The sequence below is a fragment of the Schistocerca cancellata genome, chromosome 3 (assembly GCF_023864275.1).
Source record: "Schistocerca cancellata isolate TAMUIC-IGC-003103 chromosome 3, iqSchCanc2.1, whole genome shotgun sequence".
Classification (NCBI taxonomy): Eukaryota; Metazoa; Arthropoda; class Insecta; order Orthoptera; family Acrididae; genus Schistocerca; species Schistocerca cancellata.
This window is the reverse complement of record NC_064628.1, coordinates 621587549-622740981: the sequence shown is the minus strand read 5'-3', so window position 1 is coordinate 622740981 and position 1153433 is coordinate 621587549. Positions and strand designations below refer to the sequence as shown.

The 1153433-nt window shown below is 40.2% G+C and overlaps 8 protein-coding genes and 1 long non-coding RNA gene across 13 annotated transcripts; 4 read left to right on the top strand and 5 right to left on the bottom strand.

The window, feature by feature from the left end:
* Positions 1 to 166289: 166289 nt before the first annotated feature.
* LOC126175536 (probable prefoldin subunit 4) lies at positions 166290 to 173187 on the bottom strand. The gene is made up of 4 exons (XM_049922369.1): positions 173031 to 173187; positions 172791 to 172895; positions 167039 to 167155; positions 166290 to 166957 (listed from the first exon to the last, which is right to left on the bottom strand). Exons 1-4 carry the CDS (start codon positions 173061 to 173063, stop codon positions 166805 to 166807), a joined length of 408 nt encoding a protein of 135 aa, XP_049778326.1. The 5' UTR covers positions 173064 to 173187; the 3' UTR covers positions 166290 to 166804.
* A 135-nt stretch (positions 173188 to 173322) lies between these two features.
* On the top strand, positions 173323 to 265708 carry LOC126175535 (N-alpha-acetyltransferase 60). Of its 2 annotated transcripts, none has more exons than XM_049922368.1 (6): positions 173323 to 173754; positions 173830 to 173938; positions 194296 to 194460; positions 219651 to 219877; positions 252635 to 252739; positions 264297 to 265708. In XM_049922368.1, exons 2-6 carry the CDS (start codon positions 173864 to 173866, stop codon positions 264457 to 264459), a joined length of 735 nt encoding a protein of 244 aa, XP_049778325.1. In that variant the 5' UTR covers positions 173323 to 173754; positions 173830 to 173863; the 3' UTR covers positions 264460 to 265708. The 2 variants fall into 2 exon arrangements, with proteins under 2 accessions (XP_049778325.1, XP_049778324.1); XM_049922367.1 differs by having other exon boundaries at positions 173323 to 173739; positions 264297 to 265702.
* Positions 265709 to 390264: 124556 nt separating this feature from the next.
* On the bottom strand, positions 390265 to 496390 carry LOC126175531 (uncharacterized). Of its 2 annotated transcripts, none has more exons than XM_049922363.1 (7): positions 496254 to 496390; positions 492809 to 495810; positions 492161 to 492366; positions 464946 to 465121; positions 442962 to 443172; positions 440422 to 440565; positions 390265 to 391522 (listed from the first exon to the last, which is right to left on the bottom strand). In XM_049922363.1, exons 2-7 carry the CDS (start codon positions 495603 to 495605, stop codon positions 391334 to 391336), a joined length of 3723 nt encoding a protein of 1240 aa, XP_049778320.1. In that variant the 5' UTR covers positions 495606 to 495810; positions 496254 to 496390; the 3' UTR covers positions 390265 to 391333. The 2 variants fall into 2 exon arrangements, with proteins under 2 accessions (XP_049778320.1, XP_049778319.1); XM_049922362.1 differs by lacking the exon at positions 496254 to 496390 and adding an exon at positions 495905 to 496193.
* Positions 403582 to 432442, top strand: LOC126175532 (U-scoloptoxin(11)-Sm2a-like). Its single transcript, XM_049922364.1, has 4 exons — positions 403582 to 404107; positions 404240 to 404428; positions 408636 to 408854; positions 432148 to 432442. The coding sequence occupies exons 1-4, from the start codon at positions 403895 to 403897 to the stop codon at positions 432337 to 432339; spliced, it is 813 nt and encodes a 270-aa protein (XP_049778321.1). The 5' UTR covers positions 403582 to 403894; the 3' UTR covers positions 432340 to 432442.
* On the top strand, positions 496334 to 646043 carry LOC126175533 (enoyl-CoA delta isomerase 2-like). 2 transcript variants are annotated; one of them, XM_049922366.1, is made up of 7 exons: positions 496334 to 496466; positions 497393 to 497587; positions 497693 to 497865; positions 548139 to 548259; positions 582248 to 582337; positions 621649 to 621789; positions 645654 to 646043. In XM_049922366.1, exons 2-7 carry the CDS (start codon positions 497483 to 497485, stop codon positions 645807 to 645809), a joined length of 786 nt encoding a protein of 261 aa, XP_049778323.1. In that variant the 5' UTR covers positions 496334 to 496466; positions 497393 to 497482; the 3' UTR covers positions 645810 to 646043. The 2 variants fall into 2 exon arrangements, with proteins under 2 accessions (XP_049778323.1, XP_049778322.1); XM_049922365.1 differs by lacking the exon at positions 496334 to 496466 and adding an exon at positions 496517 to 497104.
* On the bottom strand, positions 579390 to 609256 carry LOC126175534 (uncharacterized). Its single transcript, XR_007535589.1, has 2 exons — positions 609031 to 609256; positions 579390 to 582002 (listed from the first exon to the last, which is right to left on the bottom strand). It is a non-coding gene; the product is annotated as an uncharacterized LOC126175534 (long non-coding RNA).
* Positions 646044 to 646227: 184 nt separating the features above from the next.
* LOC126176466 (DNA repair and recombination protein RAD54B-like) lies at positions 646228 to 1005973 on the bottom strand. Its single transcript, XM_049923623.1, has 17 exons — positions 1005850 to 1005973; positions 972828 to 972858; positions 972606 to 972705; positions 942075 to 942170; positions 941771 to 941959; positions 861684 to 861886; positions 840056 to 840203; positions 813024 to 813188; positions 806283 to 806406; positions 797726 to 797931; positions 777180 to 777326; positions 776897 to 777049; positions 757132 to 757258; positions 719237 to 719396; positions 685520 to 685646; positions 677833 to 678066; positions 646228 to 647093 (listed from the first exon to the last, which is right to left on the bottom strand). Exons 1-17 carry the CDS (start codon positions 1005971 to 1005973, stop codon positions 647025 to 647027), a joined length of 2403 nt encoding a protein of 800 aa, XP_049779580.1. The 3' UTR covers positions 646228 to 647024.
* Positions 1005974 to 1039875: 33902 nt separating this feature from the next.
* Positions 1039876 to 1083054, top strand: LOC126175529 (ERI1 exoribonuclease 2-like). Its single transcript, XM_049922359.1, has 5 exons — positions 1039876 to 1040063; positions 1040323 to 1040747; positions 1080898 to 1080998; positions 1081073 to 1081255; positions 1081334 to 1083054. Exons 1-5 carry the CDS (start codon positions 1040032 to 1040034, stop codon positions 1081826 to 1081828), a joined length of 1236 nt encoding a protein of 411 aa, XP_049778316.1. The 5' UTR covers positions 1039876 to 1040031; the 3' UTR covers positions 1081829 to 1083054.
* Positions 1082853 to 1151825, bottom strand: LOC126175530 (uncharacterized protein C16orf52 homolog B). 2 transcript variants are annotated; one of them, XM_049922360.1, is made up of 3 exons: positions 1151548 to 1151825; positions 1140660 to 1140872; positions 1082853 to 1083619 (listed from the first exon to the last, which is right to left on the bottom strand). In XM_049922360.1, the coding sequence occupies exons 1-3, from the start codon at positions 1151654 to 1151656 to the stop codon at positions 1083432 to 1083434; spliced, it is 510 nt and encodes a 169-aa protein (XP_049778317.1). In that variant the 5' UTR covers positions 1151657 to 1151825; the 3' UTR covers positions 1082853 to 1083431. The 2 variants fall into 2 exon arrangements, with proteins under 2 accessions (XP_049778317.1, XP_049778318.1); XM_049922361.1 differs by having other exon boundaries at positions 1151554 to 1151825.
* Positions 1151826 to 1153433: the final 1608 nt, after the last annotated feature.

Here is a 1153433-nt window from a genome sequence, read left to right as displayed (position 1 = left end):
GTTCACTCGCAACAGCTTTTAGCGGGTAGGTTGTATACCTTTTATATTCTGTATCTAGTTTACTTCTTTTAACATGTAGCCTACTGGCATGCTCAAAAGTATCCGAACGACCTGAATTGCATTTCACCTGATTTGCGTGCAGCCCACATAACGCAACAGTCTTGCAGGTCCTGTAATCTCATTTCGGTACACTCCCTTGACTATACAAAATGGGTACCACAAATGACCACTAGAAAGTACTGCTCTGTATTGTAATAACTCCAAGTGTAAATTAATACCGCGGTACTAAAAATATGCGAGAAGCTGTGCAGTACACTGCTGCATCCATTTTCAATAAGCTACCACAAGAATTCAGTCTTAGCAGTAATACACGCTCTTTCAAATCGAAACTGAAGAGTTTCCTCATGGGGCACTCCTTTTATTCTGTGGAGGAGTTCCCGAAAAAATTAATCTGATTCCTATGTTATATGTTGATTGCGTTTACATAAAATTATGGCTTATCTCTTTTTGGGGTTGATAGACATTTTATTTTCTCTGTTATTACTTTTCTGTTTTAATTTCATGTACTGACACGTTGCATGACCTTTGAAGATTTGCTCCTCAATTTGGTTCTACAGAACTAGACGTATAAAATAAAACAAAAATCAGTGAACACCCGAGACAGTCTTTAACGCTTGTGAACTCAAATTTATTACAAGAAGTGACATTTTTAAACTTTTTACCACTCTTATTCGTGTTGGACACAAATAATGCCACCATCTCTTAATACATCAATGATTACGTAAATCTTACTCAAAACCACTTTGTTTTGTAAGAAATTTTCAAAAATAACTGGACTTCCAGACCTCTATAATTACCGAAAGTATTCTTGCTCTCTAAAAGATTTACCAACCACCTGTTAAACGTCGTTCACTAGGCGAATGCTTCTGCATAAACTGAGTAGTGGACTAACCAGTAACAAAAACCGTGATTAAAAGCATCAAGTGCTCTATCAAAACATCACCATCAACAACGTATCACCAGTAATTTCACTATCTTCATTATGGCACGTTGATCTACGTACAATTCGAAACCACCTATTGCACTTGCTATCTAACACAAAGTGGTATTAAAAATGAAATTATTAATGATCAGGTAGCTACGCATACGTGTGAATTTTAAATGACATAACGAGCTGTTTAGTTCTGGATATGGATTGAGACTCAATATTAACTAAGCAAAATATTCGTGTCTGACCGAGGTTCGACCACATCACTTATCGTCATTGCTAATTAGCTTTAAAGATACGTGATATAATACGCTTTATCCAGTGTCAGTTAGCAAATTTGAACATTAAATTACATGACGAAAATTTTTGTACTGGATCGAGCAACCTATCCAGAAACTGTTTCCCCTGTTAACTAATGACGAAAGATGTCAAATTGGTTTCATTCTCAGGTAACAAATTTGAAATTATGTAATATTTGTGTTGGATGGTGATTCGAACCAGCAGCTAATCCGCTTGTTATATAAGCACAGTCAGATTCCAGATATCGAATTTTCTCGGCACTAGCGAGATGTTTGAAATTGCAATAATAAGAAAAATCAATAATTTCTGCCTTCTCGGGATTCGAACCGGCACCTATCGCCGTTATTTTCCAGCCACGGATGGACATTAAATATAGGTTTCTTTCACCTTTGAAATAGCAGTGATGCCACGAAGAGCACAGTGATGGCTGGGAATCGAACCCCTCACATATCGTTTTTTACTAAACACAAAGACACGTTAAATCGAATTCTTTTCCAGCAGTAGTCAGAAGCGATACGTTTGAAATAGAAATGATGTGGCGAAAAGATTTGTGTCTCTCTAGTAGTCAAAACCGTCACATATCGTTATTGACAATAAATGAAGGGAAGCAAAAAATCAAATTTTCACAAACAGTTAGGTATGCTCATGCTAAAGCCTGAAAGGACATGGAAGTTTTTGTGCCGCACCAGGATTCGAACCCTGACACGCACCTTACGTGGAGAACTTGAGGAGTTTGGAAAGATTTGATGACCCTATGTCTTCACGAAGGAATCTCGTGAAACTAGAACCAATATATTCACTATCTCAAGCTGAAATAAAAGGTAGAATAAGTGCCCTGTGATCTTAAATGGTGTTTGGTTCTTTAAATGAAATAAAAATACTAGTGTGAGAAAGGTTACTGGTGACAGGGTTTCCATATGCTGCTACTTACGCCTCTGTCATGGCCTAACCTAACCTGTAGTCGGTTGCGAAGGAACATCACGTTTAATGTGAATTTCGAATGACGGTCGAATCGTTTGTTCTTCACTTGGTACAATCAGGGGTCAATAGGATCTACTAGTGCCCATTAAAAATTCTCACCTGAAGTGGAAATAGAACCCTAGCCCTACGTGTACTAATCCAATTTCGAGCCCCAAGACCAGCGAATTCCACATATACCTGGGTCACGATTTTATCATAGCACTGGTGCGCCCGACTGCATGAGAATTCTGACTTCCTGACTTCCTCGAGCGAATTACAGTCGGTTGAATATATTCATTTCTTGCTCGATCAGTAGCCATTAATCAGCTGTCTCAGCTACCCAGCGCGTACATTCGACTTATGTTTGTAGTCACTGAAATAAAGTTACATGACGGCCATTTACACAAACTGACAACACTGTAGGACGCAAGAGTTTCCACAGGAAGCGTTGCTTCCACTTAAGCAACTCTCCATGGTAACGTCGCGCAGTGCAAAAGAAAAGCTGAGTTACTGAACCCGATTCTTCCGTAGTTTAGTAAACTACAACTCGTTAGTCTGCTAAAAGTATTAATCTGTTGGAAACTCAGAAATAATTTACTTCATCTTATAGCCTGTCAGGAACAGCGGAACCGTGAGAAAACATTTGCTTGAAGAGCTCGTGGCTGCCTGTCCTGATCAGAACAATTTCTTTCCCACCGACCCACGGCAGCTTGATGCCAGCCGTCGTCAGCGCAGGCGATCGCGACGGATCGCGCCTTGAGCCTTTGATATACAGAGGAGGTTTGTACTCTCACACTGGCAAGCGTAAGGTTACGTAATATTGTAGTTTGGACTTAGCGTGAAATATTTTCTATAAACAGCGTGTAAACCATTGACTAACAACAACGTTTTAACCAGTATTCACGCAGCTTATGACGTGAGGAGCATTAAGTATGTAACCTACCATTGCGGGCAAAATTTAGCGGGAAAAAGGAGGTTCGTGCATAGGTTTCGGATTTAATAGAAGAAGAGGACAAGAAGCCCTTAACATCTGTGCTCTGTACGGGGTGAGTGTTATCGAAGAAATGAAGTCGTATAACAGCTTTCTCGTGTAGCGTACGATGATTTTAACATGAATTACTTGCGACATTCAGCAATCCGAAGCACTGTAGCTCTGCCATATAAAGAGTTACAAATGTTAGTGTGGTAACCGATTAGAATTTATAACCAACGCAATTTCGTCTTCGCAGTGCGACGCCGTTACCACTGACCTAGAGACCTACTGCAGCATTGAGTGCTCCCTCATAGTGGTAATTGTGGCCAAGAGATAATTCGCAATGAAGACGAAATGAGATGCAGTTTCTGCATGAAATGACCTTCTTGAACTAAATACTTCCTTTTTATAGATGACACACCATAAGCAAAAATATTTCACAATATTTAACTGAAATACGAAAACTATATCAAGTGGATTTAGCAGAATAATTCTATGTCACTCCAGGAAGTACCTGGACTATCACAGGATTGCCAGACAATCTACAATGTTGCCAAGTCCCAATCAACCTCATAACAGAAAGTAATGTGCTTTCACAGTCGATGAATTTATTGAGCAGGTTAGCAATCCAGGAACAAAGCTTGTGCTTCAAAGACACAGTGAAAGCATCCTGCAAATTGGGCAGATCCCAATACGAAAGGTGTAAGGAAATGTGCGTAAACAAACAGAAACAACATATACTATGTGATCAAAAGTATCCGGAAAACTGGCTGAAAATGACTTACAAGTTCGTGGCGCCCTCCATCGGTGATGCTGGAATTCAATATGGTGTTGGCCCACGCTTAGCCTTGATGACAGCTTCCACTCTTGCAGGCAAAAAAGTTTGCAGATATTATTGATCAGTTCATTTTTAACCGAAAAATTGGGGTCGCGCAAATACAGCAAAACCAGAACGATAAACAGACATGTCAACTTATGTCCTCACAGCCACTTGGTCTCTTTTGCAGACTTAATTTGGAAGCTTGAAGTCAAGGTCGCGAGCGTTGACGAACGCGTGGTGTCTATGTGGTCCCACTGCTGCGATGTCAGGAGACAGTTCAACCAAGCTTCTAACAATTTTTAACAGTTCAAAACTGTTCAAATGTGTGTGAAATCTTATGGGGCTTAGCTGCTAAGGTCATCAGTCCCTAAGCTTACACACTATTTAACCCAAATTATCCTAAGGACAAACACACACACACTCATGCCCGAGGGAGGACTGGAACATCCGCCGGGACCAGCCGCACAGTCCATGAGAGCAGCGCCCTAGACTGCTCGGCTTTTAACAGTAGTGCATACTGATAGATCTTAGCTGCTGTTGAGTTTGAATTAAGTAAGTACTGTACTGTAAACTATACTATTCAACGCAGCGTTCGTAGAAACAACCTTTATCCGACGAGTATGACATAAACAACCTTTATCCGACGAGTATGACATTTTTATATCAATAATTAATTATTTACGCACTTTAAGTGACAAATAATAATTTTCCATAATGAACGACCCGATTAAATATTGCTCACGCTGGAAGTAAGTCTTTTACCTCTGTTTACAAAATACTACGACAGGTAACTTTCAAAGGACGTATCTTGAAGATAGCATCAAACTGAATAATCTGACTCAGTGGAAGTAAATCTCAACTGTTGTGCTGTAAATGTAATTAAAGTTAGAACATAATTCATTTTTATGGTAAATGTGTTAAATCTAGTGTTGTTGTCTTCTTGACGATAACTTTTTATTTGCCAATATCTCAAGAAAGAATATATCGATTTCCAGTTCCAATCAGCGAAAGGGCCATAATTGGATCACATAACAGAAAGCAGTGTCGACGAAACATGACGCTTTATCACAATCATATTTACAATCCCAAACTCGAAAATTCAAAGCCACTATTTTTTACTCTGAAATTGTAAGCACGACTGAGAGAAAGCGTCTTGCTTCAGTAGACGACATAGACACCGCTTTCTATTATGTGACCTGAAGATGCCCTTTAACAGGTCGAAATTAGTAATCGATATATCCTTCCTTGCGATCTTGCCAAACAAAAAGGTCTCATAAAAAGGACTGCAAAACTATGTTTAAAGATCGCCTCCTACAACACTTACAATGTCAGGAAATTTTAGTGTGTTAGATCTGTAGATATTCCCGAATCGTATCGTCTGCTATCAACCGATACTGCCTCGATACTGCTGAGGAAATTTGATATCTGGAATCTGAGTGTGTTTTCATAACAATCGGATTAGGTACTGGGTTGGAAATGCCTCCCAATACATATTTTACGTCATTTCAAGTTACCTGATAATTAACGCATATTTAACATCTTTCGTGGTTATTTCAATACAAAAATTTTCGTCACGCTATTTAAAGTGCAGACTTACTAATTGACACAGGCTAAAAATGTGTTATATCACGTCTCATTATGGTTAGTCGGCAGTGACGATTAGCGTCGTGGTGGAGTCTCGCAAGTTATGAATAACTTTCAGTCACTTTGTGTTAGAAAACAAGTACGATAGGCAGTTTTCGAACTGCACATTGATCAACCTGCCACCATGAATGTAGTGAAATTACTAGTGGCACATTGCTGAGCGTGCCGTTTCGACAGAGCGCTTGACGCTCTTAATAATGGTTTCTGTAAGTTGTTAGTTCATTAATCAGTTTATGCAAAAGCGCTCACCAAGTGAAAGACGGTTGATAGATGATTAGCAGATCTTTTAGAGAACAAGAATACAAGAATGTCTGATGTGTTAGTGTTACGTTCATTATTTCTGTCAGGTACTAATGAGAGTTGTAACACTTCACCAATATCCAAATATCACTTCTTGTAATATTTGAGTTTACAAGCGTTAAGGGTAGTCTCAGATGTTCCCTGGTATTTGCAGTATCGTGATATTAATTTATGTTTGGAGCTGTCGCCATACAGAGCAGTTCTTTCTAATAAAAAATGTAATGATCGTGTGGCATTGTCGGCCGGGAGGCCGCATCCGGGGAAGTTCGGCCGCCGGGTTGCAAATCTTAATTCAGGTGGCTACAGTGGGCAACTTGAGCGTCGGTGGTGATGAGAGAACAACAGAACACCAGTCTACGAGCGGAGAAAATCTCCAAACCCATCGGGAATCGAACCAGGGCTCGCTGCATGGTAGGCAAATACGTCACCATTCAACTAAGCCAGCGGACAGTTCTTTCTAGTGCTCACTTTTGTATAATCAAATAACTGTACCGCAACGAGATTAGAGAATCTGAAATTAATTATGTGGGGTGCATGCAAATCAGGCGAAACGTAATTCAGGTCGTTCGGATACTTTTCAGCATGATATTACGTATACCACATATTACCAGCAGAATAAATACTTTTATTTCAATTTTAAATTGTGAAAACTCCAGACGCACCTCTTATTTCATAACAACTCAATGTAGACGTTTATTATCTTTTTGATTGTAACTACTTGAAACTGAATTTCACAATATCGCTTGTCCAGTGATTACATATCTTCAAGAATACACGTACTTTCAACATGCAAACACATATGGAAAAACATTCCCAGTGCAATTAACCATTTAATGCAAGCGGGTTAGCCGGCCGATGTGGCCGAGCGGTTCTAGGCACTTCAGTCTGGAACCGCGCGACCGCTACGGTCGCAGGTTCGAATCCTGCCTCGGGCATGGATTTGTGTGACGTCCTTAAGTTAGTTAGGTTTAAGTAGTTCTAAGCTCTAGTGGACTGATGACCTCAGCTGTTAAGTCCCATGGTGCTCCGAGCCATTTGAACCATTTTTGCAAGCGGTTACTTTACCCTTCCAGAATAAAAATTTGAATGTTCACCGATCGGGACTACGTTGCCGCCAAAAGTAAAAGTAAAAAGACCGAATTGTGTCGCTGACGCTGTCTGACCAAATAAATCTCAAAACATACCATAAACTCATCGCTGATGTATTAGAGTCTTCCTATATCAGACCCACTTCAAAAATTGCAACACGTCCCCGTTCTACATCAATAACTCACATCGATTAGCACCACCACAATCCAGAGCGAGTGTAAGAAGATGAAAACGTCAACTTCATTAAACAACAAAATAAGTACGCGCTTTTCCCCTTTGCTAACAATAGCTTGGGTTTTGCGGATGGCTACCGCAGCTCTCCCTGTGGCCAGTTTGTTGGCTCTCTCTCTGTCTGCATTGGCTCCCGTTTCCTTTTCTCTTACTCATCTACAACACAAAGCACATACATACTTACAAGCTGATCGCCAAGAAAATATAAATTAATTCTTTCCTGTTGGTCGGTACTGGACATCGCGCGTTAACATTATACTTGTAACTGTCGTCATCCCTAGCAACACGAACATTCCACTTTGGCCAGCCACATTCGTCCGTTGCACCACATTCCAAAAGCTTCTATTCTCTTCTTGTCTAAACTGTTTATCGTTCATCGTTACACTTCCGCACAAGGCTATACTCCAGACGAATAGCTTTGGAAAAGACTTCTTAACACCTAAATTTATATTACATTTTACTAAATATCTCTTCTACAGAAATAACTTTTTTATTATTTCCAGTGTGCATTTTATATCATATCTACTTCGGTCATCATCTGTTGTTGTGCCGCTCATGCAGTAAAGCTCATCTACTACTTTCTGTGTCTCACCTCTAATCTAATTTCCTCACAATCCCCTGATTTAATTTGACTACATTCCGTTACCCTTGTTTTACTTTTGTTGTTGTGCATCTTAAATCTCTTTTCAGGACAGTCTCCATTTCGTTCAATTACTCTTCTAAGCCCTTAGCCGTTTCTGACAAATTACAATGCTGTCACTAAATCTCGAAGTTTTTATTTCTTCTTCCTGAACTTCAGTTTTCTTCCCAAACTTCTTCTCGGCTTGCTACAATGCTTGCTCAGCGCACAGATTTCATATAATCGGGAATAGATTATAACCCTGTCTCACTCCCCTCTCAACTATTGCTTCTTTAAAGGTTTTTCAACTCTTATGACTGCAGTCTGGTTTCTGTATAAGCTGTAAATAATCTTTAGCTCCCTGCATTTTATCCTTGATACCTCAAAATTTCAGTGTGTACAGCAGTCGACGTTGTCAAGAGTTTCCCTAAATCTACGAAAACTGTAAACTTGGGTTTGCCTTTTCTCGACGGTAAGTCGTGAGGTCATGTGTTCTCACATTTCTTCGGAACTCAAACTCATCTTGCCCCCAGGTCGACTTATAGCAATTTTTCCATTCTTTTGAAAACACTTAGTGCCTGTAATTTGCGAGCATGAGTTATTGAACATAAAATCAAAATTTCCTTCAAGTGAGTGGTCGGGTGGATATTGCTTACAGTTACTTGGAGACATTGTTCAAGAAAACCCTGTACGGTCATTCTCTGTACACAAGAGGACGTTCCCCCAGCCTTAAAACGTTGCAGACGCACAGGGAATGGACAAATATAGTGAGGTGACAAAAGTCACGGAATATCTCCCAACGTCGTGTCGGGCTTCCTTTTGGCCGGCGTAGAGCAGCACCTCGACGTAGCACCTCAACAGCTCATTGGAAGTCTCCTGCAGAAAAAGTGAGCCGTGTTGCCTAAACAGCCATCCATAACTGCGAAAGTGTTGCCAGTGCAGGATTTTGTGCACGAACTGACCTCTCCGTTATGCCCCATTAATGTTAGATTGGATTCATGTCGGGAGGTCTGGGTGGCCAAACCATTCGCTTGAACTGTACAGAATGTTCTTCAAATCAATCGCGAACAATTGCGGCCCACTGACCTGACATCGTTGTTTGAGAACATGAAGTTGATGAATGGGTGCAAATGGTCTCCAAGTAGCCGAGCATAACCATTTACAGTCAATAATCGGTTCAGTTGGACCAGAGGACCAAGCACATTCCATGCAAACTCAGCTGACATCTTTATGGAGCCACCACCAGCTTGCACAGTACCTTGTTGACAAACCTCTTCGTGATGTCTGCGTCACACTCTAACCCTACCACCAGCTCCTTTTAACTGACATCAAGACTCATGTGACCAGGCCACGGTTTTCCACTTATCTAGGGTCCAACCAATATGGTCAGGAGCCCAGGAGAGGTGCTGCACGCAGGTTCGAATCCTGCCTCGGGCATGGATGTGTGTGATGTCCTTAGCTTAGTTAGGTTTAAGTAGTTCTAAGTGTAGGGGACTGATGACCTCAGATGTTAAGTCCCATAATGCTTAGAGCCATTTGAACCATTTTTTAGAAGTGCTGCAGACGATGTCGTGCTATTAGCAAAGGCACTCGCATCGGTCGTCTGCGGCCATTACCTATTAACGCCAGATTTTGCCACACTGCCCTAACGGATTTGTTCGTCACACGTTGTAATGGTTCTTTATTTACGTGACAATTACGGCACTCCAACCCCAGTTTTCGATATGAGTAATATCGTACTACTTTTCTGCGAGGTAACAGACCTATTTTTGTGACAATATTCACATTTGGTTTTATTAATGTATAGGTACTCCGATGTATCGATATATTACAGTGATATGGTTCTTGTGTGTATTCATTTCTGTGGGACTGTCATAATCTTTGACTTACTCGTAACCGTTTTGGCGCGAATGCGCACAGAGCGGTCTTTGTTTCACTTTGCAGAAGTTAAGTTGTTATTTCGCTTTGTAAAAGAACAGTCAAGTCTTGTGTTTGGTTAAAGTGGAAATTAAATATATGAAGATTGATACAAAACTGTTTTCTTGATGATGTGACAATTAAGAAGAAGTATATGTGATTTTACAAGAAGTTTAATAAAAATATGGATCGTGAACACCAAGTCAAAAATTATTTCTGCCATACCATTGTTCTGATCTGAGATTGTTTGACCATTAAGAATTTCCTGAAAAACGCATTTGTTAGGTCTTCAAATATTGCTAAAATACAGATTTGGACCTTCTAGCAATCAAAGTGGAATTACCCTAGAATCAACAAGATGAGCCATAACAACTTCGACTAAATCTACGTGGGAATCCATTCAAGATAAGTGCCAAAATTAATGACTTTTTACAATGACTTCATTATTTCCGTTCTGACGATATCATCCACAGTCAATAACTTTGTTGTTGGCCGATAAAGCGAACATATGCTGCGTGAGCAACATTATTAATCTGATTTCTAACCTACTTTGCAAGTGGTGGTATTGTTAAAACGTCCCACATTGATTTCGGCGGTTATTTCACGCAGTGTTGCTTGTCTGGTACCACTGACAACTCTTCGCAAATCCCGCTGCTCACGCTCGTTATTGAAGGCCGTCAGCCACTTTGTTATTCGTACGGAGAGGTAATGCTTAAAATATAGTACTCTCAGCGCACATTTGACACTATAAATCCCGGAATACAGAATTCCCTAATGATTTCCGCAATTGAATGTCCCTTGCGTCTAGCTCCAACTACCGTTCCGCGTTCAAAGTTTGTTAATTCCCATTATGCGTCCTTAATCACGTCCAAAACCTCTTCACGTGAATCACTTGAGTAAAAATGACAACTCCGCCAAATACTGCTCTTTTATACCTTGTGTGCGCGATACTACAGTCATTTGTACATGTTCATATGGCTATCCCCTGCTTTTTTCAACTCACTGTATGTAAAAACATCAAAAACAGAACACATTGCAATCCCTAACACAGTGCAGGAAACAGTTGGCATTCAAAACAGCTTCCAGTCGTCTCAAGATGGATAAATACAGGTCCTGTATAGCTATCAGGGGAATCTTATACTATTCTTTCCTTAAAGTAGTGCCAAGTTCAGGTAACGATAAAAGATCACGCACCTTTCTCTCCAAAGTAGATCACAAAAATTCAATAATAATGAGATCTGGTGATTATGGTGGCCATGGGAGATGCGACAGTTCATACTAGTGCTCACAAAACGAGTCATGGATGACACGAACTCTGTGGATAGGGGTCAAGTCACCTAAAGTGCGCGTCGTTTATGACGGCGGCCGAGTTTAGGTTCGTTCTGCGCATCTGACGTCACAAAACACAGTTAGCCAATGAACAGAGAACGACGTTGCCTGAGCTCGACTGCAGTGCAGAGCACGGACGAGTGTCTTCAGTTTTAGGAATGTTCAGTCATAAATAAAGTAATTGAACAAAAGCAATGTCTTGATAGCAGACTTTCTTTTATAGAAAGTTTGGAAAAAGCAATCTTTATACCGATTCCTTCATATTCTATGAATTAATTAAACCAAACAAGCAATAAGCCTCCTAATTCAGGCGATAGCAATGAAAGGTGTTTGTATCGTTCTCACTAACCGCTTTTTTGCAATAAAGAACAGCGGTAATTGTTTTATTTCCTATTGTACTTCGGCGAAAAGTGAGTAATTCGTAATCATACCAACAGTGTCTGTCGGTATTTTGCGTGAAATTTTATGGTCCTCCGGGAGTTGTTTAGGGTGACGAGATGCGTTAGCGTAATGGTTACAGTGCCGGCACGGTAGCTCAGCGTGTTCGGTCAGAGGGTTAGCAGCCCACTGTAATAAAAAAACTGAGCTAATCGATCAACAACGAACTTAAACGGATGTCTTACGATGTCCGCCCCGAGCATATTCAACGAATGAAAACGAACAAAATGAGATTAAAAAATAAAAGTGAATGGCTGCTGAGCGAAAGGTTCTGAGTTCAAACCTTCTTCTGTGCTCAATACTTCATTTTTTTTAAACAATATCGGAGTGCAGAATGAGAATTTCACTCTGCAGCGGAGTGTGCGCTGATATGAAACTTCCTGGCAGATTAAAACTGTGTGCCCGACCGAGACTCGAACTCGGGACCTTTGCCTTTCGCGGGCAAGTGCTCTACCAACTGAGCTACCGAAGCACGACTCACGCTCGGTACTCACAGCTTTACTTCTGCCAGTACCTCGTCTCCTACCTTCCAAACTTTACAGAAGCTCTCCTGCGAACCTAGCAGAACTAGCACTCCTGAAAGAAAGGATATTGCGGAGACATGGCTTAGCCACAGCCTGGGGGATGTTTCCAGAGGTTCGCAGGAGAGCTTCTGTAAAGTTTGGAAGGTAGGAGACGAGGTACTGGCAGAAGTAAAGCTGTGAGTACCGAGCGTGAGTCGTGCTTCGGTAGCTCAGTTGGTAGAGCACTTGCCCGCGAAAGGCAAAGGTCCCGAGTTCGAGTCTCGGTCGGGCACACAGTTTTAATCTGCCAGGAAGTTTCAATATCGGAGTGTCTTACTTCATGACTTCAATTTAATTTTTTGAAATTTCTAGTGGCAACTAAAATCGACCATAAGGGAAGTATACGGTATGGACTTTTACATCTGCAAACTCTTCAAAATTTCGCGCAATGGTTTACTACATCTGACACTGCACAATAACTGCGTTGCACATAGAAACAAAATTAAGTCATTTATGGGGGGAAGGTATCAGTCAAGAAGACGTGTAAAAATCAAATTTTTGGGCCAAATAGTTTTTGTGGAATCGAATGATAAAATATGTCAAAGCAGTCGAAACACCTTGTGTCTGCACAGGCGAGCAGAGCAATGATGACAAAATCGCGCACAGCGCGGAATGCGGGGAGCACGTCTCTGTAGCAGCGAAAGGGTTAATCCGGCCGTGGTGGCTTTACTTCATAAACTGCGCGCTCCCCCCTAAACGTAAGTTTGCGAACTATACTATACTATGGCGCTGCTTCTGTTGGCGCGTGCAACTGGCAACGCAGCAATCTCCCGCGTCTGGGCGGGCATGCGCGAACCGCCAAGATAAAAGAATTCAACTATAGGAACACAGCATCATCACTGGGGAACAAATATGGGGTGGACTTGATCAGCCAAAATGGTTTCATAAACCTTGGTAGTAATGCGGCGCTGCGGAGTTACCATAGAGTTCCTGGAATACTATGGCTTGCCTGTCCAAACCACCACCGAACCGCCGCCCTCTTTCGCTCTTAGCAGGAAACCGGTCTGCATCCTAGCCTTGTGTCAGAGTACGTCAGACGTAAACGCGGCCAGAAACTGGAAACTGTGTGAAACAAGAGTCTTCCGACCAAATTAATTTCTTCCATTGATCCATAGTGCAGGTTTTATGGCTTCAGAACAACGTTTTCCTGTTACGAGCATTTGGGTCACTGATGAGTGGTTTTGGAATTCCAGTTCGCCCTGCAATTCGCAGCTTATGGAGCTCCCTTTGTGTTGTTTTCGTGCTGACTGCGTTCGCGAGTGCGACATTCTGTTCTCAGTGACTTCTGCAGCTGTCGTCCTTTTATTTTTCATCACAATCCTCTTCAATGACCGTCTATCACGATCACTCAACATACACTTTCGTCGACGCTGTGAGGGGATTATGTTTTCCTGCTTCTGCTGTATGCGGCGTTAATCTTCGATATGGTGCCTCTTGAAACACCAAACACTTCCGCTACCTTTGTTATGACAGCACCAACCCACCATACGAGCATTAATAATTTGCAAACTTCGAATTCACCTAGTTCCGAAATACTGCATAATGGAAGAAGTCATTTTGTTAGACTTCTGGCTGAATTTACGTCCCAAAACTGAAACATGGCGGAGGATCGGTGATGTTATGGAGAGCTAGGTCTTGGTATTCCAAGGACTCGTGGTTATTCGGGAAGGTCACATTACTGCCAAGGAATATATGACCATTTTGACCGATCAAGTCCATCTCATGATACAACGTTTGTTTCCCAATAGTGATGGTGTGTTCCAAGACGCCAGCGTCCCTGTTCATCCAGCTCGTATCGTCCAAGACTGGTTTTGTGAGCACGAGAATGAACTGTAACATGACATATTGTAACGTTCTGTGTTGAGATAGGGGTCATTCTGGTTGACGATCAGTTTTTTAATCGCGGCCGCAGTTAGTATGGATGCAAAAAAAAATAATTATGCGAATATTATTTGAAGACCTCGGCTGTAAACAACGGTAACGGACAACTTAACTGCTTTGAGAAATTTGGCAGTAAAGTTTCAATAAAATCTCGTAAGTGAGATATTTCAAATCTTTCCAACATGTGATAACACACAAAGTTTTTTTAACTCCCAGATGACGCAATTCTGACTCAAAGTTGAATTTGAAAACCTGATAAAATGTCGACGCCACAAGGGAAGGCTCAATGTGCGGTCTGGCTGATACAGATGACACACTATTCAACGAAACTCTCGAACACGGTATGGAAGGCAACTACAGACCCGATCAACTATTTGGGCTTGGCATATGCCCTTTATGGAAACAGGTAGCTTTCTCTAGAAAAAGGGGGCGGATCGTCCATCTGTTTCAGATGACTAAGTGGACAAGGTACGACAGGCATTTGCCCGCGAAAGGCAAAGGTCCCGAGTTCGAGTCTCGGTCGGGCACACAGTTTTAATCTGCCAGGAAGTTTCAGGCATTTGCAAGGTGTCCGACAAAGCCGGTGCGTACGGCGGCCAGAGAGTTGGAAATGAGACGATCAACAGTTCACAGTGTTTTGCATAGGAGATTTAGGCTATATATCTGCAAAGTACGGTGGTGTCAGGCATTAAAGCCTACGGTCAAGCCTCAGCACCAACAGTTTGCGGTAGATATGCTAGATAAGACTGACGCAAACAACGGCTTTATGGACAAGATTTGTTTCTCTGATAAGGCTAAGTTTCATGTATTCGGTAAACTGAATCGTCATAAAGTTCTTATATGGATTTCACGGCATATTCGTGTTACACGTAAAATGGAATGAGACAGTTCCAAGGTCAGCATCATTGGTGCATTCTTTTTCAAGAGTTTGCCGTCAACGAGGGTCCTTACTTGAACATGTTATAAGAGTTTGCTGTGCCACAATTGAAAAACTTGCAACTGATGTCATATTTCAGCATGATGGGGCACCACTTCACTGGTCCTTAAATGTACGTCGATTTCTAGATGATCAGTTTCCAGATAGGTGGATTGGAAGAGACGGTCCAATTCAACGGTCGCCAAGATTATCTGACCTCACACCACTAGACTCTAACGAAGGACAGGCATATCACAGTCAGTCGAAATCCCATTAGCTTTTACTATTCTTGTAAATCTAGATTTCGGTTATAAATAGCCATCTTCAGTGCACTTTCGTTACAATTCAACAGACTCGCGGTAGGTCATGTCACCATATGTTCTTACAGGTGTATAGACAGAAGGTCGCTGTGCACGATGCTTCCTGATGGAATCAAAGTTGATTGCTAGAATTCTCTCTGTGGGTTTTTGTAAAGGATCTGGTATACCGAAACAAGGTTAGAGACCTACAGTACTTAAGGGCACGCATTCACAATGCATCTGAACATGTCACCATAGAGATCTTGAATCGTGCGTTAAGAGAAATAGAATTCCGACTAGACATTATCCATGCCACTAAGTGCGCACACACTGATGTATGAGGAAACAAAACTTCATGAGTTATCACATGTTGAAAATCATTTGTTAATATCCAGTATAGTTTTAAGAGTATTAAAGTTTTGAACTGTAAAGATAATTTCTGGACACCCTGTATTCCTAGAGTAACGACATATATTTAAAATCGTAAATTCCGTTTAAAATTTTGTTCTTAAAAATACGTCAATGGGTACTTAACGTTATTTACTTGCAAACTGGGTGCACTATACATGGATTAATATTGACTTACCACTGTTTTCTTGCTAGGCGAGTTAACGGAACATTACTGTGAAACACTCAAAACCAAATTTAAAAATCCCGAATCGTTTCAATTTATGAAACTAAGATTTGCGTTACCAATTTTTTCAATAATGAAGCATACCTCAAAAATTAATCTATTAGCCTCCTCAGTCCTGTGCTTGGACCTTAAGAGAGAACAGTTTATATTCGTGGTCACTGCATTGCTCTTCGGCAAAATAAGAATGAAACACGAAATTTTTTAAAAAAAACTAGCTTGATTCATAAAAATTTTAGAACATGTTCAAAGTAAATACTATTAATGTTACAAAATAGCTCAAATATGTGCAATACTCGGAAAACTCAATATCAGACACCTAAAGATAAACATCAGTGGAATGAGAAAATACAAGGCATTGCCCAATGTAGTCCCACTGTTACATCGAAAACAGTATATCACTGTACTGTTGCGGCGAAATAAACAATCACTTGTACCGTAGTTTAGGATATATTAGCACATTACAGCATGGTCAAAACACATTGTAGTCCAAAATTATTGCAAACAAACAGAAACTACCTTTACTATTCCAAGATGCACTGACAGTGAGATAAAAAGTTTTCAAGCAGATGCTGCTACTACTAGGAATATGCAGAGGCGAAAATAAATGATGCGGTGAAAGCACACGAAGTAAAGTAAATGCTACAATTAGCCCAAGCGAGTTTGGTTGATTCCCTGAGCTAGTAAAAAATAAAATTTGTATGTAGCATATATGCTACTCAGGGACTGAAGAGGTTAGCCAGAACAATATAAAATTATTTTACTGTCGCTTTACTACAGCAGGTAAACAATGTTATGGATGCCCCTTGACATTTATGCTTTCACACTGTCACATAAGTTCACGTAAACAGTCATAAGGGACACAACATTGTTTACTTGCTTAAATAATTAATCACATGTACCTGACTAGCAACTAATTTTGAAGCGCATTTGCGTTCAGGACAATGTCCAGGATCTTTACATGAGTCGTAGTTATACACATCATCGTTGGACTTGTACAAATCGTCCCTTTAAAGCATTTTCTGTCACGAACACCACCCATGTTATTACTGATGGCAGCCACGTTTTTGCACTTACCACTGTTTACATGCACACATTCAAACAAAGATGCTGTTAGTGAAAATCCTAAATTAGAGATAGAGCTGCCATTTCTCGGTTTACTGTGGAATTATCAACTAATATGAATAGAGGACATCACGTCGCACGTTTCGCATACTAGTAACTCTCTTTCTCATCAACTGTCTCTTACCATATTTTAAAGCCGGTATCTTCCTACAATACCGTATATAACAATTAGATTAATGTATTAGCCTGTCTCTTCTATACTCTTCTAAAGCAGAAATATGTGATACTAATATCGTTGACAGCACATGGCGGGCCGAATTTGTTGTGGATCTTCTTATCAAAAATAGGTTGTAAATACATTAGTAGGCCTAATTAAACACATCAACACTAATTAAATGCATCCACCCTGCAAACACGTAAAACAGAGTCGTGTTCTTATAAACTGACAACGTGTTTGGAAATTATATGTTGTAGACCACTGCACAGTGCCTTTTTCAGTTTATACGCAACTGTGCACTTCGCTGCTAAGAAAGACGTCTGGTCACACTTTTCTTTGTAATACTTCGTCTCTAAAATTTTTAAATGCTTGAAACTGAACATTTGATTTCTCTTCAGGGTGGACTCCCAACTCCGTAGACAAATATCGGAACTTGTGCAGGTGTATTTTCTGTGTATTTTGGTACAATGGACCATGGCCTCCAATGGCTCGTCACAGAGTAACAATGTAATTTCGATCTGTTCTAATTGTTGGAATTGTTAACTCAATAACCTTTGTATCTGCGCAAATACCATCATAAAAGTGAAAATGTCTGTAATGTTCAAGCGCCAAAACGTACTGCACAAAACTTGCAATACTACAACAACCCTCAGAAGCAACACGTACGCTGAGATCTGATTGCTGTTGTTGCGGGAACAGCTCAGCATAGCGTCGTAGTGCCACTCTTCCAATGCATTCAGTGAACCCCTACACGAGATGCATAGCGGCCAACCCTTCATTAGGAAACCTATCCGCACTGCTGTGTAGCACTGTTAACGTACAACTGACACCGCAGTAAAAACAAAACGTGACAAAACCTAGCAGTACTGGAGGCAAGATTGAGGGCGAAGGGTAAAATGGGCATTGCTGTCGTCAACTGCAAGGTAACGTGCGAGAATCGAACGAGTTTGTTCCCAAAGAAGACGCACAGAGCATACCATCGATATTTTCACTACTGTGCAGATACACTCTAAGACAAAGAAAAGACTGCTACGGTCGCAGGTTCGAATCCTGCCTCGGGCATGGATGTGTGTGATGTCCTTAGGTTAGTTAGGTTTAAGTAGTTCTAAGTTCTAGGGGACTGATGACCTCAGATGTTAAGTTCCATAGTCCTCAGAGCCTTTTTTTTTTTTTTTTTTTTTGACAAAGAAAAACGATGCACTACGAAGAAACTGTCCGAATGGGACGGAAGTTGGTAGATGTGATTTACATGTACAGACAAACAAATAATTACAATTTCAGAAAAGTTGGTTGATTTATTCAAGAGAACTTCATAAACTGAGCAGGTCGGTAACGCGTTGGTCTACCCTTGGCACTTTCGCAAGCAGTTATTCGGTTTGACACTGATTAATAAAGTTGCGGATGTCCTCCTAAAGGATATCGTGCCAAATTCTGTCCAATTGGCTGGATAGATCGTCAAAATCCGGAGTTGGTTAGATGGCCCTGCCCATAATGCCCCAAACGTTCTCAGTTGGGGAGAGATCCGTCGATCTTACGGTGGGGTTTGGTAAGCATGAAGACAAGCAGTTGTGAATCTCACAGTATGTGGGCGGGCATTATTTCGCTGGAATGTAAGCCCAGCATGGTGTGCCCCGAAGGGCAACAAAGCGGGACGTTCGATACCGTCGACGTACCGCTGTGCTGTAAGGGTGCAGCGGATGACAACCGAAGTGATCCTGCTATGAAAAGAAGTGACCCCCCAGACTGTCACTCCTAGTTGTCGGACCGTATGGTGGGCAACAGTGAGCTTGGTGTCCCACTGCTATCCGGGACGTCTCCAGATCTGGGTTCAGTTCGAAGTGGGACTCATCACTGAAGACACTTCTACTCCAGTGACTGAGATTCCAGTCACATGTCTGGAGACGCTCAGGACAGCAGTGGGATATCAACCCGACTGTTGCTCGCCACATAGCCGACAACTAGGAGTGATGGACTGGGGGGCCATTTCTTTTCCTTGCAGGAGCCCTTTTGTTGTCACCCGCGGCACCCTTACAGTGCAGCGGTACGTTGAGGGTATTCTACTCCCCGTTGTGTTGGCCTTCATGGCCAGCCATCCTGGGCTTGCACTCCAGCAAGATATTGCCCGCTCGCAAACGGCGATATGTTCTACTGTTTGTCTTCGTGCTTGCCAAACTCTACTTTGGCTAGCAAGGTCGCCAGATCTCTCCCCAGTTGCGAACGTCTGCAGCATTATAGGCAGGGCTCTCCAACTATCACCGGATTTTGACGAGCTAATGCGCGAACTGGACAGAACTTGGCATGATACAGCTCAGGAAGACATCTAACAACTCTGTCAATCAAAGTCAAGCCTAATAATTACTTGCATAGGGGCCAGAGGTGGAGCGACGCATTGTTGACTTCCTCAATTTGTGAAGCTATTTCTCTTGAATAAATCATCCAGTTATTCTTAAATTGCAATCATTTGTTTGTCTGTACACGTACATCACATTTACCGATTCGGTGCCATTTAGGTACCTCCTTCGGTGTGGGTCTTTTTTTTGTCTATTTTTTTTTTGTCTTGGAGTTTAGTTGCTTGCAATGCACTTTATCACCGCCGTCATTACGTGTGTCTGCCGCAAGTAATGACCAGCAAAACTGCAACAAGGCTCTAGGCGGCAAGTACCTGCGATAACCATTGACGTCTTCTGAACGTGCCATCTGACTGCAGCCGCTGATGTTCATACAAGCAGAATGGGGCGAAACGGCCACGTGCTGAGTTTTACGGCCTCAGAGAGACACGTTCTTAAAAGCCACAGACGTCAAAAAATGGGTCTTCTACCAACTGCTGAGAAACGCAGCTACCAAGTTCTAACTGCTGGGACACAAAGCATACAATGCCTTCGTTCCTCAGAGGTTTTCCATCCTGCCTAGACGCCAAGTAATGCAAAGGAGGACGTCTTCTGTATCAAAGCGCCTCGTAGTAGAAGAAGCCGACGTTCAAATTTACAGTGGGTTCTTACGGTCTTCGCAGCTTTGGCGAAACTGTTGAGGTCTTTCACGATGATCGTATCATAGATCAGATTGTGGATACTGTTCTGTAATATCTAAGTAATCTGGCTACGATTGTCTCCTCAGTCTCTTTTCTTTGAAGAAGAAATGTTCGTTCAAAGTTATGCAGACATACATATAAAAGTAATGCTAAAAATGAAATAGGCCAGAGGGTTATTTGCAACAACAGAATAATTATTCTGAAGGAATATGAATCTGGTGTTAGTTAACTGGAACTTCTTTCTTAACATATCATCTCGCATGAGCCCACATGCATACGTCTCGGCGTATGGTGGGTCAGGCCTCAGTTGTAGTCACATGCTTAATCCTTGAACTGCTGGCGACGTATACATCCCTGTACAGTCGTGGAGACTTATGCTGAATCATATTTTTTTTCGTTCTTTTCTTTTCATACATGTAAGATCCGACGGTGAGTCAAATGGAAACCTTGAATATTTTGTTAAAATATTATTTATTGTGCAGAAGTGGTACAAAGCTGTATCACTTTTCAACATAATCTCCCCCACGCTCAATGCAAGTCCTCCAGCGCTTACAAAATGAATAAATACCTTTAGAAAAAAATTCTTTTGGTAGTCCGCGCAGCCACTCATTCACCACGTGGCGCACCTCTTCATCAGAACGGAAATTCTTTCCTGCCATTGCGTCTTTGAGTGGTCCAAACATATGGAAATCACTTCGGGCAATGTCTGGTGAGTATGGTGGATGAGGAAGGCACTCGTTTCCGGTTGGTGGAAGTGAACCCACGTTTCGTCCCCAGTAACGATTCTTGCAAGGAAGCCATCACCTTCTCGTTCAAAGCGCCTAAGAAGTTCTTCACAAGCGTCAACACGTCGTTATCTCATTTCAGGAGTCAGCTGCCGTGGCACCCAACTTGCAGACACTTTGTGAAACTGGAGCACATCATGCACAATGTGGTGTGCTGACCCATGACTAATCTCTGAACATGCTGCAATGTCATTCAGTGTCACTCAGTGGTTTTCCTTCACTATGGTTTCAGCTGCTACAATGTTCTGTGGAGTCGCAACTCGTTGTGCCTGACCTGGACGAGGAGTATCTTCCACTGAAGTCACACCATTTGCGAACTTTCTACTCCATTCGTAGACTTGCTGCTGTGACAAACATGCATCACCGTACTGAACCTTCATTCGTCGATGAATTTCAATAGGTTTCACACCTTCACTACTCAAAACCCGAATAACAGAACGCTTTTCTTCCCTGGTGCAAGTCGCAAGTGGGCCGGCCATCTTTATACTGATACTGCGACGGTATGTGTGCATCTGCACTATGCTGCCACCTACAGGCCATTCTGCACGCTGTTTGTAGCACGCTTACCAACTTACAGGATAACGGCGAGAAATTTCGATTTGTTATTACCAATTTAAGGTTTTCATTTGACTCAGCCTCGTATATGTAAACTCAATTACTTATAGACGGCGACAAAGATAAATTAACGAGTTGTTTTGTGGCAAGGATAATGTTTTGATACATCTGCATGAAAAAAATGAAGAATAAATACGCTCTTCAATTTATTAATTGCTATTTGTTTATATAAGTGGTAGCAGGCGGACGTATGATTAGATCCGTCGTACCAGTATTGTTTAAAAATGTGTATTTCAACCGTACATTAGAAAGTGTTATAAAAAGTCATTAGCAAAGCAAAGTTTATTCGTACATTCATTACGACCACACCTGTCTGTTCATCATTTCGCTCTCCGCCGAGATCCTGCATCAGGAGGTTCGGAGCAGATAAGAGAAATTGCCGCGAGTAGCGGGGGAGCGATTCTGCATAGGCATTGTTATAATCAGGACTACGCACAATGGTATTAATGTGTAGCAGTACGTAATCCAAATTACGAATATCGATCTTAAATGTATTGATATTGAAGGTCTGTTGATATTGGTACCAGTTAAAGTTCACTCAGGATATGTGTACAGATTTATAAATTACCTTCCAGTTTCTCTTAACTATTTTTTCCAATCATTTTTTTCAGTTATTCAAACAGCAATTATTAATCAGTTTCCATTATTTGCCCGCCCACATATGCCGCTATTCAGCCTCCAGTGCTAAGGACGTAAACATATCACAGGTGCTCAGCGTGCCAGGTGTGCTAGCTTCGGTTATATACTACGTTTCTAAGTATTCTTTGTAAATGCACCTCATAAAAGATACGTTATATGTGGAGAGTTGACACGTAAGTCCATCTGCGTTCCATTACTTGCATGAAAGAGGAATAAATGTAGATGGTATAATTCGCATGAACAAGAAAGGTAGGCCAAAACTTGAAACTAACCTGCTGAGATATGAGATGAAATTTAGGCCAGGAGGTGGCATGACAAAAAAGAAGTATGTATGTTGACGACATGCTATACAGCTGCAATGGAATCAGCTGTGAAAACAGACCGACAAACTAATACCGAAAGATTTAAACGAAATTATGAGTTGGATTACAACGAGTCTTACGGGTGCAGTAAACAAATTCAGCGAGCTACTTACAACTCAACGGAATGTTTTCGCAAAAAGTGAAATGTTAGAAAAAACTTTTTTCGTTCCTTAGGTGAGTGCATGCTAAACTCCCACGTTATTTTACAAAGTTCGTAACGGAAAAAATACTAGTCACCGAACTTCATCTCACACACACCTTCATTTGTCAGTCAGATCGGTACCAAATGTCGTATATCGAAAGAATGTCAACAAAAACACCGACATAGTTTTTTCTATGCGCTGTCGTCCAGGAGATCATGTGTAAACTATAAATAATAAGTACCACATGACCTACGGTCCATAAAAAGCACGCCATACGCATCTGTCGTGTGGAGCTAACGCCTGGTAGACGGTGGTGCGTTAGTATGTCGTACCAAGAGTCCCGGAAATTTCGGAAATTTGTGGTGAGTTCCTATGGGACCAAGCTGCTGAGGTCATCGCTCCCTAGTCTTCCACACTACTTAATGTAACTTAAACTAACTTAAGCTAAGGACAACACACACACACACACACCAATGCCCGAGGAAGGACTCGAACCTCCGACGGGGGGAGCCGCACGAACTGTGACAAGGCCAAGGCGGCTACCCAGCGCGGCAAGGGCCCCGGGTTCAAGTCCTGGTCGTACTAATACTTTTACTGTAGTACGTGTGAAACTATTGTATGGGACAAGATATTCCTTACGTGTGAAAGGATTGTTCGGAGTTGATAGATGTACGACGTTGCTGCCATCTAGCAGTTAATTCTTCCTCTCCCTCTTCTTCTTCTTCGTCTTATTATTATTATTATTATTATTTCTTTCCTTTCTCAGACGTAATGTCTGGATAAAACTGGAAAGTGACGCGGACCTTGATCAAGCGTGACTTCCTTTTAACTGTACGGTATATGTTACATTGCATTTAGGAACTTTCGGGTAATTGAACATGTATCAGTAATTACAGATTTCTGTAGTTGTATATATACGTTTGGATGTAGCTGTATTGCGTTGATGTACTGGTGGATACTGTGTGGTATGACTCCTGTAGTTGATAGTATAATTGGTATACTGTCAACTTTATCCTGATGCCACATGTCCTTGACTTCCTCAGCCAGTTGGATGTATTTTTCAATTTTTTCTCGTGTTTTCTTTTGTATATTTGTTGTATTGGGTACGGATATTTCGATTAGTTGTGTTAATTTCTTCTTTTTATTGGTGAGTATGATGTCAGGTTTGTTATGTGGTGTTGTTTTATCTGTTATAATGGTTCTGTTCCAGTATAATGTTTATTCATCATTCTCCAGTACATTTTGTGGTGCATACTTGTATGTGGGAACGTGTTGTTTTATTAGTTTATGTTGTATGGCAAGTTGTTGATGTATTATTTTTGCTACATTGTCATGTCTTCTGGGGTATTCTGTATTTGCTAGTATTGTACATCCGCTTGTGATGTGGTCTACTGTTTCTATTTGTTGTTTGCAAAGTCTGCATTTATCTATTTTGGTATTGGGATCTTTAATAATATGCTTGCTGTAATATCTGGTGTTTATTGTTTGATCCTGTATTGCAATCATGAATCCTTCCGTCTCGCTGTCTACATATTGCCTTTTCTTAGCCATGTGTTGGATGCCTCTTGATCGATGTGTGGCTGTGTTAGATCATACGGGTGCTTGCCATGTAGCGTTTTCTTTTTCCAATTTACTTTCTTCGTATCTGTTGATGTTATGTGATCTAAAGGGTCGTAGAAGTTGTTATGAAATTGCAATGGTGTAGCCGATGTATTTATATGAGTGATTGCTTTGTGTATTTTGCTGGTTTCTGCTCGTTCTAGAAAGAATTTTCTAAAATTGTCTACCTGTCCATAATGTAGGTTTTTCATATCGGTAAATCCCCTTCCTCCTTCCTTTCTGCTTAATGTGAATCTTTCTGTTGCTGAATGTATGTGATGTATTCTATATTTGTGGCATTGTGATCGTGTAAGTGTATTGAGTGCTTCTAGGTCTGTGTTACTCCATTTCACTACTCCAAATGAGTAGGTCAATATTGGTATAGCATAAGTATTTATAGCTTTTGTCTTGTTTCTTGCTGTCAATTCTGTTTTCAGTATTTTTGTTAGTCTTTGTCTATATTTTTCTTTTAGTTCTTCTTTAATATTTGTATTATCTATTCCTATTTTCTGTCTGTATCCTAGATATTTATAGGCATCCGTTTTTTCCATCGCTTCTATGCAGTCGCTGTGGTTATCCAATATGTAATCTTCTTGTTTAGTGTGTTTTCCCTTGACTATGCTATTTTGCTTACATTTGTCTGTTCCAAAAGCCATATTTATATCATTGCTGAATACTTCTGTTATCTTTAGTAATTGGTTGAGTTGTTGATTTGTTGCTGCCAGTAGTTTTAGATCATCCATGTATAGCAAATGTGTGATTTTGTGTTGGTATGTTCCAGTAATATTGTATCCATAATTTGTATTATTTAGCATGTTGGATAGTGGGTTCAGAGCAAGGCAGAACCAGAAAGGACTTAATGAGTCTCCTTGGTATATTGCACGCTTAATCTGTATTGACTGTGATGTGATATTATTTGAATTTGTTTGTATATTAAGTGTGGTTTTCCAATTTTTCGTTACTATGTTTAGGAACTTTATTAATTTAGGATCTACTTTGTACATTTCCAATATTTGTAGTAAAAGTGGGGTACACTATCAAAAGCTTTTTGGTAATCAATGTATGCGTAGTGTAGCGACCTCTGTTTACTTTTAGCTTGATATGTCACCTCTGCATCTATCATCAGTTGCTCTTTACATCCTCGTGCTCCTTTGCAGCAGCATTTTTGTTCTTCATTTATAATTTTGTTCTGTGTTGTATGTGTCATTAATTTCTGTGTAATGACTGAAGTTAATATTTTGTATATTGTTGGTAGGCATGTTATAGGGCGATATTTTGCTGGGTTTGCTGTGTCTGCTTGATCTCTACGTTTCAAATAGGTTATTCCTTGTGTAAGTGTATCAGGGACTGTGTATGAGTCTGCAATGTAATTGTTAAATAATTTAGTTAGATGTGAATGTGTTGAGGTGAACTTCTTTAGCCAGAAATTTGCTATTTTATCATTTCCAGGGGCTTTCCAATTGTTCGTAGAGTCTGTTAAGTTGTAGCGGGTTTCACCATATGTTGCTCCAGAAGTGTTCCATGTCTGTTATGTTTGGTGGATGGTCTATTTTAATTTGTGTGTTATCTATTGTCTGGTAAAATTTCTTTTGGTTTGTGTTGAATGTTTGGTTTTGTTTCCTTCTATTTTCACTTTTTTTGTGTCTTCTAAGTCGTTTGGCCAATGCTTGTAATTTCTGCTTCTTTTCATCTAATTGCTCTATCGCTTCTTGTTGTGAGATTTTACCTAACCTCTTTGTTTTTTGTCTGATATTTCATTTCTTATAAATTGTGTTAGCTGTCCGATGTCTTTTCTCAGTTTTTCTATTCTGATCTGTAGCCTGTGTTGCCATGCTGGTTTTGTGGGTTTCTTCTGTGTGTTGGTTGGTTCTGATCTCTGCCTAGTGTGTATATTTAGTGTAGTGAGGGCTCCTACATAAACCAGTAGTTGTAACTCTTCCTTAGTTGTATTTTCATTTATTTTGTTGTTTTGATTGTGTTGATAGTTGTTATTGTTGTTTCGACTCGTGGGTTATTTGGTGGTCTATGCAAGAATGGTCTAATGTCTGTATTTGTGTCTTTGTATTCTATATATGTCAACTGAAATTTTTCTTCTATATCTAACATGTGTGTCACTTCATGTTCTATTTGTACTTGTTCTGGTGGTTGTCTTAAGATTTCGTTTTCCTCTGATTGTTTAATTGATGCGTGTTGTTCTTTGTTTGTTTTCTCTGGGATATTTGAGTCCATTACTGTATTTTCTTCTTCTTCTGATTGCACATTATTTTGTTCCAGTATTTGTTGTACTTGTTGATTGATGTTTTCTATTTCTGACTGGGGTATCCTGTTATTTTTTATTATTACACGGATCTGATCAGCTAGCCGTTGTTCTGTTAAGAATTTTAGTTCTGGGTATCTGGTATTAAATGTTGTGTATACTGGTGATCCGTATCCAGTTGTGTTGGTTCCTAAGTTTGTTGCTTCGTAATAACAGAACATGAGGTGTCGGTTAACTTCATCTGACCATCTCATCCTCTGTCTTTGTTTTCCTTCTAGAGTGGTTGCAGGAAGCATATCCTGCAAAACACCTCTATTTAGATTTAAATCATTTGCCGTTTGGCTAGCAGTGTCGTTACCATTGTGGACGGGCAAAGGTTTCAAGCGTCGTCCCCGACCATGACAGCGCTTGTCCGAGGCTTCATTAGTTCTGTCCTGAACCAACTAATTACACTAAAAGGGGGGTTAGCCCTATTAGTGGTTTGTTCTTTTCGTCGCCTTTTACGACTGGCAGAACATACCGGAGGCCTATTCTTTTCCCGGGCCTCCACGGGAATTGTTATTATTATTATTACTATTATTATTATTGATATTATAATGACTATTAATACTTCCGTAAGCGCGATGCTACTGTTCCTTTATTCTTCTGTTACGATTGTTTGTGTTTATTCTGTGAAACTACAAACGTACTCTATAGGTTGGCTACTTTCAAGTAAACGAAGGGAAAGCGGACTGCTAGTACACTACAAAAAATGGAAAGAAAAGGGCTCGAAACCGTTATCCTTGGTACGACAAGCTAACGCCGTACAAACTCCCTCAAAGTCAGTCTGCACGACAGGCACTCACAGTTGTGCTTTCCTGTGCTCCGTAGGTCATGTGTTGCATATTATTTACCGTTTACACACGTTCTCCCAGTCGACAGCACACAGCACAAACTACATAGGAATTTTGGTTGACACTCTGTCGATAAACAACATTTGGTACCGATCTGACTGTCTGACACCTGGAGGTTTGGGTATCAGCTTCATTCGTCACATTTGAGAGGCATACATACTATCGAGAAAGGAAAGGAAAAATTGGAAATTTGTGGTGAGTTCCTATGGGACCAAACTGCTAAGGTCATCGGTCCCTAGGCTTACACACTACTTAATCTAACTTAAACTAACTTACGCTAAGGACAACACACAAACCCATGCCTGAGGGAGGACTCGAACGTTCGACGGGGGTAGCCGTGCAAGCCGTGGCAAGGCGCCTTAAACCGCAGGCTGTGAAAGGGAAGGATGATGTAGTCGTCAGAAAGGAAAAATCCGTTGCGGCTTCGAGAAAGGCACTTTCCACCGCTGAATGTTCAGTAAAACAACAAGAACTGTAAGGAGATGCATCATATGCAGCAAGAACAAAAAACGCTGCAAACAATTTGACAAGGGACTGTGTGTTGTGGCTTGTTTCTAAATGTACCTTACAAAAGATCTTTGTTGAATGTGCTTCTTTGTAATGTTATCTAGTTTCATAACTTCGACAATAAAGAATAATCACAGTACACTTCAGTTTAATAACTTATTGGTGAGAATAACTACGGAAGAGCCACCGTGGCGTCAACGAAATATTTTCAGAGAAGAAAATTGGTGATTGAAATTTCAAGAGAAGGCTCTGCCGCAGCGAAAAAAGGCTTTGTTTTAATGACTGTCGCGAGAATTCGTGTATCATATTCGCGGCACTCTCTCCCTTATTTCGGGATAGTACAAAACGAACTGCCCTTCTTTGAACTTTTTCGATATCCTCCTTCAATCCTATGGGATGCAGATCCCACACCGCACAGAAATACTCCAAAATAGAACGGACAAGCATAGTGTAAGCAGTTTCTGTAATAGACCTGTTGCGTTTCCTAAGTGTTCTGCCAGCCGCGGTGGCCGAGCGGTTCAGTCGGCTCTCAGCCGTGGCAGCGTGCGGACGGCCCTGCGCGCCGGCCAGTGCTCCGCTGCAGGCGTTGTTTACTTCCGCGTCGTAGCTTCAAGGCTTGTGTCCGTCCACCATGAACAACATGTCGAGCGCTTACCGCCGTGCGACCCTTAAAGTTTCCTTCCCAGCTGAACATGCGCGACCTCGTGCACATGAAGTTGAAACGTTCATACGTGAAGAAGTTCGTTTAGATCCTAACCACGTTATCGGAATCCATTTTTCGATCATGAGTAGTGTCGTTTATATTAAAATGACAAACACCGAGGTATGTGAAGATGTTATTCGCCGCCATGCCAATGGACTTAAGTTCAAATACTCTGATGGTCACGTCGGAGCTGTAACACTTGAACTCGCAGAGTACGGTCAACGTACGATTAGGGTGTTCGAACTACCTTTTGAAGTGCCGAAGGACGAAGTTGTCTCTGCGTTACAACAATACGGTAACGTCATCGGTTACGTAGAGGAAAAATGGCAAACCTTCACGACCTACCACGTCCTTAATGGTGTGCGTCAGGTCAAAATTGAACTGAAGAAACATATACCATTATATCTGACAATTGGCGGGGTGCGAGCCATTGTCAAGTACGACGGCCAACCCCGAACATGTGCGGGCTGTGGACAAGAAGGCCACGTCAGATCCGCCTGCATGCGACGCCGCCTGATCCAGACGCCGGTCGGAGAGGAAGCGTCCCCAGCGGTGATCACTCAGATCCCTGTCACATATGCCAAGGTTGCCAAGGAAGGTAGCATCTCTCCACAGGGTCTTCCTGCTTCGTTGCCGTCGTCTGATCAGGTAGATGCAATCGCTACTGAGAATCCTTCTAAGGTGCCACAGACGCCAGATCCTGACCTGCCGAATCTTCGCAGCAATGTGACTGAAAATGCTACTGAGATGGACGTTGATCCGGGAGTGGTACCTACTTCTGCTTTCCTTCAGACTGGTCCGGAATCAGACGAAAGCCACCCGCAATCAGACTCTGAACGACATGTTCGAAAACAAGGGACGACACGAAAGAGAAAGAAACGTAGCCGTACACCCCCTGATGAATCCATTCTACGGATGGATACCAGGGATGCAGACCCGAAGATGGACGGCAAACCGCTCTTTGATGACCAAAGAGTCTGATGCGAACGACCCGCCACAGGCGACCACTGGCAACGACCACCCCTCCTTAGTGGCGCCGTCGCCCCCACAGGTCGACGTTGAAGAGAGCCTATCTGCTGAGCCGAAAACTACGTCTCCTCTCCACGTGGATGATGTGCACAGCCGATGCCCTACCGCAGAATCAGTCTCCTGGGCAGACGACGTGGAGATCGACGGGACTGGGGTGGACGGTGATGATGACGGGGCGCCCCCATCGGTTGCGCCCGCGCCCGCAAACTCTCCACAATAGCAGCCTCTTCTGTGGACCGGCAAGATCGGCGACCTCTCGCTCCTGAAGAAGAAGCCCCACCTGTCCCTGTGGGACTCCAACACCTGCATTATCGTGTCGCAACGATTAACCTCGCGACCATTCGTGCGCCCCACAAACTAGCGCTGCTCCGCGATATGATTTATGATGCGGACATAGATATTGCGCTTTTTCAGGAAGTGCATGTCGCCGATTTTTCACCACCACATGGCTTCACGGCGCATCTTTCTCCCGCTTCGGACACCGGTAGTGGTGTTACAACCATCTTACGCGAATGTCTTCCTGCCGAAGATGTCCTATACCTCCCCAACGGCAGAGGTATGGCCCTTACTCTCTTTGGTGTACGCATCGTCAACATTTATGCGCCGTCGGGCTCCAGCTACCGTCGTGAACGCAATGCCTTCTTCGCGAATGAAGTTACACCCCTTTTTATGGGACCCCACGGTGACTGGGTCATGGGTGGAGACTTCAATTGCACCCAGCGACCTCAGGATCAATTGCCGCGTCACTCACCATGCGCAGCTCTGGAAACAGTCGTCACGCGGCTACAATTTGTTGACACGTGGAGACATGTTCACGGTGATCTTTTGGGCTTTACGTACTACACTGCACATTCCTCTAGCCGACTGGATCGCATCTACATCTCGCGATCCCTTATTCAACACACTCGACAGGCTGAAACCTGGCCAGTTGCTTTCTCAGATCATGAGGCTTACTTCTGTGATGTTGTTCTCACAAGACAGGCAGTATGGCACGGACGTGGTTTATGGAAACTGAACACGGCACTTCTTAATTCACCTGACTGTCGACTTCTAATAGAAGACACTTGGATCACATGTAATAGACGCCGACCCACGTATCCGTCTACCATATCCTGGTGGATACAGTGTGCAAAACCTGCTCTTCGAAAAACTTTGATTCGGTATGGCAAAGATGTTGTCGCCTGGAGGAAGAGCACTATGGACTTTTATTACAGGATCCTACGAGAATGCTCCACGATGCTAGCCTCCCCTGAGCGCCATACAAGGGTGAACTATGCTAAGGCCCAAATCTCCAATCTCATGCGAAGGCATTTGGAAGGAGCGATAGTACGATCTCGTACTGCTGATCGCATGCCTCATGAACATCCGTCGATGTACCATATCATCCAAGAACGCCAAAATCGACGCCGAAAATTGATTCACGTCCTAACAGATCAAGAAGGGCGTCGCTACGTAACCCAATCTGCAATAGGGAATGTGCTTCACGCCCACTACAAGCAGCTATACGCCGCAATTCCACATTCCCCAGAGTTGATCGAGGAAGTCACACAGCTCAACTTCGGTGGTATCCCAGGCGATGCGGCGATTGACTTGATGTCAGAGGTGACTGATGAGGAAGTCCGCGATGCGATCCGGGCAGGAACCATCAATCGCTCCCCAGGACCCGACGGTCTTCCCCTCGAATTTTATCGCACCTTCCGTGATTTGTTAGAGTCCACCTTCACCTCGATCTGTCGGGAACTGGTGTCTCCGGAAGTACCTGTGCCGGACGCTTTCATTGAAGGAATTATTATTCCTGTACATAAACCGCATGGTGGCAACAATATAAGTGATTATCGGCCCCTCACCCTCCTTAACAGTGATATGAAAATCTTCACTCGCCTTTTGGCAGCACGACTTAAAAACGTTGCCCGATATGTTGTGTCGCCAGACCAAGCATCTTTGGGAGGGGATAATATTATCCGCACGGCTTTATGCCGCTACAGGGATATGATCGCCGTTACCCAGGCGCAACGCCTCTCTGGGGCACTTGCGTCTTTGGACTTTAGTCAAGCTTCTGATAGGGTTGACCATTCGTTCCTTACGGCCGTTCTCCACCATATGGGTTTCCCAGTCGCCGTTATCACGGTAGTGATGCGCCTTCTACGGGGTGCCTCGTCCAGGATTATGTACAAGGGGAGACTCACTCCACCGATAAAAATAGGTCGATCCGTACGTCAAGGTTGCCCTCTATCAGCGATTTTGTACGCCTTTTCCTTGGAATCCTTGCTATGTGGACTAAGACAACGTTTGGTAGGGTTGTCCATAGATCGCTACCGATTCTGTTGCACGGCCTATGCTGACGATGTAGTCATCTGTTTACGTAATGCCGGCGAGGTTCGAGCTGTTTTGACGTGGGTAGCGACTTATGGTGAGGCGTCTGGTGGCTCTTTAAACGTACGTAAGTCACAAGTTATGTTCATTGGCACGGGACTTCCCGTGGAGTGCGTTACACCTCTCACCACCGTTGATACCATTCGCTGTTTGGGAATAGATTTTTCATCTGATCTCCGGCGTTCAGCCACCATCAACTGCCGACGCCTCCTTTTAATGATCAGAGCAGGTCTTATGGACCATCGCCTTCGATCCCTAGATATTCTCCAACGAGCTCGATATGTCAATATATATATCGCATCCCGAGTTCCCCATGTAGCACAAGTTCTACCTTTCCCGCTTACTGTGGCACGTCGCATGTTGGCAGCGATGGCATCTTTCGTCAGCTCTGGGCTGTTGTTCAAAGTTAACTATGCAACCCTTACTCTTCCCCGTGAACGAGGTGGGATCGGTCTGCTTCACGTGCCGGATAGAGCTCGCGCCCTATTTGTCAGCTCCCAGATGACGGTATGGAGACGTTGCCCAACGAGCCTCACTGGTCTCCTCCTGTCGAAATATTCGCCGGTCTCACTGTCAGCCCCAGTGATGATCTCGGATGTTCCGGCCCAGTTCCATTATATACGGTACTTCTTTCTCGAACTCAGTTATCTACGCCTCACCTTACCAAGACCGCTTTTACTCAAGACAAAGGAAGTATACAATGTCCTCCAATTAGGTCGTCCACCTAACCCGATTGAACAAAAGTTCCCCCAGGTTGACTGGCGTCATGTATGGCGCGCGGTGTTCGCCTGTTACCTTGACACGAATGTTCAGTCTGTCTGGTACCTAACTGTCAATGGTAAGCAAATCAACCAATTTCGCCTTCATCGTATCCACCTCGCCCAATCACCTCTATGTTCCACGTGTGGAGTGCCAGACAATGATGAACATCGGTTTGTTTGCGGACCGGCGGCGGAGGTTTGGCACTTGGTTCGACGTATTGTGGCTTTTCTAACGCGGGACATTACGGATCGGATTACTCCCCTTTCATTATTATTTCCGGAACGTGACTATTTTCCTCGGACAAAGACCAATGCTGTGAATTGGATTCGAGGACATGCCATTCACTACCTATTTGGACAAACTGTAGACTCTGTACTCGATTTTTGGACATACCTCAATGACCGTCATTATGTCGTTGTCCGTCACCCAAAATACATACAATTTTTCTCGAACTTCCTTGGGAGTGCTTTCCACGACCCGCCTCGCAGCTGGAATGTGTTAAGCCAAGAGAGAAGAAGGTTTCCTGTTTGAACCAATGAACATTTCTGAACAATTCAACGGAACACATCAATTTCGAGAAGACGTGACTCAACATATTACCAGCGGGGCGCAGAAGGCCTCTGATCAAATACGCAACAAAACTACACAAAAATAAAAAAAATTTAAAAAAAATAAAATTAAAAAAAGGAAGATTTTGTTGTTTGTAAGGATAGCCCTAACCTTGATTTCCCATATTTCCCCTGGTATATAGGCAGCTCTCTGGAGTAGGTTTAGCCAGGAGCCAACGCCTGAAGTGGACCAGATTTTTCGTTATTGGATGAAAAGTGGCGGTGGCACTTAGTTTTTTTTTCATTTCATTAAGGGGCTTTCCAAAATAAAGCTGGTAAAAAAAAATAAAAAAAAAGCGGTCTGAGGCGCTGTAACTTTCATAAAAAAAAAAGCGGTTCTAGGCGCTTCAGTCCTGAACCGTGCTGCTGCTACGGTCGCACGTTCGAATCCTGCCTCGGGCATGGATGTGTGTGATGTCTTTTGGTTAGTTAGGTTTAAGTAGTTCTAAGTCTAGGGAACTGATGACCTCAGATGTTAAGTCCCATAGTGCTCAGAGCCATTTTTTTGGAAGAGCCAGCGATAACGACAGCGCAGCAGGCGCTGCAACGCTCTGCACATATCGTGCCCAGCACGGCAGGCACACCACTGCCGTGTGGAACGTCCCGATCGCACACGGACGTTTGCAGTGTGCACAGTAAAAGCCGGCATTACGCGATACTCCTATCGTATACAGGTCTGCACCAGCGCCCCAAGCGTACAATTCCGGAAATCGGAACTGACGACTTTTTCTTTAGCCCTATTACACGATACGTCTAAACGTGGAAGTCTGCACCAGCGCCCCGAGGGTACATATTCGGAACTGCAAGCTTCTCTACATCCTTCAGTGTGAAAGTCGGTATTTTTGTAAAGCTGCTACTTTGCTCATACTGAAACTTATAAGAGGCCTATGTTCATATTTATTAAGCAGTTACTGTTATCTTGTGCAGCTGCAATAAAATTATCTTATGATAATACAGAATTATGGACTAGAGTATTCGTTTTATGACACGCTGGTACAAGCAAATGATTTTTCTGTTTACGTTTCACAGTGTTTTAGACATGGAGGATGCAATTATCTATGTAGCATTTTCCCTAACAGTGTCCGTCTTGATCTCAAGAGAAGGGCAGAATGATTACGTAATGTCAGGAGTGGGAATCTGCGTTCGACCCACTCTGGGAGAAGGCGTGATGGCAGGGACATAATACTCTCTCCCAATGAAGGAGCTAAGGCCAGAAGCTCCACGGGAATTTAGAAACTTCGTGAGTATGGATGTGCATTGTTCTGACAAGCTGCTGTCGAACGTACACGACGGGATTAGCGCAAATGACAGAGTAATGAGGGAAGCTCATTCCAACAGAGCGACCGCAAAGACGCAAAACGGCTTTTATAGTCCTCACTGGTAGCGGACGGCACAATACTGTGACTCTTGTGGATACTCTCTCAACACTATCCTTATACGCATGTTGAAATAATACAAAGGCGCTATACGTTACTAAACACTTCTAGACTTACCTTATTATAGTAAATCTTACCTAGGGGATCATATAGATACCTTCCCTTGCTGTATGCTTCGATAAGCACGCTTATACTTTCTTTGTTTCATTCCATTTCTACAATAAGGAGCTATCATTAGATACACGGCTTTTCTGTCATTGCAATACGAAAAAGAGACTTCTTATTTGTTTTATTATTGGATTTACAAAATAAGTACTCACTAAAAATGTGTAGAATATCTCGCGCAGTAGCCAAAAGAGTCCTCAAGAGCTCACATATTTATCGCCTGCTGACCACAAGTGAAAACAATAACAAGCAGAAAGCCCGCTCGAAATGCTGCGTACTGTGCAAGCGCGCATATACCTCTTGTACTGCGCATGGGCGGATCCACAGCAGAATAGAACGGGTTCTACGTCTTCTAGGCGCATAAACCGTCTACTACAACTGTAGCTTCACCCGTTCTGCCGCTAGGTGGCAGGCTGTCTACACCTGACTTACACACGTTGGTGCGACGTGTAATATCGGCCTAATGAGGCACTCGGCAAGAGAGGGTTAACGATGCAATACGTCCAGCAGTTTAGTATTGTAATGTGCTAATACTGGGCGATATCTCTTTTCATGGACATTTTTGATCTTCTAATTACCCATATTTTAAAAAGTCATTGTTCAATGCAGCAAATGCTATCTTCAGTTTTACAGATCTCACACTCTGTGATTTCCAGGAAAGCTGTAAATTTCGCAATGTTGGATATCGATTTCAAAAAGCTCCAGCACCTTACGGACCCATTTTACTTTCACCTTCCTTCCCCACATTGTACAGGATAGACGTGGAACAACAAACAGTGAGAAACCATCAACTCAGTTGCGAGATACGCGATAATTGCCCTTTGCGTTACCCAAACGTGTGATAAGTGTGAATATCCTTCGGGAACCGTCCAGTTTGAAAGAAATTAGTAGAACGCGTCTATTCGAAAAGCACACAGAAATTCCCCACTCATTAATAGAATCCGCTTTAAATACTTTTCTAATGCTTTCACTTCTCTCTCTATCTCGTAGTGTCTTCACTGTAATCCTTTGCGGAATTTTCATTTACATGATTTCCAAAAGTCTTTTTGTTTTTGATGTTTCCGGTCTTATCTCAGCTCTGTAGTCTCTTTGTTGTTTTTCATGTTTCTTATCTCCATTTTTGTACATGAGAGGTGTAATACTAGTTCTCCATTCATTTGCCTTTGCATCTTTTCCTATATGCTTGTGTTTCCAAATACTGTCATTTAAACACTTTATTTGCGTTTGTTACTTGTTCTCTAACTTTCTTTTCGACATTTCCACTGTTGAACAGCTCAATACCAAGACATATAAATGTCATTACCTATTGAATAGTTTTTCCATACACTTTCAATTTGAATCTAAATGGTTCTGCAGATATGGTCATACATTTGGTTTCTATATGGATATGACCATATTTAGGTTTTTGGCTATCACGTTAAATATATGCAAAGTTTCTGCAGGTTATCTTCGCTGTTTGCCAGCTGAACTGCATCGTCAGCATAACAAATAATTTCCATTTCTGCTTTGCAGCTAGTTAAACTGGAACCAATTTTCGCCTGGATGTAATTGTGGGAATAAATTTCTTCAATTGCTTTTATTTATTTGGAAGGAAACAATCGTTCGTAGAGCAGATTTTCCACATCTGTTAACTGAAGCCTGTCGAAAGACTTCTGCAAATCAATAAAACAAAGATAAGCTGGTCTGTTGTATGCAATGGACGTCACTACAACCTGTCAAGAATGAATATTGTATCTGTTCATGACCTACCGGATCTAAAACCAATCTGTTCCCCTGAAAGGGTTGTAATGCTTTTTATTTTATTTACCATTACTTTTACATGACTTTAAGAAATGAACGCAGTAGATTTATCCCACTGTAGTTGGATGGGTCTTTCGTATCTGTACGAACAATTCTCCATTCATTTGGAATTTTACTACCAATTATAACAAAGAAGGTCTTCCGAGACATTCCTTTCCTCAATGATGCTGGAAAAACCTAATTTTCCACGTATAGAAATGGTTTCAGCGTTGAAGTATCCGCCATAGATGGTCTGCGTTGTGTCGATCGCAACAGCAGCGTGCGAGCAGCGCGAAGGAGCAGCCGTGGGCAGTGGCAGTGCCCTCCAGAAGACTAGAGAGCGCTCGCCCCGGCCTCGAGAGCAAAGAACTGTGGGACGCCCACGGCAGGGAAAAAGTCGGCGCTAGAAAGTCGACACACTGTGCGTTCCCGTTTCGCGAACCGTGAGTCTGCGGGGGTGGTGAAAGGGGCGGTTGGTAGGGGCGAGGGAGGGGCGGGGGACGAGATAGGCGAGGAAAGTGACGGCACCCGGCTGCCGTGTCATGCGGGCGGCCGATGCCGCAGGCGCGCCGGGCATACGAGTCCCCATTGTCTGCCGACTCGACGCTCTGTTCCTCTTATGTTTAACACGGAAGTCAACACTGAGCTGCTTATTACTCCGCTTTTGATGCTATATTCTCCCTCCCGCGGAGCGTAAGCCACGCTCTACTCAGTACAACTGCGTACTTTTAGCTCGCACATCACCTAATCGTTGTTGCAGTCCAAAGACAAGTTTGACACAGTTCCTCGCGCCTAACGCTAGTTTATCCTGTGTAAGTCTCTTTATTTCTCCATAGACCTGCTTAGCTTACTCAATTCTTAGGCCCCCTATACAACTCCATTCCCCCCTCCCATTCCCGACCCGCCCCGCTCCCCCTACACACACGTACCTTCATTACCTTAGTAACTATTACCTGCCTCACAAATTTTTTATATCAACCGATGCCTTCTATTAGTTAAGTTGTGCCATAAAGCTCTCTCTCCCTCAGTTCGAAACACTAATCCTTCATTAGTTACCTGATTTACCCCTTTAATTTTCTACATCTACATGGTTACTCCACAGTTCACAATTAAGTGACTCACAAAGGATTCTTCGAACCACCTTTAAGCTACTTCTCTAGCGTTCCACACTCGAACAGCTTGAACTCTTGAATCTTTCCGTGCGAGCTCAGAATTTTATTATTTTATTATGATGATCATTTCTTCCTACGCAGGTGGGCGCCAACGAAATATTTTCACTCTTTGAGAAGAAAGTTGGTGATTGAAATTCCAAGAGAAGGCCGTGCCGCAGCGAAAAAGCCTTCGTTTTAATGACTGTCACGCGAATTCGTGTATCATATCCGCGGCACTCTCTCCCTTATTTCGGGATAGTAAAAAACGAGCTGCCCTTCTTTGAACTTTTTCGATATCCTCCGTCAGTCCTATCTAATGCAGATCCCACACCGCATAGAAATACTCCAAAAGAGGGCGGACAAACATAGTGTAAGCAGTTTCTTTATTAGACTTGTTACGTTTTCTAAGTGTTCTCCCAATAAATCACAGTCTTTGGTTTGCTTTCTCAACGTCGTTATCTATGTGATCGGTCCAATTTAAATTATTCGTAGTTGTAATCCCTAAGTGTCAGTCGAACTCACAGTCTTTAGATTTGTGTGATTTATCATGTAACTGAAATTTAGCAGTTTCCTTTCAGTACTCAGGTGGACGACTTCACACTTTTCATTATTTACAATGAATTGTCACATTTTACACTTTACAGATATTTTGTCTAAATTATTTTGCAATTCGTTTTGAGCATCTGATGACTTCACAAGACGGTAAATGACAGTATCATCTGCAAAGAGGTCTAAGAGGGCTGTTCAGATTGTCGCCTAAATCGTTTATGTAGATCAGGAACAACAGAGGGCCTGTAACATTTCCTTCGCGAACCCCCAGATATTACTTCTATTTTACTCTATGACTTCCCGTCAGTTATTACTAACTGTGACCTTTCTGACAGGAAATCACGAAACCAGTCACACAACTGAGACGATACGCGATAGGCACGCAGTTTAATTAGAAGTCGCTTGTGAGGAGGGTAGGTGACAAAAGCCTTCTGGGAATCTAAAAATATGGAATCAATTTGACGTCCCCTATCGATAGCACTCATTACTCTGTGAGAATGAAAAGCCAGTTGTGTTTCACAAGAAAGATATTTTTTAATCCGTGTTGGCTATTTGTCAATAAACAGTTTTTTTAGAAGTGATTCATAACGTTCGAGCACAATGCACGTTCTAAAATCCTACTGCAAATCGACGTTAGTGATATATATATATATACAAATCAAACCCCACAGCCATGTTTCTCTGCGGTATTTGAAATCTCATCTCAGGCACTACTGTAGGATTTTTAATATTGATTTCACCAATAGATACACTGATATATATATATATATATATATATATATATATATATATATATATATATATATATATGCGGAACCTGCCTCCGTAACCGAGGTCGTTACCGGCACGGTAAGTCAGCGTGTTCGGTCAGAGGGTTAGCTGCCCTCTGTTATAAAGAAACTGAGTGAATGGCGAACTTCAACGAGTGCCATGGGACGTCCGCCCCGAACAAATGCAATGAACAATAACGAACAAAACGAGATAAAAAAAGGTCGCTAACGCACGCCTGTGCGGTGGCGCTGGACTCAGAGGTAAGCCGGTTCGAATCCTGGTGGTGGATAAAATTTCCGCTGTCCGTATTTGGCCGGCAAGGGGAGGAGAGGCGGTGGCGTAAAGTTTCTGATCACCAGTCTTTGCCCCAGGTCCAGGGTTAAATGCCACACCTCTCCCCAGTGTCTCGTAAAGTGAGGGAAAGTGACACTGTTGCTGTGGATCCGACCGTCGGCGATGCCCCCGGGAAAGACAGGTCGTGGTGAGTACGTCACAGTACACGACACTGCAAGTCTTACGAGTGCCAACAGCTTTCTTTGGCGAGGAGCGAATAACTATTTGAGATGAGTTTAATCAACCTGACTGCGTGTTTAAATGCATGCAAGCTCTCAATAGCGCACGACAAGGTGAAGACCCTTAGTGGGTCCCTTTTCAATTACATATCGGTTTCCCGTGGGCTTTACACGGGGCCGAGCTTTTGGGAAGTGTAGCGCACAAGCCGACTAGTGTGACATCACAAGTCCTTTCCGAGGCCCGTATTTCTCGTGTGCGCCGACTGTCGGATGCAAACGTTATGCTCGGCGGACCCCTTAGTGCTTTTCGAGAGGAGTAGGCTATTTGCTGGCACTGGGTTTCCCCCTCTCCCTTCCGTTCATCCACAACAACACGAACCCAACATACACTGTATAAGTACTCATCACAGAACCACACTACACACATACGCACTTGACACTTCCAGGAGGGCCTTGCCTTGAGTAGCGTTGGAGGATTGCTGCATCTGCTCTCCCTACACTCATTCCCTGAATATTGGACTATCTATCTGTTTATATACCTGTAATGCTAAATATAAAAAGATTCTGGTCAAGCTTGGCTGCTCTTTGGCGTTTCGGCGGCTTTTTACTGCTTTTTACGGCAGATACCACCTCGTGTATAGCGAGCAGCTCGGGGCTCTTATCATTGCCAAGGGAAGGTTGTAGGCACCTTTGAGAGAAATTTTAAACTTATGCGTCGTAATGAGAGACAATTATGGGGTTTAGAAACAGCGATCCTTTAATTTTGTTTCGCAGTGTAGAATTTGTGGTTACCACCACCACTACCAGCGATGACAACTTACGACAAATGATATAAAAATTGGCTAAATAACTCGCTAAGATCACGTTTAACGCTCGTAGTGGCTACGGCATTCAGATCAGAGCGCCCAGAATACTACTGAACGCTCATTGGCTGTCGGAAAATGCATGACGTAGGTGCGCAGAACAAGCTAACACTCAACCGCTGTCGCTCGTGACTGCGACTATAGCCAGAGGGGGCTGCTGAGATCCTGCTTGGCGTTGAGTATTGCTCTCCTGAACTTATCGATTCCACACTCGCGAGACAGTCATGGGGTCGGATCAGTACGAAGAGCAAAATCACGGAATGATGTCACAGTCTTTACAACAACGATCCCACCGCTGTCGAATTCCGTCGTGTGCTGGTAACAGTATCTTCTTCTTACAAGGGACATAACGTGATTATCTTACAAACAACCAAAATTCAAATGCGATTTATGAATGACAAATCCATACCGTCGGCTTCTTCCCTCTAGGCCACTGAGTGGTGAAAGATACACTATGTGATCAAAAGTATGTGTACACCCCCAAAAACATACGTTTTTCATATTAGGTGCATTGTGCTGCCACCTACTGCCAGGACTCCATATCAGCGACCTCAGTAGTTATTAGACATCGTGAGAGAACAGAATGGCGCTCCGCGAAACTGATGGACTTCGAACGCGGTCAGGGGATTGGGTGTCACTTGTATACGTCTGCACGCGAGATTTCCACACTTCTAAACATCCCTAGATCCACTGTTTCCGACGTGATAGTGAAGTGGAAACGTGAAGGGACACGTACAGCATAAAAGTGTACAGGCCAACCTCGTCTGTTGACTAACAGAGACCGCCGACAGTTGAAGAGGGTCATGATGTGTAATAGGCAGACATCTATGCAGACCATCACGCAGGAATTCCAAACTGCATCAGGATCCACTGCACGTACTGTGACAGTTAGGTGGGAGGTGGGAAGACTTGGTTTTCGTGGTCGAGCGGCTGCTCATAAGCCACACATCACTCCGGTAAATGCCAAACGACGCCACGCTTGGTGTAAGGAGCGTAAACATTGGACGATTGAAGAGTGAAAAAACCTTGTGTGGAGTGACGAATCACGGCACATAATGTGGCGATCCGATGGCAGGGTGTGGGTATGGCGAATGTCCGGTGAACGTTATCTGCCAGCGTGTGTAGTGCCAACAGTAAAATTCGGAGGCGGTGGTGTTATGGTGTGGTCGTGTTTTTTTCATGGAGGGGGCTTGCAGCCCTTCTTGTTTTGTGTGGCACTATCACAGCACAGGCTTACGTTGATGTTTTAAGTACCTTCTTGCTTCTCACTATTAAAGATTCGGGGATTGCGATTGTATATTTCAACACGATCATGCACCTGTTCATAATGCACGGCCTGTGGCGGAGAGGTTACACAACAATAACATTCGGTAATGGATTGGCTTGCACAGAGTCCTGACCTGAATCCTATAGAACACCTTTGGGATGTTTAGGAACGCCTACTTCGTGCCAGGCCTCACCGATCGACATCGATACCTCTCCTTAGTGCAGCACTCCTTAAAGAATGGGCTGCCATTACCCAAAAAACCCTTCAGCACCTGTCTGAACGTATGCCTGCGAGAGTGGAAGCTGTTATCAAGGCTAACGGTGGGCCAACGCCATACTGAATTCCAGAATTACCTACGGATGGCGCCACGAACTTGTAAGTTGTTTTCAGCCAGGTGTCCGGATACTTTTGATCACGTAGTGTACCTTGCGACAGTGCTTTAATCATAGTGTTAGATTTCATATTTATTTAGCTTAGTGTGTTTATGCATGCTCTAGTCCCGCCGTGGCGTTTGACTCTGTTATCATCTTGTGGTTCCGACGGCGTCTGTAACAGAGGTGCGTTCCAAGTGGAGAGCTGTCATTGAGTTCCTTTTGGTCAAAAACAAAACCATCGCAGGTCTTCATAGGCGCTTGCAGAATGTCTACAGGGACCTGGTCGTGAACAAAAGGACGGTAAGTTGTTGGACCAGGCGTCGGTCATCGCAACAATGTCGCGCAGACATGTCTGAACTCCCGCACGCCAGGCGTCGGCGGCAGACAGCTGTGACTCCTGCAATGTTGAAACGTGCGGACACTCTCATTCTAGGTGACTGACGAATCAAAGTCAATTACCTCGCTACTCAACTGGCCTTCTCTGTTGTTAGTGTTCGTCGACCAGTTGGCGTAGTCAAATGTGTGTGCCCGCTGGGGTCCTTGCCACATAATAGAAGACTATAACAGACTACGAAGAGCCATCTGTGCAAGCCACTGCATATTACGAGACTGATAGTGACAATTTTTTGTCGAACATTGTCACAGGCGATGAAACATCGATTGGAAACAAACCAGCAATCCATGGAGTGGGGCCGCACCACCTCTTCTCCGACGAGAAAGTTCAAAGCCGCACCCTCAGATGGTAATATTATGGCGGCGGCCTTCTGCGACAGTGAAGGGGTTATTCTGTTTGAGGTCCTCCCTTACGGTGCAACATCAACTCTGAACTGTATTGTGTTACCCTCAGACAATTGAAAAAAAAAAGACTGCAGCGTGTTTGTCGCCATAAAAATGCGAACGAACTTCTCCTTCTCCATGACATCTACAATCATAAAAAAAGGCAAGCTATATGTTTAAAAAAGCTGATAAAAATCCTCTTAACGCCTTTTTAAAAGAGAGTTTCCACTCCTTCCGATCTGATCATGCAAGCGTAGAAAAGATGTGGAATAATTTCAAAGAGATAGTATCAACGGCAATTGAGAGATTTGTACCACCTAAATTAATAAGTGGTGGTACTGATCCTCCGTGGTACACAAAAGGGGTCAGATCGCTGTCGCAGAAGCAACGATATAAGCATGCCAAATTTAAAAGAACGCAAAATCCCCAAGATTGGCAAAAGTTTTGCAGAAGTTCGAAATATAGCGTGTACTTCAATGCGAGATGCTTTTAATAATTTCGACAGCATCCAAGCGCCACCAAAATTGAAACCACTGATATGAGTACTCAGACTGACTTTCTCACAATGCATAGGGCAACTCAAACTGAGCTCCCTTTCACAGCTGCAACTCCCTCTTCCCCAAGCCGGGAGACGAGGCCGACTAAAGATCAACGGCAATGACATCCTGTGGTAGAGGCTGTGCCGGTGGCAATCCCAAAGACAGAGAAGAACAAAGCTCAGCGGAAACCAGTCCAAGAAAACATAGTTACTAGCTCTAGCGGAAAACTCACCACACCAGATACTCCTGTTGTCAGACTGCCACCAGTTGACCCAATTAGAGTATATCCCAATATTAAATTCACGATGCAATTAGAGAGATTAGAGCAGCCGACTACCCTGACCACTGCCTTAAGACACGTGGTCCGAGTGGGACACGAAAACGGTAGGAAATTCACCTTCTCGGTAATGGAGGCTGTGGACAGGATACAGCTTAAGTCAGTGAATCTCCTCACCGACTTCGGAACCCTGCGAGACCTACTTAAGAAAGTCTTTGAAAGACGAGGAGAAAAATTCGACCTTGACGACATCTATGAACAAGCAGTTTTGGCAAATGGACGTATTACTTTCGACTGGAGCAGACCTGGCCAAATGACAGAATTTGTACGTACTTTCCATAAATGACAAAAATTATCATCGGCCAACACTCACTACGGTAGACTGGTGATGCAGGACGTACGTAAGGAGGTGGAGGAGAGGAGACTGGATGTCCTCTGCCTGCAGGAGCCGTACTCCCAAGCTGGGAAAATAGCTTTCGCAGCTGCGACTTGGCAAGTTGTAAGTAGAAGAGAGGACCCAAGAGCGGCAATTGTGATAACCAACAAACTCCTGAGGGCTACAATACTGTCACAATTTACAACTAGCCACTGCAACGTCGTGGAGTTGCAATCTCCAACGGAAGTGATCATAATTATCAACATGTACTTCCAGTATGGGGACGACATCTGGGACATCTGACCACAGTGATCACGGCGTTGCAGGGGCGGAAAGTAATAATAACTGCCGATATTAATGCTAAATCCCCCCTATGGTACAGCGGCACCAGGGACCCAAATGGAGAGAAGGCAGAAGAGGTCATTATGGCTTTGCAACTAGTGGTGGCCAACAAGCCAGACAGCCCTCCGACCTATGTGGCGGGAGGTGGTCGAGGAACAAACATTGATGTGGTCCTGGTCACGCCCAATGCAGTCAACCTCATTCAACAATGGAAGATAAAAGAGAACGCCACCACTAGTGACCATAGGAGACAGAGAGAGCCGCTGGGCCATATGGTGGGAGGTGCAACACAATTACAAAAGAGCCGACTGGAAACGACTAGCAAGGGAGTGCGACATTCCTGCATTGCCAGAGGGTGACAGACACCAGGACATCGACGTGAACAAAAGAGCTGAGGAACTGGTGAGTGTGATAACTCGAGCGGTGGAAGCTGCTGTACCTACTAGGAGGAAGGCCATGGCAGCCTCTTCGTCACCATGGTCAGCCGAACTGGAGGAGATGCGCCGGTCTGTCAGAAGGCTCAGGAGGCACTACCAGCGCAGTGTCGTCTGGCTGGAAAGACAAAGGTGGTTGCAGCTGTACCGGGAAGCCAAAGACAGGTTTCAAAAAGAACTGCGCGAAGTGAGATCCAGGAGTTGGTAACACTTTGTCTTAAATCAATTGGCCTTGGACCCATGGGGTATCCCCTATAAGTTAGTCCGAGAAAAAATACGCTCTCCCATGGAGCTGTCGACCACCGGGCATGGGGGCGGGATGACGGAGTCTTGGCAGGAGACTGCTGAGGTCCGTCTCCAGTCCCTGCTGCCCGATGACACTGCGGATGGGGAAACCGTTCAACAACAACTGCTGCGTAATGACGACAACAATGAATATGACAATGCAACAGCAGTCTATCCCTTCTCTGAAGAGGAGGTGGCTGTCCATATAAGATCTCTAAAGAGAGGGAAAGCTCCTGAGCCAGACGGCATTGTGGCAGAGGTGGTGCAATTCCTGCGCCCCCCCCCCCTCCCCAGATAGTTGCGCCACTAACTCACCTCTTTAATGAATGCCTTAGGCAGAGAAAGTTCCCATGGATTTGGAAAACTGCTAATGTGGTGATTATCAAGAAGGGACCCGATAAAGACCCAGCAGAAACGAAGTCTTACAGACCAATCTGCTTGCTCAGCCTGCTTGGGAAGATCTTAGAAAGACTACTGGCTACACACCGAGTGCTGTGCAGGATGAGCAGCAGGCAGTTCGGCTTCAGGCCTGGGCGGTCGGCATCTGATGCAATCGCCCTGGCGGCCGAGGTCTGTGGCTCTACCCCGTACAAGTACGTTGTCGACATCATGGTGGATATAAGTGGCGCCTTTGACAACCTGTGGTGGCCTTCGCTCTTCTCCTGTTTACGGGAGAAAGAGTGTCCAGGGCCGCTATATGGGTGTCTGAGGAGCTATTGCAAGGATCGGGAGGTCTGGCTATCTTTCCCTAGCGGAAGAGTGGGAAAATCTATTATTAAATGATGTCCCCAGGGCTCCGTCCTGGGTCACCTGTTTTGGGACATACATATGGAGCCATGACTGGACAAATTACAGCAAAGTGATGTAGTGCTAGAGGTGATAGCCTACGCAGATGACCTCCTCCTACCGGTTGGCGGCAGTAGCCGAGAAGATATAGAGCCCAAGATAGAAAGAGCTATAGAGATACTGCAACTTTGGTGCCGAAGTACAAAGATGAAAATTTCACCAGGAGAGTCTACCTACCTTCTTCTGAAAGGACAGTTAATTCATAACCCGATAGTGAGGATTGAGAGCTCACCAGTTCTCCGGCGACGAGAGACTTGCTACCTTGGAATCATCATTGGTGAAAGGTGGTCCTTCGGGAAGCACATTGACACCGTAACCCAGAGAGCCCTTCAAGTACTCAATAACCTCATTTCCAATGGACATAAAAGATTTCATCTCCCACCACATCTCATTAAATTATACCACAATAGCATACTTACATCAATAGTGGGTTACGGCTCGGGAGTCTGGGCACACAGACTCACGAGGGTGGTGCCTGCCATAACAGTGAGAAGAGTCCAGAGGAACACGATAGTGAGATCAGTGGGGGCATAAAGGACAACGCCGGGAGGAGCCCTGTTAGTCATAATGAGGCTCTGCCCCCTGACATCTAAATTCGTGAACAGGCCGCATGGTACTGGACAAAGAAAGGGAACATAGAGAAAACAGAAGAGATTTTAGGCATCAGGGCTGGGAACAGGGTTGAGATCAGACTAAGAGGAGACCAGTTATGGCAAGAATCCTGGGAAGCTGAAGAAACCGGGCGTTGAACTTTTGATCTTCTTCCGGATGTTAGGGAACGGATGGGAATGAAATACTTCGAAACAACCCGGAGACTATTCCACTTTCTCACTGGTCATGGACCCTACCCGACAAACTTATGTCGATTCGGGAAGAAGGCTACACCTGCGTGTCACTGTGGTGTTCCGGAGGGTACTCCTGACCATGTTGTTTACGAGTGCCCCCTTTTCAATGATGTAGCTTCAATGTTACGTGACCAATTGCCACACCTAACTTACTCAGACAACACGACGCTTTTCAGACCATCAACAAATTGGCAAACGTGGTATCACAAAAAGTTTTAAGGGAATATCTGAGAGACCTAAACTAGCAAGAACTTGAGAAATACTTAACGCCTACTGAGTCCGGTACCCTATTCCCATACCGCCTGAGCGTGGATAGGCCGACTTCTACAGTCTGGAATTCGCCACGTTCGGGACTAGGGGGAGTGGGGTGCAACACCACCGATGAAGGACAAGCACCGAACTTGACTTTAGGATAGAATTAGTTGTAGGACTTAGATTTTAGGTACTTCATTTCTAGAAACCTGCAGCGACTAACGTCTTGGCCTGCCCAGTGTCAGGGGCACGCTCATTGGGTTTAGCTCAATGAGCAAGGCTCTACAAGTAGGTTTATACACTCCTGGAAATTGAAATAAGAACACCGTGAATTCATTGTCCCAGGAAGGGGAAACTTTATTGACACATTCCTGGGGTCAGATACATCACGATTACACTGACAGAACCACAGGCACATAGACACAGGCAACAGAGCATGCACAATGTCGGCACTAGTACATTGTATATCCTCCTTTCGCAGCAATGCAGGCTCCTATTCTCCCATGGAGACGATCGTAGAGATGCTGGATGTAGTCCTGTGGAACGGCTTGCCATGCCATTTCCACCTGGCGCCTCAGTTGGACCAGCGTTCGTGCTGGACGTGCAGACCGCGTGAGACGACGCTTCATCCAGTCCCAAACATGCTCCATAGGGGACAGATCCGGAGATCTTGCTGGCCAGGGTAGTTGACTTACACCTTCTAGAGCACGTTGGGTGGCACGGGATACATGCGGACGTGCATTGTCCTGTTGGAACAGCAAGTTCCTTTGCCGGTCTAGGAATGGTAGAACGATGGGTTCGATGACGGTTTGGATGTACCGTGCACTATTCAGTGTCCCCTCGACGATCACCAGTGGTGTACGGCCAGTGTAGGAGATCGCTCCCCACACCATGATGCCGGGTGTTGGCCCTGTGTGCCTCGGTCGTATGCAGTCCTGATTGTGGCGCTCACCTGCACGGCGCCAAACACGCATACGACCATCATTGGCACCAAGGCAGAAGCGACTCTCATCGCTGAAGACGACACGTCTCCATTCGTCCCTCCATTCACGCCTGTCGCGACACCACTGGAGGCGGGCTGCACGATGTTGGGGCGTGAGCGGAAGACGGCCTAACGGTGTGCGGGACCGTAGCCCAGCTTCATGGAGACGGTTGCGAATGGTCCTCGCCGATACCCCAGGAGCAACAGTGTCCCTAATTTGCTGGGAAGTGGCGGTGCGGTCCCCTACGGCACTGCGTAGGATCCTACGGTCTTGGCGTGCATCCGTGCGTCGCTGCGGTCCGGTCCCAGGTCGACGGGCACGTGCACCTTCCGCCGACCACTGGCGACAACATCGATGTACTGTGGAGACCTCACGCCCCACGTGTTGAGCAATTCGGCGGTACGTCCACCCGGCCTCCCGCATGCCCACTATACGCCCTCGCTCAAAGTCCGTCAACTGCACATACGGTTCACGTCCACGCTGTCGCGGCATGCTACCAGTGTTAAAGACTGCGATGGAGCTCCGTATGCCACGGCAAACTGGCTGACACTGACGGCGGCGGTGCACAAATGCTGCGCAGCTAGCGCCATTCGACGGCCAACACCGCGGTTCCTGGTGTGTCCGCTGTGCCGTGCGTGTGATCATTGCTTGTACAGCCCTCTCGCAGTGTCCGGAGCAAGTATGGTGGGTCTGATACACCGGTGTCAATGTGTTCTTTTTTCCACTTCCAGGAGTGTATTTTGACTAACACATATGTAACGCTGTAGGCAGTAGTAACTAGTTAATAGTTAGGTTTATTAAGTAATTCTTATAAAATTAAAATCAACTTGTTTTGCCCATTGCAATTATCCTGCAGCTTACTTTACTAATTAGTTACTTAAATACAACTTAGGAATTAGCTGTAATTGTAATCATTGTATCATTATCTGGACCCACTAATCATATAAGATAGTGGGTTAAAATTGTATAATTATTAAGATTTTGGAAATAAAGATTTTAAAAAAAAAAAATCTGTCTCGGAATCTGGAAGAAAATCTAGAGATATTCAGGTCATACATAAAGCAGCACCAGTGGCAAGACGCAATTAATGTCTTCACTGCGCGATAACAACGGTGAAGTCATTGATGACAGTGCCACTAAAGCAGTGTTATTAAACACGGTTTTCCGAAACTCCTTCACCAAAGAAGACGAAATAAATATTCCTGAATTACAATCAAGAACAACTGCCAAGATGGGAAATATAGAAGTAGATATCCTCGTTGTAGCAAAGCAGCTTAAATCACTTAATAAAGGCAAGGCCTCCGGTACAGATTTTATAGCAGTCAAGTTCCTTTCAGATTATGCTGATACAATAGCTCCATATATAGCTGTTATATAAAACCGCTCGCTCACAGGAAGATACGTACGTAAAGGCTGGAAAATTGCTCACGTCACACAAATACCCGAAATGGGAAATACGAGTAATCCGCTGAATTACAGGTCCTTATCACTAAGACCGAAATGCAGTAGGGTTTTGGAACATATACTGTGTTCGAACATTATGAAGTACCTCGAAGAAAACGATTTATTGACACACAGTCAGCACGGATTCGGAAAATATCGTTCTTGTGAAACACAACTAGCTCTTTATACTCATGAGGTAATGAGTGCTATCGACAGGGGATGTCAAGTTGATTCGATACTTTTAGACATCCAGAAGGCTTTCGACACCGTTCCTCACAAGTGTCATCTAACCAAACTGCATACCTATGGAACATCGCCTCAGTTGTGCGACTGGATTCGTGGTTTCCTGTCAGAACGGTCATAGTTCTTAGTAACAGACGGAAAGTCATCGAGTATAACAGAAGTAATATCCGGCGTTCCCCAAGGAAGCGTTATTTGCCTCTGTTGTTCCTGATCAATGTTAATGACATAGGAGACAATCTGAGTAGCTGTGGCCGGCCGGAGTGGCCGTGCAGTTCTAGGCGCCACAGTCTGGAGCCGAGCCACCACTACGGTCGCAGGTTCGAATCCTGCCTCGGGCATGGATGTGTGTGACGTTCTTAGGTTAGTTAGGTTTAATTAGTTCTAAGTTATAGGCGACTGATGACCTCAGAAGTTAAGTCGCATAGTGCTCAGAGCCATTGGAACCATTTGAACCTGAGTAGCTGTCTTCGATTGTTTCCAGATGATGCTGTCATTTACTGTCTTGTCAAGTCATCAGATGACCAAAACGATTTAAATAAGATATCTGTACGATGCGAAAAGTGGAAATTGACCCTGAATAAAGAAAAGTTTGAAGTTATTGACATGAGTACTAAAAGAAAACCTCTAAATTTAGATTACGCGATAAGTCACACAAATCTGAAGGCTTGTAACCTCCCCCTCACTTATCGACCTTAATGACAGTGAAAAATTAAACCACGTGTACCTAATGGAAATTTGGGAAAAGCAATCGTCGCCGGGGTTGATTTGTCGGTAAAGAGGGAGGAAAGGGTTACATCTAAATCAAAGGAAAAATGCTAATGAAACTGGTGGAAATTAATTTTGAAATAGGGGTACAGTTAAGAAAGTAAATGTGCGGCCGTTACGTTAACAATCAACTAGCGGTAATTAGATATTTGAGATTTGGGGGAAATTACGGTCGCCAGTCCTAAGGACAATTACTATAGTAACTGAAAAAGAAAGATTATTACACATATAATTAGCACTAGAAGCGTGGCAACTGAAGGTTGACAAGTGTAGTGTGAAAACTGAAAGTTTGTCAGAAGTAATAAATTTCGCTACACTCTGACTTAATTTAGCAAAAGAATTAATAAAACCGGAAAATCGAAAGTTAATTTAGTGACTGAAGTTAATAGTGAGCTTTCTTTCTGAAGCACATCGAAATTCAGTAAAATACGGTTAGTCTTGGACTACCTCAACAATCATTTCAAAAGCTACTTGAATCTACGCAATTTAGAAATAAGAGATTTAACTTTGAACTTGAATTAAATGATTCTGAACTATTAACAATAGTAAAATTTAGTACGTACCAAGCTGAGCTGCAGTCACAGGTAAGCTAAAATACGGTAACAAAACTCGCACTCTTAATTTGTGCTAGTGTAATCTAACTATTGTAGCCAGCTATGAATACTTTAACTGAACTTTGAAATTAAAGCAGCGAAATTGAATTATATTACTTTAATGCTGGCGTTTGAATTTCAACGACACTCGGGTTCATTTCGGAAAAGGAAGGGACCCTGCTTGGCAATGCAATTGGGACAATGAGCAACAAAGGTTCATGCTAAGTTGCTGTAATTTTGTGATGCAACAATTTTAAAAGTTTGAAAAGCTGAGGTCTGCCATACAGTTCTAAAACTTTACGTGCTTCCAGTCTTTCTCGTTGGTTGATTGAAGGTTTGAAGCCGTCGACCGAGGATGTGGCGACAGTCACTCATTGTCAGCCGTCGCTGTTGCAGAAGCTGGATGTTGGCGCGACTTCTTCTCGACAGGGTCACCAGACGAAACGGGCTCTTGATGTGCGCCAGATAATGCTTCCCGTCCGCGACACCATGTCAGAAACTATCATCGCAAGTCGAGCGCAATTACATTCTGCCAAACCCCGAAAGCGCGGCAACTCGCGGGAGCTTCACACAACACACCTGCTCCACTCGCTACTCCAGCCAGACTCTCTCTCTGCCCGCGCTCCACGCGACAGAGTTAACACTACCAAAGATCCTCAACACTTTGGTTCTCCACACGACCTATCGATGTATCCGTTCGATAGCATAATTTTCCCTAGGCCAGACCCAGTGTATACATACAAATAATATTCACAAAACAAACAAACATAAATGCATAAATATATATATATATATACAAACAGTAAAACAATTACAATATATAAAGAGACAGAAATGTCATATCTTGAGGTAACAAAGCAAGGAGAAAAAAATTATAGTACAATGGATGGAAATAGGAGGATATACATTTCCGGCTTTACAGGCTGTAAATTCAACTAAATACTTAGGGACTATAATTACAAATAACCTAAATTGGAACGATCATATAGATAATATTGTGGTTTGAGCAAACCAAAGACTGCGATTCAATGGCCGAACACTTAGAAGGTGCAACATATCTACTAAAGAGACTGCTTATACCACGCTTGTCCGCCCTATTCTGAAGTATTGCTGTGCGGTGTGGGATCTAAATCAGGTGGGACTGAACGGATGACATCGAAAAAGTTCAAAGAAAGGCGGCTCGTTTTTTATTATCCCGACATAGGGGAGATAGTGCTATAGATATGATACGTGAATTGGAGTGGCAATCATTAAAACAAAGGCGTTTTTTGTTGCGATGGGATCTTATCATGAAATTTCAATCATCAGTTTTCTCCTCCGATTGGGAAAACATTCTGTTGGCACCCACCTACATAGGGAGAAATGATCATCACGATAAAATAAGAGAAATCAGGGCTCGCACTGAAAAATTTAAGTGCTCGTTTTTCCCGTGCGCCATTCGAGAGTGGAACGGTGGAGAGACAGCTTGAAGGTGGTTCATTGAAACCTCTGCCAGGCACTTTATTGTGAATAGCAGAGTAATCAAGTAGACGTAGACGTAGACAACAGAAGGCCTCACACAAGCCTGTGAAACCGAGAGGAGCTCACAGACCTCATTAGACTGCTCTTCCTCACCCATCCTGCAGTCCAGATGCCGCACATTCCGACTTCCATCTGGTTCAGCCAATGATGGATGCGCTCCACGGGAAGCGGTACGTGGATGATGGAGAAGTTATTGATGCAACAATATGTTGGCTCCGACATTGACCAGTGGAGCGGTACTATAGGGGCATACACGTTGTCCCAGTAAGGTAGCGTAAGGCTTTTGCATTTAGCGGAGTTTATGTTGAAAAATAGGGTTTTGTAGCGAAAAGAGTGGGGAATAATACGGTGCATTGGAGCCCTGAAAAAAAGGCAGTCTACTGTCAGAAGAAAATGTGTTGCATTACTTACTGAACGACCCTCGTATATGGCGTTACTCCTACCTTCTTCTACTGCTACGCTGAAATGCTATTTATTTACGTATGCAAGTTTGTAGTACCAGTTCGTTGTACGTCCTCTTCAAGGAGTTTCAATTTTAATGCTCAGAACTATAGTTCTCGTTTCAAGTTTCATTGAATAGTCACTTTTTCTGTCCCGACAGTCGTCACCATGTGATACCATTGTTCGTATGCGCTGTCGAAAACTGTGAAGTTATTTCGCTGTGGGACGTGTGCGGAAAATCGTTAAAAAACGGCGAAAAATAGAATGTGCATAACGTTTCCGAGGAATTCTTAGAAAAAAATTCTTTCTCTGCCATTACGGTCGACGGCAGTAATAAATTCCGAGTTTACCGTTGTTTATCTGTCGAATGTATTCGATGCGCGGTAAGCAAAATGCAACACAGGCAAACTTTCCACTGGTGATTAAATCTTGCCCTGTCGCAGATAAAATATCTTGTTTGCGACGGTTTTTTCCGCTCTGTTATCATTGCTTGATTTCATGTGAAGCGTAATACCGGAGTTTTACGGTATATTAATTCATCTTTTTTTTTTATGGAGTTAGACGTTTTACTGTGCTGCTGTTAAGACACGGTCTGACTACAGTTGCAACCCAATCCTCGCATGGTGCTGATTGCAGTGATCTGCGAAGAGGGCAGCACAGTTTCACGTTGAATGTATGAGTAATGCGATGACGAAGAGATTAAAAAAAGTGTGACTGCAGATGTTGCGGCTTCCGCCAGTTCTGTTTTAAAAGGACGAACGTGGCGATAAGCATGGTAGAAATTAAAATGGCTGACTGACTTCCGATTCCCAATTAACAGGTACATTTGACCAAATTTGCTAATCTTCTGGTGTCTTTATACCTCGTCTTTTCTAGCAGCGGCTTCTAATTATTGGGAGATTTCGTTTATCGTACCGTCGACATCGAGGTCGTTAAGAGACGGAGCACAAGCTCGGATTGTGTCAAGGATGGGGAAGGAAATCGGTCGTTCCCTTTCAAAGGATCCCTCTCGGCACTTACCTGGAGCCATTTAGGGAAACTGCAGAAAATCTAAGTATGGATGGCCGGATGTGGGTCTGAATTGTCGTCCTCCCAAATGCGAGTTCATTGTGCTAACCACTGCAGTGCCTCGCGTTTCTCATTATTAATTAAAGGCTTGTAGGGGACAACAGGGGTGATGTATAGAAGTTAAACAGATCTGGTAAAATCTTGCATGTATTTCCATAAACGCCCACTTGGAAATGCGAGGGAGCTTGATAGAATTAAAATATCGGATACAACAAGCACAGGAATTGCGAAAATCTGACACAGTGAACGTCTTGCTGCATAATGATTGTTATTGATCACGAGAAAGAATAAACTGAAGCCCAGGCAGTGGCAGTACCTAGTACTATTGAGCAAGCGTGGTTATCTTTGTCTCCCCTACCGATCGACATGCAAACCGCTGCATTTATGATAGTTAACGACTGAAATAATAGCAGTTGAATTACCTTTACTGCAAAACAAATGGAACCGGAGTTGTAAGATTCATGGCTGCTACAGAGAAAAGTAGGCAAACTCAGAAACGTACAAATGGTGGCAACTTTTGTGCTACTGAACTCTATAGACCTGCTCCAACCAACAACTGCAAGCAACTGAGCACGAGAAGGACACTGCCGTTAGTTTTGTTACCGAGAGCATCGCTCCCCAGTAACTGTCCGCCGGCAGAAAGATCAGTCCGTAACAAAGGTAACCAGAGTGACGGTTAACTTTTGTTCTGGCCTGCAGGGTTTGGTCTCACGGTTCCGAAGCTGGGTTCCCTGGAGTGGCCGCAACTCGTCGACAGGAGAGGGACACGCTGGAGTCCCTCCGCCGCGAATAAGCAGTGGCCTGGGATTCAAAATAACGACTCGAACAGCCTTTGTGGCTGTTCGCCATTTTACAGATTATTAGGAATGTTTACATCAAGGCTCGGAGAATTACTTCGCCCCCATGAGATAACAGTGTTCTGGTTGATACAGAGGTGTAAAACTGCAAAATATTTTAAGGAGTAGATGTACTCACTGACCATAATTTGCTAGTTATGAGATACGGACGAAATCTGATGTACTGGAGAAAGATAGAAGATTAAGGAGAATGACGCTGAATAAGTTTAAATAATCAGAGTTTGTTTAGAATTTTAAGGACAGCCAGTAAAAACAACGCACCTGGAATAGATGACGTTCTCTCAACCAGCCATGACAAAACTTCAGAAAGAAATTTTCGCTCTGCTGCAAAGTGTGGGCTGGCAGATTAAAAACTATGTGCCGGCCCGAGACTCGAATTCGGGACCTTCGCTTTTCACGGGCAAGTGTTCTACCATCTGAGCTACCCAACCACGCCTCACGATCTCTCCTCAAAGCTTTACTTCCACCAGTGCTTGATCTCCTACCTTCGAAATTTCACAGAAGCTCTCCTGCGGAACTTTGAGGACTAGAACTCCTGGAATAAAGGGTATATCAGAGACATGGCTTACCCACAGACTGGGGAATGTTTCCAGAAAGTAGGAGAGGAGATACTGGCGGAAGTAAAGTTGTGAGGACGGGCCTTCAGTCGTACTTGAGTTGCTCAGTCGGTAGACGACTTGCCTTCGAAAGACAAAGGTCTGGAGTTCGAATCTCAGTCACGCACACGGTTTTAATCTGCCGTGAAGTTTCGTGACAGAACTATCCTAGCTGGCAAGTTGGATATAGACAAGTAAATTACCCCCAAACCTGAGAAGGCAGACGCTGACAGGAGTGTCATGGAACCGTCAGTTTATCAAGTGATAGCTACAAAATACTAACACGAAGTATCCACAAATGAATGGAACAATTGATAGACGCCGACCTGGGTGAAGATCAGTTTGAGCTCCAGAGAAATGTAGTAAGACTAGAGACAATAATGACCCTATGAAATGACTTAGAAGATAGTTGCAAGAAAGTAAAACAGCTTTTGACAGTTTTGACTGGAAAACACTCTTTGAAGTCCTGAAGTCATCAGCAATAACACAGGGGAAGAAATATTGTCCATAATTTCTACAAAAACCATACTGCAGTTTCAAGAGTTGCAAAATTTGTAAGAGAGCAGGTAGTCAAGAAGAGATGCGGAGAGCATTACAATTTTATGCAATCTGCACACTTATATTGAGCAAGCTGTGAAAGAAAAACGAGAAGAAAATTGGAAAAAAGAAAAGTAATAAAAAGTTTGAGCCTATGATACAGCTGTCAGAGAGAGGAAAGGAACTGGATGATCAGTTGAACGGAATCGATAGTGCCTTGAAAAGAGATTATAGGATATCGACAAAACTAGAACAAAGAATATAGAGGATAATGGAGTTAAATCAGGCAATACTGGAGGAATTACATTGAGAAATGAGACGACTGTAGTATATGGGGAACAAAATAACCGACAAGGGTCGAAGTAAAGAGGATGTGTAGCGCATACTAGCAATAACGAAAAAGGTTCTGTGAAAAGTTAAATATGTTAGCATTTATACGTATCATAAATGAAAGTACCCCAACGCCTGGAATAAAAAAATGGGGAAATGATAGTGAAATATATAGTGCCCTGTATCATACACCTTAATATGACTTGTGAAATACAGATGTAGATGAAATAATGTGTTATTCGCAGTTTATGAAATGTTTTGTTGATGTTCGCGTTTTGTAATCAGTGTCATGTTGTGGTTTCATCTGTTTTATTATGTATCAGCAGTAGCGCTAAAGAAATCCTATGTAATAAAAATCATTTTCACGTATTTAAAAGCAAAACGAATATTATTTACTCATTCTGTTAACGGCGCCAGGTGATACTACAGAACCTAATCGCTTCTGGAGAATATTTTTTTTTAGTTTGCAGTTCTTATAAGAATAATGACAAAAATTGCTACGACAGCTACTTAAAAGGAGGGTCCCGTAAATTATTCCCCCGATATTTATATCTGATGCTCAAGTTGCAATCGGTAGCTAATTGGCCTTTACGTTTGTTAATGCAGGCCTCCGTCAAAGTGGTAGCAACCGGCGCTAGCGCCAACCCAGGCCCTGCCACGTCTGTGTTGCGCGAGCTTGTCCTATGGTTACAAGCTGAAGAGACTTCTCGCGTTAACAGGCGTCTTCTGCCTGTCACCAGTCTAATGGAGAATTGGCAACATTGCAGCAAACATTTGGCAGCAATGTGGCCTTCGAATTACTTCCTGGACGGGTGCAAAAGTTTTCTTCTAAATTCACTCACTAATATCTTATCATTATCATTAAATATCCTGAATGATTCTCCCTTAGAGGATGATATAGAAGGTATCAAATGAATAATTTTGATTCCAGGAAGCTCATTTCAGCAGAAACTGCAGCTGGTTTCCCTGTTTACGTCGCTGTTTAACTGACGAATCTACGATTGAGGTGACAAGGAGGGAAATTTTGTTGCAGATGGCTGCTAGCGTAGGGTACAGTGTTTGAAAATGAAATTGCAAACTGCGCTTGCTGTCAGTTCAAATACTGGTGGCGACAATACTCTTTCCTCCTCTGTAAACTAGAATCTCTAAGGCAAATCAACAATCAGTAAAGACATCGAATGAAAACCTCTCCGCCATTATATCGCTACCTCTATTCTCTAGTCCGTGGATGTATAGACACAACATTTACAGAACTGCACACATATTAATCCCTTTTTTTCTGCTTTTGTCAATATTATTGACTTAAGTGTGGCACTGAATGATTTTTTAACTTTCTCTGGCTAATTCGTAATGATTTGTGGATTTTGCCTTAAGCAGGCAGACTTTTTTGTACCGTTATCATGATAAGTTGTAATCAATTTTTATTACTATATTGCATACTGCATATGGTCTTTTCGGCAATTTATTAAACACGACACGCAAAAATGAGGGAGTTATTAATCAGCGGCAATGTAACTCACATATAATTCACAACAGTCTGACCAAATCATCATTTAACGGCAGACATTAACATCGCTGCATTTTGAATACTGTTTTACCTCCAGATTTCGCATTTTACAACCATAGTTGCTAAGCTCAAATAAATAAAGAAAATTAACACGATTTCTGCTCTCAAATAAAGGTTTCAGCATTTAATTTAATTTTAATGTTATTAATGAAGAATTGGAGATTTCCGACATTAAATCGAAAAGTAATCTAATGGCTCTGAGCAATATGGGACTTAACATCTGAGGTCATCAGTCCCCTAGAACTTAGAACTACTTAAACCTAACTAACCTAAGGACATCACACACATCCATGCGCGAGGCAGGATTCGAACCTGCGACCGTAGCGGTCGCGCGGTTCCAGACTGAAGCGCCTTTAACCGCGTGGCCACACTGGCCGGCGAAAAGTAATCCCTATACATGCAAGGAACTACATAATGACTATATTTGGGCAGGTGGTTCTAAAAATTATGAAAGAGCATATAACTTTCCTTCAATCACATGTGTAGTAGCAGCATAATGGAGATAATAATAGCAATCATGACAGGAACCATCGAATTATCTGGTAACCTCACATGCTGCAGTTGTATTTCTCGAACTAAAACATTAGTTGCCATAGAAAAAATTTCACATTGGCATCAAATCGGAGCTATGAAGATTGGAATAGTCCTTATATCACGCAGTCATGAGATTAGAATAATACCCGCATTAGGAACTAGCAGGTAATTAACCAGTTAATCGAGAGAGCTGGATTTTTTCACAGCTTCTATACGCATCGTCGGACACAACATAATCACGACAGTGTGAACTGTTAGTTGCAGTGCTCTGCTGCGTTGAGCGTAGTTTGATAATTGCGGAGTGTAGGTTCAATTCTCACTCATGGTGTCCATTTTTAACATTCACGAAAAGATCTAATTCACCTATGGTAACGCCAAGTTCAGAATGTTAGGTCGCACAGTGGTTCAGAATCCGCATTAAACACAATATCCCTTCACTACCAACAGCGTCAGAGCCTGTTTAAATGGCGCCATAACAAAGGCGGCAGCCGCCGAAGGCAAAAACTCTGTCGCGAGGAAACTAACACTAAAAAAGTTTACTTCATTTAATTTAGGAATGGTTATTTCGTTCGCAGTGATCATATTTAATTTGAACTTGAGACGTTGAAATTTTTGGTCCTCGACTGGAATTCGAATTCGGATCTCTAGGAATGGACCGTATCTGGGTTGCAATCCTGGTCCAGCACAAACATATTCATAATTTCATTTTACGCCCTAGCATGTGCACACTGACCTACCACCGAGAAATAATTTGCATATTTAATGTCTGTTCATTAATAGACAACAATAACGATAGGTGCCGTTATTTCTAGTGAAACATGCGAGCATCTCACTACTGGTGAGCAAGCAGTTGATACTTAATGTCTATTTATGTATGGGAAACTGCGGCAGTACGTGCCGTGTTCGATTCCCAGGTAAGCAAAACAAATTGTACCCTCATCACATATTGATAGAGCTCGCTGCTGCTAAATAAATTCGATTTCTAACATCTGATTTTACTTAGTTAACAATCCAATTAAGTGCTGGGTAGAAAATCTCGTCACATTTTAAATCATAGCATTCCAGTTTTCAGCACGTGCATACTTGGTTACTTGTGAAGGAGAGTGTATTAAACGTCTTTCGTGGTTAGTTAACAGAGCGATAATGATTTTCATGTAGTAGAAATAATTTTGTCATTTCGTTTCAAGTTCAGATGTGTTAATTAATACTGGTGAAAACCTTTATATTTCACGTCTCTTTACGGCTAGTCAGCATTGATGATCGTTGCCTTGATCAAGTCCCAGTCAGATGCGAAAGTGTATTTTAGTTAGTAGTGGCTACGTCTGCTGGGTTTCTGTCCAAATCCAGAACAAAAAATTTCGTCATGTCATTTATAGTTCAAACATGTGGGCAAATAATTCTTCATGAATAATTAGTACAGTGACGTTACTGATTATACTCCATTAATATTGCGGTTTCTACAGAGCGTTTACCGTTGTTTATCGCGTTTTCTTTAACTAGTTCCTTTAACGACCAGTTTTTGCAAAAACCAATCGTCACTGGGACATTTATCAGGTGCGGGAAAACCTTATACAGAGGGAAAATACTTCGAACTGTCGTAGACCTTTATTAGTCCAGACATTGTCTCAGAATATCTTGTTCATGCAAACATTTACCTTGTTTAAGGATTGCTACGTACTTTATGTGCCATAGTTAGTTGTTTCAGATTGTAATGAGATAGTAACGCTTTTGAAAATCATTGTAACCTGTACAAGTGTTAGGGACTAAGTCATCTCTGATTACGTGTTTTTCTAGTTTTTGCAGTACCATGGTGTGATGTTACATCGCACTGATTGCCTTAAAGAACAGTGTTGTCTAGTGGTCCCTCGTGTTATCCATTTTGTATAGTCGAACGACTGTACCGCAAAGCGATTAGAGGACCCTCTAGACAACTACGTTATGTTGGTTGCATGCAAATTTCGCAGATCACAATTCAGGTCGTTCGGATACTCTTGTGCATGATAGTACCTGTTAAAAACTTCGACACTAGTCAAACGCAGCGGCTGCTCTAGACCCTGAGGGTTAGACAATCCCCTCGACACTCTTCGGTGAAGTTTGCCTCCCTTCAGGCACTAGAGCAGCGGCAAGACTGTATTGGCCCCTGACATGTACAATTTTAACATACTCAACAGAGATAGAATGGTGGCACTGAGTGAGTTGCCAAACTGGTTGATCTTAGAGGGACACTTTGCCATTTTATTCACGTATGTGACAAAGCCGTACCCTCCTGTGATCACGTCACAAAACGGCGTAAAAACGGAAGGATGAAAAAGAAAAAACACAGTTTTGTGCTTCGGATTTCGTCGAATGGTTTTGAACTGTCCCTAGTGGTTCCATCCTGTGTGGCAAAGCAAAAATTGCTGTCTCGCTACACTCCAAAGGGAAGAGATCACGTCCAGTGCAGTTGCAGCCATAGATCACCGCATTGCGACTGTCGTTTTCGACCGCGAAATGTGTGGGAATCAACAGCCCGAGGGAAGGGGAGGTTTCATCGACACCAGTTATGCCACTCCCTGAAGCCCTTTAGTTTCGATTCTGAGCGGCAGTGGCCGGCCGGGGTGCCCGAGCGGTTCTAGGCGCCACAGTCTGGAACGGCGCGACCGCTACGGTCGCTGGTTCGAATCCTGCCTCGGGCATGGATGTTTGTGATGTCCTTAGGTTAGTTAGGTTTAAATAGTTCTAAGTTCTAGGGGACTGATGACCTCAGAAGTTAAGTCCCATAGTGCTCAGAGCGATTTTTTTTTTTTTTTTTTTTTTTTGAGCGGCAGTGGTCTGAAATGTTTTCCTGTGCCACCTCTAAGAAAACCGAGTGGTTTCAAGGCTGAGTATCGCACTTCTCACGTCCGTCGCAGAGGCGTCAAAAGGAGGGGTGAAAAGAGTGTAAGAGGGGGGGGGGGTGAGGGTGTGATGACCTTCTCATTGTGTGACACGTCTACTGTGGCGCTGAGCAGAATTGTGCTGAATTTTGGTGCAGATGTGACAGTACTTACCCACCTTACAGCTGACATGAACTTCTGGGCTGTGGCGTTTTTTCGTATGTGTCGACACATTGCTGTTTAAGCGTCGCCGAGCCGGAGGGTGACGTCACAGGGTGCCACGCTTTTACGCCGTTGCAGAGGAAGGTTGTAGGCACCTTTGAGCGAGGGACATAATTTGCAGGATACACGCTTTCTTGAAGCGAAGAGCTCGTCTATGCATGTACCGTAACACTCGCTTTTACCCTGCAATACTGCAGTCCCCACCTGTGCCTCAACCTGCGCGAAACACCATCTTTCGTGAGTCGTACTATAGTGCCAGAGAGGGCACGCCACTACCATCATTTTCCTCTTCATCTCAGAGTAGCAGTTGCAACCTTCGTCCTCAGTTACTTGCTGGATGTATTCCAGTCTCTGCTTTCCTCTACAGTTTTTGCCCTCTACAGCTACCTCTAGTACCGTGGAAGTCATTCCCTGATGTCTTAACAGATGTCATATCATCCTGTCCCTTCTCCTTGTCGGTGTTTTCCACATATTCCTCTCTCACTGATTCTGCGCAAACCTCCCTCATTACTTACCTATCAATCCACCTAATTTTTAACATTCGTCTGTAGCACCACAAATCAAATACTTCGAGTCTTTTCTGTTCCAGTTTTTCCATATTCAATGCTTCACTACCATACAATGCTATGCTCTGAAAAGTTATCAATAATTTGTTCCTCAAATTATGGTCTATGTTTGATACTAGTAGACTTCTCTTGGCCAGGAGTGCCTTTTTTTTGTCAGTGCCAGTCTGCTTAAGATATCTTCCTTGTTCCGTCCGTCATTGGTTATTTTGCTGCCCAGGTAGCTGAATTTCTTAACTTCGAGTACTTCGTGACCATCAACCCTAATGTTAAGTTTCTCACTGTTCTCATTTCTGCTACTTCTCATTACTTTCGTCTTTCTTCGATTTACCCGCAGCCCATATTCTGTACTCGTTAGATTGTTCACTCCGTGCAGCAGATCATGTAACTATTCTTCACTTACACTCAGGATAGCAACATCATCAGCGAATCGTATCATTGATATCCTTTCACCTTGAGTTTTAATTCTATTCCTGAACCTTTCTTTTATTTCCATCACTACTTCTTCGAGGAAAAGATCGAACAGTAGAGGCGAAAGACTACATCCCTGCTTAACACCCTTTTTAATCCGAACACTTCGATCTTGCACATATTGTATATTACTCATGTCTCCTTATAGCTTACCTCTGTTTTTCACAGAATTTCGAGCATCTTAACACCGTTTTACACTGTCGAACTCTTTTTCAAGGTCGACAAATCTTATGAATGTGTCTTAATTTTTCTTTAGTCTTGCTTCCATTATCAACCGCAACGCCAGAATTCCCTTTTTGGTGCCTTTACCCTTCCTAAAGCCAAACTTATCCTCATCTAACACATCCTCAATTTTCTTTCCCATTTTTCTGTGTATTATTCTTGTCAGCATTTTGGATGTGTGAACTGTTAAGCTGATTATGCGATGATTCTCTCACCTGTCAGCTCTTGCAGTTTTCGGAATTGTGTGGATGATATTTTTCTGAAAGGCAGATGGAATGTCGCCAGACTTATACTATTCCGGCGTATCGACGAGCGCCGGCACGAAGACGAAGATCGCAAGAGCAGAGGAAGCGGTGAGACGACGTCAGCCAACAGCCCTCTGACGAGGACTGCACCGTGACAGGAGCGCCCTCTAGCCAAAGAGAATATAAGCGCCGCTCCTGCCAGCCTCGGCCGGACAGTATTGGGACAGTACTAGGAGAGCCCTACAACAGCAGCGACGTGTGATCCATATCAATTGCTTGCATGGACCTTGTACGCAGCAAAGGACTCTGATCGTTTGCATGTAGCTCATCGCTTGCGACACCGTGGTAAATGGAAGTAGTGACAATCTGCTTTATTGAAATAAAACTATTAATTTCATTTGCTTGAATTTTTGGATAGCATTCCGAGAACACAGCATCCTTTAGGTACCCTGTGGGAACGAGTGGGCAGCATCCCACATATACATTCCACACACCAATGTTAATAGTCGTTTTGTTGCCACTTCTCCCAGTGACTTTAGAAATTATGATGGAAGGTTTTCTATCCGTTCTGTCTTATTTGTTCTTAAGTCCTCCAAAGCTCTCTTAAATTCTGATTCTGATTCCAGTACTGGATCCCCTAGCTCCTCTAAATCGAATCCTGTTTCTCCTACGATTGCGAAAACATTCTGTTGGCACCCACCTACATAGGGAGAAATGATCATCACGACAAAATAAGAGATTTCAAGGCTAGCACGGAAAAATTTAAGTGCTCGTTTTTCCCGCGTGCCGTTCGAGAATGGAACGATAGAGAGACAGCTTGAAGGTGGTTCATTGAATCTTCTGCCAGGCACTTTATTGTGAATAGCAAATAGCACAGTAATCACGTAGATGTAGATGTTCTATGACATCCGACAAATCTTTCCCTTCATAGAGGCATTCAGTGTATTCTTTCCACCTACCCGCTCTCTGCTCTGCATTTAACAGTGGAAGTCCCGTTGCACTCTTACTAAATAACTAGCAATGTAAAAAGTGGCTGGTTGCTGTTATCTTCTCTGTAAGAGTCAACCTGTAAAAAAATGTAATTTTTCTGGTATATATATATATATATATATAGCAGGCCGAAATTTGCTAGACAGGCAGATAAATTATGTGCACAAATGCGTGTGAAATATGTTAAATATATGTAAAATATATTTGACATATGTGTTTGCGGACAAACCCACGGGTAAACAGATCATCCTAAAACCCTGGAACGATTTCAGTCAGATTTGGTACAGGTATTAGTTGCTATCTGGAAAGAAATATTGTAGAGATAAGAATCACCAGCCTCTTATTGGGGAGAGCGTGATAATGGGGAGAGAGAAGGGGCAAGGAAGAGATGGTCGAACAGCGAGGGGAAAGGAGGAGAAAGGCACAGGTAGGGGCAGGAGGAGATGGACAGAGATGGGGGTGGGTGAAATGGACGAAGAGAGGGGAGAGAAGGAGAGGGACAAGAAAAAGGAAAGAGGAGATGGATGGACAGGGGGAAGGAGAGGTAGGCAGAGAGAGTGGAGAAGAGGTGATGGACACAGAAAAGAAAGGGGAGGAGGAGATGGACAGAGAAGGAAAAGAAAAAAATTGAGAAGAGAGGAGGAGGAGGAAGTGGTGGAATTAGAGGGGGGCAGAGGAGATGGACGGAGGGGGAAGGAGCAAATGGACAGTGGTGAGAGGAGCAAATTGACAGAGATAGGGGGTGGAGGAGATGGTCATAGAGTAGGTGAAGGAGGAGATGGAGAGAGAGGAAGTATATATATATATATATATATATATATATATATATATATATATATATATATATATATGCCATGAACAACATACTAGAAATCCTGCATGGTGAGGAATGAACGTGGGGCTGGAGGTGCGTTTGAACGTCACTTTTCTTGTATAACTCTAAAACTGTGGTCTCCAGCGAAAACGTATCCCAATACAAAATTTAAGTACGTTATATATATATATATATATATATATATATATATATATATATATATATATATATATATATATATATAGGGTGTTACAAAAAGGTACGGCCAAACTTTCAGGAAACATTCCTCACACACAAATAAAGAAAAGATGTTATGTGGACATGTGTCCGGAAACGCTTAATTTCCATGTTGGAGCTCATTTTAGTTTCCTCCACCTACGCTCAATGGAGCACGTTATCATGATTTCATACGCGATACTCTACCTGTGCTGCTAGAGCATGTGCCTGTACAAGTACGACATAACATGTGGTTCATGCACGATGGAGCTCCTGCACTTTTCAGTCGAAGTGTTCGTACGCTCTCAACAACAGATTCGGTGACCGTACGCAACCCCGGTACCAAATGTAGAGACTCTTCGTGCTCGTCTTGTGGACGGCTGTGATACAATACGCCATTCACCAGGGCTGCATCAGCGCATCAGGGATTCCATGCGACGGAGGGTGGATGCATGTATCTTCGCTAACGGAGGACATTTTGAACATTTCCTGTAACAAAGTGTTCGAAGTCACGCTGGTACGTTTTGTTGCTGTGTGTTTCCATTCCATGATTAAAGTGATTTGAAGAGAAGTAATAAAATGAGCTCTAACAAGGAAAGTAAGCGTTTCTGGACACATGTACACATAACATCTTTTCTTTCTTTGTGTGTGAGGAATGTTTCCTGAAAGTTTGGCCATACCTTTTTGTAACACCCTGTATATATATATATATATATATATATATATATATATATATATATATATATATATAACGTACTTAAATTTTGTATTGGGATACGTTTTCGCTGGAGACCACAGTTTTAGAGTTATGCAAGAAAAGTGACGTTCAAACGCACCTCCAGCCCCACGTTCATTCCTCACCATGCAGGATTTCTAGTATGTTGTTCATGGCACTCCCTCCTACAACTGTAAAAAATTTTCCGGATACAAGAACTATCTCCGATATTCAACCTTTTTTGGTTGCTATTGATTGGGCCATTATTTCACCAGTATAGACGATTATATCGTTAATATTATTAATTTTAATGTGTCCGTGAGGGTAATGAAAGAAAATTGACTTCTGTGAAACTGACTGCGTCGTCGATTTAATCTAAACTTATCCCTTATAAGCACGGTAGTTTCGTAATCAGAAAGCCTGACGAATGCAACGATGTAACGTGTTTATTTTCTGCTGTGATAATTCGCAAAGTCGTTAGGTAAAATTTACACAAACGTCAGTCTTACAATTTGTAGGTGCTCGACTAAGTCGGTGGCGTAATAAGGCCAGTGAACGATGACCAAACAAGATCGAATGTGGGAAATAATTCAAGCAGTCAATTTTTTTATATTTTTTTTTTTACAGTGGTAGGAGGGAGTGCCATGAAAAATATATTAGAAATCCCGACAGGTGGGGCGGAGCGAGGGAGTGGGGACGCATTTGAAGGACACTTTTGTACTTTTTCTTGAATAACTCGAAAACCATGGCTTTCTTACAAAAAGGTCCCGCTATTTTTTTTCTGTAAAATTAACAGTTTACGCGTAGCGAGTTCTAGAAAAACAATCCCACGCACTTTTAACAATAAACTGCACAGTGATGCGCAGCCCCTCTCTTGTGGCGTTTGCTCTGGATTTGGAGGAACATCCACGCGACGCTTCTTCGCTTACTAAACAAAAGTGTGATGAAAGACTATGCTCTTCTTTGGATCTGTCTTATTTGCTCTGTGAGGAGAATCTACGTGACGCTTCCTCGCTTACTAAACAAAAGCGTGACGAAATGCTATGCTCTTCTTTGGATCTGTCTTATTTGCCCTGTGAGTGGAAAGGGACTCGATCTGAGAAACAATTCTCTGGTATCGGTATACATATTCATCATAAGGTATAGGCTCGCATTTCTACTAGCTTGGTAAACAAGGCGATATGCCCCGTGATAACGGCCCTTACTACGCCATATCTCAGCAGAATAGGAAAAATAAAAGTGACGTGAAAGCAGTGCAAAAAGAACAGAAATCTAGCGTGACATCACATGAGCGTGGCGCACACGAAGTACGCTTCTGTAATTAGCGAGCCTCCGTAGATACAGAAGTTTTCCGTTCGAACAGCCACAGTGGCGAGTTGGAGTCCACGACCCGGTGAGGTCCCTCGGACCGAAACTTCCCAGCTGCGCTACCGCGTCCCGCTGTCCCACGGCACCAGCAGCCCGACCGCTCCTGCGTGGCGGCCGCAGTCCCGCACTCTGCCTCAGCGACGCCGCGGCTGGTCGCAGTCGATTTGCAGCCGCGATCCGTCGCCAAGCGACTGAATCCGCCCGCCGCGGTCCTCCGGAAACTGGAGCGACACGCGGCGACCAGCCGTGTCGACCCGGGCTACTGCAGCCGGCGCGTCCATGGCCTGCTTTCCCGCCCACTGTCTGGGTGGGCGGGGCGTGCCTACACTCCTACTGTCCACTGTGGACGGACTTGTGAATGAAAAATTATACTCTGCTTTTTATTTCACTTTGAATTATACGAACTAGTGTACCAAATAAGAATAACTAATAATAATAATAATAATAATAATAATAATAGCCGGCCGCAGTGGCCGTGCGGTCCTAGGCGCTACAGTCTGGAACCGCCTGACCGCTACGGTCGCAGGTTCGAATCCTGCCTCGGGCATGGATGTGTGTGATGTCCTTAGGTTAGTTAGGTTTAAGTAGTTCTAAGTTCTAGGGGACTGATGACCACAGCAGCTAAGTCCCATAGTGCTCAGAGCTATTTGAACCAACCAATAATAATAATAAGTAGGAAACACCTCCTGATCTTTTGCAAAATTGTATAATTTGGTCACGGACCTGCTTTCTACACCTACGTCATACTCCGCAAGCCACCTGATGGTGTGTGGCCGAGAGTACTTTCGGTACCACTATCTGATCCCTCCCCAAGGTAGTGTTATAAACCCTTTGCTGTTCCTTACCTATATGAACGATTTGGGAGACAATCTGAGCAGCCGTCTACGGTTGTTTGCAGATGACGCTGTCGTTTATCGACTAATTAAGTCATCAGAAGACCAAAACAAACTGCAAAACGATTTAGAAAAGATATCTGATTGGTGCAAAAAGTGGCAGTTGACCCTAAATAACGAAAAGTATGAGGTTATACACATGAGAGCTAAAAGGAACTCGTTAAACTTCGGTTACTCGATAAATCAATCTAATCTAAAAGCCGTAAATTCAACTAAATACCTAGGTATTACAATTACGAGCAACTTACATTGGAAGGCTCTTGGTTCAAATGGCTCTGAGCACTATGGGACTGAACTTCTGAGGTCATCAGTCCCCTAGAACTTAGAACTACTTAAACCTAACTAACCTAAGGACATCACACACACCCATGCCCGAGGCAGGATTCGAACCTGCGACCGTAGAGGTCGCGCAGTTCCATACTGAAACGCCTAGAACCGCTCGGCCACTCCGGCCGGCACATTGGAAGGAACACATAGAAAATGTTGTGGGAAAACCTAACCAAAGGCTGCGTTTTATTGGCAGGACACTTAGAAAATGTAACAGACCTACTAAGGAGACTGACTGCCCTACACTTGTCCGTCCTCTTTTAGAATACTGCTGCGCGGTGTGGGTCCTTACCAGGTACGACTGACGAAGTACATCGACAAAGTTCAAAGAAAGGCAGCACGTTTTGTATTATCGCGAAATATGGGAGAGAGTGTCACAGAAATGATACACGATTTGGGCTGGAAATCATTAAAAGAAAGGCGGTTTTCGTTGCGACGGAATCTTTTCACGAAATTCCAATCACCAACTTTCTCCTCCGAATGCGAAAATATATTCTTGACACCGACCTACGTAGGGTGGAACGATCACCACGATAAAATAAGGGAAATCAGAGCTCATACGGAAAGATATAGGTGTTCATTCTTTCCGCGCGCTATACGAGATTGGAATAATAGAGCATTGTGGAGGTGGTTCGATGAACCCTCTGCCAGGCACTTAAAGGTGATTTGCAGAGTATCCATGTAGATGTAGATGTAGATCCTGTTCCACTCGCCGATAGTGCGTGGGAAGGATGATTGTCGGTAAGCCTCTGTATTGCCTCTAATTGCTTGAATTTCCTCCTCGTGGTCAATACGCGAGATGTATGTGAGGGAAATAATATGTTGTCTGACTCTTCCTGAAAAGTGCTGTCCCGAAATTTCAATTGTAAATCTCTCCGTGATGCAAAACGCCTGTCTTGTAATGTCTGCCAGTGGGGTTTCTTTAGCATCTCTGTGACTTTCTCTCGCCAACTAAACGATACCGTGACGAAATGCGCCGCTCTTCGTTGGATCTTCTCTATCAGTCCTACCTGATAGGGATCCCAGATAGATGACCAATAATTACTCAAGCATCGGGCGAACAAGCGCCTTATAAGCCACTTCTTTCGTGGATGAGTTACATTTCCTTAAGATTCTTCCGATGAATCTGAGTCTGGTGTCTGCTTTTCCCACTATCTGTTTTATATGGTCGTTCCACTTAAAGTCGCGTTGGATAGTTACACCTAGATATTTTACGGCGGACGCTGTCTCCAGCTGTTTGTCATCAACAGTGTGGCTGTACAATAATGGATTTTTTTCCTATGTATGCGCAATATGTTACATTTATTTACGTTCAGGCTTAACTGCCCAAGTCTGCACCATTCATCAATTCTCTGCAGGTCGTTCTGCAAATTCTTACTGTCTTCTGACCGGCCGGTGTGGCCGAGCGGTTCTAGGCGCTTCAGTCTGGAACCGCGTGACCGCTACGGTCGCAGGTTCGAATCCTTCCTCGGGCATGGATGTGTGTGATGTCCTTAGGTTAGTTAGGTTTAAGTAGTTCTAAGTTCTAGGGGACTGATGACCTCAGATGTTAAGTCCCATAGTGCTCAGAGCCATTTGAACCATTTGAACTGTCTTCTGGATGTTGCTACTTTGGTATAGACAACTACATCATCTGCGAATAGCCTTAAAGAGCATCCGTCGATTTCTACTAGATCATATACACATATTGTAAACAACTCCGAATGTTACCTTTACATCTGCCGGTTTCGTTCCGTTAAGAGCGACGTGTTGAGTTCTATCTGCAAGAATGTCTTGAACCCAATCGCAAGTCTGCTCCGATACTGCGTAAGCTCGTATTTTTTTCGTTAAACGGCAATGCGGGACGGTGTCAAATGCCTTACTGAAATCAAGGAACACGGCATCGACCTGAGCGCCGTTATCCACTGCGCTGTGGATCTCATGGAGGAACAGAGCGAGCTGAGTTTCGCAGGATCTCTGTTTGCGGAATCCATGTTGATTTCTAAACAGGACATGTTCATTTTCCTAAAACGTCATAATTCTTGAGCTTTCGGCTTCTTACGAGGAGAACACAGCAAGTGCGGTAACTTGATTTCCCAGGAACTTCACACTGTGGAATAGGAGTCAAAATAAGCAAACACGTGTCTCGGCTTATCTGTAGATACTCGACCGTTTCTGAGAAACCGACGTTCGAAGTTTTTGACGTAATTTAGATGTCTTTTAGTGCACGACACTATCACCCGAACTGGCAGCGTGGCGGTCTGTGTTTTGCATCCCGTGTTCGAAACACGATTATTCTTTAGTTTTATTTTATTTTTTTCATTTATCTACCCAAGTTCGTACAAGGTTACTATACGAACGTTTCTTATCAAGTTAGGGGATACAAAGGCGTTGTATTAATTGTAAAATTACAAAGGGGTTTCACAATAAGTGTCATACATTTATTATGTATAACACATCTGTGTGTGGTATTTTCAGGGGTTACAATCTTTTTCAATTCTGAAATTCGTATATTTCATTTTTATATCAATCCTTGTATTTCATTCTTACGTTTATTCCTCAGGAAGATTTGGTGTATATTCTTGGACAATACCGATCGTAAAAACATTCGGAACACATAAATTACGAACATCACGAGCATAGCGCGAAGACAGGTTTCCCATAATGACATTTCTTCATATGAATCTCATTCGGAAAGGAAACGCCGTTAAAATTGCTGAAGATTTCACCCGTTGCTAATAATTTTACGGCAAACCATGCATAACGGATCACTTTACCGAAATTGATTTTGAATGAAATTCACTGCAGGAATTTCGATGAAAACAATTTCACAAAATTTTCTGATTCATTTATTATTCATTATTCTTTTTTAAATAAATCATTCAACAGACTTACAGCTGGTAGACTGTTGAGGTACAGTTATTTCAATATACATTGGAAAATATTCCTGCATTAATCTTCTACGGACATGGGTAAATAAGTGAAAAATAAAAATAATAATCTGGTTAAGAACACATGGCGTAAAACTGAGAGACCACGATACTAATCACGTTGCTACCATTCCAGCTGAGGTTACTGCGCGCTAAAAGGTATCTAAATTATGTCGAAAACTTTGACCGTCGTTTTCTCAGAAACGGTTGAATAACAGATAAGCCGAACCATATGTTCTCCGTGTTCTCCTCTTTAGGCCATCTTCAGGTGACACAGACACAATGACGTGCTACTTACCTATATGTTATATACGCAGAATACACAACAATGATAACATGTAGGGAGTTTACATATCAAAGATTCCAATTTTGGTCAAGCAGTACTTATTACATTAAGCAAAGAAAGAAATAAAGTTACTTTTTGATATCAGTCGGAGTGGTTGTGTGTATGTGTGTGTGTGTGTGTGTGTGTGTGTGTGTGTGTGTGTGTTTCTTTGTGATGGTACATTTAACAACTGATGAAAAATACTTTTGAATTTCAATCCATCATTTTATAAATAAAATTTAATTTAAAAGAGGAGAAAAAGGAAACTGACTTCGATCATTTAATACTTAACTAGTATTCTGTGTCACATATTTGTTGATTTCTCGTATTTCTAGCAACTACCATAGATCTGCCTAGATCTATGGCAGTTAGGTTATCTGCACCTGAGAGAAGCTGTAGATTAAGAAAAAAAGATTGAACTTTAGCTCATAATCTTTTAACAGAAAACCACTCACATGATGTACAATTTGAAGTTTTACTTTCTGTAAAGAAAAATAGAAAAATGATCGTGCTAGAAATTCCAACAACGAACATATGACACAGAATGCCAGCTCACTGTTACATGATCAAACCCAATTTTCTTTTCATCCTCAGAATTATTTTCATCAGTTGGTAAACATACCTCCACAAAAAGCGAGAAACAGCTTTGTTTCCCTTTTTAGTTAATTTAATTACCTCTGTCTGACAAAAATGGGATACAACACATGTCAACATTTTTGTATCTTTTGTATTTTCTGTGTAAATAAAACCTGTGATGTCGCCCGTCATTGCATATCTGTTTGCGACATTCAGTTGTCACCTGAAGATGGGCTAAGAAGCCGAAAGCAGATTCGTGACCAACAAATATAATCTTACGGAACCTCAGGGAGTGTTTCGTATTTCATCTTACAATCGTGTTATGTTAAGCACCAACGGAAAATGCAATTATTGTTATTAATAATAATTAATCTGAAACTTCCTGCCAGATTAAAATGACATTACATTACGAAATACAGCAACTAGCCACTTTTTATGTAATTTTATTTATGCCAATACGCTTTTCTGGATTTTACCCATCATGTTAATTCTTCAGTTGCACATCGTTAAAACGTCGGCAGAGGTTCGGACGCCGCAGCTGGCCTGTGCAAATTAACACTTTTGTTTAGTTACTGCTCTCCGCGTATTGTATATTTAGGTCTATATTATTCGTTAGAAGTACTTTTTTTCTACTCTGCTTCTTCTGATCCAATTTTTGCCTTTATAATCGTGGCAGACTCACTTTTTCACTTGTATTTTGCACAAAAAAAATGTTGTCGACTGGTATATTTGTTCCCGCCGGAAAATTCTATCTGTGGTCAAACTTATAGTTTACTTACAGGTTTTGAAAGCATTTAAATTATTCAAACTATATGCCGGATTCGACCGGCAAACAGTTTTTACTCTTTCAGGAAGTTTCAATAATAATAATAACTGCACATTGTTCAATAACCGTGTCCAGTTCTTTATACTGGATGCCACTTCGACGACTTGCGTGTCCCCAGTCTACGTTAGTTATCCTGCCGTTGAAAGGGGACCTACAGTTTAACGTGGATATTGTTTCTGACGACTTCACATATTGTTGAGAGTTGAAGACAAGGTTGAAGGCAGACTGAAAATTCCCGATCCAACCAGGATTCGATCCCATGACCTCTCGGTTTTCAGGCAAGCGCTTTACCATTGGACTAGCAGGCCCGAAATAAATGTGGAGCCAGTCAAGTTATATACACGAACACCGTATTTTGCGACTGCAGTAAAAGTCTTATTAAGATCAAACGCGTTTCACTTTAATTCAAAACATCTTCATTAGTCACTGTAATAATATAGTTTGATTTGCTAAGCTCATGAACAGTTCTCATGATTTAATTTACTGCTACGAACAGAATTAAATTATTACCACGAATCACTGTATTTTTTTTTTTTTTGTTTCTTACTTTATTCTTACAGTTCTTCTTCATGTACCTGTCAGGCTATTGCACACAGGACTGTCATTGACACGAAACATATTTACATATTTAGGAATTGTAGGTCCATGTCCGCCTACTTAGCTGAGTGGTAACGTGCTTGCCTACCACGAAGTGGGCCCAGGTTCGATTACCGGCCAGGTTGGGGATTTTCACCGTCCGTGGACTGGGTGTTGTGTTGTCCTTATCATTACCTCATCCTCAACAACGCGCAAGTCGCCCAATGTGGCGTCACATGAAATAAGACTTGTAACACGGTGGCCGAGCATCCCCGGACGGGGCCTCCTGGCCCACAATGCCACACGATCATTTCAGTTCACTGCCATCTCGCCACTTCATTTACTTCGTTTCGGTATTGCGGGATATGCTCGTCTTCGGTTTTGTTTTGGTGGTGGTTGGAGCGTCTGCCATTTCTCTCTCTCTCTCTATCTGTGTGTGTGTGTTCTGTTGTTTGTTGTCTTCAGTTCGGTGACTGGTCTGATGCAGCTCTCCATGCCACTCTACCCTGTGTAGCCTCTTCTTCTCTGAATAACAACCTGCAACTTACGTCCTCCTGCATCTGCTTATTGTAAGCATCTCTATTCCCTCTACAACTTCTACCCATCTCCCCCCCCCCCCTCTCCTCTCCACGTATCTCTCCAATACTAAAATGGTAGTCCCTTGAATGTGTCATATGAGTCAATCCCTTCTTATAATCAACTTTTGCAACTAATTTATCGTCTCGTCAGTTGTACTTCAGTATCTCCTCATTGTAAAGAGGAGGTATCTAGTTACGCGATCTACCTAACTAATCTACAGTATTCTTCTGTAGCACTACATTTCAAAAGCCTCTATTCTCTTCTTTTCTAAGCTGATATAGCGTATATGGCCTCGCTTGTGTGTCCTAACTTAAGTATGTGTAGATTGGTTCAAATGGCTCTGAGCACTATGCGACTTAACTTCTGAGGTCATCAGTCGCCTAGAACTTAGAACTAATTAAACCTAACTAACCTAAGGACATCACACACATCCATGACCGAGACAGGATTCGAACCTGCGACCGTAGCGGTCACGTGGTTCCAGACTGAAGCGCCTAGAACCGCACGGCCACACCGGCCGGCTATGTGTAGATTATTACTGCTCTACGGTATAGTGCTGGGTAACCTAGACTGGTCATATTGCCTAGTTTATGTGATATTATTTTTGTGATGTCTAGGGAGGTTTGGTCATGTGTTTCTTTGCTGATATTGCCTTTTGGATTTGAATCTTCTCCTGCAGCGTCAAGAGATGTTTCTTGTTAATGAATCTGATTATTTTTACGTCTATTCTATTGTGATAGGGTGATGCTTTTCTCGCCTGAAATGTTCTGCAAATGTTGAATTGCTGATGCTATATTTTTATGCTCTTTTATGTTCTTTATATCTTATTGCAAATCTTCTGCTGTTCTGTCCTAAGTACAGACTATCACAACTGTTACAAAAGATTTGGTAAATGTCAGATTTTTTTATATATATCATTGTCATCCTCCTCCTTTAGACACTTTTTTTGAGATGTCTATCTCACCGTAGCTGTATTTGTCAAGTGGTACTGTGTTTAGTCTGTGCAGCATGCACCTGAGAGCTACTGAAGGAGTGTTGATAATTTTTCTTTGTGATGCGCGCGCGTACACACACACACACACACAGAGAGAGAGAGAGAGAGAGAGAGAGAGAGAGAGAGAGAAAATTTGCAGACGCTCCCACTACCACCAAAACAAAATAAAAAAAGTGCGCGTCCCCCAGTATCAAATCGAAGTGCACGAAATGGTGAGCTGGCAGTGGAACTACAAAATATAAAAACGTTAATGTATTTAGTGTCAGTGAATGTGCTGTGTGCAAGAGTCTAACATATAGCTATGTGAAGAAGAACTTGAAGAACGAAGCAAGAAACAAAAATACGATGAGTAACGATAATAACTGAGTGCTATCTGTAATAGTAAGTTAAAGCATGAGAACTGTTCATGAGCCTAGGAAAGAAAACTGCAAAAAAGAACTATATTGCTACAGTGACCACTGAAGATATTTTAAAATTAAGCGAAACGTGGTTGGTCTTAGCAGTTGCAAAAACATTATTTAACCTGTATAACTTGTATAATTGCGACTGCGGAAACAGAGGCTGTACAACAAAGAAGACTACATTTAACGGTTTTCAGCTTTGTATGGCAACAACCACAGAAACAGTCGCTCTGTGCCTCGAAAAGGTTCATTAGCACGAAATTCTCGATTTATAAGGTGTTCCAATTATCTTGACAACTTCAAACAACTTTTGTCCAGAAGTAAAATAAAAAGCATACATAGCAATTGTTGTTTTGCTACCAGGAGAATTGGGGGGGGGGGGGGCGTGTGGCGGGGGAGCATTAACCAGCATGCAAGATTGTCTTCTGGTAACTTTGTTCCTTACGGAGATATGAACAGCAGTTTGCCACTTCGTCGTCATTCTGACCACACTGGAAGCATCTGCGCCACCAAACCATTCTGCCCTAGGTTGAAACGTTGTTGACGTGCACTTCCACCTACTCAGCTCGGACTATTGCCTTTTAAAGGCACAAAACGAAGTTCCGCGCGTTACTCCATTTTATCAATGAGCTACACCACATCGTTGTGACGCTCTAGTGGCGTGCTGTGATGTTGTGGGGTAGGTATTTCAGTTTGTACAAGGACTGTAGACATGTATAAGCAATCGCAAAGTATTGCATAACTTTCGAGGTGCGAATTAAAACTTTATGACTACCCCTCGTATGATGGATACCAATCAGCGTTACTCGCATTATGAAGTAATCTACATCAAAATATTGTTTGCCGCGATGGAGTATACAGCTCAACAACACAGTATTTGAAAACGAAACTGCTTACTGCAATAAAACACTTGCGTATCTTCTGACTTGTCAGCAGTTTCTTATCAGATTAGTGAGTCATTTACAAATGGTATCTCTCTCGGATGAGAAAACGACTCTTTTCACAGACCTCGGAGCAGACCGTTATTATTACACTGCTTGACAAATGCTAGGGAAGAATTGATACTTGCTAAGTGACAACTTCCAGTTAATACCGTATCATGAAGATTGTTTACCCAGACAGAAACTAAATCGTAAATTGCATTTAATAAAATAAATACCTAAGCATAGGTGGATGAAGGTACTTGGCATATAGGATAAATCTCGATTCATCACTCATGGAATGCGACAGCATTTTGATGTTCAGTAATCAAAAAGGTGATGCCGACACTTCGTGGACGTTATAATAGAGATTTTGGACTATGTCTTGTCTCCTGAGTTCTGGAAACCCAGTTCCCGCCCCACCGCCTTAACGACTGGATTGGAGACGTGCTAGTGGCCGTGCGGTTCTAGGCGCTACAGTCTGAAGCCGAGCGACCGTTACGGTCGCAGGTTCGAATCCTGCCTCGGGCATGGATGTGTGTGATGTCCTTAGGTTAGTTAGGTTTAATTAGTTCTAAGTTCTAAGAAGTTAAGTCGCATAGTGCTCAGAGCCATTTGGAGACGTGCTATTGGTTGCTGCAGATAGGGTGCAGTGCTGGTTCATTAAGGAGACCCATACGATTGGTCAAAAGATTTAACATTCACCAAAAGTTAAGATATAGCTTTTCATGATGCATAAACTGGCACTCTGATTTATATTTCCTGACCACTAGGAAAGTGTAAATGATCTTCGATAACTTTACTTTAACTTGAAACGAACTGTGCACCGAGTACGTTATATTAATGATAACTAACTCAAAGATCCCTAATTAAACATATAATAACTTTCAATTTTTCTATCTGTAATAGTAAAAATAATTAGAGAATCAGACGTCCTACCAAAAGAAAGATTTGGTTTGAACGTCCCGGCGACGGAAATGTCTTAAGAGGAGGTGCACGACCTCTGAAAGAACAAAGGGAACCATCATAACAGTCGCCTTAATCAGTCTAGGGAAATCGCGGAAACCTCTAAATCTGGATGACTGAATGGAACCTTCTGTCTTATCGAAGCGTGCCATAGACTCATGTAAATCACTCCAGTGGAACACTAATCAAACTGCCCTCAATACGAAGGTCAGTTTGAGCACACCAGTGCTTCATTGAGCATTGTGCTGTTGGAAGTGGTTTGCCCTCTCCTTCTCTAACCTTTGAACTGACCTACAGAGATCTGCAGTTTAACGTTATCTCCGATTCACGGTGGCACTTGGATTTTTTACATTAACAAATCACTGCATGAGCGAGAAGCTGAGAAAAGTGCAAGACCTTGACTTTTGCAGTCTGGCACTTACCCACTCCACCAGCAAGTCACACACAGCTGCACACTATATCACTTATAGTAGTATGGAAGTGATCATTAACATCTATTACCAGCAAATGCTAAGAAGGGAGTTGGGGAGAGGCTGTTTGTTGATTTATGGTGCTCAACAGCGAGGTTATCAACCGCGCGGGGTAGCCGCGCAGTCTTAGGTATCTTGTCACGGTCCTCGCGGCTGTCCCCGTCGGAGGTTGGAGTCCTCCCTCGGACATGAGTTTGTGTGTGTCGTCCTTAACGTAAGTTACTTTAAGTTAGATTAAATAGTGTGTAAGCTTAGGGACCGATGAGCTTAGCAGTTTGGTCCCGTAAGACCTTACCACAAATTTCCAGATTTCCGAGGTTATTAGTGTCAATGCTTAAGAATTCCCCAACTTGAGAAATATATCATTTATGATTCACAAGTCTATTTGACGTGTTTTGGTGACCAGTAAAGAATTCCACCCCCATCCCCTCGCCCCCTTTCCCTAGTAGCAGTCAACGGTTGTGCTGCAAACTATCTCACCTGGTACACCAGAATATCTTCACTGAGTCCTGAACGCTTTTATTATAGCAACTATTTTTTTCAATACATATAGCTCGGGAAATCTCTTTTACTCAGTCCAGTCGCATTAATGTGACCACTGCCTATGTTCGATGTCATCGTTCAACAAACGCTCAGAGACGGCGGGTGGCAGCACTGGCAATGACGCGTATATAAAGCGTGCCGAGGGGACGTGAAAAACAGTGCAGTCGTTGTCGCAATGCGGAAACGGAACAATTTGTCTGACGATGAAAAGGTCGCGATCATTGGCTCTCAGGGCAAGGATGGAAGCTTTTGCGAAATGCCTAAGTTTGTAAACTGTTCGCGCGGCGCCGTGGTTAAAGTATACCGTGCATGGCAAAATGGCACTGTCCAGAACTGGTGCCGAGGCAACTATGGTGCAGCACGGACCATAGATAGATAACAAAAGTGGACGACGTCTGCGGAGATGTGTTCGTGCGAATAGACATGCAACTGTTGAGCAACCAGCCGCGCTGATGAACCAAGGGGCAACCAACAGTGTCTCCTCAACGACCACTCAGCCAATGTTGCTGACGGGTCTCTGCAGCAGGCTCCTGGTTCATGCACCCATGCCGACTGCTGTTCATCGGCGACGAAGGCTGGAATTTGTTCACGACAGTGGGGATGCTCGCTGAGTGGCGACAGGTGGCCACTTCAGATGAATCACGTTCTATTCTTCTTCGAACAGAAGAAAGGCGTCTAAAGGCCTGAAACAATTGTCGGAAGGGTCCAACCCAGAGGACGGAGAATTATGGTCTGGGGAATCTTTCGTGGCATTCCTCTACATCTAAATCTACAGCTACATAGATATTCCGAAGTCACCGTATGATGCGCGGCAGAAGGAACCCTTACCACTACTAGTCATTACCTTTCCTGTTCTACTCGGAAATAGAGCGAAGGAAAAACGACTATCCACACTCATGGTCATAAATTAAGGATAATACTGATACATGGTGAAACAACGCTCTGGTGGGCGTTTTGAGGATTTAAATCACCTCGGGGTGTGTTCGTGCATGTCAGAGTACGGTGCAGCGAGTAAGTGTGCAGACGTTTTCAGAAGTGCTAATGGTGACTGTGTGTTGAAAATGGCTCAGAGAACACATATTGATGACATTATGAGGGATAGAGTACTAGGGCGACTGGACGCTGGTCAAACACATCAGGTCGTAGCGCCACAAAGTGTGATCTCAAGATTATGGCAACGATTCCAGCAGACAGGAAACGGGTCCAGGCGCTACAGTACGGGACGTCCACAGTGTACAACACCACAAGAAGACCGATGTCTCATCATCAGTGCCCTCAGACGGCCACGGAGTACTGCAGGTATCCTTGCTCGGGACCTTCGCAGCCACTGGAACAGTTGTCTCATGATACACAGTCGACAGATGACTGAACAGACATGGTTTATTCGCCCGGAGACCTGGAAGGTGCATTCCACTGATTCCTGGTCACAGGAGAGCCTGTAAAGCCTGGTGTCAAGAACACAGTACATGGTCATTGGAACAGTGATCCCATGTTATGTTCACAGACGAGTCCAGGTATAGTCTGAACAGCGATTCTCGCTGGGTATTCATCTGACGTGAACCAGGAACCAGATACCAAACCCTTAATGTCCATGAAAAGGACCTGTATGGAGGTCGTGGTTTGATAGTGTGGGGTAGGATTATGATTGGTGCACGTACACCGCTGCACGTCTTTGACAGAGGAACTGTAACAGGTCAGGTGTATCGGGATGTCATTTTGCACAAGTATGTCCGCCTTTTCAGGGGTACAGTGGGTCCCACCTTCCTCCTGATGGATGATAACGCATGGCCCTACCGAGCTACCATCGTGGAGGAGTACCTTGAAACAGATCAGGCGAATGGAGTGGCCTGTCTGTTTTCCAGACCTAAACCCCATCGAGAACGTCTGGGATGCTCTCGGTCGACGTATCGCTGCACGTCTTCAAACCCCTACGACACTTCAGGAGCTCCGACAGGCACTGGTGCAAGAATGGGAGGCTATACCCCAGCAGCTGCTCGAACACCTGACCCAGAGTATGCCAACCCGTTGTGCGTCCTGTGTACGTATGCACGGTGATCATATCCCACATTGATGTCGGGGTACATGCGCAGGAAACAGTGACGTTTTGTAGCACATGTGTTTCGGGATGGTTTACTCAACTTATCACCAATACTGTGGACTTACAGATCTGTGTCTTGTGTGTTCCCTATGTGCCTATGCTAATAGCGCCAGTTTTGTGTAGTGTCGCGTTGTGTGACACCACATTCTGCAATTATTCTTAATTTATTAGCATGATTGTATATGCCTCTGTATGAGCCCTAATATCTTGCATCTTATCTCCATGTTACTTACGCGCTATTTATGCCGGCGGCAGTATAGTCGTGTGGTAGTCAACTTCAAATGCCGGTTCTCTAACGTTTGTTAGAGTTATCTCGTCATTCTTGAAGGCACAACGGATCATCACAAGTATGCATCTATCCGTGGGACCATGTCCACCTCTACATGAAGTTTGTTCAACTTCGGCACAGTGGCACCAACCAGCAGGACAGTGCAACGTCTCACACAGCCCGCAGTGCACTTGCATGGTTTGAAGAGCACCAGAGTGAGTTTATCGTCCTGTTGTGGCCACCAAACACCCAGAATTAAAGCCCAATCGAGAATCTATGGGACCACGTCGATCGGGGTGTTTGCGCCGTGCATCCTCACCCGTGAAACCTAGCGCAGCTGGTCACAGCACTTGAGTTGGCATGGCTCCATATCCCTGTCCGTACCTTCCAGAACATCACTGACTCTCTTCCTGCAAAAGTTGGTCATTCAGGTTTTAATGTTATTGGACCTTGTTTTTATGGATTACATACAATTAATTTACACAGTAGAGCACTTGAGTTAGAGACATGTCCTAAATTGGAGACATCGTGCTTTGTCACCATGGTGGAAGGAACAGTGTGGCGTTGCACTTGACTGGGATGCCACGTGACCTCACACTGGCCGTCAGTGTGAATATCGAGAGTGTGATGGGCAAGACGCGCGGTACCGGTGCATTCAATCGTGGACAGGTCATGGGTGTCCAGCACATGGGGCACTCCATCACCGAGGTTGCACAGAACCTACCTGTACCACCGAATCAAAGGCGTACCGTGGCTACCTCAACTTGGGAAAATCAGTTACCCATAGAGTTTAATATTTCTTTCATAACAGCGCCTGAGGCTGTGTATAAACAAGATGCCCTACAGGAGAGTCTCTGCAAATGGAAGAAGACTGTGGCAAGTTAAAACTTTACACTGATCAGTGAGAAGTCCTTGGATGACATGACTGGCCTAGTGAACTTCTCGTGAGACGCAGGGATTCAGATTCTATGGAAGGAAGGTAATGTTTACCGTCCCATCGACAACGAGGTCATTCTAAGTTCACTGGACAAAAAATTAGTCACCCCAGTGCACACACACGCATATAAATCATTGAGCCTTTACAGATGGAGCAACTATCGGATCAAGTGAGCATGCGCACTGCCTTTACGTGAGCATGAGGAAGGAGCGGTTCGTGAGACATTTATGTATCAAGCGGACATTGTACGTAAACACTGGTAAGTCTAACGACGTGGCAAAATGGCAAAAAGGGACATTCGAGTTTGGCCATGCTCTTTGTCATAGGGTGTTTGAATTTGCTGGACTCCTTGGTGTTTCGCAGTGGACTTTTCAACGTGGCTACAAGCAGGGGTGTAACACAAATAGCCACGAATCACGACAGTCAGAACTGTGGTCGTAAAAACATCGTGACAAAGGGATTCGAAGGGCGCTTCACGGCTTTTGAATAAAAATCGCCTCCAAAACCGAAAGGAATTACTCCAGTCAGTGAACGAAGGTCCATCCCAACATGTTAACGAGAGGATATTGCGACGTGAACTGCTTGCAGTGAATATGTGGAGTCGGTCAGCCCGGAAGAGGCCATTGCTTACATAAAGACGACAACAGCAAAGTGCATCGGGCTGAAAGAATATGTGACTGTGAAAGGGTACAGTACCGCCCGACATTGAAAATAGGTACAACATACTTCATTATTTTTGTCAGAACAACACATTTTGTTTGTAAAATAACTCAATTTCAATTAATACAGCGAAGCCGGATACCAGTGTAGAAATGAATGACAATTTATTTATTTAATTTATCGTATGTGCACTCCCACAAAATAAATCCCTACATCCAGTTTGGTGAGATCTTTTGAAATGAATGAATGTATGGTCGTCTGCTAACCACAGATAGTGAATGTGAATATATGATCATCTTTGAGTAGATCCTTTGGCCACCTTTGGTGGGACCAAAGACATGAAATTTACCAGAGCTTTGAGCGCCTGAAATGTGGCTGACCATTAAGGTAGCAAGGTGCTTCTCCCACTTCGACAGAGGTGCGAGAGAACCTGAATACGGCCATGTTTCAGCACTCTGCCGCTGGATCCTGTGCTGTTAACACCTGTTTTAGTTGTGCTACGTAATGACGAAAGAATGGAGGCATGGTATGCATGTGGAATATTTAAGAGTAGTTTGAAATAATAATTTCTCTATTTCAGGAACTTTTGTGGGGAGAATTAAATGTCAGGCAGGTAATATTAATGGGATTGTAGTAATCTTCGGAAGTGACCAACGGTCACAAAGAAACCACGTGTAGCAATAAGTTGAAATACTTCCGTGTGCTTAAGCTAAGCTGAATTACTAGCGTGTGTACAATAAGTTGAAATATTTAAGAAATAGCGTGTGTACCATAAGTTGAAATATTTAAGAAATGGCGTGTGCAGGACTTGAAATTAGAGACGAGTACTTCCACGTGGTGAGTACTGTGTGAGTCTCAATCTGTGTATGAGACAAAGGATAAAGAGAAGTACTCGTCCATGGTATCAGTTGAGGACTCGCGTGTGTGATGAATACATTAATATTACTTTGCGTGTGACGCTAGATTCAAACTCTGAGAGAGAAGCAAGGTGAGTCGGCCGTCTATCCAGCAACGCCACATGGCTTGCATTGCACAGGAAGACGTGCATATATCTCCAGAGTTCATAGTAGGAAAGTAGAATTACAAAGTGGGGCAGTGTCGTGTGAAACTGGGATAAATATTAATTGAAGTGGGAAAGCTGAAAGTGATAATGTTGTGACTATTCACTGTCTTGTATTTCATATTGTAATGTGGTGTATGTCATGTAATTTGGGTATGTGTGGTTTGCATGGGAGTGTAGCGAGGTAGTTTCAAAAGATTAGTGGGTTATGCTTGTTCCTTCTGTACTGCTCGGTCTGGAGGAAAGTTTCGTGATGATGATTGTGAGAGTCGAAGTGTGAGAGATAATAAAAGATCCACCATCCTATCCGGAAAGTGCACTGTAGCGTTAAATAAATTACGAGAACATAATATAGAGATTCACTAATGTAAAGCCATGCCCACTGGGCGGAATTTCTCATATGTTATTGTTGTAGGTTATAGAATTTGTGTGTTTAGGTTAGGGAATTTATCGGAATAAATCAGATAGTGAAAAGAAAGAGATTGGTAGACTATTCCTTCAAATTGTATGTTGTCATAATGTCCCGAATTTATAATGTGTGCGCCATTCATATTCAGTGGGATGGCCACGTGTTAATAAAAGCCGTCAAATAAAAGACAAAAAGAAAATGTGGTACTGCCAGTGCGTAGTGTACAGTCAGAGTTCTGTAAATCACTGATAGTCAGATATGCGTTTCCGTTGCGTAGTAATCATATAGGAGGATAACTTGTAACTTAAGTGAGAGTACTAGAGCTAATATTACTCGATAACTAAGAATGAATCCACTCGCTTGGCAGACCACTCATCTTGCAGGCCTGACTGCTTGATGCCACAGTATGAGCAAGGCATGTGGGTGCCTCTCAACTGGTTTTCTGATCACTCCCCCGCACTATTAAATCTCGACTGGCCTGCAAAATCACCTGAGTCGCATGTCACACTAAATCTGTGGGACATGTTGGAACAGCGGGTATAACACCGACGGCAGCATCCCCTCAGTTCGGTGGAGCTGCAAGATCAAATCGTCAGCGAATGGCTTTACATGGATGCTACGTAGTTGCACAACATTGTGGACTCACTTCCTAACCGAATCCACGATGTTATCGAATCCGGAATTACACGGTATTAAATGATGCTGGTAGTGATTTCTTTAAGAGAGACTAATTTTTTGTCCTTTTAGCTTAAGGCGAAGCACAATCTCTGGCTGTGTTAGGTTGTGGAAAGGATACGACTATACCCTTTCAAAAGAGCTATCCTGATAGTCTCCTTAAACGATTTAGGAAAATGATGGAAAACCTAAATATTGATGGCAGGGCAAAAAGTTGAACTGTCCCGGTTCCGAATCTTGGAACTGTCACATAAAATCTGCGCATCATGTACACTGCATTAAGTAGAAGATTTTCTTTTAAGTTTTGTTCTCACACTCTCCTTTCATTAGTTGCCAATGTAAAGGAAGCAACGTTACCTCTTATTCAAGTAATGATGAATACAGCCGGTGTTCCCAGTGCAGGGCAAAGCTATAGACAAATAAATAAATACACTGGTGACCACTAAAGTTGTAACATCAGGAGCTGTAGCACATGACGTAATTTTACTTATTCTGGGTATAGGAAGAAGACGTTATTAAAGTTGTAGGTGTGATTCCTAAGTATCCCAGCACGTTAGTTGACCGAACAGTATACAGGTGTACTGCCGCTTCGTAGTGTCCAACGGGCACAATATTTCGCTAATCAGGCGTATCGCCATCCTCAGGTGCGTTCCCAACCACAGACGCCGATGCAATTGCCTCTTCACCCACCAACTGCGCACTTGGGTGTGGACAGCTCACAGAGTGGCCCGCAGGGGTATGTCAGCCGTACTCCTTCAGGAGTCAGTTTGTCAGCGCATAAGACAATGGCGACATGTCACTCCGCTGCTGGACCAGATGGCGTCACTCATAACCAACTAAAGCACATCCGCCAGAACCTCACACGCATCTACAATAAAGCAATTCCCGTAACCTTGGAAGACTGCACAGGTGGTGCGTATACCGAAATCTGAAAAAAAATCTGAGTTAGCCCTTCAATTATCAAATACTGAATCTCTTGTTAACAATGTCCAAAACTCTTGAACGGCTGCTACTCTAGAAGATACGACCATTAGTCCTCGACCAGGATGTGATCATACCGGATCAGTTCACCTTTCACCCTCGGCTTTCGGCGAAATTACAACTTCTACGGATCTCAGGGTACATCGCCTATAATATGAACTTATCTATCTACACCACTGCCTTTTTTTATGGAGAGGGATCACGACCGGGTCTGGCAAGACAAACTGATCACCAAAGGGTATGACCTTGACGTCCTTCCTTATTACCGTATCAAGTCGATCATCATCCTTCTCCAGGACAGGGAGGTAACAGGTAAGATAGGACAACGTTCCAGCCTCAAACACCTGCCGGCCGGAGTGGCCGAGCGGTTCTAGGCGCTATAACCTGGAACAGCGCGACCGCTACGGTCGCAGGTTCGAATCCTGCCTCAGGCATGGATGTATGTGATGTCCTTAGGTTAGGTACGTTTAAGTAGTTCTAAGTTCTAGGGGACTGTTGACCTCAGAAGTAAAGTCCCAAAGTGCTCAGAGCCATTTGAACCTCAAACACCTCTCGGAAGGCGTTTCAGAGGGACCGGTCTTGTCACCAACTCTTTTTGTCATCTACGTTAACGACCTTCCAGTTCTGCCGCGAGTTATGCTTGCACAATTTGCTGATGATACGGCTCTGTTGACCTAGTGCCTGACGAGTCAGTGCCACCATCAACCGCCTCCGCCAACAATGCCGGAGCAATACTGTGTCAAACTCAATGCAGAAAAGAGTAAGGCCGTTATGTTTACAGGACGACACCCTGATCTCCGTGATCGCCTGATTCTGCACAAATGACCGCTCAATTGGGCGGACCGAGTGAAATGTCTTGATATTGTCCTGGACTAGTATCTCCTTTCTAACAATGATGTACGAGAGAAACGAATGAGATGCTACACTTTTTTCACCAGATCTACCCTATACTAGCTAGCATGGAACCAGGGACCAAACACTGCCTTTATTCTGCGACAGTCTTCCAAGTGATACTTTACGGTGTCTTGAAACGGGATATTGTTTGTCCCTCACCCTTTCCCCTTCTCCAGGTAGTCCAGGATCTGTGCTTTTGGGCCATATTCCATGAACCTCAATGTGCCTTGATCCAGGACCTCGCCATGAATTTGGCATGCCACGATTCGGGGAATAGATTCGGATATCCACTACGAATCTCCTCAACAAGGTTTAGGCATTACACCTGACATCCAGGCGCCTTGAGTATGTCATCTCTGTGGCAACTGCCCAGTGGCACAGGGTCAAGGTACCCTGAGCCATCGTGAAAGATCTTCCATAATACGTCGACTTGAAGCCAAATGAGGACAAGGAAAAAAATTTGAAACTTAAAATAAATCAGTCAGGAACCACCGGCTCAGTAGACCATACAACCCAGAGCCCAAGAGTCTGTTTAAGACCCATTTACCTTCATCCCAGGAGTCCACCCACACAGACAGTACTACTTTGGAAATACCCACCCGCCACACATACAAAAAGGTGACATACCTGATCACCGAAATACTGTACTCGTTGGACACTATGACACGGCAGTACACCCATGGACTGTTCAGTAAAATATGCAGGTTATTTGGGGGTATACACAGTTAGAAATTTAGTACACAGCGCTACCATCTCTGTATCGAGGTAGGTCAGGTCAGCATAGGCAACATTTGTGGCCGAGTGTACCAACTTTGGCCAAAAAGCAAGACACCCAAGGTCCTGTGTTCATGGTTAAAAGAAAACCGCGTTTAAAATGTCTGTGCGGTCCATCAGCAGTAGTCGGCAGTCAGCAGACCGTCGTCAGCCAACCGTACATTTTACCTTGGTTAATTCCACGTACTGCAATGAAATATGCCCTGGAGATGAAATGATGGCAATAGAGATACGAATTTGCCCACAGCCGCCTATATACATACGTTTTCTGTACAATTGCTGGTGAGTGACGTCATTGTCACACATACTTTCGGCAACAAGCAGCAGTCACACCATTTATGTTTGGCAAAAAAAAAAAAAAAAAAAAAATACCAAATTTTTCGAAGGTTGAGATGGATATACCTCTCCTCGAATTGGTCAGTGGGAATGCATCAGTTCTCGAAAAAAATAAAAAAATGACAGCTGCAGTATAAAAGAAGAGATGTACAGTGTCTCGTTTCAGTCATTATTCTTCCGTTCAGTCCGAATACCTACGTCATTTAAATATGAAAGTCGTAAAATATATGCTAATTGAGACATCTAATAATCATTTTATGAAAAATTCACGTCTTATTATTTCTAACTGTATACTGCAGGCAAAAATCCAGTTTTCATTGTAAGAAAAAATTCTTAGTTACTGACTTTAGGAAAAGATTGGTAATTAAGATTATACAATTAAAAAACTACAAAACCATTTTTCTGTCGTCTTTTATTTTACATTTTACGTAAATGCTCATTGAATATGCACAGTTGTTTAAAAATTTGAATTTGAATCCACCTAGAATCTAATCCAGGCCCTCCTTGCAGTAAGCAAGCACACTACCACAGAACCACATTGCTTGTGAAAAAAAAAGCCTTAGAAGTCGATTTTCTGGAGGATTTTTGAGAGTTGCACAGAACTGCTTTTTGAGAGATATATTTGAGTTTTGAACTTGACTTACAATAAATTAATTACAAAAAGCCGATTGTCATGTGGTCCCCTTGTTAGAGAAAAACAGGCAATGTGGTGTCATGTGGAGGCACAATTTAATTCTACACCTATTAAGTTTGATTCATAAATTAATAAATTTCTGGGTTCATCTTATGTTTAGTGTAAGGTATATGGTGCCTTGAGTCTGTCTCAATAGATCGAGATGTTCCACCATCTGACTACTGTACAGTTATAAAACCAAGCCATCTCGCGAAAATCGGGCGTGAACCACAGTCAAATTTAGTCATGGTCAACTCGCTTGTTTAACTTTGATTGAGGTCGGTGCACAGAATTTTACGACGAACAGGATTAAACGCCAACAGTACGACAGTAAACTTTTAATGGAGGTTGGTGCACTCAGCCAGTGGTATTGCACTATGAAAGATAACATTACAGAGACCTTGATGATATGCCACAGCTCCCTGGCTTAACACGTCAGAAATGTAACAGTGGCTGTCATAACTACCAGCTACATAGACCAGAGATCGTGTACAGCGTTGAATATGGCCTTCCCGAAGCAACTGATCCCAGATCCGCATGAAGCCTTAACTAACGCTAGCAGAAAAACCTCGACCGATAAAATACGGTCTCTATAGGCAACAATGCTGTTGCTCTCGAATTCCAACAAGTGCTGGTAGATGTTTCTGCTTCTTACAAACAATCAACATTCAAATCCGCTGCTTTGTGCAGTTGCCATGAAATGCTTATCGCTTGCATCTCTAAGCATGTAGCGTTCATGTCAAGTTGACGTTCGTTGAACGCCGCTTCCGTGCTGTTGCAGTTTAATGGCCAGCGGCGTAAATAACGCTCTTGAGCTCATAGTGTTTTAGTTGATGTGAAGCACGTTGATTTCACAGTATTTCGTATCAGGACCCTTTACAGTGCCAATACCTGCTTGCCTTCAATTTTGGCTTGCCTCCGCTTTAGACAAATACGCCGGTGAGCTAAATCTGGAGTCGTCCGTTGAAAAAACATTACTTACAACGTTTGTGCAGTGCGCATCATGTAAGGGATAGTCTCCCTGTGCCTCTAGGTAGATATAGTAGCCTGTAAGCAGTAAGACGAAGTGAAAGTCAGCTGGTTCATTAAATACAGAGCGGATTTTCGTGTCGGCCTTCGAGCGATCTAGCGAGAAGTGAAGGCAGATCTGCGTCGGTGACAGGAGAAGTGAAGCTGCTCGCGTGCGACCGCAGTAGAAGAAACATGGCCGACGGCACAAAAACAGTCCACACCACGACGGAATGGCTGGTGAAAGTCTGGAGATGCCGCAGTAAGCGTATTACTTATCTCTAACGCATGCCGACAACAGCAAAGTACTGGAAGCACTCCAAATCTAAATTTGTATTTTAAATGTTGTTTTGAAATGGGTTTTCTTTCTCTTTTTGGGCTCCCGTGTCCAACCATGGGGAAACGAAGGATTAGTACATAATTAAACCATTTCGACTATATATGTACACTACAAACTACCAAGCGAGGTGGCGCAGTAGTTGGCACACTGAACTCGCATTCGGTAGGACAACGGTTCAAACCCGCGTACCGCCAACCTGATTTTGGTTTCCCGAGATTTCCCTAAATCGCTTGAGGTAAATTCCGAGATGGTTCCTGTAAAAGGGCACGGCCGATTTCCTTCCCCATCTTTCCCTAATCTGATGGGACCGATGACCTCGCTGTTTGGTCCCCTCCTCCGAGTCAACCAACCAACCACTCCAAACAAAAATATTCTGGGATATCGCAGTCAAGCCCTTGCTGAACACCCTGGACAGTGACGAAAGGGTAAGAGGTGTGGTGGCTTACGCAGATGACCTGCCCATAGTAGTGTCAGCCAACTCGAGAGCAGCACTAGAGACAAAAGGCACGCAACTGCTTCAGAAAATTAACAGTTGGTGCAAAGAAAATAAATTAAAAATAGCTCCCAACAAAATTGTATGTTTATTGCTCAGAGGAACACTACAGAGGAATCCAGTTCTAAAATTAGACAATACAAGCATACAGAGGAAGCAAGCCACACGTTATCTCGGACTGCATCTAGACGAAAAACAGACTTTCAACCACCATATAATATTGACAATTGACAAAGCCTCCAAAATTATGCACAAGCTAACAAGACTAAACACAACTCAGTACAAATTACCTATTAAGACGATAAAGACCTGTCACATTGCGATATTTGAATCCGTCACATGCTTCGCCGCAAGTGCTTGGGCTCACAGACTGAACATACAGACTAACAAGGCAATTGCAAGACGAGAATGAGCGGAGCCTTCAACACCACGCCACTAGAGGCTCTTTGCTTTGTGATGGGGACCTGCCCTATAGACATAACAATACGTTACAGAGCTGCACTTTACTGGCTGGAGAGGGACAGGCTCGATAAAGTCACCGAAATAAAGGGGAACAAACATTATGAACAAAACACAAATGAAACAATGGCGGATTCAAACATGGCAGAGAGGGTGGGATGCATCCGATAAGGGTCGCCGAGTACACTCTTTCTTTCCTGATGTATACGAAAGACTACAACTGAAACATGTCGACCTAAGCCGGGGGATGGTCCATTTCCTGACAGGCCTCAGGCCGTATCCCGCACATTTAAACCGTATGGGACTAACTAACGAAGAAGTATGCGTATGCGGAGAAACTGGGACACCAGAACATGTCACACTGTTGTGCAGCACGCTAGCACAAGTGTGACCTATACAGAATGACAATGACATCGACAGAATAATACGTAATCCCGATGACTGGAACACAATAAGTAGTGTACCCGATATTGTATCGAACACTCTGCACGAAGAATACAAGCGCCAAAACCCGTATGAAAGAAGGCGTAGACAAGGACAACCAACACAATAACCCCATGGGAGGACACAAACACGACCACAGATTCCGAAACCGAGGAAGGGACACTAAGTGAACATGACTCAGAAGGGATCAACATGTAAGGGACCAAAACCAACAATGTATGACACTGCATGTCACAACACAGTCACAAACAACACAACAATCATAAAATGAATAAACACCCGCACCACATACTAAGACTGTAGTAATAAGGTAATGTCGCTTGGGAGGAGAATGCTCGAAGACCTTTTATTCCGAGGCTCCTCCTCCCCAATGGCATCCTGCATAGTGTTTAAAGTATACTGCATACAAGCAGTAATGTATTGCTCGTCTTATTGTGTGGAGATAGAAGTATATTCTCTTCTCTATTCAAAGCTATAATCAATGAATTACATATATCAGAAATGTATTAAGTTATTTAAGGAATAATGCATTCAAGTAGCAATGAACCATATTCTATTTCAACTAACAAGTTACAAACATAAGTGTATTTCTCATGTGAAGCTAAAATTCATGTATTCCATGTATGAGGTGCTCGAACAACATTTAATCTGTATAATCTGTGTAAACATACATTAACGCAAACCATTTCAGATGAGAATAGCTCGAGGTTTTACCGAGACCTTCTCATCTGAAATAGATAGAAATAGGCCATTATTGACCAATATGCTCTCTCTATATTACAAATTATTCTTAACCACGCTCACTGTGTTACATTTTCTTCTTTTTTAATTTTTCTTTGACATTTGCATTGTATAAATTATATTCTCATCAACTAGGTAGTAACAAATTATATGCCCGTATCTCGTGGTCGTGCGGTAGCGTTCTCGCTTCCCATGCCCGGGTTCCCGGGTTCGATTCCCGGCGGGGTCAGGGATTTTCTCTGCCTCGTGATGGCTGGGTGTTGTGTGCTGTCCTTAGGTTAGTTAGGTTTAAGTAGTTATAAGTTCTAGGGGACTGATGACCATAGATGTTAAGTCCCATAGTGCTCTGACCATAGATGTTAAGTCCCATAGTGCTCAGAGCCATTTTAACCATTTTGAACCAAATTATATGGAACCATTTTAACAATTATTAAGCATTCAATTCGCTGTACCCTCAGAGAAATCTTTATATATTATGTTCTTTATATTATTAAAAAAGCATTAACAACTGTATACCAATAACACTGTAACTATGAGAAGTCTTTGCTATTAGATTCAGAAGCATCCAACCCACCTTTCATTTCAAGGCGGGGTTTACTCTGCACTGTTAATGAAATAAAATAAAAAATAATAAATAAACTCCAAACTAATATAGTACTCCAGAGTGAATCTTCCACTCTGCAGCGGCGTCTGTGCTGTATTTAAAGTAGACTAAAACTGTGTGCTAGACCTCGACTTGAACCAGGAAGTTTGCCTTTCGCCACCTTCTGTGAAGTTTAGATAGCAGGAGAGGTTCTGGCGGAAGTAAAGCTTTGAGGGCGAGTCGTGAGTCATGGCTGGATAGCTCATCCTTTAAGAGCACTGGCCGCAAAAGGCAAAGGTTCATGCTTCCAGTCCCGGCCTGGCACATAGTTCTTATCTAATATGATGCTGACGATGCAGAATACTTTTACAGTCATACGTTTATTTCATGCACGTGGAAGTTTATTAGATTGTACTTAAATTTAGGAAAGGCTTTTGACAATGACTGAAATGCACTCTTTGAAACTTTGAAGTTGTTGCGTATAAAACACAGGGAGCGAAAGGTTATATACAACTTATACCAGAGTGAAGTTCTTCCAATGAAAGGATATGGAAGGGAGACAGTTACTGAGAAAGGAAGGGGTCTGGTTTGTGACCAATGGCTGACGTTATTCACTCTGTGCCCAGAACAATCATTAAACAAAAGAAAGGAGAAATTTAGAAAAGTAATTATAGTTCTAGGAAAAGAATAAAAGGTGTGCTGATGACATTATAATTGTCGCAGAGAAGGAAAAACATTTGGAATATAGGTTGATTCGGATGGATAGTGTCTTGAAACGAAGTTATAAGATGAACGTCAACAAAAGTAATAAACCGGTAACAGGCAGCTGAGGAATGTAGATGAGGAAACGAGAACCTAAAAGTAGTAGATGAGTTTTGTTACTTGGATAGGAAATAAGTGAGGATGATCGAGGTAGAGAGGATATTAAATCCAGGTTGATCACAGCAGTAAAAGCGTTTGTGGAAAAGAGAAATTTGCTAACGTATAATACACAAGGTGCGGCTGTAAAGTTCGGTGAATGGTTCGGAAAATAAAGGAAACGAGAGCTATAAACAAAATACCATTGCTGGCCTTGAAATTAATCACCATTAGCTACAACACTCTTCTGACACCGGTTGCAAAGCTATCGAAATCCCTCGAAGCAGCGCGATCACCCGTTCTTGGGGATCCGTAATGTCTGTGGTACATCCTGAGGCATCAGACAATAGTTTGGTAAGAGAAGGAAGTGGATGTGTGAGGGGTGGGGGCATCGTAGAGGGACACCAAAGCACAAGAAAAGCAAGCTTTTGTTCCATGGTGAAGCAGCTGACTCTAACCCATACATAACCAATAAGTCATAGGCACTATGTTACACAGTTTACAGTATGGAGAGAGACTATAGTACAGGGCTATTACAAATGATTGAAGCGATTTCATAAATTCACTGTAGCTCCATTCATTGACATATGGTCACGACACACTACACATACGTAGAAAAACTCATAAAGTTTTGTTCGGCTGAAGCCGCACTTCAGGTTTCTGCCGCCAGAGCGCTCGAGAGAGCAGTGAGACAAAATGGCGACAGGAGCCAAGAAAGCGTATGTCGTGCTTGAAATGCACTCACATCTGTCAGTCATAACAGTCATACACACAGTAAGCAGTAAGAACGTTCGGCTGGTTCAGTAGTTATGCAGAGGTGAACAGGCTTTCACAGGCTAGACTAGTGTAGGGATCTGCACCAAACGAGTCTTTGGGCAGATGACAAAACCAAAAATTAGCATTCTAGAACTGGCCGTATTTACTGCATATGAATAACTTTTCCTCGGTGCCATTGCAATAGTAATTGTGCTATGGTAGCTACTACTACAGGGCTATTACAAATGACTGAAGCGATTTCATAAATTCACTGCAGCTCCATTCATTGACATATGGTCACGACACACTAAAGATACGTAGAAAAACTCATAAAGTTTTGTTTTCAGGTTTCTGCCGCCAGAGCGCTCGAGAGCACAGTGAGACAAAATGGCGACAGGAGCCGAGAAAGCGTATGTCGTGCTTGAAATGCACTCACATCAGTCGGTCATAACAGTGCAACGACACTTCAGGACGAAGTTCAACAAAGATCCACCAACTGCTAACTCCATTCGGCGATGGTATGCGCAGTTTAAAGCTTCTGGATGCCTCTGTAAGGGGAAAGCAATGGGTCGGCCTGCAGTAAGCGAAGACACGGTTGAACGCGTGCGGGCAAGTTTCACGCGCAGCCCGCGGAAGTCGACGAATAAAGCAAGCAGGGAGCTAAACGTACCACAGCCGACGGTTTGGAAAATCTTACGGAAAAGGCTAAAGCAGAAGCCTTACCGTTTACAATTGCTACAAGCCCTGACACCCGATGACAAAGTCAAACGCTTTGAATTTTCGGCGCGGTTGTAACAGCTCATGGAAGAGGATGCGTTCAGTGCGAAACTTGTTTTCAGTGATGAAGCAACATTTTTTCTTAATGGTGAAGTGAACAGACACAATGTGCGAATCTGGGCGGTAGAGAATCCTCACGCACTCGTGCAGCAAATTCGCAATTCACCAAAAGTTAACGTGTTTTGTGCAATCTCACGGCTTAAAGTCTATGGCCCCTTTTTCTTCTGCGAAAAAAACGTTACAGGACACGTGTATCTGCACATGCTGGAAAATTGGCTCATGCCACAACTGGAGACCGACAGCGCCGACTTCATCTTTCAACAGGATGGTGCTCCACCGCACTTCCATCATGATGTTCGGCATTTCTTAAACAGGAGATTGGAAAACCGATGGATCGGTCGTGGTGGAGATTACGATCAGCAATTCATGTCATGGCCTCCACGCTCTCCCGACTTAACCCCATGCGATTTCTTTCTGTGGGGTTATGTGTTTAAACCTCCTCTACCAAGAAACGTGCCAGAACTGCGAGCTCGCATCAACGATGCTTTTGAACTCATTGATGGGGACATGCTGCGCCGAGTGTGGGAGGAACTTGATTATCGGCTTGATGTCTGCTGAATCACTAAAGGGGCACATATCGAACATTTGTGAATGCCTAAAAAAACTTTTTGAGTTCTTGTATGTGTGTGCAAAGCATTGTGAAAATATCTCAAATAATAAAGTTATTGTAGAGCTGTGAAATCGCTTCAATCATTTGTAATAACCCTGTATTTCCGTCAATGAAAATGCTACGACTACATTAACTACAGTACTATTATACGATGCACAGGGTATGGACACAAATATGATAACACCAAACACACAACACATTATCATGAGACCACAAGAGCTCGATAATATTGAGATCTGGTGACTGTAGTGTCCATGGGAAATGTGACTATTCATCCCCCTGTTCACAAATGGTTCAAATGGCTCTGAGCACTATGGGACTTAACATCTGAGGTCATCAGTCCCCTAGACTTAGAACTACTTAAACCTGACTAACCTAAGGACATCACACACATCCATGCCCGAGGCAGGATTCGAACCTGCGACCGTAACAGCAGCGTGGTTCTGGACTGAAGTGCCTAGAACTGCTTGGCCAAAACAGCCGGCCCTGTTCACAAAACCAATCCTAGAAGATGTGAGGTGTGTGAACAGGAGCACCGTCGTCTTGGAACGCACCGTCTACTGTACCATGGAATGGACCTGACCAGCCAAAACGGTCTCATAACCCTTGACAGAAATGCGACCTTACAAAGCAACCAAGTAATACCAAGATATGGTTCCCAAATCATCACCGAAATCCCACCATATACGACGTGCGATAATAAAGTAATGGGACTGATTTTCTTTGCAAGATGTGGCAACCCTGCAGGCTTGCGTAGGCACAATATCTTTGACCTTGGTCTATAAGCTGCTTCTAGTCCAAGCAGCACATCCATGCAACTGCTCAGTCATGAGTTGTGCTGTAATAAGTTAACACATGTTTGCGTCTCTCGTCACGGAAATGGAACCGCATAATATTGCGCAACGGTATGTCATTTCTTTTTGCGTTAAATTGGGTGAAAACGCGACGACAACTTATGGTAAGCTTCAGAAGGCTTTTGGAGAGGAGGTTATGTCAAGAGATCAAGTTTTTCGTTGGTATAAAATGTTTAATTAAAGCAGAACGAATATTGAAGATGAAGACTTCAGTGGACGACCATCAACCTCTCGGACGAATGTCAACTTGGCCAGGGTGCGTGAACTAGTACGATCTGATCGACGATTATCCGTGAAAATGATTGCAGAAGATTTGAACATCAATCATCAATCGAGAAACGGTCTAATAATAACTGAAGATCTTGGTAGGAGAAAAATTTGTGCAAAAATGGTCCCCAAAAATCTCACACCACAACAGCGAGAAACACGGTAAAATGTGGCAGCTGATCTGTTAGAGCAAAAGGAAATCATTCCAGAATTGTTGAGCCGTGTTATCACTGGTAATGAAAGTTGGTTTTTTCAGTACAATCCAGAGACAAAACGCCGATGTTCGCAATGGTGCTCAAAGGGATCACCTAGACCAAAGAAAGCTCACATGTGAAAGTCAAAAGTGAAATACATTCTTTGTGTGCTGCTTTGATTCCAAGGGAATTGTTCATAAAGAGTGGGTGCCTCCTGGACAAACAGTTAACCAATATTACTATAAAGAAATTTTAGAAAGACTCTGTAAAAGAGTTCTTCGTGTCCGTGCCATCATTGCTGATAATTGGATTCTGCATCACGATAATGTGCCATCCCATACTGCTCTGTCAGTTCAGCAAATTTTAACCTCAAAACAAATTTCAGTGCTACCACAGACACCTTATTCACCAGATATCGTTCCGTGCGACTTTTTTCTATTTCCAAGAGTCAAAACGGTGGTCAAGGGACACCATTTTCAAACAATGCAGGATGTCCAAAAATCTGTGAGCAGGGTCTTGGAGGATGTTACAGAAGATGAGTTCCAGAAATGTTACCATCAATGGCAGAAGCGCTGCAAAAAGTGAGTGCAATCAGAAGGGAACTATTTTGAAGGAGACAACACTAAACTTGACATCTTGGGTTGTCGGGTGTTCTGCTGGATATCAGCGTCGTACTTGCACGATATTTCGGTCACGTAGCTCGTGACCTTCATCAGGTGCGACCTGAGACTGCTCCTCGAGTGGACCTGGTCCAGTATTTATGCCTATGGCCTTTCCCCTCCACCAACGGCTGCAGGCGCTTCCTCTGTGGTCCGCGCCCATTCCCTGCGACCTGCTGGAGCGTTGCTGCTCCTTTTTCCGTCCGCTGTGGTTCTAGGTGTTCCCTCTGCGTTCCGCGCCCACCAAACCCGCTCCTGGGGGTTTCATCTACGGTCTGGGTACCATGCGTTCCCCCTGCGGTCCGCGCCCGCTCCCCGCGACCTGTTGGAGCGTTGGCGCTCCAGAGCCGCATCGGACGAAAAACGGAGAGTGTCACATTATCCTGCTGGAATTGCCCAGGTCCGCCGGAATGCACAATAGACATGAATGGGTGCAGGTGATCAGACAGGATGCTTACGTACGGCTCACTTGTCAGAGTCGTATCTAGACGTATCACGGGTCCCATATCACTCCAACTGCACACGCTGCACACCATTACAGAGCTTCCACCACCTTGAACAGTCCCCTTCTGGCATGCAGGGTCCATGATTCACGGGGTTGTCTCCATACCCGTAACCGTCCATCCACTCGGTACAATTTGAAACGTGACTCGTCCGACCAGGCAACATGTTTCCAGTCATCAACAGCCCAATGTCGGTGTTGACGGGCCCAGATGAGGCGTAAAGCTTTGTGTGTGCAGTCATCAAGGGTGCACGAGTGGGCCTTCGGCTCCAAAAGCCCATACCGATGATGTTTTGTTGAATGGTTTGCATGCTGACACTTCTTGATGGCCCAGCATTGAAATCTGCAGCAATTTGCGGAAGGGTTGGTCTTCTTTTACGTTTAACGATTCTCGTCAGTCGTTGTTGGTCTCATTCTTGCAGGATCTTTTACTGGCCGCAGCGATGTCGGAGATTTGGTGTTTTTGCCGGATTCCTGATATTCACGGTTCACTCGTGAAGTGGTCGAGTGGGAAAATCCCCACTTCATCGGAACCTCGGAGATGCTGTGTCGCATCGTTCGTGCGCCGACTGTAACACCACGTTCAGACTCTCTTAAATCTTGATAACCTGTCATTATAGCAGGAGTAACAGATATAACAACTGCGCCAGGCACTTGTTGTCTTATATAGGCGTTACCGGTCGCATGGCCGTGTTCTGCCTGTTTACATCTCTCTGTATTTGAATACGCATGCCTGTACAGTTTCTTTGGCGCTTCAGTCGTGTGACTAGGGCCTCCCGTCGGGTAGATCGTTCGCCAGGTGCAAGTCTTTCGATTTGACGCCACTTCGGCGACTTGCGCGTCGATAGGGATGAAATGATGATGATTAGGACAACACAACGCCCAGTCCCTGAGCGGAAAAAATCTCCGACCCAGCCGGGAATCGAACCCGGGCCCTTAGGATTGACATTCTGTCGCGCTGATCAATCAGCTACTGGGGACGGACGGCGCTTCAGTGTAATAAGCGTAATGTCAGTCTTTCGTCAACTACGTATTTTGCAAACCTACTGTAACGATTGATTTCCTCCCAAAATTCTTGCGGTCTTTCTTGGCGATTTCACTACAGCATACAGTTTATTTTCGCTTTTCTTTCTGATTCGCCCTATTGTGGTAAGGCTCACTGTTTCATTGTGTCTGGTAATTTTAACCAAAAGTTATTTTTATCTGGTCCTTTTAACACAAGCTGTAATGACGTTAGAGACGATCGAGTGCTTATTACTCCATAAATACCGCTTCTTTGTATTATCGACATTTACTTGCGATGCAGTATACTTACCCATCAATTCTGAATAACTAAGCATATTACTAAATACACAAAACAAATCGACGGACACTGGTAACAAATACCACACGAACAGAATCGACGTAAATCACCGCATGCTGCACTACAATGGTAGGCAGGAAACGCGCATCTAATTTTGGATGTGCCTTTAGGGCAAGGCAGTTGCAGGGTTCTTCCGGGAAAGGACACTTCGTCCACCAAGAGCGCTGCTCGCTCATGAGTTTGCCGACAGACTATACCCTTTCGGGCGATCTGTGCATGTGCGATCCACTTGGCCAGTCCCGCACGTTGGGTCAGCGAGAGGCTATGCCAGTAGGGTCACATAGCCACACCTCGGCTGGTCTCACTGCCCACAGCTGCCCGCGAGCGCACGGTTGCCAGCGGGCGGGCACGAGCTGGGACAGCGTACAACGCATTACTGCGAGCAGCAGTGCAGCTTAACTTTTCAGGTCCTAAAATTCTGGAAACAAAGAAATAATACAAGATAACAGAACACATCGGTAGCATCTACGTTTTCCGAATGCCATTGTACTGTTTATTTCTAGTAGGGGAGAGCCGGGCGAAATGGCCATGTGCGACAAGATGGCCACTGGGGTCCTGGGACCTATGAGACGCTCGCACGGCGCGCGAACTGCTTTAACTTTTTCTCCCTATAGGGCTCGTTCACCCCATAAAGTCTAACCTGTCTGTGTGCCGCTCTTCACAGTTATAATACCTTTTGCGGGTTTTAGTTATCCTGATGTAAGGTCAGGTTGTCTTTATTATAGAGAAGGAGTGTACCTTATGTCTTTTTAATGAAATTGTGTTGGACGCGTCATATATTGACTCCATAATCCTTCTTCGGTTAACGAAATTTCTGTAATGCTGTTGGAGCGTATACAGCTTTTGTATAATGGCGTCAATGCGGACACAATAACCACCTCGCTGGTGGGTTCTGACCACACTGTATAAGCTGATAGAAGAAGCGCTCCATGGCGATATTTACAGCAAGTCCTTATAACAGTGACCTTGAACCGGCAAATAAAGAAAGAGAAGAAAACGAAAGTAAAAAGGAGAGCAGTGGATTAAGTGACAACTGTGCTCTCTCTTTCCCCATGAACTCTGTACAGGTGTGGACGAGCATAGTTTGACTTTTATTTGTGAAAAGTGTAACTTTTTCGAATCAAGTTTTACAGTAAAATATATTTAATTCTTTCTTAAAACAGCTTTTATCCCACAAACTGAGTGGCCACTTTGCGTGAAAGTGGCCATTTTGCCACTTTCTAAAAATTGAATTGTTTAAATTATTTAATATCACCCTAAGTTAAATAAGGTATTCAATATTATGCACTTCAATAGCTGCAAATTATAATCACACGTTTCTAAGTATTTTCATCTATTGCTACTCGGTTTAAAAAATAGGAATACTTCACTCTGGCTGCTTTGCTCGGCTATCACCCGCACACAAACTTCGACAAAAAGTAGACTCACTTAATACAGCAAGTTTGAAAAGCAGCTGTGATAAGATTAAAATTATACCTGACCAACACACTTATAAGATAACAGTAAAAATTTACAATGAGGTCACACTACTAATTATGAGGTTGTTTTAATATTTTGTGCAGCCGAAGATACAGAAAGAAATTATAGAAAAATAAATAACCAGAAGAATAAAGAAGACATATTGAGCTTTTGGTAAACTATACTATAAATTAGACGATCAATATCTTCTACTAGTTTTGACCTATGGCAGCGACACATGGGACGTGCGAAAAACATTTAAAATTTGAGAGTTGCTCAGCAAGCAACGCAGGGTCATAGTTGGGGCTACAAATGCCTACAGTGAACATGTGGTGCAGGCCACACCAGAGGAAATTTTGCGATAACTATTCCATAATAACAGCATTTTACAGCAAAGTTTAAATTAAAAGCTTGCAAAGCGGAATTTAAAGTTTATTATTTAATTGTATGAATTAACAATACAATTTATGGTTTAATGAATGGTGAGATAAAAAATGAGAAGAACTGGATTCATTAAGGTTCTCAATACGATTTATGAACATAGCTATGAACAACTATATTTATTATAAAAAAGAAACAAAAATTTGAGATTCTTGCCCACTCAGAAACCAGTATTTCAAATTAAAAATAACATATTATAACAATAAGCGAATTCTTGGTGAGCTAATCCTAGGAACAAATCAAATGTAACAAAAAAAGGTATTGTATTTGAATTAAATATATTTAAAATTTGCTTTCTTACAGCATCTCATTAAACGAGCAAAGTTACCTGATAATGGAGTTCCTCAGGTTCTAAAGTTCATGACGCGTCTGGCGACAGGAAGTCAAAAATTTTGTGTGTCCTGGTTTGTATGAAATGTGGAACTGTGTCTAGCATCAGCAAATTTTTCTTGTCTTAAAATCAAAACAATTGGTTGCGGAAAATTTGACCGTTAAACAAATTTTTTACTTGGTAAATCAGCAGCGACTGAAACACAGCTTCATGTCCTGCCCATAACAAAGGCCAAGAACAAAAGCGAATGAGTAATATAATCTTTACGATTTTATTGAATCTTTTACCTAAAACTAGCTTCTCACCTGCAGCTTCACCTGCGTATGCACACACGGTCCGTCCGACAAAATAGGTGACTTATATGAAATAAAACACAATCCGTTGTTTATATGGGTTTTTATGCAAAATAGGCTCCTTGCGAATCAATGCACGATTGCAATATTTGGAAAAATTGTTCGAAACTATTCCGATACTCAATCTTTGAAATTGGTTGCACTACCATGGAGATCTGAAATCGTCTCGAAACGCTTTCCTTTCATTGCCAACCGCAGTTAGTACTGAAAAAAAAAACAACAACAACGGAAGTCGCATGGAGACAGTAGACAGTTAGGCGAATAAGGTGTTTGTTCAAGCACGACGGTACATTTTTGAGTCAACAAATCGCGTACGATCTTGCTTTTGTGCGGTGGTTCATTGTCGTGCAGCAAAAAAATGGTTCAAATGGCTCTGAGCACTATGGGACTCAACATCTGAGGTCATAAGTCCCCTAGAACTTAGAACTACTTAAACCTAACTAACCTAAGGACAGCACACACACCCATGCCCGAGGCAGGATTCGAACCTGCGACCGTAGCAGTCCAGCGGTTCCGGACTGCACCGCCAGAACCGCTAGACCACCGCAGCCGGCGGTCGTGCAGCAAACATTGTGATCCTTGATTCCGGTATTCAGGTCGAACTCAAACTGTCCTCGCCCTTAACGATTTGAAATATCCAACTAGCGATCTTCGTTGGCCATTTGGCGTTCTGGGTCGAATTTTTTATGGATAATTCCTTTTGAATCAAAGCAAACGGTGAGCAGTGCCTTGACATGGTTTTGCTGCATGAGCACTTTTTTTCCCATTCCAAGGTTAGGCGCTCCGTAAGTGACTCGTACTGATAACACCATATCTCGCCACCTGCAACGACGCAAGACCTGAAGCCTAGATCCCTAGTGGCCAATCTTTCCATGTCTCTGCAGTGTCAGTGAGTGAGTGAGTGAGTGAGTGGGGCACAAAGCCACACCAGATCTCGCCCAAATTTTGCGTTAGAATGCGGTGCCAAGTTGTTTTAGCAATTCCACTGAGCACCTCAACTAACCTCATAATTCGACAACGATCATTTCGAATAATTTCAGCCGCTTTTTGAACGTTCCCTTCGACTCAAACTGTCGATGATGCTCACGGAGGTGATCATCTTCATTGAAATCTCTACGATCACGAAAATTTGCGTACCACGTAAAAACCAGGAGATGAAATACTGGCCAAAGTACAGCTGTGAGGAGGGGTCTTCAGTCGTACTAGGGTAGTTCAGTCGGTAGAGCATTTGCATGCGAAAAGCAAATGTCCTGAGTTCGAGTCTCGGTCTGGCACACATTTTTAATCTGCTCAGATGTTCATATCAGCGCACACTCCGCTGCAGAGCGAAAATCTCATTCTAACATCTTTACGACTCATTACTTCATTACCATAAACTCAATCATTTCAAAATGTGGCATTTTTACCCCAATTTAAAACTAAAATTAATGTTCACACTTTACTCTATTCCCCTTTTCACAACCGGTTCAGAGCATCCTGTTAAATGTTCCGTCTATTATGAGCAGTCTATACCATGGGCCTATTAAATTTAAAACGAAAGGAAATCGAAATATCGTACTAGTTAATTAACGTATCCGTTCATATATTCAGATCCGTTCACAGATTCATTTTGAGTTTTTGTATGTCCATTCTTTTGATTGGAAGTCTTGGGGACCACGGCCGTTCACTATTGTAAGAAAATAAAACGCCTACAGTCGTTCGCATGATCTTATTTATTGTATAGCTACAAGTTTCGGCGCTTCAAAGTGCCATCTTCAGGCCTTAGTTGATTTATAGGCTGCATCAGTGGCCAACATAACTGGTTTACGCAGACCAAGTAATGTCAGCACTCCAACCAATAACTGCGGTTGACGGTTGGAGTGCTGAGATCACAGTTACAGATAGTCTGCGTAAACCAGTTTGTCACCACTGATGCAGCGTATATATGGACAGTCTGTTCTTCACCATCAACTAAGGCCTGAAGATGGAGCATTGAAGCGCCGGAATTGGTAGCTACGTAATAGATAAAATCATAAGGACGGCTCTAGGCGTTTCATTTTCCTACAGTTCATTTTGAGGGTCACCTGCCAGTCCCACAACAAATTATTAATTCTTTACAGTTCTTCTGTTCACTACAATTTTCTGGCGTTCCAATGACAGCATCACCTGGGGAGCATCGCCCCATTATCAGCTGTTATCCATTAGATTATTTATAGAGGGTGAACACGAACTCTAATGACAAAATTTCGGAGATGTTCGGGACATTTTATAAGTATTCTGGTAGAAGGAGCCCATCTTTTCCGGTAGCTCATTACAGAGTAATAATGTAATTATGATTTATTCGGTTTGTTATCCCAGTTACCTTTATTTACGTGAAAAACTATACACAACCGTGAAAAGCTCTGTAACAATAACTCACCAAAAAGGTACAACTCAAAACACATAGTAATAAACCGTGCCAGAAGTCAAGGGATAGCAATACGCATATTTATAAATGGCGTTAGTACCGTGTACACAAGGTATAAAAAGGCAGAGCATTGGCGGAATTATCATTTGTACTCAGGTGACTCACATGAAAAGGTTTCCGACGTGATTGTGGACGCACGACGGGAATTAATAGACTCTGAATGCAGAATAGACGTTGGAGTTAGACGCATGGAACATTCCATTTAGGAAATGTTTAGGGGATTCAGTATTCCGAGATGCACAGTGTCGAGACTGTGCCGAGAACACCACATTTCAGGCATTACCTCTCCCCATAGACAACGCAGTGGTCGACTGCCTTCACTTAACAATCGAGAGCAGCGGCGTTTGTGTAGAGTTGTCAGTGCTAACAAACAAGCAACTCTTCTTGAAATAACCACAAAAATCGAAGTGGGACGTACAAAGGACGTACCCATTAGGACAGTGCGCGAAATGTGGCGTTAATGGGCTGTGGCAGCAGACGACCGAAACGATTGCATTTGCTTTCAGTTAGTAAGAGCTGATGGCAGTGTCGCAGACCCCACGAAGCCATGGACTGAAGTTGTCAACAAGGCACTGTGCAAGCTGGTGGTGGCTCCGTAATGGTGTGGGTTGTGTTCACACGGTATGGAGTGGATCCTCTGCTGCAAATGAACCGATCATTGACTGTAAATTTTCATGTTCGGCCACTTGGAAACCATTTGCAGCCATTCATGTGGACTTCATGTTCCCAAATAACGATGAAATTTTTATGGATGATATTGTGCCATGTCACCACGCCACAATTGTTCACGAGTGCTTTGAAGAACATTCCGGACAATTCGAGCCAATACTTTGACCACCCAAATCGCCCAGGGAGAGGTCAGTTCGCGCACAAAATCCTGCACCGACAACACTTTCGCAATTACAGACAGCTATAGAGGTGGCGTGGCTCAATATTTGTGCAGTGGACCTCCAACGACTTTTTGATATCATGCCTCGTCGAGTTGCTTCGCTACACCGGCCAAAATGAAGTCCGTCACGATATTAGGAGGTATTCCATTACCTTCGTCACCTCAGTGTATATGAGTACACCGTGATCATTAGTGGCCTTACAACATGCATCGAGTGCGCCGGAAGTTACTTGTACATCTGACGGTGTAAAAGGAGACGCATCCCTGTCTATGGTGTAAGCTCGCTAGCAGCACACACATTACTACCAACGCGGAGTAAGGCAGCCTGGACTGGGGAATGTGACTCGGCCACTGGAACGTCTTCGGCGCTCACTGCAGGATATTCGACTCCGGGTGCCGCGAGGTGGAGCTCTCGGGGTAAGCCGAGAAGGCCGCTTACTCGTGGTAAGGCTACAGCCCGTCCCTCACGGCACTTGCACACGCTACCGGAAGACATGCAGCTGCTTCCACCATAAGGCTGCAACCTGTCTGCGATTTCCTTCTCTCTGTTCCTCGCGAGCTACCATGGCTACCAACTTAGCTACCCTGCTCCCACTCTTATTGGTACGAAGGTTCTCTGATAAACAATGGTTTCTTCTGGTAAACCTTCCGGGATGTAAGGTCGTGGTCCATGAAACGATGAAACAATTGAAATATATAAACATAGGGATAATTTCAATCGGAAAGAAGAGACCATGAAACTTAGTGATATTTGGACAGTAGCACTACAGAATTGCTAGACAGTTTTATCCGTGACGAGATTACGATCGATAGTTAAGTTTTATCTCTTACAAAGATTATCTCTGCATATCACGTGTAATTCTGGCCACGCCCACTTTCTACGATATATAAGTCCCTCTCAGACGCCTGACCCGTCAGTCGGCAAGACTCACCGGAGGAGAAACACCCCTCTGAAGATGTCCAGCGCAGCTCTGGACGAAACGTTAGGAGCTGAAGAGTTTCATGGACCACGACCTTACATCCTGGAAGGTTTACCAGAAGATATGTCATCCGGTCGTGAAAGCCTTCATACTATGATCAATGGTTTCGCTTGTAATACACGTCGACAGGTGACAGCACGTACATGAAACACGTGTAATATAATCTTCAGTATAAAATTTTATGAAATGAGAATCGCTAATCATAATAAAGCTTCGAACTGTTCCACTCTCCGTTTCGAAATAACACAACATATTCAGTTCGCTACATCTACGTAGAAACACTTCACTAATCGTAGATACAACACATGGTAAGGGGATAATAAATACACTACTGGCCATTAAAATTGCTTCACCATGAAGATGATGTACGATAGACGCGAAATTTAACCGACAGGAAGAAGATGCTGTGATATGCAAGTGATTAGCTTTTCAGAGCATTCACACAAGGTTGGCGCCGGTGGCGACACCTACAACGTGCTAACATGAGGAAAGTTTCCAACCGATTTCTCATACACAAACAGCAGTTGAATGGCGTTGCGTGGTGAAACGTTGTTATGATGCCTCGTGTAAGGAGGAGAAATGCGTACCATCACGTTTCACCCTTTGATAAATGTCGGATTGTACCCTATCGCGATTGCGGTTTATCGATCGCGACACTGCTGCTCGCGTTGGTCGAGATCTAATGACTGTTAGCAGAATATGGAATCGGTGGGTTCAGGAGGGTAATACGGAACGCAATTCTGGATCCCAACGCCCTCGTATCACTAGAAATCGAGATGACAGGCTTCTTATCCGCATGGCTGTAACGGATCGTGCAGCCACGTCTCGATCCCTGAGTCAACAGATGGGGACGTTTGCAAGACAACAGCCATCTGCACGAACAGTTCGACGACGTTTGAGCAGCATGGACTACCAGCGAGGAGACCATGGCTGCGGTTACCATTGACGCTGTATCACAGACAGGAGCGCCTGCGATGGTGTACTCAACGACGAAACTGGGTGCACGAATGGCAAATCGTCATTTTTTCGGATGAATCCAGGTTCTGTTTACAGCATTACGAAGGTCGCATCCGTGTTTGGCGACATCGCGGTGAACGCACATTGGAAGCGTGTATTCGTCATCGCCATACGGGCGTATCACCCAGCGTTATGGTATGGGGTGGCATTGGTTACACGTCTCGGTCACCTCTTGTTCGCATTGACGGCACTTTGAACATTGGACATTTCATTTCAGATGTGTTACGACCCGTGACTCTACCCTTCATTCGATCCCTGCGAAACCCTACATTTCAGCAGGATAATGCACGACCGCATGTTGCAGGTCCTGTACGAGTCTTTCCGGATACAGAAAATGTGCGACTGCTGCCCTGGCCAGCACATTCTCCAGATCTCTCACCAATTGAAAACGTCTGGTCAATGGTGGCCGTGCAACTGGCTCGTCACAATACGCCAGTCACTACTCTTGATAAATTGTGGTATCGTGTTGAAGCTGCATGGGCAGCTGTACCTGTACACGCCATTCAAGCTCTGTTTGACTCAATGCCCAGGTGTACCAAGGCCGTTATTACGGCCAGAGGTGGTTGTTCTGGGTACTGATTTCTCAGGATCTATGCACTCAAATTGCGTGAAAATGTAATCACATGTCAGTTCTAGTATAATATATTTGTCCAATGAATACCCGTCTTTCATCTGCATTTCTTCTTGGTGTAGCAATTTTAATGCCTAGTAGTGTAGGTTGGATACTTCGAAATTGTTAGGTGTCCGTATTGACGATAACTTAAACTGGAAAAAGCACGTTTTGAAACTCCTAAAATAACTTAGCTCAGCCACATTTGCACTTGGTCATTACAAATCTTGCGGACGGAAATTAGTAACTTGACATATTTTGCACATTTTTATTCAGTAATGTCAAATGGAATACTATTCTGGGGTAACTCATCTTTAAGAAAGAAAGTCTTCATTACGTAAAAATGTGCTGTAAGGATGATATGTAGTGCTCACCCACCATCGCTTGCAGACATCTTTTTAAGGAGTTAGGCACATCTGACCTCTGATTAACATTATATTTGTCGGCCGTAGTGGCCGAGCGGTTCTAGGCGCTGCAGTCTGGACCGCGCGACCGCTACGATCGCAGGTTCGAATCCTGCCTCGGGCATGGATGTTTGTGATGTCCTTACGTTAGTTAGGTTTAAGTAGTTCTAAGTTCTAGGGAACTGATGACCACAGCAGTTAAGTCACATAGCGCTCAGAGCCATTTGAACCATTTTAACATTATATTTATTTCCTCATGAAGTTTGTTCTATATAATCCACTTTAGTTCAAAAGGAACAATGATGTACATAATTAGAATATCAGAAGAAAAATTGCATTCATTACCCACATTAATGTTGTCTTCAGCACGGCCAAGGGTATAAAGTCTGCACCCAATATTTTTGATCACTCTTCAGTGATAAAAAATGTCTGACAGACAGAAAATTAAAAATTTAAAAACAAACTGAAAAAGTTTCTATTTGACAACTCCTGTTCCATAGAAGAATTTCTATTGTTATAATATCTAAAGGAGGTGGGTAGAACTTACTAACTAATATCTATATTTTTTTTTAAAATGTAAGCATGTAGCCATATTTACAAATTTATTTTTTGGACATAACATAACTCGCTCCACATCATTGCCATTTATCGTGCAAATGATCCAGGGAATCTTAAACTAACTGGTTTCGGAACGCCCGCCCTTCCTATCAGCAGGTGTTGTATGAATTCTCACAAATACATCATTGAAAGCTTTGAAAACAGTTCTGTGAAAATGAGCATCGATGATAATGAACATAATGTTATAAAAATACACTGGCGTCCAAAATTATAGCAACAAACCCGCAATTTCCCCGCTCTGCGTCAAACTCTCAATAGATGCCCGTACGATCGTGTTCTTCACAGAAGGTGGCATTCTGGTCAATCGACAATCACGCCCAAGATGACATCAGGGCACCTATCAAACGAGGTGTGTTTGCCGGGTAGTCCCTCATCCACAGTTGCTGCATACACAGTCACAGACGGCGCAGTATGGCACAGAGAAGACGCCTATCAGACTCTGCGGTCGAGGGCCATAGGAAGAATGGAAGCAGGACAGTCGCAAGTGTGGTCTGATGACTTAACGTGAATCGTTCTGTTGTTTCTCGAATGCGGCAATAGTTTATACAGACGGAAACTATATCCCAAAGACCAGAGCAGGGCCGACCATTTGTGACATCAGGAAGAGAGGACCGTTATTTGGCTGTGAGGGCATGACGGTATTGCCGTAGTACTGTACGGTAAATGGCATCTGACCCCGCAGCATCCACTGGACGTGTTGAATCGAGACAAATGGTGTACAGAAGGCTTCAGCAGAGTGGCCTTTACTGTCAGAGACCTGTTTTATGTGTACATCTGATGCGTCTTCATAGAAGGGATCGTCTAGAGTGGAGCCATCAACATGCCACCTGCACGGTCAAACAGTGGGCGAATGCTCTTTCATAGACGAGTTCCGTTTTGATCTGGAGAGTGATTCTCGACGGATTCGCATCTGGAGAGAATGTAGAACTCGATTTTGGGACCCAGACATTGTGAAAAGGGACCGAGATCAAGGAAGATCCCTAATGGTGTGGGTAGGGTTTATGTTCATCACATGAACACCACTTCAAGAAATTGCACAGATGGACTGGCAATGATTAACTACTGTCAGATATCGTGATGAGATCTTGGGACCTCATGTGTGGTTGTTGCGAGGTACTGTAGGCCCAGACTTTGTATTGATGGTCAATAGTACACAATGTCATAGAGCACCGGTGGTTGATGTTTTCTTGTAAATGGAAGATAATGCACCCCTGGCGTGGCCTGCTTGCTCTCTCGATTTGAATCCCATAGAGCATGTCTGGGATGCGTGGGGAGATGGGTTTCATTGCATCAGCTTCCATCAACCACTCTCAAAGACTTGCGAGCAGCTCTGCAGGACGATCACACATTGTTGCATCAACATGAGATTGATGACATCATTGCCGACCGCAGTGGCCCAGTGGTTCTAGGCGCTTCAGTCTGGAACTGTGCGACTGCTACGGTCGCAGGTTCCAATCCTGCCTCGGGCATGGATGTGTGAGATGTCCTTAGGTTAGTTAGGTTTAAGTAGTTCTAAGTTCTAGCGGACTGATGACCTCAGAAGTTAAGTCCCATAGTGCTCAGAGCCATTTGAACCATTTTTTGATGACATCATTCACAGCACACCCTGTCCTTGTCATGCATGTATTGCTACCAGAGGTGGTCACAGTTGTCAGAATGTGTCTGCAAAACTGTTAAGTTGGAAAACACGAAGAACATTTTCCTGTATTGTTATGTATGTAGCAGTTGTTAACATTTCTGTATTCTTTGCATTGTTTCTCCTTTACTATCATCTGTGTATTTTTTGTGGCAAAATAAACGCAACCTTAGAAAATTTTCGTTTGTTGTTTTAATTTTGGACACCAGTGCACAAAAATATTTCTATATATATTAGTCAACAATGATAACATAATTCTATCAAAATATGAGCTGATATGTTAAAGTTCCCTAAATTTTTCGAGTGCATGTGGTTACGAGTACAGTAAAATATCACAGGGTGTCTCCCACACAGCTTTCTTTTATCAATGTAGCAAATGTCTGTGAGCCAAGTTGTTTGGTTGCTGATTGGTGCTCATATTTTTATCGCCCTGTTTCCGTAAGTTAGTGGTTTTGTGATGGCTGACTTGAGAGAACAATGTTTTTGTATAAAGTTCTGTTTCGGGAAAACAGCTGCATAAATGCACAAAATGTGGAAGGCAGCTTTTGGAAAGAATGTTCTAGGTCAGACACAGACTTATGACAGGTATAAGCAATTAAAAATACACCAGGGCTGATGTTATTTACTGTACCAGTCGACAGCAGTTGGACAACCTTCGTGCTGCTCCACTCTGCATTGTTGCCAAATTTATTCAAGATGATGGCCACAGATGTGGTAACATTGCAGTGACATCATGGCAGGAAAGTTCAAATTTTGGTGGGCAAACAGGTCAATTGGGCTACCCCCACTAACCTAACGCCCTCCACTCCCCTCCCAGCCACCCCACTCCTCCCCCCTCTCCTTATCTCCCCTCCCCAAATTGGCGGGAAAAGGTCTCTGGCCGTGCTGGGCAGCCAGATAGGATGGATATAAGTCATTATTTTGTATGCATTGCTTATTTAAACAATTGAGTTGCCATAGAGGGTAGCTCCATCCAGTGTCTTCACCATAAGTTCTGGAGTGCAACTGACCTAGTTCACAGAACTGCCACCAGAGGGAACTGACATCCCTCCCCCTCTTCCCTCCTTGACGTAATCCAAGATGGCGGTCTGGGGAAATGGCGAGAAAAGCACTCAGCCTCTGTCTAACTGGTGGACTGGGAGGATGGACACAACTGTTTACTGTGTTCACTAGAGGAGATGTTTATGCTGGGCAAGGAGGAGTATGTTAGCATCTGAGGTCTGTGTCGATAGCAATGATATCTTATAAAGGCAAATATGCTTCACAAAATAATGAATATGGGGCTAAGTTATGCATCCCAATTCATACTGATAAACACGTGTGCTGCAACCATAGATAACTCGATAAAAGTCCACTCAGTCAGCCTTCTGAAGCAAAAGAAGCAAGATGTTAGTAGTGGGACAAGCTATGTACAAGGACACACTGCATTGTTGCCAAATTTATTCAAGATAGCGGCCTGTAGTCTTGGCAACAGTACATGACGTAATCCAAGCTGGGAAGTTTGAATTTTGGCGGGAAGATAGGTCAACTGGGCTATCTCCACTAACCTAACCCTCCAGAAAAAAATTGGCACGAAATTCAAATTCCAGCAGGATAATACGTCACACCACGAAAATGGCGAGAAAATAGACCAATTAGGCTATGTCCACTAACCTAACCCCCCAACCCCTAGAAAAAGGTGGGAAGTTCAAACTCCAACAGGGTAATGTCTCCAAAACTGTACTTCCCTCTATTATTATCATGTATTATAATTTTCTATCATTTATTATTATTTATTATTATTATTATTTATACCATGCCCATGTGTTCGCTATGAGGTCCGGAGTCCAACTGTGTTAATTCATACCCCTGCCACCAGAGAGCGCCGCCGTGACGTTATTCAAGATGTCGGATTTTGCCGGGGGAAAATAGGCCAATTGCGCTACCTCCACTAACCTAACCCCAAGAAAATTGGCGCGAAATTTGTATTTTGGCAGGAAAATAGGTGAATTGGGGTATGTCCACTAACCTAACCCTTCAGAAAAAATTTGCGCCAAATTCAAATTCGAACAGGATAATGGCTGCAAATCCGTATTTGTCTTTATTACTATTCATTATCATTTATTATCATTCATTGTGATTTATTATCATTTATTATTATTTATTATTATTATTTGCCTACCTCAACTAGAAAATTGCGCCAAATTCAAATTCCAAGACGATAATGTCTCGAAAACTGTACTTCTATTTCTTCTTATTATTATTATCATTTATTATTTATTCAAGATGTCCGATTTCGGCGGGAAGAAAGCCATTTGCATTACATCCATAACAAAAATCTGTCACAAGATCAAATTCCAAGTTCAAGTTTCAAGCAGTACCGTCATCACTTGTTCTCCAGTAGAATTAATACACATCTTCGAGATGGCGACACCCGTTGCGCTCGCCACTAGGACCAGACGCCAACTGACTTAGTTCAAGTGGTCCCCAGCAGAGGAGACTACCCCTGGTGCCACCGGTCAGCAGTAGCCCACACGCACGCCACTGGCCCAGCGCCCGCTCGGGCCGTACGCTCTCGCTAAGTTAACTGGCACAACGTCTACTCCCACTCAGACGTGCTCGAGCTATAACCGGACATGCGCCGCGCCGACGCCCCACGGGCGTCCGATCGCTTACGCCACACATCCTTGCACGCCACCTCCAAACACGTGCTGGACATAGTCTTCTGTAAATATGCCAACTCCCACATCGCGCATCTAACCTATCAATTACCTAAGTACTTAACTCCATTTCAATTTTAATCATATTAAATAATTCAATTTACAATTTCATATAGGTCTTCAACAACTCACTTTCAACTACTTTTCAAGGCCCAGACCATCACCTCTTCCTAAGAACCCTCGCTGAGTTTGAATTCTGGCAGTAAAGAAAGGTCACTTGCGCTTTCCCTACCAACCTAACAAAATTGCGCGTAATGAAAGAACACTTGTACTAACCTCAGCCACCCAACTGCCACTTCCTCCTAGGATCAGGCGCCAAGTGTGAAATTGCCAGTAAAATAAATCTCGCTTGCGTTTTCGCTACCAACGTAAGAAAAGTGTTGCAAACGAAGCTCACCACCACCACTACTTCCTAGGGGCAGGTGCTAAAAGGACTCAGCCTGCACTAGGCTGATGGAGGAAGGAAGGAGTGTACTTTATATATTTGTGAGCAATTTATTTAGGGATGGAGTGTATGTATCACAGAACACACACTCTGACATACCCCACAGCATACAAACCTTCAAACCACTCCTACATAACTCATGTAAAAAGCTCTACACACACTCTTCCTAATTGTAAACCGTCAAAAATAACACATTGCACAGCCTACAGGCATGCGAACCACTCATCAACAATGCACAGCATTTACATCCATATAGCCAAACAACTCCTAAATTGTCAAAATAATAATCCATGTAAAAGACTGTGCTTGCTAATCGTCAGCTGTTGAAATCATACACCAGCCTTTATTTGAAGAATTAGAGGCAACACCACCACCAAGTGTATTCGCCACTGAGTCCATAGCCCAGCTGATTTAGTTCATATTGATGCCACTAGAGGACGCTGTAGTGACGCAACTACCGTAATCTATGATGGTGCCACCTAGTGTGTTCACCACGAGCTCTAGACCCCAACTGTCTTATTACATTTCCTCGCCATCAGAGGACGCCACAGTGACACCAGCTGATTACAGAAGTACAGTTATCCATGATGGTGGTAAAGAGTGTGTTCTCTACGAGGTCTACGACACTATCATCTGTTCAAAAATGGTTCAAATGGCTCTGAGCGGTATGCGACTTAACTTCTGAGGTCATCAGTCCCCTAGTACTTAGAACTACTTAACCCTAACTAACCTAATGACAGCACAAACATCCATGCCCAAGGCAGGATTCGAACCTGCGACAGTAGCGGTCGCGCGGTTCCAGACTCAAGCGCCTAGAACCGCTCGGCCACACAGGTTGGCGCTGTGATCTGTTTTGTGACGTAAATCAAGATCATGAGGCAGCCTGCTCTGGGCTGCGGGGGGAGTAAAGAACGAGTTCACTATATTTAGTTTCAAACATTTTCTTTAGCGATCGAATATATCCATCACACTGATACAAAACATCCACCCTAATGTGCTTGGCGTCACAATACACGGTCTGCAGACATGGAAACAACTCCTAATTTCAGTACACAATAGCAAACTGCTCCTAAATAATGTAGTACACATATCTACAAACACGCAAGGACCTGTGCGTGGTTTGAGGGCTGTCAGGCGTGTGACTTCGCGGGAGAGAAGACGTGGTGGTGGGTGCTTGTGCGCGTCTTTGCCATGTGTTATTTGGACGGTTTACAAGTACTGAGCATGTTTGCAGATATGTGTACTGCATTATTTAGGAGCAGTTTGCTATTGTGTACTGAAATTAGGAGTTGTTTGTGTGGTGTCACTGCTAGGTGGTAGCCTTTAAATCGGCCGCGGTCCTTTAGTATACGTCGGACCCGCGTGTCGCCACTATCAGTGATTGCAGACCGGGCGCCGCCACACGGCAGGTCTAGAGAGACTTCCTAGCACTCGCCCCAGTGGCACAACCGACTTTGCTAGAGATGGTTCACTGACAAAGTACGCTCTCATTTGCCGAGACGATAGTTAGCATAGCCTTCAGCTACGTCATTTGCTTCGACCTAGCAAGGCGCCATTACCAGTTACTATTGCTGCTGTAAAACATGTACTGTCAAGAGCGACGATCACCATTTACGGATTAAAGTTAGGTATTCAACCAGCTACGTCCTTTTTTTTGCTAAAGTCTAATTTCCTTGTCCTGTTCCAGACCTCACGCCAGCCTGCATGAGCTAAAACGTGTGCCTTTTGGCTTCCTCTAATATTACGGTGTTGGTCTCCTGCCAACCCACAACATTTGGCGACGAGGCCAATCCGCGTTCGTATCGATATTGCCCTGATTTACTTGTGTAATGGCTTCGCCACAATCTCCAGATGTACTGTCCAAATTTTATCGCTTACAGAATCAGCAGACACAGGCCTTACTGGATGCCCTTGGACAGCTCGTCCAAGGTCAATGTGCAATGCAAAACGATGCAGCAGCCGCCGCTCCACCGCTAACGCAGCCACAAAATGCAGTTGCACCACCTTTTCGTCCTTTTGATGCTGCACTGGAAAGCTGGACGGAGTGGTCACGCCAATTTGGATTCCATCTCGCCGCCTACAGAGTTCAAGGTAACGAGCGGCAGCCTTTTTTATTATCTTCCATAGTGGTGACCACATACCGTGTGATAGTCAAATTATTTCCCCGACGCGACGTAGGAACTCTGTCCTATGACGAAATTTTGTCTGCATTAGATGCATATTTCAAAGAATCAGTCAATGTAGTTGCCAAAAGGTATACCTTCTTTCGTACAAAACGTACGGCAAGTCAGACTAATCGGCAGTGGGTTGCAACCTTGCAAGGCCTTACTAGGGATTGTGCTTTTGAGTGTCAATGTGGACTCCCTTATTCAGATACTATGGTATGTGATGCAATTGCACAGAACGTTTCTGATGTCCGTATATGGGAACAGATTTTGAAACTAGTCAATCCCTCCCTTCAACAAGTGCTAGACATATTGGATTGGCAGGACATGCTTGACTTTGCTCAGGAATCATTTGAAACTTCGCCACCCATGTGTCAGGTTCAACAGCCCGCCGTGCGAGCTGCACAGAACAGTAAACAGTCCTCACGCCCGACCGCGCCGCTGCCGACAGGCTCTCAGCCACGTGTACCGCGCCGGCAAGCATATGCAGTGCTAAAATTATGCCTGCGGTGTGCTACTAGACATTCACGTGAGAATTGCCCGTCACGCCAAGCTATTTGCTTTTTCTGTAATAAAAAAGGACATGTTCAGAGTGTTTGCCAGAAAAAGCTCAAATCGGAAGCTCAAAACCATTCCAGGCCCTTTGCTTCGCGCCGGAATCAGAATCGAACCATGGATACTCAGGCTCGCGAACCTTCGCCCATGGAAATTCATATAGTTCATGCCACTCCGCCCAGTGCCACTCTCTCTAACAGTGACTGTGTTCGTCCCACAAATAGTGTGCGTTGACATCACAGGAACTCCCGTCAAGTCGCAAGTAATTTCGTACCAGCATCAGTTCACGTTTCACGAGACAGTCGCTCTTTTCGTCAGCAGGACAATAAACTTTTTGTGGACTTGGACATTAACGGCAAAGTGATACCATTCCAGCTCGATACCGGAGCTGCAGTTTCACTGATCAATAAAGACACTTGCAAACTGCTGGGCGCACCTCCGTTGCGTGCCGCAACTGTTCAGTTAACTACCTATTCAGGTCACGAGCTCCCTGTGTTAGGACAGTGCAGCCTTCTTGCAACATACAAGGGACAAACAAAACTTGTGTCATTTTACGTCCTTCGTTCTTCTTCTGCAGTGAACTTGTTTGGTTTCGATTTATTTCAGTTGTTTAACTTGTCTATAGTAAATCAGGTCCTATCAGTGAACCAGACTGTGCCTTCAGACAGTGTTTCTCGTCTCTGTGAAGAATTTGCAGACATTTTTGCACCGGTTCTCGGTTGCACTAAGAACTATAAAGCACATTTGGAACTGAAAGTAAACTCGCAACCGAAATTTTTCAGAGCGCGCAATGTTCCCCTCGCATTGCGTGATGAGGTCGCAAAAACATTACACGATTTGGAATCACAAGGTGTAATTGAATGTGTGCAGGCTTCTCTCTGGGCATCACCCTTAGTAATTTTGCCAAAACCTTCCGGAAAATTGAGACTTTGTGTGGACTTCAAGGCAACCGTGAATCCACAACTAGTGATTGCAACTTTTCCTTTACCCCGCCTGGAAGATCTTTTTGACAAACTGTGCCCGGGTAAATATTTTTCGAAGTTGGACCTACCAGATGCGTACTTGCAAATACCGGTGGACGAAGAATCCCAGCGCGTTTTGGTGGTTAACACGCATCTTGGTTTGTATCGATTCAAACGACTGCCATTTGGGTGTGCATCTGCCCCTGCATTGTTTCAGCAGTATCTACAACCTGTTTGTGTGTCGGTCCCTACTGCAGCAAACTATCTGGACGATATTGTGATCTCCGGACAGACAGAAGAAGAACATTTAGCCAATCTCAGAACATTATTTCAGGTCTTGCGACAAAATGGTCTTCGCTTGCGGAAGGACAAATGTGTGTTTTTTGCTCGTGACTTACCCTATCTGGGACATGTACTCAATGCCCAAGGCATACATCCCAGTCCAGAGCACCTCCGTGCCATACAAGACTTGCCTTCGCCGCAGAATTTGAGCAGCTACAGAGTGTGCTGGGAAAAATCAACTATTATCATAAATATATCCCCCATGCCTCTTCCATTTCAGCTCCGCTTCATCGCTTACGCTGTAAAGGCGTTCCGTTCGTCTGGACGACGGAATGCGAACGCGCCTTTCGCCAGTTGAAATCGGCGTTGCTTTCCAATACTTGCCTTACGCCATTCGATCGCCAGAAGCCCCTTTTGTTGATGGTGGATGCATCGGATTTCGGGATCGGTGCTGTGCTTGCACACAAAGATGGTTCGCACGATCGCCCTATTGCCTTTGCGTCCAAATTGCTATCGTCTGTGCAACGAAATTATTCACAGATCGAGACAGAAGCATTGGCTCTCGTATTTGGTGTTACAAAGTTTCATGATTTCTTGTATGGTCGTCACTTTACCATCATCACAGACCACAAACCTTTGACATCGCTTTTTCATCCGACCAAGCCTGTACCTCCACGTACAGCGCAGAAATTCATTCGCTGGTCTATTTTCCTCTCGCAGTACCACTACGATATCTTGTATCGGTCCACTGCTAAGCACAGAAACGCCGATGCGTTGTCTCGTTTGCCTGTTGCTGAGGATAGAGCATTCGATTCCTCCGACCTTGCTTGCATGTTCATTGATACGGAAACCGATGACGTGGTCGAATCGTTTCCGATTGATTTTCGTCGTGTAGCTACAGCCACAGCTCCCGACCCTGTCCTTGCTACCGTTCTGCGTTTTGTTGCTACGCAATGGCTCTTGTCAAAGTCACGGATCGGGGATCCGTTGGTTCGCCGATTTTTTGCTCACCAGGAGAGACTTTTTGTACGACGTGGTGTTTTGCTGTTGCGTTCTGATAATGATCAGTCCAGGGTCGTGGTCCCACGTTCGTTACAGTCCTCTGTCTTACAGCTTCTCCACCAAGGACATTGGGGTATAGTGAGAACGAAACAACTTGCTCGTCAGCACTGTACTTGGTTCGGAATCGATGCCGCGATTTCGAATATGTGCTCTTCTTGCATGGTGTGTGCCGAACAACACTCCGCACCACCGTGGAAATTCTTTGCATGGCCAAAAGCCACTTCCCCTTGGCAACACTTACACATCGATTTTGCTGGCCCATTCTGGAATACTCGATGGTTGGTTGTGGTCGATTAATTCAGTAATTTTCCTTTTGTTGTCCGAATGTCTTCCACGACGTCATCTCCCACCATCCAAGCGTTATCCGCTATTTTTTTGTATCGAAGGTCTTCCACAGACTATTGTTTCCGACAATGGCCCACAATTCGTGTCTGCAGAATTTCAGTCATTCTGCAAGGCCAATGGTATTCAACATCTGACGTCCGCGCCGTTTTCGCCACAGTCAAACGGTGCCGCTGAACGATTGGTCAGGACTTTCAAGTCACAGATGTTGAAGTTGAAAGAGTCGCATTCTCAGGAGGACGCGTTATTGCTCTTTTTGTCCTCGTATCGCTCTCAGCCCCGAGATGGGCGCTCGCCGGCTGAGTTGCTGCACGGTCGCCCTCATCGAACCTTGATGTCTTTGCTACATCCGCCGCATCAGGTTCCTGTGCAGCGGCAGACACCTGCTTTTGCCCCAGGCGACGTTGTCTACTACCGCAACTACATTCACGGCGTTGGCTCGAAGGGCGCATTCTTCGCTGCCTCGGCCGCGCTATGTATCTCGTTTTGGGGGCCTCTGGTGAGGTGCGTCGGCATCTCAATCAGCTGCGCCTCTGTCGTCGCACGGGATCTGCCGCTCCCCGTCTGCTTTTAGCGACGGTGCCGTCCAGTCAGCACCCTGGGGACCCATCTACTGGCTCGTCTCAGCCCCAGGTGTTACCGACGTTGCCTTCCATTTTGCCCCATGGCGACGCGCCGCCGCCGCCTGTTCTCCCGCCGGCGACGCCCGCAGCGCCCGCAGTGGACGCGTTGCTGCAACCGCCGGGCGCCTCCCTGGGTCACGCGCCGCCGATCGCTTCCCGTGACCAGTTGTCCTCCGACATGGAACTTTTGCCCGCTCCGGACCATATGTCGTTTTCGCCCGTCGGGTGCCCCGGCCCGATGGAGGTAGACCCTTCGGCCCCTCCTGTCTCCCTACGGGCGCATACACCGCATGTTGGCGTGCACCCTGGAGCAGGTTTTCAGGCGTTTCCTAGCTCCCCGCGGCCCGAATGGCAGGGTGCGGGTGGCACAGCCTCGCCTGTTGTTAGGCTCCCCACCTCGTCGTATACGTCAACATGGGGTCCTCCCCACGGCGGGCGGAAGCCTTATGCCACAACCATGCAACGATTTGTGGGGGAGGAATGTGGTGTCACTGCCAGACACCACACTTGCTAGGTGGTAGCCGTTAGTATACGTCGAACCCGCGTGTCGCCACTATCAGTGATTGCAGACCGAGCGCCCCCACACGGCAGGTCTAGAGAGACTTCCTAGCACTCGCCCCAGTGGCACAACCGACTTTGCTAGTGATGGTTCACTGACAAAATACGCTCTCATTTGCCGAGACTATAGTTAGCATAGCCTTCAGCTACGTCATTTGCTTCGACCTAGCAAGGCGCCATTACCAGTTACTATTGATGCTGTAAAACATGTACCGTCAAGAGCGACGATCACCATTTACGGATTAAAGTTAAGTATTCAACCAGCTACGTCCTTTTTTTTGCTAAAGTCTAATTTCCTTGTCCTGTTCCAGACCTCACGCCAGCCTGCGTGAGCTAAAACGCGTGCCTTTTGGCTTCCTCTAATATTACGGTGTTGGTCTCCTGCCAACCCACAACAGTTTGCATGTCTGCAGACCGTGTATTGTGACGCCAAGCACATTAGGGTGGATGTTTTGTATCAGTGTGATGGATATATTTGATCGCCAAAGAAAATGTTTGAAACTAAATATAGTGAACTCGTTCTTTACTCCCCCCGCAGCCCAGAGCAGGCTGAGTCGTTTTGCCTCACAATCTTGATTTACGTCACGAAACAGATGACAGCGCCGGCCGGTATGGCCGAGCGGTTCTAGGCGCTTGAGTCTGGAACCGCGCGACCGCTACTGTCGCAGGTTCGAATCCTGCCTTGGGCATGGATGTTTGTGTTGTCATTAGGTTAGTTAGGTTTAAGTAGTTCTAAGTTCTAGGGGACTGATGACCTCAGAAGTTAAGTCGCATACTGTTCAGAGCCATTTGAACCATTTTTGAACAGATGACAGCGTCGTAGACCTCGTAGAGAACACACTCTTCACCGCCATCATGGATAACTGTACTTCTGTAATCAGCTGGTGTCACTGTGGCGTCCTCTGATGGCGAGGAAATGTAATAAGACAGTTGGGGTCTGGAGCTCGTGGTGAACACACTAGGTGGCGCCATCATAGATTACGATAGTTGCGTCACTACAGCGTCCTCTAGTGGCATCAATATGAACTAAATCAGCTGGGCTATGGACTCAGTGGCGAATACACTTGGTGGTGGTGTTGCCTCTAATTCTTCAAATAAAGGCTGGTGTATGATTTCAACAGCTGACGATTAGCAAGCACAGTCTTTTACATGGATTATTATTTTGACAATTTAGGAGTTGTTTGGCTATATGGATGTAAATGCTGTGCATTGTTTATGAGTGGTTCGCATGCCTGTAGGCTGTGCAATGTGTTATTTTTGACGGTTTACAATTAGGAAGAGTGTGTGTAGAGCTTTTTACATGAGTTATGTAGGAGTGGTTTGAAGGTCTGTATGCTGAGTGGCATGCCAGAGTGTGTGTTCTGTGATACATACACTCCATCCCTAAATAAATTGCTCACAAATAAATAAAGTACACTCCTTCCTCCCTCCATGAGCCTAGTAGGGGCTGAGGCCTTTTGCACCTGCCCCTAGGAAGTGGTGGTGGTGGTGGTGGTGAGCTTCGTTTGCAACAATTTCCTTACGTTGGTAGCGATAACGCAAGTGTACTTTGTTTTACTAGCAGATTTCATACTTGGCGCTTGATCCTAGGAGGAAGTGGCAGTCGGGTGGCTGAGATTAGTACAAGTGTTCTTTCTTTAGGTGATATTTTCTTAGGTTGGTAGTGAAAGTGCAAGTGACCTTTCTTTACTGTCAGAATTCAAATACGGCGAGGGTTCCTAGGAGGAAGTGGCAGTCAGGTGGCTGAGGTTAGTACAAGTGTTCTTTCTTTATATGCAATATTGTTAGGTTGGTAGTGCAAGTGCAATTGACCTTTCTTTACAGCCAGAATTCAAACTCGGCTAGTGTTCTTAGGAAGAGGTGGCAGTCTGGTCCTTGAAAAGTAGTTGAAAGTATGTAGTTGAGGACCTTTTTATACCTATATGAAATTGTAAATTGAATTATTTAATGTTAAATTATCATGACATTCTTATTTGGGTTTTCTGGTGTCTTGGGGTGCTACAATATGTACCAATATTCCACAACACCAGATGTATAAACTCCTGAAACAGTTCGCGTTCAACAACAAAGGGTATCTATGCATTGGGGATGGGAAGGAGAAAGGCCGCAGGTATTTCCAATGCGTCACGAAGTGCCTAACAGTTACCGTGTGACCATGCCGTAAGTCAGCACGCTCCCTGACCGTACTGTAAGCTAGCATGGTGTGTCTCTTCCATTGGCACACAGAGACTCTGGGGTGCATGTCTTGTCTCTTTCACTTCAGAAGACTGACTGACTAGCATGAATTGAGATGTGTAAATTAGTCCCATATTCACTATTTCATGAAGTGTATTAGTCTTCTTAAAATAACACCAATATCGACACAGTCCTCAGATGCTAATATACTACTCCTTGTCCAGCACAGATGTCTCGTCTAGTGAACACAGTAAACAATTATGTCCATCTTCCCAGTCCATCAGTTAGTCATAGATTAGTCACAGACTGAGTCCTTTACTCGCCATTTTTTCCCAGACCGCCATCTTGGATTATGTCACAGGAGGGGAGAGGGCGAGTCCTCTGGTGGCAGTGCTGTGAACTAGGTCAGTTGGTCTCTGGACCTTATAGTCAACACGCTGGATGGAGCTGCCATCTACGACAACTCAAATTGTTTAAATAAACAATGTATACAAAATAAAGACTTACGTGCACCCTATCCAGCACAGACTGGGTCCTTTTCCTGCCAATTTCCAGATGGGGAGTGGAACGCCAATTTCCAGATGGGGAGTGGAAGGGATGTTGGAGCTAGGGTGGAGGGGAGAGGAGAGGGTTAGGTTTGTGGAGGTAGCCCGATCGACCCATTTTCCCGCCAAAATTTGAACTATCCGCCATGATGTCATTGCGATGTTGCCACATCTATGGCTGCCATTTTGGATCCGCCATTTTGAACAAATTTGACAATAACGCAGAGTGGGGCAGCAATAATGTTGTCCCAATATTGTCAAATTTCAGCTGGTAAGGAAGCAGAAAAGTGCAGGAACTGCGGGATCTGATTTAACAAGATCTTACAAACACGATCTAAGAACTCCACAACACCTTGGAAATAAGTTGTGGTACACAAGGATGTATTTTGCAGGATGAACTGTACATGAGAATGCTTGTGACGAAATTTGGGCAACGACTGCATCAAGACCATCAGAATCAACATTGAGTGGATGTCTACGGGGAACTTGAATAGCTTTTCCAAGACCTCCCAAATTTTCTTTCAAAGGATGTGACTGGAGATAGGAATTCGGTTTATGGGTATGACCCTTCAACTATGCAGCAATAGCTGCAAAGAAAGTGGCTGAAAACGCTGAAGTCAAGAGTAACATCGTGTCCTTGTTGATCTGTCATTTTATTTATGTCTTGATGGGATCGTTCACGAAGATTTCATCCCCTTTCGTCAGACGACCAATGAAGTATTCTGTTGCATTGTCCTCAGACGTTTGAGAGAGCATATGGGATAAAAGTCAACAGATCCCCATCAGACTGTCAACAAAATTTTCCAGAGTGATATTCTACACTGAAGTGATAAAATTCAAGGGATACCTTCTAATATAATATTGGACCTTCTTTTGTTCTGCTTAGTGCACCACCTTGACGTGACATGGACTCAATAAGTCGTTGAAAGCGTGCTGCAGAAATGTTGAGCTGTGCTGCCTTTATAGCCGCCCATGATTGCAAAAGTGCTGCCAGTGGAAGATTTTGTGCACAAACTGACCTCTCACTTATGTCCCATAAATGTTAGATGGGATTCAAGTCAGGAAATGTGGGTGGCCAAATCATTCACTCAAAGTGTCGAGAATGTTCTCCAGACCAACAAACAATTGTATCCCACTGACATGACATTGTTGTTTTTTTATGAATGGCTGCAAATGGTCTCCAAGTAGCTGAACATAACCATTTACAGTCAATGATCGGTTCAGTTGGACCAAAGGACGCAGTCCATTCCATGTAAACACACCCCACACCATTGTGGAGCCACCACCAGCTTGCACAGTGTCTTGTTGACAACTTCGGCCCAAGGCTACGTGTGATCTGCTGCACACTCAAACCCCACCATCAGTTCTTACCAACTGAGATCGTGACACATCTGGCCAGGCCACGCTTTTCCAGTCATCTAGGTTCAACCGATATTGTCATGAACAGAGAGGTGCTGCAGTTAATGTCGTGCTGTTAGCAAAGCCAATCGCATCGGTCGTCTGCTGCCATAGCCCATTAACATCAAATTTCTCTGCACTGTCGTAATGGATACATTCATCGTATGTCCCACATTCATTTCTGTAGTTATTTCACGCATTGTTGCTTTTCTGGTAGCACTGGCTACTCTATGCAAACGCCACTGCTCCCTCTCATTAAGCGAAGGCCGTCAGCCACTGCGTTGTATGTGGTGAGAAGTGATGCCCGAAATTTGGTATTCTCAGTGTACACTTGACACTGTGGATCTCGGAATACTGAAATCCCTAACAATTTCCGAAACCAGCTACCATTCTGCATTCGAAATCTGTTAATTTCCATGGTGCGGCCATAATTAAGTTGGAAACCTTTTCACATGAATCACCTGAGTACAAATGACAGCTCCGCCAATGCACTGCCCTTTTGTACCATGTGTACCCGATACTACCGCCATCTGTATATGTGTGTGTCGATATCTCATGACTTTTGTCACCTGAGCGTAAAGCTGCATATCTGCTGAGCACAGCAATGGTCAGTGGCAGTGTGCACATTGTGCAGCTATACCTCAGATATTCGATACCAAAATTGCAGTCCGCAGTTGAGCTGCCTAGTCGAAATTGCTGTGCTGGAACCAAAGCAGAATGGCCTACCTTCCCATAGCAAAGAGATTTCACAGTGCTCTGCGACGGTAGTCCCACTGAGTATTCGTGGCAAAAGTGAACAGCGAGATGCATCTTGCTCTTATAGAATGCTACAAAACAGAAGAGGTGATCTGAAACGCAAAGCACAGAGACTACCACAACAAAAATATGCATAAGGATGCATGGAAGGAATAAGAACCGAAATGAAGTTGCATGTTTACTAGCTTCCTACAGTAACCACTTCCTGAAACTGGGGGTCTATTTTTCTTATTTTTGGATCGATCATCGCATTTAATTATTCGAAATCATGCAGTGTCAATCGAGTAAAAATTTTAGTTGTATCTTATACCACCTCAGAACCCATATCTTGCCCAAGTCTGATTCCAGAATCCATTCTTTGACAACAACAAAATTGTTCAAATGACTCTGAGCACTACGGGACTTAACAGCTGTGGTCATCAGTCCCCTAGAACTTAGGACTACTTAAACCTAACTAACCTAAGGACATCACACACATCCATGCCCGAGGCAGGATTCGAACCTGCGACCTTAGCAGTTGCGCGGTTCCGGACTGCGCGCCTAGAACCGCGAGACCACCGCGGCCGGCCTTTGACAACACACTGTTCGTTTTGGTTTCCTATTGTTTGCCATGTTAAACGTCAATGAAGCCGCGTATCTATGTGTGTGGCTGCCACATGCGAAGATGGTCAGACGCGCTGTGCACAAACCATCACATTGGGCAGCTGTGCTCAGTCTTTTTTTCTTAGGGTGTTTATAATTAATAGGGCATGCCCTCTACTAAGAATCTCTTCCAGTTTCAACAAAAGCCCACCGGTTGTCCTAATAAACAGCGTGGGAAGTGATCTGCATTTACATGCCCAAACATCATTCTGCCAATCAAAAGGTGAAAGCCAGTACACTACCATCTTTTAGTTTGTAGGCAAAGAATACATCAAGTGCTGGAGGAGAAAATTCTGCAAGCCTTCCCTGTGTGCAAGAAGAGAGAGAGAGATTTCCTGTTGTCATTATGGCAAACCTTTCAATGGCCTCCCCTCCTACAGTAATTTTGAGAAGTGTGTGAGTAGAAGTCAGTCGTCAATTTTGACGTGAACACGCAGCAGCACTTCTTTAGCTGTTTTGCAGTAAGTGACGTGTTTAGCATTTGATAGTTTATGCAGCGCATAGCTCACAATTTGCAGGTCTGTTTCACAACTTTTGATTGCCTGTTATCGTTAATTCTCTATCATACTGGGATCAAAAGTCGATGCTATCCAGTATACATCCCTTCCGTGAATTGCCTAGACTTTGGAAAGTGATATGCATCTCAGTTTATAGTCTTCCAGAGAACATTCAGGTGCTTTCCTCATGGATACAGTGTTCATAAATCTAGATATTGTTGTGTTAGTAATTCACAAAAATCTTAACGTTCTAGGCATACTGCTACTTACATTTTGATGAAAGTAATACTATATCAATCCCACTTCAACTTGAACAATATTTATTGAGAGCAGATAAATTAGTATTTTTAAGATAACTTTTTCTCCCACAATGTTCTGATGAGGCGAACTGTTCCCATTAAAAATAAATATCATCAGAGGATCCTAGCTCACAGAATGCAGTCTCAATGTGACAGTGCTTCCAATTTAATACAGGTGCTATTATGAGAAACATTCTTTTTTTCTTTTAATCTGGAAAGAAAGCTGGGTGCATTTAATTATACACTGAAGTGCCAAAGAAACTGGTATAGGCATACATATTCAAATACAGAGATATGTAAACAGGCAGAATACGGTGCTGTGGTCGGCAATGCCTATGTAAGAGAAAAGTCTTGCCCAGTTGTTTTATCTGTTACTGCTACTACAATGGCAGGTTATCAAGATTTAAATCAGTCTGAACGTGGTGTCACTTTTGGCGCATGAGTGATGGAACACAGCATCTCAGAAGTAGCGATGAAGAGGGGATTTTCACATATGACCATTTCACGAGTCTACCATATCAGGAATCTGCTAAAGCATCAAATCTCCAACATCACTGAGGCCAGAAAAAGATCCTGCAAGAACGTGACCGACGACGACTGAAGAGAATCGTTCGATGTAGAAGATGAGCAACCCTTCTACAGATTGCTGCAGATATCAATGCTGGGCCATCAACAAGTGTCAGCATGTGAACCAATCAACAAATCATCATTGATATGGGCTTTTGGAGCTGAAGGACCACTTTTGTACCCTTGATGACTGCACGACACAAAGTTTTACCCCTCGCCTGGGCCCGTCAAAATCGACATTGGGCTGTTGATATTGGAAACATGTTGCCTGGTCAGACGAGTCTCATTTCAAATTGTATTGAGTGGATGGATGTGTATGGTTATGGAGACAACCTCATGAATCCATGGACCTTGCGTGTCAGCAGGGGACTGTTGAAGCTGGTGGAGGCTCTGTAATGGTGTGAGGTGTGTGCAGTCGGAGTGGTATGGGACCCAGGATACATGTAGGTACTACTCTGACAAGTGACATGTACGTAAGAATCCTGTCTGAACACCTGCATACATTCATGTCCATTGTGCATTCCGACGGACTTGGGCAATTCTAGCAGAACAATCTGACACCCCCCACGTCCAGAATTGCTACAGAGCGGCTCCAGGAACACTCTTCTGAGTCTAAACACTTCTGCTGGCCACCACATTCCCCAGACATGAATGTTATTGAGCATATCTGGGATGCCTTGCAACTTACTGTTCAGAAGAGATCTCCACCCCCTCGTACTCGTATGGATTTATGGACAACCCTGCAGGGTTCATGGTGTCATTTCCCTCCTGCACTACTTCAGACATTAGTCGAGTCCATGCCACATTGTGTTGTGGCACTTCTGCATACTCGCAGGTGCCCTACAGGTAGGTGTACCAGTTTCTTTGGCTCTTCAGTGTTTGAATTGAAGTAAATCTTATTTCTTGGATAATGAAGCTTCAGCTGCATTGGCACTTAGCAGCGCAAATAATTATCAATTTCACATTTGTGCGATTGTGTTGGGTTCTATATGAGTACAGAATCGATTGGTTGGTCATTTGTGTTCAGTTTGAAAATGTCGCAGGCATTTTACACAAACAACAGCTAAAAGCGGTCGACCCACACATAGTACAACAACCACAACAAGAGACGTAAACATTCAAGCTGAAGAGGTGTTATGCAACATCCGCACAGACCAAAGGACGAAGAAACAGATAAACAGAACACAAAAAAAAGAAAAGTGAAAGGTGGTAAAGTGCATGCCTGGTAATCAAAAGGTCGCAGATCGAAGCTTTGTGGGGCAACGGATTTTTATTATGCTTTTAGCTTAGCAATCATCCTCAACGAAGCGGAGATTCAGAAGAAACGAAATGTGTTTCAGATTCTACGCTAAACTCCAGGTCACCTTTCCCTAGTTGGATAACTGGCTAGGGAGATGAAAGTACATTTGCACCAGGACACTGACCCAAACAAAATTATTATTACAACAACCTCTACCAAAAATAAATAATTCAAAATAAAAACCACGATCCCAAGCTGCAACTGAATAAAGAGGATGTGCCTCTCTCAGACAAATCCATAACCAATTTTTGACTTTCTCTACCGATATATTCCAATATAAATACATCAACCAATACAGAGTTTTTGGAAGAAACGAACTAAATCATTACCAACTTTTGAAGACTGTTAAAATATGTTTACAATTTAATATTGTTATCAATCAACAACAAAAAAGGGAAAATATTTTTTTAAATAGTCCTAGAGGCACTGGCAACACATTATTAATTAATCTAATACTTGCAAAAGTCTGACATGGTGGAAAAACTGGCCTCACTGTGCCATTGTCTAGCATTGCTAGTAGAGTACCAGTGTACGTTCTAGCCAACCTTCAAATGACCTTTGGTGCCATATTACACCTAATTCAGTTGTGTATATCATATTCAAGGTCACTAATGACATGTGTCAGTGTCATCCAGGGGAGGGAGAGGAGAAGGTCAGTCAATGGGAAACAAGCTCTATCCCCTCCCACACTCCCCACCCCCATTTTGCTCTCATCCAATAGGAATCATTCGAGGTCTACACTCTGCAGTGTTAAGATCAGCCTCCAACCCTTTGATCAATTTTTTTAATAATTTGATTGCTGTCTGCACTTCGTGGACCCCACTGCTTATAGCAAACTGCTCCAAAGACAGGATTCTGTAGTGAGTATAAAATAATGGGACATAGCATAATCTGCAAAATGTTAGTTCAGTGACACCAAATGCAGTGGCCAAAAGTATACGAACGAACAGATGGCATCGCATCAATGTTATGCTGACATCGTACTGACATTACACCAGTGTCACACTGATGTAACATTATGCCAATGTCATTACTTCTCTCTATTCGAGACCTCTGTTCTGTAGTAAGATGTCAGTCGAGGGACCCCCTGCAATCGTGCTGTTTTCCTCAGAATTTTTTAAAAAATTTAGATTGTTATTGGACTATCACACCTCATAGATAACATATCTGTAGAATGCTACATGAGCGGTGCATTAGTTTTTTGTGATGATGTGTAATACGGCACAAATACTCTGACAAATAGCATATATTCAAACACATACACAGTAAATATTTCGATGCTTAATGTATATCACCTCTGTGCAGGAGATTGTTGTTTGCAACATATCCCAAGCACCACTCTGACCTTGGCATACACGTTATTCTTTGGTACACATTGCATGACACTCATTTGATCTTGAAAAATGCGCCATCGGTGCCCTCCAGCACACACCAGCCTTGAAAAGCATGCCACAATCAATGCACTAGATGAGGCTGGAACTGGATAAAGAGAAAGCCGCTGCAGTGTGCGTCTCCTAGCAAGTGTGTTGCAGTGACTCAGTGAGGAAAAAAAATCTGCATTAATAATGAAAAGGTAATCAAAACCATTGACATTGTAATTCTGTCAGAGACAGCAAAGGACTTGGAAGAGCAGTCGAAGGGAATGGACAGTGTCTTGAAAGGAGGATATAAGAAGAACATCAACAAAAGCAAAACGAGGATAATGGAATGTAGTCGAATTAAGTCGGGTGATGCTGAGGGAATTAGATTAGGAAATGAGACACTTAAAGTAGTAAAGGAGTTTTGCTATTTGGGGAGCAAAATAACTGATGATGGTCGAAGTAGAGAGCATATCAAATGTAGACTGGCAATGGCAAGGAAAGCGTTTCTGAAGAAGAGAAATTTGTTAACATCGAGTATAGATTTAAGTGTCAGGAAATCATTTCTGAAAGTATTTGTATGGAGTGTAGCTATGTATGGAAGTGAAACATGGATGATAAATAGTTTGGACAAGAAGAGAATAGAAGCTTTTGAAATGTGGTGCTACAGAAGAATGCTGAAGATTAGATGGGTAGATCACATAACTAATGAGGAAGTATTGAATAGGATTGGGGAGAAGAGAATTTCGTGGCACAACTTGACTAGAAGAAGGGATCGGTTGGTAGGACATGTGTTGAGGCATCAAGGGATCACCAATTTAGTATTGGAGGGCAGCGTGGAGGGTAAAAATCGTAGAGGGAGACCAAGAGATGAATACACTAAGCAGATACAGAAGGATGTAGGTTGCAGTAGGTACTGGGAGATAAAGAAGCTTGAACAGGATAGAGTAGCATGGAGAGCTGCATCAAACCAGTCTCAGGACTGAAGACCACAACAACAACAATCAAAACCATAATTTCCCACCAAAGTTTTTAAAATGTTGCTAAAAAATATATTAACAGCTATTGATAAATCACAAATAATGCCATTTATGGTCAGTTACAGATTAAACAAGAACACCTGCAGACATGTTAGCATGAAGATAGTGTCAGATTATAAATTTTATTTGGTGACGTGTTCGAAAATCTGTGATATAGGGCATTGAAGTAATGTTACCCATACATGAATGGAATCGTTTATGTAGTGTCTCAGTGTAGATTGCTGCTTCATTCCACAGAAATATCCTAATCCCCTTAGTGATACTAGGTGACAATACTATCACAGTGGGAAACTTCTCACAAACAGTTTGATTATTTAATGAGAGAGAGAGTAAACTCATCTACAGGAGCACACTTTTAATAATTAAACTTATTCCAGTTGGCCAAGCTGGTAAATATACAGGGTTATTACAAATGATTGAAGCGATTTCACAGCTCTACAATAACTTTATTATTTGAGATATTTTCATAAAGCTTTGCACACACATACAAAAACTCAAAAAGTTTTTTTAGGCATTCACAAATGTTCGATATGTGCCCCTTTAGTGATTTGGCAGACATCAAGCCGATAATCAAGTTCCTCCCACACTCGGCGCAGCATGTCCCCATCAATGAGTTCGAAAGCATTGTTGATGCGAGCTCACAGTTCTGGCACGTATCTTGGTAGAGGAGGTTTAAACACTGAATCTTTCACATAACTCCACAGAAAGAAATCGCATGGGGTTAAGTCAGGAGAGCATGGAGGCCATGACGTGAATTGCTGATCATGATCTCCACCACAACCGATCCATCGGTATTCCAATCTCCTGTTTAAGAAATGCCGAACATCATGATGGAAGTGCGATGGAGCACCATCCTGTTGAAAGATGAAGTCGGTGTTGTCGGTCTCCAGTTGTGGCATGAGCCAATTTTCCAGCATGTGCAGATACACGTGTCCTGTAACGTTTTTTTCGCAGAAGAAAAAGGGGCCGTAAACTTTAAGCCGTGAGATTGCACAAAACACGTTAACTTTTGGTGAATTGCGAATTTGCTGCACGAATGTGTGAGGATTCTCTACCGCCCAGATTCGCACATTGTGTCTGTTCACTTCACCATTAAGAAAAAATGTTGCTTCATCACTGAAAACAAGTTTCGCACTGAACGCATCCTCTTCCATGAGCTGTTGCAACCGCGCCGAAAATTCAAAGCGTTTGACTTTGTCATCGGGTGTCAGGGCTTGTAGCAATTGTAAATGGTAAGGCTTCTGCTTTAGCCTTTTCCGTAAGATTTTCCAAACCACGGGCTGTGGTACGTTTAGCTCCCTGCTTGGTTTATTCGTCGACTTCCGCGGGCTACGCGTGAAACTTGCCCGCACGCGTTCAACCGTTTCTTTGGTCACTGCAGGCCGACCCGTTGATTTCCCCTTACAGAGGCATCCAGAAGCTTTAAACTGCGCAGTCTTATGCACCGAATGGAGTTAGCAGTTGGTGGATCTTTGTTGAACTTCGTCCTGAAGTGTTGTTGCACTGTTATGACTGACTGATGTGAGTACATTTCAAGCACGACATACGCTTTCTCGGCTCCTGTCGCCATTTTGTCTCACTGCGCTCTCGAGCGCTCTGGTGGCATAAACTTGAAGTGCGGCTTCAGCCGAACAAAACTTTATGAGTTTTTCTACGTATCTGTAGTGTGTCTTTACCATATGTCAATGAATGGAGCTACAGTGAATTTATGAAATCGCTTCAATCATTACACACAGAGGGTGGTCCACTGATCTCTCATAGAAAATTATATATACAGGATGGTCCACTGATCGTGACCGGGCCAAATATCTCACAAAATAAGCGTCAAACGAAAAAACTACGAAGAACGAAACTTGTCTAGCTCGAAGGGGGAAACCAGATGGTGTTATGGTTGGCCCGCTGGATGGCGCTGCCATAGGTCAAACGGATATCAACTGTGTTTTTTAAATAGGAACCCCCATTTTTATTGCATACTTGTGTAGTATGTAAAGAAATTTGAATGTTTTAGTTGGACCACTTTTTTCGTTTTGTGATAGATGGCGCTGTAATAGTCACAAATGTATAAGTATGTGGTATCACATAACATTCCGCCAGTGCAGACGGTATTTGCTTCGTGATACATTACCCGTGTTAAAATGGACTGTTAACAATTGCAGAAAAGGTCAATATCATGTTGATGTATGGCTATTGTGATCAACATGCCCAACGGGTGTATGCTATGTATGCTGCTCGGTGTCCTGGATGACATCATTGAAGTGTCCGGACTGTTCGCCGGATAGTTATATTATTTAAGGAAACAGGAAGTATTCAGCCACATGTGAAATGTCAACTCAACCACGACCTGCAACAAATGATGATGCCCAAGTAGGTGTTTTAGCTGTAGCAGACAAATTGCACGAGAATCTGGAATCTCAAAAACGTCAGTGTTGAGAATGCTACATCAACATCGATTGCACCAGTACCATAATTCTATGCACCAGGAATTGAATGGTGATGACTTTGAATGTCGTGTACAGTTCTCCCACTGGGCACAAGAGAAATTACGGGACGATGACAGATTTTTGCACGCATTCTATTTAGCGACAAAGCATCATTCACCAACAGTGGTAATGTAAACCGGCATAATATGCACTACTGGGCAACGGAAAATCCACAATGGCTGCGACAAGTTGAACATCAGCGATCTTGGCAGGTTACTGTATGGTGCGGCATTATGGGAGGAATGATAATTGGCCCCCATTTTATCAATGGCAATCTAAATGGTGCAATTTATGCTGATTTCCTACGTAATGTTCTACCAATGTTACTAGAAGATGTTTCACTGCATTACAGAATGGCAATGTGCTTCCAACATGATGGATGTCATGCACATAGCTCACGAGCAGTTGAAGCGGTATTGAATAGCATATTTCATTACAGGTGGATTGGTCGTCGAAGCACCATACCATGGCCCATACATTCACCAGATCTGACGTCCCCAGATTTCTTAATGTGGGGAAAGTTGAAGGATATTTGCTATCGTGATCCACCGAAAATGCCTGACAACATGAGTCAGCGCATTGTCAATGTATATGCAAACATTATGGAAGGCGAACTACTCGCTGTTGAGAGGAATGTCGTTACATGTATTGCAAATGCATTGAGGTTGACGGACATCATTTTGAGCATTTATTGCATTAATGTGGTATTTACAGGTAATCATGCTGTAACAGCATGCATTCTCAGAAATGATAAGTTCACAAAGGTACATGTATCACATTGGAACAACCGAAATAAAATGTTCAAACGTACCTACGTTCTGTATTTTAATTTAAAAAACCTACCTGTTACCAACTGTTCATCTAAAATTGTGAGCCATATGTTTGTGACTATTACAGCGCCATCTATCACAAAGCGAAAACAGTGGTCCAAATAAAACATTCATATTTCTTTACATACTACACAATTTGTAATAAAAAATGGGGGTTCCTATTTTTTTAAAAACGCAGTTGATATTCATTTGACCTATGGCAGCGCCATCTAGCGGGCCAACCATAGCCCCATCTGGTTTCCCCCTTCAAGCTAGACAAGTTTTGTTCTTTGTAGTTTTTTCATTTGATGCTTATTTCGTGAGATATTTGGCCCGGTCACGATCCGTGGACCACCCTGTATATATAATTTTCTATGAGAGAACATGGAGAAGACTGTTGGCATGCAAAACTCCTCACTCATCAGAAGAAACCATCGCTCAACTCTATGATCCGTTTTCCACATTGATGCAAGAAGAAGACAAAATGTGCAAACTAAATGTAGGTGTAGAACTATCATCTTGCGTAAGTGCCTTCACCTTCATATACTGTGATATATGTAAGAGGTTATAAACAAAGAAGTGTAACTCTAAAAGCCTCCTGAATGCTCAGTAATTGTGTAGTTGTCACCATGACTGAGTTGATGAAGCACCCCTGTCACAGTAGCCTTGTGGTAACCGACTGGTCCTGCAATGATACTGGAAACCAGGAGAAGACGAGGAATATAATATATGTGCTTTGATTGTTGGGCCTTCTGATTATGGGAACACTAATTTTGTTCTGTCATTGTTAATAAGAGATGGACGATCCTCTTCTGAATTGATTCAAAGAGCCAGCCCCTTCTAAGGAGTGAGTGATAGGTGATTCAGTAAAAAGAAGTGTTAAAAAATGTCTCTCTGATGTCAGTAATTGGTCAGATGAAGACAGTACCCTAGGCCACAAACTTAAGGAAACATTTCCCAAGCTACAAAAAAATTTCTACAGACCATGTGCACGTGTGTATTTGTGTACCTTACTAATATATGCAGGTTCTCTCAACCATCATTCGATCAGCATGTAATTTCTATAAAGATGTTTTGGGAACTCAAATGGGAAACACATGGAGTGTTCTTTTCAAGGGACACTGTTGAGGAAATTTAGAGAATGGGCACTGCAGAATGATTCTACTGCTGCAAACATACATTTCATGTAAGGATAACAAAGATAACAGAAATTGGGGTTCTTATGGAGGCATATAGACAGCCGTTTTCCCTGGCTCTGTTTGCGAGTGCAGCAGGAAAGAAAATGACTGGTAGTGGTACACAGTACTCTCCGACTCACACTGTATGGTGGACTGTGTATGAACATGAAGATGTAGAACACAGAAAATGATGGATGACCAGTTCTTCAAAATGCTGCATTAATGCAGAAAATACTTTGCAATATCTTATTTTCACTCTTAATTTGAAAAGAAAATCTCAAATTAGAAATGCCCAATACACTTTATGTACTTTTGATGAGTTGCAGCTTCTTATCCTTTGATATAGCATTGCACTTTGAACGTATTGTCAGTGATCATGTGACTAGGACGAGCTGCGGTCTTCAGCCAACATGTGCACTGATCGAATAGCAAGTGACCTGGAAATAACCCCCTCCCCATGGTTCACAAGGATTGGATCATAAAGCACCTCAACGGTTCACCATTCCCCACCAATCTCGGGGGTCGGATTGCAAGCTGACTCACCACTCCCCATCATTCTCGCAGATTGGATCACAAAACGACACAGGAATCACTCCCCACTCCACGGTTCACATGGAGCAGACTGCAAAGAGACTTGAGTCACTCCACTGTCTGCGCTCTTGTCGTACGTGCATCTCATGAGATCGTCATTATTCTCTCGTTCTCTTTACGCAAACTGTTAGTGTTAGAGGAAAAAATTGCAAAAACTAGAAAACTGTAGCAGCTATCAAAAATGTGTTGCAGTGTGATGTGCAGCACCTCTGAGATTCATGGGCTGTTGTAGCTCTTCTGTTAACCAAGGTGCAGGTTTTTCCTTTAGGTTTCCAGTCTTTGGGGAAACATTCATTGTGTAATAGAGTTAATTCGTCAGTAAATGCATGGAGTTCTGCTGTTATGTCCAGGAATGGATTGGAATTCTTCTTTCAAATTATCTGTCGTGCCTCCACTGCCAGTTCAGGTACACTGATGCACTTAAATCCTCTGTATCTTTCAACATGATCGAGCACCAGTTCATAATACACGGCCTGTGGCAGAGTGGCTACATGATAACAACATCCCTGTAATGGATTGGCCTGCACAGAGCCCTGACCAGAACACCCTTGGGACGTTCTGGAATGCCAATTTCGTGCCAGGCCTCACCGACCAACTTCGATACCTGTCCTCAGTGCAGCACTCCATGAGAATGGACTGCCACTCCCAAAGAAACCTTCCAGCACCTGACTGAATATATGCCTGCGAGAGTGGAAGCTGTCATCAAGGCTTAGGGTGGACCAACACCAAATTGAATTCTAGCGTTGCCGATGGAGGACGCCACAAACTTTTAACTCATTTTCAGCCAGGTGTACAAATACTTTTGATCACATAGTGTACATTCAACTTGTTTGTTTTCGTTTCCGTTGGATATGTGTAGCAAGCTCGGTAATAAGTCAAAGAATTTGTATGCTTGTACTCCACTTCCTTATCAGTTATTTCTGTGGTGTTTTGGGGCAGTAGAGTCTATATTTATGGAACTAGAGTGTATGCTTGGCTTCAGCCAGCCTTCCATATCGGATACAAGAATTATGTGGATGTCACATTTTGAAATATATGTTCGTTGAATTGACTTGAGAGTGACTGAACATTTACATGAGCCACATGGAGTACTGTACGTTTTGTTGCAGAAGACAGAAGAATATCGCTGGCAGATACATCTGACTTAGCTCTGGCTGGTCTGCATGCCCGGTAGTATAAAAGTGCGAGGAATGCGCTGGGAGTGTCTGGGTTAAGGAAACAGTAGGTAGGAATGCAAGGGGGGCTGTGCGACCAAGGCTGGCTGATTTTGCAGCAGTTTTGGGACAAGGAAAGTGGAGGCAGGGCAACGAGCCTCAGTAACAAGGGAGGGGACCATATGAACTTTCTCTCACCAATTTGATTCATATTGACAGGCTCTGTAAGGCATGACTTGGACTTCAACAGATTTAAATAGGAAGGCGTAAAATTGTTTTCGAGAAAATAGAGTTTGAAGATTTTACACGTACTTACATGCATCATATGGTCGAAAGTAATCATGGACTCCGCAGTCGGATGACTAAGCATTTATTTTCTTAAGCCGAGGTCTGTGGATCTAATTGCGCTGTCAGTAATTTTTCTTTTCTTTCTTTTCCTATTTTTTATTCCCACATAATTCTACCAATAGTTATTCGTGGTACACTATGAAGTTGTACGGTGAGCAGGAACCGTTTACGAATGTAAACCAAGTTTATTTTGCAACAGACATATTGAAGAAACTGTCCACAAGCAAATATTCGACTTATGTCACAATAACGCAATAACGCCAACGAAAATTTTTTTTTAACTTTTTTACTTTGAGAACTGATCTTTATAGATTTTTATGAGCTGAATCCAAATCTACCCTTAGTTTTTTGTATTGCCCATAGTTTTCGATCAATATGCTTTTTATTATATAGTATAAAAATCCTATGCTATATGCTAAATGGGGAAATTAATGAAACGCTTTGTTGCAACATAAGCATGGTTTATATTTACAGTAAGCTACTTAAAACAATTATGTGTGTCAATAGAGGTTTCACTTGTCAGCTGGAATTGGTTTTTATTTTCTCTCTCTTTTTTATTTGAAGCTTCTTGTGTAGCTTTTTCTACTTCTCGGTGAAGTGACCAACAGTAGTCCCCCATCATGTTAGTGTTCCAGCAGCCTTAGTAGCGTTTTTCCATCACTTTAATGTCCTTGTGAAAACTCTCCCCTTGCTCCTCACTAACATCTCCCATATTGTACGGGAAGTAATCAAGGAGACTGTTCAAAAAGTGAACATTCAGGCTCATTAAACGTCCTAAAGCTTTAAACTTCTTTAACGTTGTAGCTATAATAGAAACATATTCTGGGTCTTTTTCATATCCTAGGAAATTTGTAACAACTTGCTTGAATGATACCCATGCTTCTTTCTCGTTGAAGGTCATTGTGGATTCAAAGTTAACATCAAATGTCAATTTTCTAATGTCAGGTGTGACAAAGAAGGCTTCTTTTAGTTTAACTTCTGAAAGCTGTGGAAACGTTTGGCAGAGGTACTTCAAACATGGTCCATCTTTAGACAAAGCCTTTAAAAACTGTTTCATTAGGCCTAACTTTATGTGTAAAGGTTGTGGGAGCACGTTTTTTGGATCTACAAGGTTTTTGCTCCGAATGTTCTTCTTACCAGATTTTGAAGACTCCCTCACAGGCCAGTTCTTTCTGCCTACTGTCCCATTCACACAAGAGATATGGAAATTTGGTAAAGCCACCTTGTTGACTAAGGAGCAGGCATGTTACTTTTAGATCACCACATATCATCCAACCATGAGAGGAATAGCCTATTTCATTTAGCACTATTTCTAGGTTTTCATAGCTTTCTTTCATATGTACTGAATGTCCAACAGGCATAGATGGATACATGTTACCATTGTGTAATAAAACAGCCTTTTAACTAGTTTTGGATGAATCAATAAACAGCCTCCAGTCTTCCTTTTTGTATTCAAAACCAAACTCATTCTCAGACCGGGAAAGTCTGAGCAGTACACTAAAGCACCTTCTTGTTGAAAAACTTGGAAAATTGCTGCTTTCTCTTTCTATACATGTATATGCTGGTTCCAACTGGGGGAGAGGGGGGGGGGGGGAGGGGGTCTGTCTATGCTGTCTATAAGTTCTGATAGATCTATTGGATTCTCTGAATACTATTCAGTTGGATTCCCTTCCAGGTGGTAGCATGATACTAAATTTTGCTTAATGTTTTGGTCTTTCAAAAAGGATTTCTTCTTATGGCTGGTGAAATTACTGGCATTGTCAGAAAGTATTGCTGAAGGCTTTCCTATCCTAGGGATGCAGTCATTAGCAATGCATTTGATTATAGGAGCAGAAGTAGTGGTTTTCGTAGGATGCAGTTTCACAGGGGGGGGGGGGGGGGGAGGAGGGAGAGGGGGAGGGGAAGTGGGGGGGAGAGAGAGAGAGAGAGAGAGAGAGAGAGAGAGAGAGAGAGAGAGAGAGAGAGAGAGAGAGAGAGAGAGAGAGGTCTCATTACAATGTGAAGACTCTCCAGAGTGCTACGCACTGCTGATGCATGTCTGCCCATATCAATGTGGTTCTGCTGGTGGTACAACCTTAAGAAAAAATAAACAGTTTGACTTCTCCTGTCATGAGTAATCCAGCCATAAAGTAGGTTACGGAACATGCTACAGACAAAATTTTAGAAGTATATTCACCAGTATTTGAGGTTCCTTACAGTTGTTCATTTAACTAGTGCCAAAAAACAAGGACTGTCTTTTCATCATCATCAGTCAAGTAGTAGACAGAATGGCTGTATATCCAGGTCACAGAATTCGTTTTTACTCTCAGAAAATGCACCTCATCCAGGAAGATGAGCAATTGTGCAATTATCTGGTCATGAGTCACCAGTGTGAGGAAAGCCAACATCTGGCACACCAAATGACGGCCATCTTTTGCCGATATGCAGACAATTTGACATTCATCTGTATCCATCACTCCCAGGTGACATACGGCGGAGAGCCCTTGAGATGAATTTGATGTAGGCAAGACCGGAACACCTGCTTCCCATTAACCATTACGTATCAAGTGGACAGAATGTCAATATCATTAGTGGCTGTGCTGACCACCTACCAGACAATGTGACACTCTATGTGTGGGTTCTTTCTTTCAGTCACTTTCAGCGCCCTACTCAGTGGCAGATTGGTGTGCATCACCCTCGTTGATGTCAAGCATGTGGGCAATAGTGCAATGCCATGTGGGCAATAGTGCAATGCAGATGTAACTCAGTTCAAGGAAGAATTGACCAATGTAGAAGAAAGGCACTGGGATGTCCAATAACAGCACTGGTGGAGAGAGAGAGAGAGAGAGAGAGAGAGAGAGAGAGAGAGAGAGAGAGAGATCGGTGGTGAGGTCTCCAGCAGCAGGCTTGTAAGACAAGTTGGACAACATTGCCACATCTTCATATCAGAGATTACAAATAGGTCCTTTACTCTGTCCTCAACATCAAAAAGCCCTAAGCCCCTCTGTCTCTCAGGAGGGTGAGGGAATCATAGTGGATCTTAAAAAATACGCCCATACTAACAAAGGACCCTAAAGGCGCCAGCATGTGGTGGGACAGATGGTGGAATCAGAAGCATCAGAGCAACGGGGGGAATGCAAGATGGCAAATAGATGTTGGCATATCGTGTCCATTGCAGAATATCTAGAGTCCTAAGATGGCGATCAGTAAGCCCTGCTCTGATCTGGTTTAATATACACCTGCAGTTGATGACTATTGAGCACAAAAGGTGTGTATAGTGTCACTCATAAGGGGACACTGCACCCACTGGGCAGACCCTTACCTATAGACAGAGCATGCAATTTTTGGACACTGAGACTACTGCCTGATGCATATCATAGGTCGCCAACCACACCAATACTGCACTGACAGCATTACTGGCATGAAGGAGTAGTACTAGATCTTCGACATAGGCATTGCAGCAAAAAGCGTGTCTGCCAAGTCTTATCCCTGCCAGGCGTTGTTGGAGGTCGCAGAGCAGTGGTTCCACAGCGAAGGCGTACAATATCACTAAAAGAAGACAGTCTTATCTCATGGAGTGCTGGCCATTGTAAACATCCTAGATATCAACCTAATAAGATGATGCATCACTACCTCTACAATGGTATCTGAGTGCCTCAGTCAAAAACCCATGGTCAACCATATCAAAGGCCTGGCTGATGTTGAGGAAGGCCTAGACCACAGGCGTTTGGTGAGCCTTAGCAAGTGTAATCAGGTCGCGATACTGACAGACTGCAGTGCAATGCCTAGTCCTATGAAACAACATACTGGATCATCCCTGTAACGCATGCTGCCAGCAGTCAAGGGAAAATCTTAATGTCACTGTTGAGTAAGGTCAAGGAGCGATAGTCACAGATCCTGAATCCATCTTCTGGTTTATATATATGTGTGATAAGTCCTTCGAGGAAGGCTCCAGAGAGCTGCTCTATGGGACAGAATAGGTCATTGCAGATGTCCATCCAAGATAGCCCCAGCAATTGCTCGACAACTAGTAGAACTCCAGAGGAAAGCCATCGGGTCCCAGTGACTTATGAATGGTTCCCATAAGTATAGCTTCAAGGACCTCTGCCTCCATTACATCTTCAATCAAATCCTTTATTGCAGCCAGGGGAATTGTGCCAAAAGTGAGCTAGACTTCCATGACCACCTCTAGGGGATGGTGATACTCCGAGTACAGCACAGTGTAGTGTCCCTGGAGGGCATTCCATGTATCACACTGAGTATCTAGGTGTCATCCATCGTCCTTCATGACAGTATGGATCTATGCCCATTGCCAGCATCGTCTTTCTGCGATGATACGATACATAGATGTTCCCTACTGTGCCACTCTGTCTGGAGTGCATGCCCTGATGATCACCCCATCATGTGGTGGTATGTGAGGTTGGTGACCTCTGCCTTGATGTGATTCTCCATTGTCTGCCATGTGGGCCAATGCAGCAGTGTGGAACACTCCCATAGAATGCAGAAATAAAAGCCTGCAGAATGTTGCCTCCATGGCGGCATGTATCTACCATAGCCAAACAAGATCTTCTAGAGTGCAGGCTTGGTGCAGAGTATCCAACACAAGAGGTCATGCCACCAAGGGCGTGAGTTCCACATGTCCTCTGTGGGTCACTGACATATCAGAAAAGCAAAGTGAACCAAATGCAACTACCATGGATCACAGCTCTGCCATACCCTCTGAAGGCCAAGGGTGATGGCTCAGGTATAGGCTGCATAGTCGGAATATGCTATGGACCACATGTGGTGTCACCGCCAGACACCACACTTGCTAGGTGGTAGCCTTTAAATCGGCCGTGGTCCGTTAGTATACGTCAGACCTGCGTGTCGCCACTATCAGCGAATTGCAGACCGAGCACCGCCACACGGCAGGTATAGTCTAGAGACTCCCTAGCACCTGACCCAGTTGTACAGCCGACTTTGCTAGTGATGGTTCACTGCCTACATACGCTCTCATTTGCAGAGACGACAGTTTAGCATAGCCTTCAGCTACGTCACTGGCTACGACCTAGCAAGGCGCCATATTCACTTACTATGTGTCCTGAACAGATAATACTGTGAATCATGTACCATCAAGAGCGACGTTCATTAAAGTTAAGTATCAAACTAATTATGTCCGCTTTCTGAATTCTAATTCCTTGTCATGTTCCAGACCTCACGTCAGTATAGTCCTTCCCTCCTCACGCCAGCCTGCGTGAGCTAAAACGCGTGCGTTTTGGTCTCCACTAGTAACACGGTGTTGGCTCTTCTGCCAACCCAACACCACACTTTGGCAGCTCTTGCCCCCCTGACAATGAAGCCCGAGATGCGCATGAAGCCATAATGATCACCATGAATGTTTTCCCATGAGTCCATGAGCTGGAGGTTAGGACAACTGTGGTAAGTTTTGCACGTGGAGAGTGACGTGGTAACTCATCCTCGGGTGCTTGGGTGCAGTTCAAGTCCCATAAATAGAAGTGTGAATGCATCCTTGAAGAAGGTAGATCATTCATGACACCGACCTGATCCAGATGGTGCTTCGTTGTTTATGAGTCTGACCTCTAGGATAGTAAGAGCCATACCTCTGGTGTCAGGGAAACATTCATCTTAGGAAGTATACCTTCAGGAAGAAGGACCACTACTCCACTACCAGTGGCAGACACAAGCCCTGTATCCCAATGATCCTGTGAAATCTTCGACACATACCTCCTGAAGGAGGCTAATGTCAATGTTCTTTGCACTGAGCATGTCTTGGTGTATGGCCAGTTTATAGCATGCAAAAATGTTGTTGATATTACTAGTAAGTTGTTTGGTACAGCATTTGCGGCCACCAGGGTCAGTTCAACCAAAGCTGCAGAAGCAGCCACTCTCACTGTGAAGGGATTTTGCTGGACACAGCTGACGGGACACTCCACCCTCATCACCCATGTGGTACTCTGATTCATCCTTGGTCTCCCAAGAGTCAAATTTGACACTTGGTAGCTGCTGGAGAGTACTGTCAGTGGAGCACTCACATGCATACTCAGCAGCAGAAGTTGGTCCATTGGCGGCAGGTGCAGGTACTGTAGGTACTGCCATGAGCTGTAAGAACACAATGGGGCAGACGAGCCGTGGCGTGGCGTTAGGGAGGGTGGTAATTCTACCCAACACCTCAGTGTTAGAGTCCTTTGCATCATCTGAGGGCAGGTCATTGTCCTTTTCATACATTCGAAGAAGGCAGTCATCTGATGGTCTGCTCCACCGCTTCTTGTATTTTTGCAGGGGCTGTTGTTAGCAAATATTTGGTTCTGTGTCAGAGTGTGGGCAACACTCATCTGACACTGCCCACATGGGAGGGAGGGAAGCAGAATTGGGTACAACTCCTGACTCAACATCCATCTTCTCAGGAAGGTCAGCCTGTGGGTGTGAGTGGTCATTTTCCTTGGGCAGTCCAGCCGAAGACAGTGTGAAAGGAGGCATGTGGTCTGCCATGCTATTATTGACTATTGACAGTGGCACAGTGTGTTGGTATTTGGCAAAAACATGTCACTTCCATAGCTGCTGCATATGTGAGGGGGAGAGCAGTGGGTGTCATAGGAGCTGCAACATCGCCAATTGCTCTGAAGCTGTCTGTACTGGATACATATCAAACAAAATTACCTTCCTGGCTAAAACTGGCACTAATAGGAAGCTGTCCATCATATATGACGATGCCCCTGCAGTACCCCATAACTAAGTAGGATGGCATGAGCTTTCTCAATTTGATCTTGATTTGCCACACATGGTTTAAGACATAATATGTCTCAACCATTTGTCTCTTTGCAGCCAAATGGCTTATCATGTTATCATAGGGTTTGAACACTGTCATCACACCACCTGGTGGAACTTTGAAACAAAGCTCGAAGACCCTCAGAGTGCAGAGGCCAAATCCAGCATGGTCTATGATGACAACATCTACATGACCTTAAGAGTAATTAAATTTGAGATCACGAGCATGTCTGTACACAACATCTGTTCACATCTCATTTATCAGTTTCATTTAGAGGATGCTGCTAGTAACTGATACGTAGACCCCAGTGATATTTTGAAGTGCAATATGAAGATCATCCTGGATGATCAAGTGCTCAAGGTCTTGCATGCCTGCTTGAAACAATATCTGAACTGTGGCCTGGTGGTACAAGTGTGCTATAGTGTTCTCAAAAGATAGATGCAATAAACTTGCTGTGGTGAAAAGGTAAACAGGAAACACTCGTGCACATGCTCTGTGTGACAGGTGGGACACAAACAAGATGTCCTTACCTCACCGCTGCCTTAAGGCACAATGAGTAAATTAATCATTCAGTATTGAAAATTGTCAAAATAAATCAGTTGTTAGAAGTATGTGGGATGGTAACAAAAAATTAATAAAATAAAATAAAGTTGCTGGTGGGGAGATTCAATCAGCAGACCTCACTCTTCTGAAACTAAGTGCTTACATTTTCAGCAGTGGACTCCAACTGCTAGTGGCCATACAAAACACTGCATAAAAGCACATGCAAAATTTTCAAGCTCAGTTTTTTTTCAAAAATGGTTGAGAGTTGCTTCTTGTTTGCATATGTTAAAGCCCTACTTGTGCCTTACACATCCTGTAAATATGAATCAAATCAGTGGGGAAGTTTGTACCGTTCTCTTGTAAGAACGAAACGAATTTGTAAAAGGAAATTCAAAAGAATGGTTACAGAGAGTACTATTAATGTTAGTGGTGCTAATGACATCAATGATATCATCATAAATGAGAAGAGAGAACTAAAGGCATACATTTTACAGTGCTTAAAATATGAAGAAAGGCACACTGCAGAAAACATCTTAAACTGGCTGAAGTCCATTACCACCTACTACTGTATAATATCAGTGTCAGAATCACAGCCATAATAACAGACAATGTGTCAAATACAAAATTAGCTGCCACACTTCAGAAACTTCCGCACATCCCATGCATTGTAGATACTTTAAACCCAACTGTGCAACATGGAATTCAGAATACCATACAGAAAAACATTGATGAGTCAACAGAGCTGTCATGTTTTTCCAAGAACAGTTCCTTTGCTTTAAGCAAACTAGCTGAAATGCTAGAAGATTAAATGAAAAGATTGAATAAAACCGAAACAAGATGCCCCAACCAGGTGAAACTCTTACTTATGACATGCTGCAAAGATGTATTTTAAATGAAGATCCCATAATTGCTTGCCTCTCTGTTTTAGGCATGACTTGAAAGACAGAGACAGGTAGATAATACAACATGTTATACAGATTCTCAGAGTTTCCTGGGAGGTAACTAAAGAGATGTCCTCACAGAAAAGAGTCTCAAAAATTAATCTTGGCAAGATTAAGGGAACAGCAACTGAAATATAGAATTTCCTCAAGAAATAGATTCATTGGTTAATAATTTGCTTGAGGGTTCTCAGAGTGGTTTAGGGTTATCTCCAGCAACCGTACTGAACCACCTCTTCCAAAGGCAAGGATTTGCAGATGACAGAGCATTCCAGGAATTCTGCAAGATTATTGGAGAAATGAAAGAGTTGCTTGTTCAGCAAGAACAAACACCGCTAAGTTCTCAACCAGTTACTACCGTGATACACGAGACTTCTGCCACCAGAGACAAGGTTAACGAAACTTCTAACTTTTTCGGACAACGTGGGACAGTGTGGTACTGAGGTGCAAGACTCACACGTTTCTCGCAGCTGACTTGCATATTGTGTGCAGCCGATTCTCTTCTCTGGTTGGTCAGTTACGTCGATCTCCCAAAAGCTTCTACTCCAAAGACTACAGCGGATTACAGGAATTTATTAAGCTACTTCTCTATTCTTGAAATAATTTGTGTACTCGTGGAACACTTTCAGTTCATTAATGGTATATTTTCAATTCTCAACACAAAGCAACAATTACTCCTTTTCAAATAAGTAAGTAAACTCTGGCAAGCCAATTGGTGTCCTTAAATGTGAGACTCGATAAAACACAAGTACAATATCATAGTAACAATCCAATAATTTATGGACATTACATGCATCCTGCCTCATGCAGAGCTAAGACGTGAGTGGGATAAAAGTCTCTAGTACCAAGCGAGTCCAATACATGAATGTGCATAGAAATCTATATTCAATTGTTCATTAGTCTTTTTTACAACCAACACAGACACTAACACACCAAAGAATATTACATAATTATTCCTTGGATTTTCATCACATCTTCAGTGGTGTTGGCAGCAAACACTTGTCGTCGCCAGTGACTCGCCCCTCTTACAGTCTTCTAATAACAAACTTCCGACCTGCATATAGAAACAGGTGGATCAATAGAAATGTTCTTACTCTCCCGCACTTGAACCTAAAATATCAGGTGTTCAAGATGGTTGAAGGCCGAGTGTTTCTAGAATTTACACCAAAATTCTTGAGGCAATACAAAGTATCAGTCAGCTCCAAGGAAGTTACAACTGGGGACATTTGGCAATTATCAAATTTAGAAAATATTTATCAAGGCATATTCTTCCAGAAACCCCAGTGATCCCTTAAACTGGTAGCAAATAAGAAAATTGTGTACCCTATGCTATACAAAATGGCTCTGATAGTATTATCATCATGTGAAAGCTGATGTCATGTATTTGAGCCAGGCATATTCCAGATTCCAAAGAAGTGAGTGAGAATGTGAATCTTTTTATTGAATCTGAACAGGACAAAAGAATTTAAAACCTATTGACCAAATGCAAGTAGGAACCGATATGATGTTCAATGAAATTGTTAGCACATGTGGGGATTGCTGGAATCCCACACAGTACGGCTTTCTGGTGATTGTTAAAACAAGTAAATTGAGTGAAGATCAATACAGATGAAACTTCCATGAGAGTCTGTTTACTGATGTGTAACTATGCCAGCATACTGTGGACTACACATGAATTCACACGTGTGCTATATACTTGTTCCATGGTCATGGAGCACATGCATCTATACATTGTCAGGAAAACTGAGGCAATCACCACAAAGTCTTACTGAGGCAGTAGCTAGAAAAGGTGAGATGTTCAATGATGGAATGGAAGACTAATGGAGATGATCAGATTTACCCACACAATAGATACAGAAGTTGCACCCCATCACCACCCGTAGTTTCACAGTATATCGACATCATATGCTAGCTTGAAAACAGTTTAGTATACAACATCTCCACAGTTTGACTTGTTATTATGGAGGTTTGTGAAATGGACTGCAGAATTCAAAACTATATGACTGCATGTTGGATTATTTTGCACCCCATAGGATTTGGGAATGTCCAAACTTCTGTAGGTGTCATAGTTGATTTTGGAGTTTCTGAGTTTTCTTCCTCTCTTTTACTGCAAAAACAGGGATTTCTTATTTTAAACTGATTCATTGGATCCATATACAAGGGTAATCCCAAAAGTAAGGTCTCCTATTTTTTTATAAGTGCATAGATCTGTTTATTTCTACAATGGTTTACATCAGTTTACAGCTTGAACATTCAGCTATTTTCTGACATAATCACCATTTCTGTTGATGCATTTCTGTTGACACTGTGCCAGTTTTTGTTCAAAATGGTTCAAATGGCTCTGAGCACTATGGGACTCAACTGCTGAGGTCATTAGTCCCCTAGAACTTAGAACTAGTTAAACCTAACTAACCTAAGGACATCACAAACATCCATGCCCAAGGCAGGATTCGAACCTGCGACCGTAGCGGTCTTGCGGTTCCAGACTGCAGCGCCTTTAACCGCACGGCCACTTCGGCCGGCGGCAGTTTTTGTATGCCCATGTCATACCAGCTTGCCGCCATGCTGTTCAGAAAGTTATGAACCTCTGGTTTCACCTCATCATCGGACCTGTGGAAATGTAGGAAACCTCTGTCGATCCTTCCATTTTCCAATCATAACTCCCTTAGAGTACCGTGCAATTGTCTCTCCTCTCCCAAGTTTTGCCGATACAATGTCTTCAGGGGTATATTTCCTATTTAATTTCAGAGTACCTGTGGAAAGTGTTTTTAGGTTTAACAGAGTTGTAGCTAAGTGAAAACTGTTATAATAATTGTCCAAGTAAATGTGATAAGCAACATGCAACTTTTCTGCCATCAAATGCAAAACGACCTTTTCAGTGTGATCTTTTCCCCCCCATATCTCCACTACTTCCCGTGTACACAGCGCACTTGTTTATGAAACCATCTGGATTGTTGAGCATGTATATCTTAATGCCATATTTATAATGTTTGCTTGTTATGTATTGTCTAAATGACAATCTTCCCCTCCAAAGAATCATTGATTCATCTACTGATAAATCTCTTCCCGGGTAATACACTTGAGACATTCTCGTGTTAAAATAATCCAATATAGGTCGTATCTTATATAAACGATTGTCTGGTTTCGGGTTTCCTGGAAATGGATTTTTTTTGTAAAATGCAGAGAGCATAATATGATCAAGTACCAGTCTCTACTTATACTCATCGCTATTCCTCTATTCTTAAACAGTGGTTCTTTCTTCCAGTAGTCTTGTAATCGCGGATATTTAATGTTACCCATATGTAACAAAACACCCAGGAAAACTAGTAATTCGCCTATACTTAGAGGTTTCCATTTACAGAGCCTAGATCCCTCTTTTTTAATTTTGCTCAACAATATGTTTCCTACGTTATTGTTCGTTTCGTCAACTACAACTTGCAATTTGTCTGTTACCAATAATCTGAAGAAATCAATAGGAGAATTGCCAGCAGGATGAATTTGCAGAGCTTCTTCCTTCGTAAATGGGTGATACTGCATATTATGTGGTTCTTTATGCCAGGACTCACATGGAATATCTCCATGTGACAGGTCGGGCTCTTTCACACACACACACACACACACACACACACACACACACACACACACACACACATGCGCGCCACAGTAAAAGAGCCAAAACTACTCCCATGATAAGAAAATGGCATAGTTTCTTCAACAGTTTAAACAAATAAACTAAGTTAAGTAGCACTTGCTAATGTCACAGAGTTTCCCAATGCACTCGGTGATGCTGAAAGTTGTAGCCAAATCACAGACACTCATTCCTAGAAATGCATGAAAAAAATCTGTACTCCAGACACCAGGGAGGGGAAAGTGCCATCCCTTGCCGCCCCCCCCCCCCCCCCCCGCCACTCTCCACCCCTCTGCAGATCCCTCTAAGGTTGTGCTGTGAGAATCATAATGTGTGTCATTCACCTCAACACAGAGATGTGCACTGATGGAGCAAATGGTCTGTTAAAATAATAATAATAATAATAATAATAATAATAATAAATGAGATGGTCAGATGAAGTTAATCGACACATGTTCTGTTATTACCAAGCAACAAACCTAGGAAACAACACAACTGGATACAGATCACAAGTATACACAACATTTATTACAGATACCCAGAATTAAAATTTTTAACAGAACAACGACTAGCTGATCAGATCCGTGTAATAATAAAAAATAACAGGATACCCCAGTCAGAATTAGAAAACATCAAACAACAAGTACAACAAATACTGGGACAAAATAATGTGCAATCAGAAGAAGAAGAAGAAAATACAGTAATGGACTCAAACATCCCAGAGCAAACAAACAAAGACCGACATGCATCAATTAAACAGTCAGAGGAAAACGAAATCTTAAGATAGCCACCAGAACAAGCAACACATGTTACATATAGAAGAGAAATTTCAGCTGACATTTATAGAATACAAAGACACAAATACAGATATTAGACCATTCTTACATAGACCGCCAAATAACCCACAAGTCGAAACAACAATAAAAACTATCAACACAATCATACACAACAAATGAAACCACAACTATGGAAGAGTTACAACTACTGGTTTATATAGGAGCACTCACTACACTAAATATACACACTAGGCAGAGATCAGAACCAACCTACACACAGAAGAAACCCACAAAACCAGCATGGCAACACAGGCTACAGATCAGATTAGAAAAACTGAGAAAAGACATCGGACAGCTAACAAAATTTATAAGAAATGAAATGTCAGAAAAAAACGAAATAGGTTAGGTAAAAATCTCACAACAAGAAGCGATAGAGCAATTAGATGAAAAGAAGCAGAAATTACAAGCATTGGCCAAACGCTTTGGAGGTACAAAAAAAGTGAAAATAGAAGGAAACAAAACCAAACATTCAACACAAACCACAAGAAATTTTACCAGACAATAGATAACACACACATTAAAATAGACAGTCCACCAAGCATAACAGACATGGAACACTTCTGGAGCAACATATGGTCAAACCCGGTGCAACATAACAGGCATGCACGGTGGATACAAGCAGAAACAGACACATACAAGATGATACTGCGGATGCCTGAAGTGATAATTTTGCAACATGAAGTCACCCAAGCAATTAATTCTACTCACAATTGGAAAGCCCCCAGAAAAGACAAAATACTAAATTTCTGGCTAAAGAAGTTCACCTCAAGACATTCACGTCTAACTAAATTATTTAACATATTTAAAAAGAAAGATGATGAGACTTACCAAACAAAAGCGCTGGCAGGTCGATAGACACACAAACAAACACATACACACACACAAAATTCTAGCTTTCGCAACCAACGAGGCAACCGTTGGTTGTGAAAGCTAGGATTTTGTGTGTATGTTTGTGTTTGTTTGTGTGTCTATCGACCTGCCAGCGCTTTTGTTTGGTAAGTCTCATCATCTTTCTTTTTAAATATATTTTTCCCACGTGGAATGTTTCCCTCTATTATATTCATATCATAAATTATTTAACAGTTACATTGCAGACCCATACACAGTCCCTGATACACTTGCACATGGAATAACTTATCTGAAACCTAAAGATCAAGCAGACACAGCAAACCCAGCTAAATATCGCTCCATAACATGCCTACCAACAATATACAAAATATTAACTTCAGTCATTACACAGAAATTAATAACACATACAACACAGAACAAAATTGTAAATGAAGAACAAAAAGGCTGCTGCAAAGGAGCACGAGGATGTAAAGAGCAAATGATAATAGATGCAGAGGTGATATATCAAGCTGAAACTAAACAAAGGTCGCTACACTACGCATACATTGATTACCAAAAAGCTTTTGATAGTGTACCCCACTCATGGTTACTACAAATATTGGAAATATACAAAGTAGATCCTAAATTGATACAGTTCCTAAACATAGTAACGAAAAATTGGAAAACCACACTTAATATACAAACAAATTCAAATAATATCACATCACAGCCAATACAGATTAAGCGTGGAATATACCAAGAAGACTCATTAAGTCCTTTCTGGTTCTGCCTTGCTCTGAACCCACTATCCAACATGCTAAATAATACAAATTATGGATACAATATTACTGGAACATACCAACACAAAATCACACATTTGCTATACATGGATGATCTAAAACTACTGGCAGCAACAAATCAACAACTCAACCAATTACTAAAGATAACAGAAGTATTCAGCAATGATATAAATATGGCTTTTGGAACAGACAAATGTAAGCAAAATAGCGTAGTCAAGGGAAAACACACTAAACAAGAAGATTACATATTGGATAACCACAGCGACTGCATAGAAGTGATGGAAAAAACAGATGCCTATAAATATCTAGGATACAGACAGAAAATAGGAATATTAAAGAAGAACTAAAAGAAAAATATAGACAAAGACTAACAAAAATACTGAAAACAGAATTGACAGCAAGAAACAAGACAAAAGCTATAAATACTTATGCTATACCAATATTGACCTACTTATTTGGAGTAGTGAAATGGAGTAACACAGACCTAGAAGCACTCAATACACTTACACGATCACAATGCCACAAATGTAGAATACATCACATACATTCAGCAACAGAAAGATTCACATTAAGCAGAAAGGAAGGAGGAAGGGGATTTATCGACATAAAAAACCTACATTATGGACAGGTAGACAATTTAAGAAAATTCTTTCTAGAACGAGCAGAAACTAGCAAAATACACAAAGCAATCACTCATATAAATACATCGGCTACACCACTGCAATTTCATAACCACTTCTACAACCCTCTAGATCACATAACATCAACAGATACGAAGAAAGTAAATTGGAAAAAGAAAACACTACATGGCAAGCACCCGTATCATCTAACACAGCCACACATCGATCAAGACGCATCCAACACATGGCTAAGAAAAGGCAATATATACAGTGAGACGGAAGGATTCATGATTGCAATACAGGATCAAACAATAAGCACCAGATATTACAGCAAGCATATTATTAAAGATCCCAATACCACAACAGATAAATGCAGACTTTGCAAACAACAAATAGAAACAGTAGATCACATCACAAGCGGATATACAATACTAGCAAATACAGAATACCCCAGAAGACATGACAATGTAGCAAAAATAATACATCAACAGCTTGCCTTACAACATAAACTTATAAAACAACATGTTCCCACATACAAGTATGCACCACAAAATGTACTGGAGAATGATGAATACAAATTATACTGGAACAGAACCATTATAACAGATAAAACAACACCACATAACAAACCTGACATCATACTGACCAATAAAAAGAAGAAATTAACACAACTAATCGAAATATCCATACCCAATACAACAAATATACAAAAGAAAACAGGAGAAAAAATTGAAAAATACATCCAACTGGCTGAGGAAGTCAAGGGCATGTGGCATCAGGATAAAGTTGACATCATACCAATTATACTATCAATTACAGGAGTCATACCACACAATATCCACCAGTACATCAATGCAATACCGCTACATCCAAACTTATATATACAACTACAGAAATCCGTAATTATTGATACATGTTCAATCACCCGAAAGTTCCTAAATGCAATATAACATATACCGTACAGTTAAAAGGAAGTCACGCTTGATCAAGGTCCGCGTCACTTTCCATTTTTGACCAGACATAATGTCTGAGAAAAGAAAGAAAGAAAGAAAGAAAGAAAGAAAGAATAATAATAATAATAATAATAATCAGTAACACGTTTACATGGATCTCACCTTGTGTACTGATCTGTTAGGCAATTTTGTAATACATAATAAAAACATATTTGATGTCTGCTTAATCTGCAATACATTTACATGCATTGTAAGCTATTTTACTCTGCACTACCATAATATCTCATAATTATTTTCAAATTTTGAGAATATTCATTCACATCATACTGTGATATGAACATAAAATTTAATTGACTCCGTGAATGTTATGTATACATTGATTATACTCAGGTAAATTTTCTTTTTTGTTCCTTTAACTTCATGGCTCTTTGTCTCTCACCAAACACCTCATTTTTCCTGTGGATGTGTACGGTTTGTTATAGGCTGACATAATAATATGCAACGTGGTAGCAGCTGTGAGTTGTATTGTTTAAGCCTCACAGTAGCGGCTGGCGAACTCTCTCAGTGCATCTGTTACATGTAAGGTGGGGACGTTACAACAAACTGTAACTTTTTTCCTGTAAGTTTCTTTAAACTTCAGAAAAATTCGTTTACATGAACTTATTTTTCTGCATAGTCTGCTGAATGGGAAACACATTTTTCCCACTGGCTAGGCAGTTTCTTGCTCCCATTGTCATACAATTAATGTGGCTGTGACAACAGCCAGTTGCACACAAACACTTCAACAGCACCAATGTTGTCAAAAGTATGTCCTCCGACTGCTTCCTTTGGTGGCCTAAAGAAATGAAAATTGCAGAGCAACAGCTCCCGACTGCAAGGAGGATGTTCTAGTTTGATCCAGAACAATTCCTGAATGTTTTGTTGAGTTTGGGATCTAGTGTTGTCATGAAGCAAGATCACATGCTGCATTGGAAATGTGCGCCTTTTCTGATGATACATGTGTTTCGTGTTTTAAAAGCAAAAAAGACTGTTGCAAGAACTTCCCCCACAGAGAGACAGTTTTTAACTTTGATGGGTGCAGATTTGTTCTTTTTGAACCCTTCCAACCTGCTTTTTTTTCAATTCCAGAGAGTAATGGTGCACCTACATTTCATCACAGCTCACAATCTGGTGCAAAAGATATCCCCATTCAGTTTCGTAGAGTGTCAGTAGCCATTTACTTACCTCAAGATGATGAAATATGTGCTCTGTGGTGAGAAGATGAGGCATGTACCTTGTGTACAATTTACAAAATCCAAGGTCATCAGTAACTGTTTCTCATCCTCTTAAAAACTGTTCGCGTCGTGTATACATTTGAGTCTTTCTCAGGGTGTTGTCCCCGAACTTTGCCACAAGTCTTGTCAAAATTTGGGACTGTATTACACCCACTGTTGTACGGAACTTGACGAATGCATTGCACAACAGACAGCGGTACCTCATACTCTGAAATTGCAACTCTTGAATGACAGAATGGCATAGCAATGTTCTAGCTGTGGAGAACAATCACTGGAAATGAAAGCAACAATAGGCAGAGATCACACCACTCTCTGTTTATAAAAAGTTTCACAATACAAAAATTCTGGTTTATGTTTGATTCACCCCGGAATTACTTTGCATTTATGTCTGTCAGGCAGTCTGCTTTCATCTCTTTGCACGTCTGGATTATTTCTAACAGTTGAATTAGTTTAGTCTAATCCCTTCCATATTTTCACTTTTCATCAGCATATCTTTTTTCGTATCTTCGCTATTGGGACCCCTTTAAACTATGGTACCGGTATATGCGATACTTTATGGCATATCAATTCCAGCTTGATTTTACTGAGTCACTACCCACTGCAAAACACAACACACTAAATACATTTATTAAATACTTTGTCACTACAACATTGGCCTCAACTCCAAACTGTAATTTTTTTTAGATTGACAGTATAACAAAAACTTGTCAGGGATTCCTATTTTCTCCAAGTTATATGTTATAATATGAGTGATGAAGTCGCACATCTGGTAAGATTCAGTTCAAGAAATCAGCTAATTTAGGATTCCCAGTAACAGTAACTCATTTCAAAATAATTACAGATATTCTCAGTATTATCAGTTTTGACAAAGACTATTTTAATCACATTAAAACAAAAAGATGAGACTGATCCATATCACAAATTTTTAAGTACAGGGTCATTATAATTAAGGTTAAACTTTCAAAACGCTATAGAAATAATACCACTGGTCAGAATGGCATCAAATTGCAACGGAATATTATCGGAGAAGGGGGAAAATGTATGGCTGACAAAAAAGAATAGTGTGAAAATTGATCAATGTGTGTCAGAATACATGGATGGAAATGAAACACCTGTCATGCACACGACCCACTGAAGATGGTATAAACATGCCAGGTAAATGGCTTTTCCTCCTTTCTCGTCTGCGACGTTCCCCATGACTGTCTCTGCTTGTAAAGCTGTATTACAAGAATATGACTATGCACACATCACTCTGCAGAAGTTTTAGACACTAAAGGGTCTGAAAAAAGGTGTTGGTCCAATGGCTGCCGAGGGTCAGGAGAAAACGATTTGCAAATTTGAAGACACAGGTTCTTTTGGTGTGCAACCTGGTAGAGCGAGGAAACGAATTGATTCAACGTCAGTGGAAGCAGTGGCCACAGCAATGCAGGAGGAGATGAGTGGTGGCGTGCAAATGTGTAGTGCATAGAGAATTGCCCGAAAATTGGACATACCCATGAACACGGTGTGTAAAATCCTACGAAACATCCTTCTTTGCTATCCATTCAAAATTACCCACGTGCACGAGTTGCTTCCTGTTGACCTGCCAGCAAGAGAGACCTTTGATTAGAATTTCTTGCTCCCATGGAAGTGGATAATGATTGGCCATGGAAGATTTTGTAGACAGATGAAGCCCACTTCCATCTGACAGGATATGTCAATATACAGAATTGTAGAAGATGGGCAACGGAAAATCCACACTTAAATCAAACAGTACTCACCCTGAAAATGTCCCTGTGTGGTGCAGGTTTAAGGCATCATTTATCATAGGGCCATATTTTTTTAAAATGATGCGTGCTTCTGGTCCTGTTACCTATACCGTCACTGGTAAGCGCTATGAGTGCCTTCTGGGCAACCAAGTCATTCCAGCTCTCCAACAGTGCAGGTGGGATCATTTTTATGTAAGCTGGCGCACCTCTGCACATTGCAAATCTAGTTAAGCAGCTGCTGAAGCACCATTTCAGAAATGCTAGAATTATCAGCCACAATTTCCCTACAGCCTGGCCGTCCCAATCACCTGATGTTAATCTGTGTGACTTCTGGCTGTGAGGCTATCTGAAAGATGTGTTCAGTGTTCTGATTGCAAACTTAGCTGCACTGAAGGCACGCATTGCGCAACACATTCTGAATGTGACCCCTGAAACACTTCGATCAGTTGTGGAACTTGCTGTTTCTTGATTTCAATCTGTTGCACAAAAAGGAGGACAGCATATTGAACATGTTTTGCACCAGTCACATGGAAATTAATAATTGGATTTCATTTTGATTGACACTTTATATGCGATTTTTGGCCTCAGGACAATTAGAAACCAATTTTTCCCATCCGATGTGATATGACCTCGCCATGGTGGATGGGCGTAGGTAACTAACAGTATAACACCTGTACATCCATGCACATTGAGAAGTACAGTTTGTTTAACATCAAACTTGCACCTTAGGCATTGTTGTATGATTCATTTGTCATTCGTAGTCGACTCTTAAATTATGATGCTTACAGCGCCATCTATTGCTGCAGTTGATAACTATTTAATTTTCTTCTGCTACACTTTTCCCCTTCTTCGATAATGTTCTGCTGAAATTTGATATCATTCTGACCAGTGGTGGTGTTTCTACAGCGGACTGAAAGCTTAACTTTAATTATAATCATGCTGTACTACGTACGAAGTGATATACTTTCTGTACCACCAATAATAATTTTAAATCTTTTAAACATTGTTTTGCCACTTTTCCATTGTGCTCTGGGGCGTCCTAAGACTTGAGAATTTAAGTACTCAGTTTTTTGACTGATTTGATGCCAGCCTCCCTCTTCTCCTATCTTGAGCTTATCTTTTAAACTCCACATAATTACTACATTCCGCCTTCCAGTATAGCCTTAATCCATCCATTATAGTCTAGTCTCTGCTGTCCCTGTTATTTTCCTTTCTACTATTCCTCCCAGGACTAAGGTAATCATTCCTTTTTGAGAGTCTTCCCCACTATATTCTTTTTAGCACATTACTTCATGTTACCCTTTATCTGTCTACTTACTATTTTAAATATTATTCAATAGCATCACTTTCAAATGCTTCCAGTTTCTACTTCTTTGGATTTCTGATAGTCAACACTGAACTTCCATACATCACTGTGCTGCAGGTGCCAACTTTAGGGAACTACTTCCAGTTTCATATTAATGTCTGACAGCAGTGAGCCTTCTTTTTTTATTATTGAAGAAAGATTTCTTTGCCTGTGCCAATCTACTTCAGATACCATTATTGCTTCAACCATTCTGTGTACCCCTACTTCCTAGGTAAAAGAATTCTTCCACTACTGTGTTTCCAGTTTTGAAGTTACAGCAGCAATTATTCTCCTTTTTATGATTCTTTGCACTGTTCATTAGTAAGCCATTTTCTGAACTGAAAATGCTATCCATTCCTTTCAACAAGTCTAACACCTTACATCCCACCAGAAGAGCTATGACATCTGCAAACCTTAGCACTGATCTCTGTCCCTCTTACAGCATTATTATTCTCACAAACTCTTCATTCATCTCTTTAATTGCTTCAATATTTAACAATGCCACTTGGTTATGTTAATGTTTTGAATAGAGGGAGTTAGAAGGGAGTAGTCCTCAGTGATTTTCTTTCTAGCTTTGCCAAGCAATAAAATGTCTTCTTAGCAAAGATGCAACAACAGTTTGACAATTAGTCTTCGTCTTGGTTATGGAATTGTGCCATATTCAATAACATAATGCTTTCACGATCTTACCAAAATGTTACTGAGCAGAAAAGCATAATCAATTGCACTTTTGAGCTTTGTTACTGCCAGAGTTTAGAAAGCTGTACCCCAATTAAAAATTCTCTGCCACGGAGCACAGGCAGGCTGCAGGCCTCTTCACTCTCATGCTTCCTGCTACAAGTGAGGCCACTAGGGTGCCACATTTTCAACAACATTGAAAGACAAGTTCTTAACTACTCTGAAGAAATTGAACCCAAACTGCCACCAATGCAAGACACAAATACTTACTTACTACTACAGAAGTGGATCCAAATAATCACCTGTGTTCTAGCACTATTTTATACACTGAAATGACATTATTACTTAAGCAACAAGAAAATAAGGCAGCCAATAAAGAATTACAGTATCACTATAGTTCCTTCACTGTTGTTGCTAGCTAGAATCCAGTAAAAGTTTATTGTCTGCTTATTGTCTTCTTAGTGCTATATTTGATAAGTTGATTCAAACAGACTCCCTACCTGCTAAACTTGTTGGAAGAAGCTGCATGAAGGAGCTAAAACAACAATGGTGGTAATGGTACTAAGGAATATTTTTGTAATTTTAAGTTCCACGTATTTTGTACAAAGTTATTTGTATTTAGCAAACATGAACCAGGATTACTAAAATATTGAGCAAATAATGTCCTCCAGAAATTTCTTTGCTTTTACTTGGGTAATTTTTTAAGGATGATGGTGGTGGTGATATTCTTACTCTGCACACTGCTCCAAATGACACCCACCTTTATCACTGAGACTAATATCTGTGTAATTATTGTAAATCCAAGAGATACAAATTGGAATAACTTAGTTTTAGTAGGAGTCTCAGAGAAGTCAGCCTGGTGAGTTGATGTCTGTATTTTCTCGCATCTACTGTTGCATGTGTCCTCCATAAACTACAGTGGCAGTGATGGTGACCCACTGGCTACTTCCACTCAACTTGGCAACCTTCTCTCAAAGATGCCTTTTGCGGGCACAGTTCCATCACTATGCCACCACTGAGAAACATGCTGATTGATGGTTTCGGTTCAGCTTTTTTCTTTAATAAATTAACCCATGTGTAGTATGCTACATTTTTATATAAGGTAAATCATTATAAACTCTTCCATTTATAATTATCAGAAGTGCAAATGTTTAATACAATTAAAATAGGCTTGCTTTCCATCCTCTCACTTCCACCAATGGTATGTTTCATGGGTTGAATGAAACTCTTCTCACTATTTTTGAGTATTTACTTACTAGACGCCATTACAGTTCTTGTAGAACCTTGTCTTTTTTCACCTGTTTCTACTCATCTCTGTCCATTACTTTCCTTCTCCAGTCCCTGACTTCCAATGCTTTGAGTGCCTCTTATACATCTTCAAGTGGCATTTTCCTGAGTTTTTGTCTCCTTCTGCCCTCGGGCTTTCCTATAAACAATTTGTTTACACTCCATGTTTCTGGCATTCTCTGTACATTACCAACTCTTCTTATTCTTCCTTGCTCAATTTTCACTACAATATTAATATGTTCAAGAAGTGTCTATAGCTCTGTGCTGGTGCTTATTCTATAGCTCTCTTTCCCTTTCACTGCCCCACGTATCTTTCTCAAAATTTTCCTTTCTCATCTCAGCAGCCAGCCTTATTCCTTTGTAGTCATCATCTAGCCTTCCAATCAATACATTACTGTGTCTTAATATGGTCATGTATGTATCGATTTTTATATTCCCACTAGCGCATTTCTGGAGTTCAATATATTCTGCAGGCGACAATAGCATTTATAACACCTTGCTAACCTTTCTTGAACTTCTACTACAGTCCTATTATCTTCAGTTATTATTGAATATAGATATTTAAACCCCTCCACACACTTTTTATTGAAGTCTCTCTTCTACTCCTACCAGAATCCCCCATCGCATACTTTCGTTTGCCTAAATGCACTGGCAGTCCTTCTGCACTGCTCATTTTAATACAGCGTAATTATTCTTCAAAGCTCTGACAGTCTTTGAAATCAGTGCTATATCACCAGCATTTGTCACAAACTGGACATATCGATAAAATAGTGTTCCCCCTGAGTTTTTTGGCATTTGAAAAATTACGTTCCCTAGGGCTACATTAAAGCTGCAGCACAGAGAGAGAGATCTCTCTGTAGCAACACCCTCCCTACCCAGAGCTCTCCTAAAAGCTCTTGTTCTACTTTAAACATGCAAACTGTAGCTTGCATTGTCATTTGCATCATCCTCAATAATTTTAATGGTATTCTAAAATCTTTCATACTCTGGAGAAGCTTATTCGTGTCTATACTGATGTATGTTTGTTTAAAATCAGTGTACAACTGATGCAGTTGCTTTCCATAATCTCAGAATTTTCCTAGTAACTGTCTCAATCAAAATGTCTGGTCCACTGAATATCTATTTATCCCAAATCCAGCCCAAATATGTTCCAGTATTGTTTCTACCCAGCATTCTAATCAAGAGGCTAAAATCTTACTAAACACCTTATATGTTGATATTCTACCTCCCTAGCACTTCCTCTGTGGCTACACAGATGATTGTTTTCTGAAGCTCCATTTGATTTCCACATGCCCTTTCTTTCCTGTGCTTTTTCTTGTCTCGAGAATCTAATTCCTTCTTGTAGTCTTCCTGCTTTTCTACAATTTCAAAACTTCCTATACTGTATTTCACTTTTCCTTTATTGTTTTTGTTCCTTGCCACACCTATCTTCTACATGTATGCGATCCACATTATGTAATGACCTGTCTCTCCGTCCACCCCTCTATGACTACTGACTTCCATAATGTCCAATGTGTGTCATTTATCTATAATTACACGATCTATCTGATTTCTTGTAACTCCATCAGGTGATACCCACGTGCACTTCTTAATATCTCTCCTTGGATGCCATGTGCTTATCACCACCTCCATCCCAACAGCAGTCTAGCAGCCTTAGCCACTAATTTGATGGAGGCTATCTTTTCCTACTGTGTTTATATATACTACTACTTTCCCTATTTTGCATTCAGATACTCAAGGATCATTTATACATCATGCCTTTGTACTTTGCTGATTTCCAGGCTGGAGTGAAATCCACCCTCTTCCACTTCATCTGCATCATCCACTGGGGCATAGGCACACATCGTAAATTATTATTATTATTTTAAGAAGCTCTAAATCTCTAAGAGCACAACCTATCACTCTTGTTGTTGTTGTTGTTGTTGTTGTTGTTGTTGTAGTTGTGGTCTTCAGTCCTGAGACTGGTTTGATGCAGCTCTCCATGCTACTGTATCCTGTGCAAGCTTCATCTCCCAGTACTTACTGCAATCTGCATCCTTCTGAATCTGCTTAGTGTATTCATCTCTTGGTCTCCCTCTACAATTTTTACCAACCACCCTGCCCTCCAATGCTAAATTTGTGACCCCCTGATGCCTCAGAACATGTCCTACCAACCGGTCCCTTCTTCTAGTCAAGTTGTACCATAAACTCTGCTTCTCCCCAATTCTATTCAATACCTCCTCATTAGTTATGTGATCTACCCATCTAATTTTCAGCATTCTTCTGTAGCACCACATTTCGAAAGCTTCTATTCTCTTCTTGTCCAAACTATTTATCGTCCATGTTTCACTTTCATACATGGCTACACTCCATACAAATACTTTCAGAAACGACTTCCTGACACTTAAATCTATACTCGATGTTAACAAATTTCTCTTCATTAGAAACACTTTCCTTGCCATTGCCAGTCTACATTTTATATCCTCTCTACTTCGACCATCATCAGTTATTTTGCTCCCCAAATATCAAAACTCCTTTACTACTTTAAGTGTATCATTTCCCAATCTAATTCCCTCAGCATCACCCGACTTAATTCGACTACATTCCATTATCCTTGTTTCGCTTTCATTGATGTTCATCTTATACTCTCCTTTCAAGACATTGTCCATTCTGTTCAACTGCTCTTGCAAGTCCTTTGCTGTCTCTGACAAAATTACAATGTCATCGGCGAACCTCAAAGTTTTTATTTCTTCTCCATGGATTTTAATACCTACTCCGAATTTTTCTTTTGTTTCCTTTACTGCCTGCTCAATATACAGATTGAATAATATCAGGGAGAGGCTACAACCCTGTCTCACTCCCTTCCCAACCACTGCTTCCCTTTCATTCCCCTTGACTCTTATAACTGCCATCCGCTTTCTGTACAAATTGTAAAAAGCCTTTCGCTCCCTGTATTTTACCCCTGCCACCTTTAGAATTTGAGAGAGAGTATTCCAGTCAACATTATCAAAAGCTTTCTCTAAGTCTACAAATGCTAGAAACGTAGGTTTGCCTTTCATTATCTTTCTTCTAAGATAAGATGTAGGGTCAGTATTGCCTCATGTGTACCAATATTTCTACGGAATCCAAACTGATCTTCCCCGAGGTCGGCTTCTACAAGTTTTTTCATTTGTCTGTAAATAATTCACGTTAGTATTTTGCAGCTGTGACTTATTAAACTGATAGTTCGGTAATTTTCACATCTGTCAACACCTGCTTTCTTTGGGATTGGAATTATTATATTCTTCTTTAAGTCTGAGGGTATTTCGCATATCTCATACATCTTGCTCATCAGATGGTAGAGTTTTGTCAGGACTGGCTCTCCCAAGGCCGTCAGTAGTTCTAATGGAATGTTGTCTACTTCCGGGGCCTTGTTTCGACTCAGGTCTTTCAGTGCTCTGTCAAACTCTTCACATAGTATTGTATCTCTAATTTCATCTTCATCTACATCCTCTTCCATTTCCATAATATTGTCCTCAAGTACATCACCCTTACAGACCCTCTATATACTCATTCCACCTTTCTGCTTTCCCTTCTTTGCTTAGAACTGGGCTTCCATGTGAGCTCTTGATATTCATACAAGTGGCTCTCTTTTCTCCAAAGGTCTCTAATTTTCCTATAGGCAGTATCTATCTTGCCCCTAGTGAGATAAGCCTCTACATCCTTACACTTGTCCTCTAGCCATCCCTGCTTAGCCATTTTGCACTTCCTGTCGATCTCATTTTTGAGACGTTTGTATTCCTTTTTGCCTGCTTTACTTACTGCATTTTTATATTTTCTCCTTTCATCAATTAAATTCAATATTTCTTCTGCTACCCAAGGATTTCTACTAGCCCTCATCTTTTTACCTACTTTATCCTCTGCTGCCTTCAATACTTCAACCCTCAGAGCTACCCATTTTTCTTCTACTGTATTTCTTTCCCCCATTCCTGTCAATTGTTCCCTTATGCTCTCCCTGAAACACTGTACAACTTCTGGTTTAGTCAGTTTATCCAGGTCCCATCTCCTTAAATTCCCACCTTTTTGCAGTTTCTTCAGTTTTAATCTACAGTTCATAACCGATAGATTGTGGTCAGAATCCACATCTGCCCCTGGAAATGTCTTACATTTTAAAACCTGGTTCCTAAATCTCTGTCTCACCATTATATAATCTATCTGATACCTTCTTGTATCTCCAGGATTCTTCCATGTATACAACCTTCTTTTATGATTCTTGAACCAAGTGTTAGCTATGATTAAGTTATGCTCTGTGCAAAATTCTATCAGACGGCTTCTTCTTTTATTTCTTACCCCCAATCTATATTCACCTACTATGTTTCCTTCTCTCCCTTTTCCTACTACTGAATTCCAGTCACCCATGACTATTAAATTTTTGTCTCCCTTCACTATCTGAATAATTTCTTTTATTTCATCATACATTTCTTCAATTTGTTCGTCATCTGCAGAGCTAGTTGGCATATAAACTTGTACTACTGTAGTAGGCGTGGGCTTTGTGTCTATCTTGGCCTCAATAAGGCGTTCACTATACTGTTTGTAGTAGCTTACCCGCACTCCTATTTTTTTTTATTCATTATTAAACCAACTCCTGCATTACCCCTATATAATTTTGTATTTATAACCCTGTATTCACCTGGCCAAAAGTCTTGTTCTGTCTGCCACCGAACTTCACTAATTCCCACTATATCTAACTTTAACCTATCCATTTCCCTTTTTAAATTTTCTAACCTACCTGCCCGATTAAGGGATCTGACATTCCACACTCCGATCCGTAGAATGCCAGTTTTCTTTCTCCTGATAATGATGTCCTCTTGAGTAGTCCCCGCCAGGAGATCCGAATGGGGGACAATTTTACCTCCGGAATATTTTACCCAAGAGGACGCCATCATCATTTAACCATACAGTAAAGCTGCATGCCCTCAGGAAAAATTACAGCTGTAGTTTCCCCTTGCTTTCAGCCGTTCGCAGCACCAGCACAGCAAGGCCTTTTTGGTTAGTGTTACAAGGCCAGATCAGTCAACCATCCAGACTGTTGCCCCTGCAACTACTGAAAAGGCTGCTGCCCCTCTTCAGGAACCACACGTTTGTCTGGTCTCCCAACAGATACACCCCCCCCCCCCATATTATAAAAGGTCTGGATTGTTCCTCCAGCACCTTTTTCCATCCTGACACTAAGCTCTTCTTCATCCATATGTCTAATTTTTATTTATATTCTGGTCAACAGTTTACAAGCTTGACTTGTTAGATTAATTGAACGGGTTGATGGAAGAAAGTGATAACCCTTCATTTAGTAAGTATTAGTTTGATCACTTTATCTCTTGTGTTATTAAATGCACATCATGCTGGTAACACAGTTCCACATGCACCATTAGAAAATGCTGTTTATTGGATGAATTGCTTTGTTTTATTGTCTTTATGTTCTTATCTTTGAATTTAACAAAATATATAACATGCAGTAAAGCTCTTGTGGGTCAGCATTTTCTTCCGTTGACACCTTCCATTGTCCCAACATTATTTACATTTATGGTACTATTATGTGCCTTCTGTGGCAAATTGCTAGCTTTTCTGGAAATCTGATAGTAACACATCTGTTTCATAGATTTTTATGCCAGTTCAAATAACCCAGTTTATACACCTTTAAATGTATACATCAACACCTTATTTGTTTCTATTCAAACAATTTAATGCACTGACTGCATTACTGGAACATGTATTTCTTCCACTTCTTCCACATTTTTCACCAACATCTAGTAGTATTTTTCTGAAGTTCCATTACACTGTCAATTTTTTCTAAAACCACATTTTCCTCAGTACCTTAACATATGTTCCTCATTCATCCTAATTTAGCCTCTATTCTTCTTGTTAGTGCTCTGTCTGGCCTCAATTGTTTCTTTGTTTACTATATTTGACTCATCTACTGAAACACTACTAATACTTTTACTTAGGCCATTAGTCACTACCTCTGAGAACTTCCAATTCCCTATAATTTTGTCTTAAATTTTCTGCATTAGACTCCATTGTATATTCTTTCTTTATCCTCTTAATCGACAACAAACTGTTCATCAAAACTAAGTGCACCACAGAGAAGAGAAAATCTGAAATAATTGCGAAACTGAAAGAATATTACGAAACTTTATTTGAAGCTCAGAATTAAGTTGTACAGGACTGGAAATCACATCATTCAAATGCTGTCCATTTTGAAGTATGTATTCAGTGGTTGTCTTTTTTAGAATTTTGTTTCTGTATCTTTATCTAACCATGACATAGTCCAGCTGACACTTATCTGTGTCTCCTTGTCTTGCAATTTTGGAAGAGAGTGGTAATTTCAACCAGTTGAAAACTATTTTCAACCTCCTAATACACTTCATTAGTCCCTCATGGGGGGGAGGGGAGGGTAGGGGGAGGGTAGGGGGAGGGTAGGGGGAGGGTAGGGGGAGGGTAGGGGGAGGGTAGGGGGAGGGTAGGGGGAGGGTAGGGGGAGGGTAGGGGGAGGGTAGGGGGAGGGTAGGGGGAGGGTAGGGGGAGGGTAGGGGGAGGGTAGGGGGAGGGGAGAACAATGTCTAGTAAAACACTGTGGCATTCAAACTAACTTTCAAATTTATTTTTTAAGGTTAGAGAAAATGATGCAGAAATGTAATTAATATTGCCGAGTGTTCCGAGTATAAGTCAGCTATTTACACAGGTGGTTACACCAACAGTATCAAACAAATGAATTTCCTAACATAGAATAACAATTCTTTGCAAATCAAAATTATTTAGCGTAACAGGCACAGGTATGACAAATGTAACACTATTAAGCACTTATTATTCTCGCACATATTTTTCTAAAAATAAGAGTATATATATGAAGCCCATTTGGAAGGTATCATGGACATCACTCCTCTCAGATGATAAATTCAAATATAGCACATATTAAAATAAAGTGAAACAGTGTTCATAGTTTGAGAGGTAATACTTTTGTTTAATCATACATCACCGTTCACTCAGGGACTACAAAAAATGAAGCACAGTGTTCTTTTGAAACAAATATCACCACGTATGACAGTGTAAAACAAGAAAATGTAAGTACAAACAATCTCTCACAGGGAAAGGCTCAGTCATCATCTGCTTCAAGGTTTATGTGATTTCCAAATTTAGCATAAAGGTAAGTTTTCAGTTCACTCATTTGGTTTTTTATATTACTGCATTTATCCTCCAAATCCTTTGTTTCTGATAAAATCTTGTTTTTGGCTTCCTCCAACATTTTCTGGAAATCATTGTAATATAAATTAATTCAAATAATAATAATTCAAAAAGTATAAAATATATATTATATTATTCTAAGTACCTCTGTTTGTTCAATATCTTGATTGATGAAAACTTCACCCATAAAATATGGAACAAATTCTGTTGGGTCCATTAGCGTCAATTCATCACATGCCTCCTCCAAATTCTTCAGCTGGTTCTGTAACAAAAATGTAAATTCGCATCCTATTAACTTGACAGTACACAGAAATTTAATGAACAAATGAAACTTCACAGAATGTTACAGAAAAATATCTTTACCAAAAAATTCCCAATTTACAGCAGTATTCCAGAATGACATTTTCACTCTGCAGCAGAGTGTGCGCTGACATGAAAGTTTCTGGCAGATTAAAACTGCGGGCCAGACCAAGACTTGAACTCGGGACCTTTGCCTTTCACAGGCACGTGCTCTACCGTTTTACAGCAGTATTGTTTATGTTTGCATTACTCAGTAATCTCTACATCATCTAGATGGAGAACTAACTCCACTGAGTGACTCCAAATGTCCATTTCTTCACACACACACACACACACACACACACACACACACACACACACACACACACAACTACAAATTTTACAATATCCTTGTGGTTTCATCCCAGCAAATGGTATTACATTGATGAGGTATTTTTAATATGTATATCCTGCTGGAAACTGAATCAGTTGCAACACAATACCTAACACCCATCATCTGTTACACTGAAAGCATCTCTGTTGTTAAAACACATACATTTAGTGCCGAAAAGTCTATCTCCTGAAAACTTAATATTTCTTGTACTGTTGTTAGTTATACATTGTCACATTTGTAATATGTGTGTCTGGTACAATGAGTGATAACATGCCGGAACTGGTACGTAACTTATCACTTCAAACACAAAGTATCTAAAAACGTATTTTGCTTTAAGTGAGAAGCAGATGCCCTTTCATGTGTTACCATCAGCAACTTGTACATTCACTATTTTTATCATCAGCAGTGGCAGATCTAAGCAAAATATGCCAACTTCGTTCAAATGAGTCTGCACTGGTTGAGGCACTTCCCTTTGGAAACTGCAAGTACTTAAAGATTTTGGTTGGTAAAACATTTAATTTATCAATTTTTACTACGTCTCACAGCACTGGTTTACATGACAATGGATTAAATGAGTACAGTGTGTGAAAAAGCAAAATATATTTAATGAGCCCCCCTCCCAACATACAGATCACATTAGAGTTCAGAAATGATACAGCAGAAATTTTCACTGGTGTTTTTTTTCTTACACTAGTTTTGAGAAGGTTGTTTTTGTTGTTCTCCGGGAACGTTCAGCATCCAATGTAATAGAGCCATATGGTGCAGAATCAAAAACTATTTTCTTTTGCATTCTAGTAACATTTGAAAAAAAAAATCTTTGGCTGGCATTGTAATCGTCTACTCTGAACATGTAAACTGTTAAAAAAATTCATGAAATTATACAAGTACAAATAATACTGCATATGCTCTTGATTCATGAATAACTTCAACAATGCATTGTTTTAACTAGGCCTAAGCTAAATTTCACCATTAAAATTCAAAATGTTGCTTTTTTAACTTCTTTACAGACACTATGCACTATAAAAAGATTTGCACCATAATCTGGTTGGCTTCAAGAGATTTGCATGCACTGGAAGCTCTTTTAACTAGCATTTTCACAACAAAGTACGTATGCTGTGACCTGGCGCAACATCAGGTGGTCAAAAACCTCTAGGCCTCCAATGACTGAACTATGTGGAACATCAGGTTACTTATGTAATGGCATGCTTCACCCACCATCATATGATTTCATTGTATATGAGTTTTGTATCACAAGACCAAGGAGAGATACAGAAGTTCAAATATGTGTGTGTGTGGGGGGGGGGGGAGGGGGGGGGGGAGGGGGGGGGCAAGATTGCAGTGGCCCACAAGCCAGCGATTTTACAACAATTACATATGACCAGGTCAATTTACAGAAATGTTAGTATTTCGTGGAAATGCAATGAAAGTACTTAAGATGATCACAATTCTGGTAAATCTATGAAATTTTCTGACAAGGATCTCTGGATGATAAAGTATTCTCCTGCCAGGAGTCTTGGTCAACAATGATTGGACAGAGGCTTGGCAAACCACTTGTATTATCTTACTGTGACATGAAGAACTTCCTTTTGGAGGAAACATGATTTTATGACAGATACATTCCACAGGAATTAAAAATTCCCAATGGAATGGATGTATCACTGGCAGCTACCAACACCTAATGAAACACGAGCACTTCTGGTAAACCACAAAATCTATTCAGTTTCAAAATCATGTTGAAGTGAAATTTCATGGGAATTCTAACATTCTCAATGGGATGGGTGAATCAGTAGCAGGTATCAACACCAAATCGGACAGAGCACTTCTGATAAACCATAGCATCTATCTAGTTTCAAACAGGATGCCTTCATGTTCATAGAAAAAGACCTTCAATAATTACATCAGACATGGATGAAAAGATTGTGTAGTAGTACTCTGCTAGTAAATACCAGCACCTCTCATTGAGTCCAGTCAAAAGTGGAACTAACCCAGCAAAGCCGAGCTACAAAATGTCCTTTCCAGTAATACAGAATGACTTGTAAAAAAAGAATGTATATTGACTGTAAAGAGGCGCTAAATCAGTTGAGAAATCAGTTATGGAAATGAACAATTTGTGACATAAGATCCAGCCTTACATAACCAACTGAGAGTATAGTACACGAGCATACCACCTTGACATGTAAAGGCTAATCCACATGTGGCAAATGTATATGTCCAGCTCAGGGAAACAGTGCACCATATTCACAGACAGGAATGCGAGTTAAATTCTCAGGAAGGCACCCTGCATAAAGAGACACCTTTACCTATAAGTGTGTTCTGCAACTACCAGAAAAATCATATGTAAGTGTTCCAAAGCTCTCTACACCAGTTCCAGAAATTTGTCACTGTTCCCCCATCCACTATTATGCAGAAAATGGTGTAGGAGAAACTAAATAAAATAACAAGAAACTATCAGTCCCACAAATCCACTGTGAACCACCGAATCTGATACTGAAGTTCGGACTTCAGTGAGTGGAGATGTGTAAAATGTAAAGATGAAAATACATCAAAAGTGGAACTTCTGTACTTCACAAATGTACAAGCTTTAATGACTTTCAAAGGAGAGAATGATGAAACTATACACTCCTCTACAACAAACACAATGTAGGTTGAAATATCCTCCAATTAACTTCAAATGGAACAACCTCTGTGCTAACGTCTTTTTAAAGATTTAAAGTGGAACCAACATCAAACCAGTTGCTTCAAATTTAACAATAAAATACTTAAATGGATGCATCTCCATTAGTAACAATGTAATTGGATAATAACTGGTATTCCATGGAAACTGAAAGGCAACCCTGCCTCAAACATTTTGATGTAACATCTATAAAAACTATTCCACACAATGGCATCCCCTTTTTAGGTACAACACACAAATAAATGATAAAATTTTCACACAGGTCTTTAAGAGAGCATCCCGAAGCAATCCAAATCCATACTGATGGCTCCAACAACGACACTTGTGTTGATAAGCAAATTCTATATGGTATCCAGGTACCCCTCCTGACTTTGTACAATTGCGAATCATTTGTAAAAGAGTAGCTGAACTTCAAGTATTGTGATCGTCAATGCATGACCACACAAACAGATTTGAAAAAGAAAGGAATTACATTGATGTTTGTGAATGAATCATCTGAATGCGGCATGGACTAGCAAGTTCCAGCCTGTTGTGCTTTGTTGCACAATTTCCAAATGCCCTGTCTTGTTCACGAGGGTTTTTTCTAATCAATGTGCAATATATCGCAGCACACACAGGTGGAATGTGGTTTTCTGGTCTGAGGAAAATCCCTAAATGCCAATTTATCCCTGCTTCCCAGATCAAACTGCTTTTGTGTTTCTTTAGTCAGGTGTTAATGCTTCTTTTTGTACTCCCTATATACACTTGACAGCATGTCCAATGGATTTTATATACTTCTTTGGGGCAAGCAGCAGGTATAATTCCCTTGCAGTATTCAAACACTTGCACGTCTTTCTTGTTAGTTTAAACCAGGTTGGAAAACCTCTGATGATCCACAGGCCTGATTCACATATTTACTTCGTCATGTGATAAGGACAACAGCATTTGAAGTGTATCAAGTCAAAACTATAGTGCAGTTTTGCGTATTTTGCATATTTGTACACGTTTGTGCATCTTTTTCTGTTAACCAGATAACAATTACCTAACACCTTCATTTGCTCATTTCCCATATTTGTCCCAACAGCATCCCTGTCACAATATACCCCTGCCCTATCTTTCTGCACCCTATCCTCATTCCTTCACAACCTTATCTTCTCTTCCATCCAATTCACCACCTGGTCCTCGTCAACTCAGTGTGCTACCTTCCTGGATGTTTACCACCTCCTCTCTGCTCCATCTACATCGCTGTCCACATTAAACCCACCAACCACACACAATACCTGCATTCCAACAGCTGCCATCCCTTCTGCATCAAAAAATCCCTCCCATACAGCTGGTAACCCACAGATGGCATATCTGCAGAGAGAGCTCCCTTGCCCAGTATGCTGAAAGTCTCACAAAGGCCTTCACAAACAGGACACAGAATGGAAATAATGAGTCGGACATACGGGGATAATGTGGAGAGAGGGCTGGGCAGCTAGGTGGAGTCAACTGATTCAATATATTTCTTATTTAGGAGCTTTGTGTGTTAACTGTGTGTACCGAATTAGTGGCTTATATGTGTACTGAACACTACATTCACTGCCTCAATATTTATGGTATTTCCAAATTGCTTGTATATCAGTTGTATACAGTGCCACAAATTTTTTATTATATGCATCTTAAACGAAGATTATGTCATCTCATATAATCAATGGACAATAACAATCTTGATAGCATGCAGTGCTGCATCAAACCAGTCTTCATACTGAAGATGACGACAAGAACAATATATATCTAACTCCTTTCTATGCTAATGTTAACAAACTGAGGTCTTTGTAGACATTTTTGATCCTAGTGTTGCTTTTAACTATTTTTCAGGAATAGAGAATATTGGCAATGACTAACGACATTACTAGATATTTGTATTGTGGAGTAGTAGTCAAAATGTGCACGTTTTGAAAAGGTATTTGCAGGATGTTCTTGAATTAACACCAGTTATAATTCTTATAACACACTTCTGTATTCTGAAAATAGGACTACTATCCTTGTAACTTAAATTTTAGGTTCCCAATATATTATTGAAATTACAGAAACTGTTAAATAACTAAGAACAGTATAGCCCATCCGGGTGTAAAAAACCGCGGCGCGCCCGGCTCCAATTTTGGAAGCAAGAGCAAGCAAGTCATTGCTCCTCTATAACTACTAAAAGCAAAGTTTCATGAATGGGTAAAACTACTACAAACCTCATAAACAAAAGCACATATTGTTTTGTCTGGATTCGGCACCCACTGCCGAATCCAGAGGGTTATAAGTGAAATGATAAACTTGTTAAGTTGGAGAGAACTGCATCCACATAACTTCAAATATCAATTTTTGACGAAAAGCGTAAAAATTTGTAACTGTCTCAGTGTAATATAATCAACCATAGGAACTGTGTAGGATCGGTTCTTGGGTGACTGTAACATTAAGTATACATTTTCTAAAACCCAAAGATTGGTACAGGAAAGTGTGTGCCATTTACAAGGAGCTTGAGGGAAAATTATCTAAATTATTCTTAGCATAATACTGTATGAATGTTATATGACCCACCTGCTTTGATTTCAGTTCATCCTTATAATCTTCGAGCCTTGCATTATGTCTTGCAAATTCATTTATCTTTTGCTGGTCGTCATACGAGATGTGAACGTCTGAATCCTAGAACGAAGGTAATATATGGAACTGTTATTAAACTGTTTCATGTCACACTACTAAATACGACATTAAACTTACTTAAGAAAGGACAAATAGTAAAAAGAAAGAAGTATTTTGTCATCTACCCAATGCACGTACCGGCTGAAAAGTAGCCGAATTCGAGCTTGCCATTTCCCACGATTAATACGGACTTCAATTAAATCGTAAACACTACCACTACCGCCTCAACCACAGATTATGTGCCACAGAACAAAGATGTTCATAAAGAGAAGATGTCATATTTCCCCTTCGTACCAGAAAGAACCAAAGCCTTATTAGGCAACGGAAATATCGTTTTACCTGGGTTCTTCAATGGGCGATACTGAGATGGGCGATATTTATTAGTTTATGACAGACTTCTTTAGTTAAAGACAAACTTCTTTAAATTCGAATCAATTTATTAATGGTATCTCGTAATCATTTACTTCTGTCGCACTTGCAGGTTTTCGATGTTTATCTTATCTTTGATACCGTAGAATAGTGTCTTGAATGTTTGTATACAGTTTGTATTTATGTCACATCATCGGTATTAAACTGTTGATAAAAATTTTACCATTGGTTTGGAGTTGGCCTTGACAGTTTGTGAAAACGTTGATAATCATTTTAGACATTTAGGAAGTGATAGAAATGTTTCTCGGAAGTCGAAGATGATGACATTTAAGGTTAATATATGTTGCTGCGATACTTAGTGCGTTCTAAATGTGATAAAATTGGAATCGGCAGTCGCAGAGCAATTTAAAAAGAAAACTATGTGCAAAATAAAATATGCATAGCTGATAAATGGGCCGTTCATGGCCGGAATTAAGTGGTAAGACAGTTTAAGGTACGCAGATATCTCAAAAACATCTTCATTATGTTTCGAGAAAATATTTTCTGATGTAATTAAAATTTGTTCAAGGTATGCTGGATATCCGTTAAATCAAAAATCCTGCATGACTAAACCGGTACCCCTTTGCAGTTTAACAAATCTTCAACTACGGTTTCTGTGTCCCACAGATCTTGATGAGGTTTGTATTATGCATATGTACATACATTTGTTTACTGACAGTCTGGTGTTGAGTGTGTACCCAGGCACAAGTGTTGCACGTCGAATGACTTATTTTTAATGTCACACAATGGAAAGTCCTGGATGAAATACCATATTTTTGTTACCTGGCGATGAATATAAACCAAAAAACTAACACTGAAAAACTTATACTGTAATTTTATTTTTTTTTGTGTTGCTTTGAATAATACCACATGGATAAGCATCAAATCGTATTTCTTGCAGCTTTTGTTGAACTCTAGACCTAAGAAAACAATTTGACACAGTTAATAACTAATAATAAAATAATTATGATCTATGTTCCAGTAATATAATCACATAGGAAGGTAATAGTGTATTAAGAGATGATCGTTGTATAGTTTCAGCCTCTATAACAGTGCATATTATGGTTAACAATGCCACTCCATTTGAGTTTTCTCTTGTTTCATATCCATTATTCTGAAAAAAGAATGTCCTGAGAGAGACACAACATGCTTTACTAAAAAGTTTCCATCAGTGGCAGTATGAAACATATGTTTCATGTTCCTATAATTTGCTGATGATGCTTAGTAATAACATTCACACAAACAAAGTTGACACTCAGCTCGGTGACTGATGGGAGCGACTGTAAACGGGAAATGCCTTTACAGTCGCTCCCATCAGCCACAGCGCTGAGTGTCGACTTTGTTTGCATGTGTAGTACACATTATTTATACTTTAGGTTAATTCATAGTAAACACTTTTTTTTCCAAGTGAGATGAACAGCATATTGCCAACCATTCATAAAATACTCTAATATTTTTCTGTGAGCAGTGACTGTATTAGGTCTCTCTCTAAGGTAAAATATTTGGAAGTCATTATATGAAAGTTTCACATATAAGATTATTTACACAATCTTGTTCGTTCCAGTTAAAAGTCAGAAATAGTCTCCATCTTTTTTTTATATAAAAAAAGAATGCTTTGCATAAACTATACATGTGATGATAAATCCAGATTTTTTCCTGCAACTTAATTTATATTTTTATGCTTTTGTCCTTTTTTTATTGAGCAGAGTAATGTTTGAGTTCCAGACAAACTATCTGCTTTTTGTGCATTTTATATGTTTAATCCAGTAGAGTAGTATCTGAATATTACTTTGCACTAACTGACGCAAATGGCTCCTCATGTCATTCATAGTATATTACAGTTTTCGAAATTTGTATTTATTTTTGTGTATATTTATAGGCCTAAAGAAAAGGCTCGCCAGAAGGAAAGTGTCACTTTTATTGGTATCTGGCACCACATTCCTTTAGTAGATATGCTGCCATCAGCAACCATATTTTTAAACATATTTTTTCCTGTATTGCACCAAAACTTCTACATATCAGTTTGCACTAATATTGTATCAAGAAAATGAATATGTTTATTAAGTGTATAAGGAAAATTCACTTGAGAAAACTATAAAATTACAAAGAGACGTAGTAGCTGGCTAGTACTTTCCTTCAGTATATCAAAGTCCAGTACTGCCAGTAGACACACATCAAAGTGGAAAAAATATTCTTATGTATCAGAACTATTGGTTCCTTCCTTAGGCAGCAAAGAGGAATAGGCTGGGAACATAAAAGGGCAGGTAACTTAGATCCCAGAATGAGAGCGACTCTGTTGTGAGAACAAGCAGACAAGCGAAAACAAAGTCTCTATATGTCCATTGCTTCACAGATGGTTTTAAGGCCCCGGCTGTCAGTACGGAATGTCAAATCAAACAGCTTTCAGCCATCTCAATTTCCAAATTGTCATTTTATTGGACTACCAGTTTCAGCACTATATTACATCATATTCAGGCCCCCAGACCGACGTGTAGGAAGATTCCCACCTCTGTTCCAGTCAAAATAGGGGCCAGCATTAAATGACTGTTATCCATAGTTTCTACTTGAGGCAGTGATCACTTCAAACATCACCTGCCAAGTCAGTGGTTTGCTAATTTGACATTCAGCAAAAACAAAGTTTCAGTTCACCGATGGTATAACAACAGAGCAAGGAATAAAGGTGGATAAAGGAACAGAACTAAGAAGTGAAATGAGTAGTGTATTTAAAAACTGAAAAGATGATTTGGGAAGCCATGGGAGAGGGAAATGAAGATATAAAAGAAGTAAAAAAAGTAACTGAATAAATAAATAAAATATGTAATAATAATAGGAGTTAGGAGACTGTATGTTAACAGAGGTTATGTCAGGAGGAGTTAGGAGATTGTATGTTAACAGAGGTTATGTCAAGGAGGGTGGCAAGTATCAAGGATATGTTAGAGACCAAGCTATTATCTCTGAGGTTCAGTGAGCCTAGTATTGGCTGCAGGAACCAAATAGCCCATGTAACGTTGTAAGCACTCAAGTCCCTGAAGTTGTGTTGCAGAGCGTGCCCAGTGACGGCATACTGAATGTCCCTAAAATGGACAATTCTTTGTTCATTCTCCACTCAATCAGTTTAGTAGTGATCTTTTCTATTTAAAATACTGTGCAGTGAACACATGTAAATTAGTAAACAACATGCATAGGTTCACATGTTATGCCTTTCATATTGCACAATTTACCAGTGGTAATGCTGGAGAAAGTGGTAATGGATGGTGGGTGCAAGGGACAGGTTTTACAATGTGAGAGACTGTAGGATAGAACCCTTTGGGTTGGGTAGTGGTCTGGAATGTCATATGGTTGGAAACATATGTTACAGAGGTTAGGAGTGTGGCTGAAGGCTATAGTGGGTGGCTTGGAGAGGATATTTCAGTGAGAGGATCTTATTTTGAAGCCTGATTAGAGAAAATCATAGCCTTGGTTGAGTAATATGTCGACACATTTGAGTCGTGGATAGTTCTGGAGACACTTAAAAGTTATTTGGAATTGAGACTTTATTAATCAGAGAATTTTAGAGAAAGATACTGCCAGGAGATTTGTACGTTGATAAGATCTGAGAGGGCATTTTGGGAGATGAAAATCTGTATAAAGTATTTAGTGTAGGTGATGAGGAGGGACTCGTTGGTGAAGCAGATGTGTTTGTTACGGACTTCTGGACTGTGGGGAAGGGAGCATTTCTTGTGAAGGGATGGTAGCTGTCAAAGAGCAGTTGCTGTTGTTTATTTGTAGGCTATACATTAGATGAGATATTAACACCAAGTACAGGCTAAAGTGCACATATGGTATCAGCCGTTCTTCCACTGCATGTTGCTGTTGGCAGCTTGTTTGTGTTGGCTACAGCTAATGGGGTGATAGCATATAGAAGCCATTGAGAATTGCTGAATCTAATGACTTGTTTTGGCAGAAGATATGAGTTGACTATATTTGTTTTTGACATGGATACTACGAGATTAATGATTGTTAATCTGGCTATTGTGGATTATCTACCTCTACATCTGTACTCCGCAAACCACTGTAAGGTGTATGGCAGAGAGTATATCCCATTGTATCAACTATTAGGGTTTCATCCTGTTCCATTCACATATGGAGCATGGATGAATGATTGTTTGAATGCCTCTGAGTCATGCAGTAATTATCCTTATCTTATCCTCACGATTCCTCTGTGAGTGATACATAGAGGGTTGTAGTACATTCATTGAGTAATCATTTAAAACCCATTCTTGATACTTCATTAATAGACTTTCTCGGGATAGTTTACATCTGTCTTCAGGAATCTGCCATTTCAGTTCCTTCAGTATCTCTGTAACACTCTCCCATAGGTTAAACAAACCTGTGACCATTCATGCTGCCTTTCTCTGTATACATTCAGTATCCCCTGTTAGTCCTATCTTCACAATGTCCTGATCTCTGAGATTGTGGTTAGGCAGTGTCCTAACAGTACAGTTTAAATTTATGAAATAATCTGTTATATATGACACCATTTCACACAATACATTTCATTATGCGTTCACGTAATGTCATACACTTGACATCATGATGACATTTGTGAAACATTTTTTTCTGATTTGTTTTGCCATCTTGTGTGATTATGATTTGTCATATTCACTTCCCATCGTTCATCACACTCATAGTTACCATCTGTAGCATGCAACAAAAAAACCGTTGACACCGCAAGCGCACTTTTACCTTGAGCAGTCCACCCTGTAGTGGAGCGGTCAGTGCTTCTGACAACAGGCCCGGATTCAGTTCCCAGCCAGGTCAGAGATTTTCTCCACTGAGGGACTTGGTGTGTGTTGTGTTGTCCTCATCATCATCGACACACAAGTCACCCAATGTGGCGTCAACTGAAAAGACTTGCAGCTCAGTGGCCAGACTTCCCCACATAGGGTCAGTGCCATACAGTCATTTCATTTTAGCCGAAGTACAGTGTTAATATTAAGTGCAGTTTTGGAGCTGCCTTATTATAAGATGCTGAAAAATGCTAATGCAAATTCTTTACAAACAAATGGAAAAACTGGTAGACCCCGACCTTGTGGAAGATCAGTTTGGATACCGTTGAAATGTTGGAACACGTGAGGCAATACACTACGACTTATCTTAAAAGTAAGATTAAGCAAAGACAAACCTATGTTTCTAGCATTTGTAGACTTAGAGAAAGCTTTTGACAATGTTGACTGGAATACTCTCTCTCAAATTCTGAGGTGGCAGGTGTAAAATACAGGGAGCGAAAGGCTATTTACAATTTGTACAGAAACCAGATGGCAGTTGTAAGAGTCGAGGGGCATGAAAGGCGAGCAGTAGTTGAAAAGGGAGTGAGAAAGGGTTGTAGCCCATCTCCGATGTTATTGAATCTCTATACTGAGCAAGCAATAAAGGAAACAAAAGAAAAGTTCAGAGTAGGAATTTAAATCCATGGAGAAGAAATAAAAACTTTGAAGTTCGCCAGTGATATTCTAATTCTGTCAGAGACAGCACTGGACCTGGAAGAGCAGTTGAACGGGATGGACAGTGTCTTGAAAGGAGGATATAAGATGAACATCAACAAAAGCAAAATGAGGATAATAGAATGTAGTCGAATTAAATCAGGTGATGTTGAGGGAATTAGTTTAGGAAATGAGACACTTAAAGTAGTACATGGTTTTGCTATTTGGGGAGCAAAATAACTGATGATGGTCGAAGTAGAGAGGATATAAAATGAAGACTGGCAATGGCAAGGAAAGCGTTTCTGAAGAAGAGAAATTTGTTAACATCGAATATAGATTTAAGTGTCAGGCCGTCTTTCCTGAAAGTATTTGTGTGGAGTGTAGCCATGTATGGAAGTGAAACATGGACAATAAATAGTTTAGACTAGAAGAGAATAGAGGATTTCCAAATGTGGTGATACAGAAGAATGCTGAAGATTGGCTGGATAAATCGCGTAACTTAAGAGGAGGTACTGAATAGAATTGGGGAGAAGAGGAATTTGTGTCGGAACTTGACTAGAAGAAGGGATCAGTTGGTAGGACATGTTCAGAGGCATCAAGGGATCACCAATTTAGTATTGGAGGGCAGCATGGAGGGTAAAAATCGTACAGGGAGACCAAGAGATGAATCCACTAAGCAGATTCAGAAGGATGTAGGTCACAGTAGGTACTTCGAGATGAAGAAGCTTGCACAGGATACAGTAGCATGGAGAGTTGCATCAAACTAGTCTCTGGGCTGAAGAACACAACAACAACAAGATGCTTCATTAGTATTTGATTATTTTCATTCTGCGAAGGAATTTGTATATGTTGTTGTATTGGCTCAGTGTCATTGTGTGAGCTCATTCTGCATGAAATCACCTTCTTTACCCTTTTCTGAAATATGCTTAATTTATTAAATGTAATACTTAGGTCTTTTCAACATTTCTCATAGCTATTTTAATACTCAATTTGATCTCTTCTAATGGTATTGTGCAAATTTAATTCACATAAGCTCTTGTGCCATTAGTAAAGAAACAGATGTAACAATATTGTTTTTGGAACTATTATTAACGAAGACGAGGAGCTTAGGACTATTATAGAAATACTTTGTTATGCACCAGGAGGGTTTACAAAGCTGCTCTCTCTCTCTCTCTCTCTCTCTCTCTCTCTCTCTTTCTCACTCTTTCGCAAATTCTCACCATGTTAGCTTTTTACAGACTGCTATTCACTATTCATTGTCAAATAGTCTCCTTGCTATTTGTTTCCAGTAGATCACTATCTATAATTTCTTTAAAAAAGTGTTCTGTAAGAACTCAGCCTTCAAGATTGCAGAGACATGACATGCCTATAGGCTCAGCATCACTAGCCTTTGTATCAACAGGAAGATCAGTAGTGTATTACATGTGTCCAATAAGAAGGTATTAACCAAATTGGGAACATGAAATCAAGTGCCATCCGTATAATTTGTTGCAGTATGTAAGTCACATGTATTGCATATGTGTCCTAGAACAGAGTTCATCTGCTTCAAAATTAGGAATTATATACCAGAGGCTATGAAGAGCTTTAAATGCCAAAATCTGGTCATATAACTACCACTTGTGTGGTGAAGATATGATGGAAAATGTGGATCAACATCCAAGAAGCACATTTCTACACATCTCCATGAAAATATGTAAACATCTCAGATATTCATACAGTGTGGAACAGAGTTTGCTCTTTTTATGCTGAGGAAAGGTAAATACTAGTGCTGATGAGTAATATCCTATATGGGAGCACCTCATGTACCAAACCTCTCTAGAAACTTTCAACAAGACCAATGTCACAATAGACATTGTGAATACCTGTGTCAGCACCTGCACATGTGTTTGTGTGGGGGTGGGGGGTGGGGGGGGGGAGTGGGGGGCTGGCCATTGACATTCTGTCTTTTTCCCGTGTCCTTTTAAACATTCTTGAGTGTGAAGCCAGTGCTGACCCTCATTCCAGTGACCATGTGCTTATATAGATAAACATTCCAGATACTGAAATCCCTAAAAGAAAGCTATTAAAATGGGTTTTCAGCAGAACAAATCTGATGATGTCTAACCACCTGGAAGGACTTAAACACTAAGGTAGTGTTCAGCACTGGGTAAATGACATCACAAATGTAATCCATTACACTGCTAAGTGCTGATGCACCTCTACTAAACAACTCAGTTAATCTTTTTTTTTTTTTTTTGGGGGGGGGGGGGGGGGAGACATTCTGCCTGCTAAATGATGAATGTCTTCATACAATGAGAAATTCTGCAAGAATTTATTATTAGTAGATGATTTTATTTCAATCAATACTTCAGGGCCTTGAGTTGTAGGTTGAAGTGACAGGTTTTTCAGTTTTTCAATTGTGGAAACATTTTGTGTCAATTGTAACCACACTTATCACATTTTAATGTTCTACAGTTGCAATTACTATTATCTATTTCACCCATTTGGTGAGATCTCTGGGCCTCATATGTGGTGACACTTGTCCTGACTTCGACGTGTAAAGGAGATGTAGTGTCAGGCTGTGATAGGACATACATGTTCCAGTTTTATAATGCATTTGCATGATCCATGTTGGATATATCATGCATGGCCTGTGTACTTTTCAACACAGACAGGAATTAGGCTCATCACATAAATTTATAAAATTAGCCTTACTTCAAACTTTCTTGTGGAAGTGGGAGGACACCACTTGCAGTCTGTCTGCAAGAAATCTTATTCCTTGGATCATTGCATCAAATAATATTTAATGCTCAAGTACATTAAGACTGTTTGCTTTGCATAAAGTCTCTCCAGCATTTTGTAGATCATATAATGTTAATGGAAAACAGATATTTCAAATACATAGGTGCCTATCCTTTATGCATCCATTCAGTTTCAGGTAAAATCAAATCAGTAAACTTTACTATTGTCATTTGCTGCTGGAATTCCATTCTTGGCCACAGCTTATTGATATACACATGGGGCCTTCCATTTCATGAACAGACCACAAGACAAAATTGAGAAAATTCATCACTCACAAGCTCTTCATGGAGGGGCATCTGTATCATTTCTTGCCTTATTTCTCAAGAACCTGGAAACAGGGACTGACAAGACCATTCCCCAGGAAGGAATCTGCCAAAAAACCCTCCAGCTACAGACCCAGCAATGTCTAAGACTTAAGAACATGTAGATCATGGCCAATTTACTAATCACTTAATCTGGGATAACTTTCTAGACAAATACCAATTAGGTATATGCAAAAAACTGCAGCATGACAACTGCTCTTATAAAAGTTCCGGGTGAATTGAAGCTAGCTACGGACACTCAAGAGAACAGCATTATTTGCTTTTTGGACTTTAGCAAAGCTTCCAACATTGTCCACTTGCAACACACAAGCCAGAATTTTTCTATAAGTAATGTACATTGATTCCACTCACACATTACATTCTGCCAATAGTGTCTACTGAACAGAGAAAAACAGTTACAGTGGAGAGAAGTAGCGTAAAGGACCCCATAAAGATCAGTACTAGGTCCATTACTTTTCTCATTACATCTTAATACTATGTCACTGATCTCTCCCTCTCTCTCATGACAAGTATCACTGATGACCTCAGTTATACATGTGTGCAAGACCAACATATTTGTGCACAACCATCAAGCATGTCAAACTGATATACCTGCCTTATCACAATGGGCACGGAATACAGGTTTGAAACTTAATCCATCAAAAATGCAAGCAGTTTTAGTAGCTTACAAAAGACCTAATACACCTCTGTTCAGAGAATCATTTCATCCTTAATAATAAACAGATCAGAAACAATTTTTTGCTCTGTGATAGGAACTGAAGAACGGGATAATTTTGGACCATCACTTATACTAGACAGAACGACCAACTGCTGTTTGTAAAAGGTGTCCAAATCTCTTTATGCACTCCATAAATGTAAAAAGGTATTTCCTCCTGAGCTGAAAAAGAAACCTGTAGAATCACTTGCGCTCCCAGTTCTTGAGTATAGTAATGCTATTCTTCAAGAACTTTCCTGTGAGAGCTCACACCAGACAAGACATTTGTGTATGATACATTTCTAATATTCATATTTTTTACTCCTGCCTTTGAACTGTTATCATGACTGTGTGTCTACATCTCCATCTCCATCGATATTCTGCAAATCGCATCTAAGTGCCTGGCAAAGGGTTCATTGAACCACCTTCACAAATCTCTATTATTCCAATCTTGTATAGCGCGCGGAAAGAATGAACACCTATATCTTTCCATACGAGCTCTGATTTCCCTTATTTTATTGTGGTGATCGTTCCTTCATATGTAGGTCAGTGTCAACAAAATATTTTTGCATTCGGAGGAGAAAGTTGGTGATTGGAATTTCGTGAGAAGATTCCGTCACAATGAAAAATGCCTTTCTTTTAATGATTTCCATCCCAAATCTTGTCTCATTTCTGTGACACTCTCTTGCATATTTCGCGATAATACAAAACATGCTGCCTTTCTTAGAACTTTTTCGATGTACTTCATCAGTCCTATCCGGTAAGGATCCCGCACCATGCAGCAGTATTCTAAAAGCGGATGGACAAGCGTAGTGTAGTCAGTCTCCTTAGTAGGTCTATTACATTTTCTAAGTGTCCTGCCAATAAAACGCAGTCTTTGGTTAGCCTTCCCCACAACATTTTCTGTGTGTTCCTTCCAATTTAAGTTGTTCATAATTGTAATACCTAGGTATTTAGTTAAATTCACGGCTTTTAGATTAGATTGATTTATCATGTAACCAAAGTTTAACGAGTTCCTTTTAGCACTCATGTGGATGACCTCACACTTTTCGTTATTTAGGGTCAACTGCCATTTTTCGCACCATTCCGATTTTTCTTCTAAATCATTTTGCAGTTTGTTTTGATCTTCTGATGACTTTATTAGTTGATGAACAACAGTGTCATCTGCTAACAACCAAAGACGGCTGCTCAGATTGTCTCCCAGATCATTTTTATACAGGGTGTTACAAAAAGGTACGGCCAAACTTTCAGGAAACATTCCTCACACACAAATAAAGGAAAGATGTTATGTGGACATGTGTCCAGAAATGCTTAATTTCCATGATAGAGCTCATTTTAGTTTCGTCAGTATGTTCTTCCACCTACGCTCAATGGAGCACGTTATCATTATTTCATACGAGATACTCTGCCTGTGCTGCTAGAACATGTGCCTTTACAAGTACGACACAACATGTGGTTAATGCACGATGGAGCTCCTGCACATTTCAGTCGAAGTGTTCGTATACTTCTCAACAACAGATTCGGTGACCGCTGGATTGGTAGAGGTGGACCAATTCCATGGCCTCCACACTCTCCTACCTCAACCCTCTTGACTTTCATTTATGGGGGCATTTGAAAGCTCTTGTCTACGCAAACCCGGTACCAAATGTAGAGACTCTTCGTGCTCGTATTGTGGATGGCTGTGATACAATACGCCATTCTCCAGGGCTGCATCAGCGCATCAGGGATTCCATGCGACAGAGGGTGGATGCATGTATCCTCGCTAATGGAGGACATTTTGAACATTTCCTGTAACAAAGTGTTTGAAGTCACGCTGGTACGTTCTGTTGCTGTGTGTTTCCATTCCATGATTAATGTGATTTGAAGAGAAGTAATAAAATGAGCTCTAATATGGAAAGTAAGCGTTTCCGGACGCATGTCCACATAACATATTTTCTTTCTTTTTGTGTGAGGAATGTTTCCTGAAAGTTTGGCCGTACCTTTCTGTAACACCCTGTAGATAAGGAACAGCAAAGGGACTGTAACACTTCCTTGCCAGAGTTCACTTCTGTTTTACTCAATGACTTTCCATCAATTACTACAAACTGCGACCTCTCTGATGGGAAATCACAAATCCAGTCACATGACTGAGACGATATTCTATATGCACACAATTTCACTATGAGCCACTTGTGTGGTACAGTGTCAAAAGCCATCTGGAAATCCAGAAATACGGAATCGATCTGAGATCCTTTGTCAATAGCGCTCAACACTTCATGTGAATAAATAGCTAGTTGTGTTTCACAGGAACGATGTTTTCTAAACCCATGTTGACTGTGTGTCAATAAACCGTTTTCTTCGAGGTAATTCATAATGTTCGAACAGAATATATGTTCTAAAATCCTGCTGCATATCAACATTAACGATATGGGCCTGTAATTTAGTGGATTGCTCCTACTACCTTTCTTGAATATTGGTGTGACCTGTGCAACTTTCCAGTCTTTGGGTACGGGTCTTTCGTCGAGTGAACGATTGTATATGATTGTTAAGTATGGAGCTAATGCATCAACATACTCCGAAAGGAACCTAATTGGTACACAGTCCGGATCAGAGGACTTGCTTTTATTAAGTGATTTAAGTTGCTTCAATACTCCGAGGATATTTACTTCTACGTTACTCATGTTGGCAACTGTTCTTGATTCAAGTTCTGGAATATTTACTTCATCTTCTTTTGTGAAGGCATTTTAGAAGGCTGTGTTTAGTAACTCTGCTTTGGCAGCACTGTCTTTGACAGTATCTCCATTGATATCGCGCAGAGAAGGCATTGATTGTTTCTTGCAGCTAACATACTTCGCATACAATCAGACTCTCTTTGGATTTCCTGCCAGGTTTCGAGACAAAGTTTAGTTGTGTGCAGTTAAGTGTAGATAGCTTCTGTTTGCTCAGCTCTCTATTCACTCATGGCTCTCCCTTTTTTGTACCTTCAGCCCTTAACATTACTATCTAAACATCATAGCAAAATTACTGATTTTCCACAAACAAAAGTTTTCTCTATACCACTACATAACACAACTGTCTTCCAAAATCGTTTTTTGCTTAGGGAACCCAAGTTTCAATCTATATTCCTCAAAGAAATTACACTCCTTTCCAACTTTGACATGTAATGTTCCACCTTCTATCACAACAGTTATCTCTTACACACACAAAATGTAAGTTAATGCTGATGAGTAGGAAGAAAACTCCCATACTGTTCAAATATAGTATTAGTGGCATGCCGTTTGAAATGTGTTAATTAAATATCTGGACGTAACATTACAAAGTGATTTGAAATGGAATGAGGCATGTAAGGTCAATAGCAGGGAAGGCAAATGGTCAGCTTCGATTTATTGGGAGGATTTTATGGAAAGTGTTGCTTATCTGTAAAGGAGACTGCGTATAGAACATTAGTGTAACACATTCTTGAATATTGCTCAAGTAGTTGGGTTCCTCACTGCATAGGATTAAAGGAAGACATCGAACCAGTTCAGAGGTGTGCCACTAGATTTATTACTGGTGGGTGTGATCAACATGCGAAGTTTACAGAGATACTTTGTGAACTCAAATTGGAATCCCTGAAGGGAAAAAGACATCCTTTTAGCAGTCACTATTCAGAAAGTTTAAAGAACTGGCATTTGCAGCTGATTGCAGAATGATTCCACTACTGCCAACTTATATTTTTCATAAAGATTGCAAGTAAAAGATAAGAGAAAATAGTGCTCATACATAATTATATAGAAAGTTGTTTCTCCCTCACTCCATTTGCAAGTGGAACAAGACAGGGAATGACTAGCAGTGGTACAGAGTAACCTCCGCCATGCACTGTTTGATGGCTTATGTGGTATGTATGTAAATACTTATCCTCCTCCCTCACCAGTCTATCCCCTTGTCTTAGAGTGTTCTTTATTGAAACAGTCTGCTCTTTCTTAAGAGCTGCTGTTACTGTCAGTATCACTGTCTTTTCAGGTTTCTTCTCTATCCCTATCCCTTTGTCCAGATATATTAAACACAGCTTCAAAAGTGCTAAAGTAATTAATATTATTGTTGTTATTAATGTCTGCTTATGTTATTATTATTATTATTATTATTATTATTATTATTATTATTATTATTATTATTGATATTACGTGTGGTGGTCATTATAATAAGCCTCGTAAGAATAGAGGTACGTAACTGAGCCACAAGTGTACATAAAAGTTGAATATGTTTTGTAATAGTTTTTGGAATGTATAGTTCTTGGCCTGTTGAAAGAGAGAGCCTAAAGACTCTGATCTGATCAGGCTAAATAAAACTATAAATAAGTAAAAATAATCATGACATTCCTGCTTGTTGCCTGTGAGTAGAACTTACCTTTAGTAATGCTCATAAATGGAGGGACTATTTGGGACCTGTGCTAAGTGCGACATAGTGGCTCTTGATTTGGACTAGTGTGTCTACTTGCAAGATAAGAAATCATTTTGGGTTTGTTATCCATCATTTTGTCATGCCTATTTGTGTAGTGTCACTTTGCTTAGTCTTGTGACACAGGGCTGTCTTTCAGTTGACAACATGCTGTGATCTGGTAGGTTAATACTTAACCATTAATTAGACATTTACTAAGGTACATCAAGAAATGACGTGCAAGTCTCAAAATCGGACATGAGGTAAAGCTTTTAAAATGATGGCTGTGGCTATTGTTATTATCAATCTAACTGTTCAGTTTAAATTAGCATCACAACTTGAAGGTTGGTTGATAAGTTATCCCTTTGCCCATCACTGGTAGGGGTTGTATTAAACAGTTTTTAGCTGCTATTATCTTTATTGCAGATAGTTAAGTAACAACATCTCTGAAAGAATGTACGAAGCCACAATATTCTGACTTGGCTGCTGCACTTTATATCTTTTGGATTCAGTTTACTTAGTTTTGTAAAGTATAATCCATGTTCTGTGAATCACACTTGTAGCTACTCGCTGTGATGTGGAATATGTCATTATGTGTAGAAATAAGGTACATTTCATTTTTGAAAATGTGGCTACATGCTAGCAATTTAAATAACTGGCTTTGTAAAACTTTTAATCTACACCATAGTTTCATAATATAATTCAACCATACAGTGGAACTTCAATTTTACAGTGTCCGGTTTTACGTTTTTCGTTATTCTATACCGTAAATTGGTAGCCCCTGTGAAAAACCCATAAGATCAATGCTCAAAATTCCCCAATTTCACATTTCTTCCTGGTAAGGTTTAACTCAGTTGTAAATTCTTACTCGATGTCCCGCTTGATTTTGTCCCATTTTCTTTCTGTTGATTTTTGATGTGGCACAAAAGACAGATGGTTCGCACCACAGGTGGTGGCAGAGTTATGGGAATATTTTAGGCTGTTGCGGAGAAGGGAAATGTGAGAGAGGAAATGCTAACATAATCCACAATTGGTGTTGCCAACACAACTTGCAACATTTAGCTTCACCACACAGTTATGATACAACTACTGCTACATTGCAGCAGTAATGTAAAAACAAGACAGTCGATGCAAAGTGTTCTGGAACAAGCCAATATGGGATGAAAGGGGCCAGCTATCACCTTTTCTTATGCCCATTATATGTCAGTCTCATCTTTTTTGCATGTATTTTTGATGTACTGTATTCAGCATCAGTATCAATCGTCAACATTTTAAATTTAAGCACCGAGTTTCAAAGAACATGCATGGTCATTATTGAGGAAATGTCACCCATTTCTTGCTAGTGCACTCTTATAGGCTGGCAACTTGTTAAGTCACCCAGTTGTCTGTGCAGCCACCACACCACTCTGACACATGTAAAATGAGATTGCCTGCTGGGTGTATGGAGAGTGGGAGTGGCCCCCTCACTGACGGGAGAGCTGGTAGGGGTGAAAGCATTTTGTGAAGTCCTGAAAATATACTTTTTGGGCAGATGATATGCTATGACAGAGATTTCACACAGAAACAGAACAAGGGTTTTGCGATAGCACATTTTAAAGACTTTCATGTTCAAATCTGACCTGATACGTACACTATTCATGTATATACTTTGCACCAGACACACCATAGATCGTAAAGAATGGCAGCAGTGATACAGGGCATGAAGCAAAACTGTAGCACCTAAGCTTTCTTTCAAATTTAGATTTTACACAGTGTACAGAAATTCACTGAGCTGACTTCTGATAAGCTTGTGACATCAATTGGGGAAGTAAACTCATTTTTTTATGTTTCTGTTTCTCTCATAAAGCCTCAAATACCACATTAACAGTGGTGAGCGTATGAAGTGCGGCGCGTAAGAAAAGCATTACACAATAACAGCGATGGTGACGAAGTATGTCATTAGGCAGATGTCCACATTTCTGCTTATGGTTTGAACACTTAGCTGCTGAATGTTTTTGATTTAATTCAATATGTTCATCAAGTTTTGCTTTTTCCTGGGTGAGCTTAATGGATGATCTTTCAAAAATACGTGTTTTGAATGTACAATTTGTGGTCATAGCATGTTGAAAAACAGCTTAATTACCTTGTATGCAGATACCAGTTTCAACTTTTTGATGAGTTTTTACTTGCTGTTTTACATTTGTGATTTTTTTAAGAACTGATGAAATTCATGACCACAAATTATTGTATAAACATTGTGTATTACATTTAATTTCCTTCACTTAGACAAATTTTATAAAAAGTATTGGATAGGATTGTGATTTTTAATCATATATTCAAATTTCATGTGGTTTTGATCATATTTTGGGGTTTTAACATTTTCCTTGATTCTGCAGTTCCCTCAATTTTGTGTTTTTTAAGTCTGCAACGAAGCCAAATACCGAATATGGACAAAACTAATCTGATATTTGATATGCCAAGTAACAGAACTGTTGACATTAAAGGTGCTGAAACCGTAAATATAAAAACAAGTGGATATGAAAAAATGCACTACGCTGTTGTCCTTTGCATATTTTGCTGATGGTACTAAACTTAATACAGTGATTATTTTCAAGCACAAAACAATGCCAAAATCTTCTGAAATACTGCATGGTATTGGTGTTCACGTACATGACAAGGTTTGGGTGGATGAGGCTGGTGTGAAACTAGGATTAACAGAATGTGGGAGAGAAGGAAAAGTGCTTTATTGAAGAAGAGTTTTCTCCTTCTACTAGATGGTTTAACAGACATCTGAAAAATTCTGTAAAGGAGAAGTTGAGACAGGGAAATACAGAGCTTGCTGTTGTTCTGGGAGGACTGACTGCTCAATTGCAACCTCTTGATACCTCAATAAATAAACCATTTAATGTGTATTTTAAAAAGGAATAAAACAAATGGCTGATGGATTAAACCTGAGATGAATTCAAGCCGAAGGGAGATTTAAAATGATCTGCAATCAAATATGTGTGTCAGTGGATAAAATAGTCGTGTCTACAGTGAGAGATTGTTAAATCTATCAAGAAGTGTGGATTAAATAATGCTCACAGTGGCCATGAAGACCATCTTATATATGAAGAGGACAACGATGATGATGATGATGATGAAGAGAAGAAGAAGAAAGTTCAGATGGTGGTTTTCAGGGAATTTAAAGTTCAGATTTGTTTTACAAACTAAGATTTATTTTTATTTTATTTTTTACTGTGGCTTTGCAATCCAATAATAAGTAGGTAAAAATGTTATTTTTTTAAAAATTTCTTAAAAATTAAGGTGAAATTATTTAATTGGATAGATAAAAAATCTACTCACCAAGTGGCGGTAGAACACCCACATAAAAACTGTTGTGATTGAAAAGCTGATTCTTCAGGCAGAAGGGTTGGAGGGGAAGGGAGAAGGGTGAAGGGAGAAGGAAAAGGACTGGAGAGACCTAGGAAAAGGGGTAGATTTTGAGAAAGTCACCCGGAACCACTGGTAAGGGGACACTTACCATACAGGATGAGAAGGAAAGACTTATTGTTGGGGACTGCATCGAACAAGATTTGAAAACCTGAGAGCTTAAAGGTAGAAGACAGAGTAATTTGCAAGACAGACATTACTACTAAAACATAGTGCCTGAGTTAATAAGAGTGAGTAAGCTAAGTGCATTGTATGTAACAGAAGTGGGAGGGGGTGGTGAAAAATAGACAGGAAAGTCAATGAAAAATGCGGAATACTAAAATGGAGTGAAGCAAAGAGTAGTTACAGTGAAGAAAAGCTGAGATGGAAGAAATTAATGTAAATTAAGGCCAGATGGGCAGCAAGAACCAAGGACATGTTGTAGTGCTAGTTCCTACCTGTGGAGTTCTGAGAAACTAGTGTTTGGGGGAGGAATCCAGATGGCGTGTGTGGGGAAACAGGCACCAAGGTCATGAATATCATGTTGTAGAGCATCCTCTGAAACAGGATATTGCGAGCTGCCAGCATATACCCTCTGCCTGTCTGCCCCATTAGCTGAACGGTCTGCTCTTTGGAATGCCACGCACAGGGGCTCGGGTTCGATTCCTGGCTGGGGTGGAAATTGTCTCCCCTCAGGGATGGGGTGTTGTGCCATCCTCATTATCATTTCATCCCCATTGTCGGCATGCCAAGTCGCCCACCGTGGTGTCACATTCAATAAGACTTGCACTTCACGGCCGAACTTCCAGTCTGGGAACTCCCGGCCATTGATGTCATACGGTCCTTTCCATTTACCCTCTGCCTATGCCCATTCGTCCTAATTGATAATTTGGTGATAGTCTTGCCGATGTATAAGGCTAAACAGTGTTTACATACTAACTGGTATATGATGTGTTGTTTCGTAGGTGGCTCTCCCTTTGATAGTATATGTTTTGCCAGTTGCAGGGCTATTATAGGTGGTGGTAGGAAGGTGCACAGGGCAAGTCTTGCAGTAGGGGTGGCCACAGGGTTAGAAGCCGTAGGGTAGGGAGATGGGTGCAGAAGGAACATAGGGTCTGACAAGAATATTGTGAAGACTGGGAGTGTCTTCCCTACATACGCGCGCGCGTGTGTAGGGATGGATGAGTGGGTGTGTGGATGTGGATGTGCATGTGGTTGGGTGGGGGTGGGGGAGGTGGAGGAAGGAAGAACTAGCCATCACAGTAATGCTCAACAAACTGCAGTCGAAAATATTACAATAAAATCATTGTGCTTTCCCAGGGAGGCTTAGCAACAAAATGCCGAGAGTGAACATTCCAAAACAAGTTAAGAAACTTACTCCAACTTTCAAATAATGTAATAATTATGATGATAAAATTAGAGAAATCCGTGGTTGGGCAGAGGGGTGTCAATAGTTGGGGATCTACAAGCTTAATTGTAAATTTTCTTTTTAATACACAGCTGACTATTAAAATTGCAACACTGTACTATCTGCTTCGATATGCAAATGATTATCGTTTCAGCATAAGTGTATGAAGTGGATAGGGCTATTGCATATAAGGCAAAATTACAAGTATTTCATTTAGAAATTGTATTTGAATGTCAGTTGTTTGTGAGAACATCATGTTATGCCTTCTGTGAGAAGGAGATATGTCGATGAGCACATGTCAGAATCCAATAACGGCTGTATCATTGCCCATGGAGACTGCAGTTTGCCGTTCCACCAAATTTCTGCTTGGATAGTTGGATTGCATGACAGTCACACAAATGTGGAATCAATGGGCACAGGATGCCCATGCTGATTGCTGTGGGAGATCTCAATGGCCCCACAAGTATAGCTCTTGAGAAGACATACATATTGTCCACTTGGCCATGCAGGATCATACAGCCACATAACTTGTTTAGAGACTCACTTGTAGCAAACAGAAAGTGCCATAACATCTGGAGCACCATGGACTGTCAGCATGACAACTGTTGTTGCAGCTTCCCGTGATGTGGCAGCAGAGAAGGATGTACTGACAGTGGTGTGCACAACGATAATAGTGGACACAAGAATGGCATCACATTATCTTTTTTAATAAGCTGTGCTTCTGCATACCCATCAAGATGGATGTATGTGTCCATGTGAGGAGCTCCAAGGAGTATGAACGGTGACAAATTGCATTCATTGCCATCATACAGTCCCAGCACCTGGCATGATAATTTGAGTTGCTATTGTGTACACAACATGATCACCTCTGTTTCACATAGCCAGCAATTTGGACAGCAGCCATTACATTTCTGGTGTCCTAAGGGTGGTGGCTGTACTCTATCTTCAGGTGATATCATCTTTCAACAGGATAATGCAAGTGCATATGTTGCCTGTGCTGTCCTGACCTATTTCAGTACAGAGGATGTTCACTTATTGCACTAGTCAGGACATTCTCCAGATCTCTGGCTTAGAGGTGAAGCAGCATGGAGTGATGCACCAATATCTGTCATCCAATCTCAGCTTGACTCAATGCCTGCTTGGGTTAGAATGACTGCTGCTGCCATAGGTGGCAGCTACGTGTACTAAGTTTTGCAACCTGTTTACCTCCAAATCAGCTACATATTTAATCATAGTTTCTACCTACTGCTGTGTTATTGGTCAGCAGTCTATATAGTGCAAACAAGGAGAAATTTTAGTACTAAATAAGGAACGTTGACAACCCTAAGCAGTTCAACAACCTTTGCTTTGCAAAAATGAACAGACAGTCATAGACATTAACAGTGAACGTGGATGTACAGTTATCAACAATGAAGGCAAAAAAAAGGGGAACTTCTAGAATAAAAATTCAATACTGACATATAACCAGTTATCCACCAACTGTATAATGAATGAAAGCGAAAACAAACTGAGCTAGTGAACGTAAATTTGATTCAAATTGATCAAGAAGTTTGACTTAGCAGGGAAAACTCTCTCTCTCTCTCTCTCTCTCTCTCTCTCTCTCTCTCTCTCTCTCTCTCTCTCTCTCTCTCTGTTAGTTCAGTACATCTGTTCCATCAATATTTACGTTTGCATTAGCACCAGATTCCAACATTGTTTTATTTATTAAGTAATAGATTGTCACAGAAATGTCTATTGTACTTAGAAATCAGTATTACTCTTTTATAAAATTATATTCACACAACAGGAATCCATAAATGAATTCATAATCACTGATTAAAAAATATGTTTGCATATCCTGTAAAAAGGTATATCTATTATTTATTTCGTACTACCTTTTGAAGATTTATATTTGCTTTAGTCTGTTAAAACATCCTTTATAATTATTTGTAAAGTAAATTTGTCACATTGGGTGTCATAGGGTTAATACTGAAAATGAGGGTATGAAGTGAACTATTAAATTATTCGAAAATCAGCAACATAGAAAATTAATGGTAACTTGTAGTTACTGTCTAATATAACATGTTATTCTGCAGGAACCTCATGTGTACAGGACATACAAACTGTACTTTTTGCAAGTTGAGTACATTTTATAGCACTGGGGTGCAAGCTTGTGCTAATAGCCCTTAATCTTGTCATTCATGAAGAGTAGCTGTATTTTTTAAGTGTGTACTACAATTCTTTGATGGCTGCAGCTAGTAAATAACGTCTGTAGTCAGGATGTATATTTAAACTCATTATTAAGAGGATGTGTTTTTTATTTTACTTTAGTTTCATCACTAATGGCCCTTTCATTGATGGAATGTTAACCTTTAATTTTTCATTTACTCTAGTTAAATGTAATGCAGTGCATTTATTTAGAGATATACTGGTTTTTTTTTTTAATTCCTAACCTTTTTTAATAACTGTCATGTGTTTGCCTTGGTATTTAAGCATTTAATGCTGTGTGGAGTGTTGTCCATATATGAGAATGGATGTTTTCTAAATGATTTTTGTCATGCAGGTGCGAACTCTGTGCCAGGATTGGTTTCCAATTGATTATCCCTATTCATGGTATGAGGATATCACTTCAAATCCAAGGTTTTATTCACTAGCAGCAGTTTATGATGGAATTATCATTGGCCTCATTGTGGCTGAAATAAAATCTTATTTCAAATTGAACCGAGAGGTAAGCAGATGTTGTGTATTATGATGTTAAGGTGCATACTCCTAAGGTAAGTCACTTTACTCCTGAGCTTAACAGAGTGAAGCTGTGCAACTTTAACAGAGTATGAAGGCTGGAAGCAAACATTCTAGACTTGCTGCTGTTTGCCGACAGGACCAAGCGTTTCACTGGTTAAGAAACAACTCTTGTACTCGGAAGAAATCGCGATTAAAGTTTTCTTAAAACACCAAATGCTCGAATTTTTCCTTAGCCAGATCAAGGCCAGCCATGTTCTTGTCGAAATGAGTCAGTGACCTCAACATCATTGAGGCGTTAATTTTCAGGATGCTTGTGATGTGTGAAAAAGTAATTAATTAGCCAGAAGTCCCTTGAAATAATGCAGTAATCACTGTGTGAAAGGTCTGAAAGTACTGCTATTAGTATTACTATGTAGCTCACCTGATGTGTCTGAAATAATGTCTGCTAACACAAAGCAGGAAAAGGGGTAATCCACACCAGTTCAAAGAAAAATTGAAAACGTAGTTCATCAACCATTCCTTACAGAAATTATCAGATTATCTAGATTCAAGGATTGAATATTCTTGTAAGCTTTAGCTACATGATCTTTTTCCTGGTAGCACTTTGATATAACTGAGGAAGCAGTGGCTTTACTTCTAATTTACTAGTATGCAGTTAGCAAGCACAAGCACAAATCATATTTTGAAGTACAGTGGCAATTTATTGTTATAACAGAGCACAGACAAAGTTTTTACGCGGTGTCTATCTTTTTAATGTGCATTTTGACTCGTCCCACATCCTGAAGGTTCTCCGCCTCGAACCCACCTACGGAACATGATGAATGATAGCAGGTGACATCACTACCCATTTTCAAAAATAAGCTTACTATCCAACCTGTGTTTGTATCACTCTGTGTCCTCTCATCAGTGAAGTCATAATCCGGTTATATCAAAGGAAATGTATCATTGCTACAAGTAAATTGTTTGGTATATGTTGCAAGAAAGCTGAAGCAATTAACAAACATTACCACAAAAACATACAACACAATACATACAATTGCTGTCATTCCTCAGATAGAATGCTAGAAGCTAAATGAAATGAACTTCTAAAATCAACAAATAAGTATTGGAAAATAACAATGTATGATTGCAACAAAAATCATCATCATAGAACTGGAAATGAGAAAAGAAAGAAGAAGATTTTTGCTGTATGTGATTGCCGCTGTGGAATGTGTTAGTACCAAATTCAAAATGGCATTTTTAGAAACGAGGTACCTCGCTTCATAAACAACAACAAAATGCTGATCTTCATAAATTCATTCAACGAATCAGACAAAATTAATAAAGAATATTCCATCATGTGGATATAAATTGTGTCTACATTAGCAGCAGTAAAGAGGAAATCTTAAAAACTTAATTTGACTGATGCATTCATTATATTTTATAGATCCCATCAGAAGTAGAACCTTCAGGGATGTTAAATGAGTCAAAGTATTCATTAACAAAAGATAAGGAAACCACAGAAACTTAATCTGTATATTGTATTAGCAATAAACTATGACTGTATCACCCAGGGAATGGAAACCACTGTATTACAGACACTTGATATGTCAACAGAACCTGTAATCTGTAATTGAAAATGTGTCGTGATGATCACTCAATTGGCAAAATTTCCCAGATTAGTCCCTCATTCGGATCTCTGGCATGGGGTTGCCAAGGGAGAAAAAGATTGAATAACCTATAAAAGGGTAACAGTACATGACTTTCCAAAAACATACAGTAATTCAGCCAGGTAATATTGACAGCAACCACCGTATTTCGGCGGGAGCACACCCTGCCACTTTCAAGGCAAACTGTAGAATCCAAGAATTGTGGAAGGGAAGCTAGAAAATCTGAAAAGGGGACAGCAAAGGCTTAATCTAGATATAGTAGGGATCAGTGAACTGTTTAATGGAAAGAAGACAAGTTTAGTGTCAATACTCAAGGAGTGCAGCTGGCGACAATTGAAATGCATTAGTAGTAGTAACAACTGATGGTTTTTTAACTAAGAAACAGAACTCAATTCACAGTTTGTGGCGACTAGTGTCCACATTACTTGAATACCAACTGAAAAGTCAAACCTGGATGTTGCCTGAAAGGTGCTCACAATGGCAGGCTCAATGAAAGCTGGTTGCTTAAGGACAATTAGCAATAGGGTCCCATGAAGCCATTGCATCAAGAATGGTTGAGACGAAAGTCCTACACAGCCTTGAGCTTGCGGGCAGCTGAGCTGCAGGCTTAGGGACCGATGACCTCAGCAGTTTGGTCCCATAAGACCTTACCACAAATTTCCAAATTTTTGCCAGCAATGCATTGCGCTCGAGGGCAGCTGATGGAAGGCCATTGAGTATTAAATGGCAAGTGTTCATGAAAGTGGTGAAGATAACTTGTTTAACACTGCAGATGTGAGTGATGTTCAGTCCGGAGCATGCACGATCTACAGAGTTGTCGAGCTATGGCCTAAATATCCACCAGTGGATGGATACTGGAATGGCGTTTTGCGAGCATGTCATTTCGCATAGGAAAGTGGTGATCATGACTGCAGCACCATTTACTCTGATCTTCACACCACATATTGGTGAGGCTGGAGTTATATGATACCTTAGAGGCAGCATGAAACATGGTTGTTAACAGCCTGGCAAATTTCATTGCTGCTTGCTGTTTATATGCAATTTCCTGAGGTAGTGTTACTTGTAAGACAGGTCATTTACAAAAGAGATGGTGGTGTCATCTGGGAGAGGATGTGGTACCTTCAGCGGGAAGACTCCACAAAGGTGTGGAAGCAGTTCTGAGAAAAGGGAAAGCAGGCATTGTCGGCATACAGGAAAGACGGAAAGACGAACCAGATGCGACAGGCAGCAGATACTTTCCGTAGAATTTTGAAGAATGCACAACCCGAGGTGTAGGAAAACCCACACAAGCAACAGAAGCAAAAGCTCACAGCTGAGAGGTGCCAATGTGGGTGCACATGCTTCCCACGACCGGAGGGGAGGTCCAGGACAAGAATCGGAGGAAGACATGCTGTGTCCTGGGGTAATGCCAGTTGAAAGACTGTGTGAAAATCAGAGGCACAATGGAGTCAGTACAGGAATAAGACTATCTGGACTATATTGTGTGAGCATTATCGAAGAACAGGTGGTCTCACGAGTAGCCACAGGAGAACCCAGAGAAGTGGCCAACAGAGAGAGGTACAGAGAACTAAACGTGTCACACTTGGATGGAACGTCATCCACATCTGGAAAGGAAACAATGCAGAATGGTGGGGATACCAAAGGCATTGGTGTAGGCTCTGCATTCAAAGGGAAGGAAATTTAACACCAAGGGCAAAACTACAGCAGATGAGAACTTCTGGTGCTCAGGACAGAGAGAAGTGACCAGCAATCAGCACAGGCAAAAGACGGAGCAGCACTGTCACCACCAAACCAATGGGAGAAGCCCCCCAATAGAGGATGTGAACAGCAGATACCACAGACACAGAAGGTGAGGCAAAAGGAGAAGGAGGCACAGAAACCTGAGAAATGGGTGATTCGAGAAGAGAGGTGGTGCCAGGGGTTAGCAAGACAGGCTGCAGGGCCGACCCGGGCAGCCAGGCTGGCATCGGTGTCAAAAGGGTTGGCCACAACAAGGCCAGTGTCATCCAAGACAATGAGAAAGAGTGTTCTGAAGGTCAGTGAGAGGAGGATTGGCATTGGTGCTTACAGGGCTGGCATCAACCAGTCTGATGAAATGGCTGGCGTCAACAGGACTGGTCACAACAGGGCTAGGGTCGGCTGGGCCAATGATGAGAGGGACAGCAGCACTGAGGCAAGTGGCACAGGAGGCCATGCCAGCATATAAGAGGTGGCCACCACTGCAGTGGTGGCAGGTTGTTACACAGGCTCCCAACCAGCTGATCGCATACCTGTGGAGTTCTGTTTGAGTAGCTGCCATACCTTTTCCTGCTGTTGATGGTGTTGCACGTGCGTCTGTTCCAGCCATTGCTGCTAAAATTCCAGAAACTGTTTGTTGATCATGACAAACTATCACACAAGTGAGTGTCACCCTCATCGACAGTTTAATGCCCGTGGCCGAGGGGTAACTGGCAACAGTTGAAGTGCACTGGTAGCTATAACAGCTGTTTATTTTCTAACTGAGAAACAACTTGGTACACAATTTCTTGCAAATAGTGTCACACTATTTTAATGCAAACTGAAAAGTCAAACATAGATGTCACCTATAAGATGCTCACAATAACGGGGTCCATGAATGCCGTAGTCAGTGGTGAGCAGATTGGGTTTCTTGTGGATGGTTAGCGATATATTCCAACAAGGCTGTGGGCTTGTGGGTGTTTTAGGCAAAAGTCCTGTGAGGTGTTGAACTTGAGAGCGGCTGAGATGTAGGTCCAGCATAGCATGACACACAAGAGCAGCTGGCAGAATCCCAGTGGCACATTGCACTCAAGAACAGCTGATGGAAGTCCAGTAGGTATTGAATGGTAGGTACTCCCAGTGATAGCGAAGAGACTCCATTCAATGGGCTGCAGATGTGGCCATTGCTGAGCCCAGTTTGTGGACTGACCGCAGAGCGGATGGATACTTGTCTGGCATTTAGCAGGCCTGTGTCTTCGCATAAGAAAGTGGTGCATGTGACTGCAGCGCTTTTTACTTTGATCTGCAGGCTTCATATTGGTGAGGTTGGCTCTCCCTGACGCCCTGGAGGTGTGCAGCTTGATTGCAAATAAACTGTCGAATTATGTTTATGTCTGCTGTTTACATACAATCTTCTGAGGTAGTGTTACTAGCAGGCCAGGGTGCAGCTACCAGCAGTATATGTTTGCAAGACTAGTGGCCTTATCACCAAGCAGCAGCCCAGCATACACAGTAGCAAAGATTTCTGGTCAGATGAATATAGCATAATATAAACAACAGTGGAAATGTTGTAGTGAGAATGTTTCTCATGAATATGAAGGTAGGGCAGAGAATGAGGTACTGTGGCTAGCTCAGTGATTTGATTATTGTCATCATAATCTACAGAGGACCAATGCCAACAACAATAGTTCAGATATAAATTCTGACATCACAAGGAGAAGCTGAAGAGAGGTGGAGACACTGAATGTGTTATTCATTGTGTAAAGAGAGGTGAAAATCTAATGATCAAGGGTGACTGGAACAGTGTAGTAGCAGAAGAAGTGGGAGACAAAGTTACGGAGAATATGGCTTGGTAATAGTAAGGAGAGAGGAGAAAGACTAATTGAGTTCCACAGTAAATTTCATCTAGTAATAACAAATATACTGTTCAGAAATTACAAGAGGAGGAGGTATAATTGGAAAAGGCCTGTAGACGTGGGAAGATTCTATTTGTATTACATTATGGTTAGACAGAGGTTCTGAAATTAGATATTGGATCGTAAAGGATGCTCTGAAGCAGATATGCATTCAGATCACATTTCAGTAATAATGAAGAGCAGACTGAAGTTTAAAAGAAATACCCAGAAGAATCAATGAAATGGGATACTGGAATATTAATGAGTGAGGACATGCATTTGAATTTCCTTAAGGCTGTAGATACTGTGGTAATGAGAACCTCAATCGACAGTTTAGCTGAAAAGGAACTGACATCTTTAAAAAGTGGTGATCACCGACAAATGTAAGAACAAGTGAGGTAACAGTGAAGAAATGTTGGGTAACACAAGAAACACTTTAATTGTTCAATGAGAGAAAAAAGTACAAAAATATTCAGGAAAAGACAGGACTACAAAAATGTCACTTTGGAATGAACTAAAGAGGAAAAGCACTGAAGATAAGGCAGAATGACTGCGGGAAAAATGTGAAGACATAAAAAAAAAGAAATGGTTATTAGAGGGACTGATTTGGTGTATAGAAAAGTCAAAACAAATTTCATTCACATTAAAAGCAAATGTGTCAACATAAAGAGCACTACAGGACTTCCACTGTTAAATGCAGATAAATTGAAACAGTACACTGACACTTCTACAAAGGGAATTTACATGCAAAACATATGTGATACAGTATTAGAGTCAGAGTTTAACATAGCTTTGGGAGACTTGCAGTCAAATAAGGTGGAAGGAATAGAGAATATTCATTCAGCTTTTCTAACTCGCTGGGGAAGTGGGAACCAAATGACTGTTCATGTTGGTTTGTAGAATCTGTGAATCAGGAGATGTGCCATCAGATTTTCGAAAAAATATTACCCACACAATCCTGAAAATAGCAGCCCCAGATAATTGAAAGAACTATAGCACAGTGAGCTTCACAGCTCATCCATCCAAGTTGCTGACAAAAATAATGTACTGAAGAGTGGAAAAGAAAATAGTGGTTCTGTTAGATGATGATCAGTTTGGCTTTAGTTGCCAGAGAGGCAGCTCTGACATTGGGCTTGATAATGGAAAAATAACTTAAGAAAAATTAACCATCTTCTTCATAAGATTTGTCAACCTAGAAAAAGTATTCCATGATGTAAAATTATCAAAATAGGTGCAAGCTATAGGGGAAAAAAAAAAGACTAAGAACAAAGTGCTAGAATTGGAAAGGGTATAAGATAGGGCTGTAATCCTTTGCCCCTACTGTATACGTTGAAGAAGCAACAATGGAAATAAAAGAAAGGGTCAGGAATGGTATTAAAATACAGAGTAAAAGTTTATCAATGATAAGATTCACTGACAACATTGCTACCATCAGTGAAAGTGAGGAAGAATTACAAGACTTGTTAACTTGAATGAACATCCAATAAGTACACACTATAGATTGAGAATAAAACAAATAAAGACAAAGGTAATGAGTGTCAGTAAATATGAGATTAGCAGTAAACTCAACATCAAAATTGGAGACAACAAAGTAGACAAAGAGAAGGAATTTTGCTACTTTATAAGCAAAGTAATATGACGGATGAAGCAAGGAGGATATAAACATCAGGCTTGTACTGACAAAGAGGGAATTCCTGGCCAAAAGAAGTCTACTAGTATCAAACATCAGCCTTAATTTGGGGAAGAAATTTCTGAGGCTATACATCTGGCACTCAACATTGATGGAAGTGAATCATGGGCTGTAGCTAAATTGGAAAAGAAGAGAATTGAAGCATTCGAGATGTGGTGGTGTAGAAGGATTTTGAAAATGATATGGACTGAAAAGTTGAAAGATGAGATGTTCCACAGAATTGGGGAGGAGAGGGAGGTGTGGAAAGCATTGACAAAAAGAAGGGACTAGGTGATCAGACATGTGTTAAGACATCAAGAAATAACATCCACGGTGTTAGAGGGTAAAATTTGTAGGGGAAGACAGAGATTGGAATGTATCCAACAAGAAATACTTAGTCATCAAATTAATTTCAAAGACATATATACTCCTTGATGCTATTCATGCCTGCACCAGCTAAATTTAATTATGAAACTTAGAAAGAAAGCTACCACTTTGAAAAAAGCTGCTGTCTCCTCAGCTATATTGAAATGTTGCTGTTTATCTGCTACTGGTAGCTTAATATTTATTTAACTACAGATTTTTTCCACAAAGAAAACATTTACTTACATTTGTAAATACTGAGTGCTATACACAATACAATGCTACTTGTTGTCATTGAGCTTTATGACAAACACTTCTACTTGCCATGTATTTTAATTTTCTGAACAAGTATGCATATTTGAAAGTTGATACATAGAATTAAAACAAAGAATATTATAATTAAGTCAGTAGACATAATTATACTAGTCAAACAACACGATCGTTTTAACATAAATTTCAATATCTCTCACAAAAATTAGACAACATGCAAGAAAGTTCTGTTTGCTCAGATTTTGACACTGATAGAGGGAAAGAATCTCATCAGTCAGCAGTGTGTATCGACTTGATTTTACAGGGTGGCGAATGAAAAATGGCCCCGAGTGCTAGACTGCTCATTATCACCCACCAATTGTCATCTGTTGTTTCAAAGCTGTTGTGATTACATTTTGTATTTTCAGTACAAAAGCTGTTGTGACTTGGTTAAGATGTGTGCAGTGAATATCTCAGCAAGATGTTTCCTCTTCAAAAAAAGAATCATAGTAGAGACATACATGTCTACTGATTAACTTAAGGAAATGAAGAACATTTTTGCAAAGAAGTTTCCTGGCATTTCCAAACCAGCAAAGAGCAGTATACAGGATTCGGTGACAAAGTAGTGTACTACAGGGCCAATTGCAAATGCAGAAAAGAATCATACCTCACCCATTCATACCTGCTGTGATTGTCAATATTTGAGCACAAATGATCCGGCGCCCAAAGAAGTCAACATGTGAACATTTCACGTAGGCCTTGTCATCATGTTTTACACTGCATTGGAATGAAGCACTACAGAATGACAAGAGTTTAATAACTGAAGAAGAAAGATGAGGGGAAACGTGTAAACTACTATTTGTGTCTGTGTTAAATAATTGGTATGAAATGTTGAATCTGCTGCTGTATTTCATGAGTGATGAAGCGTGGTTCCATCTGACAGGACATAACTCCCAGAACACCAGGAAAAAACAATCCCTATGTGATAAATCAGAAACCACTTCACAGTGAAAAACTTGTTTTGTGGTGTGCCGTGTCAGCAAGTTGGATTGTGGGTCCAATATTCTTTGAAACAGCAGTAAAAACTGCTATGTATTTGTGAATCTTTGAGGGATTTTATGCACATTTGACCTCTCATGAATGTGCATATGATATCTTTCAACAAGGTGGGGCAACCTGTCACACTCCACATGAATCAATCTCATGAATTCATGAAGGATTCACGGAAGAAAGGACTGTCAGCAAAGGATTGTGGCCACCATGTTCACGAGGCCTAAGAACTTGTGATTTTCATCTATGAGGCGGTCTCAAGGGAAAAGTGTACGTAAATAACTCAGTAATGTTAAAAGACTTGAAGTACAATATTCGTAATGAAATTTTGAAAATTGATGCGGCAGAGTTGGGTAAAGTGTATATTAATGTATTAGGCTGCACACAAAAGTGCATTGAAGTGCATGGAGGTTTTTTCCAGCACCTCATGTAATGTAATGCAATGTAATGTAAAAGACAAGATCAGTTCATAAAGTACAGACCTTTGCATTAGCTTATTCATTATTTATTTATTACCTAATTATTACATACTTATATAGTTGCTGTTGTATCAGTTGATGGTGGGCAAAACAATTAGTGCATAATTGGTGAGGAGTCAGTACTTGGGGCTGGTTTTTCAGTGCCATCCCTTACGATATGGCTTCACTCTCAACTTCAGAGATTTTGCAAGCTAAATTAGTGTGCAGCAGCTTTTACAGCTACTTTCTGACAGATTAAAATCTGACAGTATAAGCAAACTGTGCTTGCATTTAGAAATTTCAAATCAGTTTTTATTTCTTATTGAACTGCCAGAAATAAACAAATCAATCATCAGAAAAACTTGTGCAGAATGCAATATAGCTAAAAAAACGTTTTCTTATTTTTTGGTAAACTAAATGAGATAAACTGGCCAATACAGCAATCATTCCATGTAAATGAAATATCAGCAAATTTTTACACCATTTCTTTCTTCATTTTATGAAACATTTCCTCATATAATAGATCATAAGAAAGTGCTAATTAAATAAATAAGGAAGTGGTAACTAAATTAAAATGGATTACTACATAACTAAAAGCATCCAATGGCATGAAAAAATACACAGTGAACTAAAATATAGTAAAAACTTCTCATTCTTCCTTTGTCCCTGAAACCAATTCAGGGAAACCTTCTCAGTCCTCATTGTCTAAGGAGAAGAAGGATAAAAAGAAGTCCTCTAAGATGAAGGAAAGTCTGGTGGCCCCCATGCCACTGGAGTCTCTATGTACTCCTTCTGTGTCCAAGGTGGAGATCCCGGTGACCCCTGGGCACCAAATCTCCCCAGGCAATGTGCCACAGAACCTATGTCAATAGATCCCCTGAATTCTCAACCCATGGCAATACAAGACATTGGATCATAACTTGCCCTTCCGCACTGCAGACACTTCATGCCCCACAGTTTTCAGACGATCTTATCCTCCAGTAGAATTGTAACATATTTTTCCTCCACTTGGCGTAACTATGACAGCATACCCTACATTCTGTATTGCCATCCAGGAAACAGGGCTTCCAGCAACATGGACTCCTGCCCTTTGTGGCTACCGAGGTTATTTTAAAAATTGTACCAACTATGAGAGGCTTTTGGGTGGTATTTGTACGTATGTGCTGGACTCTATATACAATGACCTTGTGCCTCTTGATACACCGTTGGAGGCTGTAGCTGTTCGGGTATGAATACAGCAGAATTTTACCATCTGTAATGTTTACCTCCCTTCTGACGATGTCATGCCCCAGGATGTACTGTGTGCTTGTCTGCACTACTCTATCAGCTCCTCCCCCCTCCTCCCACCACCGCCGCTGCTGCCCTTTTCCAGTCTTGGGCAACTTCAACACCCATAACCCTTTGTGGGGTGGAACAGAGATCAGTGGCCATGGTCAAGACATTGAAAATTTACTGGCACAGCTCAATCTTTGCCTCTTGAACTCTGATGCCCCCACACACTTCGTAGTGGCAAATGGACTAATTCGGCCATTGATCTTTCCTTTTGCAGTACTGGTCATCTACCATCTATTCACTGGTTGATGATGGTTGGTTTGTGGGGCACTCAACTGCATGGTCATCAGCGCCCGTACAAAGTCCCAATTTCTACTCAGTCCTGTCTAGCCAGTGTCATGAATGATGATGATGATGATGATGATGATGGTGGTGAAATGATAAGGACGACACAAACACCCAGTCCCTGGGCAGAGAAAATTCCCAACCCGGCTGGGAATCGAACCTGGGACTCCGTGATCCAGAGGCAGCAACACTGTTCACTGGACCATGAGCTGCGGACCTATCCACTGGAGGTTCCATGATGACTTGTGTGGTAGTGACCACTTCCCGATCTTCCTGCCCCTCCCTCAGCATTGCTCCCCTGGATACCCAAGATGCAATGCACTGGTTTTCGATTCCTGGCTGACATGGCTTCCCCACCTCTGCCAGCTTAAGCGTAAGTGCTGGTGACACCTCAGTACACTTCACTACCTCAGTAACACTAGCTGGGGTGCAGATCGCTCTTCCCTCTGCAGCTCTGCAAAGCCCTGACTCGGTACCATCTTGACTATGGGAGTCTTGCATATGGCTCAGCATCGCACTCACCATTGCGGGTACAGGACCCCATTTATCATTGTAGGGTCCGATTTGTGACAGGAGCCTTTCAAATTAACCCTATGAACAGCCTACTATTTGAGGCTGGAGTCCCTTCGTTCTACATCTACATATATACTCCACTAGCCACCTAGCGGTGTGTGGCAGAGGGCACAATTCGCGCCAAAGTCATATTTCCCCCCTCTTTTCCACCCGTGGATTGCGCGAGGGAAAAACAACTGTCTGAATGCCTCAGTACGAGCTCTAATTACCCTTATCTTTGAATGGTGATCATTGCATGATATGAAAGTTGGTGGTAATAATATATGCTCTACAGCCTCAGTGAAGATCGGATTTCAGAATTTAGTGAGCAGCCCCTTCTGTTTAGCATGCCGTCTATCTGCAAGTGAGTCCCACTTCAAACTTTCTATGAGATTTTTAACGCTCTCGCGATGGCTAATGTACCAGTCATGAATCTTGCCGCTCTTTATTGGACCCTGTCAATCCCTTGAATCAGACCCAACTGGTAAGGGTCCCATACAGACGAACAATACTGTAAGACTGGACGAATTAATGTATTGTAAGCTATTTCCTTTGTTGAAGGACTGCATCGCTTCAGGATTCTACCAGAGATCATTTTGAATAGTCACGCCCAGTTATTTGACAGATGTTACCGCTTCCAAAAACTGGGCATTTATTTTGTACTTGTACATTAATGGGGATTTTCATCTCGTTATACGCATTAGGTTACACTTACTAATATTGAGAGATAACTGCCATTCATTACACCACGCATTTATTTTCTGAAAATCCTCGTTGATTTGTTCACAACTTTCGTGTGATACTACTTTCCTGTAGACTAGAGCATCATCGGCAAACAGTCTAATGCCGCTGTCAGTACCATCAACCAGATTTTTTATGTAGATTGCAAAAAGCAGTAGACCTATTATGCTGCCCTGGTGCACACCTGAAGTTACGCTTGTTTCTGTTGAAGTCACCCCGTTCAGGATTACATACTGCTCCCTGTCTGTTAGAAAACTTCCTATCCAACCACATATGTCATCAGATAGACCATAAGCATGCACTTTTTGGAGCAAGTGAGAGTGCAGAACTGAGTCGAATGCCTTTTGAAAGTCGAGAAATATGGCATCAACCTGGGAGCCGGTATCTAGAGCCTGTTGTATATCATGCACAAAGAGGACCAGCTGTGTCTCCCATGACCGCTGTTTCCTAAAACCATGCTGGTTCCTGCAGATGGGCTTCTCAGAGTCTAGAAAGGTCATTATGTCTGAACACAAAATATGTTCCATGATTCTACAACAAATCGATGTCAGTGAAATAGGCCGGTAATTATATGCATCCAATTTTCTACCCTTTTTATAGATTTCTATGACCTGGGCCTTCTTCCAGTCCTGTGGAACTATCCGCTGTTACCTATAAGGTGCCAACAACAGCTGCTGAATTATGCTGTAGGCATTCATAGCTTCCCTGAACATCCCAACTACTGTGTCCTTTTCCATGGAAGATAGTTCCACCTCACACAACAGTGACTCAGAACTGGGTTTACAATTATATATGAAGTCTTCACGGGTTGTCAGCCGAGTAGCATCATCGTCTCGTAGCGACGATGCTACTCGACTGACAACCCGTGAAGACTTCATGTATGAAATTCGTCGAGAAAGCCTGCACTTGCATTTACAATTGCTGCCTGCCTCCAGTGTCTCTGTTCAGAACTCCAACTTCCTCCACTGTTGCCTCTGGTCAGGGAGACATTGCATCTGCCCCATGGCTTGTGTCCTGACCTCGGATTTGCCTCAATTTCTCCTTTGGTCCAAAAGATTCCGTTGACGCCACAAATTTTTGCCACCTGTTCTTGGCTAGCATCCGGGTTCAGAAACAGTATTCATGAATGATTTCAATTCTTGGTTTTAATGCCTTATCTTCACTGATCTTTTAATGACTTGTCTGTGCTGTCTTTTTTTCTGGGCTTTATCTATTGTTTTTTATTGTATTAGTTACACTTAGGCTTTCCAGGATTTGCCTTTCAGCTGCTTCCTGTGACAGCTCCTCTTGGTTTGCCACTTAATGGATGAAGGTACTGATAATCTTGCAGTTTAGTCCCTTTCACCCCAAACCAACCAACCATGTCTTGCAAATGACCTATTGTTCTCTGTTCATGTCTGGAGCAAGCTTTGTCCTTTAATTGATTAACTTCTGATGGTTTTGTTTTCTGATAAGAGTGGTGACAATTTAATGGATATTTTGTACATTTCAAAGAAGAGGCTGGCAGGTATTTAGTTTTCTCTTCTCGTATCCATCTTCTTTCTTGTGAAGAAGAACAGTTGCAGCATTTATTTAAGGAATTTTTTTTCTTCTGCAGACTTTCTGAAGTAGTTTTCGTTGTTCCTTTCATGTTACTTTTCCTCTTGTTTTAATCATTTTCTATAGGTGTCTGTGTCAGCAGTTGACATGGATGGTCACACAGTCAAGGTGCATTTTCTTTATATGTGCCTAGAAGAAAAGAAATTTTTAACTGTGTTTAAGAGCCGTACAACAAAAGATACAGAAAAGACTATACAATCCATAAAAAATAATGTGTAGTGCAGTGTGATAGAATGGAATGTTTACCTAGGTAATAAAAGATTTTTCTAAGGAAATAACACATCCTCTGTCTGCAACAATAAATTAGTCATTAAATGGTCACTCCTATGGTCTTCTGAAATATGCTAAGGTGAAGCTATTATATAAAAAAAAGTTTTGAAACAGAATTTGAAGAAGTTATCACTCAATCTCTAATCTTTGTATCATTCTGTTTTTAAAGGTGTTCAAATCTTTTTTACCAACCAGATACAAATTCTCACACAAACGTCAATATTCATGTAAAAAGTTCAACTAGGCTTTTAGGAAGACAGTTTAGTGATGCAAGCTATAAAGGAATAATAGAGATCACTGGCTGCTCTGTGGATAAATAAAAAACAGTCACAGGAATTTTCTATGACACGGCAAAGGTATTTAATAGTGTGAATTGCACTATTGACCTAGAAGGCATGGAGTCAAGGGAAGTGCATTGGAGTGGATTAGGTACAATCTGCCATAAAGAAATCAAAGGGTAACTGTAGAAGAAGTCCCCCAAGGTTCAATTTTAGGCCCAGTTCTCTTGTTCTTGGATGTAAATGACTTACTTATTAATATAACTTCTTATTCAGTACTTTTCAAGGATGATAGCATAATGATCATCCTTTTTTAAAATTTATGTCAGAAGAACCAGTACAAAGAAACACAAAAAAATTGTATAGTGCATTAAACACCTTACATAATGTAAAGACTTATAGGTAAAAATGCATAACATTACACTGTGAAGGATCTAAAACAGGCAACATCAATACCATTTGAAGCTGTAGTAGATCTCTCTTGGTGCAGGATGTAGGACAGAGGCAACAGCAGAGCAAGAGGTCCACGGTTTGCATTTCTCCACAATTGCAGTCGGTAACAATGACTGCAAATCCCCGGTTTGAGACCATTGAGGATCATTTGCAGACAGTATTTTCCACATGTCCATTCTCGCTTTGGATGGAGTAATCTGCAACATTTTGTTGGTTTTCATGAAGTTTTCCTGGGCCTCACTCTCTGGATGGTTGATACATAATCATTCAATGGTTAGCAGGGCTTGATGATTAGTTTCTTCTTTCCACACTGAAAGCAACTTCTTGACAGGTATCTGGGACAGCAGTACCTGCCAGATGATATACCTTGGAAAGTAGTGTAGGCTACAGAAATATAGTAATAAGCAGGAAATCTCATTCAGAGTTTGTTGACCTGTTGGATGTGTGCAAATCTGTACCCGGCAGGATGTGGAGGCTATGCAATGAAGTATCAGTATAATAATACCAGTATTCTTAAAGTTCATTGGTAAGAGGCCCTTGTACTAACTGATATCTTCCAAGGATTTTATTTATTACTTCCTCTTTCAGCCTTGTGTTATGGCAGTACACCAGTTAAGGTTTGATCAAGTGTGACACCTAAATATTGTGGATGTGGTGTAACATCCGGATGTACTCCTTGACATGAGACACTTGTTTTTCTGTATATTTAAGATGGAAAGTACACCATTGGGTTGTAACTGTTTTTGGTCGAAGTTGATTGTTATTGTAATAAACACTTATATTCTTTGAAGCATCAGTCAGGTGACCTTCCACTTCCACAAGACTTTGCTGGAGTTGCCAAAGCCAGATCATCTGCATAAAGAAAACTCCTGGTGTGCTCTTGAAGTGGCTGATCATTAGTATAGGTGTTAAAAAGGGCAGGGGCCAGTATGTTTCTTTGTCACCTGTTATGGAGTAATTCTTCAATGAATTTGATGCAATAGTAGTTCTTGGTAAGCTCACAGATCTCCTCCATCAATACACGATAATTGATAGTGTCGTGAGCACCTGTTGTGTCAATGAAAACTACACCCTTGTAGTATTGGTGTACTCAGCCAGTACAGTGTATCTGTACAGGTGTGTGTGTGGAGGGGGGGGGGTCATGCAGGAGTGCCACAAGTTCTGGAAATCAGGAAATTTTAAACGTGTCAGAGAAATTTGAAGGGGGGGGGGGGGGGGGGAGGACACTGGAAAAATTTTGTTTTTGCCTCAATATATGAAATGGTTTGTTTGCTGAAATGTCATGCATCGTCGCTGGCTGCGCGCAGCTGAGAATATGCGCCGCTTCTTTACCCCCTCATTGTTACTGCTTCTCTCCTACCTACCACTCCCCTCAGTCATTGCTGTCAACATTTCTTGCAGTTAGCCTAGAAGCTACCGACGAGAGGCAGGGAGGCATAAGGAGTGGTTTGTTTGGATCTGATTCTCAGAGATTGTTGATGCAGCGTCCGGAGATGGTGGTCATGTGTGCATGACTTGTGTCTGAGTTATTGTGTAAATGTTTGTGTGCTCTCATTGTCTGACAAAGGCTATGGCTAAAAATTTAGTTGTGACAGTCTGATTATCTTCTCTATGTGCCTGTCTGCAGCATAGCAATCATCTTTACTGTGAGTTGCTACCCACCTTCATTAGTATTGATTCTCAGAGTATTTGCACAAGTTATCTGTTGCATAGATTGATCATTGCAGCCTCACTTCATTAACATGCTGTCTGTGACACGTGAATAGTTGGCCACACGAGTGGATTCCTGCAATGAGCCAAAACTGCAGGCCATATTTGCAGGTATCTCTAACGTATAGGGCCTGCCAATCTGAAGCCCATTGTGTCCCACTAATGTGCAGACCATGCCCGTCAGATGTAGTCTCATTGATCTGTCCGCAGGCCAGGTCTGTTTGTATGTGGCATAATCAGGTGGATTTTCATGGTTTATCTGTGAACCTATTACTGAGGTGCTCCACAGCGGGTCAGAGGCCTTGGGTGATAGGTTTCAGGAATTGTGACTGTCTCACTGCAAGTACATTGTACAGTGTGGTGTTTTATAGACATTTTATTTATTGTAGTACATTCTGCCACTTTAAAAGTGGTTTATATATTAGAAAGTATGGATGATAAGAACAAGAAAATTGTGGCAGTTGCTGGCGGTTTGTACACTATATACTCGTATATTTCTCGAAAGAAAAATCACACAATACCTGTAAAATAATAGACATAACACAGTGGGTAAAAACCGATAATAAGTGGTTTATATATTAGAAAGTATGGATGATAAGAACAAGAAAATTGTGGCAGTTGCTGGCGGTTTGTACACTATATACTTGTATATTTCTCGAAAGAAAAATCACACAAATCCTGTAAAATAATAGACATAACACAGTGGGTAAAAACCGATAATAATGAACATAGTAGAACCAACATTTTCTTGGCCGTCACATGTAGTGTTGGTTTACACAACTCTTCCCTGCCTTATACACTTCTTCCAAGAGACCTACTTTTTCTGAGGTTATTTCTGAAATCAGTAATTTTAAGTCTGTCTTTTGACTCCAAGGAATGCTTATTTTTGTCACCAGATGTGTTTTGTTTTATTGAAATAAAATAACAACATTGGTCTTAATGAGACATTTATACCATTTGGCTTGTTTTCTCCACCTAAAACCAATTCATTACGAAAGATGTTGATGTTAGTACTTAAGATTTTTGCTCACACGTGGGAGAAATAGAGAAGTCCTTACATTTTTTGTCAACTTATGTCTTTACTTACCTTTGAGAGCTCACAATTTGTCAGGGGAAAAATGCTAAAACTTGTCCGGAAATCAGGGAAATATCGCCGCGCGGGATTAGCCGAGCGGTTTTAAGGCGCTGCAGTCGTGGACTGTGCAGCTAGTTCAAGTAGAGGTTCCCAGCGGAGGTTCGAGTCCTCCCTCGGGCATGGGTGTGTGTGTTTGTCCTTAGGATAATTTAGGTTAAGTAGTGTGTAAGCTTAGGGACTGATGACCTTAGCAGTTAAGTCCCATAAGATTTCACACACATCAGGGAAATATCAGGGAATTTCACATGGGGAAACTTGTGGCAACCCTGGTGTGTGTGTATGTGTGTGTGTGTGTGTACTCTAGTGTAAAAAAAGATTTGCGAGAAAGCCAACATGTTTTCAGCTTGTGCCTGTTGACAAAGCAATGCCTCCAGTATTCAGCAAGTTTTTACCTTTTTCTCCTAATTTACTTATACCTGTAGTCCTCCAGTATTCAGCAAGTTTTTACCTTTTTCTCCTAAATTACTTATACCTGTAATAATGTGCGTTTTTAATGCATTTTGCATGCACTTGGTGTTATAATAAAAACCTAAAATGCACAATCTGCTTATTAGTGTATTACTGATGGCTCCACCAAGTGCTGTAAGCCATTCAGCAATGTTCTTTCAAAGACTGTATATAAATGATACAATAGTGACATTGTGCTGCAGCTCTTAGCATCTGGTGGTGGTTTACCTTGCTTCAGAATGGATCACACATGTGATTTCCTCCAGATTTTTAGGAATGGCTTGTTTTGAGGTAGTTACTGTAGAGTTGAAGGATCTGTTGTCTTGCTTCCTTTCCGAAAAAACTTAATTTGTTCATCTGTGTCATCAACATCTGCTCCATTGTCATTCTAGGTACTGTAAGTATCTGTGTGCAGTTCAGGTATGCTAAAGCTCTGTATCAGTTCATTAGTTTCATCATGAACTATTTGACATACACTGCTGGATAAAGGCCTCCACACGACTTTTCTATGAATTATAGTGCTATATTATATAGTTAGAACTGTGATATTTTGGGCTGTATTGGTATCACACTGATAGCCAAAATTGGTGTTATATTTTTATTATATTTCACCTCAATCTTAAGTTCTCTAAAACATTTAGATGTGTTGTTTCATGTAAACAGATTAAAATTAAACTTTGAGAAAACCCTAGTTATGCAATTTAAGAATAGTTAATCAAGAGCAAGTAAATTCTGAATTATTCATAAAAACGTGGAACTGCGGAAAACGGATTACAGCAAAGTTATCAGTGTATACCTCGAGAAACATCTATCATGGGGCCTACATCCATAATTTTTTTAGAAAATAAACTAAACACTTCGATAGTCACAATGTACTATTCAACATGACTACCAATAAGACCAAGAAAAGTAATGTACCATTATATCTGAATCAGTTGTAAGATATACAAAATTATTTTTTCAGATGAATTCAATTAATATATTATAAATACTCATGCTGTAGAAAAAATAATTAGAAACATGTAATCCAAACCCTATAGATTCATGTCATCTCCTATTAAGAGATCAGAAAATGCTGTTTCTCCATTGTACATTTTGATCTAATTAACATCATACATCAAAACACAAAATTTATGTGAAGATAAAATATTTCCATTGCAAATATATAAATAGTATTAAAAATATCATGCTTTCAAGTCAGACTTTAAAGCTGTGTGCTCAGACTTCATAATGCATGTATATGAAAATATATAACAAATCATAGGGATGAAATATCCAGTGTGTGGCATTAGGAATGCTGAAGAAGACACTACACAGTTTGTTATTATGAAGATGCCACTATTCCATGCAGGAATTTCTGGTTAATACTGTAATATTGTAAACAACATATAATGTGCGTATTGTCTGCTGAAGTTCAAAATTTTGGTATTATTCTTATGGTCTTCAGACAAAGACAGTTTTCATGCAGCTTTGTATACTTCTCTAATTTGTGAAAGTATCTAATGTAACAATAATAATAATAATAATTATTATTATTATTAATAATAATATTATTATTATCAGCCATCATCTTTATTTGTCCATAATAACATCATCATTTTTGTAGATTTACAATAATGGTATCATGCCATATAAAAGATGCACATCTTATACTTTATAAACACTTACCACCACTAATACACTGCAGTATGTAATGCAGCTCGGAAAACTTTGAGCGAATGTAAATACCTTTCAGTTAGCAAATGTTTCAGGTTTCCCTTAAAAAGATTGCCATGGAGTTTCTTTATGTTATTTGAAAACCTATTATAGAACTGACTTCCAGCTCCAAATGGATTGTGTCCTGTAGCTCTCTTCTTACTCAGTATCCTATGATAATCACACCTGGTCCCTGTGTTGTAACTGTAATGTCTATGTTCATTACACTTCCTTCATAGACTTTTGTGGAGCATGCATAGATGAGAGAGAAATAACTCCTTAACCAGAATTTAATAAAAATAAAATGAAACTTTTGTATCCATAGTTAAATGAGGTCGAGTGATCATCTACAGACGTTCAAGAAATGAGTAAAATGTCACATTTCAGAGTGTGCGCTGAAAAGTAATGCCCCCAATTTTTTTAAAATTCTGTTCTGTAATGTTCATATGTCATACACATTACTTGGTCAACTTTCCTGCTTCACTGACGCAAGTTGCAACCCTCTGCCGCTAGAGAGCTCTGAATTGTAGTGTGTAAAATGGTGGGACACAGGTAGTCTGTAACATAACTATGTTGGTGCATGAGAAACATCATGCTGTAATCCCTCAGAAAACTGATAGCATGAATTCAAGAGTTTTTCCACAGGTGGACACCCTCTTCTTCACATCTATTTCCATAACTTAAAGAACACCTTCGAGGACTTCACTTTGATAGTGATGAAGTGGTACAAACAGAGATGATGGTGTGTCTCCACTAACAAAGACAAACATTCTATAGTGATTCTACCTACGAAATGGTCTCTCATTGGGCGGTATGTGTTTGTTGTCAGCTAGACTATGTTGAGAAATAAATATCTAGACATGAAGCAAAAAGATATAAAATGTTTGTTTTATTTGAACAGCTTTAGGAGTTTTCATGTAAAAAATTCAGTGGCATTACACCCTTGTACAAGGCAGTAGAAATTATATATATCTCAATATCCTTGACTATTTCTGTTCCACACCATCTTTGATGTAATACTGTGAAACACTGGCTACCTATTATGGTGTACATTCACTTACTAGCATAGTAGTCTTGCTATATCAGTAGTCTCATACTAGGTCCTTCTATTCTTACTGTGATTCTTCTGAGATCTGGGCAGAGGTCGTAGTGTAGCATCTTAGAAAGACGCATAGAGTGTGACAGTTTCATGCAGTAAGCGGAAGAGAAGACAGCATACTCTGGTTGCATCCGTAGTGCCGTTTGTAGGAAGCCAATGAGCCCTGGAGAGAGCAAGGCTCACTGTTGTGTGCTGGCAGCCTCTTTAAATATATCTTCTTACACAGAGGTGTGAGTGTAGCACTTTGTGCAGTCAACAGAGGCACCATTGGTATCATATTCCCCCCCCCCCCCCCCCACACACACACACACCTCTCCCCCCCACACCCCCGACACAAAAAATGATAATAGAACAAAAAATTGTGCATTGTCATCGCATAGTGTGGATTTGGGCAATGACAAGAGGTAAGCCTGTGGCATGGTGAAGCTGATGGAGTTGGTTGCAGCCCTATGGCAGATAGTGCCAACTAACTCTTGTCCCAACATTCTCCTTGTGAACCACTCTGCCAAAAAACTGGAGGTAGGCTGTCTATCCAACAGCACAGGCGATGCTGCTGAGCACAATGAAGGCTGTGAGGCTGATACAGGCTCAATGTCCATGACTGACACTGCTACGAAAGGCGACAGATGTGATGGGTGCAGCTATGGCTGTGTAGGTTGATAGAGGTCGACCTTCATGACAATGTCATCTGTTGACCCATGTGTCCTAACTTCAGGCCCTGGCATTGTCTGTGTGGCAGCAGTTTGGTACACAGAAAGTGATCCTGAAACATTAAAATCCATGGCAGAATCACAATAATCATGAAATCGAAGCTGGTTTTGGTATCGTCAGTGGGTGCTTGTTTTGCAGTGAGTGGTATAATGAGCTCGGCAAGTCGTGTTAGTGATGACACCAGATTCCCCATTGTGACGCTTGTCATAAACATTATAGAAGACTTTGTTCTTCATGTGGAACTTCATTGCGAAGTTGGCCTTTGAAGCAGCGGTTAGAGGGTGAAACAGATGAAACGAAGTGCGATGACAGTGACCTTATCATAACTCTGCTGGTGCAGCATGGTGAAAAGGCAGAGTGTAATAGGGGCTGAGAAACAACAAAAAGCACATACCCGGGCATGAGGTTTGGACATCTGAGCCCTGAAAGTACGGACAAAACATTTGGTTTCACCCTTAAGTTGAGGATAGAATGGAGTAATTTTGATATGTTGAATCCCATTTTGTTGGCAAAATTGTTGAAATTCCAATGAAGAAAACTAAGGGCCACTGTCTGAAATGATTGTTTGTGGCAAGACTTCTAAACAAAAGACAGAAATGAGTGCTTTTATAGTGCTAGTGCTAGTCGCTGTGTTAAGCAGAATGACAAATGGATGTCTATTGAATGTGTCAATGATAATTAGCCACCATGTGTTCTGGAAAGGGCCAACAAAATCAATGTGCATATGTTGCCAAGGACTGTCAGGCTGATGCTAGTTGAAAAATTTTTGGCATGGTGCTGCCCGTGGCAGTGAGCAGTCATATTTTTAATCTTCTTATCAGGACTGACCATGTACAATGCTAGCTACTTAATTTTAGTGATTCCCCAGTGTGCTATACATAAAAGTCTCAAAATAGTTTGCTGCAATGATATGAGAATCATGACTTGCATTTGTTCAGTATGATTATGCAATGAAATCATGTTGTTGGAAAGAGAAAAGCCATTGCAATGAGCATGTTTTTTGCATACTACTGTACCTGAAATTGATTTTGGACTTCGAGGCCAACCCATCCAAATGTAGTTCTTGAGCAGTTGTAGTGATTCATCAAGTTCAGTAGCTTGGGGGGACAATCAATGGGTAAAGCTTGCAGTGCTTATGAATCAGTTGATCAATTTGAAGACAAGAAGCCTCCAATGCATAAAATTCTGGATCACATTCCATAGATAGGTGAGACAGTGTGCCTCCCTTTGCATGATGTGCTGTAGGGCAACAAAGAATTTCATATTAATAACTGGAAAGAAGTAGTGACTAATAGCAGCTTTTGTGTTGTACAATCAGGTACATCTTTTGTTGAATGAGTAGTCCATGGCTTAAGATCAGTCACAAGAAAAAAATTTTCTGGTACGTAGATGCTGATGAAATTTTGTGCTGCCCTAAATAATTGCTAAGTCTTCCTTTTCCAGCTGACTGTAGTTGAACTGGACCTTATGGAGCTGTCTCTTAGCCATGTTTTGGCAGTTATCATTCATGCAGGCAGGCAGCTTGGTAACAGTCATGCCCACATAAAATGCCGCACAGTGGTTGCAGCTTAAGTAATAGAACATATGGCTGCTTTCAAAGTTGCTCACACCTTTGATAAGGTAGGAAATGCATGCGACAGTACTGGAATATATGGTAGTGGAAGAGTGTATGGGACAGGCGAGGTATCTAGATCTATTATGATGATGCAAAATATGGGGCAAAGCGTAGGGAGCAAAGGTGGAACAGGGATGGACAGAGGTGTTGCATAAATTGAATGGTTGGTGGAATACTACCGTGGGAGGAATGGGGAGGACATTTCTCATTTCTGTGCACAGTGACAGGTAGTATACAGAGAAGCCCTGGTAGAGAAAGTGATTCATTTGCTCCAGTTCTGGGTGGTACTCAGTCACTAAGTCGGCACTGCTTTGTGACCTGTCAGTCAGTATGTGGGAGATGGTGTGTGACTGGAGAGACAAAGCATAGGTTGTTTTATCTGTACTGAGAAGCTGTCCCTCTCCAAATATTCCAAGGGTCTAGCCAAGGACTTCATAGACCGAAATCACCCTCCCTACTTTCTCCAGAAACAAATCTCCTGCACCATGTGTTATACCATTGTGTTTACATACTGAAACAGCAGGGACATAAATTGCAGACCATTATCAGCAACAACTTTGCACAGAAACCCATTCATGACATAGAATTTGGTAAAGACCAGCAGAGTGTATTCTGTGTTGTGGTTATTAGCATACTACTGAAACAGTAAAGTAAAATTAGTCCAGTTGTTCTGACTAGCCTCATCATTAACTTGACTCTTCATCAAAGCAGCCATTTTCTCAGTTTTGGGGAAAAAAATAATCATTGGCAGCCAAATCTGGTGAATGTGGAATTACTTGAAGAAATACAGCAACCAGCCACTTTTTGTTTAGCTTGATCTATGCCAAGACGTGTTTTGGGTCTTCACCTATCTTCTATTGGTTTAGTAACATTTTTGTCTTTATCACTACAGTGTTCTTGTCAATTACATTTTGTGTGTTGCATCTATCTTTTGCTCTGTAACTTGTAGCTCCTTTTCTTTCATTTATATGCTTAGCACATACGCTTTTAACTTTATTGTTGCAGGATAGCATTCACCAAATGGCCAATTTGTGCCTGGGAGCTGTATTTCTTCAAGTAATTTAATCCTCACTCACAGAGCTCAACAAACATTGCTATGGCTTAGTCAATATGCCAAGGTTCTTCTTCATACAGGAATAAGAGCACTTTTGCAACAGTGATGTGCACATTATCATGAAGGAAAAGAAATTTCTTCTGAAAATTTAGTCTAAATAGCAACCTTTATTTTGACCATTAAATAATACTCAGCAAAGGTTATGGTACAACCCATATTGTGGTAATCTATTAACAACATACCTTTGGAATCTCAAAAGATAAACTGTTTTCACTTTTTGACACATTTTAGCCTTTTGTCACCATTTGTTATGACTGATATTTTGTCTCTGACATTTAATGATGAGTCCTAATTTTACACAATGTTATGAAATATTGGGAACACATGTATGTGGTTTACAGACATAACCCTGCCACACAAAAGCTTTATAGTGGCCACAACTCCATGTAAAATGTGTCATATTGATTTTTTAATGTCTGGAGCAGTGAATGCAAAATCACACTTAAATTTAGCCGCCAGCTGAAAAATTCTTTCCTGTTGAATCTAGCTCCTATTTTATATTCATGTGAGTTGAACACTGTAAAATGCAGCTCTTTATCACAGTAGGTAATTCAAATACATAAAAGATATTAGTACATGGTTGTTCACAAAATCACCACAAAAAGCAGATAAGCATACATCTCTGCAGCTTCAGAGAATTTCAGCTGAAGGTTTATGCTTCCCTAAGCCATAATATTTTGGTCACGTGCTTGCTGTTTCTTTGTCAGGGCAAGAACTTTTAAAACATCACTTCTGTACCATGTGTATTGCATGTTATTTCATCTATAATCAGAGTGGAATAGTATATATCCTAAAGAAGAATGTATTTCTTTTCTAAGGTTGTAAAATCATGTGGATTTTTTGTTGTATTGACTACAGTGTATTAACTTTTAGCTGCTATTGAGTTGTTGTATGAATCTAAGCTTTTTATTTTTTCTCCAACTTAACACTTTGTTTCCAGACAAACAATAGTACCATAACCATTGAGACATAAAAATTTTATTTTTAATATTAGCTCCATGTAGCTTATATTTAAATCTAAGACAAGGAAAAAAGAAAATACAGCGAGAAAATTCAGACAACTTTAATTCAGTTTTGATGTTTTGCTGCAGGATCGTGGCATTCTGGCACAGTCATTTGGAAAACAGACAGAAGTTGGATACATTTTGAGTCTTGGCGTCAGCAAAGCTCATCGTCGTAATGGCATTGCATCGCTCCTGCTAGACAACCTCATTTCTCATCTTACAACACTGGAGCATTCAGATTGCAAGGCAATCTTCCTGCATGTGCTGACTACAAATTCAGCTGCCATTCACTTTTATGAGCATAGAAACTTCAGGTAAATCAGAAAATAATGCCTAACATTTCTTGCTGTAATGTCATATATCTGCTGCAATGCAAAGAGGTCCTTTTTTGTAGTTAAATAGTCAATGGTGGTATTATAGATTGGCAGGTTTGTTAAATTTTCACAAGTGATTGATATGTCCAGTAAGAAAGAAACAGTCAGTCCAAAACTGTTCCTCTCCTTTTTCATTCCTTCAACAGCTGTACATATACCCTACCCTTTTCCTTCATTATGATGAAGGAATGTTATAGTATTCCAAAGGCTCAAGACCCAGATGTATTTCTAAATTTGTGTATGTGATTTTGCTCATTTTTGCTATGATTAAGTACACACTCCTCTTCAGTATCACATATAGTTAACAACAGTTTTTTTACTTTGATTTTCAAAACTGTTTGCATTTGCATTTAGTGAAGCATTACAGGCAAGAATATATCTGGTAAATTATTACTGTCCAAAAGTTAGAAATAAATTAGTGTTACCAATAAATCAGTTACTCAAAATAGGAAAATTTTATTTAATGTTTTAAAAACTCATTTATCAAATTCCTAAGAAAATCAGACCTCTATATTTTCAGCAAATTATCAGAATAAGAAAATTTGCTTTTAGCAAGCTGTAAAATAGTGACAATTAAAATTTTATATTTCTGTGTCTTCTTTAAGAACATTGGGAAAGAGGAAGATACACGCGCATTTGTATTCACAAAATTTGGTTTGAATTTTTTGTTAGCCTCTACTTATTGAAATCTTAATGTATGTCCATTTATCATACCACGAGAGTTGTGTATCACCTAAAAAAAAAATTATCAGAAGGCACAAACCAGTCTCCTTAGCCCCACAGCTGTCATTCACTTTTATGAGCATAGAAACTTAAGGTAAATCAGAAAATAATGACTAACATTTCATGCTCTCTGCAATGCAGAGAGGTCCTTTTTTTGTAGTCTCAGCACTATAGGAAAAACAACAGATGCTGACGAACATTGCCAATCAAAAGGCGGCTGTACTGTAGTGAAGCCTAAATTTGTCCAGAAAACATGTGAAAAGTCAAAACAGCTAGTATATGGTAACCCATTGTACCTGTGTCTCTGAAAACATTCAGTTTAAATATACTGATGCCCATGTGTTACAAAGCTGCAGCCATCGCCAGGAGATGGCCCTCAGTCGGCAGAGATCTAAATGTGATTATAATGCTACACAACCAAGGATTGTTGATCTTAAAAGCATGAACAAAATACAGTGTCTTGCATGTATTTTAGTTTTGTAACGGTTGAGTATAAGATCACTTCTCCGAAGGTATTTCACTACTGTAGGATTGTGGTAATAAAATTTTTCTCTGATAAAGGGTACTGTAGATCTTGAATTTGAGAATCAAAATTTTCATCAGAGTCACTTAAGATTTTTATGTAGTTGTTGACTACATTGCTGAGTTGTTCAGAGATAACCATTAACTGCTCATTTCTGAGACACACATTAATTATTAAAGAAGTAAATTAATGTTTCCACTCTTAATAATGCTTTTCCTCTGTTTAATTACTGATACTTAAATTTTGTATTTATTGTAATGTAAATCTCTCAGTTCGTTTTAACTCAAATTACGTTATATAACTTTTCCTATTAACCAATTGTCATAAGTTAATAAAACCAAAGATAACTTGATACCCCAAGTTGACCATCATATTTAGACTCCAATTTTAATTCAAAACTCTTAATGTTTCACAAAATTTTACTTCTATTAGATAACTATGTATAATTTCAGGAAAAAGTTCTCCATTAGTAACTCAGTATATAACCACTGAATAAATTTTAACACTTCACAAAGTTTTATTTTGTGTTCTTTATATACTTGCTACTGACCATTTATTATTATATTTTAATTGACAGAGGCGTGTAATCAGACATGACTTAAGACATACTAAGCTTTGTTGATACATCATTTTAGTAACATCTTATATATTAAATTTGCTTTAATACTCAACAACAATATCTTGACATAGTTGGAAGCATCTCCTCACACTGTGTGGCTGTTGACTTGCCGAAAGTTGGCCTGGCATCTAAAAGCCAGCAAAGCAGCACCAGAAGACATCCATTTGGTACTTGAAAGAAACTAAAAACATGCACTTTTGTAGCATTTGCAAAACACATTTAATGTAATAAAATTGGTAATCATTTACTGAACAAAAGAACATAACCTACTGTACTGTATATTATGAGGGTGGTAAAATCCATAGTGAAATGGCTTCCAAGTTGAATCACTATATGGTGTAGCTATCTTTGTTAGTAAAACATGTCAGACACCAGTAACCAGTAGTAGTTGGTAGCTATCATCCATTTGAATTGTGATTCATACCTCACCATCACCTTGCAAACAGTTGCCGTAATAGTGCATTTGCCACAGGATAACGATATGTATCCTTTAACCTACTATCTAACAGTGCTATAAAATAAAATAAATAACTTCTTTCTGAAATCAGATATGAACTCCAGACAACTTCTGGAGGTATTTCCCAGACAATGGCAGATCATTTTGCTAAGTCTAGTACTGCTGAACTTCTAGTCCCAGCATCCCATCACCACCATGCATCTACAGGACGCTATGAATTGGACATCAGTTACAGTGATTCAGTATCCTATAACTACCTAACTGAAGCCCTTTTAGAACTAGGACGAGAAATTCTGCCTTATGCAAGACACTTTTTTTCTGTTTTGTTTCACCCAGACATGTTTCAGTACTTTTTGTGCTATCTTCAGTGGATTATTTTTTATTTTCTAACTGTAAAATTGTTGTTACATATTAACATTTAGTGAAGCTTTTGGTACATAATATTTACAACTGCATAAGGCAGAATTCCTCTTCCTATTTTCATAGCAAGTATGGACATAACAAGAACAAGAAGAACTGTAACACCACAAGATGATCTGTTTAAAACTATTTGATATAATGTTAGAGAAGGCAATAATTCATAGATGAGTTTGCAGTTCTTTTGTTCCTCCTCCTACACTGCAACAGTAATGTATCAGTTGCAACAACAATAACAACAACAGCAGCAACAACAACAACAAATATCAAATTGGCTACAGCTCTGAGTGTTCATTTTAACCATTCTTTTTGTCTCTTTAATTTATGTCTTTTGCTGTTTTCTTCTTCTTCTTCCATGTCTGGATGCACCAATTATATCTTCCCTTCCCAGTAATTAGCAATGTAGATTGCTTTGTCATTGACTTTCAAAATATCATCTTTAGTGCATGTTATAGACATATCTGGGCAGATCAGTAGGTGGTCCAAGTCCTGTATTGCTCCGCATTCACACCTATCACTATCACTGTAACCCCATTTAAATAGGTTTGATTTGCACCCAGTTACTGCAGTGCGCAGCCGGTTTAATGACCTCCAATTTGTAAAAGATAGTTGAAATCCTGTAGATCCCTCCTCAAGTAGTTCCATTGTGGAGTGTGGCACCATTTCTTCCCAAAGGGATAGCCGCCTTGCGACGGGCTTGGTGGGGAGCTCTTCAGTAGTTTCAATGACACTCCTGCGGGATTTCAGCTGGATACGTTGTTTTCGGTGCATATGCATCGGTTGTCGAGGATCATTCTTTTGTTTTGATCTTTCGATCTCGGCGGCTACTTGTCTGCGGATAGTGGGTGGTGCTATGCCTATGATGGGGTAAATGATGTCTGTGGGAGTTGGTTTGAGGCATCCTGTGGCAATACGTACAGTTTCGTTTACGGCGATGTCAACTTGCTTAGTGTGAGCAGAGTTCCTCCAAACTGGCGCTGCATATTCGGCTGCTGAGATACTCAGCACCAGACCCGTGGTGCGCAAAACATGTGGTTGAGCTCCCCACGATGAACCTGTTAGCTTCCGCAGTATGTTGTTCCTGGCACAGACCTTTTTTTTAGTGTTGTGACAGTGCTGCTTAAAAGTATAGTGCTCTGTCCAATGTTACTCCCAGGTATTTTGGGCTGTTTGTTTGTTTCAGCTTTTCCCCTTGCCACATGACTCGGAGTTTCTGTTTGGCTTGTTTGTTCCTAAGATGGAAGGTGGATACTTGAGATTTACTAGGGTTTGGTTTGAGATTATTGCCGTCGTAATAGGTAGCAAGTTCTGTTAAGGCTCCTGTGAGATTCTCCTCCATTTGTTCAAAGGTTTTATCCTGTGTGGCCACTGCTGCATCATCAGCATATATGAACATTCGTGTCTGGTGGCTGATGGGAAGATCATTGGTATAGATGTTAAATAGTATTGGAGCCAAGACACTACCCTGTGCAAGTCCATTTTTCTGTGTCCTCCATCGGCTGTTTTTAGATTGTAAGGTTACATAGCATACATTGCACGAACATAGAAAGGGTGTAGTCCTTAGTAACATTATACACTTTCTGGGTAAGCAACTTATGGTTAACTGTGTCATATGCAGCACTGAGATCCAGGAATGCGGCCCCAGTTACTTCTCCTCTCTGATAGCCATCTTCGATGTACTGTGTGAGATTAAGGATTTGGCCACAGCATGATTTTCCTGGTCGGAATCCAGCTTGTTCATTAATGAGGGCTTTGTCCACATAATCAGCTATGCGTTTCAGGATCATTCGCTCCAGCACTTTAAATAAATGACAAAGCAGTGAGACAGGCTGGAAATTTTTAGCTTCAGCTGGGTCTTTCCCTGGTTTTAGTAACGCAATAACCCGAGCTTTCCTCCACAGTTTAGGAATTTGCATTGTTGTAATACAGTTATTCATTAGCTCTAGGATCCATGCTTGTACTCCTGGTCCAAAATGTTTAATTTGCTCAGATCTCAGATCGTCGAGGCCAGCGGCCTTATTGTTTTTCAAATCGTTGATGGCATCTTGTAGCTCCTGAATGAAGAATGGGTGAGCTAGGAAGCTAATCTTCTCGTTCAATTTTCTTTTAATTTTGCCATTCCTCATCTTCCTTTTAGTTTTTCCATTCATGAGTAGTTGGTGAGCTATCTGATTAGTGTAACTTCACTGTAATTTGGTTGTGGTTCTGTTGGGTCATTGTTGAGACTTTTGACCAGTTTCCATGCCTTCCTACTGCTGTGCTTCATGTCCATCTCTTGTAAGAGGTTACACCACTTTTCCTTTCTTGCTTCAGAGATACCAGACATCAGTACCTCACCTGCCTGGATCGTTTCCTCTGAGAAGGGGTCCTTATTGTACAGTTCTTCATACTTTTTCAGAGCTTCCTTGCTGCTACCATTGAGTCCAGCGATATACTGGGTGCGGCACCCTCTAGGTATCTGCCGTCGAGAGATTTTCTTGACAAGGTCTATAAAAGTTTCATATGATTGTATCTCTGGTTTAATTTCCAGGATCTCCTTATCAAGGTCCTCTGTGAAAGTTCGCAATGAGCTTTTTTGAAATTGAAGCGTCTCTCGAAGGGCATTACATCTGATTTGATTACTGCAGTAATGCAGCAAGTTATTGCTCTGTGTTGCGATCTTGGAATTGGGTCCTCGATTTGCTTTACAGTTTGCAAGGATACCTTTTCGGAGACAAAGATGTTATCTGGATTATATCCTCGTTTCCATCTTCTGCTGTTAAACGATGCAGGCAACTTTGGGTCATGTATCAATTTCAGTTTAGCCTGGTCTGCCCAGGTCTCCAGCATTTCACCATCATCATTTGTCTCTTTATAACTCCATGTGAGACCGTGACAGTTAAAATCTCCTAGTACAACTTTAACGTTTTTTGAATGGAAATTTCCAGGCTCCGTAAATTTGAACCTCGCGCTGGGTGGTTTGTACACGGATGTTACAGTACATGAATGTAGCTCAATAGTTAAAATTTCTATATTTTCTTCGCAGGTCAGAGCACAGGAGCATACGTCTAAGTTCGGTTTCACAAATATAGCACTTCCATACCTTTCGCGTGGTCTCTCAAGAACTAATTTCATGCCTTGTATTTTTGGTCTATGGCTAGTTGGTGCTCTGCGTGTTTCTCGTAACACTAAAACATCACAGTTGTTTCGTTTGCACATGTCAGATAATAAAATTACTTTATGTACAGATAAGCCTTCAATATTGCAGGAAGTTGTCACTAGTGATGGTCTTGATAAAGGCCTTTTTTGAGTCTCTTCAGAGAGTTGTTTTGTCATCTTTGGTTCTGCAGATGATGAACACTGTCCTAACTTCCATAGATTTGAGAAAGTTTCTGGGTCTTAGTCTAACGGTTTGGACGACTTAAAAGTGTTGAAGTATGTATGCAAACTTCCACTTCTTTAACGAGATGACTTACTTGAGATGTTCGGCCGACCTTCCTTGCTGGTTAGCCTGCCGCTGCAAACTCTCTTTCTCTTCTCTGAAGTATTTTGCTAGTTACAGGAATTTCTCAAGACTTTTGCTACTTATAAAAATAAGTAGACGTACAAAGTTTCATTTGATTCAACCAACAATGTATATTTGAAATTCAGACATTTTACAAAATCCCACTCTTCACATAAATAAACATAGGTTAGTATGTCTCTCGTGTGTCGAAACGCCAGGAACAAAGTTAATTTACGTGTAAGAGAAGGTTGGCTTAATAACCATGTCCTTTCTAAACATGAATCTTAATATACGTCTTCCCTTCACCAAGGCTAAGACAAAAGGTTCTTTTTTTTTCCCACGTTACTATAACAATAGTCAAAACACAATTAGAACAGAGTAGGATAAACATTCCATGGTTCTTCTGTCCACTTTCACTAAACTTCCATTGATCGACCGACAAGTACTTGTCAGTGCTGTTGAACCACTGCCTCTACATTCTGCCCATGACTCATTTCCAACCTGCACACACAAACATATGATGTGCAGTCGGTAGGATTCCACTTCCTTAAACTCATATCTAAAATCCGATGGTCGTCACTCTGCCCGTTAACACAGAATGTTAATGTCCCTGGCGGATATATGACACCGCCTGGGTCCCATGGATCTGATATTAATTTTTCTTGTGCACTGGCAGACCAGTAATTCTCATTAAATTTCTTGTGGAAGTCTCCCCAAGAAGAAAAATTCTCAATATTTACGGTTCCCTATTCTGAGGCTTGTCCTAATAGGAATCCCACAGCAAATGCAATCTTTTTAGAATCTTTTCAATTCTTTGGCAAAGCTTGATTGAATTTTTTCAAAAAATGGGTTGGATGTACATCCCCGTGTGGCTTAAATTTAGGAAATTGCCTGGATAATCCTGAATTAGGCCCCCATTGTAGATCAGTCATTACTTCACTAGTTAATACTGCATTATGCGAAGTTACCTCTTTGTCTACTTTATTCTGGATAAGTTTGAATTTTTTCCACAGGACATCTATAACTTTCTTGGTATCACTAAGTTCAAAAGATAGAATAGGAGATACGTTTCCGGATGTTACTTTCTCAGAAACTTTCTGATCTATAAGTTCTTTCACCTGTTCCTCCAAACTATTTATATTTATGATATCAGAGTTCACTAATTTCTCTTTGAAGTTCCTTTCACATTATCTACTCTTGTACTAACACCTGCAATTTGCAATTGGCATTAAATTATCTTGCTTATCAACACTCTGTTTCAAAGTACTCAACCCTTGCTTTACAGCATTGAATTTAACATTGCACACATTTTCAAAGGATACTAACTTTTGATTAATCTCTGATTCTACACTATTACATTTGTCTTCAATATTCAATTCTAGCCTTTTTTTTTTTTTTTTTTTTTTTTTTTTTTTTTTTTTTTTTTTTTTTTTTTTTTTTTTTTTAAAAAATCCTGAAATTGATCATTCTGTTTCTGACTAAAGTCAGTGAACAGTTGATTTACATGAATGTTCAAGGAAATAGTTAATTCATTCTTTAAGTCTAATTTCAGATTCTCTAATTTACTATTTAAGGCGTCGAATTCAGTTTTTAAAGCATCCATGCCTTCGCGTAGATTACTAAATTCTCTGCTTTGTGAGTCAACCTTGGCATTTAACAAACCTAGATTAGTCGCTTGACTGTTTAAAGTTTTGCTCTGGGTATTTAATTGAGAATGTACTGAGTCTAGTATTTCACTTAGTTCTTTAGCATTTTGAGCATTTAAAGCTGCACTCTGGGCATTTAATTGAGCATTTACTGATTCTAGTTTTTCACTTAGAGTTGCATTTTGAGTTTGGATTAAATTTACTAACTCATACCATTCAGGCACTTCCTTACTAACTTTCATAGCCATAGCTGGTTCTTCAGTTTCCTCGACTTGCTGTACATTATTCATATTCCTATAGGCTTTAGACTTTGTGAGCCTTTAATGCTAATTGTAATTATACTAAATACACAGTAAAGTTTCACTCCACAGTATTCTGTCGCACTTCTTATTCTAGTAATTAAGTTTTGTTTCATGCTCACTCAGCATAGAGTTCTCACTGCGTAGGTGAGCAGATGTGGAAGCAGGTCAGCATCAGTGAACAGCAACTGCTGCCGGCGGTGTCGGATGTTGGTTTCTGTGTCTGCGTCCCCGCGATGCATGTGAGAGCTGTATACTCCCCACACTGAATCTTCTTAGTCAGACTGTTCTAGGCGTATTTCTTCTTAGTCTAATACATCGAGCTTTTCTCCTTATTATGCTCAGTTGCTATGGCAACACATGATAGCTTTTCCTCCCATTTTTGTCTCGAAATTCCTGTTTTCTTCTGTCCTTTCACACAGGTCACCACGTTCTAACACTTTGTGCAGGTGCTGTTGACTGTGCAGTTGAGCGCCCCACAAACTGAACATCATCATCATCATCATCACATTTGCACTTAGAATTATTGCACATCTTGGGGACAAATGTCTGCTTGTGACTGTGTTTATGCGGATGGATATGTGTGTGTGTGCGAGTGTATACCTGTCCTTTTTTCCCCCTAAGGTAAGTCTTTCCGCTCCCGGGATTGGAATGACTCCTTACCCTCTCCCTTAAAACCCAAATCCTTTCGTGTTTCCCTCTCCTTCCCTCTTTCCTGACGAGGCAACCGTTGGTTGCGAAAGCTAGAATTTTGTGTGTTTGTTTTTGTGTCTATCGACCTGCCAGCGCTTTTTATATATATATATATATATATATATATATATATATACACACACACACACACACACACACACACACTCCTGGAAATGGAAAAAAGAACACATTGACACCGGTGTGTCAGACCCACCATACTTGCTCCGGACACTGCGAGAGGGCTGTACAAGCACACGCACGGCACAGCGGACACACCAGGAACCGCGGTGTTGGCCGTCGAATGGCGCTAGCTGCGCAGCATTTGTGCACCGCCGCCGTCAGTGTCAGCCAGTTTGCCGTGGCATGCAGAGCTCCATCGCAGTCTTTAACACTGGTAGCATGCCACGACAGCGTGGACGTGAACCGTATGTGCAGTTGACGGACTTTGAGCGAGGGCGTATAGTGGGCATGCGGGAGGCCGGGTGGACGTACCGCCGAATTGCTCAACACGTGGGGCCTGAGGTCTCCACAGTACATCGATGTTGTCGCCAGTGGTCGGCGGAAGGTGCACGTGCCCGTCGACCTGGGACCGGACCGCAGCGACGCACAGATGCACGCCAAGACCGTAGGATCCTACGCAGTGCCGTAGGGGACCGCACCGCCACTTCCCAGCAAATTAGGGACACTGTTGCTCCTGGGGTATCGGCGAGGACCATTCGCAACCGTGTCCATGAAGCTGGGCTACGGTCCCGCACACCGTTAGGCCGTCTTCCGCTCACGCCCCAACATCGTGCAGCCCGCCTCCAGTGGTGTCGCGACAGGCGTGAATGGAGGGACGAATGGAGACGTGTCTTCTTCAGCGATGAGAGTCGCTTCTGCCTTGGTGCCAATGATGGTCGTATGCGTGTCTGGCGCCGTGCAGGTGAGCGCCACAATCAGGACTGCATACGACCGAGGCACACAGGGCCAACACCCGGCATCATGGTGTGGGGAGCGATCTCCTACACTGGCCGTACACCACTGGTGATCGTCGAGGGGACACTGAATAGTGCACGGTACATCCAAACCATCATCGAACCCATCGTTCTACCATTCCTAGACCGGCAAGGGAACTTGCTGTTCCAATAGGACAATGCACGTCCGCATGTATCCCATGCCACCCAACGTGCTCTAGAAGGTGTAAGTCAACTACCCTGGCCAGCAAGATCTCCAGATCTGTCCCCCATTGAGCATGTTTGGGATTGGATGAAGCGTCGTCTCACGCGGTCTGCACGTCCAGCACGAACGCTAGTCCAACTGAGGCGCCAGGTGGAAATGGCATGGCAAGCCGTTCCACAGGACTACATCCAGCATCTCTACGATCGTCTCCATGGGAGAATAGCAGCCTGCATTGCTGCGAAAGGTGGATATACACTGTACTAGTGCCGACATTGTGCATGCTCTGTTGCCTGTGTCTATGTGCCTGTGGTTCTGTCAGTGTGATCATGTGATGTATCTGGCCCCAGGAAGGTGTCAATAAAGTTTCCCCTTCCTGGGACAATGAATTCACGGTGTTCTTATTTCAATTTCCAGGAGTGTGTGTGTGTGTTATATATATATATATATATATATATATATATATATATTTAAAAAGAAAGATGATGAGACTTACCCAACAAAAGCGCTGGCAGGTCGATAGACACACAAATAAACACAAACATACACACAAAACTCTAGCTTTCGCAACCAATGGTTGCCTCGTCAGGAAAGAGGGAAGGAGAAGGAAAGACAAAAGGATTGGGTTTTAAGGGAGAGGGTAAGGAGTCATTCCAATCCCGGGAGCGGAAAGACTTACCTTAGGGGGAAAAAAGGACAGGTTTACACTCGCACACACACACATATGTGTGTGTGTGCGAGTGTATATATATATATATATATATATATATATATATACACACAGGCAACAGAGCATGCACAATGTCGGCACTAGTACAGTGTATATCCTATATCCACCTTTCGCAGCAATGCAGGCTGCTATTCGCCCATGGAGACGATCGTAGAGATGCTGGATGTAGTCCTGTGGAACGGCTTGCCATGCCATTTCCACCTGGCGCCTCAGTTGGACCAGCGTTTGTGCTGGACGTGCAGACCGCGTGAGACGACGCTTCATCCAGACCCAAACATGCTTAATGGGGGACAGATCCGGAGATCTTGCTGGCCAGGGTAGTTGACTTACACCTTCTAGAGCACGTTGGGTGGCACGGGATACATGCGGACGTGCATTGTCCTATTGGAACAGCAAGTTCCCTTGCCGGTCTAGGAATGGTAGAACGATGGGTTCGATGACGGTTTGGATGTACCGTGCACTATTCAGTGTCCCCTCGGCGATCACCAGTGGTGTACGGCCAGTGTAGGAGATCGCTCCCCACACCATGATGCCGGGTGTTGGCCCTGTGTGCCTCGGTCGTATGCAGTCCTGATTGTGGCGCTCACCTGCACGGCGCCAAACACGCATACGACCATCATTGGCACCAAGGCAGAAGCGACTCTCATCGCTGAAGACGACACGTCTCCATTCGTCCCTCCATTCACGCCTGTCGCGACACCACTGGAGGCGGGCTGCACGATGTTGGGGCGTGAGCGGAAGACGGCCTAACGGTGTGCGGGACCGTAGCCCAGCTTCATGGAGACAGTTGCGAATGGTCCTCGCCGATACCCCAGGAGCAACAGTGTCCCTAATTTGCTGGGAAGTGGCGGTGCGGTCCCCTACGGCACTGCGTAGGATCCTACGGTCTTGGCCTGCATCCGTGCGTCGCTGCGGTCCGGTCCCAGGTCGACGGGCACGTGCACCTTCCGCCGACCACTGGCCGCAACATCGATGTACCTTACCCCACGTGTTGAGCAATTCGGCGGTACGTCCACCCGGCCTCCCGCATGCCCACTATACGCCCTCGCTCAAAGTCCGTCAACTGCACATACGGTTCATGTCCACGCTGTCGTGGCATGCTACCAGTGTTAAAGACTGCGATGGAGCTCCGTATGCCACGGCAAACTGGCTGACACTGACGGCGGCGGTGCACAAATGCTGCGCAGCTAGCGCCATTCGACGGCCAACACCGCGGTTCCTGGTGTGTCCGCTGTGCCGTGCGTGTGATCATTGCTTGTACAGCCCTCTCGCAGTGTCCGGAACAAGCATGGTGGGTCTGACACACCGGTGTCAATGTGTTCTTTTTTCCATTTCCAGGAGTGTATATATATATATTTTACCAAACAGGAAAGCGCTGGTAGATGGGCACAATAAAAAACACACAAACACACACACAAAATTTCAAGCTTTTACAACCAACGGTTGCTTCGTCAGGAAAGAGGGAAGGAGAGGGAAAGATGAAAGGATGTGGGTTTTAAGGGAGAGGGTAAGGAGTCATTCCAATCCTGGGAGCGGGAAGACTTACGTAGGGGGGGGAAGAAGGACAGGTATACACTCGCGCACGCACACACATATCCATCCACACATATACAGACACAAGCAGACATTTGTAATACTTGTGTCTGTATATGTGTGGATGGATATATGTGTGTGTGTGTGTGTGTGTGTGTGTGTGTGTGTGTGTGTACGAGTGTATACCTGTCCTTTTTTCCCCCTAAGGTAAGTCTTTCCGCTCCCGGGATTGGAATGACTCCTTACCCTCTCCCTTAAAACCCACATCCTTTGATCTTTCCCTCTCCTTCCCTCTTTCCTGACGAAGCAACCGTTGGTTGCGAAAGCTTGAAATTTTGTGTGTCACAAGGTCAACATCCTAATCTGAACCTCCAGATAAGGAGTAAACCTGACAGTCACACCCCAAATTAGCAAGTCTGCTTAAGAGGTAACACGTTTGGGACACTCAAAATGTCAGGAGTGTGAGGGTGGCATAGAAATCGGAACAGTAGGCACCTGGCCCTCCACCAGTGAGGCAAGGGTGCAAAGGAAGTCCACATTCTGAATTATAAATTCCTGCATCAGCTCCTCTTGCTGCTCCTTCTGTAGACACAACTGTTCGTGGCACCACTGCAGAAATGCTGGATCCGTGCTGACCAAGTGAATAGTAGGAAAAGGGGAAAGAAAATGCAGGGGTGTAACAGGCATAAGAATGTCCTTTGACACCACTTTAGTAGCTGCTCTGGTGTGAGAACCCTAGTCCACTATATGGTCAGTGCGGATACTTCACGGGTCGGTGGTGACTCCATAATATCTGGGAGACAGTACCCCATAGGAGGGAAATGAATGTGCTGTGCTAGTCAATATATGCAAGCAGACAGTCCGAAACTGCATAGAGAACACAGGAAGAACTCAGAGCATGGTTGGCAAGGACAGCTAATGCCGAAACACTTGGCACAACACATGGCACGATATGTAAGCACTGGCATGCCCAGCCTATTCCCACTCACAGTTAAACACCTCTGCCCCCTACCACATGTGGCATGCACCCTGCATAGTCAGGTTTTCGCACTATTCTGCTATGCTACCCATACCAATTTGTCTGCGTCTGTCTTGATGTCTGCTGGTGGGTATACTAAAACTAATCTGGGATAGAAGTTAAAGTATTGAGATTGCTCTACCATTGTCATCTTCCCAGTGAATTATCTTGCTTCATGATTTCCTTAAGAACTGTTTCTGCAAATAATTGTTAACTGAAGTTTAATAGCCACCAAATGCATTCATGCAGCTTATCTAATTTCAGCATAAGGTGTGTCCAGTGGGCTTCTTATTCTGTCTTTCTTACCTTAAAGGAGCTTAATTCCATGTGCATCCATAGTTTTTTCACTTTGGCAACAACTAATTGTTCCGTGCTCGACTTCTGACCACTGAAATTCAGTTTATGCAGCTAGATATATTAAAATGCTTGTGCAGACAAGCCATTTAAGTCTATATACTAATATAAAAACTTTAAATGTAAATTTTTAAAACCAGTTGGGTATATTAAACTTACTGGAGGATATGTTAAAAACATCTTTCCAGATTACAAATTTCTAGTTGTTCACCAACTGCTTTCACTATTTCATCTCTCGAAGCCGCCCATGAATTTTCTATTGTATTCCATTCAGCAGTTCTCTTTTGTCATTTCCTAATGCTGCCTTTGAAACTCTTTACAGGGTGTGGTTTGTTTCCACATTTGTAGATTCCATTTCATTAATTTCCTATCTTTCTGGAATTTTGTCACCCATAGTGTATATTTCATAACTAATTAATTATGATCAGAGTCTTCATCTGCTCTTGGAAATGTTTTCCAGTTCAAAATCTAGTTTTCTAGGACTGTATCTTAGAAGTATATAATCTATCTGAAACTTTCTGATGTCTGCAGGTCTCTTCCACATACGCAGTTGTCTTTCTTGATTATTTTGCAATGTGTTAGCAGTTGTTAAATTTCTCTGTGCAAAATTCTTATATGCAGCTTCCCCTTTCAATCATTTCCCTCAGTCACATTCTACCAGTATTTTTCCTTCCCTTACATTTTCCATTGTCACATTCTAGCCCCTACACTATTAAATTTAGCTATACTGTATCCGAACATGGAAGCAGAATTGCAGCAAAAGCCAGCATCATGCAGGAATTTGCAAAACAGTACTTCAGAAGACATAGAGTTTAATTTGATTCCCAGTCCAGCTTAAGATTTTATTCTCTGATAAAATAGAACTGCCAGGGCTGGCCAAACAGTACACACAGCTCAGTGGATCTGTGGTTTCACTCTGCTTGGCAGTGCTCACCACAGTATCGCAAACTACTCAGTCACTTAACTTTTGAATTGTGCTGGATGAGTGTCTGTCTGTTGCTGTGTGACTAGTGCTAATAGACGTCAATAGGTAGCTACATGACTGAAACCTCAAACCATTCATACATGCTTAAACAAAGCATAGTAAGTACCCTGTTGTTCCATATTTTGCTGTGACCTCAATGAATATTTTTACAAAAGTAATGTACCTTCAAGCTAATGCAGACTCACCTTTATTGTTTGAAAAATTGAGATGTGTTACAAAACACTCCTAGCACTCATGCAAGCTATTTTAAGAAACACTCCAGTCAAAGTCCAGTTCATGCAGTGTCAAGAGTCCCTCCAGTAACTGACAGAGTTCACAGAGGAAATCTATAAAACAAACCAAATGACTGAGTGGCACACACTTCCACTGCTTGAATTAAAACTGCCTCACACTGGCCATGGGCTCGCTTATAAAGAGGATTCGTCAGAGGGCATTCCTGGTGACAAATGTTTTCTGATTAGTGGTACTATGGTGGTCAACAGTAATGTTGTGCCAGTGCTAGTTGGTTTCTGCAGTAAAATCAGGTGGTGCCATTCTACCATGTTTCATCACAGTCCATGGGCATCACTGTGGACAGATGGGGCAGGACAGGCTTGATAGAAGTTGCATGATCTGCAACAGGAGCAAAGGGTAATCCAGGGACAGGGTACCAGGCAACTGCTGACCTAGGCAGTAGAAATGAATTTGAGTTTGATGGCGCCACAGAAGGCCATGGATGAAACCATAGTGAGCAGCATTCATCATGTGGATCCAGGTTGGATGACATCCAAACTCACAGGCCAGCACTGGAATACCCCACCTGGAAGTTACAGGCCTTGCCGACAACGTGTGCTGGCAGTGGGTGCAGTATGTCCAAGAGGACATGCCAGGCTGCAACCTTCCATTGGGGTGGTCTCGTAAATTCTCAAAAACTATTGAGGATATTAAGTGCAATGGTACTCCTCAGTTCCTAGCAGAACTGGGCCTTGAGAGTGTGGATAAAGCATTTTGCATGACTTGGAGGCTGGATGAAAGAGCGTGGTATGAAGGTGTTGAATCCCTTTACAGGCACAAAACTGTTTGAAGTCATGTGAGCTAAATGTGATCCCAGCATCTGAAGCCAAAGTGCATGGGGTACTTACAAGGACAAAAAGTTTTCCCAAGGCCACAGTAGAAGGGCAGAAGTGACCTGGGACATGTAGAACACAAAAGACAACTGAGAAAAGGAATCTGTCACAGCCTACCACATGGAGCCCAAAAATGGGCTCACAGCTCTGCAGCACTGGGCCAGGGAGAACACTGCTGGGGAGGTGTAGCTTGATGGGCCTTGCAAGCAGAACATTGACAGACAAAGTCCGCAGTGTTCGAGGTAGTACTACGCCAGAATACTTGTTGCACCAAACTTTCCATTTGTGATGTGGCCTAATGGACGATGTGCAGGAGGTGCAGCACTTGTGGCTGAAGAGAGTGAAGAATCAGGACACACCAGTGGTTTTCGTCTGAAACCCACTAGCATTTGAATTCACCAGGACCATCAAAGGAGAAAACAAGGTCCAGGAGGTGCATCCAGCCACTTGTGTTGCACCAAGTAAGTGAGACAGTGTAATGATGGGTCCTTGTCAGTGGTGGCTGCAACATTGTGTATGTTTAGGGAAAAGCTGAAATGGCTGAATCCAGATATCAATCAACCTGGAAACACACCAATTTGTGTTGGTAAAAATCTGGCTTGTGTCTCATGAGGAATCAGGACAATACATTCACATTTATGTGTAACACAGCTGTCTGATAGTGGATACAACAGTGGAAATTAGGCTAGTACAACACCCAGTACCCTGCATTGGTCCGCTGTGGTAAACAATGCTTTGGGGAAAATATGGTGAGCACCAGTCAGTGGTCAATGACAAGGTGAAATTTATGTACATAATAAAGGAATAATTTAAATTTGTGGAGTGTGTAGATGATTGCAAGGGCCTTCCTTTCTGTTTGAGAGTAGTTTTGCTCGGGGGGGGGGGGGGGGGGGGGGTGTTTATCTGATAAGCATATGCAGAAGAGAGTACTCTGTTCCATCAGGGTGTCTGTTTATGGGACAGGGCTGTGCCAATTGTTAGGGGGTCAAATCAGCCACTAACACTTGCAGCAGGTGGGGGGAGACATGTTTTGAAGCACAGTGCCTAGTTAAGGTGATGTTTCAAAGCCTGGAAAACTTGTTGACAGTGAAATGACCATTCAAAACTTGCACTATCTTCATATCTGGTTCAGTGGATAAGACAATAATGTTCCATTGCTTTGAGTCAATTGGCTGTTTGCACAGGTTGATTTGACTCCTTTTGCTGCCAGACTCTTGAACAAGAGCTCAAACTGGTGAAGTGGCCATCTAGAGTTGCACCTGTAACGAAGATATCATTGAGGTATGGGGGACAGTTTGGAATACTTAATAGAAATTTATCCATAAACCTCAGAATATAGCAGGGGCTGATGAGTTTCATTAAGGCAACCAGTTATAATGATAGAGCCCATATGATGTATTGAGCAGTAGATAAGCGTGTGATGCTGCATCCAAGGGAATTTGAAAATATGCTTCAAAGAAGTCTATTTCATTGAATAAAGTACTGTGGTCTAATTGTAGAAAGAGTTCATTGAGGCTCAGACAGCGGTAAGTTTCCACTTCATCTTGTGCACTTATTTTCATTTTAAAGTCATCACAGAGTTTCAAATTCCCATTGGACTTCCATACTGCTACCAGTGGAGTAGCTCATTGAGTGTGTGAAATAGATGTTAATACATATTCAGTAGTGAAACTGTACAGTTCTATTTTGAGAATACCCTTAGATCTAGTGGCACTGTATGAACTTTGAAGAACTGTGGGGTAGGTGTTGCCTTAAGCATGATGTGAGCTTTTAAATCACTTGCCTTTCCAATCCAAGTGAGAAGATTTGACCACATTTTTCACAGAAAGTCTTTAGCATAGTGCAAAGTCCTTCAGATTGAATGGTATGTGCTGCTTCAGGAACTGGAAACCCAAAAGTGTGGAAAGAATGTACCTCAAAAACATTGTTCGCTTTGGGATCAGGTGGCTCAAGAAAATTTATTGAATGGGTGATTTCATTTAAATGAGCAAAACTGAAATTATTCCTAACAATCACATGTGATGGGTCCGTAGGCCCAAAGTTTTGTCCCTGCAACATATCCTTTAGTCTTATAACACACTGGCCTTAATCTTCACTAGTCCCTGTCTTCTACCGGTCTATCCCCTTCCTTGCTCCTACTACATCCCTGCACACATCTTGTATCCTCCCAGTGCACACGCATGGTCCTTTCTCCTCTGTTTCTCTACACTCCTCATCCCCCTCCCCCCTCCTTCTCACCCTGCAGAGCCTCTTGATGTTACATGTAGTAGCCCATTATCTTATCATCATCACATCCCTGCATGCTCCCTCAGGCAGCACTAGCATCTTCCACCATTCCTATCCTGCTATCCCTCTCCCTCCCCATCCCACACCTCTTCTGTAGCCCACTATCCACCCAGCAAAGATCACAGCTATCCTCAGAGGCAACCACATTCAGTCAATGGCACCCAGAGACAACAGTGGTCTTGTATGTGTGAGTTCCAAATGTGTGTGTGTTTTATTTTGTCTGTGTCTGATGAAGAACTTAGTAAAATAGCAAATAAACAAATAATATCTAGTAGTCTCTTTTCATTGTGCCTGTCTGCCACTCATAGCCTTATCTGTATGGTGAGTAGTGTGATAATCTGTCCTTTCAGATCTGTGAAAATATTCTTGGCAGTTCAACTTACTGTCGGATTCATTAGTGGCTCTAGTTTCTGTATCAGTTGATACCATTCAGGATTTCCTGACAAGAATATGACCCTTTGTCTTCTCATGTTGGAAATTTGGCAACCTGTAAAATCTAACTGCAATTTTTGCCAGTAAGTCTCCCACTCTTCACTTTTTTCATTAAATAATAGAAAAACCATAAACATGGATGGTATGGAAGACATATTTGCTATATTCACTAATGTTTGCACTGGCTCTAATATTGCTGTTGTTAGCACTTGATGGCCTTATGCGGTTTGAGTTAGTAGTTGTAGTTATTCCATGATTGAAAAAAATCTCACTTAAGATTGTTCAAAGTCTGATTTGCATATCACTTGTCTTGTATAGGTTATTTATACTCAGAACTAATGGAGACACACCAAGTTTATTTGATAAACTGAGATATGTTACAGAACCATCCTTGGAACTGTACAAGCAGCTTTAAGTAAGGAATCCCATAAAAAAATCAGTTCATGCAATCTCAGAGTCCCACAAGTAACTAACAGAGTCTGGAAAGTAAACACCCATAAACTAAACCAGTAGACCGATCAGCATGTACTTCCACTGATTGAATAACAACTGGCTTGCACCATCTTCTGGAGATGAGCACCATCTGGGTAGTGATGCAACAGCAGTTGACAGTAATTTTGCACCAGCTAATAGGTTTCCATACTGATGTTGGGTGGCGCCACTACAGATATTATGGCTGTCATTTGTACTTTGTGATTATCATGATCAAGTACATGCATGGTGGTAGATGCCTAACCACACAGGGATCTCACTGTTGGAGCAGCAAACTCACCACACATGCCAAGGAATATGTGCAGTCATGGCTGGGGCACAGGGACTCCGGCAAAGGTGTATTGGCCAAGTAACGGTTCCTGTGGGTGGGTGAGACCCATGGGGAATGCCCTTGTTTGAAGTGGGTAGTACCATGGCAGAAGACTTGCACTTGAAGCGAGTTAAACTTTCTTCTGCTTGTGGCCACACAGCCTCATTAGTCTCTTCAGATGGTAACACTTATTACAATGGAGAGAGATATGATCCCAGAATGATTCCTTTCCTGGCTAGACCGTGGGAGGAATATAAGGCTCAGAAACAAGGGGTGAAATGCTCCTCCCAGTACTTAGTTTGTTCTGTGACCAACAGGGATTCCCTTTTGCCTACAAACCCACGTTTCTTCGCTGAACACCTCGAGGACATTTTTGGGGAAGTAGCAGCAATTTCAGAAATGAAAAGTGGCTCTTGATTAAAATGGCCTACCCTCCTCAGTCACAAGCATTCCTCACTGAGTGGGATGACATTCCTGTGAATATAACTCCCCACAACAGTATCAGTGTGGCACAGGGTATCATCTTAATCTTACATCTGACTGATGATGAGTTTGGACTGACATGTTATGCATTTTGCCCATTATGTCCAATGGGTACCAGAGGACAGTAGGATTGATACTGTAGCCTTCATGTTGACCTATCAAGGTGACAGTATATCAGTGCGATATGAAGCATTATGTTCCTCCTACCATGCAGTGCTACAAATGCATGAGAATGGGCATATGTCCTCACCTTGCAACATCAGCCCCATCTGTAGGGATTGTGGACGGCAGTTGCACATGAAAGCTCCTTGTGCCCTTCCCCTGTCTGTATCACTTGTACCCATTCGTCTGCTACTGCTTTCCCCAGACACCCTTTGGGGGTCATCGGCTCCCCACCCACCAGGGATGTCATCCCCAACACCCAGTTGAAGAAACAACACCCTCCTCCAGCATCTCTTACCACGAAAGGGTCCTTCAGGACACTCCCTTCCCAGGATTTTGCTGATCAGCAAGTGGATGCCAGCTAGTGGCAGAAGGAGCCACAGGTTACAGGTCATTGGACTTTGCATTCCCCCTCTGTCCAGAATCTGGGGCAGACAAGTCCTCCAAGAAGAAGGTGGTTCCAGTAGACACCATGCCACCGAGCTCTACCTGTTCTGCCTCTTGTCTTTCTGTCTTTGAAGTGGCATCCCTGGTGGCCCCTGTGTCCCATACCCTCCCCTCCCCCCCCCCCCCTCATCCACACACACACACACACACACACACACACACACACACATATCTTGGTTCAGAACCAATGTGTATGGATGCCGTTATCTACGCAACTGGTGGCAGCAGGTGGCCTTGAGATGTGACCTGCCTCCTTGGTCACTTCGTGTCCCCACAGGATATTGATAGCATGATCCTCCAGTGGAACTGTAGCAGTTTTTTCTGCCATATGGCCGAGCAATGTCATCCCTTATGCATTTCCCTTTTTCTTACATCACCCTTCAGGAAACATGGTTCCCATCAATGTGGACTCCTTCCATTCGCAGCTATCAGGGCTATTTTAAGAATGAACTAGTGTTGGGCAGTGTTTACACTTACATTATGTCTGCAGTGAACACATGCACTGTAGCTGTTCGTGTGAGGATGTCTCTAGAATTTATCGTCTGTAATGTGTGTCTTCCTCCCCACAGAGTTTCCTAAGCTCCCCATCCTTCCTTATATTGGGTGATTTCAATGCCCACCACCCTTTGTGGGCTGGAACGTTGACCACTGACTGCAGTAAAGCTGTTGGAAACTTGCTCACAGAGCTCTATCTTTGCCTCTTGGATACTAGTGTTCCCACACACTTCATTGTGACATATGGGTTTTATTCAGCCATCGATCTTTGCATTTGCAGCTCATCCTTCTCTTGGAGAGTGCATGATGACCTGTGTGACAGTGATAATTTTCCGTTTGTCTTGACCCTCCCTTGATTCACTCTCCTGGGTGCCACACAGATGGGTTCTGAACAGAACTGATTGGGATGCCTTCACCTCTTCCAGCACCCTTACCACCCCACCACATGGAGGTATCGATGTGGCTGTCCAGCTGCAGGGCATCTGACTTACCAATATCCTATTTCTTGGGACCTCCTTGTCAGAAGACAGTACCTTGGTGGACCCCAAAATCACTGTGGCCATTAGAGACCGAAGACGAGCTCTCCATCACCATAAGCAACAGCCATTGATGGAGCACCTCATTCCTTTGAACAGCTCTGTGCCTGAGTCTGTCACCTCACAAAACAACAGAAATGAAATGCTGGGAACAGTTTGTTGCTACCATTTGACAGTGTCCCCCCACCCCCCCACCCCCCGCTTTCAAAGGTGGGCCAAAAATTTGACACCTCCATAGACAGCAGTCCCCCACAGGTGTACCTGGTAGTCTACACTGACCCAGGCACTGTCACCAAAGATTTTGCTTTGCGTTATGCTCGAGCCTCTGCATCTGAGAATTATCAGCCAGCATTTCATATCCTCAAACAGCAGGTGGAACAAATTCACTTACCTTTCACTAAACGTCACCTGGAGCAATATCATGCTCTGTTCTGTGAGTGAGAATTCATCAGTGGCCAAGGTCTTTGTTCCAACACAGTTACAGGTCCAGACTGCATCCGCAGCCTAATGTCCAAATACTTATTGGTGGATTGTCAACATCAAATCCTCGCTATTGTGAACTGTATCTGGAGGGAGGGTGAGTTCCCATCTCAGTGGCGAGAAAGCATATTGTCCCTGTATTGAAACGGAGTAAACACTCACTTCAGATGGACAGCTATTGCCCAATTAGTCTCACTAATGTTCTGTATAAGCTGCTTGAATGTATGGTGAGCCAGCAGCTGTGTTGGTGCCTTGAGTCTCAGGGTCTTTCAGTTCCATCACAGGTCTATGTTTACCAAGGACTTCCTTCTGCTTATTGCTGCTGTCTTTGACTTTTGAAAGTCTTACAGCACCGCATGATGCCAACACATCTTCATTACCTTATGTGAGTTTAGTGTCTGAGGCCAACTCCCAATTTTTATCAGGAACTTCTCATCAGATCATACATTCTGGGATCAAGTTGTTGCTTTTCACAGTACCCCACAAACTCAAGAGAACTGGATCCCGCAGGGCACTGTATTGAGTGTGCTCCTTCTTTTAGTGGCTATCAATGGTCTAGCTGCAGCTCTGGGGTCTACAATGTCACCCCTCTTCTACGCCAACAATTTTTCCATTTACTGTTGTTCCTCAACTGTGGGTGTTGCTGAATGCCAACTGCAGGGTGCCATACGAAGCCTCCGGTTTTCAACTGCAAAGACATATTGTGTAATTCTGTCGGGATCATACTGTCCGTCCACACCCATGACTTTACCTCGATCATCAGTTACTCAGTGTGATGGAGTCATTGCTTTTTTGGGACTAGTCTTCACTGATCGACTGATGTGGCTTCCCCATCTTTGCCAACATAAGCAAACGTGCAGGTCACACTTTAATACTCTTTGATGCCTCAGTAACACTATCTGGGGCACTAATCACTATACGCACTTGTAGCTCTACAGAGCTCTTATTCTGTCTGATCTAGTTTTTGGGAGCCTGGCTGGTGGCTCAGCACCACCTTCAGAACAGTGGATGCTAAACCCAATACACCATTGTGGGGTCCAGCTTGCAACATGTGATTTTTGACTAGCCCTGCAAACAGCCTACTCATGGAGGTGGGGTCCCCTACCTATGGCTCAAATGACAACAAATGTTGCTCACCTGTGGGACACACATTTGCTGCTCTCCTGAGCATCCGAACTACCAAGTCCTTTTTCCTGGTGGGGATATGCACCTCACACAATAGAGGCCCAGGGCTGGATTCACGATCACAGTTCGCATATAGGGTCTCTGCTCTGAAGTCTAGCTATTCCCACTTTCGTCTCTTATTAGGGAGCAATTGCATACACCCTCATGGTTTGAACACCATTCTTGGGTCTGTCTCGATCTGTCCTTTGGACCAGAAGACACTGTTAATCCCATTGTTTTTTGCTGCCTGGCATACACTGATGGCTCTATGGTCAATGGAAGAACCAGTTTTGCCTACACATGTGCAGGGTGCAGTGAATTACACTCCCTGCTGAACAGATGCAATGTATTCACTGCAGAATTAGTGGCCATAGCCCAAGCCCTCAGTTATGTTCATTCTTACATTGGTGAGATGTTCTTAATCAGCAGTGACTCCCTGACTCGGCTTCAGGTCATCAACCAGTGCTACCATCAACACCCATTGGCTGAGACTGTCCAGGATCTCCTTTGTGACCTCTACCAAGCTGAAGCGTCAGTTATGTTTTTATGGACCCCAGGTCAAGCTGGGATACCAGGGAACAAACACGCTGACCAGTTGATGAAATTGGCTACCAGGATGCTGACTTTGGAGGTGAGGGTACTAGAACTGGATGTTTGGTCGATAGTACACCATCAATTATTGGAGGCTTGGACCATGGATGAAGAGGGCCATGACCAAGTGGCAGTCTTCCCTTTGTGCTTCTGGCAGGGAAACTGTTGTTCTCTGTTGTCTCCACATTGGCCACATTCGTGTGACCCAGGGCCACATTCTCCAAAGTTAGGATCCTCTCCACTGCTCGTGTGGTGCCTGCTTGACAGTGGCCATCTTCCTAAGGGACTGCCTTAATTTGGTGATGAAATCTTGACCTTGCTGACACACTACCTCCTAAGCTAGCAGATGATGCCAAAGCGGCTGATCTGGTTTTACACTTTACCTGTAAAAGTGGTTTCTACTCTTCTCTGTGATGTATGGCATATTAGCCTTGTCAGCCACTTGAGGAATTGGACGTGTGCTCTGTCACCTGCTCTGACTGAGGGGAACCAAGGCTGCCCTTGCTTGGTGGTCCAACCTGGCTCCTGTCCTTCCCAACTTTTTAATTCTTCTTATTCTTTCACATCTGTTGTTGGTTTACTGTCTTGTCATCACCATTCTATTTTCTGAGATTTTATGAACTTGTCCACACTGCTAGTTTTCTTGTGGTAATGGAGGGTCTGGAAGCACTGGTCTGATGCAGAGGGTGCCTCCCATCATATGACATATCCCGAGGGCCTCCAGCTGCTTTCTAGATGGGGCATATCTCCCACCTTCACCTTTTTATGCCTGTCTGACTTCTTCTTGCTTCTGTATCTTGAATTTCTTGATTCTCAGATGCAGTCGAGTTCATTGAGATTTGTCTTTTGTATCTTTCCTCTCTGGGGACTATTTCTGGCTTGACACATGAAGGATTTAGGGACCAATGACCTCATTGTTTGGTCCTTGTAACCCCATAAATCCATCCATCCAAAGATAACTCACCACCTGTTCGATAACATCTTTTACTACAGGATCCTTCAGTGGGTGGCATTGTTTGTGTCACTCAACATAATGACAGGAGCTGATGATGAGCATAATTAAGTATAATCCTAGCAGCACATACAGTAGTTGATTGCCAGATGCTGTCGCTTCTCTATGCATATCGTGGCTGTTATTTGTACCACATGATTTATTAATGTCCTCCACAGTTGCCAATACATGTTTTTGATAAACAGATGGTGTAACATAATTCAAATCTTGCCAGTTATGATGAGCATTTACCGTGGTCTACACTAATTATTAAAATGCAAAACCGTTTGTCAATTTGAACACACTAATCTCCAAATCTACTAGATGAATTTTCATGGGGTTTTCACAGGTAACTAACTTGAGTGTAGCTTGGGGAAACATATAGGCTTTATTTGATCAAAATCAGGTCATGAAGAGAAAAAGGTATCATGATTTACAGTTTTATCGAAAACCATTGTGTCTGTCAGTTTGAACACGCTAATCTTCAAAATTAGTTGACGAATTTTCATGGGATTTTCACAGGTAACAAGAGCGTAGCTTGAGCAATTTATAGCCTTTATTTCATCAAAATTGGAGCACAGGAAAAGAAGGTATCGTAATTCATAAAGTTTTATGTAAAATTTTCTGCTCAGCTTAGTATTTCAGATGTTTAATCATCACATGTGGTGCAGCAAAGAACCAGTGGATGGCACTCTTAGCTTCATTATACACCAAAGTTCCAATAGATAATGCTGTTAGTTTTTTTAACTCAAGTACAGATGTATTTGAGGAAGTTTATACCAGTGACAGAATTAAGTGTCACAACCTTATTTTTACAAATACAAACTAACAGTGCATTTACTTGACTAGGTATTTACTGATTTCACTTCATGTATTAAAAACTTAATGACATGGCATTGCTTCATTCAATATGTTTTATTTCAGACTGGAAAACCCCCTGGGTTGCAAAGTTATTTGTTTTAATAATGCAGTTATCCTTTTGGGGCATCATCAGGTTGTCTACAAAAAGAGGAAAACATTCCATTAAAAACAAAATAGAGGGAAGGCATGGTCCTATCTTGTACAACTACACAAATAAATGAATTCAAATGTATACTAGAACTTACATAAAGGTAACTGTGTAGAAAACCCATCCATCATAGTCATACAGAATGAGAAGGGCACGTAATTAAAAGAAAGGTAATATGACAATAAGCCATCCCATATATGACGGCGACAGTAACACTTTTCAAAAAAGACTGTATGTTGCCTTACTAACACCAGCAAACTTCACCTTGTTAGCACAACCTTGGACCACGCTTACAGAAGAACAAACACGGTATCAGCTGTGCGCAACTCAGGTCTGTTTAGTGCTAACACAAATATGACTAGCAGAGTCTAGAAAACACACATAGTACTAGTGTGGCAAAATGTAACTAGATGGTGTGCAATATCAGCCATAAGGAGCATTACATAAATATAAAATTATACAAAACAAGTAAATTGAAATGCATTTATGGAAATCCTAGGAAATAAATAAAATAAAAGCATTCAAAATTACATAAACCAAATACATATTAAGCTGGCCATATGCGAAGCAAAATAGTAAATGATGGTAGCTTAATACATAATGAATCAAATATGCCATGAAGACCCACTGATGTGAAGTAAACTGCCAAAAATTTACAGTGCATATACAGCACGTGCATTCAGTTACCAACAAATACAAACATCAAAGCACTAGAAACAGGGATTGTAATAAAATTTGCAGATCACAAACAGACATTAAAATGAATAAATGTTGTTGTTGTTGTTTTTGTTGTGGTCTTCAGTCCACAGACTGGTTTGATGCAGCTCTCCATGCTATTGTATCCTGTGCAAGCTTCATCATCTCCCAGTACCTACTGCAACTTACATTCTCCTGAATCTGATTATTGTATTCATCTCTTGGTCTCACTCTATGATTTTTACCCTCCTCGCTGCCCTCCAATACTAAATTGGTGATCCCTTGATGCCTCAGAACATGTCCTATCAAATGATCCCTTCCTCTAGTCAAGTTGTGCCGTAATTCTATTCAATACCTCCTCATTAGTTATGTGATCTACTCATCTAATCTTCAGCATTCTTCTGTAGCACTACATTTCGAGAGCTTCTATTCTCTTCTTGTTCAAACTATTTATCGTCCATGTTTCACTTGCATACATGGCTACATTCCACACAAATACTTCAGAAACAACTTCCTGACATTTAAATCTATACTCAATGTTAACAAATTTTATATCCTCTCTACTTTGACCATCATGAGTTATTTTGCTCCCCAAATAGCAAAACTCATCTACTACTTTCGGCGTCTCATTTCCTAATCTAATTCCCTCAGCATCACCTGATTTAATTCGACTGCATTCCATTACCCTCATTTTGCTTTTGATGACGTCCATCTTATATCCTCCATTCAAGACACTGTCCATTCCGTTCAACTGTTCTTCCAGGTCCATTGCTGTCTCTGACAGTATTAGTGTCATTGGCAAACCTCAAAGTTTTTATTTCTTCTCCATGGATTTTAATTCCTACTCTGAATTTATCTTTTGTTTCCTTTACTGCTTGCTCAGTATAAAAATTGAATAACATCGGAGATAAGCTACAACCCTGTCTCACTCCCTTTCCAACCACTGCTTCCCATTCATGCCCCTCGACTCTTATAACTGCCATCTGGTTTCTGTACAAATTGCAAATAGCCTTTCCCCTGTATTTTACACCTGCCACCTCAGAATTTGAGAGAGAGTATTCCAGTCAACATTGTCAAAAGCTTTCTCTAAGTCTACAAATGCTAGAAACATAGGTTTGCCTTTCCTTAATCTGTCTTCTAAGATAAGTCGTAGGGTCAATATTGCCTCACATGTTCCAATATTTCTACGGAGTCCAAACTGATCTTCCCCGAGGTCGGCTTCTACCAGTTTTTCCATTTGTCTGTAAAGAATTTGTGTTAGTATTTTGCAGTGTGACTTATTAAACTGATAGTTCACTAATTTTCACATCTGTCAACACCTGCTTCCTGCTTTCTTTGGGATTGGAATTATTATATTCTTCTTGAAGTCTAAGGGTATTTTGCCTGTACCATACATCTTGCTCACCAGATGGTAGAATTTTGTCAGGGCTGGCTCTCCCAAGGCTATCAGTGGTTCTAATGGAATGTTGAAATATATATGTAAAAAAATAAGGTACTTACAATAAAATAAAGCCCTTAAAAATCCCGTAGCAGTCCTCCCCCTAACTTCTCAATATACCAAAACAGTAATGTTAAAGACTACAGGCTCCTATACAGATGATTTATGTGGAAAAATCTATATCAAGCAATGAGGAGGTTAGAGGTGTAATAAAAATGCCCTCAGCAAAATCTAATGTTAGTGTAAAAATCAGTACTAGTAATAAGATAAATTGTAGTAATAAAGTTCTTTCTGTTTGCCATCAAAATATTCAGTCAATAGCAAACAAAATTTTAGATGTAGAGATTTTACTAAATACGGAACTCCACTTTATCACTGTTCTGCACATTACAGAACACTGGCTAAATATTGATCAAATTGTCTTTTTCTCTATGCCAGGGTAATCACTCCCAAATTATTTCTGTAGATACAGTTATAAAAATGGAGATACTGTGATGTTCATCAATCAATGTCTAAAATATAAATCCATTAATAAGTATCAGAATCTCCGTACAGAAAGAGACTTTAACCTGGTACTCATTGAAGTCTGTGATACAAATACAGTTATAGCGTGTATTTATCGCTCCCCAAATGGAAATTTTAACTCATTCCCAAATAAATCTTGAATAAGTACTAAACAGACTCCATCTAGACAGAAAATCAATGTGCTTTGTGGGGACTTCAAAACTGATTTTCTTGGAAGCAACAAATGAAAAAATCTACTGCTCAGCCTCATAAATACTTTCACCTTAAAACTGACTATAACAACACCAACAAGAATTACAAAAACTACTGCCAATGCCCTGGACCAGATGTTTGTGAATACAGACTGTTGTGCAAAATTTGTAAGTAGAAGCCTTAGTGACCATAAAGATCAAGTTGTCACCCTCCAAAGCTACTTGCTCCCCACCCAGAGCTACAAAAGGACTGCAACAGCAAGAAGTTTCAGTACACATAATATAGAAACATTCAGTCCAATATTATCAGGAGAAAGGCAGGAGGGAGTTTCCCAAATAGATGACACCAACAAAAGGTTCAAGAAATTCTCTAGTATCTTCAGTGATTACTCTGAAATTGCATTCCCTCTCAAAACACAAGTAATAAGAGGCACAACTCCAAAAGCTAAGAGATTGATAACAACAGGTATCAAAATCTTAAGTGCGAGGAAAAGAGAATTACTCAGATACTGGAAAAACAATAACATACTCCCACTTCTGAACAACCACATTCAGAAATACCTTCAAATTTACAAAAGAGTGATATGCTAGGCAAAAAGAATGGCCAATGATAAGTTCATAACAGAGTCATCAAATAAAAACCAAGCAATGTGGAAAGTAATAAAGAAGGAAGCAAATAAAGTGTCCCCTAAAATGGAGAATATCACCCTGAACCATGAGAAGAAGAAGAGAATAACTGATCCCCAACACATCACACATCTTTTCGGGTGTTACTGTGCAGATATCACAAATAATTTAACAGTCAGTGTCAAAACAGTACCTAGAATAGAAATAGAAAAACAAAGTGCAGTCATGTTCCTTTTCAATCTATATTTCTGGAATGACTCTAGATGAAATCATCCATGTTGCATCAACTCTTAAGAAAATATCATCAGGAATTGATGGTATTCCTGATTGTGTCATATTGTGAACATTTCACTGCCTCTTGCAGATATATAGTCAATTCATCTTTACTGTCAGGCACATTTCCAGACTGTTTAAAAATTAGAGAAAATAAATCAACAACTAGTGCCATCTATAATTTTATACATGATGCCCTGCAAACAGTGGGGAAAAAAAAACAAAGTGGCACTGCAATTTGTTTACACGTAAGTAAAACTCTAAGCATATGCCATTAAAGGCATTGCACTAAAATGGTTCACATTGTACTTGACAAACAGAAAACAGAAAATAAAAATAAAATGTGAACTAAAGTAAAATACTAGAATATGTTTCTCAGATGCAGAAACTGGAAGAAAAGGAGCCCCTCAGGGATCCATTCATGGGCCAAACCTTTTTCTCCTCTATATAAACAATTTAATTTAGACCTAAACATTGAGTCACAAACAAATACTTTTTTCGCTGATGACTCAAGCCTCCTTATTACAAGAAACACCTCAAGTCAGCTACAAGCAGCTGAAAATAAAACTACAGCAAAGCTAAATAGATGGTTTGGAGGGAGTAAAGTACTGATAAACACCAAAAAACAACATTCCTAAATTTGTGTTTAAAAGATGATGCATGCAACATCAGTGTGGCAATAAACTCCAACAACATTTCATCTTCTCAGAAAAACTAAGTTTTTTGGCATATGGCTTCAAAGTAACTTCAAATGGAATACACATATAAACAAAATAAATGGAACATTAAATAAAATATGTTATAATCAACATTTATCCTCTGTTAAAGCAAGTTTTGGCACTGTCTGAATTGCCTACTTTGCTCAATTCCATAGCATCTTACTGTATGGAATTATATTCTGGGGTAATACACCACCTAGTTCACTCATTTGCTAACCCAGAAAAGAATTGTAAGAGCAATGCAGCAAGCTCGACAAACAGATTCTTGCAAACCCCTCTTTCAAAAGTTATCACCCCTCCCACTTCCCTGTATGTACTACTAGACATCTGTAAGAATGTTAGAAAGAACTTAAAAGGCATAAATGAAGTATGTTAGAAAGAACTTGAAAGACGTCAATGAAAATTTTAATATCCATGAACATAACACAAAGCAAAAGGAAAAGCTTCATAGCTAGTCAGTAATGACATCATCCTACAAAACTTCCACAATAAACAGTGGTATACAAATTTGCAATAGTCTTCCACATAAGGGAAAAATTATATAATCATTCACACTTTTTTGTAAAACCTTCAGGGCATTTGTATTAGATCATTGCTTCCATTAAGTAGCAGTATGTTTGGAACATTTGAGATACAAGAGACTTGAGACAAGACAGTGCACCTACTGCAAGTAGTGCAAGCTCTTTTGTGGATAAGGCTCTACTGAAATAATACTGCATTTTTACTGTATTGTGCTACTGTTTTGTTTTGTGTTTGTGTCCCACAATCTCAAAATATTTTTTGGATGAATGAATAAATAAATAAAAGTAATCCTGTGTGTGAAACCAACTAAAACAGAAAACAATGCATATCATTGTACTAGCATTGTAAAAACCGAGAACATTGAATTGTAATCGACTTGATTTTTACTGATCAGTTGATTATTCAGCAAATTATCCTTATTCTGGAATAATTTTATTTATATTCTACGCTAGGAAAATATGAATTTGTTAAATTTCTTTGTAATATGAGTATCTACTCATTATATTTTGATTTAGTTTTGTTTCTGAATTAAAATTTCTAGAAATGGTTGAGTCTTTCCGAATACATCAGAACAGCTATAAGAGGGTTGGGTTGTTTGGGGGAAGAGACCAAACAGCGAGGTCATCGGTCTCATCAGATTAGGGAAGGATGGGGAAGGAAGTCGGCCGTGCCCTTTCAAAGGAACCATCCTGGCATTTGCCTGGAGCGATTAAGGGAAATCATAGAAAACCTAAATCAGGATGGCCGGACGTGGAATTGAACCGTCATCCTCCCGAATGCAAGTCCAGTGTGCTAACCACTGCGCCACCTCGCTCGGTAAACAGCTAAAAGACTTCAGGACTATGCGGTCTCAAGAATCCAATGAAGATCATGAGACAAAACTTATATCAGGCTCTAACTCACTTTTTGGAGACTTCTTCTGAAAGCGAGGTGCCATATAACTCTGATTGAGACCATCTTACATTATCTCACTCTTCAAAATACTGCAATCACAGAGGCTCGAAGTTACTTGCCTCCACTGTAGCATCATAGAAGCAAAAAATTTTAATGTGAAGTGGCACAGGCAAGTGAGTTTTTATATCCCGAATCCTTCTTATTCATAACAGTTTACCATTTCGCTTTAAACATGTAAAATTCCCATTGAGCTTATGTTATACCGTGACCATAAACAAAGCACAAGGCCAGACAGTGTGTGTTGCTGGCGTGGATCTTAGCTCAGTCTCCTTTTGCATGGCCAGCTCTTTGTGGCTCTCTCTCTCTCTCATTAGTGAAGCAAAGAAGCTCTTAGTTCATGTCCCCAATCATACTACATCAAACATAGTATACAAAGAAGCTTTATAAATCAAAAATAAATTCCACACATTCAAAGTTTCAGGCTCAGCTATCAAAATATACCTGGGCAACAGCAGGGCTCTCAGCTAGTTGCAGTAATAAGATACATCTGTATGTGACAATGATGTTGCTAACAATGTAGCATAAAAAGTTTAGTTGCTAAGAATGCTCTATCTGTTAGTTTATGCTCATTCGATTGAATGCAGAAAAATGAGCTACTTTCATAATTAGCTTTAGAGGTATGAAACTAAAGTTTCTCCTGGCTTATAAAATGTACAAGCAGCATAGAGAAATGCAGCCAGATGACATATTCAACAACTCCCGATATTTCAACCGGTGAGCATCCCATCATTTGCAAGGCACACATGCAATGAGAGATCACTGTGCAAGAAAATTTAGAGAGGTTGTTTTTTTTTTTTTTTCAAGAAGGACGTTATTAAAAGATTATTGAAGGTGGCACATTATGACGCTAACTTCAGTTGTGCGCCTATTTGAATTTTGAAAAAGCACCTTCATAATCTATATAATTTGGTTTTGGAAAAACTATTACAGAAGGCACATGTAATGGTGATAAAATTTAAAGAAAAAAATAATAGTTCCATTTCTCAGAGCAATGTTCTTGATTCTTTAAATTTTGTTGTAATGTGATGCCATAAGCTGTATTCTGTTCTCTTTGTGTTTTGTTTTAAAAGAAACCTGTATGCTTTTCATGATAAAAGAAGATTGTATCACAGTGTTTCATATTATTTTTCAGGTTACATTCTTTTCTACCATATTATTATTCCATAAAGGGAAAGTGCAAAGATGGCTTTACATATGTACTATATATTAATGGAGGCCATCCACCATGGGGCATATAATATCCTTTTCCAAATGTGTACAGCTTTTTGAGTTTGAGAAGGTATTTTGTAATTATACTGTTGTACCTGAATAATTAAAGATATTTTATGTTTATAAAACTGTTTATTTTTCTTTGATCTTCACTTCAGTTGCCAATTCCCATCATTTTCTCTTTTATATCACTAGTATTCTTTTGTTATTGCATATCTTATCCTCATCACATTGATTTTTTCCTCAGATGGTATCTAGCTGCAGCATGATAAGAGTGAGCATACTATGTGGCATTTCCTGCTTTCTGATCTTTGATTTTCATTGTTCAGCCTATGAAGCATTATATGCTCTCAAGTTCTGTCCCATAGAATAAATTTCAGTGAGATTTTGGTGGCATTAACCTGATAGATTATGCTCCTGTTGATATATATGTCTGCTCATGAGACATCATTGACTTAGAAGTGATACACTATGTGCCCAGTTGGAAATGCCGCATTATTATATAATGCGGCACTATACATCCAAAGATATTATGAACCAATTTGAGTTCATTGCAGTTGTTTTTGTCATATATAGCTCTTTTTGTAACTTTCAATACATTTCTTTCAGCTCTCAAATTCTTTCACAAACTGTTTTGGTTTTGGTGTGGTCCAACTCTTCTCTGCCATTGTGCACATAGAGACATTTGTGCTTTCTTCATTACATACCTTTGTCTCAGATAAATAAGCAACATCAGGAAGAATTCTACTCTCTCATGTGTAGAAACTTTTCAGTAATGAATGGCATTCAAAGTCATCATAATTTTAAAAATACTAAATTTAATGCCAACACTCTTGTCTCGTATATGGACTGACTGAAATTTCAAATAGTATGTTATTATTTCAGCAGGCCAGTCATTACAAGTATGCACTGTCGTAGAAATGCATTGTAGTAAACTCATAAGCAATTGACTTAATGTACCTAGTAGCATGTAGCATCACTTTTTGATATGATGACAGCAGTGACAGAACATGGCATGGACTAGGAGACACTGAATATGTTGGCAAGCAGTCCCGATCCATGATTGCTGGACTACACCCAAAGTTCAACAGGGCATATGTTCAAGTAACCTGGAGGGGGCATCTTACAAGCAACCACACTCCCATGGAGTGGCACAATTTGGGTTCAGTGGTTCCTTGGGTTTGCTGAAGATACAGTCTCTTGAAGAGTGCTGTAAGTGAACAAAAGGATCAGACAGTAGGTTGCTGTCTCATTCTTCAGTGAGAGATGATGGCAGGCATATCAGGGATTCCATTTTAAGCTGTGCGAGTGCACCCCATGTGAGATTACTTCCCCACCCTGGAGAATGTTGCATTGTTGACAAGTGGAATGCATCTCACGTATAGTTTTTGACATACTTGTATTCTTTCATTGGAATGTACCTTCATGTGCTGGAACTCATCAGTTCAAGTGATATTTTCCATGCTTTGAACATCTGATAGTAACGGTCATGTGTCCTTGCAAATCACTATGGTCTGTGTTGTGAGCGAAGCAGAGGTACACACATTAGGCAGTGGCTTTACAGTGAGGAGATAATTCTGGATGTTGTGACAGCTCATGAATTGTTCAGTATTGAATGTTCAAATGAGTTACTGCACCATGACCCATATACTAGCTGTTACAATCTGTGATAACTGGTGGTGATTCCTGTCAGCATGATATTACTAATGGTAGTTGTCTTTAGCAGTGTTGGTTTTTCACAAATGTAGATACTTACAGTGCACCCTAGCATGGTGGTATTACATAGCCCAGTGCCTGCATAACTTTCAAGATGGTATTGCTCATGCAACAAGTGTCCATGATGTGCTTACAGTCAATTGTATTTATCAGTGGCGGTCAGTTACCATTTACTAATGTGCTACAGCACACTATAAATATCACAATAAAATTACGCCATTTCTCTCTCTTTGAATGCGAACCACAAATCACACTAAAATTACATTGACTCCCTTCAAATGTTTGCCAAAATCGCAGTAAAACTACACCATTTCTCTTCAAATGCAGGCTGGTATCCAAATAAAGTGGACAAAAACATGTTTTGTAGCACTCCCTCCATGAAAAAATTTAAAGACGCTAATGTTTCATTATATCAATGAAAACAATCAGTTATTGATCAAATTATTTAATTTTCCCACGTGGAATGTTTCCCTCTATTATATCCAAATTATTTAATTGGGTAGGTAAAAAATCTACTCACCAAGTGGCAGCAGAACACACACATAAAAGACTGTTGTGATTGGCAAGCGTTCGGAGTCAGTGGCTCCTTTTTCAGGCAGAAGGATGAAGGAAAAGGAGTGGAGAGGTTAGGGAAAGTGGTACATTTTTGGGACAGTCACTCATAACCATGCATCAGGGGAGACTTACTGTAAGGAGTGAGAAGGAAAGACTGATTGTTGGGGACTCAGGTTTTCAAATCTCATCTGCTGCAGTCCCCAACAATAAGTCTTTCCTCCACATCCCGTACGGTAAGTCTCCCCTGACCTGCGGTTCTGGGTGACTTTCCCAAAATCTACCCCTTTTCCTAGACCTCTCCAGTCCTTTTCCTTCATGCTTCTTCCTTTTCCTTCAACGTTTCTGCCTGAAGAAGGAGCCACTGGCTCCGAAAGTTTGCCAATGACAACAGTCTTTTATGTGTGTGTTCTGGCACCGCTTGATGTTTCATTTTGTAAGGCATAGTTTTCTGTTGCAGAACCACAAAATGACTTCAGAATGGCTGAAAATAGCTGTGAACAAATAAACTTAAACCAGCAAAAATAGGAAATGCCATCTTCCTTTAGTATTAAAGTATTGTCTGTAGATGATCTGCTAAAGAGGCTCTTTCTCAGTAGATCATAGGAGGAGAAAGTTAGGTCGATCTTCTCCATATGTAAATCTAACAACATAAGGGTGCGGGACAAGGCTGACCGATTTGGCTCAAACTATGTGAACAGAAGCAAATAGATGCCCCTTTCAAGTTCCTAAAATATTTTCCATGAATGGGCAATAGGAAAATGTATTACATTCTCTAAATATTTATGCATAGAGTATGAGGAAATTTTGAACAGCAGGCAGAATGGCTCAGTAGCTAAGGGGTTAAGGACGTGGATTGATAGCTCGTTTGATGGAGTTTGATTCCCGCTGGTTCTACCTTTTTTTTTTTTTTTAATTTTATTTTATTACTCGCAATGTTCAATGACTCATTATGAAATTTTAATATATTTAAACACTTCAGTTTATATAGAGTGAACAATAATAAAACTGACAAATTGCAGGGACAGATTCCTGACTGGAAAGGGAGTGGAAAAGGTTTTATGAACATGTGTCTGGAAATTTATCATTACCACAGTAGATGGCGCTGAAGAATGACAGTTCCTCTGACCATGTGCCTTGTGTTCCTTGTGTGTTACAGGTGGTAGTGATGGTAGCAATTGTCATACAGGATACACATAATCGTACTTCAGCTTACACCATATTAGGGGGCCACTTGCCTGGAGCTTGCACTAGGGTCATCTCAATATCCTGTTAAACGAAGTCCTCCAGATCTGGTGTATGCACAGTCCGCCTCCTTCTTGCACATTCATCTGTCTGAAAGGACCCAAGATCACACAGATGCCCAAAACGGGCTTGAAATGTTGTGCAATGTGGTTGGTGTCTCGGAGGTTACCTGTTTTGGTACAGCCGTGCTGCCTCTCAACTGTTTCCGTGTGCTTGGCCATACACAAACACCATCTTGGTTTGTTCTTGACATGAATACCGGACCATTCTGGTGCTCACCGTAAGCTGCGTTAATCACACAAATGTGCAACACATGAAGAACACATGGCACATGGTCATTTGTCAGCGTAATCTATCATGCCAAAGATGCATTTCTGGACACATGTTCTTTTTCCTCCATTTCCAGTCATGAATCCACCCCTGCAGTGTGTTGGTTTTATTAATGTTCACCCTGTGTATGTAAAATTACTATATTCAATTTAGTTGCAATTACTATCTTTTTAAGGTCTATAGGCCACCACATCGTAGCACATTGGTGAAATTTCTCTTGAGTTGCCACACTTCCAAAATCCTATATTTGAATGTCTTCTGTCAACCAGTAGATGGTCTGACTGTATCCTAATCACATGACACACAGAGCTCTTCCATTCCCTGCATAAATAGGAGCCCTCTTTATTTAATGCAACAGCAGTCTCTAATTCAATTACTCAAGGGTGTAAATTCTCTGTTACAGAAGGAGTGCATTGCTTCCCATTTTTTACATTTTCTCATAACTGGTATTGCTCTGTCCTCTAGAAGCTGTGACAAGTTCCTTAAGGTAAAAATTGCATTTAAACAATGCTTGTTACTGACAATCAGTAAACCTCAAATTATTTCAGAATGTCCAGTAAAAAAATTACATAAAGGCACATTTCTGAAAGAGAGTGACACTCATTATGGCATACTGCCTTCCAATTCATGTAATTTATTGTGCACTTTTTTTGTCTGTCTTCCTTCATTTGCAACTGTCTTTGCACTTTTGTGTCTTAGGTTACTTTCATATTTTTATAGTAATAATGTATTTAAGCGTATATATAGCTAATAGGATAGGGTCTCATTAATAAATGTTTTGGTGGTAACTGATGAGAATGTTACAACCGTTGGCTAATTGCTTATCAATTTTTGGCACTGTAGCATACGAGGGTGGTTTGAAAAGTTCTCGGAGCAGAATAGAAAAAAAGTACTTACATCACTGAAACTTTTTTTTTATTTTTCAATGTAGGCCCCATATGTCTTGGTCCAACAATATTCCAGTGCTTTGATCCCATCTCGAAAATGAGTTTCCTCCAGGCCTGCAAAGTAGTTGTCAACTCCAGCTATCAGTTCTTGTTTGAAGTGAATCTTTGTCCACCAAGAAAAATTTACTGTTTTGGGAAGAGATGGAAGTCTGACGGAGCCATATCAGGTGAGTAAGGTGGGTGTGGCAACAATTCATACCTTAGTTCGTGTAATTTTGCCATGGCTACGGCATATGCATTTTTGATCCAGCATTAAGAGTCACGGCACCTATCTTGCAGATAATATTTTCATTTATAATTCTTCGGTTAAAATGTGATATACCCTATCAGATGACATCTGGCAAGCATGAGCAATTTCACGCATTTTCAATCGGCGATCCTCCATGACCATTTTGTGCACTTTTCCAATGATTTCTGGAGTAGTGACACATCTTAGCTGACCACTGCACGGATCATGGCCAACCACAGTGTGGATCATCATCTAAGCTCTACTGACCAAATTTAAATTCATTTGTCCACTTGGTTACAGTTGAATATGAAGGAGCAGAGTCCCCCAGTGTATTCTGGATATCAGCATGAATTTCCTTTGCTTTCATACCTTTTTTTTTTACGAAGTACCTAATCACTGCTCGAATCTCGATTTTTTTTCCATCCTCGCAAATCACTATGGGGGAACAACATCAGAGCCATGTCACTGCCACAGCTCTCTTTCAAGACCACTGACATGGCACATGTTTACAGGCAACAGTCCAATGAATATCACGTGAACATTGCGCTAGTGCTGACCTCTCGTGGTGATTCCAAAAACTTTTCAAACCACCCTTGTAGTTTCATCTTAATACATATAAGTGGAAAACATTAACTGAAGAAAAATTAATTTTTGCACCAATTAGTGTAGGGAAGATCATGATTGTCTTCAAAAGCACATAAAATGCTGCAACATAGATTGAGGTTGAATTTAGGAATCTGCTAGCAGTTGCAATCAACAAACTGAAAGAACTAGATAGTAATTTGTTGTAGAGGTTTAATAAGAACATACTTGCTGCTTTGCATGGAAAGATCCATTGCAATTCTTATACCAAATAATAAACATCTGTGACCATACAGTTTCACTAAAGTGTGTCATGAGAATTACTGAGCTGAGCCTACAGAAATCAGAATGTTCTCTTATGCAAACAGTGATGTGAAACACGTAGGTGAAAAGAAATACTTTTTTTCTTAAAAGAAAATAAATGATGCAGAGGTAAAATTATTTATATAAGAATGAAGTCACATAATACCAAAGCGGAAATATATTTTTGTTATGGCTCATCATCAAGTTTCTACTTAAGTAAATAAGATAAAGATAAATGATTTGCAAGTAGCATCTGTTAGTGTTAGTCACACTGAGTTTCCGGTATGTTACAAATCTGCTGAACGTCAAAAGCAACTTTGGGAGAGAGATTGGGCATATAAAACAGGATTAGTGAGAGAGACAATAAAAAAAACTGCAGAAACGAGTGAAGTGGAAGAAACAGACAGCATTTTAAAATGAGATAGCAGATAAAAACATATATATTTCAGCCAGATGTAAGGTGCATGAAATATGTTTAATAAGGAAGAAATGGGAACTGAAGAAGCAGTTAAAGGAAAAAGAAAGTGAAATTATATTATTAATTAGACAAGGAAACTTCAAGAAAAAAAGAAATAAAATAAAAATTATTCAATGAAAGGCGGTGTTTAGAAGAAGATGTACAATGCCTGAAGTTCTAATTATGTGTTGTTTAGAGAAACAGTTGTAGAACAATTACAGGGGGCCAGTTTCATTAAAAGTAAAGTAAAGACCATTTCATAAAAATGTGTTCAAAAATTAGAATATGCTGTTTTCGAAATTCAGAAAAATCTTACTAAAGTAAATGAGAGAAATAAACAAGTTACACTCAATGTGAAAATTGAACATGTATCTCAAGTAGGAGAAAAAATATTGGCCATAAAGTGAATGTTTATCCCTATCTTCTAATTTATCATCTGCTTTCAGTATGTTCATTGGGGCAGTGGCACACTTCGTACCATGAACAAACAGAAGTGGCCTGTGGAATTGTACTCTTGCCAGGCAGTATAATGATTTTTCCAATGGTGTCAGAAGAATGGGCATGAGATTAATATAAAGAAATTGTGTTCAGAATAGGCAGGCAGTTATCTGCTCAAGCAAATAATACTAGGGCAATGCATACACATTTGTAACTAGAAAAAGCAGTGAAGTCACATAATTTGGGTTCAAAAATTATTAAGACCTGCTGTCAGGTCATGAATTTTCCTTAGTGCAGCAACATTTGGTACAGTTCACTTCAGAGGAAGACTGTAGTGGCTAGAAACAATTAAGACAAGAAAATGCAAGATGGAGATGTCCCCTTGAAAGTTGTAAAACAATAAAGAATACAATTGAACAACTTTAAATAGGAAAAAAATTGGTTAAAAACAAGCTGTAACTAATCAGATGCACAAAACACATACAGAGCAAAGTGATCGGTGCTTTGTGTACTGGAAATGTGAGTAAATTTTGAGCAAGATGGTTGAGTGACAAAATTTTACAAAAACTATCCCTTCCTAAAAATTTGTTATGGTTCTAAGAAATATTTTGTTATTCTGGATGTAACAATCAATAAGTTAGGAATAAAAATTACCCAAAGATTTTACAGAATTTACTGATGCATGGATGGTTAATAAAAGAAATTGCTTTAGACTGCATAAATAAAACAAGAAACAGTGAAATGGTATGAATAAAACTGTGTTATGAAAATTGTGGCTATTGTGTGCTAATCTACAGCTGAATCAAGTGAAAAGATTGAGTGTCTGTATGTTATGTAAAAATATTGTGACCCAGCTGGAAGATGTGCTAGTTTACATAGATCAAGGAACAACCACCAAAATAATTACTCAAAAAATTGTGTGTCGAAGGATATAGCATAGCTTGAGTTAGTAATAGAAAACAAATTCAGATAAATAAATTATGTTTGAACATATATATTTGAAACTTACAAAATGATGAATTAATTTAGTATAGAACAAGTAACATGTACGTTAGTACCCAAAAGAGCCATCACCATCTGGAGGATGTATCAAGCTGTCAATAGGTATGTAAACAAGAAGTTGAACATTTTAGCTCAGCTTCCAAACTTTCTGTCCTCTCCCGTCTGTCAGTTTGACCAACGTCCAGTCTGCCAATGGCACTTCATCTCAGTTTGTCTGGTTATGATACCCCAAGCCATGTGGTTGGCTATCTCAGTTACCCCCCCCCCCCTCCTCCACACACACACACACACACACACACACACACACACACACACACACACACACACAATCCCCGCCCCCCTCCCTGCCCCGCTCTCTCTCTCTCTCTCTCTCTCTCTCTCTCTCATTGTATCAGTTGCTGTACTGATATGAAATATAATATATACTGTGGACAGTGACAAGACTACATTGCAACACAACTGTTTTGCACATGGTAGTTTTGTGCAGTTTTGATGTCGTCTCTGTATCAGTTACTTTAACTTTCCTGTAATTCTTGGAAACCAGTGAAGTACAAGGCTATAACTGCATCATCTGTGCTGAAAATTTTAAGAATCCACATTAAAAGCTGCATAATTAAGGATAAACCACATGACATGACAATGAATTTCAGGGTGTAAATTATAAAATATGTAAAAATTTAATTACACATGGCCATTTTTTCTAAATTTAGGGACTTCTCTGCTTGATTCTTATATTTAACTATGCTCTTCCTCAATAAATTTAATATTAGTAGACCGCACAGTAATTGATTCACAAATATATAGCAATTATCAAGAAAAGTTGATTAATTTTAATGGTAAAAAAATGTAACTCTTGCCAGCAATAGATTTACTGTATTGTTGCATGTACTATGTGCTGGGTAGTTAGGTGCCCACCCCATTAAATAGTTATCAAAATTCCTAGGCTCTGATTTAAATTTATTATGGTTTTCATAACTTATTTAAGCAAGGCAATTAGTTTTTGGCAGTCGTACTGTAAACGAAGTTTGACACACCTCACAAGAAACACTTCTGTATGTAGACAGTATTTCCACTGTTTTCTCAGTAAAGCACATTTGTATTGAGAATGGCATAAGAATTTGATTGTTGGTGCCATTTAACCTAGGAACCCATATTTTACATGTATCTGTGCTACATAATCGCTTATCAGACCCCTGAAATAATTATATTACTGAATTTGCCTTATAGAGAATTGCTTCAGTTGACACAAAATTAGCATATTAGCATTTAAGTGGCAAAACTTGTAGTCTGTATATCAGTGGTTAATTAGATTGCAAAATCAGGAGTACTACTGCTTTACGAGCTCCTTGTGACTACCCATTAGAATTAGGAAGATACAACTGAAGATTCGAAAGACATCAAACTTACACAATGTTGCCAAAGCAAGTGATACTGTAAAAATAGATGGATGTTGTCCAGAAAAGATTTCTTCAGTGAAAGAGCTTTGCTGTTATAATTTAAATGGAAGTGAAATATGTTTGTTTGTTTTTTTAAGTGGGGGGGGGGGGGTTGGTGAGGAGGGGACATATATAAAAAGGAACTAGAAGCATTTGAAATGTGGTGCAGAGGAAGGATGTTGAAAATGAAGTAAGCATGCTAAGTACAAAATGATAAATTACTACAAAACATGGGGAAATAAATCTATGAGACACTCTCTCCTGAAGTCACAATGGGTTGATAATTAACTTTCTGTGGGAAGAAATAGGAAAAAAAAGAAAAGAAAAAAACTTATTGGAACAAGCAAAGATTAAAATGTTTAAAACAGATTATTGAAGTGGTATCAGCATTCTGATGTCCCTTACAGCACTTACAGACTTCACCTAATGATATTTTTAATTAACGAAATACAAGTATTTGCTTCTGGCACTTTGACCAAATATACAGCTAGTCTTAATAGGAGAAAACAATCATTGCTTGTGAATAGAATTTTAAGTATGTTTCAATGAAGTATGGTGAAACTGCTGCTGTTATGCACAAATGATGCAGCAGACAGTGTCAATAACTCTTCATATTTGTGTTGAAATAGTGCCTTGATGCTATTGGAGTACAGTGTGAGGGATAATCTGCAGGGTCATGTAGCAGGTGAGATGACACAGTGGTTAAGGCACTGGATTCACGTTCAGGAGGATCAGGTTGTCTTATCCCATGTGGCCATACATATTAAACCCTCCATGGTTTCACTAAATTGGATAAGACAAAGGCAAGAATGGTTCCTATGAAAAGGACACAGTGATTTCCTTTCCCATCCTTGTCCAATTTGAGCTTGTTATTTATCTCTGATGACTTCATCATCAATGAGATATTAAATTATATTCTTCTTCCCTTCCTTCTACAACCACTTACATTTATCAGATATTGCAGTGGACTATTGACAGAAAAACTGTATTTGGTGAAGTTTTTCAGAGGGATAGATAAACTGCCAACACAAAAGTGCATTTAATTGGTGAAGTTCTTCAGAGGAATAGATAAACTGCCAAGACTGTTACTTCAGAGCCCTTTGGGTAACCTATTTGTGAATGATACTCATCTGTCTTGATCCTTGCCAAGTTTGTATGACTGAGAAAGAGGTTTTTCAGGGTAGTTTTATAATTTGCATACATTTGCTTTGGGAAAAAAATATTGAAATATGCTGAAACTTCAGTTGAATTCCTCATGCCACTCACCAGTGTCACAGAACAAAGCATGACTTCAACAAAGGGCGTGTTATTATGTAACTTTTTGTTCTAGGTTTGGCTGTAGAAGATAACACAAGTGAATTTTCTCTGACCTATATGTTCAAGGGAGGGCAACAGGGTTCACAATTTAATACTATGGGCATCTACAATATAGATGGCGAAATATTGTTTATAAATTGAGAAGCTGGTTTTCAGAAAACAAATGACAAGAAATATTATTTTATTATTGAAAGACATTTTAGGCATTTTAATAACTACTTTTTGCCACCTCATAGTTATGTGCCATTGCACAAAAACCAGACACTGGACCAGAGAAAAACTTAATACTGAATCATTCATTTTGAATGCTCTTTTGTTCCTAAGCCTAACCAACAGGTTCTACTGATCAGTAAAGTGTCTTCAGTATCTCACTGTTGCATATTGATTTCTCAGTTTTCACTAATGCCTCAGTTCAGAGTAACAATGCCAGCATTTCGTACATGTATAGACACTTTGGGAGACCATTATTCAAGATATGTGGTCTAAATGTACTACTAAATAAATATACAGCATATAAGTCCACAATTAATGCCTTAAATTTCACACTCCATCTCTAGGTTCAGTTTTTCATGTTTACTCTTATTTTTCTGCTTGAGCCAAAAATCTGGCCTTTCTTATGTTGTTGTGTACTGTTGACTACCAATTATTTCTCTTTGTATCAACAGCTGCTATATTCATCCACTGCAGTGTATTTCACTTTTGAAGTAGCTTTCTGTAGAACAAAGTTGGAATCATGTTGTTTTAGCTTGTCAAATTTTGAATTATGTTAATGGTTTTTCCTTAATATATTAGTTTTCATAATTAGAGTAAAATAGAAGACATGTATTTTCAGGACATACTTTTGGATGGAAGACTTGAGTGATGTATGAAAAACACACACACACACACACACACACACACACACACACACACACACACACAGATATATATGGTTGTAAAATGTTCTTTAATTATTGATATCATATGTTTGAAGGCTCTAGATGTAAGAAACCATCTTTAAAGCTGTATATTTGTCCTTGACGTTGTTGCACTGACTACATGAAGCACTACTGCAGCATCGTGTACCGGTCCAATCCGTGCTCCTTTCCAGTGTGGTTGTGGCACAAGATGCAGGCAGCCCTGCAACGTGTGTGGCCTGGACTACGACGAGTTGTTGTACAGAATACAGCAGCAGTCTTCTCATTTTACAGCTAACATCTGTGCTTTCTCTGCAAAACAGAAGATGGCACTACTGGTTTCACAGACAATCCTGTGCTTAGTAGAGCTCTGGAAATATATTTGGAGCTAATAAACATTTTATTATATTTATTTAGGTCAATTTTATATGGAGTGTTGTATGATTAGAATTTATTCTACACCAAAACTTGAAGTGCACAAATAGCAGGAGTTGTGTAATTTATTCTGCTCTTTTTCTTGCCCTCTGTTGTAGGTTCTTTCAGATAATTAAAAGCTCTAAGTTAACGAAGTTTGATGTTTACAGGAGTAGAAAATGGGAAAGTTATACTACTTTAATATTTGCTCTCTATTATTTCAAGTGTTCTGCTGAATCTGAATTGATCAGGATTATCAGCAGAACAGAGACTACCATGATTAATACAGTGAAGTAAATGATAAAACTTTCTCTAATAGTTGGAACTGTGATTAGTTTAAGAGAAAAATAAGTGAATGTAGGCATTGCTTTTTTATGACTAAGAATGGATTACTAAAGAAAGAGTACTGAAGAAACCACAGCTCAAAAATATAGAGTTGATCTGTTACACAGTTTGAAGTAAGCATTTTCTGTCTGCTTTCACCACTTCACTTTTATTATAAGGCAGAAGTCTACTATGTTATTGAAGGGTCTAGTCAAAACTTTTACAGTTTCTGGAAATTGACTTAGTATTAACTGGCAGTTTTTCATGTGGCCTTATCATGTTTAGTTTTTCATGTGGCCTTATCCTGTTTAAAACTTTTTCTTGACAAATCGTTGACTGTATGAGGTATCAGAAGAGAAGTATTCAGTGTTCATGTAAAGACTGTATCTTGAGTATAAAGATGCACATTTAAGTTGAAAAGTGGATTACTGAGTTCTAATGTGCAGAAAAATAGAGTACTTGAATTTTTAAAAATAATGTTAGTTTTATGCTTACAAAGAAGAGACCAAGAATTATTTAAATATATTTGATTCCAAGAAATCATTTGGTATCTGTACTAGACGTTTCAGTTATAAATATGTTTTTATTACATATACCATGAAATAAAATTATCTTCAGCAGTACCTGATATGTATATTGCAGAGAAACCAACACAATCCTGAAAGAAATTCGCAGTGAATATTACAAATCAGAGGTTCAAATGAAAGCCTTAAATATCTGTTACCAAATAATTTATTACATACATAACTAATTTACTGTTACCCATTCATATAATAATCCTTATGATGTGTTATTTATACATTACAGTCTTTGGAATTGGGTAGATACTGCTTGAGGAAGGTGTTTTGTCCACAGCTGTAATTACTCTCTAACCATATTTTCACCCATTCTTTATCTGAAACATATCTTCCTCCAAATGCTTCTTTCAGCAGTAAAAGAAAAAAGAAATTGTAGATGTGATTTCGTGGTACGGTGAATGAAGCATACGTGGAAAACACTCAGATTCTGTATGTTGTACAGTAGCAACTGTTAATGGACAGTAAGCACCAAAATATTCAATCTCAGAAGCTTACATTGTTAATTGCAATTAAACAGGAAGCCTTCATTAATTATCTGACATGTTGCCAATAAATTTTCCTCCCTTGTCCATCAGAGATCCTAGTTATTTTCTATCATCCCAAAGGAAAAGAGTCATCCAGTGACGTGTTTTCTGGCATAACCATTCATTATGCCTGTTCTGATCACAGATTTGTATCACTGAAATGATGCTTTTGAAGCTACTTTTGTAAGAAGTGACCATATTTCTATGCCTTTGTTGTTTCTGTGACTTCAACAACTCATGTCATCTCTTAGTGGGCAGTTTCATTCATGTGCTTTCAAAATTATTCTGCACATGTAAAATTTTCATTTCGCTTTCATATTTTCATTTAGATAAGAGAGAAAAGAATCACATGCCTCTAATTTGCAGAAAGACTTCTTGTTGTAGAAGTTTCTATTGTCATTCTTTTCTTCCTATTTTTAACAGATGAAAGTATGTTACTATTAGCAAATTTGTTTTGGCTGCCATATAAAAAATTGACTTGAGTATTCATAATTCTTCATGAAGAAACTTATTTCAGCCTCGCTTTGTTTTTGTTGATCACAGATGTGGTAAACAAACATATTTTTGCTCTTAGTTATCACCAAACTTCTTGAAGTGCCTGTCTTTCAAATTGTTTTATCAAAAGTAAGATAGTGGTTATGAATGGATGAATGTGGTATAAACACATTTATACCCAAACTATGTTCACAAAAGGCCTCTAAAAAAGAAATTAGTTACTTACATAACTGTTGCTTGTCATGCACTGATTCAAAGAAATTCTGTAAGCTAATTGTTAGTCTTTTCTGATGCTATGTTGTAGATAGAAAAATGATGTCAAACTACATTCCATTTCTATTGTGAATAGAAGTGTGGGGGGTGAGGAATCATATTTACAGAAAGTTACTGCCCCAACATTAATACAGCATATTAGGTCATCTAAAGAATTGAACTTAAGTTACATCCCACCGCCTTTTAGGAGTGACAGGAAAAATTGAAAGAAATTTACTTGTCAGTCGCAGCTCAAACAAAGCGAAGTGTAAAATTGAAGGGCCAGGTTTGCTAATTATTTTAACAATATGTACAGGACATGTCTACTTTAACATAACTGTCACTTATATCTATTTTTTATGTAGATACTCTCCTTACCTTTTGTGTAAAAAAAATTCTCACTGTTCCCACCAACAGCAGTGACCATGTAGTTAGAAACTGAGAAAGTTTGATTTGTAGACACTGACACAGAAAGCTTTTGGTCACAAAACAAACTCCATCTCAGCTGTACTCTAATAAGAAGCAGCTTACTCAGACAACTGTTTCACATATTTTATTGTCCAAAATTAGTAACATTAGTGCATTATCTCGACACATATCTGGCAAAACAGTTCAATTTATGTTCATGTATTATATAGGTAATGATCATATGTTTGATTACTAAACTTGACCATTTGATACATCACAGTTCAAGCATACTTCAGATAGACAGGTCATTCCTAACTCACATTAGTAATATGGCAAGCTTTCAAAATGTAAACATCAGCTACAGTATACCCCAATACAGTCAGTCACTATAAATGAAACCACTGTTAATGAATTTTCACAGAGGATAGGAACTTAAGGCAAGTGAGTTTCTGACATCAGTTGCTAGATTAGCTTTTAAAGCTAGAAATTAGTTTAAATGAATTTCATTGAGTGCTGTATCCTTAGAGAAGGAAATCTAGGAACTAATCACTTTATTAAAAATAATACTTAGAAAGCAAATAGTTATTAAAGTTCACATTTTACTTACATTGTAAAAAGACTGAAATATGTAGAGAAATTCATAGCACAGCTGCACAGTTATGACTAAAACCCAAATGAGCCAGTGAGAAATATTCCATTGTCTTTCATGCATGCAGCTGGGATAATATTGTTTCTTCTTGAGTTGTTCTTTTTTTTTTTTCAGCTGATAACCTAACAGCCTTCTTCAAGAGGGTCACTGGAAGAATTTAAACCATTTGACACAATGTTGTGGAATAAATGAACAATAAAACTTTGTCTTGCTAAGAGTAAAACAAGCCAGCACAGATTCTGCATATCCACAGTGTTTAAGAATTATGTAGTTGATTATTAAAAATGATGGTATGTATAGAAATAACAAGCAGTGAAGACTCTGAACAATGATTCCTCTGAAAGTGCAGATATGAAATGAGTGGTTTTCATGATTCGTCAAGCTCATCTTGATTGAGCAGGTTGTCTGCTAATTGTATTTACACCACTTCATTAACCACAGAATTGCAATGAGTTGAAGGTGCGACCAGTATTTTGACTTTCCATAATCCATAGAAGGGTCAGTGTATATACAATTGTACGCCACTATGTTTTGCTGTGGAAGGTGGGCATGTCAGTGGTGTTCAATGCACAATTCTTGTAAAGTATGTACTGTTTTTCCTATGTACTTTTTACTACAGTGTCAAGGAATTTCATATACATTTGCCTTTCTTGAAAGCAGATCATATTTCACAGATCCCAGACGAATTGCTGTCTTGACTGGTGGTAGGTAGCTCATGCCCACTTTATGCTGCTTCATCATTCTATCAATTTTTGAAGATACATTTCCCACATACAAAAGAAATGCTTTAGATTGTAGTAAATAACTCTGCTTGTGAAAACACTAGAGCAATCAAAAGAAGAGGAAGAAGAAAGAGGTGTAAAGTTTGTGCTCTTTCAACCATATTGGGAAAGTGCAGAAAAAGCATAGACTGCTTCTCATCATATGGAAGACTTTGAGTCATAGACAGGCACAATTAAAAGACTGCTATACATTTAAGCTTTCAGCCAAAAGGCCTTCTTCCAAAGCAGAAAATTCACACAAGCATAACACATATAGACAAGACCACGGTCTCAGCCATTCTGGCCGGACACAGTGATCATGTATGTGTGAACAGTGCTCTGTGAATGTGTGTGTGTGTGTACTCTATTTTGAAAGAAGGCTGTTTGGCCCAAAGATTAAATGTATAACAGTCTTTTCATTGCACCTGTAAAGTCTCCTCTATATGCTGAGTAGCAATCTATCCTTTTCATGACATTGTTCTATGTGGGAAATGTTTCATGAAAAATTGCCAGAGTAATGAAAAAGCTTAAAGCGAATGTGACCCTCCTCTTGCCAACCAAGACGGCAGTTCTTCTGGGGTCTGCTTTTAAGAAAGGCAAGTATATGTGAAATTCCTTGTCATTGATGTTAATGGTGCATTGAACACCAGTGACACACCCACCTTCTACAGTGTGACAAGTCTCCAGTGGCTTACATTTGTATTTACACTGACCCTTCCAGGGATTACGGTAAAGTCAAGATCCTGGCCACACCTTCACCCCGGTGCAATTCTGTGATCAAGGAGGTAGTGGAAATACAATTAGCAGATAACTTGCTTAGCGGAGATGAGGAATTCCATCTCAATAAACCACAGAAACCACTCATTTTGCATCTGCAGTCTCAGAGGAATTATTGTTTGGAGTATTTGAAGCCTGGTACTTCAACACATGCTATTCTTTTTAGTTATCAACCATGTATTTCTTAAGAACTGTGTACCTACTGAATCTGTGTTTGCTTTGGTTTACTCTTAGACATAAAAAGTTTTTTTTTTTCTGTGATTGATGCTGTTGTTGCTGATTGCTGACAGTGTAATCTCTGTCACACACATCTTTACACCACAGCACTGTGTTGAGTGGTTTAAGTTCTGGCAGCATTTCACCTTATAAAGATGGCTGTAAGATTACCAGTCAAAATATCAGAAGAAACAGCGCTATTCCAGATGCTCGCCTGAAAGATGATGGAATAAGCCAGTCAGAGTAATTGTTTTACCCAACAAACTGAGATAGTGATAGTGATAGTAGTAGAAACTGTGTCTACAAAAAGCTAGAATGGTGTTGGAAATTACACAGTTTTGTTTCTGTACATTAACAAATTTGAAAAATTACTCCAATAAGTATTTTATTGAAAAAAGTTTTGTGTACAGCTGTACTCAAGTATAGTTAGTATGTGCTCTGATGGTGTTATTTTTTATCATAGATCATATGGTGAGCAGCTTATGCAACACAACCCTCAGTTGTGTTAATATATATGGGCTTGCAGGGGTGGTCTTGTTTCCCCAGAACATGCAATGTGCTAAGTTCTCTGTGTCTTTGAAGCTGAAATGAAAACTAATCTATGGCAGAGCACTTCAAAATTTCATAGGTGATGGCTATAGCATAAGAAGTCAGTTACAGCATTTAATATGAAATTTTCACACACATGAACTAAAAACATTAGATACAGGGTAAAGGGATAAGGAAGAGATCTAGTACCCCAACATAAATGGAAGTATTGCATTCTGCATAACTTGTTGGAACTATAATTGGGTCACTTCCTATTATTTTTCTGTCACCAGTTGTCTGCTTCCAGTGATTCTAACGTACAAAGTGAGGTATCTCACTTTTTCTCTTCAAATAACTTTTGACTCATTGATGATGTTTGTAATCTCTTTTCATCCAGATGAGTCACGACCAGTGGCTTGTGAAAGATAGACAACACATTTTTTAAAGACATTAACTGTGTTATTTAGTGGGCCTGTGGTGTTTCTCTCTGTCATAACAGATTTTGTAGGTATAACAGAAAATTACAGGTTAAATATATCTTTAAAATGAGGATAATGAGCTGTTGTGATCATTTGAATGCTGTATAGTGCAGCAGTGTATGCTACTCTCCATGGAAATTTCATGTTCGACCACTAAACTTTGCAGAGGTTTAAACATTTTTGTGCTGAAGATAAGGATATAGCTCTAAAACCCACTTGCAACAAACCATTTAAATCTTTGTAAAGTATAACACTCAGACATGACTTTGTGTCTCAGCTGGGAAGTGCAGTTTCCTGCTCATATAAGCTAGAACTTCTGGTCACCAAGTCATTCAAACAGATGCTTAACAGAACAAAAATCCAAACAAAAGAACTGCATCACTGAATTTGATATGTATACATATGCTATTCCAGTGAAAAAAAATCATAATTTAAAAAAGAACTTTATGTCTGTAGCTTAGTGAATGATGAAATTTTGAAAATGTGTCAATGTTGTTTCATGAGCCCCTAGTCTTATTTGTCTAGATGAAAAGAGATTACAGTTATCAGTAATGAGTCAAAGGTTATGTGAGATAAAGAAAATTAAGCCCTTTACTCAGTATATGCTGTTTCTAGCAACAGAGGTCTCATACAGATATTTCTCTGATTGGTCAGAACTGGACATTATTCACAATTGCTTTCTCCGAAGCTCCTTTCAAATGTTTTAATGTTAAAAATAATTCAAAGTAAAGAAAAGATTTTAACAGTGGAGCACCTTCATTTACAAATAAAATCTGTAATAATGTTTCAGTACCATGAATCCCTCTGTAAATGACTTTTTTTTTTTTTTAATGCAGTTCTTGAGCTGTTACCTTAAAATCAATTTGTAGTTTAGAAACATTGCAGATGTTGTATATATGCATTTCAAGCTATGGAGGTTTTAGTGGCATATATTTAAAAAGAATTTAGGAAATTCTTCAATACAACAAAGCAAAAAAATTCTGTATGAATATCTGTGTAAAAAAAAGATTGATCAGGTGATAAAAATCTACATAGAATATGTATACAAAAATTGGTTCTGCTGTCCCATTACCCACTTGTTCATTGTCATGGCATTGGTCGAAGTTCATTTCCTGTGTTATAAGGCAAAGAAGGCAGAAAGGGTGGGGGTAGTCTAGTTTTAGAATATGCGTTAAGTGTTGCTTGGAAGTGTAATTTTCTTCATTGTTCAAAAGTTATGTTGAGATGGTGACTGACAGAAGCAAGATTGTTGAGATAAAAAATGGCATGTTATTAATTGAAAACACATGAAGAGTAGTAATTTGTGTGTGCAAATATGGACAAGATTAGTCAGGAAGAAGAATTTGGCATATAAATGAAAGACAAAAACAGTTAAGAAGAAGTAAGATAATTATGACAGAGAGAAATATGATTTGTATAGCTTGAATATCTGTTTCGCATATCAGTTTTACACTTCCTGTGTTAAGTAAGCAATGTCTGTATGCAAGGCAAAAAAGTGGTGATGAAAATACTGGAACGTACTGAGCTTTTCAGATACTAGCAAATATGCCTCAATAAAAGAGATAACTTACTTGTGTTGTTACTTACATTTGTAATACATAATGTCATACATTATTCTGTTTGTCATTTGCTTCCTTAAACTGATCTAATGGTATGACATTTCTCCCCGTGCTCTCAATATGGTTGCTATAACAACAGTTGTGTAGTTTAGTAGTGAACCCATTCAGTCCTATGCTAACATTCATTGTTTAGTTCCCTTTGCAAGATCATAATAGCCTTATCACTTTTGTGTTAACTATCACATATAGTTTCACACATTCTGTTAAGCAAATTAAATATTCTTCCATGGCAAAAATAAAGACAAATCACACTGAGAAAGTTACCAGTCACATATGCCATCTACAATTACTCTGTAGTAACCAGTAGCAGAACAATATGTAACAGTGAACAGAAGATATACCATGACATAACTAGTTCTCTTGTTGTTTGTTGCTGTGGTAGCTGTTCCGTAAACAACTAGCTGTCATTCACTTTGTAATTCTGATCCAGGCATAACAGCAGCTGTAATGTTTCAACATGTCATTTTGCATAATAAGTCCTTGCTTCTTCCATTTGCTATTTCTTCCCTCACCGTACAATTACAGATGCCCTTGAGTATAATGTCTTTTGTTTTAAAGCACTTGGCCTGTTGCCAGTATTGCATTAGTGAAACAGGACATGTTCATTGCTCTATTGATGCTTATACATACCATTTAGTGGCACTTCCTTGCCTGTATAAAGCTGGTTCTTTTAGTACTACCTTACTTTTCCTTTCATATTTCTTCCACTGATACTACATTCTCTACATCAATAGACAGCTTTCTCCCCCTGAATGATTAAGTGAACTGTCATAAAACAAAAAAGTTGTGTTCAATTCGTATTCCAATAGTTCAGAATAGATTTACTGTAGCTCCTTTAAACAATACATTTTTTGAAGCCAAGTCTCATCATTTTCATCTTCAATACTTGTTTGACAGAGAAAATACATTGACACTAATAAACCCACTTTCCATGTGAAAAGGCAATGTGGCCTTTCTTTTTCGATCTGTCCTACCATTTTTCCTGTTACTTTATAACAGTCCCCTCCCATAAAATCTAATCATAGAACTATTGGAATCTAAGAAAGTTTGACATTTAGTGTCATAATTAATAATGATGATAGTGACAATAACAATAATAACTTTACAGACATCAAGTAATTTAAATTCAATAAGTTGAGGTAATTCAGTGTCTTCATCACTCATTTATGTGGCTATGAAATGAATAATAAACATGCATGATCCTTTAAATTTCCACTGTGCAGCTCAATGACTTCTCTCCTTTTTCTTTTTCTTCATCTTTGTCTTCTAATATTTTGGCTGTATACCTTTCAGCCATCTTCAGAGTGAGCCAGCAGACAGAAGCTACAGTACTCATTCTGTTATTTTAAACCACAGATACACAAATGCCAAAGATGTTGATTGGCAGCAAAGAGAACGCATAAGTTGACTCCATGATGTGCTCCAAGAATTCAGTGGATCAGTCATTGCATCATGAAAATATGAAGATGCAAATTAACAGACATGTTTATTTGTTGTGAAAAATAGGAAATAGATCAGCATTTGAGGGGAAACCAGTCTTGAAATCGTTATCACATAAATTACTTAATGAATTTTGATATTAATTAATTTTAACTGTGAATGAATGTTCCTACATGTGTAACTCTTCAGAATTCTGTACACCATCCCAGCTTTTCCTCTCCCTGCTGCAGATATGCCCATACTCATCAAATATGTTGTCTTAGTTTGTAATTCTCAATCTAAATTTTTATTTTTGATTTGTGCGTAACTTGTTTTTTGTAACCTTAATGCCACTTGTTTCTACTAACGTAACTAGAACAGACATTGTCTTTCAGTTTGGTGTAGAGATTCCTTCTTTAGGAAACGCTGTTAGATTCTTGATTCAGGAAAACTTTCCAAAACGCCGTGAGAAAGAAAAAAAACAACCTGTCCTGTTTATACCTTTCTTATTGTGCTGGACACAGTGTTTGGTTCATTTATCCCTTACAGATTCCAGATTTTTCCCTGTGTTTTTTGTTGCTCTTCTGATTCATAAAGTTCAAATTTATATAAGCTTTTTCGGGTACATTCTACTGTACACTTACAAATTATTTTGATAAATATATTACCTTATTTTATCTTAAATGATGTTTAATTTTTATTTTTTGATTGTTTTATGTAATTTTTTAGTGTGTTCAAACCTAATGGCAGTTATTTGTAAAGTATTTGTGTTGTATATGTGTAAACAGCTCATCAGCGATGAATGCATAAATGCAATAGTAATGTTAGAATGGAATTAGATAAAATTGTGTTTTAATTGTAGCACAAGTGAATTGTGGTGAGGTATATAGTATCAACTGTAATGATTAAAAAGGTGAAACGGAAGCATCCACAAAAAGCAAAAACTGCCATTTTTATGATTGATTATATAAGCCATAAAAAACATTGGGATGCTTATGAGGAACCTACGAAGAACTTGATTATAAATTAAGAGCTGTAGTGCTATAATAAATACTCATAGTAAATGTACTGTTTGTTTTTAAAATGTTTATGACATTTGTTATATGGGTTTTGAAGGAAAATTTATTATGCCGTTGTACATCCTGTTTTCAGGAAAGTGCCAAGATTTTGTGGTGATAATGTAGTACTGTTGTATATGAATTTCTTGACTGAGTGTTAGTGAAGAATTTTTATATTACATTTTCATATGACATATTGTAAGTCTGTTATGCCAAAAATGTGGTTGTTGCGAACTGCCATGTTAATAAACAGATAAATGTTAAATAATGTGGTGTTTAATTTCAGATAAATATTACCCTCACCTTTCATTTGTGTTTCTATATCACAGTTCTCTCTCCAAAAGAAATTACATTTTAACTCACTTCATTTTCATAAGTCTCACATTTTATGTTACTAAGGAAGTGTAAAGCACTACCGTAAACACATAGCAAGCTGTATTGCATGAAAGCTTTGGAGCTCTGCTACACATGTCAAAGGGAGAAGGTACAGAGTTATATAAATGAAACACGTGTAAAGGATATGTAAATTAAATGTTTTACAAAAAGAATAAAACAATGGAAAATCTAGGATGGAATGTAACAATATGAAAAGGATAGTTGCTATTTGCCATATTGCAGCAATGCTATCAGAAAGTGAGCTTTCAGCCAACAAGGCCTTTGTCACACACACACACACACACACACACACACACACACACACACACACGACCCCAGTCTCTGGCTGTCACCTTGTGCGTGTGAGTTGCATTTGTGTGTGTGTGTGTGTGTGTGTGTGTGTGTGTGTTTTGTCTGTTCCTGACAAGGGCCTTATTGGCCAATAGCGTACTTTCTGGCAGTCTTCTCATCTTTTTGTTATGCCTGTCTGCGACTCAGCATCTCTGCTATGTGGTGAGTGGCAACTATTCTTTTCATAATATTGTTACAAAAAGAATAGGTAAGTATGTCCGATAATTGTAGTGTCACTTAAAATTTAGGCATGAAATACAGAAGTATATAATCTGTTACCAAATCCGAAATATGCAGATGAGCTTGAAAAGTTCTCACCCTAGCAGTGAAAGGCTGCATTTTCCAGTCAGAACTGGATCTTTTCTTATCTGATACCCTTCTAGGTCAATCCACTTTGTCCAAAGTAGTTGCAGTGAATACACTCTTGCCTTGACTTGTGCACTGGATTCAAAATGTTTTGTACCCACAATTTTTTGTAGATGAGGGAACAACGGAAATTAGGTGCCAAATCTGGTGAAAAGAGTTATGTTCCAACATTTTGTACTTCAGACCCCTAGTTTCTGTCATCAAATGACTATCGTGAACAGGCATGTTGTCCTTATGAAAGATGTTTATGTTTTTGATTTGTAATTGAAGGCCCCCTTTCACTTTCTCTCTCTCTCTCTCTCTCTCTCTCTCTCTTTCTTTCGTTCCTTTTTTTTTTCACTCAGCTGTTCTAGAAGGCATGGCTGCCATTCGCCAGCTATTGCTTTAATATTTGCTAGGTAGACAGAAAAGAATCCTTTCTTCACACAAGAAAATTATAGCCCTAATATTTCTGGCAGATGACATGGAGTTCATCTTTTTTGTACAAGGTCACCAGCATCCATTCAGCATTCTCAGAGTAGTTTGATGTTTTAACAGATATACCTTTTGTTATTGAACATCCACTACCATGTTGTGCACTTTTTATGTGTTTCCATTTGTGCTTGTGGTTCTGTAATGTCATTCATGTGTGTTGCTTTTAAGAGAAGCATGGGTGACTGTGACCTTGAAGACTACAGTAATTAGGGAGATCATAAGAAATCTAGATCAGAATGAGAAAATGCCTGCAATTACAAATGCAGTATCTTCACCAAAGTTCTCAGTTCTTCAAAATGAGACATTATAGATCATCATATTTGCACATTCTCTATAAACACAATTCAAAAAGTTGTGAAACTCATAATGTATCCCACAAAAATGAAATGTAAAGAGTGAATGATTATGTTGATTATTTCAGTGGTGGGACGCATCACATTGACAACAGCAGATGTATAGTAATAACATGGAGCTCTAACTTTTTTCTATTAAAGGTAAAACTGAAACTCCTACTGCATCAATTAATATTGAAACACCTGAAAGCTCAAAATCATGAAGCAGTTAGGTGCAGAAATCGTTAAAGAATGCAAAAGCTTGGTGATGCAGGACCATGATAATACTGAATTGCAATGCAACAAATGACTTGTATATTAATAGCAATGATAACTGAACCCCATAAAGAACATTAGGCCACAGGTTCAACTTGTAAAAATGTAAATGCACATTAGAAAACAGGCTGAAGGATGTGGGCGTCACATCACCAAACTGACCAACAGGTTTAACTAGCTGAAATCATATGAATGGTTTACAGTTAGCAAGGCAGGTCAGGAGCATAATGATTGCAGTAATAAATAAGACACAGTACATTTCTAGATATTGGGTATGTCAACAAAATAAATACAGAACCTTCTCTTGTGCACATCCATTTGAGAGAGCCGACAAGCAGTAAAAGACAAGAGTTGAAGCAAGAGCACGTTGTACATCAGCTTTTTGAAAGCAGGTGATTCATGAATTTTACAGAAATTTCATTATGTATGTTAGGATGTATTCTCTACAGGATAATTACATCTTTGACTTTAACATATGTTGTAACGATTCATTAAAATGCCTCCTTGAATGGTGAACACAAAGTTTACAATAGTTTGTTCTTGCCTGATTCACAAAGGGGCCAAGTATTTCTACATCTACACAGATACTCCGCAAGCCACTGCAAGGTATGTGGCGTGGGGTACCCTGTACTACTATTTGTCATTTCCCCTCCTGTTCCACTCACAAATAGAGTGAGGGAAAAACAACTGTCTCTGTGCCTCCGTATGAGCCCTAATTTCTCATATCTTATCTTCGTGGTCCTTATGTGCGATGTATGTTGGCAGCAGTAGAATCATTCGGCAGTCAGCTTCAAATGCCAGTTCTCTAAATTTTCTTAATAGTACTTCCTGAAAATAATGTCACCTTCCCTCCAGAGATTCCCATTTGAGTTCCCAAGGCATCTCTGTAACACTTATGTTTTGTTTGAACGTACTGGAAACAAATCTAGCAGCTTTCCTCTGAATTGTTTTGATGTCTTCCTTAAATCTAATCTGGAAAGGATCCCAAACTCTTGAGCAGTTCTCCAGAATGGATTGCATTATAGATCACACCAGCATCCTATATGGGGTCTCCTTTACAGGTGAACCACTCTTTCCTAAAAATTCTCCCAATAAACCAAAGTTGACCATTTGCCTTCTCTACCACAGTTTTCACGTGCTCTTTCCACCTGATATTGCTTTACGATGTTACACCCGGACATGTTAACGACTTCATTGAGTCAAGCTGGACACTAGTAATACTGTATCAGAATGTTACAAGTTTGTTTTTCCTACTCATCCACATTAACTTATATTTTTCCACATTTAGGGCTAGCTGCCATTCATCATACTAACTGGAAATTTTGTCAAAGTCATCTTGTATCCTCCTACAGTCACCTGCCCCCCCCCCCACCCCCCCACCCCCCACCCATCTGCCAAATCATTTATGTATATAGAAAACAACAGCAGTCCTATCAGACTTCCCGGGGCACTCCTGACGATACCCTTGTCTCTGATGAAAACTCATTGTCAAGGACAACATCCTGGGTTCTATTCCTTGAGAAGTATTTCATGAGTTTTGGAATCAAAGAAACATGACAAGAGCACTGATGTATGAATTCAGCATAAAATATAACATAGATACAATGTCAATTTGTTAGCATTCCTGAGAGAGTAGTTTCTGCATATTACATTTCTAACAAAAGCGTTTTCTGTATTTCTCAAAGAGCCTTTGGTTGGTGCAGATTGCATATGCTTTTAAATGCCTTTCTTGCATGACATTTAAGTAAGCCATTGATCACAACAGATTACTCAACTCCTTAACAACACAATATTAAATGTCACAACTTAGTGTTAATACCTGAAGTTTTAGCTGTGCTCAGGACTTTAATTAAATATTTGCTTCCCCATCTGGATGTAGTTGACAGGAAGCATGAGACAACTGTGGCGGGGGCCTCAGGTGTTAACACATCACAAGTGACAGATATTATTGTTCATTAGAAAAAATGAAAAAAGCATACTACACTTCACAGATATGTAGATTTTCAAGTACTATTCTTTGAAATGTGAGCAGCAGAGGCCACTTTGTATTGCTTTCATTGACCTTGTTAAAGCATTTGATTTAGTGAGCAGAAATGGGCTTTTCAAACTGTTACAGAAGATTGGATGCCCACCTAAACTACTGCAGATAATTGTCTCTTTCCATGAGAAAACACAAGCAATAATTTGCTTCAATGGTAAAACATCAGAAGCATTCCCTGTTAATAGCGGTGTGAAACAGGGGTGTGTGTTAGCTCCTACATTATTTGGGATTTTCTTTTCCCTTCTGCTCAGATTTGCCTTTGAAGACTGTGAGGAGGGAGTGTATCTACATACGAGGTCTGCTGGAAATCTTTTCAACATTGCTCACCCCAAGGCCAAGACCAAAGTAAATACAGTTGTTATCCGTGAGTTGTTATATGCGGACGATGCAGCTCTAGTAGCGAACACAGAAGATGAGCTGCAGTATATAATCAACAAATTATCAAATGCCTGTGAAAAGTTTGGTCTACTCATCAGCCTTCAAAAGACTAAGATCATGGCGCAGAGCACTACCAACCTTCCATCCATTAGCATTGATGGCAATCCTCTCCAGATAGTTGATGACTTTACCTACTTGGGATCCACAATATGTAGCAACTTGTCCATGGACACTGAACTTACTAACAGAATCGCAAATGCATCATCTGTCATGGCTAGATTGAAAAACAGAGTATGGAACAACGGACTGCTTACCACAAAAACTAAATTAAAAGTCTACAATGCTTGTGTTATAAGCACCCTTCTCCATAGCTGTGAGACATGGACAACTCTTTCTAGGCATGAATCTCGACTCAACAGCTTCCATCTCTGCTGTCTCCGGAAGATCCTTCAGATCTCTTGGAGAGATAGAGTACCCAACACCGAAGTCTTTCATCGTGCAAGCACAACCAGCATCTTTGCAATCCTGAGTCATCGACGTCTAAGATGGTTGGGACATGTCAGGGGCATGGATCCTGAATGGATACCGAAACAGCTGCTGTACGGCGAACTTCAGGAAGGTGTGAGACCAGTGGGACGACCGCATCTTTGTTTCAAGGATGTCTGCAAGAGAGACCTGACTAAGACCAGAATCAATCCAAATCGCTGGGAAAGCATTGCAGATGACCGTGTCAAGTGGCGAGTAACTGTGCGCAACGGGGTCAAGCTCTCAGAGGATGAATGCACACAGGAACAAATCAGGAAGAGGACAAAGCAAAGAGACAGAGCAGCTTCTGTTCGAAGTCCCTCAAATTTCACATGTCCAAACTGCAGTAGGGACTGCCACTCTCGAGTGGGACTTTTTAGCCACAGCAGACACTGCAGACTCTGAACCAAGCATGCTACACCATCATCCCTCAAGGATGGACCGATGCCATTTATTCTTTGAAAGACAGTTTCTCATGATATATGATTTACTAAATTGTCATGTTTTTTAACAATTTATGCTTTAGCAGTCAAAGTTCTTGTAATTAATTTTTCTTTTAGAATAATAGCTTTATATTCTTTAAATCAATGTGATTATTTTGGAGTTCAGTTCAATTGTTTTTGTAAATACTGCCGTGTCACTGTGGTATGATATGCATGGTGATAATGGCAGTAAGATGACTACGGTTTCTTTCTTTTTATAACAATAAGTGTTAAAATTCATGAGATGCTGGATTGTAGGAATGACGTTATGTTTCTGTAGGCAATGACCTGGTGTGATGGACCAAAGGATAAGGTGCTGTCAGTGTTGTAAGTTATGGTAGGGCCCATCTTAGCAGCCAAGTTCCTGACAGAAAGGTCATCAACCAGAACAGTAGGCAAAAAGTGTCTGCTTAGTTCTGGTTCCATCTCAGAGTGGCCTCAGAGAGTTTTGTCATTATCATGTCACATGAAACAGCTGCACAACAGAATTACTATTACATAATGTATGACCTACATAGGTTGTACTGAAAGAAAATTCTTTGTTAACACACAAGCAAAATTTTTACACAAACAGAAATACCAAGGATTAATCAAATACATTAGATGGGTCCATCCTTAGCATGGGCAGAACTTTTTTGTATTTTGCCTTCAAAGCATCACTCATTGTCCAATACACTACTAAAGTTTGTGATGAATGAGTTCCTAGAGCCAAAATCACTTTTTTAAATTAATGTCCACAATCAATAATGACAGTGTGCCCAGTATTTACAGCAGCAGTCAGGTCCGGTGCAAGGATTGTAGAACAGTTAGCCCCACTATTGCATTGTTGTTCCTCCAACATATTGAATATCTAAGTTCTTATGGTGTGCGAAAAGGCATTCCATATCACACAAGGAAAACTTCATCATTTTGCACTACACCAGAAGTGGACAGCAGGTTGTGGAGTTCATCTCAGGTGAAAGCAAAATTTTGTGAAGGTTACATTGGTGCTATAGTTTTTGTTGTTTATATGGTTGTGGCGACTTCTGCCACCGAATGTATCGGGATGACCAAATGTAGTGCGAAGACACCAAATGTAGTGGATGGGTGCCAGGAGGTGCCGTATTAAAACTCGGTGAGAACTTTCCAAATTTATTTATTTGCTTCCACTGCAGTGCTCCATTCACCTCGCTCTGCGTCACATGGCCCCGCAGTGCTGAGGCCACCGCCCCAGCAACCCAGTGCAACACGCTGCTGTGTGTCAGCCTTGTAAGACCGCATCATCAGGGCTGCACCTGCAGCCAGCTCAGTGGTCTTCTTCTCCGTTGACTCAGCGCTGCTCCACCGGGAGCCACAGGCCGGCCCTGCTGCTGCTTCTTACTCGCTCGCATAGCTGATAATGCGGCAGCAATGACCACCCATGATCCGGCATCCGAGTCTGCGGCCCTCGCCTTGGAAAGTCTCCGGCATGTGACGAGAGCCAAGACGACTGCCCGCGGTAGTGTGCCAAAGAGTGGCCCGCCCTGACTGGCTGCAGACCCCGCGTCAGCCTCAGAGGGTCAAACCAATGACCCGCCATGGACTGGGACTCTGACGTCCCATCTGTTGCTGCGTGTAGCTTGGTAGTGTGGTATGCCCCGCCGTCCAGGAGAGCTGTCACACTTCAATGAATCTCATTAGAAAACGGCACCTATTTATACTTGGCTGTGTGCCTCTGTTCTGCCAAGCACACCACTTTGCATCACGTATGCATAACACTTAGGTTGGGCAGTGGCCCTCTTCTGCCTGTGACTTGCACCATGGAAACTGCTGTGTGTGCCCTCTCCAGCAGTTCTACGCCCCTGTGGCCTCTATTTGCCTTCGCAACTGCTGGTATGTGTAACTTACTGCGATCCGGCTAGCACCTGGCTGTAACTTGTGCTCCGAATATTGCACAAAACTAACTTTCCCTATCCTAAATGGTGCCGCTACATTATTCCCCTCTTTGGAAAGACCCACACCCCGGGTCATCCTTTAACTAACTCTTAAACTTGTTTGAATTGGCACTTATGACATAATTACTTACTATTAGAAAACTTAGACATGATCTAGTGCTACTAAGCAAATGACGTGAGGGGAAAAACATTTAAAAAATCTTTAATGGATTGCTACTCCGCTGAACACTTGTTCAACCCCTTACCTATGCCCTCGGTATTCAATCTACTGTGACTTAGACTACCCTTGGTTCCCTCTTGGAATTAGCTCTCCGCCTGATCAGAAAGAAAACAACACATAACAAAGTTAAGGCTGTGATGACACTTGGCACAGAGGTGCTCAAAATGACTGTTATTTGCCGTTGCCTTTCCCTATACTGAGCAACATGTTGCATAAGGCTGATATATGCCTCTCTTGCTTTAAAATGAACTGGTTTATGTATCTCAACAGATCTGGCTCCAGAGTTTGATTTAACAAGGTCAGATTCTGCCTTGGCGAAAACTCTAAAGTGGCTTCTGGCCAGTACAGCTGTGGCTGCGTAACATTCAATTGTGTGACTCCTGAAACTGACACTGGTTGGTGGAAGGTTGGTCCTATTATGTTACACTTAGTTCCATTGATTAAAATTCTGCTCCCCTCGAGCTCTATATGTTTCACTTCCGTGAACGCTCTTTGCTCAAAACAACTTGCTACTACCACCAAATTCTCATAGGTGGAGAAGATCCAATGCATCCCGACCCATTGCAAGCTCCATTTTGGTTCCATGATGTCTCTTGGACATCCTATTCCTTTCCTCCTGGCTAAAAGTAACTGCACCGTGCACGTGTCCCATATTCACAGCTTCACAGATTTTCCTCCTACATTCACTAGTTTTGATCCAAACTCAACACCAATTGTGTGACTACTTTCATCCTTAAATTCACATTATATGTACTGGTGCAATAAACTCGACTTTCCTGACCCACCACTGTCGACAACTAAAAATTTAAACAGGGAATCATACTACTCTGATATCATTCAACACATATTTATTACAGCTTTCCTGCAAAATTTACTCTGACACATTTATTTCTCGAGAACTGCATTTGATTTCTCCTCCAACAATACTCCACATACGTCAGATGGTACATGTCCCTTTTCAGTGACCTGAGGACAGGGATCACCATCACCCTTCCTCCCACTTCAAAATGACTGCTGCCCTAGCAGGCTCACAATACTCAAAAAAACATATAAAATACAATGCCTAATTACTCTACACAAACCCAATGATACATGACAAAAAAACTACAAATACTCTACTACTTTCTGGATCGCAAAGCATACGGTACTTCATGCTGTACTCTATCTGCCTGGTTTTCTCTGCACTTAGCACTCTCTTCACTCTCTCTTTCTTCCTCTTTCCTTCCTGTGACATGCCTGGAATCACATCCCGACAACCCTTAAATGGCCGTGACCACCCAATGTGTACTATCGTCATTCTAGTTGGCAGCTGAAACTTAACATTAACGGGAGATGTGGTTTCAACAACTTGGCATGGCCCTTGATACCTCGTGAGGAACTTCTTCGTTTTCCCTTTTTGCGTATAGGGGCTGGACAGCATTACCCATTGCCCCACTCTATACTGTGGTAAACTTCCTTTCCGCTTTACTGCATCTCCCTACCTTTCCAAAGCCTTCATATTCGCCTTTTGTACCCATTTTCAAACATCCCAAATTGTCCTAGCAAATTGACGTACAGATTCACCAGTCCTTCCTTTCTGTAGCTTCACTAAATCAAACGGTGATGGCATTTTCCACCCGTACGCTACCTCATATGGTGACAAACTGGTATTTGTATGGACTTTTGCATTGTATGCACATACTATATGCTTCAAATACTCGTCCCACGGATGGTGATGAGAATCCACATAAAAACTCAGCATCTTCCCAATTGTTCTGCGTACCCGTTCCGTTCTTCCATTGGCCTGTGGATGCAATGCACTTGTCTTCAACTTCTTTACCTTCAACAATTTACATGGTTCCTTCATTAAATCTGACATGAAGTTGGTCCCTTGGTCAGTAATGATTGTCTCAGGCACACTAAACTTCAAAATCCAGTTGTTTACTAACGCTTGCATGACCATTGCTGCCTGTTGATTTGGCATAGCCACCATCTCCACATACTTTGAAAAATGGTGTATTATTGTCAGAACGAATCTGTTCCCCAATGGTGTTTGCCTAAAAGGTCCTAAGACATCAATCCCCAGCAAAGAGAATGGACATGTAGCTTCTGGTAATTGTTGTAGCTGTATCTGTTTCCTGTTCAAATCAGTCTCTGTGCATATGGTATACAATTCTTGACATACTGATACACATCTGTTTTCCTACCTCTCCACCAATACCTCTCCACCACTCTCCTATTCATTGCTCTACACCCTCCATGACCAGATAACACGTGATCATGTGCTTCCTTTAAAACCTCATCACTCAACTTCGCTGGCACTGCTATCCTTGGCCCTAACTTTGCTTCCCTGCACAGAAGACCATCATACATATTAAACTGTTGCTGTGTCTGATATAGTTTTTCCACCTTCCTACTTAGTGCATTCGCATTACCGTGCTTCTTCCCAGGCTTGTGCACCAACTCGTAGTTGAATTCACTAAGCCTTACAGCCCACTGAGCGAGTCTGGTGGACGGATCCTTCAACCCCAACTACCACTTCAATGCAGCATGATCTGTCACTACCTGAAATCTTCTCCCATATAAATAACATTTAAACTATGTGATTCCATAGATTACGCTAAGCATCTCCCTCTCAGTTGTTGATTAATTCCTCTCTGCTGCTTTCAACTGCCTAGATGCATAGGCTACAGGATGTTCTTTCCCATCAATTTCCTGACTAAGAACATACCCTAATGCTTGATTTGATGCATCGCATGCTAGTATAAACTCCTTTTCAAAATCTGGAAACACAAGAACCGGACTTGATGTTAACACTTCTTTCAGTTTGTCAAACGCTTTCTGACACTCTTCTGCCCACTCAAATTTTTCACCCTTCTGTAATAATCACATCAATGGCTGTGCTAAATCTGCAAAACCCTTCACGAACTTTTGATAGAAATTGCAAATTCTGATGAATTACTGCACTTCCTTAACTTTTTTTGGTTCCCAAAAATCCCTTACAGCCTGTACCAACCTCGGATCTGTTCGCACTTCTTCTAATGCAAAATGACACTTCTCCAGGCTCAATGTCAAATGAGCTACTCTTAACCTCATAAAGACTTCCCTTAACCACTGTCTATGTTGCTCCATACTGCTTCAAAACACTATAATGTCATCCAAATAGACCAGACACTGCTGTGGTTTCAAACCCCTCAAGACACTGTCTAGCAACCTCTGAAACATTGCTGAAGCATTTTTCAAACCGAATGGCATTCTGATGTACTGGTAATGGCCTCCAGGTGTAGAGAAAGTGGTTTTTGGATGATTCTCTGGAGCCACCTCTAACTGGTGATAACCACTTGTCAAATCCATTGTAGAAAAGTACTGGCACTGTCCTAAGTGATCAAAAGTCTCTGATATGTTTGAAATGGGGCATGCATCTGTTACTGTCTTATTATTGAGGTATCGGTAGTCACAACAGAACTTGTATTTCTTAGTTCCGTCTGTAGATTTTTAGGCACAACGACAATGCCCGCTCCCCAGCAACTATTACTATGCTCTATAATACTGTCCACAAGCTGCTGATCAACGAAATCCTCCACAATCGGTTGCAAATGCCTCGGTATTCTGTACGGTTTATGGTAAACAGGTGCTTCATTCCCTGTTGGTATCATATGTTGAACTAATGGAGTTGCTGGTAACGGCCCTTGTGGAAAAAAACAAATCCTTAAATTCCCATAACAATTCTTCCATATGCTCTCTTTCTCCTGCTTTTAAATGCTTAATTTTGGCAATGCAGTTCTGTTGGCAGTTAGTGGTTGATCGCTTCGCCTACCTCTTGAACACCAGTCTTCATCATCTGGCACATTTAAATTTGCTACTAAAACTCCTTTCCTCAAATCGCATCTACAGCACTAAAATTATCAATGTTCATGGGAACTACTAATGTGTCATTCCCCTCCTCTACATGTACAACACTACGTTTCATGAAACAACCCAATGGACCTAAAACTTCATTATCCTCCAATGGTTCAATAATGCATACTGTACCCACAGGTAGATTCGACTCCACACTTATCCAAAGCAACTTATTGGTGCCACTAGACACACACTCATGCGAATTAAGCCTTAATACTAATGTACACGGTTCAATTGGTTTGCTCATTACGTTGAACGCCCCTTGCGACAGCTCTGCATTGACAACAGTTTCCCCTAGCGGAAATAACATTCCACCAAGTTCCACAGTTGGTTGTCCAATGTCAATTTTGGCATGATGTTGATGCAAGGAATCTACTCCTAGGATCATGTCGTATCCCTTGCTTATGCATAGTACTACCTCCATGCATGTATTAAATCGGACTTTCCCTATGCAAAAGTCAACTGTCACCAACCCCAAAGACGTGACCTCCTTATCCCCCACTCCATGCAACCTATTACGTGATGGGTCTAGTTTTCTTCGTCCCATTATATTCTTAGTAGCCACTGACACTTGCGCCCCTGTGTCCAACAAAATCTTAAACTTTTTAGTTCCTACAGATCATACCACTGAACATTCCACCTCTGCATACATATTCGTAGCATTGAAATCAAACGGGAGCTCCCTTAGGTGGGTCTTGGGCCCCATCTGTCGTTTAACAATTGTCCACCTCTCCTATCTCCACTTCTCCATCCTCCCCGCTGCTGATTTCCACCCCTTCCTCTATTCCTTGGTGACTGGGTACATTGGCTCTGCACATGTCCTGTACGACCACACTTAAAACTTTCACACCTGCCGTAAACACTGTTTGCCTCTCGCATGCCCCTGTTGCCATGTCTATTTCCTCACATTGAATTGCCAGCTGAATGGCCTAATACAAATCATCCAGATTCCCTTCACGTTCTTTCCATGACATGCGCCGGTAACCCTCCCAAAAATACATCAAGTGCCCTTTGCTTCATTTCTCTGACCCAACTTGTAAGTATACTCATTAATTTCCCCTATCCAGTCTGCAAATTTCTCCACCATCTCCCACTGTCTCTTTGTCATTGTACTTAACCTCTCACTAAAGTACTGAGTGCTATTCTGTTTCTTGTACCCTTGTAAAAGCCCTTCCTTTAACTGGCTTAAACTGTCCTGCCTCCCTCGAGGCCTCAGAACACATTACATATGTCTTCACTTCACCCATTAATCTAATCTTGGCTACATGTAACAATTGTTCATCAGACCAACCATTCATCACCGCGGAAGTCTCCAAGTCCTCCTCAAATAAACATATGTCCTCAGATGTCTTGCCAGAAAACGGAATAATCACACTCGCGGCAGCTGGATCAATCTCCTGCACCCTATACAATGACGACTGATCAGATGTGGTTTCCTGCTCACTTCTAGATGTTAATTCATTTCTCAACTGCATATTGTGTGCTGTCAATTGTGCTATCTTTTCCATCAAAATCCGCACCACTTCTGGTTCCGACACACCTTGTGTCATTTACTCTGCCATTGTGTTACTTTTGTTCCCAGTTAGTCGTTTTGTTTCAGGATTAAGTACAAGAATAATCTGACTTCCTACAGCTCAGTATGATGATACTCAGTATCATCATAAACCAATACAAAAGTAATCAAATGCCATGAAAAAAAAAATCATACTGCCCCAAATACACCAACACTTAGTCTGACAACAAAAAATACTATGCTCAAGCAAAACATCTACAAAATGGCTTTTGACACTTCATACTCAAAACACAAACAAAAAAGAAAACGTCCAACACTCAAAAGAACAATTTTGACAGCACTCACCACATCTTGTGATAGTACTGCAGCAGTTGACTCGAACGCCATACTGGACAGATGACGTCTGCTATTCTGACGCCAAATGTTGTGGTATCAGATGCCAAATGTGGTGTATTGAATCCCAGTAAGAACTTTCCAAATGATTTATTTGCTTCCAGTACAGTGCTCCATTCACCTCGCTCTGCGTCACAGGGCCCCGCATTGCTGAGGCCACCTCCCCAGCGACCCAGTGCAACGCACTGCTGTGTGTTGGCCTTGTAGGACTGCGTCATCATGACTGTGCCTGCTGCTGGCTCAGTAGTCTTCTTCCTCGTTGACTCAGCGCTGCTCTTTTTGGAGCCATAGGCTGGTGCCACTGCTGCTTCTTCCTCGCTGGTGTAGCTGAGAATGCAGCGGCAATGACCGCCCACGCTCTGGCATCTGAATCTGCAGCCCTCGCCTTGGGAAGTCTCCGGCATGTGACGGGAGCCAAGACGACTGCCTGCGGTAGCAAGCTGAAGAGTGGCTCACCCTGGCTGGCTGTGGACCACGTGTTGGCCTCAGAGGGTCAAACCAACGACCGACCATGGACTGGGATACTGGTGCCCCATCTGTTTCTGCATGTAGCTCAGTGGTGTGATACGCCGTCCAGGAGAGCTGTCACACTTCAATGAACCTCATTAGAAAACGGCACATATTTATACTTGGTTGTGTGCCTCTGTTTTGCCAAGCGCGCCACTTCGCATCACGTATGCATAACACTTAGGTTGGGCAGTGGCCCTCTTCTGCCTGTGACTTGCACCATGGAAACTGCTGTGTGCGCCCTCTCCAGCAGTTCTACGCCTCTGTGCCCTCTATTTGCCTTTGCAACTGCTGGTATGCGTAACTTACTGCAATCAGCCTGCACCTGGCTGTAACTTGTGCTCTGAATATCACACAAAACCAGCTTTCCCTATCCTAAACAGTGGTGCCACTACAATATCGACACAACCCAACACAGTGCTAGTTTGATTGTGTCATAACTTTTCACATTGTTCGTTCATCATTGTCCGATATCTTCATCGCATATTCATTAACACAGTAACTTTTCAGAAAATGAGTTCACTTTATTATTTACAGTTCATGCTTTCATGTCACCCCATGGATCCCAAGTGGTTTTTGTTAAGCAAAGATAGGTAACATGTTTATAGAAAAATGTGTACATCCTTCTGTAGAAATCATAGCCATACTTCATTACAGAAATAAGTTTACAATCATAAAAATAGTTTTCTTTTGTACACCTCTGGTCTGATTTCATAAAATCCTGCACTGTAATAGAATCACACTGGCATAGGTCAGCACGACATTGTCTTTTCATAGGACAAAATCAACTTTTGCATAGAGTATTCAGCTTGGCAAACCAAAGAGAAAAAAATGAAGAACATGTTCAAAGCTGAGCAGGACACATACTTAGGACTTGCGAGGAGCTATGATAGCTGTACTCATTCAAAGCCTGCTTATATGGATAATGCTAATATATACATGGCTTTGAATGCCATTAACACTAAATTAATCTCCCATTGTTACCCAGTAGTAATATGATATGTTAGGGATTTACAAATAATCGGTAATGAGGGCACATCCTTCTTGTGGCAAGCTTTTGTTTCATTTGTTCCAGAAGAATTGGAGAAACAGACAAAAAAGTAACCTACGTAGCTAAATATTTAGTATTACAAACTTCATATTAGACTGTTCACACAGTGGAGAGTCTAGCCATGCAGATGTATAAATGTCATCCTTTTCTTTCCCAAACATATTCATGCTTATCTCCAGAGTTTCTTTCACTCCCTTAGGCCATCTGGTACTACAGCAACTGCATGTAGAATATCTGAATCAAAAACAGTCTTGGTTGCAACCAAGATTGTTTTTAATTCAAATATGCCACTCTTCCTTGGGATAGTGTCATTTTATTTCTATGGAAGGACCAGAAGTGGTAAATTTTCTTTGTCAGTTCATCAGTCAATGCATCTAACTTGTTGATCACCACAACATGTAGATTGACTTCTGTAGTGCACTGTTCATGCCCTTTGTAATGAATGTCCAAGTATAAAAGTACTAATCACATGGTATTTTTTCAGTTTGTTGGTTATTTTGCTAACACATGGCTATAAAAGTTTCTACTAACATCCCTGGTTAAATTAGTTTGTAGATCACAACTAATAATCAGTTAAGTACAAACACTTTACATAACATAAAAGGATTAATAATTCATGTAGGTACTTTTTGTGTCTTGATGGGTATGTAACACCTTACTTTTATTGTTTTTGGAATAGGCCAGGAGGTGATTCCTTTCATGTGGAATCCTGACTATTTTATAAGTACCTATGTACAAAAGCTGCCATTTAGAATTTCTATTGTGAAGAAGTGAAGATTTTGGGTGAGTTTTCAAAAAGAAAACTTCCTTCTACCTGATATCTTTGCGTTTGTCATAATTTCCCAGCATAGTAGGCCTTTATCAAGTGTACTCGTTTGGTGAGAGTGACTAAGGCTTGTCATACCTTTTCATCACAAGAACATTCTTATCTCAGAAGACGTGAAAAGGGATCTGTCCAGTCACTCTTCTCTTTTGTCTTGCATATTAGCTGGAGTGAACAGTGTGGAGTAAATTGGCAAATTATTTGCTGTCTGTTTGAATAACTAAATAGTCTGTCCAATGTGTCCATTGACTATGTACATATGTTCATATAAATCTACTCAGCTCACAGAAAATTCAGACTATGAGGTTTTCTTCTGGGTGAAATTGTGATACTAGTATCTGTTTAATTTCATATGCACGTAGAAATTCTTCCATGCTTGATCCATTGTCTGACAGCAAGGCAGCAAGCTTGTCAATTGTAGGCATGAAATAATTTGTAATATTTTTTTTAATGACTGGACCCACTGCAGTTGACATTGTAGCATATAGTTCAGCATATCTTATTTGCCTGGTGTGACCATTCATGACAGTGGCTCTTTTGGGCCATAGGAGGGATTATTTATTCAGACAGTGTATGGGAGTGAACTTCTATTTAATATTTGCCTGTGTTAATAATATCAGGTTTGTTCCCAAATATGTGCACATACTTTAACAGAATTTCTTTTGATTCTACCTGTTGCAATGAGACAATAGTATTAGACTCAACAAGCTTATCTTTAACTTGCTTTTCATTATTCTCAACTGGACTACTGTGTGAAGGTGTGTTATCAGTATATATCGCCTTTGTCTTAAGAAACTTTACCTTTAAGCAGTGTTGGTGATGCTCTATATTTGTTTTTACTAAGTCAACTACAATATTACCTTAGCAAAAGATCTTGCTGAAAATCCAAGGAAATTCTGGTCTTACGTAAAATCAGTAAGCGGGACGAAGGCTTCCATCCAGTCACTCACTGATCAGTCTGGCCTGGCAAAGGAAGACAGCAAAATGAAAGCTGATATTTTAAATTTAGTATTTGAGAATTCTTTCACGCAGGAGGATCGTACAAACATACCACCATTTGAGTCTCGTACAGATTCCCGTATGGAGGACATAGTGATAGATATCCCTGGGGTTGTGAAGCAGCTGAATGGGTTGAAAATAAATAAATCGCCAGGTCCTGATGAGATTCCAGTTCAGTTCTACAGAGAGTACTCTACTGCATTGGCTCCTTACTTAGCGAATCTCTTGCCCAACATAAAGTCCCGAGCGACTGGAAAAAAGTGCAGGTGACGCCCGTATATAAGAAGGGTAGAAGGATGGATCCTCAAAATTACAGACCAATATCCTTAACATCGGTTTGTTGAAGGATTCTCAAACATATTCTCAGTTCGAATATAATGAATTTCCTTGAGACAGAGAAGTTGCTGTCCATGCATCAGCACGGCTTTAGAAAGCATCGCTCCTGCGAAACATAACTCGCCCTATTTTCACATGATATCTTGCAAACCATGGATGAAGGGTATCATACGGATGCCATATTCCTTGACTTACAGAAAGCATTTGACTCAGTGCCCCACTGCAGACTCCTAACTAAGGTACGAGCATATGGGATTGGTTCCCAAATATATAAGTGGCTCAAAGACTTCTTAAGTAATAGAACCCAGTACATTGTCCTCGACAGTGAGTGTTCATCGAAGGTGTGGTAGGTCCGCTATTGTTTTCTATCTACATAAATGATATTTTGGATAGGGTAGATAGCAATGTGCCGCTGTTTGCTGATGATGCTGTGGTGTACGGGAAGGTGTCATCATTGAGTGACTGTAGGAGCATACAAGATGACTTGGACAGGATTTGTGATTGGTGTAAGGAATGGCAGCTAACTCTAAATACAGATAAACGTAAATTAATGCAGATGAATAGGAAAAAGAATCCCGTAATGTTTGAATACTCCATTAGTAGTGTAGCACTTGACACAGTCACGTCAATCAAACATTTCGGCATAACATTGCAGAGCGATATGAAGTGGGACAAGCATGTAACGGCAGTTGTGGGGAAGGCAGATAGTCATCTTCGGTTCATTGTTAGAATTTTGGGAAGATGTGGTTTATCTGTAAAGGAGACCGCTTATAAAGCACTAATACGACCTATTCTTGAGTACTGCTCAAGTGTTTGGGATCCCTATCAGGTCGGATTGAGGGAGGAGATAGAAGCAATTCAGAGGCAGGCTGCTAGATTTGTTACTGGTAGGTTTGATCATCACATGAGTGTTACGGAAATGCTTCAGGAACTCGGGTGGGAGTCTCTGGAGGAAAGGAGGTGTTCTTTTCATGAATCGCTACTGAGGAAATTTAGAGAACCAGCATTTGAGGCTGACTGCAGTACAATTTTACTGCCACCAACTTACATTTTGCGGAAAGACCACAAAGATAAGATAAGAGAGATCAGGGCTCATACAGGGGCATATAGGCAGTCATTTATCCCTCGTTCTGTTTGGGAGTGGAACAGGGAGAGAAGATGCTAGTTGTGGTACAAGGTACCCTCCACCACACACTGTATGGTGGATTGTGGAGTATGTATGTAGGTGTAGATGTAGATATTTTGGCTGTCAATGTTTAGAAAGCATTTGCTTGAGGAGAAGTTGATCACTGTGTCCTTCTTCCTTAGGAAACCAGTGCCGAAGATGCATTCCCAACTAAGCACTAGCTATTAGGAATAGGATTTTATAACTCCATTTGCTATTTCAACTTCCACCTGCATTTGAATTTTGACATTTCATGACCTAACACCAATAGCTTCAATACCCTTACAATTTTGTACAGAAAACGGGAACTTTTTTGATCTGACAAATCTTATTAAATAAATTGGACAACATAACGTTCCCCATAGCACCTGTATCTAAAACAAATATAGTGGGTATCTTCCCTACAATAAAGTGTACTGTGACTTGAACAATTGCTTCACTATGACCACTGCGTTTGTAACTGTCATTAGTCAATTCTTCCCTAAAGTCTTTGTTGTAGTAACATAATAAGTTTACTGGATTATATAATTTGCTCCTGGTCCACCATCCAACAACTTACTGTTTGTTATCAAGCATAGTTTGTTAAACTTATCATCGTAGGGTGGGGCTCTTCCACCACCAGAACAATGTTCACAGTGAGTTTCTGTATTCGCCAGTTGTATTAGTATTATAATTTGGTCCTGAAATTTCTTGTGTCTTTTGTTGATGTTCCACTGATTATGTTTGTCATAGTGATGGTATTGTCCTACTCCATAATGATGGTAACTGGTTTGGTATGTGTTACCATCCCTCCTTATTTTAATGAAATTTGGTGGGCTACATTGCTTCAGACCTAATTACTTCTTCCAAAGTGTCATTCTGAGATGAAAGTTCAGCAGCAGAAGACTGCTCTACGTGTGTCAGTTCTGAATCTAATTTTTCATTACAGTTATTTGACATTTCTGATGACATGCCTTCTGGTTTATATGATATAGCATCTGACTTAGTTAACACTTGATTTATGTTAGATGATATTTCCTTACACATAGATGACATTTCATCATATCAAGTGAACTTTACACTTATGGTAGGAGACATTTCGCTATTTTTAGTGGATATTTCATCTATGTTAGTCGATATTTCATCTAACTGAGTTGACATTTCATTACACATTTCATAATATTTAGTTTAAATTTCTTTACACTTAGCAGCTACTTCATTACATTTAAATGACATTTCATCACTTGCTTTAATGGAAATCTCACTAAAATTTTGTGATGTTCCAGATAATTCATTTTCCATTTGTACGAACATTTTGGATAATTGATCTGGTGTGAGAAAATGGGTTGGATTAATTATCTTATTATCTGCTTATGTTTCCATTGTGGTGGATTTTCCTGTCTTTCACTATAAGATATAACATGATAGAAATCACATAAGATTCATGTATTTCAATTTAATATCAGCACAGTAATAATAGTATTGTTGAGCAAGATCATTCTGGAAAGGCAACTTTACTGTCATGAAACAATAAAGAAGCACTGCGCTATTACTTATGCTCATGACACTAAGTCAGCCATCTTGTACAAGTTGGATTTTTACTATTGTTAAAGCTCATTAACACAGAAATTTTAAAATATTCAAATTTCAAGCAAAATTTAGCCTTGAAGTACAGGTATGCATAAAATCTACTCTACAAGCTGGCAAAGAAGAATAAACAATGTTGTCTGTACCTTCTGTGTTAGCTCATGACGTAACTTTTGCCCATTTTATTTTTGAAAATTTAATTTTCTATTGAATATTTCTTCAGTTACAGTTGTTTTTTGACTACTTTGGTATTTTCTGGTTGTTCATCAGCTGCTTGTCAGTTTTTTCCTTACTTATACATTTTTTAGTATATGAAATAAATCCAAGAAAATTTACAACAATGAGATGACAATAAGGTTTACATGCAATGTGCAAAAAAAATTAACCCTCGAGCAGGTGCATCATTTTTCATAACACATGTAAAGAATAGATCGCTTTACATTATCACATAGAAGAAGGTGTAAGTAGATGAATGATGAACACTAACTTCACTTAACGAAGGTTTATTCAACACTTGTACATACAAGAACTGCCTCTGGCCAGAACACATACAGTATATATACAGGTACAGAACATTCCAGTAGAATGATTCTTGATATTTGTGGATACTCATAAAATGTACGCGAACCAAATATAGAAATTAAAATGGTACGGTCCAGGTGAGTTTTGAACTCATGACTCTCCATTCAAAAGTTTAGTATCATAACCACTACACCATGGTACTACCTCAGCCTCTTCTGTGACATGGCTCCCTCCTTAAGAGAACAGTGTCTTGGTGTTACATTGTCCTAGTCCGGGAATGAGTCATCAGTCCTGCATACTCCGACTTCCAATGACTGATGCTCATCCTGACAGTGATCTTCTTAGAACTTCTTTTGCCATTATGCTCTTTGTCACCTTTCCACTTGTTGCCTGTGGCTGGAGCTTTGAATTTACCCTGGGTGGCAGGATCCTTGCAGGCCTTCATTCAGAGGATGTGGACCATATCTCTGATATTTCGTCGTCTTGCGTCGGGGTAGAAATCTTCAGCTTCACAAGTAACATCAGACAACTGTCTTACAACCTTATAAGGTCCAAAGTAATGCCTGAGGAGCTTCTCAGAGAGACCAACCTTCCGAACTGGAGTGAAGATCCAGACGAGGTCACCAAGCTGGTAAACAACAGGGCGGTGGCTCGCGTCATACATTCGGCGATCATTTTCTTGAGGCTGCAGCAAGCGGAGTCGCGCTAACTGCCAAGCTTCTTCAGCTCTGGTTAACGCCTGGCTGATGTAGTCGTCATCCTTGTCATCAGGATGTAGTGGAAACACAGTGTCCATCATTGTAGTCACCCCACGCCCATGTACCAGGAAAAATAGCGTAAATCCTGTGGTGTCTTATTTGGCAGTGTTGCAAGCAAACGTCACAAAAGGTAGCACCCTATCCCAGTTGCTCTGCTCAACATTGATGAACATTGATGGCATCTTGGCCAAGGTCTTATTAAGGCATTCAGTAAGCCCATTAGTTTGTGGATGGTAGGCAGTCTTCATGTGATGAGTAATGTTGCACTGATGGTTTATCTCTGTCACAAGATTCAATTGAAAAACTTTCCCTCAGTCTGTAATTAATGACCCTGGGGCATTATGTTTTAATAAAATGTCTTCCCCAATGAATTTGCCTACCTTGGATGCTTCAACTGTTTTCACAGCTTTTGTAATGGCATAGCGTGTCAGATAATTAGTGCAAACAATAATCCAGCTATTGCCACTAGCAGACATGGAAAATCATCTGAGGAAGTCAGTCCCAACATGCTGGAAAGGCATTTTTGCTGATGGAATTGATATGAGTCGGCCAGGTTGTTTCTGAGGAACTGCCTTTCTCCTCTAGCACTCTCGACAGTGCGGCACATACAGACGGACACTCCTAAATAAACCTGGCCAGAAAAATATCTTGTGGATTCTATTGTAGGTCTTAATAAATCCTAAATGTCTGGTCTCAGGTGTGTCATGGAATTTCTGTAGAACATCTAAGCACATGTGTTAGGAATCACTGGTAGCCATCTCTTTCCAAACAGATTAAAGTTTTTCTTGCAAAGTAATCTGTTAACTACCTTAAATTGTCCTTTCACATCCTCTGACCAATTTAAGGGAAGCATAATTTGAGATATCTTGGTGTCCTTCTTCTGCTCAGCAGAGAGATCCTGGAGTGCAGTGAGACAGTCACTATCTTCATCAAAGACTTGATGGTCTTGCATAGAGTTTCTTGAGAGACAGTCAGCATCTTGATGCTTTCTTCCACTTTCGTACACTATGGTAATGTCATACTCTTGAAGACGTAGTGCCCACCTGGAGAGTAGTCCTGTTGGATCCTTAAAACCTGTCAACCAACAAAGTGAATTATGGTCTCTAACAACTGTGAATGGCCTTACACAGAGATACTGTCGAAATCTGCACATGGCCCAGATCACAGCAAGACATTCTCTTTCCATAGTTGAGTAGTTTCTCTCAGCTTTTGTAAGTGTCCTAGAAGCATCTTTTCCATCTGAAATTTGCACCAGAACAGCAACGATGCCATACCCGCTGGCTCATCATACAGACCAAGTCCAGACCCACTCATCAGAGCTTTTCACAGCACATTGAAAAAATCTTGTTAAGCACAACCCCAGATAAATTTAGCATCAGCTTTTAACAACTCTTGGCCTGGCTTTGATACAAAACCCTTTGATAAAATGACAGTAATAAGAATGTAATCCGTGGAAGCTTCTCACATCTCTAATATTTTTAGGAATAGGAAATTCCATTATAGATCTCACCTTTTCTGGGTCTGGCCACACACCTTTGTTTGACACAAGGTTTCCAAGTATTTTGATTTCTTTTGCTCCAAAGAGACACTTCCTTGGATTAAGTTTCAATCTGTCTCGTTGGAAACACTTAAGAATGGCCCTCGGTCTTTTTATATATTCATCAAATGTCTCTGAGAACACTATAATGTCATCTAAATAACAAAAACAGATCGCCCACTTCAGGTGATGTAGAAGATTATCCATCATCTGTTCTAAAGTTGCTGGTGCATTACATAAACTGAACGGCATTACCTTAAACTCATACAGGCTCTCAGGTGTGATGAATGCAGTTTTCTCACGATCAGCCTCATCAACTTCAGTTTGCTAGTATCCCAAGTACATGTCCATGGTTGAGAAAAACATAGCCCCCTTCAGACAATCTAGTGTATCATTAGTTCGTGGAAGAGGGTAAACATCCTCTTTAGTTATCTTGTTAAGCCTCCTGTAATCAACACAAAAGCACCAACTGCCATCCTTCTTCCTGACGAGGACCACTAGAGATGACCATGGGCTTTGTGGAGGCTAAATGATGTCATTCTTCATCATTTTCTCTACCTCATAGTGAATTATTCGACGTTCCAGTGCTGACACATGGTATGCTCTCTGGCTTATTGGTTAATGGTCTCCAAGTGCTAATCTGGTGCTTCACTGTCGGTTTGTCTAATTTGCTCTTCACTGTGGATTGAAGCACTCAGAGAACTCTTGAAGAATGGAAAGTAGCATCTTCTGTTGTTCCTTAGTGAGATCTGGTGGTAGTCAAGCTAGAAGATCTTGTCTCGTAATGGTAGCACTAATTCTGCCCACAGACTCAGCATGGGAGGTTTCTATGATGCTCAGCTGTCCTTCAATTAATGGCTCAGTGTTTGCTATGCACATGCATCTCAGAAGGATCTACAGTTCTCAGCGACAGTTAACCATCCACAATTCACTGAATCCATTCTTAAATGAAACAACAGAGGCTGGGATGACCAAGTTATTCTTCAGTGGTATGCTTCTCTTACATTCCACTACAAGATCCAGGGGTTGATGCATGGCATGGCACATGACAGTTACATTTCTAGCACTGACTACAGGAATGATCACTTCATCCAGCACTCATAGTCTTCATACACTTGGGTGCACATTTTCCTGTCCACAGTATCTCATCTCATCTAGCATAATCTTCGAGTGACCACAATCTATAATTGCCTGAGAAGCTTTCAAAAAGTCCCATATGAGTATGACGTCATGACTACACTCTCATAAGACAATGAATTCAAGGCCTATGTATGGCCACTTATACCCACACAAATGGTACATCTTCCTGCAGGTTTTACATATTTCCCATTAGTCACCTTCAGCAGAGATGTTTTGTTGTCAATGAATGTGGTTTTTTGCAACTGGCGATGTTACATCTCCGAAATGACTGAATATGATGCTCCAGAGTCCACAAGAGCTTGGGCTGGAAGGCCATCTGTGAGGATATTGATGTAGTTTCCTATCATTTTTGTAGTGATCGACAGTGGAGGATTTTTCTCTTTGGTGGCCTCACCTCCAAGGAAGGTCGCCTTTAGTTTTCCAGGTTGCGGCAGCTAGGTGATCAGCTGGAGCTTCTAAATGGCAATGGAGACCTTGATTGGCACGTTGGGGTGTGTCCTCTCCAGCGGCTAGCTTGCGGTGATGGTGACCTACATCATCCTGCACCCACATTTTCTTGTTCATCTTCATCATCCTGGAGTTGGCAGTGGCTAAGATTGGTCTGCTGTCTTCTGGTGCAAGCATCATCAAATATCCAATGCCTTTCTCGACAATAGTGCACCATATGTCCCGGTCATCCACAGTGGAAACTTACTGATTGGTCCTCCAGAGGTCAGTCTTCCTTGGTGCCCAAACAGGTTCCTCATGCGGCATTGTAGGAATGTAACTCCGCCTTGGTCTCGACTTTTTCACCATTTTAAAGGGAAATGAAGGATGAGAGATTGGGTTCAATGTCTGTTCACGTTCCTCCCTTATGACCTCTTGAAGTGTCTCAGGTTTTTGCTCACCGTGCAATCCAAGTGCCTTCTGAACTTCCTCTCTCACTATCTGATGAAGAACACTTGTGAAATCAGTTGCTTCCTCCATCACAGACATTGATACAACATTTGGTAGCCATTCAAACTTCTTGTGCGTAATTCTTTTTTGATGCATTGTCTCAATATACGGGCACCATTTTATGAAGTCGTCTACTGTCAAAACCTCCTTCAGGAATAGGGCTTGATACATGTCCTCAGTAACACCCTTCATGAGATGTGTAACCTTATCTTCCTCCTTCATTCGAGGATCCACTATTTTACACAGCTCCAAGACGTCTTATATGTAGGATGCTGTAGTTTCTTCTGGACACTGTGCCCTGCACTTTAGTTTATCTTCAGCCTTGTACTTCCATCATTGTGTGTTGCCGAAATAGTTGCCCAGTTCCATCTGGAATACTTCCCAGCTTGTGAACTTCTCCTTGTTGTTTTCATACCATTGCTTGGAAGTGCCCTCCAAGTAGAAAAATACATTAGCCAAACATACGGTGTCATTCCATTTGTTAAATTTGTCTATATGCTAATATACCTTCCGCCACTTGTTTGGACCTTGGCCATCATCACCAGAGAACCCGGAAGGATGTCTCATGTGGTGGCACACAGTTGCTGTCATCTTAATGTCCTCTTTTTCTTCCCTCCCCTGTAGATTGCATTCTGTTGAATATGGCTTGAACTCCGTTTTCTCGCCACGTAAACGGCAGCTCTGTAGTGGCCTGATGGGAGCCACTGTGTTGTTGATAGTGTGCGCTATCACAAGTTCCAATACCCAATGCCTGTACCAGAATAAAGTATACTTAGATGAGTGACAAACACTAAATTCACTTAACAATAGTTTATTCAGCACTTGCACACAAGATTGCAGTGCGAATTGCCTCTGGCCATAACACAGTATATACAGGGTGGTCCATTGATTGTTACTGGGCCAAATATCTCACAAAATAAGCATCAAACAAAAAAACTACAAAGAACAAAACTTGTCTACCTTGAACTGGATAGCGCTATGGTTGGCCCACTAGATGGCACTGCCATAGGTCAAACAGATATCAACTGCATTTTTTTAAATAGGAACCCCCATTTTTTATTACATATTTGTGTAGTACGTAAAGATATATGAGCGTTTTAGTTGGACCACTTTTTATGCTTTGTGGTATATGGCGCTGTAATAGTCACAAACATATGGCTCACTATTTTGGATGAACAGTTGGTAATAGGTAGGTTTTTTAAATTAAAATACAGAATGTAGGTACATTTGAACATTTTATTTCGGTTGTTCCAATGTGATACATGTACCTTTGTGAACTTATCATTTCTGAGAATGCATGCTGTTACAGCATGATTACCTGCAAATACCACATATCGGCAATAAATGCGCAAAGTGATGTCTGTCAACCTCAATGCATTTGGCAATACATGTAACGACATTCTTCTCAACAGCGAGTAGTTTGCCTCCCATAATGTTCGCACATGCATTGACAATGTGCTGATGCATGTTGTCAGGCATTGTCGGTGGATCATGATAGCAAATATCCTTCAACTTTCCCCACAGAAATAAATCCAGGGACATCAGATCCGGTGAATGTGCGGGCCATGGTATGGTGCTTCGACAACCAATCCATCTGTCATGAATTATGCTGTTCAATACCACTTCAACCGCACGCAAGCTATGTGCTGGACATCCATTATGTTGGAAGTGCATCGCCATTCTGTAGTGATACATCTTGTAGTAACATCTGTAGAATATTACGTAGGAAATCAGCATACATTGCACCATTTAGATTGTCATCGATAAAATGGGGGCCAATTATCCTTCCTCCCATAATGCTGCACCATACATTAATGCACCAAGGTCGCTGATGTTACACTTGTCACAGCCATTGTGGATTTTCCATTGCCCAATAGTGCATATTATGCTGGTTTACGTTACTGCTGTTGGTGAATGATGCTTCGTCACTAAATAGAACGTGTGGAAAAAAATCTGTCATCGTTCTGTAATTTCTCTTGAGCCCAGTGGCAGAACTGTACACGACATTCAAAGTTGTCACCATGCAATTTCTGGTGCATAGAAATATGGTACGGGTGGAATCAATGTTGATGTAGCATTCTCAATGCTGACATTTTTGAGATTCCCAATTCTCACGCAGTTTGTCTGCTACTGACGTGCAGATTAGCCATGACAGCAGCTAAAACACCTACTTGGGCATCATCATTTGTTGCAGGTCATTGTTGATTTTTCACATGTGGCTGAACACTTCCTGTTTCCTTAAATAACATAACTATCCTGCGAATGGTCTGGGCACTTGGATGATGTCGTCCAGGATACTAAGCAGCATACATAGCAAAAGCCCGTTGGGCATTTTGATCACAATAGCCATACATCAACACGATATTGACCTTTTCCGCAATTAGTAAATTGTCTGTTTTATCATGGGTAATGTATCACGAAGCAAATACCATCCACACTGGTGGAATGTTATGTGATACCATGTACTTATACATTTGTGACTATTACAGCGCCATCTATCACAAAGCAAAAAAAGTGGTCCAACTAAAACAGTCATATATCTTTACATACTACACGAATATGTAAAAAAATGGGGGTTCCTATTTTAAAAAATGCAGTTGATATCTTTTTGACCTATGGCAGCACCATCTAGCACGCCAACTATAGCGCCATCTGGTTTCCCCCTTCAAGCTAGACGAGTTTCGTTCTTTGTAGTTTTTTCATTTGATGCTTATTTTGTGAGATATTTGACCCAATTCACTATCAATGGACCACCCTGTATACAGCTACAGAACATTCCAGTACAATGATTCTTGACATTTGTCGATACTTTTAGAATGTACTCAAACCGAATATAGAAATTGAAATGGTACAGTACAGGTAAGTTTTGAACTCACGACCCACCATTCAACAGTTTAGTATCATAACCACTGCACCACAGTACTACTCAGCTTGTTCTGTGACATTGCAAAGTAAACACTAGCAAAATCTTAGTATAACCAAGCAATCACAAGATAAACTTACATTATATGGAATACTGTTTAATTAAATAGTAATAAAATAAAATTTCATTACATCACTCTGTAGCCATACACAAGTGTTACCCCACATTAATGATCAACTCACAGCATTAAACAGTGCAGTTGCATCATATCCTAGCCAAAGGCTTATTTGATTCTAATTATCTCATTGACAACTGCCTCATTGTGTAATTGTGCTGCTAGCTTGTAATCTGGGTCATTTTCTTACACAGATCATAAATTTTTCTCACCCAGCTGTTTGTTTGTTTTATGTAGCTGATGCTCACTTGGATGTATGAAAACACAACTTATCACTGTTGTTAAGTGAATCAGTAATGAAGGAATCGGTATGGCCTGTCAATTGTAAATCAACTATTGAATGGTATATGACAATGTTATTTGTGGTTGGCACACTTTATACATAGGTGTTCAAACTCAATGGTTACAGATGTCCTGTCATGGTCACCACTATAATATATCCCCAAAAAAAGTAAAGAATGAAATGATGAATTTTTGAATGTTGATTATTTGAGTGGTGGGACACATCATATTAGTGACAACAGCAGTATATTAATGAGATGGAGTTGTAGCTTTTCTGTATTAAGGATAAAAATGAAACTTGTACTGCATCAGTTAATATTAAAATACTTGACAGCTCAAAATCTTTAAATAGTCAGGCACAATAGTTATTGTTGGAGAGTGGAAAAATTTGTTGATGCAGGACTGTGATAATATTAAATTGCAATGCAACAAATGATTTGCATGATAAAAGCAATGATAATTGGACATCATAAAGAACATTACACTTACAGGCTTGACTTGTGGAAATGTAAATGCACATTTGATAGTGCACTGATGGTGCATGACCATTGTGTCACCAAACTGACCATTTCGAACAGGCTTAATTAACTAAAATCATATAAATTGTTTACAATTAGTAGAGCAGGACCATAATGATTGTAGTAATCAATAAAACAGAATACTTTTCTAAATATTGGGTGTATTAACAAAATAAATACAGAACTTACTGTGCATATCCCTTCAGGAGAGTCAACAAGCAGTAAAATACAAGAGTTGAAACCAGAGTAAGTCATACATTAATTTTTTTGTAAACAGGTGAGTCACAAATGACCACAGCCCTATTGCTATTGATTGCTTCCTTTACCAATGCCTGGCTGATTCCAAACCTCCAACCCACTTTCTGGTCACCATGAAGAATTATATTATCTGTCACAGTTACTTCTCCTATGAAGGTCTAACCTATAAACAAATCTGTGGCACAGCAATGGAAACCCACATGGCACAGTCCTATGCTTACCTATTCATTGGCTATCTAGAGGAATCCTTAACAACACAGGATCCCAACCCCTTCATTTGTTTTTGATTCATCTATGAGCTCTACATGATCTAGACTGAGTGTGAGAACACACTATCCACATTAGTCCAGAACCATAGCACCTTCCCCCCAATTTTTGTTTCTGGTCCTTCTCAGCCCAACAAACTTGATGTTGACCTCCACCTCAAGGATGACTACATTGGTACCTCCAACTATATCAAATCTTCCAACCACCAACAATACCTCCACTTTGAAGGGTGCCACCTGTTCCACACCAAGACTTCCCTTCCATACAGCCTGTCCACCCATGGTCATCACAACTGCAATGAGCAGCCCCTCTCCCAATCTACCAAGGGTCTCACTGAGGCCTTCACAGACTGAAATTACCCTCCCAAACTTGTTTAGAAACAGATCTCCCACACCTTGTCTCCCCAGTCACCTACCACCACCACTGTCTGGCCAAAAGGAGCACCACTCTCATGACTCAGTACCACCTAGAACTGGAGCAAGTGAATTAAATTCTCCACCAAGGTTTCCATTTCCTCTCATCATAGCTTGCTGTGATGTTGTTGTTGTGTGGTCTTCAGTCCCGAGAGTGGTCTGATGCAGCTCTCCATGCTACTCTATCCTGTGCAAGCTTTTTCATCTCCCAATACCTACTGCTACCTACATCCTTCTGAATCTGCTAGTGTATTCATTTCTTGGTCTCCCTCTACGATTTTTACCCTCCACGCTGCCCTCCAATACTAAATTGGTGATCCCTTGATGCCTCAGAACATGTCCTACCAACCGAGCCCTTCTTCTAGTCAAGTTGTGCCACAAACTCCTCTTCTCCCCAATTCTATTCAATACCTCCTCATTAGTTATGTGATCTACCCATCTAATCTTCAGCATTCTTCTGTAGCACCACATTTCAAAAGCTTCTATTCTCTTCTTGTCTAAACTATTTATTGTCCACGTTTCACTTCCATACTTGGCTACACTCCATACAAATACTTTCAGAAACGACTTCCTGACACTTAAATCTATACTGCCATTGCCAGTTTACATTTTATATCCTCTCTACTTCAACCATCATCAGTTATTTTGCTCCCCAGTGTGCTGTGATAATGGGGACATTATCCTCCCCACCCCTCTCGTGGTGGCACTATGCTCCCCACATCCCCTACAATATCCTTGTCCATCCCTACTCCATGCCTGCTCTGATTTCTGTACTTCATGGCTGATATCATTCCAATAGACCTAGATGCAATGCAAGATCTGTTCCATACATCCTCCCACTACTACCTACTCCAGTCCTGCCACAGGTGTCTCCTACCCCATCAGAGGCAAGGCCTCCTGTGAATGCAGCCATGTGATCTACCAACTTAATTGCAATTACTGTGGCACATTGTACGTGGGCAAGACAACTAACTAAACTGACTAAATGAATGGCCACCACCAAACTGTGGCCAAGAGAGAGCTGCTCAGCCCAATTATTGAGCATCCTGCCCTACACAGTGTGTTCGCTTAAATGATTGCTTTGTCCCTTCTGGATTCTTCCTATCAACTAGCTTTTCTTAATTGTGCAATTGGGAACTCTCATTTCAACACATCCTTCATTCCCATAAACCCTCTTGTCCTCAACCTCAGCTAGCCCCTATCCTCCAAATGCCTATCCCCTTCCCTGCCTGCACTCCAGTAGTGCACAGACATTCTATTCTGCCAACATAACTACATAGTCCTTTCTCTTTTCTACTTCATTCCTTTCCTCTTTCCCTCTCCTCCTTCCCCTCACCCCCCCCCCCACCACCACCCCCACCCCCCAACACATCCAGTGCTGCACCTAGTAGCTCTATCTTGTCCCTACCACATCCCTGCATACTCCCACAAACAGCACTAACATTTTCTCCGAATTTTATCCTACTATCATTCCACCTCTCCACTCCCAGCTCTTACTTATTCACATTGCCAATTCCATCTAGATTGTTGCTCACCTCAGATATAGTTCCAATTAGGCCTTAGCACTTCTGAAATTAGGGCCCTAGTGCCAGGAAACAATAGTAGCCCTATGTGTTTGTTTTGTGCTTTTGTGAATGTGTGTAAGTGTTCTACTTCTGAAGAAGGTCTTAGTCCACAAGCTGAATATTTCCAGCATTCTTATTCATTGTGCCTGTGTGCGACTCAGTGTCTCCTCTATGTGGTTAGTAGCAATCCAGTCTTCTTTCCATATTGATCTAATTCAGACAAAATTGATTTATATATTATATTTATATTTAGAGGGTCATTATACTGAAATCTGAGGAAATTAAATGGAGAATGTTATTGCTCAGATAACTGCATCAAAATACAAGTTGAAGTCTTTCTTGTCCAAATAGTAGACTTCAATTCCTTGTGAAACAGTTCAGTATAATTGATATTTCCTGATGTCTCAGCAAAACTGATTATTTCCAGAGTTTTGAGTTTTCATTCAGCACCAGATTTGCAAATCTGGAAATTAATGCAGTAATTGGAGAATGGTAGATGAGGTGGCTTGGAAAAGGCCATAACCAGAAGCTATGGTTAAACTACCATGCATGGCTTCCCCATCAATGAGACATGATTTTGTACATACTCATTTCCATTAAACACATGTACTATCTCATTTGTTGACATTAAATTAACCTACAAATTGTTAACTATGAAGCATATGTTTAGCAATATACTGTAGTTTAAATAATTGCAGTATATTTGGTATTATAAGGAGACATTGCTCTAGCTACTGTTTTGTGTACCTTTTCAATAATGACTTGCATTATGTGATCAAGGTTATATCACATTTTATAAAGGGAAATGCCGTTTTTTGGCAGAGGGGGAGGGAGGAGGGTTGTCAAGGAGATGACTGGAAAGAAGCTTTGTGGGACGTGTGCCATGCTACATGTGTTACACATAACCAGAGATATGGAGCTCTGCTTGGGTGGACCATGCATTTTCTGTGTTGCTCATGGGAAGAACATGAAGCCTAACTTATAGCAAGATGGGTGTTCAGTAGGAGAACGTAACTGTGCAGTCCAGGGGAGAACACCAGAACTTTCTTCTTAGGAATTAGTTCAATATGTAATATAAGCAATAAGCCTGCCCAGCTAGCCACGGGCTATAACACACTGCTTCCCCAGCAGGTAGGCATGCAGGTCCCTGGCACAAATCCGTACAATGGACTAGTATCGAGGTCCAGTGTGCCAGCCAGCCTGTGGATGGTTTTTAAGGCGGTTTTCCATCTACCTCAGCAAATGTGGGCTGGTTCCCTTTATTCTGCATCAGTTACACTATGTCGGCAATTGCTCTGAAAACGTTGTCTCCATGTACATGTACACCATCATTATTCTAACATGCAAACATTTGGGGTTACACTCATCTTTCCCAGGAGGGTCCACTGGAGGCAGAACTGCACAATAACCCTGGGTTCAGAGTGGGGTGGCAGTGAGTTGGGTGGGCTCCTGTGAACTGTTGTGGGGTTGTGAACCACTGAGGGCTACGGCGAGATGAAGCCTCTTCATCATTTCTAGGTCCCTGGTTAAATACACACACAACACTCACACAATACAAGCAATTATAGTAACATATACACAATGGTTTATAATTCTTAATGTGTTGGTAACCATAAAACATGTTCTTTTGTACATCTAAGAGGGACAGGGCAATTTAATCCATGACTAAAATGTCTTCTGATCACATCTTGATATCTAGTCTATTTGAACAAATGTTCCATATCAAGATATGACTCTTGGCAGATATTCCACAGCTGCTTGCCTTTGCAGCATGTTTAACATCAGTACAGCTGTTATGCTGAATAGAGATACAGTGAATGTAGATGTATCTTAGCTTCCAATTGAACAGCAAGTTGAGTGTTTTACAAATGTGAAGACAATTGTCTTCACAATGTTGTGAAGACAATCATTTGCTGTGGAATTTAAGATGCAGACAATATATGAGGGTCATCTAAGGGAAAAAAGTTGAGTTCTACAAAATGAGAAACACAATATTTATTGGAAAAAAAAGTTCATTACACACATGAAGCTTCCTCCACTTCTCTACATATTCACCTCCTACATTTAAACATGGTCACAAGCTTCATAAATTCTGTAATTCCCATATTATTCTATTCTGCCATCAGTTCATTGAGCCACATTGTCAGTGCATTCCCCAACTCTTCATCACTTTCATAACATTTACTGCCTAGAAACTCTTTACTGCCCAGAAACTCTTACATCTTTGGGAAAAAGTGGAAATTGATAGGAGGAAGGAGTGAACTATATGTGGATGAACAAACATTTTCCATGTGAACTGATCCTGACATTCTTGAATTGTGGGAATAGTGTGATGGTAGGCATTGTCGTAAAGAAGTAAAATTCCTCCAGATAGCATTCCTCACCTCCGGCTTTGGATGACTTGTTGTAGTTTTGAGTCTCACAATGATGATTTGCATCAATTGTAGAGCTTTTTTGCATGAAATCCACCAAAATAAAATCTTTATGACCCCAAAAGAAGTTTGCCAAGATCCTTCATGTTGAAAGAGTTTGTTTGAATTTTCTCAGCTTTTCAGGCGATGAATGAGGATGCCATTCAAGTGACTGGCACTTGTGCTCTCAGGTGATGTGAGAGACTCATGTCTCATCATCATTCACAGTATGATCAAGAAGGGCATCCCCATCTGTATGATATCAGCCAAAAATGTCAGTGCTGAGCCAATTGTCCGAGTTTTGTGTTGGTCACTTAGTTGCAGTGCTAACCGTCATGCACAAATTTCATTGTACCCAAGATGTTACAACACAATTTCACCAAGCAAAGAACAGATATTCCTTGAAACACAATCTGCAATTCATCAAAAGTTGTGTTCCTGTCTTGCATGATTCTGTTGTTTATGGTAGTCTTCGTGTTTCTGTGACCAGTGGTGACTGTCCAGAACTAGTTTCATCATGAACATTTGTTCATCCATTATTGAAAATTACTCACCATTTTTTTACATTTCTTTAATTTTTTGCATTATCACCATACACTGCGCTCAGTTGCTGGTAAGTTTCTACTGGTTTCATCTTTTGAGCATTCAAATAACACTCATTACTTCATGATCTGCAGGATTTTGTGTCATACAGTTCACATTGACCAGACCACACACCAATTGCTCAAGGGTGGCTTCTTGGAACCTCACTCACAGTGTTATTTGCACAACTGTTATGGAAGCCAGTTCACCATGAAGAGAAAGAGGAGTGAACTGTGTGGCTGATATGTGCAAGCAGTCTTTTGTTGGAATGCAGTGGCCACCTGGCTTAAGGAACTGACAGTAGAAGAGTATAGCATATGAATTCTGAAGTTCATGACCATATACAATAAATTTTTAAGTGCAGGGGGTGATTATGTAGAGAAGTGAAGAAAGCTTCATATATGTAACAGAATTGTTTTTCCATTAAATATTGTGTTTTTCATTTTGTATAAATAAATGGTATTTTCCTGGATGATCCTTGTAATAGGCAGTTTAAACATCCTGTTGACAGTGACAGGCAATCAAGATAAATTACAATTGAACCTCATCAATATGTAGCATAGCCAGTATTTTTGGGGCACTACTGTGAAAACAGCAACCCTGCCACAGCATCTGTGAGAAGGCTTATAAGTCAGTGGGAGCAAAACACTTTTATGTCAGTTGCAGCATCTGACCTGTTTACACATCATGAGCCAAGCTGGGCTGAGCATTACACAACCAACAATACAGGGATAGAACAGGGCTACTGCAGAACCAATTAGCCAGTTTCCATTTCTTCAAACAATGGACCTTTTATACTGTATGTGTTAGAAGTGGTACATCAGTGCAATAAATGAGCACTTAACCAGTATAAATATCCATCAATTACAGCCAAAGGGTTCCAGTCTGGAAGCACCAACTGTGTGGAGAGGGCTACACGAGGCAATGGGGTGACATGGTTCTGCAACCAGTGGCCATAAATTTGGCTCTTCACCACCATCAGTCCAACTGGAGGCTCTGAGTCCACCTCATTTGACATGGTGCCTTCCCACTGGTGAGCCACAGTCTTGTTCACATCAGCTAAGACAGACTTCTGCCCTGGTGGGCAGCCATTTGAGACCAGCGTGGTGTACAGTTTGCCCTCCTACGCTGGTGCAGTTGGGTGGATAGTCAACTGCTGCAAATGGGAACGTTGTAGTTGATAGAAGAAGTAAAAAACTTTGTGAGATGTAAGGAGGATTTCAGAAATGCATGGACATTTGAGGAGTCAAAGCAGGGCTTCCAACAGTGCTTTATAAAACAAGTTAGCTCAAGGTTTTTCAGTGAGCAGTTGGGTTAAATAGCAAAGAAACACAGGGGACAGTGGAAAGTTTTGTTGGTAGAAAATGGAAAGTTAATGTACACACTTATGAGCTGGGGGATAGTGATGACACAAATAGTATTGTGCTTCAAGAAGCAGAGCATAGGTCACCATATGCCTTCCTGAGGGGCCTGCCACCTGACATGTCCAGTAGGATTCCAACAGATGTCCCAAAAGACCTGTACACTACCATCAGGTTGGCTATGGACTTAGAAGAGATGGATATAGCAACATGGTTGCATAATAAGCTAGGGGTGCTTTTCCACTGACATACCATGTTATGCATATGGCTGATAGGGCATGTACAGAGGTAATATCGTCGTCAGTCTCAATGTGAAAAATATGGTAAGGTTGGACACTAGTGAAGGGGTTGTACATGCAATAGATGAAGCAGGCTAGAGGGAGGTAGACAAAAATTAAAGACAAGCAGAGGGGAAGTGAGGTGTAGTGGTAAGTGTCAGTGGGAAATGTGGACTCCATAGGAAGACAGCAATTAAACCTATTATGTTATAGTTTTTGTGGGGGTGGGAGACATTGGTGTAAAATCATATGTTCAGCTGTACTGAGTTCTTCAGGTTGGGACAGAGAAATATTAACAGTGTGTAAACATAGTGCCTCATATGAGTGGAGGTTACTATGCAATCCTGGATTACACTTTCTGTTCAAACACGATGCCAAAGTTAACGTTTGAAGCCATGTGGTGGAACTTAGAGGGAAATGTTCCAACTAGAAGAAGCTGTCACCAGTGGAGTACACTCACAAAGCTTTCCTGCCTTTACCGAAAAATTAGTTAAACTGCAGACAGAAACGCTAAGGCTTCATTCATATGATATAGTGCCAGGAGGCATTGGGTAGCTGCTTTGGATGGATTTAGAACCAAAGTTGCCTGTTGAAATGTGTGTATAAAATCACAAGGAGAAAATTATGAGTTGGACACATGACTTTGTTTTGTATGGAGAAGCATTGTACTTGTACAGGAGAGAGATGCTAGGAGAGTGTAGCCTTCAGTTTAGATAATTTTGGTCACAGTAAGCTGAATCTGACCAAGAGGCTGTTGATAGCAAATTTGGACATCCTAGATGCGGATGACTGGGACACATCATGCGTAAGCCATGGTCATACACAAACCACTATTAGAAATGTATTACATAGATGATAGAGTGTCTAAGAGAGCAGAGAGAATAGAAATAGAAAAGGTGTTACCAGAATTTGAGGATTTATTTCATCCCCAGGGTCCATCACCACCAATGCCCATAACACAACATGGCACAAAACACAGAATGAAGTACCAGTATATCAAAAACTGTATCAGATACATTGACATTTACAGCCAATTATAGAGGAATTCATTATCCAGTAATTAGCCAACAGAATAACAGAAAAGAGTACTAGTCCATGGGAGGCAGCTGTCATGGTCATACCCAAAAAAATCAGTAGAGGGTTCAGAAAAGTATAGATCCTGTTGCAAATATCAACATCTAAATAATAAAACAATAACAAATCCATACAAATACCAACATCAGAGGACCATCAATAACTTGTGGCAGTGCCAGTAATTCTCTATGATAGATTTAAGGAATGGGTACTATCAGTAAAAGGTGGTCTCAGGTGACTGGCCGAAAATGGAATTCTCAGTTCTATGGGGTCATTGCCAATACCAGAGGATGCCATTCATATTAGAAAAAGGCAGCAGCTAAAATTGAGCTTGTTGATTGGGAAACTAAGACATTTGAAACCTTGATAATGTGTGGTGTACCTTGACAATATAATTGTGTACTTGAGGGATATGAAGCGCATACACAATGGTTAAAGGAAGTTTTCGAAACATTAGCCCTACATGCCACATATTAAACACTGAGAAGTGTCATTTTGCCCTGGAGGAAGCTAGTTAGTTGGGGCATATAATTAGTTAAGAAGGGGTAAAGAAGGATCCAAGGCTGATACAAGCAGTATGAGAGTTTCTAACTCCTAGAACAAGCTAGGAGTTACAGTTATTTTTGGGATTGGCCAATTATTAAAGGAAACTCGAGTAGGGCTGGGAGGAGGACATTAAAAATGGTGTTTGGGCCTGCAGACAACAGTAATATGTGAGAGCTGAATGGAACCATGCATAAGATAAAGAAAGTTACGAAGAGTAACAAAGTAATGACAGAATGGCATACTACACAGTTTTCACTTTGGAAGAGGAGGTGCTAAACAATATAACTGCATTAAAAACAGAGTTAATGGACTACACAAAGGAAATTGTAAACACCATGAACCGAGACATGGGGTTATACACATCCAATTAGATTCAGTGGAACAAAAGTGACAATTGCAAGACTGTTAAAATCATTATCAGACAACATATAGGATGCTCATGTAGTAATGTCAGGTTTGCAGGTGGTCATTCACCATGCAGTGCACAGTCAGCTAAGTCCAGGACTACTAATACCAGAGCAATATCTGTTTGCCTTAAAAAAAGGTGCAGAGTTGGAACTCATCAAAAAGTCAAACAAAATGGAATCTTCCTCAGTACTACCATATAGCAACAGTAGAAGTTAGGACAGACAGAGAACAACTCTAAGCGATAGTTTACACTGACTGCAAATGATCACTTGCAGTTTATGTGTTTCACCAGTAACCATCTGACAGTAATGTAGGAAATATTAGAGAAATATGTGCAGGTAAGAACAGGAAAAATGTTTCTGATTTTGAAAGGTGGGGGTAGGCAAGTAGTAATGACAGCAGAGTAACTCGGGCACTGTCAGACAGAACAGATTACAGTGTGTCCAGTCAGGATAACCCAGACTGGCATGGACACATGTGAGTTTCAATTGTTTCTAGGCAAACTGGACAATCATGGATGTCCACAGGTCATCCTGGAACCACAGCCCTATTTCCAACATGCAGGGCTGCACTGGATCTTCTCTGTGTACAATGCCACAATGCTGGCAGCAAATTGCTGCATGCAGGGTAGGGTTCAAGCTGACCAATAAAACAAGGAGGTACTGTATAAGTGTATACTGATGTTCAAGTGTGTTGAGTCTTTGCAGATCTGTCAAAGGCAGAAGGAGGCCAGGTCTACTGAATAGTGGATGTATGTAGTGCAGCCACTATTTTTTTGGGCACTACTATGAAAAGAGCAGCTCTGCCACATCAGTTGCAAGAAGCCTTAGAGCATGGCCAGTGGGAAACAAATCACTATCATGACAGTTACAACAACTAGCCGTTAATACATCACAAGCTGGGCTGGGATGAGCATCACAATACCAATGACACAAGAAAAGGACAGGGTCACTGCAGGACTGGCTGGCTGATTCCCATTCACCACTGGAATGTGAATGAATTCAGTACTAACTGTGCTGTATGTTGCACTATTGCCTTGGTTGGAACTATTAGCCTAAGTCAGGGGTTGGCTGTACTTCCTGGTTCCTTGTGGTGTGTTCTCCCTGTTTGCAGAAATGTCTATCTGGCCACAGTGGGGACAAGGAAGAGGTCAGAGAGTCAATGTATGGAGCCACATGGAGAGGCGGCTACTTACTCACTCTGGAGGAACTTTGGCACAAGTTGTGAATGTTTATGGGGCTGGCCATGCACACTGAGCAATGGTGAGCCTGCTGTATTGTGGATTCTGGAGGTGGAGCAGCCTGAACTTACAGCAGTGATTACTGCATGTCTAACCAAGTGAGATGCATGGATTGAATTCTTATCATAATGCATGTATGTTTCAGATAAAAGTAGGTACTGTGATTTGGTGTGGCCATATCACCACTTTCTAGTTACCACTAAAAGACTGTGCTCAAAGGTTAAATGAAATTCATGGATTTGGCCACACACTGTTTTCATGTGATTCTGTACTGAGATTGACTTTGTTATCCCTATATAGAATAATAGGCATTCATCTTATTAATTTATACTGATTATATGAATCTGACTGCTTTCTGCATTTTAATGTCATTCTATGGAGACATGCTTTGTATGAGTATGCCTTTTTGATGCACAGTTGGTTTGTTTAGAATTGTAGAGAGTGCTGCTATATTGTATGGCTGTGCTGAGGAGCCATAGTTTCCTGTTTCTGTTACTGAGTTGTTTCAGGGTAGTCTGTGACATTTCCTTTTATTTGTATGAGTTGACATAGACTGATGTTCCTATGTTGAATTATATGTTATGACAGAATGAGCACCTGGGATCCAATGGGCTATGGCAAGGAAGTTACAGTAGTCCTCTTTGTTCTATGTGGATTCACATTTGGTACCAATCTGTTTGATAATAGATAAGATGAACATTTGTTTCCTAAAACACAGTTAAATTGAAATTTTATTCAATTTTGTAGCAAACTAATGGTTGTCACTTTAAAGAATTTAACAAGAGAGTGTTTTTGTAAATATTTCATTTTTAAAACAGAGTAAAAATTGGAAGTTCTTGTTCTACTGGTTGTTAGGCTTATGCTTAAGTCCTTGTGATACTAAATGCTACAGAATTTTATTGAGTCAGAGGGTTTAAAGCATTTTACTGTCCTCTATTTGATTTCAGTTATTAGGACAGGTTTATTGTTCCAGTAAAATTTCCGTTTTGTATTATTCTTGAGTCAAGTTATTAATAAATGAATAAGTGTTCAAATGTTAACCTGAACTCTATCAATGAATTCCACCCTTTTGTCCTGTCTGTCTAAGCCAGAACACTACATAGTGTAGGAGGATTAGAGTATCTGACACTTGGTGTGTTTATATGATTGGGTTTATGAGGAACACACATTAAAGTTATGCACACCTACAATGGGACATACCCTCTACCATGGACTTTGTAATGGTTTGCAGAGTATGGACATATATGTAGATGTAGAGGTTAACACATTCACTGCCACAAGGGAACCATGTTTCTCAGGAGTGGGGTCCTTATAGGCAAGGAGGGTGCCAACCTCCACAGCTTTTATGACATCAACTCTAAAACAGACCTGCCTGGCAGGAAACCCATATCTGCTTTTTCTATGGACTTACAATATTAAGTCTAATAGTACATAGTACATGCATTGCCCACTAGATCACAGTGCCATTTTGTTTCAGAACCCTATCTTCTTTGTGATCTGCTTCTGCTGCATTGTTTTTATTGATATTATGTTAGATGGCAGCAGTGGTACTGCTTCTGGAATCTTGGCATGTGGTTTCAGTTCACCACATAGTTTCCCTCTGTGTTTTTCAGTTCTACTGAAATATTCTTCTGTAAGCATACAACAGAGTGATTGCAATTGTTGGAAAGGCAGCTGAAGAATATCCAAGGTACCAGTAACTATTTGGCATTTTCTGAGTTATTCTTTATTATATCACCTGGTAAATACCAAATTTATTTTCACACACTATTGCTTTGCTGTCTGTTGTATAGTAAATGGCACCTTCTAGTATCAAAAGTGGTGGGCCATGGAAGAAGTATGGGGCTAATGCCAGCCCCAGTCCCTATAACGGTAATCAGAGATAGAAAGATATATCTGACTTCTCAACAGATAATGACTATGTGCTCAGTGAAACTCCATCACACGTGGAGCAGTTTTTGTGTGACAAATGATGAGGAACTAGAAAAAGATAATGAGCCATCCATTATACAACTTATTTTTCCTCAGTTTCTAGGAGGAATTGAAGATAAAAATGGAAACAAAGTGGACTGCAGCACATGAATGAACATAAAATTCAAAAGTATGGAAACTTTTGAATATAATGGCCCAGGTTACCCCAAGAATTGGAATGACTTGAAACCTATATAAGTTTTCAGGACTTTTACTGGGGATTATATGTTAAGGTTAATTGCTACTGAAATAAAAAGAAATGTCACACAGTTCTTGGCTACTAATCAGCCTCATGGTAAAGCAAGGACTGAGGCTTGGAAAGACACAAACACTAAAGATATGCTGAAGTTCTTTGGTGTGATTATGTACATGGTGCTAGTTCCATACCCAGACACTATTGACTACTGGAGATCATGTGTCTTCTACAGTAGCAACTCAGTCACTAGAACTATATCCCACAATCAATGTCAGCTGATGATGAGATTTATTCATTTAGATGACACTGAAACTGCAGACAAAAGTGAATATGTATTCAGTATCCAAAAACTCCTTGATATGGTCCAGAGTATGTGTTGCTCACAATATGAACCAGGACAGATGCTAGCTGTGGACAAGTCAATGGAGCCCTTTCATGGATGTCTTTTATTTTGTCAGAAAATATTTAAGCCTACAATCATTTTTGGTTATAATGCTGCAAAGCAAGTAATCAATGTTTCAGACCATATATCAAGTTATTTTTCATCATTGAGGAAAACAATAAGATAATACCATAAATTGGTATTTGAAATTAAATTCCATACAGCAGTAGTAAAATCCCACTTTTTGTTCAAAATATTTATCAAGACAAATATTCCTATCAGGGATTTTAGTCAATACACTGACCCAACCTAGCCTCTTAAAGAGTCAAAAGCCATATCCTAGTAGAAATCATGGAGAAGGACAAGAAAATAGAAAAATCTGGGAAAGGTGCAGAAGTTGCTACTTGAAGATTTTAACAGAGAAAGGGAGAGAAGGAGCACAGAAACTTGTAACAAAGATAACAATCTGTAAAGAATGTAATGCGTTTGTTTACATTTTCAAAAATTCACAATTTCTATGAAAAACAATTTTTATTCCTATTTTTATATTACCCATACTTGCAATACATTATTTATTATACTGCATACATCTAATAAATAACATTCAATTGGATGTTTTCAGATAATTTACACCTTGTTTCTTTATCAGGTTATGTAAGAAAGTGGGGTAGCTGGTGTCCTCATGGCCCTCAATGCTAACTTCTTTGAAGGTAGTTCCACTTTTGAGCTGTGAGGATGCCAGCTGTCTCACAGTTTAAGCTCTCTTTTGAAGCTTTCACACACCAGAGGTGCTCTTCATGACATTTGAACACATTCAATGTGTGGTTAGAAACATAAAAAATTTTCTGTGGGGATTCCATTCCCAATACCCTCATGGCAGGGAATGTGTTAAGAGGCACTAGCTATTACAAAAAGAGTTAAGGTGTCTTTTGTATGAATAAGTATTATTTTTGTTTGTATTGTATGCTACTTCTCTTGAAAGTGGTATAGTAATGGCTGTTACTAGCTGTGAACTGTCTAAGAATCTAGTGTCCTCAGTCTTTTCACAACATGAATTATATCCACAAAATTCAGTCAGTATTAAAAGAATATGCAAACATTGTGAAAATATAATCTACATTACACATGAATTGTTACCAACTTCAAGGTTTTCATTTTTATGTGCCCACATAATTACTGAATTTAAATGATATAAAAAAACTTTTTTATGTGTGGGTGTTGGAGAAAACAATTCCTTTATTCCCACATACATTTAGCAATAACTGAACACTACACACATGAATGAATTGTGTAGACATGAACAGCACGAAATAACTAACTAAAGCTAAGTCAAAGAATAACTATATCACTGCACGTAAATTAACACTTCATAGAATGTTTATGAAGCACTGTACACTTGTAGGGATCGATTGTCAGAAATAGGTCACTACATGACTCCCCCCTTTAATGCTAATGATACCACAGATTAAATTTCACACGCCATCCAGCTCTTGTAACTACTTCTTTCTTGAAACTGGGCGGTGCATCATGTGCATCAGTGGTTGTGTCAGGGAGTGGTGTAGTAGTCCTTGACGTCGGTCTTGGTGTTGCAGTGACTGGTGTTCGCTGAGCGTTGTGATGTTCATGGGGTATAGGAACACATCTTGTAGCTTCTCCTGTCTTTTCTGGTTTGTGTTCAGTGGTAGCTGTGGTGTCTGTTGCGTCCAGAAATGCAGGCTTGATACGGTCCACTGCAACTGTGGTGGGTGTACCGTTAATCATTATGCGGAAAGTATTGGTATCCCTACTGACTACCAGATATGGTCTGTCATATGGTGGCTGCAGTGGTTTATGCACAATATCATTGCGTAAGCATGCACTTGTCTAGCTCCGCAAAAACGAATGAGTGTCTTCCAAGCCGGTTTCTGGGCATTGTTGGTCTCAGTTGGCGTATATGCTCTCTTAATCTTGTGGCGAATTCTGAGGCTGTGATTGTATCATCTGCCATGCTGTGCAGAAATTCTCCAGGTAGGCGTAACGTTTGTCCATACACCAATTCTGCTACTGTTGCTTTCAGATCATTTTTGAATGACGTTCGTAGACCCAAAAGTACGATAGGTAGTGTCTCTGTCCAGTTCGGTGTTGCATGACATCTCAGTGCTACCTTTAACTGTCAATGGAGACGCTCAACTGTGCCATTTGATGTGGGGTGGTATGCCATGGTGCGTATGCGTTTCATACCTAATAACGTAGCCAATGCTTTGAAAACGTAGGCTTCAAATTGTCGTCCTTGATCAGTTGTAATTCTCAGTGGAACTCCAAACCGGGCAATCCAACCATGAAAAAATGTTTGAGCTATAGTTTCTGCAGTGATGACCTTCATTGGAAATGCCTCAGGCCACCTAGTAAATCTGTCAATCACCGTGAGGCAATAACTGTAGCCTTCCGATGTCGAGAGTGGACCGATGATGTCAACCTGCACAAGGTCAAAACACTGATTTGGTGGAAGAAATGTGCCTGATGGTGCCCTGATGTGCTGTGTGATTTTATCCTCTGGCACGCCAATCATTCCTTCACAAATACTTTACAGTCTGTGTGCATACATGGCCATACAAATTTTTCTTTCACCAATCTGAGTGTGGCTCTTACTCCTGGATGTGACAGATTGTGCATTGATGCAATTGCCTGTGTTCTGAATTGCTGTGGCACAAATGGACGTATCTTTCCTCTTGCTACGTCACAGTACAACTCAATGCTTGCTTCAGGAAATGTCATGAGCTGTAGCTTCAATCCTTTCTCTTGTTGCAATAGGTTACGCAACTCACTATCACATTGTTGCGCATGCGTGAGGGTGTCGTAATCAATGGCCTTTGTCACTGCTTCCACCTGTGCGATGTCATCTGCTACTGTGGACACTGCTTCTATGCGAGAAAGTGCATCAGCTGGAACATTTAGCTTCCCTTCCACATACACAATGCTGATCGTGAACTGGCTGATATAATCTAAGTGTCACAGCTGCCTGGGTGATGCTTTCTCTGGCTTTACCTTAAAGGCATAGGTAAGCGGTTTATGATCTGTGTACATCATGAACTGTTGCCCTTCTAATGCATGTCTGAATTTTTTTACTGCCGCATAAGCTGCGTACAGCTCACGGTCATATGTTGCCCAACGTTGCTGAGATGGTGACAGCTTATGACTATAAAATGCAACGGGCTGCCATAAATGATCAATTTGTTGCTGAAGTACGGCACCAATGGCAGTGGACAAAGCATCAACCATGAGAGCGAGTGGAGCACACGTAACCGGGTGTGCTAATTGCGCGGCCTCTGCTATAGCTTTTTTTATAGTGTAAAACACGGTGTCCGCCTCGATAGTCCAATGCACATTATGGTTAGGTTTAGGTGCGCCTTTAAGTAGTTCATTCAATGGTGCAGTTATCAGTGCATGATTGCGAATGAAGCATTGGTAGAAATTCACTGCTCCAATGAATCGTTGTAATTTTCTGACTGTGACAAGGCGGGGGTATTTGTTTATGGCCTCTACTTTACTATGTGGCGGTCGAATACCCTGTGCATTCACCAAATATCCTAGAAAGTGGACCTCTTTCTCACCAAAAACACACTTGGAAGGATTAATTACTAGTCCATGTGTTCGTAGGCGGTCAAACACTTGTGCCAAATGCTGTAAGTGCTCCTCTTCCGATGCAGACATCACCAATAAATCATCTATATACACATAGCAAAAATCTAAATCTCTTGTAATCTCATCCATAAAACGTTGGGAGGTCTGGGCGGCATTACATAGTCCAAATGGCATTTGGGTGAATTCAAATAGACCAAATGGTGTTGTCACCGCTGTTTTAGGAATGTCTTCTGCAGCTATAGGGATCTGATAGTAATCTCAAACTAGATCAATGGTAGAAAATATAGTCTTACCGTGAACATTTGCAGAAAAGTCTTCTATATGTGGAACTGGGTACCGGTCTGGAATGGTCCTTGCATTGAGTTGGCAATAGTCACTGCAGGGGCGCCATCCATTCTTCTTTTTAGGCATGATGTGAATTGGGGATGCCCAACTGCTACTAGAAACTCTGCAGACACCTTGTGACAGCATGCTGCAAAATTCCTGCTTTACCACTTTTAGCTTTTCGGCCGTTAAACGTCTAGGCCCAGCGTGAGTTGGCGGCCCTGGCATGGTCAAAATGTGGTGGACGGTTGTATGCTTGACTGGTGGGAGAGTAGGCGATTGCTGTGTGATCTCGGGGTATCCTTTCAGTAATCGTATATATGATGTGTCACCTGTGACTGTGTGTACCTCTAGTGGTGTGATACAACGGACTTTTCCTGTTGTATGCAGACTAGTAGTCAAATCTATCAGTTGCTGGCATCACAGATCTGGCAGAAAGTCATAGAAGGACAAAAAACCTGCTCTGATAATAGGCTGTGATATAACTGCCACTGTAAATTGCCATTCAAACACACGGCGTAGCCCCAAATTAAGGAATAATGTTACTCGACCATATGTTCTAATTTTGGAGTCATTGGCGGCGTATAGATAACAGTCGTCACAGCTCCGGTGTGATAGGCAGTTTGCTGGATATACGGACACTTCTGCGCCTGTGTCGATGAGAAACTGTAGTTTTGTTTCGCGGTCTGTCACAAAGAGTCGGCGAGTGTTTGCACTGGAAGTTATCGCTGCTACGGTGTCTGCTTCATGTTTCCACTTGCAAGGTGGTGTACACTTTCGTGCATCATTACCAAATGTCTTGTGGTACCAGCATAAGTTCTGTAGTGATGGTGATCGATTGCAACTTTATGACCGTTGGCGGCGTGGCCGTTGGTGGTTGTGCGTTGTTTGTAATGCAGCTACCTGTGCGGTCAACTCTGCCAGTTGTGATTGTAGGGAGACTAGCGTCACTGTGGGTGAATTTTCTTGTTGTGGCGTTGATGTTGAGACACTTAATGTGGGATACATTTCAATTAACCTGTCGGCCGTTTGTGCCAGTGCGTTTAAATCGCCTGCACATACCATGAGAATTTTTTGAGGATCTGAAGGCAACCGAGACAACCATATATTTCGTAGCACATCATAAGTTACAGTGTTACTTGCCAGTGTGCGCAAATGTCATAAAAGTTGTGATGGAGTGCGATCTCCGAATTCTTCAGTGCGCAGTAGCTTCTTTAGCCATTTTGCCTCTGACTGTGACAAATGTGTTATTAATGCGTTTTTAATGGTTGCATAATGATCGGTATCCGGTGGTGCGGCTAGGATATCTTGTACTTCTGCTGCTAGATCTTCTGTAAGTGCTGCAACCAAATAGCTGTACTTAGTTTCGTCCGCCGATATTTGTGCGAGGACGAACTGGCTTTCTAACTGGGCAAACCACAGTACAGAATTATGTAAGCAGAATGGTGGAGGTTTTATTGTCACCCTGTTAATTGCACTGCTGGCTTCAGGTTGAATTGAGACTGGTGAATCGGTCATTATCGTGCTGAAACGAGTGTGACGCGGCTGGCGCGGAAGTTACAAATGTGAACATTGCGGAACTTCGATAAACGCTGAAGCCAACGCGGATGTTACGTAGTTCGTCGGGTGTCACCAAATACTACATATGTAACAATATTACAAACAGGAAAGCTGCTACTCACCACATACTGGAGATGGTGAGTTGTAGATAGGCCACACTGCAGTGTGGCTTCAGTTGCAGTGTGAGCTGTGTTTGTGTTTGTGTGAATGTGTGTATGTCTGTCATCTATTTTCAACAAAGGCTGAAAGAATTTCTGCTATATGGTGAGTAGCAACTTTCCTTTTCATAATATTATTACATTCCATCCTGGATTGTCCATTGTTTGAAAACTTCTTTATGGACAGTCACAAATGGAAAGTGTAATTCATACCAATATTATGTGGCAGAGAGTTTTCCATACCAATGTTGTGTGGAAGAGGGTGCTTCATACCAATACCAATTTGAGTGGTATGGGTGCTTCATACCTATGTTGCATAATAGAGGGAACTTCATACCAACAATTGTAATAGAGGGAACTTCATACCAACATTGTGTGACAGAAGGTGCTTCTTACCACTGTTACAGGGATGATGGTGCTTCATATCAGTGTTGCATGGGAGTGGATGCTCAGCAGCAATGGATGTGTGGCAGAGAGTAGATCATAGCAATCTTATACGTCAGGTGGTGCTTCATGCCAGTGTGTGCTAGAGGATACTACGTACCACCTTGCTTGATACAGGGTACTTCATACAACATTGTGTAACAGAGGGTGCTCTGTACTGATTGTGTATAACAGAAGGAGGTTTATACTAATTTTCATGGCAGATTGTGCTTTGCACCAGTGTAGCAGGACAGAGTGCATTTCTTACTCATGTTACATAGCCAAGGGTACTTCCTACCGGTGTTTCTTGGCAGAGGGTACTTTTTGCCGATGGCGCATGACAGAAGGTGCTTCATACAAGTTTTTTTGCAATCTGGGTGTTTCATATAAATGTTTTGTGTCAGAGAGTGCTTCATTACAATGCTGTCCTGCAGAGGGTGCTTCATACCAATGTTGCATGGCTGACAATGCTTCATGTCAGTGTTCTACATCTACACCTACATACATACTCTGCAAGCCATCATATGACATGTGACAGAGGCGTCCTTTTGCCGTTACTAGTCATTTTGCTTCCTGTTCCACACACAAATAGAGCAAGGAAAAAATGACTGTCTATATGTCTCTGTAAGGGCCCTAATTACTCTTATCTTATGTTTGTAGTCCTTATGCAAAATGAACATTGGCAGCAGTTGGATGGTTCTACAGTCAGCTTCAAATGCTGGTTCTATAGGTTTTCTCAATAGCATTCCTGAAAAGAACATTACTTCCCCACCAAGGATTCCCATTTGCATTCCCGAAGCATCACCATAATACTTGCATGTTGATCAAACCTACTGGTAACAAATCTAGCAACCCATCTCCGAACTGCTTCAATGTCTTCCTTTAATTTGACACAGCAGGGATCCCAAACACCAGAGCAGTTCTACAGAATGGATAACACTAGTGTTCTATATGCACTCTCCTTTACAGATGAACCACATTTTCCTAAAATTCTCCAAATAAACCAAAGTTAACTATTTGCCTTCCCTACTACTGTCTGCATGTGCTCATTCTATTTCATGTCACTTTGCAGTATTACATCTAGATATTTAATCAATGCAACTGTGTCATGCAGCACATTACTAATGCTGTATTTGAACATTATGGGATTGTTTCTCCTACTCATCTGCATTAACTTGCATTTTTCTACATTTAGAGCTAGCTGCCATTCTTATGTCATTCAACAACAACACCTCTCATACACCTCAGCATCATCAGCAAATAGTTGCAGGTCGCTGCTCCCCCTGTCCATCAGATCAGTTACATATCTAGAGAATAATATTGGTTCTACCACACTTCCCTGGGACACTCCTAAGGGTACCCTAGTCTCTGATCACTCACCATCAAGAACTACATACTGGGTTCTATTAATTAAGAAGGCTTTGAGCCACTCACATACCTGGGAACCTATTCTGCATGCTCATACCTTCATAAACAGTCTGCAGTGGGGCACTATGTCAAATACTTTTTGTAAATCTAGGAATATGGAATAACATGGAATCTGTGTGTTGCATGTTTCGTGAGATATTTGGCCCGGTCACTATCAATGGACCACCCTGTATATATATATATATATATACAATAAGGTTATAATAGAAGGAAACATTCCATGAAGGAAAAATATACCTAAAAACAAAGATGATGTGACTTACCAAATGAAAGTGCTGGCAGGTCGACAGACACACATATATGTGTGGATGGATATGTGTGTGCGTGCGAGTGTATACCCGTCCTTTTTTCCCCATAAGGTAAGTCTTTCCACTCCCGGGACTGGAATGACTCCTTACCCTCTCCCTTAAAACCCACATCCTTTCGTCTTTCCCTCTCCTTCCCTCTTTCCTGATGAGGCAACAGTTTGTTGCGAAAGCTTGAATTTTGTGTGTATGTTTGTGTTCGTTTGTGTGTCTGTCGACCTGCCAGCACTTTCATTTGGTAAGTCACATCATATATATATACAATAATATCAATACAATGTTGTGGACTACAAATATTTACATTAGTACAATGTTACATGTACAACTTGTACATTTTAATAAACAAATAATTTCCATAAATTGTTTATTAATCTAACATTATAAAATTCTGTTCATTCTGGAAGGTATTCATTTACAGAGTAGAAACTGTGGTCCATCAGAAATGATTTCAGCTTTTTTTTGAACAAGCTATCTTGCTTTACCAACTTGATGTTGTTAGGAAGTTGGTTATACAATTGTGTGCCTCTATGAAGGACACTCTTCTGCTGATGTTCTGGCATATGAGACATGACTGTTATTGCCATTTCTGGTTGTGTAATTGTGCACAGAGCTGTTATCTGATAGGCTTTGGAGATTATTAAATATTCTTTTACAAAGATTATTGTTTCAAATATATATATAGGCATGGCAGGTCCAGTATCTTTAGAGTAAGAAAAAGAGAGCAACATGAACCTTGCTTCTTTATGTTGCAGACAATTCTGATAGCTCGTTTCTGGATTTTGAAAACAGATTGACTACAGGATGCATTAGCCCAAAATATTATTTCATATTGGATTGCTGACCTGAAATGTGTGTGATATGCCTGTATTACTATTTCTCTATTACAGCTTGTGCTTAGTGCCCGTAGCATGTAACAGATTGACGATAGCTTGGTTCTAATGTGTGTATTCCACTTGAGATCACTCTGCAAATTTTACAGTTTTGTTGTTTATTTTCAATGCATGTTCATTTTTTTGTTTATTGTGGGATATATGAAAGTTCATGGCCACCGTTTTCCCAGTGTTAATTATAAGTTTATTTTTTTCAAACCAGTGTGTTAACTCCAGCAATGATGTATCTGTAGTTAGTCGAAGCTCTTTTTGGTTTGACCCTGTAATCAAAATACTGGTATCATCTGCAAATAAAGTTTTCTGTTTGGCATGGACAGTGTCATTCAGGTCATCAATATACAAAAGAAAGAGGATAGGACTTAATGTTGGTCCTTGTGGCACACCATATTTGATGGTAATGTTTTCTGGTGTGTATGTTGTTCTTCTTGAAATTTTTTTCAGTTATTGTGTCTTGTTTGAGAACAACTTTTTGTTGCCGGCTAGTAAGATATGATCTAATCCATTCATTTTTAATACTTCTAATTCCCTTTCTTTCCAACTTACATAGTAGGATACCATGATCTAAAATGTCAAATGCTTTGGATAGGTCTAAGAATATTCCAGTAGCCATTTTGATGTAACAACAGCCAAACATAGTGTCACTGAGCTCAAAAATCTTCTAAGGCAGTACAATCTGCACTTTATCAATAACAGACCCACAAGAGATGAAGCATGTCTTGACAATATCTTTGTCACTTTCAATACTACAGAAGAATCATGTGATGTGACAGTATTTCCATTCTCAGTTCATGATTCTGTATCATTAAATTACATAAGTAGGTTCTGTGCTGATAAGAGTAACATTGATAAGTCTGTCCCAAGACTGGTAATCACTAGATCAGTCACAAATGATAAAATTGACAGATTTTGTAACTCCCTTACTAACAGAGACTGGTTTGGCCAATGGTCTGGCAACACAAATTATGGTCTATGTAAAGATCTGTCAGCAGAACTAATATTTGAAAGGTTTTTCAAAACATTTTTGAACATAATTTAATGACTGCATTCTTATAAAGAAATGCAAAATAATTGACAGAGGCTCCAAAGGCGAGGGCATAAACAAACAAAACCCATGGTATACTGCACAACTAATAAATCTGAAAAACCAAGTTATGTTGTTGCACAGTGTACATAAAAATCTGAAGACCGACCATGCCAGAAATGACATGAAAGAAATGAAAAGAATCAGTACATGCCCTGAGAAATTCAATGCTTTCTTGATTAAATCAGTACAAGAAGTAGGAAATCCTATCACCAAACCTGTCATTAGCTCATCTGAGATTCTTTCAAAAAATGTCTGTAAACCACTAGTAAATACAAGTACGTTTACCTTCTCTGAGGTCCCACCTAGTCTCATCCTAAAAATAGTTAAAAATCTGAAATCGTCTATGAGTGTAGACATATATGACATTTCTCATAACATTCTAAAAAAAGTAATAGTTTGCATTGTGTGTCCTTTAACATACTGCATAAATAAGTGTATATATGATGGATATTTTCCTAATGAGCTAAAAGTGTCTAGGATAGTCCCAATATATAAAAAAGGAGTTACTGACTCACCTTCAAGTTACAAACCAATTTCCATAATCCCAGCTCTCTCTAAAGTGTTTGAATGTGTAATATACCAACAGTTATCTGTGTACTTTGAAGATGCAGGAATAATTAGTGAATCACAGTCAACTGTTGATGCTATAGACTCAGTAGTCAAACAAATACATCAAGTGTTTGAGGGTAAGGGATTTGCTCAAGCCACCTTTTGTGATCTAAGTAAGGGTTTTGACTGTGCAGAGCCTAAAATACTCCTAGAAAAAATGGAGTACTATGGCATTCAAGGTAACAGCCTTAAACTGTTACAATCATACCTACAGGATCGCAAGCAAGCTGTTTGTGTAGGCAAAGAAAAGTCCAGTATTGGATTAGTTAAAATAGGTGTACCACAGGGATCTTTACTGGGGCCTTTTATGTTCTTAATAATGATTAATGATCTGCCATCATTCATCAAGTCCATGACAGTATTATAAGCAGATGATACAACTTTCCTTCATTGTACTAATGATTTCAGTAGCCACAAAGCTTGTGTCGCAGAGACAATGGCTCAAGCATCCTATTCATTTAAAGCAAATGTCTTCCTACTGAATGATAACAAAATGCAGCAGATGGTTTTTAGTCTAAAAGAAAAGCCTCCATCAGAAGATCTTACTTGCGTTAAATTTTTAGGGGGTATATATAGATGAAAAATTATCCTGTGGTCAACATGTACAATATATTAGTGGTAAATTGTCTAGAGTGATGTATTTGCTATGGCAACTGGTATTATTTTATAGGGGAACTTGAGTTCATTGTGTGACATCCTAATACTACAAAAGAAAACCACTAGGATAATTACTGGATCTCCATAAAAAGTACACTGCAAACCATTGTTCTGTGAACAAAAATCATGACTGTAATAAACTTACATATTTACTATGTTTTACTCCACACAAAAAATAAGTTACCAGAAGCAAAAAATATACATTTATACTACACAAGAAGGGGCACATGCATTTATACTGCTTCCACAGACTGTCAAAGTCACGTAACAGCTATGAACTGATGGGGCCCAAATTATTTAATAAGCTTACACGATATGTACAAGAACAACCTGAACAAGCATTCAAACAAAAACTGTACAAATGGCTAGTTGCTCACCCATTCTATGACATAAATTATTATTTCAAATGTAATATAATTTTGTGGTATTAATGACATGGCTCTTGTTTTCTTTGAATTAACAGTTATATTGTATTATAAGCCTGATGTTTTCTATTGGTGTAATGGCTGAATGACAATAAAATTACTATTATTATTATTATTATTATTATTATTATTATTATTACTACTATTATTACACTGTTAACCACAGTGGCATGGATTACCCTGGTATGTCTCCCTGCCTGATACAAATTCCATCTTACACCTCAGCCCATTGCTATTCCCTTTCTAAACTCACATCAGTATTGCAGAGGCTCTCTAGTATTAGAATAGCACCTTAGCAATGAGTAAAATGGGGTTCATCCTGCCAGTACCACAAGCATAGATAAAGGTGAGAGTCAAATGTCTCAGGTAAACATCAATTGTATATGATTAGGCTTAGATCATTGACCTGTGGAAGAAACAGAAAGGGATCCATTACTGATCCTTGGGGTACACCATACGTAATTAAACAGTACTTTGACAAGGGCTCAGAAACAGTTGTAAAGTTGGTATCAGTGTTCTTGATGCTTACTAACCGGCTTATGACTGATCAGGAAGAACTGATTCAACTCTCAGACAGATCTCAAGTGCCATACTTTTCACTTTCCATAAAATAATCTAATGATCAACCATGAGGAAAGCTTTTGATAGGTCAATAAATGTTCCTACTGATTGATGTTTCTTGTCTGTTGGACTTAGTATATGGAATCAGAATCAGATAAATTGTTGATTTAGTCTACAGGGGAGTCATCAGCTATAAAGATTACACACAGAATACAATATTTTTTATAATGTAGCTACAAAATCTGAATATCGTTTTTTATCCTGCTCAAATGGTCAGATCACTATTAAAAAATTCACCCACAGAATAATAGTGTGTCTGTACAAGACTGCTACATAGTTTTGTTTTTATTCACTCAGTTTTTCCCTTTCAAAAATGTATGTCTTTTAGCCTGTTCCACATTTTCATTCCCATTTATTGTGGGGTTTGTGCAAGAAGGTTTACTCCATGTGTAGGAAGCATGACACTTTTTTTGTTCCCAGTTTCAGATCTGTGCCACAAGTTATTTGGAAGAAATAATTCAGGATTATTATTTGTGAAAAGAATTATTTCATACAAATCTGATAAGGGAACATTTAGTATATTTAGGTCTTTTAATTGTGGCCTACAAGATTCTTTTGGTTTGCACTGCATGTTTTTCTGATACTTTTTTCTGCAAAGTTAATATTCTTGTCATGTTACTAGCATTTCGTCAAAAGGCAATACTGTATCTCATGATTGCCTGAAAGTAACTATGGCACACTCTTTCTTATGTCTATGCCCGTTATACTGGCCACAAGTGACATAGCAAATGCCAGACTTTATTTATTTTCTAGATACTCAATATGTGAGGACCATGGCAGATTTCAGTCCATTTGCATTCATAAGAATTTAACATGTTCTGCTTTGTTTGGTCCCTTAATTCTGTGCATACTCTGAATATCAACTATTTTAGGCTGTTCTATCTTAAACTGTGTCAGTTGTGTTTTTTTTTAAATATTCTGTTTTAGGCGGAGCCAGACATCTAAGTTTTCTAGTTTTTGTGTCATTTTCAGGAATTGCTTCTACATTTTTATTTTCTATCAGTAGTGATGTCTCATCAGCAAATAAATCTGAATGATAATTTATATTTATGGGTAAGTCATAAATGTTTTAAGAATAGGAGGAGGGTGATACTGAACTGAGCCTTGTGGTACCCCTGTGAAATAGTTCTCCACTTTGATGGGTACTTTCCTTTGTTGATGTTGTGCCAAACCCCTGTTTTATTTCTGTCAGATATGACTTACTCCACCATAAAGCACTACCCATAATTCCAAATTTTTATATTTTATACAACAGTAAGGAGTGGTTCATGCAGTCAGTTGCTTTGGATAAGTTTCAGCAGATTCCCAGAGCTTCCTGTGTTTCGAATAAAGTGGAACTAACGATATTCACAAATTAACTGATTGCATAAGTTGCACTTTTGCCATTTAGGGAATTAAATTGATGTTTTAAAATTACATTGAATTTGAGACAGAGATTTTGAATTTAAATTGCAACAACTAGTTCAATTATCTTAGAAGACAAAGTAAAAAGTTAAAATGGATGGTAATTTCCCTTACCTTCTTTGGAGGCTTTTTTCAATTGTAATTTCACTTTTGCATGTTTCAGAAAGTCTGGAAAGTAACCTTCTTCAAGTGACTGATCAACTGTTTCTGACTGAATGTGTGCTATTGTATTTGAAGCTGCTGTAATGACTTTGGCAGGTATTTTGAGCCATTCCATTGAATTTATTTTTTAAGTTTAATATAATTTTTTAGCATCTTTTACCATTACTTTGTCAAATTTTCTTCATGCTGAAGCTAGTCACAGCCCTTTATACAAGAAAAGTAAAAAAAACCATCTAAAAAGACTTTTAATTCAAAATCCATTTTATTCTGTAGATGACTCATTTATCTTTATAAAAAGTGCTTTGAAGTATGTCAGGCTCATAGCTTCAGGTAATTAGAAAGTGATCTAATGACAAAAAAAATATTTGTGACACTGTTATTAGTATATTAACAAATGTAAAATGAATTAAAATGTAAAATAATAGTGGTGCATACAAATCTTCTGTTTTTAATGTGTAAACTGACATTTCCAGAAGAACAATCAGTGGGATGTCCTGAAACTGGTTATTTCTAGGGATTGTATTTGATTATTTGTTGTTGAACAATAATAATTGTTATTATTTAGACATTCAGTCTTGTTCTGACTTGAGCCATATAAATGTATGTTATCTCAATAAGAGACTTTGTCAACACCAGATTTTGGTGCAGTTATGAAGAAATCATTGAAATTTTCTGATAGGGTATACCAGTACAATTATTTTGTCTTGTATCTATAGTTTAGAAATTTCCTACTTGCTAGGTGGGATTCAGGTTTGATAACTGTCTACCTGCCTTGGATTTATTTATGTGGTTTTTAATGTATTTAGTGTTCAGCATTAACCTCACTGCTTTCACAACCTTCCTAAACAGTTTTCTATATTATTTAACAAATTGAAGGGGTACACTCATAAATGGCAATTATTATTCACCTCTTATTTCTGAATCCATATTGATAATTGCATAGGATTTTTATTTACCTATACTGCAATTATGTCACACATAACTTTTTCTAATATTATTGTAATGCAACAGGAAATTATGATTGGGCTGCAGTTCATTACTTTATATCTCACACCTTTTTTATATACTGGAATTACTTTAGAGTTTTACATTACATTAGGAAAAGTTCATGTTTGAACTTAGCAGTCATGTAAGCCTGCAACTAGTGCAACTGGATTTCTAGAACTCTTTTTTAAAGGCTGTTGCTGCGGCATCATTAATGCATTCAGATTTGGAGTCATTTAGTCCTTTTATTGATTTTGCTACTTCATTTATGTGACAATGGTGATGTACATTGACCTACTACAAGTACTGTTTTCTATTTATTGGACTGAATATTCTTATTTATGTCTGGCTTTATAATACTATCTGTAACACCTGTGAAAAAGTTGCTAAATAAGGGAGATGTAACATACCAATTCAGTGAAGTGATATGTACACAATATTTATAGTACCGACAAATGCTGGTTTGGTGATTATTCTATGTAGTTGCACCTCTACCTTGGAGAGATGGTGCTCTCCATGGAATAGCATACACTTTGACAATGGACTACATCATGAAAAGAAAAAATAGTATCTGATCTGAAGCTCTCCAAGCATATATGATGCTTCCAAGGGTCTCAGGTGCCAACAGCCTTGTCGCAGTGGTAACACTGGTTCCCGTCAGATCACCAAAGTTAGGTAGAGTCAGGTTAGGCTAGTACTTGGATGGATGACCATTTGGTCTGCTGAGTGCTGTTAGCAAGCAGGGTGCACTCAGCCTTGTGAGGCCAATTGAGGAGCTACTTGATGGGGAAGTAGCAGCTCCAGTCAGGAAAGCTGACAACGGCTGGGAGAGTGGTGTGCTGATTACATGCCCCTCCATATCCACATCCAGTGATGTCTTTGGGCTGAAGATGCCACAGTGGCTGCTTGGTACCGTTGGGCCTTTGCGGTCTGTTCGGACAGAGTTAGTTAAGGTTCTCAGGTGCACTGCTGAATTCCGCCATCATCAGGTGATGCTAATTGAATGATGTGTCTGCTGCGTGCTAGCTGTATTTATACCTATTGGTCCAGAGTTTGGACCTTGGCAGCCCAGTATCATGCAGAGATTGGTATTGGCTCCCATGCCTTGTCCAGTTGGAAGCCTGTGTCCCTGTTGGTTAAATTATCGGTCACATGGATTTCAATTGCTTCTTTGAAAATGCAGTTCCAGACTCTATCAGTGGTTGTCAGGACTTCTGTTTTCTGGTAATTCACTTTACGTCCATTTTTAATGCACTGTTCTGCTACTGCAAACTTATTGAGCACTAGTAAGCAGGTGTGGTACTTATTTTCTGTGCATTGATCTCTGATTGTGTGGCTCATTAGCTCTATTTGGACAGTGCCACAGCTGTTATGTGACTCAACAACTCTGCAATAGCAAGTTCTGGTTATAACCGATAAATTTTGGGACTGTAATTTCAAAGAACAATCTGTGTGTCTAACAATTTAACCAACAGGAACATGGGCTTCCAACTAAGCAAGGCATAGGAACTAATACTAAGCTCCATCATGCAGAGCATGACATCCAGATGCGTGATATGGCAGGGACCTGCATGCCCCACTCCACCACTGAGCACAGCACAGGACCAGCAAGGCCCAAACTGTGAGCCAGCAGGTATAAGTACCATCAGCATGCAGCAGACACATCATTCCGTCAGTACCATCTGATGATGGCGGAATGGATGTTCATCAAAATGTTGTGGGCCTTTGATGATTGGATCCAGCGGCACAGCCGAGAACCTTGGAAGCAAAGAAGAGTTAGTTTGGCTGGAGAGTCTGCTCTGAAGCCTGTTAGAGAATGGATGCTGAATTGTCTATAAATCTGTAGTACTTGATGTAATTGTCAAAGCAAAATTGCAGACAGTTGTATATGGGATCTTCCAAAGCCGTATGAGTTGGAAGAATAGATGCACATCTTCAAAAAGTGACTTCAGTTATTTAGTAGCTGGATGGACATAGCTAAGCATGATTTTCATTTCCACCACAGGAGACAAAGAACATGAAAAGAAGAATGAAGAATATCAAGAGGGAAAATGTACTCAAGATAAACAAGTCAGTAACTGAAGATCTGTACACCACAGCATTGGAATTATTAAATTATTACCTTAATCCCCCCCCCCCCCTGAACATTTGTCAAATGCAGCAGGAAATACCCCAATGTGCTGACTACGTCAAAGGGGTTTGTTACTTTTCTATTTTCTTGTGATTATATTTTTACATGATGCTCTGTTTTCACCACATTTTTTTAAATAACCTTTCACATGCCCTTTGCTTTATTTGTTTAACACTCAAGAGGGTGTGCTGTTGTAAAGAGTACAACAGCAGCAGTTTTTATGCCTGATTGATGCTTTAACCTTAAGCTATTGCGCCATTGCTGCCATATATTCCATTGTCGATGTTTTCTTGACAATTTTAAAGTGGCTTTAGTTCATTTGGTTAGCTTTCTCACTTTCTTTTGTAAGCAATGACGTGTCAAATGGGAAGCTTTGTTTTTGCTGTCAATGCCCAGAGTAACATGTACTAAAAAGTTAACTATACTTGCTCCTTCCAAACAAAAGTGTTGGTACATTGATAGAAACAATAACAAACACAAACACACACACAAATTTCAAGCTTTCGCAACCCATGGTTGCTTCATCAGGAAAGAGGGAAGGAGAGGAAAAGACGAAAGGATGTGGGTTTTAAGGGAGAGGGTAAGGAGTCATTTCAATCCCAGGAGCGGAAAGACTTACCTTGGGGGGGAAATGGGACAGGTCTACACTCACACACACACACACACACACACACACACACACACACACACACATATCCATCCGCACATAACAGACACAAGCAGACATATGTAAAGGCAAAGAGTTTGCGTATGTCTACTTGTGTCTGTTATGTGCGGATGGATATGTGTGTGTGTGCGAGTGTGGTGATGATCCCAAAGAGACAGCAGATGTATGATGGTTATTTATTGAAAAGACAAAGTTTCATGTTGGTGTAAAAGTGAGTGTGCGAAAACATCAAAAACCAACAGAAAAAAAAACATTGTACTAATTCTACCAGACCTGAAGAGAAATGTGATGGGTATAACTGATGAAGTTAGTGCTTTTTGAAAATAATTGATCTTGACTTTATTGATGAAATCGTAAACTATACGTATACCTGTATAAATAAACAGCAAGATGCACATAAATTCTCAAACAAAAGAGGTAAGTTACAATAGGTTTCTGTTTTTTCTAAGCTGTATGCTGTTTGTTGATATGGGAACGAGAAATGACAGGAGAAAAACTGATACGTTTGCAGTTCGTACAGTATTGGATCTTTTTGCTGCTAACTGCCAATGTTCTTACAGCCTGATGAATTCACCACAATATATGAAATGCTTCACCCCTGCAGAGACCACTGTAGAAGGATTTAGTACATACCCATCCAACTGGCTAAATATGGGACAAAAATGTTTTCTCTGTGTGATGCAAAAACATTTTAATATCAGGCATCTAATGCTCCTGAGGACATAGTGATAAGATATGTGGTGCCTAGGAACCTTACAACTGACAATTGGTACAATAACTACCTCCTTTCTGAATATTTTCTGCAGAAGACTGTCAGTTGCATTGGTACAATGATGAAGAACAGACGTGAAATTCTTCCAGAATTTCTCCCAAACAAAACAAAAGAAATTGGTAGTGCAATGTTTGGATTTAAGTAGGATAAGACCTTAGTTTCATTTGTTCCTTGTGAAAACTGTGCTATCACACTTCTGCCTGTTGTGCATGATATGGCGACAGTAGATGAAGAAACACACAAACCAGAAAACATAATTGAGTACAACATGAAAAAATGTGGAGTTGACCTTGTAGCTAAAATGTGTGCCTGATTTCAAGAATTACAAGGAGATGGCCATTGGCTACTTTTTAATTTTTCTGAACATTGCCGTAATTACTTCGCAAACAAATTGTCTGTGAAAGGCTTTACGAAAGTGAATGTATGTCAGAAAAATTGGCTAAATTGTTATTTAAAGAACAAAAAGAGTGACAGTTTTTGTTATAAATATTGAAGATACAAAATATGAACTGCTTTCTTCAGTAAATATAATAGTTTGTTTAAGACAAGTTTGTTTTTACTGACAAATGACCAAGTTGTAAATTTTACAATGTGCGCCTGCTCATGTGACAACAGTAGGCATGCCTGCCGGAGGGTTAATTACAAATATATTCATCATTAGGAATTATTTTGCAGCTCTCATTACCCTCCTTAGAATTTTTGGAATATGTTTAATAATTCGCGTGTAATTCATGTGAGAAGTTATTCAAGTTACATGTTTTATGTAGTAGTCTCTTCTTCCGGCATTAATCCCTTATTCCTCTTGTGATGCAATTACTTGAACCAGAATTGCCCCTTGTGGTTGTAGGTTGTCACCCTTGCAATTTTAAGAGATCCAACTTGTTCCTAAATGGAGTATGAGGAGAGAGACTTACTTCTCCCACAATCACACAAAAAAACTAAAGTGTAGCCCAACTGTACCTGGTGTAACTGTAATCATTTAACCACCAAAGTGGGTGGGTTTTAAAATTCTCTTCACTCATTCACATTGATGACACTGACAATTATACAGGCTCATTAACTCGAAATGTCATGGACAATTCAGCATTCCCAATACGAAAAAATATTTCCCTCAATGTGCTATTATACTCTTTATAATTTAACTTCACATATTCCTTGTTTATAGCTCTTTCATTACATGTTCACTTGACAGACTCAGCCTCACTACTGCTGTCATAAGCTCATTACTAACTCATTGTGTTGCAACAACTATGAACTGACCTTTCGCCCAGAAAAGGTGGGAAACTGCACAAAGTTCTAGAAGCTAAGGCTCACCTGTTGCTATGTAGTTCACTGACAATGATATTGACCTTGGTATCTTTACTGTAGCAGCACCACCATTTAGGATAGGGAAAGTTAGTTTTGTGCAATATTCTGAGCACAAGGTACAGCCAGGTGCTGGCCGGATTGCAGTGAGTTACTCATACCAGCAGTTGCAAAGGCAAATAGAGGCCACAGGCACATAGAACTGCTGAAGAAGGCACACACACAACAGTTTGCATGGTGCAAGTCACAGGCAGAATGGGGCCAATGATGCAAAGCAGCACCCTTGGAAAAACAGAGGCGCACAGCCAGTTATAAATAGGTGCTGTTTTCTAACGAGATTCATTCAAGTGTGGCAGCTCTCCTGGATGGTGAGGTGTATCACACCACCAGCTTCACATAGCAACAGATGGGGCGCCAGCATCCTGGTCCACCGCGGGTTGTTGGTTCGACCCTCTGAGGCCAACGCGGGGTCTTGAGACAGCCAGCAACGGGCCACTCTTCAGCTCCTTACCGTGGGCAGTCGTCTCAGCTCCTGACACATGACAATGACAGAGACATCCCAAGGTGAGGGCCGCAGATTCGGACGCCGGATCACAGGTGCTTATTGGCGCCAAGGCCAAGGCCGGCACGACACAGCATTGCGTTTCACAGGCTGCTGGAGTGCTTACTCAGCATTGCGGGGCCCAGTGATGCAGACCAAGGTGAACAAGGACGCTGTAGTTTGAAATAAGAAATCATTTGGAAAGTTCTCACTGAGTTTTAATACGGCACTTTCAGCAGCAGCCCCCCCCCCTCCCCTCCACCATCACCACCACCAGCTACATTTGGTGTCAGACTAGCGCGGAAGTCATCTGTACAGTACGACGTTCAAGCCCACTGGTGAGTTTTGACCAGTTTTCTTTTGAGTATTGGATGTTTTCTTGCCTTTTTGTGTTTTATGTGTATGGCTCCTGGCAAGCCACATGGTAGGTGTTTTGTGTGGGTATAGTATTTATTGTTGTCAGAGTAAGTGTTAGTGTATTTGGGGCAATAAGTTTTTTTTTTCTTTTTTTTTTCCCCTCCTCATGGCATTTAATTACTTTTGTTTTGGTTTGTGATGATACTGAGTCTGATGATACAGAGTTGTAGGAAGTCAGGTTGTTCTTGTACTTAACTGTTTTGTTTTGGGATTAACTTTGAATGAAAGCAACACAATGGCAGAGTCAGGGACACGAGGTGTGACAGAACCAGAAGCGGTATGGATTTTGTTGAGAAAAGTAGCACAATTGACAGCAGACAACACACAGTTGAGAAATGAATTAACATCTAGAAATGAGCGGGAAATTGCATCGGATCAGTCGGTGTTGCCTAGGATGCTGCAGCAGAAGATTGATCCAGCTGCAGTGAGTTTGATTATTCTGCTTTCTGGCAAGGCATCTGAGGATGTGCGTTTGTTTGTGGAGGACTTGGAGACTAAAGTGGTGATGAATGGTTGGTCTGATGAGCAGTTGTTACATGTACCCAAGATTAGATTTACAGGTGAAGTGAAGACATATGTAAGGTGTTTTGAGGCCTTAAGGAAGGCAGGACAGTTTAAGCAGTTAAAGGAAGGGCTTTTACAAAGGTACAAGAAACAGAACGGCGCTCAGTACTTTAGGGAGAGGTTAAGTACAATGATGAAGAGACAGGGGGAGATGGTGGAGAAATTTGCAGACAGGATAAGGGAAATTAATGAGTATACTAAAGATTGGGTCAGAGCGATGAAGCGAAGTGTTCTGTTGCAGGAGGCCAAGCAAAGGGCACTTGATGCATTTTTGAGAGGGTTACTGGCACATGTGTCACGGAAAGTGTGTGAAGGGACTCTGAAAGATTTGCATTCGGCCATTTAGCTGGCAATTCAGTGTGAGAAAATAGATGTGGCAACAGGAGTATGTGAGAGGCAAACAGTGTTTACAGCAGGTATAAAATGTTATAAGTGTGGTCGTACGGGACATGTGCAGAGGCAATGTACCCAGTCACCAGTCACGAATACGTATGCAGAGATGGAAGGTTCAGTGGTAGGATCCATGGGAACTAAAATGTTTAAGATTTTGTTGGATACAGGGGCGCAAGTGTCAGAGGCTACTAAGAATATAATGGGATGAAGGAAGCTAGACCCACCATGTTATAGGTTGCATGGAGCGGTGGATAAGGAGGTCATGCCTTTGGGGTCAGCGACAGTTGACTTTCGAATACAGAAAGTCTGATTTAATGCATGTGTGGAGGTAGTACCATGGGCAAGCGAGGACTATGAAATGATCCTAGGAGTAGATTTCTTGCATCAACATCATGCCAAAATTGACCTTGGACAACGAACTGTGGAACTAGGTGGAATGTTATTTCAGATAGGGGAAATTGTTGTCAATTCAGAGCTGTCATGATGGGTTTTTGACATAATGAACAAACCAACTGAACTGCTCACATTAGCACTAAGGCTTAATTCGCATTAGTGTGTGTCTAGTGGCACTGGGAAGTCGCTTTGGGTAAGTGTGGAGCCGCATCTACCTGTGGGTACAGTATGTGTTATTGAACCATTGAAGGATAATGAAGTTTTGGGTCCACTGGGTTGTTATGTGAAATGTAGTGTTGTATGCATACAGGAGGGGAATGATGGGCAAGTAGTTCGTGTGAATTTGGATAATTTTAGCACTGTAGACGCTAATTTTAGGAAAGGAGTTTTAGTAGCAAATTTGGATGTGCCAGATGACGAAGACTGGTGTTCAAGAGGTAGGCAAAGTGATTGACCACTAACTGCTGATAGAACAGCATTGCATGACAAAATTAAGTATTTGAAAGGAGGAGAAAGAGAGCATATGGAAGAACTATTATGGGAATTTAAGGATATGTTTTTTCCACAAGGGCCATTACCAGCAATTCCATTAGTTCTACACAGGATACCAACTGGGAATGAAGCACCTGTTTACCGTAAACCATACAGAATACAGAGGTATTTGCAGCTGATTGTGGAGGATTTCATTGATCAGCAGCTTGCAGATGGTATTATAGAGCATAGTAATAGTTGCTTGGGAATGGGCATTGTCGTTGTGCCTAAAAAATCTATGGATGGAACAAAGAAATACAGCTTCTGTTGTGACTACCAATACCTCAATAATAAGACAGTAATGGATGCATACCCCATTCCAAACATATCAGAGACTTTGGATCACTTATGACAGTGCCAGTACTTTTCTACAATGGATTTGACAAATGGTTATCATCAGTTAGAGGTGGCTCCAGAGGATCATCCAAAAACTACTTTCGCTACACTTGGAGGCCATTACCAGTACATTAGAAAGCCATTCGGTTTGAAAAACGCTTTGGCAACATTCAACGTTCCAGAGGTTACTAGACAATGTCTTGAGGAGTTTGAAACCACGGCAGTGTCTGGTCTATTTGGATGACATTATAGTGTTTTCAAGTAGTATGGAGCAATGTAGACAGTGGTTAAGGGAAGTCTTTTGAGGTTAAGAGCAGCTTGTTAAACATTGAGCCTGGAGAAGTGTCATTTTGCATTAGAAGAAGCAAAATATTTGGGTCATATTATCAGTAAGGATGGAGTGCGAACAGATTCAAGGTTGGTTTAGGCTGTAAGGAATTTTTGGGAACCAAAAACAGTTAAGGAAGTGCAATCATTCATCGGAGTCTGCAATTTCTATCAAAAGTTCGTGAAGGGTTTTGCAGATTTAGCACAGCCATTGATGTGACCGCTATGGAAGGGTGTGAAATTTAAGGATGAAAGTAGTCACACAATCAGTGTTGGGTTTGGATAAAAAATAGTGAATGTTGGAGGAAAATCTGTGAAGCCACAAACATGGGACACATGCACATTGCAGTAATTTTTAGCCATGGGGAAAATAATAGACTGTCCAAGGAACATCGTGGAACCAAAATTGAGCTTGCAGCAGGTCAGAATGCATTGGATTTTCTCCACCTATGTTAATTTGGTAGTAGTAGCAAGTTGTTTTGAGCATTTTGTTTTATGTCATGGTTTTAAGATGGCTCTAGACCACATTTAAGTTTTCTAGGAAATATGCCTAGGTGCTGACCCAAACAAGTTAAGGGCTGGGGACTGTGTCTTTCCGAAGGGGGAAATAATGTAGCGGCACACCATTTAGGATAGGGAAAGTTAGTTTTGTGCAATATTCTGAGCATACCAGCAGTTGTGAAGGCAAATAGAGGCCACAGGGGTGTAGAACTGTAGGAGAAGACACACACAGCAGTTTGCATGGTGCAAGTCACAGGCAGAAAGGGGCCACTGGCCAACCTAAGTATTAGGTGTACGTGTTGTGAAGGGGTGCACTTGGCAAAACAGAGGCACACAGCTGAGTATAAATAGGTGTCATTTTCTAATGAGATCCATACAAGTGTGGCAGCTCTCCTGGATGATGGGGTGTATGACACCACCGGGCTACATACATGGGGTGCCAGCATCCCAGTCCACGGCGGGTCATTGGTTTGACCCTCTGAGGCCAACGCGGGGTCCACAGCCAGCCAGCGGCAGGCCACTCTTCGGCTCACTACCACAGGCAGTCATCTCGGCTCCTGACACATGCCGGAGATGTCCCGAGGTGAGGGCCACAGATTCGGACACCGGATTGTGGGCGCCTTGTTGGCACCACGACTTGGGCCACATTGGTGAGGATGCGCTGCGCAGGCATCTTGCGGTTGTCAGCTGGCTGTGCAGCAGCTCCCATCAGAGCAGCATGGAGACATCGAGGATGGGGGCCACTGAGTTGGCTGCTGGATTAGCCGTCCTGACATCATCGCAACTCAGTGGATCAGCCAAGGCTGGCACGACACAGCATTGCATTGCGCAGGCCACTGGGGTGCTTCCTCAGCATTGCGGGGCCGAGTGATGCAGACCGAGGACACTGTAGTTTGAAACAATAAATCATTTGGAATGTTCTCACCGAGTTTTAATACAGCACCTACTGCCACCTTCCACCACCACATTACATTTCCATGCCAAACTGTTTTGCAAACTGAAGTTTTGGCAGAATAACAGCTCAAAAATCCCATGACATTTACAAACATCCCATTTTGATCAAAATACAACAATAGAAATAAAACACCCAATCAAATGTTTGTGGCTTTGCTACAATTTGAAACAGGTCATCACTTCAATTCATTCATATTCTCAAATTTTACAGTAATTTAAAACTTTGACTTGGATTTATTTATGTGACTGACATCCAGACAGATATATGATTATACTGTATATATCACACAAACACAAAATTATCACACAAATTGGGTTCTTGAAGAGCATATGGGATGAGATAACCGACTGAAAAAAATCTGTAAATGTACTATAGTATATGAAACGAATAATGGGTGGTGTGTTTTTGTGCCATTATGTTCAAAACTATGAATTTAGGTAAGTATTTATTGTACATATAGCACATCAAATGCAAATAAAACAGTGTTCAAAGTCTCTTCAGTAACATTTTAGAAAGCATATTGAGTGTGAATAATCAAGACTACGATATTGTAGACAAAATTCCTATAAGTTGCAGCATAAACCTTGGTTCTAGATCTAGTACAACTATCAAACAGCCAATGGCCAAAAACCACTTAAATATGACATCAAGGCATGTTAGAATGTTTTCCACCAAAGTCTTATTACTAAAGAAGATATTCTATGCAACAGTAAATTATGTATGTCAACCTTTTTCATAAAAGTGTCTGCTATAAGAGAGACAAGGAAATAAATGAAAAACATGCCCATTTGCATTATTGTTAATGCCTTAAATTCTTTTAAACACTGCACTTTACTTACATTCACTGCACTCATTGACACTCAAAATTTTCATTATTCTGGAAAATCTGATGTTTGGGTAATTGTAGATACTAGATATTGCCCTGCTTTGCAGCAGCTGATAGTAGCACTGGCTCCAACCAGTGAGGCTATGCTATGGATTGATGATATTTTCATATGTGAGCATGCCTCCGATCATAGCTGGGAGGGGTGCAGCCCACCTCTGTTGCTGCATCTGGTGAGCTCCCACTAAAGTAGACCTCAATTGTCATTGAATGAATAAGGGTGTTGTCCTCCTGCAGGAAGGCTGTTTATGTGTGTAGCATGGAGCACAGCCAGCTGTGGGTTCGTAGCAGTCTGCTGGTACCTCCCCCGTGCAGAGGATGTCGCCTTGCCCCTCCACTTAAGCTCCATAAAACCTTTATGGCGCTGGGTCCAGTGACCCTGCTGCCTGATGCTGATCACCAATGCCACAGCTGCGCAAGTGCTGAAACCACAGGTCAAGGTCAAGTGACATCTGCATGAAATATTTGAAAAGTCCCACACTGCCACCCATTACTTAATCATGAGTCTCATGTCCACAACACTTAATTAGCCAACTTTCACTTGTCCTTCTAGCTTAGTTTAAACACAACAGTTTACTTCAATGGCACTTCTGCACAGTCCAATCACTGTATGCCACATTCCTGACTTGCGCCAGCTCAATGTTGTTGTGTCCAAAATACTTCCTACCACTCTTTCTGTTACAAAAGCATAATAATTTTAAATTGACCTCACTTGGGCATTGTTGCTACTGCTTAGCCTGACATTTAGTTACCAACTCATAGGCTACAACTGCTGGAGAAGAGACCCTACTATATGGGTATGAGGCTGGGAAACAAAGCCTGTGAAAAATTTAAAAATTATGAACCAGAAGAATTTGGACATCATTTAAAAATATACCTAGCAAGTAAATATTATTACAGTGTAGAAGAATTTATAACTTACTATCACAGATAACTGTGCCTGATGTTACATTTTATCCTGTCATGCTAAAAAAGTACTTTAAGTAAATACTTATTCTTAATTTTACTTTATTTTCATAATGATTATTTTAAATCCTTTTGTGGTACTTAAAATTACAAAATACCTGTAATTGTTCTATATACTTCCAATTAGAAAGTAGCTTTAAACTGATGAGCCACCTATGTACCAATCATCTGAGTGTATATGACATGTTATGTGACAATAAAGTTTCTATTCTATTATTTACAGTTTGTACCTGACAACCATCTCATGCGTGAAATGTAGCAGCAAATTAGATCAGATCATGACTTTTTCTTTAGGACTCTGGGTGCTTACAGGTAATATTATGTGTTGTAGCCTACCCCCTCCCCCCCCCCCTCTGCCCCTTCCCCTCCCACCCCACCTCCTCCCACCCATTCCCTGTCCCGCCCTCCACTCATCCCTTGATTGAAGTTTCTTGGTGTAATCTTTTTCTTCCTGCTCCTTCCTTTTGGATATTGAACACTTCCACACTGCTCTCTGATGCACATGTTCCAGGTTATCCTGTTTGTCAAATGGTTCTCTTTCCTCCTTCCAGTGGTATCTCATCATTGGATTTTCTTCCATCCCATTTTTTGGCATTTTCCGATAGCAAATGACTTCCTACTACCTTTTGTACTGTGTTTCCAGCTACTTCTTCCTCTTCAGAATCCTCATTAACTACATTTATATTTCACTTTACTTTTGCTTCAGCCTCTCTTGGCGGATGTGCAAATTCCTGGTTCTCCTTCTATAGCCTTCTTAACATTTTCTTTGTGTTATTTGCCACACCATTTCAACATTTTCAGACATTCCAGCTCCACTGTGTTTGGGCATCACCTTGCAGTTAAGGAACCTCACACACTCTCTTTTCCATATTCTCTGCCACTTCTTAATTTTCTCTTCTTTCATATCTTTTTTTCCCACAATATATGGTTCTTGACCCTTCAGTACCTCTACTGGGGCATACCACAAGGATTTATGCAGCACACTGTTCCTCACATGCTCAAAATTACTCAAATATTGGCTCCAGCTGCCATGCTTTTTGTGACACTGTGCTCAAAAAATCCTATTTATCTGCTCCATTATGCATTTAGGTGGGTTTGATGGGGTCCTATACCTAGATATTAAAGATCAATCCATCCCATTTCCAAGCATTGTTTCTGGCCACTAATTGTGAACTGAGATCCATTACTGCTTAACATCTTTTTCAGAAGGCAGATGTTTTTAAAATAGTCTTTTACCATCTTATTACTCTTTATCTTACAATGTGCTTTATGCAACAGGTAGAATCTCATTATTTCTAAAATAACTCAATGCTACTTGCACTTAAGTAGTTCCCACTTGTGATGACAGTAATGGTCTCAGGAGGTCCACTGCAGTTATTTCTTTAGGCTTGCTTGCTATTATCAGGTGCTTGTGTCTCTTATGTTGCATGGTTGGGGTTTTTGCTTTTTGACATACTATACAACTGCAAAGCTTGTTCCTTACTCTGCAGGCCATGTTATTAAAAATATAATCCCAACATAGTATATCTAAGCTGTTCTCTGCATTGAAGTGTAGTGGGCATACCAACTCAGTTCAGAGATTTTCTGTTACGACACTTGCAACTTCCGATCATCCGCTGTGATGTTAGTCCATCTATACAGCATACCGTTATGTGCCAAGTAATAAGTTCTAATTTTTTTCTTCGCTGGCACACCAGTATGTTTTTCACCACCTTTAAATGCTCATCTGCATCCTGTTCTCTGCAGATTTCCCACATTCCTTTCTCATACTTCACTCCCCTCAGCACATTTTTAATCACTTGTTACACTCTTGAGCTGTGTGTTCATTATTTCCTAAACCCACTGAAACACGTTATAAGGCAGGGTATGATATTATCTTTACCTGATCTGTATCCACCATGAGTTGTCTATGCCACAATTTATTGTTCGTGGTAAATGACAGTGATTTGTGGTCCATCCCTACAATAATTTTCCTACCAGCTAAGTTCTAACAGAACTTAGTAAACCTGTACAATACAGTAGCACCTTGTTTTCTGTAATGGAGTACTTCCTCTCCCATGAGCTCAAGATCCTGCTGGTGAATGCTACAGTTTTCTCCACTATATTTTCTCGTTCTTTGTATATTTACTACAGATGGTAACCGAGACCATACTCCAAACTGTCACAAGTTAGATAAAATACTTTTGTCAGGTCTGGGAGTGTTAATATTACTAAATTATTCAGTTTTGCCTTGATCCTTTGAAACTCAGCTTCCCAGTCCATACTCCAATGCCATAATCTCTATTTCTTCAGTAAAACATTCAACACATTCAACTCTTTGTTGTTTAACATTTGCTGATCTACAAAATGATCATAGAAGGACCATAAACCTAAGAAACACTTCAACTATTTACGGCATGTTAGTGTGGGCAATCCTCTGATTGCTTTTAGCTTATATGGATCTAGCCTAATACCTTCTGCCACAATGACATGCCCTAAAAATTTGATTTCTCGCCACCCAGACTCAGCTGTGCTCAAATGTATGGTGACACCAGCTAAATCAAATCTTAGTACCTTTTCTATAATTTTGATGTGTTCTTTCCATGTCTCACTTGCCACCATGAGGTCATCTGCATATCTCGTAATCGACTTTAGCAAATCTTTGCCCAATACTCGATATACTATCTGCATAAATGCAACAATGGAGAATTTTAGTCCGAAAGGCAACATTCAGTACTGATACTGTCTCCCATTATACAAAAATGTAATATATTGCCTAGATTCTTTATCCACGGAAATTGATGGTTTGCAGCTGTCAAGTCAAAGATACTAAATGTCTTTTGCTCCTTTGACTGTCTGTAATAGTTCATCAAGGGCAGATGGCCTATCAGTCTTTGGCTCAATTATTCAACTGGTTTTTCATGCATCTAACACCAGACCTATGTTTCTGTTTTTCTTATCCACCAAAAAAAAGGACTATTGCTCTTTTGATTGTTGTGATCCAATATCCTTTTCAGTTCTCTGCTGACTGCTGGTCATTTTGTTTATATGATTTGACAAAGAACACTTTATATTGTCAGATCTTAATTTTATAATGTGGTTCTTTGATCACACTTGGTTTCTTAGATAAAACATTTTTATACTACATTCACATGTTCTTCAGTCACACAGTATTTTATTACATCTATTTATCTTACTTTCCTGTCAAATATTTCTTATTGGCAATTTGGCTTCTTTCTCCTATTGACATCATTATAATGATCTCCTTCTTCTTCTTGCATCAGCTGTGCTTCTTTTGTTGACAGCCAATAAATTCTATAATAGTAACATCTGCTCTCATTCCACTAATTCTCTTTCCTTTATTATTTACTCTTGTTCACCTCTCAGCCCTTCAGTTTTGATTACAGCTATCTGTATTTTCTTTCAGCAAATGCTGTTGTTGAGATGACATCTACCAATCTCTTCTCTTCTGGTGGCACCCACCAGCCTTCTACATGGACATCTGCCACTGTTTTGAGTAATGTTACATGATTGCTCAACAGCTCAGTGTTAGAAGAGCTTGGTACTTCTAAAACTGCACCTTTTGATACTGCTGTATCATCTGCTCCTGTATTTTCTTCATCCTCCTCCTCCTCCTCCTCCTCCTCCTCTCAGTGAGTCACAAACCCTTCATTAAACACTTCTTCTTTAACTGGCTGGATTCTGTAATACAACACTGCCATATTAGAGTAATTGTCACAAGAAAGAGGAAGTAAAATTTTGAGTAGTTGCAACTCATTCCAAGCTGTGGATGCAAGGAGGAGAGAATTGAAACAAGACTCATATACCATGTGGTGGCAGCTGGGCATACAAAACCATAGAGCAGCAAAGCACCTGCTGAGTGATACCAACTAGTGGCTAAATAAATTATTTCACATGTTAATTGTGTATAAATAAATACTTGTAATAATATATGAATATGTGAAAATAGTATCAGTAATCATTATTAAGTTATCTGTATCATTAAATGTATTCAGAGAACTTGGCATAAAGTAAAGATAATGTACCACATGGGGAACCCCCATCAATGACAGAACCTGAGATGTTGGCACACAGTGTTCTGGAACAAAGTATCAGATTGTAATACAAGTTTATCAAAAAGCAGTAGGGGCAAGTTTCTGTGAGTCAGTATTGCTAAGAAATGACTTTTGTGAGCTGAAGCTGCTGTACCTTGGGCAATGTGTTTATCACTGCTACTAATAATGGATTACAACCCAGGAAAGCTGTGTCTCAATGATAACTAATATTAGGTCACATTCAACCAATCTACAACTACATTTATACTCCGCAAACCACCCAACGGTGTGTGGCGGAGGGCACTTTACGTGCCACTGTCATTACCTCCCTTTCCTGTTCCAGTTGCGTATGGTTCGCGGGAAGAACGACTGTCTGAAAGCCTCTGTGCGTGCTCTAATCTCTCTAATTTTACATTCTTGATCTCCTCGGGAGGTATAAGTAGGGGGAAGCAATATATTCGATACCTCATCCAGAAACGCACCCTCTCGAAACCTGGCGAGCAAGCTACACCATGATGCAGAGCGCCTCTCTTGCAGAGTCTGCCACTTGAGTTTGTTAAACATCTCCGTAACACTATCACGGTTACCAAATAACCCTGTGACGAAACGCGCCGCTCTTCTTTGGATCTTCTCTATCTCCTCCGTCAACCCGATCTGGTATGGATCCCACACTGATGAGCAATACTCAAGTATAGGTCAAACGAGTGTTTTGTAAGCCACCTCCTTTGTTGATGGACTACATTTTCTAAGGACTCTCCCATCCACAAGGTGCAAATAAGTTTTATTTGGACAGATAGGCACCCCATTTTACCTACACAAGAAACAAAGGCTGGCATCCACAAATTAGGATCAGAAATGGTAGTCAACACTATTGACGCAAACCTTAAGAGGTATGGCAAATAACAATCAACTTTAAAGGGACCATTTGTGGCTATTCTTTTTATGTTTAGAAAGGTCAGCAACAGATGTGCAAGCACCCCAGAAGGCCCATTTTTTGAGGCATTCTGAGGATGTTAGGTCCTCATCAGTACTCTGTGTTGGAGGGGGGAAAAACATGTCATGAGCATACAAATGTCCATTTTGCAGCCATATTTATCATCAAAAATTAAATGATGTCTCCCAAATGGACAATGACTACAAATGCTTTACATTCCTCCATTGTGCACAATACACTAGCTTACAGAAAACATAAATATACTGTATATGTACCTTTAGTAACAAGTCTACCAAAAGCTAACATTTACTACAAGCTGTTAACTAAAATATGAAAAGAGATGTATTCACCAAAAAACTGCACAAGTTAAAAATCTGAGCTGTAATGTTGGGCTTTTTCTCTCTCTGAAAAACCTATTCATATTTTTGAAACAGTCACATTCGATTAACAGTCAGTATGGTATTAGATTCTTGTTTCTGTGCCTAACTATTGCTTAAAGTTTATTTCTCTATGTCAAATGGCTGTCTTGTACTCAGATCAGTGTTAACTGCACGCTCAATAGAAGATTTGTGTGACATTTTTTTAACAATCTGAAACCAGGTAGTTTGCAGATTATTTAAAAAACTTAAATGCAATACTTACAGGGGCACATGTTGCCAATAGTAACTAAAATAATTTAGTAATAACAAAAATTAATTCTCTTATGCAATACATTCTCCAAGTTTCTAAATAAAAATTATTTTAGAAGGATATAACGAGTAGGCACAAACTTATCACCAACTATTCTATCTATCAAGCAATTTACATAACTGGGTGAGTGATCAACAAACTTTTTCTACAGGATAATCCACTTCTTTTGGAAACCAGGGTTAGATTTGACATACACTAATAATTTTTTTTTTCTAGTAGAGTAACTGTGGATATTATCATTTGTTTCAAAATATAACAGATGACGAAGAACAAACTTCATAAGAGTATACATGTACTGTGAAATTGTTGTCAGACTGGTCAGCTCTTTAAATTGGAAACCATCATATGAATGAGTGAACGCTACATGATAAGAGTAATCTGAAACAATGTCCTTTATAGATACTGTTTGTTAACATTCATCCCCTAAACTGTTGTTGTTGTGTAGTTAAAGAGAATCTGAAGTAATGTGAGTATTTATCAATATTTCAAGACTGATACAACAAAAAATCCACTTCAGTTTCTGGTAACCTCCATCTACCGCACAACCCGCTCCGAAGCCCAAAGCCTCATCCCGAGGTACCACCAACTGCGAACAAGAGGAGGAGCTGTGAGTTTAAAAATACTATAAAAACAGTCCAGACCACATACAATATTTCACCTTAGAAAATGATGACCGGCTTCGACCAATACCCGATCATCCCCAGACCACCACACATTTCCCGCTGACCGCCGAAGCCCGCGGCACGGAGCACTAACGGCTCCCGGCCGGTGTAAGGAACAACTGCCACCTGAAGCTGCTCCTCACACCAGCCAAGAGCAGTCAGCGCCCCACACCACCAGCTCCAGGAGCCAGCAAGGAGTATGCACTGGTCTGAAGATGATCAGGTATTGCCTGAAACCGGTTACCGTTCTTAAAACAAAATATTTTACATGGTCCAGACTGCTTATATTACATTTCTTGTAGTATTTTATGACTACAGATATTTCCTAAAACCATGTTTCAAAAACTTATAAACAGGAGTGTTCAGCACAAAATGCCTAAAAGTCAGTCCATCAGAGGGCATCAGAACAAAAAGATAAAAATACAACTAAAACAGGGTGTATGAACAGTATAAAAATATATATCTAAAAATTGAGCAGTAAGACAATGACAGGCGATGTGTGGTAGGAGGTTTTGCCAACCATTAAGATCAGTAACCGCGCATACACTCATCTTAAAAAAAGTGTCAATATAAAAAGTTTTGTCACAATCACAGCAATATATGCAACAGGAACAGCAATGCACACGTATAAGACAGCATGATGCCTCCACACAGCACCAGACATAACAAAAATTAGCAAGAAGCAAAAAGGGATTTAAACTATGACCAAAGAAAGTGAGTAAAGAAACTGAGCCCACGTATAGTGGATAAGAACACTACAATTAGAGAAAGATGAAAATGCTCTTAACATAAGAGGTACTGATAGTATACAAAAATATATCTAAAAATTAAGCAATGAAATGACAACAGGCAAAGAGTGGCACAAGAATGATGGCAATCTCCACCACTATCCTAAAAGACATATCCTTGACATCCTTCACAAAATACAAAATTTTGCACTATCTGAACCAGAACCCTGTGTTTAGGGTAAATGGACAAACTATGCTTAAGCCCAAGTTTATTCCCAATAACTATGAATTTCTTAAGCACTAATTCTTTCAAGCTTCCATTCTTTAGTACCTGAAAAATTATTTTAACACTGATACTCTCATGTATTTAATATACCTTATGTTATTTCATTTTAATGACTTCGTCATTACACTGAACATCCTGTAACTGAATTTTAGCATTCCTATCAAATACACGTAGGTCCAGTTTCTTCACTCAGCCTCACTTGTTCCAGTTCATAGGCCATCCTACTTATCACTCATCCCCACTACATCTAGCGCTGTGTGGATGCACCGCTCTGTTTCACATATTCACATTGCCATATCTGTCATGTACATCAGTTTAATTCTGACTAAGCTTATTATAGTAAGACTGTTTTGGCTCTTGAAGCCAATACTGGTTCCAGTTCATCATTGGCAGTTTGGTACAGCAACTGGTTATGATATTTCCTTGAATAAAAGCAGTCTCAGTTGCAAAACTGTTCCTATTCATACCAACCACGCACCTTGGCCCCGTGACACATCATCAGATCACCTGAAGAACATAAAACAGAAATCCTTCAACGTAACAAACAGTAACACAATGCAGCACGATTCCCAACTGTGCAGCCACACAAAGAGTGATAATAGCATATCTCTAAACTCACACAAAAATGCAGAAGCAGTCTCATACATGATTCGCAACAACAGGGCATAAAACAAGAACAGAAATCATCCGGATAAGGCATCAGCCGGTCAAAAGTCCTATCAGACTGAAGAGAGTCCAAATGGAAACCAAACTAAATTAATTAAATTACTGGGAGGCAATAAAGGATGCAAAACAAATAAAATATGTGAACAGTCAGACACCTTACCCGTGCCAAGACAAGATCAGAACATTGCGCAGAGTGCAAACACACATACAACACGCACGCTAGAAGCCTAAAGTGTTCCTGTGAAACACGTCTGCCAAGCACCACAGGAAAAGCCACCATGAGGCATACAATAAGAGGCACAGTACCTGTACCACCTGTGTGGCCTAGATGACACAAGCATCAACCACAGCTGAATAAGCCATATGCATTACTTAATGGGAATCAAAATTTAAATTTTAATTAAAGTGTATGTGACTATGTTCACAAGGGGCAGAGACAACTTACATTATGGAAGGTTATGAAATTTAACTGATAACATCTGGGGCTAACAAAACACAAAGTGCGGGATAAAACATTGCTGTTTACAAAATTGCTGAGAAGGAAAACTTGTGCGTAAAAAGGTCTTAAATTGTAGCTTAGGCCATCACAAACCAAGTGGAGTAAGTAATACTGCTATCAGAGGGTTACGATGTTATCACAATAAAATATATAAAAGCATCTAATAAATAACCAATTAACTGGTGACAATTAAAGATCACAGAAAAATAATATACGGGAAAAACATTGCCACTCACAAAAATGCTTAAGATGAAGTGTTTAAAATTGCATAACAGGATCTTAAAACATAACTTAACCCATAGAGTGAATGATGGAACTGTCGGAGGATTTATGAAGGCAACATAATTAAATACATAAAAGAATCTTTAAGCAACCAGGAGTACACAAGAAGGGGAAAAAAAGAAAAAAAAACACAGCTTACTAATAAATATCCTCTGTGGATGTACATTTATTAAAAAATACTATAACCAAAACATGCAAGTAGCAGAAGCAAGAATAATAAAGTATGTTAGTCTAACCTAAAAGCAAAAAATATTATGGGAGATACATTATTGTTGGCATCATTCAGTTTTACATTTTCCACAAACCCACCACTAGTGATGCAGTCATTCATGCTTTCTCCTGTCACCTTTACCGCAGTAAGATTAGCTTCTTGAAATCCATGCTACACTGCATCAGCGACCTTCTGTTAAGCCATTTATCCAAAGACAAAGAGTTAGCTAATCTAAAACATATTCCGATCAGCAATGGGTATAGCTCAATGATAGTCGATGATTTGTATAAACAAAAGACACCACCAAATGAGTCCAGAATTCCACTAATCTTGGCAAACTAAAAGTGAAGACCCCATTTGTAGCGAATCTATCATGTGGCTTTGCTAAGCTATTTAAGAAGCAAAATATGGAAGTTGTTTTCTCATCAACTAATAAAGTGCAAAATTATTACACCCACAATGAACACAACACAAAGACGAATATGCAGGTTCTGGTGCTTACAGGATCAACTGCAAAGACTGTGATGCATCACATGGGGACTGACTGATAGAAAGCTTATAATCAGATTTAATGAGCATTTACTTACTAAGAGAGGACAACTAAAGCATCATTCTGCCTTTGCTGAGCACCTGAAATCAAGTGGGCATCAGCCTCCAACTTGAATAACATAAGTGTGCTGCATACAGCTCACAAAGGGAAGAAGATGAATTGGCTCCAAGAGATGGGGATTATAAAACACCTAGATGATAGTCATGACGGTTTTTGAACTATCAAAACCCCAGAAGCACATTATTGCCTACTCCCACCATTTCCAACAAAAAGTCACCACCTCCCCCACTCCTCCTGCCACCCATACCCCAGTCCCTGCCCTCCACACCTATGTCCTGTCAACCCCAGACCCTAAGTTCCTTGATGCCCGTACCCTCACCATGGAGATATGAAGGTGTCTACCTGGTGGTCCCATCTCCCAGCTGATTCCTCGCAGGGACTCAGTCCTCATCAAGTCCCCCTCCCCCTCCTTTCACATGGATTTCCTCTGTAAACTCCTGTGCATTATTTTTGGTCCCCATGCTTCTCTGACACCCTTACTTTCCTCTTCCTCTGCTCCTTCAGCCCCAGCCTCCCCGTCACCCCCCACCTACACTGCCGTGATCACCAAGCTCAGCCGGGTGATCACGGAGGCTGAGGTGTTGGCGGAACTGAACTCACACTCGGACCTGGAAATTCGCTCTGACTGACGTATCCACAATGCCTCTGGTCCCATCTATCTCATGCGGGTCTTTTCTGAGTCCGCCCCCTCCATTTACCACCTCCTCACCCAGGATGCCCTGATTTTCCACCATCGCCACTCTGTTGAATTCTCCAAATCCCCTCCTCAATCCAACCTCTGCCAGTGCTGCATCATGTACAACGATCACCTGACCCCCAACTGCAAAAATCCCCCTCACCTGTCCTCATTGCAAGGCCTCCCACTTTCTTAAACACTGCCCCAACCTCACCACCCCTCCTTCCTGTAACACCTGCAATGGCCCCAATCCCACCTACTCCCACAAGTGTAAAGCTAAACCCCCTCCTGCCACCCCTGAGCTTACTGTACCTGTCTGTCCCATTGAACCCCCCCCCCCTCCCCCGTCCACATCAACAATAGTGTGGTTCCCGCACTACTGCACAATTTGGACAATGCATGGCTTCTTTATAAGCTTTGCTGATGGAGAAAGTTCAACTACTTGCTATTACAGCAAGTAATATATGTGGATACAAGCAGTATCACAGCTTGGAAAGAGTGTAGCAATTTGCATGGGCTGCATAGCAAAGCTCGCTAGGATAGCAACAGATTAAAGTACTCTTTTCATGTGTGGTTGTGACAGTAATCGATGCTACCAGGCCACCATTATATGAAGTATTATTTGTTTCTTCAAATTGTGCAGACAAATTTTCTTCAGTTTGTGTGTTGTATATATTACTGAATAATAATTTTGTTCTAAAAGTTGAATCAATGCTGTGTGTTCTCATTTGGACAAAGTAATTCAGCACTGGTTGCTATAGCAAGTAGCAACATTTGCTGAATACAACATGTCCACAAATCTGATTTTTGTATTTAGCTTTGTCTTCCAAACCATCTTTGAGTGGAGATTATTGCAATTGATTGAAGACTACAGGTATCGTGCAACAACTTATACTATATAGAACCGGCATGGGTGCTTTGCAGTTAATTTCATAGGTAAAACAGCATGCGATAATAGTGCAATGAGTATTTAGTGACTGTAATTGTAACAGTAAAAACTGGTTGTACAAGTGAGCTAAATGTTGTTTGCTAATCAGACAATTTGCCATCACCCTAGTGTATTTTGCATCTTCAACAGAATGCAGGCTAAGTAGTACATTCTTAATCAATTTGTTAATCACATTAAGAGCCTTCAGCTCATCCAGAATTCCTTGTTATCATTTGTTTTGAAAAGTGCATTAAACAATAAGGAATTTGTGCCTTCAGCATGTTTCTAATCAAAGAGTAATGTAAACTATTGAACCTTACTACATTTAATCATACTTCCTGCAATATTATTCTATGAATTATAATGTGACATGATTTGAGAGTTATCTTGAGAACTGAATTACTAGATCTATTTGAGCGTCAAAAAATGCTGATCTTCCTCCCAATGACCAGTCACTTCAAAGTGATTAGTCATTAGTCAATTTTGTTATAATCCATGCTGTTGTTCATCAAATTATTAACTCTTTTCTAAATTCTACCATATGATAGCTGAGTGAAAATAGAAAAACTGTTCAGCTGCCACACACATATGCTTCTATCCTGAAGTCCGGTGCCACGGGGTCAAGTTTAATAGCAGAAATCTGGGAGGGACATTGCATATGGGTTTGCCATGACAGGACTTGTCTTGTCACAATTAGCCAATTTCATGGTATTTGATCACCACATGATGACTGTTGCCAAAGGGGGTGTTAATGTTAAATTGGTGTGCTGAACTTTGCAATAAAATTGGACGCATTTTCAATAGATTAACTAAATCAAAACAGTATTTCAGCATGGATGACAAGCAGATGTTATTAGGTGACATGGATTGTATAGAACAAAATGGCAGGATTCCAAACAAGAACAGTGTAGAAGATAGCACAGCTGAACCAGGAGATGTGTAGTATTTAAGAGTAATGCAGGATTTATTTGAAAAGGATGCAGATAGTAGTGATGCAGAAGATGATCCACTGGGCACAGAGAAGATAAATTATGTAACTATAAAGCAGGACATAGTAGAAGGTGAGCAAAGCTATTTATAGGGGGCAACTGCATATCCAACACAGGAAGTAAAGATAAAAGTGGAACCTGAAGTGAAACAAACTTGGGATTTAAGTACATTAGAGGGATCATGTTTCAGACAATGAGTCAAACAATAACAGATACAGTGAATAGATCAATGAATGAAAAGACAGGGTCAATAAATAGTTATGTAGGAACAATAAATGGGAAAACAGGTTCATTGGAAGAGGAAATGAATGGAAATATTGGATCACTGAAAGAAGAAGTGAAGGGAAAGGTAGGAATAATACACAAAAAAACACATATGGTAAACAAAAATATGGGTTAGGTTGTTTCGGGGGAGGAGACCAAACAGCGAGGTCATCAATCTCATCGGATCAGGGAAGGATGGGGAAGGAAGTTGGCCATGCCCTTTCAAAGGAACCATCCTGGCATTTGTCTGGAGTGATTTACAGAAATCACAGGAAACCTAAACCAGGATGGGCGGACATGGGATTGAACCGTCGTCCTCTGGAATGCGAGTCCAGTGTGCTAACCACTGTGCCACCTTGCTCAGTAAACAGAAACATGGAAACATCATTAAAATCAATGAAGCAGAGAATAGGTGACTGCAAAGAACATGTGAGTTTAGTTGATAATAATGTAGAACAGGTAAACAGTGAAATTAACAAGATTAAAGAAAGGTATATGATAGTAACTAAAGAAATAAAGACTGAACTACAGGACTCAGTTGTGAATAAATAGTTGCCACTATTTAAGTTCCAACCCCCATAGTAACCATAATAATAACAGTGTAAATGGTAATAAACAAGAATATGGTGTGAGATCAATGAGAACCAATAGAGGTAGGAAAGACAGAAGAGCTTATGGAAGTGAGATAGTCACAATGGCAGACCACAACATGAGTCGGTAAATGAGGGTCCACCACAATAAAGGGCCGAGCTGGAGTGGAACATAGGGGTAGGTGCCAACAACAGTATCAGGAGACCCAACATTATCAACAGAATAATTTTAATAACAATACACAGTACAATAGGCAGAGAATGAACTATTGTAAGAAAAGTAAGAATAATGAATGCCATTCTTCTTGTGAGAAAGATATAAATCAGTGGGGAAAAAAGAGAATGGGACTCTAAATTAAAGTGAATATGAAGTTTGCTGGAATTTTGTAGAGAAAAGGAGCCTGACAGGTTTTATAAGTTCATAAAAGCAAATCAAGCAGATGATTAAGTTGGATGCTGCTGTAATGGTGGATGACCCCTTGACAAACCCATACTATGAATTGTCTCACCACATTTCAGGTCATGTCCTTCTCACACTTTCTCACAGGTGTCTGAACATGTCCTGATAGTGCCATTGATTAATAGTTTGTCCCTGTGGCATGAATTAATGATGAACTAATCCTTAAAAGTCAAAGAAAACCACCAGCATGGCCTTGACATTTGACCTGACCTAATGACCTTTTTTTGGTCTTGGAGAACCTTTCCTGACCCATTGTGGAGACTGAACATTTGTCTCAGCATCATAAGCATGGACCCAGGTCTCATCACCAGTTATGATTTTCTTAAGGAACATCTCATTTTCATTTTCGTAATCTAAAAGCTTTTCACAGATTATGAGGCAAAGATCTTTCTGTTCTTGAATCATGAGCCAGAGATGAACTTAGCAGTAACACAATACATTCCAAGATGCTGTGTCAGGATTTCATGACATGATCCGACTGAAATGTTACATTCTTCTGCAATCTCTCAGACAGTCATATCTTTGATTGGCATGAACAATTTTGTTGACATTCCTGACAAGAGTGTCATTGGTAAACGTCGAAGGACTTCCTGAACTAAAGTCATCTTTAACTACTGTCTCACCATTTTTAAACTGTGTGAACCATTCGTAACACCAAGTATGGCTTAAGCACTCATCATCATAGGCAGTTTCATGCAAAATTTACTGCAGACACATTGCTCCTCTGACTCTGCCATCTCAAAATTCGCAAAATTAACAACACAATGTTCTACTCAATACAGCACTGAACAATACCTAATAGGCATACAATAATGAAACTTCGGGCAGTTACACATTAAACAAAGGCATGTGCAGGGATGTCAATCACAATTTGCTCCATCACACCATTGACACAAAATTATGAATGTTCCAGGATTTTCTAACAGACCTTGCAATCCAATACAGTTCCTTTCAGTAATTTTTAAATTCAAAAATTGGATCATGGCACAGTATGCCACTTTGTAAGCTCTAAAAGCCATAATTTTAAGAGATCTGACCATGTTCCTTACGGCTGGCAGTTGGGCTATGGAGAGAGAGACTTACTTCATCCATGGTTGCATAAAAAACTAAACTGCAGCCTAACTGTATTTGGCATAACTGTAATGATTTACTACCACATTACCCAGCAAAGAGAGTGAAGCTCCTCTGGAATAAAAGATTATGCCCTTTGACTTAATTTATTCATCTTCAAACAATGGAAAATATGCCTAACTAAATTGCACTCCTTCACTTTGATGCTTCTGAGAATTATAAAAGGTGACTCATTCCAAAAGAGCCACAGATGATTCAACATTCCTGTTCCAATCAAATATTTCCTTCAATGTGCTGTTATACATTTTATAATTCATCTTCACAAATTTCTGATTCACATCATTTTCATTACAGGTGTGCTCAACCAAGCTCCATAACTTCTCTCACATGCTCATTACTAACTCATCTGTTGTGATGACAGTGCAGTGACCCATCCCCCAGAAAAGACAGAGACTGCAAAAGCTCTAGAGGCTAAGGCTCGCCAGCTAAGGCTTGCTGCCAGCTAGTTCACTGGCATGGATAGCAATAATGGTATCCATCCGTGGTTACAGTTTTCAGTGAAAATACAATCTGGAAATGATGGGTTAATATATCATTGACAGTGTTAAATTTACATAAAATAAAATTTTTTTGGGTGTCTGTGTGTGTGAATTTGTGTACTTTAGCTAGTAAAAGACCAAGGGCTCAAAATCTAGTGTGAATGCTGTCTCCTATTACATGTCTTTGTGCTCCACACATTGGTCCATTACATCAGAGTGATTGCCTTTCCCTTATTTTACATACTGATCCATCATTTAGGTCATTATTAAGGCCGGTTTTATTATCTTTCTTATAAAGTGGTCAGACAACAGGATATTTCAACCTGCCTGGAAATGTGCTGTTTGATACTGATATATAGCATATGTAACTGAATACATTGCATATAATGCAGGATGCAATTTTAGAAATTTATTTTAGTTATTTCAACCCCACAGGAGTTTACTTTTTCAGAATTAATTACATAACTAATTTCTTTTGCAGACCATGGATTAAATGTATTTTTGCTTTACATATATAACATTGCTTCTTACATGTGATCTATTGCTTCATCCCTTGAATTGTCCACATCAGTCTGAGGCAGCTATATCGCAGAAATGTGCAAATGATAGATCAGTAGTTCTCAGCCAGCACAAAGCAAGTGACACCTGGCTTCTTATGATGCTTGCATTTAGCAAAATTTTGGCTGGTGTTCATGTGCTCAAGGCAGAAAAGACAGTGCAAGATGAACAATGGTGCTGTGCAGATGGGATTCCTTAGTGTGATTCTCCTACCTGCAGACTACATGGATTGACCTTAATGGGAGGTCCTCCCCACTGCATACGAGAAGTTAATTTGGGACTGTTCATTCATTTCATTTCATTATGTTGCATCTGTTTAGGACATGGCATTCTGGGTATCAAGCAGCAAGAATTTCCTTTTCATTTCAGACATGTATCCACCATTTTACCTCAATTCTACAATCAGGCGTTGTGCTCATAACAATTGGTGTGTACCCTCCAGACCTAGTGTTTGAGCCCACCGATGTGTGACAAGACTGAACTCTTTGTCTAACTGAATCCATTGCAGCCACATGATCATCACAAGAACAATGGGTGTATCAGTTGCTATGCCTGGAGGAATGCAGTGATAGAAAACCATCTTAGTTCCTGCACAACCAATGGAGCCTTGCATAGTCCAACATGGTTCTGGACTCAGTGTTGTGTGCTATATGGTGCACAGCCTCCCAACTCAAGTGCAAGTGGTCATTGCCACACAGATAGAAATGCAGCTGGACGCCGTTGTGGACTTGGCCGATCGGGTGTGTGACATGCTGGCAACAACACCTAATAATGCAGACGTGGCAGCCTATGACACTGTAGTCCCAGCCCAATACACTTTCTCTCTACAGTGACATACACCTCCCATACTCCCCCATCTTTTATGCTGACCTGTACCATCTAGTCCAGAATCTGGCTGCACAGGTAGCAGCACTAAGCACACAGGCTGAGTAGTTGGCACCCTCACAACCAGAGAGGACAGCAGGCTCAGTAGCACCAGCAGATCCAGTTACCAGCAACCCAATAGGCACAAACAGCAATGCACACTAGCCATTCTAGTGATACTGGTTGACAACAGAATAGCTGCTGAACAGATTTTGCTGATACCACACCCACTTTGGGAAATATGTGGAAAAGTGTCATTCGCCCTATGCAAATGCCAGCTACAACCAGACGTAGCTGCACCTGGCTGCAGTGCTACATCTAAGCATCTATTTTGTATTGGAATGGGCTGCCAGTGTGAAATACCTAATGGAGATAGTTCCTGACCTGACTATATTCCTGCGAACTATGCTGAGAGACCACAGGATAGCTGAGACTTTGTTTCTTATGGTGCCTAGCAATACCACCAAAAAAACTTATGGCATACATCATGGAGATTTGGACTAGGGCTATGCCACACAGTCACATGGTCATTCACTATGGCTGACATAAATGAGCCAAACCTGGGTGTGAGCTTCCTCAGCAGCTACAAGACACCAGCTCATATTGCAAAAATCCAGCTACTCGGCTCAATGACAAGTTCAAAAATAGCAAGGCAGTGGCAGCAGGTAGCTGTCTTCCATGTGAAACTTGTGAAGTTCACTGAACCATATGCCAACATTCTGGACGAATTTCCAGAACTCACTCGCCCACCTGGTGCAGTGAAGGACATTAAAATTTCGACAGTCGACAACATCATAACCATATTTAGTCCACCTACCTCGTACCATGCATGCTAACCTACGACCAATAGGCTCACCATAGTCAAGGCTGAATTTGTGGCCATGCTGTGTCAAAGCATTCTTCAACCATTGAGCTGACCATGGTCCTCCACCTTGCACTTAGTCCCCAAGAAAGACAATTCGTGGTACTTATGTGGGAAACATCGTGCCCTGGATGCACGAATACTGCTGGAACAAAATCTCAGACCACACCTGCAGGATTTTAGCCATGCCTTGGTGGCTTAGTTATATTTGGTAAAATCAACTGCATGAAGGTGTTCACACAGATGCCAGTAGCACCTGCAGATCTTCATAAAAGAGCAATTAAAATGCTCTTTGAGCTTTTTGGCAGCATGTTCATGACATTTGCTCTTTTGAATGCAGCTCAGAACGGTGGTGTTTCCTTGATGACATGTTGTGATGCTTACTATGGTGCTTTTCATACTTTGACAACATCCTGGTGTTTTCAGTCACCTGATCTTCACTGCTGTCACCTAACAATAATCTTTTGACAGACGAGTGAAGCTAGGGTCACCACTAACCCCTTGAAGTGCTTATACAATGCCACTGAAATGGAATTTCTCAAGACTTTGATCACCCCTAATGGATCCTTGCTATTCCTGAAGAAGTTATAGGCAATTGTCAATATTACACACCCACTGACACATTAAGACTGGATTAAGATAAGATAAGATAAGACTAAGATTAGGTCTGGCATATGGAAATTTGGGTTGAACAGGGGACATTCTCAAATAACCAAAGTGGTTATGGTAGGTCGCTGAGATGAATTGCAGCACAAGTCTTCTGTTAAGTAACACAAATTGTTTACTGCAGATGTGGCAAATACATGTCCATTTGTGTCACTAAATACTATGTTCACATTAGCAGGAATGAGACTTGACTGAGTGACATATGCCAACACTGTCCTCTGTAGGCTGATGTGGAACTATGTCACATGTCTTTGTTCATGACCAAACTTTTGATACTATTGCAGATTCAGACAGGAGTCTAAACAGAACTCATCCCTCTTAACCTGTGCAGCAGTTTTTGAAGAGCATGGCATACCAGTGATGCCTCAAACTACAGAAGGCATATCTTACTCCTTCTTCTTCACTAGATCCAAACATCCACCCTGGAACTGAGTACAGAGAAGTAATGCAACAGTGGGGTGGAGGACATAACACCAATATCATTGGGAAGGGTGAGGAGGGTGGGGGTGGGGGTGGGGGTGGTAGGTGCCAAAACTGCAGTCAGTGCCAAGCATCCACCCCCACAGCAGCATTCACCCAGAGCATGCTGATCAGATAACCAACCACAGGGCATGCACTGGCATCCAGAGGTGCAGAGATGTGCATTGATGCTGATGGTTCACTGGAGATGGAGATGGGGCCACCTGTGGCATCTGGCTGGGTCACTGGGCATGACTCTTCTGCTGGTTGTGATGCAAGCTGCCAGCATGGACATGATGCAGAAGGCATGGATCACTGTCAACAGCTGTCATCAGTTTAGTTTTGCTTTCATTAGAGCCTGAGCACACTTTTGTTATTATTTTGTTCTTGCTAAGGGAAATACAGGTGTAGCGTTTTTGTCCCCCTACAATTGTGTAGCCTTTCTTAAATCTCCCTGAAAGTTTCAATTCTTCATTTTCATAATTTTCCATTGCAGCATTCTTGAAATTGATCCCTTCTACATTATCCTTGGCAAATACATAAAGTTGTTTGGGTGTCATGACTTTATCAGTGTATGGGCATTGCAGAATGGTTGGGCAGCCAGTTGCTTGACTGTTCCAACACCATTGCTAGCACATTTACCATGAAAGATGCCTGAAAAATGCCACTGGGTTTCAATTTGGAAATTGTCTTCATGATAGCACAGGTCAATGAAATTCTTTCTCTTTCTATAGTGAGCTGTTGCTCCCTCAAAGGAGTAATTTATTTTACTTGGTTTTTATTAAATTTTTTGGGACTGCAAAAGATGCACAGCAACAGTGTTGTGTGTGAGGCATTCTGATGTGATGACAAGGCTTGTTTGCTCAAATTTGTTTCCATTCTTGTAATAAGCTGCAAAGGGATGAGCTGTTGCTTCTGTGTTGGTCCACTGGTAACTCTGAACTATATCCTGTACAATAGAGGTGTAACTCTCAGCAAAATCACAAATCATCAAGAACCCATCATTTTTAAGCTAATTTTTCATTCTTCTTTGGAAGTTGATTGTTGACTGACCACAAAGGAATGTCATGTAAATGATTTTAATCCATTAAAAAAAAAAAATAATCATACTGTTCTTGGAGGATTTTTTTATGGTTTCTAGATATTTACGATCAACAGAGACCCATTGTTTGTATATTACCTGGTCAATGCCATTAGTATCCAATAATTCTTGTAAATACCTTTTAAGTGTTTCTGGTGCTGGACAGAACTGACATTCGCCAAAGTGTCAAGCAGGGTTACAAACAACTCTTGCAATGCAGTCTTTGTAGTTTTTTATTAGAGTATCATCATTCATTGTCATCTGAGGATCATTACACCCAGTCAGCATATGTTTGATGTGTTGGTGAGTAGTACACACACAAACACTGTGTGTGCCACTGCTTCCAGCTAAGATACAATTTTTGGGATGTAGCTCACCAAACTTGGAAAATGTAATTTTAAATATGTGTAAACCTCTTCCAAATTACTTAAAACTAATCTCCATCAACTATTATCACAACTTTGTTCTGACCTTCTTATCTCATCAGAACAAAAAAGTTTTTACAAACTTAGCAGTCATCTGATTAAGAGACTTGCAGGTTTTGGATTGGGAGAAGAAAAATACCCCTGGTCTTCACCAAATCTTTTACTTTTCTAGCCATGCAGTTAGTTACATTAAATTCATCTTGAAGCTTCTTAACACTCCAGCTTTTATGCAAAATGATGAAAATTTCCATCTGTTTACTTCAAGATGTGCACATATGACATTTCTCTTTCAGCTGAATGATCATCTATTATTCTTAATGATCATCTCTTCATCAGAAGGCAGCAACAGTATTTTTCTTTGGATTACTGATGTTACTTTTATTAGTTCTTTCTTAGGATACTCTTAGGATACTTTAGCTCACATAATCATTTTTTTCTTAATTGGCAATTCACTGACAGATCGCAATGAAACATTCAATGTTTCTAGTGCTGCTCTTGCAGCAATGTCTTGTTCATCACTACAGCTTAACACCTTTTCGCCTTTTAGTTTGGCCTCATAATACACTAGATCATCATTGTTTTCTGCGCTAGACCTATCAGAAACTTCTACTCATGACTTTTTTTCTTCTGGCACTTGTCACATGCTTTCTAACTTAATGTTAGGAAAGGTTTACTTTCTATCATCCATTGGGAAAGAGGATGCAATTTTTTTTTAGTTGTTATGGCTTTTTTCATTGAAAGGTTTACAACACAAAGCTGAAAATTTAGGCATTTTATGTCATTCTCAAATGAACAGTCTAATTTTTATGAAACTTTTTCAAAGTTCAGTGTATCTAAATTTAAATTTTTCATACATTAACTAAATTTTGTAAATATTATGGGACCAAACTGCTTAGGTCATTGGTTCTAAGCTTACACATTACCTAATCTAACTTAAACTAACTTATGCTATGGACAACACGCACACCCATGCCTGAGGGAGGACTCGAATCTCCGATGGGGGAAATACATTAACAAGTTGTAGGCATTTAAACTTCTACACTTTTGTGAGAATCGTACTAAAGTGCCTCCAAGATAATTTCAGAACACAACATTTCAGAATTAATCACATTATTTCCCTTTGAAGGCTATGTCACAGCAAAAGAAAACATACATGCCACAGTTTACATGCAACAGTTTACAACAGTTGATTGCTGCTGCATGAATATTATCCAAGGACAAAATACCAAAGAAGTGGGTGATAGTCACATCAACCAATCATTTTCTATACAGTCTTTAAAATGAAGTATTTATATACACATTTTAGATATCTACATTGATACTTTGCAATTAACTTTACAGCATATGGTGGAGGGTACGCCACACCCCTATAAGTCATTTCCTTTCCTGTCCCACTTGCAAATAGAACAAGGGAAAAATGACTGTTTATGTGCCTCTATATGAGCCCTAATTTCTCATATCTTATCTTTGTGATCCTTACATGTAGTGTATTTTGGAGGCAACAGAATTGTTCTGCAGTCAGCTTCAAATGCCAGTTCTCTAAATTTTCTCAATAGTTTTCCATGAAAAGAATGTCACCTTCTCTCCAGGATTCCCATTTGAGTTTCTGAAGCATCTCTGTAACACTCGTATGTTGTGCAAAACTACCAGTGACAACTCTAGCAGCCTGCCTCTGAGTTGCTTTGCTGTCTTCCTTTAATCCAACCTGATATTGATCCCAAACACTCAAGCAGTACTTAAGAATAGGTAGCACTGGAGTCGTATATGTGTTCTCCTTTACAGGTGAACTATATTTTCCTAAAATTCTACCGATAAACCAAAGTTTACCATTCATCTTTCCTACTACAATCCTCACATGCTTGTTCCATTTCATACCGTTTTGCAACATTATGCTAAAATATTTAAACAATGTGATTGTTTCAAGCAGGACACTACTAAAGCTGTGCCTGAACATAATGGATTTGGTTTTCCTACTCATCTGCATTAGCTTGCATTTTTTTATGTTTAGAGCTATCTGCCATTCATCACATCAACCGGAAATTTTGTCTAAGTCATCTTGATCCTCCCACAGTCACTCGATGATGACGCCTTACCATACACCAGAGCATCAACAACAAACAACTGCAGATTATTGCCCACCCTGTCTTCCAAATCATTTATGTATATAGAGAGTAATAGGAGTCCTTTCACACTTCCATGGGGCACAGATGACGTTGCCATTGTCTTTTATGAACACTTGCATTCGAGGGCAACAGACTGGATGCTATAAGTTAAGAGGTCTTTGAGCCAACCACATATCTGTGAATGTTCCTCATCAGCCTGCAATGGAGCACCATGTCAAATGCTTTCCAGAAAGCTAGAAATACGGAAGCTGCCTGTTGACCTTCATCCACACTTCTCATGAAAGAAAAGGGCAAGCTGAGCTTTGCATCAGCAATGCTTTCTAAAACCATGCTGATTAATGACATAAGCTTCTTGGTCTCAGGAAAATTTGTTATATTCAAACTGAGAATATGTTCAAGGATTCTGCAGCAAACCGATGTTAGGGATATTGTTCTGTAATTTTGTCGTGTAGTGATTTGAGAATTTCTGTGTAAATTCTAGAACCACTCAGCCTTCTACCATCTCAAATACACAATATTCTAGATATGAGTGTGGGATGGTAAAATCCTACCTACTGCGCATCACGTTTGTGTGTGCAAGTTTAAAATCAGTCACGGGAAGAAAGTAGATGTGGCGGTCGAACATCACCAAAGAGTACTTGTTTGGCAATCGACAGATGTGTTAGTGAGTGTGTATGTAAGAACCATGGAATCAATATGCAGCTTTGTGCTTTTTGTGTCACTGACTGTTGTTTTGTGAAATAAGAACAGTTGAAAAAGTACTCATATGGACTCTTAACTCAGCCTTGTTAGAGGCAAGACGTTTTTTCAGTCTCCTTTTCTGAAAGTCATGGTGTCTAAGCAGATTTTCTTTCAAATGTAAATAAATTTGTTTCTAACATATCATTGTATGAGAGACTTACTGAAGTTACATATTATGTTGAGAGTGAGAATTTTTATTGTGCTTGAAAGTCAAATATATTGTTGATTGACGAAACGTAAAGTTTGTATGACTACTTGTTTCACTAGTAGAAAGAGGCTTGAAAGTTCTTGTACCTAGCGTTATTTGACAGAGAAGAAGTCAAGAGAGTTTCCAGCAGCCGGCTATCCAGCATAGAAGAGTGGCTGCAAACCCCAAGTAAGTCATCTCGTAAAGAAGTGGAATGTGGTTTGGGGAAATAAATCAGTATAACCCAGACCCACACTCACACTTTAAGTCATCAAAATGTTAGAGTGGGTCCCTTGTTTTGCCCTTCTTATACACAAGAGTCACCTGCACTTTTTTCCAATCACTTGGGACTTTACACTGGGCTAGATATTCAAGATAAATGCAAGCTAAGTGGGGGCCAATGCTGCAGAGTACTCTTTAGAGAACCAAATTGGGATTACATCCGGACCAAGTGACTTATTTGTTTGCAACTCTTTCATTTGATTTTCTATGCCAGGGATGTCATTTACACAGAAGTCTGCTCAAAGGTCAAATGATGATATGTCTGTATGATTCTCCTGTTTTAACAATTTGTAGAACATGAAATTTAAAACTTCAGATTTCGTTTTTCTGTCTTCAACTGCCACACCAGACTGGCCAACAAGTGACTGGATGGAAGCCTTAAACCCACTCAGTGATTTTACGTAGGACAAAAATGTTCTTGGGTTCTCTGCCAGATGGTGGTAGTAGTTGTACACTTTGTGCATGTATCTTTTCACAAATGCATGAACCTCTACTTACCTTTGCTTGTCATCATTTGCACATTCTCTTTTGAATGAGAGTGCAACAGCCTCTGCTTCCTCAGCATTTTGTGAATCTCATTATTAAACCATGGTGCATCTTTTCCAGCCTTAATCCACTTCTAGGCACATAATTCTTCAAAACCATGATTTACAGTCTACTTAAACTTTGCTCATAATTCCTCTTTGTCCATCTTACTGAAACTAAGTAACGGCAGTTGACCAGCTAAGTAAGATGCTAGTAACTGCTTATTTGCATCATGATCACTGATCTCCATTTCTATACTGACATTGTTTGTAAGGTCCAGTCTATTTGTAGCTACAAGGCCTAAGATATTTCCATTGAGTGTAGGCTGCCAAACTAGTTCCTCAAGACAGTTTTCAGCAAACATGTTCAAAAGTACTTCACACAACTGTCTGTCTGTACCCCCTGTAATGAATCCATAGACATCCCAGTCTCTACTCAGTAGGTTAAAGTTGTATTCAGCTAGTAATGCACAATATTGGTATTTATGTGCTACTGACCACTACATTCTGTGAATAACTCTAGAACTGGCACAGCAGAATTGGACGGCTGGTAAAATCATCCAATAATTACCTTGGTTTCAACTACACCTGTTACACATGACCAGCTAACTTCATTGTCACACCAACTTCAACCTCAATAGGGATAATATTTATGTCAACTGTAATGATCACTCCCCCTCCTATGGCTTCTAATCTATCTTTCCAATATACGTTCCATGACTAGCTAAATATCTCAGAGCTTTTCACTTTGGGTTTGAGCCAGCTCTTGGTCCCAAGAATAATATGAGCATGAGAAAGGGGGAGTAAATTCAGAAACTATGTTAGGAATACTTCAACAGTTTATTGATAAAATTTTGACAGTTGAAGTGTCTTTACTATGGACTCCTTCTCAGAAACTCTCCACATTGGGGCTAGACGCTTGTTACAAAACATGCTTCCTTTGCACCATTCCTCTGCGTGGCAACACTTGCTTTGCCCATACACTGCACCCCCGCATAAAAACAGTCAAATTAAAAACATATGTACTTCAAGGAACCCTCGAGGTTGTCATGTTTCTATCTTAATGATGTGACCGACACAGCTATGGAATCAGGTCACTCCTCAGGAGCCAGTGCTCATTAATTAAGATGCGCAATGAAATTTAAGGAACACAATACGTTATGGGACCCTGAACACTCATCTTGTGTGTGTCTCAACTAACTTTCAGTTAATTCTAAGTATGGATAAGTGTTTCATTAACTACAAAAGGGAAGTCAAGAGTAAACTATATTAATAGTTTATTCCACAACTGGAATGTTACATTTTGAATGAATTAAACATTCATTATAAACAGTTCTGTATCAAATAGTACATAGGCATTCACATTAATGACTATATCTAATTGATGTCAATATTCTAAGGTCGATGGGTGCAGTCATTCGAGTATGCCAATTTCTTATCATGACTATCCTATTGCAAAGTTAAACAAGTACACAGTGATTGCAAGATGACAGGATGAAGGCAAACATATTATTTGGGCAGATTGATGATAGAGGGTTGCAAGCCGATGATAGAGTGTTAGCTGCTTTCACAAAGTTACCATTTAACATGCGTATCCAGCCCTACCATGCTGTCACTTCAATGTATTTTTACCGGAGTCAGAGGTGGCTGGTGTCAAGTTGTAATATCATCAACTCAAGGGGGGGAGGGGGGAGGCTCCATCTTCTCTCTCCCCATCTATGGAGCCAAAGTATCCTCTAGATCTCTGTAAGCTAATTCTGTTTTCTCCCATCTCTGACAGTAGAGTCCTCACTTCTGAATGTCTAAAAATGCAACTCCTCTTGGCATGGTAACTCTTTTCATGCACATAAAATTTTCTGACCAATCACTGAATTTACCACCAACACTGGCCAACAGCATATTTTTGTAAGTTTTTCATCCTTACTACAGTGTCTTCATAAAACCATTCTCCCAATCACCTGCATTACCATCCCTCTAAACCTAAAAAGTGTGACTCAGTATCAATGTCACAGGCCATCTACCAATATAAGATTGTGCTTTTCCCACTGACATGTTTCCTCATGATGGGAAAACAAAAGGGAAAAATATATCCCCCTCTCTTGGCATCATCTTGGTAGGCTACCAGCCTTGCAATAATGTCAAACTGAGTGGTGTTCTGGCTATGCTTTCTAAAGATGTTATCTGCCACTGGAGCCCATGCTTTTGCAAACTCTGAGATGCCAAAGCACTTCTCTGAAATCCCTCACAACACAAGGCAAGTTTTTCTCATTAACCTACAGACACGTGATAGAGCTTGCAAGTTAGACTGGCGGAACAGTTAGTGGCTGCATCTCAGTTTACAAGTTTTGCCCATTGGCACTGGTGGTCCATGATGAAGCACCTGCTGGTGGCTGCCCAACTGTTCACACAAAAGACTGTTCCTCCCCACTGCCCTGGCTGAGAGTTCACTGTCCCAAGGGACAACTCCCATTGCAGCCCTTCATCTCTCCTCAGCACTCACTCTCTCCTGACAGCATCTTGTTTGCCTTAAAACATCATTATTACAGCATACAGGTAATCCAGTCAGAATATACACTGAGGCGACAACATCATGGGATATTCCTAATATTGTATGAGACCTCATTTTGCCCAGTATAGTGCAACAATTTGACATGGCATGGACTTAAAAAGTCACTGCAAGTTCCCTGCAGAAATACTGAACCACGCTGTCTCAGGGTGTACACGGGGACAAGGAAAAAAAAATTCCCGGATTATTCCTGGATTTTTCCCGGATATCCCGTTTAAAAAATATGCTTTATCCCGGGCAAAAATACACTATTTTCCGTGCTAAGTGACAGTAGGTTTTCCGTAAATTTTCCCTCGGACCTGTAAAACTTATCAATTCTTTGAATGGTTAACGTTTTATACACTCGCGTAGAACTTCCCGGGAAAAAAAAGACGGGGGAGAGAAGTTTTGGAAAGACTTAATGGAAAAAAGAGAGAAGTTTTGGAAAGACCTTTGATTTGCAGCAACATATGCTGCATATTTTCGTATTATGAAAGAACAAATTCGAATTGCACCAAACACAGCGCGTTAGTTTCCGGAGCGTTGAAACCGAGATGGCGATGTCTTTTCGTGAGCCAATCACACACTATCTCATGCCACGTGATCTCGTCAGCCGATGACAGCAGATATTCAGAGCGTAAGACATGTGTTACAGTCAGCCAATAGCAAGATCGCTGGTTACATAGTGCGAACAGAAAAAGTTAAAGGTTTATATTAAAGTACATAGGATAGCTACAAGAAAAGCTAAGCTTTTAAATGTAATATTGATCTTTTTTTGGGGTGTGTTATACTTTAAGATACATCACACAAATGTGCCAGTAAATTTAAAAATATGACATAAATGTCTGGGCTCAGAATCCTTTAAGTGGCTGATCCTTAAACTGCTCAATTTTAAACGCTCTGTGGTTGAGAAATCCATCTCACTTACTCACACATAACATAATTCATCTTGCGTAAAAAGAACCACCATTCGCAAGACTATCTGGAGACTGTTAGACATAGGTTCGATTTACCAGTTGCCAGAGAGCACCAGAAAAGGGGCATTATTGCGCATGAGCAGCTGCAGTGGTGTAGGAAGCCCACATGTAAATATGTATAAAGTACTAAGAGAGCTTACATTACAATATAAAAGAAACAGGGCATCAGAGGATACTCCCAACAGCATCGGAATTTTGTAAACGATACTAAAATGCATAATTCGGCTTGAAGTGCACATTGGTTTTTGCCAGATTCACAATGAAGTAGGTCCATCTGATATTAAGTTTTTCAGTGTGGTTTTGGGATGTAAATTTTCTTGGAGTACCAGTACTCTACGATCTCATTTTTGTTTCTTTATTATGGCGTAATGCCACACATGGCAGAAGATAATAATGTGCACTTGAAATTCAGTGAACAGTTGGAACTAACCAATACTGTGGAATGAAACACTTTGTTTCAAATAAAATGATTGCCTCAGGTGAAAGATTAGCAAACTTGAAAAAATAACTTCATTGTTCTGCGAGACGATTAATGCTCGACTGCTAATAACTTGGAAATAAAATAAAATCAGAAAACTGAAATTAAAAATATATTTTTGCCCTTCGTAATTATGTGAATGTATTTTAATTCACTTGATAGAAATTCATTTTGTTTCCATTTGACGTGGGAGCTGTAAACGAAGAGAAGCAGCGAAATCACTTAACATAAACACGGGTCAAATGGAGACTAACCCCCTCCACATTACAACTCAGACAACTCTGTGCATGAGCGAATCTGGCAGCTAGGGCGCGTAAGAAAAAAATTTTTTGTTAGCATCTGGCTGCTTGCTGCTAATGCCTATACAGTTAACAGCCACACTTCAAGTAGCGGGAAGCGGAGAAGGTACTGCTCATACACGGGTCAACTGCGCATGGGCATCAGCCTGCTGGCAACTGGTCAAACGAAACTAATATGACGTCATGCTCACAGCAAGCAGTTTATTGTTGCAATGAATTACATAGTCTTCACCTTACAGCCTTTGACATAGTTTTGCTATTTGAAGACGCTTGTGCTTGCACGGTGTTTTGTTGTTGTAAATTGCGCATTTCCTTTGCCACTAAAGATTTATTTTTTCTCTCTTGTTTATATTTTATTGCTGCAGTATCATTCTCCAATAGCAGGATATAGTAACATTCTTTGCTAGAGAATCAATTTTTACCAGTCAAAATTACAAAAATTTAACTGAAAGCTAAGACAATGAAAAATTCCTGGAATTCCGAAAAATTCCTGCATTTTTCCTGGTTATCTTCTGGATGAAAAAATTCCCGAATTTCCCAGTTGTCCCGGGTCATATATACCCTGTGTCTTTATAGCCATCCATAAGTGCGAAACGTGTTGCCTATGCAGGATTTTGTGCATGCTCAATGGGATTCATTTCAGGTGATCTGGGTGGCCAAACAATTCATTCAAATTGTCCAAAATGTTCTTCAAACTAGTCATGAACAGTTCTGGGCTCATGATGTAGCACATTGGCACCCATAAAAATTCCATTGTTATTCAGGAATATGAAATCTGTGAATGGTTGCAAACGGTCTCCAAGTAGCCAAACATAACTGTTTCCAACCAATGATTGGTTCAGTTGACTTAGAGAACCCAGTCCATCCCATTTACACATGGCCCACACCATTCTAGAGCCACCACTAGCTTGCACAGCGCCATGTAACAACTTGGGTCCACAGATTTGGGTCCTGTGCCACATTTGAACCGTACTATCCGCTCTTACTAACTGAAATTGGAACTCATCTGACCAGACCCTCATGTTCTAGTCATCTAGGATCAATGAAAATGGTCACATGCCCAGGAGAGGCACTACAGACAATGTGCTGTTGGCAAAAGACGTGTTGGTCATCTCCTGCCATAACCCATCAACACCAGATTTTGCTGCAGTGTCCTAACGGATACATTCACCGTATGTCACACATTGATTTATGTGGTTATTTGATGCAGTGTTGCTTGTCTGTTAGCACTGACAACTCTAACCTAACAAACGCCACTGCTGTCGGTCATTAAGTGAAGACCATAGGAACTGCATTGTCCATGACAAGATGATCTCGGAATATTGAATTCCCTGACAATTTCCAACATGGAATGTCCCATGTGTCTAGCTCCAACTACCATTCCACGTTCAAAGTCTGTTAATTCCTGTCATGTGGCCATGATCATGTTGGAAACCTTTTCACATGGCTCACTTAAGTACAAATGACTGCTTGGCCAATAGACAGCCCTTTTATACATCATGTACACGATACTACCACATCTGTTTATGTGCTTATTGCTATTCCATGATTTTTGTCACCACAGTGTAAAAGCACAGAGAGTTACTATTGCCACTGCAATCACTTTCATATCCCTCTTTTAATTTCCAAGTACACCAGTTAAGTTTAAGCTAATTTTTCCCATCATCACCTCTTACACAGTTGAGAAGTGGTTAGCCATAATGGATAGCCACATACCACAGTATACTTATTGTTGGTAAAGGACTTAATTGATGGACTCCGTACTTTCCAACTGACAAGAAGTGGAAGACTTCAGGACATCAGTTCTTTGTGTCTGACCACTGCCACTATTTGTAACTGTACACAAAGTACATGTGTAATGAGTGGGCTATGTGAGGATGGCATTGTTCATACATTTATTTCACAAGCTGTAGCCTGCACCACATTGTGACATGTGTTAATACCAATATTTGAAAAAAATTGTAGTTTTGGTAACTTACCTAATTAGTATTACAGTCTTTTGAAGTAATGGTAATAATAATGAGTTAATAAATTTCATGGCTCTTTTGTTTTCACCCCAGAGAAAAAATGTCATTTTACCCATCAAGGGGTAAATTACTCCAAGATTGGGAACCACTGTCTTACATAGTAACAGGCATGAAATTTAATAAATATAATATAAAAAAAGGGCAGGACAACATACACAATTAACTTTCCACTCTGTAGATCCGTATCAGGCGAGAGCTTGAGACTCACTGATTTGCTCACTAAACAAACAGACGCTTGTCTTCGAAATAAAAGAAATAAGCAACTATTGCAATACAGACTAAATGAAATTACACTTACGAAACATGAGACTAAACCTCTTAAACAGAAAAACATGCATGAAATTTAATAAATACACTGCAAGGAAAAGACAGGGAAAAATAAACATTTAACTTCTCACTATGTAAATCTCTATTAGGCGAAGGTTGATTTATTAATGTTAAGTTCTAATTTAGCAAGTGCAATGCTTTAAAACACAGTTATTTGTATGAAAAGTATGGTTTTGCAGGCCACGTAATAAATCCAATTGTGATTCTGTAAAACTGTCACGGGTAGAAAACTAACAACAACAACAATAATAATAATTCACAACCTGAATGGCATTTAACAGAACTATAACAACCATAAAATTACTTTTGATAGCTATCCCATGCTTATTCCAAGTGGACACTTTCAGAATGGGTAGAGAAAAATAAGAGTATCTCTGAAATATATATATTTCTTGACACTTTTAACAAATAACACAGTTTTTCAAAATTAAGTAAATGCAATAATGATTTCCAGAGAGAGAGAGAGAGAGAGAGAGAGAGAGAGAGAGAGAGAGAGAGAAAAGTGAAGGTACGGATTCCTGACTGAAAATGGAGGAAAAAAGTTTCTATGAATATGTGTCCAGAAATGCATCATTGCCACGAAAGATGGAGCTGAGAAATGAAAGTTCCTCCAACCATGTGCCACGTCTGTAGCTCACAGATGACAATTATGCACAGTGATAAAGCCAGTTCTGGTAAAGATTGCTTCATCAGTAAAGAGGACTGATGACAGAAATCTCACAATTATGCTGGTCTGGTGCAAAAACCACTGACAAAATCCTTCCCATAGAAGGAAATCTGCTGCTGATTCGTTGTAGGTGATAGGATAGTTAACAGTTGTCATTCAGAACACACATAATCATACTTTGGCTTACACCACATTGGCAGGCAACTTGCCTGAGCTTGTATTACAGTTCGTCTCAATATCCTGTAGAACCTGATACTCCAAATCTGGGGTACTCATAGCCTGCACATTCATCTGCATGACAGGACCCATGATCAAACAAACATCTAAAACGGGCATGAAGTGTTGTGTGATGTGGTTGGTGTCTCTGAGGGTACTTGTTTTGGTAGAGCTGTGCTGCCTTTTGATCATTTCCATCTGCTTGGCTGTACACAAACACCATCCTGGCTTGTTCCTGACATGAATACCAGACCATTCTGCTGCTTACAGTAAGCTGCATCAGACACACAGCCTGCAACACACAGTACGTGGCCAGAGAAGCTTTCATTCATCAGCGCTATCTACTGTAGCAAAGATGCATTTCTGGACACGTTCTTAGGGCCTTTTTTCCTGCATTTACAGTCAGGAATCTGTCTCTGCAATTTATCTGTTTTATTAGTGAGTACCCTGTAGATATATATTCAACTAATTGTGTTTTGTACCATATGAAAGCCCTTTAAAAGAGCTTTCAAATGAACTCAGTTCCATTGTTCTAGCTTAATTATAACACAAATTCTCAGTATTGTTCCATGAAATAAAAAAAAAAAGACTTGTTTAATGGTTTTGAACACTGATTACTCAGGAAACTTTCATTACTGTTTATGAATACCAAATGCAATTTCAAATAAATCTAAAAGGATCAGCTGTAGCACTTGTTGACTTGACATGAAATATACCCAAACCTTCAATGTGGGAAGTTAATTTGGCACCATTCCATTTCATCATGTCCACGAAAGACATCCCCCGTGGGTCATGCAGGAAGCAGGTTTTTTCCCTTTTGGACAAGCATCCATCATTTTGCCACAGTCATGTGGTTAGGCAATGTGTTTGTAAACATGGTGAATGTGCACCCTAGAGGACCAGTGTTTGAGCTCTGTGATGTGTAACAAGAGTAAACTATTTGTGCTGACAGCATTCACCGTGGCCACACGATCGCGAGTGTATTGACATTTACAAATGGAACTCATTTGTCAGTTGGCTATGTATAGATTTGTGACAAATATTTTTTTTTTCAAGAAGGCTCTTTCTCAGCTCTTAATACCATACTGTCACCATCACTATAGCCTCTCCTCTGAACATAGTGTGTCAATGCAGCAGTAAAACCAACTCATCACACAATCGAGTTGTAAGCAGTGATCAGCACATATTCCCATTTCAAGTTTCCAACTTCTTTCCAGGGTGTCATTACTAAATATGAAAACATGTTGGTTTCCTGTCAGCTATCACTTATTACCTGGCTGTTGTCTTTAATAATAAAAGTGTCACATCCCTTAATTGATCTTTCAATTTTTATTTTAATGATTCTCCTAAAAGATTTAATTTTACTGTCTGAATTGTTAATTTTAGATGTTACACTAAGGTCCTTTCAATTTTTAAAATAACATTCCTCCAGACAATACTGTACTGCCATTAATATGAAATCAGTCCTATCTCTCTGCTTGACCTAAGTATTTTATGTAATTTTCTTTTCTTTACTCATGATCCATTATAAGTGCCATACTTCACTGTTTTCTTGGGAAAGCAGCTGTTGAATTTTGATATAAATACATTAGATTTAGAACTAACATCTGTCATGTAATGCTCATCACTCTAGTCATCTACCCATGAGATTTCATATAACTTGTTGTTGTCTGTTCAGTAGTCACCTGAGCTGTTTCACATGATGCTACTTCATTGTGATTAGTTGAATTATTAAGAATGGCTAGATGGAAAAACATTTATATCACTGATTAATTATTCACCCACAAATACAATGTCTATTACTGTTCTGCTGTCCTGTGTAACTCTGAGAGAAAAATCAAGAACAGAACTCAGATTATGTGTGTTAAGTAGCATTTCTAAACTGCCTCTTTTTTTCTGAATAAATATGAACTCACCGTTACTTCATTCATAATTAAAAACATGCCTAAAATCTAGCAGAAATGAGTTTTTGCCATTATCTTTGATCCCAACTAATAGAAAACGGTAGGGTCATTCAGCCTTTTTTTGTTTTGTTTACGTAAATTTCCCAAACTTGTGTCAGTGCCAAACATCACATATCATACATCACTGGCATAAATTGGCATTTTAAGATTCTGATGGGCATTAATTCTTATCAAAACAATTGTCCAGGAGTACAAATATCGGATCTGTTGTATGAGAGGAGGAAGGAATGGAATTTGTTAAGAATTGTGCGATAAGTTGTTTCACTGTGAGGTATGCAGTGGGGAGATCAACTGGGAAATGAAAGAGGCTCTGCCTGAACTGCACCATATGCAATAGGAATTAATAATATTCATTAGCAGACAATCTCTGGGACACTAGTTACATCTGACTTGTATGAGGCACATCTAATTAAGCAGGACTTTGGTTGTATTAACCCTAAACAAAATGGATCCTTTCTCACTAACTGAAAACGATTCCAATGGAATAGGTTTACAATCTGGGAGCAAAAGCACCCAATCATGCTATTTACAAATATTTATTGAATGTTTTGAATGTCATTTTTCTTCTACTCATTCTACTGTATTACTGCAGCCTTAGTTTAATTTCATATGCCTTGTTACAAAGAAGTACCACATTTGACGACGACTGTCTCTGTAATGTGCACTCATGAATCCGTTTTAGTTCCGTGTCAAAATTTATACCATTGCAGCTGATCAGAACAAGTCTTACATCCCCAAGAACTGGCAGTACTCACAGCAAAACAATATGAGCAACTAAAATTAGTACACTACAACTGGTGTTTGGCTGAAATTGACTGGTTAAATAGGGTGTATGTAAATATTTAGGCTATCCCATAGGTCAATCTGTTACCATGACCTTTATTTCGCATTCACATTCCTTGGTTTCACCAACTCACAACCAGATTGTCAACTTACAACCTAACCTAGACCTAGGGCCACACTATAGGTGGGACAGTCACTGTAACCAAATTGACTGATTTCACCCGAATGCCAGTTGTACCACATTCATTTTAGCAACTCATCAAGTAATAAAACTTCCCCCTCTAATATATTCTACCCTTGTGTGGCCATACTACTTACACTACCCCTGAGGTAAGAAGCCAGCTCTACTCAGTCTACAGCCAAATTCACAAACATCAATATTACTATCTCCATAGTTATTTTTGTTTATTACTGAACACGAAAACTACATTCTTAAGAAGCTCTTAATGTTAGTTGGCTATTTAGGATTTGAATAGTGGTTGTCAGTTGCATATTATTATAACATATGGCTGAGAACTGCAGGCTACACAAATACTTGTTTTGGGCTGCATGTGGCCTGCGGGCCGCAATTTGACATTCAGCCCCATTCTATATAACATCAGTACTACAGACTGAATACCAGAACCTGAAGTGTGACATAACATTCTGGGACTGAGAGGCACCATTTCTGTGCTTTCCATTGGCTGACAAAAGATGCTCGTGAGGCAAAGTATTTAGTACGAAGCATCCAACATTTGGGAGATGTTTGAAGGTCTGTGCAGATTGGAGTTTTACCAATCCTGTGCTAGCGGCAAAGCGGACTATGAAAGAGTGCTTCCACCTGCTGGGTGAAGTCGTCTTCTCTGTGATGCCACAGGTGGAGTTCATAGAGAGAATGTGTTCTTGATGATGGCAAAGAAATGCTGCCCGAGAACAAATGATTTTGAAGTATATTTGTACCAATTGTTATTGTCTTGATGGACTCTTGATAGACATACATTGTCTTGTATGAATGGAATACATGCAGATGTAGTTGATCTGTCATCATGTAGAATTGTATATTATAGGCAATATATTGACTTAAAACTATCTTGGTGTGTAATTGCAGAGGATACATTGAACAAAGAGAAATCTCTTTCAGTACCTTTCAACATAAAAGGAGAAGAAGACAACTGGAAAGAGCTGATTCTTGGGTAACTGGGAACTTATTACCAGATCCCCTTTCAGCACAAGAAATACAATAACAGATGAATATATTGTAAGTACTTTGGAGAATGAACCTACAAAAATTCTACAGATCGACTGATGAATTATTTTACCTACCAACACCTATCACTGAAATAGGAAAAGTAGAAGAAACACTTCCGCTGGTGACCTCAGTGAGGGACGCAAAAGAAGAAAGGTGCAAAGAAAGGGAGGAAAAGAAAATTTAAAGAAAAACTTCCATTGGTGACAACAGAGAGGGCCACAAAAGAAGAAAAGGTGCAAAAAAAGGGAGGAAAAGAAAATTTAAATAATTGTTTTTATGAAATTAAGCAAAAAGATGTCATTGCTCAGGACAGTCGAAGTCAAGAACAGAAAGTCTAGCAGTGCACATGCAGTGTAGTTGGATTCAAATCAGAAAACATTAATGAAGACACCCATTCTGGTTGTAAGTACAAAAGGAAGAAATTGTTTGAATAACAGGAAGACACAAATTGTGGTTGTTCATAGCAACAATCAACCGTAACAACACTGTGCATGTTTACAGAGTAACACACACACATTTGGAGTTGAAACGGGGATTCGGAGAAAAGGAGTACCGAGCTTCCAGCAGCGGATGGCCCAGGTGGCAACATTTTAACTGGGCATGTGGTCTACGGTGCCACACAGTTACCCGTCACCTGCTATACCGCAGCAGTTTCAGCATCAGCCCACTGGAGCTTATCTCCGCGACACGTCAGCAGTGTTCTGGCAGGTCCACAGCAGTTCACTGCAGTACAAGGTTATGACATTGGGTGAGATGTTCTAGTTACAAATCACGACAAATGTTGTCATTTGTTTGTAGTAATATTACTAAGAAGTGACATTAATAAGTTGCGTCTAGAATTAGACTTCAGTGCTGACTGTTACATTGTGGTGATTTCAGGATTGTGATATTGCTAATAGACTATGCCAGTCACCAAATGTAAAATGACAACTGAATCACTGGGAGATGATATGACAGATCTACTTGTGAAATATATGGAGATGCTCAAAGCATAAGGGGACAATAATAATAATAAATTAGAGGAAACCCTTAAAGCACGGGAGAAAACAATAACTAATAAACAAGTGGAAAAAATAAATGTGATTATGACGCAGGATACTAGGATTACTACTTTAGAAAATGTCGTGAATAATAGCTGACTCCGCAACATGTACAGCAAAAACTTTAACATGGCCACAATGAGGTGCAAAGTTAATTTTATTAAATTGATAGTCTGAATGGTTGGCACAAAAATGAGAAAAATAAAAGTAAATGAAATATAAAATCTTGCTTTTTTATTCTCAGTGGATCCAGATGTGATGTCAGATAGAAGTGGCTTATGGTCGCTATGTAGTGCTTTGAGCACACCTAGCACAAATCTCTCACCAGTGCTACCATAGGCGCACATATCAACCAGTCACAGGGCTCGCAGCTACGCGTTTGTATACAATTGTGCAAATATTCACTTCACTCTGACAAGACTGTATATACATTTTCATGGACCACTCAACAGTGATTGTGCATCACACCACTAAAAATGCACTAGCAAATACATTGTCTTCGACCTACTGATAACAAACAGACCCGAACTTTTCGACTCTGTATGTGCAGAACAGGGAATCAGTGATCATAAGGCCGTTGCAGCATCCCTGAATATGGAAGTTAATAGGAATATAAAAAAAGGGAGGAAGGTTTATCTGTTTAGCAAGAGTAATAGAAGGCAGATTTCAGACTACCTAACAGATCAAAACGAAAATTTCTGTTCCGACACTGACAATGTTGAGTGTTTATGGAAAAACTTAAAGGCAATCGTAAAATGCGTTTTAGACAGGTACGTGCCGAGTAAAACTGTGAGGGATGGGAAAAACCCACCGTGGTACAACAACAAAGTTAGGAAACTACTGCGAAAGCAAAGAGAGCTTCACTTAAAGTTTAAACGCAGCCAAAACCTCTCAGACAGACAGAAGCTAAACGATGTCAAAGTTAGCGTAAGGAGGGCTATGCGTGAAGCATTCAGTGAATTCGAAAGTAAAATTCTATGTACCGACTTGACAGAAAATCCTAGGAAGTTCTGGTCTTACGTTAAATCAGTAAGTGGATCGAAACAGACACTCTGGGATGATGATGGCATTGAAACAGAGGATGACACACGTAAAGCTGAAATACTAAACACCTTTTTCCAAAGCTGTTTCACAGAGGAAGACCACACTGCAGTTCCTTCTCTAAATCCTCGCACAAACGAAAAAATGGCTGACATCAAAATAAGTGTCCAAGGAATAGAAAAGCAACTGGAATATCTCAACAGAGGAAAGTCCACTGGACCTGACGGGATACCAATTCGATTCTACACAGAGTACGCGAAAGAAATTGCCCCCCTTCTAACAGCCGTGTACCGCAAGTCTCTAGAGGAACGGAAGGTTCCAAATGATTGGAAAAGAGCACAGGTAGTCCCAGTCTTCAAGAAGGGTCGTCGAGCAGATGCACGAAACTATAGACCTATATCTCTGACGTTGATCTGTTGTAGAATTTTAGAACATGTTTTTTGCTCGAGTATCATGTCGTTTTTGGAAACCCAGAATCTACTATGTAGGAATCAACATGGATTCCGGAAACAGCGATCGTATGAGACCCAACCCGCTTTATTTGTTCATGAGACCCAGAAAATATTAGATACATGCTCCCAGGTAGATGCTATTTTCCTTGACTTCCGGAAGGCGTTCGATACAGTTCCGCACTGTCGCCTGATAAACAAAGTAAGAGCCTACGGAATATCAGACCAGCTGTGTGGCTGGATTGAAGAGTTTTTAGCAAACAGAACACAGCATGTTGTTATCAATGGAGAGACGTCTACAGACGTTAAAGTAACCTCTGGCATGCCACAGGGGAGTGTTATGGGACCATTGCTTTTCACAATATATATAAATGACCTAGTAGATAGTGTCGGAAGTTCCATGCGGCTTTTCGCGGATGATGCTGTAGTATACAGAGAAGTTGCAGCATTAGAAAATTGCAGCGAAATGCAGGAAGATCTGCAGCGGATAGGCACTTGGTGCAGGGAGTGGCAACTGACCCTTAACATAGACAAATGTAATGTACTGCGAATACATAGAAAGAAGGATCCTTTATTGTATGATTATATGATAGCAGAACAAACACTGGTAGCAGTTACTTCTGTAAAATTTATGGGAGTATGCGTGCGGAACGATCTGAAGTGGAATGATCATATAAAATTAATTGTTGGTAAGGCGGGTACCAGGTTGAGATTCATTGGGAGAGTCCTTAGAAAATGTAGTCCATCAACAAAGGAGGTGGCTTACAAAACACTCGTTCGACCTATACTTGAGTATTGCGCATCAGTGTGGGATCCGTACCAGATCGGGTTGACGGAGGAGATAGAGAAGATCCAAAGAAGAGCGGCGCGTTTCGTCACAGGGTTATTTGGTAACCGTGATAGCGTTACGGAGATGTTTAACAAACTCAAGTTGCAGACTCTGCAAGAGAGGCGTTAGGCGTTCTGCATTGCGGTGTAGCTTGCTCGCCAGGTTTCGAGAAGGTGCGTTTCTGGATGAGGTATCGAATATATTGCTTCCCCCTACTTATACCTCCCGAGGAGATCACGAATGTAAAATTAGAGAGATTAGAGCACGCACGGAGGCTTTCAGACATCCGTTCTTCATGCGAACCATACGCGACTGGAACAGGAAAGGGAGGTAATGACAGTGGCACGTAAAGTGCCCTCTGCCACACACCGTTGGGTGGCTTGCGGAGTATAAATGTAGATGTAGATGTACCATCAGACATTATTACAGCTACATACTGTGGACTTCCCCCTGATTAAGGGGTAATTGTGTTCAAAAATATTTACAACTGTTTTAATAATCTCATTGTACACTTTGTTACAAATACTTCTAAATTCAATGTATCACGCCACAAGACTACAAAACCGCTCCCCAAATACTTAGTTTCTTCCTCAGTAACTACTTCACTTTAGACAGAGAAATCTTCTGTATCCAACAAGAAGGTTGATTCAAATGTTCTTTGCTTTTTATTTGTCATTTACATTGGGTTACACCCCGAGTTCACAAATTCAGAATGTTTCATTTTTTTCTTCGTGTTATTATGGTATAAGAGACTGTGAATCATGTTATCTGTAAGAATGGTGAGGGTCAAACATATTCACAGGAAGGAATTTGCTACACCTGATGCAGTGATGGTGTTCAGCAATGGGAATATTAACAGGAAATGAGATAGAACTATTGGGGTTCAAGCTACGTGTCTTAAGCGTTCCACCATTAGGATCACAGATCACCAGACAACTGAAACTGCTGAGATGGCAATGGAAGAAAGTGGTAATATAGCCACACAAAAAAAGAGGTATTACACAACACAGAGATATTAAGATGAAAGCTGGAGCTATAGATGATGGCGAAGCCCATTAATCTGGAAAATGTTGAAGTACTGGGGACTGATAGACAGATAAGCAATTCTTTAATTTTAAATGGCTTTTTCTACAACTTACATTTCCTTTCAATGAACCATGGACCTTGCCGATGGTGGTGAGGCATGCGTGCCTCAGCGATACAGATAGCTGTACCGTAGGTACAACCACAACGGAGGGGTATCTGTTGAGAGGCCAGACAAACGTGTGGTTCCTGAAGAGGGGCAGCAGCCTTTTCAGTAGTTGCAAGGGCAACAGTCTGGATGATTGACTGATCTGGCCTTGTAACAATAACCAAAACGGCCTTGTTGTGCTGGTACTGCGAACGGCTGAAAGCAAGGGGAAACTATGGCCGTAATTTTTCCCGAGGGCATGCAGCTTTACTGTATGATTAAATGATGATGATGTCCTCTTGGGTAAAATATTCCGGAGGTAAAATAGTCCCCCATTCGGATCTCCGGGCGGGGACTACTCAAGAGGATGTCATTATCAGGAGAAAGAAAACTGGCGTTCTACGGATCGGAGCGTGGAATGTCAGATCCCTTAATCGGGCAGGTAGGTTAGAAAATTTGAAAAGGGAATTGGCTAGGTTAAAGTTAGATATAGTGAGAATTAGTGAAGTTCGGTGGCAGGAGGAACAAGACGTCTGGTCAGGTGACTACAGGGTTATAAACACAAAGTCAAATAGGGGTAATGCAGGAGTAGGTTTAATAATGAATAGAAAAATAGGAACGCGGGTAAGCTACTACAAAAAGCATAGTGAACGCATTATTGTGGCCAAGATAGATACGAAGCCCACACCTACTACAGTAGTACAAGTTTATATGCCAACTAGCTCTGCAGATGACGAAGAAATTGAAGAAATGTATGATGAAATAAAAGAAATTATTCAGAGAGTGAAGGGAGACGAAAATTTGATAGTCATGGGTGACTGGAATTCGAGTGTAGGAAAAGGGAGAGAAGGAAATGTAGTAGGTGAATATGGATTGGGACTAAGAAATGAAAGAGGAAGCCGCCTGGTAGAATTTTGCACAGAGCACAACTTAATCATAGCTAACACTTGGTTTAAGAATCATGATAGAAGGTTGTATACATGGAAGAATCCTGGAGATACTAAAAGGTATCAGATAGATTATATAATGGTAAGACAGAGATTTAGGAACCAGGTTTTAAATTGTAAGACATTTCCAGGGGCAGATGTGGACTCTGACCACAATCTATTGGTTATGACCTGTAGATTAAAACTGAAGAAACTGCAAAAAGGTGGGAATTTAAGGAGATGGGACCTGGATAAACTGAAAGAACCAGAGGTTGTACAGAGTTTCAGGGAGAGCATAAGGGAACAATTGACAGGAATGGGGGAAAGAAATACAGTAGAAGAAGAGTGGGTAGCTTTGAGGGATGAAGTAGTGAAGGCAGCAGATGATCAAGTAGGTAAAAAGACGAGGGCTAGTAGAAATCCTTGGGTAACAGAAGAAATATTGAATTTAATTGATGAAAGGAGAAAATATAAAAATGCAGTAAATGAAGCAGGCAAAAAGGAATACAAACGTCTCAAAAATGAGATCGACAGGAAGTGCAAAATGGCTAAGCAGGGATGGATAGAGGACAAATGTAAGGATGTAGAGGCTTATCTCACTAGGGGTAAGATAGATACTGCCTACAGGAAAATTAAAGAGACCTTTGGAGATAAGAGAACCACTTGTATGAACATCAAGAGCTCAGATGGAAACCCAGTTCTAAGCAAAGAAGGGAAAGCAGAAAGGTGGAAGGAGTATATAGAGGGTCTATACAAGGGCGATGTACTTGAGGACAATATTATGGAAATGGAAGAGGATGTAGATGAAGATGAAATGGCAGATACGATACTGCGTGAAGAGTTTGACAGAGCACTGAAAGACCTGAGTCGAAACAAGGCCCCTGGAGTAGACAACATTCCATTGGAACTACTGACGGCCTTGGGAGAGCCAGTCCTGACAAAACTCTACCATCTGGTGAGCAAGATCTATGAAACAGGCAAAATACCGTAAGACTTCAAGAAGAATATAATAATTCCAATCCCAAAGAAATCAGGTGTTGACAGATGTGAGAATTACTGAACAATCAGCTTAATAAGCCACGGCTGCAAAATATTAACACGAATTCTTTACAGACGAATGGAAAAACTAGTAGAAGCCGACCTCGGGGAAGATCAGTTTGGATTCTGTAGAAATACTGGAACACGTGAGGCAATACTGACCTTACGACTTATCTTAGAAGATTAAGGAAAGGCAAACCTACATTTCTAGCATTTGTAGACTTAGAGAAAGCTTTTGACAATGTTGACTGGGATACTCTCTTTCAAATTCTGAAGGTGGCAGGGGTAAAATACAGGGAGCGATAGGCTATTTACAATTTGTACAGAAAGCAGATGGCAGTTATAAGAGTCGAGGGACATGAAAGGGAAGCAGTGGTTGGGAAGGGAGTAAGACAGGGTTGTAGCCTCTCCCCGATGTTATTCAATCTGTATATTGAGCAAGCAGTAAAGGAAACAAAAGAAAAATTCGGAGTAGGTATTAAAATCCATGGAGAAGAAATAAAAACTTTGAGGTTCGCCGATGACATTGTAATTCTGTCAGAGACAGCAAAGGACTTGGAAGAGCAGTTGAATGGAATGGACAGTGTCTTGAAAGGAGGATATAAGATGAACATCAACAAAAGAAAAACGAGGATAATGGAATGTAGTCGAATTAAGTCGGGTGATGTTGAAGGTATTAGATTAGGAAATGAGACACTTAAAGTGGTAAAGGAGTTTTGCTATTTGGGGAGCAACATAACTGATGATGGTCGAAGTAGAGAGGATATAAAATGTAGACTGGCAATGGCAAGGAAAGCGTTTCTGAAGAAGAGAAATTTGTTAACATCGAGTATAGATTTAAGTGTCAGGAAGTCATTTCTCAAAGTATTTGTATGGAGTGTAGCCATGTATGAAAGTGAAACATGGACGATAAATAGTTTGGACAAGAAGAGAAAGAAGCTTTCGAAATGTGGTGCTACAGAAGAATGCTGAAGATTAGATGGGTAGATCGCATAACTAATGAGGAGGTACTGAATAGGATTGGGGAGAAGAGGAGTTTGTGGCACAACTTGACCAGAAGAAGGGATCGTTTGGTAGGACATGTTCTGAGGCATCAAGGGATCACCAATTTAGTATTGGAGGGCAGCGTGGAGGGTAAAAATCGTAGGGGGAGACCAAGAGATGAATACACTAAGCAGATTCAGAAGGATGTAGGTTGCAGTAGGTACTGGGAGATGAAGAAGGTTGCACAGGATAGAGTAGCACGGAGAGCTGCATCAAACCAGTCTCAGGACTGAAGACCACAACAACAACAACACCTACAACTATCTCAAGGAAATTAATGACAATACTGTATTCAAAATTCACACACACATAAAGGGGTGACCTATATATATCTTGTGCAATAGGTATTTGACATCTGTAGAAATGATAGAAATATATGGCATATAAGCTGACAGTTTCACATAAATTCAGGTCACAAATGTTAAAGATCATTGAACAGGTGTATTTAAAAATGCTTGCATTTAATAGTTAACCATGCCTGACAATAATGAAGCTCATTTTTCTAGTGACAAGGTTATACAGATTTTGTAAACAAAGGCACAAGAGTGATTTTAGTTTTTTAAACAATTTGTGCAACAAGTAATTCAATATTTTTCACAGCAAACCTAAAAACATCTGAATGAAAATGAAAGCAAGTATTTTTATGTCCTACCACCCAATATTTCCCATTTGTTTCTTATAGATTAACACACATACATAATAATTACAGCACTACATTTCCATGGCAGTCCTCCCTTAAAAAGGGCACATAGGAAGAATATAGTCTTTAACTGTTCAACCTGTATATGGAAGAAGCAATGCAGGAAATCTAAGAACAGGTCAAAAGAGAGATTAAAATTCAGGATGAAAGCATACTAATGTTGGGATTCGCTTATGACAGTGCTGTCCTCTATGAAAGTGACTAAGAATTACTGGGCCTATTTAAAGTAATGAACAATCTATTGCGCACAGAATATGGATTGGAAGTAAGCAAAAGAAAGGCAACAGTACAGAGGAGTAGTAGAATTGAGATAAGCAACTTAATATCAAAATTGTGTACCATGTGGTAGATGATGATGTGAAGGAATTTTGCTTCCTTGGAAGCAAAATAACGGATGACAGATAAAACAAGGAGAATATACCACATGTAGAATTATGAAACCAGAATTTCCCTATAGATGGTGCTAGCCGTCAGTGTAGGGCTCATGAGACTGTGTCTGTAGTGCCATCCTGCATCCTGATGTCAAATGTCAACACACAGTAATCCTTGTTCCATATGTCAGTATCGGTTTCAAACCCATAAACATGTCAAGTTTTGTGCCTACGAACTACGATTTGTGGACAGCATTGGTTTTCTGTTATCATTTGAAGAAAACTGCTGCAGAATCGCACTGAATGCTTGTCGAAGCTTTTGGCAAAATGCGTTTGGGAAAACACAGTGTTTCAAGTGGTTCAAAAAATTAAAAATTGGTGATATTTAAGTGATAAATGCTGAGTGTGGGAAACCACTGAAAATTTTAGAAGACAATGTATTGCCTTATTGAATGAAGATGATACTCAAACTCAACAAAAACATGCAGAACAATTGAATGTGATGCAGAAAGCCATTTTTCTAAAAGTTAAAGCTATGGGAAAGGTGCAGAAAGTGGAAAATGGGTTCCACGTGAACTGAATGTAGGACAGCAACCAAGTTAAGACCACTTGTGAATTGCTGCTAGCCAGATACAAAAGTCGTTTCTCCATCGAATAGTAACAGGTGATGAAAAATGGAAATATTTTGAGAATCTGAAGTGCCGAAAATCATGGGTGAATCCAGTCAAACGATTGACATCCACTGCAAGACCAAATGACTTTGGAAAGAAGACAATGCTCCCTGTTTGGTAGGATCAGAAAGGTGTCATCTGTTATTAGTTGCTAAAACCAGGTGAAACTGTTAACACTGATCACTACCAGCAGCAAATGATCAATTTAAATCGAGCATTACGTGAAAAACAACTGAATCTGGAAAAGGCAACAGAAAGTCATATTGCTCCATGATAATGCCCCATCACAACAGCGAAATGGGTCAAGGAAATGATTGAGGCACTCAGCTGGGAAATACTAGGGCATGCAGCTTATTCTCCAGACTTGGCTCCATTCGATCATCATCTATTTGCATCCCTGGGACATGCTCTCACTGAAAAACGCTTCAATTTGTTTGAAAATGTACAAAGATGGCTCGCTGACTGGTTCACTTCAAAAGAGAAACTGTTTGTTTTGGTTTGGCATTCATAGGCTGCCGTGGGAGAAATGTATAAATAGCAATGTAGATTATTTTGAACAAAATATTGTGTATCAGTTTCAAACAACAGACATGTAATTATGCAACCAAATTACAGTTTCATACTTTTACACCTGGTAAGAAGCAGACAACCTCAGGCAAAGAAGCATTGCTCATCAAGAAAAATCTATTAGTATGAAACATAGGTCTTATTTGAAAAAGAAATTTCTTAGAACATATGTCTGAAGTACAGCACAGTAGTTTATATCATGAAGGGTGGGAAAAGTGGAAAATAAGAGAACTGAAGCATTCGAGATGTAGCATTACAAAAAGATGCTGATAATTAAGTGTACTAATAAAATAAGAAATGAGGATGATCTTCCAGATTAGCAAGCAAAGCAATATGCGGAAAACATTAACTAGAACGAAAAGGAAGTGCTACAAAAACAAGGAACAAGGAATAACGCCCATCTTATTATAGGAAGATGCAGAGAGCAAATATCATATGTATGACAGAAACTGGAGTATATATAACACATAATTGAGGACACTGAACGAAATTGCTACTTTGAGATGAAGGGATCGGCTCAGGATAGGAAATCATTGCATCAATCAGTTAGCACCCAACTAGAATTGTAGCAATGCTTGGTTAAAGGATTATCTTGGCAGTCACATGGCAAAAATCTTTCTTGTGACAACTCAGTACTTCACTTTCGTGTTGAACTAAAGGTTTTGAATTCAGTAACATAGTTTAGTGCTTCAATTATTATTTTAGGCGAGTGCAAGGATTCTTGCACAAAATATTAATACGAGAGGTTTGTGAACAACAATTTTTTTTTATTATCTATGTGTTTGGTGACAAATACATACATAACAAAATTTAAAAATATGTCCATGCAAAATGATCTAATGCACAAGATTGGTCGTAGAAATCAATTTGGCATTAGTAATCACTAATATTATGAATAATAATATTTACAAGGTGCATGTGCAGATTTACTGAATATTACCCTCTGAGACTAGCACAAAAACAGTCTATAATCACAAATAAGTGTCCATGAAGTTGCAAACACCCACGTGGTTGCGAATACTGCAGAAATCCTAGTTTTTAAACATATACCACTTTGCTGCTGTTAATACTTTGTATCATTGAAATATCAGAATGACATACGACACACTTAACATATATCATTACCATGGCTAACAATGTGCAGTCTCTCAACAACAGAAAGTAGTTTCGCTATAACAACATGAGAAATAATACACAGAATCGAAACAGAACTGAACAAAATAGATGAAAGCCCTGTACATTTAAAAGGTGCTCTGTAACAAATAACCATAAATTTTACAAACATCTTCCTGAATTTCAAGACAAAAAACATGTAACTAATGATATTAAATAAATGTTACACAGTGGAAAGAAAAGGATAAATAATTAAAAATCCTGATAACAGTGAACATAAGGAAAGAAAAGGAATGCAAACACTGGAATGTAATGACCAAATGAAGACCAAACATAGGTAATGCATTCACTATTTGTGTCATTGTCAATCTGATTAATATTACGTACTGTAAATATCCTCGATAATTCATCTATTTTCATTCAGTTTGTAGCTTTCTGCTCTTGTTGATTTAGGACATAAAATTCTCTTGTGTGGTAACTAAAACTTGACAGAAGCAGATTTCTGTTTGTAGGTTTTTGTCATACTGCACAGCAAGGTTTGTAACTGCTGTTACTGATTTGCACACTGTACAATATTGAAATTATTCATAATGAACTCTCACACAACACTACCATGTACTGATAAAAGTGCAATCGTCATGCTAATACAACAAAATCAAGGACAAAATACAGCTTTGTCCTCATGCATCACAGTTATAAATGAAGTAAAGTGCTCCACATGGTTTAAGACACTTGAAAACCATAACTTATATTTATCTGATGTAGTACATCATTTCTTTTATAAATGTACAGGTACACAATCTGGTGTTAAAAGTGTTTGGTGACAGTTAAATTTACATGGATTTTTTGGAATGTTTTCTGAGACTGGTTAAAACCAATTCTATATACATTATATGTGCAAAAATGATCTGGTTTTTGAATTAGAATTTTCAAATTGCAAACAACATGTCAGTTATATACAGTTACATATCACTTTCATAAACTGAAAAAATAACATGTACTTGTATAATGTGAAAATATCACCACACCTCGTTTTTTCCATAATGTACATCATTAAAAGATTACAGTTTTTAATAAGGCTCACATTTTACAAATTCTTTTTTTAGTTTAAACATATTCTACCACTGCAAATTTACATTACTCATCTGTGAAACAGCAGAGTAAATGATGAAGTACTTGCAAGTCACGACATTCACTGTAATATAATGCTTTCTTGAATGTTCATTCAATAAAATTTCAAAACAATAGCAATTCTCTCTCTCTCTCTCTCTCTCTCTCTCTCTCTCTCTCTCTCTGTGTGTGTGTGTGTGTGTGTGTGTGTGTGTGTGTGTGTGTGTGTGTGTGTGTGTGTGGGCGCGCGTGTAGTTAGTGGAGAGGAAGGCGATATTCTGGCACTTTTGAAAATTTAATTTTAATTTCTTAAAGTGCACAGTGACAATCTTTAAACGAAAATAAGTAGATAAAAAAGGAGGAGAATGAACAGGAGTACTGTGTGCAAAGACGTATGCACAGGTCAACATCTGATAATGAGTGCATGTATGATTACTACTTAAGTGTAAACTTAAATGGTATGCATCTGTAACAAAATTATTATTTTGTGAACATCCACAACAACGAATATTTGTTTTCAACTATGTAAAGTTGTACAAAAGTATAAAGAGATGAAATTATCAATTCTATACAATGCAAGAAAGCAGTAATTACAATCTATCACTGTCCCCACATGAACTACTTAGCTTTTCTTCGTAAACTGGATTAACACCGAATTCTCCTGAGCACAAAGGTGACATTGAAATGTCTCAACAATTATTCACCAACGTATCAACTGATCTTACGAAAATAAAGATTTCTGAGAGATCATCAACAACTACACTTTTACACATTACAAAACACTCAACTTCTTCAGCTTCAACTGTAACAATCAGAAATCATATAGAAAGAAAAATCCGCATTACAATCTTGGCCCCAGCATGAAAGTTCTGTTGATAAGAATGCCTTCAGCACTTAAACCATCTTTTTAACTCTTGTCATCTATGAAGGCATCTGTATAACCACACAGTACACCTGTATTCAGAAAACTTTAGAACAGAACGAAAGTGATGTATTATCTATCAATAATATCACAAATGTCACAAAGACCTAACAAAGTCATTACCATGCATCATGATGATCAGGCATTCCACCATTTCAAACCATAACAAACTGCCTATAAAAATAAAGCACACACTTACAACAATAAATAATTATTAGTGTTCAAAACAGGCATTTTCCTGTTGCCCTCTGGAGAACTCTGACCAGACAGCACTAATGGGACAAACCCAAGGCTAGAGGTCAGGATCAATGCGTTGTCTCTGCAAGCTGATTTCTTCATAAGCTTCCAGAAAATTACGAATATTATTCTGACATTCATTTGTGCACCAATGCTGCACCAGTAAGTGTATTTCTGACTCAAGTGAAGCCTCTAACTTAGTTCGAAGGCCATGGCGTAAAAGTGCCTTTGTTGCTTCCATTGCCTATGATAAAAGAGAAAAATATATTAACAACGATATAATGACATCTACAATGAATTTTAAAACAGTAGTAGTAGAATTTTTGTGGACAACTGACATATGTGAAGACATAAATTATGTATGTTCTGACACAAGTTTGTCTAATGTTTTGTAGATTTATACACGTCATATTAACGCAATGGACACAAAACTGATATCCAATGTTATGTCATGCCTTTTTTAATTGGTCTTATATAACTTCGAGTTCATAGTGATGTTGAAGTGCAGCAGACAATGATCTCTTGGGTAACTGATAATAATCAAAAGCTAGTTCCCTTCCTCTAAACAATCGGCAGATGAGCTGACAGTGGTTAGCGCACTGGACTTGTAAAGGGGAAACACTTGCTTGGACATCTGCATTTAGGTTTTCTGTAGCTGCCTTAAATCATTTACGGCAAATGCTAGGGTTCCTTAAACACGACCACCGCATATTTCCTTCCCTATCTTCATTAATTCCAAGCTCTTACTCTGTGTAATGTTCTCATTGTGAACAGAATGGTAGGTTACACTTGAATTTTCCTCTGCAAGTAATGTGTTTAGTAATCAAGGTAGTGCCTGCTGTCTATATGCGAGATGCCATAAAATGTCTATACTTTGTGACATACTGCAAACTGTGAAAATAAAAGTAATGAAATAATAATCAGTTCTGTAGCATATCAAGGTGAGAATTAGAGTAACTTCATAAACATTGTTAGTAGCAATCACAAAGGGTGTCTGTCTTCATTGTTTAACAATTAAATCTCATTACGTAATCATTAAATCAGGATGTTCACTTGCACGATGGATGTCTGTGTGGTTGTATGCGTCTTGAGACGATGTACTCAAACAAATGAAAGAGCAGTGGCTCAAAAACTAGTAATGTCTCTGTGCTGCTATCTGTTTCTGTGTGCTAGACATCAACTGTCTACAGGTCAATGTTTGCCTTGCCACACTTTATTTTCAATCCTGCTATTTCTTTTATTGTAATAAAGTAGACCATTAAATTAATAGGTACCCTTTGAACACTGCTGTGCATTTCTAACACAGATTAACAGAAAATGTCATTCCATTTTACCCCATCGTAGCTGTCATATTCACAAAAGACTGAAGAAATACTATTTCCATGGTATCTCTTATCAATGGAATATATATATTTGGATAAACATGGGATTACTCACCTATAATATAATTGGTAATGTTTCAAAATAGAACTAATTTGTGACATACAATACATGCTATACATATAGGTGTAGTGAGAGTTACCTAGTATAAACGAGCTATTAATCACTGGATAACAAATAGTCCAGCCAATGGAAGGAAAATCTGAGGAAAAACTTTCTGTAGTTGCAAATTTTTACATGATGGAAGAAGGAAGTGCCATGAACAATATAGCAAAAATCCTGACTGGTAAGGTGTGGCCGAAGAATGGGGGCATTTAAAAGTTACTTTTTTATGTTTTTTGAGTAACTCAATAACCGCAGCCTCTGTCAAAAATATTTCCCAGTGTTACATTAAGCTACATTAATTTCCCTATAAAATTTTTTCTCTGGGACTAATAGTTTTCATGTTGCAGGGGATGGAAAAACCACAAATTACTAAACATAGTGTTTTAATGGTATAAAATTAATGTTTACTGTTCAATGAAATTGTTTATAACAAATGTTAAATGTGTGTTTCATATCTAAGGGCAGTAGTGCCATGTTTAGGAATAAACTGTTTTTTTTTTTTTTGGGTTTAATGGGGGTGGAGGGGGTGGTGGGGAGGAGGTGGGTGGGAGGGGGTGGTGGGGAGGGGAGATGGAGGGAAGAAGCATGAGGGTAGGTACATTGCTGAATTGTGGTTATGCATTTCCCTCCTTTATAGGTCTACAAACTGAAGAGAAGCAGGCGAGTCCCAACTCCCTCTACCTCACAATGTCACAGCAAGTGCCTACAGGGTGTTTAACAAATTTGTACTAACCCTTCTGCAGTGCACCTTATGATAACTGGCCACATGCTGTGCAATGTTCATTTTCCACAAGGTGTGTTAACACTACATGGAATACAGGTAAGACTTATTAATAATATTAATGAAAAGAACACATGTGGAAAGAATCTGTGTCAATCAGTGAAGACTTTTCTACACTGCTAGAGGGAAAATTTATTCTTAGTGATCCCATACAACAGCTGTAGCTTTCTTCCAGGAAAGGCATCCTCTCCCACGGCTGCTGCTCAATTTTCAGTTTACAGGCAGACTATACCTCCGCAGCATTTCTTGTCTACTTCTCTTATATACGTAGACAAAATAACTTCACTGGGGTTGGATTCATACACTGAAGTTATTTTCTGTTTAAGTGAGTTATTATGTTATTAAACTTAACTCCTGCAGCTGTAATACGTCTACCACACTAAAGATTTTAGCCCAAGTGCAACATGTTGTCAATATTTATTTGACAATGTTTATTTCATTGCCTCCACTATAAATAGATGGAATACTTCTCAAATGTTCAATCCTTGCATCAGCTCAGGCTCTTCCGCAACGAATTTAGGTCACTTAGGTGTTACCCAACTTCAGATATTTCAATATAAGTCAAGCAATGGATTACAGCACATTACTGTTTTGGAACTGAACATGATAAAGCCCAGTCCATCAGCCACATTAACACCCACCTTGCAAGATACACTGTGGATGTGTGGTAAGTGGTTCACTCTGTGAGTTCCACTCTACAAGTCCAAGTGGTTTCTGAATGAAAGAGATTTGCATAGGCTACCAGTAACACAATTAACTGTGAGAGAAATGCAGTAACTTTCTGGTCATTAATTAATTCATCACTAAGTGCCTACAACATGATACATAGCCTCACAGTACACTGTCAACAATAAAGAGCAACAAGCTGTTATTTTGGAACTGACCTGAAACACGCTATAGTTGCTTCTAGTGATGTATAGGGGTAGAGATAGTGTGAATTCACCTGTTCGCTATTCAGTTTGCAGGCCAACAAAGGAGGGAAGTGCATGACCACAATCCTGTGAACTACCTTCCAAAATGCATCTGCATACATACTCAGCAACCCACCATATGGTGCATGGTGAAGGGTTCCTTTCAATGCTACAACTCATTTCTCTTCCTGCTCTTCTTGCAAATTGGCAAGGGAAATATGACTGTTCATCCGTACGACCCCTAATTCCTCATATCTTATGTTCATGGTCTTTATGCAAAATGTACACTGGTAGTAGTAGGATTGTTCTAGAGTCTGCAAAACATCAGATCTCTCAATTTCCTCAACAGCGTTCCTTGAAAAGAATGTTACGCTCCGTCCAAGGATTCGATTTGGGTCCCCGAAGTACCTCTGTAATACTTGCATGCTCATCGAGCCTACTGGTAACAAATCTACCACCCCATCTCTGAAATGCTTTTATGCTTTCCTTTAATCTGACTTGGTGGGAATCATAAACACTCTAGCAGTACTCAAGAATGGATTGCACTAGTGTTCTATACGTGGTCTCCTTTACAGATGAACCACACTTTCCTAAAATTCTCCCAATAAACCGAAGTCAGCTATTCTCCTTCCCCACTACAATCCTTACATGCTTGTACAATTTCATATAGCTTTGCAACATTACACTCAGATATTTAATTGACATGACTTTGTGATGCAGCACACTACTAATGTTGTGTTTGAACATTTTGGGATTGTTTTTTCTACTCATTTGCATTAACTTATATTTTTTACATTTACAGCTAGCTGGCACTCATCAAACCACTTAGAAATTTTGTCAAATCATCTTGTATCTGCCTAACATCACTCAATGATGACACCTTCCCAAACAACACACCATTATCAGCAAACAACCGCAGATTGCTGCTCACTCTGTCTTTCACATTATTTATGTATAGGGAGCATAATAGCTATCCTATCACACTTCCCTAGGGCATGTCCCACAATATCTTTGTCTCTGATGAACACTCATCATTGAGGATAATGTACTGGGTCCTATTACTTATGAAGTCTTTGGAGCCACTCACATATCTGGGACCCTATTCCACATGTTCATAACTTCCATTATCAGTTTGCAGTGGGGCATCGAGTCAAACCTTTTCGTAAATCTAGGGATTAAGACCTACCCCAACTGATAAGCTCTACTGCCTGGCTGGAATAGCGCCACCATGGGTACGCAGAACAGTGGCTGCCAACGAGGAGAGACTGAAAGTGGAACAGGACAGTGCCCATCCACTGCACGAACATAATCCACCACAGCAATGGCTGAGATCGCGAAAGAGCTTCCTGAGAACATCTGAGAAGCTCACCATTTCATCAGAGAAAGCAAGGCTGGAGTTATGGATGAAGTCGATGCCTCACATGCAGATGCCAGAAGCTGAAGAACTACCACCTGGACACAACGAGAGCTGGCTGGTGTGGAAATCTTTAAAAAGATTACAATCAGGAGTTGGACGATCTAGAGACAACCTGAAGAGATGGGGCTTCATAACAGAAGATACATCCTGTGATTGTGGACAAGAACAAACCACAAGCCACATGTTCCCTTAAGGGAGAGGGTAATGAGGCATTCCAATCCCGGGAGCAGAAAGACTTACCTTGGGGGGAAAAAGGGACATGTATACAATCGCGTACACACACACACACACATATCCATCTGCACATATACAGACACAAGCAGACAGATATGTAAAGGCAAAGAATTTGTGCAGATATGTCAGTCGAGGTGGAAGTACAGAGGCAAAGATGTTATTGAATGACAGGTGAGGCAGTATCATAGGAGAAAAGGGGAAGCTCAGTTTTGATTGAGCAATGCTTTCTAAAACTAATGATTTGTGGACAGAAACTTTTCAGTCAGAAATTTGTTATATTCGAACTGCTAACAAGTTCAGGAATTCTGCAGTAAATTGATATTAAGGACATTGGTTTGTAATTTTGAACATCAATGGCCTTTAAATGCTCACCCATCCCCATGTGTCCATAAGTCAAGATTTTTAGTATGTTGTTTGCACCACTCCCTCCTACCACCATACAAAAATTTGCAACAACATGGATTTTTCCTCCTATCTTTTTTTGTCTTAGTTGAATTGGCTAGAGAATAAAAATGTGAGTACCACCTGGCACCTGATTCTCATTTTTAAACATAAAGAGCAATCGCTGTAGAATAATCACCAAAGAGCTATGAGGCACTAATTTCACTATATACATTATATACCCATTGGAAGACAGAAAAGGCACAATGGCCTGCTTAATTAAAGTATTTGTCCAACACAAGACTATAATGAATATTCTTGCAGATGGATGGATGTCAGTATCAAGAATCAGATCCTGAATAGGAATAACAATTAGTATTGTTGTTAAATATCAATACCTATGAAACATTAGGACGAAGTCCTTACCCATGAAATGAGCCCTAAAATGGAAGATGACACGATGCATATTCACAAAAGCATAGTTACAAAACTAGACTGACTATATTCGTATGATAAACAGGATGAAGAGTCTACTGTGATCTGGAATAGGAAGGCGGTGTTGAAAACTGTAAATCCACAACAAAGACTTTATTTAAAAGGCATAGAACTGCACTATGTTACACCCAGAAGCACTTTTATCAACTGAATCATGGAATATGCACTGATGCTTGCCTGTCAGGAGGCATTATCACCATAATAATTAATCACAAAAATATTTCCATACAAAAGCAAACTGAATGCACTTCACAGCAATGGAACCACTGGCTATCAAAATGTTGTACCACTCGATGAGCAAGAGCTACTTTTTGAGAAAGGTTGAAAACATATCGATTAGTTGAGTGGTACACAACTTCTTGTTGTAATTATGATCTTCAGTCCAAAGACTAGTATAGTTCTATGTAGCTTTTCAGACTTGTCTATTCTGTGCAAGTCTCTTCATCTCTCCATAACTACTCTAACCCAGATCCATTTGAACCTATTAACTGCAGTCATGCCTTAGTCAATTTTTACGACCCACACTTCACTCCATCACCAAACTGAATATTCCTTGATGTCTCAGAATGAGCCCTATCAATCAATCCTTCTTTTAAATCAAGATATCCCAAATATTTTGTACTACTCATCTAATCCTCACCATCCTTCTGTAACACTACATATCAGGAACTCCTATTCTCCTCTTGTCTGTACTGCTTACCTTTCAGATTTCATTTCTACAAAAGGCTATAATCTACACAAACAGCTTCAAAAAAAACTCCCTATTTCAATGTTAACAAATTTCTCTTTTTCAAAAACACTTTTTGTGCCATTTTTGATGTGTATTTTATACAGGGTGTTCAAAAAGTCTCTCCGCAGTGCTGTATGATTGTTAGCCGTGCGTGCCGTATGATTGTTCGCCTGCCTGGGTTTTTCAACAAAACAATAAACGCACAACGATATTGCAGTGATATTCTGTACCCATTCATAGGAGAACTTGCGTTAAAAGAAATACTGAACGGTTGTTTTCAACAAGATGGTGCAACTGCGCATACAGCTCGCGTTTCAATGTCACTGCTTGCTGATGTTTTTGGTTATCGCATAATTTCACAGGGAATTTGGCCTCCACGAAAGCCTGACCTAAAACCACCTGACTTTTCTTTCGGGGTGCAGCAAAAGCAACTGTCTATAAAAACCATCCAAAATCCATCGATTAATTGGAAACTGCAATATCCACTTTCACTGCTTCTGTTACAGAATAAATGTTACAGCTTGTGTTTGGAAACATGATTAGACAAATTTAATTGTGTATTCAACAACAGGGGGGTCACTTTCAACATTTAATGTGAAAATTTGTAAGTAAAAATGAATATTCAATAAATTAATAACTTTTATTTCATTGAGCTTCATTTAGGTATATTTACTGCAGCATACAGCATGCGCAGCTAACAGTCATACGGCACTGCGGAGAGACTTTTTGAACAGCCCCTATCTTCTCTACTTTGGTCATCATCAGTTATTTTTTTCTGTCAAAATAGCAAAACAGAGCTGCTACATTTAGTATCTCATTTGCTAATCTAATTTAGTTCTCTCCAGTTTGCCAGATTTAATTCAAATACGTTCCATTACTATCGGTTTACTTTTATTGTTGTTCATCTTATAACCTCTTTTTCAAAACATTTTCCACTCTGTTTCACTATCTTCAAGCCGTTTATCATATCTGACATAACTACAATGCCACTGGAAATCCTTAATTTTTTTATTTCTTCTCCATGAACTTCAATTCCTTTCCCAAATTTATCTTAGTATTCTTTTACTGATTATTCAGTGTATAAGCTGAATAACATGGGAGGTAGGCTACTATACTGTTTCACTCCCTTTTCAACGACCGCCCCTTTTTCATATCCTTCGACTTTTATAACTGAAGTCTGGTTTCTGATCAAGCGTATGCAGGTGTGTTATTTTTAATCTTCAAATAAAAAGTCGCTACTGTTTCAAACTAAAAAAGGTTTTTTCTGCACAGAATGAATGTAACATTGAAGTATTACATGACATAAAATTACAGCAACAAACGATGTCCATAGCAAGAGCTGTAGCAATGGTGCCAAAGATGATTTTCTAGTACAAGCATGGAATTCATAATTTCCAACATCCCAACAAGGAGCAAAACCTCTCAGTATCTCACCCTCTTAGTCCAAATTCTTGTGTTACTTCATGATGACTAGTTCTTCACAGCAGCTTTGTCATTACATTCTACTAGTGTTCAATTTGTTGAAATTTGCTCCAATCAATGTGTTTAGTGTGGCCTTTGTATCCAATTATCTTTGACAAGTCAACTGCACCTTTGTTGTCACACAACAGTTTAATTAGGCCCACTTTTAGCAAATGGGATATTTCTCTTCATAGCTATTGTAGGCAAAGTGCTTCCTGGCAGACAGAAGTTAATGCCAAGTAATCTGCATCAGTTACCTAGAATGTTACTGTTGGTATTTTTGCTGTTCCACAATACTGCTGCACCTTGTGCCACAAACAAGAATTCGGTGCTTTATTTCCTATCTTCTGCGTCCCTAGCCCAGTCAGGACAATGAATCCTGTGATGTCATGATCCTCATTTTTGAAAATTGTACTTCGACATCTTTAGTTCCCTCTAAATATTGTAGGACTGTTTTCACAGCTTGGCAGTAAGATATTCCTGGGTTATTATTAAACTGACACACCACTCCAATTATAGATGAAAGAGCTAATCGTGCCTACATTAGGCTACATATGACTTCCCTTCCTGAGATAAATCTTTATGGCAGCTCCCCCTCCCCCTCCCCCTCTGCAATAATACTGGATGTTATGATTTAGCAGTGTGGATGCAAGATGCCAGCCTTGCATATTATATTTTTCTAGAATCTGATTTATATAATGTGTGCTTCATCTACTACAGTCCACACTTGCGATCTTTTGTTAATCAGACCCACAGGCAACTGGACACGGCTCCAATGTCCTATTGTTTGAATTGTTTGTTTAGTTTCTCTTTAAAAGCAATTTTTTGTTGCAGATTGTTACAAAAGGTCAGTAAATCATCAACATAAATTGCTATGATGAATATGTATCTTCCTTGATTTTTGTGGTAAATGCAGGGGTCAGCTGGTGACCTGCTGAAATTTACACTGAGTAGAGCTTTATCCAGTTTGACATTCCAACAGTAACTTTTCTGTTGACATCCACAGACTGCTTTTTAAAGTCTTTTCATGCTTTTATCTTTTACTGTTTTTCTCACATTGCCAAACATGGGAATTATAATATAAATTTCTTCTTTCAGGTTTCCTTGCAAAAGAACTGCACTTACATCACAATGATCAATGTCCAAGTAACATTTAACAGCTAGACTAAATAATTAAATGAGTGAATTGCATCATATCACCAGTGCAATATGTTTCTTCAGATTCTAAACCTTTCACTTGTGCACATTTCTTACGAGTTACAAGGGTGCAGTATTTGCCCTTGTAAGTCTCTTTTTGTCTTAAAGATCCACTTGGCATAAACAGTCTTTTTTTTCTGCATGTAACTTTAATTCTTCTTGAATTGCATGAAACCATTTCTGTCGATCTTTAGATTGCAACGCCTCTTCCAAAGTTGATGGTTTTGCTTCTTGTGAATCATTAGTGGCATAGGACACATAACTGTCCATCTTTTTTGGTCCTGGATTTGGGAAGAGTACTTGTGGATATGGTCTGAAATCTTCTTTTATTCTGACTGAGCCCAGTTCTTCCGAAACACTATTATACAACCTGGCATCCTTTGAGTCATCTTGTGCTACAGTGTTTTCTGATTCTGATGAAACTTCTTTCAATCCGGTTTCATTCTTCTCCTTATCCGCTAACAGAATAAATATTTTGTTTGCTCCCAATGAATGATTAGATGTTCCTAGCTTGTTTATACGCTTTTGAATTGTTTCTCCTTTAAAGGGAACTTTTGGTTTTTATAAATCTTTGTTAAATGGGTGGAACAAACAATACACTTACTATCTTTGCAGTATCCATCGAGCATGCACTCAACACATTTTTGTCCTATTTGAGCCTAATGGCTTTTAGTATTTGGACAAAAGCTTTACTGCTGAATAATCTCAGATGTTGGATGTCAGATTCTGGCATCATGTTCAAAGTTTTTGCTGATGATGCAAATCTAATACAATAAACTGCAATGGAGACTGCTTCTCCCCAAAATTTCATACATAATTTCACATCATCCAACATATATTTTACCTTTTCCAAGATTGTTCTATTGTATCTCTCTGTTATACCATTTTATTCGGGAGTGTGAGGTATTGTTTGATGTTTAGCTCCTTTGTTGTATAAGAATTTTGTTAGTCTCTCATTTATATATTCCTTTCCATTAGTAGTTCATAAGATACAAAATTCTTCACATGTGTGATTCCCTACAATCCTTCTAAAACTGCGAGTACTCTCAGGTACTTCATAGTTACTGCTGACAGTGCATAAAATAATCTTTCTCGAAAAATCAGTCAGTCAGAGTTAGGAAATATTTTGCTCTCTTGTCAGTATAGTTTGTTAAGTTGCACAAATCTGAATGTACTAATTCCAAAACTATTTTTGTTCTAAAAGTGGGATGTGGGAATGGAAGTCTGGTTTGCTTGGATGTTCTAGGCAAGTAATGCATGGAGTGTAAACCGCTTTTTTATATCTGATGCCATTAGCCACAGCTTTTCATAATTCATCAGTGGCATCCAAGTGTAGGTAGCACAATAATCTATCTCGTAGCTGTGTGTCCTTAGACAAGAACATACACTTTGCTTCAGCAGTGTGATCACTTAGTCGATCCAGTATATGCGTTTTGTTGATTAATCATGCTGTGTCCATCAGTTTCTTCTCAGCATCACAAATGTGACAGCTTCTATCATCAAAAATGACTGTTCTGCTGCTTTGCTTGTGGAAAGTAGATTTGTACTCAATTGAGATATGTAGTGCACATCCGTCACCAAATATTTTTGTGCTCTCTGCCCACCAATGCTTCAATACGCATACAACATGTAAGTATTTGTTGTTAGTCATGAGTACTTGCAAAGTGAATACTGACTCAGTGAGACTAAAATCACACAAGTGATTCTACATATGTGCTGATGCCCTAGAATCTGTATACCAGACTCGGTGTATAGCTTTGTTGACTCTGTCTTATACCTTGTTTCATTGATGGCAGACTTTCTACTTCTTCTTACTGTGACAAATCTTAGCTATGTCTCCATATTTGTTGTGGTTATAACATCTCGAACCTCTGGGAACGTAGTGTGTGTTATTGCAGTTTGTTTTATTTGCTTGCAAGAGCAGATGAACAGTTCTCTAATATACTTGTCAACAGTGTTTCCAGCAATCCTATTCTTTGGATAAGTCCAGAGTCCTCAAAGATTTATTTTAATTCTTTCATGCTTCTTCTGCTGCTGATACATTCAGCAGATGCACATGAGTAGAAGGGTTAACTGATACGATTATTTTAGCCCCAGCAACACATATTTTAATCTCATCTGTGATCTCGTTTGTTAGATACAGTTTTATAATCAACTGCCTCATGATGCCATTGACTAAAATACTAAAAGGAAGAGAATATTACAACAAATTACTGCTGAAGGAACTTATAATATTGGTGTTCTGTATCTGTCTCTTGAAGTGACATACTAGAGACACATGTAGCTTTCTTTCCTTCAAGTAAGTTCCAGTTTTGTATTATACTGGTGAACTGGGTGGCCTTAGCCAATAATCTGTTGTTTTTTAATCCTTAAATAAAAAGCAGCTACAGTTTGAATCTGTAAAAAAGGTTTATTTTAACAAAGAATGACTGTCACACATACTATTAAAAAACACCAAAGCACTGCCCATCCACAAAAAAGCCCTTAGCAACAGGTGTAAAAAGGACATCAAACATGATTTTCTAATAGAGGCATCATTTCTAATTCATGAGGTACTTGTCTGTTGCCATCTAACAACTTCTCACACAACTGTTCCAAAGTTCTTTTACAGTATTGCACAGAAACGATTCAATATTGTTATATTCCTAAGTAAAAAGTGGATCAAAGAACTAGAATCAAAATCTGAGAGAACACACAATGTTGTACTGGGTAATTAGTGTTCATTAGAAATAAAGGTAGTAACTGTGAGGAAAGGTACAATGATTCAGATAAAGTTTACATTCAGTGTGATGTAAAGTAATCACATTTTAAATTGCTATAAAATAATACGGACAAATTGCACAGTATTCCAATGTGGCAACTGAACTGAGCTTTTGATTTCAATCACATCAATTAAATATTTAAGGAAGTGGTATAACGTGATAAGAAGTGAAACAAATGGTGTAGTGTATTACAAAGGATACTACAAACTAATATATACGAGGAATTTAAGATATGCTACTGAGGTGGCAATAATAAATTACAACAAGGTGTTACAGAAGTGCCCTAATTACCTCAAAAGGTATTGCTGGAAACAATATAACAATTTCTTTTTAACAAAATTCTAATGGATAAATTTTGAGATAGCACTATTCCAGAGAGGCTCCAAAATAATTCTAGTGTCATTAACATATAAGAAGCTTTTGTTATCACAGCTCAAAGCACATACCTTTAGCTGATAAATGTTACAAATGGTGGTATTTCAGTGATTGCCGTATTGATGACTAACAGGAACTTTTCTTCTATTTAAGTATGGCCTGTTGCCATCAACTATAACTTATCTGATTAGACATTAGAAGTACATATTACATCTTCTGTGCGTTTGTGTGTTTGATAATGACAGTGTTAAGATGGCTATTGTTAAAAACAAGTACAAAAAACCTACATGTTGCAACTAAATACCACAAATGAGGAACACCATCAATTAATGTGGAGAATGATAAAGTAGCATCACAAACAAAATACATTCTGGAATCGTAATAAACATGTCGCTGGAGTTCAGAGATAAGGCTAATCAGTACAAGGAGCTTCAAGGACAAACACATCTAAAGCCTTGCAGCAAAATGCTTAATGATACACATACTCAACTACTGTTGATTGTGTTTCTATTGATATCAACATTAAATTTTACTCATTCAGTGCTTAGCAATATTAATGACAGTGATTCCAACGAAGTTGAAATAAGTTATCGTGGAAATGTATGTTCTCTCTCTCTCTCTCTCTCTCTCTCTCTCACACACACACACACACACACACACACACACACACATACACACACAATGTTATTTCCATAATAATTGGAACAGCATGTTAATTGCTATTACTTTCAGAGCCGCAGTGAGAGGTCTTTGCCAATATGTGAATTAAATGTTGCTTGTAATATTGTGCACAAACGCTTTTGGTTTCCAATAAAAGTAGAAAGATTATGTCGCTGCCACAACACATTTCAATGCTCCCAACAATGGAGTCAAACACCAGACAATTATACCATGATGCTCAGCAACCGTTCTCAGTTAAAGGTATGTAGAATATTACTCAGGAAGTATGTATATTTAATAAACATTTCTTGAGAAGAAACAAAGTTAACCCCTTAATTTTTCTGCATTATAAGCTTCAGTGACTCAATACAAATGACACAAGCTGTACAATTTTTGTATTCCTTTACAAGTATGTGTGATTTTAAAAATACAGGAACATATGTGCTAAAAAATAAAAATGGGAATAATTTTATAAATAGCATATGCAAATTCTTTACATGATGGTTTTTATATTTCCAATTCTATAACTCTTTATGTTCAGTCTGCAGCTCTCTGAATGAACGCTTGTAGGAAAAAGCATTATTTTCAGTAGGAAGTATTCACATTCTTATCATGCAATACATTCATTTCTTTTCGATTTCTTTATGAACACACACGATCTCCATAAGAGCTGACAATAAATTTAAATAATGCAAATCTCTGAATATTCTTCTAAATCGTCACAACTTTCCTGCAGTTTTTATTTCATAATAGGGTCAATGATAAGTCTAACAAATGAACAACTTTTGTTCAGGTGCAGTTCTCCCAGACAAACATAATTTCCAAGACAACCACTTTGTCCGTAGAGTTTGGCGGAAATGTATTAATACTTTCTTCATAGTCTAACACCACAGCACATATTAATGCAGCACATTTTTCAGGCATTTCAGTAAATACACTCACATAAATTTTTAAAATTAACTTATGTACGTTCATTTCCAACTGTCTATAAATATCTTTAGGCCTGCAAATGTCTTTTAGAAGCAATTAAATTTCACGTGTGATACATCAGTGTCAAAAGCATTATAGGGATGGAGCAATACAATGAGAATCAATTAGGAAATTAATAACACACAAGTATGGACAGTAAGGACCTGTGGTTATTTATTAAGGGCAATTTTCAAAAATTCAGAGTCATTTGTTTTGATGTCTTCTGATAAAGGTAGCCATACTTAATCAAAAAAAGGTCATTTCCGAATCAATCTCTCCATCAAGCAAAGACTGTAATAGACAGATCCAAAACTGATCTCACGCAACAGTACCTGATGTGACAGTTAACACACAATAAACATTGGGAATTAAAGCTTACATTACCAAAGGATCACATACTCGGCCGGAATAAGAGTAGTGTTCTATACACCTTGCTACTACTCTGCTTGAAAATTAGATACTTTATTTGAACTGTTGTGCACCAATCACTACATTCATTAATATATAAATGACACTAAAGAGCAATATAATTAGCATTCAGAGACTTTTATTGCCCACAAAAACAGTTTGGGCATAAAAGAGCATAGATAATAAGAGGTAAAATAACAACATGAACATATGTTGTTGTTGTTGTGGTCTTCAGTCCTGAGACTGGTTTGATGCAGCTCTCCATGCTACTCTATCCTGTGCAAGCTTCTTCATCTCCCAGTATCTACTGCAACCTACATCCTTCTGAATCTGCTTAGTGTATTCATCTCTTGGTCTCCCTCTACGATTTTTACCCTCCACACTGCCCTCCAATGCTAAATTTGTGATCCCTTGATGCCTCAAAACATGTCCTACCAACCGATCCCTTCTTCTAGTCAAGTTGTGCCACAAACTTCTCTTCTCCCCAATCCTATTCAATACCTCCTCATTAGTTACGTGATCTACCCACCTTATCTTCAGCATTCTTCTGTAGCACCACATTTCGAAAGCTTCTATTTTCTTCTTGTCCAAACTAGTTATCGTCCAAGTTTCACTTCCATACATGGCTACACTCCATACAAATACTTTCAGAAACGACTTCCTGACACTTAAATCTATACTCGATGTTAACAAATTCCTCTTCTTGAGAAACGCTTTCCTTGCCATTGCCAGTCTACATTTTATATCCTCTCTACTTCGACCATCATCGGTTATTTTACTCCCTAAATAGCAAAACTCCTTTACTACTTTAAGTGTCTCATTTCCTAATCTAATTCCCTCAGCATCACCCGACTTAATTCGACTACATTCCATTATCCTCGTTTTGCTTTTGTTGATGTTCATCTTATATCCTCCTTTCAAGACACTGTCCATTCCGTTCAACTGCTCTTCCAAGTCCTTTGCTGTCTCTGACAGAATTACAATGTCATCGGCGAAGCAAGCAAACATATACAATAGTTATATTATTAAATGGGCAATTTGGTAATAGAAAAATTGCAACTGTGAAGAAAGAGGTGGCTCTTAAGTTGCATTCAATCAACATTAAGAACATCACAACTATGTCCTCCAAGGTGTGCAGCAGAGGGTATGAGATGGAGTTCAAAACAGTGATTGCTTGTCGTTTTCTGCAGTTGTGAAGAGCCATTTCACAAGAAAAATATCATTTCTTGATGTGGTGCTTTGATCTTACAACTCAAGTCTATTTAGTCATTTCCAAATGGTCAATACATCTTAATGTCCTGCACCTAGACCTTCATATAGAACTACCCATGCAGTGAATTGGAAGCAGTGGTTTCCCTAAACATTACTTTCTAGGTTAGTGGTGGACTAGAAAAAAGAGATACAGCAAGGAAAAGACACAAACAAGTGGAAAATAATGGCAATATCAAGGAGGGATCTATTGAATTGAAAAAATGCAAGCAAACACAGTACCAATTAGTATATACTGACACCAAATAACTGGTGGTTACTCTGTGTGTGTGTGTGTGTGTGTGTGTGTGTGGGCGCGCATGTATGTGTGTTGTGTAAAAAAATCCCCTTTGAGAAGTTCTGAGGTGTTGATGTTTGGAGGAATATTAAAATAATGAGTATCGTAATGGGAAAGTATGTTCTGGGAAACTCATGCCATGTAACAATTGATGTAAAACCATTTTTCAGCTTATTATAATGCCACTAAGAGGCTGCTGTGGGTGAATGGACAAAGATATTCTACATAGGTGATGCATGGAAACTTTTATTACAGCATATTCTTAAAACCAATAGCTGTGATCTCAGTGCATGTTTTATTATGCTCTTTTGATTTTTCATCCCAATATCAGTACCAAAGATCTCTGCACACAGCAACCTCCTCCAAATGTGCTTGATTGCTGCAACCCTCCAGCCTCTATTTAACTAACTGGTCCTGTTTAGTACTTCTACAGTTCCTTCCCACTTCTACTCTGAATGTTGTCATATAGTTTTTCTTTTAGTTTTCCTTCTCACTTCTGGTTTCTTGTGCCTTTTGTTTCTTCCTTCCCTGCAGCTGTTATTACTTTTCTTCTTCTTCTTCTTCTTCTTCTTCTTCTTCTTCTTCCAGACATTTGAAAATTCCCTTCTTCAGGCATTCAACTAATAATTTATCAGCTTTAAGATTTCTTCTGTCGTTCAATTTTACTGTCTCCCTGTAGTCCTATCATATTAAACCCACTTTAACCTAGTGTCCTGGATAGCTTTCCCAAGTACTTCTTGATTTTACTCCAATGCTTTCCAAATGAAAAAATCTCTGATTCTGAAATTTAAGATTTTTACAACTACAGCTGCTGCTGTTAGGCATGTAGCCAGTTTTTCTATTTATATTTAACAACTATAGAGTGTATAAAAATTTGATTAGTGTCTTGATGAATCAATCATATCCGTAAACCATTATTATGGTAAAATAACTGTTTCAATATTACTTTCTTCACACCATTTTAGTTTCCTGCATCTTTCATTTTCTGACTTGTCAATTTTTCGCTGTCCCCTGTCCCACTTCTGTTACATACAATGCACTTAGCTTTTCACTCTTATTAACTCGTGATGATGTTTTATCAGTAATCTCTGAATTGTATATTACACTGTCTTCCACCTCTAAGCTCTCAGGTTTTCAAATCTCGTCCGGTGCAGTCCCCAAGAATCAGTCTTTCCTTCTCAACCCATTTGGTAAGTCTCTCCTGACCTGGGGTTCTGGGTGATTTTTCTGAACTATATCCCTTTACCTAAGCCTCTCTAGTCCTTTTTCTTTACCCCTCTTCCTTCTCCTTCAACTCTTCTGCCAGAAGAAGGAGCCACTGGCTCCGAAACCTTGTAAAAGTTAAATCCTTTTGTGCAAGTGTTCCCCTGCCGCAGCTTGGTGAGTAGATTTTTTTGTCTGTTTATATTATGTTATCAATAATTGATTATTTTCCTTGTGTCAATATTTAGTTCACTTCAGGACAATTCTTATATTATGAGTTGGATACAAAATAAAACAAAAATTTGTTTGCCAATCTACAACAACTTATTTTAACCATTTCAGTTTTGTAACAACATCAGCGAACTGCAGAAATGTACAACAGATGAACCTGCGATAGAATTACAATCTGAAACAGCCACAATTCCACGGGGCAGATCTAAAAAGCCTCTAGTTCAGACAAAAGCTGTTGTGAAGTGCAATTGTCCAATGGGACGTTACTGGAAGAGGATCAATGCAGAGGCAGACAATGAAACTTCAACAACTGTTTACCAATGTGCTGATGTGAGTAACAAGAGACATGATAATCCAAAACTGTATGAACTGACTTTAATATTATTTGCCCTGCAACTCGCAGAAACCTGTTAGACAACCAAATGCTTCAAATATAAAGATGAAGTACTCATCACGCATAGAAAAAAAATTAATTCTTCCATCATATGAAGAAACTGCAGTGATATTTCCTACAAAGCATATAAAACTACTCAAGTTTTTGAATTTTTTTTCACGTAAGAACAATAATAGAATTATTGTAAAAATGAAAGGAGAAGCAAGAAACAGAAGAAAAAACTGAGAGATGATGAATGAATGGTTCCAAAATTTTATAGAATCTTGGTTGATTATTTCTTTCTAATGCAACCCACAGTTGTCCAAGCCTCCTACTTACTTCACTTCATACGCTTCATCCATTTTCTGCACTGCATGTAATTACATTTATAACTGCACATTGAATATATATTCTGAGTGATTATTGTCATTGTTGTAGTTGTTGTTGGTGATGGTGTTGGGGGTAGTGGTGGTGTCTTCAGTCTTGAGACTGGTTTGACACAACTCTCCACACTGGTTTATCCTGTGCAAAACTCTTCATCTCTGCAGAACTATTTAAACTTACATCAATTTGTACCCGATTACCACTGTTAAGCCATAGTCTCCCTCTATTATTTTTACCCCCTTTCTCTCCTACTTCCCGTTCCCTCCATGACCAATCTAACTTTTCCTCAGGATTTTTTTCTCAACCAAACACTTTTTCAATCAAGTTGTACCATGAACTTCATTTTCCCCAATTTGATTCAGTAACACTTCCTCAATCATTTAATCTTCAGAATTCTCCTGTAGCACTTCATTAGTAATCATTAAAGTTATATCATTATTTTACGCCAGAGTATATGTTGAGTTCTGCATACAACTGTTGCTCGATAGCCTGCTGAGGCTGTATATAATGGTGTCTGAAGAATTACATTTCTGGCTTATACCAGAAATGTAATACTCATATTTGTGTTCTCAAAATGTTTCTAATACTAAGTTGTTTCTACATGATACAGTTACATTAATGCGACCACTGCCTATGTATTACATCAACATGCAATAACCACTCACAGACGGCAGGCGGCAGGACTAGCACTGAAGGATACATAAAGCACGTCAGGGGGATGGGGAAAACAGTGAACTATTTGTTGTAATGCAGAAATGATTTATCAGGCGTCTAAAAGGGCATTATCATTTGCTTTCGGGCCAAGAGTGGAATCATTTTCTGAAACAGAAGTTTGTAAACTACTTGTGTGCCATCATGAATGAAGTGTACCATGCATGGCAAAATGGCACTTTCCAAAACTGGAAAACTGGTGTCGACACAACTGTGGTGCACCACAGGTCATGGATGACAGGGCTGGATGACAGCTTTGGAGATATGTATGAGCAAACACATGTGCAACTGTTGAGTAACAGAATGAACAGGTAAATGAAGGGGCTACCAACAATGTCTCAACAATTGTTCAGCGAACGTTGTTGCATATGGGCCTCCACAGCAGGCACCTGCTTCATGCACTCATGCTGACTGCTGTTCATTCATGACAAGGGCTGGAATTTGCACACCAATACTGCCACTGGATGTCCACTGAGTGGCAACATGTGCATTTTTCAGATGAGATGTATTGTATGCACCATTGGGCAGATGATCACTGGCGTGTAAGATATGAAACATCTAATGGCAAACACCCTGCAACAAGGGAGAGAACTTTATGGCCTGAGGAATGTTTTCATGGTATTCCCTGGGTGAGTCCATCATTTTTGATGCCACAATGGATCACCACACATAGACATTTATCCTTGGAGGCCATGCAGTTTGTTTTTCCTTGGCATGATGTCATCTCCCAGCAGGACAATACAATGTCTCACACAGCTCGCAGTCTATGCCTGGTTCGAAGAGCACCAGAATGAGTTAACCTTACTTCCATGGCCACCAACTCAACAGATTTAAATCCAATCGAGAATCTGTGGCATCATCTCGATCGGGCTGTATACCTCGTAGATTCTCCACCGAGAGTCCTAACGCAGCTGGTCATGTCACTGAAGCTGGCATGGATCCCCATCCCTGTCGGTACCTTCCAAAATGTCAATGACTTTCTTCCTGCATGTATCACAGCAGTCCACACTGCAATTGATGGTTAGTCAGGCTTTTGACAGGTGGCCATATAAATGTGAGTGGACAGTGTGTTAACCTAAAAATTTGTAATTTTCTGTGGGATTTCCTATTTGTTCACTCTTCAATGCAAGGATGAAAATATGTTTGAGACCAAATTTGCCTTTTCAGCAACTTGATAAGAATCTCAAGACTTGGGAAACAATGTCAATTTATGCCTTCTGCTTAATTAAATAAATTACTTTAGTTGGGAATATTAAACTGGTTCCAAAAGGAGTCAATTCTACATCAGGCTTAGTTTTAACATATCTACTTTTAAAGCTAGTCAAGTTTAAAGTTTGCTAGCAGTCATACTTCTCAAATAAGTAAAATCATCCTTTTCCCGCAGTGGTTTTTGCTACTTGAAACCAAATTAAGTATGGCAATAATACATTACAAACTCTGTCCAGGAGATCGGTGGTAGTACTGTAACGATTCCCTTTTTGCAAATACTTCCATAAGGCTGATACATCTACATTTCCATAAATCTGCAATTACTTCATTCCTGAGGTGACATTTCTAATTTCTTTCCTATGAATTCATCAACATTTGCAAGAAAAAGTTTGTTTGTGAGATGAGACGTAAGGAACTGTTAGTTTCATTTCACTGTTAATAAAATTTACAAATGGTGTTTTAACTTACCATTTCATGTATTAGTATCTTTGTCATATATTTGGCAAATAATTTTCTAAGTTTTGTAAATGTTTAAAACAAAAATGGAAAATTACATCCAGAAATTGAAAGATACGGTATAACCCTGCTTTTACATTACTGGGATTAAAATTCTCCCACCATTTACAACATCTTTTTACTGCTGCCATCAAATTTACAGTGTTCATAATTTTACTTGGCACCCATTTTTGCACCAATATATTTATAATTTTCCAACGATTTATGGTTTACGAAACAAAATACACAGAGAAAAAACTGACATAACTGACATAAAATGAGGCTGGCACTGCACTGGCCTTCAAGCAGTTTTTACAAACATTACATGGTTAACTTTCTTGAGCCTGGGCATTCTACGTAGTAGATCTGAATTGGTAAATGTAGTAACAATTCATGGCACTAGTGCTTTGTCACCTGACACTACCAAGCTCCACTCAGCTTGAAGGCTGAAGAGAGTAGCTGTTTAAATACAAGTCAGATGAAGGTGAAATTTCATATGAACATTCACTTGCTTCTTTCCACTACCAGCCTTAGCTTTCAATGCTGTGTGCTACACAAAATTAAAATCTACATCTACATCTACATTTATACTCCGCAAGCCACCCAACGGTGTGTGGCGGAGGGCACTTTACGTGCCACTGTCATTATCTCCCTTTCCTGTTCCAGTCGCGTATGGTTCGCGGGAAGAACGACTGTCTGAAAGCCTCTGTGCGCGCTCTACTCTCTCTAATTTTACATTCGTGATCTCCTCGGGAGGTATAAGTAGGGGGAAGCGATATATTCGATACCTCATCCAGAAACGCACCCTCTCGAAACCTGGCGAGCAAGCTACACCGCGATGCAGAGCGCCTCTCTTGCAGAGTCTGCCACTTGAGTTTGTTAAACATCTCCGTAACGCTATCATGGTTACCAATTAACCCTGTGACGAAACGCGCCGCTCTTCTTTGGATCTTCTCTATCTCCTCCGTCAACCCGATCTGGTACGGATCCCACACTGATGAGCAATACTCAAGTATAGGTCGAACGAGTGTTTTGTAAGCCACCTCCTTTGTTGATGGACTACATTTTCTAAGGACTTTCCCAATGAATCTCAACCTAGTACCCGCCTTACCAACAATTAATTTTATATAATCATTCCACTTCAAATCGTTCCGCACGCATACTCCCAGATATTTTACAGAAGTAACTGCTACCAGTGTTTGTTCCGCTATCATATAATCATACAATAAAGGATCCTTCTTTCTATGTATTCTCAATACATTACATTTGTCTATGTTAAGGGTCAGTTGCCACTCCCTGCACCAAGTGCCTATCCGCTGCAGATCTCCCTGCATTTCGCTACAATTTTCTAATGCTGCAACTTCTCTGTATACTACAGCATCATCCGCGAAAAGCCGCATGGAACTTCCGACACTATCTACTAGGTCATTTATATATATTGTGAAAAGCAATGGTCCCATAACACTCCCCTGTGGCACGCCAGAGGTTACTTTAATGTCTGTAGACGTCTCTCCGTTGATAACAACATGCTGTGTTCTGTTTGCTAAAAACTCTTCAATCCAGCCACACAGCTGGTCTGATATTCTGTAGGCTCTTACTTTGTTTATCAGGCGACAGTGTGGAACTGTATCGAACGCCTTCCGGAAGTCAAGAAAAATAGCATCCACCTGGGAGCCTGTATCTAATATTTTCTGGGTCTCATGAACAAATAAAGCGAGTTGGGTTTCACACGATCGCTGTTTCCGGAATCCATGTTGATTCCTACATAGTAGATTATGAGTTTCCAAAAACGACGTGATACTCGAGCAAAACACATGTTCTAAAATTCTACAACAGATCGACGTCAGAGATATAGGTCTATAGTTTTGCGCATCTGCTCGACGACCCTTCTTGAAGACTGGGACTACCTGTGCTCTTTTCCAATCATTTGGAACCTTCCGTTCCTCTAGAGACTTGCGGTACACGGCTGTTAGAAGGGGGGCAAGTTCTTTCGCGTACTCTGTGTAGAATCGAATTGGTATCCCGTCAGGTCCAATGGACTTTCTTCTGTTGAGTGATTCCAGTTGCTTTTCTATTCCTTGGACACTTATTTCGATGTCAGCCATTTTTTCGTTGGTGCGAGGATTTAGAGAAGGAACTGCAGTGCGGTCTTCCTCTGTGAAATAGCTTTGGAAAAAGGTGTTTAGTATTTCAGCTTTACGCTTGTCATCCTCTGTTTCAATGCCATCATCATCCCGGAGTGTCTGGACACGATGTTTCGAGGCACTTACTGATTTAACGTAAGACCAGAACTTCCTAGGATTAGCTTCTGTCTGTCTGAGAGGTTTTGGCTGCGTTTAAACTTGGAGTGAAGCTCTCTTTGTTTTCGCAGTAGTTTCCTAACTTTGTTGTTGTACCACGGTGGGTTTTTCCCATCCCTCACAGTTTTACTCGGCACGTACCTGTCTAAAACGCATTTTACGATTGCCTTGAACTTTTTCCATAAACACTCAACATTGTCAGTGTAGGAACAGAAATTTTCGATTTGATCTGTTAGGTAGTCTGAAATCTGCCTTCTATTACTCTTGCTAAACAGATAAACCTTCCTCCCTTTTTTAATATTCCTATTAACTTCCATATTCAGGGATGCTGCAACGGCCTTATGATCACTGATTCCCTGTTCTGCACTTACAGAGTCGAAAAGTTCGGGTCTGTTTGTTATCAGTAGGTCCAAGATGTTATCTCCACTAGTCGGTTCTCTGTTTAACTGCTCGAGGTAATTTTCGGATAGTGCACTCAGTATAATGTCACTCGATGCTCTGTCCCTACCACCTGTCCTAAACATCTGAGTGTCCCAGTCTATATCTGGTAAATTGAAATCTCCACCTAAGACCATAACATGCCGAGAAAATTTATGTGAAATGTATTCCAAATTTTCTCTCAGTTGTTCTGCCACTAATGCTGCTGAGTCGGGGGGTCAGTAAAAGGAGCCAATTATTAACCTAGCTCGGTTGTTGAGTGTAACCTCCATCCATAATAATTCACAGGAACTATCCACTTCTACTTCACTAAAGGATAAACTACTACTAACAGCGACGAACACTCCACCACCGGTTGCATGCAATCTATCCTTTCTAAACACCGTCTGTGCCTTTGTAAAAATTTCGGCAGAATTTATCTCTGGCTTCAGCCAGCTTTCTGTACCTATAACGATTTCAGCTTCGGTGCTTTCTATCAGCCCTTGAAGTTCCGGTACTTTACCAACGCAGCTTCGACAGTTTACAATTACAATACCGATTGCTGCTTGGTCCCCGCATGTCCTGACTTTGCCCCGCACCCGTTGAGGCTGTTGCCCTTTCTGCACTTTCCCGAGGCCATCTAACCTAAAAAACTGCCCAGCCCACGCCACACAACCCCTGCTACCCGTGTAGCCGCTTGTTGCGTGTAGTGGACTCCTGACCTATCCAGCAGAACCCGAAACCCCACCACCCTATGGCGCAAGTCGAGGAATCTGCAGCCAACACGGTCGCAGAACCGTCTCAGCCTCTGATTCAGACCCTCCACTCGGCTCTGTATCAAAGGTCCGCAGTCAGTCCTGTCGACGATGCTGCAGATGGTGAGCTCTGCTTTCATCCCGCTAGCGAGACTGGCAGTCTTCACCAAATCAGATAGCCGCCGGAAGCCAGAGAGGATTTCCTCCGATCCATAGCGACACACATCATTGGTGCCGACATGAGCGATCACCTGCAGATGGGTGCACCCTGTACCCTTCATGGCATTCGGAAGGACCCTTCCCACATCTGGAATGACTCCCCCCGGTATGCACACGGAGTGCACTTTGGTTTTCTTCCCCTCCCTTGCTGCCATATCCCTAAGGGGCCCCATTACGCGCCTGACGTTGGAGCTCCCAACTACCAGTAAGCCCACCCTCTGCGACTGCCCGGATCTTGCAGACTGAGGGGCAACCTCTGGAACAGGACAAGCAGCCATGTCAGGCCGAAGATCAGTATCAGCCTGAGACAGAGCCTGAAACCGGTTCGTCAGACAAACTGGAGAGGCCTTCCGTTCAGCCCTCCGGAATGTCTTTCGCCCCCTGCCACACCTTGAAACGACCTCCCACTCTACCACAGGTGAGGGATCAGCCTCAATGTGGGCAGTATCCCGGGCAACCACAGTCGTAGTCCTATCGGGGGATGCGTGGGATGAGCTGGCTGTCCCCGACAAACCCCCATCTGGACCCCCACAGTGATGCCCATTGGCAACAGCCTCAAGCTGTGTGACCGAAGCCAACACTGCTTGAAGCTGGGAGCGAAGGGATGCCAACTCAGCCTGCATCCGAACACAGCAGTTGCAGTCCCTATCCATGCTAAAAACTGTTGTGCAAAGCTAGGAGTATACGACTTGCTGCTGCAACTGCTTATCCAACGGCGGCAGGGAGCACACTGACTGTGACCAACCGACACTGGCCGTTCAAAACAAAAACAGATGACCGACGACTACGCGAATTTACACTATTCAGGTACTAAAATGCGATGCTACAACTCTCAAATACTATAATACGCCCGAAATTTATGAATTAAACAATGCAAGTACCAAAAACACACAAAGAAATTAAGAATTAAACTATGTAACAAATGAGTGAGCTAGGAGTATACGACTTGCTGCTGCAGCTGCTTATCCAACGGCGGCAGGGAGCACACTGACTGACCAACCGACACTGGCCGTTCAAAACAAAAACAGATGACAGACGACTACGCGAATTTACACTATTCAGGTACTAAAACGCGATGCTACAACTCTCAAATACTATAATACGCCCAAAATTTATGAATTAAACAATGCAAGTACCAAAAACACGCAAAGAAATTAAGAATTAAACTATGTAACAAACGAGTGAGCTAGGAGTATACGACTTGCTGCTGCAGCTGCTTATCCAACGGCGGCAGGGAGCAATGGTGAAATTACTGTAGCCACATTGTTTGTGTTGATTTCACCCTTCTATTATGATGATGATTTGTATATGTAGTGCACACAGTATCATCTGCTAGCTCTTAAAGGCTGACTAGGTTGGCTGTGCTGACAAAAGTTTTGCTAAAGACCAAGGTGAGTTAATTTCAACTGACACAGCTACTCCTTTCAACCAGAGCACAAAGAGTTAACTGTGTGTACTGTGTAACATTGTTTGTAGCCGTACATAACTGATCAAAGTGTTGGGTGTTAGCTATTTCTTTCAAGTAAAAATTTAGCATTTTCTGTTGCAGTTTTAAGAGGGAAAATATTATGAAAAGAGATAGGAAAATCTTTTTGATGGAAGAGAAGGTAAAAATTCCTGAAAGAATTGAAGTTTATCACAGAGCTCACATTGTATTAGTGCAGAGTTCAGTGGTGCCATTGTCCACACTGAACTCAACTGTCAAAAACAAAGACTCCATTTTGGAAAGTGCATGTAACAGTGGCCCAAATTAAAACAAAACCAATAAGTGTGAGTAGGACTTGCACACTAAGTGTTCCATACAAATTTAATTATGTATACAGTTCATCCATCCTAGGAATCTAGCATCTCGACAATTTCTGCCTGTTATCAATATTGGTAACCGGCAAGGTATCAGTCCTGGGAATCCCAAGACTTTAAAGATAGTTTCCAAGATCATTTTCAGATTTCTTCCCTTAATTGCACCTTGGAACATTGCTTCTGACCACATTTCATGATTCTAGGTCAACTGGAAGTACCCTATAGTTTTTATGAATGAATTTGTGAGTATCAAAATAAGTGACATAAATGGCTGCATGTTTTGACTGGACTGACTAAGAAGCTTAATTCTTTTATACCACCAACAGGACTGTTGAATGGTATGTGGCATAAATGGCCACACCTTTTGATTGAAATCACTTAGTAGCTTAAATTTTTTACTCCACCATCAGACTGCTGATCAGAGTATGTGACATACATCTGAATGTGATACATCAACCCACTCCTGAGAAAATGTGATACATCAGCCCATTCCTGAGAAAAAGGGAATCTTAACAGATGAACAGACAGGTAGATAGAGAACAAATGATTAAAAAAATATTTTTCTCGTGTGATATAAAATTACAAATTAACAATTTTCAGATTTTTTCCGTTTACTTTTACTGTGAATCTCTGCTGCTTTCCAAATTTCATGATTTCAGGTCAATGGAAAGTAACCTACAGGTTTTCGTGAGTGAGGGTTTGTGAGTGTCAAATATGTAGCATACTTGGCCATACTTTTTGATTGCAATCACTTTTGGTACAAAATCTAAAAGGTCAGGTACAGTCAGGGCACTGTGTTCAGCCACCAACAACACTTTCTTCAACACTTTAGCATCAAAAATTGAAAAAAAAAAGGTGAAACACTTAAACTGCATATTTCTGTAGTACACAATAAGTACGAAAACTGCCAAATAAGCACTTTAGCTTCACAAACATTAAATCAACATGGCAACTGCTCATTTTACTACTCTCTCTCTCTCTCTCTCTCTCTCTCTCTCCAAAAACACATCGTTTTTAGTGCAATTTAGTGTGCCTATGCTCAAGGAAATGTTAAATCAAAGGCTAAACATAGTATATATATATATATATATATATATATTTTGCACTTCTGCCTCGACTGACATCTCTACCCAAACTCTTTGTCTTTAAATATGTCTGCTTGTGTCTGTATATGTGTGGATGGATGTGTGTGTGTGTGTGTGTGTGTGTGTGTGTGTGTGTGTGTGTGTGCGCGCGCGCGCGCGCGCGCGCGCGCGCGCGCGAGCGCGCGAGAGTGTAGACCCGTCCCTTTTTCCCCCTAAGGTAAGTCTTTCCGCTCCCGGGACTGGAATGACTCCTTACCCTCTTCCTTAAAACCCACATCCTTTCGTCTTTCCCTCTCCTTCCCTCTTTCCTGATGAGGCAACAGTTTGTTGCGAAAGCTTGGATTTTGTGTGTATGTTTGTGTTCGTTTGTGTGTCTGTCGACCTGCCAGCACTTTCATTTGGTAAGTCACTTCATCTTTGTTTATATATATATATATATATATATATATATATATATATGATGATGTGACTTACCAAACGAAAGCACTGGCAGGTCGATAGACACACAAACAAACACAAACATACACACAAAATTCTAGCTTTCGCAACCAACGGTTGCTTCGTCAGGAAAGAGGGAAGGAGAGGGAAAGACAAAAGGATGTGGGTTTTAAGGGAGAGGGTAAGGAGTCATTCCAATCCCGGGAGCAGAAAGACTTACCTTAGGTGGAAAAAAGGACGGGTATACACTCGCACACACACACACACATATCCATCCGCATATACACAGACACAAGCAGACATTTGTAAAGGCAAAGAGTTTGGGCAGAGATGTCAGTTGGGGCGGAAGTACAGAGGCAAAGATGATGTTGAAAGACAGGTGAGGTATGAGCGGCGGCAAATTGAAATTAGAAATTAGCGGAGATTGAGGCCTGGCGGATAGCGAGAAGAGAGGATATGCTGAAGGGCAAGTTCCCATCTCCGGAGTTCTGACAGGTTGGTGTTAGTGGGAAGTATCCAGATAACCCGGACGGTGTAACACTGTGCCAAGATGTGCTGGCCGTGCACCAAGGCATGTTTAGCCACAGGGTGATCCTCATTACCAACAAACACTGTCTGCCTGTGTCCATTCATGCAAAGGGACCGTTTGTTGCTGGTCATTCCCACATAGAACGCTTCACAGTGTAGGCAGGTCAGTTGGTAAATCACGTGGGTGCTTTCACATGTGGCTCTGCCTTTGATCGTGTACACCTTCCGGGTTACAGGACTGGAATAGGTGGAGGTGGGAGGGTGCATGGGACAGGTTTTACACCGGGGGCGGTTACAGGGGTAGGAGCCAGAGGGTAGGGAAGGTGGTTTGGGGATTTCATAGGGATGAACTAAGAGGTTACGAAGGTTAGGTGGACGGCGGAAAGACACTCTTGGTGGAGTGGGGAGGATTTCATGAAGGATGGATCTCATTTCAGGGCAGGATTTGAGGAAGTCGTATCCCTGCTGGAGAGCCACATTCAGAATCTGATCCAGTCCCGGAAAGTATCCTGTCACAAGTGGGGCACTTTTGGGGTTCTTCTGTGGAAGGTTCCGGGTTTGAGGAGATGAGGAAGTGGCTCTGGTTATTTGCTTCTGTACCAGGTCGGGAGGGTAGTTACGGGATGCAAAAGCTGTTTTCAGGTTGTTGGTGTAATGGTTCAAGGATTCCGGACTGGAGCAGATTCGTTTGCCACGAAGACCTATGCTGTAGGGAAGGGACCGTTTGATGTGGAATGGGTGGCAGTTGTCATAATGGAGGTACTGTTGCTTGTTGGTGGGTTTGATGTGGACGGATGTGTGAAGCTGGCCATTGGACAGGTGGAGGTCAACGTCAAGGAAAGTGGCATGGGATTTAGAGTAGGACCAGGTGAATCTGATGGAACCAAAGGAGTTGAGGTTGGAGAGGAAATTCTGGAGTTCTTCTTCACTGTGAGTCCAGATCATGAAAATGTCATCAATAAATCTGTACCAAACTTTGGGTTGGCAGGCCTGGGTAACCAAGAAGGCTTCCTCTAAGTGACCCATGAATAGGTTGGCGTACGAGGGGGCCATCCTGGTACCCATGGCTGTTCCCTTTAATTGTTGGTATGTCTGGCCTTCAAAAGTGAAGAAGTTGTTGGTTAGGATGAATCTGGCTAAGGTAATGAGGAAAGAGGTTTTAGGTAGGGCGGCAGGTGATCGGCGTGAAAGGAAGTGCTCCATCGCAGCGAGGCCCTGGACATGCGGAATATTTGTGTATAAGGAAGTGGCATCAATGGTTACAAGGATGGTTTCCGGGGGTAACAGACTGGGTAGGGATTCCAGGCGTTCGAGAAAGTGGTTGGTGTCTTTGATGAAGGATGGGAGACTGCATGTAATGGGTTGAAGGTGTTGATCTACGTAGGCAGAGATGCGTTCTGTGGGGGCTTGGTAACCAGCTACAATGGAACGGCTGGGATGATTGGGTTTGTGAATTTTGGGAAGAAGGTAGAAGGTAGGGGTGCGGGGTGTTGGTGGGGTCAGGAGGTTGATGGAGTCAGGTGAAAGGTTTTGTAGGGGGCCTAAGGTTCTGAGGATTCCTTGAAGCTCCGCCTGGACATCAGGAATGGGATTACCTTGGCAAACTTTGTAAGTAGTGTTGTCTGAAAGCTGACGCAGTCCCTCAGCCACATACTCCCGACGATCAAGTACCACAGTCGTGGAACCCTTGTCCACCAGAAGAATGACGATGGATTGGTCAGCCTTCAGATCACGGATAGCCTGGGCTTCAGCAGTGGTGATGTTGGGAGTAGGATTAAGGTTTTTTACGAAGGATTGAGAGGCAAGGCTGGAAGTCAGAAATTCCTGGAAGGTTAGGAGAGGGTGATTTTGAGGAAGAGGAGGTGGGTCCCGCTGTGACGGAGGACGGAACTGTTCCAGGCATGGTTCAATTTGGATAGTGTCTTGGGGAGTTGGATCATTAGGAGTAGGATTAGGATCATTTTTCTTCGTGGCAAAGTGATATTTCCAGCAGATAGTACGGGTGTAGGACAGTAAATCTTTGACGAGGGCTGTTTGGTTAAATCTGGGAGTGGGGCTGAAGGTGAGGCCTTTGGATAGGACAGAGGTTTCGGATTGGGAGAGAGGTTTGGAGGAAAGGTTAACTACTGAATTGGGGTGTTGTGGTTCCAGATTGTGTTGATTTGAATTTTGAGGTTTTGGAGGGAGTGGAGCTGGAAGTGGGAGATTGAGTAGATGGGAGAGACTGGGTTTGTGTGCAATGAGAGGAGGTTGAGGTTTGCTGGAAAGGTTGTGAAGGGTGAGTGAGTTACCTTTCCGGAGGTGGGAAACCAGGAGATTGGATAGTTTTTTAAGGTGGAGGGTGGCATGCTGTTCTAATTTGCGGTTGGCCTGTAGGAGGATGCTCTGAACAACCGGTGTGGATGTGGGAGAGGAAAGATTGAGGACTTTTATTAGGATAGGAGTTGATGGGTGTGTTGATTGGCTGAGTGGATGTGTAGGTGAAGGATTAGGTGGGTGAGGGCAATGGATTGTTCGGTTTGGAACTGGTATAGGGACTGATGGAAAGAAGGGTTGCAGCCAGAGATGGGAACTTTAAGTGTGAGGCCTTTGGGGGTGATGCCAAATGTCAGACAAGCCTGAGAAAATAAAATATGGGACTGTAATCTGGCTAGGGCGAAGGCATGTTTGCGGAGGGAATGTAAATAAAACTTAATGGGGTCGTTGTGGAGGTGTTGTGAGGGTGACATGGTACTAGAAGGTGGAAAGTGGAACACGAGGCTGAAATGAAAATGAAAATAAATATAAAAATAAAAATATATGGAGAGAGATAAAGGTAAAACTAGAAAGCAAATGGAGATCTGGTGTGAAAAAAGGCGAAAAAGGGTTGGTTAGAGCTGGGCTATGTTGATCCTGTGGTGAACTTGTGTAGGTAGATAATGATGTGCATAAAGGTTAGGTGGTTGTGTTGCCGCCAAAACACGTTAAAGGGTGGAGAAACACGGGAAAATTTCGAAAAAACTACATGAGGCTGTATTAAAAGGAGTGGTTTTGTGGTGGCAGATTATGGAAATGAAGCTAACAATTGTCTGATGAAGAAATAATGACGTTAAAACCTGTGGGAAGCGGCTGAAAATGATCGGTGATGTGAGAAAAACGGAAATGGAAATAAAGCAAAAGTTATTAAAACTAGCCGAAAAGGTTGTTTAATAGCTGAAAGGAACTGTTTGTGAACTGGAAACGGTGGATTTTATAGCAGCGGTAGTGTTGAAAGCGGAAAAAAAAATTTTTTGGTTATGGTTTGGAAGTGGGTTACGTATTATTACGTATTATTGAGTATATATCGGCGGGATAAAATTGTATACTGGATTACGGTAAAAAAGGAGAAGGTGAATAGAAAGTGAAACTGCTGGCAAAAACAGAAGGAGGAAATAAGACGACAGAAAAGGCTACGAAATGTAACAGTGACAATAACAATAACAATAACAAACGTGATTGTTGGGTTCAAATTAATGATATGAATACAATAGAGGGAAATATTACACATGGGAAAAATATATCTAAAAAGAAAGATGATGAGACTTTCCAAACAAAAGCGCTGGCAGGTCGATAGACACACAAACAAACACAAACGTACACACAAAATTCTAGCTTTCACAACCAACGGTTGCCTCGTCAGGAAAGAGGGAAGGAGAGGGAAAGACAAAAGGATTTGGGTTTTAAGGGAGAGGGTAAGGAGTCATTCCAATCCCGGGAGCGGAAAGACTTACCTTAGGGGGAAAAAAGGACAGGTATACACTCGCACACACACACATATCGATCCACACGTATAAAGACACAAGCAGACATTTGTAATGCTTGTGTCTGTATATGTGTGGATGGATATGTATGAGTGTGTGTGTGTGTGTGTGTGTGTGTGTGTGTGTGTGTGTGTGTGTGTGTGCGCGCGAGTGTATACCTGTCCTTTTTTCCCCCTAAGGTAAGTCTTTCCACTCCCGGGATTGGAATGACTCCTTACCCTCTCCCTTAAAACCCACATCCTTTCATCTTTCCCTCTCCTTCCCTCTTTCCTGACAAAGCAACCGGGGGTTGCGAAAGCTTGAAATTTTGTGTGTGTGTTTGTGTGTTTTTTTATTGTGCCTGTCTACCAGCGCTTTCCCGTTTGGTGAGTCATGGAATCTTTGAAACATTCCACATGGGGAAAAATATATCTAAAAACAAAGATGATGAGACTTACCAAACAAAAGCGCTGGCAGGTCGATAGACACACACACACAAAAACACAAATATACACACAAAATTCAAGCTTTCGCAACAAACAGTTGCTTCATCAGGAAAGAGGGAAGGAGAGGGAAAGACGAAAGGATGTGGGTTTTAAAGGAGAGGGTAAGGAGTCATTCCAATCCCGGGAGCGGAAAGACTTACCTTAGGGGGAAAAAAGGACGGGTATACACTCCCACACACACACACATATCCATCCACACATATACAGACACAAGCAGAGATATACAGAGGCAAAGAGTTTGGGCAGAGATGTCAGTCGAGGCGGAAGTGCAGAGGCAAAGATGATGTTGAATGACAGGTGAGATATGAGTGGCGGCAACTTGAAATTAGCGGAGATTGAGGCCTGGTGGATAACGAGAAGAGAGGATATACTGAAGGGCAAGTTCCCATCTCCGGAGTTCTGACAGGTTGGTGTTAGTGGGAAGTATCCAGATAACCCGGACGGTATAACACTGTGCCAAGATGTGCTGGCCGTGTACCAAGGCATGTTTAGCCACAGGGTAATCCTCATTACCAACAAACAGTGTCTGCCTGTGTCCATTCATGCGAATGGACAGTTTGTTGCTCATCATTCCCACATAGAATGTGTCACAGTGTAGGCAGGTCAGTTGGTAAATCACGTGGGTGCTGTCACACGTGGCTCTGATGACCAGCAACAAACTGTCCATTTGCATGAATGGACACAGGCAGACAGTGTTTGTTGGTAATGAGGATCACCCTGTGGCTAAACATGCCTTGGTGCACGGCCAGCACATCTTGGCACAGTGTTACACCATCCGGGTTATCCGGATACTTCCCACTAACACCAACCTATCCGAACTCCGGGAACTTGCTCTTCAATATATCCTCTCTTCCCGTTATCCACCAGGCCTCAATCTCCGCTAATTTCAAGTTGCCGCCACTCATATCTCACCTGTCATTCAACATCATCTTTGCCTCTGCACTTCTGCCTCGACTGACGTCTCTGCCCAAATTCTTTGCCTCTGTATATGTCTGCTTGTGTCTGTATATGTGTGGATGGATATGTGTGTGTGTGTGTGCGAGTGTATACCCGTCCTTTTTTCCCCCTAAGGTAAGTCTTTCAGCTCCCGGGATTGGAATGACTCCTTACCCTCGCCCTTAAAATGCCACATCCTTTCGTCTTTTCCTCTCCTTCCCTCTTTCCTGATGAAGCAACTGTTTGTTGCGAAAGCTAGAATTTTGTGTGTATGTTTGTGTTTGTGTTTGTTTGTGTGTCTATCGACGTGCCAGCGCTTTCGTTTGGTGAGTCACATCATCTTTGTTTTTAGATATATTTTTCCCACGTGGAATGTTTCTCTCTATTTTTTATATATTTATTTAATTTTCACAAATTAAATAGAGATTTCTCACCTTTTATGTTTTCCCCCATTTTAAACCATTTTTAATGTCCATTGAAAAGTGCATACATGGGGTTCGAGGGTAACTACGTGTTTAAATATAAAAATGCTATACTTCGAAAGGAAAGAAAAACTGGTGTTACAAAGGGATCCCTACTGAAGGGTGGCTACAACGGATACATAAAATTGTAATAAATCTTGATTTTCTTTGAAGACTGAAAGTTATTCCCATAGGGCTTAAGGATGTCTCATAGAACAGCCACCTGCCCACGAACTTAATTGTGTATGGCATTCACATAAAGTTTTCTTTAACCAGGCAACACAAGTGTCCAGTCAGATGAAGGCAGCTGTGGAGGGCTCTAAAATTGTCACATAAGACTTCAAGAAATGCTCCAAACAGATGATGAAAACATTAGGTTATTAGTGATCAACTGTAGAAGCATTCACATGTGCTAGGGTTTAAATTACAACAGTACAATAGTTTGATAAAATAGAAAATGAGAGCAGTGAGAAATGTATGATAAAGGACAGCCTATGTGGCCAGTATATCCATCAGCAGACAAACTTACATCAACTGGGGACAAAACTAATAAACATGTGAAATAGTTCAATAAACTTAATTATTAAGAGTAAGCTGAAAATTATGAAACTGTTCTACAAACTTTCTCTGAAAAGCATCTACAATGGATAGCTATGTTGCCCACTAATGATACCAACATATTAATTTGTAGGTTACAAACATATTAGGATGTTAACAAACACTGTATGTCTGTTAGCAGACACTTCAAGAGTGAAAACCAGAGAAGGTAGTGATGCTGAAAGTTGTTGTCTGGAGCAAAATCAATGTTCTAACACATCCCAAAGATGTTCCATTAGTTTTAGGCTGGAACTCCAGACAGACCTTCCCATTTCTGGATTATTATTGCCCACAAACTGCATTATGACAGGGTGCATTTTCATGCTGATACAAACGATTATCCTCTCTGAACTGTTCCTCTACTGTACGCAGCGTACAATGGTGTTCATATCCTTCTGGATTTAGTGGTTTTTTTAAGCATAATAAGAGGACCACACACTAACCACAAAATACAAGTCCATACCATAAAACCTCGTTTTCCATACTTCACTGCTGGCACTAACAGGATGGCAAGTAACATTCTCCACTCATTCACTTACCCAAATCCTTTTATCAGATTGCCACAGGGTATAGCATGATTCACCAATGCAAATCACATGTTTCCAGTCATTAACTGTCCAGTGGAGCTGTCCTTTATACCACCTCAAGCATCGACTATAAATACAAGTGACTTGTGAGGAGTTGCTAGACCACAGTATCCCATTCTTTTTAATTCTCTATGCTAAGTCATTGTTCTAGCAGGACTCTTAGTAGCACTTTGGAAACCATGAGTGATACCTTCTACTGATTTTACGCCATTTTTTACAATCACTCTTCACAACGCTCGATGGCCACAGTCTGTCAGTACATGAGGTCTCCCTGGTCTTGATTTAGACATGGTTCTTTCTTCATTTTTCCACTTTACGATTGCATCACCAACAGCCGAACTGGGCAGCTTTAGAACCACTGAAATGTCCCATATGGATTTGTTACTAAGGTGACATCAAATGACTAGTCTATATCTGAAGTCGCAGAGCTCTCCTGACTGACCTATTCTGCTGTTTACAACTTCTCTACTGACACTACAACACTCTCTGTCTTCTATGGTACTTATGGGTTCACCTCTTGTGACATCTAGTAGTCAATTCTGCATTGTGTAGGGTCGTAAGAATACATCTGAACAAATAGTAAAGACTGAATCAGTGATGTGATGCACTTGTGATGTGATGCACTTGTAGCAACAACAATCACCAAGATACAAACTAAAAATCATTTTTGAAAACTGGGTTCACAGAAACTCATGCCACTTTTTAAATATGAATTAGAATCATTCAGTGCAAGGTAAGTAACTTGCAGAGGAACTGTGCTAAAACTGAAGAAAATAGTCAAGCTCCACAAAAATAATGATTAGGATGATACAATTGATAACATATGATCAGTTGTAGGTACAGCAGTCTTCCATTCATTGATAGGATACTAGGAAAATGCAATGACACTAGAAAGGTGACTGCTTACTAAACACTCATGTGACCTATCCTAGAATACTGCTCAAGTGTTTGGGTTCCATACAAAAAATGACTAACAGGGGATATTGAATGCATACAAAGGAGGGTAGCAGAGATTATCAAAAGTTTGTTTGACCTATAGGAGAGTACTGCAGAAATGCCAAAAAAACCTGAACTGCCACACACTTGAAAAAAAAATGTCAACAACTCCAAGAAAGCCTACTTACCAACCTTCAAGTAGTAGTATTAAATGAGGAATCTCAGAATGTACTACAACCCCTATTTATTGCGCCTGAAGACATGATCAAAATTATTACAGCATGCACAGAGGCAATATATAAGCAAGCATTCTTCATTGTGTTTGATATGAGAATGGAACAAGAAGAAAGCTTAATATGAGATACGACCTAGAGTACCCTTTGTTATGATTTTCACAGCAGTTTGCAGAGTATAGATGTATATGTAGGTCCCCTTGATACACGTACTATTATCAGGCAAATTTTGTAGACAAAGCACCTGCTGCTCAGTATGTACAAATCAAAACGTAAAACTTAAAGAGATTAGCAGATGTTGACATAAAGTGGAACTGCACTTGTTACAATGTCCTTATAAGTTATTAGTGGCATAAAAATTATTCTTGCTGTGGCCATTGATGATGATGATGGGATCAAAACTAAACAAATACCGTAAAGCTAAGTTCTGTTTATGAATGCTCCTTCCAGACTAAATACTGAAAAATGCTGCCTATGCATCAATAGTACTGACACTAGAAAACCTTAAATCACTTAACAGAAATCCTACCAGATTTCTTTTGGAATTTACAAGCGAATTACATCACTCTTAACAATATTTTACTGTATCCCCACTGTGTAGAGATCTTTTCTTGGGGAGAGGATTGAGAGGGATAGGACTGAGAGAGAGAGGGAGAGGGTGAAGAGGGATAGGACAGAGAGAGAGAGAGGGAGAGGGTGAAGAGGGATAGGACTGAGAGAGAGAGAGAGGGAGAGGGTGAAGAGGGATAGGACTGAGAGAGAGAGGGAGAGGGTGAAGAGGGATAGGACTGAGAGAGAGAGGGAGAGGGTGAAGAGGGATAGGACTGAGAGAGAGAGGGAGAGGGAGAGGGTGAAGAGGGATAGAACTGAGAGGGAGAGGGTGAAGAGGGATAGGACTGAGAGGGAGAGGGTGAAGAGGGATAGGACTGAGAGGGAGAGGGTGAAGAGGGATAGGACTGAGAGGGAGAGGGTGAAGAGGGATAGGACTGAGAGGGAGAGGGTGAAGAGGGATAGGACTGAGAGGGAGAGGGTGAAGAGGGATAGGACTGAGAGGGTGAGGGTGAGGGTGAACAGGATGGGGAGCGGGAAGGTGAGAAAGCAGAACTAATTCACTCTATGCTATTTGCTCCCATCAATAGCAACCTTCTAGAATATATTTTGAGTTCTAACATAGTGATCTACCCTCAATATAACGAAATTTCTATGTGAATCAGCACTGACCTCAAAAGAATCTATTCTGCGACACCATGTCTGCACTCTCCACACAATATTCGAAAAGGAATGGCTGCAATTAACTGGGGGATTAAATGACCATTTGTAATATTTAGCCAAGGTTGTGACTTGACTGAGAACTACTTGACTGGTAACTGAATCACATCTGAACTGTCATATAATACACACAATGGGAAGAAAAATGCACAGAGGCATGAATAGGATTAATCCAACAGTCTTGGTTGTAGATACAGCAAATGCATAGAGGCATGAAAAGGACTGATCACACAGTCTTACAAGGGGAGGCCACGATGTTTGGAAAACGGATTTACTTCTAACTTCGAACACTTGTAGTACTCCATTGGGACAACAAAATGTGTAAACAGTAGCGCGTACTTCTCAAGTGTTATTGAGAAAATTGAAAGATAATTTCGGCCATCAAATATATACCTGTGCATTATCATTTTCACCATGAAGCGGCAGCAGCTGAGCGGTTAGCGTTCAAGCCCCGTAATCACTGAATCGAGTCCTGTTTGTCAGTTTTTTCCCCCAACACAGTCATATTCTTTATTATTTATATTACAATTGATATAATGGGAAAAATACATGTAATCGGATGAACTTTTATTAAATTTGCAACGTTATTTAGCAGTCTAAAAATTTACTAGTCGATAGTTATGAATATTATGTTATTTGTGATAATAAAAATTTGTAGACTGCCAAATAACATTGTAAATTTAATAAAAGTTCATCCGATTACACGTATTTTTCCCATTATATCAATTGTAATATAAATAAGGATATGACTGTGTTGGGGAAAAAAAAAGCTGACGAATGGGACTCAATCCAGCGATTATGGGGCTTCATCAAATTATCTTGCGATTTTCTATGCTTGACAAGTGCACGCTACTGCTTACACATTTTATTGTCCTAACGGAGTACTACAAGCGTATGAAGTTTGAAGTAAATCAGCGTTCCTCCAAACATTGTGGCCTCCCCTTGTTAGTTGTAGATACAGCAAATAGATGGCTCAGAGAGAGAGAGAGAGAGAGAGAGAGAGAAACTGTGTTAGTTCAGTTTTATTTTACAGGTAGGACAATGTAACTGAAATGCTGCAATATCTGAAATGAAAGGTGCATGGATAATGAACGCCTAAATATATTATGCTAATTTACTTAAAATATTATAAGAACAGGTTTTCCTGGCAATTTTTGTAAATATTCTTAAACTTCCTGTATATGGTGGACAATTTCTCATATAGAGGACCCAAACAATCATTCCTTCTGCACTCCACCCGTGAATGGCAGAGGGCATTTTCTTTACCATATTAAGGCTTCCTCCACTTACAAACATGTCACAGTTAACATGCAGATTACTATAAAGGGCACAAAAGTCATGGGAAAAAACATAGCACACCACTAAAGATTAAGTCCATACTCAATCTTTTAAGGCATGTTTCTCACTGAGGTGATGTGGTATGTGGTACAACACATTGTAATAAAGGTCGTGCAATGCAATGCTCATCTGTTCAGCACTTGTGTTCACACGGAAGTGATATGACAAGCAGCAAGACTACAGTCATTTTTAAATCGACACCAACCTGTGAATTAATAGTCATTTCCCATGCATCAATCACAATGAAATTTTATCTAGCCTTCAAAATAACAATAGTTAACTTCTGTATGTTTCAGTACTGTATCTGACATAATTTTGGAGATATTCAAAATTAAGTAACTTTTATAACTTCCCATTAAAAGGAATGTCTGGACATGTTAATATGTTTTTGTAAATAGATAAAAGGATACATCACAAATAATGGATATAGTTCAACTGCAATATCTCATAAATAAGATCTCTCAACACAAATGCAAATTCTATTGTATGAGTCCAGACAGATTGTACTTTTTGGAGCAACTACTTTCAGCTACTTTTGACAAAGCAAGTCACAAACTTGTAACTTACTACTTCTCCTGCTGAGAAGCTACTCATTACAATACGTAAGTTTGTGCAAGTGTTTGAGTGATATTAAAAATGCCGCTATGAAACATTTATTCTTGTAAGACCACATTTGTGCTACTTTATTTAATGTGGATACAATAATAACAGCAACAACAGTTACATGTTGAAAAGCTACAACTATTAAATAACTTAATGAAATTCAGCTAGAGGTGTATTCATAAAAAAATGTTGCCAGATTTGAAGTGAGATCATATTCGAACAGTCATCCTGCATGAACAACATGCTGATTACACACAGCACAGAAAGAAATAGCAGGTGAAGATGTATTCCCAGTCTGTAAGCACACATGCATGTTAATGTTTCGGCTTGTATCAGCAGTAGACTAAAAAGAGAAACACGAGTCAGCTCCACATAGTAGGCGGCAATAGCTTCGCATGTGGTGCATTGTTGCCAACTTCGCTACAGACAACCTACAACATGTATCCTGTATTTACTCAAGACTGGAAAGAAATTTCGATGTGTTAGCTACACCTCATACGCAGAAATCTGTGACCTAAAATGCACCAAATATAAACTGGCCAGTGATTACATTCTTTATTGCAAACTTTTCAAAATGTACTCAGTGAATTACTCATTTCAAAGTACTGCAAAAACTATGGACAATAGGGAAAAGAAAACCAGTTCATTAACATGAGGTAAAAAAAAAAAAAAAAAAAAAAAAAAAAAAAAAAAAAAAAAATTAAAAAAAAAGATTTTTTTAACAATCAGTTTCCTTGGAACTGCATTAAAAATACTGCATAGTGGAGAACACACACAAACCTAATAAACTGTGGTTTTTAACTTCTTATGCAAAAAGTAAAAGCTTTACTGAAAAACCACGTGTAGAGACAGTTGTACCTCGGCTTCATTTACATACAACAACATTTTACAGGCCACATCATACAACTTTAAATTTAGTTCTCCCCTTCCCTCCCTGCATGTCAAACAACAATGTACTGTGGAGCAACCAGCACTCTGTGTTGTGCCAGACACGTGCTGGTGTTGTATTGCTGTCTTTCCAGTGTGAACCAGTAAGTCACTTCAACTACATTTCTGTGTGTTCCATCAATGCAGGCTGCTTCTAAGTCATCACCTCAGTGGGAATTGTGTCTAACCAATTTCCAGTCCTTCCTTTCATTTCTTTTCAATCTGCCACAAGAGGGCAGTCTACATGCCCTACAAACTCTCCTAAGTTTGGCCACAATGGTCTTTATTTGAAGTCTACCATGCCAGTACCTATGTGCAATGGGTACTGAAGTGTATTATTTAATACTAAATGAACTTCAGAATACATGCAGGCAATTCATACATTTGTGTACAGATGTATATGAAATTTGATTTGGACATTATCTGCAGTTCCCCAATGAGGCCCTAATCAGCTGACTGAGTAAGACTTAGAGATTTCTGTCTAATTAGTGCAACCATGCAACCAAATAAAAGAACAATAACTTCACTTAAGAACTCCATACAGTTTGTGGGCTTGAATTACAAGATATTATTCATGCAAACCATATATAAAATATACACTTTGTGCAATAACATAATTCAGAGATTCTTTTCTTGTGGGATATTTGACTTCATTTGATACTTGAGCCACAAGATGTTCTACCTATTAAAACATTAGTATAACTTCCTTTTGTGAGGAATAAGTTATTATTTTCTGATTTGATTTTCTCATTACACAGGCAAAGAAATGTGAAACCAATGAAATCTGTGGATATGCACGGGCTGATATGCACTCAATATATTACCAATGTTCCTGTCCTGCTGGAAACCTCTGCTTATTTGTGGATTACAACACCTACAATGTGACTGAACTATTCTATAGTGGAGCAGCATATCAAGCTCTATGCACTCCTTTTCCAAACAACTTATAAGATATTCATATAATGTTCTTCATAAATGAGTGTATAAGTTTAAACTTCAAATTTACTATGGTTTAATTTTGTACGGGAAATTATAGACTATTTTCATATTGTCTCACTTCTCATTTTTGTATATCTACAAAATCAATTAACAGAAAATACCCTAATTAAGGAATTATTAAGTACTCTGTGATACTAACACAAAGTACAGAACACCCAAATTTAATTGAAATCATTTCAGAAGAATAAGAGTAATGTTACATGTAAATAGTGGTGCAGAAAAGATTGTAGACATAAGAAATTCTTCAGTTACCTTCACAAAAATACTGAATGATTTCTATCAGCTAATCCGATTGCAGAAGAAATGTTGTACCAACAACTAACTACTACTACTTCTACTGTTGCTGCTAAAGCACAGACATGCACGAACATGAATGTGCCCTGACACACACACACACACACACACACACACACACACACACACACACACACACACACACATTTTCTTTGCATGGTGGTTGTTGTCTGCTCCTACATAGTTATTTTCAGGTATAAACACTCTCTCCTTTTCATAATCTTATTTTACATTAATTTGATACAGGCTTGAAGCTGATTTTACACTCTACCTCATGCTATCAAAGATTTCAGAACTGTGAAACAAAACATCACATACATCAAAGTCAGACAAAAACATATACTTGTACAGGCATATAAAAAAAATTAAATATATGGGAAAGTATAGTGTTCAGAAACAATGAAATTTTGGTGTGCCTTACAGGATAAACTGAGAAGTTGCTTGGAGTTGAACTGTGATACATTTTCTTCCTGTGATTTGCCTTGCCTTAGCCTCTGATGAACTTATCCATTTCCAGGTTTATGATGTGACATTTATTTCATGTGTGTACAAAATTTTGTGTAGAGATAAATACTGAAGCTATCTACAATATAAATCTTTCTTATAAGCTACGGGCCATTCAGGAAAGTACAAAAAAATGAAAGAATAAATCAGACACCTGAAGCAAAAAGAAACACAAGGGCCAGGATTCGAATTCAGCTGCAAAAAATAGGTAACGAGACTGCATAATATTTAATTTTATAACTGAAAGAAAGAGCTTAGATTCGAACAACTGACCTAAATTAGACATAAGTGAAAGAAAGAAAATGAGGAACTTAATAAAAGAAAAAAGAAGGCAAATAAAATAAAGAGAGAAGAAGAAAATGGTAAAATGTAATACCTCCCATGGCTGAAGGAACTGAGAACAAAATTTTTTGAGGGGTACAAAAGGAACTAGGATAAAAATTGAAGATTTGATGGATGCAATAGCCTTATGTCACTGGAGAGTTAGTTCCTATCAGTGGACAACAGTAGAGTGTAGAGCCAATGCAACGAATCAAGTATAAAACAAACACTCACATCTCTACTGTAATATTCTGCATAACCAAACATTTGAAAATGCAAGATGGCCTCGGTAGCCCAAAGACTGTGATTGTGTGTGTGAGTTGTGATTGTGAGCATGTGTATATTGTCTAATTCCAATGAAGGCATTTTTGGCCGAAAGTGTACTTGCTGACATTCTTTTTGTTGTGCCCATCTGGGACTGAGCATCTCCACTACATGGTGAGTAGCAAAAATCCTTTTATAATACTGTTATATTCCGCAGCAAATTTAGAAAAATTATTAATTAATTTACTAGCTTCAAGCAGTTATCTGCAACTCTGTGTTCTTTAAATCTTTGTCTTAGTAAGGTATTGCCCATAAACTGTAGATAACGTGACAGATTGCTCAAGTTTTGGTAGTGTCATTAATGTTAGCCTTCTTTGCATATTTTAAGTAATTCATGACATAAGGAATACCACTATGGGACAACTGGACATGAACATCAATTGCAAAAAAGAATGTAATTATAATATATGCCATTTAAGCAAATGGGAAACAGACTCACAATATTTAATCTGATCATAATAGTAAGACAGTGACATTATAAATTCAACACGAATTAAAACTGACTTCTGCCATTTGAGATTTGACACTGCAGAGAAGCAAGTAAATTATTATGAGAGAGATTTCCGAGCCATTATTTACCTTCACAACACAAAATGTGTAGTACTGACATCACAAACCTATGAAAGTAAAGGCAGCATTAATATCTTGCTTTCAGAATTTATACTTCCTTCCTTATGGAGTTGGAGAAGCTTAAAAATGAAGACCTGGTAACTCAGATCCCAGGATGAGAGGAACCCTTAGGTAGTGATGAAGAGGGAAGGGCAAAGATCCTCATCTACGCTTATCACTACAAGTGGGTTTCTCTCATGTAGGGGTATGTGTGGCCTGTCCTTCCTTTGTACTGTTCCCAATGTATCCCTTCTCCTCCCTGAAGACAACACTATTAGTTCTGAAAACTAGATGGTGTTAGTTTTATGTGCATCTGCTAGTAGTTTTATACATTTTGTTGCCTCAAAGCAAACAATGACCAACAATTCCCTCTCATAATTCATTAGTTTACTTGGTCAAATTTTACTTTGATACAAACAAGTAAATCAAAGATCTTATCACCAAGTGGCAGCAGAACACACACGTAAAAGACTGTTGTGACTGGCAAGCTTTCACTGCCAGTGGATCCTTCAGGCAGAAGGTTGAAGGGGAAGGAAGAAGGGTGAAGGAAAAGGACTAGAGAGGTCTAGGAAAAGGGGTAGATTTTGGGAAAGTCGCCCAGAACTGCGGGTCATGGGAAACTTACCATACGGGATGAGAAGGAAAGACTGATTGTTGGGGACTGCATTGGATGAGATTTGAAAACCTGAGAGCTTAAAGGTGGAAGACAGGATAATATGCAAGACAGAGATTACCACTAAAACATCATGTACAAGTTAATAAGCGTAGGAAGCTAAGTGCATTGAACATAACAAGAGGTGGGAGGGGGCAGTGAAAAATATATGAGAAAGACAATGAAAGATGTAGGAAACTAAAATGGAGTGAAGCAAAGAGCAGTTACAGTGAAGAATAGCTGAGACGGAAGAAATTAACGTAAATTAAGGCCAGGTGGGTAGCAAAACCAAGGACATGTTGTAGTGGTAGTTCCCACCTGGGAAACTGGTGTCTGGGGGAAGAATCCAGGTGGCACTTGTGGTGAAACAGGGGCCAAGGTCATTGTCCTTCCCATCTATTTTTCACTGCCCCCCCCTGTCTCTGTTATCCCAGATCATGTAAGAAACAGATTGCCCGATCGCTTGGTCTAGCGGGCAACCCTTGTCAGGGAATGGCCACCACACAGCGACAGCGTCACACCCTTACTTGTGGCACCAATCACTAGATGGCACTCTGTTCTGTGAAATATGTGGCAACATCGTCCGAACGCATGCAGCTTTTCACCGTTTGGCATCTGAGAAGTACAGCTATTTCTGACATACCGGTGGTACTGGATCGAGTCGTATTGCCAAGTGCCTGCGAATATATCAACTGTGGAAGGAGTAGACGAACAAATCCTGAACTAAAAAGTTCAAATTTCCCGCCAAAGATAAAGAAAGGTTACGGAAGTGGATTTTAAATTCAGGTAAATCAGTGAGTTAGTTACGAGTAAGAACTAATAAAGAGCCCTAACCATTCGATCCTATCTAAATTTTGTCGACCTTATATTCTGATATAACGTGGCACCCCTTCCTTTATTTATTTTTTTTTTTTTTTTAAGATATCGTTGTTAAGCGCATACATGAAATTATATTCAGTTACAACTAACAGTAATCAAATGCAAAATGTGATTATACTTAAGAACGCTTACAGAAATACTTAGAAATAAATCAAAATCTGTTTCTTAAACTTATTTACAGTCTCAATGTAAAAAATATATTGCCATTATAACTCACATAATCCCTATACATACTCTATGCAACATAAATAATTCTGTCGGTAATGTCAGGACGCGAAACCCACTGCTCGGTGCAGTTTGTCAGAAAATCAACTGATTATATTTCAAAGACGTTGAGAAGATTTTGAAAGCTTTATAGTGTTAACCTGCACGTGGAGATCTTTTTTACCACCATAATCAGTATCAGAAGAGCTGTATAACAAAGAGGAAATAGAAGACATGGAAGGCGAGTGTAAAACCTATGTGACTGCAATACAGTCTTCATTTCAACAGTAACTCGCGAGAAATGTTTGTGTGTTACTTTTCATTTATTTCATTTCGCATATGATTGTGAGAAGTATCCCTACAACAGAAATAAACTTGGTTTGTAGAATTACTGGAGCTAATCTACATTCTTCGATTGAAAACTCGGGAAAAACCACAGTCGATCATGAGCTACAGTCAGCTGTGTGATGAATGCATTTCACGCGCAGCGCTCTAGCCGAACACAAATCAGCCTAATTCACGTCACCGAAGACACAGCGTTGCCAATTCCGTGACATGGACAGGTCAGTTAGCATTGTAGCGTCGCCTCAGACATCTGTTGACCGATGGGAAAACTATTTTTACAGTTGCCTGTCCCGTCGTAAGGACGGTCAATCTGTTTCTTACGTGATCTGGGCTGTTATGCACAATGCACTTAACTTCCTATGCTTATTAACTCGTACATGATGTTTTAGTAGTAATCTCTGTCTTGCATATTATCCTGTCTTGCACCTTTAAGCTCTCACGTTTTCAAATCTGTTCATCCGATGCAGTCCCCAACAATCAGTCTTCCCTTCTCATCCCGTATGGTAAGTCTCCACTGACCCGCAGTTCTGGGTGACTTTCCCAAAATCTACCCCTTTTCCTAGACCTCTCTAGTCCTTTTCCTTCACCCTTCTTCCTTCCCCTTCAACCTTCTGCCTGAAGAAGGATCCACTGGCAGTGAAAGCTTGCCAGTCACAACAGTCTTTTACGTGTGTGTTCTGCTGCCACTTGGTGATTAGATCTTTGATTTACTTGTTTGTATCAAAGTAAAATTTGACCAATAAAACTAATGAATTATGAGAGGGAATTGTTGGTCATTGTTTGCTTTGAGGCAACAAAATGTATAAAACTGATAGTAGATGCACATAAAACTGACACTCTAGTTTTCAAACTAATAGTGTCTTCTTCAGGCCAGTCACAATAGTCTTATGTGTGTGTTCTTCCGCCACTCAATGAGTATATTTTTATCTATATAATTACATAATTTTATCAATAACTGATTGTTTTTGTTGTTAAACAAGTAAATATTTGAGCACAAGTTGTATGAATTAAAGCTAAAATAGAAAATAAAAATCACTTTAAATACACATTAAGTATATCTGTGTTAGGAAATTATTTCTACGCTGTAATTCAACTTCTGGAAAGATAAAAAATGTGCTTTTTTTAAACACATTACAAACTACTACTCTATCATGCCAACTAAGATCTTTGTAACAACTTCGGCTGAATAAAAATACTCAGTTGTGAAGTATGGTAAATGCCTTCTTCAACACAGAAGGTCTTTGATGGGAATATAATACAGAAATCATAGGCACATAGTACACCAAATGGTATGTACAGCATAGCTGAAAAATTCATCCTCTTTTTCTAAGCTATCAAATTCTCCACTCTGAAGTACAGCACACGATTTCTACATTACAAGACCACTTCTACTTACTACCTACATCTAAATCCACACCTACATCAATTCTTTGCAGTTCACCTTACGGTACCTAGCAGAGGGTACCCTGTACCACTACTAGCCATTTCCTTTCCTGTTCGACTCACAAATACAACAAGGGAAAGATGACTATCTATATGCCTCCGTATGAGCCCTAAATGAGCCATAATTTCTCATATCTTATCTTCATGATCCTTACAAGCAATGTATGTTGGAGGCAACAGAATTGTCCTGCAGTCAACTTCAAATGCCGGTATTTTCTTAATAGTGTTCCTCAACTATTCAACAACTGCACTAATTTTCTGGTAAGTAGCAGGATGGGAGTGATGTGTCAAGCTCTCTACAAATTAAATCTCACTCCACAAGAATTAGTAAAATGCCATTCTAAAAGGAATACTGTGTGTGTGTGTGTGTGTGTGTGTGTGTGTGTGCGCGCGCGCGCGCGCAAGAGAGAGAGAGAGAGAGAGAGAGAGAGAGAGAGAGAGAGAGGAGGGGGGGGGGACTTTCATCTTACATCATTAGCAGTTCTATGCCACTATTTTGTGATGACTGTGTTATACAAAAATTCAAATGTAGTGCCAATCACTGTGCAACCAAATATTTGAATCATCTTTTACTGCATGTCTGTTCCATAAAATAAAACCTAAGAACCCAATACAGCATTTTTCAAAAACTTGAAAATACTTAACTTCTCATAGATCCTGAATTAGTCACATAGAAGGATTGATCTGCAAGGTGAATGGAGATTTTCACACAAGGAATTTCTTTGGAGACTTGATAATTTGTTATCGACAATAACCATTCTCAATGAAAGTCATTTACTGACTGATTAATGGTTCTACGTAACTAACATGATGTACGTAGTGCTTATGTCAAATTTCTGATCACTCTTTACATGGTTCACCAACCGAGGTGGTATAATGGTTAAGGCACTGAATATTATTTCCAGAGAAGGGTATTCAGACACAAGACCAGTTATTCATGGTTTCCAAACGATTCCCTAAACTATCCAATGCAGATGCCATTTTCTATGCCATTCACTTCCTTCCTCTTAACCTCTTAATTTTTTGGTTAATGATTGGATCTAAATGTTTCAAATGTGTAGATGTACTTCTTTCTTGGTGTCACTGTCAGGCACACTTCCACAACTCCTAATAAAAACAAATTTTTTATCTACAACCAACAGTCTGATATTTGTACCAAGGTCCTGTTGAAGAGAAATTTTCTTGATCAGGTATTTTATGCACCTGCTGTGCTACCTTTGTTATGCATGTGTGTTATCTCTCTCTTCTTTAGTCTCTTAGAACTTATTTACAATGTACTGTGCACCTGATATTTGGATCAACATGTGTTAGAGAATTAGTGATTTTGACCATTAAATTTAATTATACAGTTATCGAATGCTGACCATTCATCTCCAGTGAAAATAAGAAAGAAAATAGTGCAGCTGAAGCTGAATGAAAAGGACTTTAAATTATATTTCAAGTAAAAACATTTATGTGTAAAAATCTGCATTTGTAAACAAATGATGTTTGAAAATTAACTAATCTAAAAGATACAGAACCACAAATTGCTGGAGAAACAAAATGGTTTAGCAGCCAAATATGACCAACAGATTCACAAGAGTCATAAATAGGGTATTATTCAGCTAAAGGTATGTTTCCCAAAACAGAAGTTCACGTGTTGTCCTACATTTTTCCCTTATTCATCATGGAAGGTTAAATGTGGAGTTTCAGTGTAGTGATTAAAATACAATGGAACAGAACAGTATGATGAAGACAACAGTGAACATGCTACATCTGATTTGCTGTACTGGCACTGCAGATATTCAATATCAAAAGACGAAGCAACCACATTTTCCAGATCTTTGCCATGAGCCTTTCCATTCCTCTGCACTTTAATCACTTGACTGAAATTCCACATTTGCAATTTGACAACAATAAGGGATGAACATATGACAACACAGCAATTTCTATTTTGAGAAATGTGGCTGTAAGTACTGCAAATTTTGACATACAGTTTAACTTTTTTTCAAGATAAAATACCTCATTTATGACTTTTGTGAAGCTGTTGGCCATAACTGTCTGTTACTCTGTATTGTATCTTCAGTGATTTGTGATTCTGTAGTCTTTAGATTAGCTAACCTGCAATCATTGATTGTGCACAAATGCAGAGTTTTACAGATAAATGATCTTCACAGGTCGTAGAACAGTAACACCTCATTTTAAAATTATTTTTATTCAGTTTTAGCCATTCAAGCTGTGGTACTTTCCCTGTTAGTCTCAGAATGAAGATGGCACCAAGAGTGACTGAAAAAAATTTAAAAGATTGCACAAGCCATATAGAACACTCATGCTCAGACGAGTTGTTAAAAAATCATGAAGAAACACTATCTTGCAATTTCATTTAACAATAGATACTTAACAAAGGCAAGATCCTTTTGTTAAGATTGATTAAATTTGCAACACCTGGCACCGATGTACCAAAAATTACAAAAATTACCTGGGTTGATTGAGCTGAAACCCCCCGAACAATAGGAATCAGCTCCTCTTGGAAACGATCAGGCCATAAAATGCGTGTCACCAGGCCGAAGTGCAAAGCTTCACTGGCTGTTATTCTGCGACACCCAAACAGCAGCTCACTTGTCTGAAAAAATTTATGAGATAGCATTGGAAACTGGATTCCTGCCCTTAGAAACTGTGTGTGTGTGTGTGTGTGTGTGTGTGTGTGTGTGTGGTGGGGGGGATACGAGATCGGTATCAGTGTTGCTGCATGATAAAATTGAAACAATAGAAAGTCAAGGTTGGAATAACAACAACATTATGAGGACAGATTGCTACTCACCATAAAGATGACACACTGAGTTGCAGACATTCACGATGAAAAGACTGTTTACATGTAAGCTTTCGGCCAAAGCAATCTTCAGAAAAGAGAAACACATTCACATTCATACAAGCAAGCACACCTCATACACACCACCACTACCTCTGGGCACTTCGGCCAGACTGCAGCAAACACACATTGAATGTGAGCAACAATCCAGGGCAGGGAGAAGAAAGGGGAAGCATAGCAGGGTACGAGTGGGGAAAGAGGAACCAGTGCTGCCTGGTGAAGCTTGCAGGAGGGACTAGAGGCAGCATACAGGGCTGCCAGATGCAGTGTCAGGAGGCTTTGGGGAAGGGAGAGGAAGGGGAAAACATAGGGAGCAGAAAGGATAGGAGCAGAGACAGGGAAAAGACCACTTAATGCACTGGCACAGAGCAGCACACAATGTGGGAGTGAGGAGGTGACTTGTGAGGAGGTGACTGGACAGAGGGGGCAGGAACAGTTGAGTGGAGGTGTCATAGACTGAGGCCAGGAAGATTATGGGAGTGGAGAATGGATCTGCAAAGTTCAGAAAAACTGGTAGTGGATTGGAGAGTCCAGATGGCCCAGGTTGTGAATCAGCCCTTGAAATCTATTATGTTATGTACACCTGTTTGTTTTGGCATAGTTTGCTTCACTTTGCTCTTGGTCACAGTTTGGTGGTGCCCATTCATCCTGTATGGTGCCCAGGTGGTTAACAGTCATACCAAAATAAAAAAGCTGTGCAATGATTGTAGTAGAGCTAGTATATGACATGGATGCTTTCACAGGCTGCCAAACCTCTGGTGGGGTAGGATAAGCCTTGATAGGACTGGATGACGAAGTGTTGAGTGGGTAGATTGGGCAGGTCTTGCGCCTGGGTCTTCTACAGAGATATGGTGGTGTAGGGATGGACTAGGATATTGTGGTGGTTAAGTGGGCAATGGAACACCACTTTAGGAAGGGTGGGAAAGATCTTGGGATGTATGTCCCTAATTTCAGGGCATGATGATAAATAGTCAAAGCCCTGAAGGATGTGGTAGTTGTTCCAGCCCACGGTAGCATCGGGTGGTGATGGGGTCATTCCTCTGTAGCTGGTTCTTGGGGGTGGTGGGAGGATTGTAGTTTGGAAATATGGCATGGGGAATCTGTCTGTGGGCTGGGTCTCAGGGATAGTGTCTGTCTTTGAAGGCTTTTCGAGATTTGCATTCCCATGTGGCAATCCTGTAAGGGGCGGATTTTTTTGTGTGGAGGGGATAACAGCTGTCGAAATGCAGGTACTGTTGGCGGTTGGTGGGTTTAATGTGGACAGAGGTATGGATGGAGCCATCAGAGAAGAGGTGGTCGATGTCCAGGAAGGTTGAACGCTCGATTGAGCAGGCCCAAATGAACTGTATGGGAGAGAAGTGTTGTGGTTCTGAAGGAATGAAGACAGGATGTCCTGGCCCTGGATCAAGATCATGAAGATATCATCAATGAACCTGAACCAGACCAGGGGTTTGTGTTGTGGGAGACTTCCTCTAGACGGCCCATAGACAATCTGGCGTAAGAAGGTGCCATGGCTGTGTCTTAGATTCGTTTGTATATCTTCCCTCCAAAGGATAAGTAATTGTTTGTTAGAATAAAGTTAATGAGGTGTATGAGGAATGAGTTAGTGGGTTTGGAGTCTGAAGGATGTTGGGAGAGGTTCAACAGCAGTAAGACCATCATCATGAGGGATGTTGGTGCACAAGGAAGAGGTGTCAACAGTGAAGAAGTGTTGTCAACCGTGATTAGTAGGGATACAGGAGGTAAATGGGTGGGCATGATGAAGAATCAGTGAAGGAAGTGGTTGGTATCTTTAATGTGGGAGGCTAGATTTTGGGCCATGCGTCTTGTCAACAGGACGTGTGTGTTCTGCTGCCACTTAGTGAGTAGATTTTTTTATCTATTTAATTACATTATATTGTCAAAAACTGAGTGCATGTATACAGTAATAGACTAAACATTGCCGAGAACCTTCTCTACAATGTTGGGAAAAGCTTTTATTTTACTAGGTCAGCACCGTCATTGTGAAGGGACAAACATTATTATTCTGCTATTCAGTAATAAATTTCAAGAGAAGAAAATTTTTACACTTCTGCAGAAAAGTGACCAGTCACTCACTACTAACAGACTAAGTATGAAAATAATCTTAAAGTGAGTTAACTGTTACTTACCAAACAATTTCCAAACATGTATTGGAATGTCATTGTGGCTCCACCCTCAGGTACTTGTCCAAGTTTAGCATATGGTGTGTAGAATGTTGCTTTATCACTTGCAATCACCATGTCGAAAAAAGGTAGCATTGTTACACCTAAACCAACTGCTGCACCATTAACACCTGCTATAAGAGGTTTGTTGAAATGTGCTAGTGTTCTAATAAAATCCCTGAAAATTAAAATTCAGTTTTGTAGTCAATGCAGAGAAAATAAGAAAATCTATTACAATGATTACAATCTACAATAGTCTTATTCGGTGTTATTAAAGTACACAGAAATACATAAGGCCAACACACTCAAGGCCAAGTCAATTAAATGCTATTTGTTTCATCACACTACAGTGGAACTTCTATTTTACATTTTCCGATTTTACATTTTTTGCAATTCTACATCATAAATTCGCAGCCCTTACGAAAAATCCATAAGATCAATGCTAAAAATTCCCCGATTTTACGTTTCTTCCTAGTAATGTTCATCTCAATTCGAAGTTCTTACTTGACGCCTCACTTTACTTGATCCCGTTTTCTTCCTACTGACAAAAGACCGACAGTTTGCTCCACAGGTGGTGGTGGAGTTGAGGGAATATTTTAGGTCACTGCAGAGAGGGAACACGTGAGAGAGGAAATGCTGATGTAATCCACAATTGGTATTGCCAACACAACTTGCAATATTTTGCTTCACCATGCAATTAGGATACATCTACTGCTAGATTGCAGCAGCAATGGAAAAACAAGGCAGTTGGCACAAAGTTTTCCAGAGCACGAAGTGTTGCATACCCAGCCAAAGCGTGACGAAGGGGACCAGCTGTCATCTTTCCTTGCGCCAGTCTGATCTTTTGGCACATATTTCCAATTTACTGTATTCAGCAACAATATAAATCGTCATCCTTTTAAATTCAAAAATTGAGTTTCAAAGAACATGCTTGGTCATAATCAAGGAAACATCGAGCATTTTCGGCTAGTGAGCTTTTATTGGCTGGCGACTTGTTAAGTCACCCAACAGCCAGAGCAGGCATCACACCACACTAACGTAAAATGAGCTTGCCTGCTGGATGTGTGCAGAAAGGTAGTGGCCCTTTAATGATGAGAGTGCAGACGGTAGCGAAGGCATTCTGTGAAGTGCTGAAAATTCACTTTTTGTGCACATGATTGCTATGGCGGAGAAGCACATTTTGAAAACTTCTGTGTTCAAATCTGATACAACAGTCAAGATTAGGTATTTTGTGTATGGTAAATTTATTAATAGTGCATAACAAGCTTTCATTCTGACAGCGTGTTAATTCTGTAAATATTAGCTGCTCCAGTTTACCGCATTGTATACATCTATTTCGACAGTCTCCTGACAAATGATCAGGGTAGTAAGCATTCTATTCAAACATTTTATGTTTTTATGTTATACTATCTGACATGTTCCACATCCACGAGAATAATCTCATTTCTTGGGTCTATGGAACAAAAACTGAATCTAATCTAATTTAATCTCTACAGTTGCAAGAATTACATAGACTACTCACATATGTACTTTGCACCACACACTGTAGACAGTAAAGATTGGCAACACTGAGAGCATGAAGTAAAACTCCAGTGCTGAGCTGTCTTCCAAATTTACACTTTACACATTGTGCAGAAATTCACCGAGCTGACTTCTAATAAGCTTGTAACGTCAATTTGGGAAGTAAACTCAATTTTTTTCACGTCTCTGTTTCTCTCGCCAAGCCTAAAATAACATTTTGACGGTGGCAAGTACCTAAAGTGCTGCTCATAAGAGAAGCATTAAACAATAACAGGAATGGTGACTAATTTTGTCACTAAGCAGATGTCTGCATTTATGCTTAGCTGCTGCAATATTTTTGTTTTAATTCATGATGTTCATCAATATTTGCTAATTCTGGATGAGCACAAGAGAGAGATCTCTCAAAAATGCGTGTTTTGGTTTATAATCTATGGTCATAGCATGTCAGAAAATAGCTCGATTACCTTGTACCCAGATACCAATCTCAGTTTTTTGACGAGTTTTTACTTGCTGTTACACTCTAATGAAATTCATTATCACAAATTATTGTATAAACATGGTAATGTACTCTTAATTTCCTTCACTTATACAGATTTTATACAATATATTGGAGATGACTGCGATTTTTAATCATATATGCCAATTACATGTGTTTTTGCTCAGATTTTGGGAGGTTTTAACATTTTCCTCAATTTTGCATTTTCCTCAGTTTTGTGGTTTTTAAGTCTGGACCGAACAAAAACGTAAAATAGGGGTTCCACTGTATTACTACATTATATAACCAAAAGTATTTGGACACCATCTGACAAGACTGTATGGCATCTATTACATGGAACATGCAGACTACACTTGCATTCACAAGGAATTAAGACTATGGCATATTTAGGCTGCCAATATCAGCAACTAGTTACATTATCTGATAAGAACCATTAGCTAAAAATACAGGCCTTTTATTTATAAAAACACACTAAGATTAATATTTTCTGAAAAGCGATACAGACAAAAGATGTAAAAAGATAGATGACAATTTACAATTCCATTCTGCAAGTGTGAAAAAATGTCTGTTTTATTTCTTCCTGTCAACAGTTTTGCCAGTCAATCTGCATTACTCCAACAGGACACCATATTTAAGAAGATAAGACAATATAAATTCTCTCTCTCTCTCTCTCTCTCTCTCTCTCTCTCTCTCACACACACACACACACACACACACACACACACACACATACACCAAAAAAAATCTGGCACAAGAAAAGCAAGCTTTTGTTCCATGGTGAAGCAGCTGACTCTAACCTATACATAACCAATAAGTCATAGGCACTATGTTACACAGTTTACAGTATGGAGAGAGACTATAGTACAGGGCTATTACAAATGATTGAAGCGATTTCATAAATTCACTGTAGCTCCATTCATTGACATATGGTCACGACACACTACAGATACGTAGAAAAACTCATAAAGTTTTGTTCGGCTGAAGCCGCACCTCAGGTTTCTGCCACCAGAGCGCTCGAGAGCGCAGTGAGACAAAATGGCGACAGGAGCCAAGAAAGCGTATGTCGTGCTTGAAATGCACTCACATCAGTCAGTCATAACAGTGCAACGACACTTCAGGACGAAGTTCAACAAAGATCCACCAACTGCTAACTCCATTCGGCGATGGTATGCGCAGTTTAAAGCTTCTGGATGCCTCTGTAAGGGGAAATCAACGGGTCGGCCTGCAGTGAGCGAAGAAACGGTTGAACGCGTGCGGGCAAGTTTCACGCGTAGCCCGCGGAAGTCGACGAATAAAGCAAGCAGGGAGCTAAACGTACCACAGCCGACGGTTTGGAAAATCTTACGGAAAAGACTAAAGCAGAAGCCTTACCGTTTACAATTGCTACAAGCCCTGACACCCGATGACAAAGTCAAAAGCTTTGAATTTTCGGCGCGGTTGCAACAGCTCATGGAAGAGGATGCGTTCAGTGCGAAACTTGTTTTCAGTGATGATGAAGCAACATTTTTTCTTAATGGTGAAGTGAACAGACACAATGTGCGAATCTGGGCAGCAGAGAATCCTCACACATTCGTGCAGCAAATTCGCAATTCACCAAAAGTTAATGTGTTTTGTGCAATCTCACGGTTTAAAATTTACGGCCCCTTTTACTTCTGCGAAAAAAACTTTACAGGACACGTGCATCTGGACATGCTGGAAAATTGGCTCATGCCACAACTGGAGACCGACAGCGCCGACTTCATCTTTCAACAGGATGGTGCTCCACCGCACTTCCATCATGATGTTCGGCATTTCTTAAACAGGAGATTGGAAAACCGATGGTCGTGGTGGAGATTATGGTCAGCAATTCACATCATGGCCTCCACGCTCTCCCGACTTAACCCCATGTGATTTCTTTCTGTGGGGTTATGTGAAAGATTCAGTGTTTAAACCTCCTCTACCAAGAAACGTGCTAGAACTGCGAGCTCGCATCAACGATGCTTTTGAACTCATTGATGGGGACATGCTGCGCCGAGTGTGGGAGGAACTTGATTATCGGCTTGATGTCTGCCGAATCACTAAAGGGGCACATATCGAACATTTGTGAATGCCTAAAAAAACTTTTTGAGTTTTTGTATGTGTGTGCAAAGCATTGTGAAAATATCTCAAATAATAAAGTTATTGTAGAGCTGTGAAATCGCTTCAATCATTTGTAATAACCCTGTATTATACAAATATGAAAAGCTACATTAATTGTGATATGAAGTACAATATTCATATGATAAATACTGAAGTTCTGAGAGCAAGCGATGCTAGTCTTTCACCATTTACTGCCACTGAAGAGCAGTCTGAGAATAAGTTCACTCAATCGAAGAATATAGATTTAAATGAGCTGTTTTCTTTTAAATATGTTGTTAATGGAGTGGTATTCTGGGCATAGAGATGTTATAGGTGTTAATTTTTACCATATGTTCTTAAATGTACACTTTATGCCAGATCAAAAGGCTCGAATTAATGCTATCTCTATTTCACAATATTATGAAAAGGATAGCTGCTGGGAAAAAGCTGCTGGGGCACAGACAGAGACGACAAAAAGACAGTCAAACAAAGCTTTCAGCCAAACAGGCCTTCTTCAGAATAGACAAAACACACACACACACACACACACACACACACACACGCGACTGCAGTTTATGGCTACTGAGGCCAGACTGTGAGCAGCAGCGCATGATGGCAGGGACGGGGTAGGAAGAGGGTAGGGCAGTTAAGTATAGTCGGGAGTTTAGACAGAGGGCGGGGGAAGCAGAAAAGAAAGGGTAAAAAGACTATGGGTACATTGGTGGATTATAGGGCTGTGTAGTGCTGGAATGGGAACAGGTTAATGGGATAGGTGGATAAAAGACAATAATGAAGGTTGAGGCCAGGAGGATTATGGGAACTTAGGATATATTGTAAGGAGTGTTCCCACCTGAGCCATTCAGAAAAGCTGGCGTTGGGAAGAACCCAGATGGCACAGGGTGTGAAGCAGTCATTTAAATGAAGAACGTAGTGTTAGGCTCCATGCTCAGCAACAGGATGGTGGCACTGTTTCTTGGTCACAGTTTGTCAGTTGCCATTAATGCGGACAGACAGCTTGTTAGTTGCCAGAATGAGATTTTCACTCTGCAGTGGAGTGTGCGGTTATATGAAACTTCCTGGCAGATTAAAACTGTGTGCCCGACCGAGACTCGAACTCAGGACCTTTGCCTTTCGCGGGCAAGTGCTCTACCATCTGAGCTGTGGCTAAGCCATGTCTCCGCTATATCCTTTCTTTCAGGAGTGCTAGTTCTGCAAGGTTCGCAGGAGAGCTTCTGTAAAGTTTGGAAGGTAGGAGACGAGATACTGGCAGAAGTAAAGCTGTGAGTACCGGGCGTGAGTCATGCTTCGGTAGCTCAGATGGTAGAGCACTTGCCCGCGAAAGGCAAAGGTCCCGAGTTCGAGTCTCTGTCAGGCACACAGTTTTAATCTGCCAGGAAGTTTCAGATTGTTAGTTGTCATACCCACGAAGAATGCAGCACAGTGGTTGCAACTTAACTTGCAGATCACATGACTAGTTTCACAAGTAGCCCTGCCTTTGATGGGACAGGTGATGCTTGTGACTGGAATGGAGTAGGTGGTGGTGGTGGTGGTGGTGGTGGTGGTGGTGGTGGTGGTGGTGGTATGATGCATGGGACAGGTCTTGCATCTAGGTCTATTACAGGGCTATGAGACATGAGGCAAGGGGATGGGAATGGGGGTTGTGTATGACTGGACCAGAATATTGTGTACATTTGGTGGGTAGCGGAATACCACTGTGGGAGGTGTGGGAAGGATAGTGGGTAGTACATTCCTCATTTCAGGGCACGACAAGAGGAAGTCGAAAACCTGTCAGTGAATGTGATGTAGTTGCTCCAGTCCTACAAGGTTGGGAGAGCAAGTATGGTCTGAGAAGTCTGCAGTGAGACCTTTGGTATATTTTGACAGGGGCTGCTTGTCACTATAGATGCGAGGGCCACAGATGGTTAGACTGTATGGAAGGGACTTCTTGGCCTGTAATGAATGGTAGGTGTCGAAGTGGAGGTATTGCTGGTGGTTGGGAGGTTTGATATGGATGGAGGTACTCATATGTAGGCATCTTTGAGGTGGAGGTCAACATCAAGGAAGGTGGCTTGTTGGGTTGAGGAAGACCAGGTGAGACAAATGGAAGAGAAAGTGTTGAGGTTCTGGAGGAATGTGGATATTGTGTCTGCACCGCTCAATCCAGACCAAGAAGATGTCATCAATGAATCTGAACCAGGTGAGGGGTTTGGGAGCCTGGGTGGTCAAAAAGGATTTCTCAAGATGATGCCCCATCAATAGGTTGGCATAGGATGGTGCCATGTGGGTGCCCGCAGCCATATCCTGGATTTCCTTGTAGGTGATGACTTCAAAGGAGAAGCAATTGTGGTTGAGTATACAGTTGGTCACAGCGACTATGAAGGAGGCTGTAGGTTTGGAATCCATCAGGCAATGGGAAAGGTAGTGTTCAATAGCAGCAAGGCCATGGGCATTAGGTATGTTAGTGTAAAATGGGGGTGGCATCAATAGTGATGAGCAGGGCACCATGTGGTAAAGCAAGACGAACTATGGAGAGTCAGTGGAGGAAATGGCTGGTATCTTTTATATAGGATGGTAGGTTGTGACAGTCACAATGGGGCATCCTGGATAGTTGGATTTGACTTCAAGAAGCACGTTGAATGAAGGAGTGTGGGGGGTGGTAGGGGTGGGGAGAGGGATGGACTCAAGGTGAGAGATGGATTCCGGGGAGAGGTTGTCGGATGGGCCTAAGGATTTGAGGAGAGACTGGATTTCTGGCATGTGGTCACTGTGACAGGGTTTGTAGGTGTAGATGAATGTGTCTGACAACTGGCAGAGTCCTTCTGCCACATAATCCTAGCAGTTCAAAACAATAGTGGTGGAGCCTTTGTCAGCAAGTAGGATTATAAGGTCAGCATCACGTTTCAGATGATGAACTGCTGTTTTTTCGGCGGTCGTAAGGTTAGCGATTTGGGAATGATAGTGGTGCAAGGTTGAAGGTTAAGAAACTTATCTCTATTTGTAGTTTGTAGGCCACCATTAAGTATGAGTACCTATTTCCTACAAAGCTTTCTTTTTTTAACTGCAATTGTAGCAGAGAGAGAACAGAGACTGTTACAAAACAGAATAATGTATCAAACATCTAATAGGTACTGCCATATCTAACTGACCAATGCACATATTTCAACTGCCATATCTAACTGACCAATGCACATATTTCAACTACAATTTCAGATTAATGTCTGTATACTTTTACTGACATAGCATACACTTTCTAAAATTACAATAAAACACAATGGCTGGCTTGTATTTATCTTCATAAAGTAAATTTTTTTAAGTGTCACCAATACATACAATTAACAGAAGAATAAATAGTATCTAGCTTTTGGAACTGTCAGTTCTTTACTCGGGGAGATAAAGAGGGATAACTTGGGGATTGTTGGAAAAGAGGGGCAGATACCACATACCCAAGGTCAAGAGGAATCCACCTGTAGTGAAGAAAGGGGAGGCAAACCATAATGTATGATACGGAAGGCTTGACTCATGTTTTCTACAATGGTCTCAGTGAGGGTATATACAAAGTCTGTGATCTCAGACTATTATTTTGCAAGGTTCTTATACAATTTAAAGTACAAATACAAATTGTTACCCTCAAAATAGCCCTTATACAAAACTACATGGTGCCATCCTTCATAGAAGGTCTCAGATATCTGAATTGTTCCCAGCCTCTTTAATGTTCTGTATAACCTCACAGTGGTGTCATTTTAAGTGAATTTTCAAGCAGTTCCAGAATGGCATCCTTGTAAGTGAATTGTCAGTCTCAAGAGAAAAAAGTTGCACAGATTAGATCAGGGAAATAACTTCATTGAGAACTATGCAGATATTTTCATTCATCAAACAGATATTAACATACAGTAACTGTGACACAAGAGTTGCAATGCAAAAGCAGCACCACTCATACAAGCCACAACAACAAACTAATCTTCTCCCTCCTTTTTTAGCCTGCCAGGCACTCACTTGTGTATATGCAGGTTTATTGGCTCTCCTTGAGAAAATAATTCTTTACAGGCAACAATTGCTGTCAAGAAATGAAACAGCACTGATTTCTGATCTCACTTTTTGTTTATTTTTTGGGCTTGGTAAGTTAGAAATGTTATATGTGATTTCTATTTTTTTCCCATCTGCACTGCATTCTGTAATCTGCATTTTATCACTAGTAATGGGAGATTGCTTAAACTAGTGTCATCTTTAATCGATCAAGCTACACTTACTTCTTACAAAATAACATGTATATGAGAATAAATCATTACTTATCAAACAGAAGAGGTACAGAGTGACAGGAATATAGAAATGACTATAAACTGCTAAGCTATAACAACTGATTTAATAGAACATTCATGAGACTTCTGGGTTTACAACAAAAGCATAGTGTTCTCTATATATTGTTGTAGCCCACCACATATACAGTATCTGTACAATGATGAACATTAAAATTGCAAAACTTCTTGTGTGTACACATTATGGAGGGAAGAATGCATGATCTAGTATATACACGACTCGGAGGCATAAAAGGTGTGAAAAAGTATATGCAGCTGCAATCTCTGACAAAACAATGGTTCTAATCTGACTGGGCACTGAGTTGAACTGAGCTCGGATGACACACAAATGTACATTATTCAGTGCTGCTTTACCTTTATGCTAAGAGTTAATCGATAGGAATGGCTGGCGAATGATGGCATGACAGTCACTCAGTAACCTGTGATCAGTTGTTTTTAATGGGTAAGAAATCAAGAGAAAATGCTGGCCAGGGCAACAGTCAAACACTCTCCGTATCAAGATATGTCGAAACAGCATGGGCAACATGCAGTCTTGCAGTATCTTGTTGGAAGATAGTGTAATGGAGACCTCTAAGATAGGGTAAAACCACCAGTCTTAACATACCAGAAATGCAATGCCAGCTTTCTAACACCAGTTATGTGAACCAGATGTGACAGCGGCATGTTCTCATTGGTATCTCATACCATCACACCAAATGCTGGGCCCATTTGATGATAAGAAATGGAATCTGGTAACATTAATTCTTTTTGAAGCTTTCACACAAGGAAACATTCATCAAAACTGCTGTATCCACTGACATTAACGGTGAATTTGTTCTGTGCATTGGACTCTTGTTCAATAAATGTGATGTGTACCGCATCACAACAGGAAAGCTGTACACACTACTGGCTCTTATGCGGAAAGATGATGTGGTTCCACCAACATTGGTGATTGTGCTGACAAGCCATGGTGCTCCAAATAGCGTCGCACTGTCTGTGTTGATCTTGTCTTGTTGTAAACAAGCCCATTTCTTGATTCATGGTTCATGATAGGGCTATACGATCCTGCATGCGTAAGCGAAAAATACATTCATCTCCTTGGGCACTAGTCATGTGAGGCTATGGAAATCCTGCACAACATTGAGTATTGAACTGTTGAACCTTTCACTTACACATTCACATACAGTCATAGGACTCAATTAATACGAACAGCAATATCGTGGAAACATAAACCACTGTCTCAACAGACCACGATTCTGCCACTGCCAAATTTTGACATATGCTGGTGGATGTGTGTATTTCTTACACATGGCATAACACTATCTTCTCAAAAACATACAACATTGAAATGTGATTGCTGAATGAGAAACTCACTGCATAAACTTTCTTTGTATACATAATGTACATAGTATTATTGCTATCTACTTCATGCAGTTGCACTGAAATCCTAATGATTTGCATACACAGTACAATTTGCTAAGAACAGAATTGCTTGGGACTAAAATAATGTTCCAAATTGGACAAGTTTCCGGATTACACAAAACTCACTAGGCCACATAAATTATGTCCAGTATCATGCACAAAAGCATAAATTGGTAATTATGCATACATTTACATACCTTCTTCACTCCCGCACAGTGAGATGTTCGTTTACTGTGTATTCTACAACAGAACACTAGAAATTACACTAACTGATAAACAATACGCCATTTCTGTATTTTTACTCTAAATTTGTTTATGGTGGTTGTGCATACATATTATTCCTGTGTTTATTTGCTTTACATTTAACTTCTGTTGCCACATATCAAGGAGGTACACATATTTGACTTCCCTATTCAATTCCCCCTCCCCTTCCACAATACAACAGTTCCTACAGCTTTGGAGAATGTGTGTGCTACATATTGCATAATATTGTTTATGCACACAATAGGTTCTTCAGGCGTCCCATATAATTTTTTCTAGGGACATCATTTTGCGTCACTACCTCTTCTTTTTCTTATTCTTCCTTTTCTTCTTGATCACCTGTGTTGCAGCTTTCTGCTAAATCTGTTGTGAAGTAAAATGCGAGTGAGTTGACAGGAAGACAACGCTTTGAAGGTAGCCGTCAGCACTACATGAAATGTTTTGTATTTTAATTAACTCAGCGACATCATTGCTGCCGTATTTTCTCGAGTTTTGATGGCCACAAAAGTGTCTTGTTCTTGACCTCAGATCCCACTTTATTGAAGCTTCTGGCATCATTTCTCTTATTGCCAAGCCAATCCCATTTACTGCACCCAGGACAGAAACTGAGCATGCAAGAGCAAAAGCACTTTCGATTTCTTTAACACTCAATAATCACCTATAATGGGACTTGAATGTGTAAATAATCCCCTGATCCATGGGTTGTGTGAGGTTGGTTGAAAGTGGCAGGGACCAAGTCAATTTCACTTTTGATAATTTGACTTTCAGGTAGCACATTCCATTGTCTAGGTAAAGAAGTTCGAAATTTCTTCTTAAGAGCCCAGCCATTCTTCCATAAGACCACTCACCACCCAACCTTTTTATTGCTTCACCACATGACTGGAAGTGTACTGATGTCTACGGTTTTGTCACCTTTTGAATCACCAGTGGCTTGTCCATTTCACCTAACATGTTTCCACACAGCAGTACAGTGAGTCTTTCCTTCGGCATTTTTCTGTCAGTGCACTTTTCAGCTCTAATTGCTAGAGATTTTGAAGGCAGTACGTGATAAAACAGTCCCATTTCATGGGCACGGGACACATCTTTTGGGTCATAATTTGCAATTAGGATGTACAGTACTGTATTCTGTTGCTACATTGCCCTGCAAATCCTTGGTTCCCCACACTTCATTCTACATGATGTAGTGCCTAGCTCTGAAACTGTCCAGCCAACCTGTGTATGTCTTAAGCTGCATATTTCCAAGCTATTTAGTGACTTTTAGAGCTTCACTCAGCAATATGTGGCCAGACATAGGTAAATTTTTTGCCCATGTGCTTATGAACCAATCTTACACTATCTTGTTAAAATTTTCATTTCCTGTCCACTTTACTTTTAATTTTTTTTTTTCATTCGCCTTTTCCCTTTTGTCCATTGATCCAGTATCTTATACTTGTTTCAAAATGTCTGATAAATTAGTGTTTTACCTTATTTGAAATGCAACATAATTTCATGCATGGAGAGTTTGTCTCTCTCACTCACCTAAATTGCTTTACTTTTTTCATTAAGTATTAGTGAAATATGCTTTTCTTTCAACATCATATTATCATTTAAAAGTGCTACTAGTTAGTTGAAACTGGCAGAAAATAATGCAGGTAGTTCATTTCTTTGGAATGTCTGACCTTGCTGGGTAAAACCACTGTTTAACAGAACACCCACCTCTTAAGCTGTGCAGATTGCAGCAGTATTCGTGGGTGTGCAATAGTGTTCCAGTGTGTGCCTGCATACATCAATAATTATGTAAAACGAGAAATGCCAATAAACAGAGCACTCGTGAATGAACCATTTCCTTTGATTTACCAACATTGTGCTAACTTGTTCGCTGTTGTACAGAGCGATGCATACTAATGTCCACACCCACTTAGTCGCACCTCTTTTCTTAAATTTGTGCCACTCAATAGTACTGTCAGTGCTGTACATCTTTGTGTTAAGTCACCTCATTGTTGAGTCTAACTAAAGTATTCTGTAATACAATAGTAATGTAAAGTAATAGTACTGTATCAGCACTTTTCCACATTACACAATGAATTATTAATAAAGCCTTATAATTTGGATTCTGTTTCCATGTTAGACACATTCTGCTTCATACAAAAAGTTATCCTATAAAAGTATACTGAATGTGTTGGGGCTGAAATACTTGTGTGGTTTGGGCAGGTTTCCGAATGATACATTTCCTGCTTTGATCAAGGTTTACAGTACAAGCATGCTGTCTTCGTGGTGTTTTAATTTTAATGGACAGCAGCATAAAAATCAGAGTGTCTGTGGGATTTTGGTCCAAAATATAAACTTATACTGGGCAGACATGAGAAAGAAAAGAAAAGTGACTATGAAATAGTTAGTGTTTCGAGTGATGAAGCAAACTGTTCATTGTCAAAAGCTGGATACCTGTAAAATTGACCACTTTAAATATACCACAAATTGAAACATGAAAGCTCAATCAATTATTATCAAACTACAACCAATTTTGGTACTTACCTGCACTGACAACCAGGGACAGAATGAGTCACCTACCAATATGTGAACAATGGTTTGTTAAATTTCTTTAAAACATAATCTTCCTGTGGAAGTCAAATAAGAAAAACTTAAAACAGAATGGGAATGTGGTACGTCAAATATGTAATATTTGTGAACCATACAAAACTAAAGAAGGCAGATTCAGTACTCGACAAGGCAACATAGGATCAGGAAATGGTCTCCTGAAATCATAATGAAGCAAACTAAGAGGAGCACAGAATATAACAAAAAGGTTATTACAGAAAGGAAAAAAACAGAGGGGAAAAAAGAAAACAGTTATTCAGGAGAAGGGGCAGTGGCAAGGGGGGGGGGGGTGGCTACAGGGGCTATAGCTCCCCCCCCCCCCTCCAATGGAGTATGATATTACACTGGATAAAATTACTTCAGAAATCAGCGAATGTATTACTTCAACAGGTTCAATCTTTTCTTATAATTATGTAGCAATATAGGTTGCAATTTATTTCAAACACATTTTAACAAAAGAATAAGAGCAGCAAATAGCTTACTATCTAAACCAATAAATATCATTTAACTAAAAATGGGCGTCTGATTATTCATTAATATACACTGGATGTATATTAATGTAGGAGTACCACTTACAATAATCAAGAAAGAAATATGCAGGGTACACCTACCCACACTCAAATTGCTGACCCCAGCCAAAAACTTGTCGCCGGACAGCTGGGTCAAATCGTATTATTTTCCTGGGCACACACATTCTGTAGACACGTTTTTACCCTGAAACCTACTTTAAGCAACACCAAATTTTACCAATTTGTCGGTGGAGGACCCCATCTCACCTTTTGTCAAGCGATATTCCATTACTCCCCCCCCCCCCCCCCCAATTGACCGCCTTCTAGAATCGCCCCTATTCAGGAGAATACAAAGTGGGAAAGAGCATTTGTATAACGTATGTGGTACTACAAACAGAACAAGTTGGAGATGGTAGTTGGTGTATCATCTGCTAAAGGTATATGAGCCAAATAACACATCTATAAGACTAAGTGTACATAATAATTTCCAAACAGAGATAAAATTGTATGCATCTGCAAGTTGCATACCAATTTTGTACTACACAACTTTGCGCTAAGCAAACCCTAGGCTGGTTCTATGCATTCTTCACAAGACCCTTCCTGTGCCATTGCTAGTCCAACAAAAGTATACAACAGAGCTTCTGCAGACAGGGTATGGAAAACAGCAGGTAGAGTCGGAAAACTGAAGCTGTCAAGGTGAGTCACAAGTCATTGCACATGGATAGCTTAGTCAGTCAGAACCCTGTCCGCAAAGATACATGTTCAGATTTGAGACCCCATCCAGCACACAATTTTTATCTGCTAGGAACTTCCACAACTATGAGGCTTGGTAGGTGTTACGTGCTGTTTCCAGTGATGAACTGTGAAAACATTACTCACTCGTGTGGATTTGACCTCACAGTAAATGACACATGCAAACATTACATTAATACTCTGTGGTATCAGGATACACATATCTAGATTATTCTGCTCTGATCATACGTATAAAAAGTGACTGTTGGCTTCTCATCAACATACCTCAATTTTGAATATTGCTGAAAGCTCACAAGGAAAGCCATATAGATCCAGAGTATTATGAAACTTAGTAACTTGAAAAAAAAGTGTACACAACACTACTGAGTGAGTATGTTTACAAGTCTGAGAAAGAGATGAAATATTTAACTGTTTCTAACAGGATACCACTGAGTAACTCGCACCACAATACAGAACAGTATATATGGAAAACATGTAGACAAATTCGTTAATAGCTAATGTGAAATATATTTCTCTAATTCCTGGTCAGAGACTTCTAAAGTCAATGCAAAAAAGGGATCTTAGGATAAATCAGTTTATGACCAACGTTAGCTAGGTAGCTGCGGAAATTAATGTGAGGTGGGGCATATATTTGCTGAGTGAGACAAGATACAGTAATGAACCAAAACATTATGGCCACTTGCTTCATAACTTGTTGGTCCACCTTTGGAATGCAATGCAGTAGCAATTACATGTGGCACAGATTCGGTAAGTTCTTGAGTGTTTTCCACAGGTATGTGGCATCAGTATGGTACGTCTATGGGCATGGAGCACAACCGGTAAATTACAGGGCAGTGGTTTGTGAGAGGAGAAATTGTGCTCAAAATCATTCCAGATATTTTGAGTTTGTTTCATACATGTGAATCTGGTGGCCAAACCATTAAAGTGAATTCACTACAATCTTCTCAAACAACTGTAACACTATTCTGGCCTTGTAACATGAACAGTTACCATCCTGAAAGATGCCATCACCCTTGGGAAGACATAAAAAATAAAGGGGATGTACGTAGTCCACAATGATGTTAATGTTGTCCACAGCTGTCACCATGCCTTTGGTTACTACCACAGGTGCCATAGAAGTATACAAAAATATTCTCCCCATTGGCCTGCACTGATAAAGCAGAGTGTGTTTCGAGCAGCTGTTTGATGGACCATTACGAGGGCTTTGACCTGCTATAATAATAAACAAGATTCTTCACTCAAGTGACAGACACATTTTCATTGAGCCACAGTACAATCTGGATAATCCCATGCGCACTGCAATTGTAATTGATGACACTAGGTCAACATGCGAACACAAAGGGGTCATATTCTGCAGAAGTCCATGATCAAAAAATGTGTACCGAACAAAGTGCTGCAAAACATTTATTCCTACACCAGCATTGTACTCTGATGTCAGATCTGGCACAGATTGTTGCTGCCTAGCCACGGAGTGGGAAAATCTGCAACCTTCACATTCTGTGATGAGACAGTGGACACTCAATATTGTGTCACCTACTTGTGATTCTACTATTATTCAAACAATTTCTGTAGGTGCTCACAATAGTAGTATGTGAACAACTTTGTCATTTCCAAAATGCTCTTTTCCAGGCTGCTTGTCTTTTTATGTCGCTTATGTCACTGGATTTCACATTTGCAGCCCATATCATCACTACAATGATTCCTCTTTCACCTCTGCTCTACTTTTATATATATATATATATATATATATATATATATATATATATATATATATATATATATATATATATATATATATATATATATATATATATATATCTTTCCACAACATGTGCTGGCAATGCCACAAGGAGGCATTCAATCCCATGGTCGGCAGAGGTCACAATGTTTTGACTCATCAATGTTTTGACTCATCAATGTTTTTATGTCTCTTTGAAATATATAGATTCAAGGATTAACAATTCCTATCAACTATTGACAATCTATTTCATGAACTGCACATTATTCTTACAAGATATAGATGAAGCTGTCTTTGACAAACATCAGAGTGATCACGGGGAATCTTAAGCAATAAGCAGTTGATGGACACCAGCTATTTGGTATAACTGAGGAAATAGTAGCTTTTTCCACTAACAACCCTCCTTCTATTTCTATATGTTCATTTTTCATACGTAAAATAGTATAAAGCTGTTTTGTGATAGTTAACTACTAATATTGTGTACAGAAATAGTTTCTAATAGCAGCTTTCTTTGTTAATGTACACTATGCTTCATTCCACATCCCTGGAGATTTTCTTTAATAACAAGATCTATGGTACATCATAAATGAATGAATGGCTGGATGGATGGATGAAATGTCAATCTACTGTAATGGCCAAGCATTCAGTCAGTGATCCGTCCTGGGATTTTCACAGTACTTAATGTGAATTACACATCCAGTAAACCAAAGTGTAAATGTCTAAACCTAAGTTAGAACAGGATCAGACTTAATGTATTTCTTAGGACATAATTTTAAAGGAACTACAAATTATCAGTGTTGTAGGGCCATTGGTGTTCAAGATGTGCATCTATGGTCTGATGGGTAACACATAATAAATTTTCTTGAGATGGAAAAGCTTCCGTCCACAAATAAGCATCAGTTTCAGAAAGAATCATTCATGCAAAAATCAACATGCCCTTTTCTCATATGATATCCTGTGAATCATGGATGAAGGGCAACATGCAGATCCCATATTCCCAGACAGCATTTGACACAGTGCCCCACTGCATACTTTTAACAAAGATATGATAGGACCCGTATTATTCTCCACATACATAAATGATTTGCTGGACAGGGCGTCCAGCAATCTGTGGCTGTTTGCTGATGATGCTGGGTTGTATGGGAGGTGTTGTCACCGAGTGACCTTAGGATACAAGATAACGAACAGAATTTCTTGTTACTGCGACGAATGGCATCTTGCTTTAAATGTAGAAAAATATACGTTGACGCAGATAAGTGGGAAAAACAATCCCATAGGCCCTACTGTTTGAATACGGCATTAGTAGTGTGTACTTGACACAGACACATCAGTTAAATATCTAGGTACAACACTACAAAACAGTATAAAATGGGACAAGATTAGATTAGATTAGTACTTGTTCCATAGATCATGAATACGGCACTTTGTAATGATATGGAAAGTGTCAGGTTTACAAAAGGTGTCTATACAAGATATTACATTACACAAAATATTACATGACACTTTTTTTTTTGTGGGCTGGGGAAATCACCCACTTACTACATCCAAAAATTCATCTAATGAGTAGAAGGAGTTGCCATTAAGAAATTCTTTTACTTTATTGTTAAATGCTATATGGCTATCTGTCAGACTTTTAATGCAATTAGGTAAGTGACCAAAGACTTTTGTGGCAGCATAATTTACCCCCTCCTGAGCCAAAGTTAGATTTAACCTTGAGCAGTGAAGAGCATCCTTTCTCCTAGTGTTGTAGCCATGTACACTGCTATTACTTTTGAATTCGTTCGGATTGTTAATAACAAATTTCATAAGTGAATATATATATTGTGAGGCTACAGTGAAGATCTCTAGCTCTTTAAATAAGAGTCTGCAGGATGATCTTGGATGAGCTACAGCAATTATTCTGATTACACGCTTTTGTGCAATGAACACCCTTTTACTCAATGATGAGTTACCCCAGAATATGATGCCATACGAAAGCAGAGAATGAAAATAGGCGTGGTAAGCTAATTTACTCAGATGTATATCGCCAAAATTTGCAATGACCCTAACAGCATAAGTAGCTGAACTCAAACATTTCAGCAGATCCTCAGTGTGTTTTTTCCAGTTCAACCTCTCATCAATGCATACACCTAGAAATTTTGAATATTCTACCTTAGCTACCAATTTCTGATCGAAGTCTATATTTATTAATGGTGTCATTCCATTTACTGTGTGGAAATGTATATACTGTGTTTTGTCAAAGTTTAATGAGAGCCCCTTTGCAGAGAACCACTTAATGACTTTCTGAAAAACATCGTTTACAATTTCACCAGTTAATTCTTATCTGTTGGGTGTGATAGCTATACTTGTATCATCGACATAAAGTACCAGCTTTGCATCTTCGTGAATATAGAATGGCAAGTCATTAATATATATTAAGAACAGCAGAGGACCCAAGACCTTGCGGCACCCCATTCTTGATTGTTCCCCAGTTTGAGAAATCACCAGTTTTTTGCATATTATGTGAACTGCTTACTTCAATTTTCTGCACTCTTACAGTTACGTATGATTTAAACCATTTGAGCACTGTCCCATTCATACCACAGTACTTGAGATTATCTAGAAGTATTCCATGATTTACACAATCAAAAGCCTTTGATAGACCACAAAAAATCCCAATGGGTGACTTCCGGTTACTCAGAGCATGTAATATTTCATTAGTGAAAGTATATATAGCATTTTCCGTTGAAAAACCTTTCTGGAAACCAAACTGACATTTTGTTAAAACTTTATTTTTACAAATGTTTGAAGCTAATCTACAATACCTTACTTTTTCAAGAATTTTGGATAAGGCAGTCAGAAGAGAGAGTGGGTGGTAGTTGTTGACATCAGACGTATCCCCTTTTTTATGCAGTGGTTTAACAATGGCATACTTCAGTCTATCCAGGAAAATACGCTGCTTCAGAGAGCTATTACATATGTGGCTAAGAATACCACTTATTTCTTGGGAACAAGCTTTTATTATCCTCCTGGAAATGCCATCAATTCCATGTGAGCGTTTATTCTTGAGAGAGTTTATTATCTTCCTAATTTCAGAAGGAGAGTTGGGTGGAATTTCAATTGTATCAAATCGTGTGGGTAAGGCCTCTCCCATTAACTGCCTTGCTTCTTCTAATAAACATTTAGATCCTATTTTCTCTACAACATTTAAAAAATGATTATTCAAAATGTTTTCGACTTCCAGCTTCTTGTTTATCAAGTTTCCATTCGCTTTGATGGTGATGCCATCATTTGGTACTCTTTTTTGCTCTGTCTCCCTTGTAATAATATTCCGAATTGTTTTGATTTTGTTATCAGAGGTATTAAACTCAGACATGATGCACATGCTTCTGGACTTTTTAATAACCTTTCTTAATGTAGCACAGTAGTTTTTATTATATTTGGCTGTTTCTGGGTCGTTACTCTTTCTTGTTAGATACAGTTCCCTTTTGTGGTTACAAGATATTTTGATTGCTTTAGTAAGCCAAGGTTTTTGCATGGTTTCTTATAATTAGATTTAACTACTTTCTTGGGGAAACAGTTTTCAAATTCTCTTACAAGTGTATCATGAAATAAGTTATATTTTAAATTACTGACAGATGTCAAATTGAAAGAACCGAGCAAGACTTCCAGGTCATTCTTCCTATTACACTCTTTCAGCGAATCAACACTGAAGTCCCCTCAAATAATTTGCTTTCCCCTATCTGACAGATAGCACAACAAGGCATCCAAGTTTTCCAGGAATAAATGAAAATTTCCTGAAGGGGACCTATATACTGTTACAATTATAAAAGAGCCCTCCTTCAGCACATAAGGATAGTAGTAGGGGGGTGAATGATTGACTTCAGTTTATTGGGAGAATTGTAGGAGGAGAGTGTGTGTAACTATAAAGGTGACCACATAGAGAACACTACTGCGACCCATTCTTTAGTACTGCTAGAGTGTTTGGTATCCACATAAGGTCAGTTTACAGAAAGACAGTGAAGCAATTCAGAGGTGGGCTCCTAGAATCGTTATCATTAGATTCAATTAAGATGTGGGTATTACAGAGATATTTTGAGAACTCAAATGGGAATCTCTGAAGGGAATACATTGATCTTTTCATGAAACACTACTGCGAAAATTTAGAGAAGCAGCATTTGAATTCAAATGCAGAATGAATCTACTGATATCAATGTACAAAAGAATGAAAAACATGGTAGAAGTGGATCTCCCAAAGGATCAGTTTAGATTAAGGAGAAATGCAGGAACACGCGAGGCAACACTGACCCTATGACTTATCTTAGAAGATAGGTTAAGGAAAAGCAAACCTACATTTGTAGCATTTGTATACTTAGAGAAAGCCTTTGACAATGTTGACTAGAATACTCCCTTTGAAATCCTGAAGGTAGCCAGGGTAAAATACAGAGAGAGACAGGGTTGTAGCCATTCTCCGATATATTCAATCTGCACGTTGAGCAAGCAGAAACGGAAGCCAAAAAAATTTGGAGTAGTAATTATTAAAGTCCACAGAGAAGAAATAAAAATTCTGCCGACGAAATTGTAATTCTGTCAGAGACAGCAAAGGACTTAGAAGAGTAGCTAAACGTACTGCTCAATGTCTTGAAAGGAGGGCACAAGATGAATATAAACAAAAAGCAAAACAAGGACAATAAAATGTAGTCGAATTAGAACACGTAATGTTGAGAAAATTAGTTTACATAATGAGACTCTAAAAGTAGTAGATCAATTCTGCTACTTGGGCAGCAAATTAACTGTGATGGCTGAAGAAGGGAGGACCTAAAATGTTGACTGGCAATGGCAAGAAAAGTGTTTCTGGAGAAGAAAGACCTATTAACATTGAATATAAACTTAAGTGTTAGGAAGTCTTTTCTGAAAGTATTTGTATGGAGTGTAACCACGTATGAAAGTGAAACACGGATGATAAACAAATGAGACAAGAAGAAAATAGAAGCTTTTGAATAGGGTGCTACAGAAGAATGATCAAGATTAGTTGGGTATATCAGGTAACTTGTGAGGCAGTGATGTATAGAATTGGGGAGACAAGACATTTGTGGCACAACGTAACGAAGAGTTGCTTGGTTGATAGAATAAGTTTTGAGACATCAAAGCATCACCAATTTAATACTGGAGGGATATGTGGGGGGCAAAAATCATAGAGGGAGACCAAGAGATGAATACAGTAAGCAGATTCAAATGGATGAAGATTGCCGTAGTCATTCAGAGATGAAGAGGCTTACATAGGATAGAGTAGCATCAAGGGCTGCATCAAACCAACAACAATAAAAGTCCCTACACTCAAAATTACTTTTTTCGTTCCAATGTATGTAAACTTCTATTTCCACATAATAAAAACAATTTTGTAGTGGTATTTCATATTGTATTTAATTTAAATACTTCAAAAATGTTCAGCCACCAATGTGTGTTCAACTTCCACAAACAAACCAGGAAAACCTAGCTAAATTTTGACAAAATTCAGAACACAAAGCTGTATTGGATTCTTTAACTGTACTACCAGTTCTAGTTACAAACCATAATTTAGTATGAAACTCAAAGAAAAATAACTCATATTTTCACAATACATAAAACGTTTTTGTCTGAGTTTCGAACTGGATAATAATGGCTTGTAACTGAAACCAGTAATACAATTAACAAACCCAATACAGTTTTGTACTATGAATTTTGTGAACCCAAGAAAGTTTAGAATTCCATGAAAAATTACAAATCACCTCCTCCACTTTCCAACTCAAACTACAGGAGAAAGTGTTGCACACACACCGTGTGCCCCCCCCCCCCCCCCCCATCCGCAAAAAAAAAAAACCATGCGCGCGCGCACGCACACACACACACACACACACACACACACACACACACACACACACGCACACACAGAGAGAGAGAGAGAGAGAGAGAGAGAGAGAGAGAGAGTTATTTTAAATCACAGTTATCTAAACTGCTTCAAATTTTTGTCACAATATAAAATTAGATGTAACTCTGCTGTTTTTCTTTATATTAAGCTTGTAATATTAAATGCCAAGAGGATCAGAGAAAAAATGTTCTATTTGGACCTAGCAAGCTGGAGAGACAAGTGAGATAAGAGCATCCAAAACAATCCAGTGTATATTCACATATATGTCTCTTACCTGTTAACGTTCCAACATCTAATTCAGTTATATACAAGCAACATGCTTTTCTACAATTCTCATTTTATTTTACTTATGAAATACTAAATTTCTCCCCAAAATAAACAGTCTATGCAATAATAATTACTTGATTGCAAAAGCAAATTCTTGTGCTACTGCCTTCCGCCGTTCTATGTTTGAAAGCAGCACACAGTGCAGATCAACACCTTGACAGAAGAGACCACCAGTCGATGTCAGCAGAACAGCTCGACAGGAATCATCTCGTTTCATTTGAGATAATGCACCACGTAGTTCACGTAGAACCTACATGGAACAGGAAGAACAAGTATTTTTAATATACGGACATATAAACATAAAAATGTTGCCAACATTACATATCACTGACATTATTCTCACAAATGGTCATATATATATATATATATATATATATATATATATATATATATATATATATATATATATACTTGTGCCTTCATTCAAATTACTTTTTTTAAAGCCTTTCTTATGTTGGGCATAGTTAATATATATATATATATATATATATATATATATATAATAGGAAACATTCCATGAAGGAATGTGCCAGCACTTTCATTTGGTAAGTCACATCATCTTTGTTTTTAGGTATATATATATATATATATATATATATATATAAAAACAAAGATGATGTGACTTATATATATATATATATATATATATATATATATATATATATATATATATATATATATAAAAACAAAGATGATGTGACTTACCAAATGAAAGTGCTGGCAGGTCGACAGACACACAAACAAACACAAACATACACACAAAATCCAAGCTTTCGCAACCAACGGTTGCCTCGTCAGGAAAGAGGGAAGGAGAAGGAAAGACAAAAGGATATGGGTTTTAAGGGAGAGGGTAAGGAGTCATTCCAATCCCGGGAGCGGAAAGACTTACCTTAGGGGGAAAAAAGGACAGGTATACACTCGCACACACACACATATCCATCCACACATCCACACATCCACACAGGTGTCTGTGTATGTGTGGATGGATATGTGTGTGTGTGCGAGTGTATACCTGTCCTTTTTTCCCCCTAAGGTAAGTCTTTCCGCTCCCGGGATTGGAATGACTCCTTACCCTCTCCCTTAAAACCCATATCCTTTTGTCTTTCCTTCTCCTTCCCTCTTTCCTGACGAGGCAACCGTTGGTTGCGAAAGCTTGGATTTTGTGTGTATGTTTGTGTTTGTTTGTGTGTCTGTCGACCTGCCAGCACTTTCATTTGGTAAGTCACATCATCTTTGTTTTTAAATATATTTTTCCTTCGTGGAATGTTTCCTTCTAGTATATATATATATATATATATATATATATATATATATATATATATATATATATTAACTATGCCCAACATAAGAAAGGCTTTAAAAAAAGTAATTTGAATGAAGGCACAAGTGGAATTAAAAGGAAGTATTTTAACTGCAGTAATAGCTAAAGTAAGTTAACAGATGAACTGGTTGTGGTTTGTCCAGCACATAATTGTACTTTTCCCCCCCAGTACATACTGTAACTAGCACATCATTTTTAGAATCATGTGACCAAGAGATTTTGAACACCATTTGTTGTTCACTCCAATGAGGCCAGCTGCATGAAATTAAAAGTACACACAATCCCCTTTCACAATTATTCCAGTGAGTATTCTCTGGAGAAAGTTAATGACTAAGTTTTGGTAATTTAAGGTGTAAATTGTTTACACTCATCTTGCAGGCAGATATTCGTGAAAATTGAGCCAGAAGCAATCGACATTGTAGTTCATCCCTAACATGTCCGACAGATTTTAGATCACTGCTCTGACCAGCAAATCCGCTTGATTTTCTTCTAATCACGATACAATGGTCCTTATATAAGGGACACATTTTAGAGAAGGTACAATTACAATCTATTTTCAAAATGTGGGAAGCATATTGTAAGCTAAAACATTCTCCTAACAACTGCATTAATTCTGCCACCGAGTAATTAAAATGATGTACATCTAAAATCACTAAAATTTATTCTCATCACAACACAATCCAGCAATTACTCACACCAACCTTTCTGCTGGGCCAAAATTTCCCATTTGAGTGCCATATAATATAACATGACTCAACACTCCACAAAACCTTCTTACACTGCTCCACAAACCATAATAGCAAGATATGATTCCTACTTTTAATTATTGCTCTCAAACAGATATGACAGATACTGAGATGGGTGACCGTAGAATAGATAATCAACTGAAATCACTCAGTAGTAGAAAGGAATCTGGATCAGATGACATACCTGTGAGATTTTAAAAACGAAAAAACTAAGAATACCAAGTAACTGGAAAAAAGCACAGGTCACTGCAGTTTCTAAGTAGGGTTGTCACATTGAGGCACATACCTAATTGCTGACCTCAATCTGTTGTAAAATTATGGAACATGTACCATACTCATGTCTTATGACTTTTCTGCAGAATGTAAATGTCCTCTGCAAAAACCAAGATAGATTCCATAAACAGAGAGCTTGTGAAATAGACTGTTCTCTTCACCTGTAAAATCCAGAACATTGCAGACAAAGGCATCCAGGTTGATACAATCTTCCTAGACTTTCGGAGGTCATTTCATACAGGTCTGTGGTGTCATTTATTGAATAAATATGAAATTGTGGAGTACTGGACTTGATTTGTGACTGAATTCAGGACTCTATAAGCTGTGGTTCAATGAAAGAAGGTTGCAATAGATGTTCAGAGATGAAGAGAGTTGTGCTGCATAGCGTAGCATCTGCACCAATGATGACAATGACAGATCCATTACTGTTGCAGTGATGATCAACAAATTCCAGTTGCAATTGCTACAAAGGAAGCACTGTGTATCACAGAGAAAGTTACTGTTGAAAATATTAAGAGTTTACAGTCAAAGAAGATTTGGGCAGCATATTACTTCCTTCCATATACATCTCACACAAGACCACAATGAAAAATACCCAGGCATCATTTGCAAATGTAAAGACGAGGGGGGGGGGGGGGGGTTGCCCACTGCCACACATCATTAGGTGGCTTGCAGAGTACAGGTGTAGATGTAATATCTTAAGACCACTGAATGTACACCGTACAAACTATGGCCCAACAGGGAATAATGTTTGCTTGTATAAAGTTGTAGTTAACTTTTCAAAGGTATTATGAAGTTAGACCCTTAGGTGGAGCTCTTGCAGGTCATGAACCATTACTTTTAACATCCTCATCAATCAACAGTAAGCCTAATGTTAAATGGATAAGAGGGCAGAAAGAAAAGAAAAATATATTAATTCATTTATCGATAGATTAGCAGATTTAAGTTAGGGCTTTGTGTACCTATGGGGTGGTCACAAACTGTCTGAAAAGTTTGTAAGGGTGTTGCAGGGTAGACTGAGCTGGGAAATAATTGTTAAGAAAAAAATCTGATAAGTTGCACAGTTTCCAAATTAATTATCTCTAAAGTTGGTTGGTTGGGTCACTGTGTGCACAAATTAAAGTGGCCTGCCAGAGATGGTGTCGCCAAACGTGTTCTTTGTTCAGTATCCTAAAACCAAACAACAGAGTCGTACATAAATTGGACATGGACAGTAGTAAGGATAAACCTAAGCCAAAGGCTGAGCAGTCACATGTGCTGCCATCTATGGTATGGGAACAACTGCCACTATTTGCATCTGATGGGCTGCTTGAAACTGCATGCACAATGGGCTGATTGGCTAACTTCAATGCTAACTAACTCAGAAATGTTACTCCTGTTTACTATTAATAAAAATTAGCCCTAAACATGAAAAATAAATATTGAAAACTGCAGAGATGGAGAGGAAACACACAGAATGAATAGAATATACAAAAATTCTTGTAGGCAGGTAGTCCAAGCTGGATGACAATACTTTTACTTCCTGGCCTCAGTAATTGAGATGAAAAACAAAATCAAGCAAAATGACACATGCACATTGTCTTCGTGAACAGTGTGGGAGTGATAGGTTAGGGGTTGTAACATATTTCTAGATTCATCATGAAAAGTGATGAATCTGAGTAGGTTTTCACATGATAGTTTGCATCTATCTCAAGCATCTGGCAGTTCACTTCTTTCAGCACCTTCATGACACTTTCCTATGGGTCAAATAAACCTGTGACGATTCGTGCTGCCTTTCTCTGTATACATTCAATATCCCTTGATAATCCCATTTTATATGGGCTTCATAACCTTAAGCAATATTGTTGTTGGTTGGTTGGTTGGTTTGGGGAAGGAGACCAGACAGCGTGGTCATCGGTCTCATCGGATTAGGGAAGGATTGGGAAGGAAGTCGGCCGTGCCCTTTCAGAGGAACCATCCCGGCATTTGCCTGGAGTGATTTAGGGAAATCACGGAAAACCTAAATCAGGATGGCCGGACGCGGGATTGAACCTTAAGCAATATTTTAGGATGGGTCATACGAGTGTTTTGTATGCAGTCTCCTTTGTAGACTGACTGCATTTCCCTAGTATTCAACAAATGAACTACATACAGTCTGTCACTTGCTTTATCTACAACTGAGGCAATGTGATTGTTCCATTTCATACCCATACAAACTATTACACCCAGGTATTTTACGAGATTTTCGATTCCAATGGTGACTCGTTGATGTGATAGTCATAGGATACTACGTATTATCATTTTGTGAAGTGCACAATTTTACATTTCTGAACATTTGATGCAAGTTGTCAGTTGTACCACAATGAAATCTTTTCAAGATCTGCTGAATATTTGTGCAGCTTCTTTCAGACAGTACTTCATTATAGAAAATGCATTGTTGTGAAAAGTATGAGGTCACTATTAATATTGTCCGGAAGGTCATTGCTATACAGTACGAACAAAAGGGCCATAACACACTTCCTTGGGGTATATTCGAAGTTACTTCTACATCTGTCGCTGACTCTCCATCCAAGATAACATGCTGTGTCCTCCAACCAAGAAATCCTCAATCTGGTCACAAATTTTGCTTCATATCAATATGATTATATGTTTGGTAATAAAGTGCAGATGTGGTACCAAGTTAAATATCTTTCAGAAATTGAGAAATACTGCAACTATCCAACTGCCTTGATTCATGACTCTCTGTAAGTCATGTCAGAAAAGTGCAAGCTGGATTTTACGAGATCGCTGTTTTGGAAACCAAGCTGACTGGTGTGGTAGAGGAAATTGTATTTGAGATACCTCATTAAATTTAAGCTCAGAATCTGTTCTAAGATTCATCAACAAACTGATGCCAAGAATAATTGACAGCAGTTTTGTACATCACTTCTACTACCCTCCTTGTAGATGGGTGCCATCTGTCCTTTCTTTCAACAATTGGGCATGAGTGTGTGTCTGAGGAATTTGTGGTAGATTATAGTTGAAAGACAAAATTTGATGGAGATTCCATCAAGCGCTGGGACTTTGTTCAGTTACAATAATTTCAGTTGCTACTCAGTGCCACTGACACTAACATCTACTTCACTCATCTTTACAGTGGTGTGAGAAATAAACTGGGTCAATACTCCTGGGTCTTCCTTTGTAAAGGAACATTTGAAAACAGGTTAATAATTTCTGCTATTGCTTTGTTACCCAGAATTTCATTTGCTGTCTCGTCTGTGAGTGACTGGACACTATATATGGTGCCACTAATAGCCTTAACATACAACCAAACTTTTCTTGGGTTTTGTGAAAAATCTTTTGATAATATTCTGTTATGTTAGTCAGTGAAGACTTTAGTTTACTCCTACTAAGCAGTAGTCTCTGTTTCTTTAGAAGTTTACTTAGAGTGACTGTATACCACGGAGAGTTCTGCCTATTATGAACTGCTCTGCTAGATAAATATCTATCCAGTGCATGGTCAACTATGTTTTTAAACCTGAATCATACTTTCTTAACATTCTCCTGTCCTAAGCTAAAAGCTTCAATTTCTCATTGAGGGATGACACTAATGCTTTTTTATCTAATTTACATAACATACAACTCTTGCTAGTTGTTTTAGTTGTCCTTTGAACTCTGTCTCCTGGTCACTGACACCAGTTTCAATGTGGACATCTTCAAAGAGGTCAGGTCTATTTGTTTCATTAAACCTAATAGATTTCAAACATGACTGCAGTTCCAAACTATCTGTTCTAGGCAGTTTTCAGAGGATGTGTTATCAAGCCCTCCAGTAAAAAAACTGTAAATATTCCAACTGACTGTTGGATGATTTAAAGTCTCCTCTGATGATTGCAGTGCAACTGGGGAACTTAACGCATTATCGACGTGAGCCTGTTTCTAAAATTTTCAGTTACATCAAGAGCTTTCTGTACCTAACATTATACAAGCTTCACTCACAATGATATTACAAAAGCTGTGTTGAAGTTCTCTAAGTCAAAAACGTCTCATCTGTTACTCATTTACTCTCATTTTTAATAAGTGTTTAGAATCTGGAGCTTTCAATGATGCACTCAAAACTGTTACAGTTACACCAATCAACAAAAAGGGGGGCTAAGCACATTCCTGAAAACTACAACCAGTTTCTGTTGTTCCAGTTTTCTCTGGAAGTTTTCAGGTCTATCATGTACAAGTGTCCACAGTTCATGGTCTCGCAGTAGCGTTCTCGCTTTCCGAGCAGGGGGTCGCAGGTTTGATTCCTGGCTAGGTCAGGGATTTTCATCTGCCCCAAGATGACTGGGTGTTGTTGTGTCATTTTCATCATCATCATTTATCCCCATTACGGTTGGAGGAAGGCAACTGAAAACCGCCTCCATTAAGACCTTGCCTAGTACGGCGGTGCGGGTCTCCCGCATTATTCCCCTACGCTCTGTCAAGAAGCATGGGACTTCATTTCCATGTACAACAAGCCAAATAACTATTTCAAAAAGCATGATCTTGTCCCCAACAGACAATCTGGATTCTAGCACTACTACTGCTATCACTGGTGTTAACAGCACCTGAAAATAAAGATCTGGTATCTGTTGTATTTTTTCACCTTGCTAAAGACTTCGACTCCATACCCTTTAACATCCTACTTGAAATTTTGTAGTTTTATGGCATACAGAACTCACTCTTAGCTGATACGAAGTCCTATTTGAGCAACATGAGACAGTTTGATTCAATTAAAAGCTTTGACTTGTGTATTGCACAGTTCAGTCCTCAGTCAATTTCTTTTCATTGTTGCAATTAATGAGTTACTTCCTCACATAGGTCAGGACTCAGAAATACTTTACGCAGATAAAATGACATTGCTCAATACACACAAAATCATCACCACATTGCATCAGGCAACACAGGAAAACTGTAACTAGCGACGAGTCAGTTTTATTCTAACAAACTCCTTTATAGCCCTGATAATACACATGAACTAATTCTGGGATTAACTACTCGTACATAAGCAAAATGCAAAAATATTAGACTTTCCTCCTGATTCCAAGAGAAAAGCAGCAATTTACTATCTCATGTGGAAACTGAGAGATGCAGTCACAAATGAATATCTTAAGATTGCATATAATGACCTTCCACAATCACACATCTCCTTTGGCAGATTAATTTGAGAATATTGCCCTTGTGTCACAGAAGAAAAAGGTAATCAGAATAAAAAGCAAGTGAGTTCTAAGGACCTCTGGCGTCCCATCTTTCTCAAGCTGAGCATACCAACCATTGTGAACAGAATTACTTTATGTCAAGAGCAGGACAAGTGAGCTCTAAACTTAAGAGAAAATACATCATCACAATAACAGGGGCAAACTGGACTTTTGATACACTGAGATACAAATTGACAAATACAAGAAACTCACACAAAATAACATTTTTAAATTTTTTAATAAACTTCCAAAATCTTCTCAGTCCTTGCTTATAATAATTTTGAAGTTAAGATTTGTGGCTGAGAACTGAAACACCAATTCTACAATCTAACAGTGCTACTTGAAACAAAGAGTCAGCATTAACAGTTTTCTGAGATGACTCATTACAGCTGTCAGGAATATAAAGAATTTTGCATTTCCCATCAGGGGTACAAATTTATTATTCATTTTCTACTGATTTTGGTTGTAGCGACCAACTGCACAAGAGGATTACATCAATAAAAACTAATGAACAATGTGCACACAGCATAAAACAAATTAAGTACTTTAAAAAGCTGGACATTAGATGCAAATGCAGTTCAACATTCCATTGGATGAATTGAAAACCACAAGACTCACAAAAGGTTTGCAGAACCATGTACAACAGGCTATGATCTCAATACTAGCACAAAATTATCTTCACAATGACTACACAGAACACTCATTAAGGTGGTAACATGAGGACTAAACTCTGTTGATAAGAGTACATCAAAGAACTTATGAATGTGTGAGAAATCTACGAGCATGTGCTGAAAAGTGATGCCTCTGAATTTTTTTAGGTGAAAACGCATTTCTGTTACCTGAGTCTTTAGCATCTTTCTTACTGGAGTTTCCAAAGCTTTCATTGCTGTAACTTTTGTTCTTTCTTTCAGCAATAACTTCACAGCTCTTTTGTGATGCCTTATTTGTTCTCTTAAACTCTTCCACACTACCAGCACCACGAAGTAGAAGTTTTGTCCCTGAACCTTCTTCTACCCTCTCAATAATGTACCGAGTCATTATGAATATCACCAAGCAGTGGACTCCAACCCATTAAAAATGCTGCTTCTTCAAAGCGCATGATCCAGTTTTTAACTAGATATCAGTCACTGCCACTACATGACTTAAGAGCACCCTTAACATCATGAAATAACAGAGGAAAATTAACCCTGGTGTTGAGAATGTGGTGAGAATTGGATTACATTTTTATCACCTGCTTCTAAATCAGGAACTTTTTCTGTCTTCTTTTCAAGTACACTCAATCTTTTGTCACTATCCACTTGGACTGCAACCTGTTCTTCATCACCATCCTCTTCACACACTATATTGTCCTTAATTTTCACTGCAACTTTGGCAGTGTTGCGATAACAATAAATTTCAGTAGTCATATCATTTTTTGTCGTGCTTTCTACACACAACATATTGCAGTTTGCTTGCACTTTCACTTCTGAAAAATATGCTTCAATAAATGACTTCTTAGCTTCAAGTTCATTGGATACTGATTGAAAAGTAAAACTAGAAAATCCTCTCAAGTGTTTTCAATTTCTTCTGTCATCTGAAACCTTTCTGAAAATTAACTTATGTAGAGATTAACAGTTTTCACTGGTGCAGAGGTTATACCTTTATTTACTTTCTCAATTTTGCTCAACACTCTATTTCTAGATTTTTTTTTTTCCTTTGTCAGCTATTTTTCCTTTCATGACAATGTTTAAAATTTCTCCTCGCATCACTCTATTACTATTAATTATTATTAAAAATATTAACAGAATCTTCCATCGGTTCTCGGTAGAACAACATTATAATAAATGAAAAGCATCAGTTTGCTTTTGCTGTACAATATTGTAGAGCAAAAGCAAACTGGTGCTTTTCATTTATCATTAAAAATTTGAATCCTTATCTTAGATCCAAAATCAACACAATTACACATCACTATGTTGTCACAAGCAAAACTGTGCTCAGGAAAGTTCATTGTAAACATTATAGATTAGGTGGCAAAATTATGTCGTCTCTCATTCAATCCATTTTTCAGACAGAGTCTCCAAAATTGTAGGAAACTTAATTCCAACTTTCATGTATAACTATTATTTCCACAGTTATAAACCCTGAACATTGAGCAATCCAGGAAAATAAAAGAACACAACCACCAAACTCGTGTTTTTTTTCGTGAACATTGTTTGTCCGGGAACACTCAAAACTAGTATTCAGCATTCTAGACTATGCACTGTATGTATATTTTGTGTTCCTTCAGAGACGACAGACACACACCTACACACTCACGCAAAAGCAGCTCTCACACACGACTGCAGTCTCAGGCAACTGAGGCCACATTGCGAGCTGCAGCACCAGAGCACGATGGGAGTGGCGACTGGGTGGGGGTAAGGAGGAGGCTGGGGTGGGGAGGGATAGTAGGGTAGGGGTGGCGGACAGTGACATGCTGTTGGGGAGCACAAAGGGACGACGTGGAAAGAGGGTAGGGCAGTTACGAGCAATCGGGAGGTTAGACAGAGGGCAGGGGGGAGGGGGGCGCAGCAGAAAGGGAGGGAAGTAAATAGACAGGGTGCACCCATCATGCAGTGGTGCTGCTGTTTGCAGTGTGGCCTCAGTTGTCTGAGACTGCAGTCATGTGTGTGAGAGTTGCATTTGTGCGAGTGTGTATGTGTGTGTCTGTTGTCTAATTTTGACAATGGCCTGACTGGTTGAAAGCTATATTAGTGTCAGTCTTTTTATTGTGCCTGTCTGCGACTCAGCATCTCCACTGTATAGCGAGTAGCAACTTCCTCTTCATAATATTGTTACATTCCATCCCAGATTTTCCATTGTTTGATTAATGCTCTGCAGTTGCTAAATATGTACTGGAATTGGGTATATATCCTAATTTCCTTCTCCTACCCCCTCTGTCCATTTCCTCCTACCCTCTCTCTAACCTTGAGCCTTGTTACTCTCATTGAGAACGAAACCTTGCTTGGGAACTGAAGTTGCTCAAAATGAGTGGATTAATCGGTTGGGATCATTGGCATATTTGGTATGAGAAAGACCACTCCAGCAGCTGATTCAGTGAGGATAGTAGCTTCAATGAAATTATTTTGCATAGTTTCTATCTGCAAATGGGTAGGATTATAAAGTTTCAGGTGATTCATATTCCATACTTATATTCTAATCATATGCTGATACTCATACAAATTTCTTATTTTATGTTAAAATGGATTGCAAGGAAGAAAAGAAAACAGCACATTGTTGTGTTTACAATTTTTGTTGCTGAGCCCAAACCACCGTCATATGCGAATTCAGTAGTGTCAAGCGAGAGCTTGTTGGAGGGCAGAGTGGAGGCCTGTCGTGTTTTCTGATGAATGCAGATTCTGCCTTAGTGCCAGTGATGGCCATGTGTTGACTAGGAAGAGGCCAATTAAGGGCCTGCGACCAACATGTCTGTGTGCTACACACACTGAACCTACACCCGGAGTTATGGTCTGGGTTGTGATTTTGTACAACAACAACACGACTCTTGTGGTTATCCCACATGTCCTGAGTGCAAATTCATACATAAACAGGGTGATTTGACCTGCTGTGCTGCCATTCATAAACAGAATTTCAGGGGGCGTTTTCCCAAAGGATACTGCTCCCCCACATACTGCTGCTGTAACCCAACCTGCTGTACAGAATGTTGAATGTACATTGGCCTGCTCAATCACCAGACTTCTCTCCAACTGGGCACACACAAGACATCATCGGATGACACTCTAGTGTCTAGTGAAGGCACTGAGAAGCAGTTCATGTATTGGCCACTGATACGTACAGCCAGCAGCCAAGAATTTCTGGATGATATTGTTGCTTTGTTCTAGTCAGCTCTACAGTTTGTATAAATATTTAGTTGTTTAACAAACTTGATTGATGGGTTGGAGAGATATTTCTGCTAGTGCAGTTGAAATGCTAAATGGATACAGGGAAGAACTAGCAAGTGTAAGAAGACAGTATGAATGTGAATTCAGAATGCAAGGGAAGTTTCTTATTTCACAAAGAAATTCAGTAAATAATTTACAGCATAGCATGGTAGTTTTCTGGGTATGGACCATATCATATTGCAAAAAACTATCACTGATGAAACCAATGTTTCATCCACAACTGCAGAGGCCTCCTCCCTGTTCTATTCAGTAGAGACAGAAGATGGCCAATATAACTGTGTCCAAAACATTGTGTAAGCAGGCCCATCTGTAGGATGGACACACTGCATGAGACGGAGGTCAAAAATAGTGTGATGCTGGCGCCCATGCAGAACTAAGGCTGGACGAACCCTGTTGGTGGGAATGGACCTATAAGGCATCACGAACCAGTGAAAAGTCTGCTTGGTCAACTTCAAGGCTTATCGCATCTTGGGCCTTGAAAATTCGAACCATCCACTCAGGCTCCACGTTGGAGGAGGGCTACAGAGAGTACCGTCTGAACAGACTCATGAATCACAAATGGAAGTGGGCAAACTTGACAAAATTTAGGCACAGCAAAAGACTTCAGAGAAATGTGAGCTGTGCAGTTACAACACATTTGTTCAAAAACTCCTTATATGAAGTGCACAGGGTGTCACGATCAGAAAAAGGCATTATGTCCGACACCAGATTAACTTGGTCATCTACTATGAACCCAAAACTGTTAAGGTGCTTAAGCTGAAAATGTTGTTGCAATAGGATAGTGCACTACTAAGAAGATAGCATATGTGCAACATTTTTGTACTTACACCCAAACCTCCAGATGTCAGACACTCAGATCAGTACCAAACATTTTGTGTTGAAAGAGTATCAAGCAAAATTTCAATTTAGTTTGCACTATGTGCTGTCATCCAGTAGAACGAGCGTAAATGTTAATTAAAAGTAATACCATATCTACAGAGCACAGGAAAAGCATAACTGTAAGTAACTAACGCATATAGCTTCTGGGAGGAAGATGGTAGAGCATTAGATCGTTGCATCATGGGTCCTGGGTTCATACCCAAATGAGGATTTTTTTTAACTGTATTATGTGTGAAAATACTTCCCCACATGTGACGCAATTTTTCATTTATTCTACTGTTTCGATTGTTAATGTTTACTCTGTGAATCTACAAATGCACTAGCTGCTTCATCATGAGTGGTGTCTGTTCTGTCCCACACGTCCAATGCAACACAACACCTATCTTTACTAATGTACTCTATAGGTCTGCTACTTTCAGCTAACAAAGTGAAAGCAGACTGACAAAAGAGCATTTCTAAAAACTCTCGAAAAGTCAGGAAAACGATCTCCCATAAAACAGTTTCACGCATAAACCATTGTCATCTGTGGGGTTTGAAGGCAGGACTGTTGGTACATCTCACACTCCACCAGCTCACCCACACGAAATGTACAAAACTATCACTCACAGATACACCGTTTCTGTGGTCCCTTGTTCTGGTGTTACTGCTAATTACCGTTTATGCATGTTCTACTGGACGACAGCACATAGTGTGAACTACGTTGGTGTTTTGGTTGATACTCTATCTGCATACAACGTTTGGTAATGATCTGAGTGTCTGACATCCGTAGGTTTGGGCGTTAGTCACCAGTGACAGTTCCCCAAGGAGAAGAATGGCCCTGTGGCAGTAAGACAGAGCCCGGTGTCATGCTCGACCCAGTGAAGGCAATCAAGCTATGCAAAGGTTGGACAAAAATATGGAAACACCAAAAACGCAACACAGTACCCTGTCTAATAGTGTTTGAAACCCATTGACATCCAAAACAGCTTCCAACACAACCTTCTCTCCAAATCAAACCACAAAGGCTCAATAATATTGAGATCTGATGACTGGAGTGACGGCGGGAGATTCAATAATTCATCCTCATGCTCACAAAATCAGTTCTGCACAATGTGAGCTGTGTGAACATGGGCCCTGTTGTCTTGGAACACAGTAACACTACTGGGAGCAAACACCTTACCATCGGTGATCAGCCAAACTGGTCATGTAATCCTTGGCAGTAACGCAATCTTGCAGAATAACTATAGAGCCCACAGAATGCCACAACGTGGCTCTGCAAATAAACACTGAATGCCCACTATGTTTCACCCTTGGGATGTAAATTCGGCCAGAAGGTCTCCCCCCCCCCCCCCCCCCCCCTTTTAACACAACCAATCAATCATCCAGAAGTTGGAAACTGTGTGAAACAAGACTCATCAGAGCAAATGACATTCTTCTATTGCTCCACAGTCTAGGTTCTATGGCTTCAGCACCACATAATCCGTTTGCAGACATTGGCATCACTGAAGTGTGGTTCTGGAATTCCACCTCATGCTACAATTGCATGCTTATGGCATTCTCTTCACAATGTTTTGGTGCTCACAGGGTTCACGAGTGTGACATTAAATTCTGCAGTACTTTTACAGCTGTCGTCCTCATGTTTTTCATTACAATAATCTTCTATGACTGTCTGTCGTGATCACTCAACGCACAGTTTTGGCTCTGTTGTGACTTAACAGATGATGTTTTTCCAGTTTCTTGAAGCAGTATAAATTTTCAATACAGTGCCTCCTTCAACACCAAACACTTCAGCTCCTACAGGTACAGAAGCCACCCCCCCCCCTCCACACACACACACACACACACACACACACACACACACACACACTCTTTGCCCATGTTCATACAGACTTAGCTCTGACATAACACACTAATAACTACACGGATCATTGTTCTGGCTGAGACTGACACTGGCAACTGAAGACATTGCTCCGGTGCCATTCGTGATCAAAAACCAGTCTTGGGTAACATCTGCATTTTCATTCAAGCATGAATTTCTAATGGCGTTTCCATATTTTTGTCCAATCCCCCAATGTTCCATCACTGATTAAAGGCACGACAGTGCCGGTGTTCAGTTGGACTTTCAAGGACTCGCCAAGCAGTGTCCAGTCCAAACTGAGCTTGCACAGCAACAGGGAAACTGCCAGCTCTGCAGCCATGATGGAATGGACAGCATTGTTCTCATTCTGTAACTGAGCATGCAGCTGGTAGGCCACTTGATGACACACATCAACTAGATAACTGCTTGTTCAGCATATCCAGTACGATACAGGCACCAACTTCTGGTACGCCCACTGCCTCAATGAGGGTAGGGCTTAAGCTTCTTCGACGAGTGTGACATATGTCTCAATGCCAAGTTGGAAGGACGTTTCTGACACGCCCGATTAACACTACAAAAAAAAGTCATCTAGATGCCAAGGAGGGAGTAGAATAATTGATGTGCTTAAGTCTGTTATGAGATGTCAGTGACACAGAACTTGTGAATTTGAGTGAGAGTTAAGAGGATGAAGAGTCGGAATCATCACTTGACCGCTGCTTGTGACAGCGGCTAGCAATCTGAGAAACTTGACCTTACTTTGTAAAAGCATGTTAGCTACTGAAGCAATGTCACAATTTTAAATACTTTTCCATGATTATGACTGGACTTCGCCAAAGCTGTGACCTTTCTTATCAGGACCAAGGCAACCATAGTGAGTCAATGATTCTGCACATGAAACTTTACAGCTCTGGCACACGAAACTGCACTTGTGAGTGAGACCCTGCAAGCCAGCAGCCTTAATTGCACACGACTTTCAATGTTGTTTATGATACTGATTAAAATGGAACGTAGCAGCAACACCGTGTCTCAGCTGACTGTTGTATTCAGTTAATATAGCACAGAGGTTACTGGAAGGCAATTCACTAGGGTCCAAAAGTGATTGCAATTTCTGCACCACTTTATTTTATAACTACCTTACAACAAAAGCAAAGTAATTTCTGCTTACTAGAAATGCCATATGCAAAACAGTACAGCTCAAATTGGTGGAAGCACACTCCCCCGCTTTCTGAATATTCACTGAAGGCAGCGAATGGCGATGGCGATGTAGCCACGACCAACAACTGTCATGATTGGTGCTGCTCAGAAATGAACTGCAGGAGAACAGCCTGCCATTCCTGCTAAAGTTTTTACTGTTTTTGAGCTGCAAACTGCTGCTGCTAGGACAGCTGTTGCTGCCAACATTTCAGTCCATAACATGTAAACGGGAGGCAAACAAGATAAGGCAAGAACTCATCGCCACTAAAGTGTCCGTGGCGGGTAAGAATGTGTAAACTGTAAGCAAAGCTGTCGTGAGTGGATTACTGAATAAGCACCACAAACAATAGCCAGAAAATCGAGGTCCAAAGCTGAGTCAGTATCAGTCTAGGAGCTATGCATAATTGAAAATGACACGTACAGTGTATGACACAAGACTGAGCTGTGGTGGCTTTCTTAGCCTGTGGCTGTCAGTGGCTCAGCCCATGTGACCCACTTTCCACGTCTCTGGCAGTGCTCCTCATTCATGAGCTGCAACACCACTGATCCACTATCGATACTCTCTATTGGACGGGATATTAATATGTTCAATATCTTAATACAATTCTCTTCTTACTAAGGCACAAGCTAACGGAAAAGCTTTTGATGGAATACTGTATTTGCGCGAATATAGGCCATGTGCAACTACAGCCTGCACATAAACTTTTGACACCAGATTATAGTAAAAAGTAAATCTCAAATACAGGTCGCACGACTAAATTTACGAGAAAGTTCAGTTAGACATTAGTTTGAACAGCGTTTCTCTCCCTCTCCTCCTTTAGTTCACATACAACTAAGAGTGACTCGTAACACACACACATAATTATGACCCACTCTAGCGCTGCATGGTTCTCAGTATTATCATTTTCAGTATGCACATTCTGTGGTTTGCAGTTCAGATAAAACACCGAATACACCTCCAATTACAAAGTACTATTACTACATATTTGATACAGACACTAAATTATGTTGGCAATTCTACATAACAATTGAGCAGTGCAGTGCAACAAAATTAAGCTTTGCGTTCTGGGCCCATATGGAAATGAACAGCACGTCTCAGAAACAATTCGCCAGTGGAATTGAAAAGTTTCATATGTATGGGTCCACGAGTTATGCTATGAAATAATCTAACTGTTAGTCACAGTACTACAACTGTGCAAACACTGCCTCAAGCTTACAAACGCAGTGTGATATCTTTTCAGCATTACTTGATCCAACTTCGACACAAAGTTCTTTATTTACACTCCCAAATTTCACAAATAGGGAATGCACACGATGTTGAGCATTATGGCTGATGGACAAAAATTGCCACTGTTGTGTTTTTTAATCGGAAAACTCTCCCCAAGGGAGAAAGCTTTCCAAATTATTGTAAGAGCTAGTGATATTACTTTGCAGTAACTTGTAGTGATATTAATTTGACCCCACAAGATACGTGTACATGTCATTTTTAAAATGACAGTTTACAATCTGAGGGGGGGAATCTCTATTATAGGCCACACCACGGTTTTTCAAGCCAAAATGTAGAGAAAAGGTGCAGTCTACATTCGCACAAATACAGTAAATGCTCCTGAAATTTAGATATATTTTTACAAATACAGGAATTGTTTCTCATGCACCATTACTTAGATTAAAACCACAAAGAAGCCATTTTCCGTCATATAACCACTTTTGCATTCATAACAAACAATAGATGAACAGTCAGAATAGAAGTAAATCGCACATAAACGAGGTACTCTGAACTTCATTCTTTACACTGAACAACTAGTAAAGACAGTAATACTTTCAAAGGCAGTTCACACACAATCTTCTTGTCAAATGAAATTAAAAAATGAAGAAATCTTGAAAAGAAAAGAGGTCTACATCGCCTTGTTTTTTTGCATGGTAACAAGGGGATTATCCATCAATTTTGTTACTGATTTCTCCTCCCAAACTTTCCCTGCCGCTTTTCAAAGATCCATTTTCTGGTAAAGTGTTTTCCCAAATGTGTTCAGTGACAATGAGAAGACATTCATGTGAGCAACAAATGAGCCACCTGGACTGCACAAACTGAGATACACTGGATAGAAATGCTGCACAGACACCATGCCAGTGTGTAGCACATGACGACTTGGAAAAATCGACTGGGTGGGGAGACAGAATAGTGGGTGGGGAACCTGCAGGGAAAAGAGTGAGTGCAGGATGGATGAAGTTAGGGTTCTTGGGCAGGGGTGCAAATGGGTGTGGAGAAGGAGACTAACGGAGATTGAGGCCAAGGAGGATTACAAGATCAGAGGATGTCATGCAAGAACAACAAGAACAAAAGGTTGGTTAGTTTGTGGGGGGTTGAAGGGACCAGACTACAAAGGCCACTGGTCCCTTGTTCCACAACCATAAAATCCTACAAGGAATAAAAAAAAACAAGCAACGGAGAAGACAAGGGACCACACAGAACAAGAAAGACACAGACAAAGACCAGACAAAAGCAATTAAAAGCACACTGAGAGTGACCGTGGTTGGCTGAACATGGAAACAAATGAAGGGAAAGCCAACCACCAAGAAAAACACTAAAAACCCCAGTCTAAAACCATAGGCCAAATGCCAGACTCAACACAAAAAAAACCTCTAGATCACGCAATAAAAGCACCGTACATAAATAAAACTCAAAACTAAGTCTGCCATTGCAGCATCATCTGATAAAAGTGCAGGGAGCGTATCAGGCAGTGCATATGTCTGCCTGAGCAGAGTTAAAAAACAGACAGTCCAACAATATGTGGACCACCATCAATGACGAACCACAGCAACAGAGAGGTGGGTCCTTGCTGTGCAATAAATATCCGTGCGTCAGCCAGGTGTGGCCAATGCATAGGCGGCAGAGGACAACAGAGTCCTTGCGAGGGGCCCGCAAGGAAGAGCGCCACACACTGGTAGTCTCCTTGACGACCCGTAGTTTGTTGGGTGAAGGCAGGGTGTGCCATTCATCACTCCAAGTACCAAGTACCTTGTGCCGCAAAACTGAATGGAGATCACACTCCAAAAGGCCGATCTCCAGGGCCGGCGCACTGACAGCCTGTTTGGCCAGCATGTCTACACGTTCATTTCCCGGGATGCCGACATGACCCAGGGTCCACATAACGACCACGGAGCGGCCACAATGCGCTAGAGTATGGAGGGGCTCCTGGAGAGCCATCACCAGACGAGAGTGAGGAAAACACCGGTCAATAGCTCGCAAACTGCTCAGGGAGTAACTACAGATAATGAATGACTCACATGAGCAGGAGTGGATATACTCTAGGACGCGAGAGATGGCCACCAGCTCGGTAGTGAAAACACTGGAGCCAGCTGGCAATGAGCGTTGTTCAGAATGATCCGCTAGAGTAATGGCATAACCAACATGACCAGCAACCATCGAACCATCGGTATAGACCACTTCAAAGCCCTGAAATGCGGCAAGGACTGAAAAAAAAGGTGGTGCGGTGGGCCTCAGTCCTTTGAGCCCTGTGCCAAATCAAGCTGAAGGTATAGGCGAGGCACACACCACGGGGGTATATGTAGAGCAGCCCGGAAAAAGAGTTAGAAGAGGGAAAAACTCAAGCCCAGAGAGAAGAGCCTGGATGCAAACTGCAATTGTACACCCTGACCGGGGCCGCTGTTCTGGGAGATGGATGACCGAGTTGGGGAACAGGAGATGGTAATTGGGATGCCCAGACAAGCTACAAACATGCACAGCATAAGTGGCCAGCAGTCGTTGGCACCAGATCCGCAGTGGAGGGACACCAGCCTCCACAAGCATGCTGTTGACAGGACTTGTCCGGAAAGCTCCAGTTGCGAGTTGGATCCTGCTGTGGAGGATGGGGTCAAGCAACCGCAATGAGGAAGGCGAAGCCGAACCATAAGCCAGGCTCCCATAATCTAGATGGGACTGAATCAATGCCTGATACAGTTGTAGAAGGGTAGACCAATCAGCACCCCAGCAGGTGTGACTCAAACAACGAAGAGCTTTAAGATTCTGCCAGCATGTTTGTTCAAGCTGCTGAATATGGGGGAGCCAAGTCAACCAGGTATCAAAAACCAATCCTAAAAGCCAATGCGTCTCCACCACAACAAGAGGTTCACTGTTAAGATAAAGCCGTGGCTCAGGGTGAACAATGCGACGCCGGCAGAAATGCATAACACAGGTCTTGGCGGCCTAAAACTGGAAGCCATGCGCTACAGCCCAAGACTGCGCCTTGCCGCAAGAACAAAACCCATATATGTAATACAGAGAAATTGGTGCTGTGGGAAGGACCCAGATGGATCAACTTGTGAAGCAGCCATTGAAATCTAGCATTTTGTGCCCAGCAGCATGTTCTACCACTGGTGGTCCACCCTGCTCGACAGCTTGGTAGTGGCCACTGATTTGAATGGACTGATGGTTGGTAGTCACATCCAAATAAAACACTACACAAAAATTTCAGCAAAGCTTGTATGTAACATGAATGCTTTAACATCTTGTTCCACATCTGATAGGACAGGATAAGCCTGTGACAGGTCTAGAGAAGGATGTGACAGGTATGTGTATCAGGTAAATCCTGCGTCTGAGTCTTCCACAGTAATATGACCAATGTGGCAAGTGGTTCTGCATCTACATCTATACCTATACTCTGCAACCATCATAAGGTGCATGGCAAAGGGTACATCCCACTGTACGAGTTATTAGTGTTTCTTCCTGTGTCATTCAGGTATGGAGTGAGGAAAGAATGATTGTTTTGAATGCCTCTGTGCGTGCAGTAATTATTCTAATCTTATCCTTATGACCCCTGTGTGAGTGATACATAGTGGGTTGTAGTATATCCCTAGAGTAACCATTTAAAGCTGTTTCTTGAAACTTTGTTAACAGACTTTCTCAGGATAGTTTACAACTGTCAAGAGTCTGCCATTCCAGTTTCTTCAGTATCTCTGTGGCACTCTCCCATGGACTAAACAAACCTTTGACCATTCGTGCTGCCCTCCTCTGTATACGTTCAATATCTCCTGGTACGGGTCCCACACATTTGAGCAATGTTCTAGGATGTGTCACATGAGTGATTTGTAAGCAATTTCTTTTGTAGACTGATTGTGCTTCCCCAGTATTCTATCAATAAACCAAAGTCTACCACCTGCTTTACCCACGAGTGAGCCTAAGGGATCATGTCATTTCATATCACTACACAGTGTTACACATACGTATTTGTGTGATTCTGAGAGTGACGAACTGATATTACAGTTGTAGGATACAACTTTTTTTTTGCTTTGTGAAGTGCAAAATTTTACATTTGTGAGCATTTAGAGCAAGTTGCCAACCTCCGCACATCATGTTAAAAGAGATAGTACCTCATTATAGGTAATTGCATCATCTGCAAAATGCTTGATTTTACTATTAATATCTGTAAGGTCATTAATATAAAACATTAACAGCAAGTCTCCTAACATACTTCCCTTAGGCACATCCGAAGTTACTTCTACATCTGATGATGACTCTCCACCCAAGATAACATGCTGCATCCTCCCAACCAAAATGTACTCAATCCAGTCACAAATTTAACTTTATATACCATATCATCATACTTTTGTCAATAAGCATAGCTACAGTAGTGAGTCAAATGCTTTTTGGAAATCAAGAAACACTGCATCTACTTGGTTGCCTTAGTACAAAGCTTTCAATATGTCATGTGAGAAAAGTGTGAGTTGAGTTTCACATGATCAATGTTTTTGAAAACTGTGCTGGTTGGCATTGAGGAGGTCATTCTGTTCATGGTAACTCATTATGTTTGAGCTCAGAATATGTTCTAAGATTCTACAAAAAATTGATGTCAAGGATATTGGACGGTAGTTTTGTGGATCACTTCTACCACACTTCTTGTAGACCAGTGTGACCTGTGCCTTTTTCCAAGAACTTGGCATAGTTTTATCTACGATAGCCTCTAGTTGGGGCCTGGTGCCTTGTCCAATTTTAATGATCTCAGTTGTTTCTCAAATCACTGACACTAATACTTATTTCATTCATCTTTTCAGTGGTACCAGGATTAAATTAGGACAATTCTCTTGGGTTTTCCTTTGTAAAGGAACACATTTGAAAACGGAGTTCAACATTTCAACTTTTGCTTTGCCACCCTCAATTTCAGTTCCCATCTCATTCACTAGGGAGCAGTTGACACAACCTTCGGTGCCACTAATAATGTTTACATATGACCAGAATTTGTGAAATAACATTTGACAATATTCTGCTATGGCAGTCATTGAAGGCACCACGCATCACTCTCCTGACAGCCAAATGTGTTTCATTCAGGATCTCTCTATCGATAGCCCTACACTTTGTTGCACACCTATTATGCTGCAATCTCTGTTTCTTTAAAAGTTTGTTTACACTGACTATATACCATCAGGGTTCCCTCCCATTATGAACTGTTCTACTGGGTACACACCTATCCAGTGCATGGTCAACCATTCTTTTAAACTAGGGCCAGTGTTCCTCTACGTGCTCCTGACCTGCATGAAAGTTTCAAGTTCCTCACTGAGATATGGCAGTACTGTTTTTTTTTTTCTTTTTTTTCCTAGTTTACTGAACATATACATCTTACTGCTGGTTTTAGTTGTCCTTTGTACTTTGGTAATCATTGTTGCCACAACTGCATCATGGTCACTGATACCAGTTTCGATGAGGACATCCTCAAAGAGTCGGGTCTATTTGTTGCCATTACATCCAATATATTTCCTTCATGAGTAGTGTTCCTGACTATGTGTTATAGATAGTTTTCAGAGAAGGCATTTAAGAAAGTTTCACAGGAAGTGTCATCATGCCTGTCATTAGCAAAACTCTAATTTTCCCAATTAATTATGGGACGATTAGTCTCCACACCAATGATTACAGTGCGAATAGGGAACTTACGTACAAGTGAACTGAGAGTTTCTCTGAAGTTTTTGGTAACACCAGGAGAGGAGTCTGGTGGGCGATAGAAGGATTCAATTATCATTTTATGCTCTCCCCTGATATTGAGTCTTGCCCAAGCAATCTCACAAGCAGCTTCAAATTTTATCTCTGTGGATTTGAGTTTTTTGTCTATTTCAACAAATGTTCCACCTCCATTTCCCATTTGGAGCTTCACTACTTTTCATGAGCACTTCCAACTCTGGCATTTTGTTGCAAATGCTTTGGTAGTTTACCATTATGATTTTAATAATCTCACCTGTGGAAGGAATTTCTTTCAATCTTACACCGATACTTCTGGGTTTCCTACAGCTATTGTTACCTGGCCATAAGGCTGGTCTTCACCTTCTCTATCAGTCTCTGGAAGGGCCCAAGAATGACTTTGAAGCCCAGATGACAGGCATCATTTGTTCCAAAGTGTGTCACAACCTGCAGTTTGTTGTAACCTTTTCCCTCAAAATGGCTGCTGGAATAGCTTCTTCAACATGGTGAAGGAGACCCCCAGACATACACACTGAGTGCACCTGGTGTCCTTCCCTGCCCCTTGCTGCCATTTCCCTAAGTGGTATCATCATACACTGTTCGTTTGAACTACCGATGATTAATAGATCCCTAACCTTTTGCATTTACCTCATCCTGACACCGTACAAAACAAGTTTCTCCACATCGGGTGAAGTTAGTCCCACTGGGTCAGTATCAGTGAAAGACAGCATCTCAAACTTGTTAGTTAGAGGGACTGGTACAACATGCTGAGTCCTCCCTGGTCCCCTCCACCCTGTACAGGATGCCTAGCTCTACCACTGACACACCACTTGCAGTCAAGTGACAATAGAGCCCGTACTTTCTGCAGAGGTGACAGGATACACAGAAGATAGTATTTGAGGTACCTCTGGTACAGGAGCTCTCAGGAGCTCTTCCAACACACTGATTCACAGTAGCTGTCAACCACTTGACAGTAGTCAGTGCAATTTCCAGCAGCTTACGAACATCAACCAACTCACCCCATGTTTGACAACAGCATTCACAGTGGGGCTGCATTTTGGCTGGTGCAATGTATTACAAGGCAGTGAACGAAGGACTTTAAATCAAACCTGCTGATTATCTTTTAATCTGTAGAGCTAGAAGTTGCTAATTCCCTGTAAGAATTGAAGCAGGTACACAAAATGAGATTTCTATTAAGGCAACACAAAAATTTGTGGTAAAAAAATATTAGTTTCCTAAAATGTTTCGATGTTAATTATAGTTGTTAGCACACAGGTGTAGTATAAGTAGTAATCAAAGCACTCTGGCATTTTACAATTTGAGCAGAGTATAGCTAAATTCCACCAAAATCTTGCAGGGATGATTTCTTTATGCAAGTATAATATATCTTTGGTTTCGGGAAAAAGATTTAAGTCATCATCCTCCAACAATCATGAAATTTTCCAGTGGTCAGATTTAATTAAAAAGCCTTGATAATCCTTTTTATTAACATAAAGCATTAAGCTGCAGCTATACATAGTATATTTAGTTGCTATCAGATGTTTTATCAAAGCCTCAGAATGTGAACAATGTCTTCCTTGTGGAATGTTGCCTCTTTTACTTGCTACAAGTGAAGCCTGAAGCAGCATCTGCATGACTGGTATCACTGGAAACACTGATTGACTAGATCATCATTATTTTTCTAGTCAAACAATATGTCTATTAGGTATCAGAAACAGTGTGTCCCAATCATTTCAGAAGCTTCACTGTTCACAGATAGTGTAATATCTGTCACAGTTAGATTGCACAATTAAATACGTACCACCACTGCTAATTTCACTCAGTTTGTGCCAACAACACGAATCCATCATGTTATTTAGCAAATTTTGAATAATGCCATAATACATACAACATTGCTTGATATAATTATTTCTTTCATGAAACACAAAATAATTATTTTCTAAGCCTATCAGCAACATTAACACCCTTTAGCAACCAAGCACTTAAGAAATACATCAATTTACACATAAAACTTCCATCATAAAGAGTTATAGAAGGGTTAAAAATGAAGTGAACTGTTGTCAAGCAACAGAATCTAATATGGAAACTGGAAGTAATGATGAAGTACTCTCCATATAGTATCAAAATAACAAATCAGTACTGTTAGGCATTGTTTCCAGTATCAATATTTTTAACTGCGGGAAACATATGAAACATTTCAAAAAGAATTAACCAGCACATCTTTGAGTGAAGAATTATGAATTCCTTAAACAGTAATTACGACAGCTCAGTTTAGGTACAAATAGATGTTCGTTAAAACTGAGCAGCATTAATCAGGAACCGCCTGAAGATGGCACGAAGCCTGTCTGCCGAAATATTGTGGAGTAATTACAACATGACCCAGCCAGACACCCGAGAATACTACAAGCTTTGGAAAACTATCTGAACTCCAAGTACTTTCTCTCCAACAGTACTATCAACATCCTGATCAACCTATGTGCTAGAATACTGATTTTCCAGGTATTCAACTGGTCCAAAATGCCATGTTCCTCAAACTACTCCAATGTGTTATAAGTGAGTGCCTTAGAAGTTCTTCCCAAAAGTATCAACAACTGCCTGGTCAAGCTGTGCACCAGAAGACAATTTTTCTTGGTGTCTAACTGGATGACAATTTCAATGTTTTGCTCTTTATTTCCATAAAGTTATCATCAGTTGCTGTGAGTGACTGTGTTGGTATTTCTACCTGTCTATCTGGAGTCCACTCAGTGAGCATGTTTAAGATCATTACTTGTGACACTGGAAGAAGATGGTCTTCAAAATACAGTACAGAAAATGAGTACCTGTGAATGCCTTTTCTACTATATCACATTTCTGAATAAGTATAGTATCCTTTCTCCAGCTCAATATGGATTCCAGAAGGGGAAAACAAAGTTGTTTATAAATCTCTAGATACAACTATCTCTCTCATAGATAAGAAACAGCCAGCTGTGGGGTTATTCCTTGACCTCACAAAGGCCTTCGATATTGCAAACCACAGAATACTATTACAAAAACTATATAACTATGGTATACAGGGCACTGCCTACAATCGGATTGCAAGCTACCTACTAAACAGAAAACAGTATGTGCAGATATGTGAGGTCATCCCTCCAGGAAAATCCACAGTTTCATGTTCTGATATGCAAACCGTAAAACATGGTGTCCATCAAGGATCAGTTTTAGGCCAGATCCTATTTCTCCTGTTCATTAATGATCTTCCTCTTCACCTACCGACTTGCAATACCTTCCTTTCTGCCGATGACACCGATATTCTGATATCTGACTCAGAAGAACGCATTGAAGCTGCAGTCAGCCAACGTAAAGCTCTACTGGATTCATGGCTTACAGCTAATAGGCTACTTCTTATTGCAAAAAAAAGACTGTAGGCCTAACATTTCATACAGTCCAGAACAGAAATCCCACCACCCCAACTACACAAAAAGGTGGAAATAGTATTGAACTGGAAAATGTAACTAAATTCCTTGGAATATCTATCTCTGACACTCTGAGTTGGAAAAGACGCACTGACAGCTTAGCTACCAAGCTAAAAAAAGTATGTTTTATGCTTCTGTCAGTCAGGGAAGTGACATTTCTAAAAATCCTAATGTCAAGGTACCATGCTCTTTACCACTCAATGCTTACACATGGCCTCTGGGGCTCCAAAAGAAAGCTGTCAGGGTACTATTATTTAAAAAGCAGAGAGGCTCATGTAAAAAGCTATTCTGAAAACTAGGTATTCTTCCAATTCCATGCCAGCACATATTAGAGATACTAAGTGTCACCAAGCTAAATATTGGCAGCCTAAAGCAGAATCTGGGCTATCACCAGCACAACACTAGAGGGAAATATTAGCTGACACAGTTTCCACATTCCACTAAATTATATGCTTATAGTGTAGAATGCATGGGGATTAAACTATATAATCATCTACCACCAAATGTAAAAACATCAACAATCCAGCACATTTTAAAATAAGGCTTAAATCGACATTATTAAAATATTCTTTCTATAATGTACATGACTATTTTGAAAGTGATTTTTTCTATGTAATATATTTGCATACTTATCTTTCTGTGCTATAATTTATCTTCAAAATGTAAATTTCAATAAGGCCTAACAGACCGTTAAAAATTTATCTACTTGTCTGTACTCATTATATTTATCTTTTTAATCTTAACTAATGTATAAATTATGTAATGTTTATCTGTACTTAATTTGATTTTAAATGTATCATCAAATTTTAATTTTAATTAGGCCTAGTTGACCTTAATTTGGAACAACTTGTGAGTATACTAATACTAATTATGTAATGCTTATCTGTACTTAATTTGATTTTAGATGTATCATCAAATTTTAATTTGGCTTAGTTGACCTTACTTTTGAACAACTTGAGAGTATACTCATACTATATCTTGTAATCTATAGCTAACATACAATTGCGTAAATCAAGTTGTATTTAATTTGGCATTACGTATTTTTAAAAGCTTAACTGCTATAATGACTTGTCCCACAATATGTAGTACTCTCTGTACACAAAATGACTCAGGGGATCAATAGAGAATGAATTAATGAATCATCTGTCAATCATAAAGGGGAGTAATCAGAAACTGCAAATTATATCTTGCATTAGTACAGTTCTAAGACTGGTTTCAGAATTACACTGGAAATCCTGCTAACCTCAAATTGTCCATATATAGCTCAATTAGTAGCACTGCAACTTATCGTATATAGCCTGACAATGACAGAAAGACCCACCCAAATGGATTAGATTAACAACTGAAATGACCATACTATTTGGGCCAATATTTATTATTTCTGACAGTTCTGACCTACAGTAATAAGCAAGAAAGAAGTGAGTGATCAATGCAAATTACAAAGATAGATTCTGAAAAAAGTAGGCCCTTAGCTTTAATACTGTTCTGATTTAACAGTACACTTTTTTATACTTAGTAATATTCAGCACACCATTCAAACTCACCTGCAAGTTTAGTGCATTTTTCATTTTTGTTGATGCAGGGTTCATTATGATCTGAACAAGACCATTATAACGCCGAATGCTAAGTTCCCTATAGCTCACAGTACCAGCATTTTGACGAATGCTTGTTCTTGGCTTAGCATGCTCATCATCTTTGCGCTTCTGTTTCTGAACATCATTCTCTAAAGTTTTCACCAGAGTGACATACGCTGGGGAAAAAATGTTTAAGTACAGTTTAAGTACACACTAATGAGCTGAGAATACTTTTCACAATAACATGTGAACATTTGAAATGAAGTAAAGTTTCCACTGTACATCTGAATGTACATTTAATTTCAAACATTTAAATAAAAACTCCTCTTCATTTACAGAGCTACAACAATTTTGCAGTGTATCACAAGCCACAGGCTTCTACACAGTCACGAAACAATTTACTTAAGGTGAAAAGTGCCAAGCAATGTCTTTATTAAGAATATGAAGATATTATATTCCTTGAAACATGAAAAATTATGCTACGCAGAATGGAGGATTAGACAATATAATGAGGATTTTATATTTCCTGAAAGACTAAACATTATACTACATACAATGGAGGAACAACAATAATTCAATTTATAGTCAATTAAAAAGTAAGTCCAAAACAATACTTACAAGCAGCATTGGGACTCTGTGGATGTGAGCGGTTTGTATCTTTCTTCTGTGCTGGGTTTGGAGTACTTAGTTTGTTCCTTGCTACAACCTGAGTGTTTTGACCAGACGATGACACTTGGAGACATCTATCTTCTGCTGCAAAAGCTGATGCAGCTTCAGCTAAACAAGTAGTGAGCTCTGCCTCTACATTGGTTGCTGAAACTGGTGATTTCTCAAGACTACTAGAAACCACTACTGGCATCCCAGTAACCTCTGATTTTTGTGTCCTGTCCTTTTTCTTTGCTTTCATTACACTGTTTTCTTCAGATAACTTAGCTGATTTTGGGAGTTTTTCTTTGTGGGAATTTTTCTGATGCATTTTTGTCACATCTGGAATGAATTTACTTTTATCGAGAGAAACATTTTTTGGTGCATTTGGCAAAAGAACTTCTTTTGATTCATGTTCTTTCTGTGATATGCTTGTCTTTAATCTTGGCAGTGTTTTACTATCTGCAATTCTAGTACTTGAAGTTTTGCCAGATTTACTTGCACCTGTCACCTCCTTCTGAATACTAAGAGTTCCATTAAATTCCTTCTCCTTTCCTTTCTTATCTTTATAAGTCTGTAGAGGCTCTGCTTTTCTGATGAATATTGGAACACCCTTCTTACGAGCCTCTGCCCCTTGCTTTGTAATCGATTTAAGTTGAGATTCATAAACAACTTTTTTGCCACTTTGACCATCACTGGTATATTCACTCTTATGTTGATTAATACCAGTATCACAACTAGTACGTGGTATCACAGTTGGGCTTGTGCTGCGACTGGAGAAATTACTGCTGGAAGAATGTCTACGAATTATTCTTGATGCCTCAGCCCGTAACTGCAATCGTGGTGGACATGGTAAAGTCTGAGTTGGTGATGGGGGGTCAAAGTGAACAGTCGACGGAGGTGGTGACCGAAGAGTTTCACGAGATTCCATCCGTTTGGGTGGTGCCATTTTGCTGTCTGCACTCTGCTGGTGGTCTGATGTGCAAAGTAACTGCCTTTTTGCACGTAAGTTAACTGCCGGATTCTGCAAAGATTTCAGTCTCAGAACAGCATTCTTCACAAGGCGGGTTTTCAATAGAAGATTCTTCTTTTTCCACCGGGAAGAGTTCAGTTTCGGTTTTATTGGTTTTTTCAGATTGTTATTGGAAGAAACATCATTATCACAAACTGCAGACCTTCGCCTTGAGTCACCTAATTCTGCTTCATATAAAAGATTAATTGCACCTTCGTCTATAAGTAATTTATCTACTTCACTTCTTCGGCACCGTTTCTTGGAACCAGATGAGGCATCTGGTAACTTTTGATCTTCCCCATTGTCTTTACTGATACCCCTATGGATATTTTTCTCAGAATTATCTGCCCTGTTTTTTAGATCGGACACTTCTGAAACTGGTGTATTATTCTCATTATTAGGAACAGCACGAGTTGAAACTGCGTCTTCTACACTGGCTTTGTTTTTGTCAAGATGATTTTTTACATTTTCCACACTAGATTCTCTATGAAGTCCTTTTGTATCTGCTTCTGAGGGCTTGTCAGAAATGCCACATTTCGTATCTTGAACTGATGTCTGACTCTCATTTATTTTCTCCATTTCTGCAGATGATTTCACAACTGACTCTATTACTTTAACAACATTTTCACTAATTTTTTTATCTGTTGAATTTATTTTCTTTGAGTCTTTTTGTAATTTTTTCACTTTGTTTCTATCAGCTCTTCCATTCTCAATGTTTTCTGATACATTCTTAGTAGATAGCTTTTTCTTTTTTACATTATCAGGGGCAATAACGACAGCTTTTCTTTTCCTGTTCTTTTTCTTCTTTAACTCTGCTACGTCATTTTCCTTTGGTACTTTCTTTACTTCAGTTGTAACATTATGAGCATTGTTTTCAGTAAGTGCATCAATAGCAGGCTTCTTAACATTCTGCTTAGGTTTCTTTGGCGACTTTTCTTGCAATTTATCTGTTTTCTTCTTCCGTGGAGTTGTCTCGAATTCCATCAGTTGCTTCAAAGCAAGTTCTTTTTCAAGCAATGGGTCCAACTTAGGAGGGGTTGTGAAATGATTTCCATTTGTAGGAACTGTAGAAGGAACTGTTCTTTGTAGTTGACACTGTGGTGTAGCTTTTATCTCGGGTATCCAGTTAGGGTCTACATCACCCTCAAGTATAGCAAGTAACTCCTTGTCATCAGCAATAACCTTTTGCTCTTGGGCAGAAGAGTTGTTCTCTGATACAATATTACCTGATTTCACTGACAAATCAGTCTTTGGTAGAAGATCAGTAGGTTGTGCTGCAGTGGCACCTGAACTAGATGATGATGATGGAGCAATATGATTTGCAAGTCTCTGCGTTAACTTAATAGCAAAAAAAATATCACCACCTTCTGGTGTGTCATGAACTGGATACTTTTTTAAAGATCGTTCGAGCAGTTCTTGTGCTAGTTCGTCCTGGGTCACAATCTGGCTTGTCAAATTTCTATATGGCACTTTCACACCCAGACGTGGCTTTTGGGGTTTTCTGCCTCGTGTAACTAAGTCTTCAGCAGGATTTTCAATATTCCGTCCCATTAAATGCGGAGGAATTGAAAAATTTGGTGTTGGAAGCGGCAAAGTTGCTGCGTCTCCATTTGCAATATTTTGAGAACCCGATTCCTGGGGCATCCTTATATCATTGGCTGATAACTGTACTGGCGAAATTGGTGTGCTATTTGGTACGTCAACAAATACTCCCACACTTACTGGTTTTTGTCCTGCGCTGTTAACAGTAGCTGCCATACTTGCATTTTCCTTCTTGTTTGAACACGGAGGTGATCTTGATGCACATAATACATTGGTTAGGCATCTTGTGCAGCCTATAGTGTACAGTGTCGCGTCGCAAAATGAAGAGCATAGAGAATCAGAGAAAACGAAGTCTTTACCGTTTTCACACTTTCCTCTCGTTCACAGCTGATCAATCCACTCGTTCATTATCGTGGCAAAGCTGCAAGGAAAATAAATGAAATGCAGTAGTTGCTGGTTGTATTGAGCACAACACAATATTCGTACGAACCGGTCACACTGACGATAACACTCACTTTATCTGAGTAGCAAAAATATGTTTTGCGAACATTAATCAAGGTGTTTGTTGATGCACCTACCAAACCTATCCTAAACGAACAACAACAACAACATCAACAAACGAGTGTCGTCACGTGAAGACATCCTGCCAGAGTATTCACAAACGCAATCACTAGTACATTAAGCTAGGACAGATGCGTTCGTATCTTCGACCCAAGAATAATATGTATGGCTGGCTGCATTCCAAACACAAATTATCATTTCTTGTGAATACTCTACGCAAAACTCTCCTATTTTTCATAACGTAAAACCGAGAAATATTAAGTCAAAAACTCGTTTATACATTCAGACCAAAATTCTACATACCGAAGTATTGTTTATCCAAAATATCTACAGCAGAGAATGTAGCTGTTATTATACACGTGAATAGGATTCCACTTCCATGGTTCATTGAAAGTTTGAAGTGCAAACCGATCACAACATACCGCGACAGCGTGTGAGGTCGCTTCTGTCAAATACATTAATGACCGCGCGGGCATTATAAGTCACCATTATAGCACGAGGATACTTTATTTTATGGTAGGGGAATGTAGCGTGTTCCATTTGCACAAAATAGTAACTACTATTTCATCATCAGTGTTCCCGGGGATTCCAGTAAAGCGGATATCATAAAAAAAACACGTTTCTTCTCTCTAATGACTTAATTGAATAATATTCCTCATCCAAATTCCTATATGACTTTGTAAAACTACTCAGAGATAGAGTACATGGGAGCAATAAAGCAGAGATCCACTATCGGTTTTACTGTAAACACGAAACATTTTAAAACCCTTGCAAGAGTATTACAGTTTACTGCGGGAATAAAAAAGAAGACCGTGTAGTTCTACTATTCCGAATCTGTAGTCAGAAAAATTTTATGATGTTTACTCCCATTCACTTCCTTCGCATTGAAAACTAACAATGCAGTACAAGTTATTTTAATTATTCTAGAATGCAGAAGGCGTGAATAATTCTGTTTACCCATGTCAAAGACACCGCCTTACACATGTTATTCGGACAATTCACGCCAATGAATCAGCAAAACATTGTATCTTATCATACTTCCAAATAAACAGTAATTAATTCAGCAATCTATACAATCAGACTCGGCGAGAACTTTGCCCAGGTTTATTGCACATCACATTTGTACCGACGTACGCCAACGCTACGTTCCGAGTGTAAGTTTTTTAAAACAAAGTTTAGGACTGGAAATGGTCGGGGAAATAAGCTTTTAAACTATAGCAATTGGGTGTAAGTTTTTTAAAACAAAGTTTAGGACTGGAAATGGTCGGGGAAATAAGCTTTTAAACTATAGCAATTGGGTTCCACACGTCCTAGGTTTGGCTATAATTATTTGAAGGGATTACAAAAATATATTATTATGAATTATTTCGGAATCCTGGATTGAATTGTTCAAATCATTAAATGCAAAAACTAATGATACTTTTTTAAATTGTATTTTACAGCACAGACCACACTCTGGCCAGAAAACCTTGTCACTCCTAGAAAAATAGAAATCAGTATATAACACACAAAAAGATAACATTAGCTATAAAATGAGTAGTCAGTGGAAATTTGAGAATTTGGATGTAACTCAGAGGAAGGGCCTCTTAATCATAACAATAAATAGACCCAACAAGAAGAACGCGTTTTCACGAAAGGTGAAAATACTTCTTTGATACGTAATAATCTGTATACAGCTAAAATATATTTCAAATAATATCTGTACTAACCCCTCATGTATTACTTGCTGTGGTTGATTTCAGATGTATGAAGGTGTAACACAGATTCTGAATGATGCAGCACATAATGATGAAGTTTCAATAGTAGCTTTTACAGGTGCAGGAGATTACTATAGCAGTGGAAATGATCTGTCAGGATATTCAGATTATGAAGGTGCCAGTACTGGATTTAATGCAAAGACGACAGACACTGTGAAGTACGTATTACTTACTTAGTTCCACATAATGTAGGATAGTAATACGAAGTAATGTTACGGACTTTATATCATACACTGAAATAAGCCTGTAGGGTTCATATATAACTGTAAGCACACTTTTATATTTGCTGTAGCTAACCAAGAAGGAATAGAAATATTTGTGTTCTAGTGGATCATTTTCTTTAATTGCCCATTGGTTTGGATTATGTCAAAACCACTGACTCAAAATCTGAAGCAATGATCATTACCATTCAGCATTAGGGATAATGGACTTACAGGAAACAAACAAATAAATAAAACTGATATTGAATTTCATGTTTTCACATAATCAAATCCAGTTGTTCTGTGAACATAAAGAGAATAAATGGTATATCCTAGGCTAATTTTGAATGTGTGTCCCAAAATTATGAGTGCTGTTCCATTCCCAGTGTTATCTTTGTACCTTTTTCTCTGTAATTCTTGCTGGTTCACAGTGAGTAGTAATTTGAGAAAACCCAAAAATTTCAGATTAAACATCCACATGTACCCATTTGTTTTCGCATACTGTGATCCACAGATGACCATAAATACACCAGCTTTACACAATGCAGCTGTCAAGTCACATGAAATAAGATGCTTTGTTCCACTCATTAACAATGTGCAATGTAGCTTTGCAGGCAGTGCAGGAAAAAGAGTGGGGGGGGGGGGGGGGGGGGTTGCAGTAAGGGACTCTCTCTCTTCTACTGCTCCCAGCATCCCCACACCCCATAGAAAGTGCCGAGTCATCTACATCTACATGCATATTCTCATAAATGATTATAAGGCACACCGCTTAGGCTACATGGTATTGCACCACATGTTAATGTTTCTTCCACATGTTCATGTTCCTTCCCATTCAATTATTATAAGCAGAGCATGGGACGAATGTGTGCTTCAAGGCCTCTGTGTGCATTGTAGTTACCATAATTTAATTTTTGTGATCCCTTGGGAGCAATATGTAGGTTTCAGAGGTGTATTCCTAGATGCTTCATTTAATAACGTTTCTTCAAACTTTGTAAATAGGCTTTGCAAAAGAATTGATGGCTGTCTCCAAGTGACAATAAAATCCATGACACTCTCCCTTGAGTCAAAAATACCTGTGAATGTTCGTGCTGCTCTTCTTTGTATACATAAATATCCCCTGTTATTCCTATTTGGTAAGGGTGTAGCCCACTTGAGCAATATTCTAAGATCAAACACAAAAGTCATTTGTAAACAGTCTGCTTAGTAGACTGACTGCATTTCCCCAGTATTGTGTCAGTGAACTGAAGTCTGCCAATGTTCTTATTCACTACTGAGCCTATGTTATCATTCCATTCCATTTTGTGATAAGTGTACGATTTTATGTTTCTGGACATTTAAAGCAAATTGCCAATCCTTGTACCACACAGAAATCTGATCAGACAGAAAATTTGTGCAACTTTTTTTCAGATAGTACTTCATTTTAGACAATGTGTAGCCTGCAGGATGTCTGAGGTTACTATTAACACTGTCTGCCAGGTCATTAACATATAACATGAACAGCAAAGAGCTTGATAAGCTTCTCTGAGGAACACCTGACGTTATTTATGCTTCTGTCAATGATTCCGCCTCTAAGATGACATGCTGAAGCACACTATGAAAAAATACTTAATCTAGTCAAAAGCTATGTTTGATGCTCCATATGATAATACTTTTGATCATAAGCATTGGTGCGGCACCGAGTCAAATATTTTACAGAAGCCAATTGCCTAGAAAATTGCGAGTTGAGGTTTGTGTGACTGATGTTTTCAGAATCCTTGCTGGTTTGCACAGAGAAGTTTATCTTTTTGAGATATTTCATTATATTTGAAATCAGAATATGTTCTTTGGCCAAGTGAGGTGGTACAATGGTTAGCCCATTGGACTTGCAATCATACACACGTACCCGCCCATCCTGATTTAAGTTTTCCGTGATTTCCTAATCCCTTCAGGTGAATGCTGGGATGGTTCCATTGAAAAGGTATGGCAGATTTCCTTCTCCATTCTTCCTCAATCCAAGGTCGTGCACCATCTCTATGACCTCATTCTCAATGGGACATTAGACACTAATCTCCTCTCTTCTCCTCATCTTTTATGACTCTACAAGAAATGAATGTCAATGAAATTGGACAGTAATTTTGTGGATCACTTCTGCTACACTTTTTTGACGTGTTCTTTCTTTTAATCACTACTCGGCACAGATGGTTAAGGGATAAATGGTGTATTATGCTTAATATTGAAACTAAGTCATCTGCAACTTTTGTGTCTGACAGGAATTCCAATGCACCTGGAGCCTTGTTTAATGTAAGAGATTTCAGCTGTTTTTCAAAGCTGCTGACACTACTATTTATATCACTCATCTTTTCAGCAACGTGAGATTTAAAATGAGGCAGTACTTTGTACCTTCTTTTGTAAGGAAACATTTGAAAAAGAGATTCAGCACTTCTGTTTTTGCTTTGCTACCCTCTGCCATGCACCATACAGTGGCTTGTGGAGTATCTATGTAGATGTAGAATTTCAGATCCTGTGTCATTTATGAGTATCTCTTTGGTGCCACTCACAGACTTTATATATTACCAGAATTTATTTGGGTTTCAGGAATTATCTTTCAGCAAGATTCTGCTATCGTAGTCATTTGAGGCTTCACATATTGCCCTTCTGACAGTCACAAATATTTCATTCAGTATTTCTTTATCTATAGTTTTACGGTTTGTTTTACACCTATTATGCAGTAGTCATAGTTTCTTCAGAAGTTTCTTCATAATAATTGTATACCATGGATGATTTGTCTCATCATGAATAGGTACATATCTATCCAGTCAACTATTCTCATAAATCTGAGTCACAGATCCTGTACATGCTTCTGACCAAAGATAATGCCTTGGGTTCCTCTTTGAGATATGGTGTGATTATGTCTTTATCTAGCTTTATTTTCATTGTTTACTAAGTATGTAAATATTTTTATATGTTTTAATTGCCCTTTGTACTGTAGTAATCATTGTTGCCATGACTACTTCATGGTCACTGATACCAGTTTCAAAGTGGGCAGCCCCAAAGAGATCAGATTTATTTGTTACCATTAGTCCTCAAAGATGTGTGTCATGACTGGGCTTCCGAAATGTGTGTTCTTAGCAGTTTTCAGGGAAGACTTTTAGAAACTTTTTGGAGGATATTTTGTCACCCTTGCCACTTACAAAGTTGTAAGTGTCCCAGTCGATCGTTGGATGATTAAAGTTTCCTACTAACAGTATCTTCCCCCCAAGAACCATAGACCTTGCCGTTGGTGGGGAGGCTTGCATGCCTCAGCGATACACATAGCCGTACTGTAGGTGCAACCACAACAGAGGGGTATCTGTTGAGAGGCCAGACAAATGTGTGGTTCCTGAAGAGGGGCAGCAGCCTTTTCAGTAGTTGCAGGAGCAACAGTCTGGATGATTGACTGATCTGGCCTTGTAACACTAACCAAAACAGCCTTGCTGTGCTGGTATTGCGAATGGCTGAAAGCAAGGGGAAACTACAGCCGTAATTTTTCACGAGGGCATGCAGCTTTACTGTATGGTTAAATGATGATGGCGTCCTCTTGGGTAAAATATTCCGGAGGTAAAATAGTCCCCCATTCGGATCTCTGGGCGGGGACTACTCAGAAGGACGTCGTTATCAGGAGAAAGAAAACTGGCGTTCTACGGATCGGAGCATGGAATGTCAGATCCCTTAATCGGGCAGGTAGGTTAGAAAATTTAAAAAGGGAAATGGATAGGTTGAAGTTAGATATAGTGGGAATTAGTGAAGTTCGGTGGCAGGCAGAACAAGATTTTGGCCAGGTGAATAAAGGGTTATAAATACAAAATCATATATGGGTAATGCAGGAGTCGGTTTAATAATGAATAAAAAAAATAGGAGTGCGGGTAAGCTACTACAAACAGCATAGTGAACGCCTTATTGTGGCCAACATAGACATGAAGCCCATGCCTACTACAATAGTACAAGTTTATATGCCAACTAGCTCTGCAGATGACGAGGAAATTGAAGAAATGTGTGATGAAATAAAATAAATTATTCAGATAGTGAATGGAGACGAAAATTTAATAGTCATGGGTGACTGGAATTCAGTAGTAGGAAAAGGGAGAGAAGGAAACATAGTAGGTGAATATGGATTTCGGCTAAGAAATGAAAGAGGTAGAATTTTGCACAGAGCACAATTTAATCATAGCTAACACTTGGTTCAAGAATCATAAAAGAAGGTTGTATACATGGAAGAATCCTGGAGATACTAGTAGGTATCAGATAGATTATATAATGGTAAGACAGAGATTTAGGAACCAGGTTTTAAATTGTAAGACATTTCCAGAGGCAGATGTGGACTCTGACCACAATCTATTGGTTATGAACTGTAGAGTAAGACTGAAGAAACTGCAAAAAGGTGGGAATTTAAGGAGATGGGACCTGGATAAACTGACTAAACAAGAGGTTGTACAGAGTATCAGGGAGAGCATAAGGGAACAATTAACAGGAATGGGGGAAAGAAATACAGTAGAAGAAGAGTGGGTAGCTTTGAGAGATGAAGTAGTGAAGGCAGCAGAGGATCAAGTAGGTAAAAAGATGAGGGCTAGTAGAAATCCGTGGGTAACAGAAGAAATATTGAACTTAATTAATGAAAGGAGAAAATATAAAAATGCAGTAAATGAAGCAGGCAAAAAGTCTCAAAAATGAGATCGACAGGAAGTGCAAAATGGCTAAGCAGGGATGGCTAGAGGACAAATGTAAGGATGTAGAGGCTTATCTCACTAGGGGTAAGATAGATACTGCCTACAGGAAAATTAAAGAGACCTTTGGAGAAAAGAGAACCACTTTTATGAATATCAAGAGCTCAGATGGAAAACCAGTTCTAAACAAAGAAGGGAAAGCAGAAAGGTGGAAGGAGTATATAGAGGGTCTATACAAGGGTGATGTACTTGAAGACGATATTATGGAAATGGAAGAGGATGTAGATGAAGATGAAATGGGAGATATGATACTACGTGAAGAGTTTGACAGAGCACTGAAAGACCTGAGTTGAAACAAGGCCCCGGGAGTAGACAACATTCCATTAGACCTACTGACGGCCTGGGGAGAGCCAGTCCTGACAAAACTCTACCATCTGGTGAGCAAGATGTATGAGACAGGTGAAATACCCTCAGACTTCAAGAAGAATATAATAATTCCAATCCCAAAGAAAGCAGGTGCTGACAGAAGTGAAAATTACCGAACTATCAGTTTAATAAGTCACAGCTGCAAAATACTAACATGAATTCTTTACAGACGAATGGAAAAACTGGTAGAAACCGACCTCGGGGAAGATCAGTTTGGATTCTGTAGAAATATTGGAACACGTGAGGCAATACTGACCCTACGACTTATCTTAGGAGCTAGATTAAGGAAAGGCAGACCTACATTTCTAGCGTTTGTAGACTTAGAGAAAGCTTTTGACAATGTTGACTGGAATACTCTCTTTCGAATTCTGAAGGTGGCAGGGGTAAAATACAAGGAGCGAAAGGCTATTTACAATTTGTACAGAAACCAGATGGCAGTTATAAGAGTCGAGGGGCACGAAAGGGAAGCAGTGGTTGGGAAGGGAGTGAGACAGGGTTGTAGCCTATCCCCAGTGTTATTCAATCTGTATATTGAGCAAGCAGTGAAGGAAACAAAAGAAAAATTCAGAGTAGGTATTAAAATCCATGGAGAAGAAATAAAAAGTTTGTGGTTTGCCGATGACATTGTAATTCTGTCAGAGGCAGCACTGGACTTAGAAGAGCAGTTGAATGGAATGGACAGTGTCATGAAAGGAGAGTATAAGATGAACATCAACAAAAGCGAAACAAGAATAATGGAATGTAGTCGAATTAAGTCGAGTGATGCTGAGGGAATTAGATTAGGAAATGAGACACTTAAAGTAGTGAAGGAGTTTTGCTATTTGGGGAGCAAAATAACTGATGATGGTCGAAGTAGAGAGGATATAAAATGTAGACTGGCAATGGCAAGGAAAGCGTTTCTGAAGAAGAGAAATTTGTTAACATTGAGTATAGATTTAAGGGTCAGGAAGTCGTTTCTGAAAGTAATTGTATGGAGTGTAGCCACGTATGGAAGTGAACCATGGACGATAACTAGTTTGGACAAGAAGAGAATAGAAGCTTTCAAAATGCTGAAGATTAGATGGGTAGACTATATAACTAATGAAGAGGTATTGAATAGGATTGGGGAGAAGAGAAATTTATGGCACAACTTGACTAGAAGAAGGTATTGGTGGGTAGGATATGTTCTGAGGCATCAAGGGATCACCAATTTAGTATTGGAGGGCGGTGTGGAGGGTAAAAATCGTTGAGGGAGACCAAGAGATGAATACACTAAACAGTTACAGAAGGATGTAGGTTGCAGTAGATACTGGGAGATGAAAAAGCTTGCACAGGATAGAGTAGCATGGAGAGCTGCATCAAACCAGCCTCAGGAGTGAAGACCACAACAACAACAACAACAACTAACAGTATGTTGAGTGAACACATGTTTGAGTGAGGTGAGGTTTTCTCAATAGTTTTCTGTTGCACCAGGTGGTGAGTAGCCCATTGCTCATTAAGCTATCGTTTCAATACACATTTAGATTTATCTCAAAAACCTAACTGTCATTGATTCTGGCTTTTAACCATCTTCCTGCACATAGTGATATATGAGCACTGTTTTTTGGGGGCTGCTTCAAACTCCGAAACTTTGCACCTATAGCATGATGCTTGTAGTTACAGCAGTAATGTATTATACATGAGAGAAAGCTCATCTGCATCACAGCTACTGTAAACGAAACTAAAGAGCTTATTAGAAGGCAATGGTGACGACATATATGGCTACAATGTCGACGAAGTACAGCTAAGTTATGCCTGTAAGTGGGTGTCCGTGAACTAGGAAAAGGGACTTAACAAAATGACCTGGTTTTACTTTCATACTATAAACAGTACTGAAACATATTAACAAAAGTTTAGATAAAATCCAAGTGGATTATCTTGTAAGAAAAAGAAAGCTCAGACAGCAAATCAAATTCACTCATGGTGTTACATAGTTCATATAATACAGGAGTACCTTTAGAAATGTGGAAGGAGTCAAGGTATAGATTAACAAATTTACATTTGTAACAACCGAGATCTATTTGCAATGTTCACTGCTACTTGTCATGCAGCTTACAAGAATCTCCAGTCATTGACTATAGATAATCAGACAGTTTGTAGCAGTAGTGGTTGATAAATTATGTTTTCAAGTTTCTTTTGAACTGTCAGGGATTTTGAATGCCTCATTTTATGTCAGACTGGAACTTGTTGAAGACTATTACATGGGAATCTTGGCCAAAGAAAGCAAAGTCTGGAATTAAGGTCTTCAGTCTGTAGCCTGTTTAATGCAGTTCTTCATGGAAGTCTATCATGTGCAAGCCTCTTAGTCTCTGAATAATTATTACAATCCACAGCCATTTGAACCTCCTTTTGTATTCAAACTTTGCACTACCTCTACGACTTTCACCCTCCACACTTCCTTCCATTACCAAATTATTACAATCCACAGCCATTTGAACCTCCTTTTGTATTCAAACTTTGCACTACCTCTACGACTTTCACCCTCCACACTTCCTTCCATTACCAAATTGATGTTCCTAGATGCCTCAGGATATGTCCTATCAACTGAAGTTACAAATTTGCTTTTTCCCCAATTAAATTCAGAACCTCTTCAATAGTTATTCAAACTACCTATCTAATCTTAAGCAGTCTTCCATAGCACCACATTTCAAAAGCTTCTCTCCTTGTCTGAATTGTCTGTTGTCTATGTTTCACTTTCATAGAAGGCTGCACTCCGGGCAGGTACCATCAGAAAAGACTGCTAAACCTTAAGTTTATTTTAGATGTCAACAAATTTCTCTTTTCTTATTTATTGCTGATCTTCATTTTGTATCTTCACTACTTTTGCCATTTTTGGCCTAAATCATTTCTTTTGTTGCTCAAATACCAAAAGATATCAATTACTTTTAGTGCCTCATTTCCTAATCTAATTTTTTTAAAACTGCTTGATTTAATTTGATTACATTCCATTGCCATTATTTTACTTTTATTCATGTTCCTTTTACAGTCACTTTTCAAGCTGCTATTTACATTTACATCTACATACCCATTCCACAAGCCACTGTATGATGTGTGGTGGAGGGTATCTTGTACCACTACTAGTCATTTCCTTTCCTGTTCCACTCACAAGTAGAGTGAAGGCAAAACAACCATTTATACACTTTCTATGATCTCTAATTTCCCTTATTTCATGGTCTTTATGCAAAATGTATGTGGTGGCAGTAGAATCATTTTGTAGCCAACTTCTGGTTCACTAAATTTTCTCAGTAGTGTTTTGTGGAAAGAACATCTTCTTCCCCCCAGGAAATCCCATTTGACTTCATGAAACATTTCCATAATATATTTGCATCTTGATCAAATCTACCAGTAACAAATCTAGCAGACTGCCTCTGAATTGCTTTAATGTTTTCCATAAATCTGACCTGGTGGGGATTCCAAACACACAAGCAGTACTGAGGAATGAGTCACCTTAGTCTTCTATATTCAGTCTCCTTTAGAATTGAACCACACTTTCCTAAAATTCTCCTCATATACCAAAGTCAACTTTTTGCCATCCCAACTGCCGTCCTTACATGCTTCTTCCATTTCATACTGTTTTGCAATGTTATGCCTAGATAATTGACATGGTTGTGTCAAGTGGCACACTGCAAATGTTCTATTTGAACAATATGGGATTGTTTCCCTCCCCAGCTGCATTAATTTACATTCTTCTGCATTTAGATCAGGCTTTCAGGGAACAGTATATGATTGTTTTCTCTCCTCATATGCATTGATTTACATGCTTCTACATTTAGATCAAGCTGCCGTTCATCACACGAACTAGAAATTTTGTCTAGTACACCTTGTACCATTCTACAGTCACTCAAATGACAACACCGACCTGTATACCACAGCGTCATGAGCAAACAGCTACAGATTGCTGCTCACCCTGTCCATCGATCATTTATGTCTACACAGAAGAATAGTAGTCTTATCACACTTCCTGATTTTCAGGGTAATGTGCGAGAAAAGGGTAAGCTGAATTTTGCACAGGCAATGTCCATCTGTGGACAGATGCTTTTCTGTCTCACAGAAATCTGATCAGCTCCTCTTCCTAGTCCTGTGCCATCTCTGACAGAATCACAATGTCATTGGCAAACTGCAAATTTTTATTTCTTTTCCCAGAATGTTAATTACCTTTCCAAATTTCTCCTTTATTTCCTTCACAGTTGGCTCAGTTTACAGATTGAATAACATTAGGGATAGGCTACAATCCTGTCTCAGTCCCTATGAAACATGGCTTCTCCTACCTATCATCTGACTGTTATAGCTGCAGTCTGGTTCGTGTGATAACTACGTGCTGAATCCCAGGTTTGCAATTGGCCTTAAATTCACATCCAACAGAACACATTCGTACTGTCACTAGCCTGTCCAGCAGTCTTCAGGTCTTGCATATGGCAAATAAAGGAAATACATTAAATATTCTTGAAGAAGTGGAGGTTATGAGTTCCCTGAGAATATACCCTCAGCAGTCAAGTTGCACTTACACATCATGGTTTATTAGCCAGTTTTTAGTACATCAATGTTTAATGATTGCTTATGCCAATGTTTAGTTGGGTCGCTGTTTCTCTTTGTTCTATTATGTTTCTTATTGCCATGTATCACCCTGTTCCAATGCTTTGGTAGGTCAATGGATAGAATTTATTTACGTTTGCCACATCACGCTTTTCTGTAGCTTGGCTGTTTTACAGATTATCATTGTATGGTCAGAATAGTTTAGAAGTTTTACTATTCACTATCTTTGAACCATTTTACACCCATTAACATGCTGTTTTTCTATGGATAACATTGGCCCTTATAATGGTTTTTAAGAAATTTGTGTCAGTTTCAACTCATTGTAAGGGATCAACCAGCTTTTCCATCAGCCTTGCCATTGTTCTAGATGCCTAGTTATACATGAATGCACACAAAACTCCTCTCCATGTCACTTTCACAGTTCTGTCTTGCCATGCAGCCTGTCATTACTCATCCAGTGCAAGCACTCGTGACAATAAGTGCGGCCTCTGCCATCTGGCTCTGCAATGTGTTGCTTTCTGCTGACTGAGGTGTTTAAGTACAACACGATACTCAGCCTTGTTTCACTTCCTGTCAGTTTTTTGCTAAGCCTTAAAATAGTTTTGCATTGGAATTTTTGGGGAATGACCCACAATTTAACAATGAATAATGTGGGTCTTTGCCAGTTTATTTTTCAAACCTTTTTAGGTAACTGAGGGATCGGTGTTGATTAATTTTAAATAATCCCATAGATGATCATACAGATTGCCCTACCATTAGCTTGTTAGTAGGAAGTTTTCATTTTAACTTTTGCCCTTTCTAGGTGTCATGGGAGCATATCACAAAAGCATTCTATGTTATTTTATGCTATTGTTTAATTGATGTCCACTACATAGAAAAAAATTACTAATAATGAATGCTGGATCATTCCATTCTCTTTTTTATCAGAACATGACTTGATTTTGTGAGTGTGTTCATTGTATAAATCTTTTCATTTTTTATGTTTTCTTGACTTTTGACATGTATAACTCCTTACAGACTGCACTTGATGACACAGCTATAATGCTGTGAAACTGGTTGTGCTTATAAATGAAGTACTTACATCTGAAGTGGTTTTTATCTTCAAAAAGTTGTAGATAACTTTTCGGTCCATGTATTTTATGCCTGCCACTTCCAAAGTTTCAAAGAGTGTAGTGCAATCAGCACTGTCAAAAACTTAGTATAAATATAGAAATGCGATAAATGTAGGTCTGTCTTTCTTCAACCTATCTTCTAAGATAAGGTACTGGGTTAGTATTTAATCACATACTCCTAAATTTCTCTGAAACTCAGACTGATCTTCCCCAAGGATTAGCCTTTACTGCATTCTTGACTTATTAAACTGATGGCTTGGCATTATTCATAACTGCCAGCACCTGCTTTCTTTGGAAACTGGAATTATTACAGTCTTCCTGAAGTCTGAGGGTATTTCACCTACGTCATACACTCCTGGAAATTGAAATAAGAACACCGTGAATTCATTGTCCCAGGAAGGGGAAACTTTATTGACACATTCCTGGGGTCAGATACATCACATGATCACACTGACAGAACCACAGGCACATAGACACAGGCAACAGAGCATGCACAATGTCGGCACTAGTACAGTGTATATCCACCTTTCGCAGCAATGCAGGCTGCTATTCTCCCATGGAGACGATCGTAGAGATGCTGGATGTAGTCCTGTGGAATGGCTTGCCATGCCATTTCCACCTGGCACCTCAGTTGGACCAGCGTTCGTGCTGGACGTGCAGACCGCGTGAGACGACGCTTCATCCAGTCCCAAACATGCTCAATGGGGGACAGATCCGGAGATCTTGCTGGCCAGGGTAGTTGACTTACACCTTCTAGAGCACGTTGGGTGGCACGGGATACATGCGGATGTGCATTGTCCTGTTGGAACAGCAAGTTCCCTTTCTGGTCTAGGAATGGTAGAACGATGGGTTCGATGACTGTTTGGATGTACCGTGCACTATTCAGTGTCCCCTCGACGATCACCAGTGGTGTACGGCCAGTGTAGGAGATCGCTCCCCACACCATGATGCTGGGTGTTGGCCCTGTGTGCCTCGGTCGTATGCAGTCCTGATTGTGGCGCTCACCTGCACGGCGCCAAACACGCATACGACCATCATTGGCACCAAGGCAGAAGCGACTCTCATCGCTGAAGACGACACGTCTCCATTCGTCCCTCCATTCACGCCTGTCGCGACACCACTGGAGGCGGGCTGCACGATGTTGGGGCGTGAGCGGAAGACGGCCTAACGGTGTGCGGGACCGTAGCCCAGCTTCATGGAGACAGTTGCGAATGGTCCTCGCCGATACCCCAGGAGCAACAGTGTCCCTAATTTGCTGGGAAGTGGCGGTGCGGTCCCCTACGGCACTGCGTAGGATCCTACGGTCTTGGCGTGCATCCGTGCGTCGCTGCGGTCCGGTCCCAGGTCGACGGGCACGTGCACCTTCCGCCGACCACTGGCGACAACATCGATGTACTGTGGAGACCTCACGCCCCACGTGTTGAGCAATTCGGCGGTACGTCCACCCGGCCTCCCGCATGCCCACTATACGCCCTCGCTCAAAGTCCGTCAACTGCACATACGGTTCACGTCCACGCTGTCGCGGCATGCTACCAGTGTTAAAGACTGCGATGGAGCTCCGTATGCCACTGCAAACTGGCTGACACTGACGGCGGCGGTGCACAAATGCTGCGCAGCTAGCGCCATTCGGCAGCCAACACCGCGGTTCCTGGTGTGTCCGCTGTGCCGTGCGTGTGATCATTGCTTGTACAGCCCTCTCGCAGTGTCCGGAGCAAGTATGGTGGGTCTGACACAGCGGTGTCAATGTGTTCTTTTTTCCATTTCCAGGAGTGTATATCTTGCACAGTAGTTAGAATAAATTTGTCATGGATGGCTTTCCAAATGATCTCATTAATTCTGAAGGAATGTTGTCTAATGTAGGGAGGCCTTGTTTCCACTAAGGTCTTTCAATACCCTGTCAAATTCTTCTCACTGTATCATACCTCCCATGTCATCTCTACCTACTCTCTCTTCTATTTCTGTAATATTATCCTCAAGTTTGTTTCCATTACATAGACCTTGTGTCTGTTCCTTCCACCTTTACATTCTTTGCTTAGTATAGGCTTGCATCTGAGCTCTTAATATTCATACAGTTGCTTTTCTTTTCTCCAAAGGTCTATGTAATTTTCCTAGAGGCAGGATCTACGTTTCCCCTAGTTATGCATGCTTATACAGCCTTACATGGGTCATCTACACATTCCTACTTAGCCATTTTGCACTCCCTGTCAATCTAATTTTTTAGACATTAGTATTCCCTTTCGTCTGCTTCGTTCACTGCATTTTTGTATTTTCTCACTTCATTCCTTAAATTCAGTGTCTCCTCAGTTATTCTGGGATTTCTATTAGGCATTGTCTTTGTACCTACATGATCCTCTGCTGCTTTTCCTATTTCATCTCTCAAAGCTACCCATTTGACTTTTGCTGTATTTCTTTTCCCTGTTTCACTCCAATATTGCCTAATGCTCCTTCTAAAACTTTCAGCAGCAGGTCAGCAGGTGGTTTGTTCAATTTTTCTTGGTCCCATCTTTTGAACTTCTGACCATTTTGCAAATTCTTCATTTTTAGCTTGTAGTTCATAACCAATAATTATGGTCAGAGTCTATATCTGGGAATGTCTTACAGTTTAATATTGGTTTCAGAAATCTCTCTTATCATTGTATGTTTAATATGAAACTATCCTGTCTCCCCATGTGTCTTTCATACATACAACCTTCTTTCACAATTCTGAAATCCAGCCTCAGTGGTGATTAAATTATGCTCTGCACAAAATCCTACCAGGTGGCTTCCTCTCCTACTATTTTTCCTTGACTTCCTTTTCTTACTATTAGATTCCATTGACTCCTCACAGTCTCCTTTAACTAGCAGAATAATTTTGTGTATCTCATCATGCATTCTGTCAATATTTTCATCATCTGTAGAGCTGGTTGATATATAAGGTTGTACTACTGTGGTGGGTGTTGGTATTGTTTATATCTTGGCTACGATAGTGTGTTGATTGTGCTGTTTGTAGCAACTTAGCCACATTCCTGTTTTTTTAATTCAATATTAGTCCTACTCCTGTGTTACTTGTATTTGATTTTCTTCATCCTACCCATTTCCCTTTGTAAATTCTGTAACCTACCTACTCAATTAATACTTTGAAGACCAAGTCAGAGCATAAATCAGGGCACAACTTTGTGTTAAAACAACTGCTCCAGAGTATAGGTCGAACCTTGATTTTCTCGATGCATGAGCCACCTGCCGCTCAAAAACTGGACTAATTTCATTTGATAACAATGTGCGGATGTCTGGCTACATGTCCCTTGACTGGTGCTGCCTTCTGTTGTCAATTTATAGAATTATTTTGAAAAAAAAATAAAAAAATTAAAATAAAAAAAATTATTGAGTATAACAGCCACTGTCGCGAATGATTAGGCCCATATGATCACTTTGACATAACTTCTTGTGTGTACTACTAGGTTCCAGTTTGCTGTAATGCTGTTACAAATATGTCATATTTGTTGAGTGAGCAACAAGAGGAAGAAGCTAGCTTAGCTCAAGAGGATGAAATTGCTCATTGACTCACCTTGCACTTTTTTCTTGGGAGGATAAATATACTTAGGCCTGGTATTCTTCCAGATGACCAGTCTCCAAAGTGTTACGAAATCTAACATTCTATACTCCAACTTGTAGAACACCAGTACTGTTTCTCCTGGAGGTGACATCCTTTTGAGTAGTTCCCACCAGAAGATACCAATTTTGCCTCCAGAATATTTTACTCAAGAGAATTCCATCATAGAGAATACGAATACCATCATCATTAAGCAATACAGAAGAGCTGCATTCCATCATGGGGGGGAGTCATGGCCATAGATTTCCCCTGCTTTCAACAGATACTCTGCCATTGCGGTTGGACACAGGGTATGTGTCTCTGTATCGTTGAAGCATGCAAGCCATCCTACCTTGGCAAGTTCTGCGTTTCATGAGGTACAGCAAAGACTATATGGATAAAATTTTATGGACTGTGTTATGATTGTGTAACTTCACTTCAACTTATCATTTCTGTTATTTGCAAATAATAATATTGACGAATATATGTGTTAGGAAGTGGGTATAAGAATTCCAACATCTTTGTATTGGCCTATTAAAGATGTATATTTCATTCATCCACACTGTGTCTTCAGAGATGAGGAATGAGTGAAGTCATACTTTACTAGGCACAAGCAGACACTGCAGACTGTACTAAGAACAATTTAAGATTATTGCTAATCTTATCATACTGATAATATAGGAATTTCTTCTAAATTATTTTTTTGTTTTTGTATCAATAGGAAACTTTGCTAAGAACATGAAAATTTATTTACCTTCAGCAAGCAAAACTCTTAAACCTGCTGATGACAACACGTAAAAGAACAAGGAACTATTGTAGCTTTTGGAACTATCAATTCCTTCCTTGGTGAGGAAAGAAGGGTAGGTTGGGGAAGGTTAAAAAGGATAGATGGTCACTCAGTGAGAGGGTACCCATCTGTTGTGAGGACAAGGGGAGACTTAGATGAACGGGAAGCCTTCTTTTACTCACAACAGGTGTACTTCCTTTCCAATGTTCTCCAGTCTATTGCACTTCTCTCACTGAGGAATGAGTTGATAGTTTCAAAAGCTAAGCTAGTTTCTTTCTTTTTTTATGTATGTATATTAGCAGTGCTAAGGCTCATCTCGTTAAGGTAACTACTTGCTAACAATGCTGTCTCATAATTTTATTTATTTTTATGTATATTAGAAGAAATACAGCAGTTTGGGATGGGGAGGATGGAAGGACCACTCCTCCTGCTTTTGTGATATACAGCTACTGTTTTTATTTAACATTTTAAACAAGGCTTTTATGTAACTTCTTTCAGCTAACACATCAGCAATCTGTATACGGGCAAAGTCAAAACCTACTTAAGATTTACATTAGAGCTAAGCAAAATTCATGTTCCTGAGTCCAAATATTTTGATAAATTGTAGAAAGCATGTATAATGGGGTATTCTTTTAGTTTGTTTTGTAATATTTATGACTTTTCAGTTTCCTGTATTGGCAAGAACAGTTACATTTTCTGACCAAAATAAATGGCCTTTTGCAATCATGTGACTATGATAGGACTGTGCAAATGATTGTGAACTTGCAAAAATCAGTGAGCTGGAATTGATGATCATCTTGAAAATAATTACAACAAGAAGCAGGGACCATAAAAAAATAGTGTGCTTTTTACTATCAGATAGCAAAGACAGAAATCTGTCTAGCATCCATCAAGAGATAAATAAAGACGTACAGCATAGTGAAACCTGGAACAGGAAATAAACGTACTGTAGATGCTGACTTTAAAATGAAAATAATATGGGAAAATGACTTTATCATTAGCACAGTGGGCTCGAATTTATCATTAGTACATAGGGCTCGAATGATGCAGCAAAAAATGAAGCAGAGGGTTTTTACAAAGACCTACAGAATTTTCTAAAAGAGAATAAATCTAGAAATACAGTAGTTGCCACAGTGACTCATAGGCATGATCTAATTTATAGTTCCGTGTAAGTTTAGAAATTTGGAAAACAAACATTAAAGTAAAGAAACTGTGTTCAGAATACTCAGATTGTGGTATCAAACAATGGCTGAAAGCTTTAATTGTGAGAGTCTTTTTGTTATGCCTATCTGAGACTTAGTATCTCCGCTATATGGCAAATTGTGGTATAGTGGATATAAGTGAACTGCATCATAACATGTACACCAAGCGTGGACTGCACTTAGACTATAAAGGAAAAAGGTTTGCGTATGATCATGTTAATGAAATAATTAAAGAAAGATTTGTACAGAAAAAAAACTGTCTACAAATTTCCTGTACATCCTGGGGGTTACAGTGAGGAAAGTAAACTGAACAAGAAAGAATAAAATAAAATGCAACACTACAGTGATCTGAATTTAAAACAAAGGTATGTGATGCTGTAAATGTGACATCCAACTACCAAGCAGTGTATAAACACGATCTAAAAATTTATCACCATGATGTACAATCCCCTTGTAATAAAACTGACAAAATTAACATACTATTCAACATACAAAAATATCCGAATTGATTTTGTCTTCCTACTATTGCAAGAATAACAGCAAATACAATAAGGTGGCAATTTACATAAATGAAAATATAGATTTTACTACTATACCCGACTAAACAGGAATGAATGTCAGAAAGGACTATGAAATCACTGCTATAAAAATTATTAACTTTAACTTGGTTATTGCCATTGTTTCCTGATCACCATCTGGAAATTTTGAACTTTTTGTAGATAAGTTGGAGTCATTGCTAAGAAAAGTAATAAGAGCAGCAAAAACAATGCATAATGATGAATAGAATTGTAATTCACCAAATAAAGTGAAAACCATGTAGAGTGGAAAAAAAGAGAAAACAGAGCATCAAGTAAAAATATAACGTGTGATTTGATGTTTTCCCAGCATAAGGAAATCTCGAGTAGTTCTTGGGTACTCAGCTGATTGTGGTCACCCAAGAGACGTAATGTTTCAGCCAGCCAACTGCTTGCCATCTTCAGGTGTTTCTGATGACAGAGTGATACCTGCTAGGTACCATCTTTACATCCTCTGCCCCCTTCCCGCCATCTCCAGCCAGCTGCATCTGGATGCAGACTTCATGCTGTAGTGGGTGAAGTTGATTGCTGATCCAAGGGCCTTGGTAGCATTGTGGCCAGCCCCAGAAGCCAATCTCTTCTGACATGGCGACAGTGCTGCTTCATCTTTTTTAGTGATCATGATGGCAGTCAACCTCCATATAGATTGCTGCTGTGCCTTAGTCATGCTCAAGGCTGGATCCCAGGCCTTGCTTGATTGAAACTACTGCCCTTATGTATTAATCTGTCATGCAGTCATATCTCTACAGCTTCTTTGAGATTACAATTGCAGAAGGCATTGGATTGTTGCAACAACTTGATGTCATCATAATTTATGGTATGTCCATGGGAGAGGCACTGCTCTGCCACTGTGGACTATGTAGCTAAACTTTTTCAGTGTGGCATTTATGCTTAGTGCATCTCTTCTGTTCTGTCCAGGTAGTCTGGCCTATATACATTTTTCCCCACTGGCAAGGACGTCAGGGACTCCTGGTCTCCTGACCCAGGTAACCCTTACTAATCCCAATAAGGCTTTCGTCTGAGCTGGTGGTGGAACATGTAGTTGATGTTGTGTTCCCAGCATATTCTTCCAATTTTTGCTGATGTGTTCCTGACATATGGTATAATTGCTGTTGCAAATGCTTTGTCTTCATCTTCACTTCTTAAAGCACATGGTATCTCACAGTTGCTGTAACTGTTCATATGGAACATAGTCTGTAAGTGCTGCAGTTCATCTGCTTGACTGTCATGGTCCAAGATTTCACATGATATGTGCACCAGTGTGCTTAGAACACATTCTTGTTATCAAGGAGTATGACAGCTGTAAGCATACAAGTACAAATCTGTATGTTTTGGTTTATGGTAGATACTGTGTCCTAGTGCACCATCTGTTCTTCGTGTGATGAGTACATCAAGAAACAGGAGTTGCTGCAAAGCAATTTAAAACAGAATAAACATGTAGAATACCTAAACACAAAATTGAGCAAGACCTGCTACCTTTCTTGCTCACTGAAACCCTGTTGTAGTGAGAAAACAGTAAAGAACACATTTCATGTCTGTTGTCAGTATAGCCTTAAATGTGGGAGTTACTTTTTTGGGGAAACTCTAAACCATCTATCAGCACATTCAAACTGCAAAAAAAGGGCCATTAGCATAATGTCTGGATGCAAACCTAGAGAGGCATGTAAAGCTTTGTTTAAGATCTGTGGTATTCCTCCTTTACCATGTATCTACATTATATTCTTTAAAATAAATGTAATAGGTAAGGACAGTACATCACAAAAAACTGATATTCATGACCACTTTACCACACAAAACAAAAAGTTACAGGTGATCCAAATGGTACTTTCTACATGGGAATTGAACATTACAACAGACTTCCCAAAAACTATACAAGCAGTTACCGAGTTCAGAACCTTTGGAAAATCTTTAAAGTCATGTTTATAGATCCCTGCTTTTATCCTATTGAAGAATATTTGAATGTATGAAGTGTATTATTTGTAGTTTTAAATAAGTATGTATAGAAGTCACCTTTACAAGTACAATTATACCTGTCCAGTGTCTTATGCATTAGGTGCTTTTGTGGAGAACTGAACAAATAAAATACATTAAAATAAATACAATTTCTGCCATTAGCATATTAATTATGAGGCAGAATTGCTGGCCAGTTCTTATCTTCAAGAAGGAAAATGTTTATTACTGGTGATAGAGACATGTAAAAGTAAGAATGACAACAATACCTTTATCTAATCATGTCTTCACAATTGGTGTTTCCTCTCATCCTGGGCCCAAGTGACCTGCCCATCTTTCTCAAACTGTCCCAAACTATCCAATTCTCCTCCCTAAGGACAGAAGTAACAGTACCAAAAGCTATGATAGTGTCATCATTTTTACTCTTATGTACACCTATCAGCACTGCTAAACATGTTGTCTCCTGAAGGAAGTACTGGCCAGCAATTCTGTTCCATAATTTGTTGGTAACATATTATACACTTTTGCACTAGAATATGAAATGAAATTCTGAACCCTACATATGAATACATTGTTTAAATGGAAATTATTTTTACTTCAGTACTGTCATTGTGAATTATATAGGTCATCCTAAATTTACTAATGTTCATTTGCATATGGCCGGGAGAGCGATATGCTGACCACATGCTCCTCCATTTCCGCATCATGTGACGCCCATGGGCTGAGGATGACATGGCAGTCGATGGGTACTGTTTGGCCTTTGTGATCTGTTTGGGCAGTATATGCATTGGCATGTAAGTGTATCAACCCCCAGGTCACTGAAGAGGTTTCTGCAAGAGTTTTGGTTATCCTACTTTAGATGCTATCTTTACTGCACAATTCTGTAGAATAAATGCATTTTTGACCTTAATTGCATTGCATAGAACATTATGCAATAGCACAACACTGATGAAGTATTCAAATTATGCTGGCCCATCCCATATGTATAGATACACATAAAAATGACAACAGTACCTCTGTCTAACCACATCCTCCCTATAGGGGGCATTCTGATCCTGGATCCGGAGTGACATGCCCTTCCTTTTTAATCCACCCTACCTATGTGAAGGATTTCTAAGGGCAAAGCAGATAGGAATGAAAATTTTGGTTAACTTATTCACGATCTGGCGCCACCTCAGTTCATTATCTGTCTGGATGCCTATGAACTTCACACATGGAGCCTCATACAGTTTGTACTCATTGTTCTCCATTTTTGATGCCTCTAATAACTTCTTATTTGTTAGGAATGGGATAATATGAGTTTTTGTAAGGCTATCTGTTAGCAGTAAGTCTCTTCCATTGTTATCCTGGCTGTGTCTGGTATGGATATGTTTGGGCCCATTATTATCAGTATAGTAGTATCATCAGCAAACATTGTAGTTTTTGAAGAATCAGCCAATATCCGAGGTAAATTTGTAGGACAAGAATATGACTAGTCCAAGCACTGAACCTTGTGGGGTGCTATATTTAACTTTTCCTTACTTCAAGTTTAGTTTTATTCCTGTCGTATCATTTGTTAATGCGACCCTTCATTTTCTGTTGTTAATATATGACACCATCCATGCTAGGAGAATACCTTTAGCTTTAGTTTCACTTTTTGAAATGTATAAATCACACAATCAAAGGCCATGACAAGATTAAAGAAAACGCCAACAGGATAATTTTTCGCGTTTGATTTTGCCGGAAATGTGTTTGGGAGATCTACATCTACATCTACATCTACATTTATACTCTGCAAGCCACCCAATGGTGTGTGGCGGAGGGCACTTTACATGCCACTGTCATTACCTCCCTTTCCTGTTCCAGTCGCGTATGGTTCGCGGGAAGAACGACTGCCGGAAAGCCTCTGTGCGCTCTTGAATCTCCCTAATTTTACATTCGTGATCTCCTCGGGAGATATAAGTAGGGGGAAGCAATATATTCGATACCTCATCCAGAAACGCACCCTTTTGAAACCTGGACAGCAAGCTACACCATGATGCAGAGCGCCTCCCTTGCAGAGTCTGCCACTTGAGTTTGCTAAACATCTCCATAATGCTATCACGCTTACCAAATAACCCTGTGACAAAATGCGCCGCTCTTCTTTTAATCTTCTCTATCTCCTCTGTCAACCCAACCTGGTACGGATCCCACACTGATGAGCAATACTCAAGTATAGGTCGAACGATAGTTTTGTAAGCCACCTCCTTTGTTGATAGATTACATTTTCTAAGGACTCTCCCAATGAATCTCAACCTGGCACCTGCCTTACCAACAATTAATTTTATATGATCATTCCACTTCAAATCGTTCCACAACCGTACTCCCAGATGTTTTACAGAAGTAACTGCTACCAGTGTTTGTTCCGCTATCATATAATCATACAATAAAGGATCCTTCTTTCTATGTATTCACAATACATTACATTTGTCTATGTTAAGGGTCAGTTGTCACTCCCTGCACCAAGTGCCTATCCGCTGCAGATCTTCCTGCATTTCGCTGCAATTTTCTAATGCTGCAACTTCTCTGTATACTACAGCATCATCCGCGAAAAGCCGCATGGAACTTCCGACACTATCTACTAGGTCATTTATATATATTGTGGAAAGCAATGGTCCCATAACACTACCCCATGGCACGCCAGAGGTTACTTTAACATCTGTAGATGTCTCTCCATTGAGAAAAACATGCTGTGTTCTGTTTGGTAAAAACTCTTCAATCCAGCCACACAGCTGGTCTGATATTCCATAGGCTCTTACTTTGTTTACCAGGTGACAGTGTGGAAATGTATTGAACGCCTTCCGGAAGTCAAGGAAAATGGCATCTACCTGGGAGCCTGTATCTAATAATTTCTGGGTCTCATGAACAAATAAAGCGAGTTGGGTCTCACATGATCGCTGTTTCCGGAATCTGTGGTGATTCCTACAGAGTAGATTCTGGGTTTTCAGAAATGACACGATACATGAGCAAAAAACATGTTCTAACATTCTACAACAGATCGATGTCACAGATATAGGTCTATAGTTTGGCGCATCTGCTCGACAACCCTTCTTGAAGACTGGGACTACCTGTGCTCTTTTCCAATCATTTGGAACCTTCCGTTCCTCTAGAGACTTGTGGTACATGGCTGTTAGAAGGGGGGCAAGTTCTTTGGCGTACTCTGTGTAGCATCAAATTGGTATCCTGTCAGGTCCAGTGGACTTTCCTCTGTTGAGTGATTTCAGTTGATTTTCTATTCCTTGGACACTTATTTCGATGTCAGCCATTTTTTTCATTTATGCGAGGATTTAGAGAAGGAACTGCAGTGTGGTCTTCCTCTGTGAAACAGCTTTGGAAAAAGGTGTTTAGTATTTCAGCTTTACACGTGTCATCCTCTGTTTCAATGCCATCATCATCCCAGAGTGTCTGGATATGCTGTTTTGAGCCACTTACTGATTTAATGTAAGACCAGAACTTCCTAGGATTTTCTGTCAAGTCGGTACATAGAATTTTACTTTCGAATTCACTGAATGCTTCACGCATAGCCCTCCTTATGCTAACTTTGACATTGTTTAGCTTCTGTTTCTCTGAGAGGTTTTGGCTGTGTTTGAACTTGCAGTGAAGCTCTCTTTGCTTTTGCAGTAGTTTCCTAACTTTGTTGTTGAACCACGGTGGGGTTTTCCCATCCCTCACAGTTTTACTCGGCACGTACCTGTCTAAAACGCATTTTACGATTGCCTTGAACTTTTTCCATAAACACTCAACATTGTCAGTGTCGGAACAGAAATTTTCGTTTTGATCTGTTAGGTAGTCTGAAATCTGCCTTCTATTACTCTTGCTAAACAGGTAAACCTTCCTCCCTCTTTTTTATATTCCTATTTACTTCCATATTCAGGGATGCTGCAACAGCCTTATGATCACTGATTCCCTGTTCTGCGCTTACAGAGTTGAAAAGTTCCGGTCTGTTTGGTATCAGTAGGTCCAAGATGTTATCTCCACGAGTTGGTTCTCTGTTTAATTGCTCGAGGTAATTTTCAGATAGTGCACTCAGTATAATGTCACTTGATGCTCTGTCCCTACCACCTGTCCTAAACATCTGAGTGTCCCAGTCTATATCTGGTAAATTTAAATCTCCACCTAAGACTATAACATGCTGAGAAAATTTATGTGAAATGTATTCCAGATTTTCTCTCAGTTGCTCTGCCACTAATGCTGCTGAGTCAGGAGGTCGGTAAAAGGAGCCAATTATTAACCTAGCTCAGTTGTTGAGTGTAACCTCCACCCATAATAATTCACAGCAACTATACACTTCTACTTCACTACAGGATAAACTACTACTAACAGTGACAAACACGCCACTACCGGTTGCATGCAATCTATCCTTTCTAAACACCATCTGTGCCTTTGTAAAAATTCCGGCAGAATTTATCTCTGGCTTCAGCCATCTTTCCGTACTTATAACGATTTCAGCTTCAGTGCTTTCTATGAGCGCTTGAAGTTCCGGTACTTTGCCAACACAGCATCGACAGTTTACAATTACAATACCAATTGCTGCTTGGTCCCTGCATGTCCTGACTTTGCCTCTCACCCTTTGAGGCTGTTGCCCTTTCTGTACTTGCCCGAGGCCATCTAACCTAAAAAACTGCCCAGTCCACGCCACACAAACCCTGCTACCCATGTGGCTGCCTGCTGTGTGTAGTGGACTCCTGACCTATCCAGCGGAACCCGAAACCCCACCACCCTGTGGTGCAACTCGAGGAATCTGCAGCCCACACGGTTGCAGAACCGTCTCAGCCTCTGATTCAGACCCTCCACTTAGCTCTGTACCAAAGGTCTGCAGTCAGTCCTGTCGACGATGCTGCAGATGGTGAGCTTTGCTTTCATCCTGCTTATATTTCTATCTCAGCACAGCAGCCTTTACAGAGCTGCTGCTGTCAGCAAGGTGGTTAAATACTCTGTTGAAAGCTACCTTCTCAAAACCTTTTTGAAGACAGGGAGAAGGGGAAAAAGTGTATAATTGCAGGCTAATTACTTATTCCACTTTTTATATATAGATATTACTACCACATCCTCCAGTCTTTCACAAGGCATACTAAGGTAAATCAAGGGTGCTGCTGCCTAGTTAGTACAAGTTTTAGTCCCTTAGCTGAGATACTATCATAGTCAGAAGTATTACTACTGTTTACTGACCTGATGATCTTTGTGGTCTCTCTGATGGATGATTTGGCAAATTGACATCTTGTGGTAGTGTCTTTAGTAAATCTAATGGATCTGTTTTCAATGGGCAGTTTTTTGTCCCTGTGTTTTCAGCTAGTGTTCAGAAGATTTAATTCAGTTTTGTGTGCAATGATTTGAATTTTAGTTCTAGGATTTTTTGGAAAATCATGGTTTGCACACTGCTATAGCGACACATTATTAAACAAACAGTCTCAGCCAGAAACAGACCTTCTTCAAGGCATAATGTGCTATCAGTTACTCAGATTCATGATGAATCATAACTATTAACAAGCATCATGCCATAAACAAACATATGAAATCCAGTTTTAATAGTGGAGTACATACAGCACACATTAGGTAATTAGGTAATATGGCACAGCAAGCTATGACCTGTGCTTCGCCACATTACCTACTATGTGTGTATGTACTCCAGTATTATTGTTGAATTTAGCATGTCAGTTTATAGCATGATACTTGTTAATAGTTACAATTTGTCATGCATTTGAGTAATTGACGTCATGTTATATTTGAGATTGACCAATTTTATGACTGAAAATGTTTGTTTAGTAAAGTTACAATACACCTGAATGCAAACCATGATTTTCCAGAAAATTTTAGAACCTGTATATCTTCACCTCCTCAAAATATCAATACCATCTGTCTCGCTTGTACTGTCGTCATCCTAGTTAATTTGTTTCATTTCTAATAATGTCCCAAAGTGCTTTCTACTTTGTTCTTAGAATTTCAAATTTTTTGTGCATAGTAGATACTGCATTGTGGAATTTAAGTAAATAATTTTGTAATATGCATGTGGTGTTTCTTTAATTCTTTTATTCTTAAATAAAGCTATCTCTTTCTTGTGTAAGAGACTCTGATCACATATGTTAGGGAATCTTGCTCTCAGCTTTCACTGATTTGTTCCTGACCAATTGCAAAGGAAAACTGGATTTATAATGTTTTAAGAATATTTTTATGAAAGAGTTTTTATTATGTCTACTGAGTGTCCCCTGCAAATCCCTTCCCATTGTTCATTTTGTAAATTCTTTCTGAATAGTGTGTGTGTTAGTAAGCACTTACAATTCTGTGGAATTGTATGTTTCTCTTTTAGTTCAACTTGCTTGATGATGAAGCTTTATTGCTACTGTTTGATCATCATGGTCAAGTAAATTATTTAGTAAGGGGCTCACATCTATTTGATAAAATCCTGGATGATTTAAAAATACAAAATCAATTGAAGTTACATTGTAAACTTCTGCCCTTGTTGGTCAGCAACTCTCAGTGCCCATATTCAAAATTATAAATGATGAAATCAATTTTGAAATCTCCACATTGAGTGATGTCCCAGTTATTTCTACCAAGTCTTCTTGATACCTTCTCTGACTGATTAATGGAATTCAATAAATTATCTGTTGACTGTTTGTACACTTTCGGAACAACTGTTTTGTATGTTTGTGAATGAATAAATGTTTCTGTCTGCTTATACATCAGATGCCATCTGCAGAATTTCAAACATCAAGTAAAATAAAGATATGCATAGTTACACAACAAACTTACAGTATCTGAAATAAAGCACACATTGTGTTCTCTACACTAATGTACAATATACCAAAGCTGCTACTACTATCTACTATGACAAGAATGTACATGTTTCAGTCGCACTATTCAACTTCATATTCATTCAGTTCTAATTGAAATTCTTTAACATTACAGAATGTTGTTGATTTCAACATAAAACATTTCTGCAGTTTTGTCTATATACAGTGGAATGGTATTGAGCCATAGCTGTTCCTGGTATACAGCTTGTAGCACATCATATAGTTGGTAGTTGTCATAGTTCTCCTTGATATGCAGTAAACACAATGGAATACATTACAATGACAGAGTCATAACTTTTCAGTTCTCTAAATCTAAGTCTACTGTGGGCTCTGGAGCCATCATGTGTATATCTGTAGTGATCAAGATCAGCATCCACTGCATTTATGTTGTGTTGTGTGTTTGTTTTTGCTGTGGCTGCCAAAGCATTTATGCACCAGCTCTGTGTTTCTGCATCCACAATTCCATTTATTCTCTGACTTGATACTGCTACATTCATTGATGCCAGTAGCATACTTAGTTACAAAATCATTACTCTTAAAAAGAGACATTTATACTTGTATATAAAACTTCTCTCAACTGTGTTCTCCTAATAAAATATTTTCTTTCTGTGTCATTCTGAATACAGATGTTTTCCACAATATGCGGAAGTTATATTTCGTGTATCAAACAGATTGAACGTTATGACATTCATCTAGCTAAGTTGCCATTCTTTGATGACCTTACAAAATGGTACTATACATTGTATGGCTGTGCATCATTGCATAATAAGCAACTCTGAGAACAAGTCTGGTGCAAGCAAACACGCAGGTGTAGTTTCCTCAAGCAAATGTGCTCTTCCTAGTTGTCCATACCCCTTTTTCTGTATTTTATCCCAAGATAGTTTGGAATCAGTTGTTATGCCATGGAGATTAGCAGCACTTACATTCTACTCCATTAAATGTTAAGATTTTATGTGATACATAGGTCCTGTATTTTTTATGTATGTAGGGGAATTAGTATGACAGTGACCATGATGTGATTGTGCCAAAAATGATTACCAAAGTTCATAGGACAACTAAAACAACCAGAAAGATATATACATTCAGTAAACTAGATGAAAAATCAGCAGTGTCATATCTCAATGAGGAACTTGAAACTTTCATCACACGGCAGGAGCACATAGAGGAACTGTAGTTCAAAAGAATAGTTGACCATGCACTGGATAGATACATACACAGTAGAACAGAAACTCTTGTCAAATATAAAGCTGTTAGTGGCACTAAAGTTAGTGTCCACTGCTCCCTTGTGAATGAGACAGGAACTGATACTGAGGGTTGAAAAGCAAAAGCTAAATGCTTAACTCCATTTTCAAATCTTCATTTACAGAGGAAAACCCAGGAGAATTCCCCAAAGATGAGGGAAATTAGTATTAATATTAGTGTCAGCAGTGTTGGGAAACAGCTGAAATCATTAAAATTAGACAAATCTCCAGGGAACGATGGAATCCTTATAAGATTCAATACTGAATTTGCAGCTGAGTTAGCACCACTTCTAACTATGATCTATTGTAGATCCCTTGAACAAAAAACCGTACCCAGTTCTTCGAATAAAGCAGAGGTCAAACCATCCACTAAAAGAGTAGCAGAAGTGATCCACAAAACTAACACTGAATATCCTTGACATTGATTTGTTATAGAATCATATAACATACTCTGAGCACAAACATAATGAGGTATCTCAAACAGAATGACTTTCCCCGTGCCAATCAGTATGGATTCCAAAAACATTGATCATGTAAAACCCAACTCACACTTTACTCACATGACATTCTGAAAGCTTTGGATCAAGATAGGCAGGTAAATGCAGTATTTCTTGATTTCCAAAAAGCATTTGTCTCAGTACCATACCTAAACTTATTATCAAAAGTATGATCATATGGGGTATCAAGTGAAATTTGTGACAGGCTTGATGACTTTTTGGTAAGGAGGATGCAGCATGTTATCTTGGATGGAGAGTCATTTTCAGCTGTGGAAGTATTACGGGTGTGCCTGAGGGAAGTGGGCTGGGACCCTTGCTGTTCATGTTGTTTATTAATGACCTTATACACAATATTATCAGTATCCTTAGACTTTTTGCAGATGACGCAGTTATCTATAACAAAGTACTGTCTGAAAGGAGCCGTATAAATATTCAGTGAGATCTTTACAAGATTTCAAAGTGATCAAAAAATTGTCAACTTGCTATAAATGTTCCAAAATGTAAAACGGTGTGCTTCACAAAATGGAGAAAAAACATAGTATCCTATGACTATAATATCAATGAGTCACAGTTGGAAACAGCCAACTCATACAAATACCTGGGTGTAGCACTTTGTTGGGATAGGAATTGGAATGACCACATAGGCTCAGTCATGGGTAAAGAAGGTAGACTTTGGTTTATTGGTACATTACTGGGGAAGTGGAATCAGTCTACAAAGGAGATCACAAACAAATCACTAATGCAGCCGGTTCTAGAATATTGCTCAAATGTGTTGGGTCCATACCAGACAGGACTAACGAGGGATACTAAACATATACAGAGAAGGGCCACATGAATGGTCACAGGTTTGTTTCACCCATGGGAGAGTGTCACAGAGATGTTGAAGAAACTGAACAGACAGACTCTTGAAGATAGACATAAACTATTCTGAGAAATTCTACTAAAAAGATTCCAAGAACCAGCCTGAAATGATGATTCTAGGGGTATAATACAACCCCTTACATATCGCTCACGTAGGGATCTTGAGGATAAGATTAGAATAATTACGTCACCCACAGCGGCATTCAAACAGTAATTCTTCCCGCACTCCATACGTGAATGGAATGGGAGTAAACCCTAATAGCTAGTACAATGGGACTTACCCTCTGCCATGCTCTTCACTATAGTTTGCAGAGTATAGATGTAGAATGGAGATATCTCATTATCATTACTGTTATGCATACATCAAGATCATGTGCAAAGAAATAGTTGGTCCTATTACGTTACATGGTAAGTCACAAAGATAAATAAAATTCAACCCATTACAGAACTTTGAAGGACACTTACTTTTACTAGCAAGTGCTCAGACTTTAACTATTAACTTCAAGCATATATATTCTACTATCATAAGAGTTCATCCATTTCTCCTTCTCTCGCCCCTTTTTTACTCCTCTCCCTCTCTCTCTTCCCTCCCGAACTTCCCCTTCAGTTCCATCCTCATCTCCTTTCCTCCCCTCCCCACCCCTCACCATCTCTCTACCACCTCATAAATGCTCTACTCTCTAAACTCCTTTTGTCTTGTCATGCAGATGCTGATTCATCTGTTGAAAGACCTGCCTCGCACCAAACCACTACTCCCTCCTTGCCTGGTGCATCGTTCCCTATCCCCTCCCTACCTCCGTCTACCAGGGCAACTTCACTCAATAATCAAAAGTTGGACCTACTGCGGCCATAGATTTTAGCATCTGGGTGTCTTTGTGGTTGAATGTGTGTGAATGGATACTTTTTCTAGAGAAAGAACAAGAGTTTGAAAGCTAGTGTAAATACTGTATCCTGTTGAGTGATTATATGGGCCACACATCAGTCAGCTATATGTTAATGGTTCCCTTTCCTTTATTTTATACCTTTATTCAGCAGCATTTTCTTTATATATGTGTAAATGTAGCTTGCATAATAGCATTCATGGGACAGTGTTGACAGTTTTTGATTTGTCAGTAAGTCTGCTCTAAAATTCTGATTTGTTTTCATCCTTATGCACTGAATCAAAAATGACAGAGCAGCTTTAGGTACGGCTAAATGGATTATCGCTGTAGATCCTGATTCTTTGAAGTATTTTGCAGTTTGGTTGTTTAGTGCAACATCTATGAAGTCAAATCAGAAAGCCTTTGTCCCTATTTTTTATTAACCGAAATAAGGTACATACATGTAATTACAAATACGAGGGCAGTTCAATAAGTAATGCAACACATTTTTTTTCTCTGCCAATTTCGGTTGCAAAAACCGGAAATTTCTTGTGGAATATTTTCAAACATTCCCGCTTCGTCTCTAGTTTCATTGACTTCCAACAGGTGGCAGCGCTGTACGGAGCTGTTAAAATGGCTTCTGTAACGGATGTGCGTTGCAAACAACGGGCAGTGATCAAGTTTCTTTTGGCGGAAAACCAGGGCATCTCAGATATTCATAGGCGCTTGCAGAATGTCTATGGTGATCTGGCAGTGGACAAAAGCACGGTGAGTCGTTGGGCAAAGCGTGTGTCATCATCGCCGCAAGGTCAAGCAAGACTGTCTGATCTCCCGCGTGCGGGCCGGCCGTGCACAGCTGTGACTCCTGCAATGGCGGAGCGTGCGAACACACTCGTCCGAGATGATCGATGGATCACCATCAAACAACTCAGTGCTCAACTTGACATCTCTGTTGGTAGTGCTGTCACAATTGTTCACCAGTTGGGATATTCAAAGGTTTGTTCCCGCTGGGTCCCTTGTTGTCTAACCGAACACCATAAAGAGCAAAGGAGAACCATTTGTGCGGAATTGCTTGCTTGTCATGTGGCTGAGGGTGACAATTTCTTGTCAAAGATTGTTACTGGCGATGAAACATGGGTTCATCACTTCGAACCTGAAACAAAATGGCAATCAATGGAGTGGCGCCACACCCACTCCCCTACCAAGAAAAAGTTTAAAGCCGTACCCTCAGCCGGTAAAGTCATGGTTACAGTCTTCTGGGACGCTGAAGGGGTTATTCTGTTCGATGTCCTTCCCCATGGTCAAACGATCAACTCTGAAGTGTATTGTGCTACTCTTCAGAAATTGAAGAAATGACTTCAGCGTGTTCGTAGGCACAAAAATCTGAACGAACTTCTTCTTCATGACAACGCAAGACCTCACACAAGTCTTCGCACCCGAGAGGAGCTCACAAAACTTCAGTGGACTGTTCTTCCTCATGCACCCTACAGCCCCGATCTTGCACCGTCGGATTTCCATATGTTTGGCCCAATGAAGGACGCAATCCGTGGGAGGCACTACGCGGATGATGAAGAAGTTATTGATGCAGTACAACGTTGGCTCCGACATCGACCAGTGGAATGGTACCATGCAGGCATACAGGCCCTCATTTCAAGGTGGCGTAAGGCCGTAGCATTGAATGGAGATTACGTTGAAAAATAGTGTTGTGTAGCTAAAAGATTGGGGAATAACCTGGTGTATTTCAATGCTGAATAAAACAAACCCTGTTTCAGAAAAAAAATGTGTTGCATTACTTATTGAACTGCCCTCATATATGCACTAATCTACATACCTTACACTATTTTTCCACATAATTTCCAAACTGGTTCAAACATTTTTCCTATTGCAAAACTAAATTTGAGATGCCCCAGTAGTACAATTCATCTGGATGACTGTGGAACTTCTGTTTTGGCTTCACCTTTGTAAGTAAATCACTATCCTGTCAGGAACTTCTTCAATGGACCAAAAACTTGTAAATCATTAGGGGAAAGGTACAGATTGTATGGTGTGTTGTCCAGATTCTCCCAGTGATATAACCGTAGCTTGGTGACAGTTCTGATTGCCATATGTGGCCTTGCATTGCTGTTGTCCACATCAAACATCTCTTGGCACTTCTTTCAGATGGCAGACCACAGACATGAAAGTGTGGAACAGTAACTGCCAGCTGCATCTTGTGGCATGAAACCCAGCAGGAGTAGTCCACAGTGATCCTAGAATACATTAAAATCACTCTCTGAACAGATGGCATTGAACGAAATTTCTTAACCACAGGCAAACCTGGATGTCTTCACACCTTCGATTCTGGCGTGAAATGCAATATCCACATTTCATCACCAGTAACAGTTCAGTCCAGTAAATTGTCACCTTCCTCGGCACACCATTGCAGATGATTCAGTGAAGCAATTATTTGCTTGTCTGTCATCATGTCATCCAGCTGCTTAGGCAACCATCAACATGAAACTTTCTGGCACCCTAAGGAACTGTGAACAGTGTGATAAACACTTCATTACAAAACACCAAGCCGCTGTTCAGCTTTCACCATTGCATCCACACATGAAATGTTGTCACTCAGTGATGAATGTGGCCTCCCCAAAATCTCATGTCATGCAAATCTTCATGGTCTTTTGTGAACTCACACCACCACCACCACCACCACCACCACCACCACCTCACACTTCTCAAATCGAGGCACTTTTCTCCATAATTGGGCTGCATTTCCCTGCAGATTTCAATGCAGTTTCATGCTTTTCTACACAATAAAGAATCACATTTTATTGCACATATACTACAGAGCTGTGAAACACAACTGACGGCAGTGCCATGCTGTGGAGCTACTGTCAGATAAAGCGAGTCCGTTTCAAGAAAGGTCCACCACTGGGAATGGATATGTTGACTTTTTGTTTACAGGCATAATTTGGCTTCAAAAAGTTCTGACAGGCAACACAGACTGATAACTGTCACAACTTGAGATGCCACTTTTCTTATGAACTGGAATAACTCACAAATATTTAAGTGTTGTTGGGAACTGGGCCTGCAGTATGCATTTATTCAGTGCATATGTAAGCAGCTTTACTAAATGAATTACACAGAGGTGACAAAAGTCATGGGATACCTCCTAATATTGTGTCGAACCTCCTTTTATCTGGCATAGAGCAGCAACTCGATGTGGCATGGACTCAACAAAGTCTTGCAAGTCCTCTGTGGAAATAGACCATGCTGCCTCTATAGCTGTCCGTAAGTGAGGAACTGTCGCCAGTGTGGGATTTTGTGCATGACCTGACCTCTCAATTATGCTGCTCCATAAATGTTCAATGGGACATGTCTGGGTGGCCAAACCATCCACTCAAACTGTCCAGAACGTTCTTCAAACCAGCTGTGAACAATTGTGGCCCGGTGACATGGCACATTGTCATACATAAAAATTCCATAGTTGTTTGGGAACATGAAGTCCATGGATGGTTGCAAATGGCCTCCAAGAAGCCTAACATCCAGAGGATCCAGTCCTTTCCATGTAAATGCAGTCATGCCATTATGGAGCCATCACCAGCTTGCACAGCACCTTGTTGAAAGCATGGGTCAATGGCTTTGCAGGTTCTACACCAGACTCATACCCTACCATCAGCTCTTACCAATTGGGATCAGGACTCATCTGATCAGGCCATGGTTTTTCAATCATCTAGCATCCAACCGATATGGTCACAAGCCCAAGAAAGGCATTTTAGATGATCTTGTGCTGATAGCAAAGGCAGTCGTGTCATTCGTCTGCTGCCATAGGCCATTAATGCCAAATTTTGCCACACTGTCCTAACAGATATGTTTGTTGTAAATTTCTCATTGATTTCTGTGGTTATTTCATGCAGTGTTGCTTGTCTGTTATCACTGACAACTCTACACAAACGCTGCTGCTCGTAGGCATTAAATGAAGGCTGTTGGCAAATGCATTGTCCATGGTGAGAAGTTAAGCCTGAGATACGGTATTCTCAGCACACTGTTGACACTGTAGATCATGGAGTACTGAATTACCTACTAATTTCCAAAATTGAATGACCTATGCATCTAGCTCCAACTATCAATCTGTGTTCCAAGTCTATTAATTCCTGTTGTGTAGCCATAATCATGTTGGAAACCTTTTCACAAGACTCACCTGATTACTGATGACAGCTCTGCCAATGCACTGCCCTTTTATACTTTGTGTGCGCAATACTACTGCCATCTGTATATGTGCATATACACTAGCCCATGACTTTTGTCACATCGGTGTAATTCACATTTCAACATTGCTGAATTTAATCTACAAGCATCAGTATGGTACTGAAGCCATTTTTCAATTTTTTTTCAGCATTTTGAAAGCATCTTGCCCATCAGTAAGCTAAAGCTAAAGATAATTTTTGGCTCTGCAATGTTTTACAAAAAGTGCTTGTAGTCTACAGTTATGTTGTGAGAGTTGCATGACAGTCTTGTTACCTCATAGGCTAGTTGGACAGCTGATACACATAAGGCTTCTGCTCCGAGTACCTGAAAAAATGACTATGTCATTCATGAAACGTTGTGGACCGAATGGAATCATCAAGTTGGATGGAAATCTGAAAACATACCATCAGTCAGTCATGCCAAAATAATATCAGAAAGCACATTTTCCAGTCTTTTATCACCAGAAGAGTACAATTAATTGTATTACTGCTTAGGTTTATAATGCCACAGTAATTTTTACACATACACCACAGAATTCTTGTGGTCTGTATCTAGAATCTGCCATCTCTTTCTACCCCCCTTTCCCCTCCATAGAATCATTCAGCATGGTTGATTCCAGGTATCTGCTAAACTAAAGTTATTACATGTGTTTAGTAATTCCTCTTACTTCTTACACTTTAGGCCAATTGACAACCATTGTTACTAGTAGCAGTGTTATCATTCTGATGAGGAGCAATTTGCTCATATGATTGTTTTATTATTATTATTATTATTATTATTATTATTATTATTATTATTATTATTCCCATTCCCATTTGGACCCTACTGGATCACATGACATGCAACAATGGGGATTTTTGGACTTTTGTTTTAGCCTTCTCATGTGCCTATATTACTTTCATTCATTTAAAATGGGATCTTTTTCAATGATCAGACCCCACTGTTCCAGTCTTGTTGGGGTTTTCTGCAGGCTAACTGCACAGTTATGGATTTTATGCCTAAAATTATTTCTGTGTGTTATGTCAAATTGTTTTATCCCTGCTTCCTTCAGGTTTTCTTTACTGACTGAGCCATTTTATTGTTTCAATTTTTTCCTTAATGTGAGTTTTGTAGAATTCCACACCCTGTCTAGTTAATTCTGGTTGGTTCCATTCTTTCAACATTCCCATAGGATTTTAGCCTCCTTATTTCCGTATCTGAATACATGTTGGTATACTTTTCCATTTCTTCATTTGCTCTTGCTCTGTAAGTCCCCTTTTGAGTGTAATTTGGACCTAAGGGTTTCCTGATTATTTTGTATGCTCTCTTTTAGAGCTCTTCCATGCACTGTAGTTACTCAGTTTGGGGTGTATTTTTTGTTGTATATTCTTTCTTAAGCCTGAAAGTTGTTTTTGTTTTGTGACAGTGAATTTGGTAACCAATATTTTCCAGGTGAATTTCCTGCATCGTGTCACCTAAATATTTGAAGTGAGAAACACTCTAAAATGCCTGTATTTAGTTTTTAGAATTTTGGTTCCAGCTGCTGCCAGACATTTGTTTTGATTTCGCAAATGATATTTGGAGCCCTGCTCTACCTGCTGTTTCTGTAAGACTATATTTTCTGTTTTTGTGCTGTTTGACTGTTCCAACATAGATTTGCCACACCATCTACAGAAGCTAAGCAGTCTACCCTAATTTGATTGATTCATGAATTTTAAGCTCCAATTTTAGTTTCTGCCACTCTTGAATTACATTTTCTAAGAGACATTTGAAAAGCAATGGAGGAAGTCCATTAACTTGTTTCACTACTGTTTTGATTTCAAAATGTTCCAAAATTTCTCCCCTGAATTTTACCATACATTCTGGAATTTATGGTGAAATTTTTTTCTTTGGGCTCAGGAGAATTTACAAGGTTTTTTAAAAAATTGCAAAGTTGTCTGCCAATTGGCCCTTTTCCTCCTTGAAACAAAGATCCCACTGAGCGAGGTGGCGCAGTGGTTAGCACACGGGACTCGCATTCGGGAGGACGACGGTTCAATCCCGTCTCCAGCCATCCTGATTTAGGTTTTCTGTGATTTCCCTAAAATCGTTTCAGGCAAATGCCGGGATGGTTCCTTTGCAAGGGCACGGCCGATTTCCTTCCCAATCCTTCCCTAACCCGAGCTTGCGCTCCGTCTCTAATGACCTCGTTGTCGACGGGACGTTAAACACTAACCACCACCACCACCAAACAAAGATCTTGTTTTACGAGTTTTATAAAAGTCCAGACTTGTATTTGAAGTCATCTTCAGATTCACAGAATTAACTTTTCTTATACTGGCGTTTTGTTTGTCTAATTAATTAATTTTCAAGTTTCTTTTCTAGTTGCCAGGAACATGCAGTGCATTTTCTGACTTTTTATTACTGTACATTTTGAATGCCCTGTGTTGGGATTTTACTTCCTGTTCACAATCTTCACTCCATCAAGGCCTTTTTCTGCATTTGTAAAAGAATTTGGTTTTGGTTAGGTTTGATAAGCTCATGTTGTGTTGTTCCACATTTTATGCTTGCATTTTTCCCAGTTCATTTTCAAATAGCACTGGTTGGATTCTACTAATATTAAATTTTGGCATTACCGGCCAGTTCCAAATTGGAGCAAATATTGACTCAGATCACTTGTAATTTAGATGAAAATAAATTTAAAACCCCCAAAATTTGCACCTTTGTATACTTGAACATTGCTGTGTGTGTGTGTGTGTGTGTGTGTGTGTGTGTGTGTGTAATGGGTTGACATAAATTTGTGACTGAAAATTTCTAGGCAGTTCTACCATTTTGATTGATGGATGTGTGCAGAAGTAAGTTACCAGTTGTTTTCCAGAATTTTCTGTCTTTCCCTTACTGGACATTAAAATTGCCCAATAGGATTTTCATGTGATTTTGTGGAGTTTCAGACATTCTATTTTCTACCATCTCCCATGACTTATTTACTTTTCCTGGGTCTGCTTTATTTCCTTGGTTATCGGTAATATGTGCATTAATTATTATGTGCATTTTATTATTAGATTTCAAGGAAATTGTCATTAATCAGTTGTTCACAGGCTTTACTTTGATTACGGAATGAAGAATGTCATGTGATCTGAGAATGGAATCCTATAGTGGGGTATATTTTCAAGGAACATATTTGATTTTTTTCATCTGACAGACTTGATTTTTACATGGGTAAAATTTTAATTTTTTGTATCTGAAGTGTTTCTCCAGACTTTCCTGGCTTTAGAAGAACCTAATGTTGACTGTGGCAATGCAAGTTTTGATTTTTGTCTTGAGTTGACTGCAGCACTCAAATTTCCTCTTATATGGGGAATAATGTCTCAGCCTAGTCTCTCCACAATCTGACAAAATTATTGCGTCACTGATGGCATGGACATTTACCTTCTGGGATAATTTTGTGATTACTAAAATAATTTTTGAAGTCATGGTAGGAACAGAGTGGTCCACCTTATTCTAATGAAAATAATCAGTCATCATCAGAAATAATGTTTTAATTCATTACTGGCGACAAGTTTCAGTCTTAGAATGAGACCATATGGCAATTGGATTTTTGTAAATTTTTATATTTATCTTGCGTGGAGCTCAGAACTGAAATATCAATTACACTCCTGGAAATTGAAATAAGAACACCGTGAATTCATTGTCCCAGGAAGGGGAAACTTTATTGACACATTCCTGGGGTCAGATACATCACATGATCACACTGACAGAACCACAGGCATATAGACACAGGCAACAGAGCATGCACAATGTCGGCACTAGTACAGTGTATATCCACCTTTCGCAGCAATGCAGGCTGCTATTCTCCCATGGAGACGATCGTAGAGATGCTGGATGTAGTCCTGTGGAACGGCTTGCCATGCCATTTCCACCTGGCGCCTCAGTTGGACCAGCGTTCGTGCTGGATGTGCAGACCGCGTGAGACGACGCTTCATCCAGTCCCAAGCATGCTCAATGGGGGACAGATCCGGAGATCTTGCTGGCCAGGGTAGTTGACTTACACCTTCTAGAGCACGTTGGGTGGCACGGGATACATGCGGACGTGCATTGTCCTGTTGGAACAGCAAGTTCCCTTGCCGGACTAGGAATGGTAGAACGATGGGTTCGATGACGGTTTGGATGTACCGTGCACTATTCAGTGTCCCCTCGACGATCACCAGTGGTGTACGGCCAGTGTAGGAGATCACTCCCCACACCATGATGCCGGGTGTTGGCCCTGTGTGCCTCGGTCGTATGCAGTCCTGATTGTGGCGCTCACCTGCACGGCACCAAACACGCATACGACCATCATTGGCACCAAGGCAGAAGCGACTCTCATCGCTGAAGACGACACGTCTCCATTCGTCCCTCCATTCATGCCTGTCGCGACACCACTGGAGGCGGGCTGCACGATGTTGGGGCGTGAGCGGAAGACGGCCTAACGGTGTGCGGGACCGTAGCCCAGCTTCATGGAGACGGTTGCGAATGGTCCTCGCCGATACCCCAGGAGCAACAGTGTCCCTAATTTGCTGGGAAGTGGCGGTGCGGTCCCCTACGGCACTGCGTAGGATCCTATGGTCTTGGTGTGCATCCGTGCGTCTCTGCGGTCCGGTCCCAGGTCGACGGGCACGTGCACCTTCCGCCGACCACTGGCGACAACATCGATGTACTGTGGAGACCTCACGCCCCACGTGTTGAGCAATTCGGCGGTACGTCCACCCGGCCTCCCGCATGCCCACTATACGCCCTCGCTCAAAGTCCGTCAACTGCACATACGGTTCACGTCCACGCTGTCGCGGCATGCTACCAGTGTTAAAGACTGCGATGGAGCTCCGTATGCCACGGCAAACTGGCTGACACTGACGGCGGCGGTGCACAAATGCTGCGCAGCTACCGCCATTCGACGGCCAACACCGCGGTTCCTGGTGTGTCCGCTGTGCCGTGCGTGTGATCATTGCTTGTACAGCCCTCTCGCAGTGTCCGGAGCAAGTATGGTGGGTCTGACACACCGGTGTCAATGTGTTCTTTTTTCCATTTCCAGGAGTGTATGTAAAACAGTTCAATGCAACTCTTGAAAATTCTCAAGAGACTTTCAAGTTTTCTGAGCATCTTTAATACCCTAAAGCAATGTCTATTTTTCGACAGGCAGAACAGCTGTGTGATAAGGTGCTTACTAGCAAAATTAGGGTCATCGTTTTGATCCCTGATCAATGCCTATTTTTAAACAAAGGTGCATGTCCTGTGAGCATTTCTGTGAAGCATATAACACATAAAAATTGAAAAAAATAAGTAGTGCTCAAAACCAGTAATCACTAGTTTGACTCTTGCTTCTCCCCCCCCCCCTCCCCCCCCCCCCCCCCCCACACACACACACACATACCATTCAATTCAAATACCTCTTCATTTAAATATAAAATTCATGCCATTATCATGTTTATTGTTTATGGGTGAGAAATGCAGATCATCTTATTGCTAAATACGTGTCACACACAAAAATATGGTTTTCGTTGCAAATACAAATTCTTAACTACCAATCTTTTATGAAAAATTGTTAATGAAGACTGTTTAAATTTAAAAAATAGCAATTAATTTTTTACATCTTTATGTACTACCCCCATGAACCATGAACCTTCCCCACGTGGGGAGGCTTGCGTGCCACAGCGATACAGATGGCTGTACCGTAGGTGCAACTTCAACGGCGGGGTATCTGTTGAGAGGCCAGACAAACGTGTGGTTCCTGAAGAGGGGCAGCAGCCATTTTAGTAGTTGCAGGGGCAACAGTCTGGATGATTGACTGATCTGGCCTTGCAACACTAACCAAAACGGCCTTGCTGTGCTGGTACTGCGAACGGCTGAAAGCAAGGGGAAACTACAGCCGTAATTTTTCCCGAGGGCATGCAGCTTTACTGTATGGTTAAATGATGAGGGCGTCCTCTTGGATAAAATATTCCGGAGGTAAAATATTCCCCTATTCGGATCTCAGGGCGGGGACTACTCAAGAGGAAGTCATTATCAGGAGAAAGAAAACTGGCGTTCTACGGATTGGAGCGTGGAATGTCAGATCCCTTAATCGGGCAGGTAGGTTAGAAAATTTAAAAAGGGAAATGGATAGGTTAAAGTTAGATATAGTGGGAATTAGTGAAGTTCAGTGGCAGGAGGAACAAGACATCTGGTCAGGTGAATACAGGGTTATAAATACAAAATCCAATAGGGGTAATGCAGGGTAGGTTTAATAATGAATAAAAAAAAATAGGACTGCGGGTAAGCTACTACAAACAGCATAGTGAGGGCATTATTGTGGCCAAGATAGACATGAACCCCGTGCCTACCACAGTAGTACAAGTTTATATGCCAACTAGCTCTGCAGATGATGAAGAGATTGATGAAATGTATGATGAGATAAAACAAATTATTCAGGTAGTGAAGGGAGACGAAAATTTAATAGTCATGGGTGACTGGAATTCAAGAGTAGGAAAAGGGAGAGAAGGAAACATAGTGGGTGAATATGGATTGGGGGAGAGAAATGAAAGAGGAAGCCGTCTGGTAGAATTTGGCTCAGAACATAACTTAATCGTAGCTAACACTTGGTTCAAGAATCATAAAATAAGGTTGTATACATGGAAGAATCCTGGAGACACTAGAAGGTATCAGATAGATTATATAATGGTAAGACAGAGATTTAGGAACCAGGTTTTAAATTGTAAGACATTTCCAGGGGCAGATGTTGACTCTGACCACAATCTGTTGGTTATGAATTGTAGATTAAAACTGAAGAAACTGCAAAAAGGTGGGAATTTAAGGAGATGGGACCTGGATAAACTGACTAAACCAGAGGCTGTACAGAGTTTCAGGGAGAGCATAAGGGAACAATTGACAGGAATGGGGGAAAGAAATACAGTAGAAGACGAATGGGTAGCTCTGAGGAATGAAGTAGTGAAGGCAGCAGAGGATCAGGTAGGTAAAAAGACGTGGGCTAGTAGAAATCCCTGGGTAACAGAAGAAATATTGAATTTAATTGATGAAAGGAGAAAATATAAAAACGCAGTAAATGAAGCAGGCAAAAAGGAATACAAACGTCTCAAAAATGAGATCAACAGGAAGTGCAAAATGGCTAAGCAGGGATGGCTAGAGGACAAATGCAAGGATGTAGAGGCTTATCTCAATAGGGGTAAGATAGATACTGCCTACAGGAAAATTAAAGAGACCTTTGGAGAAAAGAGAACCACTTGTATGAATATCAAGAGCTCAGATGAAAACCCAGTTCTAAGCAAAGAAGGGAAAGCAGAAAGGTGGAAGGAGTATATAGAGGGTCTATACGAGGGCGATGTACTTGAGGACAATATTATGGAAATGGAAGAGGATGTAGATGAAGATGAAATGGGGGATACGATACTGCGTGAAGAGTTTGACAGAGCACTGAAAGACCTGAGTCGAAACAAGGCCCCGGGAGTAGACAACATTCCATTGGAACTACTGACGGCCTTGGGAGAGCCAGTACTGACGAAACTCTACCATCTGGTGAGCAAGATGTATGACACAGGCGAAATACCCTCAGACTTCAAGAAGAATATAATAATTCCAATCCCAATGAAAGCAGGTGTTGACAGATGTGAAAATTTCCGAACTATCAGTTTAATAAGTCACAGCTGCAAAATACTAACGTGAATTCTTTACAGATGAATGGAAAAACTGGTAGAAGACGACCTCGGTGAAGATCAGTTTGGATTCCACAGAAATGTTGGAACACGTGAGGCAATACTGACCCTACGACTTATCTTAGAAAATAGATTAAGGAAAGGCAAACCTACATTTCTAGCATTTGTAGACTTAGAGAAAGCTTTTGACAATGTTGACTGGAATACTCTCTTTCAAATTCTAAAGGTGGCAGGGGTAAAATACAGGGAGCGAAAGGTTATTTACAATTTGTATAGAAACCAGATGGCAGTTATAAGAGTCGAGGGGCACGAAAGGGAAGCAGTGGTTGGGAAGGGAGTGAGACAGGGTTGTAGCCTATCCCCAATGTTATTCAATCTGTATATTGAGCAAGCAGTAAAGGAAACAAAAGAAAAATTCGGAGTGGGTATTAAAGCCCATGGAGAAGAAATAAAAACGTTGAGGTTCGCCGATGACATTGTAATTCTGTCAGAGACAGCAAAGGACTTGGAAGAGCGGTTGAACGGAATGGACAGTGTCTTGAAAGGAGGATATAAGATGAAGATCAACAAAAGCAAAACGAGGATAATGGAATGTAGTTGAATTAATTCGAGTGATTCTGAGGGAATTAGATTAGGAAATGAGACACTTAAAGTAGGAAAGGAGTTTTGCTATTTGGGGAGCAAAATAACTGATGATGGTCGAAGTAGAGAGGATATAAAATGTAGACTGGCATTGGCAAGGAAAGCGTTTCTGAAGAAGAAAAATTTGTTAACATCGAGTATAGATTTAAGTGTCAGGAAGTCGTTTCTGAAAGTATTTGTATGGAGTGTAGCCATGTATGGAAGTGAAACGTGGACAATAAATAGTTTAGACAAGAAGAGAATAGAAGCTTTTGAAATGTGGTGCTACAGAAGAATGCTGAAGATTAGATGGGTAGATCACATAACTAATGAGGAGGTATTGAATAGAATTGGGAGAAGAGGAGTTTGAGGCACAACTTGGCAAGAAGCAGGGACCGGTTGGTAGGACATGTTCTGAGGCATCAAGGGATCACAAATTTAGCAATGGAGGACAGCGTGGAGGGTAAAAATCGTAGAGGGAGACCAAGAGATGAATACACTAAGCAAATTCAGAAGGATGTAGGTTGCATTAAGTACTGGGAGATGAAAAAGCTTGCACAGGATAGAGTAGTTGGAGAGCTTCATCAAACCAGTCTCAGGACTGAAGACAACAACAACAACAACAACAAAAACATCATGTACTTTATGCTTCACTGACATGCTCGTGGAACATGCATCAATATCGTCATCAGTGTTCTGTCCTAGGGGAGGTCTTCACTTATAGCTGTCCATGTCATCCTGTCATTTGCTACCCTCTTCGTTTTCTCATCATTGTTTCCTATCCTTATACCATCCACCACGTCCTTTTCTTCTTCCATTCACAATTGCTTCCATTGCATCCATTAGTAAACAATCACTTCTCATCCAGTATCTAAGCCAACTGTTTCCTCTCCTCTCTTCCCCCATTCTTCTCAGCACCACCTCATTTCTCACTTTGTCTACTCATTTTATGCATACCATTCTCCTCCAAATCCACATCTCAAATGCTTCTATCTCAAATGCTTCTATTCTTCTTTTATCCTCTTACCTTAGTGTCTTTGTCTCAGCTCTGTTTAATGCCGCAATTCATATGAAGTACTTCACCTGTCTATTTCTCAAGTCCTTGTCCATGCATCCACATAGAAGCCTCCTCTTCTTACTAAATACCTCCTTGACTATTGCCATAAGTTTTCACATCCTTATTACATCTCATGTTGTACATAATAACGGTTCCCAGGTATCTGAAAGCATTAGCCTGTTCTATATCTTCCTGCCCTGACTTTATAGATCTTCTTACTTTTCTTGCACTTATCACCATACATTTTGTCTCCTTGTTATTAATTCTCATTCCAAATTCCTCACGGGTCTTATTTAATTGTTTAGCACTCCAATTGTAGTTCTTTCATGCTCTGCCAGTAACACCATATCACATGCAAATCAAATACATTTCATCCTCCTACTACCAACCCACTCCCCTATTTTGTTTTAAACATTTCTGAATAATATGCTCCAAATATATGTAAAACAGTGTTGGGAAGAGACAGTAGCGTTGCCTCACTTCTGATGCAATTGTGCTTTCCTCTATCATCCCATTCCCAACTTGTACTTGTGTTTTCTGTTGAAGGTATAAGTATTAAATCAGTCTTTTATCTCTCCAGTGGATACCATTCTTCCTTAGAATGTCCATTAATTTATTCCACTGTTCTCTGCCAAAGGCTTTCTCCAAGTCAATGAAAACAGTATAAACTTCTCTTTTTCTTTCAACGTATCTCACACTTATAATTCTCAGTAGTCCAATTGTACCTCTTGCACCTTTTTCTCTTCTAAATCCATACTGTTCCTGTGCATACTTTTTTCCAGTCTTCCATGAAGTCTTCCATTTATCACCATTAAAAAAGGAATGAGTCTTTCCTTCTCATCCAGCCCAATAAAGTCTCCCTTGATGTGGGGTTTTGGGTGACTTTTCTGAACTGTACCCCTTTCCCTAGACCTGTCCAGTCCTTTTCTGCCATCCCTCTTTCTTCCCCTTCAACTCTTCTGTCAGAAAAAGGAGCCACTGGCTCCAAAAGCTTGTAAAAGTTAAACCTTTCTGTGTGTGTGTTTTCTCTCTTGCCACTGCTTGGTGAGTAGATTTTTTATTTATCCATTTCTATTGTCAATAACTGATTATTTTCATTGTTGATAAAAACTTTTGTTGCATGAGAAATCAAACTTATAGTTCTAAAATCCTCACATTTCTTGGCATTCCTTTTCATCTCTGTTATTGTCACTGCTGAGAGTTATCCGGCCATTCGCCTTTTTCATATGTATTATTACGTAGATATGGTAACTCTTTCTTACCACTACTCACATGTCCCTTAAACAATTCTGCTGGTAATCCATCAATTCCACTTACTTTAAGCCCTCTCTTAAAGCCCTTAATACTTCTCCCTCCAAGACACAGTATCCTCTGTCCTCTTCTGTAATTCTAGTGTCTTCTTCTAATTCAATATCGTTTGGGTCTTGATCAGCTTCATATAGGCACTATACATATTCTTGCTACCTTCCCAATGCTTCCTCTGATTTATGAACCATAGTACAATCACTTCTTTCTATTCCCATACTTATCCTGCTTTTCTTTGCTTCAAAGACTAGGTTAGCAGCTAATCTATACATAAATCACATTTTTCTTCCTTTTCTAGTTTCTCTATTTCTTTACAGCCCTCTTTCATCCATCTTTTCCTTGTCTGTGCTGTTTCTATGTTTAATTCATTATTCAGCTTTTGTCCATTCTTTTTCCATCCTCATTTCCTACTGTCTTTTATTTCCTAATTTCTTCCATTTTATCTGGCATTGTCTTTATTACCCATTCTTCCCACAGAACCCTTAAGGTTTCGTCATTCTCTTCCATTTCTTGTTTGTTCTCTCTTCATTGGGCATTTTTGTCACATTTTGACATAAATGTGTTTTCCTACTCAGCGTTCTTACCTTCTTCCTTTAATTTCTCTAGGTAAAATTTCTCTTTTAGTTTTCTTCCTCTCATTCTCTTCAATCTTACTAGCAAGTCCCCCATGACCAAATTGTATTCTGGATCTATGTCTGCTCCAGGGTATGCTCTGGCATTCTTTAGGTAGTTTTTGTACCTAAAATTGCTACACCAAGAAGAAATGCAGATGACGAACGGGTATTCATTGGACAAATATGTTATACTATAACTGACATGTGATTATATTTTCACGCAATTTGAGTGTAGATCCTGAGAAATCAGTACCCAGAACAACCACCTCTGGTCATAATAACGGCCTTGATATGCCTGGGCATTGAGTCAAACAGAGCTTGGATGGTGTGTACAGGTACAGCTGCCCATGCAGCTTCAACACGATACCACAGTACGTCAAGAGTAGTGACTGGCGTATTGTGACAAGCCAGTTGCTCGGCCACCATTAACCAGACGTTTTCAATTGGTGAGAGATCTGGAGAATGTGCTCGCCAGGGCAACAGTCGAACATTTTCTGTATGCAGAAAGGCCCGTACAGGACTTGCAACATGCAGTCGTACATTATCCTGCTGAAATGTAGGGTTTCGCAGGGATCGAATGAAGGGTAGAGCCACAGGTCGTAACACTTCTGAAATGTAACGTAAACTGTTCAAAGTGCCGTCAATGCGAACAAGAGGTGACCTAGACGTGTAACCGATGGCACCCCATACCATCACGCCAGGTGATACGCCAGTAATGCGATGATAAATACGCGCTTCCATTGTGCGTTCACTGCGATGTCGCCAAACACAGATGCGACCATCATGATGCTGTAAACAGAAGCTGGATTCATCCGAAAAAATGACGTTTTGCCATTCGTGCACCCAGCTTTGTCATTGAGTAGGCCATTGCAGGTGCTCCTGTCTGAGATGCAGCGTCAAGGATAACCACAGCCATGGTCTCCGAGATGATAGTCCATGCTGCTGCAAATGTCATCGAACTGTTCGTGCAGATGGTTGTTGTCTCGCAAACATCCCCACCTGTTGACTCAGAGATCGAGACGTGGCTGCACGATCCGTTACAGCCATGCAGATAAGATGCCTCTCATCTCGACTGCTAGTGATACGAGGCCATTGGGATCCAGCACAGCATTCCGTATTACCCTCATGAACCCACCGATTCCATATGCTGTTAACAGTTATTGGATCTCGACCAATGCGAGCAGCAATGTTGCAATACAATAAACTGCAATCGCGATAGGCTACAATCCAACCTTTATCAAAGTCGGAAACGTGATGGTACGCATTTCTCCTCCTTACACGAGGCATCACAACAACGTTTCACCAGGCAACGCCGGTCAACTGCTGTTTGTGTATGAGAAATCAGTTGTAAACTTTCCTCTTGTCAGCACATTATTAGTGTCGCCACCGGCGCCAACCTTGTCTGAATGCTCTGAAAAGCTAATCATTTGCATATCACGGCATTGTCTTCCTGTTGGTTAAATTTCGTGTCTGTAGCACATCATCTTCATGGTGTAGCAATTTTAATGGCCAGTAGTGTATAATCAGTTCCGTATTTGTCATCATTTGACCTAGACAATCATGTATATCTTTGTCTTCTGTGGTGTTCCATGTGTTTCCAATAACAAGAGAATATTCTCAGCAGAAATTAACCAGCCCTTCACCCCCATCATTTCTGTTTCCCAGCCCAAATCTTCCAACCACTCCCTCTCCTACCATTTAGTTCAAATCCCTCATTACAATGATGCAGGCATTTCTTTTTTTTTCTTTATCCATAATTTCTTCAATCTTTCCGTAATATTCCTCCACTTCCTCATCAGAGAGTGACTTGTTGTCTTATTTATTTATTTTGAAATGACATCCCTCTTCTCGCCTCCTAATGTCATCATCATCATCATCATCATCATCATCCTTTCATCTATGTACTCCACTTTCAATATGTTATTCATCAGCCACTTTTCTATCATAATTGCCATGTAATAGCTGCCAATCTCCTCCCTGCCCGAGCAAAACAATTTGTACTCTCCCTATCCAACTCTCCCTAACTCCCCCTTATAATTTCACATGTACCTAATACATACAGTCTATTCCTCATAATTTCCTGTTTGTCATTTTCCAGCTTGCCAGCCTGCAATAATGTGAGCACATTTGATGGTTCCTATCTTTAACTTCCCTTCTCTCTTTCTACTCTCTTTCCTCTTTCCTTTTTCATCCTCCTCCAGCAACTCTGTATTTGATCTCGATGTAATCCCCTTCCGGAGGCATGATTAAGGGGAAGTTTTGCCTCACCCATACCATCTGTTTCCTGGGGAAAATTAATGTGGTAGTATCCTGTTGCTTTCCATAAATGTAGATGGTTGCCCAGCCACATTCAGCTGCTCAGTATGAGTCAGACTATAGTGATTCGAGAATTTCTGTGTAAATTCTAGAACCACTCAGCCTTCTACCATCTTGAACACATGATATTCTAGATACGAGTGTGGGATGGTAAAATCCTACTTACTGCGTGTCACATGTTTGTGTGTGCAGGTTTAAAGTCAGTCGTGAGAAGAAAGTAGACACGGCAGTCGAACGACACTGACAAGTACTTGTTGGGCAATCCATAGATGTTTTAGAGGAAGAACCATGGAGTTTTTATGCAGCTCTGTGCCTATTGTGTCATTGACTATTGTTATGTGAAAGAAGATTTGAAAAAGTGATCTTGTGAACTCTCAATCCAGCCTTGGTAGAAGCAAGACCTTTTTTATGATTCATGTGATGTAGAGTCATGGTTATTAAGCCAACTCTTTTGTAAATGTAATTAAATTTGTTTCTGATGTTGAACGGAGCGAGTGACTTACAGGAAATCGTATATGTGTGTGGAAAGTGGGATTTTTTTTATGTATGGAGTCCAAACCAACTATTGTTGGTTGATAAAAAGTAAAGTTTGTGTATCTACTTATTTCACAACTAGAGAGAGAGGCTTAATTATTCCTGTACCTAGCGTCATCCTATGGAGAAGAAGTCAAGAGAGTTTTCCAGCAGCCAGCTAGCCAGCCAAGAAGATCGGCTGTGAATCTCAAGTAAGTCACCTCATATAAAAGAAATTGGAAATTTGTAGGTCAACTTCTCGCTCTAAATCACCGTCAAAACTCAAAATATCCACGGGTATGCTGCCGGTCTATAGTGTCCAATGGGCACAATATTTCGGCGATCAAACATGTCGCCATCATCAGGTGAACTGACGGACTGAGCTCCTGTGAACGTGCCGGCACGGAGATCCGTACGCTATGGCTGCTCAGAGGGAACTGGGTTTGGTCGCGGCGGCGGCCGATTTAAATACCCTCCGCCCGCGGCGCGCTCCCTCCGCCGTCCGCGCCCAGCGCCACGGTCGCGCGGTGGAACAGATTGCGACGGCGTCTGAGATGACGTCGGTATGATGGCTCTGTCCGCCGTGGTCGTCACAACTATACGTCTGCTCGATTTACTCTTGATTAACCCGATCGCTGGTTCCCAAGCCTTGCTAAGATTATAGCCACAGTCCCGGTTTATGAGGTCGTCATTGGTGCGAATTTCGATGGCCTCTCTAACAACGCTGTCCCAGTATCTCGACGTCTGTACCAGAATCCTCGTGCGGTCATACTCCATGGCGTGATTTTCCGACAAACAATGTTCAGCGACCGCCGACTTGCTCGGATACATCAGTCGAGTGTGCCTCTGGTGTTCACGGCATCGATCCTCGACGGTACGCATCGTCTGACCAATATACGACTTGCAAGTCGTATATTGGTCAGACGATGCGTACTGTCGAGGATCGATGCCGTGAACACCAGAGGCACACTCGACTGATGTATCCGAGCAAGTCGGCGGTCGCTGAACATTGTTTGTCGGAAAATCACGCCATGGAGTATGACCGCACGAGGATTCTGGTACAGACGTCGAGATACTGGGACAGCGTTGTTAGAGAGGCCATCGAAATTCGCACCAATGACGACCTCATAAACCGGGACTGTGGCTATAATCTTAGCAAGGCTTGGGAACCAGCGATCGGGTTAATCAAGAGTAAATCGAGCAGACGTATAGTTGTGACGACCACGGCGGACAGAGCCATCATACCGACGTCATCTCAGACGCCGTCGCAATCTGTTCCACCGCGCGACCGTGGCGCTGGGCGCGGACGGCGGAGGGAGCGCGCCGCGGGCGGAGGGTATTTAAATCGGCCGCCACCGCGACCAAACCCAGTTCCCTCTGAGCAGCCATAGCGTACGGATCTCCGTGCCGGCACGTTCACAGGAGCTCAGTCCGTCAGTTCACCTGATGATGGCGACATGTTTGATCGCCGAAATATTGTGCCCATTGGACACTATAGACCGGCAGCATACCCGTGGATATTTTGATTATCAAATACGCCAGGAGAAACTCAAGAATCACACCGTCAAAACTGTTAGAAGACACTAGTTGTAGCCACCTCTCTGTGAATAGATTCTATTTTTTCCTGTTCTGTCCTCAATGCCATACCAAAGTCCACCTTCTTGGGTCAATAGAAAAGGAAACAGAAGCAGCCTGACACAAGTAAGTGGAAGTAATGTTAGACTTAGCTAAGGGCCCATGTGTTTGCCATCTACATACTCCCCAGAAGGAAGCCCCCTAGGGCTCATCTACTGACCAATCTGGCATGGCTGACCCTACAGGGAGCATAGCTTCCACCAGCATAGCTCAGTGGATCACTGAGGCACACAACTTTGCAATCAACGTCAAGGTGGTAGTTCATGGGGAGCATCATTTTGTTAAAAGGTACCACGGCTGAGAATCAAACCAGGACCATCCATGAGACAGATGAGCATTCTATCACAGAGCCACGTGGCCTGTTGAAAATATGACCTTTCTTTAGTATATTAAAAAACACTTGGAAAACTTAAAAAAGTCAATTTTTTTATAAATGTTTGAGCTACAACGAACGGCTTTGGGGGATTGATATTTGAGTTCCAAATTTCAGTTACCGTAAATATAAAAAAATTACCAAAAATTGATTGCTTTGTGGTCTCCTTGGTTGTAGAACATCTTCAGACCAGTGGGTGACAGCACTGATGACACTTGTGAATGATGAGCAGAACTGTTGTATGTGCCAGGAGACACCAGTCATCAACTGAGCCCACCAAAATATACAACAGCTCTGCTAATTTTCTATGCTTGTCACCAATGGAGTCATCCATTAGTTTGCAGATGGTCAATTGAGACTGAAACCAGTCACCAGTAACAAACTAAAATAATGACTTTTGTGATCATGACTGATTATTTTCATTAGATTTCTAAAATGCTCAGTTATTGTACTTGTTCGTGTTACTATAAATGATGCAGTCTGTGAATGGTACGAAATTACATCTAATGTATTTTAGATATGTAACAATTGAAAGTGGCTTTGGAAAGCAAAGACAATGTATTACAGGGGTAATCTGTCAGCTAGAGGACATCTATTCTACACAGATGTTTCTTGAATACATGTATCATGTTTGCTGTGACATGATTATGCTGCAGTCAATGGAAATTTTAGCTGTAGAGACATTGTGCTAAGAACGTAGGTATGTGTGCCTATAATAAAGATTTAATTACAAATTGCAGTTCCTGCAGTCCTTTCTCTTTACATTGGTTTTCTTCTTGCAGTTATTTTTTGCTGTGTCTTGGTTGCAGGAATATGGTTACAGCATTCATTGATTTCCCAAAAATATTGGTAGCTGTAGTGAATGGTCCTGCCATTGGTATTGCAGTAACTAAGTTGGGCCTGTGTGATGTTGTATTTGCATCTGAAAAGGTATGAAATATTAAAGTTATGGTGTGGGTTTTTTCTGATTTGTTGTTATGTGAGGGAATGCTGAAACAAAAAAGACAAAAAAACAAATACAAATGAAATTTGAGAAAAATCACAGTAGTTGTAGAACATATTTCACCAAATGAGTATCATTTATGTGTAATGCAAATAAAAACCCTCCACTATCCTACGTTTGTTCATTTAATATTTTATAATTGTGGTAGTTTTTATTGTTCACTTGTTTAGTTTAAGTTTTGGTGGGTTCACATTAATCTTAAAGTGACATCCAAACCTTCCAGTAACAGTTAACTAAAGCTTAGTGACTCCAGCAAAATAAAATATCACCTTCATGGTGATGAAAATACTGTCTGTGGTAAACCACTCCAGAACCTCTGGTAATAATGGATGTGTCACAATAATTATGATGTTTTACTTCTTTGTACCATTTTCACACAAAAAAATTTGTTTTGTCCCACTTACATCTCCACAATATTAGTGGAAACTGTATCTGATTTGTAACATTGGCATTACTTGATGCATTCAATGTGCACTCTTACATTATAGACATGTCTGCAAAGAAGCTATGTATTCCAGAACTCTACATACTTTTATAAAAAAAAATCAAAACTTGATATAAGTTTTCTGTTACGCAGCATACTTCGTAATACCTTTAATAATGATTCCAGTCGATACCTCAAGGGAAAATTCACATCCTGCCCAACCACACAGACAGGTATATCAGTTCAGCAGCAGTTTGGGAAAACCCAGAACATGTCATGGTAATTGACTGTAGGAAATGTATCCAGAGCCATTTGTGACAAAATTACTAAACTATCTCTCTGTTTGCCACTATTTTCCTCACAACAGAAAATGCATTATGGCTCTTTAGTTGTAAAAGCTTGCACCAGCATTGTATTTTCAATTTGTAATGTTTCTTTCCCTTGTTAGATTGTAAATTCCCACTCAGCCTCAGAAATGTAAATTAAATCAGTGCATTTTCTTTCTTTTGATTATTTGTGTTTTCTTTTTTCCCCAACCACTTAACAAGAATTTGCATCAGTAAAATAAATTTATATTTATCATGTTGTTAATTGCGTGAGAACATTTTTGTTATTAACATGTTTTTAATTTTAACAAGAGAAACTGATGATTACATACCCCCTATCCGAATAATATAAGTGTATTTTTATCATTTATATATATGTTAATTTGGAATGTTCTTTCGTTGGTTTTAAAATTCATGAATTTTAGTTTCAATAGTTCTATTGTAACTAACTATCTGATTATAGTGATTCTACCTACTTGTTGTTGTTGTTGTTGTTGTTGTGGTCTTCAGTCCAGAGACTGGTTTGATGCAGCTCTCCATGCTACCCTATCCTGTGCAAGCTTTTTCATCTCGAAGTAGCTACTGCAACCTACATCTTTCTGAATCTGCTTAGTGTATTCATCTCTTGGTCTCCCTCTACGATTTTTTCCCTCCATGCTGCCCTCCAATACTAAAATGGTGATCCCTTGATGCCTCAGAACATGTCCTATCAATCAATCCCTTCTTCTAGTCAAGTTGTGCCACAAATCCCTCTTCTCCCCAGGTATATTCAGGACTTCCTCATCAGTTACATGATCTATCCATCTAATCTCCAGCATTCTTCTGTAGCACTACATTTCAAAAGCTTCTATTCTCTTCATGTCGAAACTATTTATCGTCCATGTTTCATTTCCAAACATGGCTACGCTCCATACAAATACTTTTTTCAGAAAAGACTTCTTGACACTTAAATCTATACTCAGTGTTAACAACTAACACTTTCCTTGCCATTGCCAGTCTACACTTAAAAAAAAAAAAGAAATTCTCTAAATTCATCATTTTGAATAGTTAACTAGAAGTCCAATTTTTTAACCAAGCTTCACTTTAATCAGATGGATAATTTGATAGTGCCATTATCCCCCACAAAACCTATTGCTCCATTGTCATCTCATTTGACAATGTTAACAAAACTGACAAAATTTTCCTTCATGAAATATAAAACATTTTCAGTGAAATACTCTTCATGATTTTGTATTGTTAATAAAGCTGTAATGTGTATTTTCAAGTGAGTTTTGCCAAGAACATGAACTGACAAGCCAAAATCTTACTCATTACAGTTGATTAGAGATTAATGTTTTTGGTTGAATAAGTGTTATGTGTAGGCATTGTTTAACACAACTGTAACTATTTGATTATTTTTACATAATTAAACAGTCAAAAAGAATTATCACACCAGCCAAAATTGACAACTACTAAAAATGTGAATATGGTTTATAATCAACATGTATCAGAATGTTACGTGCCTGGCACAAAATAATATTTAAACTCTCGTACAAACTATACTCTCTTGGTTAAGTACAATGTAGATTGTAGATACCTATTACATGGTGGTAACTTCACTGTATTTGGATGTTAATAACAACAATTTTACAATTGAGTTGAGATTTATTTTGTAAGACACTGTGCTTTTTTTCTTCCAGTCTTTCCTATTCAATAAAAGTAATATGAGTTGCAGTACTTTTGCTTTAGTACCCTAAGTTCCAATTTCCGTTTTTTTTTTTTTTTTGTTTTTTTTTTCAAGAGTGTCTAGACATTGTCTGCAGCTCGTGGTCGTGCGGTAGCGTTCTCGCTTCCCACACCCGGGTTCCCGGGTTCGATTCCCAGCGGGGTCAGGGATTTCCTCTGCCTCGTGATGACTGGGTGTTGTGTGATGTCCTTAGGTTAGTTAGGTTTAAGTAGTTCTAAGTTCTAGGGGACTGATGACCATAGATGTTAAGTCCCATAGTGCTCAGAGCCATTTGAGCCATTTGTCTAGACATTGAAAAGGCTGTGGGAGCAGGACCTAGGTGATCCTGCACTTCTGCAGAACTGCTCCTCCTAGTTAATTATTCTTTCATTCTATTTTTGGGTCTGTTTTTGCCTGTTTCTGTGCCTGTGCCCTTGTTGGGGTCTATCTAGCCACCCCCATGGTAGGATTTCCTACTGACCTTTTGGTTTCCAGGTGTGCAATTTACCACTAGACCAAAAGGCCCTCTTTCCAACTATCCTCTTCTCCTTTATCAACCTTTTAATAGCAGAACTGCTTTGGCTATGTACTTCTGCACTCCTTCTGTACATAGCTGTTTAATGGTTTTCATCACTTCAGATAGCAAAATTGATGCTATGTTGAGGGTTGCACTCTCTCCTCAATTGTTTCATTAGTACAGTACAATATTGTCAATACACGTCAGACCACATCTCTAAAAGCCACACATTTACAAAGATGGGAAAGACTCTGATATTATAATTTGATAGTCTATTATCCCCCACAAAAACTATTGCTCCATTTTCATCTCGTTTCAGTGTTGGTGAAACTAAAAAAATGTTTCTTCATGAAATATAAAACATTTGCAGTGAAATACTCCTCATAATTTTGTAACGTTAATAAAACTATAATGGTTATTTTCAGGTTAGTTTCACAAAAAAAGAAACTGACAAACCAAAAACTTACTCATTACAATTTGAAATACTATCTGTTGATTAGAGATCAGTGTGTTTGGTTGAATAGAGCTTTACACATAGGTGTTTTTATAAAGTAACACAACTGTAACTATTTGAGTCTTTTTATGTAATTAAACATTCAGACAGGACATTCATATCACACCAGCCAATGTCAACAACTACTAAAATGTGAATATGGTTAGTAATCATGTGTATCTTAATTCTACCTGCCTGGCACAAAATAATACTCGAACTCTCATGCAAACTATACTCTCTTGGTTAAGTACAATGTAGGTTGTAGATACCTATTATACAGTGATAACTTAAGTATATTTGGATATTAATTTTTCAGTTGAGTTGAGATTTATTTTGTAAGGTACTGTGCTTCTTTTATCCACCCTTTTCTGTTCAATAAAAGTAATATGAGTTGCACTACTTTTGCTTTAGTACCCTAAGTTTCAATTTATGTCATCCAAGAGTGTCTAGACATTGGTAAAGGCTCTTGGAGTAGGACCTTGGTGATCCTGCACCTCTGTCAGAACTGCTCCTCCTAGTTAATTGTTCTTTCTCTCTATTTTTGGGTCATTTCTTGTCTGTTTCTGTGCCATGCCCTTGTTGGGGCCTATCTAGGCACTGTCATAGTAAGCTCTGCTAGTGACCTTTTGGTTTCCATGTGTGCAGTTTACCACTAGAAAAAGAGACCCAACAGTCAGTTTAAAAATGAAGGAGCATTGCAAAACATTACTTAAATGAACTATACTGCCAAAAAAATTGAATGAAACATTAAATATGCCATTGTGCTGTTTCTCAGCACAAATCAAGTGTGCCCTGCACTCAACTATCTTTCCAGCTACCCTCTTCTCCTTTCCCAAGCCTTTAACAGCAGAACTGCTTTGGCTGTGTACTTCTGCACTCCTTCTTCATGTAGCTGTTTAATGTTTTTCATCAATTCAGATAGCAAAATTGATGCTACATCAAGGGTAGCACTCTCAACTCCAGTGATTCGTTAGTGTAGCACAATCTCGTTAATACACACCACACCGCATCTCTGAAAGCTAATCATTTGCAAAGATGGGGAATGATTCAAACATTATAATTTTTTATGTAAATGATTCAATGAGTGTGAATCAGTGTCCTGCCTCAAAAACTAAATTTGATAATTATGCACAGTATTCAGCTAGCAAATATTCACAAAAAAATTTATTCGTACTATCACAACATCAGACTGAACCCAAACATTGTTGTTGTTGTTGTTGTTGTTGTTGTTGTGGTCTTCAGTCCTGAGACTGGTTTGATTCAGCTCTCCATGCTACTCTATCCTGTGCAAGTTTCTTCATCTCCCGGTACCTACTGCAACCTACATCATTTTGAATCTGCTTAGTGTATTCATCTCTTGGTCTCCCTCTACGATTTTTACCCTCCGCGCTGCTCTCCAATACTAAATTGGTGATCCCTTGATGCCTCAGAACATGTCCTACCAACCAATCCCTTCTTCTAGTCAAGTTGTGCCACAAACTTCTCTTCTCCCCAATCCTATTCAATACCTCCTCATTAGTTATGTGATCTACCCATCTAATCTTCAGCATTCTTCTGTAGCACCACATTTCGAAAGCTTCTATTCTCTTCTTGTCTAAACTATTTATCATCCATGTTTCACTTCCATACATGGCTACACTCCATACAAACACTTTCAGAAATGACTTCCTGACACTTAAATCTATACTCGATGTTAACAAATTTCTCTTCGTTAGAAACGCTTTCCTTGCCATTGCCAGTCTACCTTTTATATCCTCTCTACTTCGACCATCATCAGTTATTTTGCTCCCCAAATAGCAAAACTCCTTTACTACTGTAAGGGTCTCATTTCCTAATCTAATTCCCTCAGCATCACCCGACTTAGTTCGACTACATTCCATTATTCTTGTTTCGCTTTTGTTGATGTTCATCTTACACTCTCCTTTCATGACACTGTCCATTCCGTTCAACTGCTCTTCTAAGTTCAGTGCTGTCTCTGACAGAATTTCAATGTCATCGACAAACCACAAACTTTTTATTTCTTCTCCATGGATTTTAATACCTACTCTGAATTTTTCTTTTGTTTCCTTCACTGCTTGCTCAATATACAGATTGAATAACATTGGGGATAGGCTACAACCCTGTCTCACTCCCTTCCCAACCACTGCTTCCCTTTCGTGCCCCTCGACTCTTATAACTGCCATCTGGTTTCTATACAAATTGTAAATAACCTTTCGCTCCCTGTATTTTACCCCTGCCACCTTTAGAATTTGAAAGAGAGTATTCCAGTCAACATTGTCAAAAGCTTTCTCTAAGTCTACAAATGCTAGAAATGTAGGTCTGCCTTTCCTTAATCTAGCTCCTAAGATAAGTCGTAGGGTCAGTATTGCCTCACGTGTTCCAATATTTCTACAGAATCCAACCTGATCTTCCCCGAGGTCGGCTTCTACCAGTTTTTCCATTCGTCTGTAAAGAATTCACGTTAGTATTTTGCAGCTGTGACTTATTAAACTGATAGTTCGGTAATTTTCACATCTGTCAGCACCTGCTTTCTTTGGGATTGGAATTATTATATTCTTCTTGAAGTCTGAGGGTATTTCACCTGTCTCATACATCTTGCTCACCAGATGGTAGAGTTTTGTCAGGACTGGCTCTCCCCAGGCCGTCAGTAGGTCTAATGGAATGTTGTCTACTCCCGGGGCCTTGTTTCAACTCAGGTCTTTCAGTGCTCTGTCAAACTCTTCACGTAGTATCATATCTCCCATTTAATCTTCATCTACATCCTCTTCCATTTCCATAATATTGTCCTCAAGTACATCGCCCTTGTATAGACCCTCTATATACTCCTTCCACCTTTCTGCTTTCCCTTCTTTGCTTAGAACTGAGTTTCCATCTGAGCTCTTGATATTCATAAAAGTGGTTCTCTTTTCTCCAAAGGTCTCTTTAATTTTCCTGTAGGCAGTATCTATCTTACCCCTAGTGAGATAAGCCTCTACATCCTTACAGTTGTCCTCTAGCCATCCCTGCTTAGCCATTTTGCACTTCCTGTCGATCTTGTATTTGAGACATTTGTATTCCTTTTTGCCTGCTTCATTTACTGTGTTTTTATATTTTCTCCTTTCATCAATTAGATTCAATATTTCTACTGTTACCCAAGGATTTCTACTAGCCCTCATCTTTTTACCTACTTGATCCTCTGCTGCCTTCACTACTTCATCCCTCAAAGCTACCCATTCGTCTTCTACTGTATTTCTTTCCCCCATTCCTGTGAATTGTTCCCTTATGCTCTCCCTGAAACTCTGTACAACCTCCAGTTTACTTAGTTTATCCAGGTCCCATCTCCTTAAATTCCCACCTTTTTGCAGTTTCTTCAGTTTTAATCTGCAGTTCATAACCAATAGATTGTGGTCAGAGTCCACACCTGCCTCTGGAAATGTCTTACAATTTAAAACCTGGTTCCTAAATCTCTGTCTTACCATTATATAATCTATCTGAAACCTGTCAGCATCTCCAGGCTTCTTCAATGTATACAGCCTTATTTTATGATTCTTGAACCAAGTGTTTGCTATGATTAAGTTGTGCTCTGTGCAAAATTCTTCCAGACGGCTTCCTCTTTCATTTCTCTCCCCCAATCCATATTTACCTACTACGTTTCCTTCTCTCCCTTTTCCTACTACCGAATTGCAGTCACCCATGACTATTAAATTTTCGTCTCCCTTCACTATCTGAATAATTTCTTTAATTTCATCATACATTTCTACAAATTCTTCGTCATCTGCAGAGATAGTTGGCATATAAACTTGTACTACTGTTGTAGGTGTGGGCTTCGTGTCTATCTTAGCCACAATAATGCATTCACTATGCTGTTTGTAGTAGCTTACCTGCACTCCTATTTTTTTTTATTCATTATTAAACCTACTCCTGCATTACCCCAATTTGATTTTGTATTTATAATCCTATATTCGCCTGACCAAAAGTCTTGTTCGTCCTGCCACCGAACTTCACGAATTCCCACTATATCTAACTTTAACCTATCCATTTCCCTTTTTAAATTTTCTAACCTACCTGCCCGATTAAGGGATCTGACATTCCACGCTCCACTCCGTAGAACGCCAGTTTTCTTTCTCCTGATAACGACGTCCTCTTGAGTAGTCCTCGCCCAGAGATCCAAATGGAGGACTATTTTACCTCCGGAATATTTTACCCAAGAGGACACCATCATCATTAAACCATACAGTAAAGCTGCATGCCCTCAGGAAAAATTACGGCTATAGTTTCCCCTTGCTTTCAGCCGTTCGCAGTCCCAGCACAGCAAGGCCGTTTTGGTTAGTGTTGCAAGGCCAGATCAGTCAATCATCCAGACTGTTGCCCCTGCAACTACTGAAAAGGCTGCTGCCCCTCTTCAGGGACCACACGTTTGTCTGGCCTCTCAACAGATACCTCTCCATTGTGGTTGCACCTATGGTACGGCCATCTGTATCGCTGAGGCACGCAAGCCTCCCCACCAACGGCAAGGTCGATGGTTCACGGGGGGATCCAAACATTACAAATCAGAAATAGAAGAAGAAAAAAAGAAAAAAAAACATTAAAAATCAGAAATAGTAAAAAAAGTCAGAACAAATGAGAAAATCTGGTTGGATATAAACAAAAATAAACAAGAGATACTCCTCAAAGTGGAGAAACAAAGAAAAAACTTTAAAAAAGACTTGGCCAACTTAGATGACATTTCTAGCACTTTGCTTACAAAACCTCACATGTAGTGGCATCACTGTAGTTGCTGCATTAATTCCATGCCTCCCATTTTTTTTAATTTTTTTTTTTATTTTTGAATGGTATTGGGGATTGGTGATGGATACATACACTGCTGCCATGTTTATGTTGTGTTAGGAATCTATAAATCAGGTTGTTGGATCTATACATCAGGTTGTTGGATCGGTCCCTTGCTGCAGCTCAATAATGGAATATTGAGTAAGTGGAAGAGAAAATATTGATGCCCTTACTGCAGCTTGATGTGTGTGTTGTGGGAAACTGCCAGAGAAAAAATGAAGGGCATTATTTTGGCACTGTTCTGTAAAGTTTTTCATCCATCTTGACTGCAAACCAGCACCAAAAGTGGTGGTGCACCATGAAAGGGTATAATTTCCCATGAACAGCTTTACAACCAAAAAAGTCATAGCTATACAGGATGCCCATAATTAAAGTTCCAGTTTCAGAATGCTACTGAAAGAGAACCACTACTCAGAATGATGTCCAATTTGAACAGCATGTTATTGATGCAGGGAATTATCGTGGGAAAAAAAAGACAAATAGATGGCGCTGTAAGTATCAGAATGTTCACACCAACTGATGTGTGGCACACGGCTACTCCTCAGTTTGCATCCACACCCAACATGAAAGATCATGTGCTGCTGGTAAAGCTCTTTTACAAGAATGGCGACTGTGCACCAGTAGCCCTGCAGACGTTCCAGACACTCAGTGGCATGAAAAAAGGCATTGGCCCAATGTTTACTAAAGGTCTGGAGAAGATGATTACAGAATTCAAAAAGACAGGCTCTTTTGAAGTGTGATGTGACAGAGGGAGGAAAGCTCTTGATCCAATGTCTGTCAAAGATGTGGCCACAGTATTGCAGAAGGGGTCAAGCGATGGTGTGCAAACGTGATGTGCAAAGGGAATTGCCTGAACGTTGGACATGCCTGCAAGCACAGTGCATAAAATCCTATGAAACATCCTGCATTGCTATCCATACAAAATCACCCATCTTCTGGAGTTTCTCTGGAATTTCTTGCTTGCATGGCTATGGAAAGTAAATGGGCACAGAAAATTCTGTGGATAGACGAAGCCAATATCTATCCCCAAGGAGATGTCAGTATGCAAAATGACGGAAAATCTGCATGCACAACTGGTACCACGTCATTCTGCAAAGTTGACTTTGTGGTGCAGGTTGACACCTCATTTACCTTAGGGCTGTAATTTTGAAGGAGACAAGTCCCATGGGTCCTGTTACCTGTACCGTCACTGATAAACGCCATGAGAGTCTTTTGTGGCCAACGTCATTACAGTCTTTCAGCAGCATGGATGTGTGGATAGGATCATTTTTGTGCAAGAGGGTACTCCTCTGCACATTGCACAGCCAGTGAAGTTGCTGCTACAGAGGCATTTTGGAAATACTAGAATTATCAGCCATCACTTCTCTACAGCCTGGCCGTCCAGAATATGTAATCTTAATCTGTGATGTGATCCCCCATGAACCATGGACCTTGCCGTTGGTGGGGAGGCTTGCGTGCCTCAGCGATACAGATAGCCGTACCGTAGGTACAACCACAACGGAGGGGTATCTGTTGAGAGGCCAGACAAACGTGTGGTTCCTGAAGAGGGGCAGCAGCCTTTTCAGTAGTTGCAAGGGCAACAGTCTGGATGATTGACTGATCTGGCCTTGTAACAATAACCAAAACGGCCCTGCTGTGCTGGTACTGCGAACGGCTGAAAGCAAGGGGAAACTATGGCCGTAATTTTTCCCGAGGGCATGCAGCTTTACTGTATGATTAAATGATGATGGCGTCCTCTTGGGTAAAATATTCCGGAGGTAAAATAGTCCCCCATTCGGATCTCCGGGCGGGGACTACTCAAGAGGACGTCGTTATCAGGAGAAAGAAAACTGGCGTTCTACGGATCGGAGTATGGAATGTCAGATCACTTAATCGGGCAGGTAGGTTAGAAAATTTGAAAAGGGAAATGGATAGGTTAAAGTTAGATATAGTGGGAATTCGTGAAGTTCGGTGGCAGGAGGAACAAGACATCTGGTCAGGTGACTACAGGGTTATAAACACGAAGTCAAATAGGGGTAATACAGGAGTAGGTTTAATAATGAATAGAAAAATAGGAATGCGGGTAAGCTACTACAAACAGCATAGTGAACGCATAATTGTGGCTAAGATAGATACGCAGCCCACACCTACTACAGTAGTACAAGTTTATATGCCAACTAGCTCTGCAGATGACGAAGAAATTGAAGAAATGTATGATGAAATAAAAGGAATTATTCAGATAGTGAAGGGAGACGAAAATTTAATAGTCATGGGTGACTGGAATTCGAGTGTAGGAAAAGGGAGAGAAGGATACGTAGTAGGTGAATATGGATTGGGGCTAAGAAATGAAAGAGGAAGCCGCCTGGTAGAATTTTGCACAGAGCACAACTTAATCATAGCTAACACTTGGTTTAAGGATCACGATAGAAGGTTGTATACATGGAAGAACACTGGAGATACTAAAAGGTATCAGATAGATTATATAATGGTAAGACAGAGATTTAGGAACCAGGTTTTAAATTGTAAGACATTTCCAGGGGCAGATGTGGACTCTGACCACAATCTATTGGTTATGACCTGTAGATTAAAACTGAAGAAACTGCAAAAAGGTGGGAATTTAAGGAGATGGGACCTGGATAAACTGAAAGAACCAGAGGTTGTACAGAGTTTCAGGGAGAGCATAAGGGAACAATTGACAGGCATGGGTGAAAGAAATACAGTAGAAGAAGAATGGGTAGCTTTGAGGGATGAAGTAGTGAAGGCAGCAGAGGATCAAGTAGGTAAAAAGACGAGGGCTAGTAGAAATCCTTGGGTAACAGAAGAAATATTGAACTTAATTCATGAAAGGAGAAAATATAAAAATGCAGTAAATGAAGCAGGTAAAAAGGAATACAAACGTCTCAAAAATGAGATCGACAGGAAGTGCAAAATGGCTAAGCAGGGATGGCTAGAGGACAAATGCAAGGATGTAGAGGCTTATCTCAATAGGGGTAAGATAGATACTGCCTACAGGAAAATTAAAGAGACCTTTGGAGATAAGAGAACCACTTGTATGAATATCAAGAGCTCTGATGGAAACCCAGTTCTAAGCAAAGAAGGGAAAGCAGAAAGGTGGAAGGAGTATATAGAGGGTCTATACAAGGGCGATGTACTTGAGGACAATATTATGGAAATGGAAGAGGATGTAGATGAAGATGAAATGGGAGATATGATACTGCATGAAGAGATTGACAGCGCACTGAAAGACCTGAGTCGAAACAAGGCCCTGAGAGTAGACAACATTCCATTAGAACTACTGACAGCCTTGGGAGAGCCAGTCTTAACAAAACTCTACCTTCTGGTGAGCAAGATGTATGAGACAGGCGAAATACCCTCAGACTTCAAGAAGAATATAATAATTCCAATCCCAAAGAAATCAGGTGTTGACAGATGTGAAAATTACCGAACAATCAGTTTAATAAGTCACGGATATAAAATACTAACGCAAATTCTTTACAGTCGAATGGAAATCTGGTAGAAGCTGACCTCAGGGAACATCAGTTTGGATTCCGTAGAAATATTGGAGCATGTGCGGCAATACTGACCCTATGACTTATCTTAGAAGCTAGATTAAGGAAAGGCAAACCTACGTTTCTAGCATTTGTAGACTTAGAGAAAGCTTTTGGCAATGTTGACTGGAATACTGTCTTTCAAATTCTGAAGATGGCAGGGCTGAAATACAGGGAGCGAAAGGCTATTTACAATTTGTACAGAAACCAGATGGCAGTTATAAGAGTCGAGGGACATGAAAGGGAAGCAGTGGTTGGGAAGGGAGTAAGACAGGGTTGTAGCCTCTCTCCGATGTTATTCAATCTGTATATTGAGCAAGCAGTGAAGGAAACAAAAGAAAAATTCGGAGTAGGTATTAAAATCCATGGAGAAGAAATAAAATCTTCGAGTTTCGCCGATGACATTGTAATTCTGTCAGAGACAGCAAAGGACTTGGAAGAGCAGTTGAACGGAATGGACAGTGTCTTGAAAGGAGGATATAAGATGAACATCAACAAAAGCAAAACAAGGATAACGGAATGTAGTCGAATTAAGTCGGGTGATGTTGAGGGTATTAGATTAGGAAATGAGACACTTAAAGTAGTAAAGGAGTTTTGCTATTTGGGGAGCAAAATAACTGATGATGGTCGAAGTAGAGAGGATATAAAATGTAGACTGGCAATGGCAAGGAAAGCGTTTCTGAAGAAGAGAAATTTGTTAACATCGAGTATAGATTTAAGTGTCAGGAAGTCATTTCTGAAAGTGTTTGTATGGAGTGTAGCCATGTATGGAAGCGAAACATGGACGATAAATAGTTTGGACAAGAAGAGAATAGAAGCTTTCGAAATGTGGTGCTACAGAAGAATGCTGAAGATTAGATGGGTAGATCACGTAACTAATGAGGAAGTATTGAATAGGATTGGGGAGAAGAGAAGTTTGTGGAACAACTTGACCAGAAGAAGGGATCGGTTGGTAGGACATGTTCTGAGGCATCAAGGGATCACCAATTTAGTATTGGAGGGTAGCGTGGAGGGTAAAAATCGTAGGGGGAGACCAAGAGATGAATACACTAAGCAGATTCAGAAGGATGTAGGATGCAGTAGGTACTGGGAGATGAAGAAGCTTGCACAGGATAGAGTAGCATGGAGAGCTGCATCAAACCAGTATCAGGACTGAAGACCACAACAACAACAACAATCTGTGATGTTTGACTCTTAAGTTATCTAGAAGATGATGAGTTCAGTGCTTTAATTATGAATGTAGCTGAACTGAATCCACATATTGTGCAACACATTCTGAATGTGATGTCCCAAGACTACCTGATTTGTTGTGGAACATGCTGTGTCTCCATTTGAACTTGTGGCAAAAAATGGTGAACAGCATACTGAACATGTCTTGCGCCACTCTCACGACAGTTAGAAACCAATGTCACTTTGCTTTTTACATGGTTTTTGTCTCCAGAACAATTAAAAACTGGTGTCATTTTGCTTTTGATGCCATTTTTGGTGCCAGCACAATTATAAACCAGTTTTTCCCATCTGATATGGTATGATTTTGATGTAGTAGATGTGCTTGTCTAACTAACAGTGCCACAACTGTTGACAACTCAACTTGCGCACTCATGCACATTGGACAGTATGAATGCTGTAATGTGCAACTCATACCACAGTTGTCATATTGTGATTCATCTGTCATCTGCCAACTGTAGCTGGCCCCATTTACTTTAAGACATAGAGTGCCACTATTGGTAAATTTTTTGGTAATTCTTCTTCTTATTCTTATTCTTTTTTGATTCCATGACATTTTGCTGTGCATTCATGTCAATAATAAGCTTTTCAAATTTGATGTCATTTTTAGCAGTGGTTCTCTTTGCACTCCATTTTGAAACTGGAACTTTAATTATGGACACATAGTATTGTGACTGCTTAAAATCGCAGTATTTCATGTTGTGATTGGCAATGTTAAACAAGCAGTTTAGTAGAGTCATAGACAATCATTGCAAGACATTAGTGAGAATTCTGTAATGAATAAAAATCCTGTACCCAGATTCCAGGGGGGCCGTTCCCAAACTTGCCCCTCCTTGTAGACCCGTAGTCTCATAACATCTGTTGCTGTTTCAGTGATCCACTTGGTCTATCCTGCAACTGACTGAAGGGGCAAGTAAATTACACATCCCCTTCACATTTTTTTTCAAGCTATATCCACCTTCAAATTTCAGTCCAGCTTTCAATTGTTGGGAATCAGCAAAAAATTGGAAGCCTTCTGCCAACAGAATTTTTGTCTCGGCACCTGCCATTCAACCTCTGAGATCATATAATACCATAATGAAGGAATAGCAAGAACTCCACTGTTTAATATGAGTGAAACAAGGTGGCAGCTGTGTGAACCAAGCACACTGCTATCACAAAAACCTTGGCAGTGATAGAGGATGGTGCTGGAGTAGTCATTTCTTTATGTTGTTGTGTTGATGTAATGAGACTGTGTCAACAGAGTGCATAGGCAGAAGATTGAAACATACCTCTCCCAGTTAAACCTTAAACAATCTTTATTTCTTGATTTTTTCCAGTTTATGCAGCCCTTCTGCATTTGCATCCTCGACAGGGACCTGTCTTTTCATGTCTTCAATACAACTCTAGCCTTTACATGAGATAAAAATGTTTGAGTTTTGTAAGAGGTCTTTAAAAAAGTAGCTTTATGCATTACTCTTCTCACAGCAAATGGGTCCATTTAGTACCAGTCTATCTACAGTCCTATGTTTTGTTTTATGTGTACTTATGGTGAAGTAGTTATTGTTTCTTCACAGCGACTGAATACTACAGAGAACCCCTCCCATCTTGAATGTCCTATAAGGGAAATACTTGTCCAGTGCATCAACAACTATTGTTCCAAACTTGAGCTACACTTTCTCTACATACTCAATTCCAGAGCGAAAGATTTTGAATTTTTCCGTGAGATACGACACTACTGCCTCTTTATCTAGTTTACTGAGCAAGTCAATTTTGTACTCGTTTTAGATGCCCTTATACTTTGGTAAACATTATTTGCTACAAGTGCCCCATTGTCATTGGTACCAGTTTCAATTTGGATACCCCAAAGAGGTCAGTTGTATTTGTTACCAGTTGATCTAATATACACTCCTGGAAATTGAAATAAGAACACCGTGAATTCATTGTCCCAGAAAGGGGAAACTTTATTGACACATTCCTGGGGTCAGATACATCACATGATCACACTGACAGAACCACAGGCACATAGACACAGGCAACAGAGCATGCACAATGTCGGCACTAGTACAGTGTATATCCACCTTTCGCAGCAATGCAGGCTGCTATTCTCCCATGGAGACGATCGTAGAGATGCTGGATGTAGTCCTGTGGAACGGCTTGCCATGCCATTTCCACCTGGCGCCTCAGCTGGACCAGCGTTCGTGCTGGACGTGCAGACCGCGTGAGACGACGCTTCATCCAGTCCCAAGCATGCTCAATGGGGGACAGATCCGGAGATCTTGCTGGCCAGGGTAGTTGACTTACACCTTCTAGAGCACGTTGGGTGGCACAGGATACATGCGGACGTGCATTGTCCTGTTGGAACAGCAAGTTCCCTTGCCGGTCTAGGAATGGTAGAACGATGGGTTCGATGACGGTTTGGATGTACCGTGCACTATTCAGTGTCCCCTCGACGATCACCAGTGGTGTACGGCCAGTGTAGGAGATCGCTCCCCACACCATGATGCCGGGTGTTGGCCCTGTGTGCCTCGGTCCTATGCAGTCCTGATTGTGGCGCTCACCTGCACGGCACCAAACACGCATACGACCATCATTGGCACCAAGGCAGAAGCGACTCTCATCGCTGAAGACGACACGTCTCCATTCGTCCCTCCATTCACGCCTGTCGCGACACCACTGGAGGCGGGCTGCACGATGTTGGGGCGTGAGCGGAAGACGGCCTAACGGTGTGCGGGACCGTAGCACAGCTTCATGGAGACAGTTGCGAATGGTCCTTGCCGATACCCCAGGAGCAACAGTGTCCCTAATTTGCTGGGAAGTGGCGGTGCGGTCTCCTACGGCACTGCGTAGGATCCTACGGTCTTGGCGTGCATCCGTGCGTCGCTGCGGTCCGGTCCCAGGTCGACGGGCACGTGCACCTTCCGCCGACCACTGGCGACAACATCGATGTACTGTGGAGACCTCACGCCCCACGTGTTGAGCAATTCGGCGGTACGTCCACCCGGCCTCCCACATGCCCACTATACACCCTCGCTCAAAGTCCGTCAACTGCACATACGGTTCACGTCCATGCTGTCGTGGCATGCTACCAGTGTTAAAGACTGCGATGGAGCTCCGTATGCCACGGCAAACTGACTGACACTGACGGCGGCGGTGCACAAATGCTGCGCAGCTAGCGCCATTCGACGGCCAACACCGCGGTTCCTGGTGTGTCCGCTGTGCCATGCATGTGATCATTGCTTGTACAGCCCTCTCGCAGTGTCCGGAGCAAGTATGGTGGGTCTGACACACCGGTGTCAATGTGTTCTTTTTTCCATTTCCAGGAGTGTATTTGTGTCATGAGTGGGTTTCTGATCTATCTGTTCTAGGTAGTCTGCAGTGAAAGCACTTAAAATTGTTTCACAGTATGTTTTGTCATGCCCACCCCTTACATAACTGTAATTATCCCAACTGTCTGTTGGATGTTTACAGTTTTTCCAATGAGGATAGTTCATTAGGGAACATAAGTACTAGCAAGCTGAGGCTTCCTTTAAAATTTTTGGTGAATCTGGTGTTTGACAGAATGACTCAGTTGTAACTTAATGCCCACCCTTAATATCAAATTTTGCCTGCTTCAGTGATTACACTCCTTCTACTCCCCATTCATCATCATCATCATGCCAAAAGGCAGCGTTTCACATGGTAGTTCTCCAGGCTGTCCGGTCTTCTGCCATCCTCTTCAGGTCTGCATAATTTCCTCTTCCCTTTATGTTGTCTATCACCTTGTATCTCCTTCTTCCTCTCAGGTTTCTCCCACAAACCAATCCTTCCAAAGCACCTGCTAGCAAGCACTCCCTTCTCAATGAATGTCCTAACCAGTTCTTTTTCCTTTCTCTTACAACCTTCAGCAGACATCCTCTCTCCCAACCCTTTCCAGTACTCTTTCATTACTCACTCTTTCCATCTAGCTTATTCTCTCCATTCTCCTCCACATCCATATCTCAAATGCTTCTAACCTGTTTTCATCCTCTCGTCTAAGCATCCATGTTTCTGCCCCATATAGTGCCACACTCCAGACAAAACATTTGCCAAGCCTTTTCCTTCGTCCTTTATCTAATTTGCCACATAAGAGTCTCCTCTTTCTGTTGAATGCTTCCTGTTGTTGTTGTTGTTGTGGTCTTCAGTCCTGAGACTGGTTTGATGCAGCTCTCCATGCTACTCTATCCTGTGCAAGCTTCTTCATCTCCCAGTACCTACTGCAACCTACATCCTTCTGAATCTGCTTAGTGTATTCATCTCTTGGTCTCCCCCTATGATTTTTACCCTCCACGCTGCCCTCCAATACTAAATTGGTGATCCCTTGATGCCTCAGAACATGTCCTACCAACCGATCCCTTCTTCTGGTCAAGTTGTGCCACAAACTTCTCTTCTCCCCAATCCTATTCAATACTTCCTCATTAGTTACGTGATCTACCCATCTAATCTTCAGCATTATTCTGCTTCCTACGCTATGGAAATTCGAGTTTTCACCTCCTGATGACATCTCAAGTCTTCAGTTATTGTGCTTCCAAGATATTTAAATACACTTACTTGGCTAATGGTAGATTGTCCTATTTTAATATTGGACAGTCTGCGTCTTGTATTGATGACCATACTCTTTATTTTTGCTGTGTTTATTTGCATCCCATATTCCACACAAGCTTCATCCAGATCTTTCAGCATGTTATTCACTGTCTGCTCACTTTCTGCCACTAATACCATGTCATCAGCAAATCTTATACATTCTATTCTCTTTCCACCAATACATATTCCTCTTTTCCCATCTAAGCCTTTTGTAATAATCTCTTCAAGGTATACAATAAACAACAGTGGGGAAAGGCAACAACCTTGTCTAACACCTTGTCCAATGCTGCTTCCTTCTGACATTTCATTTCCTATCCTTATCCTTATTTTCTGGTGTAAATATAGATTCTGTATCAGTTGTCTCTCTTTCCAATCTACTCCTTTCCTCTTCAAAATATCCATTAGCTTGTTCCACTGAACACTGTCAAAAGCCAGAAATCTATATAAACAGCAAAGATTTCTGTACCTTTTTCCATATATCTTTCCCCTATAGTTCTTAACAGGCCAATAGCATCTCTTGTTCCTTTTCCTCTTCTAAATCCGAACTGCTCCTCTGCAATCCCTCTATCCAGCTTGCCATATAGCCTTCTATTCAGCACTCTCAGCAAGACTTTATCTGCATGAGAAATTAGACTGATTGTCTGGTGTGCTTCACATTTTTTAGTGTTTCTCTTTTCTCTGTTGGTATCATAACTGTAGCAAGGAAGTCCTTAGGCCATTCCCCTTTGTCATATATCTCATTACAGAGGTAGACTATTTCTTTTCTTGCCTTTTTTCCCAGATTTTTCAACAGCTCTGCTGGCAAATCATTAATTCCACATATCTTCGTATTCTTCATCTCCTTCAGCACCTTTTCTACTTCTGCTTCCAAGATGGTGAATCTCTTTCCACCTTCCGGTACATATTGCTCCCCTTCAACCTTAATTTCGCTTTGCATTTCATCTCCCTTATACAGACATTCAATATATTCTTGCCATCTGTTCAAAGCCTCCTGTGGTTCATCTGCTAGAGTACCATCTGCTCTTTCTATTTCCAGGTTATTCCTCTTTCTTTTATGTTCAAAAAATATCTCACTAGCCAATCTATACATCATTTCATACTTTCCCTCTTTCTCCATTTTCTCTGTTTTGCTGCATTTCTGTTTCATCTATTTTTCCCTTGCTTCTTCAAATTCTTTTCTTAATTCATTAATCAGTTTCCTGTACCTCTTTTTGCCTTCTTCAGTTCCTACACTTTTCCACTTCCTCTGCTCTTCCATCTTCTTCAACATGTTTTCTGTTATCCATTCTTTCCTGGTGCTTTGGGATACTCTAATTCCTAGTACTTCTTTGGCAGAGTCCATGAGACCTTCCCTCATTTTTATCCATTTGTCATTAACACTTTCATCAACACTACCTCTTTGCCATTTTCCATAAATCTGTTCTTCAAATCTGATGCCTTTCCTACCTCTTTGAGTCTTTCTATGTTTAGTCTTTCCTTGGCTTTACCTATCCAGTCTCCAGACTTTTTTCAACTTCACTTGTAGGTCTCCCATTACTAGGATGTGGTCTGAATTTATATCCGCTCCTGGATAAGCTTTAGCATTCTTCAAACAGTTCCTAAACCTTTTTTGTATCAAGATGTAGTCCAACTGATATCTTTCCATATTCAAATTTGATGTCCATGTGTAACATCTCCTTTTGTGATGTTCAAATAATGTGTTACCCACTGCTAATGAATTATTTTTACAGAAACTAATTAGTCATTCACCTCTCTCATTTCTTATTCTTAATCTAAATTTTCCTACTGCATCTTCATCTCTTCCTTCACCCACCACTGCATTCCAGTCCCCTATGATGATAACTCAGGCATTTCTGTTTTCTTTCTCAATGAGTTCTTGTATTTTCTCATAATATTCTTCCACTTCTTCATCTGTATGCTGGCTGGTTGGCATATATACCAGTATTAACACCAAATCTTTTGAACTACCCTTCAGTCGTATCATCAGTAGTCTTCCATCAATATATTGTAGCTTCATTATCTTATTTTTCAACTTTTGCCCTATCAATATTCCTACTCCGTTTTCACCATACTTGATTTCCCCTGAGTAAAATAGCTTATAATCTGCACTTTCTATCTCCCCATTCTCTCCCCATCTCATTTCACACAAACCGAGGATATCTAATCTGTTCCTTTTCATCTCCTGTTTTGCATTCTCTAACTTTCCTGCTTGCAGTAGTGTCCTCACATTCCACATTCCAATCCTTACCTTTTCTCCCTTAACTGTCCCTTTCTTCCTTTCAAATATGTCTACTCTCAATGTGTTCCCCTCCCAGAGATCCAAATGAGAGGAAGTTTTAACTCCGGAATCTTTCACATGGAGAGACATACCATGTACTGCTTGGGTATGTCATGTGGTAGTTTCCCGTTACTTTCCACATAGGCAGTACGATGCCCAGCCTAAAGTCAGCCGCTCACCATGAGTCAGATGCTGTCTGTAGCCGCCCCTCTGGGGTTCAGTTGCTACTTGTACTCATTTTGTACCCAAAGAGAAAAGGTGCCTCTTCCCCCAGCTCCACTGTATTGAAGTCCATCTTCTCCACCTTTGCTGCCGTTGAGGTCTTCACCGTATCCCTGGCAAGGGGCCCTCACAAGGTACTATCACCCAGGCCAGGTGAACCAAGGTTTTTTAATGAGGTGTTACTCCTCCCCCTACTCCTTTCTCAGCCGGACTTGGGACCGGCTATGGCGGGGTTCATTTCCCATTAGTGTAGTCTTTCGATATACAATTAAATTCACTCCAAAAATTTCACTGCTGTTAATTTCGAGTTTCAGGCAGCTTTTGTACCTTGTACTGGTTATCGTGTAGTGAAAACAGGAGCTGTATGACAATATGAGGAACAGTCATATCCCAGTATTATAGAACTTCATTATAGATAATAACGCTTAAGTGTTATGGATTGTCATCAAACAAGCTAAACCAATGCTATAAACTGAAACAGTAGGGATGTCTAAGAACATAAGTAAAACTAGGTGTCAGCTGAGGAAAAAAGGCAGAAGGTGGGTGCCTTTCTTTTTGTAAAGAAAGGTCTGCTCAATTCAAAGCTGTATAGTATGCACTTAGAACTTAGCCATAAACTTGTTGCTCATGTCTTCATGGTCTTCCTAGATTATGTCAATATATATGTAAACAAAGAACGTATTATCATCTCACATAGACACGAGAAGAAGATAAATGCTCTAATTTCAAAGAATGCAGTGAGTTCCCCCAGTATCTCTTCTGAAACGGAACATAAGTTTTTTGATAAAGTGATAAATACTACAGAAATATGCTTCAGTAGTAATGAATTAAAGCTGTTAAACAAAGGCCTTAAGCACAACATTGCCCCCTCACTAAATAAAAGCAACATTAAAGACCTCATAGTACTACAAGCAGCACGGGCACAACCTATCCTGGAGTGCATCCTGGAATATCCTCTCAATCATTGTGACTGCCGGAGGTGCCACTTGGCAGAAATTTGAAGTGGCAGCTGTTGGCACCAGAATCGAACCATCACATTTCTTTTCCCCTTAGCCACACATCCACGGGCTGCAAAATGCTGAAACTCATACACTGGCATTAGTCACATTGCCATGGCACTGCAATGTCATACTACAATCAAGGCCTTCAAAGTCATTTCACAAGCAAGGAATAAGATGAAACAATTTATTAAAACAACTTCACAGTGAGTATGACAGTAAACAAACTAGTTGTTACTGGGAGTACCACCATCTTGAAAAGGTATAGTTTGAGAAATATGGATCCTAAAAATTCACTTGGTCTGTGGGTTTTTTAACAAGCAAGGTGTTACAAAGCGAAGGATCTGGACAGGGGCCACAAATCTTGGTAAGAGTTTCCCCCTCTCCCTACCTGTCCCCTGACTCACTGCCACAAAATTTTTAACCCAAACCTTGTCAGCCAGCCTCAATGAGATCGGCTGTCTCTCCCAGCTTTATAGCAGCGCTCTAACCTCTCATGTGCTACCTTAAGATTTCTCTTGGCATGCTTCCAGTTCACCTGTATTTGCGCAGCATCATCTTTCTCCAGCAGTAGGTCATCCAATGCCCAAAAATTAGAAAAGGAAGAATTGGGCTTAAATGCCAAAATTTGGACCATTGGAGTTTGCTTGTGAGCCTCACATACGGCTGTACTAAAAACATACCCCAGCTAGGGCAGTGAGCTGTCCCAACAGGTAGGGTCCTCATGATGGAAGGCGATAAGGGCTGCCAGCAAATTTCCATTTGCTCTCTCAGTAAATGAGGCATTAGGGTAGTGCGCCATTGCAATAATGTGACTAATTCCAGCCTCAAAACAGGGACTGAAGAAGGCTGCTGAAGTGAAGGTAGGAGCATCATCTATAACTAATATGCTACAGTACATGACATAAAGGTCCCAAATATTGAAGGAATCTGACGGCAATCTGGGATGTCGTACCATGCATCTGGATTAACCAACAAAAATGCAAAAATGTGTCAACACATACAAGCAAGTAGCATTTCCCATCTCGAGATCGCAGGAATCGCCCCACATAGTCTACATACTGTAAGTCCTCTCCATAGGCTGATTCACTACATCAGATGCCAGGAACACTTGGTGGGTACTCAATGCCGGTTTGATAATGGCACTCATCTTACAACTTGCTGCCATGGTCCTTATCCATAGACTTCCATATAAAATGCTCCCCAATCTTCATTCTGGTCTTGAAAAATAGCCAGATGACCTACCACTAGACTTTTGTGAAAGCACATAAAAACCATAGGTACAAAATCCTTGGGCAAGACAATTTTGTGTCCAATCTCTCATACCAAGTGACACAGAATGTCCCCTTCCAGACAATATGGCTTACTCAATTTGCCTTTCTTAATTCTGTCCTTCAACTCTGACAACTCCTGCTCAGTATCCTGTTGTCTGCTAATGTCTTTAGAGAGAAGTGGACACCAATTTGAGATCGGAAAAATTACACAATCTAAGTTGTCCAATTCATCTGATCCACCTACTTCCTCAACCAGGAGCCAATCTTGCTCACCTCCGAAGATTTTGCTCAGACTGTCTGCAACAATATTCTCTGAACCTTTTATGTGCCTTACTTTGAACTGAAATGCTGAAATTCTCACTGCTTATCTAGTGATGTGCCTGGTACGCCTTAGTCTTGCCAACACCCAGCTAAGGGCCTGATTATCCTTTGCTAACATGAATGGTTGGTGTTAGAGATAGATTCTAAATTTTTCAAATAGAAATAACACTGCCAGTGCCTCCAGCTTATACACGGAGTACTTGGTTTCTAGCAGAGAGGGCACGTGAAGCACATGCAATAGCGTGGCACACCCCACCCTCCTCCTGCAAAAGGACAACTGTATTACCGTATTTACTCGAATCTAAGCCGCACTTTTTTTCCGGTTTCTGTAATCCAATAAACCGCCAGCGGCTTAGAATCGAGTGCAAAGTAAGTGGAAGTTCTGAAAAATGTTGGTAGGTGCCGCCACAACTAACTTCTGCCTTCGAATATGTGTAGCGCTACACGGGCATGCTTTGCAGGCACAAAGATAAATACTGGCGCCAAAACCTCTGCATCAGTAAAAAAATTAAAAAAAAGGTGGAAGACGAGCTTTTTTCTCCACCCCGAGTTTCGAACCACTGCATTTTCGTACATTAACCGACGAAGTAAATACAAATTCCGTATTGTTCATCTTCGAACGTAGCAGCATTTCAATGTACTACGAAAATCCGACTGGCAAGACTGTTAGGGATGTTTGTCAATATGGCCAACTCTACGTTCTGAATTTTTTCCTACCTGTCAGAAGAGATGGTTGCTAATAGGAACTTTCATGAATTGTGAATCACACGCAGTATTTTCTGCGCCATAAGAATAATACGAATATAAACATTTTGCCATGCATCCTTTCGTATTTGCTGCTATCACATTTAAATCCTGTCTGCCTAATAAACTACGAAACTAGAGTGAGACAACAACAAACGCGGAAGAATATACATATCATGTAATGTTTATATTCGTATTATTCTTATGCCTAATAGTGATACAGTCAGAATTGAAGCACGGCAATTGACTAGATTTTTAAATCTAAGATGACTAATTTCTGTGCAGAATATAATGTACTAAAGAGGTGTCTGCAAAGATTTTCAAACGGAGAAAAATTCTCGCTAAACTCTCGTTCAGAACATCTTCTATCATACGCAGCTTATTATTTGGTTGTTGTTGATCATTACCAAAGAAAGCAGCAGTGTAAGTAACAACAAATAGCAGTCTCTTGCCATTGTTTCGATAATGAGACGATTCCTCTCTCTTTTTTTTTTAAATTGTAAGCGGCGGTATCGTGCACAAAAGCAAGCCATGCCGCGAACGGTGACAGGTCATAAACACTCATTATCAGAATGCGACAAACAATGCATGACAGTACAGTAATGCATTTTCAGCTTAGAGTGATGTAAACACCTATAACAAAGAGAACGGCACTTACCAGATCAAAGAAAAATAAGCAATCAATTCAAACCAGATGAAGCACGTGAAAAAGGAAGGGTACCCGTATAAATACGGACGGGGCGACTGACGCATAGCAGTGGCTACCTGGTGCAGCTTAACTGCTAAGCTTACGACTCGAACCAAACTACTGTAGCTGTATCGTCATTTATTCGACCTAAATTGTGTCTCATATTACAATGGACCAACTTTGTTTCGATTTGGAGGTGTGGTCTAAAACTTTTCTCTCCCCTTGAATTTCGAGTCTCAAACTTTAGATGCGGCTTAGATTCGGGAAAATTTTTTTCCTTGATTTCGAGTCTCATTTTTCAGGTGCGGCTTAGATTCGAGTGCGGCTTAGATTCGAGTAAATACGGTACCTGACATCAAGGCATCAGTCTGTACTATGAACCCCTTGTTAAAATCAGGCATTAACAAAACCAGACCGCTCACCAAAGCAGCTTTGAACAACTAAAATGTGGCTTCTTGGGATGGACCCTACTCAAATTTTCTCCCTTTCTTCTAAGACCATTTAAGGGAGCCAGTAACTGAGCAAATTTAAGTATGAATTTTCCTACAAAAATTTAGCATCCCAATACAAAGTGATGGCTGCCGTACAGCTTCGATCTACCTTGACTCCCTAGCTGAAAACTAGAGTGTTTAAAAAAACTCCGAAATCTCTCTAATATGCTCAAATGTTCGAAATCATCAAGGTAAATGATAAATACATCTAAATTTTTACCCAGAAGAAAAACATTATCTAAAATTGTGGACAGGACTGCGGCACCTGTGTAAAGTCCAAATGGCACTGTCTTGCACTCATAAAGATTCCAGTTGGTAACTAAAGGTGTTATGGGTTTTGATTCTTCAGCTAATGGAACCTGATAGTAGGCCTGATTAAGGTCAGAAGCTGTAAAAATTTTGGCATTTTTAAACCAACCAAAACAGATATGCAGATCAGGTAATGGTACTGACTGCAGAACAACTTTCTTATTTAAGGCTCTATAATCCACTACTGGGCGAACCCTGTCCTGTCCCTTGAGTACCACAAATATGGGGGATTCGTAGGCTGATCCAGATGTCCAAATAACTTCTGTCTCAACATTTCATATATGCACAACTTGAGCTGTTTAATACAAGGTGGAGAGAAACGTTATGGAGGGTGCTGTGGGGAATTGTAGGACTCCTCTTGATAACCAGGAGTGAACTATACAAAGGAAACAGCTACTTGGGTATCAGTGTACCTGTGGAGTTCACATGGTGTTTTCATTAGGCTAGGTGGTGGTTTGAGGTACTCTGAAGAACTCTCATCGTACTCTGAAGAACTCTCATCAGACGACATGCAGCCAGACAACATACAGACAGTGAAATCAATCTGCTCTTTGTGGCATCTCCAACATGTGTTGTAGTGCTTCGAGAATTTCAGTGCAAATTCTGTAACCACTCTGCCTTCCACCATCTTGAAAATACTATATTTTAGATGTGAGTGGGAGATAGGAACCCTATCTACTGCACATCATCTGTCTGTGTGTGCAGGTCTGACGTTTATCGTGAGAAGACTGTAGACACGGCAGTCGAATGGCTCCGACATGTACTTGTCGGTTGGTCCATGGAAGTCATAATGAAGCACAGGGCAGAATCAAGGAACTTCTGTGTTGTTCTGTGTTGTTTTGTAACTGTGACTGTTGTTAGTGATGAAAGAACAATTGAGTGGAAAAAGAGTTTTAGTAACTTTTAACTTGAACTTGCTAGAGGCAAGACAAGTGTATGATTTCTTTATAATAGTATCATGGTTAGCAAGCCAACTCTGTTGTAAATGTAACCATGTTCCTAACATTTAGACATGCGAGGAGACTTATTTAACTGTATTTATCCATGTGGAGAATGAGGTTTGTAAAAGTTTGATGTTTAAATATACATCGTTAAGTGAAGCAAAAGAAACTGTGTACATCTACTTATTTCTATAAGCAGAAACAGTCTTGAGAAATTCCTGTTCCCAGCAATATACTGCAGAGAAGAAGAGAAAGGGAATTTGCAACAGCAGGCTAACCAGCAAAGAAAGTCGGCTGACCATCTCAAGTAAGTCGTATTGTTAAAAAAGTTGAAGTTTGCACACATACTTCACCACTTCAAGTCGTCCAAATCGTTAGAACATGGCAACCAGTGAAAAAGGACTCGAAAAACAGGAATTATAAGACCAAAAAATGAGAAAAGTAGATGTTGTATGTTGCCATAGCAACTAAACCAAACATGATAAAGAGTTTGCTCAGAGAGTTCGGGACATGCCCAAGTATTCAAAAGAGAAAAAATCTGAATTGAGATATGGTGAAGAAGATTCCAGTGTGTTTCTCTAAGAAGAAATATGCCAAGATCACTTTGACTAAGATGATCTGGTGCAGGGAGAGGATAGCTCTCACACAAATCAAGGGGCCGCAGACGCAGAAACCAACATCCAACACCGCCGGCACCAGTTCCTGTTATCCGGTGCTGACCTGCTTCCCCTTCTGCTCACCGACGCTTAAGCGGGAACCAACGACCGACGCCACTGGCACCATTGCTGTTCACTGGTGCTGATTACACATCCGCTCATTGATGCAGCCCAAGTTCTACACCGGGTGAGCGTCAAACAGAACTTCATTGTTTAAATACAACGTGGTATAAACTGAAGCATGAACTATATTAGTGTAGTTATTATACTTAAAGTTAATTTTTAAATGCTCACAAGGTCCAAAGTGGGTAAAAATATGAATAACAGACAGCAAGTTGGGGAAACTTCAGAACCAGTCATGGCTATGAGAATTACAAAAGAAGGACCTGACTGGTCTGAGTTAGTAAACCTAATTAAAACTCAATCAAAAGAGACTCTAAGTGAAGATTTAGTGTAATGAATTCTTGATTAGATGATCAAAGTAAAACTTTAAATGCTAATTTAGATGACCAGAGTCAGCAGTCAAATGTTGAGAATGAAACTACAAGGAAAGAAATAGGTTTGATACATTCTAGTTTAAATGCTCAAAGTGAAGTTCTAAATAACCAGAATGAAACCTTGAATAGTCAAGCAACAAATCTAGGTTTGTTAAATGCCAAAGTTGATGCACAGAGCAAAGAATTTAGTAATCTATGCAAAGGCATGGATGTTTTAAAGACTGAATTCGACACCCTAAATGGCAAAGTAGAAAATTTGAAATTAGATTTAAAGAAGGAACTGACTGATTCTTTAAATGTTCATGTAAATCAAATGTTTACTGACTTTAATCAAAAACAGAAGGATAATTTTCAGGATCTGACAAAAAGATTAGAACTGAATATTGAGAAGAAATGTAATAGTATAGAATCAGAGATTAATGAAAAGTTAGAATCATTGGAGGATGTATGTAATGCTAAGTTTAATGCTGTAAAGCAGGGATGGCATACTTTAAAAGAGAGTGTTGATAAGCATAGTGAATTAACGCCTGTCATTCAATCGCAAACTACATGTGTAAGTACACAAGTAGACAGTGTAGAAAGAAGCTTCAAGGGAAGATATCAAGCTCTAATATCATAAATGTAAGTAGTCTGGAGGAACAGGTAGAAGAAATTATAGATCAGAAAATTACTGAGAGAATAACATCCGGGAATACATCGCCTATGGCTTCTTCCGAACTTACTGATACCAGGAAGGACATAGACGAACTCTGGAGAGAAATCAAACATATCCAGGAACAAGTAGAAAAATGAGAAACTTCACCCAGTGTTGTGTTGACTAGTGAAGTAGTTACTGATTTGCAATGGGGAGCAAATTCAAGGTTATTGAGACAATTGCCTAAATTCAAGCCCGATGGAGAGGTACGCCCGACTCATATTTTGAAAAGATTCAACAAAGCCTTGCTGAAGAACTGGGAAGATTCCAAAAAGGATTGAATTTTCTGTGGGGCACCTTTTAGAGGAAACCTCAGAATGGGGTACTGTAAATATTGAGAACTTTTCTTCATGGGGAGACTTCCAGAAGAAATTTAAAGAGAAATATTGGTCTGCCAGAGCACAAGAAAAGTTAATATCAGATGCATGGGACCTGGGTTGAGTCATATATCCCTCAGGGACGTTAACGTTCTAAGTTAATAGGCAGAGTGATGACTGTCAGATCCCGAGTTGTTTTCAGTGTTTCTTCCAAAATAGTTTTCCTGCACCAAATTCCTTGCAAATCTTAAACTATTCTGTCATCTATTTATAAAACCTTAAACTTTCCTGTAATCTTTACTTGGTAAACTGGACATGACAATAAAACAAATACTGATTTAGGTGAAATAAATGGAATAAGAATACTATGTTTGTGAAAAATATAATATAATGTGACGAACTGAATGACTGTTATACTGTAGTGTATAATTTTCTACTTTGTATAAAATATTTTATACTTTTTATGAGATGTGATATAAATGGGAGGGTTTGTATCAGTTTTGAAAGGGGGTGGGTACTGTAGAGCATGATTTACACCAACCAATAAATCTTGGCTAACACAAGACACACATCTCACCTTTCAGACAACCCTCGCAAACAGGTGTGATTGATTCTTCACCATTTGCCATTTCCATAGGGTTGCTAAGATTTCCTTTGGGGACCTCAAGGCTGAAGATGGGAATGTCTGTTCTGTAGGAGATGATTCACACACACACACACACACACACACACTGAACTATGATGATTCTACATCGAGTGTACATAAGAAGAAGGCATGAGTAATGAAAGAGGACGCAAGCAGGATTGGGGTTAATCGTGATGCTTATTTAAGAAAAGTCAGTGTAGCAAATTCTCTGATAAATTGATGAATAGTAGGATAGTTCAACTTGGATTGTAGGTAGATATAGTATATACTAAGGGTATAGGAGTTGAGAAGTAGAGGAGGACTCCAGGGATTAAATGACGTATTATAAAAGTAAATGTGAAGTATAAAATAGATTCATAGCTTTACCAGAAAATACCTAATTATAGTATACATAGAAATGTATACTAGAGTAATGAACCATGAGGCCTACTCAGAAAGGATAAAGGGGGCATACCCGGCATTTACTAAGTAAATAGGACAGGCATACCTACATGGAGATAGGACGACCTGTGGCCTGAAAAATAGGAATGTTTTATAAAGGGGCATACCTACCAGAAAGGAAAGGGGAAGGTTAATCCACATGCAAGGTATAGATACTGATCCTAGGAGAAGGGGCCAGTATTGTGACAGAAATCATGTTTTATAGAGATTATTCTGGTAAGTTTGAATTCTATGCAGAGCTAGCATTATTACGTTTTATGGAAGTTTATGAGTGTCAAAAGAACACTTTCATTTTGCCCAGAGTTCCTCCAAACTACAGAAAAATACTACATTTAGTACATACTTAGGAACAGTAGCACAAAAGGTGAGAACAGAAAGTAAATTACTCATCTGTCATAAACACCTGAAATTTATGATTGAAAAGAAAAGAAATGTATACTATTGAAATGTGAATTTTTATTATGTGTGTAATGTACATAATGATTGTATAAAATATCGTGTGTTCAATCTGGTGGAGAGGGGGGGGGGGGGGGGAGGAGGGGGGATATGTAGTGCTTCAAGAATTTCGGCGCAAATTCTAGAACCACCCGGCCTTCCACCATCTCAAACACGATATTTTAGATGTGAGTGGGAGAGAGGAACCCTATCTACTGCGCATCACCTGTCTGTGTATCCAGGTCCGAAGTTTAGCGTGAGAAAACTGTAGACATGGCGGTCGAATGACACCGACAAGTACTTGTCATTCGATCCATGGAAGTCATAATGACGCAAATGGCAGAATCAAGGGACTTCTGTGTTGTTCTGTGCTGTTTTGTAACTGTGACTATTGTTAGTGACGAAAGAACAATTGAGTGGAAAAAGATTTTTAGTACTTTTAACTTGAACTTGCTAGGGGCAAGACAGGTGTATGATTTCTGTATAATAGACTCGTGGTTAGCAAGCCAGCTCTGTTGTAAATGTAACTGTGTTTCTAACATTTGAGGAGACTTACTTAACAGTATTTATTCATGTGGAGAGTGAGATTTGTAAAAGTTTGATGTTTAAATATACATGGTTAAGTAAAGCAAAAGAAACTGTGTATGTCTACTTATAGAAAGAAGTAGAAAGAGTCTTGAGAAATTCCTGTTCCCAGAAATATACTGCAGAGAAGAAGAGAAAGGGAGTTTGCAGCAGCAGGCTAACCAGCTAGGAAAGTCGGTTGACCATATCAAGTAAGTCGTATCGTTAAAGAAGTTGAAGTTTGCACACATACTTCACCACTTCAAGTCGTCCAATACGGTAGAGTGTTCAGCCTGGAATCAAGTTGAATGGAGTAGAATTGTCTTTAGTGATGTGTCTCACTATGAACTGAGCCCCAATGACCAGCAAAGACATATCTGGAGACACCTCAGACCGTGGTGGGATACCAACCTCACTGTCGCTCACCATACAGTCCAAAACCAGTAGTGATGGTCTGGGATACCATTTCTATTCATAGCAGGACACCTTTGGTTGTCATTCCCAGCACCATTACAGCAAAGCAGTATGTCTCATACAAATGTGTGAGGACATTGGTAGGGAAGAGAAATGTTTGACTTTGGTTTATTGGGAGAATTTTAGGAAAGTGTGGTTCACCTTTAAAGGAGACGACATATATGATACTAGGGTGACCCATTCTTGAGTACTGCTCCAATTCTCCATCATCATTACCTGAACTTTCCATTATTTTGCAGGAAGAATGGTGTAAGGTTCCCTTGAAACCAAACAGGACCTGTATTTATCCATTTTGTGATGACTGGAAGCTGTTTTGAGGGTCAGTGGTTTCCTACATCATATTAGGCATGGCAGTGTGTTGCATTTGTAATGTTTCTGTATTTTTGTCCCCCCCCCCTCCCTCCCCCCTCCACGCCCATATGTTTGGAGCACTGTGACAGAAGGAAATGATAAGGTAATGATAGTAGGTATCTTCATTTATTTAAAAAAAGCGTTTGATTGTGTGGGCAATGATATACTATTACACAGGTTTGATCATTATGGAATTAATACAAGGCTCACCAATTGTTCATTCCATCAATAAGAAGCAGCAGCTTATTCTTCAGTGTCATACATTCACTCAACCATAATTCATAGATCTCATCTAGAACCACCTCCAGGGATTTACAACAAGTCAAGGTGTATGTTAACATAAGACAAAAATCATGGAAACTTAATCTGTATGCCGTATTAACAGAAAACTATTACTACACTGCTTAATGCTATTCATGCTTATTCATTTAAATTCAATAAAAGATTAGTAATAAAGCTGCTACTTTGAAAAAAAAAAAAAAAATGCTGCCTTATCAGTTTTACTGTACAGCTGCCATTTATCTGCTATTGTTAACTTAATATTTACTTCACATGATACTTTTTAAAAGAAAACATTTACTTATGTCTATAAACAATGAGTCTTACTTACAAAACATTACTACTTTTCAAACTGCTTTATGACAAAGACTACTGCTTGTTGATTAACTTCTCTTTGTTGAGGTTGAGATTTATATAGCATTTTTAAAGAATTTCATATTCAATAATTTTTTTGATTTCAAGGCCAAAATTGCAAATGTGAAATAAATAATTTCTACAGATAATGGTTAATATGATGGCCTTTACAAAAATAAAACTTCCACTTGCCATGTAGCCAACAAAACTTTCCAACCCCTGAACCTAGATATTCAAATAAGGAAGTAGGTTTTTAATTTTCTTTTGAAATGCTAGAGATTCCCAATTTTCTGTTTTATGTTAGAGGGGAGCTTGTTGAATGTCCTACCACCAAAGTATATAACTCCATTCTGAACACTCAACCAGGGGGAAAAGTCTACATGAAAATTATTTTTGCATCTGTGTATATCACAGTTCAGCTGTTATTTTCATGGGATAACAATGATACTGTGTTATATACTTCTACATATTTACAATTTAAGAAAATTTTGTCAAAAACTAAAACTACTCATATTAAAAACTTAAATGCACTGTATTGATGTTCCACAATAATATTTTTTTATTGTTCATTATGAACTGCCTTTCACCTATCGTCAGGTAACTTAAGACTTTACACATAGCCCATACAATGTACGTGAGAGTTTATAGCTGAGCAAAGATCGTTTTTCTAAATATGTGACCTTTTGCAACCAAATATCTATACAAAAACACAAGCATAATGAAATTTACAAAGAAGCTGTAAACAAATAAATCTTATACTTCTTTATACTCAAAGATTAAAAGTATAAGAATGCACATGCCAGCCGGCTGCTGTGGCTGAGCAGTTTTAGGTGCTTCAGTCTGGAACTGCGCTGCTGCTATGGTCGCAGGTTCGAATCCTGCCTCGGGCATGGATGTGTGTGATGTCCTTAGGTTAGTTAGGTTTAAGTAGTTCTAAGTCAAGGGGACTGATGACCTCAGATGTTAAGTCTCAAAGAGCTTAGAGCCATTTGAACCATTCTTTGCACATGCTAAAAATTGTACACAAGTTAGTACTGGCATAGACTACTATAGTTGGAGTCATGAACTATGGTGGTCGATTTTAGGCCTGTTCTGTGCACCTGCATCATAGAGTCTCTGACAGCCTAGTGATGTGCTGTGAATGTTGTAGCTGATGTGAGCATTAAACATGACTGTAGCCAGTTATTTAGTGAATTTTTATTCTATTTGTTGTGAGTTGTCACCATTGTTGGTGGTGGTAAGTGACAAATCCTACATAAGCAAGCAAAAGACACACTGTGCAGGATACATGTTTTCATCAAGCTCAAAGAAGGTGTATGAGTGTACTGCAACTGTCGCTTGGAACCAGCAACAATGCAGTCCCTACTGTGCCTCGACCTGCACAAACTGCCATTGCTCGTGAATCGGTCTACAGGTTGTATGGGCAAAATAACGGTTTAATTTGATGATCAGCCCAAGAAAGGGCAGGGGGGGGGGGGGGCAGAGGGGAGGAAAAAAGAATCTATGGAAAATTGTGATTGGGGGACAACTATACCATTTACAATAATTATGCTATCTTGTAATGACAAAAAATATTAACTGGTTGTTGCTACTTCAGTAAAGGTGAATAATAGAACAATATTTGATCAGTGGGGATTATGTCAGGATTCACTGATTGGTGTTCACTGATAGCCAAAAGCTAGTTCATAATGAACTGTAAAATCAATATTATTGTGGAACATCAGTATCATATATTTAAGTTTTTAATATGTCTCTGTTCCTCCAAGTATTGTCAGAATAATCCACAAATGTTAAAACTATTCATTAATTTTGCATTAGAACAATTAAACCAGCCGCAACAACAAAGGTGAACCCCCAACTTTTACTGCTGGAGTTTCCTTTATTGGAAGGCATGGTAGAAACCAGAAAGCAGAGAAAGTACATGAAAGTGGTACATGCTTATAGGTTTCATTTTTTACTTTTGTGTATATAATGTTCCTCAGATGTTATACTGTATGATTCCTGAGTATGTTGCTCTTTTGATCTTCTTCCTTCTTGTAAACACTTTGTAGGTATATTTGGAACTTTTGTTTTTGTGAAGTCTCATCCACCTACAAAATAAGACACTTAGAGTGACACACTGCTTTTAGGGAAAAACTTATGCAAATGTTCATTGATCGAGTAATGGTGCTGTGATTTCACAATCAAACTGAAACTGCTTCAAAACCACCAATTATTTCATTCCAGTATTTGGCTTCATAAAAGATATAATTTATTATTGTCTACCAGTTATATGTTAAGCATTTATCATATTTATAAGATAGTATAAATAACAATCTGTTAAAAACAATTTCAGGCAACATTTCGTACTCCATTTACTATCTTAGGGCTGTGTGCAGAAGGCTGCTCAACATACACATTTCCTCGAATTATGGGCACATCGAAGGTAAGCTGATTTGTGTACTTAAGACACTTTTAGAATCTTTATTTTTCAATAATTTATTTGTACACTTGCAACATCTCTATCCATATCTAACAGCAGCAGCAGAAGAAGAAGAACACTTCTCTTGCAGTACAGAAAGCCACATCCATTCTTTTCTTGCCAGGCTATAGTTCTGTACTGAAGCCTAACTTGTATTTTATTTATACCAGGACTTTGAAATAATAACAGTAAGATACACTGAACAACAGCATTCCTGTACAATATGCTCATTTCGATTATTCACCATGAGAAAGTAATGGGGAAGATGGTGGTCATGACATCTTGTTAGGGATGTTACTAGTATATGTCTTACGTGATTTGAAAAATGACATGTCAGAATGGCTGGATCAGTTAAAATCTTATGCTATCCTTACAATAACAACACAATATGAATTCTACTCACAGTAATATAATGCTAATACAACAATCACAGTTAAATGAGACTTACACATACCTGCAAAGATTAGTAAATAATAAATCTTCCACTAGACCTTAAAAATAGCTGTTTACCACTGATCATTAATTAAGAGGTTCCTTCATTCATCAAGCTGTGTAGGGTCCATCCAGAATAAAAACATTCTGGGATGAGGAACATACAAAGCTATACAATAACAAAAGACATGGAAATCACAGAAACCAAATCTGTAAACTATATCAACAAACTATCATTACAGTGCTTAATGTTTTCACACTTATTCTATCTAAATTTAATAAATTAAATTACGAAAAAAGTTGTTATTTTGAAGAAAGCTGCTGCCTCTGCAGTTATGATACAGACCTGCTATTTGTCTGTGTTTCTTCAGATTCTCCCAATATACTCGTGTCGAAATAGTTCATGGGTGAACAACTGGAAGTCGGTGTTCAATGGGCACAATATTTCAGCAATTGACCTATCTCTGCTGTTCCTCCACCGGCCCCCAAAGTCAGTTTGATGTCTGGTACCTCATTTCTCTTCTTGACCACTCTAGTAGTGGGGCCCCATGCCTTATAAGGATGTACCCACTATCACAGTTTATCAGCAGTTTTCTACTTCAACTCTCAATAGATTCTGTAATGACACAGTCCCAGTCATTGGTCGTTTGTGTCAGAACCTGGGTGTAGTCATAATCTATTCCTTTTAACTGTGTCAGGCAACGTCTGTGACTGCTGACTTGTTAGGCTGCTGCAGTCTGGTGTGCCATTGGTGTTTTTGGTACTGATCTGCAACAGTATGCCTTTTCTAATCTATGTATGTCTTACCACATGGGTAGGGTGCCTACCCTGGATTATCATAGACCAGTGTTGTCTTTCTCACTACCAAGCAGTGCTGTGTTTTGGGTGATCTTAGCTTGGTATTTCCAGAGACTTCATCCTATCTTCCCAGATAATATGCCACAAAAAGGAATAAATGCAATGACTGTATCCTCCCGAGCATCATCTTCTGGTTCCACTGATTGTACAGACTTTACAGGACATGTACTGATTGTATAGGGCATAAGGCTCTCTGAATCTGTAACTCCTTGTAGCCACACTTCTGGAAAATTGCTCTCAGATGTTCAAATTGTGGTTCATACTTTTTTTGTCAGAGAGATTGCAAGCTCTATGTACCAAAGTTTTGAGCACACTATTCATCTAAGCCAGGTGATGGCAGCTGTCTGCATGTAATTATAGCACAGTGTGCATCTTCTTCCAGTATGTGCTGTGGCACAAAGTGCCATCCACTCTTCTTTTAACCAGAGCATCCACAAAGAGGACCACACCATAGTAAAATTAATGTTCTGGTGTATGGAACTGAAGTTTATAAGGAAGTCATTCAGCTTATGTTGCCATATGAGAAAAGTGTCCTGTACATACCAGAAGAAACATGTAGGTTTTCATTTGGCTGATTCCAGTGCTTCCTTCTCAAAATATTCCATATACATATTGGTGACAGCTAGTGAAAGTGGGTCCCTCATGACTCCTACTTCAGTCTGCTCATAGTAGCAAGTGTTGAAAATTTTGACGTCAATATGTGCTTAAAAAGGTTGATCATCACTACATCAAATATCTGGCCAATAAGTTCTAAGGATTCTCATAAAGCCACTCTGGTAAATAGAGAAAGTATGTTGGTATTGTTAAGCATAAAGTTTTTAAGGCTACCCACAAAATCCACAGAGTTGCAAATGTATTGTGAACACTTCCGACATAAGGGTTAATAAGCAAGTCCTTTAGGTACTTAGCGAGTTGATATGTCGGAGCATCAACGTTGATGATGGGGTTGGGGGCATGAAGGAGCCCCATCCTTGTGAATCTTCAGCAGTCCATAAAGTCTTGGTGGAGTTGATGCCATCTGTCTTAGCTTCTTAACAAACCTGTCTGGCAAGCTGAATTCAATGAGAAGCGCCATGGTCTTCCTCTCCCAACTCTTGGTAGAGTAAGTGTCGATATTCAGGTATGCATTGTCTTCTAGCAGGCCCCACATTTTCTCTATGTAATCATGGTGAGATAGGACCACAGTTGCATTGTCCTTCTTGGTTGGTAAGATCACAAAATCAGGATCTTCTCTTAGTTTCCTTATGGCTGCCCCCCGCACTGCTAGAGATGTTCGATTTCATAGGTTTCATCTGTATGACAGCACAACAGGTTTCGTGACATATTTCAGCAGCTGCATCAGGGAGAAGTCATGCAGCTACCTGTTTCACTGAGTGAGTGCTGCAAATTTAGGAGTGGGTGCCAAACTGAGTCCTTTCTTAAGAACTGACACCACATCCTCATCCAATTACTTGGCTGTGAGATTGATAGTCTTGCAGGTAACATCATAAGGTTTCCTGTCTAGTATATGCTCAAATTTCAGTGTTTGACATCCAGTGGCCTTTCTTTGTACAGAGTCCATGTGGTCCATGTGACATCATCAATCTAGTCCCATGACCAAGAACTGTACTGGCTAGTCATCTGTAGATGTAATTTGAAAAGTTCTTTGTTACTTAGTCCACACAACAGCAAGTAAAGTTGACTATCTCCTGTCCCCATGTTTCTTTGTTCATCTGACTGCTGCTGAGTTTATGTGATGTGTAACTTTGTTGAAGTTCAGTACTACATGTTCTTCATGGTATCTCATAAGAAATGTGAATGCACTCAGCAAATGGCTTCTCCAGTGGTGCATCTTGTCAAGACTTTTCATGCCACAATACATCTTCCCGTAGAGGTATGTGATACGATTCCGGTGATTCTCCCAGTGTACTTCATGTTGAAAGAGTTCACAAGTGAATCGCCAGATGTCAGGGTCTAACAGGCACAATATTTCAGCAAATGAGCACATTGCCATCATCAGGTGTGCTGATGAACTGACTGTTAGGGGGCCAGTGCCATGTTTTTACCTCTTCCCATTTCCCCTCTGATTGGCTACTCCATCTGCCATCCATGCCCAGCATGCCGCATCCCTAACCCCATTCCTCTCGCCGACACAATGTTCCATCCTAAGTTTATGTCCAAATGCATGTGCTGCCCCTGAAGTCAGTTCGATGTCTGGTATCTCATTTCTCTTCTGGAGCATTATAATAGCAGGATCCTATGCCTTACCAAGGATGTACTCACCATCACAATTCATCAGCAGTTCCCTTATTCAGATCTCAATAGACTCCTTAATGACACAGTCCTAGAAACTGGACATGTGTGTCAGAAACTTGGTGGGGTCATAATCCATTCCATGTCATTCTGTCAGGCAATGTTCTGCAACTGCCGACTTATTAGGCTGTTGCAATCTGGTGTACCATTGATGTTTCTGGCAGCAATCTGTGACAGTATGCACCATCCGACCTATGTATGCCTTACCGCACCAGCAGGGTGTGATTTCCATAGAGCAATATAGTCTTTCACACTACCAAACAGTGCCTGAGTTTTGGCTGGTAGACCAATGACTGTCTTCACTTGGTTTTTCTAGGGAATTCCTATCTTCCCAGATAACACACCACAAGCAGGAATAAATGCAGTGGCCGCATCCTTTAGAGAATTCTCTTCTGGTTTTGCCGGCTATGCAGAGGTTGTAGGACATAAGATTCTTATCCATTCTTCTGAAAAACCACTCTCAGATATTAACGTTCTTGGTTAGTACTTTCGTTGTCAGAGAGAGTGTGAGCCCTATTCATCTGCCTTTGGTAGCAAAATATTTACTTGATTACAATGGTATTTTTCAAAGGAAATCCTTAATCTTGAAATACTGGGTCCTTTTTATAGTACTTACTTGGCAGCTAGAGACCGTGGTCAAGTGTGTGTGTCTTGTGTAATTTCAGTGAAGGTGCTTTTGCCTGTAAGCTTATTTATATGACAGTCATTTTTTTGTGCCTATCTGCAACTTAGCATCTCTGTTATATGGTCAGAAGCATTTATCCTTTTCATAATATTGCTTTATACATGCAGTTAAATTTCAGTTGTTAAATTTCCCACCAGAATTGTGCAAGACAGTACATCTTAATAGACAACATTTTTGTAAATGACAGTGCAGTAAGCAAAGCTAATATTTATCCAGTTTCAAATGGGTTATAAGACAAATGTCCAGTTACCCATAATAGAGAAGATGGTTATTCAAATTTAAGTGTAGGGTAGTTAATGATTTTATAATAGACACCTCTAGACGCAACCTGCAATCAGCTGACATGAGGTAGACAAGGAGTTGCATGCAAACTCTAAATTTAATGCATTTCTCCAAGTTAATCATCTGTCAGGAATTTCTTTGTAGCATGTATCAATGCTCAAGGACAACATTTTGAGCACTTAAAATGATAGTCATAAAAAGGAACACATGAATCATACCTGAGTTTCACACTGCTTACATGTGGTAACTGGGAGAGATGTTAGTGGGACTACTTCTCCCTGGTATGGGACAATGGTTTGCAGTTCTGTTATTTTGTTAACATGTGATGAATTTCCACAAGAGTTATGCCACTGAAGTCCTCTTTGAATTTCCTTCCAAATATTACAAAACAATATACAGTCCATTTTTAATAAAGAAAAAGGAGAAAAATGTTGGTGTCATAATGCAGCAGATCTACTCAGATGGCACAGTTTGCAACTAATGATGCAAATCTATTCTGATGGCACAAATTGAGACTAATATTCTTTATGCATGAACTGAGTTGCCTGAAAATAATATGCTTAATGGTATCAATGAATCAATGTATTTTAGATAAATAAGTTTAATTGTATCACAGATGATGATGGTGGACAATAATTTCATCAAGAGAGAATCTGCAGTAAATCAAGATGTGCTTTACATGAGAATCCCCCCTCTATCCTCAAAAGTCTCAGGGCCTTCTATATCTACATAATACCCCACAGTTTTTTTTTTCTGGACACTGAGTGGATTAGCATATGACCAAAGTTTCTTGAGGTGTTGAGAGAGTTTCTGAGATAATATTTTGCTATGGTAGCTATTGAAGGTTTCACTCACCATTCTTCTGGTAGCTGAGTGCATTTCAGTTAACATGTTCATATATGTACAGGGTTATTACAAATGATTGAAGCGATTTCACAGCTCTACAATAACTTTATTATTTGAGATATTTTCACAATGCTTTGCACACACATACAAAAACTCAAAAAGTTTTTTTAGGCATTCACAAATGTTCAATATGTGCCCCTTTAGTGATTCGGCAGACATCAAACCGATAATCAAGTTCCTCCCACACTTGGCGCATCATGTCCCCATCAATGAGTTTGAAAGCATCGTTGATGCGAGCTCACAGTTCTGGCATGTTTCTTGGTAGAGGAGGTTTAAACACTGAATCTTTCACATAACCCCACAGAAAGAAATGACATGGGGTTAAGTCGGGAGAGCGTGGAGGCCATGACATGAATTGCTGATCATGATCTCCACCACGACCGATCCATCGGTTTTCCAATCTCTTGTTTAAGAAATGCCGAACATCATGATGGAAGTGTGGTGGAGCACCATCCTGTTGAAAGATGAAGTCGGCGCTGTCGGTCTCCAGTTGTGGCATGAGCCAATTTTCCAGCATGTCCAGATACACGTGTCCTGTAACGTTTTTTTCGCAGAAGAAAAAGGGGCCGTAAACTTTAAACCGTGAGATTGCACAAAACACGTTAACATTTGGTGAACTGCGAATTTGCTGCACGAATGCGTGAGGATTCTCTACCGCCTAGATTCGCACATTGTGTCTGTTCACTTCACCATTAAGAAAAAATGTTGCTTCATCACTGAAAACAAGTTTCGCACTGAACGCATCCTCTTCCATGAGCTGTTGCAAACGCACCGAAAATTCAAAGCATTTGACTTTGTCATCGTGTGTCAGGGCTTGTAGCAATTGTAAACGGTAAGGCTTCTGCTTTAGTCTTTTCCGTAAGATTTTCCAAACCATCGGCTGTGGTACGTTTAGCTCCCTGCTTGCTTTATTCGTCGACTTCCGCGGGCTACGCGTGAAACTTGCCCGCACGCGTTCAACCGTTTCTTTGATCACTGCAGGCCGACACGTTGATTTCCCCTTACAGACGCATCCAGAAGCTTTAAACTGCGCATACCATCGCCGAATGGAGTTAGCAGTTGGTGGATCTTTGTTGAACTTCGTCCTGAAGTGTCATTGCACTGTTATGATTGACTGATGTCAGTGCATTTCGAGCACGACATACGTTTTCTCGGCTCCTGTCGCCATTTTGTCTCACTGCGCTCTCGAGCGCTCTGGCGGCAGAAACCTGAAGTGCGGCTTCAGCCGAACAAAACTTTATGAGTTTTTCTACGTATCTGTAGTGTGTTGTGACCATATGTCAATGAATGGAGCTACAGTGAATTTATGAAATCGCTTCAATCATTTGTAATAGCCCTGTATATTTGTGCTTTATTTTATACCAATTGTGTAATAGGTGCTGTTTCTTAAGAACTTTGCTGATATTGTCTTTATATCAAAGGGGACCTCTACTATCTTTAATGTTTCTTAAGAACTTGACAAAGAGACAGTTGCTCACTAACTCTTATATTTCCATTCTGGGAAGGATCCCAAGCTATTTGTTCTGAGTAATTTTCAGATCAAGTGTTTATTACTTTTTTGCAGGAAGATTTCTTTCATCTGCCATTTATGAAGTTGTAATTTCCCCAGTCAGTTGTGGGATGATTAAAACTTCCAATTTGTCATGAGTTGGAAACCTGCATACTAGGAAACAGATGTTTTCTCTGGATTTATTAGTTACACCCACAAGAACCATGGACCTTGCTGTTGGTGCGGAGGCTTGCATGCCTCAGCGATACAGATAGCCGTACCGTAGGTGCAACCACAACGGAGGGGTACCTGTTGAGAGGCCAGACAAACATGTGGTTCCTGAAGAGGGGCAGCAGCCTTTTCAGTAGTTGCAGGGGCAACAGTCTGGATGATTGACTGATCTGGCTTTGTAACACTAACCAAAACAGCCTTGCTGTGCTGGTACTGCGAACGGCTAAAAGCAAGGGGAAACTACGGCCGTAATTTTTCCCGAGGGCATGCAGCTTTACTGTATGATTAAATGATGATGTCCTCTTGGGTAAAATATTCTGGAGGTAAAATAGTCCCCCATTCGGAGCTCTGGGCGGGGACTACTCAAGAGGACGTCGTTATCAGGAGAAAGAAAACTGGCGTTCTACGGATCAGAGCATGGAATGTCAGATCCCTTAATCGGGCAGGTAGGTTAGAAAATTTTTAAAAGGGAACTGGATAGGTTAAAGTTAGATATAGTGGGAATTAGTGAAGTTCGGTGGCAGCAGGAACAAGACTTCTGGTCAGGTGAATACAGGGTTATAAATACAAAATCAAATAGGGGTAATGCAGGAGTCGGTTTAATAATGAATAAAAAAATAGGAATGCAGGTAAGCTACTACAAACAGCATAGTGAACGCATTATTGTGGCCAAGATAGACATGAAGCCCACACCTACTACAGTAGTACAAGTTTATATGCCAACTAGCTCTGCAGATGACGAAGTAATTGAAGAAATGTATGATGAAATAAAAGAAATTATTCAGATAGTGAAGGGAGACGAAAATTTAATAGTCATGGGTGACTGGAATTCGGTAGTAGGAAAAGGGAGAGATGGAAACGTAGTACGTGAATACGGATTGGGGCTAAGAAATGAAAGAGGAAGCCGCCTGATAGAATTTTGCACAGAGCACAACCTTGACTTGGTTCAAGAATCATAAAAGAAGTTTGTATACATGGAAGAAGCCTGGAGATACTGACAGGTTTCAGATAGATTACATAATGGTAAGACAGAGATTTAGGAACCAGGTTTTAAATTGTAAGACATTTCCAGGGGCAGATGTGGACTCTGATCATGATCTATTAGTTATGAACTGTAGATTAAAACTGAAGAAACTGCAAAAAGGTGGGAATTTAAGGAGATGGAACCTGGATAAACTGACTAAACCAGAGGTTGTACAGAGTTTCAGGGAGAGCATAAGGGAACAATTGACAGGAATGGGGGAAAGAAATACAGTAGAAGAAGAATGGGTAGCTTTGAGAGATGAAGTAGTGAAGGCAGCAGAGGACCTAGTAGGTAAAAACACGAGGGCTAATAGAAATCCTTGGGTAACAGAAGAAATACTGAATTTAATTGATGAAAGGAGAATATATAAAAATGCAGTAAATGAAGCAGGCAAAAAGGAATCCAAACGTCTCAAAAACAAGATCGACAGGAAGTGCAAAATGGCTAAGCAGGGATGGCTAGAGGACAAATGTAACGATGTAGAGGGTTAGCTCACTGGGGGTAAGATCGTGACTGCCTACAGGAAAATTAAAGAGACCTTTAAAGAAAAGAGAGCCACTTGTATGAATATCAAGAGCTCAGATGGAAACCCAGTTCTAAGCAAAGAAGGGAAAGCAGAAAGGCGGAAGGAGTATATAGAGAGTCTATACAAGGGCGATGTACTTGAGGACAATATTATGGAAATGGAAGAGGATGTAGATGAAGATGAAATGGGAGATATGATACTGCGTGAAGAGTTTGACAGAGCACTGAAAGACCTGAGTCAAAACAAGGCCCCGGGAGTAGACAACATTCCATTGGAACTACTGACGGCCTTGGGAGAGCCAGTCCTGACAAAACTCTACCATCTGGTGAGCAAGATGTATGAGACAGGTGAAATACCCTCAGACTTCAAGAAGAATATAATAATCCCGATCCCAAAGAAAGCAGGTGCTGACAGATGTGAAAATTACATAACAATCAGTTTAATAAGACACGGATGCAAAATACTAACGCGAATTCTTTACAGACGAATGGAAAAACTGGTAGAAGCTGACCTCGGGGAAGATCAGTTTGGATTCCTTAGAAATGTTGGAACATCTGAGGCAATACTGACCCTACGACTTATCTTAGAAGCTAGATTAAGGAAAAGCAAAGCTATGTTTCTAGCATTTGTAGATGTAGAGAAAGCTTTTGACAATGTTGACTGGAATACTCTCTTTCAAATTCTGAAGGTGGCAGGGGTAAAATACAGGGAGCGAAAGTCTATTTACAATTTGTACAGAAACCAGATGGTTCATGGTGTGGGTTCCTGTAGTCATGTCCTAGTTCATGAACCACGGGCAACAGATGAGTGGCCAAGTAAGTGGTCCCGACAGTCGGGATACCAGTTACTTTGGAATAAGGCTGGGCATCTCGGACATATTCTGAGTCGTGGTCACCTTTGTGCTCATACGGCAAAGACTGCCAAATCCACTGGTTAGTCCCTCAGCCGTTAGGGGTAAAACCCAATGGGACTCGGGGCAAGTAAGGCTACCAACCTGCTTCCCTGGTACTTTAAATATGATGCTGGCAACAATCAGAGCAAAATGCCTCGGACCTTTGGAGGTGACGGAGTCCCAACTCTAACTGACAAACCAGGGACTCCTAAGATACGACTTGGCAAACAAATGGTAATGAGATGGGGAGCTATTAATATCAATGGGGGCTACTCTGGGAACAAGGTAGAGCTGGCAGAGGCTGCAAGTAAGATGGGGCTGGATGTTTTAGCTGTTAGTGACATTCGGGTAAGGGGTGAAAAAGAAGAGGAAGTGGGAGAATACAACGTCTACCTGTCAGGAGTCAAAGCAGGAATAGCACAATGGGGTGTAGGGCTTTACATCAGGAAAGAAATGGAACCCAGCGTAGTTGCAATAAGGTATGTAAACGAACGACCGATGTGGATAGATTTGACAGTGTCTAGCAAGAAAATTAGGATTGTGTCAGTATATTCGCATTGTGAAGGGACAGATCAAGATAAGATGGATAGTTTTTATGAGGCACTCAGTGATGTAGTTGTTAGAGTAAAGGACAAGGACAGTGTTCTGCTCATGGGTGATTTTAACGCCAGGATTGGAAATCGAACAGAAGGCTATGAAAAGGTTATGGGTAAATTTGGAGAGGATATGGAGGCCAACAGGAATGGGAAACAACTCTTGGATTTCTGTGCCAGTATGGGCTTAGTAAACACAAACTCCTTTTTAAACATAAGAACATTCACCGGTATACTTGGGAAGGCAGGGGAACCAGATCTGTCATTGACTATATAATAACAGATCAGGAATTCAGGAAGGCTGTGAGGGACACGCGCGTATTCAGGGGATTCTTTGATGACACTGATCATTATTTAATCTGCAGTGAAATAGGGATTGTGAGGCCAAAAGTGCAGGAGGTCAGGTCCATATGTAGGAGGATAAGAGTGGAGGAACTTCAGGATAAGGAAATCAGGTACAAGTACATAACAGCGATCTCAGAAAGGTACCAGTTACTTGAATGCAGTCAATTACAGTCATTGGAAAAGGAATGGACAAGGTACAGGGACACAGTACTAGAAGTGGCTAAAGAATGTCTTGGAACAGTAGTGTGTAAAAGTAGGATGAAGCAAACAGCTTGGTGGAATGATACAGTCAAGGTAGCCTGTAAAAGGAAAAAGAAGGCGTATCAAAAATGGCTACACACCAGAACCCAGGTAGACAGAGAAAGTTATGTTGAAGAAAGAAACAAAGCCAAACAGATAATTGCAGCATCCAAGAAGAAATCGTGGGAAGACTTTGGAAACAGGTTGGAGACTATGGGCCAAGCTGCTGGAAAACCATTCTGGAGTGTAATTAGCAGTCTTCGAAAGGGAGGTAAGAAGGAAATGACAAGTATTTTGGACAGGTCAGGAAAACTGCTGGTGAATCCTGTGGATGCCTTGGGAAGATGGAGGGAATATTTTGAAGAGTTGCTCAATGTAGGTGAAAATGCGATCAGTAGTGTTTCAGATATCGAGGTAGAATGGGATAGGAATGATGATGGAAATAGGATCACATTTGAGGAAGTGGAAAAAATGGTCAATAGATTGCAGTGCAATGAAGCGGATGGGGTGGATGAAATTAAGTCGGAACTCATCAAATACAGTGGAATGTCAGGTCTTAAATGGCTACACAGGATAATTGAAATGGCCTGGGAGTCGGGACAGGTTCCATCAGACTGGACAAAAGCAGTAATCACACCAATCTTTAAACATGGAAACAGAAAAGATTGTAACAACTACAGAGGTATCTCTTTAATCAGCGTTGTGGGTAAAAATCTTCTCAGGTATTGTTGAAAGGAAAGTGCGAGTATTACTTGAGGACCAATTGGATGAAAATCAGTGTGGGTTTAGGCCTCTTAGAGGTTGTCAGGACCAGATCTTTAGCTTACGGCAAATAATGGAGAAGTGTTATGAGTGGAACAGGGAATTGTATCTATGCTTTATAGATCTAGAAAAGGAATATGACCGGGTTCCTAGGAGGAAGTTATTGTCTGTTCTACAAGATTATGGAATAGGAGGCAAACTTTTGCAAGCAATTAAAGGTCTTTACATGGATAGTCAGGCAGCAGTTAGAGTTGACGTTAAATTGAGTTCATGGTTCAGAGTAGTTTCAGGGGTAAGACAAGGCTGCAACCTGTCTCCACTGTTGTTCATATTATTTATGGATCATATGTTGAAAACAATAGACTGGCTGGGTGAGATTAAGATATGTGAACACAAAATAAGCAGTCTTGCATATGCGGATGACTTAGTTGTGATGGCAGATTCGATTGAAAGTTTGCAAAGTAATATTTCAGAGCTAGATCAGAAATGTAAGGACTATGGTACGAAGATTAGCATCTCCAAAACGAAAGTAATGTCAGTGGGAAAGAAATATAAACGGATTGAGTGCCAAATAGGAGGAACAAAGTTAGAACAGGTGGACGGTTTCAAGTACTTAGGATGCATATTCTCACAGGATGGCAACATAGTGAAAGAACTGGAAGCGAGGTGTAGCAAAGCTAATGCAGTGAGCACTCAGCTATGATCTACTCTCTTCTGCAAGAAGGAAGTCAGTACCAAGAGTAAGTTATTTGTGCACCGTTCAATCTTTCGACCAACTTTGTTGTATGGGAGCGAAAGCTGGGTGGATTCAGGTTACCTTATCAACAAGATTGAGGTTATGGATATGAAAGTAGCTAGGATGATTGCAAGTACTAGTAGATGGGAACAATGGCTGGAGGGTGTCCACAATGAGGAAATCAAAGAAAAACTGGGAATGAACTCTATAGATGTAGCAGTCAGGGCGAACAGGCTTAGATGGTGGGGTCATGTTACACGCATGGGAGAAGCAAGGTTACCCAAGAGACTCATGGATTCAGCAGTAGAGGGTAGGAGGAGTCGGGGCAGACTGAGGAGAAGGTACCTGGATTCGGTTAAGAATGATTTTGAAGTAATAGGTTTAACATCAGAAGAGGAACCAATGTTAGCACTGAATAGGGGATCATGTAGGAACTGTATAAGGGGGTTATGCTCCAGACTGAACGCTGAAAGGCATAATCAGTCTTAAATGATGATGATGATGATGATGATGATGACCAGATGGCAGTTATAAGAGTCGAGGGGCACAAAAGGGAAGCAGTGGTTGGGAAGGGAGTGAGACAGGGTTGTAGCCTATCCCCGATGTTATTCCATCTTTATATTGAGCAAGCAGTGAAGGAAACAAAAGAAAAATTCGGCAGAGGTATTAAAATCCATGGAGAAGAAATAAAAACGTTGAGGTTCGCCGATGACATTGTAATTCTGTCAGAGACAGCAAAGGACTTGGAAGAGCAGTTGAACGCAATGGACAGTGTCATGAAAGGAGGGTATAATATGAAAATCAACAAAAGCAAAACGAGGATAATGGAATATAGTCGAATTAAGTCAGGTGATGCTGAGGGAATTAGATTAGGAAATGAGACACTTAAAGTAGTAAAGGAGTTTTGCTATTTGGGGAGCAAAATAACTGATGATGGTCGAAGTAGAGAGGATATAAAATGTAGACTGACAATGGCAAGGAAAGCGTTTCTGAAGAAGAGAAATTTGTTAACATCGAGTATAGATTTAAGAGTCAGGAAGTCGTTTCTGAAAGTATTTGTATGGAGCGTAGCCATGTATGGAAGTGAAACATGGACGATAACTAGTTTGGACAAGAAGAGAATAGAAGCTGTCGAAATGTGGTGCTACAGAAGAATGCTGAAGATTATATTGGTAGATCATATAACTAATGAGGAGGTATTGAATAGGATTGGGAAAAAGAGGAGTTTGTGGCACAACTTAACTAGAAGAAGGGATCGGTTGGTAGAACATGTTCTGAGACATCAAGGGATCACCAATTTAGTATTGGAGGGCAGCGTGGAAGGTAAAAATCATAGAGGGAGACCAAGAGATGAATATACTAAACAGATTCAAAAGGATGTAGGCTGCAGTAGGTACTGGGAGATGAAGAAGCTTGCACAGGATAGAGTAGCATGGAGAGCTGCATCAAACCAGTCTCAGGACTGAAGACCACAACAACATCAACATTAGTTACTTCTGCAGCTGAGTCTGATGACTGATGGACCCACCTATAACTTTTATTCCACTTGTCATTGTTATCTGCATCCACAGTGTTATACATACAGGGTGACACACAGGAGATGGACAGTTTTTCATGAAATAATACTCAGCCAACTTTAAAATTAATGCATGTTTATTAACACAAAATCAAAGCTCTTTATTTTCCATTTTAGTTAACAAAGTTATTTGTGAAAAATAATGTCGTCAAGGTGATGTCGATCATTTCGAATGCATGACTCGAGTGTCTTCTCAAAATCCTCCATCATTTCTTGAATGATTGCATTCTTCAACTTGTCCAAATTTCGTGGTTTGTGGTTATAGACACAGTTCTTAACGTACCCCCACAGAAAAAAGTCACATACTGACAAGTCGGGAGACCTGGAAGGCCAAGGAACATTGCCAAAAAGTGAGATAATCCAGCCAGGAAACATGCGTCTAAGAACTGTCATTCAAGTGGTTGCAGTGCGTGATGTTGTCCCATCCTGCTGGAACCAAACACATTTTAAAGGGTTTCGCTGTATTCTTAGTTCTGGCTTCAAGAATGTTTCAAGCAGACGAATGTAACGAACCGAATTAACAGTAACTGTGGCCCCGTTCTCTTCAAGAAAATAAGGTCCAATAATGCCAACAGTGCCAAGAGCACTCCAGACGTTACTTTTTCTGAGTGTAGAGGATGCAGGTGGATAAGTTGTGGATGCTCTGGAGCCCAGTAACGTAGGTTTTGCTTATTCACAGTCCTGTTTAAATGAAAATGAGCTTCATCACTCATCAACAAAATTTCATTTTCATTCAATCCCAAAATCACTTGCATTCTGTAAGCAAAGTCTTCTCATACAGCAAAATCAGTTTCCTTAAGTTGTTGGACAATGAGCATTTTTTAGGGATGGAATTTTAATTCTTTATGCAAAATTCACCTAACCGATTCACGATTGATTCGTAACTCACTAGCATGACATCTAGCTGACCGTCCTGGGCTTCTGACTGCTGCTTGCCTTACCCTTTCAACATTTTGTGGTGTCGTTATTCTGTGTCTGGCCAGGATGCTTCTTATCCAGTATGTTTCCAGTTGATTTGAAGTTTTCCACCCATCTGAGGATTGTGTTACGGTTTGGAACAGCTCCATGTCAACCGACATTAAACCACGCACAAAACAATCGCTGCGTAGCAATAATAGACTCATCACTTTTCACAAAACTGTCATAGATGAACACTCAATGTTGTAAGTCCCACTGCTCCATAGTGACTGAGTAAATGAAATGGCGTCTTGTGTGGATCAGAACTATCCCCATCACAACCACCTCCCACCACCACACCCTCAGTACTATGCAGTTCAAAACCGTCTGTCTCCCGTGTGTCACCCTGTACTTATCTTGAACCTCATGTTCAAAAATCAGTGACAGATTGATCTGTGGAGATTGACAGGATATGGTTTTTGTAGTTGAAGCACTAGCCAAAAACCACTGATCATGAGAATCAATGCCACAACATTGCTTGATGTGATAACAGTTAAACAGCACTGTGTCTTAAAACTGAGGAGGCAGCATCCTTACTAATTTAATCTATTAAACTTAGAAGCCATGGTCATGAACAGCACTAGTGACAGTTTATTGTTTATGCAGTTACTGTGCTGTCTTTATGCCAATGTATAACTTGCTTGTCCTCATCCCTGAAGGTTCCCATTCCTGATGAAAACAATGGTACATGATTAATGGATGAATGAAAATAACATTGAAAAAAAGTCATATTGACAAAATGGAATATGTGACTGTTTATCTTTTAGTGCCTGGTGTCAAGCTGCAGTAGCCAACTAGTGTGCTGTCCTTTTCATTCTTGCATGCTACCCTAACAATTATGCATTATGACAGAAATACAGTGCAACCTAAACATCAGTGTGAACTTCAAGTACATTTTTGCTAATACTTATTGTCTTATTCTTTTCCTACATTGCTTTAGTAGTAGTAGTAGTAGTAGTAGTAGTAGTAGTTGTTGTTGTTGTTGTTGAGACCTTCAGCCCAGAGACTAGTTTGATGTAGTTCTCTACGCTAGCCTATCCTGTACAGACTTCTTCATCACTGTACCCTACATCCATCTGAACCTGCTTACTGTAGTCAAGCTTTGGTCTCTCTCTACAATTTTTACCCCCTCTGTTCCTGAAATGACAATTCCTTGATGCCTTGGGATGAGTTCTATCAACTGATCTCTTCTTTTTTAATCAATCTGTGCAATAATTTTCTTTCCTCCCCTATTGGATTCAGTGCCTATTCATTAGTCATCTGAACCATCCACCTAATCTTCAGTATGCTTCTGTAGCTTCACATATCAAAAGTTTACATTATCTTCTTTTCTGAAATGTTTGTGCATGTTTCACTTCCATGCAAGGCTACACTCCCAACCTTCACGAAACACTTCCAAATACTTAAATTTATGTTTGATGTTAACAAATTTTACTTTTTCAAGAATGATTATCTTTTTATTGTCAGTCTGCATTTTATATTTTGTATATTTCAGCAATTGTCAGTTATTTTGCTACCCAAATAGCATAATTTGTACACTACTTTCAGTCTCTCCTTTCTTAATCAGACGATATCAGCATCACATTATTCAATAAGACTAAATTTCATTGCCCTTTTTTTACTTTTGTTGATATTTGTTGTAAGTTTACAGATACACTGGTTAATATTTCAAGGGTTTTGTGAAACATATATACCCTCTGCAGTTAGTATAATTGAATCATTCATAATTGGTGTCAGTATAACTGAAATGTTCATAACTGGCATTCAGCTAATGTTAAGCAGCCTTATTATCATTAGGTAAGGTATTGAGGTGATTCTGGGTTTCTTGGGGTTGGATTTTTACATTTGAGATGTTCCTGGGGCATCGTGTGGCAACAAAAGACACCCTTTTGGTGAGTTTCAATGAAAGCAAGTAGTCACTCACAGTCTGCACAGCCACACGTCACACCATGGAGCTCCTCCCTGGTGATGTTCTATGATATTTGTCAACACAGATCTAAGAATGAAGAACAAAGAAAAGAGAAGAATCTGATGACAGAAATATGTCAGATGAGATGTTCTTGTGAAATGACTAAGTTTTAATCTGAGTTGTAAATTGAGTTCGATTTAGAGTCTGGCCAACAAACCAGACTGTGTCCGGTGTACCTACTGTGTACTTCTTCATAGTAAAAGTAGCTTTACAGGATAAACAGCTGGTAGAAGTGGAGGTTCCTTTTGGTATAAGATAAAAGCGTATCTCAAGATGGTGGAAACCCTCACATTGCCTTGTGACCTCTTCTACTATTCATGCCATTCAAATGATCTTCCAGGTTCTTTGCTATCTCTTACAGAATTACAATGTTATCAGCAAAATTTTTTTTGTTTTTGCTTGTCTAATTATTGTTGTTATTCAATAATTCATTTGTTTAATATATCCGCATCATAATGTATAATATATCCGCATCATAATGTACCTATGATCAGCTCCCCGTCCCCCCAAACCTCATCTTTACAAATGTCACATCACCCAAATGAACTATGAGATTTTCTGAAGTAGCTATTACCTTTGTGCATGCAGACTTCTATGAATAGGCACTTCTTGCTATGAAACCTTGGCATTTACTTGTTGTTGCCTCTACTTATGCAACAGAAACCTTGCATCATCGCTTGCAGCATATGCATTTAGGTACAATTTTATTCTTGTTTTATTATTGTGTAGATTGTTACTGGCAAGATCTTCTAAATTCTGTAATGATTGTTGTTGTCCCCTATTTTTATCTATAGAAAGTTTGATGATTCGTAGTCGCTAGTTGAAACCAGTAACTGAATTCTGAAACATTGTTTGATTGTTGTCACAAGGAAAGGGGGGGGGGGGGTAGAGGGGGAGGTAGCAAACAACATTTTCATTGATCTTTGCAGCAGTGGAAAGGGGCTTTGGAAAGCAATAAGTCACAGTCCATGACATGGTATTCAGATGGGTATGTGTGGACCTAGGAGTTACACGGCTAGTGGTATTTTCCCAAATGTATTGTGGTGACAGTAAAATTAAAAATTATATGGATGTGATGTAATTCTGGGCTTATGCTTTTGAATCAATAGTATAATGTGTGGCAGTGTTTGTTAAAGCATTTTAAATAACAGTATATTTCTCGTGGGATATAATATTCCTGTCCACAATGGAATGATGATTGAACTATTATGCAAAATAATTGAGTAGATTTGCCAGAAGGCATGACCTAAGCTCCAAAGTAAATTGCATAGAACATCTTTGACGTGAAAAAGATAGACATGCACATTCTAGGATGTAACATTCTGTGTGCCTTGTTAGCGTGGGAGCAACCAGAATGGGAAGCCTGAGCATCCATATCAATTTTCTCAAAGTGGTTGGCCTGGCCAGATGCAAGATGCCAACGGCACAGCTTGGCCCAGCCTGCAGGGGAGTGGGAGCGAGCTGCAACCAGAATGTGAAGCCTGAGCATCCATATCAGTTTTCTCAAAGTGATTGGCCTGGCCAGATGCAAGATGCCAATGGCACAGCTTGGCCCAGCCTGCAGGGGAGTAAATGCCAGACATGGTGGTGATGAGGACAACGGTTCACAGTCCGAAAGTGCTCAATGTCCATCGACTGTGTGTGGAGGCGGTCACTGGTAATTGGTGGGAGCTGGAAGTGGCATAGGGCAGGGAAGTGGTTCTGCCACCTTCAGCTCCTGTCATTGGTCATTATCAACCACCTGTTGATGCCTAACATAAAGGCTGAGGTAGTAGCAGTAGCATGGAGGTTATTGGGCGGGCTTGGTGCTGGTATGGTTGCACGAGTTAAGCCCAGTCAGTGCTGAGATTAGTGAGGGAGGGCAGTACGTTTCATTGTGGCCAGAGCAGATTTTGTTGCCTGACTAAATGGCACTGGCCGACCACAACCTCAAACATTTGTGTCCCCCCCCCCCCCTTATTGCTGACAATGATGCCTTTGATCCACTCAGAGGCCCAGCCAAAAATGTGAGCCCAGACATGAGGGCCCAGTGGTAATACGGCTGTGTGTTTCATCGGTCGCCCCACTAAGCCGGGCACAGCAGATCAAAGAGAGTACTGTGTCTGCGACCATGTAAAATTTTGGCTGGACTGTGTCTGTTTATGAGGGTGGACCAGTATGTGGAGACAAAACTGGTGAGTTCTTTCCCAGTGTCAGTTGTCGTCATCATCATCATCATTATCTTGCGCACCTGCATTTAGTAGGTCCTCAACATCCACTCCGATTCTGAATTGGACACAGGATGATAAGGGGCATTGGTCAGGTGCTCAATACCATTGTGTTTATAAAAACCATGGAATGCAAGTGCCATGAATTGAGGGCTGTTGTCAGAAACCAGAGTGAAAGGTCCCCCCTGTACTGGAGATATGATAGACAGGGCACAGACAGTAGCTGAAATCCATGCCCCAAATGGAAAGTTAGAGAGGGCATCAATAACCAGAAATCACATTATTTCCCAGAATGGTCCAGTGAAATCTATATACATACCTTACCAGGGACGTAATATGCATATTTTGCCAGGGATGGTCAGGGTGTGGGGAAAGTTTGAAACACTGTGCTGAGGCTGACTGATTGTGGATGCAGGCCTGGCATCTATGGTGGCATCAACATCAGCTGTTGCTGCTGCACTGTTGCCTTCATTCTGCACAATCCCCATTGTACAATGTGGAGGAGCTTCAATATCTTGGGGCAGAGCATAGGAGGAACTACCATACAGCATTGAGAGTCATCCATAACTAACAAGATAGCACGCTCAGTAACATAACAACGGAGCTATAATGGAAGACAAGTGTGCCATTTTGAGTCTTTGTCCATAGGCAGATAGTTCGGCCAACCCCACTGTACAGCAGATGACACTCCAGAGTAGCAAATCATGGCCTGTTTCTGCTGCTACTTTGCGTGCCGTAAATGAGAATTCATAAAGGGTGTATTGCTAATTTGCATCTAAGGCAAAAGACCGTGCTTCATGCAAACTCTTCATCTGAGTTTCATGGCAAATGGGAAAGTGTGTCAGCATCTGAGTACTGTGTGGTGGACCAGTAATGGATCTCACAGGTATTGTTATTCAGAAACAGTGCCCACAGAAAGTTTCAAATGGGGACTGAACAGTGAAATGAGGGACATGTGATTGTTGATCAAATGAAACTTAGTACCATAAGGATCCACATGAAACTTCCTGGTACCCTTTCATATGAAAGCTAGTGCCTCTTTCTCAATTGGTGAATTATTCCTCTGTGCTGCATGCAGTGATTTTGATGCAATTGCAGTGAGCTGTTCCGTGCCATAGGCATATTTGTGTGGTCAGTACAACACAATGCCACAATCTGATGCATTAATGACGAGTGTTAAATAAATGCCCAGAAGAAATGTTGCTAAACAGGGAGCCAATATAAGGTACTTTCGAAATTGCAAGAGGGCCTTCTGACATGCCTCAAACAATACAAATTTAACACCTTATTACACAGTTGATTAAGCAGGTGGGAAACTGGCCCACATTGGGAATAAACTTTGCATAACAGTGTACTTTGCTGAAGAATGACTCTAGTTCTTGCAAGATTCTTAGGTGCTGGTAAGTTATTGTGTCCACAGGCTCCTGTGTGGGTGTGAGCCATTCCTTACTTACAAGGGATGATCAGTAAGTAATGCAACATTTTTTTTCTCAAAGCAGGTCAGTTTTATTCAGGATTCCAAAACATCATATTATTCCCCACTTTTATAGCTACAAAACACCGTTTTTCAATGTAATCTCCATTCAGTGCAAAGGTCTTACACCACCTTACAGGGATGGCCTGTATGCCCAGATGGTATCACTCTACTGGTCAATGTTAGATCCAACATCTTGCTGCATCAATCACCTCCCCATTATCGAGATACTGTTCCCTGCAGAGAGCAACCTACATTGGGCCACACACATGGACGTCGGTAAGCAAGAGATGTGGGCACACTTTTCAGTATCCCAACTGGTGGATAAGTGTGTCAGCACTACCAACAGAGATGTCCAATTGAGCAGCAATGTATTTGTTTGTGATCCATCAATCATCTCAAATGAGAGTTTCCGCACGATTCAACATTGCAGAAGTCACAGCTCTGCATGGCCGGCCAGCATACGCAAGATCATACAGGTTTGTGCGACCTCATTGCGATGATGATAGACACCTCACCCAATGACTCACTATGCTTTTGTTCACTGCCAGGTCTCTGTAGACATTCTGCAAGAGCCTATGAATATCTGCAATGCTCAGGTTTTCCATCAAAAGAAACTCAATGACAGTTCTCTGCTTGGAATGTGCCTCCATTACAGACGCCATTTTGAAGGCTATGTACAGTGCTGCAACTTATTGTAACTTCATGAAACTACAGGGTCTGAAGTGTGAATATTTCACAATGTCCCATAACAAATTCCACATTTTTTCAACTGAAATTGACTCAAAAAAAAAAGTGTTGCATTACTTATTGAACACCCCTAATTGTATGTGACCAGATACTTCACACTCGTCTCAAAGAAACTACATTTATCGAAGTGACAATGCAAACTACTGGCTTGGAGCCATTTGAACAACATCTGTAGATTGTGCAGGTGCTACTCCTGCATGACTCCCGTAACTAGCAAGTCATCTAAATAATGAACATGGTTGGGGATACATTGGATGAGTTGCTCAAGGTACCTCTGAAATATTGTGGTAGTGCTTGTTACCACTTATAGCAACCTGTTGTAACGATAAATGCCGAACAGCGTATTAATTACTAAAAATTTCGTCTAGTCATTTACAGGTTGTTGAAAATAGGTGCTAGTGAATTGTATTGTAGAAAAATAATGGCTCTCTGCTAGTTTTGCCGACAGATCCCCCAGCTGAGGAATAGGTTACATTTTGGCAGTTGCTTCAGCATTAACAGTAGACTTAAAATCGTCACAAATTCTAAATGATCCATTTGGCTTCTCAGCTACAATCATGGGCGTTGTCCACTGCCTGGACAACACTGGTGATTTGACTTCCATAATTTGTTGGTTGATTTGGGGGGAGGGAACCAAACCATACTTTGTAATCTATCCAGTTAAGCTTTAACTTGATCACACATGACAAAATGCATTGTATGTGCTGTATATACATTACATGAATACTCTGAGATTCACAACTTAAGTGCTGGCACAGGGTTCATCAAACCACTTTCAGACTGCCACTCTAACTGTTCCACTTTCACACATCGTGTGGGAGAAATGAACACTTTAATATTTCCATGTGATCTCTGATTTCTCATTCTATTACAATGATAATTTTTACCTATGTAGGTTGTCACCAACAAAATATTTTTGCATTCTAAGAAGAATTTCGTGTAAAGATCTTGGCACAACGAAAAATGCCTTAACTCTACAAAACTTAGGCACTGCTGATTGCTTTAAGGATATACGGGCTTGGAAACCTGTTGCACAACCTAATGTAAGTTTAAACAGCTGCTTATATTGCATACATAATGTATCACATTCTGTGAACAGTATCATAGTTGATACAAGGTTCACTTAGTCTTGACTTTGAAAACCAGAAAGCACATAAGCAACCAAGCCAAATATTTTAGTTGTCAGCCAAGAATTGACTAACAGCAGGGTCAGTTGCCGAGCTCAATTTTTATAGTTAGCTTGGACTATGATGTGGCCCTACTATGGGATCTAATGAACATTGTACATCACCATTCAGTGCTGAGGGTGCTACAGACGATGTGCCACTATATGTCCATATTAATCAAAGACATGGCCACGCCTATGTTAAAATGGAAATCTGCCATTGTCACATTGATTTCCAGCTGCAACAAAAGCTTGTGCCTGACCACGCCTATTTCAAAATGGAAATCTGCTATTGTCCCATTAATTTCCAGCTGCAACAAAAGCTTGTGCATCCTCTCCACTGCTGCTTTGGGCAATGGCAAGATAGCATTCAGTGTGCTGATGGTTGTTGTTGTTGCTGCTGCTGCTGCTGCTGTTGTCATCATCGTCCTCGTCACAGCTGGTTAGGGCAGTTTCTTGCTAGATGCCACTATTTGCAGCATGCAAAACAGGTGACGTCACGGAAATGAAAGTGACACCATTGATGTTGTGGTCTACAATCTGGACACAAGTTGATAGCATGAACTTTTCAGGGACCTTTCAGTAACGATGGGGAGGAAACTGGTGCATGGGCCTCCGCTCACTTTGGGACACAGCAATGGCAAACAAAGTGTTTTTGGTTTTGCGTGTCTATCAACGATGGGGTGATGGATTCCCAACTAATGAATCCCATGTTACCAGACTACTGGAGGAATGGATGCTTGGTAAATCAGATGATGACACAGATAAGATGTCATGAACACAAAAGCAGCTACTTCAGCTGCTACTACTACTACTACTAATACTAATACTAATATTAGTAATAATAAAAGCTATGACGACTACTACATTGTTGAACACACTGATTAAACTCGAGCCTAGTTCTAACTGCATATATTTGGTGACCATAATAATCAGTCAGCAAGCCAGAACTTCAGAACAATTTAAACTACTGGCGCACAAGAATTGGTGCATTTTTTGCACCATTTTGAACAATTTATTAAACAGTAAGAACCCACAAGGTCCAGGGTCAGTTACTGCATTTGCCTTTCAGTGAACAACAGAACCATATAAACTGACCTCCCAACTCTTCTTAGCATCATCAAAGTGAATGACTGTGGAGGAAAAGGTGAGTAAACTGTAGCTACAGACTGCTGTTGTTGGTTATAACAGAAATTTCTGCTGTTGGAAATCCCATTGCAGTTCTTGCTGCTGCTGGAATTTTACTTCTGCCACAACTTTAGAAACTCAGGATCCATGCTGTACTGGGAGAGTTGTACAGTGACAAAGTTCTCATTCCTTCTTTCCTGTCCTGCTGTGAGTAGGTAGAATACCAATTATAATCATTCACACTGGCAGTAATGCAAAGACTAGTGGTATAAATAGGTGGTTCCTGAAGTTTATGACAGCAGAGTTCACAAAGTGAACCACTAACCAAAAATACCTCCAAAGCCTACAAAATTTGTTTCACACATATACAAACTGTCCAGAGAGCAATCCAAATCAAAATGTAATATAGGCATGGTTATACTGTACTGATCACTACTGTGTACTGAAGGTTTCAATGACTAGCAAAAGACTCACTGGCAAGCTGCGGCCAGAGTATAAGTCCAAATATCTCTGGTTTTTGTTCCATATCAACCTCGAGTTGTGTGGCACTGGATTGGATTGTGGAATTGGAATCACTGCCAGATACTAAAACTTCCAGGTGTGTGCTACTGCAACTATAAAGTCAGAAGAAGATACTAGACTAGCACCTCTCTCTCTCTCCTGAAATTATGTTCCAATTTATGTCTCATAAGTTTTGCAATTTCTTTCTTAACACAGATGATCCCATGCATGCATTGAATTTATACAGATATAGATGCCACACCACTCAAAAATTGGAATAGGTTCCTGAAATGCATCATGCTTTCAGAAAAGAAGTAACTACCATGAATTCTTTCTTCTCTTGAAGCTTTAAGTTTCTCTTATTTCTTGAGATAAATTAATAATAGTAATAACAACAGTGACCAACATAAACATGAGGTGCAGTGAAGGAGCTCTGTGCATCAAATATTAATGTCATCAGACATACTAAAACCATATTTTGCTGGCAAACAAGATTTGTGTTTTACTCTGGTGACAGTCTGTGTCTGAAACCTAAGTGTTTTCCAAATGAATTTATTTGCCAGGATGTGTACTCTGATATACTTTTGTGAATTGGACGTAAATATGTAGATATGTACAAAAACATGTTGTGAAGCTTACAGATATATTTGTAAATGGAAAGTGTTGTTATAACTTGCAGTATAACAATCGTCTGCTGAAGACATGTATGTGGTGAATATGGTCTCAGTAAGATATACTATATTGTTGGCATTGGCTACTGTTGATACTTATTTTAGTAAGAGAATATTGCCTGAAATGGACAGTGTTATTTAGAGCTTCTTGAACAATCTCAGACACATAGATCTTGCCTAGAGGATTATTTTTTTCAGGCTGTCCATAAACTTTGACATTTATTGCAGCTATTCGCTTTTGCTTGTAGCTCATCATGCAGACAGATTAGTTTAGAGGCATAATCAATATTGCTATCCAAACTATCATAGTTGCCACTAGAGAGAATTTGTAAATATTAATGTTTTTTTAACAAATTGATCACAGACCAATAGGTCACTGACAGATGACATAATCAACATATCATTCAAGGTAGACACATTGAACCAATTCTTAAAAGTTTCCACATAGATCTTATACCGGGTGGTTATAATTCAAGTGTAGCTACTCACAGAGGTCCAATGAGGGCTGTAATTATCATATGACATGAAACTTGGCAGGTGTGCTAATGCCTTAATGTGGAATCGATTTAAGCTGGAAAAAAATTAGTTCCAATATTGGCCACCAGATGCAAATCTGGTGCTGTGAATGAGAGAAAATCATATAGAAATATTTCTATATACAATAGATTAGGAACAGGACATGAGCAGAAAAGGTCAAACAAGTGAGAAAGGTGTAATGTTGATTTCATTATTAACTGCCACTAACACGATCTGTTCAGTATGAGCACGGGAGACATTGACGGGATGCTGAATCTGGAAAATAACATGGTCAAACTTGTTCGCGGCAGTTCTGCTGGACTCTGAGCAATGTATTCCTGCATACTGGCCTTCAGGTAAGGTAAACGCATACTTTTAGATATCCCCAGAGCCAAAAGTCACATGGATTCATATCATGTGATCTTGCAGGCATCTGGAAAATTTCTTGAGATAACACATTTGTGAAAGGATGCATTATGCAGCTCTTTCAATGCAGGGTGTATATGGGGACAAGGAAAAAAAATTCCCGGATTTCTCCCGGATATCCCGTTTAAAAAATATGCTTTTTCCCGGGCCAAAATACACTTATTCCGTGCTAAGTGACAGTAGGTTTTCCCGTAGATTTTCCCTCGGAACTGTAAAACTTATCAATCCTTTGAATGGTTAACGTTTTATACAATCGCGTAGAACTTCCCGGAAAAAAAAAAAGAAAGAAAGAAAGAAAGAAAAGAAGGGGCAGAAAAGGTTTAGGAGAGACTTTTAATTTAAAAAAAAAAGGAGAGAAGTTTTCTAAAGACCTTTGATTTGCAGTAACATATACGCTGCATATTTTCGTATTACGAAAGTATAAATTCGAATTGCACCAAACACAGTGCGTTAGTTTCCGGAGCGTTGAAACCAAGGTTGCGATGTCCTTTTGTAAGCGAGTCATGTCTCAAGCCACGAGATCTCGCCAACCGATGACAGCAGCTATTCAGAGCTTAGGACACGTGTTATAGTCAGCCAATAGCAAGATCACTGGTTACATAGTGCGAACACACAAGAGGAAAAGTTAACTGTTTACATTAATGTAAACAGTACCGTATATCTACAAGAAAAGCTAAGCTTTCACATGTAATATTGGTGTCTAAGATTAACACGCTACAACAGAAGCTAAGCTTTCACATGTAATATTGATCTTTTTTTGCGTGTGTTATGCTTTACGATACGTCACACAAATGTGCCAGTAAATTTAGAATTATGACGTAAATGTCTCGGCTCGAAATTCTTGTAAGTTGCTGGTTCTCAAACTGTTCAGTTTCGAACGCTCTGTGATTTAGATATCCATCCCACTTTCTCACACGTAACATATTTCATCTTGCGCAAAAAAAAAAATTACTTTAAAAGTAACGCTTTTCTAACCACCGTTCGCAGTACTATCCGGAGGCTGTTAAAAATAGGTTCGATTTACCAGTAGCCGGAGAGCGCCAGAAAACAGGCATTATTGTGCGTGTGCAACTGCAGCGTGGTGTAGGAAGCCCGCATGTTCGTGTGCATAAAGCACAAAGAGAGCTTACATTACACCATAAAAGAAACAGGGCATCAGAGGATACTCCAAAGAGCATTAGAATTTCGTAAACCATACTAAAATGCATAATTCGGCTTGGAAGTGTAAATTGGCTTTTTCCAGATTCACAATGAAGTAGGTCCCATCTGATATTAAGCTTTTCAGTGTGTTTTTTTGGGATGTAAATTTTCTTGGAGTACCAGTACTCTACGATATCATTTTTGGTTCTTTATTACGGCATAATGCCATACATGGCAGAAGATGATAACGTGCACTTGAAATTCAGTGAACAGTTGGAACTAACCAATACTGTAGAATGAAACACTTCGTTTCAAATATAATGATTGCCTCAGCGGAAAGATAAATAAAGCCAAATTTCTTTGGCAAACTTGCAAAAATAACTTCACTGTTCTGCGAGGCGATTAATGCTTGACTGCTACTAACTTGGAAATAAAATAAATTCAGAAAACTGAAATTAATAATATATTTTTGCCCTCCATAAGTATGTGAATGTATTTTAAGTCACTTGATAGCTTCCGGCCACAGATATCCGTTTTGTTTTCATTTGACGTGGGAGCTGTACACGAAGAGAAGCAGCGAAATCACTTAACGTAAACACGGGTCACGTGGAGACTAACCCCCTCCCCACTGCAACTCAGACAACTCTGTGCAAGCACGAATCTGGCAGCTAGGGCGCGCGAGCAAAATTTTTCTCGTTTGCATCTGGCTGCTTGCTGCTACTACCGATACAGCTAACAGCCAAACTTCAAGTAGCGGGAAGCGGGAGAAGGTACTGCAAGGCGAGTCAAATGCGCATGTGCAACAGACCGCTGGCAACTGGTCAAACGAACCTAATGTGAACAGTTGTGTCGTCGTGCTCATAACAAGCAGTTTATTGTTACGAAGAATTACAGTCTGCGCCCTACGGCCTTTGACATATTTTTGCTATTTGCAGATGCTTGTGTGTGCACGGTGTTTTGTTGTTGTAAATTGCACATTTCCTTTGCCACTAAAATTTTATTTTTTTCCCTCTCGTTTACATTTTATTGCTGCAGTATCATTCTCCAGTAGCAGGATACAATAACATTCTTTGCTAGAGATCAGTTCTGCAGTCAACATTACAAAAATTTAACTGAAAGCTAAAACAATGAAAAATTCCCGGAATTCCGAAAAATTCCCGGGTTTTTCCTGGTTTTCTCCCGGACGAAAAAATTCCCGGGTTTTTCCCGGATTTCCCGGGTCGTATACACCCGGCAATGGGAAAGTGACATGAGGTGCTCCCCCATCTTGCATGAAAACAGTGGTTTCCACAAAGTTGTGCCCCTCCAAAGTAGGAATCACATGCTGAAAAAGGAGGTCTCGATAACATACTGACATCACAGTACACCTGACAGGCCCTCTGGGTGTATTCTCTTCAAAGAAGAATGGACCAAGAATAAATATGTTTGTGAACCCACTCAACACAATCACATATGGTGAGTGCAATGGCTCTTCATACACAACACACAGTCTAACAGTACCTCAAATTCGGCAGTTGTGTGTATTCACTGTACACACTGTAGTATAAAATGTGTCTCATCACTTAAAAGAATATTGCTCGGCCACATCATCAACTTCAATCCATGCCAGAAACTAAAGAGCAAATTCAGAACATTGTTGCAGATCATGAGGTTTCAACTGCTGCACTGTCTGGATCTTGTATGGGTACCAGAGTAACAGAGATCACAAAACTTTCCATACTGTTGACTATGGGATGGACAATTCTTGTGATACTGCATGGAGCACTAGCACTATCTGTGGCATGTGCTGCATGATCAGTTACAGCGACAGTAACCTCATTAATAACTTCCGTTGGGATAGGACGCCTTCCAAATACCACACCAAGCTCACCCAAGTTTTTGAATTTTATTATCATCATCTTTAAACCATTTACTGACATTGGGCCTCTCCTTGGACCTTTCAGTCAGTGATAATCTCTCAATGCAGCACTGTAATTACTGCCATTCACACAAAACAGTTTCACTAACAGCACATAGTCTCTCTTCTTGATAGCCATAATGTTCACTCAGCTGAGTGTATAGCACCACATTTGCACCTGGTGGCCAAAATTTAAAATAATTCTTTTACAGTGGAAATTGGTTCTGCATTAACCCATTGGCGTACCTATCAGTTTTGTAGCCATACGATAATTAAAGCCCACACTGGACCTGAGAAGCTGCACATTAATTATAACTGCCCAGTACTGAAGAATGACTTATGCTGTGTACTGATCTAATGTGGCATCAGATGATGATTGTTGATTACTATTGCTTCTCTCTTCATCATTGCACACCCCTTCTATGACCCTGTCACACACCCCAGCTATCATTACTACTCCTTGTCCAAGTTTGATGTGATTTGAGGTGATTAATGGTGGAAGACAGAAACAAAAGTGGTCTTAGCCCTCTGTTGCCCACACTGAAACTATTTATTGTGTGGCTTCACTCCCTGTGGTTCTAGTACAGCCAACTGGTACCCTTAAAAAGTATTAGGAGGCCCAGTTCCTTATTAGCCACTATTTCTTCAAGCTTTAATGTCGCGAATATTCTGTATCTTTTTACCTCTAGAGCTGTGCACTGGAAGATGAGGTATGGTATGGTTTCATCCTCATCACCACATAATGTACACTTAGGGCCTACTCCCTCTATATCCACCAAGTGTAGATGTTTCTTTAAGTTCATATGACAAGTCATTAGTCCTCCCATGAATTTAATGCATCTCTTGTTCAAGTCCAGGATTACAGAACTTCTCTTGCAACAAGGTTTTGGCATCATTAGCTTTTATTTTTCGATTATTGTCCAATGTTATATGTGCTGCCTCCTGGTCCAGCAACGTAGTTTTGATTTCACCATTGTCTTAGTGATGATTAGGATTGGTTCCAGTCCAATAAATGGAGTTGTCCTACCTGTCCTGATCAGTCTATCAACTTGTTTGTTGCAACTAATTCTTGAGTGGCGAGGGAGCCACAGCAGGTTTATCTTGTTGCAGGGACTTATGGGAGATTTCAGAGCTTCTGGGGTGCATAAATGTAGATGCTATGATCCTTGTAGCACATATACAAATTCTCCTCCTTGCACATTCTAATAGCAGATATTTCTGCCTGCTCGCTAGTCTAGGCCTTAATGACCATTTACTCCATTCCCAGCATCTTCATCTGTTTTCTACTCATCAGTAAACCAGAATATGACTCCTAAATGGTTTTGTGGTATATTCTTCTACTGCTCCCTTCTTCCAGTTGTTACAATGAAAGGTCTATTGAAGCAGTTGGAAGTTATCACATGGTCAGCCAGCATATCCCCAACCATTCCTACATTTACTACACTCACTATATTCGTGTGAGATTCAGGATATCATATAGGAATCCAGTTATTTCCATGCCCCTGCTTCTGTCTCCATTGAACCCAGAGGTGTAATGGAGGCATATCCAGCGTGGTCTCCATGCCAGCAGTGGGTGCGCTGTTAATTATTCCTGTTATGACTATGCAGGCCAATTCCCGTACCCTGCCAAGCTTCTTAGCAGCCATTTTCTGTTCCAATTTATTCCACAGTACTGTAGTCAAAAATTGCAGTAGGGCTTATTACAGTGGTGTACACACAGTACATACTCCATGGATTTAGACCTCAGTTTTTATCACAAGACCCACAAGTCATTCTAATGTTCACAAGTGCACCTTTTGCCTTGGAACATTTATTCTTTTATGGGGTGTCCATGGTAGTCTTGCAATCTGCTGGTAAAGTTTTGTCATGGAGCTTTACATTCCACTGTGTGTGCTGAATATGTTTCCTCTTAAATGGTATTACAACAGTTTTCTTGGGACTGACAATTAGATCCTGTTTTCTGCAATAGTTTTCCACAATGTACAACACACATTGTGCCATCATTCTAACAGTACTATCAATTTTTTTACATATTACTATGACTACATTGTTTGTATATCCTTGGCATCCATGGCATCTAGTATTTCTCTCTTCAATGAGTTCATTCATTAGAAAACCTCTCCTTGTGGAAGCCATCTGGTAGTGTTGATCACTATTTTCTCATTCTTCAAGGTGACTTTTACCTTTCTTCTACTTAGTATGGTCTTAATTCAGCTTCATATGGTGGTCTCAATGTCATGCTCTTCTGCATTTCTAACCATGGATTCAAGGTCGTCTAGCTACAAGTCACCTCATTATCCAGGAAGGCATGATATTCCTGGTTGATATGCGTGTTGGTTTAAGTGCCTAGGAACCTCAGTTAATGTCTTATCCCTAATGTGTACATTAACAAGTTTTTCTAAAGTCTTTAGAAGAAATGAGGACAGAATGATCAGTCTCATATCCTCTATGATCATCTCTTCCTGGCTTTGGAATGAGAACTATCCTTACTATTCCTGTTACTATGCTGACCCTAAACAGTCTACACAGGACCTAATTAAATCTTCTCCAGTTGGTTGCAGTAGAGCTGGAAAGAAACCATGTGGGCCTGGTGGCTTGAATGGCTGAAACGTTCTCATCACCCACTGGATTGTTTTTTAAATCATTACTTTCACTGGTGGATCCCCAATTTCTGTGTCTCTCAGGGACTGACTCCTAGTTTGTGTTATCTGCCAGAGCACAGTGAGGGAAGTGGGTCTTGAGTAGTACATCCAGCATCTCATTTGTTGTCCTCCTTCCTTAGAGTACCTCATGGACTAGTTGGTACTTTAGTGAGGATTTATGAAGTCTAACACAAGTACCTGTGCCTTCCACTTCTTCACAGAATACCTTACAGGATGACAGCTTCGTTTATTTGATCACAAGACTCTTTTTGACTTGCACACATGTCTCAATGACATTGCATAGAACATCATAAAATACAGACACTGCAAAATAGTATTACATGCCTAGACAGGCCCCGACAATAATAGTGCAGGATTCAAAGTAAGTGCTTGAGTGCAGGATGTGGACACATGGTGACGTATGAAGTATACTGAAACATTGGTGCATACTCTTGCGTAAGGTGGCTTACTAGTGTAATTTTTCCACTGCCAGAAGCTCTATGTCATGCCACTAAGTTAAAACCCTGTGCCGGTACACAGCATATGGTTTAGATTAGTGCCTTCTAGTTTGCATACTTACCTCGTGCATTAGCTTTTGGGTTAAGCAGAGTTTCTGGGAACAAGTATCTGTAGGTACATACATCTACTTCAGTAGACAAATTTATTTCTATTTAAGAGCTTACCGTCTCAGGGTATAGTGAGGAATCTGCAGGGCAGTTTTTAGTGTTTCTCCATTCTCCTCATTATATTTTGCATACATTCCAAATTTCATTAGCACCATTTGAGATCTTATATCTATTTTTTACACACAACAATATGGCTACGGAATGTGCTCATTGTGAGTGGACACAAGGAGAAATGGCCGCTGTCCATAAACAGCTCGAAGCTGCATTGACTACTGTTGACATGCTTCTGGCTAACGTTCATTCTTGTGGCTATATTGGAGCACTGGTGATGAGATCTGCAACACATTTGATGGTACTGGAATCTCCTGTGGTGACCCAGGTGTCACTGCATCTTCTGATATGCAACATCTGACCGGTCCAGCCTTGCTCAAGAGTAGGTGCATACAGTGGTGGCTTCACATGACACTGGGCAGAAGGCAAAAGAGGTATGGGATGCCTGTTCTGTTGGGCCAGAGGCTGATTTTCCTGCCCAGTCCAGACAAATGCAGAGGGTGGGTATGCTTGTCATTGGGAGCTCCAATGTTAGGTGGGTGGTGGAGCCCGGCTAGGCAGGAAAGAATGGCAGTGTGCACTTAGTATGTTTGCTGGGGGTGGGGGGGGGGGGGGGGGGAGCATTATCCATGATGTGGAGGAGGCCCTGACGGCAGCTGGCAGCTGTCAAGCACACTGCGTGCAACCAGCTGCATATAGCAGCACATGTCAGTGCGAATGATGCTTGCCGCATGGGTTCTGAGGGCATCCTTGGCTTCTTATGGCAGATGGCAGATTTGGCAAGGGCAACTACCACTGCATTTGGGGTGCAGGCTAAGCTGTCTGTCTGTAGCATCATACCCAAGGTTGATCTCGGTCCTCTGGTTTGGAGCAGAGTGGAAGGCCTAAACCAGAGGCTCAGACAAATCTGCGATGATATCGGACATGAATTTCTCGACCTCTTCCATAGGATGCAGGACTGTTGGATTCCCTTAATAGGTCAGGCATGCACTACATGCAGGAAGTGGCTACTAGGTTAGCAGAGTATGTGTGGCATTTACATGGGGCTTTTTTAGGTTAGGGAAACCCTCCCTTGGGATCAAAGATGATATGCATGATAAATTTGTCAAAATGTCCTCAGGGAATGTTTGTTGTTGCTGATCAGAGATTGGAAAGGTTAATATGGCTTTAGCAAACTCCAAGAGCATCCAAGGAAAGGTCCCAGAATTAGTATTGCTTACTGAAGGTTATAACACAGATACAGTATTAGGAACAGAAAGTTGGTTGAAACATGATGTTAATGACAATGAAATCCTACATTCAGATTGGAATATTTATTGAAGGATAGATTAGTTGCCAATGGTGGTGGCATGTTTATTGCAGTAAAGAATTCTATAAAATGTAGTGAGGGTATCACGGATTCAGATTGTGAATTAATCTGAGTGAAGTTAAGTATCAAATATCTGTCAAAAATGGTAATCAGATGCTTTTATAGACTATCTTGATCAGGAGCTGTAATGGCAGAGCACTTTAGACAGAACTTGCAGTGTAAGAATTAATCTGACATTGTTCTGGATGTCTTGTCCAAAAATTACTTTGAGTATATAGAGAACCAACTCGTGAGGGTAACATCTTAGACCTCCTGACAACAAACAGACCTGAACTTATTGAATCAGTCAACATAGAGGGAAGTATCAGTGATCAAAAGGCTGTGATAGCATCTTTGATAATGGATCTTATAAAGAATGTTAAGAAAAGTTGATGAGGACGAAGATGCTGAGAACAAATGGAAAAAACTCAAAGGCATTGCACAATATGTCCTAGACAAGTATGTTCCAAGTAAGGAATTAAGGGATAAAACTTCACCTCAGATTTAACAGAAGTAAAAACATAGTTGACAAACAAAAGCTGAACAAAGTGAAAATGAGCATAGGGTGAGCAATGAGAAAAGTGTTCAGTGACTTTGAAAGTAAAACATTGTCTATCAGTCTGAGTAAAAGCCCTAAGAGGTTTTGGTTGTATTTAAAATCAGTAAGTGGGTCAAATCGTCTGTTCATGCACTCAGTGACCATACTGCCACCGAAACGGAAGATAACAGAGAGAACGCCAAAATACTGAATTCCATGTTCCGAAATTGTTTCACCAAGGGAGATCTTAACACGGCCTCCTTTCAATCATCATACAAACATTAAAATGCCAGATACTGAGATAACCAATTACGGAATAGAAAACAACTACAATTGTTTAGTAGTGGAAAGGTGTCATGACCAAATTTTACAAAGTTTACACAAAAGAACTTGCTACCCTTGTAGCAGTAATTTATCATAGATCACTTGAGCAACGAAGGGGACCTACAGACTGGAAGTCCAATCTCCCTCCTGTCCACTTTCACTAAAGTCCTTGAGAAACTACTGCACTCCAGAATTGTAAGGCACCTAGAAAACTTTGGCATCATAAGTGATAGACAGTTCGGTTTCCAGAAAAGTATGTCCACGACTGAGGCCATATTTTCTTTCACAAATGATATACTGGAATCCCTAAATAATAAAATGAAGGCAGTTGGAATATTTTGTGATCCGTCCAAAGCCTTTGACTATGTGGACCACAAAATACTCCTCAACAAAGCACGCCACTATGGGATCACTGGGGCACTGGGAAGCTGCCTAAAATCCTACCTCCAAAACAGGAAGCAGAAGGTAATTCTCAATGGGAGCAATAAAGAGGGAGAGGTAGTAGTCAGACTGGAGCACTGTACTCCATGGAGTACCCCAGGGATCCATCCTTGGTCCGTTGCTGTTTCTGACATACGTAAATGACCTACCTTTTTCATGCAATACATGCAAGTTCACCATGTTTGCTGACAACACCAGCATTTTGATTAGTAACAAACAGCTCACTGATATAGAGGTTGATGCCAACAAAATACTTACAGTACTATTAACCTGGTTCCAAGTGAACTCACTCACAGTAAACCTGAGCAAAACAAATTATATCCATTTCAGCCTTGACCACAAACTCCCCCAGGAGATTACTGTTTTAAATAACAATAATCAGATAGAAAGGGTACACTGCACCAAATTCTTAGGCCTCCACATAGACAGTAGGCTCAACTGGGACCACCATGTCCTCGAGACTGTAAAAAGGCTGTCCTCAGCAATTTTTGCCATTAGGACAATCTCACAATTTGGACACATAAATGTCACGAAGTCCACATACTTCGCATACTTCCACTCCATTATGTGTTATGGCATCATCTTCTGGGGCAATTCACCCTCATCTAAAACAATCTTCCTCATGCAGAAGAAAGTAGTCCGTATAAAGTGCAGAGTACCCCCGAGAACCTCCTGCCGTACGCTCTTTAAAAAACTTGGAATACTTTCCACAACCTGCCAGTATATGTTTTTCCCCTAATGAGTTTCTTGGTTGACAATCCTGCCCACTATGAAACCAATGAAAGCTGACCTCCACTTTGAACTAAAAAGTTTAACTCGGGTACAGAAAGGAGTGCATTACTCCAGTGTCAAAATATTTAACTTATTACTGAGCTATATAAAAAGTCTACGAAGTAACAGTGCATCATTCAAAAACAATCTAAAGACATATTTAATTGAGAAAACGTTTTACTCACTTGATGAATACTTCAACAGAGAAAAGTGGTCTTTGTATGTATTTATATTTACTATTGTTTGTTTATGTTCTTTTTGTTCCTATTTGTAACCATATACTTACTGTGACAAATAGGCTTTTGCAATGTGATAAACTTTGCATAATGTATTATTCCTATGACTTTATTTTAGTTCATTATTATTTTTGCAAGTCTTATGTAATTTATGTCTAGTTCTGCTCTTGTAAACTAATTGATACCATGGTCTGTGAACATATATTACTCAAGTTGTTCTACATCCTAGTGTCATACGCATAACAGGATCTATGGAATTTGTAGATAAATAAATAAATAAAATAAATAAAAGGGTTGTAGGATAGAGGCACGCAATTATAGACCAATACTGTTGATGTCAATCTGCTGTAGAATTATGGAACATGTTTTATGCTCAAGAATTATGATGTTTTTTGGAGAATGAAAATCTCCTCTATAAAAAACAACATTGATTCCGCAAACAGAGATCCTGCGAGACTCAGTTCGCTTTGTTCCTCCGTGAGATCCACAGCGTTATAGACAACTGCACTCAGGTTGATGCCATGTTCCTTGACTTCAGGAAGGCATTTAAGTACAAAGTGTCAAATGCTCTTAAGTCTGTTCACAGATGATTGTGGTTGTCTATAACAAAGTAGGAATGCCAGAAGATAGTAACGATTTGCAGAATGACCTCCAGAGAACTGATGAATGGTGCAGGCTCTGGCAGTTGACCCTGAACATAAATAAGTGTAACATGTTGCGCATATATAGGAAACTATTGATGACAAACCCCTGGAAACGGTATCTATCAAATGTATGGGAGTAACTATCCAGAGTGACCTTAAGTGGAGTGACTGCATAAAACAAATAGTGGGAAAAGCAGATGCCAGACTCAGATTCATATGAAGAATCTTAAGGAAATGTAACTCATCCATGAGGGAAGTGGCTTATAAGGTGCTTGTTCGACCAGTTCTTGAGTATTGTTCATCTACTTAGGATCCCTACCAGGTACGACTGACAGAAGAATAGAGAAGATCCAATAAAGAGTGGCTGTTTCGTCATGAGATCATTTAGCTGGTGCAAGAGTGTTATGGAGATACTCAACAAACTCCTCTAGCAGATGTTACAAGAGAAGTGTTGTGAATCACAGAGAGATTTACTATTGAAATTTTGAGAGAGCACTTTCCAGGAAGAGTCAGGCAACATATTACTTCCCCCCCACCCTACTTGTGTCTCGCATAATGACCACAAGAAGAAAATTCGAGAAATTAGAGCTAATATGGAGGCTTACTAACAGTCTTTCTTCCCACACACTACTTGTGAGCAGAACAGGGTTGGAAGGCTCAGTTAATGGTACAAAAAGGTACCCTCCACCATTAGGTAGCTTGCAGAGTATGATGTAGAAGTACACAGATATTCAAAAATAGTATTATATCAATTACTTCTTCCTTTCTTCTGTTCCTGAAGATAGGTCCCCTACCCCTGTTCAAGATTTCCAAATTATTTTCTGGTATAAATTTGAGTATGTGCTCACCTCTGTTGTTGATGTTGCTGCTTCCCCACATGGGGTTGTGGGCATTGGCATTACAACCGGCCAGCAATTATTCAGTCTACTGTGAGCAGCTGTCTACTAGCCTCCTCATCTCCTGGGAAGTAATAGTCCTCAGAAGGAAGTAAGTTGAGGTCAATACAGTTCCCATGTGCTTCCTTCCTCATGTTGTTTCATCCTGATCGTCACTAAGTCCCCGGAAAAGAAATCAGCCAACGGCATGAATGAAATTTCATTCTTGATATGGACACATGTTCTAGAGTTCTTTAGGTTTCTAGAGAAAATCAACTTACCTCCAGTTCCTCCAACACCTGAAATGCCGTTTTTGTATTGATAGGGTTCCTGGATCAGGGCCACCTCCATCTCCTACCTCCCCTGGAGACGACTCAGGGTGGCAGTTGTCCCTTTACTGTGTTGCTGGTTTACCTGTAACACTTGCGGCTTCCAACTTGCCACCATGGCTGCTTCCAGTGTCTTTGATTATCCTAATGGCAACCTGCGAGAGTCATAAGCGCAATTTCAGGACCAGTTCTTGTATTGGCATCAGGGATTTTTCACTGAATACTGGTAAACATCCAGTCCTCTGTTGAGACCCTTCAGTTCTGCACTGTACTTTCTCATACAATCTTAGGTGGGGCATCTTTAAGAAGTTTCAGTATTCAAATTTATATCTTTGCAATCTTCAACAGCCCAGCCACTGTCTTGACCAACAGCGTCCCCTCCTACTGCAGAGTTACCTTGGACATCATCTCCTTAAACCAATTCACTGTTTATATCCCTTCACAGACAAAGATAAGAGTACCATTGTCGAACAGACACACCTGGATTTGGGTCCTGGACTTGCATCCTCCACAAACTTCTCAAAGAGATCCACCTGCCCCGAAATTATACTCATCAGTGGATATCTCTGTTGGATAACTGCCATCCTAAAAGCTGAGATGCAGTGCTATAGGTCTGTTTCCCTATTTCTTGCCTTCGCTTTTTCTGGATCCAGTTATCCTGAGAAAAGGGAACAGTAGACCCCTCTTATGTTTTCTTGGTTCCTGTCTTAAGAGATAGAAGGGGGTCTGATTACTGCATTAACTCTGAGACCGTTTGTTTTTGAGGTTTTCGGTCTAAGACTTTTTTATTTCTTCCATTTATGTTTAGGAAGCCATTCTTAGCTTTCTTTTTTATTTGTTTGTTGAGAAGTTTCCTCCTGTGAACCTGGGACCAGGATTTGATCTTGACCTATTCCAACTCCTCAGCAATTGTATCCTCTTCTTGGACTGGTCTGTTGCCCGATACAACTGCAGTAACAGCTTCCATGTGATCCAACCCAATGCTTTGGTGTTTGAGGCCTCATGAAGTCCCTCAGCTTTTGTTTTGTTTTCCTTGTTCTCCATTTTGGTCCCTGCAGTGTAGGACTAATTACTCAGGGAGCTTACCTGGTACCCTCAGGCATTTTTAATGACACCTCTTCCCATGTGCCACACACACCTTGCCGTGGAATTGGGGAAGACTATGGGAGCGGATATGGGAGAGATGGAGATTGTGGGACATTCTTTGTATGCTTCATCCACTGAGGCCTGGTGGCATGGGAGACTATGCCAGTAGCTGCATAGCCGTAAGCTTCATGCGAACATACAAGCCTCTCTGCCGGTATGGTTAGTTCTTGAACAAGGTGATGTCCTCAGGAGAGATGTCAAAGTTTAACTCCAGAAAAATGGTGGAATGATTCCTCAGAAAATGCACAGTCAAATTTCTTCTCCATCCTTCCCAAATCTGAGCTTGTGCACCGTCTCTGAAGACCTTACTGCCAATGGTATGTTAAACCATTACCTTCCTTCCTTCCTGGCACAGGATGAAATGTATGATATAAAATTTGCTTATTAAGTTCATTCTCATGATTTAAGGAAATGGAAATGTTTCACTTAGTTCATCAACAGTGCTAGAAGCTAATGGCGAACCAAAGGAACTACTATACCAATTATACTGTTGGCAAGACATGAGATTTTAGAGCTATTGTGGATTTATTCATAATATTCTGATCACAAATTATGTACTTGTCCTTAATTGAGCAAACATATCTAGTTGATTATCATACAGTGATCATCTTGTCTCTCTTGTTTTTTCTTCCAGGCTGGGAGTATGCTTTATTTCAATTACCAGATGGACGCGAAGGAAGCATACACTTGTGGCTTAGTCAGTCATTTATTCAAAACAAATGATCTGCCAAATGTACTACAGAAACTGGAAGAAGCCTCCACTCTGCCTGTCAAGGTGACGTATTCTGTTAACACTGACACTGGAAAGATCATTATGATTTTGAAGCCCCACAAAATTCAGTCATTTTAGTGATAAAAAGCTAGTTTACAAATAATGGCTAGATCGAAGCTTGACTTTAGTGCATGTGTAGTTGCTGAAGTGATATTGCACACTTGTTTGCAGTTAGTAATAATATTACAGAAACAAGTACAACAATGGGCTTTGTATTGTGGTAATATATTTAATATTTCATAAAAAAAGCAGTGACACATTTTACATTAGTTTAGAGGATACAAAATTACTGAATGTGTTACTTTATTTTACTTTGAAGTTTCCATTCACTTTAATACCAGTGTAGCAAACTCAACTTACTCTAATCCAAATTTCTTCTGTACTGGCAGTGAAAACAAGCACAGTAAACATCTTTCATTGAAGATGCTTGCTAAGTTGATATTTATGTACCTAATGAACATTTATATATAATACACCTGTTTATTTCATAGATAATGTCATGGAAAGGATATCCTTCTCTAGATCTCTTCTTAAGAACACCAACCTTTCAGCAAGAGAAAGGACATCCACACACAGCCTTATCCTTTTCATGATGCTGTTGTTATTCCAACCTGGACTTTCCAGTGTTTCATCTCATAAACAAACACCATGGACAGTCAGTTTGGATAATAAAATAATCCCACACTTATAATTTTTCATTAAATTGATAATATTAAATTATTTGTATAGATGAAATACGTTTCGTCACAATGGACAAGTGTGGAAACAGATGTGGCTGGTTTTTGGCACTGTTGTAGTCCTTCACAATAATGGAGAATGAGCTAATGAGTGATCTTAAAACTCAAAGCTGACTTGTAGTAGTATGGGCAGATTTTGAACAGATGAGAGCTGCAACTGAGGAAACCAGTATCAGGAACAGGGTATGTGACAGTAATGTGTGAAAACCTGGCAACTCATGCAAAAAGTTTAAGAGATGTTGAAAGTATACTGGCTGTGGTCTAAACATTTCCAGTTGCTTCAGCTCTCTGGAGAATGTAGAAAATAGCATGCAGACAAACAAAGGGATTCAAGAACAGTGCAAATTAAGTCTAAGCAGTTCCTACCAAGTTGTCATGGGCAGAGAATGTCAGAATTCATACTGAGCTCCCTGGATAGTGAATATGACGTAATTAAGAACCTTTAAGCAAAGTGTTGGACTCAGAAATATCACATTTGATTTAGGATATTTAAGGAAATATTTTTGTAAAGAAAATACATAGTGAATATTGGGCAGATTGTTAACACCATGGGCAGTAAACTCAACTACCCAATTGAGGATGACATCAGGCACATCACTGAGAATGCTCCTCTCACTAATCTGAAGCTTATACATTCTTTGAGCAATGTGACATGCCCTGGATAAAACACTGTGTTGAACTTATAAAGAAGGAGCTTCAGGAGTTACTCAGCAGGATGAGATGATCATATATGGGTGGCTACTTTCTATCACCACTCACTCTGCAACACTGCACACAAGGTCTATGTCTGAATGTTTCCAGTGTTAAGTTATTTGCATGACTGATTTCTAGAAGCACGTATATCCAGAATACTGCATGTCAAATCCCTGTGATTTTTAATGTTTTCACTATGGCCTGTTGTAGGATACAGGTTTCCAAAGAGACGGAGGTGCTGAATAGCTGTTGACATAATAGCAACAATTTATGATTTTTTTTAAAAAATGCTTCAACTTTTACAGCACAAAGGGTAAAAATTGTCAACAGTTATTGAGCCCCTTGGTCTTTTTGGAAGCCTGTACCCTGCAAAAGGCCTAGTGTTCCTGCAACATTTTTTATTGTATCTGTCTGCAGCTCAGTGCCTCCCCTATATGGTGAGTTGCAATGCAGTCTTTCTGTATTGTTGTTTATCAATACTATTGTTCTAATGCATTTATTTGCCATGTGACCATATTTTTGTAAGTAATTTTCAATAAATAGAAGTTTCTGTTTTACTTCTGTACATGAAAGAGTTAAGAAATTTATCAGAAACCTAAATATGATGCAGATGAATCCAACTGTATTAAACACTGTATCACCTTTCTTCGCCTTGAAATACCCCCCCCTCCCCCTTTTATAAATGCTCTTTTTTGCACTGTAAATGTATTTTGCCATTTTTGGAAAATAACTGTAGAATTTTATGGTACTTGCAGCAGTTGATTGTTAACTGTTCCTTAGACCTTGTTTCCCTTTTACATAGCGATTTCTATTTGTTGTACTAAAAACTTTATTTGTATATCTGTGCCACTGTTAAATTTTAACTTTGTTCATTTAGAAGAAAACTAGACAAAGTATTAAAAGTATACATTTAAAAACCAGTGAAATATTCAGCAGCATTGTCTGCTTCATAAATATCTTTCCACAAGTGTTCTCTACACTCTATAATAGAATGACTCATTATGCTTTTGTTACATATTATTTCACTTTTATGATGTCAACATGACTTCTCAGAGTGCTTAATTTACACTTCTCAGAATGCTTAATTTACAATACATGACAAATCAGGCTCAGATAAACCATTTACTATCTATTTTACATAAAATTCACTGCAGGTGTTTGTATCTAACTTGAAGAAGTTGTCAGTGGTTGTGGGACAGTGACAAATTATGGTCAGACAAGTAACTTAGCATTTTGTTTCACATGTTGCTATGTTGTTCAAAGCAAATGTTTTGGTCTAAATAGTAGTGTCAATTACTGTTGCAGAATGATATCTAACTCTCGTTGTAAATTTTACCATGGAAAATAATCTGAAGCTGCATAATGCCGCAAGCTGTGCTACATACAAAGTGGTGTAGTGGCATCACTGGTTGGCATGCTGCTGGTTACCAGTATTTCTCATTTCTAGAAGGTTCTCAAAATTTCTTATGTTTGTACATTCTGGAATATTTGATGTTTGTGTAACTGCACTCTCTGAACGAGGGATTCAGTTTCTGACTGGACGTTAGTCCTTCCAATGCTACAAGTTGTTCTTCACTGATGATCCTGCTTTCGTATTTGGACTCTAGTGTGGTTACAAACCGACATTGTTTGGTGAAGATGCTGTGTATTTCAAAACATTTATATCACCGTGGCTCCAATTACATAATGTACAGGAACCAGGAAACATGACGTGTTTGGCAAATGCATACTTTTATTTGGATGGCACAGCCGAGCACTGAATCGAGTACAACCAAGAAAAGTGCAACAGCTGTGATAAATTCCAGCCCAAACTGAAGAAAATATTTGGCAAAAATCAGTAGCACCCGCTTAACAGAAGAACAATTGAAGAAGGTGATCCAACATTATGGGAAACTGACGGTTCTACACATAGAATGTTTTAGTCCTACACCATATTGCAAATGCGAATAAGACAGAAGATAACAAAATGTCACCCTTGATGAAAGGATTTGCAGGATACATGTACCACGCTCTTGTGTGTCACAGCAAAGGTACTGAAGTGATGCCAGCACACTATGAAAATGCAGCAGAAAAGAGTTGAATGAAAGAGGTTTGACTGATTACCGAATGTGGTTCCTATGTCAGTTACGGAAGATCACTATGGCCTCACCTCTCTCATGTGTCAGGTAGTAAGAGAAGAGAGTCAGCAATTTATGGCAGCCATCAGTGTCATATCAAATACACAAGAGACAGCAGCCATGAATGTCAGCCCCACCTGGCAGGCAGTAAAGGAGGATCTCGAAAAAGAGGTGCATCCATGTTTAGCACCCATCTCTGCCACCAGTCGAATGTGCCAGGAACAAGGGACTCAGCCAAATCAGACTTATGTCACAGCCAACAAGCAACAGACCACCTCCTGACCGACTAAAGGTAAAACAAACTCCTCTACCAAGTGTAATGCCCTGCAAATAACAGACATTTGGAGGACAGCACGTTGGTATGTTTCCACTGGACCCGTACAGTACTGCAGGGAAAAGACAAGTTTTTGAAGAGCACTAAACCACCAGACCATCACAACAGTTCTATTTACATCAATCAATTGCGGATGATTATAGTCGACCTGTGGAGTGAACCCCATCACTGTACCATGGACAAAGTTGCTCCCCAACATGCTGTAGCCATTTCCTATTGCCATAAGAGGTACCCCCACAACCAAATTCTAAAAAACTAAGTGATGTGACCACCTGTGGAGGCGAGGCCATCACAGATAATGGCACACAGATGTGTCACAAAATCATGAGAAAAGATGTCTACCCATTGTTGCACACCATTGACACCCTCGAGGGCTTGAGAAGAGCAAATTGTTTCTTAGCCTTGGATCAAGGTTGATGTGGGTGACTGGCAAAAGACTGCTTTTGTAACTCCAGACAGACCCTATGAGTTTAAAGTTATGCCATTTGGACAATGTAACCCTCCAGTTACTTCTAAGCTATGTTGACAACCTGTTTGCTCACCTTGAATGGATGACGTGTTTTGCTATCTGGATGACATTGTTGGTGTTTTTTTAAGACATTTGAAGAATATCCACCCCCACCTGATAACTGTGTTGTGTTCAGATGGCAGGTCTACACCTGGAATGGAAAAAGTGCTTCCTGCTGCCCAAGAAACAAAAATTTTGGGGGCACTTAGTGAATGATGACAGAGTCCATTTCAAACCGGAGAAAATAAGACCAGTCACATATTTTTAGACTTATCAGCACATTCATGATGTGAGAAGTTTTCTTGGCACTTGTTTGTACTATCAATGATTCATAAAGGAACTCCATACCTCGGCACATCTGCTACGGGAGATGCTAAATTTTCTCCAAACAAGGTGCAAGAAATATCTGCCCTTGTTCTTCAGGAGGTGCTAACATCTTCTCCAGTTCTAGCATTGTATGATGAGAATGCTGAGACAGAAATTCACATTGATGCCAGCAATTATGGGATAGGTGTAGCTCTGGTACAAATCCAGGAATGTGCTGATAAAGCTGATAGCGTATGCTTCCTGAAAACTCTTCAAGCCCAAGAGGAACAACTCTACAACTGAAAAAGAGTGCCTTGCAGTTGTTTGGGCTATCAGCAGGTTCCTGGTGTATTTATTTGCAAACCATTACTCTTTGTCTTGGATTACCATTTTCTATGCTGAATGACTATCTTGAAGGATCCACAAGTCAAATGGCAAGAAGGGCACTGATGCTTGAGGAATACATCATCACAGTGGTATATAAAAAGGACACAAGGATGCTGACTGCCTTTCAAGGAATTCTATGGCAGGAGGACAGAAGCTTGGACCTAATCTAAGGCATTACTGCATTAAATGTTATTACTGCTGGACAGAGGGACATCTGTGGTCCCCTATCGTGAAGTATTTTGATGATACCGCAACCTGTGGCCACCAGAGATTCTAGACTTAATTAGACGCTGGCATCACTGGCGAGGTCCCTACTTACTCATCATTTGCCATGTCAGCCATTGTAAGGAATTCCAACAACAGAAGCATGTGTCACAGTTACCTCTGGGGGATCTGGTACCAATTCAGTTTGCAGTTCCGGAATGCAAGGTTCCTTGCAGATGACATATTTTACAGCATGAATCACCCCATGTGATGATCTCTGATAATGAAAAAAAATTCAGTCTAGACTAATATCATAGATAATTTTATGTTGCGACATCACCCACAGGATGACAACTGCCTGCCACCCACAGACATATCATCTTGTAGAATGCCTGAGTAAGACATTGGCAGATAAGCTTCCATTGTCTGTTGACATCTAACAAAGATTGGGATACAGTACTATCTGTCATGACATTCGCATACAACACAGCGAAACAAGGCAATACAGGCTTTACCCCATTCCTTCTGCCACCTGCATGTGAGGCCGAAACAACAATGGATATACTGATCCCATTTCAACAAGATGATACTCAGGATGACTATGTGAAACATCTCATCATCATGTCCAAAGTAACAAGATATCTGCCTCACATACGGGCCCTTGACACCCAAGAGAAAAACCAGCAGCACCATAACACAAGTACTGCCCAGTCAGATAGAGCCTGGGAGACTTGGAATGGATTTTTATGACTGTGCAGAAAGCAAGACCATCAGAGAAGTGACTAAAGTGCTACTTTAGGCCATATTATATCCTTCATTGCTCGTTGGATGTCACATACAAAGTTGACGATTATGACTGTTTATCATGAAGACAAAAGTGCAGAGACACTGGTCCATGAGTTCCGTATGAAGTCCTGAGGTGCAAATATCGACACTGGAGGCTCCTCATTCAAGGAAACTGAAGACTTGCATCAATAGGAGAGGTTTCCTTTCTAGCTTGTCAGAGTGAAGAGGATGTGACATCTTGAATGAGAACTTCTGAAACACTAGGTCACTGTTTCTCCAGGAGAGGGAGCAATGCTGCAAACTGTGTTGTGTGTAATGTGGCGTAGTGAATAATATTGCTCATTGGTGAGCTGCAGGTCTCCAGTTCAAACTGGACCACCAGCAATTGTTTGTCATTTAGTATTTATCATTTTTGGAAGGTTTTCAAAATTTGTTATGGTTGGTGTTGTCATAAAAGTACATTCTGTGCTAAGTATTGTACTTCATTGACAACCTCGCTTTCAGATTTGGACTTGATTCTGGTTACAAGGTGACAATATCAAGAAGTCTACGTGTCCGTGTACTACCAGTCAGGAAATCAATGTTGAAGTCACCAAAAATAAAAGAGTATCCAGTTAAGTCTGCAGAATTTATTTAACAATAACTACTAGCCTGTGTGTTTGGATAAATATTCAGTAATTTTTAGGAATGGGGTTTGACTCTCATTTTTATATACATACCTGGTACCCCTTTCCCCTCCTTCGGTTTACAATAATGTATTAGCTTTCCTACATCCAAATGTTGTGGTGATGTCCCATGTGATGTTCAGAGAAGTAAAGCGTATCTGCTAATATTTTATATGTCCTTTCATTTTCCTGCATTGTTATTAGAAGTTTATCAGGCAAATCTGCAGAATTGTCCAAGCTGCACTATATTGCTTTGCTAGTAGCTGTTATCCATGCAAACATGGATAACATGAATACAGCTTTGGTCAGATTAGATGCTGCTGACAATTACCCATTCAACTCACCTCGTGCACTACAACCTTAATGTGGTGAGGTGGTCTCTATGCTTCAGTGATCCACAGAGATGTACTGGCAAGAACTGCATCCGCTAGCCCCCACCCCACCATGCCAGACTGGTCAGCAGCTGAGAAACTAGACAAAGAGTGGTGTCCCAAGAGGATTCCTTTCTTGGGAGTATGTGGGTGGCAAGCACATAGAACCTCAGCTAAGTGTGACATTATTTCCACTTCCTTGTGTCAGATTATTTCTATTGTCTTTCCTATCAGCCTTTCTTGGCCAATTCTTGCCTTTTTGGCTCCATTACTATTAGGTTGCAGGACATGAGAGTGTCTTTAATTTTCATTCTCTAGAAGAAGAAGAAGAAGAATAAGAATAAGAAAAAGAAAGAGGAGGAGGAGAAATTAATATCTTGCCAGAAGTATTCAGACACAGACTGTACTGCATGTGGTGCCATTGTGTGTGTGGTGATGGATTTCACACCAAGTGTGAACTCCCTTCTCTCCTGAGTGACTCTACAAACTGTGGATTATATACACTACACATCAAACAGAAATGACATCATTATAATTTGTGGAGATTAATTTTTTTTACAGATAAAAACATAATTTGTAAATGCTGCAAAACACTTACAATATGAATCTTGTAAATCTACAAAAAAATAATACAGGACAACGTTGGCACACTATGAGCTAATGTTCAGGTGCTGCAAGGGAAAACTTACTGAGTCATAACGTCATAGCAAATATCATTGTCACGAAAAATATTGTGCAACATCATTTAAAAATATGATGAAATATCAAATTTCTGATGATACAGCAGAAAACAATGTGACGGTTGGTAATGTTTCAAAGAAATCAAATCATTAATGTAAATGCTGTTTTACCTGGGCAAGGTCTTAAGAAGCTGAGCTTATTATCCAAAGAAATTTGTGTTTCTGCAAGAGGTATGATATGGCCAACAGATGGAGAACAATTACCCTAAAAGCACAGAAATTTTACTTGCTGTTTTTATTTTGGGTTTATGTTGAAATAATGTTACAGATTTGTGGTAAACAAAACACCGAAATATAGACTTTTTCAATGTATCAATCATTACGTATACCAGAGAATAAATGGGAAATGAAATTAGGCCAACAATGAACCCATGTGTTAGAACTTTAAGTAAATTCACATACTAATATAAGCCCTGGAAATTAATTTACACCCTCTTGAAGCTTATAATAAGTAACTTGATAACTGCAAACAGTACTGATATACAATTTTCTGTACAGTACTCAAACAATCAAATTTTGCTCAAAATACAGGTGCAACTTTTACAGCAGACAATTTAAAACTAAATTTGGTAATACAGTCCACCTAGGTTTATGACAATAAACAGTTTTTTAAGTGGTAAGGATAACTGCAAGTTACATTTTACTTAAGAGATCATGTCAGATACTTTACATTAAGGTGATCTAATGATGGCTGACAGCTGAAACTAATCCCTTGTCAAACGTAAAAGACAAACATATTTGCACTCTAGACTGAAAATTTAATACCAAATTTCAACATATATGTAGCTGATGAATTATTCATACAGAGGTAAAGCAATGGAGCTTAAGCAATAAACAGTGTCATATGCATGATGACAGAGTCCATTTCAAACTGGAGAAAATAAGACCAGTCACATATTTTCAGACATATCAGCACATTCATGATGTGAGAAGGTTTCTTGGCACTTGTTTATACTATCAATGATTCATAAAGGACCTCCATACCTCGGCACATTGAGATGTTTATATTTTCCCACCTCCGCGTTGCAAATGTTTTGAGTTTTGAGTGAAATCCCCAGTCAATGTGCTGTTGTTTTCACATCAATTCTACCAACAGTGAGAGTTGTTTAGTTCTCGGGGTGTTGTAAAATTCCTGGATTTGTCTCGTCGCTGTGCATCCTACGAAAAGGATTGTGGAAGACTCCCAAATAAATTCCAAAGTACAGTGCAGTTTTAACACCAATATATTTCCAGGGCTCAGGTGTCCGACGAGCCTGGTGAACTGTACCAGTTACATCACATGTACCCAAAGTTGACATCAAACGACACAGTGTTCACAACAATCAAAAAACGAGTGCCCCAAGGCACCTGCGTGACCTCTATTCATACTTTTGTTAACAATTACCTACAATGAAAATTACAATTTTATGTAAAATCACAGTTAAAAGTTAAACCGAATATGAGATACACATTGTTAAATATTTACAATCACAGTGCTGAACAAGGTGAACCTATTTTCAACTTAGTTACGAGTTAATATAACATTTTCTGACTAATTATGTTACAGGTAACAATTACATTTCTAAATTTGTTTATAACAAATCAACTAGTGCCTGAATTTTAGTGCTATATATATCGGAGATTCAATTAACATGCTTTATTTATATGTTCTATTTAATTTGCTGTAGTAATTTTATAATGATAGGTTTACTGGTACATCCTGACCATGTGCTACATTTCTTTCGATTAGTTACAGTATTAATTTCACATTTATATTTTGTTTTTCACATAAGAACAATGTTAATCAGCAAAGCATCATTTTCGAATTATACGTATACTGAAGTAGTGGTTATTTTTGTATGTAATTTGGAAACAGGTCACTTAACAATTGGGCAGTTAGGACTGGTGTTTATCTTTAATGCCCTCCGAGGGGTTCTGATAGGTAGCAATGAGATACAGTAATATTTCAATACCCCCCAAAGAGTTTTGCCTAGCCTGATAGACGAAACTCTTCTCACAGAAATATTAGTTTGATTGATGTGATACAGTACTAGTTGGACAAAATAACACAAACTGCATATATTTTAAAAGGTACAAAATTGAATCATGAAACTTTACATACAGATAAATTATCCAAATAGCTACAAACAAGAATTGGAAATATGAGAGTACAAAGAAATTTCCAAACTTTTACAAAATCAATATTTACATCAAATTTTCTGAATGAATGTTTTTCCGAAACTACCACTTCAAGAGCGTCCTTGTTTTTGTCACTTCTAGAGCGTCCATTAATTTTCCCTGCTTCAAACACTCAAAACACAACCAAGCTAACAAATTACATTTTTGATTGAAGTGATTACGTTGCACTTTCAAAGTGTCCATACGACATGTTCTAGAATAATAGTATCATAGAAAAGACAGAAGAATAAAAATTATCCTAACAGTTTGCAATACCATAAAATATTTTACAAATCTTATCAAACATGAATATTCAAAATTATATTTGTATATTTATATTGTGACAGTATAGAAACTGTTCATTTATATCCAATCCGGGTTGTTGTCACAAGTATCTGAATATACTATGTATAGTCAATATTTCTTGGCTTTGTACATCAAATGCAATAACGTTTCGAAATGTTTACCAGACATCCAGAAAGTCAGATCAAATTAACACTGTGAAACAGCTTCAAGATTTTATAAATTCTGACAAAATAAGTATTACGTCAATAAAATTCCTGAAAGTGGCAAGATACACTTAAGCAAGTGAAAATGCAATTGTGCATTGAGATTTTATAAAAAAAAATCCAGAACCTTATCACGTGGCATCTTATATTTCATTTTGTCAAAGTCCTCAGTCTGTCTATTAAAGTTGTCACTTCCTACCTCTCAATACCAAACTAGTCTCCAGATTGTGTCTTGCGAGATGTGAGTAGTGTAAAATAATAGTTTTTCAATGTGATTTGTGTGCTGTGCATTGCCATAGTTGTTCAAAATAACTCTCAAGTTTAATTTCACATCAACATTTCCTTCAATCAAAATGTAAAGAGTTCTACTTCATGCGATTCAAATGGTTCATTAGTTCCGTTATGTGTGACTGCACAGTACCATCATCATCACAATCCTCTCAATTAAATGAATCATCAAAACCATTAATAAATGAGGGTTGAATACCACCAACCACCTCAGCAGCATTGCATATCATATAACCTAAACCCATCATCATCATCATCCAAATACCACTACAAAAATGCAAGCCAAAACAAAACCATCTTCCATCAATAAACCGTAAACATCAATTCATGTGACTCAGAAACAGGAATGAGTCTGCAACCTCAAATCCTTAATACAAATGCAAATCACAACATCACTTACCTTATTTCAAGACAATCCTCAACAATTTCAACATCTCTCTCATGTGTACATAACTGAGTGAAACATGTATATAGTATATCATGGTGATAATCCCTTCTTAACAGCATAAATCACTTCAACCCTTTCATAAATCATAACGTCTTTCAACATCTCATGTGGTCTTATATATAGTAACACATTAATTCAGTTGTCAATCGTATAACGGTATGAGGAGCAAAACATATTAATTCTTTCCATGTGAATAATATATATAAGATTAAAAAAAACAGTGGAAAGATGTATATAGTTCTTTTTAACTGCACAAATGTACCATAAAATCTTTAAGTATGTATTAATAAGTTTAGTGTATCTTAATACAATTCACCTTTCATTTCTGGATAAGCTGATATAAATACAGTATGGTCTGTTTTCTGTAAAGATGAATAACTGTTCCTTACTAGAAAATACATATTGGTTTTTCCTGGCAAATCACAGTCCTCACATATCAGTAATAGTCACAATCGGTAGGATGTAAATGTCAAATTATCAATACATCTGATGATGCAGATTACTCAATCAAAACAAAATGTATCTTATACTACAAATTAAATCACATGAAAATATCTTACATAACAAATATAAGCAAACATAGGTACAAAAAATTAACATATGTATTGTCAGAAGCTTGTGTGTCAGAAAGGTATCGTAGAATGTGGCACAGTGTTTTCGAGAAGAAAATGTCACATTAGCTAGGGCATCTTGCATAAGCCACACGCATAGTACTCAAAGATTGTGTACCCCCCTGAGGGATTGCAATTATTGCACATCAGGTTTCAACTGAGTGATATTTCTTAAACCAAATAGCTTTTTTGATTTGGGATAGATAAGTTGGTAGGCGTTTGGATGTGGTTTTTCATAAACTTCAAATGGACCAATGTAAATACCAAAAAATTTCTTGATCTCTCTATTGATTGCCTTGGATTTCTCATAACTTTTGGTTAAGACTAGATCACCTACATTGTACTGTTTGCTGATGTGATTTGATGAAAACCTGAGGTCAAATCCAGGCTAGAAAAATATTTTGTGTCATTGAATTTGTACAGGAGTTCTTCCATGGATTCAGGATGATCTGTTTCTCTTTCTATAAACTTATTCAGGTGAAGTGAATCCAACACCAGCCTAACACCACCATCTTTTTTTGAAATACAGACCATCGGGCTGTTATATGGACTGTGACTTCTCTCAATTATTCTCCATTTTTGCATTTTCTGGAGTTCCCTCTCCACTTCTTTCCTTTTACAGATGGGTACCCCATAAGACCAAGAAGCCACGGTGAGAACTATGTATGGAACAACGAAATGGATAAAGATTCAGAAAGGGGTCCGGCAAGGCTGCATACTCTCACCGTACTTATTCAATCTGTATGCAGAACATGTTATGAGGAATGCGAGGCTAGATGAAGGAGAAACAGGAATTAAAATAGCTGGAATAAATGTAAACAACCTCAGGTACGCGGATGATACGATCCTGTTGGCAGAAAGTGAAGAAGAATTGAGAACACTCTTACTGAAGGTGAAAGACAAAAGTGGAAAAGGCCGGTCTTATGCTGAATGTGAAGAAAACAAAAATTATGGCAACTACACCTACCAATTCGTGGGATATAGCAGGAGAAACCACGGTGGTAGTGACCACATTCAGTTATCTCGGTTCCCAGATCTCTGCTGATGGCGACTGCAGCCATGAAATCCGGAGACGCCTGTTGCTCGGTAGACGGGCGATGTCAAACCTTGACAAGGTTATAAGGTCCAGAGATATAACACTAGCAACAAAGATCTGTAGTGTGAGGGCTATGGTCTTTCCAGTTGTGATGTACGGATGTGAGACCTGGACCATTAGAAAGGCTGAACGACGAAGAATTGACTCCTTCGAATTGTGGTGTTGGAGGAAACTTCTTAGAGTTCTGTGGACTGCAAAGAGAACCAACAGATCAATATTGGAGCAAATAAAACCAGATTCTCCCTGGGAGGTCTAATGTTAAAACAAAAGCTGACCTACTTTGGACACACAATGCGAAGGCATGCCTTGCTGGAAAAAACATTAATGCTGGGAAGATTGAAGGAACTAGAAGAAGAGGACGTCAGAGGATGAGATGGATCGATGGCATCACAGAGGCAATGTGTTCCAACCTGGAAGGTCTACGGGAGAAAGTGCAAGACAGGAGAAAGTGTCGTGATTTGGTTCATGGGGTCACGAAGAGTCGGAACCGACTAAACGAATAGAGAGAGAGAGACCCCATAAGGCTTAATGAAAAAGGGTTCGTGTGGCTTTAACTTCAAATGACATTCATAATCTTTGACCCTACCAGGTTGATCACAAAAAATGTTACAGTTTACCCAGACAAAATGTTCTAATTCCTGCTTTTCAGACTCAGTCAAGTCATTTGCTTCTTTTACCTTTTTCTGATATGGTTAGGGAGTACCTGTCATCAACCAAATTCAGGTTATTGTGATCCCTATTTTCCTCTTCCTCCATTTAATGGCTACACTCTGGATAAATTATTTCCCTAATATGGTTACTACTGTTTGTACTTGAATTTAACTGGATCACTACTTTTCCTTGAATACCGGCCTTTGGTTCAGTGAACAGTAATTCTGAATTTTGCCAATCAAAACTAACTTTTGCTTTAACTATCCAGTCCATCCCTAAAATCATTTGCTCATTGAGGTCTGGAATAACTAAACAACCATGTTCAAAATTAATGTTGCCAACAGAAAATGTAATTAAAGCTTGTTTATTTATTAACTTACTAAACTTGCCAGTGGCACCTTTAATCCGTACACCTGTGATTGGAAATTCGATGTAACTTTCCGTGTCTTTTATCGCATTCAGAGTTACTTTCAGCTGCAACACCACTATCAATAACTTCAACATAAATAATGCCATCTAATTTCTCTTGTGTACATATATCATCAAATACATCATCCTTCACAACACTATTTTTATCAAAATAATCTGTGGGTGATGCCTCTGCATGCACATCTGCCTTAACTACTAAGTGTTCAACATCTGAAGTTACACTACTGAAATCGCTACCTGTTTCATTATCTAAGTCAGGTGTTATTTCCTCATTTTGGCTACCAATTTCTACTAATATAGATACCTCATTATCCTTACCTTCATTGGAAAACAAGCTAGTGATACCATACATATCATAAGTTCTGTCTACATCAGGTGTTAATGTGTCATCAATTAATGCTAAGTCATGTTCATTAAGTTTAAACTGTGGTCCTGCTTGAGTATGTGCATTATTCAATTCACTCAACATGTGATCCCAAAAATTTTGCTTACAACTAGTATCATCTAAGTAGTAGTCCCTATTTACATTACATTTATGATTGCTTTTACGTTTCTGTCTCTTTAACCTCCTATTTGCCTGGTTTGTGCCATAACTATTCACCACAAATTGACAGGCTCCCAACGAGGTGGTTACCTGTTTTCCTGGTTGGAATTTCTGTTGTGAAGCTGGTTACTGTTTCTCTGTTCTTGATGGTTTTCGTGTCTGTTGTAACTACTGTTTTGGTTACCAGGCCAGTTATTATTTCTGTGTCCATTATATTGCTGTGACCCCCCATTCCTATTGTGAGTGTTTCTGAGGTTTTGATTGTACTGTCTGTCATCATTCTGCCATGCACAGTCAATTTTGTCTATATGACGTAAAAATTCGTCAACACTGTCATCTGGTCCATATACAAGCCCCACTGAAAACGGTGTGGTAGGCGCCGTTTCAGTGCGTCAATCTGTATCAGTTCGTCCAAAGGTTTGCTCAAATGTGACAATATCTTTAATTGTTTTTCACAAAATTCTCGCATGCTAATTGCAAGACCTGTGTGATATTTGCTACCGTTAAGAAATTCAGATTTTATTCTTGCCTGTTTGTTTTCCGACCAAAACTTTGCCAAGAATTGACGTTCAAAATCGGCAAAAGACGTAGTATTTGTATCAATGTTTTGGTTCACCCATGTAAGGGCTTCACCATCCAAAAAATGTTTCGCAAATTTAAACTCTGGCATGTTAGCTTGGAAACTATCTTTGCACTGATGCACAAAGTCAACCGGACGCAATTTCGCATCACCTGGGTAACATTTTAAACTAACATTGTTACAATTATGCACAAACATCTGGTTTGAATCAAAATTGGGCATTATATTATTTTGCAATTTTGAAACTTCAGAGCTGACTGTTTGCAGTTCTATTGTTACACTTTCTACTTTCTCATCAATACGAGATATCTTATCAGAAACTACTTCAGAATTTAATTTCAATCTTTCCCCTACCAATTCTTTTTCTGAAACAATGAGTTCCTGCAACATTTTTAACTTGTCTTTTCGGTTCACTAATTCATTTAAAATGACTACTTCCATGTTTTTGACATGTTCGTTAACTAATTCAATGCTTTTGTTTGTTTCTTTAAATTCGGAGATTGTGAAAGCCTCCAAACAGTCAACTTTAGTTTCTACCCTTTCTATGTCACATGCAACAATTTGTACTTTGTTATTTGTTGCATTGATTTCTTCTCTCAATGATTTTAAATTTTGGTCCAGCTTTTCTGTGACCTCTTTAATGTTGCTACCTAATTGGTTATTTTGAGTTACCAATTGTTCTAGTTTATTATTCAACAATTGAGATATTTGACCAATTAAATTCGGTTGCTGATTTGCTCCCGAAAAACCATGACAAGGCGAACAACTACTGCTCGCGGAATTTGCTTCACTGTTTAAGTGCACATTTGGAGTAGAAGCATGAAATTGATGGCCTGACCGCGTGGTCATGCCTATTCGATTTAACTGCGTTTCGCTCATTTTGATCAAAGTGGCTAGACACTAGACAAAACACTTTCCTGCCTATCAGGTGAAATTGTCACACGCACACAATGAAACAAAAACAGAAACTTGTAGGACACAATTAAAAGGGGTACTTATCTGATTCATTTGCGATGTCATTCCAGAATATCACTTTTGTTCCTGGCGATGTCCATGGCACAGTCTGCAACGTACAAGATCATGGTTCCTGCCTCTTGTACATGGAATTCTTGTGAGTCATCCTCTGCACAGTCTTCCGCTTGATCCCAGCTCCTCCACCACATTGAGATGTTTATATTTTCCCACCTCCGCGTTGCAAATGTTTTGACTTTTGAGTGAAATCCCCAGTCAATGTGCTGTTGTTTTCACGTCAATTCTACCAACAGTGAGAGTTGTTTAGTTCTCGGGGTGTTGTAAAATTCCTGGATTCGTCTCGTCACTGTGCAGCCTATGAAAAGGATTGCGGAAGACTCCCAAATAAATTCCAAAGTACAGTGCAGTTTTAACACCAATATATTTCCAGGGCTCAGGTGTCCGACGAGCCTGGTGAACTGTACCAGTTACATCACATGTACCCAAAGTTGACATCAAACGACACAGTGTTCACAACAATCAACAAACGAGTGAGCCTACAATACATTTGCTCGCAACCCTAGCCAAAAACCGAGTGCCCCATGGTGCCTGCGTGACCTCTATTTATACTTTTGTTAACAATTACCTACAATGAAAATTACAATTTTATGTAAAATCACAATTAAAAGTTAAACCAAATAAGAGATACACATTGCTAAAAATTTACAATCACAGTGCTGAACAAGGTGAACCTATTTTCAACTTAGTTACGAGTTAATATAACATTTTCTGACTAATTATGTTACAGGTAACAATTACATTTCTACATTTGTTTATAACAAATCAACTAGTGCCTGAATTTTAGTGCTAACATATATCGGAGATTCAATTAACATGCTTTATTTATATGTTCTATTTAATTTGCTGTAGTAATTTTATAATGATAGGTTTACTGGTACATCCTGACCATGTGCTACATTTCTTTCGATTAGTTACAGTATTAATTTCACATTTATATTTTGTTTTTCACATAAGAACAATGTTAATCAGCAAAGCATCATTTTCGAATTATATTTATACTGAAATAGTGGTTATTTTTGTATGTAATTTGGAAACAGGTCACTTTACAATTGGGCAATTAGGACTGGTGTTTATCTTTAATGCTCTCCGAGGGGTTCTGATAGGTAGCAATGAGATACAGTAATATTTCAACATCTGCTATGGGAGATGCTAAATTTTCTCCAAACAAGGTGCAAGAAATATCTGCCCTTGTTCTTCAGGAGGTGCTAAAATCTTCTCCAGTTCTAGCATTGTATGATGAGAATGCTGAGACAGAAATTCACATTGATGCCAGCAATTATGGGATAGGTGCAGCTCTGGTACAAATCCAGGAATGTGCTGATAAAGCTGATAGCTTATGCTTCCTGAAAACTCTCCAAGCCCACGAGGAACAACTCTACAACTGAAAAAGAAAGCGTTGCAGTTGTTTGGGCTATCAGCAGGTTCCTACTGTATGTATTTGGCAAACCATTAATCTTTGTCTCGGATTACCATTCCCTTACAAAGAAATCATGAATAGAATAAATTCACTGATAAATAAAAATCTAACAAGGAGATGGTAATCTTGTTTGTCTTAAGTGTATTACCATACTGTATTAAGGTTCTGCTAATTGTGAGCAACACCCATCTATGAGCTGTCAGTTACTTTATTTTAGTATTGTCTCCTTATGCCCTCCCTTTATCAAAATCACCAGTTATCCTATGTCATGTGCACTATTTGTCTGTGCATCAAATAATCTATGTTTTGTTTGAATTTATATTTTCTGTTGTTATGTTTCTGAGGCAGAGATGAGAAAAATAATCTTGGCATTTGCCTAGATGGATGTGGAAAAGTGTCCACACACATGTAGTCAGCACCACATGAAAATTCATTAATCCAACAGAGATTTAAGCTGACTTCACTCCTCTCTCTTTCATGCAAGCTAGTACTTTGCACATTAAATTATACAGGCACATCATGAAGTTGATTATATTTTTAGAAAATTACAAAACTTTTTTTCTGCCTATTTTTGCTCTGTGTTCAGGCACATGTGCATTGTAGCTTTATCATACAGAGTATTTCCAAATAGAATTATTTCAAGCATACATCCTTCTGTCCCTGCTCCCCCTCCCCCTTTCCACGGTTAATAGTTTTGGAGATCCAGATCCATCCACAGTACTGCAGTAGAGAATTTACTGGGGGTGTAGTGAGTAACTCATTTCCACCTAAATCAACTCATAAATGAAGACAAGTCAAATTAACACATTCATGGTTGTGTTAACAAATTAATAGCTTCAGAATAGGAAGAGAGATGATGATGTTTGGTTTGTTGGGCGCTTAACTGCGTGGTTATCAGCGCCCGTACAATTACCCAATCTTTTGCTCAGTCCAATTTCGCCACTTTCCTGGATGATGATGAAATGATGAGGACAACACAAACACCCAGTCATCTCGAGGCAGGTGAAAATCCCTGACCCCGCCGGGAATCGAACCCGGGACCCCGTGCTCGGGAAGCGAGAACGCTACCGCGAGACCACGAGCGGCGGACCAGAATAGGAAGAAATCACTACTATTGCGCTGCAGGGTCAATAAGAACAAGTTATTTATGTTCTTAATGAAAGATTTCTAATAAAATCTAATGTATATACTTTAACACCAGTAATGTAACTTGATATCATCTTGAATATTTCTCTTCAGTTTCTAGAGCATAGCTAACCAGAAAGTTTAGCCACTTTTCCCATGCAGGTGATTAACAAAGTTGAAGATGAAAGCATCAAGCAATAAAGTTATTTTGCCTCTGTAAATTTGATAACGTCTTATAGCAAAATAACCTCAAACAATTCTTTATCAAGGAAGGTACAGTTCATTAATCAGAACATCTAATATTGCAACTTCCATTCTCAGACATCTTGTATGCAATTTGGCATAATGGTAAAAATCTTACAGTGCATTTATTCCATAATGAAGTTTGTTGTAAACATTAATCAGTCTAAAAACATCTACACTATTCAAAAATTTAATACAAAACAAAGATATTACTTATATTATTCATATTAAGGAAAAATGAGACCACTTACAAAGTGATCAAAAGGAAGTAGAAGATAACACAACCTCAATCAAACATGAAGTCCGGTACCAACTGCACTAAAATTATGACATGTATAGAGAAAAAACACATGAAAAGTAAGCTGTTCAACAGATTTTTTTTTTTCAACTGAGTTCACTGCTGTCAAGGTACCAACCGTATGTTGTTCCATGCTAATTAGCATCCTGCTAGGATGTTCCATCAACAATCAACACAATGCCATAAAAATATTGCAAAGTTACAGTGGCACAGTCCAAAACAAACCTAAGAGCTTTTTCAATTACAATGTGGTCTATAATTGAAAAGCTACCCATCTTTGGAATGAAATACATCACTGATTCTGCATATCAAGTATCCGACAGTTTGTCAGGAGGTTTGTGGAGGTACGTGGCATTAGATGTCTATGCACAGGTCATGTAATTCACATAAATAACAGTCCACTGACTTGTATACATTGATGGCACCCGATAACAACTCAGATGGGTTCCATAGGATGTACATCAGGTGAATTTGGTCTCCGAGACATCAAATTAACTACACTCCTGGAAATGGAAAAAAGAACACATTGACACCGGTGTGTCAGACCCACCATACTTGCTCCGGACACTGTGAGAGGGCTGTACAAGCAATGATCACACGCACGGCACAGCGGACACACCAGGAACCGCGGTGTTGGCCGTCGAATGGTGCTAGCTGCGCAGCATTTGTGCACCGCTGCCGTCAGTGTCAGCCAGTTTGCCGTGGCATACGGAGCTCCATCGCAGTCTGTAACACTGGTAGCATGCCGCGACAGCGTGGACGTGAACCTTATGTGCAGTTGACGGACTTTGAGCAAGGGCGTATAGTGGGCATGCGGGAGGCCGGGTGGACGTACCGCCGAATTGCTCAACACGTGGGGCGTGAGGTCTCCACAGTACATCGATGTTGTCGCCAGTGGTCGGCGGAAGGTGCACGTGCCCGTCGACCTGGGACCGGACCGCAGCGACGCACGGATGCACGCCAAGACCATAGGATCCTACACAGTGCCGTAGGGGACCGCACCGCCACTTCCCAGCAAATTAGGGACACTGTTGCTCCTGGGGTATCGGCGAGGACCATTCGCAACCGTCTCCATGAAGCTGGGCTACGGTCCCGCACACCGTTAGGCCGTCTTCCGCTCACGCCCCAACATCATGCAGCCCGCCTCCAGTGGTGTCGCGACAGGCATGAATGGAGGGACGAATGGAGACGTGTCGTCTTCAGCAATGAGAGTCGCTTCTGCCTTGGTGCCAGTGATGGTCGTATGCATGTTTGGCGCCGTGCAGGTGAGCGCCACAATCAGGACTGCATACGACCGAGGCACACAGGGCCAACACCCGGCATCATGATGTGGGGAGCGATCTCCTACTCTGGCCGTACACCACTGGTGATCGTCGAGGGGACACTGAATAGTGCACGGTACATCCAAACCGTCATCGAACCCATTGTTCTACCATTTCTAGACCGGCAAGGGAACTTGCTGTTCCAACAGGACAATGCACGTCCGCATGTATCCCGTGCCACCCAACATGCTCTAGAAGGTGTAAGTCAACTATCCTGGCCAGCAAGATCTCCGGATCTGTCCCCCATTGAGCATGTTTGGGACTGGATGAAGCGTCGTCTCACGCGGTCTGCACGTCCAGCACGAATGCTGGTCCAACTGAGGCGCCAGGTGGAAATGGCATGGCAAGCCGTTCCACAGGACTACATCCAGCATCTCTACGATCGCCTCCATGGGAGAATAGCAGCCTGCATTGCTGCGAAAGGTGGATATACACTGTACTAGTGCCGACATTGTGCATGCTCTGTTGCCTGTGTCTATGTGCCTGTGGTTCTGTCAGTGTGATCATGTGATGTATCTGACCCCAGGAATGTGTCAATAAAGTTTCCCCTTCCTGGGACAATGAATTCACGGTGTTCTTATTTCAATTTCCAGGAGTGTATAATGCTCCTCGAACGACTGTAGCACAGTTCTGGCTCTGAAACATGGACTGTTATACTGCTGAAAGGTGACATCAAGCATGAAGGGATGCAGATGATTTGCAGCTGTCAGCTTGTCTTAGATTACTACCGTAGGTCCCATGCAAGTGCAGGAGAATATCTCCCATAGCATAATGCTGCTTCCACCAGCCTGCACCCATGGTGTGCTGCACATTTTGAGCTGCCATTCACCTTGGTGACAGCATTTTTGAAGATGACCATTGACCTATTGTAGCAAAACTGTGATTCAGACAAAGAGCCAACATGTTTCCATTGATCAATGGTTGAATTCCGATGGTCCTGTGCCCACTGCAGTCATAACTGACAATGTCATTGGGTGAACATGTGAACACATAGGGATGGTCTGCTGCGGAGCTCCATGGGTTACAATGAACAACAAATGGTGTGCTCCAAAACACTTGTGCCTGCCACGAGCATTGTGCTTTTTCAGCAGAGATGCCACAGATCACCATCTATCCTATTTTAGAGAACAAACAAGCCTCTGAACTCCACGTTCTGTGAAGAGTCGTGGACATCCAACCATTCAGTACCTTGTGGTAGTTTCACTGTCCTACTTCTTTCCGTAGATGCTTATGACAGTAGCACATGAACATTCAACCTGCTTCACCAGTTTTGAGTTATTCATTCACACACTCTGTGTAATAATAATCTGTCGTTTGTCAAAGTCACTTGTCTCAATAGATTTCCCCATTTGCAGCCCATATCTTTGCTAGGGTGATACACTGTCTGTGTGTGCTCTGCTTACACACTTTTGTTACCACGTCATGTGCCCACAACGTCACAAGGTGGCATCCAACATCGCAGTGGGCAGTGGTCATAATGTTTTGGCTTATCAGTTTAAGTATTTTTGTGGAGAAACAAAAACATTCCCATTACAGTTGTCCTGTAGTTCTTCGTCTGCTAGCACAACTGTGATCACTGGCTATTGTAAAATCATTGTCATTAATGGAATAATATGGGGAGACATGGGGTCAGGGATAGAGGTGGAATGTGCCATGGGTGAGTTCACTCTGGCACAGTCAAGGAAAGTTGGTGAAGCAAATGATGGAGCTGAGGAGCAAGTTCAGTAAGAAACAAGGATATAGATAAAACAAAGCAAGAGAGTTAGTGTAGACTGATGAGAGAAAATGGGGATGGGTATATGGACGGAGGAGGGTATGAGATAGGGGCTCATGGAGACTGATGAATTTGGGGCCACGAAATGTTTGGCGCGGACAAGTCTCATGTGTGTAATGATCAACACTTGGCCACAATTTGTCAGTAGCTATTAATTCTGGTAGATATTGACTACTTGTCAAGCTCAGATAAAAGGCAGTGCAGATGTTACAACAGTGTTGGTATTTGACATTACTGCTTACACAGATGGCACTGGCATACCACAACCATTGTTCAAAAGCTCAACAACATTTTCAGTCTCATTTATGTGCCTGTTAACTACTCAACACCTCAACTATAGGGTGAGTGGTTACCTTCATGCCTTTCATTACTTTTATTTACTACTGCATACTATGATACATATGAAGTTTATTAATGAGAAAGCACTATATCATGCACGATATGTTATGAGCCTGGGAAATAATGAACCAGATGAATACAGTTTTTCTAGACTTTTTTAAAAGTTTTTCATTCCATACTATACTGCACGTTCTTTAAGAAAAAGGATATTTAACCAGGTTTGTAAATTAATTCAAACTTCTTGGCAGCTAGAATGCATCGTGTTATCTTACATATAAGTAATTTTGTATGTGCCTCTATGGATGTGTGATAGAGCCATTGCTATTCATGATACGACAGTATTGTTCACAGTTTCAGGCTATTGTAGAAGACATAAGCTGATATAAACAACGCTAAAACGTCCAGTCATGTCTTGACAGAATACCAGTCTGGAGCAGTAATTGACAATCAGCCCACAGTGTAGGTAAATGTTATGTTGTGCAACTCATGAAATGTAAAAATGTGTCAGCCTTTTATTACAGGAATAATGAGTTACAAGTGGCATCCGTTGTGTCATACAAATACCTGGCAGTACACGTGTGTGGGAATAATGAACTGCAATGATCACAAAGGTTCAGTTGACAAGCTCAGGAACTTAAATGTTCAAGTTCTTGCTGATGTTCTTATCAGTTGTTCAATACTTCTACAATATGGTGATGTGATATATCTTAATTCATCAGTCATATCTGACATCTGTATGTATGCCTGAATTTCATCTTCTCTGTGCTCTAGCTTTCCTTCATGCTGCAATAATAATCACAACTTACCCTGTGTCACAAGTCAAATGCAGTTGTGTAAAAGCAACCAGCAGTTGGTTCAATTCCCTTCTCATTCCTTGAAATAAATACAAAGAAAAATATAAATTATAATAGGTTCATACACTATGAAAACTTTGGAATCTCCTTTTCTGGACAATGTTTCATAGTCCACATTGTCATTTTCCTCCACAGACACACAATCATATGCCAAGAATTAGTTTTAATGTTTGTGTGGGTCTTGCTCATTTTATTATCTTTCCCACATTTGAAAATGTAAGGTATTCAACGAATACAATATTTATATTTTATTTTATATGCTGTGAACTAAGTTTGTAGGACTGTTTAATTCTTTTTTACAGTCGCTAATGGCAAATAAGAAACTGATGCGGAAATGGGATCAAGATGCTTTGCACAGAGCAAATGAACTTGAAAGTCAGCAGCTAGAGGAGCGAATAGCATCTGAAGATTGTGTTAATGCGATAATCAAATTTATGCAATCACGAAATAAGCTCTAAATAGTATTTTCTGTTAATCACATGGCCAGAGCTGTCTTGGTACTCAATTCTGTTACATCACTCTGACAATGCATCACATATAAATATTATACTCCAGCTACAACAATGATCATGCTGTTATCATAAAAATAGGACTAAATAAGTGCCTTGTTGCAGTCTTGCCTTACATCACTCTGATAATGTATCGTGGCTAGGGTATTCATTAAAGGAGCAGCTTGTGACCTTTTTTTTTTTTTTTTTTTTTTTTTTTTTTTTTTTTTTTTTTTTTTTTTTAAAAAATAAGAGCTATGCACACTTACATCACTCTGATATTACATAACACAACTTGGGTCACTGTGAAAGGGTCCGCTTGTTATAACCATTTCAAATGTGGTGTGTGTAGAAAGTTCAATTAATGTGCAATGTAACATCATTGTCTCCCTACCTTTTATTTTATTATTATTATTATTATTATTTTGATGAATTAGTATCTCATCATCTTATGATCATATCACTTCCTTTCATAGCATGCTGTTTACAGAATGTATTCATTAATTTGTCTTGCATTAGCAACAGGACTACCTGATCATTGCAAACAAAACACATGCCTGTACAAAAATAACACCTTTCTAATGAAAATTAGTCATCATGCTGAAAAAAACTTTGAATATTGTTGTAAAAATGGAAAAATTGTGCTGCAGCCTACACAGTATTCTCATTAATGATACAAATGTAATGGGTAGTCTTATAATCACATAGTATATAAAATGTTCCACGTCGAAAAAAATTGTGTCAAAACATTAGCAGACACAAAATTTTATCAAGCTGTATAACAGAATAGTAAAAACAGACTATAAATTTAGTTTACATTTACAGCTAGTATAGTGAGATAACGTTTAGTTAATTCTATGTATAACTATTTGCATACAAAAAGATTATAACAGACCATCACATTTTATTTTATATGTCGTAATATTTACATGTACATGATATATCTATGCAGTTGTTTGATTCTCACCTAATACTGTAAGATGATTTCCATATGATTTGTATTTTACACTACGTAAATAAATACATAATATCATGCCACCATTTTTTATTTTGTGTGTATTTACATGTATCTAATATAATCAACCAGTTACAGAAAATATTATCTTTTTTACAAAACTGTCTGTTTGAAATTATATACAATTTTACATCAACAAAAGTATATGCTTAACTGTGCAACATCACACTTCAGTCAGCCACTGTTGATGTTTTAAAAATGTATGTTATGCTGCCAGCAACATCCAGCAATCCCAGACCCTATATATATATATATATATAAAGAGAGAAAGAAAGAATTCATACATTAAACTTCAAGGTAGACCAAACCAAATAAAACTATGATTTAAGTGTCTAACTTATAACAACACAACCAAATGTACCCAGCACTTACCTTCAGGAGATGCAATTTCTATTCATGCCAATAGTAGTACAATACTGGAAAGTCATGGGTGGAATAGATCTAATGGAAGGAATGGAGGTACTGAGCAGTCAATAGGCACATAAGCAAGATCAAAAATTTATTAAGTTGCTGAACAATGATCCTTCAGAGCTATTCAATACAAAACACTCACAGACAAACATACGTACATAGTATTTGTCGGCTACATTGTCCAAGCACTGCAGTTTGACTAGTGAGAGGACAGGTGTCAGGTGGAGGGGGCAGGAGAGATGGAAGGAAGGAAGACTGATGGCTGGGAGGGAGAGAAAAAAATTGAATGGGATAGGAATGTGGCATAGTGCACTTGCCCTGGTGCAGACAAGAGGAGTTGTGTGTGATACATGATGAAATGGAGGAGTCTACTGGCAGAAGAAGGGGGAGACAGAACAAAGGAAAATTGAGAGTACAAAGCCAAAATTGTGAGTGCAGATTAATGAGATGAAATGGAATACAAGGGAAAAGAGTTGGAGGTGGGTGTGGGTGTGGGACAGGAACTAGTGAAGACTGAGCTCAGGATGGCTGTGGAATTGAAACATGTTGTAAGGAAAATTCCCATCTACATAATTCAGACTTTTTGCCACACTTTGGTGCGAGGCATTCATTCAGGTTAACAGCTGGTTAGTGGTCATGCCCACATAAAAGACTGCACACAGGTTACAGCAGAGTTAGTATATGAATGGCAGTTTTCACAGGTGGTTCTGTCTCTCATAAGGCATGACATGCCTGTGACAGAACTGGAATAGGATGTACTGGATGTGTGTGTTATATAGATCCTGCATCTGAATCTTCCACAGTGTTTGACACATGTGGCAGTAAATTGGGAGTATGTGTAGCACAATGGTTGACCAGGATGTTTAGCAGGTTGCTCGTGTGGCACGAAACCATTTTGGGAGAGACAGGATGAATATTCCTCACTTTCAGACTTGATGATAGATTATCGAAGCCCTAGATAAAGGCTTATTTAAGTTGGTTGGGGAGGAAGAGTGTCAGTCCTTTGAGGTGGTTCATGGGGGTGTTTGTAATATTTGGGCCATGTGTGGATATGGCATGGAAGATCTGTTTGTGGACTAGGTTTCAAGGGTAGTGTCTGTCTGTAAAAACCTTGCATAAGACCTTCAACATACTGGGCAATGGAATGTTCATCACTGTATATATGTCATCCACATGTGGACAGACTGTACAGGAATAGAAGTTCTGCTGATGGTTGGTGGGTTTTTGTGGACAGAGGTTTTGATGGAGCTATCTGAGTGGTGGAGATCAGCATTTAGATAGGTGATGTGACGTGCTGTGCTGAATGTGACCAGGTGAAGCGGATAGAAGGGTGTGATGCTGCAAAGTGAGAACAGAGAATTAAGACATCATTGTGCCTGAACCAGACAAGATGTTTCTAATATCAGATGGATGGGAAGTTTTGCTCTAGATAGGCCATACAGAGGTAGGCCTCTGAGGGTGTCATGTGAAGGCTCATGGCTGTGCCATTGATTTGTTTGAATAACCTCCCCATGAAGGAGATTTGGTTATTGGTAAGGACGTACTCTACACACAATATAACTTGTCACTTTTCTGGGTGTCAAGGAATCGGTGGAGGTCAGATGACTTCGGAGAGTTATGCGATGTTTCCTCTCATTGCCAATCTTAGCTACTAGACAATACAAGACACTGTATCATTGTAGTAGGCACTGTGAAAGAGATGTTCAGTACAAGAAAGAGGCAGGGCATGTGCATGGAAAAGGGAATAGTTTTAAATGGTTAGGACTAACAGATAAGTTGGACAGATTACATATTACAAGAAATACTGTGTTTTCTTAAGGAAGGCAATAAAAAATTATATCTGTTTAGGCAACAGTTAAAAGAAAAACCAGGAAATCACATAAGGGCTGTGAATTCTGTGTTATTATAGAAAACACCCAAAAATATATGATAGCAGTCAGATCGCCGATGTATTTAATAATCACTTCTATGAAGTAGCTCAGAAGATGGGCGTGGACATTTCAAAGGATGAAACAATAGAGTATATGTAATAAGCTATGCCACATGCACACAAGCAAACCACAATTACTACATGCTCTGCCAAAGAAATTAAGAATTTAATGAACTCTCTCAAAACCAAACATTCTCACACAGCTGGTAATATCTCACATAAAATACTAAAATCCTGTCCTTGACATATATTGAAGGCACTGAGTGAAATACACAGTAAATCACTCAAAGGGGACATTTCCAGATGGACTGAAAGATGCTACTGACAGAACACTTTACAAGAAAGCTAATAAGTGAGAGATTAATAATAACTGACAAGGCTCACTGCTTACTTCCTTCTCAACGGCACTGGAAAAGAATGTGTATGCAAGAACTGTAACACACCTCTCTTGAAATTAGATACTTAAGCAGTCTCAGTTTGTATTTTAAAAGTGTGCCACCACAGAACATGCTATTTTTGTATTCACAAATAAAATAATATAAAATTTAAGTCACAAAATATTTCCCAGTGGTGTTTTTTGTGACTTGCCAAAAGCATTTCATTGTACTTCACAGCATTCTCACAGAGAACCTCAAATACTGTTGTTTCACAGATCTTGCTTGTAACTGGCTTTCATCATATCTAAATTACAGGACACAATGTGCTGTATTAAGAAACATAGTGAAACAGCGTCTTCAAAATGGAGAGATAATCACTACTGGTGTACCACGTGACTAATATTCAGTATCCTCTTGTTCTTGCCATATATACATGATCTACATCATATGTCCAACAAGCAGAAATAATTCTCTTTGTTGATATTGGAGAGATTTCAACACTTGAAAATGTAAATAATATTTTTTTGAAAATTAATAACTGCTTCTTTGTGGAGGGACTATTACTGAATTTACACTCCTGGAAATGGAAAAAAGAACACATTGACACTGGTGTGTCAGACCCACCATACTTGCTCCGGACACTGCGAGAGGGCTGTACAAGCAATGATCATACGCACGGCACAGCGGACACACCAGGAACCATGGTGTTGACCGTCGAATGGCGCTAGCTGCGCAGCATTTGTGCACCGCCGCCGTCACTGTCAGCCAGTTTGCCGTGGCATACGGAGCTCCATCGCAGTCTTTAACACTGGTAGCATGCCGCGACAGCGTGGACGTGAACTGTATGTGCAGTTGACAGACTTTGAGCGAGGGCGTACAGTGGGTGTGCGGGAGGCCGGGTGGACGTACTGCCGAATTGCTCAACACGTGGGGCGTGAGGTCTCCACAGTACATCGATGTTGTCGCCAGTGGTCGGCGGAAGGTGCACGAGCCCGTCGACCTGGGACCGGACCGCAGCGACGCACGGATGCACGCCAAGACCATAGGATCCTACGCAGTGCCGTAGGGGACCGCACCGCCACTTCCCAGCAAATTAGGGACACTGTTGCACCTGGGGTATTGGCGAGGACCATTCGCAACCGTCTCCATGAAGCTGGGCTACGGTCCCGCACACCGTTAGGCCGTCTTCCGCTCACGCCCCAACATCGTGCAGCCCGCCTCCAGTGGTGTCGCGACAGGTGTGAATGGAGGGATGAATGGAGACGTGTCGTCTTCAGCGATGAGAGTCGCTTCTGCCTTGGTGCCAATGATGGTCGTATGCGTGTTTGGCGCCGTGCAGGTGAGCGCCACAATCAGGACTGCATACGACCGAGGCACACATGGCCAACACCTGGCATCATGGTGTGGGGAGCGATCTCCTACACTGGCCGTACACCACTGGTGATCGTCGAGGGGACACTGAATAGTGCACGGTACATCCAAACCGTCATCGAACCCATTGTTCTACCATTCCTAGACCGGCAAGGGAACTTGCTGTTCCAACAGGACAATGCACGTCCGCATGTATCCCGTGCCACCCAACGTGCTCTAGAAGGTGTAAGTCAACTACCCTGGCCAGCAAGATCTCCGGATCTGTCCCCCATTGAGCATGTTTGGGACTGGATGAAGCGTCGTCTCACGCGGTCTGCACGTCCAGCACGAATGCTGGTCCAACTGAGGCACCAGGTGGAAATGGCATGGCAAGCCGTTCCACAGGACTACATCCAGCATCTCTACGATCGTCTCCATGGGAGAATAGCAGCCTGCATTGCTGTGAAAGGTGGATATACACTGTACTAGTGCCAACATTGTGCATGCTCTGTTGCCTGTGTCTATGAGCCTGTGTTTCTGTCAGTGTGATCATGTGATGTATCTGACCCCAGGAATGTGTCAATAAAGTTTCCCCTTCCTGGGACAATGAATTCACGGTGTTCTTATTTCAATTCCCAGGAGTGTAGATTAAACATTCCACTTGTGATACAGTACTGCACAAGCCTTGATCATACAATTAGAAATAATGCATGATAGGTAATCAATAAACGAAACAGAATATTCTGACGCCTTAGATGTTTATACTAATAGGAGTATGAACTGGAAGTCACATGTTATGGATCTTCTCAATTTTTCTAAATTTACTTTTTATTCTATGGATAATATCAGATTTTGGAGACAAAATTGTCAAAAAAGTTGAATTTTCCTACTTTCATTTAACTGGTTTGATGCAGCTTAACACACTAGTCTATCCAGTGCAAGCCTCATCGTCTGTGAATAACTACTGCAACCTAAATCCATTCCACTTGTACACAGCTATTTAAAATATTGGGCACTCTAACAACATCTTCTCAATGCACTTTGTCCCATTTGAATTTGTCAATGGGCAATCACAGCTTGAAACCAACAGTAACACTCATAAATATAATACAAAAGGAGACGCATTTTACACTATCCATCACTCAGCTTTAGTGTAGCACAGAAAGGAGTGAATATTCAGCCATTACAATCTTTGACCACATACCTAGTAATGTAAAGATTTTAACAGATAATATAATTTACTTCATAAACAAACTGAAATCATATCTGGTTGACAGCTCCTGCTTCACAGAAGAATTTCTGCATGTGTAATGCTATGGTGTGAGGGAGCCACATTTAACAAAGGAAGATAGATACTCCATGAAATGAAAGGGAAGTTGTTAATCAGCAGTTAAGTTGTTATATTTTCCACTGAAAAAGTGGATTACAATTGTTAAATTGCTTCATTTTGCATCATAGTAATTTGTTGCAATTATTGTCCACAAATATGCAACTAACTAACTTTCTACCCCCTTATAAATTGATACACCAAGATTTTTGTACAAGCTTGAAGATTTGATTTGTGAACCATTGATAATGTAGCCATATGATCCTGGAAAGTATGGAGGATGAGGTAGCACAGTGATTTAGTTTTTTGTGTAATAGTCACACACCAACAGTGTTGAATGTGCGGGCGCATTATCACGGTGCAAGAGCCATCAATCATCTCACCACATTTCAGGCTGTTTTCCTTATCACATTTTCTTGCAGGCATTGCCACACATCCCGACAGTACCATCAATTAACAGTTCATCCTTGTGGCATGAACTGATGATGAACTAATCCTTCAGAGTCAAACAAAACTATCAGCATGACTTTGACATTTGACCTGACCTGGCGAGGATTTTTTTGGTCTTGGAGACCTTTTCCAGAACCACTGTGAAGCCTGAACCTTGATCTCAACATTGCAACCATAAACCCATGTCTCATCACCAGTTATGATTCTCTTAAGAAGCATCTCATTCTCATTTGCGTGATGCAAAAGCTCTTCACAGATTGTGAGGCAAAGGTCTTTCTGGTCTTGACTCATGAGCCGTAGGCCAACTGAAATGTTAATTCTTCTGCAATCTCTCAGACAGCCAGTCTTTGACTGGCACACACAATTTCATCAACATTCCTGACATGAGTGTCGTTGGTAGACGTCATAGGGTGTCCCGAACGAGTACCACCTCGAACTTCTTTCCAGCCATTTTTAAACCATGTGAACCATTCATAACACTATGTATGGCTTAACACTGTAGGCTTCCTGTATCATTTGGTATGTCTCTATAGAGGTTTTCTTGTGTTTAACGCAAAATTTAATGCAAACACACTGCTCCTCTAGCACTGACATCTTGAAATTCAAGCTGTGTGACATAACATTCTTCTCAATACAACACTTAACAATAACCAATGGACATACAACAATGAACCTTCTGGCAGTTGCATATTAAACACAGGTGTTCGCAGGAATGCCAACCAATTTTCTCTCCAACACACCACTGGCACAAAATTACAGATGTTTCAGAATTGTTTGAACATACTTTATATACTGGGGAGTACCTTGTATCTCTCTCTCAGTAAAGGAACATTTGAAATTGGAGTTAGGCACTTTTAGTTTGCTACTCTCCATTTCTATTCCTGTGCCAACTATGAGTGTCTGAACATTAACTTTGGTGCCACTGACAGCCTTTATATGTAAACAGAATTTCTTGGGTTTTCAAAAATGTAAACTCCAGGTTGGAATATCAACAATGTAAGGAAAAGATAGATTGCTACGTACTGTGAAGATAACATATTAAGTTGTGGGCAGGCACAATTAATAAGCACTTATACAATGGCTTTCAGCCGCAGCCTGCATAAAAAAAAGAAAAACATATACATTCATTCACACAAGCGAGCACATCTCACACACACGTGACCACCATCTCCAGCAGCTTGGACCAGAATGCAACTGTCACATGGAATGGAAGCAGCAATTTGGAGGGAGCGGGGAAGGGGAAGGAATATCAGCATATGGGCATGGGGGGGGGGGGGGGCAGGGGCAGGGGAGAAGAGCATTGTCTGGTGGAGTGTACATGGACTAGACTGCCAATGGGCACAGTATTGGGAGGCTGGGATGGGAGAGCAGAATGAAGTGAAAAAGGAGAGGAGTGGAGTAAGATGGACAGATACATTGGCAAGGGTGACACACAAAGAGGATCGGAGACGAGAATAGGGAGGAGATGATACAACAGAGGGGTTGCAAACTATTGGGTGGGTGTGGGGATAGTATGTTATCGTAGGTTGAGCCTGGGCTAAGTGTGGGATTGGAGTATGTGTAGTAATGATAGCTCCCATCTGTGGAGTTCAGAAAAGCTGGTGGTGAAGGGGAGGACCCAGATGGCTTGGGCAGTGAAACAGCCACTGAAATCAACCATGTTATATCCAGCTGTATGTCATGCCACAGGTTGGTCACTTCACTCTTGGTCACAGTTTGGCAGTGGCCGCTGGTATACAGCTGGTTACTAGTAACACCCATATAAAAAGCTGTGCAATGACTGCTTTATGCAATGATTGCAGCAGAATTGGAATATGACATGGCTGATTTCACAGGTGGCCCAGTCTCTGATGGGGTAGCATCAGCCTGAGACAGTAATGGAATAGGAATTGCTGGATGAGTTGTTTAGGGCAGGTCTTGCACCTGTGTCTTGCACAGGAATATGATCCTAATGGCAAGGGGTTGGGATTGGGAGTGGCATAGGTATAGACTAGGATGTTGTGGAAGTTGGGTGGGCAACAGAACACCACTTTAGATGAGGTAGGAAAGATTTTGGGTAGGATATCGCCTTGTTTCAGGGAATGATTGTAGGCAATCAAAGCCCCAGAAAAGGATGTGGTTCAGTTGTTCCAATCTGGGGTGGTATTAGGTGATGAAGGGGGCACTCCTTTGTGGGTGTTCCTTGGGGGTGGTGGGAGCATTGGGGATGTGATGGGAAATTGTATGAGAGCTCTGTTTGTGGACTAGGTGTGTGGGATAGCGCCTGACTGTGAAGGCCTTCATGAGACCCTCAGCATAGTGATTAAGTGAGTTCTCGTCACTGCAGATATATTGTCCCCAGGTGGCCAGGCTGTGTAGGAGGGATTTTTTGGTGTGGAATGCAGGTATTATTGGTGGCTGTTGGGTTTAATGTGGACAGGGGTGTGGAAGGACCCATTCAGAGAGGAGGTGGTCAATGTCCAGGAAGATAGCATGTTGGGTCAACGAGGACATTTTTAAGCATCTTACAATACTGATGTAATGGGCAACAGTAGCTTGATTGTGACTACTTCTAACATTTTGATATAATTCCTGCTTTGTTCTACAAGATATCCTTATTCTACTAGTCAGCCACCCGGGCTGCCTATTACTGCTAGTACCCCATTTAGAATGTTCTAATGGAAATCAACTCTCAAAGAGTATGAGAAATGTGTTGAGGAAAGCATTATATTTGTCACCTATGTTATTGGCACTATAAACATTCTGCCACACTTGTTCCTTGACAAGGTTTAGAAAACTCTCTATTGCTGATGGATTAACTTTCCTACATAGTTTGTGATTAAATGTGACATTTGTTTCAGTACTAAAGCCTTTTAGTGTTAAAATTTGTGCACCATGGTCTAAAGACCATTCACCCTTTTACTAACAGAATGCCTATCCAGTAATGAACAATGAATAAAAATATTGTCTATGGCTGCGTTACTATTCCCCTGCACCCTCATTGGAAAAAACACAATCTGCATCAGATCATATGAATTTATGAGATCTAGCAACATCCTTTGTCTTGCGCCATCATATACAAAATTTATATTGAAGTCACCACATAAAACTAATTTCTGGTACTTCCTACAAAGTGAATCAAGAACCCTCTCTAGCTTGAGCAGAAATGCTCTGAAGTCAGAGTTAGGGGACCTATAAAAAACAACAATTAGAAATTTAGTTTCACTAAATTTAACTGCCCCTGCACAACATCTGTCATAATTCCTTGATTACTAATACAGATCCTATGGAAGCCCAGCTGAATGTCCCCCATAACAATGCCCCCATCACTCTGCACCCATGGGGTGGTACATGTTTCTAGCAGCTATTTCCCTGGACGATAGCATATCTGGAAATGACCAAACTTGTAAGAGAACCATGATTCATCCAACCAGGTGACACATTTCCATTGATCCATGGTTCAATCTCAGTGATTCCACACCCACTGCAATCATTACTGACAATGTCTTTAGATGAAAGTAGCAACACATAGAAGTCATCTGCTGCAAAGACCCTAGTTCAAAAATGCGTGCCAAATGGTGTGCTCAAAAACACTTGTGCCTGTGGCGACAATGTACTCTGTTATCAGATCTGCCACAGATTGCTGCCCATCCTACTTTACATAATGCACCAGCCTCCAGCATCTGTGTTCCATGGTGACGTTCCATGTGACATCACCTATTCACTGTTTTGTCAGCTTTGAACCACTTTCTATAGATGCTCATGATAGTAGCAGATGAGCAGTCAACCAGCTTCACTTTTTCAGAGATGCTCATTCCTAAACACTAGACCATACTAATCTGCCCTTTGTTAAAGTCACTGATGTCCATAAATCTCCCCGTTTGTGGCCTGCAATGTTGCTAGAATGATCCCCCATTCAGCGCTTTTCTTCTTATCTACTTTCCCTACTGCGGCACACACCTGCAGTGCCATCAGGCAGCATTCAGTCTCATGGTGAGCAGTGGTCATTATGTTTTGGCTTATCGATGTATCTATCCAGTGCACGATCAGTTGTTCAAGACCTCATGCATTGCCCTCTTGACAACCAAGTATGTTTGATTCAGTGTCTCTCTATCTGTAGCTCCATGTCTTCTTTTACACCTATTATGCACTAGTCACTTCTTCTTTAGAAGTTTCTTTACAGTGACTGTAAACCAGGGACAGTCCATCCCATTGTGAACTGTTCTACTTGTAAATATCTATCCAGTGCATGATCAGCCATTCTTTTGAATTTGAGCCACAGTTCTTCTACATGCTCCTGCTCACAGGTAAATGTTTCAAGTTCTTCTTTGATGGCTGTCTCTTTATCTAGTTTACTGAATGTATAAATCTTCATACTTGATTTAGCTAATCTTTGTACTTTATCAATCATTGTTGCTACAGCTGCTTCAATGTCACTGATACCTTTCAATGAGGACATCCTCACAGAGGTAATGCCTGTGTTTTGCCAACAGATCCAATGTATTTGCATAATAAGTGGGCTTGTGAATTATGTGCTATGTGTAGTTTTCAGAGGATGAATTTAGTAATGTTTTGCTTGATATTTTGTCACACCCACCACTTAGAAAACTGTAATTCACCCAGTCCTCCAACAATGACAGTATGGCTGACAAACATATGAATACATCCTAATGCACTTAGTTTTGTCCTGAAGTTCTCAGTTAAATCCAGGGTCAATCCTGGTGGTCAATCTTTAAAACAAAAAAAACAAAAACAAAAATGCCCAGCCTGGATGCTGAGTATTGCAAAAACAATATCAGATTCAGTTTCAGTTTCTGCCTTGGTAGATTTGAGTATATTGTCTACTGTGACAAATACACCATCTCCATTTCCCAACAGTCTATCCATTTGATACACACTTAGATTTATCCCAAAAACCTCACTGTTGTCAAATCTGAGTTCTAGCCAGCTTTCTACATTTTATGTTATAGGAGTTCCACTGTTTCTAGTAAGGCTTCAAACTCTGAGGCTTTTCATGAAAGCTTTCTGCCTTGGTAGATTTGAGTATATTGTCTACTGTGACAAATACACCATCTCCATTTCCCAACAGTCTATCCATTTGATACACACTTAGATTTATCCCAAAAACCTCACTGTTGTCAAATCTGAGTTCTAGCCAGCTTTCTACATTTTATGTTATAGGAGTTCCACTGTTTCTAGTAAGGCTTCAAACTCTGAGGCTTTTCATGAAAGCTTCAGCAGCTGATAAGTATGACTTTAATCATTTTATCTGTGGAGGCTGTTCTTTGAGTCTTACAATAACACTTCAAGATTTCCTACAGCTATCTGGGTTGAATTGATAGTCACCTAGTGTAAAACTCCCTGGCGTGCATTCTACACAGTCAGCCACTTGGGTAGCAGTCTCTCATATGCATTGCACCCAACATTTCTCAATCCTAGTCATGGAAGTCACAGCCTAGTTTGTTACAAAATCTACTTGTCTTGCATCAGAGAGCCCCAGTCAGTTCTGGGAACAATACAGAAAATTGTGAGCTTCGTTGAAACAGCGTGAGCATGAGTAGTCTTCTTAAACCCCTCTGGCATTCATACGAATGACTGACGTGTGACCTCTGATACAAGACAAAAGCCATTGTTCATTTCTATGAGTGCTACAAACAGTAGTTTGTTGCACTTTCTTCGTTCAATGACTGCCAGAACAGTCTCTGCAATGTGTTTAAAGAGACCTGCAAGAAAACATGGAGTGCAAAAACTGATCATTTCTATTTCTTGCCGCCATTTCCCTTAGGGGTGCCATTATTTGCTGTATGTTTGAACTACCAACAATTAACATACACCTATTCTTTTGCACTTGCTTTCTGCTAACACACATCATTGCAGGTGAAGTGCTTTGGCATTTGTATTAAATAGATGCTATTATCACTTATTGATAGCTTAATATTTGCTTGACTACTTTTTTTTCCCCAAATAGTCCTGCTTACAGTACATTACTACTTGACATACAGATTTACAAAGAACACTCTTAGTTACCATGTAACTAAGAAGAATTTTCAATCCTTAAGTCTAGATACTCAGATAATGTGTAGGAAGAATAACAATCAATCTTTCCTTCTCATCCCATCCAGTAAGGTTCCCCTGACCTGGGGTGACTTTTCCAAACTCTTTTTTTAAACCTCACCAGTCATTTTTCTTCACTCCATTTACTTCCCCTTCAATCCTTCAGTCAGAAGGAGGAGCCACTGGCTCTGAATGATATCTTTTATATGTGTGTTCTCCTGCCACTGCTTGGTGAGTAGATTTTTTTTTATGTAGCCACTTACACTATATTTTAAAAATTGATTATTTTCATTGATTAATTATCTAGTAGGGTTTTTCAATTCTTGTTTTACGTTAAATGGAGACTTTTGAATGATTTTCCACTGAAACAGACAAATCTACTCTGAACCCTAAACAAGAAGGCAAACTCTACAGGCAAATTATTTTTGTATCCTGTATTTTGATTAGTCGCAGCTCAGGTAAAACTGATTTTTACTGTTAGTGCAAAACATTATTAAGGAGTAAACATACTAGGAAGTGGGTGTAAGAATTACAAGACCTTCAGAAATTGTGCAGTTGTCCATTTTACACAGTATTCTTACTGTTCACTACTACTTCAGGTGCATCAACCCAGAAGACAATTCCATAAGCTAACAGGGAGAGAAAATACACGAAATAAGATCAAAAAACTTGTCCCTGTGTCAACACAATATTAGATATGTGTGAGAGCAAAATTCGTTGAATTAAACTCCTTGATTTGTTTACCTATGTACTGATTCTATGGAATTTTACACTCACAGATTTCTACTTTTGATGGTGGAAGATCTTTCCTGATTCTTTGAATCCACATAATATGAATGTGAATGAAATTAATATTTAAAACTGTTTGCTGTGAACCAGCTATCATCTGAGATGCATTGGGCCATGCTGAGCTTGGATCTTTGATTAGCATACAAACCATCCTTTGAAGTCATTGGAAAAACATTTTGATAGGTTAAGATTAAGAGTGAGCTGTGTACCAGTCCTCTTAGGGACACACATTTTATTTTACATCTTGTGAGGTTAGTTTTATTCCAGTGACACAATTCTGTCAATGTGACATTATTCTTTCTGTCATGCAATTAAAACTCCATCCATGTAAAAGAGACATCTTAAATCCTATAATATTGCAGCCCTCCCAACCAATTCTTTACAGAACCAAATTCTCATGTACAAAACTGCTTACGATGTCTAATTACTTTACAAATGGGTTAATGTGTTGAATATTTGGTTTTAATTATGTAAAGCCTTTATGGCTGAAGAAGCAAAACTCTAAGTATGTTGATTTTATTAGTTTTCCACTACTCACCCATAAATTAATGAATAAGTCAAAACCAAAACTGGTAAACCAAATGTGACAACTCTTTTTGTATGCTCACGCAAGAACCTTTTAAAGTCTGCTGGAAATTGCTAAATGCTCTCATTATCAAACAATGGATGAATAGAGAGTGAGTAATTTGCTAGTTTTTCACATATCTCAATGTTTAAGATGTCATATCTGGATCTACATTACACACCCCACACGTAACATATGGTGCAGGGTAAGGGTACCTTGTAACACCAGAAGTAATTTCTTTTCCTGTTCCACTTGCAATTGGATAGAAGGAAAAACGACTGCCTGTGTATTACCAAACAAGCCATAATTTCTCTTATCTTTTATTTGAGGTCCTTATGTACAATGTATGTTGGTAGCAGTAGAAGCACTCTGTAGTCAGCTGCAAATGCTGGTTCTCTAAATACTGTCAATAGTATTTCATGAAAAGAATGCTTTTTTCTCCCCAGGGATTTCAATTTCAGTTCACAAAGCTCCTGTGTGATACTCATGTGTTGATCAAACCCTGTAATGCTTCAATGTCTCCTTTAATCTGATCTGGTGGGGATCCCAAACACTCAAGCAGTACTTACAAATGGGTCCCACTAGTGTTCTGTATGTGGTCTCCTTTGTAGATTGCCTACACTTTCCTAAAACTATCCAAATAAACCAAAGTTGACCATTCACCTTCCCAACTATTGTCCTTACATGCTCATACTACTTCATATTGCTTTGCAATGTTTCATCTAGATACATGATTGACATGAATGTGTCAAGCAGCACACCATTAATACTGAATTTGAACATTATAGAATTATTTTTCCTACCCATCTGCATTAACTTACATTTTTCTACACTTAAGGCAAGCTGAGATTCAGCACGGCAAACAGAAATTCTGTCTAAGTTCTCCTGTATTCTTATACAGCCAATCAAAAATGATACTTTCCCATATACTACGTATTATCATCAGCAAACAATCACAAATTCCTGCTTACTCCATACATCATATCATTTATGTATATGAAAAACAAGAGTGGCCCTGTCACATATCACTGGGGCACTCCTGATAATATCCTTGTTTCTGATGAATGTTCACTGTCCAGGACAACATACCAGGTTCTGTAACTTAAGAAGTCTTCGAGCCACTCACATATCTGGGAAACTGTCCTGTATGCTTGAAACTTTGCTAACAGCCTGATGTGGAGCACAGTTTGAAACACTTTCTGGACATCTAGGAACATGGAATCTGTCATTTTCCCTTCTCCCATGGTATGAGAAAAGGGCAAGCTGAGTTTCACACACACAATGTTTTTTAAATCTATGCTGATTTGTCGACAAAAGCTTTTCTGTCTCAAGGAAATTTATTATATTTGAACCTAGAATATGTTCAATAATTCTGCTGCAAACTAATTTTAAGGATATTGGTCAGTAATTTTGCGAGCCTGTTCTTTTGCCCTTCTTCTAAACAAGAGTCACTCGAACTTTTTTCCAGTCACTTGGGACTTTGCACTGGGCAAGATATGAAAAATAAATGTAAGCTAAGTAAATCCAAATTGAGATTCCATCTGGATCTGGCAACTTATTTGTTTTCAACTCTTTCAGTTGCTTCTCTACACCAGGAACGCCTGTTACTCAACACAAGAATCTGTGCAACAGTCCAATGATGGTATGTTTGTACATCCTCCTGCATGAATGATTTCTTGAGTGCAAAATATAAAACTTCATTTTTTCTTTATTGTCTTCTGTTGCCAAGTCAGACTGTAGACAAGTGGCTGGATGGAAGTCTTCAATCCATTTAGTGATTTTAAGTAGGACCAGAATTTTCTAAGGAGGACCTTTTGCTAAGTATGACAGTGGAAGTTTTTGCATGTTTTGAGCACTGATGGTTTTTATAAATGTAGGAATTTCTATTAACTATTACCTGTCAACATACCAGTGTTGTTTTTGGACCAGGTATGCAATAATCTCTGCTTCCTCAGGATTTTCTAAAATTTGTTATTAAACAATGTTTTTTTTTTTTTTTTTTTTTTTTTTTTTTTTTTTTTTTTTTTTTTTTTTTTTTTTTTGCCGTTAATTCATTTAGTAGACATAGACTTCTCCATAACACATTTTACAAACATTTCAAACTTTGCCCATAATTCTCTATGCCCATCATATCGGAACAAATGGACGTCCACCCATTGTCTAAGTAGTTTGCTACCAACTGCTTATCTGCTCTTTCCAGCATAAACACTGTCATAGCCTTCTTGTTGGATTTATTAACTTTAGTAAACACTGTCACTTTGATGATATCATAATCAATCATCTTTGTCTCTTATACTACAATGTTTACAAGGTCAGGCATGTTTGTAACTATAAGGCCTAAAATATTTCCATTTCCAACTATGTGCCATACGATGATATAAATTTGGAGGTACACTTAGTGGAACGTGGAGATACTGCAAGCAAAATGTCTTGCGAAAAGCAGTAGTAAAGAAGTAATAGATTAAAATGTCTTGTTTGATGCTGGATTCTGACTGCATGAACAGTGGAAGTGTTGTAAGGAATAAACATTTTTCCTTTCATTACTTAGTGGGGATGTCAGTGAGAGAAAGTTTTGAGAAGACTTGAAATTATGTGTAACATTTGTTGGAAGTCACACAGTGCTCTCATTCTCAAATAATGGATGAATACAGTCTGAGTAATTCGTGTGTTGCGAGTTAAGCTGGTGCAAGGCATATACACAATGTCTAACTTTATTATTTGACTTACTGTGACAAACCTTTAGATCATAGTCCAATTCCCCAAAAACTTTTGAAAAGACTGAAAGTTATGAAATATGTCTATCATTTATTCCACTGACAAAATTATGGAAAAAGGCTCCTTACCTAATGCTGCCATATCATTTAGACCTAAGTCTCATAGAGCTGGTCTAGAATGTTGCAAAGAATAAAATTCGCAGTCGTAATATGCCAAACATCTCATTTCCTAACCTAAAAAAATAATGGCTGATGTTTTTGCTGCTATTAAATAAATGTTGTGAGTTACCCTGCCCACTGCAGGTCTCTCCATATAATGTTGCTTCAGTGGCTTATTCATCAATTTCACTGCTTTAGCCAAAAACACTAGCCTCTCGCCCACACAGTCAGTTTGCTTCTGATGCTGTGATAGTAGCTTTTACTGTTCTGACATTATAAGACTTGAAAGGCCAAAAATGTTCAGTTTTATGCATGGTTGTAACTATGGCATATTTAGTCTGTTGATAAATATGTCCTGCACCAGCATTTAATGCTCTGGCAAAGACACCATCACAGTCAGCAGAATCATTACTTTTTACTAATGCGATTATTTCTATAAACTCCTTAGGGGATGTGTTTTTAAACTAATGTTAGTTGGCAGTGCATGCAGTGTCTCCTGAAGAAAATTTAATGCATCTGTATTTGGTTGATTATTAGTGAGTGCATTCACTGTTTGATACCAATGAGAGAAAGTAATGGCTCAATACCCAGTGGTTAAGAGTAAATCTTATCCTATTTGTTTGAACGATATTGTGATAACACAAAAATCTCTAATGTCAGTATCTGCAGGTCCACTTTAAGATCATGTAAAATACTATACAAAATACTAATAATGCTTTCTCTATATAAACAGAGACAAATCCCTTATTTATATTTTCATAACACTTAGTTACTACTTGTCAAGGTGAGCTGGTAATCTGGCTGAAGTAGGAGCTAACTTGCATCACATGGCCAGGTACAGTCAAGCTGCAGTTCAAAATAGTGCATTGTCTAGCAAGTAATGCGATCAGAAAAAGCGACCATGGAAAATACCTTCACAGGAAGTGATAACAACTTGCTGTGAACATTGTTAGTTTTACTGACAATGAGAATGGGAAAAGTGTGGTAATGCCAACAGAGAAAGCAATGGAAGGTGCAAGCAAATGATGACTAGCAAAAGATAAGAATGTCAACGGCGTGCAAATTATTGAATGAGGAACACTATGCAGAGTGAAGCAGGATTCCAATATCTGCTCCACAGCAGGACATGTAGAATGCACACAATAAATATGTCACTGATGATATAGATAAATATATTATTAGACAGCAATTGTTGTGATATTATGAAAACACAAAGAACACCAAAACTTCCTGGCAGATTAAAACTTTGTGCTCGACCGAGACTTGAACTCAGGACCTTTGCCTTTCGCGGGCAAGTGCTCTACCATATGAGCCACCGAAGCACGACTCACGCCCGGTCCTCACAGCTTTACTTCTGCCAGCATCTTGTCTCCTACCTTCCAAACTTTACAGAAGCTCTCCTGCGAACCTTGCAGAACTAGCACTCCTGAAAGAAAGGATACTGCGGAGACATGCCTTAGCCACAGCCTGTGAGGACCAGGCGTGAGTTGTGCTTCGGTGGCTCAGATGGTAGAGCACTTGCCCGCGAAAGGCAAAGGTCCCGAGTTCGAGTCTCGGTTGGGCACACAGTTTTAATCTGCCAGGAAGTTTCATATCAGCGCACACTCTGCTGAAGAGTGAAAATCTCATTCTGGAAACAAAGAACACCATTTTTGAAAAAGCTTCATAGTTTTTGTCACACAGAACTAGGGTGCTGGGCTAGTAAAGAAAAACTTTTTTTCATCCATGGGATTTAATTTTAAAAGGTGCCAGAATGAACAAGTCATTTGATGCAGATGAAAGAACATACTTGCAAAAAGAGCATAGTACATCAGATTTTTTATGAAAAAAATTAAGTATAAGAATTAATGTGGCCAATGATTTACTATTTTTCATACACATTACATTGTGAATAAATTGTTCAAAGAGTATTATCAAACAACAGTTCGAGGTAACATCTCATTGTTATGAATGAAGATTTTCATTTCATGCTCGCTTCTCCTCTATGACTGCAGCAAGAACACTTTGGACTGTTATGTAGAAATGGACATAAAAAAGATGTACAGTAGAGACAAGGAAAGCTGAACAACTGGCATTAATAAGGAGCACCGACCTTCCCCTTTTTATTCCACTGACAAAATTATGGAAAAAGGCTTCTTACCTAATGCTGCCATATCATCTAGACCTAAGTCTCATAGAGCTGGTCTAGAATGTTGCAAAGAATAAAATTCGCAGTCGTAATATGCCAAACATCTCATTTCCTAACCTAAAAAAATAATGGCTGATGTTTTTGCTGCTATTAAATAAATGTTGTGAGTTACCCTGTCCACTGCAGGTCTCTCCATATAATTTTGCTTCAGTGGCTTGCTCATCAATTTCACTGCTTTAGCCAAAAACACTAGCCTCTCGACCACACAGACAGTTTGCTTCTGATGCTGTGATAGTAGCTTTTACTGTTCTGGCATTATAAGACTTGGAAGGCCAAAAAAGGATGTGTGGTTATTACTACAGGAATGATACTTCTATGGACAAAGAAACTGAAAATATAAGAAAATCGGACACACAGAGTTAGCATTACCATCTACGACTGACACAGCAGATGATGAATCAACAGACACCATTGTGTAAAATAGTGACACCACGGGTGAAGGTAGTTTTACAGATTCTGCCTGTGAAGCATTGTGAGCAGCAAAAGACAGAAATATTGTATGTTCTGTTGCTGTTCTTGTCCTAAATGAGCTCTTCATTCACTGGAATGTAAAGACTTGTTGAGCATGCCATTACTCCACTGAAGTGACCGCCACTGCTACCTCACATCCCAACTTCTTGGGCTTAAATATAACGGTGCTGCCATAGTGGGCAGATAACCAGTCCACTTCGCCACATAATACTGTCAGTGTTTCTGTTGAATATCACACTGAACTGTAGGTAAAGAGGAGCAGTGTTGGCATCCATTGCTTTATTTGTATAAACTGTGAGCAGCATCAATCATGACATGTTATGTTGCTTTAAAGAATATTTCCACATATGCTCTAACATGGAATACAGAAACAACATTGGTTAATCAAGAAAAGGGCAAAATCCTTCAAGGACTTCACTAATAAAGGCAGAGATTTTCTGTGTCAAATGTAGTTTATGAAAAAGCTAGTAGGTATCCTAAATTCAAAATATATGGTCCACTATCATCTATGAAGATTAAGAAGATAAATTTCTCCAGATGTACCTGAAACGCATTATATCCAGCACGTAAATGGTCAGTGTGTTACCTTCTTCCCCACTGAGATTATCTACTGTAATTGTAAAGCTGATATGTTCAATATCATAACAAGAGGTTGTAGTTATGATCCACAAAAGGGCACATAGCTGTAGAACTCCCGGATACACACACTTTATGGTGTGTGTGTGTGTGTGTGTGTGTGTGTGTGTGTGTGTGTGTGTGTGCGCGCGCGCGCGCACACACATGCGCTCTTATTTTTTATTTTCCACTGTTACCAAACTATGCACTAATGTGAACTGTTGTGTTGCAACAAGACATAACGAGGAGTGTATCTCCTATGTAACATATTTTGGTTTGTCTTGCCTTGATTAATGACAGACATTACCAGGACAATTTTCAAGGCTCTGTTATAGCAGAATCCCAGGCTGTCTTACAATTAATGATGTGATTTTCATGTTCATATATGCTGTTGAAGGAATATTTAGAAGGGATACACTAGCAAAATGAAACTGAAGACAATACAATAGAAAGGCAAGATGAAATAAATGAAAATGAGATGAGATGTATGACACTGCAAGGTAAATTAAACAGGGCATTGAAAGACCTAAGGTGAAACAAGGCCCTTTGAGAAAACAACATTCAGAATAATAATAATAATACCCCTGTATTCCTTTGGGAGAGCAGCCATGACAAAACTATTACTCTAGTCCATCTGGTGTGCTGGATGTACACGACAGATAAAATACCCTAAGACTTCATGAATAATGTGATAGTTCAAATTCTAAAGAATGTAGCTGCTGAGAGGTGTGAATATTACTCAACTATCAGTTTAACAGGTCGTCGCTGCAATATACTAACCCAAATTATTTACTTCTGCGAGAAGGCAATATGGGGGAATCTGCTTCACTCAATGGCAGTGCCACCTCCAGATGAGTATTCCCCGCAGCACACTGCCAGTGTCGTCTTGTTCTCTTGTGCTTCTAGTGATGGTTCAGTTATTGAAACAGCAGTAGCAGTAACAACATCAACACAAATTTAAACAGCAACAATGGCAGCTTCAGCTACAACAGCAACAGCAGGTTGAACAGCAACTACAGCAGTTTGAGCTACAACAGCAGCAATTAGATTTGCTTCATCAGTTGGTTAGAGCTTAGCAGAGTGCCGTAGTCAATCCACAACCACTCTTGGAACACCAACCAGCAACCCCATCATTTCCATCATTTGAAAAGGCAAAAGACGATGGCGACACTCACATGTGATATTTACAGCTATATTTCACAGTGTTCCAGGTAGTGTACCCGTCTTTCCAAAAGTCTTTTTTATCGTCTTGGATTTAGCCCGAAACATTTCATTTGTTCAAAAACTTGCATGTTGAAGCAGCCAGTGACACTATCATTTTCTGAAATGTGTGAGTTGCTCAGTGCTTATTATCTGAAGCAAACCCATGTCATTACTTCCTGGATGGAGTTCCACAGATGCCAAAAGAAACAACACCAGTCCCATCAGACGTGTTTGGCTGACCTCCACAGTTTAAGTAGGAAGTGCAAATTTATTTGTGCTTGTTGTCAACATGCCTATACAGATGCTCCAACATGCAACGTCACTGTCTGTTCTGCTCTGAAGAGTGAGGTACGTTGAAAGGCTTTGTGGTTCGAAGATCTGATAGTAGAGGTGGTTTTGGCTATAACTTAGGCATTTGAATTGTCTCAGGCTGCAAGGGAACAGTTTGAGGATGTCATGGAGGTCATGTTGGTGCATACAGTTCCACAGCAACAGCATTATTCAACCTGGTCATGCTCATCGGATTCCTGCCATTCGCTGTTGGACAGTGGCCCTCTTCCAATACAGGTTCCCCTTGTGTCCTGATTGTTTCCATGGGAACGGCCATACTCACTGTCCACACTGGCAGGCACAGTGCATGGCCTGACATAACCAAGGCCATACAGTAGCTGCTTGCCTTAGCTGCCCACGCAGCTGTCCTCGGTCATGGATGTGGAGTTTACAGATGTCCGGCAGTGTTCCGGCAGTGCATGGCCAGCAACTCAGCATTCCCTGCAAGATCTATATTACGCTGTGCATTAAGCTATAGCCATCCTGTTTGCAGGTTGATAATAGGGCCATTGGGTCCCTCATGAATCTTGAAACCCACCACCACTTGGATGGACCAGCTCTTTCCTAAACTGATCATTGTTTGGTCAGTTGTTCATGCCAGATGATGATCAATGTTGTGTATCAGCTTGTCATGAGGGCAATCACGTTTTTGGGAGTGACAATGCAACATCAGAAAACATTTCTGGTCTCGACACATTCATGTTTCACGTTCAGGATTCTATGTTTCTTGTTTCCCTCTGCATTCGGTTCCAGATATTGGATGAGCTCTGGCACAAGTTCAGGTCTCTGTTTTTGCCTGGACTAGGCACTGCAGAGGACAACAAGGCTCTTATAATGCTTAAACCTACAGCCACTCCTAAGTTTTGTTGTGTTTATCTACCCTTTCTGTCCTGCGACCAGATGTCATGGTCAAATTGGATGGATTGCAAGACATGGGAATCACTGAACCAGTTCATTATAGCCAGTAGGCTATGCCTGTGGTGGCAATTCATAAGCCTACAGGGGTGCTTCATTTGTGCTGGGATTTTAAGTCCACCATTAACGCCCAATCAATAGTGGATTTCTACCACATTCCATGAACCACCGAAATTCTCGTGAAGCTGGCTGGTGATGAGTGTTGTTTAAAAGTTGACTTGGGGAAGGTGTAGCTGAGGTATTGTCTCAATTCTGCCTCCAAATAAATCAACGTTATTAACACTCTCTTCAGTTATACCATTATACATGCCCGTCTTTCAGCACTGCAAGTGCCCCTGCCATTTTTTCAGATCCTTAGAACACCTCATACAAAATGTCCAATGCTGTGCAAACTATCTAGATGACATCATTGTCACTGGTCCCTCATAGCAGGAAAATCTCACTAACCTTTGTATATGTTTACTAAGCTGCAAGCGGTGGTCTTAAGTGCAATCTGCAAATGCTGAAATTTTTTCACAGGGAAATCGAATACCTGGGTCACCTTATTTCGAATCGCGGCATCAAATCTATGAAACAGCATGTGGCAGTGATTTCCAACCATTCTCTACCACGGAACCTGGTTGGTTGATTTGGGGGAGGGGACCAAAGAGCGATGTTATGGGCCCCATAGGATTAGGGAAGAGTGAGGAAGGAAGTCAGCCATGCCCTTTCAAAGGAACAATCTCAGTATTTGCCAAGTGATTTAGGGAACTCACAGAAAACCTAAATCAGGGTGGCTGCACATGGGATTGAACTATCATCGTTCCGAATGTGAGTCCAGTGTGCTAATAACTGCACCACCTCGCTCAGTCACACAACCTGAAGGAACTCCAGTCGTTTCTGAGTAAAGTAACTTGTTATTTAAAATTTCTCCACAGTGTGATGGATATCATGCATCCACTCAACAACCTGTGTAAAAAAAGGTTGTTCCTTTCATTTGGTTGAAGGACTGTGACAGAGCAGCATAAAGTCACTACTCAATTCACTGGTGTGAGTTGGCACTTTTACACCAGATTTGGGACAGTCTTGGTTCAGGAAAATGCTGACAGTTCAGAACAGCCTATCATGTATGTCTCGAAGATGTTGAGAGCTGCATAACACAATTATTCTGAAATCAGAAAGGAGGCTTTGGCCATTATGTATGCAGCCTGAAAGTTCTACATCTTCAACTATGGCAACAAATTCCATCTCATCACCGATCATAAGCCGCATGTGGCATTTTTTGGCTCTTGTTCACACCTTTGTGGTAGCATTGGGCTCTAGCATTGAGCTTTGTTTTGGAGTGTGTGTCACTATGAGAGTCACTATAGACTGACAGCACAGCATACAAATGTGGCTGTGGTTTTGCACTTGCCAATGGGACCTCACCCAAGGCTGAGTTGTCTGTTTTCAAATCAATGATCATTTGCAGCAAGTGGTGGATTGACTTCCAGTGATGGTGCATTGCATAGTCCAGGCCACCTGTGAAATCCTGTGCTCTATCAGGTGACGTAGTTTGTATCTGGTGGCTGGCATGAGCATTTGCCTGCCAAGGTGTCTGGTCTGCTCTACAATTATTTCCTCCTCCATCATCATCTGGCAGTCAACAATGGCGCAATTCTCCTTAACACCGACACAGACAACCTCGTGTCATTGTCCCTTGCATACTCACTCTCCTATACCACGGGCACTGGAACATGACATGCCTGAAGGCCCTTGCACGGCGATTTGTCTACTGGCCTGGCATTGATTCTGAAATTGAGAAGATTGTTTGTGACGACTTGTGCTACATGGCCCGTGTCCAGACAGCAGTGGGACCACACCCAGACTGACTTTGCAGACACTTTCTGTAACACCATATGGTTCATAATAGTTGATGTACTGTCCAGTTATCCTTATGTCATGCGCCTGCATTCTACCATGGCAGAAGCTACTCTGCGGGCTCTCACTTAGGTTTCCACGATCGCAGGGCTGCTCCAGACAATTGTCTTTGATAATGGGCCACAGATCACTTTGGCATTGATCCAGACTTTCTGTACCCACAATCGTATTATAAACCTTACCTCTGAAACATTGTACCTGCACTCAAATGGGGAGGTGGAGTGTATGGCGTGTACATTTAAGACTCAGTTAAAGATGTGCTTGGCTGATTCATGAGCAGACTCAGCATTGCCTCTGTTTCTCAGCACCTACAGGATCGCCCTGCTGAATGGCCACAGCCCAGCAGAATCCTCCACGACGATCAGCTCCAGATGTTGCTTCATAAGCTCTGCTTCACACCATGACCTGATGTGTGTTAGTGTCGGCTGAATTATGCTCCAGGCAACCAAGTCTGTGCATGTACTTTTGGTCGGCAGCCTGAGTGGGCACCGGTAATAATGTGTGCAATGTTATAGTCAGCGGAAGCTCATGGTGAATGCCAGTGGGGTTGCCCCTCTTTTGCCACCAGAACCAGCTGCATCCTCAGTGTGGTCCTAAAACTCCCCATCTGCAGCTGCCAGTGAGGAACACTCCTGTGAGTGTAGCCCCACACTTGGCACATGGCACCTGGCAATACGGGTGTGCCCTGGTTGATGTGCTTTTGGATGACAGTGATGTCAGGATACCGGTGTCTGACGGCAGCTGCCTAGATGCCACCCTTCAGCAGGAGCACTGGGTGGCCCATTCCCCATCGTTTCAACCTCTTTCCATCACTACCAACACCACATCTCCCGCATCATCACCATCTGTGGGGTCTTTACTGTGCATAGCTTGCTACCATCTGGGCCCCTTCGAGTTGTATGCCCTGATGGGCCAGAGACAACTGGTCCCCAGTCTCACAACAATGATGCCCCTTTGGGTGCAGACGAGCCAGTGGTGACGAGTACCATTGACTTTCAGCTGATATTGACATATGGCCACTACAGCTGAGTCATCTAGGTGGACCATCTGGCCTCCTTGGCCATGACAGCCCGTCATCGGCGAGCCCACATGGTTGGTCCTCCACTTTCATTCACCAATGCCTGCTGCACCAGCTCCCCAGAGGAGGCGAGGGATGTGTTTGTGTGCCAACATATGCTGCCGCCATGTCCGCAACATTCTCATTTAGAGCCACCCATGAGAAGGCAATATAGGGGCACCTGCATCACGCGATGACAGCCCCTGATGCCAGATGAGTGTTCCACCTACACACCACCAGTGTGGTCTTGCTCACTTGTGCTTCAGCCATACTAAGCAGAGGTTTCACTCTGAGACTTGGACATTTACGTTTAATTGTAGGCTGAACATTACTTGTGATCAGATTTGACCTGAACTTGTATTCTTAAGTTAATATTCTTTCACGCTTGTGTGATTCTGGTTCTTGGCTCACTGCCGCTGTTTATATTTGTGTGTTGTTCTTGTCAATAAGAAACTGTAGATACTACAGCAAATGTCCATGGATTTGCTTTCCCCTTTCACTAATGTCCATATCATTCCTCCCGCTGTCTTCTGTTGTGCTCCCCACATACTTGAAAATTTCACTTTTTTTCGTGCTTGCCTTGTAATACATGTTCAGATATCCATTGCTTCTCTCTTTTTATTCCTTGTTGTGACTATCACTTCATACTTCTTTGCATCATTCCACCACTTGTTCCCACATATTTAGCCTTTCTTGTACCTCTCCTCCTCCTCCCATTTCCCCACAGTATCAAATCAACTGCAAACACCACTGCTATCATATTATCTCCATTTGCACTGCCCCTCCTGTCATCCACAACATTGACTGAGCAACCTTTACCCAGCTTGGGTGTTTACCATGATGCTTCATAAAACGTGACATCGGAATTGGTGAGTCAGAATCCTTTTTCACAAATTTCTTATGTCAACTTTTATTTGACAAAGTAACACCAAATATCTAAATGCCTGACACTGAAAACAGCATGAAGATTTTAGACATAAGGGTCGTTCAGACATATGTACTATGCTTTTACATATATTGAGAACAGCACTGGCATGTGAAAGTAAATATTTTCAAGTTTTCTATTACTTTGCTTAATTAAACACTAAATTTTAGTCACACTAAAAGTTTTCTACTTTTCCAACAATTCAATGTTCTATTCTGGAAGTTTCCATCACATCTACACATATTACAAATTAAAGCCCCCAACCCGGTTTTTCTGTCTATGTGTAAAGCATAATTTCAGGAACTTGATATGGTTTCCATTAATAAACAGACTTATTCTTGAGGAAGGTCTGCTATGCAAGAGAAGTTGTCCAGCTGTAGATACTTAGTATCACCTGTATGAAGCTGGCATGGGTCACTAGTAACTTCTACTTTGCAATAAGTGAGTTGTGCTTTTCCACAGCAATGTGTAATCTCCAATGTTGCTGATTTTTAATAAGTTGTTTGCCTGGCTTACGACTTCATCTCCAGTAAAGGTGTCCAGTACCAATACCCTCTACAGATTTCTACACAACAAATGGTGACATTTTTAGAATGTACTCTTGTGGTGTTTTACAACAATACCTTCATTCTTGTATAATGGCTTTGTTCTGGTACTATTTCTGATCTCTGATCAGTCCTCATGTTATGGATCTGATCAAGGTTGCCATTACTTTTTTGCTGAAGTGACCACCATAATGTGTGATGGTGGGATGTTTTTTATTGCAGTGAGTGTAGATCTTTGTTTAACCACTTAGGTTGTGGGAATAGTTTAAACAGCTTCTTTTCATTCTTCTCCTGTCTGGTCAAGCCATGTAGGTCCTTGGCATCAAATGTGGTTAAAGATATATCTTAATAAATCAAACCTGCAATGGGAGGACTGGTTGCAGCTTCAATACACATTGTGAGATACACAAAATCAGAAACAAATTCCACCTTACTCAGGACATAGTTTGTTTGTTTTTGCTTTAGTTGAAGACATTTCTTCCCTTTCTATGCTATCATTAGCATTTTTTAAAAATTGTTATTCTGTCTCATATAACACTGTTATTTTATGCTGGTAATTTTATCAATACCAGGACAGGCTGTATATGTATGGTACATAAAAATCTATCTACACAAAACAACTAATACTGTTATATGAGACAGAACAATAAACAAAAATCCACTGAATACACGGTGAGTAGAAGGAAAGGTACATACTTTGAAGGGTGATTCTGAACAAAAACATTAATATGGACATGTGCCTATTCTGAATGGTGTCCAAGACAGAACACATTTAACATCACTTTTGTACATTTTTCTTGAATAACTCGAAAACCGCACCCTCCAGGGAAATGTCTCACAGTACAAAATTACACTACATTAAATTTCATACAAAAATGGTTCTATTAACTTCTTCTCTAGGGATAATAGTTTGCACAAAGAGAGCACAAGAATAGCAAAAATCTAACTCAACAAGAATATTGAAAAACTAGCTTAGCACGCATGCGCTGTAGCTTACGTAGTTTGTGTGAGCCATATCCTACCATTATAAGTTTCTAGCCGTGATGGAACAGTCATTTATTTAAACATTTATTTATCATGTTCTGCGGGATCACTTCAGCCAAAGCTAATTGGTCACTGAATGAATCAGTATGTAGTTTACAGAATGCAAATTAGAAAAATTATAAACAAAAAACTGAAGAATTAATAAAACACAAAAAACAGAGAATACCTGAATAAATAACAAATTACAGAGGCAAGTTATCAACTACTGTGAGAAACTCCTATGCATAATAGAAGTAGTGTGTCACAAAGAGACATTTCCACTTGGATTTTAGAATATGGCGTTTATCAATTTTTTCAGTTCTATTGGAAGCCTATTCAAAATAAAACATGCTGAACAATGTGTACCTTTCTGTGGAATGCTTAAGAAAGTGTTATCCAAGGATATATCATCTTACCATCTTTGAATGAATGTTGCTGTTTCTGTTGAATTAGTCAATATTCTTCACAACAAAACCCACGACAAAATGAATACATGCACAACAACAGCAGAGTTAGAATACTGAGGCATCTGAACAATGGCCTACACGAAGTTTGAGAACTAACATTGCAGATAAGTTTGACTTCTTATTTCTGAGCTAAAAATATTCTTGATGAGTACACAGTGTTGTCCCAAAAATAACATAATACAAAATAATAGAATGAAAGGAAGCAAAGTAAACAAGGTTTTGTGCTTCAGTACCAGAGACAGTGAAGATAATTCTTATGGTGACGGTAGTAGCATTCAGTTTCTGCATTAGATGTTTAATGTGATACTCTCATGATAGCCTTCCATCTACATTCACAGCCCTAAGAATTTAAAGCAAGCAAGCAATAAAGGAAGCAAAAGAAAAATTCGGAGTAGGTATTAAAATCCATGGAGAAGAAATAAAAATGTTGAGGTTCGCCAGTGACATTGTAATTCTGTCAGAGACAGCAAAGGACTTGGAAGAGCGGTTGAACGGAATGGACAGTGTTTTGAAAGGAGGATATAAGATGAACATCAACAAAAGCAAAACGAGGATAATGGAATGTAGTCGAATTAAGTCGGGTGATGCTGAGGGAATTAGATTAGGAAATGAGACACTTAAAGTAGTAAAGGAGTTTTGCTATTTGTGGAGCAAAATAACTGATGATGGTCGAAGTAGAGAGGATATAAAATGTAGACTGGCAATGGCAAGGAAAGCCTTTCTGAAGAAGAGAAATTTGGTAACATTGAGTATAGATTTAAGTGTCAGGAAGTCATTTCTGAAAGTATTGGTATGGAGTGTAGCCATGTATGAAAGTGAAACATGGACGATATATAGTTTGGACAAGAAGAGAATAGAAGCTTTTGAGATGTGGTGCTACAGAAGAATGCTGAAGATTAGATGGGTAGATCACATAACTAATGAGGAGGTATTGAATAGAATTGGGGAGAAGAGGAGTTTGTGGCACAACATGACAACAAGAAGGGACCAGTTGGCAGGACATGTTCTGAGGCATCAAGGGATCACAAATTTAGCATTGGAGGGCAGCGTGGTGGGTAAAAATCGCAGAGGGAGACCAAGAGATGAATACACCAAGCAGATTCAGAAGGATGTAGGTTGCAGTAAGTACTGGGAGATGAAGAAGCTTGCACAGGATAGAGTAACATGGAGAGCTGCATCAAACCAGTCTCAGGACTGAAGACGACGACAACAACAACAACAACAACAACAACAACAAGAATTTAAAATGGTCAACTTCTCTGACTGTCTGACCATCTTTGGAAATTAAAATTTCATTTTTACAAGAGTTCCATGTCCAAAACTTAATGCATTACATTTTGTTCAAGGTAAGTGTTAATCTGTTATCTGAAAGCCATGTTCTGATGTTAATGACTACCCTATTAGCTACATCATTTATATTATGTTCTCTTCCCTGTTTGTTGAGACTTCTGCTTTCCACTTGATCATAAAATTCCATAATGTTATGACTTATGCATAATATTTTATTATCTACACAATAAAATGCTTTTGCTAAGTCAAAGAAAATTCTGACTGTCCTCAACGTACCACTTACACCTATTAATGCCTCATGCTCAAAAGAATAAATAGTATTTTCTGTGGATACACCCTTCTTGAAACCTGTCTGAGAATCTGACAGCAAACTATTTGTACTGAGATGTGCCATTAATCTCTTATATATTACTTTATCAAAATATATCTAAAAACAAAGATGATGAGACTTACCAAACAAAAGCGCTGGCAGGTCAATAGACACACAAACAAACACAAACATACACACAAAATTCTACCTTTCGCAACCAACGGCTGCTTCGTCAGGAAAGAGGGAAGGAGAGGGAAAGACGAAAGGATGTGGGTTTTAAGGGAGAGGGTAAGGAGTCATTCCAATCCCGGGAGCGGAAAGACTTACCTTAGGGGGAAAAAAAGGACGGGTATACACTCGCACACACACATATCCATCCCCACTTTATCAAAATATTTATAAAACACTGAAAGCAAAGGCATTGGCTGGTAATTGTCTATGTTCACCCATTCAAACTTTTCATAAAGTGGCTTCACTAATAAGTATTTCAATCTGTAAGGAAAGTGGCCACACCTGTAAGGTATATTATGCCGGTGACGAAATACTGAACTAACGTAAATGCACTGATCTTCATAATCCTACTTGAAATTTCATCTTACCAACAAGAGTCTTTACTTTTTAATGAGATAATAACTGATTCAGTTTAATCTCTTCTCGTTTCCTATAGCTCCACGTGATGTAGTTGTCTCAGAACGCCAGCTTTGAAGTGTTTTACATATTAACTTGTACCAATAAAATTTTGATTTAACTTGTTAACAATTTATATGAAGTGATTATTAAATATTTTGCATAATTCTGGCACATCACTAACCGTTTCTTTGCTTTGCAGATTGAAATATTAGCATGATGATATAGAAAAACAACCAATTTCAATTTTTTTTCATGGTTCGCTAAGTGTATTATTATCTAAAATATTTCATAAGAACCTGGATTCATTTTACTATTGGCCAAAAGTAGTGTTCCAAACTAAAAGCAGAAAAAAAAATCACAACAGATCTCCAAATCCTCTGAATTTTACCATCATGAGAACACACTCTAATGAATAGCTTTACAAGCATCTGTCAAATACAGATATGATTATCTGAGAACCACATCATGTACTATGACTTCTCTCTTCACCAATCTTCTTCAAATGTTACACAGATCAATAACAGCATCTTTGGTTGCTCTACACAATATTGTACATTCTTTCTTGTGATTAGTCTTCTTACCAGCAGAACAACAATTAAAAACAATGCTTATTGTCAACATGTGTTTTTGAGTTATGATAGAGAGTAGCGCTTCATTAATATTTCTATCTCACAATAACATCACAAACAACTTTTTGGACATGTAATTCCTATGGAATCACTCTCATGGACTGACAGAACTATTCTTTTTTGTTTCATTCTGACAGAAAACAGACCGATGAACTTTATGCATCGTTCTTAGACTTACACAGCCTTGGAAGTATAGCCTGATGTCACACAGAGCACGACAAATGAAATGTTGAGGGACTTTTGGGTACATAATGTAAAGAATAAGAAAAGAAATCCTTAATTTCTTTTGCACTTTAAAATTGGAAACTGTTTATAACACTAATATAAAACATATAAAACATGATGAAAACTGTGTACAGTACATTTAAATTCCTACCTCTAGGAAGCCTGATCTGAATGGTGCTCTATGGTGTTCCCAATGAAGCAGCTGATTCATGCGTTGGTGAGGGTGTGTGGAATTTAACTGAACAGAACCCAGCTGTGATGGTCTATTGTCTACTTCAGATCTGCAGGTCTCAAATTGCTCACGTGGTTGGCCATTTATATCACATGTACATTCTAATAACTTATGAGTGAGACAGGTTTCATTTTCATCATATGACAGTAGGTCCTGGAGGAAAAATGTGTATTAGAACTACTAGAAGTGAACCACATTAGCATGCGGTGACTTTTCTATGTCTACAGAAACTTCACTTCCAGAAAGTACAAATAATTTGCAGATAAAAACTCCTCTTCCCCTCCTCAGATTTTTTGAAGGTTGCATAAAGAATTAATATCAAAGGCTTTTGTTTGCAGGAACAGTATTCAGAAATTACCTGTGACCAAAACAGGTAGCTATGTGCAAATGTGGGGAAAAAGACAACTACACAGAAGATTTCCAGGCTCATGTTGACGATATGAAGTGGCTATATGCAAGTAAATGTATGCCAAATTTGTTCATAAACTTCACTAACTTATCTGGAAAAACCTGAAGGAAGTACCTACAATAAGTTTCACAAGTGTTCACTTGTTCACTAACTGAAAATTTTTTTTTGTATTTTGCACCCAATGTGCTTTTTCTAGACAAAGCAGCTCCATGAAATCTCTAAAATCTGATCATTTCATGAATGAACTATTTAGTTTTTTTTTATTTTTCCAACCAGTAGTTTATGGGCTACAGATAAGTAGCGATAGCTTTGTAAAAATTGGTTTGTGTGAAAAGAGAACTTAACTTTTCAATTCCTTGCAGCATTACCTGTACATCATTTGATTTTCTGTACACATCGAAAAGTCACTCTGTACGTATAGTTAACAAAAAACTTTATAATCAATATACAAATAATTTTACCAGTTATCTAGTAGATAAAGTTAGCAAAGAGTTTTAGTTACCTTCAGATATTATTTATTAATCAAGTGTTTTTTTCAAATAACAAGGAAGATGGAAATAATTAAAGATAACAATAGAACAAAATGACTGCATATTGAGGCTTTGATTACAATGAGCCAAAAAGCGTAATTCAGATATTTTTACTATTTGGTATGACGCTATTGCCAGCATTCATCTTTTAGTTACACGTATGGTACTTAGGGTACTTGTGGTATACTTATAAGAAGAAAATAATGAAAATAAAGAAAAAATTAAAATTATGAAATTTACTGCAGTTTGCACTGTTTTACAGCAAAGTTTTGTGTCATCACCTGTGTAACAGCCATGTCATCTGATCTCATCACAGCTCTCACACTGTGATCACCTGGTAATATTCAGTCACTTGGGTTAGTACTTTATTTCATATGATTATATATGTTTTATGTAGTGAAACATTGACAGGGGCTGTACATTTTGTGTGTAGATGCTGGTGGAATAGGTCACTTTCTGGAAATAACAAAAAACTGCATTGGCTGTGAGCTACAGGCTTGAGGCTGCTGTGTTGGACTGCGGTAGCAAAGTGAAACCTTGAACAAAGTCTCTGATGTTGCATCTGAGTTATATGTCTTCACCCAAAGTTGAATGGTAGGCTGTAGCTGTGTCACAAATCTCTGGACAAAACGCAAATGAGGGTATTGGCCACAAAGTTGCCCCTTTCACCTGAACAACAGTTATGAGGTGCTGTCTGCTGTTGAGAATAAATTGGAGATAACATGGGCATCAAACAGATTCTTTGGAGAGGTCTGGGTAAGTACAGAGGATGAGTACAGTACTAAGTATCAGTTCCATCAGTAGGCAGGCAGTAGAATACTTCGGTGAAATAGCTGGCATTTCTGGTAAGAAGTCTCTTGTGCTCTACTGTGTTCCCCATGGTGTCCCTTTTGATATATGGAAACAGTTCTGCCAATGGATAGTGAGTACACTGGCAAATTATGGCTCATGTAATCATGCGTAACATTTGCTGCCTGGATTGACAGGCAATCCTCAATTCCTTTACATAGCATGCTTCAGTAATGAAGACAGCTAAGTTCATATGTAATGTGGAAGCACATATCATGATTTACAGTATTGTTCTCAGAACCAATTAAGGTCCTCTGGTTTGGATTCAAAAAGAGGGCCACTGGAGGCCACATAAAGTAGATATTTTAGGTGTTGCGAAACAACTCAGGTCACTTAAGAAAGGCAAGTCTTTCGCTCCAGATGGTATACCAATCAGGTTCCTCTCAGAGTATGCAGACACAATAGCGCCATTCTTAGCAATCATATACAACTGCTTAATTGACGAATGGTCTGTTCCTAAAGACTGGAAAGTAGCACAGGTCACACCAATATTCAAGAAAGGAAATGGGAGTAATCCATTAAATTACAGACTCATATCACTGACCTCAATTTGCAGTAGGATTTTGGAGCATATACTGTACTCGAACATTATGAATCACCTTGAAGAAAATGACTTACTAATACATAACCTACATGGATTCATAAAATATCATTCTTGTGCAACACAGCTAGCAACATAGATAATACTGTGGGGAAGGCGAAACAAAGATGGCGCTTTGTTGACAAAACACTTAGAAGATGTGACAAACCCACTAAAGAGACAGCCTACATTACACTTGTCTGTCCTCTGCTGGAATATTGCTGTGCGGTATGGGATCCTTACCAGTTGGATTGACGCAGGACATCAAAAATGTGCAAAGAAGGGCAGCTCATTTTGTGTTATCGTGCAATAGGGGTGAGAGTGTCACTGATATGATATGCAAGTTGGGGTGACAGTCACTAAAACAAAGGCGGTTTTCTTTGCGGCGAGATCTATTTACGAAATTTCAATTATCAACTTTCTCTTCCGAATGCGTAAATACTTTGTTGACACCCTCCTACGTAGGAAGAAATGATCATCACAATAAAATAAGAGAAATCAGAGCTTGAACGGAAAGATTCAGATGTTCCTTTTTCCCACACTCCATTCGAGAGTGGAATGGTAGAGAAGTAGTATGAAAATGGTTCGATGAACCCTCTGCCAAGTGCTTAAGTGTGAATTGCAGAGTAACCAAGTAGATGTAGATGCCACCTGTGGGAGGTGTGTGCCTGGCACAGTCTCCGCCACACCATCTGCCTGCGACTGACGCACAGAGCAGCACTGACTGACTTTCTCTGTGTTATTCTAGTTTGTACCATGCTCATCAATTGTGTTGTGTCTTGTGGAGTCCCGAGAGGCTATTTTCGTTATCGATCAGACGTTATGAATAAAGTTATATTTTTGTGTCTTGGATAAGTTTTGTGTATTACTTGGTTATTACAGAACTGGCAACGAGGATGGGATTCAACTGTGCAGTAACCAAGTATTACGCAAAACTCATCCAAGTCACAAAAATATAGTTTATTCATAACCTCTGAATTATAATGATAATAGCCTCTTGGGACTACACAAGACACATCACAACTGATGTGCACGACTAGAATAACATACAGAGAGTCAATCAGTGCTGTTCCACCCATACATGGGCATGAGTCTCAGACGCAGATGGTGCAGTGGAGACCGTGTGTGTGCACGCCTCCTGCAGGCAGGCTCGGGCTGGTACAATTGGCGGCCGACTCAAGTGCACAAGCACAGCAGCACCACATTCGGCACAGTTACACTCACACGTACTAGTAGTAGGATACAGTGATTCGTTCCTGCATATCGCAAATATAAAATATTAAAATGATATTATAAAGGGGTGCCCTGAAAAGTAATGTCTCTGAATTTCTTATATAAAAACTCTTAAAGCTTTTTAAATAAACTTTATTAACCTTCTACATCTTTATTCTTCATGTCTACATATTTATTTTCAACATAGTCATCCTGATGATGAACACATTTTTCCCAAAGAGAGACCAGTTTGTTGATACCATCATTGTAGAATGTCTGACTTTGTTGGCAGAGCCATAACCTCGCCCCTGCTTGCACTGCTTCATCACTATTACAGCAAAGCCCTCGAAGCAGTTCTTTTGAGTTTTGGAAACAGATAAAAATCTGTTGGGGACACAGTGGGACTGTATGGAGAACGATCAATGGCAGTGAACCCAAAGCATAGGATTGTCGCACATGTTCCAGAGCCCAGGTGTGGTCTGGCATTGCCATGCCGAAGGAGTGAGTGAGTCACATCTGGATTATAGCACACTGATTCTCATGCACCGATGTAGTTATGACTGACACACACACACACACACACACACACACACACACACACACACTCTTCAGATCCCTCTATCAGCAGAGGGTTGCAAGCACTTAGATACAAAGAATAAAGATGTAAAATGTTAATAACATTTGTTTTATCTGAAAACTTTTAAGAGTTTTCACACAAAAAATTTGGAGGCTTTCCTTTTCAGCATGCTTGCATAATTAACTTCATGAGCATCAATGGTAAGGTCTAGAAATTAATGTCACTAATTAATGATGATAATGATCACACAGTATTTAGAAGAGAAAGATGGCTGTAAATGGAAGTGAATAACTGTAAAGTCTTATTTTCTAACTTGAATACAACACTGTCAATGGTGGTGACATTTATCGCTGTAAAAAAGAGAGAGAGAGATCATACCTAGTGAGATTATTACAGATTCTGAACACAGTAACTGGATACCTTTTGTAGATTATCTACTGAAAAAATTGCAGTGGCAAGGAACTTGGATGTCACATACAAATGTATTCATCATGCTATGATAAGGCAAGATTTCAAATTATAATATTACAAAGAAATGCAATGGGTGGCCATCAATTACACTCAGTTGTGTAGACTCAAAGTTGATGAAGTTCTCCCACTTGCCTCTGAAAAGGCAGTATGCAGTTCTATTGCATTTTCCTTACAAGATGAAAGCCTAATATTGCTGCTAGACACATTAAAAAGTGAATAACTACTTCTAGCTTTTGAAGCTATTAGTCCCTGCCTCAGGGAAGAATGCGAGGAGGTTAGAGAAGGATATAGAAGAGGGTCAGGTCACTCAAACCCCAGGTTGAGAAGGACTCACCTTTTATGAGGACAATGGGAAAAAACTAAATACCATATGAGCAATGCCATGAATCATATGTAGTTTCCCTCAAAAGGGATTATTCATTCACTGATGCAGAGATTTAACAAACACCTTCACATTATTGGACTATCTTTGGAGAATGTCCTAGCAATAGCAATCATATGCAATAACTACGGGATTATAAACTACCAATACCACAGATATAGCTAAAATACAATAAAAATGGTGTATGTACGATCATGCAACTGATGTGTAATCAGTCATTGCCATTTTCTGCCATGGCACTTGTGAAATATATGATTCTGAGACAAGTAACACTGTCAAAGAAACCAAGCAGCCACTCCTCCTTAGTGTCATTATTAACAAGTAGTATTAAGGAAGAATATTCACAACAGTATTCACAGGTGCCCTAGTTATGTCCTGAATGTTAGCAAGAACTGATTTGTAGAAATTGCCAGCAACATTTCACCATTGGCAGTAGTGTATCAGAGCTGACCATAGCACACACCGGCAGATCAGTCACAGTGTGGTTCATTCCTATGTCCAAACAAGCACCAAGCACACTGAAACTGAAACTATCACTGAACACTATTCCAACATACTTACAGACCGATATAGGAGCACAATCAGTTTTAATCAATGGAAAAAAGTAAAGTCATCAACTGTCTACCAATGCAAAGAACACACAGGCAATTGGTCATGTACAATAATGGACAGTACCCAGTAACGGCCATATCACCATGTCTATCATGTATAAGAAATTTAGTAGGAATTTGATGATTCATGGGGCAGCATTTCCACTGACTTGAAATGCAAACTACTCAAATATGTTTCACACCACCCTCATTACTTAATCATTTGTGCTTTTCTACAGTGAGTCGTCTGTCTCAGTACTACTCTCACCACAGGAAGCCACTATGTACAGCCACCTGTGTAATGGTTATGAAAATAAAACTGCATTTCAGTATGTACCTTGCAGCGATCACTCATGAACCAAATCCAACTGATGATCGCCTATGAGTTACAATAAATCAAGGAAAATGCAATAGAACTGCATACTGCCTTTTCAGAGGCAAGTGGGAGAACTTCATCGACTAGGTGTCCATTGTAAACAACGGTACAAATTCCTCAACACCCTGGTTTGTGAAAGTGGAACATCTGGAATATGGTACCTGAATCAATAGCATCAGGTTCTTTTCACCAACGAGGGCAAGATTTTCCTGGCGCCTTTTGATCATCATAGAAGAGCATGGATGTGACCAGATATCAATGCACATCTCAGAAATACATTCTGCAAGGAGGTGGGTCAGTCATGTTTTGGACCAGTATCATATACATATGTCTCTCATCATTACTAAGAATAATTTGAGTACTATGCAGTACTGGGACAGGATCCTCCAATGGATTGTCCAACCTTACATCAATATTTCAGCAATAGGATCATCTTTCAAGATGATAATGCACATCATGCCCATCCTATCAACATCTGCCCCCATGAGACAGGACTGAACTAGTTTTTAAAAATTAAAAAACTTTATCCAGCACAAGAAAACTTTATTTTTATGGTTACCAGTTTTGGTCAGTTACTGACCATCTTCAGATATTATATTATATTGGTAGGTGGTAGTGGTGAACAGAGCAGGCGTTGCCAACTCCACAAATGCCAACTGCTCACCACACTGACGCTCATGGAGTTTGTAATGCCTGCCGCCACCTCTCAACATGGTATGAGGACTGAAGGTGGTCAGTAACTGACCAAAACCAGTAATGGAAAAAAAAAGGAAGTTTCAGCTCCTCCTTGCTTTTGCAGGGCTCGCCTCATTTCTTTCTCTGGAGAGAAGATGTGAAAGAAAAGTGAGACCAACTACACAACTAAAAGAACATCATGCCAGTTTCTTATAGCCAATGAGTTGTGTGCATGGTGATCACAAATAAAGCAAGTTCTGCAATGGATATATGTGGCAATTTGAAAGTGACATTGTGTAATCTTATACACGTGCATTTCCAGTACCATGCCAAGAATAACTATTGGCAAAACTATCTTGTGGCTAGTAATTTATCACTGAGGGACCACTACAGGTACCCTTAGATAAGGAATAAATAAAACTCTGTGATACTAAAATACAGCATTCAGACTGTGCCAATACAACCGGCTTCCATATGGCATGGCAAGTGACCATAAATGTTTGTGCCAATACAACCGGCTTCCATTTGGCATGGCAAGTGACCATAAATATTCAGTGGTATGTAGAAGTATTAATACATGTAGCACAATGTTCTGCACACAATGCCAGTACTCTGATTACAAGAAGAATGCCAGTAAAAATTATTTGAACACAGTAACTATTATACCACAAATTCAGGGCTTGGCTTTTCATACTGGTTATGATTTGTTTTCAAAATTTTCACATATAACTTGCCCACCTATTCCTCCCATTTTAATGAGTGTAGATCCATTCCTTGATGATCTTAGGAGTTATTGTTTACAGCAGCAAAGAAGGCTGCTATATGAAATATTGTCCTGGGAATTGAGGAGGCAAAGGGTGGAAGCAGAGTGAAGGAGGACAACAATCATGACTCAAGTGATAAATAAAAACTTATTTTGATAATGACATACAATGATATGAATATTAACACAAACCTTAAGTTCTTCTTTAGACAGGCGAATGGTACTATTGTTCTGTGGATCTACAACTGTACCACTTAGATCAGTCTTGCTTATTTGGCGTTGGAAGATTTTTTCTTCTATTGTACCCACAGAAACCAGCCTAGGAAAAGAAAAAAAGAAAAGGATGGTATAGTGAGAGACAAATGTATATTCACCATAACATAATATAAAGCACACACACTGACAGACATCTACCTCTACAACAACATGTGGCATGAGAAAAAGTGTATAACCTGTAAGTGTTATCAATTAATTTACATGTTGAACTTTTTTATTTATTACAAAATTATCTCTTGCCATTGCACTTGGTTCAGAATGCATGGTAAATCTAGACATGTTTCTCACTGGATACAACAACAACACCACCAATAATAACACACTACAAGCATATGGGGAGACTTACAAGTGACATGTAACGCAAATTTTCACAAACCTTAACAATGCATTGTCCATACTTGATCATATCTTCACTTCTCTCAACAAATTGTCATCCTTTTTTCACAACAAGAGTCACATCTTTAACATTTATCTGAGTGGTATAAAGTAACTTGGACACCTTGAGAACTCTTCAAATCACAGGCAGAAAAACCTCCGCGAATATAATTCAAACACATGCTTATTTATTTAATAAATGACATAGAAATTGGTGACAGAAAGCTGTGACATTACATTAGTTAGCTTAGATTAGATTACTTATTCATTCCATAGACCCACAAAAGAGAGGATCCTCCAGGGTGTGGAACATGTCAGATAAACACATTACAAAAATCATACAATGTAGGCTTTCACGGCCGGTGTTGTCTTCAGTTAAAACTTCCGGGCTGAGAGGCTGTGGTCGATGTATAAAATTTCCAGGACCACGGCCTCTCAGCCCGGAAGTTTTAACTGAAGACATTACAAAAATGTAATTAGAAAAGCTTGAGTTTCATTAATTCTAATGATCCTCAGTCAACAAACAGTACAATTATATACATGAATTAAAATTAAACTTCTAATAGTTACAGAATATCAAGAGCTCAGATGGCAACCCAGTTCTAAGCAAAGAAGGGAAGGCAGACAGGTGGAAGGAGAGTATAGAGGGTTTATACAAGGGCGATGTACTTGAGGACAATATTATGGAAATGGAAGAGGATGTAGATGAAGGCGAAATGGGAGATAAGATACTGCGTGAAGAGTTTGACAGAGCACTGAAAGACCTGAGTCGAAACAAGGCCCCGGGAGTAGACAACATTCCATTTGAACTACTGATGGCCTCGGGAGAGCCAGTCATGACAAAACTCTACCATCTGGTGAGCACGATGTATGAGACAGGTGAAATACCCTCAGACTTCAAGAAGAATATAATAATTCCAATCCCAAAGAAAGCAGGTGTTGACAGATGTGAAAATTGCTGAACAATCAGTTTAATAAGCCACAGCTGCAAAATACTAACGCGAATTCTTTACAGACGAATGGAAAAACTGGTAGAAGCCGACCTCGGGGAAGATCAGTTTGGATTCCGTAGAAATGTTGGAACACGTGAGGCAATACTGACCTTACGACTTATCTTAGAAGAAAGATTAAGGAAAGGGAAACTTACGTTTCTAGCATTTGTACACTTAGAGAAAGCTTTTGACAATGTTAACTGGAATACTCTCTTTCGAATTCTGAAGGTGGCAGGGGTAAAATACAAGGAGCGAAAGGCTATTTACAGTTTGTACAGAAACCAGATGGCAGTTATAAGAGTCGAAGGGCATGAAAGGGAAGCAGTTGTTGGGAAAGGAGTAAGACAGGGTTGTAGCCTCTCCCCGATGTTATTCAATCTGTATATTGAGCAAGGAGTAAAGGAAACAAAAGAAAAATTCGGAGTAGGTATTAAAATTCATGGAGAAGAAGTAAAAACTTTGAGCTTCGCCGATGACATTGTAATTCTGTCAGAGACAGCAAAGGACTTGGAAGAGCAGTTGAACGGAATGGACAGTGTCTTGAAAGGAGGATATAAGATGATCATCAACAAAAGCAAAACGAGGATAATGGAATGTAGTCAAATTAAGTTGGGTGATGCTGAGGGAATTAGATTAGGAAATGAGACACTTAAAGTAGTAAAGGAGTTTTGCTATTTAGGGAGTAAAATAACCGATGATGGTCGAAGTAGAGAGGATATAAAATGTAGACTGGCAATGGCAAGGAAAGCGTTTCTCAAGAAGAGGAATTTGTTAACATCGAGTATAGATTTAAGTGTCAGGAAGTCGTTTCTGAAAGTATTTGTATGGAGTGTAGCCATGTATGGAAGTGAAACATGGACGATAACTAGTTTGGACAAGAAGAGAATAGAAGCTTTCAAAATGTGGTGCTACAGAAGAATGCTGAAGATAAGGTGGGTAGATCACGTAACTAATGAGGAGGTATTGGATAGGATTGGGGAGAAGAGAAGTTTGTGGCACAACTTGACTAGAAGAAGGGATCGGTTGGTAGGACATGTTTTGAGGCATCAAGGGATCACAAATTTAGCATTGGAGGGCAGTGTGGAGGGTAAAAATCGTAGAGGGAGACCAAGAGATGAATACACTAAGCAGATTCAGAAGGATGTAGGTTGCAGTAGATACTGGGAGATGAAGAAGCCTGTACAGGATAGAGTAGCATGGAGAGCTGCATCAAACCAGTCTAAGGACTGAAGACCACAACAACAACAACAACAACAACAATAGTTACAGGTTTAATACTTATATCTGCTTTCATTAAATCCATCATTCACACAGTAGCTAGTTACTTGGCTATTAAAACCAAGTATTGTCAAAAATTGAAGTAAATTATTCATTTCAATGATCCTCAGTTAAGAACAGTCAAATTATGAACAAGATTTAAAATTAAACTTCCACTATTTACAGACTTAAGATTTACATCTGCTTTCCATACATCCAACATTCACATAGTAGGTAGGTAGTTGGCTGTTACAACCAAGTATTGTCAAAAATTAAAGTATAATAAATTTTCATTAAAATGGTCTACTGCACTTGTTAAAAAATTCATGGATGGAATAGAAGGAGTTGGCCACCAAAAATTCTTTTAAATTATGTTTAAATTGTGCCTTGTCTGAAACTAAACTCTTAAAGGTTGCTGGTAACTTACTGAAAATGTGTGTTGCTGAATACTGGACTCCTTTCTGGGCAAGAGTAAGTGATTTTAAATCTAGTTCCTAGTACTGATACTGTGTACTAAGCAGTTAGTTAGAAAAAGAGGTGTATTATTTACAACAAACTTCACTAAGGAATAAATACACTGAGAAGCTGTGATCAGTATGCCCAATTCTTTGAATAGGTTTCAACATGATGTTCTTGGATTTACACTACATATTACTCTTATTATACACTTCTGTATTCTAAAAATTTTTTCTCGGTTTGTGGAGTTACCCCAAAATATGATACCATATGACATAATGGAGTGAAAATAAGTAAAATATGCCAGTTTTTTTTACATTTATATCTCCTATGTCTGACATCATTTGCATTGCAAACACAGACTTGTTTAGGTGCTTTAGCAGTTCGTTAGCATGTCGCTCCCAACTGAACTTATTATCAAGTTGTAATCCCAAGAATTTCACACTCTCAACTTCTAACATTTCCATGTCATCATATTTTACACACACTAGAAGGAAATCTCTTGGAAGTTCTGAACTGCATATAGTGGGTCTTTTCAAAGTTTAATGACAGTGAATTGGCTATGAACCACTTACTAATGTCAGTAAAAATTTTATTAGCTGCCCTTTCTAAATTTTATATTTGATTTACTATTTATTGCAATGTTTGCATCATCTGCAAATAAGACAAACTTGGCATCTCGTAATTTAACAGATGACAGGTCATTAACCAGAATACATTTCCTATTTTTGTCAAGCAACATCACCTAAAAAGCTAATTACAAGAAAAAATCCTCCCTCTGTTGCTATAAATAAATACAAGTCTCTCAAGCATAATATGCTAACCATGAATGCAGTCTTTTCACCTTACTTTTGCTGGCACTCATCCCTGAGCTCGAAGACAGTTCCACTATGAAAGTTGCTCAGAGCTAACTGCAAATTTTGAAATCTAATGATTTAGAAATTTGAAAACTTCCATGAGGTGTCTCCAAACTATTCTGCTTCAAAATTGTTGCATGACTTCTACTCACTTTCCACTTTTTTTTATTTGTCATTTCTCTACTCGAGGTGGCAATTTGAAGAACTCGTAACTGTCTTGAATAAAATATGAATCCCATATATTCTTTTACTACTTATAGTCTCCTCATGTTCCTTACCAATTTCTTCAACTTTATTGGCAGCAGTATTGGTCACACTAATTGTCCGCCTTGTTGATAATTCTATACATGCAATGCGTCCAGTAGTTTGCTTTGAATATTTTATGTGCCTCACTTTCTAGTCTTTATTGTTAGCTTTTATTATAAAGCTTGGAGGTTTCCAAATCAATCCTTTAAACATGGGAGTTTTTTCCCACGCACTATTATATATGATAACAGTGTAGGCTGAAGCAATGAATTAAAACGTGTACCAGTGCTGGGATTTGAACTCAGGGCTCCTGCTTACTAGGTAGATGCACCATCCATTGTGCCACACTGGTGCTATGGCTACCACAGCTGTATGGACTACCTTAGTATGTCTCCCTATGATAAAGGTGGGACTCAATATGTTTCCGGAATATCAACTGTATATGATTAATTTACGATACTTATATAATTGTTAGCAAACTTTGATCACATTTGAGTCTTCTATCAAAGTATTTCAATTTTACCACCTAAGGCTATAAGTCTAGCTGCCTTCAAACTGTTAACTGCACTCAGTGCTGAAAAACAGAGATACACTTACTACCCACTATCTCCTAGATAACTGCTTTATTGTATACTACAGTTCTGTTCCTGCCCCAAACTAATGTTTGCGCTTATCCTAATATCCTCAACTGTGGCCACTACAATGCAAGTTTTTCTCCAGGCCCTGTAACTTCTGGCAAGCACACTAGTGTTGATTTCTAGTCCATTTCACATAAATAGTACAAACAGCAGTGTCAAACATTGGGGTGCCTCCATAATCTTCTATAACAAACATCAGATGTGAAACAAATCCTACTCTCTTCAGCAAAGAGCGCCACATACCAGTGATCCAGAGTCAATTCAGGTCCCCCTTGGTCCCCTGGTTACACATCAGTGATGGGGTGAGGAAAAGGAGGGTGCAGAAAGGGGCTACATTGTTGTTCATAAAAGAATGCCAAAGTCATCATATGCAGATGGCTGTGTACTGTCAGGTCAACACAGCCCTTCCTGCTGCCTCCTCCTCAGGGTTCTGATGAGAAATAATTTGTAGCTAAGGGACATCAGCTGGTGTTGTTGAACATAGATGACCAATAAAAAGCAGATCCATGTTTTATGTCTTACGATACCAAATGAATGTTAAAATTACATCAGTTGGTGTAAACTAATTCGGTGGGCAACTTCTTATGCTGAGAGCTCTTCTTACTGTAAAGTGACAATTTGTACTTGGTCTTACAAAAGAACTATCCAATCTGACATGTCAAAACCCGCCCTGAAATTTTTTATACAGGAAGAATACACTGAAAGAAATACAATGTAATTAGCAGTTGCCTTTGTGGTATCGTTAAGTGTTAACAACGGAGATAAAACTAAACTAATTTTCTTTTTGTGACAGTCTTTTTGTTGTGCCTATCTGCAACTCAGCATCTCCGCTATGTGGTGAGTAGCAACTTTCCTTTCCATAATATTGTTACATTCCATCTGGGATTTTCTATTGTTTGACCCAATTTTCTTTTAGTTTTCTTAGTACACTGAAGGAAAAAAAATGATACACTAAGAAGGAGTTGTGCAACATAAACAAAAGTTGGTAGGTCTGTTTCTATAGTTGAAAGATGATGTTTCACACCAGTCACATAAGAGAGGTGCTAGCAGTGCAACTATGAGGATGCAAATCAGGTTTGTTTTGAATATGTGCTGTAACAGTCATGATCATTAGTTAACTTTGAAATAGAACATCATGAGTCGATGTTACTCTAAAATACCTTCAAGACAACAAAGACACCATTATCAACACCTCACTGAGTTTGAACATAATAGGACTACAATAAATTGGATGTTTCATCCACGATACTGCAGAAAGACTTGGCTGGAACGCAGGCAATGTACATGACTGCTGTCAGCAGTCATCACGAGAATGTATGGTCACAAGAAGACTGAGCTGTGGATGGCCTCGTGGCACTACCAAGAGGGAAGACCATCTTGCAGCCCATCAAACTGCATATGCAGCAGCAATCTGAGCAGCAGCTGGCACTACAGATCTCACTTGAGGGCAGGGTGGAGGTCTGTTATGTTTTCTGGTGAAAGATGTTTCTGCCTAGGTGCCAGTGATGGGCATGTGTTGTTGGAAGGAGGCCAGTTGATGGCCTGCAACCAACCTCCATGCGTGCTAGATGCACTGGACCTACACCTGGAGTTATGGTCTCAGGTGTAATTTCACAAGACAGCAGGAGCACTCTTACGGTTACCCCATGCACCCTGACTACAAATTTGTATGTCAGTCTAGTGGTTCAACCTGTTGTGCTGCCATTCATGAACAGCATTTCACGGGGTGTTTTCCAACAGGGTAATGGTCGCCCACATACTGCTCTTGTAACCCAACATGCTCTACAGGGTGTTGACATCTTGCCTTGGCCTGCTCAATCACAACAACCATCTCCAATTGAGCATATATGGGACATCATCAGTAAACAATTTCAGTGTCACTCACAAACAGCATTACTGTCCTTGCACTAACCCGATATTCAGAGAATCAATCAAAATCTGTAAAATTAGACAGGCTATTTTCTGGGTTGGCAGTCTATATCAATGTATAGCGATGTTCCACATGATAAAGTACTTTTATATTGCCTGATAATTGTAAACAACAGAACAATACGCAATATGTAGTTCACCAGAGCCATCATATTTATTTCGAAAATTGGATGTTGGATTTGTCCACTTAACTTCCAGCACTAACTGCAACACTTCAAGAAAATAATTTAAATCAGAAGAGATTGGTGAGTGTGTTGAAATAACAAGGTGAGCAAGATTAAATAGCAGGGATTCTTAGCTCCTGATTGAACTTTACTTCGCCGCCTGATATCACAGTAAAGAACCAGTGGAACATAGTATGTGGCACCCATCAACAACAACCAAAAATAAATATGGCTGGGAGTAAGGAAATTTTACAAAGAACAAGAACAGCAACCATAAATTCGAAAGGATAGATGAATTTTGAGTACATATATTTGCAGGAATTGATAAACAGCTGAAATCACGCTGTAGTGAAAAATCAACTGCTAACACTGTGAATCAAGAATTTTTGAAGAGGTTTGGGTAGAGTGAGAGTGAGTGAGAGTGAGAGTGAGTGTGTGTGTGTGTGTGTGTGTGTGTGTGTGTGTGTGTGTGTGTGTGTGTGTTTGGATCTTATGGGTGCTCAACAGCAAGGTGATCAGCACACTTACACTCATTAAAGCCAAAGAATGTGGATCAAATATAGAAAAATCATCGTGTACTCATCCTCTCACTACAATCCCACTCACATTGACCATACAATCGCTATCTCATAAGCGCTAAAACAACTTAGAAAGAGGGAAAGTAGCTATACATGAAATTAAAACACAAGTAAAATGACAAAGGAGCTAAAAGAAAAGCACAAGGAAATGTCACTGGCTGAGCCAGTCACCCTGTTAACACATTAAAACCATCTCCCTAAAATCTTGGCCAAAACATTGGACAATTCACAAAGCATTAAAAATTGAATCACGTTTGTTTGAATGTCACTTAAGGGGCAGATCCAGTGGCAAATCCATGTGGTCTAATAAAATGTGGCGCACAGTGATCTGTACACCATAAGCAACACACATTGTAGGGTCCTCTTGCCAGTGCAAGAAGCCATGCATGATGGGTTTGTGGCCTGTGCAAAGATGTGTAAGGAGGACCTCGTGGCATCGACATGGCTGGAAGGAGGTACACCATGGCTGCATTGCCAGCAACTTGTCTTCCCATCAATGCGTGACCTTATACCTCAACAGTGAGGTGAGAGCCTGCAGGGGGATGGCATACTGAAATAACTTGAGGATCATGACACACCTCCTTGGCTGCTAGATTCGCCTGTTCATTCCCTGCAAAACCCATGTTCCCTGGTACCCAGCAGGAAGATACCTCCTTCCCCCATTGTTGTATATGGAGGGGGAGATCCTGGATATTCTGGACTTTATCTGTTGGGCACAAACATTGTAGAGAGTGAACGGCAATCAGAGAATCGAAACAGACAACAAATTTATCCCTGGAAGAATTGTCTTATCTGCTCCAGTGCCCACAAGAGTGCATGTAATTCTGTACTGCAGACAGTAAATTCTTGAGGCAGTTGAACCTTGAGGACACGATCTGGAAAAACAGCAGAGCAATCAACAGACCCCCCCCCCCCCCTCGTTTAGACCCCTCCATAAGGAAAGCTACATAATTGTGGCGCTCATATAAAAGGTAATACAGTCTCTCCTATACTCCACTAAATCTAAAATTATGCTTGGTCTCTCCAGTAACCAGGGCAGCAGATGGTTAAAACTCTGGACTTGTGGTTGTACTTGCTCCACTCCAAGTGACGTCAGCACATGCTGCACACGAATCCCAAATGGCCTTGCTGCTCGTGGACAATGAGAGAAAAGGGGGATGAGTAACTTTATGGTATGCGGGTGAATTTGGAGCTTCAAATTGTAAGTGGCAGTTCTCCAGCCTCAACACAGAGACTGGGTACGGGACTGGTCCTTACAGCATACTTGGCTAGCCTAATCCCTTATTGGTGGACAGTGTCAGTGATCTTCAAATAAGAAGGCAACACCGATCTGTGTACTGTGCACCCGTTGTCTACCCATGATAGCTCTATAAAACTGGAGCACATGTACCCTGTCTGCTCCCCAAGATCTATTGCTAAGTCACTTTATGATGTTCAGTGCCTTCAGGGTTCTGGCTTTCAAGTGTCTCAGGCACAGCAACCATGACATTTTGGGGTAAAACATGAGGCCCACGAATCTCACCAAGTCTCTAAAATATAGAATGGTGTCCCTCATATGCAAGTCAGGTAAATTACAAATACGATGAGAATGATTAAAATGAACACACTCACACTAACCTGTACAAAACTGAAAACCCATCTTTGCAGTCCCCTCCTGTAAGATCCCCAATGCAAGCTGTAACTGATGGCTCACTGGTTCAACACTGGAGGAGGAATAGAAAATAGCAAAACCGTCCACAAATAAGGAACACTGTACAGGGCTCCTTACCGTAGACATGATACTGTTTATGACTATGGCAAAGAGGGTAACACTTAAAACACTGCCTTGGGGGACACCATTTTTCTGCTAAAAACAATATCACCAACTAGGATCCTAAAAACCCGCTGGGACAGGATAGACAGTATGAAGATGGGGAGGTGGCACAAAAGCCTCATTGATGCAGTTGTGCAAAAATACTGTGTCTCCACGTAGTATCGCAGACTTTATTGGTATTAAAGAATATGCTAATACACTGATTTTTCTGCAGGAAAGCCCGCTGAATAGCTGCCACTAGCAGGAAAAGGTTGTTGATAGTGGCAAGGAAACACCAGATCATGGCTTGCATTGCCAGTAGTTTTTGTGAAATGTTCTGCCAGTGCCTGAGCAATGTCCTGGGGCGTTGCCTGGAGACATAACTGTTTCAGTACTGCTGCAATTGATAAACGACTGTGTTTATCAGAAATCCTCCAGATGGCTTCCCATACTTTTGTAGAACAAGTGGAACAATTAATGGAGTCCAGGAATTGTGCTCTATTTAATGGAACTGTGCCAGGAACTGTTGCTCTATTTAATTATGTGTCGAGACTTGGCTCTCACAACTCAAAAGGCTGTGACATTGTCCACTATTGGGCGGCACTTCAACCAGCGAACAGCTGCATGCCTGTCCTGGGGCACTGAATGGCACTCATCAGTCCACCAGGGTACAGTTTGCCTCCTAAGATAACCAGAAGACTTGGGAATGGATAAGTCAGCGGCATAATGGATCACTCGTGTGATGTTGTCCAATCATTCCTAACCGCTGTCGCGGAGTTCGAACCCAGCCAGATGGCTGAACAGCATCCAGTTAGCCACGCTAATAATCCATTTTGGTGGCTGCTCTTCAGATAACACTCCATCCAGTAGCTGCAGAGCAGGAAGTGGTCACTATAATTAAGGTCATCAATGACTTTCCACTGAACAAAGTCTACGAGGGCTGGCGAGCAGAAGGAGAGGTCAATGTCTGACAATGACCCAGCAGTAGCACAGCTCATGATATGACATGAGGCTCTCCTGAACCTGATCATTAAGGCAAGTAGAGGTTGAGCCCCACGAAACATGAAGGGTGTTGAAGGCTCCCAGTATGAGAAATGGTCGGGGTAGTTGTTCTATAAGATCTGTGAGTGCCTTAGAGTCTACTGCATCTTCCAGAGGTAAATACAATGAGTAAAGAGTGATCCTCTGACACACATGAACTTCAACAGCAACTGAGCAACTGCTTGCAGGTCAGTAGCTGGGGAGAGGGGGGGGGGGGGGGGGGGGGGGGGGGAGTGCAGATGAGTGGTGCAAATTGGTGATAAACACGGCGACTCCTTCCTTGGCTCTTTCCCCTGTTAGGCATACAGCCCTATTGCACAGGGGCATCAGTATCTTTAAAATTTGTTTCTTGTAAACACAAGCACAAAGGTCATGCCTGTACTAGGAGTTTCAATTCATCCACATGAGTCCAGAACCCAATCAAATTCCACTGTAGTATGGGAACCATTTCATCAGTGTGGTTTTAAATTACCCCTATCTTTGCATGAGGGAGGCGAAACACTTGTAAAGCGAGGGGGGGGGGGGGGGAGTGGAGGGGCTGCCTGGTGGATCCGAGACATGTAACACCATGACGTCCTTCTCATCAGTTAGACATGCCAGAACAACATCTGATGGCACCTGGGATAGCTTTTGACCCATGTGTTTTAATCCTTTCCCTGAACCCTGTCACTTTGAGGGTGGGTGGGGGGTGGGGGAGGACACTGAGTGGCATTCTGCTTTTCATGTGCCTTCTTTATGCTCACTGCGGAACTGTTGGTGGTCCTTTCTGTTGCAGTTGCTTAGACTGCTTTGTTCTTACTCACTTTGCCTTTGCATGTACACATGCAATTAGAAGTGCTTGTGGTGGATAGTGGCACACTGGACATTGTCTGCACTAAAGCATCCACAGATTTCTGTACCATGCAAGAATACAAAGTGGCAAAGACAGGAGGTTTCATCCCCTTATATTCTTCTTTTGGCTTCAGCATAAGGGATTCGCTTGATCACTTCCATTTCCTGTATTTTGCACTCATCAGCAAAAACAGGGCAGTCTCGGCTCCACTCTGGGTGGCTCCCAGAGCAGTTGACGCAGATTGCTGGGGACAGGCAATCAGTCCCCAGCGTTATGGGCTGCTTTTCCGCATTTCCTGCAGGTCGCTTCATCTCCACAACTCTTGTTTGCATGGCCAAAATGCTGTCATTAATTGCACCACATGTGGTTTGGTATGTAAGGTCTAACTGTAAGTCAAATAAACCCTGCCATAAAATGTTCAGGCAGCATTGTAGAACTGACTGTGACAATGAAAGTGTCAGTCTTTTCATTTTCTCTATCGGTCCTCCACATTCGCTGCTCCACATCCATTATTCCCTGGTATGCCAATTCTTGTTTCAGCTCCACTATGTCCATATCCACGATATCATAGCACGTGACCACACCCTTGCTTGAGTTGGAGAGATGTGCATCTCAGCAATGATATCACAGTCACCCAATTTATGTAATTTCTCAAGATGTTCCACCTGCTTTGAACAGTTATTTTGACCAACAATGAGCATTACACAGCCATTTAATAGATTTTAAAGGGCCAACAAGACCTTTCAAGCCTTTATGGATACAGACAGAAGATACTTTTTCAAATGTCCCCCCTTCCTCTTTATCATCAGAAAAACATCATTGTTTATGACTCCATGGGCCCTGTTACTTAAGTCCAAATAATTCTTATTATCAGGAGGGCTAGCCTTTCTCTGTTCTTTTGGATGAATGGGTGTGAATACATCCAGGCAGTACACCCATATACTGGAAAGAGAAGCTGAAGATTTCGATGGTTCCATCTCGGTCCCACAAGCAGCTGGGGAAATGAGAGTCCACTCAGATAGAGCCCCACACGCCGAGTAAGCCTTATACAACTGAGGTGTGGCAGGTTTCCCAGAGGTTGCCTGCTAACGATTCTTCCACCTCAACAGCAGTGCACCTCATTGCTTCGTAGCTCATCTTGAGATTCAATTTTTTTTTATAGAGCTTTTTACTGTCCACACAATCTGAGCAGTCAGGGCAAGATTCCCGTTCCACCACCACGCCGCATGGTGGCCCCTGAAACATGCCTAGAGCATTCAGTGACAGAGGACTGGCAGCACTTCCCAGTCCCCAGCTCAGGAAGCCCAGTGTTGCCAAGCCCATGCCCAGCAAATGAATGCTGAGCCCTCGAGGAAGTTTGGGTAGCCAATGAACAATTATTAAAGCATTTGATTGAAATTACAATGGAGAAGAAAATAACTAGTACACTGGTTGGAATATTTCAATGATGACTACAAAGAGCTTTGATTGTAATAACCCCATGACCAGTCTACGACAGCAGTCGTGGATCGCAGTTGCAGCTTATCAACCTACAGTGGGAGACATGTCTTCAGCACACACACTTTTGGCAATACAGCACGACCTACCACACCTGTCAGCAACTAGTTGCTCCAAGATTTTCGTAAGCTATATACAATCCAAGTTGATTAGTTTCCAAAAGCTTTTTGGTACTAATGTTAGTGTTATGGGGTAAACCGAAAGTTTGAAGGAATATTCTCTGTTGGTTAGAAATGAATGCCCTAGTAACATAGTTGACACAATTAGTTTCATGGAAGATTTATTCGCAAAGTGTGAGATGACACACCCACATTCAATCTTGACTCAGAACGCACTGAAATCTCTGTTCAGTCCAAAGATAAACCTCCTTTCACTCGCCAACAGAAGATGTTGCTATAACAACACCACAGAGTGCCCCCTCAAAGTGCGCGTGAGTGAGCCGGCCTGCACAGGTGTGTATGACCAGTTGCGTTATGGCTGGCTGCACTGCAGGACACAGCTGGACTATTTCTTGGAGGTGTTTTGTGTATGATGCCAATGCTGAGAGCTGGTAGGAAAGCAGGTGGCGCTGGAGATGCCTGGTGTGCTCTTACGTTGACACAGATGGCGTGTCTGGGGGCATGGGGAGAGATGTCAGAGGGGTCGTCTCTGCAGCAGGAGCCCCCCTCATCATGAGACAGTGGTTTATGTGGCCGTTGTGGGAGGACTGTCAGGCAGTCAGTGCTCAGAACACCATCTGTAGAAAGGTGAGATGATATGGAAGCATAGCTGATGTCCCTGGGGAGGGTGTAAGTGTTGATGAGGTGTCCAACACATGCAACATCATTGTCAAATGCAAGCGTGTCATTGTTGCAAGCCGTCAGGAAGAGATCATTAAGGGCAAGCTTGATAGTGAAGTCATCTGGTTTGAAGTTGCTGAGGTCTAAGGGGATGGCGACAGGATGCGATGTATTGGGGTCTGCCATCTGTGTGTCGGGTGGTGATTAATACTCGTCGTCATTGTTAGTACAGCCATGGTTGATATTCTTGTTGAGAACCCAAGCTGGTTTCAAGTGGTGAATCAAGATGGTTGTTAGTTTGTCATTAATCAAGAGTGTTGAACACAGGTTTGTCTCTTTTAAGAACTCTGAAGGGGCCTGAGTACTGAGGCTGCAATGGCAGCATCACTGTGTAGTCCCACAGCACGACATGTTAACAGTTTGCAAATGCTTTATGTATGAAGACTCTAAGTGATGCGAATGAAGGGCTGGGCTGGTACTTGGATATGTCAGATGTGATCCTTTAATCGCTGAACTATTGCAGGTAAATCTGAGTGCTCATGGCATTGTGCGGATAGGGCTAAACTGGTGGGAAGAATGAGTGATTTGCCATAAAGTACCCAGTGAATGATGCCTGCAGGTCTTGTTGAAGGCTTTTCTGACACCAAGTAGTACCAAAGGTTGAAGTTTCGAGAACATACCTTCACCGAAGAGTCAAGCAGTATATTGCTCCCTCCTACTTATATCTCCCGAAGAGACCATGAGGATAAAACCAGAGAGATTAGAGCCCACACAGAAGCATACCGACAATCCTTCTTTCCACGAACAATACGAGACTGTAATAGAAGGGAGAACCGATAGAGGTACTTAAGGTACCCTCCGCCACACACCGTCAGGTGGCTTGCGGAGTATGGATGTAAATGTAGATGTAGATGTAGAAAGGTAGCACTTCAGTCCACAATCTGCTGTGACAAATATAGGCTGCTTTGAGGATCTAGTGTCACCACTCGGCTAAGCCTTTATTCTGAGGGTAATACGCTGTGATGCGGTTACATTTGAAACTGCAGAAGTTGCACAGGGAAGTGAAGAGTACTGATTCGAACTGGTGGCTTTGGTCTGTGGTAATCGTATCTGGTGTGCCAAATCTTGCAATCCTAGTCTCTACAAAGGCATGGGCCGCAGATTCTGCTGTGATGTCTTTAAGTGAACTCTGTCTATCATTGACATCCTCCAACAATGGGAGGAGGTCGACATGAACATGTTGGAAGTAAGCTTTGGTGATATTAATACTGTGGGTGTGCATAGCTTCCGACGTTACTGCACTGCCATGGTGTGCATGCTTTTGCCCATGTCCCACCTGATGTTGGGCATATGAAGCTTTCCATTATAAGACAAAATGTGGCACTGACATTAGATTGAGAGAAAATGCGAAGTAAGTCAAAAAATTTTTATCGCATTGTTAGCGGCACTAGTGGCTGGACCCTGTTACAGGAGACGTTGTAGGGCTCTGAGATGATGTGTCATTCTATAAATAAGCCTGTGTAGTGTTGTTGTACATTTGTTTTACAATGTACCCACAATTACATTGGTCAATGGCTAGTTTCTTGTAGTCGAAGCAGAAGGAGACTGTACTGACTCATGATAAATAGTCAGCAATGAGACTGCCTGCTCCTTGCAGGTGATGTATACCTGTCATGTACTGGGCGATAAGGTTCAGGTGATGGTAGCAACAAGAGTTTACATCTTCTGATGAGTGCCATGTGGCCTTGAGTGATTTCTGGTGTGTTAACACTACAACATGATGGCCTTTAATATATTCATGAAATTATTTCACAGATTTACAAACAGTGAGGAGTTCTCTGTCAAAAGCTGACCATTTTGACTGAGAGGGTGCTAGTTTTCACAAGAAGAAACAACGGGGATGTGTCTCTCCACTGACTGGCTGTTGTAGTATGATCTCAACGGTGGCGATTATTGTGTCCTTGGTGAAAGACAGTTGAGTGTGAGGAATGGAGTGTGACAATGTGCCTGAGGCAATCTTCTGTGCATTCAAATGTGTCCTTCATTGCAGTGGTCCAGTCAAGCTTTCTTTGTCCTTGTTTGTTAGAACCTGCTTGTGTGTCAGTTGGAGGCGCTTGTAGCACTGCTGCTTGGGACATTCAAAATTCCAAGGAAGCAATGGACATTTTGATAATTCTGAGGAAGTGGAAGCTGTCTCATGGCGTCAGCCCTTTCTGGCATAGGTTCAATGCCCATGGCGCTACCTAGGTGGTTGAAAAAGGTAACTTCCATTTTCCTTAATTTGGTCAGGGTCTTGTTGATCACCGATCACAACACCACCATCACTAACAGTGGTGAGAATTTGTTCAAGGCGTCGGTCATGGTTTTCAGGGATAGCCTAAGTTGACGATGTCATCTAGATATGCATAGCAGTATCCAACTGGAAAAGAATGCCACTGATGAAGTACTGCCATGTCTGGGCAGTATTTTTTAACCCATATGACATGAAAATGTATTAAAAGAGCCCAAACCATGTTATAATCACAGTTTTCATGATGTCATCTTTATGCATGGGCATTTGTACATGAGCCACTTTATGGTGAATTACAGTGAAAATGGTTGTGTCTGCTAGCAAGTCCTTAAAAGTCTTGTATGTTAGGCACTGCGTAGCTGTCCTGCAATGTAAGGATGTTGAGGACATTACAGTTGCCACACAAGTGTAAGTTCCGTTTTCTTTATTTTATTTTATTTTTCAGTGCTATTTTGGCAGACTTTGTATTCTCCCACTTCCTCTTCTTTCTCACCCCTTACCCGAATGTCACTAACAGCTAAAACGTCCAGCCCCATCTTACTTGCAGCCTCTGCCAGCTCTACCTTCTTCCCAGAGTAGCCCCCACTGATATTAATAGCTCCCCATCTCATTACCATTTGTTTGCCAAGTCGTATCTTAGGAGTCCCTGGTTTGTCAGAGGTGGAACAGCATCACCTCCAAAGGTCCGAGGCATTTTACTCTGATTGTTGCCAGCATCATATTTAAAGTACCAGGGAAGCAGGAGTCAAAGCAGGAATAGCACAATGGGGTGTAGGGCTATACATCAGGAAAGAAATGGAACCCAGCATAGTTGCAATAAGGTATGTAAACGAACGACTGATGTGGATAGATTTGATAGTGTCTAGCAAGAAAATTAGGATTGTGTCAGTATACTCGCATTGTGAAGGGACAGATCAAGATAAGATGGATAGTTTTTATGAGGCACTCAGTGATGTAGTTGTTAGAGTAAAGGACAAGGACAGTGTTCTGCTCATGGGTGATTTTAACGCCAGGATTGGAAATCGAACAGAAGGGTATGAAAAGGTTATGGGTAAATTTGGAGAGGATATGGAGGCCAACAGGAACGGGAAACAACTCTTGGATTTCTGTGCCAGTATGGGCTTAGTAATCACAAACTCCTTTTTTAAACATAAGAACATTCACCGGTATACTTGGGAAGGCAGGGGAACCAGATCTGTCATTGACTATATAATAACAGATCAGGAATTCAGGAAGGCTGTGAGGGACACGCGCGTATTCAGGGGATTCTTTGATGACACTGATCATTATTTAATCTGCAGTGAAATTGGGATTGTGAGGCCGAAAGTGCAGGAGGTCAGGTCCATATGTAGGAGGATAAGAGTGGAGAAACTTCAGGATAAGGAAATCAGGCACAAGTACATAACAGCGATCTCAGAAAGGTACCAGTTAGTTGAATGTAGTCAATTACAGTCATTGGAAAAGGAATGGACAAGGTACAGGGACACAGTACTAGAAGTGGCTAAAGAATGTCTTGGAACAGTAGTGTGTAAAAGTAGGATGAAGCAAACAGCTTGGTGGAATGATACAGTCAAGGTAGCCTGTAAAAGGAAAAAGAAGGCGTATCAAAAATGGCTACACACCAGAACCCAGGTAGACAGAGAAAGTTATGTTGAAGAAAGAAACAAAGCCAAACAGATAATTGCAGCATCCAAGAAGAAATCGTGGGAAGACTTTGGAAACAGGTTGGAGACTATGGGCCAAGCTGCTGGAAAACCATTCTGGAGTGTAATTAGCAGTCTTCGAAAGGGAGGTAAGAAGGAAATGACAAGTATTTTGGACAGGTCAGGAAAACTGCTGGTGAATCCTGTGGATGCCTTGGGAAGATGGAGGGAATATTTTGAAAAGTTGCTCAATGTAGGTGAAAATGCGATCAGTAATGCTTCAGATTTCGAGGTAGAATGGGATAGGAATGATGATGGAAATAGGATCACATTTGATGAAGTGGAAAAAATGGTCAGTAGATTGCAGTGCAATAAAGCGGCTGGGGTGGATGAAATTAAGTTGGAACTCATCAAATACAGTGGAATGTCAGGTCTTAAATGGCTACACAGGATAATTGAAATGGCCTGGGAGTTGGGACAGGTTCCATCAGACTGGACAAAAGCAGTAATCACACCAATCTTTAAACATGGAAACAGAAAAGATTGTAACAACTACAGAGGTATCTCTTTAATCAGCGTTTTGGGTAAAATATTCTCAGGTATTCTTGAAAGGAAAGTGCGAGTATTAGTTGAGGACCAATTGGATGAAAATCAGTGTGGGTTTAGGCCTCTTAGAGGTTGACAGGACCAGATCTTTAGCTTACGGCAAATAATGGAGAAGTGTTATGAGTGGAACAGGGAATTGTATCTATGCTTTATAGATCTAGAAAAGGCATATGACCGGGTTCCTAGGAGGAAGTTATTGTCTGTTCTACAAGATTATGGAATAGGAGGCAAACTTTTGCAAGCAATTAAAGGTCTTTACATGGATAGTCAGGCAGCAGTTAGAGTTGACGGTAAATTGAGTTCATGGTTCAGAGTAGTTTCAGGGGTAAGACAAGGCTGCAACCTGTCTCCACTGTTGTTCATATTATTTATGGATTATATGTTGAAAACAATAGACTGGCTGGGTGAGATTAAGATATGTGAACACAAAATAAGCAGTCTTGCATATGTGGATGACTTAGTTGTGATGGCAGATTCGATTGAAAGTTTGCAAAGTAATATTTCAGAGCTAGATCAGAAATGTAAGGACTGTGGTATGAAGATTAGCATCTCCAAAACGAAAGTAATGTCAGTGGGAAAGAAATATAAATGGATTGAGTGCCAAATAGGAGGAACAAAGTTAGAACAGGTGGACGGTTTCAAGTACTTAGGACGCATATTCTCACAGGATGGCAACATAGTGAAAGAACTGGAAGTGAGGTGTAGCAAAGCTAATGCAGTGAGCGCTCAGCTACGATCTACTCTCTTCTGCAAGAAGGATGTCAGTACCAAGAGTAAGTTATCTGTGCACCGTTCAATCTTTTGACCAACTTTGTTGTATGGGAGCGAAAGCTGGGTGGATTCAGGTTACCTTATCAACAAGGTTGATGTTACGGATATGAAAGTAGCTAGGATGATTGCAGGTACTAGTAGATGGGAACAATGGCAGGAGGGTGTCCACAATGAGGAAATCGATGAAAAACTGGGCATGAACTCTATAGATGTAGCAGTCAGGGCGAACAGGCTTAGATGGTGGGGTCATGTTACACGCATGGGAGAAGCAAGGTTACCCAAGAGACTCATGGATTCAGCAGTAGAGGGTAGGAGGAGTCGGGGCAGACCGAGGAGAAGGTACCTGGATTCGGTTAAGAATGATTTTGAAGTAATAGGTTTAACATCAGAAGAGGCACCAATGTTAGCACTGACTAGGGGATCATGGAGGAATTTTATAAGGGGGGCTATGCTCCAGACTGAACTCTGAAAGGCATAATCAGTCTTAAATGATGATGATGATGATGATGATGATGATGATGATGATGATGAGTGCTACTTTGGCTGGTGACACAGGCTGTCAGATGGGCAGATAATGCCAGCTTGCAACATTCCATCAATTGCCACCTTAGCAGAGTGTAAGTTAGGTGGGGCTAGGCAGCACACTTTGTGATGTGCAAGCAGCTCGGCTGTTGTTATGAATGATGCACTGTGCCGTTAGGTATCCCACATTCCTATGCTTTTGTGGTGGTTAGTATGCAGAGAGGGTCTACGTCACGAGCACCTTGCAGCGAGGGGAGGCATAGTGTGTGGTATTTACCTTAATGTTGCAATGTGTTTTCAGCACCATTGCTCGTACAGTAGTTAAGAGTGTAGGCAGGGGGCCGTGATTGGTCAAAGTGGGCAGCGTCACATGTGCTATCTTGTGCCCATGTGCTATTACCGACTTTTTACTCAATGTGTTGTAGAAGAGACGCGTTCTCGGTAAGAGGTGCACTGATAGGTGTATGGCAGTCATTGTAGAAACGAGGTGTCACACATAGTTCCTAAACCATCATGACACAATCTTCAAGTGTGTCGATGTAAGCAGAGTCATCATCATGACGTCATAGTGGACAACATGCTTTGTCAAGGAGGGATGGGGTTGTCAGGGCAAACAGCCATTAGATGCAGTGTCCCGTACCATGGTGCAGGATTGAGGCATGTTGGATATCTGGTGAGAGGTAGAAATGATGGAAGAAGTCAGTTCCAATTACCAGTTCCATGACTTTGATGATGTGAAAGGTCCATAAGAACTGATGTTGAGGCGAAAACTGTAGGGTGCATGTCATGGAACAGAGATCATGATCTGTATATTATTAGCCCACTGGAGTTGTAGTGCAGACATTTTGTTGAGTGTTGATGTGTTCTCCAGTGATATGAGACTAATGTTGAATCCAGTGACCACCAAAAAGTGCTTTCTTCATTTAAGGTCCAAGATATACAGTCAGCCTCCCAGTTGTGTGGATGAGGAAGTCTGTATTTGTGTGACCTGTAGCAGCTGTTGGCAGCTTAGCATCCCTGTGCAAGCCAACGTGCCTAAGGAAGCCTGCATTTGAAGTTTGGGAACCCTCAGTGGAGGGTACGGCAGTTGGGTGCATTGTCAGCAAACTGGGCTTGGTACCCATAGTGTTGTGACCTTGAGGGGTTTTAATATTCAGAACAGTGGTGGCCATTGCGAGAGTTGTGCTGGATGCTGCCTGATGGTCGGTGGCCAGGCTCAGTGCAGTGAAGTAGCTGTCAGCTCTCCTTGCCTGTGCTTGGGGCGGCTGGGTTGCAGCATGTGGGGATGTCGCTGTGTCTTTGGAATTTATATGGTGACTGTGCTGTAGTAACACACACATCATGTCTGCTAGGACCAAACGTTTCTCTAACAGTTCAGCTTCATGTATCATCATCGTCAGTTGTAGTTGCAGAGGGATTTTAATGATCCAAAGTGTACATTAGGTGGTATTCGGCATAAAGGCTGTGGCTAAGCCATGTCTCCGCACTATCCTTTCTTTCAGGAGTGCTAGTTCTGCAGGGTTCGCAGGAGAGCTTCTGTAAAGTTTGGAAGGTAGGAGAACTAAAGCTGTGAGGACGGGACATGAGTCGTGCTTGGGTAGCTCAGTTGGTAGAGCACTTGCCCGCGAAAGGCAAAGGTCCCGAGTTCGAGTCTCGGTCCGGCACACAGTTTTAATCTGCCATTAACTTTCATATCAGCACACACTCCGCTGCAGAGTGAATATCTTATTCTGTAAAGTGTCAAGTAAATTTTAATGTGAATCATTTGGATTATGAAATAATAATAAACTCTTAAATCTTAACAAGACAGTAAACTTTTTGTCGTTTGTCAAGAATTTACAAAACTGATCACTGCTGAGACCATGGGACTAATTGAAGTCTCTTCAGTCCTGGGTCAGAGGCAAAGGGGTTAGTAGTCAGTGAGCCTGACTTTAGTTTGCACATTACAGAGAATTATTTTGAATAAACAAAGAACATTAAAAAAGGAATTGAGCTGCCATAAGACTTATTTTTGTTACGCAAAGTCCTTGCTATCACATAAAAAATAAGTAATAATACAAAAAATATTGCCTCAGGGCTTCTGCAATGATGTATAAATATGACCAAGAACCACCACCACCTCTGATTCACCAATGAAGGTAAGTAAATTTCACATTTTCCTCCTCCAAAACTTTTTTATAGTTTTGCTTGAAACAGAATGTTATGATGTGAATATTGCAAATAATTAATTTTTCACCAAAAATTTTGACTTTATTTTCGTCTACATAGTGAGCAGGAGTGTTACACAGTCATGCAACTGTTCTCAACAGATGAACAGATTGATGGCGCTAAAGGGACTAAACTATGACGTCACTGGTCCTTAATCCTTTGTGTGTCAAGCGGCGAATAGTCCCCAGAGAGAAAGTACACAAAAGATAAATCCCAAAGGACTTAATTGTGTGCAAGACTCAAGAAAGGCAAGAGACAGATGCAAGTAGAAGTGAGACAGATGTAAAAAGGTGAAGATGAGAGAGCTGCCCCACCCAGAAAGCAGCTGGAGGTCCACGGGACACATTATTTGACCAGAGCAGTGGTGGCTGTTGTGTAAGAGCACAAGTGCATGTGAACAACCTAACTTTTGACACCTTGCAGATTTATTGGTTGTTTTTCTTCGAATACTGTTAAGCATAATATAGATGTGTTAATATAAAATACAGAGCACTACAGCTACTGCGCTATGCAACATTGCTACTCCTGTAGACTTTGTGAAACTTGGCATCAGGCTCGTGAGCACACCTTCAGTTGTGCTCATTTTAAGCAGTTTCTGCACATGTGATACCGGCATGACCTAACTGCCTTATGGCCAAATACAAATGGATTTTATAAACAATGGCATGGTTCATGGCATGCACAGCTAGCCCTTACTACTCAGCTACATTTTTACGCCAATGCCACCAGGTGGTAGCACACTGCAGCAGACTTTTATCCACGTTTGCATGGCATAAATCCCACTAGATGGTAGATCACTCCTCAGATATGCCCATTCACTCACTATACAGTAAAATTAGATTGAACGTTAGTATACGTTATAATTATACTGACAAAAAAACCTATTTTGGGGGATGCATCTGGTTCTCCATTTGAGGCTCTGAGAACCATAAATCACATCACCAATGATGGTGAGACAACCATTTATTCATGCTTCTGACATCTGTTGATCTTATGGTAGGTCAGGTGTACCTATGCTGTAGACCCACATTATGTACATGGACATTCAGGCATATCAACAAGTGCCAGCATGAATATGAAGAACAGAAGAGCAGAGATGGCTGTGAGACAATGTCAGCCAACAGCTCGTTGACTAGGACCGCACCACAACAGGAGTGGCTTCTACAAGAAGAGAATATAAGAGCTGCTCCTGACAGCCTTGGCCGCACAGTATTAGACCATCTGTAGGAGAGCACTAAAATAACAGCTATTAGTGATCCATTGCTTGTATGGACATAGTATACTGAGAAAGACACTAACTGTTTGCTGGTCACCCATCACCTGTGACATGTTCTTGTAATACAAAGTTAATTATAGTCTATGTTCTTTATTGTAATAAAAACTATTAATATGTTTTGCTTGAATTGTTGTATAGCATTCCGAGAATGCGCCATCTTTTAGGCATCCTATATGAGACGAGTGGGCAGGACTCCACAATCTCACTGGTTTCTCTGATATTCACTTAAATGAGGGATCGACGATGGTATGCTTTGGGCCCTTATGGTTCTCAGTGCCTCATTTGCATTCGAGTCAAGTGACCATGTTGGTAGATAGTACTACTTGAATTTAATCATTTCCACAAATGACAGTTTGTTTATGGAGTTGGTTGTTTATTGTGCACAAATTGGCTTTTGTGTGCAATGTCAACATGAACTCTGTTGAGTCTGTTTTAAGCACTAACAGGAAAGAAAATTACCAGGAAAAGTTAGCCACAAAGGACTTATGGCATTCCAGGCCAGTTCCATTGACTGAGAAAGTGACAAAATCAAATAAGCATGACTACAAGTGAACATTTAACAAAGAAGTGTATAATACGTGTAAGTTGTTTGGCTGAAATGAAAGAATGTCTGATTTTCAGCCTGGAAGTTAATTCGTTAACTAATACACATGGTAGGGATCTTGTACATTTGTCCAGAAAAATAAACAAGCACAAAAACTTTCACTTACACAAGAATGAAAAAGGAGAGTAGCAAGTAGTTAGTTTGTTCTTTCCCTAAACTGTACTTAATTATGGACAAAACAACAAAATTCCACAAAAACAATTGTTTCTTTTTTCAGTTTATGCATATTATTATTTTATTATTATTATTATTATTATTACCACCGTTATTTTTATTAGTAGTGGTAGTTGCATAAGTATGTTGATAAGCATAACTGTTATACAGGAGATACTACTAATTTCATACTCTCACAAGCATCTGAAGCAATAAATTTGTCAACACCCAATGTATACTCACAAGCAGCCACTGTACAGTGACACACTCTTTGCATATGATTGGTGCTTCCACACTCTCCTGTGCCACAACAAACTAACTACAAGGTAAAAGCTCAGAGAAGAGAGCAATGACCTGGAGTGTAAACTAATGACAAATATAAAAGAATACAAGGAATTAAAAAGGTGGGAAGGGCAGGACCCAGGTTGGACCACCGAACAAGAGGAACCATGGGCCACTTGGGCTGGAGCAGGTGATGTGACACCCCTCCAATCCCTCAACTGGCTGATGAGGCTAATGTGCCCTATGTCACAGAGAAGAGTAAAAATCACTTTCACATATAAAAAGCCAAATCAACCACTTTGGCATCATCCACTAGAACCAGAGGTAGCTTGTCTGCAAGTTTAAGGTTTCACTGTAAGGCGGCCAAATTAGAGCAGTTCAGTAAGGTGTGGGCCACCATGAGACAGGTACCATGCCAACAGTAGGGTGGATCCTCACATCGGAGGGTGTGACCATGTGTCAACCAAGTGCAGCCAAAGTGAAGCCGACAGATTCCCTGCGAGAAGCATAAAGGGAAGACAGCCACATGGTTGTGGTCTCCTTTACGGTTTGCAGTTTATTCGGAGAAACCAAGGCACACCAATCCACATCACATTCCAAGCCAACAATTTTCAGCACTGAGTACACCAAAAGTCTAGTTCCGGTGCCCCCACCTCCATAGTTGGCAGCCAATTTTGCCAGCAAAGACAACTGACCATCCAGGGTAGTGGAGGTCATACAGGAGATCCTGAATAGTCACAACCAGTGGTTGTCAAGGGTAGAAATGGTCAACAGCCAGAAGACTTCTCAAGAAGTTACTGCCGATTAAGCCTGACACACCAGTGAAACAACAAATGTGGCTAAGGGCTCAAGCAATGGCCACCAATTCTGCAGTGAATACACTGCATCCATTCAGCAGGGAGCTTAGTCCACTGCATCTCAGACATGTTCAACCCTGTCCATAGAGCCATCAGTGTATACCACATCTGAGCCTGGAAAATCGTCAAGGACATCTAAGGAATAGGTGGTGAAAAACCATAGTCTTTGAGTCTTTTGATCATAAGGAAAGGTCCACGCAGATCTGAGGACAGGGTACACGTCATGGGGGTGCAGAAAATTTCTACCTGACAGAAGGTGACAGTGGAGAAAGAAAGAGCTCAGAGCAGAGACTCAGTTGTGGGAGGCAGATTTCCCTACCAAAGGACATGGTAGTTCAGATGCTCAGTGGAACAACAAATGTTTATTGCATACTTGAGCAACAGTTGTTGGTGCTTGATCTGTAGAGGAGGGACACCAGTCACTGCGATTATGCTGTTCACAGGGCTAGTCCAAAAGGACCAGTTACAAGTCAGACCCCACAATTGAGTATTGGGTCAATCACCCACAATGCTGAAGGTGATGGTGAGCCATATACCAGGCTCCCATAATCAGGATGTGACAGGACAAGAGCTTTGTAGAGCAGGAAAAGTGAAGAGCGGTCTGCACCTCAACTAGTGTCACTGAGCCAGCGAAGAGTATTAATGTTTTCTTAAGTTGGCAAAGATGGGAAAGCCAGATCAACTGGGCATGGAAGACCAATTCCAAAAAAGGATAAGACTCCATCAATTGAGCATTTCATCCTCAAAGTAGAGTTCTGGTTGTGGATGGACAGTCTGACAGTAACAGAAGTGTTTAACATGTCTTGGCAGTGGAAAACCAGAAGCCATCTGCGAGAGCTCGTGACTGCATCTTTCATATGGCACTCAACAGTTAGCATTCAGCAGTACCCATAGATGAGGAGCAAACATATAAGCAAAAGTCGTTAGCATACAGGGAGGGTTACACTGTAGATCCCACAGCTGCAGCTGGGCAATTGATAGCCACTAGAGAAAGGGGCACACTCAATACAGAGCCCTGTGCAACCCCATTCTCTTGTATGTATGGAGTACTGTAGGAAGCATCAATTGGAACCCGTAAAGTATGATGAGACGAGAAGTTTTAGAGCAAAATCGGGAGTTGGCTCCAGACACCCCACTCATGGAGGGTAGCAACGATGTGGTGACTCCATGTGGTGTCACAAACCCTATGTAACTCAAAGATGACGGTGATAAGATGCTGATGCCAGACAAAAGCTGACTGCATAGCAGATTCCACACAGCCCATATTGTCAGCAACAGAACTTCCTTGGCGAAAACTGCCCTGCGATGGAGCCAAATGGCCCTGAGACTCAAAGTACCAACACAGCTGTCAGCACATCATAAGTCCAAATTTGCAGAGAACATTTGTGAGGCTAATTGGGCGATAGCTGTCCACCTCAAAGAGATGTTCACCCTCACCCGGATTCAGTACTACGATGATCAAGCTTTCTCATCGCTGAGATGGAAATTCACCCTCACTCTGGATATGGATAGAAATAGCAAAGATTTCATGTTGGCAATCCACTGACAGGGGTTCGAGCATTTGGCTGTGGATGCAGTCTGGCCCTGAAGCCATGTCAGGGCAAAGCGCTATGGCACTGAGGAATTCCAACTCACTGAACGGAGCATTATGAGGTTTCAGGTGAGGTATAGTAAATGGTACAGGAATGTCAACAATATTAGGAAAAGGGTAAACTGCTACTCACCATAAAGATGACCAACTGAGTTGCAGACAGACAAAACAAAAACATTGTTACACATTATAGCTTTTGGCCAAAGCCTTCTTCAGCAAAGAAAACACACACACACATTCACACAAGCAAGCAATCCTCAAACACACATCACCACTACCACCAGCAGCTCTGACCCAAATGCAGCTTATGTGAATAGCAATCTAGAGTGGGGCAGGAAAGGGGGATGGATAGCATAGTACAGGGGAGGGAGAGAAGAATGCTAATGGACGGGACCTGCAGAGAATAGAGACTGCCAGGTGTAGTGATGGGGAGTTAGGGCGTATGGGAATAATGGGGAGTGGAAAAGGAGACAAGTAGAATAGGATAGGAGCAGGGAAGGGGAAAGGACAGGTAGGTACATTGGCAGAAGATGGCACATGATGAGGGAGAGGGAAGGTGTTGAACAATATGAGGAAAAAGACAGATTGCAGGTCAATGTAAAGATGACCCACTGAGTTGCAAAAAGGCACAATGAAAAGACTGTTACACATTAAAATGGTAAAGAAAGTTGCTCTATCCACTGTTGGAGGACACAGAATGCAGGCTGATAATTCTCAGATGCAAAGGCTTGAGCCTGGTATTGGTGTCTTCGCCTAATCCTAAGAACGAGGGGTACATGATTGAATGGGAGCAAAGTATGACTCCAAGTAACCTCGTTTCTGTCATTTTATGATGTGGTGGACCCGGGCACGGAGCTGTTTGAAGGCAATAAGTTGCACCATTGATGGATGTCACTTATGGTGCTGGACAGCCTACCTGGGATCTCTTATGGCCACAGCAATTTCGAGAGTCTTGTCCTCTGACAGGAGGGGGGCTCCCAAGGAAGAGGGGATCACTGAGTCTGCTGCCGATAGAATGGTTGCTGTTGTGCTTTGGACAACTGCATTGATACCTCCACGTGGCAGGGTGTGACGGGTAGTGGTAGTGGTGAAAGCATCCCAGTCAGCTTTGGAGAGAGCCCATCTGTGTGGACAACCAGGCAAGAAACACCGATGGAGAGAGAAAACGATAGGAAAATGATCACTGTTCCACAGATTATTATGTACTCTCCAAAGGATGGAAGGAAAAAGACTTGGGCTGCAAACAGAAAGGTCAATGGCTGGAAAAGACCCATACACCACAATGAAGTGTGCAGGAACACCAGTGTTTAAGAAGCAAAGATCGACCTCTGTGAGAAAGTTTTTGACAGCTTTACCACGGCCACTGGTCATAGTTCCACCCCATAAAGGGTTGCAGCTATTGAAATCATCCAATATGAGGAAGGGTGGGTGGAATTGAGAAAACACTGAAGACAATGCGTTATGGCAATCTTCACCATTACAGATGGGGAATTCCCCGAGATGTCTTCACATGAACAGTCACAGTCTCCAAAGGTGTGTTGAGTGAAAGGTGTTTCCTGTAGACAGGCTTCAGAATGTATGCGAAAACTCCCCCCAATGCTCTTTCATAGTCAGTTCGATTCTTAAAATAGCCCCAATAGCCTTTGAGGGAAGGGGTCCACACTGATTGGAAATAGGTATCCAGTATGGTAAGGCAAAGAAAGGGGGGGGGGGGGGTTGGAGAGTGCCATAGTTCAGACAAGTGGAAGAAAAAAGTGCTACATTTCATCTCAGAGCCACTTGCTGGCACTGATTGTGAAGATCCACCATCAATACACATTTGTTCAGAATCAGAGTACCTGGAGGCATGGGGGTGGGGTGGGGAGGGTGGGGTGTCTGGGACCTTGGGTCCATAAGAGCCAACAGTAATGCTGCCTCAGATACAGAGGTGGAACATGCGGGGTCTTGCGGTTATCAGGACCATCAGAACCTACCTCTTTTTGGAAGACTGCTTCTTGTACTTAGACGATTTACGTTTTGGAACAGAGGAGGAATGTAAAGTCCTATGACCTGGAACAAGTGGCTTCTTCAGCCACCAGCTGGCATCCAGTTGCAGGTTAGCAGAGTCCTGTGAAGGAAGCATCCCAAGGGAAGCCTTTCTCATCAGGGGTGCTGGAGGGTGTGTTGTTCTCTGGCTGGGGTTGGGACTGATGTCCCAAGAGCATAGGGAGTCAACGCTACCAAAGGGGAAGTGTGAGAAAAATTAGGAGGACCCTCAACCACCAGGGGATTGGGTACAGTCGGCTGGCCCTGAGAACTACACATGACACAGAGGGTGATGGTATGGTCACTAAAGTAGACATAATTGTAGCAGTAGCATTATCATATGTGTAGGATATGCCTGTTCATATGTGAGGTGATCAAGGGTCTTGTATTCCTCGATTTTCTTATATACGGAGGGAGTGTCCTCACCACAATTGGCACAAATGGAACAAGGGCCACAAGCAGCATTCTTGTGCAACAAATGGCCACAATCCCTAGAGACTAAGCTGACACTGCAGTGTGAAAACATGTCCAAATTGCTTTCATCTTAGCACAACATGGGAGGAGGAAAATAAGGTTTGACACCACAGCGATTCATGACCTTCAGACAAAAAATCACCTTCAAAGGCCAAGAAGAAGGCTTGAGTGTAAAGTCTTGTGGTCCCCACTGGACAAGACAGACAAAACGCACACCTCTTCACCTCAAATTAGCATGCAACTTGTCATCAGTCTGTAAAAGGAGTTTTCAGTGGAAAATGATACTTTGTACCATATGCAGTCTTTTATGGGGGGTTACAGTGACAGGAATATCATCCAACTTGTCTCAGGTGAGCAGCACTCATGACCGAGTGGGGGAGGCCATTTTATGTGGAATGGAGCCACTTTTCGTTTTTGAAATTGCTGTCACTTCCTCAAACCTGTTCAAGGAAGAACAATGGCTTTGTAGTCAAAAAAGGAATCCTTGTCCTTCCTAGAACAAACCTAATATATGGGGGAGAATGTCTCGCCTTGCCTCTGAACCCTATGTTCCTCCCATGGCGTAGCCAGGCAAGGGTACATTTTGGGGCCATACCTCTCTGAACTGTAATAGGTCTTAGCTTCAGAAGAGACTGCTGTGGTCACACTGGCAGAAGGAAGTCTAATTCGCTTCATGTTCAAATCTTCCACCCTAGTACCAACCACTACAAACAGGGGCTCACTCCACGTGTGCCGCCCAGCCACGGCAACAGTTACGTGGCCAGTAAACCATAGCCTGGAATCCCCATGCCCCAGTCATGATGGGCATACTCCTTGGCTTCCTGGAGACTTTCCAGCTCATGCACCAACAGTGCAATCCCTGCATTGCCACGAAGCTACCACCGTGCAGGTACTTGATGACCTATGACCTTCCCCTATTTCTCCCCCCCCCCCCCTCACACACACACACACACACACACACACACACACACACACACACAATGGAATGGCTACCATGCTAGGTTTTGGGCTCTATACCAAGAAAGAATGGTGCAAAGATAGAAAGGCATAAATGTGGAATATATGCCATAATGTTGACCTTCTCTGCACAATAAGCACTTCTATAAAATTTAGTGAAGTATAAACTTTAGGACAATAATTTGGAAATGGAAGAGGATGTTGATGAAGATGAAATGGGAGATATGATACTGCGTGAAGAGTTTGACAGAGCATTGAAAGACCTGAGTCGAAACAAGGCCCCGGGAGTAGACAACATTCCATTAGAACTACTGACAGCCTTGGGAGAGCCAGTCCTGACAAAACTCTACCATCTGGTGAGCAAGATGTATGAGACAGTCAAAATTCCCTCAGACTTCAAGAAGAATATAATAATTCCAATCCCAAAGAAAGCAGGTGTTGACAGATGTGAAAATTTCCGAACTATCAGTTTAATAAGTCACAGTTGCAAAATACTAACGCAAATTCTTTACAGACGAATGGAAAAACTGATAGAAACTGACCTCGGGGAAGATCAGTTTGGATTCCATAGAAATATTGGAACACGTGAGACAATAATGACCCTACGACTTATCTTAGAAGAACGATTAAGGAAAGGCAAACCTACGTTTCTAGCATTTGTAGACTTAGAGAAAGCTTTTGACAATGTTGACTGGAATACTCTCTTTCAAATTCTAAAGGTGCCAGGGGTAAAATACAGGGAGCGAAAGGCTATTTACAATTTGTACAGAAACCAGATGGCAGTTATAAGAATCGAGGGGCATGAGACGGAAGCAGCGGTTGGGAAGGGAGTGAGACAGGGTTGCAACCTCTCCCCAATGTTATTCAATCTGTATATTGAGCAAGCAGTAAAGGAAACAAAAGAAAAATTTGGAGTAGGTATTAAAATCCATGGAGAACAAATAAAAACTTTGAGGTTCGCCGATGACATTGTAATTCTGTCAGAGACAGCAAAGGACTTGGAGGAGCAGTTGAATGGAATGGACAGTGTCTTGAAAGGAGGGTATAAGATGAACATCAACAAAAGCAAAACAAGGATAATGGAATGTAGTCGAATTAAGTTGGGTGATGCTGAGGGAATTAGATTAGGAAATGAGATACTTAAAGTAGTAAAGGAGTTTTGCTATTTGGGGAGCAAAATAACTGATGATGGCCGAAGTAGAGAGGATATAAAATGTAGACTGGCAATGGCAAGGAAAGCGTTTCTGAAGAAGAAAAATTTGTTAGCATCGAGTATAGATTCAAAGTGTCAGGAAGTCATTTCTGAAAGTATTGGTATGGAGTGTAGCCATGTATGGAAGTGAAACGTGGACGATAAATACACTCCTGGAAATTGAAATAAGAACACCATGAATTCATTATCCCAGGAAGGGGAAACTTCATTGACACATTCCTGGGGTCAGATACATCACATGTTCACACTGACAGAACCACAGGCACATAGACACGGGCAACAGAGCATGCACAATGTCAGCACTAGTACAGTGTATATCCACCTTTCGCAGCAATGCAGGCTGCTATTCTCACATGGAGACGATCGTAGAGATGCTGGACGTAGTCCTGTGGAACGGCTTGCCATGCCATTTCCACCTGGCACCTCAGTTGGACCAGCGTTCGTGCTGGACGTGCAGACCGCGTGAGACGACGCTTCATCCAGTCCCAAACATGCTCAATGGGGGACAGATCCGGAGATCTTGCTGGCCAGGGTAGTTGACTTACACCTTCTAGAGCACGTTGGGTGGCACGGGATACATGCGGACGTGCATTGTCCTGTTGGAACAGCAAGTTCCCTTGCCGGTCTAGGAATGGTAGAACGATGGGTTCGATGACGGTTTGGATGTACCGTGCACTATTCAGTGTCCCCTCGACGATCACCAGTGGTGTACGGCCGGTGTAGGAGATCGCTCCCCACACCATGATGCCGGGTGTTGGCCCTGTGTGCCTCGGTCGTATGCAGTACTGATTGTGGCGCTCACCTGCACGGCGCCAAACACGCATACGACCATCATTGGCACCAAGGCAGAAGCGACTCTCATCGCTGAAGACGACACGTCTCCATTCGTCCCTCCATTCACGCCTGTCGCGACACCACTGGAGGCGGGCTGCACGATGTTGGGGCGTGAGCGGAAGATGGCCTAACGGTGTGCGGGACCGTAGCCCAGCTTCATGGAGACGGTTGCGAATGGTCCTCGCCGATACCCCAGGAGCAACAGTGTCCCTAATTTGCTGGGAAGTGGCGGTGCGGTCCCCTACGGCACTGCGTAGGATCCTACGGTCTTGGCGTGCATCCATGCGTCGCTGCGGTCCGGTCCCAGGTCGACGAGCACGTGCACCTTCCGCCGACCACTGGCGACAACATCGATGTACTGTGGAGACCTCACGCCCCACGTGTTGAGCAATTCGGCGGTACGTCCACCCGGCCTCCCGCATGCCCACTATACGCCCTCGCTCAAAGTCCGTCAACTGCACATACGGTTCACGTCCACGCTGTCGCGGCATGCTACCAGTGTTAAAGACTGCGATGGAGCTCCGTATGCCACGGCAAACTGGCTGACACTGACGGCGGCGGTGCACAAATGCTGCGCAGCTACCGCCATTCGACGGCCAACACCGCGGTTCCTGGTGTGTCCGCTGTGCCGTGCGTGTGATCATTGCTTGTACAGCCCTCTCGCAGTGTCCGGAGCAAGTATGGTGGGTCTGACACACCGGTGTCAATGTGTTCTTTTTTCCATTTCCAGGAGTGTAGTTTAGAGAAGAAGAGAATAGAAGCTTTCAAAATGTGGTGCTACAGAAGAATGCTGAAGATCCGATGGGTAGATCACATAACTAATGAGGAGGTATTGAATAGAATTGGGGAGAAGAGGAGCTTGTGGCACAACTTGACTAGAAGAAGGGATCGGTTGGTAGGACATGTTCTGAGACATTGAGGGATCACCAATTTAATATTGGAGGGCAGTGTGGAGGGTAAAAATCGTAGAGGGAGACCAAGAGATGAATACACTAAGCAGATTCAGAAGGATGTGGGCTGCAGTAGGTACTGGGAGATGAAGAAGCTTGCACAGGATAGAGTAGCATGGAGAGCTGCATCAAACTAGTCTCAGGACTGAATACCACAACAACAACAACAACAACCAATTGTATGCTGCAACTTCCTGGCCAAAGCAGAAAAAAGATCAAAAGTGTGCTAAAGATATAAAACTAGCAATACAAAGATAACAACAACATCAAGTCAAACCCAATAAGGGGACCATATAATTAATAATGAAAAGCTGTAGAAGGCCAGACAGTAAAAAAAACAAGTGTCCGAAATGCAAACTATATCCAAGCACAGTCGGCACCAGCACCATCCAATGCATGGATAGAGAGGGAAAAAGAATGTTAGACAGACCCACCATCCAATGCATGGACAGAGAGGGAAAAAGAATGTTAGACTGACAGATAGACCTGCACTACGGAAAGGGAAGCAGTTCTGTAAGGGCTGGGGCCCTGTGGTGGTCAGGCATGCACTCACAAAAGAGATGTGAGCCCCCAGGGAAGGGGGGAGGGGTTATTGTCAACAGATGAAAGATTCTTTTGTGGCTGCTTTTTCAGCCACTGTCCCCCTATCCATATTTATTGTTCCACTTGTTTTTGCCACTGTCTTCCCAATCCGTGACATTTAGTTAGTTACTCGTATTTTACCTTTCCATCTCTTTTTACATTTTGAAGCATGTATTGTCTTTCAGCCAGATCAAACTTTTGAGGTTTTCCAAACATTTCTAAATTTGTGTGTGTGTGTGTGTGTGTGTGTGTGTGTGTGTGTGTGTGTGTGTGTGAGTGAGAGAGAGAGAGAGAGAGAGAGAGAGAGAGCGCTTGTAAAATAGAACCATGATGTTACATATAACACACAAATTCACACTCACCTATAAATAAACACAGGTTTTGATTGACCATCTCTCCAAATTCGTGACATTGCTTGTAGGTCCGTGGCTGGATTCCAGTCGGAATCGAAGAGAATAAGACGTGATGCGCCCGTAAGATTGAGACCAATTCCACCAGCACGAGCACTTAAAAGGAAGATAACTAAAGAATGGAATTATTATTAGAAACAAAAAATTTTGAGGAAACAAATTTAGAATTATGTCTTAAATTCTACACTATACTTTTTTACTTATCAGCTAAGATCCATATGTGCTAGATATTCACAATAATACTCATGGTGGCTCACGTTATTATTACTCACTGAAGGCTACCCTAAAGCTTTTCAGAATTATGGACAAGCATATGACACATTTGTTTACTCAGTATCTTTTTTTCTGAAAAGCAGTACCCACCTTTTGGTGACAACCAAAATGTTATAGTATACAAATTAAATAACTTGCTAACATACTTAAACTGGAAAAAACACGTTTTGGAGCTCTTTAACAGTCACATTGACAGTTTTGCATATTTTCATTCAATTATGTCCTATGGGATAATGTTCTTGGTAACTCATCATTAAGAAATTCTTCGCTGCTCAAAAACATTCTGCAAAAATAATACGTGCTGCTCACCCACAATCTTCTTGCACACAAGACATCTGTTTAAGGAGTTGGGCATTCTGACTTCAGCTTTACAGAATATTTATTCTCTAGTGTGGTTTGTTGTAAATGATTGACTGCAGTTCAGAAGGAACAATATTGTACATAATTACAATACCAGAAGGAAAATGACATTCATTACTATATATCAAGTTGTCTTAAGCCGAAAAGGAATGCACAATACCACAATTAAAATTGTTGATAACACACTCAGAGATATAAAATGTCTGACAGACAGCAAAGTGAAATCTGAAATCAAACTGAAAAAGTTTCTCTTGAAAACTCCTGTTCTATAGAAGAATTTCTATTATTGTAATGTGTAAAAGGTCTTGGTCAGGAAATACTAACTCACATGGGCAAACGTAACTAAAAAGAAGAAGAGAAAAAGAACAACTAGAAATGTTCAGCATGTAGTCATATTTACACATTAATTTGCAAAGAATGTCAAATGTTTTATTTGACATCATTATGATTTATTGTGTAGATGATTCATAGAATATGAAACTAATTAACAAACTACTTTTTCTTTACATCATTAATCTTCTGACTAGTTTGATGTAGCTCACCACGAATTCCTATCCTGTACCTCATTCTTCAGTTCCGAGTAGCAGTTGCACCCCTATGTCACCAATTATTTGTTGGATGTATTCCAATTTCTGCCTTACCCTACAGTTTTTACCCTCTACAGTTTCCTCTCGGACCATAGAGATTAATACCTGATGCCTTAACACATCTCCTATCTCCTGCCCCTTCTTCTGATCAGCATTTTCCACACATTCCTTTCTTCACCGATTCTGTGGAGAACCTCCTCAGTCATTATATTATCACTCCACCTAATTTTCAACATCCTTCAGTAGCATCACACCTCAAATGCCTTGATTCTCATCTCTTTCAGTTTTCCCACTGCCCATGATTCACTATCATACGATGTGCTCATAACATACATTCTCAAAAATTTGACACCGTAGACTTCCGTTGGACACGAATGACTTATTTGACTGTACTAGCTTGCTTTTTATGTCCTCCTTGCTTCATCCATGACGGGTAATTTGCTTCCAAGTTACCAGAATTGGTTACCACCAATTCTGACATTAAGTTTCTAGCTATTATTATATCTGCTGCTTCTCAATACCTTTATTGTCTTTTTCTGGTTTACTTTCAATCCACATCTGTATACATTAAACTGTTCATTCCATTTGACAAATCCTGTAATTCTTCTTCACCTTCATTGAGGATAGAAATTTCATCAGCAAGTCATCACCGATACCCTTTCACCTGAATTTTAATCCTACTCTTGAACCTTTCTTTATTTCCATCACTGCTTCCTTGATGTATAGATTAAATAGTTGGGGAAAAAGACTGTATCCCTATCTTACACCTCTTTCAATCTGGGCACTTATTTCTTGGTCTTTTGACTTTATAGTTCAGAATTTCTCAGAATTTCAAACATTTTGCACCATTTTACACTGTTAATGTTTTTTCTAGATCGACATATCCTAAGAAGACACCTTTACTTTCCTTCAATCTTGCTTCGATTATCAAGTGCAAAGTCAGAAATGTCTCTCAGGAGCCTTTACCTTTCCTAAGGCCAGACTGATCATTACCTAATAGATACTCTATGTTCTTTTCCATTCATCTGTATATTATCCTTGCCAGCAACTTGTATGCATGAAATGTTAAGCTCATAATGCAGTTGTTTTCACAGTCCGATGGTATGTTGCCAGTCTCATAGATTCTACACACCACCTTGCATAGCCATTTGGTTGCCATTTCCTCCAATGATTTTATATATTCCATTAGAATGTTATATGTCCCTTCTGCTTTATGTGATCTCAAGTCTTCCTGAGCTCTTTTAAATTGTGACTCCACTACTGGATCCCCTATGTCTTATCAACTCCACATTGTTATTCTATCACATCATCAGACAAATCCTCCCTCTCACAGAAGCCTTCAATGTACTCTTTCCACCTATCCACCGTTTTTTCTGCATTTAACATTGGAGTTCCCATTGCACTCTTCATGTTACCACCTTCGCTTTTAATTTCACCCAAGGTTGTTTTTTATATTCTGAGTCAGTCCTCCTGACGATCATTTATTGTCGATTTCTTCTCTTTGGGGCAGCATGAATGGTCATAGGTTTGTTTGACCTGTGGGACTGTGTCAAAGAGTACCGAAGGAACAGAATCGGAAGACTCTTGAAGACAGACGTAAACTATCCCAAGAAAGTCTTTCACAAAGTTTCAAGAACAGGCTTTAAATAATGATTCTAGGGATATACCACAACTCCCTATGTACTGCTCACATAGGGATTGTGAGGATAAGATAAGAATGATTACTGCACACACAGAGGCATTCAGTCAGTCATTCTTCCTATGCTCCATACATGAATGGAACGGCGAAAAACCCTAATAACTGGTACAATGGGATGTATCCTCTGCCATGCTTTTCACAGTGGTTTGCAAAGTAGAGGTGTAGATGTAGGTTTTTCCTGCAACCATTTGGTCTTGGCTGCCCTGCACTTCCTATTTACTTCATTCCTAAGTGATTTGCAGTATTTCTGTCCCTCCCTGAAAATTTTTATATCACCTCCTTTTGTCGATGAATTGAAGTATTTCTTCTGTAATACCAAGATTTCTGCTGGATTACCTTCCTTGTACCTACATCTGACTGTCCAACATCCATAACGACCCTTTCTAGAGATGTCCACTCCTCTTCAACTGGACTGCCTATTGTGATATTCCTTATTGCAGTATCTGCATCCTCAGTGAACTTACAACATGTGTCATCATTCCTGAGTATTTTAGTAACCCAATTATTTTCACAATGGTTTTTCCATATGATTGTCTACTTTCATCATTACTAAATTTTTATCCCAGTCTGTTTCTGCTCCTGGGCATGCCTCGTAATCCAATATCTGATTTTGGAATCTCATACATACTAAAAATCTTATATTGAGTTTTATACCTGTAACAAGTTCTTACAAAGTATGAGTTTAATTACAAGTGGGAAAGAGGTTAATGGAGGTCAAAATTAATGCCAGCCCAAAGGTAGCCTAAAGCAGTTTAGTCTAAATGGGAAAAAAAACTGCATAATACAGGAGAGGCATGAGGTATGGAGGTGTATTGCAATGCAACAATGTAGCTTGAAAATTAAAAATCGAAAGTTTGTGGAAAATATGGTAAACAGTAGCATAAAGTGGGACTTAAGGAAGAGAATGATAAAGATATTCACACACAGAACAGTGTAAGATAAAAAATTAAAAACACATACACTAAGGTTTGTGATGGAAGCAACTCCCACAAGGAATCACCCAAATTAATACATAGTCAGAGAATACGTAGAACAAAGCACCAGAAATTGTGATTAATGTTGTGCATAGATGGTATGCATGTAGACCCATTAGCACCATCTTTTGTGTCAGCTTGAATATCAGTATACCACAAAGAACAATCAACAAAGAGCTAGCAAATGAAATGAAATGAAGCAGCAACATGAAAACAAGTATCAGTATTCATTATTGATGTCAAATGGCACAATATAAGCTTGTGAGTGAGTTTGAATGGGACAGATTGGTCGCCAGAAAAAGGATTTGGCACACCACAACATTTGAGTCGATAACGACCAGGCTGCTACAACAGTGATGTATGTGAGGAAGCTGTGGGTAGAAAAAGTATCATACACAGTGGTTATTGAGTACTGTACCACACAATGTGACCACTTCATAGTCTGACTACAATGTTGCCTCCAAGGGTGAACTGGACCAGACAGTACAGGTTGGCTTATTCATGAAATGAGATAAATAGTCATATTACAGGTTTGAGTTGCAGTCTCTCAAATAGAATTTCAGTTTTAATATTAATTTAAGTTTGCTTGACTTTTATGGTGACATTCTTTTTAGTGATTTTTGAAACGCTTTGAAGGAATAATGTCTCTCTTAATCAAAACAATTAAAATGTTATTTTCTAACTAATGGTCTCCAGACTTCGATATTTAAAAGATATAGGTTGCTGGTCTGAAAGGACACACATAATGCTAGACCCCTAATAAAATGTTGGTTAACAGCCATCACCTCTTGTCAATTATCTTTGCACTGATTGCTGCGAAATACTAATGCAAAATGATTATGACAGAAGCAATTAGGTTCGGTGTACTGTCATTTTAAATAAAACACCAATACTTTTGATGAATTACTTTATCAACCAAATAATTGTACAGCATCTGACAGATTATGCTACGGCATTCTTCTCCAAATTCTAACAGAGAGAACAGAAGAATAATAACTGAAAGTTTTTGTCTTTTGTTTTAGAAATAAAAATTATCCGACATATTATTTCTTACGCCTATCACATAAATTAATTCTTTGCAGCTACTCGGTATATTTACTACAAATAGAATTTTTCTTTTCCCTTAAAAGATCTATTACAACCACTTTACCCACAGTGCTGGCTCTATGGAACCGCTTGCTATGTAAATCATGCCCCAGTGGAAGGCTCAGGTACAACATTTGACCAATCAGTGCATCCTGCTACAGTTTTATCATAGGTTTATCCTACCGATCAGAGACAGGACCAACTCTGAAACTAGTGTTATTATATACCAGGCCTGCTGCATTTTCTGCATAGCACTTCATGTGAGCATGACTACCAATCAGCTGTTCACCCAAATGCATGGCCACCGCCTGATTGCGGTCAAGGGTAGAGCTGACCAATCAGTGGCACAATACGGTGCTGAGCCGACCCTGTTCAATTTCAATGGCAGCTTCACAACTCATATCATTTGGATCCATCCTCCCAACACTAGCTTCTCTGAGCTACATAGATGTGAATTGTCCTTGGTTCCACTACTTGTACTTGGGTACAACTCAGTTTATAATCAATGAAAATAATCAACTTTAGAAAATAAAATTTAACTGGATGGATAAAAAAATCTACTGACCTGGCAGCAGCAGGAGAATACAAATATAAAGCTATTTAAATCTGCAAGCTTTTGGGGACAGTGGCTCCTTCAGCTGGCAGACGGGTTGAAGGGGAAGGAAGAGGGATGAAGGAAGAAGATTCATGAGGTTCGGGAAATGGGGGAGTTCGCAAAAGTCAGCCAGAATCCCCAGTCAGGTGAGACTTACTGGATGGTATGAGAAGCAAAGCTTCCCTTCAACCCTTCTGCCAGAAGTAGGATGTACTGGTTCCAAAAACTTGCAAATTTGAATATCTTTATATGTGTATTCTCCTGCCACCACCTGGTGAGTAGATTTTTTTATGTCTCCAATTACCTTACGGTTTATGATCACTCGCACAGGCAGTGACGCAAAGACTGATGAAACAAACACGCAGTTCCTGTGGCGAATGACAGTGGCGTTAACAATGTGAATGTTTAACCAGAAGCAAAGTTCAGAGAATAGTGAGAGTTGTTAGTGTGTGCAAGGCAGTCCACAGGAAGTGACCTGAACAAAATCATAAACATAGGCAAGAGTTGTAAGTGTGTGCAAGACAGTGCACAGGAAGTGATCTGAACAAAATCATAAACATAGGCAAGGTCAATCACTCTTCTTCTTCTTCTTCTTCTTCTTCTTCTTCTTCCTCCTCCTCATCATCATCATCATCATCACCACCACCACATCTGTTTTTAAGCTATAGTGGCAGATCCGTTGTGTGTCTATTTCCCCAGATCAATTGCTTTCTTGTTAATGTTTGCTGTATGTGCCGTCGTTCATCACATAATCCAGGATCTAAAATCTCTTCCCTCTTTGTCTCATCTTCCCTTCCACGTTCTGCTCTAAGACTCTTTTCATAAGCCCCTCTTTCTTTCTTAATGTACGTCCAATTGCTTCTTCTCCTTCTTTTTATTACATTCTGTAAATGCCTTTCCTCTCTTCTCAGTACCTCCTCACTTTTCACTCCATCCATCCAATTTATTCTTTTCAGCCTCCATTATATCAACATCTCAAAACCCTCCACCCTTGCTCTATTTTCCTTTCACTGTGTCCATGTTTCAGCACCATACAGGAGAACACTCCATTCAAAACAAGTCTCAAATCTTTATCCGTAATCTTAAATAAAATTCTCCTCTTCTTACAAAATGCATCTTTTACCATTGCTATCATTTTGTGTTGATCAGCACTTTGAGGTTTGTGCATGTGAACTTCAACTAGATAATGTAGTATTGATATTAGCAACAGTGTACAGGTCCCCATTAGGAGACTGGCAGCTATTCATAAAAGAGGTTGACTCCCTATTATGCTGTCTATCAGACAAAAAGAAGAAGTTATTAATCTGTGGAGATTTCAATGTTAACTTTCTAAGCAATTCTGATAGGAATAGTGAACTAGAAGTGTTGTTAACAACATATAACTTAGAATCCGTGATCTATTTCCCTACACATATAGCTCAGGACAGTAGTACTCTAATAGATAATGTATTTGTACAGCAAGAGGATGTAGAACAATCACAGGATTTCCCCGTGGTAAGTGGATTATCTGACCATGATGCACAACTGATTAACTTACAAAACCTAAGAGAGTGTACACTTCAGAAATCATTAAGTAAAAGTGAGAGGGTGCTCAACCCGGTATCTATAGATCACTTCAGAGAAAGTTTAGGAAATGTAAACTGGGAAGATGTATATAATGAGCCAAATGCTAATGATAAATGTAGCATATTTCTTGATAAATTTATATACCTTTTTGAACATTGTTTTCCAAAGAAAATTACTAAATGTAACACCAAAACTTTTCAAAGAAACCTTGGATTACTATAGATATTAAAGTGTCTTCAGAAAGAAAAAGAAAACTGTATGAGACAGCAAGAACTAGTAAAAATCCAGAAGTAGTTTTACACTATAAAAATCATTGTAACATACTGAGAAAAGTTGTAAGGAAATCAAGAAATATGTATGTTAGAGAAGAAATTATTAACCAACAGTACACAAGTAGCCAATGTATTTAACAATCACTTCTTAAGTGTAGGAGAAAAAATTGGTGAGAATGGTTCAAAAGAAAAAGCCAGGCAGTACATGGAAGAGTGAGTTTTAAAAATTTTAATCAGATTAAGTTTCATCTAACAAACTCTTGTGAAATAAGGAAAATTATTAAATCTTTGAAAAGTAAATGTTCTGCTGGAGTAGATGACATCTCTAACAAGTTATTAAAACAATGTGGAGCAATTACAGCTGACATTTTGAGTCACATATGTAATGCATCACTGACTCAGGGCATTTTTCCAGACATGTTAAAATATGCCATTGTCACGCCTCTCTACAAAAAGGGGGAAACCACAGATGTCAATAATAATTGACCAGTATCCTTGCTTACAAGATTTTCAAAAATCTTTGAGAAAGTAATGTACTCAAGAGTGGTTAGCCATCTCAACAGTAATGGGATACTTAGTAAATCACAGTTCGGATTTCAGAAATGCTGTTCCACTTAGACAGCAATACACAATTTCACTGCTCACATCATAGAGCGAAAGCGTTACGGAGATGATAGATAAACTCCAGTGGAAGACTCTGCAGGAGAGACGCTCAGTAGCTCGGTACGGGCTTTTATTGAAGTTTCGAGAACATACCTTCACCGAAGAGTCAAACAGTATATTGCTCCCTCCTACGTATATCTCGCGAAGAGACCATGAGGATAAAATCAGAGAGATTAGAGCCCACACAGAGGCATACCGACAATCCTTCTTTCCACGAACAATACGAGACTGGAATAGAAGGGAGAACCGATAGAGGTACTGAAGGTGCCCTCCGCCACACACCGTCAGGTGGCTTGCGGAGTATGGACGTGGATGTAGATGTAGATAGAGTCTTTAAATAGTAAAATGTCACCAGTAGGAATATTCTGTGATTTATCCAAAGCATTTGATTGTGTGAACCATGACATTATGTTAGAGAAATTACAATTCTATGGTATAAATGGAACAGCATATGAGTGGTTTAAGTCGTATCTACAGAACAGGAAGCAAAAAGTCTCTTTATATGCTTCAAGTGACTCAAAGGAGTTTGCCACTTCATCTAACTGGGGTGAAATTACATTAAGTGTTCCACAAGGTTTGATCATGGGTCCCCTCCTGTTCTTGATATATGTGAATGACCACCCTTCTTGTGTGAAATGAGATGCTGAACTGACACTGTTTGCTGATGATACAAGCATAATTATTAATCCAGTAAAAGAAAGTCCAATAGAAAATGATACAAATAAGGTCTTTGGAAAAGTTATTAATTGGTTTTCTGCGAATGGGCTTGCTCTGAACTTTGAAAAAAAAACACAGTACAGCCAATTTTCTGCTGCAAAAAGTATAATTCCTTCAATAAACATAACACATCAAAAGGTGTCAGTAGCCAGGATAGAGCATACTAAGTTTTTTTTTGGGTGTACATATAGATGAGAATCTTAATTCGAAAACTCATATTTTGGAGCTCCTAAAGCGACTAGGTTCAGCAACTTTTGCAATCAGAATAATTGCCAATTTTGAGGATGTAGAAATTAGTGAGCTAACATACTTTGCATACTTCCACTCTCTGATGTCATACGGAATAATATTCTGGGGCAACTCAATACTTAGGCAGTATTCACTGCTCTAAAGAAAGTAGTTAGAATAATGTGTGGGGTTCATAGTCGCACATCTTGTAGGCATCTGTTAAAAAGGTTAGGAATTCTTACAACTGCTTCACAGTACATTTACTCAGTAATGAAATTTTTTCTCAACAACATGGACGAGTTTAAAATCAACAGCGACATTCATGATTACAATACCAGAAAAAAGAAAGACCTACACTATCCTTTACTTAGCCTATCTTTGGCACAGAAAGGGGTAAAATATACTGCTATAAAACTTTTTGATAAATTGCCAGATGAAATAAAATGTCTGACAGACAGCAGTAATAGCTTCAAAAACAAACTCCTTGTCAACTCCTTCTATACCATTGATGAATTCCTGAATATGAGTAAATAAATCTGGAGATATAATACATGCATTTTGTGCCATTTAAGGGAATGGGATAGATAATAGAAATATTTAGGTATAACACTATTATGAAGGAAAAAAAAAAAAAGAAAAAAAGAAAACGAAAAACTTGTTTCCTGTGTGGATTTGACACGTTCCACATCATAACGGTTTTCCGTGCTATTGATCAATGGAACATTTAACTAACTAACTAACTCTGGCACTGTCCTACTGAAGGAGACGGTAATCCATGTCAGGGCAAACTCTTCAATTTCAAAATTCAATGGCAGCACGCCGTTTCTCATTCACCGACACAGTTACATTACACATTGCATTTCAGAGCCCTCTAGCAGCTGAGGGCTGCAAATAAAATGTAGAAATGAAGAACAGAGATTTAGGGTGTTACTAATATTTGCTTTACGTAAAAAGCTTTTGAAGTTCAGAGACATTACTTTTCAGCATGCCCTCGAATACATACTATAAAGGGTACCATATGGTGTATGGTGGAGGGTACCATGTATCACTGCTTGTCATTTCCATTCCTATTTAACTTGCAAATGGTGCAGGGGAAAAACTAATGTCTATACACCTCCATATGAGCCCTAATTTCTCTAGTGTTGGTTTTGTGGCCCTTATGTGCAATGTTTGTTGGCAATAGTAGAATCATTGTCTTGTCTACTAAGCTGCATCGAGCGAGACCAGGGCACATCAGCCGGCATCATCAATGGGGAATCATCGGTACAATACAGACACACACAACAGGGATGACAGACAACACAGTCCATACAGAGAAATACCAGGACAAGAGAGCAAAACCAAATTGGACCCCAAGATGTAGCAACTATCACCAGAGCAATGGTGAACAGCTAAATGATCACAATCACTGTCAGAACACAACTGTGGTCTGAGCCCCAGCTTAATAGGACCTCCATGAGCGCTGATAGGGCAGTGCAATGGGTTTGGCCCACGCGTAGTGCTGTGGTGGCAACAGTGGTGCTCACAGATTACAGGGGCGACGCCTAGCAGCTGTCATCCATGTCCATGCCTTCTGGCAGGCTGTCAAAATTGTCAGATTTGAGTACCAGATCCAATAAATTTCCTCAACAGTGTTTCAAGAAAACAACATTATCTTCCCTCCATGGAATTGTTTTAATGTCTTCGTTTAAAATCCAACCTACTGGGGAACTCAAACACTAAAGCAGTAATCAAGAATAGTTCACGAATTGTTCTATATGCTGTATCCTTTGTAGGTGAGCTACTCTTTCCTACAACTCTCCCAATAAACCAAAGTTGACCACTCACCTTCTCTACTAATGTCCTTGTATGTTTGTACAATTTCATATTGCTTTACAAGGTATTTAATAGACATGTCAAGCAGCACACCACTAACACGGTTTTCGAACATTAAAGAATTGTTTTTCCTACTCATCTTCATCTTCATTAAAGATTTTCCTGCATTTAGAGCAAGCTGCCACACATCACACCAACAGAAATTTTTGTAAGTCATCCTGCAACATTCTACAGTCACTATATAAAGATACTTTCCCATATACTACAGCGCCATCAGCAAACAGTTGCCGATTACTGCTCACCCCGTTTATCGGAAAATTTATGTACATAAAGGACAACAGTGGTCTTATCACACTTCCCTGAGGTACCCATGATGACACCCTTGTTTCTAATAAACACTCAGCATCAATAACAATGTTCTGTGTTTGATTGCTTAAGAAGCCTTCAACCAACTTTCATATTGGGAACCTAGTTGGTATGGTCAGACCTTTGTTAACTGTCTGCACTGGGGCACCATATCAAACACTTTCCAGAAATCTAGTAATATGGTATCTGCCTATTGCCTTTCATCCATAGTTCAAAGGATATCACATGAAGAAATGAGCCAGCCGAATTTTCCACAAGCAATGCTACCTAGACCCGTATGAGTGCTAATGTGCTGCTTCCTGGAATTGGGTAGGCGCGCCGGCCCCAGATCGAATCCGCCCAACGGATTAACGATGAGGGCCAGTGTGCCAGCCAGTCTGGATGTGGTTTTAGGCGGTTTTCCACATCCCAGTAGGTGAATACTGGGCTGGTCCCCATGTTCCACCTCAGTTACACGATTCACAGACATTTGAAACATGTTCACACTATTTCATGATTTACACTAGACGAAGATAGCTAGGGTACACTGATCCTGTCCCGTGGGGGAATGGGGTGGTGGCAGGAAGGGCATCCGGCCACCCCTTAAAATTAACCATGCCAAATCCGATTGTGATAATTCCGAATCTGCGAAAACTATGGGGCAAAGGCACTAGGGAAAGAAGAAGAATGCTATCTAGACCTGTGTTGATTTGTGGACAGACGTTTCTCTGTCTCAAGGAAATTTACTAGTTTTGAACCTATAATATGTTCAAGAATTCTGCAGCACACGGATGTTAAGATTATGGATCTACAATTTTGTGTGTCCAATCTTGTACCCTTGATCTATATAGGAGTCACCTACACTTTTCCCCAGTTGCTTGTAACTTTGCACTGGGCAAGAGATTCACGATAAATATAAGCTAAGTAAGGGGCCAATGCCATAAAGTATACTGTGTAAAATTGAACTGGAATGCCATCTATATCTTGTGACTTACATGTTTTCATCTGTTTCAGTTGCTTCTCCACACCAAAGAAGCCTATTTCTATGTCCTCCATGCGAGAGTCTTTGCAACCATCAAACAATGGTATGTCTGTACAATCTTGCTGCACGAATGATTTCTTACAAAAAATTTAAAACTCTAGCTTTCTTTTTACTGCTTCTATTGCCACACCAGACAGTCAACAAGAGACTGGATAAAAGACTTCAACCTGCTTAACACTTCGGCTGCCGGTCATGTAAACTGTGCCATTTCTTAGAATGCCAGTGTTTTTTGCTAATATTGTACATTTGTTTCACAGAAAACTAGCCTACATTTTGTTGTGGTACTAACTTTTTATGAAAGCTGGCATCATCATCTTCCAGAAAATGTATATACAGCTCCTTTGATCGTTTGGTTTTTTCCCCTTATATTTTTAATGATTGTAAGGTTTTACAAAATATACAAAAGGTAAGAGAAATGAAAACCATGTTTTACTGACATTTCATTCCTTACAATCTGTGGTTTTACAACCATTAACAGAAAACTGGTATCCTAAGTCCGTAATTATTACAAATTGTTACATAAAAGATTCACAAAGTACAATGTTTTTTCGTATCATATATTCTGAAACATGGTTCTTGGCACATTGTGATTCTGCACTCTCTGCACTGGTATGTCGTGTCTCTTCTTGTAGACTTTCCTGTTTCCTTTTTTCCTTTTGCTGAGCATACTTTGCACATTCTCTGGATTTTTCCTTTACCTGGTGGAGGTGGTATTTTTTCTAGGATAGTCTACTTAGGTGTTCCCCAACAGATCGTGGTCTGGGAGTGTCTTCACATATTGTTAGTTCTGCACATAACACCTTCACAAATTTTGACAAAGATATCTTCTTACTTTTTACCTTATTGTGAAGAATGCATGCATTCACCAAACACATAAGGAAACAATGAAATGCAAGTTATGCAAGTTTTCTCGACCATTTCACTATTCTGTGTTCAAAAGCCCCATATGACATCCTCTGATCAGATAGATCAACCGCAATCTTTTTGTTATTGTACTCCACAACACAGGCAGGGATGTCTGGTGCTTAGCATGTATACATTTCTTTTATCTTTCCAGCATACTGCTAAAACATTCCCATTCCTACAGAAAATCTGCTCATCTCTTTGTATGTTAGGGGATTTCAGTGCCTGAGGCATTCCCCTCCTGTTCTTCATAATAGTTCCAACAAGGCCTGTCTTCTCAGTTTCTAATTCTATTGCAAGAATAGGGCTTGTATAAAAACAATCAGTAAATCATGTGTACCCCTTACCTGCTAGGGTTTCAAGTAGAGTTTTCACAATGTCGACCATAACATTGCTTTGGCCACAGAAAATCTGGAAATTCCAAATATAACCAGAGTTAAACTCTGAGAGAATATATAATTTCATGCCATATTTGCTAGGTTTTTGTGGCATATACTGCTTGAAATAAATTCTGCCTCTAAATTTACACATGCCTTCATCAACCGTTATGTCTTAATCAGGAAGGTACAACTGCTGAAACCATAAAAGGATGGTTTCAACTAGAGGGCGGACTTTGTGTAATGGGTCGTACCCAGGTTCACCTCTCTTGATTTCCAATGAATTATCATTCAAATGGAAGTTTGACATAATCTGTAGGAATCTGTTTCTGGTCAACAGATTTGGGCAGTAGTTACAAGACACACAAGGATCTTGGCTCCAATGATCTTGTATAAGGGGCTTTTGGCTGACGCTCATGTGGAAAATTACGGTCAGGAATTTTTTTACTTCCACTAAAGTGACACTGTCCAGCCAAACATCCTGCATGCAGGAGTGAGCCGACCTGCACTTGTCAGTTGCCTTAGCTTCTGTCTGGCATAAAGAGTTGTCTGCTTTTTGAAATGAGCAAGAAGGTCCCTGTCCATGAAATATGAAAAGAAATCCAGAACTGAAGAGTCAGCATCTAATTCACATAAATCTGTGACACCATGGTTCCCACTAAAAAATGTCTATACTTGGTAAACAGTCTATATCAGTCCAATCCTCTGTAGACCCAGTATGATCTCTTGCTGTGCCACCCCTTTGTCTTGGCCTCCTTTCACTGTCATCAGGATGGATATTTTGTGGTTCTACATCTATAATAGAATCACTTTCATTCTCTCTGGTAACCGTCTGCTGCGCTGCTAGCTGTAACCCTGTGTCACTCATCCCTGGCACAACGTACTACCCTGGTTTTTATTTTTTACTATCAGTTTACTGACTGGTTTGATGTGGCCCACCATGAATTCCTCTTCTGAGCCAACCTTTTCATCTCAGAGTAGCACTTGCAACCTACATCCTTAATTATTTGCAGGATGAATTCCAATCTTTGTCTCCCCCTACAGTTTTTACTCTCTACAGCTCCCCCTAGTGCCATGGAAGTTTTCCCTGATGTCTTAAAAGGTTTCATGATGCTTTAGAAAAACATTAAAAATGTGACACATGCTTCGATACACTTCTGTTCCAGTTTTCCAGCAGTCCATGTGTCACTACACCATACAAAACTGTGCTCCAGATGTACATTCTCAGAAATTTCTTCCTCAGATTAAGGCCTACACTTGATACCAGTAACTTCTCTTGGTCAGGAATGCCCTTTTTGCAGTGGTAGTCTGCTTTTTATGTCCTCCTGGCTCCATCCATCATGGTTTATTTTGCTGTCTAGATAGCAGAATTCATTGACTTTATCTACTTCATAATCCCCATGTTTGATGTTATGTTTCTCGCTGTTCTTATTTCTACTTCCTCTCATTACTTTCATCTTTCTTCAATTTACTGTCAATTTATATTCTGTACTCATTAGACTGTTCATTTCATTCCACAGATCCTGTAATTCTTCTTCACTTTTACTGAGGATAACAATGGCACCAGTTAATGTTATGACTGATCTCATTTCACCTTGAATTCTAAACCTATTCTTGAACCTTTCTTTTATTTCTGTCACTGCTTCTTCAATGTATAGATTGAAGAGTAGGGGCAAAAGACTACATCCCTGCCTTACACCCTTTTAATCCGAGCACTTCATTCTTAGTCCCCCACTCTTACTGTTCCCTCTTGGTTCTTGTATGTACCTGTCTTTCCCTGCTGCTTACCTCCACTTTTCTCAAAATTTCAAACATCTTGCACCATTTTACACAATCAAATGCTTTTTCCAGGTCAACAAATTCTGTGAGCAAGTCTTGATTTTTCTTCAGTCTTGCTTCCATTATCAACTGCAACATCAGAAGTGCCTCTCTGGTGCCTTCACTTTTCCTAAAGCCAAACTGATCATCATCCAACAGTTCCTCTATTTTCTTTCCCAGTTTTCTGTGTATTATTCTGGTCATCAACCCACATACATGAACTGTTAAGCTGATTGTTGGCCCTTGCTGTCTTCAGAATTGTGTGCATGATGTTTAACCAAAAGTCTGATGGTATATTGCTGGTCTCAACAGTTTTAGAAATTCCGATGGAATTATTTATGCCTTCTGCCTTACATGATCTTGAGTTCTCCAAAACTCTCTCAAATCCTGACAGTAATGCTGGATTCCCTATCTCTTTCCGATCTGCTCCTGTTTCTTCTTCGATCACGTCATCAGGCAAGTTTTTCCCCTCATAGAGGCCTTCCATATACTCTTTCCACCTATCTGCTCTCTCCTATGTATTTAACAGCAAAACTCCCATTGCACTCTTAATGCTGCTGGCCCTGCTTTAATTTCACCAAATGTTGTTCTGACTTCCCTATATGCTGACTCAGTTCTTCTGAAAGTCATTTCTTTTCCAATTTTAACACTTTTTTCAGGCAGCTATTTTGCCTTAGCTTCCACACATTTTCTGTTTATTTCAGTTCTAAATGACTTGTATCTTTGTATTCCTGTTGTACTTACTTTTTTTGTCAGTCAGCAAAATAGCGATCAATTCTTCGTTTGAAGTGAATCTTCGTCCACCAAGAAAAATTTTCAGTTCTGGAATGAGATGGAAGTCTGACGGAGCCATATCAGGTGAATAAAGTGGGTGTGGAAACAATTCATATCTTAGTTCGTGTAATTTTGCCAAGGCGAAGGCACATGCATGCGGGCATGCATTGTCTTGATGGAAGATGACTTTCTACCTTGCTAAATCTGGCCTTTTATCGTGTATCTTTTGTTGCAATTTGTCCAGGAGGTAAGCATAGTATTCTCCAGTAATTGTTTGCCCTATGGGGATATAATCCACAAACAGAATCCCCTTTGCATCCCAGAACACTGATGCCATGACCTTTCTTTCCATAGGAATTGTCTTTGATTTCTTTGGTGGTGGAGAAGCAGCAGATTTCCACTGCTTTGACTATTGTTTTGTCACTGGGGTATAGTAGCACACCAAAGTTTCATCTATGGTCGGCATAAAAAATCTTGTTTGTTTCTCCTAAAATGGGCCAAACATTGTTCCGATATGGCCATTCTCATGCATTTTTGATCCAGAGTCAAGAGTCGTGGCATAAAAAATCTTGTTTGTTTCTCCTAAAATGGGCCAAACATTGTTCCGATATGTCCATTCTCATGCATTTTTGATCCAGTGTCAAGAGTCGTGGCACCCATCTTGCAAATAATCTTTTCATTTCTAATTCTTCATTTAAAATGTGATATACCCATTCAGATGACATCTGGCAAGCACGAGGAATTTCACGCACTTTCAATCAATGATCCTCCATGACCATTTTGTGCACTTTTGCAATGATTTCTGGAGTAGTGACACATCTTGGCCGACCACTGCGCAGATCTTCACCTAAGTTTCCCGACCAAATTGTCCACTTTGCAACAGTTGAATATGAAGGAGCAGAGTCCCCCAGTGTATTCTGGAAATCGGCATGAATGTCCTTTGCTGTCATACCTTTCTTTACAAAGTACTTAATCCCTGCCCAAATCTCGATTTTTTCCATCTTTTCCATTATGCGGGAGCAACTGCAGAGCCATGTCACCACCACAGCTCTCTTCCAAGATCACTGACGTGGCATGTGCTTACAGGCAACAGTCCAATGAATGTCATGTGAACAGCTCGTTGCACTAGCGCTGACCTCTCATGGTGATCCCAAGAACTTTTAAAACCACCCTCGTATCCGATTTTCCAATCTCTGCCTGAACATGATTCAATCTAAATGAAATCTTCCTTTACCTCTCAACCTTTTACAAATATACCTCTTCCTTTTGTGATTCTTGAACAGAGTATTCACTATTACTAGCTGAAATTTATTGCAGAACTCAATTAGCCTTTCTCCTTTCTCATTCCTACTACCAAGCCCTTATTTCTCCATAAACTTTTCTTCTAATCCTTCCTCTACTACTGGATTCCAAAACCAATGACAATTAGGTTTACACCAATCCTAAGTGAGCAACCAAGTGGGCCACTACTTATGAGCCCATGGACTTGGAGTCACTCTCATCATCCAAGACTCTTCAAGTCCTGGATGTACTACAGGAGGAATCTACTTCTGACACACACCATCCCACAGTTTCAAGCTAAGTCATCTGAATTGGCTGGACCACATGAGATATCACTGCTCAATCCTTCAGTGGGGAGCTCAGCCACCCCCTTACACCATTCCATGGTGGCAACATCACAAACCAGGCTATTATTGGTCATATATGCCGATTTCAGGGGGATGAGGTATAGTATCCCAACATACAGAGTATCGGCAGCAAAACTCGCTATGACAACTGCTACCAGTTACTGCAATGGATAGAACTGGTGTGTTACACGGGTCCTGCCTCTCACATGGAGCTATGGCAGCGAGTCATCCATTCTTTTATTGTGCCATGATGTATGAAGTACTCAGACTATCTTATACCACTGTGACTTCAATGACCCTGTGTATTCTGCATCAGGAATTGTGCTGTTCTGAGATCATCTTATCATCACATCTAAAACCACCTTGCTTAGTTTCTGGACTCCTTAGTTTCACTACTATTTTACATTCAGTGGACAGCTTATGATGACTATTTCTCTGTTTACAGTTTACACTTTTGCACTGGACACGGTTAACAATAAGACAGTATCAGCTGCATTAAACTGACATTGTAACTAAAAATGTATGTGCCATATCGTGCCTGCACTCTTAGATAGGAGGTCGAGACAACTCTGTTGTATTACAGACTAACACCTTGTGGAATAGTAGATCACATCCTGTTTCTTTTGCTATTTTTCACCATAATTGGGAATTCAAAGAGGCTGTGTCACTGATTAGCATGCAAGGCAAAACACAGCACTTCAGATCCATAAAACTCTGCATCTGGGCCACATGGCAAGTGAGAAACTGCACCTGTGTGTCAGTGCTGCATGGTGGGCCTACAATGGATATCGTAGATATAATTACTAAGAAACTATTGCAGCTGTTGCACTGTGTTACCATGAAGTTTCAAAAAGGAACTGAATAGTGAAATAGGGGCTTGCAATTAGTTATTAGGTAAAGCTTAGCACCATAGAGACATAAGTGAAACTTCTTGACACCAACACATCCTTCTCTATTTTTAAGTAATTTTGTTGTGCTACATTGACTGTTTGAGATGTAAATAGAATGGACTGTTTTGTGGCAGTGGCCTATTTGTGGGACTGCACTCATCACAGCCGCAATCAGAGGCACTGGTGCCTAGTATTAAACATTTACTGGATTGAATGTTGCTAAACTTGGGTAATATTTAAGTTGCAAGAAATCTATCTGGCATACCTCTGACAACATGAATTCAATTCATTTGTACCAAGTGGAAATTTGAAAGCCCACCATTTACGGCACACAACACTCTTGATGAAAGTGGTGCCACCACAGACCTGTTGTCACAGCCTGAGACCTATGGCAGAGAGGAATGGGGTTTTTCCTCTCACGGTGTTCAATGGTGTGAAGCTTGCTGGTAGTATTGGTCACATTCGGTAATTGTGTGATTGTATATGCCTGGTGCCAGCAAGATGTGAGATTATTTGAGTAGATATCTAGTGGCAGCCTTTTGATCACACCATTGGTTGCAGCAAAGTGATGTGATATACCATCTGGTACTTTGCTAATAGGCAGCTGTGCTTTGGGTGTTCTGGCTCAGAGGTTGGTGGTGGTCATCCAGACAAGGCTTCCTACGGTATCAACAGGAAAGCCAACATTGTGTAGTTTTGCATATGGTTTAGTGTGCACCCTGAGCAATTCATATCATGGATTTAGAAATTATATTTTGTTTCAGCTCGATTGTTGCTATCTGGGAGACTTTTATGTATGCTCTATGTGTGAAACTGTTGAGGAGACCACGAACTACACCTGCTGGCTATTACCCTATCCTGTGAGTGGTATTTCTAGAATTGAGTGTCGTGGAATTAACAGAAGACATGTGTTGACTTCATTACTGGAGGAGTGCACTATTAGTGGAGGCAGTCGAGTGAGGTCGAGCGAATCCGGATGCTATCAAGAGGATATGACTGCTGTGTTTTATTGTTTTAAGCATTGGTTCACCACTGTTGTGAGTGGCTGGCTGAGTTGAAATTTGTGAGTTCACTGTGCCCTCATAGAGTCAGACTACAGGAATTGTGAAATGAACCCTGTCATTCTTGACCACGTGCCCCAAAGGGCGCAGATGCACCATGAGATGGGGAAACTCACAAGCATCTATTATCTATTGAGACCTAAGCGGTGTAGTGTACGAGTGATGCAGACAAGAACCTACGTCATAGGGAAACCCAACAGAAGCTGTTTGTGGCCAAGGAGATGTAGCAGTGTTAAATATGGCGGACCTAAGATTGGCCATAAAGGGAAACATTCATGAACACTATTTAATTCTTTAATATTGCAGGGAATCAAGACACAGTAATTTTAATCTGCCACCCTCCATAAGTTTTCATGGTGATCCTAATAAAACTTGAATATTGATCATATCTATAATAGTTTAGGATTTACTGTTAAAGTGAAATTAACAAGTTTTGTAACAAAGACCTGAATGACAAAATCTGAACACTTTGGTCAATCTCAACGATCAACATTTCATATAGAAGTTCATCATTAAAATGACAAACACTGTAAATATCAACTCTGCAACTTTATTTGTTTAAAAGATATGGTAAATTTAATCATCAGTATTTGCAGTGAAGCATCAGAGCATCATTTCCTCCACACAAAACACATTGAACAATGACAGCACGACACCTTACTGAATCATTAGGTAACAGAATATTTGTTGTAAAGTTTAGAGCATAATAGTTACTTTTGTTCTTTATTTACTTATCAATAAGCACATTGGTGCAAGGCTACTGGCCATGGCATTCAAAGCTAAGAAGGAAATTGTATAGGTTTCATGTAAAAGAATTTAACATTTATTATGTAATGGATATTATTGTTACTTTATTTAGAACGTGAAAGTGCTCAAGCTTTGATTATTTAAATATGTTAAGATGTAAAATGATGTAGAATAAGCTGTAGCCAATCAGATGGATGGCTTCAGGAAAGGGAACTGCCCTAGTCAGTTGAGCAAGGATATTGGGGACGGGCAGAGGGAGTGCTGGTGCACACATGAAAGCGGACAGTCTGGCTGCAGACATCAAAGGGTACAGTTCGGATGCAGACACGAAAGTGGATGGTTGGTCTTTAGGCAGCTAAGAAGTGAAACAACTTAGAAAATTTCACGTTGTGTGGTATCGTGGGACTTAGTCTCTGAGCGGTGAGCAGCCACGCGCCTGGGGTGAACTCTAACTTTTTGTGTAGATAACTTGTATTTCACGATGAGATTGTGAATAACCAAACTGTGTCAAATGGATATGTACTCGAGCGTAACTGTAACTCTAAATATGACCACTTTCGCTATTACTTTTCTTTCTCAATAAACATTATGCTAACCAAATCGCAACGGTGTGGCCTACATCATTTATGGGTCTTAATTTAGTTCCTGACATTATTATTACTGTTACTATATTTTATGCTAACATTGTATTTCAACAAACTTGCCACTGCCAGACAATTTAACCAAAGGGTCACAAGTGTCTAATTTAGGGTACATAATGTGACACGTGCTGTTCAACCCCTAGATGAGTTTGAGCCAAGACATTTTGACGAAGAGGAACTTCATGTGAGCCCAAACATCTCTGGGATGTTAGCTCGCAATTGGGGGCTCAGCCGGGACAGGAACTTGGAAAGTGTTAGTTGAGGGATAATAATCTTGCAAAGTGTTGGAATAGGATTGGATTTTGAAAGTGTTAGATCGGAATGTGAACTCTGCAAAGTTTAGAATTGGATCTGAATTCTGCAAAGTGTTTCCAAAAGTATTATTTGAACTTCGATAGGCAGGACCTCTCGCAAAAGTTAAATGTGAGATCAGTTCGAGACTGAATATTAGGTTTCTTTAATAGTTGTGAAATTACAATTGTAGCTCTCACAGTTAACAACATTCTGTGACCTAGGTCCCAAGTGTGTGGCAGTTTAGGCAGTTTGCGTGGGGGTTCTGAGTTACCAATTTTGCAACAGTTGTGTGCACTGAGTTTTAGCAGTGGTTAGGAGTGAAAAAAAAGTAATGCGGAAGAAGGGGCAACATCGAAAACACGTGGTTCCATCCAGCAGTTGCATCTTCAACAGCGATTCATCGTGCAGCGGCAGTTGCAATACCACAGTAGAGCCTATGAGATCTTCAGCGTCAACTTCAACTGCAACATCTACAGCAATACCATGGCCGAAGGATCCAGCACGACAAAGCTAAGTACCTGCGCTGATAGTGAGATTATGTATGGTTCTGTAGTTCAATCACCAATAATAGACGCCAGTTTGTGTGGGTCCGAAAATACTAGAGAGCCACTTCGCCCAAAGTCGGAGCGGGAGAGCGTGATCAGCGGTGAATTTAGTAGGGCAAACAGACCGAAATCAGGCAAGGGAGATGAATTTGGGGGAGACATGGCGTCACAATTAATGTAAATGATAAGAGGATTGGGATAAAAAATTGATTCTGTTAAAATCGATATTGGATCCAAAATTGATTCTGTTAAAAACGATATGGTTGACATAAATTTAAAAACTGATTCTGTTAAAAACGATATGGTTGACATAAATTTAAAAGTTGATTCTATTCAATCTGAAATAAAGTCGGTTGTGAAAGATGAAGTAGGTGAAATGGCTAGTGGAATCGAGGAATTGATAGATGGAAAATTAAAAACTATTTGGGATGAAATGGGCAAAATTTCTGATGAAGTTGGGATACTTGACTCTAAGGCAGATAAAGCAGAGAAAAATTTCAGTGAAAAGGTGAGAAATTCCCGGCAGATCTGGGAGACAACGTAAGAAACTGAAGGAGTAGACAAGGTGCTCTAACGGTTGAGACAACAGTGGCTATGAGCAACTTATCCATACAAATAGATAAGGGGAAGAAAGAAGTAGATAAAATAAAGGAACAAGTAGAATATGGCATTAAAATTGAAAATAGTGAAGTTAAAAAGCAAATCAAATAAATAAATAAATAGCAAACTGAATTCTTTAGCCGCACATCAAACCTCTACAGTGATCAATGTTTTGTGGATGAACTTGGGATCAGTCAAATGTTCCGCATACGATGGGAAATATCACCCAGTAAATTTTCTAGCAGCATGCAAGGATGGTTTTACGAGGGGAATGTCCGACGAGGTGAAGATAAAATTCGTGAAAAGACATTTGGAAGGTGAGCCACAATCATGAGCAAATATACACAGTGATACGTTCACTACCTATGAAATATTTGAAAGCAGTTTCCTAAACAAGTTCTAGAGTGAAGCAAGGAAACGCGACTCCAAAAAGAGATTCTAAATGGGCCACCATTTAAATATGGGAACGGGTTGATGAGAGAATTTTGTAAATGTGGACTTGCAAGATTAATGCATGTGAAACATCCATTGGGAGGGCTTACTGAAATTATGATGCTGAAAAGGCGGTTACCGGAAAATTTGCAGTGGGATCTAGTGCACAGTCCTAGCAACTCAATAGAAAAATTTTTAGACTTTGTAGAAAAATTAGAATGGGCATTGAAATTTAAACCACAAAGTAAGCAGGCAAATAGTTTTCATAGAAATCATAACTACAGTCCATGTAACTAAGATGAAAGACATCCAGGAAGTTATCAACGTAATGCAAACAGTAGTTCTGATAAGGGAAACGGCAACAGGAACACATCCAATGATAAATTTCGAAGGGGTAATGGGGATGGATACTTTCGTGACAGGGACAGACCCAAGAACTCAGATTTGAGAGACCAGCACCTGGAGAAATGAACCAGCATAATGGGATAATGGGAAACTAAGTTTCGCCGCATCTCAGGTCCGGAGATGGCAAAATAAACTGGCGATGAATAGGACGCGAGTAAACGGGAATGTGACAGGTGTTAATAAATCAGCAGAAAGGTAACAGAATATTGAACTGAATTAGTAAGAGATGAGAATCAAATAGGTATATTTTCAAATCAGACCGTACACAAAAGGTGTAATCCTAAGATAACTAAAGATAATGATAAAGGCGATGATAACGATTTAGAACTAAATGATTAGTTTTATGAATGTGAGACAAAAGAGTGTCTGAATGTTAATACAATGACAGATTCTATGTACCAAAAGGAGGCTGTGGTAGAGCTGAATTTGGTGGAGTTAGATGGTATAGAAAATTCTAAAGAGGTACTAACCAGCAGTAATGATTATAGTGATATAGGTGATGATGTTTCAGGTGATATTGTGACAGTGAAAGCTGTTAAGGAGGTTAATAAGGGCGGCGTAGCATTAGTCTCGTCAGCTGATGATGAATTTGTGTGTTTGACGGCGGATACTGGTGAATTATTTTTGAAGGAAGGTAGTAATGATGTTTTATGTGCTGAAGTTACAAAAGTTGAAGCTGCTGGTATTGATACTTCAGTGGAAGTTATCTGTGCATATCTTTCTACTAATGGAGGTGAACCTGACAGTCTGGAAGAATCTATGGATCTTGAATGTTTGTTTGAGAATGAATGTTGTTGTTGTGGTCTTCAGTCCTGAGACTGGTTTGATGCAGCTCTCCATGCTACTCTATCCTGTGCAAGCTTCTTCATCTCCCAGTATCTACTGCAACCTACATCCTTCTGAATCTGCTTAGTATAGTCATCTCTTGGTCTCCCTCTACGATTTTTACCCTCCACACTGCCCTCCAATGCTAAATTTGTGATCCCTTGATGCCTCAAAACATGTCCTACCAACCGATCCCTTCTTCTAGTCAAGTTGTGCCACAAACTTCTCTTCTCCCCAATCCTATTCAATACCTCCTCATTAGTTACGTGATCTACCCACCTTATCTTCAGCATTCTTCTGTAGCACCACATTTCAAAAGCTTCTATTCTCTTCTTGTCCAAGCTAGTTATCGTCCATGTTTCACTTCCATACATGGCTACACTCCATACAAATACTTTCAGAAACGACTTCCTGACACTTAAATCTATACTCGATGTTAACAAATTCCTCTTCTTGAGAAACGCTTTCCTTGCCATTGCCAGTCTACATTTTATATCCTCTCTACTTTGACCATCATCGGTTATTTTACTCCCTAAATAGCAAAACTCCTTTACTACTTTAAGTGTCTCATTTCCTAATCTAATTCCCTCAGCATCACCCGACTTAATTTGACTACATTCCATTATCCTCGTTTTGCTTTTGTTGATGTTCATCTTATATCCTCCTTTCAAGACACTGTCCATTCCGTTCAACTGCTCTTCCAAGTCCTTTGCTGTCTCTGACAGAATTACAATGTCATCGGCGAACCTCAAAGTTTTTATTTCTTCTCCATGGATTTTAATACCTACTCCGAATTTTTCTTTTGTTTCCTTTACTGCTTGTTCAATATACAGATTGAATAACATCGGGGAGAGGCTACAACCCTGTCTTACTCCTTTCCCAACCACTGCTTCCCTTTCATGCCCCTCGACTCTTATAACTGCCATCTGGTTTCTGTACAAACTGTAAATAGCCTTTCGCTCCCTGTATTTTACCCCTGCCACCTTCAGAATTTGAAAGAGAGTATTCCAGTTAACATTGTCAAAAGCTTTCTCTAAGTCTACAAATGCTAGAAACGTACATTTGCCTTTTCTTAATCTTTCTTCTAAGATAAGTCGTAAGGTCAGTATTGCCTCACGTGTTCCAACATTTCTATGGAATCCAAACTGATCTTCCCCGAGGTCGGCTTCTACCAGTTTTTCCATTCGTCTGTAAAGAATTCGCGTTAGTATTTTGCAGCTGTGACTTATTAAACTGATAGTTCGGTAATTTTCACATCTGTCAACACCTGCTTTCTTTGGGATTGGAATTATTATATTCTTCTTGAAGTCTGAGGGTATTTCGCCTGTCTCATACATCGTGCTCACCAGATGGTAGAGTTTTGTCAGGACTGGCTCTCCCCAGGCCGTCAGTAGGTCTAATGGAATGTTGTCTACTCCCGGGGCCTTGTTTCAACTCAGGTCTTTCAGTGCTCTGTCAAACTCTTCACGCAGTATCTTATCTCCCATTTCGTCTTCATCTACATCCTCTTCCATTTCCATAATATTGTCCTCAAGTACATCGCCCTTGTATAAACCCTCTATATACTCCTTCCACCTGTCTGTCTTCCCTTCTTTGCTTAGAACTGGGTTTCCATCTGAGCTCTTGATATTCATACAAGTGGTTCTCTTCTCTCAAAGGTCTCTTTAATTTTCCTGTAGGCAGTATCTATCTTACCCCTAGTGAGACAAGCCTCTACATCCTTACATTTGTCCTCTAGCCATCCCTGCTTAGCCATTTTGCACTTCCTGTCGATATCATTTTTGAGACGTTTGTATTCCTTTTTGCCTGCTTCATTTACTGCAGTTTTATATTTTCTCCTTTCATCAATTAAATTCAATATTTCTTCTGTTACCCAAGGATTTCTATTAGCCCTCGTCTTTTTACCTACATGATCCTCTGCTGCCTTCACTACTTCATCCCTCAGAGCTACCCATTCTTCTTCTACTGTATTTCTTTCCCCCATTCCTGTCAATTGTTCCCTTATGCTCTCCCTGAAACTCTCTACAACCTCTGGTTCTTTCAGTTTATCCAGGTCCCATCTCCTTAAATTCCCACCTTTTTGCAGTTTCTTCAGTTTCAATCTGCAGTTCATAACCAATAGATTGTGGTCAGAATCCACATCTGCCCCAGGAAATGTCTTACAATTTAAAACCTGGTTCCTAAAACTCTGTCTTACCATTATATAATCTATCTGATACCTTTTAGTATCTCCAGGATTCTTCCAGGTATACAACCTTCTTTTATGATTCTTGAACCAAGTGTTGGCTATGATTAAGTTATGCTCTGTGCAAAATTCTACAAGGCGGCTTCCTCTTTCATTCCTTCCCCCCAATCCATATTCACCTGCTATGTTTCCTTCTCTCCCTTTTCCTACTGACGAATTCCAGTCACCCATGACTATTAAATTTTCGTCTCCCTTCACTACCTGAATAATTTCTTTTATCTCGTCATACATTTCATCTATTTCTTCATCATATGCAGAGGTAGTTGGCATATAAACTTGTACTACTGTAGTAGGCATGGGCTTTGTGTCTATCTTGGCCACAATAATGCGTTCACTATGCTGTTTGTAGTAGCTAACCCGCACTCCTATTTTTTTATTCATTATTAAACCTACTCCTGCATTACCCCTATTTGATTTTGTATTTATAACCCTGTAATCACCTGACCAAAAGTCTTGTTCCTCCTGCCACCGAACTTCACTAATTCCCACTACATCTAACTTTAACTTATCCATTTCCCTTTTTAAATTTTCTAACCTACCTGCCCGATTAAGGGATCTGACATTCCTCGCTCCGATCCGTAGAACGCCAGTTTTCTTTCTCCTGATAATGACGTCCTCCTGAGTAGTCCCCGCCCGGAGACCCGAATGGGGGACTATTTTACCTCCGGAATATTTTACCCAAGAGGACGCCATCATCATTTAATCATACAGTAGAGCTGCATGTCCTCGGGAAAAATTACGGCTGTAGTTTCCCCTTGCTTTCAGCCGTTCGCATACCAGCACAGCAAGGCCGTTTTGGTTAATGTTACAAGGCCAGATCAGTCAATCATCCAGACTGTTGCCCCTGCAACTACTGAAAAGGCTGCTGCCCCTCTTCAGGAACCACATGTTTGTCTGGCCTCTCAACAGATACCCCTCCGTTGTGGTTGCACCTACGGTACGGCCATCTGTATCGCTGAGGCATGCAAGCCTCCCCACCAACGGCAAGGTCCATGGTTCATGGGGGGGGGGGTGAGAATGAATGTGGATCTGAAAATGATGTGAGATCTGAAATTAATGTCACGCACGAGCTTGTAGGAGAGGAAAAGGTATTATGCTCAGGTTTAAATCAAAACACAGTGGAATTTAATGGTACTGTTGATTCTGAAATTGCACAACCCTGTAGCTACAATTTACATGATGTAACAGCAGAGGATGCTGAAACTATGAACGGTTCTTATATTGGTGACTTGTAGACGGAGGTAAACAAGGTTTTATGTAGTGAGTTGTATGACGTATCAGTGGCTGTTGAAAGTGCTGTTGTGTAATGACGTGGAAGTACAAAGTAATGCTTTATTCAGGATAATGATGATGTAGCTACTAAGGGAGAACACAGTGAGTTTGATTCTAATATAGAAAGTAATATATGGACAGAATGGTATCTTAAGGAGGAATGTGATTTTACTGTAACTGATTGGCAATGGTGTGGTAGCACACTACAACTGTTATTGCCTCATTTGTGGACTCAAGAGAAGTTTAAGATAGTGAGAAGTCTAGGGGGGAAAAGAAAATGAAATTGGGGCGAAAGAAACATTTAATGAATTTTTTGGGACGAGTACGAAATTGAGGGGTGGATTGAACAGGATATGTGTACTCTAGAGATGGAAGAGAAGGGACAAGACAAAAGATTTATTGAGGGAACAGTGTTTAGAGGGAAAAGAAATGATTAATGTACAGCCTATCATTGAGATTAAAGTAAATGACGAGAAAGTAGACACGCTGCTCGATTCTGGGAGTAATGTGTCGGCAGTGTCCGAAGGTTTTGTACATAGGGTAAAGAATAAGAAATTAGTATTACTACCTGTAAATAGTGTAAAAATTAAAACAGCAGCTGGCAGTTTAAGCAAACCAATTAGGAAGGGGAAAGTAGGTTAATAAATATGTGTATCTGTGTTTAGATTATATGATTATTTGGAGGTGTAATTTGCAATGTTTTATTTCAGGATATGTTGTAGCTTCCAGAATGAGATTTTCACTCTGCAGCGGAGTGTGCGCTGATATGAAACTTCCTGGCAGATTAAAACTGTGTGCCTGAACGAGACTCGAACTCGGGACCTTTGCCTTTCGCGGGCCAGTGCTCTACCATCTGAGCTACCGAAGCACGACTCACGCCCGGTCCCAAGGCTTTACTTCTGCCAGTATCTCGTCTCCTACCTTCCAAACTTTACAGAAGCTCTCCTGCGAACCTTGCAGAACTAGCACTCCTGAAAGAAAGGATACAGCGGAGACACTTGCCCGCAAAAGGCAAAGGTCCCGAGTTTGAGTCTCGGTCGGGCACACAGTTTTAATCTGCCAGGAAGTTTCATATTGTAGCTTGTTTGTTGTTTCATCGCATAAGAATTTTTTTTTTTGGCACAAGGCCTGTGCAATCATAAATAGATAGTTTAGACGCACATTTGGGTGTGAGGAGGTCGGAGAACTAAATTATTTGGTGAATGATACCAAGTCAAAAATCAGTGCACAGTATGCATGTAATTTAGGTTTTTGGGGGTATACAAGGGATTTATTTATGTGAATGTATGAGTTAGACTTAAGTTTTTGGATGGTTTTATGTTAGTTGTAATTTCCAAATTACAAGTTATGGTCACGCCAATTTGGGTGCATGAAGGTCGGAGAAATTTGGAAAATGATAATTAATAATGCTTACCTAGGAAGACAGATGAGTGTTTACCTACCTCTCTAAGAATATTTTGGGGGAATAATTTATTGTTGTATGGAGTTACGATTTGTGTATGCAGCTTCACTAAACAGAATTAAACAAAGGGGAGATTTGTTCATATTTGTTGTTAGTGTTGAATGTAAGGGAGTTATTTAAATTAAAAGAAAATATTAATTTGCCAGTGATATCGACAGGGAATCTGTCATGAGATGCATGTCTCTAGTGGAACTTTAATAACGTGTCAGAATCAGTGAAGAATTTACGAGCATCTTGCAAACACTGTAAATCAAATCTTTACTGTGTAGTTTGGATCTGTTTGTATCATTTCCATTGGGGGAAGTATTCAGTGCAGATCATGGGTGGTTTCAGAATGTGATTGTTTTCTGGTAGCTACACCCGATTCGAATGTCAACAGATTTGTTCCCGAAAAACGTTGGTGACGGAATGCAGAGCCTTACATAATTTCGGCAGCATACTCACCTCTGAACCTGTGGAGCGCCGCTGGAGACTTCGTTGTGACAAAAACGTTCTGTGAAAGTGGGCACAGTGGTGCTGATATTTCTGCGGCATTTCAATAGGCAGTCGATTTTGATAAATGTATAGTTTTATTTGGAATTTAATTAATATGCTGCAATTCACAATTTATGTTAGATATAAGTTCTTTAAATTTAAAGCATGCTGCATCATGCAATAATTACACTATTGATCTGGCACTTAGGATATTTATGTTATTGTATAATGAATTTGTGTCTTATAAATTTGGGAGCTACTTCATAACATATATGGCATGCCAACATCTTATGAAGTGGAGGTGTGTGAGTTAACGAGCACTGTGCTCTCGTTTAAATATATGGCCGAAAGAGTCAGCCTACAGGAATTGTGAAACGAATCCTGTCGTCCAGGACCACATGCCACAAAGGGTGCAGATTCACCACGAGATGAGGAAACTCACAGGTGTCTATTATCTATTGGGGCCTAAGTGCTGTAGTGTGCGAGTGAGACAGACGAGAACCTACGACATAGGGAAACCCAACAGAAGCTGTTTGTGGCCAAGGAGACGTAGCAGTGTAAAATATGGCGGACCTAAGATCAGCCATTAAGGGAAACATTTATGAAAACTATTTAATTCTGTAGTAATGCAGGGAATCATGACACACTAATTTTAACGTGCCAACCTCAATAAATTTTCATGGTGATACCAATAATACTTGAATATTTATCATATCTATAATAGTTTAGGATTTACTGTTAAAGTTTTGTAACAAAGACCTGAATGATAAAATCTGAACACTTTGGTCAATCTTAACGATCGACGTTTCATATAGAAGTTCATCATTAAAATGACAAACATTGTAAATATCAACTCTGCAACTTTATTTGTTTAAAAGATATGGTACATTTAATCATCAGTATTTACAGTTAAGCATCAGATCATCATTTCCTTCACACGAAACACATTGAATAATGACAGCATGACACCTTACTGAATCATTAGGTAATAGAATATTTGTTATAAAGTTTAGTGCATAATAGTTACTTTTGTTCTTTATTTATTTACCAGAAAGCAGATTGGTGCAAGGCTACTGGCCATGGCATTCAAGAAGGAAATTGTACTGGTTTCATGTAAAAGAATTTAAATAACGTTTATTATGTAATGGATATTATTGTTACTTTATTTAGAACATGAAAGTGCTCAAGCTTTGATTATTTAAATATGTTAAGATGTAAAATGATGTAGAATAAGCTGTAGCCAATCAGATGGATGGCTTCAGGAAAGGGAACTGTCCTAGTCAGTTGAGAGAGGATATTCGGCACACGGGAAGGCAGAGGGAGTGCTGGTGCAGTTGCGAAAATGGACAGTTTGGCTGCAGACAGTTCGGCAAAGAGTACAGTTCGGATGCAGACATGATAGCAGAAGGACGGTCGGTCTTAAGCAGCTAGGAAGTGAAACAACTTAGAAAATTTTGCATTGTGGGGTATCGCGGGACTTATTCTCTGAGCGGTGAGCAGCTGCACACCTGGTGTGAACTCTAATTTTTCACATATGTAACTTGTATTTCGCGATGAGATTGTGAATGATCGAACTGTGTCCAATGGATATGCCCTCGAGTGTAACAGTATCTCTAAATACGACTATTTTCGCTATTTGTTTTCTTTCTGAATAAAATTATTCTAACCAAATCGCAACTGTGTGGCCTACGTCATTTACGGGTTTTTAATTTAGTTCCTGATATTATTATTACTGTTATTACATGTTATGTTAACTTTGTATTTTGCAAACTTGTCATCAGCCACACAATTTAACCAAAGGGTCACAAGTGACTAATTTAGGCATGTAATGCAACTTGTGCAGTTCAACCTCTAGATGAATCTGAGCCAAGACATTTCATTGAAGAGGAACCGCATGTGAGCCCGAACATCTTTGGGATGTTAGCTCGCTACTTGGTGGCCTCATTAACGTTAAATAATCTCATGCTAATGCTGCCTTGTTTGTATGGACCAATAATATGAGCTGTGTCAGAAATAGAATCCAACTGAACTTTGAGTTCTACACATACACCTAAATTTACAAGTTCTACCTCAACACCTACATCTACATAGATACTCTGCAAGCCACACCATAAGGTGCATGGTGGAGGATCGCCTGTACCACTATTAGTCATTTCGTTTCCTGTTCCACTCGCAAACAGAGCTTGGGAAAAAAGACTGTCTACATGCCTCCATACGAGTCCTAACTTCTTGTATCTTATCATTGTGGTCCTTACGCACAATGTAGGTTGCTGGCAATAGAATCATTTGGCAGTCAGCTTCAAAGGCTGATTCTCTAAATTTACTGAACAGTGTTCGTAAAAAAAAAAAAAAAAAAAAAAAAAAAAAAAAAAAAAAAAAAAATTGTTATCTTCCCTCCAGGGATTTCCATTTGAGTTCCTGAAGCATCTCCGTAACATGTTTGGTCTGAACCTACCGGTAACAAATCTAACAGCCTGCCTCTGAACTGCTCCAATGTCCTCCTTTAATCTGACCTGCACAGATCCCAAACACTCGAGCAGTGTTCAAGAATGGGTCGCACTAGTTTCTCCTAATAAACCAAAGTCAACAATTTCTCTTCCCTAGCACAAGTCCTCAAACATTCATTTCATTTCATTTGGCTTTGCAATGATACATCCAGATATTTAAGCAACAGTACAGTACTAATGCTGTATCCAAACATTACAGGTTTGTTTTTCCAACTCATCTGCACTATGAACCTTTATTATTTCACTGCTCAACCTTGTATTCCTGGAATGCTTGCACTTTTGATATACCTAATATGTTTCACTGATCAACACCAGGTTTGCTCAATTGTTTCATTGTACATAACTGAGGTATGCTTGTATTAGTGACTTAAGTTGGATTTAGTACACATACTGGTCCTCTATAATCAACTATAATTGCAAGTGGAGCATTGCAGTTTGTCTGTTGTTGTTACTGTGTATGCTGCTATTGCACGATCACGGTGTTCATCGCCTTGCCAGGCATATGTGTCTTAATCTATGATTAGCAAAGTCAATGATAAATTAGGCTTACTTCCCTGCCTCTCGTCATCTACTGCCATATGCTGGGGCTACCTTCTGTTAATTTAGCTACTCCTTGCCTAGTGATGAGGGGCTATCCCGTGCCAAGAACTAAGATCTATATTAAGCTCTGGCTAGTTCCAGTTGAATTGGTTAGCATCCATTAGTTATAAGTCATGACATCTCATAGGGGCTACTGCATTAGTTTAACTGACATTATAGACATCAGGACTAGATAGATTCAAAGAGTGTTCTATATGGACATTAGTTTATGTGTAGCTGAATTAGTGACCACCAACCTGTCCATGCTAGAAATGATCACCGCTAACTTGGGGTTTGTTAGTACATGTCTGTGTAGCTAACCTGTGGTGTGTGTCCCAACCCAGTGAACTGTAATGCCCTTCACAGCTAAGCTGGTATGTTCAGTTTACCTATCAAAGAGTTCACTTAATATATCAGCCAGCCAAGCATTATTGACTGTAAATGTTTTAACTTCATGTGGCATCACCGAATACAGAATTATAAATGTGTTTTTTCATTAGTATTACAAAAATAACTGTTTATGTCTTTAACAGTTTTTAAAATCAAGCATTAACAAGTCTTGCAAGAATTTATAATGCTTAGGCAAGATAGGGAATTTACAAGTTTGATCAATTTATTGTTTTATTTGTTGCATTTGTGAAGGGCCAACCTGCCAGTTAGCTGTGCCAATAGAGGCAGATAAGATAGTGCTTGAAACCTAGCATATTACTCATTTAGCTTTCTGTTACAGAGTGAGGTTGTTTCTGTTCCAATTACTTTGGCCCCAAGTGCTCTGATGGTCTTGCTGTTCTTGACATCAACATCACATTGTCCAAATGGCCTCCTTCCAGGGACATCATGGGGTCATGATCCACGACTTCAAATTCTTTTGCAATTGTAATTTTGAAGACATAAAGCTAAGAAAGAAAGGAAACTAACAAAGAAACTTCGAGTCACCGCAATCTACTCTCAATAGAAAAACCCCAGCATTTCCCTTCTAAATCACATTACACTGGATAGTGGGACACTTTTTTTACACAACTGATTAAGAAGGTAGGCAATTTGTGCCATAGTCACAATACCAATGTATTTTCAATAACATGTATTACCAAGGAGGCTCTTCATGCAAAAAAAGTTAACTGTTGTTGGCTCGTATTAACTATAGACTGGAATGAGGTACTAATGTGTAAGTAGGGTCCAGAACTCGAAGATATCATTTAGCACAGTCTTAGAAATACCAACGCACTTTCTACATCTACATCTACAATTATACTCCGCAAGCCACCCAACGGTGTGTGGCGGAGGGCACTTTACGTGCCATTGTCATTACCTCCCTTTCCTGTTCCAGTCGCGTATGGTTCGCGGGAAGAACGACTGTCTGAAAGCCTCCGTGCACGCTCTAATCTCTCTAATTTTACATTCGTGATCTCCTCGGGAGGTATAAGTAGGGGGAAGCAATATATTCGATACCTCATCCAGAAACGCACCCTCTCGAAACCTGGCGAGCAAGCTACACTGCGATGCAGAGCACCTGTCTTGCAGAGTCTGCCACTTGAGTTTGTTAAACATCTCCGTAACGCTATCACGGTTACCAAATAACCCTGTGACGAAACGCGTCGCTCTTCTTTGGATCAAGTTACATGCACTACTACGTAGGCAAATTTCATTAATTATTGTTGATTTTTACTCATATCCCATTTCTCAAGGAGGTATTGATGAATTAGCATGACCCTGAACTTAAAAATCTTGAATACAGCATTCCATAAATTTTTGACAAAGTAATATAATTGGATGGATAAAAAATATACTCACCAAGTGGCAGCAGAACACACACATCCCGTCTGGTAAGTCTCCACTGACCTGCGGTTCTGTCTGACTTTCCTGAAAGCTACCCTTTTCCTAGACCTTTTACTTCGCCCCACTTCCTTCCCCTTCAACCCTTCAGCCTGAAGGAGGAGACACTGGCTCCGAAAGCTTGCCTAATTATAATCTTCTTTTATGTGTGTGTTCTGCCACTGCTTGGTGAGTAGATATTTTTTATCTATTCAATTATATTATTTTGTCGAATATGACATTCATTGTGAAAAGTCACATTTACTATTGAGACTTAAAATTATGGATTAAATTTAACCAAAAGATTTAAATTTTTATGGAATCTGGTAAGAGACTACAGCAAAAACAGTAAGTATTTTTTCAATATTATAATATAATGTACCTGACTTAGATTACAAAAGGTGGTCACAAAGTATTGCCAATCCTCCCCCCAGCACTGTGAGGGTTAATGGTAGACTTTAAATCACAAAATGAAAACAAATTCTAATTCATTCATTTGGCTTCTTAACTAGCTCCATGGGCATTGCTCACTGGCTTAATGATACTGCGGCTGCAAGTAGCACACGCGATGTGTGGGGGCATTCACATGGGTGTGTGACTTAGCACATCAACTAATCGGTAAATTATTTTCTTTATTCCTTAAATTACTCACTGCCAGGAAAGCCACATTTAAAATCACAAATAAAGTACTGGCAGAACTGGACAAAACCAATTTTGTATTAGTGATGACTAAAGAAACAAAAATGGTACAGTGCTAATGACATTTCCTTTGCATGGATGGAGATAACAGAAACAAGAGGGCTGCACTGGATGGGGGAGGGGGGGGGGGGGGGGGGGGGGAGACAAACTGCAGTATCGTAATATACTCTATGGCTCGAAAAAGAATTCATCTGAAAGTTTGCAAAGCTCTGTCTTGTTTGTGTGTCTTCTGATGACTCAACACTTCCAATGTTTGGTGAGTTGTTGTGTTTAATCCTCAAACCATTTACATTCGGACTTCCTATTACTACATCCACATAATAGCTGGATGTTAAAAATGTTCTCCAATTGTTATATCATGGCTGGCAGATAAACAAACTAATAAATCAATGTTTATCTGCAGTTCTTTGTTACTTCTGTCAATGAATGGTAAACAGTGTAAGGATTCAAATCTAACAAGGAGACCACCTAGCAGTTGGATTTTTGTAATTCTTTTTATATTGATGGTACTTAAGTTCAGAAATGAAATATCAGTCACCCAAAGCTATTTCACTTTGAAAATTTCCAAGGAATTTTAATTCACTAAAATTAAGATAGTTTTCGAGACGTGCCATGTGGCTCACATGGTACTGTTGGAGACTGATAATTGGGAATCAATGTGTCACTGGTTTGAATCTTGCTATTGTCTTTTCCTTTATATTTTATTTTTTTTAATTCAATTAAAATACCTACATCATTTACATATAAAATTCATCAAATATATGTTAATTAACACTTATTAATCATCACTCATTGTCAAAATGGAAATCTTTTTGTTTCTACTTACATATTGCATGCATTCCAAATATACATTCTTCATTATAAATAATTTGTAGAAGAGCATTTAAATTTTAAAAATTACAACTTTATTAAAAATCTTTTGTAAACTATGGTAATTAACAACTTACATTTGCAATGGGAATGGAATTTTGTGTTGGATGTGTAACTAGACAAAAGAAGATGTGCAGTTTTCATTACAATAGACTATTAAATACGTGTTGATTAGCATATATCTGGCGAATTTTATATTTAAATGATCTAGAGGACACCACCTCATTGTAGGCACCTTCAGTGCCGGGCAGGAGGGTTTTCATGCTTCGATGAGGTTGAGAGCTGTGCCGTTGGTAACCGGACTGGTCTCAACTGTGGAGCCAGACAAAGTGTGTCCCACATCAAAAGGTAGGGGGACTCTATAGGCTAAGTTGTCAACCACTCTAGGAGAGCCAACACCGAAATGAAAGTCCGGTCCTCCATGTTGGGAGTTAAGCACAGGGTTGATACACCTGCCTTGTAAAAAATCTATTATCGTTTATAATTCAACAAGGAATGCCACATTGCCACTATGAAAACTAACTGTGTTAGGAAGCAGGAATGTGGATTTATCGGTGCTTATATAAAATCTCTCTGAGTCTGAGGATGCTGGAGAACTACGCTGGAGAGGGCAGAATGGAGGAACCTTGTTGATGAGGCTAAAACCCACTCAGGATTTTAATGCCATGAGGAGAAGAAGAAGAAGAAGAAGAAGAAGAACAACAACAACAACAACAACAACAAGAGGTATTTGAATGGGAAAGAAAGACCACACTGAGATTCAAACTAGCATTCCACTGGTTGCTTGATTACCACTGTTCAATACTACTGGGTGAGCCACGTTGCCTGTCTTTAAGACTATCTTAATGTTAGTGAATTATGGCTCCTTGGAAAACTTCAAATCCAATTTTCTCAATAATTTTTAAGAACTGCATCAAACTGCTTTCGGCCATTGGTATTTCAGTTGTTACCTTACATACCATATAAACAAAAAAATTACAAAAATCCAATTGCCAGGTGTTCTCCTTGTAAGTTTTAATCATATTTTGGTAGTCACTCCTGCAGTTTTGGTGCCGCAGGTAGCTCTAATTTACACCACAGATGATTTAAGCTGATTTTATACTACAAATAAGCATCACATTAATTAATAACTAGGAAACTAATTTGATAAGCATAAGGTTGTCCCATGCTCTCAATTTTGCATTTTAGCCAACATTCAATACCTAATATTAACTGAATCCTGTTGACTTGCACAGATTCTTCAAAGTCTGGCATTTGTCTGTGAATGCTACAATAGTTCATTACTAATATTTCCACATTTTCATGTGTCAGGTTTATTCCTAGGGGTCTAACATGAGTATTTAGAAGAACTCTATGATTATTTGTTTCCAAAAGATATTTACCTTATAACATTTGTACACATTCAACACAATGTTCATTTATTCGTTCATTTATCCCAACTACTAGACACATAATGGATGATGTTTGATATTATCAATTGTTAAAGTTAGTATACATAATTTAGTGTTATTTTTTGCTCTCTGGAATTGTTAAATGAACACTGAGTTAGTGATTTACAGATCTAAATATTTTTTTATAAAGACAGAGAAAGAGATTCAATGAAATTAAAGGAATTGTAACAAATTGGGGTTGGGTTACCATATTGAAACTATCAATGCAGAACTACAAGTTTTGATGTTCTTCTATTTCGAAGTATGCAAACCCTTCAGTTGAAGATACGTAACATGGACACATCGAAGACAAGAAATTAATTTTAAGTACTCACAGTATTTTGAAGATGCGCTATTGAAATTGTCAACAACTGTTTGACGCTGACTACAAGCTGTAGATCCATCCAATCGACAATATTTGTAGCCATAGTTTTCACACAGCTGTGCCATTAGATCTAATGTCTGTAACATAATACAACCATGAGTTGATCCACATAGAGTCAGAAAAAATGTAACAAGCATTAAAATATAAGGTTTGGAAGACATTGGTCTTTTCACATCTGGTTATCTTGCATGTTTGTTTTGTTGTGGTTCCTAATTAATGATATATAAGTGCTGGTCAGTTGTCAAAAGTGTGTCAATTACAAAGAATTATCTTTTGCAGCAGGTATAAGACCTTTACGTTTAGCAAAGTGGCAATTAAGAATAAATACTAACGCAGTTGTATTGTCTGTTCATTTTTAATACAAAATATTATTAGGAAACAAGCAAAGCTGATGATAATGCAATGTAATTATTGAGCCTTAAGTCAGGCAGTGTAACCAGAGAGACAACAATTGTGGATTAAAAATGAAGCACAAAACGAAATTGTACTCGTAGGTAAAAGCACTTGAAAGAAGATATTAAATAATTTCTGTAATAAGTAGTATTAAGAGCTGACATTTAGTAAGATGTTCATCCTCTTTGAGGGCAACATTAGAGTAGGTTGGTGTCAGATTACAGGATAATTTATACTTTGTTTGTTTTTCTGAATGCTTTACCAAGAGCCAATATAATTTATATGTTTGTATAAAAATAAATAAATATATAAATATATTTAAAAAGAAAGATGATGTGACTTACCACATGAAAGTGCTGGCAGGTCGACAGACACACAAACAAACACAAACATACACACAATCCAAGCTTTCGCAACCAACGGTTGCCTCGTCAGGAAAGAGGGAAGGAGAAGGAAAGACAAAAGGATATGGGTTTTAAGGGAGAGGGTAAGGAGTCATTCCAATCCCGGGAGCGGAAAGACTTACCTTAGGGGGAAAAAAGGACAGGTATACACTCGCACACACACACATATCCATCCACACATACACAGCCCTGTGTATGTGTGGATGGATATGTGTGTGTGTGCGAGTGTATACCTGTCCTTTTTTCCCCCTAAGGTAAGTCTTTCCGCTCCCGGGATTGGAATGACTCCTTACCCTCTCCCTTAAAACCCATATCCTTTTGTCTTTCCTTCTCCTTCCCTCTTTCCTGACGAGGCAACCGTTGGTTGCGAAAGCTTGGATTTTGTGTGTATGTTTGTGTTTGTTTGTGTGTCTGTCAACCTGCCAGCACTTTCATGTGGTAAGTCACATCATCTTTCTTTTTAAATATATTTTTCCTTCGTGGAATGTTTCCTTCTATTATAAATATATAAATATGTGGATATAACCATTTATGAAGCAGAAATAGGTATTGTTGCATTATCATCTAATTTTTTTATGAGCAAACTGCAAGCTCAGATTCTCTGAATGTTATATTTGGAACTTAATGTGTTAGATTAGGAACACATTTGTTGTATGAAATATAAGTGTGTTTTAATTAACTCTTAACTGTCATAAGTAATGATTTAAATAGTTTGGTCAACCTTTTCACTTTTTTTAACTTACTATATTGATTTTCAGTTTTATGATAACTAAACAAAAATAAAGTTTATTCACGGAAAAAAGATGTCATAACCGATATTTTTGCTTTTCACCAAATTTTCAATAAAAAAAGGCAAATTATACAGCTATCTGGGTTTTGTGTGTGTGACATATAAAAGTTCATTATAAGAAAGGTACATTCCTTTCTTGAATGACAAAATATTCTTTCAAACAATGGAAAATCCAGAATGGAATGTAACAATATAAGAGAAGGAAAGTTGCTATTCACCATATAGTGGAGATGCTGAGTCACGATAGGCACAACAAAAAGATTTACACAATTAAAGCTTTCGGCCATTAAGGCCTTTGTCCACAGTAGACACATATACAAACGCATACGCGCACGCGCACGCGCACACACACACAGACACACACACACACACACACACACACACACACACACACACACACACACACACACAAATAAACGCAACTTGCACGCACGTCTGCAGTCTCAGAGAGATGAGACCACAGATCTTTTAGCACTTTATCTCAGCTGTCTTTACCACAAAATTACAAACAATTGTAACAATTTAAAAACTCTGATAGTGTAAAACAGGACAGCTTTTTTTTTTCAAATAATTACTGAAAAACAAAATTATTTTGGTAATTTACATAGATGCTGATTGGCGCACAGATCAATTGTCGTAACAGCAGCAGAGGCCACCACAGCCTGTTCTACTTTCTTCTACTTTGAAATATTTATTTTTTATTCTTAAGAGCCTTTCCCATGAACCATGGACCTTGTTGTTGATAGGGAGGTTTGCATGCATCAGCGATACAGATAGCCGTACCGTAGGTGCAACCACAACAGAGGGTTATCTGTTAAGAGGCCAGACAAACGTGTGATTCCTGAAGAGGACAGCAGCCTTTTCAGTAGCTGTGGGGGCAACAATCTGGATGACTGGCTGATCTGGCTTTGTAACATCAACCAAAACGGCCTAGCTGTGCTGCTTCTGTGAATGGCTGAAAGGAAGGGGAAACTACATCCATACAGCTTTACTGTATGGTTAAATGATGATGACGTTCACTGCAGTAAAATATTCCAGAGATAAAATAGCCACCATTCACATCTCCGGACAGGCACTACTCATGAGGACATCATTATCAGGAGAAAGAAAACTGGCTCTCTACAGATCAGAGCATGGAAAGTCAGATCTCTTAATCGGGCAGGTAGGTTAGAAAATTAAAAATGTGAAATGGATAGGTTAAAGTCAGTTATAGTGGGAATTAGTGAAGTTCAGTGGGAAGAGGGACAAGAATTCTGGTCAGGTGAATACAGGGTTGTGTTGTTGTTGTGGTCTTCAGTCCTGAAAGTGGTTTGATGCAGCTCTCCATGCTACTCTATCCTGTGCAAGCTGCTTCATCTCCCAGTAACTACTGCAACCTACATCCTTCTGAATCTGCTTAGTGTAGTCATCTCTTGGTCTCCCTCTACGATTTTTACCCTCCACGCGGCCCTCCAATACTAAATTGGTGATCCTTTGATGCCTCAGAACATGTCCTACCAACCAATCCCTTCTTCTGGTCAAGTTGTGCCACAAACTTCTCTTCTCCCCAATTCTATTCAATACTTCCTCATTAGTTATGTGATCTACCCATCTAATATTCAGCATTCTTCTGTAGCACCACATTTCGAAAGCTTCTATTCTCTTCTTGTCTAAACTATTTATCGTCCATGTTTCACTTCCATACATGGCTACACTCCATACAAATACTTTCAGAAATGACTTCCTGATACTTAAATCTATACTCGATGTTAACAAATTTTTCTTCTTCAGAAACGCTTTCCTTGCCATTGCCAGTCTACATTTTATATCCTCTCTACTTCGACCATCATCAGTTATTTTGCTCCCCAAATAGCAAAACTCCTTTACTACTGTAAGGGTCTCATTTCCTAATCTAATACCCTCAACATCACCCGACTTAATTCGACTACATTCCATTATCCTTGTTTTGCTTTTGTTGATGTTCATCTTATATCCTCCCTTCAAGACACCATCCATTCCGTTCAACTGCTCTTCCAAGTCCTTTGCTGTCTCTGACAGAATTACAATGTCATCGGCGAACCTCAAAGTTTTTATTTCTTCTCCATGGATTTTAATACCTACTCCAAATTTTTCTTTTGTTTCCTTTACTGCTTGCTCAATATACAGATTGAATAACATCGGGGAGAGGCTACAACCCTGTCTCACTCCCTTCCCAACCACTGCTTCCCTTTCATGTCCCTCAACTCCTGTAACTGCTATCTGGTTTCTGAACAAATTGTAAATAGCCTTTCGCTCCCTGTATTTTACCCCTGCCACCTTTAGAATTTGAAAGAGAGTATTCCAGTCAACATTGTCAAAAGCTTTCTCTAAGTCTACAAATGCTAGAAACGTACATTTGCCTTTCCTTAATCCTTCTTCTAAGGTAAGTCATAAGGTCAGTATTGCCTCACGTGTTCCAGTATTCTACGGAATCCAAACTGATCTTCCCCGAGGTCGGTTTCTACTAGTTTTTCCATTCATCTGTAAAGAATTCGTGTTAGTATTTTGCAGCTGTCGCTTATTAAACGGATTGTTCAGTAATTTTCACATCTGCCAACACCTGCTTTTTTTGGGATTGGAATTATTATATTCTTCTTGAAGTCTGAGGGTATTTCGCCTGTTTCATACATCTTGCTCACCAGATGGTAGAGTTTTGTCAGGACTGGCTCTCCCAAGGCCGTTAGTAGTTCCAATGGAATGTTGTCTACTCCGGGGGCCTTGTTTCGACTCAGGTCTTTCAGTGCTCTGTCAAACTCTTCACGCAGTATCGTATCTCCCATTTCATCTTCATCTACATCCTCTTCCATTTCCATAATATTGTCCTCAAGTGCATTGCCCTTGTATAGACCCTCTATATACTCCTTCCACCTTTCTGCTTTCCCTTCTTTGCTTAGAACTGGGTTTCCATCTGAGCTCTTGATGTTCATACAAGTGGTTCTATTTTCTCCAAAGGTCTCTTTAATTTTCCTGTAGGCAGTATCTATCTTACCCCTAGTGAAATAAGCCACTACATCCTTACATTTGTGCTCTAGCCATCCCTGCTCAGCCATTTTGCACTTCCTGTTGATCTCATTTTTGAGACGTTTGTATTCCTATTTCCCTGCTTCATTTACTGCATTTTTATATTTTCTCCTTTCACCAATTAAATTCAATATTTCTTTTGTTACCCAAGGATTTCTACTAGCCTTCGTCTTTTCACCTACTTGATCCTCTGCTGCCTTCACTACTTCATCCCTCAAAGCTATCCATTCTTCTTCTACTGTATTTCTTTCCCCAATCCTGTCAATTGTTCCCTTATGCTCTCCCTGAAACTCTGTACAACCTCTGGTTCTTTCAGTTTATCCAGGTCCCATCTCCTTAAACTCCCACCTTTTTGCAGTTTCTTCAGTTTTAATCTACAGGTCATAACCAATAGATTGTGGTCAGAGTCCACATCTGCCCCTGGAAATGTCTTACAATTTAAAAGCTGGTTCCTAAATCTCTGTCTTACCATTATATAATCTGATACCTATTAGTATCTCCAGGGTTCTTCCATGTATACAACCTTCTTTCATGATTCTTAAACCAAGTGTTAGGTATGATTGAGTTGTCCTCTGTGCAAAATTATACGAGGCGGCTTCCTCTTTCATTTCTTAGCCCCAATCCATATTCACCTACTACGTTTCCTTCTCTCCCTTTTCCTACACTCGAATTCCAGTCACCCATGACTATTAAATTTTCGTCTCCCTTCATTATCTGAATCATTTCTTTTATTTCATCATACATTTCTTCAATTTCTTCATCATCTGCAGAGCTAGTTGGCATTTAAACTTGTACTACTGTAGTAGGTGTGGGCTTCGTATCTATCTTGGCCACAATAATGTATTCACTATGCTCTTTGTAGTAACTTACCTGCATTCCTATTTTCCTATTCAGTATTAAACCTACTCCCGCATTACCCCTATTTGATTTTGTGTTTATAACCCTGTAGTCACCTGACCAGAAGTCTTGTTCCTCCTGCCACCGAACTTCACTAATTCCCACTATATCTAACTTTAACCTATCCATTTCCCTTTTTAAATTTTCTAACCTATCTGCCCGATTAAGGGATCTGACATTCCACGCTCCGATCCATAGAATGCCAGTTTTCTTTCTACTGATAACGACATCCTCTTGAGTAGTCCCCGCCCGGAGATCCGAATGGGGGACTATTTTACCTCCGGAATATTTTACCCAAGAGGACGCCATCATTTAATCATACAGTAAAGCTGCATGCCCTCGGGAAAAATTACGGCTTTAGTTTCCCCTTGCTTTCAGCCGCTCGCAGTACCGGCACAGCAAGGCCGCTTTGGTTATTGTTACAAGGCCAGATCAGTCAATCATCCAGACTGTTGCCCTTGCAACTACTGAAAAGGCTGCTTCCCCTCTTCAGGAACCACATGTTTGTCTGGCCTCTCAACAGATACCCCTACACTGTGGTTGTACCTAAGGTACGGCTATCTGTATCGCTGAGGCATGCAAGCCTCCCCACCAACGGCAAGGTCCATGGTTCATGGGGGGGGGGGGGGGGGGGGGGGGGGGGGGGGGGAAATACAGGGTTATAAATACACAATCAAATAGGGGTAATGCAGGAGTAGGTTTAATAATGAATAAAACAGCAGGAGCGTGGGAAACCTACTACGAACAGCATAGTCAACATATGTAGCCAAGACAGACACGAAGCCCTACTACAGTAGTACAAGTTTATATGTCAATTAGCCCCACAGATAACGAAGAGATTGAAGAAATGTATGATGAAATAATAAATTATTCAGACAGTGAAAGGAGACAAAAATTTAATAGTCATGAGGGACTGGAATTTGATAGTAGGAAAAGGAAGAGAAGGAAAAGTAATAGGTGAATATGGGATGGGAGTAAGGAATGAAAGATGAAGCCGCCTAGTAGAATTTTGCACAGGTTTAAGAATCATGAAAGAAGGTCGTATACATGGAAGCGGCCTGGAGACTCTGGGAGGTTTCAGATAGAGTATATAATGGTAAGACAGAGATTTAGGAACCACATTTTAAATTGTAGGACACTTCCAAGGGCAGATGTGGACTCTGACCACAATCTGTTAGTTATGAACTGTAGATTAAAACTGAAGAAACTGAAAAATGGTTGGAACTTAAAAAGATAGGACTTGGATAAACTGAAATAACTAGAGGTTGTAGAGAGTTTCAGAGAGAGCATTAGGGGTTAATTGACAAAAACGGGGGAAAGAAATACAGCAGAAGAAGAATGGGTAGCTTTGAGAAATGAAATAGTGAAGCAGCAAAGGATCAAGTAGGTAAAAAGATGAGGGCTAGTAGAAATCCTTGGGTAACAGAAGAGATATTGAATTTAATCAATGAAAAGAGAAAATATAAGAATGTAGTAAATGAAGCAGTCAAAAAGGAATACAAATGTCTCAAAAAATGAGATCAACAGGAAGTGCAACATGGCTAAGCAGAGATGGCTAGAGGACACATTTAAGGATGTAGAGGCATATATCACTAGGGGTAAGACAGATACTGTCTAGAGGAAAATTAAAGATACCTTTGGAGAAAAGAGATCCACTTGCATGAATATCAAGAGCTCGGACAGAAAACCAGTTCTAAGCAAAGAAGGGAAAACAGAAAGGTGGAAGGAGTATAGAGAGGGTCTGTACAAGGGCGATGTACTTGATGGCAACATTATGGAAATGGAAGAGGATGTAGATGAAGATGAAATGGGAGGTATGATACTGCATGAAGAATTTGACAGAGCACTGAAGGACCTAAATCGAAACAAGGCCTCAGGAGTAGACAACACTCCATTAGAACTACTGATAGCCTTGGGAGAGCCAGCCCTGGAAATCTCTACCATCTGGTAAGCAAGATGTATGAGACAGGCAATACACCATCAGACTTCAAGAAGAATATAATAATTCCAATCCCAAAGAAAGCAAGTGTTGACAGATGTGAAAATTACCAAACTAACAGTTTAATAGGACATGGCTGCAAAATACTAACACAAATTCTTTGCAGACAAATGGAAATCTGGTAGAAGCTGACTGTAGGTAAGATTAGTTTGGATTCTGTAGAAATGTTGGAACAATTGAGGCAATACTGACCCTACGACTTATATTAGAAGATGGATCAAGGAAAGGCAAATCTATGTCTCTAGCATTTGTAGATTTAGAGAAAGCTTTTGACAATGTTTACTGGAATCCTCTCTTTCAAATTCTGAAGATGGCAGGGGTCAAATACAGGGACCAAAAGGCTGTTTACAATTTGTACAGAAACCAGCTGGCAGTTATAAGAGTCGAGGGGTATGAAAGGGAAGCAGTGGTTGGGAAGGGAGTGAGACAGGATTGTAGCCTCTCGCCGATGTTATTCAATCTGTATATTGAGCAAGCTATAAAGGAAACAAAAGAAAAATTCGGAGTAGGTATTAAAATCCTTGGAGAAGAAATAAAAACTTTGAGGTTCGCCGATGACATTGTAATTCTGTCAGAGACAGCAAAGGACTTGGAAGAGCAGTTGAATGGAATGGACAGTGTCTTGAAAGGAGGGTATAAGATGAGCATCAACAAAAGCAAAATGAGGATAATGGAATGTAATCGAATTAAGTCGGGTGATGCTGAGGGAATTAGATTAGGAAATGAGACACTTAAAGTAGTAAAGGAGTTTTGCTACTTGGGGAGCAAAATAACTGATGATGGTCGAAGTAGAGAGGATATAAAATGTAGACTAGCAATGGCAAGGAAAGCGTTTCTGAAGAAGAAAAATTTTTTAACATCGAGTATAGATTTAAATGTCAGGAAGTCATTTCTGAAAGTATTTGTATGGGGTGTAGCCATGTATGGAAGTGAAACGTGGACAATAAATAGTTTAGACAAGAAGAGAATAGATGCTTTCGAAATGTGGCACTACAGAGGAATGCTGAAGATTAGATGGGTAGATCACTTAACTAATGAGGATGTACTGAATAGAAATGGGGAGAAAGGAATTTATGGCAGAACTTGACGAGAAGAAGGGATCAGTTGGTAGCACATGTTCTGAGACATCAAGGGATCACAAATATAGTACTGGAGGGCAGAGTGGAGGATAAAAATCATAGAGGAAGATCAAGATATCAAGAGATCAAGACACTAAGCAGATTCAGAAGAATGTAGGTTGCAGTAGTTACTTGGAGATGAAAATGCTTGCACATGGAGGGCTGCATCAAACCAGTCCTTGGACTGAAGACAACAACAACAACAACAACAACAACTACAACTACAACAACATTCTTATGTGATACATCACCTGCATAGAACTCTTGCAGATCTGACGAAGGCAAAGAGGAAACTTGTCACTGAGTTCTAATCCTACTTTAACATTGTCCACACAAAATGCAGTGAGAATTTTTGTGAGTTCAAATAAAATTTTGCTATGACTGATCTTATCACCATTGTGCAAAGTGTTTCAAACTGTATCACACTGCTTATTAGAAATTTTGGGGAAGGATTTCTGTTTCAAGCAGAACACAAGGATCGCTATTTTGATAATTTGTAAATAACTTTGCCCCTATAAGTGAGCACAACACTTAGGGCATCATTTCACAGCAACAGCAACCAAGTTATACCTTTATTTATTTCCTCTGTTATTTGGCAGGTACTTTTTCCACAAATAGAGAAGTAGTTTCTTAAAGTGAGTTTATTAGTTAGTTATTACATTCTGTTGGATTTAATTTATTTTGTATTTCTTTGTTTTAACTCATTTAGCTCTTGGGCACCCAGCTGTAGTCAATTAACATTGCAGAACTGAGGAACGGAAACATTATGATCATCTCCTTAATAGTGCGTTGGCCCACCTTTGGAATGCAACACAAAGGTTATTTTGCAGGATACAGGTTTGACAAGCCCTTGACAAGTTTCCAAAGATATGTGGCACCAGATGTCTATGCACTGATCACCAAATTCCGAAAAATTACAGGTCAATGGTTGGTAGCCATGGAGCTGATGCCTGATAGAATTCCAAATGTGTTCCACCAGATTAAGATCAGGTGAATGTATTGGCGTTACATCACTTCACATTCACTATTGTGCTCTTCAAACCAATGTAAAACAATTCTGGCCTTGAGACACAGACACTTATCCTTGTCGAAGCACCACCACCATCAGGGAAGACTTCACACATTAAGAAATGCAGGTGGCCCACAGTACATTCATGTAGACCAAAACTGTCTTGGTGCCTTTGATTATCACTTCAGGTCACATGGAAGCCCAACTGAATGTCTCCAATAGCATAATACTGTCCCCATCAGTCTGCATCCATGGCAAAGGGCATTTTTCGAGCAGCCATTCACCTGAATGATGACAGATATGGACACTGTCATTGACTTGGTGAACAAAAAACATATCACTCCCATCAGGCACACATTTCCATTGATACACAATGTAATCTCAATGGCCCTTGCCAACTGCAGTCGTAATGAATGATGTCTTTGGGTCAACATGAGAAAATATAGGTGTCACCTGCTGCAGAGCCCCATGTGGAACAATGTGTGTTGAACAGTGTGGTCTGAAATACTTGTGCCAGCACCAGCACTGTACACTGTCATCAGATCTGCATGTATTGCTGCCTATCCTGTTTTACAGAGAGGGCAAGAGTTCAATCTCCATGTACTGTGATGAGGCATGGACATCCAAGACTTTGTCACCTGTCCCACTGTTCCTGAACCATTTTCTGTATATTTTCATGACAGTAGCACAGTACTAGCTGACCAGTTTTGTCATCACCATGAAGCTCATTTCCGAGCACCAGGCCATAGCAATATGCTATCTATCAAAGTCAGCTATGTCAGTGTATTTCCCCATTTGCAGCCCGCATTGTTGACAGAATGATTCCCTATATGTCTCCACTTACATTCTTTCCTTACCATATCATGCCACGTGGCAGTAATCAATCTCGCATTGGGCAGTGGTCATAATGTTTAGGCTCATTAGCGCAATTGTGAGATCTATCTGAAATCATACCAACAGGGAAATGTTGATTTTCTCTCTCAACTTGCTATTGGGGCCAATCCCAATTCAACACTTAAGGAATTATATGTTTCCAGTAGGACAGAAAGGTCATGCACCCCCTAAATGATTTTCTTATTACATGTGACACTGTGGCACATACTCGACTAGAGTATCCCTCCTAAGCTGGAGAACTGATTAATTCAACTGCAGGTAGTCTGAGCACTTAACCACTATGGTCAATGATGTCTCACAAAATTATATCACCCTCCAGCACAGACTAGCACTGGTCGCTGGTATTTCATTACTAAAAACACAACAGGCACCATCATGCTGTCATCTCTCGATGCCTGTGTAGACAGGTCTTGGTGCTGCTCTATCACAGCCGTTGGTGGCTAACATAAATGAATGCCCTTGTTAGGCAGTGGGCATACTGATTAAATATCAACACTGAAGTCGAACACCTGGTAAAAGCATGTCCATGATATGTAACTTGGCAGGTGAAATCTCCTCAGTCATTTGCACTGTGGCGCACAAAATGTTGGAGCACTTTCATATTCATTTCATGGGGTTTATCCCTAATATCATGAAACTTCAATTATAGATACAAATAACAGAAATAATATTGTTAATGAAATGTTAATTGAGGCCTTAATAAAAAATGTTGCACCTGAAGACCTTCCATGCACAATCATAACCGACAATTTGCAATTTGGCACAGCTAATATTAATCGGTTTTCAAAATATATTGTATCCAAATGGCATGACCACATGACAATGGTTCCAATTAACACTCAATTCAGTATCAGTCTTAAAGGCTGGTAAAAACTTTCACAATAGCATTGTCCAAGGTCATGCAAGATTTTAACTTTCAGGGTGTAACGGAACATATTAAAGGCTTTACTGTACCGAAGTATGCGATACCCTCCAAATTCAACCAGTTTAACGAGTATTTATGATTATAGAAAAGTTATTGTGTATGTTAACAATGATTGCATAACATGTCTGCATAAACAGTCAACCCATTAAATTATACTGAATAACTGACCCACACAAAAGTTTATATCACTTGATCACTGATACAGCAAATGTCATCATGTTAAAACACTAAGTTCATCTTAAATAATTAATATGAAGTACGAAAAATAGTGGCCAACTTAGGTATTTTGGATCTCCTTAAATAAAAATCACCCAGTGAAACCTATTTGTTCACTAGGAGCGTTTTCACTCAGTATTCACGTAAGCAATCCTATTTTAGACGAAAACCAATGTAATTCTTAATAATTCATGTTATTTACTTATTTATGCAAATTAGAGAAGTCAATTGACAAACTTCTAAAAAACGGCCTTTTTGTAACAAAGAATTATTCTATCAAGTCAACAAATCTGTCTGTCATCCTAATAACATGTTAAATTATGTCACTCGATGCAAATTAATAACTTTTCTGCACAAATTATGATAACAGATGTACATGTGACTTTATAAACTATATCTCTTTTTAGTAGTTCTTTGACAATGTTATAAATACAAGCAGCAAGAAGGGTCGAAAGGCAGTCGGAATGTCACTTTGGTACAGTGTGTTTGTGTGTTATTGTTTGAGGTGGATAAACAATGCAAAGAACATGTAAAGGTAGTTGTGTTGTGACATGGTCTTTGGTGGACAGTGGAATTAAGATGGCCACCAGAGTAATAAATATTTGAAGTTTACATATTTGTTGGTTTCGCTCGTTCTTTATCATCAAAAGCATATAGAAAACACGTGACCTCATGTTTTTAACCCTAGACAACCAGATGTAGAGCCAGCATCAGCATCGAGAGACAGCAGCGATCCAGCAAGTAGCAGCGATTACTACAACACAATGCATTTTAATGGCGCCAACCTAACATCAAGTGCTAACAAGCTCCGTAAATGGGAGTGAAATAGTGCGATTATAGCGATTAGCAGTATCTACGACCAGGCGACCATTACAAAAGTGGGGGCTCGTCCGGGATCTTTAAGTGCATCAATGATAATAGTGCAGCAATAAATTTCGTAAGTGCTTATCATTCCAAAAAAGTTTATTTGTGCAGTGTGGCAACAGTGAAAATATGTCAAAAATAAATAAATAAATAAATAAATGAAGTGTTTTTGTGCGACTACCAAAAACCATCATCACACCACTCGGAAGATTAACGTCTGGATTATGTCAATGGAATTCATCAATCAAGACTTCAGCTTCGATAAAACCGAATAGAAGTGAAGAAAGCCAACAGGAACACCGATCACGACATCATAGCTACATATAGCAAGGTATTTTGTTGCTGTTGTCATTTAAAATAATTAATAGTTAACATGTCTCTACCTGAGAGTGATGAGATCGTAGGAAATGTAAAAATTGAACCAGGGGATGGTGAACAATTAAACTTAACAGAGTGGCTAGCAGGGTTTGCAACTCCAATAAGCTCGCAACTTAAACAATCAATTGAACAAGTAAGTTTGGATTTTAAACAATCAAGTGAACAAGTACGTTTGGATGTTAAACAATCCAGTGAACAAGTAAGTTTGAAACTTAAAGAAAACACAGATAGACTGGATAAGTTAAGTTTGGATTTTGATCTATTAAGTACTCATCTCAATGAGAAGTGTGGGGAAATTAAAACTACCCTCAGTAAGGACACTAGAGAACAGTTGATACACTTCAGAAAAGAATTTCAAGTTAAAGTTGAAAGTTTAAATGAAAACATACAAGCTAACACAGACAGCATTGCTGTCATCTATAACGGAGTAGATACTGAAGCTAAAAGATTAGATCAGAGAATAGACAAAACATCAGAAAACCTTAAACAAGAATACAACCTGTATACCACTAATGTAGATACAAAAGTAGAAAATATACACACTAAATGTACACAATTGGAGGACGCATTGATGTACAAACAAACTATTTACAATCAAAATACAATGTATGGGCACATCCAAGTGAAATGCTTTCCTGGTGAAAATCTGCACCCTATTGACTTTATTCACCAATGTAAGGATATGTTTGTTGTAGGAATGTCAGGTAACATAAAAATTAAGTTAGTAAAACGGTTTCTAGAAGGGGAGGCCCTATCCTGGGCAAATGAGAATAGTGATTCTTGGAATACTTTTGAAGAGTTTGAAGCTAAATTTATTTGCTAATTTTGGTCACAATCCATACAAGCCAGGTTAAAGTCGGAATTTCTAAATGGACCAGTGTATAGAGGGAAAGTAGGGGGAATGCAAAAATTTTGCAGAGATCAATTGAAAAAACTTGCTCACTTGAATAACTCTTTTGATATTATGACACAAATTGATGTTTTAAAAAGAAGGTTACCAGAGAGACTGCAGTGGGAATTGGTCCATGGACCAGACGATTCAATGGAAGAGTTCCTGAAATTTGTAGATAGATTAGATAGGGCCTTGGAAAGAGAAAATAACCAAAGTTTTGGCTCTGGCAACAACCAGTATGGGGGGTGGAACAGGAATGTAAATAGAGATTATTATGGGAGGAGAGACTTTGAAAATTCTGGAAATAATGCTCCAAATAGGGGAGATAGGAGATATAAAAATGATTTCAGAAACAATACACAGGAGGGAGGATGGAGGAGAGATAACAGGAATGATAGAAATAGGTATTGGGGAAGAGAACAAGATAGAAGGGGGTTTGTTGAAACTAGGGAACAAAATAACTACTACAAACGGACAGACCGAGGGAACCAGCCGGGAAACGGTGGACAGTCCCACTAGATGTCCGTAGTTTTGGGGCTAGACAATATTATGGTAGGACAACACATAACCGAAACTGGAAAAGGAGAGGATACAATGTAAAGAGTAAGTACCATGAAAATACTGATGTTGTTAGAATGAATAAATTAGAATTTAATAAAAGGTTTTGGGATACTATGAGTAAAAGTGATACAGTTAATAAAAAACAGTGTTCAAGCACAGGTAGTTAGTGAAAGTGCAGAAGTTGAAGATATTGCAGAGTTCCATAGTTGGGCTGAAAAAGATACTGGTGTTAATAGCAAGTCAGACACACCACAAATAGAATCTATTTTGGGGGGTTTATTTGATAAGAAGGGGGATGAGGAAGTGTTTAATGGAGCCAAAGACTCAACTGCTGAGATTCAGATACATAGGGGGGAAACTGAAGATGGGGTTATTGTGGAGGAGGAGGAAGAAGTAATAGAGGGACATTTAAATAATGATCCTAAATCAAGTGATGTTATTGATGAGAGTGTGGAGGAAGAAATTGAAGTATTTGTAGAATTGAAAAGTGATTATGTGGGAAAGGTAAGTGATGTGGCAAACATGGGTAATAATGAGGTTAATTTAAGTGAAATGCAGACTAGAGAATGTGTATCTGAGGACAAGCTATTGCCGATTGGGAACTATGAAACACTAATCTATGAGAATGGTGGAGGAGGAGAGGAGGAGATTAGTGTTTAACGTCCCGTCGACAACGAGGTCATTAGAGACGGAGCGCAAGCTCGGGTGAGGGAAGGATGGGGAAGGAAATCGGCCGTGCCCTTTCAAAGGAACCATCCCAGCATTTGCCTGAAGCGATTTAGGAAAATCACGGAAAACCTAAATCAGGATGGCCGGAGACGGGATTGAACCGTCGTCCTCCCGAATGCGAGTCCAGTGTGCTAACCACTGCGCCACCTCACTCGGTATGAGAATGGTAATAATAATATTAAAGAAAATATAAAGGGATGGAATGTAAATGTGTGTTTTCAAGAAAAAGGGGAAAAGTTTTTAGAAGTTTTGTGGAACAACTGTGGACACTGTATGAACAAAGATGCCTTTTGGAAAGAATTAGCAAAGGTAAGTGCAACCTTGTATCCTACATGGTGGACAAGAATCCGTAGTGGACTTTATAAAAAAGGGGGTGAAAACAGTAGTTTGTTAAGTGACAACACAGTGTTAAAAGGAACATATGAAAACAAAGGTTTATGTTTAAATGTCAATGCTTTGCAAACAGAGAGGGATGTGTCTAAGTGTAGGAAAGAGACATTAGACTTAGGAACTAAAGAAATTGAAAATGATCTATTGTTTGAAAATACTGAAATAGACAAAGATGTTGAGCTAGGTTGTCCATATGTAAAAGTAAACATTGACATTTGAAATAAAAGAAAGCCCACATCCTAATGCGTATAGAGTTATCTTTCCCAGATCAAGAAGGTTATTTGGATTAAGAAACTTCACTGAATTGAAACCATATAAACATGATTAAGCACATTTCCCTGTTTAAATACAGTTACTTACCCATTTTCCGTAAAGCATGTTATCAGCAAAGATTTTACTGGGTGTGTCAAATAGCAACTACCACTCATCCTACAGACCCTGGAAAAGTTCCAGATCTCTGAGAGAATGGTTTTTATATTTTTATTGTCACTATTGAATATTAAATTTTGAGACATATTCTTTACTTGCAACGGGCAAGAAGGTGACAAACATTTATTACTTTACTTTTTGTATTATTGAGTATGGGACATACTTGCACCAAATAAAAGACAATGTAAAAACTGTTGTGCAAGACCCATCATTTTGTTACTATTGTGTTCCTAGGCATAAGATTTGTGTACAATTTTCTACAGCTAATCAGATGTTCACCAAGTTTGATGTTTGTGTTATGTTGTGACCAATTTAAGTGTCCAATTTTAGTATTAATATGTTCTTGTACTATCTTGACTGTGTCTCAATGGGAGACAATATTTAAAAAACTCTTCTTTTTTTTGCAAATGCATATTATACTCATACATGTGACTTCTCTAGTGTTTGTGTTTATATATCATGTCCATACTTATAATTCTGTTCTTTGTTTTCATTTCTTTTATGTGGCTCAAAAAGAGCAGACAGTTGCAATATTTTCCTATGGACATATGACCTGTCCATCTATGTAATATATTTATGTTCCTTCTATTATCTTGATTAATCTGTGACTCAATGAGAACTGACTTTGAAATAATTTACATATATTTTTGATATATCTTAAAATCGCATGTGATATATTTGTGTCTGTTTTTAATCATTTTGCGTGTGGCTCACTGGGAGCAAAGATTAACATTTTTTTTACTTTCATATATTACTAATTATTTTTATTATGCTGTCATACTGAATGACATAACACAAAGTGCATTTGAAACAACACAACTAAAATATTTGCAGGAAAAAGTCATTTTGAAACGGTGTAACGGTCATTGCATACATTCACATTATGCATAGTAAAAAAAAAATAATAAAAAAAAAAAAAGTAAATAAATAAAATAAAATTATTAAAGTAGTACTTTTCCAAATTTTAACCATTTGACACATTTGTCCTAGTCGGCTAATATCATTAACATTCTGTAAATGATATTACCCGAGGGGGGTATTGTAACGGAACATATTAAAGGCTTTACTGTACCGAAGTATGCGATACCCTCTAAATTCGACCAGTTTAACGAGTATTTATGATTATAGAAAAGTTATTGTGTATGTTAACAATGATTGCATAACATGTCTGCATAAACAGTCAACCCATTAAATTATACTGAATAACTGACCCACACAAAAGTTTATATCACTTGATCACTGATACAGCAAATGTCATCATGTTAAAACACTAAGTTCATCTTAAATAATTAATATGAAGTACGAAAAATAGTGGCCAACTTAGGTATTTTGGATCTCCTTAAATAAAAATCACCCAGTGAAACCTATTTGTTCACTAGGAGCGTTTTCACTCAGTATTCACGTAAGCAATCCTATTTTAGACGAAAACCAATGTAATTCTTAATAATTCATGTTATTTACTTATTTATGCAAATTAGAGAAGTCAATTGACAAACTTCTAAAAAACGGCCTTTTTGTAACAAAGAATTATTCTATCAAGTCAACAAATCTGTCTGTCATCCTAATAACATGTTAAATTATGTCACTCGATGCAAATTAATAACTTTTCTGCACAAATTATGATAACAGATGTACATGTGACTTTATAAACTATATCTCTTTTTAGTAGTTCTTTGACAATGTTATAAATACAAGCAGCAAGAAGGGTCGAAAGGCAGTCGGAATGTCACTTTGGTACAGTGTGTTTGTGTGTTATTGTTTGAGGTGGATAAACAATGCAAAGAACATGTAAAGGAAGTTGTGTTGTGACATGGTCTTTGGTGGACAGTGGAATTAAGATGGCCACCAGAGTAATAAATATTTGAAGTTTACATATTTGTTGGTTTCGCTCGTTCTTTATCATCAAAAGCATATAGAAAACACGGGACCTCATGTTTTTAACCCTAGACAACCAGATGTAGAGCCAGCATCAGCATCGAGAGACAGCAGCGATCCAGCAAGTAGCAGCGATTACTACAACACAATGCATTTTAATGGCGCCAACCTAACATCAAGTGCTAACAAGCTCCGTAAATGGGAGTGAAATAGTGCGATTATAGCGATTAGCAATATCTACAACCAGGCGACCATTACAAGGGCCATCTTCACATTGTTTCTCAAGACATACCGGATAGCACTGGTAGGAGATAATAACCCGGCAGAAATCCTCCAAGGACGGTCACACTGCCCCCTGACCCCCACCCTCCCCACCACGGTGTTTGGTACAACTTTCTACATCCTCAGGTGAAATTTCATGGCATTATGTTCAGTAGTTGAATTTAGGCAGCAGTATAACGTCGTTCAGTGTGTGAATGCTTAAAATCTAGTACTGTGCAGTGACTTCCTGCAAAACAAGGTTTGACACCACACAAAATTCATGCTAGGTTCATAAATATGTATGATGATTTTCCTTCTCCAATTTCCACCACAAAGAATTGGACTGCCAATTGTAAACAAGGCTGTGAAAGTGTTCAACGTAATCTGTGTGAATGATGTCTGAAAATTGCAAACACAACCAATATCAAATTAAAATGTGCACGATATGATCTCGGAAGATCAGTGTATGAAAATTCATGAAATTGCCACGATTTTAAAGACTTCAAAACAATATTTTGACTACATTTTGCATGTAGAATTGAACATAATAAAGTTTTGTGCAAGATGGGTGGCACACCATCTCATGGTGGATCAAAAATGAATTCACACGACAACTCCCGAACAGCATTTGGCAGATTTTTGTAAATAAATAAATAAATAAATTTGCGTCATACTTTCAAGAAAAATAAGCTACTTTAGCAACATGATACAAATTATCTGAAACATAGTAAAAATGAGACTGCAAAAGCAAATCAGGTAAGAGAAGGAATTTATTTGAAGGTAGATAATGAACTGATCAAAGAAAGCACAAAAATTGCAGGCACATTTAACAGTTTCTTACTGTCAGTAGCAGACAATTTTGGTTTGAGTACTAGATAGCCTACAAAGACAAAGAAAAGCCTACCAAAGCACATCTGATGAAATTCAAATTCATCCTATGTATCCAAAACAAGTTTTCAGAGTAATCTACCCTCTTGATACTAAATATTCACCTGGTCATGATGAAATCTATGGTACAATAATTCAACTTAATAACATAAATTAGAGGAAAACTCAAACAAGAAAACTTACTAATTCATGAGATGAACTTGCTGACCAGTTCATACATTTAGGAGGTGAAAAATGCAGTAATGTCAACAGAAAGACATACAAACACCTAGCTTTTGAAACTAATAATTCCGTCATCAGGAAGGAGAGAGGGATAGGTTGGGGAAGGTCAAAAAGAAAGGACAGGTCACTCAGACCTCAGGTTAAGAGAGACCCACCCATAGGGGGATGAATGCTTCAGTCAATCATTGTTCCTAGGTTTTTATTCCATAGTTAACAATAGCTTCACATTTGAAAATGCTTTGAGTAGGTAAAAAATTCAGTTTGGATTCAATGTCAACTAGATGTCACATAATTTGCTTTCTTCGAAAAGGAAGAATATAGAACACATTACCTGGAATACAACCTCTAGTAAGGCAACGGTGTGTTCACATTAAACTTATGGTCAATGACTCCTTTAGTTTACTTATCTACTGTAACTTACCGATACAACAAAATGTACATATTGTGCTATTCCTTGTGCTCTTATTTACATACTCATGAAACACCTGATTGTTCAACAATGGTAGAAGGTAACAATTATGTTATGAGGAAATTAAATATACCTGTGTATAGTATGACACAAACACCACACGCTCCTTAGTTTGCCTCAAATATTGAAGAAGACGTAAGACAATAATAAGTTTTCCAGAGTTTCTTGGACATGTTTCAAGTATTTCAGATGAGAACATATGCATCAGTTTCATTTCAAGTTCTCCCTAGAATAAATTGAAATAAAATACGGTAATAATAATAATAATAATAATAATAATAATAATAATAATAAGTGCCATCATTGTCATATAAATAAGTGTGTCCCAATATCACAGAACAAGGTACAAGCCTCACCTCTATGACACTAGACTTAATAAGCACTGGATGATTGCAAATTTTCTTAAGTAAAGTAATAATATTGAGGTGTGGAACTGATTCCAGAGAAATTAAGTTTTCTTTCTGTGAGTCCCAGTAATCAATCACTGCTCTGTACATACTGATCTGAAACACGTTTTTAAAGTCACTGATTAACACCAATTAAAGATCTTAAAGTAATTTGTAGTAGAAATGTAGAGTCATGTAGTCAATGTTAGCAGAATTAAAAAATTGCTATCGTTCATACTGTTTAAGTTACTTTACAAATCTTATTTAAAAACTCGGGTTGCCAGATCCTCCGTTTTTCCAGATTTATCTGTTCTTTTTTTCTTATCTCTTTTTTCGTCTAATTTAGGTATGCTATTTTTTCTTTCCTTCTTGTCTTTTAAGTTCATGTTCCTATAAACAATTTCCTGAATTTCAGAAGAACTTTAAATGCTAGGGAACCATAATGTTTTTTCATACAATGTAAGCTTTCACGGCCGGTATTGTCTTCACTTAAAACTTCCGGGCTGATAGGCCATGGTCGAAGTATAAAACTATCTCCTGACGTTTCGTCTCCGACTGCAGGAGACATCCTCGGAGGTAAAACGGCGAACTGCCTTTTCCTTCAAATCGTCGAACCGATGCTGACATATCCTCCCCGTAAAGGCGTTTGATCATACAATGTAAGCTTTCACGGCCGGTATTGTCTTCACTTAAAACTTCCGGGCTGATAGGCCGTGATTGAAGTCATTCGCCGTTTTACCTTCGAGGATGTCTCCCGCAGTCGGAGACGAAACGTCAGGAGACAGTTTTATAATTCGACCACAGCCTATCAGCCCGGAAGTTTTAAGTGAAAACATAATGTTTTTGTCTGCATGGATATATGTATAATAAATGATTGTGGGGTCATATTTATGCGTTGGTAACACAATCAGACACTTCTTGAGAATAAATACATAGTGACTAGCATGAGACTAAAGTCTGTGCACTTAGTGCAAGAGTTTTGTCCTTATTCTGATTGAGACTCATTGGTACAATTTGGTAGGCTTCATGATTGTAACAGTTACTTTTAATACAAAGCAATTCTAGTAGGTGTCCATTTGTAGCAAAAGTTGTGTTACACTGGTTGTGTTACAAAGATACCCTGACTGATAAACATTTATCTTGACTGAGTGTAAGTATAGTAGCAACAATAATGAGGGAGTAGTTTCCATTTTTTTTAATTACCATATCTACCTGAATGTAAGATGGACTGAAGGCTTACTAAGATAACACAAAGCAGTGGTTTGGTAAAATAAAGTAACACATATAAATAATAATAAACACATAATAATAATAAACACATCTACATCATTTCACATAGCAGTTTCACGCTGTGTTTTTTCTTTCTTATCTCCTTTTCTGGAAAAACTTACATCCAAAGCTATTCAGTGTGTAATAGTAACACCTTATCCTATTTCTGAGCTCCATCTTACTTGTCACGGGGGGATACTTATTCAGTTGTTCAATGGTAGCAAAATGAAAACCAGACATTGCAGTTGTGGTCCTGATATCAAGCTGATAATGTGTGTAGTGTTACATTATGAAACAATGCGTATATAGTGTATGCAGTGTGTCTACATCTACATCTACATCTACACTCTGCAAACCAGTGTATGGTGCATCCCGGAGGGTATGTCCCTTTGTACTAATTATTAGGGTTTCTTCCTGTTACATTCACATACGGAGCACAAGAAGAATTGTTGTCTGACTGCCTCTATGCATCCAGTAATTAATCTAGTCTTATTCTCACGATCCCTATCTGAGTAATAAGTAGGGGATTGTTGTATATCCCTAGAGTAATTATTTAAAGCTGGTTATTGAAACTTCGTTGATAGACTTTCTTGGGACAGTTTATTTATGTTTGTCTTCAAGAGTCTTCCAGTTCAGTTCCCTCAGTATCTCTGTGAAATTCTCCCACACATTAAACAAATCTGTGACCACTCATGCTGCCATTCACTGTATACATTAAATATCCCTGTTAGTCCAATCTGGTATGGGTCCCACACACTTGAGCAATATTCTAGAACTAGTCATACGAGTGATTTTTTTGTAATCTCTTTTGCAGACTGATTGCACTTCCCCAGTATTCTACCAATAAGCCAAAGGCTACTACCTGCCTTACCCACAACTGAACCAATGTGATCATTCCATTCCCTCTGCTGTGACTAGTAGTGAAAAATGGATGAACAGTGTAGCCCTGGCCTAATACATTACTAGATAGCTTCTTTGTAAACAGTATTGAACAATATGAATAAACTGGATAAGGTAGCACTGTTCTGAACAAACTGGCCTTGCTTTCAGAAGGGAGGTGGCTTCATTCTTCAGCTGGCCATACTGATTTGGTTTCTCGTGGTTTCCCTAAATGTGTGTGTATAAGAATTACATTATTTATGTTGTTCTTCAATTATAATAATAAGACATGTCTAATACCCTTGTAAAAGTAATCTACAGATGAATAAAACTGCTGCTGCTGCTGCATCTGCTGCTAATACTACTACTATATCCTTGATAGTAAATGATCTTTTTTAAGAGGTTTCTTCAGAATTTTTATTCTTAATTTATTCTGACTAATTAATATAAAATATCTGTCTAAAAAAGTTATCATTATATCTACTATCAACTTATCCCTTTTATTAGTTGTCTACTTCTGATAATACGAGGAGAAATAAAATAAACAAAAAGAAATGGTTTAAGTTAATTATTATTTTCACTTCCTTTATTGATTACTATATAAGTCAGTCATCTGTCGTGTCACTATCTCTAACAACAGTAGTAGTAGTAGTAGTAGTAGTAGTAGTAGTAGTAGTAACAGATCAAGTAGTAATAATAATAATAATAATAATAATAATATGTAATTGTGGTAGTAGTAGTAGTAGTAGTAGTAATAGGTAAAGTAATAATAATAATATATAGTTGTAGTAGTAGTAGTAGTAGTAGTAGTAGTAGTGATAATAATAATAATTATTATTATTATTATTGTAATGGTAACAGATGCAGACAGATGGGGTATGCAAATCTTTTCACAACAGAGTAAGCATCCACTGGTTCAGCATGCATATTGGCAGTTATTTTCACTTTCTTAATGAATTTAAGGAAAAATCCTTGTATTATAGTCATGTAAATAAAGTAATTGGTGTGTGTGTGTGTGTGTGTGTGTGTGTGTGTGTGAGAGAGAGAGAGAGAGAGAGAGTGAGAGAGAGAGAGAGAGAGAGAGGGAGAGGGAGAGAGAGAGAGAGAGAGAGAGATCCTTACAATCAGTTGGTACAATGATCTCATGGTATTTCCTGATGAGCTGAAGTAATATAAAAGTCTCAAGTTTTCAAACAAGTGAGGTCATAAAAAATGTATGAAGTTTCAATGAGTGTCAATGAACATTTGCAGCCAAAGGCTTGTGGATAAAGGTTATAAAAACAGTATTGTGTTGTTTCAGAAAACCAGATATATTTTCCTTAGACTGAAACATAATGCTGAACACAGTTTGAATGAATCTCGTATCTTCAATTTTGAAAAGACTAGTGTGATGTGCAGGCCGAGTGGTCACTGGGACAACATGATAAACAAACAATTTAAATTAGGACCAGTAACGGCTTCATAAACAGAGGCAGTGGCTGTATTTGAGATCCAGTTCTTGTCACAACACACTTTTTTTCAAATGCACAAGTAATACAACAATGAGAATATATTTATGCATATAAAAAGTAATTATTACAAAAAGAAATTATATGTTTATTTCAAGCAATTTACATCACAAATTTTTCTTATGAATTAAATCATACACTAAGCCAAATTATCTGATTTCCAAGTATCCTGTTTTGTAAATCTATGAATATGTTTTTAAGATCTGCTCCTGGGATAAACAAAACATAGTGGTAAGAATAAATAATAACTACAAGTGTATTATATGAAATCAACTATTTACAGTAGTACCTGAACTCTCTTCATTATGAAACACGAAACTTTTGATTAGTCATTTTGTAGTCAACTTGGAAGCCTGACTATGAACAGCAGTGCATGATGGGAGAGGCAACTGGGTGGGGGTAAGGAAGGTGATGATGATGATGTTGATGATGATGATGTTTGGTTTGCGGGGCGCTCGACTGCATGGTTATCAGCACCCGCACAAATTCCCAATCTTTGCTCACTCTAATCTCGCCACTTTCATGTATGATGATGAAATGATGAGAACAACACAAACACCCAGTCATCTCAAGGCAGGTGAAAATCCCTGACTCCGCCGCAAAATGAACCTGGGACCCCACGCTTGGGAAGTGAGGATGCGAATGCGAGACCACGAGCTGCGGACGGGTTAAGGAAGAGGCTGGGATGGAGAGGGGGAGGGATAGCAGGATTAGAGTGGGGGTCAGTAAATTGCTGCTGAGGGAGTGTGCAGGGGTGAGATGGACAGAGGGTAGGGCAGTACAGTCGGGAGATTAGATGGCGGGCAGAGGGGTGGAGAGGGGGCGAAGTTAAAAGCCTGGGTGCATTTCTGGAATGGAGGGCTGCATAGTGCTGAAATGGGAACACGGACGGGGCTAAATGGGCAACGACAATGTCTAACGAAGGTAGAGGTCAGGGGGTTTTGGGAACATAGGATATATTGCAGGGAGAGTTCTCACCTGTGCAATTCAGAAAAGCTGGTGTTAGGTGGGAAGGATCCAGATGGCACAGGCTGTGAAGCAGTTATTGAAATTAAGAACTTCGTGTTGGGTGACATGCTCATCAACAGGGTGATACAGTTGATTTTTGACCACAGTTTGTTGGTGGCCACTCTTGCAGACAGACAGCTTATTGGTTGTCATGCTCATGTGGAATTCAGCACAGTGGTTGCAGCTTAGCTTGTTGATCACATGACTGGTTTCACAGGACTGCTTTTGATGGGCTAGATGATGTTTGTGACCAGAATGGAGTAGTTGATTGTGGGAGGATGTATGGGATAGGTCTTGGATCTAGATCTATTGCAGAGATATGAGCCATGAGGCACGGGGTTGGAAGCATGGTTTGTGTAGGGATGGATGGCAGAACGCCATTGTGTGGGGTGTGGGAAGGTTAGTGGGCAGGACATTCCTCATTTCAGGCCATGACAAGAGGAAGTGAACAGGGCATGACAAGAGGAAGTAGAAACCATGGCAGGGACTGTAATTCAGATGCTCTAGTCCTGGGTGGACTGAGTCACGAGTGGAAAGCTCCTCCGTGACTGGGCAGTGGGGCTTCGGAATGTGGTGGGTGACTGGAAAGATAAGGCACAGGAGAGCCATTATCATACAAGTTTGGGGAAAGGGGGGGGGGGGGGGGATGATTACAGTCTGTAAAGGCCTCAGTCAGCCCTTGATGTGTTCTGAGAGGTACCACTCATCACTGCAGTCCGCACGAATAGCCTCCAACAAACTGTGGCTGAAAAACAACTGGATAACCCTGTTGCTGAGCACGCTGTCCAACATGATTTACTAAATTTCAATGACTGCTTCACGGCCTGTGCCATCTGGATCCTTCCCACCATCACTAGCTTTTCTGAATCGTGCAAGTGGGGACTCTTCCTGCAATAGATCCTATGTTCCTGTACCCCTCCTGGTCTCAACACACTGTTACACAGTCCTTTTCTGCTACCTACCGCCCCCCCCCCACCCCCCCCCCCTCCCCGTCACAGCTCTCCGTTTAACCCCCCGAATGTACCTAGTTGCCCTACACTCTCTCTACCTCTTCCCTGCATGTTCCTGCAGCAGCACTTTACCAACCCCCACCCTTACCATCTCCGCCCCAGCCTCTTCCTTACCCCCACCCAGTTGTCTCTCCCATCATGCACTACTGCTCATAGCCAAGCTTCAGCTACCAGAGACTGTGGTCTTGTGTGTGTGAGTTGTGTTTGCCTGCATGTGTGTGTGTGTGTGTGTGTGTGTGTGTGTGTGTGTGTGTGTGTGTGTGTGTGTGTATTTCTGACAAAGGCCTTGTTGGTCAAAAGCTTATTGTGTGACAGTCTTTTTTGTGCCTATCTGTGACTCAGTGTCTCCACTATATGGTAAGTACCATCTGTCCTTGTCATAATATTGTTACAAGTTTGCCTTTAGGTACTCATCAACATGATAACATGTGAGTTTTATTAGTAATTACTTCGCATTATTGCTAAAAACTTTTTAATTGTTTTTAATGGATAGGGGTCATCTGAAGAGTTGGATGCTCATATTACTCACTCTATAATATTTTAATAACTTTTTGATAAAATAGTGTTTCTAGAACATAAATACAAGGCACTGGAAATATATTTAGTTCTTTCAATATAAGTTTCACAGTTGACTATTATTATTATTATTATTATAAGCCTCTTTTGCATTAGGGTACTGTTCTTGTGAATAGCCCCCAGAAAACAATGCCATGTGCAATCACTGAATGTGCAAATCCATGGAACAAGTTTTTATAGTGTTTATATCGCACGATTGTCTGAAGATTCTGAAAGCATAATAAAGACTGCTCAGTTCTCTTTGCAGTGTGCTATCAACCTGCACTCTGAAAAATCTTACCTTTTGTTCATTCCATCTCAGGTGGTCTAGAGGATCCCATGTATCCATCTCTGATTGCAAATTTGCTAAATTATCAAGGAAAGATACACAGATTTCTAGCTCAACAATTTTAATGCTTTGTGAGTTGGAATCTCATAAGTAAAGGGCAATAAAATATTGTGAGACAGTCGAGTGGGAAAATCTCTAAAAAGATCAATTTACATGTAATTACCCCTCTGTTATTTATTCAATTTCATTGCCATCAATTTTTACGAGTTACATATAGGCAGGATGGATGGAAGAGCATATGAACTTCCCTGCTTGTACTTAGCAGCAATTCCTTCTTTTGCTTCCTGCATAGAACCCATTTGGATGAGTCACTTAATTTTGTATCTCAGTTGAGCAGTCGAGCTAGACTGAGAGAAAAAATCTGTGTTGTCTGCAAGTGAAACAAAATAAGTATTTACAAGGCTTAATGGGAGGCCACTGATAAAAAGTAGAAAAGAATGCTGAGCCTTCTGGGACACCGATGCTTACTGGGGCTTTTCAGAGTCAATTTCTTTGAATTCCCGGGTTCTGATTTCTACTATTTGGTTTCAGATGGTGAGATATCATTGAAGCCACTGATTTGTTATATCTCTGATGTCACCTGAGTTTTAATTCTTAAGCAACAGTGAGCAATTAACAAGATCAAAAGCTTTACTTTGGCCAATGAAAAGTCCAAAAGGAAGTTCCTTTTGACTGAAAGATCTAAGAATGTGGTCAGTGAAACCTAAAAGTGCACTGTTAACAATGCCACTTTTATTAAATACATACTGGTAACTGGTCAGTGCTTTTATTTTGTTGAGAAAAACTGTTATCGGAGTGTAGATGACATTTTGAATTATCTTATATACAGGATGAAAATGGTAGAAGCTACCAAAAAAAACCCTGTTAGTACAATACAAGTTGTTGTTGTTGTTGTTGTGGTCTTCAGTCCTGAGACTGGTTTGATGCAGCTCTCCATGCTACTCTATCCCGTGCAAGTTTCTTCATCTCCCAGTACCTACTGCAACCTACATCCTTCTGAATCTGCTTAGTGTATTCATCTCTTGGTCTCCCCCTACGATTCTTACCCTCCATGCTGCCTTCCAGTACTAAATTGGTGATCCCTTGATGCCTCAGAACATGTCCTACCAACCGATCCCTTCTTCTGGTCAAGTTGTGCCACAAACTTCTCTTCTCCCCAATCCTATTCAATACTTCCTCATTAGTTATGTGATCTACCCATCTAATCTTCAGCATTCTTCTGTAGCACCACATTTCAAAAGCTTCTATTGTCTTCTTGTCCAAACTATTTACCGTCCATGTTTCACTTCCATACATGGCTACACTCCATACAAATACATTCAGAAATGACTTCCTGACACTTAAATCTATACTCGATGTTAACAAATTTCTCTTCTTCAGAAACGATTTCCTTGCCATTGCCAGTCTACATTTTATATCCTCTCTACTTCGACCATCATCAGTTATTTTGCTCCCCAAATAGCAAAACTCCTTTACTACTTTAAGTGTCTCATTTCCTAATCTAATTCCCTCAGCATCACCCGACTTAATTCAACTACACTCCATTATCCTCGTTTTGCTTTTGTTGATCTTCACCTTATATCCTCCCTTCAAGACACCATCCATTCCGTTCAACTGATCTTCCAAGTCCTTTGCTGTCTCTGACAGAATTACAATGTCATCGGCGAACCTCAAAGTTTTTATTTCTTCTCCATGGATTTTAATACCTACTCCAAATTTTTCTTTTGTTTCCTTTACTGCTTGCTCAATATACAGATTGAATAACATCGGGGAGAGGCTACAACCCTGTCTTACTCCCTTCCCAACCACTGCTTCCCTTTCATGTCCCTCGACTCTTAAAACTGCCATCTGGTTTCTGTACAAATTGTAAATAGCCTTTCGCTCCTTGTATTTTACCCCTGCCACCTTTAGAATATGAAAGAGAGTATTCCAGTCAACATTGTCAAAAGCTTTCTCTAAGTCTACAAATGCTAGAAACGTAGGTTTGCCTTTCCTTAATCTTTCTTCTAAGATAAGTCGTAAGGTCAGTATTGCCTCACGTGTTCCAGTATTTCTACGGAATCCAAACTGATCTTCCCCGAGGTCGGCTTCTACTAGTTTTTCCATTCGTCTGTAAAGAATTCGTGTTAGTACTTTGCAGCTGTGGCTTATTAAACTGATTGTTCGGAAATTTTCACATCTGTCAACACCTGCTTTTTTTGGGATTGGAATTATTATATTCTTCTTGAAGTCTGAGGGTATTTCGCCTGTTTCATACATCTTGCTCACCAGATGGTAGAGTTTTGTCAGGACTGGCTCTCCCAAGGCCGTTAGTAGTTCCAATGGAATGTTGTCTACTCCGGGGGCCTTGTTTCGACTCAGGTCTTTCAGTGCTCTGTCAAACTCTTCACGCAGTATCGTATCTCCCATTTCATCTTCATCTACATCCTCTTCCATTTCCATAATATTGTCCTCAAGTGCATTGCCCTTGTATAGACCCTCTATATACTCCTTCCACCTTTCTGCTTTCCCTTCTTTGCTTAGAACTGGGTTTCCATCTAAGCTCTTGATGTTCATACCAGTGGTTCTATTTTCTCCAAAGGTCTCTTTAATTTTCCTGTAGGCAGTATCTATCTTACCCCTAGTGAGATAAGCCTCTACATCCTTACATTTGTCCTCTAGCCATCCCTGCTTAGCCATTTTGCACTTCCTGTTGATCTCATTTTTGAGACGTTTGTATTCCTATTTCCCTGCTTCATTTACTGCATTTTTATATTTTCTCCTTTCATCAATTAAATTCAATATTTCTTCTGTTACCCAAGGGTTTCTACTAGCCCTCGTCTTTTTACCTACTTGATCCTCTGCTGCCTTCACTACTTCATCCCTCAATGCTACTTATTCTTTTTCTACTGTATTTCTTTCCCCCATTCCTGTCAATTGTTCCCTTATGCTCTCCCTGAAACTCTGTACAACTTCTGGTTCTTTCGGTTTATCCAGGTCCCATCTCCTTAAATTCCCACCTTTTTGCAGTTTCTTCAGTTTTAATCTACAGGTCATAACCAATAGATTGTGGTCAGAGTCCACATCTGCCCCAGGAAATGTCTTACAATTTAAAACCTGGTTCCTAAATCTCTGTCTTACCATTATATAATCTATCTGATACCTTTTAGTATCTCCAGGGTTCTTCCATGTATACAACCTTCTATCATGATTCTTAAACCAAGTGTTAGCTATGATTAAGTTCTGCTCTGTGCAAAATTCTACGAGGCGGCTTCCTCTTTCATTTCTTAGCCCCTATCCATATTCACCTACTACGTTTCCTTCTCTCCCTTTTCCTACACTCCAATTCCAGTCACCCATGACTATTAAATTTTCGTCTCCCTTCACTATCTGAATAATTTCTTTTATTTCGTCATACATTTCTTCAATTTCTTCGTCATCTGCAGAGCTAGTAATACAAGTAATTCATTTAAAACATGTAGTTTGTCCATTTCCTATGGTTGTCCCAGAAAAAAAACAGTTCATCTCCGGCAACATTTTTGAACAAGTAGACACCAAACAGTGCACCAGGATTAGGCATGACCTGTGCAAACATTATGCACAGTAGACTGGTAGAATTCATTAAATAGGATCAAAACACTACAGGGTGCCTGCTGTGCCCCACCTCCAACACAGGTGCACTCATTTAAGCAATCATTTGATGTTCTTTACAGCTGTGCTTACTAACATTGTTGGCATGAGTTGCAAACATATAGGCAACAAGGCCTGCATGTTTGAGTCATTGTAATATGCCAAACGTCAACACTCGTAGAGTTACCTGTGCAAACGTTACTGCAACTCTGTTAAATGTTAGGATGGAAAGGAGATTTACTGCCAGTCAACCATAAGATATTCATTAATTTATGGCGAGGCAAAAGGTATTGCGAGTGCAGCTGTATGAATTTATCTGGAAAACTTGCCACAATGAAGACTTCCTGCATGATCAACATTTGCTGCCATTCGCCAAAGGTTTGCATCATCATAATTCTCTACTTTTACTTAATTATTCTGCAATTCATTCATGGTGGAGTACAGTAGTGATCTTTACCTTTCCACATTTATTATGCACGCAAAACATATTGCCTGTTCTGATATGCTTTCTTTTATTATTACATAAATCATGACAGATTACAACTTATGAGTATGTATTTAATTTGCATAAGGAGAAACTGGCTCTTCATTGCACCGTGCGGAAGGCAGAGGCCCTCAACGTGAAGAAAGTACACTGGAAGCTGAGGAGCAAATTCTGGACCACATCCACGAGGATCCTAATCAGAGTACTAGAAGCATTGTCCATCAAGTGGGTGTATCACACACTGTCATTCATCACACTTGGAAAGAAGAGTGTCTGCGGCCTTACCACATTCACCATGTATAAGTGTTGGAAGAACAAGATTTCCCTTGTGACAAGGATGCTCACAGTGATTTTTGTTACAAAGTGCACAGCAGGATTCTGTAAACAAAATACTTGTTACAGACAAAGTGTTCCATAACATGCAAATGTAGAGTGTAGAAAATCTGCAGCAAGCAATAACAACATATTATCAGTGTCCCTTTTGCATAAAATATGGGCAGGTATAATTGATAATTAAATTATTGGGGCTTAAGTTTTACCTGCACAATTGACTGGCAACAATTACCAAACATTTATAGAGGAAACATGGCTACCAGCTTTATTAGAAGATATTCCATTAGCCATACATCATAACATGTGGTTCCTCCATGATGGTGCTCCACCCACATTGATCACAAGGTATGAAGGCTTTTGAATAGGTAATTTCCAGGATGATAGACAGAACATTTTGGTTCCACATTTATGGCCAGCATGCTGTTCTGAGTTAAATACACTGGATTTTTGTTATTGCAGCAATATGAAGGAACTTTTTTATGCTCAGCAAGTAAATAATGTGGATAGACTTACACAGAGGATTTTCAATGTTGGCAATACCATAAAGACAAATGTGCATGTGTGTGAACGAACGCAATGAAACTGAGTTTGCCACAATGAAGCATGTGTGGAATTAAATGGTGGGCATTTTGAAAACTTATTACAGTATTGGTGTAAAGGAAACAAAGTAATGCGGGTTTCATTTTTGTTACAGTATTGTTGTACGAAATGGAAACAATCTGAATTTAATTTCATTATGGTACTGTTGTCAAAAAAGGAAATAGATGATTGTAATTAATGCACAACAAATTACATGGTAACTGATTGATTTTGTACTAGGAAAAACACATTTTATTTGATGCTAGCTTTTCTTTAGTGCCACAAACTTTGTTGTGGTAATATTGTAAAAGAGGAAACATCTGGTTGTACTCCATCGTTCACACAAAACGAATTACACGTTCTTGACAACTCAATGACTTTTTACATGGCTTGTTTTGGTAACACCTGACCGCCATGCCACATCATTGTACATGTCCAATGTTTACATTTCTCTGGTTCATTCATTACTTTTATCTGACTGCCACAGTGACGTCGTTAATACGCAAACGTGATCATGTACTGTCAACTGATAATAGAAACAGAAATGCGTCTACTATCATTCCTACAAATATCTGTTTTTTAGGAATACAAAAACAAAGAATGTTGTACAACAATATTTCATTAGACTTTTTTGTCAAGCACACCGAGATGAACCACCTGTATAATTTGGCAGCTTATACTGTTTACACCCTGTATAGCTAGGAGAATGGAAACTGAGCCATAATTGTTTATATTATGGCTGTCCCAATTCTTGAAGACCGAGATTATCTTTGAGGTCTTTAATACTTCTGGGTATATCCTCCAATTAATAAACTGTTTATCGCATTACACAGATGTGACTCATGATTTTTAATACCTCTTGTTCAGTTACTGAGGTTAGATAATTCAAATGTCTACTGCTGAGAGTAAAGTTTTGAACAAATACTGGAGCTGATTCATGACAACAGATTATCAGGGGACATACAATAATACTCGTTAATAATGTTGCTTATCTGTTTAGTATCTGAAACTTTTGTTGCATTTAGTTGTAGGTATTCACGAGCTCCCACTTGGTGTTCGTTCCTTTGGTGTTTTTGACACCTACCACCTATATGAGTTTACTATATACTGATAGTTTAAGATTCCTAAGCACTGTGCAACTCAGCATTTCTCATTTCAACAAACATTGCCAGAGGTGAAAGAAATGATAATTGACAGATACAACTCCTAGGCTTCACTGGGGATTGAACATGACACCTTCGGATTTGTAGTCTGGCACTGCGTAACGAGTGGCTGGGTTAGAACCCAGGACTATGGACACTTTTGATTACTAGTCAAAGATGCTACCCCTAGACCATGAATTTAAACAAACCTGGAACCCTGACTTCAGCTCTACCAAATGAGCTACCCACGCACTACATACAATACAAAAATGTATACATGTATGTACACTGATGAGCCAAGACATTATGACCACTGCTTAATAGCTTGTTTGTCCATCTTGGAACAAAATACATCACTGATTCTGCCTATCAGGGATCCGACAGTTTGTTGGTAGATTGGTGGAGGTATGTGGCATTACATATCTATGGACAGGTCATGGAATTAGTGTAAATATTGGGTAGCTGATATGCGAATGCAGTGATGGTGCCCTAGCGATCCAGATGGATTCCATAGGAATTACAAAAGACAAATGTGGTCACCAATACATCAATGCGAGTTCACTATAATGATCCTCAAACCACTGTAGCATGGTTCTGGCTCTGAGACCCAAACAATTCTACTGCTGAAAGATGACATCGCTGTTGGAGAAAACATCAAGCATGAAGGGGTGCACGTGATTTACAATGTGTCTTTGAATATACTCTGTTCATCATAAGAATAAATCTGATGTAAACATTACGCCATGATTCTTCCGTGTTTGCTTGAATCTCCCTGGATTTTGTTTCTCGTGCAGCAAAACCTAAGTTGTGATCAGTACAGTCAAGTACGATCATAAGGATATGTTTTATGCTGTTTCACTCACATAGATTGAGTGATGATGGGTGGGACAACAGCTTTACTGCTGCACTAAATTTGGACAGCATTGGCCAACCAGCAGTCCATCTAGCCTGCAATGATGTGAGCAGTTGCAGTTCAGATGTAAAAAGAGACAGGCAAGGAAACATTATAGTTTTGAATGTTATTTAGATTTCCAGAAGGCTTTTGATACCAATCCGCAAAAGCGACTATTAATCAAATTGCATGCATATGGAGTACCGACTCAGTTGTGTGAATGAATTCGTGATTTCCTCTCAGAGAGGTCACAGTTCATAGTGATAGATGGTACATCATGGAGTAGAATAGAAGTGATATCTGGCATTCCGCAAGGTAGTGTCATAGGCCCTCTGCTGTTCCTGATCTACATAAATGATCTATGTGATAATCTGAGCAGCCCCCTTAGATTGTTTGCAGATGACAATTGATGTAGCATATGAACAGGGCTCAGTTAACAGGGTAGATTTCTGCAAATTTTTGGGTGTTCACATTGATGACGACTTGAACTGGAAGAAACATATTACGGAGCTTCTCAAACAATTAAGTTCAGCTTCTTTTGCCCTTCGTATAATCACTAATCTTGGTAATAAACAGATCAGCCTCCTAAAGTACTTTGCGTATGTCCACTCAATAATGTCTTATGGAATAGTTTTCTGGGGTAACTCACCCCTTAGACATAAAGTATTGATTGCACAAAAGACAGCAGTGAGAATAATTAGTGGTGTTCACTGGAAGACATCATGTAGGCACCTATTCAAGGAATTAGGTACTTTAACTGCAGTAAGTACATGTATTTGCTTCTGAAATTCATTATAAATAATCCATCTCAATTCGCGAAGAACAGTGATGTTCATACATACAACACTAGAGGAAAAAATGACCTTTCCTATCCATTATTGAAGCTGTCAGTTGCTCAAAAAGGAGTACAACATTCAGCAACAAAAATCTTTGATCATTTGCCCAACAGGTAGCAGAACAAGTTTTAAATCTAGCTTAAAATCATTTCTTTTGGATAACTCCTTCTATACCGTGGACAAGTTTCTGATTCAGAACTAGTAATAAAAAAATAAAAAGAAAAAAATTGTACCTCTAAATGTAGTTGAATGAGTAGAACTAAAAATTTCAGTAATATTACTATTAGCACTATTCATGTGTGTATATACAGGGTGGTCCATCTGAAGTTTTGGATGAGATTATCTCGAAAACTGTACATCGGGTAAAAATAGTGGGTAAGACAAGTTCATAAGCTCAAAGGAGGACATCAAATGATAATACACGTGACCTCCAGCCCCCGCCCCCTTGGTTGAGGCAGGGGGCAACTTTTAAATCTTAAATGGAAACACCCATTTTTAATTGCAGATTCGGATTCTCCAAAAAAAGTAATCAAGTTTTGTCTGAAACATTTTTTTAAACCATTGCCAGATGGCACTGAAATCAAGAAAAAAGTAAAATTGGGGAAGAACTCTGATTTATTTAGAATTATCAGAGAAAGACGCACCAAATTGATAATAAATGTGCACCAATTCACTCGTTATGCCAAATTACGCTATTTTTGTACAAAATGTACTGTATCCCACTTTTAGTGTTACCCGGGAACAACAACAAGGACGTATTAGAATGATGTTCCCATGGAGTGCTTCATTAGTGTGAGTCCCCTTGCCTCTCACAATTTGAGGTGTTTAATTAATGAAATTAGCCACAAAGAAATTGTTCAAAATCATCCCCATTTGCTTCAATGCATAAAGTCAATCGTCTGCAAAAGTTGTCCATAGTTTTGAGCAGCACATCCCGTGGTATGGCTGCACGTGCTCTTCGAATGTATTGCTCCAAATCATTTTAGGTTGTGGGCTGCCTGTCATAAACAATAATTTTTAAATAGCCCCACAAGAAAAAAAAATCAGGAGATGTTAGGTCTGGTGAACGTGGAGGCTACTGAATTGGTCCGCCGCATCCTATCCATCGACCAGGGTACCGTAAATTTAAAACGTTCCACACATATTTAGCATAATGGTGAGCTGCTCCGTACTGTTGGAACACATTCGTTGCCTAGTTTCTAAATCAACATCTTCCATTAGCTACAACAAATCATCATGGAGAATTTGTAAATAAGATTCCCCAGTAACATTTTGGTCAAAAAATACGGTCCTATCAAGTAACCGTTTAAAATTCCACACCAGGCCATTAACGACCATTTGTGTTGATTGTCAACAGATCTGTGCCAGTGTGGATTGACAGGGGACGAATAATGACAATCATGATGATTTAATTCACCATTGTTTTTGAATGTGGCTTCATTGGTGAACATAACGTATCTAAAAAAAATCATTGCCACCTCTTATCATTTCCAAGACCCATTGGCAGAAATGCACGTGTATTTGCATATCTTTCGGCGTTAATGCCTGTGTCAGTGTGATATGATACGCATGATATTTATGTGCCTTCAAAATCCTCAAAACAGCTGATTTCTGTATTCCAGTTTGTCTCTGAATCGCACGACTACTCATTTCAGGATCCAGTTGAACACAGGCAAGAACAGTAAGGGTACGAGCATCATTTTCATTGTATTCTCGACGACGAGGTGGACGGTGCATGTATCCATTTCGAGCTCGTTGAGTGCAATTTCGAATAGTGTTTTCACTTGCATGTCTCTGTTTGGGAAACAACCCCTAAAATTAACATCATATCAACAATATCTGTAGGAGGATAGTGAGTCATGTTTCACTAAAGAATAATTTACTTTTGTCAGTTGATGTTTAGAGTTCACAATCTGAAAGTGAAGTGACGTCTGATCGCATTGCGCCGACCTTTATACTGAGCCATAGTTCGCAGTTTGACCATGGTAGCGCCACAGTTGTGAAGAGTTCCCTAACGAGATTTTAATACCATTCCGCCTCCCTCCATCAAAAACTGTGATGTATAGAATTCATTTTGTAAAAAAAATAGCTTAATTTGGTGTAATGAAAAAATTGGTGCACATTTTGTATCAATTTGATGTGTCCTTCTCGGATCATTCTAAATAAATCAGAGTTCTTCCCCAATTTTAATTTTTCTTGATTTCAGTGCCATCTGGCAATGGTTTAAAAAAATGTTTCAGACAAAACTTGATTACTTTTTTTCTGGAGAATCTGAATCTGCAATAAAAAATGGGTGTTTCCATTTAAGATTTAAAAGTTGCCCCCCTGCCCCAATCAAGGGGCCAGGGGCTGGAGGTCACGTGTATTATCATTTGATGTCCCCCTTTGAGCTTACAAACTTGTCTTACCCACTATTTTTACCTGATGTATAGTTTTCGAGGTAATCTCATCCAAAACTTCAGATGGACCACCCTGTGTATCTTGTAATCTGACTTGTTCCACATCATATTGATAAAATAATTGTGAAAATGATCTACGGAACATGACATAACTAAACTAAACTATACCATCACCAATGAGGGAAAAATCGTCATGGCAGCAGCGTAAGACGACAACAATCGGGCAGGGTTCAACTTTTTGTATTTGAGCTTAGCCTCTCGGTAAGGTAGCCTGTCCAGGATCTTGTATTCCATAATTTTACTCTCCTTTTGGAGTACCGTACAGTCCAGCGAGCATGGGGATTGGTACTCTCTATAGCGGACACACATAGAAGGAGGGATACATGGAGTATTCAGATGTAGTGGACGTCCCCAATTTCAATATGTGGTGATGGAATTGCACTGGGAGGACATGTGCTCAAATTTCCAGTACTTAAAGCATCGCATAGGGGGAGAGATGTGTGGTTTTACGTCACATTGGTATACCATCACCCTGACCTTTTCAGGTAGCGAATCACCCTCAAAGGCCAAGAATGAGGTACCAGTGGCAACCGTATTATCCTTAGGCCCCCTACAGACACGCTGAATGAAGTGAACATCACATCATTCTAAATTTGTATGTAGTTCATCGTCGGACTACAACAGGAGGTCATGATGAAAAATAATTCCCTCAACCATGTTGAGGCTTTTGTTGGGAGCGACTGAAATGGGAATATCACCCAGCCCGTCACAGACGAGTAATGCTCGTGGCTGGGCTGAGGACGCTGTGAGAATAAGGACTGACCCAATGCGCATTTTGGACAGTGCTGTCAGTTCACCAAACTTATCCTCCAGGTGGTCAACAAAAAATCTAGGCATTGTAGCCAGAAAAGTGTTCCAATCAGTTCTGTTGCACTCTAAATAATGAGGTAAATATAGCGCTCTTCTTTCTGTGTCCTAGTCCCTCCCATGATGTAGCTAGAGGAGAATGATTTGGGGTCATATTTCTCAGCATTAAATATAACTTTCCCTTTCTTAGAGACTGCTGGGGCCATTCAGTCCCCTAGAACAGATTACTTGGTCCGCTTCATTGGTGGGGAATCCATCCTGATGCCATGCACTCCAATCAGGGGCTCTCCCCAAGAGTGCCACCCAGCCACAGCAAAGGCCCCCTGGTACAATGGCTGTTGCCGGGAGTCCTGACCCCCAAGACAATGGGTATCTCCTTTGCATAGATGGGGAGGCTGCAGTTCAGGCATTAGCAGTGTAGTCAGGGGGCTGCGACCAAGAGGGTACATGACGACCCCTCCACGTTGGCATAATGGACTGGCTACCATACTAGATACTGGGTGCGGGAAATTCAATATTGTCATGGGAGCAAAAGAAGACACAGGTTAATCATGGAGATTATGCACCCCTTAAGATGTCCTTGCCCAAATAGGTGGAGTTGCAGTGCCATGACAATATTATGTGTAGAATATCATAATGCACAAGGGATATATGATGCACCATGTAATACGTCCTTCCCCAAATGGCCTGCACTTCGAAATAATTTGGACAGTGGAGAGCGCAAACCTTAAACGTGGACCATAACATAAAAATATTAGGCCATACAGTGGGAGATTCCTGTCAGGTGCCCCGTATGACAGGCAGGAATACCTCGGGCCTATTCCAACATCGAACCCAGAAGTGGGGTGTGGGGGGGTGGAGGGGGGGGGGGGGGGGACTTAGGGACTTAGTGGAATCTGATACTCAAATCCTACAATCAGCTCTTGCCAACTGAGATCGAGACTCATCTCACCAGGCCATGATTTTCCAGTCATCTAGGGTCCAACCGATATGATCATGAGACCAGGAGAGGTGCTGCAGGCAATGTTGTGCTGTTAACAAAGGCACTCACATTGGCCATCTGCAGCTATAGCCCATGAACACCAAATTTTGCTCATTGTCCTAACTGACATGTTCATTGTACATCCCACATTGATTTCTGTGGTTATTTCATGCATTGTTGCTTGTTTGTTAGCACTGACAACTTTATACAAATGCTGTTTCTCTTGGTCATTAAGTGAAGTCCATTGGACACTGCATTGTCTGTGGTGAAAGTTAAGACCTGAAATTTGGTATTCTTGGTACATTCTTGACATCGTGGGTCTCAGAATATTGAATTCCCCAACAATATCCGAAATGGAATGTCCTGTGCATTGTAATATTATTGGGATTTCCGTAGTATGAAAGCTGTGAGTATCCTTGAAAAGGCATTCACCTATCTGTATATTAAATGATCTATATTAAATGATCAACTTATGAGATGAGACCTATTCTTTGAAAGACATTTGTTTTATATAATTTACGTAACTGTAAAGATGCGCATCTAGCGCGGACGCTAATACATCGATTGGGTAGTCAAAGAAACATTTTAACAGAAGCTGAAATGACGTTCCGCTTCGATCTAAATAAAAGATGACAGTAAAAAAAAACTTTGGTAGATCTTCAGATTTTAATGTACTTCTGCTTGTAATGTGAAAACGTAAAGAAGGTCTACTTTAAGCTATAAAAGTGAGCGGTCTTGCCAGCATGCAGACAACATTATTAACTAACAAAATTCAAGTAATTTATGTTCGAAACTGTAAATCGGCAAGTTATTGTTATGAAGGTGTTGAACAGTGCAAGAATTGTCTTTAACGAAGGAGAAAAGTAATGACTGTAATTTGTGACAAAAAACGTAAACCAAGGAGACAGCACAGGGCAGGCTGAAATCTGATCGCACCATACAGTTAGAAAAGTACTTATGTAAGTTATATTGTTTATAAATAAGCCCTAATTTGCTAGTGAGAATTGTTTGAATATATTTAGTGTTTACCAGATTTCTTATTCTGTTCTTTTCCTTTATATTTTTTGTTAACCTCTGTGCCATATTATTTTTATCAATGTCAAACAGCCTTTACTACAGCAGAGAATACTGCGGCATCCTGGTCGTGTACAGAAGGCCGCCCCTTGTCTTCTATACAACTCATAGCTGCCCCATTTATTAATGATTTCATTTGCAAATGCAATTTTTTTACTGTTCATTGTTAAAGGTCCCTTAGGTAATTATAAAATTCATACTGATTACGTAAAGAAATCCGGGTTGTTCTATTCCAAATAATAGAAGTCTTTGCGTAATCAAAAACTAGCCTCCTTCTGACAACGATCAGGAGCCGACCAGAAGACGGACGTCTTCGACCGCTTTCGTGTCTCCTGTGGCAAAGCTGTGCCAAACTGGGAACACGACATTCTAGTATGAAATACAGATTTAAATTGAAAGAACTGAAATACATTTAACCTCACAATAACTTTTTTTATCATACTATAGCATCTAGCTGTGACAACCATTCCATATTCAAAGTCTATTAATTTCTATCATTTGGCCATAATCACATTGCAACCCTTTTCACATGAATCACCTGAGTACAAATGACAGCTCCCCCAATGCACTGCCCTTTTATACCTTGTGTATGCAATACTATCATCATCTGTATATGTGCATATCCCTACCCCAAGACTTTTGTCACATCAGTGTATATAGCTGGTGTATAATGTTAACAATATATATATCTATATACTCATAATATGTTGGAGTACTCACAAAAAGGAACAAAGAACAAACCTGTAGTTGAGACAGGCAGCAGAAAAGAACCAGTTCATGTTTTATTGGCAAAATTTTGTCTATCAGATCCTGTGTGCGGCGTAGGATGAACCAACTGGTTTTATGGTTCAACTCAGCAGCACGTTGTTCACCATGCAGACGGATTTCAGTGTCTGCTTCTGGCTGCCTAGAGGCAACAATTGGAGCTTCATAGATCTTCCTAAAATCTAAGAATGATGATGAACAGTCAAAATACATGATTTGAAGTGAAATCACATAATCAGGGACCATTATGAAGTATAAGTATTTAATACACAGGTAAGCCAACGATACGCAAGACAGCAGAACAAAATTTTACAGCTTTTTTTAAAAATCTCATGTACCTGAGAGAAAAAATTGATTGTTTCTTTAGATTTAAGTTACTGGTAATGTATCAAATATGAGAACTGAATTTTAAGAAAGTTAAAAGTTGTTCTCAGATGCAAAGAGTCTGTTAGCAAAGTTTCAATCGAAACTCAGTAGACAATGTGCAAAAACAACAATTGTGTAAAAAAAAAAAGGGGAAAGAAAAGAAAAAAAAGCATATGCGTAAAGGGAATGAGACTATGACAAGTCTCTAGTAATGGGGTCAAAACATTGAGAAGAGTTCTTCTGTGTCATAATTATTCTGTGGTAACAGTGGCAGCATTGGTGGTGGGGGTGGTGAAGTGATGGAGACCAGATATCTGTGACTAATTGTTCAAAGCCAAATGCATTTGTAAGAAAAGGCAATTAAGAGTTGTACCTGTGACTAGAGATCTTCGAGGAAAAAAGGTAGCCAAATGAAACCACTCAGGTAGTATGGTAACTCTGTAACTAAAATAACTGATATAATTTTGAGAACTATATTTAAGTTCTTATGAATTTTCATCATGGGGGAAATGCAGTGATACAAAAGTAATTTACATAATAAACTTAACGTATTCTCTGAGGTGACCAAACAAAACTCAAGTCATTCGACTGAAAATAGTTATATTGAGAATGCATAATGTAACGTACCAAATATAGAATGGAAAGAATACAAAAAAACAAAAATAGAGTGAAATATACCATTACAAAGTATTCAAAAATAAAGGATGTTGGTGCACTTAATTAATTATCTATGAAAACATGGGTGTTAGACAATATCTATGATTGACTTAATCAGGAAAGCAACTGACTCAAAAAAGTAAAAGGATCACATAAATGTAGAGATTACACTTGTGTCCATGATGATGATGATGATTGGTTTGCGGGGTGCTCAACTGTGCGGTCATCAGCACCCGTACAAAGTCTCAATTTTTACACAGTCCAATTTTTACACAATCCAAACTAGCCCATCACAAATGATGATGATGATGATGATGATGACAACACAAACACCCAGTCCTCAGGCAGCAAAAATCCCCAACCGGGCAAGGAATCAAGCCCGGGACCCCATGATCCAGAGGCAGCAATGCTAGCCATTAGACCATGAGCTGTGCGTGTGCGGGGATTGTTAGCCACACGTGCGGTATGATTGTTCGCCTGCCTGGGTTACTTCCCTTCAAGTGGACTCTCCCAACACTCCACTGTTTCATTTATCTCAGCCAGTGTCAGTAGTATCGTTGGTGTGTGTCGTTACATGTTGACGTGAGCGTTTCAGTTTAGTTCCTTTATTGCTTTGTTTCGTTTTTGTCACTATTAAAATGCTAAATACACAGTTTCAGTTCATCAAACATTTAATTCAGTTTTCCCGGAGACAACACTCCCGCATCGTGATAGTGTGCGAGATTTGATTAACAAATTTCGAAGTACGGGTTCAGTGACAGATGCACCGAGAAGTGGTCATCCTAGCGTTTTGTCTGAGGATAAACTACTCGATATTTCCAATAAAATCCCCATGAGTCCGAATAAGTCAGTAAGAAAACTCGCCCAGGAAATCGATGTTAATGTCGGAACAGCCCACACAGCTGTAAGGAAAAAATTAGAATTTTTCCCATACAAAGTGACAGTTGTGCAAGAACTGGAAAATACTAATCATGGCAAGAGACTGCATTATTGTCAATGGTTCAAAAATTTCGTTCAACAAAATGGAAGGGATACTCTTAATGAAACATTTTTCACTGATGAGGCGTGGTTTCATATATCCGGGTACATGAACTCGCAAAATTCTCGTATGTGGAGTACTGCAAATCCATTGTGTATTCATGAGGAACCACTTCATTCTGTGAAAGCAGGAGTTCGGATTGCAAACATCGGATTGTGGGTTCCATATTTTCCAAGGAAACAATAAACGCACAACGATACTGCAGTGATATTCTGTACCCATTCATAGGAGAACTTGTATTAATTGAAATACTGAATGGTTATTTTCAACAAAATGGTGCAACCGCACGTACAGCTCATGCTTCAATGTCACTGCTTGCTGATGTGTTTGGTGATTGCCTAACCCACTACCTGACTTTTTCTTCTGTGGTGCAGTGAAAGCAACTCTTTCTAAAAACCATCCAAAATCAATCGATGAATTGAAAACTGCAATATCCACTTTCACTGCTTCTGCTACAAAAGAAATGTTACAGCTTGTGTTTGGAAACATGATTAGACAAATTGAATTGTGTATTCAACAACAGGGGGGACACTTTCAACATTTAATGTAAAAATTTGTAAGTACAAATGAATATTCAATAAATTAATAACTTGTATTTCACTGAGTTTCAATTCGGTATATTCACTGCGGCATATGGCATGCACGGCTAACAATCATACGGCACTGTGGAAAGACTTTTTGAACACCCCGTATTTATTAAAATCATTGAGACACATTTTGATTTCCACAGACTCTTTGGTAATTGAGGTTCAGTATTTTGAAGCTTGTTATGAAAATAATGGAGATCAGAAATTCATGCCCTAATTATTATCAGGTTTGATTGTTTCAATTTCATGAATAGTACAAACACACAGCAACAATAATAAAGCAACACAACTGCAAGACTGGAAATGCACCAAACTCATAATCATCAAAGTGTTGAACATGCTAGCATGGAAGCTCAAACAGCCTGCAGTGTGCATATCACTGGCAAAATTCACTTAAATCTAGGAAATCAATATACATTCAGCATTTATCATGGACTGGATGAAGTTAGTAGCACTGGGTGAAATGGCAACACTGTTTCTGTTAGTCACCTGCTACACCTATTGTCAAAGGGTGGTAAAAAATCAGAATGCAGTGTGTTTGTTCTATGGGATACAACTTAATGAACATTCAGTATAAAAGTGTAAAGAGCAATAAGGAAACAGAATTGGCAATTTTTGTAGTGTATTTGTTGCACATTTGAATAAGAAAAGATAATTATCAACTTTTGTGACATAAATAATAGCTGATGAAGAAACTTATATTCAACAATATGGAAAAAATAGGTTGCTACTCCCCACATAGAGCAGGTGTCAAGATGTCACAGACATGTACAATGAAAAATAATACAGACAAATTAAAGTTTTTTGACAAAGTCACAGTCATAGTGGACTTTGGTACCTGGAGACAATAGCCATGGGCATGCAGGTTGTTGGTGTGTGAATATGTGAGAGTTTTCTTCTGAGAAAGGAATTTATCCAAAAGCCTGAATATTTCAGTGTGACTGGAATTTGGTGGTAGGAAAAAGAGTAGGCAAACTAGTAAGCGAATATGGACTAGGAAAAAGGAATGACAGGTGGAATTCTGCACAGAGTATAATTTAATCATTGCTAATACCTGGTTTCAGAGTCCTAAAAGAAGACTGTATATGTGAAAGAGACTTGGAGACAAAATAAGGTTTCACATAGATCACATAATGGCAAGTCAGAGACTTCAAAACTGCATTTTAAACTACAAAAATATTTGCAGGGGCATAACTGAACATCATAATTAATTGGTTATGAGCTGCAGATTAAAACTACAGAAACTGCATGGAAGGAGGCAATTAATGAGATGGGACCTGTATAAGTTAAAAGAACCATAGGTTTTTGGGAATTTTGTATGTATCATTAGGCAACAATTGGAACAGGGGGAAGGAGTACAATAGAAGATGCTTTGGCTTGCTTTGAGACATAAAATAGTGAAGGTAGCAATGAATGCAGTAGCTAAAAAGACAAAACTTAGTAGAAATCCTTGGATAACATACAATGTATATAATATAAAAATGCACCAAATTAAGCAGGTGAAAGGGAATACTGATGTACAAAAAATGAGACTGATAAAGAGATAAAATACAGCATATGTGCTCTAAAAAATTTAACCATACTTGTATACCTGAGATTTGATTATGTTCTTCATGCAATTTTTTTTTCAGCTTAATATTGAATTTGTTTTAAATCACTATTTACTTCCCTAAATTGTTCATTAACCTGACTGTGAACCAAATCATGTTGTTTAAGTTCTCCATCATTTGACTCCCTCTTAAAGCACATATTGTCATCTGTAATTGCAAAGTTTGATCATTTATCTCTATTTTATTATGCTCAAGATTAGTGTTAGCTCATTTTATTTCCGATTTAATTGAAAATCCTGCTACTGGATACCATCATTTAAACCATTCTTAGTTTCTTTTAACTCTGTAGAGAATTTATACTTGCATTCTGTGATTTAATACTTTCATTCATTTCATCTAGTTTAATGTGTAAATTTTCGTTAAAACTTCTAAACCATTCAGGGATGTTAGCCTCCAGGCTTCTCGTCAAACAGGCATTCAATGATAAAGATGACAACATTTAACTAGTCTAAATCGACTATTCACAATTACAGTGCTGAATGTCCTACAACAGTACCAATAAACCAAATATCAAACTGCTCATAATACTCACATTCCACACAACACTACCACCAAAATTTTCTCAAAAGGATTGGCTGAAAGCAACATAGACACAGCTCACTGAAATGCTTACACTACTCTCATTGTTGCAATGGTAATGTGTCACAGTGGCAATGTACTTGGCGCACTGTGTTGCTGAAGGTAGGTGTTTGGATTCAGTATCCCGTATCCCATGGTGGATGGGATGAGCCAGAGATGGAATAGCAATCAGCCAAGCGGGATGTCAGAGAAATACGGGCAATGTCGTTACACAATCTGTGGCCGCTGACGTCTATCTTCCAACCTACGCACTTTTAAAAATTCCTCTTGTCAGAAATGGAGTTAATAAATTTAACATTGGCCCCTCAAACATTTAATTTCTGTTACTTTCTTCAAGTGCAGAGCTAATATTAGCTTCACACTGCCACAAAGCTAGTTGTCGATCTTGTTGCCCAGCACAACTAGCATCTGTTTAATGAAATTTTTCAATGTCGGCTTTAATTTCTTTTAGTTTTCTCTCCAGTACAGAACTGTCTTGTTTTCCTTTCAATTGGTTACTCAGTTCTTCAGGAAGATGGAGGGTGACAGGGACTTTCAGTATACTGTTGCCATTCTTATGTTGCATCGAAATTTGCACTTCATAGTATTGCATTGGTCCCTCCCTGCAGCTCAAAAAGAAAGGCTGTATGAGCAAAAGACAGAAGTGATTAGTGACACTATTTCAGCAATATTCTGTAAAGGTTTGTATCCATCTTCACTGCAGCACAGTCCCAAAACTGCCACAATGCCTGGAATATTAATTTCTCATGAAAGGCTACAAGCCAAAAAAATCCCAAGACAAGTACTCACTTTTAAAGCCATAATATTTCCCGTCACGCCAGGCAATGTTAATCTGCAGAGAATTCTGTAATGAATAAATGCCTCTACACAGATTCCAGGAGGGGGCAGGTGTCACCACGCCCCCCCCCCCCCCCCAAACACACACACACACACACACATACCATTCCATTTGGATGCCTCTTATTGTACAGTAACTTTTGTAGTATGTATGTAGATGTAGATTACTGAGAAATAGTAGCATGATTCAGATCCTTGGGAAAGCCCGCTATAACAAAACTACTACACCTGGTGTGCAAGATATGTATATGACATAGGTGAAATACTCTCAAGTCTTCAGGAAGAATGTAACAGTTCCAGTTTCCTACGAAGGCAGGTGCTGACAGCTGTGAATATTCTTGAACTATCACTTTAAAAAGTCATGGTTGACAAATATTGATCCTAATTATTTGCTTAATAATGGAAAAACTGGGTGAAGCCAACTCAAGAGAGATCAGTACGAGATCTGGATAAATGGAGGGACATGTGAGGCAATTCTGAACCTATGTCTTATGTTAGAAGGTAGGCTAAGGAAACGTAAACTTATAGCATTTGTAGATATAGAGAACATGTTTGACAATGTTGGCTGGAATACACTATTTGAAATTCTGAATGTATCAGGGATAACATACAGGGAGCAAAAAGTTATCCATAACTTGTACAGAAACAAGACTGTAGTTACAACGGCCAAAGTACATGAAAGGCAAGCAGTAGTTGAGAAGTAAATGATACAGGGCTGTAATCTATCCTAGATGTTACTCAGACTGTAAATAGAGCAAACTCTGAAGGAAACAAAGGAGAAATTAGAATAAAGTATTAAAATTCAGGTAGGAAAAATAAAAATTTGGGAGTTCTGCCAATGACCTAATTCATCAGATACGGTGAAGGAGTTTGAAAGTAGTTGTTTTAAAAGTATGTTATAAAATGATCAATAAATCCATAATAATATTATCAATGTGAAAGTAACTCTGTTTGTTACACTTTCATGATTAAACTGCTGAACAAATTTTGATAAAATTTGGTATGGAGATAGCTTGAATGCTGAGGAAGAACATAGGTCACTTCAGAATGTTTGTTGTACAACATATTTACTGATTTGAAGAATATAACACAGAATATGGAACAATAATTACTCTTTGAAAAAGCTATTTCTTCTTTCACTTTTGAACTTTTATCATATTTTTGAAAATGGTTTTACTGGATGATATGTTTCTACATATGATTCAACATAATCAATACAATGCTTAGTCAATTCTCAATATGTTTAATCCATACTTCCATAATAATACCAATATTATTAACTGCAAAAGTAACTCACTCTGCTATGTTTTCGCAACTCTACCGCAGAACTGATTTCAATGATATTTGGCACGGAGATGCCTTGAACTCTGAGCAAGACTATAGGCTACTTTAGAAAGTTATATCTTATTTCTCAGTTGGTATATGTAAGTGGCATGCAGAAGATACTAGTGCTGTGGTTGGCAGCTCTTAGTGTCTATACACCATCCTAAGAACAGTTCAAATCCAATGTTCCTATCAGAGTGTTTTATGATACTAAGTTCTTACACCACCTGGCAGTGCTGGAGAGTTTTGGTGAAGATACAACAATAAAACAGGATGGTATGCCCAAAAACCATAGTTAAAACAGTCACTATAAGCCTCACAAACTTAAGTCTGATTTAGTGCATAGTTCTAAAGAGCTCAAGCTACGAAAGTTACTTGACTCTATCAAACCTCAGAGCAATCTCACATCTGCCAGAACTTGCATGCAGAATGTCAGGTGGCATTAAGCGCTACAGACACATTAGGACAGTCACAAGCCCGTCACATTTTAGATGCTGAGCATCATGCATCTCTTATAGCTTCCAAAATGTTTGAGGACTCACAACAAAAGTAATCGTTTAAAAGCTGTATGACTAATACAGAGTTGTACCTTCACATTTGGTCTGTGGGAGGCTGTTGGTGAGGCAGTGTTTGATTATGATCTATTGACTGAATATGTTGATCATAAATTAGCCATAACAGGGGGATGGATCAAAAATGTAATGAATCAAGGCATTTTTAAACACAGTTAGAAAATATAATGTGATGTGAGATACAAAAAAATAACAGACACAGATACCTTGTAAAATTACTAGCTTGCTTACTCACCATCACTCGTCATAACAAAACTACTGATACGTGAGCGAAGCAGCGGGTAACAGCTAGTGTAAAATAAAAGTAACGGGATGTAACCAAATTAAATGAGGCTATGCTGAGGGAATTAGATTAGGAAATGGCATACAATAAGTAGTAGACAAATTTTGCTACTTGGGCAACAAAATAACTGGCAATGGCTGAAATAGAGGTGATATATTTCTGCAAAATATTAAATATAAATTGCAGAGTTAGGAAGCCTTTTATGAAATTATATGTGTAGAATGCAGCCTCGTACCGAAGTGAAACATGGAAAAAATCTGTTCTGATACAAATAGAATAGATGATTTTGAAATATGGTGCTACAGACAAATGTTGAAGATTATATGTAAAGATTGAATAACTATTGAGGAAGTAATGAATCAAATTGGGGAGAATGTAAATTTATGATACAGCTTGACTAAAGGGTTTTGTTCAATAGTTCACATCTTGGCATCAAGGATTCATCAGTTTGGTAATAGAAGGAAGAGTTGAGGGCAAGAATTGTGGAGGGAGACCAAGGGATGAATACAGCAAGCAGCTTCAAATGGAGATAGGCTGCAGCGGGTACACAGAGATGAAGAGGTCTGCTCAGGATAGATTTGCTTGGAGAGCTTCATCAAACCTGTCTTCAAACTAAAGACTACAACAATAATAATGGCTTAAAATTTCCCACCATCCAACCCAAAATAGCTTGTATTTACCTGACAATGGACCAAGTACTCCAGGATTTACAAAATTAACTAGGGTATAAAACTCTTGAAGGTCATTCTGTACTGGAGTTCCTGTAAGCAGTATTCGTTTCTTGCATTGCAACTTTGATAACATCTGCAAGAAAAATGTGACATTAACAACTAAGTTTGTGAAGTACATTTTTAAGAATTTCAAGCACCTAAAATAACATCTCAATTCTAACAATAACTTAATAATTCAGAAAAACGCCAAGTTTCAGCAGGTATGGTGTCATGGACAATTACCGGTATGCCTGTACATCCAGTTTGCACCACTACCACAATCTCTGTACAATTATATTCTTGACAGCATCGATTTGTGTTGGGCAACTATCACTATCTAACATCCCTTCAAAGTTTCTTCCCAGAGATATATATAAAAAAACAAAGATGATGTGACTTACCAAATGAAAGTGGTGGCAGGTCGACAGACACACAAACGAACACAAACATACACACAAAATTCAAGCTTTCGCAACAAACTGTTGCCTCATCAGGAAAGAGGGAAGGAGAGGGAAAGACGAAAGGATGTGGGTTTTAAGGGAGAGGGTAAGGAGTCATTCCAGTCCCGGGAGCAGAAAGACTTACCTTAGGGGGAAAAAAGGACGGGTATACACTCGCACACACACACACATATCCATCCACACATATGTGTGGATGGATATGTGTGTGTGTGCGAGTGTATACCCGTCCTTTTTTCCCCCTAAGGTAAGTCTTTCTGCTCCCGGGACTGGAATGACTCCTTACCCTCTCCCTTAAAACCCACATCCTTTCGTCTTTCCCTCTCCTTCCCTCTTTCCTGATGAGGCAACAGTTTGTTGCGAAAGCTTGAATTTTGTGTGTATGTTTGTGTTCGTTTGTGTGTCTGTCGACCTGCCACCACTTTCATTTGGTAAGTCACATCATCTTTGTTTTTAGGTATATTTTTCCTTCGTGGAATGTTTCCTTCTATTATAACTATATATATATATATATAGACACACACACATTTACATCAGCACTCACAAGCCACCAAATACTGTGCAGGTGGAGCACATTGTTCTACCACTGTCAATTCCTTCATTCCTGTTCCCATCATGTAGCCTCTGTACTAGGTCAGCTATCCCTAACTTTACTTTCATGGTCTTTTTGTGAGGTATACACTGGAGAAAGCTACATATCAGTTGACTCTTCAATGAATGTATGCTCTTGGAATTTTAAAAGTAAATCACACTGTAATGCACAACGTCTCTCTTGCACTGTCAGCCACTGGAATTTGATGAGTATATCTGTGATGATTTCACTCTTGCTTAAAAAAAAAAAAAAAAAAAAAAAAACTTGTAACAAAACATGCTGATGCTGCTCTTCTTTATATCCCCATCTGACTGTCTCTATTAAATACTATCTGTCAGGGGGTTCTTACTGATGCACAATACTCAAACATACAAGGGTTCAGTGAGCAGCCTCCCCCTTTGGCAGGCCACATTTACCGATGCTTCTTCCAAAGAATCTTAGTTTGACAACTGCCTTACTGTAATTAGTTTTATGTAACAGTTCCACTTTATATCACTCCATACACATGCTTCTAGATACTCTATGGTTGTGACTGCTTCCAACAATTGTCCAGCAATCATGTAACCAAGCAATAATGGGTCTTTTGTCCTATTTATGTACAGTATGTAATGTTTGTTTATGTTAAGGGTCAACTGCCAATCCCTATACAAAGTGTGACTCTCTGTAGTCTTGATTCATTTTGTACAGTTTCTAGTGTTATGTCTTCTCTGTAGGCAACAGCATTATCCAAGAGCAGCCACATTGAACTTCCTCTGTTATACACTAGGTTAATCATATACAGTGAACATTAATAGCCCTATAACACTCCATTAGGCTACACCCAGGGTTACTTTTACATCTGAAAGATTGTTCTCCATTAAGAATATGTCAAGTTCTATTTACTAAGAACTCTGAACTTGAATCACAAAACTTATCTGGCATACATTCATATTTTATTCACTAGGCAATAGTACAGAACTGTACCGAAGGCCTTCTGGAAGTCAAGGAACATCGTATCAATCATTGCCAGTATATATTGCTTTCTGAGTCTTGCAGATGAACAGGTCGAGCTGGGTTTCAAATTATTTTTGTTTGTAGAACCCATGTTGATTCGTACAGAAGAGACTATTGGTCTCCAGAAAGATCATATGTGAGTGTAAAATGTGTTCCAGAATTCTACAATGAACTGGCCCAATACAGGTCTATAGTTGAGTAGTGTCAGGTTGATGATTCTTCTTTAAAATGGAATGAAATGTATTTTTGCAGAAATTTCTGCCAACTGAGGACTGGGGTGAAACTGCTTCCAAATATTTGATAGAATAATAAGTGAAAAGGGAAACACATCCCACATACAACACACCATTTCATCTCACTTTAATTTCCTGCCAAGAAAGCATTAAAACAGAGCTCTATATCCTATTTTTTAAAATATGCCATAGATTTTAGTGACAAATATAATAGAAATATTTATACAGATGAGATAGTTAACGAAATAGCTGCTTTCAAATTCCAGTAGAATGAGATGACGGAGAGCACTGAGTCAAATTCTCATTTGGATATCTAGGAACACTTTTTTTTTATTAAGTAGGGATTACAAGCTGCTTATCCAAACATCAAAATAGCTTTGAGGATATTTATGACAATTACAATGCAGTTTCATCAAATTAAAGATGATAAAAAAGCTACAGAAGGATGAGTACAGGTGAAGCAGACTCTTAAATTCAACAATCTTGATAAAATATTGGCTCACTGAAACCGGTCATTTTTCCAAATGGACTGAAATATGATTTTGTTAAACCGTTGCATAAAAAAGGGGCTAGATCTGATGCTAAGAACTACCGCCCAATCTCACTTTTGCCACCTTTATCCAAAATTCTTGAAAATGTAATGTATCCAAGAGTATAATCATATAAAAATGAAGTACCAACAAAATGTCAGTTTGGTTTTCAGAAAAGCTTTTCAACAAAAAATGCTATATATACTTTCAATGATCGTACATTAAATGGTTTGATTAACTAAACATCACTCATTGGGACATTTTGTGATCTCTCAAAGAATTTTGACTGAGTGAATCATTAAATTCTTCTAGATAAGCTTAAGAATTATGGTATGAGTGGGACAGTGCACAAATGGTTTAATGCATATTTAACTGGAAGAATGCAGAAGGTTGAAACTAACAGTACAGATAGTCTGCAAAAATCAGCACAGTCCTCTGCCTGGGGAGGAACCAAGAATGGTGTCCAACAGGGTTCAGTCTTGGTTTATTATTCTTAAAATATATTAATGAGTTGCCATTCTATATTCATGAAGATGCAAAGCTAGTTCTTTTTGCTGACGATACAAGTATAGTAATCACACTCAACAAACAAGAACCAGCTGAGGAAATTGTAAGTAACGTCTTTCAGAAAATTATTAAATGGTTCTCTGCAAATGGACTCTCTGCAAATTTTGAGAAAACACAGTATATACAATTCTGTACAGTAAATTGCTTAACACCATTGATAAATACAGACTATGAACAGAAGTCTGTCACTAAGGCAGAGTATTCAAAATTTCTGAGTGTGTGTATTGATGAAAAATTGAATTGAAAGAAACACATTGATGATCTGCTGAAATGGTTAGGTTCAACTACTTATGCTGTTGGGGTATTGCAAATTTTGGTGATAAACATATCAGCAAATTGGTCTACTATGCCTATTTTCACTCACTGCTTTCATATGGAACCATATTTTGGGATACTTCATCATTAAGAGAAAAAGTATTCATTGCACAAAAGTGTGTGATCAGAATAATAGCTGGAGCCCATCCAAGATCACCTACAGACATTTATTTAAAGAACATGATATTCACAGTACCTTCACAATACATACATTAACTTATGATATTTGTTATTAATGAGCCTTCCCAATTCAAAAACAATAGCAAAGTGCATAGCTACAACTCTAGCTCTTCATTATTCTGGGTTAAATCTGACTTTGGCACAAAAAAGGATGAACTAGGCTGCCACAAAAGACTTTGTTCATTTGCCAAATACCATTAAAAGTCTGACAGATAGCCAACCAGCATGTAAAAACAAATTAAAAGACACTCTGAAAGACAACTCCTTCGACTCAATAGATGTTTTTTTTAGACATGAAGTACCGTATTTACTCGAATCTAAGCTGCACCTGAAAAATGAGACTCAAAATCAAGGAAAAAAATTTTCCCGAATCTAAGCCGCATCTGAAATTTGAGACTCGAAATTCAAGGGGAGAGAAAAGTTTTAGGCCGCATCTCCAAATCGAAACAAAGTTGGTCCATTGTAATAGAAGACACAATTTAGGTCGAATGAATGAAGATACATCTACAGTAGTTTGGTTCGAGTCGTAACCTTAGCAGTTAAGCTTTACCAGGTAGCCATTGCTATGCGTCACGCGCTCTGTCCGTATTTATACGGGAACCTTTCCTTTTTCACGTGCTTCGTCTGGTTTGAATTGATTGCTTATTTTTATTTGATCTGAAAAGCGCCGTTTTCTTTGTTGTAGGTATTTACGTCACTCTAAGCAGAAAATTCATTACTGTACTGTGTCATGCATTGTTTGTCGCATTCTGATAGTCCGTGTTTACGGCCTGTCGCCGCTCGCAGCATGGCTTGCTTTAGTGCGCACTACCGCCGCTTACAATTAAAAAAACAAAAGAGAGAGGAATCGTCTCATTAGCGAAACAATGGCGAGATACTGCTGTTTGTTGTTACTTACACTGCTGCTTTCTTTGATAATGATCAACAAGAACCAAATAATATACTGCGTATGATAGAAGATGTTCTGAACGAGATTTTAGCTAAATTTTTTCCCCGTTTGAAAATCTTTGCAGGCGCCTCTTTAGTACATTACATTCTGCACAGAAATTAGAGTCATCTTAGATTTAAAGATCTAGTCAATTGCTGTGCTTCATTTCTGACTGTATCACGATTAGGCATAAGAATAATACGAATATAAACATGACATGATATGTATATTCTTCCGCGTTTGCTGTTGTCTCACTCTAGTTTCGTAGTTTATTAGACAGACAGGATTTAAATGAGATGGCAGCAAACACGAAACAATACATGGCAAAATGTTTATATTCGTATTATTCTTATGGTGAAGAGAATACTGCTCAAATGGCTCTGAGCACTATGGGACTCAACTGCTGTGTTCATAAGTCCCCTAGAACTTAGAACTACTTAAACCTAACTAACCTAAGGACATCACACACATCCATGCCCGAGGCAGGAGTCGAACCTGCGACCGTAGCGGTCGTGCGGTTCCAAACTGTAGTGCCTTTAACCACTCGGCCACTCTGGCCGGCGAAGAGAATACTGCATGTGATTCACAATTCATAGAAGTTCCTATTAGCAACCATCTCTTCTCACAGGTAGGAAAAAATTCAGAACGTAGAGTTGGCCATATTGACAAACATCCCACAGTCTTGCCAGTTGGATTTTCGTAGTACATTGAAATGCTGCTACATTCGAAGATGAACAATACGGAATTTGTATTTACTTCGTTGGATAATGTATGAAAATGCAGTGGTCGAAACTCGGGGCGGAGAAAAAAGCTCGTCTTCCACCTTTTTTTTTAAATTTATTTACTGACGCAGAGGATTTGGTGCCAGTATTTATCTTTGTGCCTACAAAGCATGCCTCTGTAGCACTACATATATTCGACGGCAGAAGTTAGTTGTGGCGGCACCCACCAACATTTTTCAGAACTTCCACTTGCTTTGCACTCGATTCTAAGCCGCAGGCGGTTTTTTGGATTACAAAAACCTGAAAAAAAGTGCGGCTTAGATTCGAGTAAATACGGTAATAACTGTATAAAAATCTATTATTTAATTAATTATATTGTGTAAAGAAAACTTTTGTTAAACTAAAATTTTCCACACCATTATGAAATGTCATATTCATAATCTATGGAACAAGTATTCATGTAATGTAATGGGGGCGGGTGGGGGGGGATTCAGCTTTGGTTGTTCTGCCAGTATCACCTTGTACGGCTCTGGCTATGAGCCACACCTGACTGGCCCCAAACATGGTGAAGACGTGGAGACAGGTGGGCAAGGTAGAGAGAGAGAGACAGCAGGGTTCACTGGTGTGTGGGGAAAGACGGATGTGTGTGAGCTGGTCCATCCGCAAGGCCTGCCAGAGGTAGCCCTAAGCTATGGTATGGCAAGGGGTGAGGTGGAGAAAGGCAAACAGCTTAGCCATGTCACTGTGACTGCACATTTAGTAGCCAGGGTGTGGAGCAAGTGCAGGTCGCCTGAAGGAGTGAGAAAGGGCAGCAGTAAGGCTGGGCCCAGCTATAGGCAAACTGACATTATGTACCTGTAATCGACAGTGGAACCTGAGCCTGTTTACCTCTGGTCTCTGCCACTTTTACTATACCAAAATCATTTCATACTCAGACTTTCTGATATAATATTGAAAAAAAAAAAAAAACACAAAGAATATAATTATATCACAAAATTTTTGATGGGGCTGGGCCACTCTAGCCATTAAGAACGAGCTGCCCCTGACATTATTATTATTATTACTATTATTATTAAATGAAATATTTCAATTGTTGAAGCAGAACTGAGTACTAGTACACTCTCACTTACGATACACACTAACCAAATATATTTTATGTTGGTTATTACACCAATAACAAAAATCATACTTACCACATATATTTTAATAGTACTGTTTTTTAAACGATGGCCTTCATCACAAATGAGCAGGTCAAACTCATATTTTTCAATGTCATCATAGTATCTTGAAAACATTTCATAAGAAATTAGCATAACATTAGCATTTGCATTATTTTTTAAATCAGTTGGTTTATTCTTCTGTAAAAGAAAGAGAATGACATCTTATTTAGTGCATTTATGTTTTTTTGTGATACCTAAAAACCAGCACAGTCTGCAGAAAATCTGAGGCAGATTAGACTGCTAGGGAGAATAATGTTGTGTTTATGGTCACATGTTAGTGTTGTTCTTGTTGATTATATCAGTACACAGGATTATAATAGACATGACCTTCACCTCAATAGGAAAGGGGAAGTAAAGCTGATCAGGTTAATAGCAGAAAAAATAAGAGGGGAGATAGAGCCACAATTGGCAACAATATTAGTTGTTACAGTTGTCGGGGCAACTTCCTCTTTAGGGTATGGAGGACAGAAAGGAACCAAGTTTTAAGACAAGTTAGGACTGAAACAAACAACCAGTTTGAGAAAGAAACTAAAAAGCATAATTTTAATAGGTTGTACCTGTAAACATAATTGTTAGCTGACAATTTTCAGCAGTCAGTAGATATTTTATTTCCACACAATTATACTTTTATCAATGCAAAATGTTAACTACCTTTATGAAATTAGAATATTCAAGTACTGAGGAATAAACTGAATGAACTTCTTAGTTTCACTGATGAATTACAGTCATTAAAGCCAGTTCACATATCCTGCCTCTTCAAAGACCATCTCACTGCTGGTATACATATGTTACGTATTATAGGATTTAGGTTAACATTTCATTTCTGTAGAGGGAGGAGGAGTTTGTAACATACAAAAATAATATTTCACAATATGTTACAGATTATGTGTTGGCTCAACTAATCACAGAAGAATTACAGCAATGTGTAAACTTAGAAGTTATGGACATGTATAGCCTAATGTTACATGATGTAAATGTCTTGGGTGTATATTGTTAAAGAGAAAGGAAGACCTGGGAGAAAGCAAGAAGCAGCCATGCCTGATCAAACCAGAGATACTTGCATAACCACACTGTGAGCAGCATAGATCCAGTGCAGGCCGCTGGAGCACGCCACTATTCCACATCATGACAGCTGAATTCAATAATCTTACATTGTTAAAAGTGGTCTAAGGCTATTCATTTATTTAAGTTAATTGTTCTGATATGGTTCAATATGGTTTTAAGAGTAGGGTAGTTCTGAACAGAGACAAGAGAGTTTTGTGTGTACACACTGCTTTGTACAAGTCGGGTTCCAGAGGTACTGTGTTGGGAAGTTGAACCTGAGAGTTGACTTGCTGGTGATATTCAGTGTTCAGTCACCATAAATCACGAATTAGGTGATGTTTTCTTAAGTTTTCATATGATAACATTTGTGAGGAAGCTCATTATAAAGGGAGAGTGTTCAAGTTAGATCCTGTGCAGCTTTGAAAAGCAACTAGGGCATAGTTACTTGATTTAAATCCTAAAGAAATTTAGACAAGAAGTGTTATTATTCACAAGCTGCCTGTAGTGGTGGTGAAAGTTTGAGTATTACTTATTTGGAGTTGGTTTCCTTTCCAGTTCTGTTCCAGCTAGTGCCCTGTTGTGAAGACTCTCGTACGGATAGATGATTCAATTATTTGGCAATTTTGGTGCATAGTACCTGTGAGATCAAAAGACAACTCAATGCGCTGAATTTGTTGTGAGGTAGTGAAAGCTGACTCATTGTGCTGAATTTGGTAGTCAAGCACTAAATAAGTTGTCCTGGAACTTGTTGGCTTTGTGATACCATATCATTAGCCCACTAGTAAACAAGATCTGGATTCATTAGCTAAGTACTATTTTACCTAAAGCAACCATTAATCTGCATGACGAATACTATTAGCAACCACTTTGTCTGCGGCAAGTGTCCAATCAACAAAATAACTCAGGGAGAGATTTTAGGGGAGATGCCAATGCCTGAAGAGGCTAAGCTCTTATTAATCCTGTTTTATTTAGGGCTCGAAGTGGCAGTGGCAATTTAATGGTTATTTTTTATTTTTTTCTTCTTGATTTGAGACCATCTGAGTAACAGGTTTGGGAACATATGGGCCCTTTTACACAGCGATGCACTATCCATAGGTGGTTAATCTATTAAATAAACCATATTTGATGAGGACCTTCTAAAAAAAAAAAGAAAAAACAAAGTGCAAGCAAAGAGATAATCAATTACATTGTGGTGACTCCTTCCATCGCCTGTAGCAGCAGATGACAGGCGGCGCAGACTGGAAATCAGACCCCCAACACCCCCACTGGTTACTTCCACTGGAGGGAGAGCTTAGATAGCCACGCTTTCCAGACACCACCCACACAAAACCGTTGCACGAGCTGTCTCTTGTTCTGCTCTGGCGAGGCAACACCTCCTGGCCATGTAGCCACCTGCACAAAGCCACGTGGCTTGCATCACTGTCTGCTGCATTTCACAAGGGTATGAGTGAACAGCAGAATTCTTACCCCATGTTCAGTGTCTGTGTTCTGTCACACTTTGTTTAACAAGTGGAGTGATACCACGTTATTCTGCACTGCCTTGCTGAGCTGAGTCCACTCAAGGTGCTTCTATTGACTACAGGCATACAGAGCCTGATGCCAGTTGCCTGGTCTGTCCTCCCAGTATCAGCAATTGGAATACTACATGCAGTGTAGTATGACTAGTGCAGTGAAGTGCAGTGCACACCAGGAGTACCAGGTGGGTCTATTATGATTCCATCCCGGGTGTTTTGGCACCCCCTTTGCTACCAAACATGTCTCTGAAGTGGGTTTTCCCAAACCACCAGATCACACTGAACAAAGGCTGTAAGCCATTCATGGTTCGCCCTGTCCAGACTCCACCCCTAGCAAGGGCCCTCCATGATTAAGAGGTATTAACTTGTTGAATTTTGCTGTAGTTGTTAGCTTTTAAGAACAGTGTCTCAGAACCAGTCCACACAGCTCTTCCAGCATGCCCTATTATTTATTTTCATCTTCCTTAATTAGTGCATCGCTTAGGTATGTATGCCCCTTAGGAGTATAGAAGGGAATCTAAATCATTCCACGACTGGTGGCTCCCTCTAAACCAAACCACCGAGTCTCATTGCTGAAACACACTGGTTTTTCATTTTTATTATTCCAATTAGCACACCCCATGTGGTCGGAAAATCAGTTCCCATTAAGTCGACCAGATGCACCCCGCTCACACCCCCACCTGCCCCTTCCCTTCTCCACTCCTCCCTCACCACTTCACACGCACCATCTTCCCACATGCATCACCACACCCCTCTACATATGCTCTCCCTCTGTGTGCACCACTGCTCCCCTCCCTCATCCTCCCTGTGCCCCTAAGCATACCATTCCCACAGCTGACAGCTGCGCCCCCAGACAACTCACAATGTTACCATGAGGCATACTGAACACTCCTTCCCACAACACACACAGCAAAGTTTGTATTTTGTGGTCCAAACCGTATGTGTCCTGCCTACCTTCTTCTCCGAAATATTGCTTGTTAGCATCACCCTGCATTTAGTGACACACTGCCCACATTGTTAAGTCATAGTGTCACTGCCACACCTTCCCACCTCTATGGTGGTCACACCCAACAAGTTCTATGTCCAGTTACCCCTTCCACCCCACCTACAAGCACTTCGGAGGTGTCAGTACTCTGCAGGCAACTGTCAGCACTACAGAACCATTTGACTCAGCTGACCAATGTTTGGGATCATTGTCGGCCAACTCAACCCAACAACTACCGCTCAAGTTATGGCAGCTACACTAAACTAAAAGAACCAATCATATCCAGCTACGTACCCTCAGAATGCAATGGGCACGTAATTTGTTGTCATCTGAGCAGTGCAACAACATACACCCGTCCCTGTTGCTGGTTCACTTCTGAGCACTCTCCGAACCATACATCGTCCTAGAAGGCCTGCACCTAAACTGCTGGCTTGCGTGCCTTTCCGCCCCCATACAGGTTGCCCTGGCCTCATATGCCCATTTATCGTTAGAGCGATGCAGCGGTATTGGCCAATAAACTGTTCAAAATCCTGAACTCCTTCCCCACTTCGTCTGCAGCGTGGAGCACCGGCTACCACCTTGTGGCTCTGGCCGGCCATACGCAACCCTGCTACCCTTCCCCAAGCCAACATGTGCGCAATGTCATTTTCACTACCTGCCGATAACGATCCTCTGATCAGCATGCAGATGCCAGACCTCTATAACGCGGGTCTTGGCAGCCGAAAACTGAAAACCACGCGCGACAGCCCAAGACTGCGCCTTGCGGATTGCGCCCTGTAGCTGACGTTCAGCAGCTGCAATGCCAATAGAGCTATAGTAAAGGCAGAAGTCGTCAGCATACAGGGAAGCGGAGACAGAATTTCCCAAGGCCACAGCGAGCCCGTTAATGGCTATTAAAAACAGGCAAACACTTAAAACAGAACCCTGTGGCACACCAGTCTCCTGGACGTGGGAGGAACTATATGAGGCCGCGACTTGCACACGGAAGGTACGATACGACAGAAAATTGCGGATAAAAATCGGCAGAGGACCCCGAAGACCCCATCCATGAAGCGTAGAAAGGATGTGATGACGCCATGTCGTACTGTACGCCTTCCGCATGTTGAAAAAGTCAGCAACCAGGTGCTGACGGCGGGCAAAGGCAGTACGGATGGCTGACTCCAGGCTCACCAGATTGTCGGTGGCGGAGCGGCCTTTACGGAACCCACCCTGAGACGGAGCCAGAAGGCCCCGAGACTCCACTACCCAATTCAAGCGCCGGCTCACCATCTGTTCAAGCAACTTGCAAAGAACGTTGGTGAGGCTAATGGGACGGTAGCTGTCCACCTTCAGAGGGTTCGTTCCAGGTTTCAAAACGGGGATGACAATGCTTTCCCGCCATTGCAACGGAAACTACCCCTCGACCCAAAGACGGTTGTAAAGGTCGAGGAGGCGTCGCCGGCAGTCCACTGAAAGGTGTTTCAGCATCTGACAGTGGATGCCATCTGGCCCAGGAGCGGTATCGGGGCAAGCGGCTAGGGCACTGCGAAATTCCCACTCACTGAATGGAGCAATGTATGATTCTGGGTGGTGGGTGCGAAACGAAAGGCTCCTACGTTCCATCCACTCTTGAATGGAGCAGAAGGCCTGGGGGTAATTCGCAGAAGCGGAACTCATAGCAAAATGCTCTGCTAAGCGGTTTGCAATGACGTCGGAGTCAGTACAAACTGCTGCATTCAGTGAGAGCGCAGGGACGCTGACAGGGGTCCGATAGCCGTAGACGCGTCAAATCTTGGCCCAGACCTATGGTAGAGTGACATGGAGGCCAATGGTGGACACATACCGCTTCCATCACTCCTTCTTGCCTTGGCGGATAAGGAGGCGGGCCCGCGCACGCAGCCGTTTGAAGGCGATAAGGTGGTCTATGGAGGGATGTCGCTTGTGACACTGGAGCGCCCGCCGGCGATCTTTAATCGCTTCAGCGATCTCAGGCGACCACCAAGGCACAGCCCTCCGCCGAGGGGACCCAGAAGAACGGGGAATGGCAGATTCGGTGGCAGTAACGATGCCGCTGGTGACCGATTGAACCACTGCATCAGTGTCATCACTAGAGAGAGGCTCAATAGCGGCAGTGGAGGAAAACAAGTCCCAGTCAGCCTTATTCATAGCCCATCTGCTGGGGCGCCCAGAAGAGTGACATGGTGGCAGTGACAGAAAGATCGGAAAGTAGTCACTGCCACACAAGTCGTCATGCACACTCCATTGGACAGACGGTAAGAGGCGAGGGCTACAGATCGAAAGGTTGATGGTGGAGTACGTGCCATGCACCACGCTGAAGTGTGTGAAGGAACCATCATTTAGAAGTGAAATATCGAGCTGTGCCAATAAATGCTCAATGGTGGCACCTCGACCTGTTGCCACTGACCCACCCCACAGAGGGTTATTGGTGTTGAAGTCGCCCAGTAACAAGAAAGGTGACGGCAATTGGGCTAGCAGCGCAGCCAGCTCATGCTGCGCGACATCACCATCCGGTGGAAGGTAAAGACTGCAGACGGTAATAGCCTGTGGCGTCCACACCCTAACAGCGACAGCCTCTAAAGCTGTTTGTAGAGGGACAGACTCGCTGTGAAGAGAGTTAAGGACATAGATGCAGACGCCACCAGACACCCTTTCACATGCTGCTCGGTTCTTATAATAACCCCGATAGCCACGGAGGGCGGGGATTCGCATTGCTGGAAACCAAGTTTCCTGAAGAGCAATGCAGAAGAAAGGGTGAAGGCTGATAAGTTGGCGAAGTTCAGCTAGATGGTGGAAGAAACCGCTGCAGTTCCACTCGAGGATGGTATTGTCCATGGCTGAGAAAGGCGTGACAGGACTGGGAAGGCAGATTACGCCGCTGGGTCACCTGCTGCCTCCGATTGAGCACCTGTGCTAGTGCTATCCATGGGGTCTGAGGGACCGGCGAGATCGAGGTCCTCAGCGGATGCCAGAATCTCCACCTCGTCCTCAGATGCAGAGCTGGAAGGTTGCGGTGGGGTGGCTGCCACCGCGAGTTCCTTGGGCTTAGAGCTCTTCTTCTTGGATTTCTCACGCTGCTCCTTGGGTTTAACTGGCTGGGAGGGCTTCACCGATTGTCTCTGGGACTGAGGAGGATCGTAAAGCCCTTCGACCAGCTGATTGTGGGCACTTACGCCACTGGCGGTCGTCAGCCTTCCCACTGTTGGAAACCTGGGAAGGGAGGGACCCAACGGACCCCTTTGCGAGTGTGAGAAGCCGAAGAAGTTGGACACTTCTCTGACTTAGAAGCAGGGACGGACGTCCCTGTTGGGGGGGATGGTGTTGCTCCTGAGGTAGGTGGCGCAGGAGCAACCCAGTGGGTAGAGCCCCCCACTGGCAAGGGAGCAGGAGGAGTTTTACCACTCATCGATCCGGCCGGAAGTCGCGAAACTGGCGGGGCGAGCACAGGTGTTGTAGCAGCGGCGTAGGAAGATGTCATTCTCACAGGATGTAATCGGTCGTATTTCCTTTTGGCCTCAGTATAAGTCAGCCGGTCCAGGGTCTTATATTCCATGATTTAGCGCTCTTTCTGGAAGATTCTGCAGTCTGGTGAGCAAGGTGAATGGTGCTCCCTGCAGTTGACACAGATGGGAGGCGGGGCACATGGAGTATCGGGATGAGATGGGCGTCCGCAATCTAACATGTGAGGCTGGAAGTGCAGCGGGAAGACATATGATCGAACTTCCAGCACTTGAAGCACCGCATCGGGGGAGGAATATAGGGCTTGACGTCACATCGGTAGACCATCACCTTGACCTTTTCCGGTAACGTATCACCCTCGAAGGCCAAGATGAAGGCACCGGTAGCTATCTGATTTTCCTTCGGACCCCGATGAACGCGCCGGACGAAATGTACACCTCTGGGCTCTAAATTGGCGCACAGCTCGTCATCAGACTGCAAAAGAAGGTCTTTATGGTAAATAACTCCCTGGACCATATTTAAACTCTTATGTGGTGTGATCGTAACAGCAACATCCGCCAACTTGTCACAAGCAAGTAACCGTCGTGACTGGGCAGAGGATGCCGTTTGTATCAGGACCGATCCAGAGCGCATTTTGGACAAGCCCTCCACCTCCCCAAACTTGTCCTCTAAATGCTCGACGAAGAACTGAGGCTTTGTGGAGAGAAAAGACTCCCCATCAGCTCTCGTACAAACTAAGAATCGGGGTGAATAATTGCTACTGCCATCCTGAGATTTACGTTCCTCCCACGGTGAGGCCAGGGAGGGGAACGTTTTTGGATCGTACTTCTGAGCGTTAAATTGAGCCCGAGAACGCTTAGAGACTGCTGGCGGCTGGCCACCAGCGAGAGACGATGTACCACGCTTCATTGTGGGTCATCCATCCTGATGCCACCTACTCCGACCAAGGGCCCTCCCCACGGGCGCCACCCAGCCACAGCAAAGGCCACCTGGCAGGATGGCCGTTGCCGGGAGTCCCGATGGCCGTTGCCGGGAGTCCCGATGCCCCAGGAGGATAGGCATTTACTCCTTGGCATACGTGGGGAGTTAACGGCGCAGGCATCAGTAGAGCGATCCCTGTGTTGCCAGGGGGCTACAATCAACAGGGTACATGGCGACCCCACCACAACGGACTGGCTACCATGCTGGATGTTAGGTAACATGTGGTCCATGGTCGCCGTCAGTGCAGAAAGAGGCACTGAACAGTGCAAGGTGTAATCTGCACGCAGGAATGTAGTCATGCCCAAGAGATGGAGAGCGGGCAGGACTGCAATTCAACAGCAAATAAGCTGCCGAAAGGTCTGATCGTAAGGTGGACACAATGCACTAAGTAAGGCGCCCTTCCCCAATCGGTTCGCTCTTCAGAAAATTTTGAGAGATGGAGGTCAAACCCAACAGGGGACCATCACAGAAGGCCGAAAAGTTTGAGACTCCTTTTAGTCGCCTCTTACGACAGGCAGGAATACCGCGGGCCTATTCTTACCCCCGAACCCGCAGGGGGGGTGTGCCAGACTGGGACTCAAAACTTAGACCTGCAAAGTGCAGAGTGAAAATTCATTCTAGGAATGCTACTGATGTTTAAAATCTTCACTCATTACATTTGGTCTATATATAGCACAAATTTAGTGATGAATGTAAAGAGTCTTGAGATTATTTTGCCACTAAAAATATTATTAAAGAACAGATTTCGTATTTAGTGGAATTTTCTAATGCAAGTACAATTTCTAGCAACTTGGGCAGGCAAATGAGGATCAATGTGACTTTCTTGCTAGCACTGCTATAGGCACACTGATCTACTGCATCCGTCAGTGTAGTAAGTTTTCCATGCCCACTACTACTTCCTATGCTACATGAAAATCAAATTTATATTCCAGATAGCCCTTGTAAATTATAGTATGAGTGCAAAAGGTAGCCTTTCATTAAGTACAAATGTTATTGGTAGTTAAGGAATCAGTTTGCCAGTTTACTGTGTGCCTTTGATTACTTGCAACCTTCATTGTAATATCAACTACATAATTATGCTTATCCATTATGGATATTTTAGAACCGTGACTGTATATTGAATGTAAATAAGTTATACACAACCGCAACCAGTCTTTTTTTTTTAATAATAATGGTTTATTACATGAACCGAAGGTTCATCTTCAGATGGTTTCGGGAGGATCCGGGAAGTTACATCATTACTGGTAGTAGCATAATGCTGGGTGCTAGTTCTATGGCAGAAAGATGGGTCACACTTTATGTATCGCCATGACTATAGCTTATCTGTCGATATGGATGTAAATTTAGTTTTTACTTACTGCAACAGTATAGGCGGCTTTTTTCGGATCTGTCTGCCTCCATTTTGATGTCCAGAACACTTTCACACAAACTATATTAGTTTACACTTTGACAGTGGCACTTCACCAGCATCCAGCATGTGCTTTACAACTGTTGCTTGTAACAAAGATCTTGACAGAAAGATATGGCATAAGCCTACTTTGTACAGAGATGTAATTTGTTGTTCTTTACATGTGTTAAAGTCGATATAAGGGCAAGTATTTTAATCAGAATGGCGATAACATGAGAGCACAAGATAAAATAAATAAATAAATTACTACAAGAACTAATTTCAGGTGAACTGATATCTTATTTCTACTTGTATATTACAGGCAGTTTTTTTTTTTTACATGAATCCCAAGGAATGAATAATACAAATAATACAGAGTTATTGTATCTGCAGTGAGGTGCAGTTGTCTGTATGACTAGGACCTGTATATTTAAATTAATAACAAATCTTCAGAGGAACTTTTGGCTTATTTCTGTTGTTACGTTAACCTGATCTGGGGTATTATCAAGAGCAGATTCTGTTTATTTTAGCTAAAGGTATATGTATAAGAGTTATAGTGATTGTAATGGATTAAAGCTGTTTGTATGGCTGTACATTTAATATTTAAAAAATCATGAACAAAAATTCTTTAACTGTTCACTTATTTTTATTCTAACATTAGAGTGATCTGGGATATTGGTAAAGGCACCTTCTGTTTGTTCCAGCTAGAATTAATACGTATAAAGTACTGATTTATGTTAGCAATGGAGGGCTTTAACATTTAGAGATATGGTACAGGTCTTATTCTGTGGTAGTATATTACATTGACACTGGTGTGGTTATGATGTAAGGAGAGGGAGGGGGTGGGTCATTGGGAGGGGGGGGGGGGGGTTGGGGAGCCGGTGTAGGGTTCGTTGGGTGGTTACCGTATTTACTCGAATCTAAGCCGCACTTTTTTTCCGGTTCCTGTAATCCAAAAAACCGCCTGCGGCTTAGAATCGAGTGCAAAGCAAGCGGAAGTTCTGAAAAATGTTGGTAGGTGCCGCCACAACTAACTTCTGCCGTCGAATATATGTAGCGCTACAAAAGCATGCTTTGTGGGCACAAAGATAAATACTGGCGCCAAAACCTTTTTTTTTTCTTCGCCCAGAGTTTCGACCACTGCATTTTCATACATTATCCAACGAAATAAATACAAATTCCGTATTGTTCATCTTCGAATGTAGCAGAATTACGAAAATCCGACTGGCAAGACTGTTAGGGATGTTTGTGAATATGGCCAACTCTATGTTCCGAGTTTTTTCCTGCCTGTGAGAAGAGATGGTTGCTAATAGGAACCTGATGAAATGTGAATCACATGCAATATTCTCTTCACCATAAGAATAATACGAATATAAACATTTTGCCATGTATTCTTTCGTGTTTGCTGCTATCTCATTTAAATCCTGTCTGCCTAATAAACTACGAAACTAGAGTGAGACAACAGCAAACGCGGAAGAATATACGTATCGTGTCATGTTTATATTCATATTGTTATTATGCCTAACAGTGATATAGTCAGAAATGAATCACGGCAACTGACTAGATTTTAAATGTAAGATAACTAATTTCTGTGCAGAATTTGATGTACTAAAGAAGCGGCCGCAAAGATTTTCAAACGGAGAAAAATTTTCGCCCAACTCTCGTTCAGAACATGATACGCAGTCTATTATGTGGTTCTTGGTGATCATTATCAAATAAAGCAGCAGTGTAAGTAACAACAAATAGCAGTCTCTTGCCATTGTTTCGCTAATGAGATGATTCCTCTTTTTTTTTTAAGCGGCGGTAGTGCGAACAAAAGCAAGTCATGCCGCGAGCGGCGACAGGCCGTACACACACACTATCAGAATGCGCCAAACAATGCATGACACAGTACAGTAATGCATTTTCAGCTTGGAGTGACGTAAACACCTATAACAAAAAAAACGGCACTTATCAGATCAAAGCAAAACAAGCAATCGATTCAAACCAGACGAAGCACGTGTAAAAGGAAGGGTACCCGTATAAATACGGACTGAGCGCCTGACGCATAGCAATGGCTACCTGGTAAAGCTTAACTGCTAAGCTTACGACTCGAACCAAACTACTGTAGCTGTATCGTCTTTCATTCAACCTAAATTGTGTCTCATATTACAATGGACCAACTTTGTTTCGATTTGGAGGTGCGGCCTAAAACTTTTCTCTCCCCTTGAATTTCGAGTCAAATTTCAGGTGCGGCTTAGATTCGGGAAATATTTTTTTCCTTTATTTCGAGTCTCATTTTTCAGGTGCGGCTTAGATTCGAGTGCGGCTTAGATTCGAGTAAATATGGTACTTGTTTTGAACTAGTAGATCTTTAAAGTTCTGAAGGAAAAATTTGTTTCTCAGTTCAGTTTGATCATTGAGTAGGTAGTCAGGTGCTGTATTTGTGTAGATAAATATTTCAATTTCTTCAAGAAGGTCAAGTATTGTGCCTTTGTTGGCAAAATGTAGTATTCAGAGATTCTGTTCTGTGTTGTTTGGAGAATGATTGTGTTGGGCAAGATGTGAGGCAAAGCTGGACTTGTTCAGGTTGTTAAGATGGAGTGCATCTATGTGTTCTTTAAATCTTGTTGTGAAGCTTCTACCAGTTTGTCCAATGTAGAAGCTTGGACATGAGTTGCAAGTGAGCTTGTACACACCTGACTTTTGATATTGTTGTATAGTGGTTTTGGTGCTGTGTATGATTTTATTTTGTATTTTGTTGTTGGTGAAGAAACTTATTTTTATGTTGTATGTCTCGAAGAGGTTGGCAATTTGGTGAGAAATCCTCCCTAGGAAACGCAGGCTAACAAATGTGGTTTTCTTATTTGTGGGTGGTTGTTCAGCTGTTGGTTGGTTTAGTTTTGCTGTATGGATTAGTTTATTTATTATTGCAAGGTTATACCTATTGGTGGAGGCAATTGATTTCATAATTTCTGTTTCTTTTTGTCTTTCACTTGTGTCTATTGGGATTTTAAGCATGCGATTAACCATTGTTCTGAAGAATGCTTTTTTATGTTGGTCTGGATGGCAAGAGGATTTGTGTATGGTAACATTGGTGGTTGTTGGCTTTCTGAAAATTTGAAATTTATGCTTCTGGTTTTTATTTGAGATTGTTAGATCAAGATAGTTAATGACTTCTGGTGTTTCATGTTCTACTGTGAATTGGATTTTATTGCGTATTTTATTAAGTTCTTTGGCTAGATTATCTATTTCGTCTGTTGCTCTATTGAACAGAATGAGTGTGTCGTCAACATAGCGCTTGTAATAAAGCAGCTTATCTTTTAGTTGGGTTTGGGACCAGAAAAAAAGAACTGCCTGTAATATACAAGTAGAAATAAGATATCAGATCACCTGAAATTAGTTCTTGTAGTAATTTATTTATTTATTTTATCTTGTGCTCTCATGTTATCGCCATTCTGATTAAAATACTTGCCCTTATATCGACTTTAACACATGTAAAGAACAACAAATTACATCCCTGTACAAAGTAGGCTTATGCCATATCTTTCTGTCAAGATCTTTGTTACAAGTAACAGTTGTAATGCACATGCTGGATGCTGGTGAAGTGCCACTGTCAAAGTGTAAACTAATATAGTTTGTGTGAAAGTGTTCTGGACATCAAAATGGAGGCAGACAGATCCGAAAAAAGCCGCCTATACTGTTGCAGTAAGTAAAAACTAAATTTACATCCATATCGACAGATAAGCTATAGTCATGGCGATACATAAAGTGTGACCCATCTTTCTTCCATAGAACCAGCACCCAGCATTATGCTACTACCAGTAATGATGTAACTTCCCGGATCCTCCCGAAACCATCTGAAGATGAACCTGAAAAGGTTCGAAAACCGGTTCATGTAATAAACCATTATTATTCAAAAAAAAAAAAAAATGACTGGTTGCAGTTGTGTATAACTTATTTACAAACTACATAATTACTAGCACAGCATAGAATAATAAGTAGCTATAGTTTTTAATCATTCCTGCTGCATTGCACAAAGCAGCTACACTCATAAGCCAAAACATTATGACCACCTGCTTAATAGCTTGTTTGTCTGTCTTTGGAACGATATATGTCACTAATTCTGCATATCAGGGATCCAACAGTCTGTTGTTGGGTTTTTGGAGGTATGGAGCATTAGATGTCTATGCACAGGACATATAATTCACGTAAATAATGGGCCACTGATTTGTGTACACAGTTATGGTACCCGATAACGACCCAAATGGGTTCCACAGAATTAACATCAGGTGAATTTGGTTGCCAAGATATCAATGTGAGTTCACTATAATGCTCCTCAAATCACTAAAGCATGGTTCTGGCTCCAAGACACGGACACTTATACTGCTGAAAGATAACATCACCATCGGGGAAAACATCAAGCACAAAGGGATGCAGGTGGTTCACATTTGTCAGCGTGTCTTCAATTACTGCCACAGGTGCCATGTAAGCACAGGAGAATGTCATACTGTAATACTCTCTCAAGAGCCTGCATGCATGGTGCACTGCTTGTTTCAAGCCACCGTTCATCTCGATAACAGCATTTGTGGAGATGACCAGTGACCTAATGTAGCAAAAATTTGATTTGCCACGTTTCAAATAATTGATGGTCAAATCCCGATGGTCCCATGCCAATTGCAATCATAACTAACAATGTCACTGGATCAACAATTGAACACATTGGGGTGGTCTGCTGTGGAGCTCCATTTTCAACAATGTATAATGTATGGTGTGCTGTGAAACATTTGTGCATGCACCAGCATTGTGCTCTTTCCGCAGAGATACCACAGATCACCTATCCTACTTTACAGAGCAGACTAGCCTATTAACCCCACATTTTGTGAAGCGTCATGGACGTCCAACCATTTAGCAGCTGAGGAGTGGGGGGGGGGGGGGGGGGTCCACTGTCCTCCTACGTCTTTCCATAGACACTCATGACAGTAGCATGTGAACATTTGACCAGCTCTGCCATTTTTGAGATACCTAGTCACAGGCTCTGTGTCCTAATAATCTACCCTTTGTCAAAGTTGCTTATCTCAATGGATTTCCCCAGTTACAGCACATACCTTTGCTAGGGTGATACTCCATCTATGTCTGGTCCACTTACATACTTTCTTTACTGCAACACCACCAGGTGGCATCCAATGTCGCGGTGGGGTCAGTGGTCATAATGTTTTGGCACAACAGTGTATTTGTGCTAATTACAATGTATGGTGCTGACAACATTGCACTCCACTGTCACACCTATATTCAGTACTACAGTCTCTATACTGGTTTCATTATTGCAGCTTCATAACTTTACTTCCTAAAAGAACATAGGTCCATCTGACTACAGATGGTAGATCTAGTAAACATTCCAGCATGGAGTTTGTAATGTGGCGGACCAAGAAACACGATTATGAACTGATCAGTGCTGGGACTGGTGCAAATCCTGCCACAGATTGTGCATAGAACTAATGTTTCATAAAATACTGTTAGCACTGTTGTACTTAATTTTACTGGACTATATGTTTACAACTGTCATTACACTTTCTGCTGGATGTCAAATTCTCATTATTTTATATAATATCTACCTTCAAAGAAAATTCGAGAAAATCAGTTTGACAGCAGTTCCTGAAATCTTATTTCTGTAGTATTTTTTTTAATGGAAACAATAGTTTTATAATGTCAGTTACCAAGATAAGATTCTGTGAATAAATTAGCAACTAGAAATTTCCTTCCTCAGTTCTTACAAATAATCAGTTTCTAAATTTTGTATTACAACAGGCATCTGTAGTAAATTAATTTAGGTGAAACATGTCCATATTCTTTTATGAACCAAACTGTATATCTGAATTCTTACAGACTTGTAAATGTTAACTGTAATTACATTTATTCAGCCATGCCTGTACACTATTGTCTGGTACACATAGATGAGCACCTCAGCCCGTTACGCATATAGTGTGTTATGCGGCATGTCTCAACTGCTGCTGATAAGTATCTTAGTTGGTCACCATTAATGTATTTTATGAAGACTTGGAATGAAGACTGATCAAAATTTGACATACATTATTTAATTTGCACACTTGACACCCTAAATGCATGAAGAACCAAAAATTAAACTGAACTGCACTGAAGTGTGATTTTTTAACAGTCACCATGACCATGACAAAGAATGTACAAACTAGTAACATACTGCTGTAAGTTATGCCATTATTTTGAGAGATGTTTTGTAAATCAACAAAAAGTCAATTATGAAAACAGTTTCTATCATCAATATTTTACATTGTTTTGTAGCAGAATGTTGCAAGTTATCAGTGATATACACTCAGTAACCTCGAAGGCAGAATTGAGATAACAATTCTTAGATGGGAAGAATCTAATGGACTAAACCACAAAGAAACACTCATTTCAGTCGTACAGTTTGACCTTATTTTGGAATTAAATGCCTACCCTTTATAACACACAGTTTCCATTGCAGAATTTTAAGTCAGCTAAAAGAAAATGCAGCTACATGTGGTAAATTTGAAGAGGTATTCACCATTTTGTTATGCAGAGATCCAACATCCGCAGTAAAGCAAGATGGGATTCTTCTAAAGTAATAATCTAATGAGTAAAGATTAAAAAAAAAAAGGTTCAAATGGCTCTGAGCACTATGGGACACATCTTAGGTCATAAGTCCCCTAGAACTTAGAACTACTTAAACCTAACTAACCTAAGGACATCACACACACCCATGCCCGAGGCAGGATTCGAACCTGCGACCGTAGCAGTCCCGCGGTTCCGAACTGCAGCGCCAGAACCGCTAGACCACCGCGGCCGGCAGTAAAGATTAAAGCTCACCAAATAATTGAAGTGCTGTGTAACACAGAAAGTTGCTAGTTTTGGATGAATCCTGCTTCAGAATTAAAGTGTGTACTCTCTCTCTCTCTCTCTCTCTCTCTCTCTCTCTCTCTCTCTCTCTCTCTGTCTGGCTACATTACCTCAGCTGATTAGATTAAATTAGATTTACTTTCATTCCAATTGATCCGTAGTGAGGAGGTCCTCCAGGATGCAGAACATGTCAGAAAAACAACAATACATGACAAATATTTACAACTCAAACAAATAAGCTACCATTCCACAGGTCCCAAGTGGCATAGTAGTCATTTTTTAATGAACACTATATGGTCGGTTGGTTTGTGGGGATTAAAGGGACCAGACTGCTACGGTCATTGGTCCCTTGTTCCAAAGCTTAAAAACTACCACAGAGCGGCCGCAACGGGCAAGAGTATGCAGGGACTCCTGGATAGCCATCACCACACGGGAACGAGGGTAACACTCGTTGAGAGCTCGTGAACCGCTCAGGGAATCGCTACAGATCACGGAGGACTCACCTGAGCAGGAGCGGATATACTCTAGGGTACAAAAGATGGCGACCAGCTCAGCAGTGTAAACGCTGCAGCCAGCCGGCAATGAACTTTGTTCGGAATGGTCCCCTAGAGTAAGCGCATAACCGACATGACCAGCAACCATCGAGCCGTCAGTGTACGCAATGCCAGAGCCCTGATACATTGCAAGGAGAGAAAGAAAGTGGCGGCAGAAGGCCTCCGGAGGGACTGAGTCCTTCGAGCCCTGTGCCAATTCCAGCTGAAGGCGAGGGCGAGGCACACACCATGGGGGTGTACGCAGAGGTGCCCTGAAAGGAGGAGAAAGAGGTAAAGCCCCAAGCCCGGAGAGAAGCTCTCGGACGCGGACCGCGATCATACTGCCAGCCCTGGGTCGACGTTCTGGAAGATCGACGTGCGACTCTGGGAATAGTAGCCGATAGTTAGGATGCCCGGGCAAGCTGAAAACATGGACAGCATAAGCGGCCAGCAAACGTTGGCGCCGTAAAGGCAGTGGAGGGACACCTGCCTCCACTAGTATGCTGTCCACAGAGCTGGTACGGAAAGCACCAGTGGCAAGGCGTATCCCGCTGTGGAGGATAGGGTCCAGCACCCGTAACGCAGATGGGGATGCTGAGCCATAAGCCAGGCTCCCATAATCCAGACGGGACTGGATTAACGCCTGGAAGAGCCATAACAGGGTAGATCGGTCGGCGCCCCAGCGGGTGTGGCTCAAGCATCTCAGAGCATTTAGATGCCGCCAACACGCCTGTTTAAGCTGCCGAATATGAGGCAGCCAAGTCAGCCGGGCATCAAAACTACACCCAAAAACCTGTGGGTCTCCGCCACAGCAAGGAGTTCGTCAGCAAAATAAAGCCGCGGCTCAGGATGGACTGTTCGGTGCCGGCAGAAATGCATAACGCGGGTCTTGGCAGCCGAAAACTGAAAACCATGCGCTACAGCCCAAGACTGCACCTTGCGGATAGCGCCCTGTAGCTGACGTTCAACAGCTGCAATGCCAGTAGAGCTGTAGTAAAGGCAGAAGTCGTCAGCATACAGGGAAGCAGAGACAGAATTTCCCACCACTGCAGCGAGCTCGTTTATGGCGATTAAAAACAGGCAGACACTGAGGACAGATCCCTGTGGTACCCCATTCTCCTGGACTCGGGAGAAACTATGAGAGGCCACGACTTGCACGCGGAAGGTACGATACAACAGAAAATTTCTGATAAGGATCGGCAGATGGCCCCGAAGACCCCATCCATGAAGGGTAGAAAGTATGTGATGATGCCATGTCGTATCGTATGCCTTCCGCATGTCGAAAAAGACAGCGACCAGGTGCTGACGGCGGGCAAAGGCAGTACGGATGGCCGACTCGAGATTCACCAGATTGTCGGTGGCGGAGCGGCCTTTACGGAACCCACCCTGAGACGGAGCCAGAAGGCCCCGAGACTCCAGTACCCAATTCAACCGCTGGCTCACCATCCATTCGAGAAGCTTGCAAAGAACGTTGGTGAGGCTAATGGGGCGGTAGCTGTCCACCTCCAAAGGGCTCTTGCCCGGTTACAAAACGGAGATGACAATGCTTTCCCGCCATTGTGACGGAAACTCACCCTCGACCCAGAGACGGTTGTAAAGGTCGAGGAGGCGTCGCTTGCAGTCCACTGAAAGGTGTTTCAGCATCTGACAGTGAATGCGATCTGGCCCAGGAGCGGTATCAGGGCAAGCGGCAAGGGCGCTGTGAAATTCCCACGCATTGAATGGAGCATTGTAGGATTCAGAATGGTGGGTGCGAAAAGAAAGGCTCCGACATTCCATCCGCCCTTTAATGGAGCGGAAGGCCAGTGGGTAATTGGAAGAAGCGGAACTAAGAGCAAAATACTCTGTCAAGCTGTTGGCAATTTCATCGGAGTCTGTACAAACTGCTCCATTCAGTGAGAGCGCAGGGACACTGTTGACAGGGGTCCGATAGCCATAGAGGCGGCGGAGAGACATGGAGGCCAATGGTGGACACATACCACTCCCAGCACTCCTGCTTGCTTTGGCGGATAAGGCGGTGGGCCCGCGCACGCAGCCGTTTGAAGGTGATTAGGTGTTCAATGCAGGGATGTCGCTTGTGACGTTGTAGCACCTGCCGGCGATCTTTAATCGCCTCAGCAATCTCAGGAGACCACCAAGGCACAGTCCGCCGCCGAGGGGACCCAGAAGAACTGGGAATGGCAGATTCTGCAGCAGTAATGATGCTGGTGGTGACTGAGTGAACCATCGCATCAATGTCGTCACTAGAGAGAGGCTCAATAGCTCAATAGCTCCGATTGAGCACCTGTGCTAGAGCTTTCCATGGCGTCGGAGGGACCAGCGAGATCGAGGTCCTCAGCGGACGCCAGAATCTCCACCTCATCCTCAGACGCAGAGTTGGAAGGTTGCTGTGGGACAGGTGCCACCGCAATGTCAGGATGCTTGGGAGCCTTTTTCTTCAACTGCTTTGCACGCTGTGCCTTTGGAGGGTCTGGCTGGGAGGGCCCCACTGGGTCAGTCTCAGGGACGGACGACAACCGTGAAGCCCTATGACCAGCGACCGGTTGTTGTTTCAAAAATTTGCGGGTGTCCGCTTTGGCACTGGGCAAAGCCTGGGATGGGAGGGCCCCAAGGGACCCCTTCCTGGCTAGAGTAGCCGAAGAAGTCTCACGCTTCTCCGGCTGGGAAGGGGGAACGAATGTCCCCGATGGTTGGGGTGGTGTTGCTCCTGAAGTAGATGGAGCAGGAGCAACAGAGGGGGAAGTGCCCCCCACAACCAAGGGGGCCGGTTCATTCTGACATAGCTGAGAGGCAACAGTACGTGATGACACGGGAGAGGATTGTACCGGTGTTGCAGCAGCGGCATAGGTGGATGTCATGGGCACAGGATGTAGCCGCTCATATTTCCGCCTTGCCTCGGTGTAGGTCAGGCGGTCCAGAGTCTTATATTCCATTATCTTCCTTTCTTTCTGGAAGACCCTACAGTCCGGTGAGCGGGGGCAATGGTGTTCTCCGCATTAACACAGATAGGAGGTGGGGCACATGGAGTATCGGGATGGGAAGGACAGCCACAATCTCGACAGGTGATGCCGGAAGTACAGCAAGATGACATGTGCCCGAACTTCCAGCAATTAAAACACCGCATCGGATGAGGGATATAGGGCTTCACATCACAATGGTAAACCATCACCTTAACCTTTTCGGGTAAGACATCACCCTCGAAGACCAAGATGAAGGCACCGGTGGCTACCTGATTATCCCTTGGACCCCAATTGACGCGCCGGACGAAGTGAACACCTCGTCGTTCGAGGTTGGCGCGTAATTCATCGTCGGACTGCAGAAGAAGATCCCTGTGGAATATAATACCCTGGACCATATTGAGACTCTTATGCGGTGTGATGCTAACTGAAACATCCCCCAACTTGTCACAATTGAGCAACATCTGTGACTGGGCAGAGGATGCCGTTTTGATGAGAACAGAACCAGAGCGCATTTTGGACAAGCCCTCCACCTCCCCGAACTTGTCCTCTAAATGCTCCACAACAAACTGGGGCTTGGTAGACATAAACGATTCCCCATCAACCCGCATACACACGAGGTACCGGGGTGAATATTCTCCACTGCCTTCTTTAGCCAGACGTTCCTCCCATGGAGTGGCCAGGGAGGGAAACGATCTCTGATCAAATTTCTTCCCGTTGAGGTTAGACCTCGATCGCTCAGAGACTGCTGGTGGAGGCCCACCAGCAAGAGATTATGTACCATGCTTCATTGCGGGTCATCCGCCCTGATGCCACCCACTCCAACCAGGGGCTCTCCCCACGGGCGCCACCCAGCCGCAGCAAAGACCACCTGGCAGGATGGCCTTTGCCGGGAGTCCCGATGCCCCAGAGGGATAGGCATCTACTCCTCAGCATGCGTGAGAAGGTAGCAGCTCAGGCATCAGCAGTGTGATCCCTGTGTAGTCAGGGGGCTACCACCAAGAGGGTACATGACGACCCCACCACAATGGACTGGCTACTGTGCTGGATGTCGGGTGTCGAAATATCCATGTAGATCATGAGGGCAAAGATGGAAGTGCACATTGGAGAGAATGTATGCCACCCGGAACACACTGCAGTGGATGTGGCCGGAAGCTCGATGTAAGTCCAACTCCATGAAAAATCAGGTGTGCCAGATCTTAGGGCAAGATGGATTTAAGATGCACCACGTAAGGTGTCCTTCCCCAAATGGTACGCACTAACGGAAAAATTTAGAAATGGAGTGGTCAGACCCCTTAGGGGACCATCACATTAAAGGCCGAAATAGTTGAGACTCCTTTTAGTCGCCTCTTACGACAGGCAGGAATACCGCGGGCCTATTCTTACCCCCGAACCCGCAGGGGGGAAACGCTATATGAAAGAATCATTTTACAAATACTAACGCACTGAATTTAAAATAAAAAAGTTCTTTATTTATTTATAAGGTAATAAACGTGTAATACAACTATTAAATACTTATTTACAATGAACACATTACTGCACTGAACTTGTGCAGAAGGTAGATTGTACTTATATGCACACACGAATCAGTTGGTTCTACTGAGAAATTCATCAATGGAGTAGAAGGAGTTGGCCACCAATAAATCCTTTAGGCTTCTCTTAAACTGAATTTCATTGGTTGTTAAGCTTTTTTGGCTGCTGGCAAGTTATTGAAAATGTGTGTTCCTGAATAATGCACACCTTTTGGTACAAGACTAAATATATTGGGAAGTAGTAGTTAGTATCCCTAGTTCCCTAAACAGGCTTCTGCAAGATGTTCTTGAGTTCACACCACATATAACTCTTACTGCATGTTTTTGTGCCTGGAAAACTTTAGCTTGGCTCAATGAATTGGCCCAAAAAATAATCCAATATGACATTATGGAATGAAAGTAAGTATAGTATGCCAGCTTTTTCATTTTTAAATCCCCTGTGTCTGACACAATTCGCATTGCACCTAGAGATTTGTTAAGATGCTTCAGCAGCTCTGTGGTGTGCTCCTCCCAGTTGAATTTATTATCAAGCTGTAATTCCAAGAATTTAACACTGTCCACTTCTTCTATCTGCTTGTCATCGTATGTTAGGCATATACTCGTGGAACACCCCTTACGAGTTCTGAACTGCATGTAGTGTGTTTTTTCAAAGTTTAGTGACAAAGAATTGGCTAGGAACCAGTGATTACTGTCCACAAATATTTTATTAGCTGACCTTTCTAAGACTACACTTGATTTGCTATTTATTGCAATGTTTGTATCATCGGCAAACAAAATGAACTTGGCTTCTGATAATGTTACTGATGAAAGGTCATTGATATACACAAAAAAAAGGTAACGGCCCTAAAACGGAACCTTGTGGGACCCCACATGTAATTAGTTCCCAGTTGGATGATGCTTGATACATGTCTCTTTCCTAATAACACCCTTTGTTTCCTGCCAGAGATATAAGATTTGAACCATTTTGCAGCATTTCCTGTTACACTATAATATTCTAATTTACTTAAAAGGATATTGTAATTTACACAGTCAAATGTCTTTGACAGATCACAAAATATACCAGTTGCCTGCAATTTTTTGTCTAATGAATTAAGCACATTTTCACTGTAAGTGTAGATAGCCTTCTCAATATCAGAACCCTTTAGAAGTCCGAACTGTGACTTTGACAGTATATTCTTTGAGATAAGATGGTTATAAAGCCAATAGTACATTACTTTTTCTAAAATTTTTGGGAATGCTGGCAAAAGTGAAACTGGACGGAAATTTGATGCTATTTCTTTATCTCCCTTCTTAAACAGTGGCTTAACTTCAGCATATTTCAACCATTCTGACTAAATTGTGCTAGCACTGCAGCTTTTATGGATGAGATTAGGTATGAATGTGGCACTGGCAAGCTCCTTCTGGCTGCAGGAAGTGTACAATGACATTGAGGAGTGTATTTGGAGGAGAGAAATAGAACAGAAGAACAGGGTATGGTCGCACCATAAGTGAATTTAAGGTCATGGGACATGGGTATAGATGGATGTGTGGCAAAGGCTAACAGAGACTGGGGTCAAGAGGAGTATGGGATTAAATGATGTTTAATAAGAACAACTCTCATACATGTAATTCAGAGAAGCTGGTATTGGGATGAAGGAATCCAGTTGGTGCAGCCTGTGAACCAGGCATTGAAATTGAAAATGTTGTGCCCAGCAGCATGTTCCACCAGTGGAGAGTTAACTCCACTCTTTGCCACAGACTGTTGAGTGGACAATTGGTTGGTGGTCATGTCCATGTAAAATGCTATGCAGAAATTACAGGACAGCTGCCACATGAGCTTTCACAGGACCTCTGTCTCTGAAAGATAAAATAAACCTGATGGGAATGCAGTAGGATGTGCTAGGTGGGTGTATTGGGCAGGTCTTGAAACTGTGTCTTTGTGGGCAAGTGCTCCACCCATGTGTCAAAGGGCTGGTAGTGTGTGTGGCATATGGACAGACTAGAAGATTGAGTGTGCAGTGGAATACTAGTTTGAGAGAGGTGAGAAGGAGTGCAAGTAGGTTGTTCCTCATTTCTGGGCATGATGATAAATATTTGAAGCACCAATGAAGGATATACTTCAGCTGTACCAGTCCAGGGTGATACTGGATGATTTGGGGGCAACTCCTTTTACAGTCAGTTTCTGGGGTAGTTGTACAATTACGAATTTATGTGGATACGTCACAACAAATTGGTCTTGGTTTGGGAGTGTAATGCCTGCGTGTGACGGCATTGGTAAAACCTGCAATGTACTGGGCAAAAATCGTTCATCACTGCAGATGCACCACTACTGAGGTGCCAGACTATACACAAGTGACCTTCTGGCATGGGCAGGGTGTCAGTTACCAAAACATAGGAACTGAATATGGTATGGTTAGTGGGCTTGATATTGGCAGAGGTTTGGATGGGGTTATCACAGAGGTGGAGACCAGTGTCCAAGAATGTGTCACGCTGGAGTGACGAGGACCAAGTGTAGTAGATGGAAAAGAAGGTGCTGATGTTGTGGAAGAATGTGGTTTCAGTGTTTTGGCCCTGGGCCCAAATTTTGATGATATCATCAGTGATCCTGTGCCAGCCAAAATCCTGAATTCCTTGGTGTTTCAGGTACACTGATGGTATCTTCATGATGGATAACAATTAAAAATATCCCACTTACACAGACTCAGGGCCCACTAGAAACAACACAAATTTTAAGAGAAAATTCACTTGATAACAGGAGCTAAGTAAGAAACTTCCTGACAGATTAAAACTGTGTGCCGGACCGAGACTCGAACTCAGCACCTTTGCCTTTTGTGGGCAAGTGCTCCACCATCTGAGCTACCAAGTACAGCTCACTGCCAGAAGTAAGGCTTTGAGGACGGGGTGTGAGCCGTGATTGGGTAGCTCAGATGGCAGAGCACTTGCCCACAAAAGGCAAAGGACCTGAGTTCGAGTATTGGTCCGGCACACAGTTTTAATCTGTCAGGAAGTTTCATATCAGTGCACACACCACTGCAGAGTGAAAATCTCATTCTAGGAACTAAGTATCTAAAAAGAGTCAACAATGCAGCAAACATATGGGCCAGAAAAAAATTAAAAAGACATACATGCTGAAATGGAATATGTGAGGAAGCATTAACAGAAACAGCATACACAAAGAAAACATTGAAATAATGTGGAAATAGGGAATACTATGAACAATTTCAACAACATGGAAAGATGACAACACTGATACTAAGGATGTTAAAAGAGCTTTGAAAAAGTCACAGTTGACAAAAGCAAGATCATGACCAAAAAAGCTTCTAAAATTTCTAGCAGATCTGCGACAGTAAATTAACAGAATATCAAGCACAAAGCACCAACCTGTGAAAAACTTGCAAAACATTTTGATCATATTTTGAACTGCCTGCTATCAAAGTACAGAATGTAATTTCCAGGGGCTCATGAATATCTAAAAGAGGATATGACACCCTCTGCTGATAAAATTAAGGACACAATTAGAACTCTAAAAAATAATAATGTCAGCAGTAAAGATGTGGATATAAAAAACTGCAAATTTGTCTCAGAGCAGAAATTCAATTTAGAATTAATAATTTGTTGATGATAACTGAACTCCAAAGAAACAGTCATACACATCTGGCTATGGTGACAGGGAAACCTCACAGGGAGACGAGCAGCAAATATACAGTGATGTAGGATAAAATCCCAGGATCTCACCTTACAGCCATTCACTGTGGTGGCCCCTTATTTGCAGGTAACTAATGAAACAAATTTTGGAATTTTATGTGAAGCTCAATAACATCAAAAAAGTCATATTATGCACACTGTTTGTGTGGTGTAGTGGATAGGATAAGAGGTTCACATACAGGAGTTTGTGGGTTTGAATCTCACCAGATGCAGAATTTTTTTTCATTTTTAAATCTTAGCAAAATGACTTTGATCACTATTTTTATTCAGTTAATTGGTTTAAATATAATGTTTTATTTCTATTACTTATCCACATAATTTTAATCACCATACGAACTTTTCCATTTGTTTCATTTTTCATTTCTATCATTCTTTTACAATTAGAATTTTTGTGAATATGAATTTAATTACATTTATGTATTATAATATACAATTACTTGAAAATTCCAATATCAGTTAAAAAACAAAAGATGAAATAATCTATTTCTATTGACTGTGCAACTATGCGAAAAATGCCTTTTTCATTACCAGATATGCAATTGTTTTTGCATGGTAATCACCACACAAACATTAAAATATAACCTACATACCTACTGCACTGTGCACAACATAATGCAGATGAAGATTTAAGTGACGGAAGTGTTTATAAGTAAAGCAAAATTCAAGTAAAATGAGAAATAGATATAATGAGTGCAATGATGTGGATGAAAAACACAGGGTGATAAAAGAAATTCAAACAAAATTAATACATAAAATTAATTAAAAACACATGAACAAGGATTTCAAGTGGAAAAATAATGACAGAGAGAAAAATGAGTGCAAATGAAGAAGTTGATATTATGATTAAAATTATGCACAAAGAAATAGAAAATTACATTTAAATCAAATGACAATAAAAATGATGATCAAAGTCATTTCAATAGAGATTTTAAAAAATGTAAATTACCTGACAAGATTCAAACCCCCAACCTCCTGCATGTGAAGCTATTATCCTATCCATTATACCACACAACCAGATTATGTGATGCACCTTTTTAAATGATACTGAGTGTCACACAAAATTCCAAAATTTTTTTCATCAGTTACACGCAAACGAGTGCTGACCAGGGTGAATGGCTGCAGTGTGTGATCACTGGGATCGTAACATACATAACCATATCAATCGTTGTCAGTCCCACCGCTGGGACTTCCCCTTGCCAGATAAAGTAAACCAGGAATTCAACACTACATATACATTATCAAATCTAATGCACTACATGAACCTGTTGCTGATGTAGCCTCAAAAAGAAAATGTATAGATGAAATAACAAAACCTTGAAGAAAATATAGAAATAAGACAAGTGTTAGGCGATCTTTGATCTTCATTATCACTCAGCTATATTCTGAGGAAAATCATAAGAATCAAGAATGAAATTTTCACGAACGGATATTCGGCAATTGAAAAACATTCATTCAAATAGCTGGGAGATACAAGTATAATTCAAGAAAACCTGAACAACAAACACACTTGGCAAAAGATGTTAACAACAAACTGGATCCAAGAGCTCAAGAAAGATTTACAAAGAAGCAGCACAAGGGATGTAGAAAAAGATAGAGGCAGTTATAGAATAAATGTCTTACAGATGGAAGGACTCCATAAGGAAATATAACAGGTTTCAAATGGATCCAATAGAAGAAAATGAATACAATGAAATGATGAAGAAATACTGAATGAAAAACAATAGAGACTGAAAAATTAACATTGGCATATGGTTACTGGAATACTCCAATGAGATGATTATTTAATGTTTGACATGATGATGGAGACTATTTTTGTGTCCAAATGTTGCAATTCTGAAGCAAGCTGATAACCTAAGGATTTTAAAATTAGATGAAGAATTAATAGCTATGTTACATCAAACACAAACCTCTGCACTGATGTTTAACTAAAATAAGCCAAATTTTTAAAATGTGTGTAGATTGTTATGGGCCAAACAAACAACAATTACAGTTTGAAAGTGAACAGAAAATTATAAGACAAGTAATAATTAGCAGTTAAAATCATTCAATAAATTGTTACCTGATTAACAATAAATGTATGGATTTTTCCTCTTCCTAACCATTGCTGGAATTCCTTTTCCCAATTCCCAACTAAACTGCTTGGTGTTACAATCAAAGCATTCCGAATAATAGGCCTTCCACCATATGGGCCTTGCTTTAACAATGTCCTGTAAGAAAATGTAATTATTTATCCCTTGTATGAGGCATTTCACTGAGTATTAATTCTCCCAAACCACAAGCTCAGAACATCCACATCATCCTCAAATGAAGCACAACATGAGGAATATGGCCATTTCCTTTTATTTTATTGCTCCTGATAGCACTCTTACTCATAAGAACACAGTTGGGTTGGAAGCAAACATCGTCTATAGCACAGTTGGGCAACTGGTCGCCAGCAGTCAGTTTGAATCTGAGCCATGAAAGAAATTTGTGGGGAGTGACACACACACACACACACACACACACACACACACACACACACACAGAGAGAGAGAGAGAGAGAGAGAGAGAGAGAGAGAGAGAGAGAGAGAGAGATAGGGGGAGGGGGCAAGGAATGGGGAGGGGAGGTTCACATACTTCTCTGCCCAGACGTATTTTTATATCTAAAAACAAAGATGATGTGACTTACCAAACAAAAGCGCTGGCAAGTCGATAGACACACAAACAAACACAAACATACACACAAAATTCAAGCTTTCGCAACCAACGGTTGCTTCATCAGGAAAGAGGGAAGGAGAGGGAAAGACGAAAGGATGTGGGTTTTAAGGGAGAGGGTAAGGAGTCATTCCAATCCCGGGAGTGGAAAGACTTACCTTAGGGGGAAAAAAGGACAGGTATACACTCGCACACACACCCATATCCAACCGCACATACACAGACACAAGCAGACATTTGTAAAGGCAAAGAGTTTCGGCAGAGATGTCAGTCGAGGCAGAAGTACAGAGGCAAAGATGTTATTGAAAGACTGGTGAAATATGAGCGGCGGCAACTTGAAATTAGCGGAGGTTGAGGCCTGGCGGATAACGAGAAGAGAGGATATACTGAAGGGCAAGTTCCCATCTCCAGAGTTCTGACAGGTTGGTGTCAGTGGGAAGTATCCAGATAACCCGGACGGTGTAACACTGTGCCAATATGTGCTGGCCGTGCACCAAGGCATGTTTAGCCACAGGGTGATCGTCATTACCAACAAACACTGTCTGCCTGTGTCCATTCATGCGAATGGACAGTTTGTTGCTGGTCATTCCCACATAGAAAACTTCACAGTGTAGGCAGGTCAGTTGGTAAATCACGTGGGTGCTTTCACACGTGGCTCTGCCTTTGATCGTGTACACCTTCCGGGTTATAGGACTGGAGAGGTGGTGGTCCTGTAACCCGGAAGGTGTACACGATCAAAGGCAGAGCCACGTGTGAAAGCACCCACGTGATTTACCAACTGACCTGCCTACACTGTGAAGTTTTCTATGTGGGAATGACCAGCAACAAACTGTCCATTCGCATGAATGGACACAGGCAGACAGTGTTTGTTGGTAATGACGATCACCCTGTGGCTAAACATGCCTTGGTGCATGGTCAGCACATCTTGGCACAGTGTTACACCGTCCGGGTTACCTGTATACTTCCCACTAACACCAACCTGTCCGAACTCCGGAGATGGGAACTTGCCCTTCAGTATATCCTCTCTTCTTGTTATCCGCCAGGCCTCAACCTCCGCTAATTTCAAGTTGCCGCCGCTCATACCTCACCTGTCTTTCAACAACATCTTTGCCTCTGTACTTCTGCTTCGACTGACATCTCAGCCGAAACTCTTCACCTTTACAAATGTCTGCTTGTGTCTGTGTATGTGCGGTTGGATATGGGTGTGTGTGTGAGTGTATATCTATCCTTTTTTCCCCCTAAGGTAAGTCTTTCCACTCCCGGGACTGGAATGACTCCTTACTCTCTCCCTTAAAACCCACATCCTTTCGTCTTTCCCTCTCCTTCCCTCTTTCCTGATGAAGCAACCATTGGTTGCGAAAGCTTGAATTTTGTGTGTATGTTTGTGTGTCTATCGACCTGCCAGCGCTTTCATTTGGTAAGTCACATCATCTTTGTTTTTAGATATATTTTTCCCACGTGGAATGTTTCCCTCTATTATATCCAGACATATTTTTAGATATTTCCACACTAATATTAGCAAGTAATTCTTGACCATTGTGGATGTATTAGAACATTGCAACTTTTGTAACTGAAGATACTTTATAATGAACTAAATGGAGGAATCAGGTTTGATTCCAGGTACTGCCAGAGATATTTCCTTGATGGGAGGACTAGTAAGAGGTGCACTCAGCCTCATTAGACCACCTGAGGAGCTACTTGACCTATTAGTAGTAGTTCCAATATCAGGCAACCTGACAAAAGGAGAGTGGTATGATGACCAAATGTCTCTCTAAACTGGGCCAGATTGACCCGTCTAGGACCAGAATGCAGAACTTTACCTTTTATAATGAATTAGCTGCAACCAGTTGCTTTTATAGATGTCCAGTATTTGTCATGACATTTCAAGATGCCAGGCATCTCATCTTCAGATGTTTGCATTTATTTATTTGTCCTGAATATTGTTTAGTTACTAACAGCACTGCAGAATTTTGCAATAAAATTTTCTAAGACAGATACTGAAAAATATCAAAATCAAATAAAGAATGTTCACTACACATAAGTAAATGCAAACATCCGAGGACTGGGTTAACATAAAATGAATGTAATGTTGAAAAAAAAAGTTTTGAGGCATAAGCTGTCGGCGTGTCCGTTTGGGAAAGGGATGCCATCCGTATAGCATGTTGTTGTTGGGGTCTTCAGTCTGAGACTGGTTTGATGCAGCTCTCCATGCTACTCTATCCTGTGCAAGCTTCTTCATCTCCCAGTACTTACTGCAACCTATGTCCTTCTGAATCTGCTTCGTGTATTCATCTCTCGGCCTCCCTCTACGATTTTTACCCTCCACACTGCCCTCCAATGCTAAATTTGTGATCCCTTGATGCTTCAGAACATGTCCTACCAACCAGTCCCTTCTTCTTGTCAAGTTGTGCCACAAACTCCTCTCCTCCCCAATTCTATTCAATACCGCCTCATTAGTTATGTGATCTACCCATCTAATCTTCAGCATTCTTCTGTAGCACCACATTTCGAAAGCTTCTATTTTCTTCTTGTCCAAACTATTTATCGTCCATGGTTCACTTCCATACATGGCTACACTCCATACAAATACTTTCAGAAACTACACTCCTGGAAATTGAAATAAGAACACCGTGAATTCATTGTCCCAGGAAGGGGAAACTTTATTCACACATTCCTGGGGTCAGATACATCACATGATCACACTGACAGAACCACAGGCACATAGACACAGGCAACAGAGCATGCACAATGTCGGCACTAGTACAGTGTATATCCACCTTTCGCAGCAATGCAGGCTGCTATTCTCCCATGGAGACGATCGTAGAGATGCTGGATGTAGTCCTGTGGAACGGCTTGCCATGCCATTTCCACCTGGCGCCTCAGTTGGACCAGCGTTCGTGCTGGACAAGCAGACCGCGTGAGACGACGCTTCATCCAGTCCCAAACATGCTCAATGGGGGACAGATCCGGAGATCTTGCTGGCCAGGGTAGTTGACTTACACCTTCTAGAGCACGTTGGGTGGCACGGGATACATGCGGACGTGCATTGTCCTGTTGGAACAGCAAGTTCCCTTGCCGGTCTAGGAATGGTAGAACGATGGGTTCGATGACGGTTTGGATGTACCGTGCACTATTCAGTGTCCCCTCGACGATCACCAGTGGTGTACGGCCAGTGTAGGAGATCGCTCCCCACACCATGATGCCGGGTGTTGGCCCTGTGTGCCTCGGTCGTATGCAGTCCTGATTGTGGCGCTCACCTGCACGGCGCCAAACACGCATACGACCATCATTGGCACCATGGCAGAAGCGACTCTCATCGCTGAAGACGACACGTCTCCATTCGTCCCTCCATTCACGCCTGTCGCGACACCACTGGAGGCGGGCTGCACGATGTTGGGGCGTGAGCGGAAGACGGCCTAACGGTGTGCGGGACCGTAGCCCAGCTTCATGGAGACGGTTGCGAATGGTCCTCGCCGATACCCCAGGAGCAACAGTGTCCCTAATTTGCTGGGAAGTGGCGGTGCGGTCCCCTACGGCACTGCGTAGGATCCTACGGTCTTGGCGTGCATCCGTGCGTCGCTGCGGTCCGGTCCCAGGTCGATGGGCACGTGCACCTTCCGCCGACCACTGGCGACAACATCGATGTACTGTGGAGACCTCACGCCCCACGTGTTGAGCAATTCGGCGGTACGTCCACCCGGCCTCCCGGATGCCCACTATACGCCACAATAAGTCCGTCAACTGCACATACGGTTCACGTCCACGCTGTCGCGGCATGCTACCAGTGTTAAAGACTGCGATGGAGCTCCATGTGCCACGGCAAACTGGCTGACACTGACGGCGGCGGTGCACAAATGCTGCGCAGCTAGCGCCATTCGACGGCCAACACCGCGGTTCCTGGTGTGTCTGCTGTGCCGTGCGTGTGATCATTGCTTGTACAGCCCTCTCGCAGTGTCCGGAGCAAGTATGGTGGGTCTGACACACCGGTGTCCATGTGTTCTTTTTTCCATTTCCAGGAGTGTACTTCCTGACACTTAAATCTATACTCGATGTTAACCAATTTCTCTTCTTCAGAAACGCTTTTCTTGCCATTGCCAGTCTACATTTTATATCCTCTCTACTTCAACCATCATCAGTTATTTTGCTCCCCAAATAGCAAAACTCCTTTACTACTTTAAGTGTCTCATTTCCTAATCTAAATTCCCTCAGCATCACCCGACTTAATTTGACTACATTCCATTATCCTCGTTTTGCTTTTGTTGATGTTCATCTTATATCCTCCTTTCAAGACATTGTCCATTCCATTCAATTGCTCTTCCAAGTCCTTTGCTGTCTCTGACAGAATTACAATGTCATCGGCGAACCTCAAAGTTTTTATTTCTTCTCCATGGACTTTAATACCTACTCCAAATTTTTCTTTTGTTTCCTTTACTGCTTGCTCAATATACAGATTGAATAACATCGGGAAGAGGCTACAACCCTGTCTCACTCCCTTCTCAACCACTGCTTCCCTTTTGTTCCCCTTGACTCTTATAACTGCCATCTGCTTTCTGTACAAATTGTAAATAGCCTTTCGCTCCCTGTATTTTACTCCTGCCACTTTCAGAATTTGAAAGAGAGTATTCCAGTCAACATTGTCAAAAGCTTTCTCTAAGTCCACAAATGCTGGAAACGTAGGTTTGCCTTTCCTTAATCTTTCTTCTACAGTAAGTCGTAAGGTCAGTATTGCCTCACGTGTTCCAATATTTCTACGGAATCCGAACTGATCTTCCCCGAGGTCGGCTTCTACTAGTTTTTCCATTCGTCTGTAAAGAATTCGCGTTTCTATTTTGCAGCTGTGGCTTATTAAACTGATAGTTCGGTAATTTTCACATCTGTCAACACCTGCTTTCTTTGGGATTGGGATTATTATATTCTTCTTGAAGTCTGAGAGTATTTCGCCTGTCTCATAAATCTTGCTAACCAGATGGCAGAGTTTTGTCAGGACTGTTCCTCCCGAGGCTGTCAGTAGTTCTAATGGAATGTTGTCTACTCCGGGGGCCTTGTTTCGACTCAGATCTTTCAGTGCTCTGTCAAACTCTTCACGCAGTATCATATCTCCAATTTCATCTTCATCTACATTCTCTTCCATTTCCAGAATATTGTCCTCAAGTACGTCGCCCTTGTATAGACCCTCTATATACTCCTTCCACCTTTCTGCTTTCCCTTCTTTGCTTAGAACTGAGTTTCCATCTGAGCTCTTGATATTCATACAAGTGGTTCTCTTTTCTCCAAAGGTCTCTTTAATTTTCCTGTAGGCAGTCACGATCTTACCCCTAGTGAGATAAGCCTCTACATCCTTACATTTGTCCTCTAGCCATCCCTGCTTAGCCATTTTGCCCTTCCTCTCAATCTCATTTTTGAGACGTTTGTATTCCTTTTTGCCTGCTTCATTTACTGCATTTTTATATTTACTCCTTTCATCAATTAAATTCAATATTTCTTCTGTTACACAAGGATTTCTACTAGCCCTCATCTTTTTACCTACTTGATACTCTGCTGCCTTCACTACTTCATCCCTCAGAGCTACCCATTCTTCTTCTACTGTATTTCTTTCCCACATTTGTGACAATTGTTCCCTTATGCTCTCCTTAAAACTCTGTACAACCTCTGGTTTAATCAGTTTGTCCAGATCCCATCTTCTTAAATTCCCACCTTTCTGCAGTTTCTTCAGTTTTAATCTACATCTCATAACCAATAGGTTGTCGTCAAAGTCCACATCTGCCGCTGGAAATGTCTTACTATTTAAAACCTGGTTCCTAAATCTCTGTCTTACCATTATATAATCTATCTGCTACCTTCTAGTATTTCCAGGATTCTTCCATGTGTACAACCTTCTTTTATGATTCTTGAACCAAGTATTAGCTATGATTAAGTTATGCTCTGTGCAAAATTCTACCAGACGGCTTCCTCTTTCATTTCTTTCCCCCAATCCATATTCACCTACTACGTTTCCTTCTCTCCCTTTTCCTACTCTTGAATTTCATTCACCCATGACTATTAAATTTTCGTCTCCCTTCACGACCTGAATAATTTCTTTTATCTCATCATACAATTCATCAATTTCTTCATCATCTGCAGAGCTAGTTGGCATATAAACTTGTACTACTGTAGTAGGTGTGGGCTTTGCGTCTATCTTGGCCACAATAATGCGTTCACTATGCTGTTTGTAGTAGCTTACTCGCACTCCTATTTTTTTATTCATTATTAAACCTACTCCTGCATTACCCCTATTTAATTTTGTATTTATAACCCTGTATTCACTTGACCAAAAGTCTTGTTCCTCCTGCCACCGAACCTCACTAATTCCCACTATATCTAACTTTAACCTATCCATTTCCCTTTTTAAATTTTCTAACCTACCTGACCTATTAAGGGATCTGACATTCAACGCTCCAATCTGTAGAACGCCAGTTTTCTTTCTCCTGATAACGACGTCCTCCTGAGTAGACCCTGCCCGGAGATCCGAATGGGGGACTATTTTACTTCCGGAATATTTTATCCAAGAGGACGCCATAATCATTTAACCATACAGTAAATCTGCATGCCCTCGGGAAAAATTACGGCTGTAGTTTCCCCTTGCTTTCAGCTGTTTGCAGTACCAGCACAGCAAGGCCGTTTTGGTTAGTGTTACAAGGCCAGATCAGTCAATCATCCAGACTGTTGCCCCTGCAACTACTGAAAAGGCTGCTGCCCCTCTTCAGGAACCACACGTTTGTCTGGCCTCTCAACAGATACCCCTCCGTTGTGGTTGCAACTACGGTACGGCCATCTGTATCGCTGGGGCACGCACGCCTCCCCACCAACGGCAAGGTCCATGGTTCATGGGGGGGGGGGGCATATAGCATTACCCCATGAATATTAATAACACAGATACTATAGTTTTGGCTTTATGTGACAGGAGGACTGCTGTTGTGTCATGTGGTAAAGCTGCCCGCGAGATTAAATAAGTATAGGCAAATCAGGCCCACAGGTCACCAAAAGTTGCTCATGGCTAATATACAGTCACAAAAAAGTTACAAATACAAGCACCCAACCCAGTCTTTTCTAGAAGAATGGCCAAACTGTGATTATTGACATGCCAATAAGTCAGCTGACACCTACCATATGATCAGAGAACAGGGTCATCTGTAGGTCTGTAATACACTGTAAAAGATCTTTCACCAAAGCTTTTTTATAAAGTTTTTGACACTCTACTAAGCTTACTTTTATCGTACCTTATTCAGGTAGCCAGAAATGGTCTGAAGAGCTTATAAGAGTGTCGCAGTAAGTCAATTAGTCCATTGCATGAGCAAGTTCAAACAGTCCACCAGATACAATTTGTGTCAGTTGCTCTCATATCGCAGATAACAGTGCACGAGACTGTTCAGTGCTTGGTTACGGTTTTATCCTTACTTCCATCCCATGCCCAATATTTGTATTACTCTATGGCTCAGTTTTAGGAAACCGAAGGAAGAACACAAAGAACATGTGTGGCCATAGCATCTCTGGCAGGTTACTTGAATTTTCATGTGAAACAGCCCGACTGGCTAACTTACTTACACACACACACACACACACACACACACACACACACACACACACACACACACACACACACACACACACCACTGTACAATAACAATGCAATAAACAATTTGAAATTTGAGCTAATATAACATCTTAGACCAGATTGGACACCACATTTAATTTGTTTGAAACTTTATAACAACATTTCCAAAGTCACAAGTTGGCTAAGTTACAGAGGTAATGCAAAGATGATTAATATCCAAGGTAATCGGCTTTTTCCTAGAGCACAGCCAACAAGCTTGTGGGCAGATGAATAAAAAATGAGACAGCAAATATTTCTGTAAGAACTGTTGTAAAGAATGAAGTTATAAATAAAATTCCTTTAATGTAATGATCTATGTCTGCAAATTATGTAGCATTGTCTTGATTTCCTTTGGAATCCCCTCCTATTTTAAGTATTAATCATATTTAATGGGTTGGAAGCTTAACATAATTATTTTCTTTCACATTAGCAAACGTTTCCGTTTAAACTTTTTGACTTTCTTCAGAAACCTTAGTGCCACCATTTACAGAAATGTTTCAAGACAATCATGTACAACAAAATTTATAAAACTCTAATACATAAAAAATTATTAGCAACAGACACTATGATTTCAAAACAGTTTTGAAAGATGATATACCAGAAATAACCAATCGGAAATTATTACCACAGAGTATTTTGTGACTTAAGGCTCATAAAAATAAAATAAAATAATTATGGAATAGCAGATAAAGAAGGTTCAGGGTTTTTCACCTCATCTGCATGATAAAGCATTTTATATCAGTTCCATCTCAATCACATACTAAGAGGCACTCAAAAATTTGAAGCAATCACATATAATGTACTGTAAACGGGGTGATTTCGGACGGTTTTGTCATTATTTTGATTGTAATTTTCGTATATATTGTTAGATTAAATTGATTGTTATGGAAGTGGTAAGGTATATGTGTAACGAATAAAATATCCCAGAACCAGAAAGTGTATGTGTAGGTATATTTATCTGAGGCAGTTGAATAAAGTGTCCGAAGTCACCCCATGGATTGGGGTGATTTCGGACACGTGTTTTTTAAATCTCTGTCTGAAGTACAGAATTCAGGCAGTTACTGCCTTTTTTTATAAAATTCTACATGCTTTATATTTGATTTTGGTGACATGTTACACATTTTAAGGTAGCCCTTCGTTACGAATAAGTATTACGGAATGATGGTTTCATGTTGTTCATGTTGCTAGGTGGGAGATTTTCCAGCTTTGCGTTGATATTGGAGAAAAACATCTTAAATGTCTCTTTGTTCACTTCTGCACGAGCTCGTTTAATATTTTCACTTAAGCGAACGGAAAGATCTTCTGACTGTCGTTTGAGGAATAAATGCACCCATTCTTCTCCTGGCAAATTATTATGAAATTTCTTCTCTTTTTGGCCAGATTTATCAAGGTAGCCTTTAACTAAATATCTAATACCCAATTTAGTGAAGGGTAATCCCCAATGTGCAGCCCTGAAGATACCTTGCTTCAACATTTCTTCTTCTTCTTCTTCTTCTTCTTCTTCTTCTTCTTTATTTAGCACTGGCTGTCCTCCCATTTTTTTCGGATGTGCTTCCTGCACTTTATTTTGTAGGGTTGATTTAGGTATACCATACGAATCACGTACTTTTCTGTATGATAATTTACCACACTGAATATCATGAACAGCTTTATCTAAAAGTTCCGGGTCATAATTACACCGTACTGTAGCACCTCTCCTGCTCTTATACGTTCTTGGCATTGTCCGAAATCACCCCACACAGTACATAGTTTTACAAAAACCGTCTTTATTTTATAACCTTGCATGAGAAACTCGACAAACTTGTACAGAAATTGTCTCAATGCTGTTAGCTATGCAACGCGTTGACAATTACGGTTACAATAACTTCCCGCTTGACGCAACAATAGGAACTTTCCACTTTACGATAATGCATGGATTTTTAACACTGAGACTGTTCGTCAGTTATTCACCTGGGGAAACAATTGACGCAAAATAAAAGTTGCTTGTGCTTAAAATAACTGGCACACGGACGTTAAAATAAGGAACTCTTTGTTTCTATGCAGTGGCAAAGTGCAAATAAGCCATACTGTCTGAATTCGCCCCGGTATCCGAAATCACCCCGTTTGACGGTACCACAATGCCTTATTCTGGATCATTCACTGTTTCTGATACCCATAATTGTTCATCTATTTGCTTTGTCAAAAGATGGAAATTTTACGCTTTGTGCAGATCATACAAGTATAAGAAAGAAACATGGTACCAGTCCTGTTAATGAAATCACAGTCACTGAAACATCTGAAAATATCAACAAATATTTGAAGGCAAATGGACCACCATTAAATTTTGGTAACATACAGTACATTCATAAAATTAAATTTGGTGCCTATTGTAGAACTCCACAAACCATAGTGTCACTATCCAGTCTTTTAGCAAAAGCAATCAGAAGTAGTGAGAAAGCCCACAAAGTATTGCATTAGCAGCTGCATAGCATAACATAAGGGGATTGTGAGATAAAGCTAGCATGCTCAGTGGAAAACTGCAGTATACAGCAGTAATAACTGTAGTGGACGGGTCAGTGTCATAACACCAGGTATAGTCTCTTGTTATGGGTAGTCTGAATAGGTGCCAGGTCTTAGTGAAACAAATGCACTTCTGATCAATATAAGTATGTCTGAATTTTGAGACAGAAACTTTCTCATCACCAGAGTAAAGCAGCACCACCACTTCTCCAGGTCCACACCGGACATCAAGACAACTGGGCATCACCAGCAGCAGCTGTGGGTTCGAGAGCAGGCTGTGTCTGCCACCACCAGCACAAAGTTCCACACAGGACTTAGTGCCATGGCACATCGAACCTGCATCTTCACCTGCTGCTGCCACACTGAATTCCCTTGCCCAGCATTTAGTGCCACAATGCCAGTCACCATGCAACTCCTGCCACAGAGCAGTGGGTTGAATCCCATGGACAGCTGTCTCAGCAGCACTGCAGTGGATGCGCACAGAGGCCAGGGGCCATTCCAGGTGCCATTGCTGATGGAGAAGTAGCACACCACTGAAGATGTGACCGTGGCCTACACAGACTGCTGTCTGCCCATCGGCCTGCCATCAGCAACACAGCATCATTGCATCAGGGCAGAAGCCACTGCTTGTATATCAGCAATGGCCAGGGTCAACAGAGTGATGTGGGTTCTGCCTCGCCTCGCCATGCCATGATGAAGCATGTACAAAGACCAAGTAAAACCTTCTTTACTGTGAGCAACGTCTCCATTGGGTCCTCCAGCCCATAAGAGCCACCACTCACCCCTCCAAGTGCAGCTACCCTCTTCATAGCTATTGAAATTCTCCATTCAAACAATGAAATGGAAGATGTAGATAGTGTTTAATCTTTGAGATCGTACAAACATCAGAACAACAGGAAAATCCATACCCTAGAATTAATGAACCACATTAGTTCAGCTAACTCAAACAATGGGAAATCTGAGATGGAATAACAACAATAGGAAACATACACACACATATTCGTACACATTCAGTTAAAACTTGTGGCCCTTGTCGTCTCAAGGCACTGAGGCCTGCCTGCAGTGTGCAGCAACCTTGGCTGTGATGAGCAGTGGGGTACCAGTCTGGTGTGGAGAGGCAGAGGCAGAGGCAGAGGGTGTGAGGGAGAGGGTGTGAGGGACAGAGAGAGGGAGAGAGGTGTGAGGGATAGGGATAGGGATAGGGTAGGGATAGGGATAGGGATAGGGATAGGGATAGGGAGAGGGAGAGGGAGAGGGAGGGTGGCAGCAGAATGGTGGGGGAATATGCTGTTGTACTGTCTGTGGAAGTGACAGTATGATGCGCTGCTAGGTGCAACACAGAGACGCTGTGCTGGGGCTGAAGGGGGAGAGAAGGGGGGGGGGGGGGGGATGTGTTGCAGGCTATCATCCTGCTACAGGCTATCATCCTGCTACCCTTTTGGTTTGAATATTGCTTCAACTTCATATAAGCTTTAAGCTTTATATATTATGTCACTTTAATCAGCCCCACTCTCACAAAAAATTTTATAACCTAATGTGGGCCAGGTTATCAGAATACCATTTCAAGTGAAACACAAGTTCTCCACATGGAACTGCCCTAACATGAAGTGATTTGAAAGAAATAGAGCAAATCCAAATTCTGATAAGGTGTTTCTGAACGGACTCCACAAATATTGTTTCATGCTGTGACAAAATTAAGGAATCACTTGATCAATAATAATCTCAGAGGGATCAAGACACAGGTCACACCAAGTCACTGATTTCATCCCCACTGATTTGATTCATTTCAGTGATTTTAGTTCAATTAAATTAATTCATTCACACCTCCACTTTACACTTTATTATTCCTACTGCTCAGTTTTCAAATATGATTGCTCTGAGTGTCCTCAAGTTTAAATCAACCACACACCAACGCAAAGAGTTTTGCAAATTATTTGTAAAATCACGTAACTGTTTTCACTGAAATGTGATAAATTATTTTATATATCAAGAAGCATCTATGTCCCACAAAACTCACCAAAACAGTTTGTAGCCCTCTCATGCCTTCCAGTTTGTCTTTATTAGATCAGAAATCTCTTTCTTAATACCCTTTTACCCACAGGAAATCACTACATATAGCCATCTGTGTAATGAAGGTAACAGCAAACATGCAATCCCAGTTCAGTAGAGCACAAATTACTCCAAATGAAAACAGGACAAAGTGACTTACAAAGAGTGTAAACAGTAAGGTCACTCTTGTAAGTTTCTCTTGAATAACTTGAAAACCATGACCTCTAGCAAAAATGTATCCTAGCAAAAAATTAAACTACATTAAATTTCCTACAAAAAAGGTCCTATACATTTTTTCCATACTTTGCACAAAGACAGAAAGAGGGAGGTTGAGAGGGGGGGAGAGAGAGAGAGGGGGGGGGGGGGGGGAGAGGAAGGATTAAAAATCTCATGTGACATGCAAGCACTGCAGCTTAGGTGGTTTTTCTAGACCAATTTAAGGTAGCTTCCTGACTTGATAGATCCCGAATGTCCTGTATCAAATTGTTTGTCTCAACTTCCACTACGCCTCTGCAGTATTTTGTAAACAGTTATCGGTTACAACACATATATATTGTCAAGTCTGTCAATGTGCCTTCATGAATCGTCTCAGACCTGGACAATGCAAACATTGTTGCTTTATGCCGAGAAGGGCTGTCAGAACAGAAAGTTGTCGCGGAATTTATGTACATCACAGTTACATTAGTTGTATATTCAGTCTCTTTCATACAACACAGAAGACCGAAAATATGCCTTGTAGTCGTCCCCTGTACTCAACATCACATAAGGACAAGCACTAGCTATCATGGAAGGATGGCCACTAGCTACAAATTATAGCTCTCCAGTACCTTGAGACAACTGTAACAATTGTACACTGACTTTTTGGAGGCCAAACACACTGTCAAAATTTCAACAATGAGGTTGTATTTCAAGATGATAATTCATACATTCACTGCTCTCAGCTCATGACAAATCATCTTCCAGAAGGCAGGAATCAACTAAATGGATGTGTAGCAATGTCTCAACCACACTGTGGACAGCATGCCAAGGAAGATGATCCAAGCACGTTCCTGTGTGTAGGATGGTACAACATATATTTCACAGTGAAGTTAGCCCAAATATGTTCACAGTATATGGATGGGTAAAAAGAAAAGCTTTTTCTCTATTATTATACCTAAAGAAGACACTCAGTCTTTCCAGTCTTCTTGATGTCTAACATCTTCAATACAGAATGGGATTTTCACTCTGCAGCAGAGTGTGCGCTGATATGAAACTTCCTGGCAGATGAAAACTGTGTGCCGGACCGCGACTCAAACCTGGGACCTTTGCCTTTCACGGGCAAGTGCTCTGCCATCTGAGCTACCCAAGCACGACTCGCGCCCCATCCTCACAGCTTTACTTCCGCCAGTACCTCGTCTCCTACTTTCCAAACTTCACAGAAGCAGCAGAAGATTTTCTGTTCTGTTCTGTTCTGTTCATGAAATACAGGTCAGTTAAATTAGAGTGGGGGAGCCAAAATGTCACAACATTTTGAACTGTCATTGTAGACTATAATTAAATTGTGTTGTGTGTGTTTACAAGAAGCAAGTTGGCAGTTATAGCGCAATGCGCATTTCATCTCTGATTCGGCACTGAACCACCAACTAGCAAAAGCATAAACTGCTGCAGTTAACTCCATACCATAAGACATATGGTACGAATCTGGCTACCACTTTGAACATTTATAAGCTGTGTTAAAATTTTTGAAACTACCTTCTTTCGTTGGTACATAGACTGTCCATGAAAGACAGGTCTGTTAAATTGGAGTGGGGGAGCCAAGATGTCGCGACATTTTGAACTGTCATTGTAGACTATAATTAAATTGTGTTGCTCATCTACAACATTGTGGGAAAAAAAATTCAAAGTTACAGGCTATGTCAAATTAAAAACAGTTCTGGGTCTTTTGGCAAGTTGTAATGTGGTAGAATCAGATAGCACCTGCTGATCTGTCTGATTCAATGTCAATATGAAAAACCAATACCACAGTAGTGTATTCTCATTGCACACTGTGTGCACTGTTTAACTTGTGTATTCACATGCTTACCACTAAATGGACTTTATTTCAGTTTACATTTGGTATTTATATAAGTCTCAATCCCCTGTACGATATTAGTATTACACAAATTAGTAAATTTTAGAACATTTTTGCATTATCGTCATCTCTAATTAATGGTGTCAAATCTTAATTAATTTCTACACCAAAAGTTATGTATACTCTGGAACACAATTTACACACAGACACAACATTATGTCAGCATTAAATTTTCAACTGTACTTTGTAAGTAATTTAAACATTAGTTAAGAACACTGTTACAAAAAGTAAGCCAGAATAATTTCTCACCAAGCTCGTAAAATACTCTGAAATATTTTATGAGTAAAACGTATCTATAATATAAAGTAATTAATAATGTATCTAACTTTTCCCAATATTATCATCTTTAATTGTAAAGCAATCAAAATCATGTGTTCAGTAATGCAGAGTGATGTAATTGATTACTGGAATGTTATTTAAGATGTTGTCATAGCAACCACGTGGATTCAGTTTTAGTTCAGTCTTTGTGCCAGTCTTAGGTCAGTCTTCGTGGAGTGCAGTGTATACCAGTTTGTAGTGAAATTCTTCCATTTTTTTCAGTAAACTGAAAGATTATAGACAAAAAGGTGTCGCCCACATTATTTAGTAGTGCACTACAACCTGGGGAAACCAGTCCAGACTACAAAAAGTTTTAAATGCATTGAAGTGAATTTACTCCAACGATAGATAGGTTAAAATCAAACTTAAGTTACGTAACTACAGGTGAATTAGAAAGTGAAGACATCATTCTATTCCACTCATGCCATTAAATACTGATACACTCCACTCCCAACTCTAAAAGACAGTTTGTCACAGAGACCACAAAGAGCATCACTACATCTACATCTACATCTACATCCATACTCCGCAAGCCACCTGACGGTGTGTGGCGGAGGGTACCTTCAGTACCTCTATCGGTTCTCCCTTCTATTCCAGTCTCGTATTGTTCGTGGAAAGAAGGATTGTCGGTATGCCTCTGTGTGGGCTCTAATCTCTCTGATTTTATCCTCATGGTCTCTTCGCGAGATATACGTAGGAGGGAGCAATATACTGCTTGACTCTTCGGTGAAGGTATGTTCCCGAAACTTTGACAAAAGCCCGTACCGAGCTACTGAGCGTCTCTCCTGCAGAGTCTTCCACTGGAGTTTATCTATCATCTCCGTAACGCTTTTGCGATTACAAAATGATCCTGTAACGAAGCGCGCTGCTCTCCGTTGGATCTTCTCTATGTCTTGTATCAACCCTATCTGGTACGGATCCCACACTGCTGAGCAGTATTCAAGCAGTGGGCGAACAAGCGTACTGTAACCTACTTCCTTTGTTTTCGGATTGCATTTCCTTAGGATTCTTCCAATGAATCTCAGTCTGGCATCTGCTTTACCGACAATCAACATTATATGATCATTCCATTTTAAATCACTCCTAATGCGTACTCCCAGATAATTTATGGTATTAACTGCTTCCAGTTGCTGACCTGCTATTTTGTAGCTAAATGATAAAGGATCTATCTTTCTGTGTATCCGCAGCACATTACACTTGTCTACATTGAGGTTCAGTTCCCATTCCCTGCACCATGCGTCAATTCGCTGCAGATCCTCCTGCATTTCAGTACAATTTTCCATTGTTACTACCTCTCGATACACCACAGCATCATCTGCAAAAAGCCTCAGTGAACTTCCGATGTCATCCACCAGGTCATTTATGTATATTGTGAACAGCAACGGTCCTATGACACTCCCCTGCGGCACACCTGAAATTACTCTTACTTCAGAAGACTTCTCTCCATTGAGAATAACATGCTGCGTCCTGTTATCTAGGAACTCCTCAATCCAATCACACAATTGGTCTGATAGTCCATATGCTCTTACTTTGTTCAATAAACGACTGTGGGGAACTGTATCGAACGCCTTGCGGAAGTCAAGAAACACGGCATCTACCTGTGAACCCGTGTCTATGGCCCTATAGCGCGAGCTGGGTTTCACATGACCGTCTTTTTCGAAACCCATGCTGATTCCTACAGAGTAGATTTCTAGTCTCCAGAAAAGTCATTATACTCGAACACAATACGTGTTCCAAAATTCTACAACTGATCGACGTTAGAGATATAGGTCTATAGTTCTGCACATCTGTTCGACGTCCCTTCTTGAAAACGGGGATGACCTGTGCCCTTTTCCAATCCTTTGGAACGCTACGCTCTTCTAGAGACCTACGGTACACCGCTGCAAGAAGGGGGGCAAGTTCCTTCGCGTACTCTGTGTAAAATTGAACTGGTATCCCATCAGGTCCAGAGGGCTTTCCTCTTTTGAGCGATTTTAATTGTTTCTCTATCCCTCTGTCGTCTATTTCGATATCTACCATTTTGTCATCTGTGCGACAATCTAGAGAAGGAACTACAGTGCAATCTTCCTCTGTGAAACAACTTTGGAAAAAGACATTTAGTATCTCGGCCTTTAGTCTGTCATCCTCTGTTTCAGTACCATTTTGGTCACAGAGTGTCTGGACATTTTGTTTTGATCCACCTACCGCTTTGACATAAGACCAAAATTTCTTAGGATTTTCTACCCACACATTACCACTACACTGCATTTTAAAACTTTTGTAACAATTCTTTATGACGGTAAGATGATATTTAAAGTAATTTTCATTTCGATTTGAAAATTTATTTTGGTTTTTCTGTTCATGTCAGATTTGTGTACAAATCACATCTTAAGTTTTAAGTGAAATAAGTTTTTCTTCTAACAGGGAATTTTTTTAAATTGCATTAAAACGTATTTTGTAACTTTGTATAGAATCAATACACAATGCATTAGTGTTGACAATGGTGCAGGCTCCCTTAAAAATGCTAATAATTATTAGAACACACACAACTGACAATTTAATTTCTTCACTGCATCATGTTTTTCTGAATGGTGCAAAACTTCTCTTCCTTGTTTGTTTGTGTCATCAGTGCCATCTCTCTTTAGCATAAAACAGAAGTCAGCCACTATGTTTGCATTCCTCTTCCCTAGTACCTCTTTTTCCACCTTCTTGATGTCCTGGTGGAACCATCATCGTTGGTCTTCACTGATATCGCCAAGGTTTGCAGGAAACAAATCAATAAGTAAACACAGAAAATGAAGCTTCACACTCATGTTAGAACCAAATTTCACAAAACTCTGCAACACTGTTTTAAGCATGATTTTATAATTTAGGAGTTTACTGTGGCCAAAAAGTTGGAGATTACTACTTTAAACAAAACCCAAGTCTTTTTTCCACTGGATTCACTGCACTTCCAAGCAAATTGTCTTTCAATAAATTTCTGATCTGCAGATCTACAAAGATCCCTTCTTTAAGTATCTGATATGATAGATTAGCTTAGATTAGATTAGATTCAGTTTTCATTCCATAGACCCAAAAAATGAGATGATTCTTGTGGGTGGGGAACATGGCAGATGCCTATTGGAAGCCTTGTTACTAAGTACAGGAAGCTTTTTACCAGTGACAGAATGGGTAACAAGACGTGCAGGACTCGTCTCCTCTAAAAAATACAGCTCTACAATAAATGATGCTGTCAGCCTGCACCATAGTTACCTTTAATGAATGAATTGGTACCAGCTGACATGAGTGGAGATTTTCTGTTGCCCACATTTTGTAATTCTGCATATTGACATGTCCTTGGAGATGGAAATGGGGTTCATCTGTCCACAAAATTTCCATGGCTGTTCATTGTATTCTTGTGACATGGTATTAGACTAATTTACTTTAATTTATAATATGAAAGATGCTATACTCAACTTCCAGTCAAACAGTTTACCAAGAGGTCACTGTGATTTTAATAGTGAGCCAACAAAGAGCCCTACAAGAAATTATGTAGGGATGTATAGATAGTGGTTGCTCTCACTTGCACAATGCAATATGAGTCTTGCTACCTTAAATGCTTAGAGTGTTTTCTGTTTCAGGACTGACAGTCAAACAAGACAGCAGTAAAAGTAGCCATTTCAGACCAAGCTTGCAGTACACTTCTTTGTAGTTAGTAAGCAGATGTACCAATCTTTACTAATTTTATATCACTAGATTATCAGATCTCAAAGAAGTATTGGCCAATGAGACACTTACATTTAACTTCGTTGCAGTTGTTCCTTTAGAGACAGCTAGAAGAAAAGTGTGTGTCAGAACATCAGATGATTGCAGACAGTAGGAGCAGTCTATGAGTAGAATGGCCAATATAGTGCAGGGAATCACTCAAGAGCTTCGTAATCCATGAGAAATATTTAACTGAAATGCTGGTGCTTCTGATAAAATAAAAAATCCCATGAAAAGCATTATATCTACCAGACATAGCAATGCAAGCATTATATTTAACTTATGACTTATTTAAACTAGTTGTCACTTGACAGGTAGCAAGCCGCAAGGCTCCTGCCACCAGTACACCAATGGGACCCTGGCACTGTCGGCTTCCACTGCGTTGCCACTTCCGCTGTGCCGCGCTGCTTGTAGCCTTATGCCATTCAGCCCTTAGTCAGCCATTGTAGTAAGAGATTTGGGTGACTTTCAGCTTCATGTCCCTCACAATGTGTGACGAAAGTAGTCAAAAGAGGGCAGACCAAGGCAGCAAACTCCAAGGAAACTTGCAAAAAGTGCTGGTCATCGCATGGTTATACACAGTCAGTTGCATGAATTCGTGTGTTCTATGACAAAGTATTTTGAGAGAGAGAGTGATGCAGGAACACCTCTACTTCATTTGAATAAAGTGGTGGAGTGAACTTCAGATGCTCTAAAAATCAGTGAACAATCAGTTATAAGAATCTGCAAGGAGAAATTTGCGAAAGAAGAATCAGGTGAGTCATGTAAACTGGAGACACCTGGGAAGAAGAGGTGCCACTAGAAGAGGGTCACAAATGTCAGCTCTTTTCAGAAAGATGAAATTCATCATCAGATCTATGGATATTATTGAAGGAACGAGTGTCCAACACTCAAAATGCTACACACTATCCTTGCAACACTGGACTTACTTCAGGGTAGTAGATTGTCCTTGTTATGATATGGTTTGAAGACACTTTGCTTCAAAACTTAACAAAAACATCAAAAATTGTTATGGATAACACTTCATGTCATTTGGTTATACAAGATAAGATGTCCGCAAAGGCAACAAAGAAAAACAAGAGTGTTTACTGGCTAGAGAAACTTTGACAGTAATTTAACAAGGACACAGTTATTAGAACTTGTGTCACAACACAAGCCAAAGAAGCCAGTTTACATTATAGATTAAACAGCAAAAAAATACAGGCATTAAGTTCTCAGATTGCCTCCCAACCATTGCAACTTCAATGCAACAGAACTGATTTGGACTCAGGGTAATCATCAGATTGCTGCAGAAAATAAAAAATTTAGGTTGACCAAAGACGAACGGCTTCTGAAGGAGGCAGTTAAAAAAATGAGATGAGACGAATTGCAAAAGGCAATGACTCATGTGAAAGTAATGATACAGAAAGCATGGAACAATGAAGGTGCACTACAGCAGTGTGTCTAAGACTTCACAATATCTGCTACTACGTGCAGTAACACTGATAGTTACACTGACTCTGACTCTGAATTAAGTAGTGTTTTCCAACTGTCTAATTAGTATGTAGTATATTGCATACTTTAATGAACATCTTACTTCCATTAAACCTTGTGTTTGTGACTTGAGATCGACCAATTTCTCTTTCCTGCTGCAAGACTAAGGAATACTGTTCAGCCACCTACCGTTATCTCCTTAAGGTACGTTAGACTGCATTTTAAATATATTTCATTTTGTGTAGACATCAAGATGTTATTTCACACATGTAACAGTTTTCTAGATACAAAATTATAAGAAGGAAACTTTTCCAGACGTGAGAATTTCTTTCATATCAATAACCAATGTAACACTGGCCCTAACTAAAATTAAGAAAAGATTTTTGATGTGCTTGAAGATACCACTAATAGTGATACGATGTGTAAATTTCAGAATTTTTACATTATTTTTGTAGGAGATAAAGACTTTAAACTTCATACTTGTTATGAGTTAAATATTGACACGACTGCATAAATATGCCACTTTCAGAAGCATATATATATAGGAAATATAGTGCAGTATGAGAATTTTAAGATATGTTGCTGAGCAAGACATTTTAGTCATCAACAGGGAAAATAAATAAATAAATAAACAAAAAGTACTGTTGTGGGAGGATTAGTTTTTGAAGTATGACATGATAAGTCTGAAGCTGTTTATGAATGGGAAAATTTAATGTTTCAAAAAATTTCAGTGTAACGTTTATCAAAATTAAGAACACAGTTTTGACATGCTGAAAAACACTAGAGAGATCCACATCGCATGTGAATTATATTTTTCACTTGATCTTTGTAGGAGACAGGGGCCTGAAAGTGTTTTTCTATCAGTGTGGAGAGTGAAGCACAGTGGCAGCTGGCTGTAGAATGAACTTGATGCGACAATGCCACAACTTTGGAGCTTAAACATCACATGGCAACTAGTTTAAATCAGACAATACATCACATTAATAGTGGAATATTCTTTTTAGATAATTATGTATACAACAATCATTAATTATCACTTTAAGAATGTGCATTTGAAGTAAACAGTGGAACAATAAATTACAGCAGTTCAAAACCCATCACCAAGGGGTCAATGCTAATAACTGACAGTACAATACTAGCATATACAAAATACTGCTAAGAACATATTTGGAATGCTTTTTCCAAACTTACCAAACAAGTGTAACACACTGTAGTGTCTTCCCCAGTCCCATCTCATCTGCCAATATTGCTCCAGAATAGTTCGGTTGTCTCATTTCAAGCATACATTCATACAAAAATATTATGCCAGTTCTTTGATGAGGGCGAAGGACTTTTGCAAGACATGGATCAATTACTACCTCCACAAGAGGCAAATGTTCTGGATTCATCTTCCACTACACAGAGACATAATCAGTAATTATTAGAAAAGATAAAGAAAGCAAGATTCAACAAAAGGGAACACACATGTAACATTGTCAATTCTGTTTCTTTATCACTGGCAATTTCCAACAACATGAGATAATACAAAAACATTTTTGCATTAGGTATATCATTTCTCTATCATGATTTGCTAAATGCAGCACATAAACCTTACACTACATTTCCAAAAAAATTAAAACGATATACTGACAAAAATAAGCATTACACTATGGTAAAGGAGTACCATTGCTGTAAACCAAAAAGCAATGTGTAATATTGCTTAGAGAAAAAGAATGGTTGTTCATTTAGAGCAGCTAACCTTGAGAGACCTACATTGTGGCCATGTCTCCACAATTACCATATCTTGTGATTACATCAAGGGCAGTGTGACTTCACTCTGCATTATACACGAAACAAACAAATATTTTGTACCAATTTTTAGCCCTGACAGGCAACCATCAATTGCCCTCATTAGATTGCAGTCTAAATGTTCCGTGGTAGTGCTGCTTGTGGGACCCTGCATGGACCTTCTGCTGGATACAAAGGTGACCTGCCAGGTGCAGCAACGGAAGACAGTACAGTGAGTGGGGGAGGGCTGATAAGGGGAAAGGGCTATGACAGAGAACAGGTTGGGGGGGGGGGGGGGGCGTAGAAGTCATGTGTGAGGCTGGAGTGGAAGAAGGGAATGGGATATAGGTAAGTGGTGACAGAGACTATTGAAGGTTGAGGCCAGGGCGTGACAGTGGTGTTACGGTAATGAAGGTTTATGTTCTAGGGAAAGTTCCCACAAGCACAAACCATAAAATCTAGAGTTTATTTGGAAGAATTCAGATAGCACATGCTGTGAAGTAGTTATTGGAGTCAAGCATACCATGCTGGGTGGCATGTTCGGCGACAAGATAGTTCAGCTATCTCTTAGCTGGCCATTCATGCATTTATCTCTTTGTATTACCCAGGTTTTCCAAGTCATGTATGACTACCTGTAATTACTTTCAACCTCCGATATGGAGGTATCATATGAAAGTGAAGATCTTGATGACATATTGGAAGAACTTGCTGCAGACGTAGAAGAACTGAACTCTGTTGGTAATTCATTGGACAAAATCCAGTGGAACAAATTTACTACCAGGCAACAGTCATTTCTGTTCAACGGAAAAGGTGGGCTTCTGATGGATTTGTCACCTGATATTAGTGTAGGTGAAGTGCTTTTGCTATTCTTAGATTACAAAGTGATAAGCCTTTTAACACATGTAACGGTATTTGACATCTTTGACAGTGATACATTTGTTGAGTACAGATGATAAGTTTTGTGACCTCTTGGTGTAATCCTAGAGAAACTAGCTGTGTGTCACCATATGGTTTTATCACTCCTTTTCCTTTCTTTTCCATTGTTATATAAAGTATCAGAAACATTAAATAAAACACTCACCATTCTTCTAAGTATATACTTCACAAATTGCTAATATTTCTCAGCACGTCTTATAAATATCCACAAAAATGGGACAGAATTATTGGCTTTGAAGTTATGATTTGGCCTGAATAGTCTTCTATGGTACTAAAAACCTTGCAGCTACTTCAGGGTACAGTTCAGAGTTTTTGTTTATGGCCAAATGATGTTGGCAGTACCAAAAACTTCATAAAGAAAATAAAAGGGATCTTGTTAGAAAGAGTTTGACCTTCATTTTCATATGGTCAGTATTGTGAAGGAACATTTACACCAGTTTTAAAGTTGTGTTGTAAAGATAACAACTTGTTATCGCAACAATATTGAAAGGCTAGGTTACTATTTAACACACTGCAGAAGCACTGACTTGCAGATAGGCACAATGAAAAAGACTGCTACAATATTTATGCTTTCAGACAAAGTCCTTCTTCAATAGAAGACTGACACAGCTTCACAACTCTCACAAACATGGCCATAATCTCAGTGCACTAGAATCGGGCTCTAGCACCCGGAAACAGTGGCCATGCACATCCGTATATTTCCTACACTTTTAATGTTTTACCATTCTATTTTCATTGTGCCTGTCTGTGATTCAATGCTTCCTTTATATGGTGAGAAGCACTCTATCCTTTCCATATTTTTGATATTCCATCCTGGACTTTCCATTGTTTAACTTGTTATAGCATTTATCAGTGACAAATTAAGAATATTTTCAATGAAGTTTATAAATAATTTAACATATTATACTTATGTCTGTTCGCTAAACATACTATGTATACAGACATCATAATAATGACATTGTCAATAATAGAAAAAAATAAATTGCAGCAACAGCTACAGTGGTAGAGTATAAGAACAGGCTTCATACCAATGCAATACAATCAACTTACTGCTCCATTTACAGTGCCAAAGCAACACAAGAGAGCAGGTCACAAATGTAGCTGACACTATAGCAGAAGCAGTCACTTTTCACGTACTGCTGGAAAAAGGACCCTTCAAGACTTCTCCATAGATTACAATATTCAACTTTATTTTTTCAAATATATCCTGTGTTTTCTTATTTCATTTATCTGTCTTTCAGTAGGTTATTGTTGACGCCGTTTCTTATAACAAGGGTTGCCCAGAAAGTAATACACCGCATTTTTTTCTTCAACAATTCTTCACTGAACATAATGAGAATTACACACAGGAAAGATGTTTTATCTACACACCCTATTTTACCACATAATTTCCATCCCATTCTATGGCCTTCCTCCAGTGCGAAATGAGGGCATGTATGCCCTGTCAGTAACAATCCTTGTCCTGATGGCAGAGCGAGTGCTTCATTTTGTAAATCAGCTCCTCATTGTACTCATCTCCTCATCGTACTCAAAACGTCTTCCATGAATGGCATCCTTTAATAGCCCAAACAAGTGGAAGTCTGAGGGGGCTTGGTCAGGTGCTTCAGCCGGGGATAGTCTCCCCGACCACTGCAAATCATGGCGCTCTGCCGAACTGCCTTCTGATGACCTCACCCTCTGTGCCAACCGACTGACTGTACTTCTGTCGACAGGAGATGCTCGACAGACTTTGCACAAGTGTTTGTGAATATTCCCCAGAGTTTCTGTCTCTGCAGTGAAAAATTCAATGATGGCACATTGCTTGTAATGTATGTCAGCTGTAGATGCCATCTTGAAACTGCCCTGCAGCTACACTACCTCTTGAGAGCGACGGAAACTTGGCACACTCACTCAGGAGACTTCAAATAACACATATGTAATGTTTTGCATTCGTACCATTGTTTTCAGCTGAGAAAAAAATTGTGGTGCATTACTTTCTGGGCAACCCTCATACACGGACTCAAGCAAAGAATGTTGTTAGTTCACATTCTGTCAGCTCACCTGAAAACATGTCAAGTAAATTTCAGTTTCAGAACTCTCATTATGATATTCTCATTTCATATCTCTCTCTAACCAATTTGTCTTCCTGTCACATTTCATTATTCAATTTGTTTAACTTCTGTTTTCCACATTCAAAGTAAAAATTCTCACAATTTGGATGGTTGAACATTTAAGGTTAAAATGACAACTGTGTGTTGTTTACAGCCTTTCTGTTTGAGACACACTAGCTATTTACTTTTGCATGTACCATTCAACTGAGTACATCAGTTCATTAGTTTTCAGTTGCAAAATGCATGTGAATTTAAGATCATCACTGTTAATCTTCCGTATAATAATCATACATCATCATTTTGGTCTTATTGAAGTAGTTTAAAGATCATCTCTCATCCTCAGTCTATGGTGCTTAATGGTTCTGTATAGACATACTCCTACACTTTAAACCAATAAAATATTGTCATCCACCAACCAAAAGTTGATTAGAGAATATCCAATGTAGTGAATAAAAATTATGTGGAATGAAGGCATTTTGCTTAACACTTCTTTTTAAATTTCCACTCCTTCAGTGTGCTCTAATCCAAATCATTAGAGTTAATGAAAATGTTGCTTAACATACCAGGGTTGCCTCAAGTTTCCTCAAGTGAAATTCCCTGATATTTCCCTGATTTCCTGACAAGTTTTACCATTTTTACCCGATAAATTTTGAGATCTCAAGGGTAAGTAAAGTCATAAGTGACAAAGAAATGTAAGGACTTCCATATTTCTCCCCTGTTCTGTTTTGTTTTGTTTTAGGACATAAAAACAACTAGGGTCATATGTGCCAGGGACATGGAGAAAGGTCTATAAAATACGCAATACCGAAATGAAGGTCCAGAACTAAAAATTAAATGGCCTTTGCCACATTGCTACAATGGATAAAAAGTAAAATAGAGCCAACAGCTCACGCGTCGTTCCCAAAAACGGCCAATAACTCAGATGGCAAACTCAAACAGGAACATTACTGGTCAGCAATAGGGCATTCCGTCAGGAAATGGCAGACAGTTAAACACTGGGCACAATGTGCACAAAGTGGTGGGGGAGAGGCACTTAACAAATGGCGATGGCTAAAAAGGCAGTGCCCAATACGCAACCTAGTTAAAATGACCTCCTCATGGCGGGAGAGGCGAGAGGTGATCATCCAAGCCACTGAGAGAGGCTTAATAACTCAGAGATTGTTCCCATGAAGGGAGGACCAGTGGCGATGCCAAAGTCACACCACCTCTTAACAGATGGCAATACAGAGATCATCAGAGTGAATGTAAGAACTAGTGGGCTGAGGTACGAGGACTGCAGCCTTGGCAGCAGCGTCAGTAGCCTCATTTCCTGTCAGACCGACATGACCAGGAACCCACGTAAACGTCACAGTGGCTCCATCAAGAGTGAGCAAGTGTAAGCTTTCCTGGAGCCATTGCACTAAGAGATGGACAGTGTACAATCCACAGAGGCTCTGAAGGGTGCTGAGAGAGTTTGAACAGATGACACAGTTAAAAGCCTGTGTCGCCGACTGTACTCTGTGGCCTGATATAGGGTAAAGAGCTCAGCTATAAATACTGAACAGTGTGCCAGAAGCGATACCAAAACATGACGGTGCCAACGATGAAGGTACACCCAACACCACGATCACTGTGCACATAGTTACTATCGCAAATTCCCTGTGAAGGTTGTGAAACTATAGGCAAAGGAGCAAGGCTGGTGTAGGGTCCTTAGGAAGTGAATGAAGGCCAAGGTGAACACACGTCGCCACACAAAGCCAAGGTGGGGAAGTGTACACACCCACCAGGAAAGTTGCAGGGAGCGTGAAGTCCATCTGCCAGAGCAAGAGCCGAAAGCTAAATACAGGAGGTAACAGAGAAGAGGGACACACCCTATACTGGCGATCAAAGGAATCATGGAAGGAGACGGCATAGGATGGACGGCCATGCGTGGCAGACAAATGGCATGCATATCTGCTGAGGAGGCAGTCACGGCAGTAGTTCGGCAGCTTATTGCATACAGACTCTCAACCGGGCTAGTGTAAATGGCGCCAGTGGACAAACAGATGCCACGATGGTGGATAGTATTGAGACAGCATAACAGGTACAGACATGTAGAGGCATAAACAAAGCATCCATAGTCTAGTTTAGAACAGACAAGGGACCAGTACAAAATGGGGAGGGTGGTTCGATCTGCACCCCAGGAAGTACCATTGAGAATGCGTAGGACATTGAGGGACTGCATACAGCAGGCTGCCAGGTAAGACATGTGGGAGGATGAACAGAGTTTCCTATTGAGTGTGAGATCCAGGAATTTCAGATTTTCAATGAAAAGAAGAGCAACAGGCCCAAGGTGTACAGATGGTGGGAGAAACCAATTGCACCACCAAAAGTTTGTTGTTGTTGTTGTTGTTGTTGTTGTTGTTGTTGTTGTTGTCTTCAGCCCTGAGACTGGTTTGATGCAGCTCTCCATGGTACTCTATCCTGCACAAGCTTCTTCATCTCCCCGTACTTACTGCAACCTACATCCTTCTGAATCTGCTTAGTGTATTCATCTCTAGGTCTCCCTCTACGATTTTTACCCTCCACGCTGCCCTCCAATACTAAATTTGTGATCCCTTGATGCCTCAGAACATGTCCTGCCAACTGGTCCCTTCTTCTTGTCAAGTTGTGCCACAAACTCCTCTTCTCCCCAATTCTATTCAATACCTCCTCATTAGTTATGTAATGTACCCATCTAACCTTCAGCATTCTTCTGTAGCACCACATTTCGAAAGCTTCTATTCTCTTCTTGTCCAAACTATTTATCGTCCATGTTTCACTTCCATACATGGTTACACTGCACACAAATACTTTTAGAAACGACTTCCTGAACTTAAATCTAAACTCGATGTTAACAAATTTCTCTTCTTCAGAAACGCTTTCCTTGCCATTGCCAGTCTACATTTTATATCCTCTCTACTTCGACCATCGTCAGTTATTTTGCTCCCCAAATAGCAAAACTCCTTTACTACTTTAAGTGTCTCATTTCCTAATCTAATTCCCTCAGCATCACCCGACTTAATTCGACTACATTCCATTATCCTCGTTTTGCTTTTGTTGATGTTCATCTTATATCCTCCTTTCAAGACACTGTCCATTCCGTTCAACAGCTCTTCCAAGTCCTTTGCTGTCTCTGACAGAATTACAATGTCATCGGCGAACCTCAATGTTTTTATTTCTTCTCTGTGGACTTTAATACCTACTCCGAATTACTCTTTTGTTTCCTTTACTGCTTGCTCAATATACAGATTGAATAACATCAGGGACAGGCTACAACCCTGTCTCACTCCCTTCCCAACCGCTGCTTCCCTTTCATGCCCCTCGACTCTTATAACTGCCATCTGGTTTCTGTACAAATTGTAAATAGCCTTTCGCTCCCTGTATTTTACCCCTGCCACCTTTAGAATTTGAAAGAGCGTATTCCAGTCAAGATTGTCAAAAGCTTTCTCTAAGTCTACAAATACTAGAAATGTAGGTTTGCCTTTCCTTAATCTATTTTCTAAGATAAGTCGTAGAGTCAGTATTGCCTCACGTGTTCCAACATTTCTGCGGAATCCAAACTGATCTTCCCCGAGGTCGGCTTCTACTAGTTTTTCCATTCGTCTCTAAAGAATTCGCGTTAGTATTTTGCAGCTGTGACTTATTAAACTGATAGTTCGGTAATTTTCACATCTGTCAACACCTACTTTCTTTGGGATTGGAATTATTATATTCTTCTTGAAGTCTTACGGTATTTCACTGGTCTCATACATCTTGCTCACCAGATAGTAGAGTTTTGTCAGGACTGGCTCTCCCAAGGCCATCAGTAGTTCTAATGGAATGTTGTCTACTCCCAGGGCCTTGTTTCGACTCAGGTCTTCCAGTGCTCTGTCAAACTCTTCACGCAGTATCGTATCTCCCATTTCATCTTCATCTACATCCTCTTTCATTTCCATAATATTGTCCTCAAGTACATCGCCCTTGTATAGACCCTCTATATACTCCTTCCACCTTTCTGCTTTCCCTTCTTTGCTTAGTACTGGGTTTCCATCTGAGCTCTTGATATTCATACAAGTGGCTCTCTTTTCTCCAAAGGTCTCTTTAATTTTCCTATAGGCTGTATCTATCTTACCCCTAGTGAGATAAACCTCTACATAAGCCCGAACACCTGACAGAGGTGTGCAAAACTTACCTGTCAACCCAGGGCTAGGAATTACGTGTTACCCAGTCACCTGTTACATGTCAGATGCATGGTGCTGCCTTCAGGAGTGCACAGGGAGGAAGAAGAAAAAAGAGGAACCTCAAACGGTGAAGTGGAGGAAGGATGGGAGAAAGTGAACAAAGAAAGGAAAAAGGAGTAAAAAGTAGTGGTGAGACCTTTGTTATGTCAGCTACTGACAGTGCAGAACATTCCCAAAAACACCCCAGACATGTTCCCCAAGGGAGGGGGAAAAGAACAGAAGAGCAGCAAGAGGATAGACATGCAGCATGGAAGGGAAAAGATGTTGCAAAGGCTGGGGCCCCATGGTAGATTTCTCCCCCATGTGAGCAAAAATCTTAAGTACTAACATCAACATCTTTTGTAATGAACTGTTTTTAGGTGGAGAAAGCAAGGCAAATGGTATATGAGTTCCATTAAGATCACTGTTGTTATTTTATTTCAATAAAACGAAACACATTTGTCACAAAAATACACTTTTCCTTGGAGTCACAAGACAGATTTAAAATACCTTCACTAATTTCAGGAACAACCTTAGAAAAAAGTAGGTCTCTTGAAAGAAGTGTAAAAGGCAGGGAAGAGTTGTGTAGCCCAACACTATGGCTGGCCACCAATAAAATGTTAGTTCTACTATGTTCATCATTGTCGGTTATTAGTCACGGTGTTATGTCTTTTATTTTACATGTATTGTGTGATTTTTCTTTTGAGAAATATGTAAGTACATAGTATACAAACCGCCAGCGACTGCCACAGTTTTCTTGTTCTTATCATCCATACTTTCTAATATATAAATTATTTTTGAAGTGCCAAAATGTACTAGAATAAATAAAATGTCTACAAAATGCTGCACTGTGCAATTTAATTGCGAGGAGACAGTCACAATTTCTGAAATCCATTACCCGTGGTCTCTGGCCAGCCAAGAAGCACTGCAGTCCTGGGTCCTTGGATAAACCACGAAAATCTGCCGCACGATTCCACACACAAACAGACCCAGACTGCAGGCAGATCGGTGAGATTAGATCTGATGGCCAGAGCTTACACATTAGTGGGAAATGATGGGCCTGTGGTTTTGGCCCGTCGTGGAAGTCCATTTGTGTGACCAGCTATTCATGTGTCACAGGCACCATGTTGATGAAATGAGACCAATGAGACTTTTCCAGCTCTCTCTCTCTCTCTCTCTCTCTCTCTCTCTCTCTCTCTCTCTCTCTTTCCAAATTTCCTTTATTTCCCTGTTTCCCTGACACGTTTGAAATTCCCTTATTTCCAGAATTTGTGGCAACTCTGCATACGTACACATACAGTTCTGAGTCCACATTTCTCAAGTAGTCTTGGCACAGAAAGTCAAGAATATGATACGTTGGAGTATATTAAAGACACATCCAGCTGTCTTTGTGTGACTTTTAATATAGGGCAGGCACTTGTAAACAAAAAAAAAAGCTTTAATTCTGCTTGGATTGAGTCCCAAGGATATTATTACTGGTAAATAGATTTATCAACTATGAACTGTACGTTTTCCCCCTTGTCTCTCAGAGTCTGAATCCTGTGACTGTAGTAATAAGAGCAATGTTTAACAGTATTATAAATGTTAACTCTGTCACACTGTTCAGAGAATCTACAGAATGAACAATGGGAAGAAGTTTAAAAGAGTATACTGTATATGAGAAAAGTAATTCTTTCCTAAACATATTCTTAGTGTAAACATATTCTTACAACACTATGAATTCAATTTACCTTTACAGCAGGTCAGAGGCAGTTACAGTGGAATACAAAAGAAAAGATTGTTAACATTTGGGATCAAATTATCTCGTGTCAGAAAGAGTGTCTTATTTAACACACACAATTAGCTCTAATCAAGACTTAAATGGGCATTAAAATCAATATTACACATTTCTTCACCATGTTATACAAGAAAGCAAAAGCTAAAGCATTACACAAAAATTCAAAACTCCAAAAACAAAGCAAAGGAAATTTCAAGTATTATTAGACATGAAGCATATATACTTGGCAAAGCAAATGATGTTAAACAACCTGATTATGATAGCAGTGAGACAGATAATGATGAATTCAATTAACTGGCGACTAAATTCGATAACTTCTCTGTAAAGGTAGCTACAATACTGGAACAAACAATGGACCATCAAAAACCTATAAATTAGATTTATTTAGGAAGCATTCCCAACTTAACTGTTAGAGAGAGAAAAAAATTATAAGTCACTGTTGACAGTAATTCTTCTTGTAATGACGGCTTTTCAAACAAAGTATGAGGAGACTTCAAAAAGAAAGTTACATATCTAGTCCCATGCTAAGCCCAATGCACAACAAAAGTAGTGCACTGTCAAAAGAGAGTATACGTTCAAATTTTTCTGCAGATACAGCCCTACTGTGGTATGGATAACAGACACATCACAGTGTGGGAACAAAACAGAGTAGCATCTAGAAATATGCTCCAAAGTTGAAGTACAATTCATGAGAACGAAACATCTAAACTGCAAACAGATTGACCATGAAACTGTGGTGGTATATGGACTAAATGCAATGTTGTGTCCAGCTGTAGTGAAATGATGCCAACAATTTGACCAAGGCTGCACAGACTTGATTGACACCAATCAGAAAGGAAGGCCATTGACATCAACCACACACAAAAATGCCCGGGCAATTGAGGAACTAATTCAAAAGAATCAGTCCCTTGTTGACCGGTCTGGTGTGGTTGTTGAAGATAGTAAAACGAAAGCTGAAGTTTTAAATTTCACATTCACGAAATCGTTCACACAGGAGAACTGTGCAAACATACTGTCATTTGATCATTGGGCAGGCTCCTGTATGGACAACATAGTAATAAGCATACCTGGCATAGAGAATCAACTGAAGGTTAGAAAGCAACTAAATCACCAGGTTTGGATGGAATCACACTTCGATTTTGGAAAGAGTGCTCCACGATATTAGCCCCTTACCTAGCTTGCATTTATTGTGAATCTCTCACCCAGTGCAAAGTCCCAAGTGACTGGAAAAAAGTACAGGTGGCTCCAGTATACAGGAAAGGTAAAAGAACAGGCTAATATCCCTAACCTCTATTTGCTGCAGAATCCTTGAACATATTCTTAGTTCAAATATAATAAACTTTCTCGAGGCTGGGAAGCTTATGTGCATGAATCATAATGGTTTCAGAAAGCATCACTCGTGTCAAACTCAGCTTGCCCTTTTCTCACATGATATACTGAGAACTATGGATGAAGACCAACAGGCAGATTCCAGATTTCTAGATTTCCAGAAATCTGAAATGCGGTGCCCCACTGTTTAACGAAGGTACGAGCATATGGAATAAGTTCGCAGGTACAACAGTGGCTCGAAGACTTCTTAAATAATATAACCCAGTATGTTGTCCTCGACAGCAAGTGTTCATCAGAGTCAGGAGTGCTCCACCGAAGTGTGGACTGGTGTTGTTCTCTGCATACATAAATGGTTTGGCTGACGGAGTGAGCAGCAATCTGTGATCGTTTGCTGATGATGCCATGGTGTTGAAGTTGAGTGACTGTAGGATGATACAAGACAACTCAGACACAACTTCCAGTTCGTGTGATGAATGGTAGCTAGCCTTAAATGTGGAAAAATGTAAGTTAATGCACATGAGTAGGAAGATCAAACCTGTAACGTTCGGATACAGTATTACTACTGTCCTGCTTGACACTGTCATGTCATTTAAATAGCTGGGCCATAATGTTGCAAAGCGGTATGAGGTGGAACGAGCATGTGAGTAATGTGGTAGGGAAGGTGAACGGTCAACTTCAGTTTATTGGGAGAATTTTAGGAAAGAGTGGTTCACATATATAGGAGACCGCATTCTTGGGTACTGCTTGAGTGTTTGGGATCCATATCAGGTTGGCTTGAAGGAAGACAGCAACGCAATTCGGAGGGTGCTAGGTTTATTACTAGTAGGTTAAATAACACGTAAGTGTTATGGAGATGTTACTGGAACTCAAATGGGAATCCATAGAGGGAAGGCGATGTTCCTTCTGAAAATACTATTGAGAAAATTCAAAGAACCGGCATTTGAAGGTGGCTACTGAATGATTCTTCTCCCACCAACATACATTGTACGTAAGGAGCACGAAGATAACATACAAGAAATTAAGGCTCATACAGAAGCATACAGGCAATTGTTTTTCTGTTGCTCTATTTGCAAGTGGAATAGGAAAGGAGCTGATAGTAGTGGTAAAGAGTACCCTCTGCCACGCACTGTATGGTGGCTTGCAGAGTATCTATGTAGATGTAGATGTAAAACCGCAGATTTTCAAGTGATAAGGTCATTCACACAATGGTTATCAAATGGCTCCAAGACAAAGGAACAGATTTGTATAATTTTGTTTACAGAAACTTGGTGACTATGTTGAATAATAGTCATGTATCTGCATCACTTTGAAGTTTAGTGCAGCATTCAATAAAAGTCACTTGGTCTGTCATAATGATACTTTTTTTAAGTCCCCTTGTACTAGAATCTTCTGACTGACTTACCATTGTATTCAATCAAAGAATTGAGATGTATTTCATAAAAGATTAAAATATGTGTAGTGAGCTGTTCTGAAGTTTTGTCCTCGCAAACGTTAAGTGGCCCATAAACGTTCCACGCAGTTGTAGTTGTTCTCTGGTTTACTTTTCTGTTGGTTATTCCATGGTTTACATTGTTAATGCATTCATGTTTTTTATAATTGTAAGATGTTATCAATCATGTTTGGGAATAAATATCTTTTTTCTGTTACCCATGTATTTGGTGATCCTAAACGACAATGACATGTCTGCACCAGCTTCAACACTTCGCTCAGCTTTGCAACATTGACAGCTTTGCCTGCTCATTCCCACATGAGAATGAACAACTCACCAGTCACATTTGAAACAGCTGCCAGCAATGCAGTTAACAAGGTGATAATAAATCCCCACCATCTGGCAACGTAATCCTCTATCATGGTTTGTCCAGCTAAAAAGTCTGTTCATCATATCAGCTGATGAGACTAAATACAGGTATGTGGTTGGAGTCCTCATGGAGGATCTAGTACCAGAAGTCCAGAATGTTCTAGCCATACCACCAGATAAGGAATGATATGCACTGATTAAAAACAGATTGATCATATGCTTGCCAAAATCAGAAGCAAAACATCGAGAGAAGCTTTTGTGCGCCGAGGCGCTCAGAGATCACACTCCATCACAATTCTTAAGTCGATTTCACACACAGGCAATTAACACAGTAAGTGATAATGTGTTATGGAATATATGGTTGACCCATTTGCAGTCAGACACCCAAAAATTCTCACAGTGAGTGAGGGCAATTTAAGCACACTAGCACAAATGGCTAACAAAATAACTGATATGTATCCTGCATCAAGTGTGTCAACATTGACATCACAGCAAGAAACGGTGATGTTAGCCTCACTGCAATTACAATGACAGAACTGACCACACAGGTAGGTGGATTAAAAACAATGCACAGCTGTCTACAGCCATGCTGAGGTCGTAATTGATCGCCGTCATCACAGAACTTATGTTGGTACCACAGGACGTTTGGTAACAATGCGCCAAAGTGTACGCCACCTTGCAACTGGAAGCTCGAATCTGACACCATAGCAGTGACAACAACTTCTATTGCAAACATGTGCTGACTTTGTGTGATGGACCGTGATACAAAACTACAACACTTGGTTGATATAGAGAAAAAGTGTCAGTATAACAAGCAAAACGCCTGTGCTGGTGCTGTGACGATTGTTGTCTATTTGCCGCTAATGACTCCAATATTAGAACATATAGTCGAATAACATTATTCCTTAACCTGGGGCTAGGCCATATGTGTGAATGGAAAAGTTACAGTGTCAGATATATCAAGGCCTATTATCACAGCAGATTTTTTTGTTCTTCTACAACTTACTGCCAGATCTGTGATGTCAGCAATTAATAAATTTGACTACCAGTCTGCAAGCACCAGGGAAAGTCTCTTGTGTCACCCCACTAGCAGTGCACACAGTCACAGGTGGTACACCATACATATGGTTACTGAAACGATACCTTGAGATCACTCAGAGGTTGGCCACACACGCACCGGTCAAGCACACAACCATTCACCACATTTTGACCGTGCCAGGGTCGCCAACTCGTGCTCAGTTTAGACATTTGACACCAGAAAAGCTAAAAGTGGTAAAACAGGAGTTTCGCAACATGCTATCACAGGGTGCTGTAGAGTTTCTAGTACCAGTTGGGGAGCCCGATTCATGCTGTGCCTAAAAAGAAGAACGGATGGAGCCCCAGCGATGACTATCACCAACTCAATGCAAGGACAATCCAGACCAGTACCCAGTCCCACACACAGAAGGTCATATAGTGACATGTTCTGATGTTTTGTCCTCGCAAATGCACAGTGGCGCATAAGCGATCCATGCACTAGCAGTTTCAGGCTGTGTTGATGGAGTTCTTTAGTTTACTTTTCTGTTGGTTATTCCATGCATCATACTGTGCATGCATTCATGCTTGTATAATTGTAAGCTGATATTTAATGCATGTGGAAATAAATATTTTTTCTTCTCCATTACCCACATATGCAACAGTAACTGCCATTTAAGAAAGTGGAGATAAGCAGATGACCTCTAATTACTGACCCATCTCCCTCCTTCACATATTCTCATAAAATTTTGAGAAGTAATTAAACAGTATATTGCACCACCTTTATGAAACCAGCTTTTTACTCTTAAGAGGCAGAAATCTATCATATGACAGACCAAGGAAACAACACAAACAATTTAAGTTATTCAAAATTATAACACACAGTTATAAAATTTAAACCAACAAAAGTTTCTCTTCCATCTTCTTTTATTTCTGCATTTTCTGACCCATGTTTTGAGTTAAGTAATATATAACTATTTACACATTTCAGATGTAGAAGTAACTTCAGGTGTGCCGCAGGGAAGTACGCTGGGACAGTTGCTGTTCATGTTGTATATTAATGACCACGCAGATTAGGGATATGAAATGGAATGATCACATAGGCTCAGTTGTGGGTAAAGCAGGTGGCAGACTTCGGACTACTGGAAGAATACTGGGGAAGTGCAATCAGCCTACAATGGAAATTGCTCACACATCACTTGTGTGAACCATTCTAGAATATTACTCAAGTGTATAGGACTCAAGCCAAATAGGATTAAAAAGGGATACTGAATGCATACACAGAAGACCAGGACAAATGGTCACAGGTTTGTACAACCTGTAGGAGAGTGTTCCAGTGATGGTGAAGAAACTGAATTGGCACACTCTTGAAGATAGATGTAAACTATCCAGAGAAAGTCTACTAACCAAGTTTCAAGAACCACCTTTAAATGAATACTCCAAGTACATACTACAAACATAGGGATCATGAATAGTGGCAACTAAAAGGGTTACTTCAAAAGAAATGCACACTATTTTTGTAAAAATACAGTTTTCATTCTGCATATGTGAAAGTTTTACAGTGCGTAGATACATCCTTCTCGCTTATTTTCAAATGTAGTTCAACCTGTTCCCATGAGTGGCGCCATCACATCATGTGTTCAAGATGGTTGCTACACTTGATGTTCATCAGAAGCAACGTGCTGTCCTAGAATTCCTGTGCTGTGAAAACGAGACAGTGGGAAACATCCACAAGAGGTTGAAAAAGATGTATGGAGATGCTGCAGTCGATCGCAGTACAGTTAGTCGGTGGGCAAGCAGGTTACGTGATGAACACGGGCATGGCAGTATTGAGGATTGTCCTTGCAGCGGCAGGCCTCGTACTGCACACGTTCCAGACAATGTGCAGAGAGTTAACGAATTGGTGACTGCTGACAAACACATCACAGTGAATGAATTGTCACACTACATTGGGATAGGGGAAGGAAGTGTTTGCAGAATACTGAAAGTATTGGCGTTAAAAAAGGTTTGTGCCAGGCGGGTTCCCAGGATGTTGACAGTGGCTCACAAAGAAACAAGAAAAACGGTATGCAGCGAACTTTTGGAACAGTGCGAGAATGATGGAGATGAATTTCTTGGAAGAATTGTTACAGGTGATGAAACATGGCTCCATCATTTTTCACCAGAGACGAAGATGCAATCAATGGAGTGGCATCATGCAAATTCACCCATGAAAAAAAATTTCAAAACCACACCTTCTGCTGGAAAAGTTATGGCTATGGTGTTTCTCGATTCCGAAGGACTCTTGCTTGTGAACATCATGCCAAGTGGAACCACCATAAATTCTGATGCATATGTGACGACAGTGAAGAAACTTCAAGCTCGACTGAGTCATTACCGACCACATTGGATAAAGCAGGATGTTTTGCTGTTGCACGACAATGCACGGCCACGTGTCAGTCAAAAAACTATGGAAGCGATCACAAAACTCGGATGGACAACACTGAAACACCCGTCTTACAGTCCTGACCTGCCTCCATGTGACTATCATCTCTTTGGGAAACTAAAAGACTCTCTTCGTAGAACAAGGTTTGAAGATGATGACTCCCTTGTGCACGCTGCCAAACAGTGGCTCCAACAGGTTGGTCAAGAATTTTACCGGGCGGGTATACAGGAGCTGGTTCCAAGATAGCGTAAGGAAGTTGAGAGGGATGGAAATTATGTGGAGAAATGAAAATATTGTTCCTAAAGGATGTATCTACACACTGTAAAACTTTCAAATGTGTAGAATAAAAGATGGATTTAAAAAAAAAAATAGTGTGCATTTCTTTTGGAGTAACCTTCATATTTATTTACAGCTCGTACAAAATAGATATGTGTCACAAAGTTTTACTGACCTTCACTGTAGTCACCAGCATAGTATATAACCCGTTACCAGTGATGTGGAAGTCGTAGGATACCCTTAGCAGTGCCAGTTGTGTCAACAGTTCGAGCAGTGCGGTCTATTGCGAAACGAATTTGTAGTTTCTCTGAAGCAAATTCCGTGAAGTGTTTCCTTCAGTTTAGAAACTGGGTTGAACTCACAAGGGCTTAAATCAGGGGAGTGCAGTAGGTGGTATAGCAATTTGCAGCCCCATCAGTCAAATAAATCAGTAACAGCTTGCACTGTAAATGCTTGAGCATTGTCCTGCAAAATGATGGTCCGGTCCTGCAGAAAGTGTCATCACTTCTGTCTCTAAGCTGGCCGTAGGTTGTGTTCCAAAAATGAACAGCTAATGGGGCTGATGGCTGTGATTGAGAGGCAGAAGGTGCTTGGGATAAGAATGCAGTACAAGCACCTGCGCCAATTAACAGTGCTCATGCAGTGCACTATGACAATGACATGATGGAGTGGATCATGAGGAGGAGGGAGGGGGTGGGGGGGGGGGTGTGGCAAAAAGGCAGGGAAGACTGTGGGGAAAGAGCGTATGGGTGCAGGATGAGTGGAGTTATGGTACTGCGGCAGGGGCGGAGATGGCATGGGGCAGAGGCCTGGTGGAGATAAGGCAAAGAGGATTGCAGGATTAAAGGATGTGTTGCAAATGACTTAGATGGGAGTTGCCCTTACAATACATCCTTTGAGCCAATATTCTTCCTGGCCTCAGCACCACTAGCCCCAGCCCCACATCCACCATGCCATGCCCCACGACCATAATTTCACTTAGTCCTCCCTTTCTCTGTTCTGTCTCACTCTCCCAACCCACTCCTCTGCAGTTTCCGCACTTCCGGTACAGTAAACTCAGCTCGCACAAGGCAGTTAGGGGTGTGTGTGTGTGTGTGTGTGTGTGTGTGTGTGTGTGTGTGTGTGTGTGTGTGTGTGTGCGCGCGCGCGTTTTTTTTTTTTTTTTTTTTTTTTTTTTTTTTTTGGGTGGGAGGGGGGAGTGGGAGGGGTTAGGCACAAGGTGGTGTCTGTGCTCATATATGTATGTGTGCCCTCAAACAAACAAAAATCTGTCAGTCTTGTTTACATGACTTTTGACAAGACACTGTCTCTACCATTCTGTGAGTTGCTAATTTTACAACATAAATTTTGCAAATTTACACAGAAGGTTCTACAGAGGAATTAGTGGATGGAATAGGAATTGGTTGTCAATAAATCCTTTACACTCTTAAGACTGAATTTTATTAGTAGTTAAACTTTTTATAGCTGGTGGTAACTTACTGAAAATATATTCCTGAATAGTTGACCCCCTTTAAGACTACTGCAGTAAAGTAAGTTTCTTTAAATATTTATGTACGATATTATTACTTCTGGTGTTGATTCCATGAACTAGGTTTGAAAAAGAGATATTGTCAGTTTTCCCGTATGTAGATGATGCTACTTGTTCTGCAACTGATGCTCAATTAATGAAAAGCCACTCCAGTTCCTCTTTTTAGAAAGTTAGTAAGTTCACACGACAGGTTTCGTCCTTTATATTAGACCATTACCAAGTGAATCTGAAGCTGCCACATGTTAATACATTATATGATTGGCATATAGATATTTTAGTTTTTTTTTATTATAAGAATTGAGAGAGAATGTTTTATATGTACAGTATAAGTGCAGAAATAATACACACTTTATGTTATGCTGTAGAGAAGCAACACCAAATGTACAAACGGTAAAGCCAAGTGGATTTTAAAAAGTTTCATGCCCAATAACACCACAAGAAAATATGCATGTCTTTATTATAAAAACATGCAAACCAAAAAACTGCAATGTCAAATGTAAAAACATTACAGTCAAGTGGATTTAAAAAAGTTTCACACCCAATGACAATATGAGAAAATGTGCATGTTATAATTATAAAAAAACGCAAACAGAAAAACTGTTAACATGCTTTAGCTTAAAAGAGTTGCGTTGTGACATGTTTTAGAATTGCAACTGCCTGCTTTAAAAATAAAAACTGAAAGTAATTGTTTGGAATTAATATAAGTGCAAAATAGTTGCAAGTCAACCCTAAAGAAACGACCTCTAATGAGTAAAATTATTTCATTAAAGAAGATACTGAGACACTGTTTCTGATAAATTTTATTACGAAATAAATGTATTATGAAGCAGCAATTTGTACCTCCAGTTCATTAAACAGGCCTCTGTAGAAAGTTCTTGAGTTCACACCACAAATAATTCATATTACACTTTTTGGACTCTGTGAAAATTTTAGCTTAGCTTGGCTTGATGAGTTACCCCATAAAATGATCCTGTATGACACTATGACTGAAAGGAAGCGAATTAAGTCAGATTTTTTTTTTATTTTTACAGCCACATTGCAAATAAGCAATTGTTTCACACTTTATCAATTCTGGGGTATGCTCCTCCCATTTATTATCAATTTGCAACCCAAGAATTTAAACCCTGTGATCATCATCTGTCTGTTTATCATATTTTAAGCATATACTGGGGGAAACCTCTTCTAAGTTCTGAACTGTGTATAATAGGGTGTCTTTTCAGATGTTAGTGACAAGGAACTGACTAGGAAAAATTCACTAATAGCCCTGAAAATTTCATTAACTGATATTTTTAAAACTATACTTGATTTCCTATTTATTTCCGTGTTTGTATCATTTGCAAATAAAACAAACTTGGAATTTGTTAGATGTCATTGATAAAAGGTCTTTAATAACCACAAGAAGAAATAAGGATCTGGAGATGGAACCTTGAAGAAGTAAGGATCCGGAGATGGAACCTTGTTGGGCACCACATGTAATTAGTTCTCAGTTGGATGATGTCTCATAGCTTAACACTTAATATGTGTGTGTTCCCCTTAACATACATACAGTGAAGTGACTAAAGTCATGGAATACCTCCTAATATTGTGTCAAACCACCTTATGCTCGACACAGGGCTGCAACTCGACATGGCATGGACTCAACAAGTCCTTGCAAGTCCCCTGCAGAAATATTGAGCCATGCTGACTATAGCCATGTATAATTGCAAAAGAGTTGCCAGTGCAGGATTTTCTGCACAAACTGACCTCTCAATTATGTCCCATAAATGTTCAATGGAATACATATCAGGGAATCTCAGTGGCTGAATCATTCATTCAAACTGTCCAGAATGTTCTTCAAACCAATTGTGAACAATTATGGCTCCATGATATGGCACACTGTCATCCATAAAAATTCCATTTTGGTTTAAGAAAATGACATCCATGAATGGCTATAAAATGGTTTACAAGTAGCCGAACATTCAGAGGACCCAATACATTCTGTGCAAACACAGCTCACACAATTATGGAGCCACTACCAGCCTGCAAGTTGACAACTTGGGTCCATGGCTTTGTGGAATCTGCGCCACACATGAGCTCGTACCAACTAAACTAACGACTCATCTAACCAGGAAATTGTTCTACTGTCATCTAGGGTCCAACCAATATGGTCTGGATTCCAGCAGAGGCACTGCAGGTGATGATGTGCTGTTAGCAAAGGCACTTGCATCACTCATCTACTGCCATAGCCTATTAAAGCCAAATTTTGCCACACTGTCCTAATGGATGTGTTTGTCATATGGCCCACATTGGTTTTTGGAATTATTTGATGCAGCGCTTCTTGTCTGTCAGTAGTGACAACTCTACACAAACGCTGCTGTTTTTGGTTGTTAAGGGAAGGCTGTCGACCATTGTGTTGTCTGTGGAGAGAGGTAATGCCTGAGATTTTGTATTCCCAGCACACTCTTGACACTGTGGATCAAAGAATATTGAATTCCCTAATGATTCCTGGAATGGAATGGTCCATGCTTCTAGCTTCAACTACCATTACATGTGCAGCCATAATCATGTCTGAAACAGTTTCACATGAGTAAAAATGACAGCTCCACCAATGTGATGTCATTTTATACCTTGTGTATGCGATACTACCACCACCTTTATATGTGCATATCGCTATCCTATGATTTTTGTCATCTCAGTGCATGTAAAGTATAAATAATCTCAAAGTAATACCTATATTTGTCAGTGTGAATAGACTGAAAATAATCAAAATCTGAAGTTTTGCAGTTGCCTGCATTTTAGCATGTGATCTCCCCATTCCAGAGAAAGGGGACTGAGTTCAAGAGAGAGTGCATGGATCCACAGTAATTCCTCGGCAGCAATTTCAGTTTCTTTCAACCTTTGCATTTCCACATGCCCAGGTATCCAGCAGCATGAGACTTCTTCCCCATACTATTGTTTCTGTAGCTTAAGTAGTGTATCCTTAATATGTGGGACTATTCTCTCTACTGGATATATTGCTGTAAAAATTCCAGCCACAAAGTTTCATTATCTGTACACATTCCACTGCAGAGTGAAAAATTCACTATGGAAACAATACCACAGGCTGGGGCTAAGCCACAATATTCTTTCTTCCAGAAGTGCTAGTCCTGCAAATTTCGCAGGAGAAGTTCTGTGAATTTTAGAAGGTAGGAGATCAGATATTGGCAGAAGTAAAGCTGTGAGGAAGGGTTGTGAGGTGTGTTTGGATAGCTTAGTCAATACAGCACATGCACAAGGGTTCTGAAGCAGAGGAGATATTTATTCCTTTGATCACTCTTCATCTGCTCCATTGTCCTTAAAATTTCTTACAGCTCAGTATCAAAAACAAATTCAGTTGAGCAGTAAATCCTTAAAGCACTATAAGATAAAATGACCGACTGCACAATGCATCCCGTGTTAAGAGGCATTCATGTAAATTACATTTTTATTTCATGCCATTTAAATAGTGAAAAATATAATTAAGAGTTATAGTCTTCTTACACTACTCTAAAAAAAAACTCTGTCCAAACAGTCCACGAAGGCCCAAAGGTAACAACCAGCCACACTGTCATCCTCAGCTCACAGGCATCACTGGATGTGGATTGGAGGGGCATGTGGCTAGTACACTGCTCTCCAAGCCGTATGTCAGTTTATGAGATCAGAGCCATTATTTCTCAGTCAAGTAACTCCTCAGTTTGCCTCACTAGGGCTGAGAGCACCCCACTTGCCAACAGTGCTTGGCAGACTGGATGGTCACCTATCCAAGTGCTAGTTCAGTCTGACAGTTAGCCAATGCGGCAAGGCCTCAATTTTAAAATCAGCATAGACCTCATTAATAACTTGTCAGTGACCCACTACAAACCCATGATGAGGGGTTTTAATTTGCCCCTACAAAGTTATTCTTTTGCTTGCATGTCCTCTTTTGTTACCCACGAACATCTTCACAACAGAGTTGAATATTTTGCTATTCAACGGTTACGAGATCTACACTGCCCTTTGGACAAACACTGGACTATGATTAACTGTCTTCTGATGGGATAATTTAGCTCTCTACATTTACATTGAGGCTAGTGATGGGACCAATTCAGTTGGTTTCAGGGATATATGATTGCTTCTATCCAGGAATTAAGGAATTCACCTTCAGTCCAAATTCTGTTAAAAAGAATGTGGAGATGTTCCTTTGAAGTAGTACATAAATTATTTAATATTTCATACTTCATTCCATCTAGGCCTGTAGCTGTACTGTGAGCCACAACCAACGCATGTTCCAACTCCCATTCAATGAAGAGGCAGTAATTGTACTCTTCTCAGTTTAATGCACAAAAATTCTAACTGTATTTTTAAGTCAACTCTCTGTGTGAAAAGTGTGTAGTGTATAGGCTTGCATTTGCATGTTTGTTTGTGGTAGTACCTGGCCCTTAACAAGACTATTGTATGCGATTTTAGTTGTAAGGACACTATTACTCAGTATTACCAAAGCAGATGATATCCTTCTTTTTCAAATTATCTTACTCACTGACTCCCACAGTTTTTTCTGAAACAACTGACAGACTTTAGCAACTCTTTCCATGGTTTCTTTTACTATCTCATTATATGCCCAGCTCTTGCAAGATGAAATGCTGTGAGGTTTTCACTGTTGGTCTATGTTAGAATCTTCATATGGCCTTCCACCTTTCCCTGAGCAATGCATGACATTTATCATTCCATCCACAGGCTATTGGTCTGAGGATTGTCTCCAGATTTTGGAACGTAAGCTCCTGCAACCTCATGGATAACCATTATGAAATTATCCATCATGAACTAGATACTATCGTTTTATCCAAATACAGTGACTTGGCTGTATAGTTCCCAGTTAAATTTGTGGATGTCTGTCTTATTGCGTGGACAAGGGACTTCAGCTGATGAACATATATGGGAAAAAGTACCACCACAGCTGTATCTTGAAAATGTCTTTATTCTTTCGCATGACTAGTTTCAGCGGCACATTACCGCTAGCCTCAAGAAGACTACCAAAAGAGTATTTGATTTCCTTGGAGCATTTACTGTGGGATCCATGTTACTAGCACACGTGGGACACCTTTCATCAGGAGTATAAACTCGATACCAAGTTGTCTGATACATGCAATTGCATCGGCCTTTGCTCCAGGGTCTTTGTCGAAAATAGACAAAATACAAAATACACACACACACAAATGCAACTCACACACACATGACCACAGTCTCTGGCAGCTGAAGCCAGACTTCTCTCGCTTTAAATGCCAGAGCCTGTGGTCATGCATGTATGAGTTGCATTTGTGTGTGTGTGTGTGTGTGTGTGTGTGTGTGTGTGTGTGTGTGTGTCGTCTGTTTTTGACAAATGCAGCTGAAGCCAGAGACTGTAATCTCGTGTGTGTGTGTGTGTGTGTGTGTGTGTGTGTGTGTGTGTGTGTGTGTGTGTGTGTGTGTGTTTGTTTTTTCGACAGAGGTCTTGTTGGCTGAAAGCTCATTTTGTGGCAATCTTTTTGCTGTGCCTTTTTGCGACTCAGCATCTCTGCTATGTTGTGAGTAGTAACTATCTTTATCATTCTATTGTAACAAGTACTTTATATATCTATTACTTATACTATGGGATTGCCAGTAAATAATGCCCTTGCATACCTGAGACTAGCCTCTACAAAGAACTTCAGTTACACAAATATAGCACTCACTTAGCCAAAAGAAATAATAAAAAAAATCTTTAAAAGCAGAGTTTTAGTAGTCATGATTAAGTATCAACAAGGTTAATTAAAGGGTAGTCTTGTGAATTTAGAATATTCTTAAGTTATTTGTGCAACCAGTCTTTTACCAATGGAACACTTGCTGACTGGCTGAAGCTTGCTGGCATTAAACCTCTGTTCAAGAAAGGGGTTAAAGAAATGCCATCAAATTACAGAATAATTTCACTTTTGCCACTGCCAATTCCAGCAATACACAGCCCTCATTCCTTCCCTTCCCTCCCCTCCCCATCTCTCTGCTGCCATCTGTCTAATCTCCTGTCTGCAAATAGCTGCCCTACCTTCTTTCCACATTGTCCCTGCATGTTCCCCAACAGCACATCACTGTCCGCCAGCCCGACCTTACTATCACTCCCCCTCCCTACCCCAGCCTCCTCCTTACCCCCACCTAGTCGCCACTCCCATCAGGCACTGGTGCTGCTGCTCGCAAAGTTACTAGGAAAGCAAAGTTTATTCATACATTCACGATGACCACACCTGTCTGTCAATCATTTTGCCCGCCTCCGAGATCCTGAATCACGAGGTTCGGAGCAGACAAGAGAAATTTGCGCTAGCAGCGATGGAGCGATCTTGCATCGGCATTGTTATAATCAGGACTACACACAGTGGAATAAATGTGAAGCAGTACGTAACTCAAATTATGAATATTGATCTTAAATCTATTGATACTGAAGATCTGTTGATATTGGTACCAGTTAAAGTTCACCCAGGATATATGGACAGATTTATAAATTACTATCCAATTTCTTTCAACTATTCTATCCAATTTTTTTTTTTCAATTATTCAAACAGCAATTACTAATCAGCTTCCATTATTTGCCCATCCACATATTCCACTATTTAGTGGCCTCAGTTGCCTGAGACTGCAGTCATGTGTGTCAGTTGTGCTTGCGTGAGTGTGTATATGTGCATTTGTTGTCTAATTTTGATGAAGGTCTGACTGGCCGAAAGCTATATTTGTGACAGTCTTTTTGTTCTGCCTATCTGCGACTCAGCTTCTCCACTATATGGTGCGTGGCAACTTTCCTTTTCACAATATTGTTACACTCCATCTTGGATTTTCCATAGTTTGTTTAATTGATATGTTCAAAATGGTATGAGGACTGTTTAAATACAGAAAGATTTTGAAAAGAAGTGGTTACGTGATTCCATAGTTAGTGGGCAGCAAACACTTTCTTCCATTATCACAGCACTTTCCTGCAGATGGTGAAGAAGTTAAACATAGCTACGAGTAGCACTGCATAACAGGACTACAACTTCAAGGAGTGGCCCAAGTGCAGAAAGAGAAGTTTTAAAGGTTAAGGTAATTATGAACATACGACTGATGGATCACATTCACTGAATTGGTACGCTGGTGAAGTACTCGTCGGCAGTGAATGCCAGCAATTACATTCCACACAGTTTGGTTATCTGAAGGCTTCCAATATTGAGAAGGCTATTGACACATAGTGTGAATGTACTTAATTCTTTAGGTAATAATCAGGGTTAGGATTTTTAGATGTGCACCTTTTTTTAGGATAAATTAAAGATCTTTGCAAAGAAACCACAACGCAAAATTTTGCCTCTAGTTACCAAAAGAGACATTTTTCATGCCCTTTTCCCTTTTCTGGGATCTTTATCCCTTTTTTACCTCCAAAAACGCCCGTAACCCCCGTTTTTCCCTTTATTCTTGTAATGTAGCTTTTCAGTAATCTCCTTGAGCGGAACGACTTTTGAGTATAGTTCCATTTGTATATGGTTTCGAATCAAAACAAAATATTTAACTTTCAATTGATGTGTTCTCAGCCTGTGGTGAAATTGTAAATAATATGCCTACTTCTTTCAGTACATGCAAGACTGGAGGCACACCTGCTACAATGGAAAATAATTATGTGTTGGAAAAATCCTCCTCCTCTCACTTCATTGGTTTAAATAGCCTGCAACAATGCAAATGACAATGAGTGTATTACATTCTATCCTTTTAATTTCACCAGAATCAGTGGCCTGCTGTTCGTGAATATAAATTTGTTACTAAATGGGTGTATAACTAGATTTTGCCATGCCAAAGGTGTTAAGTGCTTGATTTTTTTTGGTTCTGGCTCAGGAATTCAAACAAGACTCCATAGAAACTGACAAACTGTTAGGCAATCTATAATTTGTGATTCAGGAATTTTGTTAGATGAAAGCCGCCAGTGAGATTGCATCAAACTACACAGTTCCAGCTCCAAGCATCAAAAGAACTAGACTTTTCAAATAAACAAATCACAGTAACCTCTTTTTAAAAAAAGCATTTGAACAGTGTTCTTCAAAAAGCCAAAATTTGAAGTAAGTCAACATTGAGAAAGATGTTAACGCCCAATGAGAGTACTTTAAGAAAAAACTAGATGGAGCCTGTTTACCAAGAAACCATATAAGGAATCAAGGAGAAAGTATCGGACTGTGATGTTTAGCGGGGAAGAAAGTCAATACCATGTGTTAAAAAGGTATGAGCTGCAGAAAGCCAACATCAGTGCAGTAATGTAATCAATCATGAAATTCTGTCAAAAACTGTGGCCTAGTGGTATTGAGCTTGGGAAAGTTCTTATGGTTATGGACCAGGCTCCACACATGGTTTCCAGTCTTACCCAATTAAAACCCATGGTGCCTTTAGTTAAAAGCTCATAAGATGCTTTGTCCATATTCTTCACAATGCTTGTAAGCCCATAAGGAACAAATATGACTTCACAAATCAATTCATCTCAGCCCTGAAGAAGATTCTACTGAAAGCTACAGGGAAACTGCTGGTCTGTCCCTTCCCAATTTCCCAGTCATTACTCACAGGGGATCTTGGATTGAGCATGCTGCTATGCTCTGTGATAATTTTGACTAGCTTAAAGAGTTTGTGCTTTCTTTGAATCCATCCGACACTGGTGCAATTTCCAAGGCACAGTAACTTCTGCTACCAGAGAAAATACATGATTATTTTGTGCTCTAAGTTACAAATACCTGACTGCAGCTATAAATTGATTAGAAGAACAAGGTCTTGAAAATTCATATCGGGCAAAAGGGGGAGAAAGGATGTCAGTATAAGAGACCAATGAATTAAGCTATCAGTCATGATCAGACTGGTATCCCACAAATTCCCATCTTAGGGCCATTGCTTTTTCTTGTATACTTCTTGACAGTTACACTGTAACACACAGAGTTTGTTTTGTTTGCAGATGTTCTTAATATATATTAACGACTTGCCACTCTATATTCATGAAGATGCAAAGTTAGTTCTTTCTGCTGATGATACAAGTATAGTAATCACACCCAAAAGCAAGAATCAGCTGAGGAAATTGCAAATAATGTCTTTCAGGAAATTATTAAGTGGTTCTCTGCAAATGGACTCTCACTAAATTTTGAGAAAACACAGTTTATACAATTCTGTACAGTAAATGGCATAACACCATTGATATGAACAGAAGTCTGTTGCTAAGGCAGAATACTCAAAATTTCTCAGTGTGTGCATTGATAAGAAATTGAATTGGAAAAAACACATCGATGATCTGCTGAAATGGTTAGGTTCAGCTACTTACACTATTAGGGTTATTGCAAAGTTTGGTGATAAACATATCAGTAAATTAGCCTACTTTGCCTATTTTCACTCACTGCTTTCATATGGCATCATATTTAGGGGCAATTCATCATTAAGAGAGAAAGTATTCATTGCACAAAAGTGTGTAATCAGAATAATAGCTGGAGCCCACCCAAGATCACCCTGCAGACATTCATTTAAGGAACTCGGGATATTCACAGTACCTTCGCAATACAAATATTCACTTATGAAATTTGTCATTAAAACAGCGAAGTGCATAGCTACAACACTAGAAGAAAGGATGATATTCACTATTCTGGATTAAATCTCAGTTTGGCACAGAAAGGGGTGAATTATGCTGCAACAAAAATCTTTAGTCATTTGCCAAATCGTATTAAAAGTCTGACAGATAGCCAACCAACATTTAAAAGCAAATTAAAAGAATTTCTGAATGACAACTCCTTCTACTCAATAGATGAATTCTTAGATATGAAGTAGTAACTGTAAAAAGAAATTAATTAATTAATTAAATATTTTGTGTAAAAAAACTTACGTTAAAGTGACACGTTCCACATCATTACGAAATGTCGTACTCATGATCTATGGAACAAGGATTAATGCAGTATGTATGATGGCGCAAATATTGCAATTAATTGCAAGTTGAGCATAGTTTCAGAAAGAGCTGCTAATGACATTGTCATGCATATTAATTAATGGTTTATAACAAAGTTACAGTCATTAAACTTTGAAAAGTCTTACTACATGCAGTTAGAACAATTGAGAGGTTTCCACACAGCATATGCATAAAGCATGAAGGAGGACATGTAGGAGAGTTTGAAAGTGTTAACTTCCTGGAATTACAACTTGACAATAAATTAACTTGGGAGGAACATACGACAGAACTGGTGAAATGCCTGAACAAATCCTTATTTGCAATGCGAATGTCACCATACCTAGGTTACACAAGAACAAAAAATCTGGCATACTTTGCTTACTTATGTACATTCCAGAGTCACATGGTATCATATCTGGGGTAACTCATCACATCAAACAATATTTTTCAAAGTCCAAAAGCAAGTAATACGCATTCTAGTATTTGTGGTGTGAATTCACAAATGTCCTACAGAAGCCCTTTTTAGGAACTTGGTACACCAACAACATTAGAGTCTTGATAGTTCAAGTTGAAAATGACTGGGACCACCTCGAACTACTGAAAACTTGGACTATTGAAATTTATGTGGGGGGAAAAAAAATAAAATGTTGAAAAGAATACAGGCATAAAAATATGAAATTTATTAAAATTAAGAGCTTACATAAGCATATAGTGGCAGAATAAATGTTTTAATGCAAGTCTGGTAACAATTTACTTCATGAAATAATGTTGGCATGACTTTGGTGAAGTTGCAATGTTTCCAAGTTGCACTATCACGCCACCCTCTGAAGAAAAGGGTGCCAGTTGGTGTTGCCTCAGGCTGTTGTTCCACATAGAGCACAGCAGCCTCAAATACTGCACAGCCATTAGTGTGTCGCATCATTGGTACAATCTCACACAGCTTGCTACAGCCTTCTTCTGTCTCACAGTGTGTTGGTGATTTAACAGAGTCAATTGCAGAAGGGTGTAACTTCCAACTATTCATCTGAATTCAACCACTCAGTTATCTCCACATTTTCTGGCTATTCACAGCCTGGCAACCTTTTTGTGAAACCACACAATGGGTTATAATCCTCGGCGTTAAAATCTTCAGTTTCATGTTAGGCTTCTTTTCCTATAGACTTTTTCTCCATGACTTAGAAATTGTATCCAACTTCATCTTTCTCCAAGGTTCACTGATCCAGTACACATCCTTCACAGTCACTTTCTTTAAAGTTCCTACAATGCTTTCATTGTGTTCTGAATATAAGACAGCCTGTAGCCATTTCCAAAGATACATTTTCTTCAGGCATTCCATGGTGTCCTGATATACTGAATGAATCAACCTAGTAATGTTTGGTGGGAGAAACAAGGTGTGGATCCTGTTGCACTGCAATTCTTCTACACTTGGATGCGAGGATGCATTATCCATTGGCAAAACAGCTTTGCATGGTAACCCCTTTCTATTAGAAACTAATTTCACTCCAGTAAAAATGATTTCAAACACCAGTTCTTAAGTATGTCCTGATTTGTCCAGGCATTATTCTGACGTGTAGTTACCGGAGGAGTTGACACGGTTACATTCTTGAATGCTCTTGGCTTGGTAAACTTTCCACTCAGAAGTAGTTTTATCTCGTGGGGTCCAGTGGCAGCTGAATCTGCCTTAACTTTGAGCCATTCTTTACTTTTTTGTGTCAAGGAGCATTTCTTCCTTCATGAGGAGTAAGTGTTTTTGTCAGCAACATTTGGAAATTTACACAAGATTTATCGCAGTTGTAACTTTGTTCATTAGATAAGATTTCTTCACTAAGAGTTTTTTTAACTTTATTATAAATTCCGAAACTGCCTCACTTACGAGAGTGTTTTTCCCTGTGTACATCTAGTTGACACTCCCCATCTCTCTTCTTCCACTTGTCGAACCAGCCCACATAAAGAGGGACATTGTCATCTCCTCCCTGTAGCTGGTTTCTAAATAAACAAGTTTTTCTCCTGCACGATTGGACCAGAAATCAGAGCCACCTCCTGTCTTTGATGGATAAATCACATATTTTTTCAGACTATGACTTCTTTATAGTTTTTCGGTTAGTACATTGTGCATGGGGCCAATTTTTCTGGGCATCCTGTTGAGGTACCAATCACATGAGCAAGAGAATATCTGATGTGTATGTTCGAGTGAAGTGGAACACGTGAGAAACAGAAGAGAGATTTATCAAAAACAAAAAATTGTTACTTAATGTAATAAGGGAAAAACTGCTATTCATGTTTCTGACTAGATGAGTACTTATAGCAGTCTACTCAGGAGACAGTAAAATAGTACGAAAAGTTAGCATCTGATTGCTTATTGAACTCAGTAGTTGTGAATGCATTATATGCTTTCCAAGAAATGATTGGACACAAAATGTCACCCTATATATTTTGAAAACAGTTTGAAGATGTGCTCACAAGTTATTCACATGAAGAAACTAGAGTTTCATGAAGAAGCGCACACCAGTTGGACAAAAAGGGAGGAAAGGTGTATGACGCACGTAGGTATTGTTCTAAATGTTACAAGACAAACACAAAAAGTGCAATGCAGCTAGAAAACTAACAAACTTCATACAAATTGCAACATTTTTTAAATCTTTTTACTGCTGTTCCCATGCACTGATGTCATCCAAATTAAAAGTACATTGTCAGTCCCAGTCCAGCAGGACTGATGACAAGCTTAACGTGTTAAGAGATTTTTTCAGAGCATTTTTTTGAAGAAAACTGTTCCAATTTCAGTTGGTTTCTTCACCAATCACAAACAGTAACTTCGCCGACACCGTATTTGAGAGGAAGTTATCTTTTTGGTTCTCCTTCATTAAGTCATTTCAATGCTTCTGATTTAACATCACAGGCATAGATTTCCTTTTCCTTGTTATGGCACTCATTTTTAGGTATACAAACAAAAACAGTCATAAAAGAAAATGAAACGCAGTACTGTATTGTACCAAGAATGACAACTGAAATGAAACTGAAAAAGTAATTCAACCTTAAAAAAAATAACAAACCTAGTCGAGAAGACTATTACAGTGGAACTTCTGAAATTGTCTGTACAAAAAATAAAAATAGAGCTAAAATTTATCGTTGAGGAAATCTGGAAAACAGAAAAAATTCAATGAGAGTTGACGGTAGCCTCAATATATCCACTACATAAGAAATGCAATAAACAAGATTCTAAAAGCTAAAAAGAAATTTCTTTGCTGCCCATTGCATACAAAATATTTTCCAAGATTTTACTAAACAGAGGAGAAACAACATTGAGTAATCATTTGGGTTAATATCAAAGTGGTTTTAGAAAGGACAGATCATGTCCTTAATAAAAATTTAATCTGAAGTCAATCATGTGCCACAGATTACCGAGTTCAATAGAAACTGTAGTAGTGTTTGTCGACTTCAAAAAGGCGTTTGATTCTGCTGACAGAAAAATTGTGGGTAAAACAATCTGAGAATTTGGTGTAAAGTTTAATTGAATCTTTTAAAAGGAATAGCCATCAGGACTGCCTTAAGAGTTTCTGCAGAAAATCAATTTTTTTTAAAAGCATTAAAATGTGCCAAAATTTCTGAAAACACATATTGGCTAAATTGAAATAGTTAAAAAAATTTAAAAATCTTGAGGAGACAAATCAAGAACATTATTTGAAAAACTGTTGCTACAGAGGAAATGAAACATAAAACCAGAAGGGCAGTTACTGCCTGCAGAAGAAATCGAGAAACGGAGGAAGGTGCCAGGCATGTGAGGCACGTGCAAAAGAGTAACCCAAACTAACTGTGGGCAAATGAAATGCAACACACTGACTGCAGACTAACAACAGACCAGAACAAGAACAACAACCTACACGACAATGAGGTGCTACGGAAAGCCTCTGCTACAACGATGTCAAAAAAGGCCAAAAGCAGCAAAAAGATAAATCCAAGAAGTGACCAACGAGAATAACCAGGTGACAAGCAAGGTACTTATCAAGCAGTCCTAGTACTGTGAAGAGAAATCCGACATTATTAAGTGCAAAGAAGTGAACCGACCAGTTGGGCACTGCGTGGCCGCCTATGTACTGACTGTATGGAACACTACTGGCCACTGTACTCACATAGATCTCTATGTGCACTCAGAGCACTGCACGGCTGTGGTGTCCCCTAACGGTCATCAAAGTCTATCTCCTCTGGCAAGCTTTCAACCTCATGGTGCCCAATACCAGACATATGGTATAATAAGACTTTTACACCAAAATATGCTTGTCTAAAAATGGAAAATTAAGGCATTACAACACAGCAGTGAAGCCAGAATGTCTATATGCAAGTGAATGTATAATATTAAACTATAATTTAGATGAATTAGAAATACTAGAAAGGTGAATCATTTGGAAAATAATAGGCCCACAACAACCATGTAAGGTTGGAAATTATGTAGTAATGATGAAATTTATCAAAACACAGAAAAAATATCGGAAGTTGTGAGAAAAAGAAGATTGGTATGTTTTGGACATTTACATCAAATGGAAGAAATTAGATCAACCAAAAAGATCTTCAAATATTTGTTCGTACTAAGTCAACAACAAGCTGGATCCATGAAGTAAAAAATAAATTAGAAAATAATAATATAAAAGCCGAAGAAACAACTGGCAGAGTTTAGGGGAAAAGTATTGAATATGTAAGGATTCTAATGTAGGAGAGTGAGAAAATCTGGTCTGAAGTGATCAGATGGCGCCATGCATACACACATGCTGTATTCACGCAAAGAGAGAGAGAGAGAGAGAGAGAGAGAGAGAGAGAGAGAGAGAGTGAAAATTATACCAATAAAAGCAGCATGTGCACGAAGGGTAGTCATCAAATCAGGAAGTTAAACCATCATGTAAGTAGTCTTCAGCTAACAATTAATGTCCTAATGAATGATATGAAAAAACTTAAATGTGAAAAGTGGGTCATTCCATGTCAAATGTCCTAGAATAAAAAATGGTTCCCACTTGACCATCTCAGTTTTGGTTCAGAACTTGTTTTTGTATACATATGTATGTGTTAGGTCAATAAGCAAAATTTTGGCTCTATTGAGCTAGGGCCACCTTAGCGGACCCATACCAAGTCACAAAGCACACGGTGTGAAGAATTCAGTTGACTTGATTTAACTTTGTGCCTCTTATGTGATATCTATCACTTTGCATTTTTGCATCCTAGTACAACTTTTGTTGCTGAATGCAGCTAAAGCATTCTAATTCTTTAGAAATCACTGTCAATTATGCTACTTGGTCTGAAAGTGCCTTGTAAAATCTGCCGTGGAAGATTCAGGCCCTACTTTAACACCCTTGGCTATAAGTGAAAGGCAGCTAGAACCTTGTTTTTTTTGGCTGCTAGCCAACAACCAGGTACTCACTATACTACACCAGTATTAGCATTTATGAGTAAATAGTTCTGATTTTATTGCTGCTTGTCTCAAGTGTCAAATTGAAAATTGTTAATTTCTAGCACTTTTGAAGATCAGTTTTCTATATTACCATCAACTCCAATCTTTTTATTGACACCACTGAAAAGAGCACATTTCTTGCTACAAGGGACTTGAAAAAGTGGAACGGTAATTTTCCATATATGGCATTTCAAATAGATTAAAGAAGCCTTAGCTATTAAACTTACCGCATATATTACCGTATTGGCAGCTGTTGTACAGGAGAATGTCAAGGCACTTGTGATCTGATTTGTTAGTACGAATTATTTGCAGCATGATATTTTTGCTCCTCTGAAGTGCAGGTACAACTATTTCATAACACAAGGCATGGGTTCCACAAATTACTGTAAATTGAGATGCAAATATTGCTGTTTTATGACACAGGACATGGATTCCAGAAACTTCTGGAAATTCGATATGCTGGTATGAATGTTTTATAACAAATTCCAGAAACTTCTGGAAATTTGATATGCAGGTATGACTGTTTTATAACAGGGCATGGGTTCTGGAAATTTCTGGATATCTGATATGGAGGTATGACTGTTTTATAAAACAAGGCATGGATTCCAGAAACTTATATGCAGGTACAACAGTTTTATAAAAAGGCACTAGAAACTTTTGGAGTTTTCTGTAATGTTCTGCAATGTTCTCCAGTATTCTCATTTTATACATTCACACTATATAAGATGTAATTTGATTTGGGTATCATTCATGTTTTTATGCAAATTGTCAATTATTGTATCAATTGTGCTTATTACCTTTGAGTGTGTACCTTGCAGCTTGGTTGATTCCTTCAATCCATTGTTGAATCATTGCTGAGGTTACAACTTCTTATGGCTTCAAACAATGGACATATGCACCAAGAGCAGTGCACCATTGGACAAATCAACAAGTCTGTGTGTCATTTAACTAAGTTCACCAAAGACAAAAGGCCTTCTGAAGTCAATTAGTGACCTCTCTGAGGAGGACTGGAATTTCCTGATTCAACAAGTTGGATTTCAGCTTGATTGTGATGCCAAAATATGTTTACATCATAAACAACAAAGATCTGCATCCTATTGATGTTGCAACAGCCACCTTTTTGAAACAACTTACAACAGTTGATGTTAAACCTGGACAGAAGCTTTGCCCTGCTTGCAGAGTTGACATCAATGCAAAAAAGGCCAAGCCATTGCCATCATCAGATTCTGATGAAGATGATGCTACAGTTGCTTCGGACAGCTTGAACTCTAGCTTGACAGAAATTGTTGTGTCACCACTAAAATTTCAGCACATTTCAAACCACGATTCCAGTGGATATGCGAAGCAAAAGATAAGGCAAGTCACAATGGTGGTGGCTACCAAAATTGCTGAAATTGGTGGGCTTAAAGCAGATGATGTCATAGAATTGCAACCAGGTCAAGAATGCCATGATTGCTCTTCATACAAAGTGCTCATCAGTGAATTTAAAGCAAAGCTGGAGAAGTCAGCTTCTGAGAAAATTCAGATTTCAACTTTGGCCCCTAGCAGTTGGAGCATTAAAAAAACAATGGAAGAATTCAACATGTCTGAGTGAATGGTGAAAATGGCCAGGAAGCTGAAGGAAAACAAAGGCATATTAGCAAAACCATCCAAAGTGAAGAAAGGCTTTGCAAGAAGATATTAAGGAAAGTGTAGCAAAATCTATGACAGTGATGAAGTTAGCCGAATCTGCCCTGCAAAAAAAGACATTGTTCCCATAAGGACAACAGTTGCTCAAAAGTTCATATGCAGAAATGTCTGATGCTTTTCCATATTTTGTGAGCTCCAGCCAAAGTCGTGCATCACAGTTGTTTCAGCAGGAACACACTCAGTTTGTGTTTGTACAGCTCATCAAAATGTCAAGTTGATGCTAGCAGCAACTCCAATTAAGGATGACTACAAGAGATTGTTAGCCAAAACAGTTTGCAATATGGATTCAAAAGATTGCATGCTCCAGAGATGTGACCAATGCCCTGGATTAGAAGTCTTGGAAAGGTTTGCAAAGCTGCATTTGAAGGGAACAACATTGAGGAAGCAATTGAATATAAGGAATGGATACACACTGACCGAGATATCGTGGAGACACAGCAGTCAACGTCTGAAGAATTTATCCAAAACATTATGACCAAAATTGTGAATCTCTCACCCATCATTACATAGAAAAAACATCAAAGCAACTACCTACAACAAACCAAAGAAAATCTAGAATGTGGAAAGCTGGTTGCTCTGATGGATTTTGCAGAAAATTATTCATTTATTGTGCATGATGCTGTACAAGGCTTCCATCAGGAAAATAGTCAGGCCACATTACATCCCTTTGTTATTTTTACAAGGCTTTGACTGAAGAGATCGAGTATCTTAGCTTCTGTATGACTTTAGTATCAGTGCAAAATGGAACTACGTCACAAGCCATGGAAAGTCTCCGTGTGATGGTATTGGGGGCACAACAAAGCAATTAGCACCAAGAGCAAGTCTTCAACAGTCAACTTCAGATCAAATTCTAACACCAAATGATATATTCAGATTTTGTGGCGAAAAAGTTCACAAAATCAAATTCCTTATCAAAAAGGAAGAAACTGATCTGCAAGACCTTTGCAAGAAAGGAGATTTGAAAATGGTTGCACAGTTGCAGGGATCAGAGAAAACCTCTGCTTCAGACCAATCGATGAAAAATGGGTTACAAATTAGCAGAGTTTCCAATAACACAGTGTCATTTATTGGAAGTGTTGATCAATCAGCATACTTCTTGAGTGTTCCAAGTGACAGCATCCAATCTGGGCAAAACATAGCCTGTATTTATGACAACAAATGGTGGGTTGGAAACATCCGTGCCACATCAATGGAGGAACAAGATGCCTTAGTCAGTCAGTTTCATGCATCCACATGACCCAACTAATCCAGTCCATTGGCCCCTAAGGAAGGACACCTGCTGAATCCCAGAGCAGCAGATAATTGGCATTTTGCCAGCTCCAAGTGCCAATTCCATGGGTTGGAGATACACTTACCCATAGAGGTGCTGAAGAGCATTGAAGAGAATTTTAGAGCCATGAAAATGGTTTCATGAACTCTGGCAACAAATTTATGATGCTTGGTTCATTTTGTGAACTTATTGGTTTGTTGTGTTCACAACAATGTTGTTTATTTGCTCATTTTTTATGCCATGCATTAAAGCTATTCTGTCAAGCACCCAGCACAAAAGCTAAGGTATCTTTGAAGCTACTTTAAAAACCTTGTATAGAAAATTACCATTCTATTTTTTAATGTTCCTTATAGCAAAAAATGAGCTCTTTCCAGTAGTGTCAGTTAAAAGGGATCAGAGATCAAACACTGTAAATTTGCAATTTTCAATTTGACACTTGAGACAAGGGTCAATACAATCAGAACTATATTCTCAAATACTAATACTTGTGTAGTATGAGCGCCTGGTTGTTGGCTAGCAGCTCAGAAATCAAGGTTACAGCTGGTTTTCCCCCATAGTAAAAAATGCTTAAAGCACGACTTAAAACTTTCACGATAAATTTTACAAGGCACTTTCAGACCAAGTAGCATAAGGGATAGTAATTTCTGAGCAATTTGAGTGCTATAGCTGCATTCAGCACAAAAAGTTGTACCAATGTACAAAAATTCAAGGTGATAGATGTCACAACAGATGCACAAAGCTATACCAAAGTTGGCCAAATTATTCATCCCGTGCACTTTATGATTTGGTATGGGTCCACTAAGGTGGCCCTAGCTCTGGAACCACTGAAAAATTGAACCAAAATTTTGCACAGTGACCTAACACATACATATGTACATACATATGAATTTTTAACTGAATCTGAGATGGTCGAATGGGGATACCTAGGACACTTGATGACCCAAGTGTGAGCTATCATGAAAACTGCATATACTTTCACATGATAGCCAAACTGTTCCAAATATGAATACAAAAAAATTAACATCTGGAAAGTGTTGTAAACCATTATCACAACAAAAATCATGTACCTTTATGGATGATAGTCAAACTCTTCCAAATAAATGGACTGCAATTACTCTTGACGCAAGTGTTAGTGATAAAGATGAAAGTGTGATGGCAACAAAGATTCTAAACAACGCAGCAGTGGAGCAAATGAAACAACAATGACACACAGTGACAAAAGAACCAAGAATCAGTTACAGAAAAGGTACAATGTTGTTTTCTTAACAGACAATCACGGTAGAAACCTGGCGAATACTGTACAAGACAATAACAAAGACTTCCAAGCAATGGGAATAGTAAAACTGGGTGCAAGTGTGGAAAATGTTACCAGCATCGACTAGCAGGCAAAAATGAAAGATGAAAATGAATAGGTCGTGTGCATAGTTGGTGCCAATTATGTCACAAAAACGAGGCATAAAATTGCTTAGCAAGCCTAGAAAAGTTCCTCGAAGCTAACAAATCTTGAAATGCAATAGTTACAACGCTGCTACATCACAGGCATGACCTAACAGACAAATTGTGTGCCAACAAGGGGAGACAAAAAATGAACATTGAAATCAAACATATATGTGCTTCATTTGGAAAATGTAGAATAGTGGATATAGGTAAAATCAAATGCCTACATACCAGATTTGGGACACATTTAATTTTCAGAGGCAAGAAACTTTTATGTAAGAAAATAAGCAACATTATCACAGAGAAAGTTGACTTACACAAAACTATCAATCACAAAGGTGATAGGGATGCTTTTTCAGAGTAAGATGTATCAACTTAATCCTTAAATACCAAAATGTTCAGTATATAATGAATAAAAGAGAGCACTTGGGCATATACCTAAACGAATCAAAAACACATTTCTTCATAGCGAGTGAATTAGGTTGCAAGGACAAGGAATTATATGGATACAGGCTAAGAATTTCAGAACTCATAAACCTGAACTGCAACAGTATCGGTATAAAGATGGCCGCCCCACTTGCGACTTGCATCAGGGAAGAACAGCGTTCTGTTATTCGGTTTTTGCGTAGTGAAGGTGTGAAACCTATTGAAATTCGTCAACGAATGAAGGTTCAGTACGGTGATGCATGTTTGTTACAGCAGCAAGTCTATGAATAGAGTAGGAAGTTTGCAAATGGTGTGACTTCAGTGGAAGATGCTTCTCATCCAGGTCAGGCACGAGTTGTGACTCCACCGAACATATGGAATCAAAATTGGCTGATGAGCCTTAGGTGGCCCATATGGGAAAGAGAAGGTTCTCTTTAAGAGCAGCCTGAAACCCAAACTTGTGGCCAATTCCTACTCCATTGACGAATTTCTAAACAAAATTAGCTGATGTACTTTATGTTCTATTTACTACTGTAATCTTTTTACTAGTACACCTAACATTTAAAAATAGTTTTGACATGTGATACAGTCATGAGGATCCCATCAATAGGGATCCAGAGAATAAAGAGTTCATCTAATCTATGAACTGCTGCAGCTAATACTTCACGGTTAGTAGTAAGAGAGAAGTAATAGTGTGAGTGATGTTCAGTAAGTAATGCAACACATCTCTTTTCTGCAAGCAGATTGGTTTTATTTGGGATTTCATAGACTTGCGAAGGCAGGGGAACCAGATCTGTCATTGACTATATAATAACAGATCAGGAATTCAGGAAGGCTGTGAGGGACATACGTGTATTCAGGGGATTCTTTGATGACGCTGATCACTATTTAATCCACAGTGAAATTGGTATTGTGAGGTCGAAAGTGCAGGAGGTCAGGTCCATATGTAGGAGGATAAAAGTGGAGAAACTTCGGGATAAGGAAATCAGGCACAAGCACATAACAGTGATCTCAGAAAGGTACCAGTTAGTTGAATGTAGTCAATTACAGTCATTGGAAAAGGAATGCACAAGGTACAGGGACACAGTACTAGAAGTGGATAAAGAATGTCTTGGGACAGTAGTTTGTAAAGGTAGGATGAAGCAAACAGCTTGGTGGAATGGCACAGTCAAGGCAGCCTGTAAAAAGAAAACGAAGGTGTATCAAAAATGGCTACATACTAGAACTCAGGTAGACAGAGAAAGTTATGTTGAAGACAGAAACAAAGCCAAACACATAATTGCAGCATCCAAGAAGAAATCTTGGGAAGACTTTGGAAACAGGTTGGAGACTTTGGGTCAAGCTGCTGGAAAACCATTCTGGAGTGTAATTAGCAGTCTTCAAAAGGGAGGTACAAAGGAAATGACAAGTATTTTGGACAGGTCAGGAAAATTGCTGATGAATCCTGTTGATGCCTTGGGCAGATGGAGGGAATGTTTTGAAGACCTGCTCAATGTAGGTGAAAATACGATAAGTAATGTTTCAGATTTCTGATGTACAGTTGGATAGAAATGATGATGGAAATAGGACCACATTTGAGGAAGTGGGGAAAATGGTCAATAGATTGCAGTGCAATAAAGTGGCTGGGATCGATGAAATTAAGTCGGAACTCATCAAATACAGTGGAATGTCAGGTCTTAAATGGCTACACAGGATAATTGAAACTGCATGGGAGTCGGGACAGGTTTCATCAGACTGGACGAAAGCAGTAATCGCACCAATCTTTAAACACGGAAACAGAAAAGATTGTAACAACTACAGAGGTATCTCTTTAATCAGTGTTGTGGGTAAAATCTTCTCAGGTATTGTTGAAAGGAAAGTACGAGTATTAGTTGAGGACAAATTGGATGAAAATCAGTGTGGGTTTATGCCTCTTAGAGGTTGACAGGACCAGATCTTTAGCTTATGGCAAATAATGGAGAAGTGATACGAGTGGAACAGGGAATTGTATCTATGCTTCATAGATCTAGAAAAGGAATATGACCAGGTTCCTAGGAGGAAATTATTTTCTGTTCTACGAGATTATGGAATAGGAGGCCAACTTTTGCAAGCAATTAAAGGTCTTTACATAGATAGTCAGGCAGCAGTTAGAGTTGATGGTAAATTGAGTTCGTGGTTCAGAGTGGTTTCAGGGGTAAGACAAGGCTGCAACCTGTCTCCACTGTTGTTCATATTATTTATGGATCATATGTTGAAAACAATGGCTGGGTGCGATTAAGATATGTGAACACAAAATAAGCAGTCTCGCATATGCGGATGACTTAGTTGTGATGGCAGATTCAATTGAAAGTTTGCAAAGTAATATTTCAGAGCTAGATCAGAAATGTAAGGACTATGGTATGAAGATTAGCATCTCCAAAACGAAAGTAATGTCAGTGGGAAAGAGATATATACGGACTGAGTGCCAAATAGGAGGAACAAAGATAGAATAGGTGGATGTTTCAAGTACTTAGGATGCATATTCTCACAGGATGGCAACATAGTGAAAGAACTGGAAGCAAGGTGTAGCAAAGCTAATGCAGTGAGCACTCAGCTACAATCTACTCTCTTCTGCAAGAAGGAAGTCAGTACCAAGACTAAGTTATCTGTGCACCGGTTCAATCTTTCAACCAACTTTATTGTATGGGAGCAAAAGCTGGGTGGATTCAGGTTACCTTACCACTAAGGCTGAGGTTACGGAGATGAAAGTAGCTAGGATGATTGCAGGTACTAGTAGATGGGAATAATGGCATGAGGGTGTCCACAATGAGAAAATCAAAGAAAAACTGGGAATGAACTCTATAGCTGTAGCAGTCAGGGCAAACAGGCTTAGATGGTGGGGTCATGTTACACGCATGGGAGAAGCAAGGTTACCCAAGAGACTCATGGGTTCAGCAGTAGACGGTAGGAGGAGTTGGGGTAGACCAAGGAGAAGGTACCTGGATTCGGTTAAGAATGATTTTGAAGTAATAAGCCTGACATCAGAAGAGGCACCAATGTTAGCACTGAATTGGGAATCATGGAGGAATTTTATAAAGGGGACTATGCTCCAGACTGAACGCTGAAAGGCATAATCAGTCTTAAATGATGATGATGATGATGATGGTGATGATGATGATGATGATACACTTTTTTATTCCTCACTCTTTTGGCTACAGACCCTTATTTGTCATCATAATCTCCATTCACTGTGATGGCCTTACATCATTCTACTGAGAGGGCCTGTATGGCCACACGGTACCACTTTACTGGTTGACATCAGAGCCAACATCTTGCTGCATCAATAACCTCCTCATCATCATCCACATACTGCTTCTCGTGGAGTGTATCCTTCATTGGGCCCAACAAATGGCAGTCGGAAAATGTGAGTTTCAGGCTGTATGGTCCAATGAAGTTTTGTGAGCTCCTCTCCAGTGTGCAGACTTGTGTGAAGCATTGCAATGTTATGGAGAAAGAGAAGATTGATTGCATATTTGTGGCTGTAAACACATTGAAGTCGTTTCTTCAATTTCCTGTGGGCAGCACAATATACTTCAGAGTTGATCGTTGCACCATGAAGGAGGACACCAAGCAGAATAACCACTTCAGAGGTCCAGAAGACCATTGCCATTACTTTATCAATGGAGGGTGTAGCTTTGAACATTTTCTTCAGAGGAGAGAGAGTGCGGGACCACCCCATGGATTGCTGCTTTGTTTTTGGTTCAAAGCAATGAACCCGTGTTTTATTGAATGTGACTATGTTCGGTAAAATATTGCCATGATCAGCCTCGTAATGCAAAAGTAATTCCTTATAGGTGGTCATTCGTTGCTCTTTATGGTCTTCTGTTATGCAGCAAGAAACCCAGTGGGCACACATCTTTGAGTACCTCAAATGGTGGATGAGTGTGTCAGCGCTACCAACAAAAATGTCAAGTTGAGCAGCAAGGTGTCTGATTCCGATGTATTGATGACATTGAATGAGAGTGTCTGCACATCCCAACATTGCAGAAGTGACAGCTGGGTGCACCTGGCCAGCACGCAGGATATCAGACAGGTTTGTGCGACCTTGTTGTGATGATGACAGCCACTTTACCCAGTGACTCACCATGTTTTTGTTCACTTCCAGGTTTTCTTAGAAATTCTGTAAGTGCCTAAGAATATCTGTGATGCTCTGGTTTTCCACCAAAATAAACTCAATGATAGGTTCCTGCTTCTAATGCATCGCTGTTAAGACACCAGTTTGAAGTCTATGTATAGTGCCACAATCTATCGGAACTTCACAAAACTATAGGGGCTGAAAAGTGAATATTCTACGAGGTTCCACAGCAGATTCCACATTTTTCCAACCAAGAAAAAAAATTGTGGCATTACTTATTGAATGCCCCTTGTACGAGGCCTGAACAATCAGTGTTACTCTTACCTTAATCATGTTTTGATACAGATGATCCTTCTGTGTAGGCAATACAAGCACAGTAACTCAAGACATGACAAATTGCTTCAAGTGAGTTTCTTGTAATGCAAGGCAATAGCTCAATTTCCTTGAATAAGTTCCAGCGATTCACATTGTTACATTTTAGACTTTTGTGAAACAAGTCCTACTTTCCTATATGATTCTTTTTGGTGGAGTGTTCTGGAGACATAAGGGGTGGAGGAGGGAGGGTGTATTAATTCATATGATCATATCAACTTTCATGACACGCTCATCCAACTTGGATAAAATTGTCCCTGGCTTGTTCTCTCCTGAAGTCTTGGGTTCCTGTTGTGGAAACTTGCGTTGGGAAGGAATAGCAATTATGCTATGTATGCCAAGTTATGTCTTTGATACTACTTTCTGCAAATTGTTAGCCACTTCTAGACCTGGAGCCTCAGTCTGTGCGGAGGCCTTCCTTAAAAATTGGGCAAAAAATGCCAGGAAAGCCAGAGGTTGTAGAGCCTTGTAGTCTTTGTAGGGCATTAACATTATTACTTTTTTTCCTTGGACTTTCCTGTCCTTCACATACAAAGGGCCACAGCTACCTCAAAGCGAGTGTTCACCTGAACAATTTATGTACATTTCTACAGATACTTTCATGACCATCTTTCCCATAGCTAACACAAGTTGCCTTATCTTTATGCGCTACTGCAGTGCAGCCATACCTCTGACATTTATAACGTTACATTGGATTTACATAAGGTCTTATATTTGGACAGGTAAAGTCAACTTGGATAGATTCAGGAAGTAATGATGGCTCAAACATTACAATCAAAGTGGTAGTATTCTGTAGTTTGTCTTTGACTAATTCATTATTTTTACCTCAGACTTTTTAACTCCCACTGATTCTGTAATTTTGCTGTGTCCATATCAATGGTATGTTTCCATCTTAACAACATCCTTATAGGTCACTGGCCTATATTTTTTGTCTGTAGTAGTGGGGGTCCCTGGCAGACTACAGCAGTGCTGAGTGGAGGGAGAGGGGTTGCCTTTGTATAACCAATTAATAGATTTCACAGCACCGAGAATATTTTTTTTCCAAAGCTCTATGGATACAGAAACAAGACACTTTTCCACATAAATTCTCTTCTCTCTGTCACTAAATAAACATTCTGGCATTCTTGTACTTTGTTGCATTCATTCAGTTTAGTCTTAGATAACACATCCTTTGAAGAACTAACTTGTCAAGCCCTCTTTATTGTACAGTGTTAGTATTCCCTGACAGCCCATTCAAGCTGTTCAGAGGTAGTGAGAGGGGAGCTGCGGGGGGAAGGTGCTTGAGATTGCTATACACCCTATTGGGATTCAACTACACCTTTTAACAGAGATTTGGCCCAGCTTCACAATCCAGGCAGTCAAGACAAGATTCTCATTCTCCAAGACATAATATTCCACTATCAAGCCTCATGGTGGTTGCTGAAGCATGCCCAGAGCTTACAATGTTAAAAGGACTGGTGGCATTTACCAGTCTCACTCTAGAAATGCTGGGTTAGCCGAACCCTTACTCCAACAAAAGCTCAAGTTTTTGAATAATTTTTAACGATCCAGGGCTTGTCAAATGTCACAGTCATGGTATTTTTGGGCTCTCCTCCCACCCCCACCCCACATACATACATTTTTCATAGGTTCCTCTGCCTCTGCAAATGATTTTTGTGCATACAGTAGTACACAATATTCAAAATATAAGGTCATACCTTCAAAGGTATAAAATGGACATAGTTAATTCTTGCAACATAGGAAGTTCAATGACAACGATGAGAGTCACTTTTTCTTTCCTCTTACCATTTCCATTTTCATAATGTTGGATATGGCTGAAGCACTTCTTCCTACTCCAGTTTCTGCTCTGATATTTATTTATTTATTTATTTATTTACATATTACACCATCTTTGCTAAAATTAAGGGTGTTGCACAGTTCTACTACAGTTGATTATTCCTCTAGTAATTACTTTTTAAGAAAAGCAATAGATTGTTGGACTTTGCTGTTAAAGTTAATAAGAAATCTACTTAAAGAATCAATTTGTGAATTTTGGAAGTTTCACATCTTTCTTTATATCCAAAACTACCTTCTCCAGCACTTGACAGGTAATTTTACAATTCGTAACATCTATAGTAACAGTGTTCTGAAAATATAATTCTCTTGTTCTTTCTTCTGGTTGTATTTTAATATCCACCAGACGCCTATTTTCTCCTCTGGACGCTTTTCTTATTTCGTTTAGTAAGACCCCTGGAGTCACCACAAGCAGATAGCAAAACATATGTCAACAAACACATGCATACCCGAGAAAGAATTAAATGAGCAAACCTTAGGCATGCCATTCTGAGAACCCTGCAACAGTCACATGTAATAATTACAAGGCCCCAGAAAACTTACAGGTCAGCTGATGATTCCTATGTGCCCTCTCTCAAGTCACCCTACAATCTTCCCCCCCCCCCCCTCCAATGGTGGAGGTAGATCCTTAATGAAATAGTATCCACAGAGTCAGTTTCTAAGCATTATCGTAAGTGCTACCCAAAATTTTCGCGAAATTCTTGGTAAAATTATGTCATCCATTTTAGAATGTGAGTTCTCTGAATTTTGGAACACAATGTCTATTTTACAGTGTCTTTCACATTTGTAGGCCCCTCTCTTTCCCTATTCCCCTCCCCACCTCTCTCTCTCTCTCTCTCTCTCTCTCTCTCTCTCTCTCTCTCTCTCTCTCTCTCTCTCTCATTAATCAAATTTGGTATAGATCCCAGACTAATGAACAATACTTGCGACTTTCAAACAATGGAAAATGCAGGATGGATTGTAACAGTATTATGAGAAGGAAAGTAGCTACTGACCATACAGTGGAGATGCTGAGTCACAGATAGGTACAACAAAAAGGCTCTCCCAATTAAAGCTTTCAGCCACTGGCCTTTGTCAACAATACCACACACACACACACACACGCACACACACACACACACACACACACACACACACACACACACACACACACACACACCCCTGCAGTCTCGGGCAACTGAAACCACACTGCAAGCAGCATCACCAGTGCATGGTGGGTAGGAGGTAGTTGCCACTCTTATCTTGCACTGGTACTGCTGCTAACAGTGTGGTTTCAGTTGCCTGAGACCGCAGGTGTGTGTGTGTGTGTGTGTGTGTGTGTGTGTGGTATTGTTGACGAAGGCCAATGGCTGAAAGTTTTAGTTGTGAGAGTCTTTTTGTTGTGCCTATCTGCATCTCCGCCACACAGTGAGTAGCTACTTTCCTTCTCATAATATTGATACTTGGGACTTTGTCAGACAAAGAATGTGCTTTCTTTATCAGTCAGTTACACTTCTACAACTTTCTTGTGACAAGTCTCCACCCGGTATCCGCCTTTACCACAACTAAGCTTACGAAGCTTTATCACTTTAAGCAGCACTTTTAGGCAATTACTGGTTATTTGGCAAATAAATATTAAATACAGACATCAGTGTATAACACAATTCAGTGAGCACCGCAGCTTGCGTAATGAATGCATGCACAATGTTATTTGACATTCTTGCACAGTCAGCAGTGACCACAATTTACCAAAACACCTGCCACTTGCTTGATGCACTGCATCCAGTATTATGGTCAAGACAATGCTTCACTGCTCTAAATATATAGGCTATAGTTCCCTCCTCACTCCTGTTTGTCTCTATGGCTTATTCCCAGGAATCACCATTACTGTTTTGATCCTGTTCTGGCTAACAGATAGAATGATTCACGAGGATGTGAGCCAAAAATATATTCCATAAAACAAATTTTTTTTCATTAGTGAGAGAGAGTTTAGTTCTACGTATCTTTCCTGGTGCCCCTTTTACATGGTAACAAGGTGTAACCTTTTTAAATATATGTTGACTCATTACCTACTACTGGTAGATCCTAGACTAAGATCAGTTTTAGCATGAATGTAATAAAAAATGTAAAAAGTACTTTTAAGAGGAGTAAGTATTCTGAAACTGATCTAAAAATGACATTTTCCAATTATTATCTCTAAGTAATATTTGACCCCTCCTGAACAATTTGATGTATCATTTGTCAAATAATTCCAGCTGGAAGTAAACTTTTTATCAATTCATAGTTAATGGCCAAACGAAATAAAAATCAGTTGTTCTGACTTACCTAACTATCTCTATCTCTGGAAGTATTCAATCTAAGGGACTGTAGTTTTCAGCTATTTATTGCTTGATTTCATGTTCATGTTAAGAAATCAAATGCATTGTGTAAGCAGAACTGGTGGAATTCCAAATGCATCTACTGCTTTGTAAGTGTTGAATTGTAAACATAATAAACTATAAATGATAAATGAAGACTTACACACACACACACACACACACACACACACACACACACACACAGAGAGAGAGAGAGAGAGAGAGAGAGAGAGAGAGAGAGAGAACATTAATGACTCCCACATCATTGTGGAATGGCAATATGATACAATCCATATAATACGTAAGAAATGAAATGAGCACCGATGACATCCCCATACATGATCTGGTGCTGATTCACAGTGCCGTAAAGCTCAGGCAGCAGGTACAAATGAATAATTTAGGCACAAAACATCATGCCACCTGCAGTGATGGAAGTTATTAAACAAATGTTTTGATAATTAGATCAACCTGACCTATTTCCAAATGTATTCATTGTTGAAAGCAAAACCTGAATGAGTCTTTCGATAATGTCATTTTGAAACGCATTCCAAAACATGTGTTTGTAGGAAAGAAAACTCTATATCTGGATGTTTGTGCTGCTGTGATAATGTTCAATGATGGTAACAAGGGATGAATTAGGGTACTAGAGCAACTTGAAAGCACTACACGAGGCAACAAGCTTCAAGCCTTCCAGTGAATGCATTGACTTGGACTCCTGAAAGCCCAGCATGCAGCAGAAGAAACGACTAATGAAGCAAGAGGCAGGAATAAGAGGAAGCGTACAGACTTGCAGAATGGTGTCAAGACCAGGATACAGACAACGCTGACATGGTCCTGGCTGTTTCCAGGAGCTGCCATCCCTCCATATATGAGTTGACATCATTTGCAACTTTGAACTCGATTTTCCGAAAATGAATTCTTTAAAAATATTTGAATCATTATCTCATGAACTATTACTTAATTTTACACTTTGTTAACTCGTGATATACTGCAGCTTCTAAACCACCAAACTACAATCTACCTCTCATGTGGTTTTTTTCTTAGAGATGGAAAAAGTGGAGTTTTTAAAGAAAAAAATCGGAACATAATTTTAAAAATTTGAAACTAATTAATTATTTGTCTCTCTATGTTCTGCACCCAGTTCAGTAAACACAAAAGGAGTTATACAATACTTCCTAAGAATTTCACATCTCTGTCTATCTGCATATCTGAAAGAATTGGTCATTAATAGTGTAGTTTTAAGTCTGCGGGTATAGCGTGTACATACTTCCCTGAAGTTCGATGGGTTTCCTTTTATCAGTTCTTTGATCAATTCCTCATTAAGTTACTTGTATCTCTGACACTTTCACTTCTATGTAGTGACTGAAAACAGGAATTGTGCTGCAATATCTTATAGTGAAGTAACTTCAGAAGTCACAATTTATTATTTTAGTCTTCATTTTATCAGCTCCCGTTTTGGTACCATCATCAAGACCACATTTACCCTGCTAGTAGCACTGGTGTCAGCATGACCCCTCAGAATCAATTGCATCCAATGATATTTCATTCATTTTTGTATTCATAAAAAGATTAAAATTTATTCACAGTTTCTTCAATTAATACCACTGAGGTCAATATGACCCCAGTTTAAATTGTTTGTTTGTTTCTCGAATGCAACCTTTATTAATATGGAATGGCAGTTGATATGTTGAACAGCTGTAACATAAGCTTTTATTTTAGTTCATTAAGATACCGCCAATTTATCCCATGTAAACTAATTTTGAACTTTATGACCCCAGTGGTGCTCAATAAAACAAAGAGTTGTGATAGTAGGCGAGCTTAACTGTAGGCTCCCTACAATGGGCTCGATAGGTCAGATTGAAGGATGGTAAGGGCATACCATCTTCAAAATGACTATGCCTAGTCAAGTATTCCAAATGTCATGAATCACAGTAGAGCAGCGATTAGCAGTCTAACCACACTTTATTTCATAGTCACAGAACATACAATACAACATGTCAAAGATACACTGTCCTAAGAGTAAACAAACAGTCTCTCACTTGCCCGAAGTACATCACTCTGACACCAGAATACAAATTAGCCTCCAATGACAACATTATCTTAAGTACTTAATATTAACATACTTCCAAAACCTTTATAGGTAAGTTGTAAACCACCCACGACGTTTTTCAGTGGAAGATGATCCATTCACTTAATGTGATTCTTAATCAATTTTATGAAGTTCAAATAATAAAGTGCTCTCATTGCTGATTTGCTGCATGTCTCAGCATTCCTCATGGCAAATGATTGAAAGCAACATCAAATGACTGACATCCTCTTCATTGATATAGCGTCAGTAGTTCTTTCTTACCACTGATTTTAGAACTGCCCAAAAGACAGTACTTCGGTTGACTTAGACTGCATAATTCGTTTAGCATCAGAGTCCTTGTTTGTTAGTTAGTTAGTTACATGTTCTACAGGTCATTTTAACACTTATTTTATTGAAATGATGTGGAACAAGTCAGTTTATAGGAGAGATGTATACATGTTTTGTGTTAACATTAATGTACACCCTATATTTTAGTCATACTCATGCAACTACACTTAAAAACTTTCTCTTTTATTTTCTTTTACAGACTACCAGTTTTTAAATAGAAATTCATCCATGGAATAGTTGTCCAGGAGAAGTGACTTTAGATTAGATTTAAAATTTACTTTGCTACCTGTCTGACATTTTATGTTATTGGGCAAATGAGACACATGACTATTCTCCTCAAATTGTGACGGATTCTTTATGACAAATTTCATTAGCAAACATAATGTATTGTGATAGTGCAATTAAAATTCCAAACTCCCTGAGGAAGTACCTATATTATAACCTTGGGTGAACACGGCATATTCTTATTGCTCACTTTTATGCAGTCAATACTTTCTCAGTTATGAGTTACTCCAGAATATTATTTCATAATGTGTTAGGAGGTTAACCAATTTGTTTCCAAAACTAGTAGTTATACAAAGAGAAAAGGTAGCTGAACTTCATTGTTTGAGAAGGTCAGTACAGTGGAACCTCGCTTAGTGAGCATAGTTCATTCCAGAATCTTACTTCTAGAGCAAAACACTCGTTAAGTGAAACAATTTATCTCGTATAAAATAATGTAAAATACAATAATTCATTCCATGCAGAAATAGTACTAGAAGTTTTACCTTATTCATGCTATTTATTCAAAGGAAATTATACATGCAATATTATGTACTTTATTATTCACAATAGACAATTAATAATTTTTTTTACTAGGAAGCTATCTATAGTCATTTGTTTCTGCCAATGCTTCAACACATGGCAAAAATTCGGCACTGCATTATCATCAAATTTGTAGCGCACGTATGCAATCAATTCCCATGCTTTCAGCATTTCTCTTACTGTGCCAGAGGATTGTTGCTTTGTTGTTATGGCCTACTACTACTACTACTACTACTACCACTACTACTACTACAAAGAACTCCTCTCCACAACTTTCCGCTGTGAAACACATTGCACCTCCATAAGCTCTATGCTGGTCACTTCTTGGCTGTGATCTTCCACAAGCTCATTGATATCACTGTTACCCACTTCTAGCCAATTGCTCTTGGCCGAAGACACAATCTCCCATGCTCTTGGCCAAAGACACTATCTCATTGACTGCAGGCTCCACAGGTACTAACTCAAATGCCTCAGAGTGGCATTCAAAAACGCACTCTGGCCAAAGCTTCTTCCAAACAGAAGTGAGAGTTCTCTTGGTAATCCCTTCCCACGCCTTTTCTATCACCTTGATGCACACAATGATGTTGAAGTGATATTTCCAAAACTCTCTGAAAGTCGGATTGGTAGCTTCAGTCAACTCAAGCAATGCTCAATGAGTGCTACAGTGCAGAGCTTCTTAAAGTTAGAAGTAATCTGTTGGTCCATAGGCTGGAGTAGCGGAGTGGTGTTGGGAGGCATGAACTGGATCTTGATGAATCGAAATTCTTCAAGGAGGTGGTCTTGTAGGCTTGGAGAATGGGCAGGAGTATTGCCCAAAACACGTAAGACATTGAGCGGTAGATTCATCTCAAGCATCTTCATTGATCCAACCACAAAAAAGATCACGTGTCACTCAAGCCTTGTTGTTGGACCTCCACAGCACATTTAACCTGCTCTTCTGGACTGAACATTTCTTGAAGGCTTGTGGAGTTTCTGAATGGTAAATACGCACCTGTTTAATTTTCAGCTCACTGCTTGCACTGGCACAGAATAGCAGTGTGAGACAGTCTTTCATTGGCCTGTGACCGGGCAATGCATTCTCATCTGTTGTTATAAAGATATACTTCGGTGTCTTTTTCCAGACTAGACCCATCTTCTCACAATTAAAAACCTCTTGTGGTGGATAACCCTCTGAATCTAAGAGCATCTTGAAGATGACGATGAAGTTCTCTGCTGCCTTTGTGTCAGAGCTGGCCACTTCGCTGTGCCTCACAATGCTGTGGATGCCAGTTAGTCTCTTAAACTTCTTGAACCATCCACGGCTTCCCTTAAACACCTCTTTGGCCACTTATGATCCTGGCATCATCTTAACAAGGTCAGCGAAAATCATTCTAGCCTTCTCACAAATGATGTTCTTGTTAATAGTGTCAACTTGCAATTACTTTATATTTATCCATATACGGAACAATCTTTTGACATTGTACAGAACACGAAACCGTTGTTTAGACACTCTTGTCACTCCCTTTGAAGCATCTATCTTCTTAATCTTGTCCTTGTTCTTGAGGAGAGTGCAAATAGTTGATGTAGACCAAGTTCATATGCGTGCTAAATCAGCAATGCTCACACCATTTTAGCGTTTTTCAAAGATTTTACGTTTCATTTCTAAGGTCAGTTTGCTTCTCTTATGGTCGCCATTTAGTGGCTTTATCTTCAATGACATTTTTACGAGGGTTATTGAAATCTGCACACAAAGAAACACTGCGTGAACACAAGTTTAGAAAAATGTGTGATCACAAGCTGCACTAAGACAGTAGCAGAAAGAGTGCTAAACCCAGACCGCAGTACATATTAAAGACATTGTTCCTAAGCCGCTGCTGACAATGAAAGGTGTTCATATTGTTGAACATCTCCCCATACACGCGGGATCGGCTGGTGATGTCATACCAAATCGTCATCAATCATAATGCGAAACATTGCTCAATTAAGTGACTAATTTTTTTTTACAATCTGTTTTGCTTGTTATGTGAATTACATGTTATGGGAGGTAATCGTTAAGGGGGGTGTAATGGATTTTGATCCAAAAAAAAGATTTTTTTTAAATATTATTTTCTTCATCTACACAGTTTAATCTATGTTGTGTGTGAATTTTATGGTGACAGCAGTTTTAGAAATGCCTTTAAATTGTTCAACTGATTAACCCTACACTGGCGGCCACTCCCACCTTTTCCGAAATTTGGGAAACTGCTTGCTTCAGCGGAATTTTTGTCAGTGTGAAGGCTATTTTCTTTTGATATCTTTGGCTGACATTTATATCTTTGCCTGAAAACTTTCTTGCATGTGGTTTATTTACATTTTGACAATACTAACACATAATAGTAGGTGGAAGGTTGAATTCACAAACCTTTACATGGAAGTCAAGATTTATGCATAACAGGTAGTGGAAAACCTATGTTTAGGAAACAGAGGTTTCATGGAAATTGGTTTACCAACAAAATGAGGAAGCAGCTCGAAATGAAGAACATAAGCTCTCAGCTTCAGCATCAAAACTTGGCATAGGAGAATTGTACAGGTGCGTCAATGAAGACATGGATTTCACTGAATTCAGACTTATTGATTTAGAGCTTCTCTGCCAGGCTATAAAGTTTTCATGTTCATGTGTTAGCTGTAAAAATACAGAATGCATGACTGTTGTTGAAAAAAGAAGAGTGGGAATAGCTTGTGATTTTATATTAATTTGTAATTCGTGTGGCTATGAATTTTCATTTTCATCCTCCAAAAAAACTGACAGTGGTACCTATGAAAGCAATTTTAGGATAGTACATGCTCTGAGATGCCTTAGGCAGGGCAGGGAAGGAGGTAATTTATTGTGTGCTTTTCTGAACATGCCTCCGGCTTGTGCAAGGTTTGAAAAAATACATAAAGAAATGTGTTTGAAAAAATAAATAAGGTAACATCTGACACTGTATTTGATACTGCCAAAGTTTCTATGAAGAAAGCAGTGGAGGAATTTGTGGAAATAAACCAAAAAGAAATAGATCCTGGGATAGATATTCATGACAGCGAATCTCCTAAAAATGTTACTGATTTGTTTGTGTCTGTAAATGGGACCTGGATGGAGTTGCATCTGTTATTGGTATTTAATCAGGTAAAGGTTTGGATGCAGAAATTATGTCTGAATACCGCCACCAGTGTGCAACAAGGAAAATGTCCAACAATGAAGACAGTGAGAAACTGTGGCAAAAAAATCATGCAGTAGCATTGTCTAAAAATTATAGTGGCTCAAGTGGGAGCATGGAGGCTGCTGCAGTTGTGAGGATGTTCTCCAGATCTGATGACCAGTATGGTGTTAGATATACTAAATACCTTGGTGAGGGGGACTCCTCTTCGGTAAAAGCTGTAACAGATAAAAATCCGTGCAATACAACAATATAAAGGTTGGAATGTGTTGGCCCCATCCAAAGGAGATTGGGTGGTACCCTTCGTCGCTTGCTGAAAGAGAAGAAAGGTGAATTGCTTGAGGATGGAAAACCACTAGGAGGAAAAGGCAGGCTTACTCTGAAAGAAATTGATTTTCTTCAGTTATTTTATGAGAGAGCTATCAGGAAAAACACACACAACTTACAGGCAATGAGGCATGCGGTGTGGGCAAATTTTTTCCACAAACTATCCACCGAACCAACACCAATGCACAATCTGTGTCCGAAAGATGACTGGTGTAAGTTCAACAACAGAAATGAGATGTATTCACATTAACACTCAATACCAGAACATGCTATGAATGCAATTAAGCCCACGTTCAGGTTTCTTGCAAACCCTGATTTATTGAGGAAGTGTCTTCATGGAAAGATACAAAATGCAAATGAAAGCCTCAATAATTTAATTTGGATTAGATGCTCAAAAAGGACATTCTGTGGGCTTGAAGTACTCAAAATATATTATGCAGTTTTACGTTACAATAACGGAAATAATAGCAGAATTGAAGTGCTGAAGAGAGTTGGTAAAGGTCCTGGAGTGTTTACAACAAAAGCATTTTACACTGTTGACGAGAGCAGGGTCAAGAAAGCTAACAGATTACCTGCAAATACAGGACAGGAAGATTCGAAGAGGTGAGAAAAGAAACCTAGAGGATGAGGAGTATCAATATGGAGGATTTTAAAATTGAGGTAAGCTTATTACATGTAGAAGTATGAGAAGAAAATCTTTGAACCTCATTTTCTCTGTTTTACATTTTTTTACATTATTAGAAGCCTTTTCTCAAAAAGTATACGTGATAATGCTATGAAATTTTCAGGAACTGTTCGCAACATGTTGCTGTCTCCCTGGGACAAAAGAGAGAGAGAGAGAGAGAGAGAGAGAGAGAGAGAGAGAGAGATCCTGCAATTACATTCTGATTTTTAGATGATTGTATGTAGGAAAGAAAGTTAATTTTAGATGTGCAAAATTAAAAACTCTGTTAATGATAAAATTTGTACCATAAATAATAACTACAATAAAATTTTCAAATTAATTGCATGATTAGAATTTGAGTTATAGCTGTTGCTTAAAGTTTTGTGGAATTACCTTTTAACATAATCTCTCGTTTCTTCAAATAAACCATTTTGCTGCTACATTTAGATGGTTATTGCTAAAAGTACTCACAACTTATGAATTATCAATCAAAACATTCACATTGTCCCATATCATTTTAATCTTGTTATCTGCATTGTTTATTTGTCAGGACTTTTTAATGACTTTCCTTAAAATCCTACAGTATTTTTGCAGTATGCTTGTAACATCAGATCTTGACTTATTCTGCCTGTTATATAAATTTCCCTCTTCCTCTTACATGAGATTTTAATACCCTTAGTTTTTGCTTAGTTTTTTTATGGTTTTTCTGCATGAATTTTTAGGAAAGCTGATTCCAAATATTGACACAAAACCATAATGGAATAAACTGATTTTGACCTTAGCATGTCTTTCTGTATGTACCTCAATTCATGCCATGTCCTAACTCACTCTTAAAACACTGTATCCTCTTCTTAGGGCTTTGTATGAACCTGCCCCAGGGCTGTAATGTGCTATATTGTTTGTTTCCATTAATTAATTACATAATTGTCAGATACTCAATTAACAACTGAGTAGACATTGATCGTTTCAACCTGAATAGTGTCTATAAACATGCTGTCTATCAGCATCTTGCTGCACAAGAGTTGGAAATTAACTACTGCAATTAAACAAACACCAAGATAATTATTCCAGCTAATTTTTACCATCTGTATCTTTTACAAAACCTACAATGACAGCTCAACAAATCACTAACTGTTTCTTCTTGTCTGACAGGTAGCTGATAACATGTTTATATTTCTCATAGCTGGAAGTTTTCTACAGGGATCTGTAGACTGTCACAGTTACAAGAGAAGTAACAACTCATAAATAGTTTTAGGTTCTGATCTACACAAAAATTTCAATATTTTTTACTTTGTGTCCAACATTTACATATGTTGTAACTCCTCTTTTTTTCGTGTTCCCTCCACATGAAAATGACACTAGTTTATAATCGCCTATATTTAACTGTGGTTGTATGGTGTGCAGAAAGGGTCAGGACATCTATCACTTCAGAATGTTTCACATCTTCTAGACATACAAGAACCTTATCTACTTCATTTTTCAGCCCCCTCATGTCCTGGTGAAACAAATTAATTTTACTTTTCTAGAAATAGTCCTGTTTTGTTCTAATTTCTATCTAGACTGTCTACAACCTGCATGTTGTCACTCCATAGGACACTGTACAAAAAACTTCCAAATCAATGCCATCAAAACCCAGCCTGACATGAGTCCTTCCTCAGAGTACTTCTGCACAGTTTCAGAGTTAACTATGAAACACAACTAAATAAATTCAGAATAGAAACAAATGCAATAGATAATTTTATTTCTACAAATGGAGAACAACTTTGGTACTTCTGACTATTATTGTCTTGAGCAAGAAGGAGAAGTTCTAATACAGCATTTGGCGATTTATATTTGTAGAATTACTCATTTAGAAGACGGGCAGGACCACAGTAGACTGGCTAGAGAATGACCAATTATTGTTCTCAGTTTCTTATAGTCATTACAATTGGCTTCTTAGATTTACAGACGATAGGTGAGTCAAAGAGGTACAGTTTTGTCAATATCTAAAGCTTAATCAATCAATCAATCAGTCAATCATCAAACATTTAAGTTTATGCTCCAGTTAATCTGGTATATAAAAGAACAGCTACAGATATTTTACAGAACACTTTCCATTCCTACATTTCAAACACTTCACAGTGAGGGCGGACAGCATTACAGTGTGTCCACATACGTGAACATCTCAGTTATCCTCTTTGATGAATTATGGGGATTTAATGTTCAAAGATCCTCAGAGAGAGAGCAAAAGCTCATGTTGGGGAAGGAAGTCTGTCACATTCTTTCCATAGGTACTATCCCAGCATCTGCCTTAAGTGAGTGTGGGAAACTATGGAGAATCCAAATCTGGATGGATAGACAAGGCACTGAATCCCAAACCTCCAGACACCATCGAAACATCCACTTGGCTCTTTCTTGAACTCCAGCTCCTCGTACGTTCAGAGCAGGTATTCTATATTTTAACTAATACATGAAAAGCTAACCTGATTTCCTTTTTGGTAACAATGTGTGAACTACTTGCTCTTCTTTATTCTCCAAGCAACTCATGACATGAGCTGAAGCTATCTGCCCATACTCCAGACCTATCCCTGTGAGAGTGAAACACATCACATACTGTCTGTGTTTGATGCCTCTATTCTGTAGTCCCAGTTTCACAAGTAATATGGGAGTCATTCTGTCTTTTGTGACTGTAATAAATATTTTATTTGGAGCAGAAGCATTTCCATTCAATTAACACTTTGAGTACCAGTTTTTTCTGCCTCAAACAATCTTTTTTTTTTTTTCTTTAAGTACCAGAGCCTTTCGCATGAAACCACTGATGCCGCCCACACACACACACACACACACACACACACACACACACACACACACACACACACACACACACACACACACACACGGGGGGGGGGATGTTGCACAATTTGTAAGATTATTCTACATTCGAAAATAAAACAAAAAAATCCTATTAACAATCATTAGGCAACTCTGGCGGGCTGAAGACAACACACATCGATGAAAGGATATGAAGACAAATATGAATATTACTTACCAAATGCTGTGTAGTTGCTGTGGTGGGCAGAATAATAGTGGGACACATGACTGAGCCATACTACAAGAGATGTGGGGGGTTCTCCAACAGACGGCAGCACTGTGACATCGCACTGAGGTAACAGCTACAAGTGTACCCTGTGTGCAATTGTGGTTTGGATCAGTGAACAATCGTGCGACCATGTGCATGTCGGGTTTGGGTGTTGTTTAACTGAATAAGTCCACTGTGTCTGTGAATACCAACATGTTGCATACGTTCACCCTAGCAGAATACGCAGACATGTCGTCCGTGCACGGGCACTATAATGGCAGTGCACCTGCGGCTGTAATGGAATACCACTGATGTTTCCCTGAACAATGAACCACTTGTTCCTTGGTATTTTCCAGGGTTTTTCAAACATTACGTGAATCTGGAACACTACCCAGTGTACACGTAACATCAGAACATGAGGCTATCCAGTCAGTTGAGGAATGGGCAACATTATCGTAATGGTACAATGGGGCATTAGCCATCAGCTCAATATTCCACAAATGCAAGTGTGACGTACATTACTCTCCAAGGGCTTGTACCCATTATAGATGCAGCCCATGCAACATCTGCATCCAAGTGACTCTGTGACTCAGTAAGCAGACAGCAATTTTGTGAAAGGTTGGCTGTACACAGAGGTGTTGTGCAATACACTTTATTTACAGATGAAGCTACATTTACTTGCAATGGTATCATGAGCAGCTGCAGTTCTGACTGTCAGTTAGGTCCTCAGTGAACGTCTGGGGTGGTATGATTGATCTGGTGACAGGGCCTGTCCCCCTGCCAAATCGCAAGACAGCCACAGCAGACGCACATTTCCTGATGGAAGATGTACCTGCACATTTGGAAGATGCAACATTAGAGCAACGACGGCAACTGTACCTGCAACATGATCGATCATTGATTCACAGTACCAGACAACTATCCCAGTACCAGAATAACACATTTACTCAATGGCAGATTGGCCACAGTGGACTCATTAACTGCCCTGCCAAATCACCTGACCTAATGCCAATGTACTTCTCTTTATGGGGTTGGTTAAAGGGGCATGTGTACACTATGAAGGTGGATACACACGAACTTGTTGCTCACATCAGTGACTCTGTTGCCTGCATTAAAGCCTGCTGAGATGATGTTCGATGTGCAATGCAACACATTCTCCAACACATTAGTAAGTGCATCAGTATGGGTGGGGAACATTTTTAACACCTCTTTAGGATGGATCAGTCACCAGTCCACCACAGCATCTACACAGCATTTCGGTAAGTAATATTCATAATCATTCACGGATGTGTGTAGTCTTCAACCCGCTCAAGTTCTGTAATGATCGAAAATCAGACATATGTTCATCGAACTTTATCGGTTTATTTCCACATGTAGAATCGCCTCCCAAATTATGTGACATTCCTCCTGAATCATCCTGTGCATAGTGGTCACATCGAGGAGAGAGAAAGTAAGTACACCTAAAGTTATTATGAAATAAACTTGAGTTTGCATTACTGCTTTGTGAGCAGTGTTAACATGAAACTGTTGGAGAAGTATGTACTTTTGGTATACATTTGTTAAATTTTAGGCACTTTTTTGCCTGTTATTTATAACTATAATTTGTTTTAAGCTTTAAGAGTTCATGGGAGTTACAAGATGTGGGACTGTGTCTACGAAAAATTGTTTTCAAACGTATCACATGAAATAATGAGTGGTTGAAAAATGTATGTGCCAGTGGTTCCAAAGAGAAACTAACTCTTAAAAAATTGATTGTTTACTTTTTATCAATTTATTCTTGTGTTCATTTCACATATTCATTGGTCACTATAAAAACAGTAGTTCTTTTAAGAATCTGTTTAATGAGACTACAAACAGTTCTCATATTTTAAACTATATTAGTTACCTGAAACACAAGATCCGTTTAGAATTTTGCTAAACCGGTTTGTCAAAAATAAAAACACTTAACTGTTACAGTTACCACTGAAGATGCTTAGAAAAGGCAAAACCTTTCTATCCCCCCCCCCCTCGACACATCTGTCCATTACAAAATCAACAATTTCTTATTGCTCAGTATGTATCCTATCAACTGATCTCTTCTTTTAGTCAAGTAGTGCCATAAATCCATAAATCTCTCTTTTTCTGTCCAGTGCTATTCATTACCTTCTCATTAATTATTTGATCCATCCCTCTAATCTTCAGTACACTCTTGTAGCACTGCATTTCAAAAGCTTCTATTCTCTTTTCATCTGCACTGTCTATATCCATGTTTTACTTCTGTATAAGGCTACAGTCCAAATACCATCAGGAAAGATGTACTAACACACACATACAATTTACATTTGATGCTAACGAATTTCTTGTTTGCCAAAATTACTTTCTTGCTATTGCCAGTCTGTATTTCATGTCTCCTCTACTTCGACGAACTTATTTTGCTTCCCAGAGAGCAAAACTCTTCTACTACTTTTAATGTCTCATTTTCTAATCTAATTCCCTCAGCATCATCCCTTTTCATTAATACTGCATCCCATTACCCTTATTTTACTTTTGCTGTTGTTCATCTTATAACCTCTTTTCAAGACATTGTCCACTTCATTCAACTGATTGGCCAATCTTTTACAGTCTTGTACAGAATTATAATGTCATCAACAAATCTCAAACTCTTTTATTTCTTCTTCCTAACATTTTGTTCCCTTTACAAATTTCTCCTTCGTTTCCTTTACAGCTTGCTCAACCAACAGATTGAACGACATGGAGGTTAGCATAACTATACAGGGGCTAAAGTAATGTAACAGAGAACCATGCCCAGTTTTTTGACAGGAAAACAAAAACTGAAGCAATCACCCAGGAATCACATTAAAATCTTCTACCTAGGAAATTATTTAGACGTGTGGATACCAAACAAAATTCTAAAACAGAAACCCCATCCGATTCATTGTCACCTAAAATAGAAGATGGTCAGATGGTAAACTGGTTTCAGCCCTCACATTTTGGTGTAAAACACATTCCATTAAAATGTGGTGTAAGATATCTGCACACCACATGCACTGCCTGTTGCTGGATCGCCCCAGCAGGGGAGGAATTCATGCCTCAAAGGACAGTGCGCTATCCAGAGTACTTCTTACCTCTGCAGTGAATGGAAGGATGAATGCCATGGCTGTATTGTTTGTTTCAATGGCTGCAGCTTCTTGTTTCTCAGTCCTAACCACTCCTCCTCCCAAAGACACATGACACTGTCCATAATGGCAAGGTAACTGCACATATGGGAGCAGTACTTTCGGAAATTATATTTTCAAGTAGGTACTTTTAGCTGTTTTTTTTATTCCTATGTGTCCTATGTGCCTTTTTATTCCTATGTGCCCTCACACACAACAGAATGACACTTCCTTGCCTTGTGTCTATGGGAAAGGGTGTCACAGATCATCTGAATGTACTTTTCTGAGTGTCGTATGCTATGGATGTATTAGTTAAACAAGTCTTGAGAAGATATTCTGGAGAACATAAAACAGCACAGCCGATGGTATTCCACTGCTTATGCTGATCAATGTAAACTACAACAGAGCTGCAGTTCTCAGATAAAATTCTGTAAATCAATTCAGAAACATAGCCTCAGCTATAATTCTCTTTGTGGATTAATAAATCTAAAACTGTTGTGTACCAAGCTATACATACACAAGAAATACCTGTGAGAGGCCATCAAAACACACACACACACACACACACACACACACACACACCTGACATCTCTCAGTTCCAGGCAGCAGCCTCCAGATGACGCTCACAAACCCAGACCTCTTCCTGCTTCCATCCCACCTCCTTCAGCATGTCACCTACATCCACCAACAGTGTGAATAGCTGCCATAGGAATCGCTGTCAACTGTAGACTACACTGCTTCTGCCTTGTGCTGACAGGCATGCAAATCCTTCTGTCAAAAGGACCAAAACACAACATGCCACCAATGCAGACAGTTGCACACCAGCAGTTAAGACACTCCAGTTCACTGCCTGCAGCCCACTCAGTATAGTACTGTGAATAGCAGTTGCTATTTATGGAGAACTAGAGTCATTAGCAGAGTGTCTTCACATTACCTTCAGTTAGAGTGACAATATCATAGACTACCTAGCTATCATTGTTTCACGTTTAGGACATCAAGTGTCACGCATGGAACTGTGTCAAAGTCAAGTATCATTCTGTAACATGCTCTTCATCAATGTTATTTGTTATTTCCCATTGTACTGTCATATTTCTGTCAGATGTGTTTAATTATCACAGCGTGCAATAGCCACCTTTAAGAAACTATAGCAGAGAAACTCTTTTTCTGCTACTGTGGATGTGTGGGCTGAAATAATAGTAGCATTCAGATACTACATTCACAACATTTTGATGACAGGGACTAATTTTAAAAAATTGGTAATTTTCACCAGTCAACATTTTGGCGACATCAAGAAACTGATCGTTGACAATTTTTCATGAACAACCAACATTTCAGTGAAGAGAGAAAACTGTAAATTGTTGATCAGTGCACACCTATAGCATTCTCATCATCAATATTGGGAGACAAGTAAAACAAAACTGTACAGGAACTAAGCAGGAAAAATTTTATTTGATTCGTCATTGCTGTTGTTGTTGTGGTCTTCAGTCCTGAGGCTGGTTTGATGCAGCTCTCCATGCTACTCTATCCTGTGCAAGCTTCTTCATCTCCCAGTACCTACTGCAACCTACATCCTTCTGAATCTGCTTAGTGTATTCATCTCTTATTCTCCCTCTACAATTTTTACCCTCCTTAATGCCCTCCAATACTAAAATGGTGATCCCTTGATGCCTCAGAACATGTCCTACCAACTGATCCCTCCTTCTAATCAAGTTGTGCCACAAATTTCTCTTCCCAATTCTGTTCAATACCTCCTCATTAGTTATGTGATCTACCCATCTAATCTTCAGCATTCTTCTGTAGCACCACATTTCAAAAGCTCCTATTCTCTTCTTGTCTACACTATTTATCGTCCACGTTTCACTTCCATACATGGCTACACTCCACACAAATACTTTCACAATCGACTTCCTGCCGCTTAAATCTATACTTGGCGTTAACAAATTTCTTTTCTACAGAAACACTTTCCTTACCATTGCCAGTCTACATTTTATATCCTCTCTACTTCGACCATCATCAGTTGTTTTGCTCCCCAAATAGCAAAACTCCTTTACTACTGTAAGGGTCTCATTTCCTAATCTAATACCCTCAGCATCACCTGATTTAATTCGGCTACATTCCATTATCCTTGTTTTGCCTTTGTTTATGTTCATATTATATCCCCCTTTCAAGACACTGTCCATTCCAATCAACTCCTCTTCCAAGTCCTTTGCTGTCTCTGCAGAATTACAATGTCATCGGTGAACCTCAAAGTTTTTATTTCTTCTCCATGGATTTTAATACTTACTCCGAATTTTTCTTTTGTTTCCTTCACTGCTTGCTCAATATACAGATTGAATAACATCGGGGATAGGCTACAACCCCGCCTCACTGCCTTCCCAACCACTGCTTCCCTTTCATGTCCCTCGACTCTTATAACTGCCATCTGGTTTCTGTACAAATTGTAAATAGCCTTTCGCTCCCTGTATTTTACCCCTGCCACCTTTAAAATTTGAAAGAGAGTATTCCAGTCAACATTGTCAAGAGCTTTCTCTAAGTCTACAAATGCTAGAAATGTAGGTTTGCCTTTCCTTAATCTTTCTTCTAAGATAAGTCATAGGGTCAGTATTGCCTCACGTGTTCCAACATTTCTACGGAATCCAAACTAATCTTCCCCGAGGTCGGCTTCTATCAGTTTCTCCATTCGTCTGTAAAGAATTTGCGTTAGTATTTTGCAGCTGTGGCTTATTAAACTGATTGTTCGGAAATTTTCACATCTGTCAACACCTGCTTTCTTTGGGATTGGAATTATTATATTCTTCTTGAAGTCTGACGGTATTTTGCCTGTCTCATACATCTTGCTCACCAGATGGTAGAGTTTTGTTAGGCCTGGCTCTCCCAAGGCCATCAGTAGTTCTAATGGAATGTTGTCTATTCCCGGAGCCTTGTTTCGACTTAGGTCGTTCAGTGCTCTGTCAAACTCTTCACGCAGTATCGTATCTCCAATTTCATCTTCTTCTACCTCCTCTTCCATTCCGATAATATTGTCCTCAAGAACATCGCCCTTGTATAGACCCTCTATATACTCCTTCCACCTTTCTGCTTTCCCTTCTTCGCTTAGTACTGGTTTTCCATCTGAGCTCTTGATATTCATACAAGTGGTTCTCTTGTCTCCAAAGATCTCTCTAATTTTCCTGTAGGCAGTATCTATCTTACCCCTAGGAGATAAGCCTCTACATCCTTACATTTGTCCTCTAGCCATCCCTGCTTAGCCATTTTGCACTTCCTGTTGATCTCATTTTTGAGACATTTGTATTCCTTTTTGCCTGCTTCATTTACTGCATTTTTACATTTTCTCCTTTCGTCAATTAAATTCAATCTCTCTTTTCACCCAAGGATTTCTACTAGCCCTCGTCTTTTTAATTACTTGATCCTCTGCTGACCTCACTATTTCATCTCTCAAAGCTACCCATTCTTCTTCTACTGTATTTCTTTGCCCCATTCCTGTCAGTTGTTCCCTTATGCTCTCCCTGAAACTCTGTACAACCTCTGGTTTAGTCAGTTTATCCAGGTCCCATCTCCTTAAATTCCCACCTTTTTGCAGTTTCTTCAGTTTTAATCTACAGTTCATAACCAATAGATTGTGGTCAGAGTCCACATCTGCCCCTGGAAATGTCTTACAATTTAAAACCTGATTCCCAAATCTCTGTCTTACCATTATATAATCCATCTGATACCTTCTAGTATCTTCAGGCTTCTTCCATGTACAGTGTGTAAACTTTTAGATGGCAGACCTCTCCCTAGTCCTGAATTGGTAGAAGTCGGTAAACGTCGGGAGGCTTCGGTAGACACGCAGTTTCGACTGCTGCCAACATTACGTAGCTGACTGTGTTGTACAAGGTAGCCATTGTCGTCTGCTTCGTTATTGTTTTGCGCTGTACTGTTCTGCGTGTTTTTATTGTGCAGTTGTGCTAAACATTATCAAACTGAGTGAAGAGGCAGTTTACGAACAACATTTAAAGCGAGTTTTACTTCCAAGCCTTTCGTCTGCTTTCGTGTAAGCATGACGCGCAATTTGTAGTGCCAGCACTGCAACTGGTAGGCGTGCCTTGTCCCCCCCCCCCCCCCCACCACCACCACCACCCATCGGCTCCTCTCCCCTCGCGAGCCAATGCTTGCTTCCTCCTCTCCCCGCACTCCCCTCACATCTCTGCCGTCTTACAGTTAACACACTGTATACAACCTTCTTTCATGATTCTTGAACCAAGTGTTAGCTATGATTAAGTTATGCTCTGTGCAAAATTCTACCAGGCAGCTTCCTCTTTCATTTCTTACCACCAATCCATATTCACCTACTACATTTCCTTCTCTTCCTTTCCCTACTATCGAATTCCAGTCACTCACGACTATTAAATTTTCATCTCCCTTCACTATCTGAATAATTTCTTTTATCTCATCATACCCGTATTCCTATTTTCTTATTCATTATTAAACCCACTCCTGCATTACCCTTATTTCATTTTGTTGTTATAACCCTGTATCCACCTGACCAAAAGTCTTTTTCCTCCTGCCACCGAACTTCACTAATTCCCACTATATCTAACTTTAACCTATCCATTTCCCTTTTTAAATTTTCTAACCTACCTGCCCGATTAAGGGATCTGACATTCCTTGCCCTGATCCATAGAACGCCAGTTTTCTTTCTCCTGATAATGATGTCCTCCTGAGCAGTCCCTGCCTGGAGATCCGAATGGGGGACTATTTTACCTCCGGAATATTTTACCCAAGAGGACGCCATCATGATTTAATCATACAGTAAAGCTGTATTTGATTTAGATTGCATTATTATTTTCATTGGAAAATCCAGAATAGAATGTAAGAATATTATGAAAAGGAAAGTTGCTACTCACCATATAGTGGAGATGCTGACTTGCAGATAGGCAGAACAAAAAGAATGTCCCAAATAAGCTTCTGGCCAACAAGTCTTTTTGTTATGCCTATCTGTGACTCAGCATCTCTGCCACGTGGTGAATAGCAACTTTCCTTTTCATAATATTATTTTCATTGGTTTTTGTGGCAACACAGCATAGCTTTTTCTGTGATTATTACATTATACGACTGCTGCACTGAGCATATCTTTTCAAACATTGCTCAATTGGAATTGGTACTAAAACCAGTGCTAAACTTACTGCAATAACTGTCAGATGCCAAGAGCGCTTGGTGACTCACTTGGCCCAACTTCAAAAACACAAGGACAACAGCCAACAACTACTGCAATTCAAGATGCCGCCGCAACTCTTTCTGGCATTTGATGAGAAAGGTGAGACCTTGAATAACTATATCTAGAGAATGGAATAGCATTACCTCATCCATCAGATAACATGCATCGAAAATCATTTTTTTAGCATTGCAGGCCCAGCTGTGTTCCAACTTCTTCTGCTATCTCAAGGCACATTATAATTACTGTAAAATGACTGGGCACAGGGCTGATGTGTGCAAAACAAAGCACAGTCAACAAAAACAGCAGACACTCAAGCATATGGTAATGGTTAATAGTAAAAAGTCAAGTTCTGCTCATAATGAACACGTGCAAATTCAAAAACTTCCACAGACAAAATGTAACACGAATGTCATCTCTGCTGGCGATAATGAATCATAACTGCAATTCTTCGAGTTAACAAAGTGTCAATCAACACCGGGTCCTCAATTTTGCTCCTTAACCTACAGGCGTACTGAAATTTAGGAAAGCCAACATTAACAGCCTTTCAAAGTGTGCTGCTCAGTTACAGCAATCAGGAGATTCCAGTGCAAGAACAATTTTCAACAGATGTTACACATAAACAGGCTTCATTCATAGTTTAAATTTCAATGAAGTAAAAAGTTTACAAGGACTGGATCTCTTCATTGCTTTGAACTCACCATCAAGAGGGATTCAAACTGATGTTCCAAAGGGAAAGTTAAATCAGCTGTTGCAAAGATATGATTATATTTTTCCCTGAAGCAACAAGCAATATCAGCGTTTACTAGGCACACATTATGTTGAAACTGAATATGATGCCAAATGTTCAGTCAGTACAGCAGGAACTCTGTCCCCTTTAACAGAATGAGATTATCAAAGCCATAACCAATATAAAATGGGCAAGGCCAATCATAGTTTTGTAGAAACCTAACTGCTCACTTCCCATTTGCAAAGATTTCAAAGCGATAGTTAATTCTCAAACCTGTCACTGATTCATAGCCTATTCCCAAGCCAGACCAACTGATGTCAAAGTTTGTCACATCAACATCATAGTTTTGAATGACCAACTGCATTGGCTTGAAAGACTCTGACAGTGACACAAAGACATTACAGTCAAATTGAGGATTGGGCTCTTGCACTTGGTGGGGGCTCTTGCACTTACATCTGCAGTCATGAAATTTCATGATAGCATTTATGGACATAAATTTATATTCCTCACTGAGCTCAACCTTTAGTGGCTATATTTGGACTAAGCAATACTGTTCCTATACAAACAACACATTGAAATATTACTGTATCTCACTGCTACCGATCAGAACTTCTCGGAGAGCATTAAAGATAAACACCAGTCCTAATTGCCCAATTGTAAAGTGACCTGTTTCCAAATTACATACAAAAATAAGCACTATTTCAGTATACATATAATTCGAAAATTATGCTTTGCTGATTAACATTGTTCTTATGTGAAAAAACACACTATAAATGTGAAATTAATACTGTAACTAATCGAAAGAAATGTAGCACATGGTCAGGATGTACCAGTAAACCTATCATTATAAAATTACTACAGAAAATTAAATAGAACATATAAATAAAGCATGTTAATTGAATCTCCGATATATGTTAGCACTAAACTTCAGGCACTAGTTGATTTGTTACAAACAAATTTAGAAATGTAATTTTTACCTGTAACATAATTAGTCAGAAAATGTTATATTAACTCGTAACTAAGTTGAAAATAGGTTCACCTTGTTCAGCACCGTGATTGTAAATTTTTAGCAATGTGTATCTTATATTCGGTTTAACTTTTAATTGTGATTTTACATAAAATTGTAATTTTCATTGTAGGTAATTGTTAACAAAAGTATAAATAGAGGTCACGCAGGCGGCTTGGGGCACTCGTTTTTTGGCTAGGGTTGCGAGCAAATGTATTGTAGGCTCACTCGTTTGTTGATTTTTGTGAACACTGTGTCGTTTGATGTCAACTTTGGGTACATGTGATGTAACCGGTACAGTTCACCAGGCTCGGACACCAGAGTCCTGGAAATATATTGGTGTTAAAACTGCACTGTACTTTGGAATTTATTTGGGAGTCTTCCGCAATCCTTTTCATAGGCTGCACAGCGACGAGACGAATCCAGGAATCTTACAGGGCTAAAGACTGTCTTTGTGAAGAACAATTACATTCCACTTCTATGCCTTTCAGAAAAGCTAGTCAGTTGCTATCAAAGAGCTTATTCCATTCAACATTACAATTTGTAATGTCTATCTGCCACCCAATGATATTTTGGATAGGGAGACTCTTTCTGACCTGAATTCACAACTCCCCAACCATTCCTACTTGTAAGGGATTTTAATTCACATAATATTATATGGCGATCTGCATTGACATGCTCCAAGGTTTGACTTGTTGATATCCTCATTGTGTCCGAAGAGTAATGCCTCCTTAACTCTGGTAGTAGCACACACTTTAGAACTGCAGTGGGATCTTCTCCACTGTAGACATTGCTTTTGTTCTCCAACCCATATAGATACTGCTCAGTGGGAAGTGGTCCTTGAATTGACTTCAACTGACCACTTTGCTGTGTGGCTCCATCTCTCGGAGCGGTCTCTAAAAGGAACTCACAATGGTGGATGCGTAGCATGGCAAATTGGATTCTGTAGCTGTTTTTGAACACCGAGATAGTGATAAACTGGGTGGATCGCATTACCAGCATGATCCACTGTGCTTCTCATTTATCCATCCAAAAGACCTCAGGCCAACGTAGTGACATATCCAGTGGTGGTATGATGATCTGCATTCAGGCTTAGACAGATGGTTTAGTGACAATTCAAATGCCAACCATCTGCTACAAACAGTACAGCCCTTCAGATAATGAATGCAAAGGCACGAAGGAGAATCAGAGCGAGAATTAGTCATGGCAAGTGTTTCTAGACTCAATAAATCATTCAACTAGCTCTTCAAAGGAATGGGAAGCCTTAAGGAGGATATATGGCAAATGTATCAGAGCATCTCTAATTGCTATACTAAGATTTCATTGTCTCCTATCTACACCTGGATACATCACACAGGCAATGGCAAAGTACTTCAGTTTGATCTCTGCCACTGAATGCCAGGATCCAGCATTCTGCTGCAGTTGGGCATTCATGGAGAGTGGTGACTGGAATTTCCTTTCAAACAACACTGAAAATTACATCTACCCCTCTTCTATGTGGGAACTTAAGTGCGCATTATCTCTGGTCAAGGACACTGCACCTGCTAAGGATCAAGTTCTGTACAGTATGTTACGGTGCCACAAACAGAATGCAAAGGAAGTCGTCCTATCCCTTTTTAATAAAATTTGATTGACCGGAGAGAGGTGATTTTAGTACCCTTTCTGAAGCCAGGGAAGGACCTATGTTGTCCAGTAGTTATCACACTGTGGCTCTCACTAGCTGTGTAGGGAAGGTGCTACAACATGTGGTCAACCAATGCCAGACTTGGGTCCTAAATCTGAGAACTACTTAGTCACTACAAATGAGGGCTTCAACTACTGATAATCTCACCCGCTGGAGACGGAAATGCAACAATCTTTCCTACGTGGATACCGCCTCTCGAGGATCTGTTTTAAGTGTGTGTGTGCGTGTGCGTGCATGCCATCAGTGTTATTACGCCCACAGCTATGCTTCCTGTTCGATGTCCATTATTAGCAGACTACTTTGCCATATTCTGTACCTTCTCCAACCTTGCAGTGACCACTCGTTAGCTGCAACTCATAATAAGATGATTGAGTGAGTAGTCAAACAGCACTGGTTATAAAATTTCTTCAGAGAAATGTGTGTTTGTTAATTTTAGTCATCCACATCACCCCTTTAACATGTCTGTTCTTAAAATAAGGCAGACTGTTCTCAGTTTTAAAATTTAAGTGAGTTTTCTGGATCCTGCATTTACTTGATTACCACATCTGCTGAATATAAGTGTCAAGGGCCTAAAGCATCGAATATTTTAACATGCTTCAGCTACAGGTCATGGTGAGCAGACTGAACATGTCTGTTTCAGCTTTACAAGGCATTTGTGTGATCCTGCCTTCAATTTGGATGCACGATTTATAGCTTAGTTAGGCCATCTTTTTACCATGATGGCATTTGGTTGGCAATGGGAGCATATGGTTTGTTGAGACTGGTGAGCCAGTACTGATCATCAGGCAGCAGATCTGCATTGTGCGACACATGTCAGCAGCCTACTCTTGACCCCACAGTCAACAACATTCCAAATTGTTGCTCACTCTCCAATGGAGGGGCTCTTCAGAAACAGACTACAAGCAATGAGGCCATTAAGGATTAATATACAGCCGGATCCAGTGGCTCTTAATGTGGATCTTATTTCTGTGCTTCATCATGGACGAAGTCGTTCACTGCCTTGGTTTATAAGGAGTCCCAGGATTGTTTTAGTTGTAGCAACTGAATGCTACTATTAATTGAGCCCAAACATCCACAGTAGCAGAGAAGTGTTTCCCTGCTATAGTTTCTTACAGCTAGCCATTACGCACTGTGATTATCAAACACAAGCCTCACAGGATGGCACTATTACAGAAATGTGGCAACACAGTAAAACATAACAAATAATGTTTATATTAAAAGTATGTTGCAAAATTGAACTTAACTTTGGTACAGTTGATGTGTGGTACCTGATATCCTAAATCTAAACTGTGATATCTAAATAACTTTGCTATCTCTTCGCAGTCCATGATATTGCTACTATGATGATAATTGGTTTGCATCTTTGAAATAAGCGTCATTTAGCCAACATTGTTTCAACGTCTTTGTCAATATTCTTCACGTGGCAATGCTCTCTTGCAGTGTGTTTGGTACAAACTGTGCCCCAATGCCATTAATGCAGTATTTGTAGTATCTTAGATTCAAGCACTCCAGGAATAATCCCTTGTACTATGCCTGAGTCCAAATGTACTAGAACAACACATTTGTAAAGTGTAAGTGCATGCCTCATATTCCAATAAGATTTAATCTGTGGTTGATTAAGTAACTTCTTATCTCAATCTTCATCTTCTGATTTAATGAAACCAATCTGAGCTAAGGCAAACTGTTTTTCAGCCACTGCCTTTCCAATATGGTATCAATGGCAGGAGCTGAAGCACTGCTTATCACTGGAGTTTATGTCAAGACAGCATCAGTTTCAACCACTTTTTTGCTTCTGCAAGTGCCTTTGCAAGTGCATTTTTTGGTGTCGGAAACTATAGGCAATGTGTGTGTGTGTGTGTGTGTGTGTGTGTGTGTGTGTGTGTGTGTGTGTGTGTGTGTGTGTAAACACTTTTTGATGCTTCTTCACAAGTGCTGCAGTAAAAAAGATGGGTTGAAGAGATTTTTACACCTCCTCCACTTCAGTGTATGGTAAGTGCTTCGTCATCTTCAGTTCCTGGATTTTCTTACCTTCCCCTACCATCATGCACACACTGCTCCATGCTGGATGTGGACCTCAGCAACAGACACAGAAATCATGGGGAGCTACACACACTCCCTTAGACAGGGGCAACCAATATCACACTTACCACACAAAGCCTGACCTTTATACCCCATAGTAGTGTGCCTAGATTTTCAGCATGTAGAACAAACACCTCATGGGGTAGGGGAAGTAAGGTCTGACTTTAGGTCTTATAAATCAAACTTTAATACAATCTGGAAAAACCAGCGAATCAAATGCCATGTAAATGATTCTGATTTCTCCAGAGTTCCACTCACGAGATGCATTGCATTTTGCACTTCAATGATCCCTTCATCAGTCCATTCCTCTGTAGTGTCGATATCTGTGATGTTACTGCATGTTACCACTCCCTGACTATGGTGCAGTTCAATTACGGCAGGATACTTATCCAACAATCTTGAATTCTAGAGGGGTTCCAGCCAAACGATCAAGACCTTTCTGGATATAGAAGGGTGATACCTTCTCAAACATACCACCTTCTCTTTGAATCACAAGAAAAGCAACTTGACACACTGGTTGTGTACTGTTGTGATAAATGACTAATTTTAGAGGAAGCTTGCTCAGGAGGGCTACCCTCCCATACTCTATTTGTAGGATGGATGTTTTTACTGCCCAATGGACCACCCAAACCATTGGGAGCAAGTATTTGAGAAGTCACAGATGCCGCAGTGTTCCCGCAAGCAGCTGGGTAATCCTTATACAATCAAGGCACAGAATGGCACCCTAGGGTTTCCCCACTAGTGGCTTATTCACCTCAACAGCCACCCCTAGCACATCTTGATGTTAAGGGGGTTTTGTAGAGAGGTGTAAACCCTTCTCACAACCCTGGCAGCTAAGCCAAGATCCATGTTCACTGAGATTCAGAACATTCCACCATTGTGCTGCATCGTAGTCACTGAAGCATGCCAGAGCTTACAAAGACAGAGGACAAGTGGTGCTCACCAGTCCACGGTTCACCAAGCTTGTACCTAGCAAATGAATACTGAGCTATCTGAGGTGCTTGCCACTTTGAATGAGACAGGGGGCTACATCAAAAATACCAGACGTGGTGAGCATTCCCCCCCTGGCTCGGCATCACTCACACCTGACAGCCTGATCTCTTTGGAGTCAGAATTATTACATTTTTCTCGAAATCCTGTGTCGCACATCTTGCATACTAGGTGGAATAGTATTATCATGGCTGGTTCCCCCAATTATCTCAATAATTCTAAGAGAAAGTAGTCTACTGCAGGAACCTTGCTTTGACTTTGGTCTTTCAGTGATCTGTCAAATTCTTGTAATTTCTGATCTCCCATTTCATCTTCTTTTTCTACAATGTTGTCCTGAAGTTCATTTCCCTCGTATAGCACTTCTAGAGATTTCTTCCTAATTTTAGCTTTCCCTTCTTTGCTTAGTACTCGCCTGCCATCTGAGCCCTTTTCTCCAAAGATATCTTAAGTTGTTCTATAGGCAGTATCTATATTCTCAACAGACCTGCATGATTCTACAGCCTTGCATATGAATTCTCTATCCATACCTGCTTAGCTATTTTACTCTTTCTATCAGTCTCATTTTTTAAACAATTCTATTTCCTTTTGCCTGCTTCATTTGCTGCATTTTCGTCTCTTGTCAATTAAATTCAATATCTTGTCAAATATCCAATGATTTCTAGTGGGCTTTACCCTCTTTCCTATTTTACTCTCTGCTGTCTTAACTTTTTCCATGTCTTAAAGCTACATATTTGCCTTGATTATATTCCTTTCCCTTGTTTTGGGCCAATGCTAATTCTGAAACTCTCAAAACGCTCTGGTGCTTTAAATTTATGCAGGTCTTATCTTCTTCAGTATTAACCTTTCTACAATTTCTACAGTCCATAATTAATAAATTATGGTCACAGCCCAAATCTGATTCAGGAAATGTTTTGCAGTTTATAATCTGGTTCTGAAACCTCTGTCTTACCATTATATAATCTATATGAAACTCTCCAGTATCTCAAGGTCTTTTTTACATACATAACCTCCTCTCATTATTCTTAAGCCAAGTGTTACCATTTATTAAATTACACTCTGTGTAAAATTCCACCAGGAAGATTACCTCCTCATTCCTTTCTCACAGCCCTTGTTTTGTTACTCTTCCTTCTCTTCCTTTTCCTATCAAATTACACAAATATTTGTCTCTCTTGACCATATGAATAATTTCTCTGAACATCACACATTCCTTCAACCTTTTCATTGTATGTGGTGCTAGTTCGTATATAAACCAGTACTACTGTGGTGGAATTTTATTTCCTGATGGACACACACACACACACACACACACACACACACACACACACGCGCGCGCGCGCGCGCGCTGGAAATGAAAACGTCACAAAATTGACTGGCTTGTCCTATTTTCATTCATTAATGGCTTATGGTATATTCTGGGTTAATTTGGTATATATCAAAAGACTTTTTCCAAAATAATTACCATACTTATCACACAGTCACCTAAAATGGGAGGCAGATAACCATGAAATTCTAATATTGTTCTCCCATCAAGGCACAGCCTAATAAAATGGCACACCATGGATAACACACACTACTGGGTCTTCCCATACGAATAGATGTCAATGTGTTATCTGGTAGTGTCTTATGTGAAGTTTCGTAATGTGGCTTTCATCCAACATCACTACTAAAAGGATATTCATGGGCTTGGTCTACATTATTTTGTCGTCATCATCTACACTACTGTCCATTAAAATTGCTACACCAAGACGAAATGCAGATGATAAACGGGTATTCATTGGAAAAATATATTATACTAGAACTGACATGTGATTACATTTTCACGAAATTTGTGTGGATAGATCCTGAGAAATCAGTATCCAGAACAACCAACTCTGGCCGTAATAACAGCCTTGATACAACTGGGCATTGAGTCAAACAGAGTTTGGATGGCGTGTACAGGTACAGCTGTCCATGCAGCTTCAACACAATACCACAGTTCATCAAGAGTAGTGACTGGCATATTGCGATGAGCCTGTTGCTCGGCCACCATTGACCAGACGTTTTCAATTGGTGAGAGATCTGGAGAATGTGCTGGCCAGGGCAGCAGTCGAACATTTTCTGTATCCAGAAAGGCCTGTACAGGACCTGCAACATGCGGTCGTGCATTATCCTGCTGAAATGTAGGGTTTCGCAGGGATCGAATGAAGGGTAGAGCCATGGGTCGTAACACATGTTAAATGTAACGTCAACTGTTCAAAGTTGACCGAGACGTGTAACCAATGGCACTCCATACCATCACGCCGGGTGATATGCCAGTATGGCTATGACGAATACACACTTCCAATGTGCATTCACCGCAATATCGCCAAACACAGATGCGACCATCACGATGCTGTAAACAGAACATGGATTCATCCAAAAAAATGACGTTTTGCCATTTGTGCACCCAGTTTCATCATTGAATACACCATCGCAGGTGTTCCTGTCTGTGCTGCAGCATCAAGGGTAACCGCAGCCATGGTGACCGAGCTGATAGCCCATGCTGCTGCAAACGTCGTCGAACTGTTCGTGCAGATGGTTGTTGTCTTGCAAATGTACCCATCTGTTGACTCATGGATTGAGACGTGGCTGCACAATCCGTTACAGCCACACAGATAAGATGCCTGTCATCTTGACTGTTAGTGATACGAGGCCATTGGGATCCAGCATGGCGTTCCGTATTACCCTCCTGAACCCACCGATTCCATATTCTGCTAACAATCATTGGATCTTGACCAACGCAAGCAGCAATGTCGCGATACGATAAACCGCAATCACGATAGGCTACAATCTGACCTTTATCAAAGTCGGAAATGTGATGCTACACATTTCTCCTCCTTACACGAGGCATCACAACGTCTGACCAGGCAACGCCGGTCAACTGCTGTTTGTGTATGAGAAATCGGTTGGAAACTTTCCTCATGTCAGCACGTCGTAGGTGTCGCCACCAGCGCCAACCTTGTGTGAATGCTCTGAAAAGCTAATCATTTGCATATCACAGCATCTTCTTCCTGTCGGTTAAATTTCACGTCTGCAGCATGTCATCTTCGTGGTGTAGCAATTTTAATGGCCAGTAGTGTATCTACTCTGGCCACAGATCTCCCCTAGTCATACACAGGCTTTCTATTTTTACTATGTACTCTGCAAGTAATATTACTGTGTGTGGCAGAGAGTACATCATTTCATCCTCTCATTCTGTTTGCTGAGGGTGCACAGAAATAAAAATGGGCAATGTCCGACTGTATATGCCACAGTTTCTCCTATTTTATTCTTGTGATCATTATGTAAAATATGAGCATAAACATACGAATTACTATTTTTGGCTAACCTTGGACTCTTCTCTTCACTTAGTTAACTCCGTCCACATATGTATTTACCTCCTTAAGAGATCCGATTCTCGCACATGTACAACCAACAGTATCCAGCCTGCCTTTCCAATATATTTTCACTTCCTGGACAGTGTGTCAACAACATACATATTTGTATAAAGTTGATCTGCCTCATTTTATCATACACATGCTGGGACATTTCTGCCTACCCCAATACATCCCATCAAACTAAAAAACATCTCCTTTCCTTGAAATGAGGAGTATTTGAGGCTGTCTTGAATGTTCTGGATGGTTCTATCTGCTGGTTACGTTTGTTGTAAAAATTGTTGAACATTACAAGAAATGGAGCAGAAAGTTTGCTTGACAGAGATGTCTAAGTACTCTGGGATCATCATTACATCTTTCAGTTCTGTGTCATGAATAACGAACAAATTAAAGACACAACATATGGATACAACAAAAGGATACTGCAATATACCCTAATTTGTTCACTATTTTGGAAGCTTGTGTGTACATCACAGTAAAATCACTTTTTTAAAAAAGTATTAGCAACATAAACATAAAATCGTCAATAGGTATATAAGATTTATGAAACAGAGTATATGCTACAATCATACTGTCTCTTGTATGCAGACAAAATGGTGGTCTATTCCGTAAGTGTTTCATAAACTTTGTGTTCACTTTTTAAATACTTCAAGAGTGGAAGGCCTCTGTAGATGTCAAACAGTTGACAGTAAAATACTCAATTCTTAAAATAAAATTTCTTTGCTGACATAAACATTGTACAGCCATATTCAAACGACTGCCTTGGAGAACATCAGAAACACATGACCTCTCAGTTTATCATGCCCATCGGCTGAGGCCCTTAGGTTTTTCTGTTCATTGAGCAATCTCTGACACATCAGGTAATTGACTGCCAAGTTAGTTTGTTGTTAAAAATAAAGCACAGGAATCATATAATATTTTTAACATTTGGTACAGCATCCTACATTTTCATCATGCTTAACTGACAAGTAACTGTTGAAAAGAGGAGTGTTAGCATTCCCTAAATACAAGAAAACAATAAGTTGTTGGGAGACAGATCGTTTCTGTACAAGGGTTGGAGCAGCACTTCTACATTGGTCTTCATGATGTGCTTTTGGACTAGCAGGGAAGTGGGATTGTGCATGTTATCATCATGCCTAACAGATCAGCACATCTGCAAATCCTTGGTAACAATTTCATGCACAATAGTCCTGTCTAAACCCACATTCTCCACTCTCATTGAACATTTTAACCAACAGCTGGTACTGTAAACAGCTATCGTGGACAGAGCTTGTTTCCTTCTCCTCAGCTTCTCTCTGAGCCTCTTGTGTTATCGTGTAAACTGTTTGTGGTAACAGGAGACAGTAACTGCTTTCCTCCATACATGTGTGTACTGGACTTTGCTCCGGACTTTCTTCGAAGTTTAAAAATGCTTCTTTCTTCCTCTTGTTGATACAGTTGTATCATCCTGCTATACTAGCTATCACCAGGTTTTGACGCTGTGTCATTATATGCTACAAAGACATGAGTCCATCATTGACACAGAGAAAGAGACAAGACCAAACTTCAGTATTGTTAGAGGTTATGTCCAATCTACTACTCTTTGCCTCAACCTTACAACATCAAAAGTGAGGTTTTGGTAACAGTGAGGATTTATAGATATTAGATGAACTGGAGGTTACCAAATACAGTATTACCATATTTACTCGAATCTAAGCCGCACTCGAATCTAAGCCGCACCTGAAATATGAGACTCGAAATAAGGGGAAAAAAAATTCCCAAATCTAAGCCGCACCTGAAATCTGAGACTCGAAATTCAAGGGGAGAGAAAACAAAGTTGGTCCATTGTAATATGAGACGCAATTTAGGTCGAATGAATGACGATACAGCTACAGTAGTTTGGTTCGAGGCGAAAGCTTAGCAGTTAAGCTTTACCAGGTAGCCATTGCTATGCGTCACGCGCTCCGTCCGTATTTATGCGGATACCCTTCCTTTTTCACGTGCTTCGTCTGGTTTGAATCGATTGCTTATTTTGCTTTGATCTGATAAGTGCCGTTTTCAATGTTATAGGTGTTTACGTCAGTCACTGTAAGCTGAAAATGCATTACTATATACTGTGTCATCCATTGCTTGTCGCATTCTGATAGTGCGTGTTTACGGCCTGTCGCTGCTCGCGGCATGGCTTGCTTTTGTGCGCGCTATCGCCGCCTACAATTAAAAAAAGAAAGGAATCGTCACATTAGCGAAACAATGGCAAGAGACTGATATTTGTTGTTACTTACACTGCTGCTTTCTTTGATAATGATCAACAAGAACCAAATAATAGACTGCATATGATATAACATGTTCTGAACAATGGCGAAAATTTTTCTCCGTTTGAAAATCTCTGCGGCTGCTTCTTTAGTACATCAAATTCTGCACAGAAATTAGTCATCTTAGATTTAAAAATCTAGTCAGTTGCCGTGCTTCATTTCTGACTGTATCACTATTAGGCATAAGAGTAATACGAATATAAACATGCCACGATACGTATATTCTTCCGCGTTTGCTGTTGTCTCACTCTAGTTTCGTAGTTTATTTGGCAGACAGGATTTAAATGAGATAGAAGCAAACATGAAAGAATACATGGCAAAATGTTTATATTCGTATTATTCTTGTGGTGAAGAGAATACTGCAAGTGATTCACATTTCATCAGGTTCCTATTAGCAACCATCTCTTCTCACAGGTAGGAAAAAATTCAGAACGTAGAGTTGGCCATATTGACAAAAATCCCAGTATTACCAGTCGGATTTTCGTAGTACATTGAAATTCGAAGATGAACAATACGGAATTTGTATTTACTTCGTTGGATAATGTATGAAAATGCAGTGGTCGAAACTCGAGCGGAGAAAAATGCTCGTCTTCCAATTTTATTTTTTTTTAATTTTATTTACTGACGCAGAGGTTTTGGCGCCAGTATTTATCTTTGTGCCTACAAAGGATGCCTGTGTAGCGCTACATATATTCGACGGCAGAAGTTAGTTGTGGCGGCACCTATCAACATTTTTCAGAACTTCCGCTTGCTTTGCACTCGATTCTAAGCCGCAGGCGGTTTTTTGGATTACAAAAACCGGAAAAAAAGTGCGGCTTAGATTCGAGTAAATACGGTAATGCCAAGGTTCACTAAAATCTGGGTAAGGTGATCTGTCCCTGATCTGTGTTGCACAAATTTTCATATGTGACCCACACCCATCTTTTCTGTAAATCATCCATCAGGGAGTAAGGACAGCCACCTCCATTTTGACCCCAATTACATTAATTTAGCATATCACAGTCACATTGCACATGTGTCTTGAATAACATTTTATTGTATGTTGTAAGTAACTGTATCCTAGCTGCTGCATGCATACTGTGGCATCCATGGACATGAGTGCATGACATTTAAAGTAAACATTGTCAGAGACAGTCAGTAATGGGTTAGTAAAGCAATCTGTAGTAAGAATTTTTCATAGCCTATGTAAACTAAAAAGAACCACAGTATCCAAGGTGTTGATCTGAAATGACCACAACAGTGAAGGATTCATACAGCTATGTTGTGAGAAAATATTAAGAACCAGAAGTTGATAGTGCAGACATGATGAACAAATGGAACCACATGATGAACTTACGTACTTTGTATAACTGAGTAATATAAAAGTGATTACAGGAGACTATAAGAACAAGAACATACACAATTCAATTCTGGTGGATCTCCTAGAACAGCTCATGCTATTGTGAATCAAAAGCTACACAAGTGTTAGGAATTATACACTGCTGCACTGAACAAACGATAACTATTACTGGAAAATTTGTTAACTTCAATTCCAGAAACTAAAGTGCTCATTAGCATACCGATTTGCTTGACGAGACAGTTACATAAAGTTTTCAGTCAGCTTTGTTATTGAGTATGGAGAGAAGTTACAATTTTATCTGTTCCCTTAATGCCTACCATAAACAATGCCATAACAGAATTGCAATATGTAAATGCACAACACACCAATGCTTCAAATCAGTCATTATACAAAACATAGGAACTCCTGGTCGGAAAATCAACAATATAAGGAAAAGACAGATTGATACTAAGCGTAAAAATGGCACACGGAGCTGCACACAGGCACAACGAAAAGACACTTACTCATTAACTTTTGGCCATAGCCTTAGTCAAAACAGGAAAAACACACACATTCATTCACACAAGCAAGCACACATCACATACACATAACTGCCGTGTCTGGCAGCTTGGACCAGAATGCAACTGTCATGAAGAACAAAAAATAAAACTTCGTAGGCAGTTTGGTATAGCTTTGTAAAGGTCGAATTGTCACTACTGAAAGTCCATAAAACTTTTTTTGTGCCAATTTCACGCAACTTTATCTACAAAGATAAATGCTGTTTCATGAACTTTACTTTATGATTTGTTATGCTGAAGTGTTTCAGTCTAGACTCTATAGGTATAATTACAGAAATTGGTGATTAACTACAGGTAATATTTTTTGAACTTATTTTATGAAAAAATAACTACCGTTTCATTTTCATCAACACATTATTTATAATTACATCACTTAAACAAAATAATTGTTCAGTTAAGAAGACTACAAATGTTTAAAACAGTTATTAATAATTACATGTGAGATGAACTCTACTAGACAATGTTATGTTTAAGAATTTGAACTTTAATCACATGAACTGCTTACAGATTTAAGAATTCTGTACTAACCCGATGCTCATCTGGGGGACTTGGCATAACCAAGGGCCTATAATTTTGACCACAAAAATTTGAGGGTTTTTTATGCAGAACAGGTATGTCTTTTCTTGCTTTTTTTGTAGGCTTTTGATCACTCTGCCTGTCTGGCATTCTTTTACTGGACACACTGATAGAGTTAGTTATTTTCACTTCATCCACAATCTGCAGAGAGTAAAAAGAATATTACTGTATTGAGACTTAATATTCATGGCAAATGGTAAAATATCAGCAAAAACAGAGGAGAAAATTCAACAAAAAATGTTCAAAAGCCCCTTACCTCAGCCTCTTTTCCACCAAGAAGCAAACGTGTACCATCTTCAAATGAGGACACCTTTACGTTCGAAGACTGGCCTAGAATTTTTCCACCAACATCCTGCAAGGAATCAGTAATAATGAGACAGTAGAACAAAGAAATAAAAGAGTTAAAAGGAGCAGCTCAATTTCACCTCTCAGGTTTACTGGCCACGACTGATTAGTTGTAAGCTTCCAGGTGTTCAGTCAAACTGTTGTTTCCACTTTCTGCACAATATTTTGATGACCGACCTAGCTGCCTTCTTCTGATGCTGTGAGACTTTCAGAAAGTTTATTTGCTGCCTAGACTGGTTGGGTTCCAGATAGCGAGTACACAAAATAGCAAAACTCTCAGCACCTGAAGAAGGTGGATGGATCGGTCGTCAAAATACTGTGCAGAAAATGGAAACAACAAGTCAGCCAAACATCCAGAAGCTCACTATTAGCAGCTCAATTAATCTGTCAAAAAATATTGATCAATGAAATGTATAATCCTTATAAACATCGAAGCAAGATAGTCTTGAGTTTTCTGTTACAGTCAGTTTCATACGATAGAAGGTACAGTTGAATAATTTTTGCTTTTAGAGCCAATTTTAGTTCATTTGTGACAATAGTAATATACTTACACATGGCATTTGATGTTGACAGAGATTTTATTTGGCTATCAGGTGTGTGGAGGTTGACATCTGAGCTGTAACTTAGTGAGTTAATAGAGAGAAAGTGAAATGGATGCAAGGCCTTCACAGGAGGCACTACCCACCCTTACTCCACCCCTGACATCCCCCCCCCCCCCCTCCCCTCAAACTTCAAACTTAAGTACAAATCATTTTCACAACAAATCCTTTCATACTCCTAACATAACTCACTAACTGAAAACAAAAAGGGCACAAACATTAGTCAGTATCACCTTCAGACTAAAGAATCGAATTGCACCTTTGATGAGGGTTCTGACTAACTTTTACAGTGCTCTGAAAATCCTTCCCAACTCTCTCAAAGTAGTATTCCATTGCCCATCAAATTTATGAAATATCCTGGTGCAACCTTATGCCACTTATGCTTCCACCCCTTGTCACAAGTCAATTGTTATCCATGTGAAAGGTCCAGTTGCCAGTCCTGCCACTGGTACCTACATCCTACCCCTTGATAGTAAGGTCACACATAAAAGCAACTACATTATATACTTACTCTACTGCACAGCCTTTTATATGAGCAGACCACAAACCAGCTGAACACGCATATGAACAGCTGCTAGCTGCTGCCAAATTGTAACCATGATCAATGTTGACTACACACTAGCAGGACACGTTGTTGAAATTACCTGTCTCTCTTCACCAGCTGTCTCTTTTAGATCCTTTGCTTTTTCTCCCCTATCAGCTTCTATGAATTGTGTATGTGGGAACTGCCCCCTTCAACTTCTTGGCTCTCTTATCAATCTCAACTAGCTCCTAACATCAGTCCACTTGCACCCCTGTTTCCACAGCTCCATCCCTCACCCACCACTATTCCTCCTCCAAACAGTTTCTTATTTCTCACATTACTTGAATTTATCTAAAAACAAAGATGATTTGACTTACCAAACGAAAGCGCTGGCACGTCGATACACACACAAACAAACACAAACATACACACAAAATTCTAGCTTTCGCAACCAACGGTTGCCTCGTCAGGAAAGAGGGAAGGAGAGGGAAAGACGAAAGGATGTGGGTTTTAAGGGAGAGGGTAAGGAGTCATTCCAATCCCGGGAGCGGAAAGACTTACATTAGGGGGAAAAAAGGACAGGTACACACTCGCACACACACACATATCCATCCACACATATACAGGCACAAGCAGACATATACAGAGGCAAAGAGTTTGGGCAGAGATGTCAGTCGAGGCGGAAGTGCAGAGGCAAAGATGTTGTTGAATGACAGGTGAGGTATGAGTGGTGGCAACTTGAAATTAGCAGAGATTGAGGCCTGGTGGATAACGGGAAGAGAGGATATATTGAAGAGCAAGTTCCCATCTCCGGAGTTCGGATAGGTTGGTGTTAGTGGGAAGTATCCAGATAACCCGGAGAGTGTAACACTGTGCCAAGATGTGCTGGCCGTGCACCAAGGCATGTTTAGCCACAGGGTGATCCTCATTACCAACAAACACTGTCTGCCTGTGTCCATTCATGCGAAGGGACAGTTTGTTGCTGGTCATTCCCACATAGAACGCTTCACAGTGTAGGCAGGTCAGTTGGTAAATCACGTGGGTGCTTTCACACGTGGCTCTGCCTTTGATCGTGTACACCTTCCGGGTTACAGGACTGGAGTAGGTGGTGGTGGGAGGGTGCATGGGACAGGTTTTACACCGGGGGCGGTTACAAGGGTAGGAGCCAGAGGGTAGGGAAGGTGGTCTGGGGATTTCATAGGGATGAACTAAGAGGTTACGAAGGTTAGGTGGATGGCGGAAAGACACTCTTGGTGGAGTGGGGAGGATTTCATGAAGGCTGGATCTCATTTCAGGGCAGGATTTGAGGAAGTCGTATCCCTGCTGGAGAGCCAAATTCAAAGTCTGATCCAGCCCCGGAAAGTATCCTGTCACAAGTGGGGCACTTTTGTGGTTCTTCTGTGGGAGGACCCTCCCATCACCACCACCTACTCCAGTCCTGTAACCCGGAAGGTGTACACGATCAAAGGCAGAGCCACGTGTGAAAGCACCCACGTGATCTACCAACTGACCTGCCTACACTGTGACGCATTCTATGTGGGAATGACCAGCAACAAACTGTCCATTCGCATGAATGGACACAGGCAGACAGTGTTTGTTGGTAATGAGGATCACCCTGTGGCTAAACATGCCTTGGTGCACGGCCAGCACATATTGGCACAGTGTTACACCGTCCGGGTTATCTGGATACTTCCCACTAACACCAACCTATCCGAACTCCGGAGATGGGAACTTGCTCTTCAATACATCCTCTCTTCCCGTAATCCACCAGGCCTCAATCTCCGCTAATTTCAAGTTGCCGCCACTCATACCTCACCTGTCATTCAACAACATCTTTGCCTCTGCACTTCCGCCTCGACTGACGTCTCTGCCCAAACTCTTTGCCTCTGTATATGTCTGCTTGTGCCTGTATATGTGTGGATGGATATGTGTGTGTGTGTGCGCGCGCGCGTGTATACCTGTCCTTTTTTCCCCCTCAGGTAAGTCTTTCCGCTCCCGGGATTGGAATGACTCCTTACCCTCTCCCTTAAAACCCAAATCCTTTCGTCTTTCCCTCTCCTTCCCTCTTTCCTGACGAGGGAGCCGTTGGTTGTGAAAGATAGAATTTTGTGTGTATTTTTGTGTGTGTGTGTATCGACGTGCCAGTGCTTTCGTTTGGTAAGTCAAATCATCTTTGTTTTTAGATACATTTTTTTCCCACGTGGAATGTTTCCTTCTATTATATTCATATCATTACTTGAATTTAGTTTGATTTATGTTTCTACATGTCTATAAATCTTCATTTCCTCTCTCTCTCTTTTTTTTTTTTTTTTTTTTTTTTTTTTTGGAATGTCTATCCTACTCCATCTTACCTTATGCAACACGGTCAGTCAGTCTGTCAGTCAGTCAGCCAGTGCTCTCTCTCTCTCTCTCTCTCTCTCTCTCTCTCTCTCTCTCTCTCTCTCTCTCTCTCTCTCTCTCTCTCTCAGTGGTGTGTGTGTGTGTGTGTGTGTGTGTGTGTGTGTGTGTGTGTGTGTGTGTGTGTTCTAAAGAATAATACAAAATCATAAGATGAACTATTTCAATTTTTGTTTGGGCACCTGTCTCCCTGCCCAATTCCTTCACTAAATGGTGGATGGTTATCTTAACTCAGTCCATTTTTTTTTTAAATACAGTAGAAACCCTATTTAAAATTTTTCTAGGGGCCAGAATTTTTAACATTAAATGGGGGTTTACTTTAAATCGAGGTTTCAATAGAAAGCAAACCTTTTCCAGAACTCTTTGCCTGTATTGACATGAATTGCACCAACACACATAATTCACACAATAACAGCAATAAAACAACGATATACCCACCCTACACACTATACTGTAATCTTTTTCTGTAGCACTAATACAGTAGTCAAAGATTGTAGTTTCCCAGCACACTACAGAATTAAAACATTCACAAAATACTTACACAATTACAATAATATAATAAATCGAGTTACTTTTCCTATATACAACACATATTTACACAACTTCCACAGTGCCTCATTTTTTGAAATACCTGTAATCAAAAATGGTAGTCTGCTTTTTAGCACTGTTGGATTTTAGGTACTAAATGTCCATCTCCAATTGATTTACTCTGTCTATTACAGGGTTTTCCACTTTAAATGCTGTGACAAATCTCCGAACAATGTTTATGCTGGCAGTAGCTTCACTGAAGGACAGTGTTTGCATTTCTTCATCCCTAACATCATTGTCTTCTTGGATATCTTCATCATTCTGCTTTACTTCATCTTTGCAGATTTCCTCAACATCTCGGGTGCATGTAGTGATGTCATCATCATCACAAGCCAAAAATTCATCATATATGAGGGGTAAATTGTTGGATACCTGCAGGCAATCATGCATGTCCACTACTGCTTCGTCACCATCTTTGTCATGAGTGCTCATTTCATTAAATACAGCCATATGAAAGCAATTTGAGATGGTTTTCTTAATTACCATTTTCCAAGCTCCTATGAGCACATGCATTGCTTGCAGGATGTTCAATTTAAGCACTTCATTCCTATCAATAAAGGCAAGTGCCTTAAGGACAAGAGCTTTCCAATACTTGGTTTTCAGGCTATGAATAATCCATAGATCCATGGGCTGGAGTCCGATAGTGCAATTTGCAGGAAAGAAATGCACTTTCACATTCCACAGAAATCCTAAGTCTGTTGGATGAGCAAGACACTTATCCATAAAGAGAATGACCTTCCTGTTTCTAGCACCCATTCGTGTATTAAAAGCTTGCAAGAACTTTTTGACCAAGTCCGCAGTCATCCAAGCACTTTTGTTGCTATAATGCTTACATGGCAGCATAGCACTGTTCTTAAAGCAACGTGGTTTGTGGAACTTTCTAATTACTATGGGATCCAGCTTGTCACTGCTATCTGCATTGCTGCATAAGAGAACAGTAGTAATTCTCTGCTTTCTCATTCTTCCTCCATGGCATGCTTCTTCTTTAACACTTAAGGTTTTAGAGGGCATGAGTTGGTAACACAGGCCTGTTTCATCCACACTGTACACATCCCAAGATTCGAAACCTTCCATGTAGGGGTGGTAGTACCTCTTCTTTCCGATGTTCAACACTTTCATCATTAACTGCAGCACTCTCTCCACGTACTGCCCTGCAAGTTATCCCATAGCGTTTTTTGAAACTATCCAGCCAACCATTCGAAGCTTTGACTTCTGTTAGCCCAAGTTTCCCTGATATCGTATATGGAGCAAGTGCTCCACTGAACCACTCCATTAGCTTCGATTCCATTTCTTCGCATGGCGACTTTTTAAAATTTTTTCTCTGCTTTGCTTTTGAACTGCACTGTGTTTCTTGATCCAGAATCTTCTCCTTATTCTCCAATATTCCTGACAATGAAGACTGTGCAAGTCCCAGGCGTCGAGCCATTTCACTTACAAGCACATTTGCATCTCTCTCCACTTCCCGAATCAGTTCACTTTCTCCACGTCAGATAGAGTTTTTCTTTTTGCTGCCATAGTCAACTTCACTACAACAACAAATGTGAGTGAAAAAACTGATATACAGCTGGATTCTCTATGCAATACACAATAATACATGAACTGATGCAAACTTGCGTAAACTGACGCTACACTGTAATGCTGCAATGAACGTACAGACTCTGACAGAGCTCGGCCGCATACAAGCTTGCAAAGCGGCGTGAGTGTTAGCACGCTGTACATTGTTAGTCTTTGGCCGCGGTTGGCTAAGTTCGAGCTTGCTTGTGCATGTACCGAGGAATCAATATGGAAGATGATTGATTGTATCCAATATAAGTGATGGGGTTCATAGGTTCTTAAAGCCCATATTACATTATGCTTGCATTTGGAGGCGAAGCCTACGGAAGTTCCAAAAAATTCCACTAGAAACTGCTGCAAATACTGTAGTTACCACATTTACCCGATTGCAAGCCGACCTCAGATGCAAGCCGCACCCCAGAAGTGAGACTCGGGGTAAAAAAAAGTAAATAAATAAATAAATAAATTTTACCCCGATTTCAAGCCTCACTAAAAAGTGAAAGATATGGCTCATCATATTCTCGCAGAAGAAGCTGAGTAGCACCATGGTGTGGTGGTTATGATACAAAACTGTTAAATGGAGGGACATGAGTTCAAAACTCACCTGGACTGTATAATTTTAATTTCTACATTTGGTTCGAGTACATTCTAGAAGTATCCACAAATGTCAAGAATCATTGTACTGGAATGTTCTGTGGCTGTATATATACGGTATGTGTTCTGGCCGGAGACAGTTCGTTTCACGCTCTTGTACGTGCAAGTGCTGAATAAACCTTTGTTAAGTGAAGATGCTGGATATTGGAACTTGTGATAGCGCACATTATTGATGACACAGTGGCTCCAATCAGGCCACGACAGAGCCGCCGTTTATGTTGTGAGAAACCCGAGTTCGAGCCATATTCAACAGATCACAATCTACTGGAGACAGAAGAAGATGACAGCAAGTGTGTGCCACCACATGAGACATCCTTCCAGGTTCTCTGATGACGATGGCCAAGATCCAAACAAGTAGCTGAGGGTATATGAGCGTATAGCTAAATGTAACAAATGGAATGACACTGTGTGTTTGGCTAACTTATTTTTCTATTTGGAGGGCACTGCCAAGTAATGGTATGAGAATGAGGAGAAGTTCAAAAGCTGGGAAGTATTCCAGGCAGAACTGTGCAAGTATTTTGGCGACACACAATGACAGAAGTGCAAGGCTGAAGATAAAGTGTAGGGCACAGCGTCCAGGAGAAACTACAGCTTCCTACATTCAAGACGTCTTGGAGCTGTGCAAAATAGTGGATCCTAGAATGAAGGAGGAAGATAAGGTTGCACATCTCATGAAGGGTATTGCTGAGGACATGTAGCAAGCCCTACTCCTGCAGGAGGTTTTGACAGTAGACGACTTCATAAAATGGTGCCAGTATATCAAGACATTGCATCAAAAAAGAATTTTAGGCAAGAAGTTTGAACGGATGTCTGTGATGGAGGAAGCAACTGATTTCACAAGTGTTCTTCCTCGGATAGTGAGAGAGGAAGTTCAGAAGGCACTTGGATTGCACGGTGAGCAAAAAACCGAGACGCTTCAAGAGGTCGTAAGGAAGGAAGTCGAACAGACATTGAACCCAACCTCTTGTCTTTCATTTCCTTTTAAAATGGCAAAAATGTCGAGACCCATGCACAGTTATGTTCCTACAATGCCGCATGAGGAATCTGTTTGGGAACCAAGGAAGATTGATGTCTGGAGGACCCAGGATAACCAACCAGTATGTTTCCACTGCGGACAACCGGGACATGTGGTCCGCTATTGTCAAGAAAGGTGGCGGATATTTGATGACACCTGCGCCAGAAGACAACAACCGATCTTAGCTGACGCCAACTCCGGGACAACGAAGATGAACAAGAAGATGTGGGTGCAGGATGACGTAGGTCACCATTGCTGCAAGCTAACCGCTGGAGAGGATGCTCCCCAACATGCGATCAAGGTCTCACTGCTGTTTAGAAGCTCCAGCCGATCATCTAGCTGCCGCAACCTGGAAAACTAAAGGGTGCGACCTTCCTTGGAGGTGAGGCCACAAAAGAGAAAAATCCTCCGCCGTTAAGCACTACAAAAACGATGGGAAACTACGTCGATATCTTCACAGATGGCCAACCAGCCCATGCTCTTGTGGACTCAGCAGCATCATACTCAGTCATTTCGGAGAAGTACCGTCGCTAGTTGCAGAAAACTGTATTCATCGACAACAAAACATCTCTGTTGAAGGTGGCTAATGGGAAATATGTAAAACCTACAGGAAGATGTACCATTCATGTTGGTATATGTGGCCATTCACAGCCCTTAGAATTCATAGTCTTACAAGAGTGTAGTCATGACGTCATTCTCGGATGGGACTCTTTGAAAGCTTCTCAGGCAATTAGAGATTGTGGTCCCTCGAAGATTATGCTAGACGAGATGAGATACTGTGGACAGGAGGATTCGCACCCGAGTGTGTGGAGACTGAGTGCCGGATGAAGTGATCATTCCTGTGGTCAGTGCTAGAAAGGTAACTGTCATATGTATGTCATGCATCAACCCACGGATCTTGTAGTGGAATGTAAGAGAAGCGTACCACTGGAGAATAACTTGGTCATCCCAGGCTCTGACATCTCATTTAAGAACGGGTTCGGTGAATTGTGGATAGTTAACTGTCGCCAAGAACCGCAGATCCTTCCAAGATGCATGTGCGTAGCAAATGCTGAGCCATTAATTGCAAAACAGCTGAGCGTCACAGAAATCTCCCATGCCGAGTCTGTGAGCAAAATTAGCACTACCACTATGAGACAAGATCTTCTAGCTCGACTATCACCAAATCTCACTAAGAAACAACAGAAGAAGCTACTTGCCATTCTTCAAGAGTTCTCTGAAATCTTCAGTCCACAGGTGAAGAGCAAATCCGACAAATCGACACTGAAGCACTGGATTTACAGTGGAGACCATCAACCAATAAGCCAGAGAGCATATCGTGTGCCAGCAACGGTACGTTGAATAATTCACAACAAGGTAGAGACAATGATTAAGAATGACATCAGTCAGCATTCGCAGAGCCCATGGTCGTAACCAGTGGTCCTCGTCAGGAAGAAGGATGGCAGTTGGCGCTTTTGTGTTGATTACAGGAAGCTTAATAAGACAACTAAAAAGGACGTTTACCCTCTTCTATGAATTGACGATACACTAGATTGTCTGAACGGGGCTAAGTTTTTCTCAACCATGGACATGTACTCGGGATACTGGCAAATCGAAGTAGATGAGGCTGATCGTGAGAAAACTGCATTCATCACCCCTGCGGGCCTGTATGAGTTTAAGGTAATGCCGTTTGGTTTGTGTAATGTACCAGCAACTTTTGAAGGTATGATGGATGATCTTCTACGTCACCTGAAGTGGATGATGTGTCTGTTATTTAAATGACATTATAGTGTTCTCAGAGACATTTGATGAACATATAAAAAGACAGAGCACCGTTCTTAAGTGCTTCCAACAAGGCGGACTGAAACGTAATCCAAGAAAGTATCTTTTTGGAGCAAAAGAAATCAAAATACTTGGACATCTTGTGTCAAATGAAGGTGTGCAGCCAGACCCAGAAAAGGTGAGATCTATAACGGAATTTCCTATTCCTAAAAGTATTAGAGATGTGAGAGGCTTCCTCGGATTATGTTCTTATTACCGTCGTTTTATCAAAGACTTTCGTATCAAAGGCAGGCCACTCCAAGAGTTGTTAAAAGCCGATGCTAAATTTATCTGGGGTGGCGGTCAACAACATTCTTTTAATGCGCTGCGAAAAGCTCTGATGACTGATCCTGTACTTGGTCTGTATGATAAGAGAGCACCTACAGAACTACACACAGATGCCAGTGGGTATGGAATCAGTGCTGTTCTGGTGCAAATTTCGGATGGAAAAGAGAAGGTTATGGCCTATGTTTCTAGGACACTTACAAAAGCCGAGAGAAACTACTCCACTACAGACAGAGAATGTCTTGCTGTGATCTCGGTCATGTGCAAATTCCGATAGTAACTCTATGGAAGACCATTCACAGTTATTACGGACTATCATTCACTTTGTTGGTTGACAAGTATTAAGGATCCAACAGGACGACTCGCCAGGTGGGCACTACGTCTTCAAGAGTATGACATTACCATAGTGTTCCAATGTGGGAGAAAACATCAAGATGCCGACTGTCTCTCAAGAAACCCTGTGCAAGGCCATCAAGACTTTGATGAAGACAGTGACTGTCTCGCTGCACTCCAGGATCTCTCTGCTGAGCAGAAGGACGCCAAGATATCTCAAATTATGCTTCCCTTAAATCGGTCAGAGGATGTGAAAGGACAATTTAAGGTAGTTAATGGATTGCTTTGCAAGAAAAACTTTGATCCCTTAGGAAAGAGGTGGCTACCAGTGATTCCTAAACACATGCGCTTAGATGTTCTACAGAAATTCCATGACACACCTGAGGCCAGACATTTAGGATTTATTAAGACATACAATAGTATCCGCAAGAGATTTTTCTGGCCAGGTTTATTTAGGAGTCTCCGTCACTATATGTCGCACTGTCGTGAGTGCCAGAGGAGAAAAGCAGTTCCTCAGAAACCACCTGGCCGACATACCAATTCCACCAACTGAAATGCCTTTCCAGCGTGTTGGGATTGACCTCCACATCTGCTAGTGGCATTAGATGGATTATTGTTTGCACTGATTATCTAACACTCTATGCCATTACAAAAGCCGAGAAAATAGTCGAAGCATCCGAGGTAGCCAAATTCATCGTGGAAGACATTTTATTAAAACACTGTGCCCCAAGATCGTTAATTACGGATCTTGTGACAGAGATAAACCGTCAGTGCAACGTTACTCATCACATGACGAGTGCCTACCAACCCCAAACTAACAGGCTTACTGAATGCCTTAACAAGACCTTGGCCAAGATGCAATCAATGTTCGTCAACGTTGAGCAGAGCAACTGGGATGAGGTGCTACCTTTTGTGATGTTTGCCTACAACACCAGCAAACAAGACACCACATCACTTATGCCATTTCTCCTAGTGCATGGGCGTGAGGAGACGACGACGATGGACACTGTATTTCCGTTACATCCTGATGACGTGGACAATGACTACATTGGCCAGGTGTTAACCAGAGCTGAGGAAGCTGGGCAGTTAGCTCGACTCCGCATGCTGCAGGCTCAAGAAAACGGTCGCCAAAGGTATGCCCTGTTGTCTACCAGTCTGGTGACCTCGTCTGGATCTTCACTCCTGTTTAGAAGGTTGGTCTCTCTGAGAAGCTCCTCAGGCACTAGTTTGGACCTTATAAGGTTGTAAGACAGTTGTCTTATGTTACTTATGAAGTTGAAGATTTCGACCCCGACACAAGACGACGAAAAATCAGAGATATGGTAAATGTCCTTCCAATGAAGCCCTACAAGGATCCTGCAACCCAGGGTAAACTCAAAGCTGCAGCGACAGGCAGCAAAGGTGATGAAGAGTGTAGCAGCAAAAGAAGTTCTAAGAAGATCACTGACAGGGCGAACATCAGTCATTGGGAGTCTAAGTATGCAGGACCGACGACTTGTTCCCAGACTAGGAGGCTTAACACCGAGACGCTGTTCTCTTAAGGAGGGAGACATGTCGCAGAAGAAGCTGAGTAGCACCGTGGTGTAGTGGTTATGATTCAAAACTGTTAAATGGAGGGTTGCGAGTTCAAAACTCAGCTGGACTGTACAATTTTAATTTCTATATTCAGTTCGAGTACATTCTAGAAGTATCCACAAATGTCAAGAATCATTGTACTGGAATGTTCTGTAGCTGTATATATACTGTATGTGTTCTGGCCAGAAGCAGTTCACTGCGCTCTTGTATGTGCAAGAGCTGAATAAACCTTTGTTAAGTGAAGTTAGTGTTCGTCATTCAGCTATTACGCCTTCTTCCATGTGACAATATGATGGATAGAGTATTAAGTGGCCCTACTTCTCAGGGATTTGGGACACTTAAAATTACAATTACATCACAAAACACTGACAACAGTGAAAATTCACAATATCTACCGAAATACAGTGTTCCAGATCTACACGCACGTGAGCTGTCAGCAGTGACGTCGCAGGCGAGCTCGCTACACTGCATACCAGAACACAGTCATGATTTTTTATGTTTTATTATTAATGCTAGCAACTCCTTGTCACTACTTTCGTACAAAGCATCATCCTCTGTGCCATCAAGTGCATTAGAAATACAATATTTTTTAAATGCGTGACAAACAGTTTCACTTGGGAGACATTTCCAAGATTGACTACTGCACATGCACACTTGAGACAAGCTTACACACTTAACATGTCCTGTAGGTGTTAATTGCCTATCTTCTTTCATTAGGCACTGTGCATACATATTTTTCTCCTTTTCCATAAAAGGTTTGTTTAAACAATCATTTTCCACAGCTGGTGTATAGTGACCTGCGTACGAATCTAACACAAGCATACATGGCAAACCTAGCAAGGTACCAGGATGACTTTGCCAGACATGTCTGATCCACTCAAACCATGTCCTCCATGAACCAGCCAATTTCGTTAGCATGTATAATAATATCTTTAGGAAACACTTTGGACTTCAGTAAAGTCTTGTGTGTGAAATGAATGAAGGCAGTTTATGGCCATCAGCTGTGCAAACCAGCATGAATATCCGGTGCGCAGTTTGATGATGTAGCGCTGAAATGCGACGAGTTTTTCTACGTATTTTTCAGGCCCAATTGCAGCTCCCTTTAAAATCCTACATTTTCTGATGTGCTTTTACTTGAATTATTTCTGCAGTTACAGGTAAGCACTGTCGCTGCTTCCTCACAAAGTCATTCACTACGACTTCCAACTCATAGTGGCGGCCACGTTTTGGTCCAGAAAATGCTTTTCTGTTGCTGGAACAAGCTGAAAGTTGTTACTTTTGCTGTCTCCATGTCTTACTGAAGTTCAAAAGCAGACTGAAACAAATGTTTTTGCGAGCACTGCTACCATTAGCTGGAGTTGTCGAAATGTAAAGCCACGCTTGTCAAGTTTCTTCAAAATGTCAGTTTTGATGGTGTATATGTAAAGAGTTTTTTTTTTAATTGCTATGAATATTTGAAAAATTGCTAAATTTGCCTATGATAAAAAATATCTTACCATTCATTACTTGAAACTAACACAATGGCTTCTCTGGCAGCTTCTAGTGGCAAAAAGCAGCAATAAAGGTCACAAGCGCTTACGGCGCCAACTAGCAGCATTGTTTGGAACTTCTTAGGCTTTGCACTCTAATGTAAGCTGCAGGCGGTTTTATGGATTCCGAAAACCAGAAAAACAAGTGTGGCTTGCATTCGGGCTGCAAAAGCCACTTTTGTATTGTTTTCAATATTTAATATTCCTAACGCTAAATGCAGATTTTGCTGTAATGCGAATCACATTAAATCAAATATAAAATTGCATTGCACTTATTGAATAATTTTCGGAACTTGAAATTTCTTCCGTTAAATGCAGGTTTACACTAAATCGAGGTCTCACTAAATCGGGGTCACACAAAATCAGGGGTTATACTGTACCACTCAAAATTTCCAGTATCACATCAATACAAACATTATGTAGAACTGATAAATCAACTTCATCCAAAGGTATCCACAAGGATCTTTTAGTTTTTATACGTACATATCTTGTTATTACATTTTCGCTTCACTGTTAGTCATTGCAAATAAAGTTATTATATGTGGTGTCAAGGCTTTCCTGGCATATATGTTGCTTCCAAGGTTCCCGGACATACTGCTAAATCAAACGGTTGAAGGTCCATGATATTTCGGTGAATAACCGTTCTGCCATCATCAGAAGGTGCTGATGGAATGATGTGTCTGCTGCATGCTGGAGGTATTTATTGCCTACTGGTCCAGAGTTCAGACCTCGCCGGCCCTGGGTTGTGCTCAGTGATGGGAGGTGTGCTGCTGTAGTTATGAAGGAGAGTCTCAGCTGCATCTGCCTGCTGCCCTGTTGCATCTCGAATCCAGATGTGTTCTGATTTGATGGGGCTTAGCATTGGCTCCCATGCCTTGCTCAGTTGAAAGCCTGTGACCCTGTTGATTAAACTATCAACCACGCATATTTCAATTTCTTCTTTGAAAACAGAGTCACAAAGTTATTGGTGGCAGTCAGGGCTTTCATTTCCTAGTAATTCATTTTATGTCCATTTCCAGTGCAGTGTTATACTATTGCAGGCTTGTTGGGCTGCAGTAAGCAGGTGTGGTGCTCATGTTCTGTACATCAAACTTCATTTGTGCATATCATTTGTCCAGTACGTCTTTCCACATTCACATGGAAGTTGGTACTCCCTTGCACTGAAAAAGGACAAAATATGAACTGCCAACAAACGAAAGTCATGGCTACCAGTGATAAATTTTGGGACTCCATTTTCAAAGAAGCGATTGAAATCTGTGTGACTGATAATTTAATCAAGAGGACACAGGTTTCCAACTGAGCAAGACATGGCAGCCAACTCAGAACACAACATCTCGTAGCGATATGCCACAGGGATGGCTGGCAGAAGGCAAGTGAGCTTGGCACGGGGCTGACGAACCCCGAACTTTGGACTGGCAGGAACAAATACTGCCAGTACACACCAGACACATCATTCCATCAGCACCACCCGATGGTAGTGGAAAAGTTATTTGTCGAAATATTGTGGACCTCTGATGATTGGATCCAACAGTACACCCAAGAACTTTGGAAGCAAAGCTATCACAGTAATTGCGATACACAAAAGCAGAATACCAGAAATAAAAATAACACTCATGTGAACTGTGAGTTCCTGGCTACAGTAGAAAGCAAAGTTCTTTATTATAAAACATTTCTTTAACAAGCAGCCCACAAATATAAGAGAGGGAACTGAGACTCAAAATTTATATCTATTGTAAACATAAATTAAAACATTGGTGTCACTCACTTTTTACGTTCTTCGATGATGTGTTCTGAGATACAACTCATCTTCATGTGAATCAGTTGTTTAAATCTTTATTTCTTTTCCTGGATGGAGCCAGATGCCTGCTTTATGTTTCATTTCACAACAAACTAGTTGTTAAGAGCCACTTGTTACTATAATATGGTAACAAAGTCTTGCATTATAAATTATAACAAAGGTACTTGCAAGATGTTCTAGCAAAAAGCACACTGCAATGGTTGCAATGTCAATGTTGCCACTGATCTCTAAGCCAGATATTATAATCAGATTCAGACAGCCCTTTATAATAATAAAAAAAAAAAAATGCAAAATGGTAAAGTGGTATGCACTCCAGGATATGAGAGTGAGGCAGCTGAGTGTGCTGTCTTTCAACTAACACTTCTTTTTAAGCTGTTTAATATTCAGTACCCATGTCAATCCAACATCAAATGAATCCCAAAAAGTAACATGAGCAGATCATTATGAACATAAAGTTCTGAATGTTGTTGAACAGTTCTACATTGGCAGAAATACATAACACAATCTGGGATCAGAAAATTTGAAGCCTTATGTGAGGGCCTATGGTTGCACTTTCCCTATACCACCTTGTACCTAGCAATCAGCAACACTCATGATTGAAAAACTGAAGTGAGCACAAAAGTCACTGATGTACAGGAATAGTGAGATCATAGGTCCCATAGTTTCTGTAAACAAGTTGATCACTGGCGGAGAAAGGATCACACTCAGCACTGATCCCTGTGGGACTATATTCTCCTAAGTAGAAGCAACCAACAGAAAATTCCAGATGAAAATTAGATGAGGGCATCTCAAACCACACTCAAACAGTGTCATAAGGATGTGATAACCTCATGAGCTGCCACAGGCCTCTTTTAAGTCAAAGGTGACAGTGACTCCAAGCAAATTAAGGGGACAGTTGCGGATCAGCCCTCATGGAATCCAAATTGGCAGTTCAACAAAATATCCTTCATATCAAGAGACCGACACACTGGTTCATCAGTCATTCATAGAGTTTAAATTTTACTTTGGTGAGGCTGAAGGGTCTACAGCTGTCCATCTCATACAAGAGTTTACATGGTTTCAAATCGAACAATTGTGCTTTTCCCCAACTGGGTCGTAAACTAATCCTCATACCAGATATAACTGGAAACTTTAAGTACCCTCTTAAAAGAGCAATGCTGAACCATTACTTTTACCTTTCCACGTGAAACATTCCTTTCAAAAACCAAAATAAAACCATCAGAATCCATTTCAGCCCCTGTTAGATATGGTGGACAAAGGGATACACTGTCATTCAGGGTTTGTGTACAGTTCTTTGTCTTCAGTGTGAGGTTGAGATGGATAAATAAGACAATGGACTCTTTGCAGGATATTGTGAGGAGTAATGATGACAGGAAAATTACCGAATTTCTCACAGGTCTGGCCTCCAAAAGTGAAGTAATGTACCCTAATCCTATACCACATTACTTACATTCATTCCAGAAACATGCATTCACCGTAGCCAAACTGCAATCCCACATACTTTTCCTCCGGTCCTGCTTAACCTTTGGAATTACCCCTAAAGGACTTACCTCAAAAGTTCCCATCTCTGGGTGCAATCCCTCCTTCCACCAGTCTCTCCTGGACTTCCAGAACTTTCAATCCTTAGCCCTTACCCAATCTGTCCTGAATCTCTACACTACTTCGTGTAACCACCACTGCCTACAGCTCCTATCTCTCTTCAAAGTCCTCCACCTCTCAAACCCCTGCTTGGAGAACACAGTCAGGAACATCATCCTAGAAGCCAGCTGTAAACTTGAGTTCCATGCCACACGCCACCTGAAAAAACTATCCACAGTGCTAGTGCAACCCCTAAGAAGTAGGGTCCCTCTCACTATTCCTCACAAACACCAACCACAACAGCACCTTCAACAAACCCCCCCCTCATAGCCAACAAACCTAGCCTAGCCACCCTACTCAATCTCCCAATGCCAGAACATACCCCAACACAGACCAAATCTCAACTATACCCACAGTCAAATGCCACATATCACCAGTCCCAATTCAGTTCTAAATCTCTCATCCAGATTCCTCTATCCTCCAGAGACATCTGTTCTATCAAAAGGCTTGACCTTTAGCCCCATGCCTAAATTCAACCACAATGCCCTGGTTAAAGATCTCCTCTCATTCACCTGGAACCTCAACTGGAAATATCACTTCACCACCCAAAAACAGCCCCCAAATACTAGACCCAGTGTTGAACCCTGTCTAGAGCAGTTACGACTGCCTTCTCAAAGGGATCCTCCTCCCCTCCCCCAAAACCATGTTGTCTCCCAGTCCTCCGTGAAAAACATCCCGACAACCCCCAACATCATCCCAGTTGAATCCCGTGCCATTAAGGAGCATAAAAACAGACCGCTCTATTGTCATCCTCCCGGCGGATAAAGGTTCCACAACTGTGGTACTTGACCGTGTGGAGTATGTGGCAGAAGGACTGCATCAACTCTCCGACACCTCAACCTACAAAGCTGTTACCCAGCATCCCATTCCCACCATCCAGACTGAGCTGCAGAAAATCCTAAAAATCCAAGGTCCCTCACAAGGCCTCACAATGGCTTCCATAGACCTACTCACTCCACCTGAGCCACGTACCCCTACCTTCTACCCATTACCCAAAATCCACAAAGAGGGCCATCCTGGCCGTCTCATTGTGGCAGGCTTCAAAGCCCCAACAGAACGTATCTCAGCTCTGATAGACCAACACCTCCAACCTATCGCCCCACAGACTCCCATCCTACATCAAAGACACAAACCACTTCCTAGAACACTTCAAATCCATTCCCACTCCCCTCCCACCCGAAACATTTCTTGTCACCATAGATGCTACATCCCTTTACACAAACATCCCACATACCCATGGTCTCTCTGCCCTTGAACACCACCTCTCCCAACGCCCACCCAAAGATCTTCCAAAAACTTCATTCCTTATCACACTTACCAACTTCATCCTTACCCATAATTACTTCACTTTTGAAGGCCAGACCTACAAACAAATCAGGGGAACGGCCATAGGAACCAGGATGGCTCCGTCCTACACCAACCTCTTCATGGGCCACATGGAAGAGGCTTTCTTGAAGATACAACAGCTGCTTCCCCTGGCCTGGTATAGGTTTATGGATGACATCTTTGTGGTCTGGACTCATGGTGAAGAAACGCTCCTTAATTTCCTCCATAACCTGAACTCGTTTTCGAATCTGAATTTCACCTGGTCCTTCTCCAAAACCCAAGCCACCTTCCTGGATGTTGACCATCTTGTTGAAGCTCGCACATCCACACCTCTGTCCACATCAAACCCACAAACAAACAACAGTACCTTCACTTTGATAGCTGCCATCCATTCCACATCAAACGCTCCCTTCCCTACAGCCTAGGTATTCGTGGCACACGTATCTGCTCCAATGATGAATCTCTCAACAATTACACCAATAACCTGACCAGTGCTTTCCTCTCCCGCAACTATCCTGCAGACCTTGTCCACAAACAGATCTCCCGAGCAATACATTCCTCCCTGTCCAACAATAATGTTCCTACCCCCAGACCACACAGAAGCATCCCCCTTGTCACCCAATATTATCCTGGCCTCGAATACATCAACAAATTACTCCGCCAGGGATATGACTTTCTCAAGTCAAGCCCTGAAATGGGATCATCCCTTGACAATATTCTCCCCACACCACGCAGAGTTGCCTTTTGTCGCCCCCTAACTTCCGTAACATCCTTGTCAAACCCTACAATATTCCCAGACCACCTACTCTACCCAGTGGTTCCTACAACTGTAACTGACCCCGCTGCAAAACCTGTCCCATGCATCCCCCCACAACCAACTACTCCAGCCCCGCTACTGGTAAAACATACACAATTCAAGGCAGGGCCACATGTGCAACATGTAATTTATCAGCTGACATGCCTGCACTGCACAGCCTTTTACATTGGTATGACGACAACTAAACTGGCTGAGCGCATGAACGGGCACAGACGAACTGTCCACCTAGGAGACATCCAATACCCAGTTGCAGAGCATGCCCTCCAGCATAATTCTAGGGACCTAGGAGCCTGCTACACCCTATGTGCCATTTGGCTACTCCCATCCAACACCAGTCCCTCGTAACTGCGGAGATGGGAACTTGCACTCCAACACATCCTTTCATCCCGCCATCCCCCTAAACTGAACCTACATTAACCTTCTCCTCTTTCCCTTTCCTCTTTAGCCATTCACGCATCTTTTCAGCCTACATAGTTGTGTTTATCTTTATATTATATACCTCTTCACTTCTTTATGCATCCTCTTTGGTTTGAAGCTGGCACAATACTTACAGTAGAATATCTTTGGCTTCCCTCGGACACCCATGCCTACATCTTTGCTACCCTCCCTGTTAACCTTTCCCCTGTTGCTTCATAACCTGTAACTGAATCCACTTTCTCTTTCCCTTTTTTTCCTCTCTCCTCCCTGACAAAGGAACAAAGTTCCGAAAGCTCGGATAAAAATTTTCTGTTCTGTTTTGTGTATCTATTGGCTGTACTGAGCTGTGGTAAGTACTGGCCAGCCCCTCTATCTCTTTGTTAGTATTCGTTTCACATCTTTATATGAGATTTTCCATTAATCATTTAATGTAAAAACTAATTCCTCTGTATTTCTGTTTATAACAATGATAATAATATTTCACACTTACAAATATTATCCATTTATGTTTTATAATAGTGGTGATATTATTCATCTAAAGGTCTGGATATGTCGTGTAAAACATCACTTTTGCAAATTGATATGTTATCCAATGTCTGCCAATGATTATTGCAACATTTCAGAGTGTATTTTTAGTTAAGTAGTTTGGAATTGTAAATTGCTTGGAAGTTTTGTTACTGTTTGTGGATGTAAACGAGTACAGATGGATGTCGCATGTCTACCGTGCAGAACGATGAGGGCAGCTGTATTACATTCTGTTATATCTCCTGGCTCAGAAGTTATTCCAGGCTATCATGCCCCTACTTGAAAAAATGGGTTGTGCCATCATACAAATGGGCACACCATGTCAATAGGGCTGATGTCGTGGAAGACAGCAGTTTTTAGTTATCTGTTTGATTAGTACAAAACTGTCATTCGTTAAATTCAGAATAGATGTAATTTCATTAATAATATGATTTTTACCCTCCACACTGCCCTCCAATATTGAATTGGTAATCCCTTGATGCCTCAGAACATGTCCTACCAACTGATGCCTTCTTCTAGTCAAGCTGTGCCACAAATTCGTCTTCTCCCCATTTCTATTCAGTACCTCCTCATTAGTTATGTGATCTACCCATCTAATCTTCAGCATTCTTCTGTAGCACCACATTTCGAAAGCTCCTATTCTCTTCTTGTCTTTGCTATTATCGTCCATGTTTCGCTTCCACATGTGGCTATACTCCACACAAATATTTTCAGAAAAGACTTCCTGACACTTAAATTTATACTCGATTTTAACAAACTTCTCTTCTTCAGAAAGCTTACCTTGACATTGTCAGTCTACATTTTATATCTTCTCAGGTTCAACCATCATCAGTTTTTTTTTTGTTTCCCAAATAGCAAAACTCATTTACTACTTTAAGTGTCTCATTTCCAAACCTAATTCCCTCAGCATCACCTGATTTAATTAAACTACATTCCATTATCCTTATTTTGCTGTTGCTGATTTTCATCTTATAGCCTCCTTTCAAGACACTGTCCATTCCATTCAACTGCTCTTCCAGGTCCTTAGCTGTGTGTGACAGAATTACAATGTCAATGGCAAACGTCAAAGTTTTTATTTCTTCTCCATGGATTTTAATTACTACTACAAATTTTTCTTTTATTTCCTTTACTGCCTGCTCAATATATAGATTGAATAACATCGGGGAGAGGCTACAACCTTGTCTCACTCCCATCCCATCCACTGCTTCCCTTTCATGCTCCTCGATTATTATAACTGCCATCTGGTTTCAGTGCAAATTGTAAATAGCCTTTTGCTCCCTGTATTTGAGACCTGCCACCTTCAGAATTTGAAAGAGAGTATTCCAGTCACACTAACCAAAACGGCCTTGCTGTGCTGGTACTGCGAACGGCTGAAAGCAAGGGGAAACTACAGCCGTAATTTTTCCCGAGGGCATGCAGCTTTACTGTATGGTTAAATGATGATGGCGTCCTCTTGGGTAAAATATTCCGGAGGTAAAATAGTCCCCCATTCGGATCTCCGGGCGGGGACTACTCAAGAGGACATTGTTATCAGGAGAAAGAAAACTGGCGTTCTACGGATCGGAGTGTGGAATGTCAGATCCCTTAATCGGGCAGGTAGGTTAGAAAATTTAAAAAGGTAAATGGATAGGTTAAAGTTAGATATAGTGGGAATTAGTGAAGTTCGGTGGCAGGAGGAACAAGACTTCTGGTCAGGTGAATACAGGGTTATAAATACAAAATCCAATAGGGGTAATGCAGGAGTAGATTTAATAATGAATAAAAAAATAGGAGTGCGGGTGAGCTACTACAAACAGCATAGTGAACGTATTATTGCGGCCAAGATAGACACAAAGCCCATGCCTACTACAGTAATACAAGTGTATATGCCAAATAGCTCTGCAGGTGACAAAGAAATTGAAGAAATGTATGATGAGATGAACGAAATTATTCAGATAATGAAGGGAGATGAAAATTTAATAGTCATGGGTGACTGGAATTCGAGCGTAGGAAAAGGGAGAGAAGGAAACATAGTAGGTGAATATGGATTGGGGGTAAGAAATGAAAGAGGAAGCCGTCTGGTAGAATTTTGCACAGAGCATAACTTAATCATAGCTAACACTTGGTTCAAGAACCATAAAAGAAGGTTGTATACATGGAAGAATCCTGGAGACACTAAAAGGTATCAGATAGATTACATAATGGTAAGACAGAGATTTAGGAACCATGTTTCAAATTGTAAGACATTTCCAGGGGCAGATGTGGACTCTGACCACAATCTATTGGTTATGAACTGTAGATTACAACTGAAGAAACTGCAAAAAGGTGGGAATTTAAGGAGATGGGACCTGGATAAACTGACTAAACCAGAGGTTGTACAGAGTTTCAGGGAGAGCATAAGGGAACAATTGACAGGAATGGGGCAAAGAAATACAGTAGAAGAAGAATGGGTAGCTCTGAGGGATGAAGTAGTGAAGGCAGCAGAGGATCAAGTAGGTAAAAAGACGAGGGCTAGTAGAAATCCTTGGGTAACAGAAGAAATATTGAATTTAATTGATGAAAGGAGAAAATATAAAAATGCAGTACATGAAGCTGGCAAAAAGGAATACAAACATCTGAAAAATGAGATCGACAGGAAGCGCAAAATGGCTAAGCAGGCATGGCTAGAGGACAAATGTAAGGATGTAGAGGCTTATCTCACTAGGGGTAAGATAGATACTGCCTACAGGAAAATTAGAGAGACCTTTGGAGAAAAGAGAGTCACTTGTATGAATATCAAGAGCTCAGATGGAAACCCAGTTCTAAGCAAAGAAAGGAAAGCAGAAAGGTGGAGGGAGTATGTAGAGGGTCTATACAAGGGCGATGTACTTGACGACAATATTATGGAAATGGAAGAGGATGTAGATGAAGATGAAATGGGAGATATGATACTGCGTTTAGAGTTTTACAGAGCACTGAAAGACCTGAGTCGAAACAAGGCCCTGGGAGTAGACAACATTCCATTAGAACTATTGACGGCCTTGGGAGAGCCAGTCCTGCCAACTCTCTACCATCTGGTGAGCAAGATGTATGAGACAGGCAAAATACCGTCAGACTTCAAGAAGAATATAATAATTCCAATCCCAAAGAAAGCAGGTGTTGACAGATGTGAAAATTACCCAACTATCCGTTTAATAAGTCACAGCTGCAAAATACTAACACAAATTGTTTACAGATGAATGGAAAAACTGGTAGAAGCCGACCTCGGGGAAGATCAGTTTGGATTCCGTAGAAATGTTGGAACATGTGAGGCAATACTGACCCTACGACTTATCTTAGAAGAAAGATTAAGGAAAGGCAAACCTTCGTTTCTAGCATTTGTAGACTTAGAGAAAGCTTTTGACAATGTTGACTGGAATACTCTCTTTCAAATTCTAAAGGTGGCAGGGGTAAAATACAGGGAGCGAAAGGCTATTTACAATTTCTACAGAAACCAGATGGCAGTTATAAGAGTCGAGGGGCATGAAAGGGAAGCAGTGGTTGGGAAGGGAGTGAGACAGGGTTGTAGCCTCTCCCCGATGTTATTCAATCTGTATATTGAACAAGCAGTAAAGGAAACAAAAGAAAAATTCGGAGTAGGTACTAAAATCCAGGGAGAAGAAATAAAAACTTGAGGTTCGCCGATGACATTGTAATTCTGTCAGAGACAGCAAAGGACTTGGAAGAGCAGTTGAACGGAATTGACAGTGTCTTGAAAGGAGGATATAAGATGAACATCAACAAAAGCAAAACAAGGTTAATGGAATGTAGTCGATTTAAGTCGGGTGATGCTGAGGGAATTAGATTAGGAAATGAGACACTTAAAGTAGTAAAGGAGTTTTGCTATTTGGGGAGCAACATAACTGATGATGGTCGAAGTAGAGAGGATATAAAATGTAGACTGGCAATGGCAAGGAAAGCGTTTCTGAAGAAGAGAAATTTGTTAACATCGAGTATAGATTTAAGTATCAGGAAGTCGTTTCTGAAAGTATTTGTATGGAGTGTAGCCATGTATGGAAGTGAAACATGGACGATAAATAGTTTGGACAAGCAGAGAATAGAAGCTTTCGAAATGTGGTGCTACAGAAGAATGTTGAAGATAAGGTGGGTAGATCACGTAACTAACGAGGAGGTATTGAATAGGATTGGGGAGAAGAGAAGTTTGTGGCACAACTTGACTAGAAGAAGGGATCGGTTGGTAGGACATGTTCTGAGGCATCAAGGGATCACAAATTTAGCATTGGAGGGCAGCGTGGAGGGTAAAAATCGTAGAGGGAGACCAAGAGATGAATACACTAAGCAGATTCAGAAGGATGTAGGTTGCAGTAGGTACTGGGAGATGAAGGAGCTTGCACAGGATAGAGTAACATGGAGAGCTGCATCAAACCAGTCTCAGGACTGAAGACCACAACAACATATTCCAGTCAACACTGTCAAAAGCTTTCTCTACGTCTACAAATGGCTTTCCTTAATCTATCTTCTAAGATAAGTCGTAGGATCAGTATTGCCTCACATGTTCCAACATTTCTACGGAATCGAAACTGATCTTACCCGAGCCTGGCTTCTACCAGTTTTTCCATTCATCTGTAAACAATTTGTGTTAGTATTTTGTAGCCGTGACTTATTAAACTGATAGTTTGGTAATTTTCACACCTGTCAACACTTGCTTTCTTTGGGATTTGAATTATTATATTCTTCTTGAAGTCTGAGGGTATTTTACCTATCTCATACATCTTGTTCACCAAGTGGAGGAGTTTTGTCACGGCTGGCTCTCCCGAGGCTATCAGTAGTTCTAATGGAATGTTGTCTACTCCTGGGTTCTTGTTTCAACTTAGTAGGTCTTTCAGTGTTCTGTCAAACTCTTCACGCAGTATCATATCTCCCATTTCATCTTCACCTTAATCCTCTTCCATTTCCATAATATCATCCTCAAGTGCATCAGCCTTGTATAGACCCTGTGTATACTCCTTCCACCTTTTTGCTTTCCCTTCTTCGCTTAGTACTGGTTTTCCATCTGAGCTCTTGATATTCATACAAGTGGTTCTCTTATCTCCAAAGGTCTCTTTAATTTTCCTGTAGGCAGTATCTATCTTACCCCTAGTGAGATAAGCCTCTACATCCTTACATTTGTCCTCTAGCCATCCCTGCTTAGCCATTTTGCACTTCCTGTCAATCTCATTTTTTGAGACATTTGTATTCCTTTTTGCCTACTTCATTTACTGTATTCTTATACCTTCTCCTTTCATCAATTAAATTCAATTTCTGTTCTGTTACCCAAGGATTTCTACTAGCCCTCATTTTTTTACCTACTTGATCCTCTGCTGCTTTCATTATTTCATCTCTCAAACCTACCCGTTCTTCTTCTACTGTTTTTTTTTCCTTCCACCATTCTTGTCAATCGTTCCCTAATGCTCTCTCTGAAATCTCTACAACCTTTGGTTCTTTCAGCTGATCCAGGTCCCATTTTCTTAAATTCCCACCTTTTTGCAGTTTCTTCAGTTTTAATCTACAGTTCATAACCAATAGATTGTGGTCAGAGTCCACATCTGCCCTTGGAAGTGGTCTTACAATTTAAAACGTCGTTCCTAAATCTCTGTCTTACCATTATACAGAGGAGTCCAAAAAAATGTATCCACTGTTTAAAAGTCCATAACTTGCAAACTAATTGACGGAGTTGTCTCATTTTTGGTGAAAGTGTAGCTTAAAGTCCAACTTAATTATATCACTGTAGGTGTTCGAAATGGTCACCATTAACATCCACACACAAACGATTTCGCCAAACTGCAGCACCAACTACTGACTGCAATGTGTTCAGTTGGATATTTGCACATGAATGTACAATGGATTCTCGAAGTTCATCCAATGTGCGTGGCTTTTGCCGATAAACAACGTCCTTTAGTGTTCCCCACAGGTAAAAGTCCAGAGGAGTTAGGTCTGGGGAACGTGGTGGATACTCCACAGCACCTCTACAGCCTCTCCATCTTTCTGGTAGATTTTCGTCACGATACGCCCTAACAAGATTTTGGTAGTGGGCTGGCGCATCATCTTGTTGAAAGTACACTCTTCCGTCTCTATACAAGTCTCAGATGGCAGGTAAAATGGATGTCTGAAGCTTCTGAAGGAACACCTCACCGGTGACTGTACCATAGAAGAAGAATGGCCCAATCAAGCCCCGGTAAGACAACCCACACCACACATTTACTCCTGGCAAATTCAAAGCTTTGTCTACATGGACGTTCGGATTTTCAGTGGCCCAGTAGATGCAACTGTGGCAATTTACTGTACCACTGCGTTTGAACTGTGCCTCATCAGACCACACAATCATCTCTGCAAACTCTTTATCGTTGCACACCGTGTTAGTAAACCACTCGCAGTACTCCATTCTACGATCTGGGTCATCCTCGTTCATTGCATGTAGCATTCGTGGGATGTAGCACTTCCACTTTGCTGTCTTCAAAATTCACTGAACACTTGAGCTACTCACTCCAGTTTCACGGGCACACTGTCTCACAGACTTCTGTGGTGAGCGAATGAATTGTTGTAACACATGACGGGAGTTAGCTGGACTTGTTACTGTTACCGGTCGTCCAGATTGTTGTGCGTACATCTTTAACACAGCCTTCGGCTTCAAATTTGTCTCGAATACGACGAATCGTTAAACATGTCGTTGGCTCTGTCTGACACTCATTTTGCCATTGCCGTTGAACCTCATTAATGTTTTCGTACTTAAAATACCACTTCAAAACTGACTTCCTTTCATCGAATGTAAGCCTTGCGCCAGCCATGTTTACTCAAGTAACTATGTGCAACTAAGAACAAAACACTGACTACCTGGTCAACTGTCATCTGACAAAACAAAACAACGCAATAGAACGCTTGTGTGGCAATTGTCGGAACTACAAACTATTGCAATACCAAAGATGAGACAACTCCATCAATTAGTTTGCCACTTATGGACTTTTAAACAGTGGATACATTTTTTTGGACCCCTCTGTATAATCTATCTGAAATCTTCCAGTGTCTCCAGGCTTCTTCCACCTATACAACCTTCTTTCATGATTCTTAAACCAAGTGTTAGCTATGATTAAGTTATGCTCTGTGCAAAATTCTACCAGGCGGCTTCCTCTTTCATTCCTTACCCTCATTCCATATTCACCTACTACTTTTCCTTCTCTTCCTTTTCCTACTATCAAATTCCAGTCATCCATGACTATTCACTATCTGAATAATTTCTCATATCTCATCATACATTTCTTCAATCCCTTTGTCATCTGTGGAGCTAGTGGGCATATAAACTTGTATTATTGTGATAGTTGTGGGCTTCGTGTCTATCTTGGCTACAATAATGCGTTCACTATGCTGTTCGTAGTATGTTACCGCGCTCCTATTATTTTTATACATTGTTAAACCTACTCCTGCATTACCCCCTATTTGATTTTGTATTTATAACTCTGTATTCACCTGACCAGAAGTCTTGTTCCTCTTGCTACCAAACTTCACTAATTTCCACTATATCGTTAATCAATCCTTTTCCCTTTTTAAATTTTCTAACCTACCTGACCAATTGAGGAATCGGGCATTCCATGCTCTGATCCGCAGAATGCCAATTTTGTTTCTCCTGATAACAACATCCTCCTGAATAGTCCTCGCCCGGAGATCCGAATGGGGGACTATTTTACCTCCAGAATATTTTACCCATGAGGATGCCATAATCATTTAACCACACTGTAAAGCTGCATGCCCTCGGGAAAAATTACAGCTATAGTTTCCCCTTGATTTCAGGCGTTCACAGTACTACCAGCACAGCAAGGCCATTTTCATTAATGTTACATGGTCAGATCAGTCAATCGTCCAGACTGTTGCCCCTGCAACTACTGAAAAGGCTGCTGCCCATTTTCAGATTGTATAGAAGAAGCAATACAATGTTCCAGAAGAAGTGGAGGAGGAGATTAGTGTTTAACGTCCCGTCGACAGTGAGGTCATTAGAGACGGAGCGCAAGCTCGGGTGAGGGAAGAGTGGGGAAGGAAATCGGCTGTGCCCTTTCAAAGGAACCATCCCAGCATTTGCCTGACGCGATTTAGGGAAATCACGGAAAACCTAAATCAGGATGGCCGGAGACGGGATTGAACCGTCGTCCTCCCGAATGCGAGTCTAGAGTGCTAACCACTGCACCATCTCGCTCGGTCTCAGAAGTAGTGCTTTCTGTTATTTAGTAGAAGGCTGATAATTTATCAAAACTTCCAGTCCAGACTCCAGCAAGCAACAACAATGGTGAAGAAGCCCACATCACTGCTAACTTTGTCTGAACATTACTTCAAGAAGCATCAGTTCAGAATTTAAGAGTTACAGCACTTGTAATCTGAACATATGCACTTTTCACACAAATGAGTGTGGTCAGACTTCAGCCCAAGAACACCTCCCAGCTGCAGCAGAGTTCATCTGGTGGAATGATCATTGACAGAAATTCCAGAATTCCAAGAAGACAGACGCTTACTGCTTGGCATGCATGGGAAGTTAGCAGCTCACACATCAGATGTGTGATCCCTCTGTTGTAGGGAGCCACTACCGAAAAGGTACATAATGACACCACCATTTGTGATTGGCTACCTCACTGACTTTTATGCGCATAAATTGCCGTAAGTAGTTCTTGTGTGCTGATCTTTATACCTTTAAGCAGTTGGTGCTATTTAAGGTGTTCTCTGCCAGTCAGTTCACACTATAGAAAAAAATTTTAAAGTGGAAGTCAAACCTAAAAGGTGTTTAAAAATACCTTCACCCAAAAAGCTTACATAAAATAAATAATGATGTAAAAGAAGAACACCCAGAGACAGCCAAAACTACATCAAAAACTGTTACCTTGGGAAGAACAGTCCGAGATGGAGGACTAGCACAACAACGGAAGTAGGTGCTATAATAGATTGGGACTCCATGCTTGCCACGCATGTACTTATGAAATAGTCATGAGCTCCCTTGGGAGGTAGTCACTGGAGCTCAAGTTGTCTACCACACTCCAGTGGACAGAATATGTGTCAGCTGGAGAGCAGATTAAGATGTAAATGGTGGAGAATGAGCATGCCGCTGTGCTGAAATGGGTTATTCTTTCTGTAGAAAAGATGCTTATGTTCTCTAATCATAAGAGTGTGTTGACCTTCCGGCTCCTGGGGTAAGTGTAGTTACAGGTCCGAACAGCATTTAAGAGCACTGAAATATATTTGCAGATTTTTGTAACTGTGGAATGCTGTAGAAAAATAAATTCTTATGATCAGATAGTAGGTTCCAGTATCATTCACTTGTCAGATGCAATGATAGGTTTTAAAGGGGCATCATTTCAACCTGTGTAAACATTCCCTTCCTCCTCCTCTCCCCCCCCCCCCCCCAACTCACTCACACACACACACACACACACACACACACACACACACACACATTTTCCACTACCAGGTGACCTTTTTCTGTGCTCTGAGCATCTAATGGCTGTCTCTCTAAACTCATGTGATATGCAGAGAGCAGAGGCATATAAGTAAGGTGGTGATTCCTGTACCACACAATGAGAACATTGTTCTAGGTGCTTACCATTGTCCAACACTGACCTGGCACGTGATTTGTTGGAATACTGTCCCTGTATCTACAGTAACATTCCACTATTGTCTAGGGCAACCTCTGTCATCAGTACATTACTCTGGAGACAGTGGGTTTTCCAAATTGAAATACTCATGGTAAATGCTTACACAAATGGGTGACTTGCACAATCTCTGAGGAGTGCCCCATGTGTCAGGCACCCACAATCTGACCATGATCAAATGTACTTATAGGGCTTGCCTTGTCTTTCTGCACAGGAATGACACAGAGACGGCAAGTATAAGGTCTGACAACATCCCACTCACACAATACATTAGAGTCATTCCATTCAACATGGTAACAGGCGTACTCGATCTCCAACTAAATTGACTTCTCTATTTCAATTGCTCTGAAGTATAAAATACTGACTGCCATCAAAGGTGCCCACACTTCCCTTCTTACCTCATGGGAACATTCTGATAAAACTGGTTAGTTACTAGGGGTAGATCTTATGTTGATACAAGCATCCTAAGGAAGGCTGCTCTGCTGTAACATCTTCACAGGTTGAAATCAAACAATAGAAAATCCGGCATGTTGTTTCAGTTGCCTGAGACTGCATTCGTTCGTTCGTGTGTGTGTGTGTGTGTGTGTGTGTGTGTGTGTGTGTGTGTGTGTGTGTGTGTGTGTGTCTTCTATTGACGAAGGCCTTACAGGCCGAAAGCTTTATCAGTGACAGTCTTTTTGTTGTGACTATCTGTGCCTCAGTATGTCTCCTATATGGTGAATAGCAACTTTTCTTTTCATAATCTTGATAGGTTGGGTACCAATAGTACACACTTCCTGCTGGTAGTTGGTTTAACGGAAGATTCTGAAGCATCCGTACCATCCCCTCTCGTGATCAGTTACAGAAATGAGAGTTGTCTCAGGTAGAGCTCCATAAAATTGAATAAGATTAATTCAACAGGGGTATTGCACGTGCAGCAGGGATTTACCCCACCACTAAGTAGCTCATCTTGGAGCTGACCCCCCTTTATTTTACCTTTCTCAGATTTTAGATTGTTCAACCAATATTTCCATTTTCTACAAGACACAACACTACAATGATTTTCTGAGAAGTAGGCACAGAAGCATGCCTAGAACATTCAGTCATAAAGGACTGGGAGAGTTTACTAGTCTACCAGCTAAAAAACAGGTTACCAAACTGTGTATGCAATGAAGACTGATTCTCCTGAGATACTAGCCTTATGCCCAGTGGAACAAGGGGGAGCAAGGGTAGGAAGACACAGAAGCATAGACAGCCTAGGATATATGTAACAAAGTATTCTGAAAAATAATCCTCAGCCACAGATGTAGTACACACACTACTGAACAAACACTGGAAGACAACAAATGTGACAACATTTGTTTTTGTCACTAGTATTGAATTAACAAATGGCACTGAATAACAAAGTAAACATATTCTGAAAATCGATGATCACAAAATAAAGCAAAAAAGTGTCACATTTATTTATACCTTTAAAATAACTGTCTTCCCTTCCACTTCCAGAACACCATCACCCTCCCAAACTTTGTGCTTTCGTGTTGACTGTTTTGCCCAAACGACATTGAATACCCTGAAGGAAAATTAGTAATTTTTTTTATTTTTATTATTGAGCAAAAATGAAATTCAAAAGTATAAAATAATTTCAATAGTACTAGCTGCAGAAAACTAAAAAAAAAGAAAGAATGTAAATACCTTTTCTCAGGGTCGTTTACTAAGACAGCATCTTATTTTCTCCTTTTATTGCTTCTTGTGAAATTTTCACATGCCCCAGGACACCTGATTTCACATTACAGCTCTCTTCTGGCAGTGTGCCACTACCAGAATCACAATGCCTTTGTTCAGTATCTGCTGCCTTATTTTTTGCGGAAAATAAGGTCCAGAAGTGAATCAGTATCACGTTGATTTATTTGGAAATCTGATCCTAAATTATGAACAAAAAAGAGGCCTATTTCATTACAGAAATCACTCATGTACATGTACATGCTCACACTCAAACAAAACAAACAAACAAACACACACACACACACACACACACACACACACACACACACACACACACACACACAGACAGAAGGGAGAAGTGGGGGAGGACAAGTGGTAGCGAGAGGGAGGTATGAAACTCACGAGGGGGCAGTGAAAGGGAAGAAGGAGGAGTGAGAGCGACGAGGGGGAGAGGGATGGGGAGAGTGGGAAGAGGTAGATGGGTAAAGAGTTAGAGGGGGAGGGGGAAGGGGGAGGTAGAAAGGGGAGGTGGAGGACGGAGGCGCAAGGGGGAGGGGGAGAGGTGGAGGTGGTGGGTGGGGGGCGTGAGGGGGAGAGGGGGAGAGAGAAAGAGGATGGGGAGAGGGTGGAGGTGGTGGGTGGGGGCGTGAGGGGGGAGAGAGGAAGAGGAGGGGGCGAAGGGTGCGAGGGCGAGAGGGTGTGAGGGCGAGGGTGACAGGGGGTGGTGGTGAGGTGGTGAGGGGGGGATGGGGAGGGTAGGGGGCTGAGGGCCGGGGGGGCGGGCCGGGGGGGGGGGGGACGGGCCGGAGGGGGAGAGTGGCATGTGGATGGGGAGCGGGACAGAGGGAGGGGAGAGAGAGGGGGACGGGGGAGAGAGGGGGGACGGGGCAGAGTGAGGGGGGACGGGGCAGAGTGAGGGGGGACGGGGCAGAGTGAGGGGGGACGGGGCAGAGTGAGGGGGGACGGGGCAGAGGGAGGGGGCAGAGGGAGGGGGCAGAGGGAGGGGGCAGAGGGAGGGGGAGAGGGAGGGGGGTGGGGCAGAGGGAGGGGGAGGGGGGTGGGGCAGAGGGAGGGGGCAGGGGGAGGGGGAGGGGGGTGGGGCAGGGGGAGGGGGAGGGGGGTGGGGCAGGGGGAGGGGGAGGGTGGTGGGGCAGGGGGAGGGGGAGGGTGGTGGGGCAGGGGGAGGGGGATGGGTCAGAGGGAGGGGGAGGGGGAATGGGTCAGAGGGAGGGGGAGGGGGATGGGGCAGAGGGAGGGGAGGGGGATGGGGCAGAGGGAGGGTAGGGGGATGGGGCAGAGGGAGGGATTGGATTGTTGGTTGGTTTGTGGTATAAAGGGACCAAACCACAGGAATATCAGTCCGTTTTTCCTGATGCAAGCAAGACTCGAGGAACGAAAACACCCAAAGTACGCTTGAGAAAGTAAAAGGGGGAAAAGGAATGGGGAAATACATCTAAAAAGAAAACGAATGGAACGAACAAAAAATAGGGAAAGGTACACAACATGGAAAAGTAGAAGAAGATATTAAAACCATAGAGCAGATGGTCTGGGCTGGCTGATCACAATAATAAAAAGAGGATGAGCCAGCCACTCTGCAACACATTAAAATGTCCACCCCAAGAAGACAAGGCGAGGTGAACACATGTAGGGAAAAGATGACCACCAAGACAGACAAATGCAAAGCATGAGCGACAGAGTTAAAATGGAGGGAGGGTGGCGGCCTCGGAGAGAAGGCTAAATGCTATCCACATCAAGCGGGTATTTGCCTGGTTTGAGCACTGGAATGATGGTGCTGTCTCACCATTGCGATGGAAAGATGCCATCTCAGCAGTTCCTCTTGAAGATGACGAGGAGATGTCACTTGTAGTCGGACGAAAGATGGTTGATCCTCTGACTGTGGATAGAACTGGACCAGGAGCTGTATTGGGGCAATGTGCAAGGATGCTAAGAAGCTCTCACTCACCGTTTAAGGGTGCAAAATGCTGGGGGATAATTCTCCAATGCTCCAGTACAGTGCTCAGTAAAGTGCTCGGCAATTGTGTTTGCATTGGTAGATAACACGCCACTGATGTTAATGCCAGTGACACCTGTCGGGGTCTGGTACCCACAAACACATCTGGTCTTCGTCCAGAATTGGGAAGGTGAAGTATCGCACCCAATGGACGAGATGTACGTCTCCCAGCATTCTTGTTTCTGTGGTTTTATAAGCTGGCGAACACAGGCATGGAGCCATTCTATTAGGTGCTCTAAGGAAGGGTGCTGCTTATGTCACTGTATATCTCGCCAATACTCTTTAATGGCCTCAGCGATTTCCAGCAACCACCAAGGTACTGACTTTCGCCTGGGGTAGCATAAAGAACAAGGGACTGTGTTTTGTGCCCCAGAAACGATCATTCTAGTGACCTGCTCAACTACCACATCTATGGTACCATGTGGGGGAGATTCAGCAGTGACAGCAGAGGTGAAAGCTTCCCAGTCTGCCATGTTTAAAGTCCACCTTGGTAGACATCTGGGGGAATGGAGCTGCGGGAGTGACAGCAAGATGGGAAGTGGTCACCACCACACAAGTCATCGTGGGCTCTCCAGTGGACAGATTGGAGAAGTCCTGGGCTGTAGAGGGATAAATCAATGGCCGAGTAAGTGCCATGAGCCACACTGAAATGTGTGGGGGCCCCAGTATTTAAAGAGACGTTTAAGAGACAGAGGTCGAGTTAAGACAGGAAAGTTTTGACATCTCTACCTCACCCAGTATGCCCGGTGCCACCCCACAAGGGGTTATGGGCATTAAAATCTCCCAAAAGTAGGAAAGATTTAAGGAGTCGATCAATCAGTGAAGCCAGTGCATAGACACTAACTCTACCTGATACACTATTATAGCCACTACAGTTCTTCTAATATGGTTTATCATCACAGCAGTAAACCATCACCTTAACCTTTCAGGCGATGAATCACCCTCAAAGGACAAGATGAAAGCACTGGTAGCAACCCTGTTGTCTTTTCCCTGTAAATGCGCCAGATTAAATGAACACCCCGCCATTCTAGATTGGTGCAGAGTGTATCATCAGACTGCAAGAGGAGGTCACGATGGAAAATAATCCTATGGACCATGTTGAGGCTTTTATGGGGAGAGGTGGAAACAGGAATATCACCCAGCCAGTCACAAGCAACTAACACCTGGGACTGGGATGGGGATGCTTTCTGAATCAAGACTGCACCACTTCTGATCTTTGACAGGGCTGTCACTGCCCCAAACATATAATAAAGATGTTCAACAAAAAATTGAGGCTTCGTAGGTAGCAATTCTGCTACAGACTAAATATCAAGACGAATATGGCTCTCTTCTTTCTGTAGACCTAGCTTCCTCCCATGGTGTAGCGAGGGAGGGAAACAATTTAGGGTCATATCTGTCAGCATTGTACTTTATCTTGCCCTTCTTATAGACTGCTGGCAACGTACGGTCACTAGCAAGAGATGACTTAGTCCGCTTCACTGCAGGTCATCCACCCTGATGCCACCCACTCCGATCAGGGGCTCTCCCCACGTGTACCACCCAGCCACAGCAAAGGCAACCTGGCATGATGGCCATTCCCGGGAGTCCTGATGCCCCAGGCATCTACTCCTTGGTATATGTGGCAAGTTTACAGCTCAGGCACCAGCAGTGTGATCCCTGTGTTGTCAGGGGGCTATAACCAAATGGGTACATGATGGCCCCACTGCAAAGGACTGACTACCATGATGGTTATTGGGTGCAGAGAAATCCAATATTGTCATGGGGGCAATAGAGGACACGAGACAACGGAAGCAGATGACATACCCTCGCTGAAATAGCTGAATTGCAGGTGGAGATGCAAAGCTATGACAAGAGGTTCAGGAGATCAAATCCAGGAGCACTACAGATAACTCGATGGGAGTGAGTGAGTGAGTGAGTAAGTGAGGGAGGGACAGGGTGAGAGAGTGTTAGGTTGTGGGAAGCAGGGAACTGGGAACAGCATGTACGGTAAGCTCAATGTCAAGACAGGAGAGCGAAAAGACGGGGAAGCAAAGTGGCAAGAGAGGGTAGGATGGGGGTAAGGATAGGACAACTGAGGATGCGGATAAAAGTGTATCCAGAATGAATCTTTCACTATTCAGCAAAGTGTCTGCTTTTCTGGAACTCCCTACCAATTATGTGTGTGTGACACACCTGGACTTGATCTGGAACTTAACCTTACTGACTGAGCAAGCCAGATGAAAAATACAATAAATAACAAAATTAATTTCAAATACAAACTGAAATTGGAATTGTTATTCTAGCTTCTCATTTCCCACTGATATATGATCCTTCTATGATCCTATGAGACACAGCCTGCTGGGGAACAGCACACTTCTTCACAGTAAACACATCCATGACTGTTTAGTCACCTAAAGCTTTATCCTTTATCCAAAGATCCAAATATATGCCCTAGCTTTGCTTGGTCTTTTATCTGTTGCACAAATTAGATAGTCCAATTTTTCTAATAGGTACATCTGCCGTACTGCTTGTAGAGCAGCAGTGAGAGATTTGAAGCAGAAAAAATGTTCTGTTGTGGATGTTTGTCATCCCTTCCAGTCTCTTTGGGGCCTAATGAACTTTCATGTCCTAGCTTCTTAGTAATTCAGAGAAAATCTCTGCTTGTAACCATCAGAATAATCATGAAACAGACTTGCAATGGAATAAAACTCACCTTTAACAATATTCTGTTGTGTACAAGACAGTTTAATTCAGGCATGCTTCAAATTACATTGGGCTTTTGAACTAGCCTGGGAGACAGTTTACTCCATGCCTAGGTTATTACCTTGAGACCTGATACATCCAGCTCTATTTAGCTTTCTTTGGCAAAGACCACCAGATGGCTCCATCAAGTCTGATGACTTTCTGAATGTCCTCTTTAATGTCTGGATACTAGACCCTACAAAATGCCTGTGACTGTGTCAATAATTAATAATTTTTCCCTGTTATGAAGAGAAACTGCCATGTTCAGAGAGTTCAATTGCCTCTGCACACATACGCAGATATGACTGCAGCATCTAGAGGTATCAGGCCCTTGCTGATGCCTAAACAGAGCTGTAAGAGCCAAATTTGAATCTTATGAAGCCTTTATAGGACTTCACAAAGCAAAGTGTGTGTCCTCATTCTCATTAGTGGACACACTTCAGATATTCAGGAATTTCAGGCATTCAGTTCTTCAGTTGTGGTATACAGTTTAATCTGTTGTAAAAGATTGGAACCAGAAATCATATAGATTAACTGAAATTTAAAACAGCTTCTCCCTGTTTTGAGCTCTTACTGATTAAAAATCTGACATGAAATTAACTCAAACTTTTTTTTCGTCTGACAAGAACCTAAATCTTAATTTATGTCCATTCTTCCAGTCTTCCAGTCTTTTCTCAGTCACTTATGAATTCCCAGTCAACGTCATAGGGCTGGATGAATAATGGAAGATTGCCAAATAATCCATGAACAGTGAACATTTAACAAGAGATGTACTGGCAGGAGTGAAGCTGTGAGGGCAGGTCCTCAGTTAGCTTCGGATAGCTGAGACAGCACAAGCACAATAGTCAAGATACCGGGTTTGATTCCTAGTCCAGAGCACAGTTTTAATCTGCCAGGAAGTTTCAAAACAGTGCACACACCAGTGTAGAGTGAAATGTCTATTATGGAAACAACTCTACTAACTGTGACTAGGGTATTTTTCTGCAAAATCTTTCCACCTATGAGTGCTAGTCCCACAAGATATGTAGGAGAACTTCTGTGATGTTTAGAAAGTAGAAGGGAGGTACTGGTGGAAGTGAAACTGTGAGGGCAGTGATGAGTCATGCATGGAATCTTAATTAACAAGAGCACTTTCTGAGAAAGATAAAGTTGCAGATCTGAGCCCCATTCCAGCAAATAGTTTTAATCTGAACAGGGCGAACTGCGGATAGAATGCCGTTGATGATTCTTGCAGATTAAGCCACATCTAAAATACTGCCTTGGGGGAATGACAGTCCCATGAATAAAATGGTTTCATAAGGCAGTGTCAACATAGAACTAGGAGTAATATTCCCCTAGGAACTGACAGACATCATTGTAAGTCCTATCGTGGAGTTCACAAAGGATATTTATACCTCCAAGAATTAGTGTTCCACTAATCAATGTAAAAACCACAATGATTAAATACCATCACTTGTTCTTGTATGAATCATCCAGCAGTATCAGACATGACCCTAGGAGATTTCAGATTACAAAAACCACTGAAGCAACAGTTGTCCACCCCATGGCACTAGTGATAATGACACTAAGTGGCAAGAGGTATTGGTCTGGCTCAGGGGCTGTTTATTGCACCTCAAAGAAAGTTGATTTCATATCCTCCATGGAGAGCGAGTATTGATAAGTTTTCTCATTGTTAGAAAGATTGATTGGTTGCTTGAGTGGGAGTGCAGGGGGAGAACCAAACAGCGAGGACATCACTCCCATGATCTAAGATGGGAGAAACCAAGGGAGGTACAACATAAGCAGAACAGTCCAGTTGAGGGAAGGGATAACGGACAAACAAAGAGGGAAAGGGAATGGCAGGCCAGCAGGAAGAGGAAAGTACAGGATGGAGTGGGTGGAAACAGGGAGAGCAGGGATGGCCCAAAAACACTATACATGGTGGGGTACTAGCACTGCCATGACCTGTTCCAACACCCACACTGTACCAGATCACAATACAATGGGGACAACACCAGGGGAAGAAGACACACATAAAGCAGGAACAAAACTGCACAATAGATCAGACAAAATGTAGGGAAAAAGGCGGGGAGAGACTGGCTGTTGTAGAGGCATGACAAAGGCCTCCACAGCCAATGCTTACACTAACTGAGGGTCTCAAAAACCACAGGAAAATTCATAGACCAAAACCTGAGAAGACAGACAAATTCCGTGAAGAAAACTGAGGACAGGCGTAACCCTGCAAGGGTCATCTGGTACAACACCTAAGGCAATGAAGGTGGGAGGGCATATATAGTGCAAAAGGCCAAAAGGTGGGGGCAGTCCAGCAAAATATGGATCATGAGGGAAGCTCCGCAATTACAAAGGTGCAGAGGGGGGCGAGAGAGGGGCTGCGACTCACTGCAGAGTAAAAAAAACCATGGGTCAACCTACTATGGCCAATACGAAGACGGCAGAGGACAGTATATTCACACTGACAGAGGAAAAGAGAGGAAAGCCACATGGTGGGAGGCTCCTGGATGGTGCAAAGTTTATTAGACAGGGAGTAGCCTCCCAAGTTGGCCCACAAGTGAGCAAAAAGAGATTTGATGTCAAGCTGCAAATCCACCCCCAGAGGGGTCGCTGAGAACAGAACGTAGGTGGCCGATCCCCCAACCAGGTGCTCAGCAAGTTCATTATCCGGGATACCTACGTGGCCAGGAAACCAAAGGAAATCACCCAAACAAGCAGCATCGCCAACATCAGCGAGTAGGTCATGGATGGCAGAGATCATAGGATGGTGGGAAAAACTCCTAATAGCAGACTGAAGACCTCTCATTGGATCCGTACATAACAAAACTTAGGCAAGTGAGCACCATTTAATGAAACAGAGGGCCTGATAGACGGCCATCAATCCTGCAGTAAGCATCTCAAACATGGCAGCTAAGAGATGGTGTTCTGTGCCAACAGACGATGTGAAGGCATATCCCATATGATCAGCAGATTTAGAGCTACCGGTGTAAGCAATGGCATCCCGAAACTCCAGAAAGAGTATACGGAACAAACAGTGTAACACCTTTGGAGTGGAGGCGGCTTTCGGGGAGGGGGGGGGGGGTCTTAACATGGGGAAGACGACGAGGAGAGGAGGAGAAATAGAAATCATGGACAAAGCAAGGCCAAGGCCAAGCCCAACCAAACCCACCCGAGGGCGGACAGTGGGCAGACAACGGCTCGAAGTCATGAAAAGAATAGAGTAGTAGCAGTGAGCAGGGGAAGAGCAGATAGTGATGGCATACAAAAATAGGAGGTGTGACAGCGAAATCTAAAGGGGAAGGGATCCCAGCATCAATCAGAAGACTATCGACAGGGCTAGTGCAAAAGGCACCAGTGGCTAAACAAATACCACAATTGTGAACTGGGTCTAGGAGTGCGTAAGGGGCAGCTGATCCATAAACTTGACAACCATAGTCCAGGCGGGACAGAACAAATGACCAGTAAAGGCAGAGAAGCATTGAATGATCTGCACCCCACGATCAACCCCAGAACAGGGTTGACCAATGGTCCGGCAGAGGCCACAAGTCCATTAATAGCGATGAGAAAAAGGAGAACAGTTAATATGGAGCCCTGCAGAATGCCAGACTCCTGGCTCCACAGAGAGCTAAGAACAGTGCCTATCCAAACTCTGAATGATCAATGGGACAGGAAATGATGAATAAAAATCGGGAGGGCGACACAAAGCCCCCACTCATGGAGTGTAAGAGTGATGTCATGCATCAAGTTGTCTTGCAGAGCTTATGAAGATTAAAGGAAACATGACAAGCTGGCAGCACTGAGGAAAGGCCTGCCGAACTGCAGATTCCAATCAAAGCAGATGATCGATCGGAGGCCGTCCCTCCTGAAGGCAGCACTGGTAAGGAGACAAAAGATCCTGAGATTCAAGGATCCAATTGAGCCACCATCTGTTCTAGTAACTTGCAAGGGACACTGGTTTGAATGACTGGCCAGTAACTGTCAAGGGAAAACAGATACTAGCCAGGCTTAAGGACAGGAACCAAAATACTGTCTCTCCACTGAGGGGGGAAAATGCCTTGGAGCCAAATATCGTTAAACACGAGGAGGAGATATTAACACTGTCGAGGATTGAGGTGTTGAAGCAATTGGTTATGGACAGAATCAGGGCGGGAGCTGAATCGTGCAAAGAAGGGAGAACCAGAACAAGCTCCCATTCAGTAAAAGGTTCATTGTAGGATTCCACCTGACAAGGGGTAAAACATAAGCGGGAACTTTCTGGAGGAGGAAGGCAGCTAGATAGGAGGTTGATGCTGATAATGTCACAAAATGTGTCATAAGGTGTTCCGTGAGAACTGGAAGATCTTTACAAATCCCACCTGGAAAGGCAAGGCCCATAATGGAAGACTGCCGTTGGCACCAATGACAAAGGGAAAGAAAGAAAGAGAGAGCGCAGATGGGTGACAAGATTAATTTGAGGACCTCTACAAGAGGAAGAAACAGTTTGTTCAGGTGATAGAAGAAACATGCGGTTCATTGGAGGGTATAGAGAATCCAGTATTAGAGTCAGTGAGACGTGTGATCAAATACAGCAGAAAAGACACATGACATTCCTTCAGAAATTCTAAAATCATTGGACCAAAGGAAAAGTAAATTAGTACTCAAGTTATTGTGTATAAACTATGAGCTTAGAGACATACCATCACATTTTTAAAAACATATCATCCACAAAAAAGGGTGGGTAGATGTGAAAATTATCAAACAAGAATGGGAAAGTTAATGAGGTTTTGTTACATGATCAGTTTGGCTTTGGGAAATCTACATTAGGCACCAGAAAGGCAGCTCTGATGTATTTTATAGCATAAGCAAAACTTTAGAAAAACCAAAGCTCCGTCATAGGATTTGTCAACACAGAAAAAGTGTGTGACAACGTAAAATGGTGCGAAAAGTTAAAATTCTCAGAAAAGTACATACAAGCTATTGGGAAAGACAGGTAATACATGCGACATAGCAATACGTATCAACAATCATGAACAAAGTGCTCGGATTGAAATGGGACATATAGCAGGGATGCAGTCTCTTCCCTACTGATCAGCCTGCACACTGAAAAAGCAATGAAGGGAATGAAAGAAAGGTTCAGCAGTGGGATTAACATTTAGGCTCAAATGAGCACAGAATATGGACTAAGAATAAACTGAAGAAAGATTTAAGTAGGCCTACTGAGAAAAAGCAAAAATGAGACTAATACTAAACCTAACATCAAAACTGGGGACCACATAGTAGACAAAATGAAGGAATTCTGCCATCTTTGAAGCAAAGTAACACATGATGGATGAAGCAAGGATGACACAAGAAACCTACTACTATCAAACATAGGCCTTAATATGAGAAACTAACTTCTGAGAATGTGTGTGAGTTGCACAACACAGTATGGAAATGAATTGTGGACCACTGGGAAATTGGAAAAAAAGCGAATTGAAGAATTGGAGATGTGTTACAGACAGATGCTAAAAATTAAGAGGACTTAGATGACAACAAATGAGGATCTTCTCCACAAAATCAGCAAAAAATGTATATGTGGAAAACAATGCCTAGGAGAAGGGACTAGATAATAGGACATTTTAAGACGAGGGCACGCCTTCCATGGTGCTACACTGGACTTACATTAATAATAATAATAATAATAATAATAATAATAATAATAATAATAATAATAATATTTTATTGTCGTTAAGCTGACAGAAGCAATAGACAACGTCAAATTACAAAATATAAACAAAATTATATGCAGGATTTATAAGTACAATATTACAATAGTTTTATAAATAGTCAATAGACAGGAGATACAATATATAAAGTGATGTAGTACAACCAAATCAATCAGAATGTTCCAGTACAAAATACAGGAAAAAGTCAGAATACAGAATACCAAGACAGGAAAACATATTATATACAAAGAAATATTACATCAGATTATAATAACTGCTCTTTGCAACCGTGCAGAGAAAAACAGATTAATGGTTATTACTACCTACTAACAAGTAAGTAACAAGAACTGCTAATGAAATAATTAATATTATTACTAGCTAACTAGAACTGCTAATGAAATAATTAATACAGTATATCGGGAGCAGCCAAAGTTTATAATATTAGCCTATTTGATTTTGACTGCAATCAAGAAATTCATCAAGGGAATAAAAAGGATGCTCGACCAGCCACTCATACAGTTTTGGCTTATCTTTTCAACAGGACAATCGAATTTACAAAGAGAAAATTTATTGCAACATTTGGAACCTACTACATGACAGCTTTTTAAAGACTTAGTTAAATGTTGAAAAGGTACATCAATGTGTTTCCTGTTTCTCTTATTATACGAATAGTAAACCATAAGAAATAATGCTCTGAAAGAAGGCAAAATATGCTGATCTGATACACAACCTTTTAATCTTCTCAACAAACAGACTACTCTAGAAAGCCTAGCAGATATATAGTCAATATGGTAATTTCAATTAAGTTTACTATCTAAATATATACCAAGAAATTTAACATTATTTGAAACATTCAGAAATAAGGTCTCTCTTAAGCTGAAAAACATTAACTGTGTTTTATTTTCATTTAGTAAAACACCGTTTGGTCTGAACCATTTTGATGCTTCACTGATAGTATTTTCTGTTGTATTTTTTAAAAATTCAATTTCAGGGTCATTGTTGATAAAGGCTGTATTGTCAGCATATAAGATTGAATGGGAACTTACATTAGATGGTAAATCATTAATCATAATCAGAAAAAGCAGTGGGCCAAGCACCGAGCCCTGAGGCACACCACACAGGACATCGGCTACATTGGATCTATCTTCATTAATACAAACAATCTGTTTACGGTGCTCCAAAAAAAAAAAAAAAACCAAGAATACCCAAGCCACTGTTTTGAAAACCTACAATCTCTAATTTATGCAGAAGTAACTTGTGGTTCACGCAATCAAATGCTTTACTCAGATCACAAAAGGTGACCAGAGCAAACTCCTTATCTCCAAATACCTGGAGAACCTTTTTAACGAGCGAATCAATAGCATGAGTGGTCGATCTATTTTTCCTAAAACCAAATTGCTCATTGGAAATAATAGAATTATTATCTAGAAAGTTACACATTTGGTTATACATAACAGTTTCTAATACTTTAGAAAAAGCAGGACGACGACAGTTCAAACCCACGTCCGGCCATCCTGATTCAGGTTTTCCTAAACTGCTTCAGGCAAATGCCGGGATGGTTCCTTTGAAATGGTGTGGACATCTTTCTTCCCCATCCCTCCCTAACCCAATGACGTCGCTCTTTGGTCCCCTCCCCAAAATCAACCAACCAACCTTCCATAGTACTAGAGGGAGCCACCAAGGACATAATGGGCAGAGACTGGACTGTATCCACTAAATAACTGAAGACACTGGAGTGAGATGCTCTCCAAGCCCCCAATGGCATACTTAATTTGTTTCAACATTAATGGATCAATGATAGAATTCACTGTTAACATTGCCACCATCAGAGAAAGCAAGAAAAAATAATAATCCAATGAGCACACAATACAAACTAAGAGTATACAAAAGGAAGGCTGAATACTGAAAAGTGACGAATTTAGGAATATACTACAGTCCCCTAAATACCACTCCCAAAAGGACCACAATGGCAACACCATGCTAACTATCACATGGACAGAGGCATTTAAGCAATGATTTTTCTCCTGCTCCATGCTTGAATGCAACGAGAAGAAATCCCAACATTAAAAGAGCATTTAGTAAGGCCATTCAAATTTAGGCCTACTGAGACCTTAATAATAGTCTAATTATTCACACAAGCAAGCAGAGCATCATATTCATTCAACAGTCCCAAAAGAAGGTAATCAGGTGAACTGAGTGTTCCTGAACTTCCGATAACTTATTGAAGAACGTATTGGGTAAGTTTCTTACACGGAAAACTTACATTTCAAGCTCTGCCCATAAATTCATAATTACACGATTCTAAAATTTGCAGTTGGGCCATACTGTCACTGAGATCTCTGGGAGTGATAACATAAGAGGATATGAACTGGATTCTTATCTCTGTTACAACTAAAGTAAAATTTCAGTATAGTTCACTTCATTGGTAGCACAGCCCGACTGAAAAAAAAATGGTCTACTGAAACAATTTTTGCAGCTGTTCTGGGATACTGATTCCGACATTCTGCGAAGTATTTGACAGTCAACTTTCACACATGCGCATAAGGTGTCTTATTGAAGCACGTATGGCATTGAATAGCCGCTAAGTTCTGCAAGTGAAAACTTATTAAGCGAAGGGAGAATGTGTAATGATTTGCTTGTACACAAGTGCGCTGAATGTGAATGAACTTTGTAGATGTGCGTGGGATTGTAGATGTGATTCGTTTACAACATACGTTATCACAGCTTTTAGGTACATATATCACATTAACGCTTCGCTAAGTGCCAATCTTTACGTAAACAGTTAATAGACATACAAATAACACATTAACACCTAGTGGAAGATAACATGGGAAATATAAAAACATGTGTACTTGTCCCTATAGTTAAATTTGTTCGTTTGCGACTTTTCAATCAATCCTCCTTTACTACTCACCGAAGTTTCTAACAGAAGCTTGGGGAAAACCCGCTTTGTTCACGTTACCTGCCGCTCCACCCTCACTATATTTTACAGACGGTGCGGCCGAGCGTCTCATTCTTTATTATTGCTCTATTAACAGCACTTCAAATGCACTTCAGGATAACACACGATAGTTTCACACAACCACATTGTCTACTTCTATTCGAACTTGTTTTACCCGCGCACCAAAGTGACATCAAAACATACTACATCAGAACCAAAGATGTTGTTATACTCGTCAGGTCATTACAGTCTGTGGTAGCACAGGCAAGACAGTGGTATCACGGAAGGATCTGTCTACGCAAATATCTCCACAAACGTCTTGCATGCAATAAGTTGCCGCAAATCTCGACACTCACCATCTGTCGACAAAGCAACGAACTTTCAGTGACAAGCGGCTACTCTATCGCGAATAATATTTCAGTTCACGACAGTTAAATTCATGAAATTCTTCTGTGGTCTATGTGGTATCGTCCGAGGAGCGGGGTGTCAAAGCAAGGTTGGTACATTGCAAGGAAACACAGGAAAGTATAGTCGCTGTGTGCTACATCAACGAATGAATAACACCAACGTAGCCATGCCTTTTAGGGCTTCGCTACGCCCCCCGTAATCGATGGTTTACTTGTGGTTGAGCAGACGAACGCTCACTAAACAGGCGACGGTTGAGCTAGCGATGTCGAGACATGTTGACATGCTAGCGTTCGCGGCCGAGGCAGCCAGCCAGCCTGGCCGCTTCGGAGCCGACCGATCGCCCACCAGCCGGGCTTGACCCACCGTCGGCCCCATCGCCCGATTCCTGCGAAGTTACTGGACCTAAATTCGAAGGTGGATGCTTCTTCTGATAATTATCGTTGCCATTATTTCTGTTGCCCTGGTGTACTCTAGCTAAGTTGACCTCATGTCTTTTAAATTATTATTACTATTCCTTTTGTAACTATAATTTTCACTTTGGTGTACACTCTCGCTGCAGTCTTTATTTAAGGCATCAAGTGCGTCCACAAAGAAAAACAATTCTTCTACTATTTTCCACCCCCTACATAATATATCTTTCCTCGCGTAAATGGGTAATTGTCTTATTAAAATTCTCACTAATCCCTCTTCTTCCATTGGCTTATCTAAGTACTTTGCCCATGTTAAATGCCAGTCGAAGTACTTTCTCATTGTTCCACACGTATTATTGTAATACTTTGGGTCCCACAAATCAGATAACAGTTTTTCCTGTGGACTAGGGGACCAGTATTTTTCCTTAAATTTCTTCTGGAAGTCTCCCCAAGAAGAAAAGGTTCAAATGGCACACACCCATGCCTGACGGAGGATTCGCACCTGCGACTGTAGCGGTCGCGCGGTTCCAGACTGTAGTGCCTAGAACTGCTCGGTCACCCCAGGCGGCAAGAAGAAAAGTTCTCGATATTTACAGTACTCTACTCTCAGGGTTCCCTTAAAATGTACCCCACAGCAAATTCAATTTTCTTAGAATCTTCCCAGTTCTTTGGCAAGACCTGGTTGAACTTTCCAAATATGTGTTGGGTGTACATCCCTGTCCAGCTTAAACTTAGGGAATTGCCTGGATAATCCTGAATTGGCCCCCAATTGTAGATAAGTCATAACTTCACTAGTCAATACCACATTAGGAGAAGTCATCCTATTGTCTGCTTTATCATGTATAAGTTTAAATTCTTTCCACAAGTCATCTATAACCTTTCGGGTATCTGAAAGTTAAGCAGAAACAATAGACGAACGTTCCCGGATGTTATTGTCTCAGTGACTTTTCGATCTATAATTCCTTCAAATTGTTCCTCCTGACTACTTATATTTACTGTATCAGAGTTGGCTATTCTCTCTTGGCAACTTCTTTCTACATTTTCTACTCGTGTATTAACGCCCGTAATTTGCGATTGGATTATTGGTATTAATTCGCTAGTCTTATCGACACTCCCTTTTAAAGTATGCAGTCTCTGTCTTACAGCATCAAACTTAACATTAAACACATTTTCAAATGATCCTAACCTTCCACTAAGTTCAGACTCCATTTTATTACATTTATCTTCAATATTAAATTCTAACTTTTTTATCAAATCCTGAATTTGATCATTCTGTTTCTCACTAAAGTCAGTGAACAGTTGATTTACATGGAGGTTTAAAGAGTTAGTTACTTCATTCTTTAATTCTAATTTCAAAACATGTACTTTATTACTTAAATCGTCAATTTCCGTCTTTAAAGCCCCTTTACTTTCGTATAGACTACCAAATTCTTTGCTTTGCGATTCTACTTTGGCGTTTAACAAATTTAATTGAGAATTTACTGAGTTTAGTTCTTTACTTAAGGTTTCATTTAATTCCTTACTTAAAGTAGCATTTTGAGCAGCTACAGTTGCATTTATTATTTTGAGCTTTGATTAGGTTTACTAATTCAGACCAGTCTGGCCCTTGCTTACTAATTTTCATAGCCATGCCTGGTTTTGACATTTCTCCAATTTGCTGTTCGTGATCCATATTCTTATGATATTTAGAGCCAGTAATCATTCAAATAAATTCAACTCAGAGTATAATAACTACACCAATAAATGTCACTCTACTGTTGGTATCACTTCTTGCTAAGGCACTAAAGTTCTATTTTGCGCTCACCCAGCATATAATTCTCACAACGTCTATGAGCGTACGTGTAATCAGCACATGTGAACAGCAACTGGTGCCGGCGGCGTCGGATGTTGTTTCTGTTTCGGCGTCACCGCAATGTGTGTGACATCTGTATGCTCATCCCCCTGGATCTTCTTAGCTGAATTATTCTCGTCGTATCTCTTCTTAATCTAATACGTCGAGGCCTTCTTCCGGTCTTTTAACGTTATTACTTCGTTACGTCTTCAATTTTGTTGCATCCACAAATTTTTCCATTTGATTTTTGGACTTAATCCAGTTACATGAAACAGTTCTCTTGTCTTGTTATATCTGGTTTCTGTGGCAACACATCATATCATCCTCTTCGATTCCTTCTCAAAATTCCGGTTTTTGCAAGTCCTTTTCACTGGTCACCACGCTCTAACGCTTTAGACGATAGAACGTGTGGAGTAAATATACAAACTTTTGTTTTCACCAATTAACGATATATTGGAGTACGTAGAATAACATTCTCGCATTTCACATGTAAATATCTCTGTCTTCTGGTATTTCACTCGTATTTCGAACCTTAGAAACGCATTAAATTAACATTCATAAGCGAGTTGGTTTAAGAACCACTCATAAATATGAACATGTCTTGCTTCTAGCAAGTCCAACACATGAATTACTTTAAAGTCTAATTTTATTTCTTCATTTGTCCTTAAAAATCGTCGCAGTCACTCAAAGCACAGAATAATACATAAACACTCGTTGTTCTTCTCTACAGATACACTGAAACTCTATGGATCGTACAGTAGGTACTTGTCGGCCGCCGTTCGGCCGCCGCGTCCACAATTTGCCCATGACTGTTTGTAGACCTTCACACACAAACATGCAATGTGCAGTAGGTCAGATTCGTCTCTCTCAGTCTTCTATTTAAAATATCGTGTGTTCGAGACAGAGGAAGGCCATGTGGTTCTAGAATTTACACAGAAATTCCCAAAGCATTACAACATGTATGGTTGAGAGCAGCACTGCGATTCCTTGCAACAGGAAGAAGTTACGAAGATTTAAATTTTCGACAGCAATGTCCTAGTAAGTATTGAGGAAAACTATGCCTCACACACGCAAAGCTATATAATTGTCCTGAGGAAGGATTTCATGAAAACAAGTGAAGTATCTCACTTGTGCAATATATCAATTCTGACATGTTACATACAACATTTTTAGATGTATAGAAATATTTCCTAATATAAAAATATTACCTCTAACTTGTCATAACTGCTATGTAGACGTGTTTGGCCCCGTGAACCATAGACCTTGATAAGGTGTGGTTGCTTGTGTGTCTCAACGATACAGAATGCCATACTGTAGTCACTTCCACAATTGAGGGTTATTTGTGGAAATGCCAGAAAGAGATGTCGTTCCTGAGGAGCGAAGCAGCATTTTCAGAAGCTGCAGCAGCATCAGTCTGGATGACTTATAAAGGCACATCTGCATGCCGAGCGTGAGTTTCCTCGGAAACGCGAAATATTAATTAAATAAATAATCAGTGACAAATAAATAAAGCCTATGGCACACAACTGCAGCGCTGTGTCGCTGATAAAACAAAAGCACAATTACGTTACTCGTATGTTTGATTAAGAAAGGAGAGCTCTGGTTGAAGTGGTGCGAGAAGCACGTATTTTATTTTATTGTCTGGCACACCGCCATATTTCATGTTATAGAAAATTACTGCGAGTTGCAACCACACTAGGCACTCGATTCTGTAAAGAATTTATATTTATAAAAGTAAGTAGGATTATGAACTGTAGGCTTATTCATTGAATATATCTGATTTAACTAACAGTGTAACTTTTTTATGTTTAGTAGACAATCACCTCTGTACGACGTTTTGGCATGGCTGGCAAATTATTGTAATATTGAGATTTAGATTATGAGTCCGCACCTACCGCAGCAGTCTTTGGAAACGATTTAACTACGAAGTCCGATTATTTCAATTTTATTTCACGGTCAACTAAGAGTAACATTGCCTTTACGAAAAAGCCATTGTCAAGCGTCTGATACCGAATAATTATCCAGATAAGCAAATATCAATTACAATTACAATCACCATCATACAGAATAATTAACATTAAAATAATTAATATTTTATTTGATTTTATTTTATTTATTTTATATTGGCGACTGCGTGTCGGACTTGTTATTTTGTCATTTGTTACATTGTTCTCTTTGTTTCATGTAAAAAATCAACTTTCTGGACCTGGACGTCAATGTATGAGAGATAACAAAATTTGAGGACATTGCAATTCTGAAATTTTGCCGGAAGACGCAAAGAAGCTTCCAGCAAAATAAGGTAAGACGCAGCATCCTTGCATTGGCAGGCTTGACCAGACGTATAATTCAGTGTATTAGCTTTTCAGTAAATTCTGTAGTGTTTCTTTTCCGCATAACAGTTTCAGTGATAAATTTCATTCTCAGTACTTTTCCCTAAACAATAACGTATGCAACAATACCAATACACGAGTGTACAATATGGCCGACTTCTGTACGATACGTAGTAACATGGACAGCAGCCATTACCAATAATCTCAAATTCAGTTTATATTTTTAAATTAATAGACAGCCATTGTTGCTACGAGCGATTCATGCTCAACTGCATTTTATTTTAAAATTAGTGTCAAATATTTTCTTGAAACATATATCACGTGTGGCATGGTAATAACTAGAAAACAATACGCAAAAATGGAACAGCAAGGACGTACTATTCAGACGCAATCCGACTCGGACGTGAGACAAGTGTTAGAAAATGACTTTACGACAGCAACCGGTAGTGACGATTCATCAAACATTGACGCAAGTGTTGACGAAAATTTTGACAATAGGCCGTCCACCACAAAAATTTCAAAGTCTCAATCAGAGCCCATGTTAATGCATGACGTCACGTCTAATGACGCGGCGGGGGCAGAGACCTTGCAAACGGTAAACATTGCCGACATGTTACAAATGTTAATCAAACAGAACGCCGAAAACATGGCAACCTTAAAGACACAAAATGACGCAATTAAATCTGACCTCATAGCACTCAAGACAGGTAATGACACTTTATGTAAACGTGTGGAACTTATAGACGCCACACTGACCAAACAGATGACTGAACTCAGTACTAAATTTTCCCAGCTTAATACGAGACAAGAAAAGACTACAACTGACGTAGCACTTTTACAGACACAAATATAAAACCTTAATGTCACGTGTGAAGTTCTTACTGAACAAATTCAAACATATCCTTCAGTACATGACAACCTTGAAAAACGAATTACTGACGTACAGAATAAATTTGACAATGTTGAACAACACCTGACTGACATCTTACAATCTGATGCCACAGCTCATTTTGAAAATATTAATAAAGAATTTAATGATTGGGTAGTGAACAAAGACAAACATTTTGATACATGCTTACGTGAAAATTTACCAACAATTGTGCACGACTCCGTAGCGCAATACATTACTAATAACAAACAGCTGATCAGTGACGCAGTACAATCCGTCACTGCACCCATGGGACAATTCACCGATCGACCACAGTCTGAATGTAACGAAAATATCAGTCAAAATGTACAGTTCAGAAACCAATATACATTCGAGTATGATACACACATTCCGCACACGACAAATACACAAGAACAAAACGCACCACGACTACAACACATACCACGATGTGCAAACACAAACACAAGCTATTATCATGGTAAACCACAGCAACATTATCGTAATTACTCGCCAGCTGGACATAGCAGTAATTACAGTGGGACAAATCCATATCATAATGCAAAGGAAGACGAAAGCTTAATGAAACACAGGCAATTTCAGATTTTTATCCCAGAAAAACGAACCATTCATCCGGTGATTTTTCTTAAATCTTTTAGTAACGCATTTCCACGCACTTGGAGTGACCGGAAAAAGATTTCATATATTGTCGGTTACATCCAAGGCGATGCAGCTATCTGGGCATACAGTCAAGCTGACGTATGTACCACGTACAGTGAGTTTGAGCGTGCTTTTCTGAACAAATTCTGGTCGCAATCCGTCCAGGAGCGACTCAGAAGACAAATTTTAGAACCTGAAACTTTTAACAGTAAAAATGGCAACTTACGCAGATATTTTGAAAAATACTTGAACATGGGACACTTTTTAGACGAACCAGTCGCAACGCGTGATATACTCCGTGCGTTGAAGGCCAAATTGCCTTTCAACATTAAAGAAAAACTTCTACATATCCCGGATGACGATTCAGATTATTTTTTAACAGCTTTAGATTCGGTTGACATGTTACTTGAAGACCAGCGCTTCGCGCGGCAAAACAGCAGCCACAATGTTTACACTAGTGGTATGCAAAACATGCAGGCTTGCCAACACAATTCTGGCGCGCCCACAGTTGGATACGCGGTACAACAAAAACAGCAAACTCACATGCCGTCTCAGTACGGAAATCAAAATCAACACGCGTATTCCAATACAAACAATAGTTACAACAGTAATAACACTTCATGCGGCAATCCATACAAAAGGCACCGTGGTAATAACTACAACGGTAACAACGGATACAAAGGTAATAACAAAAACACAAACAGAAATAGAAATAATAATAACTACGAGCCAAGACAGCATCAAGGTTGGACTCGTAACGATCAGTACTTTCATTCAAACTCTGCTTTACCACAGCAGCCACCAGGACAAAATTGGAGCATACCTTACGACCGACAGGTAAGTTATAATGCGCAACAGCAACAACAACCGCAAAAGTTTGGAGATCATAATAGGCAATATCCGAATGTGAATATAATAGAAATGACACTTGATGCACAACCTCAATCTGTGTCAGTACCTAGTACAAATGCTAATCCAACAAACTAGAAACAGTCACTACTTTGCCCCAGGTCGTGGCTGAAGAATTCTTGGGGGGCGGCTTCAATGTTAATCAGTTATTTGACACCACACTTGAACAACAGAATAATGATATGCCGAGTAATTCTAAACAAAAACTACCTGTTTTATTTATAAGATACAACCACAATAACAATATATCAGATGAACTTTTACAAGACAGTACACAATGTCGTTTAAACACAAATGAAATTGTTTTAGCATCCACTACTGGTGTAGTAGGTGGGATTCCAACTACTATTGTCCTAGATACAGGTGCAGCTGTGAGCGTTTTATCTTTTAATTTTTATAAAAAGATGTGTGAATTGGAACCTGTGCCTGAGTTTCCTGCCCAAAACTGTAAAATAACTACTGCACTAGGTAATAAGTCATGTAGGGTTACGAAGCAAGTTTTTGTAAACGTTAAAATAGGTAATGGAACCGTACAATGGCCATTCCTGGTTGTACAAAACCTTGTGACTAATTGCATATTAGGAATAGATATTATGAGCGAGAAGGACTGCATTATAGACTTCTCCAAAGGTAAATGTATTTTAAATGATAAAAGCAGGGTAATTATTATTGATTTGGACAGGAGAACTCTAAGGCATGACAAACACTGTACAGGGTACAAGGTTCAGTTAGTACTTGACAAAGACATTCAAGACATGCAAACACACTCATCTGACGCAGAGCTAATGGACTTGAAAACATTGCTTGATCATAAGATAAGTGAAGCTACAGCTCTCAGTGTACATGAACGTATAAAACTACAGGAAGTGTTATCCAAATATTTACAAGTTTTTACCAAACGATTAGGTGTTATCAACACGTATGTGTACAAGATTGAAGTTAAGCCTCACAAGATCTTCTACCACAAGACATATAACGTACCGTTATCTCAACGACCTGGTGTGCGGCAAGAATTAAAACAAATGTTAGACTGGAAGGTCATTGAACCATCCACCTCACCGTACTGTAGTCCTCTACTTGTTGTCAAAAAATCAAATGGAAGCATTAGGTTAGTGTTAGACGCACGAGCTATTAATGAAATAATTTTACCGGTTCACACAAAACCTGAAAATTTAGAAGAGCAATTACAGAAATTTCTAGATGCAAAATATTTTTCCACAATAGATCTCGTTAATTCGTTTTGGCAGGTGGGTATCACTCCTGATTCTCGGAAATATACTGCATTTATGTTCGGGGGGCGAACCTATCAGTTTTGTGTTCTACCCTTCGGACTGAATGTCAGCTCTGGGGTATTCATTACAGCCCTGGATACCGTGCTAGGCGACGATTTAGTTGAGACAGTCACACACTATGTAGATGATATACTGATAGCTACACAATCCTGGAATGAACACGTTGACACACTTCAAAGAATTTTAGAAAAATTTGCACAAGCTGGAGTCACAGCCAACCTAAGAAAATCAAAATTTGGTTGCAGTGAGATAAAATATTTAGGACATATCATTAATTCACAGGGCATACGTCCTGATCCCAGTAAATTAGATGCTATCAGAAACTTTCCTAGCCCTCGAACTAAAAAGCAGTTAAAATCATTCCTTGGGCTATGTTCATTTTTCAGACGTTTTTTGCCACAACCACTTTTGAACAGTAAACATTTGCTAAATCTACTCAGAAAGAATCAAGTTTGGATCTGGTCGGAACAGTGCCAGAATGACTTTAATACAATTAAACATGCTTTAGTGAATGCTAACATATTGAGCCATCCAGATTTCAATTTAGATTTTTGTATGGCTTGTGACGCTTCACGTACGGGCTTGGGCTGTTGCTTATTTCAAGTTGTAAAGAATAAAGAAAAGGAACAGATAAGAATTATTGGGTTTGCAAGTCGTACTTTAACTGAATGTGAGCGTACATACTCGACTACTGAGTTAGAAACACTTTCCATAGTATGGGCATTCAAGAAATTCAATTATTATTTATTTGGAAAACATACAGTAATTTACACCGATCACCAGGCCCTGACATTTTTGTTAACTTGTAAACTTGTACATCCTAGACTATCACGATGGGCAGTTACACTTCAGAACTACTCTTTTGAAATTAAGTACATAAGAGGTAAGGACAACACCATTGTGGACACTTTGTCTAGACTTCCACAAGGTATGAATGATACCAACAGTGACTTAGAAAATATAAATGACTACAGGATTCTCTTAATGCAAGACAAGCAGTATCACCAATATTATATTGATATGTGCAGAAACATGGCTGAATTACAAAAATCTGATCCTCACTGGTATAAGATAATAACATTACTGGTAGAAAAACAAAATCATCCTTCGACTAAGTATTACAAGTTACACAATGATGTGTTATTTTATCGACGACATCCAAATGCTACTAACTGGTGTGTATGCATTCCCGAAGAGTCTGAACGTAATTTAATTTGGCACACACACTTAGTTTGGGGTCATTATGGGACGAAAAAGTGTTTGGCAAAGCTCAGCACATACTGTTATTTTAGCAATATGAGAAGAAAAATTTACAGGGAACTGAAAACATGTGTCATATGTCAAAAATCAAAACCTCAGAATTTATCCACAAAAACAGATTTACATTCTATTTTACCCAGTAAACCCCTGGAAATTCTGTGTACTGACATCAGTGGACCGCATCCAGCAAGCTCTGGAGGCGTCAAATATATCTTAGCTTTTTACGATGTATTTTCTAAACATGTAAAACTTTATGCTTTAAAATCCGCCACTGCAAGTGCTATAATACGAAGATTCTCAAGTGATTACCTGACGCACGTGGGAAAACCTAAAGCAATTCTGTCAGATAATGCAGCATACTACTCTGGGTACAAATGGAGAAATTTCTTGAAGGACAATAACATTAAAAGTATATTTATTTCGAGGTTTAGTCCACAATGTAACGCGACTGAGAGACTTTTCCGAGAATTAAATCGATACATGAGGACCTATATTTCATCAAAACATACTAATTGGGTGTCCTACCTAAGTCTTTTCGAAGACGTACACAATAACTTAAATATTTACGATACAAATTACACACCTAACGAGATCATGTTCAATTGCAAACAGAACTATCAGTGGATAGAACCATTACCTAAGTTGTCAGACAAGGAAATCACACCTGAACAGAAAATAAAAGAAGTATTGACTACATTGACACATCACGCACAAATACGAAACAAACATCACAGAAACATAATAAAAAGAAAACAAAAATTCGAGGTAGGAATGCTTGTACTACTTCGTACTCATCATAAATCTGTTGCACTCAAACGACGCAACGCTAAGTGGCGTCTGCTATATGAAGGACCTTATATAATTGTTAACATACCGCACCCTGGTGCGTATCTGTTACAACATCGTAGAACTAACAAAATTATTGGGCTATACGCACACCGAGATCTTAGAGCATTTCATGCTGAATAATGTCAAAGTCATACCCATCAAAACATTGCTAAGCAACTCGTTACAACACAGATAATAAGTAGTATAGAAATTTTCATTTCAGCGTTCCAGAGTCGCAGTTGAAGACAGAAGAACTTTTCTTTCAACGCCGCGGCTCCACCGAGAAGACTGAATATTAAAGTAAAATTTATGATTACGTAGCAGTGAATGATATATTAATTTTTCACGGAACATTTGTGACTGTAGGTACCACTGACTTGGTATGACACCTGACGAACTGACAGACGTCATCTGTGAAGCGATCTTTTACTTTGAGAAATAGATTAGACGCACATCTCTCAACACGAAAAGCATCTACCAGTAGTCAAGGCCACACAGACACTCTACACACACGCACAAAACGCGAGGAATCGAACATTTTCTCTCTCTTACTATTTTGAATATTTATTGAGTAGTGAAAACGCCTGGTCTTGCCTACTGATGTAATGAATGTTGTGTCTAACCTATCTTAATTTCAGGTGACATCACAAAACCGATAAAGAGGACGTAAATATCTGCAATTCATGTAATCAAATGTGACACAATGTAATAACCTATAGCGATGTAATGATGATGTAAACATGTTTATGTGCAACTGTATTATGTTTATACTAAGAAAATATGTGACGTGTGTATGTATAATTACTTTTTTTTTTTAACTGATGTATCATGTAAAAATTTGAACAAAACGAATGCCAAAAAGACATTGCATAGTGAACCTCTGTTCACGGACATTAACGAACATTACTAACTCTGCAACTACGCAGAAACCTATGTGAAGGAAACGGTTAATGCCATTCATTATGCATCGTACCTATGTAAACGCGATGAACGATTTCCTTGATTAATAACTACGAACATTTAGGTGAGCTATATTCAGCAAAAAACTGAAAATGTGAAGTGCATAATTCGTGCATCGTCTAGTGACATTACTACAGTACCTAACTTCAAGATGTTAACTGGATTAAATGGACACAAAGTGCCTGTCCAGAAAACAACACGACGGGTGGAAGAATTTTGGTTGGAACTTCAGGGAATGAAATGTTCTCGAAATGTGACGGACACTCTTACCTGGACTGTCCTAGGATCGACGCCAGCTATGTGCCGTCCGAGGTTCTACAACCAAGCTTCCACGGAATGTAAAAAACGAACTGCACGTGGACCAATTACTCGGCGGGTCACGTCTGATCTGTAATAAGCAATGCTTTTACTCACAACGAACTGCATCACAACGACTATAATGAAAATAGGAAATGGACACGCTTATGTATTAATCACGTTGTTATACAACGATGTTACTGTGATCAAAAAACTTTACCACGACGATACTAACCGGTAAAAAATTATTGTGCAGCAGATGAATATGAACTGTGATAACGACACGATGTGTATAGGTCAACGCACCTGAAACATACGGACATTTTTCTTTGAAGTATTTCAAAACAATACTATGTAACTAAGAACATTCAACAATCTAAGTTGTATTGTGTTATAACGAATATTGTAAATTTAAAACTAAGTTACCTGTCATAGAATGTAGTCTTCATATGTAATCTTGGTTGAATATTTTCTTGGTGCAACGACTGAGAGACGCGCGCACACGAACAATATGAACTGCAATACTGTGCCGCGTGATCTAACTGTACGATATAACGGCAGTGCCGGAGTCACACAGACGCTTCTGCGCATGCGCGCACTCTATCTGCCAACATAAGAACTTTTACGGCGCACCCGCGTCATTCAAATTTTGTATATAATATGTAAAATGTGGGTCATGTAAATAGTTGTAGATAACTTAGATTTTCTTGTGCCTTTAGGTGAATTGCTCGCCTGCAGGTGTGTCCTTTCGCCTCGCAATTCAGGGGGCAATATAAAGGCACATCTGCATGCCGAGCGTGAGTTTCCTCGGAAACGCGAAATATTAATTAAATAAATAATCAGTGACAAATAAATAAAGCCTATGGCACACAACTGCAGCGCTGTGTCGCTGATAAAACAAAAGCACAATTACGTTACTCGTATGTTTGATTAAGAAAGGAGAGCTCTGGTTGAAGTGGTGCGAGAAGCACGTATTTTATTTTATTGTCTGGCACACCGCCATATTTCATGTTATAGAAAATTACTGCGAGTTGCAACCACACTAGGCACTCGATTCTGTAAAGAATTTATATTTATAAAAGTAAGTAGGATTATGAACTGTAGGCTTATTCATTGAATATATCTGATTTAACTAACAGTGTAACTTTTTTATGTTTAGTAGACAATCACCTCTGTACGACGTTTTGGCATGGCTGGCAAATTATTGTAATATTGAGATTTAGATTATGAGTCCGCACCTACCGCAGCAGTCTTTGGAAACGATTTAACTACGAAGTCCGATTATTTCAATTTTATTTCACGGTCAACTACGAGTAACATTGCCTTTACGAAAAAGCCATTGTCAAGCGTCTGATACCGAATAATTATCCAGATAAGCAAATATCAATTACAATTACAATCACCATCATACAGAATAATTAACATTAAAATAATTAATATTTTATTTGATTTTATTTTATTTATTTTAGACTGACTGATCCAACGTTGTAAAATCAGCCTACATGGCCTTGCTGGGCTGTTATTGTAAATGGCTGAAAGCAAAGGGACACTACAACCATTACTCTTTCTAATGGCATGCAGCTATACTGGTAAAACATTCTGGAGGTAAAATAGCCCCCCATTTGGATCTCTGAGCAAGGATAACTCAGGCTGATGCCGTCATTAGGACCAGAGCAATCTAGAGATTGGAATGTACTACGTTAGATACATTAATTGAATAGGGAGGTTAGATAAATTACATACGGTAATGGGCAGACTGAACTAAGATAAAGTGGAAATTAGTGAAGTTCGGTGACAGAATGAACAGACTTCTGGTCAGATAAGTACAGGATTGTGTACACAAAGAGGAGGTCTAACAATAAATAAGAAAATACGAATGTGGGTAAGCTACTACGAACATCAGAGTGAATGCATTATCATAGCCAAGATACACATGAAGTCAATACTTGCCACAAATTTATGTGCCACCTAGCTCTACAGATGATGAAGATACTGAAATAAGGTGTGATGAGATGAAAGAGATTATTCAGATAGTTAAAGAAGAGGAACATTTAATTGTGATGGAGGACTGGCATTCAGTAGTAGGAAAAGGAAGAGAAGGTAAAGTGTTAGGAGAATATGGTTGTGGAAAAAGAATGAGAGAATGGTAGAAGTTTGCACAGATCATAATTTAGTCACCACTAACACTGATTTTACGAATCATGAAAGAAAGTTGTGTGTATGGAAGAGACGTGAAGACATTGGATGGTTTCAGATTGATTGTAAATGGTGAGACAGAGATTTCAGAACCATATTTTAAACTGTGAGACATTTCTAAGGGCAGGTGTGGACTCTGACCATAATTTATTGTGTATGTACTGTGGATTAAAACTGAAGAAACTGCAAAAGGGTAGGAAATTAAGGATATGAGACTTGGATAAGTTGAAAGAATGGAGGATGTTGGGAATTTCAAAGGGAGCACTGGGCAATAACTGAGTGCTCAAACAAGGAAAGACATACAGTAAATGACTAATGGGTAGCTTTGAGAGATAAAATATTAAGGGCAGCAGAGGATCAAATAGGTAAAAAGACAATGCCTAGTAGAAATCCTTGGATATCACAGGAGGTACTGAATTTAAAGAATGAAAAGAGAAAGTGTAAAAATGCAGCAATTAAAGCAGGTAAAAGGGAATACAGACATCTACAAAATGAAACTGAGAGAAAGTACTAAATGGCTTAACAGAAATGGCTAGATAACAATTGCAAGCCTATAGAAGCATGTAGAACTAGTGGAAAGATAGATATAACCTACAGGAAGATGAAAAACACCTTCAGATAAAAGAGATACAGCTGTATGAATATCGACACCTCAGATGGGAAAACACTACCAGGCAAAGAAAAGAAAGGGGAAAAGAGTATATAGAGGGATTATACAAGGGAAATGAGCCTGAAGGAAATATTAAAGAAAGGGAAGAGGAAGTTATGGTGCGTGATATGACACAGCAAGAAGAATTTGACAGATCACTGAACGACCTAAGATGATACAAGGCCCCTGGAATGAATGACATTCCCTCAGAACTGCTGACATCCTTAGGAGAGCCAGTTATGACAAAAGATGTATGAAACAAGGGAAATACTTTCAGATTTCAAAAAGAATGTATCAACACCAATTCCAAAGAAAGTGCGTGCTTACATGTGTGAATTATATCAAACTATCAATTTAATAAGCCCTGGCTGCAAAATACTGACACGAATTGTCACAATGGAAAAACTGGCCTTGAGGAAGATCAGTTTGGGTTCCACATAATGAAGAAATACGTGATACAATACTGACACCATGGTGTACCTTGGAAGACAGGTTAAATACAGGTAAACTTACATTTACAGCATTTGTAGACTTAGAGAAAGTTTCTGACAATGTTAACTGCAATACAGTCTTTGGAATTGTGAATTTATCATGGGAAAAATACAGGGAGTAAAAGTTACATACAAAATTGTACAGAAACCAGGCAGCAGAGAGTTGAAGAGTATGAAATGGAAGCAGTGCCTGAGAATGGAGTGAGACAGGAGTGTAGCCTATCTCGGATGTTATTTAATCTCTACATTCAGCAAGCAATGAAGAAAACCAAAGAAAATTTTTAAAAGAATTTAAAGTTAATGGAGAGGAACCAAAATCTTTGAGGTTTGCCAATAACAAGGACAGACAGCTGAGGACTTGGAGGAGTAGTTGGAGAGAATGGACAGTCTCTTGAAAGGAGGATATAAGATGAGTATCAATTGAAACATAACAAGGGTAACGAAATATAGTCCCATTAAATTCGGTGATGCTGAGGGAAATGGATTAGGAAATGAAACACTAAGAGTAGTAGATTAGATTTGCTATTTCAGCAGTAAAGTAACTGATGATGGCCAAAGTAGTGGGGAGATCAAATGTAGACTGTCAGTGACAAGAAAAGAAAAGTGTTTCAGAAGCAGTGAAAATTTCTTAATATCAAACATAAATTTAAGTGTTAGGAACTCTTTTCTGAAGGTGGTCGTTTTGTATCGTTATGCATATTTAGGCAAGCTAATCAGCCACCCAGTCCATCAGATGAAATGAATTTGTTGTACAGCTGAACACTAGCGGACCCAGGCCTCATGGTGCATTGCAGCAGTTCTGGTTTCCTGTTAGGTGACCAGTATTAGTGTGTCCAGCTACAAAGACTAACGGCATCGCCAGAAATGATGAAAATCCCAAAGCTAGGAATTTGTGCAAGAGATTCTCCAAGAAATGGTACAGTGGCAGAGAATCTTAAAGACGCTAAGTTACAGCTCTTTGAGGTTCGACAATAACACACAGTCAAATATTAGTAAAATTTGAAAACATCGGCGATCTCAGATAAATGAGGCACATTCAATGACATAACAATATTTCAATATCTTTAAAACAACAACGTTAATATTTCACAATGAAAAACCATTTACACAATGAACCTCCGAATTAACAACTTTTAATTGCTTCATGTGATTTCAACAAACGATATCCCAGCTTTTTACTCAGAGCAGCACTTAGAAGCATGTGCAACAGAAGTAGTATTTCATAATAAGTACTTTATTATTAAGTATATACAGATCATCTACAGGAAATTTTAGCCTCCTGATAAAAAAATCTGGAATCTATGTTCTCCCATCTCACAGTAAAAAACAAGGAAATAATAGTTGCTGGTGAGATTAATGTAGATTTATTGAAACGCTCTGTCAGTGAATAATTATTGCAATCAGTAACAACTTCGTTCTATTTTGATCCTACTGTGAACTTGCAAAAATATGAAAATTCAATGAGACTGCTATTGATAATATATTGTAAGATGGCAAGAACTATGCCCCTTACATGAAGTCATTATAGATCACCTAACTCACGTTGAGTGAACAGTAGGACTGAACAAAAATATGACTGACAAGGCACAATGCATCTTGTAGAGGGTATAGTATGGACGTATTGGAATAATTAATGTCGGGTGATGGTTTTTAAAGTAATTCACATGACATGAAAACTTTGTGGGAACGAGTCGATTTACTGGACGCTAGTTTACCCCAAGGAAACATTTAGAGTTGACCGTAGCCAGCTGGGGAACGGCGAGGGGAAGCAACTATAGGCAGCTTAGGGCGGCTCAAGTTCTAGGAAAGTGGTAACGTGGCGCGGCATCCAACCACCTTAAGATGAGTGACAGTGGTTCACCCCGAATCCATGCTTTTGTACCGGGAAACAGACGGAGAACTTGTACGCCTGTTGATAAATGTCCGTTGTCCCATTTTCTGTGAAACATGCAGCAAAGCCACGCAAAGCTATGGTGGAGCGGTCAACAGAGGTCAAAATATGTGTGTTCGTGACTATAGCAACTTCACGCTGAATTTACGGTCCGCAGAGCCTGAAGTAAATCAGGTGAAGAGCGATAGCATGAAATACGCCGGCCTCCAATGGGAACGTAGGACCAAGGAATTTGAAGTACTCTCCTGGGAGTCAGAATTCCGGAAAACTTGGTGTTTGTGCAGACGCTAACCTTCATGGGTGGCCTGGGGGGAGCTAAATAGAAGAACTTGAGAAGAAGGGAAATTTTGTGGGAATTTGTTCTCTTCGCAGAGCAGGCATTGGTCGGCGCTGGGAAGCGACGCATAATTAACGCGACTTAAGCTGCAATTGGCGTAAGTGATTTTGCTGGAGGGGAAACCGAGGCGAAGAGCGGACTGGCAGAAGTCTCAGTAGAGGTCTTCCGTTCCCAGCTTGCCTAGAGTGCGGACGTGGCGTTCTTTACTCAGCTTGCCTGAGAAAGAGTGAGCATCTCTGCAGTTTAGGACTTAGCAAATGGAACGATTGAGCTTGGAGATAGAAAGTTTTGGTTCAGCTATGTCCTGAGCAAGATAGCTAGGAGTGAATAGACGAGCGCAGCCTTGCAGCAGCACGAGGTCAGCCGACGTCCACACAACGACGTCGCTCCGCCACGCTGTATTCGGTGATATTGCGCCCGCTCCGGCCACTGATTAATTTGTTGGATCACGTCGGCAAAGTTTCCACAAGGGTTTCGTGGGCCGTGTATTGTAGAATTCTTCTCGCACTTCGCATTACGCCTGGGTCAGTCGATAGGAATTACTTTTGTGATATCACGCTTTACTCCACGCAAATGCAATTTATTACCACTGCCTGATAGGAGAGTCTTGTAATGTGATGATTGAAGGTCAGGAGTTAAAATAAATTTGTGCTAATCGACTGCATCTGTTTTCAATCAAGTAGCTGAAATCCCAAGTCACTCTCTTAATTAATTTTATGTTCAACATTTGCATCTGGTGTTCAATAGCTGAATATAACATCAATGTGCACCCCTTTTTAATTAAAAGTGATCAATTCTGGATAAATTAATGTCAACACTGCCACCGCAGTTCAATCAGGAGTCACAGGACCATAATACACTCCTGGAAATTGAAATAAGAACACCGTGAATTCATTGTCCCAGGACGGGGAAACTTTATTGACACATTCCTGGGGTCAGATACATCACATGATCACACTGACAGAACCACAGGCACATAGACACAGCCAACAGAGCATGCACAATGTCGGCACTAGTACAGTGTATATCCACCTTTCGCAGCAATGCAGGCTGCTATTCTCCCATGGAGACGATCGTAGAGATGCTGGATGTAGTCCTGTGGAACGGCTTGCCATGCCATTTCCACCTGGCGCCTCAGTTGGACCAGCGTTCGTGCTGGACGTGCAGACCGCGTGAGACGACGCTTCATCCAGTCCCAAACATGCTCAATGGGGGACAGATCCGGAGATCTTGCTGGCTAGGGTAGTTGACTTACACCTTCTAGAGCACGTTGGGTGGCACGGGATACATGCGGACGTGCATTGTCCTGTTGGAACAGCAAGTTCCCTTGCCGGTCTAGGAATGGTAGAACGATGGGTTCGATGACGGTTTGGATGTACCGTGCACTATTCAGTGTCCCCTCGACGATCACCAGTGGTGTGCGGCCAGTGTAGGAGATCGCTCCCCACACCATGATGCCGGGTGTTGGCCCTGTGTGCCTCGGTCGTATGCAGTCCTGATTGTGGCGCTCACCTGCACGGCGCCAAACACGCATACGACCATCATTGGCACCAAGGTAGAAGCGACTCTCATCGCTGAAGACGACACGTCTCCATTCGTCCCTCCATTCACGCCTGTCGCGACACCACTGGAGGCGGGCTGCACGATGTTGGGGCGTGAGCGGAAGATGGCCTAACGGTGTGCGGGACCATAGCCCAGCTTCATGGAGACGGTTGCGAATGGTCCTCGCCGATACCCCAGGAGCAACAGTGTCCCTAATTTGCTGGGAAGTGGCGGTGTGGTCCCCTACGGCACTGCGTAGGATCCTACGGTCTTGGCGTGCATCCGTGCGTCGCTGCGGTCCGGTCCCAGGTCGACGGGCACGTGCACCTTCCGCCGACCACTGGCGACAACATCGATGTACTGTGGAGACCTCACGCCCCACGTGTTGAGCAATTCGGCGGTACGTCCACCCGGCCTCCCGCATGCCCACTATACGCCCTCGCTCAAAGTCCGTCAACTGCACATACGGTTCACGTCCACGCTGTCGCGGCATGCTACCAGTGTTAAAGACTGCGATGGAGCTCCGTATGCCACAGCAAACTGGCTGACACTGACGGCGGCGGTGCACAAATGCTGCGCAGCTAGCGCCATTCGACGGCCAACACCGCGGTTCCTGGTGTGTCCGCTGTGCCGTGCGTGTGATCATTGCTTGTACAGCCCTCTCGCAATGTCCAGAGCAAGTATGGTGGGTCTGACACACCGGTGTCAATGTGTTCTTTTTTCCATTTCCAGGAGTGTACTTTTTTGCATTATCCAATACTGCGGCAGTTTTGCACTCTCTGTTGATCTGTTAGTCAACTAGTTGGGGTGAACACACGCCAAAACCAGCTAAGTGACGGGTAATCTTTGTAGACAGATATACGGAAAAATGTCATACCAGAAAACCAGTAGTAAATGGGCTATTTAATCATTACATCCAGCATCTCCTGTTAAATGTTGAAATCTGTCAGCAAAAAAAAATCTATTAAATCTGAGTACAGCAGAGTAATAAATAACTCAGAAGTTGAGAAATTCAGGAAACTGCTCAAAGATGTGAATGGGATAGATGTTTACATTAATTCCGACTGAAACGTAACTCAAATGACACAGAAGATAAAAATGAACCATGGATTACACAAGAAATAAAGACATCATGTGGGACAAAAAGGAGACTGTGTCTACTATCCAGGAACAGCTCTGATGTTAGCATTGTAATGAATTACAAAGAATACTGCAAAATATTGAAGCAAGTAGTTCAGAAATCGAAGCAGCTTTGTTATGAGAAAAAGATAATTACATTGGGCAACAAAATAAAAACTGTATGGGATATCGTGAAGACAGAGACAGGTGGGGTCAAAAAAGGATGAGGAACAGAGGACTCTAAAAGTAAATGCAACTTTGGTAACAAGTGGATATAGTGTTGCAAACCTCTTAAAAAAGTACTTTATTTCTGTTACTGACAGCTTGGGATTATCAGGTTCGGTGAAAAGTGCAATGGAGTGTCTGAGACCAGTCTTTAAAAGTAATTTCAGTAAAACAGAAATGACACTCACGTCTCCCAAAGAAGTAGCATCGATCATAAAAAACTTAAAATCTAAGTATTCTAGTGGGCATGATAACATATCAACTAAGTTAATCTAAGAGTTCTAATGTGAGTTGAATTCTAATTTGTTATTTGTGTAATCAATCTCTCATCAGTGGAATACTTCCAAACTGGCAAAACTATGCCAAAGTTAAGGGTCTTTACAAAAAGGGGGATAAAGAGATACCATCCAAAAATGTCACTTTTGCCCGCTTTCTAAAAAATGTTTTAAAAAGTTTGAAAGCGTCTCCTTACGCATCTGACTGCAAATAATATAGTGTCCAAGATACAGTTTGTGTTTCTTAAGGGTTATGACATAGAGTAAGCTATTTACATTTACAGTGAGAATGTACTTCATTCATTAGATAATAAATTAGAGGCTACTGGCATCTTCTGTGACCTGACAAAAGCCTTTGACTGTGTGAACCACAGCAATCTTTTAAGTAAATTAGAATGTTATGGTGTCACTGGCAATGCTGTAAAATTGTTTGAGTCTTATCTAACTGACAGGAAACAAAGGATGTCATTGTAGAGTAGTTGCGCAGTAAGCAGTCAGTCTTCATCTGATTGGGAATTAATTACATGTGGTGTACCTCAAGGTACCATCGTGGGTCCTTTGCCTTTTATTGTGTACATTAATGACCTCTCGTCTATTATATTGCCAGATGCTAAGTTCGTTTTGTTTGCAGATGATACAAACATTGCAATAAGTAACAAGTCAAGTACAGATTTAGAAATAGCTCCTAATGAGATTCTCACTGACATTAATAAATGGTTTAAAGCTAATCCACTGTCATTATTTTTTAAAAGGCCCACTATATGCAGTTCAGAACCTGTAAGAGATTTCCTTCCAGCATATATATAATCTATGACGACATGCAGATCGAAGAGGTTCACAGTGCTATATTTCTGAGATTACAACTCGATAATAAATTCAGTTGGGAAGGGCATACTACAGAATTGCTTAAGTGTCTAAACCAGTCTGTATTTGCAGTGAGAATGATGTCAGATGCAGGAGATATAAGTATTAAAAAACTTACATATTTTGCTTACTTTCATTCTATTATGTCATATGAGACCATATTCTGGTGTAACTCATCAAACTGAACAAAAGCTTTTAGTGTGCATAAGAGTGTAATAAGAATCATTTGTGGTGTAAATTCAAGAACATCATGTAGAAACCTGTTTAAGGAACTTCGTATTCTAAAATCTGCTTCCCAGTATATTCATTCCTTAATGAAATTTGTTACAAGTAATATATCTCTATTTCATATCAATAGCTCAATACATAGTATCAATACTAGGAATAAGAACAATCTACATAAAGAGCTGAAATCACTTACCTTGGTCCAAAAAGGGGTCCAATATTAGGAACACACATTTTCAATAAATTGCCAGCAACCACTAAAAAAACAGTTTAAACAGATTTTGAAAGACTTATTGACAGGCAACTTCTTCTACTCTATAAGCATTCTATTAAAAATTATTTATCTTGAAAGAGGCAACTCCTGCTCTGTAGATGAATATCTTAACAGGGACTGTTAGACCAACTTAAGTAAAAATTCTGTTAGATTCCAGTTTTGACAGCACTTGGCCGCAAAAGTCAAGATTAGGTATTTTGTGTATGATAAATTCATTAAAAGTGCATAACAATGTTTCATTCTGACAGCTTATTAATTCTGTAAATATTAGCAGTTCCAGTTTATTGTAATGTATTCACCTATTCTGACAATCTCATGATAAATTACCAAGATAGTAAGTATTTTATTCAAATGTTTTATGTTTTTTATGTTATACCTTCTGACATGTAACACACCCATTATAATCATCTCAATTTTTGGGTCTATGGAATGAAAACTGAATCTAATCTAATCTCTTCTAATCCAGATAATAGTATTCCACTATAGCTATCATCCCTGAAACCTGCATATCTTTATCTATTTTATTTATTGATTTCCGACATCTTTTATATGTTTCATTATGCAAATGTTTGACAGAAAATTGTATTCATCATAAGTACACAGCTAATGAATACAGCATGAACACCTATGTATGTGTGATTATTTAATGAACAGTCAACTGTTTGCCAGTAACTTTATTGAAATGTTTACTGCAAGTACTATTAAAAACCGGGCTAATTTGAAAGTGGTCAGTCACACCACAATTGTAAAGAGAACCAAAAGAAACTTTTGTCAAAAAGGCATACGCAATATATAACGACAATCTGTTGTCATTTATCGTAAGCGCACCTGCAGAAGACTATTATATTATTTATTTATGGGAAAACCTTTATTTATAATTATTGTAAATTATATGAGTGTGACAAAACGTTCATAACATTTCTTTATTTAAATATTGTTGTAACATATTGGTTAAATGCGAGAATGTGGTCAACATGAATCAGATAATTTTTTTAGAGCTTAAGAATGAAGTGTTTTTGGTGGGGACAGCCATAAGCCAATGGAGAAGCAGACAGCAATGGAACATTATGGGAGACAAGTGGAGACTGGGATTTTTAGAGTAACGAGCTCAAGGAAGTGATTCTGGACACTTGGTGGTGAGTTCTGAAAGGCAGACCTGGCTAGAGCAATATGCGCAATTCCTTCATATAGGTTATTGTTTCTGGTGGTGAATGGCCGCTACAATACTCCAACTTTTGAAGGGTCTGTATATTGAGAGAGATCTGACTGTGCTCCAGAGTAGGACTCTATCTTTTGCTGCTTGATGTACAGAACTGAGAATAGACAGAGTATAAGTTACTATTGTTCACATCACATATGTTAATTTGTGAATCATCTTGTTGCACTATGAACTATTTTGTGCTGGTGAATCTTTTGTGTATGGTGATCTTGAAATGGACTTAGTTTTCGTGAGTCTTTGACAACTATTTCGTTTCGGGATTTTGCTGCCATTCTCATAATCCTCTCAATGTAACTTTACTGCATTTGGTAAGGATTTTTTTTTCTGTATTGTAACTGACTATCGTAGAACCATTACAATTTTTTCGAAATGTCCTTCCTTGTTATTCAATATTCTGTTGTCTTCATCAATTACAGACATAACAATAGAACCTTTTTATTAAATTATTTGTTTATTTTGATTTTATATTTCCTTATATTTTATTAACTCACAATTCCAGCCAATGCACCGACTATTTGACTGCATAATCTCAGCTATAGGTAAACATTTGCAGGGAATTAGCTGTGGGGCATGAAAGCAGACAAGCACGGCTCAATGCTATGATTACATTGAGCAAGTCTTTTTAAACAGAGCAGTGCATACCATAGTACCTGAAGTACGAGTAACCACAGGTAAAGACACAACTGGTTTACTCATATGGACTATTTAGGAAAGGCAACTCAGCAGCCATAGCCGTTAGGTACTGTTGCAGTCTGCGATGTAGCTTTGTACAGAAGTGAAAGTGGATGATAAAAAGTTCAGACAATAAGAGAGTAGAAGTTTTCGAAATATGTTGCTAAAGAAGAATGGTTAAAATTAGATGGGTAGACCAAGTAACTTGTGAGGAAGTACTGAATCGAATTGGGGACAAAAGAAATTTGTGGCATGTCTTGACTAAAAGAAGGGATCTATTGATATGTAGTGGCCCTGACGGTTTTTTGGTGATTCTTGGGAGCCTAGTGCCAAACACTGCAGAGATAAGGGGCTGCAGGGCACAGTATGTCAGCATTTCACTTACAGCAGCAAGGCTGTTTATTCATTCAAAGATGGGCCACGTTTGGCACCACATTATGTCGATACAGCAGAAAGACATTGCCTCAATAGGCCAAACCAGGCAGTTACTCATCTTAAAGGCATGAAATTGTTGTCCTTGATGCGACCCAAAGTGGCATAACACCATAACAACTGAGCTACTGGCTTGTATATATACTCGCTGATATCAGTTATCAGTTAAGGGATGATCAGTCATGCAGTCCCTACTGAGACGAGAGAGCTACACTGCATGATGAGAAGCATGGATTAGCTGGAAACCACCATCATTTTAGACCTTCACTATCAAGGGGTCCTCTCCTGGTGATGATCCCTCTGGTGGGACTTACAGCTATACCAGTGAGGGAGCCTCTTCCCGGCCCACTGCAGAATCAGCAAGCTCCTGCCAGGGGGAGCAGCAGAATGACTCCAGGGCAGTACCACCACTACATTGGTGCAAATGCAATGGCATCTCATGCCACCCTTCATCGAGACAAAACATCTCACCAAGATGTAAGCTTTCACTGCCGCTTTCCACAAATTTGCAGCGATGCTGACTCCACCAGTTCGCCACGCTGCTTACCATTTTGGGTCACATGTTGCAAAGCTGGGAATTGGCGTCAACAATCGTGAGCACATGTCACAACTGCTGTCAACACACTTCACCCAATGACTGACTATGTGCCAAGAGGGTGGTATGGGTTGCTACACCACAGTGTCCATTTGTAGCTACAAGAGTCATAATAAAGAACTTCTCTTGTTACTACTGTTTCACTGAAGCCTCCACCAGCCAGCGTCCTCACCTCGACCCTGGCTGCTGATCACCCTGACACAAGAAGTGGCGCAACATCCTCAGGTCTACTTCAGTTGGTGTCAGAAGTACTGGGTTCGTCTTCAGTGGACATCAGATGATCTGACCTGGACACAGCAGTACGCTGCAGCTGCAGCAAGCAGTACAATCACTGTGGGCTGATTGAGAAAACTGTTGTTCTACTTGTAGCTGTGAAAGAGATGGATCTAGAAGAGAAGTACATCATTCTTTGAGAGCTACTTTGTTTCGGCCAGTGGAACCAACTGATGTATCGAGGTTTCACAGTAATTGTAAAGAAGACTGTTTACAGCCTGTTAGATGTGCATGGTGTAACATGCTATGGCATAGTGCACCAAATGTGGAATCAGTAATATTTTGGACTTGCCACTGGTAGATATATACAGCCAGGTAAAATATGAAATGTAGGTGGTTGATGATAAGGCATAAATTATAAGTAGGCTGTAATTCTTAGTGTGTGAATAGTTATTGATGTGGACAATACATATCCTGTCGCGAATAGTAGTTAAAGGCTCTGCAATGGCAGACAAGACTTGTCCCAGCTACTACCAGCACCAGTTTTAGTAGAGAATGTAGCACAGTTAACAGGAGATAAATCGTTGTAAGAGAGACAAGTGGCAGCTAGGGATGAACAGTTAGCATCTGTACTGCCATTTGTACCCAAAGTGGCTCTAGTTTCCACTGTGTTGACCACATCCTATTCTGCTAGGGCAGGTAATGATGTGGTGTCTTTTTTTTTTTTTTTTTTTTTTTTTTTTTTTTTTTTTTTTTTTTTTTTTGAGGATCTGAAGACATTGGGAGAGATAGCTAGGTGCCGGGTAGTCAGTTGTTACAGGTGACAAAATTGCGATTGGAGGGTGAGGAAAAGATTCTTGCTAGATGTATAGAGATGTTAAGAAAATCATAAACGTTTGAGCAATTGAGGCAGAGCCTCTTGCAGCAGTAAAGGGAGAAAAACAGTGCTAGGTTCTTTCGGTAGCAATTGAGCACATTTATTAAACAATACAGGCAAATGGTAAAGGAGTCTGCAGACGGTGTACATTAAGTTAACGGACAGACATTAAGAGTCAGGTGAGAATTATGAAACGAATAACGTAATACTGAAGGAAACTGACTAAAGAGCACTCGATGCATTCTTTGGGTATCTGTCACCTCACAAACGAGAGAAGTGCAGACAGGCCTCCCAGAAGATCTATATTCTTCTATTATATTAGCAACAGAATTTTAAAAAACTGATAGAGGAACTGATGCAAGTGATAAACGCAGCGTACTTTCCAATAATATGAAATGATAGAAATGTGGCAAATCAGACTCATTGAGACAGTCAGTGGGCAGCCTCCGTGCAGTAGGAAGTATGGTTATCAGCAGTGAAATTACGGAAAGGGCGATAGGGGTAAACAAGGAGATAATGGGCAGATGTCAAATACCAAAGGGAAACTCGAGTCTGCCGAGCGGCGTTTTCATTAAATTTTACTGCTATGGATCACTTTTGCAGAGTTGGAATATGCTGTAGTAGTGAGTGTGAAGGACACAAAACTTTTGTTGGACACAAGGACTCATGTGTCAGTAGCGAGTAGAAACCTTGTGAGTCCGAAACGATTGAACCCGATTTCCTATAAGTTGTATGGGATAAGAGACAGTGATGTGACAGCTATTGGATTGGTTGAATTAAGTTTTCAAATCGAGGAGGTTCAGTTTGAAAAAATGTGTGAAAGTGAGACCTCTTGTGACGGTTATTGTGTGATCTTAGAATTTGACTTTTGGAGTGAGTATCATGCCACAACTGACCTTAAGACACCATGTAGTCAAATACAGTGGGACAACATTTCACCTAGGGGAAACAGTCATCAGTGAAATTCTATCCAAGAGGTGTCTGTCTTAAGGAACACACCATCTAAGTTGCATACAAGAGCAGTAAGGCTTGATCTGCATGATATCATGGCTAACGGCTCAGGAAAGTCTTTTTGGTGAGTGTAGAACCGCACATACCAGTTGCCATATTGCGTGTGGTAAAACTACTAAAAGAAAACATTATATTGGATAAATGAAACGATCGTATGGCATTGTTGGTCGGGAGGCCCCATACGTGGGAGTTCGTCCGCCGTATTGCAAGTCTTCTTTCATTGATACCACATCAGCGACTTGCGAGTCAGTGATGATGAAGGACACACAACACCCAGTTCCCTGCCAGGAATCTAACCCGGGTCCCCTGCGTGGTGGTCGGTGATGCTACCACTACGCTACGAAGAAAGACTATTATATTGGATATTTTGCGATTGGAGCAATGTATGCGTACGAGAGGGAGATGGCAGAGAGTGGTTCCTGTGAATCTAGATAATTTTAGCTACCAGGAAAAAGTTAATGGAGGGAATAGTTACAGCGAATTTAGTAACCTTCGAGGATGGAATGTGAGTCATGCACAGCCGCATGCCACTGCTGGAACTGCATTATGTAAGAAAATAGGGCATCTGCAAGAGACAGAAAGAGAGAAAAAGGAGAAGTTTTTTACTTAAGTTTGAGGATTTGTTTTTTCCTCAACGGCCTTTATTGACAACATCTGCAATGCATCAGATACTGACAGGAAATGAAACGCTAGTTCCTCATAAATCATATCAGTTATCTCATTATAGGCAATGTTTAAGAGACTTTTTAAAGAGTGCAGAGAAGCACCTTTTCGTCAGGCAGGAAGTGGGTTACTTAAGTCATGGAATAAGCAGGGAAGGATTCAGGACAGACCCAAGGGTGTTACAAGCGGTGCAAGTCATTTCTTGGGCTCACAAATCAATATGGAAAATTTCTGAGGGCCTCACAGATGTAGCAGTTCTGCTTATACAGTTGTTTTAAAAATGGGAATAAAATTTGGCTAGACAGAGAAGTGTCAGAGTGCATTCGAGTCCTCGAAGGAAGCATTAACTTTGAGCCCGGTTTTAGTATTCCCAGATTAATAGAAAGAATTTGTGTTATCATGCGATGTATTCAAATGATGGAAAGCACGTTGAGCCAAGAGGTCAGTGTTGAGAAACATCCTATAGCCAATGCTTATTTTCAGTTTAGCAAAGTGGAAAAGAATTCTTCCGCTACAGAAAGAGATATGCTTAGTCTGATATATGGAATTATATACTTTAGTGTTATTTATATGGGAAACATTTAAAGTGATTACAGATTATACAGCCCTAAAATAGTTATTAGGCTTGAGGACCTGTCCAGTAGAAAAATAAGGCTGATGTTACATCTCAGTGAATCAAATTACAAAGTAATATATAGGCAAGGGAAGGAACACCGGAATACAGAAGGGGTTGAGCAGCAAAGTGGCTGTAATACAAACAGAGCGGCTTAGCCTTGCTAAACAGCAAGAGCACAAAATGGTGATGCCGACTGCAAGCTTTAGAAGACACAGACAGAATTCACCATGTGTGAAGGTCTGTTGTGTGGGGTAACGAAGTTGGGGGATGTCTGGTGCTGCAGGCCAAACTCGAAAAGGAGGCACTAAAGGAAGGCCATGGCCACATACTCTCTGGACGTGGAGGTTGTAAGGCAACAAACTGGAAGGTAGCAGGGAGGTATTGGTGGAGAGGAAGAAAGGAAGATGTAGACCAATATGTGGGGAATTGTATGCAGAGTGAACAGAGAGCAGATGTGAATAATAAACAAATGTTACTGCTGCTATTACCAGAGGCTGCAAACCCATTTGAAATAACTGGGATGGAGGTCTTAAGTCCGTTTAACTGAACTCTTGTAGGGAACCGTATTGTGCTGGCAATTATTGATCGTTTTTCTAGATCTGTGGCAATGATCGTAATCTCTAATCAGCAGGCAGCAACAGCAAAGCAAACCATGGTCGACAATTTGTTAGAAAAGTTTTGTGTGCTGGAAACCACAATCACATACCAAGTGTCAAATTTCATGCATGACTCATCGAAACAGTTATGTATGTTGCTATTGATGCAGATATCAAGAACTAGTCCACTACCCCACAGACTAATGGTAGAATGGGGAGCATGTGTCTATTTATATTATTAGTAAGTTTATGCTAGCAAGAGCAAGAGATGTGATGTTAATTTTAGAAGACGAGGATACAGATTTGATAACGACAGCCACAAGGTTTCAGTGTTGAAAGAGAAAACGGCTTACAGTGTCCCTGACCAGGATAATCCATAACAATAAAAATATATGCAAGGTACAATTGTTCCTAGGCAAAGAAGATGGAGATGGGTATCCAAGGGACGTTGTGAAGCCCAAATCTTAATTCCAGCAGACATGATTGCACTGGACTTTCTCGTTATACGACGCCATAGTAGTAGTGGTGAACTACTACGAGCAGGGTAAACTCACATGGTGAGTTACGTCATCTGCCTCCCCTCAGAAGACCTGGTGTTCTTTGACATTTCCTGTCTACTACTGGTATTGTACGACATTGAGTATTGTCTATCCTAGAATTGCTGAGACAGTTAATGAAACTGACAGTAGCATCATCGTCGTAGTTGTGCAATTGCACTGAGAGTTCATTGAGAGATTCAGCAACTTGTTTAAAGGTTTCTCTCAGAGCCTGCTCTCAGACCAATATTCTAACCTTCACAGCCGTAACTTCTCATGAACAGCCTTATATGCAGCAATGATCTTATGCTTAGGTGACATCTTTTTAAATAGTAAGTGGACTGCTTCATAGGCTGCACCTTACATATATTTCGCTTAACCTTTACTGTTCAGTCATGCACTTTCTCTTCAGTTCCTTTAACTTTCACAGATGAGTTGTCTGCTTTGTTTCTCAGAATGAGGCAGATGTATGACTTTTGTTCCTTAATCCTAGCGTCTAAATTGTTGATCAATCTCCGAAGAGTCTGGGCATTCACCTCTAGTTCCTTAACTTTACTGAAATTTTCTGTCTATGTACAGATGCATTTTTTGTCTATGCACGCATATCCTGTTGGGCGGAGTGCCTAACATACACACTAACTTGTCCATGGTGCAATATACAGTGACATACATGTTACCTTTTTCACAGCTATATACATGGTGGTCCACTGATCGTGACCAGGCAAAATATCTCACGAAATAAGCGTCAAACGAAAAAACTACAAAGAACGAAACTTGTCTAGCTTGAAGGAGGAAACCAGATGGCGCTATGGTTGGCCTGCTAAATGGCGCTGCCATAGGTCAAACGGATATCACTTGCGTTTTTTTTTAAATAGGAACCCCCATTTTTAATACATATTCGTGTAATACATAAAGAAATATGAATGTTTTAGTTGGACCACTTTTTTCGCTTTGTGTTGGATGGCTCTGTAATAGTCACAAACGTATGGCTCACAATTTTAAACGAACAGTTTAGCGCCATCTGGTTTCCCCCTTCAAGCTAGACAAGTTTCGTTCTTTGTAGTTTTTTCGTTTGACGCTTATTTCGCGAGATATTTGGCCTGGTCACGATCAATGGACCACCCTGTATAACGAAACCACTGGAAATTCAGTGTGTGGCTACCTTTATTCAGTTTTATTGATTGATCAATAACGAGAAACCTATACTCTACGTGATTCCAGCAATCTTGACATGTCTTCACCAAATCATTGAATGATGTGTTGGGCCATATGTGCGTCTGGTAAATATGTTTTAAATCAAACTGTCCGGTTTGAAAGCTTTACTGAGATTTGCATTATCCCTAACCATCTCTTTCAGAATTATGGAATATGTCTGACTTAAATAAAATACCAATATGCAGACCAAAATAGGAATATCAAAGAATTTGATTCTGGTTTTCCACAGCAACATCGTCAAATACGAATACTGTGTTTAGTTTTGCTTTATCTGTCGTGGGGATTAGACTGGTTTGACTAAATGTGATGTATGTTACACCATCTACACCTTGCAGTATCTTTTTCAGTAGCTGGTACTTGGGTTGCACTTCGGAAAATACTCATAAATGCTCAAAGTAGACTCCATCTGGGTGAGTTAGTAGTGATATGAGAAAATTTGTCTTTGCAGAGTTGGATGAACGTACAGTTATAGCTCGTAAATTACTGGGTCGGAATATCGCATTCATCGTCTTCTTCCAGTCTTCTTCAACACCAACACAGGACTTACAAAAAAGTTCTGATACTTCACCCACCCTGACATGATACCGACTACATCAGGCCTTTAGTGAGCAATGGGTTCTTATAGAAGAGTGAATGCTTGTAATAATAATAATATGTGGAGCCACTATAGCGCAATCATCTTACCCAAGGAGCTATAATGGCTATACCTTACATTATATAACGACAGGGTAGTTAAATAGAAAAAACAAAGATTTGCGATAACATATTTTTTCTTTGACATCAGCAGTGGTATACATTAGTAAGAATTCAGTGGTTCAGTGTTCACAACAGTACAGTATTTTGCAAGTAGAGGTTTCGTGCATTTCTCACAAACACAAGGGTGTTTCTTTAGCTTCTTTTTTTGACATCATATTGCTGCGTTGTTCTAAATCGTCTTCATACACACTATTCACATGAAGCTACTACTTAATATCTTTGTATGCAGTTTGAACATATGGCAGCCCACAGTTCAAACTTACAAACACAAGGGATAACACCATCCATAGTTTTTATGGTGGAGTGTTGCAGATAAAAGGATCAACTTCCAGATCTATCCATGAGTGTCATGCTGTTGTATAGTGATGTTACAGGTAGTGTCAGGCTAGCACAGTAAATGTCCGGTGATGGAGAACACTCAGAGGTCATCTGTTAGTTGATGTAGAGTTCTGCATTACACAGTTAATCCCATTCCAACTCGTAAACCGCACTTAAGCGCTTCTCGATTCATTTTCTATCTACACACAACATGTCAGTGACTGTCTACTGATGCTTCTATACCAATATTTAAGCGCTTTGAACCGCTAGTTTCTCATCCACCACATCATCACTCTGACCTTGCAGTAACATTAGAATGTTCTGGGATGCTGTACATGTCAGATGCCAGTGCTGACCTGCACCATTTAGTGTAGTGTGCCCAGCACTTTTCTACTGATAATCAGGGACTGACTGGGTGTCTTCATTATACAAATCAATGAGCACAATGGACAATTGTTTGTTTCTGCTAGAGTATGTTGGCCAGGTGCACTACAGAATCGCACAGTGCTGCTGCCGCTGCTGTCCCTGAAATGCCAGAGGCCTCTACAGATCCTGACAAGCTGATGGTGGCTGCTGCTAAACCAGACATGCTGAAGGTCGTTGCAAATCCGGACACACAGTGATCTAATGAACAAATAAGAAGAAACAGTAACCATCCACAGACAAAGACATAGAGTCGAACAAACAATTGAGACTTGATAAAGAAGAGGAGGAACTGCTATATGCAGTAATAGCAGCAAAGACATATAATGGGTGCTTACTTTTATGCGCCTTGTGTGATGTGGTAGTAAATGAGAATGTCAGCTGCTGTTGACACTTCATGGTTCTTCCACTGACTGACTGTGATTGAGATTGCATCCATCTTATGTCCCCCTGATATAATGATCATATGATCGGTTGTACCAATTTTCGGGTGGCGAGGGAGGGGGGAGTAGAATTGGTCCCCAAGGGAAAAATCCATTTCAAGCCGTCTCTGTGGCAGTTTTGTAAACGAGCTCTGTCAAGGCCCATACATCATGATGAAGACCTTTGTTTCTGTTGGATCTCTCTGTCTGTGGTAGGGAATAGGACGAAGCTGTCTCCTGGAGTGTGGGTCAACCCTGTTTGCAGACCTGTTTCCCTACCAGTGTGTGGGAATAGGAGAAGCAGCTGCCACAGCTACAACTCCCTGCATGTCTGCCCTATGGTCGGTACAAAGATGTGATCAGTAGGTTTGTTTCACCAGATATGGGTGGTGGTGGTGGAGAAGGGTGCTTGTGTACTCATATTTCGGTGCATACAAGATTTTAGATATATGACGAGCGTTTTTCCCGCAAATTACTCTATTCCATACAGTCAGTCAATCTGACGAGATATTTCCCACCAAATGTACAAGTGATCAATCGAGAAAACATCAGTATTTTCAGGGATCCGATGGGTTGTGTGAGCGATGCCATAAGGTTTTAGTCCTAACTATGCCAGTATCCACCTTTAGGGTGAGGTGATGCTATAAGAGTGAATGTACCACAATTGAGGTATTTCACACCAAGGAGGAGCCTCACCTCCTGCAAACTGTTTAAATAAAGAAAATGCAGAAATATATTATTGACATTGATTTGTATTTTGTGTCGAGAGATTCTGCCTTTTCAGCACAAACTGAGTAAGTTTCAAGATGGGTAAGTTGAGGGGGGAGGTGTGAGAGGGGAGGGAAGGGTTGGGGATTTTCCAGGAGAGGGAGAGGTGGCTCAAAACTGGACAAGTGTCCCTTTTCCCAGAGGTGTGGGGGTGGGAAAGAAGAAAGGACAGGTGATGGAATTGGGGTGAGGGTTTCTCAGAAGGAATGACTATCCAAGGGGCTCAAAAAACAGTCATCAGGGGGTTGGAAACCAGTTAGCAAAACAGTAGGTTACTGGGAGGTAGGAAAGGGTGGTGGTTTTATTGATCACTTTAATTGATTAGCATAGCAATTTGATATCAAAAGTCTGCCAGGAAACGTTTTGCACTACTACTACTGGTATCTACAGGTGCAAGACGAGTTTGTGAATCACAAGAATTTGTTGTTAAATGCTCCAATTTTTTTCTCATCCTGATTTAAGTAAGGGTTTATATTTGATGACAGACAGCCCGTTTAATGGTCTTGGGGTGATGCTTTTCCAGAAGGATGTGATCCTTCCACATGGAAAATAATATCATTTGCGTGACGTGTCCTATCTTGCTGTGAAAGAAACTGTCCTGTAACAGAGCTTGAGGCTCTAGCGGTAGTCTGGGCGTTTATCAAATTGATCTATTTTTTATATGGCAGGAATATTCACAGATCACTATGTTCTACAGTTTCTGATGTAAGATTCGACTCATGTAAGATTGGCAAACTGGGCATTATAGCCTCAGGGGTATGGATACACGATTGAATATACTCCAGAAGAAAAGAATATGATTGCAGATGCACTCTCATAGGCACCTATAGGATTAGTACATGGAAGAGATGGAAATCTGGGGGAGAATACTTTCAGTATTCTCTACAGTTGCGTTCGAAAATTTTATTACCACATGCTTACAACATGTTGGTCATGGACAAAAAAAGAGTTGATACTGAGAGGTGTAAAATAAAGGTGAGAAGATAGGAACCAAGTGGTTATTCGACAGTATTGTATGGTGAAGGTTAATATTCTTCTCAGAAGATGAAACCTATAAGACTTGACATGGTTATTAATGATACCACCCGAAATGGTGAATAAGTTAGTTTGGTACATCCAGCTGAGTTAAGGATATGTTGGGGCAAGAAAGTACTACCAAAAACTGCGTGAGACTTCCTATTTCAATAACAAGTCGGAATGAATACAGTGTACTATTAGAGTGTGCAAACTTTGTCAAATGGCCAAGCCCTCCACTACCTCATTTGCGGCACCTATATGTCCAGTCATTCCAAGTAATTTGCGAGATATTGCTGCAGTCGACGTTTATGGGTTAAAACACATACCTACTCAGGTTTCTCATATGTGTTTGTAACAGTGGAGCTGACTTCCAAGTACACGTGTTTCATCCCACTGAGGAGGGCAACAGGGAAGATAGTTGCTGCGGCACTCAGCAATAACTTCTTGTGTGAGGTCAGCCTGGTGAGGCGAGTTATCTCCGATTAAGGACCGCAATTCCAGTCACAACATTTGTCGCAGATGCTGAGAATGGGAAAGATGAAACCAAGTTTTATCTCATAATTTCATCCCACTTCAAACCCCTTTGTATACCTAAAAAGAAAACTGGGTAAATTATGGACATTGTATTGTCATCGGAAACACAATATGTGGGGTGTACATTCAGGGTGTATACGTGGACAAGGAAAAATAATTCCTGGAATTCTCAGTTAAAAATACACTTTCTCCTGGATGAAAGCACACTTTTTCCGTGTTATTAAGTGACGGTATATTTTCCCTCAGAACAGTAAAACTTATCAATCCTTCGAATGGCTATGTTTTTATACGTGGGCGTAGAATTTCCCGGCGCTTTAGAAAAGTAAACTCAGGGAAGAAAACTCCTTTTGGAAAGATTTTTGATGTTCAGCAACAAGTATGCTGCATATTTTTGTATTACGAAAGAGTAAATTCGAATTCCACCAGACACCACATGTTTCTTTCCCAACCATTGTGACAAGATTGCGATGCGCTTTTGTAAGCCAGTCATAGCTCATGTCATGAGAGCTTGCCAGCCAATGACAATGGATATTCAGACCACAGGACATGTGATGTAGTCAGCTAATAGCAACACCACTGTTAAGTTGTGCGGATACACAAACAGGAAAAGTTAATGTTTTAAATTAATATACATAGTGTTGCCACAGGAAAAGCAAAGCTTTAACATATAACATTGGTCTCTACGGTTAATATGCTGCAAGAGTAGCTAAGCTTTCACATATAATGTTGATATTTTTTGTGCTGGTTACACTTTAAGATATAGCAAACAAATGTGCCAATAAAATTTTTAGCCGAGTCCAGTGACTTGTCCTCAAAGTTTTCCACAAATAAATTAGCTACAGCAGAGGAGAGAGAGCTTCCCATAGCGCTACATCAATCTGCTGATAATAACGACATGAATAATCTTCTGGGCTCGAAATACTTCTAAATGGCTCATCATCAAACGCTCTGTGATTGAAGAAATTCATCATACATTCTTGCACGTAGTTCAACTTGCGTAAAAGGAAATTTACTTTGAAAGTAACGCTTTTCAAACCAACATTCACAATATTTTCCCGCAAGAGCACATACATATGTCCAGATTCGCAATGAAGTGGGCCTCGACCTGATATTAAGTTTTTCAGTTGGGTTTCAGGATGTAAATTTTCTTGGAGTACCAGTACTGTATTAACTCATTTTTGATTATTTATTATGGTTTAATGCCATAAGTGCTACAAGATGAAAATGCGCACTTGAAATGCAGCGAGCAGTTGAAATTAGCCAATAGTGTGGAACTAAACACTTTGTTTCAAACACATTGACTGCCTCAGCGTAAAAGATTAATAAAAACCAAATTTCTTTAGCAAAACCTACAAAAATAATTTCATTGTTCTACAAGGCGATTAATGCACAGCTGTCAGAAAAGTGGAAATAAAATGAAATCTGAAATTAATAACTTATATTAGCCTTCCGTAATTATGTGAATGTATTTTAATTCACTTGATAGCTCCCGGCCACAGAAATCCATTTTATTCTCATTTGACATGGAAGCAGTAAACGAAGAGGAAACAGCAAAATCACTAAATGTGAACACGGGTCACATGGAGACTACACACTTCCACACTATAAGTCAGACTGCTCTGCGCATCAGCCTCGGATCTACGTTATTTCTGAACCGGGGCAATACTAAGATAGTGAAGCCCCCCCCCCCTCCCAGCTCAGCTCCCTCCATCGAGCGTTTGAGATATGGCGTCAAAAATTTGAAAAAATCGAATTTTCAAAAATATGTTCATTTTGTAGTGCACATCTTTATGAAGAGTCTGATACATAAAACGTAAATGTTCGAGGAAATGTAAGACATATTATTTGGTCGCACGCCACTGTATTTCGCTCTGTGGAACTGAAACGTGTATATTTTGTACTGAATGCCATCAAACTATATTTACAGCAGTGGAAATTAAAATGTCCTGTGGTGTCTCTCCTGCTCCCAGTCGCCTGGTTTGACATTCGGCCCCTCTAAAAAAAACTCGCAGTTAATACTGGATGGTATTATTTGCAATCGGGAGAACAAGAACTCTTCAGAAAATTTGCATTCTTTATTGCCTGTTAGCTAATAACTTTCTGTTTTGGCCAACATAAAATTAAATATAGCATACATAAAATAAGTAATATGAGACACGCAATACAGTACCCATTTCTTCAATTCTTAGCTCTAGCATTGTTTTCTCTCTAATCTTGCTACAGCTTTACGTGGCGTGCTTTCTTTTCTGCGAAAGAATCTATTACCTCATCAAAGTTCGTCAAACTTTTGCTACATGAAAAATCGAAAAATCGCTGTCTAATACTGCGTAAGCTGTTAATACGAATAGTACCCAAGGCTGGTATGGTTTCTCGATCTGATTACGTCTATTTTGTCACTGTCTGCTAGATAAAACAAAAAAGGCCTTTCTAACACTGCAGAAATTGTAACACCCACCAAATAAATGAGATTGTTTTGGGACAAATAGTCATTTTTATAATACAACAGAATATAATTCACGAAGGCCAACATAAAATGCCTATTAGGCCTACTACAACCAAAAGCTTTATGTTAAAAAATAGTTTCACATTTCATTCATATGCTCATGTTTCTCGAGTATGAGATCGAAAAGCAGTAGTTCGAGTTTTTTATATAAATTTGGAATCTTCATATTCTTCCCTAATTTGTGTGGTGTCTCCTTCCTCTCTCTAACAAACAATCTTGTCATGACTAATTCTGGAACTATTCCTGCCTTTGTCAAAACTTATTCGCCGGTTAACTGCACTAACCCTGCCACAATCACCAGTTTAGTTATACGTGATTATTCTCCAGTTAGGCATTGTTATGTTCGTACAAACCATTTTCCATGCTACTTCCAGATAGAACTTAAGCGGCCGCTAGACGGGGACCGTACAACTGCCCCTTACTAGTGTAGCGATCTGGCCAAAAAATATCACACAAAATTTCATTTTCCTGGATACACCGAGAAGATAATATGTAATCTTTCTTACCTGTTATTCCTGTTGGACGTTTATTTCCACTCTGGTAGTCTGAATCTATGGATTTCCCTAGTAATTATAACAACGCTGATCATTCACAAATCCAATCAACAACATAATCAGACAGCGATTGGCGTTCATTTGCTCGGCTTTACTCCACTCTGATTGTATAGCCGGTCCCCTTTTGCTTGCAGGAAAGTTTATTTCTAGAAGCGACAAGGATTCCCCTGATGGAGACATCACATACACTATGCATGCATTCAAAAATCAACTTACGATTTTTTTTTTTACTATTGGATCAAACTGCTGATGTCATCGGTCCCTACGCTTACACACTACTTAATCTAACTTAAACTATATTATGCTAAGGACAACACATACACCCATGCCCGAGGGAGGATTTAAACCTCCGATGGGGGCAGCCGCGTGAACCGTGACAAGTCGCATCAGACAGCATGGCTACTCCGCGCGGCTTATGATTCATTCTGAAATCAGCTTACAGAGTATGTTCAAAAACCAGCAAGGATGCACATAAAAATGATATGAGTAAATGATAGACCAACGTGCGCTGGATGCTAGGCGCTTTGTGAAACAAGGTTTTTTCTGCTCAAGAATATGAATTTGGCGCACCCGCTACCCACCCTCATATATCTGGGCCTGCTGTGCATGTGTGAATCTGGCAGCTTGGGTCCAGCAGCAGAATTTTTCCCCGTTGCATCTAGCTGCTTGCTGCGACTCTTTACACAGCCAACAGCCACATTTCTGTAGCCAGAAACGGGAGAAGGTACTACTCATATGCCACTCAACTGTGCATGCACATGAGCCCACTCGTAATTGCTAAAATGAATCTAATGTAAACAGTTGTGACGTCACGCTCATCGGAGGCAATTTGTTGTTATGAAGCATTGCACAGTCTTCCTAAAGCCTTTGGCACATGTTGCTTTTGGGAAACGCTTGTACGAATGCTGTGTTTTGTTGTTGTATATGGCACATTTCCTTTGCAATTTATGTTTTATTTTGGTTTCTTTTCTCGTTCTCATTTTGTTGTTGCAGTATTATTCTGCAGTAGCGGGATACAGTTATAGCCTTTGTTAGAGTAGCGATTCTTACCGGACAAAATTACAAAAATTTGATTGAAAACTAAAACAACGAAAAATTCCCGGAATTCTAAAAAATTCCCGGGTTTTCCCGGATCTCCTGGTTGTCCCGGGCCGTATACCCCCTGACATTTCAATTCATTCCAACTTATTCTGAATGAACTGCCAAATGCGTCCACGATGTTGTCTCCCAGTTTAGTATTGAGAAAACAAGAATCCTCCCAGTAGGATATTAGAAATTGTACCCTGGCCAATGGAACCAAGACTCCAGCGCAAGCCTATCACTGAAGTGGCATTAAACAATGTTAAACACGCAGCTGAGATGAAACGGAAATCCTCTCAAAAGAAAATAAGGAACATTGAGTTTTATGTCAGTCAAAAGGTCCTTGTCCGCTCCTGTAAACTCTCACAGAAGAGGCATGGAGTCTGTAAAAAATTCTTTAATGTTTTCAGTGGTCCATAGAGAGTATGTCGCATTCCACATCACAACACGCTGGTGGTCGAGACTCCCCAATCACACAAAACACAGGGAATGCATCACATCTCAAATGTCAAGCAGCTCATCGAGTGAATGAGACGTTGACAGTAAGTGGTAACCAGTATATGGAAATATGTGGTATGTATGCACTGTTGCCTTGTCTTATGTAAAGTTGACAATATGTTGTAAATAATCAATGCATTTGTGTCTGAAATACGTGATGATTAAGTCCTTCTATGGGAAAGAGTTAGTTAAAGTGTCCTCTGGATTACGAAAGTTGGCTATTGTAGCTTAAACGGAAATTTTTCATAATCAAACTGTTGTAAACAAATAATAGAGAGTTTATAACATCCAGGGATAGGTATTCGCCTTGTTAATGTGTGTGCCTTAATTAGATTGTGCCAATCAATGGAATGATGTTCTAGGTATCAAGTCCCTTCGTGTGACATGTGGAAGATCATAAGAAGGTGCCATATCGAATGTGGGAAAGACATGGAGCGACATGCAAGACATGATGAACTAAAAAAAAGAAAATTTATTTTTCAGTAGTAATAGAACTGTTTGTGTTGTGGCCTAAGTAGTGATACATATTTATGTTGGTGTAGTAATAGAAGATAGTATGGAATGTAATTAGTCACGTGTTTGTGTAACTGTGACATCACTGGAGGTGTAGACTGTATGTGTAGTTTAATACTAACATTACATACACTGCGTGAGTTTGTGTCCCATTTGGTTTATGAATGAATGTGGACTCTAACAAGCGACATTTTTATTGTGTCATTATTTGAATGAGTACTCTGATTAAGCAAGTAAATGTTTCTCTCTTGTTATTTAATTCAGTTTCAAAGCATTAATGAAGCATAATTTTTTAAAATGTTGTGAGACCTATATCTTAAAGTCTTTGGGGAAAGTCAGTGTGGATTATTCAAATTAAGAGTAGATTTAAAATTAGGTTAGATTACAAAACCGTCTTGAATAGTGTTTTCAGGAGGAAACCAAATGTATTTTATAATTTGTTTCTGTAAATGTACTACAATGTGTATTTGTCTGTGCGTCCAGTATTCAGGAAAGATGCAAACACTATGATTCTGCGTGCTCACAGAAACCATGGGCGAGTATCATCAGCTGCAGAGCAAGGTGACGAGTTCCAGCCATTTGAAAGGAGCCAGCCAATAGGTCGGGTGAATGACTTTTGAGGGAGGCAGCAGGGAGAGTGCCAACCCCCAATCTCTCCTGACGTCAGACTGCCACCAACTGAGCCAGCCACAGCTCTGCAGATCTGATGGAGTCAGCGACCTCGAGTACAATGTCTGGGCAGCAAGGCCCGACTGCCGCGCCTGTCAATCACTGAGGGAACCGTGAGAAGATTTTAAAGATTTGTGAGCAGTGCGTAAGTATGACCTGCAGGTGACGAGCGGTTGCAACACATTGTGAGCCGTCCTTGTACAACCATTCCACTGCAACATCAAGTGGCAAGTCTGGCTCACAGAGGGAGTCGGGCATTGTGGCGCTGCATGACATACACAGGCAGAAGAAAATGAAGAATCCATACACCGAGGATGGTGTGATACAAAGAATGGATGTCAGTGTTTTATTCACTGACAACGCCATCCCACATGATGGATTGCAGCAACGTCAAGGAGCCTGTCTAATCCTCAGCCTGGGTAGGGCATTGTTGTGTTGCTTGAAACACATAGATGGAAGAAGGTGAAGAATGGGTAAATCTAGGGGGTGTGCCAACCGATGTGGCTGGCAGCACTCCACTCACTGGCAACCCCACACTACTACACGATGTCACCTGGGTGAGTCCATATGCTCATCACGAACCGGTCAACTATGGAGCAGGGCAATGGGATTGCTGTCATCCAGTCCGTGTGGTCAACAGCTACCTGCTATTGCGTGGCGTTCCACTGTGTCCTGCAATGTACCCACATATGCATTACAATATGGTGTCGACACGAGCCACAACAAGACTGTTGGAGGGACTTCAGAGGCAAGCAGGTGACTTATGTCCCAATTGAACAGCCATTAGCCGCTGACAGCAGTACATCAAGTTCCACATGAAAGTCCACCCAAATGTCCCCATCCCAATAGTGTTTGTTTATCTGACAGGTGCTCCAAAGTGCTATGAATGTAGAATGAATCTAGTGTGTTCTCTCTTCAGTAGAACAGAAAATTATTCATGTAATTGTTTTTGTATTGCAATTTTCTATTGTAACTGAGGAACTTTATTCCACATGTTTAATTGGGTCATTGTCTTCATACCTCCTCCATGTTACCACAGATGACATGTTACTAATCTCATTTGCACTAAGATTGCAATACACGCGAGGTGCCTATTTGCTTCCACCTCCCTGAGCGGAATGCATAAGTTCTAATTAATGTTCACCAACCTGCAGTCTTCTATAGTTGTTGTCCCCTGCACAGAAAACAGCACGTAGGTCGTGAATCCATTATCTTGAGGGTGTAATAATCTGCTAGTGAGGAATTGATATTGTATGAATAATGAAATTTTCAATTACTTTGTTTATACGGGATGCTACTCACTTTTTATGATCAGAATATGAGAAACTGCACAATTATATTCCACGTTGACAATCTCAAATCGTTGCAATTCTTCAGAGATTCATAAAAATAAACAAAACAATGAACTGCCTATTTGTGTAGTTACCATCAAATTGTTTTCAGTTACGTGTACAAAAGCCGTGAGGAGTAGCCGTGCGGACAGAGGTGTCTCGTCACGGTTCGTACAGCTCCCACTGTCAGAGGAGTGACTCCTGCCTCGAGCATGGATGTGTGTGTGTGTGTACTTAGCGTAAGTTAGATTAAGTAGAGTGTAAGCCTAGGGACAGATGACCTTAGCAGTTTGGTCCCATGGGTACTTACCGCAAATTTTCGATTTAGACGTGTACCAACAACTAGATATTGCTAATTAAGTTCTCAATCGATGCCGACCGAGGCAGACAACATGTCTGTCTTCCAAGACTGCTGCTGAACTAACTCTCACTTTGCCCCTCATCCAATTTAGGCGCGATCCACAGATCTCCAAAGTGCTTCCTCTGTCTTTTCGTTTAGCAACTGCTTACTATTCTGTTGGTGATTAACACATATGAAATAATAGAATAATAGGCTACTATTGAGAGATGCTTTTAGATGAAATTCAAGTAAATACAGTATTCAGTTTTTCTGATGTTAATAATAGAAGATTATCATTTTGGCGCGCAACTTCCGAACTTAGCAGCCAATCGTGGAGAAGGTCCACAATTTAGTCCGTCTTTCTCACAATACCCATACTGAAAAAACTATTTGTCATCGGTACCTCATACCACATTACATCATCTTGCCACTGCTGTCTTCTCAACTGCTCTAAGAAGATCTTCTTGTAGCCAAATATGATGGCTGTAAAGCCAGAAATATTACGTGTCCCCCATCCTGAGATTTTCAAAAATGGGGAGGTTCTCGCAGACAACAATCAGTTTGGGAAATAAGAAATTTTTTATTCAGACTTTTAAAAATTTTTCAACTATCATCTCTCCAGAGCCATAACATTCCACTATAACTGTGACTCGTTATTGTTTTCCAAAACTCGAATTTGCTTTATATTTTTCATTCTAAAATTATAAATTAATTTGTACAGTGCTTGACTTAATTATTTTGTGATTAGGAAAAACTAATTAACCCTCAATAAAATCGTGTATAACCTTATATCTCAAAATCATTAATCTTTAGTTACACTTTACATATGACTTACACTTATTCTTTGAATAGTAAAGATTTTCAAAGCAGCATTATTCTGCGCATTTATATTGTTAATAGTCTTTCTTTAACTTACAATCCATTATTTCTGTAGAATACTCTACAGCAGTCCGCTATCTGCTAACCAAGTTTCAATCAATCAGAAATTTTACATTTCCATTAAGCTACTATCGGCTCATTGCCATTCATTAAATTCAATATATCTCTAGTTCCCTAACACTAGCATCTAATAAGCTGATCAGTCTCAGAAGGGTCTGGGCATACACCTCTAGTTCCTTATCATTACTTTCGAGAGACTGAAATTTTCTGTCTATGTATAGATGCATTCTCTGTCTATGGATGCCTATCCTGTGGGGCTGAGTGCCTAACACAGGTCCGAACTTGTCCATGGTGCAATGTACACTAACAAACACATTAATTTTTTCGCAGCCATATACATAACGAAAATCCGGACAGTTCAGTCTTCAGACTTATTGATTGTTCAATAATGGGAAACCTGTTCTGGTGTAACGACAAGCGCCAGAACGACGAAGAAGAAGGCAAGACGGAGAAGGCATTGAGGCGACATCAGCTAATGGCCCGCTGACAAAGACAGCGCCACGACAGGAGCAACCTCTGCAAGAAGTGTAAATATACGCCGCTCCTGCTAGCCACAGCCGCACATTAGTGAACAAGATTCGCAGAGTATTAGCACGGCCTAGCAGAGAGTGGTACCATCAATTAGTTTGACCCACGAACTGTGAGTCAACCTTACATGAACATTGTGTATTGTAACGACTCGGATTTATGTTGCATGTTGCCCATTGTTGTGACACCTGTGTACATTCAAGTATTGTCGACCTGCTTTATTGAAATAAAACTACTAATGTTATTTGCTTGAATTGTTGTACGAGGTGCATTCAAGTTCTAAGGCCTCCGATTTTTTTTCACTGGACTGGTTAGAGATAGAAACATGCACATTGTTTTAAAATGAGGCCGTGTTCATTGTCAATACGTCCCAGAGATGGCAGCACCGTACAGCAGATGGAATTTTACCGCCAGCGGCGAGAATGAGAACTGTTTTAAATACTTAAAATGGCGACATTTTCCTTACTTGAACAGCGTGCAATCATTCGTTTTCTGAATTTGCGTGGTGTGAAACCAAATGAAATTCATCGACAGTTGAAGGCGACATGTGGTGATGGAGTTATGGATGTGTCGAAAGTGCGTTCGTGGGTGCGACAGTTTAATGAAGGCAGAACATCGTGTGACAACAAACCAAAACAACCTTGGGCTCGCACAAGCCGGTCTGACGACATGATCGAGAAAGTGGAGAGAATTGTTTTGGAGGATCGCCAAATAACTGTTGAACAGATCGCCTCCAGAGTTGGCATTTCTGTGGGTTCTGTGCACACAATCCTGCATGACGACCTCAAAATGCGAAAAGTGTCATCCAGGTGGGTGCCACGAATGCTGACGGACGACCACATGGCTGCCCATGTGGCATGTTGCCAAGCAATGTTGACGCGCAACGAGAGCATGAATGGGACTTTCTTTTCGTCGGTTGTGACAATGGATGAGACGTGGATGCCATTTCTCAATCCAGAAACAAAGCGCCAGTCAGCTCAATGGAAGCACACAGATTCACCACCACCAAAAAAATTTCGGGTAACCGCCAGTGCTAAAAAATGATGGTGTCCATGTTCTGGGACAGCGAGGGCGTAATCCTTACCCATTCCGTTCCAAAGGGCACTATGGTAACAGGTGCATCCTACGAAAATGTTTTGAAGAACAAATTCCTTCCTGCACTGCAACAAAAACGTCCGGGAAGGGCTGCGCGTGTGCTGTTTCACCAAGACAACGCAACCGCACATCGAGCTAACGTTACACAACAGTTTCTTTGTGATAACAACTTTGAAGTGATTCCTCATGCTCCCTACTCACCTGACCTGGCTCCTAGTGACTTTTGGCTTTTTCCAACAATGAAAGACACTCTCTGTGGCCGCAAATTCACCAGCCGTGCTCGTATTGCCTCAGCGATTTTCCAGTGGTCAAAACAGACTCCTAAAGAAGCCTTCGCCGCTGCCATGGAATCATGCCGTCAGCGTTGTGAAAAATGTGTACGTCTGCAGGGCGATTACGTCGAGAAGTAACGCCAGTTTCATCGATTTCGGTTGAGTAGTTAATTAGAAAAAAAATCGGAGGCCTTACAACTTGAATGCACCTCGTATAGCATTCTGAGAACGCAGCATCCTTTAGGCACATTATATGCGACGAATGAGCAAGACCCAACAACTGGCGACGAGTATCCGCCGAACTCGGTGCCTGACAGCTACGTCATTTTGTATATATTGTGCTGGCGCCTTAGTTCTTTGCCGGTCGGAGTGCCCGAGCGGTTCTAGGCGCTACAGTCTGGAACAGCGCGACCGCTACGTTTGCAGGTTCGAATCCTGCCTCAGGCATGGATGTGTGTGCTGTCCTTAGGTTAGTTAGGTTTAAGTAGTTCTAAGTTCTAGGGGACTGATGACCTCAGAAGTTAAGTCCCGTAGTGCTCAGAGCCATTTGAACATTAGTTCTCTCTTGTCTTTACTTTGCAGAGGTGCTTAATTCCTTTAACAGTATCTTGTCGTTTTTGCCAATCAGTGTTTTCAGGTGGGTATTGCAGAAAATCTCTTTGTAAGTATTTTTCTGTTTTTGTTGCATTTTTGTCTTCCAACATGCCCCCCCTCCCTACCTGTCCCGCCCCATGCTCAGGTGCCACAGCAGCAAGCGTTAGAGAGATATTTCAGTTTCAGACGCAGAAAATATATACACTGCTCAAGTCGGTGCAGCAGCTACTAGCCAAATCTGCGCGCTCGACAGAACAAGCACTAGCTACCACAGTTGCTATACCACCTTTTCGACAGTCATGTGAACAAGAAGAAGAATGGTCGAAGTGGCTACACCAGTTCGATGTCCATGCTAGCTGATAGCGTCCCAAGTATTGTGAAACTTCCATATCTGTTATCTCCGGTAGAAAATGCAGTGTTCAATTAATTCAAAAACTCTTTCCTAACACCTCTCTGAGTGAACTTGCTTACAACGACGTGGTAGCGTCACTAACTATTGTGACCAAGTGAATGTGGTAGCAGTTAGGTATCAATTCTTTATTTGCAAAAAACTGTGTGAACGAATTTATCGCCAGTGGGTAACAGATTTGCAGGGTACGACAAGGAATTGCATATTTAAATGTGATTGTGGGCTTTATATTCAGATGTTATGTTGCGTGATGCAATTGTGTACAATGTAACTGATGTTAAACGCAGAGAATAAATTTTGAAACAGTCTGATCCATCATTTCAGCAGGTAGTGCAAATTCTAGATCAATACGATTCCAGTGCCTTACCGGCTCATACACTTCAGCAGCTAGCCATTTGTCAGGTTGGGTCCCTTGCTCACGATCGCCCCATTCCACAGTGGCAGCAAAGGAAAGTTACTAATGAGGAAACGGAAATTGGTACTCTTGCCACAGTGGATCGAGGTCCTTCTGTTAGCTCGTGAAAAATCACAAGGGAATCTGGTATGAGCCAGAGTAGTGTTCTGCATCGCCATAAATATCATCCTTACCATATCAGTCTCCACCAACAATTAACTGGTACATATTGTATGCATCACACTGAATTCTGCTGATGGGCTCAACTTCAGATTCAGAGAGATGACACATTTATTAATTTGATTTTATTTACTGAAGAGGCTACATGCACGAGCCATGGAAATATTAATGTCCATAACACCGAAAATCCATACTGGCTGCAGCAAGTTGCACACCAAAACCTAGGTCAGTGAATGTATGGTGTGGTTCCTATTGGTTCCTCAGCAAGTAATGCTGCACTACAGAAACCAGATCAAATGTTTGATTATGTAATAGTCATTGATTTTGAATCAACATATTGGGACAATGAGGACAAGTTTAAATATCAGCCAGATGTTATTGAATTTCCAGCACTCTTGCTCAATACTAAGAGTGGAGCTATTGAAGATGAATTTCAGCAATATTTTATGCCTAATCAGACTTGTTCAGACACTGCTGTGGCGTTTAGAAAAAGTGACATTCCCAACAGAAAATACAGTTGAGCAATATTTTTTGTCATTGCGTTATGTGGTTGAGCGTGGAGTACTCTTTTATCAAGACGTTTTGCAACACGAAAAACTGATGTTTTATCTAAAACAGAAAACGCTGTTAATGCAAATGGTGCACATAACTGGTGTGGTTTTTCGATTTGAGTAATTCTATTATGGCGCTGTCCTTTCCACTACTGGAGAAATTTTAACACATGCCAAATAAACAAGACTATTTTTGTACGAATCATTATTTTAATGTGACTGATTTACGTAAATAACACGATTCAATTCACGAAGTCCTCAAATCATATGCATGCTAGGAAACACAAAAATAGTCGCACCTGTCGGTCACATGTTCCAGGCTTTCACATACAAGATTGAAAAGATGGAGGTGCAGCTTCCTTTGATAAGTGATATCTGGATATAAATTCGTCTCACGTTCTTCTCTTTCTTCATTCTCATGAATAGTTCAGCCAAAATCTCGCCATCACTGTCTGTATCTATCACTTTTCCTGCCATCTTGAAAACTTTTTGCCCAGTTATGCTCGCTAACCGGCCAGAAATCCCAGTTAAATTATCTCGAGTTTATTCTCCGTTTCGGCCTTATTCGGGGTTTGTACAACGTGCAATTATGAGAAGGACTTCACCTACTGCAAACCGGAGATTGTACAACTGGGCCTTAGACGACAAAGAGAAAATAAACAAGGTTTGCGCCAGGGTGTGGTTCGTGCATCAACTTTCTCCCAATGTCCTTTTATGTTTTATAAAGCACGGAAAGTACTCGTTGAGAATAGCGAATTATATAGGAATGAAGTACGGCTCACTGAAAGGCAGAAGTGCTGCATCGTCGACAGATGCACAAACAAAAGGTACAGAGCTTTGCAAGCTTTCAGAATGAAATTTCTTTCTCAAACTGTAGGAGAAACAAGCGCACACACACACACACACACAAACACACACACACACACACACACACACACACACACACACACACACACACACACAAACATGTATTATTAGGTGGGAGGTTGGGGGGGAGGGGGGACAGCGAAATATCTTAGTTAGACCAGGGATGTTACGGGAGCAAAGGATGTACTGTAAGGATAGCTCTTGTCTGCGCAGCTCTGAAAGGCTGGTGGTGCGGGGAAGGATCCAGATGACGCAGTTCATGAAGCAGCCCTTGAAAACTCGCATGTTGTGCTCTGCTGCATTTTGTACCACTTGGTGGTCCATCTTGCTTTTGGTAACAGTTTGATGGTGGCCATTCATTCTAGTTGACAACTGGTTGGTTGTCATACCAATGTAAAATGCGTGCAGTGATTGCAGCAGAGCTGCTATATAACATAGCTGCTTTCACAAGGGGCCTGCCTTCTGATGGGGTAGTATAAGCCTGTGACATGACTGGATTAGGAGCTGCTGGGTGGGTGGATAGGGCATGTCTTGCATCTGAGTCTTCCACAAAGGTATGATACCTGTGGCGGGGGACTGAGGGTGAGAGTGACATAGGGATGGACTAGGATGTTGTGGAGGTTGGGTGGGCACTATAACACTTCTTTAGGAGGTGATGGAAGTATCTAGGGTATGAGGTCCTTCACTTCAGTCATGAGTCTAGATAATCAAAGCCCTGATGAAGGATGTGGTTCAGCCATTCCAGTCCTGGGTGGTATTGGGTGACAAGGGGTGTGCTTCTTTGTGGTTGGTTCTTGGGATGGATGTGAAATTTGGAAATTTGTGGTAAGTTTCTATGGGACCAAACTGCTGAGGTCATCAGTCCCTAGACTTACACAGTACTTAATCTAACTTACGCTAAGGACAACATACACATGGCTGAGGGAGGACTCAAATCTCCGATATGTGGGCCACATGAACCGTGGCATGGTACCCAAGACCGCGCCGCTACCCTGCACAGTGTGTGGATGTGAGGATAAGGAGTGTGTGGGGATATGGCATGGGAGATTTGTTTGTGTATTAGCTGTGGGGAGTATTCCCTGTCTGAGAAGGCCTTTGTGAGGCCTTCAGCATACTGGGCAAGAGAATTATCATCACTGCAGCTGCCTCTACCACAGGTGGGCAGGCTGTTTGGAAGGGATTTTTTGGTGTGGAAGGGGAGGCAGCTATCAAAGTGCATGTACTATTGGTGATCGGTGGGTTTCATGCTGACTGAGGTGTTGATGGAGCCATGTGAGAGGGAGAGATCGAATCTAGGAAGGTGGCACAATTGGTGGAGGAAGACCAGGTGAAGTGTATGGGAGAGAATTTCGTTTTGAAAGCTAGCAAGGCTATGTACCTTTTGTTTGTGTGTCTGTCGACGACGCTGCGCTTCTGCCTTTCGGTGAGTCGTCTCACTATTACTAAATAATTCGTCCTTTGATGTTTGGTCAAAATAAAGATAAGCAATGTAGTCGTACCTGTATCGACACCAACGTTGGTTCTAATGCTATTTTATTGATGTGTAAATCGAATGAACACTGTTAGCACCAACGTTGGTCCCAATGTGTGGACCCTGTCTAAAGCCGGGTTCACATAGGCAACAAAAGTATCGCCACTTCTAATGGCGAACTGCAGTTGCTTTGTAGTTGCATGTGTGAACTCCTAGTTTTCGGTGGCGCCATTTAAGAAGTGCAACTTTTGTCACGCCACAAAAAGTTGAACTTGGTTCTACTTTGTTGCGCCATTTTGCCTTCTCCACAATCGAATAACGTCATTCGATTGCTACCTCGCAGCTGGATTCAAACCTTTCTAGTGCGTATTCGTTCGCAGATAGTGCTTTTGTTTGTGCGTTTGCTATTAAAATCTATTAATATGTCGAAAAAGTGGTCAACAGCGACAATTATGAGATTCTTGGAGGTGTATCAAGAACGAGAATGCCTTTGGAACCACAAAAGCGAATCATACAAAGACAGAAATTTGAGAGATGATGCATTGATTGAAATAGTAAACAGTATGCGTGAATATGTTCCTGGAATTGATGTAGCTACAACAAAATTAAAAATTCGAAGCATTCGAAATGCTTCCATGAATGAACATAAAAAAGTACTGAAATCACTTAAGAGTGGTGCGTCTACAGATGGTATTTATAAACCCAGCCTTGCTTGGTTTGAAGCTGCAGACCGGTTCTTAAAACATGTAGTCGAGACAAGAGAGACGAGAAACACTTTGGTAAGTAATATTTTACATTTGTTATGTTTCCAAAAGATCTTATTTAGTAATATGTACAGCCGTTTAATCTGTATAGGAAATCAGGTCGTAGTGTGTGCTGTGAAACATTCCTTGTTGCGATGAAACTGAAAATCTTGCGCCCAAGTAAAGTTCTGTACCTTTACGGCGCGAATCATTTCAGCTGAGACAGGTGATGCCATTTTGCAAACTGCGCAATTACGAAGAATTTGTAGCATCATGTGTGAACGGTAGCACTCCAGATTGACTTGACTCGTGGCGATACTTTCGTTGCGTGTGTGAACCCGGCTTAAATGCGGTCTTGTATGACTTCTAGTGTGAATCGACCAGTGAGTTCAATACTACTGACTAGTGGTGGGCAGGAAATCGCGTATCTGTTAGAAATCACAGTGACTGAGAAGTCACAGATATCACAGTAGCAACTTAACAGAATCTAACTGCGATTTCAGTCACAGTTAGCAGTTGCAAGTAGTATTTCATATTCAAAGACTTGAGCCATCTATTGGTCGAACTTAGCACTGCTTTCTGCGATTTCAGTGACAAGTCGCAACTAAGAGTCGCAAGTAGCAACTAAAAAGCGCGGTTAACAGTGGCATCTGTTGGCCAAAGTTCGTACTACGTCCATCTCTGCGGTACGCTATGGAGTCCAACTGCGATTTCCGTGACAAGTCGCAACTAAGAGTCGCAAGTAGCAACTAAAAAGCGCAGTTAACAGTGCCATCTGTTGGCCAAAGTTCGTACTAGGTCCATCTCTGCGATACGGTATCGAGTCTAACTGCGATTTCCGTGACAAGTTGCAACTAAGAGTCGCAAGTAGCAACTAAAAAGCGCAGTTAGCGCTGCCATCTGTTGAGCAAAGTTCATACTACGCTATTCGCTACCGAGTCAAACTGCGATTTCTGCGACAAATCGCAACTAAGAGTCGCAAGTAGCAACTAAAAAGCGCAGTTAACATACTTTTCCTAGTGTCATCTGTTGACCGACGTACGTACTTCGTTATGAGAGCCTTGTGCCTCACGAGATCAATGTGCTGTGTGTGCATATGAAGGGCTTATTTCAATAGTGGTACAAGTCCATTTTTGTTCATTTTGAGATACAGAGTCGTAAAGTTAAATGAGCGCTGACAAATCTGCGTTTGAGATACCAGAAATATTCAAGCATATGGCTTTTTGCTAGAGATGAACCTTTATTTATGTTTGTTTGGATCACTAATTTCAGAAGCATTATAGACAGAAAAGTGGAGGTAATGGACTTGTACCACTATTGAAATAAGCCCTTCAGATTATATGACGACATGCACATTCAGCATCAGTTATGGTTGGTCAAATACTGCTGTGACTCTGAATGTATTATATTATTAAGAAACAACATTGCCTTTTTCTCCTGAAAATATCAAGTAACGTAACAAATGTGTTTGATTCTGCTTCCAATATGACAGTTTTGGTTAATACTCCACATGCCTACAGGACTTTGCAATGTTAACACAGCAGAACTCAGACATCTGTATAAGTGTAGAGAAATGAAAACAGTCATATGAATGCCTCACTTTTGTTCCGACACAGTTCAAGACTCGGGATAAAAGTTTTACACCTGGTGTTCTACATGGCAACTTCACACACAAGACCTTTTTGCCGACACTACTACCACCTACATAAGTAAGCTTTTCCTGTGTTACTTTCAAGTAATGCACTTAAGCTATTCCGGATTTAACTGGAAGATCTGTACTTCCCACTTTCATATCAACAGCCTCAAAATGCATATTGTAGACTTCGGGATATGTTACAGGTCAGTGTCACACCAAGATTGTGGAGAAAGGGGGGAGGGGGCGGCATGTCACTCTCCAACAAGTGTTTACCAATAAGTAAGTGGCGGAAAATTATGGGTATAGGATGGCTTAAACATGTGGAAAATGAGATTTTTATTATTCACTCACTGTATCTGATATTTATTATTCCTTTAAAATCGCACAACAACTTCAATAAAACACAGTTTAATCATTCACACACTTATTTCACAATTATTTCACTTTTAAACTGCAAATCCTCTAAGAGCTGTCTTGAATCTTCACGAGTCTCTCTCAAAAACAGCCTTGATGTGGATAGATACGTACAGCAACCAGTAATCAGAGTCAGAACTGTGTCTGCAAAAACACAAGGATTATTAAACAATTTTTGCTGTCATTAATTACTAGCAATATAATTGACAGAATAGATTGCTAATATTTGCTATAATGAATATCACATTTGCAAGAACGATCTCACTGAAGTAATTAAGTCCATCGAAACGCGTAGAAACTAACCTCTCGTCTGACGAAAACGGTCTAAAGACACAGTGGCAATTTCTTCAGATCTGTTGACAATGATATTTTGAGTTATCACTTTACTGAGTGACTGAAATGTAGTTCAGGTACCTGTGAACATAACAAAATGTTAGAATTCATTTTCTAAATACGAACTATTACGGTACTGTACGACTACTTACATATTAATTACACTATTAATATTTTCACAGTTGTTTCTTTAATACAAAATTAAAGCCAACGGAAGAAAAAACGTAAAACATACTTGCCAATGACAGGTTTGTTGAGATGCAATTTTCTGTGTTGACAGATGTAACTTTTTCATACGGTGGTAAGTCGCAGAAATCGCAGGAATCACAGAAATCGCAGAAGTAGCAGAAGTCACAGAAATCGCAGAAGTAGCAGAAATAGCAGAAGTCACAGAAATCGCAGAAGTAGCAGAAATAGCAGAAGTCACAGAAATCGCAGAAGTAGCAGAAATAGCAGAAGTCAGAAATCGCAGAAGTAGCAGAAATCGCGGAAGTAGCAGAAATCGCAGTGGCGGAGGGATACACGACCTATGTTCCTTAACTGCGACTCTTAACTGCGACAAATCACAGTTAAGAATAACAGATACTCAAAAGTAGCATTCACAGAAATCACTGATATCGGAAAATCGCAGTTTAGCCCATCACTACTACTGACGTATTGAGCTCGAGCTCACTTGAATCGATCTTCAGTAAGATTATCGATAAGACACATTTCGACTACAGTAGTATCGATATTTTTATGCCGCACTAGGTTTTGAAAATAAGTGTAAAGTGACTTTTACGGTGAATTTAAATAACGCCGATTAATAACTGTGTATAATGTTTCGAGATTGTCGTCGTCATCAGCATAGTACGCCACCTATTGCAGAATATGAATCACGAGTTAATTAAGCAACTTGCTCGGTGAGTATGGTTCATCGGAGTACTCGTTTTTAATTGGGTAGAACATTTTGGGAATGAAAGTAATTGTAAATTCAGCATATGTTGATTGTGCACATGGCAGCATTTGACAGAGTACAAGGGAACACAAGTTGTTTAAAATGATCTTTTCTAATCAGTTTTGCATTTATGTTGAAGTAGATGTGTGAAGTTTGGGAAGTGAAGTGTGTCAGTTGCTTGTTGCCGTAGGCCTACTAATGTTTTTTCCCGTAATTTTTTTTAGGAAGCATGGGTGCTTGGAGAGGGTTCCCATTGGTTCCTCAGCAAGTAAAGCTGCACTGCAGAAACCAGATCAAATGTTTGATTATGTAATAGTCATTGATTTTGAATCAACATGTTGGGACAATGAGGACAAGTTTAAATATCAGCCAGAAGTTATTGAATTTCCAGCAGTCTTGCTGAATACTAAGAGTGGAGCAATTGAAGATGAATTTCAGCAATATGTTATGCCTACCGAGAATCCTAAACTTTCACGTTTCTGCCGAACTTTTACTGGAATTAAACAAGAACAAGTTGATGCAGGAGTGCCTCTTGCAACATGTTTGCTTCTTTTTTCTCGATGGATAAAGAAAATTACGGAGGAGAAAGCACTTATTTTCCACAAAAAAGACAGCATTCATAAGTCGTGTACATTTGTAACGTGGTCTGGTGAGAACAAAAAATTGCATTAAATTGTTCCTGTTAAAGAATTATTTTTTAGGACTAAAAGAGAGCATGGTTGTATTTACAAGTCACTATTGTTAATTTCCCAACTACTTTGTGTGGCTGTTGTTGCCATAAATTTTACATTGGTAATCATAGATTTCACAATGATGGAAATCATGAGTCAAGGTGTAAATTCATTCTTGTCTTGTACAGTTTCCCTGCACTTACAGGGTCAGCTTTGAACCCAAGACTCTCCTTCTTCTGTGGTCTTACTACCAACTGTGTGTTGCTTCTCAAGCAGTATCTTCAACTTAGCAGTGGGAGCTATTTGTCTACAAACTTTCTACAAGCCACATCAACAATTATTAATAGTCTGCCATGTGGAACCTTAACATGCTGTATGGGAAAACAATATAATTAATAGAAAATCTTTCAGTATGCTAAGTAGTCTCCAGACATAATCACAGTTGCTTTTATATTTAATATTGCCGTGAATAGACTGATGAATCTCAAAGCCTTTTTTCAACTGGTGTAAGTTAATACTCTCTATGCTGTTAACAGTGGCTTAAATTCTTAAATCTAGGAAGGTAATTGGTTTGCTGGGTCATTGGTATATGTTATGTATTGTCTTTTGAATCTAGAGAGGTTTACACTGGAACACAGAATTCCATTATGAATTCTAGAATGAGGTATGTAGTTTAAACAGAAATTATTTTTATACTTTATAAATCTCACACCATCGTAAATTGATTTTTATCACTTGTGACAGTACCTGTTCAATAGTAAAGGTAGTGAGCAAAGTGTGAAGGCCTAATATTTCTGTTAACTTGTTTTTGTGCAGTTATTGATTTTAGCTGCATTTGCCCCATACGGTTACAGAGAAGGAGAATGTATACAGTAAGATAGCACTGTCATACCCTGCACTGCAGCATTCTAACTCCAGCCATTCAGTATTCCGATGATCTACATCCACAGTGTACTCTCCTTCCTGTCTCCTTGTTTCATCATGTCCACTCTCTCAAACCCATTCCTCCATTTCACTGTGTGCCACACACAACTTCCTATGCATCTACAGTACCAAATTTCTGTCATATTGAATTCTTGTATGCCACTTGAACTTTTCCATATTTTAGAGATGCAACTCTTAGAAACTGAATCTGAAACCCATATTAAAGTAAAGTATCACACAGTTACTTAGTATTGTTTGTGACTGACACAAATGTAACCAAATAAATTAGCAGGAAAAGTGGTACTGTGAAGAAAGTTGCTGCTTCTTCAGATATGGAAAAATAAGTGCTGTTTGTCTCCTGGCAGCTTAATCGTTACATAAATACTGGTATTTTTCAATGAAAATAGTTACATCTGAAAGTAGAGGGTTGTGTGCAGTATACTACTAGTAGTGCAATATCTCAGAAACAAACTAGACATTCTACAAATATTCATAGAGGAACACTTGTCACATGTACTAGTAATAATGGAATATGGGCTAAAATGCAGTGAAATAATATATTATAGATTAGTAGGTTACGTACTAGTAATCAGTTATTGTAGGCAAAACCATAAAGGTAGTGGTGTGGCAATTTATGTTAATAAGAATATAGAAGCTAAAAAAATTTCCTTTATTCAACACCACACCAAAGAAGGATCAATTGAAACGACAGGTATTGTACTCCACAGTAATTATCTTAAGTTACCAAAGCATAAAGTGATTGGAGTATATAGGCCACCAAATGCTGATGTAATGCTGTTTATGGATAAACTTTGTAGTGTTAATGGTCAGGCCAGTTCTAATGACCTTACTATATTAGGTGACTTTAATATAGATGCAAACTCAAATAGTATAGTAAACTTGAAACTCAGTGATGTACTAACCTCATACAATCTTGTAAATATAGTGAACTGTGATGCCAGAGTGACGGACACATTTTCCACTAGAATAGATTATGCTATAATCAACAAAGATGTTATAGATAAGGTAAATTACAGTAACAGAGATTTTCTTTATTCTGACCACTTCTGTCGGATGGTAGAATACAACAGTTCAGTTGTGCCTAAAATAACAAAAATTGTGCTACAGAAACGAATGCTGAATACCTCAAATATTAATGCTCTTAAAGACAAACTAGCAAATGAGAAATGGGATTCTGTGTACCAGGTAAAAGGGTTGGGTGAGAAATGGAATGAGTTTTACTCAACCCTACTGAATCATTGTTGTCCAGTCAGAGAAATCCAGAAGGTAGTTACACAGTCAAAATGGAAGTAATCCTAGACTAAAACTCCCAACAAATCTGATTATGCTCAGGCAGCAAGTACATGATCTAAACCAGCTTTATAAAGCTACTACTATGCAGGTTTTCAAGGAAAAATACAATAGAGCTAAGCAAACTTTTAAAACTGAAATTGTTAACCTAAGGAAGCACATTAACAGCAAAACAATAGAACACTCTGACAACATAAGCAAAGCAACTTGGAAACCAATTGACAAATACTGAAAAGGTCCCAATGAGATGAACATGGAACCACTCAGCATACGACATGATGGTAACATTATAAAAGACCCAGATACTATATGTAATATTTTTAATAACTACTGCATTTCTGGTGAACAATCAACCCATATTACAGGTAGAGACCCAATGCCATCTCACCCAGTGTACCGAATTTAAATTTGGGAAAGTGAATGAGCAGGAGGTTCGCAGAGCAATATACATGCTAAAGAAAAAATTTTCGTCTGGATGGGATGGTGTATCCAGTGCTATTACTAAAGCATGCTTAAAAGAAATCTCTAAACCTCTTAGTAACCTGATTAATTGCAGCATTAGAGAAAACATGTATCCAACGGTTCTAAAAATGAGTGTAGTGAAACCAGTGTATAAAAAGGGAAGTAAGGAAGATGTCTCCAACTATAGACCGATATCATTAATTCCCACTTTTAATAAGATATTCGAAAGCATTATCCTTTCTCAGCTAAGTGCCTTTTTCACAAAACACAAACTGCTTGTAGATTTGCAGCATGGCTTCAGAAAAGAGCTAAGTACAACCACAACAGTTACACAATTCATCCATGAAGTTTACTGTATGTTGGACCAGAAGATGCAGACTGCAGGTATATTTTTGGACCTGACAAGAGCATTTGATACGGTAAACCATAGGGTACTTCTTAAAAAGCTAAAATCTTATAGTATCGGGGATCAAGCCATGAATCTTCTAACTACATACCTGCTGAATTATCAGCAACTCCCAGTCCACCAGTGCACCTGTATTACAAGGTGTACCACAGGGCTTAATCTTTGGACCCTTTCTCTTCCTTATTTATATTAACGACATTGCACAACCCATTAACTCCCATATTGTAAGCTATGCAGATGACACGTCAGTCTTATTCTATGGGATTGAATCTAATGAGCTAGAATCTCTTGCTACTAGTGGTGTAACAGAAGTAACAAAATACTTCAATGATCAGGGACTCAAGGTAAATGTCACCAAATATCAACTACTGACATTTAAAACAGGCAGTTCTCACCACAACAATATGAATAGTGTGTGTAATATCTCTGTAACAGAAAGTGGTAACTGTAAATTCCTGGGTGTGTATGTTGATGAAAATTTGTGGTGTACATACCACATTAATTTCATATGCAGAAAAGTCAGTACTGCCATATATCTCCTCAGCCAGCTCGCAAAGATAGTTCCTAGCCAAGCACTGAAATTAGTATATTATGGAACACTTTATGCCTTTCTCAATTACGGAATTGAACTGTGGGGCTGTGCAGCTGATGTACATTTAAAAAGAATACTACTACTACTACAGAAAAGAGCAATAAGACATATACATGGAATGGGACATAGAGATTCATGTCGTGAAGTGCTTGTGCAGCACAAATATCTTACAATATATTCTCTGTACATCTTCAAAATAGTTGTATTTTCTATAAGTCAACCAACAGAAGCTATCAAGGGCAGTGATTTACATGACCACAACACTAGAACAAAGTGTAACTATTTCGATAACAGAACAATGTTAAAAATGACTGATAGAAGTCCATATATCAGTGGTTTGATTTGGTATAACAAGCTACCAAACTCTCTAAGAACGTACACGGGAAATGTATTTAAAACAAAATTAAAATCTTTTCTAATAGAAAAATGTTTATATTCTTTCAACGAATTTTAAGATAGTGATTGTAACATGAGGCATTAGCATATCAGTTGTAATGTTATAAATGTAAAAAATAGACATATGAAGCAACAGCTACAGAATATAGTGTATTTTATAAGTGTAAATATAACCATAGTATTAAGTCTGACGTTTGCAAAAGCCATCATTACAATGGCTCTATGCCAAGAAAATGTAAATAAATAAATAAGTTATGTAGCCTTACAGTGAATGCTGCTACTTGTCATGTACGTGACAGAAGTTCTGCATCACCTGAATCTTCTGGTGACTGACATTGGCTTTGACTTGGTTAGCTGTTGATCTAAGGTAAATTTGAAGGAGAGAGTTTGGCTGTGGTTGGACGAAGTCAACAAATCTAATTTCGTATAATTCAGGTTATGGAGCACATTTTATTCATATTAGAATTCAATTCCCGGGATTTTAATGATTTCATGGGTCAAACCAGAATGAGATAATTTGTAGGAAAATTGGTGAAAGGTATATTTTTAACTTCATGTGGACATCATCCCCTCCCATGAACTGTGGGCCTTGCCTTGAGAGGGGTGGGTTGCGTACCTCTACACTTCAGATAGCCATACACAACCGAAGGTGCAACCGCATCTGAGGGGCATCTGTTGAGAGGCCAGATAAACATGGTTCCTGAGGAGGGGCAGCAGCCTTTTCATTAGTTGCAGGGACAGCGTCTGGATGTTTGACTTATATTGTCTTGTAATTTCAATCAAAATGGTCTTGCTGTGCTGGTACTGCAAACAACTGATAGCAAGGGGAAACTACAGCTGCACTGTACTGTATGTTTAAATGACATTCCAGACGTAAAATAGCCCCCATTCGGATCTCCTGGCGGGCACTACTCAGGATGATGTCGTCATCAGGAGAAATGAAACTGAGGTTCTACAGATCAGAGCCGGGTATGTTAGATCCCTTACTCGGGCAGGTAGGTTCGAAAGTTTAAAAAGGGAAGTGGATAGGTTGCAGTTAGATGTAGTGGGAATGATTGAAGTTGGGTGGAAGGAGGAACAGGACTTCTGATGAATACAGGGTTATAATAACAAAATGAAATAAGGGTAATGCAGGAGTGACTTTAATAATGAATAAGAAAATTGGAATGTGGGTAAGCTAATATGAACTTTGGTAGCCAAGATAGAACAAAGCCCACACCCAACACAGTATTGCAGGTTTATATGCCAATTATCTCCACACATGATGAAGAGGTTGAAGAAATGAATGATGAGATAAAAGAAATTATTCAGATAGTTAAGGAAGATGAGAATTTAATGGTGATGGGAGACTGGAGTTCAATAGTAGGAAAAGGAAGAGAAGAAGAAGAAGAAGAAGAAGAAAAGAAATAGGTGATTATGGACTGGGGGAAAGGCACAAAAGATAAAGCTGCCTGGTAGAATTTTGCATTGAGCGTAATTTAATCATCGCTAACACTTGGTTTAAGACTCTTGAAAGAAGGGTGCATGCATGGAAGAGACCTGGAGACATCAGAAGGTTTCAGATTGATTGTATACAGAAATTTGACAACCAAATTTTAAATTGTAAGATATTTCCAAGGGCAATTCAAAACAAGACCCTGGGAGTAGACAACATAATGTCAGGACTACTAATAGCTTTGGGAGAACCAGCTGTATAAGAAAAGGCATCAAATAGTACGTGAAAATTATTTTTGGATCTTGTTTTTTAATAGTGCAAATTAGTCTCCTGCTGGGCACTAAGAAATTATAGCCAGAGTGTCTAGTTATAATTGCATAATGTGAGTCTTTATCTGTTCAGGACATACGTCTATCTGTGCTGGAAACCCATTGTAGGCCTATACATTTATCTTCTCATGTGTGTTTGGTATAACTGTCTTTAGACCCTGTGTTAATATGCTTGTCCTTAGCAAAAACTGGTTTTTGAATTGTTGTTTGAAATCTTTGGAAGCTCATTAATTAGGCTAAGAACTGAAGTTACCTGCACTGAACCTTGTGGGACACCATATTTTATGTTCATTCTTTGTATTCCTGTGCTGCAGTTTTTATTTCTTTCCCCAGTGCACCCCTCTGCTTTCTGTTATCTTTAACAGTTTAACCTTTTTGTTTTTGAATAATAATTGGTTTATGTAATTGGAAGCTTTAGTGATCTCATGGAATTTACCAATATGAATTTGTTTTGTTTAGTTCTGTCAGTACTTCATTTGTGATGTTATATTTGGCTTTCTGGGCAGAGAATAATTTAAGATGTACAAGGGTGACTCAAACAAAAACCTTAAATTTGTACTGACAAATCGAAATTTCGCGCCGTTATCCTGTAAGTTGGTAAGTGTGCTACAAACGGCGTGCAGAATGGCCTGTAGGTGGCAGCATAGTGCAGATGCACACCTACTGTCGCAGTATCAGTATAAAGATGGCCGCCCCACTTGTGATTTGCACCAAGGAAGAACAGTGTTCTGTTATTCGGTTTTTGCATGTGAAGGTGTGAAACCTATTGAAATTCATCGATGAATGAAGGTTCAGTACAGTGATGCATGTTTGTCACAGCAGCAAGTCTACGAGTAGGAAGTTGGCAAATGGTGTGACTTCAGTGGAAGATGCTCCTCGTCCAGGTCAGGCACAACAAGTTGTGACTCCACAGAACATTGCAGCAGTTGAAGCCATAGTGAAGGTAAACCTCCAAGTGACACTGAATGACATTGCAGCTCGTTTACAGATTAGTCATGGGCCAGCACACCACATTGTGCATGATGTGCTCCAATTTCACAAAGTGTCTGCAAGATGGGTGCCACAACAGCTGACTCCTGAAATTAGAGAACGACGTGTTGATGCTTGTGAAGAACTTCTTCAGCGCTTTGAACGAGAAGGTGAAGGCTTCCATGCAAGAATCGTTACGGAAAACGAAACCTTGGTTCACTTCCACCAACCGGAAACGAAGAGAGCGAGCAAGCAATGGCGCCATTCCTCATCACCACGTGATATCCATATGATATGTTTAGACCAGTCAAAGACACAATGGGAGGAAAGAAGTTCCATTCTGATGAAGAGATATGCCAAGTGGTGCATGAGTGGTTGTGCGAACTACCAAAAGAATTTTTTCCTAAAGGAATTTATGCACTTTGTAAACCGGCCGGAGTGGCCGTGCGGTTCTAAGTGCTACAGTCTCGAACTGAGCGACCGCTACGGTCGCAGGTTCGAATCCTGCCTCGGGCATGGATGAGTGTAATGTCCTTAGGTTAGTTAGGTTTAATTAGTTCTAAGTTCTAGGCGACTGATGACCTCAGCAGTTAAGTTGCATAGTGCTCAGAGCCATTTTGCACTTTGTAAGCACTGGAGGACTTGCATTGAGCCAACCAGTCTTTTGTGGATTGCCAGTCTTGTGAGGCACATGTTGTGCCAATTTTTGTAGATTGCAGGCAAAGCTCTCCATAACTGTTCGACATAATCGTCAACATGGGGTCATCCCAGTAATTTATCATGTCACAGTGAATGACCTGTCTCAACAAAGTTCCTGTGCAAAAGTAAATTGTAGGCCTGCTTGGAGGTTGTTTAGCATATCTGGGGCAAAATATATGCCAAACAGTTTTTACAGAGTTCGTTTCATGAAACCAAAACACACAGCAAGCACACTCCACACCAGTGAAAATGGCCATTTTAACTGTTCACTGTGCTGGCACTCCTGGTTGTGGAATGGGGAACTGATGCACTATGTGAATCAAACTCGAGGTTGTTTGCTACAAAAATGACACATCTACTGATTCTGTAAGTTATCTGAATAATTTTTTATATTTTTCCAAAGTTGTAAAGTTCTTTTTGACTCACTCTGTATAAATTTGAGTTCTTAAGAAAATATTCACAAATTTTAAGACAAACAAACTTTTTTCACACACACACACCCCTTGTAACCATATGCTGTGGTTTATATTTTTCACTACAGTTATTTTCCTGTCACAGTTCGGCATATATCAAATTATGGAACTGGTAATGTTCTGGTTAGGCCTGATATTAATTAATTCCGTGTGGAACTTTTGTGTGGATTTCTTTTGCTTTGACTATGGCTTTCTGTATTCGGTAGTTTACTTCAGTTATTAGTTTTCTTGGGGGTGCGGTGGGGGAGGGGGGGGCTGTCATTGCACTTAAGAATGTTTGTCAGTGTCAATGTCTGTTGGTGTGTGTTTCATGTCCATAATGTGTTCAGTGAATGTAGAATGACAGTTGTTGCCTTTTAGTGCTCTTCTGTGTACCAAATATTGAAATTTCTGCCTCTCCAATTTAAATTTATTTGCCGTCCTGACAGATCAGTTGGTAAATACCAGATGTTTTGTTTGTTTGTGTGCATCTTTGTACTGGCTGCCCTTAGTTTTCTCTGTATACAATTTTTGTTTTGTAGGCCGTTTTTAGTCTTGTTTTATTTTTTAAAGTATGTTGCCCATTCTTTGGGCTGCTTTGTTGTTTTACATGTGACTTTGCTTGTTGTTATGGATGAGGGTCATTACATGTCACATTGCCTATGTTTTGGAAAATTTTCCTGCTTGAACATCACTGATTTTGCTGAAATTGTATGTGAACATTTGCACATGGGCCCAGCGTACCTCGGTGAAGTTTAAAATTCATTGAAGCAATACTGGCTAAGATAAAGACATTTGTTTGACACCATATACAACTTTGTGCACAGCGCGTGTGGATTTCTGGAGCTTTGGGCTGTTATACCTCGACCATTTTTTGAAAGAAATGAAATTTGGCCATCTTGTACAACTTTATGTGCTCTCTTAAGAATAATAATGAACAGACTTTCACAAGCGATATTCAGCCATAAATTTGTAGGCAAAAATCACCTTAAAAAAACTGGCGTGCTTGGAAAAATATTGAAGTCTGACTTTCTGTCCCTCAGAAACTAAAGGTATGATGATGAACATGGAACTTAGCATGTAGTAACATGACAAGATAAGGTTTTCAGAAATAACGTTTTATTTATGTAACTTTCACAGTACTTAATAAATTAAGTGCAAAGTTAAAGATTTTGTAAAGGGGTCAATCAGTAAGGCGTACAATACTACTTGGAGACACAGTATTCTCACACAATTGCACCAATGAGGCTTTCATGGCCACCTCACTATCTTCATAAGGTCTTCCCTGTCTCAGCAGTTTTTTGGAACCCAAGTTGGTGACATGCTGTAAGATCGTTTTGAGCAGGAGAATGGTGTCCATCAGGGCAGTGTTTTAAGTGTTGCCCTCTTTGCCATAGCCATAAACAGTATCACATCTGTAGTAAGAATCCCTTTACAGTGTACCTTATTTGTGGACGATTTTGCTGTTTTCTGTTTCTCCTCCAGTGTTTCAACAGTGAGCCATCAGTTGCAACTTACACTGTGGAGGTTAGAGGAGTGAGCTTCAAAGACAGGTTTTCAGTTTTCTGTTGTGTGTGTGTGTGTGTGTGTGTGTGTGTGTGTGTGTGTGTGTGTGAGTGAGTTCATTTTAATTGTTCTCATCATGTTTTTAATTTTCCTTATTTGTGCATATGAAGGACACCATCCTACATTTTAGAGACTCAGTGAGGCTTCTGGGCCTCATTTTTGACTCCATGTTGTCATGGTTGCTGCACCTGAAAGTCAGAATGTTAACACATTGAACATCATGAAGTGCCTTGGCCACAGGTCTTGGGGAGCGGACAGGGTGCATACGCTCCAGTTATATAAGGCTTTCATGCATACAAGGCTGGACTACGGGTGCACAGTATATGGATCGGCAAAGCCTTCCTATTTGAAGATCATTGCCGCTGTCCATCATGTGGGGTTTGGCTTGCCACAGGTGCTTATAGGATGATTCCCGTACTCAGTCTCTGTGCTGAACCTGGCGACAGCTCCTCATGGTAGGTCAGGCATGTAAGTTCCTCGCATCTCAGTGAGTGAGGTGGTGCAGTGGTTAGCACACTGGACTCCCATTCAGGACGATGACGGTTCAAACCCACATCCATCCATCCTGATTTAGAGTTTCCGTGATTTCCCTAAATCGCTTCAGGCAAATGCTGGGATGGTTCCTTTGAAAGGGCACAACCGACTTCCTTCCCCATCCTTCCCTAATCCGATGGGACCAATAACCTCACTGTTTGGTCCCCTTCCCCAGATCGGCCAACCAACCTCACATCTCTGACTTCACCTGCATACCATACTGTTGCTTATCCACCTCTGGAACACCTTTTCTCTAACTGTCTACGAGCCACAACACTGTTTGAGATCCACATGCAATGTGTGCTGGTGTCACTCGGTGCAGAGCAAGTACTGCCCCAAATCTAGGGTTTTAACCATCTGCCGTGCTGGTTACTGCAGAGGCCCAGAGTAATTTTAGATTTGGTGCAGTGCAGGAGAGATTGCACTCCTGCTTCTGTTTTTCATGTGATATTTTCTGATATTTTATTTGAACACCACAACTATGTAGTTGTCTTCACGGATGGGTCCAAACAGGCCTCAGTTGATTGCTCTGTTGTTTTTCCAGTTTGTGTCCTCAAGGTCCAACAATCTCAAGACTTTATTGTCTTCGACACAGGATTATATGCAATCTTATGGGCACTGGAGCAATGAGACGTTTTTCCTGTGCTAAATTAGTTATTTGTTCTGATTCACTGAGTGCCCTTCACTCTCTTGAAATGTTTTTACCCAGCAGATAAAGTAGTCCAGAATATCCAGGATGTGTTCCTCCATCTACAATGACTGGGCAAGGAGGTGTCTTCCTGCTGCGTACCAGGGCATATGGGTATTGCAGGAATGAAAGGGTGGATGTAGCAGCCAAGGAGACTTGTTGTGATCCTCAGCTATTTCAGTATGTCATCCTCCTGCATGCTACAGCCTTGCTGTTGAGCGTGACAGACAATAAACCCCGTCGAGGAAATCCCACAACACGGCATTGGCCTACCTCCTTCCAGCCATGTCAAGGGGACGAGGCCCTCCTTACTCATTTTCGCATAGGCCACAGCCCTATGGTGCATGGCTTCTTGCTCCAGCAACAGGAAACTTCAATGTGACTGGCACACCCCGTGTTTTTTGTAAGCGGTCAGCCAGTCACATTTTCCTGTGCCTTTCTTTTAGTTCCTCTGTAATTTTGCTTTTGTTTTATTCTCCTGCATAGCACATTTTAGTATTTTTTTCGTCCTCTTAATGTGCATTTTAACATTTTCACCATTTTATCCATGTTTGTTTCTTTTAATGTTGGACTGTTGAGTTCCCTAAGAAGAATCATGCACTCTTGTGAAACGAAGGCATCTTGCTATGACAAAAGTGGTCTTCGTAGAAATGGTCTATTAGCTGCTTGTTGGCATATCTCGTATGCTTTTCCACATAAACACCTTAAGATTGCGTTAAGTATGTGGCAGTTAAATATATGAGGGGCATTTGAAAAGTCCGTGCAAAAATAAAAACTACTTACGTGTTTGGGGTAAACCTTTTTTATTTTTCGACATAGTCTCCTTTTAGACTTATACACTTCGTCCAACGCTGTTCTAAATCTCCTCGTTTGAATAAAATCTTTGTCCCGCCAGCCATTTCTTCAAATTGGGGACCAAATAGTAGTCCGTGGGAGCCAAACCTGGAGAGTAGGGGGGATTGTTGAAACAAGTTGGAATCCTATTTCCAATAATTTTGTGACCACAACTGCTGAGGTGTGTGCTGGTGCATTGTTGTGATGGGAAAGGACTTTTTAACAGTCCAATTGCTGACATTTTTCTTGCAGCTCGGTTTTAAAACTGTCCAATACCGATGAATAATATGCACCTGTAATAGTTTTACCCTTTCCCAGATAGTTGATGAGGATTATCCCTTGTGAATCCCAAAAGACAGTCGCCATAACCTTTCTGGCCAAAGGAATGATCTTAGCATTTTTGGTGCAGATTCTCCCTTTTTAACCCATTGACTTTAGATTGTTATTTGGTGTCCGGAGTATAGTAATGTATCCATGATTCATCCACAGTGACGAAATGACGCTTAATATCCTGCGGATTCTTCCTGAACAGTGCGGATTCTTCCTGAACAGCTGCAAACCACCCTTGCAACACCTCACATGATTCCGTTTTTGGTCGAGTGTGAGCAATCGTGGAACCTATCTTGCGGATAGCTTTCTCATGTCCAAATGTGTATGCAAAATATCGTGTACCCATTCATTCAAGATGCCCACAGCACTACCAATCTCACTCACCTCAACTCTTCTGTCATCCATCACCATATCATGGATTTTATCAATGATTTCTGGAGTTGTAACCTCCACAGGGTGTCCAGAACGTTCAGCATCACTTGTGCCCATATGGCCACTCCAAAAATTTTGAAACCACTTATGGACTGTTCTAATCAAAGGTGCAGAGTCACTGTAATGTTTATCAAGCTTCTCTTTAGTCTCCTGAGGCTTTTTGCCTTTCATAAAGTAATGTTTAATCACCACACGAAATTATTTTTCATCCATTTTTTGACAATGACTCGACTTCCTTGATTCGCACGAATGCCAAACACAAAGAAATAGACCAATATAGCTGAAACTTGGTGTGTGTTCTTTCCAAAGATGCTGCTAACTAAACATGACCTCGATACTTGCCGGTGGTGCCATCTCTCAGACTTTGCACTGACTTTTCAAATGCCACTCGTAGAATTTTATTATGTCAGTGTGTTTTTGGGGGAATTCATTTGATGGATGAGAAAAGTTAGAATCAAGAAGTTCTAGTGGAAGCTGTGAGTTGGTAGCCCCAAACCCCACTGGCTGGAGACTGGAAATTACATGAACTAATATGAACAAACTATGGGATAAAGAAGAGCCAGGGCAGATGAATATCTTTAAACATCATCCTGGTCTGCTGAATGTTTGAAGAGTCAAGATGCCGTACTTGCCACTGCTATTTTGAAGTGTAGCGTTGTCAAAGTCAGCCCCTGCACCTTGTCCACACTCTGTTGTGGATTGTGTCATAGAGCTCTCATCCCACTGGTCTGATATTCATCATACCTAGCTGGGAGCATGAGGTGTAAGTGATGCTTTGCACCTGCCATCCCAGAACTTGTCGCTACTTGCCTCTGCTCCACCGACCCATTCCAAGAGGTGGTAATCCTCTGCCTCTTTATAAGCCTTGTCCCACTGTAGACTAGAACTTAATCCTGTATAACACATATATCCATCATTACCCAGGCAATATGTCCTAAGGGGATTTCGCTCTCTGAGCAATTGGTCGATATTTGTTCTTTCTCAGACACCTACTTGTTGCAAAAATTTTGTTAATGGTCATTTCATATCGTTAATACATGAACTTGCCAACATCAATACTTCATTGCCTGATATGCCATATTTCCTTGTCAGTTTCATAATACTTTCTCTTAGGATTGTCTATACACAGAAGCATATTTTAAATGGCATGTTCTCATGAGCCTCGTGCCTATTATCTCTTAATTGGTCAAGCCCCTTAGGCATAAATTAACTGCCTACAAAATAATTATCCTATAAATTCAGTCCAAACTCTGCGTTTTATCAAATCAGTGTAATTGTCTATAAGTGATTCTTTATCTCAGTAGTAAAGTGTCAGACTGAATCCAAGTGTTCTGGGTCAATCCTTGGCCAGTTGTAGGATTTTTATTTGTCACTTATCACTTCTTTCACCTTTGGCAAAGTAAGTTAATGTAAAAAAGAAAAAGAAAAGAAAAGAAAAGGGCTGAGTTGCACTGTGGTCCAGAGTTCACATTAAACTGAGGTCCTCTTATAACTGGCTGGTTCAGTCAGTTCAAATGTTGGAGGGAGGCAACAGCAGGGCCATGCCTAGTAAAGCACTGCAGTGTTCAAACCAACCTTTAGTTTGGTATGATAGCTTGAACTTACCTACGTTAGATGGCTTAACAGACAAGCGATCCTAATATTAGGCTCTGAGCATGTCTTATATCATGCTTTATTAGGTCATGGTCACAATTTAGTATTAGGTTTGTATGTTTATCACATTTCATCTGGGTTAAGATTCAGGTTGCTATATGACTAAATGTAAGAAATATTTAAGGAGTTGTGGTTGAAGATTTCAATACCATGGCTGTCACGATATACAGTTTTCCCCTACTCCATAGCTTAATAAATATATATCAAGAGTGAACTGTGGAACGATAATCTACACATGGAAACTTCAGAAAACTGCAATGTTACCTATAGCACACTGATGCAGCACAGAAACACGTAACAGAAAACAGCATTCACACTAGCTTTCGAGCACCTGCTCTTTTCCCAGCAAAAATAAACCCACACAACTACTCCATGTGGCCGCAGGAATGTGCATCTGTGTGGTTGTGTACTTTTGCTAGAAAAAGTGAAAGAGCTTGAAAGCTTGTATGAATGTTGTTTTCTGTTACATTTTCTGTGCTCCACCATCAGTTTACTACAGGTAAGTGGTTGCCTTTCCCTTACTTTACATATTGCCCCATCTAGGAATGCACATATTGTTAATGCAATGTTAGTACTATCCTCTTTCATTACAATTATACGCTTGACGATCTTTTAATTTTCATCTACCACTATTTTGTCCAGAAAGCAGGAAACTGTGAAGCAGATTTTGCCATCAAGAAGACCTCGCTTTTCCTTCGATGCTTGTTTGCTTAATTCCTTTGCAAATTTCCAAATTGAAAACTGTGTTTCTGAAGCAAATCCTTGTTGCCATGTAAATCAGAGTGAAATTTTGCAGCTAAGTGCAGAAAGTAGCACTTTCTCTAAGCTTTATTAATCTTACCTATAAAAACATTTTTCAACTTCACTGTCTTGTCCTAGTTTCCTCCTATTTCTGTCCAATCCCACGTCACTTTCAACTGTGTTTAGAAAACTTCTAAGTTGATTCTCTTTTTTCATCCATTGTGATTGCTCCTTTAGGTACACCACACTGACATGCTAGATTTAGTTTTTTGTCACAATTCTTCCCACAATCAATAATTTTTAGTTTTTCACTCACAAAATATGCTTTTTTGTTACTGCTAAATTGTACCAAGTGTGTGGAAATTAAGACTGAATAATGCATGGTGTATATTATGGTTGTGCTCATTTTGGTTATTGCAAAGCATTTTTATGTTATCACTTTGTTGACTGATCTATATACCAAGAATTGTGCATTTTTCAAGTACGGAGCATGAGGACTCCACACAACACTTATGATACCAGGCAGCCATTGCTGTGATTGGATGGCAGGTGATTTATAATGAAGATAATGAAATTTTCTCACACTGGTGGCAGCAAGATCCCAGCAGCCTCAGCAGAGGAAATAGATCATTTCAATATAGTATGATCTGACTCTGACTTTCTCCTCCCCCGCCAAGCCATGAGGAAAGTAAATTCAAAATAAATGGTGAGAAATAGTCTCCTCAGTATCAGGTTTATACCTTAACTGATGATGAGACCTTTATGACATGTAATCCATTGTTTTTTGATGAACATATTATGGAAAAAAATCAGCGAAGTAACATAAATTAACAAAAGGTGGCTTCAGCTCTGTTGTGAGTGAAATAGCGACTCTTTACTGAGTAACAGGCATTGCTTCTGTGTGAGAAGCTTGGTGACAATCCCATTATCATCACTCTTCACAATTGCCTCAACATGAAACAGGGTGTAATTTTCAATTGTGATTTCACGTTGCAACAGAGAGGAAGGATCTGAAATGACAAACTGTCCATTTTGTCTCTCTTATTCAGTAGTGGCCAAGTGGTAAGAGTGGAAACTAGTGCTTTAATTTTTGCTTTCAAAGGGGACATAATAAAAGCAGTGATATACCATTGTGATGTAAAGTCATAAAATCCAGTGCTGTAAACTTTTTTTTAGTGGGGGTCGTCATGCTGCAGAAATGGCCCATCTGTGGAGACTGCAGATGGCTGCTGGATTGAAACACTGTTCGACTGACTGCCAATGTGAGTCAACTGCAGAGTGCAGCTTTGCTATTAGTCTTTGAATTTAAAAAAAAGAAAGAAATATACAGTAGTGCAAAACTTATGACCATCTTATATGTTTTGAAGAAAAGAAAATACGTGAACCTCTACATCCATTTCAAATGACAACATACTTCGCAAATGCAGTAATTAGAGCTGTCTATCATAATTTCCGTCAATGTCATGTCCTTGTGAATGACTAAAAACATCTGTATGTGAGGGGGCAGGATACCCACCCTCCCACTGTTTCTGCATGGAGGCTTTGATTCACCACCTCTGGAAGAAAATAGCCGTACTCAATCGTATGTACCAAGTTGCATTGTATCTGTGGTTGCCAGCTAGCAACCAATATTCCTCTATCCTCTTAGATGACAACCTACCCACTGACTATAAAGTTATTGCAGAATACTTCGCTTGAGCACCTGCAGATGTTAACTACTCACTTGTCTTTTGTCTACTTGAAAGGAGGGTGGAGAATAAAATCCTATCCTCCACTGCATCTCTCAAAACATATAACGCACCAATCCAGTGAATGGGAGCACCACAGCACAGCACTGTAACCTGATAGAATCCACAGTCAAATGCTACATCATCTGTCTGTGGCTTACTGACATCACACTGATATGATGTGAGGGTGAGTTCCGAACTTGGAGCGATGGGGTATTACACACCCAACCCCCCGCCCCCAATTCGGTGCTTCAAGTGTTTGAAATTCAGACACGTCTTCATGTTGCATCTGTAGAGATTGTGGAAAAGTACTGCAAGCAAATGCTCCCCAAATCTTTGTCAACTATGGGAAGTGCCATTCTCCCCGTTCACCAGATTGCACTGATTTACAGAGTGAGATGATTCTACATGAATACAAGACTCTGGACAAATTAACTTATCAAGAGGCCAAAAAGAAGTAAGAATATCAAAAATGTAGGAAAAGACAGATTGAATGCTACTTACAGTAAAGAAGACACATCAAGTTGCAGACAGTCACAATTAAGACACTTACATAAAGCTCTTGGCCACAACCTTCATCAGCAAAAGAGAAAAACATGCCATTCATACACACAAGCAAGTACACGGCATGCACACTTGAGTGCCAACTCCAGCATCTCGGGCTGGAATGCTGAGAAGAACTAAGAGCAGTTGCACCCAGCATGTACAACGTCAAATGCTACCCCCTTTGGTGACCTTACTTCTGCCTGTTACCCCTCCTGCTGTGGCCCCTCAGGGCCACTCAACTGTGCCTGTCCCCATGATGGATGGGGGCTGCCCTCTTGCTGCCTCCCCCAACACCTCGTTTGGGACTGATGGCTCCCTGATTTGTAGTCAGGGACGAATCACCTTCCTCTGGCTTCTCTTGCCAGGAAGGGGTCTCTCAGGGCACTTCCTTCCAAAGGTTTCTGCTGGTGTAGAACCAGGCACCAGTTAGTGGCTGAAGGAGCCACAGGTTACTGGTTGCAGGGCTTCACAATCATCATCTTCACCTGAAAGTAAGTCAGAGAAGCCCTCGCAATCATCAAAATCCTCCATGAAGAGGAAAGAGAAGAAAAAGTCCTCCAAGAAGGAGGACATTCCAGTGGCCCCCACACCACCAGATTCTGCCTGTTCCACTCCTGTAGCTGGGGTGGAGATTCTGGTTGCCTCTGAGGCCCCAGTTTGTGGCACGTAATGGAACTCAGAACCTATGGGTATTGATGCCATAACCCCTCATTAAGTGGCAGCAGGTGACCATAGGGCATAATTTGACTCCTTGTTCCCTTTGTGGCCTCCCAGTACATCAATAACATTATTCTGTAGTGGAATTGTAGCAGTTTGTTTCACCACCTGGCTAAGCTACGACATCTTTTAACCACTTCCCCTACCTACTGTGTTGTCCTTCAGGGGACTTGGTTTCCACATTGCGGTCTTGGCCCTTCATGGATACTGGGGATATTATAAGAATCGTGCTACCTATAACAGGATATTGAGCAGTTTGCACATATGTTATAGACATTCTAAATAGCAAACTTGTGCCTCTTAATATATCTTTGGAGGTTGTAGCTGTTTGGATAAGAGCATTTCAGAATATTACCATCTGCAATGTTTACCTCACTCCCAATGTTGACGTGTCTCAGAGCATATCATTTGTATTGGTTTCTCAGCTCTCCACACCGTTCCTAATCTTGGGTGGTTTCAACGCCCATAGCCCTTTGTGGGGGCGGAACCACAATCACTGGCCACAGTAAAACGTCCAAAACTTACTGGCATAACTTGACTTTTGCCTCTTGAGTACTGGTACCCTCACATACTTCAGTATGGTGCAGAGAACTTTCTTGGCCATTGATCTTTCCATTTGCTCCCTTTGTCTTCTCTCATCCATCCACTGTAGAGTTCATAATTACCTCTATGGTAATGACCATTTCCTGGTCTTCCTGTCCCTCCCTCAGCTTCACTCCTCTGGGTGCCTGCCCAGATGTGCTCTTAACATTACTGACTAGGGTGCTTTCACCACTAGTGCTTTCACCTCTGCTGTTGTCCTTGGCTCCCCACCAAAGGGAGCTATCAATGACGCAGTATCGAATACAATTACAGCCATTCTTTCAGCAGCTGATTTAGCAATCCCCTGTACGTTAGGCGCACCCAGATGGATGACAGTACCTTGGTGGTCATCAGAAATCGCCATTGGAGATCGTAGGTGGGCTCTCCAGGACCATACGTGGCACTCATCGATGGAGCACCTCATTGTCTTTAAACGGCTGTGTTCCGGTGTCTCCCACCTTGTAAAACAATTCTGAGAACTCTAGAAGTGGTACATTTCAACTACTGGACGACGTTCCTGTCTTTTGCAGGTTTGGGCTAAGATCAGATGTCTCTATGGACACCAGACACCTGCAGGTGTACTTGGTATTACCGTGAATGGCACTGTCTACCCAGATGCCATCACCAAATATTTTGCTCTTCATTATGCTAAAGCCTCAACATCTGAGAATTATCAACCTGCCTTTTGTGTTCTAAAACAATGGGTGAAGCACTAGCAATTATCGTTTACCACACACCACCTGGAGTCATATAATACTCCATTCCGTGTGTGGGAATACATCATTGTTCTAGCCTACTGCCCTGATACAGCCCCCCTAGGCTGAACTGCAGCCACAACCAACCACTGGATTGTCAGCATCTTATTCTTGCCATCTTTAACCACATCTGGAACAAGGATGAGTTCCCATCGCACTCAGGGGCTAAGCATTGATTTGCTAGGTATGGGGTTGGCGACCCTGGGGTACCTGAGCTGGGATCTGGTAAGTGCCGCCAGTCCCCTGTCACTGTAAGCTCTGGGCGTTCTTCAGCAACCACCTTGTGGCACAGCGGTGGAACGTTGTGCGTCTCAGGGAACAGGGATCTTGGCTTGACCGCCCGTATCCCAAGGACAGCTGATGGGATGCATGGCTCTTGAGGTGGAACAGTTGTTAGCGGGCAACCGCTGGGAACCCTGCTGCACCCCAGTTGTATAAGGCTTATTCAGGCACACTGGGTTCTGTCTGAGTGGACCCTTATTTCCCTAGCTGCTCGTGGGACCGAGATGAAACCCTCAAAATAATCTTCTTCTCCTCCTAGCGGGAAGGGTGTACCGCCTGGGAGTATTCACACCCATTCATCCAAAAGAATGAGAGAGGCTAGTCCTCCTGATAATAAGAATACTTTGGACTGCAGTAACAGGGCTCATGGAGCCATGAATAACAATGTGTTTCTGGTGAGGAAGGAGGGGACATTTGGAAAGGTGTCACCCTTTTATATCCATAAGGGTTTGGAAGGCCTTGCTGGAACATTAAAATCTTTAAAACTATTGCGTAATGGCTCATTGCTGGTAAAAACTAACAGGTCAAAGCAGGTAGACCTTCTTAAGAAATCACAGAAACTGGGTGACTATGATATCATTGTTGAGATGCACACCTTTCTCAACTCCAGTAAGGGTGCTGTCACATGCCAAGATATCATGGACATGGACATAGCAGAACTGAAGCAAGAATGGGCATCCCAACGAATAGTCAATGTGGGGCAGCAAATGCGCAGGAATAATGGAGCAACTGAAAAGATTGCCACTTGCATTTTCACTGTACCTGAACATCTTATGGTGGGGTTCCTTCAACTTAATCTTCGGCCTTATGTTCCAAACCCCATGCGGTGCTATAAATGCCAGCGTTTTGGCCATACAGCCGTGAGTTGTGGAGGTGAAGCGGGAATTGTGGAAAAGCTGCTCATGACGCTGGGACTGACTGCCTGTCTCCTGCAATTTGCATCAACTGCTCTGGGAACGGTCCATTCTGGAGCCGAGACTGCCCTGTTTTTGTTGAAGAATGCAAAATACAGGAGATGAAAGTGACCAAGCGGATGCCCTATGCCAAAGCCAAAAAAGAATATAAAGTGAAGAAACCCCCTCTTTGCCACCTTATATTCTTCCATGGTGCTGAAACCTATTCCCAAGGCGGACATTTCGACACAGTCGATGCATAGTGTGTCTGTACCCACCACAAGCACCTGTACTTGCATGTGTACATGTTGAGGGAAAAAGAGTAAGGACCAAGCAATTCAGGCAGCTGCACCAGGAAAGACCAACAACAGTTTCACAGCGAGCATCCAGAAGGTACAAGAAAAGCATAATGCCTCTCAATGCCCCCTTTCCCCTTCATCCTCAAAGGGACAGGGTGCAGGGAAAGGCTCACGATGTTCAGATCAAAAGCTGTCCCGAGTGCCGTCAGACATAATTCATTCCCATCTGACTGATGAGGAGGATATCATGGAGCTGGATGCCTTGAATCCAGGCAGCCCTTCCACTCCCCATCACTCTTCAAGTGCTTCACCTCCCCGGGGGAAAGGGCCAAGGGAAGTGTTGCTGTGTTTGTCACTAATGCGCTCCACTCCTCTGCTCTCCCCTTGGCTAACGGCCTGCAAGCAGTTGCTGTTCAAATTTGTGTGTGTGTCAAAGAATCACTATTTACTCACTGTATTTACCTCCGCAAAATGCACTAGACTCTGTGGCTCTCATGGATCTTATCGCACAACTCCCGCGACCATTCCTCCTCCTGGGAGACTTCAACACCCATCACGTCCTGTGGGGCTCGACCAATAATTGCCATCGGGGCCGGGTTTTGGAGAGCCTTGTGATGTCTCACGAGCTATGCATCCTTAACACGGGTTACTCACGCACATTTCTATACTGCTACTGGGTCATTCTCAGCCATCGACCTCTCTTTCTGTGTTGCCGGTCTCACTGACTGTTCAGTGGGAGGTCATTGATGACCTTCGTTCCAGTGACCACGTCCCAATCTGACTTCACCTACTAAATGACACACCACCTGATGTTAAGCATCCTGAATTAGTGGTCAGCTGGACGCATTTCAGCCAGCTGGCTGTGTTTGAACTCTGCTACAGAGTTCAAGGATGGGTGGACCACATCACACGAGTGATCCATTGTGCCGCTGATTTCTCCATCCCACAGTCCTCAGGTCATCTTAGAAGGGAACCAATACCTTGGTGGACAGACGAGTGCCATTGCGCGATTTGGGAAAGGCGTGAGGCTCTTCAACATTTTAAATGCCGACCGACAGCTGACGACCTTAGGGCCTTTTGAGTCGTGAGGGTCATGGCTCAGCACGCCATTAGGGAGAGTAAGAAAAGGTCATGGCAAGCATTCCTGGACTCCATCAAGTGCTCCACCTCTTCTATAAAAGTATGGGAAGCCATCCGGAGGACTTACGATAAATGCAGCCATTTACCAATAGCAGCAGTGCTGAAACAGGGGTGCCTCCAAACAACACCCAGAGACATTGTTCAGATGCTGGCCGAACATTGTGCACAAATTACTGCCAATGCAAGCAGCAACTTGTCGCTATCACGCTACTGTAGAGAGCGAAAAGTTGGACTTCAGGTCCAACAGTTCTGAGGCTTAAAACTCCCCTTTCTTCATGAGGGAGCTCGAATCAGCACTGACTGAGATTCATGACACAGCACCTGGTCATGACCAAATCCGGTACTGCATGCTTTGACATTTGCCAGCAGGATCAAAGGAAATCCTCCTTGAATGTTTTAACCTGATATGGCAGACAGGCAACTTCCCCAACTCATGGAGGGAGGCAATTCTGATCCTTCTCCTCAAACCAGGAAAGGACTGCACATGTCCCAGTAGTTATTGGAGTATCACTGTGTAGGAAGGACCCTGGACCCTGCACCTCCTTCAGTTTTATAGGGCTTTTGTGCATTCACATCTGGACTATGGTTGCACTGTGTATGGATCAGCGAGGCCCTCTTACTTGCGTATCATTAACGCCATCATGAGGGGATTCGGATGGCCACGGTTGCTTATCAGACCAGTCCCGTGCTTAGCATATGCACCGAGGTGGGGGAACTGCCACTTACCATCCAGCGCCAGCTCCTCGTGATGTGTCAGCCATCTAAGTTCCCTACTGCTCCAACTTCACCTGCACACCATACTGTTGCTCGTCCACCTCTGGAACACCTTTTCTCCAATCATCTAAGAGTCACGTTGCCATTTGGGATCTGCGTGCAGCATATGCTGGAGTCACTCAGTGTGGAGCCATTACGAGCCTAAATCCAGTGTTTTAACCGCCTGTCGCCATGGTTACTGGAGAGGCCCAGAGTGATTTTATATTTGGTGTGGTACAGAAGACATAGCATTTCTGCTTCCGTTTTTAATGAGATATTATCTGATATTTTATCTGAGCACCACGATTGTGTGGCTGTTTTTACAAATGGGTCTAAGTGTCTAAGCAGGGGGCTCTGTTGTTCTCACAGATCATGTCCTCTAGGTCAGACTGCCTGCAGAATTTATCATCTTCAGTGCAGAATTATGTGTGATCTAACGAGCACTGGAGCAGATGAGACATTCTTGTAGTTTTAGATTTCTCATCTGCTCTGATTCTCTGACTGCCCTTTACTCTCTCCAACAGTAACTCTGAATATCCAGGATACCCTCCTACAGCTAAGACGACTGGGAAAGGAGGTGTCTTTCTGCTGGATACCTGGGCTCATTGGAATTGTGGGGAATGAAAGGCAGATTGAGGAGCCAAGGTGGCGTGTCGTGATCCTCTGGTATTTCGGTGTGCTATCCCCCCATGCTATCACCTCTCCAGCTAATTAGGCTTTTCCCTAATCTGTGGGGAAAATACATCTACATGGAAGGATAATGCAAAACTGAGAGGAGAAGATGACATTATAACCGAATTGCCACAGCTCAGTACTTTAGCAATGACAATTAGAAACAAAGTTCAGCTAACTTTATAAATTTTTATTACGTAAACTAATTTTTAATTAACAGTAGTTAGTGGAAAATTAGGAAAAAAGGTTTTCAAAGTATGTCATTAATGAAAATAAGCAATGGTCGCCAGTTACTCACCAGAACGAGATAATTAAATTGAAATCAAACTTCATACTCATAAGCAATCTTAAGTAAGAATAGTTACTGGCGTCATGACATAGAAACAGTATCTAATGCTCACTTTCAAGTACTTCACACCACACATGTCACAGTAGTCAGATAATAATCAAATAGCAAACACATACAACATGTTATATTAATTTTCAAAGATCAATTAAAGTGAGGTTGTTTACTGGCTGCGGACAGAAACTTTTTGTTACACATTACTCACTGTAATACTGACTGTCATAATTGTAGCAAGCAGAAGGATTGTTTGATTTTACTCATTAGTAAGGACTGTCATTTACCTAGCAGTTCCTCTGATATTTCTTTGTAAAAAAAGTTATAAATTATGCCACAAGCTATAAGTTAGAAACTGTGCTTTGACAATGAAATTCAGTGTCCAAATTATGTAAAGTTTTACTACCATTTTTTGCGAATGAATTAATACTGGCTTTTGCATCATTCTGTTTCTGACGACATTCATACTATAGCCAAAGATTGCATTATTACATAATTGTCCAAAAACTGGAAAAATTTTCAGTTTGTTTTCTGATTATCTCAATTTGCACAAAGGGATAGGATGGATACTACCTGGATAACTTTGGAAAATCATTTACGTGACAATTTGCATGAAACCAATGTTGTTTAAGCAATAAAACTGCAACTACACTGGTCAGCCTATTACACTTCTAGTTTTAAAAAGTCTAGATCTTGCTTCATTTTATGATGCCATTAGTTTGTCAAGCAGTTTCATTTAGCGGTAAAATAGGGCACAGGTTGATCTTCTTGCCATACCATAGCCAATAACAATGGCCCACATTACTCTTGTTGTTATGTGAATTACTCTTGCTCCATTTGTACATTGCCCAATAAATGCCATACACATAGCTTGCCCATATTAAACATCCGCCAAAACAACCATTTCAGTTTTCACTGCTCCACACTTTGGAACAGACTTTTTCTCTCTGCACTTTTGCATAGTCATACCAGCGAATACACACAACCAACCACAGCAACAGTCTCCTCGTGACTCTGAACTGCAACTTTGTTGGTGCACTCACATTCCCAATGTTAATGCATTTACAGTTTATTATACTCTTTGACAATAGCTTTTCCCTGACTAGGCCAGCATGTCTACTTACAAAATGTTAACATTCCACGCGTATTCTCTTTCTTAAATAACAAATAGCATTTTTAACTTGACAACATATTTATGATTAATATTCAGCAAAACTAATAAAACAAACTTTATAAAACACGTAGAAAATGTATGATCATCCACAGAGTTGTGGTGTTATAATGTATCCATGGGAAGAAGATGGTTGGCAGTGACCAATAACAAACTCCATGTCATCAAGCCCACAGCTCGACCGTGGAGTACTTCCTTCCAACCATGTCGGCGGGATGAGGTCCTTCTTACTCTTCTTCGCATAGGCTACAGCCCTATGACTGATGGGTTCTTACTTGGCGAGAGGACCCTCCAGTGTGTGGTGCTTGTGGCTTGCAGATCACAGAGTGCCACATTTTATTGGACTGCATTTTATCTGCAGACCAGCAGACTGCAGCGCATTTGCCAGTGGATTTGCCATCTATTTTATGAAATGATCAAACAAATGTGGTTAGGGTTTTTAAGTTTTGTGACTTGTCCAATGTTTTTAACAAGATTTTTAGGGAGATGTTCTTAATGTGTCAAAGGGTGGATGGCTCACCCTAGGTTTTTGTAAGTGATCAGCCAGTCACATTTCCCTGTGCTTTTCTTTTAGTTCTTTTGTGTTTTGTTTTTTCTGTGATTTAATTTCTTGATTAGCTCTCTTCCCTCTTAATTGGTTTTAGTGCATGTGATACAGAGTGACTGTGTGGTCATTTTGAATGCATGCGTGTACAACTCTTTTAGTTCAGCTCCACATTCGTTTGTTTTTATAAGTGTAAGGGTGCTTATGACCTCGCCATTGTACTGCCATCAGATCCAAAAACACACACACACACACACACACACACACACACACACACACACACACAGTGTTCCCATCCCCATAGCGAGAAAGCATGATCGTCCCAGTGCTGAAACTGGGTAAGCCTCTCTGGAGATGGACAGTTATAACCCAGTAAGTCTCACCAGTGTTCTCTGTAAGTTGCTTGAAAGCATGGTGAGCCGGTGGCTATGTTGGCTCCTTGAGTCTTAGGGTCTTCTGGCTCTCCATCCCAGGGTGGTTTTCGCCGAGGGCTTTCCACAACTGATAATCTGGTTTACCTGGAGTCTGCCATCTGAACAGAGTTTGCCAAATGTCAACACTTTACAGCAGTCGTCAAAAGGCTTATGACATCATATTCGTGCTGCCTTACCCGAGTTGGGTCTCAGTGTGTGCTCCCAATTTTTATCCATAATTTCCCGTTACACCATACATTCCAGGTTCGAGTTGGTGCTTCCCACAGTACCCCCCCCCCCCCCCCCCCATAATATCTGTGAGAACGGGGTCTTGCAGGGCTCTGTACTGAGTATTCTTCTCTTTATAGTCTCCATCAATTGTCTAGCAGCAGCTGTGAGCTCCTCAGTTTCATCCTCTTCGTATGCTCACAACTTTTGCCTCTGCTGTTGCTCCTCAAATGTGGGTGTCACTGAATGTCAACTGCAAGGTGCCATGGCTTTTGGTTTTCAGCCTCCAAGACTTGTGTCACGCACTTCTGTTGACATTATACCATTCACCCACAATCAGACCTTACCTTGACAACAACCTACTCAATGTGATGGAGACTTTTAGGACTGGTCTTCAATTCTCAGTTGGCATGGATTCCCCATCTTCACCAGCTTGAGCGAAAGTGCTGGCTCGAACTTAATACACTTTGCTGCCTGAGTAACACCAGCTGGGGTGCAGATTGCACTACTCTTCTGCAGCTTTATAAAGCCCTGATAAAATCCTTCTTGATTATGGGAGACTGTCATACGGTTTGTCATCGCCCTCAGTATTGCAGATACTGGACCCGATACACCACTGCAGGGTTTGATTTGCGACAGGCGCCTGTTCCACCTTGTTAGTTAGCTACCCACGTTTGTGGGTTCTCTAAGTATCCAAACTACCATCTTCTCTTCCCAAACATGGAAATCCGTCTACCACAACAGCAGCCCAGATCAGGGATTATGATTGCAGTCCAATCCGTCCTCTTTGACCTTCAGTTCTTTACTCTTCCACCTCTCCTCTGGGCCAACTCACGTACACCTCCGTGCTGCAGCCCTTGTCTTGAACTGTCACAAAGTCCAAAAGACTTGGTCCCCCCTGAGGCCCTCTGCTACCAATTTTTCTCCATCCATGATGCATCCCAAGTTTCAGAAGTAGTCTACACTGATGGCTCGATGTTTGCTGGTCATGGGGACTTTGCTTATACTCAGACAATACATGCTGAACCACGTTCCTTACCAGATGGCTGTAGTGTTTTCACAGTGGAGTTAGTAACAATCTGTCATGCTCTTGAGCATGTCTATTCCTGAACTGGTGGGTCCTTTCTCATCTGCAGTGACTCCTCGAGCCATTTGCAAGCTCTTGACCAGTGTTATCCTTGCCATCCCTTGGTCATTGCTATCCAGAATTCCCTGTATGCTGTTGAACAATGCGGATGCTCAGTGACCTTCGTCTGGACCCCGGGCCACATCAGGATTCCGGAGAATGAACTCATTGATAGCTTGGGCAAACTGGCTAACAGTAAACCGACTCTTCAGATCGATACTCTGGAAACAGATCTCCAATTGGTATTCACCCTCAAGTTTTAGGAATCTGGAAAACACAATGGCTCACTCTGACTTCACCAAATTATGACTGATTAAGGAGGCTATGAATCTGTGGAGGTCCTCCCTGGATGTCTCTCGCAAGGATTCTATCACCCGTAGCTGGCTCAACATTGGCCATGCCTAGCTGACTTGTGGTCATCTTCTCCACATGAGGATCCACCCCACTGTCATTGTAGTTCCCATTTGGCTGGATTATCCCAACCTAGCTGCCCTGCAGCAGCCTCTTAATGTTCTTGACTCACTACTCCTGGTGTCAGGATACAAAGCCTCAACTGCTGACTTAGTTTTACATTACATTTCTAAAGGGGACTTTTACCACTATGTTTATGAGAGGGCCATTTAACCTTTTCGGCCCACTGAGGGGTTGGCTGAACAATCTGTTACTTCCTGTACCCAGACTGGGTAACAGCTGTCTGGGCTTGGTCATCCAGCCCAGTCCTCGCCCTACCTGCTCTTTTACTCTTCTTCCCCACTCTCGCGTGGTCTGTTGGAATTGGTCATTTTTTGTCTCTGTGTACTTCGCTTGCCCTGTCCCTGTTCCTGTCTTTCCTAGGCACTTTCTGAGTGGAGCACCTCTGATAAGTGGTTGGGGCTGGGGATGTATGCTTTGCAGGGCTTCCAGCTTCTCCCTAGATGGGGCACCTTGCCCAATTTTCTTTCTCTGCCTGCCCCCCCCCCCCCCCATCTCAGTGTCATTGACCTTTGGTAGACCTTGGGGTTTTCTTCCTCTCATTTCTGCATGACAGGTGATCTCTGATCTATTGTCACATATTTTCTTTTCAAGGTAAAGGGGACTGATGACCTAGTGGTTTGGTCCCTTTAATCATCTAACCAATCAACCAACCAACAAAAACCCAGCCATGGTGCGTACCTTACTTACCTAAACTGATCCTTTGCCCTAAATAGAGTAGCTGACCCATCTGTGTTTTGATGTTTGTTCTTGGTGAATTACTTGGTTCATAAGTACTGACAGCTAGAAGGTCGACTTTCACATCAGCTCTGCTTTCACATGTTCTTGAGGCAACATAAACAACACTCCATAGTGGTCATTGTCCAAATTGTCTGTCATAGCTGCACTTGAACTCTCAGGGATTTCCTAATCTACAATGACACTTTTTAAATGAACTACAGACCATAAACAACGCTATCTTTAGAAACTTTGTACACAATTTTCTTTCAGAGTTCCATGGTACTGGGAGATAAGATTGCATTCCTCTGGACACCAAAACATCTAGATTCTGGGAATAAGCTTGCTTATTAAAAGGCTATGAGGCAATGAATTTGAAATCCATGAAGATGGGAACAATGGGATCAAGTTTGCAGTCGACACTGAATCTTCTGCTGTTTGTAATCTGGAACAGGAAACACCACACTATTGCGAGGAGCAATGAAAGGATCTAGGTCTTCCCTCCACCATTCCTGAAAGGAAGCTAAAATACTACTATATCTGGCTGACTCTTGGTCACAATGTCAGGCGAGGATCCACCCCCATTTTCAGTGCTTAATAACCTTTACTGTGCCCAAACTTTGTTGCTTTATGGAGAACACTGAAGATTGAGGACTAATTGCCTCCACTGTTAAGTAACAACACTCAAGAAGTGGGTTAGATTTTACATTTTATTGGAGAGAATGATTTATTTACACTTATTTGAGGTTTGTCATTGGCGTCTCATCATTTCTTCTTACCATTCTGTGACACAACCATTCTCCCAATATTCTACAGTTACTGCAGGGTGGCCACTACTTGGAAGCAGAAGCTGATCATCTGCAAGACAACCCCAGAGGAGTCAACAGTACGCTCCACCATTTCACTGTAAATGGTTGCAGTACATTTGCTCTATTTCTTTTCTGGTCCTGTGTCTAAGGTGGCACTGCAAAAGACAAAACTGTTAAAGGAATGTGGGACTGAGGACTTGCTGTTTAGGCCTTTTTAACTCCACTGTTGGTGTGTGTAGCATTGACTGCAAGATTACACTTGACATAGTAGTTAATGGAGCCTATGTGTATGAACATTAAATACAAACTTTGATACAAACATTTGAAAAATTGTACTTGTTACACTGACAAAAGGTGATTTTATGATGTAGAAAATAGCATTGCTGCTAAGAGTTGAAGCTATTCAACATGATAGTTCATTTGAACACCACAGTGCTTTACTAGGAACGGTTCTCTTGGAGGCGGTATGCCGTTGCCTGTCTACCTTTATACTTGTGTAGCCAGTTACAGAGGGACCTACAGTTTAATGTGGGCCTGAATTACAATACTGAGCTATCTGAAGTATATGATGATAACAATGAACAAGCTACCAACATTCCTACAGAAACTGATGGCGCTGCTCTTATTTTTTATTTTTGCTGTTAAGTAGATGTATCACAGAGCAATGTTGGCAGTAATATTTAATGCATAACCACAGAACGCACAAAATATCAAACAAAAGATGTCTTAATTTCAAAAACTTACAAGATGTTTGCCATAGCAGTAAATATAGTTGTGCACCATGCAATAAAGAGCCAAAGTCATTATTCAAAATAATGTGAGATGTATGCACCTCTGATCACCGACTGTGTAGTGAATTGTCACTTGCACTTTGCAGTAAAGGCATGTCGGCTGTTTTTCATGACAAAATTCATTCGCTTCACCAACTTGTAACAATGCCTAAAAAGAGTAAAATAATATTGAAGTTGTAGTGGCAGCAAAATGGATCGCACTTGATGCATCTATGCTCTGTCACTGTAAATCTGCAAGACATATGCTCATGCAGTATGCTGCCTTACAAGGCTGTATGTGTATCAAAAAGCTCCATTTGATGGTCATAAAGCTTTGAAAAATGTGGTAAACTGTACAACAAAATATGACCAAACCATAATTAAACCACGAAAGACAACAAATGGCTTGTTTTATATTGTAAAGGAAAAGTGCCCTTGCTGGCACCGTCCTTTTTATCTAATTTAAACCTAATAGATTGTATAAATAACTTACACATACAGCTTGTCCACAGCTAATGGGCAATTGATGGTACTATTATTGAAGAGATAAATTAACAGTTCATTTACGGAAAAATGGTTTCACCACTTACAGTGCAGCTGCAGTGAATAGCTAAAGTGATGTATCCTCAGTTTGAATCGAACACCATTTCACCTTATCCATAAACCAAGTAAAGCTACCCGAGGACTTCAAAAGTGGCAGCCGGAGGGGCAGGAAGAGTCTTGCAAGGGAATGGTTCAATACGACATGCCGATACCTACCCTGAAATTTTTCATAAAGGAAGAGTACACTGAAAGATATGCACTGGCAAAATTTTAGTTGTTAAGGCACACTTCAAGTATATCTTTTAAAAATGTCAAAGTTATTCATTCTTTCTTCACAAAGAACCAATTATAACAGTGGTTTTACAGCCCTTCTTGCCTAAAGTAAAATTGGCAATCAAGCAGACAGAGCCATGACGAAGATGTAGCACAAAGTCCAGAGTACATGCATGCAAGTTTTAAACACTTAACCGTAACAAAAATGTCTCAAATAGTTAATTTTTTGAGTAACTTGCATTTCATATTGACAGATAAACTGTTGCAGATGTAATTGTTATAAACAACTAGCTGAAGGAAAATCAAGGTAGAGTATATGTTACGTTACAGAGAACTTCCATCAATTAGTACTTTAATTTGTTTTACATTAAATATTTTACAACAATACCTGTAGCACAGTTCTTATAACTTATAAATAATGTATATTTCGCTAACAATGAAACAGTCCTTAGTTTATTCCCTGCATGCAGTCTTCACAAAAATGACATGTCTATTGGAGGACAAAAAACAAACATTTTCCTTACACCAGGCACAACTGAAAAAAAGAAAAATTAATGAATTCAGGTGCTTAATAGTAATTACTGGTTTTATTCAGACACAACTGGAATGGAGTAAGAAAAAAGCATGGGCACTGTTTTGTGTATTGTGCTGTGTACCAGGCATACTTGTCAAATTCGTAAAACGTGGTGATGCAAACGAACAAGGCATAAGTGACTAAAAGTTTAATAACACTTTTCCGTTGATAGACCTGAAATGACAAAGAGCTAACAGAAATTATACTGCCCAGCAGATTCCTGAGAAATGCTTAACGCTATTGGAAATTTTTTTTTATCAAGAGTCTGAATCGCACTGTTAGTTGTGAGTGGAATCTGAATTATGTTAAGTCTTTTTATTGTCCTCTTCAAGACAGGATGTCTAGTACAAGAATCCAACAAAAGAAATGGATTATTTTCTGCAAATGGTGAGAAGACATTTCAGATGTAACATTCAATAGTATTCTCTCCCATTTTTCTGGAGTTTGCCATCCAGATTACGCAATTTTTGAAAGTAAACAGTATTTTTTTTTTTTTTTATTCTAATGTTCCTGAAGATAGATGTAATATTGTAGAAAAAATAATCCGCTGATACTTATCACTGGCATTGTTGCACACAAATGTGTCACAGTATTCATTGACTACACAAGCAACTCCCCCCCCCCCTCCCCTCCAAATGATTAAGTGCGGCTTGCATGAAACTTCACTGATTGGCTTTAAGTGCAGCATTTTAGGAGACAACAAGAAGCTTCATTTTCACATCAGCTACAAATTTCTCTATAGTATTACCTATTAATGACATCCCCTCTACACATTTATTTGAGGTAAAATTTATAATTTTGAGACTACCTTCTGTGTATAATTTCCTGAGCCTGTTTTTAACCAGGTTGAAGAAGCCTGGAAATCAGTAATGTTCATCTCACTTGTAATTTAGAGTGCCCAGTCTCACAGATCTCCTTTGGTAATGGTGCATTGACTCTCACAAGGAATTCTAAATCTTTCAAGTAGTATTTCTTTCACACTGTAATGAGTTTCATATTGGTGCATATTTTGTACTTCATGTAAATCTTCCCTCCATTTATACAATTCATGTACAGATTTTGCTAAATGAAACCGGCTTTGCACACTGATTAGGAATAACTGTTTCCTCCCTCTTTTGTTTAACTAAAAAAATTTTGCCTTTTCTTTGTGACTGAAAGCTATTGCTGTACATGTTTCTTTTGGGCTTGGAAGGTACTCTACTTTTGTTTTGCACTTTAATTAGCACAACAGTCATCATTCAAACCACAATTCTTGGAACAGTTACTTCCAGTTCCCTCCAAAGTTTCCACAATTGCTACCAAAATGTTGTTATCATTCAAAAGAATGTTCAAGAAATCAAACAATCGAAAATCCAGGCTGGAATGTAACAAATTGTGAAAAGTTGCTAGTCACCATATAGCTGAGATATGAAGATGGCATCTGTTCTTTCATTTAAGGCTAACCGGCTGATGACCTTCTTCAGTGCAGATGCACACGATTTGCCTGAACTCTTACGGGACTAGGGGGGATTGTCTGCCGCGAGTAATGGGTATAATGGCAGGAGCACTATGAATGTAGTGTGTGGACTATAAGTTGAGAATGTGGGTCTCATGGGGAACGTGCCGGCGATAAATCCCTGCAGTCGCACTATCCTCTGTGCCCTTGGTGGCGCAGATGGATAGAGCGTCTGCCATGTAAGCAGGAGATCCTGGGTTCGAGTCCCGGTCAGGGCACACATTTTCAACTGTCCCCATTGATGTATATAAACACCCGTCAGCAGCTAATGGAATTGATTTAATTGTTATTTCATATAACGGAGATGTTGAGTCGCAGATAGGTACAACAAAAAGACTGCCTAAATAACAGCTTTTGGCCCAGAGCCTCCGTCAGAATTACATGGCAAACACACTCATGCAAATGCAACTAACACACACATGACTGCAGTCTCACGCAACTGAGGCTACACTACGAGCAGCAGCATCAGTGCATGATGGGAGTGGCGATCGGGTGGGGGTGATGAGGAGGCTGGGGCCAGTCGCCACTCCAATCATGCGCCGGTGCTGCTGCTCTCAGTGTGGCCTCAGTTGCCTGAGACTGCAGTCATGTTGTGATGAAGCAAGCTGGAATATTTTTACTTCCCCTCTTGTTTTGCCACCTGCCTCTTTAAAATTCATTTTTTTCACTTTTAACTAGAGCAGAGTCCCGGTAATCCGAACATTCAGTTAATCCGAACATGAAAAATGTTAGTCTAAGTATGGAAAAGTGTGGTAAACTGCTGTGCATACACATTATTTTAATTAACACAATACAGTAAACATGTATTAGAAAAATTGGCAAGAAAACATCATGTTTAAACAACAATAAAACATTATGTTTAAACAATGCACAACAATGAAAGAAAAGCTGTCAAACTTACTAAAATACAGTGAACATTTTATCCCTACTTTTAGATGACAAAAACTCAGTCATTGCTTTTTGGCGTAATGAAGTATGACGCATAGTTCTCATAAACATCAATCAGCAGGTGTAGCAGTGGGCTGTTGCTCCAAATAACGTAGCGCGAGGTCAAGGGCGACTGCTGCGTCACTGTGTGGCACCAGCTCTCCTTTGCTGCTTTCAGGCTCATTGTCACGTCTCACAGCAGTCCACTTCCTCCTGGTCTTGACTCACAGCAGCAACTAAATCAGCATCAGTAAGGTTCTCCACACATGCCCCATCCGCTGCCTTCCACTCACCTATGTCTCCTTCACTAGCGTCTTCACATCAAGGGATTGTCTGTGTCATTTGTAGTAGATTTTCCTCTTCATTTTCAACTAGGTTGTCCTGAAATTGAAGAGATGTACACAGTTCTCTCCACAATTTTCTCAGAGTATTTTCTGAAATATTCTGCCATGCCTCAGCGGCCCCATAACCAACATCCTTCACATTGGTCTTTTTTATTTTGTCCACTAAAGGGATGCTATCATCTTGGATCAGCAATCTTAAAAATTGTTTTCTGTAAATCAGTTTTAATGTTTGCAGTATGCCCTGGTCCATCAGCTGTAGAATGGTGTAACATTCAGCGGCAGTAACTTCGCCACAATTTCTCCATCACATAATTTCTCAGTGCTGGGGTAAGATGGCGCGTTATAAATCAAAAGGATTGTACGGGGAGACAAATGATTTTCCTTAGAAAACAGTCGAACAGAGGGAACAATTTACCATCCATCCATGCTTTTCCCTGGTTGTGATAATATACGGGCAGGGACTTCACGTTGCAGTTTTTAAAAGCTCTGGGCCTATCAGATTTGCCGATCAGCACTGAAGGCAGCTTGTGACTACCAGCAGCATTGCTACATGCTAAATAAGTCACACGATCTTTGCACATTTTAAAACCAGGAGCATGGTCTTCTGCTTTTGATGCCACGCTTTTTGTTGGCAATGCCCTAAAATTAAGGACAATCTCGTCAGCGTTATTAATTTGTTGGGAAGAATACTTTCCCTCTCTTATCACTTTTTTCAAACTCACCAAAGTATTCCTTCGCTGCATCATGGTCAGAAGAATGCTTTTCTCCAGTAATTGTTAGCTAACGGATTCCATGACATGTTTTTTATCTGTCCAACCGACCCGTACTCACACTAAAAGACTCATCACCATTCATTAACTTGTTCAGGTAAACAGCCTTCTCCTGAACCAGTGCTCCACTCAAAGGAAAAGAGCTTCATCCACTTTATCATACTGGGATTGTTTCAGAGTCTGCTGAATTTCGAGTTGCCAGTTTAGATACATTCTCACCATTGTCTATCCACTTCAAAGCATTCAGTTTTTCTTTGAGAGTTAACATTGTATGTTTCAATTTACTCATGATGAAAATACGTACACCACTACATCTGAAAGAATACAATATAACTGTTATGTGTGCCAGTGATCGATAACTAACATAACCAGCCACTTTGTGAGCCAACTGGCAGTGCACTGACCTCAGACACTACAAAGGTCTCAACAGTGCACAAAAAAAAAGGGCACGGAGTGAGAGTGAGCCATTGTTCCCATACTTGTTCCCATTTGTTACGATGGTGTACCTATTTATCTGCCTGGTATACTTCATTCTGGAAACTCGTCACCGTAATTCTGGTTAATCCGAACAAATCGTTAATCTGAACAAGGTCTGGTCCCAATTAGTTCGGATTAACGGGACTCCAGTGTAATTACCATTAACGTACACAAGTATAATCTGCATTTTCATGAAAGAGAAAGGGTGGCCCTCAGTTTTAAAGAATATAACACCAGATCTAATTTTGTCCTTAGTTTTATGTATGTAATTGATTTTCTAATTTATTTTGACTATTCCTAGTTAGTATCTTTTGTTATAGGGTGAAATCAGTAATTGTTTCGTAACTTAAATTCTATTGTTGACTTATAAACAAATATAACTTCTGTACTAATTACAAACATATGGAAGATGAATACTAGTAATCTTAAAGAATATATTTGGCTCTATTTGAAAATATGTCAGCAAAGCCAGCCCTTAATTAATTCCAAAGTAATTAACAGATTTGTGCAAAGTATTGTTTGCATACTTATATTTGTTAATTTCTTGATTTAGACAAATAATTCGGTCTAACTTTTGTGGTAAAAGAAACTGTTAAAAAGACGGAATTTTTCGATGTATTCAATTAATCAAATGAGTTAAGTTTTAATTGTAATTTCTGTAAATTAAACATCAAACAATGTGAAGTTTCAGTACCTTTTATTGTGAGGATATATAAGGGCCCAATTTTTGGTCCCGAGACAGTCAGTCCACAGCAGAGTTCCAGATGAGAAACCTGTGTTGGTTAGAACAACAACAATGCATCAACTTAACTGTGAAATAAGTGTAACACAGTTAGGCCATGTGTTAAAACAATGACAGTGTCTGTTTCATACGTGCATGATTATTCTGAAAGAACTGTGAACTATATGGTTATGTTTTTTACTGCTTGCAGATGTTCAACAGTAAACTATTATAGCAGTATGTGGATGTTCACCTGCAACCTATTAATGAGGCCTATTGAAAGTTAAACAATATGCACTGGCCATATACGTGTGTAATATTGGGGGTTGTGAACAGTAAAAGACTGTGAAACGCAACTGTGCACCTGTCAGCTACATCATTTACAGTAGACAGTACTGCACTTCCACCCCCTATTTTTTGAGCTAGTACATTGACACCGAGGACAACAAACGAAGAATTAAAGAAGGAGAACAATCACAATGTGCATTAGAGTTAGATTTGCGTGAATGTGTTTCTGTCTGTCTGCCATCTAATTCTGACAAATGTTCTTCGTAGGTGATTTCAATTGCATAACACATTCTTTGTATTTCACCTTGACATAGTTGAAAACATTAATCGGGTTCCACATTACTGTAAAACTCTGGAACCTGCACAAAGAAGGATGCTATTAGCAAGCATATACAAAGAAATCACAAAGAAAATTAATTTGATTTTATTTCCATTGTTAACACTAAGTGATACTGCAAAGGCAACTGCTAATTATTATGGATATTAAATGAATTGCAAATTCAAGTGAGCGGTTACTGTGAATGATCGTGTCAGAGAAACTATCAGTGAAAACAAATTTGCTTTACAACTTACGCTTGTGTTGTGCCTGGATTATCTTTTTATCAATGTACCATCAATCAGTGATATGTGCCTGCCATGTCGGCATGCGCCTTCTGTTATAGCTGTGGCAGGGCATACATTTCTGTAGCCACCTGGTGAGTTATGAATTTGACAAATTTCATTATTTTTTAAAAAAATACTTGTATGTCTTGGCAGCTGAAATTTTGACATTGTGTTTCTTTCAGTGTATTCTTCCTGTATACAAAATTTCAGGGTTGGCTTGTCAGTTGGCAAAAACTGGAACATCTGGCAAACGATACATGTAACAGGTGACAGATTATTTACTGCAAATTAATGATTGTGGCTTGTTAGGTAAAAAAATACTTTCATGTAAACGTTAGGTCAGTGCAATTTGTTCAAAGATTTTATAGTGACTAATTCCATTCCTGGACGGTAGTTCTGGAAGTTCTGCAAAATATCCTCCTATAGCTGCCACAAATTATATATTGGACATAAAATGTTTCACAGCCGTAAATTAGTTTTCATTTGGGGATTAAGCTGAAGCTGGAAGGTTGCCAGGTTTAGTGACTATGGTGGATACCAAATTTTCCAGTGCCGAAGTACTTTTGTAGACTGGTGCATTGTCCCAGTTAAATATGATTTGTTTGCACTTCAGACCTTTTAACAGGCCATTTCTCGTCCAAATGATTTTTGTAAAGTTCAATTACTGGTTCACTTTTTTTTTAGTAACCTGCTAGAACAACTTCATTTGCATTCTGGAAAACAAGGGGCATAATTGTTCCTGGTAACTGAATGTAATGACAACTTTTTTTGAGTTATAACCGCTTTCTTATTGCCGACTGCCATTTTATTTGGAGTGCAAATGGGTGGAACTGCATCTCTTTCACAAAAACAAATGTATAACAGTTACCATCTGTATTCTGTAAAATGTTATAGCAATAATAATAATAAAATAAAAAAATCCAAACTCTGCAGAGAAAATTTGCTTTTGATCTGACTTCTGGCTGTTTTTATTTTGATTGTGTTGTTTTTATGTCACAGTAGTTTCATAAGGCTTATTCTTTCATTCTCTGCTGTTCTTGAATCTAAATCCACAATATTCACAGATATAAAAGTGACGCAAAAATTCTTTAGTAATTTGCCAAAGATTTGATGTAATTGGAAATACTGCTACTAATGTCAGAGTATTGATTTCATGATACAACTGCTTATTCATTTATTTTTTATGAGCCTTTGAGTACCTTAGAGCTGCAAATACTGTGATTAGTGCTACAGACAGGATGTCTATTTACTGACGGGCAATGTACACTACCAGAGTAACGTTGTGTGACAGGCTTATGGATTAACCTTTGCACAGCCAAGTTTCATAAATTATTATATGTATAAACATCAATGTAGAAAATTATAGGTGGGTCATAACAAGTGTATTTCACATAGCAACACATGTCTGCATCCATTAGTGTACAGTACTAAGCATCATTGAACAGCATCACAGGCCGCCAAGAAGGTGATTGCCAGATCCACATGTCCCTACAAGAGACAGGTTCACTTGAGGTACTTTTCCACTGGCATATTATCGTAATAGCACAATGTGCATTTAAGGCCTACTTCAAAACCCGGTGTATTCATTTTGTGTTAACAGGTACAAAGGCCTGACAGACATGGTCATCAATGCACTGTGCATAAATACGGCTTGAAGAGGAGGCATCAGCACTACTGCTGCCTCCTCACACCTTCAACAAGCTCGCGGTGTGTTGCATGAGAAATGGGTGTAACCAACTCCACAATTTGGCAGTGTGGCATGATGATTTGCACCTCTACTGCCTTCAAAAGGTTCAGGGCATTAACCCAGACAATTTTCCAAGTTGAACTGAATTCTGTCAGTTGTTTTTGCAAAGGTGTGCTATTCAATTAGACCGTGTACTTTTTACAGATGCGCCACAGCCACAATCAACAAGTGCAGGCCCGGGAAAATCCGCACGCCATCTTGGTTTGTAGTCACCAAGATCGCTGCTGTCAACATTTGGGCCGGCTTGGTAGGTGATAATCTGGTCAGTCCGTACACGTCCCCTCGGCAACTGAACGCAAATATGTAATATTTTCACAAGAAATTCTATTAGAGTTGGTGGATCATGTTCCATTCAATGTGCAATAGCGAATGCAGTACCAACACGATGGTGCACCTGCACACTTTACATATACGGTGTGAATCCGTTTCAATGAATCTTTGGTGAGAATGCCACCCCAAAATAGCAGGGAACCTCCACCTTGCTGCACTTGGACAGTGTGTCTAAGGCATTCAGCCTGACCGGGTTGCCTCCAAACAGGTCTCCGACAATTGTCTTGTTGAAGGTATATGTGACACTCATCGTTGAAGAGAACATGATGCCAATCTGGAGCAGTCCATTTGGCATGTTGTTGGGCCCATCTGCACCGCTCTAAATGGTGTCGTGATTGCAAAGATGGACCTCGCCATGGACGTCAGGATTGAAGTTGTGCATCATACAGCCTATTGTGCACAGTTTGAGTCTTAACAGTGTCCTGTGGCTGCACGAAAAGCATTAGTGGCGTTGCTGTCAGGGTTCCTCCGAGCAGTAATCTGTAGGTATCGGTCATCCACTGTAGTACTTGCCCTTGGGCGGCCTGAGCGAGGTATGTCATCAAACAGTTTCTGTCTCTGTATCTCCTCTATGTCCGACCAACATCACTTTGGTTCTCTCCGAACCGCTTGGACACTTCCCTTGTTGAGAATCCTCTCCTGGCACAAAGTAACAATGCAGATGTGATCGAACCATGGTATTGACCGTCTAGGCATGGTTGAACTACAGACAACACGAGCCGTGTATCTCCTTCCCGGTAGAATGACTGCAACTGATCGGCTGTCGGACCCCCTCCGTCTAATAGGTGCTCCTCATTCATGGTTGTTTACATCTTTGGGTAGGTTTAGTGATGTCTCTGACCAGTCAGAGAGACTCTGTCTGTGATACAATATCCACTTTCACCGTTTGTCTTCAGGAGTTCTGGGAACCAGGGTGATGCAAAACTTGTTTTGATGTGTGTATAAGGGAAAAGAGTGAAGGACTATTTTTATAATGATGAGGTATTGTATATCAAAGGAATTGAGCTGTAATGCAAAACACTAGAAATTGTGCATTAACAAATTTTTACCCGTGTCACAGAATTTAACTAATGTATAATATTAGTCTGTCAAATACATCAAATATAAAGCTTTGTTGAAATTCTTGCATTAACTATTCAGTTCTGTCTTGAATACACAATTGTATGCAATGCGAGTTGGAGGAGGATGATGATGATTGTTTTGTTGTTAGCTTGCATTCAGTTTCTGATCTATTTTGGTTGTATATTTTTGTGTGTATGTAGCCATGCCACATGAAAATGTAATCATATTCTGCACAGTATCTTACATAATGTTAATTTGATTTTCAGACTGGGATTTATCTACATGTTTAGACAATGAGTGCAGAAGAAAAAATTTACTAAAGCCTGAAATATTAAATCAATGGATTGATCTACGTGCTACTTACAAGGTGTTTACAGAGCTTTCCTGCTTTATTACTATATGTTGTACAAAATTCAATACACTTAATGTCTATGATTTCAGGCATTTTACAAGCGTCAGCCTAAGGGTTTGAATGGCGCAATGTCAGAAGTTGGGCTACAATTTAAAGGGCGCCAGCATTCTGGTATTTCTGATGCCCGGAATACTGCTGCACTTGTGCACCACTTGGTTAAAGATGGGGCAATCCTGAGTATTACAAAAGTTCTTCAAGCAACCATGCGTACTGTAAGGAATCAGTGAAATTCATGCAATGCATTTTTTGAAAATAAAATTGTTATTCTTTATAAAACTCTCTTTTTACAGAATTATAAGAGTGTCCTTACAGGCAGTGATGTACAAACAAAGTATTCCATACATGATTCAGTGACAAGGAAAGGAATGGTTCCACATCATCAGAGTGATACACCTGTTTCATCACGGCAGAGGAAAATATCAGACTATCAAGGAACAGTGGGGAAAATGGTGAAAGGTTCTTTGTGGCACAACATGACTTTAGCTAAAGGAAATACAAATTCAAGGGACCAAGTCATATTAAAGAACTGTACCATGTTGGGGGAGCGTACTCCTCTTCAAGTTATAAATCGTCCTGCATCTGACAGAACACAATCTCCCAAGCAAAAACCGTGTGTAAGCAACAGGGCAACACCACCTTTATGTAACTGTGGCAGAAGAGCATTACGCAAGATAGTGTCAATGCTTGGACCCAATCAGGGCCGTTCTTTCTTCATTTGCTCTCACAGAAGAACACTTGGTACAACTCGAAAATCTGGTTGTGGTTATTTCAAATGGGTACAGTGATTTTTGCTTATGGCAAATGTTCAGATATATTTTCCTTTGCATTATTTTTAAAAGGGTACAATATTTGTTGCCTTAGTTTTGGAAAGGCAATTAGAAAGTCAGGATTAAATCTTCTCACAGCTTAAGGCAAGTGTCCACTAATTAATAACTTCTGCAAGTGCTTGCTGAGGTATTTACATTAGAACAAAAACTTGTGCAATTTTACTACTGCAGCTTCAAGTTAATTTCAGGAACTTGCAGAAGTGTTTAAAAAACAGAGGAGCTGTCACCGTTGTTAAAAAAAAATCATTACAAGAAAACGATCTAGAAACATAGACGAATTCACTCAGATCAGGGAATGTTATATCCCAGCTCTTGTCTATTGGAGGCAACAAAATATACTAAAACAGGATTAAAAATGTGGCAAGCTGTATCATCAGAGATGACCTTTTAATTACTCTTCAATTTTTGCAAGCAGTATTTATTGTAACTGTTATTATTAAATGTTACTGTGAACAATTGGCTAAAATTTAAAGACACCGGTACTCCCATTCTGGTGAAATAAAGTAAATGCCACTCATGGATTAGGCTTAACTTGTGAGAGCTGATGTTGCTAGTGGATCCACACTTTTATTGTAATTCATAACAAAAACACTTGTGGTATACTACAATAAAATGTGCAACATATTCTGTTTTAATTCAAAAGAAGTCACAACACCCCGTGTCATACATAAAATCTGTTAGTCAGCACTTTGTCACTTTTTATGCTGGGAAAAGTGTAAATAGTATCAAAAGGAGAATTCATTTCAGGAAACTGAAATTACAAGGAGACAGAATGGATGGCCAGTACTACCAATACAAGCAGATACATTATTTGTAAGTTTACTTTCCTCCTTAGGCGGCTTCAAAGGTTAGGATCCATGTTTTTATCTGGTTTTAAATGAATGTATTGTCACTGCTGGAAATTCATCTCCTGGAGGTAAGTACTGTCCTACCAATTCTGTTTCCTTGTAGGTTTAGAAAAATGTACATATCATGCAAATACTTTAATAGAAATAATAAAATATGAATTTATTTAAAGCAGTGGTGAGTTAACATCTGTGTTCCATTTTCTTTCTTCAAAAGCTAGTAATACACATTCTAATTTGCCACATTGATGTTATTTATCGTCAAATAACAATTTAATATGGAATTTCTCCTGTTATAACACAGCTAAAAATTCGGGCTACTTATGGTTGTACATTTAAGCTGTAAATTAAAAAAGTGATTAAAACAATTATTTGTATTTTTGTTAACATTCAATAAATTGAAAGATCTGTGGACCAATGAAACACTCTTGACCTATCACCTCTCCTCCAAAGTTTAAGTGAAAAAAATATCTAACCATGTTTAATATAATATACTAGTTCAAATGAAGTCTTAATGTACTATAAGGTATACAATCATGTCTAAAATAACTAGACATTTATAAAATTGTAAAATACTGATATCTGTGCATTTTTGTGAAATATGGAAGCTACATGATTGTACAGAATCTACTTTAAGACAGTTTCTAATGAAACCTTATTTCGAACAGCTTGTACAGTGACAAGTATTCCCACTATAGTCTTTGTGTAGCACAATATCAAAAATGTGGCAAGCACACTTTTCCAGCAAACAGTTCTGAGATTACGGTGATCCACAGAGCTAATACAAATAAGATGTACGAAACTCCTACTTGGTGACTGTGTGGGAGCTGATATGGCTGTCCACCAATTTCATCAACACTGAATCCCATTGGGAAGATGACAGCAGCGAGGCAGAACAGAACCACTGAAAATATAAGATTTGCATGAGAATACAAAATCTGAGGCAATACTCACTTTAATGAGTGCATTTATTTTAAGAATATCTCAAATGATTTACACATTAGATTTTTAGTGTCAACAGAACAAAACAGCTTTATCCTATCAATTTCAATCTTTCTGCTGGGATGTGATTATCAAGATAATTCTTAACTACTGTTTCGACAATTTTTGTCCATATACAATGTTTAAATCTATAAAAAATTAATTTGTGCAGAGAAAATTTCAGAATGATGTCATCTTTTACAATTCATGATGACTGAAAAGACCATCACGAAGCATTTTCTGTGTCTGTGAAGAGTACAGATAGACTGGTGTGCAAATGTTAACGACAAAAGTAACTTTTGCATGATGTGTCACTACCAAGTAACTTAGCTTGATGAATCTTAGACCATATGTAGAAAGAAATGCTACAATATTTCACAGGAGGGAACTGAAAGAAATACACAATGATACAAACAGAAATGACACTTTTATTGAAAAACAATAACTACATGATGGTTGCCTGGGGATTACAAAAGGCAGAACATGGATCTTAATTGGGTGTGTGATCAGCATGCGTGGCAATGCTGTATGCTTTGCAATGTGCTTCCATTTTTTCAACATCATTGGTGTATGTGAACACACTCTAATACAGGGTGTTTCAAAAATGACCGGTATATTTGGAACGGCAATAAAAACTAAACGAGCAGCGATAGAAATACACCGTTTCTTGCAATATGCATGGGACAACAGTACATTTTCAGGCAGACAAACTTTCGAAATTACAGTAGTTACAATTTTCAACAACACATGGCGCTGCGGTCTGGGAAACTCTATAGTACGATATTTTCCACATATCCACCATGCGTAGCAATAATATGGCGTAGTCTCTGAATGAAATTACCCGAAACCTTTGACAACGTGTCTGGCGGAATGGCTTCACATGCAGATGAGATGTACTGCTTCAGCTGTTCAATTGTTTCTGGATTCTGGCGGTACACCTGGTCTTTCAAGTGTCCCCACAGAAAGAAGTCACAGGGGTTCATGTCTGGCGAATAGGGAGGCCAATCCACGCCGCCTCCTGTATGTTTCGGATAGCCCAAAGCAATCACACGATCATCGAAATATTCATTCAGGAAATTAAAGACGTCGGCCGTGCGATGTCGCCGGGCACCATCTTGCATAAACCACGAGGTGTTCGCAGTGTCGTCTAAGGCAGTCTGTACCGCCACAAATTCACGAACAATGTCCAGATAGCGTGATGCAGTAATCGTTTCGGATCTGAAAAATGGGCCAATGATTCCTTTGGAAGAAATGGCGGCCCAGACCAGTACTTTTTGAGGATGCAGGGACGATGGGACTGCAACATGGGGCTTTTCGGTTCCCCATATGCGCCAGTTCTGTTTATTGACGAAGCCGTCCAGGTAAAAATAAGCTTCGTCAGTAAACCAAATGCTGCCCACATGCATATCGCCGTCATCAATCCTGTGCACTATATCGTTAGCGAATGTCTCTCGTGCAGCAATGGTAGCGGCGTTGAGGGGTTGCCGCGTTTGAATTTTGTATGGATAGAGGTGTAAACTCTGGCGCATGAGACGATACGTGGATGTTGCCGTCATTTGGACCGCAGCTGCAACACGGTGAATGGAAACCCGAGGCCGCTGTTGGATCACCTGCTGCACTAGCTGCGCGTTGCCCTCTGTGGTTGCCGTACGCGGTCGCCCTACCTTTCCAGCACGTTCATCCATCACGTTCCCAGTCCGTTGAAATTTTTCAAACAGATCCTTTATTGTATCGCTTTTCGGTCCTTTGGTTACATTAAACCTCCGTTGAAAACTTCGTCTTGTTGCAACAACACTGTGTTCTAGGCGGTGGAATTCCAACACCAGAAAAATCCTCTGTTCTAAGGAATAAACCATGTTGTCTACAGCACACTTGCACGTTGTGAACAGCACACGCTTACAGCAGAAAGACGACATACAGAATGGCGCACCCACAGACTGCGTTGTCTTCTATATCTTTCACATCACTTGCAGTGCCATCTGTTGTTGAAAATTGTAACTACTGTAATTTCAAAAGTTTGTCCGCCTGAAAATGTACTGTTGTCCCAAGCATATTGCAGCAAACGGTGTATTTCTATCGCTGCTCGTTTAGTTTTTATTGCCGTTTCAAATATACCGGTCATTTTTGAAACACCCTGTACGTCTCCCTGATGCATCCTGCAAATGCTTAATTGGATTTAAGTTGGAGGAAAAGACAGGCCAGTCCATTTGCCGAATATCCTCTTGTTCCAAGAGCTCCAATTGCTTAGCTTGATGCAGTTACTCATAATATTCTATAAAAATGAAGTTATGACCAAATAAACAGCTGAAAAGACACACATGGGGATACGCAGTATCACAGTAACTTTTACAGGTGAGTATACTATGTTCAAAGATTTGGAGGCCAGAATGCTCGTGCAATATTATACCTCTCCACTCCATGCAGTCAGTAGCAGCTGGTCATCATTTGCTAATTTGCACATGGTCAATATCACAATAAAATTATTCCACTTTGCTTCAAATGCCAGTTGAAAATCACACCATTTCTCTTTGAATATATGCTGATATACAAATAAAATGAACTAAAACATGTTGTGTAGCACAGTCTCCACAATAACTAGAAACCAGTGTCTAGTGTTGAAATGACAATCAGCTGCAATACAATCAACTTAGAGAAGTGACACAGCTGCCTGTTCTCTACCATACATGCTCTGTTGAGACTTCATCTTTTCGTGTGTTCTACGTTGCTCAGGTCAGGATTTTTCTTTGAAGTTGCATGTAGTTTATTGTGCAAGTATAGAATATGATGATGATGATTTAAAGAACTGTTGTGAATGCTTTGTGGGTAAGTGACAAAGCACAGACTGGTAATATGCAAACCTGGATTCGATTCTTGCTGATACTAACCTTTTATTTTATTCCTTGCAACGTTAAATTATTAGTTACATAGTTTAAAAATAATAGTTCAGTTTACATATGTAAAATTATTATATTCGATTCAGTTACAATTAATGTCCTTGAAAGTATAAAGGCTATAGGCTAGGTGGTGATAAAACAAGCAAGTATATGAGGAAATTTAGTATGAAAGTGTTTTCCATTGATGATCTGCTAGAGAGGCCTTTTCCAGTAGACCTTTAGAGGAGTAAATGAGAAAGAGTTAGGCAGGTGTACTTCAAATGTAAATCTGAGAGAAGCATACAATGAGGCTTACGTAACACTGGAAATTTCAAAATACTTGGAAAATATTTTGATCAGCTTCTTAATTTCCCAGAACCAATCAAGAAGAAGATTTATCCCCAATTATCAAAGAAATTTAAGAAGTTATTAAAACCTTATAAAGCTAGTGGAGAAGACTATAACAGAACTTTTGAAATGGTCTCTACGAAAAATAAAAAAAAGAACTAAAATTAAAATTTAAGAAAACTTGGAAAACAGAAAAACTCTGAGTGGAAGGTGGCCATGATACATCTAATACATTAGAATGGCAATAAACGAGAAGCTAACATTTGAGGAATTTCTTTGCAACCAGTTGCATATAAGATACTTTCCAGGATTATACAACACTGGAGAGTAATTTAGGTGAATATCAAGGTGGTTTTAGAGAGGGCAGATCATGTTCTGAACAAATATTTAATTTGTGATCAATCATGTGTCACAGATTACCAAGCTCACTATTTTTCTTTATAATTGCGTGTAGTTTCAAAGCACCATTGTCAGGACTCCACCATGGGCGAGTGGTCTAAAACACAGACCGATAATTCGCATACCCAGTCAATTCCCGCAGATGCAAAATTTATCGCAATTTTAAACTATTAGTTCTACAATTTAACTATCTTAACAGTTATATCTACATAAATAAAATTAATATATTCAATTTTTTTTACAATTACTACCAATGTAAATCAAAAGCCTATACGCCATCACATTGTAGCTTATAATTTTGCACAAGACATCCCTGCCACTACTTCACCTGTGTAGTCATTCGAGAATTTCTGTGTAAATTCTAGAACCACTCAGCCTTTTACCATCTCGAACACACGATATTCTACATACGATTGTGAGATAGTAAAATCCTACCTACTGTGCGTCTTATGTCTGTGTGTGCAGGTTTAAAATCAGTCGCAGGAAGAAGGTTGACGCGGCGGTCGAACGGCACAGACAATTACCTGTCGGACAGTCCGTAGATGCGTTAGTGTGTAGTGAGGAACCATGGAGTTTACATGCCGCTCTGTGCTTATTGTGTCATTGACTATTGTTATGTGAAACAAGAACAGTTGAAAGTACTCTTGTAGACTCTTGACTCAGCCTTGGTAGAGGCAAGACATATTTTTGGATTCATTTTGAGAAAGTCATGGTAGTCAAGCCAACTTTCTTTTAACTGTAACTCATTTTGTTTCTAATGTTCGACAGTATGAGGTACTTACACAAAGTTGCAAATGTATGCTGAAAGTGTGAATTATGTTGTGCATGAAAGTCAAATACTGATGAAACGGAAAGTTTGTATGTCTACTTTCACACTTTAAGACATCACCAAAAGTTAGAACGTGGCAACCTGTGTGAAAGGACCGAAAAAACAGGAATTTTCTGTCAAAAACGAGAAAGGAAGTTGCTGTGTGTCGCCATAGCAACTAAACATAATACGAGAAGGGATTTACTCTGAGACATTGGAATATGTTGAAGTATCTAATGGAGCAAAATTAGAATGAAAAATGGTGAAGACATGAAAGATTCACAACAATAAAAAACCAAAGAAGATTTCGACGTCATTGTCTAAGAAGAAATACGCATAGAATGCTTCAACCAAGAAGATCCAGTGCAGGGAGTATACAGGTCTCACAAAAGTCGTGGGGACGCAGTCGCGGAAACCAACGTACATCCGACGCCGCCAGCACCAGCTGCTGTTCACTGGTGCTGACCACCCTCCACATCGCTCACCTACGCTATGAGAATTCTACGCCGGGTGAGCGTGAAACAAAACTTGGTAATTTCCAAGAATCATTGCCTATCGAAATCGCGGGGTCCAAATGATACATATTGACCGTGCGATCCTAAATCGATCACGCGACTCTGGTGGTGGACATTATGAATATGTTCACGGTGGTCACTACAGCAATGACAAAAGAAGACCGTTACAAGAATACTTGTAATAACAAAGGAGATGACTTACCTGTCTCGTCGTCAGTGTTGTCGTCATGTGAAAGTCCATGTGATGAGTACGCTACAGGAACAATTTCCTTTTTTCCATTAATTCGCGGAGGTATGTAATTTAGAGCAACTAAGGGAATGAAGGAAAACTGATAAAAATGACGATCACAAATAATTGATCATAACGTGCGTCACCACAGTCGCATGATCAATTTACAATTGCACGTTCAGTATGTATCGTTTGGACCCCACGACTTCGATAGGCAATCATTCTTGGAAATTACCCAAAACTTCATTACTTTAGTGCGAAGTGGTACAAGATACTTTTGAGTTAAATTTGTATTGTTATCATATTTAAAGTTAGTTTTAGATTAGATTTACTTTCATTCCAATTGATCCGTAGTGAGGAGGTCCTCCAGGATGTAGAACATGTCAGAAAAACTACAATACTTGACAAATATTTACAACTAAAACAAAGAAGCTAATGTACCATTCCACAGGTCCCAAGTGGAATGATCATTTTTTAGTGAACACTATATGAATGAGTCATTTTACAAATACTAATGCACTGAATTTAAAATAAAAATGTTTATTTATCTATAAGGTAATAAACGTGTAATACAACTACTACAATACTTATTTACAATGCACACATTATTGCACTGAAATATTGCAGAAGTATATATATTCCCAGATGAAAACGCACCTTTTCCGTGTTATTAAGTGACAGTATATTCCCTCGGAACTGTGAAACTTATAAATCCTTTGAATAGTTATGTTTTTATACACAGTCGTATAATTTCCCCGCACTTAGAGAACGAAACTCCTTTTGTAAAGATTTCTGATAAGCAGCAATATGTACACTGCATATTTTCGTATTGCGAAAGTATAAATTTGAATTCAACCAAAACCCTGCATGTTACTTTCCGAACCATTGTAATCGAGATTGCGATGCGGTTCTGTAAGCCAGTCATAGCTCATGTCACGGGATCCCGCCAGCCGATGACAGCGGATATTCAGACCACAGGACACGTGATATAGTCAGCTAACAGCAACATCACTGTTAAGTAGCCCAGATACACAAACAGGAAAAGTTAATGTTTTAAATTAATACACAGTGTTGCTGAAACAAAAGCAAAGCTTTCACATGTAATATTGGTCTCTAAGGTTAATAAGCTGCAAGATAAGCTAAGCTTTCACATATAATGATATTTTTTGCGTGTGTCATATCTTAAACTGAATCACACAAATGTGCCAGTAAAATTTTTAGCAGAGTCCAATGACTTGTCCTCAGAGTTTTCCACAAATAAATTAGCTACCGCAGAGGAGAGTGAGCTTCCCGTAGCACTACATCAATTTGCTCAAAATAACGACATTAATATCTGATCTTCTGGGCTCGACTTCCAAATGGCTTGTCATCAACAAACGCTCTGTGATTTAAGAAATTCATCGTACATTCTAGCATATAATTCAACTTGCGTAAAAGGAAATTTACTTTGAAAGTAACGCTTTTCAAACCACCATTCGCAATATATTCCCGCGACTTGTTAGAAATATGTTTGTTTCAGTAGTCGTCGTCAGACAGCGCAAGATAACAGGCGCCACCGTGCTTTGGCAGCTGGTATGACGCAGGAAGTCCGTATGTTCGTACGTGTAAAACATTAAAAGATCTTACATTATGAATAAAAGAAAAAAGACATCAGAGGATGCTCCAAGAGCATCAGATTTACATGAACCATACTAAAACGGCACATTTAAAGTGCATACTTAAAGAGCACATTCGTATGTCCAGATCCCCAATGAAGTAGGCCTCGACCTGATGTTAAGCTTTTCAGTGGGGTTTCGGGATGTAAACTGTCTTTGAGTACCAGTACTGTATTAACTCATTTTTGATTCTTTATTATGGTTTAATGCCATGCGTGCTACAAGATGAAAACGTGCACTTGAAATGCAGCAAGCAGTTGAAATTAGCCAATAGTGTGGAACTAAACACTTTGGTTCAAACACATTGTCTGCCTCAGCGTAAAAGATTAATAAAAACCAAATTTCTTTAGCAAACCGACAAAAATAACTTCATTGTTCTACAAGGTGATTAATGCACAGCTGTCATAAAAGTGGAAATAAAATGAAATCTGAAACTAATAACTTATATTGTTGTTGTTGTTGTCTTCAGTTCTGAGACTGGTTTGATGCAGCTCTCCATGCTAATCTATCCTGTGCAAGCTCCTTCATCTCCCAGTACCTACTGCAACCTACATCCTTCTGAATCTGTTTAGTGTATTCATCTCTTGGTCTCCCTCTACGATTTTTACCCTCCACGCTGCCCTCCAATGCTAAATTTGTGATCCCTTGATGCCTCAGGACATGTCCTACCAACCGATCCCTTCTTCTAGTCAAGTTGTGCCACAAACTTCTGTTCTCCCCAATCCTATTCAATACCTCCTCATTAGTTATATGATCTCCTCATCTAATCTTCAGCGTTCTTCTGTAGCACCACATTTCGAAAGCTTCTATTCTCTTCTTGTCCAAACTATTTATTGTCCATGTTTCACTTCCATACATGGCTACACTCCATACAAATACTTTCAGAAACGACTTCCTGACACTTAAATCTATACTAGATGTTAACAAATTTCTCTTCTTCAGAAACGCTTTTCTTGCCATTGCCAGTCTACATTTTATATCCTCTCTACTTCGACCATCATCAGTTATTTTGCTCCCCAAATAGCAAAACTCCTTTACTACTTTAAGTGTCTCATTTCCTAATCTAATACCCCCAGCATCACCCGATTTAATTCGACTACATTCCATTATCCTCGTTTTGCTTTTGTTGCTGTTCATCTTATACCCTGCTTTCAAGACACTGTCCATTCCGTTCAACTGCTCTTCCAAGTCCTTTGCTGTCTCTGACAGAATTACAATGTCATCGGCGAACCTCAAAGTTTTTATTTCTTCTCCATGGATTTTAATACCTCCGCCGAATTTTTCTTTTGTTTCCTTCACTGCTTCCTCAATATACAGATTGAATAACATTGGCGATAGGCTACAACCCTGTCTCACTCCCTTCCCAACCACTGCTTCCCTTTCATGCCCCTCGACTCTTATAACTGCCATCTGGTTTTTGTACAAATTGTACATAGCCTTTCACTCCCTGTATTTTACTGCTGCCACCTTCAGAATTTGAAAGAGAGTATTCCAGTCAACATTGTCAAAAGCTTTCTCTAAGTCTACAAACGCTAGAAACTCGATATATTAGCCTTCCGTAATTATGTGAATGTATTTTAATTCACTTGATAGCTCCCGGCCACAGAAGTCCATTTTATTTTCATTTGACATGAAAGTAGTAAACGAAGAGGAAACAGCAAAATCACTAAATATAAACACGGGTCACATGGAGGCTACACACTTCCTCACTATAACTCAGACTGCTCTGAGCATCAGCTCCAGATCTACGATATTTCCGAACCGGGGCAATACTAAGATAGTGGCGCCGGTTAGGCGTTGTTATGTTCGTACAAACCATTTTCCATGCTACTTCCAGAATAGAACTTAAGCGGCAGCTAGACGGTGACTTTACAACTGGGCCTTACTAGTGTAGCGATCTGGCCAAAAAATTTCACACAAAATTTCATTTTCATGGATACACCGAGAAGATAATACGTAATCTTTCTTACCTGTTATTCCTGTTAGTCGTTTATTTCCAATCTGGTAGTCTGAATCTTTGGATTTTTCTAGTCATTATAACAATGCTGATCATTCACAAACCCAATCAACAACATAATCAGACAGCGATTGGCGTTCATTTGCTCGGCTTTACTCCACTCCGATTGTATAGCCCGGTCCCCTTTTGCCTGCAGGAAAGTTTATTTCTAGATGCGACGAGGATTCCCATGACGGAGACATCATGTACACTATGCACGCATTCAAAAATCGACTATGATATTATTTTTTTTATTTTTACTATTGGACCAAACTGCTGATGTCATCGGTCCCTACGCTTACACGCTACTTAATCTAACTTACGCTAAGGACAACACATACACCCATGCCCGAGGGAGGTTCGAACCTCCGACGGGGGGAGTCGTATGAACCGTGACAAGTCGCATGAGACAGCACGGCTACCCCGCGCGGCTTATGATTCATTCAGAAATAAACTTACAGAGTGTGTTCAAAATCCAACAGGGATGCTCATCAAAATCATATGAGTCATTGACAGGGCAACGTGCGCTGGATGCTAGGCGCTTTGTGAAACAAGGTTTTTTCTGCTCAAGAATATGAATTTGGCGCACCCCCCCCCCCCCCCCCCCCCCCAAACACATACAGGGTGTTACAAAAAGGTATGGCCAAACTTTCAGGAAACATTCCTCACACACAAAGAAAGAAAATATGTTACGTGGACATGTGTCCGGAAACGCTTACTTTCCATGTTAGAGCTCATTTGATTACTTCTCTTCAAATCACATTAATCATGGAATGGAAACACACAGCAACAGAACGTACCAGCGTGATTTCAAACACTTTGTTACAGGAAATGTTCAAAATGTCCTCCGTTAGCGAGGATACATGCATCCACCCTCCGTCGCATGGAATCCCTGATGCGCTAATGCAGCCCTGGAGAATGGCGTATTGTATCACAGCCGTCCACAATACGAGCACGAAGAGTCTCTATGTTTGGTACCGGGGTTGCGTAGACAAGAGCTTTCAAATGCCCCCATAAATGAAAGTCAAGAGGGTTGAGGTCAGGAGAGCGTGGAGGCCATGGCATTGGTCCGCCTCTACCAATCCATCGGTCACCGAATCTGTTGTTGAGAAGCGTACGAAAAGTTCGACTGAAATGTGCAGAAGCTCCATCGTGCATGAACCACATGTTGTGTCGTACTTATAAAGGCCCATGTTCTAGCAGCACAGGTAGAGTATCCCGTATGAAATCATGATAATTGGCGGTGAATCGAGGAAGTACAGTACATACTGACGAAACTAAAATGAGCTCTAACATGGAAATTAAGCATTTCCAGACACATGTCCACATAACATCTTTTCTTTATTTGTGTGTGAGGAATGTTTCCTGAAAGTTTGGCCATACCTTTTTCTAACACCCTGTATATCCGGGACCGCTGCGCATGCGTGAATCTGGCAGCTTGGGCGCGGCAGTAAAATATTTCTCGGTTGCTGCTTGCTGCGACTGCTTACACAGCCAACAGCCACATTTCTGTAGCCAGTAGTGGTGGGCAGGAAATCGCGTATCTGTTAGAAATCACAGTGACTGAGAAGCCACAGATATCACAATAACAACTTTACAAAATCTAACTGCGATTTCAGTCACAGTTAGCAGTCGCAAGTAGCATTACACATTCAACGCTGTGAGCCATCTGTTGGCCGAATTCCGTACCGCTTTCTGCGATTTCAGTGACAAATCGCGGCTAGAAGTCGCAAGTAGCAACTAAAAAGCGCAGTTAACAGTGCCATCTGTTGGCCAAAGTTCGTACTACGCTCATCTCTGTGACATGCTATCGAGTCTAACTGCGATTTCCGTGACAAGTTGCAACTAAGAGTCGCAAGTAGCAACTAAAAAGCGCAGTTAGCAGTGCCATCTGTTGAGCAAAGTTCATACTATGCTATTCGCTACTGAGTCAAACTGCGATTTCTGTGACAAATCGCAACTAAGAGTCGCAAGAAGCAACTAAAAAGCGCAGTTAACATTCTTTTCCTAGTGCCATCTGTTGACCGATGTACGTACTTCGTTACGAGAGCCTTGTGCCTCACGAGATCGACGTGCCGTGTGTGCATAATACTGAATATGAAGGGCTTATTTCAATAGTGGTACAAGTCCACTTTTGTTCATTTTGAGATACAGACTCGTAAAGTTAAATGAGTGCTGAAAAATCTGCAGTTGAGATACCAGAAATATTCAAGCATATGGCTTCTTGCTAGAGATGAACCTTTATTTATGTTTGTTTGGATCATTAATTTCAGAAGCATTATAGACAAAAAAGTGGAGGTAATGGACTTGTACCATTATTGAAATAAGCCCTTCATATTATATGACGACATGCACATTCAGCATCAGTTATGGTTGGTCAAACAGAGCTGTGACTCTTAATGTATTATATTAATAAGAAGCAACATTGCCTTTTTCTCCTGAAAATATCAAGTAATGTAACAAATGTGTTTGATTCTGCTTCCAACATGACAGTTTTGGTTAATACTCCACATGCCTACAGGACTTTGCAATGTTAACACAGCAGAACTCAGACACCTGTATAAGTGTAGTGAAATAAAAACAGTATTTTTGTGTCATATGAATGCCTCACTTTTGTTCCGACATAGTTCAAGACTCGGGAGAAAAGTTTTACACCTGGTGTTCTACATGGCAACTTCACACACAAGAACTTTTTGCCGACACTACTACCACCTACAGAAGTAAGCTTTTCCTGTGTTACTTTCAAGTAATTCACTTAAGCTATTCCTGATTTAACTGTAAGATATGTACTTCCCACTTTTGTATCAACAGCCTCAAAATGCATATTGTAGACTTCAGGATATGTTACAGGTCAGTGTCACACCAAGATTGTGGAGAAACGGGGAGGGGGGGCATGTCACTCTCCAACAAGTGTTTACCAATAAATATGTGGCGGAAAATTACGGGTATAGGACGAATGAGATTTTCATTATTCGCTCACTGTATTTAACATTTATTATTCCTTTAAAATCGCACAACAACTTCAATAAAACACAGTTTAATCACTCATCTGCACACTTATTTTGCAATAATGTCACTTTTAAACTGCAAATCCTCTAAGAGCTTTCTTGAATCTTCACGAGTCTCTCCCAACAGCCTTGATGTGGATAGATATGTACAGCAACCAGAACTGTGTCTGCAAAATCACAAGAATTATTAAACAATTTTTCCTGTCACTAATTACAAGCAATATAATTGACAGAGTAGTTTGCTAATATTTGCTGTAATGAAAGCCACTCAATGGGGTATATTTCACACTTGCAAGAACGATCTCACTTAAGTAATTAAGTCCATCGAAACACTTAGAAACTAACCTCTCATCTGACGAAAACGGTCTAAAGACGCAGTGGCAATTTCTCCAGATCTGCTGACAATGATATTTTGAGTTATCACTTTACTGAGTGACTGAAATGTAGTTCGGGTACCTGAGAACATAACAATATGTTAGAATTCATTTTCTAAACACGAACTATTACAGTACTGTATGGCTACTTATATATTAATTACACTATTAATATTTTCACAGTTGTTTCTTTAATACAAGATTAAAGCCAACGGAAGAACAAACGTAAAACATACTTACCAATGACAGGTTTGTTGAGATGCAATTTTCTGTGGACAGATGTAGCTTTTTCATACGGTGGTAAGTCGCAGAAGTCACAGAAATCGCGGAAGTAGCAGAAATCGCAGAAATAGCAGTGGCGGAGAGATACGCGACTTAGGTTTCTTAACTGCGACAAATCACAGTTAAAAATAACAGATACTGAAAAGTAGCATTCACAGAAATCACTGATATCGGAAAATCGCAGTTTAGCCCAACACTGTTGTTGTTGTTGTTGTTGTTGTTGTGGTCTTCAGTCCTGAGACTGGTTTGATGCAGCTCTCCATGCTACTCTATCCTGTGCAAGCTTCTTCATCTCATAGTACCTACTGCAACCTACATCCTTCTGAATCTGCTTAGTGTATTCATCTCTTGGTCTCCCCCTACGATTTTTACCCTCCACGCTGCCCTCCAATACTAAATTGGTGATCCCTTGATGCCTCAGAACATGTCCTACCAACTGATCCCTTCTTCTGGTCAAGTTGTGCCACAAACTTCTCTTCTCCCCAATCCTATTCAATACTTCCTCATTAGTTATGTGATCTACCCATCTAATCTTCAGCATTCTTCTGTAGCACCACATTTCGAAAGCTTCTATTCTCTTCTTGTCCAAACTATTTACCATCCATGTTTCACTTCCATACATGGCTACACTCCATACAAATACCTTCAGAAATGACTTCCTGACGCTTAAATCTATACTCGATGTTAACAAATTTCTCTTCTTCAGAAACGCTTTCCTTGCCATTGCCAGTCTACATTTTATATCCTCTCTACTTCGACCATCATCAGTTATTTTGCTCCCCAAATAGCAAAACTCCTTTACTACTTTAAGTGTCTCATTTCCTAATCTAATACCCTCAATATCACCCGACTTAATTCAACTACATTCCATTATCCTCGTTTTGCTTTTGTTGATGTTCATCTTATATCCTCCCTTCAAGACACCATCCATTCCGTTCAACTGCTCTTCCAAGTCCTTTGCTGTCTCTGACAGAATTACAATGTCATCGGCGAACCTCAACGTTTTTATTTCTTCTCCATGGATTTTAATACCTACTCCGAATTTTTATTTTGTTTCCTTTACTGCTTGCTCAATATACAGATTGAATAACATCGGGGAGAGGCTACAACCCTGTCTTACTCCCTTCCCAACCACTGCTTCCCTTTCATGTCCCTCGACTCTTATAACTGCCATCTGGTTTCTGTACAAATTGTAAATAGCTTTTTGCTCCCTGTATTTTACCCCTGCCACCTTCAGAATTTGAAAGAGAGTATTCCAGTCAACATTGTCAAAAGCTCAACACTAGTAGCCAGAAACGGGAGAAGGTACTACCCCAGATCACATGATCTGGGGTACTACTCATACGCCACTCAACTGCGCATGCGCATGATCCCACTCTTAACTGCTAAAATGAATCTAATGTAAACAGCTGTGACGTCACGCTCATCGGAGGCAATTTGTTGTTATGAAGCCTTGCACAGTCTTCCTAAAGTCTTTGACACATTTTGCTGTTGGCAAACGCTTGTATGAACACTGTGTTTTGTTGTTGTATATGGCACATTTCCTTTGCAATTTATGTTTTTATTTTCATTTTTTTTCTCGTTCATGTTTTATTGTTGCAGTATTATTCTTCAGTAGCGGGATACAGTAATATCCTTTGTTAGAGTATCGAGTCTTACCAGTAAAAATTACAAAAATTTAACTGAAAACTAAAACAACGGAAAATTCCCTTAATTCTAAAAAATTCCCGGGGTTTTCCCAGTTTTGTCCCAGATGAAAAAATTCTCGGGTTTTTCCCGGATCTCCCGGTTCGTATACACCCTGATATAACTGGCTGGAGAGCGTCAAGACCCAGCTATGGTCATGAAAATTAGCAAAGAAGTGCCTGACTGTGCTGAGTTGATAAATTTAATCAAAGTTCAGAGTTCAACTCTAAGTAAAGAACTAGGTTTGGTAAATTCTCAATTAAATGCGCTGAGTCTTAAGTTAAACTCATTAGATTCGCTATTAAATACCCAGAGTGAGGCTTTAAATGCTCAGAGGGAAACTCTCAATACTCAAACATCAAATTTATGTTTTTTAAGCGCCTAAGTAGACTCTCAAAGTAAAGAATTTAGTAATCTATGCAAAGGCATGGGTGCTTTGAAGACTGAATTTGATGCTATAAGTACTAAAGTAGAGAATTTAAAAATAGATTTAAAGAACGAGTTGACAAATTCTTTAACCACTCATATAAATCACATGTTTGCTTATCTTAGTCAGAAACAGAATGACAATTTGCAAGATTTATCAAAAAGGTTATAACTGGACACTGAGAGCAAATCTAACAATGTAGAATCAGAACTCATTGAAAAGTTAGGATCTTTTCAAAATGTGTACAATATTAAGTATAATGATGTAAGACATGGATTGTATACTTTGCAAAAAGAGTGTAGATAAGCAGAATGAGTTAATGCCGATCATTCAGTTGCAAATTACAGGTGTCAGTACACGAGTAGATAATGTAGAACGGAATTTCAAAGAGAAAATAGCCGACTGTGATATTACAAATGTAATTAGTTTGGAGGAACAATTTGGAGAAATTATAGATCGAAAAGTTACCAACAAAATAATGTCCGGGAACATATCACCTATTCCTTCTTCTGAACTTAATGATACCAGGAAGGGTATACACGACCTGTGGAAAGAGACTAAGCTTATCCAGGATAAAGTAGAAAAAAAGAGTATCTTCACTTAACATTGCATTAACTAGTGAAGCTGTGACTGATTTACAATGGGGAGCTAATTCAGAGTTATCTGGACAATTCTCTAAATTTAAGCCAGACCCATTTCTTAAAAAGGTTTAACCAAGCATTACCAAAAAATTGGGAAGATTCTAAGAAGATTAAATTTGCTGGTGGGTACCTTCTAGGGGAAGCCTCAGAATGGGGTACAGAATTTTTCCTCTTGGAAAGACTTTCAAAATAAATTTAAAGAGAAATACTGGTCTGCCAGTGCTCAAGAAAAGTTGATATCAGATCCATGACACCCGGGCGGAGTCTCCTAGCCCCCAGGGACTTTAACATTCAGAGTTAACGGGTGGAGTAACGACAGTCAGATCCCAAGTCGTTTTCGGTCTTTCTTCCAAATAGTTTGCTGCACCAAACTCATTTATATCGAGAATTATACTGTAATCTTATTGCTGAAAAAAACTGGATATGACCATAAAACCGAGACTGATGTGATGTCTAGATGAAATAAATTTAATAGAGCATTATATTTGTGGAAAATATAATATGATGTGACTAACTGAACAATTGTTATACTGAAGTGTATAGCTTTTCTATTTTGTTTAGAGTATTTTATACCTTTTATGAGATGTAATACAGATGGGAGGGTTTGTATAAATTTTGAAAGGGGTGGGTATTATAGCTAAAAGCTTGATTTACAAGAACAGATAAATCATGACTAACACAAAACACACATCACACCTTTCAAACAACCCTCACTAACAAGTGTGCCTGATTCGTCTTCGTTTACCATTTCCATAGGGTTGCTAGGATTTCCTCAGAGACCTCAAAGGGTGAAGGTGGGACAAGTTCTGTAGGAGACAATTTAACACCAAACCTCCTCTGGCATCTCAGTCAAGTACCTGAGAGGTAGGGATCCTGAGGAAGCCAAGTGGGAAGGGTTTCCTGTCTTTGGGGGTATCTTCTTTCTCTTGATCCTAGCAACCATGTCTATTTTTTCCTTTCATACTTCTCATCTTGAGGACCGGTCTATCTTTTCCCTCTTTCCATATTCATAAACTTCTATCGCTAAAGCCCTTCCTTATTTCCATGGTTACTAATAACCTACATCTTATTTTTAGATAAGAAGGCCGAAGAATCAGACTACACGAACACACATCCACATATACACAAATATACACTTCTATGTAAACAGTAAATTATATAAGACAAAGCCTGTCTTGATGTGAGAACCACCAGGTGTTGTAGGGGGAAAGGTGTGTACATAGGGAATTATGTGCACATATATAGGAAGTTATGACAGTTCTACATCGAAAATACATAAGAAGATGTGCACATACATAACAAACAACAATAAAGTAGTAATAAGTAATGGATAAATAAGAGAGAGGCATGAGCAAAGAAAGAAAACAAAAGTAGGAGTAGAATTAGTCAGGTTGATCACTAAGCAACGTCAGTGCAATAAAAACTCTGATGAATTAAAGGATAATGGGATGAAGGTAGTATATATAGACATAATATCTATTAAAACTATAGATATTGATAAGTAGAGGAGGACTCTAGGGAGTGAATGATATATTAAAGAATGAATGCAAAGTTTAAAATAGATTTATAGCTTTACCAGAAGATACTTAATTATGGTATACATAGAAATGTATATTAGGGTAATGAACTGTGAGGCCTACTCAGAAAGGATAAGGGGCGTAGCCGGCATTAACTAAGCATAAAGGGCAGACATACCTGCGTGGAGATAGGACGATCTGTGGCCTAAAAATAGAGATGTTTTAGGCCTGTACTTACCAGGATGGAAAGAGGAAATGCTCTCATTAGGTCAACCCATAAGCAAGGAATAGGTGCTGATCCTAGGAGAAATGGACAGTATCTTGACAATACTCACAAGTTTTATAGGAATTATTGTGGAAAGTGTAAATTCTATGAGCGACTAGCATTATTATGTTTCGTGGAAGAAAATGAGTATCAAAAGAACACTTCCATTTCCACCCAAAGTTCCTCCAAGCTACAACGAACAAAAATAGTACATACTAGGAAAAAGGTAGTACAAAAAGATAATGTGTCAAAAGATAATGTGTCAAACACCTGAAGTTTTGGATTGAAAAAGGAAATAAAGAAAAGAAAAGAGAGTCTTCACACAGGAGTGTATACTGTTAAGATATGAATGCATAATAATTATGTATAAAATATCACATGTTCGATCTTGGGGTGGGGGGGGGGGGGTGGGGGGGTGGGGGGAGATATGTAGTGATTCAAGAATTTCTGTGTAAATTCTAGAACCACTCAGCCTTCTACCGTCTCGAACACACGACATTCTAGATATGAGTGTGGGATCGTAAAATCCTACCTTCTGTGTGTCACATGTCTATGTGTGCAGGTTTAAAATCAGTCGCGAGAAGAAGGTAGACGCAGCGGTCGAACGGCACTGATTAGTACCTGTCGGACAGTCCATAGATGTGTTAGTGAGTGTCTAGTGAAGAACCATGGAGTTTACATGCCACTCTGTGCTTATTGTGTCATTGACAATTGCTATGTGAAACAAGAACAGTTGGAAAAGTACTCTTGTAGACTCTTGACTAAGAAAGTCATGGTAGTCAAGCCAACTTTCTTTCAACTGTAACTCATTTTGTTTCTAATGTTCAACAGTATGAGGTACTTACAGAAAGTTGCAGATGTATGTTGAAAGTTTGAATTATGTTATGCATCTTTCATAATTCCCTTTGGTAGTATACTATAGCATTACTGTCCAGAAATGATCCAAAATTCACTGAGCTATGTTACTTGGCAGCGACATATCATGTGACAGTTAGTTTCAGGCTTAAGTTTTGCACAACCAGTATATATTGGAAACCCATAATATGGCATTTTCATATACAATGGGGTGAGTTTGTACCATACACACAGCCTAGGCATCTATCATGCTTCTTGTGTAGGCTAGCTTATCTACACTAGTAGTTAAGTAATTTCTTACTAGTTTTTACTTTGAGATGGATTTCTCTTACAATCAATTTTATATTGTGAATTGCCAACTTCACAATTTTATACAGGTATGTGTAACCTTCAGTTCCAACAATCAGAGTACTGATATGTTTCCATTTAGAGCCACTTCAGGCCTGTTCAATTTATGAGTTACTTTGTAACACATTAAACTACGCACATACATGTGTTGTTACAGGACACCCTCCAAGAGACACAATATACAGAGAATTATACTGAATTTCCAGTCACAGGTGTCAGAATCAAAGGAGCAACAGGCAAACTTAGCATGCTAATTAACAGACAAGCTTTGATAACATGCACCATAAGAACACTAGTTTTGAACAGGGATGTTTGGCGACGAATAACTTAAATAAACACGTATTTTTAGGTCTGGATTGGATTATGAAAGCAAATAAAGCAAATGCTAGTTTTAGTTGGGGAAAGATCAACTTATTGTTTGTTGAACCAAGGACTTGCAACATTAAAGAAACAAAATGACATATGATGTTTAATGAAAACTGTAATAATCAGATATGAGGAGTAGAAATTATGGATGATAGCAATTATTTTGATGAGGATGAGGGTTTTTGTGATGATAATGTTGTAAATGATTCTTATGCACACCTTGTTACTGAAGAAAGTAATGCAGCTGATTAGCGTACAACAGAAAGATGGCTTAAAAATATTTTTATGGGAGTTTTGTGACATTCTTAGTGAAAGCTAGGTAGGGTGAAGGATTACCTATGTAAGTTGAAATTAATAAATCATGATCCATTTCTTATAAAACCATAGAGTACACCAATTTGCAAAAGAAAAAAAGTGCAAAGGGAGCTCCAGAGGGTACAAAAGTGGAGGACAGCAGAAAGCAGTCAGTACAATAACTCACTGGTTGTTGTATCTAAGAGAGATGGAAGTGTCAGACTAGAATTGGACTCTGGGTATTTAAATAAATTATTAGAACATGAGAACAATCACCCAGAAAGCATGGAAGAGCTCTTGAATAAATTTGATAGAGCTAGATTTTTTTACCAGTTTAGACTACACTTATGTGTTGCATCGGATTACATTTCAGACTGAATCTAGAAAATACACTGCATTTCTTTATAATGGCATATCATTTCAATACAGTGTTGTACCTTTTACCTTTTGGACTTAATGTTTCTGTTGCTGAGTTGATACGAGTTTGGACCATGTCTTGGGAAGCGAGTTACAGTCGTAATTAGTCATTTATGTTGATAAAATTTTAATACCATATAAAACATGGTGAAAATATTTAGAAACATTGAGAGAAGTAGTGAAGAAATTTAGAGAAGAATTATGACTCTGAAGCTGGAAAAATGTACAATTGCTGTGAAACAATTGAATTTCCTTGGGCACATTATAAGTGAGGAGGGGATTCTACCTGATAATGACAAGTTTTTGGCTCTTACAGAATTCCCAAAGCCAAAATCAAAAAAGAAACTCAGATCATTCTATGGTTTATGTAATTTTTATTGGAAGTATGTCAAAACACAAACACTTAATGCACCTTGTTTACATAACTTATCAAATAAAAATAGTATATGACAGTGGATTAGTGCCTATCAAGCAAGTTTTGATGAAATTAAACATCAGTTATGCAACAGTGAGATATCACACAGACCACATTTGTCTTTATCATTTTATTTGATGACAGGCAGTGGTGATTATGGACTGGGAGCTCATTTAGTTCAAGAGGTGTTAATTAGTGGGACATAAGTTTTCCTTGCAGAACATTACAAAAACATGAAAGAAATTACATCATTACAGAAAAGGAATTAGTACCAGGATTCAAGAAATTTAGAAATAAATTATTTGGGAACAAAGTAATTGTATACACAAGCCATAAAGTCTTATGTTATTCCTATTCAAGAATGAAAATTATATCACAGTAAATTATGAGATTGGCAGCATATCTATAACAGTTTGATTGCACAGCATAGTACATCAAAGTAAAACAGAATGTACTTATGGACACATTATCTAGACTACAGAGGGGAGGGTGGGGGTGGAAATGGGAATGACAATGAAGAAAGCAATTAGAATTTCAAAATGATGTACATCAAAGGTATTATATTAAGGAAGAAAATGAGATTACTACAATTTGTGAACACCTAAGGAGAAATCAGAATCATGATGATGAATGGAAGGTGGTAAAAAGTTATTTAGGTAGAAGGAGAGAAGGAAACGTAGTCGGTGAATATGGATTGGGGCTAAGAAACGAAAGACGAAGCTAACATTTGGTTCAAGAATCATAAAACAAGGCTGTATACATGGAAGAAGCCTGGAGATACCGACAGGTTTCAGATTGATTATATAATGGTAAGACAGAGATTTAGGAGCCAGGTTTTAAATTGTAAGACATTTCCATGGGCAGATGTGGACTCTGACCACAATCTATTGGTTATGAACTTTAGATTAAAACTGAAGAAACTGCAAAAGGTGGGAATTTAAGGAGATGGGACCTGGATAAACTGACTAAACCAGAGGTTGCACAGAGTTTCAGGGAGAGCATAAGGGAACAATTGACAGGAATGGGGGAAAGAAATACAGTAGAAGAACGATGGGTATCTCTGACGGATGGAGTAGTGAAGGCAGCAGAGGATCGAGTAGGTAAAAAGACAAGGGCTAGTAGAAATCCTTGGGTAACAGAAGAAATACTGAATTTAATTGATGAAAGGAGAAAATAAAAAACTGCGGTAAATGAAGCAGGCAAAAAGGAATACAAATGTCTCAAAAATGAGATCGACAGGAAGTGCATAATGGATAAGCAGGGATGGTTAGAGGACAAATGTAAGGATGTAGAGGCTTATCTCGCTAGGGGTAAGATAGATACTGCCTACAGGAAAATTAAAGAGACCTTTGGAGAAAAGAGAACCACTTTTATGAATATCAAGAGCTCAGATGGAAATCCAATTCTAAGCAAAGAAGGGAAAGCAGAAAGGTGGAAGGAGTATATAGAGAGACTATACAAGGGCGACGTACTTGAGGACAATATTATGGAAATGGAAGAGGATGTAGATGAAGATGAAATGGGAGATACGATACTGTGTGAAGAGTTTGACAGAGCACTGAAAGACCTGAGTCGAAACAAGGCCCCGGGAGTAGACAACATTCCATTAGAACTACTGACGGCCTAGGGAGAGCCAGTCCTGACGAAACTCTACGATCTGGTGAGCAAGATGTATGAGACTGGCGAAATAACCTCAGACTTCAAGAAGAATATAATAATTCCAATCCCAAAGAAAGCAGGTGCTGACAGATGTGAAAATTACCGAACGATCAGTTTAATAAGTCACGGATGCAAACTACTAATGCGAATTCTTTACAGACGAATGGAAAACCTGGTAGAAGCCAACCTCGGGGAAGATCAGTTAGGATTCCGTAGAAATGTTGGAACACGTGAGGCAATACTGACCCAGTGACTTATCTTAGAAGCTAGATTAAGGATAGGCAAACCTACGTTTCTAGCATTTGTAGACTTAGAGAAAGCTTTTGACAATGTTGACTGGAATAGTCTCTTTCAAATTCTGAAGGTGGCAGCAGTAAAATACAGGGAGTGAAAGGCTATTTACAATTTGTACAAAAACCAGATGGCAGTTATAAGAGTCGAGGGGCATGAAAGGGAAGCAGTGGTTGGGAAGGGAGTGAGACAGGGTTGTAGCCTATCGCCAATGTTATTCAATCTGTATATTGAGGAAGCAGTGAAGGAAACAAAAGAAAAATTCGGCGGAGGTATTAAAATCCATGGAGAAGAAATAAAAACTTTGAGGTTCGCCGATGACATTGTAATTCTGTCAGAGACAGCAAAGGACTTGGAAGAGCAGTTGAACGGAATGGACAGTGTCTTGAAAGGAGGGTATAAGATGAACAGCAACAAAAGCAAAACGAGGATAATGGAATGTAGTCGAATTAAATCGGGTGATGCTGGGGGTATTAGATTAGGAAATGAGACACTTAAAGTAGTAAAGGAGTTTTGCTATTTGGGGAGCAAAATAACTGATGATGGTCGAAGTAGAGAGGATATAAAATGTAGACTGGCAATGGCAAGAAAAGCGTTTCTGAAGAAGAGAAATTTGTTAACATCGAGTATTGATTTAAGTGTCAGGAAGTCGTTTCTGAAAGTATTTGTATGGAGTGTAGCCATGTATGGAAGTGGAACATGGATGATAACTAGTTTGGACAAGAAGAGAATAGAAGCTTTCGAAATGTGGTGCTACAGAAGAACGCTGAAGATTAGATGGGTAGATCATATAACTAATTAGGAGGTATTGAACAGGATTGGGGAGAAGAGAAGTTTGTGGCACAACTTGACTAGAAGAAGGGATCGGTTGGTAGGACATGTTCTGAGGCAATTAGGGATCACAAATTTAGCATTGGAGGGCAGCGTGGAGGGTAAAAATCATAGAGGGAGACCAAGAGATGAATACACTAAGCAGATTCAGAAGGATGTAGGTTGCAGTAAGTACTGGGAGATGAAGACGGTTGCACAGGATAGGGTAGCATGGAGAGCTGCATCAAACCAGTCTCAGGACTGAAGACAACAACAACAACAACAACAACAACAGGTAAAAGGAGGGATATGATAAAGTCAAACAGTACTATCAGGTATATAAAGGAATTTTGTTTAGAAAACGCAACATAGATTCAGATAGTTGGAATGTCTGCTGGCTGGAGCAACACATAGACACCCTTATTAAATACATACAACAGAGCTTGACTGACAGTGACACTACAAAATGTATTCAGAACATCCAGGGAAAGGTCTATTTTAACAATATTACAAGGACAGTACAGAAATGTGTAGTTTCTTGTGACAAATGTCAAAGGGTTAAGACCACAAATCAAACACACTGAGGTTTCAAGCAAAACATTAAACCAAAAAATAATCTGAACACATTGGAATGGTTTTATCTGGGCAACTGCCTCATTCAAAAGAAAGTTATACTTCTTCACTTGTAATGGTAGCTTTATTTTTGAAATTAGTTAAACTTTATCCTTTGAAAAAGGCAAATAGTAAGAAGATTATTCGTAATATCACTCAAGATTTCTTTCAAACGGTGGGTGCATCAAAAACTAGTTTGCCAGACATTGATAGCCAGTTCACATCAAATGTTTGAAAAGATTTTGTTAGAGAAAGGAATATAAAGCACATACACCCTATGAAGAACATTATGGAAGAAACCTGCCAATTTATTAAACAAACTGATTAATTATCCTGTTTGTACAGAACTGTCTGATGAGAGACAAGATTTGGTAAGGAAAAACATACGATTATATCACAGTAAGAAAAAGCAGACATGACAGAAATTTGAATGCTACACAATTTAGAGTGGGAGATTTGGTACTGACAAAAACTATGAGAAATCTAAGGCTATAAATAGAGGCCAGTATTTTTTTTTTTTTTAATAGGACTATTTGAAGTTTTAGAAGTTCTGCATCCTAATGCTTACAGATTTATTCATCCTATGCCAGAAAGTGTTTGGACACGGGAACATTATGTGACTGAAACCATGCCATCAGTAATGGTTCGAAAATTGAAATTTATCCCTCCGAGGGATACACACACTGTGTATTATGCGCATGACATTTGTTTCTTCAGCTACATTTTGTTACAGAACATCCTCTGAAGAGCCATTTAAGCTCTGGATATGCATATAAAATATCGTCAAACATTCAAATATTGCAATTTGATACTAATTACTATGGAAATTACACAGTAATTAATAAAACAATGAAAACAATCAATTATAGGTGTTACTCTGAATGTGGTGAATGTTTTTAGGCCGCAGAGAGGACAGTGTCATCTTCTATGAAGAGTGTTCTTTTGTTTCGGGTCATAACAGTATGCCATGATTCATTAGCAGGTAAGACCCTGGACAGGAAATTTCGATCATCTAGAACTCTTGTTTGGAATTTAGTGCACATCTGCACCCACTGGTCTCATTGGTTGACATTTAACAGATGAGAAACGAGCTACACTTGAATTAATTTCCCGTTTGATTCATCAGCTAGAACTGTTTGACATGTCCTGTACGAAATTCCAGTGATTTCGCAAACATCATGTGTTGTCTGCCTTCTTTTCTTGTGGATTGCTTCACACATTTTCAAAGCGGTTTCCGAAGTTGTGAGTGATGACTGCCAGTGCATGTTTTTGTCATACTCTGCAAATTCTCAGCCATCTTTAAATCACTTAAACCAATGAAATGTTCTTGCTTGGCTCAAAGCTTGCTCACAAAAGCCTCCCTTAGCGAGTTTCAGCTGCAGTTTTGTGGAGCTTAAAACTTATTGGAGATACTCATTCCTTCAAATCAGTCATTTATAAATTCACATACACACTACAACATGGTGTACAGAAACCAACAACAACAATGTTGTAGAACTCTCAGGTGTCTGGCTGAGTCATGTATTAATTACTGCACGATATTTTGGCAAACAGGTTTTTTTGTCATCTTAAAGTGTCCATGATGACTGCTGCTCCACTGCTGTCAGCACCCTATATAATGTTGACACTGATGCATTCAAAGTGAAGTCATGTGGCAGCCTGTCAGTTACACAACACAACTAGGGGTGCCTAGTAAGTTTGTACTGTGATTCTTTATGGCGCAATATTCAAACCCTCGAGAATGGGATGCACCTTATGCCAAAAACTGCTCTGAACATGAGAGATCAAAGACAATTTCACACATTTGCCTCTGAAACACAGTATTGCAGCTTAATAACTTTAACAAAGAATTGTGATAGACAATCTTTGTTTGACAAATTAAAAGAGAGAGAGAGGGAGGCTAATTAGGATTTACACGACAAGGCCCTAGGCAATGGAGAGCATAAGATTTCATGGGGAATGCAATCAGTGGTGTCCTTCCTGAAAAGAGCATTCACCTTAAGCAGTTTAGGATAATCACTGTAAAGCTACAATCAGTAAAAACTTTTATAGGGTTCCAGCCTCTGGAGTGGTTAAATTTGCATAAGCTTTTAGTCAAGTATTCCTTAGTCACTGTCAGGTGGTGATTTGACTGCCATGTGGTTGATGGCCTTGTCCTTACGCAGTTGTGGCAATGATGGTGATATCAATGGTGGTTAGTTTGCAGCAAATGAGGCAATATTTCCATCCCGCAAGTGCCTCAGCTACTTCAATATTGCAGGCTGTACTGAGCTGCACACTTCTATCTTTACTGAGGGTGTCTGCCAGTATTTTAATTTCAATCCCTTCATGAGCGAGGACCAATGACATCACAATAGCAAATATCTATATAACAAGGAGGCTACTGACCACACAGCAGTCAGATGACACTTGATAATGTGTCTTGTCTAAACTTCTCACAAATTTAAAGGTTTAAATAATTCAAGTCGCTGCAAGACCCTGCATTTGTATATAACATAAATCAGTATGGCTGATTGGGATGTGAGCCCTGTTCTTTCCAATTCAAGTCCAGTACTATAACCAATGTGCCCGATTGCTCAATCAATAAATTTAAATTACTTTATCTATGGAACAGAGAAATGATTACATTAACTGATGAATTATGTTACATAACGAAAGGCCAAACTCAGCATATTTGTACCAGACCAGATTTTTTAAAATATTTGTAGCGTCCCTAGCTGTGGGCAAACCTTAAATATTTAAAAAGTGTGAAGTAATCCAATAAATAATTTTGAAGGAAGATTAGAGTTTCACACCACGTCAAAGGCAATAATAAAAAAAGGAACAGGTGCACATCAACTGCTCCTAAGAACTTGCTCAGAGTGTGCACACATTAAAACCACAACAAAGAGAATTGTTATTTTGTTATGACCAGTATAAGACTGTGGGATGAATATACTCTGATGTATACGTTACAATTACAAATTATCTTCCTCAGGGTGAAGAATTTTATATTTGTTGTGATATCTTGTTTCTCTCTCCACTAAGCAATTACTGTCTGGAGATATTTGTGGCCAGAAGTGTATTATCACTACTGCTCTTTCATCCATTTTAAGGCTTTTCCATCCAAATAAGACATTTTAAATGGCATCTGATATGTGTGGACAGTAAATGATTAATTATGAGCCTGATCTTCGCATACTACATGAGTTCCATTACTGCCTTAAAATAATCTGCCTGAATTCTTTCACTCACACATGTATCGAGTTTTTATCCCTAATAGCAAAGTTATCGGTAGCTAGTGTGGAGAGTGTAAGTAATACTCATCATAAGGCCTAGATATTTACACCAAAATATGAATAGAAATTTGCCAATATCTCCGAATAGACTTTCAGTACTAATAAAGCCACTTCATAGTAATAGGATGAACCAACCATCCCAAAAAAAATTAAATCTTTGCCCAGTTGACATGGGGAGCAGCTCTAATTCCACATTAAGGTAAAAAAAGTTGCAATTGTCCTATTACCATCCAAAATATATGATAACAACAAAAACAATCAATTATTGGCAAAGTTATTTAATCAGAGAGATAAAAAAATCTACTCACCAAGCGGCGGCAGAATACACACATGAAAGACGGTTATATATGTATGTTACATATAGTAAGTTATTTGGTAGACCAATTGTTTCTCCCCTGCCAGCACATAAAAGAACAGGATGTAAAAATTTGGTGCACTTTGAGAACTACTGTACAAGCTGAACACACCAGGGGATCATCTTGTCAGAGGAGAATATACACTGAAGAGAGGAAGAAACTGGTACATCTGTCTAATATCATGTAGGGCCCCCACGAGCACACAGAAGTGCTGCAGTACATCATGGCATGGATTTGTCTAATGTCTGAAGTGGTGCTGGAGTGAACTGACACCATGAATCCTGCAGGGCTGTCCATTAAATCTGTAAAAATACGAAGAGATGGAGATCTCTTCTGAACAGCATGTTGCAAGGCATCCCAGATATTCTCAATAATGTTTATGTCTGGGGAGTTTGGTGACTAGCAGAAATGTTTAAACTCAGAAGAGTGTTCCTGGAGCCACTCTGTACCAATTCTGGATGTGTGGTGTATCGCATTGTCCTGCTTGAATTGCCCAAGTCCGTCAGAACGCACAATGGACATGAATACAAGCAGGTAATCAGACAGTATGCTTACGTGCATGTCACCTGTCAAGAGTCGTATCTAGATGTATCAGAGGCCCCATATCACTGCATATGCCCCACACCATTACAGAGCTTCCACCAGCTGGAACAGTCCCCTGCTGACAGTCAGGGTCCATGGATTCATGAGGTTGTCTCCATATGTCAGTCTGCATGATGCAAGTTGAAATGAGATTTGTTCAACCAGGCAACATGTTTCCATTCATCGAGAGTCCAATGTCGGTGTTGACAGGCCCAGTCAAGGCAAAAAGCTTTGTGTTATGCAGTCATCAAGGGTAAACGAGTGGGCCTTCGGTTACAAAAGCCTGTACCAATGATGTTTCACTGAATGGTTAGCATGCTGACAGTTTATGGCCCAGCACTGAAATCTGCAGGAATTTATGAAGGGTTACACTTCTGTCACGTTGAATAATTCTCTTCAGTCATCATTGGTCCGGTTCTTGCAGGATCTTTTTCCGGCCGCAGCGATGTCGGAGATTTGATGTTTTACCAAACTGCTGATACTCTCACAGTACAGTTGTGAATTGCTCATACGGAAAAATCCCCATTTCGTCGCTACCTCGGAGATGCTGTGTCCCATCACTCGTGTGCCGACTATAACACCACATTCAAACTCACTTAAATCGTGATAACCTGCCAATGTAGCAGCAATAACCATTCTAACATAAGCTGTCTTATACAAGCGTTGCCAACCGCAGTGCTGTATTCTGCCTGTGTACGTATTCCTGTATTTGAATACGCAAGCCTATACAAGTTTCTTTGGCACTTCAGTGTACATGTCAGTGCACAAAGTTCTACAAGGAGGCATGTGAGAACTACTAAATCCCTCTGATGAGCCTGGGAGAAAGTGCACCATGGTCAGCTCACTGACTATAGTTTTTTGGCACTTTATGTAAGTTTCTCTCCCATTCAGACATCAAGCTTTGTGTCTGTAACGAGACACTAAAATGAGCAGCTGAGTCGTCCAGTGCTGCTTGGGCACCTGTATCTGCTATCTTGTTTTCTTCAGTTCCCTTGTGTCCAGCATCCATCAGAATTCTATCATTTTCTGCTGTCTTTGTAGGATAAGGATAGTGTTTTGCATTGTCTAGACTAATTTTTCTACTGGGTACATTCACTGGACTGCTTCTAACAGCAGCTAGGTGACTGAGCAGATAGAAACTTCTCACTATCTTAACATATCTTGTTCAAGTCTATTCTTGATCACCCATAGCTCAGCAGGCAGATTATAATGACATGATGAGGGGAAAACAATAGAATACTTGACATCCCCTCTCCCCCCTTGCTTACACCCATCATTAAGCACTATAAAATGCCAATACAGATAAAATGCTACAAAAAACCTTTTTACAGAAACAATAAATTGGATGATTATCTTGCTGTACCCCAGCATGTCCAAGTGTAGTCCAGGACTGATTATCAGTCATGCAGGATATTCACTACATCCCTCTATAAAGACTGAAATGTCTGCTACATGAAGTTCCTCTCAGTATTCTTTTGTTCATGTGGAAAATACCTTTTTTGCCAAATTTCTGTTGCAATAATCACACAGTCATATTACTGACACAAGACAACTGGCATTGACCAAACTTTATGTGTTTATCACACTATGAGAAGCAGCCAGAGGCAACTTGTGTGTTGGCGCAGAGACTAGGTATGGACTGATTTTAGTAACTCATTGTGACCGGTCTAATGCTCTTAGGGTGGATAACATCCAAGATCTATAAATGTGAATGGTGTAGCTGATCTTCACATTATGCAATGAAAGTCAATTATTTTCTAAATGAAAGTTCTACAAAACGAGAGGAGACTGTATCATTTACACATTTATTGTTCACCATTACAGACCTATTACTTAAGAAACTAAAATACACCATAAAAATCACATTTCCTCCAATAATAATATATTTATATATGAATGGACTGGGAGAAAGGAATGGAAGAGGAAGACAACTCGTAGAATTTTGCACAGAGCACAATTTAATCATAGCGAACACTTGGTTCAAGAATCATGAGAGAAGGTTATATACATGGAGCCACTGGAATGTTTCAGATTGATTATATAAGGGTTACGCATAGATTTAGGAACCAGATTTTAAATTGCAAGACATTTTCAGGGGCAGATGTGGACTCTGGCCACGATTTATTGGATTATGAACCGCAGATTAAAACTGAAGGAACTGCAAAAAGGCAATAATTTAAGGAGCTGGGACCTGGATGAACTGAAAGAATGAGAGACTGTAGAAGATTTCAGAGGGAGCATTAGGAAAGGATTGAAAAGAACAGGGGAAAGAAATACAATAGAAGAAGAATGGGTAGCTTTGAGAGATGAAATAGTGAATGGAGCAGAGGATCAAGTAGATAAAAAAAGACAAGGCCTAGTAGAAATCCTTGGGTAAGACAAGAGATACCAAATTTAATTGATGAAAGGAGAAAAATTAAAAAACAATAAATTATGTGGGCAAAAGTGGATACAAACATCAAAAAATGAGATCAACAGGAAGTGCAAAATGGCTAAGCAGGAATGTCTAGAGAATAAATTTAAGAATGCAGAAGCATATATCACTATGGTAAGATAGATACTGAGTACAGGAAAATTGAAGTGACCTTTTGAGAAAAGAGAACCACCCGTATGAATGTCAAGAGCTCATATGGTAAACCAATCCTAAGAAAAGCAGAAAGGTGGAAGGAGTATATAGAGGATCTATACACAAGTAAGATGTACTTGAGTGCAATATTATGGAAATGGAAGAGGTCAAAGACAAAGATGAGAGGAGAGATATGATATTGCGTGAAGAATTTGACAAAGCACTAAAAGACTTAAGTCGAAACAAGGCCCCGGGAATAGACAATATTCCGTTAGAGCTACTGATAGCCTTGGGATAACCACCAATGACAAAACTCCTCCATCTGGTGAGCAAGATGTATGAGACAGGCAAAATACTCTCAGACTACAAGAAGAATATAATAATCCCAATTACAAAGAAAGCAGGTGCTGACAGGTGTGAAAATTACCGAACTATCAGTTCAATATGTCATGGCTGCAAAATACTAATACGAATCCTTTACAGAAGAATGTAAAAACTGGTAGTAAAAGCTGACCTTAGAGAAGATCAGTTTGGATTCCGGAGAAATGTAGGAACACGTGAGGCAATACTGACCCTATGACTTCTCACAAAAGATAGGTTAAGGAAAGGCAAACCTATGTTTATAGTATTTATAGACACAGAGAAAGCTTTTGATGCTGATGACTGGAACACTCTCTTTCAAATTCTAAAGGTGGCAGGGGTATTCATGGTACTTAATTAATGCAACTAGTTCTAGTATTACAAAACTACAATGAAACCCATAACCAATACCAAACTACTGTTAGCACTACAGAAATTGCTCTCTTTTTGTTCATTTATTTTGATGTATTTAACATGTAGATGATTGGATCTGCTACCGGAACTGCCCTATTATGCCGGTTAACAGGCATTGCCTGCTGGAGTCCTTGGCCATTGGGCACAATGTCAGCTGCATTTCCACTATAACAAGCAATTCCACAATTCACTGTTATGTCTTCGAATCCGCTTCCATGGTCACCTGAACCAACACAACCTACATTCTTCAGAAACCATTTCATTCTGTGGTTGCAGACCTCAGTTGTTCTCTCTCCACCCACAGAGTATGTTGTCTAGCTGGGATGGGAGCATACTGACATGTGGTTGAATGCCTCATAAAATCTTCCTTGGCCCTCCTGGATACTGCAGCTCTAAGACGCACCACGCTGACTTGCTCCTCAGTGCTACTTTGGAATCAACTTTCTTAATAATCACAATATCCACGGGTGTACTGCTGGTCTACAGTGTCCAACGGGCACAATATTTTGGCGATCATACATGTCACCATCAACAGGTGAACTGACAGACTGAGCTCCTGTGAACATGCCGGTACGGAGATCCATATGCTATGGCTGCTCAGGGGGAACTGGGTTCGGTTGCGGCGGTGGCCGATTTAAATACCCTCCACCACGCAACGGTCACGCGGTGGAACAGATTGCGACGGCGTTTGAGATGACGTCAGTGTGATGGCTCTGTCCGCCATGGTCGTCATAACTATACGTTTGCTCGATTTACTCTTGATTAACCCAATTGCTGGTTCCCAAGCCTTGCTAAGATTATAGCCACAGTCACGGTTTATGAGTCGTCATTGGTGCGAATTTCGATGGCCTCTCTAACAACGCTGTCCCAGTATCTCGACGTCTGTACCAGAATCCTCGTGCGTTCATACTCCATAGCGTGATTTTCCAACAAACAATGTTCAGCGACCGCTGACTTGCTCGGATACATCAGTCGAGTGTGCCTCTGGTGTTCACGACATCAATCCTCGATGGTACGCATCTCAGATGTTCCAATTCCTGGGGTAGACTCTCTGCGTCAGAGATGGTGCGCGCCCTATGTACTAGAGTTTTAAGTACCCCATTCTTCTGTGAAGGGTGGTGGCAGCTGTCTGCGTGCAAATACAGATCAGTGTGCGTTGTCTTCCGATACACCCCCAGATGTATCCGAGCAAGTCGACGGTCGCTGAACATTGTTTGTCGGAAAATCACGCTATGGAGTATAAATGCACGAGGATTCTGGTACAGACGTCGAGATGCTGGGACAGCGTTGTTAGAGAGGCCATCAAAATTCCCACCAATGACAACCTCATAAACCGTGACTGTGGCTATAATCTTAGCAAGGCTTGGGAACCAGCGATTGGGTTAATCAAGAGTAAATCGAGCAAGCGTATAGTTGTGATGACCACGGCGGACAGAGCCATCACACCGACGTCATCTCAGACGCCGTCGCAATCTGTTCCACTGCGTGACCGTGGCGCGGACGGCGGAGGGAGTGCCCGCGGGCAGAGGGTATTTAAATCAGCCGCCGCTGCGATTAAACCCAGTTCCCCCTGAGCAGCCATAGCGTACGAATCTCCGTACCGGCACGTTCACAGGAGCTCAGTCCTTCAGTTCACCTGATGATGGCGACATTTATGATTGCCAAAATATTGTGCCTGTTGGACACTGTAGACCGGCAGTACACCCGTGGATATTTTGATTATCAAATACGCCGGGAGAAACTCAAGAATCACAACTTTCTTAATGCTTGATGGCCAGTACCCGACATGACTTTGTAGAATGTGCAGTCCCACAGTTAGTGCCCATTAGTGCCCACAGTGCCCCAGGTGCAACTATCGTTCATCTGTCTTTTAATTTTGTATCGATATGGAGTGTACAAGCCATGACCAGTTAGGTTATGTATCAGTCTACTCAACAGGTTGAGAAATCTCATTTTTAGTCTCTACCTAATATTAGTGAGTAATTTGCAGGTTCTCCTGTCTGTGTGAAGTGTCTAGTTCATTTTGCTACAGTTATAATATGCAATCTTTCATTAACTTTATCGTATTGGTCTCAGATCCAAGTATCATTTGATTGCCTTTCTTTAACCAATGTACAGCTTCCCTTTTCCTAATTTTCAAGTCCAATGGGCATATACCTAGAATTATTAACAAAGCATCATTCAGGGTAGTGCAGCAGGCATTCACTAATCTTAGCAGTGTTCCTCGCTGAACTCTTCTCATTAATGAGCTGCAATCTATGAGCCAAAATGTTTGCATCATATCCTATGACTGATGCTAATACAGCCTGGTGGTATTCTCTCACTGTTTTCAAGGGAAGCTGAAACTGTCTATTTGAAATGGTTAAAATTTTGTTCAACATGGTTGTAGCTTTCCCGCTTGTCTCCTTTATATAATCTGCAAAGTTGACATCTGTCCAGGAGTACCCATAGATATCTCGCTACAGCACTACTGCTAATCTTTACACCATTTCATTTTATTTTAGGGTCTCTTGCTATGTTCCCTTTCTGCAGGAGATGTGTAGTTTCGTGAGGTGCCTATTTGATGTAATAATTTTGTTCTACATGACAGTACCTTTCCCGCGAGTCTTCTCTATATGATCTGCACAGTTGCGACATCTTTAAAAGAAATACCCCTAGATATCTTGTTACAGCGTGGCTTCTAATCATTACACTATTTAATTTTATTTTAGGGTGTCTTTCTACTTTCCCTTCCAGCAGGAGAGGCATTGTTCTGTGTGCTAGGAACAATTTGACACTTTGACTCCATCCTTCAAGTTCATGGAGTGCTGCATTACATTTGCCTTCCATAATCCTTACAGAATTCCCACTTACAGCAAATGGCAAATGCTACCAGATTGTTTGCATTACTGCTGTCATGTAACTTCTGTAGTATGGGCTCCAATTCCACATCCCAAAACTCTGATCCACACATTGATCCCTGCAGCCTTCTGTCATCATCTTCGTTATTTCCTACTGAGAATGTTTAAACAACAAATTAGTCTCTAGGATTTGGGTATTACGGGATCCGTATCTTGATCTTTACCAATTATCACCACATCAGCATTCTTCTTTGGTGCAGGGGCTCTTTCTTGCAAGAGACGCTCACCATACAGTTCAAGGAAAAAAATATCTAACCGACAATATTAGCGATAAAACAGACGGCTACTCACCATAAAGATGACACGCTGCATTGCACACAGGTAAAACAAAAAGACTGTTACCACGCAAGAAGTATTGTCTGGTGGTGGTGGTGGTGGTGTGGGGGCCGGGAAGAGGGTGGGGGGGGGGGGGGGAGGAGGATGAAAAACAAGTGGGAGCAAAATAGGAAAGGAGCTGGGAAGGCAAAAGGAGAGGTGGGTACATTAGCAGAGGGCAGCACACAAAGAGGGTGAGGGAATGTGAGAAGAGAGCAGGTGAAAGGATGAGGAGGCAGAAACTGTTAGGTGGAGGATGTGGGGACAGATAGTTCCCATAGGTTGAGGCCTGGATAATTTTGGGAGTGGAGAATGTATTGTAAGGACAACTTCTAGCTATGCTTCTCAGAAAAGCTGGTGGTCGAAAAGAGGATCCAAATTGCACATGTTGTGAAGCAGCCATTGGAATCAAGCAGGTTATGTTCAGCTGCATTGTGTGCCACAGGATGGTCTACTTTACTCTGGGACACAGTTTCACAGTGACCATTCATCTAGATGGACAGCAGGTTGGTAGTTATACCAGCATAAAAAGCTGTGCAGTGGTTGCAGCAGAGCTGGTATACAAGATGACTGCTTTTGCAGGGATAAGATAAACCTGTGACAGGACTGGAATAGGAAGATCTTTGGGTGGATTGGGCAGGTCTTTCACCTGGATTTTTCACAGTGATGTAATCCCTCTGGCAATGGGTTGGTATTGGGAGTGACATAGGATGTAATAGAACGTTGTGGAGGTTGTATGGGTGACAGAACACCACTTCAGGATTGGTGGAAAGGATATTGTGTAGGATGCCCCACATTTCAGGGCATCACAATAGGTAATCCAAGTCCTGGCAAAGAATGTAGTTCAGTTGTTCCAGTTGGGGTGGTACTGGGAGATGAAGGGGGCACTCTTTTGTAGCTTTTGACACAGCTCAGTGAGCCTTGAGCAGCCGCTGGTGAAGTATCAGTGCAGCAGCAGTGCAGTAGCAAGTCACATACTTAGCTTTCATATTTGTTTTGTAGTTTGGTTCTTAATTTCTTTCCGAGTGTTTGTGCGCTTGCATATTTAATTACATAAAATCCTTGCATATTCTCATATTTGAGAGGAGTAATATTGCTTATTGATAGCTGTCGAGTATAAATTCGCAGAGTCGTTAGATATTAGCAGTAGGATGGATAGGGTGTGTGCGTGCTGTGTGCGGGCGCAGGAGGAACTGGCCGCAGTTCGCGAGCAGCTGAGCGTGCTGTTGGCCACGGTCAGCCGCCTTCAGGCTGCTGCCTCGAGCTGCAGCGATGGCGGAGGGTCTGGCGCATCGCTTGAGACACCCCAGGTGTCGCTTGCTGCGTCCGCTGACTCAGCCGCCGAGGCACCCTCTAGTGAACCCGGCACGTTGGGGCCGCCCTCACCACAGGGCGATGGCGGACTGCAACGCCTTCGTGTCGCTCGAGGCGGAGGGCCAATGTGGAGGTTGGCCGGCTGGCCTTGCCCGTTCATCCTGTCAGTGGGCAAGTGGCCGCTCCTTCAGCAGGGTCCGAGCAGGCACACAGGGGCAAAGGCTTGCTGGCTATTGGGAGCTCCAACGTTAGGCGGTGATGGAGCTCTTTAGGGAAATAGCGTACAGGGCTGGAAATAAATCCAACGTGCACTCAGTTTGTCTGCTGGGGGGCCTGTGGAGGCGGCCTTGCCTGCAGCTATCGAGCATACGAGGTGCAGTCGACTGCGAGTAGTTGCTCACGTCGGCACCAATGATGCCTGTCGCTTAGCTTCTGAGGTGATCCTCAGTTCGCACAGGCGGCTGGCGGATTCGGTGAAGACCGCTGGCCTCGCACGCGGGGTGCAAGCAGAGCTCTCTATTTGCAGCATCTTTCCCAGAGTGGATCAGGGTCCTTGGTTTGCAGCCGAGTGGAGGGCCTCAACCAGAGGCTTCGTTGACTCTGTGACGGTCTTGGCTGCAGATTTCTAGACTTGCGCCTATTGTAGGACGTCCCTAGATAGGTTAGGGGTGCAGTACACAAAGGAAATGGCTACTCAGGTAGCAGAGTACTTGTGGCATGCACATGGGGTTTTTTTAGGCTAGGCAGGAGTGCGAGGTGTCCTGATGAACACTCATCAGTCGACACGCAGGCAGGGAAATCAGGACGCGCTCAGTGTAAAGACACTTCAGCTATCAAGATATTAGCAGTAAATTTTCAGAGTGTTCGGAATAAAGTTCCTGAAATTACTGCCCTCCAGGAAGCATGTGGCGCGCAAATTATTCTCGGGACTGAGACCTGGCTGAACCCTGAGATAGGAAGTTCTGAAATATTTAGTGAGGGTTGGAACGTGTATCGGAAAGACAGATTAGACACCGTAGGAGGTGGTGTCTTCATTGCAGTTGACAAATATATTGTGTCTACTGAGGTCGAAGTAAAGTGCGATTGTGAAGTTATCTGGACACGTTTAACAGTGCTAGGGTAAATAAAGTTAATTGTGGGGTGTTATTACTGGCCACCAGGTTCCACTGTGACAGTTCTAGAATCATTCAGAGGGAGTCTACGTTCTGTATCGCAGAAGTACCCGGATCATGCTATATTAGTCGGAGGTGACTTCAACCTACCTAGTATAGACTGGGATGTCTATGGATTCATTACAGGTGGTACAGACAAGCCGTCGTGTGAATTACTTTTCAACACATTAACCGAAAACTGTCTTGAGCAGCTAAATCGACAGCCAATGCGTAATGGAAACATTTTAGATCTGGTAGCCACGAACAGACCAGACCTCATCAACGGTGTCAGTGTTGAGACAGGGATTAGTGATCATGATGTTGTCATTACGACTATGGTTACAAAAGTTAAAAAGTCAGTCAAGAAGGCTAGGAGAGTATTCTTACTAGAAAGAGCAGATAAGCAGTTGTTAGCATCCCACTTAGTAAATGAATCGACTTCATTTACTTCCGGTACGATGGATGTGGAAGAATTATGGGCAAATTTTAAACACATTGTAGACCACACATTGGACAAGTATGTGCCGAAAAAGTGGGTTACAGGAAAAGACCCACTATGGTTTAACAGTGCAATTCGGAGAATGCTCAGGAAGCAAAGGCAGTTGCATTCGTGTTACAAGAAAGATTGGGAGAATGAGGACAGGCAAAAGTTAGTAGAGATTCGTACTGCTGTAAAAAGAGCGATGCACGAAGCATTCAACCACTACCACCATCATACCTTAGCAAAAGTTCTTGCTGAAAACCCAAGGAAATTCTGGTCTTACGTAAAATCGGTAAGCAGGTTGAAGGATTCCATCCAGTCACTCGCTGATCAGTCTGGCCTGGCAATGGAAGACAGCAAAACAAAACCTGAAATTTTAAATTTAGCATTTGAGAAATCTTTCACACAGGAGGATCGTACAAACATACCGCCGGTTGAGTCTCGTACAGATTTCCATATGGAGGACATAGTGACAGACATCCCTGTGGTTGTGAAGCAGCTGAATGGGTTGAAAATAAATAAATCGCCAAGTCCTGATGGGATTCCATTTCGGTTTTACAGAGAGTACTCTACTGCATTGGATCCTTACTTAGCTTGCATTTATCATGAATCTCTTGCCCAAGAGCGACTGGAAAAAAGTGCAGGTGACGCCTGTATATAAGAAGGGTAGAAGGACGGATCCTCAAAATTACAGACCAATATCCTTTACATCAGTTTGTTGCACAATTCTCGAACATATTCTCAGTTTGAATATAATGAATTTCCTTGAGACAGAGAAGTTGCTGTCCATGCATCAGCACGGCTTTAGAAAGAATCACTCCTGCGGAACGCAACTTGCCCTTTTTTCACATGATATCTTGCGAACCATGGATGAAGGGTATCAGACGGATGCCATATTCCTTGACTTCCGGAAAGCGTTTGACTTGGTGCCCCATTGCAGACTCCTAACTAAGGTACGAGCACATGGGATTGGTTCCCAAGTATGTGAGTGGCTCGAAGACTTCTTAAGTAATAGAACCCAGTACGTTGTGCTCGATGGTGAGTGTTTATCGGAAATGTGGGCATCATCTGGAGTGCCCCAGGGAAGTGTGGTAGGTCCACTGTTGTTTTCTATCTACATAAATGATCTTTTGGATAGGGTGGATAGCAATGTGCGGCTGTTTGCTGATGATGCTGTGGTGTATGGGAAGGTGTCGTCGTTGAGTGACTGTAGGAGAATACAAGATGACTTGGACAGGATTTGTGATTGGTGTAAATAATGGCAGCTAACTCTAAATATAGATAAATGTAAATTAATGCAGATGAATAGGAAAAAGAATCCTGTAATGTTTGAATACTCCATTAGTGGTGTAACGCTTGACACAGTCACGTCGATTCAATATTTGGGCCTAACATTGCAGAGCGATATGAAGTGGGACAAGCATGTAATGGCAGTTGTGGGGAAGGCGGATAGTCGTCTTCGGTTCATTGGTAGAATTTTGGGAAGATGAGGTTCATCTGTAAAGGAGATCGCTTATAAAACACTAATACGACCTATTCTTGAGTACTGCTCGAGTGTTTGGGATCCCTATCAGGTAGGATTGAGGGAGGACATATAAGCAATTCAGAGGCGGGCTGCTAGATTTGTTACTGGTAGGTTTGACCATCACACAAGTGTTACAGAAATGCTTCAGGAACTCGGGTGGGAGTCTCTAGAGAAAAGGAGGCATTCTTTTTGTGAATCGCTACTGAGGAAATTTATAAAACCAGCATTTGAGGCTGACTGCAGTGCAGTTTTACTGCCGCCAACTTATATTTCACAGAAAGACCACAAAGATAAGATAAGAGAGATTAGGGCTCGTACGGAGGCACATAGGCAGTCATTTTTCCCTCGTTCTGTTTGGGAGTGGAACAGGGAGAGAAGATGATAGTTGTGGTACGAGGCACCCTCCGCCACGCACCGTATGGTGGATTGCGGAGTATGTATGTAGATGTAGATGTAGATGGCTCTTGGGGTGATGGGAGGACTTTGCAGACCAGGTCTGAGGGAGAATGCCTGTCTGTGAACAGCTTGGTGAGACCTTCAGCATACTGGAAAAAGTAGTTCTTGTCACTGTAGATACACTGCCCATGAGTGGCAAGGCTGTACTGGAGGGATTTTTTGTTGTGGAATGGGTATCAAACAGCAAGGTCATCGGTCCCATCAGATTAGGGAAGGATGGGGAAGGAAGTCGGCCATGTTCTCTCTCAGGAACCATTGTGGCATGTAACTGAAGTGATTTAGGGAAATCACAGAAAACCTAAACCAGGGCAGCCGGACATGGGTTTGAACTGTCGTTTTAGCGAATCCGAGTCCAGCGTACTAACAACTACACCACCTCGCTTGGTGACACCATACGTCACAAACGGCTTGAAATCAAATTGCATGGTCGTGGAATATCGTCTCAGTTACATAAATGGATTTGTGATTTCCTGTCAGGGAGATAACAGTTCATAGTGACTGATTGAGCTATTGGGCATTGAGGGATTAGATCCTTTCAGTTGTTGTTCTTGTTGTTGTTGTGGTCTTCAGTTCTCACACTGGTTTGATGCAGCTCTCCATGCTACTCTATCCTGTGCAAGCTTCTTCATCCCCCAGTACTTACTGCAACCTACATCCTTCTGAATCTGCTTAGTGTATTCATCTCTTGGTCTCCCTCTACGATTTTTAGCCTCCACACTGCCCTTCAATGCTAAATTTGTGATCCGTTGATGCCTCAGAGCTTGTCCTACCAACCGATCCCTTCTTCTGGTCAAGTTGTGCCACAAACTTCTCTTCTCCCCAATCCTATTCAACACCTCCTCATTAGTTATGTGATCTACCCATCTAATCTTCAGCATTTTTCTGTAACACCACATTTCAAAAGCTTCTATTCTCTTCTTGTCCAAACTATTTATCATCCATGTTCCACTTCCATATATGGCTACACTCCATACAAATACTTTCAGAAACGACTTCCTGACACTTAAATCTATACTCAATGTTAACAAATTTCTCTTCTTCAGAAACGCTTTCCTTGCCATTGCCAGTCTACAATTTATATCCTCTCTACTTCGACCATCATCAGTTATTTTGCTCCCCAAATAGCAAATCTTCTTCACTACTTTAAGTGTCTCATTTCATAATCTATTTCCCTCAGCATCACCTGATTTAATTCGACTACATTCCATTACCCTCGTTTTGCTTTTGTTGATGTTCATCTTATATTCTCCTTTCAAGACACTGTTCATTCCGTTCAACTGCTCTTCCAAGTCCTTTGCGGTCTCTGACAGAATTACAATGTCATCGGCAAACCTCAAAGTTTTTATTTCTTCTCCATGGATTTTAATACCTACTCCGAATTTTTCTTTTGTTTCCTTCACTGCTTGCTCAATATACAGATGGAGTAACATTGAGGAGAGGCTACAACCCTGTCTCACTCCCTTCCCAACCGCTGCTTCCCTTTCATGTCCCTCGACTCATGTAACTGCCAACTGGTTTCTGTACAAATTGTAAATAGCCTTTCACTCCCTGTATTTTACCCCTGCCACATTTAGAATTTGAAAGAGAGTATTCCAGTCAACATTGTCAAAAGCTTTCTCTAAGTCTACAAATGCTTGAAATGTAGGTTTGCCTTTCCTTAATCTTTCTTCTAAGATAAGTCGTAAGGTCAGTATTGCCTCACGTGTTCCAACATTTCTACGGAATCCAAACTGATCTTCCCCGAGGTCGGCTTCTACCAGTTTTTCCATTTGTCTGTAAAGAATTCATGTTAGTATTTTGCAGCTGTGACTTATTAAACTGATAGGTCGGTAATTTTCACATCTGTCAACACCTGCTTTCTTTGGGATTGGAATTATTATATTCTTCTTGAAGTCTGAGGTTATTTCGCCAGTCTCATGCATCTTGCTCACCAGATGGTAGAGTTTTGTCCGGACTGGCTCTCCCTAGGCCGTCAGTAGTTCTAATGGAATGTTGTCTACTCCCGGGGCCTTGTTTCGACTCAGGTCTTTCAGTGCTCTGTCAAACTCTTCATGCAGTATCGTATCTCCCATTTCATCTTCATCTAAATCTTCTTCCATTTCCATAATATTGTCCTCAAGTACATTGCTCTTGTATAGACCCTCTATATACTCCTTCCACCTTTCTGCTTTCCCTTCTTTGCTTAGAATTGGGTTTCCATCTGAACTCTTGATATTCATCCAAGTGGCTCTCTTTCCTCCAAAGGTCTCTCTAATTTTCCTGTAGGCAGTATCTATCTCACCTCTAGTGAGATAAGCCTCTACATCCTTACATTTGTCCTCTAGCCATGCCTGCTTATCCATTTTGCACTTCCTGTCGATCTCATTTTTGAGACGTTTGTATTCCTTTTTGCCTGCTTCATTTACCGCAGTTTTTTATTTTCTCCTTTCATCAATTAAATTCAATATTTCTTCTGTTACCCAAGGATTTCTACTAGCCTTCGTCTTTTTACCTACTTGATCCTCTGCTGCCTTCACTACTTCATCCCTCAGAGCTACCCATCCTTCTTCTACTGTATTTCTTTCCCCCATTCCTGTCAATTGTTCCCTTATGCTCTCCGTGAAACTCTGTACAACATCTGGTTTAGTCAGTTTATCCAGATCCCATTTCCTTAAATTCCCACCTTTTTGCAGTTTCTTCAGGTTTAATCTACAGTTCATAACCAATAGATTGTGGTCAGAGTCCACATCTGCCCCTGGAAATGTCTTACAATTTAAAAGCTGGTTCCTAAATCTCTGCCTTACCATTATATAATCTATCTGAAACCTGTCAGTATCTCCAGGATTCTTCCATGTGCACAACCTTCTTTTATGATTCGTGAACCAAGTGTTAGCTATGATTGTGTTATGCTCTGTGCAAAATTCTACCTTTCAGTAGGGGTACAATAATCAGCTATGGTGGGGTGTCTAGGACTGTTGGGTTTGTGAATTTTGGGAAGCATGTAGAAGGTGGGTGAGTGGGATGACACAGGGGTGAAGAGAGACAAGGATTCAGGGGAGAGGTTCCGGGAAGGCACCAAGACAGGGCCTGGAGGCAGAGTATATAGGTGGACACATCAAACAATTGGAAGAGTCCTTCTGCCAGGTAGTCACTGCGACTCATCATGAGAGTAGTGGAGCCTATCTCTTTGAAGTGAAGGTATACAAACAAATCTGTGGCATAGCCATGGGTACCCAGATGGCAGCCTCCTATTTTGGGAAGCATGTAGAAGGTGGGTGAGTGGGATGATGTTTATAGGCCATCTAAAGGACACTTTCCTAACCTTCTAAAACCACAAACCCCAGGTCTGGTTCAAGTTCACTGAAGATATCTTCACAATCTGGACTCAGGGCCATGGCACTCTATCTTTATGCCATGACAACCTGAACACATTCACTCCCATCCGCTTCACCTGGTCCTCCTCAACCCAGAGTGCCACCTTCCAAGGCATTGATTCCTCTTCTCTGATGGTTCCAGCTGCACCTCAGTCCATGTTCAACCTACCAACCACGAACAGTATCTGCATTTTAATAGCTGCTGCCCCTTCCACACTAAAAAAATCCCTCCTCTACAGCCTTGCCACCCAGGGATGGCATATACGCAGTGACAAGAACTCCTTTTACTGAAGGTCTTTGCAGACAGGCACTATTCCATGGACCAAGCAGATTTCTAGTGCAAGTCTTGGCCAATCCACCCACCCAGCACTTCCTATTCTAGTCCTGTCACAGGTTTATGTCACCCAATCAAAAGCCAGGTCACGCCTGAAAGCACAACATGCAGCTGAACATGATTGATTTCAACGGCTGCTTCACAACTCAGGTGATTATTATTGTGCCCTTTGGTGTTGTGTGCAGAATTTCCATAGCATTTTTTATCTGGTTTACATTGCAGTTTGCTGTCTGCAGGGGGGCTAAAGACTGTGGATGGGTTTGACTCACTCCAGTATGTCCTTGGTATCGGATTCTGAAATTTACGTCTATTTGGCTTACTTAAAGTACACTGCCCAACACGACATCCTTCATTTCAATGACTGCTTCACAACCTGTGCCATATGGATGCTTCCCATCAACAGCAGCTTTTCTGAATTGCACACATGGAAACTTTCCCTGCATTATATCCTATGTTCCCGTAACCCACCTGGCCTCAACCTTCGCTAGTCATTGTCCTCAGTCATCCAGCCTCCATCTTGTTCCCATTCCAGCACTACACAGCCCTCATTTCACCATTGCACCCAGTCTGTTTACTTCTCTCCTTTTCCATTAAATTCCCCACTCCCCACCTCTCCCCCGCCCTCTGTCTAACCTCATGACTGTACATAGCTGCCCAAACCTCTTTCCAACTCGTCCCTGTGCACTTCTCCACTATATGGTGAATAGCAACTTTCCTTTTCATAATATTGTTAAGTTTGTTTGATATATTTCCTATCAAAGTTTGTGGTATGTCATTTCTCACAAAGCGGAGACAGGAGTATGCCCATATAAACATATTTAAATTTGCAGGCTTTCGGAGCCAGTAGCTCTTTTTTCTGGCATAAGGGTTGAAGGGGAAGGCAGAGAGGTGAAGGAAAACGACTGGTGGGATTTTGGAAAAGGGTTAGTGTTCAGAAAAGTCACCCAGAACCCCGAGTGTGGGGAGACTTACCAGATGGGACTTCCCTCAAGAACCAGCTACAAAGGAATGCCCCCTTCATCACTCAATGCCAATCGCAGACTGGAACAACTGAACCAAAATATTTGTCAGGGCTTTGATTACTTATTATTATGCTATGAAATGAGGGAAATCATATCCAAAATCATTTCCACCTCTCCTAAACTGGTGTGCCATTGCCCAAACAACCTCCACAACATCCTAGTCCATCCCTATGCTATTCCCAATCACAACCACATTCTCCAGTCCCAAAATTATCCCAGCCTCAACCTACAGTAGCGTACTCTCCCTATGCCCTACATCCAACAGTTTCTGCCCCTCTGTCCTGTCACCTCCTTCCTATTCATGTCCTCTCACTCTCTCTTCGTGTGGCACTCTGCAAAGCACCCACCTTTCTTTTCCCTTCCCTGCTCTTTTCCTTTTCTGTTCCCCATTCCCCGTCCTCCTCCACTCCATGCCCAACAGCCTCCTGACGCTGTGTTGGCCGTCTTGTCGCATCTCCTTCTAGTCCCTACAAGCTCTGCCAGACGGAGCTCTTCGCTCTCCCCACCCATACCCTGCTATACCACCCTCTTCCCTGCCCCTCCACCTGTTTCAGTAATTTCTTCTGTTTTCCCACTTCCGTTGGGAGACTGTTTACTACGAGAGACTTCTGTCTACGAAATTAGGTACGGGAAAAGTGATATGCTCTCCTTTTGGGTAGATATTCCTTACCAGATGTCTTAATGCCACATTAAATGTCACTGGCATTTCCAGCTTAGTGAGTTGCATCACACACACTGCGCTTTCATAAATCTGCCTCGGATCTGTTCCAGTCTATGTTGTATTGATAATTTTTCTGTAGTACACATTTCTTTCCTGTAAGAACTTGCTCCGAGTCTCATACTATTTTTGTTGAACATTCATATCCTTCACTGGCAAATCATCTCACTTCTGTAGGCAGTGCAGTATTTTCCTGTCATGTTCTACATACAACTGCACAGTTTCTACCACGAAGTCCTGCTTACCTGTATTATATGTCACTACTTCATCCGTCTGTAATCTTACTTCTTTGTTATACCACATAGTTCTGAATTTTCACCAAAACTTCTTTCCTGCTTTCTTGTAAGTGCATGAAGCCTTACTTCAGGCTGTGTACGTGCCCTTTTCTATGGTGCTTACTGCTTACTTTTTGCCACGAATTCCTTGCTCTTTCATTGTCCCTCCTCTTCCCCCATGGTGCTTTTTTTTTTTTTTCCTTAGATGGCACTTCTTGTGTTATAGGACACCTACCCATACCCATTTGTAAAACCTGCCTTGTTAGGAAGGTTCGTTAAGTGTGATATTAACTCTGTTCCCCATGAACTTTTTACTCCTACATTTATGTGGCACACAACCTGCTGCTTTGGTTGACTGATCGGTTTGGGGGTAGAGGACCAAACAGGGAAATCATCGGTCCCATTGGACTAGGGAAGGATGGGGAAGGAAGTCAGCTGTGCCCTTCAAAGGAAACATCCCAGCATTTGCCTGAAGAGATGTAGGGATCTCATGGAAAACCTAAATCAGGATGGTCGGACATGGATTGGAGCCATTGTCCTTGTGAATGCAAGCCCAGTGTGCTAACCTCTGCGCCGCCTTGTTCAGTCTGCTTCTTTGTTTGATTTTATCATAGTCTTTTCTGATATGGCCTTCTTCCACACAGTGTCCACAAATTGCTAATTGTTCATCATAATGTTTTGCCAGATGACCAAGGTCTTGGCATTGAGTGTACATCCTCACTGATAGGCAGTCTGTCATTGAAACCAAACAAAATCCAAGATATATTTGTTGTCACCTCATGAGAGCTCCTCTAACCTCAGCACTCATTTCACTCACTCATTTCATTTCAATAACGTGATGGCCCACTTTTCTTCACACTGGTCCTGTCCTGAATCACACTGTAAAGCCGCTTTCCTTGGCCATTTTCATCTTCAAGGTTCTGCGTGTGTATTCCATCTTTTAGTGGCTTTGCATCTGTAACCTCTGGGATGTCATGTAGTAACATAAAGGTCTCTTTTTCTTAGGCTGTTCACATAACAGTGTCTCTTGCATATTTTTGTTGTTCATTATCTTTTCTGGATGACAACATTATTGGTTTGCTTTATCATCTTCATTGAAATTTTTTCTTTGGTGTGGTTTCTTAATATTATTAATTTTTGTTGCACTATCTTCCCCTCTACGTTTGGTCATGACTTTTATGAATAAAGTATTTTGTTGTACAGTTTGTGCTACTGCAATTTCAGCAGCAGAAACTGTTTTGGCTGTACCTCTATTAAGCGGCATCAAAAGCACTGCACTTACAGACATTTCCTCTTGTAAATAATAGATTTCAGCTATCAGTTGTCCTTTTTAAATTTTATTGGCTGAGCTAGATTTCAGCTAGAAACTAGCCATTCTCAATGCACTATAATTTTTGATCAATGCATGTAATGCCTGTTGGTCGGGCTTCATCCACAGTTCATAGAATGGCTAGTTTCTAGCAGAAATCTAGATCTGCCAATAAAATTTAAAAATGACGACTGATAGCTGAAATCTATTATTTACAAGTCAATATAACAGTCGCTGAGTGCAATAGCCTTCTGAATGGAAGGTAACCTGATACATTTTCTCTGTTTTTTTCTGATTTTTTTTTTAATAGTTGTTCCAAGCTGCTAATTCACACTGCCTGCTCTATCACTCATTGCAATGTTTTCTTCTTTAATAACTTTTTAATTTGCTTGTTCTTGTCTGTGTCATCTTTGTCCTCAAAATTCATTTTCAATAAATACCATCCACTCTTCATACCGCTGTTGTATATTCACCACTTCTCTAATTGTTGCCATTTTCCCTTTGGCATTATCATTTAAATGCTGTGTAAGTTGATGCCCTTTCTTTCCAGTTATCAGATATCTAACATGCTACAGTGCATGGCCTTCCCATGTTAAGCTGCACTACTGACTTTCATCATTTTCTGCTCAGTCACCAGAACAAGAATTGTACGTGTCAGGTGTGGCTCGCTTCATGCCAGCCACGGCTGGTCGGGACAGCAGAGCAATTGGAAGCAGCAGCAGCAGCAGCAGCAGCAGCAGCAGGCGCCTGATGCAGCATTGTTGTCTGTGTGCCTCTCCTTGGCTGATGTAGTGCACACACCAATGTGCACTCTGCACCAATGGATGAATGATGGTACCTCCAAGCTGCTAGCAACTGATCACACTTCAAATATTCACCCAGCCTTATTTACACTTAATGTCTCTTCCGGAAAATGAGAACTTGGATGAGTGACACTTCAACTATTTGTGGGTGCATGCACCACTTGCCAAGAATAACAATTGCCATGTGGAAACACCATTTGAACACAGAGCCGATGTCAAGAAACAACCGACATGACAGCCCTCTTGCCTGCAAATCAGAGACTGAATCAATCTGCATTTCACTTTCGCCACTGAGATGTTTTAACATGCTCAGATCATTCACACACCTATATTCTGCAGCATACAGACAGAGCAGGCACCTAAACCTCTTGCCAAACAAAGGCTGGGCCAAGAACCCCTGAGAATTTAAAATTCAGAATGGTGTTCTTCGTCTGAAGTTCTGGTAAATTAAGAGCACAATGTGAATGCTTAAAGTACAGATATAAAAGTGCTTTCAGTGGAGAATTTGAAACAGGTCATTTCAAACCAAGGCTTCCAGCCATTTAGGGGTTAGCATATCCTGGTGAGTAGTAGTGGTTTAGAGACTGAAAGAAGAACAAGACACAAAAACTTTATCCACAAATTATGGATGTTGGACTGATCTCACTGTTGGAGGAGGAGGAAGATCGAGAATAGGGAATTTTAACGCTTTGAGCTGTCTGGGGCAGTCTACTACTCTCAATTTACTCCCAATGGTAATGGAATCTGGACTGTACATCATAAAAGTGATTGATTCACCATCATTCAATATGCCAAACATTAGGCAAGAGGTTATATTCTGTGATTCCATCATAATTAGGCCAAATAGTGGCAAAGCCTAATAGAACATTATGTGCATTAATGTCTTCCAATACAGGAAACGCAATGGCAGAATCGTCTTTCGAGTTTAGCTTAAGCTGTACTATCCAGGGTTCTTGTGGAGTGCACACTGAGCATTGCCTGTTCACCATACATCAATGACATGGTCATGTAATGGAAGCTGTAGCACAATCTCTGATTGAGAAGGGAATTGGCTGAGCCCTTTCAAAGGAACCATAATTGAATTCACCTTAGGTGATTTAGAGAAATCATGAAAAATGTAAATCTGGGTGGCTGGTAGGAATCTGAATGCTGCCCTTAACATTGCTGTAAGCTGTGCCACACGCAATATGGAGTAGCAGTTAGTATCATTAACTGTCTTGCTGCAGGTCGCCAGTTCAAATCCAGTCACCAGAATTTCTTATGTTTGCATATTGTTATGCTTGAATATTCTATGCCTGTGTGAATAGCAGCACTATCCATCTGGGAGGCAGTCCTGTTCTGTGCGTGTGTTTGTGTTCCTAATAACCGTACTTCCAGTGCTAAGTGTTTTACTTCACTGATGGCTCTGCTTTTGGAATTGGAGTTGGCCCTGGTTATGATGTGGCATTGTTTGGTGGAGATGATAGGTTTTTTAAAATGTGTACATCACTGTGGCCTCAATTACACATGTAAGAACTGTTGCTTTCAAGGATAGGAGCCGAAATACAAGCTTTACATCACTACTAAGGTCTGTATAGTCAGGAGACAAATGGATTCCAAACCAGCAGTAAGACAGCTGCATGTAAGGCATCCAGCATTGTTTTCTGAAGACACTGGCAGGACCCAACAAAATGGCTGAAAGAATTTGACTGTGCCACAAAATAGAAAAGATGGGATGACATGATGTGTTTGGCAAACATTCACTTTTTCTTGGATGGCACAGCCCAACAGTACTTCGAGATCAATGAAAATAACCTTGATAGCTGGAACAAACTCCAGGCCAAACTGAATGAAATATTTGGTGACAAGCAGCAGCCAGTCCACTTAACTGAAGAACTGGATCCATCATCACGGGGAAGCAACAGTCTTACATGCAGAATGTTTTTGCCCTATAGCACTCTGTGAACCCACAAGATAACAAAATTTCACACTTGATGTTAGGTGCAGAAGACATGTACCAATCTCTTCTGGTGAAGGGTGTCATAACAACTAAGGAATTCAAGTGATGCAAGGACATCAAAGAAATGCAAATAAGAGGGGTCTGATGAAAGAGGTATGACTGACTACTTAATGTGGTCCCTGTGTCAGCTGTGGAAATCCACTGTAACCTTGCCTTGCCTCTCTCAGGCACCAGACAATAAGAGAAGGGATACAGCAATTTACAACAGCCATAAACATTGGACCAAGTATGCAAGAGATACAAGCTGTTACTATCAAGCCCATACATTAGGAGGTAATAGAGAATCTTGAAGAAGAGCTGTATCAAATTTCAGCAAATGTCTCAGTTATCAGTCAAACATGCCCTGAAGAATGGATTCAAACAACTTGGACTTCCGTTGCAGCCATCAAACAACAAACCAGCATCCAACCAATGCAGGTACAACCAACTTCTCTGCAAGGTATATCGCCCTGCAAAAGAACAGACATTTGGAGGGCAGAGGACAACACACCTGTATGTTTCCACTGTTGATCTGCTGGACATGTTGTAAACTACTCCAGAGAAAGAAGAGAAGTATTTAATGACTATTGCAGCACCACTACAACAGTCTTGTTCAAACCAGAGAACATCTGATGATTATAGATCACCTCTGGAACAAAGCCTCATCATCATACTCTGGACAAGATTGATGCTCAAGATGCCATAGCTGTTCCCAGTCACCATACAGAGGTACATGCTGCTTGCCCAACTCCCAAATTCAGGAAAACTAAGTGAGGTATAAAGATAAAGCCACCATAGATGAAAAATCTCCATGGGTGACAGTTATCAAGATGTCAGGAAATCTCACCAAAACTGTTGACGGCCAACCTGTCCAGGTTCTAGTCGAGTCAGTGGCTTCCTATTCTGTCATTTCCAATGCTTATCATTACATGCTAAGGAATACTATGTTCCATGATATGAAAGACATTGTGCTGAAGGTCACAAATTGGAAATATGTTTAGCCAACAGGAACAAGTATTGCGAGAATCGCTGTCAAGGACAGAACAGAATCCTACAAATCTGTTGTTTTAACAGAATGTAGTTATGTTATTCTTGGATGGGACTTTTTGCAGGCATCTCAAGCAGCCACAAGATTGTGGAAGATTAAAACTCCACATTGACAAAGGTATTCCAACAAGCCCACATATGAAATATTGCTCTGGGCAGTCGTTTGTTGTTAAAGACGATGTTATCCTCACCATCACAATGACAAGAGTTCCAGTAGTCAACCTAGGCGCTCAGTTGAACTTTGAAGCTTGTAATGAGCTGCCCTGATGTCAAGGAAACATATATAGGTTAACATACAAAGTGAATTTAAAGTTCAGCACTCTTCATCCAGAATATCATTCTGTTGTCTGTCCATCATAACCGTTCTTTCAGTACTAAGTGTTGGGCTTCACTGGACTTGGACGTGGTAGTGATTACAACATGACAATATGAACCCAGTGTCTTATCACTGTGCCACCTTGCTTGGTGATGGTGTTTGGGACTAGGGTAGAAGACTTAGCAGTTTGTTAATGTATTTCTAATTCTATCGCTGAACCCCCTCACCAATCACCAACAGTCATCACCCATGTTTCGAAGACATGGAAAACACACACACACACACACACACACACACACACACATATTCAGCAATACTAAACAGTCCTCCAAAGTAGTACGTTCAGTCAACGATTTAACAATTGCAAATTTCAGGGAAAGCCTACAGCAGTTAGACTGGGATGAGGTGTACCGTGAACCTGATGCCAATTTAAAATATAATTTGTTTCATGACATTTTTGTAAATGCATTTGAAAACTGCTTCCCCAAGAAAATAGTTAAATATACTCGTAAGAAACCTTGTAACAAACCATGGCTTACTAAGGGTATAAAAATATCTTGTAACCAGAAAAGGGAAATGTATCTGACAGCAAGAAAGAATAGTGACCCATAAACTATCAAACATTATAAAAACTACTGTGTTATATTAAGAAAAGTTATTAAAAAATCCAGGAGTATGTGTATCATGTCTGAAATCAGCAACTCTGATAATAAAATTGAAACAATTTGGAATATTATTAAAAGAGAAACAGGTCAAGCAAGAGCAAAGGAAGACAGTATTACCATCAAATTGAATGAAAACTTTACGAACAAAAAGTCAGAAGTTGAAAATATTTTTAATAATCATTTTCTAAATGTTGTGGATATAGTAGGATCCAGGTGTTCATTAGAAGATGCTAGGCTTTAATGGAAGAGGCCATACCTATGCAATTTGATACAATTGAAATCTCACCCACTTCTCCCTCTGAAATAAGGAAAATAATAAACTTGCTTAAAGGCAAAAACTCACATGGAATTGATGGCATTTCCAGCAAAATACTAAAAGCTTGTTCTCAACAGATAAGTAAGATTCTCAGCCACCTGTGTAATAGCTCTCTGGAACAGGGCATTTTCCCTGATAGACTGAAATATGCTATTGTTATACCTTTGCATAAAAAGGGGGATAGATCTGATGTCAACAATTACCGTCCAATCTCCCTTCTAACAGCTTTATCCAAAATTTTTGAGAAAGTAATGTATTTAAGAGTAGCTTCACATATCTGTAAAAATGAAGTACTAACAAAATGTCAGTTTGGTTTCCAGAAAGGTTTTTCAACAGAAAATGCCATATATGCTTTCACCAATCAAATTTTGAATGATCTGAATAACCGAATACCACCCATTGGGATTTTTTGTGATCTCTCAAAGGCTTTTGATTGTGTAAATCATGAAATTCTGCTAGACAAGCTCAAGTATTGTGGCATGAGTGGGACAGTGCACAAATGGTTTAATTCATACCTAACTGGAAGAGTGCAGAAAGTTGAAATAAGTAGTTCTCATAACATGCAAAGATCAGCAGCACATTCCTCAAACTGGGGAACTATCAAGAATGGGGTTCCACAAGGGTCAGTCTTGGGTCCTTTGTTGTTCTTAATATATATTAATGACTTGCCATTCTATATTCATGAAGAGGCAAAGTTAGTTCTCTTTGCTGATGATACAAGTATAGTAATCACACCTGACAAACAAGAATTAACTGATGAAATTGTCAATACTGTCTTTCAGAAAATTACTAAGTGGTTCCTTGTAAATGGACTATCACTGAATTTTGATAAGACACAGTACATACAGTTCTGTACAGTGAATGGTATGACGTCATTAATAAATATAGACCTTAATCAGAAGCATATAGCTAAGGTAGAATATTCCAAATTTTTAGGTGTGTCCATTGATGAGAGATTAAATTGGAAGAAACACATTGATGATCTGCTGAAATGTTTGAGTTCAGCTACTTATGCAATAAGGGTCATTGCAAATTTTGGTGATAAACATCTTAGTAAATTAGCTTACTACGCCTATTTTCACTCATTGCTTTCATATGGCATCATATTTTGGGGTAATTCATCACTGAGGAATAAAGTATTTATTGCACAAAAGCGTGTAATCAGAATAATAGCTGGAGTCCACCCACGATCATCCTGCAGACATTTATTTAAGGATCTAGGGATATTCACAGTAGCTTCTCAGTATATATACTCTCTTATGAAATTTGTTATTAACAACCAAACCCAATTCAAAAGTAACAGCAGTGTGCATAACTACAATACTAGGAGAAAGGATGATCTTCACTATTCAAGATTAAATCTAACTTTGGCACAGAAAGGGGTGAATTATACTGGCACTAAAGTCTTTGGTCACTTACCAAATAGTATCAAAAGTCTGACAGATAACCAACATGTATTTAAGAAGAAATTAAAAGAATTTCTGAATGACAACTCCTTCTACTCCATAGAGGAATTTTTATATATGAATTAAGAAAAAAAAATATTTAAAAAAATAAAAAATAAAAATAATAAAAAAAAAACAAAAAATAAAAAGTTGATATATTAACCTAAGTATGTTGTTAAATTAAATTAATTATGTCATGTATTGGAAACTTTGACTCGTTCCACATCATTACGAAATATCGTATTCATGATCCATGGAACTAGTATTAATCTAATCTACACACACACACACACACACACACACACACACCACTGTGTGCCAGCACTCAAACACAACTCTCACACACACATGACCACAGTCTCTCTCAGCTGGAGAGAGAGAGAGAGAGAGAGAGAGAGAGAGAGAGAGAGAGAGAGAGTGTGTGTGTGTGTGTGTGTGAGAGAGAGAGAGAGAGAGAGAGAGAGAGAGAGAGAGAGAGAAGAGAGAGAGCAGAGACAGACAGCATCTCCGCTATATGGTGAGTAGCAACTAACTTTTTCATAATATTGATAAAGAGAATGTCTTATTTCCAAGCTTAGTTTTTTTCCACATATTTTTTTGAATGCATAACAACTAGGACTGAATGCCCTTACATTAATCCTATGATAAGAATGTAGTTAAAAGTGATAAAATTAAATTATAAAAATATCATCACGCATTAAAATATACCAGTTCCCTAAAAACTGAGATCACACACATTTCAAAATCAATTTCTTCATCAGTTCTAAAGCTTCTAATCGAAATGAGAAAATAAGCAAGGAAAGATCTATAACAGATACATAGATGAATCAACCACTTTGCAACACACTAAAACATCCAACATAAAATCCTCGGCTGTGGCCCGGACAAAAAAACAAAATTTTATAAGGTTTACCACTTTTCTCTTGCTGTAAGTTTCAAAAGACGGCTGCCCTCTTATCAGAGTATAAAATGCACTTGACTGAAATACAACATACTGAAATGAGTATACTGGGGGCACTTCTAACAGCTGGACCTTCCTACCAGAACAAAAAAGGAAAGAGGAGGGTGGAAGGAAGAATGTCACAGATAGTGAGTTAATTTCAGTCTGCAGTCTGTTATCCTCTTCCAGCCATAATTCTTCCAGTGTGTACATGAACTTAGGCTTATCATTGTGTTTAGTCTGTATCAAACGGCACATTGTTCCATTTTGTCACCCTCACTTGCCTCAATAGCTGTCATATTAGTTCGCTCATTTCATCTTATTCCTGTGTGCCTCAGTATGCAGCAGAATACTACTTCCTTCCTGTCCTGTTGTAGCAGATGAAGAGTGTTTTGTATATTTGGGATGATTTTCTCTGCTAGGTCTGAAAAGGGGAGCAGATGAGAAACATAACATGGTCTTTTCTCATCTGCTCCATTGCCTTCTGAATGTAGAAGTCAACATGATACACCATAAACACATCTAGTAGGGCGAGTTCGAAGATCAAAGACTGCTACTGAGTAACCAAAGAATCCTCCCTGTTTGAACTGACATACATACTCTGTTAATATTGGGATACACATCTAATAGGTCATGAAACAAATATCTATAAAAATCACAGAGTAACTTGTTTTCTAAAAGTAATAAAATTTAAAATAATTCTGGGCCTCTTAGGAATGTAAGGCAGTAATTTACTACAATTTTGGTGTGAAATATTAATATTTGCCACACGCATATTTCTAATAGGTGGTTTTTTTGCAGAGTCCCAACAGCTGCTTTGCACACATACAATTAGTGATAAGTAGCTCCATAGGTCCTCACGCAAGTGTGTACTATTTATTTATTATAACTGAATATCAAATGCAGAAAACTGGTACAGCAGCCTTTGAATAGCCTATAGCCTTGATGCTACCGCAGACTGTAATTTCTAAATACATAACTATATTTGTAATGAAACATGACATTTCAATGTTGCCTACTAAACACTGTGTGATTACCCAGAATACTTTTCCTCTGGTTCTCTTGGAGGCAACCTTACATTATCCAGAGATTTTGATCTGGTTTAAAATCAGTAAGTGAGGTGTTTTGGATACTTAATATGTAATTAATACAAAATTAATACATGTAAAAGGGAAAATCTAAAATGATTAATTAACTGCAGAAAATATAAGATATGTTGGGACTTCAAAGAGCATTGTGCAACATATTCCGGATTTCCTGTAGACATAGCTCTGCTGCAGTACAAGTAACAGGACACCACAGTACGCATTCGAAATGGGGCGGCAACTGGAAATGTTCTCCAAAAAATTCTGCTGGTGAGATATGGAATAAATGCAATGTAGCATACACCCATACTGGAATAGTCCAACAATTAGGCAATGTCCCCACTGACATGACTGATACTGATCGACAAGTCTAGATCTTTTGCCATGTGACTTCCACCTTGTCGGCAAGCAGTAAGAACATGTGGGAAGAAAGAGATTTTCCAAAGATGAGAATATTCAAATGGTGGTTCTCAAATGGCTCCACGACCAAGGAACATGTTTCTATCATTGAGGAACTGAATAGGTGGAACATTCAGGCCGTTCTTTATGAAGACTTTGAGACTATTGTATCTCCTCAATAAAAGTTATTTGGCCTGCCAAAATAGTGTGTAGCTTACTTTTTGAGGTCCGTCATAATAAAAATCTAATGACAATGTTACTTAATTCTTTTTTCAAACTTGCTCCAACACTTCAGGTTGTGATCACGGAAAGTGGGTGCCCAGAGACAGCCAGCCATATGCAGATGGACTGATGATGATCATCTTACCACGTACATGGTTGATGTGGTTTTTTCTTTCTTAGGGTTCTGCATATAGCACTCTGGGTCACATTTCAAGACTGTACTTGCCAAAGCTGATTTGTGTCCCTGCAACCACCGTGATCTGCCATGAGAGGCCCTCTTGGCAACCAGTTATAAACAATGTCTTTGGAAGTCCTCAGACTGTGTCATCTTCATATTCATGTTTTTTATTATTATTATTATTATTTATGCACAGGATTCACAGATGTTTCTTCTTCCCACAGTCTTGCTCGTACTGTTGGGACTAGCTCTTGTGAGGCAGCTGCCTAGGATTCTGTTTTTGTTGCTCCAATTAGCCTTTCCGCTTGGTAGATTTCTCATCCTCTCACAAACTCTTGCACATTTCTGGGAGGAATCCCAACTATAATCCGCCACTACTGAGTGTCTATTATCCTCCTACACCACATGATCCAGAGATCCTTCACAAACACACCCGTATGTTTTGCTTAGTCTTCAATTTATACTTTGCAGCTAGCTCGAACAAGATCTGTGTCCAGTTTAACAATGAGTAAGTCTCCTGAAGGGCTCCATGTATTTTAATCCCCTGCACTCCATGTTTGGGAAGAAATTGTGAACACATCTAACCATTGTTGCTTTGTCCCAGTGATAAAGCCATTCTTGCTGAATCTGAAATTTAATTTCTTATTTAACTGATACATACTAGCATATCATTTTCTTCACCCTTTGGACATCTCCCTCTTCTTAATGAGGTTTGTTCATCTGAGGTACTCTGTGGAGAGTGTTAAAATCTTCCATGGCCCACTCATTCCACTGGTAACTGATTATTTAGATTTCTTGAGGGCCATTCTGTTTCCATAACATACACACGTTATCTTACATTGCGCACCTGCAAAAACTTTAATCATTCATGATGCGGACAGTGCCACAGAGGTTGCCCATCAACACTATTTTACCTTTAACAACCATTCAACCTATTGGCACAGATCTCACCTTAAGGAGGTTACTGGAGTATACCTAGAGATTACAGTTACAGAGGACTGGTGGCACTCACTAGCCCACAGGTTACAAACCCTGGGTTCCTTTAGATGCTTGCCTTTTGGCAAACCCAGTAGGTATATGTTGCATATCTAATACCATGTATCTGGTGAGCATTACCACCCAGTTTTATATGTGTCTCAAGGATAAGGGTGTGACACACCAATGATATCTGCTTGTATGAATCCAGTGCTACATCCACAACTCCAGGATCAGAGCAATGGTAAATTAGAGTGAGCACAATCAATTTTGGAAACGTCTGAAGTTTATATAACCTTTTTCTTGCACAACATTTTCAGTGTCTGGTGATCACACAAGTCAGTTAAACATGTGCTAGTATTTGGATTGGATGGACCAAACTTTAATTTTAATGTGAGCATTACAGCTAGTGAACAAACTCTTAATTTTTCAGTGCTGTAGCACGATATTATTCCTGAACATTCTAAATGTTTATCGTAACAATACCAATATCCAGATGTACTAACAATAATTACAATGCTGTAATAGTGTAGGTACAACAGACAATACAGAAATACAGAAAGTTACATTAATATATGAAGACAGCTAAACTGCTTTGTTGACATGTGTTTTTGAAGCACAAGTGGTTCATGGTTTGCTTACACTCCCATGAAATAACAAAACCGTGACTCAACTTGTTGAACAAGTACTGGCTAAGACTCTCACAACATCCACATAATTTTAATCATATCCATTCCCTTCTAAATGGATAACCGTAACTAACTACTCATAAAAATAAAAATGGTTGTAACTTACTTGCTGTGAAACCAACCCATCTTGCATATGGTACAACGTTCCTGTCCCAGTGAGATGATATTAAGAGAATTATAGTAGTTGTGATACATATACACCCAACAAAGATGCAGACGAGAGCAAGTAGCCATTCAGGTTGCAGATCTGGTGTGAAACAGGTAGGCTGTCTGTTGTACAGTGTCATACATGTCCACATGAGACCCAAACGCGTGTCGCCTGGATACAAAAACAAAATAAGTGATAAAATATTCTGTCATTCACGAAATTTACAACCTATCACAGCTATCTCTATCTATAAACTTGCAATTTTCTTGCATGCAAAATGAAAAGGTCTCTATTGTGAAAGCATAAATTTACTTTTTCCTTTATCAACAATCAAACGCACACATAATAATCAACTACAGAGTTATTTTTCCTCTGTTTACTACAATCAAAACGCAATGAATCAAATGCCAAACATGATCTACACTAATGCCAGAATAACATAACACATGCTTGTAACACAATACACAATACATGCTTTACATAACAAAGTTACACTAAATAAGTCATCTCCATATTTCTTTTACAATTATTTTATACAGAGTGATTCAGGAGGAATGCCACATAATTTGAGAGGTGATTCTACATGAGAAAGTAAACTGCAAAGTCCTATGGACATGTGTCTGATTTTCAATTATTACAGAACTGGAGGAGGCTGAAGACTACACATAGTCATGAATGATTATGAAAACAAGTGTTAATATTACTTGCCAAAAAGGTGGTGGACAGAATAATGGTAGGACAGATGACTAATCCATCCTATAAGAGGTGTTCAAAAATCTCCCACCAGTCTCAATGCACTTGTCAATGTGTTGGAGGGTGTGTTGCACTCAAATATAATCTCAGCAGTCTTTAATACAAGCAACAGCATCAATGATGTGAGCAATAACTTCTTCACAGCTATCCACCTTCGTAGAGTATTCATACCCCTTCAACCAGCCACATAAACAATAGTCTAATGGAGTTAGATCAGGCCAGTTAATGGGTCTGCACAGGCTGCATGTGAAATGGGTACAAGGCCTCAGAATGTACTGTACGCCATTGTGTTTGTAGAATATCGAGCTGACAGCTAATGTGCCCGAAATAACTCAGTACCCTCATAATACTTTCAGTTCAGTTCAGGTATATTTTCATTTCCACAAGTTTCACATAAGCATACAAACTCTTGCAAGTCAACTGTGTCGATAACCATTAGATACTATTAAGTCTAATTACAATGTGGTGGGTTTAATAACCACCAGAAATTCAAAGACAGGTCTTGCTTCTAGCAAGTCTAACACCAAGATTAAGTTTGTGTCTCTAGACAAATCCTGTTTCAATTGTCTATAACAATTACAATTATTCGACCACCAAGGAATAACACATAATTACTCCTTGTACTTTCCATACTGGTTCTATCGGCAAACACTTGTCGGCGTCGCTCGTGTGAAGCATCTCGTATCCTCCCAAGACCAACGTCCATCCTGCACCACAGACATGTTGCGCAGTAAATAGGCTCTCTCTCGCACTTATCTTTAAAATATGGCATGTTCGAGGCGGCAGAATGTCGAGTGGTTCCAGAATTTACATGTAAATTCTCGAATCACTACAAACTGTTGCCTTGGAGTAACATCACAATGCTGCCTTCTGTTGGAAAACCCCCACACTTCTCGCAGATGGATCAGCCATGTCTCGCCTTTATCCTGTTGACCACAGTGCCTGCACTGCATTTTGGTAAGTAATATTCACACTTGTCTTCATAATCATTCAAGGATGTGTGTAGTAGTCAACCTGCTCCAGTTCCGTAACAACTGAAAATTGGACACGTGTTCATAGGACTTTGCAGTTTATTTTCATATGCAGAATCAAATAACAAATTACAAGACATTCCTCCTGAATAACTCTCAATGTGCGTACCATCTCAGTGTAATCTCTCCCTGATTAGGTTTCAAAATAATCTGCAGAGTCAATGTAAAAGTTGACAGACTAATGCTATACAAATTTAAGTAGAAATGTGGAGCAATTTCTGTAAACTGAGTAGTTGCTAAACATTTACTACTGACAGGGAGATACCCACTGGGGAGAAACCGACTTTTTGAAATAACCTATATCACTGCGTAGGTCAGGTTGCCAAGTATCACAGCCTGCAGTCAATCACATCTGCAGGAATTCATCTGTGAGTAACCGACAAAAAAGTTCTTGACATGCACTGCAGCCTTAAAAATAACAACAGTTTTTTAACTGGCACTGTACCCTAGCAGATAAGATGGTATGCTGAAGCTGATGGGTTTCAATCATGTCAAGTTCCAACTTTTTTTCATCTGTATCAAAATGACTGTGGTCTTTATTTTCATTCAATGAATTAGTTTAAATTTTTTTACTTCTAAATTTTTGCACTATCAATTTAATCATTGTATTAATGTTTTCATTTGCTCTCATTTTTTACTTCGTGTCATTCTTTTTCCATTTGGAATCTTTGTTGTCCATGTGACTTTTTTTGTTTTTCTTCTCAGATGGGTCACCTAAGAACCACATGAGAATTACAATTCCTTATTCACTGTTCTGTTTTTTTCTTCCATTACTCTTTCACCTGTTCATTCTGTTTTCTCTTCATCTTCTGACTACTTCAGACCAGTTTTATTCCCTCTCCTACTTTGGAATCCTTCCACATTCGGTACTTTTCTTCCTTAATAATTCTGTCAGTAGTTTCTTCAGATTTCATATTTTTTTATAATGTTATTTTATTCCACCTATCCAATTTGATGTTGACTTCTTATCTCACAAATATTTGAAGAGCTTTTTGGTAATTCTACTGTCTTGCATTCAATATAAATGTCCAAAAAACACCAGGCTTCTTTTCCTCATTAATTCTGATGTTTTCTATGTTTCAATAAATTCTATCAGTACTATGTAATTTTCAACCTTCCATAGTTTTTTCACTGGCCTAATATTTTCCTATTCTGTCACCTTTCCAATATTTCTAACTGATGTAAATTACAGTTTAATGCTATACATTCACTTGCATGTAGATGTTCTGGTTTCACTATTCTAATGTAATGCCTTATTTTTGCATTTTGAGCATACACTTCTTGTTGTCTTTTGTTATACCAAATGCCCATTTCATTCTATGTATCCTTTCTTCTATAGCAGCTATTTCCAAACCATTTTCTTGGATTATCTTCCAAATAAATTAAAAAATTTTAGCTTCTTTGATTTGCCCACAATCTGTTACAAGAAATTTCAGTGCATTTTTAATGTTTGTGAAATTTTTTTTTTTTTTTCTGCTGCAGAAATTCTGAAGCCAATCCGACTGGCTATTTCTTCTAAAAGATTAATTTATATTACAGTATATGTCACATTTTCAGAAAATATAGCTAAGTCATCTGCATATGAGAGGCAGTTTATTCCAATATTTTTGTTCCCTCTTTGCACCTTATTGGTGAAGACTTATATTAAATCAGTTTTTCATTCCAAATCCGCTATTTCTCCTACAACACAGTCAAAAAAGAACTGGAGACAGACCATCACCTTGCCACACACCTGTGCTTATTTCACAGGACTGAGATACTTCTCTCATAAATTTCACTTTCAATACAGTGTCTATATGTGTTTCACAAATTAGATTTGCTAAGTTAAACTTTGCACTTAATTCTCAGTTTATTGTATCTATAGTTTATCAATGGAATCAAAGGCCTTTTTGAAATTGAGAAATATTACTACAAGATCTTTTGAATTCAGTAATCTGTGGCTAATGATCAGCTTCAAATTACATATTTGCTCAGAACATTATCTGCCCCCGTCTAAAACTGCTCTGATATGCACCTAAATGGCTATCCAGTGTTATTTCTACTCTGTTTAGCAAAATCCTGGAAAATATTTTATATTTAACTGGTAGAAAGGAAATTCCTACACAGTTGTTAACAACTTGTTTATTGCTTTTTCTTATGTAGTGGATATATCAAGGCTACCCTCCAGAGAGAGAGAGAGAGAGAGAGAGAGAGAGAGAGAGAGAGAGAAAGTTTAATATGGCTTGAGTATGCCCTTAAATATCTGGTAAAAGTCAAAGCTTCTTTCTTTTCCAAAAGTTTCCTCATTATCTGCAAGTTCTGTATTTTCAAAATATCTTACTTCTTCTACTTACCATTGCTGTTTTGTTTCTCTGCTGACAATATTGACCACAGTACTCAATTTTTTCACTATTTCTATTTTTTCCATTTTCTCTCTCTTAAACGTTCTTAATTTATTTCATTTCATCATATTTTATATTTGATGGACCCAAAATGTTTTCTGTGCAGCTTTTTAATTTTTTTTACACAATTCTGGTCATTTGCCATGTTCAAATTTGTCTTGATACTCCTGGACTGATTCTTTTGTTATAAGTCTTTGTATATTCTACTTTATTAGGTTTTTTTTATTTTAGTTTTATTTTATTAGGTGGGAGCTCAACCTCAATATTAGGGAGGTAATGATCAGAATAAAATTTACCATTCCTTATTACTTTCACATTCTTCATTTCCTTAGGACTTTTTCTTGAGAAACAGCTACACAATCTAACAAAAATGTTTTTTTATCTATCTGGTGCAATACTTAAATGCAAAAAATACAGTTAAAAATAAAAAAAAAAAGATAATTAATCTATTTGTCTTGGCCGTTCAGTATTGTCTATTTTTCGCTACAAGGTGTACATTTTTATGATAAATGTCATTCAAACATTTAAAGCATAAATTCATCTTGCACCATACACATAATAACACAAATGAGGAATTTCAGGGCTCTAATTATTTAGTGGATCGCAAGAAATTCTTTTCTATCAACTACTTCACCAGGGTGAATGGTTGCAGAGAGCAATGCCTGGTAGTCTAAACTACACAGCCCTATGGATGGTTTCAAAAAGTCAACCCCACCCTTGGGGTCGTATCCTTGTGAGTTGCCAGAAATGAAGATGGCTGCATCGCATGTCATTAAATAGCAGATGTAAAAACTTTCACAGACTGCTAAAAATAGGCATACTACATCAAACTGACCAGACTGGCATCATGAGATTGTTTACAACATATTCAGCTGAGACATCATGCATGAGTAGATGAAAAAGGGACATGGAAATATATCAGTTATGTTTTTCATTAAAATGCAAGACCGGCATTTGGAAGTACTGCACAAGTGTTAACAATTTCAAACTGAAGTTATTCTGAACATTTTCCTACATGGATGATACTCAAACAAACTTACAGTTTTATCTCATATTTACAAGACAGAGAAGTGTTTAGTGAGTTCAACATTGAGCTCAACGTCCATTTCATGGTACTGTATCCCCAGAATGTGCCTATGCAATGCCATAAGCCGTAAGGTGCTTACTGTGCGTTCCTGCAGCTCTCTGTCTGTTACATCGACTAACATCAGGAAATCGACAGAAACAGGCTGGCAGCCACACATACATGACAGGTCATTTTTAACCAAACATCCAGCAGCTGCCACAATCCATTTGGCACCAGCCTCGAGCAGCCCACCTATCAGAGTTCGCAATCAGCTGTCGCTCAAGCTCCACAGACACAACAAGGCTGAACACCCAGTGATAAAGCACACTGGAACTATCCACTTGTTCTCTACCGTTCCTTACATCAATACAATTTTTTTCTTTATTTGATCTAATTGCATGAATATTACATGTACGACTATTAAACAAATCGATAATATTCTTATTCAAGCAGAGAATCTTAAAGTTTTATTGTTCACCATGTCAATTCAATGCACCTCTCAACCTGACCCTCTCAGATGTCTTTCAGATTTGGTGCAGCCAGTGACTCAGATAAGAGATGGAGAAATACCAATTTTCAGAAGTGTATTACAGCTGTGAAGAAAGTTACAGGTCTAGAATGTTTGGAATTTGTGCTAAATTTACATGTGTGTGTCACTACATAAATGACTGTAATTCTGATTCTAATTCAGTTACAGGAATGAAAATGGTACCATTGGAAAGCTAATAAATAGACGTTTGCATTGATACACCACATGACAGGCCTCTGAGAATTTTCATACGAAGGGTCATTGACCTTGACCTTTGATCTTGAATATCTCAAAACACCCCATATTCAATTTTTTTGAAAAAAATATATTTAATTGGTCCAGTATGTTACTATAAATATGGTAAATGTCAAGATGGCACACGAAAGGCATCATGCACAAAACATTATGCAGTAAGCAGCTGGGTATCCAGTTTTTTCTGTAACACCAGCCAAAAGCAGTTACTTTTATTCAGACCAGTTCTTTAATATTTCTAGCTGTGAACAGGCAATGAGAGAGACTTTTATTTCAAACAATCAACATTAGCCTGTTTTAGTGAACAGCCAATCAGACAGATTTTTATTTCCACCAATCAACATTAGCCTATTTTAGTGAACAGCCAATCAGAGAGACTCTTATTTCAACTAGTCACCATTAGTCCACTGATCTCTATATATTATGCAAATTTTGTTGCATATGTTTTATGGCTGTGGCTTGTTTAACAAAGTGCAGTGTAAATGTATTGTAAAGTAATATTCAGTAAAAAACTGATTTCAAGTCAAAATTGTACTGTTGCAATCTGTTTAGGGATGAACATCATGCATGAGTGCAGAAGAATTTAAGGAATGTTGAGGAGTGGATGATAAACAAATATCCTAATGTACTGTTAGGCAGAAAAATTTGCAGTAAATGTACAAAAAAAACATCGCAAAACCCAACAATCACTGCAAATGTTGCCTCAGTTATGCCAGGTACTTCCAGAGAAGATTTAAGTGAAGATGAAGTAGCATCAGATCTGGCACTTGATGCTTTAAATAGTAGCCTTCAGTGTTTAGGTGAATCTCCTGTGAAGAAAAAGAGTCTCCAGAGTGAGAAAAAGTACCCAAAGCAAAAATTGAAAAAAATGTGGCACAACCGGAAAAAGAAGAGAGTGAAAATGGAGAAAGTGAAATTACCACCCAGCTGAAAGATAAGTTTCACAATTCAGACCGTATGTGCAACAAAACACAAATTCTAACTGTATTTCCAAAGAGTTGGAGTATAAGGAAAACTATGAAAGAATTTTCTGCTTCAGATTACACGGCACAGAGCAAAACAGTTAGTGGCAGAACATGGTATATTAGTGACACCAAATCCAAAGCCAGGTAAGACATTATGTGAGAAAACTGTTCAGAGTGTGTGTGATCTTGACGTGAGCCGTATGATGCCACAAAGAATAACTGTGTCTGTGAAATAAAATGGAATTACAGTACATAAACAAAAGCAGCTAGTGTTGCACAACCTTAAGGAACTGTATGCATATTTCAAAAATAAATACCTAGATGTAAATAATAGATTCTCCAAATTTTGTGAGTTGCAGCCAAAGCACTATGTTCTTGTCAATGCCAGTGGAACCTATGCTGTTTGTGTGTGTGCGCCTTGCAGCAGAATTTCAAGTTAATGATTGAAGGTTGTAAACTTACAGCACTAACAAAGAGTGACGAACACACATTACCATCATACAAGCACTGCGTAGCATTTGTTACATGCAATCCTGCAGTACCAGCATGTTTCTTAGGTTCGTGTCCCAATTGTCCAGGGGTGACAAGACTAACTGATTATCTGTATGGTGTGTTTGGTAAGAACTGCATTGACGAAATTGCATATAAGTGTTCGTGAACTACAGGCAGGGTAGTTCTAGAGGCTATAACAAAGTCAACAGACGATTTCATTGAGGTGTTTGCATTAAGGTTGCAACAGCTCCTACCGCACTCATTTATCTCCCAGCAGCAGTCACATTTCTGTAAAATCACTAAAGGAGGTCTAAAAGTAAATGAGTTTCTTATTCTTTGTGACTTTGCAGAAAATTACTTCCTCACCATTCAGGATGAGATACAAGGATTCCACTGGAATAATTCACAGGCTACAATTCATCCATTGGTAGCTTACTACAGAGACTCAAGCATTAATGAAATACGACATGTATCATACGTGGAAATATCTGACTGCCTTCAGCATGATCCTGTGTGTGTTTATTCTTTCCACACAAATTTCATCAATTTCTTAAAATGTCAGTTTTCAAATCCAAAGCACATTATTACTTTTCGAATGGATGTGCTGCCCAATACAAAAACACAAAGAACTTTACGAGTCTGTCCTATCATCAAGAAGATTTTGATGTCACAGCAGAATGGCATTTTTTTTGCTACAGCACATGATAAAGAACCTTGTGATGGGATAGCAGGGACTGTAAAAAGATTAGCAAGACTTGCCAGCCTCAAGTAACCTTACAAAAATCATATTTTGACATCACGACAGTTTTTTGAGTGGTGCAAGGAAACTATTCCTTCATGTGTCTTCCATTATACATCAGTTTCCCATCTTGATGAAGATACAGCCAAGATGAAACAAAGTTTCAAAAATATAAGGACGATTCTAGGTACCCATAAGCTTCATTGCTTTAGTGAGTAGAGAAAAAGTCACTGATTGTTATGGTGAACGAAATGCTGTAAGCAAATATACATGGATTTGTTGCCTGTATGTATGACAGTCATTGGTGGGTAGCATACGTCTTACAAACATGTGAAGAAACAGATGAAGTAAAGGTCAACAAGCATCCACATGGACCATCTCAGTCATGTGTGTTTCCTGCCAAACCGGACACTTACATCATCAGAAAATGTGACATTATCACAAGAAGGGATCCAGTGACACCAACTGGAAGGGCATACCGTCTCTCTGCATCAGATGTGGTGAAAATTAACAACTTAGCTGGAGAATTGTGAGGAGATATCTAATAACTTTTCATTGCCTTTTCATTACAACTGTAATGTAAATAATTCATAATACCATTATAATAATGTAATCCATATTTTTGTGCAATATTACTTATAGATTGCACTTTATCATAATTTGTGTTTCATATATGTGTGTTCCCTTCTTCATTTTGGTAGTGTACTGATGCTGACAAATTATTGTTTTGTGCATGATGCCTTTCGTGTGCCATCTTGATATTTACCATACTTATAGTAACACGGGAGCAATTAAATATGTTTTTTTTAAAAAAAGACTGAAGATGGGGTGTTTTGAGATATTTAAGGTCAAAGGTCAATGACCCGTAGCATGAAAATTCTCAGAAACTTGCCATGTAGCATATCAATGTAAAGGTATATTTGTTAGCTTTCAGAAGGTACCATTTTCAATATTGTAACTGAATTAGAACCAGAATTACAGTCATTTATGTTGTGACAGACGCATGTAAATTTTGCACTAATTCCAAACTTTACAGGAGTATAACTTTCTTCACAGTTGTAACACACACCTGCAAATTGGTATTTTTCCATCTCTTATCTGGGTCATTGAATGCATCAAATTTTAAAGACATCTGAGATGGTCAGGTTGAAAATGTTATTTTACTGCATTGAATTGACATTGTTTCTTGGGGGATGTGATTTTGGGGAAAAACTGAAAGGTAATAACTTCACGAGTACAATGTTATCCTCAGTTTGGATATGTGTGTCAAGTTCAGTTGCTGAAGCTTACTGGTCCCCCCCCCCCCCAAAAAAAAAAAAACGATTTATTATTATTACTTTTTTTTTACCACCGGTTACTACTATCAAGTACTGCATTTCCCGAAAAGGAGAACTTCCACCTTTTTTTTTTTTTCATCTGAACAGGTTTTCTAAACAACTGAAAATTTTGCCACACATTAAACCAGTTTCTATTACGACGTTATCACACACTGGTCTCTTACATCAAAAGCTAGCCTTATTTCACACTGAATTTTATTTCTTATGAAAGACGGGTAAGAGAGAATTCCAACCAACATGTTGATTGATTCCAAAATTTGTGAAAATTCCGAAAACTCTACAATAAAATCAGCACCTACAAAGGTAAGATTTTTTTCTTAGCTTGCCTGAACTGATATGGAACCTGTATGATGTTTTGTCATTCTCCTGAGTTCAACATCTCAATTATCATAGGGGGGATGCTGACTCAGTATTTTAGATGTACTGAGGACAGGGGATAAAGATGTGCATGGGGTATAATTGTTTATGGCCCTGGAGCCAGTTTTTCAAACAGACTGGAGGAAATGTAAAAGCATAGGGGCATTTTCATGATCAAGGAGTCACCAGCAGGTGTCCTTACTGTGCACAACAATGAAGAAGGAGCTATGAGCTATGTTTTATATAAGTTGCCTGAAGCAAAATGTGTACTTCAAAGAACACTGTATAACAGTGGCAAGCCGAATGAGGCAGCGCAGCTGTTAACGCACAGACCTAATAATCAGAAGGACGGAATTTGCTCTGTCCAGCCATTCTGATTCAGGTATCCTAAATCATTTACGGCAATAATTTTATTATGACGACAAACCTATAACCCCGTGAGATTTAAGCAAATCATATCAAATGTACTGTTATTCGGTTATTTAAGTAAACCAAATGTACTGTTATTCGATTATCAGTTGGGTAATTGTTTACTACGCTATTTACGAGATAGAGACGACCTTATAACAGGTATCCTGACTAATTTCAGCCACCGAGTACTGCATATAAGTAAACTAGCAATTCACTCCTCCTGTCTTCTCGCACTATTGTCATAATTTTTTCTGAGAGTGCTGGAGACGACATATAATAGACATGCACTTGATGTAACATCAACTATGAAAAAGTCTAACAGAGTAAATAGATTACTTGTTCACTAAGCGAAGCATTAAAGTATTCGATAACGTTTAACAGACATGCAACACTTCATGCTATGGGCGAATAGTTTACTAATTACAAACGTCGTTAATAAATGTAAAATTTTCACCGCGGTACCTTTCACTGCAGAGTATGACATATCATAACAGCAAATTCTGCACAGGGGTGAGAAATTAATTTTTACTAACTTGTACCTCCAACTTCCGTTGTAATCCAATCAGGCATAGCCAAGCTTACTATTGCAAATATATCAGCTGCTAAAAACAAGGTTCCCGAAATGAGTGTCAGCTTATCCATGTTTCTGTCTGTGTAGATCACAGGGTTAACAAATCAAAAGAAAATAAAAATCAGCTGAGCAGGATCAGTCGAACACATATGTCACAAAAGTCATAACAAGCTTTCAAACAACATCTGTCACCTAACTGTCATGGTCAAACACCATGGACGATAAAGCGAGGTTTACATGCGCAAAAAAAGTGTCGCCACAGCTAGTGGCATACTGCAATGCAACGATATTGTATGTGTGAACTCATCATTCTACCTCCATGGAACTCACAGTTTTCAGTGGCGCAACTTAAGCGACGCAACTTTTGTCACGACACAAAAATTTCAAATTTGTTTTCATTTGTTACGCCACTTTCCTTCAGCCACTGTTTCCTGGTCGCCGTAGTTCGAACTACGAGTACCTTGTTGCAGCTATCGTGGAGTAATTGCTGCTGAACTCCATTCGATTTCAGTGTGTTTTCGTTTTATCACTGAAAAAAATCAAAACGTTGGTCGGCAATTACACTTTCGCAGCTTTTGGAAATACAAGAATAATAACCTACCTTTAGTTTTCTGTAAGAGTGTGCCTGTACGTGTGTGTGTGTATGTGTGTGAGTGTGTGTGCACGCGCAATATTTGCAAGTCATGCTGCAGGCCTATCCCATAATCCTGAAAGATTTTTAGATGAATAAATAAATAAATTCAATATGTCACAAAAAAGCGAGACATATAAACTTCGTAATTTATGAGACCAAGCACTGTACAAATTGTAGATTATAAGGGTAAAATAGCCCCCATGCGTGATATAGCAGCTGTTAGACTAAAAATTAGTTATTCTAAATGCCTAGATCAACGAAAGCATTAAGATTCTAAAATCCTAGAAGAGTGACGTCTCTGCAGATGATATTTATACATGCCAGGTGTTGGTTAGTTTGCCGGAGCAGACAGTATTTTCGTCTTTGAGTGTTATTTCTTATTAAAATGTATTTTTGACCCTGATTTATCTTTGATTACATAAGATTAGATGTACTTCTCAATTGATCCATAGTGAGGAGATCCTCTGGGATATGGAAGATACTAGAAAACAAGAATTCACAATAAGTACTTATAAAATAAGAACAGATATGCTACTGTAGCTTCCACAAATCCCCAATGAAATCGCCATTGTGGATGTGGAATCAATCAAAAAATAGCTTATTTACATTTAAAAGGATATAAAACTCGTCAACAAAGTAACGTGTTCAACACAGACTGTACACAATATTCACATTACGCAATACTATTAACAACATTCATGCATCAATTGGTTCTGTTAAGAAATTCATCAATGGAGTAGTTGGCCACCAATAATTTCTTTAGACTCTTTCTCAAACTGAACTTTAATATTAGTTAAACTTTTAATGGGAGCTGGCATGTTATTTAAAATTTTTATTGCTGAATACTGGACACCTTTCTGATCCAAAGGAAGTGACTTTAAATCCTTGTGCAAGTTTTTCTTACTTCTAGTGTTGATTCCACGAACTGATCATTTTTAATGATAAATTTCAATAAGGAATAAATATATTGAGAAACAGTACTTAGTATCTCCAGTACCTTAAACAGCCCTCCGCAGAACGTTCTCAAGTTGACACCGCAAATAGTTCGTATTGCACCTGGAAAACTTTAGCTTAGATGAGCTGCTTCAGAAAATAATCCTGTATGACATTATGGAATGAAATTAAATACAGTATGCTAATCATTTTGTTTCTATATCGCCTATGTCTGGCAAAATTTGCATAACAAATAGAGATTTGTTTAGGCGCTTCAGGAG

Bases quoted from the DNA above. Each gene is read 5' to 3' on its own strand.
- LOC126175536 (XM_049922369.1), bottom strand. From the start codon at position 173,063: ATGGCAAGCTCGAATTCGGCTACTTTTCAGCCG. The intron at 172,896-173,030 runs GTACGTGCATTG...CCTTCGTTCTAG, and splicing joins ATTCGGCTACTTTTCAGCCG to GATTCAGACGTTCACATCTC. The intron at 166,958-167,038 runs GTACTTAGAATA...AATGATTTCCAG, and splicing joins AAGATATTGAACAAACAGAG to AAAATGTTGGAGGAAGCCAA.
- LOC126175535 (XM_049922367.1), top strand. The intron at 194,461-219,650 runs GTAAGCAGATGT...GTTTTGCTGCAG, and splicing joins ATTTCAAATTGAACCGAGAG to GATCGTGGCATTCTGGCACA. The intron at 252,740-264,296 runs ATATCCTTTTCC...ACGTTGTTGCAC, and splicing joins CATCCACCATGGGGCATATA to TGACTACATGAAGCACTACT.
- LOC126175532 (XM_049922364.1), top strand. From the start codon at position 403,895: ATGTCGCTGGAGTTCAGAGATAAGGCTAATCAGTACAAGGAGCTTCAA. The intron at 404,108-404,239 runs GTATGTTCTCTC...TATTACTTTCAG, and splicing joins AAATAAGTTATCGTGGAAAT to AGCCGCAGTGAGAGGTCTTT. The intron at 404,429-408,635 runs GTATGTAGAATA...TAACCATTTCAG, and splicing joins GCAACCGTTCTCAGTTAAAG to TTTTGTAACAACATCAGCGA.
- LOC126175531 (XM_049922363.1), bottom strand. From the start codon at position 495,605: ATGGCAGCTACTGTTAACAGCGCAGGACAAAAACCAGTAAGTGTGGGA. The intron at 440,566-442,961 runs GTAAGTAACAGT...AAATTTTTTCAG, and splicing joins ACATGTTTGGAAATTGTTTG to ACAAGTGAGCTGCTGTTTGG. The intron at 391,523-440,421 runs GTAATTTTTGTA...CTTTTATCATAG, and splicing joins TTTCAGCTCAATCAACCCAG to GCAATGGAAGCAACAAAGGC.
- LOC126175533 (XM_049922366.1), top strand. From the start codon at position 497,483: ATGAGTAGTCAGTGGAAATTTGAGAATTTGGATGTAACTCAGAGGAAG. The intron at 548,260-582,247 runs GTATGAAATATT...AAACAATTTCAG, and splicing joins TTGTATTTGCATCTGAAAAG to GCAACATTTCGTACTCCATT. The intron at 621,790-645,653 runs GTGACGTATTCT...TCTTTTTTACAG, and splicing joins CCTCCACTCTGCCTGTCAAG to TCGCTAATGGCAAATAAGAA.
- LOC126176466 (XM_049923623.1), bottom strand. From the start codon at position 1,005,973: ATGGCGCTAGCTGCGCAGCATTTGTGCACCGCCGCCGTCAGTGTCAGC. The intron at 757,259-776,896 runs GTATATTTAATT...ATTATGTTACAG, and splicing joins TTGTGTCATACTATACACAG to ACATTAGATCTAATGGCACA. The intron at 719,397-757,131 runs GTGAGTACTTAA...TCCATTCTTTAG, and splicing joins TAGCGCATCTTCAAAATACT to TTATCTTCCTTTTAAGTGCT.
- LOC126175529 (XM_049922359.1), top strand. From the start codon at position 1,040,032: ATGAATCACGAGTTAATTAAGCAACTTGCTCG. The intron at 1,040,064-1,040,322 runs GTGAGTATGGTT...AATTTTTTTTAG, and splicing joins TTAATTAAGCAACTTGCTCG to GAAGCATGGGTGCTTGGAGA. The intron at 1,081,256-1,081,333 runs GTAAGGAATCAG...CTCTTTTTACAG, and splicing joins TTCAAGCAACCATGCGTACT to AATTATAAGAGTGTCCTTAC.
- LOC126175530 (XM_049922360.1), bottom strand. From the start codon at position 1,151,656: ATGGATAAGCTGACACTCATTTCGGGAACCTTGTTTTTAGCAGCTGAT. The intron at 1,140,873-1,151,547 runs GTTAGTAAAAAT...TTTTGTATCCAG, and splicing joins AACGGAAGTTGGAGGTACAA to GCGACACGCGTTTGGGTCTC. The intron at 1,083,620-1,140,659 runs GTAAGTTACAAC...TTATATTTTCAG, and splicing joins ATGGGTTGGTTTCACAGCAA to TGGTTCTGTTCTGCCTCGCT.